Source organism: Mauremys reevesii, linkage group 1 (genome assembly GCF_016161935.1).
Source record: "Mauremys reevesii isolate NIE-2019 linkage group 1, ASM1616193v1, whole genome shotgun sequence".
In the NCBI taxonomy this organism is placed as follows: Eukaryota; Metazoa; Chordata; order Testudines; family Geoemydidae; genus Mauremys; species Mauremys reevesii.
Window position 1 is genome coordinate 360,152,837 of NC_052623.1, and position 1,106,854 is coordinate 361,259,690.

Consider the following 1,106,854-nt stretch of genomic DNA (forward strand, 5'->3'; position numbering starts at 1 on the left):
TAAATAGTCCTGAACCACTTCTTTCTCCACAGAGGGCTGGTCACTTCCTCCCCACGCTGTGCTGCCCAGTGCAGCACTCTGAGAGCTGACCTTGTTTGTGAAGACAGAGGCAAAAAAAGCATTGAGTACATTAGCTTTTTCCACATCCTCTGTCACTAGGTTGCCTCCATCATTCAGTAAGGGGCCCACCCTTTCCTTGACTTTCTTCTTGTTGCTAACAGACCTGAAGAAACCCTTCTTGTTACTCTTAACATCTCTTGCTAGCTGCAACTCCAAGTGTTATTTGTCCTTCCTGATTTCACTCCTGCATGCCTGAGTAATATATTTCTACTCTTCCCCGGTCATTTGTCCAATCTTCCACTTCTTGTAAGCTGCTTTTTTGTGTTTAAGATCAGCAAGGATTCCACTGTTAAGCCAAGCTGGTCGCCTGCCATATTTACTATTCTTTCTACACATCGGGATGGTTTGTTCCTGCAACCTGTGGCAAATTGCCGGTACTGTTATGCTGGGTCTCGCGCTTTCTCTTCTTTGGGTAAGGTTCAGGGCACCATTGCTTGCCTCCTAACCGGTATTTTTAATTACCCCACTAGTGTCCTGGAGGAGTGGAGTGGAGAGGGAGGGACCTGGGCCCGCCCTCTTCTCCAGGTCCCAACCCAGGGGCCCTGAGGTTAGTGGTGAACCACTTGTACTGGTGGTTCCTTCCCCTGGGTTACTTCCCTCTCCTGCCCTTCAGCTTGTGGAGGGGCTTCTTGCCCTCCCTCTGCACAAGCCAGGTGCCCCTTACCTAGGGTTTTTGGACTTCTCAGCCCACCGCAGCACTCTTCCAAACTTTCCTTTTGTCTCTCTTCAAAACTGTTCTCTGCTTCAACTAATTCAAACCGCTCTCTGCTCCAACCAAACCTTCCTGCTCCAACAACCCACACTGTCTGACTGAAGCAGGGGTTTATATCATGTGACTCACTGCTAGTGCTCTGATAGGTTTCAGGTGCTCTAATTGGCTTCAGGTGCTCTAGTTAATCTATAGCAAACCTTCCTCCCCTTGCAGGGAATAAGGCTCCCTGCTAACACTCTCCTGCTGCCCTCTGGCCATGCTGTATCACAAACCTCAATAAGGATTCTTTAAAATACAGCCAGCTCTCCTGGACTCCTTTCCCCTTCCTATTAGCCTCCCAGGGGATCCTGCCCACCAGTTCCCTGAGGGAGTCAAAGTCTGCTTTTCTGAAGTCCAGGGTCCGTATTCTGCTGCTCTCCTTTCTTCCTTGTGTCAGGATCCTGAACTCGACCATCTCATGGTCACTGCCTCCCAGGTTCCCATCCACTTTTGCTTTCCCTACTAACTCTTCCCGGTTTGTGAGCAGCACGTCAAGAAGAGTTTGCGCCCAAAACAAAGTGTCAGGACACCATCTGTAGCTGATCTGACTGATCCGAATGCTGAAGTGCAGAACACCGTACTTCCATTGATTCCTGGCACAGAGGAACCAGAACCTGAATTGTCACCCCAAGCGCCTGTTCAAGTGTCTACTCCAGAACCTGAGCAATGCTACCCCGTGTGCCACAGGCACCCAGCCGAGCCGCTCAGTTGGCAGGTGAAACAGTTGCTAGCTGAGGCGGACGAGTGGCACAGAGGCAGAATAACCTCTCACTTTGCCTGGAGTGCTCAGCTCGTCTCTTCTGTCCTCTGCAGTTCTAGCTGCTGCAATGGATAATGTTGAGTTAGGTATTGATGGGGGGCAGCAGTGCCATAACAAGGGCGAGGCAAGTGAGGTACTTGCCTCGGGCATGCAAAGCAGAGGGACGCAGCTGTACCGCGATCAGCAGCACTTCGGCGGCAGCTCTACCGGCACCGCTTCTTCGGCGGCAAGTCAGCAGCGGGTCTGAGTCCCTCTCGGAGGGAAGGACCTGCCGCCGCTGCTTCATTCATTCTTCGACAGCAATTCGGCAGCGAGTCCTTCTCTCCGACAGGGACTCAGGGACCCACCGCCAAATTGCAGCCAAAGAATGAATGAAGCAGCGGCGGCAATTCGGCAGCAGGTCCTTCTCTCCGCCAGGGACTCAGGGACCCACCCCCGAAGAGCCTGGAACCAGCCCATGCCTCGGGCGCAAAAATTCCTTGTTACGACTCTGGGGGTTGGTAACAACTCAGTGCCGGGGGAGGACTGTAATGCATGTGATATAATTGTGTGTGCTCCATGTTTCCCCGCTAGAGGGCATTTGTGCCCATCAAGACTCCCAGTACCAGGGCTGTGGAGCGTGTTGGAACAAGATGCAATGCAGCAGCTGAATAAAGAAGCAGGTTCCTTAGCTCTCTGCCCCATCTTAATTGGCCAGTTCCTGGGTCCCGACGTAACAGGTCTAACAGTTTGGAAACTGGACAGGGATCTGTGACGGTACAGAGGAGCTGTGGGGCAGACTGCATGAGACAGACAGACTTACAGACCGTCCCTCTGCATTGTACATCAATTGGCGAAACCCAGCCGAGCGTGTCCCTTCCGCAGGTGCCTGGGGTGGCCAATAGAAAGGGGCCGCACTCTGTCCGTTATTGGGGCGGCACATCCGGGTCTTTGGCAGTGGGTCCTTCACTCCCTCTCTTCCTCTTCGGCAGCAGCTCAACTGGGGCTCCCCCCGCTGCTTGGGGCACAAGAAAGCTGGAGCCAGCCCTGCCCTTCCACCCGTTGGCAGGGAAGGAGGTGCTCTGGGATGTAGGAATGATCTGGATGGGGGAAGGGATTCGCTGCACAGACACAAGAGCCCCAAAGAACAATTTCCACGACTCATGCGAGCTGAGACAATAGCTCCCAAACTGCCCGAATAGTCACTAGAGGACAGAGCTGGTTTCCTACTGGCTGCGTTTGGCCCCCACCCCCCTTGGCATGCAGCCCAGGACACTCGGGCACTGGCAGGAACGCCTGCAGAAAGCCGACCACTCATAGAAGATCAGGGTTGGAAGGGACCTCAGGAGGTATCTAGTCCAACCCCCTGCTCAAAGCAGGAACAACCCCAACTAAATCATCCCAGCCAGGGCTTTGTCAAGCCGGGCCTTAAAAACCTCTAAGGAAGGAGATTCCACCACCTCCCTAGGGAACCCATTCCAGTGCTTCACCACCCTCCTAGTGAAATAGTTTTTCCTAATATCCAACCTAGACCTCCCCCTCTGCAACTTGAGACCATTACTCCTTGTTCTGTCAAATGCTCATGTGAATGCTGGAGAATATTCAGGGAAAGCAAATGTGGAGCATGTAACTGTGACTTCCCCTGGCAACCAGATTGTAAGTAAGGCTCATCCCGTGATGAGGAGACACCATGTGACCTGGATGTCCAAGGAGTGGTGACCAACTCAGCGGGACTGTCACTGAGTGTGGAATACTTGCAAGGAGCGAAAGAGCAGGGGTTATTTGTGGGTGTGGGGGGGCAGGTTGTTATGAACATAAGAAGAAGGAGCTCCCCCCACAACTGTCAGTGGTCACTCAAACCGTGCCAGCCCCCCACTCGAGGCTGTCACTGGATCCATGCCTGCCCCTCTCCAGCCCTGCCTCCCCACTGCACAGGGCTGGCATCTCCACTCACCCTCCCCGCCCCCACCGCACATTCCTCTGCATCACACTGCACTTTTTAAATTAAAGTCGGCATTTGTCCCATTTGTTCTTGCCCACTTGATCAGTTGCCAAAAGCAAATGGGACAAATGCCCATTTTTGCCACAAAAGTCGGGATGGCTGGGACAGGGCTTAAAAACGGGACTATCCCAGCCAAAAGATGGGACATATGGTCACTCTACCATTGAAGGACCTCTCCGCCATGAAATTATCTAGTTCTTTTTTGGACCCCATTATAGTTTTGGCCTTCACAACATCCCCAGGCAAGGAGTTCCACAGGTTGACTGTGTGTTGTGCGAAAAAGTAATTCCTTTTGTTTGTTTTAAACCTGCTGCCTATTAATTTAATTGGGTGACCCTGAGTTCTTGTGATATGTAAAGATGCACATAACACTTCTTATTTACTTTCTCCACAACAATCAAAATTTTATAGATCTTTAACATATCCCCCCTTAGTCGTCTCTTTTCCAAGCTGAAAAGTCTCAGTCTTATTAATCTCTCCTCATACGGAAGCCATTCCATACCCTTAATCATTTGTGTTGCCCTTCTCTGTACCCTTTCCAAGTCCAATATATATATTTTTGAGATGGGGTGACCAGATCTGCACGCAGTATTCAAGGTGTGGGCGTACCATGGATTTATATAGAGGCAACATGATATTTTCTGTCTTATTATCTATCCCTTCCTTAATGATTCCCAACATTCTGTTCACTTTTTTTGACAGCCGCTGCCCACTGAGCAGATGTTTTCAGAGAACCATCCACAATGACTCCAAGATCTTTCTTGAGTGGTAACAGCTAATTTACACCCCATCATTTTATATGTATAGTTGGGATAATGTTTTCCCATGTGCATTACTTTACATTTATCAACATAGAATTTCATCTGCCATTTTGTTGCCTCATCACCCAGTTTTGCGAGATCCCTTTGTAGCTATTCGCAGTCTTCCTGGGACTTAACTATCTTGAGTAGTTTTGTATCATCTGCAGATTTTGCCTCCTCACTGTTTACCCCTTTTTTAAAAGCCAGAAGGGACCACTATGATCATCTAGTCTGGCCTCATGTGTCACACGGGCCAGAGACCTGCCCCACAATAACTCATAGAGCAGAGCTTTTAGAAAAATATCCAATTGTGATTTACAAATTGCCTGTGATGGAGAATCTGGCACGACCCTTGTAAACTGTGACAATGTTAAATCCCCCCACTCTGTTAGCCTGTTCTCTGCCAGAGTGAAGAGCTCATTATCAGCTCTCTGTTCACCAGGTAGGTACCCACAGGCTGTGATCAAGTCACCCCTTAACCTTCTCTTGGTTAAGCTAGACAGGTGGGGCACCTTGAGTCTATCAGTATCATTAAGGCTAAGTTTTTATCATGGATACTTTTAGTAAAAGTCATGGCCAGGTCACAGGCAATAAACAAAAATTCACGGAAGCCCAGGACCTGTCCCTGACTTTCACGACAAATATCCCTGACAAGAGGGGTAGGCGGGTTCAGCACCCACTGCTGCTGGGGCTCCTGGGTCCCCCACCGCTGCAGTGCCTGGGAGCCCCAGGGTCACCCTGCCCGAGGGGCTGGGCTGTTGAGGGGTCCCCTCGCCCCCGGGCAGCTGGTAGCTGCAGGGTCCCCCCGCTGCCCATGATGGCTGGGCAGCTGCAGGGGGTCTGCTGCTCGCCTGCCACAGCTGGGCAGCTGTGGTGTGTTCCCCACCACCAGGCCAGGGGCTGGGAGCTGCGGGGCACAGGTCTCTCTGGGAGCTCCAGCCCTCAGGGCAGAAAATGTCACAGAGGTCAATGGAAGTCATGAATTCCATGACCTTTGTGACATAATCATAGCCTCAATGATAAAGCAGATTTCCCAACCCTTTAATCATTCTCACGGCTCTTCTTTGAACCCTCTCAATTTATCATCAACATCTTTCTTGAACTGTGAGCACCAGATCTGGACACAGGATTCCAGCAGTGGTTACACCAGTGCCATATACAGAAATAAAATAATCTCTCTGCTCCTACTCGAAATTCCCCTGTTTATACATCTGAGGATTGCATTAGCCCTTTCGGTCACTGCCTCGCATTGGGATGTCCTGGTCACCTGATTATCCCCCATGAGCTCTGACTCTTTTTCAGAGTCACTGCTTCTCAGGATAGAATGCCCTATCCCAGCATTTCTCAAACTGGGGTCTGCAGGCCCAGCTGATCAACTGCTCCCCCTCCCTTCCAGTGTCTCCTTCATGCTAGGGAACAGCTGTCCTGCCCAGAGCCCACACCCCCTCCTGCACCCAAACCCCCTGCCCCACCCTGGTGAAAGTGAGTGAGGGTGGGGGAGAGCGAGTGACAGAGGGAGGTGGGATGTAGTGAGCGGAGGGTGTAGCCTCGGGGCAAGGGCTGAGTAGGGGGGGCTGCTAAAGTTTGAGAACCGCTGCCCTATCCTGCAAGTATGGCCATCATTCTTTGTCCCTAGGTGTCTACATCTGCATTTAGCCATATTAAAATGTAAGAAGGGCAAGGATTTTAAAGTGTCAGCATTTTGGGTGCTCAACTTGAGACACTTTTGAGGAGGCTGATTCTCAGAGAGTGAGTACTCGGCATCCTGCCCCTTTATGGGGTCCTCAGTTGAGGACCCCAAAATTGAAGGCCTGTTAAAAGTCTTAGGGTATGTTTATACTACCTGCCGGATAGGCAGGCAGTGATCAATCCAGCGGGGGTCAATTTATCACCTCTAGTCTAGACGCAATAAATAGACCCGAGTGCTCTCCTGTCGACTCCTGTACGAGTGGTGCAGGCGGAGTCGACGGGGGAGCAGCAGCAGTCGACTCACCGCAGTGAAGGCACCGCCGTGAGTAGATCTAAAGTATGTCGACTTCAGCTACGTTATTCACCTAGCTGAAGTTGCGTAATTTAGATCGACACCATCCCCTCCCCCCCCAGTGTAGACCAGGCCTTAGTCAAAGAACATAGAGCAGCTGCATTCAGAGCCAGAGCCCTGAGCAAGTTTGGGGAGGAGAATGTCATGATGTCATGATCCAGCCTGCTGGGTGGAATTGTCTCAGCCAATCAGAGCCCAGCGGTCCCATACAGTCACTGATTCAGCTCTCAGACCATGAGTGCCCTGCCCCCTGGCTGGTTCTCTGGCCTGTGTGAGGCAGGAGTTCAGACTAAATGGTCTTAATGGTTCCTTCTGGCTGGAGCAGCTGTGGATCTGTGCAAACCAAGGTGTTGCTCCTGTGAGGAGTTAAATGTTTGCTGTTTCCACCCATCGCCCTTATCTGCAGGAATCACACCCCACGTGCCCCTCGGGGCCATCCAACTGAAGAGGTGTGTTTGTGGAAGTTTATAATTCAGGGACGCTCCCTCGAAGGGACAGTATGACGACTCTGGGAATTTAGCGATGTGCCCTGGAAGGAAGCAGGGGTGAGGACACAGTGAGGCTGGACACAGCAATTCAGAGTTGTATTTCTCTCTCATTCACGGCTTTGTTGTTTAAGGAACCCTGAGATCATGACACAGGCTCAGGTGTCCAATGGGGAGGAGATGGCGTCATTGGAAGTTAACTCCTGTCTTTGAAACTGAAAGCAGAGGCAAGGGAGCGCGTGGAGCAGCAAACAGAGAACAGAGGCTTGTGTATGTGTTTTATGAAGCCAAGAGTAGCCCGACTAGCTTAAGACGAGGGGGGAGGGGAAAGCGAAAAATGGAGGTGTTGCAACCTCCATCCAGTCTGCAATTGTCAGGCAACGCTGCAGAGAACTTGTAAACATTCAGAGTGATCTGAATGGTATTTAGCAGCCAGAGGGACAGAGGAGAAACATGCTAAAGTGAAATCCTCGGTCTTTTTGCATGTTGTCGGGGAGGAAGCATTGGATAGTTATAACAACTTTACGTTTGAAGAAGATGAAAGCATGAAGGTAAGTAAAATACTGACTAAATCCAAGGAACGTTGCATGCCAAAAAGGAATGAGATCTTTGAGAGACACCATTTTTTTACATGCATGCAAAGAAACAGATGACACCAGGGAGCAACATGTCACAGAACTAAGGAAGCTCAGTAAATCCTGCTAGTTTGGGGAGTGACAGAGTCTGGTCAGAGAGAGAATCATTTGTGGCATTAAAGAACATGTACTGAGAGAGAGACTGCGCCGTAGAAGAGATTTAACTGTAAGCAGGATCTGAATGAGCTCTCCCCTGACAGCTCTCGGGGGAGCGGAAAGGCTTCAGGAGCAGACTGTATTTACACTGCATTCGGGCTCTGTATCCAGCAGGCAGAGCTGGTTCAAATCACTGTAGTACTGAATGCAGGGCAATGAAATGTTGGTATCAATGTTGTTATCTTTATTGTACGAGTAAAGGGCACCAGATCTGTGCTTAGCCTGGCCTGATTGAGGGGGTCACCCTCAACTGACGGAACTCACTAAGTCTGGGGCTCGAATGCCAGAGGCCTGGGACAGTAAGAGGGGGTGGGGACAGGTAGGTGTTCCTGCTGGGAAGGCTCCCCTCCAAAGAGCCTTAGGTAGGGCTTAATGGGCTTCTTCTCACCTTTCAATGATAGCACTAATTAAGGCTCTTTGAGAGTCTGTTGTTTTATTAAAAACAACAAGGCATCCTTGTGACACCTTAGAGACTAATACATTTATTTGAGCATAAGCTTTCATGGGCTAGAACAGGGCCGCCCAGAGGGGGGGGCAAGAGGGGCAATTTGCCCCAGGCCCCGCGTCCCGCAGGGGCCCCCACGAATGTTTTCTGGGGCCCCTGCGGTTCCTGTTGAGCTCCCGCAGGCATGACTGCGGCAGGTCCGCCGGAGCCCGGACGAGTGAACCTGCCGCAGGCATGACTGCGAGGGGCGCCGTCCCGCGGCTCGGCTGGACCTCCCGCAGGCATGACTGCGGCAGGTCAAGCGGAGCCGCGGACCACGGCACCCGCCGCAGTCACTGTCCGGCCCGGTTGACCTGCCGCAGGCATGCCTGCGGGAGCTCAACCGGAGCCAAATGCCGCCCCCCAGGTCTTCGGCGCGCTCGGGTCTAGAGCCGCCCCTGAGCGGGGGCCCCCCGCCACCGAAGACCCCGGACCCCGGAATTCTCTGGGCGGCCCTGGGCTAGAACCCACTTCATCAGATGCATGCAGTGGAAAATACAGTAGGCAGGTATAAATACACAGCACGTGAAAAGATGGGAGTTGCCTGACCAAGTCGGGGGGTCAATGCTAACGAGGCCAATTCAGTCAGGGTGGATGTGGCCTGTTCCCAACAGTTGACAAGATGGGGTGAATGTCAGAGGGATTTTTATTAAGTGATCACTCCAGCTGAGATCACTTGCTGTGGGACAGTGTTTCTGCCCAGCCTGATTCTGCAGGGTCATTCCCCCACTAAGAGCTGACAGTCACTAGCAGTGGGGAGGGGGGCTCAAAACACTGCCCTGCAGAGGTCACAGAGAGGCAGGTAGCACCAAAAGGTGACATGTGGACAGCTGGCAGAGCAGCTGGCAGAGTGTTATGGCAGCTGGCAGGGCAGCCAGCCAGAGCAGGTGCTCAGATGGCAGAGCGAGCAAGGTGCCTTCTCACCACCCCTCCCACCAGCCCCCGGGGTGAGAGGGGAACTGTAATCTGGCGAGTCGGGGCTCAACCCTCCTGTAGCCCGGAGGGGAGCCACACCGACTCGCTCCTTGTCCCCTCTAACGGTGGGCGACAAGAGTCCGGGGTTAGCTCAACCCTACGCCTCGGGCCCTCTGGAGCAGGGGCCGGGCGGCAATCAGTCTCGTGAAGGTCGCAGGGGTTCAGACCCTCAGGCAGGGGCTGACCTCAAGGCACACAGTCAATAAGTATATGCCCCGACCCTCGGTCAGGGCGGGCAGCAGGACAGCCGTCCTTGGGCCCAGACCCTTCTAGCAGGGGCTGGACAATCGCACGGGCAATGTAAGCCCCGGCCTCTGGAGCAGGGGCGGGGCGACAGCAAAGTCAATATAAGCCCAAGCCTCTGGAGCAGGGGCTGGGCAACCGCAGAGTCAATATAAGCCCAGGCCTCTGGAGCAGGGGCTGGGCAACCGCAAAGTCAATATGAGCCCAGGCCTCTGGAGCAGGGGCTGGGCAACCGCAAAGTCAATATGAGCCCAGGCCTCTGGAGCAGGGGCTGGGCCACCGCGGAGGCAATCTGAGCCCAGGCCTCTGTAGCAGGGGCTGGGCAACCGCATAGTCAATATAAGCCCAGGCCTCTGGAGCAGGGGCTGGGCAACCGCAGAGTCAATATGAGCCCAGGCCTCTGGAGCAGGGGCTGGGCAACCGCAAAGTCAATATGAGCCCAGGCCTCTGGAGCAGGGGCTGGGCAACCGCAGAGTCAATATAAGCCCAGGCCTCTGGAGCAGGGGCTGGGCAACCGCAGAGTCAATATGAGCCCAGGCCCTGGAGCAGGGGCTGGGCAGCAGCAACAGAGTCAATATAAGCCCAGGCCTCTGGAACAGGGGCTGGGCAGCAACAAAGTCAATATAGGCCCAGGCCTCTGGAACAGGGGCTGGGCAGCAACAAAGTCAATATATAGGCCCAGGCCCTAGTTCAGGGCGGGGCAGCAACAAACAGAGGGCTCAGACCCTTAGGCAGGGCTGAGCAGCAGTTCAGTTTATAAGCCCAGGCCCTAGTTCAGGGCGGGGCAGCAACAAACAGAGGGCTCAGACCCTTAGGCAGGGCTGAGCAATAGTTCAGGTAAGCCTAAGCCTGAGCGCTGGGGTGAGGGGGAGACTGCCACCCGTGAATGGGGTGGCAGGGGGAACACAGGCCCGCCCACTCCACTGTGTTCCAGCCCGGGGCCCTATTAGCGGCTCTCACGGCCGCTGGTCGGTGGGGTCCTGACCGAAACACACCGACATGGGCACCTCAATGTCCGTAGCCTGACAGGGGTCGGCTATCCCCGGCTACACTCCATATCCCCTCGGGCCTACCTGTACACTTGTATCCGGTTCGGGCCAGCCAAATGTCCTCGACTCCTCCGGGTCTGGGCTTGGGGGGAGGTCGGGTAGTGCCTCCGGAAAGTCCGGCCAGGTCTGCTCCGGCGGTTCCTCCGGGAAGCAGGGCCGGGGAAGCCCCGGCGGCTCCTCTTCGGGGGGGCGCAGGGGCGGTCCGGCGGGTGGTCCCAGTACCTGTCACGGGGCGGCTCGGGCGGCTCCTCCTCCTCGTAGTGGGTGCGGGAAGCGGAGGCCAGTCTGGGCAGCTGCCTTGGTTGCTAGAAGGCTCCCGGTCAGGAGCTCCCGCCGCACGCCTGCTCCCGGGCGGCTGCTGGCTCCTGACTGAGCTCTGGTGTCTTCCTTTATACTTCCTGTCCCGCCCCTTGACTTCCGGGGGGTGGGGACAGGAAGTGGTGTCTCAGCCCACTTGGGCGTCTGGCAAGGAGCTCCCTCTGCTGGACCGGAGGGGAGCCACACCGACTCGCTACACCCTCAAGTCTGGCTCCCGATCGGGCCAGACCCTTCCATTCCCCAATACGGGACATGAAGTCGGCGTCGCATGGTCCTTGCCAGCCCGGTGCAGAATAGTGAACGACACGGCTGTAAGGCCAAGTACCACCTCATGATGCGGCATTCTTGTCTTTCATCCGTTAGCCAGGTGAGGGGGCATGGTCCGTGACCAGAGTAAACGGCGCCCCAAGAGGTAGAAACGGAGGGCTTCGCAGGCCCATTTTATGGCCAGCGCTCCTTTTCCACCACCGCTGCACTCCGCCACGGGGAACAGCTTAAGGCTTAAGTACAGCACGGGGTGGTCCTGCCCCTCCACCTCCTGGGACAGGACGGCCCCCAGTCCTACCTCGGAGGCATCGGTCTGTAGGACGAACCGTCGAAGTCCGGGCTATACAGGACCGGTTCCTGACAGAGGCATCCCTAGAGGCGCCGGAAGGCTGACTCGCATTCCGGGGTCCATTTCAGTTGCCGAGGGCTGTCCTTTGTTAGCAGACCGGTGAGGGGTGCCGCTATGGAGGCAAACTGTGGGATAAACCTCCTGTAATACCCGACCAGGCCTAAGAACTGCCGGACCTGTCGTTTGGTGGTCGGGGTCGGGCATTCCATTAGGGCCTGGACCTTTCCCACCAGAGGTTTTACCTGCCCCCTGCCAACAGTGTACCCCAGGTATGTAGTCTCCTGCCAGGCGACCCGACACTTCTTGGGGTTAGCCGTCAACCCTGCCTGTCTTAGGGACCTCAGGACGGCCGCGACCCGGGGCAGATGGTCTTCCCACCGACGACTATAGACGACCACATCGTCCAGACACGCCGCATAGTCGTGATGGGTTTGAAGCAGGCGATCCATCAGCCTCTGGAAGGTCGCTAGCCCCGTGAAGACCGAAGGGCATCCGGGTGAACTGGTACAGTCCCGTCGGGGTGGCAAAGGCGGTCTTCTCTTTAGAGGTCTCCTCAAGGGGGATTTGCCAGTACCCCTTGCTGAGGTCCAGGGTGGTAATAAAGCGGGCTTCTCCCAACCGGTCCAATAGCTCGTCCACTCGGGGCATCGGGTAGGCATCGAAACGGGAGATGGCATTCACCCCCCGGAAGTCGATGCAGAACCGACGGGTGCCATCAGGCTTGGGCACCAGGACTATGGGGCTACGCCACTCGCTGAGGGAGGGCTCGATGACCCCCAGGGCCAGCATCGCTTGTACCTCTTCCTCGACCGCTTCCCGCATCCTGTAGGGTAGCGGCCGGGTTGTCTCTCGGACCACCTTTCCGGGCTCCGTTTGGATTGAATGGCAGACCAGCGTAGTGTACCCTGGGACGGCGGTAAAGGTCTTTTGGAAGGCCCGCAGGAGACACTTGGCTTGTTTGAGCTGGTCCTCGGAAAGTGACTCCCCAAGCAGGGGAGTCGGGGGGTCGTCTGGTTCGGGCACTCGGGGGCCCAGTTCCGGCTCGGGCGGGTACGGGTTGATTAAGAGGCCCTCCCGGTCAGACCACGGTTTTAGTAGATTTACGTGGTACCGTTGAGTCGCGTTGCGTCTATCAGGTCGGCGTACCTCGTAATTGACTGCTCCCACCCTCCGGACGACCTCATATGGTCCCTGCCAGCGAGCCAATAACTTGGATTCACTGGACGGGAGGAAGAGTAGGACTCGGTCCCCCGGCTTAAACTCCCGGTCCCGAGCCCCTTGGTTATAGGCTCGCTCTTGTTGCTCCTGGGCCTTCTTTAAATTCTCCCGTGCGAGGGTCCCGGCTTGGGACAAGTACCCCTGTAACTGTAAGACATATTCCAGGAGACCCTGGGCCGGGGAGGCCGACTGCTCCCAGGTCTCCCGCATCAGGTCTAGGAGGCCCCGCGGCCGGCGTCCATACAGGAGTTCAAATGGGGAGAACCTCGTCGAAGACTGGGGGACTTCCCGAATGGCCAACAGCAGGGCTGGTAGGAACTGGTCCCAGTAGCGGAGCTCCTCTGGTGGGAACTTTCGCATCATCCCCTTGAGGGTGCGATTGAAACGCTCCACCAGTCCGTCCGTTTGCGGATGGTATACTGACGTGCGGAGCTGTTTTATCCCCAAGATGGCGCACACTTGTCTCAACAGCCTAGAGGTGAAATTGGTTCCCTGATCCGTCAAAATCTCCCGGGGGAGTCCAACTCGTGCGAATATTTTTACCAGCTCTTTGGAAATAGCCCGGGCGGTCGATTGTGTAGCGGACGGCCTCCGGGAACCGGGTGGCGAGTCGACCAGGACCAAAACGCACCGAATCCGCCGTGCTTTTCGGCAGGGGCCCCACAAGGTCCATGGCAACCCGCTCAAAGGGTGTCTCCATGAGTGGCATAGGGACTAGGGGTGCTCGAGGCACTCCTGGTGGAGCGGCGAGTTGGCATTGTGGGCATGAGCTACAGTACTTCTGGACGTCGGGATAGATCCTGGCCAGAAGAACCGCCCCAGGATCCTTGCCAAGGTCTTTTCCTGCCCCAGGTGCCCGGCGGCCGCACATCGTGGGCCAACTTCAGTACGCCCGCCGTGACACTGGGGACTAATAGCTGAACCTGTGGTTCGCGAGTGCGGGAATCTCGGTCTATCCGTAGAGTCGGTCGCGCGTAGCTCGGCGGGGCCATTGGGCTGCCCGTTGGGGTCCAGGATGGCCCCATCCACCGCCGTGAGCTGCTCGTAACAGTGGCCGAGCGTAGGGTCGGCTCGCTGGTCGCGCAGAAATCGGTGTAGAGGTGGGGTCCCGGGTGGGTCCCGTTGGCCCTCCGCGTCGTCTGTAGCCGCGGCTCTCTCTCAATGGTGTCCCCGTGGACTCGGTAGGGGCTCCCGGGTTCCGCTTCTAGGGTCGGTGTAGCTCAAGCACTTCCTCGAAGCGGGCCAGTCCCAACCGAGGACAATGGGATACGCCAAGTGGGGAGCAAGGCCCACGGTTAAGCTCCGGGTGACCCCCGCGACCGTCAGGGAGACCCGGGTGCTGGGATACGGCCGAACATCGCCGTGAATACACTGCAAGTGTATCGGTTGCAGACTGGGGTCTGCTCGGGGTCCCAAGCCCTGGCGGACTAGTGTCTGGCCACAGCCGGAGTCGATCAGGGCCTCGACACTCCGGCCCCCAACAACCGCGTTGACGGTGAGTTTAGGATGCAGGGCCAGCCGGGCACGGTTGTGTCCTGCCCAAACCTGTCCGTAGCTACAGTCCATGTTGGGGCAATCCCTCTGGAGGTGCCCCAACTTCCCGCAACCAAAGCACGGACCGAGCTCAGGCCGGTGACTCCGAGCGGCCCTTTGATTGGACTCCGGGCGGGCTTCGCTGGCCCCCGGGCTCCGGGACTGGGGCCGCCGGTCTTGTTCGGGTCCGCTTCCTGCCACCGGGTTCGAGACTCGAGCGAGGCGGCGTGCGGCCAGGCGGTCGCCCGTGCTCGCGGGCTCCCCTTTTCTGGGCGGGCGGCCTCGGGCTTAGTGCTGGGCCGCGGAAGGGTTGGCCCCGTCGCCGTCTCGGCGGCAAGGAAGTCTTCCATAAGTGACACCGCCACCGTGAGCGTCGCCGGGCGATGGCGGAGCACCCAGGCCCTTCCTCGGGAGGGCAGGATGCTAACAAACTGTTCTAAAATGACTTGTTCGGTTACTTGTTCCGCGGTCCGGTGTTCGGGAGGAGCCAGCGGCGCCGGCCTCCTTTAACATCTGTGCCGCCGCGCCGGGCGCCGGAGGGGTACGTCTGGCCTCGGAATCGCTGCCGAACGCCTCAGGGCTGATGTCCAGTGTGTCTAGGATAGCCGCTTTTACCTGGTCATAGTCGCGCGCCCTCCGTCGCTAAGTCCCGGTATGCCGCCTGGGCCGCCCGGTCAGGCACGGGCCAGCAGTGTGGCCCAATGCTCCCGGCCCACCCTGCGACTAGGGCCACGTGCTCAAAGTGACCAGAAAGGCTTCGGGTCATCATCCGGGCCCATCTTAGTCAAGCGGAGGGGAGCCGCCATCCAGCCTTCCTGCCCTCGCCAACCGGTCCTCCCGTGGGGCGAGGGGGGTTAACCAGGAGCTGTTGGAGCTGGGTCCCCAGCTGTTATAGCAGCTACTGCTGCTGCTCCATCTGGGCCGCGTGTAGCTCCTGGGTGAGCCGGAGGTGGGCGGCATCCCGCTGCTGTTGTTGCTCAAGCTGTGCGGCCTGCTGGTGCTGTTGCTGCTGCATCTGAGCAGCCTGCTGCCGCTCTTGGCCTTCCACAAGGCGCTGAAGTAGGCGCTCCATATCCATGCTTGGTCCTCGGGGGGGGGGGAAGGTAATCCTCTCCCCTCTGCTTTGTTACCCTTGCTCACAGGGTAGGAGTTCGTCAGTGGTCCTCAGAGAAGGCACCAGTGTAATCTGGCGAGTCGGGGCTCAACCCTCCTGTAGCCCGGAGGGGAGGCACACCGACTCGCTCCTTGTAACCTCTAACGGTGGGCGACAAGAGTCCGGGGTTAGCTCAACCCTACGCCTCGGGCCCTCTGGAGCAGGGGCCGGGCGGCAATCAGTCTCGTGAAGGTCGCAGGGGTTCAGACCCTCAGGCAGGGGCTGACCTCAAGGCACACAGTCAATAAGTATATGCCCCGACCCTCGGTCAGGGCGGGCAGCAGGACAGCCGTCCTTGGGCCCAGACCCTTCTAGCAGGGGCTGGACAATCGCACGGGCAATGTAAGCCCCGGCCTCTGGAGCAGGGGCGGGGCGACAGCAAAGTCAATATAAGCCCAAGCCTCTGGAGCAGGGGCTGGGCAACCGCAGAGTCAATATAAGCCCAGGCCTCTGGAGCAGGGGCTGGGCAACAGCAAAGTCAATATGAGCCCAGGCCTCTGGAGCAGGGGCTGGGCAACAGCAAAGTCAATATGAGCCCAGGCCTCTGGAGCAGGGGCTGGGCAACAGCAAAGTCAATATGAGCCCAGGCCTCTGGAGCAGGGGCTGGGCAACAGCAAAGTCAATATGAGCCCAGGCCTCTGGAGCAGGGGCTGGGCAACCGCAAAGTCAATATGAGCCCAGGCCTCTGGAGCAGGGGCTGGGCAACCGCAAAGTCAATATGAGCCCAGGCCTCTGGAGCAGGGGCTGGGCGGCCGCAGAGTCAATATGAGCCCAGGCCCTGGAGCAGGGGCTGGGCAGCAGCAACAGAGTCAATATAAGCCCAGGCCTCTGGAACAGGGGCTGGGCAGCAACAAAGTCAATATAGGCCCAGGCCTCTGGAACAGGGGCTGGGCAGCAACAGAGTCAATATAAGCCCAGGCCTCTGGAGCAGGGGCTGGGCAGCAACAGAGTCAATATAGGCCCAGGCCCTAGTTCAGGGCGGGGCAGCAACAAACAGAGGGCTCAGACCCTTAGGCAGGGCTGAGCAGCAGTTCAGTTTATAAGCCCAGGCCCTAGTTCAGGGCGGGGCAGCAACAAACAGAGGGCTCAGACCCTTAGGCAGGGCTGAGCAATAGTTCAGGTAAGCCTAAGCCTGAGCGCTGGGGTGAGGGGGAGACCGCCACCCGTGAATGGGGTGGCAGGGGGAACACAGGCCCGCCCACTCCACTGTGTTCCAGCCCGGGGCCCTATTAGCGGCTCTCACGGCCGCTGGTCGGTGGGGTCCTGACCGAAACACACCGACATGGGCACCTCAATGTCCGTAGCCTGACAGGGGTCGGCTATCCCCGGGCTACACTCCATATCCCCCTCGGGGCCTACCTGTACACTTGTATCCGGTTCGGGCCAGCCAAAGGTCCTCGACTCCTCCGGGTCTGGGCTTGGGGGGAGGTCGGGTAGTGCCTCCGGAAAGTCCGGCCAGGTCTGCTCCGGCGGTTCCTCCGGGAAGCAGGGCCGGGGAAGCCCCGGCGGCTCCTCTTCGGGGGGGGCGCAGGGGCGGTCCGGCGGGTGGTCCCAGTACCTGTCACGGGGCGGCTCGGGCGGCTCCTCCTCCTCGTAGTGGGTGCGGGGAAGCGGAGGCCAGTCTGGGCAGCTGCCTTGGTTGCTAGAAGGCTCCCGGTCAGGAGCTCCCGCCGGCACGTCTGCTCCCGGCGGCTGCTGGCTCCTGACTGAGCTCTGGTGTCTTCCTTTTATACTTCCTGTCCCGCCCCTTGACTTCCGGGGGGCGGGGACAGGAAGTGGTGTCTCAGCCCACTTGGGCGTCTGGCAAGGAGCTCCCTCTGCTGGACCGGAGGGGAGCCACACCGACTCGCTACAGGAACTCACACACATGCATAGCTGAACCCTGGGTCCTCTCTGACCAAGGACAATCACTGTGAGTGGGGTGTGAGAGGGAGCAGAGAGGGGCACAGTAAACAAACTTTTGGTTGTAGAACTCAAGAACATGAGGCAAAACACACTGCCCCACATAAGAAGGCCACACTGGGTCAGACCAAGGGTCCATCTAGCCCAGTATCCCATCCTCTGACAGTGGCCAATGCCAGGTGCTCTAGAGGGAATGAACAGAACAGGAATCATCAACTGATCCATCCCCCATCACCCATTCCCAGGTTCTGGCAAACAGAGCCTAGAGACACCATCCCTGCCCATCCTGGCTAATAGCCACTGATGGACCTGTCCTCCATGGACTTATCTAGTTCTATTTGAACCCTGTTATAGTCTTGGCCTTCATAACATCCTCTGGCAAGGAGTTCCACAGGTTGACTGTGCATTATGTGAAGAAATACTTCCTTTGGTTTGTTTTAAACCTGCTGCCTATTAATTTCATCAGGTGACCCCTGGTTCTTCTAGACTTTAAGGTCAGAAGGGACCATTATGATCATCTAGTCTGACCTCCTGCGCAATGCAGGCCACAGAATCTCACCCATCCACTTCTATAACAAACCCCTAACCTATGTCTGAGTTATTGAAGTCCTCAAATTGTGGTTTGAAGACCTCAGGCTGCAGAGAATCCTCCAGCAAGTGACCCGTGTTATGAGAAGGAGTAAATAACACTTCCTTATTTACTTTCTCCACATCACTCATGATTTCATAGACCTCGATCATAACCCCCCTTAGTCGTCTCTTTTCCAAGCTGAAAAGTCCCAGTCTTATTAATCTCTCCTCATACAGAAGCCGTTCCACACACCTAATCATTTTTGTTGCCCTTCTCTGTACCTTTTCCAATTCCAATAAGTCTTCTTTGAGATGGGGCGACCACATCTGCACACAGTATACAGGATGTGGGTGTACCATGGATTTATATAGAGGCAACATGATATTTTCTGTCTTATTATTTATCCCTTTCTTAATGATGACCAACATTCTGTTCACTTTTTTGACTGCCACCAGGGCCGTGGAAGAGGCTGAATGGGAAAATCATCCCAGGCGGTGATCATCCAAATGTAGAGTAGATAGTTCAGGGAACTAACAACCCCACCCCGGTGCCGGGGGGCCCCCGAGGGACCGAGGGGCAGGTGTTATTGCCAGGCAGTGACTGAGCAGCAATCAGGCTGCCCTGGGGCAGGAGCTGGAGCAGATCTGTCCCCCAAGAGGACATGAGGCGGTTTCCCATAGCTCCAAGTTAGGAGGTGGCCACCTTAATGTTTAACCCCCTGTAAAGGTTCGTGCTGGGGCTCGACCCTCCTGAGGGCAGAGGGGAGCCACACCGGCTCACTTCACGTCCTCTGTTCCGGGCCGGTCCCCGGTGTTCCTGGGCGACAAACACAAAATCGCCAGGTGCGGGCCCTCTGTCTCAGGGCTGCGCAACAGTACAAAGTTTGGGGAGCTCAGGCCCTCTGGTTCGGGGCTGAGCAGCAATACAAAGTTCCGGGCTCGGACCCTTAGGCCGGGGCTGAGCAAACAAACGGTTCAGTAACTTGGCCCAGGCCCTGGATCAGGGCGGGGTGACAAACAGTCAGGGCTCAGGCCCTAGGGCAGGGGCTGAGCAGCAACAAACAGTTTGCATATAGCCCCAGGCCCTTACGTCTGCGCGCTGGGGTGAGGGGGAGATGCCACCCGGGAGTGGGGTGGCAGGGGGGACGCAGGCCCACCCACTCCACTGCGTCCCAGCCCAGGGCCCTGGCAGCGGCTACCACCGCTGCTGGTCAGTGGGGATCCTGACCGCAATACACTGACATAGGCTCGTGCGTGTCCGCAGCCTGACTGGGGTCGGCTGCCCCCGGGCCACTTCCAGTTCCCCCCTCAGGGCCTACCTCGTCCATGGCACCGGTCCCAGGCCAGTCCACCAGCATGGGCTCCTCTTGACCAGGGCTTGGTGGCAGGTCCGGCAGCTCCTCGGAGAAGTCCGGCCAGGCGGGCTTGGGCGGCTCCTCCGGGTAACAGCAGGGACGGGGGGGCTCCGGCGGCTCCTCCTCATAGCGGGCGCGGGGAAGCTCCAGCCAGTCAGGGCAACTGCCTTGGGTCCTGGAGGTTTCCCAGTCGCGAGCTCCCGGCGGCACGTCTGCTCCCTGCGGCGGCTGGGGCCTGACTGAGCTCTGGTGGCCGGCTTTTATACTTCCTGCCCCACCCCTTGACTTCCGGGGGCGGGAACAGGCGGCGGTGGCTCCGCCCACTTGGGTGTCTGCAGGGGCGCTCCCTCTGCTGGGCAGGAGGGGAGCCACACCGACTCACTACACCCTCTTTCTGAGAACCGCCCCCCCCAAACACACACACCCCACCTGCCAAGCTATGTGATATGATGATCACACATTTCCCTTTGGAATTGTTCTCCCATTGCTGGGAGATGGACCCACACAAGCAGGAGGCAGTGACAGGCTGACTGTATGGGACGCCCCCAGCCAGAGCCCTCACCCCCTCCTGTACCCCAACCCCCTGCCCCAGCCTGGAGCCTCCCAGCCCAGTGAAAATGTGCAAGGGTGTGGGAGAGCAAGTGACAGAGGGAGGGGGGATGGAGTGAGCGGGGGCAGGGCAAGGGTGTTCAGTTTATTGCAGTTATAAAGTTGGCAACCGTATGACTTTGCCCTGTGCCCAAAGGAAAATTCTCCCCAGCCACGACTGCCTTCCTCAGGGAGCAGTGCAGGAGCCTCCCGCTGCAGCCCCCCGCTGGCTCGCGACCCCCATCCCGTCTGCTCCAGAGCCCTGGGCTAGTCACATGATCACCTGTCATGTGACTTACATCATTCTCTTTGTGGCATTACGCCCCCTATACTTCATAGGAATATTCCTGATACGAGTATGGCATAATTATGCTGTATTTTGTGCAGGACACGGCATGTGAGATATCATTGGCAAGAGTCTGATTTACTGACTGTGATTATCCTACCTGTCAGCATGTATCGGTTTTGTATCTGAAGTTAGAATATTGACTATGCATCTGTGACAGATGCGTTTACCCCTGGGGACGCCCACGGGACAGAAAGCACTCAGTCTCCATGGCTGGCTGGGCAGGGCATTAGGGAGAACAACAGGTCTTAGCAGATGCTAATCACCCACGGGGTGGGCAGGAGCCTTCCTGGGGATGCTGCAAACAGCCTCTGAGTCATGGGTGTGGTGGCCCTCCAGGGACATGTGACCAAGTCACCTGGTACTGGACTCCATGAGGATACTAGTGTTTTTCCAGTGACCGGGGGTGGGAATCAAACTGGGAGACAAAGGGTTCCCGCTATATCCAAAAGCTATTTAAGGCAGGGGAATGACATCATCATGGTTCATTCTTCACTGACTCCCTGCCCAAGAAAGGCGGCTGCTAGAAACACCTATGGAAAAAGGCAGAACTTGGGGAGAAGGGCTGAGCCCAGGCTGGAGGGGGTCTGGCCTGTGAAAGGAATAACTGGAGTTTTAAGATGAAAGCAAGTGCAGCCGGCCTTCAAGAATCTCTGCAACCTGCCTAAAACAACATTTTGGTGAGAAATTACCACAGTACTTGTAACCAGTTTCTTTAGTATCTTAAGCTTAGTTTGCATGTTTGTTTTGTTTGCTGGGTAATCTGCTTTGATCTGTTTGTTAACCCTTATAATCACTTAAAAGCTATCTGATGGGCTTCGACTCACCACTGCTGGCACCCCCTGCTGGTCGCTCTGGGAATTAGCTCAACAGCTGTGGGGCGTCCTCGACACGTGGTAGCCAATTGTCTCCGCTTTGCTGTCCTGGGACCCGCACTGCTCCCTGCTCAGCGACATCCTCTTCAGGACAGTCTTCATCCATTTCAGGGCACTGCCCACTACTCTGGTCTCACCCCCTTCCGGGGGTGGGGGGCATTGTCAACAGGAGGCCTTCTGTTTGTCCCCCTCCAGTGGCCAGCCGCAATCCTAGAGTCCAGCCCCTCTTCTCAGGGGCAGGTCACGGTCTGTCTCAGCCTCTCTCCTCAATGGGCAGGGACACTGCAAAGGGGGAAGGGGGGAGACCCAGGCCTACCCAATGCTCTGGGTGGTGACCCAGGGACCCTCTAGCCACAGCCTCCCTCTGCCCTCCTTCTCTCACCTCTTGCCTGCCTAGCTTCCCTGGGCCACTTCCCCTTTGGCCCTATGCACTTTCTCCACCCCTTCTAGCAAGGGCCGCAGCCTGGGCCTGGGCCTGGGCCATCCAGGGTGCTGCTCCTTAGCTCAGGAGCCCATCATTCTCCCTTGAGAGTCAGGGACTCACTTCTGCTCAGCTAGGCAGCCTTTATAGAGGACCTAGCCCAGCCCTGATTGGCTGCCTGTTTCCCTGCCTTGACTGGCTCTCCCCAGGCCTTCTCTGATTGGCTGCTGGTCTGCACCGCCTCTCAGGCCTGGTTCCACCCTTTTTCTCAGGGGGTGGGGCTGCCCCACCACACTATCCTTTTGTAGTTAATAAACTTGTTTTGTTTTGTCTAAGACCAGTGTGTGGGAACATGACTGGGGGCAAAAAGCTGTTGCAGATCGTCCTGCACCCTGAGGGCGGGGGCGGAGTTCATGAACCGACGCTGTGCAGGCCTCTGTGCACCGCCAGGCGATACACTTTGGGGTTCACACTCCGGGGGGGGGGGGTGCACTTGAGTAACTGGGCAGTTTCTGAGCTGACCGTCCCATGCAGAGCTGGTCTCAGCAGCTGTGTGTGTAGCTGCAGCGGGGTGTCCCCTACCCACCGGTGTGCTGGTAAGGTGCGGTCTGACGCCTGCGGGAGGGCTTGGCAGGCTTGCCTCAGCAGTACAGTATAAAGGGAGCCCAGGCTGGTGGGTCAGGCAGGCTCAGTGGCACCCAGGGGTAACCCGTCACACTCTTCACCCAGAGAGGCAAATCAGCTGGGTCAGGTGGGACCTGTCTCCCCTCCGAAGGGCCAGCCAGCTTGTGACACATGGCAGCATCTGCAAGGAACGTTCTGCCACCTCGGTTTCTCCAGGAGACCCTGGTCCATCCTGCATATGATGCCCTGGCCTCAGTTACTCCCCAGAGGCATGGCCGCAGTGCGATATACCTGGGCATGAACCCGGTAGCTCTTAAATAACTCCCGCTGTCTCCTCAACAGCACTGGCTACTGCAAGCAAGCCACACCCGTCCTCCACTCGCTACGTTGGCCCCCCAGAGAACCCTGGGCCGAGTTCAAGGTCTCGCTCCTTATCTTCAGGATGCTGCTCAATGACCTGGGCCCAGGACAAAGGCCATGGGTAACAGCCCCACTCCTCTGGCCCCAGGGAGCTGTCTGTACTGGCCAGTGGCAGCACAAACACCCCCTCTGGGCTCGGCAAGGCCTGCTCCTTCCTTCTGCAAGCCGGCGATTCCCAGACCCCTCCTCAGGCCCCTGCGAGAGGCCTGGGGCACAGCAGACTTAGCCTGTGACTAAATCAATGGAGAGTTAGCTGCTCTGCCCCGGGGCACAGGTCCCTCCAACCTGGCTGTGCGCCCCACTGCCTGACACGCCAGTGTCCAGTGACTTGACTTCTGGACACGTGCCACACACAGAGCCACTGCCTCCGAGGGTGCAGAGCCCCCAGGTCACTAGCTGCGCCTCAGTTCAGCCCTCTCCAGAGCACCCAGCACTCAAACCACAAAGGGGGGGGAGGGATAGCTCAGTGGTTTGAGCATTGGCCTGCTAAACCCAGGGTTGTGAGTTCAATCCTTGAGGGGGCCACTTAGGGATCTGGGGCAAAAATTGGTCCTGCTAGTGAAGGCAGGGGGCTGGACTCGATGACCTTTCAAGGTCCCTTCCAGTTCTAGGAGATTGGTATATCTCCAATTATAAAAATAAAAAAGAGGTGCCGATCCAAACAGCAGCTAGGAAAAGGGTAGGGACGTGAGGTTACAGGTGAAAGCAAACCATCCAACGTAGCCTGGAGCCTGCACTGATTGACAAGTCCCGGCACCCGTGCTCAGTCCAGGCCAGAGCGCAGGGACCCCTGGCAGAGTGCCTCCGGACTGGATAACAGCTTGTGCCCTCTCACAACCAGGGCTCTTCGTGAACGGCTCGGTCCGAGGGCCCCTGTGCAGAGTCCTGCCCCAGGGTTCTTCTAGCTTTCTTAGAGCTGCGGCCTGCATCCGGCTCCACCTGGAAACCCGGGCCGGGCCGGGCCGAGGTCTGGCACCTGTTCTCAGCGTCGGCTGTGCACCTCCAATGGTTCGGGGACCCAATAGTCCAGGGACGTGGCTCTAAGGGGTTTCCCCTACAAACCTGCCGTACCCACGCCAAGGGCTAGTGTGACGTTATTGATATAAATTGGGACCATATAGAACATGGGTTGCAACCAAGGTCCTGTAGTGGCACCAAATCCTAAGTAAAGGGGGTCATATAAGGTGTCTAAGACCAGGTTATGGGTTGCTGGTTATAATTATGCTGTCTGTATGTCTGTATCATTTTTAGTTGAAGTTATGAATGTTGGTTCTATGCTGTCAGTATTTCAAGTTTGTGCTGTGCTTCCGGGGGAAGCCTCCCAGACAAGCTGATGTTAGCCCGGCATAGCTGGATTGATGGCCCATTAAAGAGCCATCGGCTACACAATTGACCCATGGAGAGAAGGCAGACACGCCTTGTGACTCAGCAAAGTATGCAGGGACTGGCCCATGTGACTCTAGGCTCCATTTTGCTGTAAAATTCCACAGTGAAGACAAAGGGATTCTTACACCTGGAAAAGTCTATATAAGGCCAATGCCTCATCTCCATCTTGTCTTCAATCCTGCTTCTGACCTCTGGAGGGACTTTGCTACAAACTGAAGCTCTGCACAAAGGACTGAAGGACCCATCCCAGTGGGGGATGTTTTCCAGAGACTCAATTTGAACCTGCAGTTTATGCCATCACTGCTGCAAGCCTGAACTAAGAACTTTGCCATTACTGTATGTAATTGATTCCATTTAACCAATTCTACCTCTCATCTCTACCTTTTCCTTTGTAAATAAACCTTTAGATTTTAGATTCTAAAGGATTGGCAACAGCGTGATTTGTGGGTAAGATCTGATGTGTATATTGACCTGGGTCTGGGGCTTGGTCCTTTGGGATCAAGGGAACCTTTTTCTTTTATTGGGGTGTTGGTTTTCATAACCATTTATCCCCAGGACGAGTGCACTGGTGGTGATACTGGGAGACTGGAGTGTCTAAGGAAATTGCTTGTGTGACTTGTGGTTAGCCAGTGGGGTGAGACCAAAGTCCTTTTTGTCTGGCTGGTTTGGTTTGCCTTAGAGGTGGAAAAACCCCAGCCTAGGGCTGTAACTGCCCTGTTTAAGCAATTGGTCCTGATTTGGCACTCTCAGTTGGGTCCGCCAGAACCGCACCGTCACAGTGGCGTAGTCGTGCTTGGATCCACAGAACCAGGTCAATTAAGCTTTGGGTCAGAACCCCACGCTATCCAAATTTTAACTTTGGGATTGAGAGTTTGGTTGGTTAAAGATCAGGGACCATGAGACAAAGAGCATCAGGAAAAGCAAGGAAACTGCAAGCCTTGAGAGACAGCCTGCAGTTTGATTATGAGCAAGAACTGGCAGAAATTCGAATGGAGAAAGAGGCTGATGAGAGAAAGAAAGAAGTTGCTAAGAGAGAAGAAAAAGCTCATAAGAGGCGCCTGGAGCTGCTGGCTGCTGAGGAGAAAACTCGACAGATGCAACAGGAGACAGCTAGACTCCAACTCCAAGTCAAAAAAGCAATGGAAGAACAGCAGAGACTGTATCCTCTTGAAAGTCCAGTTTGTAACAATGTTGGTATGTTGTATCACTCTGAGCAGTTGTCTGGGGGTAACCACATGTACCCCAACAATGCCACCTTTTATGTCAATGCTGTTACTGTGGGTTCAGTAGGGGGTGGCCCCATAAATTGTGGCAGTGCTATGTATGAGAGTGTAAAAGTCAATGGTAAAAGCTGTTTAGGGCAAACTATGGCTTCTAACATCACTCTTGTTAGAGCAGATCTGGTCAAAGAGGAAGATTATTTACCAAATCAGAGTGTGAATGTTGTGATCCTCTGTGAGTTTACTGTCCGTGTGCCTTTAGCCAGAATCCACCTCGAGTGGAATGGGGCTCAGCATGAAGTGATAGCTGGCGTCAGGAAGTTATTGCCTAAAGATCTTTTAATTGGGGAAAATGTTAAAGATTTGTTCAGTCCAGGTAGCCAGTCACAGGAGAGGAATGATCTTAAACCTGTGTCTATTGTGGGCAATGATTTGCCTGAGGTGGGTTGCTCCAAAGGTTTGTCTGTGCCAAGAAGCAGTGTGTCTGGGAAGGAAGTTTCTGAATGTCTGTCTGATGTCTCAGAAGTGAATCTGGAGTTAGATCAAGAGCAGAAAGATCTCATTGGTGAGGAAAATGTTTCTCAGGAGCAGATTAAAGTAGATGGTCAGGTTAAATCCCTAACTAAGGAAGGAGAGGATAAATTTGTAATGGGTAATGGATTGGTGGCTAGTGCAGCTTGTAGAAGTAAACCTGAAATGGGTAACTGTGATTTGCTAAAAGTAGCTCAGTGTAGTGAAAAGAGCAGCAGCTTATCTGTTGGGAGAGGCAATGTGCCTGGTAGGGAAAGTTTGAAGGAGCCTAGGCAGCCTTGTGAGCTAATGGCTTTGTCTAATCAGCAGTTTGGGAAGGGAGGGATAGTGGAAGACGCGTGTCCCTGTCCCTTACCTGTTTCCTGTGTGGAGAAATGTGACAGTGAAGGGAATGTGCCTGTCTCTGTCAGGGGTATTGACTTGCCTATGAAGGGAGCTACCTCGGTCTCCAAGCAGTTGTCTGTGAACAGCCCTGTGTGCTGGGACAAGGGAAATGAGGTCCCAAGCTGTGTGCCTGGTGAAGGAGAATGTGTCTCCGGCTCTTCTGTGTCTGTGGAGCAGACAGAAGGGGCCTGTCAGCCTGTAATGGTTGAGGGTGATTCAGTTGTCTCGAAGTTGGTTATAAATACAGCTAAAGCCCAGGAAGGGAATGGTCCTGAGTTTGTGTCTGCTGGGGGGAATGGCACTGTGACTAGGTTGCATCCAGTTAGTGTCATAGCAAAATCCCAGAGAACAGACAATTCTGGTGCTTGTAGTTTGCCAGTTGCTAATGTGTGGTTGGAAAAGGGTGCAGCAACTCTGTCTGATCAGGGTGATACCCCAGCCAGGGCACAAGGAGAGCATAAAGGTGATTTAATTGTGTTACCAACTGACAGTTTGACAACTTGTAGCAAGAAGGAAAAGATTCCTGAACTTGTTCATGGCCAAGGGAAGGAGACTACTTCTGACCTGTTATCTAGAAAGTCTGTAGCATCTGTGGTTGCTCAGGGAAGTGTTCCTTTAGAGCAAGCCCTAGGTGAAGAGGGGAAGGGCAGAATTCCTGAGAGGGGTGAATTGCTGCTTAGAGAAGCTCCTAGGGAAAGGAATCCTCATGGTAGCCTGTGCAAGCAGTTTACTGCAACTGAAGGGTGTAAAAGTGATTTAATCAAGAAAGTTTCAGTTCCTAACAGCCAGAAATTTTCGGTTGTGAATGGCTCCACTGACTTTCCTTTTGAGAGATCCAGTGTGGGCAGCTTTGAAAAGGTCTCAGGTGGAGTAGAAGCTGTTAAGGAAGTTGAGCAGCCCTATAACCACCTGGCTGTGTGTGGCCAGCTTGTTGGTGGGGAGACAATGCTGTTGGGACAGGAATGTCTCCATGCTGAATCGGTAAGTGAGCAGTCTGTGCTTCAGGATCTGAGGACAGATTCAGTTACTGGTGTTTCAGGGCAGAACAGTTGTATGGCTAAATGCTTGAGGAGGCAGGGGAGAGCAAGCCAGCTCTCACCCTCAGACTCTTTGGATTTGTGTGGTATCTCTGTAAGACAAAGTCCAGCCGTGGAATCCATAGCAGCTAAGAAGTTAAAAGCGAGTGTCTGTGTTGATGCGAATTACTTGGCTGGCAGGGAGAAGAAAGACTTGCTAATAGCTGTTAGCACAGAGGGCCCACCCCATCAGCCAGTGATCTCTGTTAAGCAAGAGAAATCAGGGTTTAGTCCCGAAGAACAAGAAGGAAAGAGAAGACTGAATTTTGCAAAGGAGCCCACAGGTTAACCCTAAAATGCCCAAATTCCAATGGTATTGAGCCAAGGGTGTGGCATGACAAACATGATTGTAAATGGACACTTGCAATGAATTTGTTGTTATTGCTAATGCTAATTTTTGTAACTAATGTGTTGCTATGGCCAAGAACTGTAACAATGTACAATGTGCCTAATCTTTTGGAAAATCCCTTAAACATGTTGAAAGGAATACATGAAAACACACTTTATGTTAAAGGGCCTTGCTATACTGATGTTTCACAGTTAGTGCATGTAAACAGTGTTGGAACTTTTCACAGGGGAAAATACATTCCAGACCTGATGTGCTGTATGAGAGGGGAAACTGAGGCACACTACCATATTGCTTTCATGGCTAAATGCCAAGATTCCTGTACTATGAACAACCTCAATATCTACATTGGTTTAATGTTAATTGGGTTCCAAACATTGGCCAAAGCTGGTATGGATAAAGTAGCTGTTTTCTTTAGCTCTTGGCAAGATCACATGAAACATACAGGAACCATGCTGCAAAAGCTAACCAAGTTATACCTTGAGTTTGTAAGGAGATTCATTCATGTTATTGAACATGACTTTGATAAACCATTTCGGTTATACACTGGTACGGCCTCTAGCCCAACACTAGCTGTAGTGAGACAAACCCAAGGAAAGGGGGCTCTTGGGATGCAGTCAGCGATGTTTTGTCATCCCTTCCTGCATCAATTTTGCGTTGGGGGTGTGACGTTATTGATATAAATTGGGACCATATAGAACATGGGTTGCAACCAAGGTCCTGTAGTGGCACCAAATCCTAAGTAAAGGGGGTCATATAAGGTGTCTAAGACCAGGTTATGGGTTGCTGGTTATAATTATGCTGTCTGTATGTCTGTATCATTTTTAGTTGAAGTTATGAATGTTGGTTCTATGCTGTCAGTATTTCAAGTTTGTGCTGTGCTTCCGGGGGAAGCCTCCCAGACAAGCTGATGTTAGCCCGGCATAGCTGGATTGATGGCCCATTAAAGAGCCATCGGCTACACAATTGACCCATGGAGAGAAGGCAGACACGCCTTGTGACTCAGCAAAGTATGCAGGGACTGGCCCATGTGACTCTAGGCTCCATTTTGCTGTAAAATTCCACAGTGAAGACAAAGGGATTCTTACACCTGGAAAAGTCTATATAAGGCCAATGCCTCATCTCCATCTTGTCTTCAATCCTGCTTCTGACCTCTGGAGGGACTTTGCTACAAACTGAAGCTCTGCACAAAGGACTGAAGGACCCATCCCAGTGGGGGATGTTTTCCAGAGACTCAATTTGAACCTGCAGTTTATGCCATCACTGCTGCAAGCCTGAACTAAGAACTTTGCCATTACTGTATGTAATTGATTCCATTTAACCAATTCTACCTCTCATCTCTACCTTTTTCCCTTTGTAAATAAACCTTTAGATTTTAGATTCTAAAGGATTGGCAACAGCGTGATTTGTGGGTAAGATCTGATGTGTATATTGACCTGGGTCTGGGGCTTGGTCCTTTGGGATCGAGGGAACCTTTTTCTTTTATTGGGGTGTTGGTTTTCATAACCATTTATCCCCAGGACGAGTGCACTGGTGGTGATACGGGGAGACTGGAGTGTCTAAGGAAATTGCTTGTGTGACTTATGGTTAGCCAGTGGGGTGAGACCAAAGTCCTTTTTGTCTGGCTGGTTTGGTTTGCCTTAGAGGTGGAAAAACCCCAGCCTAGGGTTGTAACTGCCCTGTTTAAGCAATTGGTCCTGATTTGGCACTCTCAGTTGGGTCCCGCCAGAATAGCTCCGTCACAGCTAGTTCTTAGCGTTCGCTGGAGCCCGTCCCCACATGACCCCCTGCAGGATGTTCGGACACAGACATGTCTGTGCCCTTCCGCCCCCTGTCCCTGAGGAAGTAGGGTCAGCGACTGACCCCTCTGCAGGCCTCGGCCCTCTTGCCTGGCCAGGGTGTCGGCCACGACACTCTTTGCCCTTGACGTGTTTAATCTCCACGGCATATTCCTCGAGCCCTGTCAGCCCAACCCACTCACCCCCCCCACACCAGGCCGGAGCCCCCCTCATCCCCCAGCCCACTCACCCCCCCCTCACCTGGCCGGAGCCCCGTCACCCCATCCCCAGCCCACTCACTCCCCCCTCACCCGGCCAGAGCCCCCCTCATCCCCCAGCCCACTCACCCTCCCTCACCCGGCCGGAGCCCCCCTCATCCCCCAGCCCACTGACCCCCCGCACCCGGCCGGAGCCCCGTCACCTCATCCCCCAGCCCACTGACCCCGCACCCGGCCAGAGCCCCGTCACCTCATCCCCAGCCCACTGACCCCGCACCCGGCCGGAGCCCCAGCAGCCCATCCCCAGCCCACTGACCCCGCACCCGGCCAGAGCCCCGTCACCTCATCCCCCAGGCCACTGACCCCCGCACCCGGCCGGGCCCCGTCAGCCCATCCCCAGCCCACTGACCCCGCACCCGGCCAGAGCCCCCGTCACCTCATCCCCAGGCCACTGACCCCGCACCCGGCCAGAGCCCCGTCACCTCATCCCCAGCCCACTCACTCCCCTCACCCGGCCGGAGCCCCGTCACCCCATCCCCAGCCCACTCACCTCCCCTCACCCGGCCGGAGCCCCGTCACCCCATCCCCAGCCCACTCACCCCCTCACCCGGCCGGAGCCCCTCATCCCCAGCCCACTCACCCTCAACCGGCCGGAGCCCCGTCACCCCATCCCCAGCCCACTCACCCCCTCAACCGGCCGGAGCCCCGTCACCCCATCCCCAGCCCACTCACCCCCTCACCCGGCCGGAGCCCCATCACCCCATCCCCAGCCCACTGACCCCCGCACCTGGCCAGAGCCCCGTCAGCCCATCCCCAGCCACTCACCCTCCTCACCCGGCCGGAACCCCGTCACCCCAGCCCACTCACCCCCCACATCCGGCCGGAGCCCCGTCACCCCATCCCCCAGCCCACTCACCCCCCCTCACCCGGCTGGAGCCCCGTCACCTCATCCCCAGCCCACTCACCCCTCACCCGGCCGGAGCCCCGTCACCTCATCCCCCAGCCCACTCACCCCCCGCACCCGGCCGGAGGCCCGTCACCCCATACCCCAGCCCACTCACCCCCCACATCCGGCCGGAGCCCCGTCACCCCATCCCCCAGCCCACTCACCCCCCCTCACCCGGCTGGAGCCCCGCAACCCCAGCCCCCAGCCCACTCACCCCCTCACCCGGCTGGAGCCCCGCAACCCCAGCCCCAGCCCACTCACCCCTCACCCGGCCGGAGCCCCGTCACCTCATCCCCCAGCCCACTGACCCCCCGCACCCGGCCGGAGCCCCGGCACCCCATCCCCAGCCCACTGACCCCGCACCTGGCCGGAGCCCCGTCACCCCATCCCCAGCCCACTCACCCCACACCCGGCCGGAGCCCCGTCACCTCATCCCCAGCCCACTGACCCCGCACCCGGCCAGAGCCCGTCACCCCATCCCCAGCCCACTCACCCCACACCCGGCCGGGCCCCGTCACCTCATCCCCAGCCCACTCACCCCACACCCGGCCAGAGCCCCGTCACCCCATCCCCAGCCCACTCACCCCTCCACACCCGGCCAGAGCCCGGTCACCTCATCCCCACCCCACTGACCCACCCCCATACCCAGCCAAGGCCACATCATCCCATACCAAACCCCACTGGTGCCCCCACCCCATAAACCACCCAAAACCCAGCCAGGTCCCACTTAGACCAAACTTCCTTCGGTTCCTTCGCAAAAGCCTAGCCACCGGCCCGGCCAGAATCTGCCGCCCAGTTCCCTCCCCTCTCGGCCAGACCCGGCCTCCCCTTGGCCATCAGGACGTGGTAGCGAGGCCCAGGCTGGCCCTGTTCCCCGACTCTCATTCCCCCGGCTCGTGGCGTGGGGGACGGTTGCCCCCCTTTCCCCAGAAGTTTCCTTCTGTCTGTCCCCCCCCCGGTTCCGGGCGGAGTCCATCACCCGGCAGCCAGGTTGGCATTACACAAAGAGCCTTTATCGGTAATATTGAGGGAGGACATCTCCCGCACCCGCTCCCACGGCTTTGTGCGTCCCCAGGTCCCCGTGGCTGGCCGGGCGGGCTCCGACTGGCAGGGACCCACCGCAGGGCGAGCGCTGGCACCGGAGGGGCAGCCCCGCCAGCTCGCCCGGTGTTCTGGGGCCACGGCCTCCGCCCTGGGGCCAGCCTCACGCGTCTCCGGCACAGGGGCCGTCGCCCCTCCCATGGCGCGGGGTCAGTTGGCCACCTTGTTGGCAGGAACGTTGAAGAGATCTGCGATGTCCAGCATGGCCTGGCGGATGTTCCTCCCGAACCGTCTGGAGTCCTGTGGTGAGAGAGGAGACAGGACCTGGTTAACCCGGGTCCCAGCGAGAGCCGTAGGTTAGCAGGGGGCAGGAGCGGCAGGGGGCAGCTTGAGATGCCCCAGGTGGGCAGAGTTCTCTGGCCCATGGCATTGGGGGGATGCGGGATGGGGAGGGGCCCATCCTGCTCTGGAAGTGGGATACTACAGCAGGACAGGGCAGGACGGGGACGAGGGTCAGTGGAACAGGAGGGCGTCGGAGTGGGGCCAGGCCCCGACACAGCTCCCCTCCACCCACACCCCCGCACACACCTCAGCTGCAGGGCGAGGCCGGTCCTGCAACAGCAGCTTCCAAGCCCCACTCGGTGAGTGATCTGCAAACCCCTCCCGACCCTCAGCCAGCGTGCACTGTGCGGAGATCCTGACTGGCGCTCCCATGCCCCAGACGGCAGGCGTGACCCTAACCCAGCCCCCACAGCCACACCCACCCCATGCACAGCACCCACAGCAGACGGGGCATCCGGAGACAGATGTCTGCTGGGACAGCAGGAAGATCTGGCCCCAGGCGAGTCACAGGGACAATGCCCACAGACTGCAGGGCCAGGGAAAGGAGCTACAGCGAGCCAGGCCATGCTCCCCCATCTGGTAGGGAACCGCAGGGATCGAGGGGCCAGGGACGGGTGGCAAGATCTCATAGCGGCTGGAGAGCCTGGCTGTTTAGCCAGGAGCTGAAGAAGAGGCAATGTGCCAGAGGTAGGAAATGCTGACAGGACAGAAATGGAGGGCAGGGCGCTCTCATGTGCTGTCCCAAAACAGAGGAGCCAGGGGACACACGAGAGCACCGACAGGCAGCACATTTACACAGAGCAACGGAAATGCTTTTCTTACACCATGGTATAATTAACCCGTGGAACTCACTGCCACAAGCTGCCAGAGAGGGTACGACTTAGTGAGTTTCAAACAAGGCCTGGATAACAGGAACATCCCTGCTTAGACAAACACAGAAGGAAAGGCCTGCCGAGAGCTACGAGCCAGCCCCCAACTGAACGGGCTGGGAGATGCTTCACCCAGGGCACATTATTCCAGAATCCCTGCCCCTCCCTCCGAAGGTCCTGGTCCTGGCCCATCAGAGAGGGGGCGAGATGGGCCCTGGGGCTGACCCACACGGCCCATTCCTATAGCTAAAGGACAGCAGGCCCCAGGGGAGGGCTCTCAGACCCCGTGTCCCCTCTCAGGGCTGCCCTCCAGCTGGCTGGGTGTACCCCAGGGCTCCTCTCCTAGGGAGAGCCACGAATGCTGATGGGCCACGAGGCCCAGAGGGGTTCCTAGCCTGGCCCCTATCGGCCAGGCAGTCTGTGCCCAGCCAGGCTGAGGGGGACTCTGACCGTTTCGGGGCTGGAGAACTTGCTGGAGATGTGGAAGGTGATCAGGTTCTCGCCAGCAATGATGTAAGAGACGCCGTATCCGTCGTCAGCCACCTGCAGAGACAGTCAGAGAGAGGCGGATGGGCAGTGGCACCGAGAGGGAATGCAGCCGGGAGGAAGGGGCTGGAGCCGCTGACTGTGGGTGGTGCAACCTCGATTGGGTCGCCAGGCCAGCCAGATTCAATAATAGCCTCAGGGTGGGTGTGAGCCTTTCCCTGTGCCCGGCTCTGTGCTCAGCAACCCGGAGCCATCACAGAGTCGTACTGGAGGGGCCCTCGAGAGACCATCTAGGCCTGTCCCCTGCACTCGTGGCAGGACTAAGTATTATCCAGCCCATCCCTGACAGGTGTTTGTCCAACCTGCTCTTAACCATGCCCGATGACAGAGAATCCACAACCTCCCTGGGCAATTTATTCCAGGGCTTAACACCCTGACAGTGAGGAAGTTTTTCCTAATGTCCAACCTGAACCTCTCTTGCTGCAGTTTAAGCCCATTGTGTCTTGTCCTATCCTCAGAGGTTAAGAAGAACAATTTTTCTCCCTCCTCTTGTAACAACCTTTTATGTACTTGAAAACTGTTCTCATGTCCCCTCTCACTCTTCTCCTCTCCAGACTAAACAAACTGAGTTTTTTCAATCTTCCCTCATAGCTCATGTTTTCTAGACCTTTGATCATTTTTGTTGCTCTTCTCTGGATTCTCTCCAAGTGGTCCACATCTTTCCTGAAATGTGCCCAGAACTACACACAACACTCCAGCTGAGGCCTAATCAGTGCAGAGCAGAGCAGAATTACTTCTCATGTCCTGCTCACGACACTCCTGCTAATACAGCCCAGAATGATGTTCGCTTTTTTTGCAACAGTGTCACACTGTTGACTCACATTTATATATGTGTCACTCAGACCCTGCCCGGTCCCAGCACAGGCAGTGGGGGGCTGGTAGCTGGGGGCTGGGCTGGGCAAGGCACTTGGGTGCTGATGCCCCGCGAGCTGCAGCAATGCCAGAATCCCTGAGAAACGATAGGGTCACGCTCACTGCCCTCACTTGCACGGAGCAGCCTCGCTCCACCAACTGCCCCAGCTGGGACTCCTGCCCGTGCAGCCCCTGCAGAGACCAGAGGTGCCCCATCTCCCCGGTGTACCCAGGGCGCCCGCCCGCCCAGACGCTGCAGAGACCAGAGATGCCCCATCCCCACTGGTGTACCCAGGACACCCCCCTGGCCCGCCGCTGCAGAGACCAGAGGTGCCCTGTCCCCCGTGCATGTACCCAGGACACCCGCCGGGCCCGCCGCTGCAGAGACCAGAGGTGCCCTGTCCCCCGTGCATGTACCCAGGGCACCCGCCCGCCCAGGCGCTACAGAGACCAGAGGTGCCCTGTCCCCCGTGCATGTACCCGGGGCACCCGCCCGCCCAGGCGCTACAGAGACCAGAGGTGCCCTGTCCCCCGTGCATGTACCCGGGCACCCGCCACTGCAGTGACCAGAGGTGCCCTGTCCCCTGTGCATGTACCCAGGGCACCCACCCGCCCCGCCACTGCAGAAACCAGAGATGCCCTGTCCCCACGCATGTACCCAGGACACCCCCCTGCCCAGCCGCTGCACCCCCTGAAGTGCCCTTCCCAACCTACATTTGCCCAAATTACCCTCCCCACCCACACAGCCGCAGTCCCATATGCTCCCACCCTGCCCAGGCACAGAACGGAAGCCCCAGGTGGGAGTAAAACTCACTGGGCCGAAGCCGCCTCCGGAGGAGACAAGATCCTGATTCTTCTCCATATCAAACATTTTGATCTGTTGCTGGGGAGTCTGACTGGTGGAGAGACGCCAGGGCTCAGCCAGCACCTGCACAGAACCACACTCCAGTGAGCACCATGCACCTGCCAGCCCCACCTCCCCTCCCCGCCAGCGCGGGGCTCCAACCTCTGCAGAGACCATCCTGAGCTGAGCCCAGAGCCCTCCCTTCCAGAACCCAGCACTGCCCAGAGCAGAGCTGCCAGCCCAGAGCCACAGCCCAGGGCCCAGACTGACAGGCCTGGATCCCCAGCTGAGTCTTGGCCCTTTTCTGGCTTTCTGTAAGCGCCCCCAGTGCCACGAGGACATGAGCAGTTTCACACGGGGGGAGGCTGAATAGGGGCAGGTAGACGCCAGAGGGGAGCTCGCAGGCCAGGCCAGCTTCTGTCTATCCCGGTCCAGAGGTGAACACAGAGAGACCAACAAGGCTCCGGCCGTCTCTTCCCAGCCTCCAGGAGGAGTTCACTCGGTCTGTGGTGGCCTTACCAGATGAGTGTGGGTGAAACGGTGTGTGCAGATGAGTGTGGGTGAAATGGTGTGTGCACACATGTGTCAGGTGGGGTAGGGTGTGCATGTGTGTGCAGGGTGTGCGCATGGTGCCTGTGTGTGTGTGCAGGGTGTGCGCATGGTGCCTGTGTGCATGTGGGTGTGTGCAGGCTGTGCGCATGGTGCCTGTGTGCATGTGGGTGTGCAGGGTGTGCACATGGTGCCTGTGTGCATGTGGGTGTGCAGGGTGTGCATGTGTGTGGAGGGCTGTGCGCATGGTGCTGTGTGTGTGTGTGTGTGTGCAGGGTGTGCATGTGTGTTGGTGTCATTAGGCATAAATCTAGGTAGCTCAGGAGGGTGGAAGACCACAAGTGTCAATGAAGCCTTTCTGCACTAGGCCTGAATGAACTAAAGTCACTCCATGTCTAATCAAAGCCCGTCCATGTTTGAACTTTAATTGACCTAACAGGCCAGCAACAGAGAATGGTTATCAGTTGCAACACCTGTACCAGAAGGTAATAATGAGGCTGTCACGGAGTGTGGGGGAGTCCGGCCCTGCACCCCTCTTCCTGGGACCCACAGTGACTCTCAGCCAGCCAGTAAACCAGAAGGTTTATTGGACAACAGGAACACAGGATACAGCAGAGCTCGTGTTCAGCGCCAGGACCCCTCACTCTGGCCTCTCTGAGTGTTCAGGGTGTCTGGATTCCAGCACAGGTTCCCCTGCAAACCCACCACCCCGGTCCCAAAACCAAAGACTGACCCCACCCTCTCCACTCAGCTCCTTTTCTTTTGTCCAGCTCCTGGGCCGAGGTGTCACCTCCCCTCCCCCAGGCCTAGCTCATGTTACAGTCTGCATACCTGCCTCTCACCTAAAATCCTCCCTGCTCTCCCATCCTCCCTGCTCTCCCATCCCCCACATAGACAGTCCCTACTCCACCACAGAGGCCTGCTATAATGAGGCCTGCTTGCTCCTGGCTAAGGGGCAAAATAACAGATCAAAGAAAGTAAGACAAGATAACGGTTCACAGAAGAGTTACTAACGAGCTAGATTGGTTGCCGCCAAGTATGACTTAACCGCTTAATGTAACTGCTACTGCAAAGTGTATCTGCTACATGGGAATGAAAGGTGGGGAGAGAGGGGGAGTGGGGTGGGGATAGAAGAGGCTTAGTTAAAGTTATGTATAAAAAGAGAAAAGCTGCTTGTAGCTGGGTGCTTGATTTGAGACGTGTCTGTCTCCTGGCATCGCTTTGAGATCTCAAATAAACTTTGTCTGCTTCTCCACCTTGGTGTGTTTATTGGAGTGAAGCACACCGGGCAACGAACCCCCACTGTTGCTGTCCTCGGGCACTCTGTGCCGGCAACATGTGGGTCTGCAGGGTGTGCATGTGTGTGGAGGGGTGTGCGCATGGTGCCTGTGTGCATGTGTAGGCTGTGCATGTGTGTGTGCAGGCTGTGCGCATGGTGCCTGTGTGCATGTGGGTGTGTGCAGGGTGTGCACATGGTGCTGTGTGCATGTGGGTGTGCAGAGTGTGCATGTGTGTGGAGGGCTGTGTGCATGGTGCCTGTGTGCATGTGTGTGTTAAATAAGATTGGACCCAAGACCGATCCCTGAGGAACAACACTAATAACCTCCCTTCAGCCTGACAGTTCACCTTGCAGTAAAAATAGGAACTATATTAGCAATTCTCCAGTCATAGAGTACGACCCCCAAGTTTATCATTAAAAATCCTTGCTACTGGGCTTGCAATTTCATGTGCCTGTTCCTTTAATATTCTTGGATGGAAATTATCTGCCCCCGCAATTTAGTCCCATTAAATAGTTTGTGTTTGACTTCCACCTCGGATGTGGTCATTTCTACTTCCATATCCTCCTTTTCATTGGCCACCCTGCCACCCTGCCACTACCCCTAAACTCTTCGTTACCCTCATTAAAAACTGAGGCAAAGTATTTGTTAGGTGTTGGGCCACACCTAGATTATCTTTAATCTCCACCCCATCCTCAGTGCTTAACGGTCCCATTTCTTCTTCCCTTGTTTTCTTTTTATGTATATGGCTCTAGAACCTTTTACTATTGGTTTTCATTCCTTTTGCAGGGTCCAACTTTGCTTGGCTGCCGGCAGTTCTCACTTTAGCGCTACACTTCCTGACCTCCAAGCGGCAGCTTCCCTTGCTGATCCCTCCCTTCTTCCACTCCTTGTAGGCTTTCTGCTTTCTCTAATCACCTGCTGGAGATGCTTGGCCTGCAACCCTTCCCTGCCAATGTTTTCCCCTTGCTTGGGCTGCGGGCTTCAGAGAGCTTCTGCATCTTTCATTTAAAGTAATTCCAGGTCTCGTCCACATTCAGATCCTTGAGTTCTTCAGTCCAGTCCCCTTCCCTGACTCTTTCCCTTCGTGTTGTTAGAGTTTGTGTGACGAAGTCGGACTGTTCTTAATGTTTCCTCTGAATACTGTGTGGGTGCCTCAGTGTCCCTGTAGTGAGTCGGTGTGGCTCCCCTCCTGCCCAGCAGAGGGAGCGCCCTTACAGACACCTAAGTGGGCGGAGCCACTGCCGCCTGTTCCCGCCCCCCGGAAGTCAAGGGGCGGGACAGGAAGTATAAAAGCCGGCCGCCAGAGCTCAGTCAGGCCCCAGCCGCCGCAGGGAGCAGACGTGCCGCCGGGAGCTCGAGGCTGGGAAACCTCCAGGACCCGGGGCAGCCACCCAGACTGGCTGGAGCTTCCCCGCGCCCACTACCCAGAGGAGCCCCGGGAGCTTCCCCGCGCCCACTACCCGGAGGAGCCCCGGGAGCTTCCCCGCGCCCACTACCCGGAGGAGCCCCGGGAGCTTGCCCGCGCCCACTACCCGGAGGAGCCCCGGGAGCTTCCCCGCGCCCACTACCCAGAGGAGCCCCGGGAGCTTCCCCGCCCCTGCTGTTACCCGGAGGAGCCGCCTGAGCACGCCTGGCCGGACTTCCCCGAGGAGCTGCCGGACCTGCCACCAAGCCCTGGTCGAGAGGAGCCCATGCTGGTGGACTGGCCTGGGACCGGTGCCACGGATGAGGTAGGCCCTGAGGGGGGAACTGGAAGTGGCCCGGGGGCAGCCGATCCTGGTCAGGCTGTGGACACGCACGAGCCTATGTCAGTGTGTTGCGGTCAGGATCCCCACTGACCGTCAGCGGTGGTAGCCGCTGCCAGGGCCCTGGGCTGGGACGCGGTGGAGTGGGTGGGCCTGCGTCCCCCCTGCCACCCCCGTCCCGGGTGGCAGACTCCCCCTCACCCCAGCGCGCAGGCGTAAGGGCCTGGGCCTAGGTACTAAACTGTATTGCTGCTCAGCCCCTGCCCTAGGGCCTGAGCCCTGACTGTTTGTCGCCCCCCCCCCCCCCGATCCAGGGCCTGGGCCAAGTTACTGAACCGTTTGTTTGCTCAGCCCCGGCCTAAGGGTCCGAGCCTGGAACTTTGTACTGTCGCTCAGCCGCTCACCAGAGGGCCTGACCTTCCCTGAACTTTGTATGGCTGCTCAGCCCCTGCATCAGAGGGCCTGAGCTCCCTGAACTTCAGGGTCACTGACTGTAAGCTCAGCCCTGGGCCCCAAAAGGGGTCTGAGCACTGTGACTCTGTGTTTGGTGCCCTGCCCGAACCTAGGGCTGGACCCCCCCCCCCCCTTAATCCGTACTGTTGTGCAGCCCTGAGACAGAGGGCCCGCGCCTGGCGATTTTGTGTTTGTCGCCCAGGAACCCCGGGGACCGGCCCGGAGCAGACGGCGCGTAGTGAGTCGGTGTGGTTCCCCTTCGCCCTTGGGAGGGTCGAGCCCTGGCACGCACGTTTACAGTCCCCTCTGCATTTCTTAAGTCTCCAGCGCGCATAAATGGCCGACACTCTGTATCCTGGCAACAAATAGCCTGGGCCCTTCCCCCCCGGCAAGGGAATAGCTAAAGGCGAACAAAGAGATCAGGTGACCTCCTGACCCGGGAAAAAGACAAAGGCCAGAAAGGAGGGGCTGGAGGGGGTTTCAGTCTGGAGCTGGCTGGGGACGGGAAGTGAGGGTAGATAATGTTGTCTGGCTCACTGCCCCCCAGGATGGACCCGGCTGAGGGGTCCTGTTCTCTGTACCTACAAGCTCTGTTTTAGACCCTGTTCCTGTCATCGATTAAACCTCTGTTACTGGCTGGCTGAGAGTCACGTCTGACTGCGAAGTGGGGGTGCAGGACCCACTGGCTTCCCCAGGACCCCGCCTGGGTGGACTCGCTGTGGGAAACGCACTGAGGGGCAGAGGATGCTGAATGCTCCAAGGTCAGACCCAGGAAGGTGAAGCCGTGTGAGCTTCTTGCCCTGGAGACAGTCTGCTCCAAGGGACAGAAGGCTCCCCAAAGTCCTGACTTGCTTTGTGGGGAGAAGTTCCAGAGCAGCGCCCGGTTCAGTGAGTATCTGGTGAAGATGTCTGTCAGCCATCACAGTCAGGAGTACCTGGGCTCTATCATTATTAGTTGCACTTGTCCTCCGATCTATATCCGGAAAGTTAGTCTCCCATAATCACACAATTCCCAGTAATTTTTTCCTTTATTAAACAAATTAAGGAGGTCTCTATCCATACTCAGATCGGATCCTGGGGGTCTGTAGCAGACCCTGAGCACTATCCCAGGGGAGCCTCTAGCATCTTTCTTCCCCAAAGTGATTTTGACGCAAACAGATTCTGTTTTATTCACTCCATCATTTCTGTACAGCCTACTCATCACTACTATGCAGTGCCACTCCAACCTTTGCCTTTGTTTCTGTCTTTGCTGAACAGCACGTACCCTTCAGTACCTGTGCTCCACTCATGACTAAGGCTACGATTTAGTCACTGAGGTCGCAGAAGTCACAGAATCCATGACTTCCAGTGACCTCCATGACTTCAGCTTGCAGAGGTTGGGAACTGCCCAGTGCAGCAGTCTGGGAGCTGCGCTTGTCTGGGAAGAATCCCCAAGCCCCTGGCCGCCACCAACGGGAGTACCCCACAGCTCCTGGCCCCCACGGGCAGCAGGGGACCCTTGGAGCTGCAGACGGCAGGGGTCCTTCCTAGCCCCTCCGCAGCTGCCCCACTTGAGGCGGTGTGGGGACCCAGAGATCCCCATTTTGTCAGGTATATTTTTAGTAAAAGTCACAGACAAGTCACAGCTTCCGTGAATTTTTCTTTTTTGCCCGTGATCCGTCTGCGACTTTTATAAAAAATATCCCTGACCAAATCTTAGCCTTACTCATGACTACTATTCCCACTTCTTTCTGTTACCCCTAGAATACCTGCTTTCACCTCTCCTCCATCTTGTTACCCAGGCTCCTTGCCTTGGAGTCAGACATCTTAGTTGTTTCTGCTCAGCTTCGCCCAGATTCCTCCCCCAGCTGGGCACAGTCATTCTGGTGCCAGTATCGCCTACCTGGCTGCTAGGGTCACTGGCATGGCCACTTTCTTTCCTCTTAATGTCCCTTCCCCTCCCCTCTGCTGTTCCTTTCATACCCTCTCTCCTGCTCAGGGTTGGAACCAGGCGTGGAGATTACGTCTCCCTGGAGTCCGAGTTCGAAGGCGGGAACAGGTGGAAGGCAGATCCCCACAAGGCCCCGTGCACACAGCAGACGGCACTGGCAGGGGCCATGGTTATTTGGCACCATATGGGAGGTGCAGGGCTGGAGCAGCTGTCCCCTGGCTGTCTGTGCAGCCCCTGCTGCCCTGGCTCGGCGCACACCCATCCCAGCAGGCTGTGGCCTGTGCAAGGAGACCCTAGGGAATCCTCACCTGCGCCAGGAAGGGCGACTCCACCCCCAGGTACCTGGAGACCACATAGAGGCAGAAGAGGTGTCGGTCAATGCCGGCGCCCGTCATGGCCAGGCGATACATTTGCTGGTGCTTCTCTGCTGCCACCTGGAAGAGCTGCAGACGCTCCAGCTGCTGCAGTGAGAAAAGGGCACACTCAGGGCAGAGCCGGGACACAGGGGCCAGGGGCTCCCCCTCCGTGGGGTGTGGGCTGGGGACTCGACCTTGGCCTATTGCAGCTCCCTGTGCCACTCTCCCCCTCCACCAAGGGCTGTGACTGAGTGCACTGGCTCTAGGGGGTGTCTTCTGCTGTGCCCGGCCCTGGGGAGAGCACCCCCTTAGCAGCCCATGGGACCCACTGGACACTGTGGAAGAAGCATAGTGCCCAGTGAGTAACGCACAGCATGGGGGGGAAGGACCCTAGCTTAGCCCAGCGGTGGGGGGTGGGCCTGGGGGGATAGGTGTGCTGGAGGGGTAGGCCCTGGGCCTGGCTGGGGGGATGCAGGGGAGCCCTGGGCCTGGCGTAGGGGGAGGAGGGGTCTGGGCCTGGTGGGTTACACTCACGCCCCGGGCCGGGTCCATCATGCTCCGTACGAATGCCGTGGACTCCCTGGTGCAGGATCTCACTGTCTCAGTTCTGCCCTCCCGGAAGAGACGCGTCATGGACGCCTCGTAGGTGAGGCAGAAGCTGCCCTTGTCCTGGAAGGAGATGGGGCAGATCAGAGCTGGGGTGGGGGGCAGGAGGGGGTATGGGGGGGAGTGAGGAGCGCTACCTGCCCCTCGTGCCCATGGGGGGAGCCCAGCGGAGCAGCGCATGGGGCCTGGCCGAGAGGCTCCCCTCACCCCTTTGCTCGCACCCTGCCAGTGGGGATCGGGAGGGCTGTGGGGAGGGAGCAGCCCAGCACCAGAGCCGGACAGGCCCCTGGCACCATTGCTGGCCCCAAACAGTCCCTAGACTGTAACTCGCGCACTGGGAGCTGCTCTTTGCTGCCTGGGTCTGAGCCGACAGGGACACTCGGGCTTTCCATGTTCAACCTTTCCCCTGCAGCCACGAGGGCTAGAAACAGCCGAGACTGCCGCCCCCAGGATTGTGGAGCTGGGAACACCCCAACCTGGGTAGAATTACAGTAAAATGGCGAGCCAGCTGCACCCGCCTCAGTGGGCACCAGACACAGAGAGAGCTGCGCACGGGGCGGCGCTTACCCGGAAGGGAGAGACAGACGGGGCCACGGGGCGGCTCTTACCCGGAAGTGAGCCAGCTGCAGCGAGATCTGGATGAAGGCGTCAGGGCTGATCTTGAATCGCTTGATCAGGCCCTTCCCGAAATTGGAGAATTGGAAACAGTGGAAATCCACATCGTCTGCCAGGGCCTTGGCCACGCGGTAGGAGCTGTCGATAATCGTCCTGCACTGCACAGAGAGCACCGGCTAATGCCCTCCTGGCTAGCACGCGGGGGCCCGGGTGGGGCTCCCGTGCTAATGGGGACAGGGAATGTTGCGAGCGGGGGATCTCGCAGGGCCTCTCCGAGCTCCCAGGGCGGCAGCTCACGAACCTCCTCCCTGGGATTTAACCCAGAGCTTCAATTCCACTAGCAATGTCCGGCTGGGCCAGGCAGAGAGTCAAGGAGAGGAGCAGCTGGGGATCTCGGGGGGGCAGGACACAGACCCCGTCAGGCTCCAGCCCAGGTCACACTTCCCAGAGCACAAAGGCTGGGGGGTGGGGGGGATTCCCCCACAGCCTCCTGGGTTACCCCTTCCACTGCTCAGGCCTCAGTCCCCCAGCCCCTGAGGGCACCATCTAGTGCTCGGGGTGCCCACGCCATACAGCACCAGGGCTCCTGACCCCGCTGGCAGAGGAGGGAAGAGCCATCAGGAGCAGACAGAATCTCACACACACAACAACATTAGAATAACGCGAGCGTGGCAATGCCAAGCCCACAATAGTTAGAAAATGTCAGAATGGAGGTTGCCTGGTGCCTCCACCCTCCCGTTGTGCGTATGTGTTAAGGTGCAGTAGATAATTACATCAGCACTGCGAGAACCTGGGCTTCCTTGTAATATTTTTATGGACATGTATGTGACTCAGTTTCCCCTCACTTTGTATTGTTACCCCACGGGTGTGAAGGAGTTAACTTCTCCTCTGGGCTGGGGAGGTAAGAAAAGATGGTGACTTACCTGTATTGTACCCATTGTCCTTCGAGATGGGGGTGCAGACATGTATTCCGCTCAGGCGTGCGCTGCTCAGCGCACCGAAGTGGGAGAATTTTGCCCAGCTGCACCCCAGGGGTGGCGCTCACGTTCCTCCCCTCATAGCTCCTCCCATGGCTATATAAGGGTGGCACTGCCCAACCCCCCTCAGTCCTTCACACCGAACTCCCCGGCTGGAGACTCCGACGCAGAGGGTGGACTGTGGAATACACATCTGCACCTGCATCTTGAAGAGCGCCAGTTACAATACAGGTAAGTAGCAGTTCCAGCCCAAGGGGGACTCGGAGTCTATTTAACAGCGAGTGTAGAACTGCCTTCCCAAAGTTTGCACCCAGCTCGATGCCATGGTGATCGCATCATGTCTAGAAAAAGTATGCACAGAAGACCACATCGCAGCCCTGCAGCTATCCAGCGCTGAGACAGTGCTGAGATGCAGCCAACCTTGTGACAAAGTGGGACTGTTCTTAATGTTTTCTCTGATTGTCGGGGTTTCTTAAGTCTCTAGGAGGTGGGATAAAGGCCAGTGTGCATAAATGGCCGACACTCTGTCTCCTGGCAACTAATGGCTGGGGCCCTTCCCCCCTGCAAGGGGATGCTAAAGGTGGGGGAGAACAAAGGAATCAGGTGACCTCCTGGCCCGGGAAAGGAACAAAGCCCAGAGGAGGAGGGGCTGGGGGGGTGTTTCAGTCTGGAGCTGGCTGGGGACGAGGAGTGAAGTGCAGATGTGGGGGTCTGGCTCACTGCCCCCCAGAATGGACCTGGCCGAGCGGTCCGGTTCGCGGTACCTACAAGCTCTGTTTTAGACCCTGTTCCTGTCGTCTAATAAACCTCTGTTTTACTGGCTGGCTGAGAGTCACGTCTGACTGCGAAGTGGGGGTGCAGGACCCTCTGGCTTCCCCAGGATCCAGGCTGGGTGGACTCGCTGTGGGAAGCACACAGAGGGGCAGAGGATGCTGAATGCTCCAAGGAGAGACCCAGGAGGTGAAGCCGTGGGAGCTTCTTGCCCTGCAGACAGTCTGCTCAGAGAGGAGGCTCCCCCGTGTCCTGCCTGGCTTCGTAGGGAGCAGTTCCAGAGCAGCGCCCGGTCGCACCTTGGAGCGGCGAGGAGAGGGAGCATGCTCAGTGCAGACAGAATCTTGGAGAATGTAGCTGCCAATCTCCACTGAGCGCTTGCAAACGGAGATTTTCCGAGGTTCAGAGCTGGGGATCTGCACTGGGATGACAAGAGGCGCCTGACGCAGGCTCACCCCAGGCTCGGCTCCAAAACCACGAAGCAGTTTGCAGAACGTTTCATATGGACAAATCAATGTACTTTCCCCAAGCTCATTGGTGGGCACAGCCAACCTGCTTTTTCTTATCTTTTTCCAGGAGAATTCAGCCCGAGGCAGACCCTCGCGGGGAAATTCCCGCCCAAGGCTTGAAGTTTGACAAACTTATAAGCAGCTGAAAACAGGCTTTTACAATGGGAAGCGTCTGGCAGTCTTATCTGTAGGAGTTGCTACCTGCACTGCTACCTGCACCAACAAAGCTACCCCCAAGCCTGGGAGAGGAGAGGGGCCGGGGGGTGAGCGACTCCAGGCTCTGGCAGGGCCGGGGGAGCCAGCGCCCGGCTCACAGCTGGTGGGAAAGGGGGTCTGCTGATCCTAGCGGGGGCAGGGCAGTCGGGCTTGGGGGGAAGGAATCTCCCTTGCTTGTAGCTGGGCTAAACCTACCTCCTCTGGAATGTCCCACTGCAGCCTCTGGGGAGGGGCCATGGCTGCGCTGGGCTCCCCACAGCAATGCCCCCCCTCGCTGTAGCCCAGGTGGAATTTGTCTGTCCCCAGCACGAACTGCAGAGAAAAAGACAAGGAGAGGGAGGGGCCTGTGTGAGTGCAGGAAAAACTCCCGCACCCCCCCCCACACCCACAGCCCCTCCTGTCCCTGTGCAAAATCCCTGCGATACCCCTCCCCGGGCCGGGAACCCACAGCCCCTCCTGTCCCTGTGCCCACATCCCCCCGACACCCCCCTGGGCTGGGAACCTTGTGACGTTATGAGTGTAATATAATATTTCATTGGAAGGTGACAGGGCCCGAAAGAGTTAATTAACTCACAAACTGATGTGACCCATGGGTGAACCTTAAGGACTGGTTAGGAAGATCTGTAAATGAACAGAGCTTTGAAATGCAAGTCTGCATTGGTAGAGATCTCAAGGGTAGGTGTCTGCTCAGGGCTTGGGATGTAAGCAAACAAGTCTTGTCTATTGCTATAGCTCTGATTCAAAGATCAAAAAAGGAATATTAACATTTATGATGATACTTGAGTGAAATAGTGTTATTGTCTACATGTCTCTGTGACGGTTGTGGTAACCCGTATCTGAACTGTTTAACGGATAAATTCCCCTGTGCTAATTGCCAGGATGTTTGGAAGGAGAGTTAAGCCTATTGTTTTCTCAGGCCAAAAGGCTGCTGGAAACGTATAAGAACCCTGGGACACGATCCTGCTTCATCTCAGATCTGCTTTGGGTTTCAAGAGGGGGAAACCTTAAGCCCCAAGGATTGAGATCCCCAGTCACTGACTGGAGTCACCCTGAGTATGGACATTGGACTGTAACTTCTGGACTATTTCTAAAAGGACTTTTGGCAACTACAAGCTCATCTCTACTATGTATCTGAACCTCGAGAATTGAATTCAAGTCTGTCTGCATATGGATCTTTTAACCAACTCTCTCTCTTTTATAATAAATTTTAGTTTAGTTAACAAGAATTGGCTATTAGCGTGTATTTTGGGTAAGATCTAAGTTATCATTTGACCTGGGTCTGGGGCTTGGTCCTTTGGGATCAGGAAAACCTTTTCTTTTAGATGATGAGATAAGATTTTCAGAATTTATCATCATACGTTTGACAGGTGCGTCTGGACGGAGGCCTGAGGCTGGGCACTTTAAGGGAACTGCGGTGTTTGAACTTCTGAGTAACCAGTGAGGTGCTGTAGAAGCTGTTCTGTGCTGGTTGGTAAATCTAAGTATTAAAATAACCACCAGCGTTTGGGGTTTGTCTGCCCCGTTTTGTTTGCAGTTCAGCCTGATTGAGTGACCTCAGCTGGCTCCCACGGGCAGCACCGGCACAAACCCACAACCCCTCCTGTCCCTGTGCCCATGTCCCCCTGACCAGGGCCGCCCAGAGAATTCCGGGGGCCTGGGGTCTTCGGCGGCGGGGGGCCCCCGCTCAGGGGCGGCTCTAGACCCCAGCGCGCCGAAGACCTGGGGGGCGGCATTTGGCTCCGGTTGAGCTCCCGCAGGCAGGCCTGCGGCAGGTCGACCGGAGCCCGGGACGAGTGACTGCGGCGGGTGCCGTGGTCCCGCGGCTCCGCTTGACCTGCCGCAGTCATGCCTGCGGGAGGTCCAGCCGAGCCGCGGGACGAGCGCCCCCTCCGCAGTCATGCCTGCGGCAGGTCCACTCGCCCCGGGCTCCGTGGACCTGCCGCAGGCATGCCGGCAGGAGCTCAACCGGAACCGCAGGGGCCCCAGAAAACACTCGTGGGGGCCCCTGCGGGACGTGGGGCCTGGGGCAAATTGCCCCTCTTGCCCCCCCCTCTGGGCGGCCCTGCCCCTGACACCTCCCGGGCCGGAAGCCCATTGCCCCTCCTGTCCCTGTGCCCATGTCCCCCTGACACCCCCCTGGATCGGGAACCTATAGCCCCTCCTGTCCCTGTGCCCATGTCCCCCTGACACCCCCCGGGCCGGAAGCCCATTGCCCTTCCTGTCCCTGTGCCCATGTCCCCCTGACACCCCGGGCCGGAAGCCCATTGCCCTTCCTGTCCCTGTGCCCACGTCCCCCCACTACCCCCCCGGGCCGGGAACCCACAGCCCCTCCTGTCCGTGTGCCCACGTCCCCCAACACCCCCCCCGGGCTGGGAACCCCCAGCCCCTCCTGTCCCTGTGCCCATATCCCCACGATACCCCCCCGGGCTGGGACTGCCAGCCCCTCCTGTCCCTGTGCCCATATCCCCACGATACCCCCCCCCGGGCTGGGACCCCAGCCCCACCGGTCCCAGTGCCCAAATCCCCACGATACCCCCCGGGCTGGGACCCCCAGCCCCTCCTGTCCCTGTGCCCACCCCACCCACCGCCAGCATCACCCCCGCACCACCAGGGCTCAGACCCGCCTGCAGAGGCACACCCTGACACTATCCTCCCTGCACTGAGGGTGGGATCTTGGCCCCTGCCCCAGGCACGCCATGGACGGCCCCCTCCCCCCCATTACCTCCCAGAGATGCCCCATGATGGGTGCGTCGGCCCACGCGTGCTCCGCGTTGGTGCCCACTTTGCCGTTCTTATACACGACCAGGGTGAAGGATTTGTCGAACCACCTGGGGAGGGCACAGCATGAGACTTACTTGGCAGGCCCTGAGACGGGGAGGGTGCCAGGGGCAGGGGCACAGCATGAGACGCACACAACGGGCACGGGGGGAGGGGCACACTGTCGTACACACACGGCTGGTCCTGGCGGCCACGAGGGCACTGAGGACATGGCATGAGTTGCACACAAGGGGAAGGGGGCGGTGAGGGGGTGGAGGGCTGGATGAGAGGTGCACGTGGCTGGTGTGGGGGAATTACAAGGGGGTGGGGGACATGGCATGAGATGTCTGTGGCTGGCACCAGGGGAGTTCAGAGGGGGGAGCACAAGGGGCTGGGGGACATGGCAGGAGACACACGGTTGGCACGGGGGGAGTACAAGGGGGTGGGGGACACCGATTGGGACCCGTGGTTGGCACAGGGACAGCACAAGGGGGTGGGGGACATGGTGGGAGACACACGTGGCTGGCACGGGGGGAGCACAAGGGGGCGGGGGACATGGCATGAGACCCGTGGCTGGCGCCGGGGGAGCACAAGGGGCGGGGACACGGCCTGAGACCCACGGTTGGCACGGGGAGCACACGGGGGCAGGGACATGGCATGAGACCCGTGGCTGGCACCAGGGGAGCACAAGGGGGCAGGGACATGGCATGAGACCAGCGGTTGGCATGGAGGGAGCACAAGGGGCGGGGACACGGCACGAGACCAGCGGTTGGCACGGGGGGAGCACAAGGGGGGGGGACACGGCACGAGACCCGCGGTTGGCACGGGGGAGCACAAGGGGGCGGGGGACACGGCACGAGACCCGCGGTTGGCACGGGGGGAGCACAAGGGGGCGGGGGACACGGCACGAGACCCGCGGTTGGCACGGGGGGAGCACAAGGGGGCGGGGGACACGGCACGAGACCCGCGGTTGGCACGGGGGAGCACAAGGGGGCGGGGGACACGGCACGAGACCCGCGGTTGGCACGGGGAGCACAAGGGGGTGGGGGACACGGCCTGAGACCCGCGGTTGGCACGGGGGGAGCACATGGTGGCGGGGGACACGGCACAAGTCCCACGGCTGGCACGGGGGGAGCACAAGGGGGCGGGGACACGGCAGGAGACCCGCGGGTGGCACGAGGGGAGCACAAGGGGGCGGGGGACACGGCACGAGACCCGCGGTTGGCACGGGGGGAGCACAAGGGGGCGGGGGACACGGCACAAGACCCGCGGTTGGCACAGGGGGAGCACAAGGGGGCGGGGGACACGGCACAAGACCCGAGGTTGGCACGGGGCGAGCACAAGGGGGCGGGGGACACGGCCTGAGACCCGCGGTTGGCAGCGGGGGAGCACAAGGGGGAGGGGGACACGGCAAGAGACCCGCGGTTGGCACGAGGGGAGCACAAGGGGCGGGGACATGGCAGGAGACCCGCGGTTGGCACAGGAGAGCACAATGGGGTGGGGGACACGGCACGAGACCCGCGGTTGGCATGGGGGGAGCACAAGGGGGCGGGGGACACGGCCTGAGACCCGCGGCTGGCAAGGGGGGAGCACAAGGGGCGGGGACACGGCCTGAGACCCGCGGTTGGCACGGCGGGAGCACAAGGGGGCGGGGGACATGGCAGGAGACCCGCGGTTGGCACAGGGGGAGCACAAGGGGGCGGGGGACACGGCACGAGACCCGCGGCTGGCACGGGGGGAGCACAAGGGGGCAGGGACATGGCATGAGACCAGCGGTTGGCATGGAGGGAGCACACGGGGGCGGGGGACACGGCCTGAGACCCGCGGTTGGCATGGGGGGAGCACAAGGGGGCGGGGGACACGGCACGAGACCCGCGGCTGGCACGAGGGGAGCACAAGGGGGCGGGGGACACGGCACGAGACCCGCGGCTGGCACGAGGGGAGCACAAGGGGGCGGGGGACATGGCCTGAGACCCGCGGCTGGCACGAGGGGAGCACAAGGGGGCGGGGGCATGGCACGAGACCTGCAGTTGGCACGGGGGGAGCACAAGGGGCGGGGACACGGCACGAGACCCGCGGTTGGCACGGGGAGCACAGGGGGTGGGGACACGGCCTGAGACCCGCGGCTGGCACAGGGGGAGCACAAGGGGGCAGGGGACACGGCACGAGACCCGCGGTTGGCACGAGGGGAGCACAAGGGGGCGGGGGACATGGCCTGAGACCCGCGGCTGGCACGGGCGTGCGAGGGAACGGGAAGGGATGCTGTGATGGGAAGAGGCCAGAGTCAAGGCTGGGGAGGCCAGTGCCAGGGTGGAGGTGCGGGGCGGCGGCTCTGTCCCCTACCTGTCGTAGCAGCGGCCATGCAGCAGGGACTTGGCGTACCCGTCCATGCTCTCCTCCCTGCCCCGCTCGTACCCGTGCGCCTCCTCGTCCAGCGCCAGGAAGAAGGCAGCCCGCTCGATGGCGTCCAGAGACACCTTGTTCTTCCCTTGGCTGAAGAACCTGGCCCGGGCCTCGGCCCACGGGACCCTGGCCACATTGGGGGGGGGCACATTACTGAGGCTGATCAAGGGGCTGGGGCAGACCTATGCCAGGATCCTGATGCGTCCCCCTGGCCATCCCCAATCCCACCATGAGCCAGGCCCAGTCCTCCTCCCCCTCCCCCAACCCCAACCCCACTGGCCAGGCCCAGTCCCCCTCCCCCACCCGCATCCCACCACCGGCCAGGCCCAGTCCCCCTCCCCTGCCTGCACTTGGGCAGTCTCCCAGCTGGTGATGCCCATCACCAGCTCGCTGGGCCAGGGGCTCCCAGCTCCCCAGGGTTGGGTCCCCAAGGCTGGCAGTGCCCCATTAGCCAGCCCCTGGCATGGCCTCCTTGGGTACCCACCTTTCTCCAGCAGTGAGTGCTGCCAGCTTCTCCTCCCCAGGCTGCGGGGGCGACGGGTCGTCCAGGATCCTCTGGAACTGCAGCTCCAGGTCCCGCGGCTTCAGCAGCTTCCCGCCCTGGTACAGCCACAGCTTGTAGAAGCGGCCCTTGTGGTAGACGGCCAGGTGCTTGCTGTCCAACAGGTGCTGCAGGGTGTCTGCAGGCAGGAGACGCACCGGCCACAGTCACCTTCTCCACTGCTCACTGCAGAGCTCTGCCTAGCCTATTTGATGGCCCATTAAGGACCATTAAGGACACAATGGACCCATGGACAGAAGGCAGACACGCCTTGTGACTCAGCAAAGTATGCAGGGACTGGCCCATGTGACTCCAGACTCCATATTTTTGCTGTAAAATTCCACAGTGAAGACAAAGGGATTCTTACACCTGGAAAAGTCTATATAAGCCTAATGCCTCATCTCCATCTTGTCTTCAATCCTGCTTCTGACCTCTGGAGGGACTTTGCTACAAACTGAAGCTTTACACAGGGGACTGAACGACCCATCCCGGTGGGGGATGTATTCCAGAGACTTAATCTAAACCTGCAGTTTACTCCAGCACTGCTGCAAGCCTGAACTAAGAACTTTGCCATTACTGTATGTAATTGATTGCATTTAACCAATTCTACCTCTCTTCTCTACCTTTTTCCCTTTGTAAATAAACCTTTAGATTTTAGATTCTAAAGGATTGGCAACAGCGTGATTTGTGGGTAAGATCTGATGTGTATATTGACCTGGGTCTGGGGCTTGGTCCTTTGGGATCGAGGGAACCTTTTTCTTTTATTGGGGTGTTGGTTTTCATAACCATTCATCCCCAGGACGAGTGCACTGGTGGTGATGCTGGGAAACTGGAGTGTCTAAGGAAATTGCTTGTGTGACTTGTGGTTAGCCAGTGGGGTGAGACCAACGTCCTTTTTGTCTGGCTGGTTTGGTTTGCCTTAGAGGTGGAAAAACCCCAGCCTAGGGCTGTGACTGCCCTGTTTAAGCAATTGGTCCTGATTTGGCACTCTCAGTTGGGTCCCGCCAGAATCGCTCCGTCACAGTGGCGTAGTCGTGCTAGGATCCACAGAACCAGGTCAATTAAGCTTTGGGTCAGAACCCCACGCTATCCAAATTTTAACTTTGGGATTGAGAGTTTGGTTGGTTAAAGATCAGTGACCATGAGACAGAGAGCATCAGGAAAAGCAAGGAAACTGCAAGCCTTGAGAGACAGCCTGCAGTTTGATTATGAGCAAGAACTGGCAGAAATTCGAATGGAGAAAGAGGCTGATGAGAGAAAGAAAGAAGTTGCTAAGAGAGAAGAAAAAGCTCGTAAGAGGCGTCTGGAGCTGCTGGCTGCTGAGGAGAAAACTCGACAGATGCGACAGGAGACAGCTAGACTCCAACTCCAAGTCAAAAAAGCAATGGAAGAACAGCAGAGACTGTATCCTCTTGAAAGTCCAGTTTGTAACAATTTTGGTATGTTGTATAATTCTGAGCAGTTGTCTGGGGGTAACCAAATGTACCCCAACAATGCCACCTTTTATGTCAATGCTGTTACTGTGGGTTCAGTAGGGGGTGGCCCCATAAATTGTGCCAGTGCTATGTATGAGAGTGTAAAAGTCAATGGTAAAAGCTGTTTAGGGCAAACTATGGCTTCTAACATCACTCTTGTTAGAGCGGATCTGGTCAAAGAGGAAGATTATTTACCAAATCAGAGTGTGAATGTTGTGATCCTCTGTGAGTTTACTGTCCGTGTGCCTTTAGCCAGAATCCACCTTGAGTGGAATGGGGCTCAGCATGAAGTGATAGCTGGCGTCAGGAAGTTATTGCCTAAAGATCTTTTAATTGGGGAAAATGTTAAAGATTTGTTCAGTCCAGGTAGCCAGTCACAGGAGAGGAATGATCTTAAACCTGTGTCTATTGTGGGCAATGATTTGCCTGAGGTGGGTTGCTCCAAAGGTTTGTCTGTGCCAAGAAGCAGTGTGTCTGGGAATGAAGTTTCTGAATGTCTGTCTGATGTCTCAGAAGTGAATCTGGAGTTAGATCAAGAGCAGAAAGATCTCATTGGTGAGGAAAATGTTTCTCAGGAGCAGATTAAAGTAGATGGTCAGGTTAAATCCCTAACTGAGGAAGGAGAGGGTAAATTTGTAATGGGTAATGAATTGTTGGCTAGTGCAGCTTGTAGAAGTAAACCTGAAATGGGTAACTGTGATTTGCTAAAAGTAGCTCAGTGTAGTGAAAAGAGCAGCAGTTTATCTGTTGGGAGAGGCAATGTGCCTAAAAGGGGATTGTGTAGAAATCCGCCTGTGGGGCCTGAAGTGAGTCTAAGTGTAAGTGAGACCCAGAAAGCGGCTGTGGTTGCTCAGGGAAGTGTTCCTGTAGAGCAAGCCCTAGGTGGAGAGGGGAAGGGCAGAATTTCTGTGAGGGGTGAATTGCTGCTTAGAGAAGCTCCTAGGGAAAGGAATCCTCATGGTAGCCTGTGCAAGCAGTTTACTGCAACTGAAGGGTGTGAAAGTGATTTAATCAAGAAAGTTTCAGTTCCTAACAGCCAGAAATTTTCGGTTGTGAATGGATCCACTGACTTTCCTTTTGAGAGATCCAGTGTGGGCAGCTTTGAAAAGGTCTCAGGTGGAGTAGAAGCTGTTAAGGAAGTTGAGCAGCCCTATAACCACCTGGCTGTGTGTAGCCAGCTTGTTGGGGAGACAATGCTGTTGGGACAGGAATGTCTCCATGCTGAATCTGTAAGTGAGCAGTCTGTGCTTCAGGGTCTGAGGACAGATTCAGTTACTGGTTTTTCAAAGCAGAACAGTTTTATGGCTGAATGCTTGAGGAGGCAGGGGAGAGCAAGCCAGCTCTCACCCTCAGACTCTTTGGATTTGTGTGGTATCTCTGTAAGACAAAGTCCAGCCGTGGAATCCATAGCAGCTAAGAAGTTAAAAGCTAGTGTCTGTGTTGATGCGAATTACTTGGCTGGCAGGGAGAAGAAAGACTTGCTAATAGCTGTTAGCACAGAGAGCCCACCCCATCAGCCGGTGATCTCTGTTAAGCAAGAGAAATCAGGGTTTAATCCCGAAGAACAAGAAGGAAAGAGAAGATTGAATTTTGCAAAGGGAACCCACAGGTTAACCCTAAAATGCCCAAATTCCAATGGTATTGAGCCAAGGGTGTGGCATGACAAACATGATTGTAAATGGACACTTGCAATGAATTTGTTGTTATTGCTAATGCTAATTTTTGTAACTAATGTGTTGCTATGGCCAAGAACTGTAACAATGTACAATGTGCCTAATCTTTTGGAAAATCCCTTAAATATGTTGAAAGGAATACATGAAAATACACTTTATGTTAAAGGGCCTTGCTATACTGATGTTTCACAGTTAATGCATGTAAACAGTGTTGGAACTTTTCACAGGGGAAAATACATTCCAGACCTGATGTGCTGTATGAAAGGGGAAACTGAGGCACACTACCATATTGCTTTCATGGCTAAATGCCAAGATTCCTGTACTATGAACAACCTCAATATCTACATTGGTTTAATGTTATTTGGGTTCAAAACATTGGCCAGAACTGGTATGGATAAAGTAGCTATTTTCTTTAGCTCTTGGCAAGATCACATGAAACATACAGGAACCATGCTGCAAAAGCTAACCAAGTTATACCTTGAGTTTGTAAAGAGATCCATTCATGTTATTGAACATGACTTTGATAAACCATTTCGGTTATACCCTGGTACGGCCTCTAGCCCAACACTAGCTGTAGTGAGACAGACCCAAGGAAAGGGGGCTTTTGGGATGCAGTCAGCGATGTTTTGTCATCCCTTCCTGCATCAATTTTGCGTTGGGGGTGTGACGTTATTGATATAAATGGGGACCATATAGAACATGGGTTGCAACCAAGGTCCTGTAGTGGCACCAAATCCTAAGTAAAGGGGGTCATATAAGGTGTCTAAGACCAGGTTATGGGTTGCTGGTTATAATTATGCTGTCTGTATGTCTGTATCATTTTTAGTTGAAGTTATGAATGTTGGCTCTATGCTGTCAGTATTTCAAGTTTGTGCTGTGCTTCTGGGGGAAGCCTCCCAGACAAGCTGGTGTTAGCTCTGCCTAGCCTATTTGATGGCCCATTAAGGACCATTAAGGACACAATGGACCCATGGAGAGAAGGCAGACACGCCTTGTGACTCAGCAAAGTATGCAGGGACTGGCCCATGTGACTCCAGACTCCATATTTTTGCTGTAAAATTCCACAGTGAAGACAAAGGGATTCTTACACCTGGAAAAGTCTATATAAGCCTAATGCCTCATCTCCATCTTGTCTTCAATCCTGCTTCTGACCTCTGGAGGGACTTTGCTACAAACTGAAGCTTTACACAGGGGACTGAACGACCCATCCCGGTGGGGGATGTATTCCAGAGACTTAATCTAAACCTGCAGTTTACTCCAGCACTGCTGCAAGCCTGAACTAAGAACTTTGCCATTACTGTATGTAATTGATTGCATTTAACCAATTCTACCTCTCTTCTCTACCTTTTTCCCTTTGTAAATAAACCTTTAGATTTTAGATTCTAAAGGATTGGCAACAGCGTGATTTGTGGGTAAGATCTGATGTGTATATTGACCTGGGTCTGGGGCTTGGTCCTTTGGGATCGAGGGAACCTTTTTCTTTTATTGGGGTGTTGGTTTTCATAACCATTCATCCCCAGGACGAGTGCACTGGTGGTGATGCTGGGAGACTGGAGTGTCTAAGGAAATTGCTTGTGTGACTTGTGGTTAGCCAGTGGGGTGAGACCAAAGTCCTTTTTGTCTGGCTGGTTTGGTTTGCCTTAGAGGTGGAAAAACCCCAGCCTAGGGCTGTGACTGCCCTGTTTAAGCAATTGGTCCTGATTTGGCACTCTCAGTTGGGTCCCGCCAGAATCGCTCCATCACACGGGGGTAACCAAGGGCCCACGGGGCCCTGCACCTGGGAGTGTTGGGAAAGAACCCAGCTGCGGTGCAGAGCCGCAGGGGGACGGGCTCCGGGCACTGCCCTGGGGGAACGGAACCGCCGGGCTGCGGGGGGACGGGCTCCGGGCACTGCCCTGGGGGAACGGAACCGCCGGGCTGCGGGGGGACGGGCTCCGGGCGCTGCCCTGGGGGAACGGAGCCGCCGGGCTGCGGGGGGACGGGCTCCGGGCGCTGCCCTGGGGGAACGGAACCGCAGAGCCATGGGGGGATGGGCTCCGGGCGCTGCCCTGGGGGAACGGAGCCGCCGGGCGCGGGGACGGGCTCGGGCGCTGCCCTGGGAACGGAACCGCCAGGCCGCGGGGGACGGGCTCCAGGCACTGCCCTGGGGAACGGAACCGCCAGGCCGTGGGGACGGGCTCGGGCGCTGCCCTGGGGGAACGGAACCGCAGAGCCGCGGGGACGGGCTCGGCGCTGCCCTGTGGGGAACGGAGCGCCGGGGACGGGCTCGGCGCTGCCCTGGGGAACGGAGCCGCCGGGCCGCGGGGACGGGCTCGGCACTGCCCTGGGGGAACGGAACCGCCAGGCTGCGGGGACGGGCTCCGGCGCTGCCCTGGGAACGGAGCCGCCGGGCTGCGGGGACGGGCTCCGGGCGCTGCCCTGGGGGAACGGAGCCACAGTGCCGTGGGGGGACGGGCTCCGGGCGCTGCCCCTGTGGGAACGGAGCCACAGTGCCGTGGGGGGACGGGCTCCAGGCGCTGCCCCTGTGGGAACGGAGCCGCCGGGCCGCGGGGGGGACGGGCTCTGGGCGCTGCCCTGGGGGAACGGAGCCACAGTGCCATGTGGGGACAGGCTCCGGGCGCTGCCCCTGTGGGAACGGAGCCACGCGCTGCGGGGGACGGGCTCCGGGCGCTGCCCTGGGGGAACGGAACCGCCGGGCCGCGGGGGGACAGGCTCCGGGCGCTGCCCTGGGGGAACAGAACCGCCAGGCCGCGGGGGGACGGGCTCCAGGTGCTGCCCTGGGGGAATGGAACCGCCAGGCTGCGGGGACAGGCTCGGCGCTGCCCTGGGGGAACGGAACCGCCAGGCCGCGGGGACGGGCTCCGGTGCTGCCCTGGGGAACGGAACCGCCAGGCCGCGGGGGACGGGCTCGGCACTGCCCTGGGGAACGGAACCACCGCGCTGCGGGGGGGACGGGCTCCGGGCGCTGCCCTGGGGGAACGGAACCGCCAGGCCGCGGGGGGACGGGCTCCGGGCGCTGCCCTGGGGGAACGGAACCGCCAGGCCGCGGGGGGACGGGCTCCGGGCGCTGCCCTGGGGGAACGGAACCGCCGGGCCGCGGGGGGACGGGCTCCGGGCGCTGCCCTGGGGGAACGGAACCGCCCGACCGCTGGGACGGCTCGGCGCTGCCCTGGGGGAATGGAACCGCAGAGCCGTGGGGGGATGGGCTCTGGGCGCTGCCCTGGGGGAACGGAGCCACAGTGCCGTGGGGGGATGGGCTCCAGGCGCTGCCCTATGGGAACGGAGCCACAGTGCAATGGGGGGATGGGCTCTGGGCGCTGCCCTGGGGGAACGGAGCCACAGTGCTGTGGGGGGACGGGCTCCAGGCGCTGCCCTATGGGAACGGAGCCACAGTGCCGTGGGGGGACGGGCTCCGGGCGCTGCCCTGGGGGAACAGAGCTGCTATGCCCATGGCAAACGGGCTCCGGGTCCTGGTTCTGGGGAGAGGGAGCAGCGGCTCCGGGTTCCTGCTCCCCCCTCGCCCTGTGCCACGTACCTGACTCCGTCCCGGGGATGCGGGTGGTGTTGAACATTCTCTCCATCTGGAAGGAGCACATTGGCACGATGCCGAGCGCCATCACCTAGCAGCACAGCACAGAGAGGACTCACACACGGTCCCTGCCTGCCCCTCCCACAGCCTCAGCGCCCCCCCCAGCCCTGCCCCACGTGGCAAGCAGATGCTCACCGGGGGGATCTCCTCGCGGTCCAGCTTCCGCCGATAGAGCAGGATGGAGTGCACGACGTTGCCGGCCCGGGCTGCCTGCAGGGGGCTGGGTGTCACGTACAGGAAATCCTGGGCAATGGGGAGATGGGGGGTCACAGCCTGCCACGAGCCAAGCCCCAGGCCCCACTGCTCAGGCTCTGGGGGTGCAGCCCCCAGCCCAGCAGCAGGGGGCCCCTCTGGGGAAGGGGGTCAGTCTCTCTGGCCGCTCCACCGGGTTCCCTTTGGAGAGGACGGGTTGAAGGCCCCCCTCGCCGGCCCTGCGCCCTCACCATGGCGTAGTAGTTGCTGTTGACCATGATGGGGCCTCGTCCGCGCAGGTAGACGTACTCCTCCCACCAGTCGCTCACCTGCAACGGGAGAGCGTCATGAGCGGGCAGCACAGACAAGGGTGGCGGGAGAGGCCAGGGCTGGCAGGGGCCTGCCCGACTCCTCCGTGGCGTTGCCTCTGCCTCCTCTGAGGCCGTGGGACCCCAGGGCATGTCCCAGCGGGTGGTCCCAGGTGCCCACCTCCCGTCCTGGGACAGCTGGGCTGGGAACACCACACCAGGTTGTGTCCTTGCATTGCCTCCCGCACCCCCCAAGCTCCTGAGAGGGGAGCAGGCCGGGGTCCATGATTCCCAAGGACTTGAGTCTTGCTGTCCCACCCCCCACCCCCTGACAGACTGGGCATGCTGCCGTGCCGGTTAGACCTGGGAGGGGCCTGCAGGCTCCCATGGACTCCGGCAGGACCAGGTCACTTCTGAGCCCATGCTAGCCCTTCCCCAGCCTCCGACCTTCTTGTCTGCTCCACGGCTCCCCACCGGCCCCCTCCCAGTCAAGCGGGGTGCCTGGAGGGTGCCTAACCGTCCTCGCTTCCCGCTGCACTGATGCTGGAGCAGCTGCTGCCGATGGCGGGGCCAGGGGGACAGTGAATCCTTGCAGCCAGCACTGGTGCCCACAGGCAGAGCCGAGGCAGATGGAGCCACTTGGACATGTCAGGCAGATGGGCTGTAGCTCCTGTCACAGGCCTGAGAGCCCCACTCCTGCCCTGGGGCTAGCGGGATGTGGCGGGTAGTGCCAGGGCAAGCCCAGGGCAGCTGTCCCCTATGCGGAGCCAGCCCCTGCCAGCAGGCAGGCTCGCCACAAGCTCCCACCACCCAGCTCCCGCGTCCTGCCAGTCCGGGCACCACAGACCCCCAGAGCCTACAGCCCACTGGCCTCCGGACCCTGGCTTTGGGGTAGTTGGGGAGGGACCCAGGAGAAGGCGGGAGAGGCAGGAACTGGAGCAGAGTGGAGCGGGAGGGCTGCTGGCTCCGGGCACTCGGTGGCACAGGGGCAGGGGAACTCACATAGTTGGTTGCCCACCAAGATTTGAGGACCAGGTACTTCTGCAGCCTGGGAGCTGTGTGCTGCTGGAAGGCTTGGGCCAGGACTTCCATCTCACGGTACTTCTCATCCTCCAGCAGCGGGTGCACGGACTCCAGGTACTGCAGAGACATGGCCAGCCTGAGCCCGGGCTCCCTGTGGGGGGCAGCCTGAGCCCCCCACCTGGGGCCCCGCCATCCTGGGCAGGGCTCAGAGTGGGTGCATGCTTCCTTTCAGAGCAAAGAGAGGATTCCTGCTGTGTGGGTCTGAGCTGCCCCCTCCAAGCAGCAGCAGTTCTGAGTGTCCCAGCCCTTCCCTTGGGGCCAGTTCCCAGCCAGCTCCACCCGTCAGGAAGCAATGCCCCTAGCCCGGTTCCCAAGCCCTTCTCCTGGGAGACAGTCCCCCAGCTCCCTGCCAGGACCGGCTGCTTGAAACCAGGCTTCACATTTCCTGCATTGATTCCCCCATTTCTCCCCTTTCCACCCCCTGGAATCCCCCCAACAGAGCCGCTCCCCCCCTGGGTCCCCACCCCACTAGTTCTGTAGCCACTCGAGGCCGGGTTGGCTTCTCCCATTCCCAGGCCCCCAGCCAGCGCTGGTGGGGTCCCCACGCTGCACCCCGTGTGCCCACGCTGCAGGGCAGAGCTCCTGGGGGTGCCCACTGGGCTGCATTTGTTCCCCTCTAGACAGCCACCCAGCCCAGAGTGACATCCAGGGGTCTCCACGGCCAGGCCAGGGGGTCTGACTCACTCTGCTCCTGGCCTGGAGGCTGCAGCGGGCGTGTCTGTGCCGTGCTGCTTTCCCTGGTCCCTAACACCGAGGATCCTGTGCTGTCCAACTGCAGCTCCCTGGTGCGGTCACTCCTTTGCTGCCCCTCCCCTGTAGCCTGCCAGCCCGGCTACGAGCCGCAGCCTCCCAGCGCCGTGTTACGCCGGCTATCGCCTGGCCCGTCTCCCTGCTCCCAGCTCTGGGTACAGACACTTCAGTCCATTCAGGCTCTTCTGCGGCATCAGGGTGAGAGTGACTCCACCTGCTGCTTTACTGCGCCCACAGGACAGGGCTGGCCCCGTTACTGGAGCCCCCTCCATTCCCGTTTCCTTCCCAGTACAGAGCTCCTCTAACAGGCCCTGCAGTGGGGAGCCCACGCGCCAGAGATCCTGCGGGTGTCATGTTCCTGTACCAGCTAGAGACCGGTCACAGAGCCGCCTTACACACCCCATAACGCCCTTCAATGCTTGGCCAGGTGTGGCCAAGGTTTGTGTAAATAACAGTCACATCTCAGAGTTACGAACTGGCCAGTCAAGCGCACACCTCGTTTGGAACCGGAAGAGCACAATCGGGCAGCAGCAGAGGGAGAAATGCAGGTACAGAACAGCGCTGTGTTAAACGTGAACTACTAACACACCAGGGGAGAGTTAGGAGGAGACATGATGAGGTCAGGGAGCCAGGGCCGCCCAGAGGATTCAGGGGGCCTGGGGTCTTCGGCAGCGGGGGCCCCCCGCTTCAGTGGTAATTCGGCGGCAGGGGGTCCTTCCGCTCCAGGACCCGCCGCCGAAGTGCCCCGAAGACCCGCGGTGGGGGCCCCCTGCCACCGAATTACCACCGAAGACCCGGCACTTTGGCGGCGGGTCCTGCTTCTGCAGTAATTCAGTGGCGGGGGATCCTTCCGCCCAGGGGCAGAAGGACCCCCCGCCGCCGAAGACCTGGAGCGGAAGAAGCTCTGGGGGCCTGGGCCCCGCGAGAGTTTTCCAGGGCCCCCAGAGCGAGTGAAGGACCCCGCTCCAGGGGCCCTGAAAAACTCTCATGGGGGCCCCTGCGGGGCCCAGGGCAAATTGCCCCCTCCCCCGCCCGGGCGTCCCTGCAGGGAGCTGCATCTGGGCTTGTTTCATTTCAGTTAAGATGGCTACAAGCAGCATTTCTCTTCTGCACAGGGAAGTCTCAGAGCCGCAGCAAGTCAATGCTCAGTTGTAACCGTTTGAAAGAAGAATCGTAAGGCTCTGGTCAGCGTCAGGCTGGGCGCAGCCTCCGTCCCCGGGCGTTCAGAACGCTCAGGTTCTACTGTATTGTACACACGCGCCACCTGGCGGCTCAGCCGGCTCTACCGTTTCGCCTTTCATCACATCGCCCTCTCGAGATGCCCCATTCCTGCCATGGACAATCTGTGGCTTTGAAGTTCAGTATGGATCAGTCTGTGTCTGAAGCGTCCTGGTTTGCTAATGACATGACCCGAATGTGAAACAACTTGGTCGTGGGGCTGTCCATTAGGTACAAGGATGGGCTTTGGTCTGCTTGGAGTTCTTGAGTCGTCCTCTTCTTGTTCTGCATCTGCAGAAGTTGCTCCGTTCATTGTTCTGAGGAACGAATTGCAGATGTCGATGGTTTCTGTTGAACTCTCCACTGCTGGTCGTGATCACCTATGATCTGGGCTCCGAATTCTTTTTCGTTACCACAGGTGGAGTTGGCCCTCCTTTGTCTCCATCCAATTTGACATGAACATGGGCACTAGGCTCTGGACCTGGCAGTTCTGTAACAAAGTGATGTCTGTGTTCAGATGCTCTTTTAGCCTTTTCATCCAAGCTGGCCACTCTCTCCACGTCTGCCCACTTTGGAGACAGAACTACCTTTCCAACTGTGGAAAAGAACCTGAGTTGTCTTCCCATCGGGAGCTGTGCTGGGCTATAGCTGGTACCTGCTATTGGTTTTGATCTGTAGCTCAGAGGAGCAAGGAATGGATCTTCCTGTTGTAGAATTTTCGGACTCTCTCTACGGCTCTCTCTGCCTCTCCAGTCGCTTGTGAGTAATGTGGGCTGCCAGTAATAGGATCACAATCATATTTCGCTTGGAAGGACTTAAATTCTGTTGTAGTGAATTGTGGTCCGTTGTTTGTCACTGTTTGTTCTGGAATGCCAAAGTGAGCAAAAGTGCACATCCATTTCTCTATAATACGACAAGATGTCATGGCTTTCAAATATGTTATTTCTAACTAACCCACACACCTCCTGGGAGTGGTGTCTGTCCCATCTAGTGGCACTGAGACCACTTAGAGAGAGAGAGATTAATGAGTCTGCTCTACAGCCTTAGCTAAAGGCTGGGTGGCTTTTAGCTCATGCAGCAAAGGCTCATGCTCTAAGCTCCAGAGGTCCCAAGTTCAATTCTGCGCGTCAATGACTGGGGCCTGTCACTGTAACATAAACACATGGAAAATTGTCCACAATGACGAGGTCATGGTGTCCCATAAATCTGCAGCTCATTCTTTCCAGGTCTGTCTGGTAGGGGGAGTTTTATTCATTTTCTTTGTGTTGTGATGGTCTGTTAGTTCTGCAAGGTTCACATGCAGATACTTTACGTCCTCGCTGATGCCCAGCCCAGGATGAGGTTTAGGATTTCTCCTCTCATTTCCTTTGGAATTACAACGCAATTGCCTTTAATCATGAGCAGGGCTATGAGCTGGTCATGCAGGTAATGGATTCTGGGATTTTAGGTGACCTCTGCGGCCTCCGCCCTGGGCGGCGGGGCTCGGGCTTCCGTGATTTATTGTTTATTCCCCACGACCTGTCTGTGACTTTTACTCAAATACCCACGACGAAATCTTAACCTGAATCTTGAGTCCATTTGAGTCGCTCAGTTGTCCCCACACTGCAAAGTAGCCTCTTGCCACTTCCTTAGTGCCCTTTAGATTGAACTGTGACGCAGTAGGGACTGTCTGCATGGGGGATGGGAGAGCAGGGGGTGACTTTAGGTGAGGGACAGGACCTGAGCCTGTAACCTGAGCCAGGAAGGGGGGTGAGGGGAGTCAACACCTTTGCCTGGGAAGCTGTTCAAAGGGAGGGAGCCTGCTGGCGGGGTTTTTAGTTTCAGTTTGGGACTGGCTGGGAGGAGGCAGGGAACCCTGAGTCTGGGGTCTAAGCTCCTTGCTTCCCAGAGGGACCTGGCTGGGGGTCCTGGTTGTACCTACAAGCCCTGCTTGGGACTGTGTTCCTGTCGTCTAATAAACCTTCTGTGTTACTGGCTGGCTGAGAGTCACGGTGAATCGCAGGAAGTGGGGGGTGCAGGGCCTGGACTCCCCCACACTCTGTGACAAGAACTTCCTGAAGTTGTGTGTCTATCGGGGTTGGTTTCTGTAAGCTGGAGTCATCTCTTTCCCGACACTGGTCTGCGTGTGTCCACAGCATCCTCATACGCCTTCACCTCCTCTTCGAGCTCACAGGTAGTTGGGCACGATGCCTGGCTCCGTGACAGAGTGTCTGCTACTCGGAGATTGTTCCCAGGAACATATCCAGCAATTGGGTTAAATTGCATTAACCTTAGCAATAGACACTGGCACCTCAGCGGGTGCTCGACCCAGGTCTTTTCCCCTGATCAGGTTTAAGCAGTTTATGGTCTGTTATCAATCAGTGTAAACAAATCCAGTCCACACAGCTATCTGCAAAAGTGCTCGCACGCCCACACGCTTGCCTGGCCCTCCTTGCCAATCTGTGCAGATTGACTGTCTGCTTCGGTGAGCATGCCAGAGCCAATGCAGCTGGCTTCCACTCCAGGCCCAGTTGTTTCAACACCACACCACACCATAGCTGCTTGCATCACACTGACCCCATTGTGGGTTTGCTCAGATCACAGAACTCGAGAACTGGAGCTGCTGAGATAATTTCCTTCACTTTTTGAAGGCAATGTCTTGATTTGACCCCATAGCCACGGAGTGTTGGACTTTAACAGCTCATTCAGTGCAGGTCTAAATGACTTGTAGGTATCAACCAAAGTAACTGACCATCCCCAGTACACATCTCAGTTCTGGTATGTGACTTGGTGCAGTCAGTTCTTGAATTGCTCTTACTTAGGGCTAGGACTGATCCACTCCATTTGGGGAGTGGGGCGGAAAACATTTTTCCTTGTTTTGCTTCATCCCAAATTGACTGATCAGGTTCAGGGCTTCTTTGAGAGTTTTCAAAAGATCCACCTATCAGAATATCATCCATGAAACCTGCAGCTCCACTTGGTTCATTAACAGTTCTGCGATCGGTCTTTGAAAATTTTAGGTGCACTAGTGATCCCAAAAGGTCATGTACAAAAGCAAAATCTCCCAAGGGGTGTGATAAATGCAGTCAGTTTAGCACTTTCTTTGGCTAAAGCAATCTGCCAGGATCTGCTCGAGGCATCCAGCTTGCAGAATACTGTAGCTCCTTTCACTTTGGGGAGGAAGTCAGCCAGGGGTGGGAGGATTTATTTTTCTCTTACCTTCCTCTTCTCATTAAGTCTTTTAAGATACACACAGATTCATATTTTTCCATGTTTCTTTATAACCAGTGCCGTTGGGGCACACCATGCTATTGGCTCAGAGATTTTCTCAATTATGCCCATCCGCTCTATTCTCTTTAACTCAGTTTCCACTGTATGAAGTACGGGGATAGGAATCCTGCAAGGTGTATGTACACTGTATGGTTCAGCATCATCTCTTAAGGTGATTTATACGGGATCTCCTTTCAGAAGTCCAATATCACCAAATATTCCATGAGTTCTTCCACTTTTCTCACTAGGTCCATCCTGGTGCCACACTGCAGCTGAGAAGGCTGTTGGTCGGTGGTCCTTTGATCAAAAGCTATGGATTCAGGGTGTAAGTTATTACTGTGGTAAACTGGCCCAAGTTCAGAAAACCTTCTTTGTGGGTATGTTTGCAGTCTGAAGTCTTGCAAACTACCACTTGCATTCTGTCCGTTGGGAAGGTTTGTCAAAGCTGAAGTTCCCTGGGGCAGTGAAGGGTGGTATGTTGATGTGATCCTGCAACCTTTGTTGCTTGGTTCCTTCTGTTTCTGTTCTTAGTTGACCCCTGACACCATGTCATGTACTTCTGTACCAGCTATGGACTGGCTTATACGCACCAGATGTGTTCCACATAAGATCCTTTAATAAGCTGCCAGGTATGGCAGAGGTCATTTCAACAGGGTGTTTTACACTCCATGCCACTAAGTGGCTGAACAGTAGACTACAGATTAGCTTCCATTTCGCTGGGGAAGTGGACATCATCTGCCACCCAGTCCCAGCAGGTGCTGCTCTTAGAAAGGCAGGAGTGGTACAGCCAGTCCCATAAGAGAACTACAAGGGGCACTTGGGGACACTGAGATATAACAGATACAAGGGAAGGCAAGTGGTTACCCTGTGGAACTCACTGCCACAGGACAGCGGTGAGACGAGGCGCTATGTAAGACAGGGCCCCTCTTACCCTACGGAGTGTGGCCTCCACGCTGGGGACTGGCAGCTTGGGCAGAGAGGTCTGGAAGCTGTAGAGCATCGGCTTGCGGCCAGACATCACCTTCACTAGAGCCTGAAAAGCAAAGGAGGGGGCTGGAGTGAAGGGGGGGACTGAGCCCCCACACTCTGCCTGGTGCATTATTAACATACCACCTCCCCGCCCCCCAGAGCCTTGTACCCCCTCCACAGCAATGAACCACCCTCCCACCGCACAGATATACCCCCGACCTCCCTGCCGCATGCATACCCAGCAACGGGCTGCCCCGGCATACTCACCCCCCAGACCCTGGTGCTCCGGCTCATCTTGCCGTGGGGCTCGAACATCCAGCCGTGGTAGGAGAGCAGCAGCTTGAGAGACTGCCGGCAGAGCAGGATCCCCGAGAGCCAGACGCCCGTGGAGAAGAGCGCGGCGCTCAGCAGGGTCCGGTGCTGGAAGCTCAGGTAGCGGCTGCAATGAACGAGGAGAGGAAGTTCAATGCCGGGGCAGCCTTCTCCACCCGGCAGGCACCTCTACCAGGCACCGTGGAGCAGCGTGGACCCTGCATGCGGGGGGCACCGGGGCTCCGGGAATCACTGGGGGCTCCTGGGGAGGGAGCAGCAGTACCAGTGGGAAATCCCAGTGGACGCCAAGGGAAGTGTGGGCCAATGGCTCGAGTGTTGGCCTGCCACTGGGAAGCCATGGGTTCAAGTCCCTGCTCTGGCAGACTCCCTGCGTGACCTGGGCCAGTCATCTCACCTCTGGGCCCCAGCTTCCCATGGGGAGACAGACAGTAAAGACTGGGAGGCCCAGAGGCTGCGGTGATGGGCGCCAGGTAAGGGAGGCCCTAGGTGAGCGGGGAGGCCTGGGGCAGCTGGCCCTGCCGAGGGGGCGGCTGACACTCACCAGCTGGGCAGGTACCGCCTGATGTGGCAGATCAGGCCCATGGACAGGTCAACGCGGCAGTACATGGAGCTCACCGTCGCCATGACAACCACCAGCCAGCTGGAGGGGGTGGCGGGGTACACGCCGGTCAGGATGCTGTTCTGGGGGGAGAGTGCGAGTCAGGGCGACGTGGGGCAGGGAGCACCAGGGAACTGCCTCCGTGGCACAGCCCGTGATCCTCGCCACGCCCCCCACGATAGTCCCCCAGCGTGCCTCCCCGCTCCCTCCCTGTGCCCCGGTGCTGCAAGACACGCCAGCCCCAGCGTGATCCTGCCACACCCTGGCATCGCACCCGGCAGTGCCCACCAGCCCCACCGTTGGCACTGCAACCCCCCACCCCAGGGCCCTCCCAGCACCCCCTGGCACTGCACTCCTCTCCCAGTGCCCCCTGGCCCCACCCTTTGTCATGACACCACACACCCCCACTGCCCTCCCAGCACCTCCCAGACGCGCACCCCCGCCATACCCAGTGCCCTGAGCACCCCATACCACCACCACAACCCCTCAGGGCCTCCCGTCACCGCACCTCCAGCCCCACCACCCTGTGGCACCACACCCCATAGTACCCCCAGCCCCACCCTTTGGCACGACACACCCCCAGGGCCCTCCCAACACCCCTCAGCACCAAACTCCCCTCCCAGTGCCCCCCATAGTCCCCCCAGCACTGCACCCTCAAGCCCCACCACCCTGGCACCAAACCCCCCAGTACCCACCCTGCACTGACACTCCATCACCCCCAGTGCAGCCCCTAGCACTGCCACCCCAGCACTGCACCCCCCAGTGCCTCCCTGGCACTATCCCCTGGGACTGCATCCCCCCAGGGCACTGCCATCCCAGCAGTGCATCCACACACACACTGCACCCCCCGGCACTCCCCCTAGCACCAGCCCCCGTGCCCCCTGGCAGCACCACCCTCTGGGGCCCAGCTCACCTTGATGCGGGCAAAGCGTTTCTTCCAGGAGGCGACCCCGGACAGGTAGATCTGCTTGAGGGCCTCACGGCTCAGCTGGACATCGACACCCTCGGGGGTCACCGTGAACTGGAAGGCCACGGCCTGGTGAGCTTCCGCCATCTTGGGGGCCCCGCGCTGCCTGTCAGGGGAGGGGCATAGATCAGGCATTGGGGTCCCCACTGAGCACGGGCACTCGCCCCTCCCTTCTCCCCAGCATCTGCTCCTCCTGACACCCCTGCACGCGGCCCACAAAGCAGCATCGCCCCCCGCAATCGCCCTGAGCAGCACCCAACAGCCAGCCCCTGCCCGGGAAACGGGACCTCCCCGCCCCACGGGGAACGCCCGAGCCAAGGCCCAGGCCGGGGCAGACAGAGGCAGCCCTGGAGGGCGTGGAGGGAAGGGGACCCCGTGACCACGCTCCTCCGGACCCTGCACACGTGGGCTCGCAGGGGGACGGAAACAGAGCCCAAGGAGCCCGGGCCACCTCCCTTCGGCTCCAGGTGCTGGGGGCTCGCCAGGCTCAGCGACCCGCCCAGGGACCAGCTTGCTCTTGGAGCCCCATTCTCCATGGCCTGGCGACCCACAGCTGAGAAATCTCTGCCCCGCGGCAGCGACAGCTCCGGCCCTGACCCCTAGAGCGACAGGAATGGGTGGAGAGCTCCGTGGGGGAGGGCCGTCTCCTGGGGCGTGCGACCAGCGCCCAACACGGGGGGCACGGGCCGCTAGGGGCTGCCCCAGGGCCCAGCCTCCTGACCCTGGCACCGTACGTCCTGGGGGATCGATTCCACCCTCCCTGCCCCAACTGCCAGAGAACCCCCAGCCCCAGCCGGCTCCTGGGGGAGCCCAGAAAGGCCCCGCCCCAGAGCGGGCACCCCCTGCCCCAGCCCCAGCCCCACCTCCCGCCCCAGAGCGGGCACCCCCTGCCCCTGCCCCAGCCCCACCTCCCGCCCCAGAGCGGGCACCCCCTGCCCCTGCCCCACCTCCCACCCCAGAGCGGGCACCCCCTGCCCCTGCCCCAGCCCCACCTCCCGCCCCAGAGCAGGCACCCCCTGCCCCAGCCCCACCTCCCGCCCCAGAGCGGGCACCCCCTGCCCCTGCCCCAGCCCCACCTCCCACCCCAGAGCAGGCACCCCCTGCCCCTGACTCTGCCCTACCTCCCACCCCAGAGCAGACACCCCTGCCCCTGCCCCAGCCCCACCTCCCACCCCAGAGCGGGCACCCCTGCCCCTGCCCCAGCCCCACCTCCCGCCCCAGAGCGGGCACCCCTGCCCCTGCCCCAGCCCCACCTCCCGCCCCAGAGCAGGCACCCCTGCCCCTGCCCCAGCCCCAGACCATCCTCCCGCCCCAGAGCGGGCACCCCCTGCCCCTGCACCAGACCCACCTCCCGCCCCAGAGCGGGCACCCCCTGCCCCTGACTCTGCCCCACCTCCCGCCCCAGAGCGGGCACCCCTGCCCTGCCCCAGCCCCACCTCCCGCCCCAGAGCGGGCACCCCTGCCCCTGTCCCAGCCCCACCTCCCGCCCCAGGCGGGCACCCCTGCCCCTGTCCCAGCCCCACCTCCCGCCCCAGAGCGGGCACCCCTGCCCCTGCCCCAGCCCCACCTCCCGCCCCAGAGCGGGCACCCCCTGCCCCTGCCCCAGCCCCACCTCCCGCCCCAGAGCGGGCACCCCCTGCCCCTGTCCCAGCCCCACCTCCCGCCCCAGAGCGGGCACCCCTGCCCCTGACCCTGCCCCACCTCCTGCCCCAGAGTGGGCCCCCTCTGCCCCTGCCCCAGCCCCACCACCCCCCCCCGAGCCGACACCCCCGCCCCCCCCCCAGCCCCACCTCCCACCCCAGAGCGGGCACCCCTATTCCACCTCCTGCCCCAGAGCGGGCACCCTGCCCCATCTCCTGCCCCAGAGCAGGCACCCCTGCCCCAGCCCCACCTCCCACCCCAGAGCAGACCCCTGCCCCACCTCCTGCCCCAGAGCAGGCACCCCTGCCCCAGCCCCACCTCCCGCCGCAGAGCGGGCACCCCTGCCCCAGCCCCACCTCCCGCCACAGAGCAGGCACCCCTGCCCCAGCCCTACCTCCCACCCCAGAGCAGACACCCCTGCGCCACCTCCTGCCCCAGAGCGGGCACCCCTGCCCCACCTCCTGCCCCAGGCGGGCACCCCTGTCCCAGCCCCACCTTCCGCCCCAGAGCGGGCACCCCTGCCCCACCTCCCGCGCCAGAGCAGGCTCCCCCTGCCCCAGCCCCACCTCCCGCCCCAGAGCGGGCACCCCCTGCCCCAGCCCCACCTCCCGCCCCAGAGCGGGCACCACCTGCCCCTGACTCTGCCCCACCTTCCACCCCAGAGCAGGCACCCCCTGCCCCAGCCCCACCTCCCGCCCCAGAGTGGGCACCCCTACTCCACCTCCCGCCCCAGAGCGGGCACCCTGCCCCACCTCCTGCCCCAGTGTGGGCACCCCCTGCCCCTCCCCTGCCCCACCTCCCGCCCCAGAGCGGGCACCCCTGCCCCAGCCCCACCTCCTGCCCCAGAGCGGGCGCCCCTGCCCCACCTCCCACCCCAGTGCAGGCACCCCTACTCCACCTCCTGCCCCAGAGCGGGCACCACCTGCCCCAGCCCCACCTCCCGCCCCAGAGCGGGCGCCCCCTGCCCCATGTCACGGAGTGTCGGCGAGTCAGGACCCTGCACCCCCTCTTCCTGCGATTCAGCGTGACTCTCAGCCAGCCAGTAAAACAGAAGGTTTATTGGACAACAGGAGCACAGGCTACAGCAGAGCTTGTGGGCACAGCCAGGACCTCTCAATCAAGTCCTTCTTAGGGTTCAGGGAGCTTAGTCCCCAGCTTGGGGTTCCCTGAATTCCAACCACCCAGCCCCAAACCGAAACTGAACTAACCAACTCCTCCAGCCGGCCCCTTCCTTTGTCCAGCTTCCCGGGCAAAGGTGCTGACACACCTCCCCCCTCCCTGGATCAGGTTACAGGTTGAGCACCTGTCCCTCACCTAAAGTCACCCCGGCTCTCCCAACCCCCACACAGACAGTCCCTACTCCATCACATCTCTCCCCCCTTCGAGACTGAACTGAGCGGGGTCACTCTGCCCAGTGACCCGGGGAAGTTCGGGGCCCCCTCTCCGGGACAGCGCGTCCACTATCAGGTTGGCACTTCCCTTCATGTGGACCACGTCCATGTCATAGTCCTGCAGGAGCAGGCTCCACCTCAGGAGCTTGGCGTTGGCTCTTTTCATCTGGTGCAGCCAGGTCAGGGGAGAGTGGTCGGTGCACACGGTGAAGTGGCGCCCAAAGAGATATGGCTCCAGTTTCTTCAGGGCCCACACCATGGCCAGGCATTCCTTCTCGATGGCCGCGTAGTTCTGCTCCTGGGGTAGCAACTTCTTGCTCAGGTACACGATGGGGTGTCTCTCCCCGTTTTCATCCCCCTGCATCAACACCGCCCCCAGGCCCGTGTCTGAGGCGTCGGTGAACACCATAAAGGGCTTGTCAAAATCTGGGTTTGCCAGAACTGGGCCACTAACCAGAGCCTCCTTCAGTGCCCGGAGAGCCTGCTGGCACTGCTCGGTCCAGACCACCTTGTCTGGCTTCCCCTTCTTGCACAGCTCAGTGATGGGGGCGGCTATGGCGCTAAAGTGGGGCACGAACCTTCAATAGTACCCTACCATCCCGATAAAGGCCTGGACCTGCTTTTTGGTCTGGGGAATGGGCCAGTCTCTGATCACCTCCACCTTGGCTGGTTCCGGCTTTAGGCAGCCGCTCCCCACCCGATGGCCCAGGTAAGATACTTCAACCATCCCCACCTTGCACTTCTCAGCCTTTACGGTTAACCCAGCCTCCAGGAGTCGGTCCAGCACTTGTCTAACCTGGGATACATGGTCCTCCCAGGTCTGGCTAAAGACACAGATGTTGTCAATATACGCCACGGCAAAACTCTCCATCCCCCGCAGTAGCTGATCCACCAGGCGCTGGAAGGTAGCCGGCGCTCCCTTGAGGCCGAAGGGCAGGGTCAGAAACTCGTAGAGCCCCAGAGGGGTGATAAAGGCTGATTTCAGCCTGACATCTGCATCCAGAGGCACTTGCCAGTAGCCCTTTGTAAGATCCATGGTGGTGAGGTACCAAGCACCTCCCAGCTTGTCTAGGAGCTCATCAGGCCTGGAAGTGGGGTAGGCATCAGATACGGTGATGGCATTGAGCTTTCGATAGTCCACACAGAACCGGATCGACCCGTCCTTCTTGGGGACCAGAACCACTGGCAAGGCCCAAGGGCTGGAAGACGCTGGATCACCCCCCAAGCCAGCATGTCCCTGACCTCTCTTTCTAGGTCCTGGGCAGTTTTCCCGGTGACCCGAAAAGGGGAGCATCTTATAGGGGGATGTGACCCGGTCTCCACCCGGTGGACAGTCAAATTAGTGCATCCAGGCTGGTTGGAAAACAGCTGTCGGTACAGATGCAGCACCCCTCGGATCTCAGCGTGCTGGGCCGGGGTCAGCTGATCAGAGAGGGGAATCGCCTCCAGGGGGGAACCAGCTTTTGTCCCTGGGAATAGATCCACTAAAGGGTCATCTCCCGGCTCCTCCCAGTGTCCACACACGGCCAACACCACATTCCCCCTGTCATAGTATGGCTTCATCATATTCACATGGTACACCCGGCGGTGGTGCGCCCGGTTCGACAGCTCCACCACATAGTTTACCTCATTTAGTTGCTTGACAACCTTGAAGGGCCCTTCCCAGGCGGCCTGGAGTTTGTTCTTTCTCACGGGGATGAAAACCATCACCTGATCCCCGGTGGCGAAGGCGCGGGCCCGTGCCGTGCGGTCATACCAGACCTTCTGCTTCCTCTGGGCTCGGGCCAGATTCTCCCTGGCCAGGCCCATGAGCTTGGCAAGTCTTTCCCGGAAGGTCAGGACATACTCCACCACCGACTCTCCATTGGGAGTGGCCTTCCCCTCCCATTCGTCTCTCATCAGGTCCAGGGGCCCCCTTACCCGCCTTCCATATAACAGTTTGAAAGGCGAAAACCCTGCTTTGGTCTTAACTATCTTGAGTAGTTTAGTATCATCTGCAAACTTTGCCACCTCACTGTTTACCCCTTTCTCCAGATCATTTATGAATAAATTGAATAGGATTGGTCCTAGGACTGACCCTTGGGGAACACCACTAGTTACCCCTCTCCATTCTGAGAATTTACCATTAATTCCTACCCTTTGTTCCCTGTCCTTTAACCAGTTCTCAATCCATGAAAGGACCTTCCCTTTTATCCCATGACAGCTTAATTTACGTAAGAGTCTTTGGTGAGGGACCTTGTCAAAGGCTTTCTGGAAATCTAAGTACACTGTGTCCACCGGATCCCCCTTGTCCACATGTTTGTTGACCCCTTCAAAGATTAGTAATACATGATTTCCCTTTACAGAAACCATGTTGACTATTGCTCAACAGTTTATGTTTTTCTATGTGTCTGACAATTTTATTCTTAACTATTGTTTCAACTAATTTGCCCGGTACCGACGTTAGACTTACCGGTCTGTAATTGCCGGGATCACCCCTAGAGCCCTTTTTAAATATTGGCGTCACATTAGCTGACTTCCAGTCATTGGGTACCGAAGCCGATTTAAAGGACAGGTTACAAACCTTAGTTAATAGTTCTGCAACTTCACATTTGAGTTCTTTCAGAACTCTTGGGTGAATGCCATCTGGTCCCGGTGACTTGTTAATGTTGAGTTTATCAATTAATTCCAAAACCTCCTCTAGTGACACTTCAATCTGTGACAGTTCCTCAGATTTGTCACCTACAAAAGCCAGCTCAGGTTTGGGAATCTCCCTAACATCCTCAGCTGTGAAGACTGAAGCAAAGAATCCATTTAGTTTCTCCGCAATGACTTTATTGTCTTTAAGCGCTCCTTTTGTATTTCGTTCGTCAAGGGGCCCCACTGGTTGTTTAGCAGGCTTCCTGCTTCTGATGTACTTAAAAAACATTTTGTTATTACCTTTAGAGTTTTTGGCTAGCCGTTCTTCAAATTCCTCTTTGGCTTTTCTTATTACACTCTTGCACTTAAGTTGGCAGTGTTTGTGCTCCTTTCTATTTGCCTCACTAGGATTTGACTTCCACCTTTTAAAGGAAGCCTTTTTATCTCTCACTGCTTCTTTTACATGGTTGTTAAGCCACGGTGGCTCTTTTTTAGTTCTTTTACTGTTTTTCTTAATTTGAAGTTGGGCCTCTATTATGGTGTCTTTAAAAAGGGCCCACGCAACTTGCAGGGATTTCACTTTAGTCACTGTACCTTTTAACTTTTGTCTAACTAACCCCCTCATTTTTGTATAGTTCCCCCTTTTGAAATTAAATGCCACAGCGTTGGGCAGTTGAGGTGTTCTTCCCACCACAGGGATGTTGAATGCTATTGTATTATGGTCACTATTTCCAAGTGGTCCTGCTATAGTTACCTCTTGGACCAGCTCCTGTGCTCCACTCAGGATTAAATCTAGAGTTTCCTCTCCCCTTGTGGGTTCCCGTACCAGCTGCTCCATGAAGCAGTCATTTAAAGTATCGAGAAATTTTATCTCTGCATTTCGTCCTGAAGTGAAATGTTCCCAGTCAATATGGGGATAATTGAAATCCCCCACTATTATTCGGTTCTTAATTTTGATAGCCTCTCTAATTTCCCTTAGCATTTCATCATCACTATTACTGTGCTGGTCAGCTGGCCGATAATAGATCCCTAATGTTATATTTTTACTAAAGCATGAAATTTCTATCCATAGAGATTCTATGGAACATGTGGATTCGCTTAAGATTTTTACTTCATTTGAATCTACACTTTCTTTCACATGTAGTGCCACTCCTCCCCCTGCACGGCCTGTTCTGTCCTTCCGATATATTTTGTACCCTGGAATGATTGTGTCCCATTGTGTCCCTATTACATCAATATCCTCCTTTATCACAAGGCACTCTAGTTCACCCATCTTATTATTTAGACTTCTGGCATTTGTGTACAAGCACTTTAAAAACTTGTCCCTGTTTATTTGTCTGCCCTTTTCTGATGTGCCAGATTCTTTTTTATGTGACTGTTTATCATCTGATCCAGCCCTTACATTATCCTCTTCCATCCTCTGCTCCTGACTATAACCTGGAGATTCTCTATCATCAGATTCTCCCCTAAGAAAAGTCTGTGTCCGATCCACATGCTCCTCTGCAGCAGTCGGCTTTCCCCCATCTCCTAGTTTAAAAACTGCTCTACAACCTTTTTAATGTTTAGTGCCAGCAGTCTGGTTCCACTTTGGTTTAGGTGGAGCCCATCTCTCCTGTATAGGCTCCTCCCATCCCAGAAGTTTCCCCAGTTCCTAATGAACGTGAACCCCTCCTCTCTACACCATCGTCTCATCCACGCATTGAGACTCTGAAGCTCTGCCTGCCTACCTGGCCCTGTGCGTGGAACTGGGAGCATTTCTGAGAATGCCACCATAGAGGTCCTGGATTTCAGTCTCTTCCCTAGCAGCCTAAATTTGGCTTCCAGGACATCTCTCCTACCCTTCCCTATGTCATTGGTACCTACATGTACCACGACCACTGGCTCCTCCCCAGCACTACACATAAGTCTGTCTAGATGCCTCGAGAGATCCGCAACCTTCGCACCAGGCAGGCAAGTCACCATACGGTTCTCCCGGTCATCACAGACCCAGCTATCTACATTTCTAATAATCGAATCTCCCATTACTAACACCTGCCTTTTCCTAGAAACTGGAATTCCCTCCCCCTGAGAGGCAACCTCAGTGCGAGAGACGACCCCAGCACCATCTGGAAGGAGGGTCCCAACTACGGGAAGGTTTCCCTCTGCTCCCATTGACTGCTCTGCTTCCCTGGGCCGTTCTTCCTCCTCAACAGCACAGGGGCTGTCTGAGCGGAGGTGGGACAATTCTACAGTGTCCCGGAAAGCCTCATCAACATAACTCTCTGCCTGTCTCAGCTCCTCCAGTTCCGCCACCCTGGCCTCCAAAGTCCGTACATGGTCTCTGAGTGCCAGGAGCTCCTTGCACCAACCGCACACATACGCCACCCGCCCACAGGGCAGGTAATCATACATGCAGCACTCAGTGCAATAAACTGGATAGCCCCCACTCTGCAGCTGGGCTTCTGCCTGCATTGTCTCCTAGTTAATGGGAGGGTGGTTTACAGAAGGGAGTTTTGAAATGTGGTTCGGTTTATAGGTTTTAGGGGGACCACAGGGAAGGGGTTAGGGCTGGCGAGGGGCTCCTACTCCCCTTGCGAAACTCCCTGTTAGCAGCCCCTGGTCGCTTGTGTGCGGCTTTATAAAGCCCTGGCCTGAGTGAATGCCCCGCCCACTGATTAAGGCTCAGCCAATTACCAGAGGCTTTGAGCTTTCAAACCTGCCTCCAACTGCCAGCCAGAGCACACGGTCCCTCAAACAAACAAACAAACAGACTGACAAACACAAGCTCAGCACACAGCAAGTAACCCCCAAACACAAACAAACGCACACTACAGACAGGAACCCACAGGAACCTCTCCTTGCAACCTCTCCTCATGGTCTGTACCACACTGAGGTCAGCCCGGTCCCTGGGCTTCCGCAAGGAGGGATCTTTCTGCTACTCAGCCTGGAACTCAGCAGCTGGGACAGGGATGGGGACCTGCTCTCTCTCGCTGGCTGGGTCTGAGGCTGCAGCCTCTCTGAGCCGTGTCCCTGGGCGTTCCCTCCCCACCGGGTTAGGGTCCTGCACCTCGGGCAGAGAACCTTCCCGTTGTCAGGGCACAGTGCCCTGCGCCGACTCTGACTACGGGTCACGAGCAGGGCACCCCGGGCATTGCTTGGCCAGACCTCCAGGTCCCCCCCCCCATTAACACCTCCGTGGGCAAATGGGGGTGCACCCCCACGTCCTTGGGGCCCTCCTTGGCCCCCCACTTCAGGTGTACCCTCGCCACGGGCACCTTGAATGGGGTCCCGCCCACGCCCATCAGGGTCAGGTAGGTGTCGGGCACCATCCGATCTGAGGCCACCACCTCGGGCCGGGCCAGCGTCACCTCTGCACCCGTGTCCCAGTACTGGGCCCCATTCTGAGGCCTGAATCTGCCCCTGATGCTACAGGGCTGCTCCGGGGGCAGGGCAGAGAAGCAGCAGCCCTGCCAGGTGCTGGCTGCCAGCTCAGACCCACCCAGCGGGGGGATCCCGCAGCCTCTCTCAGGCGCTGGCTGAGCTGGGAGGAAGCCAGGCCAGCATGGCCCCAGGGGCAGGAGATTCCCGGCCCTGCCAGGTGCTGGCTGCCAGCTCAGACCCACCCAGCGGGGGGATCCCGCAGCCCCTCTCAGGCGCTGGCTGAGCCGGGAGGAAGCCAGGCCAGCACGGCCCCAGGGGCAGGGGATTCGCAGCCCTGCCCGGTGCTGGCTGCCAGCTCAGACCCACCCAGCGGGGGGATCCCGCAGCCCCTCTCAGGCGCTGGCTGAGCTGGGAGGAAGCCAGGCCAGCATGGCCCCTGGGGCAGGAGATTCCCGGCCCTGCCAAGTGCTGGCCGCCAGCTCAGACCCACCCAGCGGGGGGATCCCGCAGCCCCTCTCAGGCGCTGGCTGAGCTGGGAGGAAGCCAGGCCAGCATGGCCCCAGGGGCAGGGGATTCCCGGCCCTGCCAGGGCCCAGGGACTGCAGTCTCCTGGGGCAGCTCTGCGGCAGCTACCCTGCGATTGTTACTAGTGCTGGGTTGATCCTGCTGGCCCGGGGCCGTCTCCCTCCCTCCTGAGCGCAGTGTAGGCGAGCCCCCAGCAGGAGGTGCTGCCAGCTCGCTGGTGGGGGGCCGCTCTGCACCCCCCTTCCTGGGCTGCGGAGGATGTGCAGGGCCCCCAGTCCTGCTGGGGGGGAAATCAGCCCTGCTGAAGGGCCGGGGAAGTCTGGCAGGGAGGGGAGAGCAGGAGCCCCTTGGAGGCACCTGTCCACAGAAATGAGGGGCCTGCACTAAGGGGCTCCGCCGAACCTTGCTGGGGGCCAGCGGCCGAAGGGCCAACACGGCCCAAGTGACAGCAACAAGCCCAGGGGCTGGCGCGAGAGGCAAAGTGACCCCCAACAAGGCAAGGGCCAGCGCACCCCCCGCATGGCCAGCACCGCGAGCATGTCCCCAAACCCAGCGGGGCCCCCTGGAGCCCAGCGGGTTAGGAGACCCCGACACAGGGATGGGTACCCCCAAACACCAGGGAACACAGGCTGCAAATGGGCAGCGTACCCCCAAAGGGACAGTGCACCCCTACATGTGCTGAGGACACCCCGCCCCAGCCAAGCCCAGCCATGGGCCAAAGGGCAGCGTTCAGCCAAACCCGCCATCTGTGCACCCCAAACCCGGGGACAGCGCATCCCCAGCCCGCCAAGGACACGTGGAGGGCAGGGGGCAGCACGGCCCGAAACACGCCCAGCGGCTGTAGCCCAGCTGGGCACCCGAGCGAGGTCACTGGCAATCAGCTAGGACAGGCTGGGAGTTGGCTGGAGGCCAACTGAGGCAAAGGGCAGCCTTGGCCCAGCAGCCCCGTGCCCTGCCCTGCCCTGCCAGCCGAGCAGCAGACGCTGGTACCTGCTCAGAAGGTGCCGAATCTCCAGGCGTCAGCGCCACGTCCGCCCTTGGCAGAGCCCCTAGGAACGGTGCTTCCTGCGTCCTTCAAACCTGCTGCTCTGCGTCCCCTGCCCGCCCCGCTCCCCGCTGCCTGTAACAGGACACCTGGCATCCAGCCTCCCTGCAGCCCTAAATGGCATCCGGAAATCGGATCCTGCCCCTGCGGGCCACCCCCGCCTCTCCCTCGCACCCGCGCCCCTGGCCTGCTTGAGACCCTGGCTAGCAAAGGGCCAAGGACACCTCCCTGCCCACGATGCCCCCTCCCCTGCCCTGCCCAGCCCCCCATGCCCCTTCTCTGCCCCTCCCTCCAGGCAGCTGGTAGCTATAGCCTGTGGCTACCCGTCCTGACCCGCCCTGGCCCCGACCCAGGCTTTGCCTGGCTCTAGCACCAGCTGCTGCTCAGCTGCTCTACCCAGAGAACGGCGGCTCCTCCCCAGAGACAGCTCCTCCAGCCCCCTGCCTGGCAGGACACAAGCCAGGCGGGAGCACGACTGGGCCTGGCTATGCTGCCCTTCCTCCCCTGCACGGGGGGAGGTGGGGACCTAGGTGGGTCGGTGTCAGAGGGCAGCCACTGCCCAGGGCACCCTCCTGCAGCAGACCGCAGCATGGTAGGCATGCCTGCCTCAGTTTCCCCTTTCAGAGTCCCCAGTAACTCCACACGCACTGTCTTGCCTCACCAGTACCCTCCGTGGGGCTGGTTTATTATCAGGCATTGCGCAGACTGTCTCACACGTCGTCCCGGCCCATGACACCGTCCCCCCCACCTCACACACGGGCGCCCGGACTCCCCGTCCTCATACCAGCACAGCCACCCCAGAGTTACCCCGCTCTGCCCAGTGGGGACCCCCCAGCCTCTCGCCTGGGAGAGCCCCGTTACCGGGGAGCCTCCCTCCCTACACTCTCCACTGTGCCCCGGCCTTCAGCCCACACCCACCCCTCTCCCCCGTCAGCTTCTCCCAGGGCCCAAACCTACCCGGGCCTGTCCCCCCTCCGCTTTGCCGGGCCCCTGACAGCCCCACCCTCCTCACCCTGCCTTGTTCCCAGCCGCCCTGGGGCGGGGAGCGTGACGGTGCCCCCTGCCCACAAAACCTGCCCCGCCGGTACTGAAGGGGAGGATGTCGCAGTGGGGCCCAAGGCTGGGGCCCCACCCAGCCAGTGGCCTGCACCTTCCCTGGCGTGCAGGGACCTGCGGCTACTGCAGCGCTGGGCTGAAGTGGACGAGCCGCCCTGGCCTCAAGGTGCCCCAGCCCCTGCCAACCCCACCGCCCCCGTGTCCTTCCCCCGGGCCAGAGCCCCCCAGAGGCAGCTCCCTGCAGAGCAGCCTGGAGCCAGCCAGCAGCACGCGGCCCCCTCCCTCCGCTCCGCCACCACGAGGGCACCTGGAGGAGAGGCCCCGGCCCAGGCCTCGGGGCACGCGGCAGGGCTCTGACCAGGCTGCAGCACAGGGGGGGCCGGCTGAGTAGGGCATGGCCCCGGGGGACTCAGTGCAGCCTGAGGGGGGGATGCCAGGTGGGTGGGTGGGTGTGTGCATGTGTGACCGTGTGTACAAGCGTGTGTGAGCATGTGCATGTGTGGGGGCATAGCGTGTGTACAAGCGTGTGCGAGTGAGCATCCGTGTACAAGCATGTGTGTGTGAGCATGCACATGAGTAAGCAGGTGTGTATGTGCGAGTGTGTGCGCACATGTGTGAACATGTATGTGTTTCAGTGTGTACGTGTGTGTGGGTGTGTGCATGCATATGTGCGAGCATGCCCAGGTGTGGGCCAGGTCCGTCCCCTTCCCTCCCTGCCTGAAGGAAGTCGACACCCTCACCAAGACACTCAGTAACCCCCAGTGCGGGGGGTGTGACAATGCGGTTCCGGCGGGACCCCACTGAGAGTGCCAAATCAGGACAAATCGCTTAAACAGGGCAGTCACAGCCCCAGGCTGGGGTTTTTCCACCTCTAAGGCAAACCAAACCAGCCAGACAAAGAGGACTTTGGTCTCACCCACTGGCTAACCACAAGTCACACAAGCAATTTCCTTAGACACTCCAGTCTCCCAGCATCACCACCAGTGCACTCGTCCTGGGGATGAATGGTTATGAAAACCAACACCCCAATAAAAGAAAAAGGTTCCCTCGATCCCAAAGAATCAAGCCCCAGACCCAGGTCAATATACACATCGGATCTTACCCACAAATCACGCTGTTGCCAATCCTTTAGAATCTAAAATCTAAAGGTTTATTCATAAAGGGGAAAAGGTAGAGATGAGAGCTAGAATTGGTTAAATGGAATCAATTACATACAGTAATGGCAAAGTTCTTAGTTCAGGCTTGCAGCAGTGATGGCATAAACTGCAGGTTCAAATCAAGTCTCTGGAACATCCCCCGCTGGGATGGGTCAGTCAGTCCTTTGTGCGGAGCTTCAGCTTGTAGCAAAGTCCCTCCAGAGGTAAGAAGCAGGATTGTAGACCAGATGGAGATGAGGCATCAGCCTTATACAGGCTCTTCCAGGTGTAAGAACCTCTTTGTCCTCACTGTGGAAAATTACAGCAAAATGGAGTCTGGAGTCACATGAGCCAGTCCCTGCACTTTGCTGAGTCACAAGGCGTGTCTGCCTTCTCTCCATGGGTCAATTGTGTAGCTGATGGTCCTTAATGGGCCATCAAGCAAGCTGGGCAGAGCTAACACCAGCTTGTCTGGGATGTCTCCCCGAAGCAGAGCACAAGTTTGAAGTACAGACAGAACAGAGCCAATACTTATAACTTCAACTACAAAATGACACACGCACCCAGACAGCATAATCCTAACCAGCAACCCATAATCTGGTCTTCGACACCTTAGATGACCCCCTTTACCTAAGATTTGGTGCCACTACAGGACCTTGGTTGCAACCATGTTCTATGTGGCCCCAGATTATATCAATAATGTCACAGGGGGCCCCCAGAATCTGGGACTAATCACAGCCCAACCCACCCACCCCCACCAGGCTGGGCCATGGGAACAGGGCACCAGCCGTCCCCACCCCACGCCCAGCGAGGGCTGGAGGAAGAGGGGGAGGGGTGGGGGCGCTGTGCCCTGGCTTTGGGCAGTAGGAGGGAGGCAGTGCTGCCTGCTGAGCCCAGGGACACCCCCAAGGGTGCCCCCCGCCCAGCCCAGAGCCCCCCTGGGAGCTAGCCCTGGGCTCAGAGCCAGCCCCAGAAATAGCAGCTGGTATGTGGGTGAAAGGGCAGCTGGATAAATAAGGAGCGAGGGGGCTGGGAGCAGGCGGTCGGGGGAGGGGAATGGCAGCAACAAAGGAGGCACCAGGCTCAGCCCCTCCCTTCCCCCCCCGGGAACGGGCTGCACCCGCCTGGGGCGCCCTGCAAATTCCTCCCCCATGGCTCAGTGCCCCTGGGAACTGCAGGCTTGTGAGGGACGTCCAGCCCCAGATCCAGGCTGGCTCCCCCCGCTGGGTTGGCACCATGGAGACCCCCCCAGCCCTCCCCCACTGCAGCCTCTGATCCAGACAAAGGGTCCCTGGAGTCTGGGCCACCCCCGGGCTCCTGTGTCTGCCTCTGTCCATCCTTCGCCTGGGGAGAACCCGCCGCAGGTGTCAACGCCGGGGAGCAGCCGCAGCGCCCACGTGGCACCGGTGCCGGGTCCTTAACGAGCCAGCCAGCGCGTCATCCGTGGGCAGACGAGCGCCCCCTCCCCTCGTGGCAGGGCGTGAACCCCGGGCTCACCACGAGGGGGTCCTGCCGGCCGGGGGGAGGGCCCCCTCGGGGCCCCCCGCCTGCCCCTGCTCACTGCCCAGCGCCCCACGGGGCGAGGGGGAAGTGCAGGAGGAAGACGGCCTCATAGGAGAGGGAAAAGGGCGGGGCGGGCAGCGGGCAGCAGGCCAGCGAGCCCAGCTCTAGGGCCAGCACCGTGCCTAGCTCCGGCGCCGCCATGAAGAGGCGGCTGCCCAGGGCCACCCCCTGCCCCGCCAGGCTGCACTTGGGCAGGCTCCGCGCAGGGCCCCAGAGCCGGGCCCCCGGGCTGAAGGAAATCACCACGTTCTCCCGGGCGTTGCCCCCCACCACGTAGAGGGGCTCCGAGCCCCCCAGGAAATAGAGGCCGGGCAGGTCGGCGTCGGCTCGCGTCAGCGTTGGGAGCAGCTCCTGCCACGTGTCTGCAACGAGAGTGCGCGGGTGGGACGGGCGTCACCCCCGCACCAGTCCAGGCCTCGCCCCCCTGGCCTGGATCTGTCCCCACCCTGCCCACCCCCCCACCTGTCCCCCCATCCTCCCCCTGTGCTCCTCACCCCACCCACCCCCCCACCTGTCCCCCCATCCTCACCCTGTGCACCTCACCCCACCCACCCCCACACCTGTCCCCCCATCCTCACCCCCCAACTCCCCTGTGCACCTCACCCCGCCCACCCCACACCTGTCCCCATCCTCATCCCCACCTGTCCCCATCCTCACCCTGTGCACCTCACCCCACCCACCCCACACCTGTCCCCATCCTCACCCCCCCAACTCCCCTGTGCACCTCACCCCGCCCACCCCACACCTGTCCCCATCCTCCCCTGTGCACCACCCCGCTCACCCCCACACCTGTCCCCATCCTCACCCCACCTCCCCTGTGCACCTCACCCCGCCCACCCCCACACCTGTCCCCATCCTCCCCTGTGCACCTCACCCCGCCCACCCCCACACCTGTCCCCATCCTCCCCTGTACACCTCACCCCGCCCACCCCACACCTGTCCCCATCCTCACCCCCACCTCCACACCCATCCTCACCCTGTGCACCTCACCCCACCCACCCCCACACCTGTCCCCATCCTCCCCTGTGCACCTCACCCCCCACCCCACACCTGTCCTCACTCTGCCAGATCTCACCTCACCCCACCCAACCCCACACCTGTCCCCCCATCCTCACCCCCCACCTCCACACCCATCCTCACCCTGTGCACCTCACCCCACCCACCCCCACACCTGTCCCCATCCTCCCCTGTGCACCTCACCCTGCCCACCCCCACACCTGTCCTCACTCTGCCAGATCTCACCTCACCCCACCCATCCTTCACCTAACCCCAGCCTCTCCCCACCTTTCCCCACCCTGCCTGGACCTCACCTCACCCCAGCCCACCCCACACCTGTCCCCCCATCATCACCCCCCACCTCCACACTCATCCTCACCCTGTGCACCTCACCCCGCCCACCCCACACCTGTCCCCACCCTGCCTGGACCTCACCCCACCCCCAACCCTTCCTCACCCCCACCCTTGCCCCAGCCTCACCCTGCCCATCGACCAACGCCCCCCCCCCAGCCTCCGCCCCCATCCCGCCGCACCCAGCGAGGCCCATCGGTCTGGGAGCTGGGAGGCTCCCTGAGAGAGGGCCCAGCAGACGCCAGGCGCGGGCCAGGGACTCGCCCGTCTCTGATCGCAGCCCAGGCGCAGGGAGGAGCAGGCGGCTGGAGATGGGGACGAGGCTCCGTGTGGCACGGCTGGGCCCCTGGGGCCGGGGCTCTCTCCCCGGGGCGGCTGGGCCCCTGCCCGGGCAGTGCCAGGCGCTGGCTCTGCTCACCTGCCCCGACATCGTAACGCAGCAGCAGCTTCTCGCCCGTCCTCTGCACGCTGCCCAGGGCGTAGATGCTGCCGGCGTGAGCCGCGCAGAGCGGCAGGTCGTGGGACAGCGAGAGGGCGAAGGTGAAGTCGGTGAGGGGCAGCGGGGAGACGAAGGCCCACGAGTCGCTCCAGGGGTCGTAGCGCTCCACGGCCGCGTACAGAGCCGTGCCGCTGTCCGGCGCCAGGAGCGTGTCCAGATACCAGCCCCCGACGGCGTAAATCCGCTGCCCCACCACCACGGTGCTGAAGTGCCGCCGGCGCTGCGAGGAGAGAGCGGGCTGGGGGTCTAGGAACTCAGGGCTGACCCCGCCGGGAGCCCCTCACCCTGGTGTCTGGGTGCAGCAGGCCGAGCCCAGCCCCACGCCACGCAGCTCCCGGGGGTGGGGCGGGGGGCAGCGCCTGGCCTGGGGGTCCAGGCTGAGAACTGGGGGTGGGAGCATGGCCCTGGGAGGCTCCGAGCCTGGGGCAGCTGGTCCCACATCCCATCCAGCTGCGAGTGCCAGGGGCCCTCAGAATGGGGCCTTCACGGGGGAGCCAGCGAGTGCCAGCAGGGAGGGGGCAGAGGGCCAAGCGGGGCCACTGACCTTCAGCAGTGGGGGAGGGGGCTGCCAGTGCTGGGGGTGGGATCTGTAGCGGGGGGAGGGGTACCAGCCACTGACCCCTAGCAGCGGGGGGGGGGGGTGAGGGAGTGGTACCAGAGGGGTGAGGGGTACCAGGGCACTGACCTTCAGTGGTGGGTGAGAGAACAGGGGTGGGCATGTGACCAAGTGTGGGGCAGGGTTCCCCTCACTATGTTGTATGTGAGCCTGAGTAAGTCTTACTATTCTGCATGAATACTGTGTGTGCCTCAGTTTCCCTGTGTATTGCATTGATGCCTCGGTGGTGGGGATAAGGGTCTGTGACTTTTGCTGAGGCCCTTGCGGGCAGGTGAGGCAGCCCCAGCTGCCTGCAAGTAGGCGATAGCCGGTGCCCTTCATAACCAGAGACCCAGGACGGGGATGCGGCCAGGTGACACTGCCCTGGAAGCGAGACAGAGCAGAGGAGGGGCAGTGGGCATGGAAGAGGTCAGGCCGCTGGAGGGGTCAGTCTCCTGTTGGGACTCGGAGTGGGGAGTCCAGGGGCACCAGGTGCTGGGGGTCCCCAAGCTGGACTTGGCTGAAAGTTCCTGCTTTCTGGGTAACAAGCTCTGTTCCCAATGACTAACAACCCGCCTGTGTCACATGCTGGCTGGGAGTCACGGCTGACTGCGGACAGGGGGTGGGCAGGGCCCCTCTGGCTTCCCCAGGGGTCCCGCCCTGGAGGCCCTGCCCAGCGGGAACAGGGGGCTGAGTGCTCCCAGGCCAGTCCTAGGAGGGCCATAGGCGGAAAGGCTCCTTGCCCTGGGGGTGTCCCGGTGCCCGAGTCCTGGCTGGCTTCATACAGAGCAGATCCAGAGCACCAGGCCTGAGTCCGTGACAGGGGGTCACCAGAGTGGTGCGGGGGGAGGGATCTGTAGCAGGAGGGGGGTGTCATAAACAGATAGTTAAGGGTTAAAGTCTGTTTTACCTGTAAAGGGTTAACATGCAGTACCTGGTGACCACCTGACCAAAGGACCAATCAGAGACGAGATAATTTCAAATCTCTGTGGAGGGAAGCCTTTGTCTGTGTTCTTTGTTAGAACTCTTTTTGAATCTAAGAGGGACAGTCATGTCTCCAAGTTCTCCTGGAGTAGTTTCTACTAATTAATAGTGAGTATTAATTAGAAAGGCGAATTAGTCTTATGATTTGTTTTCTATATTTGCAATTGTGTGTTTGCTAAAGGAAATGCTTTATTCCTGTTTGCTGATATTGCTTTTTACTGAGAAAGGGGGAGAGGGGATTCTCTCCAAAGATTAATAAGGTTATACCCTATGAGTGTCCAGCTTGGATTCATAGAGATTCTGTATTTTCTTTTGTTCTCTTAATAAATTCTTTTCTTTTCTTTGGACTTGGTTAATTCCTTCCCTTGGGGAAATTCAGGGGAAGGGGAGGGGGAAGTGGGCTGCTTCCCTGTGTGTAGAGATTCAAGGCGGTCGAATCCAGGCACCTCTGTCTCCGGAGCAGGCTGGAGAGAGGGAAGAGGGGGGAGGGGGAAGGTTCCTCCTCTGTGAATTGATCTGTGTTCCCAAGGGGGGAACAGGGGTGTCCCGGCCCACGGAATTGACCGGGTGGTGGCAGCCGAAGGGGAGACCTACCCTAGGATTTTGGGGTGGGGGGAAGACCTGCTGGTCCTCACTTTGAAACCGCCCAGTTTCAAGTGAGGGTTCAGACCAGGACAGGGGGGTACCAGGGCACAAGGCACTGACCAGCAGCGGGGCGGGGGGCTGCCAGCGGTGGGGCGGGGAGCAGTAGCAGGCACAGGGCACTGACCAGCCGTGGGGAGGGGCAGTAGCAGGCACAGGACACAAGGCACTGACCAGCAGGGGGGCTGGGGGCTGCCAGCGGTGGGGCGGGGGGCTGCCAGCGGTGGGGCAGGGAGCAGCAGCAAGCACAGGGCACTGACCAGCAGCGGGGCAGGGGGCTGCCAGCGGTGGGGCAGGGAGCAGTAGCAGGCACAGGACACAAGGCACTGACCAGCAGTGGGGCAGGGGGCTGCCAGCGGTGGGGCAGGGAGCAGTAGCAGGCACAGGGCACTGACCAGCAGCGGGGCAGGGGGCTGCCAGCGGTGGGGCAGGGAGCAGTAGCAGGCACAGGGCACTAACCAGCAGCAGGGCGGGGGGCTGCCAGCGGTGGGGCAGGGAGCAGTAGCAGGCACAGGGTACCAGGGCACAGGGCACTGACCAGCAGCGGGGCAGGGGGCTGCCAGCGGTGGGGCAGGGAGCAGGAGCAGGCACAGGGCACTGACCAGCAGCGGGGCAGGGGGCTGCCAGCGGTGGGGCAGGGGGCAGGAGCAGGCACAGGACACTGACCAGTGGTGGGGCAGGGGGCTGCCAGCGGTGGGGGAGGGAGCAGTACCAGGCACAGGGCACAGGGCACTGACCAGCAGCGGGGCGGGGGGCTGCCAGCGGTGGGGCGGGAGCAGCAGCAGGCACAGGGCACAGGGCACAGACCAGCAGCAGGGCAGGGGTCTGCCAGCAGTGGGGGAGGGAGCTGTTTCAGGCACAGGGGACAGGGCAATGACCAGCAGCGGGGCAGGGGGCTGCCAGCGGTGGGGGAGGGAGCAGTACCAGGGCACAGGGCACTGACCAGCGGTGGGGCAGGGGGCTGCCAACGGTGGGGCAGGGAGCAGTAGCAGGCACAGGGCACAGGGCACTGACCAGCAGCGGGGCGGGGGGCTGCCAGCGGTGGGGGGGGGAGCAGTAGCAGGCACCGGGCACTGACCCGCTGGGGGGCAGGGGGCTGCCAGCGGTGGGGAGGAGCAGTAGCAGGCACAGGGCACTGACCAGCAGCGGGGCCGGGGGCTGCCAGCGGTGGGGAGGGAGCAGCAGCAGGCACAGGGCACTGACCAGCGGACGGGCAGGGGGCTGCCAGCGGTGGGGGAGGGGGCAGCAGCAGGCACAGGGCACTGACCAGCAGCGGGGCGGGGGGCTGCCAGCGGTGGGGGAGGGAGCAGCAGCAGGCACAGGGTACCAGGGCACTGACCAGCAGCGGGGCAGGGGGCTGCCAGCGGTGGGGGAGGGAGCAGCAGCAGGCACAGGGCACTGACCAGCAGCGGGGCAGGGGGCTGCCAGCAGTGGGGCAGGGAGCAGCAGCAGGCACAGGGCACAGGGCACTGACCAGCAGCGGGGTGGGGGGCTGCCAGCGGTGGGGGAGGGAGCAGCAGCAGGCACAGGACACCGGGCACTGACCCGCGGTGGGGCAGGGCGCAGTAGCAGGCACAGGGCACAGGGCACTGACCAGCAGCGGGGCGGGGGGCTGCCAGCGGTGGGGGAGGGAGCAGCAGGCACAGGGTACCAGGGCACTGACCAGCAGCGGGCAGGGGCTGCCAGCGGTGGGGAGGAGCAGCAGGCACAGGGCACTGACCCGCAGCGGGGCTGGGGGCTGCCAGCGGGGGGGCAGGGAGCAGTAGCAGGCACAGGGCACTGACCAGCGGTGGGGGAGGGGGCAGTAGCAGGCACAGGACACAAGGCACTGACCAGCAGCGGGCGGGGCTGCCAGCGGTGGGGCGGGGCTGCCAGCGGTGGGGCAGGAGCAGCAGCAAGCACAGGGCACTGACCAGCAGCGGGGCAGGGGGCTGCCAGCGGTGGGGCAGGGAGCAGTAGCAGGCACAGGGCACAGGGCACTGACCAGCAGCGGGGCAGGGGGCTGCCAGCGGTGGGGCAGGGAGCAGTAGCAGGCACAGGGCACTGACCAGCAGCGGGGCAGGGGGCTGCCAGCGGTGGGGGAGGGGGCAGCAGCAGGCACAGGGCACTGACCAGCAGCGGGGCGGGGGGCTGCCAGCGGTGGGGCTGGGAGCAGTAGCAGGCACAGGGTACCAGGGCACAGGGCACTGACCAGCAGCGGGGCAGGGGGCTGCCAGCGGTGGGGCAGGGAGCAGGAGCAGGCACAGGGCACAGACCAGCAGCAGGGCAGGGGGCTGCCAGCGGTGGGGCAGGGGGCAGGAGCAGGCACAGGACACAGACCACCGGAGGGCCAGGGGGCTGCCACCGGTGGGGCAGGGAGCTGTAGCAGGCACAGGCACAGGGCACTGACCAGCAGCGGGGCGGGGGGCTGCCAGCGGTGGGGCAGGGAGCAGCAGCAGGCACAGGGCACAGACCAGCAGCAGGGCAGGGGGCTGCCAGCAGTGGGGCAGGGAGCAGTAGCAGGCACAGGGCACAGGGCACAGACCAGCAGCGGGGCAGGGGGCTGCCAGCGGTGGGGGAGGGAGCAGTAGCAGGCACAGGGCACTGACCAGCGGTGGGGCAGGGGGCTGCCAGCGGTGGGGGAGGGGGCAGTAGCAGGCACAGGACACAAGGCACTGACCAGCAGCGGGGCAGGGGGCTGCCAGCGGTGGGGCAGGGAGCAGCAGCAGGCACAGGGCACTGACCAGCGGGGGGGCGGGGGGCTGCCAGCGGTGGGGGAGGGAGCAGCAGCAGGCACAGGGCACTGACCAGCAGCGGGGCGGGGGGCTGCCAGCGGTGGGGAGGAGCAGCAGCAGGCACAGGGCACTGACCAGCGGTGGGGCAGGGGCTGCCAGCGGTGGGGAGGGGCAGCAGGCACAGGGCACTGACCAGCAGCGGGGTGGGGGGCTGCCAGCGGTGGGGCAGGGAGCAGCAGCAGGCACAGGGTACCAGGGCACTGACCAGCAGCGGGGCAGGGGGCTGCCAGCGGTGGGGGAGGGGGCAGTAGCAGGCACAGGGCACTGACCAGCAGCGGGGCAGGGGGCTGCCAGCAGTGGGGCAGGGAGCAGCAGCAGGCACAGGGCACAGGGCACGGACCAGCAGCGGGGAGGGGGGCTGCCAGCGGTGGGGGAGGGAGCAGCAGCAGGCACAGGACACAGGGCACTGACCAGCGGTGGGGCAGGGAGCAGTAGCAGGCACAGGGCACAGGGCACTGACCAGCAGCGGGGCGGGGGGCTGCCAGCGGTGGGGGAGGGAGCAGCAGCAGGCACAGGGCACAGGGCACTGACCAGCAGCGGGGCGGGGGGCTGCCAGCGGTGGGGCAGGGAGCAGTAGCAGGCACAGGGTACCAGGGCGCAGGGCACTGACCTTCAGCAGCGGGGCGGTGGGCCGCCAGCAGCCGGCCAGCGGGTTGTAGCGGAAGGCCGCCATGCGGAAGGCGAACCCGCGGGCCCCACGGCGCTCCCGGTAGCCGCCGATGAGGAACAGGTAGTTGAGCAGCTGGGCGGTGCTGAAGCTCCACTTGTCAGCCCGGAAGGGCAGCCCGGTGGCCCGGCGCCAGGTGCCCCCCTGGGCCAGGGGAAGGCAGTAGAGGCCCCGCAGGGGCTCCGTGGCGGGGGTGGCCGGGGCCCTCAGGTTCTCCTTGCGGAGCACACAGAGCTGCTGGGGGCCCCGCGTCCGGAGCCCTGCCAGCTCCTCCTGCAGCGCCGGGGCCAGCTGCCCCGTGACGGGCGCCAGCTCCAGGAGCCGAGCGCTCAGGTACTGGCACACAACGGCCCGCATCTCCGGGCAGCCGATGGCCTCGGCAAAGCGCAGGTGGGACAGGCAGTTGTGGGGGCGCAGGAGGGGGCGCAGGGCCAGCCAGCACTGCTCCAGGAAGGAGGGCACCAGCAAGTAACTGGCAGCCTGGACGGCGGGCAGCAGCTCCTCCTCGCCCAGCCCAAAGCGCCCCAGGAAGACAAACTCCAGGATGGCGCGGAAGGCGCCCGATGGGACGTGCTCCAGCACCAGCCGCCTCTCTGCAGCCTCCTGCATCTGGGAGCGGGCCAGCGCCCCGAAATACGCGCTCTCCTCAGCCAGCCGGGCCAGCTCCACCTGCGGGCACCAAGAGACCTGGCCAGCTCGGCAGGGAGGAGGCAGGGGCTGGGGGCAAGGCCATGCTGGGCAGGGGCGAGGGCAGGGGGACGCCAGCTCCCTCGAGGCAGAACGTGGAGACTCCTGTCCATTTATCCCAGCAGGAGCCAGGCCCCTGTGGGGCTCTGCCTGCCCCAGCCTCTGCCCGCAGGCGGTGGGGCCGCACCAGCAGCTCTCAGGGGCCCAGCAGGCAGCTCCTTGGGGCAGAGGCAGGCCGGGGACAAGGGACGGGGCTCAAGGGGGAACTGCTAGGCAGGGGCTCCCCTCACGCCTGCCCCCTGGCGCTACAGGCTCTGGGCATGGGGAGCTGTTCCCAGCTGGGACGGGGTAGCTCCGGGGTACCAGGGTCCTTGGCCTTGGTCTCCTCACCCCACACCAGGACCCCCACCTGACACACTGCCCTGGACGCAGCCACAGCGCAAGGGCGGCATCTCCAGGCAGGGGCTGCAGACCCACCCATGGCGCTAGTCTGGCCACAGACAGGCCTCCGTGGTCCCAGCCAGGCCCTTGTCTGGGCCCTGGTGCGTTCTCAGGCCCGGCCCGGCCCATGACCACAGGCCTGTGGGGCTGCAGAGGTGGCACGGCCCCGCCAGCGGAGAGCCAGGCCTGGCCCAGGAGGGGGGCAGCCAGCAGGAATCCATGCGGGCAGGGGCTGGGGCCTGCAGCCTGAGGGCACCTTGGCTCACCCAGGGACAAGGGCAGAGGGGACCCAACGGGTGCTTTGGGCTGCAAGCTGCTGGAGACACAGCCCCAGGGGGAGACCCAGCCCCCTTCACGCCAATGGGGAGGGGCTCGTGGGACGCTCTGCTCCACTGGGCGCAGGCCCTGCCAGAGCTGGGGATGGTAGGCTGAGGCAGCGGCGCTGCATGCACCCAGTCCCAGCCTGCCCACAGGCCAGGGCTCGGCTCACGGGTGAGGGGCCCGGGGCCACGGAGTGCACCCTGCCCTGCAGGACGCCCAGGCCCCCAAGCAGTAACACGCAGCCTGTGCAATGGCCTTTGTGGGGGCTGCAGCCCACCCCGGCTCCGCAGGGCCCCTGGGGGAGCGACTGGCACAGCACCAGGAGGGTGGCATTTTGGGCAGCATACCTGGAAGGCACAGGGATCCGTCTGGACGGTAATGAGGGGCAGCCCTGCCCCTCGGCTCCGGTAGACCCTCTGCTCAGGGCTGCTCTCCCAGGGCTCTGCCCGTGGTGCCAGGCCGCCTGGTCCCTTGCTGGGCAGCAGGAAGCAGCTCGTCAGGGTGCGAAGGAAGCACAGGAGGCAGCTCAGAGCCCAGCCAGCTGCAGCCCTCAGGGAGTGAGTCAGGGCGTGCCAGGCTGCAGCCCACAAGCCTTCGGCCCCCCACCTCTGGCTGCGCAGAGGGGCACAGAGCGCCCTGCGGGGCATGGCCAGCGGCAGCTCTGCCCCGGCCGAGCGTGGGGCAGCCACAGGAATCTCGGAGCAGGCAGGAGGGCCGAGCTATTTTTAACCTGCTCCCAGCCAGCGAGCAGGAAAGCTGAGCCCGCCTAGGCCCCAGGCAATCGGTGCCCCATGCCAGCGCGCAGGCAGCAGGGCCCCTGGCCAAGCAGAGCAGCTCCTGCAGGCTGGGCACTGGGGGAGGGAACGGAGCCAGGCAGAGCGGGCAGTGGGTGGCACCCCAGCCTTTGGCCTTCCTGTCACCGCCGCAGCCTGGAGCGGCAGGCTAGGCTTGGGAGGACAGCACGACATGGCTGCGGAGCTGCCCCTGGCAGGAGCGGGCACCACAGCGGATCGCGGCCGTGCCGCTCCGGCTGGTAGCCGGGGAGCACCAGCATGGCCAGGGGCCCAGCAGCAGAGCCCCGTGGCTGGGGGGGGCCATGACGGCTCCAAACACGCTGCTGCCAGAGCTGGGCGCTGCCCCTACGAGGGCCAGGGCATTAGGGCTACGCTGCGCCTCTCCCAAGCACGCTAAGGGCCTGAGGGCGCCAGCATCCCCTCCCTCTGCCAGCGTCAGTGCCATGTGCAGGCCTGAACCCCGCCACTGCCCTGGGGCCCACGCAGCTCTGGGCAGGCAGCCGGCGCCCAGGACGCTGAGTGCCCTGGGCAGGAGGAGGGACGGCCAGACAGACGGACACAGGCAGACAGCGCCAGGCATTTATTGGTCTGAGTGCAGAGCTCACAGTCCATTGCTGGGCAGTGGAGGGCCCTGCCGGGGCTCGGCTCTGAGGGGGCAGCAGCAGCAGGCGCTGGGGACTGGCAGAGAAAGCGAGTGCAGAGCCCCGGCCACGGGGCCCAGGCAGGGAGGAACTTTGGGGCAGGGCTGCGGGACACGCTCCCCCCGCACTCCCCCAGCCGGAGCAGGGGACACCCCGCTAGAGCCCACCCCCCATTCCCAGCAGCGGGAGAGGCGCTGGAGCCAGGCCAGCACTGCCCTACTAACGCCCCCTGCTTCTCCAGAGAAAGGGCCCTGCGGGGGGCAGGGGCAGAGCACCCAGGTCTCCCCCCTGCAGCCCACGCTGGCTGAGCCCCAGGGGCTCCCCGGTTACATCGGCAGCCAGGAAGGGCACGAGGGTGGCAGAGCTGGGCAGCGCCGCAGGCCAGGGGAGGCAGAGACGCAGGGACAGAGGCAGATGCACGTGTGGCACATTCAGCTCCCTGCCCCCACCTCCCAGCGCACAGCCCCCAATGCACTCGCAGGGAACCCAGGGGAGCCGAGCCCCTCCTGCTCCGGGGACGGGGCCGAGGCTGCAGCCGCCCTGGTGAGCGGGACCCCCACGGCCACACAGAACCATCCGCCAATGGACAGTGGGGAGAGCCGGCCCCACACAGCCCACCCTGGAGGGGGTGGGGATCCTCACACGCGCCTTCACTCCCCAAACCGGAACATTAACCGTTTCCCTCCCCGACAGCCCAGCCCTGCCCCCAAACGCCTGCAGGGAGACCCCCAAACCCCACCCCCGCTCCCTGGCCAGCCAGGGCAGCCCCCCGCCCCAGGGGGCAAGGGAGGCTGGTCTGGGGGCATTGGTCCCTTGGGGTCCTTGCCAGCTGCTGTCCCCTTGGCAGGGAGGGGCCACTCCGCTGCTCTGGCCAGGCCCCACGTGTCTGCAGCACGGCGAGCCCGGGGGCCTGAGGCAGGCGAGTCCGGGGGCCTGAGGCAGGCGAGCCCGGGGGCCTGAGGCAGAGCTGGGCCGGTCACGGGCACTGCGCCTTCTGCTGGAAGTAGGCCTCAAAACGGCACAGCGCGTAATCCTGCACAGGGAGAGAGCATCAGGCTGGGTTAGGGACCCCCCAGAGCCCCCCTGGTGTGGGGGCAGGGGAGCCCAGGGACCCCGCGCAGCCCCCCCCAGGCGTGGGGGCAGGGCCAGAACAGGGACCCCGAAGAGCCCCCTAGGCGTGGGGGCAGGGGAGCCCAGTCGCCCCGCAGAGCCCCCCAGGCGTGGGGGCAGGGCCAGAACAGGGACCCCGCACAGCCCCCCAGGCGTGGGGGTAGGGGAGCCCAGTCGCCCCGCAGAACCCCCCAGGCGTGGGGGCAGGGCCAGAACAGGGACCCCGCAGAGCCCCCCAGGCGTGGGGCAGGGGCCCAGTCGCCCGCAGAGCCCCCAGGTGTGGGGCAGGGCCAGAACAGGGACCCCGCACAGCCCCCCAGGCATGGGGGCAGGGGAGCCCAGTCGCCCCGCAGAGCCCCCCAGGAGTGGGGGCAGGGCCAGAACAGGGACCCCGCAGAGCCCCCCAGGCGTGGGGGCAGGGCCAGAACAGGGACCCCGCAGAGCCCCCCAGGCGTGGGGGCAGGGGAGCCCAGTCGCCCTGCAGAGCCCCCCAGGTGTGGGGGCAGGGCCAGAACAGGGACCCCGCAGAGCCCCCCAGGCGTGGGGGTAGGGGAGCCCAGTCGCCCCGCAGAGCCCCCCAGGTGTCGGGGCAGGGGAGCCCAGTCGCCCCGCAGAGCCCCCCAGGCGTGGGGGCAGGGGAGCCCAGTCACCCCGCAGAGCCCCCCAGGCGTGCAGGCAGGGCCAGAACACAAGGACCCACATGTGGCCGCACTGAGGGCCTGGCATAGGGAGGCAGCAGGTACCCACAGTGCTCAGCAGGGCAGGTCCCTCCCGTCCTCTGCAAAGGGAGAGCTTAGGGCAGACGCCCCACGAGACACCGAACCAGGCTGCCGGGCTGGGCCCCCCGACCTGTCCCCCTCTCAGCAGGCAGCCCTGGGCAGTGCCCCGTGGGAGTCAAGGGGCAGAGTCGCCCATGCCCCGTGCTCACCAGGTAGCCGAACTCAATGGTGGAGATCTTCGCCTGCAGGATGGACCAGAGGCCCCAAAAGAAGTGAGAGGCCAGAGCAAACCTGAGAGGAGAGAGCAGCCATTGGGGAGACGCTGGGAGAGACACCCCCCCCCCCACTGTGCCATGTCCCAGACTCCACCCCAAGTCCCCAGGGCACCTGGCTTCCCTTCCCGAGCCCCATCAGGTACCCCCAGGCTGTGCAGCAAGGCTGGGAGAAGGAGTCTGCAACAGATGCCTGACTGCCCTGGAGAGCTCTTTAGAGAGAGGATCTGTCCTTGAGGAGGGCAGCAGGGTGGGGGTCCCCCTGCACCCGCTCCGTGTGGGGTCTCCCCTTGCTGCCCCCGGTCATTCACTCACCGGCTGATTTCAGTGAGCATCTCCTCCTCGATGCGGGCCTGCTCCTCGTGCGAGGTGTCCCCGCGCCGCCCCGAGTCCTCCCACAGGTAGTGCCGGATGAAGTGCAGCTGCAGGCAGGGCAAGCAAGTCTCAGCCTCAGGCCCCGAACGCAGGGTGGGGAGCTAGGGTGTGCAGGGGATGGGGAATCTAGGCTCTGCCTACCTGCCCAGCTGGGCGAGGCCCAGAGTGAGCCGGGGACTCCTGGGGGAATTCTGCACCACTGCGCATGCGCAGAATTCATGCCCCCCACAGAAGGATAGATTCTGCCGGGGAGGCGCTGCAATTTCACCTTTTATGCACCAGAGACTGTTGTGGCCCCAGAAGAGTGGGCAGCTGGCTCAGGGGCGGAGCAGCCAGCCGTGGAGAGGGAGGCGGAGAGGATGCATTCCTCACAGCGCCCTGCCTGCACGGCCGGGTGAGGAGGCATGGGGTATTGGGAGGGGGGCAGCACAGGGCACACAGGCTGCAAGCGGTCACAGACTGGGGTTCAGAAAGGCTAGTGGGGGGCACAGGAGCTAGTGGGTGACAGCACCGACCCAGGGGCTGAATGGGAGTGGGGTACAGGGCTACATGGGGATGGGGTGGCTGAGTGGAGCGTGCAGGGCCACGTGGAGATTGGGGCAGATGTTCCTGGCTGAATGGGAGAGGCTAGGGGTCAACCAGAGCCTGCATGGGGGAGGCTCCCCAACTCCCTAACAATTTCCCCCCTCCCAAAACCTTCTCCCAGCCACACCCACCAAGTTCATTCCCAGGCTCGTTCCCGCTCCCTCAGCTCCTCCGTTACCCTGACTTCCCACAGCCTCTGCACTGCCCCTGAGGGGGGCGAGAATCCGGTTCTGTATTAGAGTAGAAATGAATTACTCACAGGTCTGTATCAACAGGCCTAGCGAGGGCCTATTTGTCAAGAAACGTTTCCTGAAGCTTGTGTGCTGTCTGTACTGTTACAGACACACTTGCTGACTGGTATTTTGAAATCCATTACCAAAACAACTGAAACTGGCGTGATTATACTGTTACTTTGACAAAATATGCAGAATTTTGCAGAATTTCATAATATTCTGCACAGAATTTTTAAGGTTTTGGTGCAGAATTCCCCCGGGAGCAGTGGGGCTCCCCGGGGCACGGGGCTCAGAACGGGGCCCCACACCCAGCAACAATCCCAACAGCTACAGCCCCACCAACCAGCGCGCAAGACCTCGCCCCCCAGGGCAGCAGCCTGGCAAGGATGGGACTCACTGCCCGCCTGCCCTCCCCGGGGCTCCCCCAGCCGGGCGGCTCGGTTACCTGCTGCTGGCGCGTGGGGTAGTTCTCCATGGAGGCCTGGTAGTAGGGCCACGTGTCGTGGGTGTAGTCGTACACCCACTCACAGAAGTGATTGCCGATGTCAAAGCCCCTGCAAGGGGGGAGGGGGGGGGGTTAGGCGCTTCCACGCTTGCAGGGTGCCAGCCTCCTCGTGGCCCCGACCCCACCCCACCCGGCAGCCGCAGCAGAGCTGCCCCAATAGCCCCATATGGGTCCCACAGCCAAGGGAGCACTGGCCTGGGCAGCCACCCCACCAACCCCATTGACCTTATGAGTGTAATAATCTCATTGAAAGGTGACAGGGCCAGAAAGAGTTAATGACCTCCCAGACTGACCTGACCCAGGGCCAACTTTAGAGACTCATTAGGAAGATCTGTAAATGAACAGAGCTTTGAGATGCAGCCGCCAGTGTTAGAGGTAGAAGGGGAGGTGTTTGCTCAGGGCTTGGGATGTCAGCAAACAAGTCTTGTCTATTGCTATAGCTCTGATTCAAAGATCAAAAAAGGAATATTAACATTTATGATGATACTTGAGTGAAATAGTGTTATTGTCTGAAGGTCGTGGTAACCTGTATCTCAGTGGTCCCCCGCCTAGTGCCCCCTAGTGCCCAGCAGGGGACCTGCCAGGGACAGAGAAAACCGGCTGCGGGCTCAGTGTTCTCTGTTCCCAGCAGGTGCAGGGCCTGCCTAGTTCCCAGCAAGGGAGAGAAGCCGCAGCCCCGGGCCTGCCAGGGACAGAGTACTCCAGGGCTGTGGGCACCGGTGTGCTCTGTCCTCGTGGCTTTTCTCCGGCTTCTCTCTTCTCTTTGGATTCAGATATTATATAATATTAAATACGTTTTTTTGTATTATTTAATGTACAAACACAAAATAAGCCTTGTAAAATTGTTGGCGCCCGCCACACTCTTCTGAAAACATGAATGTGTTACTGGTACAAAAAGGTGGGGGACCACTGCTGTATTTGAACTATTTAATGGATAAATTCCCCTGTGCTAATTGCCAGGATGTTAGGAAGGAGAGTTAAGCCTATTGTTTTCTCGGCCAAAAGGCTGCTGGAAACGTATAAGAACCCTGGGACACGATCCTACTTCATCTCAGATCTGCTTTGGGTTTCAAGAGGGGGAAACCTTAAGCCCCAATGATTGAGATCCCCAGTCACTGACTGGAGCCACCTGAGTATGGACATTGGACTGTAACCTCTGGACTATTTCTAAAAGGACTTTTGGCAACTACAAGCTCATCTCTACTGTGTATCTGAACCTCAAGAAATTGGACTCAAGTCTGTCTGTATATTGATCTTTTAACCAACTCTCTCTCTCTTTTCTTTTATAATAAATTTTAGTTTAGTTAACAAGAATTGGCTATTAGCGTGTATTTTGGGTAAGATCTAAGTTATCATTTGACCTGGGTCTAGGGCTTGGTCATTTGGGATCAGGAAAACCTTTTCTTTTATATGATGAGATAAGATTTTCAGAATTTATCATCATATGTTTGACAGGTGCGTCTGGACGGAGGCCTGAGGCTGGGCACTTTAAGGGAACTGCGGTGTTTGAACTTCTGAGTGAGGTGCTACAGAAGCTGTTTTGTGCTGGTTGGTAAATCTAAGTACTGGAATATCCACCAGCGTTTGGGGCTTTTCGGCCCCGTTCTGTTTGCAGTTCAGCCTGATTGAGTGACCTCAGCTGGCTCCCACGGGCAGCACCATCACACCTGTGTAGGTTGCATGGCCCAGGGAGAGCACCAGGCCGGGCAGCCGGCCCCAGAGCCGGCCCAACAGCCCCGTGTGGGCAGCACAGCCCAGGGAGAGCTCCGGGCTGGGCAGTGGAGGCCCTATACATGCCAGCTTAGGCACACCCACCCTGCCCCGGCCTCCCATCACCCACCTGTAGTTGTAGCTGCTGTATTCAAAGTCAATCAGCATCAGCTTGTCAGTGGGATGTGACTCTCGCCCAGCCAGCAGCAGGATGTTCCCTGGGAAGGGAAAGGCAGGTGAGAGCGGCTGCCTTGGGGAGCCCCTCAGGTCCCATGTAGCCCTGGCCTGGGGCTGAAGCAGGTCAGTCCCAGGCAGGGCTTAGGCTGCTCCCCAGGCCAAGCTGTGCCTAGGCCAGCGAGGTTCCCCTGACCCGACCCGACCCCAGAGGGGAGCTGCGCTGTAGTGGTGGCTCAGGTGCCAGCGAGCCCAAGGCTGGGCTAGTCCGGCTGGCAATGCCAACAGGCAACAGGGGCATCTCACCCCCTGCCACTCACCTTCCTGCACGTCATTGTGGCAGAAGACCACAGGGGAGGGTGTGGACTCCAGCAGCTCCCTGGAATTGAGGGGAGAGAGACGTCAGCAGACAGCCCGCTTCATCCCTCCCACTCCCCCAGGCTCTCCAGCAGGGGGCGCTGCAAGGGGGAGCCCCAAGGAGAGCAGCTCTGATGCTGCTAGCTTCTGCCACCCACTGTGCTCAGCGGTGCCAGGCAGAGACCCACCCACCTCTGGGCAGGGGAGCCGGAGGGCAGCCAGCGCCCACCCTCCGGGGATGGGAGATGGGGGATGGGCCCATAGGCCTGTTGCAGTGCAGAGCTGGGGAAGCCAGCAGCGAGAGGCACCCTTAGCGGGCTGGGGGGGGCACTTTTCCAGCCAGCCCCAACGGCAGTTTGCCCTCCCCCACCCCCACGTGGCTATGGCAGCCCCTCGGGCCCTGGGCTCACCTGAGGCTCCCCATTTCCTGCTGCAGGTTATAGGCTTTGAGCTGGTTGAACTTCTTCCGCTGGGCTTCCTGGGGGAAGGTGAGCTCGGCAATCTGCTTCAGGTACCTGGAGCGCAGGGTCCTGTCACCTCCACAGGGCAAGGCCCCCAGCCCCCTTCCTCCGGGAGCAGGGGAGACCCCCTTCCTCCGGGAGCAGGGGAGACCCCTCCCACCCCCTTCCTCTGGGAGCACTCACTCCCCTCCCTCATGAGACCCCCGCCACTTGCCTCCCCTGGGAGAAATGAGATGGGGAGACACCCCCCACTCAGTCCCCCACCCGAGCAGTGAGATGGGGAGGGGCCCCTCCACTCCCCGTAAGACAGGGCCCATTATTCTCTTTCCTGGCCCCATGGCACTGCATCGAGGGGGTGCTCCCCTCAGGGCTATTACTGCAAAGTGATGGGGGGTGACTCCTTGCCAGCCACACTCTAGGCCCCCACTCCTGCAGGGGAAGGGCCCCCCGGGGGGACGCAGCTGGTGCTCAGAGGGGCCAGCCGGGACGACCCGGCCTGCAGCCTGCAGGCCAGAGAACCCCGGAGCAGTGCTAGGGACGGGGTTACCGTTCCATGGTCCCAAACAGCCACTTGGCCTCCTTGTTGAAGGGCATCACCATGCCGTGGAAGCGGGACATCTTCATCGCGATCTCCCTGGAGATGTCGGGGTCCTGCAGGTCCTCCGTGCACAGACGCCGGCTCTGGGGGAACAGGGCAGGCATGAGACAGCCTGGCCTCCAGGGAATGGGATGGGGGCAGCAGGGAGCCCTGGGCTCGCTTGGCCTGGCATGGAGCCTCCAGCGCCGGGGGAGGGACAGGCCCACTCAGCGCCCCCGGGAGCCCACAGGGCTGAGCCAAGCAACAGAACGAAGGGCCAACCCACCCAGGACGGGCACAGAGCCGGGCACTGCCAGGCACCTGCCGCCTGCAGCAGCCACTTGGGCCTCACCAGCCCCTGAAGTCAGGCAGGGAGGTCTCTGGCCAGCCCGTTGGGGGCTGGGGTCCCGCGGGGGGGGGGGGGGTGAGAGCAGAGCGTAGGCCGCCCAGCGAGGCCCATACCGGAATGTACTGCTCCAGGCGCCCCTGCGGAAAGACCCCGTACAGCCGTGGCCCCAGTGCCCGCTCTGCCAGGATGGCAAACATCACGCTCTCCAGAACCAGCGAGTCCACGCCCTGCAGAGACAGAGCCATGGGTGAGGGGCACCCACCAAAACCCTGTGCAGTCAGGGGAGGGGCCGTGACCCTGAGAGCCCCACACCCTGCACAATCTCGGGCGGCGGGGGGGGGACTGACCCTGGGACTCCCCAAGCCTGCACAATCCCTAGGGGGGGTGACCCTGGGACTCCCCAAGCCTGCACAATCCCTAGGGGGGAGGTGGTGACCCTGGGAACCTCCCAACCCTGCACAATGGGGGGGGGGGAGTGACCCCAGACACTGCTTGATGCCAGAGTGGGGAGGCAGCAAACCCACAATCCACAGCCCACCCCAATGCACAGCCCTCGGGAACCCCCACCACAGAAGGGGGAACAGCATTAATCCTCCCAGCCTTGAACCCTTCACTGGCCCATGCAAAAAGCTCCCAGGAGTCAGCACCCAGCAACAGCAAACTGGACAGAGACGTGTCTCTAGCCCGGAGGGTGCTGCAGGGCTGGGATAGCAGGGGGCTGCGGGTGGGGAGCGAGGGGCACTGGCCCCCCCGGGAGGAGGCAGGGCTGGCCTAGGCCTTGGCCTCACCTGGGGGGGGAGTGGATTACAGTGCGTAGCCCCCCCGGCTGGCCCCAGTGGCTCGCAGGGAGCCTGTCGCTGGGCTGACAAGGTCAGGCCGGGTGGGGCCAGTTCACCCACACGCTGGCCCCAGCCGAATGCAGCGCAGGACGCGGTTGGGTGTGTCCCTGGGTCCCCCCCGTGCCCTGCTGCCGGGCTGGGGGCGCCTCACCTGCAGGATGGCCCCGTAGACGCGCAGCAGCACCTGCCGAGGCTCGTCGCCCAGGCTCAGGACGTGGTCCGGGAGGCTGCACTTGTACAGCAGGTTGCTGAGCCCCCCGCTGCAAAGGGGAGCGGAGCGCGGGTCAGAGGCCGGGGGGCGGCACCGGGCAGGGCAGGAGCACGGGGCACAGCCCGGAAGCTTTGCGGGTCCCCCCCGCAAGTGAGCTCCTGCCGGGGGCGCGAGGCGGGTCCCAGCAGCCCCCCGAGCACGGCCCGGCCGAGGGGCCCCAGGCTCCTGCCCCGCAGGGCCGCCCCCCGCTGGGAACGGCGGCATCGCCCTGGGCCCGCCCCGGAGCTGGGGGCCACGGGTGCCCCCTTCCGACCCTCTGCAGCCCTGGCCCAGGGGGGTCCGCCCCCCACCAGGCTCGGGCACGAGCCGTACAGCGCCGGGCACGGGGGCGGGGCCGCTGCCAGGCGGCGGGGGCAGCCCGGGGACCTTCGCTCGGCCGGGCCGGGCCGGGCCGGCAGCGGGGACGTGCCGCCTCCCTCGGGCGCCGGCGGGGGCACAGGGCGCGAGCTGGCAGGACTGCGACGGGGGGACCCTGCACGGGGCTCGGCCCGGGGCTCCAGGCGCTCGGCTTCCGCGGGGCCCCGCCGGCCCGGCCGCGGAGCGGGGCAGGAGTTCAGCCCGGGACCCGACGACGGCCCCGCCAGGAGCATCAGCCGGGGACGGGGACCAGGACGGGGACGGGACCGCTCCCCCCAGCCCGCCCCGCCCCGCCCCGGCCGGTACCTGACCGGGCTGATGCCGAACTCCTCGGGCGCGATCAGCTTCCAGGAGCCGGCCAGGAACTCGCGGCACCACAGGAAGGCGCGGAGCCGGGTGCGCGCGGGCACGGCAGCGCCGCGGGGAGCCGGGAACCGCGCACTCGCCATCGCCCGGGCACCGCGCGCCGGGCGCCTCCGGCTCCATCTCCGTCTCCTGCTGGCCGCCGGGCCGGCTCTGTGCCCGCCCCCGCCGGGCTCCGCCAATCACAGCCCGCCCCCGCCGACCTGGCCAATCAGCGCCCGCCGCCGCCGGCCTCCGCCAATCACCGCCCTGCCCCCGTCGGCCCGGCCAATCAGCTCCCGCCGGCCTCCGCCAATCACCGCCCGCCCCCACAAGCCCGGCCAATCAGTGCCCGCCCCTGCCGGCCTCCGCCAATCACCGCCCGCCCCTGCCAGCCGGCCAATCAGCGCCCTCTCCCGCCGGCCTCCGCCAATCGCCGCCCTCCCCCCGCCGGCCCGGCCAATCAGCTCCCGCCGGGCTCCGCCAATCACCGCACGCCCCCGCCTGCCCGGCCAATCAGTGCCCGCCCCTGCCGGCCTCCGCCAATCACCGCCCGCCCCTGCCAGCCGGCCCATCAGCGCCCTCTCCCGCCGGCCTCCGCCAATCGCCGCCCTCCCCCCGCCGGCCCGGCCAAGCAGCTCCCGCCGGGCGCCGCCAATCACCGCCCGCCCCCGCCTGCCCGGCCAATCAGCGCCCTCCCCCCGCCGCCCTCCGCCAATCGCCGCCCTCCCTCCGCCGGTCTCCGCCAATCGCCGCCCGCCCTGCCAGCCCGGCCAATCAGTGCCCGCCCCGCAAGCCCGGCCAATCACCGCCCGCCCCGCCAGCCCGGCCAATCAGTGCCCGCCCCTGCCGGCCTCCGCCAATCACGCCCTCCCCCCGCCGGCCCGGCCAATCAGCTCCCGCCGGCCTCCGCCAATCGCCGCCCTCCCTCCGCCGACCCGGCCAATCGCCGCCCTCCCCCCGCCGGTCTCCGCCCGCCCCGACCAATCGCCGCCCGCCCTCGCCGGTCTCCGCCAATCGCCGCCCGCCCCTGCCAGCCCGGCCAATCAGTGCCCGCCCCGCCAGCCCGGCCAATCACCGCCCGCCCCCGCCGGCCCGGCCAATCAGCGCCCGCCCCCGCCGGCCTCCGCCAATCACCGCCCTCCCCGCCAGCCCGGCCAATCACCGCCCGCCCCCGCCGGCCCGGCCAATCAGCGCCCGTCCCCGCCGGCCTCCGACAATCACCGCCCTCCCCCCGCCGGCCCGGCCAATCAGCTCCCGCCGGCCTCCGCCAATCACCGCCCGCTCCCGCCAATCACCGCCCTGCCCCGCCGGCCCGGCCAATCACCGCCCGTCTCCGCCACTCGCCGCCCGCCCCCGACCAATCGCCGCCCGCCCTCGCCGGCCTCCGCCAATCGCCGCCCGCCGCAGCCGGCTCCGACCAATCGCTGCCCGTCCCTGCCAGCCCTGATCAATCGCCGCCCGTCCCTCCGCCAATCGCCGCCCGCCCCCGCCAGCCCTGACCAATCGCCGCCGGCCCTCGCCGGCCTCCGCCAATCGTCGCCCGCCGCAGCCGGCTCCGACCAATCGCTGCCCGTCCCTGCCAGCCCTGATCAGTCGCCGCCGGCTCCAGCCAATCGACGCGCTGTTTGCCTCCTCCGTTATCTCACGTTCCGCCAATCAGCGCCTTCTCCTCACGGCGCCGCTGAAGGCCCGATTGGACTAGTGTCGGCGAGGCTCGCGGACTTATCATTGTGATTGGCGAGACGGGGCCGGAAGGGGAAGCCTGAATCAGCCAATCGCCGCGGAGTCTTTGGCAGTGGCAGCCAATCAGGACCTAGGTCCCGTAGCTAAGGCCGCGCGACCAGTGGGTGGGACGCGTAGGAGCCCCAGCCAATGGGCAACGAGGCGGGGCGGGGCGCCGCAGGATGCCGCGGAACGTGGAGCTCAAGGCGCGCGGGCGGGACCTGGCGCGCGCGGAGCGGGTCGCCGAGCGGCTCAGCGGGGGCGCGGGGCGCGCGCTCACCCAGACCGACACCTTCCTGCGCGCGCCGCGCGGCCGCCTCAAGCTGCGCGACTTCGGGGTGCGCGCCCGGGGGGGTCCGGTCCGGTCACCGCGCGCCGCGCCCCGCCGCGCCCATGGACCGGGACCTGCGGGGGGGCAGCGCGTGGAGCCCCGTCCCCCTCCTGAGCTTTACCTCAGCCCCGTCCTGTACCCCCAGCTCCAAGCCCCCCTCCTGCACCCCTAGTCCGGAGTGCAGCTCCCCCCCGCACCCCTTTACCTCAGCCCCGAACCCCAGCCCCGTCCTGTACCCCAGCCCTGAGCCCTGAACCCCAGCCCTGAGCCCGCCTCCTCCACCACTCCCAGCCCTGAGCCTGCACCCCAAATTCTGAGTCCCCTCCTGCACCCCAGCCCCCTTCCTTCTCCCCAGCCCTGAGCCCCCCTCCTGCACCCCAACCCCAGCCCTCAACCCCAGCCCTGAGCCAGCCCAGCACCCCAGCACCAGAGCCCCCACCCCTGAGTCCCCCTCCTGCACCCCACCCTGAGCCTGCCCTGCACCCCAGCACCTGAGCCCCCACCCCTGAGTCCCCTCCTGCACCCCCTAGTCCTGAGCCTGCACCCCAACCCCCTTCCTGCACTCCCCAGCCCTGAGCTCCCCATGTATGTAACTTACAGACTGTGATCAAGGCATCCCTTAGCCTTCTCATCCCCCAGCCCTGAGCCTGCACCCCAATCCCCTCCCCTGAGCCCCCCTTCTGCACCCCAGCCCAGAGACCCCTCCTACACCCAAACTCCCTCCCAGAGCTCTCACCCCTTTCTGCACCCCAATCCCCCAGGGCTGGCTCTGCAGGCTGGCCAGGGAGGACAGCCTCTCCCGGCCCCTGCTGTCCCATCCCGGTCAGTGCTGTCCCGTGTCTGCAGGGCATTGGGAGGCTGGGGCTGCTGGGTGCTGCACACTTCAGCCAGCGCAGTCGTGCCCCGGGGAGGTGAGGGCACCTTAGTATCCACCCAAGCCCTGCTGCAGTTATCCTGGAGTCAAGGGCCTTCGCTCTGCCTAGCTTGTTTCGCTGCGGGTAGCGGGGTGCGCTCCTGTGCTGCGCTGCCCTAGGAGCGGGGTTGGCCGAGGGCGCTACACCTCTATAACCAGTAACGCTGCTAGCAAAGCTCTTCTGGTAGAGGCCCATTTCCTACAGAGTCGACCCTCTGGCCCTGCTGTCACGGCCTCACAGATCGTGGCCCCGTGCGGTCCGTGGAGGGTGCCCCTTCAGTGAGACAGCCCTTCTCGGGGGGCCACTCTCGGGGTCAGGCCCCTCCACCTCCTGGAGCCGCAGCTCTCTGAGCCTTAGCACGTCTGTCTCTGCCGTGGGCCCCCTCAGGGAGTCCCCTCGCTCTGGCCCCTGGGCCTCCACCCCTGAAGGGGTTGATGCCCCCTGTTCTCTAGCCCGGAGCGACTCTCAGCCAGCATAAAACAGGTTTATTGAGCGTTGAACCCAGCACAGGAAACTCTCAGGCCTAGCAACCCTCAGCACAGCACATCCCAGTCTCCCCTGCATCCCTTCCTCTGCCTGCTTCCCCCTCTCCAGCCCAGAGCCCCCCTGCTTCCCAGCTGGGCCTCTGATATCCCCGGCCCCAAGCCCCCCCTTCTCCCCCCCGTCCATTGTCTTCTCTCCAGGTAAACAGGGTCACCTGGGTCTCCTCTCCTCTCAGCCCTCCTCTGGCTGGAACCGGCTGGTCAGGTCACTGGGGTCCTCTCTCCACAGCCTATTGTCCTCCCACTGGCCAGAACCAGCTGTGACTCCTGAGTTGGGTCTCCGGCTTACCATGTCACCAGTCTCTGGGGTCTCCATCCTCCAGGCCATCAGCCGGGGTCCCGAGTTCCCTCTCCGGTCCTCTGTACCAACAAACTCCCTCTCCCCTCCCCTCGTTAAACCAGTGACACCCAGGGACACTGCGTCCCCCTCCCTCTGCATGCAAACCATTGGAAAAACAAACAAAAAAACAAGAAAATCCCCCACATGGTCACACCTGCCCTGCTGATTCCCCTGGTTATACAGCCTGGAGCTCGCTCAATGGGGCTACTCCCTTGTATAACGGCAGGGTGTTCTGGGTCCCCGTGGGCACGGCTGAGCCAAAGCAGGCAGCTTTCGTCACTCCCGCCATCCCCTGAGTGTGTCGGGGCTCTCCTGAACTCCCTCGAGTTTGTGGGTATGGCTGGGCCTGCGGGCAGGGCAACCGTGCAGTCGCCTCGCACTCTGACGCACTTCTCTGTTCCCGTTTCAGGATGGCCGGGGACAGCTGATATTTTATGAGCGTCCTGACTCTGAAGGTCCCAAACTTTCTCATTACTCCATCTCCCCGACAGCCGACCCTGCAGGCCTGGTGGTAAGAGCCTTTCCCAGCCTGACACTGTCTGCACACCGCCGTTCCCACAGGAGCATCGGCGTGAGTGGCTGGATAAGCCCCAAGGCTGCTCTAGCCCAGTACGTGTTTCTGGCAGTGGCAGACCCTGCAAAGGAAGGAGTAAGGCCACATCTGCTCTAGGAACACTCCAGCGGCATAGCGACAGCACCAGAGCCAGACGCAGACTAGTGACGGAAGGGGTTCGTCCCGTGCAGTGGGCCACCTCTCCGAGTGACAGTAACTAAGTCGATGGAAGAATTCTTCTGGCGACCAAGCTGTGACACTTGGGTGGGAGTGCCATACTTATGTGAGACTAGGGCTAAGAACCCCGTAGTAGCAGATGTGGGATAATTAGCCCCCCACAGTACATCTAACCCTGCTCTCTAATCATTAGCTTGGCTAAAGCCCTGAAACAGGATGTTCAGTGTCCGCTCCAGAATTGTTTGTAGCATTAGCTATTCTAAGTGGCTATTCTTGTTACCCAGGTCACTGTCCAATCCTCTTTTGACTTTTGCGAAGTTCTTCGTCTCACCAGCTTCCAGTGGCAGTGAGTTCCACGGTGGCAGGAAAAGTATTTCTTTTTATCTATTTTGAATTTGCCATCTTCCAGTTTTAGTGCTCGTCCCCTTTTTCTTGTGCTGAGACAGGGAGGACAGAAACGCTCAATCCCCCTTCTCTAGACCATGTCCCTTCTCACAGGTAACAATCCCAATCTGTTCAATCTCACTTCACGTGACAGTTTTTCAAAATCCTTGATCATCCTTGTCTCTCTTTTCTGAACCCCTCTAGTTCTGCACTGCCCAGTAACATGAAATGGATTAAAAACGGGCTGACAGGTCTCAATGTGTAATTGTAAATAAGGACTCGTCGAGTGGGACCATTTCTGGTGGGGTCCTGCAGGGATCAGTTGTTGGCCTTATGCCATTTAACATCTTTATCAATGAGCTGGAAGAAAACATAAAATCATCACTGATAGAGATTTGCAGATGACACAATTGGGGAGTGTTGAATAATGAAGAGGACGGGTCACTGAAACCACAGTCTGGATCACTTGGTAAACTGGGCACAAGCAAAGAGTCTGCATTTTAATACAGCGAAATGTCAGCATATCCGTCTAGGAACAAAGAATGCAGCCCACGCTTACAGGATTGGGGACTCTGTCCTGGGAAGCAGGGATCTATGGTTGTGGATAATCCGCTCAGCATGGGTTCCCAGTGCAATCAGGGACCAGAAGAGCGAGTGGGATCCTGGGGTGCATAACCAGGGGACCCTCAAGGAGCAGAGAGGTTATTTTACCTCTGTGTTTGGCACTGGTGCGACCACTGCTGGAATCCTGTGCTCAGTTCTGGTGTCCGCAGTTCAGGAAGGATGTTGATAATTGGAGAGGGGTCAGAGAAGAGCCATGAGACTGGTTAAGGGATTAGAAAACCTGCCTTAGAGTGCTAGACTCAGAGACCTGGATATGGCCAGTGAGGCCTGATGGTTAGAGGCAGAGCCCGGGTCAGAGACAGGTTACCTGGAGTGAGGCAGTGCTGTGAACCAGCAATCATAGGGGCTGCCACGGTCACAGGCGAATCTTTGAGCAGTCACTGAACTCTGCTGCCTCTTCCCACCCGTCAGGCAGCCTGCCACAGGCCGGCTGTGCTCATTAGGTTGCCTGGAGATTGGAGATGCTGCGGGCCCAGATCCCTGACACACAGACTCCAGGAGCTCAAGCTGTTTATCGTAGGAAAGAGAAGGCTAAGGGATGCCTTGATCACAGTCTGTAAGTTACATACATGGGGCTCATGGGTTCTTCAGTCTAGCAGAAAAAGCTCTAACATGATTGAGTGGCTGGAAGTTGAAGCTAGCCCAAGACTGGAAATGAGGCATAGACGTTTAACATTGAGGGTAATTAACCCTTGGAAGAATTTAGCGAAGGTGGTGGAAGATTCTCTGTCACTGGCCATTTTTAAATCAAGATTGTCTAGTCTGGGTCCAGTACCAGTCAGTATCTTCATCAATGACTTAAATAGTAGGATGCAAAGGATGCTTATAAAATTTGCAGATGACACTAAGCTGGCAGAGGTTGCTAACACTTTGGAGGGCTGGATTAGAATTCAAAATGACTGAAAAATTGGAGAACTGGTCTGAAATTACCAGGATGAAATGCAGTAAAGACAAATGCAAAGTCCTACACTCAGGAAGGAAAAATCAAATGTTCAGCTACAAACGGGAATAACGGGTAGGTGGCAGCACTGCTGCCAAGGAGCTGGGGGTTCTAGTGGATCACAGATCGAATAGGAGTCAGCAATGTGATGCAGTTGTGAAAAAGGTTAATATTCGGGGCTGTATTAACAGGAGTGTTGTGTGTCAGAAACAGGAGGTAACTGGCCCGCTCTGCTTGGCACTGGGGAGGCCTCAGCTGGATGCGGTGTCCAGGGCTGGGTGCTGCACTTTAGGAAAGATGGGGACAAATTGGAGAGAGGCCAGAGGAGAGCACAGAAATGACGAAAGGTTTCGAGAACCTGAGCTATGGGGAAAGGTCAAACAACTGGGCATGTTTAGTCCTGAGAAAAGAGGCTGAGGGGGGACCTGAGAACAGCCTACAAAAACGTCAAGTGCTGGTATGAAGAAGACGGTGATCGATTGTCTCCATGCGCGCTGAAGGCAGGACAAGCAGCACTGGGCTTAATCTGCAGCAAAGGAGGGTTAGGTTCCATATTAGGTGATGCTTTCTAACCCTCGGGGCAGGGAAGCTCCGGAACAGGCTCCCGAGGGCGTCTGTAGACTCCCTGTCACTGGAGGGTTTTAAGAGCAGGTTGAACAACCACCTGCCAGGGGGCTCTAGGGTCGCTTGTTTTCAGACTGTGGGTCATGACCCAGTAGTGGGTCGCGGAATGTAAGGCTCTGCGTTGCGGTGGCTCTGGTCAGCACCACCAACCTGGCTAAGGCAGGCTAGTCCCTACCTGTTCTGACACCGCGCTGCGCCCTGGAAGTAGCCAGCAGCAGGTCCAGCTCCTAGGCAGGGGGGGAGGGGGAAACGGGGCTCCGCGGTGCCCCCATCCCAAGAACCGGCTCCGCACTCTCATGGTTTGCCTCCGCCTAGGAGCCGGACCTGCTGCTGGTCACTTCTGGGGCACAGCGCTGTCTGCAGTGCCAGGACAGGCAGGAAGCCTGCCGCTGCGCCGCTGACCAGGAGCAGCTTGAGGTAAGCCCACACCTCAATCCCCAGCCCTGAGCCCCCCCAAACCCGGAGCCTCCTCCTGCACCCTAAACCCCTCATCCTTGGCCTCACCCCGCAGCCCTCACCCGTGCACCCCAACCCTCTGCCCCAGCCCTGACCCCCTCCCTCACCCCGAACCCCTCATCCCCGGCCCCACCCCAGAGCCTGCATCCTCAGCCCAGAGCCCAGATCCCCTCCTGCACCCCAAGCCTGTCAGCCCCTCCCACACCCTGAACCCCTCATCCCCAGCTCCGCTGGGTCGCGGGCATTAACAATTTTCTTCAACTGGGTCACGAGAAAAACAGTTTGAAAACCACTGCTGTGAGGTATGTGAGTAGCTGAAATTTTCCCCTCCAACGTGCTTTACTTTGCACTCACTGACGTTGAATTTCATCAGCCACAGCGTTGCCCTTTCCCTGGCTTGCTTGGGTGAAGTTTTTCACCGTCCTCTCTGGTCCTGAATGTTGTGTCCTCTACAAACTTTGCCTCCTCACTGGTAATAAACAAACATGGGACCTGGTACAGCCCCTTGAGGCCCCTCTTCCCACCTTCTGAGGGGATGAAAATGGCCTGTTCCACGCTGCTCTTTGGGTCTCTCTCTCAGCCAGTTCTGATCCATGACTGTCGTGTTGCTTCCCACCACATAATGAGCCTCTTCGGAGGATCTTGTCAAAGGCTCTTTGGAATCTATCCGTTATGTCACCCAGCGCTGCTTCGCCCCCATTTCACTGAGCTGTCCAGAGAATTGTAGATCAGTGGGACAGGCATGGTGCTGGACACACATTGGGGCTGGTGGTAAAAGCCTCCCTCCCCCCCATGACACTGCCTGCCCCTGTCCACGCAGCCAACCACGTGGTAAGAGCTGCTGCACCTCTGCTGGGATGCACCAGGTCACAGAGGAGACGGTTTCCTGCCAGCCCTGCCTGGGATCACGGTGCTGCAGGAAAACCCCATGGGCTCTGTCCATGGCCCCTTGGACCAGCGCTCCCTGGTGGGTGAGCTGGGACCCGAGTAGGTTGGCGGGATGGCCAGGTTTCAGTCTCCGCGCTGAGCCTGTGATGGTGCCAGTCAGTGTCATAGGGACATCAGTTCGTGGCCGGGGGGAGGGAGATCTGGGAGAACTCTGTAGCTGGCTGAGCTGTCCTGGCCCGATGTCTCTGCAGGCTGTGCTGTCACAGGCGCTTGGAGTGCAGGGCGTGGTGAAGAAGGAACGTCGTCTCTACGTGGTGGGACAGACCCGCGTGCACTTGGACCGTGTGGAGGGGCTGGGTGATTTCCTGGAGCTGGAGGTGAGCCAGGCGCCGGATCCTGCATTTCACCCCCCAGGCTGTGACGGGGTCACCTCACCTGCTGTCGTGGGGTGGAGTGCCACTCGCTCCAGGGGCTTTCCCTGCCAACCTGCTCTGACCCGAGCCCTTTGTGCCCTCTGCAGGTGGTGCTGAGTGAGCAGCAGAGCCCTGAGGACGGTGAGCGGGTGGCCCGGAGGCTGATGGAGGAGCTGGGGGTCCAGGAGGAGGATCTGGTCGCTGGGGCCTACCTGGACCTTCTCCTAGCAGAAGGGAGTCCCACCTAGGAACCTGTGCCCCTGCTCATCGTCTTTGCCCCCCACTTCCTAGCCGTACACCCCACTCATCAGCTACATGCAACCTGAGGGGGATTCCTGCCCCTCGGGCACAGAGGGGGGTAAACCCTCCGCCCCCGAGACTGGGGAAGAATGCAGCCCCCGAGGGATGAAGCGAGAATCCTCTTCCCTCATCTCCCTCTGCTCCTTCTTGGGGCAGGGCCACAGGTACTGCCCTTCCCCAACCCTGCAGCTGGGGTAGCGGGGTCTCCCCTCCCCTCCCCAGCCTCTCTCAGTGCGGCTCCTTCAGCAAGGGGGATCCCATGCCCACCTTACCCGGGGCGAGGGGCCTGGGGAGGGGCTCCCTGTCCTTAATAAACCACCCTGTTACAACAGCTCTGTCGTCTTGCTTGAGCTGCAATAACCAGTGTGGAGCCTGGTGGCGGCTGGAGGAGGAGTGCTGGCACTTGAGAGCCAGGACACCTGGGTTCTGTGCCTGCCCCGCCTCCCTTTGTGGCCTCGGGCACATGTCCGCCCTGCCTCGCTAGAGAAGGACCCTGGCACAGCAGAGGGAGTGGGGATCCAGGAGTATCTGTAAAGCACAGACCAGCACATGCACTCCCAGGCCCCCAAGGGGGACCCTCTGCTCTGCATCCAGGGCCCTTCCTCAGCGATTTGGGGAGGGATAGCTCAGTGGTTTGAGCATTGGCCTGCTAAACCCAAGGTGGTGAGTTCAGTCCTTGAGGGGGCCACTTAGGGATCTGGGGCAAAATCAGCACTTGGTCCTGCTAGTGAAGGCAGGGGGCTGGACTCAATGACCCTTCGGCGTCCCTTCCAGCTCTAGGAGATTGGTATATCTCCATTGAGTCCATGGGAGGCTGCATGCAGAGGGGGGCAGGGAGTAGAGCCCCCAGGCTGCCCCCAAAGCCTCACAGGGTGACAGCAGGTGCGGGAGAGGAGCTGGAGGCACAAGGAGCAGGGAGAAGTACCCGCCCTTGACCCTCATGCCACACTATGGCAAGGGCTGGAGCTGGGCACAGAGCCCCATCTGCCCTGTGTGAGTGAGACCAGGCTTCATCCAGCTTCTCTGAGGAGATGGCAGAGCACCCGCCTAGCCATGGGTGCAGGGGCCTGGCCTAGATGACCTCTCAAGGGCCCTTCAAGTCCTAGGATTCTGCTCTGGCCTTTGAATTCAGCCAGATCCTGCCCCACAAGGGCCTGCAAACACCAGCCGGGCCCCTCTGGAGCCATGCTGCTCGCAGACAGCGTGAGGAGCACAGGGAAAGGGCTGGCAGTGGCTCTGCCCGGGGACGCCAGGAGAGCAGCCATGGGCTTTGGGGGGAGGTGACTACACACCCTGCAGCTAGCCTGGAGTGTCCCCTGGGTGGAGGATGAGGCGGCTGCGGTGGCTTTATCCTCCAGGGCCCATACATGCTAACAGAGCCCAGCGGGGTGTCAGCAGGGCCTGCGGCTGTGCAGCTCAGGAATGGGCTTGCCAAGATGTCGTAGCTTGGTGCTGAGCATCCTAGGAGACAGGCCCCACCTGGGGGAGGCCACGTTTCAGTTCCCTGGGGGCGGATGCACAGTCGCCTTTTGACTCCCATCGGTGCCAGGAGTCAGGCTGGCTCTTCAGTCACCCCGAACGGTGCTAAGGGGCCCGGCATGGGCCTCTGACCCTGCGCGACACTCCCAGGCTCTGGGGCGTGGATGGCCTGGGCTTTGAACATAGTGGGTGAGTCACATCACAGAACGAGGGCTCGGCGTGTCCCGACAGACGAGGGCTGGGGCAGGACAACTGTGCGGGAGGAAGGGACAGGGTGAGAGCGGCTGAGCCTGCAACTCTCCCAGGCAAAAGATCCCGAGAGCAGAGTGGTGCTGCTCCATCCTGTGCAGAACAACCGCCTGCCTGGGGGAGGCAGCGTTCACCGCCTGCAGGGGCAGTGCACCGCCCAGTGCCTCCGCCCCACTAGAGTCTGCAAGAGGGGAATTCCCTGCTGGCTGAGGTTGGAGCATGACCCCTGAGACTCTTCACCAGGGAGCCCCTTGTGGTGCTGACAACTGGGGGCAGGTCACAGCTCCCCCTATGCAGGGCAACCCCCTTGTACAGAGTGCAGGGCCTGCTTTAGGAACTGCGGGGCCCAATTCGAATACCCAGCGGCAGTCCGGGTCTTTGGCAGCACTTTGACGGCGAGGGGTCCTTCGCTCGCTCCGGACTCCCCGTCGCCGACGTGCCGCCGAAGACCCGGACCGCCGCCGGGTATGTAAAAAGAATTTAAAAGCACCTTAGGCACAGGGCCTGATTCCAGGGAATCGGCCTGAAGCCAGTCGTGACAGGGTGCAGACCCCTCCCTGCTCTCTGTGCCCCACACACGGCCCACAGGCTTGGCTCTGCCCCATTCCAGGCCCTGGGCTGGGATCCCGCCCCAGCCCAGACCAGGCAGCCTCAGATTGACACAACATGGGTTATTCATGGTGCAAGAGGACCTTGAGCCAACCTGATGCAGGGCTCCCTGGGAGCAGGCCCCCTGCTCCTGGCTGGGCTCTCTGGGTACGTCTACATTGTGGGTGGCCCATGTCAGCTGACTTGGCTCATGGGGCTCAAGCCACCGGGGGTGTAAACTGCAGTGTAGATGTTTGGGCTGGTTCCCCTGGGCTCTGGGACCCTGTGATGGGGGAGGCAGCAGCAGCAGCTTGGAGCGAGTGTAATGCGCTTCCCTCTGTCTTGGCTCTGGCCCTAGGAACAAAGCACTTCTCTTAAAAGGCTGCAGTTAGCATAATGGATCAGCAGGTGAGTGCATCGTGTCTGCTCTGTTCTGGGGCTGGGGCAGGAAAGGAGTCCGGAGGAGCTAGGCTGGTTACCAGCTCCAACAACCAAGCCCTCAAGGACCGAGCGTTAACTGAAGGGGTGTCAGCTTCTGGCACAGACTGGAAATAAGACGTCAACAGTTAACAAGGAGAGTCATTAACTATGGGAATAACTGACCAAGAGTTGGGGTGAATTCTCCATCACTGACAATTCTTAGGTCACAATTGGCTGTTTTTCTAAAAGCTGCTCTAGGAATTATTGCAGGGCAGTTCTCTGGCCTGTGTTACACAGACAGCCAGATTAGATGATCAAAATGGTCCCTTCTGGCTTGGGAAGGTACAAATCTAGGAACCACTTAAAAGCTGGGATATAGCCCAGACCCTGTGGCTCAGTGACAGCTGGTGGCAGGAGTGGGATATTGCATGCACCAGTAGTCTTTTGCAATAAGTGACTTGCAGCAGTAAAAAGTTAGTCAAAGGAAACAGCGACAAAATGGCATATAACCGCCCCCCTAACAAGAGCATCACAGAGCTGTGCAGAGGGAGAGGATTAAACAAGGTGCAGCTGATTGCACAGCTGGAGAAGGATGATCGGACCAAGAACCAGACCCAGGCGGGGTTCCTGAGAGGGTCCCAGGATGAGAGAGGCAGCAGTCACGGCAGTAGCCGGGTGTTCTCATGACTCAGTTCCCCATGCAGTAGAGCGTCTCCCAGCCTAGTTCCCCATTGATAGATTTGAAGTGGTGGGAGTTGGAGGTGGAAGTGCAGGAGCTTCCTCTAGAGCAGGGGTCGGCAACCTTTCAGAAGTGCTGTGCCGAGTCTTCATTTATTCACTCTGATTTAAGGTTTCAGGTGCCAGTAATACATTTTAACGTTTTTAGACGGTCTCTTTCTATAAGTCTATAATATATAACTAAACTATTGTTGTATGTAAAGTAAATAAGGTTTTTAAAATGTTTAAGGAGCTTCATTTAAAATTAAATTAAAATGCAGAGCCCCCCTGAACCAGTGGCCAGTGTGAGTGCCACTGAAAATCAGCTCGAGTGCTGCCTTTGGCACCCACACCATAGGTTGCCTACCCCTGCGCTGGAGCGACAGACTAGCGGACCATGAAAGAGACTGAGCTGTCCACGAGGAGCAGTGAAAACATAGAATCATAGAATCTCAGGGTTGGAAGGGACCTCAGGAGGTATCTAGTCCAACCCCCTGCTCAAAGCAGGACCAAACCCAACTAAATCATCCCAGCCAGGGCTTTGTCAAGCCTGACCTTAAAAACCTCTAAGGAAGGAGAGTCCACCACCTCCCTAGGGAACCCATTCCAGTTCTTCACCACCCTACTAGTGAAAAAGATTTTCCTAATATCCAACCTAAACCTCCCCCTCTGCAACTTGAGACTATTACTCCTTGTTCTGTCATCTTCTACCACTGAGAACAGTCTAGATCCATCCTCTTTGGAACCCCCTTTCAGGTAGTCGAAAGCAGCTATCAAATCCCCCCTCATTCTTCTCTTCTGCAGGCTAAACAATCTCAGTTCCCTCAGCCTCTCCTCATAAGTCATGTGCTCCAGCCCCCTAATCATTTTTGTTGCCCTCCGCTGGACTCTCTCCGATTTATCCACATCCTTCTTGTAGTGTGGGGCCCAAAACTGGACACAGTACTCCAAATGAGGCCTTACCAGTGCTGAATAGAGGGGAATGATCCCGTCCCTCGATCTGCTGGAAATGCCCCTACTTATACAACCCAAAATGCCATTAGCCTTCTTGGCAACAAGGGCACATTGTTGACTCATATTCAGCTTTTTGTCCACCGTAACCCCTAGGTCCTTTTCTGCAGAACTGCTGCCCAGCCATTCGGTCCCTAGTCTGTAGAAGTGCATGGGATTCTTCCATCTTAAGTGCAGGACTCTGCACTTGTCCTTGTTGAACCTCATCATATTTCTTTTGGCCCAATCCTCTAATTTGTCTAGGTCCCTCTGTATCCTATCCCTACCCTCCAGTGTATCAACCACTCCTCCCAGTTTAGTGTCATCTGCAAACTTGCTAAGGGTGCAGTCCACACCATCCTCCAGATCGTTAATGAAGATATTGAACATGAGTAAGAACAACGGAAAAACCGGGAAGAGTAGCGACAGCATGAACTGGAGATGGAGAATTGGGAGCAAAAGGAGTAAGTAGGAGGAGACCACAGGAAGTCAGTTCTGCAGGGAGCCTCAATACCAAATTGCTGCCCCAGTTTAAGGGAGGTGGAAACTGATGCCCGCCTCACTGCCTTTGAGAAGACCTGCGATTTGCACCACACTGACCCTGCAGACCGGCTCCGCTGTCTCACCCCTTACTCAGTCCCAGAGCTACAGATGCGTGCAGCCAGATGGATGGAGCCAGTACTGGGGACTCTGAACCAGTGGAGCCACCCCAGAAGTGGGACGTTGGGTAAACCCCAAGTGGGGGGAGCAGCTGTCCCCAGTAGACACCCGCTGCGGGATCTCACAGACCTGCGGGGCAACATCTGTAGGAAAACGGCATACGTGGATGTACACGTGTCCTGCTGTACTCGCCTGGGCTCAGACACGTCCGACCCCCGGGGGGAGCGCAAGGCGGTGGTGAATGGGGAGACATTCAGGGGGTGCAGAGATTCAGGGAGAGCGAAACCCCTTGTCAAACGTGGCGTGGCAGAACCCCATCAAGGGCGGGGTCAAGGCTTCAAATCCTGCCCCCGGCTCAGCTTCCTGGGCAGACACAGGAGGGATCGGGGTGGCTGGTAGTCAGGGTATCCCCATGACCTCGCATTTAACATCCTCCTCGGGAATCACCCTGAGACTCAGCTCAGTCCCTCGCCCTTCCCTGTAAGAGCCAAGGGTGGAGGGGCTTCCCCCACTTGCCTGCAACAGCCAGGGAAGGCAGCTAAGCTCAGGACAGCTGGCTGAGCCTGGGTGGGGCAGTGGCACCTGCCCAGGGGTGAGGGAAGCCCCAGAGAAGGGGAAAGCATCTGGGAGGCTGCTGCTGGTAACAGAGAGGCCAGGTAAGAGGGTGGCCATGGTGGGTTCTCTTAACCAAGAGACCCCGAATCTCATCCCAATGGGAGGTGCCATGTCCCCAGCCTTGGACAAGTCTCCAGGAGGAACCCGTCGGGGCCAGACCCCCACGGGTCTCTCTTCCTCCAGGGGGACCCGCGTGGCCTCACCGCCTCCTTAGACTGAACCTCTGGGGCTCCAGGCCTCCTGCTTCACCCCTGAGCTCCAGTCGGGAAATGCAGCTGAGACGTTCCCACTCTGCAGGGATTAACGCACCTCGCCCAGCATGGGCAGGGACGTTCCCCCAGTGCTGTCAGAACAGGCGGGTTTATCCTGCACAGGAAGCGCCTAGGGCAGCACAGAGAACTGAAGGTTAAAGCATCGTCCATTCTCATAGCCCCCGTGTTCAAGCTCTATCTGTCTCCCCCTGAGCTCCTTGGTCGTTTCCCAGGTCAGCACCCGCCTCCTTCCAGCAGCCACCTCTTACCCCTACCTCCCACCTCCCCAGCCCCGTGTTCTCCAGCAGGGATTGTGTTCAGCTTCAGGGAAATCCACCTCCCTCTGGGTCGCTAGGTGCCCATGTACCATTGTCCTCTTGGATTCTGCCCTGAGATGGGGTGGGCCTTGGCCAGGGATTTGTAATGACCCATTCAGGCTCAGAGAGCCCGGCGTGTCTCGTAGCCTGCTAGCCGTTCTTTCCAGACCCCTAACCCCCTGCTGGGTAGCCAGACCAAATATTGGGGAAACTGAGGCACACGTCGGGGTTATAAAAATATTACAGAAAAGTCCCTTTTTGTCACATTTCTTTCCCCATTGAGAACAAACTGAGCAGGGTCATTTTAACCAGTGACCTGGGGAAGTTGGAAGTGACCAATGTTAGCCAGAGATTCCGCAGCCTCTTTCCCCTCCCCTTGGTGCTGTCCCGAGATCTTACAGCACAGTCGCCATTCACTCAGACTGCTCCAAGACCCGGTTCAGAGCAGTGTCACGGCTGGGCTGGTCGCGGCACTAGCGGGTGGGGGGGCCCCCACAGGAGGAGTTTTCATGAGGCCCGGGCCCTTTTTCCACCCCAAAACCTTTGGGCTTGAGACCATGCTGGGGTCCTGCCACTGCTCCCCCCCCTTGTCTGCAGGGAGTGAGGGAGGCAGTGGCCCACCTGCCTCCCTGTGTCAGCTCTCACGGCTGCAGCTGGGGTGTCCTCACCTTAGGAGAGGGCAGGGAGGGACCCAGCCCTACCTCCAGGGCTCTGGGACCCAGGGACCAGTGTCCCTTGAACACTCCCCCCCGCTGCACCCCACGTACAGATCCCTGCCCTCAGGCGCTGGATGGAGACCCAGAGTTCAGATACAGGCTGCTCCTGAAGCCTCTTGCCCCATTGTGCCGCCAGCGAGAGCTCATCCAGACGGGCCAGAGGGAAAATCCCCTGCCCCTCCCGGCCCGCCAATGACTTCTCCCCTCCGAGCCTCCTGCCTGGCTTGGTTCAGACCATGGGAGGGGCCGGGGGGAGGTGCTTTGTATCCTGCTAACTGTGCTCTCCTGGTTCAGACCATGGGCTGGTGCAGGAACAGGGACTGAACTTTGTCTTAAAGTGACACAGTCATTCCCCCAAAGCTGACATCCCGGAGAACTCCAACTACCAGCCATCCCGACCCCTAGACCGTCCCTGACAGGTGTTTGTCTAACCTGCTCTTAAAAACCTCGGATTACAAAGATTCCACAACCTCCCTAGGCAATTTATTCCAGTGTTTAACCACTCTGACAGTGAGGAAGTTTTTCCTAATGTCCAACCTAAACCGCCCTTGCAGCACTTTAAGCCCATTGCTTCTTGTTCTGTCCTCAGAGGTTAACGAGAACAATTTTTCTCCCTCCTCTTGTAGCAACCTTTTATGTACTTGAAAACTGTTCTCATGTCCCCTCTGTCTTCTCTTCTCCAGACTAAACAGACCCAATTTTTTCAATCTTCCTTCATACGTCATGTTTTCTAGACCTTTGATCATTTTTGTTGCTCTTCTCTGGACTTTCTCCAATTGATCCACATCTTTCCTGAAATGCGGCGCCCAGAACTGGACACAACACTCCAGGTGAGGCCGTATCAGCGCGGAGCAGAGCGGAAACACTGTGATCATTTAATCTGACCCCCTGCGTAGCACAGGCCACAGAACTGCCCAATAATTCCCAGAGCAGAGCGTTTAGAAAAACATTCAATCGTGATTTGAAAATTGCCAGTGGTTAACAACTCTCACCGTTAAAAATATACACCTCATTCCCCGGCTGAATTAGTCTAGCTTCAACTTCCAGCCATTAGACCATGTTAGACCTTCCTCTGCTAAACAGAAGAGACCATTATCAAATATTTGTTCTCCATGGTACTTATATGTACTTGTAGACTGTGATGGGGTCGCTCCAGCCATCTCTTTGTTAAGAAGCTCTATCTACTTAGCTTAGCACTACACGGCAGGTTTTCTAATCCATTAATCATTCTTGTGGATCGCCTCTGAACCCTCTCCAACGTATCAACGTAGTTCTTGAATTGCAGACACCAGAACTGGACACGGTTGTCTTCAGCAGGCACACCAGTGCCAATACGGAGGTAAAATAACCTCTCTGCTCCCACTCAAGATTCCCCGTTTGTGCATCCCAGGATTGCATTAGCTCTTTTGGCAACAGGGCCACACTGGGAGCTCCTGTTCAGCTGATTGTCCACCATGACCCCCAAATCTTTTTCAGAGTCCCTGCTTCCTGGGATAGAGTCCCCCAGCCTGTAAGTCTGGCCTACGTTCTTTGTTCCTGGATGTCTGCATTTACCGTTAGCTCTCTGTAAACACGTATCGTTGGCTTGCACCCAGCTTACCAGGAGATCCAGATCGCTCCGGACCAGTGACTAGTTACCCCTCCCCCAGTTTTTGTCATCTGCAAGCTCTATCAGGGAAGATTTATGTTTCCTTCCACATCATTGTTAAAGAGGGTGGGAGGAATAGCTCAGTGGTTTGAGCATTGGCCTGCTAAACCCAGGGTTGTGAGTTTAATTCTTGAGGGGGCCACTTAGGGATCTGGGGCAAAAATTGGTCCTGCTAGTGAAGGCAGGGGGCTGGACTCAATGACCTTTCAAGGTCCCTTCCAGCTCTAGGAGAGAGGTGTGCCCCCATTTATTATTATGTTAACTAGCACAGGGCTCAGAACCAATCCCCACAGGGGCCACTCAATAACAATTCCATTTCCCATTACAGTCAGAGACCTGTCAGTCAGTCAGGATTTAGTCCATTGAATGTGTCCAGGCTCAGTTTCTATCATTCTGGTTTTTTAATCAAAATGTCCTGCGGCACCAAGTCAAGTGCCTTTCAGAAGTGTCTCTTACGTCACACTCTTACCTTCATCAACCAAACACGTCATCTCATCCCAAAAAAAGGTATCAGGTAAGTTTGAGGATCTAGTTCCCATAAGCCCATGTTGATTTGCATCACTTACATTATCCTCCATTTATTAATTGAGTCACTTATCAGCCACTCCATTGTCTTTCCCAGGATTGACATCAGGCTGACAAGCCAATAACTACTCGGGTCATCCTGTTTACCCTTTTTAAATATTGACATAACAGTAGCTTTCTTCTGGAACTTCCCCAGTGCACCAAGACTTATTGAACATCAATGTTAATGGTCCAGTGAGCTCCTAAGCCAACTCTTTTAAAACTCTTGGATGCAAAGTCCTCTGGACTTGCTGATTTAAAAATGTCTGACTTTAGTAGCTTCTGTTTAACATCCTCCAGAGATACTAGTGGAATGGCATCACGGAGTGTGGGGGAGTCCGGGCCCTGCACCCCCCACTTCCTGCGATTCACCGGGACTCTCAGCCAGCCAGTAACACAGAAGGTTTATTAGACAACAGGAACACAGTCCCAAGCAGGGCTTGTAGGTACAACCAGGACCCCCAGCCAGGTCCCTCTGGGGGCAAGGATCTTAGACCCCAGACTTGGGGTTCCTGCCTCTTCCCAGCCAGGCCAAAACTGAAACCAAAAACCCCTCCAGCAGGCTCCCTCCCTTTGAACAGCTTCCCAGGCAAAGGTGTCGACTCCCCTCACCCCCCTTCCTGGCTCAGGTCCTGTCCCTCACCTAAAGTCACCCCCTGCTCTCCCATCCCCCATGCAGACAGTCCCTACTGCATCACAAATGGACAGAGTGTTAACATCACCATACGATGAGACTATGACCCTTTTTCCCCAAAAAAAACCCCAAAACAGAAATATTTATTGAACACTTTTGCCTTTTCTGCATTATTATTGATAATTTTTCATTTCCATCTAGTAGTCGCCCAATACCATTGTCAGGATTTTTTTTGTTCCTAGTAGTGAGAAAGGCCAAAAGCCATGTAGAGTTGAACCTTGCAAAGGGAATTAAAACCAATAGTAAAAGGTTCTATAACCATATAAATAAGAAGAAAACAAAGAAAGAAGTGGGACTGTTAAACACTGAGGATGGAATGGAGGTTAAGGATAATCTAGGCATGGCCCAATATCTAAACAAATACTTTAATGAGGTTAATGAGGAGCTTAGGGATAATGGTAGGATGACAAATGGGAATGAGGATATGGAAGTAGATATTACCACATCCCAGGTAAAAGCCAAACTCGAACAGCTTAATGGGACTAAATCGGGGGGCCCAGATAATCTTCATCCAAGAATATTAAAGGAATTGGCACATGAAATTGCAAGCCCATTAGCAAGAATTTTTAATGAATCTGTAAACTCAGGGGTTGTGCCGTACGACTGGAGAATTGCTAACATAGTTCCTATTTTTAAGAAAAGGAAAAAAAGTGATCCGAGTAACTACAGGACTGTTAGTTTGACATCTGTAGTATGTAAGGTCTTGGAAAAATTTTTGAAGGAGAAAGTAGTTAAGGACATTGAAGTCAATGGTAACTGGGACAAAATACAACATGGTTTTACAAAAGGTAGATCGTGCCAAACCAACCTGATCTCCTTCTATGAGAAGGTAACAGATTTTTTAGACAAAGGAAACGCAGTGGATCCAATTTACCTCGATTTAAGTAAGGCATTTGATACGGTTCCACATGGGGAATTATTAATTAAATTGGAAAAGATGGGGATCAATATGAAAATTGAAAGGTGGATAAGGAACTGGTTAAAGGGGAGACTGCAATGGGTAGTACTGAAAGGTGAACTGTCAGGCTGGAAGGAGGTTACTAGTGGAGTTCCTCAGGGATCGGTTTTGGGACCAATCTTATTTAATCTTTTTATTACTGACCTTGGCACAAAAAGTGGGAATGTGCTAATAAAGTTTGCAGATGACACAAAGCTGGGAGGTATTGCTAACACAGAAAAGGACCGGGATATCATACAGGAAGATCTGGATGACCTTGTAAACTGGAGTAATAGTAATAGGATGAAATTTAATAGTGAAAAGTGCAAGGTCATGCATTTAGGGATGAATAACAAGAATTTTGGTTATAAATTGGGAATACATCAGCTGGAAGTAACGGAGGAGGAAAAGGACCTCGGAGTATTGGTTGATCACAGGATGACTATGAGCCACCAATGTGATATAGACATTAAAAAAGCTAATGCGGTTTTAGGATGCATCAGGCGAGGTATTTCCAGCAAAGATAAGGAGGTGTTAGTACCGTTGTACAAGGCACTGGTGAGACCTCATCTGGAATACTGTGTGCAGTTCTGGTCTCCCATGTTTAAGAAGGATGAATTCAAACTGGAAGAGGTACAAAGAAGGGCTGCTAGGATGATCCGAGGAATGGAAAACCTGTCTTATGAAAGGAGACTCAAAGAGCTTGGCTTGTTTAGCCTACCAAAAGAAGGCTGAGGGGGGATATGATTGCTCTTTATAAATATATCAGAAGGATTAATATTAGGGAGGGAGAGGAATTATTTAAGCTTAGTACCAATGTGGACACAAGAACAAATGGATATAAACTGGACACTAGGAAGTTTAGACTTGAAATTAGATGAAGGTTTCTAACCATTAGAGGAGTGAAGTTCTGGAACAGCCTTCCAAGGGGAGCAGTGGGGGCAAAAGACATATCTGGCTTTAAGACTAAGCTTGATAAGTTTATGGAGGGGATGGTATGATGGGATAGCCTAATTTTGGCAATTAATTTAGCAATTGATCTTTGATTATCAGCAGGAAAGTATGCCCAGTGGTCTGTGATGGGATGTTAGATGGGTTGGGATCTGAGTTACTACAGAGAATTCTTTCCTGGGTGCTGGCTGGTGAGTCTTGCTCACATGCTCAGGGTTTAGCTGATCGCCATATTTGGGGTTGGGAAGGAATTTTCCTCCAGGGCAGATTGGCAGAGGCCCTGGAGGTTTTTTGCCTTCCTCTGCAGCATGGGGCACGGGTCACTTGCTGGAGGATTCTCTGCACCTTGAGGTCTTTAAACCACGATTTGAGGACTTCAATAACTTAGACATAGGTTAGGGGCTTGTTACAGGAGTGGGTGGGTGAGATTCTGTGGCCTGCATTGTGAAGGAGGTCAGACTAGACGATCATAATGGTCCCTTCTGACCTTAAAGTCTATGAGTCTCTGGGTTGTACTGAAAGGTGAACTGTCAGGCTGGAAGGCGGTTACTAGTGGAGTTCCTCAGGGATTGGTTTTGGGACCAAGCTTATTTAATTTTGTTATTACTGACCTTGACACAAAAACTGGGAATGATCAGGTGGGCAAAAGGGAACTGGCATTATCTGTTTTCAAGTCACTGATAACATGGAAGAAAATTATCATGAAAACATATAGATCAATGTCCTAACAGATAAAGTCCTAGCTGGTGTCTGCTACAGACCCCCAAATCACACTAGAAAACAGGAGGACCTCTTCCTTAGACACTTACCTATAGTGTGTAGGGAAAAACCTACTTGATCATGGGAGGTTTCAATCTGAGTGACATATGCTTGAGGTCTCATGCTGCCAGTGCTAAACACATCCTTGAAATTTCTCAACTTTCTGTATGACATTTCCTAACTCAAAAATGTTGCGGCCAACACAGGCAAATTCTATATTGAGCTCATCCTAACAGATAAAGAGGAACTGATCACAGAATTAGAAACTAATGGTAGCTTAGGTACAAATGATTGTGCCTTAATAACATTCATAATGTGCAAGCACAATAAAGTCCAGACCGGTTATATAGAAACTTGGTGCTTTTGTAGGGCCAATTTCACAAAGCCAAAAACAATTATGAGCCAGATCTGTTGGGGGGGCCCGGACAATTTAATCAGAAAAATGTGAATGATAATTGGGAATCATTTAAGAACATCTTACTAGGTGCACAAAAAGCCACAACTGAGGAAGAAGGCTGTGCTGGTTAAAAACAAACAAACAAACAAAAAACAAAAACAAAAAACCCCACAACAACCTGGTTTAGAGGGGAAGTGAAGGCAACTGTAAAAATAAAATATATATACACTAAATAGGAGATAGCAAGAAAGTGATAATAATGAATATAAATCAGAAGTGAGAAATTGTAGAAAATTGATAAGGGAAGCCAAGGGACACAAGGATACCTCCTTGGCAATGTGACAGAGTGCTCTACTCATCGCTGGATTGTGCTTCCCTCTGGCTGTTACAGGGATTAGCTTCATGAGGTCAGCACCCCATCCTGCAGTTGCACACCGTCTCTCTGCCTTGCTCTCTCAGCCTACAGCCCCTCTCTTATTCCACAAGCTGCTGCTGCCTGCTTGTGACTCAGCCCTCCAGCCAAGACACTCTATGCATTTCCCCTTCCAGGGTACCACAGTCTTCCTTTAGGAATCCTGTGAAGTCTTCTGAATCCCTGCCACATAGTGTCATGCTCTCAGTGGCTGGCAGGGGAACCTGGGCCCACCCTCTACTCCAAGTTCTGGCTCAGGGACCCTCTAGTGATCAGTCAAGGGCTGTTCTCTTCTATACTTTACAGCCTTCCCCTGAGCCCTTTCCTTACCATCTGGCACTCCTCCTCCCTCCAACTCCCATCCCAGGGGGTAACTGTAGGCTACCTGTCTCTGCAGCCTTCTCCCAGGGAGTGACTGGAGCCTTTCCCAGCAGCCCCCTTCTGCTGCCAATGTCCTGCCTTTGTAAGTCCAGCCCACTTTGTTCCTCCTCAGCTGGGCTCCCTCAGCCCAGGGATTCCCCTCTGCTGTGACTTGTTGGGTTAATTAGCCCCCTTCTCATCCTGCATTAACTCAGGGCAAGTGTGGGGTGACCACCCCGTTCCAGCCCAGCCAAATTATGGATAATAATAATGAGGGTTTTAAAAATATAGAGTCATAGACATAGAGTCATAGACTTTAAGGTCAGAAGGGACCATTATGATCATCTAGTCTGACCTCCTGCACAACGCAGGCCACAGAATTTCACCCACCCACTCCTGTAACAAACCCCTAACCCCTAACCTATGTCTGAGTTATTGAAGTCCCCAAATTGTGTTTTGAAGACCTCAAGCTGCAGAGAATCCTCCAGCAAGTGACCCGGGACCCATGCTGCAGAGGAAGGCAAAAAACCTCCAGAGCCTCTGCCAATCTGCCCCAGAGGAAAATTCCTTCCCGACCCCAAATATGGCGATCAGTTAAACCCTGAGCATGTGGGCAAGACTCACCAGCCAGCACCCAGGAAAGAATTCTCTGTAGTAACTCAGATCCCACCCATCTAACATCCCATCCCAGACCACTGGGCATACTTACCCGTTGTAGTCTCCCCTTTAACCACTTCCTTATCCACCTTTCAATTTTCATATTGATCCCCATCTTTTCCAATTTAACTAATAATTCCCCATGTGGAACCATATCAAATGCCTTACTTAAATCGAGGTAAATTGGATCCACTGCGTTTCCTTTGTCTAAAAAATCTGTTACCTTCTCAAAGAAGGAGATCAGGTTGGTTTGGCACGATCTACCTTTTGTAAAACCATGTTGTATTTTGTCCCAGTTACCACTGACCTCAATGTCCTTAACTACTTTCTCCTTCAAAAATTTTTCCAAGACCTTGCATACTACAGATGTCAAACTAACAGTCCTGTAGTTACTCGGATCACTTTTTTCCCCTTTCTTAAAAATAGGAACTATGTTAGCAATTCTCCAGTCGTACAGTACAACCCCTGAGTTTACAGATTCATTAAAAATTCTTGCTAATGGGCTTGCAATTTAAAAAAGGTAATAAATGCTTGGATGAAGATTATCTGGGCCCCCTGATTTAGTCCCATTAAGCTGTTCGAGTTTGGCTTTTACCTCGGATGTGGTAATATCTACCTCCATATCCTCATTCCCATTTGTCATCCTACCATTATCCCTAAGCTCCTCATTAGCCTCATTAAAGTATTTGTTTAGATATTGGGCCATGCCTAGATTATCCTTAACCTCCATGCCATCTTCAGTGTTTTGCAGCCCCACTTCTTTCTTTCTTTCTTTGATTCTTGGTCCTCCTTCTACTGAGATGGAGGCCAGCCAAACTATCCCACCCCTTCTCCCTGTAGAACATGGGCCAATGTTCCACGAAACCAAAGCCCTGCACCGTTTCCAGCATCTTCCACCTTCTGCCTTCCTGGGCTCACAGAACAAGGACATTCTTCTTCAGCAGGCTTCCAGGTTCCCTGGAGTGGTCTGTTATCTGTGAGCGATCCTGTGATGCAGCGTCTTTATGAACCATCTCTGATAGATCCTTGCCCATCGATTTCAGAAACCTGTCCGGACTGAGAGTGACGTCTCGTGTCCTGGTGCTGGGAAGGCAGCGCACTGTCTGGTTTCTCCACCTGTCCCTTGCAGAATGTTCTTTTGACTCTGCATATTTCATCTCCAACAAGGATTGTGTGTCTACCTTGGATGGTTGGAGAACTCTTTGTGGGTGAGCTTGATTTTTCTTACAGCTATTGTCCATACCGTGTCCCATACAGCTCTCCATTCCCTGGGACCTGCTGGAACTTGAGCGGTACCTTCCACAGTGTTCACATTGAGGACTTGGTATCAATTTGAAACTTCTAGTTGCATAAAATTCCTCCTGAGTCTCTTCTCCATGATGGCCCCGGTCTCCCTATCCTCATCTGTCTCCAGCCATGCACAAGGCTGCTGGGACCTCTTGCCTCTGGTGATTACCAATTGCCAGGCCTCCTCGCAGGCAGGGAGAGCTCCTCTCTCCTCTTGTCCTGACAGCTACTGGCACTCAGACCCGCCCTGCCCCCGCCTTTCAGGATCCCATGGTCCTGGCACAGGTGGGAAGGTGATTAGGCCTGTGCTGTACCTTAGGGCTTTGCTCCTTCCAAAGAAAGGTTGTTTTTATACTGTGAGAGCGATCCCAGTGTGAAATCCCCGTGGAGACACGGCGCTGGCAGCTTTCTCTCAGCGTAGCTTGTGGAGATGGCTGGGGGTTGTAGGATTGACTTCAACCAGCTAAGGACACTTGAATTAAAGCTGGGGGTCAGGGTGGTGTTGTGCAGAGGAGGGGCAGGGGCCCTCCTTCTCCAGGGCTGTGTGGGGCCAGCCCTGCGCTCCTGCTACAAACACTAAATCAGAGGAGAAATGGCAAAGCGATGCGCTGGAACCGGAATTCCCTGGCTGAGGAGTTCAGGACAGGGAGCTCAGCAGGGTCTGTGTCCTTTCAATGATGATGGAGCCAGGACTGGCAGGGGAGGTCTCTGCTGGGACTGGCGAGGCCAGTGTAGGTTACAACTGTACCACTGGTAGCAGTGTCCCTGGCACGTTAGCAGCAGCTCTGCGGTGGGTTTGCAGCACATCAGCTCTGCAGGGAGACAGTTTACACCTGAGCACTCAGGGGAGGTTTCCTGAGTTGAACTAGCCTGTCAGCAGCTCCTAGGAGCCAGGGAGTGGGAATCAGCCTCTCTTACTGCGGCACAGGTACAGCTGGTGTTAACATCAGGGCCCCAGGGAGCCTGCAGCCACCCAGCCGCTGCCCTGTCCCTTGGGGCCCGGCCTGGAGCAGCGACTTCTGCCCGTATTATAGAGGAGCTTTCAGTGCTTACAGGAGCCTTTTCCAGGAGCAGAAAACACCTGACAAGGCTGTACTGTGGGTCTAACAGTCCCCAGCTGCAGCGCTATGGCAACGCACACCCCAGGGACCGGGAGCGGAGGCAGCCAGCACATTGTACACAGCTCCGGCCCTGCTCTCCCCGAGGCACCAACAAACACAGCTGCAGCTAAGGGGCTGGTGCAGCAACCCGAGTGCTGCCAGCTCCTCTCCCCTCCCCCCACTGTCCCCCAGCTCTGGTGGGAATCCCCCCCTACACACCTTGTCCCCCAGCTCTGGGAACCCCCCGCCCCACACACACTGTCCCCCAGCTCTGGGACAGGCCCCCACCTCACACGCACACTGTCCCCCAGCTCTGGTGGGAAACCCCCCCTACACACCTTGTCCCCCAGCTCTGGGAAACCCCCCCACACACACACACACTGTCTCCCAGCTCTGGGACAGGCCCTTCTCCCCACACTGTCCCCCAGCTCTGGGAACCCCCCCCCACACACACACTGTCCCCCAGCTCTGGTGGGAACCCCCCCACACACACACTGTCCCCCAGCTCTGGGAAACCCTCCCCCACACACTGTCCCCCAGCTTTGGGAACCCCCACACACACACTGTCCCCCAGCTCTGGTGGGAAACCCCCCCTACACACCTTGTCCCCCAGCTCTGGGAACCCCCCCCCACACACACACACACAGTCCCCCAGCTCTGGTGGGAAACCCCCCTACACACACACTGTCCCCCAGCTCTGGGAACCCCCCCCCCCACACCCCCACGGTCCCCCCGCTCTGGGAACCCCCCCCCCACACACACACACTGTCCCCCAGCTCTGGGACAGGCCCAGCAAACCGCCCCCTTGCCTGGCCTAGGCGTACCCCGGCTCCAGGGGGCCGGACAGTCTGTGTTAATTCTGATGGACCAGAGGAACCTGAAGAGGCAAAGGTGTTAATGTGCCACCATAACCGTCCACCATTAAACCGAGTGAAGGAGGGTTTGCTCCACAGCCACCTCCGGCCGCTTAGCCCCAGGGCAAACGCCCCATTAAACACCCTGGCAACCCTCCAGCACAGGAGGGAGGGTACAGCCAGGAATGCACATACTAAGTCAGGGTTTCATTTTGCCAGGCCCCGTGTTCCCTTGGCTGGCGGGAGCGTGGAAGGCCCGAGACCTCCGTCTGCCAGCCCCCGGGCGGCGCGGCGCTGGGGGCAAGGGAGGACTGGGCCTTAGGAGCCAAACACACGCCAAAGGGGGAGAGAAAAGACAGCAAAGGCAGCACCTGTCTCTGGGGGTGAGTCTCAGCCAGGCCCCGCGGGGGTATCTGCCACCCCCCGGCCTGGGGCCAGGCCAGGCTGCCCTGGGCCCTGCTTGCAGCAGGCCCCTTCCCCAGCCAGGATTTCCCCTGCCCGGAGGGAGCGAGTGGGGCCGAGCCCCCCATGATGGAGCCCAGTCCCTGGGTCCCCCCCTGCCTGGCCGGGCTCCTTCCCCCAGCGCCGCCGGGGGGAGCAATTCCCTGCCCCGCTGCCGCACCAGGGGCCGGGCTGCAGGGCCCCGCTCGGCCCTTCCCCCGGGCCGGGCTGAGCTCCGCCCTGCGGCAGCACGGCCCGGACAGCGCCCGGCTGATCAGCACCCGGCTGCGGACAGCTCCCGCCGCGGCCAGGCGGGACCCCGGGCGCTGCACCGGCCCGTCCCTGGCTCCGGGCTCGGCCCGCGGGCTCCGCCTTCGGCGGGGGATGGACGCGGCAAAGCGCCCGGGCCGGGGTCTGCAGTAAGGGGAGCGCAGCCTCCACCCCCGTACAGCGCCCTGCACCCCGTACAGCTCCCCGCCCCCAGCTGCCCCCATACAGCTCCCCGCCCCCATACAGCTCCCCGCCCCCAGCTGCCCCTGTACAGCTCCCCGCCCCCAGCTGCCCCCTGTACAGCTCCCGCCCCCATACAGCTCCCGCCCCAGCTGCCCCCTGCAGCTCCCCGCCCCCAGCTGCCCCCATACAGCTCCCGCCCCCAGCTGCCCCCGTACAGCTCCCCGCCCGCCTTCCAGCTCCCCGCCCCCCAGCTGCCCCCGTACAGCTCCCCGCCACCCAGCTGCCCCCGTACAGCTCCCCGCCCCCCAGCTGCCCCCATACAGCTCCCCGCCACCCAGCTGCCCCCATACAGCTCCCGCCCCCATACAGCTCCCGCCCCAGCTGCCCCTACAGCTCCCCGCCCCCATACAGCTCCCCGCCCCCATACAGCCCTGAGCTCCCCGTACATCTCCCCGCCCTGCCCCTCGATACAGCCCCGGCCGCTCTGCGCCCCCTCCCCGCTCCGCTCCCAGCTCCCCGCCCCGCGTGTGGCCCAGCCCAGCCCGGCTCGCCCCCGCCCCCGCCCCCGCCAGGCTCGCTCCGCAGTCGGGCTCGGCGCTGGAGAAGATGGCGGACCGGGCGGAGATGTTCTCCCTCGCCACCTTCCACGCGCTCTCCCCGCCGGGCTGCAGGTAAGAGGGGCCCGGACACCCCCCCCCCACACCCAGCCCAGCCCGGAGCTCGCCGGGCCCGCGCCCTGCCCGCCGGACAGCCCGGAGCCCCCAGCCGGGCCGGCACGGGGGGGCTGGGTCTGCCTGCCCCTGCCCCCGCCGGGTCTCTGCCTGCCCCGCCCCCGGCCTGGTGTCTGCCTGCCCCCGTGCCCCCGGCTCCTGCCTGCCCCCGCCGGGTCTCTGCCTGCCCCTGCCCCCGGCCTGGTGTCTGCCTGCCCCGTGCCCCCGGCTCCCTGCCTGCCCCCGGCCGGGTCTCTGCCTGGCCCCTGCCCCCCGGCTGGGTCCCTGGCTGCCCCCCGTGCCCCCGGGTCTCTGCCTGCCCCCCGCCGGGTCTCTGCCTGCCCCCCTGCCCCCCGGGTCCCTGCCTGCCCCCGGCCTGGTGTCTGCCTGCCCCCCTGCCTGCCCCCGCCGGGTCTCTGCCTGCCCCCGTGCCCCCCGGCTCTCTGCCTGCCCCCACCCCCAGGCCGGGTCTCTGCCTGCCCCCGTGCCCCCGGCTCCCTGCCTGCCCCCACCCCAGGCCGGGTCTCTGCCTGCCCCCTGCCCCCAGGTCCCTGCCTGCCCCCGGCCTGGTGTCTGCCTGCCCCTGTGCCCCGCCGGGTCTCTGCCTGCCCCTGCCCCCAGGCCGGGTCTCTGCCTGCCCCCCACCCCAGGCCGGGTCTCTGCCTGCCCCCACCCCAGGCCGGGTCTCTGCCTCCACCCTCCCGGGGGCATCGGCCACTGTCGGCAGATACTGGGCTAGATGGACCTTTGGTCTGACCCAGTACGGCCTTTCTTATGTTCCCTTCCTCCTCCCGTCCCCCCGGGCTGGGCCTTTCCCTGCTCCCCTCCCCCCTGGGCTTGAGTCCCCCCCCACCCCCGGGGCGCACTGGCCCAGGCAGCTGCTGCAATGCTCGGGCAGGGCCAGGCCTGACCCAGCTCCCCGGCAGCGCCACAGGGCTGGTGTCCCAGGCCTGCCCAAGGGGGACTGGGTGGAGGGCTTGGCACAGCTCTGCCCATGGACTGGGCTGGGCAGGGGGCTCCGAGAAGGCCCCTGCCCTGTGCAAGGTGCAGCTCCCCCAGGTCTGCCCTGCCCAGCCAGCTCCCCTTGGCCTGGGGGAAGTGTCCTTGGGGTCAGGCTTCCCAGGGACCCCCTGAGGAGAGGCCAGGTCAGAGCCTACCCCATGCCCAGCTAGTGGGGCCCTGCCTCCCAGAGCACGAGCCCTCGGGCTGCAGGGACCTGCCCCAAAGCCGGCCTGGGCCCCAGCTCTCGGCACTAAGCCCAGTAGCCCAGGGCCTTCACCTCATGGGCTTGATGGCTGGCTTCTTTGTCCCCAGTTCCCCTGCCCCATGGCAGGAGCTGGGTCCAGCCCCACAGGGGCCATCAGCTGGTGTGTGTATGAGGGAGCTGCCCCCAAAGGTAGTGAGCTTGTGGGGTGGGGGCTTCAGAGCCTCTAGGCCTCACTCTCTGTCCCCTTTTCTTTGGGCCCCCAGGGCCCATCCTGTTCCCCAGGACTGAGACCTCTTCTAGTGGCTGGTTCCCTGGGGGCACGGGGGGGAGAGCGGGAGTTGGTCCCCACTGATGTTACCAGAAAATGGTGGGTTTGGGGAGTGGATCCTAAAGAAGGGGGCAGGGCAGCATCCAAGGCACAGACCCCACTTCTGAGGGCCAAGCCGTAGGCCCACAGCTTAGTCCCGTGGTGTGATGGACGGCAGAGACGGGAGCCCCTGCCCTCAGCTGGCGTAGGGCTGATCCCACCCTCCTATCCTGGAAGCTCAGAAACTAGAGACCAAAAGCCCAGTTGCATCCCACCTTGTCCATCCTGTGGACAGGGCTGGGACCCACCCAAGTGCCCATTCCCAAGGGCTCTGAATGCCCCAGGGTTGTGACCCCCGGCCCTGTTGGGGAACGACGGGCCCTGGCTCTTATCCCTGGGTGCGATTCCTGGCCGGATCCACCCCCTGTTAGGGAGCGACGGGCCCAGCCCTTCCCCCCGGGGGCGATTCCCGGCCGGATCCACCCCCTGTCAGGGAGCGACGGGCCCAGCCCTTCCCCCCAGGGGTGATTCCCAGCCGGATCCATCCCCCTGTCAGGGAGCGACGGGCCCCGGCCCTTCCCCCCGGGGGCGATTCCCGGCCGGATCCACCCTGTGTCAGGGAGCAACGGGCCCCGGTTCTTCCCCCTGGGTGCGATTCCCGGCCGGATCCACCCCCTGTCAGGGAGCGACGGGCCCAGCCCTTCCCCCCAGGGGTGATTCCCAGCTGGATCCACCCCGTGTCAGGGAGCGACGGGCCCAGCCCTTCCCCCCGGGGGCAATTCCTGGCCGGATCCACCCCCTGTCAGGGAGCGATGGGCCCTGGTTCTTCCCCCCGGGGGCGATTCCTGGCCGGATCCACCCCGTGTCAGGGAGCAACGGCCCCGGCCCTTCCCCCCGGGGGCGATTCCTGGCCGGATACACCCCGTGTCAGGGAGCAATGGGCCCTCGCTCTTCCCCCAGGGATGATTCCTGCCTGGATCCGTCCCCCATCAGGGAGCAGCGGGCTCGGCCCTTCCCCGGCGCGATTCCCCACTTCCATCAGATACTCTGCCAGGAAGTCATCCTGCTGCTCAGCCTGTCCTTGCCCTAGTTACACCCCTCGTGTCATGCTCTGTGTCCTTGGGATTTACGCCCTCCAGAGATTTGCAGCCTTCATCCCCTCCCCCGCCCCCGTTGAGCCCAACTCGACAGATTGAGCCGGTTTAATCTTTCTCGGGAAGTCGATCCCTTGCTCTCCTCTGATCTGGCTCCAGTTTGTTTGTTGTTACTCCTGGCGTTTCCCAGGGGCCCACAGCTCCCGTTGCAGAGATCAACACTGGCCCAGACTCCTCGGGCTGGAGCCGCACTCTGCTCCCACGTGGGTGGGTGCGTTACCCAGCCAGGGAACCGATCCTGGCACCAGCAGGCCGGGGAGCTTCCAAGCCTCCTGCGAGGGAGCTGCTGGGCTTGCGTCTGCTCCCTCGCCCTCCAGGGTGAAGCAGGAAGCTGAGGAAAGGGGGGAATATGGGCAGAGGAGATCAGGGTAAGGCCCACTACAGTCCCTCGAGCAGGGAGGTTCCCAGGATTGTCCCTGACCTTCCAGAGCTGGCTGGCACGTGGCAGGGTGGCCCTGTGCCCACTGGCAGGGCTGGCTTTAGGCGATTCCCCCGAATTGGGCCCCACGCCCTAAAGAAGAGCACCTAACTTAGGCGCCTTTTTAATTTTTACTCACCTCACCCGGTGGCCGTCCAGGTCTTCAGCGGCGGGTCCTTCACTTGCTCCGGGTCTTCGGTGGCATTTCGGCGGCGGGTCCTTCAGTGCCACGGAAGACCCGGAGCGAGTGAAGGACCCGCCGCCAAAGTGCCGCCGAAGACCCAGACCGCCGCCAGGTATTTGAATCGGGCCCTGCACTTAAGCCGGCCCTGCGAATCAGGACGCCTGGTTCCCATCCCAGCCCTGCCATTTCCTTGTGACCTTGCGGGAGTCTCTTCCCCTCTCTGTGAAATGAGACTGAGCCAGGGACTGTGGGGCCTGCTTTGTGTTACTCTGCTGGGGCTGGGCTCAGGCTTCGGCACAAGCCCCTCGAGAACTCGGAGTGGGGCAGAGCTGTGAAGTTCTGAACAGCTCCACGCGGGACGTATGCGTTCAGAGGGCTGTCGGACTGCGACGTGGCCAGGGCTTTTCCTTGGTTACTAACCTAGGTTAAGGTCTCAGCTGCCCCCAGGTGGGAAGTGGGTGGCAGGCAGGTCCCTTGACGTACCAGGAGGTGTTGACCAGACATGGAGCCTTCAGCAGGGTTTGTCCTTCTGGGTGCTCCACTTCAGGGGCTCATGCACCTCTCCAGCCCTCACTGGGAGATTTCTAGCTAGCAGTGTCCGTTTGGCCCATGCATGCGCCCAGTGCCTTCCTCTGGCAGACACCAAGGCTGTGGAGGGGTGTGCAGGCGAACCACCCTCGGTTCCTTCTCCACCGCCTTGGCCCGAGACGGAGCAGCAGTGGGTCCTCATAGAGCGTACTCGGCCTTCTCTCCTTCTTCGGTTAGTTAGTGGTTGCAGGTGACTGTTTAGTGATTAGTAATAGTTAGCTAAGGTGAGAGTACGGCTTCTTCCCTCTCCTTTCCCCCGGGACACCTGTCCCCTTCTGATGGGGGTGCCCGGTTCGCCAGGCTTCTAACGCTGCCTCTCTTGCTGGGGTGTGACAGTCCATTGCCGAGGGGCGTCCCCCGTCTCCCAGAAGTGCTACTTCTCCTTGGCTCTTTAGCCTGGGGCTCGGAAGGACGGGGAGATGAAGCTCAGACTTTTGGCCATTGGATATTCCCTGCAGCCACCCTCTGGGCCAGGTCCCCGCCCACCACCTGTACATCTGTCCTCGGCCAGACCCAGCACCCCATCAGCCTCGGGGTGCGCTTCTCCTTCAAAAGGGAAGCCAAAAAGAGGAGCGTGAACTCTAACTCTGAGGAGCAACTCAGAGCTGTTGCCAAGGGTATGGCTGAGGCCAAGGACTCTCCTTCCGGCACCAGCAGCCCCCCAAGCCCTGGAGCTCCAAGGAGGGGGCACCTGCACCAGTAAGGAGAGAAAGCACCAGGTCCCATCGAGCTCACTCCCCTCAGCAGCTGGTGCCACTGTGTGCCTTGTCCCAGCCATCAGCACCGACCCACGCAGCTCAGCCAGGGGGACATGGGCGCCTGACATCTACAGCGCCTGCAGTACACCCATCGTCACCGGTCTCGTTGGCTCCAGCAGGTGAGGCAGGCTCCCATTTCTGTCACCGGATGTGGAAGTTATGGCTCCACCACCTTCCATGGCCGATGACTTCAGATGGTTTCAGGCCCTTACTAGAAGGGTAGCTATCGCCCTACAGATCCCTCAGCGGAGGTCAAAGATCTGCAGATATTTTCCAGTTGGCACCACCCTCCAGTGTGGCACTATCTGGTAACGAGGCTCCCCTGGATCTGGCTCAGACAGCAGGGCAGACACCGGCCACTATTGCACTGACGTGTCAAAGGGCGGCTATGAAGCACTCCTTGCCCCTGAAGGATTCCACTTGTTATTTTCCAACACCTCCTCCCCCAGCCCCCCAGTGGTGGATGTGGTGAATGAGTGGAACAAGCAGCACTGTTTGAGAACTTCCCCCATGACCAGAACCAAAGCGACTGGATCTCTTTGGAGGAAAGTCTTGCTTGTCTGCAGCCCTGCAGTTCCGGATCATGGGCTGTCAGACTGTCCGTGGCCAAATACAACTTTACTAATTACCACAGGCTCACGGCCTTTATTGAACAACTGCCACGAGACTGCCAGGAGCAACTCCAGTCTGTAGTTGTGGAGGGCCAACAGTTGGCCAGAACGCCTCTCCAGGAGCCCCTAGATGCTGCGGACACTGCTGCCAGATCCATCTTGCCAGTTGTGTGCAGGACACCGTGGTTCCAATTTCCAGGGTCGGAGAGATGTTCAGAGCACTGTGGAGCACCTCCCCTTTGAAGGTCAAGCGCTTTCTTGGAGACCACAAATGACTCCCTGCACATGCTGAAGGACTCCAGGGCTGCCCTACATCCCTGGGGCATATACGCACCTATCAGCAGGAAACTGCCCAGAGGTCATGGCCTGCTCAGTGCATGGGGTACCACTGGCCCATGGAACCCCCCAGAAAGAGAGAGAGATCTCTGAGGAAGAGGGCCGCCCGGCTGCCCTCCATGACCACCCAAGTGTCCTCTAAACATCAGTCGCTCCCTTCCCCTCACAGGGCCAGAGGGTTCTACTAAAAATATTTCTAGCGCCAAAGATGGACGGAGGTTGGGGCTGATCGTGGCTCTAAGACAACTGAACAAGTTCATGACACCTCAGAAGTTCAGCATGGTGACTCTCTGGCAACTATAAATTCCTTCACTAGAGGAAGGGGATTGGGTTGGGCCTACTTCAGGATAACTATACACCTATCGCACAGGAAATACCTATAATTCACCATAGGCCAAGATCATTTTTAAAACCGAGTGCTCCCCTTCGGCCTATCCTCGGCCCCAAGAGGGTTTTCGAAGATCCTAGCAGTAGTGGCAGCTTACCTTCGGCAGGAGGCGAGTCTTGTCTTCCCATACTCCGACAACCAGTTGCTCAAAGGCTGCTCTTTCACAGCAGTGTTATTGTCTAAGAACATAAGAACGGCCATGCTGGGTCAGACCAAAGGTCCATCCAGCCCAGTGTCCTGTCTGCCGAGAGGTACCCCAGAGGGAGTGAACCTAACAGGCAATGATCAAGTGATCTCTCTCCTGCCATCCATCTCCATCCTCTGACAAATAGGCTAGGGACACCATTCCTTACCCATCCTGGCAAATAGCCATTAATGGACTTCACCTCCATGAGTTTATCCAGTTCTCTTTTAAATGCTGTTACAGTCCAGCCTTCACAACCTCCTCAGGCAAGGAGTTCCACAGGTTGACTGTGCGCTGTGTGAAGAACTTCCTTTTATTTGTTTTAAACCTGCTGCCCATTAATTTCATTTGGTGGCCCCTAGTTCTTATACTATGGGAACAAGTAAATAACTTTTCCTTATTCACTTTCTCCACATCACTCATGATTTTATAGACCTATATCATATCCCCCCTTAATCTCCTCTTTTCAAAGCTGAAGAGTCCTAGCCTCTTTAATCTCTCCTCACATGGGACCCTCTCCAAACCCCTAATCATTTTAGTTGCCCTTCTTTGAACCTTTTCTAGTGCCAGTATATCTTTTTTGAGGTGAGGAGACCACATCTGTACTCAGTATTCAAGATGTGGGCGTACCATGGATTTATATAAGGGCAATAAGATATTCTCCGTCTTATTCTCTATCCCTTTTTTTAATGATTCCTAACATCCTGTTTGCTTTTTTGACTGCCTCTGCACACTGCGTGGACATCTTCAGAGAACTATCCATGATGACTCCAAGATCTCTTTCCTGATTAGTTGTAGCTAAATTAGCCCCCATCGTATTGTATGTATAGTTGGGGTTATTTTTTCCAGTGTGCATTACTTTACATTCATCCACATTAAATTTCATTTGCCATTTTGTTGCCCAGTCACTTAGTTTTGTCAGATCTATTTGAAGTTCGTCACAATGTACTTTGGTCTGAACTATCTTGAGCAGTTTAATATCATCTGCAAACTTTGCCATTTCACTGATTACCCCATTCTCCAGATCATTTATGAATAAGTTGAATAGGATTGGTCCGAGGACTGACCCTTGGGGAACACCACTAGTTACCCCTCTCCATTCCGAGAATTTACCATTAATTCCTACCCTTTGTTCCCTGTCTTTTAGCCAATTCTCAGTCCTTGTCTACATGCACAAGGCCCTTTCTCTCTTCCAAGAGTTGGACCTACAGTTGAATGCAAACAAATACCAGCAGAAGTGGAAGAGATTCGTCCATTGGTACGAGCAACAAAGAATCCTGTGGCACCTTATAGACTAACAGACGTTTTGCAGCATGAGCTTTCGTGGGTGAAAGGCTTTCGTGCCTTGCATCCGAAGAAGTGGGTATTCACCCACGAAAGCTCATGCTGCAAAACGTCTGTTAGTCTATAAGGTGCCACAGGATTCTTTGTTGCTTTTACAGATCCAGACTAACACGGCTACCCCTCTGATACTCGTCCATTGGTACGGTTGTCACTACCTCCAGCTGGAATCAGCTCCCCTTTCCCTCATCCTAGATTACCTGCTGGATCCAGGTTATCCATCAGTTTGGTCAGGATACACCTGGCTGCCATCTCAGCCTTTCATCCCTTTGTGGGATTCTCCATTTTGGCTCACCTGGTATCATGCGGATTTATTAAGGGTTTGGGTAACCACTTCCCCCACATTAGACACCCATCCTATCTTGGGACCTCAACCTGGTTCTCAACCACCTCACGAGACCTCCATTTGAACCAATGGCGACCTGCTCCCTACTTCATTTATCTATGAAGATGGCCTTCTTAGTTCCCATCATGTTGACTCGTGGGATCATGGAGACTGGAGTCTTGATGGCAGATGCCCCTTTTCCATGTTTTTTTAATGAAAAGGTCTCTCTACATCTGCATCCTAGGTTCCTCCCAAAGTTTGTCAGATTTTCATCTTCATCCATCCATCCATCTACCAGTACTTTTCCCAAAACCTCACAGTTCCCAGCAGGAATCCTGGTTCCATATCCTAGACGTTAGAAGGGCCTCGGCCCTCTACCTGGATAGGACTAAGTCATTTAGGAGATCACCTGGACTCTTCATCTCCTTCACAGACAGGTATAAGGGGGTTCCTATTTCTGTTCGCAGGCTTTAGAAATGGATAGTGGGTTGTATCTGCATCTGCTCCAACTCTGCTGGTGAGAGAACATTCGGCCAGAGCACAGGCAATGTCCACTGCATTTTTGAAGGATGTCCCAGTATCTGAGGTATATAGAGCTGCCACTTGGAGCTCAGTCCACACGTTTTCGAAGTGTTACACCCTGCTCCACGCCCTCGGCTCTGCAGTACTGTCTTCAGTTCTGGCCCCTGTTCCAACGCTCCCTCCTCCCTCCGGGGGTACTGCCCGGGAGGCGCCTGGAGTGGAGCCCCCAGCGGGAGCCTACTCAAAGGAGAAGGAAGCGTTACTCACCCTGTGCGTCGAGATGTGTCCCCCTGTGGGTGCTCCGTGACCCACCCTCCTTCCTCTCTGCTTCCGTTGTTCTCTAAGGAACCGAGAGTGGGGTTGCCACGAGGAGGCACTGGGCACGTGTGGGGGCCGAATGGACACTACTAGCTCAAAATCTCCGCCCGAGGGCTCGAGAGGCGCAGGCACTGGAGTGGCACACCCGTGGGGCCCGGCATCCCAAATAACTACAGTTACTGCACCGGGGAGAAACATTCCCTCTCCCCTTGCAGAAAGGGCAGCTTGTGCTCCGCACACTCGCATCACAGCCATGATTCAGCGAGGCCGGGGCTGGCCTGCTCAGCCAATAGCTGGGCTCAGCAGCTCCTCGTGCACCGTGACTGACCTCTGAGCTGGGGCCTTGGCACTTGGAGAGCCGTCCTGGCAGTCGCTGAGCCCTGGGTGGCGTGCCCACGACATGCACTGGTCAGACAGACATGGGGGGCGGGCCGGCACCCACCGGTATCTTTCTCCTTGTGTCTGTGGGTCTGGTGGAAGCAGTGAGTCATGCAGATGGGTTGGGATGGGGGGTGCCTGGGGGCAGTATAAGGACAGTATGATGGAAGTGGGAGGAAGTGAAGGGGATGCTAGGCTGGTGGGATGGAGGGGGCAGAACATGTCTTTTCCTGGTTCTGCTCCAGACTGGGCAGCTCTCACTGCTGTTCATCACCTGATTCCCCCAGCCCCAGGGTCCCTGCATGGCAGGACAGCTGGGGAATAGAGTCATAGACCTGGGTAGGGGCTGTGACAGCCCCTGTGGTGGGAGGAGCACCAGCTCCTCTCTTCCCCCCAGCGTCTCCCTCCACCATGGTACCCGTTGGTTACTGGGGTTCGGGGTGGCTTGCTCTGAGGGCCTTGCCTGCATCTCCCCGACTGGTTCTTTCCTCCTCCCATTCTGAACCTGTCCCAGATCATCTTGTGTTCGCCCGTCAGTTCCCCAATTGCACGTCTCCCTCCCGCCATGGTGCCTGGGCCAGCATGGGTGTCTGGGGCAGTGTAGACAGGCCCTAACAGCCGAGCAGAGCCCTGTCTCCAGGATGGCTCCCCAAGGGCTGACTGCCCGGCACAGATGGGAGGAGCAGCGCTTAGCATTAGGGGAAACTAACATGGGGACCAGGCCCCCACGCTCCTCTCTTTCTCCATCCTTGCTGGCCAGGGACTCTGCCAGCAGAGCAGAGGGAGGGGTTAGATTTCCAGGGGGTTGGCTATTGTCCTGCCTGTGCTCAGCGTTTTCCAGGCAAATGGAGACTGGTCCCTGCCCCAAGGCACCACTGTTCGACTCAGTGCTCTGAGGAGGGAGAGAGATCAGGTCCCAGAAGCAGCCCTGCCCTCTGCCCACCTCCGCTGCAGGAGCCTGTCCCCTCCGTGCTCCAGCTGAGGGGAAAAACTAAAGGTTGGAGCCAAGTGCAGAGCCATAGGGCAGAGAAAAACAACCCCACATTTGTTCTTTTGTAAAATCTCCTGGTTTTATGCCAGTTCTGTGATTGCGGGGGCCTGACTTGGGGATGTTTGGGGCTGGCCATGCTGCTGTCAGAAACGGCCAGCAAAGGCAAGTGGGTGCAGAGGCTCCAACCCGCCGTGACCTGTGAAGTTCCATCCTGGGCAAGTCGTACGCACCCCAGCAGGGCCGTGAGGGCTCTGCCTGCAGCTCCTTGGAAAAGGGGATCATGGCAAACAGCCAAACTTGTCACAGAAGGGAAAAGTCAGAAACACGTTGATTCAGAAATGTTGTAAAGTTTTTGTTAGGGTTGGCAGTGAGCTCTGCCTGCCTGGGCTGCTCCAGGGCCTCCCGGGAGTCCTCCTTCTGTGCCGCCGTTCTCTGGGCTGGGCCGTTCCTTGGTTGGATTACATCTCCCAGAATGCCTTGTGATCCGCCCCAGGGAAAGACCACAGTGCGTCAAGGCAGATGTAGTGTGGCCAGGGAGCAAGAGCAGCCGGGGTGGGGGCGGGGAATGGGAGCAGGAGGCTCTTGGAACTACAGCTCCCATGAGGCACTGCGGCAGCCCATGCTGAGGCAGGGATTAATATTGACCCAAAACATTTTGTGCCAACTTTCCTGAGAGAAAATGGTGCTGGAAGTGACCTTTTCTTGAAGACAGTTTCAGTGAAATCCTGTTGTCTGGCAGGGAAATGTTAGTTCTACGTGTTCTGACCAGCTCTGCCTCACTTTTGTTTTTTCTTTTTAACACTTTGGTAACACTTGTCTGGCGCATCGCACCATGAGCATCGTACTGAACTGAGAGAGCGGGGAAAAGAGCAGGAACTGCAGAATAACCCCCCCTGCAAGACTGTTGCAGTTACAGAAGTGACCCTCCCCCCAGGGGTGTGTGCAGAGGAAATGCAGGGTGCTCAGGTGCTGTACTTGTGAGGGCCAGAGAAGTACCTGCGAGTGACCAGAATTGCAGGGAATTCCGGTCAGGTTAGAGTTAAAATAACCCCAACGCCTAGGAAGTGCAGAAGTGCAGTTCAGGTCACTCCAGCACAGCTCCCGTCTTCGCCCAGGCCTGCCGAGTAGCACAGGTTCTCTGGGGTTTTTCCGAAGGGCTGTGACATTTGTAGGAGTCTCTGCACTGCTGTGCTCCCGGAGGAAGGGGTTCCACGCACATGTTCTGTGCTGGCTGTAATGCCAGGCCTGGCCCAGGAGCTCTATGCGTTAGCAGGCTGTTAAATGACTGTCACCCAGTGAGTGGCCTGGAACGGCTCGGGGTCCTGGCTCTGCCCCGTGATCTAGCTCTCCACTGCCTCCCTTTCTTTGGGCCACGGCTTGCCACAGTAACCACAGGGCTAGGTGTAGGGGAACCGGTCTGTGGCCATCCTTGCCAGTGCTGGGGTTAGTCCGAATTTAACCTTTCCTTCTGTCCCTTCCTTTCTGGCTGGTTTGGGGTAACTGCAGCCTTCTCGGGAGCTCTCTGACCTCTCGGGGAACATCTGCACTGCCAAAAAGACCTGCCGGCAGCGAGGCTCAGAGCCCGTGGATAAGCCAGCAGTGTCGCCGTTCCCACCCAGGCACTGAACCCGGCGAGGGGAGAGGGTCTGAGAGCCCAGGCTCCAGCCTGAGCCGGAACAGCTACACTGCTAGTTCGAGCCCCCAGGTGCAAGCCCCAGTCCGCTGACCCGGGGTCTGAGACTTGCTGCCGTGGGCTGTTCTTGTCGTGTAGACGTGCCCTCAGTTACTGAAACTGTTCCCTTCACTCCAGTTTAACAAGACTCTTCTCTTGGGAACCTTCAGATGGCCTGGCCTGGCCCAGCCCTTCGTGGCCATTGGTATCCCACTTAATTCTGAACCACTTAAAGGAGGGGAAAGTGATCAGCATGGATTCACCAAGGGCAAGTCATGCCTGACTAACCTAATTGCCTTCTATGATGAGATAACCGGCTCTGTGGATGAGGGGAAAGCAGTGGATGTGCTATTTCTGGACTTTAGCAAAGCTTTTGATACAGTCTCCCACAGTATTCTTGCCAGCAAGTTAAAGAAGTCTGGGCTGGATGAATGGATGGTAAGGTGGATAGAAAACTGGCTAGATGGTCGGGCTCAACGGGTAGTGGTCAATGGCTCCATGTCTAGTTGGCAGCCGGTATCAAGTGGAGTGCCCCAAGGGTCGGTGCTGGGGCCGGTTTTGTTCAATATCTTCATTAATGATCTGGAGGATGGTGTGGACTGCACCCTTAGCAAGTTTGCAGATGACACTAAACTGGGAGGAGTGGTTGATACGCTGGAGGGTAGGGATAGAATACAGAGGGACCTAGACAAATTAGAGGATTGGGCCAAAAGAAATATGATGAGATTCAACAAGGACAAGTGCAGAGTCCTGCACTTAGGACGGAAGAATCCCATGCACTGCTACAGACTAGGGACCGAATGGCTGGGCAGCAGTTCTGCAGAAAGGGACCTAGGGGTTACGGTGGACGAAAAGCTGAATATGAGTCAACAGTGTGCCCTTGTTGCCAAGAAGGCTAATGGCATTTTGGGTTGTATAAGTAGGGGCATTTCCAGCAGATCGAGGGATGTGATCATTCCCCTCTATTCAGCACTGGTGAGGCCTCAGCTGTAGTACTGTGTCCAGTTTTGGGCCCCACACGACAAGAAGGATGTGGATAAATTGGAGAGAGTCCAGCGGAGGGCAACAAAATGATTAGCCTCTGAAAAATGATTAGGGGGCTGGAGCACATGACTTATGAGGAGAGGCTGAGGGAACTGGGATTGTTTAGTCTGCAGAAGAGAAGAATGAGGGGGGATTTGATAGCTGCTTTCAACTACCTGAAAGGGGGTTCCAAAGAGGATGGATCTAGACTGTTCTCAGTGGTACCCGATGACAGAACAAGGAGTAATGGTCTCAAGTTGCAGAGGGGGAGGTTTAGGTAGGAAAAACTTTTCACTAGTAGGGTGGTGAAGCACTGGAATGGGTTACCTAGGGAGGTGGTGGAATCTCCTTCCTTAGAGGTTTTTAAGGTCAGGCTTGACAAAGCCCTGGCTGGGATGATTTAGTTGGGTTTGGTCCTGCTTTGAGCAGGGGGTTGGACTAGATACCTCCTGAGGTCCCTTCCAACCCTGAGATTCTATGATTCTATGATCCCCTGGGCTTGTGGGAGAATGAGGCCTAACGGCTACGTGGGCTTCAGGACACACCAGTGGACCCTCTGTGACCACACATTCCCCGGAGTGCCAAGGTTCATGGTTCAGCCGGGAGTCTAGCGCTGCTTGGGGTGTTTTCTGGCAGCTCCAGCTCCTAGAGTCCTGGGATCCCATGAGAATCTCGGCTTCCGTTAGAAAGAACAGTACGTTTCCAGCCCTCGTGGCCGAGGCGAGAAGTCTGAACACGTGACCTGAGTGACCCCCAAGGGGCAGAAGGCAAATGAAAAATCACCCAGTGGGTTGTTTTGAAACAATCTCCTGATTCCTGGGCCCGTCTGGTGATGTTCCGTGTGTGGGGTTGGCGACGCAGCATCCCTGCAGTGCCTAGCGCAGCTGCAGAGGGAACAGGCGCAGGGTTCATGAGTGGCTGGGACTCCTCTCGGCAGCACGGAACCTCCTCCCATTGGGACCGGTGAGGCAAGGCAGAGTGCAGCCCCATGCCTCTGTCCGGCAGCACCAGGAGCCGCCAGCTCCTGAGGGTCCTGGGCACCTCGCGCTTGTCTTCACTCCCCTACTGACTATGGTGGCATGGATTGGGCGGGTGGCAGACCCAGCCCGGGAGGGTCAGGACAGTGGTTTGTCTCCAGCTAGACCAGGGAGAAGGGCTCACCCCTCTGATGTCTGGCTCATGCTGCATCGCAGGGTCTCTGACCCCAGGCCTCTCATTCCCCAGAGACCCTGCCAGTGAGAGGGTCCAGCCCTGCTGAGTTTGCGTCTCACCCCTTTTAGTGCAAACTCAGCCATTCCCCAGAGCCCTTTGCTGAGCCCCTTAGTGGCAGGAAAAGAGGCAGGGGGGAGGGGGGAAGGGGAGACTCCTCAAACTTTGTTCTTGGTTGAGCTGAGTGAATAGTTCCCAGCAGATAACAGAGCTGGCCTCCCCGCTGCTTGGGAATATCCAAGGGGGGGAGGGAGAGCTCAGTGGTTTGAGCATTGGGCTGCTCAACCCAGGGTTGTGAGTTCAATCCGTGAGGGGGCCACTTGGGGATCTGGGGCAAAATCAGTACTTGGTCCTGCTAGTGAAGGCAGGAGGCTGGACTTGATGACCTCTTGGGGTCTCTTCCAGCTCTATGAGATCAGTATCTCTCCCTATATTATATTATCCATGTACCACTTGGCAGGCTGGAAAGCTGCTCTGTGCCTCCAAAGCACATGGGAGGGGGGGCATGCAGCAGGGCCTGCTCCCTGGGATCACGTATTGTGCAAATCCTCCCAGGGAGGGTCACACAAAGGGACGGGAGGGGGGCATGCAGCTGGAACGGGGCCCAGGGAGGCACTGGAAGGGAGAGGGCAGGAGGGAGTTTCTAGAGTAGGTCATGGCTGGACCCCAGAGAGGGTGGCCTGGCCATCAGGGAGGCAGCTGCCAGCGAGAGGAGCAAGCCCAGGGTCGCACATGGCCAGTGCACTGGTGGAGGCAGGACAGGAGAGCTGGCTGAAAGCTTCCAGGAGCAGGTCACAGCCGCCACCCATTTATTCCCCACTCCACACACTTGGCCAGTTTTGTTTGGCACACGGGGAGAATTGGGGGTCAGGGCTGGCTGCTGAGCTGGGCTCATGCTCCTGTTTCTGTGCCGGGCCTGGCTGGGTGCACAGGCAAGTGCAGTGTGAGTTCAAAGTTGAGTTTCCATGACAACTCACAGTGGGAATTTGCTTTTCACAGACATTCCAAACTGGATGGCTCCATTCTGCCTCCCTACATCCCCCCTGCAGCCTCAGTCAGATACAAGAGTCTTTTGCTCTTCCTAGTCTAAATGCCTGTGCACTGTTGCTGTTCAGCAGCTTCCATGTTGCTCCCCAGAGGTGGCTGCATGGCAGTGGTGGGTGAAGTGCAGTTTGTGGATACAATGGCTTCTCTGATGAGAAGCAACAACCTGACTCAGTTCCGCTGCGGTGGCCTTCACACCCCCCTCCATGGGCACAAAGCCCGATTAGCCAGCCCCAGGTGCAGTCACTCGCTTTGGAGTGAGACAGAATCTGGGCTGCTCATTCTAGGCCGGCCTATCGGCCGTGTCCCGCTGCCGCCCTTCAGTTGCTGCAGTTCACGGTGACATGGTTATTTATTATTGGAACACGGGGGAGCCCCAGCCCTGGACCAGACCCCCCGCCCCCGTGCCTGGCGCTGGGCAGACAGAACAAAGGACCGCCCCTGCCCAGGGAGCTGGCAGTTGAAGTGTCAGACGGGAGCCAGGCTGTCAGGGAAGCACGAGGAAGTGGAGAGGACTGGTCAGCGTCGCAGGCTGGGCTCTGGAGCGTTTTGTAGGCAGCAGGGCAAAGGAGGGATTTGAAGGTGCCCCAGGAGGTTGGGCGGCTGTTTGCAGGGAGCTCCCCTGCTCTCAGAGACGGGCGCTCCAGGGAAAAGCCCCACTCCTGGGATGTGAAAAGCTGCTGGTCTGACTCCCGCAGAGCTCCCCCCTCAGCCAAGTGCACTCGCTGCAGGCGTTACTAACCCAAGCCCGACGGGGCCCAGAGTGCAGGGGGGAGAAATGTGAAAAGGAAACTCTTTTCTAGTGATGACAGAGCAAAATCCCTGTGGCAGCTCTGAGCCCCCAGGAACTTCCCCCAGTGCCCCGTCAGCTCCCCAAGCAAAAACCCTGAGCTGGAGCCAGAGCAGCCGGAGGACCCGCCCTGAAGGGAGGGGGTCCCTCTGCCTTGGCTCTGGCTGAGAAAGCTAGAAGGGGTTAAAAATAAGACTTCAAATGGAACCCCACCGGGGATGCCAGCGTGCGTCTCTGACCCCTTCCCTCTGCCCCACCCATGGGCGTGTCCCACGCTGCAGCCAGGGGCCTTCCTCTTACCCGTCCCGCTGGTGTGGGTGTGCTGGCAGCAGGGGCGGCTCTAGGCACCAGCAAACCAAGCTGTTGCCTGGCCGCAGGCATGACTCTGCCTGGGGCAGCCTATTTTCTAGAGCCGCCCCTGGCTGGCAGCACCCAGAGACCCTGGCAGGGTCGGGCCCCATTGTGCTGGGTGCTGGGCAGGGGCAGAAGGAGCCAGTCCTGCCCAGGAGAGCTCGGCCCTAGGAGACCCCGCGGTGGGAGCGCCAGGGGGCAGCGAGAGGAAGACGAGGGCTCACACATTTGTTCGGGTGCAGGCTGGAGGGTTGAACGGGGCCGTGGCTGGGAGACGTGACCCTGACCAGGCCCGGCCCTGCCATACGCTCTCAGGCTGGCTCCCGTGGGGATCCCAGCTGAGCTGGCATGTGTGAGGCTGTTGGATGGTGGCTCTGTGAACCGATGGGCGGGAGAGGGGGACTCCATGTGCAAGGGGCAGCGTGTGCGAACAGGCTTGTGCCTGCGGTTTGGGGTGGGGTGGCCTCAGTGTCTTCTCTCCTCTCCAGCTCCTCCTTCCACCCCAAAGGGGTTGGGACTTTACCCCCTGAGGCCTGACAGCCCCCTGCCTGCCCTTCCCCAGCCCAGAGCCTACACAGGGCGGAGTAGGGGATGGCTGTGTGGGGGTGGCCCAGGAGACCTGATCTCTGCTTGCTCTTCCTTTGCCCAGGCCCCCGCAGGACATCAGCCTGGAGGAGTTTGACGACGAGGACCTCTCGGAAATCACAGATGACTGTGGCATTGGCCTGAACTATGACTCGGACCATTATGAGAAGGTGAGAGGGGGAAGGCGGGGCTGAGACAGGCAGAGACCCTGGTGCCCGCACGTGCCAACAGGGTGATGTGCTGCCACCCAGAAATGGGAGGCCAGTGCAGGGTGAGCACAACTGAGCTCCTGCTCCCAACCAGCGATGCCCCCCCACTCCCCCAGGTAAATCCCAATGGGGAAAGTTCAGGTGGCAGAAGTGAAATGCCTTGTTACCCCAGACCTCTGCCCTGAGCCCTGCTCCGGGCTCCCCAAGCATGTGTGTGCCGGCACGTGCACACACGCACACGCGCACACAGATGAACGTGCACACGCTTCGGCTGATGCCCCTCAATCCCAGCCAGCAGCACCCCAGCCTCTTTCCATCCTGGGTTGGAGCCAGATTGCTGGTTTTTCAGAGACGTGCTGTCGGAGTGATTGTGGGGCAGGTCCCGGATACAGGTCACAATGGTCCCTGCTGACCTTGACATCTATGGCTCTGCTGATGCCCCTCAATCCCAGCCTGCAGCACTTCCCACTCCTCCAGGTCTGCCAGCCCCTCACCCCAGCAACGTCTGACAGAGGGTGTAACGATGCGGCCTCTGGCGGGACACAACTGAGAGTATCAATTCAGGACAAATTGCTTAGAGCAGCGAAGTTACATTCCCTAAGGCAAACCAAACCAGCCAAACAGAGAGGACTTTGGTCTCACCCCACTGGCTGACCACAAGTCACACAAGCAATTCCCTTAGACATTCCAGATTCCCAGTATCACCACCAGTGCCACTCGTTATGGGGTTGAATGGTTATGAAAACCAACACCCCAATAAAAGAAAAAAGGTTCTCCTGATTCCAAAGGACCAAGCCCCAGACCCAGGTCAATATACACATCAGATCTTACCCACAAATCACGCTGTTGCCAATCCTTTAGAATCTAAAATCTAAAGGTTTATTCATAGAAAGAAAGAAATATAAATGAGAGCTAAAATTGGTTAAATGGAATCAATTCCATACAGTAATGGCAAAGTTCTTAGTTCAGGCTTGTAGCAGTGATGGAATAAACTGCAGGTTCAAATCAAGTCTCTGGAACATCCACAGCTTGGATGGGTCATTCAGTCCTTTGTTCAGAGCTTCAGTGTAGCAAAGTTCCTCCAGAAGTAAGAAGCAGGATTGAAGATAAAATGGAGGGGTTTCCAGGGCCTTTTATATCCTCTGCCATGTGGAAGCAGGGGCGGCTCTACAAAGTAGGCTGCCCCAAGCGCGCTGCGCCCTTCCCAGTCCCGCGCGGGTCCTCTTCCCATCCTGGGGAGGCGGGCATGCCTGCGGCAGGTCCACCGGAGCCCGGACGAGCGGACCTGCCGGTCATGCCTGCGGGAGCTCAAGGACCCGCCGCAGGCATGACTGCGGCAGGTCCGCTGGCTCCCGCCGGCATGCCAGCGGGAGCTCCACCGGAGCCAAATGCCGCCCTCCCCAGGATGCCGCCCCAAGCGGGCGCTTGGCCCGCTGGTGCCTAGAGCCGCCCCTGTGTGGAAGGACACCCCTTTGTTCTTATTGTGGAAAATCACAGCAGCAAGATGGAGTTTGGAGTCACATGGGCAAGTCACATGTCCATGCATGACTTAGTTTGCAGGCGGCAGCCATTGCTCACATGCTACCTTGAACGTCCCCAGGCAGACTTCTCATGTGGATTTGAGTCTCCCAAGGTCCATTGTCAGTTAAGTGTTTCTTGATTGGGCACTTAGTCTGCAAATTCCTCTCTCAAGAAGCTGACCAAATGCTTCACTAATGCTACTTAGAATCAAACACATTGAGATACAAGTAGAGAGCCAATATTCATAACTTCAACTGCAAAAATGATACACACATACAGACAGTATAATCATAACCAGCAAATTACAACCTTTTTATAGACACTTCACACAACAACCTTTGTTCAGTATTTGCTGCAAATATATAACAGTGGTTGCAACAATGATCTATATGGTCACAGTTTGTCAATAATGTCACACCCCCAACACAAAATTGATGCAGGAAGGGATGACACAAACATCACTGACTGCATCCCAAGAGCTCCCCATCCTTGGTTCTGTCTTACAGCTAGTGTTGGGTTAGAAGCCATACCAGTGTGTAACAGAAATGGTTAATCAAAGCCATGTTTAATAACATGATTGAATCTCTTTACAAACTCAAGGTAAAACTTGGTTAGAATAATAGTGGATTGGATCTGCTCTTGCAGCAGGTTTCTGTATGTGTCACGTGATCTTGCCAAGAGCTAAAGACCATAGCTACTTTATTTATACAAGCTCTGGCAAATGTTTGGAACCCAATTAACATCAAGTCAATGTAGATATGAATGTTATCCATAGTATAGAAATCTTGGCATTTAGCCATGAAAGCAGTACGGTAGTGTGCCTCAGTTTTCCTTTTCATACAGCACCTCAGATCTGGAATGTCTTTTCTTCTGTGAAAAATTCCAAGACTGTTTACAGGCATTAACTGTGCAACATTAGCATTACAAGGCCTTTTAACATAAAGTGTGTTCTTATGTATTACTCTTGACATGTTTAAAGGTTTTTCCAAAAGATTAGGCACATTGTACATTTTTACAGCTCTTGATAATAGCAACACGTGAGTTACAAAAATCACCATTAGCAATAACAATAAATTAATTGCAAGTGTCCACCTACAATTATTTTTGTCATGCCACACCTTTGGCCCAATACCATTGGGGTTTTGGCATTTTAGGGTTAACCTGTGGCTTCCCTTGGCAAAAATAAGTTCTCTCTTTCCTCCCTGTCCTGAAGGATCAAACCCCGATCTCTCTTGCTTAACTGAATTCACTGGCTGATGGTGTGGGCTCTCTGTACTAACAGCTATTAGCAAGTCTTTCTTCTCCCAGACAGCCAGGTAATTTGCATCCACACAGACAGGAGCCTGTTCACCAGTTTTAAGATCCTTAATTGCTACCAATTCCAAGGCTGGACTCTGTCTTAAAGAATCATAGAATCTCAGGGTTGGAAGGGACGTCCGGAGGTATCTAGTCCAACCCCCTGCTCAAAGAGATACCACACAGATCCAAGGAGTCTGAGGGTGAGAGTTTGCTTGCTCTCCCCTGCATCCTTAAGCATTTAGTCATAAAACTGTTTTGCTCTGAAACCCCAGTAACCAAATCTGTCCTCAGACCCTGAAGCACAGACTGCTCACGCACAGAATTAGCATGGAGACGTTTCTTTCTCAACAACCTTGTCTCCCCAACAAACTGATCAAGCACAGCCACTTGGTTACAGGGCTGTTCAACTTTCTTAACAGCTTTTACTCCATATGAGACCTTCTCAGAGCTGCCCACACTGGATCTTTCAAAAGGAAAGTCAGTGGATCCATTCACAACAGCACATTTCTGGCTGTTAGGAACTGAAACTTCCTTGATCAAGTATCAGAGGGGTAGCCGTGTTAGTCTGGATCTGTAAAAGCAATAAAGAATCCTGTGGCACCTTATAGACTAACAGATGCAGCATGAGGGTGAATACCCACTTCTTCAGTTGCAAGTTGCATCTGAAGAAGTGGGTATTCACCCACGAAAGCTCATGCTGCAGAACGTCTGTTAGTCTATAAGGTGCCACAGGATTCTTTATTGCTTTTCCTTGATCAAATCACTTCCACACCCTTCAGTTGCAGCAAACTGCTTGCACAGATTACCATGAGGATTCCTTTCCCTGGGAGCTTCTCCAAGTAACAATTCACCCATTGGAGAAATTTTGCCCTTACCCTCTTCACCTAGGGCTTGCTCTAAGGGCAGGTCTACACTAAGGGCAGGGGTCGAACTAGGGTACGCAAGTTCAGCTACGTGAATAGTGTAGCTGAATTCGAAGTACCCTAGTTCGAACTACTCACCCGTCCAGACGCCGCGGAATCGAAGTCCGTGGCTCCAAGGTCTACTCCACCACCGCCGTTTGCAGTGGTGGAGTACCGGAGTCGACCGCGGCGCTTCCAGAGTTCGAACTATCGCGTCCAGATTAGACGCGAGAGTTCGAACTCTGAGAAGTTGAACTCACCGCATCGACCCGGCTGGTAAGTGTAGACTAGCCCTAAAGGAACACTTCCCTGAGCAACCACAGACTCTTCCTGGGTCTCACATCCAGGATCACCTCTGGCTCATCGGGCAGATTCCTACACAATCCCTTCTCAGGCAAACCGTCAGAAACATTCTCCTTCCCTTTGCCACACACAAGCTCAGGAATCTTTTCCTTCTTGCTACAAGTTTCCAAACTGTCAGTAGGCAACACAATCAAATCACCTTTCTGCTCTCCTTGTGCCCCAGCTGGGGTATCACCCTGATCAGACAGAGCTGCTACACCCTTTTCCAACCACACATTAGCAACTGGCAAACTACAAGCACCAGAATTGTCTGGTCTCTGGGATTTTGCTAAGACACTAACTGGATGCCGCCTAGTCACAGTGCCATTCTCCCCAGCAGACACAAACATAGGACCATTCCCTTCTTGGGCTTTAGCTGTATTTACAACCAACTCCGAGACAACTGAATCACCCTCAACCCTCCCAGGCTGAAAGGCCCCTTCTGTCTGTTCCACAGACACAGAAGAGCTGGAGAAACTATCACAGAGTTTGGGGGAGACCAGGCCCTGCACTCCCGGCTTCCTGCGATTCATCGTGACTCTCAGCCAGGCAGTAGAACAGAAGGTTTATTAGCCGACAGGAACACAGTCCAAACCAGAGCTTGTAGGCATAAACAGGACCCCTCAGTCAGGTCCTTCTGGGGGGTTGGGATCTTAGACCCCAGCCTTGGGGTTCCCTCCGATTCCCCAGCCAGCCCCAAACTCAAACTCCACTTCAGCCGTCTCACTCCCTACTGCGTCACATCTCTCCCCCCTTCGAGACTGAACTGAGCGGGGTCACTCTGCCCAGTGACCTGGGGAAGTTCAGGGCCCCCTCTCCGGGACAGCGCGTCTGCTATCAGGTTGGCACTTCCCTTCACATGGACCATGTCCATGTCATAGTCCTGCAGGAGCAGGCTCCACCTCAGGAGCTTGGCATTGGCTCCTTTCATCTGGTGCAGCCAGGTCAGGGGAGAGTGGTCGGTGCACACGGTGAAGTGGCGCCCAAAGAGATATGGCTCCAGTTTCTTCAGGGCCCACACCATGGCCAGGCATTCCTTCTCGATGGCCGCGTAGTTCTGCTCCCAGGGTAGCAACTTCTTGCTCAGGTACACGATGGGGTGTCTCTCCCCCTTTTCATCCTCCTGCATTAATACCGCCCCCAGTCCCATGTCTGAGGCGTCGGTGAACACCATAAAGGGCTTGTCAAAGTCTGGGTTTGCCAGAACTGGGCCACTAACCAGAGCCTCCTTCAGTGCCCGGAGAGCCTGCTGGCACTGCTCGGTCCAGACCACCTTGTCTGGCTTCCCCTTCTTGCACAGCTCAGTGAGGGGGGCGGCTATGGCGCTAAAGTGGGGCACAAACCTTCGATAATACCCCGCCATCCCAATAAAGGCCTGGACCTGCTTTTTGGTCTGGGGAGCGGGCCACTCTCTGATCGCCTCCACTTTGGCTGGTTCTGGCTTTAGGCAGCCGCTCCCCACCCGATGGCCCAGGTAAGATACTTCAGCCATCCCCACCTTGCACTTCTCAGCCTTTACGGTTAACCCAGCCTCCCGGAGTCGGTCCAGCACTTGTCTAACCTGGGATACATGGTCCTCCCAGGTCTGGCTAAAGACACAGATGTCGTCAATATACGCCACGGCAAAACTCTCCATCCCCCACAGTAGCTGATCCACCAGGTGCTGGAAGGTGGCCGGCGCTCCCTTGAGGCCGAAGGGCAGGGTCAGGAACTCATACAGCCCCAGAGGGGTGATAAAGGCCGATTTCAGCCTGGCATCTGCGTCCAGCGGCACTTGCCAGTAGCCCTTTGTAAGATCCATGGTGCTTCCCAGCTTCCCAGCTTGTCTAGGAGCTCGTCAGTCCTGGGCATGGGGTAGGCATCAGATACGGTGATGGCATTGAGCTTTCGAGCTGTCGGTACAGATGCAGCACCCCTCTGATCTCAGTGTGCTGGTCCGGGGTCAGCCGATCAGAGAGGGGAATTGTTTCTGGGGGGAAACAGCTCTTGTCCCAGGGAATAGATCTACTAAAGGGTCATCTCCCTGCTCCTCCCAATGTCCACACACGGCAACCTTGAAGGGCCCTTCCCAGGCGGCCTGGAGTTTGTTCTTTCTCACAGGGATGAGAACCATCACCTGATCCCCGGTGGCGAAGGCGCGGGCTCGCGCCGTGCGGTCGTACCAGACCGTATGCTTCCTCTGGGCTCGGGCCAGATTCTCCCTGGCCAGGCCCACGAGCTCGGCAAGTCTTTCCCAGAAGGTCAGGACATACTCCACCACCGACTCTCCATTGGGAGTGGCCTTCCCCTCCCATTCGTCTCTCATCAGGTCCAGGGGCCCCCTTACCCTCCTGTCGTATAACAGTTCGAAGGGCGAAAACCCAGTAGACTCCTGGGGTACCTCCCTGTACGCGAACAGCAGGTGAGGTAAGTACTTGTCACAGTCCTGTGGGTGCTGGTTCATAAAGGTTTTTAGCATCATAAATTAAATTAAATTTTAAAAAAATTAAATTAATGGAGATATCCTATCTCCTAGGACTGGAAGGTCATCAAGTCCAGCCCCCTGCCTTCACTAGCAGGACCAAGTACTGATTTTTGCCCCAGATCCCTGGGTGGCCCCCTCAAGGATTGAGCTCACAATCCTGGGTTTAGCAGGCCAATGTTCAAACCACTGAGCTATCCCTCCCTCCATCTTTAGTGTCCCATTGAACCTCTCCACCAGCCCATTAGACTGGGGGTGATACGCTGAGGCCCAGTTGTGCCGGACCCATACTTCTCCCACAAGCACCGGAGCAGGGCCAACATGAAGTTGGACCCTTGGTCTGTCAAGACTTCCTTGGGGAACCCCACCCGGCTGAAAATTGTCAGCAGCGCATCTGCCACGGTGTCTGCTTCAATGGAAGCTAAGGGCACCGCCTCGGGGTAGCAGGTGGCAAAATCTACCACCACCAGAATGTATTTCTTCCCTGACTGGGTCGTCTTGCTGAGAGGTCCCACTATGTCCATAGCCACCTTCTGGAAAGGTTCCTCTATGATGGGTAAAGGTCTCAAAGCCGCTTTCCCCTTGTTCCGGGCCTTTTCCACCCTCTGAGAGGGGTCACAGGAGCGGCAGTACTGTTGGACCTTAGTAAAGACCCTGGGCCAGTAAAAGTTCTGTAGCAGCCTCTGCCTGGTGCGCCGGATCTCCTGGTGCCCTGAGAAGGATGTCATGGGTCAGGTACAGTAGTTTGCGACGATACTTCTGGGGGACCACCAGCTGCCTCCTGCTTCTCCATGACTCCATTTTCCCTGGGAGAGCCCATTCTCGGTATAGGAACCCCTTCTCCCACAGGAACCTCTCCTGGCAATCTCTCCCCATGGTCTGTACCGCACTGAGGTCGGCCAGGTCCCTTAGCTTCCGCAAGGAGGGATCTTTCTGGAACTCAGCCCGGAACTCAGTGGCTGGGACAGGGATGGGGATCTGCTCTCTCTCACGGGCTGGGTCTGAAGCCGCAGCCCCTCTGAGCCTTGTCCCTGGGTGCTCCCTCCCCACCAGTGTGGGGTTCTGTGCCTCTGGTGTGGTATCCTTTCCAAGGTCAGGGCACAGTGTCCCTCACCGGCTCTGGCTGTGGGTCACAACCAGGGTGTTCTGGGGGTTGCTTGGCTGGTCCTCTAGGTCCCCCCCCAACACCTCAGTGGAAAAATGGTGGTGCACCCCCACGTCCTTGGGGCCCTCCTTAGCCCCCCATTTTAGATGTACCCTCTCCATGGGCACCTTGAATGGGGTCCTGCCCACCCTCGTCAGGGTCAGGTAGGTGTTGGGCATCACCTGATCTGGGGCTACCACCTCAGGCTGGGCCAGCATCACCTCCGCACCCGTATCGCAGTATTGATTGACCTTCCTCCCATCTGCCTCCAGGGGAACAAGGCACTCGCTCCACAGGGACCGCCCTGTGCCCACCCTGTAAATGGAGAACCTTGTGTCCGGGGCATTCAGCTCCAGAGAAGCTGGCCTGGGGCCCTCCTCCCTCCTGAGCAGTTGGGGAGTTGTCAGCCCCATTGCCTGGGAAGCCAGCCCCTCATCCAGCTGGGTCCCTACCCACTTAACCTTCTGTGGGATTGGTCTGCTCAGTCTATCCCTGAGTTTGGGGCACTGGGTCCAAATGTGGCCTCTCTGGCCACAGTAATAGCAGCTAACGTCTCGTTCGTCCCCTCGAGCCGGTCAGTTGGTCCTGACACTGGATGTTCCCTTTGGGAGGGGGTTCTGCATGTTCCCCCTTTGGGAGGTCCCAGGGTGACACTCTCTCTGCATCATGAAGGACCTGTTCCTTTGGGACTCCTCCCTGACACCCCGCAACCGGCTGTTCACAAACTTGTCGGGCAGCTCTCCTGTGCGTCGCGTTCTGCTCACTCCTCCAGCTCATGCTGTCTCTGTCTTTCTTGTTCTGCTCGCTCTTCCATCAGTTCCTGCTGCCTCAACTCCAGCTCTTTCAGTTTTATTTCCTTCTCTCATTCCAGCCGCCTCAGCTCCAGCAATGGGGAGCTCTGCCGGGAGGATCCCCTTTTGGCCAGAGGGGGTCATGGTGCCCTTGGTATTCGTTGGGCTCCTCCCAGCCCTTCCCCTAGGCATAGGTAGGAGGGGTCTTGGGAAGCCCATAGCAGCCGGCTGACCACTCCCAGCTGGAACAGACACCAGTATCTGCACTGCATCTGCCAGCTGAATCAGCTGTTCTTTTCTAATTCAGCATTCCTTTCCTTCCCCTCTGCCTGCACAGCTCCACTTGGCATACATCTTCCTGCTGGCCACTCGCAGGCCTGTGTGGTCGCCGCTCCCCACAGATTCCAGGGAGAACCCCTTGTGTGCCAGCCAGGGGTGGTTCCAGGCCCCAGCACGCCAAGCGCGTGCTTGGGGCGGCATGCCACAGGGGGCGCTCTCCCGGTCGCCGCGAGGGCGGCAGGCGGCTCCGGTAGACCTCCTGGAGGCACACCTGCGGAGGGTCCGCTGGTTCCGCCGTTCCAGAGGACCACGGAACCAGTGGACCCTCCGCAGGCACGCCTGCGGGAGGTCCACTGGAGCCGCCTGCCGCCCTCCCGGTGACCGGCAGAGCGCCCCCCTTGGCATGCCACCGTGCTTGGGGCGGCAAAATGTCCAGAGCCGCCCCTGGTGCCAGCCCTTTTCCAGGTCACCACCTCTTGGGGGTTAAGCGTAGCTCCTCCGCCCCCCAAAACCGTTCCTCACTGACTCGTCAGCACACCTGGTCCCTGTCAATCCCCCTTTGTTTTACTGCTCCCCAGTCACTTACTGCAGGAAGCACCGTCCATGGGGTGCAGTAGATCCCACCTCTACCACCAGTTGTCACGGAGTTTGGGGGAGACAAGGCCTTGCACCCCCAGCTTCCTGCGATTCACCGTGACTCTCAGCCAGACAGTAGAACAGAAGGTTTATTAGAAGACAGGAACACAGTCCAAACCAGAGCTTGTAGGCATAAACAGGGCCCCTTAGTCAGGTCCTTCTGGGGGGTTGGGATCTTAGACCCCAGCCTTGGGGTTCCCTCCGATTCCCCAGCCAGCCCCAAACTCAAACTCCACTGCAGCCGTCTCACTCCCTACTGCGTCATAGAAACCTTCTCCTCTACCAGACACACAGCTTGGGATCTCCTTTCCCTTGGCCCAGCACACAGGGCTGTTCACAGACAAGTGCTTGGAGACTGGGGTAGCTCCATGGGCAAGTCATTACTCCGAACGGACACAGGCACATTTCCTTCACTGTCCCAATTCTCCACACAGGACACAGGTAAGGGACAGGGACACTCCTCTTCCACTATCCCTCCCTTCCCAAACTGCTGACTAGACAAAGCCATCAGCTCACACGGCTGCCTGGGCCCATCCAGACTTTCCTTACCAGGCACATGGCCACTCCCCACAGATAAACTGCTGCTTTTTTCGCTACACTGAGCTACTCCCAGCAAATCACAGTTACCCTTTCCAGGTTCACTTTTACAAGCTGTACTAGCCACCAATCCATCACCCATCACAAATCTCCCCTCTCCTTCCTCAGCTAGGGCTTCCACCCGACCATCCACTTTAATCTGCTCCTGAGAAACATTTTCCTGACCAATGAGTTCCTTCTGTGCTTGATCTAATTCCAGATTCACTTCTGAGACATTAGACTGGGGTAGGCAACCTATGGCACGCACCCCAAAGATGGCACGCGAGCTGATTTTCAGTGGCACTCACACTGCCCGGATCCTGGCCAGCGGTCTGGCTCTGCGTTTTAATTTAATTTTAAAAGAAGCTTCTTAAACGTTTTAAAAACCTTATTTACTTTACATACAACAATAGTTTAGTTATATATTATAGACTTATAGAAAGAGACCTTCTAAAAACATTAAAATGTATGACCGGCACGCGAAACCTTAAATTAGAGTGAATAAATGAAGACTCGGCACAGCACTTCTGAAAGGTTGCTGACCCCTGCATTAGACAGACATTCAGAAACTTCATTCACAGACAAACAGCTTTTTTGCACAGACAAACCGTTATTTCCCACCAGATTAGAGTCCCCCTCCCCCTGGCGATAGCATAATGGGTTAAATACAGACAACTGCTCAGAGTTATACAAAACACCAACATTGTTATATACTGAACTTTCAAGAGGATACAGTTTCTGCTGTTCTTCCCTTGCTTTTTTGACTTGGAGCCTAAGGGCAGGTCTACACTAAGGGTGGGTGTCGAACTAGGGTACGCACGTTCAGCTGCGTGAATAGCGTAGCTGAACTCGAAGTACCCTAGTTCGAACTACTTACCCGTCCAGATGCCGCGGGATCGAAGTCCGCGGCTCCAAGGTCGACTCCGCCACCGCCGTTTGCAGTGGTGGAGTACCGGAGTCGACCGGAGCGCGCGGGGAGTTCGAACTATCGCATCTAGATTAGACGCGATAGTTCGAACTCCGAGAAGTCGAACTCACCGTGTCGACCCGGCAGGTAAGTGTAGACTAGCCCTAAGTCTGGCAACCCTCTCCTCAGCAGCCAGTCATTCCATTTGTTTCTACGAGCCCTTACCTCTCTTTCAGCAGCTTCTTTTTCTAATTCAGCCATTCCTTTCCTTAGCTTCTTTCTCTATCTCAGTGATCTTTTGCCTTTCCAGCAATCTAATGTCTGCTAGTCTCTGTTCATGCTCCAGTTGCAGTTTACTTGCTGCTTTTTGCATTCCAATTGCTTCTGCAGCTTCTGTAGCCTCAGGTAAGGGCCGTGCTCCTGCCTCCTGATCACTGGCCATTAACAGCTCTCTCAGTTCTTGATCTGTAGCTTTCTTTCTAAAGCTTATCCCCTTTCTGAACACAAATCTTCCAGGGCTTTTTTGTCAAGGCCTCATATGCTCTTTGCTCACCCATTGCAACTGCTCTTTAACCAACCAAACTCTCAATACCAACATTCCAATGTGGATAGCGTGGGGTTCTGACCCAAAGCTTCATTGACCTGGTGCTCTGGATCCTGCTGACTGCACCACTGTAATGATGTGGCCTCTGGCGGGACACAACGGAGAGTATCACTTCACGACAAATTGCAGGGCAGTCACAGCCCCAGGCTGGGTTCCAAAGGCACCAAACCAGCCAGACAAAGAGGACTTTGGTCTCACCCCACTGGCTAACCACAAGTCATACAAGCAATTTCCTTAGACACTCCAGTCTCCCAGTATCACCAGCAGCAGCCACTCATTATGGGGATGAATGGTTATTGTCACGGAGTGTGGGGGGACACCAGGCCCTGCACCCCTGGCTTCCTGCAATTCACCAGGACTCTCAGCCAGCCAGTCAAGCAGCAGGTTTATTTAGATGACAGGAACACAGTCCAAGACAGGCCTTGCAGGTTCAGACAACAGGACCCCCTCAGTTAGGTCCATCTGGGGGGTCAGGGAGGCCAGAGCCGCATTGGGAGACCAACCATCTCACTCAGCCTTCCCCCGGCTCCTCCCCCACCCTTTGTCCAGTTTTCCGGGCAGAGGTGTCACCTGGCCTTTAACCCTCTTCCTGGGTTCTTATGTTCTTCTTCGAGTGCTTGTTCATATGCATTCCAGTTAGGTGTGTGCGCGCCGCATGCACGGCTCGTCGGAAGATTTTTACCCTACCAACACTCGGTGGGTCGGCTGGGTGCCCCCTGGAGTGGCGCCGCTATAGCGCCAGATATATACCCCTGCCGACCCATCCGCTCCTCAGTTCCTTCTTACCACCCGTGACGGTCATTGGAACAGTGGAGTGCGACATCGCTGTCCTCCACAACCCTAGCTTCTCGCTCTTGTTTCTACCTTATTGTGTATATAGTTCAACTTTAGTATAGTTAGAGTTAGTTTACTAGTTTAGTTGTAGTTAGTGTATAGTTTACTGGGGAATTGGGGGACTAGCCCCTTTTTCCCCCCGACCCGGTGCGGGCTCATGCCCAAGGCACCGGGGTTTAAGCAGTGCTCAGCCTGCTAGAAGCCGATGCCGGTTGGAGACCCTCATGAATCTTGCCTGAAGTGCTTAGGAGAGTCTCACCTTCCTGATAAATGTCGCATTTGCAAATCGTTCAAGCCAAGAACAAAGAAGGAGCGGGACTTTCGCTTAAAGCAGCTCCTAATGGAGTCGGCACTTAGCCCTGCGGCGCCGGCACCGACCGCTCAGCAGTCTGCATCGGTGAGGAGCGCGCCTTCGGCACCAACTCACTCCGGCACCGACGCCCGGCACTGACAACAGCCGGCACCGATTCCCCGGCACCGTTCCCTCTCCCCATCAGGGAAACGTAAGGCTGCGCCGACTTCATCCTCCAAAAAGGACCATACGTCCAGGCCCGTAGGCCGAACCCCGGTACCTACGCCAGCACCACCAACTCCGGCACCGCAACTCCAAGCTCCTCCTAGCGTGGCACCGTTGACTCCGGCACCGCAAGGGCTGTTGAGTCCAGTACCACACTGCTCCCCAGTCCACACTGCAGTTGAGCTAGCTCTCCCTTCAACTCCTGAGACTTTCTCAACGGCAAGAGAGCTAATTGTGCTGATGGAGCCGACACAGCCTCAACCCCCGGTGCCGCCGGTGCGGGTCATCAAGTCAGTTGGCAAGCTGGCCATAATGAGGCCTCCTTCCCCTGACCACCAAGAGAAACGTCACTCCAGATCCCGATCTCAGAGACGTTCCCGCTCACACCGGTCCCAATCCCGGCACCGCTCGCAGTCCCGGTACCGCTCTCCATCGCGGTACCAGTCGTACTCACGGAGACAATCACGATCCCGGTCGCCAGACAGACGTTATCGGCACCGATCCGGCTCTCGGTACTGCTCTTGGTACGATACGTCCCGCAGCCGTTCTCGCCATAGAGACTCGAGATCCCGGTCGACCTCCCGGCACCCGCACGGTAGATGGTCCCGATCTCACTCCCAGCACCGACAGGACCGGTACCGTTCCTCGGTACCGCCCCGGGACCGAACGGCTGAATCGGCGGCACCGTCCCAGGGCTTCTCGGCACCGCCATGGCCTTCGAGACAACCATCTGTCTCGTCCCACTCGGCAGTGCTGCATACCAGCAGTCCGAGCCTCAAGGCCAAGACCAAGGCCCTCCTCAATGGGCTTTCTGGACCCCGTGGGTGTACCACGAAGCGCAAGGTGCCCCATTCGCGGCTCAGCGCTCAGGCCCCTCTGACCATCGAGCTCCAGAAGCCACGGTTAGCAGGCCTCCTCCCACAGGCATGGATGAGGCACCACTTGCTTCTGAGGAACCTGAAGCTCCTCTCGCTGCAGACGCTGCTCCGCCGCTCACTGACCCACCACAGGACCCCTTGGTACCAGGCCCCTCCTCCTCCTCACCTGATGAGGCAGTTGCAGGAACATCTTCCTCGAGTCCTCCTCCTATTGACCTTCGGGCGCATCAGGACTTGTTGCGGAGGGTAGCTCAAAATATGAACCTGCCGGTTGAGGAGGTAGCAGAAGTAGAGGACCCAGTGGAGGACATATTGACGGCGGATGCCCCCCTCCAAGTGGCCCTGCTGTTCATACGTACCATTCAAAACAATGCCGATACCATATGGCAGCCCCCGGCCTCCATCCCACCGACGGCTCGGGGAGTGGAAAGAAAATACATGGTCCCGTCAAAGGGCTATGAATATCTGTACACCCACCCTCCTCCCTGCTCACTGGTAGTTCAATCCGTCAATGAATGGGAACGACATGGCCAGCAAGCGCCGGCTCCTAAGGTGAAGGAGGTGAGGCGCATGGACCTTCTAGGCCGTAAGATCTACTCGGCTGGCGGCCTTCAACTTAGGACAATACACGTCTACCCGTACCTCAATGACTGGCTGGTTCGCGGGACTTCCCAACTGCAGGTGTCTCAGCACATGCGTGTAGTCACAGACCTCTTCGGCAGGCTAGGCCTTATGGTCAACGCCGAAAAGTCTACATTGACTCCAACGCAGCGGATAGAATTTATTGGAGCAGTTCTGGACTCCAATCTGGCCGGGGTCTGCCTCCCTCTGCCTCGGTTTCAGGCCATGTCTTCCATCATTCGAAGCGTCCAATCCTTCCTGACAACGTCAGTGCGCACCTGCCTCAGCCTACTAGGTCACATGGCCTCATGCACTTTCGTGACCCTGTACGCGAAACTCCGGCTTCGGTGTTTCCAAACATGGCTCGCATCGCTATACCGCCCACACAGGGACAATATAGACTCGGTGGTCACGATTCCCGGGACAGTCCTCGACTCCCTCAATTGGTGGTTAGACCCCGCAGTGGTTTGCGCAGGGGTACCGTTCCACCCTCCCCAACCCTCCGTAGCGCTGACCAAAGACGCATCATCTCTGGGTTGGGGTGCCCACCTCGGGAACCTACACACTCAAGGCCTCTGGTCACCCCACGAGCTGGCCTTACATATCAATGTCGGGGAGCTGAGGGCAGTCTGCCTGGCGTGCCAGACGTTTCGAGTCCATCTACAAGGCCGCTGTGTGTCCATGTTCACGGACAACACGACGACAATGTTCTACATAAACAAGCAGGGTGGGGCGCGTTCCTCCCTACTTTGTCAAGAAGCCATCCAACTGTGGGACTTCTGCATAGCCCACTCTATTCATTTAGTAGCGTCCTTTCTCCCAGGAGTACAGAACACCCTGGCAGATCGCCTCAGCAGGTCATTCCTGTCTCACGAATGGTCAATCCGTCCCAATGTCATCCATACAGTTTTCCAGAGGTGGGGCTTTCCCCAAGTAGACCTCTTTGCCTCCAGAGAGAACAGGAAATGCCACGTGTTCTGCTCCTACCAGGGACGCTCCCCGGGCTCCCTCTCAGACGCCTTTCTCCTCCCGTGGACGAGACACCTGTTTTATGCCTTTCCACCGTTTCCCCTCATTCACAGAGTGCTGCTCAAGCTCTGGAGGGACAGAGCCAACCTTATTCTCATTGCTCCAGCATGGCCGAGGCAGCACTGGTATACCCTGCTGTTCGACCTATCAGTGGTGGAGCCAATTCCCCTGCCGCTATGGCGGATCTCATAACGCAGGACTTTGGCAGGCTTCACCACCCGGACCTGAAGTCCCTTCACCTCACGGCATGGCTCCTGCGTGGTTGACTCAGGCGGAGCGGAGTTGTTCTGCTGCAGTACAGCATGTGCTTCTGGGGAGCAGGAAACCTTCCACTAGGTTGACTTACCTTGCCAAGTGGAAGCGTTTCGCCCTCTGGTGCAATCAGAACGGCTGCGATCTTTATCTGGTGTCTATCCCAAAGATATTAGACTACCTTTGGTCCCTCAAGGAGCAGGGCCTCGCGGTCTCCTCCTTAAAGGTGCACCTGGCAGCCATCTCGGCCTTCCAACCCAGCGAGGGTGGCCGTTCTATTTTTTCTAACCAGATGGTTTCCCGGTTCATTAAGGGACTAGAACGGTTGTACCCACAGATCCGGCGCCCGGCCCCTACCTGGGACTTAAACCTGGTCTGTTCCCTTTTATATCTCTCTTGGAAGACAGCCTTCCTCGTCGCTATCACTTCGGCGAGGCGAGTCTCAGAACTCCACGCCCTGACGGCGGGACCGCCTTATACGATCTTCCACAAAGACAAGGTTCACCTCCGACCACACCCCTCCTTCCTCCCCAAGGTGGTGTTTGCTTTTCATGTAAACCAGGACATCTTCCTCCCGGTTTTCTTCCCGAAACCGCACTCATTGCGCCGGGAACAGCACCTTCATACTTTGGACGTCCATAGGGCTCTAGCTTTTTATATAGAGCGGACGAAACCCTTTCGACGTTTGCCCCAGCTCTTTGAGGCAGTGGCGGACCAAATGAAGGGCACGCCAGTCTCGTCCCAGCGGATCTCGTCTTGGGTGACATCCTGTATCAAGACATGCTACGAGCTCGCTCACGTTCAGGCTAGCCACCTTACTGCTCACTCCACAAGAGCACAGGCCTCTTCTGCCGCCTTCCTGGCCCATGTCCCCATCCAGGAAATCTGTAGAGCGGCCACCTGGTCTTCAGTTCACACCTTTGCTGCCCACTACGCATTGGTGCAACAGTCCAGAGACGATGCAGCCTTCGGCTCAGCAGTCTTACACTCTGCCATGTCTCTCTCCGACCCCACCGCCTAGGTAAGGCTTGGGAATCACCTAACTGGAATGCATAGGAGCAATCACTCGAAGAAGAAAAGACGGTTACTCACCGTAGTAACTGTTGTTCTTCGAGATGTGTTGCTCCAATCCATTCCAGACCCGCCCTCCTTCCCCACTGTCGGAGTAGCCGGCAAGAAGGAACTGAGGAGCGGATGGGTCGGCAGGGGTATATATCTGGCGCTATAGCGGCGCCACTCCAGGGGGCGCCCAGCCGACCCACCGAGTGTTGCTAGGGTAAAAATCTTCCGACGAGCGTGCACGCGGCGCGCACACCTAACTGGAATGGATAGGAGCAACACATCTCAAAGAACAACAGTTACAACGGTGAGTAACCGTCTTTTACGTGCTCAGGTATCCTCACTCAAGGAAAGTCTCCCATCCCCAATGCAGACAGTTCCAGCATAACTTCCCTGCAACCTTCCCCGGCCAACACTCCTCACTCAGCCTTCAAAGAACACATCGAGAACATTCCCAGTTCGCCACAGTTATGAAAACCAACACCCCAGTAAAAGAAAAAAAGGTTCTCCCAATCCCAAAGGACCAAGCCCCAGACCCAGGTCAATATACAAGTCAGATCTTACCCACAAATTACGCTGTTGCCAATCCTTTAGAATCTGAAATCTAAAGGTTTATTCATAGAAAGAAAGAAATATAAATGAGAGCTAAAATTGGTTGAGTGGAATCAATTACATACAGTAATGGCAACGTCCTTGGTTCAGGCTTGTAGCTGTGATGGAATAAACTGCAGGTTCAAATCAAGTCTCTGGAACATCCCCAGCTGGGATGGGTCATTCAGTCCTTTGTTCAGAGCTTCAGTTTGAAGCAAGGTTCCTCCAGAGGTAAGAAGCAGGATTGAAGACAAGATGGAGGAGTTTTCAGGGACTTTTATATTCTCTGTCCCTGGAAGGACACCCCTTTGTTCTTACTGTGGAAAATCACAACAGCAAGATGGAGTTTGGAGGCACATGGGCAAGTCACATGTCCATGCATGACTCAGTTCTTTACAGGGAGAGCAGCCATTGCTCACCTGCTACCTTGAACATCCCCAGGCAGACTTCTCATGTGGATTGGAGTCTCCCAAGGTCCATTGTCAGTTACGTTTTTCTTGATTGGGCACTTAGTCTGCAAATTCCTCTCTCAAGAAGCTGACCAAATGCTTCACTAATGCTATTTAGAATCAAACACATTGAGATACAAGTACAGAGCCAATATTCATAACTTCAACTACAAAAATGATACAGCAAATTCTAACCTTTTTCTAGGCACTTTACACAACAACCTTTGTACAATATTTGCTGGAAATATATAACAGTGGTTGCAACAATGATCTATACGGTCACAGTTTATGTCAATAACGTCACATATCGTTAGAGAGTCCTGTGCAGTGGCCTCCTGGTTTCTCCTCCTGCTTGTGCAGGAGAGAGCGACTCGACACTAGCTTGGTGAGCTAGGCACCAGCAAGCTCCGGTGAAGTGTCAATGTAGACACCTGGCAACAAAGGTCATTGGCCATGTCCCAGGTTGGGGGACTCTGTCTGCGAAACAGGGACTCTATTGGGGCCGTGGTGGAGAATCGGCTGAACCTGAGCTCTCAGTGCGACGCTGAGACCAAAAGGGCTAACACAATCCTGGGATGCACAAGCAGGGAATCTTGAGTAGCAGAGAGGTTCTCTGTGTTTGGCATGGGGGAGACCACTGCTGGGATCCTGTGTGAAGTTCCATGCCCACAATTTGCGAAGGATGTTGATAAGCTGGAGAGGGGTCCCAGAAGAGACACAAGAGTGATTGAAGGTTTGGAAAATAGGTCTTGTAGCAATAGACTCGAGATGCTCAATCTGTTTAGCTAATAGAGAAGGTTAAGGGGTAAATTGATCACAGTTCATTGAGTAATAGAAGGCTGGTGGGTTTAGCAAAGCCAGGTGTACCAAGATCCAGCACTGGCAGTTGAAGCCAGGTAAATTCAAACTAGAAATAAGGTGCAATTTTGTAAGTGAGGGTTATTAACCACTGGGGCAGCTTCCCCACAGCTGGTGTGGGTTCTTCACCACTGGCAATTTTAAATCAATGGGATGTTTTTCTAACAGATCTGCTCTACTTCAGACAGGAATTATCTCAGGGAAGCTCTCTGCCCTGTGTTACACAAGGGGTCAGACTAGGTGATCACAGACCACGGCAGAGAAGCTAAATGAATTATTTGTGTCAGTCGTCACTGCAGAGAATGAGAGGGAGATTCCCACACCTGAGCCATTCTTTTTAGGTGACAAATCTGATGAACTGTCCCAGAATGAGGTGTCATTATAGGAGGTTTTGGAACAAACTAAACAGTACTAAACTAAACACACTCAACAATAAAAAGTCACCAGGACCAGATGGGATTCACCCAAGAGTTCAGAAGGAAGTCAAATGTGAAATTGCAGAACTACTAGCTGTGGTTTATAAACTATCATTTAAATCAGCTTCTGTATCAGATGTACACCAATGTTTTTTAAAAGGTTTCAGAGGCGATCCTTACAATTACAGGCTGGGTAGCCTAACTCCAATAGCAGGCAAATTGGCTGAAACCGGAGTAAAGAACAGAATTGTCAGACACATAGATGAAGACAATTACTTGGGGAAGAGTCAACACAGGTTTTGGTCAGGGATGCAGCCCCATGCTCTGGGTGTCCCTAAACCTCTGACTGCCAGACACTGGGACTGGATGACAGGGGATGGGTCACTCAATGATTGCCCTGCTCTGTTCATTCCCTCAGGGGTACCTGGCATTGGTCACTGTGGGAAGACAGGACACTGGGCTAGATGGACCTTTGGTCTGACCCAGTACGGCTGCTCTTATGTTCTCACTATGGTCCCTTCTGCCTCTCTAATCTGTGAGCATATTCCAGCCCCTGCTAGCACAAGTCCTGGGGCCCTGGCGCTAAGCTGCTCATGCAGAGAGGATCCCGGCTCCCCTACCACACGGTCACCCAAGGGCAGGGCCAGAGCACGTGGTGGTAGAGCAGCAGTCCTGCCACGCTGGGATCCTGCCCATGGCTGGTGCCAGGGGTGCAGCTGGCAGGTGCTGAAAGCCAGCCACGAATTCTGCTAGCACAGACATGCCAGGATTGCTGAGTGCCCTGATCTGCTCCTCTGGCCGAGCCAGCTGGGGGACAGGCTCCTGGAGACAGCGGTGACTCAGCGCTCCGGCTGGGCTTACTCAGCAACTCCAGGCCCAGGATGGTGCAGGGAGGGAGAGGGGAGCCGCAGAAGGCAGGCAGGGACACTGACGACGGGCTCAGCCCAGACACCAGGAGCAAAGGTGGGGAGAGGAGGCAAAAGAGAAGGGAGAGAATGGGGGAGACACAGGGCCAGACAGACACGGGGGGGCACCTGGGGACAGACGGATGGGGGGGACATGGGGCCAGACACAGGGGGGCACATAGAGACAGACAGACACAGGGGGGACATGGGGCCAGACAGACAGACATGGGCAACACGTGACTCCTGCATTTGGGGGGCCTGCACTGCCCAGACTGTTGCCCCATCACCTGTTCTGCCCCGAGGCTGCCTTCCCAAAGGCCCAGCTCCACGATCTCTTTGCCCCATGCCGTGATCCTGCTTGGCCCCCTCCCCCAAAGCCAACCTGCCCGTGTCTTTTTGCCCCCTCCCCTGAAGCCCTCTGCTGCTCGTGCCTCTTTCCCCCTCCCCTTAAGTCCCCCCTCCCATCGCTTGAGGCGCTCGGTCTCCTTGGGGGAGGGGGCAGAGAGGCATGAGCAGCAGGCAGGGGGGACCTCGGGGGAAGAGACAGAGTGGGGGCGGGAAGAGGCAGAGTGAGGGCGGGGCCATGGGGGAAGAGGTGGAGAGGGGGCAGGGCTATGGGGGAAGAGGCAGAGAGGGGGCAGGGCCTCGGGGGAAGAGGTGGAGCGAGGGCGGGGCCAGGGGGGAAGAGGCAGAGAGGGGGCGGGGCCTCGGGGAAGAGATGGAATGAGGCGGGGCCTCGGGGGAGGAGGCAGGGAGGGGGCGGGGCCTCGGGGACGAGGTGGAGCGAGGGCGGGGCCATGGGGGAAGAGGCAGAGAGGGGGCGGGGCCTCTGGGAAGAGGTGGAGTGAGGGCGGGGCCTCGGGGGAAGAGGCGGGGAAGAGGCAGAGAGGGGGCGGGGCCTCTGGGAAGTGGTGGAGTGAGGGCGGGGCCTCGGGGGCAGAGGCAGAGCGAGGGCGGGGCCATGGGGGGAGAGGCAGAGAGGGGGCGGGGCCTCCGGGAAGAGGTGGAGCGAGGGCGGGGCCTCGGGGGAAGAGTCGGAGGGGAGCGGGAAGAGGGGCAGCACGGACGGGGCTATGGCCCGGGCACCCTTTCACCAGCGGTGCTCCACAGGCAGCAGGTCGGCGAGCCTGCAGTGGGAGGTGCACCCCATCCTGTTTGGGGAGGCTTAGGCTCCCCCGGCCTCTTATACCCACCGGCCATGTACACACATGGGGGGACACACGGGGCCAGACAGACGTGTGGCTGCAGCCTCCCAGTTCAGTGGGTCACTGTCCCCTCCATTCACTCACATTCCAGGGGTTGGGCAGAGGCACCATTTCAGATTTAAACTGTGCCCCCCGCCCCCCCAGGACAGCCTGGTGCTGAAGCGCTGCCCCCAACCCCTGTTCCCCCCCCAGGACAGCCCCATGCTGAAGCGCTGCCCTCTAACCCCTATGTGTCCCGTGGGAGCCAGCTGAGGTCACTCAATCAGGCTGAACTGCAAACAGAACGGGGCAGACAAACCCCAAACGCTGGTGGATATTCCAAGACTTAGATTTACCAACCAGCACAGAACAGCTTCTACAGCACCTCACTGGTTACTCAGAAGTTCAAACCCCGCAGTTCCCTTAAAGTGCCCAGCCTCAGGCCTCCGTCCAGACACACCTGTCAGATATGATGATAAATTCTGAAAATCTTATCTCATCATATAAAAGAAAAGGTTTTCCTGATCCCAAAGGACCAAGCCCCAGACCCAGGACTTAGATCTTACCCAAAATACACGCTAATAGCCAATTCTTGTTAACTAAACTAAAATTTATTATAAAAGAGAGAGAGAGTTGGTTAAAAGATCCATATGCAGACAGACTTGAATTCAATTCTTGAGGTTCAGATACATAGTAGAGGTGAGCTTGTAGTTGCCAAAAGTCCTTTTAGAAATAGTCCAGAGGTTACAGTCCAATGTCCATATTCAGGGTGGCTCCAGTCAGTGACTGGGGATCTCAATCCTTGGGGCTTAAGGTTCCCCCTCTTGAAACCCAAAGCAGATCTGAGATGAAGTAGGATCGTGTCCCAGGGTTCTTATACATTTCCAGCAGCCTTTTGGCCTGAGAAAACAATAGGCTTAACTCACCTTCCAAACATCCTGGCAATTAGCACAGGGGAATTTATCCGTTAAACAGTTCAGATACGGGTTACCACAACCGTCACAGAGACATGTAGACAATAACACTATTTCACTCAAGTGTCTTCCTAAATACTAATACTCCTTTTTTGATCTTTGAATCAGAGCTATAGCAATAGACAAGACTTGTTTGCTTACATCCCAAGACCTGAGCAAACACCTCCCCTTCTACGTCTAACAATGCAGGCTGCATTTCAAAGCTCTGTTCATTTAATATCTTCCTAATGAGTCTCTAAAGTTTGGCCATGGGTCAGGTCAGCCTGTGAGTTAATTAACTCTGGCCCTGTCACCTTTCAATGAGATATTATATTAGACTCATAACATCACAGCCCCCCCAGGGCTGGAGCGCTGCCCCCTAGCCCCTGTGCCCCCCCAGGACAGCTGGTTGATGGAGCCCTGCCCCCTAACCCCCCTGTGCCCCCCAGGATGGCCTGGTGCTGGAGCACTGCCCCCTAACCCCTGTGCCCCCCCAGGACAGCTGGGTGATGGAGCCCTGCCCCCCTGTGCCCCCCAGGACAGCCAGGTGATGGAGCCCTGCCCCCTAACCCCTGTGCCCCCCCCAGGACAGCCAGGTGATGGAGCCCTGCCCCCTAACCCCTGTGTGCCCCCCAGGACGGCCTGGTGCTGGAGCGCTGTGAGCAGCCCCACCCCATCTGCACCTTCTCGGAGGATTTCCAGGAGTTTGAGATGATCGATGACAACGAGGACGAGGAGGAGCCGGATGGGACTGGACTGGACGTGCTTCCCTCGCCTTCGGCCTCCCCCATCCCCTCGCCCAGCACCGAGGAGACGCAGAAGCCCCGGCCCAGCACCCTGAGCCTGAGCGTGCCGGGGGCCCAGGTGAGGGGCCTGCAGCTCCACTGAGACGGGGGCTGTGTGGGGTCACCGTGGGCAGCGCTGAGGGGTTTGGGGGGGGTCTCTGCATACAGCACTGAGGGTTTGGGGGGTCTCTGCATGAGGCACTGAGGGTGTTTGGGGGGGTCTCTGCATGAGGTGCTGAGGGGTCAGAGGATCTCTGCATGAGGCACTGAGGGTATTTGGGGGGTCTCTGCATGAGGCACTGAGGGTATTTGGGGGGTCTCTGCATATGGCACTGAGGGGTCGGGGGGACTCTGCGTGAGGCGCTGAGGATGTTTGGGGGGGTCTCTGTGTGAGGCGCTGAGAGGTTGGGGGCTCTCTGCGTGAGGTGCTGAGGGTGTTTGGGGGGGTCTCTGCATGAGGTGCTGAGGAGGCTTGGAGGGGTCTCTGCGTGAGGTTCTGCGGGGTCGGGGGGTCTCTGCGTGAGGCGCTGAGGGTGTTTGTGGGGGTCTCGGCTTGAGGCACTGAGGGGCTTTGAGAGGGTCTCTGCTTGAGAAGGGTCGGAGGGTCTCTGCGTGAGGCACTGAGGGGTTGGGGGGGTCTTGGCATGAGGCACTGAGGATGTTTGGGGGGTCTCTGCATGAGGTGCTGAGGCGGCTTGAGGTGGTCTCTGTGTGAGGTTCTGAAGGGTCGGGGGGTCTCTGCGTGAGGCGCTGAGGGGCTTTGAGGGGGTCTCTGCGTGAGGCACTGAGGGGTTGGGGGTCTCTGCGTGAGGCGCTGAGGGTGTTTGTGGAGGTCTCAGCGTGAGGCACTGAGGGGCTTTGAGGGGGTCTCTGCTTGAGAAGGGTCGGAGGGTCTCTGCGTGAGGCACTGAGGGGTTGGGGGGGGTCTCTGCGTGAGGCGCTGAGGGTGTTTGGGGGGGTCTCTGCATGACGTGCTGAGGAGGCTTGAGGTGGTCTCTGTGTGAGGTTCTGAAGGGTCGGGGGGGTCTCTGCGTGAGGCACTGAGGGGTTGGGGGGGTCTCAGCGTGAGGTGCTGAGGGGCTTTGAGGGGGTCTCTGCGTGAGGCACTGAGGGTGTTTGGGGAGGTCTCTGCGTGAGGCACCGAGAGGGTTTGGGGTTTGGGGAGGCCTCCCAGAGGTTCCCTGGGGAGAAATGGCAATAGCCGGAGACTCAGACTGCAGTGGAGGTGGCCGAGCTAAGTGTGGTGGAGCAGTTCAACCCCATTCCTCTGTGTGAGGGCAGGGGCTGGGTGCTCAGACGCTGGCCAGAGTCCCTAGCCAATGCGCCTGGCTGCTGGAGAATTATTTAGCTGCAGAGATGGCTCTAACTGCTTCATATGAGCAACTGCCTGAGGCCAAGGGCACCTCAGCTCAAGGGAGAGCCCCCCCGGGGAGCCAGCAATCAGACAGGGGGGTCTTGCAAGCACCAGCCTCTAAGGAGCCCTGGACTGGGCCCTGGCAGCAAACCCCAGCATCTCAGACCCCAGTCCGGACGAAGGCCCTTGGGACCCTATGGAGGGGGAGTAGATAAGGCATATAGGGAAGGGCTATCTCAAATAGTGGGCCCGGGGCCAGCGGCCACTCGGCCAGCAGCAGGGACTTGCTTTTCATGTGGGCCCCCAGGTCACTGGTACCACGATTCCCCCGTAAGGAGTGTGGCTATGAACAGGTGTGGACGGCAAAATGCTGGGCCCATAAACAAACTCCAGCTGAAGTAATGGTATCACGGAGTCCCCGGGCGATGCTCTGGAACTGCTCCCCACAAAGCCAGTCAGGACTTTGGGGAGCCTCCTCTCCCTTGGAGCAGACTGTCTGCAGGGCAAGAAGCTCACACGGCTTCACTTCCTGGGTCTCTCCTTGGAGCATTCAGCATCCTCTGCCCCTCCATGCGCTTCCCACAGCGAGTCCGCCCAGGCGGGGTCCGGGGGGGGCCACAGGGTACTGCCCCTCCACTGCGCAGTCAGACGTGACTCTCAGCCAGCCAGTAACACAGAGGTTTATTCGATGACAGGAACAGGGTCTAAAACAGAGCTTGTAGGTACCGCGAACCGGACCCCTCGGCCGGGTCCATTCTGGGGGGCAGTGAGCCAGACCCCCATGTCTGCACTTCACTCCTCGTCCCCAGCCAGCTCCAGACTGAAACCCTCTGCAGCCCATCCTCCTCTGCCAGGGGCAGCTCTAGGCCCCAGCACACCAAGCGCGTGCTTGGGGCTGCACGCCGCAGGGGGCGCTCTGCCGGTCGCCGGGAGGGCGGCAGGCGGCTCCGGTGGACCTCCCGCAGGCGTGCCTGTGGACGGTCCACTGGTCCTGCGGCTTCGGTGGAGCATCTGCAGGCACGCCTGTGGGAGGTCCACCGGAGCCGCGGGACCGGCGACCGGCAGAGCTCCCCCCGCGGCATGCCGCCGTGCTTGGGGCGGTGAAATGGCTAGAGCCACCCCACCCCTGTCCTCTGCTCAGTTCCTTTCCTGGGCCAGGTGGCCACCTGATCTCTTTGTCTCCAACACCTTCAGTTGGCACCTTGCAGAGGAGGGGCCCAGGCCATCAGTTGCTAGGAGACAGAGTGTCAGGCATTTAGGTGCACTGGCCCTTTGCTCTGCAGCAATCACACACCCTTATTCCACCACCTAGATACTTAAGAACTGCATAGGGGACACTGAGGCACCCACACAGTATTCAGAGAAAATGTTAAGAACATTCCCAGTTCGCCACAAATGGTTCCTATGCAGATAAATGGAACTGAGGCATGGGCCTAGTGGATTCTGGGTGTGCCCCACGGAGAAGTGTGCCGTTGGCTGTAGGGGAAAACACGAAGTGGCTTGTAATGGGGCTGGCCTCAACAGTATCCTTCCCCATGGTCTTGGGACAGGAGTGGGAGCATTTCTCAGAGGTATTGAGGGAATTTAAACCAACCCCAGGGACCCTGGAGGGAGCAGCTGAGGAGACCTGGGGAGACGGGAGCTCCAAACCTGTGACATTGGCAGGTGTTGGTGAGAACCCTGGGGAGGTAGGATCCAGCCAGAGGGAAAGTTCTCCAGAAGGCCCCTTAACAACGAAGCCACAGTGGCCCTCCTCCAGGAGAGGGGCATCCTAACCAGAGAGACAGACTTCATAAAGGACCAGAGGGAGGATGAAACTTTGTGCTAGACTCACAGCAAGCAGAGCAGCACCATGGTTTGAGCTCCAGGCAGAGCAACCGCAGCAGCAGGAGAAAGACCAACCGATGGAGGACGTTTGGTCGCAACTCCTCAATTCCATGGCCTCAGGGAAGAAGCCCTGCAATGGGCTCACGCTATCCCCTCTGGGGGTCACCTTGGTCCTGAAAAGACCCTGGCCAGGATTTTGGATCACTTCTTTTGGCCCAGAATTCACCAAGACGTTAAATCCTTGTGCAGCTCTGCCCCAAATGCAAACTCCTAGGACCTGAGGGGGTATAGAAGCCCCTATGGTCACACTCCCCATAGTCGATGTTTGTCACGGACTCACAGATCGTGCCCACTCTTGGCCCTGTGCGGTCCCTCGGGGGAACCCCCCTCAGTGAGACAGCCCTTCTCGGGGGTCCACTCTCTCTCGGGGTTAAGCCCCTCCACCTCCTGGAGCCACACCTCTCTGAGCCTTGGCACACCTGTCTCTCGCCGTGGGCCCCTCAGGGAGTCCACTCACTCTGGACCCCCTGGGGCCTCCACCCCCATAGGGAATAATGCAGCCCTGATCTCTAGACCATAGTGACTTCAGCCAGCGTAAAACAGGAGGGTTTATTGAGCGTCTGAACAGAGCATAGGAAACTCTCAGGGCCTCAGGCCTGGCCTCCCTCAGCACAGCATATCCAAGTCTCCCCTGCATCCAGGTGGGCTCTGCCTGCTCCCCCCTCCAGCCCCAGCCCCCCTGCTTCTCAGCTGGGCATCTGAGATCACCGGCCCCAAGCTCTGCCTCTGTCCATTGTCTTCCATTTAGGTAAACAGGAAGGCCTGGGCCTCCTCTCCTCTCTTCTGTCCTCCGGCCCCTCTGGCTGGAACTGGCTGGTCAGGTCAATGGGGTCCTCTCCCCACAGTCCATTGTCCTCCCACTGGCCAGACCCGGCTGTGACTCCTGAGCCGGGCCTCTGGGTCACCAGGTCACTAGGTTGCCAGGTCACCGGTCGCTGGGGTCTCCATCCTCCAGGCCATTGGCCTGGTCCCAAGTTCCGTCGCCAGTCCTCTGCAACAACAGACTCCCTCTCCCATCACCTCAAAACCCTAGGGGCCTTTGCCAAAGAAAAGCTCCTCAATGGACCCAGGAGCGAGCCAGCAGCAGGGGGCAGGTACATGCATATTAAAGCAATTGGACACTAACTCTACTCCCCAGGACGGAGTCCAAGTCACTTGCTGAATAGCAAGGACCATAGGAGGTAGTTTGACAAGTAGGGCCAGTTAACTATGAAATCAGGAGGACTGAGAAGAGGAAACTCACCATGTTAACCTTCTGAAGCCAGGGAAGGAGCGAGGGGGCTTATTTATCGCTCCTTTTCCCCTAAGCCAGAACTGGGGCCCCAAGCACTCACCTCACCAGATCCAGACGCTATACAGATGGGGGAACACCTCTGCCTGGAACAGAGAGCCCAGCTCTTGTGCACCACCATTGTCAAATGGAATCTTGGCAATTCATCTGGGAGAATCCATGGCCACTCCCCCCAAAAATGTGGGAGGCCAGGAGGCAAGAGGTCCAGACAATGTTGGATCTAGGGGTCATGGAAGAATCCTGCAGTGAATGGCTGTATTGGTCCTAACGCCGGATGGCACTATGCAGTTCTGCAGAAAGGTCAGTGCTATTTCTAAATTTGATGCCCACCCCATCCCCTGAGTGGACAAGCTGGATGAGGCCCGGTATAGCACCATGTTAGTAGTAACAAAGGGAAACAGAGAGATCCCGTTCACACTGGAATCACAGGAGAAAACCACCGTTGCCGCACCGTTTGGCCTCTGTCAATTTCAGACTATTCCCTTGGTTCTTCATGCAACGTTCCGACAGCTCATGGATCAAGTTCTTCACCCCCTGGCTTACAGGGAACAGCCCAATTAGGTGACATGGTCCATCTGCAGCCAAGAGTGGGAGGAGCATCTAGCCCAGGTTGCTGATGTGCTTTGGTCCCTGCGAGGGGCCGGGCTGCCTGCAAACCTGGCAAAGTGCAAAGGGGGGAAAAAAGAGGCCATCTCCCTGGGATGTATTCTGGGGACGGGCCAGGTCCAGCCTCTCGTCGGCGAAGTCCAGGCCCTCACAACGTGCCCATGCTCAGTCACAAAGATGGGGGCCCGTAGGCTACGGCTGCTGCTTGGTGCCAGGGTTTTCAATGCTAGCAGCTCCCCCCAGGGACCCAGTTAAGGACAGTAGCCCCAGGAAGGTGCGCTGGCCCAAGGCCTGTGAAAAGGCCTTTCAGCACTTGAACAAACACCCGTGTAAAGAGTCTGACCTGGCCAGTCCTGAGCTCTCCAAAGAGCTTGTTTTACAAGCCAGCGCAGGTGCAGGATTGTCCCAGGAAGCAGAGAGGAACAGAGCGGCAGACTGGGCCCTGGGGAACGGCGCAATCCATAATAGAGAAGGAAGGTCTCACTGTGAAACAGGCTGTGGACTTGCGCCGATAGTACCTCTGGTGAAATCCATTCACCGACCATGCCCCCCTGAGATGATCACATGCCACGAAGGAGGCCCCCCGCCCTGCGTTATGCGCTGATACCTGTCCCGCCAGCCAGATACCTTCCCAGTGGAGCGGGGAAAGCCCACCAAAAGGCTGATTTGCTTTTCCAGGGAGGCAGGGTGAACCGTCCGCTGGGCCTGGTTCCCTGGGTGCCATTGTGAGGGAGAGGGGGAGTGATGGGGCACACAAACCCCACGCTGGATAACAAGGGGTTTGGAGCTGCCCCGGGCTCAGCCAGCCCCGCCACCCCACACCCACAGGGCTGGAGGAGGCGGTAACGGGAGCAGAACAGCTCACTTGTGGGCAGCCCAGGGATGAGACCAGACCCTCAGCCCCGAGGAAAGGGCTGAGGGAAGGCAGGAGCTTCCCTAACAAGCACTGCCTGGAGGTCCCTCCCTGAGGGACAGGAGGGCCCAGTCGTGATACGCCCTGCGAGGGAGACGTTCCTTTCTCTCTCACTAACTCCCTTGTTGGTGTTAATTCCCCTGGCTTTTGTTCACAGCCGACCCCAGAAGGGGAGAGGCTTGGAAGTGAGCCGGCCGGAGGGCCAAGGCACAGGAAGAGGCAGCAGGCCACTCCAGAAGAGGAGCAGCCAGTGGCCGCAGAGCGTAGGGGAGAGAGCTGCCAGGCCACGCCTGGCCATGAGGAGGTGCCAGCAGTGGGCCAACCCCTTCAGAATGGGCCTTGAGAGTATCAAACATTTCTTTCCACCCTCGATTGAAGCCTTGCCACATCTGGATCCACCCACTGTCGGGGAGCAATGGGGCCCCAGCCCTTCCCCGGGGGCGATTCCCAGCCGGATCCATCCCCCTGTCAGGGAGCGACGGGCCCGGGCCCTTCCCCGGGGGCGATTCCCAGCCGGATCCACCCCCTGTCAGGGAGCGACGGGCCCCGGCCCTTCCCCCAGGGGTGATTCCCAGCCAGATCCATCCCCCTGTCAGGGAGCGACGGGCCCCGGCCCTTCCCCGGGGGCGATTCCCAGCCAGATCCATCCCCCTGTCAGGGAGCGACGGGCCCCGGCCCTTCCCCGGGGGCGATTCCCAGCCGGATCCATCCCCCTGTCAGGGAGCGACGGGCCCCGGCCCTTCTCCGGGGGCGATTCCCAGCCGGATCCATCCCCCTGTCAGGGAGCGACGGACCTCTGGCCCTTCCCTTTGCGGGGATTTCTGGCCAGATCCCCTGTCAGTTGCTGAGAGAGTTGAGATTCCATATAAATTATTCTTTCTTTAATTCTATCCCATTATCCCGAGCTCCACTCCAGGTATCACCCTGATCATTTATTTACTAATTTCCTGCTCAAGTAATCCTGGAGGTCTCCTGCCTCTTGTGTGTATCTGCAGACTGGGGTCGTGTGCCCTCCTTGGACATCACGCAGCCACGCCGGGCAAATTGAGCGGTTTGCATAGCATTCTGGAGAGGAGGCGCCCAGAGTTAAATCTGGTGTCCCCAGGGCTGTGGAGAGAGGGACTCTCCTTTCTCTGCTCCCCAGAACAAGGTGGTCTCTGGGAGTGTAGGATCCTGGGTGTCTCTGCTCAGCCTTCCCCTGCTCCAGGACATGATCCCTTAGGACATGCAGCATAGAATCTCATTGGCTTCATCTGCAGCCATATTCCCTGCCAAACTCCGGTCTGATTCGCTGCCCTCCGGTCATGCAGCAGAACCATGGCTGCTCTCCATGTTTCTCTCCCCATCACAGATCTGTGCTCCGGGATCTGTCCCCAGCTGGATTCGCTGGATTTGCCCAATCTCTTCTTGTTTCCTGCCCACATCTCTAATCTCTCTCAGACCCAGGATTAGAGCTCTATCCCCTCTTGCACTCACAGCTCCTCTCAGAGTCTAATCTGCAAATGTCATTAAACCCTCCTGTGCTGGGGCCGGGGCTAAGCCAGACGCTCCCCCAGGTCCCTCTCTGCTGCTTCCAGGACAATTTGTTTACAACCTTTCAGCAAGTCTTCAGTGACTGTGCCCCAGCCAAGCCCCCTAGGAGATGCTGTATCACACATGTCTGCTGCTGACACAGCTCTGGCCCTGCAGGTGAATACTAGCAGTAGAGTCACCCAGTATGTCTGGCAAAGCTGATTCTGAGCAACTTGCAGCACTGCTACCTCCAGCCCATCCTCGGTGACCTTTTCTCGTAAGGGCCCAAACTGCCCCTGGACTCCCTTTGCTGTCAGTAGATGAAGGGACTCAGTACCTCACGCAGCTTGTACCATTCTTCTCCTGCGGAGCGAGGCAGGGACAGTCATTGCCAGGATCATAGAATCACAGGACTGGAGGGGCCCTCGAGAGGTCACTAGGCCAGTCCCCTGCACTCAGGGCAGGACTAAGGATTATCCAGCCCATCCCTGACAGGTGTTTGTCTAACCTGCTCTTAACCATCCCCAATGACGGAGAATCCACAACCTCCCTGGGCAATTTATTCCCGTGCTTAACACCCTGGCAGTGAGGAAGTTTTTCCTGATGTCCAGCCTAAACCGCCCTTGAGGCAATTTAAGCCCATTGCTTCTTGTCCTGTCCTCAGAGGTTAACGAGAACAATTTTTCTCCCTCCTCTTGTAGCAACCTTTTATGTACTTGAAAACTGTTCTCATGTCCCCTCAGTCTTCTCTTCTCCAGACTAAACAGACCCAATTTTTTCAATCTTCCCTCATAAGTCATGTTTTCTAGACCTTTGATCATTTTTGTTGCTCTTCTCTGGACTCTCTCCAATTTGTCCACATCCTTCCTGAAATGTGGCTCCCAGAACTGGACACAAGACTCCAGTTGAGGTCTAATCAGCGCGGAGCAGAGTGGAAGAATTACTGCTTGTGTCTTGCTTACAACACTCCTGCTAATACAGCCCAGAAGGATGTTTGCTTTTTTGCAACAGTGTCACACTGTTGACTCCTATTTAGCTTGTGATCCCCTCTGACCCCCACAATCCCTTCCCACAGTTCTCCTTCCTAGGCAGTCAGTTCCCATTGGGTATGTGCGATCATTCTAATCACTTTTTTTGAGACAGAAACACTACATTTGCTTTGCCCCCATCTCTGAGTCACTGCTCACTTCTTGGTGCAGCATCGTCTTGACTCACCAACTGTCTGGACAGGCCGGGGTCCCAGTACCCAGTGGAGGTCACCGGGTGAGAACCAGGCGCAGATCTGAGTATCTCTGCTATTGCACAGCCCTGCAGAGCGGGATCCACCCCCCGCTTGTCCTGCTTTTCCTCAGTGGAGTCATAACAGCCTCATCGCATTCCCCTCGCCCCATCTGCAGCGTTTGCCTTTGTTCTGCTGTGTGTGTCTGTGTCTGTGTCTGTGTATGTCTGTGCATCTGTGTGTGTGTGAGTTTGTGTCTCTGTGTGTGTGTGCGTGTGTGCGTCTGTGTGTATGTCTGTGCATCTGTGTGTGTGTCTGTCTCTGTGTGTCTATCTGTGTGTCTGTGTCTCTGTGCGTGTATGTGTGTCTGTGTCTGTGCATGTGTGTGTCTCTGTCTGTGTCTCTGTGTGTCAGTCTGTGTCTCTGTGCGTGTGTGTGCATGTGTGTGTCTGTGTGTCTGTCTATCTGTGTGTCTGTGTCTCTGTGCATGTGTGTCTGTGTGTGTGTCTGTGTGTTACTGCTTTTACAGATCCAGACTAACACAGCTACCCCTCTGATACTTTTGTGTATATGTGTCTCTGTGTGTCTGTCTGTGTCCCTGTGCATGTGTGTGTGTCTGTGTCTCTGTGCATGTGTCTGTGTGTGCCTGTGCGTGTGTCTCTGTGTCTCTGTGCATGTGTGTCTGCGTGTGCCTGTGCGTGTGTCAGATTGTCAGGGGAAGATCGTGTGGTGCTGGCAGCATGTCTTGCATCAGTGTTTCCTCACCTGGAGGACTTGTCCTCTGGGGGACACAAAGCCTGATGGGGGGAGCCAATGGACCTCTGGGTTCTCTTTCAAAGTCTCAGCTCTCAGTGTAACAAGACAGTCTCTAGCTGTTACACGTGTGGTGAAAACCTTCCCATTGTGACCCTGGGTGCCCGATGCTGAGTTTGCAGAGAGCCGAAAACAATCGCTGTGTGGTGTGAACTGCCCCATTCCTGTCAGTGGTGCTAACCCAGCTGGCAGTGCTGATCCTGTCCCTGGTGTGGCTGGTTCGCTCCCCCCCAGGCATGGCAGCTGGAGCACTGGGCGTCTGGGGGGTGGGGGTGGGGACAAGGGGCTAGCTGGGGGAGGGAGGGAACGTGTGGGGTTAGGGGGTTGACAGGGTTGCTGACTCAGGGCTCAGCTTTCAGAGTTTAGGAGACGCTGTCTGACCTGTCGTTCACCCAGCATGTGCAGCGGCAGCCGGGGGTCATTCCTTGCGGGGAGCTCGTGTCTGAGTGGTGACAGAGGGGCCTTTGGCAAAGACCTGATCTGGCTGCATGTGGGCTTAGCCTTTGCTTCCCCTCAGAGCAGAGGAAGGCTCCAGACTTTGGCCGGCACAGCTCTCTCTCTCTCTCTCCCCCTCTCCCCGGCCGGGGTTAGAGGCGGGATCCCCAGGGGCTTTTGCTTCTTGTGTCACTCGCGGGGTGTTGTACTATCCCGAGCACAGCCCAGCTTTGCCGAGCTGGGAGTCCTGGAGCCTGGCCGGCCGATACCTGTCACGCACTGTCAGTGTAGACGTGGCCTCACTTCCTTGTTCCCCGTCCTCCCTCGGCCTGGACACCTCCTGCCCTCATGTCTAAACTCACCGGCTCTTCTTTTTCTGACCAGGATTCCCTGAACAACAATGGCAGCTACCCTCCTCCCGCCCCTGCTCAGCGGGCCACCTGGCAGGAGAGCCTTCTCCACTCCTCCTCCTCCTCCTCCTCACACACTGGTGAGCATACCCCTCCCTCACCCGCTACAGCCCCCACCTGCACCAGCAGAAGGGCTGCGGGGGCTTGTGCATCTGAGCTCAGCTGTGTGGCTGCCCTAAAAGCCAGGCTCTGCTCTGGGCCCTGGGGATGGGGAGGGAAACTGAGGCTGGATGTTCAGGGGATGGAGGGTTCCAGGCCCAGCTTCTCCCCCAGGGCTGTGTCTGAGCTCTGTGTTGGGGAGATTCGTGCTTCCTCTGCGCCTCCTCCCCACGCTGCTCCCCTCGGGCGGTTTCCAGGGCTGCCCGATGTCTGGGAGCTCGGCTCGTACCCAGAAGGCTTTGCTCTCAGTCCTTGAAAATGGGACCCAAGTGTGACTGCTGAGAGTCCAGGGCTCAGAGTGGGGCGGATGGACACAGGGGCCTGTGGGCTCAGTGACGAGAGGGCCCTGGAATTCAGCATTTCCCAAGATCCCACAGAATGTCGTATTTTTGCTGCACCAGGTTCCTGGCACCATTTTCTGCCTGCAGCTGCCTCTGGTGCTGCACCTTTCCCCACAAGGGATTGTTGGGCTGATGACAGTGCCTGCTGCCAGCACTGTCCTACAGCACCAGGCGGAGGGGGCCAGGGAGCCAACCGCGCAGGCTGGGCAGCCCAGCTGCCTGGAGAACAGAGCAGCAGCCGAGCTCTGGGGAGCGGAGAAGGTGAACCGCTGAGCCCACCTCCCTGGCACACGTGGGGCAGGGGAAGGAGACTCTAAGCCGAGCTCCCAGACACCAGCCTAACTGCGGAGGCCCATAGAGCTGGGTGCCTGGAGAACACGGCAAAACAATCCGCCCTCCACACTGGTCATCGCTGGGAAGAGTCGCTGCCACGTTGTGCGTCAACGCACTGCCGAGCACACGGGCCCTGGTTGCTCCTCTCTGGACTGGCACTTAGGGCCTGTCTTGCTCATCCCCGGGGCGCAGCCTGGGGACCTTCCCCTCCAGCTGGTGAAGATGTGGCTCCACAGAAGGAGCCGAGCCAGCTTCTCCCTCCTCCCACGTGCGTGGGGCACGGTCCAGCAGGGATCCGAGCTGCGCTTGGGGACTCTCCTGCCGGCTTTCCCAGGGAAGCAGAGGGAGGATGCGGGACCCGAGCCAGGGGGGCGGGAACTGGTTCAAAGTTCTAATCTCCGGCTCTTTGCTTTTTCTTTTCAGGGCACCTGTCTGCTTCTCACCCTTGTGTCCAAGATGGCCCCTGCCTGGACAGTCAGAACGGCCTTGGGCTGACCCCTGAGGAAACAGGGCAGGCCCAGACTCTGCTCAAACCCTCCTTCTATGACTTGGAAGGCAACAGACATGAGTCTCGGGCATATGGTAACCAACCGCCGGAGAGAGCCGGGGAAGATTATAATATGAATATCATCTCCTCTGCACCATGCTCACCACATTCCCCATCTCATCTCTGCCAGCCGTCTCCTAAACAGTCTCTCTCTCCAACAGGGCCTGCCGCTCCTCCTAACATAGCCACTCACTCGGAAGCCAGCAAGGAGCCCCGGACCTGCGAAGCCAACTCCCGGCAGCCCAAAGCCCCCGAAAGTGACTGTGCGAAGCTCAAGCCCGAGGCAAACAGCGGCAGGGAAGGACAAAAGCCCAATGAGGAGGGTCCCCCAGCAGATGGCACTGGGGGGGAAGCAGGCCTGGCTCTTAGTCATGGCTCCCCCATCGCCCTCCTTGGCCAGTCCAGCACCCCACTGTCTGAGGAAGAGCTGCCCAAGGGCTATGGAGACAGTGAAGTTGGAGTCTTCTCTGATCGGAGCGATGGGGCAGGGGGGTGCACTCTGGGGGCCTACGTCTGCCTGAGGGGGCTGACAGAGCAGCTGAGCTCTGAAGGGGAGGGTCCCCACTGCAGTAGGGCTGCCAGCATGCGTGGGCTCCCTTCAGGCTCCTCCGAGACCACGTCTCCGTCGTCCGACCCGGGCATTGAGGCAGATCTCACCAGCAGGAACTCAAAGCAGTTCCTGCCCCGCAGCCGGCACAGTGACGACCTCAGCTCCCCAGGTTCTGACTCAGATGTAGAGGGGGAAATCGAGGCAGCTTTCGCTTGTGGTGGCCGCCTGGTCAGCAACATGATTTCCTCCATCTCGGAGACGGAGCTGGATCTGAGCAGCGACAGCAGCAGTGGCAGGTCCTCCCACCTCACTAACTCCATCGAGGAGGCCAGCTCCCCCACCTCGGAGGCTGAGCTGGAGACAGAGCTTGAAGGCCAGGGGCTCATGGGCATCAAGGACTCCCTGCTGCTGGATAAGTGCAAGGAGGAGACCCTGGAGGGGGAGCTGCCGGAGAGCCGCTTGAGGGACAGGAACATGGTCAGGAGAGAGAGTCTGGCCGACCTGAAGATGGAGGGTTATTACGACACCTTGAACCCGGAGGACTCTTCCGCCCCCATCGACCAGACAGATGTGTCTGGGTCCAGTCCCCTGGATCTAAAGATTGACCCGGACCACAGCCTGGAGAGCATCCGCCGCTCCTTCTACCTGCCCATCGGGCCCAAGCTCCTGCCGGAGGTGGATGACGAGGGTAACAGCGAGTACGACTCTGACTCCGAGTCGGAGCCTGACCTGAGCGAGGACTCGGACTCACCCTGGCTGCTCAGCAACCTCGTCAACAAGATGATCTTGGAAGGCTCGTACCCTCTCAAGTGCCCGGACGAGTGCTTCCAGCAGGCCCATTCCCTCTGCGACACCATCTCCCCAGCCTCTGACCTGGAGCCCGAGATCCTCAGCGAGTCCCTGGACGTGCAGCCCAGCTTGCGGGACTCCCCGGGGAGCGAAGCAGAGCTGGCCAAGCTGTCCTGCTCCCAGCAGAGCATCGAGCTGGTGGACATGGAGACTCTGCGCAGCTCACTCCAGAATGCTGAGGACGAGAAACCCACGAGCACGAGCCCTGCCACAGAGTCCTCGCCTCCAGGAAGTGACTCGGGCCCTTATTTATTCATGAGCAACCCGACCAATGACACTATCACGCCAGTGTTCCTGGGGCACCCCCTCTCCATCGACAGACTGGGCAGCTCGGGGGTGCTGGCAAACTTTGGCTGCTGCATGGGGCCCATCAAAAGCTTCCCTTTCGCCTCCCCTGCCAGGACAGAGGGCTCGGACCCAGCGTCCAGAGAACAGGGCACAGAGGTGGAGCCGGCAGCTGGGCCGGAGGATTGGGCCATCGATAAGGACCTGGACTCGGGGATCCTGGAGGACAATGGCATGATCGATGACATCCGGTTAGAGAGCCTGGGCCCGAACCCTGACGCCTTCCTGCCCTTGCTCGACGTCTCTACGGCCAAGACCAACCGGTGCTTTAACCTGACCTACTCCACGGACGAGGATGACGTGCCCTATTTCGGCAGCCTGAAGGGCTCCCCCTTCCACGATGACATGGAGAGCTTCGAGGAGGACCTGCCACTTCCTCCGCCCCCCGTGGCCCAGGAGCCGCGGCCGCTGGATGAGTCCCTGGTCTACGACTCCATCAAATATACTCTGGTGGTGGATGAGAACACGCAGCTGGAGCTGGTGAGCCTGAAGCGCTGCACCTCGGTGCTGAGCGACGACAGTGACCTGCTGAGAGCCTGCGACAACTGCGACCTGGAGGATGAGGACGCGTTTGGGGAGGGGCTGACAGCACAGGATGCGCAGAGCTCCTCGGAGGACTCCTCCCCCGAAGCCGACCTCCAGTTCTCCAAGAAGTTCCTCAATGTCTTTGTCAATAGCACATCCCGCTCCTCCAGTAAGTACCAATTCCCCTGCCCGCCCCAGAGAGGGGTCAGCCATGTCCATCCCTGTAGGAGAGTCACACGTCCAGACTGGGCCACCCCTAAACCTACTTCTCTCTCCAGGTAGGGCCCTTGCCTAGCCCCCAATGTCTAGACACCTCATTCTCTTCAGTACCTGTGTGCTCACCGCACCCCGGAAGGCAGGGCAATGCCACACTTCTCACTGTACAGACACAGACAGACAAAGGCTGCATCTACCCTGCACCGCGTCCAGACGACGAGGGTGTGAATTGCAGGGCGCACCAAAGAGCTGGTCTGTAACTGCCCCGTGTCACACTGCGGGCAGAACTCAAAGGTACCTAGTTTGTGTTAACATCGTCCTCTTCAAACAGGACTGCGTTAGCATGGACGAGGTACCTTCGAATCCCTGCCAGCAGCATCCACGAGGGCAGTTCCGCACAGCACTTGGGTATGTGCTGTAATCGCATCCCCGTACGCTGACTGCGGGGCCCTGTCGATGAGTCACACAAGAAGTCTGTGATGGAGCAGGGTTAGTGCACTAACTGCTGGGCCATCTTCCTTCCTTCCTTCCTCTCACCACAGCCTGGGGGGGGCTGAATTGAGAGAGGAAGGGCAGCCCCGACTGGCTCTGACCTGGATGTTCTCCCTGAGGAGCGAGGCCCGAGTGGCTCGGGGCCAGGCATTCCCCGCTTAGGAGCCAGGCCTGAATGGTTCAGGTCTCTTGTCCTTTGCTTGGCTGGCGAAGGTGTCTCCTGCGTGTCCTCCTCCCGCCGTGCTGCAGTGACCTCTCCTCTGCTCCGTAGGTACAGAGTCCTTTGGGCTGTTCTCCTGCATGGTGAATGGGGAAGAACGGGAGCAGACTCACCGGGCTGTCTTCAGGTGAGAAGAGCACCCTAGCCTGGACCCCAGGGCCGCACCAACGCTGCCCCTCTGGGTGCGTGGCCAGGAACGAGTGGGGGTCTACCTGACACTGAGAGGAGGAAACAGCTTCAACCCCAGGGCTGAGCAGCTGATAAATACACAGCCCCAGGGCCACGAACGGGGGTGAGGCAGGCAGCGTGCCTCGTCGGGGCAGCCCCACCGTTTCCTGTTAGATACGTTTATAGGATAGGGGCCCAGCTGGTGCCAAGGAGTCCCGAGTCTGCCTATGATTGTCCTGCCCCCTGCTGTGGCGGAAAGGCCCGAGGGGGCTGCTGGGAACCGGGCACGGTGCCTCTGGCTCCTGTGTGCAAGCGCATCCTCGCCCGTCTTCACCTCTGTCTCTCTCTTTCTCTCTCACGTTTCCTCTGCCCTCCTCCCGCACCCAACGCCCCTTCCCCCATCCTGGCGCCGCCTCCTCTGCTCGCAGGTTTATCCCTCGCCATGAGGACGAGCTGGAGCTGGATGTGGACGACCCGATCCTGGTGGAGCTGGAGGAGGATGATTACTGGTACCGAGGCTACAACATGCGGACTGGAGAGAGAGGCATCTTCCCGGCGTTCTATGCCCACGAGGTGGTGAGCCAAGCAAAGGAGGTCATAGGTAGGCATCTCCCCTCCCCTCCCTCCCTGTGGTGCGGGAGCCCTGAGCACCTGCAGCCCTCAGTGCTGCCACGGGCCCTGCCGGGACAGCAATAGCCAGCTCATGGCACTGCCACAGTTTCAGGCAGTGTCCAAGTGGGTGGCAGGCTCGCAGTGACCCAGAGCGCTCTGCTGCAGATGGGGAGGGCTGCCAGGGAGACCCTCCCCACATAAACCCCCTCCCACCCTCTCACAGACACGCCCACCCAGATGGGTGAGCATTGACCCCATCCTGCTGCCCCAATGCCCCTAGATCATACTGTGTAATCACTGAGAAAGCAGCCAGGAATCCCCCACTCACCCCCCTATCCCCACCAAGAGCCTGTCCTGGGCTCTGGAGCTCTGAGCGGCCAGCAAGGAACAGAGCGAGAGCAAACCCACAGGCCACTGGGGTCGCTTGACAGCTGCAGGCTGAGTGCAGCAGCAGAAGCTGGGAGTGGGTGACAGGGGATGGATCACTTGATGATTCCCTGTTCTGTTCATTCCCTCTGGGGCACCTGGCACTGGCCACTGTCGGTAGACAGGATACTGGGCGAGATGGACCTTTGGTCTGACCCAGCATGGCTGCTGTTATGTTCTTATGAGCAGAGGAGGGCGTGAATCCCTATGGAATGTCCCGAACATTCAGAGTCTGTGGAGGGGTCAGGCGAGCACATGGGGGGCAGCTATCAGGGGAGCAGACAGTTGCACAGGAGGGCCTGCAATGGTGCAGCAGTTGGGTGATGGAGATTGGTTGTTGATGGTCCAGGCTGCCCAGTGCATAGTGGTCCCGTCTCTGAGTGGAGACCACCAAGGATCCACATCTGTTCGGTGCTCTGGGAGCCTGAACAGCTGCTGGGGTCTCTGCCAGAGGCAAAGGGCGCCCAGCTGACTCTGGCAGGTGTTTCTGTCTGCACAAGTACCTGAGCCCATCAGAGAGACACAGCTCATGGGATGGTGGCAGGAGAGGAAGGCATGGAAGGAGAGGCAGTGGGGAATAGGTGCTGATCCCTGCAACACCCGCTGCCCTTGCCAGGAGAGGAGATGTCTGAGCGGAGAGCTCCAGGGAGGTGAGCGCGACAGGGAGTCATCAGCGAGACAGAAGCATCGTAGTGAGGAACCTGGCCAAGAGATCTGTGACTGAAGCATATGCTGTGCCAGGGCAATTGATGCTTCAGGCAGGACGGTGAGGGTTCCCCAAAGCATGCTGGGAAGCTCCTGTGAATGAGAGTCCACGTGCAGCAGGTTCAGGGCCCTGGTGAGAGGAGTGGAGATGGGGGTGACACAGGGAACTTCCAGTGACCTTCCAGTGCCTGCCTGGCACCTGTGTGGGGGGGGAGTCTTAGGAGCTGCATGACTCCTGTGCTGAGAGCCAGCCTAGCTCTGACCGTCTCCACTAGAGCAGGAGGAATCCTAGTCCCTGGCAGACAGGGCCCGTAAGGAGGCTTTCAAGCTGTCAGGGAAGAGAGAGTTTTCCTCCATTCCAGTAATGGGGCCGGTCCTGCCCCGCAGGCGCAGTAAAGCAGCAGGTGGAGTTGCTCTGACCCTGGCGCTGCAGAAGAGCCTGAATGGACTGAAGTGTCTGTACCCAGAGCTGGGAGCAGGGAGACGGGCCAGGCGATAGCCAGCGTAACACGGCGCTGGGAGGCTGCAGCTCGTAGCCGGGCTGGCAGGCTACAGGGGAGGGGCAGCAAAGGAGTGACCGCTCCAGGGAGCTGCAGTTGGACAGCGCAGGATCCTCGGTGTTAGGGACCAGGGAAAGCAGCACGGCACAGACACGCCCGCTGCAGCCTCCAGGCCAGGAGCAGAGTGAGTCAGACCCCCTGGCCTGGCTGTGGGGTTGTGGGAACTCCAGGTTTTTCTTCCAGTGACTGCACATGTCCATTGCACGTTAGGTGTGTGTGCACCCAGTGTGCCGAAGACAGAGATTTGTCCTGCAACAGGACCCATCGGGGCAGTGCAGGCAGCCTATGTCGGCCCCCAGCCGAGGCCATTGGTGGACAGAGCTGCCCCGACCCCCCTTTGGTTCCTTCTCATTGCCTGGGGTTGGTGGGCGGAGTATCCCACACACAGGAGCACACGACCCTCTTGCTCTGAAGGGGATTATTTCCCATTGTAAATCATTTAGAAATCTTCCTAGGCAGTTTATAGGACTCAGGTTTTGTCCTAGCCGGTTTTTTCACTTTTGTTCTATTTTTACTAGTTTGCTCTGGGTGTCAGGTGCCTGGGACCTGGACTTAGCAATGCGTTAGTCTCCTGGTTACCAGCTCTGCTGTCCGTACAGTAGCTATGCCCAACAGGGCTCCTCAGCGCTGCTATTTAAAATGTTTGGAGAGGACCGTATCAGAGACAAGAGCCACAGCTGCAGGGGCTTCAAGACCAGAACTCAGAAGTCAAGGGAGGCGAGATGCCGAGACTTGCGGATGGAGTGTGCTTTACGTCCCGCTTGGATCCCGGGCGATCCGTGCAGGGCAGCAGCTCGGACGTGCTCCCGGGCGATCGGTGCAGGGCAGCAGCTCGGACGTGCTCCCGGGCGATCGGTGCAGGGCAGCAGCTCGGACGTGCTCCCTGGCGATCGGTGCAGGGCTGCAGCTCGGACGTGCTCCCGGGCGATCCGTGCAGGGCAGCAGCTCGGACGTGCTCCCGGGCGATCCGTGCAGGGCAGCAGCTCGGACGTGCTCCCGGGCGATCCGTGCAGGGCAGCAGCTCGGACGTGCTCCCGGGCGATCGGTGCAGGGCAGCAGCTCGGACGTGCTCCCGGGCGATCGGTGCAGGGCAGCAGCTCGGACGTGCTCCCGGGCGATCGGTGCAGGGCAGCAGCTCGGACGTGCTCCCGGGCGATCGGTGCAGGGCAGCAGCTCGGACGTGCTCCCGGGCGATCGGTGCAGGGCAGCAGCTCGGACGTGCTCCTCCTGACTTGTTGGACTCTCCTTGTCAAGCAGAGCTCGATAGAAGACGACATTCTCCCTCTCGGGGGCCCATGACCAAGAGGTAGAAGAGCTTCAGAGCAGCCTCTGGAATAGAGGTCTAAGAAAACCTCCTCTGGGGCCACCAAGGAGCATTGTTCTGCCTCGGCTGATACCTTGCAGAGCCGTTTCGGTGCTGAGGGTAGGGCATGAATTCTGGCTTGGTGCTCCCGGGTGCTGAGGGTTAGAGACTCCTGTGTTGGAATTGTCGACTGTGGTGCAGTCCTTGGTACCGCTGAGAGTGACACCAGCTATACCATATCATGGAGCCAGCCTCAACGTCAGCACTGCCGCACAGGGCCGTGCAACCAGCCACACCAGAGGTGTCTGAAGCAGCCAAGGACCTTTTGTGCCTCTCAGTCCTGGACTCCCCCAGGCTTCAAACTGACCTGGACACTTTGGCACCTCCTCTTTCCACGGTGCAAACGCCAGCGCGGCTGCCGGTACCAGCATCAGCGCCCACTGTCACTGCCAGCGCCACAGCCAGCCCTGACCTCAGCGTCAGCTGTGAAGACGCCACTGGTGCAAACTCAAGGATGACAGCTGGCACTGATCACTCCTCAGCTGCAACGTTACCTCCACCCATCCGCCCCACTCCGGTTCCCCAGCAACTCCCGCTTGGTGCTGGGCCATCCTGTCTAGTGGACAGTTCCAACTGTTTGTTGGAGTTGGAGGTTGGATCATGTGTCTCCTGTTTGTATTACAGGAGGTCCCAGGTTTCCCCCCTCCCATTCTTGTGCATGCCAGGCACAAATGCATAAGTAGATCCAGAGACAGAGCTTCTTGGAGTCAATATAATTGGTCTCTTATGCCCCGTCATGTTCCATGTTGATTTTATTGGCCATGCCATATGCCTACTACTTTGAGATCAGCCTCTCCCATTAAATCTAACTCTAGGTTGCCTCAAAGGGAGTCAACTGTGCCTGATACCGATTCCGGTACCGACCTCAGTACCACCTTTATCGAGCACGTGTCTCCTTTGGCACCTGAGTCTCTGCGACTGGACCATTGGAAACTACCAGCGCTTACTGAAGTCGCTCCGACTCCCATAAATACGTACTCATCATCCCCAGATGGGGCTCTGGTTTGGGGTTTCCTGATGACCGGAAAATGTATCAAGTATTGCTACAGAGGGGGGCTCATTCCATGGGCATACAGGTGGAGTTAGTTCAGAAAAAATCACCACAGATTGGTGGACAGCTCCACACAGCCACTCCAGACAGGGTGGCATTGTCCATTAATGATGCTATACAGGAACTAACACAGATTTTCTGGCAGACACCCTCGTCTTTGTCTCCCATGGCTAAAAGGACTGAGAGTAGGTATCAGGTCCCCTTACAAGGGCATGAAGATTTTTACTCCCACCCGACCCCCAGGGTCTTTGATGGTCACTGCAGTTAGTGAGAAAACTCAAAACCTACCCCCTAGGACAGAGACTTGAAAAAGTTGGACTTATGTGGTCAAAAAATGTATTCAGCACCAGGACTGCAAGTTCATGTAGCCAGTCATCTAGCACTCTTGGCTAGGTACAATTTCTCGAACTGGGATATGACGATCATGTGCCTGGAAAAACTGACAGAAGCCCGAGAAGGAGTTCCAGGTGGTGCTCGCTGAAGGCCCTTGGGTGGCAAGAGCATCCCTCCAAGTAGGTCTAGATTGGCTGACTCCGCAGTCAGAGTGATGGCGGTAACCATGCGCTCCTGTTCTTCGCTGCAATCTAATGACATATTTGTGAAGTCCAACAAACAATTGAAGACCTGCCCTTTGAGAAAAGAATCATCTCTGAAAAAATGGACAAGGCTCTACGTTCGCTCAAGGATTCTAGAGCGATTTGTGGGTTCTTGGGCATCTGTGCTCTAGTACCAAAGAGGAAACGGTGCCATCCTCAGCGCCAGCAGAGACAGACATTCTGTCTCCCCAACAACCTGACCAGGCTAGAAGGAGACCTAAATCTTAGAGAAGGAGCCCACCTCCTCCTTCCATCTCTGCTTCTTCTCAGCAACTCTCTAGTTTGAAGCAGGCTCTTTGACTCTTCAGTTGAGGCCACCATATCCATTCATGGGGCTATTCCTTGTCCCACTGCTCCCTTTGGAAACAGGCTGTCTCACTTCCTCAGTGCTTGGAGTGCCATTGCAACAGACTGGTGGGTGCTAAGAACTGTGGGACTGGGCTACACGCTGCAGTTTCTCTCCATCCCTTTTCAGTGGCCAATCTCATCAGGCTATTCTCAAACAAGAGAACAGATTCTACTCTGGTTAGGAGTCATAGAGGAGGTACTGGCACAACACTGGTGAAGGGAGTTTTACTCTCGCTATTCCCTCAAAGCAAAGTCCAAGGGACCTGAGGTTTATCTTCGATCTAGGAAACTTTAATAGATTCATCAAGAAGATAATATTTTGCCTGGTTTCCCTGGTTCCCCGTATCCTTTCCATAGATCTTGTTGATTGGCATGGTGCTCTCTGCTTGAGAGACGCGGATTTTCACGTGGCTATCCACCTGGGCCAAAGAAGGTCCCCCAGGTTCATGGTTGTACATGTTCACTACCAGTTTACAGCCCCCCCTTCGCCCTGTTGTGAGCCCCAAGTGCATGGCAGTGGCAGCTGCTTACCTCTGGAAGATCAGTGTTCAAGTATTCCTGTGTCTGGACAGCTGGTGAATCCAAGGCTGCCCCAGATAGCAAGCAGAGGACAACAGACAAATCCAGTCCCAGTGTGACACCTCAGTCCTGTACTCTGCAAAGGATAGAGTTTATCAAGGCAGTTCTCACTTCGACAACAGCCTACATGCCTCAGACCAGGTTCCAAGTGACTCTGGACCTGTGCGCCGCGCTCCCAGCTCAACCTCAGACTCCTGTAAGAAATTGCCTGAGTCGCCTCGGGCATGTGGCAGCTTGTGCATACATGACTCGGTATGGCAGTCGTCACCTGAGGTGTGTGCAGGGGTGCCTGAAGTCTCTCTACCATCCATCGAGACATCCACTGGACATGCTAGTTCACACGCCTGCAAGGGTTCTAGCTTCCTTGAATTGATGGGTGAACCTGTCCAACTTGTGCAGGAGAGTTTTCTTCTCACCGCCTCTTCCCTCCATGAGCCTAGCCACAGAGACATCCTCCTTAGGCTGGGGAGCACACTTACGAGATCTCTGAACCCAAGGACTTAGTCAGATCCGGAGCTATCCCTACACATAAATGTTCTCAAGCTTTGCACAGTATAGCAGGCAGGCCAGGTCTTCCTGCCACACATCAAAGGCAGCCCTCTGCACATCCACATGGACAACACCACAGCCATGCTTTATTTGAACAGACATGGCAGTGCCATGTGTGACAGGAAGCAGCGAACCTTTCAGAGTCTTGCATCAGGCACGCAATAATGCTCAAAGGGTCACACCTTCTGGGAATACAGAGCCGCCTTACAGACCATCTTGGCAGGTCCTTCAGGATGGGCCATGACTGATGTCTGAAAACCAAAGTGCTCCAGTTGCTGTTTCACACTTGGCGGACACCTGTAGTAGATCTGTTCACCATAAAGCAGATTAGGAAGTGCCATCAGTTCTGCTGCAGGGCAGGTTATAGTCCGGGCTCCTTCCTGGACGGGCTGCTATTCCCAAGGAAGGACAGTCTACTCTGTGAATTCCCTCCCATGCCTTTAATTCCTAAGCTGATTCTCAGACTCAAGCAGGACTGCACCAAGTTGATCTTAATAACCCCTGCTTGGCCCAGGCAGCGCTGGTACCCAGGGTGGCTCCTCCCCTTATACCCTGCACTGGGAGCACAGTCAGACCCCGGGCACATGTGCCACCCCGACAGGAACCGCTGTGGGGACAGCCTCCAGCTTCGGTGCACTGGGCGCGCACACACCTAACGTGGAATGGAGACGTGCAACACATGGCGAAGAACAGCTGCCACGGACAGAGGAGTAACCGTTCTGTATTGCTCTTGGCAGTGTGGCTATCTACCCCCAGAGCAGTGCTTTCCAAGCTGTGGTCCATGGGCTCGTGGGGGTTCGCAGACTATCTCTAAGATTTCCAAAGGGGGCCACACCTCCATTTGAAATGTTTAGGGGTCCGCAAATGAAAAAAGGTTGCAAACCACTGAGTTAGATGGAATAAAGGGGCCAAAGAGTCAAAGGTGTTAACATGACCCTGAAACCATCCAGATTAAAGAGTTTTAAACAAGGTCTGTGGGTGGGTACACAGAGACCTCCACCTGCTTAGTACATGGCGAACAGAGCCTGACAACTCCTTTGAACTCTTTCGTAAAGACACAGAAAAGAAGGAAACCCAGTTAAACTGTTTGAAATGCAAAGTATTGAGTAAGGCTTTCATTTCACAGCACCCCGGGTTCCCTTTCCCTTTAGCCGCAGAGAGCCTCTAGCAGGAAAAGATCGTGTCTGGCAGCCTCTTACCTGGTTCTATCAATGGTGTCATAGAATCATAGAATCTCAGGGTTGGAAGGGACCTCAGGAGGTATCTAGTCCAACCCCCTGCTCAAAGCAGGACCAAACCCAACTAAATCATCCCAGCCAGGGCTTTGTCAAGTCTGACCTTAAAAACCTCTAAGGAAGGAGATTCCACCACCTCCCTAGGGAACCCATTCCAGTTCTTCACCACCCTACTAGTGAAAAAGTTTTTCCTAATATCCAACCTAAACCTCCCCCTCTGCAACTTGAGACCATTATTCCTTGTTCTGTCATCTTCTACCACTGAGAACAGTCTAGATCCATCCTCTTTGGAACCCCCTTTCAGGTAGTTGAAAGCAGCTATCAAATCCCCCCTCATTCTTCTCTTCTGCAGGCTAAACAATCCCAGTTCCCTCAGCCTCTCCTCATAAGTCATGTGCTCCAGCCCCCTAATCATTTTTGTTGCCCTCCGCTGGACTTTCTCCAATTTATCCACATCCTTCTTGTAGTGTGGGGTCCAAAACTGGACACAGTACTCCAAATGAGGCCTCACCAGTGCTGAGTAGAGGGGAATGATCACATACCTCGATCTGCTGGAAATGCCCCTACTTATACAGCCCAAAATGCCATTAGCCTTCTTGGCAACAAGGGCACACTGTACACTGTTGACTCATATTCAGCTTCTCATCCACCATAACCCCTAGGTCCTTTTCTGCAGAACTGCTGCCCAGCCATTCGGTCCCTAGTCTGTAGCAGTGCATGGGATTCTTCCGTCCTAAATGCAGGACTCTGCACTTGTCCTTGTTGAACCTCATCATATTTCTTTTGGCCCAGTCCTCTAATTTGTCTAGGTCCCTCTGTATCCTATCCCTACCCTCCAGCGTATCAACCACTCCTCCCAGTTTAGTGTCATCTGCAAACTTGCTAAGGGTGCAGTCCACACCATCCTCCAGATCGTTAATGAAGATATTGAACAAAACCGGCCCCAGCACCGACCCTTGGGGCACTCCACTTGATACCGGATGCCAACTAGACATGGAACCATTGATCATTACCCGTTGAGCCCGACCATCTAGCCAGTTTTCTATCCACCTTACCGTCCATTCATCCAGCCCAGACTTCTTTAACTTGCTGGCAAGAATACTGTGGGAAACTGTATCAAAAGCTTTGCTAAATTCCAGAAATAGCACATCCACTGCTTTCCCCTCATCCACAGAGCCGGTTATCTCGTCATAGAAGGCAATTAGGTTAGTCAGGCATGACTTGCCCTTGGTGAATCCATGCTGACTGTTCCTGATCACTTTCCCCTCCTTTAAGTGGTTCAGAATTGATTCCTTGAGGACCTGTTCCATGATTTTTCCAGGGACTGAGGTGAGACTGACTGGCCTGTAGTTCCCTGGATCTTCTATCTTCCCTTTTTTAAAGATGGGCACTACATTAGCTTTTTTCCAGTCATCCGGGACCTCCCCCGATCGTCATGATTTTTCAAAGATAATGGCCAATGGCTCTGCAATCTCATCGGCCAACTCCTTTAGCACCCTCGGATGCAGCGCATCCGGCCCCATGGACTTGTGCTCGTCCAGCTTTCCTAAATAGCCCCGAACTACTTCTTTCTCCACAGAGAGCTGGTCACCTCCTCCCCATACCGTGCTGCAGAGTGCAGCTGTCTGGGAGCTGACCTTGTCTGTGAAGACAGAGGCAAAAAAAGCATTGAGTACACTAGCTTTCTCCACATCCTCTGTCACTAGGTTCCCTCCCTCATTCAGCAAGGGGCCCACACTTTCCTTGACTTTCTTGAGGAAAAGAGAAGTCTTGGAGCTGGACTGGAGCTGGCATTGCTGCTGCTGCTAACATCCAATATCAGCTCCCAGAAGCCAAAACAAACCCACAAGGGGAGGGGAAACAACAGCAAAGGGAGAAAACGCGGCATCTGCCTCTGGTGCTGACTTGCACTTGCAACCTCACTGCTGGGAAAATACAGGCCCAGCACCCGGTCTGAGCAGCCTCTCTGAGCCCGGCAATTTCTACCAGCATCAGGAAGTTTATGGCAGTGGCTCTCAACCTTTCCAGACGACTGTTCCCCTTTCAGGAGGCTGATTTGTCTTGCGTACCCCAAGTTTCACCTCACTTAAAAACTACTTGCTGACAAAATCAGACGTAAAAATACAGACGTGTCATAGCACACTGTTACTGAACAATGGCTGACTTTCTCCTTTTTACCATAGAACTATAAAACAAATCAACTGGAATATAAATATTGTACTTACATTTCAGTGTATAGTAGATAGAACAGTATGAACAAGTCATTTTCTCTATGAAATTTTTGTTTGTACTGACTTTGCTGGTGCTTTTTATGTAGCCTGTTGTAAAACTAGGCAAATCTCTCGCTGAGTTGACGTACCCCATGGAAGAGCTCTGCGTCCCCCAGGGATACGCATACCTCTTGTTGAGAACCACTGGTTCAGGGCACTGCTTTTAGCAGACTTTTTCTGGTCACAGGTTCACAGCAGTGTTCCAAACTACGCAGTCTTGGCTGGCTAAGCCAGACTCTTGTTAGACAGAAGGGAGAGGAAGGAGGAGAAACGAGGCAGGGAAGGGACAGGACACGCTTTGGGGGAACGGGGGAGATGACGTCTCATGTCCCAAGCAGTGTCCAGGATTAGGCTGGAGCCGGTGATGAGATGATGTCATCTGGGTCCCTCCTTCCGGCCCGGTCTGGTCAGGCCCCCTGTAAGGATCGGGATCTGGGGTCCCAGGAGGTGGTGAGAGGTGCAGCCATGATTGGGAAGCTTGCTGCTTCCCCTACTCATCTGTCAGTCCCCTCTGGTCATTTTCACCCTCCCCCCGATCTCTTTTCTTGTAAGGACCCCAGAAGCTGGTGAAGGCGAAACAGCCCCTCGTTATTGTGTGCACCAGTTAGATCAAATTTCCAGCACACCGATTTCAGTGCCCGGATTTCCAGTCCCACACTTCTCCTGCAGCAGCATGATCTTAACCCGGCCCGGGAGTTCTGCCAGACGCCCTTTTGGTTTGGGCTAATTCAGTCGCGCTCTTTTCTGCCCCTTTCCCCACCGACCTTTGTTGTCACAGTTTCTGTGCCACCGTATAAATTTGCCCTCCCTCTGCAGCTGAGCTCACAGCTGGGGTAAGCTTGTGCCCCATTATCACACCAAGTACAGGAGCCCTGGCCTCCCACCCGGGCTCGCGTGATGCAGCGGGGGCTCCAGCGGGGCAGGAGTGGCACTGATAGGGAGTAGCCTGTGGAGAACAGACGATAGGGATCTGGGAGCAGAGCCTCGTGGGGGCTCCATTAGGTCCAGGCTTGTTTAGCGTCTTCACTAGCCCGTTGCTGGCACGTACAGATGGTACTAAGTCAAGTACATACAAGGAGGAGGGAGATAAATTGTTCTTCTTAACCTCTGAGGACTGGACAAGAAGCACTGGGGTTAAACTGCAGCAGGGGAGGTGTAGGTTGGACATTAGGAAAAACTTCCTCACTGCCAGGGTGGTTAAGCACAGGGATAAATTGCCCAGGGAGGTTGTGGATTCTCCGTCATTGGGGATGGACAAACACCTGTCAGGGATGGGCTGGATAATCCTTAGTCCTGCCTTGAGTGCAGGGGACTGGCCTAGTGACCTCTCGAGGCCCCTCCAGTTCGGTGATTCTGTGATTCTAAATCAGAAGAAGTTGGGAACCCAGTGGGGCTGCGGGAGGTCAGAGCCCTGGGCAGGAACAACCCAGCCCAGCTCCTCAGAGGGAGAAGGAAGCCAGAAGCTGGCCTGGCTGAGAGCGACTGAGGGAGCAGCACAGCGGTCAGGTGTTTCCTGGGGCTGCAGTGGGGGGAAAGGGCACTGCTGTTATGGGGCAGGTTTTGGTGCGAGGGGTATCTCAGAGGAGTGGGCTGAAGCTCCTTGGCACTGAGGGGCACTGGGAGGAGTTGGGGTCCGTAGGGCAGGGCACTAGAGAACGTACCCGGTGGGTTCTTCCTGTCTCTGATGTGCATGCTTCTGTCAGCCAATCAGCAGGCAGCTCTGCCTCCCGGGACGCCAGCACTCCCTAGTGCCCAGCCCGCCTGCAGGTATCCTGCGACCCTGCTTCCAGCTCAGCGCGTGCAATGCCTCTGGCTCCCTCCCCACTCAGCGGGGGGCTGCTGGCTGGGATAAGCCCCTACTCCCCCCCGATCCTTTGGTGCTGATGGGTTTCTCCAGGGCTTGCATGACTCTGTTTTCAGGGATGAAGAGGAACCCTTCCTGGGTGGAGAGGTTCAACGTGCAGTTTCTGGGCTCTGTGGAGGTCCCGTACCATCAGGGAAATGGCATCCTGTGTGCAGCCATGCAGAAGGTGAGGCAACACACTCTGCAGGGAGCCTGCAGGGGGCGGGCCAAGCAAGATGGGTAGCTGGAGTCAAGGGACATGACTTTGTACTTCCCAGGGAATTGATGTGATAACCCAGCAGCATTGGGTTTGGGGGGAGGGGCCTCCTAGCTGCCTCGGTCCAGCCTCTCCCAGCAGGGGGCGCCATAGGGGATGAGGCAGGATCACGGGCTGTGGGGGGTGCTCCCAGTTACCCCGGTCCCAGCCTCTCCCAGCAGGGGGCACTGTGAGGAGCAGGGCAGGCGCCCTGGCTGGGGGGGGTGCTCCCAGTTACCCCGGTCCCAGCCTCTCCCAGCAGGGGGTGCTGTGAGGAGCAGGGCAGGAGCCCTGGCTCGGTGCGGGGGAGGAGGCGCTCCCTGCTACTCCAGTCCCAGCCTGTCCCAGCAGGGGGTGCCATAGGGGATGAGGCAGGATCACGGGCTGTGGGGGGTGCTCCCAGTTATCCCGGTCCCAGCCTCTCCCAGCAGGGGGCACTGTGAGGAGCAGGGCAGGATCACGGGCTGTGGGGGGTGCTCCCAGTTACCCCGGTCCCAGCCTCTCCCAGCAGGGGGCACTGTGAGGAGCAGGGCAGGAGCCCTGGCTGTGGGGGGTGCTCCCAGTTACCCCGGTCCCAGCCTCTCCCAGCAGGGGGCACTGTGAGGAGCAGGGCAGGAGCCCTGGCTGGGTGCGGGGGAGGAGGCGCTCCCTGCTACTCCAGTCCCAGCCTCTCCCAGCAGGGGATGGGGCAGGAGCCCTGGCTGGGTGGGGGGGAGGAGGCGCTCCCTGCTACTCCAGTCCCAGCCTCTCCCAGCAGGGGGTGCTGTGAGGAGCGGGGCAGGAGCCCTGGCTGTGGGGGGAGCTCCCTGCTACTCCAGTCCCAGCCTGTCCCAGCAGGGGGTGCCATAGGGGATGGGGCAGGATCACGGGCTGTGGGGGGTGCTCCCTGCTACTCCAGTCCCAGCCTCTCTCAGTAGGGGGCACTGTGAGGAGCAGGGCAGGCGCCCTGGCTGTGGGGGGTGCTCCCAGTTACCCCGGTCCCAGCCTCTCCCAGCAGGGGGCACTGTGAGGAGCAGGGCAGGCGCCCTGGCTGTGGGGGGTGCTCCCAGTTACCCCGGTCGCAGCCTCTCCCAGCAGGGGGCACTGTGAGGAGCAGGGCAGGAGCCCTGGCTGGGTGCGGGGGAGGAGGCGCTCCCTGCTACTCCAGTCCCAGCCTGTCCCAGCAGGGGGTGCTGTGAGGAGCGGGGCAGGAGCCCTGGCTGTGGGGGGAGCTTCCTGCTACTCCAGTCCCAGCCTCTCTCAGTAGGGGGCGCTGTGAGGAGCGGGGCAGGAGCCCTGGCTGGGGGCGGGGGCTCTCCCTGCTACCCCAGTCCCAGCCTCTCCCAGCAGGGGGTGCTGTGAGGAGCAGGGCAGGAGCCCTGGCTGGGGGCGGGGGCTATCCCTGCTACCCCAGTCCCAGCCTCTCCCAGCAGGGGGCACTGTGAGGAGCAGGGCAGGAGCCCTGACTGTGGGGGGTGCTCCCAGTTACCCCGGTCCCAGCCTCTCCCAGCAGGGGGCACTGTGAGGAGCAGGGCAGGAGCCCTGGCTGTGGGGGGTGCTCCCAGTTACCCCGGTCCCAGCCTCTCCCAGCAGGGGGCACTGTGAGGAGCAGGGCAGGAGCCCTGGCTGGGTGCGGGGGAGGAGGCGCTCCCTGCTACTCCAGTCCCAGCCTCTCCCAGCAGGGGGCGCTGTGAGGAGCGGGGCAGGAGCCCTGGCTGGGGGCGGGGGCTCTCCCTGCTACCCCAGTCCCAGCCTCTCCCAGCAGGGGATGGGGCAGGAGCCCTGGCTGGGTGGGGGGGAGGAGGCGCTCCCTGCTACTCCAGTCCCACCCTCTCCCAGTAGGGGGCACCATAGGGGATGGGGCAGAAGCACCGGCTGTGGGGGGCGCTCCTGGCTACCCCACTCCTGGCCTCTCCCAAGGGTGGCAGCATAATAAAAGCCAGTCAAAATGGTTTTATGGGAAATAGGGCTTGTCAATCAAATCTGATATAATTTTTGATTATGCAAAGTTTGGTTGATGAAGGGACCTGTTGACATAATGTACTTGGCCTCTGCAAGACATTGGACTTTGTACTTCAGCATGTTCTGATAAAGAACAACAGAGCACTGCTATAAAATCTGTACAGCCCACACTAAACCATTACTGACCGAGCTGGAAAAGTGATTGTGAGTGGGGAATCAGCATCCAGTGGCTGTTTCTAGGGGGGTCCTGCAGGGATCTGCTCCAGGCCCAGTGCTACTCAGTATCTTCATCAGTGATCAGGAAGAAAACAGCAAGTAATGGTGAGTGACGTTTGCAGAAGATACAGACAATGCTGGACCAGTACATTGTGGTGGGGCCGCTCAGGTCCCAGAGTACTCTCTGCTGCACTGAACCACATGTTTTAACACAGCAAAATGCAAGAGCAGGCTTTAGGAGCCAAGGATGGCGGGCACACTCGTAGGCGGGGGGACTGGACTTTGCAAAGCAGTGACTCTGCCAGGGGCTTACAGGTCGTGGTGGAAACCAGCTGAACGTGAGCTCCAGGGCGCTGTAGGGTGACCAGACAGCAAATGTGAAAAATCAGGATGGGGGGGAGGGAAATAGTTGCCTATCTAAGACAAAACCCCTAATATCGGGATGGTCCTGATAACATTGGGTCGTCTGGTCACCCGTGGGAACTGAAAACCATTGAACAAAACCACGGGCCCTGTAGGTGGTGGAAGCCAGGCATTTGATTGCTATTGTTACTCCAAGCCTGGGGCTGCTGCCGCAGCCCAGCACCCTGGTTCCAGCAGCCGTGTGTGAGCTCCCAGGGTGATGTTGTCGCTCAGAAAGCCAGTGCAGTCCCCAGCCATACGAGGGGCAGAGTAGTGAGTCGTGCAGAGGTGCTGCCACCATCAGTCAGACAGTCCTGGGAGGAAGGGCGGGGCCCAGTTCTCGTGTCCACACATCGAAAGGGTGTGGAGAAATGGGAGAGGGTCCAGAGAAGAGCCAGCAGACTGACTAAAGGGTGAGAGCTCAACAGAGACGGTGAAGGGGTGACTTGGCCGCAGTCTGTTTACAAGTATCTCCCTTGGGAGAAGGGTTTTGCTAGCTGACAGCTCTTGAGTCTAGCAAAGACACAACACATCCAGTGGCTGGCAGCTTGGAGCTAGGCACATTCAGCTTTTACCAGTGAGGGCAGTTAACCACCGGAACAATTTACCAGGGTCCTGGTGCCTTCCCCCTCACTCGGAGATTGGGTGGTTCTTCTTCGAGTGATTGCTCCAATGCATTCCAGTTAGGTGTGCGCGCCGCGCATGCACGGCATCTCGGAACTTTTTTACCCTAGCAACACCGGCGGGCCGGCTGGCGCTCCCTGGAGTGGCGCCGCTATGGCGCTAAATATATACCCCAGCCGGCCCGTCCGCTCCTCAGTTCCTTCTTCCCGCCGTGACGGCCAGTTGGAACAGTGGAGCACAGCTTAGCTGACCTCCACTTCCCTAGCTACTCGTAGTTTTTTCTCGTTCTGTTTATAGTGGTAGTTAACTCTGTTTGTTTGTAGAATAGTATAAGTATTTATTTTACAGGGGTTGGGGTTTATCCCCTTCCCCTCACCCGGGGCCGGGCCCGGTGCCCGGTCCACAGGGTTTTTTCTACTGCTCGGCCGGCCACAAGCCGCTGCCGACAAGAGATCTTCTCCTAAGTGCCTTGAGGGATCTTACCTCACAGATAAGTGCCGCGTTTGTGAGGTCCTTAATCCGTGAACAAAGGGGAGCGGGGCTTTCGTTTTGAACAGCTCCTGAGGGAGGCAGCTCTTGCTCCTCCGCTCTCGGCGCCGACCGCTAGTTCGTTTTCACGGCGCGCTCCCTCGGCACCAGACCGCCGGTGCCGCCAAGGCCTCCTGGCACCACCGTCGCTGACTCCGACGTACCCTCGGCATGGACCTCCCTCCTGGAGGATGAAGAGTTACTCCGGCCAGGCAAGAGCCGTTGAGTCCGGTGCTGGAAAGCTCCCCGGTATGCACCGTGGTCGAGCTCGCCCGGAAGCTGCGTCCGAGCCGCTTGCTCCGCAGCCGAGCGCTACGCTCAGTCGGATTGCCCGGCACCGATGTCTGCCGCGGCACCGACAATATCCGCACCTTTCACTCCGGCCAGGCAAGAGCCGTCGAGTCCGGTGCTGGAAAGCTCCCCGGTGCGGACTGTGGTCGAGCTCACTCTGACGCTGCGTCCGAGCCGCCTGCTCCTGATAACATTGGGTCGTCTGGTCACCCGTGGGAACTGAAAGCCATTGAACAAAACCACGGGCCCTGTAGGTGGTGGAAGCCAGGCATTTGATTGCTATTGTTACTCCGGCCAGGCAAGAGCCGTCGAGTCCGGTGCTGGAAAGCTCCCCAGTACGGACCGTGGTCGAGCTCGCCCGGACGATGCGTCCAAGCCGCCTGCTCCGCAGCCGAGCGCTATGCTCTGTCGGATCGCCCGGCACCGATGTCTGCCGTGGCACCGACGATATCCGCACCTTTCGCTCCGGCTAGGCAAGTGCCGTTGAGTCCGGTGCTGGAAAGCTCCCCAGTACAGACCGGGGTCGAGCTTGCCCGGAAGCTGCGTCCGAGCCGCCTGCTCCGCAGTCGAGCGCTATGCTCCATCGGATCGCCCAGCACCGGTGTCTGCCGCGGCACCGGCAGTATCCACACCGTTCGCTCCGGCCAGGCAAGGGCCGTCAAGTCCGGTGCTGGAAAGCTCCCCGGTACGGACCGTGGTCGAGCTCGCCCTGAAGCTGCGTCTGAGCCACCTGCTCCGCAGCCGAGCGCTATGCTCCATCGGAACGCCCGGCACCGATGTCTACCGCGGCACCGACACTGCCCGCACCATTAACTCCGGCCAGGCGAAGGCCGTCGAGTCTGGGGCTGGAACGCTCCCCGGTACGGACCGTGGTTGAGCTCGCTATGAAGCTGCATCCGGGGTGCCAGCTATGGTCGAGCTCACTGTTCCCTCCACGCCGGAGACAGTGTCCACGGCGAGGGGGCTGATTGCAACGGCAGCATCTACGCTGCCGCAACCCCCGGCACCGCCGGTGGGGGTTGCATAGTCGATGGGCAAGCCTGCCTTCATCAGGCCACCCTACCTCGGCACCGCACAGCGGCACCGTTCAGGGTCGCGGTCCCGCAGATGTTCTCGGTCCCGTCACCGTTCTAGGTCTCGGCACCGTTCTCCATGTTGATACCAGTAGTGCTCGCGGCACCGGTCAGCGTCCCGTTCGCCGGTCCGGGACACTCAGCACCGATCGAGCCCCCGGCACCGGGGCACTCGTGGCCACTCCTGATTATCGAGCCTCGCACCCTCGGTCGACCGCCTGGCACAGCTTCGGTGGCAGGTCCCGTTCTCGGTACCAGTCGGTCTACCGGTACCGATCCCCGGTGCCGCATCAAGCGACGTCAGTTACAGACAGAGACTCTACCAAGAGCTTGCTGCTCCTCCGGGGCCATCCAGCCACGCATTAGTGTCGTCCCGTGCAATCACTTCATATGCGCGGCACTCTGTTTTCCGATGTGCTCTCCAAGGTCTTCCAGGAGGCCTATTAGTGGTCATTCTGGACGCCGTTGGTGTCCTACCGCGCCAGAGGCGTACCGGCGATCCCATCTCGCTCCAGTCCCTCCGAGCTCTGGGGGCCAGAGGTGACAATTAGTCGTCCCCGTCCGACCGGTTCAGAGCAACCCCCGGTTCGGCACCAGGCTCCCAGATCCCGCCGGATCAGGAGGTTGTCCAGGAGTTCGAGCCCACACAGGACCCGCTTGTCCTGGGGCCTTTCTTCTTCCTCCTCCCCACATGAGGCGGGGGCAGGAACATACCCCTCCGGCCCTCCTCTAATCGAAACGCAACCAGCCCCTAAATCCAAGAGCCTGGGCGTGTGGTCTTACTGGGCCATACGATGTACCCGGAGGGGGCCCTGCATCTTCGTGTAGCGCACCAGCAAGCCCTACTTATCCGCTACTGGGGATGGCGGTGGGCAAGTTTTCAGAGTCGGTTCTTCGGAACTCCCGTCTCGAGTTCGATGCTCTCCTGCAGCAAAAGACGGAGCTGGAGAGAGCTTCCCTCCAGGCCTCGTTGGACGCAGCTGACTCCGCTGCCATGGCTCAGACCTCGGGTGTTGCCACGCGGCGTGTGTCAGGGCTCCAGTTATCGAGCCTTCTCTCGCAGCTGCAGCACGCTATACGGATCTGGCCCTTCAATGGCACAGGCCTGTTCTCTGTCAACGCTGGCCCTAGGCTGCTGAACCTAAAGGGCAGCAGGGTCACTTTGCTCTCTCTCGGCATGCACACGCCGGTAATTCAGCGCCGGCGTTTCCGTCCCCAACCTCCGCTCTTACCCTACGCCTGGGCAAGGTCGGGACATGACCAGCGGGCGTGGCTTACACGGTCGTGGCCACCAATCCGCACCCCAAAGGAGCCGGAATTAGGGTCCTTCTGACCACCAATGGGGCAAAAGCCTGCCCATCCTCGCCCCTCCTAAGGACCCCTCTCACGAGCGATTCCTCTGGCAAGAGGTGCGGACGCTCCTCCTCATCGGAGCTATACAGGAGGTACCTAAGGGCGAATCCTATTCCCCTAAGCGAAGGAAGGTCTCAGACCTATCCTAGGCCTGCAGGAACTCAACAGGTCACGATGCAGATGAGTTCCGCATGGTACCCAGGGCGACCGTCATCCCATCCTGGGATCCCGGAGGCTGGTACGCCGCCCTCGATATGAAGGGCACGTGTTTCTCACGTTGTCTTTTCTCTTCCACTCAGAAGGTACCCTCGGTTTGGGGCCTACCATCGTTATTCCCAGTATACGGCCCTCCCAGTTGGCCTCTATACAGCCCAGGGGTATTCAAGGTGCATGGCTGTGGTCGCCACCTTTCTTCACCACTGTCTGATGCATGTTCTCCGTGTCTAGATGAGTGGCTCATTCGAGGAACCCCCGGGCCCAAAGTACCAGTCATAGGGGCATCGACACGAACCTATTCCTGTGTCTAGGCCAGATGATCACTAGTAAAATCCACTCTGATTCCCATACAGGGAAAGGGATTCGTTGGGACCGCCCCGGACTCCAGACTCACCAGAGCCTGCTTCCATCAGCCTTGGTTTCAGGCGAGGGTAACAATTGTACAAGGTCGACGGACCTTCCCGACAGCTTGGGCTCGCCCTTGCCTCGGTTTCCTGAGTCACATGGCTGCCTACACATTTGCAGCCAAACATACCTGGCTTCGCCTCTGTTCACTCCGATCGTGGCTCACCTGGGTGTGCCACCCGGGCAGAGGTGGCATACTCGTGGTCGTCTCGTTCCCCCCGAGCAGCCTAGGCTCCCTCAACCGGGAGTCGGCGTCCTCCCCGGTGTATCCCGGGTTGCTGTTTCATTCACCCCTCGGGGTCCCTCATGACAGACAGCCCATCTCTCGGCTGGGTGCGCACCTGGTGTAGTTTCGCACTCACGGCCTTCGGCCAGCGCAAGACCTGGCCTTCCACATCAATGTCCGAGAGCTGAGAGCAGTCGGCCTTGTGTACCAGGCAATTCAGCTGGCGGATCGTCTCAGCAGATCCTTCCTGTCTCACAAGTGGTGGTTTCCTCCCGTCTTTATCTATTCCGTTTTCCAGAAGCGGGTCTTCCCCCGCATGGCCTTCCTCGCTCTCGCGAGAACGGAAAGAGAGAGAGGAACTCTCCTCGTTCCAAGGCCTCTCCCCAGGCTCGGTCTTGGAGGATTTCCTGAGGCTGTGGATCAGCCATCTGCCGTCCGCTGTCCACTCTCCCCGCGGGTTCACGAGGTCCTGCTTCAACTCCGCAGGGACAGAGCGCCCCTGATCGGGATCGCTCCAGTGTAACCGGGGCAGCGCTGGCACACCCTGTTGCTACACCTGTCGGTAGCAACCCTCTTGGCACAGACCTCATGACGCGAAATCGCGACAACCTTCACCACCCGGTCTTATGATTCCGGCACCTCACAGCAGGACTCCTGCGTGGCTAAACCGATCCGAGTTACGTTGTTCGGTCTCGGTTCTGCGAAATTCTCCGGGGTGGTGGACAATCGTCCATTCGGTTCAAGTATCTAGCTGAGTGGAAGCGTTTCTCATACTGCTCCGAAACGCGCGATGTTTCTCCCGCCAAGATCCCGCTCCATCCCATCTGGTTCCTCAGGGCTTGGAGCATTTATACAACCCCCCAGTGGGGCCCCGCCATAAACCTGGCTCTTTATTATGGTTCTGCCCAGTTTTACGACTGCCCTATTCGAGCCGATGTCGGCATGCTCCTTGAAATACTGTGTTCCTCAAGGACAAGGGCAGTTATTACCACGTCCGACCTGCCTCCCTGCGGAGGTGTCTGTCTTTTATATCTACCAGGATATCTTCCTTCCGGTGGAGAGCAACAATTGCCCTCCTTTGACATCCGTAGGGCGTCTGCAATCTATATCTAGCAGGCAGAGCCCGCTTGTAACGCCCCCAAAACCTTCATCGTACCGCCATACCGGACGAAGGGCATACCTGTCTCCTCCTAGAGGATTTCATCTTCATTGATGTTGTGCATACGCACCTCCTGTGTTTTGGCCCATGTTCCATAGCGCCACCTTACTGCACATTCCACCAGGGCTCAGGCTTCTCTGCTGCCTTCCTGGCTCACATACCCTTCCAGGGGATGTGTCATGCTACTACCTGGTCCTCTATCCGGACCAGTGCCTCTTTGGTCCAGCAGTCCAGAGCCGATGCAGCCTTTGGCTTAGCAGTTCGCATTCTGCGACATCTACCTCTGACCCCACCGCCTAGGTAAGGCTTGGGAATCACCTAACTGGAATGCATTGGAGCAATCACTCGAAGAAGAAAAGACGGTTACTCACCGTAGTAACTGTTGTTCTTCGAGATGTGTTGCTCCTATCCATTCCAGACCCGCCCTCCTTCCCCACTGTCGGAGTAGCCGGCAAGAAGGAACTGAGGAGCGGACGGGCCGGCTGGGGTATATATTTAGCACCATAGCGGCGCCACTCCAGGGGGCGCCAGCCGGCCCGCCGGTGTTGCTAGGGTAAAAAAGTTCCGAGATGCCGTGCACGCACGGCGCGCACACCTAACTGGAATGGATTGGAGCAACACATCTCGAAGAACACCAGTTACTACAGGTGAGTAACCGTCTTGTCTGTCTCAGACACTCAGCCAGAAGGGTTGGGCTGGATGCAGGAAGCACAGGGCGAGGGTCTCTAGTCGGTGTTACTGTGACGATGCTGCCCGTGGGAGCCAGCTGAGGTCACTCAATCAGGCTGAACTGCAAACAAAATGGGGCAGACAAACCCCAAACGCTGGTGGTTATTCCAAGACTTAGATTTACCAACCAGCACAGAACAGCTTCTACAGCACCTCACTGGTTACTCAGAAGTTCAAACCCCGCAGTTCCCTTAAAGTGCCCAGCCTCAGGCCTCCGTCCAGACACACCTGTCAGATATGATGATGATTCCTGAAAATCTGATCTCATCATATAAAAGAAAAGGTTCTTCCAATCCCGAAGGATGAGCCACACACCCAGATCCAATTATAACTTAGATTTTACCCAAAATACACACTTAGAGCCAATTCTTATTAACTAAGCTAAAATTTATTTAAAAAGAAAAGAGAGAGAGAGTTGGTTAAAAGATCCATATGCAGACAGACTTGAATTCAATTATTGAGGTTCAGATACACAGTAGAGATGAGCTTGTAGTTACCAAAAGTCCTTTTAGAAATAGTCCAGAGGTTACAGTCCAATGTCCATACTCAGGGTGACTCCAGTCAGTGACTGGGGATCTCAATCCTTGGGGCTTAAGGTTTCCCCCTCTTGAAACCCAAAGCAGATCTGAGATGAAGTAGGATTGTGTCCCAGGGTTCTTATACGTTTCCAGCAGCCTTTCGGCCTGAGAAAACAATAGGCTTAACTCTCCTTCCAAACATCCTGGCAATTAGCACAGGGTAATTTATCCATTAAACAGTTCAGATACAGGTTACCACAACCTTCAAAGAGACACAGAGACAATAATGCACTCAAGTATCATCATAAATGTTAATATTCCTTTTTTGATCTTTGAATTAAAACTATAGCAATAGACAAGATTTGTTTGCTTACGTCACAAGCCCTGAGCAGACATCTACCCTTGAGATCTCTACCAATGCAGACTTGCATTTCAAAGCTCTGTTCATTTACAGATCTTCCTAATGAGTCTCTAAAGTTCGGCCATGGGTCAGGTCAGTCTGGGAGGTCATTAACTAGATATTATATTACACTCATAAGGTCATAGTTACCCAGGGGGTCAGAATCAGTTTTTGACTCGAGAGGCACTGCAGGGAGCGGGGCAGGAGTGCTAGCTGCGGGGGAGCTTCCGGCAACTCCTGGCTGCCGGGGGCACTGGGCGGTGGAAAACGCGCCTGCAGATGGTGGGTCCAGTGCATGCCGCCTTTCCTGACTAGCAGCCTACTTCCATTGCTCCCAGCCTGGCCCCTTCCTCCCGCTCACACTCTCCCTGGGCATTTTCAGATTGCCACCACCAGGAAGCTGACGGTGCATTTGCGCCCTCCGGCGACCTGTGACCTGAAGATAACGCTGCAGGGCATCAAGCTGATCCTGACCGCGAATGAGTACAGCCGAGATGACGAGGTGAGGGAGGCTGCGGAGCTCTGGGCTGGGGCGGGGTGGGGGAACGGGCCCCTTGGCCAGATGATTGGCTGCAAACGCCTAGAAGATAATAAGGTGATAAGTAACAGTGAGCCTGGATTTGTGAAGAACAAATCGTGTCAAACCAACCTGAGAGCTTCCTTTGACAGGGTGACAAGCCTTGTGAATGGGGGGAAGCAGTAGATGTGGTACATCTTGACTTTAGTAAAGCTTTTGATACTGTCCTGCACGACCTTCTCATACACAAACTAGGGAAATACAACCTAGATGGAGCTACTCTAAGGTGGATGCATAACGGGTTGGAAAACCGTTCCCAGAGAGTACTTAGCAGTGGTTCACAGTCAAGCTGGAAGGGCCTAACACGTGGGGTCCTGCAGGGATTGTTTGCCAGAGACATGGGGCCCAGCCGGAGGCAGAGAGATGGGGCCCGGCCTGAGAGGGGAAGAGATGGGGCCAGCACTGAGGGGTCTGGTGTGACGCAGAGAGACGGGCCCGGCCCAAGGGGGGAGAGACGGGGCCGGCGCTGGGGGATCTGGCGTGACGCAGGGACATGGGGCCCAGCCTGAGGGGGGAGAGAGGTGGGGGCTCGGCCCGAGGAGGGAGAGACTGGACCAGTGCTGGGGGGTCTGGCCTGAGGCAGAGAGATGGGGGCCCGGCCCGAGGAGGGAGAGATGGGGCCAGCACTGGGGGGTCTGGCCTGAGGCAGAGAGATGGGGGCCCGGCCCGAGGAGGGAGAGATGGGGCCAGCACTGGGGGGTCTGGCCTGAGGCAGAGAGACGGGCCCAGCCCGAGGGGGGAGAGACTGGGCCGGCGCTGAGGGGTCTGGCGTGACGCAGAGACATGGGGCCCAGCCCGAGGCAGAGAGATGGGGCCCGGCCTGAGAGGGGAAGAGATGGGGCCAGCACTGAGGGGCCTGGCCCAAGGCGCAGAGACGGGCCCAGCCCGAGGGGGGAGAGAGGTGGGGACTCGGCCCGAGGGGGGAGAGACGGGGCCAGCGCTGGGGGGTCTGGCGTGAGGCAGAGACATGGGGCCCAGCCCGAGGGGGGAGAGACGGGGCCAGCGCTGAGGGGTCTGGCGTGACGCAGAGACATGGGGCCCAGCCCGAGGGGGGAGAGACGGGGCCAGCGCTGGGGGGTCTGGCCAGACGCAGAGACATGGGGCCCAGCCCGAGGGGGGAGAGACGGGGCCAGAAGGGGTCGTGTAGCATGAGACAGAGTCAGACAGGAGGTGACAGCAGGAGGGTTAGACACGCACCAAATAAGGTTAAGGCTGGTACAAGGGGGAAGAGACGCTCTGATGCGGGCGTGGGGGTCTGACGGACGGACGGACGGACGGACGGGGGTGCCCTGGCACTGGCGGGGGCAGCCAGCTCTCTGCAGACTGGGGGCCCCGGGGCTCAGATCGTCTCTGACTGCTGCTCCCTTTTCAGTATGAGCGATGCAGCCACTTCTTCCAGATGAAGAACATCTCCTTCTGCGGCTGCCACCCCAGGAACAGCTGGTGAGAGGCCCCGGCCCAGCAAACCCACGGCACAGCGCAGCAGCTGGCGACCCAGGGTCAGGGCTCTGGAGGTGGCCTCCAGCCCAACACACTCAGCCGACCCTGTACCGCCCAGCCTGTGCCCTCAAGAGCGCCCCCCGCTCCTGCCCAGCCCCCCGACACCCCCCACGCCTCGACTCTGCGCAGCCCCGACACCCCCATGCCTCGTCTCTGCTCAGCCCCGACACCCCCATGCCTCGTCTCTGCTCAGCCCCTCGAGAGCCCCCACCTCTGCCCCGCCCAGCCCTGCGAGAGCCCCCACCTCTGCCCTGCCCAGCCCCGACACTCCCCATGCCTCGTCTCTGCTCAGCCCCGCGAGCCCCCACCTCTGCCCTGCCCAGCCCCTCGAGAGCCCCCCACCTCTGCCCCGCCCAGCCCCGCGAGAGCCCCCCACCTCTGCCCCGCCCAGCCCGCGAGCCACCCACCTCTGCCCTGCCCAGCCCCTCGAGAGCCCCCACCTCTGCCCCGCCCAGCCCCCGACACCACCCATGCCTCTGCCTCTGCTCAGCCTCCGACACCCCCATGCCTCGTCTCTGCTCAGCCCCGACACCCCCATGCCTCGTCTCTGCTCAGCCCGCGAGAGCCCCCACCTCTGCCCCGCCCAGCCCCTCGAGAGCCCCCACCTCTGCCCGCCCAGCCCCGCGAGAGCCCCCCCACCTCTGCCCCGCCCAGCCCCTCGAGAGCCCCCACCTCTGCCCCACGAGCCCCTCCACCTCTGCCCTGCCCAGCCCCTCGAGAGCCCCCCACCTCTGCCCTGCCCAGCCCCTCGAGAGCCCCCACCTCTGCCCCGCCCAGCCCCGCGAGAGCCCCCACCTCTGCCCTGCCCAGCCCCTCGAGAGCCCCCACCTCTGCCCTGCCCAGCCCCTCGAGAGCCCCACCTCTGCCCGCCCAGCCCCGCGAGCCCCCACCTCTGCCCCGCCCAGCCCCGCGAGCCCCACCTCTGCCCCGCCCAGCCCTCGAGAGCCACCCCAGCACTGCCCTGCCCAGCCCCGCGAGCCCCCACCTCTGCCCCGCCCAGCCCCTCGAGAGCCCCACCTCTGCCCCGCCCAGCCCCTCGAGAGCCCCCCACCTCTGCCCTGCCGAGCCCCTCCACCTCTGCCCTGCCCAGCCCCTCGAGAGCCCCCACCGCTGCCCTGCCCAGCCCCGCGAGAGCCACCCTCTGCCCCGCCCCGCCCCGCGAGAGCCCCCACCTCTGCCCTGCCCAGCCCCATGAGAGCCCCCACCTCTGCCCTGCCCAGCCCCTCGAGCCCCCACCTCTGCCCCGCCCAGCCCCGCGAGAGCCCCCCCACCGCTGCCCTGCCCAGCCCCTCGAGAGCCCCCCCCACCTCGGCCCTGCCCAGCCTGTGCCCTAGGGACGCCCCGTCCCCGGTTTGCCGAGATGGGGGAATCACATCCCGGAGCCCTGGCAATAGGTTACTGCAGTTGCTTTGGCTCCTTGTCTGCTGTTGTGCAAACCTGGGGTGCGAGGGGGGCTTTGGGGATCTCCAGTCCATGTCTCCCATGCGGCCCCTGTGCTGACTTCCCCACTGGTTGTGCCCACAGCCCCGTGGGGCAGCCCTGGCTTCCTGGGCTCTGCTCACCCCACAGCAAGCAGGCAGGCCCTGGTGCCTGGCTGGGGCTCTGCTCTGACCCTGCGCTTTGTGCTGCAGTTACTTCGGGTTCATCACCAAACACCCCGTGCTCAGCCGCTTCGCCTGCCACGTCTTCGTCTCCCAGGAGTCCATGCGGCACGTCGCCGAGTGTGTCGGGTGAGCCTGGGAGCTGGAGTTATGGGGCCCCAGGGTTTGCCCTGGCCCGTGTCTGGCTGCAGCGTGGGCCCCCCCCACGGGGTTCGCCCTGGCCCGAGGCTGGCCTGCAGCGTGGGCCCCCCCCACGGGGTTTGCCCTGGCCCGAGGCTGGCCTGCAGTGTGCCCCCCCCCCACGGGGTTCGCCCTGGCCCGTGCCTGGCCTGCAGCATGGGCCCCCCCCCACGGGGTTTGCCCTGGCCCGTGGCGGGCCTGCAGCGTGGGCCCCACGGGGTTCGCCTGGCCCGTGCCTGGCCTGCAGCGTGGCCCCCACACACACATGGGGCTCGCCCTGGCCCGTGCCTGGCCTGCAGCGTGGGCCCCCCCCACGGGGTTTGCCCTGGCCCGAGGCTGGCCTGCAGTGTGCCCCCCCCCCACGGGGTTTGCCCTGGCCCGAGGCTGGCCTGCAGTGTGCCCCCCCCCACGGGGTTCGCCCTGGCCCGTGGCTGGCCTGCAGTGTGCCCCCCCCCACGGGGTTCGCCCTGGCCCGTGGCTGGCCTGCAGCGTGGGCCCCCCCCACACACACACACGGGGTTCACCCTGGCTCGTGGCTGGCCTGCAGCGTGGGCGCCCCCCGCCCCCCACGGGGTTGGCCCTGGCCCGTGGCTGGCCTGCAGCGTGGGCCCCACCCCCACGGGGTTCGCCCTGGCCCGTGGCTGGCCTGCAGCGTGGGCCCCACCCCCACGGGGTTCGCCCTGGCCCGTGGCTGGCCTGCAGCGTGGCTCCCCCCCCCACACACACACGGGGTTCGCCCTGGCCCGTGGCTGGCCTGCAGCGTGGGCTCCCCCCGCCCCCCACGGGGGTTGCCCTGGCCCGTGGCTGGCCTGCCGCGTGGGCTCCCCCCGCCCCCCACGGGGTTTGCCCTGGCCCGAGGCTGGCCTGCAGCGTGGGCTCCCCCCGCCCCCCACGGGGTTCGCCCTGGCCCGTGGCTGGCCTGCAGCGTGGCTCCCCCCGCCCCCCACGGGGTTCGCCCTGGCCCGTGGCTGGCCTGCAGCGTGGCTCCCCCCACACACACGGGGTTCGCCCTGGCCCGTGGCTGGCCTGCAGCGTGGCTCCCCCCACACACACGGGGTTCGCCCTGGCCCGTGGCTGGCCTGCAGTGTGCCCCCCCCCACGGGGTTCGCCCTGGCCCGTGGCTCACCGTGTTCCTTGCCTTGCAGCCGGGCCTTTCAGGAATATTACCAGGAGCACCTGGAGTATGCCTGCCCCACAGAGGACATTTACCTGGAGTAAGGGATCAAGTCACTGCGTCTCCTGCTTCCGCCCCCCATCCAGCCCCACAGATGGCCAGAGACAGTGTCTGACCCCACAGCCAGCCGGCTTGGACCCTCCTCCTGCACATGCTCCAGCCCCCCCACCCGACAGCCGTGCTGCACATCCTCACTGCTCCTCGCTGGGACGCGGCGCCGGCTGCTCTGCCCTGAGCCGGCAGGAGTGCAGGCGTGTCCCAGGCAGGGCAGGCTGGAGGCGCTGGCGTGGGGCACCCCGCCCTGGCCTGGCCCCTTCCGGCGGTGCCCGGGGGCCTGAGGAGAGACTGCACCTGCAGGGCGCCTGCCTCAATGACCAAAGCTGAAGCAGGGAGGGCGCAAGGGCTGGGCCAGGGGGAGGGGCCGGCGGGGGAGAGCACAGGGAGTGGGGGAGGGGCCGGCAGGGAAGGGGAGCGCAGGGAGTGGGGTGGGGCCCGGGGGAAGGGGAGGCGCAGGCAGTGGGAGGGGCCAGCGGGGTAGGGGAGGGCACAGGCCGTGGGGGAGGGATGCCTGGCACGAAGGGGAGCAGAGTCTGGGCACTTGCCAGACTTACCTCAGGCATCACCCCCCCACAGTGCTGCCCCCCCCTGGCCGGCTCACCCCCCACGACCCCCCCAACAGCCCCGGGCCGGCTCATCCTCCACGACCCCCCCAACGGCCCTTGGGCTGGCTCATCCCTCACGACCCCCAATGACACCTGGGCCGGCTCATCCCCCGACCCCAATGGCCATGGCCGGCTCATCCCCACGACCCCAACAGCCCTTGGGCCGGCTCATCCCCAACCCCCAACGGCCATGGCCAGCTCATCCCCCACGACCCTCCCACCTCCAATGGCTCCAACTCCTGGGCTGAGTCATTCCCCTCCCCCCCCACCACATGCACCTGGCAAACCGTGTCCCCCTCCCCACAAGGTGCGGCGCTGACCCCTGGGCCACTCGGCCTCTGCTTTGCTCAGCACCTGGCCCTGCCTGGCCCCTCCCCGGCCAATGTCCCCTTCAGGGCACCTGCCGTAGCCACGTGGGGCTGGCCCAGAGGGATGGGGCGGGCTGAGGGGGGGGGTGCAGGTGGGGCTTTGCACCTCTGCGGGGGTCACCAGGGAGTGGGGGGCCTGGTTCCTGGCCCCCCGGCCTGCACCACCACCGGAGCAGCTCAGGCGGTTACCACAGACACCCCAGTAGCCCAGGTCACTGCCCGTGGCTACGAAGCCAGCGCTCTGTCTGGAGCCCGGGGAGGGGCTGCGCTTCGGGCCCAGCTCCTCGGCTCTGCTCTCCCCGCCCCACTGCTGTGCCTGGTCAGCCCGCGTGTATCTCCGCTCCGTGCTAGCGTAGTGCCCCTCGCCCCACTGCTCTGTGGCCCACTATTTATCGCAAACTCCAGCCACCACGGGAACGCCCGAGCGACCGTGACTTGTACAAAACCCGGGGCAAGCGTCTCCCCTCACTGCCGCCGCCTGGCGTTGGTCTTTCAATAAATATCTGCTTGGTGTGAGCCCGCGGCTGGGCCGTCTGTCAGCCGCCCCGCGAGCCTGGCTGCGCAGCCCAGCAGGGCTCCCCGCTCTGCCATTGGGGGTGGGGGGCAGGCAGGGTTCCTGGCTCAGTCCTTCGGACGTGTGTCACTGTACATGCAAACTAGGCTCCTCCCGCTAGTTCCTCCGTCAATGTGTCAGCGTCAGGAAACCCACCTGCCCACCCCTGAAATGCAGCCACCTCTGGGGTGGGAGGTAGCCGCTGTTTAACAGCCATACAAAGAGTGCCGGCCCAGGTTCCAGGCTGAGGCTGCGCTGAGGCACCAGGCTCTGTGCCTTGGTGCTGAGGTTCAGTACCATGATGCCCCGGGGCTTTGGTTTCTTGTCACCTCGGGGGCCCAACTATGCCAGGTGTCAGTCTGCATGCAGGGCTGGGGGGCAGCACAGCTGCAGCTGTGCCAGTGCAGAGAGAGCTGAGCCCCTCCCTCCAGACGGGCACCAGCAGCCCTCCAGATCCCCCCGCCACACGGCTTCCCTGGCTGGCACTGGGGAGCCCGAGCACGGGGTGGGGGGGGGCAGAGGGGCAGGACTGCTGGGCACAGGGCTAGCAACCTGTCACGGAGTCCCCGGGCGCTGCTCCGGAACGGCTCCCCACCAAGCCAGGCAGGACTCTGGGAGCCTCCTCTCCCTCGGAGCAGCCTGTCTGCAGGGCAAGAAGCTCACACGGCTTCACCTCCTGGGTCTCTCCTTGGAGCATTCAGCATCCTCTGCCCCTCCGTGCGCTTCCCAAAGCGAGTCCCCCCGGCGGGGTCCTGGGGGGCCACAGGGTCCTGCACCCCCACTTCGCAGTCAGACGTGACTCTCAGCCAGCCAGTAACACAGAGGTTTATTCGATGACAGGAACAGGGTCTAACACAGAGCTTGTAGGTACAGCGAACCGGACCCCTTGGCCGGGTCCATTCTGGGGGGCAGTGAGCCAGACCCCCACATCTGCCCTCACTCCTCATCCCCAGCCAGCCCCAGACTGACACCCCCTCCAGCCCCTCTCTGGCCTTTGTCCCTTTCCCCAGCCAGGAGGTCACCTGATCCCTTTGGCTCCAACACCTTCAGCTGGCACCTTTGCAGAGCAGGGGCCCAGATCATTAGTTGCCAGGAGACAGGGTGTCAGGCATTCTCTGTCCAGCCAGCATCACAGCTGCCCTCTAGGGCTCTGCAGCAATCACACCCCCTTCTCCCACCACCTAGATACTTAGGAACTGCATAGGGGAAACTGAGGCACCCACACAGTATTCAGAGAAAACATTATGAACATTCCCATTTTGTTGCACAGTCACTGGCCGAAAGGCCAGAGCCATTTTACACTCGCTGGTGCAGCCTGACAGGCCTGGTGGGGGGGGGGCTCAGGGGGGGTCACACGCTGCAGCCTCCTCATAGTGCCTGGCCGGCAGCTGGCTGGCACTCAGCTGGGTTGCCAGCATCGTGCCAAGCCCTGGGGCAGCCCGACCTGGCTGAGCTGCAAGAGAGCCCAGCAGGCGCAGCTTGAGGGGTGGGTAACCGGCCCATTGGCGAGGGGGCCGCCTGGTCAGACCCCACCTAGCCCCACCTGTACGGGGCAGGGGTGTAGCTAACAGGGTCTCCCCTGGAGCCCTCGCACAGGGAGCCCCACCACATACTCATCCTTACAGGTGACCCTGGCTTGGATCCTTGGGCAGGTCCCCCTGCAGGGTTGGCATCTTTGGCGTGGTCAGGCAGGCCAGGGCCTGCCCCATGTGCCCCTCACCACTGGCGCAGCCTCGTCCATGGTCTCTGGCTACGGGGGCCCCTCAGCAGAGGCCACAGAGCCCAAGCCTCATGCCACACAAGCCTGCTGCCCCACGGCCTTCCTGACGCGCACCTCTGATGCCCGCACCTGCCTGCCTAGGTCAGGCCCCGGCTGCCACTGAGCAAAGCCCAACACGGCAGGGCAAATGGGGCTTGTCTTAGTGCTTGGCATGAACACTGTGCGGTTCCCCATGTGCTGTGTGTGTAACAAGGGGGTGGGAGAGGGTTTGTTGTTGCAGGGGACCAAGTGTGACCTCACCTAGAAGCCGGGACCCCTGGACAACGACCTGGAGATGGGGAACCCTAGCGACCGGTGACCTTGTGACCGAGAGGCCCACCCCAGCTTGGCAGTCAGCCGGCTCTGGCCAGTGGGAGGACAAAGGGCTGCGGAGAGAGGACCCCGGTGACCTGACCAGCCGGTTCCAGCCAGAGGGGCCCAGAGGACAGGAGAGAAGAGGGGGCCCAGGCGACCCTGTTTACCTGAGACCAAAGACAAAGGACAGGGGAGGAGCTGTTGGGGGAGATGAGATCCGCTGATCGGCTGGAAGGAGGGAGCGGCCAGAGCCCCCCTGGATGCAGGAGAGACCTGGATGTGCTGGGCTGAGGGGTGCTAGGCCCAAGGGCCTGGAGAGTTTCCTGTGCTGGGTTCAGATGCTCAATAAACCCTCTTGTTTGACGCTGGCTGAGAGTCGCTCTGGTCTAGAGATCAGGGGCATTATTCCCGCTAGGGGTGGAGGCCCTGGGGGGTCCAGAGCGCATGGACGCTGCTGCCCAGCGCTTGCCTGAGCTCCCAGGCCTGCACTGGGCTTGCAGCCGTCGGCACAAACCTGGCTAGTGCGGGGCGGGTGCTGTGGCCCCCAGGTCAGGGCAGGAGGGGCATGTGGCAGGCACATGTCCCTGGTGGAGGCTGGGCCTCACTCAGCAGCCATTGGCCCACACGGCTGGTGAGAGCTGGGGGGAACCTGTGGTCCTCGGCTCCACCAGGCTCTGGCCCTCGGTAAGGCCTGAGGAGGGCAGTGACACGGTCACGGCAGGCAGAGGCCAGGCACCTTGCTGAGGCATTTGGATCCTGTACTCATGTGGTGGCAGCTAGACACAAGGGCTGGTGACTGGATTGCAGCCCCAGTTGGGCATTCCCTTCTCCCGCCAAGGGCTCCCTCCTGTTCTGCCAGCGGGTGCCGCAGCGGGACACGTGTGAGGGGTCTGGCTCCAGTTCCTGCACTGGGCAGCTGACACTAAGCCCTGCAGCTCCTTTGGGTCCTGGCTGGCCTGTGCCATTTCCTTGGTTCCCCCTATGCTTGGCCAAACGAGGCTGCTGGCTGAACGCTGCGGGGGGGCTGAAGCCCAGTGCAGCTCAGGCACGGGCACTGCTGGCTGTAATGGCGCCGGCCCAGCGGCTGTGACTGACCCTGGCGAAGGCCGCGGGCAATGCCTCCAGCTGAGTCCAAGGGTCTTGCAGCCTCTCTGCAAGCCCCGAGCTAGGGACTGTGGGGCATGGGTCAGCCGCCTGGGGGGGAACCTCTCCTGCCTTGCTGGTGTGGAGCCCGCTCCAGACTTCTGGCTCTTTCCCTGGGGCAATGTGCACTGCATAGTGGTAACCTGGCTGAGCACTTGCGGGGCGGGGGGGGGGGCTGCTGCTGCATTGTGCAGGGCTGAGATCAGCATGCCTGGCCACTTTCTCATGCCAGCCCATGTACACCACCTCCAGGGACTGGGTCAGACGCCCCAGGCTCAAACCCCCAGCTGCTGGTCTGGGAGTGCTCTCGCTGTCTGTCCTCACCTGAGGGCAGAGCTCCAAACCAGGAGTCCAACCGTCCCAGCTCAGGGCCTCTGGTGCTGGACTTCATGCCATCCCGCAGCCCAGCAAAGCCCACTTTGGGGAGCCTTTAGGGTGTGGTGTGGGAAGCCACAGTCCAGCCTGGCCTTGGAGTCAGGCTGCTTGACTGTGGCTGGCTAGGGTGTGGGCGAGGTAGTGCTGTAACCTGCGGGGATTTACTGCAGGGTGGGGCTGGGTTTGTGCCTCTATTGGTTGAGTGATGCTTCTGTCCCAGGGAGAGCCCCCAACTGCGGCGCGGGCGCCGCGAGTGGCTCGTTACGGTGTCTCCTGTGGCTCTTAGCAGCACATGATGATAAAGCTCCGTGTGACTGAATTAGTAACCAGGCTGAATCAGGCTGCATCTACTATGTCATTAACCACGTGTAGTTGATAAAACAACAATAGTTGGTCAGTCAGTTTGCTGTGAGAATGATAGAGATAAACTGCATCTTTATGGGTTAAATGACTCTATAGCACTAACAGGAACCGAGACACTGAATTCTCACACCTGCGGCTCTTCGGGGCACGTGGGTGGCTAATTTGGCCCCTGAACCGCTGAGGTCCGAGTGTCACTGTTCTACACCCATGCGTAGGGATGTGATGAGGCGCAAACAGATGCCCACAGACTCTCTGTCCGGGGGTGCTGCTCCCTGAGCTGCTCACCCTGGTCCCAAGCCCGTAAGAGCAAAGCAAAGATACTGCCCAGAACACAACAAAAGGTTTCTTATAAATTTATTACATAATAATAATAATAATAATAATAATATAATAATAATAATATAAGAAACATAGATCTCTGTGGGGTGTGTGTATCACAACGTTGAGGGGCAGGAGGTGCATAGGCCACACCTCCATGACTCTGGAGAAGGAGAAATCTCCGAAAATCCATACAAAATAAGGTGTGAAGTCAAACTGACCCTGTAAAATTTAAAAAACCAAACCAAACCAAACCAAAAACCCACAGGTGAGTTTGTCTGGGTGAAAGAACAGGGCGTGTGTGTGTGTGTGTGTGTGTGTGTGTGTGTGTGTGTGTTGGTAGGGGCGTGTGCGCGTGTGAGACTGGAAACATTAACCCACACTTTGTTTCTAGTTCCAAGCAGTTGTAGCTGGAAAAGCTTTTAACCATCAGGAGCAAAGTGTTCAGGGTTTTGAGTCTTCCTTGTTTTAATGTCTAGAAATACAAACAGAAGAGCATGAATAACAAAAAATTAATGAATTTAGTCTGGACCAAAAAATAAAAATAAAAATTGACACCTTTAAAAAAACAAACAAAAAAAACAAAGCAAAAACGTTGTCCTCAGTTTATACAGAAGATACCAAAAGTCATTGAGAAGCCATGAGAACTCACAGTCACCTCAGCACATGGCAAATCCTGAGCCACTCAGGATGTCCTGACAGATGGGTGCATTTGTTTTTGACATGAACCTGATGCTAACGTGTCTTGGTTGGCTCCCTTTTCCTGGGTCACTCGGCCTCCCCCCAAATGGCTTTTCAGAATGAGCTGTTCCACTCTGTCTGGAGACGGTGAGACCAGAGATGCCAATGCAGCTAGAATAGGTATAACGTCAGGAAAACGCTATCTACACATGGAAAATATCCCCTTTGCTTCAGCTGAGAAAACACGGTTCTGGAGCAGCAGCTGCGGTAACTGGCAAGTTACACTTTTGCCAAGGGGAGTCTAGAAATGATCATGGGACAAGGCCCCTGGGGCCAGCAGGGGAAGGTGGCCAGCTCTGAACTGGACTTCTGTGGGTGCGAATAATGCACCAGACAGTCGTCACAGATGGGGCTCCCAAGAATGAGCCCTGGGCAAATGGTGCTTAACTATGGGATGTGACTCCCCAAGAAATCAATGAAACCAAGGCTCTGTACAGACCTCAGCATAAGCCATGGCTTTCACTGGGCAGCCAAGCCAGGGGAGCCCCTCCCTCAGGAGTCCTGTGTTCACCAGAACTGGGGGGTTCTGACCGCGTCTCGGCTTGATACAAAAGGAGATTCTGTCGTCTGACACCAGGAAGAAGGAAGCGGCGCTATTGATCTAGCCTCAGCCTGTCACTGCCTTAGGTTAAGCATCAACAGCAGCAATTGCCTTTGGAAATTAACGCCCATCACAAGAGACACCCAGCCCAGCTGGTCACACTGCAGCCTAACAGGACTTCAGCCTAACAGGGGCTGCATTCTGCAGGCATCTGCTGCGGAGCGACATCTCTAGAATGCTACGGTGTCTCAGCAAAAGCACGTACCTTTGGGGCGTCTAGCATGTACTGGGAGGGTGCTGTGTCCGTGCCGCAGAGCTGACACATTTAACTGCAGTCATGCACCAGGGGCAGTGGGTGGAAGGGTAATAAGAGGAACCAGCCAATCCTGTCCTGGAAGGAGAGGGTGACCCATAAACGGGGAAGGGCCTTTCGGATGGGCCAGTCGGTACCAAGCTGCATGTACTGGGAGGGCAGGGAAACGGGGTGTTGGCTGATAGAGCTGGGTAGGCCTTTGTTGGCCAGAGACGTTTCCAGCGCAGGAAAGAGTTTAGCCACTTTGGTTGTAAGTTTCTTTCTTTTATGTTATGCCTGCCTGGGCCTAGCCGTGGTGTCCCCAGGACTGATAGCTTCAGCGGCCTCAGTCTAGTGTCAGGAGATCACGCAGTGTTTGCTAACACAGGTACGGCTGCAGCTGCTTAGTGGGATGGAAGCTGAGACGCACCCGGGCAGTGCTGTGCAGTCAGCAGAGCTGCTGCTTCTGCCATTTCCAGCCCGCTCATGGACTAAGAATGCCATGGGGGAGGGCGCGTGGGAAATGGGTGACGGTCTCCAGCTTTCCCTGTCCCAGGCCGAACACGCTGCAGACAAGGTCTGGTCTGCAGGCTTGTGGCCTCCAAGCGCAGGAGGCAGGGTGCAGGCAGGGTCTCAGCAGGCTTGCCCCAGAAACAGCTGCAGAAGGGACAAAGACCCAGAGTTCAGCCTGCACTCAGGCTAACACAACCAGTAATCCTGCAACCCACCCCTCAGGCGCCCAAGCGCCAGAAAAGGCCTGTGAGCTGCCAAGGGGGCCCAGCGATCCAGGACAGGTGGGGAGAAGCGTATGAACCACGCCAAAGAGGAAAGTTTGCTTTTCCGGCTCGTTGTTCACCCCCTCAGCCTGGGGCGTGATGACATGGCTGCAGTCTGCGACTGAGGGGCTGCTGGGACCTCTCTCAGGGCTAAGTGCTGGGGTCACAGCTGGGTGTGCCAGACGCTGTGGTGTGAATGGAAGCAAGGCCTAGCCTGGGAGCTGAGGCGCTGGGTGAAGAGTCAGGGCTGGAATGGGCAATCCTGTCCGGTAGCAATTGTCAGGTCCTGGGGCAAACAACAGGATACCCCCAAGTCTCACTGTTGAGTACTGGGGAGAAAGCTTAGCAAGGGGCTCTGGTGAGACAGGCAAGACTGCAGAATGTTTAGCATTGGACACGTGCTGCACGAAGGGGGCTTTTGGGTGGTGTAGGGCTTGTGCAGGCTGCAGGGAGGCAGCAGCATTTGCAGGTGAGTGGGGCTGGATGCTGACAGTGTGGGTGTATGTGGAGGGTGATGGTACGGGCATGGATACTGTGTGATATCACGTCTGATGGTGGTGGGGGCACAGTGTATAGGACAGGGGATATGGGGGATTGGGAAGGGATGTAGATGAGTTGGATATGGGGCTAGATGTCATGTACGCAGGGGATACAGTATATGAGGATAGGGGCTGGGGGGGTACAGTGTCTGGGGATAGGGTTGTGGGTATGGTGTGTGAGGATAGGGATTGGGGGCTATAATGTACGAAGGGCTGGGGCTTGGGACTGGGATACGGTGTATGAGATTACAGGGCTGGGGTACGATGTATGGGGATTGCGGGGTAGAATGTGTGGGGTTAGGGGCTGGGGTACGGTGTATGGATACAGGGTTGGAGTATGTTGTATGAGGATAGGGGTTGGTTATGTATGGCAATACGGGGCAGGGGAGTGCATTTACAGTGTCTGGAGATGTGTATTCTGGGAGATACAGTGTGTGGGGCTGCGGTTATGGTGTATGGGTAGGCTATATTGGAATATGTGGCTGGGGATGGGTACAGGAGTACCATGTGTGGGGATGTGGGGCTTGGTACGAAGGGCCGGAGGCTGGGACATGGGGTTGGTGAACAGCTTGTGGGGCTGGGTACAAAGGGCTGGTGGCTGGGATGTGGGGCTGGGGGATGGGACGTGGGGCTCAGTTCGAAGGGCTGGTGGCTGGGATGTGGGGCTGTCATGACTATCGGGGGAAGGGTAGCAACCGTGCTGTGCCCTTGGCAGCTGGGCTGGATCGCCTTACCTGTAAAGGGTTAAGCACTTCACGTCACCTAGTTGGCACCTGACCAGAAGGACCAATGAGGGAAGAAGAGACTTTCGAATCTGGGGGGGAGGATTTGTTTGTTGTTCTGTGGGTTCTCTGGCCAGAGGGAGAAGCCGAGCAGGTACAATAGCTCCTGAAATTATACCTGGAATAATCCACCTGACACCACAGACACGGTCAGTAGGGCAAGGAAAGGCGCTAGGTTCTCTTTTGTTTTGGCTTGTGAATTTCCCTAGGCTACAGGGGTAGTTTCCTTCCTGTTTTTGTAACTCTGAAGCAGAGCCAGAGGGGAGGCCTGTGTTTTACATCTTTTTATTAACCTGTAAAATTACCTTCCATCCTGATTTTGCAGGTGTGATTCTTTTATTTTTTTCTTTATAAATAAAGTTCTTTTAAGAACCTGATTGATTTAAAAAAAAGCAGCAAAGAGTCTTGTGGCACCTATAGACTAACAGACGTTTTGGAGCCTGAGCTTTCGTGGGTGAATACCCACTTCGTCGGATGCAAGCAGTGGAAATTTCCAGGGACAGGTATATATATGCAAGCAAGAGGCAGGCTAGAGATAACGAGGTTAGTTCAATCAGGGAGGATGAGGCCCTCTTCTAGCAGTTGAGGTGTGAAAACCAAGGGAGGAGAAACTGGTTTTGTAGTTGGCAAGCCATTCACAGTCTTTGTTTAATACTGGCCCCTGGAGATTTCCACTACATGCATCTGAAGAAGTGGGTATTCACCCATGAAAGCTCATGCTGCAAAACGTCTGTTAGTCTATAAGGTGCCACAAGACTCTGCTGCTTTTACAGATCCAGACTAACACGGCTCCCCTCTGATACTTGATTGATTTCAGTGTCCTAAAGACAAAGGGTCTGATCTGTGCTTACATGGCTAAGGCAACTGGTTGGTAGTTTATTCCCAAGCCTCCCCAGGAACGGGGGTGAAGGGGTTTGCGGGGGTATTTTGAGGGGACAGGGATTCCAAGTGACCCTTCCCTGAATGTTTGTGTAAATCACTTGGTGGTGGCAGCAATACCTTCCAAGGACAAGGAAAGGAATTTGGGCCTTGGGGAAGTTTTAACCTAAGAGGGTGGAATATAAGCTGGGGGGGTCTCTCATGTGGGTCCCCACATCTGTACCCAGAGTTCAGAGTGGGGTGGGGGCTGTGGTGGCAGTGCGGTGGGATCATTTTGAACCCAGAAGCACAGACCAGACCCTTTGTCTTCAATGAAACTACCCCTGTAGCCTAGGGAAATTCACAAGCCAAAACAAAAGAGAACCTAGCGCCTTTCCTTGCCCTACTCACCGTGTCTGTGGTGTCAGGTGGATTATTCCAGGTATAATTTCAGGAGCTATTGTACCTGCTCGGCTTCTCCCTCTGGCCAGAGAACCCACAGAACAACAAACAAATCCTCCCCCCCAGATTCGAAAGTCTCTTCTTCCCTCATTGGTCCTTCTGGTCAGGTGCCAACTAGGTGACGTGAAGTGTTTAACCCTTTACAGGTAAGGCGATCCAGCGCAGCTGCCAAGGCACAGCACGGTTGCTACCCTTCCCCCGATAGTCATGACAGGGGCTCAGTACGAAGGGCTGGTGGCTGGGACGTGGGGCTGGGCCCTTGAGCAGAGTTGAGATGGGGCTGTCCCAGGGCTGCTGTACGGGGATGGGCCAGAGCACCGGGCCGGGTATCTGCGGCTGTGTTCTTGGCTTGGGCTGGGGTAGGTGCCATGGGGTCTTGGGAGAATGGGGCGATTGGGTTGTGGCTGGGTCAGGGAATGGGATTAGCCAGTGTGTGTTTGGGGTCCATAAAGGGTGCACAGTAGGATTTTCTTTCCAGACTAATATGGCTATAGATGCCCAGCCCCGCTCTGTCCCTTCCCCATGGCACTGCCTCACGTTGCAAGCTCCGAGATGCAGCACAAGCCCAATTGGTGCAATGTCCACATGGACGGAAGCAGTGTCCTCTGGAGAGGATGGTCTAGGGCATGGGCTGAGTTTGCTCCTCTGAGCCCAGCGTGAGTGACAGCTCAGGGAAGGGGAGACAGCACCCTCAGAGTAGGTCAGGAGCTAGCGCCCAGAGCCCCCGGCCCCAGCACACTGTGGGGCTGCAGTGCCTCAGCACATGGCTTGTGTCTGCACCAGCTGATGGCTGTAAGGTTCCAAGATGTGTGAGGGTTGGAGAGGAACCTCCTTGTCCTTCCCTCTAGCACCAGAAGCGTTAATGCCTCACGAGGGCACCTGGCTTTTTGGGCACACCAGCCATCCGAGAGGGCAGGGGCTGAGCCCCACTCCGCCCCAGATGGGGCACCTAGGAACGGTGGGGCTGGCCGTATGAGTGAGAGATCAAAGACAGGTAAAAAGCCAGCGCGCGACATTTGCAGGACCAGCTGGGGTGGCCCTACAGGACAGCCCCGTCCCTGCCTATTTTCTTTTCCTGTAATCCCCCCCCCCACTTCCATGCTCTCATGTCTGAAGGGGGGCCAGAGGGCGTGGTGGCAGACATGAGACCTGATACAACTCGGGGCACCAGCAGGGAAGGGACAAGCACCAGCCGAGGCGCTAGCCACAGCTCTCCCTGGCTGCGACGGCCTCCTGGGCTCATCCCGGCATTATAAAGCAATGCTGCTCCTCCCAGGGTCCGCCCCCCCGAGGCTGGGAGGGACACTGCTCCTGCAACCAAGTGGGGACTTGTCCTTTGCCCAGAGCAAGTGTCTCCTCCCAGCTGCCCTCCGAGTAGGCCTCCCTCCTGCCCAGCCACAGCCCAGGCCTGGGATGGGGAGGGGCGCATTTCCTTCCACCTCCCAGGCTCTGTCCTGGAAGGGCCCTCCTTTGTCCTTCACCCCTGACCCTCGAGTCCTGTGGGAGCAGCCAAAGGGCGCCTGCCTCCTTGCCCTGCTGGCTGGGTGCAGGCCTCTAGCCTCCCTGCGCTCAGACGATAATGCCTGTTCCTCAGGATGGGAGGCAGGGGAGGACCTGCTGCACCAGGCACCCCAGGACAGCGGCAGTGCCAGGGAAGCTGCAGCTCTGTTCAGCTCGGCCTGGGAATGGGAGACTTGGCGTGCCCCAAAGCCATGTTTTATTCTGTATTTCTAAATCTTTAAAATCCTGAGAGTCCGAAAGGAGATGGAGATTCTTGAAAAGACTTTAACATTCGTTCAGTCAGTCACTAAACTCACCAAGTCCTGAGCATCCCAGGGAAAGGGAGCTGCTCGGTAAGTCTAGAGATACAGAGATTTACTAAAATGCTAACAAACTCAGGTGCTACAGATATAGATATATAGATATTTTTTCTCTTCTCTTTTCAAATATATAGCTGATTAAAAAGATGCAAAATAAGGATGACTAGGACGGCATGGGAATCCTGGAGTTTAGCATCATCTCTTGTTGCTCATCAGCTGCTCTACATAAATGCATGGAGATTATATATTAGCCATCAGTGTGTCCCCTTTGGAAACAAGACCCCCCAAACCAAGAGGCAAAAGAAGACTCCCCCCACCCCCCACCCCCCACAAACGTTGGCAAAGCATTTTCTGCTTGATTCCCCACCAGCCTCCCTCGGACATCCCCAAACATGCTTCTATCCATGCGGCTTCACTTCCTCTCTCACCAGGGCAATAGGGCAAAGGAACAGAGTCCGAAGGCTCGGCTTTCTCGGCAAGGCCATCACAGGTTTCTTGTTTGCATGGCAACAGGCTTGCTCCCTTTGGGGTGGAAGCTGCTGAAGGAGCCTGGGTGAAGGGGCTCCCCAGGCAGAAGCAACAATTGCCTAGAGGCTGCAGATCTGGTTCTCCCTGCAGGGGCATTCCCAACTGTGCATCTTGGCCATTGAACCAGAATGGCCCTGCTTGCTGCCGCGGCCACTAGGGCCTGTCTGAGCTGGAGCCCACCAATAGTGCCAGGCGCCTGCAACCCCTGACGCCGCTCCCACTGCACTGCTGGGCCTAGGAACCTGCACCTCGGTGCCTGCCTGCCCCCACCAGTCTCTGAGCTGGCATCAGGGGCCATGAGTGCCAGCACTGCACTCTCCACATGGCCCCTCCAAGACTCCCATTGCCACCCCCATGCTATTCAGCAGCTCCTCCGGGCGCACAGAGGACCCCTGACCCGCCTACCAGCGTCAGCCACTCCCGTGGGACTGGTGAGCGGCAGCTTGGCAGGATGTAGCTCAGGAAACAGGGACTCGATTGACATTCAAACAAGCGCCCACCTTGTATCACATACAGATCAGTTCAGGTCCTGGGTCACAAGATGACCATTGCAACACAGCTGAGCCCCTTTAGCTCACAGCCCCATCACCCTAAACTCAGCTATGGTTCCTAATTTGCACCAGTAACACTGACCTCTCCACAGCCCTTTGATCAGAATCCATTCCACAGCCTGCTCCACGCAGGTGAACAAGGGTCTCTCACAGACTGGGGAGCATGGGCCAAGCCGGGCAGCGCCCCTGGGGAAAGGCACATCAAGCACTATACAGGCCTGACTCTTCAGGAGTACAGAAAAGAGGGTGTATTTCATGCAACATTCCTTTTCCCAAAGGCGGTGTTGGCTGGTGCAGGGTTGAGTAGGGGCTGAGCATGTGTTTGTGCGTGTGCATGTGTGTGAGTCCGTGTGTGTTTGTGCACACCTGGGGCTCTGGGTGTATGGAGTGAGTGGGCGCTCCTCAGCTCTTCGCCCTTCAGTGCAGTGGTCAGAATAGAAAGAGAATCAAATTGGTTTTATTCGTCTAGTAGAAACGCCCCCCTCCCCCCATAAGTTGGCTCTGGAAGAGGCCAGCGCTGCCTAGGGTGGTCAACTGTCTCCCAGCTGTTTGAGTGCCCGCTCAATGTTCATGCGGTGCCCGACACGTGTCACCCCCAACTCCACAAAGTCCTCCTTGGTGAGGGCAGGTAAGTGTGTGCCCTCAATCTCATTGTCCTCAAACTTGTCTCGATGCTCCACCAAATTGATGCTTTCCAGCCAGTCCCCTACATCGTATTTGTTCCACAGGTGGAGGGGTTTCTGCATGAAGGGCCGCGGTGGGTGCAGAGTGTGCAGGGGAGGCCCGGGAGAGGGCGAGGGGGATGGGGAGCGGCTCCGAGCACTCACGCTCCGCACCACAAAGCGCACCTCCTTGGGCTCATGCGGGATGGAGAGGCTGGAAGATTTGAGGATGGTGGGAGGTGTCAATCCATAGGGCCGCACGGTGCTGAGAGGGTCTGTCCTATCCAGGGCAGGCTTCACTGGACTGGGAGTACGTCGGGTTACAGGGTAGCGGCTGCCAGGTCGAACTGTGTAGGTGGTTCCAGAGCTCCGCTGGGAAATGGTGCTGAGTTCTCCTAAACTACTGAAAAGTCTGTGGAAAGAGAGATACAGGGAGAGAGAGAGAGAGAGAGAGCAAAGGGCAGGGGTGAGGTGGAGCTCCCGAGACACAAGAACATACAGATACAGTCTACATGGGGGGAGTAGCCAGCTGCTGGAGAACAGGGTCAGCCTGGGACTGGAGGAGTGGTTCTGTGTAGCAGTCAAGGGGATGCTGTTCTTGGGGTGGCATCAAGCCTGGAGTGTATTAGCCAAGATTCTCAGGAAAGCCCTGAAGATCAGTTTCCGGAGGAAGTATCATAGGTGTGTGCGAGTATCCACATCCTGGCCAAACGCAGCCCAGGTGCAATAACTCTTGACGCCTGTGGAGATCCACCAGGTAGGCCCTGATGCTCCCTACATACACACGCAGAGCTTCTGCAGCTTCTTAACCTGACTCCTGCATTACACCGTGGTCACAGGCTGAGACAACCTGAGCCTCCTCACCACACAGCCTGTCATCTCTGCAGCTTCCTCCTGCTAACGATGTAAATCTGCCTTTGACATTGCATCCCACTACGCTATCAGAAAGTAACGGAAACCTCCTGCGTGCATTCTACCATCTCAGAGGGCAGAGCCAAGCCTGGAACAAGGTGGACCCAGCTGGGGTTGTATCAGGGGTATCATGGGGTGTGAATGGGAGTAAAGCTACTGCACAGTGAGGGGGTATCGAGCAGGGTGTGAGTCACCACAGGGGAGGTGAGACAGCTAAGTACTGGGGCTCCGGTACGTAGGGTACAAGTTGCACACAAGGTATTTTGACTGTTTCTCTTGGCCCATGAATGCAGGGTGTGAGGTCTTCCGTGCAGGTAATGCATGAAAGAGGGCATGGACGGAGAAGGCTGAGCATGCTCCCTGCTCCTCTAGAAGCTGTGAGGTTTACATGCCACTGAAGGCTACACTACCTGCTATAGTCAAGGCCTCTTAAGAACGTTTTTCTTTCCTGCTTGTGTTTATTCCCTCCCTCCTCCTAGGTGGCTATTTGTGGTGGGTGGGTGGAACCAGAGAAGGTTCACTTCTCTTGGTGTACACACCCCAGGCTCTCTGCCAGACCCACGAGGAAAGGCCAGTTCTCGCATTGCAGGTACAGGTTGTGAATCAATGTGGCACAGCTCTGAATGTTCCTGTGAAGGAAACCATGGCAGATTGACTCTGGTTTGAGGGTCCCTGAGCAGAGAAGCAAGGCCTCACTGGCTCGGCTCCTGGTCCCCATGTTGGCTAGCTTGGTGCCACTGGCATGGGTCCAGGTAGCCCCATGCCAGGTAGCTCAACTTCACAGGTAGGTCCAGGTATCCTCAGGCTGGGTAGGTTGGTACCCCTGGTATGGGTCGAGACATCCCTCAGCTGGGTCCTTGGCCCCACGGGCTCGGATCTGGGTATCCCAATATCATGGAGCACGGCCCACCAGATAGAATGGGTGAAATGCAATGCAACTGCAGCTGTTTAACACCACCGGGTAGTTCTACGCCTCCTGCTGCAGTGGGCGGGTAGTGAGCAACCGCACATGACATCTGCCTGGGTGGGGACAGGGCTTGGTGCTGGGGGTAGAAAACCAGCTGCCTCTATTCTGGATTGGGGGGAGGGATAACTCAGTGGTTTGAGCATTGGCCTGCTAAATTCAGGGTTGTGAGTTCAATCCTTGAGGGGGCCACTTAGGGATCTGGGGCAAAAATCAGTACTTGGTCCTGCTAGTGAAGGCAAGGGGCTGGACTCAATGACTTTCAAGGTCCCTTCCAGTTCTAGGAGATTGGCATATCTCCAAGCTTTGTTTTTGATTAACCTTGGGATCAGAAGAATTTGCATAAGCATTAAAGAGAGTATTTAAACTGAAACACCAACATCCTGGGACTGAAGAATGGTCTGTGCAGTGCACTGAGGTCTGTTTTTGTGGCCCCGGGAGAGGCTCAACGAATAGTTACTGCACAATAACAGAGCTGATTGTCAGTTCTTGTCAGATGTTCCCATTCCACTAAAAGCTGTACCAGGTCACTAATGGGGAGTGGGGCAGATGCAAGGGTGCACGTGGGGCTGGAATCAGAGTTCAGAGAGGTGACTGAAGTCACCCCATGGCTCTGTTTCTGTGCTCCACAGACACAAAACACAACCGCTAATCCTGGGGTGAAATGCTAAAGGATGGAGTGAGGGTGAACGTAGCTAGGCCATGGTGCTTCCTTCCCTACCCAATCTTCTTTGAGAGACAGATGCACCTTTATGTGATGTGGATGAAGTAGCCTCTTTAACGCAGCTATAGGGATGGGAGACTGTGCAGACCTGCAGCCAATCCAGCTGAAAGGCAGAATTAATAGCCTGGGGCTCTCAGGACAGAGCTCCTCCTTTGGTCACAGCCACTGTGCAGCTCGTTCTGATGCTGTGTGACTTTCTACCCTTCCCCTCTCTCTGTTGCTGCCTGGGCAATTCTAGCTTTGGCTTCTTGGTTGGAAAGAGCAGTTACTCACCTGCCCCTGGGGGTATCAGAGCAGACTGGGACATCTCTGCGTAAAGCACCATGGGCTGGAACCTTCTGGAGAGCTGTGACCATTGGGGTCCTCCCCACACACTCCCTCAACACTAGAGTTGGCAAATAACTTGAGTTTTTAGTTCAGTGGCCGAATGGAAAAATTCCCCCAAAAATTCATTTCACGTTAACCCCAAATGACAATTTTCCAGTTTTTCTTGCCAAAACAACCCCCCATAAATAAATATATAAACAAACAAATAAAATAGTTTAGAGTTGAATGAAATGTTTTGTTCAACCCAAAATTAAATGTTTCATTTTTGAGCCTTTTGTTTGCTTTTGTTGAGTTTTTCTCATTAAATCTAGCTAATTTTCTAAACAAAACATCATTTCAAAATAAAAATGTTTTCACTTTTCCAGGATTCCCTCCTGCTCCCCATTTTTTTCCAGCTGAAAGTATTTGCTGAATTGAACCGGAATTCGTGAAGAGTTTTGGTTGACCAAGAACTGCATTTTTGGCACATAAATAATTTGCCAAAACAATTTTGCCCAGTTCTACTCAGCCTTTCACAAGGCCTGGTGGTTCCCACCTCTCAGTTCCTTCCACTTTGAATCTAGGAGACGCTGCAACAACGTGATGGGTGGAGATCTGGGCTGGTGAGTTACTCAAAGAGCCACAGTTACTGGTGGGCAAACAGACATTCTGAGGTGAGCACTGTCGGCACACATCCACGCTCTGAGGACACTGATACGCAGTACCAAATCCCCAGAGAGGAAGGTGTGAGAAGAGGAGTCATTCAAAAGCGATTGCAGGATTGCTCTCCCAAATTGGCATCAGACCTGGAGGCCAGGCCATGAGACTGATGCTGCGTAAGGGGATGGGTGGAGCTCCAGCTGGCAGCGCTGCTTATCTCCACCATAGAAATGTTTTGCAGACAAGAGGCAGGCCAGGGAGAACGAGCTCTGCTATCTTCATCCTCAGGGAATACCATGCGCTGGGAGTGAGTGGGAGGCCATGTGGCCAGCCATTACGGCTTGGAGTTAGCAGGCTCTCCAGGCTAATGCTATTGGTATGAGGAATGCAGTCTTTGGAAACAAGTAAGATAGGGCCTGATTCTCCCACCACAGGATAGGAGTGATTCCCACTGACTTCAATGCAGGGGGAAGAAAAGGGCCTGTAGGAGCCAGCCTCCGAAAGGTTGCAAAGGAGCATCAGCTTAGTGAAAACTACGTGTAAGAGTCATGAGGGACCTGAATTCCATACAGCTGGGAAGAGCCTGGCTAACCTGTTTAAGAATCATTTTACAGGAGGGTGTCCAAACACAGGTTCCTTGACCGGAATCATGGTGAGCCGACACAGTTGTGTCCTATTAATGGACTCAAGAGACTCAATCCAGATTTCTTCAAAAGTAACAAATAATCCAGGATGTTAGGGACAGATGCCGAGACTGGGGTGCTGAGCTTTTAACCAGTTCAGTGAGAAAACCTTTTCCCACTTCGCTTAGTAAGACTTTCTAGTTGCTGTTTTCTTTACTCTCCAGCAGGTGCTTTCATACCTGCAATAAGTAATCCTCAACTCCTCTGATCAAGATTGCATTAACCATGCTGCCAGTTGCAAAGATTTCAGGTCTAGGTGAGGACATGCATCAACCAATTGCTGAGGTATGGGGAGATGCAAATTCCCTGCCTTCTCATGTGATCTGTCACGAAAACTTGGTGCAGTGGAAAGACAAAATGTTGAACTTTGTAGTTATAAGTATCAGAGGGGTAGCCATGTTAGGCTGGATCTGTAAAAAGCGACAGAGTCCTGTGGCACTTTATAGACTAACAGACGAATTGGAGCATGAGCTTTTGTGGGTGATTATCCACTTCGTCGGATGCATGTCGACTAAGTGGGTATTCACCCACAAAAGCTCATGCTCCAATATGTCTGTTATAAGGTGCCTGAGGACTCTTTGTCGCTTTTTGTAGTTATAGTGATCTCGCTGTAGCAAAGGTAAGGGTGAGCTGAGGCCAGTGGATTTAGGGAAGGGGTTGTCCTTTTAGGTCCATAAGGGGATGAAGGCATCCTGGAATCTCCGAGCTGAGAAAATAATGGGCATAGTAATCTCCCTCCCTGACACCACTGGGCTGAGGTCTCACTTCTGCTGCTCCCCGCCTGAAGGAGGGTGGTGACTGAGCCTCAGAACATTCTCACAAGAGTTATCCCTGAAAAGGGATGGGAAAAGGGAGTGGTTTGGGGCAGAATTGAATGGAAAAAAGCATTTCTGGGTGATCTGCAAAAACCCATTCACTGCATGCTGCCAACAGTTTTCAAAAGAGACAGGAAGGACGAAGAAATTCACTGGAACCAGTCAGAAGCTTTCAGATATCCTCTCTCACAAATGATGAGAGTCCAGAAGTGGAAGGAGAAGTCACTATTTTCTGTCTGAGATTTAGATCTTGCTGCAAGGTTTTCCTCTGGTGGTTTGTAGATGGAGGAGGCCTCTGACATTGGAAGGATGTACCCTACTGTCAGGATGCTTCCTGAAGAATGCTTGATAAATGCCCAAAGATCACAAAGTTGAACCAAGCCTAACCCTGCAGGAATTGAAAAACTCCGGCCCCTCCAAATGTAAGTATTCTCTGCAGACAGCAAGCCTGCAGGACTTTGCCACTGCGGTCATGCTGCTCTCTGCATAGTAACAGCAGTAGCAGCAGATGGAGCTGCTTTATCTGAAGTGTTAAGAGCTGCCTTCAGGGAATGTTGGGCCATCCTTTGTCCTTCAATGGCCTTCTGCAAAGTGATCTGAAAGGGGGGTCATCTGATCCCACACCAGGGAATCATTACGGGGCTAGAGGTGCCTGATGATTTCCACCCTTAGTGGAGGAGCCGGTGAAGCACAGCGCTTACATCCAAGGTGTTCTAATTGCCTCACAACCTTCTCCTCCGAGTGGGCTTTGGGGAATCCCCGTGGGCCAGCACTCCCATTGGAGAGGGTAGATCCGACACTCATGTCTACTGTGACAGACCCAGGCCAGTGGGGTACAGGAGTCTGGTAGAGGGCAAATATACTGGTCACTGGATGAGTAGTTTTCTGTTCCCTGAGTGATCAGAGCAGGGGCTGCTCTAGAGTAATCAGGAACCTGCTAGAACCAATTAAGGCAGCCAGGCTGATTAGATCACCCGCAGCCAATCAAGGCAGGCTAATCAGGGCACCTGGGTTTAAAAAGGAGCTCACTCCAGTCAGGTGGGGTGGGGAGCCAGAGGAGAGAAGTGTGTGAGAGGAGCTGGGAGCAAGAGGCACAAGGAGCTGAGAGGGAGAGGCTGTGCTGCTGGAGGACTGAGGAGTACAAGCGTTATCAGACACCAGGAGGAAGGTCCTGTGGTGAGGATAAAGAAGGTGTTTGGAGGAGGCCATGGGGAAGTAGCCCAGGGAGTTGTAGCTGTCATGCAGCTGTTACAAGAGGCACTATAGACAGCTGCGATCCACAGGGCCCTGGGCTGGAACCCAGAGTAGAGGGTGGGCCCGGGTTCCCCCCAAACCTCCCAACTCCTGATCAGACACAGGAGAAGTTGACCCAGACTCTGGGGAAGATCACTGAGGTGAGCAAATCTGCCAATAAGCGCAGGACCCACCAAGGTAGAGGAGGAACTTTGTCACACTACCCTCTCTCACAACGCAAGAACCAGGGGATACACAATGACACTGAAAGGCAACACATTTAAAACTGATAAAAGGAAATATTTTGTTTTTAATACACAAAGAGTAACGTTCAAAAGCCCCCACATGCCTCAGCCTTTGTGTGGCTGGCAGCAAGGGTGACCCGTGGCTACTGGTGGAATTGAAGACTCTGGAAGAATACTTGGAGAGAAGCTTCTACTTGCATAGACTGAAGACTAAGCCGAACATGAAGAAGGCAAAAACCTTTCACTACTTCCCATGCCATTCTCCATAACCATGACTCCTTTGGACCAGACTACACCAAGCTTCCTCTCCTCCGAGGACTCAGCTAGCTGAGTGTCAAATGGGTCTGTTGTAATCACAGCATCTGGGAACCAGAAACCCAGCACCACTCAGAAGGGTCCTTGATTCAACCCAGCTCATCACTTATCATAGTCCAAACTGGGAGTGGCCCAAGAGAAAAAAGACATGTCAGAGATAGGATGTCTTATGGCAGATATTTACTGCCTAGTCCCTGCTCAGAGCCATTGCCTAGACATACACACGGCAGGGGCTACAAAGTCCCATGAACACAAACCGATGGTGGTCAGTGAAGATTGGTGGTCAGCAAACAGACAGCAGTCTATGCTGTTATGACTGATGAAGCTCACAATGCAGCCTGCATTATGAGACCTGGCAGGATGACACCCTGAGCACCAGGCCAGCCCCCTTTGTCACCTCCAGGCTGCTTAGCCCATCACAAGCCAAGAAAGTGCAGGGGGGCAGGTGGAACAGGATTCTTCTCCTCCAACTTTAGATCCAAAAGAGAGACAGGTAAAACCAAATCATTTAAATTCAGCCACCCAACAGTGGAAAAAGACGGTTACTCACCGTAGTAACTGTTGTTCTTCGAGATGTGTTGCTCCTATCCATTCCAGTTAGGTGTGTGCGCCGCGCGTGCACGGCATCTCGGAACTTTTTTACCCTAGCAACACCGGCGGGCCGGCTGGCGCCCCCTGGAGTGGCGCCGCTATGGCGCGAGTTATATACCCCAGCCGGCCCGTCCGCTCCTCAGTTCCTTCTTGCTGGCTACTCTGACAGTGGGGAAGGAGGGCGGGTCTGGAATGGATAGGAGCAACACATCTCGAAGAACAACAGTTACTACGGTGAGTAACCATCTTTTCTTCTTCGAGTGATTGCTCCTATGCATTCCAGTTAGGTGAATCCCAAGCCTTACCTAGGCGGTGGGGTCGGAGTGAGACGTGGCGGAGTGTAATACCGCGGAGCCGAAGGCTGCGTCGTCTCGAGACTGTTGCACCAACGCGTAGTGGGAGGCAAAGGTGTGGACCGAAGACCAGGTGGCCGCTCGACAGATGTTCTGGATCGGAACATTGGCCAGGAAGGCAGCAGATGAGGCGTGCGCCCTCGTCGAGTGTGCAGTGAGGCGGCATGGCGGTACGCGAGCCAGCTCGTAGCAGGTCCGTATACACGCAGTGACCCAGGAGGAAATCCGCTGGGAGGATATCGGCTCTCCTTTCATGCGGTCAGCAACCGCTACGAACAGCTGGGGCGAACGCCGGAAGGGCTTAGTCCGCTCGATGTAGAAAGCGAGCGCCCTGCGGACGTCGAGGGTATGCAGCTGCTGTTCCCGAGGCGAGGCATGTGGCTTCGGGAAGAACACCGGGAGGAAGATCTCCTGGTTGAGCAGCAGGGTGTACCAGTGCTGCCTGGGCCAGGCCGGCGCTACGAGTATGATATGGGCTCTGTCCCTCCGAAGCTTCAGGAGCACTCGGTGCACGAGCGGGAACGGAGGGAAGGCGTAGAGGAGGCGATCCGTCCAGGGGTAAAGGAAGGCGTCCGACAGGGAGCCTGGCGAGCGACCCTGGTATGAGCAAAACCGGTGGCACTTCCTGTTCCCCCTGGAGGCAAATAGGTCTATTTGGGGAAACCCCCACCTCCGGAAGATTGTGTGGACGACATCTGGATGGAGGGACCACTCGTGGGAGAGGAACGACCTGCTGAGATGGTCAGCCAGTGTGTTCTGCACTCCCGGAAGAAAGGATGCTTACAGGTGAATTGAGTGGGTTACGCAGAAATCCCACAGGAGCATCGCTTCCTTGCAGAGCGGGGAGGAGCGAGCTCCGCCCTGCTTGTTCACGTAGAACATTGCGGTGGTGTTGTCCGTGAATACTGTCACACAGCGGCATTGCAGGTGGGTGCAGAAGGTGCAACAGGCCAGGCGGATCGCCCGTAGCTCGCGGACATTGATGTGCAGGGCGAGCTCCTGGGGCGACCACAGGCCTTGGGTGTGGAGGTCGCCCAGGTGAGCTCCCCAACTGAGTGCTGAGGCATCCGTGGTCAGAGTGGCCGACGGAGGAGGAGGGCGGAATGGAACTCCGGCACACACGACCTCCGGGTCGAGCCACCAGTTGAGGGACTCGAGGGTCGGCCTGGTGACCGTGACCACCATGTTGATGGGGTCCCGATGCGGTCGATACACCGACGCCAGCCAAGACTGGAACGGATGGAGGCGGAGCCGTGCGTACGCGGTGACATACGTGCACGAAGCCATGTGGCCCAGGAGGCGGAGACAGGAGCGCACCGTCGTGGTCGGGAAGGTGACGAGGTCCCGGATGATGGAGACCATCGTCTGGTGTCGAGCGCGAGGGAGACAGGCCCTGGCCACTGTGGAGTCGAGGACCGCTCCGATGAACTCCACTCGCTGTGCCGGGATCAAAGTGGACTTCTCGGCGTTGATGAGAAGACCGAGTCGCTGAAAGAGAGACAGGATTTCTGTCATCTGGTCCCTCACGAGTTGTCGGGACTGACCTCGAACCAGCCAGTCGTCGAGATACGGGTAGACGTGTATCTGACGACGTCGGAGGGCTGCGGCAACTACCGCCATGCATTTGGTAAATACCCTCGGGGCGGTGGAGAGTCCGAACGGCAACACGGCGAACTGGTAGTGGGTGTTGTTGACCACAAACCGGAGGTAACGACGATGGGGAGGATAGATTGCGACATGGAAGTAGGCGTCCTTCATGTCGAGGGCGGCAAACCAATCTCCCGGATCCAGAGAGGGAATGATGGTCCCCAAGGTGACCATGCAAAACTTGGGCTTGAGCAGGTACTTGTTCAGCTCGCGAAGGTCCAGGATAGGACGTAGCCCCCCTTTCGCTTTGGGGATGAGAAAATAACGGGAGTAGAATCCCCTGCCCCACCTGTCTTGGTCTTGAGGCACTGCTTCTATGGCACCCACGCTCAACAGAGTCTGGACCTCTTGTAAGAGGACTTGCTCGTGAGAGGGGTCCCTGAAGAGGGACAGGGAGGGTGGGTGGGAAGGAGGAGGCGAAACAAATTGTAGGCGGTATCCCAACTGGACCATTTGAAGCACCCAGTTGTCTGTTGTTAACTGGGACCACGCCGAAAAGAAATGGGAAAGGCGGTTGTAAAATAACGGGGAAGGATCCGGTAGGGAGAGAGATGGGCCGTCCTCGAGCGTCCCATCAAAAGGCCTGCTTAGCCCCCTGAGGGGCCTTGGAAGCGGCCTGGCCCTGGTTGCGGCGGTTGCCGGAAGGACGACGGCGATTTTGGGCCGGTCGCCGGCTATTGTATGGTCGATATCGTGACTGATAGACGGGTCGGGAGGGCTGCTGACGGAAGGACCTGCGCTGCGTCGCCGGCGTGTGCATGCCGAGAGTACGTATTGCAATACGGCCGTCCTTCAGAGTCTGGATTCGAGAATCCGTCTTTTCGGAAAAAAGACCCTTTGTGTCAAAGGGCAGTTCCTGCAGCGTGTATTGGACCTCCGGCGGCAGGGTGGAAGACTGCAGCCAGGCGATGCGCCGCATCGTCACGCCGGAGGCTAAGGTCCTAGCACCTGAGTCCGCAGCATCGAGGGCGGCCGTGATGGAGGACCTAGATGACCTCCTTCCCTCTTCCAACATCGCCGCGAACTCTTGGTGGGAGGCTGTTGGCAGGAGCTCCGTAAATTTCGCCAGGGACGTCATGATATCGAAGACGTACCTGGCGAGGAGGACCATCTGATTGGCTATACGCATTTGCAGACCGCCAGCGGAATAGACCTTTCGGCCTAGCAGGTCCATACGCCGCGCGTCCTTCGATTTGGGTGCAGGGGCCGGTTGGCCGTGCCGCTCTCTATCGTTAACCGATTGGACTACTAGCGAGTCCGGGGTCGGGTGAGTATACAGATACTCATAGCCCGTGGGAGGGACAGAGTATTTGTGTTCAACCCCACGGGCCGTAGGAGGGACGGACGCAGGCCTCTGCCAGAGTGTGGTGGCATTCTTTTGAACTGTCTGCACGAAAGGCAGTGCGACGCGCACTGGAACCTCTGCCCCAACTACATTTGTGATGGGGTCCTCGTCCTCCTGTACCTCCGCTATCGGCAGAGCCATAACCGTCGCCACGCGGCGAAGGAGGTCTTGGTGCGCTTTTAAGTCTATGGGCGGAGGCTCCTTCGTCGACGCTCCGGCCACCGCTTCGTCAGGCGAGGACGAGGAGGACAAGCCCTGGATGACCGCCTCCGAAGAGGGATCCGCCGCGTGCTCGTCGGGGGGGTCGGGCTGCGCGTGTCCCTGGGGTTCAGGCGGTATAGAATCCGCGGCTGGCGGCGAAGGGGCCGGTCGGCTGATTGTCGCCTCTGGTACCCTGCGCTCGGACGCGAGGGGTCTCGGGGGGAAGGGCACCCCCTGAGCCTCATACTGGGCCCAGGGAACCCAGAAGCCCCCCGGCTGTGCCCCTTGAGGATGGCCCTGCGGGGTGGGCGGCAGGTGTCCGTAGCCCTCCATCCCAGAAGCGACCGACGCGGGGCGGGATGGCCATGGAGGTGCCGAGGCGCTGACGGAGTGCGCTGCAGAGTGAGGCAGTCCGTCCCCGGATGGCAGCGAAGAGCGATGCTGGTCCGCTCGGTACCGGGATGGCGACTGGGAGTGACGTCTGTCACGGTGCCGGGAGCTCGACCGGTGCCGGGAGCTCGACCTGGATTGAGACCTCCGGTGCCGGGAGCGCCCGCGCGAGTCGCGGTGCCGGGAACAGTGCCGGGACGGAGACCTCCGGTGGTGCCGACGTGATGGCGACCTGGACCTCGTGCGACGCCGGGAGTACGACCGGTACCGCGATGACGAGCGGTACCGGGACTGCGACCGACGTCTCGAGGGCGATGGGTACCGCGATGGCGAGCGGTGCCGAGATCGCGAGCGACGGGACGGAGACCTGCCATAGGACCGGGAACGAGACCGGGACCTGGTGTGCCGTCCATGTCGCCTGTCCAGAGACGGTGGCCGGGTCATTCTGGCCGGCTTTCCCGCCGACACGACAGCCCACACCGGCGGCGCCGGGGGCCGGAGGCTCGGTGCCTCTATGAGCTGAATCAGCTCACGCGCGGAAGACAACGTCTCCGGCGTTGACGGCAGCCGGGGCTCAACCACGGACGGTACCGGGGAGCGTGGCGGCACCGGACTCGACGGGCCTTGCGGCGCCGGAGTCAAAGGTCCGGTGCACGACTTGTGCACGGTCACCGCGGGGGCCGCAGGTGGCGCAACCACTTTCGCCGAGTCCTCAGCGCGAGCCTGCGCAAGTGCCTTCGCCAGCTTATGTTTCTTTGAAGGCGAAAGCGAGCGGTGCCGGGACTTCGTAGCCGCTTTCTGAGGCTGTGGTGCCGCGGAGCCGGAGCGGCTCGGTGCCGCCGGTGCGCTCTGTACCGAGGAAGCTCGCGGTGCCGGCGCGGACGGTGCCGGGGGCTGGAGCGACGCTTCCATCAGGAGCTGCTTTAAGCGGATATCCCGCTCTTTTCGAGTTCATGGTTTAAATGTAGAAAAGAGCGAACACTTATCTGTTCTATGCCCTTCACCCAGGCAACGGAGGCAGGCGTCGTGCGGGTCTCCGACGGGCATAGGCCTCTGGCACGCAGCGCAGGGCTTAAAGCCCGGTGCTTTGGGCATGAGCCCGCACCGGGTGAGGCAAAGGGGGAAACCCCCCCTTTTACCTTATCTACACACTAACTATCTAACTAACAAACTGTAAAAACTAATCACTAAACTAACTATGTACAAACAAGAAGCGAGAGCTAGGGTTGTGGAGGACAGAGAGCACTCCACAGTTCCAACTGGCCGTCACGGGCGGTAAGAAGGAACTGAGGAGCGGACGGGCCGGCTGGGGTATATAACTCGCGCCATGACGGTGCCACTCCAGGGGGCGCCAGCCGGCCCGCCGGTGTTGCTAGGGTAAAAAAGTTCCGAGATGCCGTGCACGCGCAGCGCGCACACCTAACTGGAATGCATAGGAGCAATCACTCGAAGAAGAACCAGAAGCACAGCGAACGCTGACTTAGTTCTTAGGTACAGGCTGCCAAAGGCTGCATGGCTCATAAAGGCCCTGACTGTGACCTTGGTAATGAAACACCCGCGGCTTATTGCCTTGGGGGACTCCTACATCCACATCAACAAGGCACCAGACACAAAACCTCCCAAACTTATTTGGTTGCTTGCTTTCTTAGGACTCTGGCAGGTCATCACCCGCCCATATGGCTGGTGACATCCTACACCCGCTCTTTGGATGAGATGTTGATATAGAGAGTGTCAGAGTCTAGTCCCTTTCTTGCACATTCAGGCTGTGGTCTGAGCTCTCCCAGATCTCTGGAACTCAAAAGGACCACAATTCTGGCTTGGCCACAGAGGCTCATTGACCCTTCCAAGTGAAAGGGCATGCAGAAAACCGGCCACACTTCCCCACCAGGCCAAGGAGTGGTGCATATGGCCAAGAGTGGTGCATTACAACGGCTTATGCTAACCTCAACCACCACCACGCTGGCACCCAACAGGCCCTCCTTCCCATCGCAGATCTCCCTGGTTTTCCACCACCTTGTGCATGACATTGTCAGCCCTGAGGAAACTACAATTAGAAGAGAGTCTCCTCAGCAACACAGGAACACAGAAATTGCCTGACTAGTTCAGCAACCTGGCTCCAACAGTGGCCAGCATTTGCTGCTTCAGAGGAGGTCTGAGAATCCCCCAGTAGAAGATATGGGATAATCCGATCCCCAGGAAGGTCTCATTATGATCTTCAATCAGAGTTTTAAGCCCTAAAGCACAGAGTTATGCACCCCTGCCACAATGTGTTAGAAATAGCTACCCTACCGACGGCTAGTCCTGTTAGCCATAGAAACGCCCAATCCATTTTGGAACCTCACTACGTTCTTGACCTCACTGACAGCTTATATGCACAATAAAGAAAAAAAGAAAGAAAAGAAAAAAAAAGAAAACTCAGTGAAACAAAACGCTGTCGAAACAACCCACTCAACTGCACACAAATTCTCTCCCTGGGGAGAGGATGAGAGAGAATCAGCCACATGTGACAGGAGTTAGTCATGTTGCTTAAAGCATGCTGGAAGGTGCTCAGAGACCATGGTGATGAGGTTGGCATAAGAACCTTTCTAAAATAGACACATGGTGGCAATAAGTTCCACTGTTTAATCATGCGTTGTGAAGAAGTATTTCATCTATTATGAACTTGCCACCTTTTCGTTTCATTGCATGCCCCCTTTCTTGTGCTATGTGACAAGAACAGAAGTTCCCAGTCTCCCTTCTCTAAACCATTTAGTATTTTATATACGTTTAATGGTATCCCCTCTCATTCGTCTCCTCTGTAAAGTAACAATCTAAATCTTTTCAATCTCTCTATGAGTTTTTTCCAGGCTTTGATCATTCTGATCACCCTTCTCTCACCCTCCTCCAATTCTACACAGTTTAATGAAGTTCCACTTGCTTAACCCAACCTGCATTCAGCATCTCTCTTTGCGAACAATGCATGGTGGCAGCATCTGAGCAGTGAATTCTCTGCAGTGCAGCAGCTGGCAGTGGGAGCCAGGGACCTCAGTTTGCAAACAGGGGCAGCACAGCACCTGGAGAGGCCAGCATGGCCTGGGGAAGCAGCATGGGGGTGGTAAAGGGGACTTCAGGCCCAAATTCAGTGGACTGGGCACTACAAAGATGCCAACAGCCACTGTCCACAACTGATGACATGTTGCCTGCATTTTCCAACGCCAGCATCTTCATGGTCTGTGATGGGAGGAATGGCGCAGACGCCTGGATAAGAGTCGAGCATGCTGACACCCTTTGCAACAGCAGTAGGTGGCTATAGATGGCTGTACATGCAGATGGGCACAAGCCCAGCACCAGAGGTGTTCCAGCGAAATGCTCCCAAATGTGGGAAGGACGGCCCAGGTTGAAAATAATTGCAGATGACATCCGCTTGCAGGAGAAGGGAGCAATGGTACAGAAGCTGAATGAGACCATGACAGAAAACTACAACCTTTTCTACGGCTAGGCAGGGACAAGAATGTAAAACTGATCCCAGAAAACAAATCATCTCACACAGCGAGAAGTGATGTACATGCAACTCTTGCTCACAATAGCGGGGCTGAAAGCAGATCCCAGCAAGACCAAGGCAGTCAGAGACTCGGCAGCTTCACTGGATGTGAAAGGGAGACAGCACTTCACAGGAATGAGAAATGTTCTGTCCAGGAGTGGAGGCCATACATCAGCTCACGAGGCAAGATTTTGAGTGGAACTGTGCAGTTCCCTACCAGCAAACGTTTGACACGCTGCCACATATTATATCAGATGCCCCTGTCCTGAAATACTATCAGCCAGGAGAGCCATTCTCTGAGACCATCTCATTGGTGAGGGTGTGATAGCAACAAGGGAACGGGGCAGTGGGAATTACCTGATTCTCTCATGCCATCTGAAGTACTAACTAGAAATACAAAGACAGGCCTGACAGAGCACTGCAGGCAGGGCAATGTGTGTTAGGAAGGGAGCAAGGAAGTTCCAGCCTGGCTGTTTGGTGGCTAGAAAGAGAAGGGGTAGTGGTGGGCCATGTGGCTATATAACCTCGGCTAGAACATTTGGTAGTACAAGATAGGGTGTCTGCAGCCCCAACAGTCACAGCTTTCCAGAGGCTTTGGTGCAAGTGCATCCCCAGAGCGGGTCCTGTGCTGGCATGTTACTTAAGGGAAACTAGAAGTTTCTTGTGCTGGAGTCGAATCATCAATTGCCCCAGTGTGAAGGATCATGGGTCCTGAACCTGGGTCTGCAGGTCCCCAGACCACAGCCACCCCCGCAGCAGCTTGCTAGTACCAGCAGCAAGTATGGGCTGGTAGAACATTGCTTACCATAGTCACCGCCCACAAAGCTCCCAATTGGAGGAGACGTCTGGCTTCTCCAATTAGCTCAGACTCACTATATAAGACGGGAGGCACAGGAAGTTGTGTGAACAACTAGATGAATTCCTGGATGGTTGCTACACTGGAACCTGCCTCTTGCCTGGCTCCTGGGCCTTACTCTATTCCTGATTTCTGCCTTCTTGTCCCATTCCTGACCACCGGACTTGTTCCAGACCCTGCTCTACACCTCCTTCTTGGCTTGACTCCTGACTCGGTCTCTGCTTCCTAGCTTCTGACTCCTGCTCTGACCACCTACGTCCCCGTCTATGACACCCAGCTGTATATTTACCTGTTCTCTGGAGCTTGTTTCCTTTGCTTATGGGCAGCCACTGTATCATCTTCAAGGTAGGTCAGGTGGTTCCCAAAGGGATGCATTTTGAGGGTTGTTATATTGATCCCTAGAGGAGCTGCATTATGTGGGCAGTTGGCTGGTCCTGGAAGAGGGCATATTGGTACCCAGAAGCTCCTGTGAGGGGGGGGGCAGTCAGATGGCCCTAGACAGGGGCTACATTAGGAGGGTAGAACTGTACATTAAGGTTGAAAAACAGCTTCCATTCTAGCCTCCTTTTTTCACATGCTAAGATACTTCTGAGAAATTTACCCAAGACACTGAGCTGAAAATCCTTGTTTGTGTCCAGTTTGTCTAGGGAGTTTCATTAAAATCCCTTTATCTGCATTTGAGTTATAGGTGTGGAAAAATACACTTTTTGTTGCTTTGAAAATTCTAACCATCTCTTGGAACACCCAAAATGGCCAAAGTCTGACACCTGCAGTTGGCTCTAGTCCTTAGGAATGAGTAGGCACTTCAGCTGGTTTGAAAAGAATGGTTTAAATAAAGCAAAACTGTGCACTGAGCACAGGCAATAGCTATTTTTCATTAAGCCAGGAGGTGCACACTCAATGGGAGACAGTTCAGAAAGTCAGCATGTTTCAAAGCTGGGTAACAGGAGGTAGTTGGTTTGCTTACATAAATGATTGTAAAAGCAGCAAAGAGTCCTGTGGCACCTTAGAGACAGATGTATTGGAGCATGAGCTTCCGCGGGTGAATACCCACTTCGTCAGATGCATGCTCCAATTGGAGCTCATGCTACAATACGGCTGTTAGTGTATAAGGTGCCACAGGACTCTTTGCTGCTTTTACAGATCCAGACTAACACGGCTCCCCCTCTGATAAATGATTGTAGCACTCAAGCTACTGGACTGATTTCCTTCAAGTCTGGCTTGTTTTGTAAATCTCACAGAGATGAACGTGCTAAGCCATGTATAGGGAAATTTGGTTTTGATGTTTTAAAGTTATATGAGTCACATTCTGTTCTGAGTTACACTGGTATAAATCTGAAGTAAATCCATTGACTTCAGTGGAATCAGTCTGGCTTTACATAGGTACAAGTGAGAGCAAAATTTTGCCCAGGAATGTTTTAACACTGCAGACAGTGGGGCACCTCACAGGGTGTAGTACAGTATTATAGATACGGACATGTGCAGGTCTGGAAATGCGTACCTAATCTTCAGTATTAGCAGACACCTGGGAATCTGTGTTGACTGGTCCTGGTTGCTTTTAGAATTGGGCCTTTTGATTATTTTTTTTAAAGCTTCTATCTTTAAAAAACTTAGGAAATTAAATGCAAAAAGTTACAATAAGGCAATGTTAAGGCTGCAGAGCTAAGCTGGAGTCAGGCAAAGCAAATGTTAAGGTTGAATACACAACCTGGACTCTGCCCCGTTATGATGAGCCACTATTTTACTTTTTAAAATATTAAGTAGAACTACATCTTCATAAAGTGCTTTATATATAAGTAATGCCTGCCTCCCGTCTGTGCTGCTTATGGGAAGAGTCCTTGCTATACGGCCCCAGTTCAAAAAGTAAATGAAGGTTACTTACTTGTAACCAAGGTTCTTTGGGATGGACTCTGCACATTTCCACTCTTGGGATATGCATCAGCTGGAGCCGTTGAATGGTGCAGCCTTCTGCTAGTAGTAGAGCACTCACATGCCCCCTCCTACACCTCACCTCAGTGAGCACGAGTCTAGAAAAGGAGGCATAGTGGCAGTTGCTGCCTCAATTCCTTCCACTGGTAGTGTAGCGCCATGAGGAGTTACAGCTCCGCAGAAGAGGGGAAGAAGGGGAAGGAGTGTGAATATGCAGAGTCCATCTCGAAGAATCTTGGTGACAAGTAAGTTACCTGCATTTCTCTGAGTGTCCTCTGCAAATTCCCATTCTCGGGACAGTGTAGTCAGTATATACTGAAAGATGCATGGTGGGGAAGGAGTCATAATTAGAACAAGGAAGGCAGTATCAAGCTACCTAACTGGGCATCTGCTTGAGGTAAACATTTGTATTCAACTCCACGGGGCTGCTTTACAATTTTCAATTAGTGGGACATGCTTGAAACATGCGACAGAAGCAGCCATTGCTCTTGTGGAGTGTGCTCTCAGCAGAGCAAGGGAACCCATGAGGCATTTTTATCTCTTTTCTACTATACACAGTCTGACCCAGTGAGATCAGTTTGTGTGGAAATGGGATTTCATTTACAGGTATCCATGTATAAAAGAAAAGCTTGCATGAAGATCTAAAATCTGTAGTCCTACTGAAATAGAAATGTAACAGTCTTAGCATCCAAACAGTGTAGCTTTGACTTGCCCTTATTTGAATGTGGTCTTGGAAGAGTAATGGATTGACTGACAGGGAAATAAGAAGTTATTTTTTGTATACATTTTTTGGTGAGGATGAAGAACTACTTTATCTTTATGAAAATTTGTAACTGGAAGGTGAGTCATTAAGGCATGAAGTTCGCTAAACCTCCTGGCTGACATTAGCGCTATAACAAATGCAGTTTAGTCAGAAGATGTAATAGACAGCAAGAAGACAAAGTTCGAAGGGTGGAGACAAGGTCTGATAGCACTAAGTCCACATCTCATGAGGGAACAGGCTGTCTCACAGGGGATAACAATTTAGCCTTTCAGAAACCTCAATGATATTATGCGAGAATATAGATTGACTATCTACTGGTATATAAAAAGCCGCAACTGCAGCTAGATGTACCATGAGTGATGTAACAGATACACCCTTATTCTTTAGAAACAGCAAATACTTTAATATGGATTGAATAGGAGCCGACTCAGAATCAATAACCTTAACAGATACCCATAGTGAAAATCTTTTCCATTTTAAATGGTAACATTTCCTAGACCATCTTCTAGCGTTAAGTAAAACATGTACATCGATAGAGAGCAATTCTCTACTTCTGTCAGCGCCCCAGTGCCCATGCTGTTAGATGCAGTGCAAGTGGATCTAGGTGGTACTTTCCCGTGCTGCTATCACAGAAGGTCTGGAGACACAGGTAAGCATCTGCAGTTCCCTTTGGAAAGAAGGAGCAAGTCCATGTACCATTGTTGTCTCAGCCATGCAGAGGTGATAAATATAATCCTTGCTGAGTCCTTCAACCTTCAAGGGAATAGTGGGGAAGCATATATTAGATCTGTACCCCAACTGCGGAGGAATGCATCTATTCAAGAGCAGAAGTATATGCTCACTTTTTAACAAAAGCAATAGCACTTGGTGTTGAATTTTGTGGCAAACAGGTCTATTTTTGGAGCACCCCAAAGAGAAAAAAATGTCCTGGATCACAGTCCTGAAGAAGTACCATTCTTGCATCTGGGAAGAGTCTCTACTTTATTGGTCTGCTAACTGGTTGAGCGATCGTGCCACATGCAGAGCTACTGGACAATTCTGGTGAAGAATACACCAATCGTCAAAGCCTCCTTGCAAAGCTGTGAGGAGTGGGCTCCTCCCTGTTTGTTCACATAGTACATTGCTGTCATAGTGTCCATGGCCATTTGAACCACAGATAGTTGCACCTGAGGGAGGAAAGATCTGAGCGCCAAATGAGTTGCTCTTCACTCCAGGACACTGATAGCCAGAGGGTCACCTTTATGATTCCAGAGAACTCTTGTTAAATGATTGCTGAGGTGTTCACCCCATCCTGTTTTAGAGGCATCTGTTGTAATTATCATGAAAGGAGAGGGAAGGTTGACATTCATGCCCCCGCCGTACATGTTCCTGGTTCATCCACTACAAAAGAGCTTTCTGGAAGCTTGCTGGAATGTTAAGTATTCGATTCATATCCTGTACTGCAGGTCTGAAGTTTCTTGCCAATCAGTGCTGAAGGGGAGGGTCTCATTCTTAGTCTTACGTAAGGGGTAACATATGCGGTGATGCCATGAGACCCAGTAGGGAGAGGAAGAACTTTACATTCTGAGAAGGACTTTAAAGTAGAGACTGAATGGTAGATTTCACCTTCAGGAATTTCTCCTTTGGAAGGTAAGCTCTCGCCATTCTGGAGTCAAGTGTTCCTATGAAAAGGATATTTTGTGAGAAATGTCAATAGGGATTTCTTTTCGTTTATCAAAAATCTTTGGCAGCTGCTTTTAGGAGCCAATCATTGAAATATGGTAAAATAAAAATCCCATCTTCTCAGAAAAGCTGCCAGTACAGATAGACACTTCGTAAAGGCTTGGGGTACAGTAGAAAGGTCAAAGGTGTGACACCTATCTTGGAAATGACCTATGGCAAAATTATGGTACTTCCCATGTGATGGGCTTATCAAAATATGAAAGTAAGATACTTTGAGATAGAAAGCAGCAAACCAATCTAAATAGGACAAGGAAAGGATAATGGATCCTAGAGTTAACTTTCTGATGTGAAACCTTTGGATCTATTGGTTTAGCTTCTTCAGATCCAGGACTGGACAAAGACCTCCATCTTTCTTAGGAATTAGGAAATAGCAGGAGTAGAAACCCTGATTTCTCAGATTTACTGGAACCTCTTCTATTGCTTTCTGCCTTAGTGGAGCGTTGATTTTTGTTCTTAACACTGAGTTGTAAGAGGGATCCTGACAGGGCAGATTGGTTTGGAGGGAGGTTCTCAAACTGGATCATACAACTGTGTTTCATAGTGTCCAAAACTATAGTGTCCAAATGTCATAAACATTCTCCAACTGTTAGGGGAAGAGAATTAAGGTTGGGTTTGTGGCTCTCCATCTTCATGTCAAACCTGAAGTTTAACTGTAAGGAAAGAAGAAGTGGAGGATGAATTCTTTTGTCTCATCTTGGATTTAAAGGGACATCCTTTATATTGCTGCTGAGAAACAGAGGATTGCTGTTGGTAGTGTTGTCTGCCTTTGTTGAAATATGAAGATGAAGAATAAGGTGGATAATATTGCCTTCGATATCTGAAGGCAGCTGTAAGAATTCTTCTCTTGAAAGGTTACAAGAGACGCAGCGAGCTAGCTGTTGATCTTGTTTCTTTCATTTTCTCCAATCCTCCATCCATTTTAGAGCTAAAAAGTCTATCCCTTTCAAGCAGAAGTTCTTCACTCCTGACCTTGTTAGGTAGTCTTCAGATAGCTATCACTACAGCTATCAATGTTGAAGATGCATCAGAGACAACAAACAGTGCTCTCAGTGCATGCTCAGCACCATTATGGTCCTCCTTAATAGGGCATTATCAGTCTGCAATGCTCATCAGGTGGATTCTTGGTGAAGAGTGAACTCTTGTCCTACAGGTGAAACTGGCTAGGCAGTTAGCTATCCTCATGTTTAAAGAAGATGAAGAGCAGTCTATTTACACCTAACTATCTAACAGTTAAAAAAGTAAGACACCTTGGTAAGGATCTTGACTCCCAAGAAGGTTCACATCCAGGTATGGCCAGTGACTCGAAGGAACTGAGGTGACCACTGCCACACCCTCTTTTATAGCTCCACTCTCAGAATGTGCTCAAAGCTGGGGGGGGGGAGCGAGGGAGTTGGGAGGGGGACACGAGCACTCTAATGGGCATTACTAGTAGAAGGCTGCACCGTTCAGTAACACCAGTCGACATATATCCAAAAAGTGGGAATATGCAGAGGACACTCAAAGAAGAAACTAGGATTATTATTAAGGGGCTCTTCCCACAGAGTTGGGTAGCACAGAAATCATGCTCCTGCTAAGGATGAGGCAGTAGGATGGATACTAAGCTTTGTATGAAGCTCATGTATACTTGGATGCGATATGGCACCAAGACGAGAATCAGCCAAAGGTTTCACCCTCCTGGAGTGGTGCCTGAGCACCATCTGCAGCTCATGAGCAATAGATGGGGCTGTGGGGCAGAGACAAAATATTGTTCAAAGCTCATGAACAACTGGATGGGGCTGACACACAGCACTGCTTGAAGCTTATGCTCACAGTCAGATGGGGATGCTGGGCTCAAAAGAAACAACACCCAAAAAAGTCTCCCATAAACAAACAGGGCTGTGTAGTGGAAACAACAGCTGACACTCACGTTCAGTCACATTGTGTGTGTGTGAGAGAGAGAGATCGAGACCAAAGCACTGTCTGAACCTCCTGTTCAGCCATCACCTGGCAGCCATACTCAGTTGGACGGGGATGACACCAGCTCCATCCACTCCAAGCAAAGTTGATCACTTTGATGCTTTCTAATGTCTTTGGTGCTGCCAGCAGGCTGGCAATGTTCTGGGAGTGTCAGGAGTGTGGAAGTGAAGGGTCTAAGCAACAGCTGTGTTCAGACCCCTCCTCTCTCTCTGTAGCGTCAGGATGCGGGAGGTCCAGGGTGCCTGCCTCAGTTGGGAATTTTGAGAAATGTCTGGCTCCACATCTGGATGCCGGAGCCCAGTTTCTCCTGAGTCCACACGATAATGCCCTAAACACTCAGACATTGTGTAACACCAGTCACAGAGTCAACAGGACTGAATGCATGAAAACACGGACATGTGGAGTGAACTCTGACCTGAGGAGGCCCCTCCCTCGCTGGCCATGGACACACTGAACAAGATTCGTTTTGCATAAGCCGAGGCGCACAGGGTCTCCTGGAACACTTGAGGGTTGAAGGGCTTTAAAATTGCTTTGTAGGCAGCCCAGAGGCAGATGGGCTTCTGCATTTCCTACATCTCTGTTAAGAATTCCTGTGCATGAGAGACTGTGGGACTGGAGCATCTCTGGTCCCTGTGGAGGTGAGTTGTGTGTCTGGTTGGAAGGGATGGGACTGGGAGATTCCTTAGGTGTTGCACTGGGTGCCCCGGGGTTCTGGCCCAGCACAGCTGGGCCCTGGGATGGGGAGGCAGCCTTGGAATTTCAGCAATCAGCAGAAAATGAGACAAGTAAAAAACAACATGAGTCTGCACAGAACTTTGCTTGTGCTCTGGAGCTGCCTTCACACATGGAGGCAGCAGACAGGTAGTGAGCTGGACTCCGATTTATGCTACTGGTGAGAGACAGAGGGGTAGACAGACACAGCAGTCGCACAACTGGAACACAGTGAGGCATGCACTCTGGGGAAATTCACTGGGTTGGCCCCCTGGACTCTGGAGCACGTCACAATTCAAAGCTTCCCTCCCCTACTCCTGGCCCCAGGTCACCTTCTGGCCAGTCACATTCAGCTCATGCTTGGGATTTTCTTCTTGTCACTCTGCAGTGAAAATGGTATTGTTTAAATATGAACCTCCTTGCTTAGGGCCCTATTGCCTGTTCCTGCCAGGTAGCTACATTAAACTGATCAGCCATTCGCTTGTCAATGTCCTCAACACTTACTGGTCACCACCAGGGTCTGTGCTGGGCTCAGACAGGGTCTTCGAGCTGAGATTCCTCCGTGACTGCTCCATGCAGACACTGGTCACTGGTGGTGTCTATACTAGGGTCTGCATGGAACAGGGCTTCACATTTATTCCGTTAGAATCTAGACAAGAACCTGACGTGACCAACTCAGTTGCCCTGTTGCTGCTCAGCCACCTGGCAGAGAGGACAGCGTCCTCCTGCTGTCCAGCCTGGACAGCCCCTTCTCTGTCTGCCATTTTGGCCCACACCTAGAAATGTTATTTCATTTCAGGAGCTGAAATAGGATAAAATGCTACTTTCCCCATCTCACAACCACCTCTCACCTGACAGTCTGCTCCAGGGCCCAGGCAGTGAGCTAAACACATCCTAGGGTAGAGAAATGTACTCAAAGGAAAAGACATTTGGGGCTCTGAGCTCTTCCAGTTCTGACAAAGGGAATGTGGTCAGCTCTCAGGGAGCTGTTGGGAAAGGTGCAGGCGGAGCAAATGCTGGCTGTGGAGGAGCTGCCAGCTAATTCAGTCTCTGCCCTTTCCAGAAACCTTACAAATGTGAATACTTGACTGAAAACTTGCAGAGTGACTTGAACTTGCCCCCTGCCCCTGTGCATCCTCTTCTGGCTGCCCCCTGGGAGCAGTGATTTCGAGTGGGAGGCTCTCTCAAGCCATAGTTTGAACCATGTCAAAGCCAGAAGGGAATTTCCTCAGTTTCCTCCTAGAAATCAGCGGCACATACTATCACAGCACAGGGACACAGACATGCTACTGGGGCACAAGAGGGTAAGGGGAGGGTTGAAGTTCTCAGTTCACAGCAAGCTCCACTCCCTCCACTCCCACATCCCAAGGGCTGTGGGACAAGAAGGGAGAGTGACTGGCACGTGACACACAGCAGCACAGGGAGGACAACATGGGTTTGCTATGAGATGAGAGCATGCTCACTTACACAACTCGCCCACCCTCCTGAGGCCTGAGGCGGTTCTAGACAGAGCAGCACGGACATGCAGATGTGAGAGCAGGAAGAGAGGCAATGAGAGAGAATGTTAGCATCAGTCCGGGGCGCAATAACAACACGGAGAATGAACAGACTTCATCCCAAACCATTCCAGAACCACTGTGACTCCCAGAAACCCATGCTGGGCCAAAGGGCTGGCTCCTCACACTTCCCTCCCATTGCAGAGCTCTCCGCTGGCGGAAGATGCTGAGGAGAATGACCAACTCAGCAATAGTGGGAGGGCGGGTGCAGCTGTATTGAGGAGCGAATATGTGGGCAGTCCTTGCTCTACTGAAGTGGGGCTTCTCCCCATCTCACAGAAATGCACTCAAGTCTATGGTAGAAAAGCAATTCTCGAAGTACTACACTTATAATTGATTAGCACTGCAGGCTTTGCTGACTCCCTCACAGCTCTTTCACTGCTGGGTATCAGGCATAAGCCTGACATCAAATGCTTTGGCGCATCCCCCAGGGCTGTGCACCAGCTCTCTCTGGTTTGGTGTATGTACAATAGTCTCAGCCCCTCATCTCCAAAGACAATGCAGAACAGAAAGTGTTTGAGGTCTGCAAGTGGCATGAGTGAGGCTTGGATGCTCTGACTGGGTTTGACGTTTACTGTGACGCAGCAGACCAGAGGGGGCTGTGTGTTGTTCTCGGGGAGATGTTAAAGGGGATCCAGGTGATTGGAACCAAAAGGATTCGGGGAGCCAGTTCAGTATTCATTGAGTTCACATTCCTGCACTTACTAGAGAAAATGGGACATTCATAATCACATGAATTCAACAGCCAAAGCCAGAGACAATCTGACAGTGGTATTCCTAAAGATAGGGAGTAGGGAATGGGGGGGAAGGGGAGTCTGGGGAATAGAGAGAGATGGGGGGAGGGGAGAATAAGAGAGGGAGAAAGAACACGTGCATGAGAGAGAATGCTCGACAGAAAGAACAAGAGAATGAAAGCGGTAAATACAATTCAACATTTTATCTGACTGAACCAGAAATTTGCTTTAGTGGTTTGATTTTTGACAGTTGTGAGAACAGTAACTAGAACTAATGGCCAATAGACTGTTCATGTGCCCTTGAGAGAGAGCTACTGCAACCCCAGGTTCCCTGGGTATGGAAGTTTGGTTTAATCCCTACCTGAGAGCCTGCAATAAATTGTAGATTTTTCCTGTCCACCCAGGGACGCCAAGAATTTCTCTTCAGAAAATGAGATTGAGCTCGACATCTGGTTTCCAGAAAATAGCTGGGCCAGATTGAGTGACAGGAAAAGCTCAGGAGAGTTGTCCGCTCTCATCCCAGTGGAATCCTGCTTCTGTCTAACTCCTAAGAGGAACTCCTAACCATTCCCTTTGTATATTCCAAAGTCAAATGGCTCCCCAGTGGATCTGAGAGGACAGGAATCCAGTTGAGAACACAGCTCACCATATCTCTCTCCCTAACTGAAACTCTTCCTCTCTCCCATTTTCAGAAACCTCCTTGTTTCCTCAAGTTTTGCTCACTGTATCAGGGGGTTTAGTCAATATTTCAAGTTGGTATTCGTGTTATGAACACAGGGGCTTAACCTTGGATTCCCAGGGGGCGGGATAGCTCAGTGGTTTGAGCATTGGCCAGCTAAACCCAGGGTTGTAAGTTCAATCCTTGAGGGGGCCACTTAAGGATCTGGGGCAAAAAAATTGGTCCTGCTAGTGAAGGCAGGGGGCTGGACTCAATGACCTTTCAAGGTCCCTTCCAGTTCTAGGAGATTGGCATATCTCCAATTATTACCTATTAATTAAAAGTTTCTACAAGGAAAGAGGTTGCACTCATAATGGAACAAAGTTCACAAGAACATTGTATTGAACATATAGCTCTCCTGCCTGCATCAGATTCCAGAGGGAGAGAAACAAGCAATTTAATCAGTAACATCGTTTCAGACATAACTGTCTTCTGCCAAATGAGAGACAGCAAGTGAAATGTACTGGCTAGCACTCAATACAGTACACAACAGCCAGGATCAAGTGAGGCTTGCATTGGTGGAGGCTACCCAAGATCCTTATTAAGCTGCAGAGCAACTCCAAGCCAACGCACAGAGCGAGCCCCACAAACACATCTGCCTGGCTTACAAAGTACTGTGGCCATTCCCCTAGTGAACATCGGTGGGTTTTAGGGGTTTCTAAAGAGAGTGCCGTCCCAGCTGGATGTCACAGTAACAACTTTGCTGTGCTTGCTAGAATGAAGTAGAAGAGCAAGAGGACTTCCAAGCTCTTTTTGAAAAATGTCCCTCCCATTCTTTTAATGTAAGAAGCACTGGGCATGAAACGGCTTCCCTAGCTTTTCTTGGGCAATTTCAAACACTATGACATGACTGCAGAACCCCCGTAAGTCAAGTGAAAGTCCTGACACTGCTGTGTCTCTTGGTCACAATCTGCGGAGTGGTGAAACAGAGAGAAATAGGAACCAAAAACTGTATTTCAATCGAAATCATGGACAACGGCAAATGTGCATTAGGAATAGGAGACTTATAAACACAACATCCATAATAACCATGAATGTTACCACAACATTGCTTACTGCCCCAGCCGTGTGCCTCAGCTCTGCCCTTGCTGGTGAGAAGGGAATTTGGGTCTAATCCTTAAGCACGTCACTGCTCACGGTTCTTCCACAGTAGACTTCAACCCTCCTCTAGAAGGCCCAGCCTCTCCTGATGGGAGAAGGGCTTTTTTCTATTCCCCATGTATGCAACCTCTGGGACTCTTCAAGCCAATCTCTTAATATACCTACACACTGAGTTTGAGAGAACATGGAGGGACTCCTACAGAGCCACTCTAAGCTGGCTTGCAGGGAGCTTTCTACGTTGACTGCTTCTATCTTCTGCTTGGCAACCTGTTCACTGACCGTAGCCTTACAGCTGAAATGTGGCTCTTTGGAGGCTGATCTAGAAGCGGGAAAGTCCTGCATTCCTTTAGCTTCCTTTTTGTGACCTTCATTTCCAGTTGTAAAGTTGGCAGGAACAGCCCTCTCCCTGGAGCAGAGACTCTATTCCCCTCTACCTAGGCAATAATTTGTATGAAACAAAACTTCATCTCAGGATGCTCTCAGTGCTGAAATCAACAGGGAGGGAAGCTTTGTAAGGTTTAATTCCTGATTTTTCTGGCCACTTTGACAGTGAAATAATCTGTCAGGGGCATGGGTACGTTTCTTACCGCTGTGTAGGTAACACATTTGCGATACTCATTCCTATGTGGTAACCCCGTGGGCATAAACGAGCTGAAGTCAAGGTTTGCTCTTCTACTCACTCGTCAGAGTAATGGGTGCATGAGCTATGATTAGTACGTTAGTGATCAGATGAGGTGAAGCCAGCTGTGCTTGCTGTGATATGAACACATGCTGAGACTTATTACCCACAATGCCCCTGTCTCCTTGTAGGCAATGCACATCAACATTTCCCATTCTTCCAGGGAGGGAAGTCTTTGATTGGTTTCAGATTAGTGTGTCTGCTCAGGATCAAAGGGGCTAATTTCTTTGCGGGGAGACTACCACACGAATCACTAGTTCTTCATCGACTAACCTAGAAACACGGCTCGTGCTCTCCAGATACCCTGTCTCCACAGCTGTGTCCCTACAGGGCATATGCTATCATGTTCTATTGTTGTCTGCACTGCCAGGTCTAGAAGGGAAACCCCAACGACTGAGACAGAGACAGTCTGGTTTCAGGAACGCCACAGCATCCGCCTAACTGAAAACACCTTTGGATGATGGCGTAGTTTAGGGACCAATGGAAAACAACATACCAGCACCCAGCAAGTTTGCAGGTAAGACGAGTTTCAACACTCTTACCTAGTGATGGCTTCCTTAACACTCTAGCGCTTGATCTCTGGTCAATTTCCTACCATTTGGGTTTGCTCACGAGCAAGGCGTTATCCCTCTGACACACACCAGGCAGGGGAGGGCTGGGCCACACTGCGTTTCAGATCACAGAGGGTATGTCTACACTGCAATTAGATACCCACGGCTGGCCTGTCCTGGTGGACTTAGGCTGGAAGCCGGACTCTAGGACCCTGCAAGGTGGGAGGGTCCCAGACCTCAGGGTGCAGCCGGAGCCAGAACATTTACACAGCAATTAAACAACCCCTTATCCCGTGTCAGCCGGCACGGGCCAGCCGCGGGTGTCTAATTGAAATGTAGTGCTAACAGGGGCCTCTCCACATTGCCAAACATTGGGGGCTCTCCTGAAGTGAAGGATGGCCTCTAAAAGAATATGGGACCCATTCTGCTTCCACTGAAGTCAAGGAATTTTGCCCCATTTTAAATGGTGCAGGATCCAGCCCTGTGTGAGAAGAAGAGAGCACGACTGAATGGGTGGGATGTTTTTCAGCACTAACACTCACAGTACAGCAGGGGTCGGCAATCTTTCAGAAGTGCTGTGCCGAGTCTTCATTTATTCACGCTGATTTAAGGTTTCGCGTGCCAGTCATACATTTTAACGTTTTTAGAAGGTCTCTATCTATGTCTATAATACATAACTAAACTATTGTTGTATGTAAAGTAAATAAGGTTTTTAAAATGTTTAAGAAGCTTCATTTAAAATTAAATTAAAATGCAGAGGCCCCCAGACCTGAGTGCCACTGAAAATCAGCTCGTGTGCCACCTTCGGCATGCGTGCCGTAGGTTGCCTACCCCTGCAGTACAGCATCCTGCTCCACCAACACAATCCAGCTCTGGACAGAGCCTCAGTTTCTAGCTCAACTGATAGCAGGCTTTTCCCATACTCCTTAAACCCACATGCCCCGCCAGGAGGCAGAGGGACCACCTTTTCCTGGGGAGGGAGGGGAACGCAGATTTGTTCATCTAATACTGGCATTCTTTGTTCGACTTCACCATTGGACCCTATTCCAGCCTAGGGGGACCATCTTCCTGAGGGGCTGGGGGGAGTTTAGTTTCTCACGTCACCTAATTCTGAAACTCCTGTCTGTACTCCTGCACTGGATTCAGACCCTGACCTGGAAGGGCCACGTTCTCTCCAAACAGGAGTAGAAATGGTTGTGCCATTTGTACCGATACACCAGGGGATCCCCATTAGGAAAGGGCCTGAAAAAAATGGATCTAATTCATCTTTGACTTGACAAACACCAAACCTGAGCCTCTGAATCAGCTCTCCATAGGAATCTGCCCGGGCTGTGGAATGAAACTTCAGTTCTTTTTTGTGCATGAGTTTAGACACAATGAGGAGACAAAAAGCCTACAAGGAAACAGGGGGTTGTAACTGCAGTGGCGGAAAGCTTACACCAGAAATGTTACACCATTTGACTGAAACAGAATTAATTGATGAGTTTATATAGAAAGAGGTAGCTTTACCCTAGGAGCTAAATGCCTAAAGGGCTTATTTTTCTTCTCTCTCTCTTTCAGATCTGTAGAAATACAAAGCAGTTGTGGGTTTCCAGAACAGCACCTGAAAAACTCAGTTTTGCATCTAAAAATTTGCTTCAAATGATACATCTGGCATGTTCTGTTGTTGCTTAGACATAAGAACCAAAAACCTGGGCAGAGAACCCTCTAGCCTGGATTCTCCACTGAATTAGCTGGCACTTAAAATTGAAACTGTGTTGACACTACTGAACAATCCTGGCTTGAGTTGAACACTTGTTCACAGATACACCTTGAGGTCCAGATGACCACTGTCACAGCACAGCTAATCAGCAGAGGTGGGATGTTTAGGTCCAGGTTCACTACACCCAATGAGAAATGGCACAACCCTGATGAGACTGGATGGCCACGGCCAGAGTCACATGACACAAGGACATTAAACGAGAATGCCATTTTAAACATATGTTTTAATGTTGTACATGTAACAGGTGAGGTTTGCCCTGTAGGGCTATGCTTTCAGCCTCTGGTGCTAGGATGTAGGTCTCCAGCTGCCTTTTCACAGCTCGCTATGACTTACTAGGCCTACCGCTCACTGATAAGGAACGCAGGGATCAGGAGTTAACTTCGGAGTTGTCTTGTGATAATGCATGTCACGCAGTGATTCCACTGTAGTGTCCAGAGAGCATCCTTCAATTGCAAGCTCTTCATAAGCCTTCCATGAGCCAATGTACGGCTGGCACTCCAGTGGAGCTACCATATGACAGCTCATGTTGCCTTAGGAGTGATCACAAGGTAACTCAGAAGTTAGCTCACCTCATAGCTATTTCATGGTACTGACATGTTTCCTTGCTGCTCAGAACACTGGATGTTGGGACCTGCCGTCTCCAAGGGCCACATCCACATTAAAGATGAAGGTGGCTGCCTCGAACTTCATACTGTGCTTGTTAGGCTCCATGGGCTCCTTGCAATTGCCAATGTGGTTGAGGATTGAGCAAAGTCTGGGTGCCACACATGCCAGCGAGACTCCATGACTGGAAGCTGCCACACGGCTCTGCCAGGATCCCCTGCCAGACTCTATGGTGCTGTTCTGAGCCCTGTACTGCAGGCTGTGTGCTGCCTCTGGGGACGGGGAAGCGCTGCCGTTTTGCCACTGTTGTCCAAACTCTTTATCTGTGCATAGAGCACGCGATGTACAGGCCAAGCACAGCCTTCCTCACCCTATTCAGCACTGGCCTAAGAACAGGGAGGAGAGAAGGAAATTTCTCACTACTGATTGCCTTAACTCTGACATTGTGTTCTCTTCATCATCAGTGTCTTGACCTCTTTTTCAGTGACTCTCGTCAAACATCCTCCTGGGGGAGACTGTCTTGCAAGGAGACACAGTCAGAGAACCCAGTTTCTGTCTTTCATCCCTGGAGCTCCCTGGCCAAAACTCTATAAACCTCTGGAAGAGAAATGTACCAGGGCCTGCCTGTTGTATAGTCAGAAATTAATAGGATCAGGAACAAACAAAACTGTGCACCACCAGGTCCGCTTACTCAGCCGTTCTTCCAGCTCCCCCGGGCTCTCGTCTAAGGAGAATGTCTGGCAATAGCAGCAGCTGTGCTGGGACAGCTTCTGGGAGCAGCGAGTGCACTGTCTTTCTCAAATCACAGGGAGATTCCCGGGCAACTCCTGGAGACATGGCTTCAGTTTGGCCCCTGGCAAAGGGCCCTCATTGTCCTCTTGAAGCAAGGATGAACTCAAGGATGACAGCACCAGCAGCTGCAGGAGAGGCTTTGGCAGCAGCATCTTCACCCCTTATGCAGCACTGCAGGGTCCAAAGGCTGTTTCTGGCAGCAGTAGCAGCAACTGTGGATTTAGGGTAATCTCTGGCAGGTGGGACCTCACTATTCTTCAGCAATCAGGAGCATTCAAGGGCCGTCACTGGTGGTGGCAGCAGCAGATTTAGCTGGTCCTGCTTCTCCTGCCCTTCATCACAGCACTGGAGGGATTTAAGGGCAGTGAGCTGTGGAAGCTTCAGGCGGTAATTTCTCTCTTAGAATCAACACAGGGACTGGGAAGTGTGCGGAAGTGGGCTCCATTTGTATATTTGTAAATTATTCTCTACATTCATTTCTGAACTGACAGGAGTTGAATAAAAGAGAGGGAATTAGCACAATGGAAGAGAGCACCTCACATCACTCTAGAATATTCTATTTACAGCTGACTTCCTGGGAAATATTTCCAGTTCTTGGACACCCACCAAGTGCACCCAATTTCAGAGAGGAAAGGCCACAACTTCCATAAAAAGTGAATGAGACACATTTAACTCTACAAGACCAGCAAAAGACGCTAAACGCCTGGGGAATGAGCAGCATCCCCCTGTGACAGCGTGGGGGAGGGTGGGGTGCTGGCGGCTCTCCGGCAGGGCACAGGACTTTGAGGGGCTGTGGGAAACAGACGAGTGCAGTGCAGGAACTGATTTCACGGAGCACAGTGAGGGGACTCTCTGGGAAAAGGGCTGGGATCTCGGAGGATGTCTGTCAGGGAGCATGGGAGGCAGTGGGAAGTCAGCATCTCTTGAAGCATGATGGACAGAAGAGTCTGGTGTCCCAGAATACGTGGGGATGGACAGAGCTGGGGCCGGGGGAAACTGGTGTCTCTGCTGGCAGGTACAGTGGAGAGGCAGGCTGCAGCCATTTAAGGCCCGTGGGCAGCAGAGAGTGAGCTGGTATCTCAGTGCCTTTGTGAGACAGAGGAGGAATGTGATGGGCGAGGGTCCGTCTGGCAGAAAGGGGATGGCGTTTTTCAGGGAATGTGTGGGGATGGAGAGAGGCTGTCCCCCTCAGGGAGCAATGGAGGTCGTGGGGTGTTTAGCTGGCGGTATTTCCAAGGGGCATGTGGGGCTGGGAAAACTGTTGTCTCTCAGGCTGTGAAAGACTGAGGAAGGCTGGTGTCTCTTGGAACCCAAGGTGGGGGAGTGGAAGGGAGGAGAGGAGGCACTGGTCATGCTCAAAGCCTCAGCACAGCATCCTGAAATATTTAACCTGCTGGACAGGGAGAGGCTGACGTGGCCTTCCCTCTACAGTTCTGCCAGCACAATCCAAGTGTGAGCTAGAAATCCAGGCTTCGGCCCATGAGAGGGAGGCTATGGGCAGCCAGGGACACTTGCGGGCCAGGAAGGGTGTGTGGGCAGTGGACAGAACTCAGGGAATGGGGAGGCTGACACTGCTAAGGGCCCTTGAGAGAAGAGGCAGGGTGGTGGGAGGCTTGTGTCTCTGGGAATCTCTGGGGAAACTGCGTGGGCAGGGGCGGACTGGGGCTGGAGTCCCTTGAGGCTGATACCACTTAAGGAGTATGGAGGTCACTGACATGTGGGTGGGAGCTGGTGTCTCCTGGGCATCGCGAGGGTGAAGGAATCTAATATAGCTGGGATTGAGAAAGAAGCTTCTATAGGCTTCTTATCCCTATCTTCTGGGGTTGCAATCTTGTCAGAGCTCACAAGTTACACAATTTCTGGCCAGGTCTGTACTTGAATGAGAGACCTGAAGAGAAAAACCTAGGGTAATGTGGGCAGTGGTGTGGATGCCGCAGTGGGGGCGTTCTCCCCTCTGAGTCAGCGACAGTCTCAAAGCCCCAGGGTGGTGACAGGAGGGGCTGTGCTGCAGGGAGGAGCATGGGTGACTGCATCATGGTGCTAGGGAGACCCGCGTTATTGATGGTGGAATGTTGACAGATGTGATGTAAAACTGAGGCCCTGACCACTCACATGGCATTTTTCCTGCCAACTTTCAGCCAGCCTAAATTCCCTCTGCAGTTTCAATTGGATACAGGATTAATTTGCATTTCATGTTATAGAGGTAGTGTGTAATGTTCCTGTGGCCTGTTCAAAGGCTGCCCCCTCCCACCTCAGAGGTGGCTTGTTTTCACTGATGGGTTACACAATTCCTATGTACTTAGTCTGAGAGCATTTGGGATCCTTTGGGACAAAAGGCACTAGAGAAATGCAAATAATTATTAACTGTTCAGGAGAAAACACTTAAAAGAGGAACCCACAACCAAATACAGCAATTTAACAACAGAATCAAGACATAGAGAGAAGCAACATGAAACAACAGAAAGGCAACTTGAAGAGGAAAGGAGACAGTAAGAAAGGTCCGTGTTTGTGGGCAGGATTAAGGAGACGCCCCCAAACCAAACATGACAATTTCTAGGACGTCTGTCTTAGCTTTTCTCTCCTCTATGCAGCTGAGGAATCCTGACATCTCTGAAATGTTCCTCAAAATGCATCTTGTGATTATGCAGCATATTTAAAAGCCACCATTGCTGATGAGTTTCCCTATCTTCCTGGAGTGCCTAAACTCTGCACCAATCCCCTCCCCTGACCAGCATAAGTCTTACCGTGCTGCGACCACAGGTGACTTCTTCCCAGGATCTAAAGGGGGCCCGGTAGGTTCCTCCCCCAGTGATCGTGTATCTTTATTCAGCTGTTGTAACCGGGAACTTAGCTCACTGATCACAGTTGGTTTGTCATCCTCAGCCCCGTGGACTGGCCTGCTCTCCATGGGATCCCCCCATAGCTTGGATCTTCTCTGAAAGAGGTAGCGTGGCCGACCAACACTGGCTGAAGCCAGAGTAGCCGCATGTTGCTGGGAGATGAGCTCACTGTCCGAAGACTGCTTCAAAAGTGGGTCCCTGAAAGTAACTGGCCCCTTGCTGAGCTGGGACTTGAGTTTTGGCTTTGGAGGCACTGGTGGCTTCTCGAGTATAAAAGTTTGTCCATCCGCAAAGGAAGTGTATGTGTCAGTAGGCTCCCCGCTTTCAGAGGACAATGTAGACATACTGGAGACTGTAGAGATGGTGCTTGTGGTCTCCAGGTGATGGTCACTTGAACTTCTGGTGTCCACCTCTTCTACTCCTGAGTCTGCAGCAGACTCTGGGGCTACGGGGGCATCAGAGGGCTTCCCTGAGGGTGTTCCACCAGTGGTAGAAGGTGCTACTGCTGCCGCTGGTATGGATGGCGTGCTAGGCTTAGCCAGTTGGCTGATTGGTGTGCCAGGGGTGGTGACTAGTACCCCATTTGCAAACTCATCTGGTGGAGGCACCAGCCCAATCTTGGCCAGTTCCTCCCTGGTCTCTTCATCACTTGAAGACAGCTGAGCTGGTGGGAGGGTAACTGTGTAGGGCTCCACTTCCTCCTCTGAACTTCCTTGACCAAGTGTCTTGTCAGATGCTGGGCTAACCGGAGACTTTCCCACAGGGCTGGGCTCAGTCTCCGCTTTGGGCAGCTCTGCCGGCTCCACGCTTGCTTCAGGAACATCTGGTTTCTCCTCTTTCATCTCAAGTCCTATTTCCTCTTGGCCATTACTCGTTGCATGGACCATGATGAGGCCGGCTGTCTTCTGCTGTGACATGTCCATAATACTAATGATCATAGATTTCTTGTCTTCATGTTTTTTCTCTTCTTTCACAGGTGTTTCTGCTCTTGTCTCAGTCTCTTTTCTCAGTGTTGTTGGAGTCCCCCAGTGGCTTTTTGTAGGGGCCAAAGTCCCAGGAGCTGCTCCTGCTGCCCCTTTGGCTCCAGGCGAATATGCAGGTGACACTAGGCCCTCTATCTCCCCCCTTTCTGGTTCTTTGGTTTGGACGTCCACAAACAGGGGTGCTGCTCGGTCTGAATCTGGGCTGTGGATTGGGGTGGGCGACCTGGATGAGACTTGAGTGGACAGGGCCCGTTCCCTTGCGGCCAGCGCAAGCGCCAGTGGTGAGTTTGGATCTAGGGGCTTTCCTGTTAGGGGGTGGATGAATGTTGAGGATGAGCTGCTAATTAATGGCTTTAAAGCTGAGACAGGTGAAGGCAGCAGCACATCTCGGCTTCCTAACAACCGCTCATCAATAGACCTGGACTGCTGCAGGGATGGCATGTCAATGCTGGGGGGGCTCCCTTCGATGGCCCCAACCGAGAGGAAGACAGTGGATTTCCGCCTCTCATCAAGACGACGCTCTCTGTCCTTCATGACTCCAGCGATGGCAGTGGCAAAGGGGATGCTCGAGGGGTCGACCTGAGCGATGCCAGCATGGTGCTGATACTCTATGCCACTCATGCGATGGCTCCGGCGGGTGGGAGAGGGCTCCCGCGTAAAGCCTCCTGTGATGGATAAAGCTGCTCTTTCCTGAGCGTCCTCTACTTGCAGCTGCTTTACTAAAGGGCTCTTCTTCCTCTGGGGCTTGGTGGGAGCAAAGAGGCTGACGTTGAACTGGCCCATGTTGGCGTAAGGGTTATCAATCACTCGCCCTTTCCTTTTCAGCTTCTCCGGGGGCGTGGCGGAAGGGCCAGGCCGAGGGATCTCTGTTGGCTCCACAGGAAGATGAGAGGAGTCCTGCAGGATTATCATGGATCGAGCTCTCTTTTGCCTTTCAGGATATGGGATAGAAGTCCTTGCCTGGTCATACATCTCAGCTGCACTGATAACCTGGGGGAGGCCATGGAGTTTGGCCTCCAGGCTTGGCTTAAAGCTCGATCTTATGGTATCATAAACCCTTCCCGGAGGTGGAGGTGGGGAGAAGGACGGGGGAGGGCCTGTGTCAAAGTAATATGGAGACGGAGGAGGGGGCGGAGCTGTCTGAGGTGGGGGTGGGATTCCGTGCCCTTCCCTGACAGTGTCTTGCATTGACGTGCTCCGAGGAAATTTCCCATCCATCAAAGAAGCAGCAAGTTTCTCATCTTCACCTAGGAAACCAGAAGAACAGCAAAGTCAGAATCCCAGAACAAAGGGAGATGGGTCCTGCTGAGAATTCAGTCTTTCCCTGGGCACTGCAAGCTGGATGTCTGGTGCCCTAGGGAGGGATTCCACCTCCCACTGAAGTTCTAGTTTTGAAGCGACTCTCCTCATCTTCATGCTACATGACTAGCCACTAATTCCGCAGCTTGCTCCCTTGTACGACAAGACAGGGTGCAGAGCAGGCAGTGACTGGTTCTCACTGTGTCCTTCATCAATTTATTGTAAATCCCTCAGTCAGACCTTTCCACCTCTTCCCTGGCCAGGCTAAATAATCCCAGGGCCAAATCCAGAGATGCTGTAATTAGACACAGACTCCTTGGATGTAGTCACCAATTACGAGTGTGCCCGGGGGCTTCACTTAGGGCTCATTATACCCAGGGGTGGCCTGCTACAATGTAACACACACACACACACACACACACACACCCCCCTCTCTGCTTCTCTCCCTCCCCCTTCTGAGAGTGAATTATACACATTGAAACTCAAGGGAATGTTTCCGAGGAATCTAAATTCTATGCTGGTAAATAGATACATAACTACAGACAAATGTCTCTCTCTACTACTCTAGTGTTACTAGGGTAACTTCCTCCAGGAATACTCAGTGAGACTGTTTTCCGGCTAAGGTACCACTCAATAGAAGGATATCAGAGCCTGGGGTGGCAAAGGCAGTCTGGGGGAGAATAAACTGATGTAATGTGCACATTGAGGGGGCCAAACGAAGATGTGAGTTACACCAATTTAGACTCTTCCTGGCCTCTCCTGTGAATCTGGCCCCTCCTACCCCAACCCACCTTACCACCTCAAGTCATCATTTGCCTTCCTGGCTCTTGTCAGCCCCAGCTAGATCTTCCTCAACAAGAGTAACTAATCCGAGCGAGCACTGAAGATGAGGGAGTGCCACAGCCTGGCATGTCAGTTACTTTTGCTATTGTTTTTTATCCTGTTCTTTAATGCACCCACACATCCAGTCTGCTTTTCTAAGGCAGCTGCGTACTGTGCTGGGCAGGAACTTCACTGGGCTCCAGTGACCCCAAAGGCTAGTGAGCTACTGATTAATACTCCAGCTTGCCAGGCACTAACGCTCTCTGCAGATGAGCCCCAGGAGTGTTCACCCCATGCCCACTCATTTTTGTTTCATTTGTATTTTAAACACCTGTTTCTATTCCTTTTAACCCCCACCCACCTCTACATTTTATTTCCATCTCCTGTGCTGATGTCTCATTTCATTTTTCAAATAGGGCAGAGAAGCCTCATTAACTCCATGGCCGAGATGCGGAGAGAGGCCCAGCAGGAGTCAGCGATTTGGCCACTCAGGGACTTGGCGGAAGAGCTGGGGTTTGAGCCCAGCTCTCCTGAGTGCTTGGCCAAGTGCCTTCACCACAAGGCTACTAAAAGTACCAGGGATGACATGTATCCCCTTCAAACTGCTCAGGAACCTCTTCTGTTGCTTCCATGCTAGAGAGAAAGTGCCCAGGGCTTAGAAGGACCCTGAAAAGGGACGGGGAAGGAGGGTGGGAGACAAGACACTTTCTCCATTCTGTCCCCACCACCATTCCAACACAGCTCCACCGTGCTGCCTTCTAAGCCCTGCAGAACTGCACCCCATCAATTTATCCGACCTCGTTCCTCGTTGCATGGCCCTGCACACTCTGTTGATGATGCCAAGTCTGATGCCCCAGGTGTCCATGTCCCCACAGCCTGCTTCATGCCTTTCTGCAAACCTTGAGCTGGTTTGCTGTGATGTTCCCCTCACCTCATTCTGATCTTCCACGGCCCATTTCTACTGTGATGCCAAAACACGGGCACCAACCAAATTGTTTTACTTTATTTCATTTGTTTATATTATCGCTGATAGAAAACAAATAAGCCAACAACAAGAACTTCCATGCTGAGCATACATCTTTACTGACAGCTGTGCAATCTTGTCCCTGGGTCTGATCCCTCACCTTCTGCATCCTGAACCACCAGTTAGTAGCCTTTTTGTTGCATGATGGGCACACGTGCTCCAAATATCCCCAGCTGGTTCCAGGCCTCTACTTCTGATAGGGAATAGAAACTTCCATCTGTCTTTGTGGGATCTTTCCCTGATGCCTAACATGCAAGTTGAGGTGCTTCTGTCAGACAAACCAGCAACGTCTGAAGCTGTTCCCAGTCATGTGTAGGAGACGAGAAGGCAGTGGTCACTGAAGCCAGAGAACACTGGTCTGGGACTGAGGCCAGGATTCTCCATTCCCCCTTTTCATCTGACTCAGACAGCTCATGCTCTAGCTCAAAGCAGAGGACGTGTTTCTCTGAGAAGCAGTAGTTGTATCCCTTTGCCAGTCTAGGGAAGGGCAGATCACGATACAGCAGCTCTGCTGTAGTAGGAATTCCATTACAAGGGAGGGCATAAGAAAGCTGATGTCAGATGGGCCACTTAGGGCAAAGTATAAAAGGCCCGACGGGATAATGAGCCTTGGTCAAAGTCGACAAGTCCTCAAGAGACCAGAAAAGGCCAAAGGGGGAAGACTATCTCCAGATTCCTCCAGAGAATCAGATCTCAAAAGAAAAACGTAGACCTTGCCTGCATACCGGAGGAGTGGCTTGACCATACCACAGGCCTCAGGCTGGCCCACCTCCTCCCCAAGATACTCCTTCCATTATAATCCCAGAAGTAAAATGTATGGAATGGGGAAAGGAGAATCTGGAGGAGGAGTAGGCATAGTATTCCAGTCTGACATCAAACCCAGGAAAAGCCCCACTAGGAACACTAGTTCTGGAAATGCATCCAACTGCTCTGGGACGGAAGATACAAAACGAACTGTGGTATTCCTAACAGGCAGACCAACCAGCATGGTGGTGGAATCCCCTAGACTTCAGCACCAGGTAGATAATGCCTCTGAACGGCTGGATGGAGACAGTCCCAGACGTGATCTGATCTTTATTCTGGATATGGACACAGGCAATACAAGAACCACTAGCATAGACAGATCCCCAGCTTCTCCTAGGCAAAAACAGAGCTCTGCCCCAGTGGCCAAGCGGTGATGGGTCACACTCCAGTAGCTTGTAGTAATCCTAAAAGAAAGCTATGCCCTGGGCCCTCAGATAAGAACCCAGAAAGAAAGATAATTGAGAGGTCTAGCTATGGAGAATCAGGTAGGACACTGGGATTAATGAAGCACGTTCCTTCCTTCCACCTTCCCCACTAGGGCACCATAGTTCTCAGAACCCGTAACAGAGGAAATGGTAAGACAGCAGAACTGGCCACTGGTGGCAAAACTGCTCACAGACAAGGAAAAGCAAAGACAGAAGGACATTCTACAGTCCTACACCAAAGCCACAGAGGAGGCCACAGGATCTTTCTTTTCAGCCAGAGCAGCTGCAGCGCTGTACCCAACTCAGCTCTGGCAGACTGTACCGTGCTCTATCAATGCAGACTGTTTCTGTTCTGTTCCAGAACCCAGCACAGCATTGCGAGGAATATCTTCTTTCTACTTGCTTCACAGAGAATATCACTGCCATCTGGGACTGTCTTTCTGGAATCCAGGCTTGGCTAGCATACGCCAAACCCACCACACAACTCCTTCCTTCACAGAATTCAGCCGACGCCACAACCAGAAAGCCTTGGCTGAGTTCCCACCGGCCACATTCCCTTCTTCGATGGCGCTTGGGCCCTTCTCTGCCTTCGGGACGTGGCCCCTGGCCCCGCAGTAACCGAGCGCTGTATGTGATGTGCTGCATTTGTCCTCCCAACACCGCCTGAGGCAGGGAAGCACTAGTACCCTCCTTTTACAGCTCAGCACCTCAGCGACAGACACACTAGGGCCCAGGTTTTAAAGGTATTTAGATCCTGCTTGGCTAAGAGTTGCAAGGTCTGAGGCATTAAGTCCCATTTTCAGAAGTGACTGAGGCAAATGGGCCCTGGTCCTCAAAGCTATTTAGGCACCTCTCTGCCTCTTTAGGTGCCTAAATCCACCATTTAGGCACCACTGACATTTTCAAACCTGGCACTCAGCTTCCATTTAACTCCATAGGCATCTGTCAGACCTCGCAGGGAGAGGGCTGGATGCAGGCCACCAAGGCACAGACAGCTAGGGGCACAGGGCAAGGCAGGGCGAGCTTGAGAGAGGGAGACAGAGATGGAAGAGGCTGTTTCGGCTGATAGGGCATGGGCTGCCCGAGCAGCTGACCTGGGCTCAGGTGCCTGACTCCAAGAGGGAGTTCACAGCTGAGGTACCCGAGCACAGGCAGGTATCTTCTCTGGTCCATCGGTCAGGAGCATCAGTCAGCTGCTTAGGCGCCTAAGCCCACTCTCCTTGGCATTTCACTCCTGGCTAGCTTAGGTGGCTCCCCATGCAGCCTGCTGGCTTCTGAGGATCTCTTTCTTAGGTGCCTGTCTCTCCCCGTAGCCTGGGGGCCTAGCTGCATAGGTGGCAGGCCACCTAATGACCTTTGATGATCTGGGCCTTAGGATCCTAAGTCAAGTCAAGGGGACCTAAACTCCTAGTGCCTAAGGGTTAAACTTGTAAAGGTATTTAGGTGCTTAACTCCCTCTGAAATCATGAATGTCCTCAGGAAGTAGAGCCAGTGTCCTCTTTGGTTTCATGTAGATGTCATCGGTCCATCTTGCAGGACTGGCCCTTAGGACAAATGACCTTGGGGCAGACGGCTTGGGATCTAACAGTCTCGAACATTTCTTCTTCTTCTTCTGTTCTGCTTTCCAGGCATACAGAGCTTGTCTGTAAACCCCTCCGGTTCTTTGGCTCAAGAAACTTGTTGTATGTTAAAAGTGACAAAGAGTCACATGCATCACCTGCATCGACATGCATCTGATGAAGTGGGTATTCACCCATGAAAGCTCATGCTCCAATTCGTCTGTTAGTCTATAAGGTGCCACAGGACTCTTTGTTGCTTTTACAGATCCAGACTAACATGGTGACCCCTCTGATACTTGTTGTATGTTGACACTGAGGTTTTCACCCATGAGTCTTGAGCTGGTGATTCTAATAGTTAGCTCTAGCTATGAGGTGTGCTGTGATAGTCTAACAGTGCTAATTGTGGGTCCCTTGAAACCACCAGCATTCTTTATTTATCAACAAGTTTGTTGCTCTTTGTACTATTTTTTCCACTAACATGTTTGCCTGCGCATGGCATGGGCTTGCCAGGGTGGGCTTGGACTGAGAGATCAAAGAGAATTTCTGAAATAAGACACTTCTGAACTGTGGGCTAATAGCTCTTACTAGCTCACTTGGAATTCCATGGTGAGTGAGGGCTTTGTGATTGCCAGCACACGCTGCTACTCGATGAGCCGCGAAACAGCTGAATTCACACAAATCTGAGTAGCAGTTCACTAATACAAAGTATTATTCCTGTTTAATTCAAATACATCTGTGCCAACCTTGGACTAAGGATGATCGGGAATCACGTGTTACTTCACTCCTTGTATCTATTCACACTCATTTGTACCTTCACCCTTCTTGGCTTGGAGCATAGGTCCGTAGCCAAGATGGTCAGGGCTATAACCCCATGCTCTGAGTGTCCCTAGTCTCTGGCTGCCAGACACTGGGAGTGGACAAGGGATGGATCACGTGATGATTCCCTGTTCTGTTCATTCCCTCTGGGGCACCTGGCATTGGCCACTGTTGGCAGACAGGATACTGGGCTCGATGGACCTTTGGTCTGAGCCAGTACGGCGGCTCTTATGTTCCTACTCAGTTGTGCTCAGATTTAGCTCCATATGGTATTTGTTTTTCTTCACTTTAAATAGATTTTCTTTGGCACAGAGCAGAACCTTACAGTCTCTCAATGTATTACTGATCTTTTTTTAAACCAAAATGAACCAATCAGCAAGTGGTTCCACCCCACCCAGATCCCCAGAGATCTGAGGCACGATGCTTTGGTGTCCTCAGGCGGTGAGGCCACCCCAAAGGGAAGTAATCTAAACATAGATCTACCAAAAGGAGAGATCATGGCACAGAGTTTTGCACTTCCTTTATCGAGTCAGACCTGCTAAAAGTCTTGTCTTGCATTCAAAATTGAAAATACTCTTGCATTCTGAAGTCTAGCTGTGGCCTCCTCTCATGGTGCTGCATCTCACCTGGCCTTATTCCAATCTTTTGGATCTATGCAAATCCTTGGCTTGTTTGGTTTATTATGGTGATTGTACTCTTAACCCAGTCAGCTGGTACCTGTATTTGCTTCCAATATCTTATTTTTCCATCCATTCAAGTTCAGCTTTTACATTTTCTTAGTGCAAATGGTACTTCATACGTGTATTTTGGGTGGCACTTTAGGATCTACTCGAACGTGGTGTATTATAGTCTTATTGCATACCAGTCTATTAAACACCTCAACAAATTCTTAGATATCTGTGGCATCCTGTTTTGCAGACAAGTTATATACACATTTGATCATCTATATTTGCATGCTGCTCTTCAACCTAAACTCGCATGGGAACATGTGGAACCTGTCCTTATATAAATATTCCCCTGAGGCATTGCCATGTGGGTTAATTTCATGTCCATTAAATGAAAGAAGCTCTTTTTTTTTATTTTAACGTTGGGTGGTCACAATTAATTCTGTAAAAGCTTGTTGTGATTATATTGAAGTTTACTTTTCATTCATTTATTTCCAGTGCTGAACAACCCCCATCAGTTGTAGAATCTTGCCTTGTAAATATCTTATGGGACCCAACCAAGAATTCTGTTTTCTTCATCATCATCATCATCATCATCATCATCATCGCTCTGTCCTTTAGCTGTATGCTCATGAACTTGTTTTGTGTTTCTTTGCGATTCGGGGTCAGATGTACTTTGATAAAATGGCTGCTTTGCATTTCACCCCCTGCATACTGGATACCTTAGCATAGTGTTGTGATTGCTTCCACATTTACTGCAAACAAACCTGGCCTCTGTATTCTGTCCTTGTACCTGGATACACTGCAGGTCATTCTCTACTTGTTACCACTTTCTGGTGGGAAGCAGTTTTCGCTCGTCCTGTAAATATCTCCTGTTTCTGGCAAGGGAAAGTCCACTTCTTGCAATAACCTTGCTTTCACCTAGTTATTAAACCACAATAACTCAGTCTCCAATTGGCCCACTATTTAATTGCTCGAATTCACATGCCTTAGCATATTACGCAGGTCGGAAATGGTCTCACTGTGCAACTGATTCCTACAAGCCCTTCCTGCGTGACCCTCTGGGGGTGGAACACAGGGTATCTGACATGTGAATGGCTCTGTCTAGAAATCTGCACTCCTCTTCATGCCTCCACGAGGATGCGCTGTAGATTCTCTCTGCCTGTTGAACCAGGCACCCTCAGATTTCTTTGCAATGTAACTTGCTTCCAGGAGAATCTGGGAGTGCTGCAACCACATCCTTCAATTTTCTGCCAGGCTCATTTCCAGACTGGGAGGTTCCGGTGGTTCATTTGCGCCCATTTTTGCCAGACAGCATGTTTTCTTCTGGCAGCATGTAAATAAGGATGTAACACACAGGAGTGCTGGTAAGAGAGAGAACTTTCTCTCTTGTCCCCAGTCACAGGGATGGATCAAGGTTATTGTAGGTTAATACCCCTGTTCCATGGTAGGGGTCCACTACTCTTCTCTCTCTCCTTCCTACCGCCTTCCCCCTCAGCTTCACTCTCTTATGAAACAACCCCTCCCCTCCCCCACTCCAAACCTGACCGCCCCCCACAAGTCCCCACAACTAAGGGTTTAGCACAGAAATAAAACAAATCTATTTATAATTACCAAGAAAAAACAAAAACAGACATGGAATTGACCTGCTTCTCCTGCCACCACCCGGCTCACTTAGCTCCTGAGTTGTACCCCATAGCCTGAGCCTGCTTTGGTCTCTATCTAGAGAAAAGGTCCCCAAACTGTGGGGCTAAGGGGGTGCAGAGGGGCCCAGGACAGCCCCCAGTGGGGGCGGGGAGGGACCACCACCCAGCCACCGGCTCTGCTCTGATCCCTCCCCCAGCTCCCAGCCCCATGCCAGCCCCCAGCTTTGGCTGCTAGCCCTGTCTCTGTTCCTGGCCTGGGGCTGACGCTGGGGGGGAGACCAGGAACAGGGCTGCAACTGGTCACGGGCCCGGTTACCAGCCCCCAACACGGCCTGTCTGTGGATCTACTCTGGCCCCCAGCCTCAGCCCCTGAGTGCAGCCCTGCTCCTGGTCACAGACCCATGCCCAGCTGCAGCCCCAGCCTTGGCCCCCTTACCCTGTCCGTGTCCCCACCCTCCAACTATGGCCCCGGCTCCAGGGAGGCAGGTGTGTGTGGACAGGGATCGGGGGGGCACAGCCCTTAAAAGTTTGGGGACCACTGATCTAGACTGTACGCTCTTTGGGCTGGGGTGCGTGTGGGTTACCGGTCCCCCTCTGCGCCAATCCACAGCAGACATGAGATGTGACAGCCCCTTCAGTGCCAGCGGGAGCAGCTCCTGTTTTAGCTCCGGAGGTCCCGGCTCCATCCCCGCCATGTCAGCCACAGAGGCAGCCTCACGGTAAGGTCTTTGCAGCACGACAGGGCTTCAAGCCTGGCCCTGGGCCCTTTGAACACCACTGTACCACCCAGTAATTTCACGCCTGGGCCTGGCTTCCTGGTGAATGGGATGCTGACATTTTCCTACCCCCCGCAGGGCTGTGAGCTTAGCCATTCGTCGCTGACCAGGCTGTTGAGCTCCTGGGAAGGAAGGTGCTGGAGGAGGGCAGAGTGTTATCTGCTGGCTCGTGAAGCTCTCGTGGTCTGCAGCAGACCCTTCCCAGAGCTCACCGTCTCTAAGAACGGGCCGCCCCCCCATTTGCCTTACCTACAGATTTTGTGCGGGGAATTCCTTTGCGTAGGGACACGTGGGGTTTCTCGGCCCCCGGGAGAACTCCCGAGTGAGCTGCCATTCCCTGGCGTTCGAAGAGCGACTAGGAAAGAAACAAAGATGGGAACGTCACTCTGACACCGGACTCCACGAACGGAAACAAAAGCTTCACCCGCAGCACCGTCCAACTCTGCTCCGTGGTGTGAAGGACGAGTGGGGCACTAAGGTCAGGCCGGAACTCTGGGCAAGGCCCGTCGCTTGCTGTGTGTGTGCCGTGCCCTGATGCAGTGGGGCCGTCCGACAGCCTGGGGCAGCGACCCTTCGCTAACATAGCAGTGCAGGGGACATGCGTCCCCTTCCCTCTTGGCTCCCACTGAGGCCGACAGCCAAAGCCTCACTGACTTCACTGGGAGCAGGCTGCGGCCCCTGGAGCGTAGCGGGAAGAAGCCCCATCCATAGAGCTTATAGCAAATGTACGGTGCAAAGCTCACAGCCTCAGGGGCCCGCTCTCCCCCGAGCTGTGTCTCTGACTCTCTTCTCCCTCAAGAACATCTCAGAACCCTCGGCCATGAGCTGCGCCTCCCTCCCACATGTCCATTCCACTGCTGCACTGCCACTCCCCAACCCCGCTGCCGTGAGGGCACATGGCGCTTCCCCAGCACCTCAGCCACGTTGCTGTCTGCTCCAGCCACTGAGATCCTCTGTCTAAAACCGCCTCAGCCTTCGGACTTCTCTCTTGCTCTTCTTTTACCCGGAGTCCTCCAGCAGTCCCAATGTCCTGTCCCGCCTCGTCTCCGGAGCCTGAGTCCTCACTCCTGCTCCAATTACCTCTCGGACTGTCTTCCCTCCTTTATCATCTTCCCTAAATCCCCCAGTGCCCTGACATGCTGCAGCCAGCCTGCGATCTCACTCTGCACAGACCTGGAGCACTGCCCTCCCTGCCACCTGCGCGGCCTCACCGTCCATCGCCCAGTCACACCCAGCACTGCGACTGGCTTTGCAGATATCTCCCTGACATGATCTCCTGCAGCCTCTCCGCCCCCCCGCAACCTCTCCCCCATCTCCCCTGCAACCTCTGGCCCCCACTGCTCCCCCATCTCCCCTGCAACCTCTGGCCTCCCTCCACTCACTATGCTCACCCATGTCCTCTCAGCCAATCTACCCACCCCCATTCCAGCCCAAGAAAACCTCTCCCTGCTCTGGCCCCTTTGCACGTCTGCTGCCCCACAGCTAGATGCTTGTCATAACACTCTGTGTCCTTGCTGGAGGCCAGTAAGCAGAACCCCCTCCCACGCCCAGATGCCCTCGTGTCTCACACTGATCTCCGCTGGCGTGATGCGCCGGCTCGTGGGTCGTTGCTTCACAGTGGCTGCCCTGGAATCTGCTTCGACAATGTCTGCTCTCAGCGAGGGCTCAGCTGCTGCCAAGATCTCATCCAGTTTCTCTGGAAATTCAGACATAAAGCCAACCCAGTTAATAAGGCCCCTCACTCCCAGACAGTTTTCCTGGGGCAGACCCAGCCTTGGGTGTGTGGCAGGGGACAGGCTGAACTCTGCACTTGGGGACGGGCTACAGATCAGGTGGAGACTGAGTTTGTGCCAGCTTCTGTTCACTCTCCTCCTTTGCTCTAAGTCCTGCAATCCTAACGAAGCGCCCCCTCCCCCCAAGTCATTAGCCTACATTACATCCAGGTAGGGGCTCATGTGTGAAAGCAGCATTAGCCAGTATGTGCCAGCCCCATTCCACCATGCACTGCCCAGGCCACGTCTGTATTGTCGCCCTTCCAAACAACAGGAACTTCTAAAGTTTCACCTTATTTACAATTTCTGGCTGGCCAGCACCCGGGCTGGGTTGCTTTTTTAACTGCCAAGCGTTGCTGCAGTTCTTTTCCCTAGGTTACCAGTGATGCCCTTCGTCGAGGCAATTCTTGAGATTTTAGAAATCCACCTATTGAAAAGACTGACTGTCCAGGTGGTGCTGCCAGGCTCGGCCCGCGCCCGTGTGGCACGGATAAATGCCTAGGCGCTGTCCAGCCTGGCTGCTGAACCTAGGTCTCTAGGCCCTGTAGGCCTGGCCAGCCAAACAGAAGCTTTAGGAAAGGTGCAGAGTTTTGAATGTCAGGGCTGCAGCGTCTAGACAGAACACAGACAGCTCAGAGGTTCAAAAGAAGCACATGGAACAACTCCACAGTGAATGCACCGGCCGGGCAAATGCAGCAGTGCTCACTGAGGGCAGCAAAACGAGCCACGTTTGGCATTGCTAGGCCAATAATTTTTGTTTTTAGATGGGGGAAAAAATGAGAAAACTTGAAAACCCCTCAAATTGCCAGCAATCCGGTCTGCAGCGGGGCCGTGACAGCAATCAAACCCATGAATCCTCTGCCAGCGGCGACCACATCTGCCATCTCAGGCAGAGAGCTTCAGACTAAGTCTGCCTGAAAGCTACTCACCGCCTTGACTCCGGGGAGACTGCCATCTCTCCATGAACACAGCTGAGTCCGGAGGACTTGTCTACCTGGTGCAGCCGTTTGCACTACAGGCGTGTGAATCAGCGCTGCGTTATGGTTTGCACCAGTGGGGGTCATGCAGGTGAGTCCCTGCACAGCATGTCGCTGTGCTTTAGAACTCACGCCCCCTCCGCCCCCAGTGAGCATTGGTGTGCCGTGATGACAAGCCCAGAGCCTCTAGGTCAGAGGTCCCCAAACTGTGGGGCAGACTCCATTTGGGGGAGCATGGATGGGGCCCGGCCCAGCCCCACAGGGGCAGGGAAGGAGTGCCACCCAGCTTTGCTCCTGGCCCCGCCCCCACTCCTGTCCAGCCTGGGCCCCTTCCCCCTGTCTGCATCCTCCCCCCGCTCACTGGACCCACTGCTCCACTCCCACCCCAGCTCGGGGGGGGGGAGGGCACAGGACCACGGCTCTAGGTTTCCACAGGTGTGGAAGCTTGAGGAGCTACTAGATCCCTGCTGGGCTGGTCACCCAACTGCAAACTCTCTGGGGCAGACCCCTGGTGCCACTGCCTGACAGCTGGAGAGAGCAGTCAGGAGCCAGAGACTGATGGGACGGGAGGCACTGGCCACGTGCAATGCCTCTCTGGGGTGGTGGACAAAGGCAGCTCCAGAACATCTGAAAGCCAAGGACTTGGCCTGGGCGAGCCCGAGGAGGAGGGCGGCCCAGCCCAGAAGACAGCTGTGGAACTCCGATTTAGCGCCTCTCTCCACATGCTGGAACTCCACTTCCTGTGGGGAGCGCCAGGACCAGGCCCTGTGCCCATCTCAACAGCCGCAGAGTCACAGCCCCACCCACTGAGCCCAGGTGACTCTCCGCTGGCCTCTCCTGGGCATGAGCCAACCCGTCTGCAGGGCTGGCCAGTGGACAGGATGGCAAGTGCCCCCTCTACGGCTGCACAAAGCGGAACACCAGCAGACAGCAGGAGAGGACGGGCCACGCGCTAAATTCTCTGCTGAACTGAGGAGATCAGAAATGTGCTTCATCGGCGTCCCTGGCACCTGCGAGGGCACAATGCTGGGACTGATGACACGAGCGACATGACAGTGAGGCTCTGAGCCCTGGGCACTCCCACCTGGAAAGCCCGATTCAAGTCCAGGCTTCATCCCTGTGACTCAAGGGACTCTCGATAGCAAGTGGCAGAGGCTCATAGGGCTCCCCGGGCTCTGGTATGTACATTCTAGTTCACCCAAGTGTCAGGTAAGCTCCCGACTGAAGCTGGGCTGTAGAACCCTGCAGGGGGACTGGGATCCCGCAGGACCCACTGCCACAAAAGCAGGAGCAGGTAAAATGTACTTTGTTGGAGGTGCGACTGGGTGGGCAAAACCCCCAGCCTGTGGTGATTTCCGGGAAAACACTAGATCTCTTGTCAGTTTGTCACAAATGGGATTTCAGCAATGGAAAGAGAGCTTTTCTTTGTTTTTCAAATAAAGGGTTTAATACTTAAATTTAAGCGAGGGATAGAAAGCGATTTGATGTCTATTATAATAGGAGTTAAAGTACTTTTTTACCTGGTTTACGCAAGATTTGTTTTACTCTTTTAGTGGTAAATTGTGTTTGAATTCCATTTATACATTTAACGTATTAACGTATTTGGGTGTTTTTGGTTTGTTAGTAGCGTGGGGGTATCTGTCTCTCTTGCGGGATTTGTGGGATCCAAGGTTTTGGCAGCTGCGAGTGGGATAAAAATGCAAGAGGCAATGCGAGAACGAGGAGTGCGAGTGGGTATTGTGGGCGGGACAGGAGTGGGATTAAAAAAATAGTCCTGTGCCAAGCTGTATTGGCTGGCATAACCTTTGTGGCGCGCATGCAGGCAGTACGTAAGGAGATCCCTGTATCTACTGGACATTCTGTTCCTGAGGCCTCGTTGTTAACGGCAGGTCTCTCGGAGGCAGTGTGCTTTGAGACAGACGTCTCCAGACAGGAGTCACACAGCTCCCTGGCTAGCCATTGCATAGTGTGTGGCTTACAATAGAAGTCTATTCTCTCACTGAGTCAAATGGGGGTCTTTGGAAGGAAAATTAACAGGAAGAGGTAAACGGCAGGGGGAAGGGTACCCTGTTTTTAGGTGAAGCTCAGTGGTCTGGGCTGACATATCTGGGGGTACAGAAAGACACCCTGGCACCCTTCATGGTGGGGGAGCAAGCTGCCAGGGGGTTTGGGCCCATGAAGGAAGGGTCTCAGCCATCCTGGTGAAAGACACTGAGAGAAGGCCTTTGGGGCAAGCAGGACCTTACTGGACAACCCTTCATTTCCAATATCCCGTTTGCCATCATATGACTTGGAGCTTTGTTAATTAAACACAATGTAGATGAGGTGTGGTAAGCGGGGCTGTGATCCAGGTGTCACACGTAAGCTGCTGTGTTGTGTTCCTTCGGGAACAGCAGGCCTGGCAATTCCGTGAGCGGCCTGTGGGTCGGGGCTGGGCCGTGCAGGGGCTGCTTGGGGAGTGCCTGGCGGTAGCCTGCACGAGGGACAGTGGAGCTGCGTGGCCTGGGAGGGCAGTGCTTGTGTTGCCCGTGGCCATTGGGGTCGGGGAGCTCACTGCTGGCAGGCACAGACGAGGCTCCCTTACGTTCAGAGCCGGGGGGTAGCCAGGTGCCTCGCGGGCCTGAGTGCCCGGGAAGCATCACAGTTGTCTTTCCAAATCTCTTGTAATGAGTTACAGTTCAGTGGTGCCATGAGAGTGGGAGGAGAGAACTGCCATTAACAGCCACATGCCTCTGCGGTGCCCTGGCACGAGCTAGAAAAGCCCCATCGAGTCACGCCTCGCGTGTGCCCTGCAGCCGAGAACGTCCGCCAAGGCAGCACCCCAGCTAGTTCTATGGAGATCCCAGGAGACGGGCTCCCCCCCTGCTGCCCAGAGGGACATTTCCCCAGCTGACAGAGCTGAGCATTACCAAACAGCAATTCAATGTCCTCATTTTCCTCCCAGGGATCCCTCTCTGTGCATCCCCTCTTCCTCTCTGGCCCGGCTGAAAGTCAGGGGGGATACCCAAGAGCACTCCCCAATTTCTGTACTTGTGACCAAGACTGGGCGTCTCTCTGGTGCGTGGCTTGCCCCTCCCTCGCAGGGAAGGAGAGGGGGTGTTGGTCCCCCACATCAGGTTGCTCTACATTCCTGCAGCAGCAGCAGAGTTCTACCTTTGTAACCATTACAGCTGCCACCAAACTTTCAGGAGAGCTGGAGATTCGGTAACATCCTCCCGCTCCAGCCCCACGCCTGTTGCCTGCCTCCCTCCAGGGCTTGGGGTGTCAGCGCACAGAAACGCAGCACCATGGGATGGGATGGGCCTCGCCCTGCCGACTCGTCTACGCAGGCAAGGCAGAGGGTTTGCAGCTAGTAGTGAGCGTGGCCAGGTTAGTGGTCATTATTTCATCCAGCTGTGAGTTCCAGGGGCCAGGACGGGGTAGCACCCAATGGTCCCCTATGCATGATGATCCTTCAGGGGCTGGTTTCGCTGGGCCAATGGAAGATTGTAGCCTATCAGCTTTACCCCCACCCTGCGAGGCGTGAAGGACATAAAGCAGGGAAGGATCAGGGCCTGGGATTCTGGGAATCTAGCTGACAAGGGAATCCCCCGTTCTGAGCATCTGGTCGCCTCTCTGCTGCTGCACTCTGCTCTGTTGTCGGGCATGGGAACCTCAGCCCTGCTGAGAACTGAGGTGCGCTTAGCCCTGAGGGGGGGGCAGCCCTGAAGGGATGGGGGAGGGGCAAGGGGTTTCTGGGGGATGAAAGCCAGGGAAGTTGTGGGGTTCAGCAGGGCCGGGACGAGCTCCCAGGCTGGGCAGTTTCACTCACCCCCTTTTCTCCTCCGCATCGAGGCTTGGAATGAAGAAACAGAACACAGGACATGAATGGCATGCACAGTCCCTGCTCCCTGCCCCGCTCGCTCCTCGCCAGCTGCCCTCCCTACTCTGCCCCCTGCTCCCGGCTTCTCAGCCCACCTGGCAGGAACCCAGCTCTGGCCAGGCAAGGGGCGGCTCTCCAGGCAGTGACCTCCTAGCTTCTGCAATGGGGCGCGCAGCGTATCAGGGCTCGCACAGCCCTGGGGTCTGACCCATGCTCACGTCTCCAGCGTGGGGCCAGCACACGATCATGGGGCTCTCTGCAGCCCCTCCGTGGGAGTGGGAGGGCCATGGTGTGGCACCGCGACTCGCAGCACGACAGGAGACGAGGCCAGGCCGGCTCTCCCATGTCCCACCCTCATGCCCAGGCAGAGCTGAGCCCAGCCCCCCTGGCCAGCGCTAGCCCAGAAGGAGAGATGATGGCAGCAGAGGAGTGGAGGGAGGCCTGGACAGGGCTGGATGCCTGAAGTCCTGGAGAAGACAAACACCGAGAAAGGCCTCTCGGAAGGAGGCGGCTTTAGGCCCCACTGCTCCTGGGGGCTCACAGGGCTGAAGTGGTCCGGCCACAGAACGCACCAGCGGCCCGGAGGGTGCAAAGGAGAGTGCGCCCCCCCCCCTCAGGGGCACTCGCCTTGGCACATGGACTGATCTGTGAGACCCAGGGCAGAGACCAGCCCCTAACCCCCCCCGGAGAGGTGGGGGGGCAGAGACCAGCCCTTAACTCCCCCCCCAGGAGAGGCGGGGGGGGCAGAGACCAGCCCCTAACCTCCCCCCGGAGAGGTGGGGGGGCAGAGACCAGCCCTTAACTCCCCCCCCGGGAGAGGTGGGGGGGCAGAGACCAGCCATAACTCCCAGGAGAGGTGGGGGCAGAGACCAGCCCTTAACTCCCCTGGGAGAGGTGGGGGGGCAGAGACCAGCCCTTAACTCCCCCCCCAGGAGAGGTGGGGGGGCAGATACCAGCCCTTAACTCCCCCCCCGGGAGAGGTGGGGGGGCAGAGACCAGCCCTTAACTCCCCCCCCAGAGAGGTGGGGGGGCAGAGACCAGCCCTTAACTCCCCCCCCGGGAGAGGTGGGGGGGCAGAGACCAGCCCTTAACTCCCAGGAGAGGTGGGGGCAGAGACCAGCCCTAACTCCCAGGAGAGGTGGGGGGACAGAGACCAGCCCTTAACTCCCCCCCCGGGAGAGGTGGGGGGGCAGAGACCAGCCACTAACCCCCCCCCCCCGGGAAAGGTGGGGGGCAGAGACCAGCCCTTAACCCCTGCTGGGAAAGGTGGGGGGACAGAGACCAGCCCCTAACCTCCCCCCGGGGAGAGGTGGGGGGGCAGAGACCAGCCCTTAACTCCCCCCCCGGGAGAGGTGGGGGGGCAGAGACCAGCCCTTAACTCCCCCCCCGGGAGAGGTGGGGGGGCAGAGAGCAGCCCCTAACCCCCCCCCCCGGGAGAGGTGGGGGGGCAGAGACCAGCCACTAACCCCCCCCCCGGGAGAGGTGGGGGGCCAGAGACCCGCCACTAACCCCCCAGGGAGAGGTGGGGGGACAGAGACCAGGCACTAACCCCCCCCCGGAGAGGTGGGGGGGCAGAGACCAGCCCTAACCCCGGGAGAGGTGGGGACAGAGACCAGCCACTAACCCCGGGAGAGGTGGGGACAGAGACCAGCCACTAACCCCAGGAGAGGTGGGGGACAGAGACCAGTCACTAACCCCGGGAGAGGTGGGGGGGCAGAGACCAGCCCTTAACTCCCCAGGAGGTGGGGGGGCAGAGACCAGCCCTTAACTCCCCCCCGGGAGAGGTGGGGGGGCAGAGACCAGCCCTTAACTCCCCCCCCAGAGAGGTGGGGGGGCAGAGACCAGCCCTTAACTCCCCCCCCGGGAGAGGTGGGGGGGCAGAGACCAGCCCTTAACCCCCCCCCCAGGAGAGGTGGGGGGCAGAGACCAGCCCCTAACTCCCCCCCAGGAGAGGTGGGGGGACAGAGACCAGCCCTTAACTCCCCCCCCGGGAGAGGTGGGGGGGCAGAGACCAGCCACTAACGCCCCCCGGGAGAGGTGGGGGGGGCAGAGACCAGCCCTTAATTCCCCCCCCGGAGAGGTGAGGGGGCAGAGACCAGCCACTAACGCCCCCCGGGAGAGGTGGGGGGGCAGAGACCAGCCCTTAACCCCTGCTGGGAAAGGTGGGGGGACAGAGACCAGCCCCTAACCTTCCCCCCGGAGAGGTGGGGGGCAGAGACCAGCCACTAACCCCCCCCTCCGGGAGAGGTGGGGGGGCAGAGACCAGCCCTTAACTCCCCCCCGGGGAGAGGTGGGGGGGCAGAGACCAGCCACTAACCCCCCCCTCCGGAGAGGTGGGGGGGCAGAGACCAGCCACTAACGCCCCCCGGGAGAGGTGGGGGGGGCAGAGACCAGTCACTAACCCCCTGGAGAGGTGGAGGGACAGAGACCAGTCACTAACCCCCCCCGGGAGAGGTGGGGGGACAGAGACCAGCCACTAACCCCCCCCCCCGGGAGAGGTGGGGGGACAGAGACCAGCCACTAACCCCCCCCCCGGGAGAGGTGGGGGGACAGAGACCAGCCACTAATCCCCCCCTCCAGGAGAGGTGGAGGGACAGAGACCAGTCACTAACCCCCGGGAGGTGGGGACAGAGACCAGCCACTAACCCCTGGGAGAGGTGGGGACAGAGACCAGCCACTAACCCCCCCCCCCGGGAGAGGTGGGGGGACAGAGACCAGTCACTAACCCCCCCGGGAGAGGTGCGGGGACAGAGACCAGCCACTAACCCCCCCGGGAGATGTGGGGGGACAGAGACCAGCCCCTAACCCCCCCCCGGGGGGAGGTGGGGGGCCGGAGACCAGCCACTAACCCCCCCGGGAGAGGTGGGGGGACAGAGACCAGCCACTAACCCCCCCCCCCGGGAGAGGTGGGGGGACAGAGACCAGCCACTAACCCCCCCTCTGGGAGAGGTGGGGGGACAGAGACCAGCCACTAACCCCCCCCCCCCGGGAGAGGTGGGGGGCCAGAGACCAGCCACTAACCCCCGGGAGAGGTGGGGACAGAGACCAGCCACTAACCCCGGGAGAGGTGGGGGGACAGAGACCAGCCACTAACCCCCCCCCCAGGAGAGGTGGGGGGGCAGAGACCAGCCACTAACCCCCCCGGGAGAGGTGGGGGGACAGAGACCAGCCACTAACCCCCCTGGGGGAGGTGGGGGGACAGAGACCAGTCACTAACCCCCCCCCCCTCCGGGAGAGGTGGGGGGACAGAGACCAGCCCCTAACCCCCCCGGGAGAGGTGGGGGGACAGAGACCAGCCCCTAACCCCCCCCCCCACTGCCCTGAGGCCGATGGAGGGACTGGCTGTCCATGATCCCCCCGGGAGATCAGAGCAGGGACTCTCTCTAAGGCTACGTCTTCACCACCCCCCGTATCGGCGGGTAGCCATCGATTTCTCGGGGATCGATATATCGCGTCTCATCTAGATGCGATATATCGATCCCCGAACGCGCTCCTGGGAACTCCACCAGCGCGAGCGGCGGTAGCGGAGTCGACATGGGGAGCCGCGGACGTCGATCCCGCGCCGTGAGGACGGGAGGTGATTCGATATAAGATACTTTGACTTCAGCTAGGTTATTCAGGTAGCTGAAGTTGCGGATCTTAGATCGATTTCCCCCGTAGTGTAGACCAGCCCTAAATCTCCCCGCACAGAGAGACAATTCCTGCCTTTCTGGGGACGTCTCTTTCCATGCTGTGAGTCTGCACCCCCCATGCCTAGAGAGCTGTGCCTGCCCTCACACAGGCGTCAGTACACGTTTGCACGCCCATCCTGTGTGTTGCTGGGCGAGTGCCTAGGCTGGCGTGTCCCCATCAACGTGCGAGGGCGGTGCACACGCATGGAACACGCCAGTCTCCGATGACGGCCTGCCGTGGGCCCAGCTCTGTGCTCCCTGTCAGTGCGCATTCACCATCCTCAGGGACCCGAATCACGTTAATCAGAAGCCCTGTGAGAGCAGGAAGCCTGGGGCAGAACCCTGTGACCACCAACACTGAGCAGCTGTGGCCCACATGTTCAAAGGGAAAAGCAAGAAAGAGGAGACGCCTCGGACTGGCCCGTGGCTGTTCAAACCCAGCGCTTCCCCTGGCGGAGGCAAGGAATCAGGGCCAGTCTAAAGCCAGCCATGGGCACAGCTGGGTGAGAAAGCCATGCTAGAGGGAGGGGCTGGGACAGGGAGACCCTCCCCACCCCAGTGTCTCTCCTCCCACTGCGTGATGCTCAGAGAGGCAGCGGTGGACACATCGCTACGTTTCAGTGTCCAGACAATGATGAGCCGGGCCCGGGGCAGGCAGGTACTGTGACAGGTTCCTCCACTCAGAGCTCCTGGCTCTGGAGCTCAGCACGTGCCTCGGTTCCAGCCCCGGGCCCCTGAACAGCACCCATCCTTCGTGCCAAATGGGCGTGCAACACAACTGGGGGCACAGGGGGTAAGGAGATTCCTCACTCCCTCTGGTGCCTGCGGCTAGCTAGCACCTGCACAGGCCCACGGCCCTGCCCCGTCTCTCTGACCCAGCCGACGTGCACACCCCAGGCAGGCACCACTGGAGCAGCCCCACAGGGCACTGGGCAGACTCTGGCCTGGAACAGGGGATCATTTCTATGCATAGGAAACAAACTGTGACCCCCACAGGCTGTGGAAGCCCTGACACACGTGGAAGTGTGTGCAGGGGGCCGGCAGGCGGCCATGGGCCTCTGCAGGAATGTCTGAGCTCCTGGAATCGGTGAGGGCTCCACGAGGATGGACGGGAAGCGCTCGGGGTCTCCCTGGAGCACTTGGAAGCAGGCAGGGAAGGGGGGGGCGCTCTGTGGTGACCCCAGGACCCGGGGAGGGTCCATGATGACACCCGGAAGTGGCGGGGAAGGGGGCTCTGTGGTGATACCTGGAAGTGGGTGGGGAGGAGGGGGCTCTGTGGTGACACCAGGAAGTGGGGGTGGGGGCTCCATGGTGACCCCCAGAAGTGGGTGGGGAGGGGGTTCCGTGGTGACACCCAGAAGTGGGGTGGGGCTCTGTAGTGACCCCAGGAAGTGGGTGGGGAGGAGGCTCTGTGGTGACCCCAGGAATTGGGGGCAGGGGCTCTGTGGTGACACCAGGAAGTGGGGGTGGGGGCTCCATGGTAACCCCAGGAAGTGGGTGGGGAGGGGGCTCCGTGGTGACACCCAGAAGTGGGGGTGGGGCTCTGTAGTGACCCCAGGAAGTGGGTAGGGGAGGGGGCTCCGTGGTAACCCCAGGAAGGGGGGGGCAGGGGGCTCTGTGGTGACCCCAGGAAGTGGGGGGAAGGGGGCTCTGTGGTAACCCCAGGAAGTGGGTGGGGGAGGGGGGGCTCCGTGGTGACACCCAGAAGTGGGGGTGGGGGCGCTGTAGTGACCCCAGGAAGTGGGTAGGGGGAGGGGGGCTCCGTGGTAACCCCAGGAAGTGGGGGGCAGGGGGCTCTGTGGTGACCCCAGGAAGTGGGTGGGGGGAGGGGGGCTCCGTGGTGACCCCCGGAAGCGGGTGGGGTCCCCCTGGAAGGGCGGGAAGGCAGAAGACAAATACAGGGGGTGGGGGCTGCGGGGAACAGCACGTGTGCAAGCCGGGGGGATGCGCGGCTGCCTGGAAGCCCCCTTCGAGGGCCCCACCCCCGAGCCCGGGCAGTGCAGACGCTGGGGATCGGGTGGTTCTGCGCAGGTTTTCTGCTCCTGCTGGCTCGTCTGCGCTGGTGGCAGTGACGCTTTGCACAGGGCCAAGCACTGCAGAAACTTCCGTGTGTGAAGTGGTGCATGCGTCCCTCCACGCTCCCACCTGCCCCCCCCACCCCGGGAAGCGTGTGTTGCGCGTTGCTTCCTGCGGGGCGTGTCCCTGCACTTTCCATGTCCTGCGCATGCTCCTCATGCACCTGGGCATTCCTGCAGCTGCCCCCGTGCCCCTTGCTTACCTAGTTCCTCCAGCTCGGCCGTCATGGACTTGGAGCGCAGCGTCAGGGTGGTGCTGGGGGCTCTCTTGGGAGGCGGCGGGGCTGAAAGGAAGAGAGATGGCATTTTGCACTTCTTGTCCAGGAACTTGCGAGGAGTGGCCAAGTGCAGGTGCCACTTCTTCTCCACAGCCTGGATCTCCTCGTACTCGCGGGACGAGGAGTCGCACTGCTGCAGAATCTTATTAAGGCTGCGCGTGGAAGCAAACTTCTTCATTGTCCCAGTCACAGGCTCCCAAGGGCACAGGGCAGCCCCGGGACTGAGGGGCTGCTGAGGTCTGCAAGGGAGTGTCCTGTGCCCAGGTGACCACAGACCCTCAGCATGCGAGAGTCCAAGCCATGGTCCCTGGGCTGCTCGCACCCCTGAAGTGCCAGGAGAGGCTCAGGTTGTGAAAGCCTCTCTCTCAAATTCACCCTCAGGCAGCCGGCTGCCTGTGTGACTCGGCAAACAGCTTGGCTGGCTGCTTCCCCTCCGCGCACGCCATGGGCGGAGGGTGGGAGAGGGGGACAGAGTCTGGGCTCTCAGCCTCTCACTCCCCAGCTCCTGGGGAGGTGTCCATCCTGCAGTGCCCAGCGCCCACCTCGCCCCGTCTCCAAACTCAGGCTGGATCCAGGCCCGGCTGCGGTGTCAGGGCCCCAGCGAAGCGCTGGAGATTGACGTCTCTGTGCCAAGCTGAGGGGCCACGTGTCGCATGTGGCAAAGCCCACGAGCAGTGGGTGCTGTGGCGAGCGGCAGGGCTGGGGCGAGGGGCTCCCTAGCCAGGCCCGCCGGTGGGTCTGCCGGAGAGAGGTGCCATGCCATGGGCTCACGGGAGTGGAGACGAGTTGAAGGCTTTTCCTCTTCACTTCAGGTGCCTCCTCCTCGCCTGCTCGGCTGGAACAATGCAGGATTCAACGCTCAGGCGTTACCATGGGAACCAGAGCTTCAGGCTGGTGCCGAGCTGCCTGCATCAGAGACCCCAACAGGGGCGGATTCAGGCGGAGAACGCTGTTCCCACACAGGCCTCCATTAGCCAGGAAAACAGGCAGACCCGGGCTGGGAGGAGAGGAGGGCAGCACGGGCAGAGCTCTGTGGCGGGGGGCACAGCGGCCTGGGCCTCTGGGCAATCAGAGCCTCGCAGAAGCAATCTTCCTCCAGCCAAGGGGAGCCTGCCAGGACCCAGGTGCCAGCTGGCTCGGTGAGGCCAGGACCCGGGTGCCAGCCGGCTCGGTGAGGCCAGGACCCGGGTGCCAGCTGGCTCAGTGAGGCCAGGACCCGGGTGCCAGCCGGCTCGGTGAATGCCAGGGCCCGGGTACCAGCCGGCTCGGTGAGGCCAGGGCCCGGGTGCCAGCCGGCTCGGTGAGGCCAGGGCCCAGGTGCCAGCCGGCTCGGTGAATGCCAGGACCCAGGTGCCAGCCGGCTCGGTGAGGCCAGGGCCCGGGTACCAGCCGGCTCGGTGAGGCCAGGACCCAGGTACCAGCCCACACACACTCTGCTAGAAAGAGCAGGTGTCCGGTTCCTAGCAGCCGCTGCCAGCCTGAGGCAGGGTCCCGCAGCAGGCCTGGGGAGGAAGCTGGTGCCGGAGAGCAGCGGAAGAAGAGGCTGGAGGCGCGGGAAGAGGAGGCGGAAGCAGCCCCGGCAGAGATCCCAGCACCAGCTCCTGAGCCTCAGTCTTTCCCACGACTCGTGCTCTCGAGCAGTGACAATATAATTACAGCTCTTAGTGTCAGCGCAGAGCGGCCTCCCTCCCCCTCTCCTCGTGTCTTGCTTTCCGAGCGCCTCAGTCCTCCCTTTCCCTCAGCGCCTGGAGCCCAGCCACACTCCCCACCAGAACAGGCTCTGCGCCCCGGGCTCCTTCGCCACCCAGCCCCTCACTGCTAACCCAGCACTCGCTCTGACCTGCCCCGGCCCACCACCTGCGCTGGCAGCTGCCTCCCCTCGGCCTGGCTGCCAGGGGATCAGACTGCTCAGAACCTCCCCAGGGAGCTGCTGCCAGCTGGAAGGTCCACGCGGGTCCCATGCCTGGGGGAAGGAGGGGCCTCTCCCCTGCAACTACCCTCCTTCTCTAACGGCCTCCCGACGCTCCATGTGCCCCAGACACCTCCCTGGCTCAGCACGGGAGAGAATCCGCACCCGGCACCTCCCCCTGCGGGCCGGGGGCACGAGCCCCACCCGGCACCTCCCCCTGCGGGCCGGGGGCACGACCCCCACCCGGCACCTCCCCCTGCGGGCCGGGGGCACGAGCCCCACCCGGCACCTCTCCCTGCGGGCCGGGGGCACGACCCCCACCCGGCACTTCCCCCTGCGGGCCGGGGGCACGACCCCCACCCGGCACCTCTCCCTGCGGGCCAGGGGCACGAGCCCCACCCGGCACCTCCCCTGCGGGCCGGGGCACGACCCCACCCGGCACCTCCCCTGCGGGCCGGGGCACGACCCCACCCGGCACCTCCCCTGCGGGCCGGGGCACGACCACCACCCGGCACTTCCCCCTGCGGGCCGGGGGCACGAGCCCCACCCGGCACCTCTCCCTGCAGGCCGGGGGCACGACCCCCACCCGGCACCTCTCCCTGCGGGCCAGGGGCACGACCCCCACCCGGCACCTCTCCCTGCGGGCCAGGGGCACCACCCCCACCCGGCACCTCGCCCCCCGGGCCGGAGGCACGACCCCCCCCCGGCACCTCCCCCTCCGGGCCGGGGGCACGACCCCCACCGGGCACCTCCCCCTGCGGGCCGGGGGCACGAGCCCCACCCGGCACCTCGCCCTGCGGGCCGGGGGCACGAGCCCCACCCGGCACCTCGCCCTGCGGGCCGGGGCACGACCCCACCCGGCACCTCCCCTGCGGGCCGGGGCACGACCCCCGCACCTCTCCCTGCAGGCCGGGGGCACGACCCCCACCCGGCACCTCTCCCTGCGGGCCAGGGGCACGACCCCCACCCGGCACCTCCCCCTGCGGGCCAGGGGCACGAGACGCACCCGGAACCTCCCCTCTGTGCCGGGGATGTGATCTGCACCTCCTCTTCCAGGCCAAGGGCACAAACCCCACCCAGGACCTCTCCCTCGGGGCCGGGGGCACGACCCCCACCTGGCACCTCCCACTCCAGGCCAGGGGCACAATCCACTCCTGGAACCTCTCCACCCTTGAAGAAAAGCCCCTTTGGCCAGACTGGGAAAACCTCTAGATAGCAGGAGCTGTGCCAGAAACCATAAGAAATTCCCTTCTCCTGACAAGCACTTTGCAAAGAGCTCCTCCTGCACAGAGCCTGGGAATTGCCAAAGCCTCCCGTGTCTTTGGGTCCATGCTGGGTGGCCTGTGGGTACAACACCTTGCCAAAGAAAGCCTATAAACTCAGGGCTGAATTCTCCAGTCCTCTACAGGTGATTACATAGATGGTCCGTGAATAATTCCCCTGCATAAAGCTGCCAGGCACCCCAAGGCCCGTGAAAGGGGTGAGGCACAGGGCAAAGGGGCTCTGCCCTGTCCTCCACTGGCTAAAGGCCTAAGGGCCTCCGTGGCTCAGGATAAGGAAGCCACGCCTGGCTCCCTGTGGCCCCCCTCCCCTAATTCCCCTGAGCTCTGAATGGAGATTCCAGCCCTCGATCTCTTGGTGAACAGTGGGGGGCTCGGCCTGGCAGAAGCTAGAGGGGGCACTTCAGAATGCCCTATGGAGCCAGAGTCCGGGTGGTTCTCTCAGCCCAAGGGGGAGCCCTGGACGTGCCATCCTGAGCCCGGGGTGCCCGGTACCACTGGTCTCTGATACGCTGTTCATTCTGTCCTGGCCGGAGCCACCAGCCTGAGACTTATCCTGCGCTGGGACACCTTATCCTGCTTCGCGCAGTCCAGTGCTCTGGCCGACGTGGTGCCCACAGGCCTGTGCTGCGTGCTGCAGTGTCTCCTGTGCTAAGTGCATCCCAGGGGTGTTTGTGCAGGCTGGCTGGTCCCGCCGCTGGCAACCACCTCCGGCCTGGTTTAGCTCAGGCTGCACCTGGAGAGCCACTCACCTTCACTTCCGTCCCACTGTTGCTGTGAAACCCCCGTCTAGCTTTACAGACAGGAGCCAGTCTCCTGTCACCAGGGAGCAGCAGGCAGCAGCTCTCACCTTCGTTGGGCTGGGACAGGGCAGTAAACAGGCCCTGGGTAACGAGCGGCAAAGAATCATCCACGGGTCCAAGGCCCACGCTGTGCCATCTGGCGAGGATCCGAGTGGTTACGGTGCCCGCACAAGGGGCACAGCTCTACAGCGCACACTGCAGCCACTCACGCTTTCAGCTCTGGAGGTTCAATTCACTGGTCAGCCAGATGCCCCTGGGTTAAATGAGCCGGGCTGGTGAGATAAGGGCCCCAGGGGAAGAGGCAGGATAACAGGCCCTGGCAGCAGAGACAGGCTTCCAGAGGTACCGAGAGCTTGGGCTGGTGGGAGACTGAACCCAGCATAACGAATGACTAGGCTGAGCCGGGGGGACCAACCTGCAGAATGAGACGGAGCTCACTTGTTCACTGCTCAGAAACACCAGGCCATTCCACACCTACCCTTCTTCCGGACGACGTCTTCTGATTCTGGCTTGCGGCTGACGGAGACGACCTTCATCACCAGGTGGTTTCCCCCCTGCCGGATCAGCGACACCACTTGCTTGTGCCCTACCTTTACCACGTTCACACCATTCACCTGGGACACAAAGAGACACTGATCAGCACAATCGCTGCCCAGACCACAGCAAGCAGGCAGCAGGAACAAAGGGGGCTTAGGGGTCCCAGGCTGTGTTCTGAACTTGCCGAGCACACTGGTGACGTGTGTGCATCAGGAAGCAGGGTCGGGGACAGGAAACCCAGGTCACCTGCACAGAGCCTCTTTACTGCTCTGCAGTTAATCGTTAACAGAGGGGAAACTGAGGCTGACAGGTGACGTGAACTGTCCAAGATCGCAGAGGGAGTCAGGGTCAGGTCTGAAGCCATAGCTGATGGGCTTTCAGATGTTGCAGAGACCATGCTAACAGAAGCACTCAGATACAGCCAGCTCGTGTACAGTGGGGTCAAACGACCCGGGGGCCAAAGCCCGTCTCATTGATGTGTCCGTTCGAAATATCTGGAGATGGGCCTCCCTGTCAAGACCTAGGTGTAAATGACTTACACATTTACCGAGGACGACGACTCCCCCAAACATAAGGGCCAGTGTTTGAAACCAGGAGACTTAGAACTAGGCCTCCTGGTACCAGGAAGAAAAATAAGCAACCTGCTGGCAAAAAGGAACCTACTCTGAACAATCTACTACTGTGACACCAACCGGCACAGTAATGAACTGTAACATCTGTGGCCACGCTGGACATTGCTGGGCAAACAACTCTGACCTCAGGCACATGGGAAGCATGCGCACCATAAGTGGAATACGTGTATGGGCAATCACTCAAAGGAGAACCCAGGAATTTCTGGTTTCTAGCCCTGAGTTTAATTCCCCAGAATTTCCTCCCTTATCAGCATGTTTGGCAAATCTCTTCAGCAATCAGTAGGCGCCAGGTTAGATATCATTCTTCCTCCAGTTTCTAGTGCTAGTATCCAGCTTTTTAAAGACTTCTTGGGCCATAAAGAGTCTAGTTGTGATCCGAGGCCTCATGACATGCAATAAGATGTAGACTAGCACGAAATGGAAGAAATGAAAAAATCAGGCACCCGTTAGTCACTTAAACAAGTGGCCTGAATTTGAGAGGTGCTGGGCACAGGAACCTCCTAAGTGGAGGTGCACAGCGCCTTTGAAAATCAGAGCCCAGATCTAGGCGCCTAAGCCTGGATCAGTATGCCCAGCTCTAGGCACCTTTGCTTGGAAGTGTTGGCCTCAAGCTCCTTGTGACTCAGTCACCTCCTTTGTAACACAGAGGTTGGGCACCACTGAGGACCCACTTTTGCAAAGTGCTTTGACAGCTACTGATGAAAAGTGCAGTATACTCCAAGAGCCACTAGTGAGCTCATTAACGGGGTCTAGATGGCGGGCAGATGAGGACGGTTGACACTTTATCTATTGGTAATAAAATACATTTTTAAAAAGAAAATCTGTATAATAAAAGAACACTATTAAGGTTGCGAAATCAAGCCAGTTTACGTTGCCTGTGCAACATTCATTCTGCCCCCTTGTGCACATGCATTACGAGACCGTCGTCCACAGGGCCGCTGGCTCATTCAGTGCACAGGATGAACAGCTATGCAATATTTTTTTTCACATTTCCTTTAGTGACACTTGCCTTATGTACTGGACACCAGCCAAACCCTGCCCTGAATAGTGCATTATTCATTTCCTCGTGGTCTTTTCTATGGTGCTCATCCACTCAGCATCTGAGAGACTCTCAAACATTAAAGGAATTTATATCCACATCAGCCCTGTGTGACAAGAGGAGCATGGTAGGAGGGGGGTGATTTTACCTCTCTACGCTGCACTGATGAGTCCAGTGTGGGAATAACTGCATAGAGATCTGGTGTCAACATTTTAAAAATGGTGTTGAAAAATTGGAGGCTGCAGAGAACATAGAAAAAGATGAGATCTGGCAAAACGCCTTACAGTGAGAGATTGAAGGAGTTCAATCTGTCTAGCTTATCAAAAATAAGATTGAAAGGTGACTTGATTACACTGCATAAGTACCTTCCTGGAGAGAAAATGCCAGGTATTAAAGGCAGAGGAAGGCATAATAAGAACCAACGACCTGAAATTAAAGACAGATCAATTAGATTTATTAACAGTGCAGGTGATTAACCACTGGAACAAACTCCAAAGAGAAGTGGTGGATATTCCATCCGTTAGGCCTGGTCTACACTAAGGGGGGGTGTCGAACTAAGGTACGCGACTTCAGCTATGCGAATAGCGTAGCTGAAGTCAAAGTACCTTAGTTCGGGCTACTCACCCGTCCAGACGCCGCGGGATCGAAGTCCGCGGCTCCAAGGTCGACTCCGCCACCGCCATTCGCGGTGGTGGAGTTCCGGAGTCGACCGGAGCGTGTGGGGAGTTCGAACTATCGCGTCTTGATTAGACGCGATAGTTCGAACTCCGAGAAGTCGAACTCTCCGCGTCGACCCGCGCGGTAAGTATAGACCTACCCTTAGATGGCCTAGATGCCTTTCTGCAAGAGATGCTCTAGCCAAACAAACTATTGGGTGAAATACAGGAGTAACTGGGCAAAATGAAAAGGCCTGTGATATTCAGGAGGTCATAGTCTCCAATTTTTCAACATCCTTTTAAAAATGTGGACATCAGACCTGTACACAGTATTCCAGTATTGGTCTCATCAATGCCATATACACAGGTAAAATCAAATCCTTACTGCGCCTACTCGCTACTCCCCTATTTATACATCTAAGAACTGCATTAGCTTTTTTTTTTTTTTTGGCAATCGCATAGCATTAGGAGAGCAAGTTGAGCTGCTTGTGCATTCCGACCCCTAAATCCTTTGTAGCTTTCCAGGACACAGGCCCAGTTTGTAGGCATTGCCAGCATTCCTTGTTCCTAGATATATAACTTTGCATTTGGCTGTATTACAAGGCATTTTTTTTGAGTGGGCCCAGCTTATCGTGCTGTATGACTGCCCCGTCCTCGTCACTATACACCACTCCACCAACCTCTGTGTCATTCACAAATTGTATCAGCTGTGATTTCATGTTTCACTCCCAGATCACTGATGGAGATGGTGAATAGCATCAGGCCTAGAATCGATCCTTGTGGCACGTCACTAGAAACACTCCCATGCAATGTTGATTCACCACTGACAACAGCTGCCCTGAGGTCTGTCAGTTAGCCACTCCTTAACCCATTTACCATGTGCTCTATCGATCCACACAGTGCTAATTCTGTGATCAGAATGTCCTAAGTGTGGTACTAAGTCAAATGTTGTACAAAAGTCTAAGTATATTACATCTACACAGTCGTCTTCATGAACCAAACTTGTAATCACATCCTAGAACTAAATCCGGTTTGTGGGACCAGACCGATGCTCCATAAAACCACGCTAGCTGGCATTAATTACATTCCTATCCTTTAAGCCTTAATTAATTGAATCCTGTATTGGTTTTTCTGTTATTTTGCCTAGAACTGATAGACTAGCCGGCCTACACGTGTCCAGGTCATGCCACTTGCCCCGTTTGACTACCAGCACAACATTAGCATCCACTCTTCTGGAGTGTTCCTGGTATTCCAATATTTATTAAAAATCAACATCTGCGGGCCAGAGAGCTCCTCAGTGAACTCTTGTAGGAGTGCAAGTTATCTGGACCTGCAGGTTTGAAAATGTTTCTCCCTAGGAGAAGTTATCCAATATCCTGCTCAGTTACTACTGAATGGAAATACTTCATCATCCTCATGTGATACGATTAGATCATCCTGCATCTTTACAAATACAGACCAGGAACAGTTATTGAACACGTCTGCCTTTCCACAGAATCACAGACCCACAGGGTTAGACGGGACCAAAAGGGTCCTCCAGTATAACCCCCTGTCAAGATGCAGGATGTGCTGTGTCTAAACCATCCAAGACAGATGGCTCTTCAGCCTCCTCCTAAAACCCTCCAGTGAAGGAGCTTCCACGACCTCCTGAGGCGTCTGGTCCATTGTCCGCCTGCTCTGACAGTTAGGAAATTTCTCCTGAGATTTAATGATTTTCTGCATCATTAACAACAATTTAATATCTTCACAGAGTTTATGCCGAAAACGGCCACCAGCTCACGCAGTCTGACCTTTTGTGTATCACAGGCCATTACAACGCCCAGATACCCCCGTGATGTGGCACAAAGTATCCCTGGAGGGGAGGTGAATCTGCACTGGAGTAGCCATCTCCTGCACCCCCTTCCCCCTGCCGTGTCAGGAAGGGGGAAGGGCATGTCAGCCATGTGGTGGAGCTGACCCCCATGGTGTGACATTTTCTGCCAGCCCCAGCTCCATTATGGAGCTCACGCCAATGGCAACCTTTCCAGTAGGCCCCCGGCTGCTCTAACTGCCAGGGAGGCTGGGCAGCTGAGGGTCATGGCGCTGGCGCCACCACTCTCAGTTTGATCTCAGCGTGGAAAGTCAGGGCTGCAGGGGTGGCTACTGGTAGACTGGAGGGGTGGAGACCAGAGCAGGGGAGTCGGCAGGAGTCATGGGATTCGCGTGGGGAAGCTGTCCCTACAGCCTGGGGCATTAGCAGTAACAGCACGCTTGGCTCCAGAACACCCAGCTCCTGGCCGCGTAGCTGTGCGCAGAGTAGCCACACAAGCTGTGCCCACAGGACTGCCCCAGCATGAGCAGCCAAAGGAAAAGAAGCCCCATGAAGCCCCAAATGGAGCAGTCCCTTCTGCTAGCCCTCAGGGCCAATGCGAGTGGCACTCCAAGGGAGAGGGGAAAGCGGGCAGGGAGCATGACCGTGCAGGGGCAGTACACACCAAGACTGACAGTTCCTGGGGAGTAACCGATCCTCCTTCTTCAGGCTGACCTCTGCACATTCCCACGGGAGGAGCCCAGTGAGCCATGCCGCTCTCATGAAGGTGTTGGGCTGAGGAGTTCTAGCTAAACAAGGATGTAGGTCTGCCCTCACAAAGCATCAGATCCAGATATCAAGTGGGGAGCACAGTCCTGTGCAGATCACAGAATCATAGAATCGTAGGGCTGGAAGGGAACTCGAGAGGTCATCTAGTCCAGCCCCCTGCACCGGGACAGGACCAAATAAACCTAGAGCATCCCTGACAGGTGTTTGCCCAACCTGCTTTAAAACCTCCAGCGATGGGTATTCCACAACCTGCTCTGAAAGTTCCAGAGCTTAACCACCCTTAGTGTTAGCAAGCTTTTCCTAATATCCAACCTAAATCTCCCTTGCTGTAGATTAAGCCCATTGCTTCTTGTCCTGCCTTCAGGGGACACTGAGAACAACTGATCAAAGTAATCTTTATAACAGCCCTTATATGGAAAGACTGTTATCAGGTCCTGCCTTCAGACTTCTTTTCTCAAGACTAAACACCCAATTTTTGTAACCTCTCCTTGTAGGTCAGGTTTTCTAAACTTTTTATCATTTTTGTTGTTCTCCTCTGGACTCTCTCCAATTTATCCACATCTTTCCCGAAGAGTAGTGCCAAAAACTGGACTCAGTACTCCAGCTGACGCCTCGTACAGTAGGACAATTAGCTCCCATGTCTTACGTATGACACTCCTATTAATACACCCTAGAATGATAGTAACTTTTTTTGCAATGGCATCACATTGCAACCCCTCCCAACTTGGTGTCATCTGCAAATTTTATAAGCATACTCTCCACTGCATTATCCAAGTCATCAATGAAAATACTAAATAGTGTTGGATCCAGGAGCCTGTAGAACCCTACTAGACACATCCTCCAAGTTTGACAGTGAACCATTGATAACTACTTTCTCAGAATGGTTTTTCAACCAGTTGTGCATCCACCTTATCATAACTTCATCTAGACCACATTTCTCTAGTTTGTTTACAGGAACGTCATGTGGGACGGGGTCAAAAGCCTTACTAAAATGAAGGTATATTACATCTACTGCTTTCCCCCATCCATTTGGCCAGTAACCCTACCAAAGAAGAAAATTCGGTTGGCTTGGCATGATTTGTTCTTGATAAATCCATTCTGGCTATTACTTAACCTAGTATCCCTTAGTTGTTTACAAATTAATAATTTGTTCCACTATCTTTCCAGGTATAGAAGTTAGGCTGATTGGTTTATAATTCCACAGGTCCTCTTTGTTCCACTTTAAAGACAGATGCTATGTTTGCCCTTCTCCAGTCCTCTGATTACGATGGCCCCTTCTTGCCTTAAACTCTATGAGTCCTCACCCCTCCTGTAGGAGTGTCATGGAGTCCCCGGGCGATGCTCTGGAACTGCTCCCCACAAAGCCAGTCAGGACTTTGGGGAGCCTCCTCTCCCTCAGAGCAGACTATCTGCAGGGCAAGAAGCTCACACAGCTTCACCTCCTGGGTCTCTCCTTGGAGCATTCAGCATCCTCTGCCCCTCCGTGCGCTTCCCACAGCGAGTCTGCCCAGGCGGGGTCCTGGGGAAGCCACAGGGTCCTGCACCCCCACTTCGCAGTCAGACGTGACTCTCAGCCAGCCAGTAAAACAGAGGTTTATTAGATGACAGGAACATGGTCTAAAACAGAGCTTGTAGGTACAGAGAACCAGACCCCTCAGCTGGGTCCATTCTGGGGCCCAGCGAGGCAGACCCCACGTCTGCCCTCACTTCCCGTCCCCAGCCAGCTCCAGACTGAAAACCCTTCCAGCCCCTCCTCTCTGGGCTTTGTCTCTTTCCTGGGCCAGGAGGTCACCTGATCTCTTTGTTCTCCCACACCTTTAGCTATCACCTTGCAGGGGGGAAGGGCCCGGGCCATTAGTTGCCAGGAGACAGAGTGTCGGACAGAAACTGAGGCACCCACGCAGTATTCAGAGGAAACATTAAAACCAGTCCCCTCCACTTCCTCACAAGGAGTTCTCGAAGATAACGGCTCACAGTTCTGACACTGCTTCAGCTAGTTCCTTATGTTCCCTAAGGTGAATTCTGTCAAGCTCTGTAGACTTGAATACGTCCGATTTATCTAACTATTCTTTAACTTGCTTTCCCCCTGTGCTGGATTGTGTTCCACCCCTTGTTGTTAATGTTAATTGTGTTAAGCATCTGGTCACGCTTAATCTTTTTATCAAAGACTGATGCAAAATACACACTGAACACCTTAGCCTTCTTGCTGTCATTCCTTATTAGCTCTTCTGACTAGAGGACCGACACTCTCCTTTGTCAGCTCTTGCTCCTAATGTATTTAGAGAACCTCTTTTTACTGCCCTTTATGTCCCTTGCTTTTTTTGCCTTCGCCTTTCTGATTTTGTCCATACATGTTTGTGCTGTTCTTTTATACTCCTCCGCAATCTGGCCAGGTTTCCACTTTTTGTAGGATTCCTTTTTGATTTCCAGGTCATTAAAGAGCTTCTGGTGGGGCCATACTGGACACTTTCTGTTTTTCCCATCTCTCCTTCGCATTGGGATTGTTTGCTGTAGTGCATCTAATATTGGGAATGTTGGGATGATGATTCCTCAGAATGTTGGGAATCATCAAGAAAGGGATAGATAATAAGACAGAAAATATCATATTGCCCCTATATAAATCCATGGTACACCCACACCTTGAATACCGCATGCAGATGTGGTCACCCCATCTCAAAAAAGATATATTGGAATTGGAAAAAGTTCAGAAAAAGGCAACAAAAATGATCAGGGGTGTGGAACAGCTTCTGTATGAGGAGAGATTAATAAGACTGGGACTTTTCAGCTTGGAAAAGAGGCGACTAAGGGGGGGATATGATAGAGGTCTATAAAATCATAAGTGGTACAGAGAAAGTAAATAAGGAAGTGTTATTTACTCCTCCTCATAATACTAGAACAAGGGGCCAACAAATGAAATTAATAGGTAGCAGGTTTAAAACAAACACAAGGAAGTATTTTTTTTCACGCAACACACTGTCAACCTCTGGAACTCCTTGCCAGAGGATGTTGTGAAGGCCAGTACTACAACGGGGTTCAAAGGGGAGCTAGATAGATTCACGGAGGAAGGTCCATCAATGGCTATTAGCCGGGATGGCCAGGGATGGTGTCCCTAGCCTCTGTTTGCCAGAAGCTGGGATTGGGTGACAGGGCAGAGATCCCTTGATGATAACCTGTCTGTTCATTCCCTTTGGGGCACCTGCCATTGGCCGCTGTCAGAGGACGGGATACTGGGCTTGATGGACCTTTGGTCTGACCCAGTCTGGCCGTTCTTATGTTCTATTGTCTCTCTGAGAATTGCCAGCTTTCCTGAATGCCTTTTCCCCTTAGATTTTCTTCCTATGGGACCAGGGCCAGCCTTAGGGGTGGGTGACCACCCAGGGCGCTGTGGTGAGGGGGACACCATCCAAGTGTTGGTGAGCCTGGGCTGCCAGAGAGGAGGTGAGTGCAGGCGAGCCCGGGGCTGGTGCTGCCAGCCTGGTGGGGAGGCACAAGCAGCAGTGCTCACTCCTGGCGAGCCAGCAGGCCAGCTCCTGGGCATGGGAATCAGGGGGTGTATGGCCGGGGGAGCCTCTGAGCTCAGAAACTCCTCCCTGTGCAGCTTGGCCTGGGCAGGTGGAGAGTGGTGGTTGGCTAAGAGACTCTGTCCCATCCTGGTAGACAATGACCTGGCTTCATTTAAACATGCTTTTGTCACCTCCTGCCTGGATTCCAGCAATGCACTATATCTGGGCATGAAAGAGTCACCCCAAAGAAACTCCAATTGGTACAGAACACTGCAATGTCTCCTCAGCAGCACTGGCAACCGCAAGCACATCCCACCTGTCCTCTGCTTGCTAATTGGGTTACCAAAGACTATCAAGTCAAGTTCAAGGTCTTGGTCCTCATATTCAAGGCCGTGGGTAGCTAAAAGATCACCTAGAGCCCTTGGGGGAGGGGAAACTGCACTTGGGAGCTCTAGTGTCCACTGCAAGGGTCAAGCTCATTTGCGCAGGAGACAGAGCTTTCTCCAGGGCCAGTCCAGACTGCGGAACGAACTCCCCCAGCACTAAGCATCCCCAAAACCTCACCCCCTTCCCCTCCAAGTAAAAGCACATCTCTCTGGCCAGCCTTTACTTACGTAAGCATAGAGCACATGTAACGTGCTACATTATTTTTAAAAAGCCCACAAAATTCCTCCTTGGGGATGGAGAGAAAGCAAGACCCACATGGGACACCTGCTTGCAACGTCACTCGCTGCATGCTGCTCAGCTATCGCAATAAAAAGGGCCACATAAGAACCTGAACAGAACAGAGTTCCCCTGATAATCTTCCACACCAAGCCCCCTTTCCCAACCCCCAATTCATTTATCCGGCACCCCCAGACCCTGACACCAACCGCTCCCTTTCCCAACCCCCAATTCATTTATCCGGCGCCCCCAGACCCTGACACCAACCGCTCCCTTTCCCAACCCCCAATTCATTTATCCGGCGCCCCCAGACCCTGACACCAACCGCTCCCTTTCCCAACCCCAACTCATTTATCCGCGCCCCAGACCCTGACACCAACCGCTCCCTTTCCCAACCCCAATTCATTTATCCGGCACCCCAGACCCTGACACGAACCGCTCCTTTCCCAACCCCAATTCATTTATCCGGCACCCCAGACCCTGACATTAACGCTCCTTTCCCAACCCCAATTCATTTATCCGGCACCCCCAGACCCTGACACCAACCGCTCCCTTTCCCAACCCCCAACTCATTTATCCGGCGCCCCCAGACCCTGACACCAACCGCTCCCTTTCCCAACCCCCAATTCATTTATCCGGCGCCCCCAGACCCTGACACCAACCGCTCCCTTTCCCAACCCCCAACTCATTTATCCGGCGCCCCCAGACCCTGACACCAACCGCTCCCTTTCCCAACCCCCAATTCATTTATCCGGCACCCCCAGACCCTGACACCAACCGCTCCCTTTCCCAACCCCCAATTCATTTATCCGGCACCCCCAGACCCTGACATTAACCGCTCCCTTTCCCAACCCCCAACTCATTTATCCGGCGCCCCCCAGACCCTGACACCAACCGCTCCCTTTCCCAACCCCCAACTCATTTATCCGGCGCCCCCAGACCCTGACACCAACCGCTCCCTTTCCCAACCCCCAATTCATTTATCCGGCGCCCCCAGACCCTGACACCAACCGCTCCCTTTCCCAACCCCCAATTCATTTATCCGGCGCCCCCCAGACCCTGACACCAACCGCGCCCTTTCCCAACCCCCAATTCATTTATCCGCGCCCCAGACCCTGACACCAACCGCTCCTTTCCCAACCCCAATTCATTTATCCGGCGCCCCAGACCCTGACACCAACCGCTCCTTTCCCAACCCCAACTCATTTATCCGGCGCCCCGACCCTGACACCAACCGCTCCTTTCCCAACCCCAATTCATTTATCCGCGCCCCAGACCCTGACACCAACCGCTCCCTTTCCCCACCCCCAATTCATTTATCCGGCGCCCCCAGACCCTGACACCAACCGCTCCCTTTCCCAACCCCCAACTCATTTATCCGGCGCCCCCCGACCCTGACACCAACCGCTCCCGTGCCCAGCCCCCAACACATTTATCCGGCGCCCTCAGACCCTGACACCAACGCTCCTTTCCCAACCCCAATTCATTTATCCGGCGCCCCAGACCCTGACACCAACCGCTCCTTTCCCAACCCCAACTCATTTATCCGCGCCCCCGACCCTGACACCAACCGCTCCCTTTCCCACCCCAATTCATTTATCCGGCGCCCCAGACCCTGACACCAACGCTCCTTTCCCAACCCCAACTCATTTATCCGCGCCCCAGACCCTGACACCAACCGCTCCCTTTCCCAACCCCCAACTCATTTATCCGGCGCCCCCAGACCCTGACACCAACCGCTCCCTTTCCCAACCCCCAACTCATTTATCCGGCACCCCCAGACCCTGACACCAACCGCTCCCCACCTCGTCACAGATGCTGCTGTGCCCTGGCCTGTTTCTCTCCTTAGTGTGGGGCTTCTACTTTTCCACAGCCCCTCTGCTTCCTCACGCCACTCTTGGTGCTGCTGGAGGGCGGGGGGGGGGGGGTCTATCAATCACCCCCTCCAGCCTGGATGGGGGACAGAAGAGGGGTGTCTCACACCCCAGGAGGGAGTTTCTTCACTGCCACCCCCTCCCCCATCACAGCCCTAGTAGGGCGGCACTGCTGGAAGTGCCTCCCTCCCCCTCTACCAGCCATCACTGGGTGCTGGAGGAGAGGGGCAGTGCAGCTGGCCGGGGAGCGGGAGATGTATGTCCTTGCCCACCGAGGATCATTATGGGGCATTTTCTCAGAAGCCCAAGATGAGGCCTGAGTGCCTGTGGGCTCTGACTAGACGGGTGAGCCATGGGCACCAAAGGGGACATGGGGGATACCCTAGGATCTTAAAGGAATCAAACTGTACCACAGAATCTCTATGGATAGTAATTCCATGCTCTAATAATAAGAATACAGCAGTAGGGATCTATTACCGACCAGGATGGTGATAGTGACTGTGAAATGCTCAGGGAGATTAGAGAGGCTGCAAAAATAAAACCTCAGTAATAATGGGGGATTTCAACTATCCCCATATTGACTGGGTACATGTCACCTCAGCACGGGATGCAGAGATAAAGTTTCTTGACACCTTAAATTACTGCTTCTTGGAGCAGCTAGTCCTGGAACCCACAGGGGGAGAGGTAATTCTTGATTTAGTCCTAAGTGGAGCACAGGATCTGCTCCAAGAGGACCACTTGGTAATAGTGACCATAATATAATTAAATTTAATATCCCCGTGGCAGGAAAAACACCACAGCGGCCCAACAAGGTAGCATTTCATTTCAGAAAGGGGAACTACACAAAAATGAGGAGGTTAGTTAAACAGAAATTAAAAGGTACAGCGCAAAAAGTGAAATCCCTGCAAGCTGCATGGAAACTTTTTAAAGACACCATAATAGATGCTCAACTTAAATGTATACCCCAAATTAAAAAGCATAGTAAGAGAATCTAAGAAGTGCCACCATGGCTAAACAACAAAGTAAAAGAAGCAGTGAGAGGCAGAAAAGGAATCCTTTAAAAAGTGGAAGTTAAATCTTAGTGAGGAAAACAGAAAGGAGCATAAACTCTGGCAAATGAAGTGTAAAAATATATTAGTAAGGTGTAGCGGGGCGGTCACCCACCCCGGTTTGGAAGGGGTTAAAAGCAGCCCAAGGAAAGGGCTGCCCCAGGGAGCCAATCAAGAGCGGGCTTGAGGCAGCCAATCAGGGCCCAGATGGGCCCGTATAAGAAAGGCTCCTGGGGAAAGGAAGTGAGTCTTGCTCCAGCAGTGGAGCAAGAGGGACCTAGCTGCCTTGTAGAGACTCTTGCTCCAGCTGGGGAGCAGAGAGGATCAGGCTGCTTGGGAGAGCAAGCAGGGTATCTGAGGCAGAGCAGGGCTGGGGAAGGACAGGCAGAGCTGAGGAGCTCTGGCCTGGTGACTCCCCAGGCTGAGGGAATTACTAGGCTGAAAGGAGGCAGCTGGGGCTAGAAAGGTAGCAGGTCCAACCCCCTTGCCAGTGATGAGTGGCCATTACAGACTGCAGTTTGCCCCTGAAAGAAGGGGCTAGATGACGACTGGCAGTAGCCACTGACACAAGCTGGGTATAGGGGGGTTGGGGTTCCCCTGAGGATGAGAGACCCAGAGTGTGGGGACACTGCTGGGGGGGCAGTACCCCAAGGTATGGGGCACCATGGTTCGGAAGGGACGCGTGGCCTGAACTGGAGGAGATAAAGAGACTGCAGAGGGGCAAGTACGGGCAGGGGAGAAACTGGCCAGAGGAGGGCGCTCCTGAGCTGGATGAGCTAATTCCCAGACTGACCAGCAGGAGTCACCACGCCGGTGAGTTGGCAGCTTGCTACAGAAGGCCAAAAAAGAATTTGAAGAACAGCTAGCCAAAGACTCAAAAAGTAAGAACAATATTTTTTTAAGTACATCAGAAGCAGGAAGCCTGCTAAACAACCAGTGAGGCCACTGGACGATTGAGATGCTAAAGGAGCACTCAAGGACGATAAGACTGCGGAGAAAAAGACGGTTACTCACCTGTAGTAACTGGTGTTCTTCGAGATGTGTTGCTCCAATCCATTCCAGTTAGTTCCAGTTATGCGCGCGCGTGCACGGCATCTCGGAACTTTTTCCTAGCGTGGCGCGCCATGGCGCTAAATATATACCCCAGCCGGCCCGTCCGCTCCTCAGTTCCTTCTTGCCGGCTACTCCGACAGTGGGGAAGGAGGCGGGTCTGGAATGGATTGGAGCAACACAGCGCGAAGCACACCAGTTACTACAGGTGAGTAACCGTCTTTTCTTCTTCGAGTGATTGCTCCAATGCATTCCAGTTAGGTGATTCCCAAGCCTTACCTTAGGCGGTGGGGTCGGAGTGAGACGTGGCGGAGTGTAATACCGCAGAGCCGAAGGCGGCATCGTCTCTAGACTGCTGCACCAACGCGTAGTGAGGCGAAGGTGTGGACTGAAGACCAGGTGGCGCTCGACAGATGTCCTGGATCGGGGCGTTGGCCAGGAAGGCAACCGATGAGGCGTGCGCCCTTGTCGAGTGGGCGGTGAGGCGGCATGGCGACGCGAGCAAGCTCGTAACAGGTTCGAATGCATGCAGTCACCCAGGACGAAATTGTCTGGGAGGAGACCGGCTCACCCTTCATGCGGTCGGCGGCGACAAACAACTGGGTCGACGCGGAAAGGCGTCGTTCGCTCGATGTAAAGCGGCGCCCTGCGGACGTCAGGGTGTGAAGCTGTTGTTCCGAGGCATGCGGCCGGGAAGAAGACCGGGAGGAAGATCTCCTGGTTGAGGTGGAAGGCGATACCACCTTAGGGAGGAAGGCGGATGTGGCGGCTGTACCTTGTCTGCATGGAAGGCGGTGTAAGGTGGGCCCACCGTTAGCGCTCAGCTCGAAACTCGTCTCGCGGATGTGATGGCGGCGAGAAAGCTGTCTTCCAGGAGAGGTAGAGTAGTGAACACGTGGCCAAGGGCTCGAAGGGGACCCATCAGTTTGGCCAGGACGAGGTTCAAATCCCAGGTCGGGTCGGACGGGTATAAGCGGTCCAAGCCTTTGCGGAAACCATCTGGTTGGAGAAGATGGACCGACCTTCCAGCGATGGACGAAGGCGGACACTGCCGCGAGGTGAACCTTCAATGAGGAGACTGCAAGACCTTGCTCCTTAAGGTACCACAGGTAGTCGAGGATGGTAGGTACCGATGGATTCAGAGAACGCTGATCGCACCGCGCGAACCTCTTCCACTTCGCGAGGTAAGTGGAGCGCGTGGAAGGCTTGCGGCTTTCCAGGAGGACCTGCTGAACTGCCGCGGAGCAGCCCCTCTCTGCGTGGGTCAGCCACTCAGGTACCAAGCTGTAAGATGGAGGGACTGCAGGTTCGGATGGCGGAGTCTGCCGAAGTCCTGGGTGATGAGGTCCGGCCACAGCGGGAGGGGGATGGGTTCCCGAACGGAGAGCTCGAGCAGCAGGGTGTACCAGTGCTGCCTCGGCCAGGCCGGCGCTATGAGAATGACGTGGGCTCTGTCTCTCCGAAGCTTCAGGAGCACTCGGTGCAGCGGAACTGGAGGAAGGCATAGAGGAGGCGATCCGTCCAGGGGTAGAAAGGCGTCGGACAGGAGCCTGGCGGCGACCCTGGAATGAACAAAACCGGTGGCACTTCCTGTTCTCCCTGGAGGCGAATAGGTCTATCTGGAAACCCCACCTCCGGAAGATTGTGTGGGCGGCGTCTGGACGGAGGGACCACTCGTGTGAGAGGAGCGACCTGCTGAGCCGGTCGTCCAGCGTGTTCTGCACTCCCGGAAGAAAGGACGCTTGAAGGTGAATGGAGTGGGTCACACAGAAGTCCCACAGAAGCATCGCCTCCCTGCATAGGGGGGAAGAGCGCGCTCCGCCCTGCTTGTTCACGTAGAACATTGCTGTCGTATTGTCCGTGCATACTGTCACACATCGGCCTTGCAGATGGGGGCAGAAAGTTTGGCAGGCTAGACGGATCGCACGCAGCTCGCGGACATTGATATGCAGGGCGAGCTCCTGGGTCGACCAGAGGCCTTGGGTGTGGAGATCGCCCAGGTGGGCCCCCCAACCGAGTGCCGGCGTCCGTGGTGGCGTGGCGGACGGGCGCGGAGGGTGGAACAGGATCCCGGCACACACGGTCTCGGGTCGAGCCACCATCTCGGCGGGTCCCGATGTGGCGGTACACCGGCGCCAGCCAGGACTGGGCGGAGGTGGGTCACATACGTGCAAGCCGCCATGTGGCCCAGGAGGCGGAGGCAGGAGCGCACCGTCGTGGTCGGGAAGGTGACTAGGTCCGTGATGAGGGTGACCATCGTTTGATGGCGGGCGCGAGGGAGACAGGCCGGGCTATGGTGGAGTCGAGGACCGCTCCGATGAACTCCACGCGCTGAGAAGGGATGAAAGTGGACTTCGGCGTTGATGAGGAGGCGAGCCGCGGAAGAGGACCGGATCTCTGCCACCTGGCCCAGCACTAGTTGTCGAGATTGTCCGCGAACCAGCCAGTCGTCCAGCGGATACACGTGGATCTGGCGGCGGCGGAGGGCTGCGGCGACCACCGCCATGCATTTGGTAAAGACCCTCGGTGCGGTGGAGAGACCGAATGGCAACACCGCAAACTGGTAGTGGGCGTTGCGAGCACAAATCGGGCGTCGATGAGGAGGATAGATGGCGACATGGAAGTAAGCGTCCTTCATGTCGAGGCGGCAAACCAATCTCCCGGATCCAGGGAGGAATGATGGTCCCCAAGGTGACCATGCGAAACTTGGGCTTGAGCAGGAACTTGTTCAGCTCGCGAAGGTCCAGGATAGGGCGTAGCCCGCCTTTCGCTTTGGGGATAAGGAAATAGCGGGAGTAGAATCCCTGCCCGCCTGTCTTGAGGCACTGCTTCTATGGCACCACGCTCAACAGAGTCTGGACCTCTTGCAAGAGGACTTGCTCGTGAGAGGGTCCCTGAAGAGGACAGGGAGGGTGGGTGGGAAGGCGGGCGAAACAAATTGAAGGCGGTATCCTGACTGGACTGTTTGCAACACCCAGCTGTCCGATGTCAAATGGGACCACGCCGAAAAAGAAATGGGAAAGCGGTTGTAAAATAACGGGAAGGATCCGGTAGGGAGAGAGATGGGCCGTCCTCGGCGTCCCATCAAAAGCGGACTTGGCCCCTGGGAGCCTTGGACGAGGCCTGCCTGGTTCCGCCGATTGCCCGGCGGCGGCGGCGGTTCTGGGCCGCGCTGTTGGTAGCGGGCTGGTTGCGGCGGAAGGGTCTGCGCTGTGTCGCGGCGTGTGCATTCGGCGTGCGGATGGCGATGCGACCGTCCTTCAGGGTCTGGATCCGAGAATCCGTCTTCTCGGAAAACAGACCCTGGGTGTCGAACGGGAGATCCTGGAGAGTATACTGCACCTCCGGCGGCAGGGTAGAAGATTGCAGCCAGGAGATGCGCCTCATCGTCACGCCCGATGCCAAGGTCCGAGCCCCGGAGTCCGCGGCGTCGAGGGCAGCCGTGATAGAGGATCTGGAGGACCTCTTTCCCTCCTCCAACAAGGCCGAGAACTCCTGACGAGATGTTGATGGCAGGAGCTCCGTGAATTTCGCCAGGGACGTCAGGATGTCAAAGACGTACCTGGCGAGAAGGACCATAATGTTGGCAATCCGCATTTGTAAGCCCCCTGCGGAGTAGACCTTACGGCCGAGCAGGTCCATGCGGGATTTGGGCGCTGGGGCAGGTTGGCGTGTCTCTCGGTCGTTGACGGATTGAGCGACCAGGAGTCCGGAGTAGGGTGGGAATAGAGGTACTCATAGCCAGTCGGGGCTAAGTACTTACGCTCGACCCGCGTGCTGTAGGCTGAAGAAGCGGGGTTTGCCAGGCGTAGTTGCATTTTTGAATTGTCCGCACAAAGGGCAATGCCACTCGGGAGTGTCGCGCCCGACCACATTGGGGATCGGGTCCTCATCCTCCTGGACCTCCGCCACGGGAAGGCCCATGGCCGCCGCCACGCGGCGAAGCAGTTCCTGAAAGGCCCGAAGGTCAATGGGCGGGGGCTCGTTGGCCACAGCCCCTGCCACCGCCTCGTCGCCCTGTCCGATAGGTTCTGGCACCGGGGCTGGTGGCTGGACCTCCGCTTTCTCTTGCGGAGTGGCGGGTTGGCGGTCCGTAGGAGCGGGACCTCGTGAGAGGGAGGCGGTCGGCTAACTGTCGCCTCGGGAGTCTGGTCCCAGCGGTCCCATGGTGCCCTGTGCCTCATGGTGCGCCCAGGGACCCAGTAGCCCCACTGCTCGTGATGGAGTCCTTGCGGGTCGGCAACTGCTGGGCGGCATCGTCTGCACGGAGGCCACCGGCGCTGGGCGGGATGGCCAGGCGGTGCCGGCGCCGAGGGAATGACCCGCAGAGGGCGGAGACCCTCCGGTCGATAAAGTAGCGGCGGCTGGGCGATCGCGACCGTCGGCCACCACGGTGCCGGGAGCTCGACCGGCGCCGGGAGCTCGGCGGACCGGGATCTGCGGTGCGGGAAGGACTTCGCGAGTCGCGGTGCGTGCGGGATGGAGATCTCGGCGGTACCTGCGGCGGTGACCTGGATCTGGACGGTGCGGGAGGACTCAGAGGATGGTGCCGGTGGCGGGATGAGCGTCGGGATGGTGCTCGGTGCGAGATGAGGCGGCGTCGAGATCACCTGCGGCGGGACGGGATCGGGCGCCTTCCGTGCCGTTCGTCCAGGGAGGCGGCCGTGTCATCCTGGCGGTTTCCCCACTGATGTGACAGTCCGCACCGGCGGTGCCGGGCTGGAGGCTCGGTGCCTCTATGAGCGGATTAGCTCACGCGCGAGGAGAACGTCTCCGGTGTTGGCGGCAGCCTTGGCTCCACCACGGTCGGTGCCGGCGATGCCGGACTCGGCGGCGCGTCGAGGCCCAGGGCACGCCCGCAGCCACTCGCGGCATCCTCCGTGCGGGCTTTTGCCACTGCTTTCGCGAGCTGCTGACTGTCTGAAGAAGCGGCGCGGGTCTTCTTGGTCGCCGGCAGGCACGTGCACTCTGCACCGGTGCGGGGTTGGAGGGCGCCTCCATAAGGAGCTGTTTGAGGCGAATGTCTCGCTCAGCCGAGCAGATAGCGCACTTGTCCGTGCGGTGTCCTTCGCCCAGGCAACGGAGGCAAGAGCCGTGGGGATCACCAACCGGCATAGGCCTCTGGCACGCTGCGCAGGGCTTAAAGCCCGGTGCCTTGGGCATGAGCCCGCACCGGGGGAGGAAAGGGAGGAACTACCCCCCTTATCCTTACCTAAATCACTAACTAACTAACTATTGAACTAACTATACTAACACTAAACGAACTATGTACAAGGAAAAGTAGCGAGAGCTAGGGTTGTGGAGGACAGAGAGCACTCCACAGTTCCAACTGGCCGTCACGGGCGGTAAGAAGGAACTGAGGAGCGGACGGGCCGGCTGGGGTATATATTTAGCGCCATGGCGGCGCCACTCAGGGGCGACAGGGTTGCTAGGAAAAAGTTCCGAGATGCCGTGCTAACTGGAACTAACTGGAATGCATTGGAGCAATCACTCGAAGAAGAACTAAATGAATTCTTTGCATCAGTCTTCACGGCTAAGGATGTGAGGGAGATTCCCAAACCTGAGCCATTCTTTTTAGGTGACAAATCTGAGGAACTGTCCCAGATTGAGGTGTCATTAGAGAAGGTTTTGGAACAAATTCATAAACTAAACAGTAATAAGTCACCAGGACCAGATGGTATTCACCCAAGAGTTCTGAAGGAACTCAAATGTGAAATTGCAGAACTACTAACTGTAGTCTGTAACCTCTCATTTAAATCAGCTTCTGTACCAGATGACTGGAGGATAGCTAATGTGACGCCAATTTTTAAAAAGGGCTCCAGAGGTGATCCTGGCAATTACAGGCCGGTAAGCCTGACTATAGTAAAATTGTCTGACATATAGATTAACATAATTTGTTGGGGAAGAGTCAACATACTTTCTGTAAAGAGAAATCATGCCTCACCAATCTACTAGAATTCTTTGAGGGGGTCAACAAGCATGTGGACAAGGGGATCCAGTGGATATAGTGTACTTAGATTTTCAGAAAAGCTTTGACAAGGTTCCTCACCAAAGGCTCTTAAGCAAAGTAAGCTGTCATGGGATAAGAGGGAAGGTCCTCTCATGGATGGTAACTGGTTAAAAGATAGGAAACAATGGGTTGGAATAAATGCTCAGTTTTCAGAATAGAGAGAGGTAAATAGTGGTGTCCCCCAGGGGTCTGTACGGGGCTTAGACCTATTCAATATATTCATAAATGATCTGGAAAAAGGGGTAAACAGTGAGGTGGCAAAATTCACAGATGATACAAAACTAGTCAAGATAGTTAAGTCCCAGGCAGACTGCGAAGAGCTACAAAAGGATCTCACGAAACTGGGTGATGATCTCCAGGACCCAACAGTCCAAACAGATCTTCTGTTATGCTGGAAAAAGTTGGGTTAAGCATTCCCCAAAAGGTGAGATAAATGGAGAAGGCAGATCTAACTTCAGAGCTGTCTCTGAGCCTTCTAGTATATCTAGGCTTGAAGAATTAGATTTGTATCAGGATATGTTGGTTAACATCAATTTCACTGTGCAGGCAGAAACCAACAAAAATATTTCCATCAATAACAACAGAAATGTACAGATAGGCAAAGTAAGAAAAATGCTGCTTCAGAAATTATTAGAGTCAAAACCCAGTGATCAGTGGCGGCTCTAGGAATTGCACTGCCCCAAGCAGGGCGGCACGCCGCGGGGGGCACTCTGGCGGTCGCCGGTCCTGCGGCTCCGGTGGACCTCCTGCAGACCACCGAAGCTGCGGGACCAGCGGACCCTCCGCAGGCATGCCTGCAGGAGGTCCACCAGAGCCTCCTGCCGCCCTCCCGCGGCACGCCGCCCCAAGCACGCGCTTGGCGCGCTGGGGTCTGGAGCTGGCCCTGCCAGTGATTTAGAATTTTGACTTAGGCTTGTTGCAAATAGACTAGTGAATGACCTGTAAAACCGGTTGGGATTTGCGGATTTATGGACATTTAGTTTGTATATTTGGACATGTGATGTTTAACAGTTTGTAAAGCTCTAACTTCTTGACTCTCAACTTTTACTGTCATTAAATAATTGTCTGACCGACCGCCCCCCACACATAATTTTTCACAAATGTGGAAAAAAATGCTTAAAATAAACACTGATTTTATCTGTCACAATGATATAAAAATACAAAGTGAATTCTGCCAAGCCTAAATATAGCCTCAGTCCTAGACACAGCGCCCACTGAGGCTGGAGAGATGCAGAGGGGAGGCTCCCTAACGCCCCTGCAAGGTCTGTCTAGCTTCCCTGATGTCTGGCTCTGGGTTGTGCCGTCCCTGAGAACAGCTGGAACAGGGGGCTGACAGCCCTCACACGGTGGGCTGGCTCAGGTCCGAATGCCTGGCTCTTGCCTTGAGGGCACTTCAGTTTTTAAAAACCTCCTCAGCCTTGGAATGGAAAAGTCCCAGCTGCGGCCGAAGACCTGGTTTCAGTGTCGGAGATGTGAAGGAAGCCATCACAGAGTGCTTTGTCTCCTCCTAGCCCTTCTTCAAGAGTTCAAGAAACTCCTGCCTATTTTCCTCAGGTATAAATTGGGCCCAAGAGGCCATGTCAGACCAAAGGGATTGTCCTGCTGGGTCAGTAGCCTGTCTCTGACAAGCGACACTGTCCAATGCTTCAGAGGGAGGTTAAGAAACCCAGTGATGGACTATTATGGGATAACCTGGCCAGTGGGGAAGTTTCTGTTTCACTCCGCTCACTGGTTCTTCCTCCTTCTCTTCTGACCGGCAGAAACCACATTTGCCCCTACCACATTGCAGGGGATACGCGAGAAGGAGCTGGGACGCCGCCACAAGTTTCCTTCCCTTTTTAAGAGGCGGTGGCTTCGGCTTGGCTGGGGGAGGGGGGAATAACTCAGTGGTTTGAGCATTGGCCTGCTAAACCCAGGATTGTGAGTTCAATCCTTGGGGAGGCCACTTAGGGATCTGGGGCAAAAAATTGGTCCTGCTAGTGAAGGCAGGGGGCTGGACTCAATGACCTTTCAAGGTCCCTTCCAGCTCTAGGAGATTGGTATATCTCCAATTATTACCTTTATCTCTTTCATGATGTTACTGAAGTGCAAGGCCCAGGTGGCCCACCAAGGGTAGCGCACCCAAGAACAGTCCAAGGACGTAAATAAGGCTCAGACGAAGTCCCTGCTCCACTGTCTGGCTCTCTACAAGCAGCAGAAACTGAACTGGGTGTAACTAGCTTTTCTCAGATCTAAGAACTCCACTGAACCAAACTCGGCAACAGTCAGAGTAACAGACCCCACAGCTGTGATGCTGGCACCAGTCTGAGCTAGAGCAGAGACTCCAATGGCACCAAAGGTATGAAGGTTTCAAGGAAAGTGCCAGAACCAACCACCCAGATCCAATATTACTGGGGCAGGTCTCTGGCCTGTGCTGTGCAGGGGTCAGACGAGATGATCACAGTGGTCCCTGCTGGCCTTGGAATCGATGAAGCAGGGAATAGTTCAGGCTCAACATGGATAATGAAATATGGACTCATAGTGGCTTGGCAGCTACTTGTCTAACCCCCCAGCTCACTCTCTTGTGAATCCATCCAATTGTCCCCCCCACACCTTGTGTCAGCCTGTGTGTTAACACAGCACCCAGCGCACTGGGGTTCTGATCAGCACCAGCAGCTCGGGGAGTGAATGTCGTCAGCCTGTGTGTTAACACAGCACCCAGCGCACTGGGGTTCTGATCAGCACCAGCAGCTCGGGGAGTGAATGTCGTCAGCCTGTGTGTTAACACAGCACCCAGCGCACTGGGGTTCTGATCAGCACCAGCAGCTCGGGGAGTGAATGTCGTCAGCCTGTGTGTTAACACAGCACCCAGCGCACTGGGGTTCTGATCAGCACCAGCAGCTCGGGGAGTGAATGTCGTATGAATACTAAATAATGTTGACAAAGCGTCTGTATGCTTCCCACACCAGGTAACTCATCGTCCCCGACTCAAGGGCTGGGCTCCCCAGGCAGGATGTCTTGCTACGCCCCAGCCCCAGCCATGGACACACAAGCCATGTCAGCGTAAAGGCTGGTCAGGGTTTTTTTGGTTTTTTTACTGATCGGTGTGGCTGGATTCTGAGCGTCTGTTTACACACTAGCATATACGGTAATAAGATTTTCTTCATTCTAATACTTAACTATCTATACAGCAGCATTAGGAAACAATACCACAAAAGTTCAAGTTTGGTTGTTGTTGTTTTAACAAAATCAGGGAATTCCACGTACAAAAATGTCATTAAGGCAGATGAAAGGCAGAGCATAGCTATCTACTGATTGTCTCTGACTTTCTGCTGAAACTGCTGGAGCCTGCGGCATGGCGCTGGAAGAGTGCAATGCTCTGTATCAGCTCAACGCAATACCTGGCTGGAAGCCCCAGGAGCTGTGATATTTCAAACTGCTCCAGTAAATGTCCTGTGGTGAACAATCTTGCACAGGCCTCCAGGAGAGCGACTTTATGGCATCCAGTGGACCATTTCTATTTCTAACCTCGATTATTATTATGATTCCTGGTTAGTGGCAGGGGACATTGAGACACCCTCGCACCCTCATATTCACCACTGTACTATAATTAGGCTGTTTTGTACAAAGTCTGCCTTGTGAGGTATCACTCTAAAAGCCTGGGTCTGTTGAACGTTAATATCTGGTTGGATTGTACGTGCTGACATTGTATGTGAAGTTTTGTTGTGTGTGTGTGTGTGTTACTGAAAGATGTTGTGAAGCTGGAAACGCCCACAATTAGCCTTTCATGTACAACAATGAAGAAGCTAGACCAGAGGTGAGCAAACTTTTTGGCTCAAGGGACACATCTGGGAATAGAAATTGTATGGCGGGCCAAGAATGCTCATGAAACTGGGGGTTGGGGTGAGGACTCTGGCTGGGGGTGCGGGCTCTGGCGTGGGGCCAGAAATGGGGAGTTCAGGGTGTGGGAGAGAGCTCCGGGCTGGGGCAGAGGGTTGGGGAGCAGGGGGGGAGGGCGAGCTCTGGGGTGGGACGGAGGGGTTTGGAAGGCAGGAAGGGGATGAGGGCTGGGGCAGGGGGTTGGGGCGTGGGAGGGGGTCAGGGGTGCAGGCTCCAGGTGGCGCTTACCTCAAGCAACTCCCAGAAGTAATGGCATGTGCCCCTCGGGCTCCTATGTGTGCTGCCCGGTATGCAGGTGCCACTCCTGCAGCTCCCATTGGCTGTGGTTCCTGGCCAATGGGAGCTGCGGGGGTGGCGCTTGGGGTGGGGGTAGCGTGTGGACCCCCCTGGCTGCCCCTACGCATATGAGCTGGAGGGGGAACATGCTGCTGCTTCCAGGAGCCATGCGGAGCCACAACACGCATGGAGGGGGGCAAGCCCCCAACCCCACTCCCCAGCTGGAGTGTGGCAAGCCCCGGATCCTGCTCCCCGGTGGGAGCTGAGGGCTGGATTAAAACATCTGAAGGGCCGGATGCGGCCCCCGGGCCATTGTTTGCCCACCCCTGAGCTAGACAGTGTTAATGGCCCATCAACAAAAACAATAGCCATGGAAAAGACTTGTCCTCACCAGGGAACACTTCAGACAGCCTATGGATAATGGCTGCCATGACTCATCAAGACGCCAGGGCATGTGACTAGACCGGAGGATACTGAACTCCATTTTGGTACCTGTATTTTTCCACAAACTGGGCTGGGAACTTCTCTTGGAACAAAGGGGGAAGTGACATCACCAAGGGGCCTCACTCCCGCTACAGCTCAATGCCTGGAAACACTTTAGAAACAACGAGTGAACTGGGGGAAGTGCTGCTCCGAGGCTGGAAGAGCGGATTCCTGCCTGTGTATAGAACTTCTACAAACTGCTTGTACTAGCTAACGGCTGAGACACTGTTTGATTCAAATCTTATCTAGTATATTGGGCTTCGATTGCGGTTTTTGTTTATCTGCAGGGTATCTACTTAGATCTGTTTGCTATCACTGATAATCACTTACAATCTATCTTTCTGTAGTTAATAAACCTGTTTTATCTTAACCCGTGTGTCGGAGTGAAGTGTTAGGGAATCTCAGCTCTGTAACAAAGGCTGGTGCGTATCTTCCCCACAGCGAGGGGGAAGCAGGCTAATTACTGAGCTTGCACCGTACAGACCCCTGACTGGTGCAGGACGGAATAATTCTGGGTTTCTGCTCCAGTAGGGGGGCAAGGCTGGGGAGCTGGGAAATTGGCTGGTGCCTCCATTGTTGGCCCATGAGTGGCTCGGGTAAAGCACGCAGGTAACTCAGTTGGGGGCGTGGTGCCACCTGCTGTCGTGTTGTGTGGTGATAGGGCCCAGAAGGGCTGGCTGTGTGTCATCAGCTAATGCAGTGTGAGAGGCCAACCCAGCTGACTAGTCAGGGGGCACAGCGGTTCCAGCAGCTTCCAGGCTTCACCCCAGGGTACCTCCCATCACAGCCAAGTCAGCCTGTTTCCCGACTGGTGGAATGGGAAGCACAGAGCTGCTTGCATGACTTCCCTGGCTGCATTGTCACATCTGGAGAAGCTGGAGGGTTTACTGGAGGAGCCGAGACAGGAGGCAGATTCAGAGATTTAAGTAATGAGTAAGGGTAAGATTATATCACAGAGCTCACGGATTCCATGACATACAGAAACCTATGTGACATTTTCCAGCCCCAGGGTGGTGGGCCAGAGCAGTCAGCTGGCAGGGGCCCTGGAGCTCTGAGCCGCTGTGGGCAGCAGGGGGCCCCCACAGCTCCGAGCCGCCATGGGCAGTAGGTGCTGGACCCCTGCCTTTCTGCAGTGGTGCTCAGTTCTCATCTCCTCCCCCACCATGTCAGCCCCCTTTTGTCATGCTTATTTTTAGTACAAGTCCGGGACAGGTCATTGGCTTCCATGAATTTTTGTTTATAGCCCATGACCTGTCCATGACTTTTACTCAAAATAACCGTGACGGAATCTTAACCTTAGTAATGAGCACACCTAGCTCTCCTCAGCCTCTGGCGCTTACCTCAATCAGAAAGTCTCCCGTGCGAAGTCCTGCTTTCCAGGCCACACCTTCCACATCCACTGACTCCAGGTACTGGAGCGCTGGGAAGGCTGGAGTCGGGGTGAACTCCTCAATTGGAGTCTCCGCTGAAAGAGAAAGACCAAGCCCCAATTAGCAGTACGCAGCAGGGAGGCAACAGAACATTCAGTGACGTCTAGGAAAAAGCTCTCCAGGAGTTTTACTGGCTCAGAGACCAAGCCGAGGTGTCTCTGCTGAGCACCTGACCCGCTCCCCTTGCAGCATGGTGATTTAATGCTATTTATGTACAGTCATTTCTGTGATGTTCATCACTGTACAACCTGCTAGTGGCCCCCCAGAGCCACATTTACCTCTCACACAGAGTCGCATTCATCCTCCACAAGATGCCCACAGCCACTCACCCCAGTCCCTCTCCCAGAGCCACGTACCTACAGAAAGAGGGTCCATGCTTACTTAGACTTTAACCACACGTCTGGCTAGGAAATATGGTCCCCAATACACATGAAATTTCCTCCCCACCAACAACCAAAATCCCCTTCCAGCCTCTACTCCCTGCTCCCTTACATCCCATCCTCCACCCACCCCATCCGACTTTGCTGTCCAGCCATGGTGAGTCATTTTGCCTAGGAGGTACTGGGAACCATCACGGGGGGATGGGGGGGAATATGGATTGCTCCCTTGTGTGGAGCAGTGTGGGGAGAAGGCGAGGGTATGCTGTCTGACCCCCATAAAGGAGACCGTTGCAGGTATCCAGGAACAGAGAGAAAAATACCACCTGCAGGAATGCCATAGGGCAGCAGTTCTCAAACTGTGGGTCAGGACCCCAACGTGGGCCATGACTCTGTTTTAATGGGGTCACCAGGGCTGGCATTACTGGTGCTGAAGCCAAAGCCTGAGCCCCACTGCCCAGGGCCAAAAGGGAACCCCCATCAACTGGAACTGAAGCCAAAGCCCGAGCGCTTCAGCCCTAGGGGATGGGGCTCAGGTTACAGGCCACCTGCCTGGGGCAGAATCCCTTGGGCTTTGCCCCCCATCCCACCCAGGGAGGCAGGCTCAGGTTTCAGTCCCCTCTCCTGGGGTCGTGGAGTAATTTTTGTTGTCAGAAGGGAGTTGTGGTGGAGTGAAGTTTGAGACCCCTGCAGCAAAGGCCTTGGCTGGGCTGCTGTTTCCTGCCTCACCGGGATCTAGGTCCCTGATGGAAAAACAGGGGTTTGCTGCAGCTGGATGGCTCCTCCTGGGCTCTGGCTGCTGCTGGCAGGGCCGGCGCTTCCATTAGGTGACCCCAGGCGGTTGCCTAGGGCGCCAGGATTCGGAGGGCGGCATTTTGTGTGCTCCCCACAGGGCGCACGGGAGCTTCCGGTTCCGCTCCCATTGCGCCGCCAAAGGAGGACCTTCTGCCGACGTGCCGTGGAAAACAGTGGCAGGCAATTGAGCAGCTCAATGACTGCCGCTGTCGCCTGCGGCATTTCGGAGGAAGGTCCTTCTTCGGCGGTGCGATGGGAGCGGAACCGGAAGCTCCCGTGCTCCCCGTGGGGAGCGCACAAAATGCCGCCCCCCGAATTCTGCCTATGGCGCCAGAAGCCCTGGCGCCGCTCCTGGCTGCTGCTGCAGTCTATGGCTGCCAGGGGCTATCCCTGACTCTGTGGGAATTTCTTTCTCCCTAAGCTCATGTGGCTGGGGACAAGACTGGACATAGGAACATTGGACACAGGACTGGAAGGGACCTTCTGGGCCATCGAGTCCCACCCCTGCTGTCACAGGCAGCTGATCATACCATCCCATTCATAAACCTGCCTTAAAAATAGCTAGGCCTTTTGTCCCCCACCCGCTTCCAGTGGGAGGCTGTTCCAGAGCCTGCCTCCGATACGGTACGGTACCGACCCCCTCACTCCCGCCCCAAAATGTTCCGTGACTGGAGCCCTGAGCGGATACAAATTTATACCCACGGATGCAGATATCCGCAGATAGAAATCGGTATCTGTTGAGCCACAGGGCTCTCCCAGGAACTGCAGTGGTGAAAGGAGCAGAACATGGGGCCGCCGCTCCCAGGAGCCAGGGCCCCTCGCCAGCAGCTCCTCCGGTGCGGCTGTACCGCCCCCAGCCCTGTCCTCCGGCGGGGCTGTACAGACCCCAGACATAACACTTATGATACCGACACAAGCGTGTAATGCAGAGCAGAGCTCAGATCCAGGTTGATATTCTCTGTGAAGACACAGGCTGCCCCTTCATTCTGTCAGTGAAGGAAAAGAGCAGCTGAGGGACACTAATGAGTCTACACCTGTCCAAGTAAAAGGCGAATGCCTTGTGGGCATCCAAAGTACAGGAGCTCTCTTCATCCTCATGACAGTGTAGCTTTAGAGAAAAGGCTGGTACGTAGATAGACTGACTAAGGTGGGAATCCAAAACCACCGTAGTCAGAAACACAAGGCGAGGTCCTAAATAAACCCTGTGCTTAAAGACAACTGCACCCTGGGGGTCTGCAGCTAATGCCCATAGTTCTCTCAGCCTCTCACCAGCGACTGGGAACGCTACTTTCAGTAAGAGATGCATTAATAAACAGGTAGCCATAGGCTCAAAAGGAGGACCTATTAACACTGACAAAACCAAATTTAAGTCCCAGAGGGGTGTGGGATCTCTCATAAGTGGAAAGTCCTTTTCCCTTTAGGGGAAGTAAATACTCCAATATAAGCGAAGACGTCTGCATAAGAGGTGTATCCTACGACTAGGGCCACACAGAGAAACATCTCCACATCATCATGTAAATATATCTAATGGATGGTTTCCTAAGAGAACGTCCTGAAACTCTGGGAAACACTCAGTCTCTTGAGCTGACAACCACTGAGCATCCCAACTGTGAGAGGAGGGCTGGGTGGGGTGGGGTGCATCATCTGGCCATAGTTCTGTGAAATTATATCAGTCACTTGAGGCAGTGCTATAGCGTCCTTGAGGCAGAGTCTCAGGAGGACAAGGACCAATGCTGATGTGGAGGGAGGGAGGGAGGGAGGGAATGATGGATGCGAGGGTCACCATAGGAACTTGGTCTTCCTGAGGAAGGTGTTGAGTAAGCAGAGATTGAGGATAGGCAGAGGTCCCCACCCTTCTTTGGAATGAGGAAGTACGGGCAGTTGAAGCCCTTGTTGACGAAGGGGACAGGCACGGGCGCGATCACACCCTTTGTTAGGAGGGCGTCCGCCTCATGTCGTGTGGTGGGCGAGGCTCCCTGGAGGCGTCTGGGAGAGGCCCCCGGTGGGAGGGAACGGTGAGGAACTTTATAGAGTAGCCATGTTGCATGATCTCCAGGACCCATGATCCATGGTGATCTTGCCCCAATGGTGGGCGAACAGGGCGAGAACGCCCGCCCCCAAAGATGATGGAGGGGCCACGGAGGCAGTGACACAGGGGCTTTGCATCTCTTGACGGACGTGCCAAAATTGGGCCTTCAGTTGGTGTTGATGTGCGACTGAGGAGATGGTGATGGCCAATGGGCACAGGCGCTGAGATCTGAGGCACTGTCAGGCCGGCTCCTGGTACCGGATGTAGGTTGGTTGGTATGTGGAATAGGGGCATGGACAGAACGATGGCTTGAGTTGTCAGTGTGATGGGATCCCTGGGGTGCAGCCTGGGATTGTGGGACCACTGTGCCCCCCTAACTCTCTCTAGCCTGGGTTGTCTTTCACAATGCCTTGTTAGTGACCAGCAGCAAACCCCTCCCGGCGCTGTGATCACTCAGCATAACCTCATGTGGAGCCCCACACCCAGCTAGATTGCATGAATGCTCCTAGAGCTGGTCATGAATCACACAGAGAAAGGCACCCTCCAAATCCCCCCAGCTCCCAGCACTGTACCTCAGGAATATGCCGTCTTGCGCTGCTCAAGATGAGCAATGCAAATTTATTAATTGGTTCGCCACTTTCATCAATGGAAAGTGGATGTACACCAGCCTTTGCAGACCTGAGCTCACTTGCCACACACTTTATACAAACTCACTGGTAAAGACAAACAGTAAAAGAAGTATATTGACTACAAAAGATAGATTTTAAGTGATATTAAGTGATAGACAAAAAATCAGAGTTAGTTACCAAAGAAAACTCTTAACCCTATTAGACTGGGCAATCTAGATTAAACAGCTTTTCTCACTCCACTGGATACTGCAGTCCATAGGATACAGATTTTGTCCTTGAAATCTGGGCCAGTCCCCTCAGTTGGAGTCTTCAGAGTGTCCTTGTTGCTTGCAGCGTAGGTGGGTGAAGGAGAAAGGCCAAGCCTGGGCCCCTTGTGTTCAGTTTTAGACCCTCAGTCCCTGTGCTTGGAAAACACAAGTCCAGGCATGTCTGGGTGGGCATTGCTGAGTGTCTAGACAAGGTTGAGCAATTCCCCTGGTGTGGCCTCATGCAAGTGAGTCATTGCAATGTAGCTCCCTTGCTGGACAATGGTTGTTGATGGTTGTTTGACACCCTGCCCAGGCGTTGGTTACTTTCCTTGCTGTTGTCTCTGGGGAGCTAATATCTGGCTGATTCCCCAATTTACAGCATATTTTAGAAACAACCATACACCACAATCTCATAATTTTATGTGCATTAATGATACACATCTATGGATACTGGGCCGCATTTTGGATTCACCTCTGGGTCTGAGCTGGACAGTTCCAGCAGAGGGGCATGGATGGAATGGTGTGAGGCTGATGGGGGTAGGTACAGGCAGTGGTGCGGATCCCACGTGGGACAGTGTAGCCATGGGGCTGGGTTTGGTGGATACTGTGGGCCCCAGGAATAAGTGTACCACTGGAGCTGGACCAGGGGCGGATGCACTCGAGAGTCTGAGCTGCACCTGGGCACCGGGGAGAATGATGGCTCCTCCGTAGAAAAACCCTCCAAATCTGAAGAGGCCTCTGGCAATGGCAGGGCTGTTGGTGCAGGCAATCCAGCAGTCGCCAAATGCAGATCCTGGACCAGGAAGAGTGGTGCATCTGCCGGTGTAGGTGGTTGTGGAGCTGAGAGAAGTGAGGAGAGCGTGTGTGGCAAGTTAAGGTGCATTGTCACAGGTTTAGCCTGTCCGGGTGTTCAGGGCATGTCCTGCTGCCCACCACATTGGGGGCAGGGGTACGCAGAGTGGAGTGTGGGGACTCCTGCCAAGACGGAGGGGTGTGCCTCAGAGGGCTGCTGCGTAGCCTGGTTGGTGTGGGAGTCGATGGTGCCCCAAAGGGGCAACGATCTACTCTAACTATAGGTATGTACACAACGAAGAAAACAACTAAACTAACTATACACAACGGATTCGAGTGCTCTCATAGAAGCTACAAGCATGAGGAGAGAAGATTCCGACTATGACCATGCTGTAAGAGGGAACTTATAACCTTGTTTGGAGCATGTAAGACACATGTGCAGGTCAACAGACACTGCGGCTGAAAACTTCCCGCTCTGGTGCATGGTATGCATGCACACCCATGTTTGGAATACAGATAGCAACCATCACTCGAAGAAGAACCAGGTAATGCAGGAGCACGCACAGAGATGGGTATGAGCATTGAGAAGCCAGTGAGCTGCTGATGCTGCTGGCTTAAGAGCCAACCTGCTGACCTCTGCATCCAATCAGGTCGCATGGCTAATCTTGTTGAGGAACTTGATATCCCCTTCTTGGCCATAGGTCGTATAGAGGCTGGGGTCTGCCAGAGGGTTCATGCTGTCTCCAGCAAGGCTTCACTGATGGGAAGAGCAATGCTTCATGGGGCAGGAGTCTGCAAAATATTAAGGAGGCTGTGCAGGTTTTCTTGCTCACGTTCGGCATGCTCTCCTAGGGAAGTGGCACCCTCCTCATAAGGTCCTGGAAGACCCTGAAGTCCTCAAGGGGGTTGTGGCAGAAGATGTTGACTTTGTAGAAGATGATGAAATATGGTTGGAAACAACCAGGGGATCCTTCATTATTTCTCTGTCCTCCATAGGGTCCAGTACAGTGGGTGGAGGGACGGTAGCAGAATCCTGGGTAGAGGTTTCCTGCACTAGGGGAGGAGGGGACTTCCTCCTACAGTGTGATTGTGATGGAGAATGCCTTGGAGCAGCCCAAGACCAGTAAGGCCACAAAGGATATTGCACTGTCTGAGTCATCCAAGGTGGGGACACCATGCTGGAGCCTCTTTATAAGAAAACTAGACTTGGTCCATAATCTTAGTAGGAGGTCTGCAAGGATTGCTAAAAGACCTCAAGGGTGACACAGGGAGTGGTCCCTTTTGGGGTTCCAGGTGCTCTGGCTACAGGAGATACCTGAGGGTTCAACATAACTGAGGGCTGAGATGGTTGGAACATTGCTCAAAGGATCAGTGCTGGCAGTACCAGCACAATGGGTTGGAGACACGGCGCTGTCTCTCCAGATGATATAAAAGGTAGTGCCAAGTTTGTTGGCAATGCATCGGCAGCACCATGTGCTCCAGGGGTGCTGAAGATACCAGAGTTGTCTTAATAGGAGCTGATTTTAGCAAGGAGAGTCACCAAAGAGTCTCCAGTTGGGGAGACACCAAAGATTCCTGGCCAGCAAGGCCTGCGGTGGAGAGGGCATCCAAATAGGTAAGTATCTGTCAGTCGGCACCGATAGTGACGTTAAGGTTGGAACAATGAAGATGGAGCCAGAAAGAGTGAAGACTCCGGCATCCATAGCTGGAGTCAATAATGCCGCCTCAGATGGAGCTGGTGAAAGTCTAGATTTGTGGTGTCTCAAACGAGTACTGGAGGTCTTACTGGAAATCCTTTTTGGAGACTGAGGCTTTGAGCACTTATCAGAATGCTTGGAGCGCTTCTGAGGCGGCTGCTGGTGAGGGAGAAGCGACATTTCTCATTGGACTAGTGCAGCCGGAGGAGCAATCCTTGTGGACTCACTACCTTGTGGTCAGGCCTCGGTTCCGAGGTGGAATGCATCACCTCTTTCACAAGGGGAACTTTGGGGTAGAAATCCCTCTGGTTTTTTGTCCTGGTGAATAAGGAGGTGCAAATAGGGCATCTGTCCCCACATAGTCCTCGCCAAGGCAAACCCAGAGGCTCTTGTTCTTACTCATCACAGGGGAAGCAGCCCTGCATGCTGCACACTGCTGGAAATTTGGGGATTTTTTTCATAATAAATCCACCAGATACCTATAGCAAATATTATAAGTCAATTGGCAATACTACTCTAAACACGACTATCTATAACTATGTACACGACAGGAACTTGGAAACTCTGGCCAACCAAAGCAAGTGCTACAGGGACCTTCAACTCTCACCATGGATGGTAAGAAGGATCCGAGAGGGAGGCAGCGAATATGCCCTTTTTATGCCTTTATCTGAGAGCACTAGAGCAGGTGTATATGCTTCACCTAGTGGTACTGCTGGCAAAACTCTTGGATGCGAGTGCACTGGGCACACAAACACCTGCAGTGGAGTGTGTATGTGCACAATCACTCAAGGGAGAATGGTCATCTATAATTCTGAGGCTGTTAGTGCTGGCAGGAGACCTCCAGCATGTGGCATTCAGACTGAAGCCCCCCATGGGCACAGAGCTGTTTTCCTGCACATTATAGACAGGGACTTTAGGGGCTGGTCATCCTGCTCCCCAATGGGAAGGATGGCTCAGTGGTTTCAGCGTTGGCCTCCTAAACCCAGGGTTATGAACTCAATCCTTGAGGGGGCCACTTAGGGATATGGGGCAAAAATCTGTCTGGGGATTGGTCCTGCTTTGAGCAGGGGGCTGGACTAGATCAGGGGTAGGCAACCTATGGCACGTGTGCCGAAGGCAGCACTCAAGCTGATTTTCAGTGGCGCTCACACTGCCTGGGTCCTGGCCACCAGTCCAGAGGGCTCTGCATTTTAATTTAATTTTAAATAAAGCTTCTTAAACATTTTAAAAACCTTATTTACTTTATTTACAACAATAGTTTAGTTATATATTATAGACTTATAGAAAGAGACCTTTTAAAATTGGTAAAATGTATTACTGGCACGCGAAACCTTAAATCAGAGTGAATAAATGAAGATTCGGCACAGCACTTCTGAAAGGTTGCTGACCCCTGGACTAGAAGATCTCCTGAGGTCCCTTCCAACCCTGATATTCTATGCTTTCCTAATGGGATTGGTCATCTGTAAGCAAACACCCACTAGTACCCCACCTCGTGCCTTATCTGTTAGGACACTGATTCACGGTCATTTTCCTCCGAGCTGGCAGTGACCTGGGGCCTGTCTGTACGAACACTTAGTTTGCGGCAATCTGGGTGTAAAGTTACAGCGCAGTAGCCTGCAGTGCACTACATATCTGCGTGGACCCTGCTGCCGCACTAGAAGTTCCCTAGTCCGCTTTAATCAAGCCCGCTGTGAAACGGGGACAGATTAAAGCGCAGTAGGGGATTTTAAGTGCATGGCGGCAGGGTCCACACAGACACTTAGGGCATGTCACTCTGAAATCAAACACCCACAGCACTGAGTCTCAGAGCCTGGGCCAACTGATTCGGGCTCATAGGTCTCAGGCTGTGGGGCAAAAAACTGCAATGTAGACATTTGAGCTCAGGCTGCAGCCCGGACTCTGAGACCTCAGACCTCCAGCCCGAGCCCAAACATCTACATTTCAATTATTAGCCCTGTGAGCCCCAGTAAGCTGAGCCGGACCAGCAGTGTCCGTGCCGCCGGTGTTTCACTGCAGTGGAACGAACCCTAAGTGCAACGAACCAAGCTATTGCAGGGTACATGTACACCCCAGGCTGCTGGGAACTAAAGTTCATCTAGACAAGGCTTGGGTTACCTAGGGAGGTGGTGGAATCTCCATCCTTAGAGGTGTTTAAGGTCAGGCTTGACAAAGCCCTGGCTGGGATGATTTAGTTGGGGATTGGTCCTGCTTTGAGCAGAGAGTGGGACTAGATACCTCCTGAGGTCCCTTCCAACCCTGAGATTCTATGATTTTATGATTCTAATGCCTTGGAAACATGCAGTGTTATTTTTTTGACAGAGTGCCACTCCCCGTTGGCCCACTCAATCCTTCTTAAATAGGTTATAACTATTGATTTTAACATTCCAATCATGGTGAATCATCCCACTAGGTTTCAGTAATACCAACTAGATCGAATTTATGCTACTAAATTAGCAATTCCAATTCTCGTTTGTTACCCAAGCTCCTAGCGTTGGTGTATCAGCAATTAAAGAATTTCTTCTCCTTATGTACTTTGGTGTCTTGATTAATTTTGCTCTCAACATCTAGATTTTGTGCTGCGTGATCATTTGTTCTCTGTTTTCACCCTCCTCTTTTGTTATTAGTTCAATCCCCTTCTGACAACTCTAGCCAGTTGTCCTTGAGGAAATTGGTCCCCCTTTTACTGAGATGGAGACCACCTAAAGTATTCAGCCCTCTCTCCCCACAGAAGGAAGGCAGATGATCCATAAAACCAAAACCCTCTACCTTACACCACTTAACTCGGCAGTGTTCATTTCCAGAATCCTTTGCCTTCTATCTTCCTTCCCTCATGGGACAGGAAGGGGCTCCAAAAATTCACAGACCCGAAGGCCAGAAGGAACCATTGTGATAATCTAGTTTGACCTCCTGTATAGCACAGGCCAGAGAACTTCCCCAAAATAATTCCTGGAGCAGAGCTTATAGAAAAACAGCCAATCGTGATTTGAAAATTGCCATTGATGGAGAATTCATCACAGCATTTGGTAAATTGTTCCAATGATTAATTACACTCACTGTTAAAAAATTATGCTTTATTTCCAGTCTGAACAGGTCTGCTCAAAGTTCAAGCCATTGGATCCTGTTACACCTTTTTCTGCTGATCGAAGAGCCATTATTAAATATATGTCCACCATGTAAATACTTATAGACTGTAATCAAGTCAACCTCTTAATCTCTTTATCAAGATAAAAAGATCGAGCTCTTTGAGCCTATCACTGTCAGGCAGGTTTTCTAATGCTTTAATCATTCTCATGGCTCTTCTCTGACCCCACTCCAATTTATCAACATCCTTCCTGAACTGTGGGCACCAGAACAGGACTCCAGCAGTGGTCACACAGTGCCAAAGACAGAAGTTGAGTCTACCCCAACTTGAGATTCCCCTGTTTATGCATCCCACGCTCGCATTAGTTCTTTTGGACAGAGCATCACACTGAGAGCTCCTGTTCAGCTGTTCATTCACCCCAGCCCCCAAATAGTTGTCAGAGACATTGCTACCCAGTATAGAGTCCCCCATCCTCTATACTGTGGCCTTCTTTCCTTGTTCCTAGATTGTACACATTTCCATTTAGCCGTATTAAAATGCATATTCATTGTTTGCTTGCACCCAGTTTACCAAGTGATCTAGATCGGTCTGAATGAGTGACCTGTTCTCTTCATTATTTACCACTCCCCAAGTTTTGTGTCATCTACAAACTTAATCAGTGATGATTTTGTTTTCTTCCATGCCACTGATAGAAATGTGTTGGAGTCCACTGGAAACACACCATGGAATGAAGATTTCCCCATTTACAATTACATTCTGTGATCTATCAGTTAGCCAGTTTTAGTCCATTAATGTGTGACATGTAAATGTCATATTATTATCCTTTTTTAAGTCAATATGTCGTGCGGTACCAAGTCAAACTCCTTACAGAAGTCTAAGTATATTACATCACCATTACTACCTTTCTCTACCAAATTTATAATCTCATCAAAAAAGATCAAATTAGTTTGAGAGGATCTATTTTCCATAAACCCATGTTGATTTGCAGTAACTACATTATCCTCTGTTAATTCTTTATTAATCAAGTCCCATACCAGCTGCTTCATTATCTTGTCTGGGATTGATGATAGGCATATAATTCCCCACGTCATCTCATTTTCTCTTTTTAAAAAATTGACTCAACATTCGCTTTCTTCCAGTCTTCTGGAATTTCCCTGGTATTGCAAACATATTGAAAATCAACATTAATGGTCCAGTGAGCTTCTCCACTGGCTCTTTTAAAACTCTTGGATGCAAGTTATCTGAACCTTCTGATTTCAAAATGTCTAACTTTAGTAGCTTCTGTTTAACATCTTCCCAAGGTACTAGTGGAATGGAAAGAGTGTGTCATCACCACATGATGAGACTATATCATCTATTTTCCCCCAAATAGAGAACAGAAATATTTACTGAACACGTCTGCCTTTTTCTGCATTATTATTGATAATTCTGCCACTTCCATCCAATAATGGACCAACAGCATTATCAGGAATTCTTTTGGTCCTAATATATTTTAAAAAACTTCTTCTTATTGTCCTTAACTCTGCTGGCCACAGCTTTCTCCTTGTGTCCTTTTGCTTCCCCCTTATCCAATTTTCTACAATTCCTAACTTCTGAATTATAGTCATTGCTATCAATTTTCTCCTTCTTCCACACACCCACACACACTTGGTGCTTTAACAGGGCCAATTTCACAGAGCTGAAAAAAATCATGAGCCAGATCAGCTAGGACGAAGAATGTAATCAGAAAAATGTGAATGATAATTGGGAATTATACTATTAAAGCACCAAGTTTATATATAACTGGTCTGGACTTTAATCTACTTGCACATTATAAATATGACCAAGTCATGCTTAAGACTGAGTCTGTCACAGTGGTCACGGATGTTGTGACCTTCCGGGAGCTCTGGGATTTCTGCAGCTGCAGCAGTAGGTGTGGCTGGCCCCAAGGACTGCTAGAGCAACAGCGGTCCCAGGTCAACCCCCAAAGCAGATAAGATTTAGTCAGGGGTATTTTTAGTACAAGTCATGGACAGGTCAGGGGCCATAAACTTTTGTTTATGGCCCCTGACCTGTCCATGACTTGTACTAAAAATACCCCAGACTAAATCTTAGCCTTAGTCATGATCATTTGTACCTAATCTACCATTAATTTTTAGTCCTGTGATCAGGTCCTCTTTATCCGTTAGGACAAGGTCTAACAAAGGATTCCCTTATGCTGGCGGCAACACTTTCTGAGTTATGAAATTGTCACCTGTCATGTTTAGAAATTCCCAGGGTGTTTTACTACTGGCACCATGAGACCTCCAGCATGTGTCACTCAAACTGAAGTCCCCCATGAAGATCATTTGGACATTCTGGGGAGTGGCCATGCCCCTTGGCAGTGCCATCCACATAAATCCATAAATCCAGACCCCCCAGCACTGAATTCAGTCAGCACAGAAAGACAGAGGATCCCAACATCAACCCAGATATCTAGGGATGGCTTATGCTGGGCACAGAACCATTTGGGCAAGCGGTTCTCCAAAGCTGATGCTGGTTGCACAGTAACCAGCAGAGTCAACTGGGTTTGACGAGCCTCCCTTGGTCAGAAGAGGTCTGAGGTGGCCCTTCTGGTCATTGCAGGTCTGTACAAAGCCCACAACATAGAGGCACCCTTGCCTGGCTTCTCACTCATGTTTTGTGTTTCTTTGCTGTAAAAGGCAAGCTGACTGACACACTACATATACACAACAAGCGGCCTCAGTGGGGTAAAAGAAAAACACATGAGGGCGGCCAAGAAGTTAAGTGAACGAATTCTGAGCTCACTGCACCTTCAGCCATCGCCTGGGGCAAGTCCCCCTTTTTACCCTCGAGCTCTGCAGGAAAAGAGGAGGAAGGGGAGGTGAGTCGCGCTAATGAACTTTGCTCTCTAGCAGATTCCAAGTTTGTGCACTGGGACAAACTTACCTGAGATGTGGGACGATGCAGACCTCACCCTGGGCAGAGTGGTTCTGTGGGAGAGGAGAGCGTCTCTTGCCTTGGGCGAGGTATATCCTATGAGCTAGAGGTGTGATTTCTTCTGCTCGCGTACACTCATTGAGCTAGTGTGGGTATAAAGAGCAGTGTCGCTGCAGTGCCATGGCTTAGCCATGCCAAGTAGAAACCCACCTGAAACTGCTGGGTGTATACTTGGCATGGCTAAGCCGTGCCTCTGCTGCTGCTACCCCTGCTACCGTGGATACGCTGCTATTTGTACTCGCACTAGCCTGATGAGAGCTAGTGTGAGCATGAGTACATGAGCAGGGGAATCACACCCCTCACCACCACTCTAGACACAGCCCCAGAGATGTCTGGAATCAGCTGTGCCTATCAGCCTCCTAGGGCAGGCACTGAAACTAGCACGTCCAACTCCTCAGGCATGAGGGGAGTTCTGGGCCTCAGCCTAGAAGAGGCGGTGGTGTGGAGGAAGAGGGGATATGTCATTTTCACATCTCCAATGTCCAGTCCCATCGTGAAGATCAGAGTGTTGCATCCCGCCACCAGGTGATGACTGAGCCTAGAATGACCTAGTATAGTCTAAAAGTTGCCATGGAAGCCGTGAGATACAGAGCAAATGCACAGAAGAGTTTGAGTTGGTGAGAACAATTGAACTCATTCGGAGCAATTTATCTCAATTCCAAAAACAGACCAGATAAATCACCAGGCAAGAGAGGAATCTCAGGGACCAGGGTGCTTACCCTGTAACTAAGACAACTTCAGTGTTTATTTCATTCTAGGACTCATATACCAAGGGAGACCACACTGAGGGTGGGGCGCCCGATACAGGTGAGGACAAAGTGTGCATGGTCACACCCACTCCGAACCGGTTCTACTACCTCTCTGGACAAAGGCTCAAAGACAAAGCAGGGCCAGAAGCATGAACCAAAGAAGTTCAAGTAAGGTCAAGTGTCTCAGCCACCATGAAATTGAGGATGGTGGTGGATTTACAACAACCAACTGTATGCTAATACCATGCGCTGCAGGTCTGAGTCTTATTCCCATTGTCCCAGAATTATGATCACAAATGAGACCAGGGGATTCCACCTGGACTACGGCTGACGACTGGATTTCTCAAGCTTCTATTTCCCAGTACTTTGAATATTTCTATATTGCTAGTGTATCTACTCCCTGGAATGGGAAGTGCCACTTCATCACTGTGGCTATGCATCATGCAGCCCCGCAAAGAGTGTAACCCCCAAAACGGGACATCAAGTACCAAACCTTAAGCCTCTTCCACACAAACAATGAAGATGACAAATGACAAAGGTCAGTGGGTTAGGAAGGGGCAGCGTAATGAAATAAGGCGTATCTATCACTGAAGTACCACAACACCTCGCAGTCTGTAATAGATTTATCCTACATCACCCCTGTGAGGTTGGGAAGTTCAGCCATCTCCGAGTACAGAAAGGCACACAGAGACTTAATCATGGCCACACAGGAAGTCTGTGATGAAGGAGGGAACTAATTATTTTGGGGAAGCTCGATGGCCTGTGATATACAGGAGGCCAGACTAGAGGATCACAATGGTCCCTTCTGGCCTTGGAATCTGTGAATTATGGTTCCAGAGTCCCAGACTAGCATCCTAATCACGGCACCATCCTTTCCCTTGACTCTGCGGTGGATACACCACATTAGAGATACGTCTTCCGTTTGTACTTTGTTTACTTTTCAGTAATTAGTTTGGTGCAAGTGTGCGGCTCGGCATCAGACATACAACACTGGGATTTGAAGAGAAGGATATTGTGTGGCCTGTAGGACCAAGGAGGTTATTCCAGGCACAGAGGAGAGTAAGGGAAGGTGGAAGTGCTCATGGTAGATGGAGGCAAGTGGCGTTGGTAGAGTGCAGGTCCTGGGCCAGGAAGCAGCAAGTGATGAGAGAGGAGAGGCAGGCAGGGAGAGCTGGGTCGAGACCTGACGGTGAGGACAAGGAGTTTGAATCTGAGACTGGTAGAGCCAATGAAGGGACTTGAAAAAGGAAGGGGGCAGATGACAGGTTCAGAGAGGCAGGCCAAGAAGAGGAGTTCAGCAACAGCATTTGGAAGAGAAATAGGAACAGGATCAGCCCCGGATCCCAGCTCCAACCAGACTCGGGACCAGCTGCTTCATAGGAAAGTACAAAAACCACGTAGGGAATAACCTGACGAGTGGGGCTGCTTCTCCCCCAACCCAGTCAGCTAGTGGCTGTGGCCTGCCTTCAAGTATGGGGGCTCATAACCCATCTGGTTTTTTCACTCCGATTCACCTAGCTGGGGATGTTTTCACTATTCATCTAACTGCCGAGCCCTCGTCTAGATGGCAAAGTCCCTGAGGCAGGGCCCACCTGTTCCTGTATGTCTACCCAGCACCCGGCCCAAGGACGTGCCAAATCAATAATAAAGTTATGGCTGCTGTGGGGTGAACAGTGCCTGGTCTGTGCATGCCGTTCCTGTGGGAGCGGGAAACGCCCTTTAAGCTCATTGTGATAACACTGGGCACAGGAAGGGATGGGGGCTCGTCTATGTTTTCTACGGTCACATAAACAGGTGGGAGGGGTGAGCGGGTTATCCAGAAAGATGGAGCCTGCAGCCCAGGCTGGGTGACACCGGGCATGGGCAAGGCTTCTGGGAGTGGGAAAGGCGGAGGGGTGGATTGGGGCACGTTACAGAGGAAGAAGCAGGTTTGGCAGTAGCTTTAAGCAGGGGAAGGTAACGGAGAGAGAGGGATCAAGGATGACTCCTGGATTAACAGTTTATGACCATGGGAGGGTGATGGGTTCCCAAGTGAGCCACATCCACCCCTCACTAATCAGAGACCTTCACCCCTACAAGGCCTGCCCTCAAAGCTACCTTCAGCCCATGACCCTCCAGAGCCATATGCTTCCCCCTGGCCTCTGACAGCAGTGTTGTGGCCCCCGGAGTCATACAGACGCTAAGCCATATTTATACCAAAAATCCCACAAAGACTCATTTGGCTGCAGAGCCCCACAGCCAAATGCCCATTGTCTAATCTGCCTGGAGTCTCTTCCGCCAGCTAACAGCAGCCACAAGAAAATACAGAGCATACAAACTTGAGGAGAGGAAACAGAGAAAGCCTGAGAGAATAGGGGGAAAGCTGGTCATTACGGGAGTAACCCCGCACCATGACAACTGAACCCATGAGAAAGGGAGATGCCATGCTGAGGGCGGGGAAGTTTCATTACACAATTTGCAGATTAGAAGATGTGAGTAGGGGACACACACACACACACATGTACATGTACTGAGAGACACACCCACTTGCACACAAAACCCTTCTGTGATACATGCAGAAAAAGGCAATCAATGAATGCTATGAGGAAATCACTTGTGGGGCTCAAACCCAAATCAAAAGGGTCTCCACCCACAGCAAGGTCTCGAAAAGGAGCAGATCTCCTACGCAAAGCTGGCAGCCACTCTCCAAGCCTTCCCTATAGGTACCACGTTTCCTGTGCAGCAGGAGGGGACACAGACAGACATCACTGTGGCTATGTTCTCCCATACTGATCTGATCCCTCAGTACACTTCAGTGCTGGGTCTGCCCCAGTCTTCAACCTGAGATCGCTGGAAAAATGACCCTCTAACCTAGGAGTCCCCTGCCTTCCACATGCTCCCAGCTCAGGGCTAACACTGGTTATTCAATGCCAATATATGAGCTCAATCACGCTCCGTCCCAGAGGGATTCTTTCTGGTAACAATTCCTAGTAATGTGAACCACAATAGCTACCGCGTGGGCCAGATGCACTGGCAGCGTGAGCCGAGGAATTCCCCAAGACGGTGTGTGGGATTGGAAATGTCCCCTTGATGCCAGCAGGGGAGACCCTGATCAGGCAGGGCTGGAGGTGTGGTGACAGCACAGTGCCACAAGTAGCCGCCTCAGAACAGAGGCACCACCAGCACGATCCTTCTCCCCAGCTCCCCAACACAGCCAGGGATTATAGTAACCGGGCTCCAAATTCACAGTCAACATGGGGGCCTGGGGCTGCACACGGGCCCTGCTCTGAGGGGCTGCCAGTCTGAATCACGCATGCACAGAGCATGCACACTGTCCACATGCAATAGCTGAAGGTGAAACTCCTCGGCGTGCAGAGCTTTAGGCACAGTGCAGAGTCTATCAGAGAACTACCAGTCAGTGCAAATACCAGGTATGGACAATGTACATCAAGAGAGTTAAACTCTAATGTGCCTGGGCGTGAGACAAGGGGCGGGAGAGCCCCTGGAGAGCCCTGCTGGACAGGGGCCCATGGGCTGGCAATGGGTAACACCAGTGCAGCCAGCCAGAGCAGGGCCCTGTAGACACGGACCCTCCCCTCCCAGCCCCAGCCCCAAGTGAAACAAACCAGCCCTTACCTTTGGCCCCTCGCAACACAAACCCGAATCCCTCATGCTCCCTCTTCTGCAGCACGGCCGTCTTCTCCTCGATGATGTAGTCACTGGGCAGGAAAGAGCACAAGAGAATGATGCTAGGGTTAGATTTCAGCACCATGCTGCCAGGCGCAGGTGGCCTCTCTGCCTTTCACACGGAGACCTCTTCGGAGCAACCATCGCTCTCAGCACGGAGCTGGGCACAGTCTCTCTCCCTCCCTCCCTTGCCCACTGTCAGAACAAAAAGGCGAATGCTCCTTTCCCTCCCTGTGTGGGTAGGGGTCAGCCCTGGCCGCCTGGCTCTCCCTTCTGCCCACAGATCCCCCTCTCAGTCACCTGCATGTGTATGCAGAGAGCTTACTGATCCCACACTGGGCTTCCCTTTACATGATGCCCGTAGCATGGAACTGAAGAGTGGGGCGCCTGAGCAGAGGAGTTGCAGGGGGAGGCAGCCAGCCAGCCATCAGGGAGGATTCTCTCTGAGACTTTCCTGCTGGCTCTTGGGGGGGAAAAAAATCAGGAGCCTGACAAAAGGGAAGGTGGCTCTTTAGTAAGTTTCCTGGGAGAGAGAATGACAGAGTTTATCTCCTCATCCTGATGCTCTGATCTTCTGTTAAAATCCCCCCCCCCCGCCGTTGCTAAGTAACAGGCTGTCATTAGGGGAAAAAAGGGGGGGTGTTCATTTCATTGTCCTATTCTAACAAAGCTGCTCTCTCTGTCCTCAATGGCAGCTAGATGAGAAGAATGAAGAAATATCCAGTGGTAAGGAGAGGGAATCAAATGCGAAGCTCTGAACAGACCCCAAGCCTTAGCGACTCTTTCAACAGAAAAATGTCTACACATTTTCCGAGAGCTGGGGAAAGAGACAGAGAAAGATTCTCTCAGTGAAGGAGAGCTTAAATGCAGCTCTGTAAATCCCTCCCAGCAGAGCCGCATGTCTGACATCAGAGTGGAATTAATCAGAGATCTCAGTGCTTTTCAGCAGCACAGCGAAGGAGTTTTACACACCAAAGGCACAGCAAGAGGGCAGGGAATGTGTCAGCCCCAAACCCACAACTACATGTGTGTAGCCATTCAGGCTGATACACCCCGAGTGCAGCAACAGAGAAACAAAGAGCCAAAGCATCCAGGCACTGCCTGGAGAAGTAAACCCTCCAGCGACATGTCCGCGTGGTTCCCGTGCACCAGAGGGAAAAGGGAGCACTACAGGCAGACACCTGTGCAAGACAGACAGAGTGTACACGCGCGCACACACACACACACTGCAGTAGAAACTCCCTCAACACACCCAGATGCATGCGCTGCATACACAGACACACACCCCTGAACATACACATACTACACAGAGTGCTGGATCGGTGTGCTGCTGCCCTCTACTGCCTGGAATGGGTATCACAGCTGACCTAGGATTTCCCAGTTACCCGACTGAGCGTGTGGAATTGCTCCACTGTAGCTAGGTTCGTATAGCACCGCCATCACAGCAGGAGCTGTGTGCCAGAGTCAGAGTAAGAAGAGAGCTGCTTCTCTGGACCGAAAAGGGGCTGGGGTCCCAGTGCATGCAGTGGGCACTTAGCTGGTACTGTGGCATTAGCATCTGCCCAGCCACAGGCCATTGCAGACCAGTGTTTGAATTAGTAGGTGGCCCTTTATATTCTGCACTGAGTGTAGCCAAACCCGCCAGCAGCTTGGGTGTGCTCATAGACACCCCTTAATGGAGGAGACACAACTCTGGGTTCCTGTTAGAACCACCAGATACTAGTAAATACAATCACTAACGATAATACCCTGGCTCTTACATAGGTAAATAAATAGAGATGCATAAACACCTCTCAGGTAGAGTCGCAGCCGTGTTAGTCTGTATCTGCAAAAAGAACAGGAGCACTTGTGGCACCTTAGAGACTAACACATTTATTTGAGCATAAGCTTTCATGGGCTACAGCCCACTTCTTCAGATGCATGCAGAGGAAAATACAGTAGGAAGATCTATATATATATATATACACACACACAGAGAACATGAAACAATGGGTGTTTCATGGGTGTAATGACCCATCCACTCTCAGTCTTTATTCAAGTACACAAAGTAAAACTATTTCCCCATGTTTATTCCCCCCCAACTGTTCCTCACAACTTCTTGTCAACTGCTGCAAATGGACCATTTTCATTACCACTACAAAAAGTTTTTTTCTCTCCTGCTGATAATAGCTCACCATAACTGCTCACTCTCGTTAGAGTGTGTATGGTAACGCTCATTGTTTCATGTTCTCTGTGTGTGTATATATATCATCCTACTGTATTTTCCACTGCATGCATCCGATGAAGTGTGTTTTAGCCCACAAAAGCTCATGCTGAAATAAATGTGTTAGTCTCTAAGGTGCCACAAGTGCTCCTGTTCTATAAACGCCTCTGTTTCCCAAACCACGGGAGGGATAAGTATTGAAAAAAAAGGAAGCGACCGATGTGGGGAAGGAATCTGCTGTCTTCACTGCCATTTGTTTGGGAAGAGCTACAGAACATACTTGAGGCTCCAATACAGAGCTGATCAGACCTGATTACACAGGTACCTTCTGGCTCGTTATGTTCAGCTCATTGTCCTGGATCACACAGTTTCTTATCTGGGCAATTTGGCTTCATCTGCATTTGGATACTATGGTGCTGAGTATCAGAGGGGTGGCCGTGTTAGTCTGGTTCTGTAGAAGCAGCAAAGAATCCTGTGGCACCTTATAGACTAACAGACGTTTTGCAGCATGAGCTTTCGTGGGTGAATACCCACTTCTTCGGATGCAAGTCTGTTAGTCTATAAGGTGCCACAGGATTCTATGGTGCTGAGTAGAGCCCTGTGCAGATACAAAATTGTACCCACATCTGATCTGCAATCTGGATCCATGGTCAGCAGGTCTCTGCAGATTCGCAGGGCTCAGATGCTAAGATCGGGTCTGATTTACACCTTGTGGAACCTTTTGACTATTCTGATGTGATACAACTTTGGATTCATCACTGAAGAGCTGCTCATCTACAAGTGCTGAACTATAAACACAAACTGTTAGCCAGGAGGAGGTGCCAGAAGTTTGTTTTTAATCCATCTGTGAGTGTCCAGGATATGGACAAACTTATCCAAATCTGAGAAAAAGTTTTCTACAGAGGAACTATATCATATTCATTTCTCCTGGGAGACCCAGGAGCCCTTACAGTGTGCTGAGCACGGATACCTTCGCGGGGTGGAATGATGATGCAGCTACGTGAGCCGTGGAAATGTCCTTACTGTCAGAAGGAACCATCAGAAATAAAAGGGCTTGACAAGCGTATTTTTCAATCCTCTCTGCTAGCTGAGTCAGTGGAGCAGCTGGCTCTGCTCGCTGGAGAAACACTTGGGTTTCTGAAGCAGAAGTCCACACATTTGATTCCCATGCTGCCTGTATGTAGTGTGACAAAGTTCGTCCTCTACCTTGGTGGGTCCTGCGCTTATTGGCAGATTTGCTCACCTCAGTGATCTTCCCCACAGTCTGGGTCAACTCCTCCTGTGTCTGATCAGGAGTTGGGAGGTTTGGGGGGAACCCGGGCCCACCCTCTACTCCGGGTTCCAGCCCAGGGCCCTGTGGATTGCAGCTGTCTATAGTGCCTCCTGTAGCAGCTGCATGACAGCTACACCTCCCTGGGCTACTTCCCCATGGCCTCCTCCAAACACCTTCTTTATCCTCACCACAGGACCTTCCTCCTGGTGTCTGATAACACTTGTACTCCTCAGTCCTCCAGCAGCACAGCCTCCCAGGGTTTGGTTACACTTGCAGCTGTACAGCGCTGGGAGTTACAGCTGCCTTCGTACAGCTGTGTAGGGAAAGCGCTGCAGTGTGGCCACATTCGCAGCATTTGCAGCGCTGCTGGGAGTGGTGCATTATGGGCAGCTATCCCAGCGTTCAAGTGGCTGCAACGTGCTTTTCAAAAGAGGGGGGTGGGGTGGAGTGTGACAGGGAGCGGGGGGGAGACAGAGAGAGTGGATTTTTGGAGCTGACACTGTGTCAGCTCCCTGCCTTGCAAATTCTAAGGACTTGAAGATACACAGCACCAACCTTCAATCATTTTAAAAGTTTAGACCCCTTCCCCCACCCCTCTCTCAGTCACTAAATGCAAATAGCCTTCAGACCAGATAAGCAGCTGCTCCAAAATAGCCCTCCCCTCCCTCCCTCCGGGCTGCTTCTCTCCTCAAGCAAACACTAGCTGTGGACATTCCAAAGGAATCCCCCTCCCTGCCTCTGCTCCAGCAAACAGTAGCTGTGTTTGTTTTAGATAAGCAGCTCCGGGAGCCCCGAGTTCACAACAAAACAAAGAGAGGCATCATAACAAAACAAAGAGTGTTATCTTTACTTAAAAAGCATTATGGGAAGGTTCCGGAGGTCAGTTACAGCGTAGTAAGATTAATCACTGTTAAAACTGGCACCCCAGCGCTGCAAGAGCAGCACTATAGTCGTTATTCCTCAGGCCAAGGTGGAGTACAGCCAGCGCTGTAGCCAGGGAGATACAGCGCTGTATGTGCCTTGCCAGTGTGGACGGGGAGTAAGTTACAGCGCTGTAAAGCCACCACCAGCGCTGTAACTCTCCAGTGTAGCCAAGCCCTCACTCTCAACTCCTGGTGCCTCTTGCTCCCAGCTCCTCACATGCACTTCCTCTCCTCTAGCTACCCTCCGCCTGACTGGAGTGAGCTCCTTTTTAAACCCAGGTGCCCTGATTAGCCTGCCTTGATTGGCTGCAGGTGATCTAATCAGCCTGGCTGCCTTAATTGGTTCTAGCAGGTTCCTGATTACTCTAGTGCAGCCCCTGCTCTGGTCACTCAGGGAACAGAAAACTACTCATCCAGACTCGTGTACCCCACTGGTCTGGGTCTGTCACAGTAGTTAGATAGAGATTGCAGTATCTGTGTGTAGTTTGTGGCCATGGATTCACACACACACACACACACACACACACACACACACACACACACACACACACACACACACAATAAGTAATTGATGCCAGGGAAATGCAGGCACTGTAGCGATGTAAGAGATCCAGTGGTGTGTGCATGTGATAAAGACACCCCCAGGAATTCCGCAGGATTGATGAGTAGGGGCAGTACCACTACTTATTAGTGTGTGTATTACTGAAGCCCCAGGAGCCCCCGTCATGGACCCGCACTCCCACGCCAGCTTACAATTGAAGACGAGAGGCACCAGCTGGCCACAGACTGATGGGGGAGCACAAGGAGACACTGTTGGCAGCATGGCAGGCAGTGGCCTAACTGCTGTCAGATTTTTGCAGGGATCCTGGCAAAGGAGAGTAGTGAGGAGGGTTTGGAAGGTGCACGATGAGGCGGCATTGCTGAAGTTTAAGGGGAGCATCCCCCAGGCACAAGGGGCAGCAGGGAGAAAACAGGCCACAGATTTTACAGACCAACAATTTTTCGGGTTTTTATCCCTGCATTTGTAAGTTAAGGTGCCGTACTTATGGATCCAGTGGTGCAGGCCTCAGCTGGAGCGAACACATGACTAATAACATTATGAGTTATAAGCCAGTAGTGCCCAAAGGTGCTGTGCACGGCACATACACACAAGACACCGTTCCTACCCTCTGAGGGCAGGTGTGTCACCCAGTGAGAGCCGCAGTGAATGAGGATGGGTGGATGAGGATCACAAACAAATCCCTCTAGGGCACTGATTTGATCCCCATTCCCATAGTGCCTGAGAACTCCCCACACTTTAAAGTATTTCTCCTCCCAACGCTCTGTGAGGCCGGGCAGTGCTGTTACCCGGGAGCAGGGGGCAGGTATGGGGTAGATTCACAAAGGGGACTTAGATGTTGCAAGGCCTGACTCTGCCGTGCTCTTCTGGCCAGTGGAATTCACAGCCCCGAGCTAGGCGCCGGTGCTCCCCCCACATGGTATGGGGAGCGTTAGGTGCCTAAGAAAGAGTCTCAGAAGCCGGTGAGCTGAGCAGGGAGGCACCCAAGCCAGCCAGGAGTGAAATGCAGGAGAAAGGCATGAGGCTGAGAGCCCAGATCCACAAAGGTACAGAAGCTCCCAGGGATCTGGGCCGGTGGAGGGAGGCACCGATCCCCACCCCTCTCCTGGAGTTAGGGCAGCCCTGTCACAGGAAAAATGAGCAAAAGACCTGCCCCATTACAGCCCACAGTTCTGTGGCCGGGCTCTCCCCTGCGCTGGGAAGACCGGTTTTCAAATCCCCACTCTGCCTCATTTGGAGCAGAGACTTAAGCCCAGGTCTCCCCCATTCTAAGCGAGTGCCTGAACCCCCAGGCAGGGTGGGTGGGGCTGAGTTTTGCCTGTGGAAGCTGTTCCAGTGTGTAAGTAATTAAACAGAGGGCGGATCTGAACACTGGTTTCCCGTATCCCAGGTGAACGCCCTAATCACTGGGTTGCTGTGTGTTCTAGAGGACACACAAAGAGCCAGTCCCCACTATTCCGATCTCTGGGGTGGGTTAGACCTGCACTGAGCACACCGACTGGATCAGCTCCCCAGGCAATATGGGTGCACACCAGGGCCTGAGTAGCATGTCAGGGCTTGGGAGTGAGTGCAAGTTCCCACCAGCTCATTAGCTGTGCAACGGCATCAAGACTGAGGTGGCTCTGTACGTCTACAAGTGGAAACTGAGGTGCCTCTGCGGATGTCGGCACCCCAGGCTAGGCAGAAGCTGAGTGGTGGGTTTATGAATGTCAGTGGTGTCGCACTAAGGAGGCAGTTATGCGCCTATGGCCCTTTGCGAATCTGCCCCAAGGCACACAGAAAGTCTGGGGCAGATCAGGACTTTAGCAAAGGTACGAAGAGGCTAGCAGCCTGCCCACTGCACCAATCATCCCCTCCTAAGTGAAATCAAGTGGTTACTTAGCTTTCAAACCCACATCTCCTTAGGAAATATGCTCCCCAATATGCACAGAATCCTTTCCCCCCTTCAATCCATTAGTCCCCTTCCAGGACTAGGCACCCACTAAACCCAGACAAAAGCGACGTGCACCCTTCTGGGGAGAGACTCACAGGTGGGCTCATTCTGATCATCCTGCATTACACAGAGCAGAGAAGCCACCTGATGATTCCTGCATCAAGCCCATGACTTCTGGTTTGAGCGAGAGCAGATCTTTTAGAAAAACACCCAGTCTTGATGGCCAGACTTCCAGTGATGAAGAATCCACCACATCCAGGTACATCTCCCTTTTCCCATGGTAAGCAGCTCCCACTCACCGGGGATTCGTAAGGCACCTGGCATGGGGGCAAATTCCACAGTGCCTGAGGAGAGGAAGTAGGCAACCTTTGCTATGCAAACTAGTGTTTTGACCTGAAGTGGGGTCTGAGGGAAGCTGCCCAGCAGTTTGGAGTGTTATGATTAGTCCTGCTGGGAATGGCTCAGGGAGCAGGTTGTCAGTGAGGTGGTTAAAAGTGCACAACAAGGGAAAACTACTTACCTGCACCTCTTCGTACAGTCCAGCTGTGGAAGTTTTAGCCCAGGACAAACTGCAGTTATTCACGTGCACCTTCACTGTGCACCTTTGGCCATTTTGCCTGCCCTCTCCCCACTCATTTGTCTGCCAGGATTTAGTCTAACCTTGGATCAGCTCTGAAGAGACGGCAATTTCAAAAACCCACCTTGGAAAGAAGGAAACATTCTTGGTGCATCTTTCCATCTTACTGAGACCTGCTGGGATGGTTTTCGTGACTGGACAGTTAAAAGCAACGGTAAGAAATCTATTTAGAAAGGCTCAAGTGGACAAAAGGGCAGAGAGAGTCAAAAATGCCATTACTGGTTCCCAAGCCACTGATAACTGAGAAGAAAATGCTCTCAACTGTATCTGTTACTGACTCCCAAATCACAGACGGGAACAGGGTGGGAACCTCTTCATGCACCTGCCTATAATGTGTAGGGTTAAAAACCTCTATGACCATTGGGATTTCAATGTGAGTGATCTATGCTGTCCCTACTAAAACATCCTGGGAATTTCTAAATATTATAGAACTCAAAGAGTAGAGCATCCAAAACAGGAACTCTTTATTAGACCACATCTTGACAGACAGAGGAACTGATCACAGAACCAAAATGAATGGCAATGAGGTACAAGTTATCGTGACTTGTTCACATCTATAATGTGCAAGCAGAACAAAGTACAGACCAGTTATATAGATACTTGGTGCTTTAAAAGGGCCAATTTCACAAAACTGAAAATGATTATGAGTAAGGCTAAGATTAAGTCATGGGTATTTTTAGTAAAAGTCATGGATAGATCATGGGCAATAAACAAAAATTCATGGCCCCATGACCTGTCCATGACGTGTTCATTTGGGTGCTCTGGGGGCTCCGAGGGTGCTGCTGCTGCTGTGGAGGGGGGGGCTCTGGGGCACCCACTGGTGCTGGGGGGGGGCTCCAGGGTACACCCTGGTGCTTGGGTGAGGGGGACTCTGGGGTACACACTAGTACTCGGGGTAGGGGGATGGCGTGGGACTACCGCCACCATGGCTGGCTGGAGGTAGCCTTGCTGGCCTGGGACTGCCACAGATACTGCTGGCAAGGGGCGGCCCGGGACCACTGCCACTGCTGGAGGGGGGAGGAGGTGCGGCTGGCACAGGGCCACCCAAGCTGGGTGGTCCTGGGGTCAGTCGCTCCTGCCAGTTGCAGAAGTCACAGAGTTTCTATAAAGTCACAGAATCTGTGACTTCCGTGACAGACTCGCAGCCTTAATCATGAGCCAGATCAGCTGGGAGGAAGAGTTCAATCAGAAAATGCAAAGGATAACTGGAGCTTGTCTAAGAACACTTCAGTAGATGCCCCAAGACTGGACAGGAAGTCTGGCAGTTGGAGGTATTTCCCGGCAGGGTGTTCTCTGGGAGAGGGTTCATAGGCCCATGGCCTGAGGTGCATGCAGATGACCGCGGGGGATGTGCCTGGCCAATGTCTGTAGAAGAGGCTGGATTACCTAAAGGAGAGTCACTGTTACTCTGCTGCAGCAGAGTCCCCTTTGTGAATCTACCCCATACCTGCCCCCTGCTCCCGGGTAACAGCACTGCCCGGCCTCACAGAGCGTTGGGAGGAGAAATACTTTAAAGTGTGAGGAGTTCTCAGGTATTACGGGAATGGGGATCAAATCAGTGCCCTAGAGGGGTTTGTTTGTGATCCTCATCCACCCATCCTCATTCACTGCGGCTCTCACTGGGTGACACACCTGCCCTCAGAGGGTAGGAACGGTGTCTTGGGTGTATGTGCCGTGCACAGCACCTTTGGGCACTACTGGCTTATAACTCATAATGTTATTAGTCATGTGTTCGCTCCAGCTGAGGCCTGCACCACTGGATCCATAAGTGCGGCACCTTAACTTACAAATGCAGGGATAAAAACCCGAAAAATTGTTGGTTTGTAAGATCTGTGGCCTGTTTTCTCCCTGCTGCCCCTTGTGCCTGGGGGAGGCTCCCCTTAAACTTCAGCAATGCCGCCTCATCATGCACCTTCCAAACCCTCCTCACTACTCTCCTTTGCCAGGATCCCTGCAAAAATCTGACAGCAGTTAGGCCACTGCCTGCCATGCTGCCAACAGTGTCTCCTTGTGCTCCCCCATCAGTCTGTGGCCAGCTGGTGCCTCTCATCTTCAATTGTAAGCTGGCGTGGGAGTGCGGGTCCATGACGGGGGCTCCTGGGGCTCCAGTAATACACACACTGATAAGTAGTGGTCCTGCCCCTACTCACCAATCCTACGGAATTCCTGGGGGTGTCTTTATCACATGCACACACCACTGGATCTCTTACATAGCTGCAATGCCTGCATTTCCCTGGCATAAATTATGTGTGTGGGGGGGAGGGGGGCAGCAATCCATGGCCACAAACTACACACAGATACTGAAATCTCCATCTAACTACATACAGGCAGCATGGGAATCAAATGTGTGGACTTCTACTTCACTAAGCTCTGATGAGGCCTCTGCACTGTCAGTGTAACAGCCGTCCTCCAGAGGAAAAGACGGTTACTCACCTGTAGTAACTGGTGTTCTTTCGATGTGTTTGTCTATATCCATTCCATAGGTGTGTGCCGCGCGCGCGCTGCATCTTTCTTCGAACATTTTTAGCCTCGCCGGCTCCGCGGCGGGGCTGCCGCGCCCCCTGGGCGCGCGCGCATATATATACCCTGTCCGCCCCGCCCCTTCCTCCTTCTTTCCTTCTTATTCCGATTCCGGGAAGTGGGGAAGGAGGGGGGGGAGGGATAAGAGGAGCAACACATAAGAAAGAACAGTTACTACTACTGAGTAACCGACTTTCTTTCTTCTTGTCCATTGCTCCTATCCATCCCCCATGTGTGTGATGATTCCCCTACTGGTGGGGTCGGGGGTCGAATGAGACGGGGCGGAGTGTAATACGCCAGCGAGGCCAGGCTGCGCTGCGCTGCACCAGCGGGAAGCGAAGGTATGGGGGGAAGCGAAGGACTGGAAGACCAGGTGGCGCTGGGACAGATGTCCTGGATGGGGAAGGAGCCCGGGAGGGGCCGATGAGGCAGGTGCCTGCCCTCGTGGAGGCAGAGAGTCGGCAGAGGGAAAAAAGCAAGCTGTGAGGACGGCGTCTTGGGCAGGAAGGCACCAGAAAGAAACTGGCGCCTTTCATGCGGGCAGCTATGCCATTAAAGAGCTGGGAAAGAGCGGGAAGAGCGGTGCCGCGGTGGAAGGGACGCGGCGCGGCGAACGCCGGCTCGGTATGGCGCCGGTGCTGCTGTAGTTCCTGTGAGGGCAGGCGGCTTGCAGAGAAGGAAGAAGAGAGGAGGAAGATGAGAGGGGGGAAGAAACCACCTTGGGGAGGAAGGAAGGAAGTGGGGCGGCCACACCTTCCCTGGTCCCTGTGGTATGGAGGGGGCGGGCCGCCCCCGCAGGGCTGGAGCCGAGGCCTTGAGCCGGCGGACGCGGACGGAGGAAGGAGCCCCACACAGGTAGGATGGAGGAGAGGAGCAGAGAGCAAGCTCAAAGGGCTGGCCCCATGAGCTGGGCGAGACCAGGTTAAGAGATCCCGTCGGAGCAGGAGGCCGCACACACGCACACAGACGGCCCAAACCCTTGGCATCCTCTTGACAAGGTTGAGGAACGAAGATCGAGATCGGGTTAGCTGGTCGAAATGCTGACTGCGCTGAAGGTGCACTACGAGGACGAGGGGAGAGACCGAGGACCTTTGAGTAGAGAGGGTAGGTCAGGACAGGTCGAAATGGGGGAGAAAAGGTTGGGAAAGGTTGATATCACCATTCAGCGCAGAGAGCAGGCGCCTGCTTGAGAGGTAGTGTTTTCCTGCTGTCGTTTTCTGCTTTTCGAGCAGCACTTGCCTCACCAGCAAGCAAGCCTCACTGCTCTCGGCTCCGCCAACCAAACCAAGTGAGATGCTGCTGACAGGTGCCATTGCAGGTTCGGTGGAGGCCTGTGGGGGTTTATGAGGTCCAGGTCCCGCGAGGGGGGGAGGGTTGTCGAGCCGACAACTCGAGAGAGCAGGCATGCAATGCTGTCTGCTCTGGGCGAGCCAGGCCGGACGCGCTGTCTCGGCTCTGGGATCGGAGCCGAGGGAGGGACGGCGAGCAACGGAGAGGAAAGAAGAGAGAGAAGAGAGAAGAGAGAGGAGGAGAAATGAGGAGGAGAGAGGAGCTGGAGGAGCAGCTGAGGGGAAGCAAGCAGAGAGGTCTATCTGTGGGGGCGGGAAGGAAGAGGAAGGGAAAGGGGGAAGAGAAGGGAAAGGGAGACTGGGGCGGCCAACCATCTGGGGGGGAGGCCCAGCGAGAGGCGCGAAGGCGGCTGAGCGGGCGCAGCGGCGGCAGGAGAATCGCCCCGAAACGAAAAAGGGAGGAGAAACGCCAGGACTACCCAGAGGAGAGAGGAGCGCCCGTGAAAGCAGAGAGGAGGACGCCCCGCCTGTGCCTGTAAACATAGAAACATGGCTGTTGCTGTGTAGTGGCATGCGTGTGGTTGCGGTAAGGTGCAGCTGCCGCACAAAGATCCTGTCTGAAGCGGGCTGCAGCTCTCGAGAGCTGGGAGGGAGAGGGAGGGTGACCAGTGTGACTGGGGGTGAGGTGAGGCGTGAGCAGCCACCCCCTCCCGGCGAGCCGGCGCCGGTCCGCCAGGGTGATTGATGGGCGGCGGGGGCGGCGCGGAACTCCTCGCAGACCGTTGAGAGAGGGCGCCAGCAGAGAGCAGACACAGAGGGCTCACACAGCCAGACTACCGTCTAGGTCGCGCCAGCGCCGCCCACTACGGGCGCCACGGACGGGGGGCGGGCGTACACGGACAGTCGCCACGAGTCTGGCTGACAGGAAGAGGAGGCGGAGGTGCCATGTGAGTTGGGAGGCGCCCGCAGTTGCCGGAGGTGGAGGCAGGAAAAGGATCGAGTGCCTGGACAGGTAGGCCCCGAAGGCCAGGTAATGACGCGGGTGGCGCAAACGTGAGCTCTTTGTGGTGAGGACAGAGGGGGAGGGGCCACTCTTGAGGACAAGGAGGCCGAGAGGAGGTCAAGAAGAACTTGGAGGTGCCGACAGACCGGAGACTTGAGAGCCGTGATGTAGCCAGGCCGAGAAGCCCGCCGACGGGGATGACCAGCCGCCGGGAGAGCGGAGGCGGGCGGAGCGCGGCGGCGAGGGCGAAGGCGCGGCGCGTGATGATGCGAGGCGCCATGCAGCGAGCCGGGGTGGAGTGGCGGGGGAGGGGAAGCGGCCGGAGGGGTAGTGGGAGATTGCCAGGCAGCGCAGGGCCAGTCAACCAGGGCAGGGGGCCACATGAAAGCCAGCATCCCTCATCCCTGGACCCCAAAGCCCACATCGGAAGGAGAGAGGTGGGATAATGGACCCCAAGGTCACCATCCGTCTAAGAGAGCTTGCACAGTATCTGTTGAGGGGGGAGGAAGGCTAAGATGGAGGGATGAGCCCTGCCTCTGCTGGGATGAGACTGGATCTCCTCGGACTCACCTGAAGCTCGAATGGGGACCTCCTCTCGGATGGCACCCTCGTGGAGAGAGGAGGAGAGGAGGAGGGTGAGGAGGAGGGAGGGGAGGGGGAGGAGAGAGGGGAGAGAGAGAGGGAGGGAGGGAGGGGGCGGATGAGTGTGTAAAGGCAGCCAGATGAGAAAGAGGCGAAGAGAGAGAGAGAGCTAAAAAAAAGGAGAGATGTGGAAGAAGGGGGAAAGGAAGCGGGAAAGGCGGGCCAGAAGGGGTGATCGGCGCCGGCCGCCCGGCGCCCTGCAAGCGCCCGCCCCCGCGCCCGTCCGGGGCTGGAGGGGCCTTGGATCCCTGAGGCGCCGATTGTTGAAGGGCATGGTCTGCGGGGGAGGGGGCGGCCGGAATTGCAGGGAAAGGGGGCCCGATTGTGTGTCGCGCAAGGCGTTGAAGGTTGGGCGCGAGTCCTTGCTGAAAATGGCGGCTTGCGAATGCCATCCTTTCATCGCTAAGGAAATAGACCCCCCGTCTCAAGGAGGTCCGGAAGCGTACCCGGGACCAAAGACGAGAGTAGCGAGGACTGTGGGAAGGCGAGCGGTGAGGTTACCCCCCCCCGGAGCGGGTAGGACTGCCTGAAGGCAGAGCCTCATGGCAGCTACCCCGACGCCGATGGTCCTGGCCCCCGAGCCCGCTGCCTGCGCTGCCTTAATTGCAAGATGCATGGAGCCTTGGATGTCCGCCAGCCCCCAGGAACTCCCGCTGAATCCGAGGGCGGGGCCAGTGCTGTTGAATGCTAGGCAGCTTTGAATGTGGAATGTATATATGAGGAGAGCAAAGCCTTTTACAGGAAGTTACGCTTGGCTGCCGCCCGCTTGCTTAAGCTGAGGCGCCTAACAGGCTTCTACGCTGACTCCTCGCGCTCTCCAGCTGCAGCGGAGCCCGGTGAACATTCAGGTAGCATTGCCGACGGGGGACAGAGAGGAGAGAGGGACGGTACGCTGGCTTTCGGTATTGTTATTTGCTGAGGAGCTCGGCCGCTTTTTGCGTGGACGAGGGAGGAGGTGCGGCGGGAGGGGAGGAGGGGGCTCTACCTGGCGCGGATCCATTTCCCACCTGTCGTGATGAGGGGGCGACCCGTCCACGACGGTCCTTAGCTACCCCCCCGGCGGGGGTCCCGCTTCTCTTTGATCCTGGTGACTCCTCATCGGTCGGTGCCGCCCCCTGGTCCCGGTTCCGGTCCCTGGTGAGGGTGACATCGACCGGGCCACCTCCTCGCCCCGCCGCGAGGAGGGCCGGACGGCGGGAGGAGCACTCCGCCCCACCGGTGGCACGGTCGGCGGGAACCGCGCCCGGCCGCCCGCGCGTGGCGGGGCGGGGGAGAGGGCCACGGCCGGAGGCGGGCCGACCCGGGCGGCCCTACCGTACCGCCCGCGGGGGTGTGGTGGACGCGCGCCCTGCCTCCTGTTCCGGTTGCCCCAAGGGAGGGTTCCTGGCAGGGTCCTCAGGCCCCAGGTGGAGGGTGGGGGGGTGGGAGGCGGCGGAGTGGAGGCGAGGCGTGCGGTGGGCGCGGGGCGGGCGGCGGCGGCCGGAGAGCTCGGCCGGCCGGCCGTCCGGCGGGAGCCGGTGGCCCGGGGCGTCGCGCGCGGGGAGGGGGCCGGGGCGCGGCGTGCCCGGAGGGCCGGGGGCGCCCGCGCGGCCGGCGCCGGGCGCCGGCTCTCGACCCGGAGGCCCCGGGAGCGACCGGGACGGGGGCGGCGACCGGTGCCGTGGGATGCGCGCCGAGCGCTGGGTCGGGTGCCGACGGCGGCCCGACGCAGATCGCGGGCGCGTGACGGCGACGGGACGCGCGACGCGGACGCCCGTGGACGTACCCCGGTGCGGCCGGGTGGCGCGGGTGCGGACACTGAGCGCGACCTGACGTGCGACTCGCGGAGAGGGGGCGGGACGGCGCGCCGACCGGCGGCGACCGCGCGCGGAGGGACCGCGGGAGCGGGACCGGCGACGAGGCGACGGCTGGCCGATCGGCTTCGCGCGCGGCGGCGCGCCGGGGCGAGCGAGCGGCCGGCCGGCGGTTGGGCGGCGGGCGCGCAGCGGCGGGCGGGGGGGACGCCGGCAGCGGGCAGCGTAAGACTTGAGACCGCCGCGCACGGCCGGCCCGGCGGCGGCGCAGCCAGCGTGCCCGGCGTGCTTCGGGCGTGCGCCGCCTCGCGCGGGGGCCTCGCGGGCCGGCCCGGCTCAGCCGGCACGGGGCCGCGCGGAGCGGCTTGGGCTCGGGACGGCGGCGCGGGTCGGCGGCCGCTTGGCGGGCGCACGGCTTGCCCGCTCAGGCTGGGTGCGCGCTGCACCGGGCTGGCGGGGCGGGCCTCCGCCGGGCTCCGGGCGGCTTTCCCGTGCCGGCGCCGCGCGCGCGGTCTTGCAGCCGGTGCTGGTCGGTCGCGCGGCCGCCAGCGGGCGCGCCGGGCCGGCCGCCGTTCGCCGCGTCGCGCCGTCGAGGCTTTCGCACGTCGGCGCTTAAGCCCGCCGCGCCTGGTCGAGACGACGCCAGCGGCGTTCCGTGCTTCAGGAGGCAGGCGCTCTCTTCCCGAGCTCGCCGCGGCGAAGCAGCGCAGGCAAGCCGGGCTGGCGTCCGCAGGCTTGGCGGTCCGCCACGCCGGCATAATAACGCAAAAAGGCGCCCGCCGGCATACTCCTAGAAGAAAGGGCGCAAAACTAACCCCACTATTAAGAAACTAAGACAAGCATATTAACTATCTAACTAAACTAAAACTCTAACAACTAAACATAGGAGATACTATAACTCTAACTTAAAACTTACTGTAACTACTTAAGAACTGAGGAGAACAAGGGGAGGCTGGGAGAGGCAGGAGTGAGGAGGGGGAGGAACTCTCTGGTTCACGTAGGCGGGCACGCGCGGGAAGAAGGAACTGAGGAGCGGACGGGCCGGCGAACGCCGCCATGCTGCGCCACTCCGCGCGCCAATGCCGGCCATGGCGCACTGGGGAAGAACAACCCTGTCGTCCTGCTCAGACCACTCACGATGGTGCTTGAGTGAAGGGCTGAAGAAACGTTAACCGTCACTGTGCTGAAGCCCTCAGTGCAGGGGGCCACCGTGCGGCCTGTGCCAACAAAGCAAACTCTCAGAGCAAAGATTCTTTCCATTGTGCTGGGATCTGCGACAGACTCAGTGCAGAGTCCGCTGGATTGTGCATCAAAGGCAGTACAGCTTCTCACAAGACAGCCTCAGCAATGAACCCAGTATACTTAGCAAAACCCTGCAGCACGCACTTCCAGTGAGGTTCCTCAGCTCCATCCCACACACAGCGAAGTGGGTACCAGAGGTGTCCGTGCGGAGCTGGCTGCAGCTAGCTCATACTCAGCACCTGCTGCACTCAGTTCTTCCATGGAGGCAATCCACGCTTACCGCAGAAATGGGTGAGTGCCTCATCGGGTAAACGGCAGCTTAGCACCAACTGCACACCCGGATCCACTCCGTGCACTGAGGCCTCAACGCACTTCAGAGACGTCTGCTTGACACAAGCAATGCAGATCATTTGGAGACAACTGGAGCAGATTACCTGCTCCAGGAAAGCTGGGTCTCTATCCGCGGGCAGACAACTTTGATACAGCACATCTTTGATGCAAATCTTTCAACGTACTCGAAGGCAGCCGCAGGCTGGGCTGAAGGCAACTCTCAGGGGAAGAAGGGAGATTCCAGAAGGGATCTGAATCACAGAATCACAGACCCACAGGGCTAGAAGGGACCGCAACTGGACGCAATACTCCGGATGTGGCCTCCCCAGTGCCGAATAGAGGGGAATAATCACCTCCCTTGATCTGCTGGCAATGCCCCTACTTATAAAGCCCAAAATGCCGTTGGCCGTCTTGGCAACAAGGGCACATGATGACTCATATCCAGCTTGTCATCCACTATAATCCCCAGGTCCTTTTCTGCAGAACTGCTGCTTAGCCAGTCAGTCCCTAGCCTGTAGCAGCCCATGGGAGTCTTGTGTTCTATTTTCAGGACTCTGCACTTGTCCTTATTGAACCTCCTCAGATTTCTTTTGGACCAATCTTCCAATTTGTCTAGGTCACGCTGGACCCTATCCCTACCCTCCAGCATATCTACCTCTCTGCCCACTTTAGTGTCATCTGCGAACTTGCTGAGGGTGCAATTCATCCCATCATCCAGATCATTAATAAAGATGTTGAACAAAACCAACCCCAGGACCAACCCCTGGGGCACTTCGCTTGATACCGGCTGCCAACTAGACATTGAACCATTGATCACTACCCATTGAGCCCGACAATCTAACCAGCTTTCTATCCTCTTTATAGTCTACTCATCCAGCCCATACTTCTTTAACTTGCTGGCAAGAATACTGTCGGAGACCATATCAAAAGCTTTGCTAAAATCAAGGTATATCACGTCCAGCACTTTCCCCATATCCACAGAGCCAGTAATCTCCTCATAGAAGGCAATCAGGTTGGTCAGGCATGACTTGCCCTTGGTGAATCCATATTGACTGTTCCTGATCACCTTCCTCTCCTCCAAGTGCTTCAAACTGGATTCTTTGAGGACCTGCTCCATGATCTTTCCAGGTACTGAGGTGAGGCTGACCGGTCTGTAGTTCCCCGGATTCTCCTTCTTTCCTCTTTTAAAGATGGGCACTATATTTGCCTATTTCCAATAGTCTGGGACCTCCCCTGATTGCCAAGGGTTTTCAAAGATAATGGCCAATGGGTCTGCAATCACATCAGCCAACTCCTTTAGCACCCTCGGATGCAGCGCATCCGGCCCCATGGACTTGTTCATGTCCAACTTTTCTAAATAGTCCTTGTAAGGGGGGAAGACTCACCCCTGAGGCGCCTCCTGCTGGTCTCTTCCAGGAATTAGCTCTCCAACCTCCAGCGCGCCCTCTGCAGGCCAGTGTCCCACTGCCTCTTGGCCACCATGGGGCGCTGCCCCCTAGCAGTAATCCCCTCAGTCTTAGGGTCACCCCTCCCCAGGGAGCCCCCACCCCCTATCCCCACCTCACCTCAGTTTAAGGTGCCAGTCGTCGTCTAGCACCCGTGCCCTGGGGCTGACTCCAGCATCAGCCACTCAGCACTGGCAAGGTTGGGTTTGGACCTGCTGCCTTGGCCTGCCCCTGGGCTGCCCTCTGCAACCCCCAGTACCTGTTGGCCTTGTGCTAGGCCACAGCCTGGGGCTTTCCAGGCTGGAGCTCCCCAGCTCCTCTACCTTTCCCCAGCCCTGCTTCACTCAGGTACCTGGTCTCTAGTTCCCTGCAGCCAGGCCCATCTCCCTCTACAGGCAGAGGGAGACTGCTGAGCTCCTGGCTCCCAGCCTCTTTATACAGGCCAGCTGGGGCCTGATTGGGGCGCGGCCCAGCTGCGGCTACTTCACCAATCAGCCTAGCAGCTTTTTCCCCTGCCACAGCCCTCTCCCAGGGCTGTCCCTAAACCCCACAGGACAGGAACCGGTGACCACCCTGCTACAGTCCTGTAGTGACGATGCAGTTCTGGCGGGACCCAACTGAGAGTGCCAATTCAGGACAAATCGCTTAAACAGGGCAGTTACAGCCCAAGGCTGGGGTTTTTCCACCTCTAAGGCAAACCAAACCAGCCAGACAAAAGGACTTTGGTCTCACCCCACTGACTAACCACAAGTCACACAAGCAATTCCCTTAGACATTCCAGTTTCCCAGTATCACCACCAGTGCCACTTGTTATGGGGACAAGTGGTTATGAAAACCAACACCTCAATAAAGGAAAAAGGTTCTCTCGATCCCCAAGAATTAAGCCCCAGACCCAGGTCAATATACAAATCAGATCTTACCCACAAATCACGCTGTTGCCAATCCTTTAGAATCTAAAATCTAAAGGTTTATTCATAAAAGGAAAAAGATAGAGATGAGAGCTAGAATTGGTTAAATAGAATCAATTCCATACAGTAATAGCAAAGTTCTTGGTTCAGGCTTGTAGCAGTGATAGAATAAACTGCAGGTTCAAATCAAGTCTCTGGAGAACATCCCCCACTGAGATGGGTCATCAGTCCTTTGTTCAGAGCTTCAGTTTGTAGAAAATCCCTCCAGAGGTAAGAAGCAGGATTGAAGACAAGATGGAGATGAGGCATTAGCCTTTTACAGCTTTTTCCAGGTGTAAGAACACTTCTTTGTTCTTACTGTGGAAAATTACAGCAAAATGGAGTCTGGAGTCACATGGGCCAGTCCCTGCATACTTTGCTGAGTTACAAGGCGTGTCTGCCTTCTCTCAATGGGTCAATTGTGTAGCTGATGGTCCTTAATGGGCCATCAAGCAGGCTAGGCAGAGCTAACACCAACTTGTCTGGGATGTTTCCCAGAAGCACAGCACACTTTTGAAGTACAGACAGTATAGAGCCAATATTCATAACTTCAACTACAAAATGATACAGACAGCATAGTCATAACCAGCAACCCATAACCTGGTCTTAGACACCTCATATGAACCCCTTTACCCAAGATTTGGTGCCACTACAGGACCTTGGTTGCAACCCATGTTCTATATGGTCCCAGATTATATCAATAACGTCACAACCTGTTCTTTCACCACTGATGGCTACTCACCTCCTCCCCACACTGTGCTGCCCAGTGCAACAGTCTGGGAGCTGACCCTGTCTGTGAAGACTGAGGCAAAAAAAGCATCAAGTACTTCAGTGATCCACTCTAACTCCCAGATCCTTTTCAGCAGTGCTACCACCTAGCCCTTTAGGCCTCATTTTGTAGCTGTACATTTGATTTTTCCCTCCTACATGAAGTACTTCAGGGGGGAGGGATAGCTCAGTGGTTTGAGCATTGGCCTGCTAAACCAGGGTTGAGAGTTCAATGCTGGAGGGGGCCATTTAGGGAACTGGGGTAAAAATCTGTCTGGGGATTGGCCCTGCTTTGAGCAGGGAGTTAGATTAGATGATCTTCTAACCCTAATGTTCTATTATTCTTATCTTTACTGAATTTCATCTTATTGGTTTCAGACCAATTCTCCAATTTGTCAAGGCCATTTAGAATTTTAATCCTGTTCTCTGAAGTGCTTGCAATCCCTCCGAGCTTGGTGTCATTTGCAGATTTTATACGCAATACTTTCCACTCCATTATCCTGCCAATGGGAGCTGTGGGAAGCGGCACAGGCCACAGGGACGTGCTGGCCTCCGCTTCCCCCAGCTCTCATTGGCCGGGAACGGCAAACCATGGCCACTGGGAGCTTCAGGCAGCCATCCAAATGTAAACTAACTGTTTGTAAACCCACAGTGGATTACCCTGATGGGCCGCGTGCAGCCTGCGGCCCGCTGGTTGCCTACCACGGTTCTAGGTGCTTACAAATTGATCGTTTAATAATTTATTCCACTATTTCTCCAGGTACAGAAGTCAGGGCTCACCAGTCTGTAATTCCCTGCATCCTCTCTGTTCCCTTTTTAAAAGAAAGGTACGTGTGCCCTCTCCAGGCCTCTGGGACCAAATCCATTCTCAATCAGGTCTCAGAGATAACTGCTAATGGTGCCAAGATTGCTTCAGCTAGCTCCTTAAGTATCCCATGATGAATTTCATTGGGCACTGCTGACCTGAATATTTCTAACTTAATTAAATACCCTTTAACGTTCTTTCCCTACTTTGGCTTGTATTCCTTCCCATTTGATAATATTAATTGTATTGAGTGACTGGTCACCATCAACCCTTTTAGTGAAAACCAAAGCAAAATAGGCATTAAACACCTCAGCCTTCCTGATGTCATCAGTTATTGGCTCTTCTCCTCACTAAGGAGGGGACCTGCACTTTCCTTCATTTTTCTCTTGCTCTTAACGTATTTAAAGAAACTCTTCTTATTGTCTTTTATATCCCGTGGTTGGGTGTAACCCATTTTGTGCCTTAGCCTTTCTGATTTTGTCCCTACATGCTTGTGCTGTTCTTTTACACGCCTCTGCAATTCATTCATGCTTTTTGTAGGAGTCGTTTTTTATTATTATTTTGGGGAGAGTGGTTTGAGCATTAGCCTGCTAAACCCAGGGTTGTGAGTTCAATCCTTGAAGGGGCCACTTAGGGATCTGGGGCAAAAATCAGTACTTGGTCCTACTGTGAAGGCAGGGGGCTGGACTCAATGGCCTTTCAGGGTCCCTTCCAGCTCTATGAGATAGGTATATCTCCACATATTTTCAGGTTATTAAAGAGCTCCTGATAGGATGAACAGAACACAGCCAATGTGGCTCTGACTCTCCTTCACATAGGGATAGTTTTCAGTTGTACCTTTAATATTGTCTCCTTGAGAAAGTGCCAGCTCCTCTGAATTCCTTTTTCCCTTAGTTTTTTCTTCCCACAGGACCTTATCTACACCTACCAGTTCTCTGAGACTGCTGAAGTCGGCTGTCCTCATTCTGTTGCTCTCACACTAATGGAGGCAGGATTCACTACCTGTGAATGAGGCCCCAGCCCCTCCTGGCTGGTTATTGAGACCCAGGAGCAATTTGTTTCTCTTCTGAGTGAAACAGCCAGTGCCTCAATCAGTGAAGGAACGTCTGGCAGTTGTGTGACCATCATCACTGAAGCATCACACCCAGCTAACAAAGTAGGTAGCATTGAAACTTCTATTCCTCAGGAAGCTCACAGAGAAGGTAGCTAAAGGTTACCTTCAAGCCTAGCTAGCTGATTCAATATACAGGATTCTGTGTAAACTGGATTCAGGGCAAATCACAGAGTCAGTACAGCCCGCAGACAGAGCACATATGCAAGCCAAACATCTGACGACAAGTGGCACTGATGGTTTCTCTCTTGTTGTCAGTGGATGAAGGGCAAGCAACTGTTCTTCTGTTCCTGAAGTGTATTGCAGCACTTGTCACTGCTGATCATGCGGTCCTGCTCTCTCACCTGAAGGAGACAGCAGGATTCCAGAGGAATGCATCCAAATGATCTGAATCCCTCTTAGAAGGACTCACCCCAAAAGAGAGCGAAAAGAAACCACTCTTCTGCCACCTAGCCTTTCACGTGCAGAGTCCCACAAAGATCAGTTCTCTCTCTGGTCCCATACCCCTATTGAGACAACACAGACTTAAACGCCAACAATGCAGGGGTAACACACAGCTCTCTCTGCCCTACAGAACATGAGACAATATCATGGTCACCCACTGTTCGGCTGAGTTCAGCTTCTGCAGAACTGATTGAAGTTAATCCGTAGCATGCAATATTGGCTGACAGAGGGAAAAATGATTTGAGGAGTTTGTAGCCCTGGTACAGTCTCCCTGGATGAAAACTCACAATCACAGCCGGTCAAGTCAGTCTATAGTTTGGAAGGCTACCAGATTCCTCACTGTCACTGAGCTCCCACGTTGCCTTGCCACACCTGTAAGTAGCGTGTACCAGCTCCACTTGGCTAGAAGGCTCTGTTCCACCCTTGAGAACAATGTGGTAGCCCTTCTCATCAGCAGCATGGATTGTCATGAACACATCAGACCTGCCCTCCACTTGCGACACCGTCTCCCCAAAATCATCACATCAAATGCAAGACTTCGGTTTTTATCTTCAAGACATGAACAGAATGGGCCCAGGACACCTAAAAGATTGCCTGGAGCACAGGGACCTCCATCTCCCATGACAACTCCCACCCAGGCACAATGTGATTGTCCACTGTAAAAGTGTCTGTGCAACAGACAGCACTTTCCGGGGGCTGGTCCAAGACTGTATAGAACTCATTCCCCCAGAACCACCTCCAGCATCCTACTCTCTGATTCAAGGGCAACTGCACTTCTGTAACCTCACTGTAACTGAAAAATTCACCTATCAGATCATTACCACCCACCCCCCCCCGCCCCGGCTCCCCAACCCTACAACAAGAACAATGTATGCACGTTCCCCCAGGGACAGAAACTGAGAAGAAATCTGATGTGACACCTCACTTAATGAATTGCTGGAAGGTGCGCCAATGGGTGAGCTATAAGAATCTAGAAAGATGATAATTACCTTTGACAGTATTGTCCTGATGACCCAGATGATTAGCCTTCCATTTATCGTAATGCCAAAAAGGACCATTATGCTCATCTCGTCTGACCTCTTTTGTAAGACAGGCCACAGAATTTTGCAGAGTGATTCCTGCACCAAGCCCAAAATTCTCGCTGAGCTAGGGCACATCTTTTAAAAAGGGATCCAATCTCAGTTTCAAGATTAAAAGAGGAGAATCTACCACATCCATAAATTAGTTGTTTAAAGGTTAGTTATACTCACTGTTAAAAAAAAGTACCTTAATTTTAGTTTGAATTTGTCTAATTTCAGCTTGCACTCATTGGATATGGGTATGCCTTTGTCTACTAAATTAATGAACCCTGGTACTTTGCACATGAAAGTGAGTGGAATCCCTCTGGTCCCAACTGCAGCAACCTCAGATGAAATTTGCACAGGAAAGCATTTCTGTGTAGGAGACTATTCCTCACAGTAGTTTCAGCAGGGATTGGATAGACAGGGTTAATCAGAGGTTCTTAGCTATTTTCTGAAGAGACAAAAACTCTTCTAGTGAGCATGCCCAATGGGGCAGGGATCTGGACGTGTGTTTGCCATTGCTCTTGAAGTTAATCACAAGGCTGTGTTGGTTCAGTGGAAGAGTTGTAGTCTGTTGGCTTTCAGAACTGCATTTCTGGCTGAGCCCTGATCTGAATGCCATCCCAAATCAGATCCATTTGTTCACAAAGGTGCTGCAGGACCATTGGCATAAAAATATCTTGGCAGGGATTTGCTGAGGTGTTTTTTAAAAAAAAATGGAAGGGCCCTATAACAGAAGCATCTTGTAAGCGAACATACATCTCATCTCCTTAACATAGGTTAAGGTGACTAAATGCCCTGAGATGGTGGCACTGTGCGGGTTGCTGTGTGGCCAGAGATATTTTGTATCTTTGTTCAGTGTTTTGAGCTCTGTTATTTCTCTGAATGTCTGATTCCATTGTTAGAGAGATGGAGTGCAGCCAAAGAAATGCTTGGGTACAGAACTACGCTCCATGGCTTCTCTAATATCTCCATGCAAGGAGGGCGCTTGTCCACAAAAAATACCGTCAGGTCAGGTATATGTCCATTGCTAGACGCAGATGGCAAAACCGTAAATAGTGATCTAGAAAAGGCAGAAATGTTCAAGAGATATTTTTGTTCTGTGCTTGGAACAAAGCAGGAGGATGTGTCCATCCCGTATGATGTTACGCATGGAATAAAAAGCTTACCATCTCTAACAACGGAGGATGTGAGGCAGCATCTGCTGAAACTGAACATTTCCAAACCAATGGGCATGGACAACATCACCCCAAGGCAAAGGCACTAACTGTGGCACTCTCTGAATCACTAATGCTAATTCTTAACAAATCCTTGAAAATGGAGGAATTCCACCGACCTGGAGGACTGCCAACATAATTCCAATCTTGTAAAAAGATAAAAGGGAAACCATAGGGAACTACAGACCAGTTAGCCTGACGTCCATACTGGGTAAAATAGTGGAAAAGTTAATTCAGGACTCCATCAACAGAAAACGGAGGCTAGAAATGTATAATTACTGCCAGTCAGCATGGTTTCATGGAAGCGAGGTCTTGTCAAACAGAGCTGTCGTCTTTTTTTGACAGGATTACAGTTCTGGTTGATAAAGGTCACTGTGTTGATACAATAAGCTTGGATTTCTCCAAGGCATTTGACTTATTACCACATGACATTTTGATTAAAAACGTGCATTATGTGGCCCTAACAGGGTGCACATTAGATGGATTAAAAACTGGCTCACCGAGAGATCTCAAAACGTAATTGTTAATGAAGGGCTATGAACGAGCGCTGATGCTTCTAGAAGGGGTCCCCAAGGGATCGGTGCGTGACCCAGCACTACTCAAGATCTTTATCAAGGAACTACATGATGACAGGTCACAGGAGCAAGCAAACAGGAGTGGCTGACAGGGGAGTTTGGCGAGGAAGTTCTCCAGGTGAAGGAGAAGCGATTATGTGACCCTTGGGGTAAGTTTGTATCTGTGTTTGTGTTGTGCTTGCTGCTTGACTGAAATATACCATGTTGTCTCTTTGTTTGGGGGACCGTGTGCTGAGGCTAGCGGCCTGCTAGGCAAGGCTAAGAGCTTCTTAACGAGACTGTGATCCCTAAGCCCGTTAGCCCCCATCAACCCTTAACTAGGGGGCGGGGCTACTCAGGAAGACCAGGGCTTTAAAAACAGGGCAGGCTCCAGGCGCCAGCATTCCAAGCTGGTGCTTGGGGCGGCATTCTGCAAGGGGCGGCCGTCCCCCTTGTTTTGCCCCCAAGCAGCGCGCTGAATTGCCGCCGCGGGCGGCGGGGGCAGTCCGTGTGCCCTTAGGGCAGCAGGCGCGTTTCCGCGGCAGCTTCAGCTAAACATAGAAGCTGCTGCCGAATTGCCACCGCCGCGGAAACACACCTGCCGCCCTAAGGGCACACGGACTGCCCCCGCCGCCCACGGCGGCAATTCGGCGCGCTGCTTGGGGCGGCGAAAACTGTAGAGCCGGCCCTGTTTAAAAAGCCCGCTCCTAAGCAACCAAAGGAGCTAGCAAACAGGAGTGGCTAACGGGAGTTTGGCGAGGAAGTTCTCCAGTGAAGGAGGAGCAATTACGTGACCCTTGGGGTAAGTTTGTTGTCTGTAGTGTGTGTGTTTAGAGGAGAAGTGGGAGGGGGAGCTAGATACACTTAACATTCTTTACACTTAAAGCCAAAACCACCCCCCCAATAAAAACAAAACATCAACAAAGGAACGAGCTGCAGGAATAAAAAGAGATTGCAGGCAGAAGTCCAGCAAGAGTGGGGGCTGTCCAGTTTATTGCACCCAATGCAGCATGTATGATTACTTTCCCTGTGGGCAGGCAGCATCTGTGTGCATTTGGTGCAAGGAGCTCCTGGCCCTCGGAGACGGTGTATGGGCTTTGGAGACCAGAGTGGCTCAGCTGGAGGAGCTGAGGGAGACAGAGAGGTACACAGATGAGACTTTCGGGGACACAGTAGAATGGTCCCACCCCCGGTCTGACAGCCTCTGTGCTGTTGAGGAGGATGAAAGTCTCAGGGAAGGAGAGAATCTAACTGGAGCAGAGGAAAATGATCCCACAGTTGGGACCCTCCGTCCAGATGATGTCATGGTGTCCTCTCGCCCTGAGGATACCTCTCTGGGGGAGGGCACTCTGGTTATTGGCAAGAGACAGGTAATAGTTATGGGGGATTTGATCATTAGAAACATAGATAGCTGGGTTTGCGATGACTGGGAAAGCCACATGGTGATTTGCCTGCGTGGTGCAAAGGTTGCAGATCTCTCGAGACATCTAGACAGACTTATGTGTAGTGCTGGGGAGGAACCAGTGGTCATGGTACATGTAGGTACCAATGACATAGGGAAGGGTAGGAGAGAGGTCCTGGAAGTCAAATTTAGGCTGCTAGGCAAGAGACTGAAATCCAGGACCTCCATGGGAGCCATTCTCTGAAATGCTTCCAGTTCCACATGTAGGGCCAGTTAGACAGGCAGAACTGCAGGGTCTCAATGCGTGGATGAGACGATGGTGTAGGGAGGAGGGATTTAGATTTATTAGGAACTGGGGAAACACAAAAATGAGGAAGTTAGTTAACCAGAAATTAAAAGGTACAGTGCCAAAATCCCTGAAAGCTGCATGGAAACTTTTTAAAGATACCATAATAGAGGCTCAACTTAAATGTATAGCCCAAATTAAGAAACATAATATGAGAACCAAATAAGAGCCACCGTGACTAAACAACAAAGTAAAAGAAGCAGTGAGAGGCAAAAAGGCATCCTTTAAAAAGTGGAAGTTAAATCCTAGTGAGGAAAAGAGAAAGGAGCATAAACACTGGCAAGTGAAGTGTAAAAATATAATTAGGAAGCCAAAAAAGAATTTGAAGAGCAGCTAGCCAAAGACTCAAAAAGTAACAGCAAAATTTTTGTAAGTACATCAAAAGCAGGAAGCCTGCTAAACAACCAATGGGGCCACGGGACGATTGAAATGCTAAAGGAGCACTCAAGGACAATAAGGTCATTGTGGAGAAACTAAATAAATTCAATGCATTGGTCTTCACAGCTGAGGATATGGGGGAGATTCCCAAACCTGAGCCATTCTTTTTAGGTGACAAATCTGAGGAATTGTCCCAGACTGAGGTGTCATTAGAGGAGGTTTGGGAACAAATTGATAAACTAAACAATAATAAGCCACCAGGACCAGATGGGATTCACCCAAGAGTTCTGAAGGAACTCAAATGTGAAACTGCAGAACTACTAACTATAGTCTGTAACCTCTCATTTAAATCAGCTTCTGTACCAAATGACTGGAGGATAGCTAATGTGGTGCCAATTTTTAAAAAGGGCTCCAGAGGTGATCCCAGCAATTAAAGGCCGCTAAGCCTTACTTCAGGACCGGACAAAATGGTTGAAACTATAGTAAAGAATAAAATTGTCAGACATAGATGAACATAATTTGTTGGGGAAGAGTCAACATGGTTTTTGTAAAGGGAAATCATGCCTCACCAATCTACTAGAACTCTCTGAGGGGGTCAACAAGCATGTGGACAAGAGGGATCCAGTGGATATAGTGTACTTAGGTTTTCAGAAAAGCTCTGACAAGGTCCCTCACCTAAGGCTTTTAAGCAAAGTAAGTTGTCCTGGGATAAAAGGGAAGGTCCTCTTATAGATTGGTAACTGGTTAAAAGACAGGAAACAAAGAGTAGGAATAAATGATCAGTTTTCAGAATGGAGAGAGGTAAATAGTGGTGTCCCCCAAGGGTCTGTACTGGGCCCAGACCTATTCAACATATTAATAAATGATCTGGGAAAAGGGGTAAACAGTGAGATGGCAAAATTTGCAGATGATACAAAACTACTCAAGATAGTTAAGTCCAAAGCAGACTGTGAAGAGCTACAAAAGGCAGATGAAATTAAATGCAAAGTAATGCACACTGGAAAACATAATCCCATAAAATTATCCATATAAAATGATGACGTCTAAATTAGCTGTTACCACTCAAGAAAGAGACCGTGGAGTCATTGTGGATAAGTTCTCTGAAATCATCCACTCTATGTGCAGCGGCAGTCAAAAATGTGACCAGAATGTTGGGAATCATTAAGAAAGGGATAGATAATAAGACAGAAAATATCATATTGCCTCTATATAAATCCATGGTACACCCACATCTTGAGTACTGCGTGCAGATGTGGTCACCCCATCTCAAAAAAGATATATTGGAATTGGAAAAGGTTCAGAAAAAGGCAACAAAAATTATTAGGGGTATGGAATGGCTTCCGTATGAGGAGAGATTAATAAGAGAGGAACTTTTCATCTTGGAAAAGAGACAACTAAGGGGGGATAAGACAGTGGTCTATAAAATCATGACTGGTGTGGAGAAAGTAAATAAGGAAGTGTTATTTACTCCTTCTCATAACACAAGAACTAGGCAAATATCTAGATGAGTTGATGTACCCCCTGGAAGACCTCTGCATACCCCCAGGGATACACATACCCCTGGTTGAGAACCACTGCCTTACTGTGTCTCCAGATGAGATAGGCTGGCCTTCAGGGGTGATGTATGTATATTCATCATGTATATTACAATAGAAGCTCTTATTAAAAATTCAGCATTGCTTTCCTAGAAGGCTTTGCATTCTGAAGGACTCTTTTACAGGTCACTGGGATAGTGACAATTAAAAGAAAGAATCCAACATTTTCTTGCTTTTAAATTAAAGATGAGACACATCTGAGATTCTTTGCCAAAGAGTAAATTATTTTTCCATTTAGCCTGTGAGCAATTATGAAATTAATGTCCAGCCCTTTAGAATTGACATTTGAACCCGTACTCTTCTGACGCTTTCTCTGAAGGGCTGGGCTGGGTGGGAGGGAGTGCTGTTAGTGCCACTCCTGGACATTATAATAATAATAGGAGATATACCAATCTCCTAGAACTGGAAGGGACCTTGAAAGGTCATCAAGTCCAGCCCCCTGCCTTCACTAGCAGGACCAATTTTTGCCCCAGATCCCCAAGTGGCCCCCTCACCGATTGAACTCACAACCCTGGGTTTAGCAGACCAAAGTGCAAACCACTGAGCTATCCCTCCTCCCCTATGCTATGTTAATTTAGAGTTATTGGGTACATTTGCTTTTAGACCATTTGTGGCTATGCAGATAGAGAACTATGCTAGGCATACAATTCTCCTTGGGAGAGCCAGAGATAAAGCACTCTTTGCTGAGGTTGCTCAATTGTAGAATGAGCTACTAGATGAGATTGCCAACTCTGTCCACATATCTATTCAGGGGACACCATCATAGGACCTAACCACATCAGCCACGCCATCAGGGGCTCGTTCACCTGCACATCTACCATTGTGATATATGCCAGCATGTGCCAGCAATGCCCCTCTGCCATATACGTTGGCCAAACCGGATAGTCTCTATGCAAAATAATAAGTGGACACAAATCAGACATCAAGAATTATAACATTCAAAAACCAATTGGAGAACACTTCAACCTCCCTGGTCACTCAATTACAGACCTAAAAGTTGCAATACTCCAACAAAAAAATTTCAAAAACAGACTCCAACCAGAAACTGCTGAATTGGAATTAATTCGCAAACTGGACACCATTAAATTGGGCTTGAATAAAGACTGGGAGTAGACGGGTTATTACACAAAGTAAAACTATTTCCCCATGCTAATTTTTTCCCCTACTGTTACTCACACCTTCTTGTCAACTGTTGGAAATGGGCCATCCTGATTATCACTACAAAAGTTTTTTTCCTCCTGCTGATAAGAGCCCACCTTAACTGATTAGTCTCGTTATAGCTGGTATGGCAACACCCATTTTTTCATGTTCTCTGTGTATATATATCTTCCTACTGTATTTTCCACTGCATGCATCCGATGACGTGGGTTTTAGCCGGCGAAAGCTTATGCCCAAATAAATTTGTTAGCCTCTAAGGTACCACAAGTACTCATTCTTTTTTTTTTAGATGAGATTAGATTAGCCCAAAAGCTGACTGTTCGTAGAACAGTTTGCAAGCCTCACCTGTTTTTTAAAGCTTTCCAACTCATGGGTAAGTGGAAAGCAAGTAGGGTTTCCTACCTCTCAAAAGGATGAAAAGCAGAGTCCTCTATGGAGTCCAGTGTGGACTCTGCCAGGCAGATCTAATTTGCTTATTAGGCATTTCAGTGAATGACTGCTACAGAAACACCTGCGATGGATAACTTGCTGTCCCTCTGTCTGCTTGTTCTCTCAGAGCCACTGGGACTCTTACAGGTGCCTTCCCCAGCTCCACCCTTGTTGGAAGGATAATTTTGGGGGTCTTTCACAGAATCAGTTCAATTAACTCAGCTGCCATTGTCCTGGGGTCCTGCCCTCTCACACAAGGGCAGCATAGAATCATAGAATAGAATCATAGACTATTAGGGTTGGAAGAGACCTCAGGAGGTTATCTAGTCCAACCCACTGCTCAAAGCAGGACCAACACCAACTAAGTCATCTCAGCCAAGGCTTTGTCAAGCCGGGCCTTAAAAATCTCTAAGGAAGCAGATTCCACCACCTCCCTAGGGAACCCATTCCAGTGCTTCACCACCCTACTAGTGAAATAGTGTTTCCTAATATCCAACCTAGACCTCCCCCACTGCAACTTGAGACCATTGCTCCTTGTTCTGTCATCTGCTACCACTGAGAACAGCCTAGATCCATCCTCTTTGGAACCCCCTTTCGGTAGTTGAAGGCTGCTTTCAAATCTCCCCCTTTCTCTTCTCTTCTGCAGACTGAATAACCCCAGTTCCCTCAGCCTCTCCTCATAAGTCACGTGCCCCAGCCTCCTAATAATTTTCACTGTCCTCCGCTGGACTTTCTCCAATTTGTCCACATCCCTTCTGTAGTGGGGGAACCAAAACTGTATGCAATACTCCAGGTGTGGCATCACCAGTGCCAAATAGAGGGGAATAATCACTTCCCTTGATCTGCTGGCAATGCTCCTACTAATACAGCCCAATATGCCATTATCCTTCTTGGCAACGAGGGTACACTGCTGACTCATATCCAGTTTCTGATCCACTGTAACCCCCAGGTCCTTTTCTGCAGAACTGCTGCTTAGCCAGTTGGTCCTCAGCCTGTAGCAGTGCATGGGATTCTTCCGTCCTAAGTGCAGGACTCTGCACTTGTCCTTGTTGAACCTCATCAGATTTCTTTTGGCCCAGTCCTCCAATTTGTCTAGGTCACTCTGGACCCTATCCCTACCCTCCAGCGTATCTACTTCTCCCCGCAGCTTAGTGTCATCTGCGAACTTGCTGAGGGTGCAATTAATCCCATCACTCAGATCATTAATAAAGATGTTATACAAAACCAGCCCCAGGACCGACCCCTGGGGCACGCCGCTTGATACCGGCTGCCAACTAGACATTGAGCCATTGATCACTACCCATTGAGCCCGACAATCTAGCCAGCATCTCAGAATGGAACGAAAAATTCGGGATACCTGGTCTAATGCAAATTAGCTTTTTTATAACAAACACGTCTTCAAAGCAGGCATCCTACGCAGACCAGCCAAGACCGCTCGACAAACACACAGCTAAAACTACAGGAAAAGTCTTTCAAAGACTCAGCTTTTATCACACTAGCTATTGAACATCAGCCCTTTTTCACATGGATGCTCAGCTGAACTACCATGGCCTCTTTCAAATTCCTCCTTGAGAACCATTTATATCACAACGCCTACAAACAGCTGAGCAGCTAGTAATGTCTAGGCAGAAGGGCAGAACAATGCCAGCAACTTCTGCAGTAGTGCCTCATTCTTCACCCTGTCCTCTGTCTGTTGCTTTCCTTCTGGATTGCAAGCTCTTTGGAGCAGAGACCAGGCGCTATATCTGCACAGTGCCCAGCACATTTCAGTCACTACTTCCAAATAATGAACTACGGACCCACTGGGTCAAAACTTGGCAAGAAATAAGGTGTATGCCAGGAGAAGTACAGAAGGGTTTGCTCTGAGGCAGGGATCGGCAACCTTTGGAAAGCGTCCCATCAGGGAAAGCTGCTGGCAGGCCCGGATGGTTTGTTTACTTGCAGCGTCTGCAGGTTCGGCCGATCGTGGCTCCCACTGGCTGTTTGCTGCTCCAGGCCAATGGGGGCGGCGGGAAGTGGTGCAGGCCGAGGGATGTGCTGGCCATTGCTTCCCGCCGCCCCCATTGGCCTGGAGCGGCAAACAGCGGTCAGTGGAACCTGCGATCGGCTGAACCTGAGGATGCAGCAGATAAACAAACCATCCCGGCCTGCCGGCGGCTTTCCCTGACAGGCCGCATTCCGAAGGTTGCCAATCCCTGCTCTAAGGCCACATACATCAGCTCAGAAAGAATGGAGGAGTCTGGGTGAGATTCCTTTTATATAATCCTGAATGGAACACTGGCATCAAGCTCTTTGCACATACGCTGCCTAGCTGTGCCCAGCTGTGCCGCTCTAGAGGACTGGAGGGGGCGGAAGGACACACATGACTCCTTAGGAAAGGAAAGTGCAGAAGCAATCCAGTGAAGGAGACGGAAAGGAGTCTCTCCACCCCGATCTCTTCAAAGATGGGCTAGTCTTGGACTGCAAACCAGTGCCATGAGGAACTGCCTTTTAGGCACTACAGCGCTGGGCCCTAGAGAAAACCCGAAGTTTGAGGGAGGTGGAAAATTGAGAGCTGTGGGTCTCATCCCCAAGAAACATCTGAGGTGTGGGACTGGGGAAGAGGTGGGAAACTAAACCAGCCAAACCGAAACTGGGGAGGGGAAACAACAGGGACACATGGGCCCGGCCAGGAAGGGCAGCAGGGCCGTGGCCCCGGCTGAGTGGGATCACTGTTTTTATTAATCACACACTCTGACATCCCCCCTGCACTTGATCTGTAGAAGTGCTGGCTGAGCAGCTCGCTGGACCCTCAATGCTGATTTTCAATAAGCGTCGGGACACTGGGGAAGTTCCAGAAGGCAGCCAATGTGTTAGCACTTAAAAAGGGTAAACAGGAGGACCTGGCTAGTCTGTCAATCTGACATTGGACTCGGGCAAGACAACCTGATATGGGACTTCATTAATAAAGTATTAAAGGAGGTTATATAATTAATGCCAATCAACAAGGTTCTATGGAAAATAGATCCTGTCAAACTAACAAGATTGTTTTGATGAGATCACAAGTTTGACTGATCAAGATAACAGAGTTGATGTAATATACTTAGACTTCGGTACGGCGTTTGATTTGATGGTGCATGACATTCTGATTAAAAACTAGAAAGATAAAATTCACATGGCCCATATTAAATGGACTGAAAGCAGGCAAACGGCTAGATCCCTAGATGTGACTGTAAATAGGGGACCATTGCTGAGCGGTCTGTTCCCAGTGCAGTCCCACAGCTAACAGGTCTTGGCCCTATGCTATTTAGCATTTTTATTAATGGCCTGGAAGAGAACATAAAATCAAGTTTGCAGATATGTGATGGGCGGGTAAGTCTCCCACTGGAGAGTTAAGGGTCAGGGGCAGCTCCGGGCCTGGGAAGCCCAGCTCTGACGGGCCTGAGGAAGGGACTTCACACAGGGAGTCTCTTCAGCACAGCAGGGTGGCAGGTGGAGAGAAGCAGATCCCCGCTCACCGCTGCAGCAGGACCATGCCAGGAAGGCATTCCCAGGGAAAGGCCTACTGCCCAGAGCTGGGGCTCCCCACTGAGACCTGTGGGACAGATTGCCGAGGGCAACTGCCAGTCCTGACACAGCCCGAGGAGGGGCAGAGAGGTAAGAAGAGACCAAGGGAGAGTGTTAGTTGGACCGCAGGTAACGGACTGCTGCCTTACGATACACACGAGAGCCCCCGTATTGGAACCTGGTGGAGTGGGAGGGCCTGGGTTCCCCTCCTCACGCGTTGCCGCAGACCCTTACCAATAGGCGGGGCTGCCGCCACAGCCTGGCTCTTAGGCTCTTCTTGCAATTTATTAAACTAAGAGGCGGATGAGTAAATCTAAGCCCACAAACCTGCTATTTCGCTCTGATCCAGCTGTTCCATACTGCACACTGGGGGACATCTATTCACACCTGGAAACTATTACAAAGACTTTCCCTGCAATTTAAGCTAGATAATATATACTTTTCTCAAGCACCTTGAAGTCTTTCCTTAAACAACGTCATTGAGTTGATCTCTTTCCACTCTCGAGATCTCCAGTGAAGTGAGGGATGGCAAGATAAGGGCTCTCCTTCAAATTGTTTTAATCTGCTTTGCTGTACTGAGCAGACAGTACCTTAGATATTATCTCGCCATCTCTGCACTCTTCAGTTTGCTGTACTGCTTCTGAAACAAATGAGGTTCAGATATACTAGCTTGTCAGGCCAACCCAACCTACGCACGCCTAGGGATGCCATGTCATGGCCTGCTGGCCTGCTAGGAACAGGTATCAGCAGTTCCACCCTAGGCCACTACCTTTGAAAGCTAGTGAGCTTGGAGTGCTCAGATCCGAAATCAGAGTTTTCCTTCCTCCAGAGAGACTTGCCTGCTCTCTGGCCCAGTCTGAAATCAGAATTTCCCTTCTCCTATATACTGTTGGTTCACGGCACCTTAATCCATAATATTTGGTTCAACCCTTCTGGGTTTCCCCAACAGGGGCTCCCCATATCAGCCACCTGGGGGATGCACCTGTACACCACTGTATCTGTCTACTGCTCCCCTTGGCTGGAAAGATGCTTTCAGAAGAAAAGATCTCTGCTCTAAAGGAACTGCTGTGGCCAAGAGGGGAAACAAGTTCTCAATATCTGGGATATTTCTATTTTCCAAAGAAAATCACAGCAATACCAACCTCATATTATTGATTACAGAGTCACAGATTCCAATGGCAGAAGGGGCCATTGTGATCATTTAGTCTGACCTCCTGTACAGCACAGGCCAGAGGCCTGCTCTGCAATAATTCCTAGAGCAGAGCTTTTAGAAAAAACAGCCACTCTTGAATTAAAAATTGTCAGTGCTGGAGAATCTACCCCAACCCTTGGTAAAATGTTCCAATGGTTAATTACTGTCATTGTTAAAAAAATTACACCTTATTTCCAGTCTAGCTTCAAATTACAGGCATTGGAACATACCTTTCTCTGCTCCACCGAGGAGCCCATTAAATACTTGTCCCCGTGTAGATACTTACAGACTGTAATCAAGTCACCCCTTAACCTTCTCTTTGTTTAGCTAAATAAATTGAGCTCTTTGAGTCTATCACTATACAGTATGTTTTCTAATCCTTTAATCATTCTCATGGCTCTTCTCTGAACCCACTCCAATTTATCAACATCTTTCTTGAATTGTGGGCACCAGAACTAGACAAATTAGAGGATTGGGCCAAAAGAAATATGATGAGGTTCAACAAGGATAAGTGCAGAGTCCTGCACTTAGGACAGAAGAATCCCATGCACTGCTACAGACTAGGGACCGAATGGCTGGGCAGCAGTTCTGCAGAAAAGGACCTAGGGGTTACGGTGGACGAAAAGCTGAATATGAGTCAACAGTGTGCCCTTGTTGCCAAGAAGGCTAATGGCATTTTGGGTTGTATAAGTAGGGGCATTTCCAGCAGATCGAGGGATGTGATCATTCCCCTCTATTCAGCACTGGTGAGGCCTCATTTGGAGTACTGTGTCCAGTTTTGGGCTCCACACTACAAGAAGGATGTCGATAAATTGGAAAGAGTCCAGCAGAGGGCAACAAAAATGATTAGGGGGCTGGAGCACATGACTTATGAGGAGAGGCTGAGGGAACTGGGATTGTTTAATCTGCAGAAGAGAAGAATGAGGGGGGATTTGATAGCTGCTTTCAACTACCTGAAAGGGGGTTCCAAAGAGGATGGATCTAGACTGTTCTCAGTGGTAGAAGATGACAGAACAAGGAGTAATGGTCTCAAGTTGCAGAGGGGGAGGTTTAGGTTGGACATTAGGAAAAACTTTTTCACTAGGAGGGTGGTGAAGCACTGGAATGGGTTCCCTAGGGAGGTGGTGGAATCTCCTTCCTTAGAGGTTTTTAAGGTCAGGCTTGACAAAGCCCTGGCTGGGATGATTTAGTTGGGTTTGGTCCTGCTTTGAGCAGGGGCTTGGACTAGATACCTCCTGAGGTCCCTTCCAACCCTGAGATTCTATGATTCTATGAACTGGACACAGGATTCCAGCAGTTCACACCAATTCCAGAGGCAGAGGTAAAATAACCTCTCTGCTCCTACCAGAGATTCCCTCATTTATGCACCCCAGGATCATGTTAGCTCTGTTGGTCACAGCACCACTCTTGTTTAGCTTATTAACCACCATGACCCCCAAATCTTTTTCAGTGTCACTGCTTCCCGGGATATTCTGCAAGCATGCGCTCATTCTTTGTTCCTAGACATATACACTTAGCTGTATTAAAATGCACATTAAGAATACAAGAGCTGCCATAGTGGGTCAGACCATGGTCCATCTTGGCCAGTATCTTGTCTGACATTGGCACATACAAGAGCTTCAGGAGGAGTGGACAGAAGAGGGTTGTCATGGAGTGATCCACCCCTGTCTTCCACTCCCAGCTTCAGGCAGCCAGAGGCTTAGGGACACTCAGACCATGGGGCTGCGTCCTGACCATCCTGGCTAAGAGTCATTGATGGACCTATCCTTCATGAACTTATCCTGTTCTTTTTCGAAGTCAGTTATATTTTTGGCCTTCACAACTATATTTCATTTTCTATCTTTCAACTAGTTATGATCCCCAGAGGACCTTTCCATCTTTCCCCCAAGGCTACTCATTTACTTTACTTGAATGGAATTGGATCTGAATTAGATCTGGATTGGATCATCAAGTCCTCCTTCTCACTCCATCAAAGAATCCACATGCTTTGCTTCCTCTCAAAGATTTTTTAACAGATCCCGCATGATTTTCCTTTTTACAAAAGCCATGTTGACTCTCTCCCAACAAATCGTGTTTATCTTCGTGTCTGAAAATTCTGTTCTCTATTACTGTTTCAACCAATTGGCCCAGTACTAAAGTTAGGCAGTCCAGTGTGTAGTGTACCAGAACTCCCCCAGCCTTTTTTTAAAAAAGTTAGTTTACATACCTTCCTTCTGTCATCTGGGCTGATTGCTGATTTAGGCGATATACCAAATAAGCCAGTAGTTTTTTTTGTTTTTTTCATGAATTCCCTTCCCAGAGATGTCTGTGGTGAATGATGGTTATTTACTATAACTTATGTTATTTTCATTTTCATGTGTTCTTCTTCCATTGACACATCAATGTGTGGTGGTACAGTACAGAAAGAATGCTCAAAAGAAAAGCTCTGATGTGAGTTCTCCCCCAATCTGCAAGAATGAAAGATGCAGAAGAGTTTCTTTTTTCCTTTGCTTGGGCTTTGTCTCTGGGTTCTCTTAACTTCTTTTGCCATCTTTGCCATCCCCTAACCGTGACCCGCAGGACACCTGTCCTGCCTGCTTTTTGTTAAGTTTTTTTGCATTTGCATTGCATTTGCATTTTCTTCGAGTTCTGCTTTTTTTACGGTCTTATTACTACTTACTTTTTACTTGTGCTTGTGTGTGTGTTCCTATTTTCCTCTCCTTCCTATTTTCTCCCAACCATCAACAAAGCTAACAGCTCTGCTACCTCAGCTGTTGGCATTCTTTTGGTCCTCCTATTGTGTTTTTTTATTTGATATTGTTTGCTTGCACCCAGTTTACCAAGCAATCCAGATTGCTTTGCACCAGTGATGTGTCTCCTTCATTATTTACCACTCCCCCAATTTTTGTATTATCTGCAAACTTTACCAGTGATGATGGGCAGCCAGGCAAACAGGTGTACCACGCTACTCAACACCAGCCCCAGTTCTTTTCATTCTCCATTCCAATCCTCGTCCTATAATAACCCTAACACCCTTTCCAGCCTGTCTCTCTAAGGCAACAAGAGCTATTTGCCACATGCCCAAACCAGCCATGTCACGGAAACCGCCTCCTCCCAGAACCTTCAACACCAACTGAAGCATCAATGGCCTGAATATAATCCCAACATCCCAAACAGTCTCCTCGCCCTAATACTAACCTAACTGTTGTGACATCAGCACTACCCAGCCAGGTTTCCCCCAGTGCAACTCAGTCTGTTCCCAAACACTAGCCACCCACAGTGACTTCACAGGGTGCATCCGATGAAGTGGATATTCACCCACGAAAGCTCATGCTCCAATACGTCTGTTAGTCTATAAGGTGCCACAGGACTCTTTGCTGCTTTTACAGATCCAGACTAACACGGCTACCCCTCTGATACTTCACAGGAATTGTTGCACTGGATCAGACCTATGGTCCACCTAACCCAGTCTCCCATCTCTGATAGTGCTAAATATCAGCTGCTTCAGGAGAATGTACAAGAAACCACATACCCAACAGTTTTGGAATAATTGGCTCATAGAGAACTTTTCCTCCTGTGGCAAGGCACCTTCTCAGTCTCCCCAGCCTCTGCTGCTTTTAGCCCTGGTGAGACAGGCTTGGGTAATATGGTCCCCCTTGGGACACTGGGGAAGTCTGCTCCCTGTATCTCCACCAGTCCTGTTTAGAGTCTTTTTACTCCCTTGTGGGAGAGAGCACTGCCTCTCCTCTCCTCCTGGGGAGGCTCGCTGTCTTGCTGCTCCAACACTCCTGGCAGCAGGGCTCTTTCCTTCTCTCTCTGCTCTGCCCCCTCCTTCCTCCCAGGGAAGGGTTTAAAAAGGTCTCAGGCAGCCCTAAGTTGGAATCAGCTGATCCTAATTAACCTCAGGTAGCTCCCCCTCAGCTGATTCTAAGTGCTACCTTGGGAACCCTTTCTCAGCTGAACCTGATTGACCTGTAGTTGCCTCCCAGTTCATAAGGAGGAGGGGCCTTTTAACCCTCTGGGACTGATTCCTACCCCTCCCTTGCAGCTCTCTGTCCTGAGTTTATCACACTCCTTGTTAGTAAGCATTTGGCTTATTCTCGGAAGCATGAAGGTTTTATTGCTTTTATCCTATCTAAAGTAATACTTAATCCTTTCTGCAATCTTGCTAAACTCTTGATCTAAATGATAACTTGTGGCTTTGAGTTCAACATGTTTGAGTTCATTATGTTTTATGTAAAAAGTATTTTGTTTTATCAGTTTTGAACACATGGCATTTCAGTTTCATTGAGCATCTGCAGGCTGGTCTATGCTACAAATGCGTTGCCAATATCGTTATATCGGTATGCCTTTGCCGGCAGAGCCCCCTGCTGGAGTTACCGGTTAAGCTGACAGGAGAAGGAATTCTGACGGCTTAGCCAAACCACTGCCCCACAGGACACTAGTTAAGTTGACAGAAGTACTCTGCTGTTGGCAAAGCTGCATCGACATGATGGGTTTTCCCAGAACAGCGAAGTCAGCTAGGAGGTGTGATTTTTTTTTCACATTTCTTGTCGACACAGCGATGCCAGCAAAACTTTATAGCACAGGCTAAGCCTTTGTGTTATTGTACTATTAGAGAGTAAATAGGAGTATCCAGGTTAGCCCTAACTTATACACTCTCTTCTCATTCCAAAGTCTTTCCATGCTCTTGGTCATTTTCACCACTGGACCCTTTCTGTTTTTGCTCTCTCTCTCTCTCTCTCTCTCTCTCGATGGGATGACCAGAACTGAATACAGCATTCCAAGCGGTATCTTCCACTTATATAATGATATTACAACAATTTCAGTAATATCTTCTGTTCCTTTCTTTATACAACCTAACGTTTTGTTTGCTTTTTGACTGCCACTGTGCACCAAGCAGATGTTTTCATTGAGCTGCTCACAATGATACCAGGTCTTTAGTCCTAAGTGATCACAGTGAAGTTATAACTCAGTAATGTGTATGAGTGGTTCAAACGGTTCCTTCTGATGTTCAATACCTTGCATTTGTCAAAAGTAAATTCCATCTGCCATTCATCTGACTATTCACCTAGCTTGGTTAAGTCCCACTGTCCACTGGCTTAAATAATTTTGTGTCATTTGCAAATTGCCACTCATTATTCACAGCCTTTTTCAAGATGTTAAGATACCAAACAAATGCAACATTAGACCTAGCATAGACCCTGGGGACTCCCCACTATTCACATATTGCCATTTTGTGTCTCTTAGCCAGTTTCTGATCTATGGCAGAACTTTGCTTCGTACCCATGACCACACAACACCCTTACCAGCCCGTCTTGAGGGACTTTGTCAAAGGCTTTTTTGTTGTTGAAAATTCATATAAATTACATCTACCAGTTCTCCCCAAAGGTGCCCAGACACCGCACTGATGGTCTCGTTATCAGAACCTCAACAGAGTAACATTCACTCTTTTGTTGACACACGTGAAGGATTTCAAAGTGGTTGGAGAGACTGTTTTCCTATAAAGAGCTGTGACAATTTGTTCGTATCGTGTTCTGTAATGCCTGAGATAGCCCATTCTCCTGCACCAATACCTTATACTAGCATGGGTGCCTAGGAGTAAGCAGAGATCATATCCTCAAAGCACCACCAAGCCTATCCCCTCCCCTAGACAGCCAAACACCTCACATAAAAACCCAGCTCCAGGGGCAGCTTTGCATTCAAACACCAAACCAAGTCCTAGGACCCCTTCCATTCCGAATGTCTCCCAGCCACGCGTAGCCCAGGCCAAGCATGGCTGTGTAACAACAGAGACCCCGTTCTCTTCTCTATTTCCATGCTGAGTGCTGTAACTCCGTACATTTTATCTTGGGGTTGTCTCAAATGCAGCAAACCACATACCACCTCCAGACCTCCAGCCCCAGAACACTCCAGCCCTATCTAAACGATGGCATTTCTGACACACATCTCCCTGTTTTATCTCACACACGCACACAGCATCCTTTCTGCCCTTCTCCAGCAGAGAACCAGAGCTCTCCATCCCTGCCCAATGCTCAGGCTCCAGCTCCCAGGATGCCCAACACAGTTCCCCAACATGGGTCACTAGGAAAAAAAAGGCACTTCTCTGACCCCTACTCCTCTGCCACCAAACGTACTTTTATTCCTAATCTTGGGCACCAACCTCATAGTCATCACTTATCTCAGCCTTTTTCCTAAAGAACTCCACTCCTGGACTGTCAGTGTAGAATGTGGATTGACTGAAGGAAGCTCCCTTCCCATGATCTACTGCAACACAAATCAAGGAGATACCAGTCCCATGGCCTTTAACTATATCCCACTTTCTGCCATCTCTCACCGCGAGGTAGCCTGGCACTTACCTGTGGGAAGTGAAGTTGTCATATGAACCCACAGTGTAATGTCGGAAGAGACGCTTTGTCCTATCTTCTCTCGTTTCTGTAAGAAAAAAGCAGAGATTTCTCATGCTGCTGAAAGATGGGATCAGAACCATCTTCCTGAAAGTATGTGCCGGTGTGAGCAGACCTGCACATGCTCCTCTACCTGCTCCCTCCAGGGACGTGTCTACACAGACACCCATTCGTGCCTACATACTCCTCTGCATCTCCTTAGGTACCCACACAGACTCATTTGCAGAGATCCCACACGCATACTCCTCTGTCCCAGAACGTGTCCATACAGACACACACGCTCTCTTCACTTCTCAAAGTGTCTCTGAGCACAGATCCACATGCACACAACAGGAAAGAGTTTTCTACAAGGACTTTTCAATACAGCTTCCAACCTACTGATTGACAAGCACCAAAGGTTTGTCTCAAAACGTACTGAATGTTCAGAAACCCACACGGAATAAGGTGCAGGCGAGACACACTCTCATATGCCGTTGATCCACCTCCCACTGATGTCACTGGCAGTCGGACCAGGCCCTTAGGTCTGGAGTTGAAGTTCAAAAACACATTTGGTGGGTGTAGAAACTGTTGCAATAAAAGATCTGTGGCTGGCCTGGGCTTGGGCTGAGGGCGATAAAATTGCAATGCAGATGTCCAGGCTTGGGCTGGAGCCTAGTCTCTGGGGCCGGCTCCCTCGTGGGGCCCAGAGCCCAGGCTCCAGCGCAAGCCCAAACCTCTACACTGCAATTTCATAGGCCTGCAGCCCGAGCCCTGTGACCCTAAGTCAGCTGACATGGGCCTGCTGCAGGCGCGAATGTGCCCATAGATCCCAAGGCCCGAAGGGACCACTGTGATCCTCTCGCCTGACCCCCTGCACAGCACAGGCCAGAGACCTGCCCCACAATAATTCCTAGAGCAGAGCTTATAGAAAAAACAGCCAGGCTGGATTTTAAAATTCTCTGTGATCCTGGGTGAATTGTTCCAGTGGTTAATGACTCTCGCCGTCAACAATTTACCCCTTATTTCCAGGCTGAATCTGTCTAGTTTCAGCTTCCAGTCACTGGACTGTGTTACACCTTCGTCTGCTAGACTGAAGAGCCCGTTATTAACTATCTGTTCCCCACGCAGGCACTTAGAAACAAGTCACTCCCTCACCTTCGCTTTGTTAGATTCAACGAGCTCAATCTATGTAGCTTATTACTACAATCGTGGTCATTCTCCTGGCTCTTCTCTGACCCCTCTCCAATTCATCAGCATCCTTCTTGAACTGTGGGCAGCAGAACTCGCTGCTTCTTGTGGAAGACACTGCTACTAAGGGTACATCTATACTTACCGTCCGGGTCGGCGGCTAGCGTTCGACTTCTCGGAGTTCGATATATCACATCTAATCTAGACGCGATATATCGAACTCCGAACGCGCTCCCGTCGACTCCGGAACTCCACCACCGCGAACGGCGGCGGCGGAGTCGACGGGGGAGCCGCGGACTTCGATCCCGCGGCGTCTGGACGGGTGAGTACTTCGAACTAAGGTAGTTCGAGTTCAGCTACGCTATTCGCGTAGCTGAACTTGCGTACCTTAGTTCGACCCCCCCCTTAGTGTAGACCAGGCCTAAGAGAAGAGACCTCAGCCACCTGTGGGAGATGAACAGCCAGGAGAAGTGGCTACAGTACATGCAGGGAGAGGAAGCAACGGGCCAGGGCAGCTCAGAATGCAAAGACAATGAATGAAAGCAACACCAATTAAAACACTTCAGCAGCACAGCTGCACCCTAGCGCTTCAGCGTAGCCACTCTCCAAACACGAGGGGAGTCCTCCTTTGCTGTAGTTAATCCACCTCCTCAAGTGACGGTAGCTAGGCTGCTGGAAGAATGCGTCTGTCAATCTAGCAGGGAATACACCAGGGATTAGGCTGGCATGACTATGGCTCTTGGGGGCTAGACTGTTCACACCCGAGAGACGTTGCTATGCCGATGTAAGTTTTCAGGGTAGACCAACCCCAACAAAGCAGATAGAAAGTAATAATGCCAATGCTGGTGTTATTCTAGCAATCTACGGGGCACTCTACACTGGGCTGCTGCACCTGGTTTTGGTCACAGCACCTCAAAAAACACCTAACAGAAACAGAGGGTGCAATGAAAATGATTAGAAAGCTGAAGAAACTTCCCTGCTGGGGAGCTGGAAAAGATATGAACTGTGTTAAGATGTGACATGACAGAGAGATACAAAACGACAGAGAGAGAAGGTAAATCAGCCGCTTCTATTCACCCTCTCTCCTAACCCAGTAACTGGAACTCCAATGAAATGCTACAAAGCAACAATTTAAAACTATAGAAGCAAACACTATTTTTATTTACACGACCCATAATTAATCTGCAGGACTCGCTGCCGTAAGATGCAACTGAGGCCAAGACGTAAATAGGATTAAAAAATGGACTGATGGTTACACAGCGTGAGATCCTCTACGGTTATTTGAGACATGGAGTCTTTAAAGAAAAGACATAAACCCGCCTGCTTCGGGGCCCTACTGATGGGGCCCGGGAGAGGCTTCCCCGTGAACAGGTTATTCAGTAAATTGCCCAGTACGGAGTTTCTTGCCCCTCCCTCTGAACAGCTGGTTCTGGTCACTCTCAGAAACCAGATACTACATTAAAGGAGCACTGGTCTGATCTAACCTGGCAGCTCCCATGTTCCATGGCATGTGCAGAGGGGCAGGGTGAGGCAGAAGAACAAACCGGATGGGAAGGGAGGATGGACTGAAGGACAAAACTAGACAGCGAGAGGTGCTTTTCCTCCACAAAGGACACAACAAACATTTCTTATATTCAAAACACTTACAAACACACATCTGCTAAATAAGCAGTTGCCTTTGCCTGTCCCAGGGACGCTGAGTAACCAGGAATGGGAGAGGATGTGCTCTGTGCAATGGTGAAAGGGGGGCAGGTCTCCAGGATGATCTCGCTGTTAAGATGTGAACTGCCTGATGAACACTTTGATGAGCCCAGTTGTGGGACCAGGGCAGTTAGACCTTTGAGTGGCAGAAGAAACCCTGAGCCCTCTATGACAGGAACAGCCCTGGCCTGACTCTCGGAGGCGGGGATCAAAACACACACTTCCAGGAACAGCAGCTCAGGAATGAGGAGGTCCCTGCTCACCGGTTTGGGGTACCCGTCCCATCAATGTACAGCTTAGCAAAGGGCTGCACTGACAGACCCTCAGAGATCAGAGCCAAACCCTAACCTCTCTTGGGTACGCTGATAGGATGGGGGATCCACCAAAGCATTCACAACCCCAGCTTCCTGCCTTACGACTGTTTAATTAGCAAAGAGTGACACTGAGTGCAGCTTACGTTGAACAAGTGGAACTTCATTAAACTCGGTGCACTGCTCTGTACTTCTGGCCGAGTTGCCTCCAGCATTCCCCGTGTCTTCCTTGTGTCCTGCCAATAACACTCCCTCCACGGAACATGGGCCCTCCAACTCCAGTTCCATGAATCACGATACATCTTCCCTATTTTTGAACATTTTAACAATCATTAAAAACAAATAACTGATGCCCAGACCCTTACCCTGTGTCCCTTTGGCCAGAGGTTTCTAGCACATAGAATCATAGAATATCAGGGTTGGGAGGGACCTCAGGAGGTATCTAGTCCAACATACCCGCGCTGGCGTCTCATCTGTAACACAGACTCAGCTGCTTACACAGTCTTTGAGATAAATGGTCTTCTCACCAGAAGTGACCTATCTCTGTCTCTCTGTGGAGTCTCCCTCTTCCCTGCGGGGCTGCCTCTGGGTGGTTCTCTCTTTCTCCATCCAGTGATGAGCTCTGTATTTCTGTCAGCTCTCTCTGGGGGCTGTGTCTGCCGGCTCCTAAGTGTCTCCTGTTCCTTCAGTTCACGTGTCCCTCTTACGTAGTCACTTTGTAGGATTTGGACCCCTCACAACTCCTTTAGTCCACTCCTGCTGGTCTCTCTCTAATGGCTGGATCTTCACAGAAGTGCCTGTCTCGAAGGCTGGCAGGTCCTTGGCTGATCTGTCATACTCTAGTTCATGCTTTCTCTGATTGTTGGTCAGCTCCTCTGGGCGGCATCTTCATCCTTCTGGCTGCAAGAGGTCTCCTCTCCTTGATACCAGGATTTTGTTCCTTTCCCACCCCGCCTGTGCTGGCCCATTTTGGTATTCCTGTGTGCCAAAAATGCTAACAAGTGATCTGATCCAGAAGAAACAGCCTCTTGGTAGTTTTCACAGCTGATTCCACCTTACCATTACTCTGTGGGTGTGCTGGGGAGGAGGTGGCCAAACTCCCATCTTTGTGCAAATTACTTGAATTCTTCCAAGGTAGATTGGGGTTTGTTGAATGTTGTCAGTGAATATAGTGTCCGGAATGCCACATCTCATAAAGACAGCCTTCAGTTGTTCATAGATACATATGAACCTTCCCAGGCCAGAAGGGACCATTGTGATAATCTATTGTGACCTCCTGTGACACTGGCCAGAGAACTGCCCCCAAATAATTCCCAGGGCAGTTTTTTTAAGACAAACATCTAATCTGGATTTAAAAACTGTCAGTGATGGAGAATCCACCACAACCCTTGATAAATCGCTCCAATGGTTAATTATTCTCACTGTCAAAAAATTGTGCTTTATTTCCAGTCTGAATTTCTCTAGCTTCAACTTCCAGCCATTGGATTGTGTTGTAGGTTTCTCGGCACATTATTAAATATTTGTTCCTCATCTATGTACTTGTAAACTGCAATCAAGTCACCCTTTAACCTTCTCTTTGTTAAGCTATACAGATTGAGCTCCTTGAATCTATCGCTATATGGCACGTTTTCTAACGCTTTAATCATTCCCAGGGATCTTCTCTGAGCTCTCACCAATTTATCAACACCCGTCTTGAATTGTGGACACCAGTACTAGACACATTCCAGCAGCAGTCACACCAGTGCCAAACACAGATGTAAAATAACCTCTCTGCTTCTCCTTGAGATTCACTTGTTTATGCACCCAAGGATCACTTTAGCCCTTTTGGCCACAGCATTGCACTGGGAGCGCATGATCACTGATTATCCACCATGACCCCCCACATCTTTTTCAGAGTCACTGCTTCCAGAATAGAGTCCCCCATTGTGTAAATATGGCCTTCACTCTTTGTTCCTAGATGTACACATTTACATTTAGTTTGCCAATCAGTGGCCTGCTTCTTGTATCATGCAGGGCAGCAACCTCCCAAAAATCTGAAAAGTAGTCCACTGTAATCAAGTACTGCTTTTCCTTGGAGGTAAGTAAGTCCACTACCACCTTTTCCTCTGGCCGGGTGGGCACTCCTGTGGCAACGGACTCTGCTTCTGCTGGCAGTTATCACCCAACAGGTGGGTGTCACTCCCCGCTATAAAGCTGTGAAGTTGGGTATTCGTTCCCAGCCAGTAACTCACTCTCGAGCCCATCTAGGGTAGCTGTCAATGCCTAGGTGTGAGGTGTGCATTTTTTGCACAACATCCTTAGGTAATGAGGTGGGACAGCAGATTTCTGTCCTCGAAATGTCATTCCATCCTACACATTCAACTCATCTTTAATTTGAACGTAGGATTCTACTCCTACAGTACCTGGATTTTGTCTTCTGGCCACCTGCTAGTATCACTCTCTTGACTGGCTGTAGTTGGGTGTCCTTTTCCATAGCCTCTTTGGTTTCCATCAGTTTCACTGCTGAAACTGGAGATTGACTCCATTAACACACTGCACTATGTTCTGATCCTCCCCCAACTCACCAATGCTGGGTATATATGCCCAGCTCGGGCTGCCTGCTAACTCCAGTAATCATCCTGGACAAGATCTGAGCTCTCCCTGGTAGTGCTGGAGGTGCATCCACATGCACTGCAATCTCTCTGGAGCACTCAGAAGGGGCTTTGCCATGATTATCTCTAGTGATTAGTGGTCTGATGGCACTATTGCTGGGCAGCCATAGGGGCACTGATGGAATTTCTCCACTCCAAATGCCACAGCCAGAAAGTCTTTTACTATTTTGGCATCCCCTTCTTCTTTCTCTGACAGGATTCAACTGGCTAAGCGACTGGCCGCTCCTACAAAAGAGCTATACTCAGTCCATTTCCCAATTTATCACACTGGAGTAGCAGTGGCTCTCCTTGCTAGAAGTACACTGTTGAAGTCAGATTTTTTCTGGGTTGAGTTTATGTTCTTATCCCTGCATAGCTGCAAAAAAGCTTGTAGTTTTGTGTTGTGGTCTTGTTCTGTCATTACTCCCTTCACCTACGACGAGGATATTATCTGCAATTACTCTCACCCCAGCCAATTCTTCCAGTGCTTGGCTGAGCCTTCTCTGGAATTGCTCTGGTGCTGGGCTTATACCTACTGGCATGCACAGCCATCTGTAGCAATCAAATGGGATTGCGAAGACTGTCAGCATGCTGGACTCTTTATCCAGGCTGATGTGCCAAAACCCATTTCCTTACACCATACACTGTAAGGATTCTGCCTTTGGGCAGTTCTGGCAAGATACCATCAATGATAGGCAGTGGATAGTGGTATCTTCTCAAGGCCTGGTTCACCGGCATTGGGCCTGTGCATATACATAATTGCCTGATGGCTCCTTTATCACCATCATGCTGCTTACCCAGGCCACACTGGCCCCTGCAGGTGCTACGATACCCCTGCTCTGTAGACGGTCATGCTCCAGGCATGCAGGCTTACATAGTGCCACTGGAATTTTCCTTCATGGTAAGCACAGGTTTCACTGTCGGGCCTACTTCCCAGTCGCAGCTTCCCTTACAGGCACCCATTGCCTTTGAAAACATCCCCGTGGGCTTTTAAAATGGTCTCCATTGTCCATGGGAGCGCCCCTTTGGCTTCTTGCACTGCAGCTATAAGTTCTGATGCTGCACCCTGACCAGGTCCATGGCTTGTATGGCAGTATTCCCCACAAGAGGAATGAGGTGCTTCCCATCCACCACCACAAACTTCAGCTGCCCGTCTGGCATTTTTCAGGAGAGTTACTATGAGGTGTCATTCTCCTGTGGGCTGCATTATGCTCGTATTGTACATTATTAGATTGCCATGGGGGTGATTGAGTCCAGTTCACCCCAAGGAACCGCGTTGCAGAAGGCCCTTCTAGCCAGTGAAATTGCCTCATCCGTTTCTCTATTATGCATGGAAGTTGGTATCATTCCTTGTTGGTTTCCTGTCCCAACAGCCTGAACATGATATGCTCTTGGACTTGAGAGAGTCATGATGTCATCATCGCTGGCTGATGTGCCAGCCCCCACTTGTACTTGTCTGACTGAATCATTCTGAGACCTTCCTCTGCTCTTGCACACATGGCTTACACGATTCAACCTGCCACGTTCCTTGCAATGCTGGCCTAGTGCAGGGCACGTCTCCTTTATCAGCTCAGGCTGTTTCCCACGGTCAATGCATCTTACTATGGGTATGGAACCCTGGCCGCCTGCTCTTCCCGCGTGTACTTCTGGGGGTGTCATGCCTCCCAGGGCTTCCATCCTTCCTCTTGAGGCTTCCTGCTGCACACCCCATGTCTAGGCACCTGTCTAGTGTGAGACTGACTTCCTGGAGCAGCTGCTCCTGCACATGGTGCCTGAATGCCCCTAAGTGCCTGAATTAGGGAGTCCCCAGAACTGCATGTAGCAGCCAGTGTGTGTGACGCAGTAACCCAGGAGTCTATCCCCTCCCCTTCAGCTTTGTCTCCAGTGAGATACCTGTGTTGCTCCAAAGATCCCTTCCACTTTGGGTAGCAATGGGTCCAGGGCTCCAGGATTGTTCTGAGGCAAGTGAGGAGTTTCAGAGTGGTGTAGACATCTCTGCCTTGTTCCCCAATAAGGGAAAACAACAACTTTACTCTCCTGCATGGCCAGGTCGGTACAGTTCCACTGGCTCCATCGCTGACCGAGGTTTGTGTCTGCAAACCCCAGGACTTCGGGGGACTTGAGACTGTGTTTCAGGGCTCACGCTGCCAGCTGCTGCACTCCAGAGAACGCACAGAGAATGCACTGCTCAGACACTGACACTGTGTTTTATTGGTAACGTGTGAAGCTGAATGAAAGTGAAGCTGAACAAGTGGGACTTTGTTAAACTCTGTGCACTGCTCTTCTCACATGGCTGTTTGCTTCCAGCCCAGCTCCCCGTGTCCCATCAACAACAGTCCCTTCAGGGGACATGAACCCTCTGACTCCATTTCCGCTGATCATGACACAACGATCCTTCCTGCATATAGGGAGAATCTGTTGGCTAAATGCTTTGCCTGAAAAGAGGTGGGGCGGGGACTGAAATCTCACAGCAATGTCTTCCTTTCGTGGTGTTGACACGCAGGGTGATGCTCCTCTGCATGCCCCACCCCTGGCACACTCGTTCCGGTCCCCCAGGCATGTGATGCTCTGTGCCTGCTGCCCCCTGCATACCAAACCATGCCCCTACACCTCCTCTGAAGTGTACTAGCCGCAGCCATGCTCGATCAGCTGTGATCTGTGGGATACTAGGATTGGTCCCCATTCATCTCCTTCCTGTGCTAGGAGCTGTGAATGGTCCCTTGTCCCAGGAGCCAGAAAGGCCCATTTGGGCACTGATAGTGCTGACAGTGTAGTGTCTCCCTGTCACCAGCAGAGGGTAATCTCACCCCACAGTTGAGAGACTTCGGGAACCTCCAAAGCTGCTGCTGCTGTTTAGTCAGACATTTAACCTTCTGACCTTCCAGTTTGTGTCTCTGCAGCTCGGATAATCAGCGAGTCTTGATCAAGCAGATGTTCCAAATAGAGCCTGTTATCAGCTAGTCTGAGAGCTGGGCTGACAGAAGGGCTCTGTCCAGGAAAGCAGACACTTTCTGCCTCTGAACCGCTCTGCATGGCCTACATGCAGGTAACACCTTCTCTGGGTTCCCATGGTTGACATGTGCCGGGTCAGCATGGGCTGAGTGGTCACCGTGGCTGTTCTTGTGCATAATGAGCAACCCAGGCAGTAGCTGGGATGAGCCTCGAGAGGGCAGTGAGTGCTTTACAGTCCCATCCACTCATGCAAGTGGTGAGAACACACCTGTGTGGATCAGGCACTGGCGAACAGGGCCTGTACAGTGCAGTGGGCCAGCAGAGCGGGCACCGGTGGGGGGCCCATCCAGGCTGGCAGAATGGGCACAACAGCAAATTAACACATGTACTTACAGGTTTCAGAGGAGCAGCCGTGTTAGTCTGTGTCCGCAAAAAGAACAGGAGACTTAGAGTTTAGTCTCTAAGGTGCCACAAGTACTACCATACTTACAGACTACGAACACACAGTACAATTTACCGTCCAGCGAGAGAAATGGTGAAAGACCCACATGTAAAAGACACTAGTCTCGTTACTCAACAAGTTACTGAAAGTGCCCAGATACCACAATGATGGCACAGCATAAGAGCCTAAACAGAACACAGACTAGGGCAGATGTGACAGTAATGTCTCAGGTGGCAACCACAACAGACACACATCTCTCTGCATCCATCACCCTAGGTATTTATACCGCACCCATCTCTATAGCAGCTGAGCAATGGACTGCTATCGCAAGCGTGTAGTGAGGGCACAGCCATGCCCAAGGGGATGCCATCTCGAGGGCCAGTGCCCCAATTCACCAGTAGGCTGCAGCGTGCAGTGAGAACACAGTGAGAGTACGACAGATTTCAGCAGTGTCCCACCTACATGGGGAGTGCCCTGATGCAGCCGGTGCTCTGGAGCAGGTGGCGAGCGCGGGGCAGGTGCTTTCTGTGATCCCATCGGGCAGGCGAGTGCCCACATGCACGGAACCCCAGTGTGAGGGGAAGTGCACAGTGAGAACGCGGCTAACGCATACAATGGCCTGGTGCACGTGACAAGTCTAGAAGAAACAGCCATGCTGTGCTGCTGACACGTGCACACCTGCAGCGTGGTGACGAACTGGCAGGATGACGCACGCAGCGTGCAGAAGACGCAGTGGCGGAAATACTTTGGATACCCACACTGGGTGCAAAGAGACGGTGAGAGTGCAGTGAGCAGGGCAGGCACCTGGCGCTGTCCCACGTAGGTGGCAAGTCCACAGTGGCAGCCTGGCAGATGCCTGCAGTGGTCCCGCAGGTGCTGAGTGTATCAGACTCCGTGACGAGCTTGTAGTGACAGAACTGCAGATCGTCACAGTGCACGCGAATGCTCTGCACAAAACCAGCCTTGTCAACTCGGCTGCCATCGCTGTCTGACTCATTATTTTGCCTTCTTTGGTCCTGTTGCTGGGCTAATTAGTGGAAGACGTTTACCTAATCCCGAGAGAGACTTCCTGGCGATGGACACAGGTGCGACGGGGGCTGAGGCCCCCACGTGAATCCTCACAGTCCGGTGCCTGGCTGATCCTGCACTGAGCCTCGTCTCTGCGACCCTGGGGAAAGCTGGATCTGAGAGCCAAGGAATTAACAACACGCTTATTGGCAAGAGGTCACTTTGTGTCTGGAGATGAAGATGTTAGGGCAATAACGCGATGCAAACGGTGAACAGACAGCTGCAAAAAGGTTGCTGTTGTCCTGACTCCAAGATCACTCACAGCGACTCACCATCCTGCTCACATTCAGCCCTGGGAACAGGTGCCCCTAGGGTGACCAGATATCCCAATTTTATAGGGACAGTCCCGATATTCAGGGCTTTGTCATATATAAGGACCTATTTCTTCCCACCCCCTGTCCCCTTGCTATCTGGTCACCCTAGGTGCCCCCCTCAGCCTGTACTCCTGGAAACACATCCATGAACTCTGCTAGTGACAGAACATCAAGAAACATGATGCAGCCTTGGAGGAAGAAAGTCTGAAGAATTTACAAGGGGCACCTGGCCATGCCCTCAGAGGAGTGGCTGCATTGGCCATCACAGACTGACTCCCCACTCCCCTCCAAACTACTGGAACAGAAGTGTCCAGGCAGCAACTGCAGGGATCACTTAGCAGCCTGTTACCAGAAACTCTTCACCAGCTTCTGTCTCTATATTAGAGGCAAAGTGAGAACACAGGACTGGCCAATGGTACCGCTAGTCCAGTGTCCTGTCTTCCAACAGTGGCCTGCGCAAATTGCTTCAGAGGATATGAACAGAACAGGGCAATTAGTGAGTGATCCGCCCCCTTGTCATCCAGCCCAAGCTTCGGGCAGCCAGAGATTTAGGGACACCCAGAGCATGGGGTTGCGTCCCTGACCATCTTGACTAACAGCCACTGATGGACTTATCCTCAATTATCTTATCTTTTTTAACCCAGTTACAATTTTGGACTCACAACATCCCCTGGCAGTGAGTTCCACAGATTGACTGTGTATTGTGTGAAGATATACTTCCTTATGGTTGTTTTAAACCTGCTGCCTATTAATTTCATTGTGTTATGTGAAAGAGTAAATAACACTTCCCTATTCACTTTCTCCATCCCAGTCATGATTTTATAGCCCTCTATCATATCCCCCTTAGTCGTCTCTTTTCCAAGCTGATCAGTCCCAGTCTTTTTAATCTCTCCTCATGTGGAAGCTGTTTCATCCCTCTAATCATTTCTGCTGCCATCTCTGTACTTTTTCCAGTTCTAATATATCTTTTATGAGATGGGGTGACCAGAACTGCACGAAGTATTCAAGGTGTGGGCGTACCAGAGATTTATACAGCTGCTTTATATTTTCTGTCTTATTATCTATCCCTTTCCTAAGGGTTCCTAACATTTTGTCAGCTATTTTGACTGCTGCTGCATGAGGAATTACTGGTTAAATTGGAAAGGATGGGGATTGAAATGAAAATCCAGAGGTGGATAAGGAGCTGGTTAAAGGGGAGACTGCAGAGGGTAGTATTGAAGGGGGAACTGTCAGGTTGGAGGGGGGTCACTAGTGGAGTTCCTCAAGGTTCGGTTTTGTTTTTATTTATTCAATTTATATTTATCGCTGAAACCAAAGAGAGGAGGAGAGGGCTGATAAGTTTTTATGACACACCATTGGTGGAGGTATTGTGAGAGGAAAGAGGATCGGGATTTGGATTTGGATGACCCTTGTAAACTGAGTAATTAGTAACTCAATAGTGAGAAGTGTAGGTTTATGCATTTAGATGACTAAACAAGAACTTAGTTATAAGCTGGGGGGGCAGTTTGTTGGAAGTAACAGAGGAGAGAAGGACTAGGAGTCCTGGGTTGATATGGATGAATGAGATGCAGCAGAATGTGCTGCTAAGAGAAAGAAAAAAAAAATTATATTGGGATGATAGGGGGGTATTTTTAGTAGGGATAAGGAAAGTGTCCGTTATATTATATAAGCGTGAGGTGAGACCTCATTTGGAGTATTGTGTGTTTTTTTGTCCTCATGTTTAAGAAGGGAAGGATGAAACTGGAACACAGGTAAGAAGGCCAGAACTAGAAGAATGGTGAAGGGAAAGGAAGGGATATGATGAGAGAGAGAGGAGAGAGGTTTTTTTTTCCTTAACCAAAGAAAAGAGAGGAGAGGAGATATGATTACACTCTTTATATATAAAGGAGGGATAGGAGAGAGGGAAGGAGGAAAATTTTCAGCTCCAGTGCTAATGTGGACACGAGGAGGATATGATTCTATGCTCTCTGGTGATAGAGAGAGATGGGCCTAGCTGCTTGGTAGATGAGACAAGGTACCTAGGGTGAAGCAGGGCTGGGGACAGGCTAAGGAGCTGGGGAGCTCTGGCCTGGAAAGCCCCAGGCTGCGGCCTAGCAGAGGGCAGAAGGTACTGGGAGGTTGCAGAGGGCAACTTAAGGTTAGGCCAAGGCAGCAGGTCCAAACCCCCTTTGCCAATGATGAGTGCTGGATACTGCAGTCTGCCCCAGCGAACGGGCACTAAATAGAGACTGGGCAGTAACCACTACTGAGGCGAAGTGGGGATAGTAGGGTGGGGGGTTCCCAAGGAAGGGGAAACCCAGACAGAGTAAGAAAGGGGTTATTGCCAGGGGGCAGCACCCCAGAGAAAGGGGCACCGGGTCTAGGAAGGGACATGGGGGCCAGAAGAACAGGTGGATCACCGGCCTGCAGAGGGCGCTCCGGAGCTGGACTGAGCTCTATTCGGAGAGCAACCAGTAGGAGGCGCCGCAGGGGTGAGTCCGACCCGGTTACAGTTATATATCACAATTAGTAGTGCTGCAATTTCACATCTGAGTTCCTTCAGAACTCCTGGGTGAATCCCATCTGGTCCTAGTGCCTTATTACTTTTTAATTTATCCATTTGTTCCAAAACTTCCTCTCTCGACACCTCAGTCTAGCACAGTTCCTCAGATTAGTCACCTAAAAAGAATGGCTCAGGTGTGGGAATCTCCTTTACATCTTCTGCAGTGAAGACCAATGCAAAGAATTAATTTAGCTTCTCTGCAATGGCCTTGTTTTCCTTGAGTGCTCCAATACCACCTCGATCGACCAGTGGCCCCACTGATTGTTTAGCAGGCTCTTCAGAGTCTTTCTTGGCCTGCGTAATTATGCTCCTGCATTCCCTCTCATCGAGAGCGTGGGGCAAAGCAGCAGGAGGAGCGAGAGGCTTTTGAGATGTGCACTATCCTTGCAGCTTCTCTCTGGATACAGACGTGTCTAGGGACCCATGGCCCACTTGGAACATGCTGGCTCCTACAGCGCTTGAGTCTACAATGTGACATCGATCAGAACCAAGAGGGAGGCCAACAAGAAGGAAGACGAGGAAGAGCCAGGCGGACGGGGCAGGGAAGGGGAGAGCGGCTGGCAGGGAGAAAGGATGCAGCTGTATATGGAAGGGGATGGGAGAGGTGGGCAAGCTTGTTGTAACGCAAGGAGATCAAAGCTCCACGGCTTGGGAAAAGCAGAGTCTGGTCCAAGGCTGCCCAGAAAGAGCTGCCATCGAGGCAGGGGTCGGAGATCCCCACAAACCGCTGGAGTATGGCAGAGTGCAGAGCCCCAGCTGCCCAGCACATGGTCTCTAGACCCAGCCCCCAGCAGGCTGGGCATGAGAGTAAACAAGATACATTACAGAATTAGCTGAGACTGGCACCTGGGGCGGGGGCATGGGCTGGGCATGTCCCCAGCTGCCTGGGGCAGGGCCCCGGGGTGGGCGTGACTCCGGTGCCAGCCCCACCTGGCTGCCTGGGGCGGGGCCCCGGGGTGGGCATGACTCCAGTGCCAGCCCCACCCGGCTGCCTGGGGCGGGGCCGCGGGCTGGGCATGACCCTGGTGCCAGCCCCACCCGGCTGCCTGGGGCGGGGCCACGGGGTTGGCGTGATCCCGGTGCCAGCCCCACCCGGCTGCCTGGGGCGGGGCCGCGGGGTAGGTGTGAGCCCGGTGCCAGCCCCACCCGGCTGCCTGGGGCGGGGCCCCGGGCTGGGCGGGACTCCGGTGCCAGCGCCTCCCGGCGGCGTGGGGCGGGGCCCCGGGGTGGGCATGACCCTGGTGCCAGCCCCACCTGGCTGCCTGGGGCGGGGGCATGGGCTGGGCATGACCGTGCCAGCCCCAGCTGCCTGGGGCGGGGCCACGGGCTGGGCATGACTCGGTGCCAGCCCCACCCGGCTGCCGGGGGCAGGGCCACGGGGTAGGCATGACCCTGGTGCCAGCCCCACCTGGCTGCCTGGGGCGGGGCCACGGGCTGGGCATGACCCTGGTGCCAGCCCCACCCGGCTGCCTGGGGCAGGGCCACGGGGTAGGCATGACTCCGGTGCCAGCCCCACCCGGCTGCCTGGGGCGGGGCCGCGGGCTGGGCATCTCGGTGCCAGCCCCACCCGGCTACCTGGGGCGGGGCCCCGGGGTGGGCATGACTCCGGTGCCAGCCCCACCAGGCTGCCTGGGGCGGGGCCCCGGGGTGGGCATGACGCCGGTGCCAGCCCCACCTGGCTGCCTGGGGCGGGGCCCTGGGGTGGGCCTGACTCCGGTGCCAGCCCCACCTGGCTGCCTGGGGCGGGGCCACGGGGTAGGTGTGACCCCGGTGCCAGCCCCACCCGGCTGCCTGGGGCGGGGCCACGGGGTAGGTGTGACCCCGGTGCCAGCCCCACCCGGCTGCCTGGGGCGGGGCCACGGGGTAGGTGTGACCCCGGTGCCAGCCCCACCCGGCTGCCTGGGGCGGGGCCACGGGGTGGGCATGACCCTGGTGCCAGCCCCACCCGGCTGCCTGGGGCGGGGCCACGGGGTGGGCATGACCCTGGTGCCAGCCCCACCCGGCTGCCTGGGGCGGGGCCACGGGGTAGGTGTGATCCCGGTGCCAGCCCCACCCGGCTGCCCGGGGCGGGGCCACGGGGTGGGCGTGACCCTGGTGCCAGCCCCACCCGGCTGCCTGGGGCGGGGCCACGGGGTAGGTGTGACCCCGGTGCAGCCCCACCCGGCTGCCTGGGGTTGGGCCGCGGGGTAGGTGTGCCCCTGGTCGCAGCCCCTCTTTGCTGCTTTAGCCTCATTGTTACAAGTTCTTTGGGGTGGGGAGTGGGACTGGAGTCAGGCGATCAGCAGTGACTGATGAGAACCAGGCCAAACTGTGGGACAGTCAGAATGGAGCTGGCACCCAATGGCCAGACTCCTAGTCCAAGGGATAAAAGACGCCACATCTGTGGTTCCTTCTCCATTCTTCTCCCTGTCTGTCCCCGGCTCCTTCCCCAGACTTCCCAAGTCTCTGCCTGTTGTATGCAGGGACCCACTCTTGGGCTGCAATATACTAGTAATCAGTCACCCATGGTGGGAAGAGAGGACAATGCCTCCTTCGGGACCCTTCTTTCCCTCGAGTCTTGCCTGTTCTCTCACTTTGTCCCCCCGTTTATGCTTTGTGGGCCCCCTCTCTCTGCCCTGCCCCTCTGCTCCCATTTCTTCCTCAGCTCTCTGTCCCGTCTACCTGTTCCAGCATCTCCTGCCCTCCGCTCACAGACGCTTGTTCCTCATCTGAAAACACTGCTATCGATCTCACTCCAGATCAGAGCAGAGAATCGTGATTGCACGAGGGAGCTGGATTAATGGGCTGTCCGCAGCCCGAAAGCACATTCTCCTCCCAACTTCTAAATATAGCTGCTGCTGAGCTTGTGGTTAATGAAGCCGTCAAGTAGGCACCAGGGACGATGGCTGATGGATGGAGAGAAAAGAGCCACTTGGATATAGGTGTGGAGGGGGAGGCTCTATATTTAGAGGAGACAGAGCAAGAGGACCCTAGTGTGGCAGCTGACAGAGCAGCTAGGAGAAATGCCGGGGTAGCCCCCCGGGTGGAGCTGTGCTCACACGGAGGTGGCAGTTCATTGATATGCATGAGGAGGGCCAGGGCAGCCTGCAAGGGAGAGTCCGAAGTAGGGAAACGGGTGTGGGAATAAACAAACAGAGGAGACCCTGAAAATGTACAGCCTGAAAACCAGACAGGGCAGACAGACTCAGGGGATATAGCCTTCACTCCAGCACCCTCTTACTTAAATTGCTCCTTAAAACAAATTGCTTTTGTAAAGCTTTTCAAAGACAATTCTCCCTAGGCAGGTAGTTTAATACGTATATCTAATTAAATGCAAATAAATATAAGAACATTAACATCCCATGGTTAAGCAGCGAACACTCAGGAAATGCCAAAGTGAAGGCTGCCTGCATAACCTTAACTCTGCCCCTTGGGCATATTCATTACATAATCACAGACTACTCCTCAGACAATAAAAGAGCATATCAGACTATTTGCTAAGCAGCTTAGATCCATATCCATAGCAATATATAAGATTTGTCACACTTCATTGTCAGAAGGGCCCTCTCTCTCTCAATATTGTATTTAAAATAATTCTCTCTGCACTAAGGCCACACTGTCCTCGACTGGGATGGGGTACCGCGAGCCTTCCCCCAAGAGCATGCCTGCGGGAGAGCTTGGTATTATCTAGCTCCCAGTGCTCAGAAGCAACTGGCTTTTGCAGCTCTTCTGACAGCAGCACTAGTGTCCAAAGAGATGGGGCAGGGGCAGGGTCTTTACCCAGCCCATCCCCGGCCCACCAGCATGGGTGCAGCCTTCCCTTGCTTACCACATCTGCCCGCACTCCCGGCACTCCTCTGGAGGGATGATGGATTTCAAAGGCCTAATGCTTGCAGGCTACTCAGGCAGGTTCCTCCTCTTTCTCAGCATGGATCTGGCTGCTAAGAGCCATTATTAACCCCTGTGCAGGATATTTGTGATTCCCTTTGCAGATGGATCCAGCTCTGACAAGCAGCTTGTTATGATATCTCACAAGCTGCCTCAGATAAATACACGCACAGAGCTGTGTTAACAGCAGGAAAGGGTGGCTGGGTAGTTTACAGCAATGAGCTGGGACTCTGATTTCTAGTCCTGGCTCTGCCATGGGCAGAAATTCCTGTGTGGCATCTCATTCCCCTCTGTGTGTCTCCGTTCCCTCTGTGAAACGTGCGGATGAAGAAAGGTCACTTACTGCTGCTGTGCATTCACTCGTGTGTGATGTGGTGCCCCCAAGTGTCAAGTTCTCGAACCTCTGCCTTAGCCATGCCCCCTACTGACCTCAGCTGCCAGCATCTGAGCGGACACCGGAAGCGCAGCCCCTATGCACCTTAATTCTTTCTCCTGAGCACAGCAGAGTCCCACGGTGTGAAGAGAACTCTGAGGCTGAGGGGAAGGTGAGTAGGGAGTGTGAATGCACGAGGTGTCTCTCAAAGAACAATACACAGCAGCAAGTAACCTCTTTCTTTTTCAAGGGCCCCTGTGCATTCGCCCTCTGGTGGGAGCGTAGTGAGCAGTGTCCCGACAGAGGACAGTGGGTCAGGGAGCTCTTCACCAGACCGATGCAACTCCAAGTGACTGCTGTGCATCACTCTCCTCTACCTGCTGAGCCATGCTGCTTAGGTGGCACAGGCTCATGTAGAATGGACTCTACTGGAGGGGGCCCCTAGCCACAGAATAACTTAGGCAAATGCAAGAGGTGACCCACTTAGCCAATCTCTGCACTGAAACAGCTCGGCCCAGCCCGGCTACGCCGCCGCCGAAACAGCTCGGCCCAGCCCGGCTACGCCGCCGCCGAAACAGCTCGGCCCAGCCCGGCTATGCCGCGCCGAAACAGCTCGGCCCAGCCCGGCTACGCCGCCGCCGAAACAGCTCGGCCCAGCCCGGCTACGCCGCCGCCGAAACAGCTCGGCCCAGCCCGGCTACGCCGCCGCCGAAACAGCTCGGCCCAGCCCGGCTACGATGACACCGAAACAGCTCGGCCCAGCCCGGCTACGATGACACCGAAACAGCTCGGCCCAGCCCGGCTACGCCGCCGCCAAAACAGCTCGGCCCAGCCCGGCTACGATGACACCGAAACAGCTCGGCCCAGCCCGGCTATGCCGCCGCCGAAACAGCTCGGCCCAGCCTGGCTACGCCGAAGCCGAAACAGCTCGGCCCTGGAGAAGCCCTGTTCTGGCAGGCAATGGGGAGGTTCAGGTTGAGAGGGGTCAGTTCACAGAAGGGTCTGATCTGGTTCAGGCTGGAAAGCGGTCTAATCCATTGCGGGGGGTTTGGTCTGGGGAGCGGCACGGGTCTGGTCCAGTTCAGGTGAGTCATTGTGGGGAGGGATGTGGGTCTCGTCCGATTTGGAGGGTTGGCTCGGTCTTTTGGGGGCACAGCTGGTCCTGATCCTAGTCTCTGTGCTTCTCTGTCTGCAGGGAAGGCCAAGCAAGGCCACTATGAATAACGACGCTGTAAATAAAATGTAATAATTTTCATATTTTTATTTTTTTAAATCTGCCTCAATTTCACACAGAAATGTAACTCACGCCATCGTAGTTCGTGTGAAGGGTGCAAGTTCCCTTTTCATGGCAGCAGCACATGGCTGGTGCTTTGGTTGCTTTGGCTTTTGTTCACTGTTTTTACCCACTGGGTTTTATTTTGTATTTTTTCCTGTATCGTGTATTTGATGTACACGTGTCTCTTTGCCCTCAGGCTGCCATTGCTGGCACAGTCCCCTCCATCTGCAACTTAACCTTATAAAAGCTGTGCAGCTGTGCGCTGTGTCTGTGTTGCTCTCCCGGCTTTTACAATCGTTCCTCATGTGGGGCCCACAAATAGGTTTGACACAGGGCCCACAAAAGGTTAATCCAGCCCTGGACTTACAGAAGTGCCTGGTACCACCCGGAAAGAACACCAGAGCTCTTCTGACATTCCAGGTATGTAAATGCTCCTCTTCCCTGCTCGAATGCAGCTCTGGGTAGAATGCATGGAAATAAACAGGCAGGTTGATATGGAAAGATGACAAATGTCAGGTGAGGATGCAAGGACACCTTGTCCTCAAAGAATATTGTATATGGAGGCCTGAATATGAAGGCATGCAGCTCTTCTACCCTTCTGGCCACTGAAAACGCAACCTTCATTGACAGAGGCATAGAGCAAGTAGCCAAAGGTTCAAATGGGGGACCCGTAAGTCTGGACAACACAAAGCTCCTTGTGAGAGTGGTCCCTGAAAAGGGGCAGGATGGGGGGGCGTGGGAACAAACTAAAGGGTATATTGCACCTCCAGTGTCAAGACCCACTGGTCTGAAGTAATTCAAGACCAAGCACTTTGGAACTGGGACAGAGGGTTTGCAAAGGTGGGGGGATTTGGGTCTGGAGAAATGGAGACTGGTATGACGACCTCAACAGGCCCATCAAATGACTGTCTGGCACTTCCTGGGGGTCTCGAAGGGCCCAGAGCTGGAGCTGACGCAGCAGCAGGAGGAGGAGACTTCTTTTCTGACAGGTCCGGATGAAGCGGTGGAGCAGAAAAGTGGTGTATCTGCTGGGACAGACTGGGGCAGGTGTGTACTAAGCCAAGGCACCTGAGTCCGTAAGCCCATGGCCCTTGCTCCCCGTCTGGTCTGAGAACAGAGAAGGAGCCTCGAACAGAAAGACCGGACTAGTAGGCTGGACTTCAGCAGGGAGACGAAAAGACTGTACGTGGGAAGATCTCTGCATGGCAACTGCAGACGCCATGGCTCTAGCAGCTGAGTCTGCTGCGTTCAGCAGCGCTGCTTTCGGATTAGTCTGCCCTCATTCCCCCGGGAACAGAATTCCTGCCGCACGTTCCCAGGCAGCTGTGCTTTGCACTTCTCCTGAAGCCGCACACTACAATCACAACGCCACAGCAGAGCCTCTTGGTTGGAAATGTGAAGCTGCAGTTCCCCAGCTGAATAAATCTTCCTGCCAAACAAGTCCAATCTCTGTGTCCTTTGATTTGGGGGGTGGCAGCCTGATGCCCCGTCGCTCTCTCTCATTCACTGCTGTAATGACTAGCAACCCTGGAAGAGGGTGGGTGTAAAGCGTTAGGCGGGCACACAGTATTTTCGCTCTGCTCTCTTTGAGGTGGGAGGCAATGAAGATGCTAAAGCAGCAAAGAGTCCTGTGGCACCGTATAGACTAACAGACGAATTGGAGCATGAGCTTTGGTGGGTGAATCCCCACTTCGTTGGATGCATGAAGATGCTGTCTCCCATAGCGCTTTGACAGGCTCTAGTACTGCCTCGTTAATTAGCAGGGCCAGCCTAGAGGGACGTGCCATCGATCCAATGTCAATCAGGCGGTGTGAGGATCTCTGACCTCCTTGACCTGAATGCCCACCTCTGCAGCCAACCTCTTTAACAATTCCTGATCAGCTTTAAAATAATCGGGTGTGGGGGGGGGATTTCCTCTGAGGAAACCACCTCGCCTGGAGAAGAGGAAGAGGAAGCCAAGACTGGAAGCAGCTGAATTTCTTTCAGAGCCTGTTCCTCTGCTTCTAGCTCTTCCTGATGCTTGGTACCAGATTCTGGAGACAGGGCAGGTTGGCATACAGACTCCCCTGCCCAGATGAGGGCACTGACTAGACCCAGTGAGGGGAGGATCCGGGAGCTGGGGGGAAGGCCTGTGATATGGTGCCAGATCTCAGTGATCTCCCGGCCACATTCCCATGGAAGCTCCCATCATGGGATCATGATAGGCAGCGAGGGAGGATCTGCAAGGGGATTGGTGAGTTCTGATTCAGGTGTGTGAGATGTAAGATCCCACCTCCGAGTCTGACGACGAAGACTCCCCTGACCATCTAGGTGCTGTTCCTGTGGTGCCAGGGACCGATGCTGAGACCCCGGGGATGGATGGAGCATCGCCATCATTGCTGGCTTCCCCTTTAGATGGTACCAATGGCGGTGTCCGGGAAGTAGGCAGCTGAGGTACCGCAAGTTGCACTACTGGTATTGGTGCGAGATGGGGAAAATGTGCCAAGAGATCCAACGCCTGTGCTGCTGGCGACTCTGGCATTGAGAGCCAGAGCAAGTTCCTTGCAGCTGTCAACGCCTCCAGGGTAGTCAGCATGGAGACCGTATCTTGCTACGGTGCCAATGACGTTGACCGTGCTGCTTCTGGCACCAGCTCAGTGGTGCCCTTTCCGGCCCCAGAGCCAAGGGTGCTGACTTGGGCACTGATTGGAGGAGGAGTGCTTGGATTTCATATACTCTACTCAACTCCTCGCACCTCTACCAGACTTGGAGAGGGGAGCTCGTACCCTGTCGGAGCCTCTTTAGAAGGCAAATATTGCTTCTCCAGCACGGGTGAGGGAGATCGGAGCCAGGACTCCGACAGCACTGGAGGCACACTGCTCACTGAAGCGGCAGCACTTGGCACTGAGTCAGACCGGGACAGCTCCAAGGCCACCTCCATCGGCAGGAATTTCAGCCCGTGTTTGCCCGTGCACTTCAGACTGCTGTGTGAGTCACTCACCAGCACAGGCTTTGGGCAAGCAGCACATGGCTTGGAGCCCAGCAACAGTCAGAACCACAGAACGGGGAAAAAGTCCAACTAACCCGTAAAACATTTTTTTCCAAAAATCTAGCCACGTACTAACTATAATATTAACTAAACTATGTTATATACAGAACTGAGAGAAACTGTTCTGGCAATGAACACAGGTTCCAACGACTCTCAGGCAGCAAGGAAGAGTGGAGAGGTTCTAGGAGTGGCACATGGTGGTGCATGGCAGCAGAGGCTGCTCGAGCTGCCTCACAGGTACCGTTTCCGGTGGCCGTGCACTAGGCACACAGACTCTAAGAGTGGAAGGGAAGTGCACAATCACTCGAAGAAGGGCAGCACTTTTCAAGTTACCAGGCTGCAATGACTGACAGAGAGGAGAGCCCAGTTACCAGCCCACAATGAGGTCAGATGCCTTCCTCTGAAGCAGATTGGGTTGGCCATGGTCAAAATTAAGAAATGCCAGAATTAAGGTTGCCTGTGCAACCTTAATTTGGCCCCTTTGTGTGGGACAATTTGGTTTTCTCCTATCCCTCTTTACTCCCATCCCTCACTCCTGTTCTCATAGAATATCAGGGTTGGAAGGGACCTCAGGAGGTATCCAGTCCAACCCTCTGCTCAAAGCAGGACCAATTCCCAAATCTCCAAATGGCCTCCTCAAAGATTGAACTCACAACTCTGGGTTTAGCAGGCTAATGCTCAAACCACTGAGCTATCCCTCCCCCCCTAATCTGCTTCTAGGAGATGGGGAAGTGGCCAGGAATGCTAGAGACTTTTACCTTATCTTGTTTTCATACTTTCAAGGATTTGGATGGGTGGACTAGATGACCTCCTGAGGTCCCTTCCAACCCTGATATTCTATGAGTCTATGATGTATTAGCAGCAGTGTTGTAAGCAAGACATGAGAAGTAATTCTTCCGCTCTACTCTGCTCTGATTAGGCCTCAACTGGAGTGTTGTGTCCAGTTCTGGGCGCCACCTTTCAGGAAGGATGTGGACAAATTGGAGAAAGTCCAAAGAGCAACAAAAATGATTAAAGGGCTAGAAAACATGACTCATAAGGGATAACTGAAAAAATTGGGTTTGTTTAGACTGGAGAAGCAGGGTGGATAAAAATCAATTATTTAAAAAAATAAAATAAAATTCTATAGTATGAGACAATATATTCATGTCATGTTTAAGAAAAGTTTTGTAAATGAGTTCCAATAGTTCATGGATTAGGGACCCAATCTTTTGGGGTTCCAGGGGCTTCTGTATCGATTATTTAGGGTAATCTTTCTATCTACCCAATGGGACTCAGTGCTCAGTCTAGAAGATACCATCAGAGGTGCTTAGTTTTGCAGTCCTCAAAGTATGGATTTGTGTCTCCAGAGATAACATGCTTGTTAACAGCAAAAATATTTTAAAATAAATAAATATATAGGTGAGAAATAACAGACCTCAACCCTATTGTCCCTCTGCAAATTTGTGCACACAGAGTCAATCCCTTACCTCTTTCTAAAAGTGAAAAGTTTGAAAAAGTTCAATGAATAGAAGATTGTTGGGGGTGGAATAGATCTGGACCAGGAGAAGAAGTCTGGAGATAAATGTGAGAAGGGTGGGACAGGCAGTAGAAACAAAAGTGAAACTGTTTGAGCAGCATATTGAGGTCTTTCTGAGTGTAGCCTTCATTGATTTGAGATCTACCATACCATTCTCTCTAGAAGGAAAAACCTATAATGGCAGCAGGACGTAAAAGAGACCCAGAGGCCGGATAGGAGGGTCCCGCGGGCCAGATGTGGCCCACGGGCTGTAGTTTGCCCACCTCTGGTCTAGATAATGCTTAGTCTTGCCAGGAGTGCGGTGGACTGGATTAGATGACCTCTCGAGGTCCCTTCCAGTTCTACGATGAGTCCCTGAGGTAAAACTCACCCTCCCTTGCAAACAAGGACTCACTCAGCTGAAGGGAGCCCACCTAGCTCAGTAAAAGGAGGTGAGCCCAGTACCAGAAACCACGCTTCCAGAAGCAGCAGCAAGACACCTTCATCACCCTCCTCCTGCACAAGTCATTGCTTACTTCCCCTCTCTCCTGTCCTCCCCCAACACTGAATGCTTGTTTGTCTGAGCCATTGGCTGAACAAGAAGTAGGACTGAGTGGACTTGTAGGCTCTAAAGTTTTACACTGTTTTATTGTTAAGTGCAGTTATTCTTCTTTACATAATTCTACATTTGTAAATTCAACTTTCATGATAAAGAGATTGCACTACAGTATTGTATTAGGTTTATTGAGTTTCTTTTTTACAGTGCAAATGTTTGTAATAAAAAATAAATATAAAGTGAGCACTGTACACTTCGTATTCTGTGTTGCAATTTAAATCAATATTTGAAAATGTAGAAAACATCCAAAAATATTTAAATAAATGGTATTCTATTATTGTTTAACAACACGATTAATTGTGATTAATTTTTAATTGCTTCACAGCCCTAATAAATATGTATACCAAATGCTCTCTATATTTGATTGTACCCATCCCCATACATGCCTCACATGATGCTTGTTTTCTTAAAATTAAAGCTCTTTGGGGCAGGAACTGAGTGTGTGTAAAATTACGCCATCTTTTGGAAATGCTGTAAAATCTTCTTCTTCAAAACCCCTTTCCACCACAGAAAGACTGACTGTCAAAACCCGGACACCTCTTCTACACAAATACCCGCCCCATGCCCTCAGAAACAAACAAATCAACTAACCAACTCAAAGACAAACCAAGAGAAAACCCAGCCCCCCGGCACCCACAGAGTCTTCTAGAGACTACACTGTCACTGCTGATTTTGGGTGGCATGTGCTGAGATATAGAGTGGGTGCTCAGGGGCAGCCTCTGGGACAGACAGAAATAGATCTTGTGACAAGATATGCCAAGTGGCTGTGTGGACACATGTCCATTCATTCACCCAGCACTGCAACGTGGATGTGGCATCTTCATCTGATGAAGATTTCAATCACTGGGTCCTACAGAGGAGCCAGCAGGGTTTTAAAGAGAGGGAGTTGTTGGCAGAGCATTCTCCATCAGGGACTCTGAACTTCCAAACTTACACCGCTGTCACTGAATTCCCAACAACAACCAGGCAATCTCTGGTGCTTGTGCACCCATTTCAGTGTGGGGCTGCACTGGACCCATTCAGATGATGCACCACCATAGGCGCTGAGTTTTCTTTTTCCCCAGGGGTGCTCCACGCCTGCTTCACCCCAAAGCCCTGCCCCCACTCCACCCCTCCCCCAAGACTCTGCCCTCACTCCACCTTTTTCCACCCCCTCCCCCAAAGGCCTAGCCTTGCCCGGCCTCTTCCTGCCCCACTCCAACCGCTCCCCCGAGGCCCTGCCCACCCGCTGCTCTCAACCCTTCCCTAAGCGCTTGTCCCAGCCACCCGAACTGCTGATCGGCAGCAGCCACCAGAACTGCTGTGGCTGGTGGGTGCTGAGAAGCCACTGTGGGTGCTCCAGCCTCAGAGCACCCACGGAGTCAGCGCCTATGGTCACCATCACACACTAGCGACACCAAATATCAAGCCACTGTGAGAGCAAAGTGCATTTGCACAACTGGGAACAGTCCAACAGTGCTAGAGGCCACAAACTTCACTTTGAGACCCAGCATTATCTGAGTTGATTCAATATTTGCATACTGTGTGGTGGTGTTTTCATTTCTAAACTTGACCTGTGTGGGAATCCATCATACTGTGCTCAGACCCAGTTGCACTGAAAACTGGATTATTTGGTGCGGCTTTGAATATACAACAAGAACTCTAGATCCAAATCTCAAACATTGGAGGAGTTCAAATCTGCCCTGTGGAATTGGAATGGATGTTTGACGTCTGAGTTAGTTAAGACCTTTACAAACTATAAATATATAGTACTACCAGTTGGTGGTGATGATTTGATGTTTATATTACCTTAATACCGAGATGTCCCAGTCAGGATCAAGACCCCAGTCAATGTACACCAAAAGACACCGTTTTCAGATGCTCAGATAATAGGGTCGTGAGCAGCAACATAAGCTTAACAGATATAAGATGATGTCAGCTAACATGACTAAAACCTGACTGACAGTTTAAATCACATTTCGATGACATACTCCTGAACACTTCTGTCCTATAACGACGTGAGGCAGTAAAATTTCACAGCGCAGTCCAAGCCTAAGAACGTCACATAAACTTCAGCTTACTTCAACGCTGACTAATGCGGGGTGGGGGTGGGGGGACGGACGGACAATTTGCAAGTACTTGAAGGGAGAGGAATTGTTTATAGAGACATACGGAAGCTAGAAGTTGAAATAAACATAAATCAAATTGGAAATAAGATGCAACATTTTAACAATGATGGACTTAATCGTTGAAACATCTCACCACTTGGAGTCTTTAATCTGAAATGGGACATCTCTATAAAAGATTCATTCTCGTTCAGCCCCAGTTATGGGGCTCAACAGCATTCATTTACATAGCAAAGGAGAATAATTCCCTCATCTGCAGGAACCACTGGGTGAAATCGGGCCCGTGTTAAGCAGAGGCCAAACTAGATGATCATCCAGTGACCCTTCTGGCCTTAAATCCACTAATTAATGAACAAGAAGGAATGGGATGAAATTAAGAAAGGGAAAATGTAGGAGGAGTGTCAGGAAAAACTTGCTTATGGTACAATTTGTTAAGCTAAAAAAGCTTCCCGTGGGGAATGGGGAAAACCCCATCCCCTGGCTCACATAAACTTGGCCAGGACCAATGCTGTAATTCTGCACTGTCTGTTGACAGACCAGAGAGCTAAATAAATCTTTTTCATTTCTAATTCCTAGGGTTCTAGTTCTCACTACCCTTGTTGTGGAGAAATTGCTCCTAACTTGTCATCACTCTTCAACCTCTCTCTCAGTACTAGTTTCCGTTCTCTCTTTTCAGAGATTGCCTCAAATTATTGTACAGCATCTACTTCTCCGTAGCCTGGGAAATACGGAAAACGTGTACTCCTCAGTCTTGTGATTTCACTTTCCTAGTGAACAAAAACCTCATAGCCCTCCCCTCTCCTCTCCTCTGAGAGTCCTGGAGAATTTGGGGTCCTCTACTTTTCCCAACCATTTGATATGGGGTAAAAACATGGGACCGATGCTCTTTTGTTCCAGGAACTCAATGCAGAGTTCACTCTACTGCCAGACATGGGGCCAAGGCATCATGGAATACTACTTTGTATTATACTGTTCAGCCACTAGGCAGCGCCATGTACAATACCTTATTTAAATGAACCTCGGCCATGCCTAGCAGAGAATTAAAGGATCTTATGATGAGCACATCTGGGTTGTATAAGCAAATTCTGTGACCAGTCCATATCTGGTACAGAAGTATGTGACATAGTGTCTGGTGTAAACTAAGAAGAGAAACAGAAGGAAAACAGAAACAAAGTTTGCAGACAGAAGGATCAAATCAACAAAGGTTGCAGAATCTAATCCACATGCCACTCTTCAATGCCCCAGAGAATGTCAGATTTGACAAACCTCCAGAATGGACAGACTGGAAACAATATTTGTTACCAAGCTCCTTGGATATTCAGGTATCTTATTTGATTATTTTTTGGGGAAGCAAGCAGAGCGTATCTTTAAATCCTTTGACTTTATTGAAGACAGTCAAAAATATAACTATGAAAGGGTTCTCTGTTTGATCATACTTTATATCTCAGATAAATGTGGTTTATGAAAGATCACGTTTTCACCAGAGAATTCAAGAACTGGGGGAAATAAATCCTGAATGTTTTATAAGAACTCTGTGTGCGTTGGCTAACAATTGTGATTTTGGGGAATGCAAATCATGAAAATATATCAGAGACAGGCTGGTTATTGGGTTAATATATAAAAACCACTCAGCAACTATAATTGTCCTAGCCACAGCAATACAAACAGCAAAGCATTCGGAGCTGGTGATACAGCAAAACCTGGAGCAACCTGACAAACTTGAAAACCCCCAAACTAGCTTAGAAACTGTAAGCAGTGTTGTTGTAGCTGTGTCAGTGCCAGGATATTAGGGAGACAAAGGGAGTGAGATAATGTCTTTTATTGGACCAACTTCTGTTGGTGAGAGAGACAAGCTTTCGAGCCACACAGAGCTCTTCTTCAGGTCTGGGGAACTAACCCAGAGTGCCACAGCTAAATACAAGATGGAACAGATTGTTTAGCATAAGTAGTTATGGATTTCAAATAACCATTCAAGGGGAAGTGGCCCATAGGGAAGAGGTGTGTTCAAGAATCAATTAATCCAAAGATGAGAACTCTTACGTTTTTATACTATGCTCATTGCTATGGTGAGTGGATTTGTGTCTGGGATTCATCACAACCCTACATATTTCTGGCCCCAGCAATCTGCAGCATACGTACTCAGCTGTTTCACCTTTGATTTTCATTCCTGTTGAACTGACCTAAGAATGTCATTATCTCCAATACCAATTTGTGTCACACTAGTTTTGTGAATATTTTAATATATAACACCATGCCAGTCTCTTCTATTCTTATGATCCAGTTTGCTGAAGACCACTGCCATCACTGGTAACATACCAGATACAAGAATCATCCCACCAGGTTTCAGTTTTGCCCACTGGGCATAATCTTCATCATTCAATGGCACTCCTAGTTGCTCTTGTTTATTTCCTGTGCTCCTTGTATTCGTGTACAGACACCCAAGTGCACAAATACTTCTTTATTCTTATTATTCATCGGTTGTAGACCATCTGCTTCTTATTTTAAATAGGAAAAATGTGTCAAATGTTTGGAATTAAGTGAAAGCTCCCCTTCCCCCTCTCCTATCCACTTTAAAACTGCCCCAGAAAACATGACATTTTAAGCCACTGGTACCCATCAGGTTAATTATTGCAGCCTGGCACAATTTGCCAAGTGCATGATGGAGGTTTTCATCTTCCGGTGAAGCAGCTACTGGCCGCTGCAGGAAGCAGTGGAATACGAGACTGTATGAACCACTGGTGGAGGTATTTTACTGAACACTGAACTCTCAGGAGACACTCCCTCCTAACCAGAAATTGTGCAGAGAAGGGAGTAATCAAAGCCACAAGATCATCTCTGGCACATTCTGTCCTCTCTAGGAACCTTTTATAGAGGGCCTTGATATCAGACAAGAAAACTCCCCAGAAATTCTAGAAACTGCTCGGGGCCTTTCTGGGGTCAGTTCTGCTGCAGTGGGTTACTTCAGAACCTGGGAGAGAACAGAGTTTCTGCCATTGCACTGGGCCTACTCTGGTAGTACAACTGCCCTGTCATACACTGCAGCCTGGCTGCTAAGACCCAGTCCTGTCTCAATTGAGTATGCAAAGTTAAGGTAGGTTCTCACCAAAAACATAATCAGTGATCAGAAAGTAGAGGTGTAAATTGGGAGGTACGAAGCACAGTACACCCTCGCTATAATGAACCCCTGGGGAACCAGACCATTTGTTTGTTATAGCCAGGGGTTTGTTCTAGTGAAAGAGCCCTGCTGCCGGGGGCGGGGGCTGCTGGGGCTGGATTGGGGGCCATGGCCCTGGAGCCGGAGGAGCTGTCTATGGCCCCTCCTGGAGGGGAGATCCACGGACCAAGTTCATTAGTGCCAAAGGTTGCTCTTATGAAGGGTGTGATAGCGACGATGTACTGTACAGTCCAAACCCAACAAGGAGAAAATGTGCAACAAGTGTGACCCAGGAGAGACTGGGGCAGAGAGACGTTTTCTCCTCCAATGTCTGAAAAACAAACAAATGCTAGAAAACCAGTTCCTCAAATGATACGGAATTACAGGGCTCACTAAAAAGTGCTGATAAAAAGCTGCCTGAGCCTGGCAGAAAAGGAGTGAGAGAGATGGACACAAACCCCGCATTGTGCTACGGAGCCACCTGCCATGAGATCGGAATGGATGCCACTGACGAGCCGATACAGCAGATCAAAGCCACACCCTCCCTTCCGCAGACGGAGGCCTGAGAGGTCTCTCGCTCTCTCTTTTCCCCTGCTTTGGCAACACTTGTCCAGCTTCTCAATAAAGTCATGTGAAACAGAACCTCAGTGGAGAGCTGCTCCAAGACTGCTCTGGGCTCAAGGACACAGGTCACACAATGATTTCTGCAAGTGGATGGCAGCAGCATCCACAGAGGAGGAACATAAATACTGGGGAGATACCGAGGGGACTGAAGGATGAGTGAACGTTTCAGCGCTAGGCCAGCCCCAGAATTAAACATCAGAAAAGTTGTTCCCAGCTCTGCTGTGTCAGTGCTCAGAGGCAGCACCATTTCCAGTTGAAGTCCCTGAATCCCTAGGGCCTTTCCTCGTCACCCCTCCCCACAAAGATTCTGCAGCCAAACCCCTCACCACTCATCCTGAACACAGAAAAGGAAGGGATCCCCGGCTATCACCAGCAACCCCAGCACACCAACCTTTTCATAATAAATGTATCACGCTCCATTTTAAAACCAGCTAGGCTGTTTGCCCCACTCCTCCTGTTCCAGAAACTCGCTCCAATTACAGTTAGAAACTTTCTTCTAATTCGCAACCTAACTTTGTTCATGCCCAGTTGATTCCCATTGGCTTTAGCTTAAATAGCTATTCTCCTTCCCTGGTGTCTCCCCACTGTGTGCATTTCCAGAGAGCACTCATGCTCCAGCTCAGCCACACTCTTTTAGCCGCCTCTCGTAAGGTTAGCCAACCTGATAGCCCTTCTCTGCACCTATTTCAGTTGGAATTAATCTTTCTTAAACATGGGTGACCAGAACTGTACACCAGGCTCTGTGAGGTCTGCCCAGTGCCGTATGCCATCTTAATGGCATTACTACTTCCCTATCTCTACTGAAAACACCTTGCCTGATGTGATCCTAGGATGTCTTTCCCTTTTTGTGACCGCATCACCGGTAACTCAGTCTTCCTGTGATCAACTAATAACAGGGGTCTTTCTCTTCTCCTGTCACTTCAACTGAGGAGCCCGCATTTTATAGCAGAAATTCTCATTATTAGCCCCTAAGTGCTTGACTCTGCACTTTGTACTATTACATTTCATCCCATTTCTGTTACTCCAGTTCCTAAGATCATCCAGTTCTTCCCATGTGATATTCCGATCCTCCCCTGTGTTGACAATGGCTCCCAACTTTCTGTCATCGGCAAATTTCATTAGCACACTCCTACTTTTGTGCCACTGTCATTAATGAAAATATTAAATAAAGATTGGTCCCAAGACCTATCCTTGAAGAATTCCTCTAGTAACCGTCTTCCAGCCTGATAGTTCTCCTGTCAGCACAACCCTTTTGCCAGTTCCTTTCCCACCTTACAATTCTTGTACTAATCCCCATCTTTTCCAGCTTAACTAATAATTTCCCATGTGGTAAAGTATCATATGCTTTACTGAAGTCCAGCTAGAGCAGATCTACCACATTTCCCTTTCAAAAAAAAATCAGTTATCTTATCAGAGGAGGAATCGGGTTAATCAGGCATGATCTACCTTAGGTAAAGCCATGTTGCATTTTATCCCATTTTCCATTTACCTCCTTTTTAATTATTCTCTTTCAAAATGTATTCTAAACCCTTGCATACTACTAAGCTCAAACTAATGGGTATGTGGTTGCTCAGATCACTTTTTCTCCCTTTCTTAAATATAGGTTCTACACTTGCTAGTCTCCAGTCAAATCCTACAATCATTTCACTCACCGGACAATTTGAACATTTGTTTCTACTTCGAAAACTTTTTCATTTTTGTCTGTGCTGCTCTGGCCTTCTGCAGACTGAGCCAGTCAACCCTTCATGCTGTCAAGAGAGTTACCTCAGCAACCTCCTTCGATGGGGTGAGCTCACTGGCTCTCAACCTCCCACTTTGCAGGTTTGCAAGCAGTGCACCAACCCACTAAAGGGCCAGATCCTCTGGCACTTAATGGGACATTTGCTCCAGATAAGCTACTGTAGCTAGCCCCTGTGATATACAGAAAGCAGATACCACCCCTGAAAGAGGGAAGAAGACCACAGAGACCAGGGGCCACACAAGGCAGATGTTCATACATCCTGCATTTATAAAAAAAAGTGTCTGCACTGAACATTGCTCAGCAATTATCACACTTCATCATGCAGATAGATTTAATGGGCTTAGAGTCCTACACGTTTATAGCGGGACAATGTCCACTGAGGTAAGTGGCCGTCGCCCAGCTAAAACTATAGGCCTGGCCCTGAAAACAAATTAGTTCAAATTAGTTCAATCTCCAAAAGATTGGGGGAGATGAAAACAGGATTCCTTTTATCCCCTTTTGTGTGACTCCCCCCCACAGTCTCCTTGGTAATAGCAGACACACCAGCAAAATCTCAGCAGACTAGTGCAATGGCCCTCTGGACCCGACAACTGGAGGCACAGCTGCTTGCACTGCGGGTAATACTTTTTTAGACAACAGCACAACAAACCAGAAGGAATATTAGCCAGCTGCCCAATCCACAGCTCCGGAGACACACCTTTGATTTCGCAGACAGAAATTAAGATGTGCTCAATCACTGACATAATAAACGAGAGCTTCAAATGTAAATGAACTTTCTGGGTGAAAGAACTCTGTTCTATCCAAAGCTAAAACCAATTATTTCCACAGACCTGGGTTCACGTGAGGAAGAAGATAATCTCATCAATCTTATTGACAATTATGAGATGCTCTGGCTGAGTGCTTGGCCTGGAGAAAGCACTCCCCAGCACTGAGAGAAGAGCTGATCAGCAGTGTACAGAGGGTAAATGGCCATGCTCATTTTCCTGGACACTTCTCAGCATTCCAACACTGCAGACTGAAATGGTGCTCATTAGCAACACGACCTAGCACGGGTAGATGGAGTCACTTTCATCTTGCTTCACTCATCCATTTGATAAGGGAAGCAAAAGGACCACCTTTTGGTTCTGTGTTTGTACAGCACCTAGCAAACAGGGTTCTGGTTCATGACCAAGGCTCCTAGATTATGCAGCAATACAAATAATCTGTATAATAAAATTCCAGGATTGTCACTGTCTGTGTCACTCTGAAGCCTAGAATGTCTGTCGAGTCAGTGTGAAGTGATGGATACAAGCATGAGCACGGCTGAGAGCTCATTTTGTCGAGTATCACCAGGTTCAATCATCACTGGGATTCATAGCCTGTTACCATTCAATTTTTAAGTTTTCAGTCATTTTGACTTTATGGCTTACACCCATGCAGTGTACAGCTACAGTGAGACATGTATCTATGCCACGCCAAGACTCCTAGACCACTGTGATATCAGAGGTAACTCAAACAATAACCACCCTCACTCTACAGCTAATTTACATACACCAATTTCACGGGTCTGCATAGATGGTGGATTAATTGACCCAGCTGCCTCACTTGTACAGACAGCATGGGCTTTCACCTACTAGTAAAACAAAATAATAAAAGGACACAAGGCAAAATCTATGACCTGCAGCGTTAAAATGGGGTGTTTTAAAAGTATATTAGGAACAAAAGGAGTCCTCGCAATGGTACTGGTACATTACTAGATGGAAATGGTAGAACTCTCAATAATAATGCAGAAAAGGCAGAAGTGTTTAATAGATATTTCTGTTCTGGGTTTGGTGTAGTCACATCATGTGATAAAATACTTTCAGTTCCAACAGTCACTCAGGAGGGTGTTAAATAACAGCCACTAAAGTCAGACATTTTAAAATCAGACATTTTTAAATAACTTGCACCCAAGAGTTTTTAAAGAGCTGGCTGTGGAGCAGTCTGGACTGTTAATGTTGATTTTCCATTAGTCTCGGAACTCTGTGGAACTTACAGAAGATAGGAAGAAATCTAATGCTGTGACAATATTTAAAAAAGGCAAACAGAATGACCCAGGTAATTATAGGCTTGTCAACCTGACATTTAGCCCAGGCAAAATGATAGAATGGCTAATGTGGGACTCTGTTAAAGCAGGATAATATAATTAATGCCCATCAACATGCACGTAAGGAAAATAACTTATCTTTTTATTAAGCTACAAGTTTGGTTGATAAACGGTAATAGAGTTGATGTAATATAATTAGACTTCTGTACGGCATTTCGAGACTAAGTACTGCATGACATTTTGATTAAAAAACTAGAACACTGCAAAATTAACACAGCACACTTAAATGGATTAGTAGGGTCCTGCAGGGATCAGTCCTTGGTCCTACACTATTTAACATTATCATCAATGACTTATACCCTGGGGGGGTGAGTGTTAAATACTGAAGAGGACAGGTCACTGATACAGAGTGGTCTGGATCACTTTAAGTTGGATGCAAATAAATATGCATTTTAATACAGCCAAATGTAAAAGTCATACATCTCGGAACAAAGACTGAAGGCCACACTTACAGGATGGAGCATTCTATCCTGGGAAGCAGGGATTCTGGAAAGGATTTGGGAGTTATGGTGGATAATCAATCAGCTTAACACCACCCACTGCGACACGTGGCCAAAAGGGCTAATATGATCCCTGGATGTATAAATAGGGGGATATTGCATAGAAGCAGGGAGATTATTTAACCTCTGTATTTGGCACTGGTTGAACTACTGGAAAACGATGTCCATAGTTCAAGGGCAATGCTACATTGGAGAGGGTTCCCTGTGGAGCTATGAGAATGATGAAAGGATTGGAAAATCTGCCTTGTAGTGATAAGCTAAATAGACTGAGCTCCTTCAGTCTAACAATGGGAAGGTTAAGGGGTGATGTGAGCACAGTCTGTAAGTGCCTACATAGGGAGCAGAAATTTGACAATAGTGGGCCTTTCAGTCTAGGAGACATCAATATAACAAGATCCAAGGGTTGGAAGCTGAAGTTAGACAAATTCACACTAGAAATTAGGCACAATTCTTTAACAGTGTGAGTAACTAACCACTGGAACAACATACCCGAGGGCTGTGGTGGATTCTCCAAGACTGGGTATTTTTCTAAAAAGATATGCTCTAGCTCAAAACACACCCATTGGACTCAAAGCAGGAATTAATTCAGGGAAGTCCTATGACCTGTGATATTCAAGGGGTGAGACTGGAGGATCAGGGGCCCCGTCTGTCCTTATCCCAGCTCTCCCGAGGAGGGATTACACAACAGAACGGTATTGGCAGACCAGCACTTGCTCAGTACTGATTTCTGCTTCTTCAGAGAAAGTAAAGAATGAAGACACACGAGCGGTACGGTAAAAAGCGGCGAAGAGTCCTATGGCACCTTATAGACTAACCGAAGTTTTGGAGCATGAGCTTCCGTGGGTGAATACCCACTTCGTCAGATGTATTCACCCATGAAAGCTCATGCTCCAATACGTCTGTTAGTCTATAAGGTGCCACAGGACTCTTTGCTGCTTTTTACAGATCCAGACTAACACAGCTACCCCTCTGATACTTGACACCATGCAGAGCAGTAGGGTGCCAAGGTCTGTTGGCATGACAACAATACTTTGTGGTAAGCAGCAGCAAAGGCAGCTGACATTCCAGAAGCAGCAGCATGGATACTTACTTTTCATCCATTGCTGGACACTGAGATGTATCAATTCAGTCTCGTACCAATCCCACTGGAAACTGCTAATCACGAGAGGCATAAGTCCTACTTGCAGCTCACAGCCCCAGGCTCCCAACGTACTTCCAACTCCAGTGACAAACACTAGCCGACGCCGCAGAAAGAAAACTCGGATGTGTCAGTTTAGCTGATCACACTTTCAGGGATAGTACCGCAATTCACACATTATTTCTACTTCTCTAGTTGTCCTCCTTTCTGTTCCATCTCTCCCATTCACATACCACCATGACCTGTTAGCAGCTGCAGCTATTTGAGTCCCGAGCAGCGGTGAGGTTCTGGAAAGAAACAGGGCAGACTCCCTCCACAGAAACTGGAGGTGGTTCAATTTTCCAAACGTTCTTCTCTTCCCACCGTCACTTTGCCTGGGTTCAGTTTCCCCCCAGCTGTCTGTCATCCAGGTGCTGGTCTTGGCCAGCATTGGGATAGCTAGGCAATTACGTATCAGCAGCAGCAGTACATGATGGACAAAGTTGGATGTTATCTGTGCACTGTTGGTGTTCAAGTAAACAATGTCCCACAATTTCCCTTCGCAGATATGAATTAGGATGGGAGAAAGGACGAAGGCTAGTTGAATTTTGTCAATGCGCACTCTGGTGACAGAAGGGCAGTTGCCCATCACCACTCTCTGGGCGTGACTTCAAAGGAATGACTGGAACAACCTCCGGGCCTGTGACGGGGGACACTCACCTATTGTGAGCGCCTCCTGTTGGCCGGGTGCACTCTTTCCTTTCCTGTTGCCCCCCGTTGGCTGTTGCCCTCGTCAGATGGGTCTTCAGTGGCTCAGCCCTCTGGCTAAATGACACAGTCTAGCATATGAAGGCACCTCTCTGGGGTAAAAGGTCCAAGATGGCCTGTCCCTGTGCCCTCAGTAACGTCTGCAGCCCTGTCTCTGGGCTCAGTCCTCAGCCCCTTCTGGGCTAGCTCTAAGTCCCTGTCGGTCCTGGTACAGAAGAGTGCCTCCCGGGCTTCCTCCCTGAGACTCTTTAACTCCTTTTGCTGTTCTTTGGTGTCCCTTTAAGTCCTGTTCTTCACATGGGCCTCTAAACAAGCCATATCCCCTTCTCGGGTCTTAGGCCATCCTGAGAGTGGCCGATGGGGGGACCCGGGCCTGACCACTACTCCGCGTCCCAGTCCAGCGACCCTACAAATACCAGCCACATTTAATAATTGCTGCTGCTATTCCATGGGCAACTTCCCACATAGCTTCTTCCGTTTCACCCTTAACTCAGGGCTGAAGCTCTTCCTCACAGAGTGCCAATGCCACAAGAACCAGTCTTCTGGTTCTCCCTTGAGCTCCAGCAGCCAGCAAGGAGCCCCTTCCTTGCTGCTCTGGTTCCCACCAGCAGCTGACCTGCTCAGGCCCTGCGGCTCCTTTTAACTGAGCCTGCTGTGCTCGGATTGGCTGCTCTTTTCCTGGGGCGGGGTGTGGTAGGACCACAATGACTCCAGCAGGTGACCTGAAAGGGCCTGGGTACAACCCGTCACAGAGCCACACCTATACTGACCGCTCTGCAGAAGGCAGTACAGGATGATCAACAGTAAATATCACAAAGAAAACTAGCAATATCAGAATGGACATCTTCCCCTTGCCCATGGCCACAGCGTGTGACTGGGAAGGATCCAGAATATTGGGGGTGAACAGCTGAAAGTAGCTCTTGGCTTGTTTTCCAGTTACCTTGCTCAGGAATGGAAGATTTGATACCAGGTGCTAGTTGGTCTGATGAGTCTAGAAACACCTGATTGAGTGGCTGGACTGTGACATGGTAAGGAGTGGGAGGACATTTCTCTCTCGAAATAGTGGCACTCATAATCTCAGTCAGTAGGTGACCTCAGTGTCCTTCATTAACAGAGAAAGGCATGAGACTGTCACATGTAGTGACTGATTTCCTGGATTGCTTCAAGTATCGCATTGTGTGAATAGGCTGAATTCTGAAAAAATGGGGAGAGGCGTTTTCGGGCCTGGGGTAAAGTTATCAAAAGTGCTGCTATGTCCCATTTTCAAAAGTGACTCAGGCACTTGGACGCTTAACACCCCTTGACTTTCATGGAGAGACTCCTAAGTGCTTAAGTCACTTCTGAAAATGGAGCGTATGCTCCGAACTCATGCAGGAGCTTTTGATAATTTTATCCTGGGGCTCCACGTACAGTTCTTGTTCTCTAGCTATGGTGACAGGGACACCGGTATTGCTACGAAGCTCTACAGATCTTCACAAAAGGGGCTAAGTATCAGAGGGGTAGCCGTGTTAGTCTGGATCTGTAAAAGCAGCAAAGAACCCTGTGGCACCTTATAGACTAACAGACGTTTTGCAGCATGAGCTTTCGTGGGTGAATACCCACTTCGTCGGATGCAAGACTTCACCCACGAAAGCTCATGCTGCAAAACGTCTGTTAGTCTATAAGGTGCCACAGGATTCTTTGCTACAAAAGGGGCTGTGTTCTGGGATTATGTGGAGACAATTGGGGCTGTCAGAGGGATACAGTCGGGAAGAGTTCAGCTGATCAGGAGTTAGTGACTGCAATAGCAGAGAAGGAAAAACACTTCTTAGACTCTACTTCAGCTGCAGAGTAAGATTCCAGCAGATTCTTGTGATGAAGAATATCTATATCTGCCTATGTTTTGTGCTAACAACAACAGACTGGGGGAGCAACAGGGAAAGTATGTGTGGGGAGTGGTCATAAATGTTTCACAAGTTCTTCCATGCTCTGCTTGTCAGGTGGTTGGGTTTTTTTTCTGAAGATGTCTGGAAATCTGGCTAGAGTAATGAGTTTACATGGGTGGATCTTGATGGCAATGCTGGCTTCCTGCTCAACTGAAGACTTGAGTTTTGATCTCTGGTCTATCCAGGATAGGAGAGAGAGAAGTTACTTACCTGTTCAGTAAGAAGAGGTTACTTACCTGTAACTGGAAGTTCTTTGAGATGGGTGGTCCCTATCTGTATTCCACTGAGGGTTTATGCATGTGCACCATGCAGAGTCAACAAATTTGAAAGTAGCATCCGTTGGTCCACGCATGCACCCTGACTAACCTTGTGGTTTTGTCTGAGGTGATGAAGACGGACCGACTGCATCTCCAGTTCCTTCTCCACCGCAAATCCAACAGCTCTGCAGCAGAGGGGCAGGAGGGTGGGGAGTGGAATATAGATAGGGACCACACATCTTGAAGAACCTCCAGTTACAAGAAAGTAACCTCCTCTCCTTCTTCAAGTGATGGTCCCACTGTATTCCACTGAAGCCGATTAACAAGCAGTACCTAAGTCAGAAGAGGGTGTGAGGATGAAGATGGAAGGGCTGAGCAGAGGACAGCTGTGCTGAGAGACATCCGCCGCTGAGTCCTGCACCAAGGCGTAATGCAAAGCAAAGGTGAGAACTGAACTCCATGTGGCCATTTACAGATATCCTGACTCTTTCTGTGCATATAGCTGTTGACCTCGTGCCCCTGTTTGCTGATGTAGCAAACAGTCGTGGTGTTATCAAACATGATGAGAATATGATGGGAATGGATGAGTAGGAGAAAGGCTTGACATGCTTTCCTTGCAGCTCAGAGCTCCAAAATGCTGATATGCATTTTGGACACCTGAAGAGTCCAGGGGTTCCCTAGGAGGGATGCATGGATGATAATAATCTTGTCTGGGGAGGAGTGGAGGATTGGAACCCCTACGCAGGATGAGAAGGAATGAGATTAATTTGGGGGGAGCCTCTGTTTGCCAAGATATTCCCAAACCTGAGCTGGCTTTTGTAGGTGACAAATCTGAGGAACTGTCACAGATTGAAGTGTCACTAGAGGAGGTTTTGGAATTAATTGATAAACTCAACATTAACAAGTCACCGGGACCAGATGGCATTCACCCAAGAGTTCTGAAAGAACTCAAATGTGAAGTTGCAGAACTATTAACTAAGATTTGTAACCTGTCCTTTAAATCGGCTTCGGTACCCAATGACTGGAAGTTAGCTAATGTAACGCCAATATTTAAAAAGGGCTCTAGAGGTGATCCCGGCAATTACAGACCGGTAAGTCTAACGTCGGTACCGGGCAAATTAGTCGAAACAATAGTTAAGAATAAAATTGTCAGACACATAGAAAAACATAAACTCTTGAGCAATAGTCAACATGGTTTCTGTAAAGGGAAATCTATTAGAGTTCTTTGAAGGGGTCAACAAACATGTGGACAAGGGGGATCCGGTGGACGTAGTGTACTTAGATTTCCAGAAAGCCTTTGACAAGGTCCCTCACCAAAGGCTCTTACGTAAATTAAGCTGTCATGGGGTAAAAGGGAAGGTCCTTTCATGGACTGAGAACTGGTTAAAGGACAGGGAACAAAGGGTAGGAATTAATGGTAAATTCTCAGAATGGAGAGGGGTAACTAGTGGTGGTCCCCAAGGGTCAGTCCTAGGACCAATCCTATTCAATTTATTCATAAATGATCTGGAGAAAGGGGTAAAAAGTGAGGTGGCAAAGTTTGCAGATGATACTAAACTACTCAAGATAGTTAAGACCAAAGCAGATTGTGAAGAACTTCAAAAAGATCTCACAAAACTAAGTGATTGGGCAACAAAATGGCAAATGAAATTTAATGTGGATAAATGTAAAGTAATGCACATTGGAAAAAATAACCCCAACTATACATACAACATGATGGGGGCTAATTTAGCTACAACGAGTCAGGAAAAAGATCTTGGAGTCATCGTGGATAGTTCTCTGAAGATGTCCACGCAGTGTGCAGAGGCGGTCAAAAAAGCAAACAGGATGTTAGAAATCATTAAAAAGAGGATAGAGAATAAGACTGAGACTATATTATTGCCCTTATATAAATCCATGGTACGCCCACATCTCGAATACTGTGTACAGATGTGGTCTCCTCACCTCAAAAAAGATATTCTAGCACTAGAAAAGGTTCAGAAAAAGGCAACTACAATGATTAGGGGGTTAGAGAGGGTCCCATACGAGGAATGATTAAAGAGGCTAGGACTCTTCAGCTTGGAAAAGAGAAGTCTAAGGGGGGATATGATAGAGGTATATAAAATCATGAGTGATGTTGAGAAAGTGGATAAGGAAAAGTTATTTACTTATTCCCATAATACAAGAACTAGGGGTCACCCAATGAAATTAATAGGCAGCAGGTTTAAAACAAATAAAAGGAAGTTCTTCTTCACGCAGCGCACAGTCAACTTGTGGAACTCCTTACCTGAGGAGGTTGTGAAGGCCAGGACTATAACAATGTTTAAAAGGGGACTGGATAAATTCATGGTGGCTAAGTCCATAAATGGCTATTAGCTAGGATGGGTAAGAATGGTGTCCCTAGCCTCTGTTCGTCAGAGGATGGAGATGGATGGCAGGAGAGAGATCACTTGATCATTGCCTGTTAGGTTCACTCCCTCTGGGACACCTGGCATTGGCCTCTGTCGGTAGACAGATACTGGGCTAGATGGACCTTTGGTCTGACCCGGTACGGCCGTTCTTATGTTCTTATGTTAGAAGCTGGGAATGGGCAACATGGGATGGATTACTTGAGAATTCCCTGTTCTGTTCATTCCTTCTAGGGCACCTGGCATTGGCCACTGTTGGAAGACAGGATACTGGGCTAGATGGACCTTTGGTCTGACCCTGTATGGCCATTCTTATGTTCTGATGACCCCATCGACGGAAGGCGTGTGATGCTTTGTCCTAGGGATGGTGGTTCCATAACCATCATTCCCAAGAGGAGGAGATGGGTGGTGGTTTTCGGGGACTCTCTCCTAAGGGGGACAGAGTCATCCATCTGCCATCCAGACTGGGAAACTCGAGACTGGTGAACTGGTGGGAAACTAGTGCCTGGAACTAGAATTCAGGATGTGGCAGAGTGTCTGCCACGACTGCTCAAGCCCTCGGACCACTACCCCTTCCTACTTCTCCACGTGGGCACCAACGATACTGCCAAGAATGACCTTCAGTGGGTTACTGCAGACTATGTGGCTCTGGGAAGAAGGATAAAGGAGTTTGAGACGCAAGTCGTGTTTTCGTCCTCCTCCCTGTTGAAGGAAAAGACCCAGGTAGGGACTATCGAATTGTGGAGGTAAATGTGTGGTTACACAGGTGGTGTCCGAGAGAGAGCTTTGGATTCTTCGACCATGGGATGTTGTTCCTGGAAGAAGGATTGCTAGAAAGAGATGGGATCCACCTAATGAAGAGAGGGAAGAGCATCTTCACGGGCAGGCTGGCTAACCTAGTGAGGAGGGCTTTAAACTAGGTTTGCCGGGGCATGGAGACCTAAGCCCTGAGGTAAGTGGGGAAGTGCGATACCGGGAGGAAACACAAGGAGGAGGATGCAACAGGGGAGGCCTCCTGATTCATACTGAGAAAGTAGGGCAATCAGCTATCTTAGGTGCCTGTACATGAACGCAAGAAGCCTGGGAAACAAGCAGGAAGAATTGTAAGTCCTGGCACAGTCAAGGAACTATGATGTGATTGGAATAACAGAGACTTGGTGGAGCACTGTCATGGATGGATATAAACTGTTCAGAAAGGACAGGCTGGGGAGAAAAGATGGAGGACTTGCATTGTACGTAAGAGAGCAGTATGAATGCTCAGAGCTCCAGTATGAAACTGGAGAAAAGCCTGTTGAGAGTCTTTGGGTTAAGTTTAGAGGCAAGAGCAACAAGGGTGATGTCGTGGTGGGCGTCTGCTATAGACCATCAGACCAGGAGGATGAAGTACACGAGGCTTTCTTCGGACAGCTAATAGAAGTTTCCAGATCACAGGCCCTAGTTCTCATGGGGGATCTCAATCACCCTGACATCTGCTGGGAGAGCAATACAGTAATGCACAGATAATCCAGGAAGTTTTTGGTTCGTAGGGCCCCTAATGGAAGAACTGGGTGGTCATGTAATGTTGTGTATGGCATGTCTTGCCGTGGAATCTATGCTTTGGTGCAGGCCAGTAAATACCCAAGGAAAGCAGAGTAACTCTGAAATTCTTGAGGGTATGGAGGGAATCATCCGTTTTCTGGTTAAAGAGATGGGATTAACTAAAAGGGAGGTCTTTGCTGGTATTTTGTACCTCTCTGGGGAAGCAGGAGGAGTGGAGCCATGGTTCCATCCACATGACTATGCCCATTGCTGTGGGTCGCGAGGAAGGATCTGGCACATCTACAGCTGATTGAAGCATTGTCCTTCCTACCAGTTTAAAGTCCTCTATGATTGCTTGGAAGTTGGCCCAGTCTTGCTGCAGTAGTTTTTCAGCAGATTTGTCCAGTTTGCAATAATTCAGGAAATCATACTTGGCAAGCAGTGCTTGGTAGTTCGAGATCCAGAACTGAAGGATAGCTGACAAGAAGACCTTGTGCCCTACTTATCAGATGAAGTGGAGCATGGATGTTGCTGCCTGGACTGTTCCATTGCTATTTGGACCAGAAGCAAGTTGTGGGAGTGGAGAAAAAAGAAACACAGACCCCTTAACAGGTACATAACAACACTTTTCTGCCCCTGTAGGGGTAGGCACATGCATGGCCAGACTATCCTGGCTGGCTCAAAGATGGCATTGTTGATGGGCAATGCAACTCTACCTGGTGCCAACGAGTGAAGGATGCCTAGGAGCTGATATTGATTATCTTGGACCTCCTCCAGGGGGACGTGAAGCTCCCCTGCCACTTTACGTAAGAGATCTTGGAATTGACAGAAGTCATCTGGAGGCGAAGGGATGCTGAAGCCACTGCCACATCTGGTGAGGATGACGGGAATCTCTCCTGCTCCGGCGATATCTTCGGAACCGGGCTGAGCAGCTCTTCTTCCATCACCAGCTTGGAGCATCTACAGAAAGGCTCACAAGATGGGGAGATCGGCAAGGTTTCCCTTGCGGACTGGGTGGGTCCCAAGGGTGGGTATTGGGGCCAAGGTCTCCAGAAGGACCAGTATGTCAGATTCGGAGGGTGCTGCAGTGGACCCCACAGCTTGGGGAAGCAGTGGCTCTTTGGTGGGTGCAATGGAGGGTATTGCCACAGTTTAGCTGGTGTCCTGGAGTACTCGTATTGGCAGTATGGGATGGATGGTCCCTGCCCATCATTCGACTCCTCTGAAGACAAAAACTCAGATACTGGTTCCATCAACGATACCATCAGAGCTGGTGGAAGCAAGTAGATAATCAGAGTGGGAGGTGAAGGGTGTCATAATCTCCCTGGAAGTGGAGGGTCCCAAAAGGCGTGGAGATGTCGGCTCCCCCAGGGCAAACACGTCCTGGGGTTCTGGCGCTCTCTCCGATCTCCCTGGTGTTAAGGGTACTCTTTCTTTGTTTCTATCTGGTACTGGCGCCAGAGCAGTGGACTTCCCTGAAGTGGGTGGGTCTCATACCTTATGGGGTGCTCATGTTGGAGATGTCAGCAGTTCAGTACTCAGTACTGGTGAATCCGTCATCTTGTGAGACCTCTTCTCATGGTTGTGTGGCTTAGAGCGCTTTCTTTCTCCATGACTAGAGCTTGTGGAAGGAGCATCCCCTTTCTTGGGTTTGGAGGAAGGCTTAATGACATGCGTATGGACGTGCTTTCTTACCTCCCGATTAGGCCCTGTCGCGGGGTCCATAGTGGTGGTACCACCGGTGCAGGACCTGAACTCTGTAGCTGGAGGTGCACTCCTGGCTGTTCCTCAGCCTGGATCTGAATGAGGCCTCATGGCAACTTCCATTAGGTGCTTCCAGAGGGTATCAGGAAATAGGCTGGATAGAATCCCAGAGAGCTCGAGATTTGCGGGTACAGGTGGGGAAGGACTGGCAGATGCTGCACCTGGATGTGATGTGGCCTTTTCCCGAGCAGTAGAAGCAGCATTGATGTTTGTCACTGACCAAGAAAGACCACAAGCAGGAGGCGCAGATTTTAAAGCCTGGGGTCTTCAGCATGGGGGAGTTTACGAGAAAACAAACCCTCGAACTACCCATTCAACTCCTAAAATTGCTAAAACTACTAAAAACTATATAAAACAGTAAAACAGTGAAAACATCTGTAAAACCAACTACATATGACTGCATCACCTGCAAGAGGACACTGATAGCTCAGGCCCAGACCATGCGGCAGTGAGAAGGAACTGGAGACACAGTAACTCAGATGAGGCAAGTCAGGGTGTATGTGTGAACCAATGGCTGCCACTTTCAAATTCTCCGGCTCCAGACTCATGGTGTGCCTGTGGAGTACACTAGGGACCATCATGCAAAGAAGAACTGGAATTCTTTCAGATGTGTAAGGGCCTAACAACCCTTACATTTTCCCCTGCCATGTACCTCGACCAGGCAGTAAAGGACAAATGGAGAGGGTGTAATTAAGAGGCATAGCAACCCCACATGACAAAACAAATTTAAAACCTGAGGAGTTTTGAGGAAGCATGAGGAAAGTTTCATAAACTGGAAAAAACAAACCAAACCAAAACACACTATTAAGGATCAGATAAATTACAGTGTACTGTAACTACCACTGTGACGAAGTGGGAATGTTCCTGCTGTGTTATGTGAATGCTGGGTGGGGAGTATTGACCTGGGAAGGTTGCAGGGGGGTTGTGCTGGGATTGGCTGCCTTGGGGAAGGGAGGATACCTGAGCATGTAACCTGAGAACCCAGGAGGGGGGTTGGAGGCCAGGTGACACCTCTGCCCAGGACACTGAACAAAGGACACAAAGGCTGGGGGAGGAGCCGGGAGGAGGCTGAGTGAGAGGCTGGAGGGAGTTTCAGTTTGAAGCTGGCTGGGAAATGGAGAGGGGTGCCCTGATGGGCCTGGGCTTCCCAACGGGGCTGTGGCCTCCCTCGGGGCCCCAGATGGACCTAACTAAAGGGGGTCCTGTTGTCTGTACCAGCAAGACCTGTTTTGGACTGTGTTCCTGTCGTCTAAATAAACCTCCGTTTTACTGGCTGGCTAAGAGTCACATCTGACTGGGGAGGGGGTGCAGGACCCTGTGGCCCCCTCAGGACCCCGCCTGGACGGGCTCGCTGTGGGAAGCGCAGAGAGGGGCATATGCTAAATGGTCCAAGAAGAGACCCAGGAGGTGAAGCCGTGTGAGCTTCTTGCCCTGAAGACAGTCTGCTCCAAGGGAGAGGAGGCTCCCCAAAGTCCTGACTGGCTTGGTGGGGAGCAGTTCCAGAGCATCCAGACATCATGACAACCACTAGCAACTATTTACAGATAAACTAATATGTGAGTGGATGGGATGGGACACTGCCCGCTGGCTCCATCTACCTCACAGCCAACAGCAGTGAAAGGAAGCGAGGCTTGGTTGGTCGCTTCACCCCCTTTTATATCCTCAAGGAAGGAGGGGCTTGCGGCTATGCATGGTGCAGGTGCCACCAATAGGCAGTGCCACCTAAAGTGTTCCAAGCTCGGCTTGGAGTGCATGTGCACCAAATGTGGAACATATACAGACAAGCACTCGAAGAAGGATTGCTGGGTACCCTGTGGCAACAATCAATTTAAAGAGCAACACGTATATTTTAGCCATAAATGGCTCCTGAGCTCGGTAGTTTCTTGTGTTCCCCACATCCTTGTCCCTATTTCCCTTGTCAGCAGAGACATTCGAAACCAAACCCTTTTATCCTTCTGGGTTAGAACTAATCAGACTGACCTGCCAGCACACAGTATACTAGCAGAAGAACTATGCAGGGTCCGAGAACTAACATCCTTTTACCAGGTCCTTTGCCTCTGTGGTGTGCCTGGCTCTGGGTGGAGGTCTTCCTTTCCTTTCGCTTAATTAGAGGAGAGGGGAGGGAAGGACACGATAAGACAAAAATACTTCTGGGATAGGATGAGAACTATCCATCGGCTTCTTACAGATATTTACATTAACAACTGTATTAGCCAAACGCCAGTCAGTAGGTCTGTGACCTCAGGTACATGAGTAGAAGTCACGCTGGGCTCACATCCTTGGGAGAACTGTAATTATCGCAATTGGCTGATCTAGCTGGCTGGAGTCTGCCCACCAGAGCTGAACACCAGGAGACACAGGGGGAAAGGAGTGGCAGGGAAGAGCGACAGTAAGTAACCCAGCCTGAGCCATGAACATGAACTGGAAGGTTTATACAGAAAATAGGAGGAAAAGACATGTTAGGTCCTATCATCTGTTCTCTCTCCCTGCCAAAGACATTGCACAGAGGTCACTGCAATCAGCCGACCACCCCCTAGGGTTTGACAGTTCTGATACTCGATTAAGGCTGTGAATTTCAAAAAGGGGCACCTAAAGTCAGGCTCTTCAGCACTTGTTCAGGCACCTAAATACATGTCGTGCCTTTTCTGCACCACTGGGTTGGGTGTGACAGGATACATCTGAACCAAACAGGGAGCTCCATTTCGTATTAGGTGCTGAACACAGGCTAAACTTGCTGAGACAGACCTACTGAATTGCTTTCTACACAGCCCCCCCTCGCCTCCCCTCCCCTCCCCTCCCCCAGGAAAGGGGTTCAACACCTCACTGAGGGACTATCACAAAAAGCCAGAAGGGGGGGGGAGGGGACTATCAGCTGTGAATGACTCAACTACTGCCCCACATCCTTGGAACAATGAGTTTTCTACGCAGATGGGGCCAAGCCTGATGAGTGGGGAGGAGTTGGCGCTTACCAGCTGCACACATTGCAAGGAGACAGCCCACATTTAAGAAGGGGTGCTGCTCTGAACAGGGGGCTGACTAGGGCCCCCAAAGGGAAGGGTTTGCAGGAATCAGGCAGCAGGAGATACTTAGCCCAGGCTGGGATGGTATCAGACCGTGACCTCACAGAAGGGTGAGCTCTGACTCAGGGAGGGTGAGTCTCAGGACTGTTGCTGTTTTAACAGATCTGTAACGAGTGCTTCCAAGAGAGGTTTCTGTGGTTGAAAACTTCCATTGCTAAGCCTGTGGTGCTGGTTTTCCTGCCACACTGCTTCCAAAGAGGTTAGACTAGAAACCCAGAGTGCCCCAGCCAAGGGGGAGCTCTGCTGGAGAACATGTAAAGTGATGGGGCTCCGATTCCAGGTCTGGGGCAGCTGGACTTCAGAGTTCCTGTCTCAGGGAAGGGCTCAGACTAGAGGTGTGAGCCTGGGAGTGTGGCATACAGACCCAGAGCTAAAAGCAATGACTAGACTCTGCCCAGACCCAGCTGGCAGAGCTACATGTGGGACCCAGTGATTGGGCCCCCTCACAACAGCCTGGTTGCACACACGGAGGGGAACTGAGCCGCACTGTAACAAGCAGGCAATGGGAAGAGACTAGGGTTAACCATGACAGGATAACATGGGGGGAGATAGCTCAGTGGTTTGAGCATTGGCCTGCTAAACCCAAGGTTATGAGTTCAATCCTTGAGGGGGGAACTGGGGATTAGTCCTGCTTTGAGCAGGGGGCTGGATTAGATACCTCCTGATGTTCTATGAAATAAAACTTAAAAATAATGATAGGTCTTGCTCACCCTAAGGGCAAAATTGTGTTTAACACTGTGTTATTTAAAATGGGCTGTGCAACCCACATGCTTCCACGGGAATACTCTATTTTTTCCTAAGTACAAAGGAAAGAAGAGAAGCAGTGGGGAGGAGAAATGGATTTCAGTTGAATCCTCCATGTCTCTGCACAGGAAAAACATGTGCACACATTGCAGCATCAATCCCCCGTCAGTAAGCCCCTGCATACGCAGCCATGGGCTGGACGGTGTCCTGGTGCTAATAAAGCCTACGATCAGGAGAAGAGACTAACCAGTCAGTGGCAACTAAGGTTTGTTATAAATGCAGCTGTGGCCAGGCCAGAAGGAATGTCCTGCATATGGGCAAGAATGCCAAAGCAGTGCCAAATGCAGTTATTTTGCCAAAATGTGAAACTCTGGAAAGGCCCAGGGCAAATGGATGTTTTACCGTCACAGAGGCAATGAGCACTCACAACATCTGTTCCTTAGTACGCTGAGTACTGAGCCTGCCAAGGACGAGTAGAATGGTGATTTGCTTGTTAATAATCACAAAACTGAGTTTTAAAATCGATACTGGGACACAGGCCAACATGACTCTGTAAAGTTACTCATAGATTCTAAGGCAGATGGGGCCTCAGTGATCATCCCGTCTGACCTGCCATAACACAGGCTGTAGAACTTTCCTAAATAATTTCTAGAGCGGATCTTTGAGGAAAAACACCCAATCTCTAGAGTCAAAAATTGCCAGTGATGGAGAATCCACCACAAGCCTGTTTAAACTGTCCCAGGGGTTAATTTCTCTCACCATTAAAAATGTACATCTTATTTCCAGTGTGAATTTATCTAGCTTCAACTTCCAGCCACTGGATCACGTTAGACCTTCGTCTGCTAGACTGAAGAGCCTGTTATCAAATATCTGTTCCCCAGGTAGGTACCTATCGACTATAAGCAAATCACCCCTTAACCTTCTCTTTCTTAAACTAAACAGATTGAGATCCTGGAGTCTGTCACTACAAGGCAGGTTTTCTAATACTTTAATCGTTCTCATGGCTCCTCTCTGAACTCTCCAACATCCTTCTTGAATTGTAAACACCAGAGCTGGATACAGGATTCCAGCAGCGGTTGCACCAGAGCCAAATACAGAGGTAAAATAATCTCTCTGCTCCTACTCGAGAGTCCCGTTTATGCACCCCAGGGTCACATTATACTACACTTTAAGGGCCAAATCCCTTTGCGGCTCACTTATCTGACTGATAATCTACTCAGGGGAAGCAAGTTCCTGGTAAATGCAACTTGGACTGTGAGTATCAGGATAAGGAAGCATTGCTGAATGGTGGAATCTGACTCACAACCTGGGTTTAGGTGCTGTGACAAGTTTAAACTTAGTGCAAAGAAGGAAGAACCAGAAGGTAACTGGGATATATTTAAAGACTGCAAGGCTGTCTTTGAAGGTTTAGGGTACTTGCCAGGTAAGCACACCATAAAGATGAACTCACCAGCACCACCTGTGATTCATACACCTCGCACTGCCCGAGTCCTGGCCACCGGTCCAGGGGGCTCTGCATTTTAATTTAATTTTAAATGAAGCTTCTTAAACATTTAAAAAACCTTATTTACTTTACATACAACAATAGTTTAGTTATATATTATAGACTTATAGAAAGAGACCTTCTAAAAACATTAAAATGTATTACTGGCACGTGAAACCTTCAATTAGAGTGAATAAATGAAGACTCGGCACAGCACTTCTGAAAGGTTGCCGACCCCTGTGCTAGGAGAAAAGCAATACGAAGGGAACGGTTGCAGTTGCCTACAGGAGAAGAAATCACCAGCCAGCTGGCGAGAGCTATAATTTTCACCCATAGATGCCAGTGGTGGATTCTGGCGAATAGAGGTGGATGACTGAAGTTGTAGAGAGTCTGTACGTCCAGCCCACCATCTGGCAGGTACAGGTTCACCAGGGCTGCCCTCTGGCACCTGCTCCACTCCTGGAGTGCACCAAGGAATGATCCAACAGATATTGAAAGGTCTGGAAGGAGCTGAAAGTTATATAGATGAAAACCTGGTGTGAGGAAATAGCATGACGCATGATGAAAGGCAGAAGAGAGTTCTAGGCAGGTCTCACGAAAGGAACCTGAAACTGAATGTGAGCAAATGAAAACTGGCTCTGACAGAAATCAAATATTTGGGGCTTCACCTGGCCAAAGAAGGCCTAAAACCTGACTACTCAAAAACTGCTGCAATTACTGAAAAGGCCACGTTGACCTGACAGGCTGAATTGCAAAGATTTCTTGGAATAGTTACTTATCTCGGGACATTTATCGCATACGTGTCAACAGCAGCAACTCCTTTAAGCCAACTCTTGGGAAAACAGATCAAGTTTGCTTGGGTGCCAATACCCAAGGTGGCAGAAGAACACTTGAAAGAACTGCTTACAAGGGCTGAAGGTACTTTAATGTCACTGTGTCAGTGGATGCAAGCTCTACTGGATTGGGGCTGTACTGCTACAAAAGACAGCTCCTGAGGCGCATGGCTCCGGAGGTCTGACAACTAGACTGCAGAACTGTCCCAAACAGAAAGAGAAATGCTGGTGACAGTATCTGGTTGTACTTGATTTTATCACTTTATTTATGGGGGAAAGTAGCTGTGGAAACAAATCACAAACCACTTCAGGCCAGCTTCAGAAACCCTTGGTACACTGCTCCACCAAGAGTTCAAAGACGGTAGCCAAGGCTCCAGCAATATCAAATGGAGGCTGGATACAGACCAGGGAAAGAGTTAGCAACTGCTAATGCTTCATCCAGAGCATTTGTAATCCACACTCCTCCTGGGTGTGGTGCTCTGTCCCAAGACCTCTGAGAGAGAGAGAGAGAGAGAGAGATTGATTAATGAGTCTGCTCTACAGCCTTAGCTAAGAACCAGTTGGCTTTTAGCTCATGCTGTAGAGGCTCATGCACTGAGCTCCGGAAGTCCCCGCTTCGATCCCACCTGCTGACGACCAGGATCTATCGGCACTACACATTCATGCAGCATAGTGAAGGAGAAAGTTCAGAGGCAGCTGATGGTGCAGTGCAGCTCACAATGTCCTTATTTGCCTATTTTAGACAGAAATCAAAGGAATTTCAAGCAGCTGCTGCAAATGATGTCACGCTACAAACTTTAAGACAAACTATTTTGCAAGGGTGGCCAGACAAGAGACCTGCAGTACCAAAAGCTATCCATGGTTATTGGTCATACAGAGAGGAACTAAGTGCAAGATGGACTTGTCTTTAAAAGTGACAACATTATAGTGCTGGCAAGTCTCAGAAAAGAGAGCTTGGCTATTATTCATGAAAGTCACCTGGGAATAGAACTACGGAAAAGGAGAGCTTGAGACGCTATCTGTTGGTCATACATGTGTAATCAAATTGAGGACATGGTACAGTCTTGCAATACATGTCAAACATTCAAAAACGAAAATCCAGAGGAACCAATGCTAGCACATGAGGTACCAAACAGACCTTGGCAGAAACTTGTCACTGACCTGTCTGAGTTTCAAGGTGCAGATTATCTTATTCTGGTTGAATATTATTCAAAATACTTAGAAATCTGCCCACTTCAGAACACCAAGTGCTTCTGCCATCAGACACCAGAAGTCTATGTTTCCAAGTTATGGCATACCTGGAGAACTCATTAGTGACAAATGGGCCACAGTTTTGCTCCAGAGACTTTAAACCTTTTGCAAAGCAACGGAAATTTATTCACAAAATTTCAAGTCCATTGTTTCCTCAACTGAATGGAATTGTAAAAAGGATTCAGAAAAAATCTAGTTTTGATAACATAGACCCTATCTTAGCCTGTTGAGCTATGGGAATACATCACTGGGAGACTGCGGATCACCTACTCAACTCCTCATGGGAAGACATCTAAGGACCAGATTGCCAACTTTAAAATTGATGCAATCCATGCTGTTACAAGGAGCAATACAAACCAGCTAAAACTGAGACAAGCAAAGCGGAAAATATTTCTTTGACAAAGGTGCAAAGCCTTTATCACCACTGGAAAACTGAGAGACTGTTTGTACTCATCTAAAAGGAACACGGAAACCTGCAAAGGTGACTGATCAACACATAAGTGCTCCAAGATCTTATCTTGTTGAGACGAGGATGGAGATATCTGTAGAAGAAATGGAAAGGATTAGGGGAGCACTAAAATAATTGAGCAGGAGAAGAATGAAAATATGGAAAAACAGACTGTGTGAGCGCCCAACTCAGAAATGCAAGCAATACAAGACCAGTCTCCTGAATCACAAGTGCTCAGTTTGAATACAGAAAACAATGGGACACTGATACTCTTGTTACTCCTGGGAATCATTAGGTAGTGAACTTTATCAGCAAACACACTTTGCTGGCCCTTGGAGCCAGACAGGCAAGCCAACAATACCCACCTGTGCAGTTCTTAGCAACAGTTAAGTAAAGTGATTACTGTTACTGAAAAAAAGTTTCCAGTATCTCTTCTTATGCGATAATAGTTAGCTGGCAACAGCTGTTACAGTGTCAATAGACAACGGATAAAACAAATGAGATGAATTCTGAAACAAATCCTCAATGACTGAACGAGGATAGGTGCCCTATTTGTTATGGAGGTGTTAGTTGTGACTCCATAGCAGTGGGTGTATCCAGGCTTCCCTTTTTAGCTTTCCCCTGACCCCTCTACCCCACTCACTTTCTACAGAAATAACACTGTCCTCTGAAATCTTTGTCCTTAATCATAGAATCATAGAATTCAAGATCAGAAGGGACCATTATGATCATCTAGTCTGACCTCCTGCAAGATGCAGGCCACATAAGCTGATCCACCCACTCCTAAACTAATTCACTCCCTTGACTCTGCTGTTGAATGCTCCAAATCATGATTTAAAGACTTCAAGTAGCAGATAATCCACCAGCAAGCGACCCCTGCCCCCTGCTTCGGAGGAAGGCGAAAAACCTCCAGGGCCACTGCCAATCTACCCTGGAGGAAAATTCCTTCCCGACCCCAAATATGGCGATCAGCTGAACCCCGAGCATGTGGGCAAGACTCTCCAGCCAGACCCTCTGGAAAAGGCTAACAATATCCCAACATTGACCCTTTGTACTAATTACCAGTGTGGCACGTTATTGACCTATTGACTAAACCCGTTATCCTATCATACCATCCCCTCCATAAACTTATCCAGCTTAATCTTAAAGTCATGGAGGTCCTTCGCCCCCACTGTTTCCCTCGGTAGGCTGTTCCAGAATTGCACTCCTCTGATGGTTAGAAACCTTCGTCTAATTTCAAGCCTAAATTTCCTGACTGACAATTTATATCCGTTTGTCCTCATGTCCACATCAGCACTGAGCTGAAATAATTCCTCTCCTTCCCTGGTAATTATCCCTCTGATATATTTAAAGAGTGCAATCATATCTCCTCTTATCCTTCTTTTGGTTAAGGAAAACAAACCGAGCTCCTCAAGTCTCCTTTCATACGACAGGCTTTCCATTCCTCGGATCATTCTAGTGGCCCTTCTTTGTACCTGTTCCAGTTTGAATTCATCCTTCTTAAACATGGGAGACCAAAACTGCACACAGTACTCCAAATGAGGTCTCACCAACGCCTTATATAACAGGACTAGCACCTCCTTATGTCTACTAGAAATACCTCGCCTAATGCATCCCAAGACTGCATTAGCTTTTTTAATGGCCACATCACATTGCCTACTCATAGTCATCCTGCGATCAACCAGGACTCCTAGGTCCTTCTCCTCCTCCGTTACTTCCAACTGGTGCGTCCCCAGCTTATAACTAAAATTCTTGTTAGTCATCCCTAAATGCATAACCTTACACTTCTCATTATTGAATTTCATCCTGTTACTAATACTCCAGTTTACAAGGTCATCCAAATCTCCCTGGAGGATATCCCGATCCTTTTCCGAATTGGCAATACCTCCCAACTTGGTGTCATCCGCAAACTTTATCAGCCCACTCCTACTTTTGGTTCCGAGGTCAGCGATAAATAGATTAAATAAAATTGGACCCAAAACCGAACCTTGAGGAACTCCACTGGTAACCCCCCTCCAACCCAACAGATCACCCTTCAATACGACCCTCTGCAGTCTCCCCTTTAACCAGCTCCTTATCCACCTCTGGATTTTCATTTCGATCCCCATCTTTTCCAATTTAACCAGTAATTTCTCATGCGGTACCGTATCAAACGCCTTACTGAAATCAAGATATATTAGATCCACCGCATTTTCCTTGTCTAAAAAATCTGTTACTTTCTCAAAGAAGGAGATCAGGTTGGTTTGGCACGATCAACCTTTCGTAAAACCATGCTGTAATTTGTCCCAGTTGCCATCGGCCTCAAGGTCCGTAACCACTCTCTCCTTTAAAAATTTTTCCATGACTTTGCATACTACAGATGTTAAACTAACAGGCCTGTAGTTACCCAGGTCACTTTTTTTCCCCTTCTTGAATATAGGAACTATATTAGCTAATCTCCAGTCAAACGGTACAACCCCCGAGTTTAGAGATTTATTAAAAATCATCGCTAACGGGCTTGCAATTTCACTCGCCAATTCCCTTAATATTCTAGGATGAAGATTATCCGGGCCCCCTGATTTACTTCCGTTAAGCTGTTCAAGTTTGGCTTCTACCTCAGATACCGTAATGTCTACCTCCATATCTTCATTCCCGTCAGTCCCTCTACCACTATTCCTTAGCCCTTCATTAGCCTAATTAAAGACCGAGGCAAAATATTCGTTTAGATATTGTGCCATGCCAAGATTATCCCTAATCTCCACTCCGTTTAAAGTTTTAAGCAGTCCCACTTCTTCCTTCTTGGTTTTCTTCCTATTTATATGGCTAAAAAACCTTTTGCTATTGGTTTTAATCCCCTTCGCTAGGTCCATCTCCACCTGGCTCCTTGCCTTTCTCACTGCTTCCCTACACCCTCTGACCTCAATAAGGTAGGTTTCTTTGCTGATCCCTCCCATTTTCCAGTCCTTGTACGCTTTCTGTTTTTTCTTAATCACCCCTCTGAGACGCTTGCTCATCCAGCTCGGTCTAAAACTGCTACCTACGAACCGTTTTCCCTTTCTCGGGATACAGGCCTCTGACAGCTCCTGCAACTTCAACCTGAAGTAACCCCAGGCGTCTTCCGCCTTTAGATCCCTAAATATGTTAGTCCAATCCACTTCCCTAACTAGTCGCCTTAATTTAGTAAAGTTAGCCCTTTTGAAATCGTAAACCTTAGTCTCAGATGCAATTTTGTTTATCCTTCCATTTATTTTGAAACGAATTAGCTCATGATCACTCGAGCAAAGGTTGTCCCCTACAACTATTTCCTCAACAAGGAAGTTCTAGTTTTTCCTCCTGCAGTTACAACTTCATTCAAATTACAAGGACTTAAAAATGTTGCCTTTAAAAAAAAAACAGAAATGCAAGGCTCTCTGTCCTCCCTGCTTCCAAAATGCAATGGTTACTAAACTTACACACGTACACTCCTCCATGGGACAGCTTTGAAAAAACCCACTTTCAAAGAACCAAGTTTTTCCCTTTTCATCATCAGGGAAATCCGTGTTTACGGATTACACATCATTAGGGGTTAGTGGTACACTATCTCACAGCTGTACACACAAATCTTCAAGTGTCAAAGCGCTTAACTTGCTAAGCTATAAGCCTCTTTGCTTCTACGGCACAGAATTCTCAGGAGAGTCAGGAATGATGCCGAGGTCCCAGCTTCAAGAGTCAAAGACAAGATAGTTTGTAGAATCGAATTGTAAACATCAGCATTGTTGTTCTTTGCAGGTATGAACTGTAACTGGCAACGTCCATACTTTTTAGAGCTTATTATTTGTATTACTGTAGCCTAGAAAGCTGTTGTGTTTGGTGCTGCACAAACACAAAACAAAAAGACAGTCCCTGCCCCAAGCAGCTTACAACTAAATCTAAGCCAAGAGAAAACAGATGTATGCAGCCAGACCAGGCGCAGTCAGCATGACAGGCAATGGTCTCGGCACACTAGCAGCAGAACTGTTTTCAAGAGGAGGGTTTTTCAAATGAACAGCCTGGAGTTAACCAACTTTGCTGGGGAGAATATTTGTTAATATGGATCCATTGTGCCACAGTTGTCCATAGAACACACTTGTTAAGGTTGAAGATCCAGAAATCTGGAGTTTTAAGCAAATGATGTATTTGGTGAATTTGCATTTCCCTGTTTGTACAAACAAGTCCCCAGGTTACTAGAGCCCATCACCCACTCCCCTGGGATTTTTCCTTACAAGAGGAGGAGGGACTTAGAAGCCCCAAGGAAACCGCTGGCGCCCTAGGACCATCTCTTCTCTGGGAACTGCAGTTTGTCCAAAATCTTACAAAGTTGGATCAAAACTGTTTGTGTTAAAACAGAAACACATAAAATCTGTGCAGCCCAGTGAGGCAGAAAGCCAAGATGTTGCGCAGCGCATGCCTGGCTAGGAATTAGAGTTCTAGTGGGGCTTTTAACCCTTTCTGCACAAGGATTTGGGTGCAAACCCAGTGGTCCTGGCCAAACACCAGCCTCACTAATTCTCCCTTTGCTCTAGCCCTCGTGGTTGCCTTTCTCACCCCCCCAAGTCACATCACTTGCTGCAGGGTGACCAAGCCCACTCCCCTCTAATCACTTCCATGCTGCTGCACCAGCTGCCTCTGCCCCACGCCCCACCACCCACTTGCTCCACGCCACGCTGCTCCATAGTCTTCATTCCCTCCAGGGCATGGGGCTTCCCAGAGACTCAGGCACCTCTGAATAGCCAACCTAAAACTGGGAGACATGACAGGTCTGAGATAGTATCAGAGGGGTAGCCGTGTTAGTCTGGTTCTGTAGAAGTAGCAAAGAATCCTGTGGCACCTATAGACTAACAGACGTTTTGCAGCATGAGCTTTCGTGGGTGAATACCCACTTCGTCGGATGCAAGTAGTGGAAATTTCCAGGGGCAGGAGATAGTCTGTGATGGGGTCACGCTTTGTACATGCAAGAAGGGGAGTTGAAGCATTCACTAAAGTCGGACTCAAACGAAGGGGAGATGGAGGCCTGCGTGAGGAGTTTAGCAGAGCGAGGCAAGAGGGCTGTGCTGGGGATGCATGACCACGGTGTAGGGAGGCAGTAGTGCAGAGGTAGCCCACCCAATGAGATGTTTAGGGTCAAGAAGAGAGTCCAGGCTATAGGTAACGCAGCTGAACAGGAGGCCTGTGTTGAGGAGGAGATCGAGGACATGAGGTGGGGCTGGAGATGAGAGCCAGCAAAGTGGAAGGCAAATGAAGGGATTTTCAAAGCGCTGAACCAAGCACTGCAGGGCTCATTCTCACTTCCTCTGTGACGCAAGCAATGACTGTCAGTGGTGGGGAGCAGCCCTGCTTGGGATTCGGCTGGCGCGCCAGCCCTGCGGGGAGCGGAGAGGTTATCAGTGCTTTTAGAAGATGGTTTTTAATTTGTCCACTTTCCCAGGCAGCTGGTCGGCCTTGTCAATCAATGCTCTGTAATCGGCTGCTCCATTGTTATCAGCCCTCAGCCCTTTCTGTGCACGTTTCCATGTGCGCATGGGCTGCATACACAACTCCAGCTGGGAGTCCCGTCTGCTGCAAAGCTCTCAACATATCAGGGAACTCTGTATTCTCAGTTTCCAGAGAATGATCATCCTTCTGAAGGAGCCCAGACCAGGCCCCAAGGGACTGCTACCTCAGCAGCTGCATCCCAGTAATCTCAGAGCACATAGCTACAGTTATCCCCACGGCCCAAGCTTGTAACACAGTGAAGTCTGCCAGTACTCCAGGCCATGATTCAGGGGGAAGCAATTCCAAAACCCTGGCTTGTAACACCCCAGTTAGTCCCATGCTGAGTTCCACAGACCTCTGCTGGAGCAACTCAGTTCTGGCTTCCTGCAATTCTCCTTCTGATTTCAGTGCCCCTCACTCCTGACGTGCAGAACCCCCGAGAACTAGGCTGCTTGGCTGACAGATCTCAGTCCTAACCTGCAGCACCACCGGCTATGTCCACCATGGGCTTCTCCTGCACAGAGACTGATTTAGACAAGGTCACACTCAGGGTATTAAAACGGGACTATTAAACTCATTTGACTTGTGACCTTAAGCTTGAATTCTGACTTCAGGAACTGTAGGTGCAATAGCCACTCCCACTACAAACTACCATCCTAGTATCAGTCAGGCACTAAGCACTTTCCAAATGGAGGAAGCAGCCCTCCCTGTCTCGCAGACCTCGCAGGCTGGGGGGCAAGGTGTGGAGGAGGTTACACAGCATACAGCACATGCAAAGGGATCAGGGTGGTGGGGATAGACCATGGCTAATCAGTTCCTTCCCCATAAATTAGCAGATCACCCAGAGGAAAAATATATGAGACAATTAAGTAGAAGACTCAGTCCCCAGTGCTCTACCAAGTGCGCTGCAGAGATAGGGGCTCATTGGTGGAACTGAGCCATTGTCCCCCCTCCGCAGCCTGATCCCCCCTTGGTGCGAGTTAAAACAGCTTCAGCTGTGCCCCATCCTACTCCCAGCACATCTCCCATGACGGAGAGGCCCAGGAGACTGACACACCACACAGGGATTGCCCTAAGGTAATAAAAAAAAAAAGGTAATAATTGGAGATATGCCAATCTCCTAGAACTGAGCTTGAAAGGTCATCGAGTCCAGCCCCCTGCCTTCACTAGCAGGACCAATTTTTGCCTCAGATTCCTAAGTGACCCCCTCAAGGATTGAACTCACAACCCTGGATTTAGCAGGCCAATGCTCAAACCACTGAGCTATCCCTCCCTAAGCAAGAGAGACCCTCCGCTGCTCCTTTGCAGCAGCTTTAAGCCCTCTCTGAATTGCTAATGTAGTGTAGGCAGGATCCAGAGCATGGTTTTGATAGATGTTGAAGAAGTGGGTCTTGAAGAGGCATTTGAATGAGAGAGATGCAGACCTGTGGACCACAAGCACGAGCACATCGGGTCAGACCAATGGTCCATCTAGCCCAGTATCCAGTGTGACAATGGCCAGTGCCAGGTGCTTCAGAGGCAATGAACAGAACAGGGCAATTACAGAGCGATCCATCTCCTGTCATCCAAATCCAGCTTCTGGCAGCCAGAGGTTTAGGAAAACCAAGAGCACACGGTTACATCTCTGTCCCCCTTGGCTAACAGCCATTGATGGACCTGTTCACCACAAATTTATCTAATTCTTTTTTTTAACCCAGTTCTACTTTTGGCCTTCACAACATCCCTTGGCAACGAGTTCCTCGGGTTGACTGTGCATTGTGTGAAGAAATACTTCCTTTTGTTTGTTTTAAACCTGCTGCCTATTAATTTATTGGGTGACCCCTGGTTCTCATGTTATGTGAAGGGATAAATAACACTTCCCTATTCACTTTCTCCATATCATTGTTGATTTCATACACCTTTACCACATTCACCCTTAACCATCTCTTTTCCAAGCTGACTAGTACCAGGCCTGCTCTACACTGGCGGGGGGAGGGGATCGATCTAAGTTACGCAACTTCAGCTACATGAATAACGTAGCTGAAGTCGACGTATTTAGGTCTACTTACTGCAGTGTCTTCACTGCGCTGAGTCAACTGCTGCCACGCCCCCGTCGACTCTGCCTGCGCCTCTCGCCGAACTGGAGTACAGGAGTCGATGCGAGAATGCTCGGGGATCGATTTATTGCGTCTGAATCGATCCCCGCTGGATCGATGGCTGCCCACCGATCTGGCCAGAAGTGAAGACATACCCCCAGTCTTTTTAATTTCTCCTCATGTGGAAGCTGTTCCATACCCCGAATCCTTCCACCTCCACCTTAATTGAATTGGCCTCATTAGTACTGACCCCCCACTTGGTAAGGCAACTCCCATCTTTTCATGTGCTGTATATATATATATACTGTATATATACACTGCTTACTGTATTTTCCACTGCATGCATCCAATGAAGTGGGTTTTAGCCCATGAAAGCTTATGCCCAAATAAATCTGCTAGTCTCTAAGGTGCCACAACGACTCCTCGTTGTTTTTATCTAGGAACAGATGCCCACTCCAGGAGTCCTTTCCATAAGAATTCTCAGAGACCGTCTCCTACACATATTCACAGAAAAGACAAACTACAGATTCTGCACTTATCAATATTCAACCAGAGCTTTCCATTTTAAGCCTTGGAATTGGAAATTTCAAATAGCCAAGATAGGGAATCTTTCATTTCCAATCATACTGCCCTTACTCCCACTCCTAAGTGCAGTCGCTCAGCTCTTGCACAGAAAAAGAGATGAGATTTTTTTCCCCATTAGTAATAAGTCAGATGTGAATCAGACAGGCTTTTGGGAGCCTATTTTAGGTGACAGCAACACATAATTCCACATTAGGCTAATGGAGTGTGGAAATAAGGATGTACATGAGGCCAGACAGGGAAAGGGACATGGAAGCTGAGAGCTGGGCTTGGGTGCTTCAAACCCAGTTTACGGAACCACACTATGCTGAATCTCTGGGAGCGCTTGGAAAAGGACAGATCCTCAATGCCTCTAAAAGCAGAACGTTCACAGAAAATAGCCACTAAGGCCAAAACTCTTACTGGATTAGGCTGGCACAAAACAGCCATGAGGTGCTATCGTGGGAAGGATGGAAGCTGAGTTCAGGAGACTTTCAAAGCTAGCCCAACGTAACGCCTGGTGTCCTGACGGCTGGACTGATGATAGAATGCTTCTGCAGACCTAGGTACTGCCACTCGGGGAGCTGGATTTCCTACAGCAACAAAAAACCCTTCCACTGCTGTAGGAAGGGCCTGCACTACGGAGCTGTAGTGGCAGAACTGTTGTGCCATAGCTGTGCTGCTCTAATGCCCGTAGTGTAGATGCCCTCAGAGGGCTTCACTGACTTCAGAAATGCCCAGGTCGTAGGCTCTTCCCTGAAGCCATCCAGCTCCAGTGTGATGAGCTGAGGGTTGGGCTAAAAACAGGGCAGCCACCTCCTCTCGGGTCCAGTCAGGGCCATCACTGCAAGCGGCCGCCTTTCCACCAGTCCTGTCATATGACCAGCAGGGACACTGCTGGGACCAGCAATTGCACTGCCTCTGTGTGCCTAGAGGGCTTCCTAAAGGCTCTCATCAGCCGGGCTACTGGCCACATCAGCTCCTCCCTGGACCATGCATTATCCCATTTTGGATGATGTCCCGTGCTTACTTGCATCACAGACATGGTTCAATGCCACCTCCATTCCTACCCGAACACAGCAAGCCTCCCAGAGGATACTCTATACGTTGCAGGCCAAGAGAGACCCCAGAACGCACCATGAAAAAAAGAGGAGACAGAGAAGCAATCCTGTTTCTCTCCAAACTCAGATGCAGAAGATGATCCACCCCAGCAACAAACACATTTAAGTACGTTCTATGTTCTGTGAGGCAAAGGACAAAGAGAGACCTACGGCTCCTAATGGCGTACAGACCTCCAGACAGAAACCTGGTCTATTTTCTGGACGCTCTCCCAGAGCTTCTGCCCAGCACAGTACTGGAGTCCCCCAGAATTCATGGCCTGGGTGACTTCAGTCTCCATATAGACAATGCAAAAGATGCAATAGGACCCGACCCCATTGAGCACATGGAAGTATGGCATTCTCACAGGCAGTCTCTGGATTCTCACATGCAGCCAGACAGACGTTGGATCCTATCTTTGGCTTAGGACTAGATATTGGAGATGTCACCAACATACCCCTCTCCTGTTGGTGACAGCTCCAATATCCAGGCAGAGCTCAGAGACTTCCCTCCTCCCCTCCAGGGTAGCGAACAGCCAAAGCTGGTGCCTCCCAAGATTCCTGAACTGTTACGTTTCCAACTTGCCCTACAAGAAGCAGCCCAAGGCACAGATGAGTTAGTACCACAACACGTCACCTGATGGCCACTGCCACAGATGCGTTGGCCCCAAGCTGCCAGCTCTCCCCCACCCCAATGACCAAGAAGATCACCACGGTTCATAGATGAACTATGGCAGATGCCGTGCACAGGGAAGTTAAAACGCTAGTAGCACAGCAAGTATTCTGAATGCCGCACAAACAACTCTGACAGGGTTTCACCACTGCAATAAAGGAGGCAAAACAAGTCTCCTCCTCCTCCACAATCAGCGACACAGAATCAAGGTCAGTAGAGTTATTTTGCATATTAAGCCAGCTAATCAACCCACTTCGTAGCCGAGACACCAGACCCAGGCATCTCATCTCCTGCTGTGAGGAGCTGTCAGTATACTTTGTTGATCAGAACAATCGAATACATATGAAAATAGGAAACAACGTTCCACCCCTCAACAGCTCATATTATCTACCCCACTACCCCTATCTGGGCTTGGCCCCATTACACATGTCAAAACTCAAGAAACTCTGAAAAATATTGGTGCCACCACCAGTGAAAAGGATCTATGCCCTTCCTGGCTGGTGGAAGATGGTGAAGAAGAACTACACCCATTATTAATGGAAACAGTCAATGCCTCCTTCAGAGCAATGCTTCTATCAAACACCTTCAAATGCACAATAGTTCACCCTCTCTTCACGAAGCCTTGCTCGATCATTAAGCTCTCTGAAATGGCCATCTGTTGCTAACCTTCCATTCCTGGGCAAAATAACTGAGAAAGTCATAACCACCAAGCTCCAGCAATAAGTGACATCAGCCACCATTCTGGATGCCTCCCAATCAGGCTTCAGACCAGGGCACAGCACAGAGATGGCTCTAGCTGCACTAAAGACTACTCCTCATATGGCCATGGACAGGCAAGTGCTCCATGCACAGACTGCTGGGCCTCTCTGCAGCCTCTGACCCAGGAGACTGCACGGTACTGCTAACCCACCGACAAGACACTGCCAGAATGAATGGCTCAGCACTGTAGTGGCTCTAGTCTTCCTCTCCAGAAGAGCTCAGAAGAGTGATGGGCAAGCGCTCCCTTGCCTGAAGAGGGGTCCATACTGTCTACTTCTCTCCAGTATCCACATGAGAACTGGGCGACAATGAGCTGCCAACAGCAAGCTGTCAACAGTATACCCATGACACTCAACCCTACATCTCCTTCTCCACCGATGCAATGCGGCCATTACCGACACGTCCGAATTCTACAAGAAATCAGCTCTTGGACAGAAAGCAGCTGGCTCAAGCTGAATGCAGGTAAAACCGAAGTGATGCTGGTTGGGAAGGAGAAAGTACTTCAAAGAACTAGCTGGGACACTGTCCTCACCGTCCATTGAAGGTGCACAGACTCCACTTGTCAAAATGGTGTGAAGAGTTGGGGTCCTGTTTGACTCTTCACTAAGCTGGGAAACCGGGTAGCATCTGAACCTAAAAACCACCTTCATTCACCACCTGGGTGAAAGTTTCACCTTGCTAGGAAACTTCGTTCCCCTCCTCTCAAACAAGGAGCAGGCCATGGTAAAACATGCGTTTGTTACCTGGATCAGTGCCACTTATTGTGCATCTGAAGCTGAATGTGAAGATGATGTAGAGGCTCCAGACGGTACAGAATGTGCCTGCCTGCCTCCTCCATGATCTAGGCCACCATGAGCATATGCAGCCTGTGCTCAAGTCCATCCACTGGCTCCCAGCCAGTTCAAATGCGAGTTTAATGTGTTGGTTCTAATTTTCAAGGTAAGTAATGGAACGAGCCCCAACCATATTAAAGATCAGCTTCCATTCTATGAATGGCCACCCTAAATTTCAATCTATGAGCCACCATGATCGCTGCGCTGCTCTGGGAAAACACAGACACAAAGCGTAGGAAAAAGCACGTGAAAGCTGGTACAGATCCAGAGATCAGGTGACCCCAGAATCTGACTCTTTTTAGGAAAAGCTGCAATACCTTCTTCAAAAAGGCTTTTACATCATGGCAACGACACGCATAACATTAGTGCCCTCACTTCTACGCCTCAAATCCCAAACCAACCAACCCCCCCAAAGTCAGCGTCAAGCCCTCCAACCCAAAGTACACAGGGTTTTTTTAATAAAATCAATTGACAAGCCCTACCCCAATCAGAGTCTTTCTCCTGAAAAGGGAGGAGCGTCAGAGGCCCCAGAAGGGCCTCTACGGACTTGGCGATTGCTGTAGTTTTTATGTGGGAGGCACTTCGGTTCTACAGTGTTGGGCAGCAATAGAAAACCCTGAGATATGGGCAGCAGCAACACCACGTTATGCCAGGGCTCTATGCCATGGAGACTTTCCCATTGGGCATCACAGATGGTATCCAGATCCCTCCGAGGTAGTGGTGTGTGTGGAAGCAAGGAAAGAATTAATAAGGATTTGAAGGGGATTTTAATGCATGTTAGTCAGTTAGCAAGAGTCAGGCCATACTGTGACCCTAATGACGTGAGATTTGTAGAAGCAAGATAATGTAAGACAGAGTGAACTGTGTGAAAGTTATTACGACCTTGCAATGTGCAGTCTTGCTTTTTTCTTAGTAGTGAGACAAATAAGATAGCAAAGAGGCTTATGTATAAACAAATGCAAATGTTTTCTTTTTACTGTCTCCAGGATTGCTAGCTATTGTCTGTAACAAAGGTATAAAGGCTTGCTGTGATTGTTTACCAGTTGAGAGACCTGTCCAGGACTGGGGCGACCCTGTGTCCTATGGCACTCTCTCCCTCCATTGTAATTACTGGAGAAATAATAAAGTATTTGATTTTGCTGCACCCAAACAAAAAGCGAGAACTGAGTTTTTCTCCAACATGTGCAAACTCTTCCTGTTGACCCCCCCATGCCATTAACGGAATCTATCCACTCCCCGCCACATTACTGCACAGCCCAGGCTTCCTCAGCAGCAGAGCAGGACTGAAGGCAGGGCTGGGGGAGGAGATGGGCCTCGAGGCGGAGCTGGGACGGAAGTGGACTTGGGGTGGAATGGGACTGGGGTGCAGTGGGGCTGGAAGTGGGGTGCTCCCTCCCCATCCCCTATGGGGGCTGGCCTGGGCCTGGAGGCAGAGCAGGACTGAAGGCTGAATGGGGTGGGGGAGGAGTGAGGCTAGAGGCGGAACTAGGGTGGCCAACCCTCCAGGATTGTCCTGGAGTCCCCAGGAATTAATGTTTAATTAAAGATTATGTCAGGTGATGAAACCTCCAGGAATACATCAACCAAAACTGGCAACCCGAGGCGGAGCTGGGGCTGGAGGCGGAGCTGGGGCTGGAGGCTGAATGGGGCTGGGGGTGGAGCTGGTCTAGGGAGGGAGCAGGGCTGGAGGCATGACGCTCGCCCCCCCGTCCTCCATGGGGGCTGGCCTGGGCCCCGCCACGTGCCCCGCAAACATTCCTCTGCACTCCCACCCCACAGTTGGGGACCACTGCTCTGAGGATAACTAGGAGAGTCAGAAACACTGACGGTTGTATGTCACCCGAAGCTGGTGTTCAGAGCTCTGGCGGCTATACTCTACCCACTGAATGTGCCCACTTCACAGCCTGAGGCCAGGAGAAGTTTTTGTGCACTCACTCAGCAGCTCGTGTCTGGAGCAGGGAAAGGGTCATTTCTACAACTGTGGGGCTGTGATGAGGCGGTTCTGGCAGGACCCAACTGAGAGTGCCAATTCAGGACCAATTGCTCAAACAGGGCAGTCACAGCCCTAGGCTGGGGTTTTTCCACCTCTAAGGCAAACCAAACCAGCCAGACAAAAAGGACTTCGGTTTCACCCCACTGGCTAACCACAAGTCACACGAGCAATTTCCTTAGACACTCCAGTTTCCCAGTATCACCACCAGTGCCACTCGTCCTGGGGATGAATGGTTATGAAAACCAACACCCCAATAAAAGAAAAAGGTTCTCTCGATCCCAAAGGACCAAGCCCCAGACCCAGGTCAATATACACATCAGATCTTACCACAAATCACGCGGTTGCCAATCCTCTAGAATCTAAAATCTAAAGGTTTATTCATAAAGGGAAAAAGGTAGAGATGAGAGGTAGAATTGGTTAAATGGAATCAATTACATACAGTGATGGCAAAGTTCTTAGGCTTTGGCTACACTGGCAAATTTGCAGCACGGTGTGAAAAAACACTCTCTCCAGCGCTGCAAATTGCGGCGCTGCAAAGCGCCAGTGTGGTCAAAGCACCAGTGCTGGGAGCGCGGCTCCCAGCGCTGTACGTTATTCCCCACAGGGAGGTGGAGTACGGACAGCGCTGGGAGAGCTCTCTCCCAGCGCTGGCGCTTTGACTACACTTAGCACTTCAAAGTGCTGCTGTGGCAGCGCTGCCGCGGCAGCGCTTTGAAGTGCTAAGTGTAGCCACAGCCTTAGTTCAGGCTTGTAGCAGTGATGGAATAAACTGCAGGTTCAAATCAAGTCTCTGGAACATCCCCCGCTGGGATGGGTCATCAGTCCTTTGTGCAGAGCTTCAGTTTGTAGCAAAGTCCCTCCAGAGGTAAGAAGCAGGACTGAAGACCAGATGGAGATGAGGCACCAGCCTTATATAGGCTTTTCCAGGTGTAAGAATCTCTTTGTCCTTACTGTGGAAAATTACAGCAAAATGGAGTCTGGAGTTACACAGGCAAGTCCCTGCACTTTGCTGAGTCACAAGGCGTGTCTGCCTTCTCTCCATGGGTCAATTGTGTAGCTGATGGTCCTTAATGGGCCATCAAGCAGGCTAGGCAGAGCTAACACCAACTTGTCTGGGACATCACCCAGAAGCAGAGCATAAGTTTGAAGTACAGACAGTATAGAGCCAATACTTATAACTTCAATTACAAAATGATACACAGACACACAGACAGTATAATCATAACCAGCAACCCATAACCTGGTCTTAGACACCTTAGATGACCCCCTTCACCTAAGATTTGGTGCCACTACAGGACCTTGGTTGCAAACCATGTTCTATATGGTCCCAGTTTATATCAATAATGTCACACCCCCAATGCAAAATTGATGCAGGAAGGGATGACACAAACATCACTGACTGCATCCCAAGAGCTCCCCCTCCTTGGGTCTGTCTCACTACAGCTAGTGTTGGGCTAGAGGCCGTACCAGTGTATAACAGAAATGGTTTATCAAAGTCATGTTCAATAACATGATTGAATCTCTTTACAAACTCAAGGTAAAACTTGGTTTGAACAACAGTGGATTGGATCTGCTTTTGCCTAACAGAAGTCACTGGCTGATGGGGTGGGCTCTCTGTGCTAACAGCTATTAGCAAGTCTTTCTTCTCCCTGACAGGCAGGTAATTTGCATTAACGCAAACACTAGTTTTTTAACTTCTTAGCTGCTATGGATTCCAAGGCTGGACTTTGTCTTACAGAGATACCACACAAATCCAGAGGGTCTGAGGGTGAGAGCTGGCTTGCTCTCCCCTGCATCCTCAAACATTCAGCCATAAAACTGTTTTGCTCTGAAACCCCAGTAACCAAATCTGTCCTCAGACCCTGAAGCACAGACTGCTCACTCACAGATTCAGCCTGGAGACATTCCTGTTCCAACACCATGGTCTTCCCAACAAGCTGGTCAAACCCAGCCACTTGGTTATAAGGCTGCTCAACTTCCTTAACAGCTTCTACTCCATCTGTGACCTTTTCAAAGTTATCCATACTGGATCCATACTGAAAGTCAGTGGATCCATTCACAACAGAAAATTTCTGGCTGTTAGGAACTGAAACTTTCTTGATTAAATCACTTTCACACCCTTCAGTTGCAGTAAACTGCTTGCACAGTTCTCTTGAAAAAATGGATCCTGCTTCCTGGGAAACCACCCACCTCTGCCACAGACTGAACCTGTTTGGGAAGTGGGTAGGGGAAGAGAGATGTGCTTGGTTAGATAGGAAAGGTGACTACTTAGTGTAGATGCAGGTTTGAGTTACGAGTCTGTTTTGTAGTATAACCACGTTTCCACCTCCTCACACCTCTACTTAACCCTCCAGTCTTTCTTAATGAAATGCACTTTTGTTTTATTGTAAGTGCTCACACGTGCTGTGTGTAATACAACAGCAATGATTTCAGGTAAAACCGGGCTACGCTGCTCCTTTGGAATCATAGAATCTCAGGGTTGGAAGGACCTCAGGAGGTATCTAGTCCAACCCCCTGCTCAAAGCAGGACCAATCCCTCCTTTGGGGGCAGAGGATGGGGATTTCTGTGAGGAACCAGTCTCAGGAGCTGGATCTCACAGGGAACAATTCAAAGGGACTCAGGTGCCCCTCTTGTTAACCTGCAAGGCAAGGACAGGGCTGGCCTAGCCCAGAGAAGAGGGCCTGAGAGTCTGGTGGTGGTAGGGAGCTGGCACCCGACCAGACACAGGCAAGGCTACCGTGCACGAGAGGCAGCGGGTAATACGGTGACTCGCAGTCCAAGGCACCGGGATCATTTTCTAAGGGAGAGGCTCTAGCTCAAACAGGAGTTAATGCAGGGAAATCCTACGGCCTGTATTATACAGGAGTCAGACCAGATTAATCACACGGATCCTCACTGGCCTGAGACTATCCGATGCTGTGACTCAACATGGCGCTGTGCTATCATCAATCAGCAGGTGGGAAACAGCAGCATGACCACAAATTGTTCTCATGTTTCTGTGCAGCACGTGTGATTTATCATCTTCCAGAAAAGAGCCCCTCATACGTCAGCCATGCAAGTCAGCAGGACACATTCCCCAAAGTACAGAACCCTGGAAAGCGGTGGACAGGAGCAACTTGCCTACAGGTCGTTCTCACAATTTCTGGCCCGGTAAGGCTTGAATTGACATTGATTGCATGGGTCTAGTGCAGGTTCCATGACCACAGGCTGTCTGCCAATCCCCTTCCTCGTCTGGCTGCGCATGCACCTTTCAGTCTCAGCACACAACTGATTGCAAACCCCATTCTAGAGAGCTGAACTCTTCCTTTAATAACTTTCAGTGTTGCTTCCCCAAAGGGGCAGTGGGTGTCACGCACTAGCTGAGGCAAGAGCTACGTGATGGACAAATCAGGGCCAGATCTATGCAAAGAAGTTGTCAGAACCGGCTGATTTTGTAAAATCCTGTTTTCCACCCCCCAGGGAGCTATATCTCGGGAACTTTTTGCTCAAATGAACCCAAATTTGGACCATTCACCCTCCCATGAGTCACAGAACATTTCAAGTATCAGAGGGGTGGCCGTGTTAGTCTGGATCTGTAAAAGCAGCAAAGAGTCCTGTGGCACCTTATAGACTAACAGACGTATTGGAGCATGAGCTTTCGTGGGTGAATACCCACTTCGTCGGATACATTTCAAGCCACTCTGAGTAAGCATGCTGAGTTTAGAGAAATTAGGAGAGGCATCCTTTAAACAGAAAGTGGTGCTCAACCATACAGTGGAACCAGCACTACCCTATAATCGTAATTGGGTATGCTGCTTCCAGAGTGCCCCCTTGTGGCCTGTGGCGGTGCTACAGCAGCCCTGCCTCAGTTTCCCCTTCTCAAGGCTCCTTAAAAGCTTCACACAGTCCAAGGTATTCAGAACAGATTCCCCCTGCTGGGCTATTGTGACAATTAGTCTCTAACTTTGGCCTGATTCAGAATTTACCATGGAAAGCAGGTCAAGTTATTTTCAATAAAAAGTGTTATAAACAGGTGCAAGACAACCAGACTGAATTAGTTCATGTTGACAGACAAGACGGTTACTCACCTGTAGTAACTGGTGTTCTTCGAGATGTGTTGCTCCTATGCATTCCATGTAGGTGTGCGCGCCGCGCGTGCACGGCTCTTCGGAAGATTTTTACCCTAGCAACTCCGGCGGGCCGGCTGGGCGCCCCCTGGAGTGGCGCCGCTATAGCGCAGGATATATACCCCAGCCGGCCCGTCCGCTCCTCAGTTCCTTCTTGCCGGCTACTCCGACAGTGGGGAAGGAGGGCGGGTCTGGAATGGATTGGAGCAACACATCTCGAAGAACACCAGTTACTACAGGTGAGTAACCGTCTTTTCTTCTTCGAGTGATTGCTCCTATGCATTCCATGTAGGTGATTCCCAAGCCTTACCCAGGCGGTGGGGTCGGAGGTAGATGTCGCAGAATGCAAACTGCTAAGCCAAAGGCTGCATCAGCTCTGGACTGTTGGACCAAAGAGGCAATGGTCTGGATAGAGGACCAGGTAGTAGCACGACACATCCCCTGGAAGGGTATTGGAGCCAGGAAGGCAGCAGAGAAGCCTGAGCCCTGGTGGAATGTGCAGTAAGGTGGCGCTATGGAACATGGGCCAAAACACAGGAGGTGCGTATGCAAAACATCATTGAAGATGAAATCCTCTAGGAGGAGACAGGTATGCCCTTCGTCCGGTATGCCGGTACGATGAAGGTTTTGGGGGCGTTATGAGAGGGCTCTGTCCGCTAGTTGTAGATTGCAGACGCCCTACGGATGTCAAAAGGAGGGCAATTGTTGCTCTCCACCGGAAGGAAGATATCCTGGTAGATATAAAAGGCAGACACCTCCGTAGGGAGGCAGGTCGGACGTGGTAATAACTGCCCTTGTCCTTGAGGAACACAGTATTTCAAGGAGCATGTTGACATTGGCTCGAATAGGGCAGTCGTAAAACTGGGCCGAACCAGAATGAAGAGCCAGGTTTATGGCGGGGCCCCACTGGGGGGGTGTAGAAACGCTCCAAGCCCTGAGGAACCAGATGGGATGGAGCGGGATCTCGGCGGGAGAAACATCGCGCGTTTCGGAGCAGTATGAGAAACGCTTCCACGCGGCCAGATACTTGAACCGAATGGACAATTGTCTACCACCCCGGAGAATCTCGCAGAACCGAGGCCGAACAACGTAACTCGGGTCGGTTTAGCCACGCAGGAGTCCTGCTGTGAGGTGCCGGGATTACAAGACCGGGTGGTGAAGGTTGTCGTGATTCCGCGTCATGGGGTCTGTGCCAAGAGGGTTGCTACCGACAGGTGTAGCAACATGGTGTGCCAGCGCTGCCCAGGTTACACTGGAGCGATCCCGATCAGGGGCGCTCTGTCCCTGCGGAGTTTGAGCAGGACCTCGTGAACCAGCGGGGACAGTGGACAGCGTACGGCAGATGGCTGATCCACGGCCTCAGGAAATCCTCCAAGACCGAGCCTGGGGAGAGGCCTTGGAACGAGGAGAGTTCCTCTCTCTCTTTCCGTTCTCGCGAGAGCGAGGAGGGCTATGCGGGGGAAGACCCACTTCTGGAAACGGAATAGATAAAGACGGGAGGAAACCACCACTTGTGAGACAGGAAGGATCTGCTGAGACGATCCGCCAGCTGAATCGCCTGGTACACAAGGCAGACTGCTCTCAGCTCTCGGACATTGATGTGGAAGGCCAGGTCTTGCGCTGACCGAAGGCCGTGAGTGCGAAACTACACCAGGTGCGCACCCAGCCGAGAGATGGGCTGTCTGTCATGAGGGACCCCGAGGGGTGAATGAAACAGCAACCCCGGATACACCGGGGAGGACGCCGACTCCCGGTTGAGGGAGCCTAGGCTGCTCGGGGGGAACGAGACGACCACGAGTATGCCACCTCTGCCCGGGTGGCACACCCAGGTGAGCCACGATTGAAGTGAACAGAGGCAAAGCCTGGTATGTTTGGCTGCAAACGTGTAGACAGCCATGTGACTCAGGAAACCGAGGCAAAGGCGAGCCCAAGCAGGCGGGAAGGTCCGTCGACCTTGTACAATTGTTACCCTCGCCTGAAACCAAGGCTGATGAAAGCAGGCTCTGGCGAGTCTGGAGTCCGGGGCGGTCCCAATGAATTCCTTTCCCTGTATGGGAATCAGAGTGGATTTTACTATTGATTATCAGGCCTAGACACAGGAATAGGTTCGTGTCGATGCCCATATGACTGGTACTTTGGGCCTGGGGGTTCTTCGAATGAGCCACTCGTCTAGACACGGAGAACGTGTATCAGACGGTGGTGAAGAAAGGTGGCGACTACAGCCATGCACCTTGAATACCCCTGGGCTGCATAGAGGCCAACCGGGAGGGCCGTATACTGGGAACAACGATGGTAGGCCCCAAACCGAGGGTACCTGCTGTGTGGAAGAGAAAAGGCAACGTGAAAAACACGTGCCCTTCATATCGAGGGCGGCGTACCAGCCTCCGGGATCCCAGGATGGGATGACGGTCGCCCTGGGTACCATGCGGAACTCATCTGCATCGTGACCTGTTGAGTTCCTGCAGGCCTAGGATAGGTCTGAGACCTCCCTTCGCTTAGGGGAATAGGTTTCGCCCTTAGGTACCTCCTGTATAGCTCCGATGAGGAGGAGCGTCCGCACCTCTTGCCAGAGGAATCGCTCGTGAGAGGGGTCCTTAGGAGGGGCGAGGATGGGAAGGCTTTTGCCCCATTGGTGGTCAGAAGGACCCTAATTCTGGCTCCTTTGGGGTGCGGACTGATGGCCACGACCGTGTAAGCCATGCCCGCTGGCCATGTCCCGACCTTGTCAAGGCGTAGGGTAAGAGCGGAGGTTGGGGACGGAAACGTCGGCGCTGAATTACCGGCGTGTGCATGCCGAGAGAGAGCAAAGTGACCCTGCTGCCCTTTAGGTTCTGCAGCCTAGGGCCAGCGTTGTCAGAGAACAGGCCTGTGCCATTGAAGGTCAAGATCTTTATAGCGTGCTGCAGCTGCGAGAGAAGGCTCGATAACTGGAGCCCTGAAACGCGCCGCGTGGCAACACCCGAGGCCAGAGTCATGGCAGCGGAGTCAGCTGCGTCCAACGAGGCCTGGAGGGAAGCTCTCTCCAGCTCCGTCTTTTGCTGCAGGAGGGCATCGAACTCGTGACGGGAGTTCCGAAGAACCGACTCTGAAAATTTGCCCACCGCCACCCACAGTAGCGGATAAGCAGGGCTTGCTGGTGCGCTACACGAAGGTGCAGGGCCCCCTCCGGGTACATCGTATGGCCCAGTAAGACCACACGCCCAGCCTCTTTGGATTTAGGGGCTGGTTGCGTTTCGATTAGAGGAGGGCCGGAGGGGTATGTTCCTGCCCCCGCCTCATCTGGGGAGGAGGAAGAAGAAAGGCCCGGGACAAGCGGGTCCTGTGTGGGCTCGAGCTCCTGGACAACCTCCTGATCCGGTGGGATCTGGGAGCCTGGTGCCGAACCGGGGGTTGCTCTGTACTGGTCGGACGGGGACGACTAATTGTCACCTCTGGCCCCCAGAGCTCGGAGGGAATGGAGCGAGATGGGATCACCGGTACGCCTCTGGCGCGGTAGTACACCCACGGCGTCCAGACTGACCACTGATAGGTCTCCTGGAAGACCCTGGAGGGCACATCGGAAACAGAGTGCTACGCATATGAAGTGTCTGCACGGGACGACACTGATGCGTGGCTGGATGGCCCTGGGGGAGCAGCAAGCTCTTGGTAGAGTCTCCGTCTGTAACTGACGGCGCTCGATGCGGCACCGGGGATCGGTACCGGTAGACCGACTGGTACCGAGAACGGGACCTGCCACCGAAGCTGTGCCGGGCGGTCGACCGAGGGTGCGAGGCTCGATGATCAGGAGTGGCCACGAGTGTCCCGGTGCCTGGGGCTTGATCGGTGCTGAGTGTCCCGGACCGGCGAACGGGATGCTGACCGGTGCCGCGAGCACTACTGGTACCAACATGGAGAACGGTGCCTAGACCTAGATCGGTGACGGGACCGAGAACATCTGCGGGACCGCGACCCTGAACGGTGCTGCTGTGCGGTGCCGAGGTAGGGTGGCCTGATCAAGGCAGGCGTGCCCATCGACTATGCAACCCCCACCGGCGGTGCCGGGGGTTGAGGCAGCGTAGAAGCTGTCGTTGCAATCAGCCCCCTCGCCGTGGACACTGTCTCCGGCGTGGAGGGAACAGTGAGCTCGACCATAGCTGGCACCACGGATGCAGCTTCATAGCGAGCTCCACCACGGTCCGTACCGGGGAGTATTCCAGCACCAGACTCGATGGCCTTTGCCTGGCCGGAGTTAAAGGTGCGGGCATTGTCGGTGCCGCGGTAGACATCGGTGCCGGGCGATCCGATGGAGCATAGCGCTCGGCTGCGGAGCAGGCGGCTCGGACGCAGCTTCAGGGCGAGCTCAACCACGGTCCGTACCGGGGAGCTTTCCGGCACCGGACTCGACGGCTCTTGCCTGGCCGGAGTTAACGGTGTAGACATTGACGGTGCCGCGGCAGACGTCGGTGCCGGCGGTCCCACTGAACATAGCGCTCGGCTGCGGAGCAGGCGGCTCAGACGCAGCTTCCTAGCGAGCTCGACCACGGTCCGTACCGGGGAGCTTACCAGCACCGGACTCGACGGCTCTTGCCTGGCCGGAGTTAACAGTGCGGATATTGTCGGTGCCGCGGCCGACATCGGTGCCGGGCGATCCGACGGAGCCTAGCGCTCGGCTGCGGAGCAGGCGGCTCGGACGCAGCTACAGAGCGAGCTCGACCACGGTCCGCACCGGGGAGCTTTCCAGCACCGGACTCAACGGCTCTTGCCTGGCCGGAGTGAAAGGTGCGGATAACGTCGGTGCCGCGGCAGACATCGTTGCCGGGCGATCCGACGGAGCATAGCGCTCGGCTGCGGAGCAGGCGGCTTGGACGCAGCGTCAGAGCGAGCTCGACCACGGTCCGTACCCGGGAGCTTTCCAGCACCAGACTCGACGGCTCTTGCCTGGCCGGAGTGAAAGGTGCGGATATTGTCGGTGCCGCGGCAGACATCGGTGCCGGGCGATCCGACGGAGCGTAGCGCTCGGCTGCGGAGCAGGCGGCTCGGACGCAGCGTCAGAGCGAGCTCGACCACGGTCCATACCGGGGAGCTTTCCAGCACCGGACTCGACGGCTCTTGCCTGGCCGGAGTGAAAGGTGCAGATATTGTCGGTGCCGCGGCAGACATCGGTGCCGGGCGATCCGACTGAGCGTAGCGCTCGGCTGCGGAGCAGGCGGCTCGGACGCAGCTTCCGGGCGAGCTCGACCACGGTGCATACCGGGGAGCTTTCCAGCACTGGACTCAACGGCTCTTGCCTGGCCGGAGTAACTCTTCATCCTCCAGGAGAGAGGTCCATGCCGAGGGTACGTCGGAGCCAGCGACGGTGGTGCCAGGAGGCCTTGGCGGCACCGGCGGTCCGGTGCCGAGGGAGCGCGCCGTGAAAAACGAACTAGCGGTCGGCGCCGAGAGCGGAGGAGCAAGAGCTGCCTCCTCAGGAGCTGTTCAAAACGAAAGCCCCGCTCCCCTTTGTTCACAGATTAAGGGCCTCACGAACGCGGCACTTATCTGTGAGGTAAGATCCCTCGAGGCACTTAGGAGAAGTTCTCTTGTCGGCAGCGGCTTGTGGCCGGCCGAGCAGTAGAAAACCCTGTGGACCGGGCACCGGACCCGGCCCCGGGTGAGGGGAAGGGGATAAACCCCAACCCCTGTAAAATAAATACACTATTCTACAAACAAACAGGTTTAACTACCACTATAAACAGAACGAGAGAAAACTACGAGTAGCTAGGGAAGTGGAGGACAGCTAAGCTGTGCTCCACTGTTCCAACGGCCGTCACGGGCGGAAAGAAGGAACTGAGGAGCGGACGGGCCGGCTGGGGTATATATCCTGCGCTATAGCGGCGCCACTCCAGGGGGCGCCCAGCCGGCCCGCCGGAGTTGCTAGGGTAAAAATCTTCCGAAGAGCCGTGCACGCGCAGCGCGCACACCTACATGGAATGCATAGGAGCAAACACTCGAAGAAGAATTCAAGGATTATATTGAACTTATGCTTAGTAAAAACAGAAGACGAGACAGGATCAGAAATTAATTAACCCAAAATTGGTGAGTTGGATACTGGGCTTGGCTGGAAGACAAACTAATGAGGAGAGGGGCTATTCCACCCATCACTCCCTTTTTGGGTCTTAAAAGAACAAAGAGGACTGTGGGGAAAAGAACAGCAAGAAGAACGGGGAAGAAAAGATGCAGACTATTGAAGCGAGTTCCCCCATCATGGATGCCCCCACCCCACCTCATGGGCCCCTGGACCGTCTCTGAGGGATGTCCTGACCAGCTTCCTGTCCCACTGAAAGGGACCCACATGACATCACCACCCGAGCTGAATCCCAACCACCACTGCAGATAAAATGGGTTTGGATTTAACAGTAGCAGCAGCAGAAAGAGCAGCTCCACCCATCTCAGCTAGCGTCTCTGTTCCCCACAAGGACAGTTAGCACCATCGGCGAGACTGTCAAACCAGGGGCTTTTCCTTCTAAGACTCTCTCCAGCTACAGGGGGCGGGAACAAGGGAAGCTGTTCCAAGGAAAGTCTTATCCAATACTTCACATTTCAAAGGCTCCTCTTTGGCCTTCTCCACACCACCAGCTGGAGCGCAACCCTGCTCCTCCCAGCACGAGGAGCCTCTCTGCTGGGAGCTCATCTGCACCAGGAGCCTCCCTTCCCCAGCTCCCCCCCTTTCCAGCCCTCTGGCTCTAGCTCTCCAGCATGGAGACATCAGTGGCTAAGTCCCTCCACCGTTGCCCGGCCTTCAGCTACAGCTTCCTTCAGGGACCTCTTCTGATCTCCAGCAGCTCTCACCTGTTAATCTCTTACTCCCAGGCAGCTCTCACCTACCACCTCCTGACCCTCTTTTAAGGCGAACTGGGGTCAGCTGACCACAGGTGCACTGGCCTCTTCCCTCCGAAAGAGGCAGTGTCATCCTTTGACACTTCCCCAGTGGGGCTGTGGGTGCCAGGCACTAACTGGGATAAATATCGAGCAACTGAGATCAACTGGGGATGCTCAGAGCCTTGGTTTGAGCCCCACATGTGCAACAAGCAAACACACACCCAGGCAGGCGGAATCTGTGGATTTTGTGAAATGGTGTTTTTGGAAGCATACGTGTCAGGAACCATTGGCTCAAACGAACCCAGATTTGGCACACTAACCCTACCCTGCACTGCCATGAGGCACAGCAAACTCCAAGGCATATGGATTTCACCGCACTTAGAAAAGTTGACCTTTAAACAGTCAGAGTTTCTCAACCCGAACTCAAGTGGAGCTGGCACTCCAGTAAGCTACTGCACGAAATGAATCAGCACCTGCTTTGCTGTGCTCAGGCGTGCGGCACTGGCCAGTCCTAAGATGGGACATTTGAGGAAGAACAGGGGAAGGATGGAGGGAATCAGCCGCACACATACAGCTGCAGAACATGAGACTCTGAGAGCCAAGTGGCTGAGCCAGGACCCCCCGGAGATGAATACAGCCTGGAACCATGGCCCTGAGGCACACAAACTGCTCCATTCACCTCTGTGGGCGTTCTCACGCCCCTGCCCCAGTGAGGGCGCTTACAGCTCGTGCCATGCCCCAAGCATGCCCATTCTCAGCTCGGTGACCCTCCCACACAAAGAAGCAGGGCTCACATGGAGAGGGGCTCCAACCCCTCGGAGTGACAGCCTTCACCCTCATGGGGCAGGGAGAGGGGCTTAGACACCCCCAATGGGCAGGAATCCCCTGAGCCCAGCTCACAAGAGGGGGCAGGGAAAGGGACACAGATCCCAGTACTACATGGCAACAAGACCAGAGGTCCTATGGGGCAGGCCTCCCAGGCCCCAGCACACACTCACATTAGGGGAGAATGTGGGGCTGACATAGCTCCCCCCATGCACCCTGCAACCCAGCCCCGTATCACTCCTCCAGTGTCCCTTCCCCCACCCAACCCAACCCCATTTATCCCCCTCCCTGCAAAAATTCACATGTAATTAGAATAGTTTCAGCAGCTCCTGAATTTCTGCTCAGACTCCACCCCCCACCATTTGCTAGAGGCAGCTTGTAGCAACAGGTCGACATTTCATTTTCAGATTTCTGCCAAGGGTACGGTTTGAACTTGCAGTGCCTGACAGTGGCTTAAGTCCAGCCACAGCATGCGCCTAAGCCACACAGGTCCCGTGAAAGCTGGCTGGCCTGAAACGCTTGGCTAGTCTTTCTGCATGCATGCACTGCAGTCTGGTGTGGGAGTGTTTAGCACGTGCTAACACAGAGAGCTAAACTCTTCCTTTAATAATGTTTCTATTTTGTTTCCCCCAAGAGGCTGTGGGAACCATGCACTAGCTGGGACCAATGTTAGGCAATTGAGATCAAACGAGGGACAATCAGAGCCACAGTTTGAGCCCCTGGTGTGTGCAAAAAACATTGGTAGAATCTGTCAACCTCCAGAACTGGTGGGGGGAGCTGTACCTCAGGAACCCCTCGCTCAAGTGACCCCAAGTTTGGATCATTCCCCCTACCCCACACCCCCATGAGGCATACCACATGCCAAGGCAATCTGAGTAAGCATGTGCATCTTAGCACAATTAGAAGAGTGACCCTTTGAACAGAAAGGGCTTCTCAGTCTGAACTCTAGCAGAGCTGGTGCAACATATGAGCCTTGCAGGATGTTCATCAAACAGTGCAGTCCACGGCACTCCAGGACTCCTCGCCAGCACCTGCCACAGCCCTGTGCGCACAGGAAGCCAGCTACCCGTTTTACACAGCTGTTGGAAGGCTTCTGCCATGACCACACCTCCTTCCCAGAAGGCCCTGCCCACACATGGAGCCTCTTTGGAGGATCAAATGTAACTTGTGTCTTTTTTCAGATGTATGGAAAGCACCAAATGGACTGGCCCCTTGCTAGCCACTTGTGCCGAGCTAGACGCTGTTCCAGGAGGCCAGAGCTTCCTGAGGTGAGCAATTGCTCACTAAGCCAATGTCTGCACATGGCACTGAAGAAGGCACTTGGCAGGGGAAGCAAACCGGCTCCATGTCACGCAGCCGCTTTGCTTTCAGTGCATCCTGTGTTTGAATGGCCTGAGGAAAGCATGAGATGCACATGGGAGTCAGCTTCTTACGCAAGCATAAGCTGAGCCCTGATTAAGGGGACAGAATCCCCTGTGAATCACAGGTTGTATCATACTGACAGCCACTGCTGAAAGCGCTACAGCCACTCATCTGGGGACATCTGAATTATCTCAGATTTGGCACCCAAAAAGCCAGTGGTAGGATTTGAAGCCATTGCCCTGTATGACTAAATGTTCCCCGAGGGCGGCAAGCACATAGGTCATGACACTGAACGTGCTGAAGGTGGGAACTCTGGACCGGGAGCAGCAAGAGAATCACTGACAAATTGACTAGACTGTAACTTCTGTTATTTTGTGGGTTTCAGTTTATGGGCTGGGCACCAAGGGCAGAAGATGGGCAGCCTGGGAGTTCTGTGTAAGTGGAAGTCAACAAGTCTGAATTGCTGGGGGCTGGACACAGCTGCCTTGCAGAGGAGGCTCTCAGCCCAGCATCTGAGACAGTCACCCTACCCGAGCAGGAAAGCTTACCTTGCCGTGGATCATACTGTCGCATCTGCACTTCCTCAACGCATTCTGCCGGGAACCAACCGGTCCGTCCTTTCACGGTTCCTTCCCAGAAGCCACCCTCACCAATGCTGAGCACTACGGAAAGAGAAACAGACACACAGATCAGAACAGGGAGGGGGGCAGTGCAGGGTACAGAATTACCATGCCCAAGCACATGGTCTGTGGACGTGCACAACCTAGGAAACAAGTCTAGAGTTCGAGCCTGGACACTGGGGAAGGAGCCACCTAAGAGCCCTTGGAAAGGACTGTCTTTTGTCCTTCCGGCCTGCTCAGTTAGAAAGCGAGAGACCCGAGGTGCGTGCAGTGATACGCTTGGAGAGAGAGCCAGGAGCATCCACCCTGTTCACAGGAAGCAGTGGAAGGGAAGCCAGGGTGTTCCAGAGACGTCAGGATGTGTTCAGATGTCTCCTGCGAGGCAGGGAAGCACTGCCAGTATTTTACAAACAGGGAAACAGAGGCACCGAGAGGACACTGATTTTCCCAAAGCCAAACAGCAAGTCAGTCTCAGAGCTGGAATTAGATCCCAGGAGTCTGGCACCCAGTCTCGTGCGCCCTGAACTAGAAAATGCTGCCGCTAAGAGTGCATCTTCCCTGCAAAGAGAGGCCATGCTGTGTTCTTAACTCGAGCTAGCTAACACAGGTTAAATAGCAGTGAGGCCAAGGCCACTCAGGTTTTAACTCAGGTTACTGCCAATACAGGAGCCTGGGGCTGAACTCAAGCTGCTAACCTGAGTTAAGACCTGAGTGGCCTTGTCCTCGCTGCACTTTTAACCTAAGTTAAGGTACAGTCTAGATGTCTTACCTACTATCAGAGCACTTCAGCATCAGTGGCAAAATCCTCCCAACCTGTCAGGACTAACTAATAACCTTCCCTTCCCAAGTCACCCACTCCCAACAGCCCAGGAAAATAGAGAAGCCTTGAAACAGCTCCGGAAGAGTAGGCCAAGGGCAGAAGTGAATTCCAGAGCCAAGGATCCCTCGCTGGCATCTTGCCAGCAGCCCTTTCCTGATTAAGCCAGGGCAGTGGTCGGTTGACACCTCACTGATTCCCATACATTACTGCAGCAACAAAGGCCAAAATCAGTAAAAGTGTATAGGTTGATATCTGATTTGTATTCATTTATTCTTTTGTGTAGAGACTGTCCGGTTTGGCCAATGTACATGGCAGAGGGGCATTGCTGGCACATGATGGCATATATCATATTGGTAGATGTGCAGGTGAATGAGCCCGATGATGCGGTTAGGTCCTATTATGGTGTCCCTTGAATAGATATGCTGACAGAGTTGGTAACGGGGTTTGTTTCAGGGATTGGTTCCTGGGTTAGTGTTTCTATTGTGTGGTGTGTAGTTGCTGGTGAGTATTTGCTTCAGGTTGGGTGTCTGTCTGCAAGCGAGGACTGGCCTGTCTCCCAAGGTCCGTGAAAGTGAGGGATCATCCCTGCAAACAAAGCCCTTGAGTCTCCTTTAGCATCTCGATTGTCCAGTGACCCCACTGGTTGTTTAGCAGGCTTCAGGATGTCAGGATGGTTTCTGAGGCTGTGGATGGCAATGCGTTCTGCACGACTTAGGTTGTGAGGCAAGCGATGTTGTTTTTCCACAATTAATGGAATTGTGGAAAATTGTGGAATTGGCAGAAATTGTGGAAAAACAACATCCAGAAAATTTCTGGAATTGGCAGAAATTGTGGAAAAACAACATCGCTTGCCTCACAACCTAAGTTGTGCAGAACGCAATGCCATCCACAGCCTCAGAAACCATCCTGACATTATAATCAAAGAGGCTGATAAAGGAGGTGCTGTTGTCATCATGAACAGGTCTGACTACCAAAAGGAGGCCGCCAGACAACTCTCCAATACCAAATTTTACAGGCTACTTCCCTCAGATCCCACTGAGGAATACACTAAGAAACTGCACCATCTACTCAGGACACTCCCTACACTAACACCGGAACAAATCAACATACCCTTAGAACCCCGACCAGGGTTATTCTATCTACTACCCAAGATCCACAAACCCGGAAATCCTGGACGCCCCATCATCTCTGGCATTGGAACTCTCACTGAAGGACTGTCTGGATATGTGGACTCTCTACTCAGACCCTATGTTACCAGCACGCCCAGCTATCTCCGTGACACCACTGATTTCCTGAGGAAACTACAATGCATTGGTGACCTTCCAGAAAACACCATCCTAGCCACCATGGATGTAGAGGCTCTCTACACAAACATCCCACACACTGATGGAATACAAGCTGTCAGGAACAGTATCCCTGATGATGCCACAGCACAACTGGTTGCTGAGCTCTGTGCCTTTATCCTCACACACAACTATTTCAAATTTAATGACAATATATATCTCCAGATCAGTGGCACCGCTATGGGCACCCGCATGGCCCCACAATATGCCAATATTTTTATGGCCGACCTGGAACAACACTTCCTCAGCTCCCGTCCACTCACGCCCCTTCTCTACCTACGCTACATTGATGACATCTTCATCATCTGGACCCATGGGAAGGAGACTCTGGAAAAATTCCACCATGATTTCAACAGCTTCCACCCCTCCATCAACCTCAGCCTGGACCTATCTACACGGGAGGTCCACTTCCTAGACACCACGGTGCAAATAAGTGGTGGTCACATTAACACCACCCTATACCGAAAACCTACCGACCGCTATGCCTACCTTCATGCCTCCAGCTTCCATCCCGGGCACACCACAAGATCCATTGTCTACAGCCAAGCACTAAGGTACAACCGTATCTGCTCTAACCCCACAGACAGAGACCAACACCTAGAAAATCTCCACCAAGCATTCTCAAGACTACAGTACCCACACGAGGAAATAAGGAAACAGATCAACAGAGCCAGATGTGTACCCAGAAGCCTCCTACTGCAAGACAAACCCAAGAAAGAAACCAACAGGACTCCACTGGCCATCACATACAGTCCCCAGCTCAAACCCCTCCAACGCATCATCAGGGATCTACAACCCATCCTGGACAATGATCCCACACTTTCACAGGCCTTGGGTGGCAGGCCAGTCCTCGCCCACAGACAACCTGCCAACCTGAAGCATATTCTCACCAGCAACTGCACACCGCACCATAGTAACTCTAGCTCAGGAACCAACCCATGCAACAAACCTCGATGCCAACTCTGCCCACATATCTACACCAGCGACACCATCACAGGACCTAACCAGATCAGCCACACCATCACCGGTTCATTCACCTGCACGTCCACCAATGTAATATATGCCATCATATGCCAGCAATGCCCCTCTGCTATGTACATCGGCCAAACTGGACAGTCTCTAAGGAAAAGGATAAATGGACACAAATCAGACATTAAGAATGGCAATATACAAAAACCTGTAGGAGAACACTTCAACCTCCCTGGCCACACAATAGCAGATTTTAAGGTGGCCATCCTACAGCAAAAAAACTTTAGGACCAGACTTCAAAGAGAAACTGCTGAGCTCCAGTTCATCTACAAATTTAACACCATCAGCTCAGGACTAAACAAAGACTGTGAATGGCTTGCCAATTACAGAACCAGTTTCTCCTCCCTTGGTTTTCACACCTCAGCTGCTGGAACAGGGCCTCATCCTCCCTGATTGATCTAACCTCGTTATCTCTAGCTTGCTTCTTGCTTGCTTACATATACACCTGCCCCTGGAAATTTCCACTGCTTGCATCCAAAGAAGTGGGTATTCACCCACGAAAGCTCATGCTGCAAAACGTCTGTTAGTCTATAAGGTGCCACAGGATTCTTTGCTGCTTCTATATTTTTACACTTCACTTGCCAGAGTTTATGCTCCTTTCTATTTCCTTCACTAGGATTTAACTTTCACCTTTTTAAAGGATGCCTTTTTGCCTCTCACTGATTCTTTTACTTTATCGTTTAGCCACAGTGGCACTTTTTTGGTTCTTATGTTTTTTTAATTTGGGGTATACATTTAAGCTGAGCCTCTATTATGGTGCCTAAAAAGTTTCCATGCAGCTTGCAGGGATTTCATTTTTGGCACTGTACATTTTAATTTCTGTTTAATTAACTTCCTCATTTTGGTGTAGTTCCCCTTTCTGAAATGAAATGCTACCTTGGTGGGCTGCTGTGGTGTTTCCCCATCACAGGGATGTTAAAATTTATTATAATATGGTCACTATTAGCAAGCAGTCCAGCTATATTCACCTCTAGGATCAGATCCTGTGTTCCACTTAGGACTAAATCAAGAATTTAGGTTACAGAGAATCCCCCATATACTCTAATTCAAACCAGCAAGTGACTCATGACCCATGCTGCAGAGTGGTGAAGGGGAAACCCCCCAAGGTCTCTGCCAGTCTGACGTGGAAGAAAGTTCCTTCCTGACCCCAAATATGGCAGTCAGGCCTCCAAACATGGGAGCAAGACCCACCAGCCAGACACCTGGGAGAGAATTCTCTGTCGTAACACAGAGCCCTCCCCATCTAGTGTCCCTTCTCTGGCTACTGGAGATATTTGCTAATCGCAGTCACAGAAGGAGCACAGGCCAGTGGAGCCAACTCTTCATGCCATCCCCTCCATAAACTTACTAAGCTCAGTCTCCACTGGTCCCCTTGGGAGGCTGCTCCAGAGCTTTACTCCTCTGATAGTTAGAAATCTTTGTCTAATTTCAACCCTAAACTTGTCAATGGCCAGTTTATACCCATTTTATCTTGTGACATCACCACCCCATAACTTAAATGGAACCTCTCCCTCTGTGACATTCTGTACCTTGGGAGAGCGTACTGTAGCCTCCATGTTCCTCATTTTCATATAATCGTGATCTTACAGATAAAGCATGCCTTGTACGGTATCAGGGGAATGGTTAGGATCTGCTGAAAGTCATGTCTCTATCCATGTATGTGTATCATTAATGCATAGGAAGTTATGAGAATTGTGTCGTATGGTGGTCACTAAAACATGCTGTAAGTTGGGAAATCAGCCAGACATTAGCTCCCCAAAGGCAACAGCAAGGAAAGTAACCAACGCCCGGGCAGGGTGTCAAACAACCCATCAACAGTCATTGTCCAGCAAGGGAGCTACAATGCAATGACTCACCTGCATGAGGTGACACCAGGGGAATTGCTCAACCTTGCTGGAAGAGACTCAGCAATGCCCCCCAGACATGCCTGGACTTGTGTTCTACAAGCACATGGACTGAGGGTATAAAACAGACAGAGCGGATACGTACTGGGCCCTTCTTCTGCCCCACCTTCACTGCAAGCAACCAGGACACTGAGAAGACAAAACTCCAACACAGGAGACTGGCCCAGGTTTAAGGAACAAACCTGTATATTAAGGACTGCAATATCCAGTGGGGTGAGACAAACGGCTTCATCTAGATGTTGCCCAATCTAATAGGGTTGACAGTGTACACTGCGTGCTTATGTTTTATTTTATTTTGGTAACCACTCTGACTTGTTGTGCTTTGACTTATAATCACTTAAAATCTATCTTTAGAGTTAGTAAATTTGTTTGTTTATTCTACCTGAAGCAGTGCATTTGGTTTGAAGCATGTCAGAGTCTCCTCTTGGGATAACAAACCTGGTTCATATCAATCTCTTTGTTAAATTGATGAACTCTCATAAGCTTGCAGTGTCCAGCGGGCATAACTGGACACTGCAAGACAGAGGTTCCTAGGGTTGTCTCTGGGATGGGAGATATTGGCTAGTGTCATTCAGTTGCAAGTAGCTGGGAGCAGCTTACACGCCAGAGGCTGTGCGTGAACAGCCCAGGAGTGGGGTTCTCACAGCAGAGCAGGGTCAGGCTGGCTCCCAGAGTCAAGGATTAGAGTGACCTAGCAGATCACCGGTCCGGATAACACCAGAGGGGAACGTCACATCCTCCCTAGTGTATTTACAGAGAGCAATCGTTTCTCCCCTTAGCCTTCATGTGGTCAGGCTAAACAAGCCAAGCCCTCTAAGTCTCATCTCATAAGGCAGATTCTCCATTCCTCTTATCATCCTCACAGCCCTTCTCTGTACGAGTTCCAGTTTGATTTAATCTTTCTTAAACATGGGACACTAGAATTGCAGACAGTGTTGCAGATGCTGTGCCTTGTACAATAGTAATAACACTTCTCTCTTTGTCTCTCTCTCTGCTGGAAATGTAATCCTGGGATGCGCTGGGTGAGGAATTAGCCTTTTTCATGGCCACACCACATTGGCAGCTCAGTCTCCTGTGATCGACCAATACACCAGGTCTTTTCCCACCATTACTTCTAACTGGTAAATCCCCAGCTTAGAGGAAAAAACTCTTGTTTAGTCTCTCTATGCATGACCTTGCACTTTGCACCATTAAATTTCATCCCACTTCTATTACTCCCGTTTTCAGGGTCGTCCAAATCTTCTTGTCTGTGTGAGGGGGTGCACAGCACGCCCCTGCATACCCAGCCCCTTGGCCCCGCTCCGCACAGACTCACGGACACTCCACGCTGGTGCAACACTCATGCTCTGTATTTGTCCATTTCCTACTATAGACAGGGGATATCTACAGTGGCTTGGCCTGACCCAGGCCTGGTCAGCAACAGAGTAGCAGGCTCCTATCTCTCACTGAGCCTCCCCTCCCTCCTGGTCTCCGTCCCCAACCCCTCTTTCACTCCCTTCCTCCCAGCCTGATAGCTCCTGCCTACTGAGGCTGGCAGGTGCAGTCAGTGATGAGGCAAACCTAGGCTATTTACCCAGCCCCAGTCCATTCCCCGTGCCTGGGGCCGGGGTGGCAGGAGCTGATTGAGGCTGCCCAGCAGCACCCTGCCACAGTCAGATATTCTGGTTCTTCTCCATATTGGCAACACCTCCCAACTTTGTGAATCTGCAAAGTTTTGTGCCAAGGTCAATATAAAAACCGTAATGAAGATTGGTCCCAAGACCGATCCCTGAGGAACTCCACTAGTAACCTTCTTCCAGCCTGACAGTTCACCTTTCAGTGTAACCCACTGTAGTCTCCCCTTTAACTAGTTCCTTAGCCACCCCTCAGTTCTCATATTAACCCCCATCTTCTCCAATTTCTCATGTGGCACTGTATCCAATGCTGTACTGACATCCCGACAGATTACACCTACTACATTTCCTCTGTCTAAAGAACCAGTTATCTTCCCAAAGACAGATCAGCTTGGTCTGGCTGCTGGCACAATCTACCAGTTACCGTTTATCTCCATGCCTTTAATTACTCTCTTTCAAAGTTTGTCCTAAGACCTGGCATACAACTGAGGTCAACCTAATGGGCCTTTAGCTTCCCGCATCCCTTCCCTACTCCCCTTCTTAAATACAGGTACCATATATGCATTTCTCAAGTCACAGGGTACAACTCCTGAGCCTACAGACTCATTAGAAATCCTGACTGCTGGGCTTGCAATTAGAGCCCTGTGCGGGACTATTTTTATTCTGCTCCCGCTATTATGGCAGCAGGTCCTGTGGGATCCCACTCCCACTGCAGGGCTCTGTACTAGTCCCACGTAGGGCTCTGCCTGCAATTGTATGTGCCAATTCCTTTCATATCCTTGCATAGAGATGAACTGTCCCAGGGCCAGCTCTACCATTTTTTGCCACCCCAAGCAAAACTAAACTAAAATAAAATAAAATAAAATGAAAGCTGCTTGGACTGTGCCACCCCTTAGCATGTGCTGCCCCAGTCACGTGCTTCTTTCGCTGGTGCCTGGAGCCGGCCCTGAACTGTCCCTCCCAATTTGATCCCATTAGGGTGTCTGAGTGTGGCTTCCACTTAGGATGTGGTAATTTTTACTTCCATAGCCTTGTTCTAATTAGCCACCCTGCCACTGACCCCAAGTTTCCTATCACCCCTCATTAAAAACTGAAGCAAAGTATCCATTTAGGTGTTGGGCCATGCCTGGATTATCTTTCATCTCCTCAGTGGGCCCATATGGCTAAAGCATTTTTTACTATTGGTTTTAATTTCCTTTGCAGGGTCCAACTCTGCTTGGCTGCCGGCAGTTCTCACTTTATCGCTACACTTCCTGACCTCCAAGCAGCAGCTTTCCTAACTGATCCCTCCCTTCTTCCACTCCTTGAAGGCTCTCTCTTAATAACCTGTTTGAGATGCTTGTTCGTCTAGTTTGGTCTGCAACCCTTCCCTAGGAGATTCCCCCCGTTTCTTCACAATCCAGGCTCCTGACGCTTTCTGCAACTTTAACCTGAAGTAATGCAAAGCCTCCTTCACAGTCAGATCCATGAGTTCTTCAGCCTACCCAGCTTCCCCTAACTAATTCTCATCGTTTTTTAAGTTTGTCCTTCTGAAAAATTAAAAAAAGGACTCTAGTTGCAGACATATTTTTGTTTATCCTTCCATTTAGCTTGAATGGAATTAACTTAAAATGAATTAAGCCCCCATGTGAACACTCTCATTCCCAAGAAAGGTTGCCTTAATTGCTTCTGAAAAAAATGGTTACCCACCTTTTTAGTAACTGTTGTTCTTCGAGATGTGTTGTTCATGTCCATTCAAAGTAGGCGTGCGCGCACCGCGTGCACACTAACTGGAAAATTTTCCCCTAGCAGCGTCCGTAGGGTCGGCCCTGGCGCCCCCTGGAGTAGCGCCACTACGGCGCCCTATAAAGGGGCCCGCCGACCCTCCACCCCCTCAGTTCCTTCTTGCCGGCTCTCCGACAGAGGGGCAGAAGGGTGGGTATTGGAATGGACATGAACAACATCTCGAAGAACAACAGTTACTAAAAAGGTGGGTAACCATTTTTTCTTCTTCGAGTGGTTGTTCATGTCCATTCAAAGCCTAACCTGAGGTGGCGGGGTCGGAGATCACTGCTGACTGGAGCACTGCACGACCAAAGGCTGCATCATCCCTAGCCTGGTGCATGATGGCGTAGTGTGACGATAACGTGTGGATGGAGGACCACGTGGCCGCTCTACAAATCTCTTGAGTCGAGATCTGAGCCAGGAACGCCGCAGAGGAGGCCTGCGCCCTAGCGGAATGGGCCGTGACCTGAGGAACAGGGGTCTTAGCTATACGGTAACACTCCCGGATGCAGGTCGCGATCCACGAAGAGATTCGCTGAGAGGAGACCGGGAGACCCTTCATCCTATCCGCCACTGCGATGAAGAGCTGCGTCGAGCGTCTGAACGGCTTGGTATGCTCGATGTAAAAAGCTAAGGCCCTGTGGACATCCAGGGAATGTAACCTCTGCTCCTCACTGGAGGAGTGTGGTTTCGGATAAAACACTGGGAGAAAAATATCTTGGCCCATGTGGAACTGTGAGAAGACCTTGGGGAGGAAGGTCAGGTGAGGTCTAAGTTGGACCGTGTCCTTATAAAAGACAGTGTACGGGGGCTCGGAAGTTAACGCCCTGAGCTCCGACACCCTCCTGGCCGAGGTGATCGCCACCAGGAAGGCGGTCTTATACGACAAGTACAACAGGGAGCACGAAGCCAGAGGCTCAAAGGGAGGTCCCGAGAGGGCGGAGAGGACCAGATTCAGGTCCCAAGCAGGGGCCAGCTGACGAACATGCGGGAATAGCCTGTCCATACCTTTGAGGAAACGCCCGACCAGCGGGTTCGCAAACACCAAGGTACCCCCCTCTCCCAGATGGAAAGCCGAGATGGCCGCCAAGTGAACATGAATCAAGGAGAGGGAGAGGCCCAGTTGTCTGAGGTGGAGCAAATAGTCTAGGATAATGGGGATTGGGACCCCCCGCGGATTGTGACCTCGCTGACCCGATCATATGGAGAAGCACTTCCATTTGGCCAGGTAGGTGGCCCTAGTTGACAGTTTTCTACTACCGAGCAGCACTTGTCGGACCTGCTGGGAGCACTGCATCTCCACCGGGTTCAGCCACGGAGCATCCAGGCTGTGAGGTGAAGGGACTCGAGGTTTGGGTGGCGGAGGGAGCCCCGGTTCTGTGTGATCAGGTCCGGGAGCAGGGGCAGCGTCAGGGGCGCCTGAACGGACATGTGCAGGAGTGACGTGTACCAATGTTGGCGCGGCCACGCCGGAGCTATCAGGATTACCTGTGCGTGATCCTGCAAATCTTCAAAATCACCCTGTGTCTCAGGGGGATCGGAGGGAAGGCGTAGAGTAGACCGACCCCCTAAGACTGTAGGAAGGCGTCCGACAGAGACCCCTGACTGCAGCCCAGGAGGGAGCAGAACCGTCGGCACTTCCTGTTTTCCCTCGAGGCGAACAGGTCTAACCGAGGAAAGCCCCAGAGCTGGAAAATTGAGTGCACCACGTCCCATCGGAGGGACCACTCGTGACCCCAGAACGAGCGGCTGAGGGTGTCCGCCAAACCGTTCTGCTTCCCCGGAAGGTAGAACGCCGTCAGGTGGGTAGCATTGTGGATGCAGAAATCCCACAACGCGAGGGCTTCCCTGCACAGGGGAGAGGACCCTGCACCCGCCTGTTTGTTGATATAAAAGACTGCCGCCGCGTTGTCCGAGAGGACTGAAACACACCTGCCGGCCAGGTGAGACCGGAAGGTCAAACAAGCCAGGCGAACCGCTCTCAGCTCCCTGACATTGATATGCAACTTGAGGTCCTCCGGCGACCACAAGCCCTGCGTCCTGAGGTGTCCCAGGTGCGCTCCCCAACCCCGATCCGAGGCATCCGTTACCAGGGAGAAGGAGGGCTGAGGGGCAGCGAAGGGGACACCCATGCACACTTTCTGCGGGTCGAGCCACCACCGCAGTTCAGCACCGAGTGGGGAATGGACACCACTGAGTCCAAGGGGTCCCTGGCCGGGCGATAAGCTGTCGCTAACCAGGACTGTAGCGGGCAAAGCCGGAGTCTGGCATGGTCCACCACATAGGTGCACGCCACCATGTGACCCAACAGCCGGAGGCAAACTCATGCCATGGTAATCGGGGTGCGGTGCAGTCCAAGGATGAGCTTGGAAAACGCACGGAACCTGGATTCCGGCAGGTACGCTCTGGCGTGGGTGGAGTCCAGAACTGCTCCTATGAACTCTATTCGTTGCGTCGGAGACAGGGTGGACTTGGCTTCATTCAAGAGGAGGCTGAGATCGAGAAAGGTCCGCTTGATGAACAACACCTGGGTCTCCACCTGCTCCTTGGAGCGGCCCTTTATGAGCCAGTTGGCCAGATAGGGGAATACCTGGATGCCCTGCCTGTGCAGGAAGGCCACCACGACTGCCATGCACTTCGTGAAGACCCTTGGAGCAGCTGACAGGCCAAACGGGAGCACCGTGAACTGCAGATGGGCGTCAGCCACGACAACCTGAGGTACCGACAGTGTCGGGGAATTATGGCAATGTGGAAATAAGCGTCCTTTAAGTCGAGGGCGGCATACCAATCTCCTGGATCCAGGGAGGGAATAAATGAGGACAGGGAGACCATGTGGAACTTGAGCTTTCGCACGAACTTGTTCAGCCACTGCAGGTCTAGGATGGGCCTTAGGCCCTCTTTTGCCTTCGGTATCAGGAAATACTGGGAGTAGAAGCCTTTGCCCCTGAGCTCCCGAGGAACTTCCTCCACTGCCCCTGCCTCCGTGAGGGACTTCACTTCTTGAGTTAGAAGTTGCTCGTGAGATGGGTCCCTGAAGAGGGACGGGGAGGGGGACTGGTGGGGCGGGAGGGAGGAGAACTGGATAGAATATCCCCTCTCTACCGTGTGGAGCACCCATTTGTCCGATGTGATTCGGGACCAGGCACAGTAGAAGGGGGACAGACATGACCCAAAGGTAGGGGTAGAAGGATCCAGAGTCTCGATAGGTAAGTCGCCCTCGACCGTACCATCAAATAGGGGGTCTACGCCCCGATGGTGGTCTCGATTGGCCGGACACCTGGCCGGAGGGGTGGTATTGGTGACGTCTCCTGCCATTTCTGCCCTGCCTGCGCCCCGGCTCCTGGCGAGTCTGTGGCTGGTACGGGCGGGGGGCCGTCTGCCGCCTAAACTGCCTGTGCTGGGTCGCAGGGGTATGCAAGCCCAGCGAGCGAAGTGTGGCCCTCGAGTCCTTTAGGCTATGCAGACGTTTGTCCATCTTTTCCGAAAATAACTTTTGCCCCTCGAAGGGGAGATCTTGAATGGTCTGCTGGACCTCATAGGGCAGGCCCGAGACCTGGAGCCAGGCTCCCCGCTGCATGACCAGGCCCGTGGCCAGGGTGCGTGAGGCTGAGTCCGCCGCATTTAAGGCAGCCTGGAGAGAGGCTCAGGAGATCAGCTTCCCCTCCTCCACTAGGGCCGAAAACTCTGACCTCGAGTCCTGGGGAAGGAGCTCCATAAACTTCGACATGACTGAACACGTGTTATGACCATATCGGCTTACAATCGCCTGTTGGTTGGCAATGCGGAGTTGTAGGCCCGCCGTGGAGTACACCTTTCTACCAAAGAGCTCGACTCTTTTAGCATCCCTGCTCTTTGGTGTTGACCCCTGAAACCCCTGACGCTCCCGCTGGTTGGCCGCATCCACCACCAGGGAGTCCGGGGGGGGAGGGGTGTACAAGTGTTCGTGCCCTTTAGAGGGGATGAAATAGCGCCGCTCCGTTCTCTTGGCAGTAGGGGTCAGTGAGGCTGGTGTTTGCCATAAGGTGCGGGACGTATCCCCTATAGTCTTTATCAGCGGGAGAGCCATCCTGGATGGCCCTGAGGGAGCCAGGATGTCTACTACAGGGTCCGTGTCCTCCTCGATTTCCTCAGCTTGGATTGCGAGGCTCTGGGCTGCTCGCCGGAGCAGTTGTTGGAGGATTCGAGTGTCCTCTAGGGTCGGTGCCGCGGCCGTGCCTGAGACCGCTTCGTCCGGGGAGGAATACGAGGAAATTACATGGAGCGGCCCTTCCTCCAGTGTGTGCAGTCCTTCGGGGTCCTGCAGCACACGGTACTGTGGTTGCAGTGCCGGTTCTGATTCTAAATGCGCCACCGCGACCGGTACCAGAGTCGCCAGTGAGTGGCTTGGCGTATCGGGCGGTGCCTGCGGAGCCCGAACTGTAGTCGCTGCCGGTGCCGCTGCCCGGCTAGGGGGTGCTGAACTAGGATATGGCACACCCCTGCCCGGCGACGGTGCCAGTGGAGGAGGCAGCTGCGCCGGGGCCACCGACGCCGAGGAGACCGAGGCCGACCTTGATCAAGGACCAACTGACTGGTGGTAGGCCCAGGGGGTCCAAAACGGCCACTGCGAGGGTGGATGCCATTGTTGCTGCCACTGTGGGTAACGCTGGTGGCTCGCCCCTGAAACCGATCTCTTGCTCTGCAACCGGCTGGAGCGGTAGGAGTTTGCCTCTGAGTCTGAAGTCTCTGAGTTTGACGACCTGGGGGGAGCAGCACCCGGTGCCGTTGGAGAGCAGTGCTGAGGCAGCGGGGAGCCTCTTAACTGGTCCGGTGCCTCCCTAGTGGCGCGGTGCGGGGAGGGAGGCGACAGCATGGCCGGCTTGCCCCTCGATTATACTGGGGGACGGGCCGCGGTAGGCAACTCCCTACGGTGCGGGGAGGCCGGCGCCGGGAGTCCCATCAAGTCTGAGGCCGCCTCGAATGCCTCCGGCGTCGAAGGGAGGCGCAAGTCTCCGCTGAGGTCCGGGGATCTAGGCCGGTCCGGACTCGACCGCCCCCTCTGCGGTGCGGGAGTCGACGGAGCAGCCGAGGGCTGTAGCCCAGCCTGTCCGCTTGCACCCGCGGACGGCGTCGGCCTCGGGTCCTGGTGGGGTGACCGTTCCCTCACCAGCTTTCTCTTCTTGGCGGGCACCGGCGACGGTGAGTGGTGCCGCACTGAGGCCGACTTCCTATGACCCGACTCCGTCCGGTACCGGGTCTTTGACAACTTGGGCTGGGCCCTAAGTCCTGATGCCGGTGCTGGGGTGCTCCGCACCGAGGAAGACGTGCTGGGCACCGCCTTGGCCGGTTCGAGGTCCGAGGGTGGCCACAGGGCAGCCTCCATCAGGAGGACTCTAAGTCTCTGGGCTCTGTCTTTGAGAGTTCTCGGGCGGAAGCCCCTACAGATAGAGCACCGGTCCTTTTGGTGGCTCTCTCCGAGGCACCTCAGACAAGCAGAGTGCGGGTCACTCTTGGGCATGAATTTCCCGCAGTCCTTGCAGAGTTTAAACCCGGGGGACCCGGGCATGCCCCAGCGGGCGACGAAACTTGGGAGGGTGACCCCACAACTATCAAGAACTATATACAATGAGCTAAGTAAACTAACTATAACGTAACTATATACACGGACTATACACAAGGATAGGACACTGCTAACTTGCTAGGCGCAAGAGAAGTTCCAGCTAGCCGTCACCGGCGGCAAGAAGGAACTGAGGGGGTGGAGGGTCAGCGGGCCCCTTTATAGGGCGCTGTAGTGGCGCCACTCCAGGGGGCGCCAGGGCCGACCCTACGGACGCTGCTAGGGGAAAATCTTCTGGCTAGCGTGCACGCAGCGCGCGCATGCCTACTTTGAATGGACATGAACAACCACTTGAAGAAGAACTAAAGTGAATTAAGATCACTTTACCTCTGAAGGACAGCATCCATACAGGAGTTGAAAGCACTTTGAATTCACACCTATAGTTAATCCGTCTTAACTCTGAGTGTTCCTGTGTAGACGTGGCCTCAGTTTCACCATGGCACCACTGGCGGGGTGTGTGCATGTGAGGAAGGAGAGGTTTACAGGAGTGCGATCATGGGCTGCTCACTAGCTGTGTCACTCTGCTCCCCGCTCTCCTGCTGGGCCAGTCAATCCCAGCACACTGGTTCGTCCTCCCATTTAGTATTTGGGCTTCATGTGGATTCACTGTGTTATTCAAGCTGAATCTGCTGGTATTTCCTCCCCTTGCAATTGACCTCCCTAGGGCCCTTTGTTTTATTTTGCTGTCATAATGGGAGCAACCGTGCCTCACAGCCGATGTGGTAAAAGCCTCTTGCTTCTCTTTTCCTGTCCTGAGACAGCATCTCCCCAGCCTTGCTGCTTTATCATGCCCATCTCCACACCTGGGCTCTCCCAGCCCCTGTGCTGCACCAAGGAGAAAGTTGCAGCACTGCAAGCAACACGGTCTTCTGGAGAGCCTGCCTTCTCAAATTCAAATCCACCTCCTGTACCCCTGGGCAGCCATCCCCTCCAGGACCTGACGACTCTCGCCTCCTCCTAATACAACACCCTTGGAAGAGTTTAGCAGCTAGAGTTACTATTAGTATCATTTCTGTGCCCTTCACCATGGTGCACACCTGTCATTACATAACAAACACCACATATTAGCATAACTTATAAACTAATACTGCCCTACCCTAATCCGCGCAAACCCCACGAGGAAGAGGCTTCGTACTGCAGGCCCTAACTATGGCCAGACACTGGTTCCTATAGAGAATTAATAGTTCAGCCTGTTTTCTGCTCTAGAGTTTTCCCTGTTAGGGGCCTAAATGACCCCAGTCCCTCCAATTTTATTCACAGATTCCAAGGCCACCAGAGACCCCACTGTGATCTAGTCCCGCCTCCTGTCTAACACAGGCCATAGACCTTCCCCACAAAAATTGCTAGAGCAGATCTTTTACAAAACACAGCCAAGCTTGATGTAAAGATGGTCGGTGATGGAAAATCGACCACAACCTTTGGAAAATTGTTCCCAGGGTACATTTTTAATGGTGAGGGTAATTCATGCCTTACTTCCAGTCTGAATTTGTCTGGCTTCAACTTCCAGCCACTGGCTAGTGTGATCCCTTTCTCTGCTAGCCCAAAGAGTCTATTATCTAATATTTGTTCCCCATGTAGATACTTGTAGACTGTAATCAAGTCACCTCTTAGCCTCCTCTTTGTTAAGCTAAATAGATTGAGATCCTTGAGTCTATCAAAAAGCAGATTTTCTAATCCTTTTATCAGGCTTTCCTGATTGAGACACTAGAAATAGACACTCATATTGAGAGGAACTGATCACAGAACTAAAAATTAATGTTTGTCAGACACTCTGTTTCCTTCCCCAGACCTGAGGAAGACCTCTGTTAGCTCAAAAGCTTATACCTTCCATCAACAGAAGTTGGTTCAATAGAAGATATTACCTCATCTACCTTGTCTCTAAAAAATAATGGTAACTGAGGTGCCAGGGATCATGATTCAATCAGATTTATAATGTACAAACAGAACAGAGTCCAAACCAGTGACTGACAGATGAAGTATCAAGTATATGTATGTAAGAGGACTAATTTCACAAGCTGAAAACAATATGAGCCAAATAAGCTCGGAGAAAGAATGTAATCAGAAAAATATGAATGATAATCAGAAATTGTTTAAGAACACCATACTAGTTGCCCAAAATGCCACATCCAAGGAAGAAGGCCATATTGGTTAAAAGAAACTGGTTTTGAGGAGGAGTGAAGGCAGCTATAAAAAAAATTAATCTATAGTAAGTGGAAGAAACGGGAAGTTGGCCAATGGATAGTAATGAATATAAATCAAAAGCTAGAAGCTGGGAAGCCAAGGGACACAAAGAAAAGAAAATGTATGGCCGGCAGAATTAAAGACAATAAGGAGTTTAAGTATATTAGGAACAAAAAGAGCCTTGACAGTGGTATTGGTCCACGACCAGATGGTAGTGGTAGAATTGTCAATAACAATGCAGAAAAGACATTTTTAAATCAGCTGGCCTGGATAACTTGAATCCAAGAGTTTTAAAAGCTGGCTGAGAAGCTCACTGGACCATTAATGTTGATTTTCTATACGTCTTGGAACACTGAGGAAGTCCCAGAAGAAAGCTAATGTTTTGCTGATATTTAAAAATGTCTCACTTTAGTAGCAGCTGTTTCACTGAGATTAGTGGAATGGAAAGAGTGTTATGATACCACTACAGTATCTGTCCGTTCCCCCACACCCCAAAGCAGAATAGAATATTTACTGAACACGTTTGCCTTTGCTGCATTATCACTGCCCTACCACTGCCAGCTGGGAATGGACCAATACCATGGTCAGGGGATTCTTTTTGTTCCTAATATACTTTAAAACTCCTTATTGTCCTTAACTCTGCTTGCCAGAGGTTTCTCCGTGTGTCCCTTGGCAGAATCCAAGTTCTGGTTCCTGGGGAGCACAGGGCCGTTTCACAACATCCCACTCATTGCATCGTGCCCAGAAATGGACGGAGAGCACGGGTGTTCATACACGTGTCAACCCTAGCCTGTCTTAGCCAAGGCTCTCGGTGATCTCAAATGGCTTGACTGGTGCTTTCTGGTAACTCTGGCCACCCACATAGGGACAGGACCCAGAGATGCCTGTTGGGTAGAAAGTTCCTATACAAGGACAATTCCATACTGGGGAGCGAGCAGGGTCTGACTGCAATACACCAGGCGTTCTTGAGGGAAGGGTCACAAAGCATCACCCGTCTTGTGGAGTGTGGAATTTACACCCTGCACTCTCCATGTCGCGTGTTTGCAAGGCACCAGGCCTGCTCCGGTGCTCTCCGTAGCTACCCTCTGTATGCACTGCCTGGACTCTGGGCCAGATGAGGTGACGCTCCCAGCTGAAGATTGTGACTGTCCGGCAAGGCCTGCCCTCTCCCCCACTCTATCCCTGTGGACACCACCACCATGCTCCCACTCACTCAGGCTTGTAACCTGGGTTTCAGCTTTGACTCACCCCTCACTGGACCCACCTGCTCAGCCCACTTCTAAATCTTGCCAATTTCTTATCCCAGAAATCTCTAAAGACTGGCCTCTCCTCTGTCCAACCGGCAGAACCTGCTCGAGTCCTCCTCACCTCATGTCCTGACTACTGCAGCCTCCACTTTTCTGGCCTTGACACCTACAACCTGGTTCCCCGCAAGTCTATTTAGAAAATTTCTGCTGCTGGAGCGTCCTCGGCTTGTCGCTTCAGCCACACACCAGCGACCTCTTTGGGTTCTCTGTAGGCTCCCCTTTAGCTTCCCACATCCATGAGTCTGGCCTTCACCTTTCAGCCCATCTGAACTGTCTCTGTCCTATGTGGCTGACCTAGGAACCCGGCCTGATGCCACCCTGCCTTCACTTTGCCTTCATTCCCAGCCTTCTCTGCCTACCAGCCAGCTTCTCCCTGCCTCCCACATAGCCCTGTATGCCTGGGGACAACACCCTGACAAAAATACAAACCCCTACATCCCAAGCCTCCTTCCAACCCAGCTGTAAGGCTCACCTCTGTCATGCTGCCTACAGAACAGGCCAGGCAGGTGAGACCTGGGTTTAGCAGGCCAATGTGCAAAGCACTGAGCTATCCTTATCCCTGTTCCACTTTCCTTTTCCTGCTGCCTTCCTGCCTGCCTCCAATCCCAACTACTGGAAAAAAGCCCAAATCTGCAATCCACGTAGCCAACCGAGCAGGGCCAGTTCTTCACAAGCCCACTGGCTCGTATGTTGTATCCACACCCCCCCGCCACTCATCTGCTGCTGTCAGTAAAGGCAAGTGCGTTAGGGCAGGGACCGTCTGCTCTGTGCTTATGCAGCACAACAGGGCCTCAGTCCCGAGCGTGGCCTCTGGACACTACCATAATATCAGTATTTACCAGTAATAATGAGGGAAGGGCTCAGAGCAGCTGAGTCTGCAAACCTTCATAGCTTGTTCCTCCTGCCTCATCTCAGCTCCTCCGAGGGGTCCTCCTTTCCTGTCAGCTTGCAGGTGCTCAGAGATCGAACTGTAAACCCGGCTGCTGAGGGTGGTTCCTTTCTTCCCTTCTCGACTCATCTCCCTTACACTGATCTGTGAATGATCCTCCCCCTGCGATCCCCGAGGCTGCTCCTCAGAGCCTCATAGAGAAAGATTTACCTTGCTCTGATCTCACATTGTTTCTTCTTCATTACACAGGTCGCTCCCAGCAACTCCTGCTCATTCAACCACACGCCTGGGCGCAGGCCAGCCCTCTCATCTCATTCACTGCAAGACCCATGAAAAATTCCACCACAGAATCCTACTTGTTTGCTCTGTCTCCCGAGACAATTTCTGGTATTTCCATCTCCTGCCACACTAGCACTGTGAGCTCCCAGCCAGGCACCAGGCTGACAAGTACAACTGGCCCAGCGCATACACTGAGCTGACAAGGACAAGCACCCCCAGGAAAATAGGCTGTTTCTCCTCGGAGGAGCACACGCTCACTCAAGTGACCCTCTCAGAGAGGACTGTGCCATGCCTATTCTGGGGCATTCTCTGTTGCTGGGACAAAACTATAGACGTCTGTGCTGGGGCCGATTTTGTTCAATATCTTCATTAACGATCTGGAGGATGGTGTGGACTGCACCCTTAGCAAGTTTGCAGATGACACTAAACTGGGAGGAGTGGTTGATACGCTGGAGGGTAGGGATAGGATACAGAGGGACCTAGACAAATTAGAGGATTGGGCCAAAAGAAATATGATGAGGTTCAACAAGGACAAGTGCAGAGTCCTGCACTTAGGACAGAAGAATCCCATGCACTGCTACAGACTAGGGACCGAATGGCTGGGTAGCAGTTCTGCAGAAAAGGACCTAGGGGTTACGGTGGACGAAAAGCTGAATATGAGTCAACAGTGTGCCCTTGTTGCCAAGAAGGCTAATGGCATTTTGGGTTGTATAAGTAGGGGCATTTCCAGCAGATCAAGGGATGTGATCATTCCCCTCTACTCAGCACTGGTGAGGCCTCATTTGGAGTACTGTGTCCAGTTTTGGGCCCCACACTACAAGAAGGATGTGGATAAATTGGAGAGAGTCCAGCGGAGGGCAAAAAAAATGATTAGGGGGCTGGAGCACATGACTTATGAGGAGAGGCTGAGGGAACTGGGATTGTTTAGTCTGCAGAAGAGAAGAATGAGGGGGGATTTGATAGCTGCTTTCAACTACCTGAAAGGGGGTTCCAAAGAGGATGGATCTAGACTGTTCTCAGTGGTAGAAGATGACAGAACAAGGAGTAATGGTCTCAAGTTGCAGAGGGGGAGGTTTAGGTTGGATATTAGGAAAAACTTTTTCACTAGTAGGGTGGTGAAGAACTGGGATGGGTTACCTAGGGAGGTGGTGGAATCTCCTTCCTTAGGGGTTTTTAAGGTCAGGCTTGACAAAGCCCTGGCTGGGATGATTTAGTTGGGTTTGGTCCTGCTTTGAGCAGGGGGTTAGACTAGATGACCTCCTGAGGTCCCTTCCAACCCTGAGATTCTATGATTCTACGTGTCTTTTTACAGTCTGTGATGCTGTGTCCACTTCATTACCTTCTCCAGCTCAATCTTCTGGTTCAATTCCCTCTCTTCAGCCTCGGCGAGGGGAGGTGTCTGGCTCTCCTGCCCTTGTACTGCAGCAAGCAGGTTACAGCCCTTTGCTGCCCTATGAGATTCTGGTGCTGCCGACTGCCTCTTGGCCTTTAGATCTACTGATCGCTGAGATAGGATCTGCTGCACCCTCTCCCTCTTGGTCTCTCTCCCGGGGTGAGTACGTCCCTTGGTCTGCAAACCTTCCATGGGGCACCCAAACCTTCCGTGTCCAGACTTCCCCCAGTCTGAGATCTTTGTGGGGCAACAGCACAATGAAAACATACAACCCCCAGGCCTCCCATGAGGGTATTGCCCAGAATCTCTCCGGTTTCTTCTGCGCTTTGCTCAGCATAGCCAGTACTAACATCCACGTGGGGGCAAACACTCCCTATGTGACCCACTTGCCAAACACATCCTCTGCTGGGCCTGAAACCTCATGTCCATGAGCTCCTCTCTCCTTGTGCAGGACCTAGCTCCTGGAGGTACCACTGCTGCTCCTCCAGCACCAATCCCTTCCACAGCTCCTCATGCTTCTCCAGTCTGGCTGCCACCAGCAGCCACCTGTGTCCCACCATATGCCAGCTTGGAAGGAGAGACTCTTCTTCAGCTCAGGCGGCTTCCACACACGCCATCTCCCCCCTCCACACCCCATTTGATCACTCTCCCCTCATTTCAGGGGCAATCACTATGCCTGCATTCTCTGCACATAATAATCAGTTCCTCAGTCCACCCTGGGCTACAGCTCCCACGTAACTTCTCCTTTACCTCTCAGTCCTTCCTGCTTTATGTGGGAACCATCCATGCTCTGTTCACAGAGCACTGCCAACCAGAGCTTTTCCCCATCAGGGTCTCACTGCTTCTCCTCTCAGGGAACCTCTCTGTTTTTGCTGTCACCTATTGCTGCTTCTTGCAGGTCTCTCACTCACCCTGTCTCTCTTTCTCCTATGCTCCGGTGCCATCTTTTCAATCTAACTGGGGTCAGCTGACCAGTCACAGGTGCACAGGCCCTGCTCCCTCTTAAAGGGACCAATCGCCCTTTCACACTCCTTGACTGCAGATTAAGTCCATTACTTCTGGTCCTACCTGCAGTGGACATAGAGAACAGTCATTCACCTCCTCTTTCTAACAGCCCTGTTATCATCTTCCACCTCAGGCTTTCCTTCTCAACGCTAAACTTGCCCAGTCATTTTAACCCAGTGGTTCTCAAACTTTGATACTGGTGATCCCTTTCACATAGCAAGCCTCTGAGTGTGACCCTCCCCCATAAATTAAAAACACATATATTTAACACCATTATAAATGCTGGATGCAAAGTGGGGTTTAGGGTGCAGGCTGACAGCTCGCAACCCCCCCATATAAAAACCTTGCGACCCCCTGTTTGAGAACCCGTTTTAACCTTTCCTCACAGGTCAGGTTTTCTAAACCTTTTAGCATTGTTGTTGCTCTCTTCTGGACTCTCCAGTTTGTCCCATATTTCTTAAAGTAGTGGTTTTCAAACTACCTTTTCATTTGCAGATCCCTAACAAAATTCAAATGGAGGAGCGGACCCCTCTGGAAATCTTAGACATAGTCTGCAGACAACCAGAGATCCACAGACCACAGGTTGGAAACCACTGTCTTAAAGCATGGTGCCCAAAACTGGACACAATACTCCACTGGCGCCTAACCAGTGCCGAACAGAGTGGAACTACTACCACCCATGTCTAACATACGATAGTCCTGTTAATATACCCTACAGTGATTAGTCAACTGCATGTGGAGAAAGTGGATAAGGAAAAGTTATTTACTTATTCCCATAATACAAGAACTAGGGATCACCAAATGAAATTAATAGGCAGCAGGTTTAAAACAAATCAAAGGAAGTTCTTCTTCACGCAGCGCACAGTCAACTTGTGGAACTCCTTACCTGAGGAGGTTGTGAAGGCTAGGACTATAACAGCGTTTAAAAGAGAACTGGATAAATTCATGGTGGTTAAATCCATAAATGGCGATTAGCCAGGATGGATAAGGAATGGTGTCCCTAGCCTCTGTTTGTCAGAGGGTGGAGATGGATGGCAGGAGAGAGATCACTTGATCATTGCCTGTTAGGTTCACTCCCTCTGGGGCACCTGGCATTGGCCACTGTCGGTAGACAGGATATCGGGCAAGAGGGACCTTTGGTCTGACCCGGTACGGCCGTCCTTATGTTCTTATGCATCACGTTGTTGGCTCATATGCAATTTGTGATCCACTATAATCACCAGATCCTTTTTGGCAGTATTACCACCTGGTCAGTTATTCGCCGTTTTGTAGTTATGGATATGATTTCTCCTTCCTACATGTGGTACTTCACATTTGCCTTTATTAAATTTCATCTTCTTTTATTCAACATCTTTATTAATGATCTGGATGATGGGATTAATTGCACCCTCAGCAAGTTTGCAGATGACACTAAGCTGGGGGGAAAGGTAGATACGCTGGAGGGTAGGGATGGGATCCAGAGTGACCTAGACAAATTGGAGCATTGGGCCAAAAGAAATCTGATGAGGTTCAACAAGGACAAGTGCAGAGTCCTGCACTTATGATGGAAGAATCCCATACACGGCTACAGGCTGGGGACCGAGTGGCTAAGCAGCAGTTCTGCAGAAAAGGACCTGGGGATTACAGTGGATGAGAAGCTGGATATGAGTCAGCAGTGTGCCCTCGTTGCCAAGAAGGCCAATGGTATATTGGCCTGCATTAGTAGGAGCATTGCCAGTAGATCGAGGGAAGTGATTGTTCCCCTCTATTTGGCACTGGTGAGGCCACACCTGGAGTATTACGTCCAGTTTTGGTCCTCCCACTACAGAAGAGATGTAGACAAATTGGAGAGAGTCCAGCAGAGGGCAACGAAAATGATCAGGGGGCTGGAGCACATGACTTATGAGGAGAGGCTGAGGGAACTGGGATTGTTTAGTCTGCAGAAGAGAAGAATGAGGGGGGATTTGAGAGCTGCTTTCAACTACCTGAAAGGGGGTTCCAAAGAGGATGGAGCTTGGCTGTTCTCAGTAGTGGCAGATGACAGAACAAGCAGCAATGGTCTCAAGTTGCAGTGGGAGAGGTCTAGGTTGGATATTAGGAAAAACTTTGTCACTAGGAGGGTGGTGAAGCACTGGAATGGGTTACCTAGGGAGGTGGTGGAATCTCCATCCTTAGAGGTTTTTAAGGCCTGTCTTGACAAAGCCCTGGCTGGGATGATTTAGTTGGGGTTGGTCCTGCTTTGAGCAGGGGGTTGTACTAGATGACCTCCTGAGGTCCCTTCCAACCCTAATCTTCTATGATTCTATGATTTCAGACCAATTCTTCAATTTATCAAGGTCATTTTGAATTCTAATCCTGACCTCCAAAGTGCTTGTAACCTCTCCCAGCTTGGTGTCATCTGCACACTTCATAACCATACTTTCCACTCCATTATCCAAGTCATTAATGAAAATATTTAACCGTGGCAGACCACTGTGGGATCCCACTAGATACTGGACCCAGGACAGATACCTGAAGGTCACCAATTCTATAACTTTCCAGTTTAAAAGTGAACCATTGGTCACTAATCTCTGAGTACAGTTTTTCAACCACGCACATTTTATAGTAATTTAATCTAGACCATATTGTCCTAGTTTGTTTCTGAGAATGGCGTGTGGGAGTGTGTCAAAAGCTTTACTATAAAGTAATGATATATCACGACTACAGCTTCCCCCATCCACTAGGCCAGTGACCATGTCAAAGAAGGAATTTAGGTTGGTTTAGCATGATTTGTTCTTGACAAATCCATGTAGGCTATTATTTATCACCCTATTGTCCTTGAATTTCTTAGGAACTGATTGTTTAATAATTTATTCCGATTTTTTCCAGGAATCGAAGTCAACCTGATCGGTCCATACTTCCTCAGGTCGTCTTTGTTCTCCTTTTTAATGAATGCTGCTATGTACACCCATGGTACGCCCACATCTTGAATACTGCGTACAGATGTGGTCTCCTCATCTCAAAAAAGATATACTGGCATTAGAAAAAGAGGCGACTAAGGGGGGATATGATAGAGGTCTATAAAAGTGGTGTGGAGAAAGTGAATAAGGAAAAGTTATTTACTTGTTCCCATAATATAAGAACTAGGGGCCACCAGATGAAATTAATGGGCAGCAAGTTTAAAACAAATAAAAGGAAGTTCTTCTTCACACAGCGCACAGTCAACTTGTGGAACTCCTTGCCTGAGGAGATTGTGAAGGCTAGGACTATAACAGGGTTTAAAAGAGAACTAGATAAATTCATGGAGGTTAAGTTCATTAATGGCTATTAGCCAGGATAAGGAAGAGTGTCCCTAGCCTCTGTTTGTCAGAGGGTGGAGATGGACGGCAGGAGAGAGATCACTTGATCATTGCCTGTTAGGTTCACTCTCTCTGGGGCACCTGGCATTGGCCACTGTCGGTAGACAGGATATCGGGCAAGATGGACCTTTGGTCTGACCCAGTATGGCCAGTCTTATGTTTGCCCTTCACTAGGCCTCTTGGACCTCTCCTGTCCTCCATAAGTTCTCAAAGATAATTGCTAATAGTTCAGAGACTGCTTCAGCTAGTTCCTTAAGTACATTATGATGAATTTCACCAGGCCCTGCGGAGCTGAATACAGCTAATGCATCGAACTAGTCTTTAATCCCATTTTAACGTCTGGGTGCTGAGGGGCTATGTCCTATAATGGCTGCAGGCCAGCACGAGAGCAGAGGGTGGGTCAGAGGTGAGCGGTGCAATAATTGGGCCTACAGCTTCACCCTAACTGTGAGATGTAAGTGACAGTTCATCGGGTGTCACAATAACCTATAACCATAAATAGTCATGAGAAAGGTGCAAACCCAGACAGCAAAACAGAAATACTCCAAAGACGGGGGCCTACTAATATAATTCAAGAACTGTGTTAAGATCATGCCTGGCAAACAAGAACAGCGTGGGAACAGAAACCAATGAACCAAAACTGGTGTCAGAAATGAGGTTTAATTGGTGGACAAAATAAGGAGGGGAATGGGCTGTTCCACTCATCACTCTCTTCGGAGATTTTTAAAAGAAAAGACTTTGGGAGAGAAATGTGATTCAAGCTGTCAGACAACACTGGCTGGCTGGGAGATGGGTGGACCAGAAACAAGCTTCACCAACATGACTGCCACCCCTGCTGTGTCCCGGGACATCGGGATCCACAGTGACACCCACTGGACCTTTGTCATCCTCATCCTGCAAGATGTCCTGATCAGACCAGGCCAGAAAGAGGGACCCAAATAACACTGCTGCTTCCACCGGCTTCAGCGAAATCCTGAACACTACATGGGATGTGAGACTGTCACACCCACCCCCTCATGTGTCCTTTCCTTTCCCATCTTCTCTTTCCTACCCTTCTCTTGTCTTCTGTTCACTAAGAGTCTAGCTTAGGCAGCTAAGATGGGATATTTTGCAGCACTGCTGTAAGACTGTGACCAAATAGCCAGCTAAAAGCAGTGCCCTAAAGAGTCTGATGCTGGTACAAGTTGGCCAGGTCTCGGGTGGCTGATTAAGACCATAGGCCATGCCTGCATTTTTCCGGCAATGAGGTTCCAAGCGAATGTCAGCACCAGAGGCAGAAGCTGCATTTTCTCTCTGTGCTGTTCGTTTGCTCCCCGTTTGTCTTGTTTTGTCTTTTAGAAAACAGGATCAGGCAACAGCAGCAGCGACAGCTCCAGCCCATTCCAGCTAACGTTTTCTCTTCCCCTGCGCCCCAAAAGGACAGCTGTTTCCATCTACAACTGTCAAACAGGGATTTTTCCCCTTCTAAAGACTCTCTAGCTAAAAGAAGACTATAGCTACAGGGAGACTGTTCTAATAAAAGCCTTACTTAACACTTCCCATATCACATGCTTTAACTGCTTTTCCTTCTTTTTCTGTAACTTTAATAAAAGGTGAAAAGGGTTTTTCATGGTCTGTTTGCAGGGTACTAAGCAGGCTGAGGTCTCTGCACATCAAACCACAAAACTGATTTTAAAATTGGTTTACAGTTGAGCAGTGACTGGGTGATGCCAACATCTTTGACTCTTTGGGCCTATTTATTCCATCTCAATGAATACGTGCGTCCGGACCTGGGGGCAGATAGCACTGTCATGGCTGGAGGCCACGGCCCCAGGGCAGGAGTAGCTTGTTCACAGCCGTCTGAAGGGTTTGGTTCAGGTGTTATTCTTCCCCTCGTGTAGGCCAGTCTCTTTCTTCTGTTGTCGGGCAGAAGCCAAGTCTGAGCCTGACCTGCAGCAGTAAGCGCTGGCCAGAGTGGGAACAAACGGCTCCTTTCTCCTGTGTGGCCCTCTGGGATTCTGAGGTTAGTGCAGGCTGGGCTGTGAGGGAGCAGAGCCCTCCCTATCAGTAGCTCTAGTGCAGCCAGTCACCCCCAATCCTCTGCTTGTAGCAGCTGTGCTCAAGGAGGATGCACGGCTCTGCCATGGGGCGGAGAACAGCAGCAGCTGGAGAGGTGTATTCTCCAAGGAGGGGTAACTCTGCCTAGTGAGCACTAATGTCACCATTCACGAGCATTCAAGCTCCTGAGCTCTTCTTCCGGTGCCAGCTCTATGTAAAGTGTATCTAAAGCACCTGCCAACATGGTCTCAGCTCCCGGATGCTCACGCCCATCTGGGGTCAGCTGAAGTCTGCTGACCGTTCCATGCGTTTGCTGGCTCTAGTATTGGTGTTTCCCAGGACTGAAAGGAGGTCAGCGCTCTCATGGTTAATATCAATGGCAGGGATTGCGAGGTGTATTTGTACCCCATTGTGTCCACGTCCCCATGGCAACACAAGATCAATTGAGTAATGTCTCAGCTGCTCCTGAGCCTGCAGGGGAGGAGGGAGTGAGGCAGTGCCAACGCATGGAGCATCGCTGACCCACCCAACCAGGGAGAAGGGGACTGAGACAGCTCAGAGGACCAGTTGCTTCCTCTGCTACTCATGTCCTGGGCTCCCCACACAAATCACTCCTGCGGCTCCTCTCTGCTTCTGTCGGGGGCCCGGCTCTCCTGGTGATTGCATGACACTTCATGGACGTACTCCCAAGGACACTCAGCCTCCACCCATACCGCCTCGGAGTGCACTAACAAGGAGCTGCTCATTAAAGACCCCTCAAGGCTGCATCAGCAACACTCAGCTATTCCCTCTCCGTCTCAGCTCCTGCCAGTGCCCCGTGCTGAGCCCAGCTGGGTTCACATGGATTCTCACCATGTGACGCACCACTTCCGCCTGACAGAGACACTGAGTTACAAACTGGGACCCACCCTGGTGCGTTACGTATTTATGATGTTTCTGTGGCTCCTATCGCCCTCATAGCCAAGTCCTCACACCCTTGGGAGGTTGGGAAACACCATTATCCCCATTTCACACACTAAGAAACCGAGGCACAGGCAGACTCAGGCCAAAACTGATAATAGATAAGACCAGCACAAATAGCCGTGGGTGCCTATCGCAGGAGTGACATGGACGCTGAGTCCAGGAGACTTTCAAAGTTGGTGGCTGGGCAAGCCCAAGTGACCTGAGCACTCAGTGGCCTGAGCTCTCCCCAGGGGACATGATCTGTGGGATGGGTATCCCAGCAGCATTTTCAGAAGCCCTGGAGGTGTTCAAGGGCTGCTCCCAATTGAGCAGTCTCAGAGGTACAACTAAGTCAAGAGACTCATAGACTAAGGCCAGAAGAGACCATCGTGCTCATCTAGTCTGACCTCCTGCACATCGCAGGACACAGAACCTCACCCACCCATTGCTGGAATAGATCCCTAACCTCTGGCTGAAGTCCTCACATTATGGTTTAAAGACTTCAAGTTACAGAGAATCCACCATTCACTCTAGTTTAAACCTGCAGGTGACCCACGCCCTGTGCTGTGGGGAAGGTGAAAAACCCCCAGGGTCTCTGCCAATCTGACCTGGGGGGAAATTCCTTCCCAACCCTGAATATGGCGTGTGGGCAAGACCCACCAGCCAGACACCTGGGAGAGAATTCTCTGTAGTAACTCAGAGCCCTCCCCTTCTAGTGTCCCGTCTCTGGCCGTTGGAGATATTTGCTGCTAGCAGGTGCAGACTGGCTACGTGCCATTGCAGACAGTCTCATCACCCCATCCCCTCCATAAACTTATCAAGCTCCATCTTGAAGCCAGTTAGGTTTTTTGCCCCCACTGCTCCCCTTGGGAGGCTGCTCCAGAACTTCACTCCTCTGATGGTTAGAAACCTTTGTCTAATTTCAAGCCTAAACTTGGTGCTGGCCAGTTTATATCCATTTCTTCTTGTGACAACATCACCCCATAATTTAAATAACTCCTCTCCCTCCCTGGTATTTATCCCTCTGATGTGTTTACAGAGAGCACTCAAAGCTCCCCTCAGCCTGCGTTTGGTTCGGCTGAACAAGACAAGCTCTTTGAGTCTCCTCCCATAAGGTAGGTTTTCCATTTCTCAGATCACCCTAGGAGCCTACTCTGCACGTGTTCTGCAAGTTACGGTGCTCAAACAGCAACCGTTCACCGTGCATTCTTAAACCAGACCGCACCCAGAGTGACGACACCCCCAAGCCACCCCACCCCGCTCCCAACACAGCGCAGGACAGAGAAACAAGCCGAGATCAGAGGTTAGGGAGGGTGTGTAAGATTAGCATGGGGGGGAGGCAGGATAAGGCAGTGGGGCTGGAAGAGGTGAGGGGGGAAGGTGTAAACCGCTGGGTCCACACATAGCAGCTGTCGCTGGAAGCCTGGGAGATGGGGGCCGTTCTGAGGCAGGCTGCAGCACACCCCCTCACCACACTGGCTCTCTACAGCATGAGGCAACTCAAGGAAAGGAGGCGGAAGGCGGAGGGCAGAGGAGAAGGAGCCCTTACCCTCCTGACAGAGTGTGGGAGCCTCAGAAATGCCCAGGTCCTAGGCTCTTCCCTGCAGCCATCCAGCTCCAGTGTGATGAGCTGAGGGATGGGCTAGAGACAGGGCGGCCACCCCCTCTCTGGTCCAGTCAGGGCCATCACTGCAAGCGGCCGCCTTTCCACCAGTCCTGTCATATGACCAGCAGGGGCTACAGGCCACATTAGCTCCTCTACAGCGAGGCAGCACCAGATTACACCGGAATACCATGCCACCGAGAATTCCTCTCTCTCCTAGGTCAGCAGTTCTCAAACTGTGGGTCGGGACCCCAAAGTGGGTCGCTAACTTGTTTTAATGGGGTCACCAGGGCTGGCGTTAGACTTGCTGGGGCCTGGGGCTGAAGCCAAAAGTCCGAGCCCCACCGCCGAGAGCTGGGCAGCAGGGCTCAGGTTACAGCCCCCTCCCACTGGGGGGGCAGGGCTCAGGCTTCTGCTTTGGCCGCTTGCCTGGGGCAGAGGGGCTCAGTCTTCGGTCCCCTTCCCAGGGCGTGTAGTAATTTTTGTTGTCAGAAGGGGGTCGCGGTGCAATGAAGTTTGAAAACCCTGTCCTGGGTGCTCTAGATGGCATCCATATCCCCCTGAGGGGACCCAGGAGAGAGAATGCAGCCTCTCCCACATCCCTTCCTCCTTTGGCCAGGTGCTGGAGACCCACTTCCCAGCATTCTCGGCAGGGATCCAGAGCCACGGGAACTCCCTGCAGCATACTCCAGGCACAAACTGGCTCAGTGCGAGCCGCGCATTCCTGAGGCTCAGCCCCGAAGAGCTTTCAGTGCCTGACCCAGTTTCCATGCCCGTGCCATGCCTGAGCAGCAGCCTAGGAGTGCACTGTGACCTTGCACCTCTTCCTGGGCCCCTCAGGCTCTGGGCTTCTGCTGTTGCTGTTTCCACATTAGAAGGAGAGCGTGTTCGCTCGCCGTTCAGTGTCCCTGTGAAACTGGGAGCAAGCCCAGCATCTTGGACAGAACCCCGCCCCCCCCCCCGGCTTTCCTCCTCTGCTCTGGCTCTGCTGACTGCCACCTGCACGGACACACACAAGCACGCATGCACAAACTGACACACACACCCAGGCATGACCACATCGTCTCGCACGGCTACGCACAGACAAATACACAATTGTGTACATGCCAATTGCACCAGCTTGACCCAGCACCGGTAAGAAACTTTTAAAGGGCAGTAGGAACTGCCCTCTGGCCTGCGAGTCCCTGGAATGACGGGGCAGAGCGGGCGCCATCGGCTTGTGGCCCTCACAGCTTGGAGGCTGCGGTCCTTCCAAAGGGCAGAGTTTGGAGCCTCTGGGGCCCTCTGACTGCTTGAAGCCCAGAGGTCACTGATGGGGTCAAACCTTAAAGCCCACATGCCCCTTTCAAAGACAGCCAGTGCCCCGCCCCTGACATGCTGGTCCCGCATTTCACTTGGCACAGCAGCTTCGCTTGCTAACAAATTAAAATGTAATTACAAGAGCTGACTGTAAAATGCCCAATTACACTAATAAGCTGGCTGCGCACCGGGCCTCTGGCAGGTGTTTGCAGGGCCTTTCAGCACAACGCCTGATTTCATTTGGGTTTGTTAATCAGGGGATCGGGGAGAGACGAGCCGGCAGCCAAAGCGATCAGGGAAGCTAGAAAGATCCTTGTTACTAGGCCACCTGGGCCAGCAGGGACAATGACCTGCCCATCCGCCAGCTGATTGGCGGCCCCTGGTGTCAGTCCAGTTCACGCTGAGCAGCCGTTGGCATCACGCGATCTGCTCCCCTGCTGGCAGCTTCAGCAGACGTCAAGGATGGAACAGGTCACAAACTGAACTCTGTGCACAGGCCACACCCCCGCCCGCAGGCGTACCCGCCCTCGCCCACGGACGCACCGCACCGCCCGCAGGCGTACCCGCCCTCGCCCACGGGCGCGCCGCCCCGCCCGCAGGCGTACCCGCCCTCGCCCACGGGCGCGCCGCCCCGCCCGCAGGCGTAACTGCCCTCGCCCACGGACGCACCTGCCCGCAGGCGTACACGCATTCACACATAGGCATGTGCACACAAAACCTGCAGTCCTAGTTTTAGACGCAGGTACAGATGAAGGTTTTGCATATCTGGGAAGACACTTTGCACCCCCAAATGCAGAGCTCCCCTCAGATATTTCAGATCTGGGCTCTCTCCTTCAACCTTCTGCATGAGTGGAGTTCCCTTCCTCCTAAGGTGTACAGCAGAGGTGCTCTTCGTCTCTGCTCCTCCCCCTCTTGCAGACCCTAGCAAGTCCCCAATTCCAGAAGGATGCTGATAACTGGGGAGGGGTCAGAGAAGAGCCATGAGACTGGTTAAAGGGTTAGAAAACCTGCCTTAGAGTGCTAGACTCAAGGAGCTCAACCTATTTAGTTTAACCAAGAGAAGGTTAAGGGGTGACTTGATCCCAGCCCGTAATTATCTACATGGAGAAAAGGAATTTGATAATGGAGAACTCCTGAACAAGATCCAATGGCTGGAAGTTGAAGCTAGACAAATTCACACTGGAAATAAGGTGCACGTTTCCAACAGAGAGTAATTAACTATTGGAACAATTTACCAAGGGTCATGGAGCATCCTCCATCACTGGAGATTTTTAAATCAAGATTGACTATTTTTCTAAAAGATCTGCTCTAATTCAAGCAGGAATTACTTGCGGAAAGTCCTATGGCCAGTGTTATGCAAGAGGCCAGACTAGATCAGAATGGTCCCTTCTGGTTTCATATCTATGCATCTAGGAGCCCACAAACTCATCGGGAGAAGTCATGGATGGAAAAGATGTTTCCAGCCATTGCTGCTCTAATACTGACCTCTCTGACTGCGAGGACAATGGTAGGGGTGGAAAGCAGTTAGCAGCAGGAGGACAGCAAGATTAGCCATTCGGCTCTGGGTACATCTACATTCAAGCTGAAGGTATAACATCCATCACAGGTCAATGCATTGGATTGAGCTAGCATGCTAGCAACAGAAGTGTCGCCGTGGCGGGGAGGGTGATGGCATAGGCTAGCCATCCCGAGCACAGTCCTGCCCGGGACTGTCAGCGCTTACTCAGGGCGCCAGTCTGTCCTACTGCCCGCTCACCCATGGCTCATGTCTATTTTAGTGCAGTAGCTCAATCACAACTCGCACACAGAACTCCCTCCAGCTCGAGGGCAGACATACCCTGTGACTCTCGAGACTAAAGAGGCAGCCCCTCTGGATTGTTTCTCTATCCCCACTGCACTCCCCATTCCTCCCATTTTAGCATCTGCATCAGTAACCCGCTGTCTCATCTGCTCCCTGCCCGGGGGTCAGAGACAGCCCCTTCTGGAAGTGCGCCCATACTCAGAAGAACAAGAACGATATCATTGCATCTGAGAATATCTGAAACCAAATACAAATGCCCAGCTTCTGCCAGCCTGTCAGCAGTGACATCAGGGGATGCGGGGCCAAGGCCGATGAACCTGCAGCTATCAGATGGAAGGGCCAGGATGGGCTGGGAGGGGCCGAAGAGAAGGAGAAACATCTCCTAAATCCAAGGAAGAGACTCTGAGGATGAAATCACTCGATGAAGAAAGTGCCTCAAAGCTAAGCAAGGTCTCAGCCCCATGGAGAGCCAGGGGATGCCATCAGGACTCCGTTCTGTGCTGAGAGCACTGGCCTAGGACTCCAGAGATCTGGGCTCAGTTCCCAGCTGTGTCACAGACTCCCTGAGTGACGCCGAGCAAGCCCCATCTCCTCTGCACTGCAGGGTCCCCTCTGTAGCATGGGGGTGCCTGGCTGTGAGGAGGAGGAGAGCTAGAAATGCATCTAAGAGACAGAGCAGCACTGATGGCTCTAAACAGGATTTGGGGTAAGAAACCAGCCCTGGAGGACGTGACAGCATTATGAGCTGGACTGGGACATGACCCAGAATGGGGACAAGGAGAGGGGGAAACAGGGCAGAGATCACTCTCAGAAGCCATCTGCCGCTGACTGCCTTTGCTTTCCTGGGTAGCTTCAGCAGCAGGCAAGTAAAAGCAATTACGCTCCAGCCCCAGGGATCTGACAAGTCTCCAGGAGCAGATGGAATTCACGTGAGAGCTGGTACAGAAGCCACAGCAGAAATCTGTGCACAGAAGCACAACAACAAGAACCAGGACACACAGTCCTCAGCCTGGCACAGTCCTGGGAGCATCCCAAGAAAAACGATAGAGAAGCCCTGGGGCATTTCTATTCTATTCAAGTTCTTGCACCGCCCCATCATCAGGGCACCCGGTGCCTTCCAGCAGTGCACCGCTAACAGCGCTCTCATCCCTCCTTGGGTGGTAATTTCTGCAGACAGCGTGGCTTGGGCGGGGGCTAGAGGGGAGAGGAGCAAGCCCTTGAACTGGACCCAATGTTCTCTGGGAAGCCAGTGTAGCGAGCGGAGGACAGGTGATGTGCCTACGATAGCCAGTGCTGCTGAGGAGTCGTGCTGCAGCGTTCTGGACTAGCTGGTGGTTCCTAAGGGCGTCATGCCCAGGCATACCACACTGCTGAAGTCCCGCCAGGAGGTGTGAAGACCTGAGGCAGGTCATTGTCCACCAGGACAAGACACAGTCTCCTAGCCAGTTGTATAAGGCAGAATGTGGTGCCTACAGATGCTGTTATGAAAGAGGTTAGACTCGGGAAAGTAGCTGGGGTCCCTATTCCTCAGCAAATCTGTTCTCCAGAGCATATCAGTCACTGTGTATACCCAGGTCGAACACAACCCACTGCCCTTGGCTGCACCCTGTATTCCCCAAGACTGTCCCCCCTATCACCACACACACCGGAACCTGCCCAGCGAGAGTGGCTAGGCATTCATTACCCATGAAGAAATGGAGACTCCACCGTCGCTAACATTACGTATCTGCATTACCGAGCACTTCCCTCCCAAGCTGTATTGTTCCCCAGAGTGCTTTGCGGCAGGGACCATGTCTCCTAGCATGTGCCGTGCCCATGGCGCTGCCTGTGGAATACAAATCCCAGTACGTTCTAAGAGAGCCTGTGGCTCTGGCTGCTCCCATCTCTCATCTCCAGCTGCTGAGCTGATTTTACACTCATTATGCCTTTAATTAAACATTTGTGTAAAAACAGGTGCCAATCAAAGTCGCCAGGCTTGGGTGGGGAAAGGGGGGAATTAATTTATTCCAAAAATTAATGAGGACTTTTCACATTGATAGTTCATTAATCCCTTGGAACTAACAAGATGATTGCAAAGGCAGGGCCCAGGTGCAGCTTGGATCAATGTGGTGCTTGGTAACAAGGACCAGAAGTGAAGCTGAGATACTTGCAAATGCAGCTTCCCCCTGCCCTGCCACCTCCCAGCCATTGTCCACTCTGCTTTGCCCCCACCTCCCCAGCACTGATCTCTCCTTATCTTCGCACAGATGTGACCACATTAACCCCTGGTTAGCCTGCTGCCTGGAGCCATTTCACAGAATCACAGAATATCAGGGTTGGAAGAGACCTCAGGAGGTCATCTAGTCCAGGGGTCCCCAACGCAGTGCCCGCGTCCTGGACGGCGGTGGAGCATCTGCCGAAATGCCGCTGAATTTCTGCGGCATTTCGGCAGTGACACTTCTCGATGACGCTGCTTGCCGCCGACAAGCGACGTCATCAAGAGGCGTCGCTGCCGAAATGCCGCAGAAATTTGGTGGCATTTCGGCGGATACTCTGCTGCCGCCACGGTTCTTCGTCTGGCACCCGCCAGACAAAAAGGTTGGGGACCACTGATCTAGTCCAATCCCCTGCTCAAAGCAGGACCAACCCCAACTAAATCATCCCAGCCAGGGCTTCATCAAGCCTGATCTTAAAAAACAATAAGGAAGGAGATTCCACCACCTCCCTAGGGAACCCATTCCAGTCCTTCATCACCCTCCTAGTGAAATAGTGTTTCCTAATATCCAACCTAGACCTCCCCCACTGCAACTTGAGACCATTGCTCCTTGTTCTGTCATCTGCCACCACTGAGAACAGTCTAGATCCATCCTCTTTGGAACCCCCTTTCAGGTAATTGAAAGCAGCTATCAAATCCCCCATCACTCTTCTCTTCTGCAGACTAAATAACCCCAATTCCCTCAGCCTCTCCTCGTAAGTCCTGTGCCCCAGCCCCCTAATCATTTTCACTGCCCTCTGGCCCCAGAGTATGGAATGATATCCCTCAGGAGCTACAAAGGCAACACAAACCTCCCCAGCTGCTGGAAGGCACTGAGATACCACAGCGAGGAGCAGGATATGATAACCCCACAGAATGGAGACGAGCGGCTGCTTTTCCAAGACTGGGGAGAGTGGAGGAGATAAGGAGCACAGCCCCCATGTTCTGTGTGCTGCTCTAGCCAGTTACCAGCCTGATTAGTTGAACTTCTAGGGCCAGATGATCAATGAGCAGGGCATGCAGCCCCCACTGATTGCAACACAGCTGATGGGGAGAACCGAGCCCCCACTCTGCTCATTCCTCAGCCCCGGCACTGGAGCTTTTACCACTCAGCAGCCCTGCAACAGGGTGACTTTCAGAATTCGAGAGCCTATCTCAGCAGTCCACAGATAAGGGGAAGATTCTGTTGCGCTCCGAACAGATCTATTTCCTCCAGGCACTGTACCACAGCATGCCATACGCACACAGGACGAGTCAGCACTCCCGTCCCCCCTTCCCTGCCAGCAGCCTGGCTCAGGGTTTCTCCTCAGCATGAGATGAGATGTTTCTTTCCCCTTATCTCATTATCATTTTAAATGCCTTTGTCCTCTGGTTGCCAAGCCTCCCGTGGGCGGGCAATCCAAGCGAGGACCAGGGCTGTTACGGCGCTTACTGCAGGCTTGCCGCAGCCCCAGCGCTGCCCCCGCCCTCCTGTGAATGTTAATATGCTGCCACTCTGGGTATGTTCATCTGCAGTGCAAAGTGGGGACATGTAGGGCCTTGACTTACATGGTGATATCAGCTCTCTGAAAGCCCAACAGGCAGGCAGTGCTCAGCTGGAGAGGGCACTCAGCAATCGGCATTCCCACCCCCCCAGAACTCCCACTGGCCTCATCCAGGACCTGGAACTAGCCCCCCGCACCTGGGGGAGAGGAGAAATCCTTCACCTTGCTGCCAGTTCAGTTCTAACACCTCCCAGCTAAGTGCTAACCTCCTGGAGGAGGAGGATCCCAGACAAAGCCCTAGATTTCAGCCAACCCCATTGTCTGCTGCCTGAATCCCTCCCCACAGAAATGCTGTGACACATGTTGCTGTATTAACTCCACTCAGGGATCTGAAACGCCTTCTCAAAGAAAAGTGAGTAAGCATCCGGGAGGTTATTGCAGGCTAATGCGATTTTCCAAGCCCTCACTGAACGAGCTCCACTCAGGCGCTTACAAGAGAACTCGCAATCACAATTCTCCATTACAGCTCTAGCTGAGAAAGGGCCTTTGAGGAGAGATGGATTAGGAAATGCTCAGATCCATTCACAGCAACGACTGCAAAGAAAACCCAGAGCTGCAAAGGAGTGAGAAGCCTAAGGGGAAGGAATCCTGCTCCAACTCCTCGCTCTCACAACGGACTCATGGAAAATACAGGCAAAGCACACCTCTGGGCTGGTGCAGGCTCGACTCTTCTTTCCATTCCCAGCCATTCAACTGTTAAGGCTGGAGTTAGTTAAGGCTGCTGCCCAAAATGTGCATTGGAAGTTAGAGTTAAACAAAACCCAGGTGTTAGGAAACCAGGAAATGCTGTGGTGGCTTGCACATCCAAACCACCTTAACTCTGCCCTTTGCACGTATCAGAAGCGTGCACTGCAGAAGAGTGAGCTGGAGGTGTTCCCTACAGATGCAGGCACTCCAGAATCTGCCCCTCGGCTGGGCAGAGGGACGGGAGGTTCCCTGGAAAACCGAAGCTGGGGCTAGGAGCCCCTGCACATCCCCCAGGTCTCCGTGATTCCAAAGCTGAGGAACTTGCTAGCGAACTCATCCCTTACTGCAGAATGCTCCTGCACACCTGGAGCTTTCACTCGAAAGCCCTTACAGTTATGAAGAAAGCCTTCTCAACAGGACTCAAGGGCCCAGAGATGCACTGCTCTTTGCCCGAGTCTTCAGGCCGCCTGACATAGTCGCTGCGAGAAGTGCGAACTGTCCCACTCATCTCAATGGGCTGTTAACCTGTTCACTACTCAATGCTGATCAACTACGCAGAAATAGGCAGTGAAATACACACCCCAAAGCCACATCCCCACACCACTGCAAATGCCACAAGCCACTCCATCCCCTACTCAACCACCCCAGACCCACAAGTTCTACAATGCACTTACGCATTTCCATAATACAATTCTGCGGCACATTGAAAATGAAACATTTTGGGGCAGCATTAAATAAATTCAGCATTACTATGAGCTTAAATAGCTCACACATACTGCACTGCTGAAGCACTGGGCTCTCAGACCATCACTGAGGTGATGGAGTTCCACCAGCTTTGTGAAACTGGCCCTATTAAACCACTAAGTCCATCCATTATTGGACCAGACTTTATTATGCTTGCCCGTTATAGCAGAATCCAGGATTTCTTACATGTCCTACCAGAGTTTGACAGCAGAGTGATGGGGTGCTTAAGAGTTGAATTCTTGCAGTCCCCAGTGCCTGATGGACTAGGGAGAGTCCTCAACACATGGGGCAGCCACTCAATGGTACTTTTACTCTCTGCACTGGAACTCACCTGAGGACCGAGCTGCTAAACACTGAACCACTCAGCTTCTGGCACCACGGTCAGCAGAGCAGGACTGAAATCTTGACACTGAGTTGACCTTGTATCTAGCACCAGGCACAATGGCCACGTGGCTACCTCAGGAGGTGGGGTCCAGCAAGTCCTTCTGGTGACAGCTCTACAAAGAGAGCATCAGGGTTCTGATCTTCCCTGAGACCAGAGGGCTGCGGTGTGTTTATCTGTCAAGGACGCGGCGCCATCACAGAAGGGACATGGCACATAGCTGGTGGGTCTGGCCTTTGCCATCCCATAGAGAAGGTGCCCATAATGGAGAGGGGAGGGCACAATGGAGTCCAGGGGGTGAGCGTCCAGCAGGACCAAGAACTTGGTGAAGCTGGTTCAGCCAGCTCATGGTAGCTACAGGCACCAATGAGCTCCTGTTTGCTGCCTTCAGCTGTCAGCAGAAACTGAACGCCATTAGGGCGGGGTCCTCTTGTATGTCCCTGAGTAGAGACGCCGGGGCGCAGACAGTGTGGGGCCGCAGCTTCAGTGGACTCCGCTGTCCAGAAACTCTGCCCTGGCAAGCTGAGGGGGTATGCAGCCCCCGCCCCGCCGCCCCAAGGGGTCCAGGCAGTCAATTCTCAAAGAAGGACTTTAGCTGTTTTGTTATGTCAGGAGACAGCCCCTCAACCCGTCCCGAACAACTGTGTCTTGTGCTTGCAGTGCCGGAGCCGTCTGTCCAGCCCCCACACCTGTCACTCACGGGGCTCCGTGGCACCCTTCCCGCAGGCAGGCCATAGCAATCCACAAGGCAGAGTGGCAACAGGGATGAATTTGCTGGGCAGTGCGGGCAGCATGGCTGGCTCTGTCCGGGCTGAAAGCTCGTGCTGCTGTGCGGCAGGGTAAAGGGGCAGAGAGTCCCGTGGGGCCTGTCAGGGGGCGGGGGTGTGGATAGGGGTCGGGCCAGTCAGGGGACAGGGAGCAGGGGGGGTTGGATGGGTCGTGGGTTCTGGCGGGGAGGGGGTGGTCAGGGGATGGGGAACAGGGGTTTGGATCGGCATGGGCCTCCCTGGGGGCGGATCAGGGTCCGGGCAGTCAGGGGACAGGGAGCAGGGGGGTTGGATGGGTCGTGGGTTCTGGCAGGGGGGTGGTCAGGGGTTTGGATAGGCATGGGACTCCTGGGGCGGATAAGGGTCAGGGCAGTCAGGGGACAGGGGTTGGATGGGTCATGGGTTCTGGCAGGGGCGGTCAGGGGTTTGGATAGGCATGGGACTCCTGGGGCGGATAGGGGTTGGGGCAGTCAGGGGACAGGGAGCAGGGGTTGGATGGGTCGTGGGTTCTGGCGGGGAGGGGTGGTCAGAGGATGGGGAACAGGGGTTTGGATAGGCATGGGACTCCTGGGGCGGATAAGGGTCAGGGCAGTCAGGGGACAGGGAACAGAGGGGTTGGATGGGGTGGGGTCCCAGGGGACGGTTGGGGTGGGGAAATAGGGGTCAGGGCAGTCAGGGGACGGGGTTGATAGGGGCGGTGTCCCGGGAAGGGCAGTCAGGGGACAAGAAGCGGGGTTGAATGGGTTGGGGGTTCTGAGGGGCCAGTCAGGGGACAGGGAGCAGGGGGGTCAGAGAGAGGTGGGGGGAGGTTAGGAGAAGGGGGTCCTAGGAGGGGTTGGGCCAGTCAGGGGACAGGGAGCAGGGGGGTCGGAGAGAGGTGGGGGGCGGTTAGGAGGGGTCGGGCCAGTCAGGGGACAGAGAGCAGGGGGTCGGAGAGAGGTGGGGCGGTTAGGAGCAGGGGTCCTAGGAGGGGTTGGGCCAGTCAGGGGACAGGGAGCAGGGGTCGGAGAGAGGTGGGGCGGTTAGGAGCAGGGGTCCTAGGAGGGGTTGGGCCAGTCAGGGGACAGGGAGCAGGGGGTTGGATGGGTCATGGGTTCTGGCAGGGGCGGTCAGGGGTTTGGATAGGCATGGGACTCCCTGGGGGCGGATAGGTGTTGGAGCAGGCAGGGGACAGGGAACAGAGGGGGTTGGGTCCCAGGGGGCGGTTAGGGGCGGGGGGGCGGATAGGGGTCAGAGGGGGGGGTTGATAGGGGGTAGTGTCCTGGGAGGGGCGGTCAGGGGACAAGCAGGGGTTGGACGGGTTGGGGGTTCTGGCAGGGGGCAGTCAGGGACAGGAGCAGGGGTTGGGTCCCAGGGGCGGTTGGGGCGGGGGCGGATAGGGGTCAGGAGTGGGGTTGATAGGGGCGGTGTCCCGGGAAGAGGCGGTCAGGGGACAAGCAGGGGGGTTGGATGGGTTGGGGGTTCTGACGGGGGCAGTCAGGGGGCAGTAATTGGGAGGGGGCGGAGGCACAGCCTTCCCTACCCGGCCCTCCATACAGTTCTGCAACCCTGCTGTGACCCTTGGGCCAAAACGTTTGCCCACCCCTGCTGTATGCCCTACACTACACAGCCTCCAACGCAGCCAGGCTCTGGGCCCCTGTTCCTCTCAGCTGCTGGCCTCTCCCAGGGGAGTGGGCAAAGGGAGCTCTAGGGGAACAGCCTCTCTGCTCTGCATCGGCCCCAGCAGCCCGTGCAGGGTCCCTGAACGTGCAGCTCTCAGCTCCTTCCGGGGGGCGCAGGGGACCGTGCCTGCGGTTGTTATTCTGATGCTGCTGGCTCTACCCAGCTGTCTGCTTGAGTCCTGGAGCCTGGCTCACCACGGTTCCCAGGGGCTTTGCTTCATCAACCCGCAATCCAATTTTCCTGAGACAGAAACACCCACACAAAAATAAACGAGGGAACGGAGCAGATGAAAGGAAGAATTCATTTCTGATTAGCAGCCGCCCCCGCAGCAGGCTGCTACCGAGGCCACAGAGAGATGAGAGGACCCCAGCCAGGGCAGAGAAAAATGAGCTGCTGCTGCAGCTTTTGGCACCGCTGACCAACGGCGGACACGTGACATATGCTGGTTCTGCAGCCAGTGCAGTAAAAAGCAGCTTGTAACTTCTCTGCTTCATTGTGGCTGTACTTTCTGCAAGCCCTGGGCCCATGCAGAGACGGCACACAGCTTTGGGGAGACCCTTACCCTGCCCTACATGCCATGTTAAAGAGGCACCCTCAAAGTCCCACGCTATCCCCACAGGCAACCTACACTTCACTGCACCACTCACCAGCTACACACAGGCCTGTTCTTTAAGGTGCCTTAGGTAACGAGAGTCCAATACAGCCCCTTACCGCACAATGTTTATAGCAGTCAGCAAAAGATGGACACAAAGACTTGTACAAAGGGGCTTGTTTAGCTTGAGAGAACAGCGCTATGGGGCCTAACGCAGTGGTTCTCAACCTTTCCAGACTGCTGTACCCTTTTCAGGAGTCTGTTTTCAGCCCTGGGCAGCAGGGCTTGGGCTTCAGCATGTAGCTTAGCTTTGCAAGGCCTCTGCTTGCCACCCCTTAGTGCCAGCCCTGCACTTGCAACCCCCTAAACCCATCCCCGAGGAACGTCTAGCAATGGGAGAGAACATTGAGAACTGAAATCACCACAATGTGTTCGGGTTGGCGAGTGCTAATGGGCGAGGCTGCCCCTCCTTCTTGGGCAGCATTTATCAGGGTCACTAAACAGGAGATGGGGAGACCTGGGGCCTGGAAGAAGTGAGCTTTACCATCATGGCTGCCACCCTACAATCTCCTCAGATCCCAGGATCCTCCATAGCACGATTGGGCCTTCATCAGACTGATCCTGAGAGACGATGTGCCCTAGTGGGTCAAAGAGAGACCCCAGATGACATCAGCACCTCCACTAGCTCTGGCTAAAGCCCGAATGCCTGGAATGTGAGGGCTGGGTTCCTGAGCTTCATCCCCTTCCTCATGTGTCATTTTCCTTCCCCACGGGATTCCCTCTCCTTCCTGTCACTCGTCCCTCGTTCTCTGACTAACACGAGACAGGCGTAACCAGCCGAGACAATACACACTGAAAGGAATGTGTAGGTCCTCTACTTAGCAGGGAAGGAGACCGAATAATAGACAACATCCAGGTGGCTCAGGTATTTAATACCTATTTTGCTTCGCTCTTCACTAAAAAGGAAAATGTAATAAAATTCATAACAAGCAGAAAGGAACACAAACCAAAACAGGGAAAGAACAGGTTACAAATATTTAGATAAGTTAGATGTATTCAAGTCAGCAGGACCTGATGAAATTCATCCTAGGGTACTTAAGAAATTAGCTGAAGCAATCTCAGAACCATTACTGATTATCTTTCAAACCCCATAGTGGATGGGTGAGGTCCCAGAAGACTAGGGAAGAGCAAATATAGTACCCATCTGTAAAAAGGGGAACAAAGAAATCTGGGGACTTACAGACCAGTCAGCCTAATTTTGATACCTGAAAGACACTGGAACAAATTATTAATCTATTTGCAATCACCTCAAGGAGAATAAGGAATAGCCATCATGGATTTGTCAAGAATAAACCATGCCAAGCCAACCTCACTTCCTTCTTTGACAGGGTCACTGGCCGGGCGGATATGGTGGAAGTAGTAGACATGACATATCTTGATTGTAGTAAGGTTTTCAACAAAGTTCCATATGACATTCTCATAAGCAAACTAGGGAAATCAGGTCTAAATGAAATTACTATAAGATGGGTGCAAAACTTGTTGAAAGACCCTACTCAGAGTAATTATCAATGGTTTGCTGTCAACCTGGGGATATGTATCTAGTGGGGTCCCTCAGAGGACAGTCCTGGGTCCGGTACTATTCAATATGTTTACTAATGACCTAGATAATAGAGTGGAAGGTATGCTTATAAAATCTACAGCTGACACCACGCTGGGAGAGATTGCAAGCACTTTGGAGGCCAGGATTAGAATTCAAAATGACCCTGACAAATTGGAGAAATGGTCTGAAATCAACAAGATGAAATTCAGTAAAGACAAGTGCAAAGTACTACACCTAGGAAACAAAAAAATCAAATGCACGACTACAAACTGGGTACTAACCGACTAGGTAGCAGCACTGCTGGAAAGGATCTGGGGGTTCTAGAGGATCACAGTCTGAATATGAGTCAACAATGTGATACGGTTGCTAAAAAGGCTAATCCCATTCTTGGGTATGTTTACAGGAGGGTTGTATGTAATTGTCCCACTCTACTCGGCACTGGTAAGGCCTCAGCTGGAATACTATGTCCAGTTCCGGGCACACTTTCAAAATGTGGACAAATTGGGGAGTCCACAGGAGAGAGTAACAATGATAAAAAGTCTGGAAAAGCTGAGCTATGAGGAAAGGTTAAAAAGAGTGGGTATGTTGAGCCTTGAGAAAAGAAGACTGAGGGAGGCCAGACTTCATATATGTTAAGGGTCATTATAAAGAGGACTGTGATCAATTGTTCTGCACCTCAACTGACGGCAGGAAATGAAGTAATTAGCTCCAGGTGCAGCAAGGGAGATTCAGGTTAAATATTAGGAAAACCTTCAAGCTACTAGAATAATTTAAGCTCTGGAACAGGCTTCCACAAGAGGTTGGGGAATCCCCGTCACTGGAGGTTTTAAGAGCAGGTTGGACAAACACCTGTCAGGGATGGTCTAGGGTGACTTGGTCCTGTCTCAGTACAGGGGGCTGGACTAGACAGTCTCTCGAGGTCACTTTCAGCGTGACATTTCTCTGAATAACTTGAACAGCTCACCCCTGGCTGGATTCTAATCTAACCGTAACCACAGAAAGAAAGAAACCTCTGCTCAATGTGAGGGAGGCAGCCACCACAAGCACACCCAAAAACAAAAAACAAACAAAAAAAATCCACACCCCAAAATGTGATGAAGAATAATATGAAAAATATGATGTCACCATAGAAATCAATGGGATACCCACTGTGTGCAGTACTGGTCACCTTGTCTCACAAAGGATATTATGGAATTAGAACAGCGTCAGAGATGGTAACTAAAATCATCAAAGGCCTGAAAAGACTTTCGTATGGAGAGAGACTGAAAAACCTGGCCCAGGTTAAAGAAGAGGTGAATAACAGAAGACATGACAGAGAAATACAGAAGTAACAAATGGGTAGAGAAGGTACATCAAAGGCTCTTATTTACCCCTTCTCATAATGCAAGAAAAATGGTGCATCCAATTAAAGGGAATGGAAATCATTTAAAAAATTTAAAACTTTAAAAAAAATTATAGATGATATATTTAGCCAGTGGAACTCATTACCACAATTTATTGTGGAGGCCAAGAGCTTAGGAGGATTGAAATAAGAATCAACAGCTTACATGGATAATGGGAACATCCATAGCTACAGCAGAGAATTGTGGGCAGGTGCTCTCAGAGTGTAAACAGGAGTAGAGACCTCCCTATTCTGGGGTTTGGTTTTATTAACAGCACAACATATTTTGAATCAGACCTTCTCCCCAGGCTTGGCTCCTCCCTCCAAGCTTCTGACTTTCTCTCCCCGAGATGTATTCCCACTTCTTTTATATGTGCAAAGGCTGAAGAATAGGCAGCCTGGTCTAGCGGTCGCAGTGGGACTGGAGGTCACACAGCAGAGATGGTAGTCAGTGAGCAGGAGTCAGAGGAATTGCTAGATCCAGGTTCAATAAGCAAGACTTGGGGTCAGAGTCAGGCTGGGGTTGGAGACCAGAGATCAGAGGCAGTATCGGGCTGGAATGGGAGACAGGAGTTGGGGTCAGAGTCAGGCTGGGATTGGAGACCAGAGATCAGGAAGTGAGATGAGGTCTGGAGTTGCAGCAGGCTCGAAGTCCATGCTGCTGCCCAGACAGCTTCCCAGGGCAACCCCTGCAGGTAAACAGGGTGGTTAGCCAATCAGAGGACTGCAGGGTATTATCACTCTGGACCCCTTGGGCAGTACTTCCTGTGGCGCCTCGTCTCCAAAGGGCTCCCTGCGTATGGCTCTGCATGGCCTCCTGGAGGCGCTGTGGGAACCCCAGCCATCCCTGGCTCTACAGACCCAGTTTATAGTCCTGGCATCCAAACAATACGCAGGCGGGACACTAAACCACCTGCCTCATGAGCCAGCAGACCACAAGGAGAATCAGCACCTGCTAACAGCTCGTTGCCAGCTTGGTACAACAGGAGAAGTTATTTTAGGCAGAGCTGATAACAATGCCTACAGGTAAGGGTGTCCTGCACCTTTTATTATAAGATCCTTTTTTCAGTTGCTTTTGTCTTGCCAGACAAACTGCTTAGGATGAAATTTCCATGCTGGCTGCCTGCCGCAGACTGAATTTTTTTCTTTGTTAATGTTTCAGCTAAAATGATTCAGCTGTTCCTTGAGAAAAAAAATCAGGAAAAACCTGCTGCCCTACCAATGTTAAAAATGTCCAGTCATTTCAGTGAGAAGCTCTAGTTGGAGCAGGTCCTTCTAATTTGACTGGGGGGACACCACAGTGTCCGGAACTTGCCTTTTGCAATCCCTGTGAGAATCCACATGGATTTGGCCAAATCAAAAGCTAGTGAAAAAAAACAAACCAAAACACCACAGATCACACATGCTCAGCAGAGGTTTGGCAAAGTTTAGCAGGTAACTGATCTGAAGATACCACCCTTATTGGGCATGCTCTATCCCCCACACCTCCTCCACACCAACCAGACTGTCCACGCACCATGTTCGATCCTGGGGCTGAACCAGTGATGAACTCCCAAAATCCTAATAACTGGTGTGTGTCTCTTCACTCGCTCTGGGTTTTCGGTGGCATTTCGGCAGCGGGTCCTTCACCCGGAGTGAGTGAAGATACCCCCCCAGCTGCCAAAGTGCTGCTGAAGACCAGGTAGGGAACTGCGCGGTGAGCAAAAGCCTCACGTGCCTGTCTTCCCCCCGCCCTCCACCCATCCGACCCCAACCCACATCCTGCCCCCGACTGCTCCCCTCAGAACCTGCAACCCATCAACCCCCCCGCTCCTTGTCCCCTGACCACCCCCTCCCGAGACCCCCCCCACCCTAACTGCCCCCCAGGACCCCACCCCCTACCCAACTCATCCCACTTCCTGTCCCCTGACTGCCCCGACCCCATCCACCACCACGACAGACCCCCGGAACTCCCACGCCTACCCAACCCTGCCCCTTATCCAACCCCTCCTCCCAGCCCCAGCCTGGACCCTTACCATGCTGCTCAGGGCAGCGTGTATGGATGCCGTGCGGCTCGCTGGAGCTCACAGCCCCACCCCCTTACCATGCCGCTCAAAGCGGCAGGAGCTGCAGAGCTGCCCAGAGCGCTGGCGGCGTGGTGCGCTGGGGCTCTGCAGGGGGGGGGGGGAGTGGGAAAGGGGCCGGGGGGAGCCTCCCCAGCTGGGAGCTCAGGCGGACCGGACAGGACGGTCCCGCAGGCCAGATGTGGCCTGCAGACTGGAGTTTGCCCACCCGCCGGCCCCTTTAATAACCAGTTCTACACCAGCTTCTAAATTTAACAACCGGTTCTTGCGAACCAGCTCCAGCTCACCACCGGGCTGAACACACCCTTCCCTGCAGTAACCCCTTCCTGCCCCCACAGGTCACTCTGGCAACAGGCATGGGAAGCAGGAATCACGGAATCTCAGGAGGTATCTAGTCCACCCCCCTGCTCAAAGCAGGATCAATCCCCAGACAGATTTTTACACCAGTTCCTTAAATGGCCCCCTCAAGGATTGAACTCACAACCCTGGGTTTAGCAGGTCGATGCTCAAACCACTGAGCTGTCCCTCCCCACTCGAGGGGGAGTCTCCCTCTCCTGTGAGTGTTCCCCAAGCTGGAATCCAGCGTGAAGACAGAGCAAGTGGATAGAGACAAACTGCAGGGAGGACAGAGCAGAGGCAGAAGAGACAAGCTGCAAGGGGCAGACAGAGGAGAAAGAGAAGCTGCACTGGGGATAGGGCCTCTGGTCATTACTGGACCTAGTAACTTAGCCTAGGCTCATTTGTAAAGAGTATGTGAAAATGAAGTAGGATCAGAGGCGAAAATAGGGAAAGACCAAGTTAAAAATTACTTAGACAAGTAAGATGTCTTCATATCACCAGGGCCTGATAAAATACATCCTAGAATACTCAAGGAGCTCACTGAGGAGATATCTGAGCCATTAGTGATTGTCTTCAAAAAGTTGTGGAAGATGGGAGAGATTCCAGAAGACTGGAAACGGGCAAATATAATGCCAAAATATAAAAATGTGAATAAGGACAACCCAGGAAATTAGAGACCAGTCATCTTAACTTCAGTACCCGGAAAGATAATGGAGCAAATAATTAAGCAATCAATTTGCGAACACCTAGAAGATAATAAGGTGATAAGTTTTAACAGTCATCATGGATCTGTCATGAACAAATCAAGTCAAACCAATCTGACAGCTTTCTTTGACAGGGTAACAAGCCTTGTGAATGGGGGAAAGCAGTAGATGTGGTACATCTTGACTTTAGTAAAGCTTTTGATACTGTCTCGCACGACCTTCTCATAAACAAACTAGGGAAATACAACCTAGATGGAGCTACTATAAGGTGGGTGCAAAACCAGTTGGAAAACCGTTCCCAGAGAGTAGTTATCAGTGGTTCACAGTCAAGCTGGAAGGGCATAACACTTGGGGTCCTGCAGGAATCAGTTCTGGGTCTGGTTCTGTTCAATATCTTCATCAATAATTTAGATAATGGCATAGAGAGTACGCTGAAATCTACAGATTATACCAAGGTGGGAGAGGTTGCAAGTGCTTTGGAGGATAGGATTAAAATTCAAAATGATCTGCACAAACTGGAGAAATTGTCTTAAGTAAATAGGATGAAATTCAATAAGGACAAATGCAAAGTGCTCCACTTAGGAAGGAAAAATCAGTTGCACACATACAAATGGGAAATGACTGCCTAGGAAGGAGCGCTGCGGAAAGGGATCCGGCGATCACGGTGGATCACAAGATAAATGGGTCAAGAGTGTGACACTGTTACAAAAAAAGCAAACATCCTTCTGGGCTGTATTAGCAGGAGTGTTGTAAGCAAGACTCGAAGTAATTCTTCCGCTCTACTCCGCGCTGACTAGGCCTCAACTGGGAGTGTTGTGTCCAGTTCTGGGCGCCACATTTCAAGAAAGATGTGGAGAAAGTCCAGAGAAGAGCAACAAAAATGACTGAAGGTCTAGAAAACATGACCTATGAGGGAAGATTGAAAAAATTGGGTTTGTTTAGTCTGGAGAAGAGAAGACTGAGAGGGGACATGAGAACAGTTTTCAAGTACATAAATGGTTGTTACAAGGAGGAGGGAGAAGAACTGTTCTTAACCTCTGAGGATAGGACAAGAAGCAATGGGCTTAAATTGCAGCCAGGACGGTCTAGGTTGGACATTAGCAAAAACGTCCTGTCAGGGTGGTTAAGCCCTGAAATAAATTGCCCAGGGAAGCTGTGAAATCTCCATCATTGGAAATGGTTAAGAGCAGGTTGGACAAACACCTGTCAAGGATGGTCCAGATAATACTTAGTCCTGCCAGGAGTGCAGGGGACTTGAACATTCCTAAGATGTTACAATAGCCATGACAAATGGGTCCAGTTGTTGACAACGATGAATGTTATAACAGGTGCCAGAAAACCAGACAGAGAAACCATCAGCTGAAACAACCAGGGCCTGTGCTATAGTCCAAGGACTACGGGAGATCAAACTTGGTTAACATGAAAATGTGGAAATGAAGTTACCTCTGCCAAATTCAGCCCTGGATTTTGCTCACCAAGTAAATGGATTTAATTGGTGAGCAAAATGATGAGGGGATTTATTCTACTGTCCCTCGTTCCCTTTTGGAGTCCTTAAAAAGGAGACTTCAAAGAAACATCAGAGCCAACCTGTCAGCTTCACAACCGAGCTCAACTCTTCTTCCCCAACCTGAAGATGAAAGAACCAACGGAGACTATTGGAACGAGCTTCACCATCATGGCTCCACCCCCATCATCTCCTGGGACCCCAGGTCTTCATCATCTTGACCAGACCAATCCAGAGAGAGGGACCCAAATGACCTCGCCCTCCCCTGGCAGGCACTAGCTAAATCCCAACCACCACTAGGATGTGAAACTCTCCCCCACCCCACCCCACCCCCGCTGTGTGTGTTCTTTTCCTTCCCTATCCTCTCTCTCCTTTTTCCTTCTATCTAACAAGAGTCTGGCTTAGCCAGCCAAGACTGTATATTCTGCAATGCTGCTGTGAGCCTGTGACCAGAAAGAGGCAGCTAAAAGCAATGCCCTAAACAACCTGATGCTGGTACAAGTTTTCCAGGTCTCAGAGTGCCTGCTGAGATTATGTGCCATGCCTGTCTCTCCAGCAGTGGGGCTGAAAGTGAGAGTCAGCACCAGGTCTCAGAGTGCCTGCTGAGATTATGTGCCATGCCTGTCTCTCCAGCAGTGGGGCTGAAAGTGAGAGTCAGCACCAGAGACAGAAGCTGCATTTTCTCTTTGCTGTTCTTTCCTCTCCCCTTTTGTGTGTGTGTTTGTCTTGTTCTGTTTTCCTCAAAAATGGAACTGAGCTTTAACGATAGCAGCAGCAGCGACCCCTCCAGCCCATCTCATTTAACTCCTCTTTACCCGAAAGGACAGTTTTAAAAACTTCAACAAACAGCAGTAACTCCAGTGCATCCCAGCTATATTTCTTCCCTGCTACCCAAAGGGACAGACAGTAGATACAATCTTTAATGCCATCTCACAGACTGTCAAACAAGGGCTTTTTTTCCCTTTTGAAACTCCCTGCAGCTAAATAGGGAAAGGGAACAAGGAACATTGTTAAAATAAAAGCCTTACTTAATACTTTACATTTCAAATGCATTAACTGCGTTTTCATTTTTTTTCTGTATCATTAACAAAAGGTTAAAATATTTTTTCATGGTCTGTTTGCCATGGTGCTAAGCAGGCGGAGGTCTCTGTATAACAAACCCAAAAACTTGTTTAACATGACTTAATGTTGGACAGTGACTGGGTGAGGTTAACACCTTTGGCCCATTTATTCATCTGAATACATACAGCCAGACACACAGACTAGGGGAGCACATGCGAGGAGTACAGGATACAGGCAGAGGAGACAGGGAGTGCAGAATGTGTAAGCAGTAGATCACGCTTCCTTCCACAACCCAGAAGAGAACTCAGGGTTCCCAAGTCTCAGCATTCCTCTGCTGTCTGGCAAATAGCTGTGAAGCCCTCCAGTGTCTGCTCCACGGGAGGAGAACAGCCCACAACAGCTCTCAGTTACTCCGTCAGCTCAAGTGACAGAGGGGTCTGTGCAGGGATCTGAAGATTCCAGCCCCAAATCACTGGTTTTAAAACCTTAACTCTGGCATTCCCTATCTGAGTGCTGCCCCTTTCCCTATCTGAGTGCTGCCCCTTTCCCTCCCCCACCTCCTGCTCCTGTCTCCACTTCTTTCCTCGGTTACTGCCCCATCCCTGATCTCCCGCCTCTGCTCCTGTCCCCTCTCCCCACACCAGCCCAATCCACTCTTCTGTTCCTATCCTGCTCCCCCCTCCACTCTGCCTGTGTGCCAGCGGGGCGGGGGGGGGGGCAGTGAGAGCACAGGACAGTCTCCGTTCTGGTGCCACAGCAGCCCGCGGTGGCTGGAAGGAACAGTGGCAGCAGAAGGCAGCTCAGCCCTTGCAGTCCCAGTGTGGAGCATGCGGAGTCGTTCTGTGGGAAGAGCTGAGGGGACCCTGCATGTCCAGTCAGTCAAAGTCTTCAGATAAATTATCTGCCAAACGCTAACCAGTCTCTTCTGAGCAAGTGCAAATTGAGATTTTTCAGAGGTTGTTAACTTGGCAAAACGTGGGCAAACTGCAAAAGGCACATCCCTGACACCAGGGCAATCCTGGGGGTGCCAGAGCTCCTCAGTGAAATGGTAGATATTTTTAACAATGCTAAAACAATCACTTTCCTTTCTCTTTGTGCTGAGAAAAGGCTGGACTTTTTTGGCTGAAACAAACGTTAAAAAAGATGTTTGAGGCAGATATGCAGCCTGGGAAATTTTGGCCAAAACGATTAAAGTTTGGCAAAGTTATAAGCAAATGAAAGTAAGGTCTTATAATGGCAACCTTAACTATGGGCATCACTGCCTGCCCCACCTATAACTATGAGCTGCGGTGACACTTCAGGGCAGAAGCCAGCCACTAACAGGTTATTTATTTCTTATATTTGCGGTGCAGCAGATGGAACCTGGCACTGCCAGAGATAGGAGAACTCAGTCGGATGCAGTCTGGCAGTCCCTGTGTTGGGGACAGATCGAAGATGCCTCCTGGGGTTGGACCCCTGGCCAGGTGCTCTGTGAGTGCACGACCTCACAGGCCAGTGAGTGAGAGGGTAACAGAGAAGAGGGGACTACGCTCCTCTCCAGCCCAGCTGATACACATTCATGCCCTAGCTTGGGGAAAGGGTGGAAACTCAAGCATGCCACACCAAGGAGGTCAGAGTGGGCCCCACGTGCTGCCTGCCATTTCTTCCAGAGCAGGGTCTGGCCTCAGCGCTTCCCCCCGCCACAGGCCTCCTCACCACCGAGCAGCAAGAAGAGGTTTAGCCATTGGCTTAACCGACAGACAGACGCCTGCTTTGGGATGCTTCTGCTTTGCTGCTTCCCCGAGCTTTGGACCAGGCACCGTCCGAACTCATCTCCATTCTTCTGGGAAGCAACAGTGCCGCCCTTGCTGGCATCTCTGAGGACCTCCCAAAGGGACATGAAGCAGGAAAGGAGAGGAGCTTTGGGGACTGCAGGACAGACAGCAGGCTGGGAAGGGAAGCCCCTGCGTCTTGTGCTTTGGTCCACCCATCTGGGCTGGAGTTGCCTGGTACTGTGAGTGAGCAAGCGAGGAAAGAAAAGGAAAGAGCATTTGCCCCCTGCTCCCAGAAGCCTCCTAGGTCTCACCAAGGGAAGGGACGGCAACAGGGGTGGGGGAGCTGAAGGTCGGGGGAGAACGAAAAACCATAATTACCTAGATCATGGAGCAGGTCATCTAGGGTGGAGCATGAATGAAAATGAAAAAGAAAAGCGAATGATGGGACAGGCTCCAGCTGACAACAAAGCAGAACGTCAGAGACAAATGGAGTCCGGTCACCGTGGCATATCTACACCCCTCCTGCCCTCCCTCCGCATGGTTACAGGGCACCATTGCCCATGGCCCACAATTTTACCCCTTTCACTCTTCATCAGGAACCAAAATAGCAACCCCCCAAGGGCCCTGAGAGGGCGGTTCAATGATCTGCTTTATAACAAACCAGTAGATTTATCCAGAGAAACGTTCCCAGACCAACCCCTTCCCTCCCCTCCACCCCATGGGACTGATTCACCGCTCCCCATCCCACATGGGCCTAACTCGCCCCTTCCATGGGCCTTATGTAGTCTCCTCCTTTCTTCCCCCCCATGCCATGGGGCTAGTTTACACTATCCCTATCTCCCAAAAATCCCCCTCTGCAAAGCTTCCTATCCAGTATATACCAGAGAAGGGAATGTTATTGTTTTTAAGAAGTTAAATACAACAAAATCCCAAAAGAAATGAACAAAACCCAAACAACCCTCCACCCCCACCTCCAGCAACACAGCATCTCATTCTGAATGCTGCCTCCCTCCCTGGCTTGCTGTATTTTCAGTCTCACCTAGATTGCCAGCCCTTGTGTCCCGTGCCTTGCCCCTCTCTTGCCCAGACAGTGCCAGGTGCACCAACGAGCTGTATAAAGATTGTTACCCACCGTCTGTCATTTTCACAAGCACCTAAGTCCCATTTGCTAAAGTGCCTAAAATAGCGCTGAAAATCAATAGGCCTTAGGCTGCAATGGGACTTGGGCACTTTAGAAAATGCTACCCTGACAGACCTTTGTCTCTTTTGTCCAGCAGAGTTTTAAAAGTGCCAGCAAACAACAAGAGAGCAAATGCATCTCACAGTCAGGCGGTTTCCTGGTATCCAGAATAATGCTCCCCATTTCTAACGTCACCCCGTCTCTGCTAGTCCTATCCCCACATTCAGTCCCTCACCCCCTTCAGATACTGCACACTGCTGTTAAATCCCAAATCACTGATTTGCCGAGACGCACCCTGGTCATGTGAATTCATGCCTGAACTCCCTCCAATTCATCACCGTCTCCTGGATACTGAGATGCCAACAACTGACCCCTACATCCCAGGTTTGGTGGCCCCAGAGCTGTGTAGAGAAACACCACTACCTCACACACCCTGCCCGCTCCATAACGGGATGTCTCCGGCCAGGTAGCTCTAAGCAGAAGCTGGCTGGTTTGTGTGTGGTTACATCGTGCCTTCCAAGGTCTCTTACTCCACTCGCCTAGGCTCTGGGCTTTCATCCCATTCCCCTGCTGCAGGAGATGCACTGGCTGCACTTGAAGGGACGGTTGCTCTGTGTTTGCCAAGGAATGTTACAGCTAGAAGCGTGGAAATGAGCAGTGAGAGATGTCAGGGGACTTCACGTCTCCTCCTAGCTCAGACACAATCACACACTGCCGATGAAAAACCTACACACCTGGCCTGCAGAGGATGAGAGGGGGGCGGGGAAGACTTGAGTTCTTTCTTGCTGCTTTATGTTGGAGAGAGAACACCTGGCAAAACCAATGATTTCCGCAAAACTCCTCCAGCCCTGTCTGTCTGGGCCCCACTGGCTGTGTGCATGTGCCACACATGGGCAAGTCTGGAAGCTCCAGCAGCACATGCCCCCTACCCCGGCTGTCCCTGTAATCCCCACTCGAGTGGCCCAGTTGCCACTCAGCTCCTTCACTAATTCGGACTCCAGAGCGCTGAGAGACTCCACAGAAGCCAGAGGTGGCTGAGCAGAAAGGATCCACACAAACATCTCACAGAATCTGTTACTGCAGGCAAGGAATTGTCCCTTCCGGTCCTGCCCTCAATGGTACAATAACTTCACACCGTAAGATCTCCCGAAGAGATGGCATGAAATTGCCGTGCCTGTTACGACAGCACCAAGAACATGCAGTACAGATCTGCAGACAGGAGGCAAGCCCCAGGGAGTGCCGGATGATAAAAGTGCCTGAGTAGCAGGTAGGGCTGTGCCTCCTTACGTGCCGGTAGGCGGGAGGCCACACGGAGGCACAGTCCCAATGGATATTGTGACGAGAAGCTTCTGAGCCTGCATGCCCAGTGTGTGGGTCACCAACACGGACAATGCTCCAAGAAGGGGTTCTCCCTTCTTCAAAAAAACCATTGTTGGCTTTGTTTGTTTGCTTGTTTTAACATTAGAAATTCGGGTTATTTTCTGGTAATACTCTACAGGTGACTGGGACAGTCCAGATCCCCAAAACAGGAATCCTGATTAACTGAAAGGGGAAGTGATTAACTGAGAAGGTCCACTTGGACTGCACGTGCAAAAACCCACCTTACTCTGTGCCTGTAAAGCATGGACTGGCTGCTATTTTATTATTGGTTTTTATTTTCACTCTGCCCATGCTCTGGGCACTTCACAGAAACAAAACAAGGCATGGTCACTACCCAAAGAGCCTCCAATCTAGATGCAGACGTGAGAGTGACACAATATAGGGAAGGGCAGGGCAAGGGAGGGCAGGGTCCCAGCAATATCATCTCAAAAGGATTCCGTTTAGGCACCTGTGTATCTTGGTGGTCTAATTAAAGTCTGATTTATTAAGACAGTAATAGTAGTCATTGACTCACCAGATAATAAACCCTCACCCTCTTCGCAGAGAAGAATTCATGCCATAGGACACTCGCTACAACACCGAAAGCCAGCAGGGGCAGAGGGAGCAGCTCACTAGCGACGCGTTAAAGGTAGGAATTGTTAAGCTCTATGAAAACGCCAGCTCCTTTCAGACCCTCACAAGAGACAGAAGGAAACCAACAACTGTTTCAGTGCAATATTTGTCTGATTGCATCATGTCCTGTGTGTGGAACAAAACGTGCAAGAACTGTGCCCCAAACTCTTAGCCGCAGAGCTTCAAGTGCAGCAGGAGCTCAGGTTTTGGGTTCATGGTGCTTTTGCTCTGGTAAAGGAAGATTACTCCACAGTAGAGCGGGTTCTTTGAGATCTGCCTCTGCAAATTCCCACGGTGAGCTGTGTGCCTGGCACTGCTGAGTTCTGGGAACCATCTAGAAAGCAGTGACCCGCTGGGGCTCCTCAGGCACTTCCTTTGGGGCTGCCTATGAAATAAATCTATGTGCAGTGTAACAAAAGTTCCTCCTCTACCTTGGTGGGTCCTGCGCTTATTGGCAGATTTGCTCACCTCACAGATTCACCATGTGGGTTGGGAAAAAGACGGTTACTCACCGTTGTAACTGTTGTTCTTCAAGATGTGTTGCTCATATCCATTCCATGTAGGTGTGCACGCGCCACGTGCACGATCGTCGGAAGACTTTTACCCTAACAACACTCAGTGGGTTGGCTGGGCGCCCCCTGGAGTGGCGCCACCATGGCCCCGGATATATACCCCTGCCGACCCACCCACTCCTCAGTTCCTTCTTGCCGGCTACTCCGACAGTGGGGAAGGAGGGTGGGTTTGGAATGGATATGAGCAACACATCTCGAAGAACAACAGTTACAATGGTGAGTAACCGTCTTTTCTTCGAGTGATTGCTCATATCCATTCCATGTAGGTGATTCCCAAGCCTTACCTAGGCGGTGGGGTCGGAGTGAGACGTGGCGGAATGTAAAACCGCCGAGCCGAAGGCTGCATCGTCCCTAGATTGCTGGACCAGAGCGTAGTGCGAAGCAAACGTGTGGACCGATGACCAGGTCGCTGCACAGCATATCTCCTGGATCGGTACGTGCGCCAGGAAGGCGGCTGAAGAAGCCTGAGCTCTGGTAGAATGGGCAGTGAGGTGGCCCGCTGGGACATGGGCCAAGTCATCGCATGTGCGGATGCAAGCTGTTAGCCAAGAGGAAATCCGTTGAGTGGAAATGGGAAGGCCTTTCATACGGTCCACCACTGCCACGAAAAGCTGGGGGGACTTACGGAAAGGCTTTGTGCGGTCAATATAAAACGCAAGCGCCCTGCGGACATCTAAGGAGTGTAACCGCTGCTCCCATGGAGATGAATGAGGTTTAGGGAAGAAAACGGGAAGGAAGATGTCCTGATTGGTATGGAAGGTCGAAACCACCTTAGGGACAAAGGCGGGGTGTGGCCGCAATTGAACTTTGTCCTTATGAAAGACAGTGTAAGGGGGGTCTACGGTGAGTGCTCGGAGACCCTCCTGGCCCAAGTAATGGCCACCAGAAAAACTGTCTTCCATGAAAGATATAGGAGAGAGCAAGTGGCCAGCGGCTCAAAGGGCGGACCCATAAGCTTGTTCAGTACTAGGTTAAGGTCCCAGGTGGAGGTGGGACGACGAACCTGAGGGTAGAGGCGGTCCAGCCCCTTGCGGAACCTAGCAACCACCGGGTGAGAAAACACCGAGAGCCCACCTTCACCGGGATGGAAGGCGGATATGGCCGCCAAGTGGACCTTCAGGGAAGATAAGGCAAGGCCCTGCTGCTTGAGGTGCCAGAGGTAGTCTAGAATGACCGGAACGGGGACCCTCGAGGGCGTAAGATCCTGTGACGTACACCAGGCTGAGAAATGCTTCCACTTGGCCAAATATGTGGACCGAGTGGAAGGTTTCCTACTACTGAGCAGAACATGCTGCACAGGGGCGGAACAGCGCAGCTCCGAAGCGTCTAGCCATGCAGGAGCCACGCCGTGAGGTGGAGAGACAGAAGGTCCGGATGGCAGAGACCGCCGTGCTCCTGGGTTATAAGGTCCGGGCAGAGGGGGAGGGTGATCAGGGAGGATACGGAGAGGCTGAGCAGCGTGATGTACCAGGGCTGCCCGGGCCACGCTGGAGCAATCAAGATTAGATGCGCCCTGTCCTGCCGGAACTTCAACAGAACTTTGTGAACTAGTGGAAACGGGGGGAATGCATAGAGCAGCTGGTGTTTCCACTGAATGAGGAATGCGTCTGAGATCGATCCCGGTGAGTGCCCCCGGAACAAGCAGAACGCTTGGCACTTCCTGTTCGCATGAGTCGCGAATAGGTCCACTCGGGGAAAGCCCCACTTGCGGAAGATCGCGTGGATAATGTCCGGTCTTATGGACCACTCGTGGCACAGGAAGGATCTGCTCAGGCGATCCGCGAGAGTGTTCCGAACTCCTGGGAGAAAGGATGCCACCAGGTCGATCGCATGCGCTATGCAAAATTCCCATAGCTCGACGGCCTCGAGACAAAGAGGGGAGGCTCGGGTCCCTCCCTGCTTGTTTATGTAATACATGGCCGTCGTGTTGTCCGTAAACACGGAGACACAACGGCCGGACAGAAGCTTGTGAAATGCGTGGCATGCCAGGCGAACCGCTCTGAGCTCCCGCACATTTATATGGAGGGAGAGTTCCTCTGATGACCACAGGCCTTGGGTGCGCAGGCGACCGAGGTGGGCTCCCTAGCCGAGGGATGACGCATCTGTCGTCAGAGACAGGGTGGGCTGCGGTGGGTGGAACGGTAACCCCGCACACACCACGGAGGGATTCAGCCACCAGTCGAGGGAGCGCAGAGTACTCGGCGGAATGGTGACTAATGTGTCCATCACATCCCTGCCCGGACGGTACACCGAATGGAGCCAAGTTTGAAGCGGGCGGAGGCGGAGCCTGGCGAATTTGGTGACGTATGTACATGCCGCCATGTGGCCTAGGAGACCGAGGCAAGTGCGGACCGAGGTTGTGGGAAAGGCCTGCAGACTGCGGATGATCGTGGACATGGTGAGGAATCTCGGCTGAGGCAGACAGGCCTTGGCTAGAGTGGAATCCAAGGTAGCTCCTATAAAGTCCAGCCTCTGCGCGGGGACCAGGGTGGATTTGTCCATGTTGAGCAGTAGGCCGAGACGTGTAAACAGGTCCTTTGCCACTTGTACATGTACCCTGACTTGCTCCTCGGAGGCTCCCTTGATGAGCCAGTCGTCCAGGTATGGGTACACGTGGAGCCCTTGGCGATGGAGGTGGGCGGCGATCACCGCCATACATTTCGTGAATACTCGAGGCGCCGTGGAGAGGCCGAAGGGAAGGACCACAAATTGGAAATGCCGATGGCCGGCTACAAAGCGGAGGAATCTCCTGTGCGGAGGAAAAATGGCTATGTGAAAATAAAGCAACAAAGAATCCTGTGGCACCTTATAGACTAACAGACGTTTTGCAGCATGAGCTTTCGTGGGTGAATACCCACTTCTTCGGATGCAAGACTTGCATCCGAAGAAGTGGGTATTCACCCACGAAAGCTCATGCTGCAAAACGTCTGTTAGTCTATAAGGTGCCACAGGATTCTTTGTTGCTTTTACAGATCCAGACTAACACGGCTACCCCTCTGATATGTGAAAATAAGCGTCCTTCATGTCGAGGGCAGCATACCAGTCTCCGGGATCCAAAGACAGGATAATGGCCCCTAGGGAGACCATCCAGAACTTTAACTTTATCAGGAATTTGTTGAGGCCGCGTAGGTCTAGGATAGGCCTGAGGCCCCCTTTTGACTTGGGGATCAGGAAGTAACGGGAGTAAAACCCTTTGCTCCATTCCTCCCTTGGCACCTCCTCTATCACTCCGATGGTGAGAAGCGTCTGAACCTCTTGTAAGAGGAATTGCTCATGAGAGAGGTCCCTGAAGAGGGACTGGGAGGGAGGGTGGTAAGGCGGGGTTGAAGCAAACTGGAGGTGGTATCCGTGCTTCACGGTGCGCAGGACCCAGATGTCCGAGGTCAGGTGGGACCACACAGGGAAAAAATAAGAAAGGCAGTTGGAGAAGGGAGAGAAAGGATCCTGAACGGGAAGTGGTATGCTGTCCCCGGGCGTGCCTTCAAAAGGACGACTGCGGGTCCGGCTGCGGTTTGGAGGAGCCGCGGTTTTGGTTGGACTGAGGGCCTGAATAGCACCTGCGGCCTCTGCGTCCTTGGCGTCTGTGAAATCCTGTCTCTGCCTAGGGACAGAGTACGGACGGAAGGGCTGGGGGCGGTAGGTGCGCCGCTGGGTCACTGGGGTATGCATGCCCAGGTTACGCATAGTGACCCTATTGTCCTTCAAATTCTGGAGTCTGGTGTCAGTCTTCTCCGAGAATAAACTCTTGCCCTCGAAGGGCAAGTCCTGAATAGTATACTGAAGTTCGGGCGGAAGGTTGGAAGCCTGCAGCCAGGAGATGCGCCTCATGGTGATACCGGCCGCCAAGGTTCTGGCTGCGGAGTCCGCCGCGTCTAGGGAAGCCTGCAAAGAGGTCCTGGCCACCTTTTTCCCTTCCTCGAGGAAGGCTTTGAACTCCTGGCGGGAATCTGGGGGAAGCAACTCCCGGAATTTAGCCATCTCCGCCCAGGTGTTATAATCGTAGCGACTCAGCAGAGCGTGCTGATTCGCTACGTGCAGCTGCGAGGCGCCCGCCGAATACACCTTGCAGCCCAGAAGGTCCATCCGCCTGGCCTCCTTGGATTTCGGAGCGGGGGCTTGCTGTCCATGGTGCTCCTTATCATTGACGGACTGGACCACGAGGGAGGAAGGAGGAGGATGCATATACAGGTACTCGTACCCTTGGGATGGCACCATATATTTACGCTCGACTCCCTTTGCTGTCGGCGGAATAGAGGCCGGCGATTGCCACAGCGTGTCAGCCTTGGCCTGAATTGTTTTAATAAATGGCAGAGCCACTCTGGTGGGTGCGTCAGCCGCAAGGATGCTGACGACAGGATCCTCGACCTCTGGGACCTCCTCCACCTGTAGGTTTATGTTAAGGGCAATTCTCCTGAGGAGGTCCTGGTGTGCCGTAAGGTCTATTGGGGGCGGGCTCGAGAACGATGAGCCAGCCACTGCCTCATCCGGCGAAGAAGACGAGACGCTGGGGGCGAGGGCATCCTGTACCTGCTCCTGCTGAGGCTCCTACTCGAGCTGTGCCGGTGAGGTGGATGCCTGAGCCAACTGGTCGTCCGTGCCAGCTGGTGGAGGACGACTAACCATGGCCTCAGGGGCTCGATGCTCAGAAGAGGCGGCACGTGAGGGAACCAGAGGAGCACCTTGGGCCTGATGGTATGCCCATGGTGTCCAAAACGGCCACTGCTGAGCACCTTGCGCTTGGGAATGGGCTTCCTGAAACAGGCCCTCTGGCACATCCGCTTCATGGTCCTGGGAGTAGTAACTTCCCGCCTGGGACGAAGCCGACGGATGCCTGGAAGGCCATGGCGGAGCAGAGAGGCCTTGGGCCGATGTCCCCACCGATCTGGTGCTCTTCCGCATGGGAGACCGGTGCCGCGAAGAACTCCGGTGCCGAGAACAAGACCGGGACCTACGACCGGCCCGGTGCCGGGAGGTCGACCAGGACCTGGAGTAGCAGCGTCGGGAGCGGCTCCTGGGTGAGCGGTGCCGTGAGCGGTGCCGTGGATAGTAGGACGGCGACCGGGATGAAGAACGGTGCCGCGAGTCCGACCGGCGCCGCGCCGTGGAGCGGTGCCAGGACTGCGAACGGCGCGAAGAGCGGGAACGGCGTCGGGACCGGGAACGTCTGCGGGACCGCTATCGAGAGCGGTGCCAGTCAGAAGCGCTGACAGAAGCTGGTCGGATTAGGGCCGGCTTCCCAATTGATTGAATCACCCGCACCGGCGGTGCCGGGGGTGGTGGTGGTGCCGGGTCTGACAGCGCGATCAGGTCCTTAGATACTTCGCATACCTCCAGCGTGGATGGTATGATCAGCTCAACCACGGCGGGTGCCGGGGAGACAAGTGCCGGGCTCGACGGCCCTTGGCGGACCGGAGTCGATGGCGTCGGCTTAGCAGGTGCCGCGGCGGGAGCGGGCGCCGGGCGGTGCAACGGAGCTGAGCCCTCGTGCCGTGCTTCGGGCGGTGCCGGAGCAGCAGGGGTCTTAGCCTTCTTTGCTCTGGGAGAGAGCGAGCGCCTCTGGCTTGACTTGGGAGCCAGGGACGTCCGGTGCCGGGAAGGATTGGATGCACTGGTGCGGCCCGGTGCCAAAGAGGAACTCCTCGAGTCCGACGGTGGCGCACTCGGTGCCGAGGATGGAGGGGTAAGAGCCGCCTCCATAAGGAGCTGTTTAAGCCTAATATCCCACTCCTTTTTAGTGCGAGGCTTAAACGACTTGCAAATCGAGCACTTAGCAGACAAGTGCGACTCGCCGAGGCACTTCAAACAGGAGTCGTGCAGATTTCCTGTGGGCATCGGCCGATGGCAAGCCGAGCACGGCTTGAATCCCGGGGAGCCGGGCACGTGCACCAGTCCCGGTGCGGGGAGGGCCTAAGCCCCGAACCCGACTAAACCTACTAAATACTAACTTAACAACTAAGAATTAAGTACACTTATCTAAACTTAACTAAATCTACAACTATATACAGAAAAGAACGAGAACTGCGAGAATGCTAGGGAGGTGGAGGTCAGCTAAGCCGCACTCCACTGTTCCAACGACCGACACGGGCAGAAAGAAGGAACTGAGGAGTGGATGGGTCGGCTGGGGTATATATCCGGGGCCATGGTGGCGCCACTGCAGGGGGCGCCCAGCCGACCCACTGAGTGTTGCTAGGGTAAAAGTCTTCCGACAAACGTGCACGCGGCGCGCGCACACCTACATGGAATGGATATGAGCAATCACTCGAAGAAGAACAGCCCAGAGATCTTCCTCTCTGGTAGAACCCACAGTCCAGGTCAATTCCTCCTGTGTTTGATCAGGAGTTGGGAGGGTTTTTTGGGGTGGGGGGAGAAACCTGGGCCCACTGTCTACTCCGGGTTCCAGCCCAGGGCCCTGTGGACTGCAGCTGTCTAGAGTGCCTCCTGGTACAGCTGTGCGACAGCTACAACTCCCTGGGCTACTTCCCCATGGCCTCCTCCCAACACCTTCTTTATCCTCACCACAGGACCTTCCTCCTGATGTCTGATAACGCTTGTACTTCTCAGTCCTCCAGCGGTATGCCTACTCACACTCAGCTTCTTGCACGGCCCTTGCTCCCAGTTCCTCACACACACTTCCTCTCCTCTGGCTCCCTGGCTCCCTTCTACTACTCTGCGGTTCCCAACTGGCCTGGATCTATCACAGCAGATTCAACATTCACATGGGCTGGCAGTTGCTGTCTTTCTTCATGGTGAGCTCTGCATATTTCCACAAGGAGGAATCCTGTGAGCCCCCCCAAAGGGGAGCTGAAAAGTTCTAGTTAAACAAAGAGGCAGACATAGGTGCTGGAACGAGGAGTGTGGTGGAGCGGGGGACTGCAGCACCCCATGGCGTGAAGAGGTTTCCATTATATAAACTGGGTTTACAGTTTGGTTCAATGGCTCTCAACACCCCCACTGTACAAACTGTTCCAGCCCCCTGGAGGCAGATCTGCCCTCCCAAAGTGAGAGTGAGTGAGATCTAGAGAACATCTCACTGTGCTCCACGAGCACACTACTGTCGTTCTGTAATCCTACGGAGCTCTGACATGCCACTGCTTCTGCCTTAGCTCTGCCAGAATAGGCCTTCTGCCTCTCAAATACAGCCACGCTACCTAACCTCTCCATACAGACTCTGCTCCATGTGAACAGACATTGGGTGGAGATGGAAATCCCCTTCCAGTGAGCCCAGCAGCCACAAAAAGTCTAGCAGACTTTCTAAAAGTCTTAGGCTAGGTCTGCACTATGGACTGTACAGCAAGGTCTCCTGTGTAGCCACTCTATACTGGCGTGAAAGAACTCTCCCACCAGCATAATTAAGCCACCCTTAACGAACATCGGTAGCTATGTCAGCAGAGAGCGTCTCCCGCCGACATCGCACTGTTCACACCAGCGCCTTAGTCGGTGAAATCTTAGTGGGGCACAGGTGTGTTTTTTTCACAGCCTGGACCAACAGAGTGCTAGCGTAGACAAAGCCGTAGCACAGTAAAGATGAAGAGCTGCACTTGAGACATAAAAGCAGGAGGAACCGAACGCCCCAAGGAATGAAGGTTTCAGAGAGAAGATCAGAGGTAAGTGGCTTTGTTAAGGTGAAACCAAGTTATCACTTAAGGTCTGGGACAAGGACATAAAACCAGAGATTAAATTGGGCCAGGCTCGGAGAGCTGGTATTTCTTCTGGAAGCTGCCAGCTTGTGCTTCAAAATCTCCACTTTGATTATAAAAACACATCAGTTTACCGCCTTTATGGAAGATTGTCTTTAAAATGTGAACTGAAACTAACCTGATGCAGCGATGGCGGCTTGAGCGTGGTGAGAGCCTGAAAGAAAAACTCAGAGCAGCATGTGAACTGCCTTACCTCAACACAGTGGAACGTTAACCATGAAGCCTAGTGATGGCAGCCTAAATGCCTGCATCGTTAGCTATTTCACTACAGTTCAAAACACAGAAGAAAGTGGAGGGAGAGCCAAACGTATCTTGAAGATCAACGTTATCTACTGAGAATAGTGTCTTGTTTTGATAGCTCACATGGATGGGGCTTGGGAGAGTGAGACAGGTTGGACCCCGCTTTTGGGGTGCCACCTGCTGTACTGGGGTTTCACTAAGCCCCTCCTGCTCCCCCAGCCTGGATTCCCTCTCCCTGTTTTGCTGAATTAGGCTCGCACACACGCACACACCCCCAGCTGGAGAATCACACAGAGACGGCAAACAGCTAGGAAATTGCCCAGCACTTAAGTGCAGCTCCCCTCTGGAGAGCACACCCAGAACAATATTGTCTTGTGCTGAGGAGAAATCTGTAGAGAGGAAGTTCAGAAATCCACCCCCTCCCTCAATGTGGAGGAAGATCTACACAGCTTCTTGCCCCCCTTCCCCAGTTATAAATTGCACAAACTGGCTTTTATAACAAACAAAAACAAATTGACTAACTACAAAAGGCAGATTGTAAGTGATTATAAGGGATATCAAACAGTACTAAGCAAATAAACACGCATACTAAACTTAAGATTTTAAAAAGACCTGTTTCAAGAGGTAATTTCTCACCCTAAATGTTGCTTTTGGGCAGGCTGAAGAAATTCTTGGAAGTGAGCTGCCCTGCTTGCAGCATAAATCTTTAGACGCCATATTCACAGACCAGATCCCTTTTCTAGCCTGGGCTCAACACTTACCCCTTCTCACCCCCCACCCCCCATGTCTTTGTTTCTCAGATCTCTTTAGCTTCATCCTGGGTGGGGATTCAGTGAAGAGTGAACCTAGATCAACTTACTCCCCAGTCTTAAATAGAATTTACATAAGACGGGAACCTTTTGTTTCCCAGTCTTGAGCTCCCCCTCCTTTCAGTGGAAAAATCACTACAAGTCCAAGATGGTGTTTAGTACCAGGTGACATGACCTTGTAGTGTCAAAGGAACGTCCCAGGACACTTCTCAGGAAGGAGAGAGATTAGTATCTTCAAAGTCTTATTGCCTTAGCGTTAAAGGTAGGAACTGTTAAGCTCTATGAACATGCCCATGAAAATGGCTCATCAAGGCTGATGGCCTGCTGTTTGCTGGGTGTTTCCCAAGTGTACACACAGTTGTAATCGCTACATAGTCAATATTCCTAACTTTAGATACAGAAATGATAAAAGCACACATATTGGATAATCATATTCAGCAAATCATATCCTTTCCAATGATATCTTACAAGACTCATCTTGGATAAAATATATCTTAGTTATGCCATATTCATATCATAAGCCTATTTCTATAAAGAATATGGAATGTAACATCACAGAATACCCCACTTTGAGTACCCCAATCTGACCCTGGCATCAGGGAATCCTATCCCTGTGGAATTCAATGATGGGAGGATAAGCCAGTGAAGACAGAGCTCGCTCACTCTTTTGCAAGAAGAAAGTCTGCAAGAAAAATAGAGACTTACCGAAGTAACTTTGGTTCTCAAAATGCAGCACATCTGCAGATCCACACTGTGAGAGCACATGAAATGCCATGCAGCAATGGAACTGATTTGAAATAAGTTAGCCTTTGAGGAAACATGTACCTGACCCTGTGTTCCAGCATTATAGATACCTTTGGTTCTATAAAAGCTCTCAGCTTCAACTCTTTTTCAGTTCCTTTCTAACACTAGGCATAGCCTTTACATCTCCAAAGCAGAGGCAAGCAGGGACGGTCAGTGGGGCATTGTATTCGTAGAACAAATGTTATTTCGGTAAGTGACCTCTTTTCTTCTTCATGTCTGTATCATCTTCACAGATTCCTCCTGAATGAGGATCCTCCGCAGGGGCAGGATGGAGGCGTACAATCACCTGAGAAGTGACTGAACATTGCTCTCATATGGACCAGCCAGTCTGAGAGAATAATACTTTGTACAACTGGGCATGGAATTTCAAGTAGTAATTGTGCAGATCCTCAACAGTTTGCACATAACAAACAGGTGTAGCAAAATCTGTTACCCTCCCAGCCACAGCAGAAAAACCTACAGTTTATGGAAAATACAAAATTACTCAAAAAGCGACAAAGGAGTCCTGTGGCACCTTATAGACTAACAGACAAATTGGAGCATGAGCTTTCATGGGTGAATACCCACTTCATTGCACGCATCTGATGAAGTGGGTATTCACCCACAAAAGCTTATGCTCCAATACATCTGTTAGTCTATAAGGTGCCACAGGACTCTTTGTTGCTTTTTACAGATCCAGACTAACACGGCGACCCCTCTGATACTTAAAAATTACTCAAGATAGTTACGTCCACAGCTGACTGCAAAGACTTACAAAGGGGTCTCACTAAACTGGGTGACTGGAAAAGAAAAGGGCAGATGAAATTCAATGTTGGTAAGTGCAAAGTAATGCACATTGGAAAAAATAATCTCAACTACACATATAAAACAATCAGGTCTAAATTGGCTGTTACAACTCAAGAAAGAGATTTTAGCGTCATTGTGGCTAGTTCCCTGAAAACCATCCGCTCAATGTGCGGCAGCAATTGAAAGAGCTAACAGACTGTTAGGACCCATTAGGAAAGGGATAGATAAGACAGAAAATATCACAATGCCCCTACATACATCCATGCTACGCCCACACTTTGAGGGCTTTATGCAGTTCTGTTTTCCATATCTCAAAAAAGATATATTGGAACCGGTAAAGATACAGAGAAAGGAAACAAAAATGATGGTATGGAACAGCTTTCATATGAGGAGAGATTAAAAAGACAGGGACTGTTCACCTTATAAAAAGAAGATAGCTTATGGGTGATATAACAGAGGTCTGGTGTGGAGAAAGCAAACAGGGAAGTGTTATTTACCCCTTCACATAACACAAGAACCAGGAGTCACTCAATGAAATTAATAGGCAGAAAGTTTAAAACAAACAAAAAGATGTACTTCTTCACACAATACACAGTCATCCTGTGGAACTCATTGCCAGAGGATGTTACGAAGGCCAAAAGTATAATGGTTAAAAAAATTAGATAAGTTCATGGAGGATAGGTCCATCAACAGTTATTAGCCAAGATGGTCATGGACACAACCCCATGCTCCGGGTGTCTCTAAACCTCCATCTGCCAGAAGCTGTCACTGGATGACAGGGGATGGATGACTCAAAATTGACCTGTTCTGTTCATTCCTCCTGAAACATTCAGCACTGGCCATTGTCAGAAAACAGGATACTGAGCTAGATGGACCATTGGTCTGACTCAGTATGGCTGTTCTTATGTTCTTAGTCTATCTAGCATAGGAATTTCAATGAGCACACCGTCTAGCAGAATAGAGAACGTTATCTGTTTCTATCACCTCTGGTCTGAAATGGATTGGCTCATTTCACCAGACGATACAAACAACCTTGAGGATTTTTTAAAAGGCTGACTTTTTTGTGTCAAATATCAAAGCTTCCTGAACATCTAAGGTGTAGAATCTTATTTAACCAGGGAGAACATGAGACAGAGGAAAACATCAGAAAAGCAGCTGTCTGATTTAAGTGACAATCCAAGACCACCAGACAAGAACTCGGGATGGGATTTTAGGAAATCGTCGTCCTTAGGAAAGGTTCTTCCATCCAACCCTGTGGCTCTGAAACGCTCCTTGCAGAGGTCACAACCGCAGGGGGGACAGATACAGTAAGGAGCAGGTCCCCAGAGGCTCCAAAAGACCTTCCGTTAGCCTTGCGAGAACTAGCATCACTTACCTACAGTGAATGTGCTTCTTTGGGACACTTAGTGTGCATCGCACTTCAGTGCGTGCACAAGCTTTGAAGAACAGCATTTGACAGGGCTGCACATGCTCCTTGCCTATGACCATGTGGCCCAAGGTGTATAAGTAGGTGCATCCCCAACAGCTGCCACTGAGCACTTCCCTAACTCAAACACCACCATAACGTAAAACACTGGAGCAGCAGAAAAGGACGGTGGATGGCAGGGATCCACACAGACAGAAATGTCAAAGAACACCACTTACCATTGTTATGTTTCTCTGAGCATTGTCTGTGTGGATCCCCACTCCCTGTGATTAGTTAGCAGTCACTTCTAGAGAATTTGAGGAGTCTCAATTTTCCCAAATCCAGCATCAGACCTGGATATTAGAGCGAGAGAATGAAGCTAGGTAAAAGCATAAAGAGAGCTCCTGAATGCAGCTTTACCTATGTCTATAATTGGACACTTCTAAGACGCTCATAAAAGTTACCTTAAATCTGGCAGAGTAAACCCTCATGCCAGAATATTAAAGAGTCCTGGCAGTTCACAGCAGGCTTGGATACATGGTCTTATCTACTTGTGGGAGAGTCTTTGGGTAGAATGTTATCTCCTTGATCAACAAACAGGAGAGGTGATTGGTGAAAACATTTAGTCATATCCTAGTAATAGCTGAGAGCCTGCAGAATATCTAGTGTGCGTAACCTCACCTTCCCAGGGTGCAAATGGGAGTTAGGAAACAACACAGGCAGGTTAATGGACTGGTGAAAGTGGCAGTACCAGAGCCCCTTGGATACAAATTTAGAATTCAGAGGGAACCATTATGATCACTACTCTTGCTTGCCTAACACAGGCCAAAGAATCTCACCCAGAGATTCCTGCATTGAGCCTATAACTTTGGATTGAACTAGTGTCTCTTTTAGAACTAATGTCCAGTGCTGATTTGAAGACTTCAAGTGACAGAGAATCCATCGCATCCCTTGGCAAATTGCTCAAATGGCTAACCTCACTGTTAAACATTGGAGACGTAGCCCCACCTTGTTGTTATGCTGGGTCAGCCATCAGGGCCTGTGTCTTGCTCACGCTGCAAGGCAATGCATTCCTTACTGAAATGACAGACTATGTAGAAAGATGATACAGGGCTGAAGTCCTTTGTTGGTTCAAAGGGAAGCCCCAGAGGTGTTATGGGCACCTTGAGATGCGTTGTATTAATTTAAAGAGTGAAAGGAGTTAAAAGGTGGAATAAACTCTTTTACCGTCCAGAATAAAAATAGTGCTACAAAGAGGTCTGAGTTGATCCCCTCCCCCACACCCCTGGGACCTTAGTTTACTCAATTTCTTGGCAAACACCAAAAAGCACTATTCTAAAGATAAAAGATTATTGTCCAAACAAAAGAAGGAACAAGAAATTAAAACAAACATTTATACTGAAACTGAAATGGAGGTGATTATGCAAAACAAACAATTACAGAATCATAGAATATTAGGGTTGGAAGAGACCTCAGGAGTTCATCTAGTCCTACCCCCTGCTCAGTGCCGGACCAACACCAACTAAATCATCCCAGCCAGGGCTTTGTCAAGCCAGGCCTTAAAAACCTCTAAGGATGGAGATTCTACCACCTCTCTAGGGAACCCATTCCAGTGCTTCACCACCCTCCTAGTGAAATAGTGTTTCCTAATATCCAACCTAGACCTTCCCCACTGCAACTTGAGACCACTGGCTCCTTGTTCTGTCATCTGCCACCACTGAGAATAGCCGAGCTCCATCCTCTTTGGTACCCCCCTTCAGGTAGTTGAAGACTGCTATCAAATCCCCCATCACTCTTCTGTTCTGCAAACTAAACAAGCCCAGTTCCCTCAACCTCTCCTCGTAAGTCATGTGACCCAGGCCCCTGATAATTTTTATTGCCCTCTGCTGACTCTCTCCAATTTGTCCACATCCCTTCTGTAGTGGGGGGGCCCAAAACTGGACACAATACTCCAGGTGTGACCTCACCAGTGCCAAATAGAGGGGAATGATCACTTCCCTCAATCTGCTGGCAATGCTCCTACTAATGCAGCCCAATATGCCGTTGGCCTTCTTGGCAACAAGGGCACACTGCTGACTCATATCCAACTTCTCATCCACTGTAATTTCCCAGGTCCTTTTCTACAGAGCTGCTGCTTAGCCACTAAGTCCCCAGCCTGTAGCAGTGCATGGGATTCTTCCTTCCTAAGTGCAGGACTCTGCACTTGTCCTTGTTAAACCACATCAAATTTATTTTGGCCCAACCCTCTAATTTTTCTAGGTCACTCTGGATCCTATCCCTACCCTCCAGCATATCTACCTCTCCCCCATCTTAGTGTCATCTGCAAACTTGCTGAGGGTGCAATTAATCCCATCATCCAGATCATTAATAAAGATGTTGAACAAAATCGGCCCCAGCACCAACCTCTGGGGGCACTCCACTTGATACCGGCTGCCAACTAGACATCGAGCCGTTGATCACTACCTGTTGAGCCCGACAATCTAGCCAGCTTTCTATCCACCTTACAGTCCATTGATCCAATCCGTACTACTTTAATTTGTTGGCAAGAATACTGTGGGAGACCATATCAAAAGCTTTGCTAAAGTCAAGATATATCACATCCACCGCTTTCCCCGTATCCACAGAGTCAGTTATCTCATCATAGAAGGCAATTACGTTGGTCAGGCATGACTTGCTCCTGGTGAATCCATGTTGACTGTTCCTGATCATCTTCCTCTTCTCCAAGTGCTTCAAAATGGATTTCTTGGGGACCTGCTCCATGATTTTGCCAGGGACTGAAGTGAGCCTGACTGGTCTGTAGTTCCCCGGATTCTCTTTCTTCCCTTTTTTAAATATGGGCACTATATTTGCCTTTTTCCAGTCGTCCAGGACCTTCCCCGATCACCACAAATTTTCAAAGGTAATGGCCAATGGCTCTGCAATCACATCAGCCAACTCCCTCAACACCCTTGGATGCATTAGATCTGGACCTATGGACTTGTGCATGTCCAGCTTTTTTAAACAGTCCTTAACCTGTTCTTTCACCACTGAGGGCAGCTTACTTCCTCCCCATACTGTGTTGCCCAGTGCGGCAGTCTGGGAGCTGACCTTGTCTTTGAAGACCAAGGCAAAAAAAGCATGGAGTACTTCAGCTTTTTCCACATCATCTATCAAAACCTTGAAAGTCTCTCTAGTTTTAGAGGCAAAATATTAGTCTCCCATTTTCAGAACAAGCTGTCTTTGATGAAAAGGAAAGGATCATATTTACTTTCAGTCCTGATGTGTGAAGGGTATTCACTTCTATTTCTAAAAGACAAACAGATGCAAGGTGGAGGAGAGAGAGAGGATAGAAAAGGTGAAGGAAATACGACTTTTGCGGATATCTGTGAAACATAGGGCGGCTGGTCAGTCATGAATGGATGCTTTGGCTGGCAGGTTGACCACAGAGCCTGTTGCTTGGAGCCTGGTTCACTTTCCGGTCAGGGTATCATCTGTTGCCCTCTCTTCTCCTTAGGCTACGTCTACACTACCCGCCGTCGGGCGGGGTAGCGACGACGATATATTATCGCGTCTCATCGCGGCGATATATCAATCCTTTCTTCGCTCGATCGAACGACCACCGAACTCCACCGGCGTGGCGGGCGCGCGGGAGAGAGGAGAGCATCGATCGATCCGAGGAGGGGAGTGAGATTCGATATATAAGATATTTGACTTCTCTATTTATTTCTGCTGGCTTGGGCGTGATCTTATATTCTTTTTTTATAGTGTAGACCAGCCCTTAGAAAGGGCAGGATTGTGGTCAGCTCATCTTGCTGTGCTGATGCAGTGCCATTGATTTCAGGGTTGATGAAAAGCTGAGTACGAGAGAGAGAAAGAGAATAGGACGGGAGGACAGAACAACACAAAAGGAATGGCAACAAAACAGGATCTTAGAAGTCTCTGCAACAGTGGCAATTAGGTGTCTCCACTGATGGGCTGAGGACGGGACATGATGATGATTTTTCAGAATTCACAAGTGAAAAAACAAAAAGTCTTTCGGTGAGATTTGCTTCTTCCATTTTGGGGTCAGGGAAGATGAGATGAGACGAGCTGGGATGGGAGATGATTTTTTTCCAAAGTCTCTTTTCAAGAAACCCAAAGAGGAGGAGAACTGTTGGCATAGTTCACTCATTATTTTGTTCACCAATTAGGCCTAATATTCGTCACACCAATTCTACATCTTCTATTTTTACCCAGCATGATTTCAACAGTCTTTGAATCATATCAACAGGTCTTTTTTGTTTGGCATACGCCAGCTTCTTTGCCTAGTTCTCTTGCACTTGGTTGCAATATTCATTTATTGAAAACAACGCAACCTATTTTTCCATGTTAATTTCCAAGCAGTCAAAATTATAGGTAATTGTAAAAATTGTATGAACTTTCACATACTTTTTAGATTTAGGCTGACAATTGGACCTACAGATTTTACCCCTATAGTCAGATCTCAGGATGGGGGAGACTCCTGAAGAGGTGGATACACCTTTAAAGAATCTGGATACCATTGCATTTGAGAAAACAAATGAGCTCGTACTGGAGGATGAGAAGCAGAGAGCCCCATGAGTTCACTGGCTGCACTAACAGTTCTGATCATTTGAGGTAAAGGAGACGGTCTATAATTACAGCAATGGGTGTTTCCTCCACATTATCCATATCAAAAATCTCTTTCACCTCAAACTGTAAAGGGAACCAATTAATGCTTTTCTGCTAGGACCTCTTGGACATCCTCAGAACATTACTTATCTGTTGTGCCCAACAGGGAAGCATACATAAGAACGGTCATACAGAGTTCGAACAATGGTCCATCTAGTCCAGTATCCTGTCTTCCAACAGTGGCCAATGCCAGGTGCTTCACACAGAATGAACAGAACGGGGCAGTTATCAAGTGATCCATCCCATCGCCCACTCCCAGCTTCTGGAAGTTAGAGGCTTAGGACACCCAGAGCATGCAGTTCCTCCCTTATCATCCTTGATCACTCATGGACCTATTCTCCATGAACTTATCTTAATTTCATTGGGTGACCTCTGGTTGTGTGTTATACAAGCCATCAGGTGGTCAGGGTGGTGAATCTGGCTCTGGTTCTGAAACAAGAAATCTGGGACACTCTGTAATGGGATAGGAGGACCCACCAGCAAGTCCAGCACACCTGTGAACCAGAACATCCATGTCCAGGACACAGCTATCAGTCTCACTGGGATTTTATCCTGTCTGATATTTCAGATGGCCCCTGGGGAATGCACACAGAAGACTCTAGAACCAGATTGGGGGAGGAAGAGATCTGGGATGGATGCCAGACTTTTCTCTCTCTAAAGCAGACCAATTCTCACTCCTTGTCCTGGCAGGTGGCAAACAGATCTACGTGAAACGTGCCCCACCTGTTGAAGAGGTTTAAGGATGGAGTCCTCCCAGGCCCACTTGTAGCAAGCTGTGTGTCTCCTGCTGAGGTTGCTGGCTAGGTTGTTGTCCTTACTGCCTAGTTGAAGAGCAGTAGGTGTCATGCGATGCTCTTCACATTTGACATTCTCCATGAACCACTAATTCAAAGAGATATCTTGCCACGCATGTAAACTTTGGAAACTCAGGGGCTGAAATTAAAATTGGTTCTAGAGCCTTCATTAAAAGCTGCAGCTTCCAAAAGAAGCTGCCAATGGACCCAAGATGGATGGAAGAAACAGCTGTGTGTCTCTGGCGAGCTTTCAGATTTGCTGAGTTGCAAACCAGGCTGGCTCTGTAAGTCGCCTGAAGAGCGGAAGGGCTAGCCTCTCCAGTAACAGGAAAAGGACTGCTGCTTCTTGCACAGAGAATAACTTGGGCCTAGGCTACTGAAATTGTGCTCTACCATAGAACTCCAGAGCAAAGAGTGCCTGTAAACAAGGGTCGTTCCAGCCAGGGACCCAGGCACTGAGTCAGATGTGTCGTCATTAGAGGCCCTCCAAGAGCACGTTACAACCACCTGATCCTCCCTACAAGTCTCAAGAAACTCTTACTTCTTGCTCTCAGGGATATGCTCCAATCAGGGCATATCTTATCATATCATTAGAACAGTATGCCCTCCTCCTCGTCTTTTCAGATGCTGCCAACTCAGCCAAAAAACTGCCATGGAAGGCTGGCTGACACAGCCAGGCTTCCTGCTCTCCTCAGGAATAGGATCTGGGAGGCGCTATCACCAAAGGGAGAAGATTGGCTTGGAAATGAACGCCCCCCCCCCCATGTTGGGCAGATATGCAGCGAAAGCTGCCCCCAGCAGCTGCAGATACAGTACAAGGCAAAGAGCACAGGGAGAGATGAAGGCCCTTAAGATTAAAGAACAAGTCAACTGGCCACAGAAAATCAGAGACCAGAAAAGGTATCAGAAGATTCTGAGACCATTCATTTAGAAAGTCACACAATGTGAACACGCAGAAAAACTGTATAGCTCTGGGAAATCTGGTGAACTGCAGAACTGCCCCCAGGCAGGTTACAAAAGAAGAAACAGGGCTGTTGCGCTAGTGAGTGGCAGGAGCAGAGCAGGAAGATTGTTGAGAGATTAACTGTGATGAGAGCACAGTTTGGTTCAGAGAGCTGAAGCTGGCACATCAGTACCATAGCAACCACAGGTACAGAAGATGAAAGGGTTCAAGCAGAGAACTGGTTAATCTCAGGCAGTGCTGCAGGCTCACAAAGAGAGGGAATGGTGTTATCAAATACCATTTTGGTGCCAGCTTTTATGTCTGTTGGTGACCCAGGACACTTGGCAGATAAGTCAAAGACCAGCAAAGTTTGATACAAAGCTGAAAGTGAGTGAAGATCAGTACATGAGTATATTGAAAATGCATTTTTTAGATTTGCCAAGGAGAAGGGTAAGTGATGTGTGAGACAGGTAAGATCAGGCATTTGTATTGAATGTCAGTGAGTTCAGGAGTGTTTTAACTTGACAAAGTTTTGAGAAAGGAATTTGGCAAATTCCAAGACTCAGTAGCCCCTCACCAGGCTGGTTTTGAAATTGTGCAAGGTTTTGACCAACATGTTGCTGGATGCAAGGTTTAGACAGACCTATCTTTGCTGTGTAGTTCACAGAGATTTTCAGATGTGCCTAAGGGATTCTAGGAGCACAAGTCCCAGGGAAAGTCTACAAAAATATTTTGAAAATCTCCCCAAATGTCCACTTTAAACAGGTGGGTTTTGTATTTTCTTGGGAAGTGGGGTGCTAAAAAAGTTTCAGACCCCAGCTATTCAGCCAAGCACATAAGAGCCAAGAACTGCTGCCCCATTGCAGTTTCAGAGAAGTAGCCCACCCTGAAATATTGTTCCACTCCACAATGGCTGAACCCGAAGAGAGATCTATATACACCAACTGCTTCCAGCCCAAGGGAACACAGAGCAGCAATAGTGAGTTTCTCTTAAGAAGCAATGAGTGTTGATTGCCTCTTATTTGGTTGATTTGGGGACAGAAAAGTTGTTCACGAGTAACAAGTTGATATCTCGCATACCAATGCCAAAGAAAGGAAGTGACATTTTAATGGTAAATTACAATAATACAACCTTCAACACTGGGCACCGATGTGATTTACAAATGGCACACACACAATAGAACTGCACTTTGATGAATTTCAGGGGGACTCTGATGTGATGATACTGGGAGCTGATTTATTTAACAGAATCAAAGATGTTGTCAGCTTACAGGGATAATGTTTGCAAGCTTGCTTGAAATATCTACTACCATTAGCCTTAAATACAGAGAGAAAAGGGAAATCTGGGGAGCAGTGACACTGAAAAAGATCTGGGGGTTGTAATGGATAATCAGCTTAAAATGAGCTCCCAATATGACTCCATGTCCAAAAGAGTTAACACAATCCTGAGATGCAGAAATAGAGGAATCTCAAGTACAAGCGAGAGGTTATTTTACCTCTGTATCTGGCACTGGTGTGGCTATTGCTGCAATACTGTGTCCAGTTCTGGTGTCCATAATTCAAGAAGGATGTTGATCAATTCAGAAAGAGCCAGAAGAATGATTACAGAATTAGAGAACATGCCTTCAAGTAACAGACTCAAAGAGCTCTATCTGGGGTGACCCAATTACAATCTGTAAGTATCTCCATAGGGAACAAATATTTAAGGTCTAACCTGATCCAATGGCTGGAAATTGAAATTAGACAAATCCAGACTAGAAATAAAATGTACATTTTTAACAATGAGGGTAATTAGCTATTGGAACAATTTACCACAGGTCATGTTGGATTCTCCACCACTGATCATTTTTAAACCAATACTGTATGTTTTTCTAAAAGATCTGCTCTAGGAATTATTTGGGTGGGGGGGGGTTTCTATGGCCTGTGGTATGCAGGAGGTCAGACTAGATGATCACGATAGTCCCTTCTGGCCTTAGGATCTATGAATTCCATTCAAATGCCAGTGTAAAAACTCAGATACAGAAGGAGGATAACAAAATTCAGAAAGTAGTAGGGAAAAAAAAATCTCCTCCTCCCCAACATTGTCAAGGCTGCAGTTCCAGGAGGTTGGAGAAGTAAAATCTTCATATCCCAGGACACAGCTAACAGCCGCATCTTGGCTCCTTCCTGTCTCTTCCAAAATGACCTACTGGATAAACAGAGGAAGAGGAAATATAGAGAAGAATTCCTGAACAGAAACCAAGAATTCCATTTTGTGAAGAATTTTGGAGGTTCCATCCTTTGTTTTCATTCTGCATCGGAACAAAAACCAAGACCTTTTGAATTTTTTTGGAGAACACAATTCTTGTTTTCCAGCCAGTCCTAGTCACCAAGTTTCTGAAACTAAACTACAATATTCTATAAAGTGGCCAAGGAGTAAGTCTTATGCCTCAACAGATCCAGCTGCTTGGTATCTTATTAGGTATGAACCCACGAATGCCAACCTGGCTGCCAACAGAATCAGACAACCTAGACCGTGAGAACACACCTATCCTTTTGGAGGGCCCCACTGCTACCTGTATGCCTGGCCTCTGCTGGCTCAGTGTATGCTTGTTTATAAAGATAGCTGCTTGGCTGCAACGGATTGATGAATCTGCGAGCTTTCTCCTGAACCATAGCAAGGGCTATGTCTAAGGCTTCAACTCCTGCAAGTCTTCATGCCACCAGGCAGGCAAGCAGCCACCAATGAGGAGCCTACAAGTCAGCTGGAGAAGACATGGCTGAAGATGTTTTCTGCATTTCAGCCACTTGAAACTCTTCCCTCCTCAACTACTGACACCCTCACACTGAGATGGCAGCTGTGAGGAAGCAAAGCTGGTTGCATGAGAAGGATGGTAGCCCAGTGGGTCTCCAGCAGTCAGTAGGAGCTCACGAGCAAGGCACAGGTGAAGTAGATGCTGATCCACGATAAAGACCTCTGCTGCAGATTGACCCAGCAGAGCCAGGACAGCAAGGACAGACTGAATAAGATACTGAGAAACTCCAGTACGAGCGTCAAACTCCATCCTCAATGGTTGCAACACTGTCCTGTACCAGGGCCCCAGGAGCCAAGGTCCACCATTCTAGTAGAGGCTCTGGTGCCAATGAAAACAGAACAAGTCTCAGTGGTATCAGTAAAGTGATAGTTGGCCCTGCTTCCCACACTTCCTTTAGTTAAAGGGATAAAAAATGGTTACCTTCTCATAACTGTTGCTCTTTGAGATCTGTTGCTCATGTCCATTCCAATTAAGTGTGTGTGTGCCATCATTGGAAGGTTTTCCCCTAGCAGCATCTGTGGGGGTGGCTGTGGAGCCCTCTGGAGTGGCGTCTCCATGGCGGTGAATATAGGACCTTGCCAACCTGGCGTCTCCTCAGTTTTTTCTTGCCAGCTCCTCCAACAGAGGGAAAGACAGGTGGGTTTGGAATGGATATGAGCAACACATCTCAAAGAACAACAGTTACAAGAAGGTGGGTAACCGTTTGTTTGAGTGCTTGCTCATGTTGATTCCAATTAGGTGAGTCCCAAGCCCTACCCAGGAGGTGGGGCTGGAGTTATGGAATCACTGACTGGAGCACCACTCTGCCAAAGGCTGCATCATCTCTGGTATGCTGGGTAATTGTGTAATGCTAGGTGACAGTGTGAACTGAGGACCATGTCGCTGCCCTGCAGATCTCCTGGATCAGGATCTGGGCCAGGAATGCCGCCCAGGAGGCCTGCACTCTTGCGACATGTGCCGTTAGTGCAGGGGCTGGAACTCTGGCTAACTCATAGCATGTCCGGATACAGGATGTGATCCACGATGAGATCGTTTGTGACAAGACCGGGAGTCCTTTTATCTGGTCTGCCACTGCCATGAACAGCTGGTTCGACATACAAATGGCTTTGTGCATTCAATGTAAAAGGCAAGCGCTCGTTGAACGTCCCCGGGGAGTGAAGCCTTTGTTCTCGGCTATCAGTGTGAGATTTAGGGTAAAAAACACGTAGAAAATGTCCTGGTTGGAGTGGAATTGGGACACAATCTTTGGAAGGAAGGCTGGGTTAGGCCTAAGCTGCACCTTGTCCTTATAGAAAACTGTGTAAGGAGGGCTGGAGGTGAGGGCTTTTAGGTCCGATACCATCTTTGCCAAAGTAATGGCGACTAGGAAGTCCACTTTCCATGACAGGTAGAGGAGTAAGCAAGTCACCAAGGGTTCAAATCATGGCCCCGTTAGTCTGGAAAGGACCAGGTTTAGTTCCCACACTGGGATCGGTTGTCTAACCTACGGCTACAGCCTGTCCGGCCCCTTTAGGAAATGGCCAACCATGGGGTTGGCGAAGACGGAACGCCCAGCTGCTCCCGAGTGGAAAGCAGTGATGGTTGCCAGATGAGTGGCTCTGAGAGCACCAGATTGCAAACCTTTTTCACTTGGCCAGGTAGGTGACCTTAGTGGAGGGTTTCCTGCTACCAAGACAGACCTCTATAACAGGCTCAAAACACATGAGTTCCATGGGGTTTAGCCATGAAGCTTCCAAGCTGTGAGGTGAAGGGACTGGAGGTCGGGGTGGTGAAGGTGACCATTGTCTTGGGTGATCAGGTCTGAGACCACAGGCAATTCGATTGGGGTGTCCACTGACAGCTCCAGGAGCGTGGTGTACCAGTGGTGATGAGGCCATGCTGGTGCCACTAGTATGACTGCTGCCTTGTCTCTGCGGATCCTGAGCAGAACCTTGTGGATGAGTGGGAACGCGTACAACAGATGGTCTGTCCGGGGAGGAGAAATGCGTCCGCAAGCAAGACAGGACTGTGATTCCGGAAGGAGCAGACTCGCAGGAACTTTCTGTTGCCCTGTGTGGCAAACAGGTTCATCTGGGAAACTCCCCACTTCTGGAAAATGCTGTGTATCACGTCTGGGCGGATGGCGCACTCGTGGTTGTGGAAGGATCGGCTGAAATAGTCCGCCAATTCGTTCTGGGAACCTGGAATGTAAGACGCTTCCATGTGAACAGAGTGGACTATACAGAAGTCTCACAGCTTGAGGGCTTTCTGGCACAGGAGAGAGGAACAAGCCTCACCCTGCTTGTTTATGTAAAACATCACAGGTGTGTTGTCTGTCATGACCCCCACACAGTTCCCCTGCAGTTGGGCTTGGAAGGGTTGCCAGAGGCCCTGTGTCTGTAGTTCTTCCAGGTGAGCGCCCCATCCCAGCGCTGATGCACCGTTACCAGAGATGGAGCGGGCTGGGGTTTGTCGAAGGGGACTCCCTTACACACCTGTGGGTTGAGCCACCAGTGGGTTGAGCCACCAGTGGAGGGACTTGAGGACCTGCACTGAAAGGGTGACCATTGTGTCCAGGTAGTTACACCCTGGACAGTAGGCCGATGCTAGACAAGCTTGGAGAGGCTTGAGCCTCAGCCTCGCATGCTGTGCCACATAGGTACACGCCGCTGTGTGGCCAAGGAGCCTGTAGCAACCCATTGCTGTGGTAGTAGGGTACCATCTGAGGCTTTGTATCATGTCCGTCACTGCCTGGAAATGGACCTCTGGCAGCAAGGCCCTGGCCCGGCCTGAGTCCAACACTGCTCTGATAAACTCTATCCTTTGAGTCAGTGACAGGGTCTATTTTTGTTCACTGAGAAGGAGACCCAACCTGTCGAAGGTGAATCTCACGAAGCGGATCTGAGCCTCCACTTGGTCCCTGGGTCCCCTGAGCAGCCAGTTGTCAAGGTATGGATATACCTGGACCTGCCTCCAACATGCACTTGGTGAACACACGAGGGGCTGTGGACAGGCCGAAGGGGAGGACCATGAATTGGTAATGCTTGTGGCAGACCACAAACCTGAGGAAGCATCTGTGGGCAGGACGTATCGAGATGTGGAAGTACCCATCCTTGAGGTCGAGGGCAGCGTACCAGTCTCCCAGATCCAGAGAGGGGATGATCAAACTTAGGGAGACCATGAGAAACTTCAGATTTTTCATGAAGCTGTTGAGGCCTTGCAGGTCGAGAATGGGTCTGAGATTCCCCTTGGCTTTGGGGATGAGGAAATAATGGGAGTAGAATCCCTTGCCCCTTAGCTCCTGAGGAACCTCCTCCACTGCCCATGCGGCGAGAAGCGTGTGGACCTCCTGCATGAGGAGATGCTCATGAGAAGGGTCCCTGAAGAGGGACTGGGGAAGAGGGGGGGATGGGAAGGAAGAGAGGAGAGGAGCAGAATTGGAGAGACTATCTCACTTCTCCCATGCAAAGGGCCCAGCAGTCTGATGTTATCTGGGACCAACGTTATCTGGGACGGGTACTTCTAGTATTGTGGACATCAGAACTGTTCCAGCAACAGTTGAACTAGAGCCAAATACAGAGGTAAAATAACCTCTCTGCTCCTATTTCAGATTCCCCTTACACGGATCACATTAGCTTTTTCGGCCACAGTGTTTGACTGGGAACTCATATTCAGCTGACTATCCACCATCACCCCACCAAAAATTTTCAGAGTCACTGTTTCTCAGGATAGAGTCCCTCACTCTGTAAATATGCCTATATTTTTTGTTCCTAAATGTACACATTTAGCAATATTAAAACTCATCTTGTTTGTTTGCACCAATGTATCAAGCAATCCAGATCGCTCTGTATCAGTGACCTGTCCTCTTCATTATTTACCACTCCCCCAATTTGTGTGTCATCTGCAAACTTTATCAGTGATAATTTTATGTTTTCTTCCAGGTCACTGATAAAAATGTTAAATAGTGTAAGGCCAAGAACTGATCCCAGCAGAACCCCACTAAAAAAACCCCAAAACATCCATTTGATGACAATTCCCTGTTTACAATTACATTTTTACACCTATCAGTCAGCCAGTTTTAAATACATTTGAAATACGGTGTGGTACCAAGTCGAACACCTTACAGAAGTCTATTACATCAACACTATTACACCTCTATCCCGATATAACGCGACCCGATATAACACGAATTTGGATATAATGCGGTAAAGCAGCGCTGTGGGGGGCAGGGCTGCGCGCTCCGGTGGATCAGCATGTCAGGCTCCGACACACTGCTCTGAGCGGCATATTAAGGGTGCTGGGCCGGGGCCGAGCGCTTGGATAAGGGGCCCGAGGGTCTTGGGGGGCAGTCAGGGGACAGGGAGCAGGGGTGGTGGTCAGGGCACGGGGAATGGGGGCATTGGATAGGACATTGGAGTCCTAGGGGTGATTAGGAACGGGGGGGGGGGTGTCTCTGGAGGGGGTGGTCAGGGGACAAGGAGCAGGGGGGCTTAGATAGGCAGTGGGGTCTTGGGAGGGGTGGTTAGGGGCAGGGAGTCTCTGGAGGGGGTAGTCAGGGGACAAGGAGCAGGGGGGTTGGATGAGTTGGGGGTTCTGAGGGGTCAATCAGGGGGCGGAAGGTAGGTGAGGGTCAGATAGAGGGCAGGGCCAGGAATGTTTGCTGACTATTCATAATGGAAATGCTCGAGGCCAAAGCAAGTTTGATATAACGCGGTTTCACCTATAACATGGTAAGATTTTTTGGCTCCCGAGGACCGCGTTATATCGGGTTAGAGGTGTACTTTTATCAACCAAACTTGTCATCTCATCAAAAAAAGGTATCAAGTTGGTTTGACAGGATCTATTTTCCATAAACCCATGTTGATTTGCATTAATTACATTACCCTTCTTTAATTCTTTGTTAATCAAGTCCTATGTCAACTGCTCCATTATCTTGCCTAGGATGTATGTCAGGCTGACAGGCCTAGGATGACCCGGGTCATCCTGTTTACCCTTTTTAAAAATTGTCACATTAGCTTTCTTCCAGTCTTCTGGAACTTCCCCAGAGCTCCAAGACTTATTGAAAATCAACATTAACAGTCCAGTGAGCTCCTGGGACAGTTCTTTTAAAACTCTTAAGAACATAAGAAAGGCCGTACCGGGTCAGACCAAAGGTCCATCTAGCCCAGTATCTGTCTACCGACAGTGGCCAATGCCAGGTGCCCCTGAGGGAGTGAACCTAACAGGCAATGATCAAGTGATCTCTCTCCTGCCATCCATCTCCATCCTCTGACGAACAGAGGCTAGGGACACCATTCTTACCCATCCTGGCTAATAGCCATTTATGGACTTAGCCACCATAAATTTATCCAGTCCCCTTTTAAACATTGTTATAGTCCTAGCCTTCACAACCTCCTCAGGTAAGGAGTTCCACAAGTTGACTGTGCGCTGCGTGAAGAAGAACTTCCTTTTATTTGTTTGAAACCTGCTGCCTATTAATTTCATTTGGTGACCCCTAGTCTTTGTATTATGGGAATAAGTAAATAACTTTTCCTTATCCACTTTCTCAACATCACTCATGATTTTATATACCTCTATCATGTCCCCCCTTAGTCTTCTCTTTTCCAAGCTGAAGAGTCCTAGCCTCTTTAATCTTTCCTCATATGGGACCCTCTCTAAACCCCTAATCATTTTAGTTGCTCTTTTCTGAACCTTTTCTAGTGCTAGAATATCTTTTTTGAGGTGAGGAGACCACATCTGTACACAGTATTCGAGATGTGGGCATACCATGGATTTATATAAGGGCAATAATATATTCTCAGTCTTATTCTCTATCCCCTTTTTAATGATTCCTAACATCCTGTTTGCTTTTTTGACCGCCTCTGCACACTGCGTGGACATCTTCAGAGAACTATCCACGATAACTCCAAGATCTTTTTCCTGACTCGTTGTAGCTAAATTAGCCCCCATCATGTTGTATGTATAGTTGGGGTTATTTTTTCCAATGTGCATTACTTTACATTTATCCACATTAAATTTCATTTGCCATTTTGTTGCCCAATCACTTAGTTTTGTGAGATCTTTTTGAAGTTCTTCACAATCTGCTTTGGTCTTAACTATCTTGAGTAGTTTAGTATCATCTGCAAACTTTGCCACCTCACTGTTTAATTTTCTTGGATGAAAATTATCTGGACCTGCTAATTTTAAAAGGTCTAACTTTATTAGCTGCTGTTTAACAACCTCAAGAGATACCAGTGGAATGGAAAGAGTGTTCTCATCAAAGGGTCTTGCCTTCAGGGTCACAGAGAGGTCCATACTGTGCCTTTCTCTACAATACCTACATGAGATCACTGGGAGACAGCACGATGCCATAGGCTCAGCTGGCAACAGCATGTCAATGATACTCAACTCTGAAACTCATTCTCCACTGACTGCCATTCTTAACATGTCGAAATGCCTACAAGAAATCAGTTCTTGGATGAAGAGCAGCTGGTGTGGCAGATGCAAGACCTGGGAAGTGTAAGGAGTTCAAATTACTATACTGAAATGTATCAGACAGGCAAGGACTTTTGGGTACTAAGTGTTAACTGGGTTTCCTGGGACTCTCTGGGGAGTGGTTAACACAAATTACATAAGCCTGGTTACGCAAAAGCTCAGCCTTTCGAAGCTCCACTCGGAGGAGAGGGCCACTGACTAGTGATTAACTGTCCCCAGAGACTGGAGATCACAGGCCCGAGCAATGCAAAGGAACAGATGAACTGTCCAATCGGGGTCTGGTTTCTGAGCTAAAAACTGACATGAACTTGTAATCAAGGGGGCAAACTGAGGCTGGAGTTTGAAAGACTGACACCTACCAGAGCCCTATGCCGCTGGGGGTGACCTCTGGTATGCTTTTAGCATGACTGTAGGCATTTGGGTTGTTGTTTTTTTTAAAAACATGGTTTTTTTATGCCCCCCCACCCCCCAAGAGTCAATGCAGTATGCTTTGTGAAAGCTGCTTGACAACTGGCACACACTGTTACAACCCTTGGAGAAAGAGTTAACCACGGATACTGGATCATGGTCAGACCTGCTGGGAAATCACAGGGAGTGCAGAGCGACTACAAGCTTAAACCCCGGGTCCGAAAAGAGGGAGATGAGGATCTCTGACCCAAGTGAGGTGACTGCTAGGAAGCCTAAACCCTTAAGTGGGTCTCCCTCAAGGAAGACCAGAAGGGGAGTCAAAGGAACAGTTAACCCTGAAGCTGTGACAGCCGGCTCAAGCTGAATCCAGATAAGAGCAAAGTGATCCTGGCTGGCCGAAGTAAACGCTTTGAAGAGCTGCCCACAGACTGTCTTCACCTTCCCCTGAAGGTGCATAGACCACATTCGTCAAAGTGATGCAAAGTTTTGGGGTCCTGTGTGACTCCTCACTAAGCTTGGAGGAGCAGGTAGCCTCAGTGACTTCTTTCACCTCACGCTCTCCAGGCAACTCCACCCCTTCCATCGTGGATGAGAACCTAGCCACTGTGATCCATACATTCATCACTGCCCAGCTGGATTACTGTAATTCACTGTTTCTGAAGCTGACTATGAAGACGATGCACAAGCTGCAGCTGGTATAGAAAGCAGCAGCCTGCCTCCTCCGTGACCTAGGCCCCCATGATACGTCAGACCTGTGCTCAAGTCCCTCCAATCGTTCCCAATCTGTTTCAAATGGCATTTTAAGATCTTGGTCCTAATTGTGGATTAAGCCTCATCTACTGCAGTGACCACATCTCCATCTACAAACCACCAAAACAGCTGCATTCCTCTGGGAAGATACAGATCACAAATGAAGCTCTCGGGGACCAGAACAAACGTTCTCTGCCTAGGGGCTCTGGCTGTGTAAAGATCTTCCAGAGGAGATGGCAAATCCAGAGTCTATTGTTAGGAAACACTGCAAACCCTTGTGCTTTGACAAAATCTTTTTCACCACGAGAATGATACCACTGTAACAGCTACCCCACACACCCCCAAAACCCAAACATGCATACAAAAATAAAAAAACAGAAATCCAAACGAAGCAAGCAAACAAAACTACAACCACTCCGCAAGCAAAGATTTAAAACCCCAAAAGGGAGGAGAAGCAGGACTTCATGAACTCCACTAGGGACTTAGCTATTGCTATCAGCTTTACACAGGAGTTGCTTAGATACTCTGCCGATGAATGGCCATATGAAACCCTAAGCCAGACAAACCATTACTACACATCCTGGTGAGTCCTTAGGAATCTCTATCATTCTGGGAGTATAAAGCACACCAGACTCAAACAACAATAGGCTCGCAAGTTTTCTAAATTCACCCAGAGTTTGTGTTCCTGAAGTTGAATCCCCTTGTTCTGCTGTCTATATCAACTGTTTCTTTCTACATCCTTGCTACGCTGAATTCCAGCAGATGATGATCACTAACCTAGCACTCTCACCCCATGCCTCCCTATCTGCATGAAGCAGATCAAAGATGAATTCCCCTCTGCTTGGATTCTATCCTTAAGTAACTTAACACATGGAGTCTCTATGCTGATTCATGTGTGGTTATTATTACCAGCCGTCCGCAAGATAGTTAGAGTACCAGAGTCCTGATGAATCCCCCCCGCCGCCCTGGCACAACAGCCCAGAAAAATCCCCCCCTGCCTCTTCCCCTCCCTCCCCCACATATGTGCTTTGACGTGGTGCTGAACACGCCCCAGGAAATCCACTAGTGAAGGGCAGAACTCCCATCATCTGGAGGGCAAGCAATTAGCTCTGTGGCTGAGAACAATCCCTGCAGGCTCGATAGCAAGGAGCGCTTCTGCTGGCTCCTGATGCCACCAAGCCCAGCAGATCAGACTCTTGCTCAGAGGCTTTGCCCTGCAGCCTCAACAGCAGTAGAAAAAACTATGAAAAGGCAAACACGCTCTGATAAAGAACTTAACCCAGGCATCTTCAGGATGACCCAACAGGTTCTAAAGACAGGGAGCAATACTGGGTAAGATGGCAGCTGGCAACATACCTTCCACTGATCAGCTACTTATCACACAGAGGGGACGTCCAGACTACCTTCCGGATCGGCGGGTAGCGATCGATTTATCTCATCTAGACGTGATATATCGATCCCTGAACACGCTCCCGTCGACTCTGGAACTCCACCAGAGCGAGCGGCAGTAGCGGAGTCGACGGAGGAGCCGCAGCCGTCGATCCCGTGCCATGAGGATGGGAGGTAAGTTGAAATAAGATATGTCGACTTCAGCTACGGTATTCCCGTTGCGTATCTTACATTGACTCCCCACCCCCAGTGTAGACCAGGCCAGAGACACCGTCACATGTCCCACACCGCTGACGCAGAGAAAGACGCAGAGAGAAACGTTACACATCCATGAAGCTCTCAGCCCCAATCCCGCCAAGCCCTGCCCAAACTACTCTCCCCATCGTCTTCCTTTGTTCAGCCCCCGTCTGCAGATAGCTCCCCTTTCCCGTTCAGCCCCCCGTCTGCAGACAGCTCCCCTTCTCCTGTTCAGCCCCCACGTCTGCAGACAGCTTCTGCTTCTCCTGCTCAGGACTTTCGTCTGTAGACCGCTCCCCATTCTCCTGCTCCGTTCCCCCCTGCCCGGTCTGCAGCCACCCCTCCCCCCTTTTGGAGACAGCTCCCCCTTCCCCTGTTCAGCCACGCCCCCACAGACCGCTTCTGCTTCTCCTGGTCAGGACCCCTGTCTGCAGACCGCTCCCCCTTCTCCTGCTCAGGACCCCCTCCCCCTGTCTGCAGACCGCTCCCCCTTCTCCTGTTCAGCCTGCCCCATCTGCAGACCGCTCCCCCTTCTCCTGTTCAGCCCCCCCGGTCTGCAGACCGCTCCCCCTTTCCCTGCTCAGCCCCCCATCTGCAGACCGCCCCCTTCCTTTGTTCAGCCCCCCGTCTCCAGACTGCCCCCTTCCTTGTTCAGCCCCAATCTGCAGATCGCCCCTTCCCTTGTTCAGCCCCCTCGTCTGCAGACTTCCCCTTCCCTTGTTCAGCACCCCTCTGCAGAGAGCTCCCCTGCTCATTTTCTGCCATCCAGGGACACCTCGCCTGTCTTCTCTCTGGCTCCCTAAGGCATCCTCCTCCCAGACAGCTCCCACTCCCCCCAGTACAGCACCTCCATCCCCAGAGAGATCGTCTATTTCACGCTCCCACACACACCTTTCAGTACTTCCATCTGTGGAAACTCCATGGCCATTGGCACCCTGTGAACATTATCCCAACCTTAGAGAGCTGCCCTCCCACTTCTGGTCAGATCCTGACTCCCCCAGCCCCAGGTGTCTCTTGAGACGCTGATGCTCTGGCACCCATGTTAGTCAGAGCCAGCTCCAGCAGAGTGCCCCAGCGTGTCAGCGAGGAATCGTCTCTCACTCCTGCAGGTCGGGCAGAAGAGACCCAGAGCCATAGCCAGACATCTGCCCCAGCTTGCAATGGGAGGGGCGGGTTCGTACACGAACCAGTGACCAGACATCTCCCAAAGTAGCCCGGATAACCCCCAGCAGACTTTGCTGCCGGGGTAGGGAACCTGAGAGTGAACTAGAAGAGCAACGACAAAGACAGAGCCCCATATCTATCAGATCATCCCTCTCCTTCCCACAAGAACAGCAAAACAGCACCATAGGGACAGAGTAAAGAGCTGCCCATTCCTGCCCCCTGCCTCTCTTGCTGTAGACAAAGGACTTCAGTCTCCAGGTCTGTGAAGATGGCACCTTTCACGGCTACAGACAAACAGAAACAAGAACAAAGGTACAGAGTGGGTATATTTCCCTCCTCAGCCTTCCAACAGGTCAGAGCCTGGCTACAATCTGAGCACAGAGACACTATCAGTGGATCAGACCAGTGGTCCTAGCCCAGTATCCTTTCTCTGACAGTGCCCAACATACAATGCTTTCTAGGAAGATTCAAGAAATCTTGCTGTGAAAATGATGGGATTCTTGCTCATGGGGAAGTTTGTTCCTAGCCTTGTCAGTGGGAGGCGGACTTCTGCCCTGAAGCCGGAGCACTTACATGATTTTTTAAAATCCTGTCTAATGTAACTGAGGATGTTCTCAAGATCACATAAATCTCAAATCCTACCTTGAATTCTGGCCTCACTGACACACTGGGGCAGGTCTATCCCAGAGATTAATTGTGTTTTGTGCAAACAGCATGTCCTTTTATCAGCTTTATATGTGTTGTGTTTCAGTTTAACTGACTGTCCCCTTGTTTGTGTATTATGAGGGAGGACTGTGGCGCTGGCAGAGAGGTGCCAGTTCCTGCCAAGGTCCCCACATCTCAATGAGACACTGACAAATACAGAGCTGGAATCAGCCCGGCTCAGCTGGGTGTTAGTATTGTTAAAATAGGTATCAGAATGATAAGGATGTGTTTAGACTTCATTGAATGCTTGTCAGTCGCTACCCGCATTACTGTCACTTATAACATCTGTACCCTATACTGTAAGATAGAACAGGAGTGGTTCTGTTCTACATCTCTGTGGCTGCGTAAATCACCAGACAGGAGAGAGATGTTAATTAGTGTGAAGAGCTGATCTTCAAAAGAAAGTGTTCTGTTACAGGAAAGGTCCATCAATACCAGATGGACTATTGTGGGTGGCTGCAACTGGAATTTCCCTACATACTGTCAACAAAAGACATTTGTTGTTCTGCTCCCTTCCCCAGGAAGATGAGCCATGCAAGTGGACTCCACCACTCCACCCAATAGCTGAGTGCTCAGCTCAAAGCACATGGCAGGAGGAGGAGAATAACCCATACAAAAGCAACTTGCTATCTCCGTGAGCTGCTGGGGGGAGGGGGGATTAGTGTTTTTTGGCATAAGCAGGAGATCCCCAGATGCTTAGCTGGGGTTTGCCCTAAAGGACATAGAGAGCTTGCTGATTACAGAAGCTTCTATTACCTTTCAAAACTTACAATTGTAAATTATTTGTGTATCTATGTCTACCTGCTTTAACCTTGTAAATAACTCTCTGGTTTCCTTTGCCTAGTTAATAAATCTGAATAGATATTATAGGATTAGCTACAAGAGTGGTCTTTGGTCTGAGATCTAAGGTATAACTCACAAGGATAAGTGGCTGGTCCAGTGAGACTGGGAGTAACTAGAGTATTACCGTTGGCATTAGGGACAATCTATCACAAATGTACATTCACCTGGGTGGCGAGGTAGATCAGAGTGCCCAAGAGGACTGTCTGTGACTCCATGTCACGGCTGTTATAGTGCCTGAGGAGTTTACACTTGATAATTGGTTGGTGAAATCAAAGTGTAGAACTCACAGACAATCTGGGGTTTGTGCCCAGCTTCCTGACAGTCTGCCCTGAGGTTGGTACTCGCGCTCTTGAGTCCCTGCAGGCAGTGTTACGAGGACAAATAAGAGAAACCCACCTATGTTGTCGATCCCAACCATTATTTTATATGCCTATCAAAAGCACAAAGCAGAGATACATAATGGAGGAGAAAATAGGAAAAATAAGAGAAAAATAGAAAGGAGACATCCAAGGCACTATATTAACCCAGGATTTCAGGGAGGGGGAGAACTGTGGCACTTCAAACAGAATCTCTCCCATCAACGCGCACATTTGGCGACATTTATGACAAACTTGAAAATATCAATGAAGTGAAGCAACATTCAGCAATCAACATTCAAAAAGAAAAGGAAACTAAGAGTCACTTTAATGTTTCCTCTAAAAACTATCCCCTGGCTTGGGCCAGCAGCAGGCAATTCTTGAAACCTGTCCTTCAAAGAGACTGCCCAGCATTCTGCCCCAAACCATCCAGTTCAACAGCATCTCTTTTCAAAGCTATTCCTGTTCTAGAGGGAGGCAGTATTACTAGCAATCTAGACAAGGATGAATGCAGGCAGAACCAGGCCAAGGAGGAGATGTAGGACAGGCAGGTAAGATATTAGGTCCACAGGGAAAGAAAAGGAAATGCAAAACTCAGCTTCTGCTTACTGGGTAGATTACTGCTACCAGATTCCTCTAAAATCTCAGAGAGAAGTCAGGTGATCCATGGACTTATACGCACCAGGGTAAGGCCCCACCATCTCTGCAGGACGGGGATACCCCATTAGGAGCAGCTTCCAAGCAAAGAAGCTTCCAGTCTCCCCTTCACCACTTCAGAAGTTTTGTGAACACTTGATACTGACAAAACCCCAGTGAGCAGAGGCTGGGGGTCACTGGGACCTGCTGACTTCACGCCCCTGCCCTGAAACATGCATGGAGCACCGCAAGAATTTGCAGCAACAACTGTAAGTTTCTGTAGTCCCCCAAACCATCTTTGCTGCACTTATTTCAGAGTGTGTAATCCCAAGGGAAATCCGCCTGTACAAAGCAGACCTCACTAAAGACAAACATAACTAACACAATGTGTATCCAATGGGGCCACCCCAAAAGCAGCGGGTCCCCAATAGGCACAGCAATAGTCCCAGTCAGGCAAGGGATCAACTTCTGTTTCCCCCTCCATCCTCATACTGTCCTTACCTCTCGGAGCCAGAGGGGATCTGCCGGGAATCCGAACTAGCCCCTTGGCCAGCTGCTGACTGCACTCTGCCTGCACACGGCTTCACCCTGGGCCCTTGGCTACTGCCCTTGGTCAGCCGGGCCCCATGCTGCCCTACCCCGCTACAGGGCTCCCCCACACCCGCTTCCAAACTCTGCACCCCAGCTGTGCCCAGGGCCCACTACCTGTGGGGTGAGGCGTCCTTGCCCATGGCCCCCATGCCTAGCCTGTGCCTGCTCCCACCCCAGCTGTGCCCAGGCCACTGGCTACTTCTCAGGAGCAGCGGGTCCCATGCAGCCCTACCCTGCTACAGGGGCCCCCCCATGCCCTCTCCCACTCTCTGCACCCCGGCTGTGCCCAGGGCCCAGCGCCCCTCGATCAGCGCTGCCCACGAGCTGCCCCTGCCCCCCAGCTGTGCCCAGCACCCCTCGACCAGCACTGCCCATAGGGTGCCCCGGCCCATCACCCTCAACCAGCACTGCCCATGGGTTGCCCCTACCCCCCAGCTGTGCCCAGCACCCCTCGACCAGCGCTGCCCACGAGGTGCCCCTACCCCCCAGCTGTGCCCAGCACCCCTCGACCAGCACTGCCCATAGGGTGCCCCGGCCCATCACCCTCAACCAGCACTGCCCATGGGGTGCCCCTACCCCCCAGCTGTGCCCAGCACCCCTCGACCAGCGCTGCCCGCAGGGTGCCCCTGTCCCCCAACTGTACCCAGCACCCCTCGACCAGCACTGCCCGTGGGGTGCCCCTGTCCCCCAACTGTACCCAGCACCCCTCGACCAGCACTGCCCGCGGGGTGCCCCTGTCCCCCAACTGTACCCAGCACCCCTCAACCAGAGCTGCCCACAGGGTGCCCCGGCCCATCACCCTCAACCAGCACTGCCTGCAGGGTTCCCCACCCACTCCCACCCCCTGTCCCCCAGCTGTGCCCATCACCTCTCACCCAGCACTGCCCACGGGCTGCCCCTGTCCCCCAGCTGTGCCCAGCGCCCCTCACCCAGCACTGCCCGTGGGGTGCCCCTGTCCCCCAGCTGTGCCCAGCGCCCCTCACCCAGCGCTGTCCGCGGGGTGCCCCTGTCCCCCAGCTGTGCCCAGCGCCCCTCACCCAGCGCTGTCCGCGGGGTGCCCCTGTCCCCCAGCTGTGCCCAGCGCCCCTCACCCAGCGCTGCCCGCAGGGTGCCCCTGTCCCCCAACTGTACCCAGCACCCCTCGACCAGCACTGCCCGTGGGGTGCCCCTGTCCCCCAGCTGTGCCCAGCGCCCCTCGACCAGCACTGCCCACAGGGTGCCCCTGCCCCCCAGCTGTACCCAGCACCCCTCGATCAGCGCTGCCCATGGGTTGCCCCGGCCCATCACCCTCAACCAGCGCTGCCTGCAGGGTTCCCCACCCGCTCCCACCCCCTGCCCCCCAAGCTGTGCCCATCACCTCTCACCCAGCACTGCCCACGGGCTGCCCCTGTCCCCCAGCTGTGCCCAGCGCCCCTCACCCAGCGCTGTCCGCAGGGTGCCCCTGTCCCCCAGCTGTGCCCAGCGCCCCTCGACCAGCACTGCCCGTGGGGTGCCCGTCCCCCAGCTGTGCCCAGCACCCCTCACCCAGCACTGCCCGCAGGGTGCCCCTGTCCCCCAGCTGTGCCCAGCGCCCCTCACCCAGCACTGCCCGCAGGGTGCCCCTGTCCCCCAGCTGTGCCCAGCGCCCCTCACCCAGCGCTGCCCGCGGGGTGCCCCTGCCCAGCGCCCCTCAGCCAGCGCTGCCCGCGGGCTGCCCTGCCCACCCCGCACTCACCCTTGATGGCTTCGCCCCGGTTCAGCTGGATCTCCCCCTCGCCCTGCGGCGTGTAGCTCTTGACCACGATGAACCTGCGGCCGGGCACGGCGCTGTACAGCTTGCGCTTGGGCCCGCGGAGGGCGGCGGGCGCGGCGTGGCGGGCGGGCTCGGGCCCGGGCCCCGGCCCCGGCCCCGGGGGGGCGCCCTGGCCGCCGCTGGGGCTGTAAACGAAGACATAGGTTATGGTGCTGATGCCCGGCAGCGCGCAGCCCAGCCCGCCGGGGGCAGCGCCATGGCGCGGGGGCGCGGGGCTCAGCGCAGCCCGCCAGCGGCCGCCGTCGCACGGCACCGGCCCGGCCCGGGCCCCGGGGCCTCGGGCCGCGGGCGGCTCCATGGCTCCGCGCCGCCCCGCCGCGCTGCCTGCGGGCTGCCGCCGGCGCATGGCTCGGGCGCGGGGCCCCGCGGGGCTCGGCTCCCTCCGGCGCCGCCGCACGCTCAGCGCCGGGCGGCAGGTGCCTCTCGGCGGCCGCGGCTCCGCCCCCTCTGCGGGAGGCGGGCGGGGACTCGCCGCCTCCCGGCCCGGCCCGGCCCGGCGGGACCCCGACTCCGGCAGCCCCCGCCCGCCGGCCGAGCGCTGCCCTGGCCGGGCGGCGTAGGGCACAGCCACGTGCCGCGGCTGGGGCGGTGCCGGGGCCAGGGGCGAGGCTGGGGCCGGGGCGGTGTCGGGGTCCCGGGCCAGGGACCGGAGATGGGGGCGATGTCGCGGGGCCAGGGACGGGGTTTGGCTGAAAGCTGGGGGCAGCGCTGCATGTTGGGGGGCAGGGCCAGGGGGTTGGTACAGTGGCTGGGGGTAATGCCACGGTGTTGGGGGGCAGGGACTGGGGGTTGGTGCAGGGACTGGGGGCAGGACCGGGATGTTGGTGCAGGGGCTGGGGAATGCTCTGGTGTTGGGGGCAGGGACTGGGGTTGGTGCAGGGGCTGGGGTAATGCTGTGGTGTTGGGGGCAGGGACTGGGGGTTGGTGCAGGGACTAGGGGTAATGCCACGGTGTTGGGGGCAGGAGTGGGGTTAGGGACTGGGGGCAGGACCGGGATGTTGGTGCAGGGCTGGGGAATGCTTTGGTGTTGGGAGGCAGGGACTGGGGTTGGTGCAGGGAGTGGGGTAATGCCACGGTGTTGGGGGCAGGGACTGGGGTTAGGGACTGGGGGCCGGGCCAGGGTCTTGGTGCAGGGGCTGGGGTAATGCCACAGTGTTGGGGGCAGGGACTGGGGTTGGTGCAGGGGCTGGGGGTAATGATGTGGTATTGGGGTCACTGCCTGGGGTTAGTGCAGGGACTGGGGTTGGTGCAGGGGCTGGGGGCAGGGACTGGGGCGGGGGCGGGCCGGCGGGGCTGGGCCTGGGGAGGGTGGGGTGATGGTTTGTGTGGCAGCAGGGCCTGAGCACTGTCAGAGGTGAGGCCAGTGCCCCAGGTCTTGAGGGGGCTGGGGGAAGCTCACGGGCTGGGAGAGCAGTGGTGGGTATTGATGTGGGCAGTGCAGGGGAGCAGGGCCTGGTGGTTTATGGGGAGGTGGGGGCAGTGCTGCAGTGTGGGGGCAGGGCCTGGTGGTTCGTGTGGGAGGTGGGGGCAGTGCAGGCGTGGGAGGGCAGGGCCTGGTGGTTTGTGTGGGAGGGGGCAGTGTGGGAGGGGGCAGTGCAGGAGGGCAGGGCCTGGTGGTTTGTGTGGGAGGTGGGGGCAGTGCAGGCGTGGGGGGGCAGTGCAGGAGGGGCAGGGCCTGGTGGTTTGTGTGGGAGGTGGGTGCAGTGCAGCAGTGTGGGGGGGGCAGGGCCTGGTGGTTTGTGGAGGAGGTGGGGGCAGTGCCGCGGTGTGGGGGGGGCAGGGCCTGGTGGTTTGTGGGGGAGGTGGGGGCAGTGCATAGGGGTTGGGGAGTGTGAATGTCAGCCCCACCTGTTGTGCTGAGGTTTGTGTAATTTACTCTGTGCCCCTCCAGCTCTGCGAGGGGGGGGGGGGGGTGATGGGAATCCCCCCTGCCCTTTGCTGAGCCAGCCTCCCTATTTCAGCAGAACGGAGCTTCCTCCCTGTCTCTGCTCCAGCTCCCGCCCTGCAGGCTCTTGTGAATGGCTGCAGGAGCCAGGGCTGGGTGGCTGTGGAATACTAATACAGCCTGGCAGCGAGGGGACAGACTAGCGGGCAGAGAGAGAAGGGTGGGGCACACAGGGAAAGGTGAGGCATGGTGGGGGGGTGGGACACAGGAGGAGAGGGGCCTGGCAGGGAAGGGGGACAGGTGGAAGCATTCCAGGGGCCCAGGCCTGGTGGCTCTCAAAGGGCTTTGCAGCCCCAGCAGCACGGTCCCAAGGCCTCCTGGACTTGCTAGGGCCGCCCTCCTGCTGCCTGCCTTGGGGACTGTAAACGTAGGGAGGGGTTTTTGGTTTCCTCTGGTCAACATCAGTCACCAACCAGCTGCCTGCAATAGCGGGAAAGGTGATGAAAGGCCCTGAGTATAGCGCAGGATTCCCAGCCAACTTCTCAGCACCATGCTTTGGGCTCCCTCGCCTCTGGCCAGCTCCTCTGCACTGCCCTCCCCGCCTCGACCTCAAGCTAGGCCTCAGTGCTCCAGGCTCTTCCCCGGATGTGTTCATTCAGAGGTACCACACTGAAAGGCGTCACTCAAACACACAGATTAGATAATTCCTTGGATTTACAACCAGGTGGGGGGTATAACAGGCGATTCTGGAAAGACAGCAAATTCTGGATGGACAGGAAAGCATTGAACACGCAGATACCCCCATACAGAGAAGAGGGGAAGGGATGGTTAATACTTAAACAAAACACATAACAAAATGGCAAGGCCTCGTGTCTTGGAAAACACCATTTAAGGAAATCCTTTCATCCAACTCAGTCCCATTCCCAGTCTCAGGTTTCAACTCAAGACATGCTGTAGTAGTGGGGCGGGAATTTTTCTGTAATAAGCGGGCCTCGGGTCAAAAGCTTGGTGCTCTTTGTACAGTACAAAGCTGTAGTCCCTAAAGCGAAATGCTGCTTATACAAAATAAATAAATAAAGTTCTGTAATAAGAGTTCTAAATCGCACCTTAGTATCACTGTAGAAGAAATAGTAATGGGGATTTGATTATTAGAAATAGCTAGTTGGATTTGTGATGACCAGGAGAACCACATAGTGAATTGCTTGCCAGGTGCAAAGGTTGTGAACCTCTTGACACATCTAGATAGCCTTATGCACAGTGCAAGGGAGGATCCAGTGGTCGTAGTACATGTGGATACCAATGATATAGGGAAAAGTAGAAGAGAGGTCCTGGCGGCCAAATTTAGGCTACTAGGAAAGAGATTACAGTCCAGGACTCCTCGGTAGCATTCTTTGAAATGCTTCCAGTTCCACACAGGAGCAGTTAGAACTGCAGGGTCTTGATACATGGATGAGACGATCATGTTTGGAGGAGGGATTTAGGTGTATTAGGAACTACGGCACTTTTGGGGAAAGGAGGAGTCTATATGGGAAGGATAGGCTCCACCTAAACCAATGGAACCAGATGGCTGACATGTAAAACTACAAAGGTCATAGAGTTTTTAAACTAAGGGCTGGGGGAAAGCCAGCAGGTTTGGAGGAGCACATAGCTTGGCCAGACTCATCCCTTAGAGGAGGATTTATTAAAGAGGATACTCTATAAAGAGGATACTCTATAAAGAGCAGAGGATAGATGTTGATAAAGTACAGGTAGAAACTGAAGAGGAAAAGACAAATGAAAAAAAGAGTCCCATTCAATTACATCACATGAAGACAGACAACTAAATAGTGACAAATTTAGTAAGTGTTTGTGAACTTGAGTGCCTGGTACTAAATGAGGATATCAATATATCACGCATCACAGAAACTTGGTGGAATGATCATAATCAATGGAACATGGTCATACCAGGGTACAAAATATATAGGAATGAGTGAGTAGTTGCACTGGAGGGGGAGTGGCACCGTATGTAGAAGAAAGCATAGAGTCAAATATAGTAAAAATCTTACATGAATAAAACTACCATAGAATCTTTATGGATAGAAAATCCATGCTTGAGTAATAAAGAGCATAGCAGTAGAAATACACTACCGACCACCTGAGCAGAATGTTGGCAGTGATTATGAAATGCGCAAGGAGATTAGAGGCTACAGAAACAGAAAACTCAACAAAAATGGGGAATTTCGACTATTGACTGAGAATGTGTCATCTCAGAATGGGATGCAGAGCAAAAATTTCTAGACACCATGAATGACTGCTTCTTGGAGCAGCTAGTCCTGGAATCCACAGGGGGAGAGGCAATTCTTGATTTAGTCTGAAGTGGAGCACAGGATCTGGTCCAACAGGTGAATATAGCTGAACCACTTGGTAATAATGTAATGAAAATAAACATCCTTGTAGAGGAGAAAATACCACAGAAACTCACCACAATAATATTTAAACTCAAAAAGGGGAAATGCATAAAAATGAGAAGGCTAGTTAAACAGAAATTAAAACCAACAGTCAAAGGAGTAAAATGCCTGAAAGCTGTATGGAAACTATGTAAAAGTAACATAAAAAGGCTCAAAATATATGTACATCCCAAATAAGAAGCAGCAAGAGGACCAAAAAACCCACACCACTATGGCTAAACAAAGGACAGTTACCTGTTCCATGACTGGCGTTCTTCGAGATGTGTTGCTCAGGTGTATTCCACTATAGGTGAGCGTGCTTGCCACGTGCACCGGTGCCGGAAGTTTTTCCCTTAGCAGTATCCGTAGTGGGGGAGCAGCGCTGCAACCCCTGGAGTGGTGCCGACATATCGCGCCATAAAGGGGGCTGTGTGCTCCCCCCACCCTCAGTTCCTTCTTGCCAGACAACTCCGACAGAGGGGAAGGAGGGCGGGATGTGGAATACACCTGAGCGATGCATCTCGAAGAACGCCAGTCACGGAAAAGACGGTTACTCACCTGTAGTAACTGGTGTTCTTCGAGATGTGTTGCTCCTATCCATTCCATGTAGGTGTGCGCGCCGGCGCGCTCTCTCTCTTACATTTTTTTACTAGTCTCTCGGCGGGCGGCCGGCTGGCCTGCTGAGGCGCGCCCATGCGGCGGCGATATACCCGTCCGGCCGTCCTCTCCTCAGTCAGTTCTTTCGGCTATTCCGACGGAGGAAGGAGAGGCGGGTTTGATGGATAGACACAGACATCACGAGAACACCAGTTACTACACAGGTGGTCTTCTTCTTCTTTTTCTCTTCTGGTGATTGCTTCCATATTCCATGGAGGTGATTCCAAGCGCTTAGGTGGCGGGGGGTCGGGAATGAGCGTGGCGGAGTGTAATCCCGCGAAGAAGGCTGGCTGCTCTGCCTGAACTGCTGCACACCAACGTAGAGTGGAGGCGGAAGACGGACTGAAGACCAGGTGGCGAGGCAGATGGGATGGGGGATGATGGGCCAGGGGGGCTGACGGCTGGCGTGGCGCCGCGTGTGTGCGGGTCGAGTGCGCGGGGGGGCGAGCAAGGGGGTAGCAATGCCGCAGTGAGTAATGATGCATGATCCAAGAAATCCGTTGAGATGAAAACTGCTCGCCTTCGCCGCGCTCGCACTCACGACAAGAGCTGGAGAGAAGGCGAAAGGGGAGGAACGCCGAAGAGTAAAGCGGGGGTCACGGACGACGGTGGTGTGGAGCTGCTGCTCAGGTGAGGAGGCGCGTGGCTTTGGAAGAGAAAGAAGAGGAAAGATGAGAAGGAGGAAGCCGACACCACCACCACCTTTGCCGCGATTGTGGAAGCTGCACTGTCCCGCGTGGGTCCGCGGTATACGTGACCCGCCCGTCCAGAGCGAGCTGGAGATACCCCGTCTGGCGGCCGGAGATGCCATAGAGAGGAGCCGCAGGTGAGATGGGCGGGCGAGGGAGCAGGAGGCAGGAGGGCTGGGCGGGCGGCTCAGCAGCTGGAGGAGCAGGTGGGATCCACACACGGGCGGCGGGCGCTTGCGCGGAGAGAGGCGGTCCCCCCTTGAGGCGGCGGCCAGGGGGTTGGAAGGCGGGTTCAGGAAGGCCGGCGGAAGGCGGCCGGCGCGAGGGCCGTTGGTGCCAGGAGACGCGGGTCACAGCAGGAGACAGGTGATCGAGACCCTGAGGGTGTGTCGGACAGGCTGGATCGAGGGGGGAGGGGCCTTCAGGGTGCTGAGGTTTTAAAGGCGTGCTGAGCGCACCAAAGAGCAAAGGTGTTCCACTGTGCTTGGTTTCCTGCTTTCATGACTTGCTGCGCCCCCGGAACGGGTCACCTCTCGGCGTCGCAACCTTTCAGGAAACAGGCTGTAAGATGCAGCGACTGAAGGTTGGGTGACAAAGCATGCCCTGCAGGTTGGGGAGAGGATCTGGCCGGGTCCTGGGGGGATGAGATCGGCCATAACGAGAGGGAATGAGATGAGAAGGATAGGGCCAGGCGCAGGCGGCCAGGCAGGCCTCGAGCCTTGTCAGCAGTGGAGAAGGCAGCCGTAGCAGGCGCGCGAGCGGGAGACTAGGCGGAGGGGCGGTAGCGGGGACCCGTCCGGGACGACAGGAGACCCTGGGGAGGAGGACGGAACCTGTGAGACTTCCTGGTCCTCCTGGAGGCAGGGCCACCAGATGGTCCTGAATCCAACAGGGCTAAGAGGGTGAGAAATGAGGAAGAGATTAAGACGCTGGGAAGGCGGCAGGGACCACGGGGGCGAAGGGACCACTCGTGGGGAGGGAGCACCCGAGCGCGAGGGCCGGCCGACCAGCGTGTTTTGAGGCGAGCAGGTTAGCCGTCGAGGCGAATAGGAGGGCACACAGGCCTGCACCCAGCCGTCCAGATACCTGATCAGATGTTTCCGGTCCAGGTTGTTCCCGCTACCGGGGTTGTGTGGGGCGCCGTGATGTAAGAAGCGCGTGTGTGCAAGCCGCCGGAGGCTGACAAGCCAGGCGGATCGCCCTCTCAATGCAGCGCTCATGTGTGCAGGGAGGCCCTGTGAGTGCACCAGAGCTCCAGGCCGACATGTGAGCCCCGTGGGTGCATGTCAGCATGGCCCGGCAGGGCACCAGCCCCGGCGAGGAGCGAGGAGGTGTGGACCGGCGCGCGCCACGGACCCGTCAGACCACCGGTGACCGACACTGGAGGGTGAACCGAGAGTCGGCCACTGGTGAGTGCGGGGCCAGCGGTCACCTCAGATCTAGGGTCTGGGGGGGGGCAGGCCAAGGCGGGACCACGGCAGGACGAGGTCGGAGCGCGCGGTCCAGGCAGGCAGGGCAGCGCGTGCCCGGAAGGCCGCCAAGGGAGCAGGAGCGAGGCGCCGAAGGAGCGGGCGCCAAGGTGCGAAGGGCAACAGGCTCTGCATCGGGAGCTAGTGGAGTCGAGGATTGGACTCAGCGCGCGCAAGGCCGCCGAGAGTCGGAACAGGTGCAGTATCTGCGGAAACGGGCTGTCACCAGCTCGTGAGAGCGCGAGAGAGGATGACAGCAGCTGTGCAGGGTCGACGGACATTCTGGGCCAGACCAGTCGCGCCACGACGCGCCATGAGCGGTGCGCTCTGGCCGGTGGAGAGGCGCTGCGGACGCCCGCCGCGCGGTGGAGTGGCCAGGCACACCACCGGGGTAGTGCAAACTGGTAGAAAGTGAAGCGCAGGAAGAATGCCGCGAAACCCATAGTGGGTCGAGAGCGGTGAAAGTAAGGGATCCGAGGCGAAGAGCGCAATCTTCATGTCGAAGGATCAAACCAATGCCCGACAAACCAATCTCAGATGGGCCGGGGGGTAATATCCATAATTGTTTCGCTCCCAATATCCAGGAGGAGACCTGCCTGTCCTCCATGAGGCGGGGATGGTCCAAGACACCACGTAAGACTCCTGCGGCACTGCCTCTGAGGACTCCACGGGAGGCAGGTCCTGCACCTCCTGTATGGACGAAGCCTCGTGCCTGGTGAGGATGGAGGACAGCTAGGGGAGGGGTCAGAGGGGCGAGAAAGCGAGGGGGGGTGGCGATGGAGCTGAAGGAAGGGTGCTGAGGGGCGAAAACCGGGAAGATGGAGGCCGTCTGTGCCGGGTCCGTTGGGCGGGACGGGAACGGGCGATGGGATGAAAATGAAATGGAGGAATGGGCCGTCGATGGCGCCCAGGCCCATGGATCCTGGGGGGCCGGATGCGCCCCTGGTTGAAGCGCCCTCCGCTGCTGGCCCGGCTTCTCCCTGCGGCGCGGGCGCCGGGGGCCGTTCCGCCCGGCCCCAGCCGGTGCCGAGGTTTGGCCACCATGGGGGGGTAGACGCGGCGCGGAGTGTGTGGCGGCTCAGTGGGTCCCTCGGTGAGGGCGTATGTTGGGGGACCTCGCAGGGGCATCCGTTGTCGCCGAATTGCTCCAGAGTTCAGCCGCGGGTCCCTCACCCGGTCACCCTGGACCTGTACTGGACCTCAGGTGGGAGGTGGTGGATGATATCAGCCGGGAGGTCCGCGCGAGTGCACTCCAGGATGCCTCTGCTTTTGGAGATTGAAGGCACGCAAGATCAGAAATCAGCTCTGGCTAAGTGCTGCAACCCTCCCCCGCCCAGCTGGAGCGCCCAGGCCGCCTCTATTGATGGCCCTGAGTCACCCGCGATGATACTAGCCCACCTGGAAAAGCGGGCCTGGAGCGAGTCTGAGGGGCGTTGCAGAGATGGAGGCCCGCCGCACCTCGTCCTCCTGGGATTTTCACTCTCGCGAGTCCCTTGGCTGAGGCGCGGCGGTTTCGTGCCTCGTGCGCGGCAACAAGATTTGACCCCAGGCGAGTCGGGGGGGTGCGAGGGGCGGCGTGCGCGTGCAGGAGGCAGGGCCTGACAGATTCGTCATCCGTGGATTCCACACCAGGCGGGTCCTCGGTGGGGCGCCCCTAGTGTCGTGTTCTGTTTCTTGACCGAGGGGCCTATGGCGGCCGCAAATCTGAACAGCAGTGTTAGCCGTCAATCTGGGGCGGGTCCTCGACTTCCCTCCTCCTACGTCACCGGCAACGGCCCTCTTTGCACCCTCCGTGGATGGCACTGATCCCCCTGGTCTCAGGTGGCGAGGCCTCTGCTGGCCCAAGGCGGGGGCCTAGCGCCTCATCTGGAGGGGGCGCGGCTGCGGCCGCGGTGGAGGGCGGTGGTGGCCTCCTTCCCCTGTGCCAGGAGCGACGGGGCTGGCGTGCCCCGAGGCGTGGCCCGGCGGCCCTGTGGGGGCGAGAGGCGGGGCTGCGGGACCAGGTCTCTGGGGACGTGAGCACCGGGGGCCCGGCTGCAGGGCCGGCGCCGTGGCTGCTCCGGGGTGAGTTGTGGGTGCAGCCAGAGGCGGGCCCTAGGCCGGGGCCCGGCGTCGCGATGATCCGCCGGTGGAGCATCGTGGGTGGGCTCACAGGTTGGTGTGAGGAGGCGTGGGGTGGGTGCCGTGGCAGTGCCTGGGCAGCGTGCCGGCGCGGCGTGCCGATGCTGCGGAGCGGGTCGGTGCGGCCATCTCCGAGGGGTCCGGGATCCGGGGGGAGGTGCGGCGGGGGAAGCCGGTGCGCGGATGGAGGTGAGGGAGGGCCGATGCCGGGTCGGGAGGGGGATCGAGGTGCGAGAAGGGCGCGACGCCGCCGCGCGGACCGGCGCGGCGGCGATGCCGCGGTGCCGGCGGCGGCCGGGCGACCGCCTCGACCGGCGGCGGCGCGCGGCGCGGCTGGCGCCGCCCGGCCCGGCTGCCACGGGGTGCCGCGGTCGCGACCTGGGGCGCTCGACCGACCGGCGGCGCTGCCGGCCGCCGCGGGAGCGGGATGGCCTTCGCCGGCGAGCCCGGACCCTCCGCCCGCATCGCGGGGGACGCAGGACTGGAGGCGCGATGGCGCCGCGCCGCTGCGCGCGATGCCCGGCGCACTCGCGGGGGTGGGAGCGGCTGATGACGCCCGGAATCCCGGATGGCGCTGCGGGTGAGCGGAGGGGGAGCGCCGATCGCGCCGCCCCCGGAGAAGCGGTCCGGCTGTGCCGCGGCGGGCGGGCGGCGGCCGCACGGCGCGATGCGGTCGCGGCCGTGCCGGGGCCTCCGGCAGCGGGCTCTCGCTCAGCGGTCCCGGCGACGGGATGCTCCCGAGGCGCGCAGAGACGGCGGCCGCTCGGGCCTCCCGGGCGCAGGGGGGTGCCTCCTGGGCATTGCCGGTGGCCGAGGCGGGCGAGGGCGGTGGGCGGGGCGGCGCTGTCGGCCTGCTGTTTTGCGGGCAGCTTGGCGCCTTGTGCGCTGCCCCGACGCCGGGTTCGGTCGAGGCGGTGGGCGGCGGCGCGGTGCCGAGCGTCTCTTTGGCGCGCCGCTCGAGCCTCGGCGCGGTGTTGCTTAGGCGGCTGCCGGCGACCGCGCAAGCTCGCAGAGTCGCGGTGCTCGGTGCGTCGCTGCTGAGCGCTGGGCGCTGCCGCTCGCGCCTTGGCCAGCGCAGGCTTAGAGAGGCACGAGGGCACTGGTCGAAGACGGCTAAGCGGAGGCAAACCTAGCACTACAACACTTAACCGGCAATATATATATACAGCTCTGAGCTGGCTGAACTAACTAGCAAAGCCTATCCACGGGCGAACGAAAGGGGGCACATCCTCCGCAACCAGAACACTTAAACCACGCACGAACAGAAGCAGGACAAAGCTAAGGAGACGAACTACTAACAGAACTAATCTACACTAGAACTATGGAGAAACACTCCACTCAGCTGACTACTACTGACACTACTACAAGGAAACTGGGCAAGACTGGGGGAAGAACACTAGGGCTAGGGCGAATCACTGAATTGGCGGATGCGAGATAGAACAGGTAACTGTCCTTTCTTCTTCGAGTGACTGCTCCTGTGTATTCCACAGTAGGTGACTCTAAGCTATATCTGACGGAGGCAGGTAGGAGTTTAAATGTAAGGTTTTAAGGGTTACCGGGGCGGAGCACCACCCTACCAAACCCGGCGTCTCCCCTCGTCTGGGAGACAATCGCATAGTGCGATGAAAAGGTGTGGACAGAGGACCACGTAGCAGCCCTACAGATGTCTTGAATAGGGACATGAGCCACATAGGCCGCTGACGAAGCCTGGGCTCTCGTCGAATGCGCCTTTACAATAGGAAGCAGGGGAACCCCTGCCAGGTCGTAACAGGTGCGAATGCACGAGGTGAGCCAGCGGGAGATCTGCTGGGTGGACACCGGCCGTCCCCTCATACGCTCAGCCGAAGCAATAAAAAGTGGGGGGACCTCCTAAATGACCTGGTTCTGTCCAGGTAGAAAGACCAGCGCTCTGCGCACATCCAACATGTGCATGCGGCGTTCCTCATTGGAGGAATGGGGTTTAGGACAGAGGATCAAGAGGAAAATATCCTGATCCATGTGAAAAGCCGAGACTACCTTCGGCAAAAAAGCGGGCTGAGGGCGGAGCTGAACCTTGTCCTTATGGACAGGGGCGGCTCTAGGCACCAGCGGCTGCAGCGCCGCGCGCGGCGCGCTGGGGGCGGGCGGCATTTGTCTCGGTGAGCTCGCGTCATGCCCTGCGGCAGGTCCACCACAGCGGAGCCGACACTGCGGCACCTGCCGCAGGCATGACGTCGGGTGGTGGGCTCTGGTTGAGCTCCCGCTGAGCTGCCGCAGATGCCCATGGCCCCCGGCTGTCCGGCTCCCCTGCCGCAGCCGCGCAGCATGCCTCCTTATGGAAGACTGTATATGGCAGTTCAGAAGTCAGGGCCCTGAGCTCCGAGATGCGGCGGGCTGAGGTGATGGCCACTAGGAATGCCACCTTCCACGACAGGTAGGACCACGAGCACGTGGCTAAAGGCTCAAAAGGAGGCCCTGTGAGGTGGGAGAGCACCAGGTTCAGGTCCCAGAGTGGAACCGGGGGTCTGGCGATCTAACCCTTTCAGAAGCCGGGCTGTCATGTGATGCGAGAACACAGACAGGCCCTGCACCGGGGGGTGGAAGGCCGAAATGGCCGCCAGGAGTTTTCAGGAAAACTGGATACCACTAAGGCTATAATGCTGCAGCCTAGGCTGGAGCAAGTTCCGACTACCTTCACTGGCGACAAGAAGGAACTGAGGGTGGGGAGAGCGCGCAGCCCCCTTTATGGTGCGATATGTCGGCGCCACTCCAGGGATCGCAGCGGTGCTCCCCCAGTATGGATACTGCTAAGGGAAAAACTTCTGGCACCGGTGCAGGTGGCGAGCACGCACACCTATAGTGGAATACACATGAGCAATCACTCGAAGAAGAACAGAGTAAAAGAGGCAGTTAGAGACAAAAAGACATCCTTCTAAAACCCAGAAGTCAATCATACTGAGGAAAATAGGAGCATAAACTCTGGCAAGTCAAGGGTAAAAGAATAATTACGCAGGCCAAAAAAGAATTTGAAGAGCAACTAGCAAAAGACACAAACTAACAGGATTTTTTTTTTAAGTACATCAGAAGCAGGAAGCTGCCAAACAAGCAGTGGGGCTGCCACTGGATGATCAAGGTGCTAATGGACCACTCAAGGAAGACAAGTGCATTCCAGAGAGATTAAATAAATTCACTGCAGAGGATGTGAGGGAGATTCCCACACCATTCTTCTTAGGTGACAAATCTGAGGAACTATCCCAGATTCAGGTATCAATAGAGGAGGTTTTAGGATAAACTGATAAACAGTAATAAGTCACCAGGACCAGATGGTATTCACCCATGTCATAAAGGAACTCAAATATTAAATTTCAGAATAACTAACTGTGTTATGTAACCTATCACTTAAATCAGCCTCTGTACTAGATGACTGGAGGATAGCTAACGTGATGCCAATTTTTAAAAAAGGCTCCAGAGGCAATCCTGGCAATTACAGTTCTATAAGCTTAACTTCTGTATCAAGCAAATTGGTTACAACTATAGTGAAGAACAGAATTATCGGACACATAGGTGAACACAATATGTTGGGGAAGAATCAACATGGCTTTTGTAAAGGGAAATCACGCCACAACAATCTATTAGAATTCTTTGAGCGTGTAAATAAACATGCGGACAAGGTGATCCAGTGGATACAGTGAATGTGGACTTTCAAAAAGCCTTTGGCAAGGTACCTCACCAAAGTCTCTTAAACAAAGTAAGCTGTCATGGGACACGAGAGGATATCCTCTCATGAGTCAGTAATTGGTTAAAAGATAGGAAACAAAGGATAAGAATAAATGGTAAGTTTTCACAGTGAAGAGATGTAAGTAGCAGGGTCTCCCAAGGCTCCATACTGGAACCACTGCTGTTCAACATATTCATAAATGATCTGGAGAAAGAAGTAAACAGGTGGCAACATTTGCAGATGATACTAAATTAATCAAGCTAGTTAAGTCCAAAGCAGAATGCAAAGAGTTACAAAGAGCTCTCACTAAACTAAGTGGGGAACAAAATGGCAGATGAAATTCAGTGTTGATAAATGCAAAGTAATGCACATTAGAAAACATAATCCCAATTACACATACAAAATGATGGTGTCTAAATTAGCTGTTACCACTCAATAAAGTGATTTTGGAGTCGTGGATAGTTCTCTAAACACATCTGCTCAAAGTACAGCGGCAGTCAACAGTATGTTAGGAAACATTAGGAAAGCAATAGATAATACAACTGAAAATATCATAATGCCTTGAATACTGTGTACAATTCTGGTTCACCCATCTCAAAAAAAGATTTAGAATTGAAAAAAAATAAAGAGAAGGGCAACAAAAATGATTAAGGGTATGGAACAGCTTCCATATGAGGAGAGATTAAAAATACTGGGACTGTTCAGCTTGGAAAAGAGACGACTAAGGGATGATATGATAGAGGGCTATAAAATCATGAATGGTGTGGAGAAAGTGAATAAAGAAGTGTTATTTACTCCTTCTCATAACACATGAACCTAGGGTCACCCACTGAAATTAATAGAAAGGAGGTTTAAAATAAACATAAGGAAGTATTTCTTTACACAATGCACAGTCAACCTGTGGAACCCATTGACAGGGGATGTTGTGAAGGTCAAAAGTACAAGTGGGTTAAAAAAAGAACTAGATAAGTTCATGGAGGACAGGTCCATCAGTGGCTATTAGCCAAGATGGTCAGGGATGCAACCCCATGTCCTGGGTGTCCCTAACTGCTAGAAACTGGGACCGAACAAGAAAGGATGGATAATTTGATAAATTGCCTTGCTCTGTTCACTCCCTCTGAAGCACCTGGCACTGGCCACAGTCAGAGACAGGATACTGGACTAGATGGACCATTGGTCTGACCCAATATGGCCATTATTACTTTACATAATACTGTTTCTTAGCACCTTTAAGATGCTAGTTTAATGGTTTAGAAACAGTTAGCAGGAATACACAAGCCACTGGAGTGTGGGATGTTCTGATGTGGACTTCTCTCACTTTCTCCTGTTGCCTGTGTTCCACTCCATATAAATAATTAAATATGGAGTGGGCCAGAGACAGCAAGGAAGAGTGAAGCTATGGTCTGGTGGTTAGGGCACTCAGCCTGAGAGGTAGGAGAGAAACCCATGTTCAAGTCCCTTTACCACAGAGGGCAAAACTGAACTGGGGGCTCCCACATCCTGGCTGAGTTCCCTAACCACTGGGCAAAGGATGATAGGGGAGGCCACCCTCCCCCCCCCAATTTTCTTGGGAGACAGGTGTGCACCCACCACTGTCCTTATGAGAAATGGCACTGATGCCTGACTCCAGCTGTGGATCCCAAGCAGAGATAGTCACCTAAGACCCAGTGAGGGCTGAGTGTTGGGACACATCTTCTCATCAGCATCTGCTATTGGCTAGCCTAGGTGACATCTGCATAGTGTGCTGGCTTTTGTGGATCCCATACTCAGGAGCCTCTCTCCCTCTGCATTGTAGAGGGATCCCAGGTGCTTAACCCAGAGTTTGTGACCTCCACTGGGAGGCTAAGCACCTGAAACTTAGGTGTTACAATTCCTAAATCCCTTTGTAGACCTGGACCTAAGGGTCCCCTTAATATCTAAAGTGTGAAGTCTGATCTCCCCTGGAGTGGGTGACATTTGGGGAAGATAATAGGCAAATTAATAGTCTGATGTAGGTAATGGATGAGGATATAATACCACCTTAATCTAATGGATGTCTGTATACGGCAGGTCAACCACTAGTGCCTAGAGCCTGCCTTAGCCCAGGGGTTCCAATCTTTAGGGACAGTAACAGAAAGAACACTTTCCCAGAGTCTTCAGCAGGGAGTTCGTTAGCTTGGTTAATACGAAAGCACCTGCTCATGCTCAAGTGGGAAACATCAGATAGTCTCTTTTGAGACATCTTGACAGTGGTCTACAGATTCAGAGGCTCCCTGTATTGAACCATGATATGTAGCTCTGGAGGGCAGATGACCTTCAAGACAGTTGAGTGAGAGACAGCACAGTAATTAGTCAAAAATGTCTGGAACACGTCTTTACAGAAGTGGTATATATCAGTGGTTCTCGAACTGGGGTCTGGGGATCCCTGGGGGTCCACAGGGGTACTCCAGGAGTCCATGAGTCATGTCTGGCTCCAGAGGATCAGCAAGTCATGTCCAGGGCCGCTGGCCCTGCTGATCCATTTCTCCCCCTCCCTCCCAGTTTCTCCTGCATGCCACGGAATAGCTGTTCAGAGGCGTTCAGGAGGCACTGGGAGGGAAGGAGAAGAGCGGGGACAGGGCGCGCTCAGAGGAGAGAGCAGGAAAAGGAGGGGTAGGGGTGGAGCAGGAGCGGGAAGAGGTGGGGCTGGGGTGTGGCCTTGGGGGAAGGGGTGGAGTGGGGTGGGGCCTGGGGCTGAGGGGGGGTTGAGCATCCCGGAGGAAAATTAGAAGCCGGCTTGGGAGTTTGCGGAAAATTTTAAATCAAAATGGGGCTCCTCGGGTTGCTAAAGTTTGAGAATCACTCGTATATATCCTATGCTGCCCCTACAGAAAGTCTTCTATTTGGCTACGTAGAGTTTGCCAGTTGAAGGCTTCTAACTCTGCAACAGTAACAAGAGGAACTCTTATGAGAAATTTGATCTCCCAAGATCATGAGCATACAAGATCATGGGCATATGAACCAAGCCTCTAACAGCAGAGACTTCAAATCTGACTGACATGTTTCTCCTTGGTGTTGAGACAGAAGGTTCAGAAGAGACGAGGAGAGAAAGGTGACTCCACTGCTAGGTACAGATGCCCTAAGTACTAAAAATATCTTGCTCCATTTGGGGCAACAACAGAATGTGAGCCTTGTTCTATTAGATTTCTTGATCACACGGGGGATCACTGAGTCTGGAGAACCATACAGATATTTGCTGCGGTCCAGTAAGAAGGCATCTGTTAGGCAACCAGATCTTCACCCTATCTGGGGCAACCCTGAAAGCACTCGGTGTTCTCTAGAGCAGGATCTCTTTGTAGAGGTGCCCATCCATGGAAAAGAGGAAAAATCTTTTGGAACTCTCAGCCCATGGAGAACAGCTTCCATAAGGATAAAGGAGAATAAATGGGCTGCAAAGAGGTCAAGATGGGCAGGCTCAATGACCCAGGATATTTCTCCTGAATCTACACTTAAAAAAAATTATGTTTTCAGCCCTTATGGTTGTGAAAATAACCTGGAAAGTGTCAAACAAATGCAGCGTTTCCCCCTAATCTGTAGACACCCTGAAATAGCAGCCCCCAGAGCAGAGCCTCCCCCCTCATCCCAATGGATCATTATCTCTAAAGCAGGGGTAGGCAACCTATGGCCCGTGTGCCGAAGGCAGCACTCGAGCTGATTTTCAGTGGCACTCACACTGCCCGGGTCCTGGCCACCGGTCCAGGGGACTCTGCATTTTAATTTAATTTTAAATAAAGCTTCTTAAACATTTTAAAAACCTTATTTACTTTATATACAACAATAGTTTAGTTATATATTATAGACTTATAGAAAGAGACCTTCTAAAATTGTTAAAATGTATTACCAGCACGCGAAACCTTAAATTAGAGTGAATAAATGAAGACTCGGCACATCACTTCTGAAAGGTTGCCGGCCCCTGCTCTAAAGCCTAATAGCATCAACAGTAATTATCAAAAAGCAGAGGGATGATCAGACTATGATGATTTGCACAGCCTGATACTGACCTCACATTTTGGTGCCATGAATATGTGCTGTCTGGCTGTGAACACGACCTGAAACAGTACCACCACTTCTATTTTTCTAAACTGCCAGCAGGAGCCAAACAGCCAAAAGGGGAGGAGCAGAGCATTAGGGACAGCCAAGCCCCACAGAGGGACAGCCAGGCCTTGGAAGCCCAGCAGAGTACTTGGTTGTATCTGGATCTCACTGCAGGGGAGCTAAGACCCAAGGACACTGCAAAGCAAGCATTCTGAACACCTGTACGGTCTGCTGTGAGCTCGCTCTCTCTCTTGAGAGAGAGAGGACAGAGCATGGTTTGTGGGTGGAGCCTGGATGAGTACTGCTCTGTTTTCCCCCACAATTCAGGCAGTGATGTCCCATGAAAATGTCCAAGGACATGGGAGTTTAAACACCATTCGAGAGGCTTGTACCAAAGTCCCTGATACTGAAGGTGGATGTCAGGAAGGCCAAGCTTGATGCATAGGGTACGAAGTGTCCTTGGAGGGAGCCGCAGACTCCATCCTGGATAGCAGTGAGGCTGACTCCAAAAACCTCCTGTCCTAGATCCACAAGTTCTGTGCTGTGCCCTGGCTTTTAAGTGCTCCCTTGGAGGTACCTTTTATTGCGTCAGACCCCCAAGGGATCCCACTCTTCTTTACGGACAGCCACACAGCCCAGCAAGTCCATCTGAGCCAGATTCCAGTTCCGAGGCTTTCACCTTCTTCAGGGATCAGTGCACCTCAGCAAGTGTTTGCAGTGATGTCATACAGCCTTTTCAAAGCACAATAAGGTTTATTAGCCAACAGGAAAGGACAGTTCCATAACTGGCGTTCTTCAAGATGTGTTGCTCAGGTGTATTCCACAGTAGGTGTGTGTGCTTGCCACGTGCACCGGTGCCAGAAGTTTTTCCCTTAGCAGTACCCGTAGTGGGGGAGCACCACTGCAACCCCTAGAGTGGCACCTCTATATCGTGCTATAAGGGGAGCTGCACGCTCCCCACACCCTCAGTACCTTCTTGCCATACAACTCCGACAGAGGGGAAGGAGGGCGGGATGTGGAATACACCTGAGCAACACATCTCGAAGAACGCCAGATGAAACGTGGCCAGGTTGGGATGGAGGATGCATCCCCCCTCCTGGGAGAGGAGATCTGGCCAAAACGGCAGCCTGCGCGGGGGGGCCGCTAGAAGCTGCAGGAGGGTTCCTTACCAATATTGCTGGGCCCAATCCGGGTCTATGAGGATAACCCTCGACTTGTCTGCCTTCACTTTCTGTAAGACCTTGCAGAAATGGCAGAAAGGCATAGAACAGGCATAGAACAGGTGGCCCGACTACCAAATCAGGAAAGCGTCCGAGATCGCCCCCCTGCCCACCCTGGAGATGATTCTGGGCGGTAGCAAAGAGATCTACCTGGGGAGCTCTCCACTCTCAGAAGAGCTGCCGAGCAACCTCCCAGTGGAGTGGCCACTCGTATTGGTGGGAGAAAACCCTACTGAGGTGATCGGCTCGCGTATTGTGGGTGCAGGGTAGGTGAAAAGCCCTCAGAGAGATATTGTGGGCTATGCAGAATCCCCATAGGTCCAGGGCTTCCTGGCACAAGGCCGAGGAGCGCGTGCCCCCTTGCCTGTTGATGTAATACATCATGGCCATATTGTTCGTGAGGACGCTGACCATCTTTCCCCGTAGGTGTGGGCTGAAAGCTATGCACGTCAGGCGTACTGCCCTGAGTTCCCTGAAGTTTATGTGCAGGGACAATTCTGAGGTCGACCATCTGCCCTGGGTTTGGAAGCTCCCCGTATGGGCTCCCTACCCCAGGTCCGAGGCGTCTGACACCAGATCTAGTGAGGGAGGGGTCTCTTGGAAGGGAATCCCTTGTAACATGTTGCTCGAGAGGGACCACCATTGCAGGTCGGCTACTACGTTGGGAGGTAACGTGACCACCTTCTCCAGGTCGTCCCTGGAGAGGCCAGCCAGAGTTGGAGGGGCCTCATTCTGAGTCTGGCATGTCGCACCACGGAGGTGCATGCTGCCATGTGGCCTAATATTTGAAGGCACACCCTTGCTGTCGTCACGGGGAAGGCCGTGACTGAAGCTATGAGACTTTTGAGTGTCTCGAACCTGTCTCCGGGGAGAGAGGCTGTGGCCACCACTGAGTCTAACAGCGTCCCTATGAAGTGCATGCGCTGAACCGGCACTAACATGGACTTGTCCTCGTTCACCACTAGGCATAGACTCTCGCAAGTGGCCAGCAGAAATTCTATCTGGGCTTGTACCTGGGACCGGGACTTGCCCTTGAGCAGCCAGTCGTCCAGGTAAGGGAAAATTTGCAGTCCGTTCCTCCGGAGGTGGGCTGCCAATACCGCCGTGCATTTGGTAAAAACCCTGGGGGCCGTGGAGAGGCCAAAGGGAAGGACCGTAAACTGGTAATGGTCCTGCCCTGCCCGGAAGTGGAGGAAGCGCTTGTGACCCTCGAAAATATGGATGTGGAAATGCGCATCCTGGAGGTCCAGGGCTGAGAACCAATCCCCTGGGTCTAGGGACGGGATAATAGAGGCTAGGGAAATCATACAGAACTTGTAATGGACCATAAATTGGTTGAGGTTCCACAGGTCGAGGATGGGCCTGAGTCTGCCTTTTGCCTTCAGAATCAGGAAATACCGGGAGTAAAACCCTCTGCCCTGGAATTCCCGAGGTACCTTCTCCACCACGCCCAGTGTTAGGAGGCACGTCACCTCCTGGTTTAGAAGGAGGGCGTGCTCCAGGTCCCTGGGGACCTCCAGAGGTGGGGTGTGTGTGAAGTGAACTGCAACATGTAGCCCTTGGAATGGTGCTGAGGACCCACTGATCCAACATTATACGGGACCATTGCACTCGGAAGGCAGATAAATGGTTGCAGAACACAAACTTTATTAACTGGGGGGCTTCCCTGACAACAGGCCCGGTGACCTGCCACAAAGAGTCAAAGCTGCCTCTTCCCCTGCCTCTTGCCCTTCGAGGGGCCAGGATGCGGGGCCGAGCGGGACTGGCGCTGGGACCTGCATCTCTGCTCCCTCGGCCTCTTAGGTAGGGGCTCATATCTGCCTCTAGCTGGAGGGGCTGAGGTCTGTGGCCTGGGTTTGTCCTTCGCTAGCGGGACATATAGGCCTAGAGTTTGCAGGGTGGTGCAGGAGTCTTCATCCCATGCAGACGGATGTCTGTTTGATCCGCAAACAGGGCCTTCCCGTCGAAGACCAGGTCCTGCATGAGGGACTGGGACTCCGCGGACAGCCCCGACAACGAGAGCCATGACGCCCTGCGCATGGTAATGGCCGAGGCTATCGAACAGGCCGCAGTTTCTGCTGCGTCCAAAACTGCTTGAAGAGGTGCTTTCACCGCCGCCACTCCTTTGTTGACCAAGGCTCTGAACTCCCTCTTGTCCCTTTCCTGGAGAAGGGGTTCAAACTTTGGCAGGGACCCCCACAAATTAAAATCATACCGGTTCAGTAGGGCTTGGTGATTTGCCACCCTGAGCTAGAAGCTCGCCCCTGAATAAACCTTCCTGCCGAAGGTATCCAGTCTCCTGGCGTCTTTATCCCTGGGGGTGGGTGCAGGTTGACCATGCCTCTCCCGGTGGTTTACAGACTCCACCACCAGAGAGTTGGGTGTTGGGTCAGAGTACAAGTATTCGTGCCCCTTTGCTGGCACAAAATACTCTCTCTCTCTGCCTTTTTAGAAATAGGTGTCAAGGAGGCCAGGGTTCGCCAAAGCGAAGTCGATATGTTGGCCACCCCCTGCTAGAGAGGTAAGTTCCATAACTGGCCCAGTGCCGAGAAGGACAACACGTTGAACAAGGTGTCCGATGGCTCTTCCATCTCCTCAGCCTGAAGATAGGGATTCGAGGCCACCTGCTTAAGGAGCTCTTGCTGAGCCTTGAAATCTTTCTGTAGGGCTGGTGGTGGCGCCACTATGGATTCCTCCAGTGCTGGTGAGGGGACTGGTTCTGCCCCCAGGGCGTCGGGCAGTACCGGTGGTTCAACCCCCAAGTCCAAGCTCAAGTGCAGTGCTGCTGGTTCAGTACCGGTTGACTTTTCCCGGTGCCAAGGCAGGGACGTAGAGTGTACCTGTGATGCCCCGGCCACTGAATGGGGCCTTGCTGGTGCAGGTAATTGGGGCCACGGTGCCCACTGATACCACTGCCCTTGCTAAGGCACCCCTTGCCACTGACCCGCTTGGGGACCAAGCAGAGCCGCTTGATCGTGGGGGGCAGCGCGGCCCAGGGATGGGTGGCTGGGTGCCGAAGCCGAAGTCGCTGAGGAATGCCCGGTGCCGTACGAGCATTGGGAGCGTCCACGGCCGTGTCGGTGCCGACCTCAAAATTTTGACCTCAACAACTAAGACGTGTACCTGTCGGAGGTGCTGCTTCTAGATTCCCCCCGGCGACCATGTCTATGATGCCTGGGTGCTGATGATGGTCGAGGGGCATTCCGAGCATGACGTCTGTCAGAGAGAACACTCGAATCTGAGTGTTGGTGCCGACAGCATTGAGACCTGCTCCTATAGCTTTGGTGGGAAGAGGAGTGTCGACGCCTCTTGTCTCGGTGCCTGTGCCTTCTGTGGGAAGTGGAGGACCCTCAAGACTCCCTCTCAGACGAATTGGCCAACAGAATGGAAGTCTGGTGCGGGCTCCAGGATGGCCCCTCGGAACGGGTAGGTATCTCATCCTTGGAGCGGGGGCTATGCCGGACCAGGGAGGGTTGATGAGCTCCCAGCGGTGGCTTCCCTCGGGATCGGTCTCAGGTGGCGCACCCGGCACTGGAAGGGTGAGGATGTCACGTGCTGCCTGTGCTGCCTCTGGTGTCGACGGCATTCTCACCGCAGGAGAGGCACGCGCGGACGGGACCGGACTACTCCACTCAGTGTGAGTTGGAGGTCTGGTTCCTGAGGGGGATCATGGGCTGCCCAACTCGGGTCCGGCCTCACCCTTGTCTTCTCGGTGCTGCTGAGTCTTCCTTTGCTTCCTGGCGGGGGAGCGGTGCTGACTGGTGGATGGAGCCTCGCTTCACACTGATGACGCGGTGCCCAGTGCCGAGTCGGATCAGCTGGCCAGTGCTGGGGCCAATGCCAACTCCATTAGCAGGGCCCGGAGTCAAATATCTCTTTCACTCTTTGTTGGAGGTTTGAACGATCTGCAGATTTTGCAAAGCTCACTTACGTGAGTCTCGTCCAGACAGCGAAGGCACTGAGAGTGTGGATCGCTTTGGGCATAGAACTGTGACAGGAGTCGCACGACTTGAAGCCTGGGGCACGGGGCATGTGCCGAGCCAGGCAACTAACTAGAAAAAACGATCTACGAAGAAGAGTTGTACTACTAAGGCTAGAAGCGCTGCAGCAGAGCTGGAGCACGAAGTTCCAGCTACCTTCACTGGCGGCAAGAAGGAACTGAGGGTGGGGGGAGCGCACAGCCCCCTTTATGGTGCGATATAGAGGCCCCACTCTAGGGGTCACAGTGGTGCTCTTCCACTACGGGTACTGCTAAGGGAAAAACTTCCGGCACTGGAAGTCAATCCCAGGTGAGAGTTTCCTGTATTTTCACCTCTGACACTTCTCGGTCCATTGTCCTCCTTCTGCAGAGTCCTGCTGAGTCCACGTTTTCCACTTGGCAGAGCTTCCCAGTGTTAGGTGTCAGTTGTTCAGTTGCTGGGGTTCCTGTTGTCATTCCAGATTCTCCATTGATATGGGCAGGTTCTAGCCAGCCCTGAACGGCCCATTCATGTGGCCCCAGACAGTTACATGGCCACAAACACCTCATGTCTCTTGCTTTAACCCTTCAGCACCCACTGGGTACAACACCAGTTGAGGTAAGTCACTGCCATGCAAATCATTCCTAAAAATATTACAGAAAACTCTCCCTTTGCCACACTGCCTGATCCAGATCTTTGGTTCCAAAGGAACCTTCAGCCCCACTTTAGAAGGGGAGTGACCAGGGATGGGATTCTCTGTGATGGAATAAAGAGGGCCTAGGAAAAGGTGCAGTGGATATAACCCTCTCTTGCTATCTCTGTGATGTTGTACTCCGTATGCTTTATGAAAATATGCTTATGAATGTGAATATGATATAACTGGAATATGCTTTATGCAAAGGGTTTCTTGTAAGGTATCATTACAACGTTTATAATCGACTGAGTGTGTTCACCCTATTGGTCTGCATGTATTATTTCTATGTCTGGAGTTAGGAGAGTAAGATATAAACTTGTTTCACTGATATAAACATATTAAGTGGAGGCCATTAAGGGTGCTCCAGAAACAATCAGTTGTAAACGGCCTTAGTTACTTGAAAGCCTCCCTGTGTACGTGTGGGCCAGCCCATGGGGAATAGAGACTAGGGGTCTTACAGTGACATGTGACCATGTCACCTGATAATGAAATCTATCTTAAAACTGGTGCTTTTCCACTTAGAAGGAGGGGTGGGGACCCAGAGAGACAAAGCTATAAAAGGGGGCGGAACAGGAAAAAAGGGGCTGCCAGTCATGAGAAAACCCCTGCTTCCCACCTGTGACAGGGCAAGGCCAGATGGCTATAGGAAAGTAGTGAGAAACAGGTATGTTAACCCCAGGCTAAACAAATCCCTGTTACCATGGTAACCAAAGAGCAGTTGCTCCAGGTTAATCAAGATACCTGAAACCGATCAGGGGCTGGCTGAAACTAGTTAAAAGCCTCCCAGTTAGCTGGGTGAGTATGCATGCCAGGAGCTGTGAGAAGTTGTGCTGCTGGAGAGACTGAGCTGTACACACCATATCAGGCATAAGGAAGAAGGCCCTGAGGTAAGGGTGAAGTGTAGCTTGAGGAGGTGGGGGCTGCTGTGGGGAAGTAACCCAGGGAATTGTAGGTGTCCTGTTTCTCAATACTACTATTAGGGTCCCTGGGCTGGAGCCTGGAGTAGAGGGTGGGCCTGGGCTCCCCCCTTTGCCCCCCTGGTTAATCACTGAGACTGGGAGACAAGAGATTGTGCAAGGGAGGATAGTTTCTCCTCACCTCCCTTGCTGGCTTATGATGAAAATGGCTCAGTAGGCTGTGACCCCTGCCTCTAGATAAAGAAGGGCTACGTGGAGGGTCACAGTGAGCCTCTTAGGCTAGTGAAATCCACCAGGAAATGTGGGACCCATGGAGACAAGGACAGATTTGTCACACAGCTGAGATGTCTGCTGGAACTAACAAGGACTATATCAGGGGAGAGGATTGGGCCCAGACTAGGAAGGAGTCTAGTTTGTGAAAGAAGCTTATTGGACCATTTCTGAGGGTGAGATATTGCCTGTCATCAGTTTCTTAACGTATTAGGCTTAGACTTGTGTATTTTGTTTTATTTTGCTTGGTGACTTACTTTTTTCTGTCTGTTATTACTTGAAACAACTTAAACAAAAGTGATTTTATTAAGTATAAAAAGTAGGATTTATTAATAAACCCAGAGTAAATTATTAATTCCTAGGGGAGCAAACAGCTGTGCATATCTCTCTATCAGTGTTATAGAGGGTGAACAATTTATGAATTTACCCTGTATAAGCTTTATACAGAATACAATGGATTTATCTGGGCAGGGGCGGCTCTAGAAATGACGCCGCCCTTCCCCGGTCCCGCGGCCGGGGCAGAAGTGCCTGCGGACGGTCCCGTGGTCCCGCGGCTCCGGTGGAGCATCCGCAGGCATGCCTGCGGGAGCTCCGTCCGAGCCACGGGACCAGCGCACCCGCCGCAGTCATGCCTGCGGGAGCTCAAGTGGAGCCGCGGGAAGAGGGGACCCTCCGCAGTCATGCCTGCGGCAGGTCCGCTCGTCCCGGGGCTCCAGTGGACCTCCCGCAGGCATGACTGCGGAAGGTCCACTGGAGCCAAATGCCGCCCTGCCACGAAATGCCGCCCCACGCGCCTGCTTGGCGTGCTGGGGTCTGGAGCCGGCCCTGTATCTGGGGTTCAGGTTCCCAGAAAGGCTGAACATTGGGTGTTGGGAAAGTCCCTGTTAACTGAGACGCCCCTGGGCTGAGTGAATGTCAGTTTCAATGAACTGCAGAGAGGTGTGGAGATGGATGGCAGGAGAGAGATCACTTGATCATTGCCTGTTAGGGTCACTCCCTCTGGGGCACCTGGCATTGGCCCCTGTCGGCAGACAGGATGCTGGGCTGGACGGACCCTTGATCTGACCCAGTATGGCTGTTCTTGTGTGTGGCCCACCCTCTGGGTCTGTGCTGGAGCTGACTGGATTGTCTAACTCAGCATGACAGGAGCGGATGGGTGCCTGCTCTAGCAGGAGGGTTTTTCTCAGTGGTATCCCAGCTCATAAAGTGACAATCTTGAGGGGAGTCTCTCTGACCAAACCATTCACAATCACTATCCAGCACCCGCACACTAAACCTGAACCAAAAGGAGACCAATGCAGTGCAGCACCCGGGGAGTGGAAATGCCTCTGGTACAGAACAGGAAGGACCAAGGTGCCTCAAGGCCTGAGGCCATTGCAATGGCCGGGTAATGATTAAGTGAGAAATACCAAGTGTGATAGACCCAGGCCAGTTGGGTATAGCAGAAGGCAGATATACTGGCCACTGGATTAACAGTTTTCTGTTCCCTGACTGACCAGAGCAGGGGCTGCTCCAGGCTAATGAGAACACCTGACTCTAATTAACCTGTAAAGAGTCAGGTGAGGCCATTCAATTAATGTGACCACCTGACTCTAATTAAGGCCCTGCTGATACTATAAAAAGGGCTCACTCCAGTCAGGCAGGGGGTCAGGGAGCCAGAGGAGAGGAAGTGCGGCTGAAAGGCTGGTTACTGAAGACACCCTAAATCATCGTTAAAGGAGCCCTAAGGTAAGGGTGAAGAAGGGAGAAGCAGGAGAGCTGTGGGGAAGTGGCCCAGGGAAATGTAGCAACTCTGGCAGTGAAAGGTTGGCTGCCAACAACTGCTACCATTAGGGTCCCTGGGCTGGAACCCGGAGTAGAGGGCGGGCCCCGGGTTCCCCCAACCCACCACTACAGGAACATCTTCTGGAAGGGGAAGTCAGGTCCCTGTCAGGACAGGAGGCTGAACAGAGACCGGGGGAGTTCTCTCACCAACCTCCTTGCAGGCCTACGATGAAAAGGGCTCAGTAGACTGTAACCCTGGCCCTAGAGAGAAGGGCTACATGGAGGGTCACAATGAGCCACTGAGGCTAGCATAAACCGCCTAGAAGGGCAGGACCCACAGGCAGGGGCGGCTCTAGACACCAGCGCGCCAAGCAGGCGCTTGGGGCGGCCGTTTCCCGGGGGGGGCGGCATTTGGCTCCCGTTGAGCTCCCGCCGGCATGCCTGCGGCAGGTCCACCGGAGCCCGGGACGAGCGGACCTGCCGCAGGCATGACTGCGGCGGGTCCCGTCTTCCCGCGGCTCCGGTTGAGCTCCCGCAGGCATGACTGCGGCAGGTCCGCTCGTCCCGGGCTCCGGTGGACCTGCCGCAGGCATGCCGGCGGGAGCTCAACCGGAGCCGCGGGAAGACGGGACCCGCCGCGGGACCGGGGAAGGGCGGCGCAGCGCTCCGCGCTGCTTGGGGCAGCCCCATTTCTAGAGCCGCCCCTGCCCACAGGAGCAAGGTCAGAGCTCTACCACACAAGATAATCCTGGCAAGTGAACCTCCTCCATGCACTGCAGAGGACAGTGAAAACTCCCAGGGTCACTGCCAATTGGACCTGGGGGAAAATTCCTTCCAATCAGTTACACCCCAAGCTTGTGAACAAGAATTGGCCAGCCAAGCACCTGAGAGCCCTGGCCCACCTTGCCCATTGTCCCATCTCCAGCCATGGCCTGTCCTGATGCTTCAGAGGAAGGAGATGATAAAACCCAGCACACACTGGGGTGGGGGGAAATCCCTTCCTGACCCCTTCAGGTGGCCGGCTGATACACTGGAGCTTGAGCCTTTAGAAACATAAGACATAAACTGGGAGTGAGTTCTAGGGCTGCTGAGCCCTGCCCCCTATCGGCCTCCCCCACATCTGTCACTTAGGCTGCAAACACTTTAGGCCAAGAACTGTCTCCAGTGCTGCGCTCTGTACAACAGTGAGCACATTGCTGGTATTACTCTAATAGTTATAGGAGCAATGTAGTAACTATAGGCCAGAGTCCTTCCCTGGGTGGATCTCTTCCATTGCTCATCTGTGATCTGACCTAGACAGTCTGTCTTACTGTAAGTGTGGTGTTTCACTTCATATTCTTTGCTTATGATATGAATGTGACATAACTGAGATACTTTATGCAAGATGGCTCATGTGAGATCGCTGGAAAGGGTGTGATTTACTGAATGTGATTGTCCAGTCTGTATGCCTGTATCTGAAGTTAGGAATATTGACTATGTATCTGTATTTCAAGTATACTATTTTGGGTGACACCCACTGCTAACACTTCAGGTACAACAAAGGAAAAGCCAGACAGGGTGGATGGCCCATCAGTGAGGACAATGGACTACGAAAAGCTTGGCCTTCCTGCGGACACTCCATACTGCCACTTACTCATGGATGCTGTGATACTACTGAGTCAGGTGGTCTTGTCACCTGATATGAAACATTACCTGGGACTTCTTGTAACTTTCCACTGGAAGGGAAGAGGGGGATCAAGTTTGGGAAACAAAGGATTCCCGCCTTATGTAAATCCTATTAAAGGGTGGGGAGGAAGGCAAATGGGACGACTCCTCTTCATGGCCTGTCTGCCCAAGAAGAGAGACTGCTAAAGCCACCTGAAGGGAAGGCAAGTGGGGAGTCCAGACTGAGACAGGGGTCCACTCTGAAAAGGAACAGAACTGGAACTCTGAACCACAGAAGCTTTGCAACCTGCCTAACATAACATTAGGGTGAGAATTAACATTTTGTAACCTGTTTCAGAGTGGTAGCCGTGTTAGTCTGTATCCTCAAAAAGGACAGGAGTACTTGTGGCACTTTAGAGACTAATGCATTTATCTGAGCATAAGTGTGTATTTTTTTCTCTCCTGCTAATAGCCCACCTTATTTGATTACTCTTGTTGTTGTTAGTATGGCAACACATTTTTTTCATGTCCTGTGTGTGTGTGTGTATATATCTTCCTACTGTATTTTCCACTGCATGCATCCAATGAAGTGGGTTTTAGCCCACAAGAGCTTATGCTCAAATTTGTTAGTCTCTAAGGTGCCACAAGTGCTCCTGTTTTATCAATAGTTGTGGCTGTGAAATCCATTTTTGTATTTTGATTTATTTTTATGGTCCCCACTTCTCTATTGTTTGTCTGTATGATCTATATAGTTCTTTGTTTCTGTTTGTTACATAATTTTGCTAGGTGTAAATTAATTAAGGTGGTAGGGTATGATTAGTTAGAGAATTTTGTTACACTATGTTAGGATTGGTTAGTAAAAATTTTAGTAAAATGACTGGCTAAGACGCAGCTAAGCAGGATTCAAGTTTCACTATAGAAACTGGGGTTCAGGGAGACCAGCAGAAGGGACAGAAGAATAATAAGAAGGAAAAACCTGGATGAAGAACTCACCTCTAAGACACAGCCTAAGATAAAAGCCGCTAAGAATCCTCTGCACGGCCATGACGATGTGCAGCAACCAGACTCCAGATGAGACTGACCTTGCCTGGACAACAGGGAAAGTCCGCCTGCCTGATGAGGATTGATGAGCAAAGCATTGTATGCTTAGCATGTGTATTCTGCTTGGTAATTGTGAATAGAGGATCAGGATATTACTGTATAAGGCTCTTTCACTGGTAAAAGGTCCTGCAAAGAGGGTTACTCCTGAGCCCTAGAAACTGGGTAAAGGTGGGCACTCCTAGACGGTGCAAGTAACAGACAATGGGATGTGAGTAACAGTACAGCATTGACAGCAGAATCTCCCCTGTGTCTCTTATGTCGGGATTCTCAGTGCCACGCAGTCCTGTTGTCCTTTTCTTTACTCTGCATTTGTTCTGCAAACCTCCTATCACCCCACTTTTGGGTGATACTAGGTGGTGATTGCACTGAATTGCTCTGCCCTCTAGTACAGCCCTATGTATCATCCTTCACCCAGGATGTCTGTCTTGCTGCATGTCTGCAGCTCCGAGCAGATTTCACTGTCTGAGCTGAGTGCTCCTCAGCTCCGGGTTTACACAGTTCCCCAGTCTCCTGCTGTTAATTAGTTGGTGTGCTGGCCTCATTGCCCTCTGAGGGGATGGAAGGGAATGTGAGCCCTAACTAACTGAGATTTCTGTCTCTCTTACTACTGCCCTCCTCTAGATGCAGAGTGTGAAGCCTGCCACTAATTGGCTCTAGTTACTGGATGGTGGCATTGCTTTCTATTTAGATGCACGGAGGGGACCGGAGACTAAGTTTCCAAATAGACTGTGAATGTTAAATGAAATTTATAATCTGCTAGGAACTGAAGCAATAAAAACAATCCGTTAAAGAGTTTCCAGAGAAGAATATAGAGCTCCTCCCCACACTGTTACCTAACTACCCTGGTGGGGAGAACTCAGGTCCCTCTGCACAGCTGTGATTGGAGTCAAGTAGTAAAGGCAAGGCACCAAATCCTCCATGCAAGTAATCCAACTCTGAATTTGGGGCTGGGCCCTAGGCTGAGAGTCTGACCCTGTCTTTTAGGGAATTCTCCCTTTTCTGATTCAGGGTCATGCCCCAGGCACATTTATTGACCTGATCCCCTTGAGGCATTCCTTGAATCCCAAATTTGAAATTTGTACCATGCCCACATAGAGCCACTTCCTTGCAAAGTTCTCCCTGAGGTCCTGTCCATGTACCAACTTCCTCTGGGAAAGTCTCCCATCCCTGAATGTGGAGCATGAGCCTGCATATTGCTGAAAGTCTAAGAATAATCTAAGAGCCACACTACCTTGGGCACAGGTACTTATTGGGCAAAATAAAAGTCACACAAATTAGGCTAGTGCCTTAAAATCTCCTAAAATACATTGTTCCTAATAAAGATTCTTTCCCTGAGGCCCGCTGGGAACAGGAGGAAGATCCTCATTCCCAATCCTCTAGGAGCTTTAAACAACTTCACTTAGTCCCAGCTCAGATGCCTAATCTTGCCTCTGCCTGCAGCTTTCCACGGGCTCCTTCAGCCAGTCAGTTCAGGCGCAAGCTCTGAGAAGGGCCTCTGAAGGAGGCTTCAGAGAAACAGCCCCTTCCAGCGCCCGCTCCCTCCGAGAAGAAGGCTTTTATAACAAGGCAGAGTTCACCCTTTTCCCATGTGGACCAAGCTTTCTTACTGCTCCACCCCAGTGAGACTCTCCTAGACCAAGGAATCAATCTGTCCTTCCAGCAGTTTGAACCCTGAACCTGCCAGAGGGACTGGTGAGGTGATATCAGCTCTACTGCCTTCTGTCTCTCTAGGTCCTCCTTCTGCCTCCATTGCCATAGGATAGAACCATAGAAATATAGGGCTGAATGGGACCTTGCGAGGTCATCAAGTCCACCCCCTTATGTTGAGGCAGGACCAAGTCACCCTAGACTATCCCTGACAGGTGTTTGTCCAATCTGTTCTTAAACCCTCCAGTGATGGGCAGGGGCGGCTCCAGGCCCCAGCACGCCAAGTGCGTGCTTGAGGCGGCATGCCGCGGGGGGCACTCTGCCGGTCCCGGGAGGGCAGCAGGCGGCTCCGGTGGACCTTCCGCAGGGGAGCCTGCGGAGGGTCCGCTGGTCCCGCAGCTCCGGTGGAGCATCTGCAGGCACGCCTGTGGGAAGTCCACCGGAGCCGCAGGACCAGCGGACCCTCCGCAGGCAAGTCTGTGGGACCGGCGCCCGACAGAGCGCCCCCCGCGGCATGCCACTGTGCTTGGGGCAGCGAAATGGCTAGAGCCGTCCCTGGTGATGGGGATCCCGCAGCTTGCCTGGGAGACCTATTCCAAGCTTAACTATCCTTATACTTAACAAGTTTTCCCTAATATTTGACCTAAATCTCCCTTCCTGCAAACTAAGCCCATTGCTTCTTGTCCTGCCTTCAGTGGACCTGGAGACAATTGATCAGTCCTCTTTATAACACCCCTCAACACATTTTTCATATGTCAGGATTTCTAAAACCTTTTATCATTTTGTTGCCCTCCTCTGGACTCTCTCTCAATTTGTCCACATCTTTCCTAAGTGTGGTACCCTGAACTGGACACTAGCACTCCAGCTGAGGCCTCACCGGTGCTGAGTAGAGCAGGACAATTACCTTCCAAGTCTTACATATGATACTCCTACTAGTACACTGCAGAATAAGATTAACCTTTTTAGCAACTGCATCACAAACTAAATATGTCAACAATATGTTCCACTATAACTCCCAGATCTTTTTAAGCAGTATCACCACGTAGCCAGTTATGCCCCATTTTGTAGTGTATTTGATTTTTTTTTCCTTCCTCAAGGTAATATTTTTGCATTTGTCTTTACTGAATTTCATCTTGTTGACTTCAGACCAGTTCTCCAATTTTTCAAGGTCATTTTGAATTCAAATTCTGTCCTCCAAAGTACTTGCAACCCCTCCCTGTTTGATGCCATCCACAAATTTTAAACACATACTCTCCACTCCATTATTCAAGTCATTAATGAAAATATTGACTAGTACCGGACCCAGGACTGACCCCTGCAGGACCCTATTAGATAAACCCTCCCAGTTTGATAACTACTTAGTGCTGGAAACACACAGGGGCTGCCAAGTTTTGCCTTTACTGAGCCCTCCTCTGATCTGATGGAAAAGCCAGGTTGCACCAGTGCCAAATACAGAGATAATATAACCTCCCTACACCTACTTGAGATCCCCCTGTTTATACATCCAAGGATCATAGTAGCCCCTTTTCATGCTCAGCTGATTATCCACCATGACCCCCAAGACCTTTTCAGAATCCCTGCTTCCCAGAATAGTCACACATCTTATAAGTACAGCCTACATTCTTTGTACAACCAAACATTTGGGCTATTAAAATGCATATTGTTTGCTTGTATTTAGTTTACCAAACGATCCAGATCATTCTGTATCAGTGATCTGCCCTATTCATTAGTTACTATTTCCCCAATCTTTGTGTCGCTTGCAAATTTTATCAGGGATGATTTTACATTTTCTTCAAGGTCACTGATAAAAATCTTATGTAGGGTAGGGACAAAAACTAATCCCAGCAGGGACCCACCAGAATCACCCCTGTTCAATGACAATTCCCTGAAGGCCTATGTTGGCCAGCTTTTAATCCACTTAATGTGTGTCATTAGTTTTGTATTCTAGTTTTTTAATCAAAATGTCATGCAGTACTAAGCCAAATGCCTTACAAAAGTCTAAGTATATTGCACCAACACTTCAGCCTTTATCAACCAAACCTGTCAGCTCATCAAAACAAAGGTATCAAATTAACTTGACAAGATCTATTTGCCAGAAGCCCCTGTTCATTGGCATTAATTACCCTCCTTTACTTTTTTTAATAACAGAGTCCTATATCAACTGCTTTATTACATTCCCCAGAATCAGTGTCAGACTGAGAGGCCTACAATTACCTGGGCTGTCCCGTTTGCCCTTTTTACATATTGTGACAACATTAGCTTCCAGTCCTCAAACTTTCCCAGTGCTCCAAGAGTTATTGAAAATCAGCATTAATGGTCACAGAGCTCCTCAGCAGCTCTTTTAAAACTCTTGGATGCAAATTATCTGGACCGGGTGATTTTAAAATGTCTAACTATAATAGCTTCTGTTTAACATGCTCCTACGTTTGCAGTCAGCTGACTCTCAACCCGAGAGCGGTCTCTTGCCCTGGACCCCTCTGGAACCCCCACTCCCGGTTAAGCTCACTGTTCTCCATGGGAGTTGCGCTCACTCCCAGAGTCCTTTCTGAGTTCAATTACCTCCAGTCCCTGTTGCTGCTCCATCCATGCCCTGTAGCTGGACCTGAGGAGGGCGGCAGTCTCTACCTGCCCTAACCAAGGGTGGACTCACGTTGGGCTCCCCTGGCTCCTGGGCTCCCTAGCAGTTCTTAGCAGCTTCTCCTCTAGGGCAAACTCCTCCCCCTGCTCTGCAGCCAGCTTAACTTTGTAAGCGCCCCTTCTCCAGGCAGAGCATGCTCTGCAGGTGTGCCTACTGGCGCTCGGTATGCTTGCTGTCAGTGGGATGGGGGCATCCCATCACATACCCCTGCCCCTCAAGTACAGAAAGGTTTCCTGCCTGAGCATTTCTTCATTCCCCATCTCCCGAGAAAAGAAACTCGGCATTTGCATGCTCCTTCCTGGCTCGGTGCCACACCCAGAAATTACAGGGCTGGTGGAGCAGCCTCCACAAACGGGATGCAGGGCAGCCCCCTCTGGAGGCATGTCAGTCTGCCACCTTTGGAGCCCACCACCGAAAGGGAGTCCGGGCTGTAGCCCTGCCCACGCTCCTCCCTGAGGCCCCTCCCACTCGTCCTCATCTCCCGAGGCCTTGCCCAATCTGCTCCTCTTCCTGCCCCGCCTCTTCCCCCGAGAACCCACTGCTCAGGGCAGAGAACGGAGCGAATAGGCACGAGGGGCTGCTGGGGAGGGGGCGAAGAGGCCTGAGCGGCGGCAACCTCAGGGGAGAAGATGTGCGAGTGGGGCAGGGCCTTGGGGGAGGGGACAAGGGGCGGGGCGAGCCGAGGGAGTGAGCCTTGGGTTGTGTCATCATGCTGCTTTTGGATAAAGCTTCCCCCTTACAGGATGGTCTCGAGGTCCATGGCCAGTGTCAGCCGTCCCTGGTCCCCAGGACATCTCCTCCTGGGGGTCTTTGGAGTCCCCCAGACAGGGCCTGACCCAGGGCTCAGTGCTGGCTTGGGTCAGTTTGTAAACAATATACTGAAAGGTTGGCCAATCCTGTCCTATAATCAACAGGTATTCTAATTTCTCTGGTAATGCTACTGTCATTGAATCAGTGTGGCCCTGCTGTTAGTTCCCGTCATTTACTGGGATAGGGCTTTACAGCTCCATGTATGCACTGCAGGTAAATTCTTCCCTCTGGTCCGATCGTGCACCCACTAGGGCAGCTTGCATCCGTGTTTGTCTATGCCCCCATCCACAAGCCCCATTATATCTTTCTCTTGGCCCCAGACTCAGATTATCGGGGGGGGGGGGGGAGTCCTACATAAGAACGGCCATACTGGGTCAGGCCAAAGGTCCATCTAGCCCAGTATCCTGTCTTCTGACACTGGTCAATGCCAGGTGCCCCAGAGGGAGTGAACCTAACAGGTAATGATCAAGTGATCTCTCTCTTGCCATTCACCTCCACCTTCAGACAAACAGAGTCTAGGGACACCATTCCTTACCCATCCTGGCTAATAGTCATTAATGGACTTAACCTCCATAAATTTATCCAGTTCTCTTTTAAACCCTGTTATAGTCCTAGCCTTCACAACCTCCTCAGGCAAGGAGTTCCACAAGTTGACTGTGTGCTGCATGAAGAAGAACTTCCTTTTATTTGTTTTAAACCTGCTGCCTATTAATTTCATTTGGTGGCCCCTAGTTCTTGTATTATGGGAACAAGTAAATAACTTTTCCTTATTCACTTTCTCCACACCACTCATGATTTTATATACCTCTATCATGTCCCCCCTTAGCCTCCTCTTTTCCAAGCTGAAAAGTCCTAGCCTCCTTAATCTCTCCTCATATGGGACCTGTTCCAAACCCCTAATCATTTTAGTTGCCCTTCTCTGAACCTTTTCTAATACCAGTATATCTTTTTGAAATGAGGAGACCACATCTATATGCAGTATTCAAGATGTGAGCATACCATGGATTTATATAAGGGCAATAAGATATTCTCTGTCTTATTCTCTATCCCTTTTTTAATGATTCCTAACATCCTGTTTGCTTTTTTGACCACCGCTGCACAGTACGTGGACGTCTTCAGAGAACTGTCCACGATGACTCCAAGATCTTTTGCCTGATTAGTTGTAGCTAAATTAGCCCTCATCATGTTGTATGTATAGTTGGGGTTATTTTTCCAATGTGCATTACTTTACATTTATCCACATTAAATTTCATTTGTCATTTTGTTGCCCAATCACTTAGTTTTGTGAGATCTTTTTGAACAAAGGCATCTTACCGCTTCAGAGATCTTACCAAATTGGAAGAAAGTGACAGACAAGCCACAATTTTTGCAGCAAGGAAGTTGGTAGCAGTGCTGGATGACCAGAAAGGGAAAGAAGCCCCTCAGAGACATGAATTGCTTGCGCCTCAATCTAGCCATTAACAAGGGCAAGTCACTGGCCAAGCGCCCACCATGTGAGGACAGTTCTGACAAGCATGTCAAAAGACCATGTTGGAAAACACAGATCTGGATGTCTTTGCACATAGGTGAACCAAATATTGGACCACTATTGCAACCTTGGTTTACCACTTTTTGTATGCTTCAAGGGCCCAATGGTGTCTGAGCTTATTTGTGCATGTACCAGAAGGGGTCACCGGTATCTGTAGTCGAAACAATCTTCCCTGCACAGAACTGTGTCCATGCCAAAGCAGTGAAGGCTGTGGTGCGGGGGAGGGATAGCTTAGTGGTTTGAGCATTGGCCTGCTAAACCCACAGTTGTGAGCTCAGTTCTTCAGGGGGCCAATTAAGAATCTGGGGCAAAAATCAGTACTTGGTCCTATTAGTGAAGCAGGGGGCTGGACTCAATGACCTTTCAAGGTCCCTTCCAGCTCTATGAGATAGGTCTCTCTCCATATATTATTATAAGCCATGCTCTGTCAACGGACATCAGAATAATGATAATGATTATCTATCTAGACTAGAAATGTCACCAGCACTATTGCATTTCAATGATACCTGAACACATTGATTATGAGCTTTTGTTTTACCCTTTAGATTATTGTTGCAAAGCTTTGACGTCTCAAAGACATCTAATTGTATGTCTTACTATAATACATAGTGCCATTAAACTAACAGAAACCATAGCAAATATTTCAAAGTGGTCATTCTAATATGTTGATGGTGTCATTGTTAATCCTCATTTCTATGGTAACGGCACCACTTGACAGTTCCACGGCATACCTCCTCTTAAAGAAGACATCATAAGTTTTCAAATGATTTATGAGGCCTGTATGTGTGTAGAGAGGGTAATTAAGCCAATCACATTAGTGTTGTCTACTGCTTGCCTACTGGAAGTGTCTCCGTCTTCCCGCTCCAGCACTGCGGGGTTGAAGTAAGTGCAAACATTTGGGCATCATTAGATCTCTCAGCTGAGAGGAGGGTCACATGGGGCCAATCTGCTTCTCCAGCTCCATCACATGAGGCTGTGAGGCTGACGCCCCTTGCACAGGCTGGGGTGTGAACCATGCAGGAAGCACAATGTTGACAAAACTTCCTTACACTGGGGAAATGCTCTCTGTGAAACTCATTTATTGGGCCCTGCAACACAGACTCTCTCGCTCTCTCTTTGGCAACATGATGGGGTTTAGCTCTTCCCACTTCACTCTGCTCTTCACAGCATCGGCAGAAATGTCTGCTACTGACACCAAGGCACCTTGGAGGCTGCTCTTCCTCCCCACAATGTCTAGGTAACGTTTCTATCTGGCTGTTAGACCACTATGGAATATGCGCTGAGGATTGTAACAGGCTGTCAGCGTCGCCTAGTGCACCCCCCGTGCTCAGGGACTTTGGAGCTGGGTAAGTAATTAGAACTAGCTCACTTGGCTTTTAACATATGAGTAGTATGAGGAGTAACTATGTCTCTGAACAAAGACAGAGTCGAGAGGAGCGGGGAGTGCAGATAAGAGAGAGTGAAAACACCCTCCAGAGTGACCGTGATCCTAACAGCACCCCAGTGCAAGAAGGCAAGCGACTGGTATCTGGTAGGAGTTTCAGCTGCCTCATCAGTTGAACATACCCCAACTCATGAATGTCATAAGCTGTATCTAAAAGGTGTCATGTAAGAGATCAATAGAAAGCTAACAACACACTGATCATTAATATTATTGTGTGATGTATGTATGGAGGGCAAATTCCAACTTACAAACACATTGGGAATGATGTTCCCAAAATGCCTCTGCCAGGTAGGGCTGAAGTTACTCTATCCTAGATAAAGAAATATGGGATTTCTAGGGTATATTAAGAGAAAATGGGAATGCAAATGACATAGAAGTACACAGGACCATCAAGATAGCAGAGGAAGGAGACTGCAGGAACAGATCAATTTGCAGTTTAGCAAACACCAGTGGAGGAAGAAACCAGCATGAAACTTCCTTTAGCAGGAGGCTCCATGTCGCCTTCCTCACAGCTTGACTGAACTTTACTGAGAGGTGTAACCATCTGAAGAATCCATTTAAAAGATTCACCGAAGAGGGGAGCAACCCCCCGTCCCCTGGTATCTTTCACTTAAGAAGATAAAGAAACCGAGCACTTTGGACTTTGTAGGAGATCCTGACCAGAGGGTTGGTCAGCCATTGCTGGAAGGCAGGCCGGTAAGGAAACTGCCTTGCACGAAGGCTGTGGCTTGTTTTGTTAAGTCTTAGCCTCTAGAACAGTGCTTCTCAAAGCTGGTCCACCGCTTGTTCAGGGAAAGCCCCTGGCAATCTGGGCCGGTTTGTGTACCTGCCACGTCTGCAGGTTCGGCCGATCATGGCTCCCACTGGCCGCGGTTCGCCACTCCAGGCCAATGGGGGCTGTGGGAAGCGCGGCCAGTATATCCCTCAGCCCGCACCGCTTCTCGCAGCCCCCATTGGCCTGGAGCGGCGAACCGCGGCCAGTGGGAGCCATGATTGGTTGAACCTGCAGACGTGGCAGGTACACAAACTGGCCCGGACCGCCAGGGGCTTTCCCTGAACAAGTGGTGGACTGGCTTTGAGAAGCACTGCTCTAGAAAGCATTTTTCACTTTTATTTGCTTGTAACCATTTCTTACTCTAGCCTTTATGCTTGAACTCAATTAAAATCCCATCTCCTTTTGTTAATAAACTTATTTTACTTTTCATTTAAACCAACCCAGTGCTGGGTTTCATTTAAAGTGAACGTTAACTCCATTTACTGGGGCAAGCTGCTGGGTAGGGAATCTTTGGAGGAGCAAATGAACCTTACTAACTCTCTGAAGGGTCCAGAAGAGGGTTGGACGTTGCAGAGCTCACAGTTCTGGGAAAGTTCAGGACTGGGAGTGTGTTGGGGCCATGCCTGTGTAAGGTCACTGGGTGACAGAGATGAGAGTGGGACTGTTATGTTGTAGGCAGGCTGTTGGGGTCAGAGCACTGAACGAGGGCTGCACAGCACTCAGACACACGGCAGACTGCACGCTTCTATACTGGCTGGAAGTGTGCAGCAGGAGAATCACAACATCGCAACATTTTGAGGCACTCAGCATTACAGAGCAGGCGGTGACACAACCCCTCGTTGGTATGGATGCACCCCAAGATGTGACAGAGACATAGGCCTCGGACTGCCCCAATGTACGTGGGAACCAGCTAGTGGAGCCGTTGGATCCAGAGCTTTCCTGGTCACAGTGGATGTTGGATCCCTCTGGGGCTGTGATAACCTCAGCACAGAGTCTGTCTGGATGTCGGTAGGAGTGGCGATTGATGGACGTCTTTCCACTTACACCTTGGAACCGGTACCCAAACTGACAGATCTATTTGTGCCACTTTCTCCTGCTCAGAAGGTTTTTTGGGGCCTAAATCTTTAAGACTCTAGTGCAAGGACTCTCCTGACTTTGAAGGAGACTGGGAGGGATCTCTTCTCCTCAGTGCAGCTTTGGAAGAAGGCTTGTCTCTAAGCTGGTAAGAGTGCCCCTTACTCGCATAAGAAGTCATCTCCTTAGGCTTGGAGGTCTTGGCCTCGACTCCTGTGCTTGGAGAGGTGCCGCCTGTTGACTGAGGCTGAAGTACAGGGGTCTCCCCAGCCCGGATCTGATTGAGATCTTACAGCCATCTCCATCAGGTGTTCTCTACATCTCAACCCTCATGCATGTCGCGAGGGAAGGAGCGGCAAATGCTGCACTTAGCCAAGATGTGAGTCTTGGCTAGGCAGTGCAGGCAGCACTGGTGTTCGTCACACACTGAAAACGAATGGGGGCAGGAGATGCAATATTTGAACCCCAGAGCTCTGGACATAATCCTAACTCCCAGGGAGGATTTCTCCAGGGCAGGGAAATACAGCTAACTAAGTAACAACACTAGTATTTCAGACAAAAAGACTACAAGAAAAAAATGCTACAATTCTTTACAATATATTTACAAACTGAAGCCGTTGAAGGAAGAAGCTGTGCACACAGAAGATCCCAACTCAGGCCACGTAGTGGTAAGAAGGAATTGGAAAGGTGCAAGTCCGTCCCACTCCTTATGCTGTCGGTTCAGAGCATGAGGAAAACAACTACGTGTGTGCGGACCAATGGACACTACTTACTAAAAATCTTCAGACCCAGGCGCATGGTGCACATGTGTACCCACGTGTGGGATGCACAGGGAAAGAAAATTCAGTTATGTTTCCCACAGAAACAACAGGAAAACGTGGCCATTGTATTAAAAGGATGAGCAATTATCGTTATTACACTTTTCATCCCAAAGGGTCTCAAGGTAGTTTACAAGTTTAGGAATCACCTAACAACCACCAAAGACCAGCCATCTCTCAGATGGAGCAGGAGCAGGACAAGAAAAGAAGACTCCCATAACCAAGTGAAACTGCAGTGCTAATGTAGGTACAGCGGCCATACATTAGGTGCTTTTGGAGCAATGTTTTCTAGGGTCATGAAATAGCAACACAGATATTTACTCTTTTTAAAACGTGCTGGTGGCTGACTCAGTGGCAGCACAGCCATATTCCTAAGAGTGGAAGATTTTTTCCAGTAACTTACTCTCTGAATGAATTTATCCTGAAACACTGTACTAGTGCTGCTAACTTCAAACCTGCAGCAAAAGGACACCTTTGATTGTGTCTGCATTCCTTTGACTTCTGTCTTCACTCCAAACACTGTTCATCACACTGACTCCTCATTCCACTGGCCTGTCTATTCCTGGCAAATGCTACTGAGTGCAGCAAGTCACCCTGAACAAACATTTTGTAGTTATTTTTTTAAAAAATTGTTTGATCTAAAAAAAACAAACCAGGACACTTCAAGGGTCCTGAAAGAAATTCCTGGCCCATGGAGACATCTGGAAAACTGAAACTGCCCTAGAAAAACTGGGACATGTGGTCAATATAGATTTAGGAGGACTGAATTTAGTCAAAACAAAAAATTACACAGGCTCCTTAATACCCCAAGTGTGCAACACAGGAAGGCAGGGATGCTAGTAATAAATCACTATAAATGAATAACAAGCACTAATAATGTAGCTCTTTATATATTCAGCATGTTGTGAAACATGAATTAATCCTCCAAACATCCCTGTCAGGTAGGGAAGGGAGTGAATCTATGGTTTAGAGCAGGTGTCCGGGAGGAGGGGAGGGGAGAAACCTTCCTTCTGTTCCTGGCTCAGCTGCTGACTCACCATGTGACCTTGGCCACATCTCCCCACCCCTTTGTTCCGCACTATTAGCCGCTGCAAAGTGGGAACAGATAGTTATACTTATTTGCAGATGTCAGAGTGGATTTTTAAAACACCTACACGAGCTCAGATGAACTGCACTACAGATATGAGAGAGCAGCAAAGAATCCTGTGGCACCTTATAGACTAACAGACGTTTTGCAGCATGAGCTTTCGTGGGTGAATACCCACTTCTTCGGATGCAAGTGGTGGAAATTTCCAGGGGCAGGTATATATATGCAAGCAAGAAGCAAGCTAGAGATAACGAGGTTAGTTCAATCAGGGAGGATGAGGCCCTGTTCTAGCAGTAGAGGTGTGAAAACCAAGGGAGGAGAAACTGGTTCTGTAGTTGAAGTGGGTATTCACCCACGAAAGCTCATGCTGCAAAACGTCTGTTAGTCTATAAGGTGCCACAGGACTCTTTGCTGCTTTTACAGATCCAGACTAACACAGCTACCCCTCTGAGATATGAGAAAGATTCTCAGTATTGAAAATACTACAGGAGAGATCCCCTTGCCCCCCGTTGCATCTCCTATTTACTGCCTCGGTGCATGAGCAGCATGGTGGCGGGGGTAATTCTGGGGTGCGACACAGGTCAATGGAGAGGCTACTGCAAATTACAGCAACCCTGAAGCCACTAATTTACACCCAGGAACTGCACTGGCCCCTGGGCAGCCCACAGTCTGAGCAGTGCAAAGGTGGTGTAAGCCATCTTTACCCCATATCTGCCTGGGCTGAATCAGACTGTTCCTTTTCCACCAGCACAGTGCACCTTGTACCTGGCATTAGGTCATTATCACCTTGGAGGGAACAGAGACTGCTACTGACGCATTGCCCAGTACCCTCCTGCCTTTCCTCCTCCCAGTACACAAAGCCCCAAGCCTACTTAGTTTGTGGAAGCTGAAGAGATCACAGCACCAGGTGGTCTGCCTGCAATCATGAATATCAAGCTATTACCAACACATTTCACATTCAAAAATGACCTGCCCACAGAGTTGCTGAGTCACAGTTGCTGTGGGAGCCACTTTGAATTTCCTGACTTAAATTCTCCACCCCTACCCTCATTACCATCCTTCTCTGACCCCCCCCCACCGACTCTAGACCCCCAGCTGCTCTGCTTTAGTTACTGATGAGTTGGGTACATTCATTCTAAACTGCTATTTTCAATTGCTTATAACTTTATCAGAAAATAATCTTCAGGCTGAAATGTCTTAACCTTGATGCAACCACAAAGGTTTAAAGCTAAACCCTACAGAGTTACCTACACGTAAAAAACTCACTACCCCAACCCTGAGCCAGCTGGGTGCTGGTTTGATCCCCAGCATAAAGGCAATAATTGGAGATATACCGATCTCCTAGAGCTGGAAGGGACCTTGAAAGGTCATTGAGTCCAGCCCCCTGCCTTCACTAGCAGGACCAATTTTTGCCCCAGATCCCTAAGTGGCCCCCTCAAGGATTTAACTCACAACCCTGGGTTTAGCAGGCCAATGCTCAAACCACTGAGCTATCCCTCCCTTTAAAGCACAATAGCTTAAAAATGCTCTATATCACACCACTGCCAATGTGGCCTTCGGGGGCTGTTATGGTAGCCAGGGATGAGTGGGGTGCAAGGACCCAGTCAACACCTCTCTCCAACTGCAGGGAGGGGTATAGTATGGGATGTTCCCCATAGGATGACTCTCCTATGTCCACTACACCAGATGTTTGTCCGCATTGTTTGTGTACTAGGGCGTAAAGTGGCCTGAACTCAGAGGAGAATCTGGCCCATCGCACTTCCAAACACTGTTCAGCTGGGTTTTGCATTCCTAAGTCAAAACTAGCCTAATCTTGGTGGTTCAGCCTTGGTGTGTGCCCAGGAGCAGCGCCAGAGTTTCTGGCGCCATAGGCAGAATTCGGGGGGCGGCATTTTGTGCGCTCCCCATGGGGCGCGCGGGAGCTTCCGATTCCACTCCCATCGCGCCGCCAAAGAAGGACCCTCCGCCGAAATGCCGCAGGCGACAGCGGCAGTCATAGAGCTGCTCAATTGCCCGCTGCTGTTTTCTGCGGCACGTCGGCAGAAGGTCCTTTCTTCGGCGGCGCGACAGGAGCGGAACCGGAAGCTCCCATGTGCCCCGTGGGGAGCGCACAAAATGCCGTCCCCCGAATCCTGGCGCCCTAGACGACAGCCTAGGGTTGCCTAATGGAAGCCCTGTGTGTGCCTCGTCCTCAAGGAGGAATATGAGCTTTGCTAAAATCACGAAGATTTGGGTTTGAAACAACTGAAGTTATGAAAATGTTGCACAAAGCATCCACAGAGCAGCCTTTTCTGACTGACTTCAGTGCAAACTGGCCGGCGCGTCCCTCCCGCTAGGTGTGAGGAATTCCCTTCCTTTTGTCAGCCTTAGTCAGTGACCCGACCTTTGCCCCAGAAATCTACCCCTGGCCACCTCATAACCCCATCCCAGAACACGGCCCTTACACTAACACCCCATCTCCAAACCTCCCTTCCCGAGCAGGGGGCCGGAAAGAGTCTCCCTCTCTGCTCTCCCACCACTGTATGTGCTATAGAAATAACCCAGCCAAATAACAGCTTTGCTGCAGCACAGTCTGGGGGTTACTCTAGTCACAGACAGGAACGGCTCTCCTCTCTGTAGCTAATGAACTCCTCCCTTCTGCTTGGGCTGGCCACTGCCCCTCCTCATCCTCTGTGAATTCTGTGCTATCCCAGGGAGCTGCCTCGTTTGGTTTCTATGTTTGATGCACATTTGGGGCTTTTCTCGGAATTTTTCAGCTACATGTCTTTGAAGTCAGAAGAGTATCTCATGTGCAAGAGAAGCATCTCCAAGCATTACCCCACCATCCTCCTCAACTCAGGCTCCCATATGCCTCTGCTGTGTATGAGCTCTTCCTCCTCCTGCATCACTTACACCTGTAACTATGCCTCAGTTAGCTCTGACAAACTGCCTTATGGAACAGCACAGCCTCAGAACTACTTCTGCTGAAATTCCCATCCAGATCTAGGTCTCCGCCCCATGCTCTTCAACTCCTTCTCTGCTGGATTCCTCCTCCAGACTTCAGCCTCCCCTCACCTTAACTACTGCAGCTCCCTTACCCAGTCTCTCAATTTTCCAGTTCTCAGGATGCTGCTGCCTCTACCTGCTCACAGATTCAAAGAAAGCCAGAAGATACACCCCTACCTTCAAACAACTCCACTAGCTTCCCACTAATTTCAGAATCCAGGAGAAAAGAGATCTTTATTTTACTGCCTTCCCATGGTTACATTCCTCCTCTCAGCCCCTTCACACAATATCAATGAAAGAGACATCTCCTCTACAGCTCCTGCCATCTGGAGCAGTCTTCCTGTTACTCACCATCTCGTTAACGCACCATCCACTTTCAAATCTGACCTTCCAACTTCTCTCTTTTCCTTGCCTTCCTTATGACTGACAGCTGCACTTCAGTCACTCTCTATATAAAAGTATGTACACTGTTCTGTATGACACACTCTGTAAAGCATTTTGGGAAGGACACTTGCTATACAAAATAAAGTGGTAGGATGTAGTATTTACCGCAGCTCCCATGAAAAGGTCATCTCTAGTGCCGTCCAACATGCACTTCCCCTACTCTGGGTCTCTGCCAAGGCTCCACATGACAATTTCCTTTAGCCAGTCTCTCCCACCGACTCTGCAAATTGCAAAGAGACAGAAGGCAAAACAAAACACTCACAGCTAACCCCTCACCATCCCTGCAGAACAGAACATTGCCCCAGCTCCCGCCCTCTTGCCTGCCCATCTGCCTAAGTCCTTAGCCAAGGTTTCCATCAGAGATATGTAAAAACCTCACACAGGGATATTGCACCTGATTGGCCCAATTCCTGCACTCAGGGACACAGACCTATCTCATTGTGTGTGGCACCAATTCCATACGCCTGGCTGGTACATAGGCAGAGCTTTCAAAATGCAGTAAGCACAGAAACACATCAGAGTCATGGTCTCCACAGCAATGTTATCTTGGCCCCAGCACCAATACTGAAAGGGGCTGGTTACTGCTCATGCTGCTGGTAACACTACTCCAGGAATGAGTTCAGGGGAATCCTATGGCCTGTGTCGTGCAGGAAGTCAGACCAGATGATAACAGTAGTCCCTTCTGGCCCTGGAATCGGTGACTCTTAATAATATTTTGCACTTCTGTCGGGTCTTTCATTCAAGGCTTAGTACAGAAAGTGAAGAAGAACATCATATTAAGTCAAAACAGCAGAGGGAATTTAGATAGGCAGAGTATAATTATCCAAACTGGAATTTAGCCAAGAAAATTTAGCCATGATGGTAACCTCCACTGGCCACTTGTCAAACTTTTCAGACAAGCACCTTTGTGCTTTCTCCCACGTAGCCCCATACGTTTGGGAGACACTCCCCAGAGACATCTGCAAAGTCACCTTGTTATCCTCCTTCAAATCCTTCCTCAAAATTCTTCTTTGCCTGATGCCTACAAAAAACATGACAATGGCTCGGCTGCTGGTGTGCGGAGACCACGGCCTGTCACGCTGACCAGCACTGGCTCGTTGTTCACTTGCACTCCCCCATCTGTCTGTGTCCATTGGGTGTCTCTTGTCTCATACATAGGCAGTCAGCTCTTTGGGCAAGGACTGTCTCTTTGGCTTGTGTTCGTACAGCGCCTAGAGCGATGGGCTCCTAGTCCATGACTAGGAGTCCTAGGTGCTACGGTAACAAAAAGGATAAAACAGTAACTGTCGTTCAAGTAGATTGTCTGTAGTCTCCATTCTTTGTCTGTGCCTGATCCTTGGGGATGGACTCAGAGCCCTCCTGAATGTAAAGACATCAGGAGCCAGCCTGAGATGCTTTGAGGGGGACTGACAGCATCCTGGAAACAGAGTTTCAGATTTAGAGGCCTGGGGAATTACCAGAGAGGTTGAGCTCTCACATGTGCATGTAAAACACGACTCTGGCTCAAGCGACCAGCTTAACAACGCCACGAGAGAACGCTGAAAAACAAAATAACTTCTTTAGCCAAACACAGAGATTGCCTGAAACAGCAGGCTCTGCGACACACTGGAGCAACGGAGAGGACAGGAACTCAGCAGAAAGGTAACTTCCCCAGCACTAACTTCCCCCAGGACCTAATCACATCAGCCACGCCATCAGGGGCTGGTTCACCTGCACATCTACCAATGTGATATATGCCAGCATGTGCCAGCAATGCCCCTCTGCCATGTACATTGGCCAAACCGGACAGTCTCTACATAAAAGAATAAATGGACACAAATCAGACGTCAAGAATTATAACATTAAAAAACTAGTTGGAGAACACTTCAATCTCCCTGGCCACTCGATTACAGACCTAAAAGTCGCAATATTACAACAAAAAAACTTCAAAAACAGACTCCAACGAGAGACTGCTGAATTGGAATTAATTTGCAAATTGGACACCATCAAACTAGGCTTGAATAAAGACTGGGAGTGGATGGGCCATTACACAAAGTAAAACTATTTCCCCATGTTTATTCCCCTCTCCCCCAGTTCCTTACATCTCCTTGTCAATTGCTGGAAATGGGCCATTTTCATTACCACTACAAACAGTTCTTTTTCTCTCCTGCTGATAATAGCTCACCTTAACTGATCACTCTTGTTAGAGTGTGAATGCTAACACCCATTGTTTCATGTTCTCTGTGTATATATATATCCTCCTACTGTATTTTCCACTGCATGCATCCGATGAAGTGGGGCTGTAGCCCACGAAAGCTTATGCTCAAATCAATTTGTTAGTCTCTAAGGTGCCACAAGTGCTCCTGTTCTTTTTTCCCCAGCACTGTCGCTCATTAAGAGCATCACCGTGGCACACACCTTAGGGTTGTCCTCCCAATGCTGCTGAGGTTCAAGAACTTCCAGAAAGCACAACCCAGTGTGGGCCCAGGTTATACCAGGTCTCTATGAACCCACCAAATCCACTCCCTCTACTACGCCCCAGATTCCCAGGGAAGTAGAACTCCACGGAAGACAGACAGGGAGTGTGACTATAGGGTGAGAAAGTGGATAAAGCACAGCATTGGGGGTCAGAAGCCTGTGTACAATTCCCAGGTTCCCCCACAGATTTCCTGTGTGACTGTGGTTAAATCTTGGTGTTTCAGCTTCCCATCTTTAACAGCGGGATGGTCCTTTCCTACCTCAGAGATGATGTGATGATAAAATCCACTAATGATGGAGGGGCTCAGATACTGTGGTGATGAGGACCACGTCACTGCCTATATTAGCTCTAAATATTCTCTCTCCCCTCTTCAGGGAGTCTCTGTGTATTCATACTGGAGGGGGGGGGTGTCTAGCTAGCAGACCAAACTTTGCAAAGGTGGACTGAGGAGTTCTTACTGAACAAGGGCGCAGAATTGTCCTCCCGAAGCACACAGCAGTGTCCTAGATGCCCGGATGAGAAGGTAGATGTACAGAACTCCTGACTGGCTCACCAGAGAGCTCTCAAATGGAAACATTATGGACACATGACAGAAAATCAATCTTAGCCCTAGTGCAGCCAGCCCAGAGGTACTGAGGGCTGGTCTACACTGGGGGGGAGTGGGTGTCGATCTAAGATACACAACTGCAGCTACATGAATAACGTAGCTGAAGTCGAAGTATCTTAGATCGATTTATCTCGGGTCCTCACGGCGAGGGATCGATGTCCGCGGCTCCCCCGTCGACTCCGCTACCGCCGCTCGCTCCGGTGGAGTTCTGGAGTCGATGGGGAGCATGTTCGGGGATCGATATATTGCGTCTAGATGAGACACGATATATCGATCCCCGATAAATCGATCGCTAACCGCCGATAGGGCGGGTAGTCTGGATGTACCGTCTGACCCTGGCTAATGGATAACAGGTTTAACAGGGGCTCAGTGCGTAGCCTATGGCTACACTACAGCTTAAGTCAACATAAATTATGTTGCTCAGGGTTGTGAATTAGCCAGTCCCCCAGAGTGGCATAATTTATGCCAAGTTAAGTGCCAGTGTGAACAGGGCTAAGTCAGTGGGAGAGCTTCTCCTGCCAACACAGCTACTGTCGCTCGTGGGGGCTGAGTAATGAAGCCAACAAGACAGAGCTCTGTCAGTTTAGAGTGGCTCTATTAGAGGGTTTACAGTGAAGCAGATGCACTGCCCCGCCATAAGCTCTCTAGTGTAGACAGAGCCATATCCTAATGCAATTAGGTAGCTGAGTGGAGATGCATGCCCCCCACAGTGACTGCCAAAGGATATAAAAAACCTCAGTGATTTTCTAAGCAATTTTGTCCTGTGCAAATAAGACTCCAAAACTCTTATGACATCCAGGGGTTGTACCGTACGACTGGAGAATTGCTAACATAGTTCCTATTTTTAAGAAAGGGAAAAAAAGTGATCTGAGTAACTACAGGACTGTTAGTTTGACATCTGTAGTATGTAAGGTCTTGGAAAAATTTTTGAAGGAGAAAGTAGTTAAGGACATTGAGATCAATGGTAATTGGGACAAAATACAACATGGTTTTACAAAAGGTAGATTGTGCCAAACCAACCTGATCTCCTTCTTTGAGAAGGTAACAGATATTTTAGACAAAGGAAACACAGTGGATCCAATTTACCTTGATTTCAGTAAGGCATTTGATACGGTTCCACATGGGGAATTATTAGTTAAATTGGAAAAGATGGGGATCAATATGAAACTTGAAAGGTGGATAAGGAACTGGTTAAAGGGGAGACTACAAAGGGTCGTACTGAAAGGTGAACTGTCAGGCTGGAAGGAGGTTACTAGTGGAGTTCCTCAGGGATCGGTTTTGGGATCAAACTTATTTAATCTTTTTATTACTGACCTTGGCACAAAAAGTGGGAATGTGCTAATAAAGTTTGCGGATGACACAAAGCTGGGACGTATTGCTAACACAGAGAAGGACCAGGATATCATACAGGACGATCTGGATGACCTTGTAAACTGGAGTAATAGTAATAGGATGAAATTTAATAGTGAAAAGTGCAAGTTCATGCATTTAGGGATTAATAACAAGAATTTTGGTTATAAATTGGGGACACATCAGTTGGAAGTAACAGAGGAGGAGAAGGATCTTGGAGTATTGGTTGATCACAGGATGACAACGAGCCGCCAATGTGATGTGGCCGTTAAAAAAGCTAATGCGGTTTTAGGATGCATCAGGCGAGGTATTTCCAGTAAAGATAAGGAGGTGTTAGTACCGAGAGACCTCATCTGGAATACTGTGTGCAGTTCTGGTCTCCCATGTTTAAGAAGAATGAATTCAAATTGGAACAGGTACAGAGAAGGGCTACTAGGATGATCCGAGGAATGGAAAACCTGTTTTATGAAAGGAGACTGAAAGAGCTTGGCTTGTTTAGCCTACCAAAAGAAGGCTGAGGGGAGATACAATAGTTCTTTATAAATATATTAGAGGAATAAATACCAGGGAGGGAGAGGAATTATTTAAGCTTAGTACCAATGTGGACACAAGAACAAATGGGTATAAACTGGATGCTAGGAAGTTTAGACTTGAAATTAGACGAAGATTTCTAACCATTAGAGGAGTGAAGTTCTGGAACAGCCTTCCAAGGGGAGCAGCGGGGGCAAAAGACATATCTGGCTTCAAGACTAAGCTTGATAAGTTTACGGAGGGGATGGTATGATGGGATAGCCTAATTTTGGCAATTAATTTATCTTTGATTATTAGCAGGTAAATATGCCCAATGGTCTGGGATGGGATGTTAGATGGGGTGGGATCTGAGTTACTACAGAGAATTCTTTCCTGGGTGCTGGCTGGTGAGTCTTGCCCGCATGCTCAGGGTTTAACTGATCGCCATATTTGGGGTCGAAGGAATTTTCTTCTAGGGCAGATTGGCAGAGGCCCTGGAGGTTTTTCGCCTTCCTCTGCAGCATGGGGCCCGGGTCACTTGCTGGAGGATTCTCTGCACCTTGAGGTCTTTAAACCACGATTTGAGGACTTCAATAACTCAGACATAGGTTAGGGGGTTGTTACAGGAGTGGGTGAGTGAGATTCTGTGGCCTGCATTGTGCAGGAGGTCAGACTGGATGGCCATAATGGTCCCTTCTGACCTTAAAGTCTTTGAGGCTGTAACTGCACAGGATGAGAATGAAGTCTGGGGAAGAACACTTGGAGATGGATGATCCAGTGGAATTCAGACTCCCTTTTTGGAAACATTTTAATATGAGGGCACTGGAAAACTTTGCCCAGAGGAAAACCAGGAAGGGAGGACCAGCCATTGAAGCTGGAGCTCATTCACTCTCTGGCAGGTGGTACTGCAATCAGAACAGCTGCTTACAGTGAAAGGAGAAAAGACGGTTACTCACCTTTGTAACTGTTGTTCTTCGAGATGTGTTGCTCATATCCATTCCAATTAGGTGTGCGCGTGCCTTGTGCACGATCGTCACAGAATTTTTACCCTAGCAACACCCAGTGAGTCGGCTGTGGAGCCCCCGGGATATATATCCCAGCCAACTCGGCGCCCCCTCAGTTCCTTCTTGCCGGCTACTCCAACAGAGGGGAAGGAGGGTGAGTTTGGAATGGCCATGAGCAACACATCTCGAAGAACAACAGGTACAACGGTGAGTAAGACAAAGTTACTCACCTTGCAGTAACTGAGGTTCTTCGAGATGTGTGTCCCTGTGGGTGCTCCACTGTAGGTGACGGTGCGTCCCGGCGCCATTGATCGGAGATTTTCGGTAGCAGTGCCTGGTCGGGACGCACGCACTCAGTTGGTATCTCCCGTGTCATTGGAATCTTCCTAAGCGCGTGCATCCCGCACCCTCCTCAGTTCCTTCTCTACCGTGGAGAAATCATACTAATACTCCAAAGTAGAGGGGAGAGGGTGGGGAGTGGAGCACCCACAGGGACACACATCTCGAAGAACCTCAGTTACTGCAAGGTGAGTAACTTTCTCTTCTTCTTCGAGTGCTGTCCCTGTGGGTGCTCCACTGTAGGTGAATGTAAAGCAGTACCCACTATGGTTGGTGGGATTTCGGAGTTGTGTGAGGAACAAAGGTAGAAAGTACCATATGGCCGACTATGGTGTCTGCTGTAGTATCCCATGCGATAGCATAATGTTTGGCAAATGTGTGGTCAAATGTCCACATGGCCACCTTGCATACATCTGTAACAGGTACGCTGTGGAGGAAGGCAATGGATGTTGACATTGCTCTAGTAAAATGAGTCCTAACACCCTCTGGTGGTTGAATATTCTGGGTCTGATAGCAAGATCTGATGCAGGTGGAGATCCATTTGGAGAGTCTTTGCTTAGAGATAGCATCACCCTTTGATCTCTTGGTAGTAGAAACAAAAGCCTAGGAGATTCACGAAATGGTTTAGTTCTGTCAAGATAGAATGCACGAGCCCGTCGGACATCAAGGGTATGTGATGCAGCTTCCTGTGGAGTCATGTGAGGGTTGGGATGGAATACACATAAGTGTATTGACTGGTTAAGGTGGAAGGTAGACACCACCTTGGAGAGGAATTTGGGCCAGGTTTGTGTTTAGAGAAAATGGTGTAGGGAGGGCAGGCCATCAGGGCGCTTATTTCACCAACCCTTCTTGTTGACGTTATGGCAACCAAGAAAGCCACTTTCCTGGACATACGGAGCAGGGATGAAGTGGCCAGGGGCTCAAAAAGAGGTTTCATAAGAGCGCAGAGAACTAGGTAGAGACTCCAGGAGGCTACTAGTGAATGAATCTCAGGGTAGAAGTTTTGCAGGCCCGTGAGGAAGCGTTTCATGGTGGGGCGTGTGAAAGTGAATAGCCGTCCAGAGTGTCCTGGAAGGTGGTAAGGGCCGCAAGACGTACTGTGATAAAACTGAGTGAAAACATGTCCTGTTTTACTTTGAAAAGATGGTCTAAGATGTCAGGGAGGGTTGCAGTCTGGGGTATTAAGCATCTGTGAAAGCACCAGATGGAGAAGCATTTCCACTTTTGCATCAACTACAGTAGAATTGGGATGTGGGTGGGAAAAAAAGAAATCAATGTCCCTCGCAGGCATGTGGTATTTATGTTGAGCTTTCTTGCATGTTGGTGAATGGAGGCGGGGTCTGCGAGAGAGTACCAGCTGGTTCTAGGAGAGCTTTCTCTATGGGTAGTGCTATCTTTGAAGGTGTAGAGGGTTGGAGGATTTTGAGAAACCTATGTTGTGTCTCCTGGACTTCCTCCAAAGGGATGTCCTGAGTTCGTGGAATTGCATAAAGCCGTCCAAGTTTTGTAGAGGTGGAGGCATAAGGGCGACTTCTGCGGCTGATGGCGAGGCAGGAGCCAGTAAAACAGGGAAGGGGTCATAGCCCATGTCTTCAGGAGGGGGTTCAGGAGCTCTAGATGTTGATAGAGGTGGGGATATAGGCATAGGATGAGCTTGCGGTCTAGTAGAAGGAGCGCAAGGAGAAGCAGTGGCAGGAGCCGACCACGGGTACCACTGAGGCCAGGGCATCGGGTAGGAAAAAAAAAAAGGGTCCCGGCCACTGGGGGACAAAGTAGGGAAACTGAGCCTGATTCTTATGATGCCCCATGTCTTGGGGTATATATGGCTCCGGTGGGAGGGGAAGACTGAGGCAGGGAGAACCCTGCCTGATGCTGTGTGCCATTCTCACTATCAGTGAAAGTAGCCAGGTCCCGTGGGGAGAGCTGCTGTTCAAACAATGAGTGCTCCCTGTCCCAGAGTGGAGAGCCAGGCCTAGGGGCCACAGAGATATCCTGCTGATGCAGGAATTGTTGCTGCTCCGTAGGCTGGTGTGCTGCAGAGCATGAAGTCTGAGCGGCAGCCCGGAGTGATTTTAGTTTCACTTTGGCAGGAGCCGAGAGCTGTTTGTGAGAGCCTCGCAGAGGGTCTGAATCTGCTGGGGGTAGCAGGCAGGCTCGGTGCCGGAGGTGGAACTCGTTGTTGGCACCGGGTCCATTTTCGGTGCCGGGGAAACCGGTGCCGAGGAGAGCTTCCCGCTGCGGGAAGTCGGGTCCCTGCTTTAGAGCCCCGTGAGAGTTGCCTGTACAGTGCAGGGGTGGTCAGAGTTGCCTGCTCTCCGCGCTGACAGCACCAAGGGTAAAGACTCTGCAGGGGATCAATTACCCTCTTGAGTGTCTCTGAGAGGAGACATTAGGGCTTCCTGCCTCTTCACGGGAGAGGGTGAAGCCGGGCTCCCGGTCGGTTCTGACCTGGCAGGGGAGCGTGAGGGAGCGGGTTTACTGCCCTGCTCCATAGGCAGCTGCAATGCTTCTTGCCTCTGCTCCAGAGAGGGTGAAGCCATGCTCCCGGTCGTTCGGACCTGGCCGGGGAGCGTGAGGGAGAGGGTTTTCCATTACCTGTCTCCAGAGGCGGCTGCAGGGATTTCCGCATGAGAAGCAGTTTCAGCGGCAGGTTCCTGTCAGGACGAGCCCTGGTTTTGAGGCTCGTGCAGTGGACACACTTGGCAGGGACATGTGTCTCTCCAAGGCACGTCACACAGCACGAGTGCCCATTGGACATCGGCATAAAGTCCTGACAGGAAGCACATTCCTTGAATCCTGAAGCCCCTGGCATTATTGAACTAGTAATGCCAGGGGAGAGAGTCTCAGTGGGAGACAAACCTGAGGAAATTATTTTTTAAACTAAGTAACTATTCTAAAGGAAGGGAAACAACTAGGGTATTACTAACTAACTATTTCTATGTAATTGTTTCATTCAGAGACCAGGGAAGAGGATCAGCACTGCTCCGAGTCCCGTCTTCGGCCGAGGGCCGAGGGCGGTTGAGAAGGAACTGAGGAGGGTGCGGGACGCACGCGCTCAGGAAGATTCCAACGAGACGGGAGATACCAACTGAGTGCGTGCGTCCCGACCAGGCACTGCTACTGAAAATCTCCGATCAACGGCGCCGGGACGCACTGTCACCTACAGTGGAGCACCCACAGGGACAGCACTCAAAGAAGAACCGTCTTTTCTCCTTCAAGTGATTGCTCATATTGATTCCAATTAGGTGACTCCCAAGCCTTACCTAGGCGGTGGGGTCAGAGTGAGACTTTGCTGAGTGCAGAACCACTGAACCAAATGCAGCATCGTTTCTAGACTGCTGAACTAACGCACAGTGAGCGGCAAAGGTATGAACTGATGACCAAATGGCAGCTCTACAGATCTCCTGTATTGGGACCCGGGCCAGGAAAGCAGCCTATGAGGCCTGAGCCCTCATGGAGTGGGCGGTGAGGTGCGGGGTCGGGACTCCGGCCAAGCTGTAGCAAGCACAGATACAGGCCGTGATCCATCAGAAGATGCGTTGCAGGGAGACTGGTAGGCCTTTCATCCAGTCGGCCACTGCAATGAAGAGTTGGGTCGTTTTCCTGAACAGCTTAGTACACTCGCTATAGAAGGCTGGAGCCTTACAAACGTCAAGGGAATGCATATGTTGATCCTGCCACGTAGCGTGCGGCTTCAGATAGAAAACTGGGAGGAAAATGTCCTGGTTCACATGAAAAGCTGATACCACCTTGGGGAGAAAGGCAGGGTGGGGGCGAAGCTGCACCTTGTCTTTGTGGGAGACTGTATACAGTGGCTCAGATGGGAGGGCTCTGATCTCAGACACGCGTCTCACTGAAGTGATGGCTACAAGGAAGGTTGTCTTCCAAGATAGGTAAAGAAGTGAGCAGGTGGCCATCAGCTCGAATGGGGGCCCCGTGAGTCTGGAAAGGACCAGGTTAAGGTCCCACGCCGGAACCGGTTGTCATATCCCCAACTACACATACAATATGATGGGGGCTAATTTAGCTACAACAAATCAGGAAAAAGATCTTGGAGTCATCGTAGATAGTTCTCTGAAGATGTCCACGCAGTGTACAGCGGCGGTCAGAAAAGCAAACAGTATGTTAGGAATCATTAAAAAAGGGATAGAGAATAAGACAGAGAATATATTATTTCCCTTATATAAATAGATGGTACGCCCACATCTCGAATACTGCGTACAGATGTGGTCGCCTTATCTCAAAAAATATATACTGGCACTAGAAAAGGTTCAGAGAAGGGCAACTAAAATGATTAGGGGTTTGGAGAGGGTCCCATATGAGGAGAGATTGAAGAGGCGAGGACTCTTCAGCTTTGAAAAGAGGAGACTAAGGGGGGATATGATAGAGGTATATAAAATTATGAGTGATGTGGAGAAAGTAGATAAGGAAAAGTTATTTACTTGTTCCCATAATACAAGAACTAGGGGCCACCAAATGAAATTAATAGGCAGCAGGTTTAAAACAAATCAAAGGAAGTTCTTCTTCACACAGCGCACAGTCAACTTGTGGAACTCCTTGCCTGAGGAGGTTGTGAAGGCTAGGACTATAACAGGGTTTAAAAGAAAACTGGATAAATTCATGGAGGTTGAGTCCATTAATGGCTATTAGCCAGGATGGGTAAGGAATGGTGTTCCTAGACTCTATTTGATTGTCAGAGGGTGGAGATGGATGGCAGGAGAGAGATCACTTGATCATTACCTGTTAGGTTCACTCCCTCTGGGGCACCTGGCATTGGCCACTGTCAGTAGACAGGATACTGGGCTAGATGGACCTTTGGTCTGACCCAGTACGGCCGTTCTTATGTTCTTATGTACTTGAGGATAGAGGTGATCTAAATCCTTCAGAAATCTAATGACCATCGGATTGAAGAAGACAGAGGAAGCATGTTTTCCTGGATGGAAAGCCGAGATGGCTGTCAGGTGCACCCTGACAGATGATATCGCCAGGCCCTGCTGCTTTAGGGATAGGAGATAGTCTAGTATAAGCGGTATCAACGTCTGCAAGGGAGGCGTGGCACGCTAATCGCACCAACAGGAGAATCACTTCCATATGGCTAGGTACGTGGCTTGAGTGGAGGGCTTCCTGCTGCCTAACACAACCTGCTGCACTGATTGTGAGCAGAGGAATTCTGACCGAGTTAGCCATGTAGCATCCACGCTGTAAAGGTGGAGCGATTGCAGGTCAGGATGACAAAGGCACCCGTGGTCTTGTGAGATCAGGTTCAGCCACAGCAGGAGTGTGATCAGAGGCTCTACCGATAACTCCATGAGCGTGGTATACCAGTGCTACCTGGGCCATGATGGGGCGACCAGAATCATACGTGCCCTGTCCCTGCGTAACTTGAGCAGGAGCCTGTGGACTAGCGGGAATGGAGGGAAAGCATAGAACAGGTGGTCTTTCCATGGAAGTAGAAAAACGTCTGTTAGGGAACCCGGAAAACGTCCCTGGAGAGAACAGAACATTTGGCACTTCCGATTGTTGTGTGAGGCAAATAGGTCAACCTGGGGAAACCCCCACTTCAGGAAGATGGAGAGGATGATGTCTGGGCAAATCGACCACTCGTGAAGGACCTGCTGAGGTGGTCTGCCAGCATGTTCTGGACCCCCGGGAGAAACGACGCCACCAGATGTATCGAGCTGACTATGCAGAACTCCCACAGGCGAACGGCCTCCTGGCATGGGGGGACGACTGGGCTCCCCCTTGCTTGTTGATGTAGAACATGGCCGTGGTGTCTGTGAGCACTGCCACACAACGGCCACGTAGGTTCTCGCGAAATGCCTGACACACTAGGCGTACTGCCATCAGTTCTCGTACATCCATGTGCAGAGTTAGTTCGGATGTGGTCCAAAGGCCCTGCATTTGGAGTTCCCCGAGGTGGGCGCCCCAATTTGCTGTCCTTCCCTTCGGGCTGTCCATGGCTCCCAGAGTGTTCACCAAATGTATGGCTGTCGTTGCGGCCTACCTTCGTCGACAACAGATCCAAGTGTTTCCGTATCTCAACGACTGGCTCATTCGGGGCCACACCAGGGACCAAGTACAATCCCACGTTCGACGCACTCTAAGCATATTCCGTCAGCTGGGCCTCCTGCTCAACAATGAAAAGTCGACTCTGGAACCAACCCAGAGAATAGAGTTTATCAGGGCAGTCTTAGACTCCAGACTTGCCCAAGCCCGCCTGCCGGACGCACACTTTCAGTCAATGGCGAACATCATCCGCAGCCTTCAAAACTTCCCAACTTCCATGGTAAAGACGTGCCTCAGCCTTCTGGGGAACATGGCATCGTGCACTTATGTATCCAGGCATGCCAAACTTCGGCTTCGCCTGCTTCAGGCCTGGTTATCAACAGTTTATTGACCAGGTCGAGACAGGCTGAGCATGGTGGTCACTGTCCCGGAATCGGTTTTGACCTCCTTCCGTTGGTGGTTGGACCCCACGTCGGTGTGTGAAGGGGTACCATTTCACGCCCCGCAACCTACCTTGTACCTAATCACAGACGCACCAAATTGGTAGTGTTTGTGATTGACCACAAAGCGAAGGAAGCGTCTGTGCACTGGTTAAGTCACTATGTGGAAGTACGCATCCTTCATGTCGAGGGCGGCATACCAGTCTCCAAGATCCAGGGAAGGAACAATGGTCCCCAATGAAACCGTGCGGAACTTTAACTTTACTATGAATTCATTGAGTCCACGCAGACCGAGGATGGGTCGAAGCCCACCCTTGGCCTGGGGGATTAGGAAGTGGCGGGAGTAAAAGCCCCTGGACTCACCTTAGCTCCCTTGGAACCTCCTCAATCGCTCCCATGGACAGGAGCGTTTGGACCTCCTGTATAAGGAGTTGCTCGTGAGAGGGGTCCCTGAACAGGGACAGGAAGGGAGGATGGGAGGGAGGGGAGAAAGAAAACTGGAGAGAATATCCCCTTTCCACCATGCAAAGAACCCATTGGTCTGAAGTTATACGGGACCACGCATGGTGGAAATGGGAGAGACAATCTTGTCATAAACAGTTAGTTAAGGGTTAAGGTTTTTGTTTACCTGTAAAGGGTTAACAAGCAGTACCTGTGGACACCTGACCAGAGGACCAATGAGGGACAAGATATTTCAAATCCCTGTAGAGGGAAGTTTTTTTTCCCTGTTCTTTGTTTTCTTGGAGAGTCTCTCTTGGGAATTAAGAGAGTCCAGACATCTTAATCAAGTCCTCCCAGGTTTCTGCAATAAATTCTTCTATTCAAGCTAGTGAGTATTAGCAAGGAACTAGTATTCTTATTTGGTCATATTGAAAGATATCTACCAGAATCGGTCTGCAAGTATTCTTATACTTTTATTTCTGTATTTGCAATTCTGTGTTTTGCTATAGAATTTCTTTAATTCTGTACTGTTATTGCTTTTACTGAGAAAGAAAGGAGGGGGAATTCTCTCCAGAGATTGATAAGTTTAGACCCTGTATATTGTTCCATCTTGGTTACAGAGACAGTGACTTTCTTTTTAATTCTTTAATAAATTCTTTTCTATTAAGGACTTGGTTGGTCTTTCCTTGGGTGGATTCTCAGGGAAAGGAGAGGAGGGAAGCATCCCTCTGTAGTGGATTCCGGTATCTCTCCTAGGAAAAGGGAGGGGGGAGGAAGCAGGGGGGAATGGTTTATTTCTCCTGGGTGTAAGAACTCCATGGATTTGGGGCTCTTGGGATCCCCAAGGATTTTGGGGAAGGACTGTGTCCCAATCCACGTACTTGATTGGGTGGTGGCAGCTTTTACCAGATCTAAACTAGGATTTTAGTTTAGAGGGAAACCAAGGCAGGTCCCCATTTTGGAACCCAATAGCTCTAAGTGGGGGTGAGACCTATGACAAATCTCAAAATGGGGGGGAAGGATCCTGGATGGTGGCTGGTATGCCGTCCTCGAGCGCACCTTCAAAAGTTTTGCCTGGGCCCCATTGATGGTTTCGGGGGGCCTTGGTTCTGACCGGGTTGGTGGCCAGTGGATTTCTTTCTACCACCTGGGAGGAATGCTGTGGCCTGGGGAGAGTCCAACACAGCTCCTATGAACTCTGTTCTCTGTCCCAGACAAAGGATAGACTTGTCTGCTTTGATCAGAAGGCCTATGGCCTCGAAGGCTGACTGAATAAGTTGAACACTGGATATAACCTGTGCTTTGGACTGGCCTTTGACTTGCTAGTCATCCTGCTAAGAGTAGGCCTGCATTCCCAGTCTCCTGAGGAATGCTGCTACCATGGCCATATATTTTGTGAACAGCCAAGGGGTTGCAGATGGAAGCATCCCCCATGAACTGGTAAGGTGAGTGCTTCACTACAAATCTGCAGAACTTTTTGTGTCCTTGATATATTGACATATGAAAGGTGTCTCCTAAATCAGTTGTGTATCAGTCTCTGGGATCTATTTTTTTGAGATAGTTGTTCAGCTGACGCAGATCTAAAATAAGTCTGAGACCTCTGTTGGCTTTCTGAATTAGGAAATAACAGGAGTAGAAACCCTTCCCTCTTACATTCTGTGAAAACTCCACTACAGCCCCTATCTGAAGGAGAGACTGAACCTCCTGGACCAGAAGTTCTTTGTGAGAAGGGTCCCTGAAGAGGAACAGGGAAGGAGGGTGGGAAGGAGGGGCAGAAATTAAATTGGAGGGTTTATCCGACTTCTACAGAGCTCAGTGTTCAATGGTCCATGGTGATAGGGGTCCAAGCACTGAGGAAATGGGAAAGGCAGTTTGCAAACAAAGGAAAAATGGGGTCTGGACTCCTGGTAACTGGTGCAGCATCCTCAAGCCTCCCATCAAAACACATGCTTAAAACCCCCTGGATGTCAAGATGGGGTAGACAGAGGTTGAAAGAGGAGGTGGTATAAGCCTATGCCCTAAACTCTTCTTTCTCTGCAGGTCCTGTTGGACAGCCAGAGCATAAAAGTGGAGGGGCTGCTGAGGCCTGGAGTGCTTCCTGGAAGGGTCTAGGGTGTACAACCCAAGGGAGCATAGCATCAGTCTGCTCTGAAAAGAGCAAGGATCCCTCAAAGACAAGGTTCTGCACAGTCTGTTGGACCTCCTGAGGGAGCCCAGAGGACTACAACCAGGAGCTCCTATACGTGACCACTGCTGAAGCCATGGACCTGACGACCAAGTCAGCAGCACCCAGAGCAGCTTGCAGTGATATCCTTGTGACTGATTTCCCCTCATTCACTAGTGAGGTAAACTCCTGCTTTGCCTCCTCTGGGAGCATGTCTAAATTACAGCATAGAGCCCCATATGAATCATAGAATATCAGGGCTCGAAGGAACCGCAGGAGGTTATCTAGTCCAACCCCCTGCTCAAAGCAGGACCAACACCAACTAAATCATCCCAGCCAGGGCTTTGTCAAGCCTGACCTTAAAAACCTCTAAGGAAGGAGATTCCACCACCTCCCTAGGTAACCCATTCCAGTGCTTCACCACCCTCCTAGTGAAATATTATTTCCTAATATCCAACCTAGACCTCTCCCGCTGCAACTTGAAACCATTACTCCTTGTTCTGTCATCTGCCACCACTGAGAACAGCCGAGCTCCATCCTCTTTGGAACCCACCTTCAGGTAGTTGATGGCTGCTATCAAATCCCCCCTCATTCTGCAGACTAAACAATCCCAGTTCCCTCAGCCTCTCCTCATAAGTCATGTGCTCCAGCCCCCTAATCATTTTTGTTGCCCTCCACTGGACTCTTTCCAATTTTTCCACATCCTTCTTGTAGTGTGGGGCACAAAACTGGACACAGTACTCCAGATGAGGCCTCACCAATGCTGAATAGAGGGGAATGATCACATCCCTCGATCATTCGAAAATGCCCCTACTTATACAGCCCAAAATGCTGTTAGCCTTCTTGGCAACAAGGGCACACTGTTGACTCATATCCAGCTTCTCGTCCACTGTAACCCCTAAGTAGAGTCACACCAGTGTGGTAAAGTCACACCTGCCCAAAAGTGCATGCTGGTTTGCAATCCTGAGCTACAAACCCCTTCCTCCTCCCCATAGAATAAATTTTCCTACCAAACATGTCTAACTTCTCTGAGTCTTTTGATTTTGGGGTTGCACCCTAAGGCCCCTCCCTTTTCCTTTCAGTGGCAGCAGATACCACCAGCAACCTGGGGTGAGGGGAGGAGGAGTAAAGAAACTCAGAATCCTGGGATGGGCACATAATACTTGTGCTCAGCCCCCCTTGAATAGGGAGTCAGGTGTCTGCCACAGCCCCTTAACTGCACCCATTTTGGCCTCATTGAGAAGCAGGGCCAATCTGGAAGGACCTGCAGTGACTAAAATATCAACCAGGACATGAGAGGATTCTTTTATTTCTTCCACATGTATGCCAGACTTAAGGCAACCTCTTTAACAATTCCTGGGGCACCTTCTAGTCATCTGGGGGAGGCAACAGGCCCCCCTCCCCAAGACTGCTTCATCAGAGGAGGAGGAAGAAGAGGCTAGCACTGGCTGTGGATGCTCTTCCTTCCTCTCTTGACCTGCAGGATGCTGTTGAGCTGGCTTTTGGAGTCCCGTACCAGGCTCAGTCCTGGAGTCAGGAACTGTGCTGCCCAGCAAGTAAGAGCCACGTGCCTTTCTGAGGTCACCAACTTTGAATACAATCTGGAAACTAGGGAAAAGCTCCATGGATTCTAAAAAGGCCACTAGACAGGCATAATCCCCCTGTGACCTCCTGCCAACCATTCAATGATACTCCGGTGACAGGATACGTGGCAGGGTGGAAATGTCTGGAGCAAGAGTGGCTCTGAGGATGGGAAATGTAGGCCCCAACCTCTGATTCAGAAGATGACGACTCTCTTTCTGCTGACCATGAAGGAGCAGTTCCAGATGGTGCCAGCCATCGGTGCCAAGGTGGAGAAGCCCAGAGAGAAGCGAGCAACATGGGTTTTCCCTTTGACGGTACTGAAGAGTGAGCCATCAGAGTACATGAAACTGGCATGGTACCAAGTGTTGCAGAAATCCTATCCGTTCTCCCATGTCCACCAGCCCCAATAACACCAACTCTTGTACTGACAGTGATAGTGGCACTGACAGGGTCAGATGGACCCTGGGAGCTGCATACGCCTCTGGCATGCTTTGTACCAAGATAGTGTCAGTACGGTGCAGTGCTCCTCCTGACTCCAGACTCGACGGACTCTGCGTAGGCTAAGGCACACTGACACGGAGGCACATGGTGACCGATCTAGCCTGACTTCACAAACTTTATTTCTGCGAAGCTTAAAGTCCCTACAAATTTGGCAACGCTCTCTCCAATCTGAGCCTCCCCACAGCACCTCAAGCCTTATTGCCAGAAATGCAGGGCTTGAAGCCTGGTGACAGAGGCATCCTTCGGCACTGGGAGTCAACCGAAACTTGGAACAATTCTAACTAAATACAGTAACCTTAGTAACAAACTATTTACAATACAAGAGAGCCCAGTCCACTGAAAGAACTTGCAAATGCGTGAAGAGCAATTCCAGCAACCCCAACGGGCGGTAATAAGGAACTGAGCGGGCTCAAGGTCAGCCAGGTCCTTTATACCGACTCCAGTGGCACTTGGCAGAAGAGGGCGCTTGCGCTGCCCCAATGGGTACCACTGATGGGGAAGTTTCCAGTGACTGCGCATGGGAGGTGTGCACACCAAAGCGGAACGCGTATGTGCAGTCACTCAAAGAAGAGCAAATCGTGGTGTTCACCCCCCCACACACACACTCTCAAAGCAGGGAGAACAAAACCAATCGATTCAAATCCTCTCATAAGCCAGGAGCATACAGCACATTGATTTTATAAAAACAAACCAACCAACCATGCAGCACTGGGGACAGAGCTCTCATTCAGACCGCTGAAGTAAAATAAAAGCTATGGGAACAGTAAATTAATTCATATTGTTAAAAAAATACACAAGGCTGATATAGGGAAGTCATTTTGTTAAAAACGCTGGGGATGAGTCAGAGAAGATTAAAAATCAAATTCCTGGGCTTTGGCTGTTGTAATAAAACTGAAGTCTTAGCACCTTAAAAATCTGTAATTTGCTCATGAAAGCAGGTTGCCAGAATTCTTCAGGAGAGGGGTCTAGAAAAGGGGAAGGGGTGTCTACACTTCTTCTGCAATTGAAAAGGGCAAGGAGAGGTTGTTTCCATCATATATACATTTATAAAATCAATCTGGAAAGGGCACTGTCCTACTGTGGTCCTACATGCTCCAGCCTGTGAACATGTGCCATGGAGCAGCCAGTTTTAATTTTGTAGTTTGACGTCTCCCCTTTCAAAGATTCCTGCTGTCGAGGGCAAACAAAGAAAACACGCCCCTCTGTTGCTGGACATGGTTTACTTGAATGGGCTAAAGTTAGTGGTGAAGACTGGAGTACTAATGAGGTTGCCAGTGCCAGATGTAATACAGGTGCTGAGATTGTTAGTCATGTCACCCATCAGCTCCTCCAGTTATCAGTCCAAAAATCCACATGGTAAAGAGACCAGAGAGAGAAGTTTCTGAACTGTGGCTTCACTGCTATGCTTGGCTCCATTTCAGAGCAGAGAAAAATAAAATGACGTGTACAATATACAAAATCCATGGGAAGAAACATACTTGTCTTGATGGCACTGGCAGTATTGGAAGTAGGAGTCTGCAGAGGCAAGCAGGCATTGGAGATCACAAAGCAGCTGTTAAAGCAGCAAAGAGTCCTGTGGCACCTTAGACTAACAGACGTATTGGTGCATGACCTTTTGTGGGTGAATACCCACTTCCTCGGATGCTGTTGTTTCTAAGGGCATGAGAAATTATGTTGTTAAAGCTATGCAAAGGGTCATTACAGACAAAGGAAGTGCCACTATTGTGGCTCTTAGAACTGTTTAACAGTTGGGATAAGAATCTTCAATGGACAAACGTGAGACTCCCCTGGAGTTTCTTTCAGAATGAATGTGCACTAATAGTGACCAAATACCCTGTTGGAAACAGGCTCTGCAGCTCTAATGAGATGCTGCCCCCTGGCCTCAGTGATTTCAAAACAACTGATAGATGCTCCTGGCCTCTCCTGCTCTTGCACATGAAAACACTGATGAAAACTTTGTATTTACAGTTGCTTGACGACCCATAGTCATTTGTCCCAAATACTCATTACATGGCTAATAGTCAGACTACCTCAGTGCAAGAAGGCACACGGGGGGTGGGGGGCATGGAAGAAGGTGCACGGGGGGCTGTGCAAGAGGCTGACATGTAGGTTGACAAGGCTTGGAACACTGGTGGAGTGAGGGACAATACGAAGCTCACTGAGGAGGATAAGTAGGGAAGGGCCGAGTTATGCAGATCTTTGAAGGTGATGAAAAGCGTCTTAAAATATGGCCTGTTAGAGGATGAGGAATCACTTGACAGTTACGAGTGGAGAGCTATGAAAGAGCATTAGTGGCTGCCTCTCTATGGACTGAAGTGGGTCGCGATGTGTTTGTCTGGGAGCCCAGAGAGGAGCGTGACATTTCCAGTACATCTCTCCTTACAGTGGAACCTCCACTGTCTGAGTCAGGAGGGGAGTTTGCGAAGTGGAACATTAACTTGGAAGTGCCCGGTGAATATTTGCAAAGGGCTCGGGGCTGAAATATGGGATCGATTCTTTCAGTCTTAAGAACAGATTCATCAAAACATTCCCAGCGAGGCAAGACACCTCTTTCACCACGTCAGACTGAGCGTTTCTCCTGCTGGCTCAGGGGAGCTGGACCTGCAGTAAACTTACTCCCAAATTCTTCACTTTGGTTTATTTACAGTAGTGACAGGGCAGGCCTCAGGGCAGGCCGGAGGAGCTCTCTTAAGTGAGAAACCCACAACACAAAAGATATACATAGAATCATAGAAGATCAGGGTTGGAAGAGACCTCAGGAGGTCATCTAGTCCAATCCCCTGCTCAAAGCAGGACCAACCCCAACTAAATCATCCCAGCCAGGGCTTTTTTCGTGCCCCCACTGGAGCACTGACATTCTGGCTTCCGGTCGCCAGCCTTCACCAAACAGAGGTAAGCGCAGTGTTTCCCCTGTAGAGAGAATGGCCCTCCATCTAGGAGAAGCCTTTTCTCCCAGCTGCAGCTTGTTTCTCATCCCTCCTCCCACTCTCCTATTGGAAGAGGGGTTTTCAGAAGTCACCGGCAGCCTTTAAATGGATGTAGATGTCTCTAATTACCCTGAGGTAACCTCTTTCAGTTCATAGGAAAAGTTACCTTCACCATTCCAGGCTGATATACCTGCCTTCCACCAACCACTCTGTTAGCAGCCAAGTCTGACTTTGTAACATTAATCAGGATTATAATATAGGAACGTGACCACCTCTATATTAGTTCACACAAGTCAATATATGATTGCATAGAAGTACCCATGACTGACATGTGGGAACTCTCCCCTAGAGGATAAGCTGCTCAAAGGGTACCAGGAATCAGTCCGTGCCTCCATCACAGTTCTAGAGACACGAGGGTTCAAGACAAAGTCCCATCTAATTCCCCAGAGTTAACTGATGTACAGAAGTCCTGGTACACATGGCTCATCTCAAAACCTTCCTGCCCCAGAAGGCTGTAGGCCAGCAGAGAGGACTTGCCAGAGCCAATCTGTGTCCGCATGTAGTGAAAGCAGGGTAGAAATGGAGAAGATTGGTGTTTCCAAGCAGGTATCCCAACATGCGCAGAAAGACCCTCTCAGAACAGCCATACACATTCATGTAAAAAGAATGGGAGTACTTGTGGCACCTTAGAAACTAATCTAGTTTTGAGAGTTCAGTCTTAATCTTCCCCTGTTTGCTGTATAGGATGTTGATCAGGTGGTTTCGCAGTTTCTTTGAGAGTGTGTGGCACAATCTGTCAGCATAGTCTGTGTGATATGTAGATTGTAATGGATTGTGTCAGTATTGATAGATTAGGTGCCCCAAATATATTACAAGCCCATATTCCCAGTGTGGAAGCATTTACTTAGTACAAATATGGTACCAAAAGACAAAACAAAAGCAATGTGCATCTTAGAAATCATATCCTAGGCTTCCCCAACAAATAAGCCCTTTCCCTCTAGTCTGTAAGAGAAAAGGGTCCACTGCTTGGCTCCCTACTACCAAGGGATAGCTCAGTGGTTTGAGCATTGGCCTGCTAAACCCAGGATTGTGAGTTCAATCCTTGAGGGGGCCACTTAGGGATCTGGGGCAAAAATTGGTCCTGCTAGTGAAGGCAGGGGGCTGGACTTGATGACCTTTCAAGGTCCCTTCCAGCTCTAGGAGATTGGTATATCTCCAATTATTACCTTACCAGCTGCCCCAGTCTGGTGTGCAGGGCCAGCTGAGCTAACTCAGCCACAACCCCATCTCAGGACTATCCAAGTCTCTGTGGGTCAAAATGTGTCCAGCTTCTCCAGCCAACACCTTTACTGCCAACTTTCAGGAATATAACCTCATCTCAGCACATCCTTACAGCTTCCACCTTCACTCATGGGAGGGCCAAGAAACTTGCATCTCTTTCTCTCTGCTTCACCCCAATCAAATATCACCATTTAAAAATGTCACTAACTCACACTGGTCTTGCAGCGCAGTCCAACTCCAACACAAAGTGGAATAGGTCTGTAGCCTGCTGAAATGAGACCCATGTGAAGCCATTGATAAGCTCCACACAAAGTGGGCTTGGATGTCCTTTCTTTCACAGATTACATGTCTCTGCCTTTGAATTCATTTATTTATATTAAATGAAAATAGGCCCATCCCCGTCTCTGACAGTCTATCTAGAACTGTACCCTACACAGTGAAATCAGCAGACTCCCTCAGTTATCCCATAAAAATAATATGCTGGCAGCAGTAAAGGTGTAACAAAATGTATCCTCTCCTTCTCCCTGCAGCAGACACCCCTCCAGACACCCCTCACTACACATACTCCCCATTCTTCCCACACAAGACAAGCTCAGGAAAAAAGATGAGCCTCGCAGCATGCCCACAAAGTTAACAAGGTCAGGCTATTATGGACCAAGGCAAGAACAAATTTCCAGGGCATGGGGACTCCCTGGCAGCAGACCCCACCTCATACCCGTCGTCTGCCACTCTCTACACTGGCTTCCCATAGAATATCAAGTCAAGTTCAAGGTCCTGGTCCTTCACCCCAAGGTGTCCCAGGGCCTGGGCCCGGCATATCTAAAAGATCACCTAGAGCTCTGGGATGAGTATCATGGTCCACAGCTCCATTTCTTAGTCACAGGGGAACTGTCCATCACATGGGTAAAGCTAATCCAGGCAGGAGATGGAGCTTTCTGGGGGCCAGTCTCAGATTGTGGCACAAACGAAATCCCACAGGAACTGAGAACCACCAAAACCTCACCACTTTCTGCTCCAAGTGCCAGACACATTTCTCTGCTGGCCTTTGCAACTATAAGCATAGAGCAGTGTGTCCATTCTTATTAAATAAGCCTCCCAAAATACCACACTGCATGCACAACTCCCTCCTTCCCCCGAAGAGAACACAAGAGAGGCGTTAGTCATGCTGCTTACTCTATAACTGGAAGGTGCTCACACTCTGGCAACAACTACGGTATAAAAACCTATGGAGAACCAACCAAAAGCTCCAGCTTAGGCACCGCTGATGACGACAGCTGCAGCACTCTGGCTCAGAGAGAGAGGTGGTCTCTTAGACAGGTAAGTCCCAGGCCATTTCAACCTTTATCCATCAAAACCATCACCTTAAAAATCAATGTGAAAACCAATCAGCGGCTATTCTGACCTTTGGTGAATATGAAGAGGGCACAGAATTTTCTTGGCAAGCCCCTGTCTTCAGATTCATGAAGGCTGCAAGGAGGTGGAGTCCGCACATTGCTCTGATAAGAATATTCAGACTGTATACAACTCAAACTTACCTACCTCTGGTAGTCTGGCTTTTCTAATAATTCAAACACAGACCTAAGCCTAAACTTTCAGGATTTCACCGCAGGACCTTCTCTGTTTCAGCCCTCCATTTCCCTCTACCCAGAGAGAGAGAGAGAGAGAGAGAGAGACCAACTCCTTTTTTACCCTAATTGGAATTATCAAGATATATCTGCCACTAGTACCAGCTACATTTATCCTACACCTTCATACAGGGCTCCAGTACCGAAAATTGGCATGACTTGACAGAATCTCTACAAGGGCTTGAGAAATTTAAACTCACCTCCCATACTGTGTTATTGATACTAATATGGTTCTGTCCACATTAATGAAACCTCCCTTTGAGGCCCATTTTACCTGTAAGGTCAAGTTCCTTACAAGGAAGGCTATTTTCCTGGGACAGTGACATGCAGAGTAAGTGAGCTATGGGTCTGGGGACTGAGAGTATACTAAATTTTTTACACAGTTTCCCTGTATCCACCTGCCTATCCTAGGTTCATAAGGTCAAAATTAAAAGATCCTTGGAGCAGACCAGAGCCCTTGAAAGTCCACCCAGCTTTTACTTTCTTCTGACATTAATCCAGTAAGTTCTGTTGTCACCAAGAGACCCGTGTCTACCTGGCTGCATCTCTCAGTGTGATGCTGCTTGAGCTGGTGTGCTAAAAATAAGTGTGGCCATGGCAGCACAGGTGGCAGCCTATGTTCCCACGCAACAGCCTATTTAGCATCATGCACACGCAATGGGAACATGCCTGGGGACCCACCACAGCCAGGGGAGGGGCACCCCTCTCCCCCAACCCAGCCCGGCTCCCAACCTGCCACGGCCAGGGTCACCTGGCAAGGACCCAGGCCTAGCCCAAACCCAGGTTGGACCAGGGCGGCACGCCCTCGACCCAGGCACAGCTGGAGTGCCGCAGCCTGGCCCAGACCCAGGCTCGGCCCGGTTACCCAGACCCAGGCGTGGCTGGGGTGTCCCTCTCCCAGCCCAAATCCAGCTCCAGCCTGGTCCTGCTGGGGCCAGGAGAGGGGCACCTATCCTGCCGCCCCAGCCCAAGCCCTCACACCCCTGCACCCCAGCCCTGAGCTCCCTCCCACACTCTGAACCCCTCGGCCCCACCCCCACCACATGAATTTTGTTTTCAGCACCAATATGGAGGTGATGTGTCACACAGGGTCGTGTCACACGTCACCTCCATACTGGTGCACATAACACAATTCATTCTGCACATGGGAGGGAACCCTGGGGACAGCTCAGGCTTGCTGCCCGAGTACATACCCAGGGGGTCAGGTGAGACTAGGCAGGTGCCTCGCCCATAGCACCACTCACCCTGCTATTTTTAATGTGCTAGCTTGAGCAGACCTAGTGCCTCTGTCTCCCCAGGCTGGAAGCACCATCCCAGCTGCTGTGTAGACATACAATGTATGGCATTTCCTTCACCCCTCGAATTGCAGCGAGTCCAGAGGAGAGAAACAAAAATGATAAAAAGTTTAGAAAACCGATGAGAAAAGGTAAAAAATCTGTGCAAATTTAGTCTTAACAAAGACAACTGCAGGGGGACCTGACAGTCTTCCAATATGTTAAGGGCTGTTATAAAGAGGGTTATGATCATTTGTTCTCCATGTCCACTGAAGGAAGGACAAGAAGTAAAGGGTTTAATCTGCAGCAAGGGAGCTTCAGGTTGTGGGGGAGGGATAGCTCAGTGGTTTGAGCATTGGCCTGCTAAACCCAGGGTTTTGAGCTCAATCCTTGAGGGAACCACTTAGGGATCTGGGGCAAAATCAGTACTTGGTCCTGCTAGTGAAGGCAGGGGGCTGGACCCAATGACCTTTTTGGGGTCCCTTCCAGCTCTATGAGATAGGTATATCTCCATATATTATAATATTTTTATTATTTATATTAGGAGAAACTTTCTAACTCTCAGGGCAGTGAAGCTCTGGAACAGGCTCCCAAGGGAGGCTGAGGAATCCCCATCTCTGGAGGTTTTTAAGAACAGGTTGGACAAACGCTTGTCATGGATGGTCTAGGTTTATTTAGTCCTGCATCAGCACAGGGGACTGGTCCCTCTCAAGGTCTCTTCCGGCCCTATATTTCTATCACTTTATGGTAACACCACACAATAAACTATTGGTTTCTGCTAAGATCCTATGGAAATGCTGCCCACATTTCTAACCACTGATCTTTCCAATCTCAAGGGGAGGTGACCTAGCAGAACACAAGACCACAGAGGAAGGCCTCCCATCACTTGATTCCACATCGTCTATTTCTGAGCCCTTTCTTTACTTTTCTAACAGCACCTATGAAGAGGGCAGGCAGCCTCCTAGAGTCCCACACTGACCCCAAAGGATCCTGCCAATTCAGAGCTTGTTATTATATGGAAAACTATGAGTACTTTAACCAATGTACAGCATGGGTTTCACCTGCCATTGCAGTGCCTCAAACCCCAGTGCAACAGACAGTCTCAGAGTCCTCAACACAGCTCCCCCCTCCCCCCGTCCCCAAGGGGTTCAGGGTGCCTCACAATAGCACAGTAAAAACATTAAACAAAACACAACAAAATCATTAGAGTAGGAGAAAAACCCACTCCCTATAAAACTTTAAACATCTCCCACATTGTGGGAGGAAGGGGGCTATAAAAGCAGCTAGGGGTTGGAAGGAAGGAAGGAAGGGGAGGGAGGGAGGGGCTATCCCGTTCTTTTCAGGTATTTATAATTCTTTCAATATTAGAGCTGAGATGGACATCGGGGGAGTGGGTTCCTCACAGTAAGACCCATCACAGAACAGGCCCAATCACCTGCCCACTTTAAACACCACAGCAGGATCCCTCAATATGGAGGTGCTTGAGTGCAAGAACAAAGAATTCAGGGCTCGCAGCAACAGGATAAATTTAAAGCCAATCCACCATTTTGTAGGCACCCAACACATAAAAAGCAGGGCAGGCAAACAGGACAATGACTGCTCAAGCAGTGTCATCAGCAAAGCTCACCAAGTCACTGCCCACCTCCTCCTCCAGATCTCTAATGTATCCATTGGTGTGAACTCCACTCCCTAACACTGGTCTAAGAGAGATCATTGAGTCTCCCACTATTAACTCCTCTCTATTTACTACACTTTTGGGTCCTGTTGCTCATCAGGCCTTCATGCCTTACACCGGAACATAGGAATGGCCAGACTGGATCAGACTCAAGGTCCATAGAATCCAGCATCCTGCCTCCAGAGGCGGCCAGCACCAGTTGCTTCAGACCATTTTGAAAATGCTTTCATTAATTATAACACTTCAAGTATTCTTGTTACCCCTATAAATGTTCAATCCTTTTTTGAATCTTACTAAGCTCTTGGCTTCAACAATTTCCTCTTGCAATGAGTTCCACAGTCTAATCACATGCTGTATGAAAATGTGTTTCCTCTATGAGTTAGAAATTCACCACCTTTTAATTTCATTGCACGTTCCCTTGTTCTCATGTGATGAGACAGTATCATAGGCTGACTTGCCCTTAAGGCTTTGGTCTATGACGGAACAGCTGCCACCACCTCAGCTCATGTGACTGACTGCAGCTCAGGTGGCTCCATTCAGTGATCAGAACCAGTGGGGGGGTGAGCAGGAGATTTCCATGAAGAGCTGGATGGGCCCAGCTGGAGTGGAGAGGCCCAGCGGAGAGGAGCTGGGAAGTGCCCTCTCTTTGGGCAGCAGCCTGAAAGGAGAAGCAGAAAGGGAAGAAGAGAAGACAGGCTACTCCCAGGTCAAGCTGGAGCTGATGATAGGCAGCCCACCTGAACCCTAGAGTGAGGGGAAGAGCATGCGAGTCCCTGGACAGCGGGGTTGTTTGAGGTACAGGAGGTCTTTCTGAAGTTCCTCACAGTCCTCCATGGTGACGAACATAAATAACTTGCATTGCATCTGAGGGTGCTAAAGGAGTTAGCGGATGTGATTGCAGAGCCGTTGGCCATTATTTTTGAAAACTCATGGCAATTGGGGAGGTCCTGGATGATTGCAAAAAGGCGAATGTAGTGCCCATCTTTAAAAAAGGGAAGGAGGAGGATCCGGGGAACTAGAGGCCAGTCAGCCTCACCTCAGTCCCTGGAAAAATCATGGAGCAGGTCCTCAAGGAATCAATTCTGAAGCACTTAGAGGAGAGGAAAGTGATCAGGAACAGTTAACATGGATTCACCAAGGGCAAGTCATGCCTGACTAACCTAATTGCCTTCTATGAGGAGATAACTGGCTCTGTGGATGAGGGGAAAGCAGTGGACATGTTATTCCTTGACTTTAGCAAAGCTTTTGATACGATCTCCCACAGTATTCTTGCCAGCAAGTTAAAGAAGTATGGGCTGGATGAATGGACTATAAGGTGGATAGAAAGCTGGCTAGATCGTCGGGCTCAATGGGTAGTGATCAACGGCTCCATGTCTAGTTGGCAGCTGGTATCAAGCGGAGTGCCCCAAGGGTCGGTCCTGGGGCTGGTTTTGTTCAATATCTTCATTAATGATCTGGAGGATGGCGTGGATTGCACTCTCAGCAAGTTTGCAGATGACACTAAACTGGGAAGAGTGGTAGATACGCTGGGGGGGTAGGGATAGGATACAGAGGGACCTAGACAAAATAGAGGACTGGGCCAAAGGAAATCTGATGAGGTTCAACAAGGACAAGTGCAGAGTCCTGCACTTAGGAAGGAAGAATCCTATGCACTGCTATAGACTAGGGACCGAATGGCTGGGCAGCAGTTCTGCAGAAAAGGACCTAGGGGTTACGGTGGACGAAAAGCTGGATATGAATCAACAGTGTGCCCTTGTTGCCAAGAAGGCTAACGGCATTTGGGGCTGTATAAGTAGGGGCATTGCCAGCAGATCGAGGGATGTGATCATTCCCCTCTATTTGATACTGGTAAGGCCTCATTTGGAGTACTGTGTCCAGTTTTGGGCCCCACACTACAAGAAGGATGTGGATAAATTGGAGAGAGTCCAGTGGAGGGCAACAAAAATGATGAGGGGGCTGGAGCACATGACTTATGAGGAGAGGCTGAGGGAACTGGGATTGTTTAGTCTGCAGAAGAGAAGAATATGGGGGGATTTGATAGCTGCTTTCAACTACCTGAAAGGGGGTTCCAAAGAGGTTGGATCTAAACTGTTCTCAGTGGTGGCAGATGACAGAACGAAGAGTAATGGTCTCAAGTTGCAGTTGAGGAGGTTTAGGTTGGATATTAGAAAAAACTTTTTCACTAGTAGGGTGGTGAAGAACTGGAATGGGTTCCCTAGGGAGGTGGTGGAATCTCCTTCCTTAGAGGTTTTTAAGCTCAGGCTTGACAAAGCCCTGGCTGGGATGATTTAGTTGGGGATTGGTCCAGCTTTGCGCAGGGGGTTGGACTAGATACCTCCTGAGGTCCCTTCCAACCCTGATATTCTATGATTCTATTCTATGAACTTTAGCCTTTGCAACATTTGCTACATAACTGCTCATCCCATTTCCAAATCATTCATAAACACATTAAACAATGGGCAGAGTATGACACCTTAAAGCCCCTGCTGTTACCCTTTCACCATGGTGAAAACTGACCATTTATTCCTATTGTTGCATGCAGTGTAGTTGACATAATATCTTTTATTGGACCAACTTCTGTTAGTGAGAGAGACAAGCTTTCGAGCCACACAGAGCTCTTCTTCAGGATCCCTAACCCAAAGCCATGTGTAAGCTGAAAAGCTTGTCTCTCACTAACAGAAGTTGGTCCAGTAAAAGTTATTACCTCACCCACCTTGTCTCTCATTTATTCCTACTCTTTCCTTTCTGTTTCCTAGCCAGTTTTTGACACATCAAACCATACCTCATAGTTATTTATATTCCTGAAGCCTTTTGAAAAGCCAAGTCAATTTTCTCTACTATGTTATTAATTTAAAAAATGAAACCGCAAGTGTGTCGGAGAGAGACGACTTCCCTTCAGAGATGAAGAGCTGGTCTGACCCTGTCCGATTACACACATCCATGGGGCAGCCCATGCAGAGGAAGTTTTTGAGGGAGTTCCCCAGGTGAAGTAGAAAAGATTATGTGATCCTTGAGGTGAGTTTGTCTGTTTGTTTACTAGCCATGTGCTTGCTTCATCGAAGATTACAGTGAGGTCTGTTTTGGGGGTCTGTGTGCTGAGCCAAGTGGCCTGTTAAGCTAGGCAGAAAGCTCGCTGATGAGGCTCTAGCCTGCTATCCTTGATCCCTAAACCCTTTAGGATACCTTGAGAACAGGGGTTTAAAAAACCAGCTCCTAAGCATCCAGAGGGGCTAGCGAACAGGAGCATCAAACAGGGCAGTTTGGCAAGGGTGTGTCAGAGGCAAGTACACCTATAAATATATTGTAATTTTAGGCTAGTAACCCTCCACCCCACCCCCCTCCAAAACAACCCTTGCAAGAGTAAAATAAGACAGGCGAAAGTCCAGCAGCAGAGGGAGCTCTCCAGTTTATTGCACTGAATGCAGCATGTACAATTACCAGCAGCTCATGGTCCTCAGAGACACAGCACAGGTTCTTGAGGCCAGGGTGGCTGAGCTGGAGGAGCACAGGGAGACAGAGTGGTACATAGATGAGACTTTCTGGGACACAGCAGAGCGGTCCCACCCCCGTTCTGACAGCCTTTGTGCTGCTGAGAAGAATGAGAGTCTAGGGAAAGGAGAACACAAAGCTAGAGCAGAGGAAAACAATCCCATTGCTGGGACGCTCCTTCCAGCTGATGTCATGGTATGCTCTTGCCCTGAGGATACCTGTCCTAGGGAGGGAATCCCAGGTACTAGGAAGAGCCAGGTAATAGTAATGGGGGATTTGATTATTAGAAATATTGATAGTTGGATTTGTGATGACTAGGAGACCCGAAGGGTGAATTGCCTACGAGGTGCAAAGGTTGCAGATCTCACAAGACATCTAGACAGACTTATGTGCAGAGCTGGGGAGCAGCCGGTAATCATGATACATGTGGCAAAGGTAGGACAGAGGTCCTGGAGGCCAAATGTAGGCTGCTAGGTAAGAGATAAAAGTCTGGGGCCCCCATGGTAGCATTCTCTGAAATGCTTCCAGTTCCACACACAGGGCCAGGAAGACAAGCACAGCTGCAGGGTCTCAATACATGGATCAGACAATGATGTAAGGAGGAAGGGTTTAGGTTTATTAGGAATTGGGGAACCTTCGGGGAAAGGAGGAGCCTACACAGAAAGGATGGGTTCCACCTAAACCAAAATGGAACCAGATTGCTGGCTTGTAAAAGCAAAAAGGGTGTAGAGCAGTTTTTAAACTAACGGCTATGAAAAAGCCGACAGGTGCAGAGGAATACACGGGTTGGGCAGAGACATTTCTTAGGGATGAATTTATTAAAGGGGGAACTCTACATCCTACTAAAGAGGATAGGAAAGAAGTTGGTAAAGTACAGGTAGGAGTAGTCAAACATAAAAGAGTCCCATTTAAATATAACACATGAAGGCAGACAACTGAATACTGACAAAATGTACCCGTGCTTATATACAAATGCTAGAAGTATAAATACTAATCTGGGTGAACTAGAGTTCCTGGCATTAAATGAGAATATTGATATAATAGGCATTGCAGAAATTTGATGGACAAATGATAATCAATGGAATGGGGTAATATCAGGGTACAGAATAAATAAGAATGACAGAACAGGTCGTGCTGGTGGGGGAGTGGCACTATATGTGAAAGAAAGTGTAGAATCAAATGAAGTAAAAATTTTAAAGGAATCAAACTGTACCACAGAATCTCTATGGATAGTAATTCCATGCTCTACTAATAAGAATACAGCAGTAGGGATCTATTACCGACCACATGACCAGGATGGTGATAGTGACTGTGAAATGCTCAGGGAGATTAGAGAGGCTGCAAAAATAAAACCTCAGTAATAATGGGGGATTTCAACTATCCCCATATTGACTGGGTACATGTCACCTCAGCACGGGATGCAGAGATAAAGTTTCTTGACATCTTAAATGACTGCTTCTTGGAGCAGCTAGTCCTGGAACCCACCAGAGGAGAGGCAATTCTTGATTTAGTCCTAAGTGGAGCACAGGATCTAGTCCAAGAGGTGAATATAGCTGAACCACTCAGTAATATTGACCATAATGTAATTACATTTAACATCCTTGTAGGGGGCAATATGTCAAAGAAACCCACTACAGTAGCATTCTACTTCAAAAAGGGGAACTACACAAAACTGAGGAAGCTAGTTAAACAAAGATTAAAAGGAACAGTCAAAAGGGTGAAATGTCAACAAGCTGCATGTAAACTATTTAAAAACTCCGTAACAGCTGCTCAAACTAAATGTATACCCCAATAAAAAAAAGAGAAGGAGAGCCAAAAAAAATGCCACCACAGCTATATAGCAGAGTAAAAGAGGAAGCTAGTGGCAAAAAGACACCCTTTAAAAATTGGAAATCTATTCCTACAGAGGAAAATAGAAAGGAGCATAAATTCTGGCTAGTAAAGGGTAAAAGTATAATAAGGCAGGCCAAGAAAGAATCTGAAGAGCAACTGGCTAAGGACACAAAAACAAACAGCAAAATATATGTTAAGAACATAAGAAACCTGCCAAAGAAGTCAATGGGACAACTGGACGATCGAGGTGCTAACGGAGCACTCAAGGAAGATCAGGCCATTGCAGAGAGGCTAACTGAATTCTTTTCATTGGTCTTCACTGCAGAGGATGTGCGGGAGATCCCCTCATAGAATCATAGAATATCAGGGTTGGAAGGGAACTCGGGAGGTCATCTAGTCCAACCCCATGCTCAAAGCAGGACCAATCCCCAACTAAATCATCCCAGCCAGGGCTTTGTTAAGCCTGACCTTAAAAACCTCTAAGGAAGGAGATTCCACCACCTCCCTAGGGAACCCATTCCAGTGCTTCACCACCCTCCTAATGAAAAAGTTTTTCCTAATGTCCAGCCTAAACCCCCCCAACTGCAACGTGAGACCATTACTCCTTGTTCTGTCATCAGGTACCACTGAGAACAGTCTAGATCCATCCTCTTTGGAACCCCTTTCAGGTAGTTGAAAGCAGCTAACAAATCCCCCCTCATTCTTCTCTTCTGCAGACTAAACAATCCCAGTTCCCTCAGCCTCTCCTCATAAGTCATGTGCTCCAGCCCCCTAATCACTTCTGTTGCCCTCACTGGACTCTTTCCAATTTTTCCACATCCTTCTTGTAGTGTGGGGCCCGCACCGAAGCCATTCTTCTTAGATGACAAAACTGATGAACTGTACCAGGCTGAGGTGTCAATAGAGGAGGTTTTGGAACAAATTCATAAATTAAATAGTAATAAGTTACCAGTGTGACATTCTGTATCCTGGGGGTGCATCCTGTAACCCCCATGTTCCTCATTTATATATAACTGTGATCTTGCTTATAAAGCAGGCTATGTGAAGTATCAAGGAAATGGTTATGATCAGCTTAAAGTCACTGTTCTATCTAAATATGTATATCTTTAGTGCACATGAAGTTATGAGATTGTGTTGTATAGTTGTCACTAAAACATGGTGTAAGTTGGGGAATCAGCCAGAGACAACAGCAAGGAAAGTAATCAGTGCCCGAGTGGGGTGTCAAACTACCTATCAACAGCCATTGTCCAGCAAGGGAGCTACAATTCAATGTCTCACCTGCATGAAGCCCCACCAGGGGAACTGCTCAATCTGGCCTAGGGACTCAGTAATGCCCCCCAGACATGCCTGGACTTGTGTTCTCCAAGCACGTGGGACTGAGGGTATAAAACAGAACACAGGGACTCCATGCTTGGTTTTTCTTCTGCCACTCCCATGCTGCAAGCAATCAAGACACTCAGAAGAAGACTGAAGACTCCAACAGAGGAGGCTGGCCCAGGTTCAAGGGACAAATCTGTATATTAAGGACTGCACTGTCCAGTGGGGTGAGAAAAACTGCTTAATCTAGATGTTGCCCAGCCTAATAGGGTTCAGAGTTTAGACTGTGTGCTTATATTTTATTTTATTTTGGCAACTAACTCTGACTTTTTGCCTATCATGTATAATCACTTAAAATCTATCTTTTGTAGTCAATAAATTTGTTTAACTGTTTATCTTTACCAGTGAGTTTGTAGGAAGTGTGCGGCAAAACTGCTCAGGTTTGCAAAGGCTGGTGTACATCCATTTTCCATTGATGAAGTGGTGAACCAATTAATAAATCTGCACTGCTCGTCTTGAGCAGCGCAAGACGGCATATTCCTGAGGTACAGTGCTGGGAGCTGGGGGGATTTGGCTGGTGCCTTTCTCTGTGTGATTCATGACCAGCTCTGGGAGCATTCATGCAATCTAGCTGGGTGTGGGGCTCCACATGAGGTTATGCTGAGTGATCACAGCGCCGGGAGGGGTTTGCTGCTGGTCACTAACAAGGCATTGTGAGAGACAGCCCAGGCTGGAGAGAGTTAAGGGGGCACAGCAGTCCCACAGTCCCAGGCTGCACCCCAGGAATCCCATCACAACCAGGACCAGCAGGTATTCATCCAAAAGAACTAAAGAAACTCTAATATGAAATTGCAGAACTACTAACTGCAGTATATAACCTATCATTTAAATCAGCCTTTGTACCAGATGGCTGAAGGGTAGCTAAGGTAAGCCGATTTTTTAAAAAGGCTTCAGAGGTGATCCTGGCAAATACAGGCCGGTAAGCCTAACTTCAGTACCAGACAAATTAGTTAAAACTATAGTAAGGAACAGAATTATCAGACACACAGATGAACATGATTTGTTGGACAAGAGTCAACACAGCTTTTGTAAAGGGAAATCATGCCTCACCAATCTATTAGATTTCTCTGAGGGTAGCAACAAGCATTTGGACAAGGGTGATCCAGTTAATATAGTGTACCCTAACTCACTAACTCACACTACTTACCACCAACTTACTGACTAACTACTGTAAACAAACTATGTACTGGACAGACGGACATAGAGGTCAAAGGCTTTCCAAAAGTCCAAGTAACCTATCAATAAGCAGCAGGTTTAAAACTTACAAAAGGAAGAACTTCTTCACACAACGCACTGTCAAGCGGTGGAACTCGTTGTCAGGGAATGTTGTAAAGCCCAAAAGTATAACTGGGTTCAAAAATGAACTAGATAAGTTCATGGAGGACAGATACATAAATGGCTATTAGCCAATATGGTCCGTGATTCAACCCCATGCTCTGGGTGTCCCTAAACCTCCAACTGCCAGAAGCTGGGACTTTATGATGGGGTGGGTCCCTTGAAATTGCCCTGTTCTGTTCATTCCCTCTGAAGCACCTGGCCACTGTTGGAGACAGGATACTGAGCTAGATGGACCATCAGTGTGGCCCAGTATGGCTGTTCTTATGTCCTTAATTACAGTCTTAGTCATTTTCCCTGGTGCCCAGGTGATGCTCATGTGTTTGTTGTTCCCAGGATCCTCACCACACCTTTACAAGAGAAATTCCAGCCAATGAAGAGTTGGTGTCAGACCTGAGGATCACCCCCAGAAAGACCAATGTGTGACTGGGAAATAATAGTAGAGAATGTGTGTTACATTGTTCCCATGTATTCAGTTCAATAAAACTATCTGAAACAGCATCTAAAAGCTTTCCCATGTGACCCTAGCAGTGTCTGTCTGCCTGGAAATTGCCCAACTTCACCTGGGTCTCCACTGTTCCGTCAGCAAGATGGCAGAGTTCCCATTAAACAGGACCGAACCCAGGCATGGTGGAGGGGATGAAGGCTGGTGCTGGGTTTTACAGGACAATGGAACTGTACCTACTTCTAGGCAGGAGTGAGTGAGTACTGCCAGGAAGTCAGTTTGGCTCTAGTGGATGTTCGATTGTTTGCAATATGCCATCTCAATGTCTTTGTCCTCAAAATACGCTCCATTGTCATAGCAACAACAAAGTCAACAATGGCATCTGATGTACTAAGGGGTTCCTGAGGCACGGAAATAGATTGGGGTGGGGGCGGGAGGAGAGAAAAGGAAACCAACCCCTGCTGTATTAACTCTGGGCACGTGCCCCTTTGGAATCCAGGACAGCTCCTGTTCTCCGAGGTGCTTGGTTAGGAAGATGCAGAGCCTCAGAGACCAGGTTACTGCACTGTATCTTCACACTCCACTGGTCAGCCTGTTCCCACTCAGACAATGTCACTGCTCCCTCACAACCATGGAGAGACAAAGCAGGGTCCCCAGTTAGCTCCAGGAGCTGGGACTTCCCAGGAACACCAACACGTATGGTGGCTGTGCTGCTTGTCAGGTCAGCTACACCCAGCACCACCTGTCACAGCACACCCCGCTGAAGGAGATGGGCCTAGTCCAATATCAGCTTTGCTGAGGCTGAGATCCCACCAGCCCATGCACACAAACCCTGCAGCCCCTTCCAGTTCTCTCACAACTCCAGCACAGGAGCTCGCAAACTCAGCAAGGAACCACAGCGGGCTGCCGGGTGAGCACCAAGCGACCTATCTCCCTCATCCCCACGCTCTCTCTTACCTGGCCTTGCCTCGGCTGCTTCTCCTGAGTGTGTGCATGTCGGCCTCCTTCTCTTCCTGCACGCGCTGCAGAGATGGGGAGCGGCTGTGAGTGCTCCGGGAGCTGCCCGTGCTCGCCAGGCTACTGTCCCCCACCCCTGCCCCAACAGCAGCTTCCTGCATCTGTGCCAGCAGCTGTGGGGGCAGGCTGCGGAGCGAGGGCACTGGTGAGTAGGACGGGTGGCTCTCGGCTTTCAAATTGTTGTCGCTGGCAGAACGCTGCAGCATGCGGGGGGAGGAGAGGCCGCCTGCGCCAGTGATCCGTCTCCTCTTTGTGTAGCTGGGAGTTTCTCTAAAAGGCACTGCAAGAAACCAAGCAAAGAGAGTCCCATCAGTTACTAACCGCGCAAGAAGCTAAACGCAGCTTTGCAGTGCTCAACGTCCCTGAAAACATTCATTTCTACCAATAATGATGTTGATTGCCATGAGAAAGTGCGTGGTCTGGTTTATTTCCAGGGCTGGCCTCTTCCTCCTAGGGTTACCAGGTGCTGAGAGCCAGTGCTGAGAAGCAGCATAGTGAGTTCCTGGAGAGACAGGTCACCCATCATGCCATGTTTCTGTTAACTAGGGTTCGGGATAATGGAACGAAGATGAGTCTCACCCAGTCCTGTCTGGCTAGAAAGAGGCTGAAGGTGCAGGGCCTGCTGCAACCCCCCAGGCTGGGAAGATGCATGGAAGTCCTTTAGAGGGAACATAGGAATTGCCAAACTGGGTCAGACTCATGGTTCATCCATCGAGTCCAAAATCCTGGCTCTGACACCACTCCAGGCATCCCCCTATTAGCCTTTCACCGGGAGGAAAACTGACCATTCATGGAGAGGTGTGTAGAATGGACTCTCCCTCCAACTCCTCCACAACTCTCGCCACACCGACTCAAGCGCCCTGTCATGACCCCAGGCTCCCTGTGCCCCAGGCTCGGGGCAGCTGCTGCCACCCCCAAGGTTTGCACTTGGAAATTGCACCTCCTCTCATCCCTCACTTTGCTCCCTCATTCCAAGGTCCTGTTCTCAGGTGTGGAGAGCTCACTGATAAAAACAATGGGTGCTCTTCACAGGCCACTGCACAAACACCCCAGGAAACTCCAGACTTGATGAACGAACCCATGAATGAGCTAATTTAGAGTCCCTCCCGCCAGGTCCGAAACAGCCCTCCTCCAGCTGGCAAGCCTTAGCACTCCTACCAAACGGCTATCGCCCGACTGCTAGAATCCCGCTAACATCCCATGGCAGTTCCCAGAAACGCAAAGGGCCTTGGGAGTCCTCAATGGTTGGATCGCTGCCTCAGGTCCAAAGCACAGGTCTGACGTCCCAACAACTCCCTACATAACACACCATTAACTGAGGACGTCACCCAACAGTCTCCTCAGCCCGAGTCCACCACTCCCGCCCCTGTCCCCACTCCCGCACCACTCCACTGCCCGAACCCTCCAGCATCCCCACCTCCTCCTGTGCGCCTTTGCATGGAGTGTGAATGGAAACCATGACACTCGGGAAGCTACTGAAAGAGCCACCTTCTACCTCAATGAAGAAAACATTATGGATACTGTAGGGACTGGACAGATGGACATGGAGGTAGCAGAAGCATCAGAGGCCTTGTCTACACTAGGGGCTTGTCTACATAGGTGGTTTAATATGCAGCTTTTTACTTAGTCCAGTTTGAAACCGCTTGTTTACATGCAACGCAATCCATCACAGTGCACTGACTCTGCATTTATCACAAGCTCTGGAGTTCTCTTTCAAACTGCAAAGCGAGTTAGTCTGGGCTATTATTCATGTGCATGAAACGGTGCTGCAAACTCCTTTGACAGTCTTCCAACAGCTGACCCCCTCTGCTTTGTGGGTGACTGTTTCTGATCTGTTTCCCTGTGGGCCCTCCTCTGCTCTCAAGTCAAGCTGATTGGATGTCCCGTCACCCCATTTATAAGCTGGGGCACTGCCAGATTTTGTCCATTCACTACTGGATTCCAGTTTATCACAATAGCTTCAGAAATATTCTAGCAGCCCTACAAAATGCCTGGAGCTGCTGCGTGGAGCTGCGCTGAGACCCCAGATCTCATTGCGATCTGGGGAGAAGCATTGGTGCAGGAACAGCTTGTGGCCAGGCACTGGAAGATATTTTTGTGGACATAGCTAGGCCATGCCCAGGATGCAGGACAGTGCTATATAAGGAGAAGACAGCTCAGGAGCACCTACATTAAAACGAGGAACGACAAGAATGAGGGATGACGAGGGGACATGTAACCTGTCCATTATTTGAGGCGCTGGACAAGATTTTGCAAACTCCATGACCATTGAACCCCGGCAGCTTGTGGCGCCTGCTAGCCACCTTCCCCCAAGGATGGTCAGCAAGAGACCTGGGGGGATGAGCATGAGGAGGCCAGTGAAAGGATCTCCACATAAAGCCAGGATCCCTTCGGGACTTGGGCTCTTAGAATCATAGAAAATTGGGGTCGGAAGAGACCTTAGGAGACCTCCTTGGTGCAGGAGACGTGGAAGGCAAGCCTGATTCCCTCCCTGAAGCAACCAACCCCAATTCCCAGACCAGGGCTGAGGCAGCTGATCCTGTGGAGAGAACCTCAGCATATAAGTTTTCCTGTTACTTTGTTACTAATTTACTATTTAAATTTTAATTTATTATTAGTAAGCTACACTGCTGTGCTATCTTCTTTCTGGGTGACCCCGGCCGCAATCACTGTAGACGGAAGCGAGCTAGAAGCTTTTCCATGCAAGATCCCTGCCCCCTCCCTCCCTCAGCCCATGCTGTCCATTCAGCCCCTGCACAATCACCTTTCCAAAACAGTGACTGCCCCATTGAGCAAAAATACAGAGTGGAAAGGCACTGAGTACTGACCGTGTCCAGGCCCATGCTGTGGAGGGCACATAATCATATACCTATTTCCTCTTCCCTTCCCTCAGCTGTCCTGCCCAGCAAAAAAAATGGTTACCTACCTTTCGTAACTGTTCTTAGAGATGTGTTGCTCACATCAATTCCATTCTAGGTGTGCGCACACCCACATGTGAGATTTTTGCCTTATCAGTATCCGTAGGGTTGGCAGTGGCGCCCTCTGGAGTGCCACACCCATGAGTCAGTATATTAGCACCGCTGGCCCTACTCCCTCCCAATTCCTTCTTGCCAGCAACTCCAACAGAGGGGCAGGAGGGCAGGTAATGGAATGAACGTGAGCAACACATCTTGAAAGAACAACAGTTACATCATGGTGGTGGACAGAATGAAAGGTCTTCCACTGTCCACTCAACCAGGATGCAAACCTCGGCAGCCGCCTTTCTGGGCCAAGTCGATTCCATGTTAGTTGACTCACAAGCAGTATACCTGGAGGTGAGCTCAGAGTTCACTGTCATGCAGCTTCCAATACTGCTCTACCAAAGCCAGCATCATCTTGGGCCTGCTGGGTCAGTGTGTAATGAGACATAAATGTCTGGATGGACCACCCTGCAGATGACTTGAATTGATGGCCCAGAAAGGCTGCCGCTGAGGTTTGCACCCTGGTTGAGTGGGTACTTACAATTGCTGGTGGAAGCACTTTCACCAGATCATAGCAGAAATGGATGCAGGCAATGATCCATGATGAAATTCTCTGGGCGGACAGTGGAAGACCTTTCATTCTGTCCACCACCATGATGAACAACTGCGTCGACTTATGGAACGGCGCCCTCCTGACATCCAGAGAGTGTAACCTGCGTTCCTCTTCCAACTTTCAAGGTTTGGGAAAGGAGACAGGTAAGTATTTTAATATTCTAAGTATATGTCCTGGCTTGTATGAAATTGTGAAACTCCCTTGGGCAGGAAAGCCAAGTCCTTGTATAGAGCAGCTCCGAGGTAAGCACCCTAATCTCAGAGACTCTGTGGGCTTATGTTATTGCAACCAGGAATGAGACCTTCCAGGAGAGTAGACAAAAGGAGCAGGAAGTCAAAGGCTCGAAGGGGGGACCCAGGAGCTGCAACAGCACAAGATTTGGGTCCCAAGGAGGAACGGGGTCACGGATGTGGGGATAAGATTCATTCTATACCCTTCAAAAATCAGACCATCATCCTTGAGCAAAGACCAACCTGCCCTAGAATAGAGAGTGTAAGGCCACAATAGCAGCCAAGTGGACCTTAACTGATTAAAGGGACAGGCCCTGGCGCTTGAGATCATAAGGGTTGGAAGGGACCTTAAGAGATCATCTAGTCCAACCTCCTGCTCAAAGCAGGACCAAACCCCAAATGGCCCCCCCAAGGATTGAACTTACAACCCTGGGTTTAGCAAACCAATGCGCTATCCCTCCCTAGAAGGTGGTCTAAGATCATCTGCAACAAGGCCTGCTTGGTCTGAATAACCTGGTCTGAGGTCCAGCACATGAACCTTCTCCATTTGGCCAGGAAGATCAACCTCATGGAAGGCTTTCTGCTACCCAACAGTACCTGCTAGACACAGGCCGAGCACCATGCACCATTCAACCATGCAGCAGCCAGGCCATCAGGTGCAACGTTGCCAAGTTCAGGTGCAGAAGACTGCCATGGTTCTGGGACAGCAGATCCGGCCAGAGAGGCAGTGAGGTGGTCACCGAAAGGTCCAGCAATGTGCAAAACCAGTGCTGGCGAAGCCAAGCCAGAGCTATCAGGATTACCTTCACCGTGTCCTGTTTGATCTTCATGAGGACTCTGTGGATTAAGGGCACTGGCATGAAGGCATACATCAGAGCCCCCGAACTGAGCAGAACACGAGGCACTTCCTGTTCTGTCTGGACCTAAACAAGTCCACCTGGGAAGTCTCCCACCTTTGGAAGATTGCACTGAACACCTCTGGATGGAGTGACCATTTGTGGTGAGAAAAGATCTGCTAAGGTGATCTGCTAACACTTTCCTGTCCCTAGGAAGGTGTGTGGCCACAAGATGAATGGCATGCTGCACACAGAAGTCCCAGAGACAGAGAGCTTCTTGGTAGAGGGCTGACGATCGGGATCCACCTTGCTAGTTGAGGTAAAACATCACAGCAGTGTTGTCCATCAGGATTTCTACCATTTTGCCCTCTAGGTGGGGCAGGAAAGCCTGGCAGGCCAAGCAAACCGCTTTGAGCTCCCTGACATTTATGTGGAGGGAGCGATCATCCCGCGACCAGCGGCCTTGTATGCTGTGCTCGCCCAAGTGGGCTCCCAGCCCAGGTCCAAGGCATCAGAGACCAGGTTCAGAGACGGGGATGGAGCCACAAAGGGAACTCCCTCCAACACTGATCCGGAGTCTAACGTCCATTCCAGGGATGACCGTATGTGATCTGGCACCCTGACTACCCAGTCTAGATCATGCCTGTCGGGGATGTAGCTTGCAGTGGCCGGAGATGGAGCTGGGCATGATGGACCACGTAAGTACATGTCACCATGTGGCCTAACAACCTCAGGCACATGTGAACGATGGTGAGTGGGTGGGCCCTTAAATGACAGATCAGGTCTGTCATGGCTCGGAAATGGGCCTCCAGGAGGAAGGCCCTGGCCCGCATGACGTCAAGGACCTCCCCTATGAATTTTATCCATTGCACCAGTATTAGGGTTGATTTCTTTTAGTTTATTAACAGGGCCAGGTCATGGCAGGTAGAAAGTACCAGATTGAGGCTCCGTTGCACTTGATCCCGAGTTCTGCCCTTGATTAGCCAATCGCCAAAATACATATAGACTTGGACATCTCGACACCTCAGATAAGCAGCCACCGGCACCATACATTTTGTGAAGAGTTGTGGGCACAACGAGAGTCCAAAGGGGAGCACCATGAATTGGAAGTGGCACAGATCCACCACAAAACAGAAGAACTGTTTGTGCCCTTGGAAGATGGAGATATGAAAATATGCATCCTTCAAGTCGAAGGCGGCGTACCAGTCTCCAGGATCCAGGGAGGGAATTGTTAGTATATAGGTCTGTTTGTAAGCCTAGGATAGAATTTTGGGTCTGAGTTTTTGATACTCTTATACCAATATGTGTAAACAAAGGACAAAGACACCGGGATGTTGCTTCTGCCTAGTCAGATGGATTTGTTAGTACAATGGGAATAAATAAGAGCAGTTAAAGAGTTACTCAGAGCACACTTTAAGATTGCCTCAACCCCTATCTCAAGGCAAAATCAAGCAACCAGTTGGGAGGGGCAAAGGGGCTTGTGGTGGGGGAGGTATAAAACACTAAAAGACCAAATAAATGCCCCTCCCTGACCGCAGCACAACCTCACTCCTTACCTCTCCTATGAAGTACAAAAGAAGTGGGATGAAGACCCCAGGCCCAAAATGGAACATGACCCTAAGTTGTAAGGGGTGAGACTGTGGGCATGCATTTCAGGTATAATTATGCCTCCTGAGGAGGTGGGGACGAGACGCTGGGAAACAAGGCTCTGCGGTGTCAGAGTTATGGAACACATGTTTGCTGGAAACTAACCCCAATAAACATTGTATGGTCTACACTTTGGACTTCTGGTCTTCTGCTTTCTGTCTGCATGGCAAGAATCTGGGGAGAGGGTGAAGGGAAAGCCCTCTAACAAGAATGATGGAGGCTTGCGAGACCATGCGAAACTTCAACTTCTTGAGATATTTGTTGAGGTGTCGCAGATCCAAGATGGGTCTTAGGTCCCATTTCGCTTTCAGAATTAGGAAATAGTGGGAATAGAACGCTTTCCTCCTCATTACTAGAGGGACCTCCTCCACTGCTCAAGGCTGTAGGAGCCTTTCCACTTCCAGAGTGAGGAGCTGTTTGTGAGAAGGGTCCCTGAAGAGGGATGGAGAAGGAGTGTGGGACAGAGGGGGAGCAGAGAATTGCAGGATGTAGCTCAGAGATACAATGCCGAGCACCCAGCGGTTCCAGGTCATTCACAACCAGGCTGAATGGTAGCTTAATAACTAACTGAATGGTAACTTAATAACTAACTCTACTTAACACAACCGTACCGACTAACTACTGTAAACAAACTATGTGCAAAGCTAACAACTATGAGAGTTAGAGAGAAAACCGCTATCCACTTGGGAGGCCAAGGGAAAGTGCTCCGACCAAGCATCCCAGGCGGTACGAGGGAACTGAGAGGGCATAGGGCCAATGGCGCCTAATGTACCAGTGCAGGTGTGTGGCTCTCTAGAGGGCACCACAGCTGACCCTATGGATACCACTATGGCAAAAATCTCTGATGACTGTGCACGTGGGCACGCACACACCTAGAATGGAATCGACATGAGCAAGCACTCGAAGAACACCCCCCCGCCCACCCAACCTGGTTCACCGGCTCAAAAGGGCAAGGGGCAGCCCACCCAGCTGCAGCCTGTACCACCAACATCCTATGGCAGATTTTAATAGCGAAAACGTGCTTTTGTGTGAAATGTAAATGTTTGGTGAGACAGTGATTCCAGGAGAGAGAGTTTGGCTAGCAGTCTCACTTTACACAAGGTAGAAATGGACACTGCCCCTGGTAAAAGTGCAATGAGTACAGCTCCCCACCAAGGGATAAATGCCCTATGTGCGTTCTTACAGTAACACAGCTTTGCTCTGGGGTTAGCAAAGCTCTTCCTGGCTTTTCACAGGCTTACCTAGAGAAATGCTTCAAGCAATCTGTGCAGAAACTAGCTATTCTGCTCTGCACTTTTACCATGTCTGCAGGTGTGATACAAACAAAATCTAAAATGGAAAAACTGTCCAATTTTTGTTCAGAGATTATGAGGGATTATTCCCCGGTATAGCCTGGGTGACGCCATTTTACTTCTGCAGCACTCCTGGGCAGGGGGGCGGCATTCTGGTGCATAACTTCACAGCGTCTCTCTCGCTGGTCTGCCCTTCTGAGTAAGGCCACTGTCTTTCCTGTCACCTGCCTCAGAGTAACGTTGTTCAGGTCAGGTCAGCCTACAAGGGCTGTAAAGGGGATTACTATCCAGCTCACTCCCAGGTTCACCTGGCTAACGCCCCAACACCATGAAAGCACCTCCCAGGCACAACACAACTGCAAAGCCAGATGGGGAACTCAATTCCCAGCACCATCCACAGACTGAGGTTACAAATCCCAACCCATCCCTCTCCACCCCCTGGCCTCCACGGCACCACAGCCAAGCCAGACAGCATATATTGCACGGGTAAAAAACCCACACACTACTCACCATCTCAGAGGCTCACCCATGACTGAGAAAAATCTCAGGGAGGTAAAGCCAGAAATGCATGTAAAAAAAATGCCCTCACAGCCTCCCTAGAATATGAACCTCCTTGCCATTTTTGTTAAATACCCCCACATTTATGGTGCCTGCACTGGCCAGACCCTCAAGCCCAGGGCCCGTATCAACGTGGGAATGGCAGGCAAATCTGAGGGGGAGAAAATGGAAAACTGGTGATGAAATTCTCACAGATATGATGATACAGTCCCAAAGAAAAACCAAAAACGTGGAGCGGTGGTGGCAGTATCTGAGGGCGGACTGGGGATCTGACAAGGTGCTTTCCAGGGAGATAATGGCAGTGGCAAAGGACTGCGTGGCAGTTGTCAAGGAAAGAATTACCATGCCCAAAAGAAAGGGAGATGCAGATCCTGGAGGCAATACAAAGCCAAGATGCCCTGTTGTAGCACACGTCAGTGCTGTAAGCCAACGCCCAGCCATGTTATGCAGCCCCTGGACAGGATCCTGGGCACAAAGCTCCTCCTCTCTGCTGTACCCCTGCAGCACGGCTCCCACAGGCCATTCCCCCCCCCCCAGAGCCAGCTGAGAACAGTAGCACCTGGACCCCAGCTCTTTTGAGCCCTCCATTGCTCCTGGGACCTTTGAGCGTCGACACTCCACACCAGAAGCCTCACGAACCAAAACAAGCAGAGCCAAGACGTGTACCGCCTGTGACTTTAACCTGCCCCACCTCTTCGGCTGTTCCTTGCACTGCGCTCTTGTACTTTGCTGTTTTCTCACAAAACTAAGTGATTGGGCAACAAAATGGCAAATGAAATTTAATGTGGATAAATGTAAAGTAATGCACATTGGAAAAAATAACCCCAACTATACATACAACATGATGGGGGCTAATTTAGCTACAACGTGTCAGGAAAAAGATCTTGAAATCATTGTGGACAGTTCTCTGCAGAGGCGGTCAAAAAAGCAAACAGGATGTTAGGAATCATTAAAAAGGGGATAGAGAATAAGACAGAGAATATATTATTGCCCTTATATAAATCCACGGTACACCCACATCTCGAATACTGTGTACAGATGTGGTCTCCTCACCTCAAAAAAATATACTGGCACTAGAAAAGGTTCAGAAAAGGGCAACTAAAATGATTAGGGGTTTGGAGAGGGTCCCATATGAGGAAAGATTAAAGAGGCTAGGACTCTTCAGCTTGGAAAAGAGGAGACTAAGGGGGGATATGATAGAGGTATATAAAATCATGAGTGATGTGGAGAAACTGGATAAGGAAAAGTTATTTACTTGTTCCCATAATACAAGAACTAGGGGTCATCAAATGAAATTAATAGGCAGCAGGTTTAAAACAAATAAAAGGAAGTTCTTCTTCCACAGCGCACAGTCAACCTGTGGAACTCCTTGCCTGAGGAGGTTGTGAAGGCTAGGATTATAACAATGTTTAAAAGAGAACTGGATAAATTCATGGTGGCTAAGTCCATAAATGGCTATTAGCCAGGCTGGGTAAGGAATGGTGCCTCTAGCCTCTGTTTGTCAGAGGGTGGAGATGGATAGCAGGAGAGAGATCACTTGATCATTGCCTGTTAGGTTCACTCCCTCTGGGGCACCTGGCATTGGCCACTGTCGGTGGACAGGATACTGGGCTAGATGGACCTTTGGTCTGACCTGGTACGGCCGTTCTGATGTTCTTATGCTGTTTTGTTTCACTGCTGGTTTAATTAAAAGGGGTTTTTTTTGTAGCTAGATGATAGATTGGTTTTTAACACATTGTTTCATAATTAAAAGCAGTTGTTTCAGGTGCAGGTTCATTTATGTTTGTTAATTAATAGATTGTTTAATAATAAAAACCTTTACAATTGCATTCATGAAGACATGGCCTGTTCATTTTACATCGAAAACCCTTGTTTGCACTAATTCATAAAGTTTTACAAACACCTGTAGGCAAAGGCACAAGGTACAACAGGGAGTGCCACAACTTCTCAAATCAACTGCCCATACACAACACTGAACGCAGAAGAACTTCCAGCCCCCACACCTTCGTGGGATGTACAACTGCACAATTTCAGGCCTGAGACTAAACATAAGAGCAATAGGCATCCCTCACAACAATGCCCAGGCTGTCTGCATCTTGTATGGGACGCCAGCTGCTGCAAGCGCTGAGCAAGTCTCTGAACCTCACCCTCCCCCAGAAAACCAGAGCAATGGTCACCTCATTAATGTCCATCACATTCCTGGGGATAGAGTCCTTTCTCCATTAATGTAAGAGAGCTGAAAGATCATAGCATGGTGGCGCCTTCCAGACCACCCACCCACCAACAAGCCCTTGTATCACCCTGAAGAAATACCCCTTTCTGTTTATGAGTTCTGAGCCCTGATGGTGGTGGTGGGGAACAAGGAGATGGGTTCCATCAATCACTCCAATACATTTTGTGAAATCCAGGACAGCAAAGCCATCAATACCTCCTGACCACTATCGAGCCTTCTAACTCAGTTCAACAGTACCTTTTCCATGGCATCACACGCCTGCATGACGGCCCCAACAGCCGATCTTCCCGTGCCGAATTGGTGCGCTATGGACTGGCAGTATTTGGGGCTGGCCAGCTTCCAGCCAGCAATACTGACATGCTTATCCATGGGTATGGGGCACTGTATGTTGGTACACCGCTGCTGCCTGGCAGCCCCTGGGTTTGTTCAGCACATATCTGCAGGAAGGTTGCCTTCCTCAGGTTGAAATTCCCTCACCACACTTGTTTACCCCAGGTCTGCAGAACAATTCTTTCCCACCACTCCATGCTGGTTTCCTAAGCCCAAACGTGGTGCTGCATGCTGTGAAGTTGCTGCCGGAATGGGTCCTTTACACCAGTTGCTCACTGTATTCCTGTTCTTCCTCTTCCACATCCTGGTTCCACTACTGCTGAAGACCCTCCTGCTGCTGCCGCCACATCATCTGCCTGGTAAAGCAGCAGGCAAAGACCCAAGCCAAATTCATTCAGTTTTCACTGCTGAAATACTGCCCAAGCAGCTTTGTGTATTTAAGGTTGCCAGCATAAAGGCACGGAGCATTGGTGGGTCCACGCTGGCCAAATGCAAGTTGGAAATGGCACTAGCCCACCCAGAAAGGAAGCTGAGGGCAGAGATAGATGAATCAGGGGTTTTTTAAAAATGTGAATGCACCTGACTTCCGCCATGCCTCCCACAATGCACAGCGGGAAAAGGCCCAGCATGCACACTGCTTAGCATCGAAGCAAAGGAATATGTGCTACCCTTAGAGAACACTATGCCCTCAGTTCAGAATAAACTGTTCCGTGGGTACACAATGAGGCATACTGACAGAGGGCACACCGTCGGTGTGCATGCTATTACCGAGGCTTGCACCCTGCACTTACCCAACACGCAGCAAAAAGCTGTGGATTAAACCCCTGGGTAGACAAGCCCTAGGAGAAAAGGTGTTTTCTACACTGTGTCAGCTAACACATTTGTAAGTCAGTGCAGACGTGGTTTATTTCCTTTAAAAACCTGTTAGCTGGTTGTGGACCATTCCAGTGGGCAGCCTAGGGCTGACCATGAGCAGCTCACCTCTCACACATTTTTAAAGGTCAAGCTCTGTCTATACGAGGTAGCTAGTGTTTAAAACAGGGGTCTCAAACACACAGCCCGCGGGCCGCATTTTCTGCGGCCCGTGAGCTTCTCACGGCCCCCCTGCCCTCCCCCAGTGTTTACCTAGAGTGGCTCTGGCCCAGTGAGCACCGGGGGCAGGACAGGCTCCCTGACTGCCTGCCCTGCCCCCACGCCGCTCCAGGAAGCAGACGGAACTTGGAGGAGAAGAGGAACAGGGGTCTGTGTTGATGTTGCTTCAGGCACCGCCCCCAGCAGCTCCCATTGGCCATGGTTCCCCGTTCCCGGCTAATGGGAGATGCTGGGGGCGGTGCCTGAAGCAACAGCAACACACACCCCTGTGCCCCTGCTCCCCCACGTTCCAGCCACTTCCTGGAGTGGTGCGGGGGCAGGGCAGGCAGGCAGGCAGGCAGGGAGCCTGCACTGCCCCCGGTGTGCGCCAGGCCAGAGCCCGACCCCCAAACCCCTCCTGCAGTCGAACCCCCTGCCCTGAGCCCCTTGCCGCACCCCTCCTGCACCCCGACCCCCTGCCACACCCCTCCTGCACTCCAACCCCCTGCCCTGAGCCCCCGCCACACCTCGACCCCCTGCTGTACCCTGCACCCTGACTCCCTGCCCTGAGCCCCCTGCTGCACCCCGCATACTTCCTGCACCCCATCCCCCTGCCCTGAGCCCCCTGCCGCACCCCTCCTGCACCCCATCCCCCTGCCCTGACCCCCTGCCGCACCCCTCCTGCACCCCAATCCCCTGCCTTGACCCCCTGCCGCACTCCTCATCCCTCCTGCACCACACATCTCAACTCCCTGCCCTGAGCCCCCGCCACACCTCGACCCCCTGCTGTACCCCGCACCCTGACTCCCTGCCCTGAGCCCCTGCTGCACCCCGCATCCTTCCTGCACCCCAGCCCACTGCCCTGAGCCCCCTGCCGCACCCCTCCTGCACCCCAATCCCCTGCCGCACTCCTCATCCCTCCTGCACCACACATCTCAACTCCCTGCCCTGAGCCCCTGCCATACCCCACATCCCTCCTGCACCCCCTGGAGGCAGGGAGGGGGCAGAGTTGGGGTGGGGATTTTGGGGAAGGGGTTGGAATAGGGGCAGGGAAGGGGTGAGAAGAGGCGGGGCAGGGGTGGGGCTTCATGGAAGGGGTGGAGTGGGGGCGGGGCCGAGGGCGGCGGGGGGGAGGTGTCAGTAATGCGGCCCTCGGGCCAATGTACTAGTCCTCATGTGGCCCTCGTGGTCATTTGAGTTTGAGACCCCTGGTTTAAAACATGTTAGTTAATACACGTGAAATCACCTTTTATCTTAGTCTAGAGCAGACCAGCGAAATGGTGTGAGCCTGCTCAGCAGGAATGCCTTTACTCTGCATTTACCCACATCCCTAGGTTCCATCCATCCTAATGTCACTATTTCCATAGCAACGAACACACGTTAAATGTAAAAAGGCAGAGTGTAAGCTCTGAAGGTAGCCTAATCATGCCGTCTGACAGGTTTCAGGGAAGGGGGCGGGCAGGGAGAGGTAGGGTATCTTTCCCTGCCTTTACGGAAGCCTCATGGCTCTTTTCAACCTGAACTCAAAGCCCTGGGGCATTACCAGCTGTGCCACACAATCAGACACTCCGCTTAGTTCACAGAAGAATCTTTTATGTTCAAAATACATAACTTTCAAGCTCCTGTAAAAACCTTCCCGTTGTCATAGCAACTTGATGCACTTATTCTCTCTGGTTTTAGTCACATGGTTCTGGAATTTCACTTCAAGGTGTCAGAGTTCACAGTGGTGATTAAGCCCCATTCAGTCTGTATCCTGCACTTATATGGGATGGAAGGAGGGAGAGGGGAGGAGAGTTTCCAGAATAGAGACCAGACTATTCTTCAGCCATTGGTACCCAAGAGCAGGCCCCTACGTGTCTCCTCGGTTGAGTTCATAGCACTCTGCTCCTCCTTCCTGCTTAGGTGGTTTCCATGTGTTGGTGTCACTAGGCCTAAGTAAACCAAAGTTGTGACTGCAGGCCTGAGTGAACCAGAGGTCTTCCATGCTGTGAACTAACCCCTAGGAGATGCTAACAGAGCAAAAAAAGTGTGTGTAACTGTCCGTCGTCCAGCTTGCAGAGGAGTGAGTTGAAAAAAAGCAAAGCGGAGGGGGGGGGGGGGGGGGGGGGGGGGAAAAAAAATCCGGGACAAGCCCAGATAAATAAGCATGAATGGGACTTTTTCTAACACTTTCTATATAATAAAAATGTAATGCTTAAAGGGACTGGAGGGGAAGGGGGAGGGGAGGGGGGAAACCAACAACAAGGGGGTAACAAAAACAAGGGCCTGCCTGCTGTGTGCTGGATTTGGATGGTGTGCAGGATTTTCTTTTTTTTTTTTTTTTTCTCCTGCTGGCTTTTTTGGGGCCATGTGTACCATCAGGCTCTCAGATGTGCGAACTGGAGACAGCAGAGCACCAGGAGAAGAGGTGGAGGACAGCAGGAAGTAAAAGGAGGTATCTTCTTCCCCTTGGATTTTAGAAGGGTTTGTCTACACAAACACTTAGTTTGTGGCAAACTGGGATGCATATCTACCCTGAACTAGCCTGCGGCACATTGGGTGTCTGTGTGCACCCTACTGCCGGGCATTACAAGTCCCCTAGTGCTCAGTGACCAATTCCAGTTTCAAAGCAGGGTTAATAGCCACTGCTGATGTGCCAGCTCACAGACAGAGAATTAAAGACACAAGTGAGAACAACTGAAGACAACTGCTGGTGGGCAAGGACACCACGCCCGTGGGCCAAATTCACCCCTGGTGTAATTTTATTGAGTTCTGGGGTCAAAAAGCACAAAAAGGATGACCTGGATAACTACAGACCAGTTAGCTTGACATTAATCCCAGGAAAAATCATGGCAAGGCTGATGCAGGATGCAATTGGTAAAGATTTTAAAGGATGGCAACATAATTATCCAAATTGCCATTGTTTTATGAAAAATAGGAAATACAGAAAACTTGATAACATTTTTTTATGATATTACAAATTTGGTTAACAAAGGTAACTGTTGCCAAAATATACTGAGACTTCTTTGAGGCATTTGGCTTTGTACTACACAATATTCTGATTTTGAAAAAAGCCCCATTCAGAATCAGTGCAGCACATATTAAATGAATTAAGAATTAACTGACAGAGCTAAAAAAGTAACTGTAAAATGAAAATTATTATCCAATGGGGTGTTTTTAGTGGGGTCCTGCAGGGATCTTTTCTTGGCCCAATGCTGTTCAATACATTAATCGAAGATCTAAAAGAAAATACAGAGTCATTGCTGGTAAAAGCAGCAAACAGTCCTGTGGCACCTTATAGACTAACATGCTTTGGAGCATGAGCTTTCGTGGGTGAATACCCACTTCATCGGATTGGGTTTTTAACGAAAGGGCCTTGTCCAGTCTATATAGAAGGTGAGTGCCCTTAGAACGTCAAGAGAATGGAGACGTTGTTCATGAAGGTCAGCATGCAGTTTTGGGTAGAAAATGGATAGGAAGATATTCTGGCTCACATGGAAGCGGGACACCACTTTTGGTAGGAAGGCCGGGTGAGGTCTTAGTTGAACTTTATCTTTATGAAAGACAGTATAAGGCGGATCACACGTGAGAGCCTATAGTTCGGACACCCGACGTCCAGAAGTGATGGCCATGAGGAAGGCGACCTTCCAGGAGAGATAGAGACGCGAGCAGGAGGCCAGCGGCTCAAAAGGAGGGCCCATAAGGCAAGAGAGGACCAAGTTAAGGTCCCATGCAGGCACGGGAGGCTTCGTTGGAGGATGGATTTTCTCCAGGCCTTTGAGGAAACGCCGCACGACCGGGTGTGCAAACACGGAGTGCCAGGCTGTGCCTGGGTGAAACGCAGAGATGGCCGCGAGGTGGACCTTAAGGGATCCAAAGGCTAGGTACTGGTCCTTTAGGAATATCAGGTAGTCCAAGATGCATGGAATTGGAGCCTGAAGCGGGGGCACCTGCTGCTGAGCGCACCAGCTGGAAAACCTCTTCCACTTGGCTTCATAGGTAAGCCTAGTTGACGGCTTGCGACTTTCGAGAAGCACCCGCCTTACCGTGTCCGAACAGGCACATTCAGCCTGGTTTAGCCACGGATCCTCCAGGCCGTGAGGCTGAGCGACTGAAGGTCCGGGTGCAGGAGATGACCGTGGTTTTGAGAGATGAGTTCGGCGCTGAGAGGGAGACACAGGGGAGCCTGGATTGACAGGTCCAGTAGGAACAGGTACCAACACTGATGCGGCCAGGCAGGGGCTACCAGAATGACATCTGCCTTGTCCCAGCGGACCTTGAGGAGCACCTTGTGAACCAACGGGAACGGAGGGAAGGCATAAAGCAACTGACCCGACCATGTGATCTGGAAGGTGTCTGCTACCGAGCCTGGACTGTGGCCCCGGAAGGAACAGAAGGCTGGGCACTTCCTGTTGGACCGCAAAGCGAACAAGTCGACTCGGGGAAACCCCCAGGTGCGGAAAATGGAATGAATGACATCCGGACGTATCGACCATTCGTGAGTAAGAAAACGCCTGCTCGAGCTGTCCGCCAGAATGTTCTGGACACCCGGCAGGTACGAGGCCTGAAGGTTGATGGCGTGGGCTAAGCAGAAGTCCCACAGAAGGAGGGCTTCTTGACAGAATGGCGATGACAGAACGCCGCCTTGCTTGTTCAGGTAGAACATGGCCATGGTGTTGTCCGTTAGGACTGCTACGCAGCAGCCCTGCAAGTGGAGGAGAAAGGCTTGGCACGCAAGGCGAATCGCCCTGAGCTCTTTGATGTTGATGTGCAATGACAGCTCACTCTAGTGCCATAAGCCCACCATCCAAGGATCCAGCCCCTCGGGGGGCTGGGTGCTCAATCCTGACGGTTGCCGGGCAACTGGAGGCGGGGGAGCCCTGGGCCTGGTGATATGCCCAGGGGGTCCAAAACTGCCATTGGGGCTGCCAGTTGGGTGCTGGGGGATCTTAGCTGAGGCTCCCCGGGCCCGACTGGGGAATGTTCGAGAACCCTGAAGCTCTCTCCAACCTGCCAGAAGGAGACCGAGATTGCGATGGCCAAGGAGGAGTGGTGCGCAAGTGAAGCAAAGGTGGCACCGAGTCCCTTGGTAAGCGCGGGTCATGTGGGGATTGGTGCCGGGAGGCTGATTGCGACCGCGACCGGTGCCACGATGAAGAGTGATGCCAGGCAGTAGAGCGGTGCCGTGATGAAGAGTGGTGCCGTGCTGCTGAACGGTGCTGCGCTGGTGAATGGTGCTGTGTTGGTGAACAGTGCCGCAACGGTGAGTGGCGCCAAGCTGATGAGCAGTGCCGCGACGGAGAGTGGTGCTGTGATGGCATCGGTGCCGCTATGGAGAGCGGTGCCGCGATGGAGAGTGGTGCCAACAAGTAGATTGGTGGCGGGCTGTGGGCCGGTGCGACAGTCAATGCGGGGATCAGAGTTCCACACTGCATCGGTCCAAACGGTGCCACGAGGTCACCGGTCATGACCTGGATCTGGAGCGGGACCATGACCCAGCAGTCGATAGTGACCTCAAGCGGGAATGGCTCCGAGGATCGGGACTGTGAGACCAGCGCCGCGAGTCTAACCAGTGCCGTGCGTCAGACCGGTACCTGTGGCGGTGTCGGGACTCGGAATGGCGCCGGGACTCCGAGCGGCGTGGAGATGCTGGTCTGAGGGCTGCCATTCCGAACATCACCGGTTTACCCTTGGACGGTACCTGGACTCGGGTTGGGGCCGGTGCTGGGGCCAGAGGCTCCGGAGCCGTCATTTCAATGAGCCCTCTGGCGGCCTCAAAGGTATCCGGTGTGGAAGGTAATGTGATCTCTTCCACTTGCACTGTCCCCTGTGCAGGGCTGGGATGAGCAGATCTGTGCCTGGTGGCCTTGTCCTGCTTAGAGTCTTGCTCAGTCGGGACTGGGACAACTGCTTAGGCCCTAACAGGGGGTCCTTCCAAGGCTTGCTTCTTCCCAGCAACCGGGGAATGGGGGGGTGCCAAGGTGGGCGTTTTTGGGGCCTGGGAGATCACTGGTCCCAAGACAAGCGCGGGATCTTCCGCAGTGCCTGCGTCTTGAGAGGGCCACAAAGCAGACTCCATGAGGAGTTGCTTGAATCGAATCTCCCTCTCTTCTTGCATCTGGGGCTTGAATGGCTTACAGATTCTACACTTGTCTGCCTGATGGCCCTCCCCCAGACACCTGAGACAGGAATTGTCAGGGGTCACCCACAGGCATGGATTTGTTGCAAGAGTTGCAAGGCTTGAAGCCCTGGGACGATATGCCCCAGAGCCCCGCAGGGCAGTCGTTGACGGGACTGCCCTCAACTACTAAACTACGCTATAGGAAACACTTAACACTAACTAATAACAATTAATCGACAATCAAGGTAAGAGAAGCTAGGGATAAGTGGAGCACTTGTTGAGACAAGAGACCACTGTTCCAACAACCGTCACGGGCAGTAAGAAGGAACTGAAGGGAGGTCAGGCTGCCAGGGTCTTATATAGAACGCCATATCGGCGCCACTCCAGGGGGCTCCCCAGCCGGCCCAACGGGTAGCTGCTAGGGAAAAAGTTTCCAACATCCGTGCACGTGGCTTGCGCACAAACCTAACTGGAATTATTGATATGAGCAAATCACTCGAAGAACATGGTGGAAACTAAATGAATGTGAGCTCCTAGTGCAATGTGGCGGCTAAGAGCTAATGCACTCCTGGGCTGTATAAGCAAGAACTGGAAGTAGGAGTAGGAAGGTGGTATCACCTCTGTATATGGCATTAGTGAGACCATTACAGAATACTGTGTCCCGGACTGGTGCCCACATTTTAATAAGGATATTTTCACATTGGAAAGAGTTCAGCAAAGAGCTACAAGAATGATTTGGGTTCTGGAAAACCTTCCTGACAGCCTCCTTTTTTTGCTGCACCCAGGAGGATTTGGATGCAGTGGATAACCTGACCCAAATATTAGTTTATGTAAGTGCCCTTGAAGCACATGGCGCTTTACAGACTTCTGAGACCAGAAGCCAGATTTTGGTCTCAGTTACACCCGTGTAATCCTGTTGACTTCAGGAAGGTGCATCAGAGTAACCCAGAGCAAGAATTTGACCCTGGGGCCATATGGCATTATACAGTCCACAGGCCTGATCCTGCTGCCCCTTCCTCCCTCTGAAGTAAACAGGGTTACCTCCAAGCACAAGGATTACTCACACATGAAAGTGTCTGCAGGGCCAAGCTTCTAGCGAGGTATGTATCTAACTTGTCTCTCTAGGTTCTATACTGCACTACTCCTCATGCTATCTGATAGCGAACCAAAGCGGGGGAAGGGCAGGAGGTAGGAATGCAGATGCAAAACTAAGGGATGGAGACGTTCCTGGGAGAGCAGCAGTTTGGTTTGGGTTGTGCTGTACAAGGTAATTATTAGTCTCTTGATGCTAATTGCTTTGGGGAAATGTATAATTGTATGTTTCATTGATTGTATTCCAGATCCCTTTAATGTGCTCTTGTTGGCAAGTGAGCTGTTTCTGCTACCCTGATTCCAGTGGAACTGGACTCTGCAGAGCGGGGGGGGGGCTTGCAGGACTCTGCCCCAGGCAAAGTCACAACTCTTTATGTAGTTTTGGGAAGCGTTTCTTATAAGACTTTCTAGGGGGATAATTTGGAATATCTTGGGCAACACTGTTAGTGTTTAAGGCAGAGGTGAGGTTTTTAGGAAGAGAGAAGATACCTCCTCAAAGGAGAAGCTGGGAAGGAATAAATACATCAATTGGGTAAACAGTTTAGTCTCTGGCAGGACTCTATCTATAGCCGTCTTAGATACCCATGAATTTGTGCTTAAATACAATGGGCTGGTCTCAATCCCTGACTTCTCCATTGTGACTAACATGCATTCAGCATATAAATGGGACACTGTGTCAGGCGCTGCCTCCTGGTAGCCAGGCCTAGTGGTTGGAGTGGAGGTTGAAGCAGGTCGTCCAGTCAGGACTCGGCCAAGGATGATGCTGGAGTCGAAATCCGGGGGCATGCCAGGGTCAGAACCGAGCTCAAAGTCTGTAGACAAGCTAGAATAATACCACGGCTGAAGTTCAGGAGCAAGCCAGGCGTCCAAGCCAGGTGGTCAGAGTCCAGGGACAAGCCAACTCAGGATCATAGCTAGGGTCTAGATACAGGCCAAAGGTCCAGGCGAGGTGGTCAGAGTCCAAGGGTCCAGGGAGGGTCAGGTAGTGGAGGCAAGGCTGGAGCACATCAGTAACAGGGCTGGAGCAAGACTGGGGCAGGGCAAGGCCAGGACTGGAACAGGGCGTGGGCCAGGCGGGGGCCGTGGCAGGAACTGGATAAGGAACAGGCTGGGAGTCACTGGAGTCCGGCACACTGCAAGGCATCAGGAGGGTTCCTGGCTGGGTAGTGCTGTTGCACAGACCTGCGTCTCTGGCACTCAAGTTAGTCATCTTGACACCTGTTTTCACACCCTCTACATGAATGCTACTGCCAAAAAGGGTGATCATGCCTCCACTCGCCTCAACCAGGCCTCTTTACTGACAGCACTCCCTCCGCCTCAGTCTAGAATGTAAGAGCACATCACATGTCCATCTCCCTTACATGTTTGCAACGACTTTCCCAATGTCTCAACCACTAAATTACCATTTAAGCAGCAAATGAAGCAAGCACCCATTTTGTTATCTCACTGTGGGAGTGGGAGGGCAGTCTTCACAGCAAGTCAAACCCAGAACCACTTTCCAGCCTCAGACCATATATAAAAGAAGAGTTCAGAGGGGAGTCATGTCTGCCTCTGAGATAAACTGTTCTGGTACTGACACTCTTGGTTTGGTGATTAACTCTAAGATCATCAGCTGCATGAAAGGGTTAAAACCCAAGAAAGGGCCCATGCTACAAATGGCCATGAGACTGAGGGCTTGTCTACATTACAAAGTTAAGTCAACGTGAGGCAGGTGTATGGAGGTGTACACACTACAATTCCCCTCCCGCTGCTTTAACTCGCCTGCCAAGCCGACCTAATAAAACCACCCAGACGAGAAGCATAGAGCTTACATTCACCTAAGTGGCCTCTAAGAGGTGTCCCAGCGTGCCCACCATGACTGCTCTGAACACCAGTTTGAACTTCACTGCCTTGCAGCCAGGGACACCAGCATGCGCCCCGTCCCTTTTAAAGCCCTGGGAAGTTTTAACTTGTTCTTCCTGTTTGCTCTGTATGGAGAGCTCAGATAGCTACTGCTCAGCTGAGCATGCTGGCTCCACACAGCAAACACGCTCCTGCTTGAAGCACACAGGAGTGGGTGCATCCTCTGGGGCTGTGGGGAGAGGAGGCTGTGCACTCACAGCTCCGCTCCAGCTGCAGGAACTTTGACCTCTACAGCCAGATCTCTAGAGGCATGATGGAGAAGGGCTTGTACAATCAAAGAGCTTTGGCAGGCATACCAGAAGGCAAGAAAGGCTCTGGTGAGGAGCCCCAGACATGCTACTTCTAAAAGGAGGGTGCTGAGGTCAGAGTAGTGGCATATGGGTGGGTGGCTGGTGGAGGAGCAGTCAGGGTGGGGTCAGGGCTGGATTTACACCTTACATGACCCTAGGCACAGCATCTTCAGCGCCCACCACCACCTCCACCACCGACAGCTGACCTTCATGTTTTCCGTAAAAAATAAAATGAAAAGAAATATAAATGATCATTTAAATATTCAATACAATACAATACAAAAATACATGTAATTAAAAGAATCTCATAGGTTGCAGATAGGTGCTACTTTACTGCACAGGCACATGTTTCTTCCTTAACTTCTGTTCTGTGAACGCGCTAATGATATCCTCGCAATCCATATCTTTTAAACATTCTCCTTCAATAGTTAGAAGGGAGAGTGCATGTAATCATTCTTGCACCACAGATTCCCACAAGTAGTTTTCAACTCTTCTGAGTAGGAAAGGGTCACTCCCTGGCAGACATGCCAAACCCATGAAAAAAAAAAGAGAAATTTGGCTTGGTTTTGCCTTAATTGGCTTGTGAGTTGCTTATTGGCTAGTTTTTTTGCTTTTAGTTTGTTGCTTGTTTGGCTTGTAGCTTGTTGCTTCTTTTTTCCGATCGGCTCCCGGCTAGCAGGGGCAAGGGGGGGAGAGAGTCGGGGTGCACAGTGGGCCCACCACAGTCCCAGACTGCACGCCACGGGGACCTAGTCACATAGAGTGTTTGCGTTCTTAGGGATTGGCTTGTTTGAGCCTTGTTTTGAAATTGGATTAGCTTGATTTGGGGCTTATTGTGAAAGTTGGGGTGCTTATTTACCACATGAATATTGGCAACTGTGCTCCCCGGAACAGTTCATTGCTGAAGTTGAGAGAAAAATGTGAAGGGCAATCTAAACATTCAGATAAGTATCCTGCAAGTCCTTCTCAAGCAACATACTGCATAACTGTGGGATGGTTATCTCCTCCATCCACTTCTTCAGTTGCCTGTTGAGGTGGATGCATTCATCTGTAAATGAATCTTCCAAGTCCTCACTGAACTCCACTAACAAATTAGCAACACCTGTCGAGATTTCCGGTATAGTCAATGTCTAACTTTTCTAGAAAACTGAAGTGTTCAAACAATATGTTGTAAGCTTCACTTCGTCAACTGCAACTCTTCATGTAGTCTATCCATCAGTACATTCAATGTATTAATACGATAGTTGTCTCAACTTGTTTTCAGTTATTCATCTTCCTTGTTATCATCAAACCTGGGGTTACATTTCTTCTTCTGCTTATGGTCATACTCATATTCATTAAGTCTGGGTACTGATTTAGCAAATTGTTCGTAATGATCGAAATTGTCTCTTACGCTTGTCACAAATTCGGAAAGAGAACTGTGAAGCTGAACAATTGTTCCCAAATCAATGTAGACACTCTGCAACTTTACATCAACTGCTTTGAACCCCTGAAGTATGGTTCCCCAGATGTTGTCATTACTACAGTCTCCAGGTTTTTGAGTTTATCAAGAATACCCCTCAATTCATTTTGTGACATTGCCTTTTCAGTGGCATCATCCGAGATATGTTAAAGGGCATTAATAATATCAGTCCAACCTTCTTGAAGAGCCTGGCATGGATCTTGTCTTGCTGACCAACATGTTTGAGATAAGCTTTTAACTACATATGTACCAGGTTTGATACAAGACATTAATATGCCCCAACAATGGGTGGAAGCTGTGAAAAATTTGTACAGCTGCTGCAAAGTACACAAATAAGACGTTGTTTCATTGCAGCACCTGGCAGCATATGATCCCATGAGGTTAAGTGAGTGAGCTGCACACAGGATGTACTGAGCCCACCCATTCACTTCCCTTATTCTAGCTTGTACTCCTGAGTATGCACCAGATATATTGCTTGCATTATTGTAAGACTGACCATGGCAGTCCCTAATGTCTAGGCCACATGTGTCCAAAGTATTCAGTACAGTCTCTGCGAGCTGTTAAGATTTATGCCCTGCATTGGGTATAAAGCCCACAAATCGTTCTATGGCTGTGCCATCTTCTTTTACATATCTTATTATGAACATTAACTGGTCCACATGTAAAATGTCTGGAGTCAAATCAAAGCTTATTCCATAATATTTTGCACTCTTAACTTCATTCAGAATTTGTGTAGTTAATCATTCATTAGTTGAACAGTTTTAGAGAGGTACAAAGTATGCCCGCTGCCCACATTTCCATAGTGCCGCATGTGTACTGATAGAAATTAATCAAATTGCGCAATCAGTTCCAACGTTCCAAGGTAATTGCTGTTGTGCATACTACCAAAATGCTCATCACCACCTCAAAATGGCAGTCTGCGAATCGCAAGAGATTTGATGTTTGCAGATACACATCTTAAAACACTTCTCCATTACTGCCTTTCCTTTTCCAACGGTTGCATAAGAATTCTGTCGACTCGCCCCTTAGCAGTTCCTCTTATTTTCAAAGCGGCAACATATGACTTGTGGTAAGGTGAATTTTTGTGCTGTAGATCATGCATTGTACCATTCTTCCAGTTGCTGAATCCCATAGAAAATGTGTTAGGTTGTTGCCTAAAAGAAGGCATGGTTCAGAAAACATACTACCTTTATTTTCTGAATAAACTAGCCATGTTCTTACTTTTACTTCGCCACTCTTTAGCTTCCTTTTAAAACGTTGATCTGAACAAAATCTTAATGTATTGTCTCCATAAACTCACTTTGATTTGTCAAAGCCTATTTCAGTATTCTGATGTGTACCATACATTGCTATATAATCTCGTGTTTTATCATTAATTATCCACTCAGCAGGATCAATACTAATGCTAAACATTGCAGTTGTAAGATCACACACATTTTCAGCCACTGTTTCATTTCTGTATTCTTTCTATCAGACACAGAAAGCATAGAATTGTCATGAATATCAGTTTCTTCATCCACTGTCTCTAATATACCCTTATCATTATCACTACATTTTTCCTCTTCAGCATTCACAGTTTTATCACGACGCTTTGAACTGGTCTGACTACCAAAATAAACATCGATTTTCAGAACTTTATTTAGGAACTCAACTGTCCTTTTATGTTCTGCTTCTCTCTTAATCTTATTTTTATAACCACTCAATTTCTTCTTTGGTTCGCTCATTGTCACAAAAAATACCCTGCACCAATATGAACATGAAACTTATTTCGTATCGTATCAAATCTGTGTTGGCTGCAATATACTATGGTAAAGGTAGAAATAGCATTTGTGTACATGCATGAATAGAGCTGCAAGCACAGATGCGGGCTGGTAACTAAACGTAGTGCATATACATGAGCGTCTACAGACAGCGCTGACATTGGCCAATTACAAACAAGCAGAGCCGGTACCACATGCAATATGAAATCCAGGTATAGTGTTGCCACGGTTTCCCATGTCATTTTATCCTTGAATTGTTTATAATTTTTAAAAATAAGCATACGCTAACCACTTTTAACCACGTATGTATTAACTTTTTAACTCGTAACCCACTTTTAACTTTTAGGCACCACTAGAATGCTGGCGCCCCTAGGCACGTGCCTACTGTGCCTAATTGGAAATCCGAACCTGGGTGGTGCCTGTTGAGGAAGGTGGGGGCTGGGGTCAGGGTAGTGGTATATGGGTGGAGGGCTGGTGGGGGGAGCAGACATGGTGGGGGTTCTGGAGGAAAGTGGGGGTTGGGGTCAGAGTGGGGGTATATGGGTAGAGGGCTGGTGGAGGAGCAGTCAGGGTGGGGGTCAGGGTGCTTAGCCTCAGGCTGTAGGAAAAGAGGGGATGGTTTTAAGAAAGAATGAAAAGAAACAGAATTAAAACTTCCCCTGGACAAGTATAAACAGATGCCACTGGCATTCACTTTTTCATATTGCTGTAAACTGCGCAGGGCTAAAATACCGACGGAGGGTGGGAAATTGGTACAATTTTTGTATGCCCACTGTAGATTATTCATTAAATAAAAGAGATTTACATCTCCTGAGGAAGGTTTTTGTGTTAAAACAATATCCCATTTTCAAGACATCTTTACTTCAGTAAACATGTTACTTTATGTTAAAATAAATTGCAGCATTCCATGGCTCTGTACAGCGTAATTAAAAGTGAGTCAGTGTCATGTGGACAGATAATGTACTGCTATTATATTGTATAGATTCAGAATTGGAGTGAACTTTTGTTATCTGGACAATATGACTTGGGTCTCTACCTCCACCGTGATCACAGATGCACAGTGGTATCCTTTGGACTCTCACTTCTGTCAAGGAGAGGGGTGTCTCAAAAGCAAACAGGTTTCAGAAAAAAACCTGGTCCAGTGCCTCCAATTTCAAGAATCTCTGTCTTTCCACTGCACCTGTAGTTATTTTTGCTCTGATATGCTCTTTTGGCTCAGTTCTGTATTGGTGTTGTACTACTCAAATGTTTTTACAACAGAATTCATAAGCGCTAGTAGCTGCAGAGAAATCATAAGCAAAGGGGATCAAATGCTTTCCTCTTGGCATAGGTGCACAAGTCCTGATACAAAGAGAAATGACCGTGGAAAGAATCACAAGGAAGTTCTCCGTACTTCTCATTCTGCAGTGCGCTGCATGTGAATTACACACTCTACAAGAAATCATTAGATAAAAATGTAAATAAATTCTGTGAAACAAATTCCTATGTTTGAGGTTTGTTTTAATTCTGGCTGAAACCGGCTCCAATCATACAAAGCTTAATTAGGAAAAAAAAACAGCATTCCAGGACCTCCATACACTTTCCCTCCTCTCCCCCCACACACATTCCATGTATCTTCCAGGGCCACAGCAGTACCGCAGGCACTCCATTCCGCGGGAGATTACACATAATGACAGCCCCACATACACCCAGCTGTGAGAGCCTCCTTAGTGTATGTGCTTGTGAATCCCCTTTTCCCTCCACTTTACAGATACTTTCCCCTGCATGTATGATGTTTATTTCAGATTTACAAAGGTATGTTTGCATGGGTGTGGAAGAAAAATCTACTTAGGAAAACTGAATTTATCTTCATTATTCTCCATCACTTGATGGCTGCTGCTAACATTCACAGGTGCATGTGTATTGTACTAGTCAGCCACACACAGCAATCATTACAAGGTTCATAGCATGGTGCAAACAATTCCAGGTTTAGCACACTACAGCAACACATATTACTGTGGCTCAGTGTTAAACTGCTCCTTCAACACCTCCCTCAGCCAAATACCCTCCACTGGGCTCATCTTATAGCCCTGTGTTCATAATGCACAGCACAATGCTGAACAGCAGTGCTGGATCCAAGCTTTCTGACACAGATGGCTGGCTCGCAGGTTACTAGGGCAGTTGAAAATTGATTGGAAAGCTAGTAGGATGCCCATGGAATGATGAGGTTGAGAAACTTGCATTGTGTGATGCTGTACCTATCCTATGAGGCATTGCAAACCCTTCCCAAAGCACCCTGTGGCTAGTTGCGCTGTGGGATAGATACCCACAGTGCACTGCTCCCTGTGTTGATGCAAGACCTGTTAGTGTGGATGCGCTCTGCTGACACAAGCAGCATAGTGTGGACATGCAACAGTGGTTTAATCAGTGTGGTGGCCGTACACTGACGTAACTGAAGTCGATTTAAGTTTGTAGTGTAGAGAAGGCCTGAGTGTGGCTAGGTAGGGGAGATGGTAAAAGTTAGGACACTTTATGTTTTCCTGGGTCACAAATATCTCCTGGAGGAACTCCCCATGTCTGAAAAAATTGAGACAGTACTGAGTACTTCAGAGACCACTTGTGACAAAGATGGGTGGCTTTTCTCCACCTTCTCGATGAGTGGCCCTTCCCCAATGTATACCCCACATACAGAGTCTCATCTCTTCCTATCTGGCACTGAGTGGGGTTTGTTGTCAGCCCAGCATCTTCTAGGGACAGGACAATGACCACTACATGCTTTAGGTGATCATCCCAATCGCACATACAGATAGCCATATCACCCAAGTATGCTGCGACATACCAGCCAATTGGGTCGATGACCCAATCCATTAACCTTTGAAAAGTTGCAGGTGCTCCATGGAGGCGAAATGGCGCAGAACTGAGAGAGCCCATAAGCAGTGATGAAGGCAGTCTTTTCATGGGACCAAGGTATAAGAGGAATTTGCTAATATCCCTTTGTGAGGTCAGATGTGGTAATATATTGGGCTTCACCCCAGCTGATCTTGGGATATACATACAACTTAGAAATGGCATTTATTTTTCTAAAATCAACACAAAATCAGGTGGTGCCATCCAGACTGGGGACCAAGACAATATGGCTCCTCCAGTCACTATGGGATTCACCTATAACCCCAGGCCCCAACATAGTTTGGAGTTCCTGCCATAGCACTTCACACATCTCTGGGGCATAGGATGAGGCCCTTCTCTGACTCGGTGCCCCAGCTCCATCTGGATATGGTGGCAAGCTAAGTGAGTTTGCACTGACAGGCCGAAAACACTATTGGGAAGGGGGCCAGCGGGTGTTGCAGCTGGGTGTTTTGCTCTGTTGGTTTTTCCCCAACCTGTACAGAGCCTGGGGCTTTGTCACAGGGCACTAGGGTCCCCGCTCTGCCTCACGAGGTCAGGAGGCTATGAAGAAAACCTTTTGTACTTTTCAGGGTTTGAAAAAATTTACATGGTAGATCTGTTTCATTTTCCTTGCATCAGGTTGCCTCATTTCATAATTAACTGGCCCTACCTGTCTTATTACCTCAAAGGGTCGCTGTCAATGGGCCGAAAGTTTGGACTCCATACAAGGGAGCAATAAGAACACACAGTCTCTGGGCTTAGCCACCTGGAGGTCTGAGTATAAAGGGATGCAATATGTGCCTGAAATGCTCCCACTCCCTACACAGCATGACTGAGTATGCGAGGCTGGAGGCTTTTCAACACTGGTCACTGATTCTGTGTGCCCCGCATGAGACAGGTGGGGCTTCAGTTTCAGAGGTACTGAGCATCCACAGCTCCCACTGACTTTAGCGGAGCTGTATGTGCTCAGCATCCGAAAGGCAGGCCAAAGATACCTCAAAGTAGGTACAAAAACCTGAGGGTCCCATGGGGGCAGCACAGGATCACTCTATCTAATTGAGGCAGCTACCAGTGGTTTGTCCAGGGCCAGCTTATATGACTCAGGCAGAATGTGAGTCGGCGTTACATCCAAAAAGCTAAATTAAAGGAATGTTATTAATGTTACAAAGTCAAACACTTGAAAGTTAGGAAATGCCAGAATTAAGGCTGCCTGTGAAACCTTAATTCATCCCTCTTGACCTCTGCATTATAATATAGTCTCAGGGCCGGCCCACAACATTTTGGCACCTGAGGTGGGGAGCTCAAATGACGCCGCCATGATCCCTCGCTTGGGCCAAAACTTTGAAAGGTCTCAATTCTGCCTTCTTCCTGTTCTACTCCTCTCATGGTACTGCTCTGCTACCTATCACAATAAAGAACTAACAGTTTAAAATGCCTTGTTCAAAAATTTTAAGTAACGCTTAACTTTCAAATGCCTGAACAGCAAATGTAACTTTTCTTGTCTGCATAGTAAACATTGGCATTTTTATCTGTTTGAATAATCAAAGTGATGCTTTCCGCGCCTTCTTGGTTGCAAAGATTTGAACTGCTTCCTGGAGGTCCACAGTCTGGGCCAGCTCATGCTCTATTGAGATGGTTGCAAGGCCGACCAGCCTCTCCTGTGTTGTTGTGGAGCGTAGATGTGTTTTTTATTAACTTCAGCTTGGAAAAGCTGCATTCTCCACTCGCAACTGTTACAGGAAGTGTTAGAAGTATGCGCAGAGCAACAAAAGCATTTGGAAAGAGGATCGTCATCTTATTTGTGCACATATATTCCAAAACAGCCTTTGGAGTTGATCCCGTTGAAATGTATCTTGAAAGGGCTTTCAGTTCATCACCTAAATCACTCACATCAATATTGTGCATGTCATCTTGTGTCCACACTGTCTCTAGTGCCCTGCATTGCTGGTGTAGGTCTTCTTCAGGTATAGTGAGGAGTTTTGGAATATCATACAACATCCCAAATATACTGCTGTGTTCCTTGAGCTGCATGAAACGTTCTTCAACTGACTATTGCACAATCTAGCACTTGGTTAAAGAATTCAACTTTGAATTGTTGTTTGGGGTCTCTTGTGGGATTATCCCATGCCTCGTAATCAAAATGTCTTCATCTTCGGTGACTCTTGTATTCTTGAATGGGTGGGAAAATAGCTTCAGTGTGAAGTTCCTCTGCCAACTTCTGTGCACTCTTCAGAATGTTTTGAAATCCCTCATCTGACCAGTATGACTTTGCTTTGTTCAGTTGTTCCATTGCTCCAGATATATCAAGGTCAACACCTTGGAATCTCTTGCTTACAACATTTATTTCAAACAGTATGTCATGCCACAACTCTAAGCCACACAGAAATTTGAAGTTCTGTATGTTTCTGGTGATTCCATTTCTCTCGCCACTGTTCTCCCACAAACATTTCCTGTCATAGCATTGTCCTCCATAATGGCAACTAGGGCATCATCTAGCTTCCCAATTTGGTGTTTGATAGGCTTTATCACCTCCACTCAACTTTTCCATCGTGTGGCACTCAGTGATTTCAGTGTCAGAGAGGATGTTCCCAGATGTTGCTTCAAACTTTGACATTGATGAGTTGACGCAGAGAAAAATATACAGATGCTCTGAATTACATTAAAAAATTCAGCAGCCTCACTAGAAGCTGAAGCTGCATCACTGACCACCATGTTCAATGAATGAGAACTGCATGGGACAAAAAAAGCTCGAGAGTTTAACTCTAGGATCCATGTCTGCACTCCTCTGTCCTTTCCTCTCATGATGGTACCATTATCGTACCCTTACCCCTCATGTCAGCTATCACAATTCCCGTATCTTCCAGCTTTTTAAGAAGCACATTTGTCATACCAGCTCCTGTAGTATCATCAATGTCAATAAATTCTAGAAAATGCTCTCTGACAGTCACCATTGCAGGGACATTTTCACTAGGTTCTGTTAACATAAGAACATAAGAAAGGCCGTACCGGGTCAGACCAAAGGTCCATCTAGCCCAGTATCTGTCTACCGACAGTGGCCAATGCCAGGTGCCCCAGAGGGAGTGAACCTAACAGGCAATGATCAAGTGATCACTCTCCTGCCATCCATCTGACGAACAGAGGCTAGGGACACCATCCTTACCCATCCTGGCTAATAGCCATTTATGGACTTAGCCACCATGAATTTATCCAGTCCCCTTTTAAACATTTTTATAGTGCTAGCCTTCACAACCTCCTCAGGTAAGGAGTTCCACAAGTTGACTGTGCACTGCGTGAAGAAGAACTTCCTTTTATTTGTTTTAAACCTGCTGCCTATTAATTTCATTTGGTGACCCCTAGTTCTTGTATTATGGGAATAAGTAAATAACTTTTCCTTATCCACTTTCTCAACATCACTCATGATTTTATATACCTCTATAATGTCCCCCCTTAGTCTTCTCTTTTCCAAGCTGAAGAGTCCTAGCCTCTTTAATCTTTCCTTGTATGGGACCCTCTTTAAACCCCTAATCATTTTAGTTGCCCTTTTCTGAACCTTTTCTAGTGCTAGAATATCTTTTTTGAGGTGAGGAGACCACATCTGTACACAGTATTCGAGATGTGGGCGTACCATGGATTTTTATAAGGGCAATAATATAGTCTCAGTCTTATTCTCTATCCCCTTTTTAATGATTCCTAACATCCTGTTTGCTTTTTTGACCGCCTCTGCACACTGTGTGGACATCTTCAGAGAACTATCCACGATGACTCCAAGATCTTTTTCCTGACTCGTTGTAGCTAAATTAGCCCCCATCATGTTGTATGTATAGTTGGGGTTATTTTTTCCAATGTGCATTACTTTACATTTATCCACATTAAATTTCATTTGCCATTTTGTTGCCCAATCACTTAGTTTTGTGAGATCTTTTTGAAGTTCTTCACAATCTGCTTTGGTCTTAACTATCTTGAGTAGTTTAGTATCATCTGCAAACTTTGCCACCTCACTGTTTACCCCTTTCTCCAGATCATTTATGAATAAATTGAATAGGATTGGTCTGAGGACTGACCCTTGGGGAACACCACTAGTTACCCCTCTCCATTCTGAGAATTTACCATTAATTCCTACCCTTTGTTCCCTGTCCTTTAACCAGTTCTCAATACATGAAAGGACCTTCCCTTTTATCCCATGACAGCTTAATTTATGTAAGCGCCTTTGGTGAGGGACCTTGTCAAAGGCTTTCTGGAAATCTAAGTACACTATCTCCACCGGATCCTCCTTGTCCACATGTTTGTTGACCCCTCAAAGAACTCTAAGGTAAAGGGAAATCGTCTTACTAATCCAGATTAGTAAGACACGATTTCCCTTTACAGAAACCATGTTGACTATTGATCAAGAGTTTATGTTTTTCTATGTGTCTGACAATTTTATTCTTTACTATTGTTTCAACTAATTTGCCCGGTACCGGCGTTAGACTTACCGTTCTGTAATTGCCGGGATCACTCCTAGAGCCCTTTTTAAATATTGGCGTTACATTAGCTAACTTCCAGTCATTGGGTACCGAAGCCGATTTAAAGGACAGGTTACAAACCTTAGTTAATAGTTCTGCAACTTCACATTTGAGTTCTTTCAGAACTCTTGGGTGAATGCCATCTGGTCCCAGTGACTTGTTAATGTTGAGTTTATCAATTAATTCCAAAACCTCCTCTAGTGACACTTCAATCTGTGACAGTTCCTCAGATTTGTCACCTACAAAAGCCAGCTCAGGTTTGGGAATCTCCCTAACACCCTCAGCCATGAAGACTGAAGCAAAGAATCCATTTAGTTTCTCCGCAATGACTTTATCGTCTTTAAGCACTCCTTTTGTATTTTGATCATCAAGGGGCCCCACTGGTTGTTTAGCAGGCTTCCTGCTTCTGATGTACTTAAAAAACATTTTATTACCACCTTTGGAGTTTTTGGCTAGCTGTTCTTCAAACTCCTCTTTGGCTTTTCTTATTACACTCTTGCACTTAAGTTGGCAGTGTTTGTGCTCCTTTCTACTTGCCTCACTAGGATTTGACTTCCACTTTTTAAAGGAAGTCTTTTTATCTCTCACTGCTTCTTTTACATGGTTGTTAAGCCACGGTGGCTCTTTTTTAGTTCTTTTACTGTTTTTCTTAATTTGGGGTATACATTGAAGTTGGGCCTCTATTATGGTGTCTTTAAAAAGGGCCCATGCAACTTGCAGGGATTTCACTTTAGTCACTGTACCTTTTAACTTTTGTCTAACTAACCCGCTCATTTTTGCATAGTTCCCCCTTTTGAAATTAAATGCCACAGTGTTGGGCAGTTGAGGTGTTCTTCCCACCACAGGGATGTTGAATGCTATTGTATTATGGTCACTATTTCCAAGCGGTCCTGCTATAGTTACCTCTTGGACCAGCTCCTGCGCTCCACTCAGGATTAAATCTAGAGTTGCCTCTCCCCTTGTGGGTTCCCGTACCAGCTGCTCCATGAAGCAGTCATTTAAAGTATCGAGAAATGTTATCTCTGCATTTCATCCTGAAGTTAAATGTTCCCAGTCAATATGGGGATAATTGAAATCCCCCACTATTATTGGGTTCTTAATTTTGATAGCCTCTCTAATTTCCCTTAGCATTTCATCATCACTATTACTGTCCTGGTCAGCTGGTCGATAATAGATCCCTAATGTTATATTTTTACTAGAGCATGAAATTTCTATCCATAGAGACTCTATGGAACCTGTGGATTCGCTTAAGATTTTTACTTCATTTGAATCTACACTTTCTTTCACATATAGTGCCACTCCTCCCCCTGCACGACCTGTTCTGCCCTTCCGATATATTTTGTACCCCGGAATGATTGTGTCCCATTGATTGCTCTCAGTCCACCAGGTTTCTGTGATGCCTATTATATCTATATCCTCCTTTATCACAAGGGACTCTAGTTCACCCATCTTATTATTTAGACTTCTGGCATTTGTGTACAAGCACTTTAAAAACTTGTCCCTGTTTATTAGCCTGCCTTTTTCTGATGTGCCAGATTCTTTTTTATGTGACTGTTGTTGTTACAAAACGCACCATTAAAGTCAGACTTCAGATCTGCCACAATCATCTGTTTGACTTTTGTTGTCAGTAACTGTATGACCTCATTTTGAATGGTTTTTCCAAGGTAGTGGTGTGTGTACATTTCTTGGGTGGTGACTCTTCTTAGATGCTCCTGGAGTACAGCATCAAACTCAGCCATCAGCTCCACAATGTTAAGGAAGTTTCCATTGTTTGGCACATACAGCTGATCTGAAGTGCCACACAGTGCTAGGTTTTGGGTAGCAAGCATTCTCACAATGGCAATGAGGCTTTTCAGAACATTTTGCCAGTAAAAAGACTCGGATGCAATCTTCTCTTGATGCTGATCATCTATGGTGGCCTTTAACCTTAGTCTCATCTCAAGCTCTTTCCACCTATGGAATGCTCTCTGGTGATTTGCTGCCTTCTCATGGCATGCCAGATTTCTAGCCCGATTGTTCCTGTAGAACCCAGTGTGGCTGGAACATTAGACTGGAAAGTTTGCAACAAAACCAGTATGCAGCATTCTTGGGTTTTGAGTACATAAGCCATGGCCTCTCCACTTTGTTACCATTGGGGATTTCACGCCAGTAATATGTTGGATGGAAACTTCTATTTTCATTGTCTTTCGGGAACATGAAGTTTTTCACTTACTGTGGCCCAGGCAGTACAAGGAAGTCCCCCAGGCTACTGCTCAAGTGGGTCCACAGTCCTGGATCATCTAGACTTAAGGAACTAAACTCAGCAGCAGCAGCAGCTGTTTCTTGAGCCTCCACCACACTCTTCTCTGATCTACACTTTTCTTCAGGAATGTGCATGGTTACATCCTTTTGAGATGGAGATATGGATGCTGCAGTAGCTGCAAGGTCACCTGCACTTTGACTAACTGGAAGATCAGGCATCTCCTCACCACTTACATCCTCACTGGGACCAGAAGGCTCACTGTGAACATTTGTGTCTATGTATCTCAGGAGAGCTCCTTAGATAGAAAAGCTTCCTTTGCTTTCTTTCTTTTTCTGAGTGCTGCCCCAGAGGGGCATTTTCTTCTTTCACTCATGACTGCTGTTCTGTGCCAGCTAGAGTGGCTCTCAACACTCAGTTGAAGGGGACAAATAAGCGGGCTGGTAGCAGGGCCTGAGTGAGGGAAGATATCAGCATCTTAAGGGCCTAACTGGCTCCTACTACTTCAGTTGACTGCCAGTTCTCCTCAAGTGGGTTCAGGGAAGCAGCAGGAAACAGGAAGCTCCCTGAAAAGCTGGTGTGAATCAGTCCAGGCTCCTGGGGGTGCTAGAGAGGTACATAAGAGGCTGTTCCTCCTCTCTCTCCCTGCAGCTCCTGTTGCTTTCTGTTATTCCCTCTCACCTTTTCTCCTGCCTGCCTGTTATGTCTCTTGTGCCGTCCTTCCTCCAGCACAGCACTCCACCATCTCTGTGCATCTCAAGCAGAGAGAATACATATGCACCAGCAGCAGACACAATTTTCTACACTCTGGGCCTTAGTGGCACTCCCCCACAGTCTGGCACCGAGGCGGCCGCCTCAGTTTGCCTCATGGTAAGGCCAGCCCTGTATAGTCTTTAATTATGTGATTACATACCATTTGCCACCCATTATCCATGCTATTACCCTCTTTGTGGACCAGCCATTAGAGAGGGATGAGAAATACACTTTGCCAGTGGGTTTCACAGCTATTTGGAGACAGCAGAAAAATGTAGAGACTCGGGACACCCAGGTTCAAATGCAGGTTTGGAAGGGAGAAAGGTCAAGGTGTCTCACTCTGCTCCTGGCCAGGAGGCTGCAATAGATGGCCCCCGTCATGTCTGTGCTGTGCTGTTTTCTTGTTCCCTAACACCAAGGATCCTGCACTGTCCAGCTGAAGCTCCCTGGAGCTGTCACCACTTTGCATCTATAAATGCTGTCCCTCCCCCATAGCCTGCCAGGCCAGCTATGAACCAGAGAGATTACAGTGGCCGAGAAGCTGGATATGAATCAGCAGTGTGCCTTTGTTGCCAAGAAGGCCAACGGCATATTGGGCTGTATTAGTAGGAGCGTTGCCAGCAGATCAAGGGAAGTGATTATTCCCTCTATTTGGCACTGGTGAGGCCACACCTGGAGTACTACGTCCAGTTTTGGGCCCCCCACTACAGAAAGGATGTGGACAAATTGGAGAGAGTCCAGTGAAGGGCAACAGAAATGATCAGGGGGCTGCAGCACATGATTTATGAGGAGAGGCTGAGGGCACTGGGCTTGTTTAGTCTGCAGAAGAGAAGAGTGAGGGGGGATTTGATAGCAGCCTTCAACTACCTGAAGGGGGGTTCCAAAGAGGATGGAGCTTGGCTGTTCTCAGTGGTAGCAGATGACAGAACAAGGAGTAATGGTCTCAAGTTGCAGTGGGGGAGGTCTAGGTGGGATATTATGAAAAACGATTTAACTAGGAGGGTGGTGAAGCACTGGAATGGGTTATCTAGGGAGGTGGTATAATCTCCATCCCTAGAGGTTTTTAAGGTCAGGCTTGACAAAACCCTGGCTGGGATGATTTAGTTGGGTTTGGTCCTGCTTTGAGCAGGGGGTTGGACTAGATACCTCCTGAGGTCCCTTCCAACCCTGATATTCTATGATTCTATGACTCCCATTATGCTGGCTATCGGCTGGCTCTCCTAGCTCTCCTGGCCCATCTCCCTGCTCCCAGCATTGGGTAAAGACACTTCAGTCCATTCAGGCTCTTCTGCAACATCAGGGTCAGAGCAACTCTATCTGCTGCTTTACTGCGTCCACAGAGCAGGACCGACGCCGTTACTGGAACGGAGGAAAAAATGGTTACCTATCTTAAGAACATATGAACGCCCATACTGGGTCAGAGCAAAGGTCCATCTAGTCCAGTATTCTGTCTTCCAGCAGTGGCCAATACCATGCGTCCCAGACGGAATGAACAGAACAGGGAATCATCAAGCGATACATCCCCATCACCCATTCCCACCTTCTGGCAAACAGAGGCTAGAGACACCATCCCTGCCCATCCTGGCTAATAGCCATTGATGGACCTATCCTCCATGAATTAATCAAGTTCTTTTTTGAACCCTGTTACAGTCTTGACCTTCATAACATCCTTTGGCAAAGAGTTCCATTGTATAGAGTGCATTGTATAAAGAAATACTTCCTTATGTTTGTTTAACACCTACTGCCTATTAATTTCATTTGGTGACCCCTAGTTCTTCTGTTATGAGAAGGAATAAATAACACTTCCTTACTTACTTTCTCCACACCAGTCACGATTTTATAATCATCTATCATATCCCCCCTTAGTTGTCTCTTTTCCAAACTGAAAAGTCCCAATCGTATTAATCTCTCATATGGAGCTGCTGTTCCATACCCTTAATCATTTTTGCTGCCCTTTTCTGAACCTTTTCCAATTCCAATATATCTTTTTTGAGATGGGACGACCACATCTGCATGCAGTATTCAAGATGTGGGTGTACCATGGATTTATAAAGAAGCAATATGATATCTTCTGTCTTATGATCTATCCCTTTCTTAATGATTCCCAACATTCTGTTTGCTTTTTTGACTGCTGCTGCCCACTGAGTGGATGATTTCAGAGAACTATCCAGAATGACTCCAAGATCTCTTTCTTGAGTGGTAACAGCTAATTTAGACCCTATTATTTTATATGTATAGTTGGGACAATGTTTTCCAATGTGTATTACTTTGCATTTCTCAACATTAGAAGCAGCAAAGAATCCTATGGCACCTTATAGACTAACAGACGTTTTGCAGCATGAGCTTTCGTGGGTGAATACCCACTTCGTCTGATGCAAGTGATCTCTCTCCTGCCATCCATCTCCATCCTCTGACGAACAGAGGCAAGTAGTGGAAATTTCCAGGGGCAGGTATATATAAGCAAGCAAGAAGCAAGCTAGAGATAACGAGGTTAGATCAATCAGGGAGGATGAGGCCCTGTTCTAGCAGTTGAGGTGTGAAAACCAAGGGAGGAGAAACTGGTTCTGTAGTTGGCAAGCCATTCACAGTCTTTGTTTAATCCTGAGCTGATGGTGTCAAATTTGCAGATGAACTGAAGCTCAGCAGTTTCTCTTTGAAGTCTGGTCCTGAAGTTTTTTTGCTGCAGGAAGGTCACCTTAAGATCTGCTATTGTGTGGCCAGGGAGGTTGAAGTGTTCTCCTACAGGTTTTTGTATATTGCCATTCCTAAGCTGGGTGGGGCACAGCAGAACTTTGTCATTGTACAACACCGTATAAGGCAGTTCGGCCATCAAAGCTCTAATCTTGGAGACCCTGCATGCCGAAGTGATAGTCACCAGGAAGGAGACCTTCCACGAGAGCATCAGCAGAGAACAAGAGGCCAGTGGCTTGAAGGGGGGGATTCATGAACCTTGACAGCACCAGGTTTAGGTCCCAAGGAGGGATCAGGTCATGAATCTGCGGGTATAGCCTTTCTAGTCCTTCCAGGAACCTGATCGTCATATCGTGAGAGAAGACTGATCTACTGGGACTGACCAGAGGGTGAAAGGCCGAGATGGCCTCCAAGTGAACCTTGATTGATGAAAGGGCCAGGTCTTGGTGCTTGAGATGGAGTAGGTAGTCCAAGATGGATTGAAGCAAGGACCTTGAGGGAGAAAGCCTCTGGCTCGAGGTCCAACAGGTAAAGCATTTCCACTTGGCTAGGTAGGTCACCCTGGTGGAGGGCTTTCTGCTACCCAACAGGACGTGTTGGACTTGCACCAAACAGGCCCATTCCTCCGCATTCAACTATGCCATCAGATGTATGGATGCTAGATTTGGGTGAAGCAGACAGCCCTGGTTCTGTGAGAGCAAGACTGGTTGGAGCGGGCGCTCTAACAGGGTCACTATCTAGAGGTCCAAAAGTGTACTGAACGGGTGCTGGCATGACCACGTGTACCAGGATGACCTTCGCTTTGTCTCTCTTGACCTTCAGGAGGACCTTGTGAAACAGGACTATCAACGGGAAGGCATAGAGCAGTGTTCCCGTCCATGGGAGCAGGATGGCACTGGACAGGGAACCTCAGGCAAGCCCATGAATCAAGCAAAACTGCTGACATTTTCTGTTCTGCCTGGATGCAACTAAGTCCACCTGGGGAGTCCTCCACCTCTGGGGGATCATGTTAACAACTTCTAGGTGGAGTGACCACTCGTGGCGAGAAAAGAAGGACCTGCTGAGGAGATCTGCCAGCGAATTCCAGGTGCCTGGGAAGTACGACACCTCAAGATGATTGACATGCTGCACACAGAAGTCCCACAACCAGACAGCCTCTTGACACAGGGCTGATGAGTGGGCTCCGCCTTGCTTGTTGATGTAGAACATCGCGGTCATGTTGTCCATCAAGATCTGCATCACTCTGCCCTTTAGATACGGATGGAACGCCTGGCAGACCAAGCGTATCACCCTGAGTTCCTTGACATTTGTATGGGTGAAGTGATCCTCCTGGAACCAGAGGCACTGGGTACTGAGGTTGCCGAAGTGGGATCCCCACCCCAGATCCGAGCATTGGAGACCACCATCACCGATGGGAGTGAGGCTACACTGATTGCGGGTCCAGCCACCAAGTCAGGGACAACAGGATGTTCAATGAGACTGTGACCACTAAGTCCAAATTGTGTCTGCTGCAGGCGTAGACTGATACGAGTCACATCTGCAGGCGCCTGAGGCACAGCCACACATGCTGGACCATGTAAGTACATGCTGCCATGTGGCCTAGCAGCCTGAGGCATACCCAGGCGGTTGTGAGGAGTGGGCTCTGAAGTGTGTGATAAGATCCGCCATAGCTTGGAGTTGGGACTCTGGTTGGTAGGCTCTGGCCTGGGTAGAGATGAGCACTACACCTAAAAATTCCATCCTCTGAACTGAGGTCAGAGTTGATTTCTGTTTGTCTATAAGCAGGGCCTGCTCTTGACAGGTGGCTCGTACTAAGGTGAGTCTGTGCTGGTCCTGGGTTCGTTACCTGCCTCTGACAAGCCAGTCGCCAAGGTATGGATAGATCTATACACCTCGACATCTCAGGTAAGCTGCCACCATCGCCATGCATTTTATGAAAAACCTCGGAACAGATGATGGACTGAAGGGCAGTGCCGTGAATTGGTTCTGCCGCTGGCCCAACGTGAATTGGCAGAATCTCCTGTGTCCATGGAAAATAGAAATACGGAAACAGGCGTCCTTCAAGTAGAGGGCGGCATACCTGGATCCAGAGAGGAAAGATGGAGGCCAGGGAGACCATGCAGAACTTCAATTTCTTGAGATATTTGTTAAGGTGACACAGATCTAAGATGGGCCTGAGGTCTCCTTTGGCCTTCGGAATTAGAAAATATACAGAGTAAAACCCCTTCCCTCTCAGTTCTTGCGGAACTTCTTCTGTGTCTCTACGCGTAGGAGGGTTTCCACCTCCTGAACGAGAAGTTGCTCATGAGAAGAGTCCCTGAAAGGGATGGGGAAGGGGAGTAGGAGGGAGGGATGGAGAAAAACTGCAGGGTATAACCAGCTGCTATGGTGCTGAGCACCCACTGGACAGTGATGCTTTTAAAATGTCAAAAGATAAATTTGTGCTCCCCAAATCTGCATTGTACACTCATTGCAATGACAGGAACTGGCGGGAAATGGAGAGTGTTCACCTCACTGTTTGAGGCACCTATTCTATTTCTTACATTGCACTCATCAGCACTGCGTCTTAACCTTCCAAAGAGAAATAAACAAGGGACTAACAACTCACCCAGGTGGCTTTCTCTCTGTTCCTCTCCCCAGGGGAACACTGGGGTGTTTAAAAAACAAGCAAAACCCTGCCATGTTGTGTGCTGTTCTTAGGAAAGGCAGGTGAGAGAACAGCATTTTGCACTTGGACTGGAAGATGCTGAGGTCAGACGTCATTCCTTGTTCCTGAGGCAGTATGTTCCAAAGGCTCTGGCTAGCTCCATCCAAAGCCCCACCTTCTGAGGACCACCTTCACCTTTGAAATAATCCATTCCATTGTTCCTGAGGACCAAGTTGTTGGCACCAGTGAAGGCCCCGAAATATGAAATGTCCTGGGCCAAGACCATTTAGTGCCTTGAAAATAAAGACTGAGACCTTAAACTTTACATGGTATTGTACAGGCAGCTGGTAGAGTATCGGCGTGATGCTGCTGAGAAGACACGCTGCTGCTTTCTTAACAGGCTGTGGTTTTCTCAGGGATGACGCTTCGGCTGCTTTGTAGTGCTGCAAGACCAGGCCCCCTTTCACTCTGCAGAGGGAAGAGGCCTGTTCTGTGTCCCTACCTCAGTATGCGCTGAAGGTAGTTCTCTTGCAGAATATTCTCTCCCTCCAAGTTCTTCTGCCCACTCAGCTGCCCCTTTCAGGGAACCCATTTTGCAGGACTCAGCCTTTTCCCTCACTGCATCGTAGCAATGTTTAGAAGATCAAAGTCAGTCTGAGGGTGTCTACACTACAAAATTAGGTTGAATTTATAGAAGTTGGTTTTTTTCGAAATAGTTTTTATACAGTTGATTGTGCGTGTCCCCACAAAAAATGCTCTAAGTGCATTAAGTCAGCGGACCGCGTCCACAATACTGAGGCTAGCGTCGACTTCCGGAGCGTTGCACTGTGGGTAGCTGTGAGTAGCTATCCCACAGTTCCCGCAGTCTCCACTGCCCACTGGGAATCTGGGTTGAGATCCCAATGCCTGATGTGGCAAAAATAGTGTCGCGGGTGGTTCTGGGTACATGTCGTCAGGTCCCCCCCCTCCAAGAAAGCAACGGCAGACAATCGTTTTGCACCTTTTTTCCTGAGTTACCTGAGCAGACGCCATACCATGGCACGCCTGGAGCCCACTCAGCTCACCGTCACCATACGTCTCCTGGGTGCTGGCAGACGTGGGACTGCATTGCTACACAGCAGCAGCTCACTGCCTTTTGGCAGCAGACGGTGCATTACAATTGGTAGCCATTGTCGTCATATTCCTGGGTGCTCTTTTAGCCGACCTCAGTGAGATCGGTCAGGGGCGCCTGGGCAGACATGGGAGTGACTCAGCCAGGTCATTCTCATCTTCTGAGCACCCAGATGATGACGATGGCTAGCACTCGTACTGCATCATCTTCTGGCAAGTTTCCAGGAGATGATGATGGCTAGCAATCGTAATGCAGCATCTTCTGCCGAGCACCCAGGAGATGATGATGGCTAGCAGTCGTACTGCACCGTCTGCTGCCAGCCTAAGATGTAAGAGAAAAATGGATCAAAACAAGAAATTGACCCAATTTGTTTTGTGAAATCAACGGCCTGCTAAACTCAGGGTTTTGAGTTGAATCCTTGAGGGGGCCATTCTGTGTGACAGTTGTTTGTGTTTCTCCTTGATGCAAAGCCACCCCTTTTGTTGATTTTAATTCCCTGAAAGCCATGTCGTCAGTCACCCCTCCCTCTGTCAGAGCAATGGCAGACAATTGTTTTGTGCAAAACCAGGCGAGGAGGCGACGGCAGCACAGTGACAAGAGGGACATGGTCATAGACTTCTCACAAAGTACGGGCCGGGCAATGTGCCCCGGCAATGTGAACATCATGCTGATGAGCTCTGCAAACACGCTGGCCAAACAGGAAATGAAATTCAAAAGTTCGCGGGCCTTTTCCTGTCTACCTGGCCAGTGCATCTGAGTTGAGAGCGCTGCCAGAGCGGTCACAATGGAGCACTGGGATAGCTCCCGGAGGCCAATACCGTCGAATTGCGTCCACACTACCCCAAATTCGACCCGGCAAGGCCGATTTCAGTGCTAATCCCCTTGTCGGAGGTGGAGTAAAGAAATCAATTTAAAGAGCCCTTTAAGTTGAAAAAAAGGGCTTCGTTGTGTGGACAGGTCCAGGCTTAAATCGAGGTAACGCTGCTGAATTCGACCTAAAATCGTAGTGTAGACCAGGCCTGAGAGGGGTTAAATCAGGTCCCAAATCAGGAGCAAGGTGGTTAAAGAGAGGAAATTCATGAGACTTTGAAGGAAGTGTGCAAGAGAAGGAAGAAGATGGAATTGAAGCTCCAGATGAAAGGCCCTTGGCTCAGATGGTTTATTTCAGATGGGGAATGACTCGTGGCAGGCAGGCACCAGATGGCGCATGGAAGAAAGGATAGTTTGTATGCAAATGAAAGGGAAAAGAAGCCATTGTTTATAGCCCCTGTAGGAGTGAGCCAGGACAGATCCTGCATGGCAGACGACTACCAGGGCACAGAGGATAAGCTCTTGCCTTCCTAGGCTGCCCTCTTAAGGTACAACTGCCCTGCAGTGGGGAGCATGCTGCCCAGCCCAGAAAGACAGACTCAAGCTAGCACATTAAAAATAGCAATGTGGAGGCTGGGGCACCAGCACAGCTCAGGTTAGCTACCTGAGCTCAGACCAAGGGGCTCCAACCCAGCTACAGTGTAGACATACCCATTGAGTCACAGAACTAAAGACAGAAAAGACCCGTTAGGTCCTCTCTAGTTCACGCCCCAAGGAACCAAAGCAGAGTTGTTCCCTAGAGTGTTTTCCTAGTGCATATAATGTTGCTATCTGTATAAATGCACAAGGCGCTATAGTAAACAAACCCTCTCCCTGAAGTATTTGCTGACTGCTAACCTATTTCCCCTTCACTGCCACTTAGCCAAGCTACAGAAATGTACAGCTCCTTTAATCTTCCTCATGAGTCAGTCCTGGGGGCAGGGACCATGCCATGTTTTGCTGCTTTCCCTCCAACCTGCCCAGTCCCAAGGTGCTCAGTTCTGAGCACAGCATTGCAGGTCAGGCTACATCAGAGCCCTAAAGAGAGGGCTGGGACTCTCCTGCCCCTGTTCCATGAGGCCTCTGCTATGCAATACAAAACTGCATCTGCCTCTTCAGCGACTGTACCCCCTGGTAAGCTCTCGCCCTCTCTCAGCCATGGCCGCTCCTCGGGTTTCTCCCCTCACTGAGGATCTGGGCTGCAGAGAGAGACAATGGCTCCCCTGTTGTCTCTAACATCTCTCGTCTCCTCGGGGTTATTCCTCTCCCCTCACTGGCATTTTTAGCTCTGCTCAGTTTGGCTTCAGCTGCGTATTTCACTGATGTGCTGCTTACACCCTTCCTCGTCCAGGCCATCAGTGAAGATGGTCCAGTTAGGCAGCTGGTGAGCTGTGAGTGCTGCTTATCACGCTGATTTGTGTTATTGCCTTATTTCCTGGTGCTCCCCCTGTCTACTGTAGCCACATGTCATCTCTTGAGCTACAGCCACACTTCCTAGTTCACTCAGACATACTACTGCCAGCTCTCATTGACCCAGCCCTCTACAAATCGTGTGGTCACAGTGCCGCTTCCCAGAACATTCTCCTGCAGCTCAGGGCACCCTCCCATTGCTGCTCATGCTACAGTGGTGACACTGCTATTCTTAGTGCACCAGCTGGATGAGCGCTAGTGTGAATACATTTGTTTGAGCTGGGAACCACACCCCATCTCCACGTAGAGACACAATCGTATTTTACACTTAACATGTGAGTTTTTCACAGCTGGGACTGTCTCTTTGTAAAGCACCAGCAGAGTGGTGCTCTGACCTGTGGCTGGGCTCCTACATGTTACCACAACACAAGTCAATGAATAATAGTAATACATAAAGGCCTCACATTGACCCCTGCCATACTCCCAAGCATCTCCCCCAGCTCCACAATTGGATTTTTATCATTCTTCTTCGAGTGATTGCTCATATGCATTCCAGTTAGGTGTGCGCGCGCCGCGTGCACGTTCGTCGGAAGATTTTTACCCTAGCAACACTCGGTGGGTCGGCTGGGCGCCCCCTGGAGTGGCGCCGCTATGGCGCAGGATATATACCCCAGCCGGCCCGTCCGCTCCTCAGTTCCTTCTTACCGCCCGTGTCGGTCGTTGGAACAGTGGAACGCGGCTTAGCTGACCTCCACTTCCCTAGCTACTTGTAGTTCTCTCGTTAATTCTTGTGTATATAGTTTAGATTTATATAGTTGTAGTTAACTTTATTCGTTTGTACTATAGTTAGTGTATATAGTTCACAGGGGTTCGGGGATTATCCCCTTCCCCGCACCTGGTGCCTGGGCCTATGCCCGGTTCACCGAGTTTTCAAAGCTCGGCCTGCCACGAGCCGATGCCGACAAGAGATCCCCACGACTCCTGTCTTAAGTGCCTCGGGGAATCTCACCTAACAGATAAGTGCCGCATTTGTAAGGCCTTTAAGCCGAGAACAAAGGGGGAGCGGGACTTTCATCCCAAGCAGCTCCTGAGAGAGGCAGCTCTTGCTCCTCAGCCCTCTGCACCGAGCGCTGGTCAGTCTTCAAGAAGCACTCCCTCGGAACCAGATCACCGGTACCGCCAAGGCCTCTCGGCACCGGCTGTCGCCGGCACCAACATCCGTTCGGCACTGATCCCTCTCCCCGAAGGTGAAGAGGCACAAGACTCCTGCGTCAGAGCCGCCTGCTCCGCAGCCCGAGCGTTATACTAAGTCGGACCGCCCGGCACCGATACCTGCCGTGGCACCGACAATATCGGCACCATCGATTCCGGCCACGCAAGAGCCGTCGACTCCGGTGCCTGAAAGCTCCCCGGTGCGAGCCGTGGTTGAGCGCACTATTAAGCTGCGTCAGAGCCGCCTGCTCCGCAGCCCGAGCGCTATACCAAGTCGGACCGCCCGGCCCCGATACCTGCCGAGGCACCGACAATAGCGGCACCGTCGACTCCGGCCACGCAAGAGCCGTTGAGTCCGCTGCCTGCAAGCTCCCCGGTGTGAGCCGTGGTCGAGCTCACTATTAAGCTGCGTCAGAACCCTGCTCCACAGCCCAAGCGCTATACTAAGTCGGACCGCCCGGCTCTGATACCTGCCGTGGCACCGACAATACCGGCACTGTTGACCCCGGCCACGCAAGAGCCGTCGAGTCCGGTGCCTGAAAGCTCCCCGGCGCGAGCTGTGGTCGAGCTCACTATTCCCTCCATGCCAGAGACAGTTTCCATGGCAAGGGAGCTGATTGCAATGACAGCGTCTGCGCCGCCTCAACCCCCGGCACCGCCGGTGCGGGTTATATAGTCGATCGGCAAGCCTGCCTTGATCAGACCACCCTCCATCGGCACCGCAGAGTGGCACCGTTCACGATCGCGGTCCCGCAGACGTTCTCGGTCCCGACACCGCTCACAGTCTCGGCACCGTTCTCCATTTCAGTACCAGTAGTACACGCGGCACCGGTCAGCGTCCCGTTCGCCGGACCGGTACACTCAGCACCGATCCAGCTCCCGGCACCATTCCAGGCACCGGGACTCACGTAGCCACTCCCGACATCGAGCCTCGCGATCTCGGTCAACCGCCCGGCACCACTCCGGTGGCAGGTCCCGTTCTCGGTACCGGTATGCCTCCCGGTACCGAACCCCGGTGCCGCGTCGAGCAACGTCAGTTAGAGAGGGAGACTCTACCAAGGGCTTTTCAGCTCCTCCAGGGCCATCCAGCCATGCATCAGTGTTGTCCCGTGCAGACACTTCATATGCGCAGTACTCTGTTTCCGATGTGCCCTCCAGAGTCTTCCAGGACACCTATCAGTGGTCATTCTGGACACCTTGGGCGTACTACCACGCCAGAGGCATACCTGTGATCCCATCTTGCTGTTCCGTCGGAGCACTGGGTGCCAGAAGCGACAATTAGCCGTCCCCCTCCGACCGGTACAGAGCAAGCACCGGTTCAGCCACCGGGCTCCCAGATCCCACCGGATCAGGAGGTCATCCAGGAGCACGAGCCCACACAGGACCCGCTTGTCCCTGGCCTTTCTTCTTCCTCCTCCCCAGATGAGGCGGGGGCAGGAACATACTCCTCGGGCCCTCCTCTAATCGAAACACAAGTACATGGTGTCCTCCAGGGGGTACGAGTATCTATATGTACATCTCCCCCACCCCGCTCCCTTGTCGTCCAGTCCCTCAATGGGACGGAACGCCATGGCCAACAGGCACCAGCCCCTAAATCCAGTCTTACTGGGCCGTAAGATGTACTCAGCGGGGGCCCTGCAACTTCGCGTAGCAAACCAGCAAGCCCTGCTTAGCCGCTACTATGGGTGGCGGTGGGCAAATTTACAGAGTCAGTTCCTCAGAACTCCCGTCAAGAGTTCGATGCCCTCCTGGAATAAAGGAAGAAGCTGGCGAGAGCTTCCCTCCAGGCCTCGTTGGATGCAGCTGACTCCGCTGCCACGACTCTGGCCTCGGGTGTTGCCACGAGGCGCATTTCATGGCTCCAGTTATCGAGCCTTCCCTCGCAGCTGCTGCACACTATACAGGACTTGCCCTTCAATGGCAAAGGCCTGTTCTCTGAAAAAAACTGGCCCTAGGCTGCAAAGCCTAAAGGGCAGCAGGGTCACTTTGCGTTCTCTCTCGGCATGCACACGCCGGTACTTCAGCGCTGACCTTTCTGTCCCCAGCCTCACCGCTCTTACCCTGCGCCTAGACAAAGACAGGACTTTGCCAGCGGGCGTGGCTTACGCGGTCGTAGGCGTCAATCAGGACCCCAAAGGAGCCAAAATTAGGCTCCTTCTAACCACCAATGGGGCAAAAGCCTACCCATCCTCATCCCTCTTAGGGACCCCTCTCACGAGCGATTCCTCTTGCAAGAGGTGCGGACGCTCCTCTTCATTGGAGCTATAGAGGAGGTACCTAAGGACGAAAGGGGCAAAGGGTTCTACTCCCACTAATTCCTAATCCCCTAGGCGAAGGGAGGTCTCAGACTTATCCTAGACCTGCGGGAACTCAACAAGTACATGATACAGCTAAGTTCCGCATGGACCCATGGGGACAGTCATCCCATCCTTGGATCCCGGAGACTGGTATGCCGCCCTCGATATGAAGGGCGCATATTTTCACGTCGCCATTTCTCCTCCACACAGAAGGTACCCCCGTTTGGGGCCTACCGTCATCATTTCCAGTTTACGGCCCTCCTGGTTGGCCTCTATACAGCCCAAGTGTATTCAAAGTGCATGGCTGTAGTCGCCGCCTCTCTTCGCCACCGTCGGATACACGTTCTCCGTATCTAGACGATTGGCTCATTCGAGGGACCACTGGGGCCCAAGTTACCAGTCCTGCGGGCATCAACACGAACCTATTCCTGTGTCTAGGCCTGATGATCAATAGAAAAATCCACTCTGATTCCCACACAGGGAATAGAATTCATTGGGGCCATCCTGGACTCCAGTCTCGCCAGAGCCTGCTTACCTCAGCCTCGGTTTCAGGCGATGGTAACAATTGTACAAGGTCTACGGACCTTCCCGACAACTTTGGCTCGCACTTGCCTAGGTTTCCTGAGTCACACAGCTGTCTGCACGTTTGTAACCAAACATGCCAGGCTTCGCCTCCATCCACTTCAATTGTGGCTCACCTGGGTGTACCACCCGGGCAGAGATAGCATACTCATGGTTGTTGTTCCCCCGAGCATCCTAGGCTCCCTCGACCGGGAGTCAACGCCCTCCCTGGTGTATCCAGGGATGCTGTTCCATTCACCCCTCGGGGTCCCTCATGACAGACACCCCATCTCTCGGCTGGGTGCTCACCTGGGTCAGTTTCGCACTCACGGCCTTCGGTCGGCTCAAGAGCTGCCCTTACACATCGATGTCCGAGAGCTGAGAGCAGTCTGCCTTGTATACCAGGTGTTTCAGCTGGCGGATCACCTCAGCAGATCCTTCCTGTCTCACAAGTGGTTGTTTCCTCTGGACATTATCCATTCCATTTTCCGGAAGTGGGACTTTCCCCGCATAGCCCTCTTCGCTCTCGCGAGAACGAAAAGAGAGAGAAGTTCTCCTCATTCCAAGGCCTCTCCCCGGGCTCGATCTTGGAGGCTTTCTAATGCCGTGGACGAGCTGTCTGCTGTACGCTTTTCCACCATTCCCGCTGGTTCACAGGGTCCTGCTAAAACTCCGCAGGGACAGAGCGCTCCTCATCATGATCGCTCCAGCGTGACCCAAGCAGCACTGGTACACCATGTTGCTAGGCCTGTCGGTGGCCAACCCGATTCCCCTGCTTCTTTGCCCAGACCTCATAATGCAGTATCTCGGCAAACTTCACCACCCTGACACACAATCCCTGCACCTCACAGCATGGCTGCTGTGTGGCTAAACCGATCCAAGTTACGTTGTTCTGCCTCGGTTCTACAGGATTCTCCTGGGTGGTAGGAAATCTTCCACTCGGTTAACGTATCTGGCCAAGTGGAAGCGTTTCTCCTGCTGCTACGAAACGCACAATGTTTCTCCCGTCGAGGTCCTGATCCATTCCATCTTGGACTTCCTCTGGTCTCTCAAACAGCAGCGCCTGGCGCGGTCATCTTTAAGGGTACACTTGGCAGCCATCTCTACCTTCCACCCAGCGGAGAGTGGCCGCTCCGTATTCTTACACCTTGTGGTTTCTAGGTTCCTCAAGGGCTTGGAGCATTTATACCCCCCCAGTTGGCCCCCACCAAAACCTGGGTCTTCAACCTGGTTCTAACCAGTTTTATGACTGCCCCATTCGAGCCACTGACAACATGCTCGCTGATATACCTGTCCTGGAAGACAGTTTTCCTTGTAGCCTTTCCATCGTCCAGACGAGTCTCCGAGCCTCAGGCTCTCACGATGGACCCACGGTATACTGTGTTCCTCAAGGACAAGGGCAGTTGTTACCACGTCCGACCTTCCTCCCTAAGGTGGTGTCGGCCTCTCATATCAACCAGGAGATCTTCCTTCCGGTCTTCTTTCCGAAGCCACACTCATCGCAAGGAGAGCAACAATTGCCCTCCCTAGACGTCCGTAGGGCGTCCGCAATCTATATCGAGCGGACAAAGCCCTTTCGTAACGCCCCCTAATCTTCGTCGTACTGGCATACCGGTCGAAGGGCATACCTGTCTCCTCCTAGAGGATTTCATCTTCGATGACGTCGTGCATCCGCACCTCCTGTGTTTTGGCCCATGTTCCATAGAGCCACCTTACTGCACATTCCACCAGGGCTCAGGCTTCTCTGCTGCCTTCCTGGCTCACATACCCTTTCAGGGGATATGTCGTGCAACTACCTGGTCCTCGGTCCACACCTTTGCCTCATTGGTCCAAGAGTCCAGAGATGATGCAGCCTTTGGCTCAGCAGTTTGCATTCTGCAACATCTAACTCCGACCCCACCGCCTACGTACGGCTTGGGAATCACCTAACTGGAATGCATATGAGCAATCACTCGAAGAAGAAAAGACGGTTACTCACCGTTGTAACTGTTGTTCTTCGAGATGTGTTGCTCATATCCATTCCAGACCCACCCTCCTTCCCCACTGTCGGAGTAGCCGGCAAGAAGGAACTGAGGGGCGGATGGGTCGGCAGGGGTATATATCCTGCGCCATAGTGGCGCCACTCCAGGGGGCGCCCAGCCGACTCACCGAGTGTTGCTAGGGTAAAAATCTTCCGACGAACGTGCACACAGCGCGCACACACCTAACTGGAATGGATATGAGCAACACATCTCAAAGACCAACAGTTACAACGGTGAGTAACCGTCTTTTACACACTTTAAAATCTTTTATGAGAAAAGAAATCAGTAGTTGATGAATCAATCCCCCGGGACCTGCCTACATGAGCATAAAACGGGCTTTTTCAGCCAAGTCAGTATAATCTGACTGAGATATACACGCCCTTTAACACGACCCATTCAAATGATCCTAAAGATGTTAAATTGTGTCCACATGGGTATAGTGGTGGTGGTGGTGGTGTTCAACCCAGTGAAGTAAACTTGATTGAAAAACCCTTTTTCATAGAATCATAGAAGATTAGGGTTGGAAGAAACCTCAGGAGGTCATCTAGTCCAACCCCCTGCTCAAAGCAAGATCAATCCCAACTAAATCTTTTTCACCCTGTAGACAGGGTCTCACAGTGTTCTCAGACCCTGGGCACTAGGAAGTGGAAAAGGGGATGAAGGAGGAAGAGGTCACCAACATTGTTGCAAATCTTGTCCTAATTTTACCAAGTAATGATGACTTCTTTGGTGTTACTAATACACTTTTTCTCTGGTGACCACTTTCTGGGATGTGCATGAGCTTTTCCAGATTCACTTCTTCCTCCTCTTCTTGACTTGGGCTTTCTGAATTCCTGGCCCTGGCTCTAGGACCCCCTTTCCTATGAAGAGATTGGCAAGGAAATATGTGGTCTTTCCACTGATCCCACAAAAGGATCCAAGGCCCATGGGTAATACAGAAGAACATGGCTATTTAGCAGTAGTATTGTGCAGAAGTCTAGGGTTTCTCAAGGATCCTAGAAACTGGCAGAGCTCCGACCTTGTCCCTGTGGGTCCCGCGCTTCCAGGCGGTTTACGCTAGCCTCAGTGGCTCATTGCCACCCTCCACGTAGCCGTTCTCTCTCTAGGGCCAGGGTACAGTCTACTGAGCCCTTTTCATTATAAGCCAGCAAGGAGGTTGATGAGAGAACTCCCACAGTCCCTACAGGCTTATTCAAGAACAGTTGAGTCTCCTGTCCTGACAGAAACCTGTCTTCCGTTCCCAGGAGGTGTTTCTGTAGTCACGAGTTGGGGGGAAGCTCCAGATGAAAGGCCCTTGGCTCAGATGGTTTATTTCAGATGGGGAATGACTCGTGGCAGGCAGGCACCAGATGGTGCATGGAAGAAAGGATAGTTTGTATGCAAATGAAAGGGAAAAGAAGCCATTGTTTCCATGAACGGCAAAAAAAAAAAAAAAAGCCTTCAGGAGAGCAAGCGGGGGGAAGATGACCTCTTAACAATCTCGATGCGTGATGGAGCTTGTACCCCCGGGAAGCCTTCCTGCCTCTTGAAACAGGGTCAACGAACTTTGGGAAGATACAAGCAGAGGCAAAAAGCCATTTTGCCATCCATCAGTGAGGGGCTGCTAGGGTACAGCACCCTTCGAGCCTATGGAAGTTGGGTCCCCTGGTCTGGAGGACTACCTGAAGGAGGGAGCTAGGCTGTTCTCAGTGATGGCAAATGACAGAACAACGAGTAATGGTCTCAAGTTGCAGTGGGGGAGGTTGGATATTAGGAAACACTATTTCACTCGGAGGGTGGTGAAGCACTGCAATGGGTTCCCTAGGGAGGTGGTGGAATCTCCTTCCTTAGAGGTTTTTAAGGTCAGGCTTGACAAAGCCCTGGCTGGGATGATTTAGTTGGGGATTGGTCCTGCTTTGAGCCCGGGTTGGACTAGATACCTCCTGTCTCTTCCAACCCTGATATTCTATGATTCTCTGATTCTATGAGGGAGGCTGATAACTTGATGTAAGTAAGGAAACTGCTTAGGCAAAGACTGTAACTTCCTAGAATTAAGTTTTAGTCACTAGAATGCATGTTTTGTTTTGTTTTATTTCTATTCTTCCCTCTCTCTTTCACTCTTACCTAAAATCACTTACCCTATGTTCTTTGTTAAGAAAATAATTCTTGTTTTGTTACAAAACCATCTCAGTGCTGTGTACTAAATTAAAATACGGGTCTGCGGCCAAACTAACAGACAGGAGTAGGTTCTGTCTCTTTGGAGGCAGCGAATTTGGTAACTGGCATCGAGGTCCAGCAAGAGGGACCGGACACTGCAGTGGAGGTAATTCTGGGGAGACTTCAGCCTGAACAGCTGCTGTTGTCACCCTGCAAGGAGTACCCAGGCTGGTGGAAGCCAGGGTGAGGTCATTGGATGGTGAGCTAATGGCTGGGGTCAGGGCTCTGAGCCAAAGCAGCACAGCACAGCATAGAAGCATCCACAGTTACGGGGCAGGTGGTGACACAACCCCTTACTGGTCTGGGTGAAACCCCAAAATGTCACAGACGCTGGTGGTAGCAGAAATCACTAAACCACTATGCAGATATTAAAAGGTGATTTTACCCCATTCTATTCTGATCTGGACCGTCCTCTCTCACGCATTTTACCACCATGGAATTTAGAGGCTGCTGAAATCAGAAGAGCTACTAAAAAGATAAAGATGATGCTGGAGGTGTGAAGATGACACTGTGCTCAATGCCAGGGCATGAGGCAGGGCACGAGGAAGGCACAATAGGTTGCACACTAGCTCTGACCTTGATGGAGTGGAAGGCTATAAGGATGGTAGGAAGCAGAATGAGGCTCATGGTGGCATTGTAAAAATGTACCTTGTGGGCAGGTTATTCCATAGCTGCCCACTGTGAGGTTCTCTGTATCTTCCTCTGAAGCATCTGGTGCTGGCCACTGTCAGAGACACGATACTGGACTGGATGGGCCACTGGTCTGATCTAGTAACATAGTACCCCGGACCTTATGGCAGAGCATATGGGATGTGCTTGTGGGGGTGCTGTCTGCTGTACTGTGGAAGGATAAAGTGTATTGCTGCAAGATTTGTAGCAGGGACAGCGATGTTAAAATTCCAGTGCACAACACAAGGTCATGGCAGCTGCTGACGGACATACTGGGGATTCTTGTCTCGGGGCTATGCAGAGCTGGGACAGTGGCAGCTTGTTCTCTCTTTATCACTGAACCGTTCAAGAGCAGCATCGCTACACAAAGCCTGCTGACAAAGGTACTGGGGAGGGAGAGAAAGGACACAAGGAAGAGGAAGGTTAATACAGAAGAGGAGAATCAGGAAGAAAGGAGAGAGACAGAATTTCAAGCAAGCACCCCAGGAGAGCTAAGGAGAAGGGGAGTAAAAATCCAGTCTGACTACAAGTATAATCCTGTAAATCCTCAGATTCCCCAATGGTGGCAGAAGTGGGGGGGAAGGGGCATCTTTGGAACAAGGAGGGCACAATGTGCAATGATAAGTCAGGAGCCAAGCAGTCAGGCTGTCTCAACAACAAGAGTGCAGCCCAGAAACATGGAACTTTAGAAAAGGCACAGCACAGAGCTCCAGAGTGATGGCCACTGCATGTAAGAACGCCCTCTGGGATCTCTGCAAACACTAATCAGGTTGGATGTGCCCAGTGGGGAAGAAGAGTGGTTACTGTCTTACTGCAGCACAGGAGATTTCAGAAGTTCCTTAGAGTTGCCTAGATATAGCCAGAGCTTTATGGACAAAGGGCTGCATCCATCCTATGGGGAAAAGATAATGGATCTGGAGATGGTGATACTGAGATGCTATAAAGCCATGGGCAGTCTCTGTCTGCTTGGGGTTCTGGGCAAAGGGCTGAGTCCATCCACTCAATGTGCAGTGGCAGTCAAAAAAGCAAACAGAATGTTGGGAATCATCAAGAAAGGGATAGATAATAAGACAGAAAATATCATATTGCCCCTATATAAATCCATGGTACACCCACACCTTGAATACCGCATACAGATGTGGTCACCCCATCTCAAAAAAGATATATTGGAATTGGAAAAGGTTCAGAAAAGGGCAACAAAAATGATTAGGGGTATAGAATGGCTTCTGTATGAGAAGAGATTAATAAGACTGTGACTTTTCAGGTTGGAAAAGAGGCGACTAAGGGGGGATATGATAGAAGTCTATAAAATCATGAGTGGTACAGAGAAAGTAAATAAGGAAGTGTTATTTACGCCTTCTCATAATACAAGAATAAGGGGCCACCAAATGAAATTAATAGGTAGCAGGTTTAAAACGAACACACAAAAGTATTTTTTCACACAACGCACTGTCAACCTCTGGAACTCCTTGCCAGAGGGTGTTGTGAAGGCCAATACTGTAATGGAGTTCAAAAGGGAGCTAGATAGATTCATGGAAGATGGGTCCATCAATGGCTATTAGCCAGGATGGGCAGGGATGGTGTCCCTAGCCTCTGTTTGCCAGAAGCTGGGATTGGGTGACAGGGCACAGATCACTTGATGATAACCTGTCTGTTCATTCCCTTTGGGGCACCTGCCATTGGCCACCGTCAGAGGACAGGATACTGAGATTGATGGACCTTTGGTCTGACCCAGTATGGCTGTTCTTATGTCCTGTACTGTAGGGCAGAGGAATAAACACGCAGAGTAAGTTACTATGGAAAGCAACTGAAACGACAGATGTATGAGTCTGAGTGTGCAGTGAAATCCATAAACCTGCCTCCAGGAACAGAACCTTCGTCTCACAGCACTGTGGGGATTTACAAACCAGATTCCCTGTATGCACCAATCCAGTGGAAACTACCAAGATGGAGAAGCCTACCAGCCAGAAATCAGACTGCTGCTCATCAGAAAGCAGCTTTTAGCCATGTTTTCTCCAGCTAACAAATCCCACAGTGTGGGTCACCCACCCCACCCCACCCCAAAAGCCACAATCTGTTGCCACCCGCGGGGGAGGGTAGCCTGGACACTAAATGGGGTGTCCAAAGAGAAACACTTTGTTCAGTTCACACAATCTGGTTTGATGATTATTTTCTTTTTCTTCTCAAGAGTTTAATCAAAGTATGTTGAGTGGGTTTTTAGCTGCAAAATGAATCACTCCAGTTGCCATGACAACACTGCTCTAGCCAGTCTGGTTAATCTGCCAGTTCCCTGTTTGCCTGTTGCTCTTCAGGAGCGGAAATGCCTTGCCTTTGATTTGAAGAAGCTCCATCCCCTTTGGCGAGGGGTGAGGGAGGAAACTAAACTGGGCTTCTCTAGGGAATTCCCAGCATTTGAGACTATTTAGTGTCACTTCTGCAGCAGCGGGACCAAGCTGCAGCCAATCCCAGGCCCGCAGTCTAATGAGCCGAAATGCAATCAATGTTTGGTTATTTAGAGATTTTCTGGCCCAGTGTTAAATATTCATCTAAAAGAGCAAAAATAAACCAAGAGCAAATGTTTCCACAGTTCCAAGGTGGGAGGCCACATTTACATTTTAATAGAGGAAATTTACAAAATGGAGCACAGAGAATGCACAGACATGGCTATCCGCAAACTCCCCTGATGCAAGCCCATGCCACATGGCTGCTGCACATTTACTCCCTACTCCTCCACTCCAGGGAGGGGAGAGAGGCCACTGGAAACAGACTTTCCAGGAATTATCCCAGGCCCCTACACTGAAAAGATGAATGACTGAAATACTGGTAGGCAGGCAGACTCCCTGCAAGAAACCAGGAGCAGCCTGGGAGCAGCCCACTGGCAGTAGAGGCCATCCAGTCCACACCACCACTGACAAGTCCTCTGCAAAGAAGCACTACCCAAATGCCTAATATTTTTTTCATTTAAATTTTTAAAAAATCTCCTCTTCCTTCAATCATCTCTCCTTCGTCCTCTCAGCAATACAATTTCATCCCCTATGACTCTTCGCCTTGGCAGAGTCCTCCAAAGCCATTTCCTTCCAACACGACCTCTCTCAAGTCACTTCATGTAACTCACCTTTTCCAAAACTGTCTCTCAGCTTCTCCTCTCCCCCCACCCAAATGGCAATTCCTTGTTTTTCTGGCCTTACAGAGACTGTGAGCCTCTCAAAGCTGGCAATTGGTCTCACTCATCAAAGTGCAATGTACATTTTAGGCATTATAGACACTTAATTTAATTGATAACTGTTCCCTATAGGCAATTCCCCAAGGCTTTGTCCAGTTCCATTTTAAATAACTTAAACATGGGGCTTTCACTCCTTCTCTTGGGAGATTATTCCACAGCCTGATGCATCTTACTGTCAGGAAGTTCTTTCTCATCTGCAGCTTATGATATCTTTTTCCTTTGCTCTGTTTCACCCTCTAGCCCCTCAGAAATCCTACCAGGAACCCCACAAAAGAAATCCTAACAATACCACAAATCCATTAATGGACGGATACAGAAAAGGAAGAAATGACTGGAAACAAGAACAATGATGTATACATGCATTGCATAAATGACAAACTACGTCTTCTCTACCAGTAACTAATGAAGGTGGTAAACAGCGTTTACTCAAACTAAGAGTTATGCATCTTTAAATCAGCAGGTCTGGATAACTTGCACCCAAAAGTTTTCAAAAAGTCAGCCAAGGAGCGCTCTGAACTGTTGATGTTAATTTGTAGTTCATCAGAATTTCCCGAGGACTGGAAGAAGCCAGTGTTGTGCCAGCTTTTAAAAGGGTATAAACAGAATGCCCCTTTTGATTGTGAAATGCTCACAGAGATTAGAGAAGCTACAAAACCAGAAAACTCAGTCATAATAGGGGATTTCAACTATCCCCATATTGACTGGTACATGATACCTCAAGATGGGATGCAAGATAAAATTTCTAGCCACCATTAACAACTGCTCCTTAAAGGTGAGAGGCAATTCCTGATTTAGTTCTAAGCAACACATAGGAAATGGTCCAAGAGGTGAATATAGCCAAACCTCACAGTAATTGCAGCCATAATGTAATTAAATCTAACAACGCTATGGGGGAAAATACCAAAGAAACCCACCGCAGTAGCATTTAACTTCAAATTAAAAGGAACAGTCACAAGACCCTTCTGCCAGGTGGAGCCAGCAGCAACAATGGCCGGATTCAGTATCTAGGGGTTCCTTTGGGTTCAAAAGGGAGCTAGATAGACTATGGAAGATAGGTCCATCAATGGCTATTAGCCAGGATGGGCAGGAATGGTGTCCCCAGCCTCTGTTTGCCAGAAGCTGGGATTGGGTGACAGGGCAGAGATCACTTGATGATAACCTGTCTGTTCATTCCCTTTGGGGCACCTGCCATTGGCCGCTGTCAGAGGACAGGATACTGGGCTTGATGGACCTTTGGTCTGACTCAGTATGGCTGTTCTTATGTTCTTGTGCTTACAAGCTGCATGGAAACTATTTTAAAGCACCATTATAGAGGCTCAAGCGAAATGTGTACCCCAAATAATAAAAAAAACAAAACAGTAAGAGGGCCATAAAAACACCATCATGGCTAACCAACAGAGTATAAGAGGCAGTTAGAGACAAAAAAAACATTCTTTCAAAATTGGAAGTCAAATACTACAAAGGAAAATAGAAAGGAGCATAAACTCTGGCAAATCAAGTATAAAAGTATATTTAGCTGGCCAAAAATGAATCTGAAGAGCAGCTAGCAAAAGTTACAAAAACTAACAGAAATAAATATTTTAATTACATCAGAAGCAGGAGGTCTGCCAAATAATCAGTGATGCCACTGGATGACCGAAGTGCTAAAGGAGCACTCAAGGAAGACAAGGCCATTGCAGAAAAGCTAAATGAATTCTTTGCATCCATCTTCACTGTGGAGGATGTGAGGGAGATTCCCACACCTTAGCTATTCTTTTTAGGTGATAAATATGAGGAAATGTCCCAGATAGAGGAAGTTTTGGAACAAACTGATAAATTAAACAGTAATAAGTTACAAGGATCAAATGGCATTCACACAAGAGTTCTAAAGGAACTCAAATATGAAACTGCAGAACTAACAAATGTGGTTTGTAACCTATCAACCTATCTACCAGATGACTGCTGGATAGCTAATGTAAATGCCGATTGTGACGTTGCACTCCATATGTGTATGGAAATATGCTTATGAGTGTGACTATAATGTAACTGGAATATGCTTTACGCAAAAAGTCTCTTGTAAGGTATCATTACAAAGCTTATAATCTACTGAGGGTGTTCATCTTATTTGTATGAATGTATCATTCTTGTATCTGAAGCTAGAAATATGAAGTATTACTCTGAAGTCCTATTGTAACTATGGAAAGTGTGGGCCGTTAATGGTGGCTTGGAATCTTGATGGTTCCCATTAACTAAGACAACTGGTTGTGAATGGCTCTGATTACTCACAAACCTTCCTGGGTACATGCAGACCAGCCCTGAAAGAATGGAAAATGAGGTCTTACAGTGACATGTGATCATGTCACTTGGTACTGGAATCCATATTAAACCTGGTGCTATTCCATTTAGAAGGAGGGGTGGGGACCCAGAGACACAAAAGATCCCCACCTTGTGACAAAGCTATAAAAGGGAATGGAACAGAACAAAGGGGGCTGCCAATCATGAGAAATCCCCAAGTTACCACCTGAGCTGGAACTAACAAGGGCTATGGCTACACTTAAACTTCAAAGCGCTGCCGCGGCAGCGCTGCCGCGCGCCGCTTTGTGCGCGTGTAGTCAAAGCGCGCGCGCTGAAATCTCTCCAGCGCGCCTGTCCGTCCTCCCTGTCCCTGTCCCTGTGGGGAATACGAGGCGCCGGCTCCCGCGCCGGCTCTGACTACACTGCACTTAGCGCCGCCGCGCGGCGCAGCAGCAGCAGCGCTGCAGTGCAGACACCTGCTGCCTGCTGCGCAAATTTGTAAGTCCAAGGTCTGTACCAGGGGAGAGGATTGGGCCCAGACTAAGAAGGAGTCTAGTCTGTGAAAGCAGCTTATTGGAACATCTCTGAGGGTGAGTTTTACCTGTATTCAGTTTTTTAAATGTATTAGGCTTAGACTTGCGTGCTTTGTTTTATTTTGCTTGGTAACTTACTTTGTTCGGTCTGTTATTACTTGAAACCACTTAAATCCTACTTTTCATACTTAATAAAATCATTTTTGTTTATTAGTAAATCCAGAGTAAGTGATTAATACCTGGGGGAGCAAACAGCTGTGCATCTCTCTCAATCAGTGTTATAGAGAGCAGACAATTTATGAGTTTACCCTGTATAAACTTTATGCAGAGTAAAACGGATGTATTTGGGATTTGGATCCCAATGGGAACTGGATGTCTGTGTGCTGGAGATAGGTGACTTGCCGAGCAGTTTTTGCTTAAAGTCTGCAGCTTTGGGGGCAAACCTGGGTCTGTGTTGAAGCAGACTAGCATGTCTGGCTCAACAAGGCAGGGTTCTGGAGTCCGAAGCTGGCAGTGGAAACGGGCTCAGAGGTAATTCCAGCACATCAGGTGACAGCCTCAAGGGGGTCTCTGTGACCAAACCCGTCACACCGATTTTTTTACAAGGCTCCAGAAGCAATCCTGGCAATTACAGGTTGGTGAGCCTAACTTCAGTACAAGGAAAACTGGTTGAAACTATAGTAAGAATATAATTATCAGATACACAGATGAACACAGTATGATGGGGAAGAGTCAACATGGCTTTTGTAAAGGGAAATCATGCTTCACCAATCTATTCACATTCTTTGAGGGGGTCAGCAAGTGTGGACAAGGATCATTCAGTGGATATAATGAACTTGGACTCTCTGAAAGCCTTTGACAAGGTCCCTCACCAAAGGCTCTCAAGCAAAGTAAGCTGTCGTGGGATAAAAGGGAAGGTCCTCTCATGAATCAGTAACTGGTTAAAAGATGGGAAAAGACAGTTACTCACCTTTGTAACTGTTGTTCTTCAAGATGTGTTGCTCATATCCATTCCAATTAGGTGTGCGCGCGCTGCGTGCTCACTCGGAAGATTTTTACCCTAGCAACACTCGGTGGGTCAGCTGGGTCGCCCCCTAGAATGGCACCGCCGTGGCACCAAATATATACTCCTACCAACCCAACGGCCCTTCAGTTCCTTCTTGCCGGCTACTCCGACAGAGGGGAAGGAGGGCGGGTTCGGAATGGATATGAGCAACACATCTCGAAGAACAACAGTTACAAAGGTGAGTAACCGTCTTTTCTTCTTTGAGTGCTTGCTCATATCGATTCCAATTAGGTGATTCCCAAGCCTTACCTAGGCGGTGGGGTCGGAGTGAGATGTTGCAGAATGCAAAACTGCTGAGCCAAAGGCTGCATCATCTCTGGACTGTTGGACCAGTGCATAATGTGAGGCAAAGGTGTGGACCAAGGACCAGGTAGCTGCGCGACATATCTCCTGGATGGGTATGTGAGCCAGGAAGGCAGCAGAAGAAGCCTGAGCCCTGGTGGAATGAGCAGTGAGGTGGCTCGATGGAACATGGGCCAAGTCATAGCAGGTGCGTATGCACGATGTCACCCAAGATGAAATCCTCTGGGAGGAGACAGGTAGGCCCTTCATTCGGTCTGCCACTGCGACGAAGAGTTGGGGCGTTTTACAAAAGGGCTTTGTCCGCTGGATATAAAATGTGAGCGCCCTACGGACGTCTAGGGAGTGCAATTGTTGCTCCCTTCGCGATGAATGTGGCTTCGGAAAGAAGACCGGAAGGAAGATATCCTGGTTGATAAGAAATGCCGACACCATCTTAGGGAGGAAGGCCAGATGTGGTCGCAACTGCACCTTGTCCTTGTGAAACACAGTATACGGTGGGTCCATCGTGAGAGCCCGAAGCTCGGAGACTCGTCTGGCCGATGTAATGGCTATGAGGAAAACTGTCTTCCAGGACAAGTATAGCAGCGAGCAGGTTGCCAGCGGCTCGAATGGGGCAGTCATAAGTCTGGTTAGAACCAGGTTGAGGTCCCAGGTTTGGGCGGGGCGGCGAACTTGGGGGTATAAGCGCTCCAAGCCCTTGAGGAACCTAGAAACCATAGGGTGCGAGAAAACGGAGCGGCCACTCTCCCCTGGGTGGAAGGTAGAGATGGCTGCCAAGTGCACCCTCAATGATGACACCGCCAGGCCCTGCTGTTTGAGAGACCAGAGGTAGTCCAAGATGGAATGGATCGGGACCTCGGTAGGAGTGACGTTGTGCGTTTCGCAGCAGCAGGAGAAACACTTCCACTTGGCCAGATATGTTAACCGAATGGAAGGTTTCCTACTACCCAGGAGTACCTGTTGTACCGAGGCAGAGCAACGTAACTCGGATCGGTTTAGCCACGCAGCAGCCATGCTGTGAGGTGCAGGGATTGCAGGCTGGGTGGTGAAGTCTGCTGTGATCCTGCGTTATGAGGTCTGGGCGAAGAGGCACGGGAATCGGGTTGGCTATCGACAGGTCTAGCAACATGGTGTACCAGTGCTGCCTGGGCCACGCTGGAGCGATCATGATCAGGTGCGCTCTGTCACTGCGGAGTTTTAGCAGGACCCTGTGAATCAGTGGGAACGGTGGAAAAGCGTACAGCAGACGGCTCGTCCACGGCATCAGAAAAGCGTCTGAGATCAAGCCCAGGGAGAGGCCTTGGAATGAGCAGAACGTCTGGCACTTCCTGTTCTCGCGAGAAGCGAAGAGGTCTATGCGGGGAAAGCCCCACTTCCGGAAAACAGAATGGATAACGTCCGGACGAATCAACCACTCGTGAGACAGGAAGGATCTGCTGAGGCGATCCGCCAGAGTGTTCCGGACCCCTGGGAGAAAGGACACTACCAGGTCTATCGATTGGGCTATGCAGAAGTCCCAGAGCTGGATGGTTTCCTGACAAAGAGGGGAGGACCGTGCTCCTCCCTGCTTGTTTATGTAATACATGGCCGTTGTGTTGCCTGTGAACACTGAGACACAACGGCCTTGTAGGTGCTGCTGAAACGCCTGGCACACAAGGCGGACTGCTCTCAGCTCTCGGACATTGATGTGCAAGGCCAGCTCTTGAGCTGACCAAAGGCCTTGAGTGCAAAGCTGACCAAGGTGAGCACCCCAGCCGAGAGATGATGCGTCCGTCGTCAGGGACACCGAGGGCTGAGGTGGATGAAACGGCATCCCTGCACACACGAGGGAGGGCGTCGACCACCAGTCAAGGGAGCCTAGGATGCTCGGAGGGATCGTGACGATCATGTCTATGTTGTCTCTGCCCGGGTGGTATACCGAGGCGAGCCACGCTTGGCGGGGACGGAGGCATAGCCTGGCATGTTTGGTCACGAACGTGCAGGCTGCCATGTGACCCAGGAGACCGAGGCAAGTGCGAGCTGAAGTTGTCAGGAAGTTCCGTAGACCTTGTATAATTGTTACCATCGCCTGAAACCGAGGCTGAGGTAAGCAGGCTCTGGCGAGATTGGAGTCCAGGATGGCCCCAATGAATTCTATTCTCTGTGTGGGAATCAGAGTGGATTTTTCTATTGATCATCAGGCCTAGACACAGGAATAGGTTCGTGTCGATGCCCGCAGGACTGGTAACTTGGGCCCCAGTGGTCCCTCGAATGAGCCAATCGTCTAGATACGGAGAACGTGTATCCGACGGTGGCGGAGGGAGGCGGCGACTACAGCCATGCACTTTGTGAATACTCTTGGGGCTGTAGAGAGGCCAAACGGAAGGACCGTAAACTGGAAATATTGACGATTGGCCACAAACCGGAGGTACCTTCTGTGTGGAGGATAAATGGCGACGTGAAAATATGCGTCCTTCATATCGAGGGCGGCATACCAGTCTCCGGGATCCAAGGATGGGATGACGGTCCCCATGGATACCATGCGGAACTTCAGCTTTATCATGAACTTGTTAAGCTCCCGCAGGTCTAGGATAGGTCTGAGACCTCCCTTCGTCTTGGGGATTAGGAAATAGCGGGAGTAAAACCCCTTGCCCCTTTCGTCCTTTGGTACCTCCTCTATAGCTCCTATGGCGAGGAGCGTCCGCACCTCTTGCAAGAGGAATTGCTCGTGAGAGGGGTCCCTGAAGAGGGATGAGGATGGAGGCTGGGGGGGGGTGTGAAATAAACTGGAGGCGGTACCCAAGTTCCACCGTGCGTAGGACCCAACGATCTGAGGTTAGATGGGACCACGCAGGGAGGAAAAAGGAGAGGCGGTTGTAAAAGGGAGGGAATGGATCCTGGGTAATAACTGGTACGCCGTCCTCGGGCGTGCCATCAAAAGGTTGGCTTTGGCCCCGCTGGTGGTTTGGTGGGACTCTTATTTTGGCCCCCTGGGGTCCTGACTGTCGCCTACAACCACCTCGGCCACGCCTTCTGCCAAAGTCCTGTCTTTGTCTAGGCATAGGGTAAGGGCGGTGAGGCTGGGGACAGAAAGGCCTGCGCTGAGTTACCGGCGTGTGCATGCCGAGAGAGCGCATAATGACCCTGTTGTCCTTTAGGCTTTGTAGCCTAGGGTCAGTCTTTTCAGAAAACAGGCCTCTACCGTCAAAGGGCAAGTCCTGTATGGTATGCTGCAGCTCTGGCGGGAGGCCTGACACCTGAAGCCATGAAATGCGTCTCATGGCAACACCTGAGGCCAGAGTCCTGGCTGCGGAGTCGGCTGCATCCAACGAGGCCTGGAGGGAAGTTCTCGCCACTTTCTTCCCCTCCTCCAAGAGGGCGGCAAACTCTTGACGGGAGTCTTGAGGGACTAGCTCCGTAAATTTACCCACTGCCGCCCAGGTGTTATAATTGTAGCAGCTAAGCAGGGCTTGTTGGTTTGCCACCCAGAGTCGTAGGGCCCCTGCCGAGTACACCTTACGGCCCAGTAGGTCCATACGCCTAGCCTCCTTCGATTTTGTAGCCGGCGCTTGCTGGCCATGGCATTCCCTCTCATTGACAGACTGCACTACGAGGGAGCAGGGAGGAGGATGCACATACAAGTACTCGTACCCCTTAGAGGGCACTATGTACTTGCGCTCAACTCCCCTGGCAGTGGGCGGGATAGAGGCTGGAGACTGCCAGATGGTATCAGCGTTAGCCTGGATCGTCCGGATAAACGGTAAAGCCATTCTTGTGGGTGCATCAGCCGATAAGATATCTACTACCGGGTCCTCTATCTCTGGGACTTCCTCCACATGGAGGTTCATATTGAGTGCCACCCGTCTCAGGAGGTCCTGATGGGCCCTCAGGTCAATTGGAGGAGGGCCTGAGGAGGATGTTCCTGCCACCACCTCATCTGGAGAGGAGGAAGAGGAAAGGCCGGGGACAAGCGGGTCCTGTGTGGGCTCTTGTTCCTGGACGGCCTCCTGCTCCAAGTGGATCTGGGAGTCTGGTGGCTGAACTGGAGCTTCCTCCGTACCGGTTGGAGGGGGACGGCTAACAGTAGCCTCTGGCACTCGGTGCTCTGATGGGACAGAGCGAGACGGAACTACCGGTACACCTTGGGCCTGGTGGTACGCCCAAGGTGTCCAAAATGACCACTGATGGGGGCCTTGGTCTTGGGCCTGGGTCTCCTGGAAGACTCTGGTGGCACATCAGAATCACGGTCCTGAGCATAGGAACTGTCCGCATGAGACGACACCGATGTGTGTCGAGATGGCCATGGAGGGGCTGAAAAGCCCTGGGCAGAGTCTCCCTCTCTGACCGATCTTGCTCTACTCGGCACCGGGGATCGGAACCGGGAGCCATACCGGTACCGGGAACGAGATCGGGACCTGCGACCAGAACGGTGCCAGGAGGTCGACCAAGATCTCGAGGCTTGACGACGGGAGCGGCTGCGAGAGTCACGGTGCCTGGAGCGGTGCCGGGAGCTGGATCGGTGCCGAGAGTATCGGGCTGGTGAACGGAACATTGATCGGTGCCGGGACTGCGAGCGGCGTCGGGACCGGGATCGGTGACGGGACCAAGAACATCTGCGGGACCGCGATCGTGAACGGTGCCACTCTGCGGTGCCAACAGAGGGTGGTCTGATCAAGGCAGGCTTGCCGATCGACTGTATGACCCGCACCGGCGGTGCCGGGGGTCGAGGCAGCGCAGACTCTGTCATTGCGATCAGCTCCCTCGCCGTGGAAAATGTCTCCGGCGTGGAGGGATTAGTGAGCTCAACCACGGCTCTTGCTGGGGAGCTTTCAGGCACCGGACTCGACGGCCCTTGTGGGACCGGAATCGACGGTGCCGACATTGTTGGTGCCGCGGCAGGTGTCGGTGCCAGGCGGTCCGACCTAGTCGAGTGCTCTGGCTGCGGTGCAGGTGTCACGGAAGCAGCCGGAGTCTTCTGTCTCTTCACCCTCGGGGAGAGGGAGCGGTGCCGAACAGACATCGGTGCCGGCAACAGTTGGTGCCGAGAGGCCTTAGCGGTACCGGTGCGATCCAGTGCCGAGGAAGCGCTTCTGGGTGTAGACTGTCCAGCGCGCGGAACCAGGGGTGGAGGGGTAACAGCTGCCTCCATCAGGCGCTGCTTGAGACATATTCATAAATAATCTGGAAAAGCGTAAAGCAGCAAGGTGGCAAAGTTTTGCATACAAAAAAAAAATTAGAGAGTTAAGTCCAAAGCAGATTGTGAATGTTACATTGAAGAAAGATATCGTTAAGAACCACTCAGGGATAGATAATAAGACAAAAAAAAATCATAGTGCCAATATATAAATCCATGTATTCCCACATCTTGAATAGTGCATGTAGTTCCAGTCACACTCATCAAAAAAATATATAACTAAAAAAAAGACAAGAATTGCAAAAAAAATGATCAGGGTAAATGGAACTTCCATATATAGGTCAGGTAAAAAAACTGGACTCTTTCAGTTTAAAGAGATAACTGAAAAGATATATATAAGATCTATAAAAAAAATGAAAATGTGAATGGTGTGAAGAAAGAAAGTAAAGTTACCCCTGTAAATAATGTACAGAGTCACACCACACAATGAAATAAAAGAGGGTATCAGCAGCTGGCAGCTGTGTTAGTCTGGAAATGTAAAAGCACAAAAGAAATCCTTATAGACTAACAGGCGTATAGAGAAATGAGCTGTTGGTGAATACCCTGGTACATGTCGGATGTCGGATGCATGTAGTGGAAATTTCCAGTATATATATGCATAGCAAGCAGCAGGCAGGCTACAGATAGGTTAGTTCAATCCAGGGGAGCCTCTTCTAGCAGGTGGCAGCTGAGAGGTGTGAAAACCAGGAGGAGAAGAGGTGGTTGGCTGGGGCTTAGCAGGCTGGCTCTTTTTTTAATTAATCCTGTCAAATGATTCAAAGAAAGCAGAGACTCAGCAGTTTCTCTTTTCTCTCTCTTCTGGAGTATTTTCTGCAGGATTTTTTGCTGGCTAAATACTACTATTGTGTGTCAGTGTTGTCAGGTGTTGAGGTTTTCAGGTTTTTTATTTTGCCATTCCTAATATCCATTTATCCTGTTGATTTCTTCCAGTGTTAGTGTAGGGGTGTCCTGTAGATGGTGCAGTTTCTCTTGTGTATTCCTCAGTGGGATCTGAGAAGTGGCCCATAGAATTTGTTATTGAGAGTTGTGTCTGGCCCCTCCTTTTTGGACCTGGACATCATGACAACACACACACCTCTCAGCCTCTTCTCTTTGATTATAATTAAAATTAATAAATTTTAAAATTTAATAAGTAGTAGTATCACAGACAGCACACATCAACATCCACTGGAACTCATTGCAGGGGGGATTGCCAGGCCAAAAGTATAAAAAAAAAAAAAAAGTTGGAAAATAGGTTCATCAATGGCTGTTGGCCAAGGGCTGTGTCAGGAAATCCTCTGACTGCCAGAAGCTGGGCATGGATGATAGGGGATGGATCACTTGATAAATTGTCCTGATCTGTTCATTCCCTCTAAAGTGTCTGGCACTGGCCAGTGTTGGAAGACAGGACACTGGGGTAGATGGACCAGTGGTTCTCAACTCAACTGTGGTCCGTTGAACCCTGGGGATCCTCCGACTATGCCTAAAATTTCCAAAGGGGTCCGCACCTCCACTAGAAATTTTTGAGGGGTCTGCAAATGAAAAAAGTTTGAGAACCACTGCTCTATATGACCTCAGAGCACTGATGTCCCTTCTCCAGCTCTGGAGAATATCTGATGCTTCAGAGTAAGGTGAAAAACAAAAACCCAACAGAATACATCCAGGCAAATGTGCACTAGGGAAAAAACATTCCTTCCTGACCCCCTGACCATCTCAAGCCCTGCAGCCTGAGATTTAATTACAGTCATTATCTTAATGCAGAGCTGCAAGTGTTAAAAGCATGTTGAGGGCAATGCAGGCAGTCCTCTTCTCCCTACAGCCTATGAAGAAAGGGGATAAATAGGGATACTCACAGATCACAGCTTCCAAGGCCAAAGGGTGCCACTGACACCATCCAGCCAGACCCCCCTGCATACAAAGACCATAGATGCTGGATTAAAGCTTATATTTTAGAAAGATCATAGAATCATAGACAATTAGGATTGGAAGAGACCTCAGGAGGTCATCTAGTACAACTTTCTGCTCAAAGCAGGAACAACCCCAACTAAATCATCCCAGCCAGGGCTTTGTCAAGCCAGGCCTTAAAAACCTCTAAGATACTGAGACCACACTGTATCCAATTCTGGTGTCCACACTTCAAAGGGGATGTTAAAAAAAACTGAAAAGAATTAAAAAGAGGTACAAGAATAATTTGAGGTCTGGTAAACTTGTTTTACAGTTAGAGATTAAAGAAGCTCAATCTACATAGTTTATCCAAGAGAAAGGTAAGAGGTGACTTGATCATGATCTACAGATACTGGAATGGGGAGGAGATTTCCGATCGTAGATGGCTCTCTAAATTAGCAGAAAAGGGTAGAATGAGATCTAATGGTTGGAACTTGAACCTACACACATTCAGACTAGAGATAAACTGCACATTTTTTAACCGTGAGGCTAATTAACCATTGGAACAATTCACTTAGGCATGTGCTGAGTTCCTCATCACTTGAAGTCTTTAAAGCAAGACTGGATTGCCTTTGTAAAAGATATATCATAGACCAACAGAAGTTATGGGCTTGATTCAGGCATTACTGGGTGTTATGCACCAGAGATAAGACTAGATTATCATAATGCTCCCTGCTGAAATTTGTGAATCAATGTTTATGGAGATGATTGAGAATTTCAAACTAAAACTAGACAGTGTTTAACCAAACTCTGCAGTAGCCTCACCCTGAGCAAGGTGTGATACAGAGGCTCCTTGGCAAAGGGTCCCCTGGTCTTTGCAAACAACTCTCACCTCAGACTTGACATACTCACTATACCAAACACATGTCTTACAGGATATTTATCCACACAGAGTCTACAGAAAGCTCATGACTTGTCAAAATTCATGATCCTTGAGAGGTGTATGTATGGGTAATTTTTAAAGAATAGTACATTTATATTGAAAGTATGCTTTGAGGACTCAGTAAAAATTAGTCACCAGGAGATAATGTGCCTTGGTGAAGGCCCGTATGGACAGGGGGGAGTTGTCATCCTGCCCTGTTTAGCTGGTGATGCAATGCAAGGCTCAATTGTTTAGCCTTGTGCAATACTAAGACTTCCAATGGAAAACCATCAGAGGCCATGGAAAACAATCAAAACCACTTGAAAGTACAAAAGGGACTTGGGTTTCCCTGTCTGTGAATAGAAACAAAGGCTGTTTTTAGTATTACACAGAGGATGGAGAATCTCTCTGTATTCATTCACTGAGGAAAGCCCTTGGATCCTGGATCTCATGAAAAAAGGCAGCTCTGCAACAGACTGGAATTGGTGAGAGGGGAGGGGCCTACTTCATTACACAGAGAAGGTAACTATTAATACGTGTAGAGCCAGGTTCGCATTTTATGATTTTGTTTTGTGTTGTAACCATTTGTTTCCACCGCTCTCTCTCATTTCTAGTTAAATCTTTACCCCTTCTTAAATAAACCCATTTGTTATTGTAAGTGAACACAAGTGCTGTGGGTTATACAGGAGTAGTGATTTAAGATAAAATTATTAAACTGGGGTACAATGATCCTTTGGGGGCAGAGGATCTGGGATGTCTCTGAGTGGTCAGTGTCAGGGGCTGGGTATTACAAAGGGAACCATTCAAAGGTACTCACTGACTAGGGTGACCTAATGTTAATATGCAAGGCCAAGACAGGACTGGCACAGCCCAGGGGCGAGTGCTTAAGTGGCTGAAAGGCAGGTGGTGCCAGGGAGCTGACACCCAGTCAGGCAGGGGCAAGACACCCTCATGCTGGAGGCAAGGGGTAAGAAGGTGACACACAGTCCCAGATGAACTGAGAACTGTCACTTCAGGTATACAGTCACCTGTGCATGAAGGACCATGGTGACAAAGTCCTCACAATTACCCAAGGTTCTTTGAAAAGAGCAGTTATTAGACTTTTCATATTTTGATATTTTCCAGAGGGAAGGTAGCAAGCACTCTGAAAGCACCTTGCATGGCTAGTCTGAAAACTGAACTCTAAATTAGAAATTAATATGGATTTCTCGATTTTTCTAAAGATCCAACCTTTGGCATCAGTGACAAAGTTGTGTGGAAAGATAAGGTTATCCCTCGAAGGTGACTAAGCTATTTATTAAAGCAGGGACAGCTGCAACTACTCTGGCTTCTTAACTTCACAGAGTACATTTGGTGAAGAGGCCATGGACTGTGGACAACCCTAAGGAAAGGATGGTGTACTGATCTTCTCCTACACAAATGTAGCTATTTCCTGCAACATGGCCTGACTGAGATGTGGAAATAGGCATCTCTCAAGTCAAGCATCCCAAACCAGTCTTGTGGGCACAAAGGACTGATAGCTGCCAATACTTCACCATATGGAATCTGAGTTTTGTGATGCATCTGTGTAGACCTCTCGAATCCAAGATTGGGTGCAGGCAGAAGAGAGAAATAACAGTGCAAACAGGCAGTTTCTAACCTTGCTCCTAATAAAGTGAACTAATAGGGTCCAAAATTATCCTCTTCCTGGATTTGGGCTTTACTGGTAACTCATATACCAACCCCAAACAGATTTTAGCCTAAGATTTCTCTCCAAGCCTGGTTGTACTAGGATATTTCCTCCAGAACTTTTCTTTCCCAGTTCTCTCTGCACCTGAGAGAGACACTAAAACTGTTTATATCCTGGTTTGAACCAAATTACTAGTATGGCTCAGCAGCAATGCTGCTGCATAGGCGCCAACTCCATGGGTGCTCTGGGGCTGGAGCACCCATGGGAAAAAATGGTGGGTGCTGAACACCCACTGGCAGCCCCTCTATCAGCCCCCCCCAGTGGGCCCCACCCATCAGTGCCTTCCCCTCTCTCCCCATGCCTCCTGCCCACCACAATCAGCTGTTCTGAGGCATGCAGGAGGCTCGGGTGGGGTGGGGGGAGCGAGGATGCAATGCACTCGGAGGAGGGAAGGGGAAGGGTGGGGCAGGGGTGGAGCACCCCCCGGCACATTGGAAAGTCGACGCCTGTGTGCCATTGCATCTTCATGAAGGCTGTCTGAGGTTCAAATGGTGTGTTAGGCCACAGAGCTGTATTCAGTCTCTCTGGGAGGGTAACCATTTAGTGCTAAGCCCTAGGCCTCCACTGTTTTAAAAGGAGGAGCCCCCTCCTCCACTATTCTGAAACTGCAGGCTTCAGTACCTCTGTTTCTCACTGTGGCTCCTTCAGCTAGGTCCAAAATAGTATGAACCTGCTGTTGGAGACTGAACCCTCTTGGAGCCGCACAGCCAGCAGGTGTTTTGCCGTGACACTGACTGCTGTTTCATAGATTCATAGACTGTAGGGCTGGAAGGGACCTCGAGAGGTCATTGAGTCCAGTCCCCTGCCCTCATGGCAGGACAAAATACTGTCTAGACCATCCCGGATAGACATTTATCTAACCTACTCTTAAATATCTCCAGAGATGGAGAGTCCACAACCTCCCTAGGCATTTTATTCCAAATTTTTAACCACCCTGACAGTTAGGAACTTTTTCCTAATGTCCAACCTAAACCTCCCTTGCTGCAGTTTAAGCCCATTGCTTCTTGTTCTATCCTTAGAGGCTAAGGTGAACAAGTTTTCTCCCTCCTCCTGATGACACCCTTTTAGATACCTGAAAACTGCTAACATGTCCCCTCTCAGTCTTCTCTTTTCCAAACTAAACAAACCCAATTCTTTCAGCCTTCCTTCGTACGTCATGTTCTCAAGACCTTTAATCATCCTTGTTGCTCTTCTCTGGACCCTCTCCAATTTCTCCACATTTAAAAACAAGCCAACATCTTTTAGTCAACTGGAATTCAATATTTTATAGATTCATAAATTCCAAGGCCAGAAAGGACCATTGTGATAATTTAATCTGACCTCCTGGGTGAAACAGGCCAGAGAGCTGCCCCCAAATAATTCCTTTTGAACTAGAGTCTATCTTTTAGAAAAAACATCCAATCTTGATTTAATAATTGCCTCTACAACTCTTAGCAAATTGTTCCAATGGGTAAAAAATTATGCCTTATTTCCACTCTGACTTTGTCTAGCTTCAACTTCCATTCACTGGATTGGGTTATGTCTTTCTATGGTAGACTGAAGCAATCATGATTTAATGTTTGTTCCCCATGTAGGTACTTATAGACTGTGATCAAGTCACCCCTTAACCTTCTCTTTGTTAAGCTAAATAGATTGAGCTCTTTGAGTCTACCACAAGGCAGATTTTCTAATACTTTAATTATTCTTGTGGCTCTTCTCTGAACCCTCTCCAATTTATCAACATCCTTCTTGAATTGTGGACACTAGACCAGAACACAGAGGCAGACGCATCAGTACCAGAGACAGAATTAAAATATCTCTCTACTCCCACTCAAGATGCCCCTGTTTATGCATCCATTTTAGTGTTCTGAGGTTAGAATGAAAAAGCAAAGCTTACATGCAGGTCTGTACTGGCAGTAGAACCTGTCTCTTTAGCCCAAGGCATTCAGGATTCAATCTTTCTCCTTGCCCTGGACAGCAGCCTACTTAACACAGTCTTCTGACGCCTCCATTTCTTTGATTCAGATTGCCGTCATGCTGATTCCACTTGTTCTGTTTGCATTGGCTGTCAGTAATTAAAAGTTAATGTCTGGTCACCATTGTATCTCCAAGGTAACTCTATTCATAGGGGTCAATCTTTGATTGTTCATTCAGACCAACCCAGACATGCCTACTTCCTGCATAGCTCCTATCCAGTCTTCCTTCCCCAGAAAGAAATTAACCTCCTCAGTCATATTAGGTCACAAAACACAGTGAGTGGATAAACTGAGTCACATCTTTTTCATAAAAATGATATAGAAATTTCACATATTCTCTGCATAGGCTTTATGAACCTTACAAGAAGAAAATTTGATAAAGGAGCCATGCATCCTTTTCAGGGTCCTGGAGTCTGCCAGAGTTACAAAAAGGAATAAAACTTTTCACAGTTCTGCTCAGGAACCTTTTCCTATGGCTTCTGCCTAAAACAGTGTACAACGTCATCCTTCAGCACTTTGTAGTAAGAAGCTTGAAAAGGGACTGAGAAGGAAGGGGAGTAGTTGGCATGGCAAGGAACTGGACAGCATAACCAGCCTTTTCTACTTCTAATACATCTTATCTACCTGAAGTAATTCCACGCCGTGCTGTTCTGAAGGCGCCAAAGTGGCTCCAGAGAGGACAAGGAAAATGAAGTATCTACTTTTGAAATTGGTTCAGGTTCTCTGCTGAAATATCAAATCTGCTGCCTCAAGACAGGCAGAACCAAAGCAGACTTATCTGACCCAAAGGCTCCCTGGGCTTGTGTCTCAACAAATCAGATTGGGAACATGGAATCAGGCATTTGAGATATCCTGAGCGTCGCATGAGGTCAACTAGTCACAGCAGTGGTCTTCACTCCATAGCATCAGAAGAAGCATGAGCAAGTGCTGATTGAAGCCCTAATTCAGAGATTGCCCTTATTGCAACCGTTTTCAGGAATATGTGCCACCAAAATGACATTTTATTTCACATGAAGTTATAAAGAGTCTATGAGAGCTTGGCAAGTGGCCATGTGCAACCCTAGTGCTCAGGGGAGTAGAATTTATAGCCCTTGTCCCTTAAGTCCTTAGCTGCTGGAAGAGTCTTGGCAGAACTAGAAAATTTTGATTTGTTCACCCTCACAGAGATCACAAGAGTCCCTGACATTGAGTTCTGATAGAAACAGTCATAGTGCAGTGGTGATATTTGGTACAGCCTGTCCACCTTTGTTACTGTTGCCAGGGGTCCATAGAACATAGGACTGGAAGGGACCTTCTGGGTTATCGAGTATAGTTCTCTGCTATCGCAGGATACCCCATCATATAATTGCATTCATATATTTATCAAGATTAAAGTATATCAAGGATCATTTAAACCACAGATCTTGGATGGGCTCCAAAAGATCCTTGTTAATGAGGAATATTTTATTCTTTTGTATGAGCTCTAAAATGTCAAGCACTTTGTGGGATTTTTCTGAGCTATCTGACTATGGAATAACCAGAGCTTCAGATCATCCTCCTAACATATCTTGGTACAAACGACAGTCTTGGAGAAGGGGAATTTGATGACTGAGCAGCTGGGTCATCTACATCAGATAGAACTCTGCTATAACCTGTTCAGGAAGGACAGCGGGCAAGATTCTTACAGGTTTATTGGCAACTGAAGATGTAGATAGATGTAGATTGACCTAGACAAATTAGAGGATTGGGCCAAAAGAAATATGATGAGGTTCAACAAGGACAAGTGCAGAGTCCTGCACTTAGGACGGAAGAATCCCATGCACTGCTACAGACTAGGGACCAAATGGCTGGGCAGCAGTTCTGCAGAAAAGGACCTAGGGGTTACGGTGGACGAAAAGCTGAATATGAGTCAACAGTGTGCCCTTGTTGCCAAGAAGGCTAATGGCATTTTGGGTTGTATAAGTAGGGGCATTTCCAGCAGATCGAGGGATGTGATCATTCCCCTCTACTCAGCACTGGTGAGGCCTCATTTGGAGCACTGTGTCCAGTTTTGGGCCCCACACTACAAAAAGGATGTGGACAAATTGGAGAGAGTCCAGCGGAGGGCAACAAAAATGATGAGGGGGCTGGAGCACATGACTTATGAGGAGAGGCTGAGGGAACTGGGATTGTTTAGCCTGCAGAAGAGAAGAATGAGGGAGGATTTGATAGCTGCTTTCAGCTACCTGAAAGGGGGTTCCAAAGAGGATGGATCTAGACTGTTCTCAGTGGTAGAAGATGACAGAACAAGGAGTAATGGTCGCAAGTTGCAGAGGGGGAGGTTTAGGTTGGACATTAGGAAACACTTTTTCACTAGTAGGGTGGTGAAGAACTGGAATGGGTTACCTAGGGAGGTGGTGGAATCTCCTTCCTTAGAGGTTTTTAAGGTCAGGCTTGACAAAGCCCTGGCTGGGATGATTTAGTTGGGTTTGGTCCTGCTTTGAGCAGGGGGTTGGACTAGGTGACCTCCTGAGGTCCCTTCCAACCCTGAGATTCTATGATTCTATGATTCTATGATAGGTGCCTAGTGGAATTTTCAAAATCACATAGTTGCCTAACTCCTATTGACTTCAATGTTGATTGGCATTAATTACATTCCTATCCTATAATTCCTTATTAATTGAATCCCATATCAGCTTTTCTATTATTTTTCCTGGTATCGATATCAGGCTAACCAGCCAATAGTTAACCAGGTCATCCCACTTGCCCTTTCTGAATATTGGCATAACACTCACAATCTTCCAGTTTTCTGGAATTTCCACAGTACTCCAAAATGTATTAAAAATGACATTGGTGAGCCAGAGATCTCCTCAGCCAATGCTTTAAGGACTATTGGGTGCATTTTATCTTGGCCTGATGATTTAAAAATATTTATCCCTAGTAGATGTTGTTTAACATCCTTCTTGGTTACTAATGGACTGGAAAGTATTTAATCATCTTCATGTGATAGTAGTACATCATCCCACTTCTTTTTTTCAAAACAAAAATATTTATTGAATAATTCTATCTTTTTGGCAACATTAACAATAATCTTACCATATCCATTTAGTAATGGGCCTATACCATTGCTAGGATTTCTTTTGTTGCTAATACACTTTAAAAACTTATTCTTACTATCCTTAGCCATGCCAAGCTTTTCACTGATGTCTAATGATGTCCCTTATGTCTTTTAAAAAATACAGTGAAAAACTGGAGAGGATGCAGAAAAGAGAAACAAAAATGGTTGAGCACTGGAAAAATGCCTAGCAGGGAGAGACTTAAAGAGCTTAATCTATTTAGCTTATAAAAAAAAGATCAAGAGTTGACTTGATTACAGTGTATGAGAATCTTCCCAGAGTGAAAGTACGAGGTTCTAAAGGGCTCTTTAATCTAGAGGAGAAAAGCAGAACAAGAACCAATGTCTGGAAGCTGCAACCAGACATATTCAAATTAGAAATAAGACACAAATTTTTAACAGTGTGGGCAATTAAGCACTGGAACCAACTACCAAGGGAAATGGTGGTGGATTCTCCATCTCTTGAAATCGTCACATAGAAACTGGATGCCATTCTGGAAGACATTCTTTAGTCAAACACTAGTTACTGGTTCAATAGAGGGGGTATACATTGATTAAATGAATGGCTTACGATAGATGATCTAATGGTCCTTTCTGGCATAAACTCTATGATTCTATGCACTCCTCTCCACAAGAGCATAGCCGCTGCCAGACTGGATTAGACCCAACATCCACCTACTCCAGTATCCTGTCTCTGACGATGGCCACTACCAGATGCTTCAGAGGAAGGTGTAAGAACCCTGAAATAGCATATGTGGGACATCAGCTGCCCACATAAAGTCTCATCCTGCTTTCTAATAGTAAAAGAACAGCTTAAGCCCTGGAGCATGAAGTTTAATATCCCTTCCAAAAATGTTATCACTTTCGTTATGATACCTGGATATTCTTGATACCCATATAAATGTTCAATCCCTCTTTGAATTTTGCTAAGTTCCTAGTCTTAATGATTTCCTCTGGCAATGACTTTCACAGGCTAATTAGGCATTGTGTGAAAAGCATTTCCTTTGATCAATTTTTAATTCACCTTCAAAGCCTAACTCAGAACAGTCATTCTAATCACATAAGGCAATATTCTCTCATACGTGAGTGAGGAGCCTCATGATGCTGTGGGGAAGAGGGTCTTGATTCTCAGTCCTGAACCAGATTCTTCTAAGACAGATCTATTGAGAACTGCTGTGGCAGTGGCACCAGGCCACGTGCAAGACCACAAGACCCATAAAGGTGGTAGAGGTTAAGGGGCTGGCATAAACAATGGAAGGTGAAAAGACTGGCTTCCAAAGAACTACAAGAAATGAAGACACATGGAAACGGATGTTTCCCCTGAAGAGGCGGTAAGGCCTCCTATGAGAGCCAAGCACACCAAGGATGGCTACTCTAATCTATCCCCAGCTGGGATATAATAACTCTCAACTGAAACCCTTTTCCAAATGCACCTAGAGAAGACATGGGTGGTGAGACGAAGGCAGCTGGGAGACTAAGGAAGATAGCCAGCTGGTGAGTATCTTGGGAACTTCTGTCTTATTGCTATTTGATTAACTTTGAGGAACAAGAAAGGAGAACTTTTGGTGCTGGGAACTTGTCAATGATTTTGGTATGAATCCGGATTGCTTGCTGTGTTCTGAAATCAAGGCTAGGTTGCTGACTATAAAGGTGAGATTGCCCTGCCGCTGGGTGTTAGCATCTGTTTCTAGCAGGGCTCTTTGAAGTGAGAGCAGTGCAGTTTTTGATCAGCTAGGCCTGTGAATAGAGGCGGCTGAGTGAGAGGGGTTGCGTCACCCACTCCAGGAGTGTGTGGGGCCCGGGTTTTCAAAAGCACAGAAACTCACAATGGCTGGTAAGACAAATGGCTGGTGAGATAAAGGGAGTTACCTAGCTGAGTTCGTCAGAGCAGGAAGGCAGGGAGGTGCAGTGGTGTGTTGATTTTTTTTCTCTTTCCCTAACTTGCAGCTGCTCTACAAAGAAGAACCTGCCATGAGATGAGAACGGCATGTCATCAACAACACTGCTAGCTCTTCCTCTGCCTGCACCTGTGGGGCCCTCACCTGACACACATCTTCACCCTGGAGGCTTCCACCCAGACCCTGGTCTTGACTTGCTGGGAATGCAGCCTGCGTGTCCCTAACAACAAAAGCCAGTCAGGGGGAACCACTGGCATGAGAGGTGTCTGTAGGAGCCCCCACTCAGGAAGCAGGTAAGAGAGCTACAGGGTGAAGTGGTTAATTTGCATAGCATGTGGGAGCACAATGACTTCAGTGAAGGGACACACATGGAAACATCTGGGATGGAGGATGCTAGCTGACTACAGGTGACTACAGCAACACCAGAGGAGGAAGGAGAACCAGCTGCTCTACCTGGGGGACTTGAACTACCCAGATATCTGTTGGAAAAATATGCGAGCAACTTTTTGTTTCAGAAAGAAAAGGAAGTAACCAGGGGCACAGCCATTTTAAATTTGATTCCAACCAACAGGGAAGAATTGGAAGCGAATTTGAAGGTGGAAGGCAATTTGGGTGAAAGCGATTGTGAAATGAGAGATTTCATGATTCTAAGACAACGAAAGAGTTAGAGCATCAGAATAAGGACAATGGACTTCAATAAAGTAGACTCATAGAACTGGTAGGTAAGGTTTTGTTGTGATTATCGAACCTACAAAAGTTACCCTAAGCTCAACTCTAAAATGTATGTGAAAGCTCATAAGATGTTACAATAGACTCATAGAATCCTAGAACTGGAAGGGCCCCCCAAGAGATCATCTAGTCCAGTCACCTACACCGAGGCAGGACTAAGTATTATCTAGACCATCCCTGACAGGTGTTTGTCTAACCTGCTCTTAAAAATCTCCAGTGATGGAGATTCCACAACTTCCCCTGGGCAATTTATTCTAGTGTTTAACCACCCTGACAGGAAGTTTTTCCTAATGTCCAACCTAAACCTCCTTTGCTGCAATTTAACCCCATTGCTTCTTGTCCTATCCTCAGAGGTTAAAGGTAATAATTGGAGATATACCAATCTCCTAGAACTGGAAGGGACCTCAAAAGGTCATTGAGTCCAGCCCCCTGCCTTCACTAGCAGGACCAATTTCTGCCCAGATCCCTAAGTGGCCTCCTCAAGGATTGAACTCACAACCCTGGGTTTAGCAGGCCAATGCTCAAACCACTGAGCTATCCCTCCTCCTTGTAGCAACCTTTTATGTACTTGAAAACTCTCTCCATCTCAGTCTTCTCTTCTCCAGACTAAACAAACCTATTTTTTTCAATATTCCCTCATAGGTCGTATTTTCTAGACCTTTAATCATTTTTGTTGCTCTTCTCTGGACTTTCTCCAATTTGTCCATATCTTTCCTGAAATGCGGTGCCCAGAATGGGACACAATACTCTAGCTGAGGCCTAATTAGCCTGGACTAGAGAATAAGAATTGTTTCTCGTGTCTTGCTTACAACACTGCTGCTAATACATCACAGAATTATGTCTGCTTTTTTATAACATATTAAGTTGTGAGCTACTATAACCCCCAGATTCCTTTCCGCAGGACTCCTTTCTATGCAGTCATTTTCCATTTTGTGTGTGTGCAACTGATTGTTCCTTCCTAAGTAGAGTACTTTTACTGGTCTGTAATTCCCTGGGTTGTCCTTATTTCCTTTTTTTTGGTTGGCACTATATTTGCCCTTTCCCAGTCCTCTGTAATTTCTCCTGTCTTCCATGACTTTTCAGAGATAATTGCTAATGGCTCAGATACCTCCTCATTCAGCTCCTTGAGCATTCTTGGATGCATTTCATCAGGCCCTGGTAACTTGAAGACATCTATCTTGTCTAAGTAATTTTTAACTCGTTCTTTTCCTATTTTAGCCTCTGATCCTAACTCATTTTCACTGACTTTCACTATGTTAGACGTCCAGTCGCTACTAATCTTTCTGGTGAAAACCAAAACAAAGAAGTCATTTAGCACCTCTGCCATTTCCACATTTTCTGTTATTGTTTCCCCCACATCACTGAATAATGGGCTTACCCTGTCCTTAGTCTTCCTCTTGTTTCTAATGTATCTGTAGAATATTTTCTTGTTACCTTTTGTGTCTTTAGCTAGTTTAATCTCATTTTGTCCTTGGCCTTTCTAATTTTGTCCTTACATACTTGTGTTATTTGTTTACAGTCATCCTTTGTTATTTGTCCTAATTTCCATTTTTTGTAGGACTCTTTTTTGAGTTTCAGATCATTGAAAATCTCCTGCTTAAGCCAGGATGGTCTCTTGCCATACTTCCTGTCTTTCCCACGCAGTGGGATAGTTTGCTCCTGAGTCCTTAATAATGTGTCTTTGAAAAACTACCAACTCTCTTGAACTGTTTTTCCTTTTAGACATTCCCTGAGTTTGCTAAAGTCTGCTTTCTTGAAATCCATTATCTTTATTGTACTGTTTTCCCTCCTACCATTCCTTAGAATTGTGAACTCTTACTTCATGTTCACTTTCACCTAAGCTTCCTTTGCCACTTTCAAATTCTCAACCAGTTCCTCTCTATTTGTAAAAATCAAATCTAGAACAGCCTCTCCCCTAGTAGCTTTCTCCACCTTCTGAAATAAAAATTGTCTCCAATACATTCCAAGAACTTGTTGGATAATCTGTGCCCTGCTGTGTTATTTTCCCAAAAAATGTCTGAGTAGTTGAAGTCCCCCATCACCACCAAGTCCGGTGCTTTGGAGCTGTACCCTTCATACCAATATTCCAGCCATGCGTATTGTCCCACCAAATCGCTGTGATGTCAGCTATGTTATAGCTGTGTTTATTAACTAGCATTTCTAGTTCTTCCTGCTTATTCCCCATACATCTTGCATTAGTATACAGACACCTAAGATATTGATTTGATTCCCCCTACCATGTTCTCTCTGGTCTCCTCTCCCTTATCCCGGCTATAACAGCCCATGCCTGACCCTCCTACCACCCCCGATTCCGACCCTTCTCCCAGGTCTCCATCTTTTTTACTTACCTGTGGGCTTTTGTCACCTGCCCCCACCAAACCTAGTCCTCCACACTAGGTTAGCCAGTCTGTATCCAAATACAATAGCCATGAACAATAGATCAAGTTGTTACAAATGCAAGAAAACCACACAGGAAACTGTATTAGTCCAAATAAAATGACCTACAGATATAAGTAAAGGAAAGTGGTGAGATCCTACTTAGTAAACAAGAAATGTGGGAACAGAGTTACCTCTCTGAAGTTTGACCTTATTTCAACCACCAGTTCAATCAATTTCCATAAGGAGGCTAAAATATGCCACCCACTTTTACTAATTTTTTGGGCTTCTTAAAAATACTTTTTAAAAAAAAAAAGAGTCCTCTTCACCTGGCTCATCCCCTGCCCTTCCAGCACTGCAGCTCACCTCGACTTATCTAATGGACTTTCGTTCTGCTAAGTAGGCCAGCTGGCCTTGCCCTTGTTTGAGGAACTTTGTTTTCACCTGTAAATGCTAAAAGTCATCACATGATCGTGACACCTAGTCCTCAGTCACCAGTGGGGAGACCTAATTAGCAGTGCTGCAGGGGCAAGTAAGATCCGGTATTGTATTCCCTTCCCTTCTTGTGTTATTTTCTACCCCACTATTTCTTGCCTCCTATCCTATCTCCCTCTCTTGGCTTTTTATTGAATCCTGAAATCAATTATACTGCATTCATCCAAACTTGCCTTGTCGAAGGAGAAAGAATCCAACCAGACAGATGACAGCCCTAACAGACAGTAACTAACCAGGGTCCAAGCAGCAGGTGTTGTGGACGACTTGCCAGCCAGAGCATCCACTCAAAACTAACCAGCAGTGACACAAAAACATCAACAAAGGCCATATTTCAACCAGTTTTTCTATCCTCTCTCTCTTCCACCTTGTGTCTACTTGTTTGTTAAGAACAGGATAAGTGCATGCCCTTCACATCAGGAGATAATAAAATTAACCTTATCATTGTCATCAAAGAAAGGTTCTTCTGAAAATATGAGACACTGATACTTTGACTCCAAAAGCAGAGAGACTCTGAAAAGCTCTAAGTTTGTTTTGCATAATCACGCCACCACAGTTTCAACATGTTTGTTTTAATTTCTTGTTCTTTCTTGTGTTTAACGTTAAACAGTAATAGATAGGTTTGGGTTTAAGGTTTTTATACACAGTAATAGATAGGTTTGGGTTTAAGGTTTTTATACACTGTTTCGCTGTTCAACGTTTGGGTTTCAATAATTTTAAACAGAGGCCTTGGTTTTACTTGGTTACTTGGGAAATACCCAGAAGCATTCATTCAGAATGAAAGTTTGTTGATTAAACACAAGGTTAGACTATTTAGATAAGCTAGATGTATTCAAGTTGGCCAGACCTGAAAAAATGCATCTAGGGTACTTAAGAAACTAACTGACCCAATCTTGGAACTGTTAGCAATTATCTTTGAGAACTCATGGAGGACAGGGGAGGTCCCAGAGGACTGGAGAAGGAGAAACATATAGTATCTATCTATGATCTAAAGAGGATCAAAGGGGATCTGGAAAATTAAAGACCAGTCAGTCTAACTTCAATACCTGGAAAGATACTGGGACAAATTACTAAATAATCAATCTGTATACACCCAGGGAATAACAGAGTTATAAGGAATAGCCAGGATGGATTTGTCAAAAACAACAAAAGCAAATCTTCCTAAGTTCCTTCTTTGATAAGGTTAATGGCCTAGTAGATAGGGCAGAAGCAGGAAATGTGATGCAGCTTTATTTTAGTAAGGTATTTGATGTAGTCCCATGTGACATTCTCATAAGGAAACTAGGGAAATGAGATCTAGATGAAATTACTAAAAGGTGGGCGTACAATCTCTCTGTACCACACATGTATAACACAAATCTGCACAATTGGTTGAAAGACTTTAATTAAAGAGTAATTATGAATGGCTCACTGGCAAACTGTGAGGGAGCCTCTAGTGGGGTCCCATAGAAATGAGTCCTGGGTCCAGTGCCATTTAAGATTTTCACTAATGACTTGGATAATGGAGTGGAGAGTATACTTATAAATTTTTCAGATGACACCAAGCTGGGAGAGGTTACAAATACTTTGGAAGACAGGATTAGAATTCAAATGGACCATGACAAATTCAGAACATAAAAATGGCCATAGTGGGTCAGACCAAAGGTCCATCTAGCCCAGTATCCTGTCTTCCATGAGTGGCCAATGCCAGGTGCCCCAGAGGGAATGAACAGAACAGGGAATCATCAAGTGATCCATCCCCTGTCGCTCATTCCCAGTTTCTGGCAAACAGAGGCTAGGGACACCATCTCTGCCCCTCCTGGCTAATAGCCATTGATGGACCTGTCCTCCATGAATTTATCTAGTCCTTTTTTGAACCCTGTTATAGTCTTGGCCTTCGCAACAACTTCTGGCAAAGAGTTTCACAGGTTGACTGTGCGTTGTGTGAAGAAATACTTCCTTTTGTTTTAAACCTGCTGCCTATTAATTTCATTTGGTGATCCCTAGTTCTTGTGCTACGAGAAGGAGTAAATAACACTTCCTTATTTACTTTCTCCACACCAGTCATGATTTTATAGACTTCTATCATATCCCTGCTTAGTCGTCTCTTTTCCAAGCTGAGAAGTCCCAATCTTATTAATCTCCCCTCATACGAAAGCCTGATCATTTTGTTGCCCTTTTCTGAACCTTTTCCAATTCCAATACATCTTTTTTGAGATGGGGCGACCACATGTGCACACAGTATTCAAGATGTGGGTGTACCATGGATTTATATAGAGGCCATATGATATTTTCTGTCTTATTATCTATACCTTTCTTAATGATTCCCAAATTGACTGGCACTGCACATTGAGTGGATTTTTTCAGAGAACTATCCAACGACTGCAAGATCTCTTTCTTCACTTTTTCTTCAGTGTTAACAGCTAAATTAGACCCCATCATTGTATATGTATAGTGAGGATTATGTTTTCCAATGTGCATTATTTTGCATTTATCAACACTGAATTTCATCTGCCATTTTGTTGCCCATTCACCCAGTTTTGTGAGATACCTTTGTAGCTCTTCGCAGTCTGCTTTGGACTTAACTATCTTCAGTAGTTTTGTATCATCTGAAACTTTTGGGACCTCACTGTTTACCCCTTTTTCCAGTTCATTTATTAATATGTTGAATAGGACCGGTCCCAGTACAGACCCCTGGAGGACACCATTATTTACCTCACTCCATTCTGAAAACTTACCATTTATTTATTCCTACCGTTTGTTTCCTATTTTTTAACCAGTTACCAATTCATGAGAGGACCTTCCCTCTTATCCCGTGGCAGCTTACTTTGCTTAAGAGCCTTTGGTGAGGAACCTTGTCAAAGGCTTTCTGGAAATCTAAGTACATTATATCCACTTGATCTCCCTTTTCCACATGCAAGTTGAGCCCCTCAAAGAATTCTAATAGATTGGTGAGGCACGATTTCCCTTTACAGAAACCATGTTGACTGTTCCCCAACAAATGGTCATCTGTGTGTCTGATAATTCTATTCTTTAATATAGTCAGGCTTATCAGCCTGTAATTGTCGGGATCAGCTCTGGAGCCGTTTTTAAAAATTGGCATCACATTAGCAATCCTTCAGTTAGTAGTTCTGCAATTTCACGTTTGAGTTCCTTCAGAACTCTTGGGTCAATACCAGCTGGTTCTGGTGACTTATTACTGTTACATTTATTAAATTGTTCCAAAACCTCCTCTAATGACACCTCAATCAGGGACAATTCCTCAGATTTGTCACCTAAAAAGAATGGCTCAGGTTTTGGAATCTCCCTCACAACCTCAGGCATGAAGACCAATGCAAAGAATTAATTTAGTTTCTCTGCAGTGGCCTTATTGTCCTTGTGTGCTCCTTTAGCATCTCGATCATCCAGTGGCCCCACTGGTTGTTTAGCAGGCTTCCTGCTTCTGATGTACTTAAAAAATGTTTTTGCTATTACTTTTTGGGTCTTTAGCTAGCTGTTCTCCACATTCTTTTTTGGCCCGCATAATTATATTTTTATACTTCACTTGCCAGAGTTTATGCTCCTTTCTATTTTCTTCACTAGACTTTAACTTCCATTTTTTAAATTATGCCTTTTTGCCTATCACTTCTTGTTTTACTTTGTTGTTAGCCATAATGGCACCTTTTTGGTTCTCTTACTATGTTTTTTAATTTGGGGTATACATTTAAGTTGAGCCTCTATTATGGTGTCTTTAAAAAGTTTCCATGTAGCTTGCAAGGATTTCACTTTTGGCGCTGTACCTTTTAATATCTGTTTAACTAATTAACTGGAGGATTTTAAGTACAGGCTGGACAAACAGATTGGTTTAGGTCAGTGGTTCTCAATATATTTACCATTGTGGGCCATATATGCAGCTCTCTATGTGTTACGTGGGCCGCATCTACACAATATATACACTGCATGTATAGCCCTGAGGATATCACATAGGCTGCAGCTGTATACTGATTGGGCCGGGGTTGAGAACCAGTGGTCTAGGTTTATTGGTCCTGCCTCAGTGCAGAGGGCTGGACTTGATAACTTCTCAAGGTTCTTTCCAGCCTTAGATTTCTATGATTCTATAAATCTCAATCCCTCTCCCCCACCCCACCACACACACACCCCTTAAATGAGGAGAATCAAGAGAATAAGAAGTTATCTTCACCTCTGCACTGTGTCATTGAAGGTTGCAGCTCAGGTGAGGGCAGAGTCTGTACCTCCTCCACAATCCAATGTATTGATAGTGCGGAGGGATCCTGGAGAGTGATCATGTTGGTAGTGATGAGATTCTATGTATGAGCCAGCCTCCCAGTTCTAATCAACCGGAGAGAAGAGAGCAGTTTCTATTCCCACCTCTCCTCTTCTGCAGACCCTCAAAGAGTGGGACAGAAAAGACAGACTAGCCCAACTTCAATAGTGTCTGCAAAGATCTCTTTCCTCACAGGGCATATCCACTGTCAGAGGATTTCAAGCTGTTCATGCCAAGAAAGATGAGCTGACAGGATCAGAACCAACCAGCTTCACCTGGAGTCACAGACACATTTTCAATAGAAGCAGCTTCAACCCCGTGAATCTGGTGAAATAAACAGCTTCCCTGAACTCTACACTGCCCTGCCCCAGATCAAAGGTGTACAAATCAAATTCAAGGGGCTGAATCTCTCTAAAAAAGAAAGTAAGAACCTAGAGGAAAGCCTGATGGGTTCTGAGCTAGGAGAGTGTCCAGACGCAGAAAGTTATGGAGGTGATTGCTGATCGTGACCCCTTTTTACTGTCATACATGGTGGGTCTCATTTGCGAGGTCCACGGCTTATGTTCACAGCTCTACTGACAGTTCTTGGCACACAGCCAGACATGTGCAGCCCTGACAGCAGGGACCTGTAGAAGCATTATCCAACAATTATCCTTTATAAGTTCCTACTCTTATTGCTCAGGGCTCCATTAACCTAGAAATGCAGTGAACTTTTCTTTCTTTTAGTATATGTTCCATTACCTTAACTAGCCAGTTCATGCTCTCCCCCTTTCTTCATGATCAACACCATCTTTGCTTTTTTCTAATCCTTTGGTATCTTCCCAGTTCTCAATGGACGTTTAAAAAATAATTTCTAGTGTTTGGAAAGTTCATTAGCTAATTCCCTTGACTTGCAGGTGCATGCCATCTGGACCTGCTGGTTTGTGTATGTTCAGTATCCCAAGTATTATCTGACCTACTTTATATCAGCAGCTATACAGTACATACAAAGTCAGCATTTTCTTCTTAATTGATCAGATGATTTCCTACAACTTTTCTCAACAGAAAGAGATTTAATAAAGCAGTTCAGTAGCTCAGCCATTCTATAATAATCATGAATGCAATCTCATTCGTCATTCATTATTGTGTTTGCTTTCCTGCCAGTACTTCTGCTTGATATACTTATACGGAGACTTCAGATTTTCCCGAGGCCCTTTGGCAGCATTAACACTCCTTTTCGCAAATGATGCGAGCTTGTTTTACCAGTATTAGGCCAACATTCTTCAGTAAGCATATGAATGAAATGAACAGAAAGGAAAGCTCAGAAGTGACAGCTGCAGTGAAGGTTTTAGGGAAGTCAAAGGAGGAGGAGTGAGGCCCAGGATTCCCGAGAGACTAAGGCGGTAGCCCAATATTTGCTTGAACATCTACTTGAAGGTCCATACTCCAGGAAGCCCACCACTACATCTCCTTTTGCCTGGACACCCCTGTGCCCTCTGCTTGGAGCAGGCATTTGACCCACTGTGTGGAGTTAACCCTCTCCTATGAGTAAATCCTGTCAGCTCCTCCATTGCTCTAAAGGACTCCAGTGCCACCAATTTCTCAGGGAGAGAACTGGAGAAGTTCAGCATGGGGCCTGGCTTTAGGCACAGTATTGAGCTCAGCTCTGCAGAGGGTCTCTCTGTAGAGCTGCAGAGATATTGCAAAGAATGGGGATGCCCCAGTGAATCACAGAATATCAGGGCTGGAATCTAGTCCAACCCCCTGCTCAAAGGGGAACCAATCCCCTGACAGATTTTTTTTGCGCCAGATCCCTAAATGGCCCCCTCAAGGATTGAACTCACAACCCTGGGTTTAGCAGGCCAATGCTCAAATCACTGAGCTATCCCTGCCCCCATGACTTGGCACATTCCCTGCATAAGTGAGGAAGAGCCCTGGGTGAGTGCAACTAGCATGGAGGCTGCTGCAGCAACAGGAGCCCAGCAATGGTGGCCTGAGGTGGGCAGCATTCCTCTCCCCTGCACCGAGTCCAGCTGCAGGGCTTTAGCATGAGAGATTCCCCGTGGTGACTAACTGCCCCAAGTACACAAGAGAGGATGTGGAATTGAAAAACAGAGTTTTGGAGAGACAGTCCAACCTGCTGAATGCCCGACAGTCTGTTTATACTCTTTGGTACAGCAACCGAAACAGCCACAGTAAACAGTCCACCAAACATACTAACTACAAACAGTGACGGTTTCAGGCTGCCACACTGACTGACACAGTCAACCCCTCCTCTATCACCATGGACAGCACAAACACCCACACAGCAACCACCCACGCAAGTTCCAGCACCCAAAAACCCACAGGGAGTGCCAGACCCCTGTTACAGTAGCTCCACTGGTTTCCCTAGGCAGTGCTGGGAAATGAGAACCACTGAAATATCGCAGGACCTAAAGTGAGATAAGAGGGGAAAATAGGGTGAAAGGCCAAACTCACCAACGTCAGACTCTTTGTGGGTTTTGATGATTTCAGCCAGTTCAAAATTTCCTGCAATGATGGCCACCTGAAAAGAGAGGAAGGGAGGAGGAGTGAATGATTCTGAGCTGCACTATTCCCCAGGAAAGACCAGGCCTACTAGCACAGAGGAAACTGCTATACCACACGGGCTGGCAATAGCCATTCGCTGTGGCAGACTGCCACAGCCAGCACTCCTCCTGGCTTGGCCCAAAAGTAGCATACACAGCCAGCACCTTTGAGGTGGCATCCTGGTGCCAACAGCGACCCACATTCCTCTTGCAATGACTCCTACACTCAGAAGTGACAGAGAATGCAGAGCTCAGAGGAGATTCAGTAGTGATGCTTCCACTACTAACTGGGGATTAAATTCGGGGCTTGTAGTTGCTGCTGAAAAATTCTCACACCTGGAGCTTGTTAGGAAAACATTTACTCTTGGTTATTTCCCAGTAACTGAACTGTCTGCAGGTCTTGCCTTGGCAAAGCCACAGATCTGTGTTATGCTTGTTCCAAGCTGTGCAGGCCGTGGAACCTCTTCAAAGCAGGTAGCTGTTGCGGGCAGCCTGCTCCAGACAATGGCCAGAACACTCTAAACCAAGATTAAATAAAGCCCTGCCCATTAACCAGCTTGTAGTATGGCAAAGATTCTCATAATACTCAAAGGAGCAAGGAAAGAAGGGAGGTTGAACGTAGATCTGAACAGGAAACACATGCAGAGAATTCTAGTTACTAGTTAGGATCCCTTTTTCTCCTTCAAGGAATTGCTGCTACTCATCCTCACTCCTGGGAAACTAGACACCACTAGCAATCCTCAGGAGGGCTAATATGTGATTAAGTAGACAGCAAGTGAAGGACTAGTCTCCAGAAATGAGCATCCAATCGAGACAGTAGAGGAAAAGTATGAATTGAACTCTACGTAGAGCCTTCTTACACATTCAGACTATTAAAGCATTACAAAGACAAGCTGCCGGAGTTGGTACTGCCGAGCACAGTGAGTCCTAACATCTGGTACCTGCAACCCTTTCTGGTTGTAACAAGTCTGAACATAAAATGTCATCTGTTTAAACAGCCTCTGGGCCAAAAATCTCTTGCTCGTTAGACTTATCTCCACATGCATCAACCCACCAGGATGATTTGCAAAAAGGCTTAATCCTGCCCATGGGAGTAATTTACAGCCCCTTTACACAGGGTCAGAGAGTGTAAGGCCAGAGGGACCGCCAGATCATCCAGTCTGAGCTCCTGTACATCACAGGCCACCAACCCCACCCAGCTTCTGCACACTAAACCCTACAGCCCAAATCAGACCAAAGCATCGCAGCCCTCAGAGACTAGACTGTGCTGTGCCACAGGGAAATAACAGGAGGGACCGCAGGGCACCAGTGCCTGAGGCCACTGCAATAGGAGGGAAATGATTAAGTGACATATAAGCAGATAACCTGGCAGTGACCCACACCCACATGTGGAGAGGATGGGGAAAAAGCTCCAAGGTCACCGCCAGTCTGATTTGGGGGACAATTCCTTCCCAACCCCACATATGACGATCAGTGAGACTGAGCATGTGGGCAAGAGCCAGCCAGCCATGCACCTGAGAGAGAGAATGCTCAGTGCCATCTGGGAGCACTAGACCACTCAGCCCAGTGTCTCATCTCCAGACGAGGCCATTCCTGATGCTTCAGAGGAGGAGACAAAAACCACCACGATGCATTGGCCAGAGGATCCCTTCATGACCCCTGCAGTGAACAATCTCAGCCCTGAAGCATGAGATTGTTAGGAATGTAAGGCATAAGCTGAAAGTGAGCCCCCAAACTATTGAGCCTTGACCCCTACTACCACCAACTGTCCTCTCATGCCGTCACACTCTTGCATTCGTCCTGCTCTCTCTTAAAACTAATTATGTTGTTTGCTCCCCACAGCTTGTACTGGGAGGCTGCCTCAGAACCTCACTCCTCGGATGGATAGAAACCGGCTTCTAATTTCCAGCCTGAGTTTGTTCATGGCCAGGTTTGTTTGGGTTTGTTCTAGTGTAAGTTTGTTCGGGGAGGGGAGGAGCTGGGGGCGGGAAGAGGCGCAGAGAGAGCAGGGCCTCGGAGAGAGAGCAGAGTTGGGGTGGGGCCTCAGGGTAGAGAGGGGGTGGAACACCCCCAGGGAAAAAGAAAAGTTAGTGTCTATGGTTGTGCCAACACTGCCCTTCAGCCTCAATAGCTCATCACCCTCCCTGGTGTTTACCCCCCGTTTATCGAGACCAATCAGATTCGCACCTCCCCCCTACTCAGTTTTCTGTTTGCCAGGCTAAACAAGCCAACCTCCTCCATTCTCCTCTCCTAAGACAGGCCCTCCATTCCTCTGATCATCCTAGTAGCTCTTCTCTGCACCTGGTCCAGTTTAAAGTCATCTTTCTTGAACATGGGTGCCCAGGAAATGCCTCACCTGATACACCCTAGGATCACATTTGCCTTTTTGCACAGCTGCATCACACTGGTGGCTCAGAGTCATCCACTGATTGACCCCCACACCCAGGTTTCTCTCCTCTTCTGTCACTTCCAACTGAAGAGCTCCTAACTTGTAGCAGAAATTCTCATTAGACCCAAGCGTATGACCTTGAATTTTGTACTACTGAATTTCATCCCATTTCTGTCATTCCAGGTCTTCAAAGTCACCCAGATCCCCTTGTACTGTTCTGATCCTCCTATGTATTGATGGTGCCTCCCAACTTCGTATCATCAGCAAATATCAGCACACTCCTACTGTTTGTGCTAAGGTCATTAATAAAAATATTGAATAAGATTGGTTCCAAGACCAGCTAGGAGAATTCCACTAGTAACCTTTCTCCAGTCCGACAGTTCATCTTTTAGCACAACCCCTTACCATCTCCCTTTAGCCAGTCCCTTATCCACCATACAATTCTTGTACTGATCCCCATCTTCTCTAATTTAACTAATAATTTCCTGTGTGGAACTAGGTTAAATGCTTTGCTGAAGTCCAAGTATATTAGATCTGCATTTCCCTCATCTAAAAAACCAGTTATATAGTCTGGCCTATGTCGCTTCAGAACCAAGATTGGCAGGATAATTGTTTGCTGCAGATGAAAGTTTGACAGCACTCTGAGCAAGAATTTAGGTCATAACAATTTTATCCTTGTAATCACTTGTAATGGGCACACGAACCACGAGATGCTGAATCACTCTCACAGTTCAGGCGCATGTTATTGCCACCAGAAATGCTATCTTCAGAGATAGGTGATAAAAAAGCAAAGTCTGTGAAAAGTTTAAAGGATGAAATCCATGAGCCAAGTAGAATTATGTTCAAATCTCAAGCAAATGATGCCCCAACAGACTGTTGGGTACACACACAAAGGCTATTTACCAGTAACTATAGTTCTTTCTGCGTGATTGTCGTTGCATATACCCTCCTGGGAAAGGTACCCCCTGCTACACAAGATGCTGGAACTTTCTGGGAACGTGTGACTACGGGGACTGCACAAATGCTGTTGTGTGGCAATGAACATTAAGTGCCCAAGAAAGGTACAGCCCCAATTCCCTCAGTTCCTTTACAGGAACACCAGAATCCACAGAGACAGAAAATCTCTAAGGAATAGGGGAAGATAGGCAAGGAGTTTAAATATGCAAAGGCAGCTTCTTTGAAGAACGAGAGACAGGTGTTTAATTAGCAATAAGGGATGCTGCAAACAGGCAGAGGTGTTAGAAACAGAGCTTTATGATGAGGCTCTGATGTTGGTCCCCACTGACCAGACCCAGATCTGTATTTCTGCACCTCTGGTCCCACACCAATCTAGTTCTCTTCTGAAACCTGACCCCCCACAGCAGCCTCCAGCCTTGCCTCCCTATATGAGATCAGCTCTCGGATACAGAGCACCTGGCTCAAGCTGACCCCAGGCAAGACCAAAGTGTTGCTGATCAGAAAAGGAAATGCTTTAAAGAGCTGGCCAAGCCATGGGCTCCACCTTTCACTGATGTTGCACAGCCCCCATTCATCAAAGCGGTGCAAAGCCTCAGAGTCCTGTTTGACTCCTCACTAAGGGTATATCTACAATACCCGCCGAATCAGCGGGAAGTGATCAATCTATCGGGGATCAATGTATTGCATCTCGTCTAGACACTATACATCGATCCCTGAACGCTCTCCCCGTCGACTCCGAAACTCCACCAGGGCAAGAGGCGGAAGCGGAGTCGACGGGGGAGCAGCGGCTGTCGATCCCATGCCGCAAGGACGTGAAGTACGTCAATCTAGATCGATCTAAGATACATCGACTTCAGCTACACCCCTCCCCCCCAAATGTAGACCAGGCCTAAGCCTGGATGACCAGTGACTAAAAATGCCTTCTTCCACCTGCAGCTCACTAAGAAACTTCGTCTCTCCCTCCTGAATGAGGGCCTGGCTACAGTACAATATGCATTTGTCACCTGCCGGCTTGATTACTGTAATTCCCTGTAACTGAAATTAAATGTGAAGATGATGTAGAGGCTCCAGCTGGCACAGAAGGCAGCTGCCTGCCTCCTCCATGGCCTAGACCACCATGAGCACATCCAGCCTGTGCTCAAGTCCCTCCATTGACTCCTGGTCAACTTCTGAGGCCGGTTTAAGGCTTTGGTCCTAATTTTCAAAGCAATTAATGGCTCATGCCCTGTTACATCAAAGACTGAATTCAATCACAAAGCCTAGACAAAGCACGTGAGAGCTGGGGATAAAGCACTCTCTGTCGAAAGGCTCGGGATGTGGCACAATCTGTCAGAAGAGATCAGATGAATCTAGAGTCCTACCCCTGATGACGACTACGGCTTCAACCCCTGGCTTGACTCCTGACTCTGTCCCCGGCTCTGGTTCCTGGATCCTGACTCTCTAACCCTGAGGCCTGACCCACTCGTGCCCTCATCCCTACAGAAAGGTACTAGGGAGAACACTTTCAAATTTTCTCCTTAATACAGTCACCCTCAAGGGACACAGAGCCACGCTTTGGACACCCTGGTTTAAAGATGCCAGTGAAATCTGACAGAGTTCTCTTGAGCAGTCCAAATCCTCATCCATTAAGGTGCCAAGATCCAACTCACTGGGAGAAGGGACCTTAGATTTCAGTGCAGAGTGAGCTGCTTCTTCCAAGATGAATCTGGGGACACTGGTGATATCCAAAGTAACTTATTTGCAAAAGAAATCTGAACACCAGTGTCTGCCCACGCTAGGGCCACCACAGTTAAATGAATCATCTCTTGCTTCACTTTTGGAAGCCCTGAAGGGAGCAGAAGAAATAAGGGAGAAGCAAAAAGGAGACCTCAGGGCAAACAGAGCACAAAGGCATCTGAATGGGCTCCTAAGTCCCGCTCACTTCTTCATAAAACAAGAGGAAAATCTGATTCATCACTGACTCCATCCAACACCAGTCATGTTGATGGAAATATCTGCAAATCAGGTTGTCCATTAGGTTTTCCTGCCCTACCACAGAACAGCTTACAGGGTTATTGGATTTCATATGCATTATTCCCTCTGTCTCTTTTCCACTTGGTGATTCCGTATTACCTGTAAGAATCTCTGCCATTTTTCCTTTCTCAGCAAATACATTGTTTAAGAGACCAGGTTCTATGAGCTCCCCAGCCATTGGAAGAATCTCTTCCAAATACCAGTGCTGGGTGGAAAAAAGGAAACTGTTGGAGCCCATTCTGAGGAACAGGCCACGATAGCAGGAATTAACAGACAGGAGGAGGACCACACACAATTCTCCTAAACTTGTCCCAACTTGCTGCATAGAGACATTTTAGCTAAGCATGGCAAGGTCAAATTTTTAAACTGACAAAGAAGGAGGCTGCCATGCTAGAGGCTATAAGCCTGAAATTCAGAGGCAGGATATGACTGAATTTCAGGTGGGTAATAACTGGCTTGGTAACTTTCTACATTTCCAGAGCAGGCAAATAGAAAGTGCTCTGCAGCATAGATTCCAGGGAGTCTCTCGGTAGGCTCCAAGAAAGATATTCATAAACTTATGCTGAGCTTTAGCTTCCTCCACAAGAGAAAGGGTCTTCAAAAAACTGGCTCAGCCCTTCACATATTGAATTCGCATGAGTCTGTCACCCAAGAGACCTTGCTGACAAAGCTGAGCAGACAACATTCCTGGATGCTTGGTGAAGATAAGGGAAGAAGCTGAGAGGAGGTACTATCCCGGTACTCAATTCACAGTGCTTTATTGAGATATATAAGGATAGATCTGAAAGGTACAGTGCTCAACCTAGTCCTGGCAAAGCAGGGAGAGGATGATGGCACTTAGTGTTATCAAGCTACACTTCCTTGAGAAAAGAAAACTGGGAGAATACAAACCAATTCCACTGAATGTCACTGCAAAACCTGGTGTATTGCTTTCAGATGGATCTCACCCAACCAGTGTCTTACGAGAAAGGGCATAGCGGTAGGCATAGCAGGAGGGAGAGTTCCTCAGCATCTGTAGATTCAAGTAGTCTTTTGGCAGGGGCTGTAAAGGCATTCCAAGAGCTAATCCTTCATATTTCTCATGCCCTTGATATTCCCGTATGTTCTACACAGTGCAAAAGGGTAGCATTTTATAGAATCGCACCATGGCCTATTTTCTGGAATCCAAAATGACAGATAGCCATAGTGCAAAGAGGACCAAATCCAGTGAGACATGCTCTTTGAGCAGCCTTACTGCAGTGAGATCAATAACGTCTGCAGTGACTTTAAGAAAGGATTCCTAGCACTGGACAGCTGGCTTATTTCATGAGATTTGGAATAGGGTGCTTCATCTTCTCTGTGAAGCTCCTAATTCTTTCTTCCAATCTAACCACCTTTTCCCCTCCCACTGGGGACTGAACATTCTTTCCCCTCCCACTGTACTGTAGGATCACTGTGATTTATTGACTCCCAAGCCCCAAAAAGGAGTTGTCCCTGCACTTCCAATCAGTGAAACACAGGACATTTGGGCAAGAGGGTCTGTATCTAATGCCAAGGAATAGAAGGCTCAGATCCATGCCTGAGGCCAAGCCCCCTAAAGGCTAACTGCTTTCACACAATACGATGGTCCATGCATCCAGACCTAAGGACAATCCAAAAGTGAGGATGCACCCATGCAACCCTATGAAGGAGCCATTTTAAAATTCAGGGCAAAGAACAGAAGGAGCCATTCAAATGTAGCTATACAACAGGGAGAGGCTAGCAGCTCTGGGATTTAAGCCAGATTCAGTGAAGGCAGGAATTGCACGAGTCACTCCACACACAGCTTTGCTAGAGTACGGGACACCCAACCTGCAGGTTCCTCTACTATTCAAACCCAAACCCTAAAAGAGAACTAGATAAATTCATGGAGGTTAAGTCCATTAACAGCTATTAGCCAGGCTGGGTAAGGAATGGTGTCCCTAGCCTCTGTTTGTCAGAGCGTGGAGATAGATGGCAGGAGAGAGATCACTTGATCATTACCTGTTAGGTTCACTCCCTCTGGGACACTTGTCGGCAGACAGGATACTGGGCTGGATGGACCTTTGGTCTGACCCAGTATGGCCGTTCTTATGTTCTTAAGCACTCCTCGAGCTTTGCCAATGCACAGCTTCAGGACCCTCAGCCACCTTTTATTCCAGCTCGGTTCTGCTGCTGCCACCCACTCTGCTATTCCAACCCTTCCCCATGCACACCCAGCTCAGCCAATGCACCCCATTCCTGACCTGGTGAGGAGGGTTGCACTGTGTCTGTGAGGATGTTTACTGCAAGTGAAGGCATGCTGTTTGAAGCTGATGCTACCCCTGTGCATGAGGTACCTCTCCCCACCAATGGGGCAGGGCACAGACCCTGGGGGACTGACTGGAGACACACCTTTCCTTGAATCCCCTCTTCTGCCTATTTCCTGTCCCCAAAACGTGGCTCCCGTTCAGCAAGGATGTGGTGGTCAGGCTGCCACTGCAATTTTCTGCCTATTTGCAACATACATTAATCATCACAGTTTCACCTGTGCGCAATCCGTTCTGTAACAGGAATGAGAAGATCCCTCGGCTTCTGCTGCTCTCCCCATGGGAGATATGCTGACACAGGCCTGGGATAAAAATAGCCCAGGGTTTATCACTAGTACTGTAATGTCCTGCCAAAACGTAACGCTCTAAGAGACCATCTGCAAACTATGGATCTCATTTCCTATCAGCAGAAGCAGCACAGCAGCTTTTTACTGAATGGTCCCAAATATCAAACCAGAAAACTCTAGTCTACAGAAAGAAATAATGACAGACCCTGGCCCCCATGGCAGCCAGGCATGTGGCAGGATGAGTTTCCCCCCATCTCAGACCCATGGCAGCTTGGCCCATGGCAGCATGAGCTTCCTCAATTATGCCAGTTGCTGGCTATATTAGGGAATCTTCCATCCAGGCCTTCAGGGCTGCTCCAATTGCTCCACACCTGTTGCTGTGATGGTTTATGGCAGCTCCCATTGGGTAGGTCTACACTGCAATTAAAAACCCGCAGCTGGCTCCTGCCAGCTGACTTGGGCTCGGGACTCAGGCTAAGAGACTGTTTAACTACAGTATAGATGTCTGGGCTTGGGTGGGACCCTGAGCTCTAGGACCCTGCGAGGGGGAGGATCCCAGAGCCTGAGCTTCAGCCCGAGCCAGAATGACTACACCACAGTTAAACAGCTCCACAGCCCGAGCCCGAGTCCACTGGCAGGGGCCAGCCGCAGGTGTCTAATTGCAGTGTAGACCTACCCATTGAGGCCACCCCCAGTCCTGCCTTTCTCTCTCTGCCAGCAGCGGTGGCTTTGGTGTCACAGAGGGATTTCCTTAGAAGGGATTTTTCAGTCTCTTCATAATTTATACTAGCGTTTTTGTTCTCTATTTCCTCAGGCCCTGCAAACTGAGTTGTGCTCTGCACTGGACTTATTCCCTCTTCCACACATCTGGAATGGTCAAGGGGGCCACATCTCTGGGTATGTCTACACTTCCCACGTTACAGCGTGGCCGCAGCAGCACTGTGACGTGGGCAGTGTAGTCACGCTTTATTGCTGGGGGAGAGCTCTCCTCGCGATAAAAAACTAACCACCCTGAACGAGTGGTGGTAGTTTTATCACTGGGAGCACGGCTCCTGGTGATAAAGCGCTGTCTATACTGGTGCTTTTCAGCGCTAAAACTTTTGTCGCTCAGGGGGTGTTTTTTCACTCCCCCTGAAAGTGGCTGTGTAGACACAGTCTCTGTTCTTCCTTGGAATTTTCACTAAAGGACACTGCAGTTTCCTCTGAGAGGAGGGGCAAACCACAGGTCACTTGGGACAGACAATACAAATCAGCAGACATTAAATCCCACAGGTTCAAAGAGGAAACCTCACTGTATTCATGCTCGTCACAGAAAGGCAATGGCATGGCAGACCTGGACAGAAACAAACACTCAAACAACATTAATTCTGCCTTGTAGCAACATCATGCAATGAAGACAGCTCACTTATCAGTACTTGCTACGCTTCAAGCATCGCCTTTGCATTCATGCTTGTGGGATACTGTGCCCCTGGTGTAGCACTGTGGAAGTGCCTTCAAAAGCTGTGTTTGTTGGGGGATCACGTGTGCATAACAGTGGCACCGTATTCTACATTGGGGGGCCCTCCCTGAATAAACTCAGGTCCTGACTGTATAGAGAACGCCAAGGTAGAGCAGTGGGTGGGGGGCAAGTATGACTGTACAGAGGTGACTATCAAAGAACAACAATTACTGGTAACTAACCTCCCTTCCTTCAAGGCCTCTGTGCTTTCACACTTGTGGGAGTTCGGGAGCAGTGCCCCCTAGACAGAAGGTAGGCAAGCAGTTCTTTAATGGAATATGCACTGCAGCACCACTCTTTCCAAAACAGGCATCAGAACCAAGGCCAGAGAACAGTGCTGGGTGAAAGTATGCACTGAACTCCAGCTTGCTGCTTTGCAGGTGTCCACCAGCAATAGCATCTAGGCAATCTGCCAGTGCTGCAGAGGAGGGCCTCTAATGGAGTGCAGAGGGAAGAACTGGTGTCCTAGCTCAGACAGAACAGTGCTCTATACAACTTTTTAATAAGTTGTGATACCCTTTATTAGGAAATAAGTGGGTCCCCCCAGAATTTACCTGTCATTTTTTCTAAAGGTCTTGGTCTCCTCTAGTTAAAAACAGAGCATAATTTCACATCTAGGATATGAAGATGTACTTCCCCTGGATGTTAATAGAGACTTGAGAAGAACATAGAGTAGGAAATATATTGAGAAAGATGGAAGTTGGACAACACCTTAGGTATGGAGCGAGGACGCATTGTCATCTTGTCCTAGACCACAGTGGCAGGCAGAGGAGCCCTTAATGCACTGAGATCGCTAACTCCCCAGCAGAGATGACTGCAATGAGGAAGACCATCTTCAAAAAAAGGTTACTCTCCTTCTCATAACTTTTGTTCTTTGAGATGTGTTGTTCACGTCCATTCCAAACAGGTGTGCGCGTGCCACATGCACGATGGTTGGAAAGATTTCCCTTAGCAGCACCCATCGGGTGGGCTATGGAGCCCCCTGGAGTGGCGCCTTTATGGCGCTCAATATATGACCCAGCCAACCAGACACCCCTTTACTTCCTTCTTGATGGCTACTCTGACAGAGGGGAAGGAGGGTGGGTGTTGGAATGGACGTGAACAACACATCTCAAAGAACAACAGTTACGAGAATGTGAGTAACAGTTTTTTCTTCTTCAAGTGCTTGTTCACATCAATTCCAATCAGGTGACTCCCAAGCTATACCCTGGAGGAGGGGTCAGAGTCAAGGAACCACTGATTGGCGCACCGCTCTGCGGAAGGCTGCATCATCTCTGGCATGATGGGTGATAGCGTAGTGAAAGGTGAACGTATGCACTCATGACCAAGGAGCTGCTCTGCAGATCTCCTATACCAGCACTTGGGCCAGAAATGCCTCTGAAGAGGCTTGAGCTCTTGTGAAATGAGCCATAATAGGAGGAGCGGGGGCCTTGGCCAGCTCATAGCATGTGTGGATACAGTCTGTGATCCAAGATGAAATATGCTGAGAAGAGATCGGGCGTCCTTTCATCTGATCTGCCACTGCCATGAATAGTTGGTTCGATTTTCTGAACGGCTTAGTACACTCAATGTAGAATACCAACGCCCTCTGGACATCCCGTGAATGAAGCCGTTGTTCTCAGGCACTGATGTGAGGCTTGGGATAAAACACTGGCAGGAAGATATCTTGGGTGGTATGAAAATGTGACACCACCTGGGGAAGAAAAGCATGGTGAGGCCTGAGTTGCACCTTGTCCTTGTGGAAGACCGTGTAAGGTGGATCAGAGGTTAGTGCCTTCAGCTCAGACACCCTCCTAGCTGATGTAATAGCGACTAGGAAGGCCACCTTCCAGGACAAACAGAGCAAAGAACAAGTTGCCAATGGCTCAAAGGGGGGCCCCATAAGCCTGGATAATACCAAGTTAAGGTCCACGCTGGTACTGGCAGACAAACATGTGGGTATAACCTTTCCAGCCCCTTCAAAAAACGCCCCACCATGGGACTGGCGAATAAACAACGGCCGGACGCTCCCGGGTGGAAGGCCAAGATGGTCATGAGGTGTACCTTAATAGAGGACGGTGCAAGGCCTTGTTGTTTCAGGTGTAGGAGGTACTCTAAGATGAGTGGAACTGGTGTCTCTAAGGGAGGTGTATGATGCTCCTCACACCAGCATGTGAACCTTTTCCACTTGGCTAAATAAGTGGCCCTGGTGGATGGTTTCCTGATGCAAAGAAGGACATTCCTGATAGGACTCGAGCACAGGAGCTCCGTCAGATTAACCATGAAGCTTCCACGCTGTGAGATGGAGGGACTGAAGGTCTGGGTGGTGAAGGTGACCAGGGTCCTGTGTGATTAGGTTGGGGCAGAGTGGTAGACCTATCGAGACCGATCAACTCCAAAAGCGTGGTGCACCAATTATGATGGGGCGATGCTGGAGAAAGGAGGATCACCTTCGCCTTGTCTCTGCGGATCTTGAGCAGAACCCTTTGCATGAGAGGGACCGGTGGGAAGGCATACATGAGTTGATCTCCCCAGGGTAGTAGGAACATGTCCGAGAGGGAGCCTGGGCTGTGGTTCTGAAAGGAGCAGAACATCAGGCATTTCCTGTTGTTCCTGGTGGAAAAGAAGGTCGACCTGGGGAAATCCCCACCTTTGGAAGATAGAGTGAATGACATCCGGTCGCATGGACCACTTGTGATTGTGGAACGATCTGCTGAGGTGGTCCGCTAGTTTGTTCTGCACTCATGGGAGATAGGATGCCTCCATGTGAATGGAGTGGGCTATGCAGAACTCCCGAAGTTGAAGGGTTTCTTGACATAGGGGAGAGGAACGTGCTCCCCCCTGCTTGTTGATGTAAAACATGGCAGTGGTGTTGTCTGTCATCACTGCCACACACTGGCCTTGTAGTATGCACAGGAATGCTTGGCAGGCCAATCATACCGCTCTCAGCTCTCTGATATTGATGGGAAGAGAGAGTTCATCTTGCGACCATAGCCCCTGTGTCTGGCAGTCCCCCAGGTGTGCACCCCAACCCAATGATGATGCATCCGTTACCAGGCTCAAGGTGGGCTATGGGCTGTTGAAAGGAATCCCTCACACACTGTACAGGGGTCGAGCCACCACTGGAGGGACTGGAGTACTTGCTGTGGCAACGTAAGTACTGAGTCCAGCCTGTCGCGCCATGGGCAATATACAGAAGCGGGCCACGCTTGGAGTGGCCTGAGCCTGGCATGCCTGACCACCATGGCAGAGGAGGGCCAGGCAGCCCTGAGCAGTAGTGGTGGGGTACTGCATGATGCTCTGAATGATGCCCACTATGGCTTGAAATCATGTCTCTGGTAGGTACACTTTCACTTGTACCAAGTCCAGGACCACTCGGATGAATTCTCTTCTCTGGGTCGGTGATAGGGTTGATTTGTTCATGATGAGGAGGAGTCCTAGTCTCTGAAATGTGGATTTGACTAGTCGGACGTGAGTCTCCACCTGCTCCCTGGAATGGCCTCGCAGCAGCCAGTCATCTAGGTAGGGATATACCTGTAACTGCCTCCTGTGGAGAAAGACTGCTGCTACCGACATGCACCTGGTGAATATCCGGGGCACAGTGGATAGGCCGAATGGGAGGACCATGACCTGGTAATGTTTGTGGCTGACCACAAACGGCAGAAACCGTCTGTGCTGAGGTTGAATGGCTATGTGGAAGTACATGTCTTTCATTCTGAGGGCAGCGTACCAGTCGCCCGGATCCAGGGAAAGGATGATTGTGCTCAGGGAGACCATGTGGAATTTCAACTTTACCATGAACCTGTTGAGTCCATGCAAGTCTAAAATGGAGACCCCTCCTTTGCCTTGGGGATGAGGAAATAATAGGAGTAGAATCCCTTGCCCCTTTGCTCCTGAAGAACCTCTTCCTCTGCCTCTACATCTAGGAGCGACTGCACCTCCTGGATAAGGAGCTGCTCATAAGAAGGGTCCCTGAAGAGGGACGGGGAAGTGGGGTGGGAGGGAAGGAGCAGAACTGGAGAGAATATCCCACCTCTACCACGCAAAGAACCCAGTGGTCCAGTGTTATTAGGGACCATGCATGGTAGACGTAGAATGAGTGATTCAAAAAGTAAGGGGGAGGATCCAGTGTCATGTCAGGTACGCCGTCCTTGGGCAACCCTTCAAAAGGCCTGCGTTGAGCCCAACTATGGCTTTGGTCGGGCCCTGGCCTCGTCCTGACTGGGAGTGGGCAGGTTTGTGCCTAGAATTTCTAGGCCGCTGTCTGTAAAAGTCTTGTCTAGGGTGAGGAGGGTAGGACTGTTGCTATTGGGGCTGGGGCTTGAAATGTTTTTGCTGGGATATGCATCCCCAGCGACTTCATCGTTGCCCAAGAGTCTTTTAAGCTGTGCAGCTTAGAATAACCCTGAGCCCTCGGCTGATAGGTCCTGCAGGGTTTGCTGCTCTTCTAGAGGTAGACCAGACGCCTGCACCCAGGCACCCCTTCTCATGGCTAGGCCAGACGAAATTGTGCAGGCGTAAAAGTTCGCTGCATCCAGGGAAGCTTGAAGGGAGGTCCTTGCTACGGACTTCCCTACTTCAACAATAGCCATAAATTCGGCTCTGGAGTCTGATGGTATAAGTTCCTTATACTTCAACATGGAGGCCCACGAGTTGAAGTAGTATCTGCTAAGGATAGCTTGTTGATTAGCTATCCTTAGCTGCAGGCCTCCAGTTGAACAGACCTTCCTACCAAATAGGTCTAACCGTTTTGACTCCTTTGACTTTGGAGTCAGCCCGTTGCCCCGTGTTTCTTTCTCATTAACCACGGCAACCACCAGAGAACATGGCTGTGGATGAGAAAACAAATACTCATATTCCTTGGACGGGACAAAGTACTTGCATTCGACGCCCCTTGCAGTGGGAGGATGGATGCCAGGATCTGCCAGAGCTTTTTCATGTTGCTCCGTATAGTTTTAATCAGGGGCAGAGCGATTCTGGACGGACTCTCCAGCGTTAGGATATCGACCATAGGGTCCTTAGGTTCGATAACCTCCTCCGCCTGAAATCCCATGTTGCGGGCGATCCTGCACCAGAGGTCTTGGTGTGCCCTATGGTCTATTGGTGGAGGTCCAGAAGCCGAGACCCCTTCCACTGCCTCGTCAGGGGACAAGGATGATGAGGCTAGGGGTGGCACGGAGTCCTCTTATCACTGAAGCTCTCTGGCCTCCTCCTGTTTGATATCTGGGCCCCATGGGCTGACCCTCGTTGCGGCGATGGTAGCCTGGTCCACCATCGGTGTTGTTGCCGTGGCAGCTTCTGTGATGACCTGGGCTGCCTGCTCATGGGAAGTACCAGTCTCTGATCCCTTAGGGCCTGGGCAATCCCTAGGCAGTTGAGGTGGCCTGGGTTTGGAGATGACCAAATGGGAGCCCCTGGAGAATGAACCCTGGGCCTGGTGATAAGCCCAGTGGGTCCAAAAGGGCCACTGCAGCTGAGGCTGCCAGCACAGAGGCCAAGCTACATATGCCTCACTCCTATGTCTGTGGGAACAGCACCCACTGTGGCGGGAATAAAATGATTCTGCATCCGAGTCCGACGACCCCGATGTGGACTTGGACAACCACGGCGGTGCCGACCGGTATTGCACAGGGAGTCGGTGCCGAGAGCTGGGTGCCGGAGATTGGTGCCGCTCCGTCGGTGCTGTAGGTCAGGGCCGCTCCACCAGTGCCAGAGATTGGTGCCGCTCCACCAGTGCCGGGGATCTGGATTGCCTGGCCGGCACGAGGGAGAAGTGTAAGGGGTCCTGAGATGGCTGCTGGTGCATGGGCGATGGCGAGCGGGAGTGGTGCAGATGAGAACGGCGCCGTGCAGGAGAAGGAGAATACCACATCATAGCCGGTTTTCCCCCAGATGGCGCCGGGTGTGGAGGTACAGAGGGCTTGTCCCTGACCACCAAGGGTTGCGGTGCTGTCAACTCCCTGGCAGCTTCAAAAGTGTCCAGGGTGGAGGGGAGCTCCAAGTCCTCCACCTGGCACTGCCTGTCCAGGGAGTCACTGGGCGCCGGACTCAACGGTCCTCCCCGGGGAACCAAAGTCAACGGTGCCAACTCTTGACCCTTGGGTGCTGAGTGCTCCTTCTTGGGACGCACTGTTGATACACCTGGAGGTTGAGACACCTTCAACCTCGGTGAGCAGCCTCTGTCCATTTTCTTCCGCTTGTGCATACTGTCGAGTGGGAACGGTGTTAGGGAGCGGTGCTGAGGGTCTCTGGACTCTTTCCTCACTGCTGTATCACGCACCAATTCGCTCGGTGCCGGAATCCCGTGCTCCGAGGTGGGTTGAGGACATAGAGCGCACTCTCATCAAAAGCTGTTTCAGATGGAAGTGCCACTCTTTTTTCATTCTGGGTCGAAAGGACCTGCAGATTTTGTACCTGTCTGTTTGGTGCTCTTCCCCGAGACACTTCAGGCATGCATCGTGGAGGTCACCCATTGGCATAGGCTTACAGCAGGTCCCCAGAGCCGAGGGAAGGAAAGCGATAGGGTGGAACCCCGGTCCCTAACCAAAAATATAACTCTAAACTATGCTGAACTAAGAACTGAAATCTAAGCTAAACCTAACGAACAAGCTAAGGGAAGCACATAAAGGCGCCACTCCAGGGGGTTCCATAGCCAACCCAACAGGAGCTGCTAAGAGAAAACTTTCCGATGATCGTGCACGGGGCACGCGCACACCTGACTGGAATTGATGTGAACAAGCACTCGAAGAAGAATAAGTGCTCCAGCAAGACTTGTGCAAGATGCTCACACTGGGGGACTATCAGGTTTGCGACAATGAGATTCAAGTCCCAGGATGCAGAGGGCTCCCTGATAGAAGGGAATGCAATTGTCATGCTTTCAGGAACCTAGAAACACTTGGGTGAGAGAAAATAAGACTTGTTCTTAATGTATACATGATAGGCAGATATACTGCCAAATGGACTTTTAAAGAGTCTCTGGCTAAGCCCTGAGACTTTAAATGTAATGTATTCTAGACTGCAGGGATTCCAGTTTAAGACAGGCTTATTCCCTCATTATTGGCCCAGACAGAGAACCATGGCCATTTTTTCTTATAGCATTTAAGGACAGAGCTTTTCCTAATCTGCAACAGGAGTGTCTGGGCTCTCTGGGAGCAGAAATGGGCTACATTAGTTAGTAAATTATCTTCCACACTGTGAGATGGGGTGACTCTGGATTGGGATACAGAACTCACCCTTGCTGTTGAGACAGGAAGTCTGGAGAGAGAAGCATCAGATATGGTGTCTCTTCAGACAGATGTTGAAGGTCTGAATACCAATGCTGGAAAGGCTGCCTTGGAGCTATCAAGGCATGCTAAGTATCAGAGGGGTGGCCGTGTTAGTCTGGATCTGTAAAAGCAGCAAAGAATCCTGTGGCACCTTATAGACTAACAGACGTTTTGGAGCATGAGCTCTCATGGGTGAATATCCACTTCGTCGGAGGCAAGTAGTGGAAATTTCCAGGGGCAGGTATATATATGCAAGCAAGAAGCAAGCTAGAAATAACGAGGTTAGTTCAATCAGGGAGGATGAGGCCCTGTTCTAGCAGTTGAGGTGTGAAAACCAAGGGAGGAGAATAGGATGCTAGTGCTGTCTGTCAATATTTCTTACAACCCTATATATTAATGGGTATGAGAAGGGAGGCATACAGGAGAGCTTGGCTCCAATCCCACAGAAACATGTTTGAGAGAGAGATTTTGCCCCTCTCTGCCTGGTGCAGTATTGATGATACTTGGTGGTCTCTCTTTGGGCAGCTCCATTTGAGAAATAGTGCTCTGGCCACCATTTTGCTTTACGGCTCATTTGCATTGATCCTGAGTCCTCCCGCTGAACGTTTCCATCTTTCTCCCCTACCACGGGTAGAGCCGTGGGATGAAGCAGATTCTGAAAGTACCACAGCCACAATTTTAATGCTTCTACAGACAGGAGCTGGGACTGCACTCCTCCCAGCTTGTTTATATGAGTCACGGCTACTGTGATGTTCTTCAGCACTTGTACTACTCAGTACTACAGAGATGGGTGAAAGGCCTTGAGGACCCACCATACTGCCCCAAGCTCAAGCACACTATTAGCTAATATACATTTCTAGATGATTTTGTATTTACACTAAGTTGTATAAGTTTAAACTCTGTTTCCTAGAATACGTTGTACTCATGTCAAGCTTTACTGTGGAAAGTTACCAGGAGTTAAATTGTTCCAGCCTTTGTTCTTTGTATGGGCAGAATCTGTGAGAAGTAAAATTTATGGCGTGTGAAGGAATGTTTGTGATGCTTTGTACCTCGGGGAAACACCATACACCCCTATGTTCATCTTTATAAAATGATTATGTGGTATCCAATGCAAAGTTGTCATGTCAGGTGTCTTCAGAAGGCTCATGATATACTGAGCATGGTTGTTATAGTGATGTTATAGTAATCATTACAGTAATGTTATAGTAAGGTTATAGGTTATAATTTCATTTATACAGTTATGAGGCTGAAAATGTATCCTCATGGCTTATCATAGAATCACAGAATATTAGGGTTGGAAGAGACCTCAGGAGGTATCTAGTCCAGCCCCCTGCTCAAAGCAGGACCAATTCCCAACTAAATCATCCCAACCAGGGCTTTGTCAAGCCTGACCTTAAAAACCTCTAAGGAAGGAGATTCCACCACCTCCCTAGGTAACCCATTCCAATGTTTCACCACCCACCTAGTGAAAAAGTTTTTCCTAATATCCAACCTAAACCTCCCTGTAGTGGGGCGGACGGCCCCACTCCCTGTGAGAGTGGGCTGCAGCAGGCCAGGGCGCCTGCGCAGACAGGAAGCCAATCAAAGAAAGGCTTATTGAGAGCCAATTAGGGCCCAGGTTGGAGACAGCCAATCAGGGCCAGGCTCAGATGTATATAAAGACTGCCCAGAGCAGGAGCAGTCAGTCTGTCCCAGGCCTTCGAGAGGGGAAGGTCAGTCTCCAAGAGTGGAGGCTAGCACCATGGACAGTGCAGTGCTGGTCAAGGCTTGGGGAGGCTAGAGAGCTTGAGCCCATAGCCGCCAGGCTGCAGGCCCTGAAGGGAAGGGCCTAGCGGGTGCAAGGGGCAGTAGGGGAAGCAGCCCAGGGAAACAGAGGAGGGGAGAGAAGGAGGACAGTGAGGCTGATGCCAGAGGGTCCCTGGGCCGGGACCCAGAGTAGAGGGCGGGCCTGAGTCCCCCTCTTCCTCCTTGCAGTACACCCAGCCAATGGCTGTAGGGAGTGGCCATCATACTATGTCAAATCCCTAACAAGAGGGATTGGACTCAAAGGGCGGTTGGACATAGTGGCTGGGGTGTAGGACTGCTGATCACCGACCCCCGGAAGGGGGTCCAGATGGACTAAGGGGCATTGCCAGAGGGCAGTGGCCTCGAAGAGGACACTGCTGAGCAGGCAGGAACGCGGGTCCAGAGACAGCAATAGAGGGCAGAACGACGGATGGGACACCACCAGGAGGGGGCGCTCCACTGGACAGAGCTAATTCCCAGAGTCACCAGCAGGAGGCGCTAGGTGGTGAGTCCCACCCCGTTACACTCCCCCACTGCAACTTAGGACCATTACTCCTTATTCTGTCATCTAGTACCACTGAGAACAGTCTAGATCCATCCTCTTTGGAACACCATTTCAGGTAGTTGAATGCAGCTATCAAATCCCCCTTCATTCTGCTCTTCTGCAGACTAAACAATCCCAGTTCCCTCAGCCTCTCCTCATAAGTCATGTGCTCCAGCCACCTTTCCAATACAGCAGAACAGGTCCCAGGACTAAAAGCATCGGAGATGAGGCACCAGGAAGCCCAGTCCAATCAGAACCAAAACCTTTGGTGCCAAGGCAGTGTGGTTCCAGAAGTGGCTGCCTAAATGTCTCTATTTTTTTTTTTAAATTCTTGCTTCCTAGAAGCTCAGGGGGATGGCAAAGCACAGCTGGACTGCACAGAAATAGGCAAAGCCTACAGATTCAGTGATTCAGTATAAGCAGGCAATATTGGAGCAGACTCCAGGAAAGTTCTTTATGGCCTGTCTTCAGAAACGAAGCATGGAAACCGATGTCTGGAACCTGGGTGTCTCCAAGCAGGAATGGCCATGAATGGTTTCAAAGTCAAGGCATCAGCAGCAGATTAGAACTCAGTCATTTGAAGAACAAGTAAGCAGGATGGCACTGAATGAGATCCAGAAGTTACTGGAGCTACCTCAGGCAGGGCCTGGGAATGGTTTCCAAGATTTTAGTACTGAGGATGTCTAGGACACCTTGGCTAGGGAACCCAGTTAAAGGCTTTCAGAGCCAACAGAGACCTTTCTGGATCCTACTAAGAACCCCAGTCTTCAAATGTGACTGTTCTATTGAATCTGGAGAGACTTCCACAAAAAGATCGACTAGAGCCTCATTTCACTATCCCTGCAGGCCCTAGGAGTAAACTATCTGTAGACATCAACTCTGAGTAGTGTTTATTTGAGACTAAGTGTCTGACACAAGGAAGAAAGGAGAGCAGTAGAACAGAGACCCTGGACTTCAGAAAAGCAGACTTCGACTCCCTCAGGGAACTGATGGGCAAGGTCCCCTGGGAGAATAACATGACAGGGAAAGGAGTCGAGGAAAGCTGGCTGTATTTTAAAGAATCCTTATTGAGGTTGCAGGAACAAACCATCCCGATGTGTAGGAAGAAAAGTAAATATGGCAGGCGACCAGCTTGGCTTAACAGTGAAATCCTTGCTCGTCTTAAACACAAAAAAACAGCTTACAAGAAGTGGAAGATTGGACAAATAACCAGGGAGGAGTATAAAAGTATTGCTCAGGCATGCAGGTGTGAAATTAGGAAGGCCAAATCACACTTGGAGTTGCAGCTAGCCGGAGATGTTAGGAGTAACAAGAAGGGTTTTTTCAGGTATGTTAGCAACAAGAAGAAAGTCAAGGAAAGTGTGGGCCCCTTGCTGAATGAGGGAGGGAACCTAGTGACAGAGGATGTGGAGAAAGCTAGTGTACTCAATGCTTTTTTTGCCTCTGTCTTCACAGACAAGGTCAGCTCCCAGACAGCTGCACTCTGCAGCACGGTATGGGGAGGAGGTGACCAGCTCTCTGTGGAGAAAGAAGTAGTTCGGGACTATTTAGAAAAGCTGGATGAGCACAAGTCCATGGGGCCGGATGCACTGCATCCAAGGGTGCTAAAGGAGTTGGCCGATGAGATTGCAGAGCCATTGGCCATTATCTTTGAAAAATCATGGCGATCGGGGGAGGTCCCGGATGACTGGAAAAAAGCTAATGTAGTGCCCATCTTTAAAAAAGGGAAGAAGGAAGATCCAGGGAACTACAGGCCAGTCAGTCTCACCTCAGTCCCTGGAAAAATCATGGAACAGGTCCTCAAGGAATCAATTCTGAACTACTTAAAGGAGGGGAAAGTGATCAGGAACAGTCAGCATGGATTCACCAAGGGCAAATCATGCCTGACTAACCTAATTGCCTTCTATGATGAGATAACCGGCTCTGTGGATGAGGGGAAAGCAGTGGATGTGCTATTTCTGGACTTTAGCAAAGCTTTTGATACAGTCTCTCACAATATTCTTGCCAGCAAGTTAAAGAAGTATGGGCTGGATGAATGGACGGTAAGGTGGATAGAAAACTGGGTAGATGGTCGGGCTCAACGGGTAGTGATCAATGGTTCCATGTCTAGTTGGCAGCCGGTATCAAGTGGAGTGCCCCAAGGGTCGGTGCTGGGGCCGGTTTTATTCAATATCTTCATTAACGATCTGGAGATTGGTGTGGACTGCACCCTTAGCAAGTTTGCAGATGACACTAAACTGGGAGGAGTGGTTGATACGCTGGAGGGTAGGGATAGGATACAGAGGGACCTAGACAAATTAGAGGATTGGGCCAAAAGAAATATGATGAGGTTCAACAAGGACAAGTGCAGAGTCCTGCACTTAGGACGGAAGAATCCCATGCACTGCTACAGACTAGGGACCGAATGGCTGGGCAGCAGTTCTGCAGAAAAGGACCTAGGGGTTACGGTGGACGAAAAGCTGAATATGAGTCAGTGTGCCCTTGTTGCCAAGAAGGCTAATGGCATTTTGGGTTGTATAAGTAGGGGCATTTCCAGCAGATCAAGGGATGTGATCATTCCCCTCTACTCAGCACTGGTGAGGCCTCATTTGGAGTACTGTGTCCAGTTTTGGGCCCCACACTACAAGAAGGATGTGGACAAATTGGAGAGAGTCCAGCGGAGGGCAACAAAAATGATTAGGGGGCTGGAGCACATGACTTATGAGGAGAGGCTGAGGGAACTGGGATTGTTTAGTCTGCAGAAGAGAAGAATGAGGGGGGATTTGATAGCTGCTTTCAACTACCTGAAAGGGGGTTTCAAAGAGGATGGATCTAGACTGTTCTCAGTGGTAGAAGATGACAGAACAAGGAGTAATGGTCTCAAGTTGCAGAGGGGGAGGTTTAGGTTGGACATTAGGAAAAACTTTTTCACTAGTAGGGTGGTGAAGAACTGGGATGGGTTACCTAGGGAGGTGGTGGAATCTCCTTCCTTAGAGGTTTTTAAGGTCAGGCTTGACAAAGCCCTGGCTGGGATGATTTAGTTGGGTTTGGTCCTGCTTTGAGCAGGGGGTTGGACTAGATGACCTCCTGAGGTCCCTTCCAACCCTGAGATTCTATGATTCTATGACACTGGAAAGACTCTGGGACAGGAGGTGCCAACTCAGTAGACCCCAAAGGGTAAGGGAGATGACGATGCCGCCTGTAAAACAGAGAGGCAATGGTGTCAAGTTCATAGCACCAGACTCAGGGCATGGCTACACTAGAGAGTTTACAGCACCGATGCAGCTGTGCCACTTTAGGTTCTCTAATGTAGCTGCTCTAAGCTGTTGGGTGAGAGCTCTCCCATCAGCTTAACTACTCTAGCCCCCATGAGCAGCAGTAGTTATGTCAGCGTGAGAAGCTCTTCTGCCGACGTAGCACTGTCCACAACAGCACTTATGTCAGCGTAACTTATGTCACTCGGGAGTGTGTGTGTGTGTGATCTATTTTCCCGCTTGAGCAACCTAAATTATGCCGACAAAGGCAGTAGTGTAGATATAGCCTAAAGTCAATTTAGCTAGACTTGGGGCCTGTGAGCCATGGATGCCAGACATGGAGCCTCACTGAATGTGGTTTGCCTGAATCTGCAGTGCTGGATCCTCAGCACTGGTCTGCTCAGCATAGAATTGATGGTGTTAGAAAATCAAGGGTGCCACACCTTCAGACTCAGCCAACCTTGACAAATCAGGAACTCTGACAACACTTAGATAAGCTATAACACCTCTCTAGTAAGTGGAACTTCGGAGACAGTCCACAGGGCTTACACTGGACCCTGCTGACCTGGGAAAGGGACTAGGGGTTTGGGTATTGCTGATACCAGGCACTAAACCACTTTGACAAATGGTTCACCTGAGTTGACAAGAAGGGGTGAATTCGTGTCAACTATTGAGAATAGGCCACTTCCACCTTAATTGAATTGGCCTCATTAGCACGGACCATCCACTTGGTAAGGCAACTCCCATCTTTTCATGTGCTGTAATATATACACACTGCTTACTGTATTTTTCACTCCATGCATCTGATGAAGTGGGTTTTAGCCCACGAAAGCTTATACCCAAATAAATGTGCTAGTCTCTAAGGTGTCACAAGGACTCCTTGTTGTTTTTATAGATGGATCTGAGGAGCCTATTGTCTTTTGGAGGGATACAGAACCTCTTCAGTTAGTGGTTGATTAAAGTCACCAGTGCTGTATCTTCAGAACTGGTGGAATCCAGGGGTCTTACCGCTATACAGCAAAGTGGCTCAACAGAGTCAATTTTGCCTGATTCTCAGCAACAGATGTGGTCGTCCGAGATAGATCCAGGAACCTGACCCAAGTATATTGATGCTGCAGCATTTCAAGTAAGTGGGACACCATTCAATTCTGCCAGAACCTTGACACTGCACCTGACACCCCTGAGAGCTGTAGGGATGTTAATACCATGTATAAAGGGCACTGGACTGTTTTATCAAGCGGTTCACCACAGTCCATGGTGCTAGATCCTAGGCTCTAGCTTCTGTCAACTCGGATGGATCCTGGGACTTTAGTTCTACTTATAGTAGGCACCAAACCCGGCTGGTTGACTAGAGTTGATAGTGCCAGGTCCTGGCACTGAGTTAGGACAACCTGGAGGGATCTAGGACTTCGGTGCCAGATTAGGTTGACCCAGACAAATTCAGGGACCTTGGTGCCATGTTGACTGTGCCAGACGTTGACACTGGGCTCTGTCAGCTGGAGAAGATTGGGGACCTGGATGTTGTTTAAGTTGGGCACAAGCCATTTTGGCTGGCAGACCTCCAAAATTGGACCTGCACCTTACCAGATTGATGCAATTGGGCCTGAGCAGCCTCCCAGTAGCACAGGTGAGTGAGGCAGCTTGCCCACTTTTGCAAGTCAATCTCCAAAGTTGATGCCAGATGTGTACACTGCCAGACAGGGGAATACTGAGTAGCAGGAGGGAGGTTATATTAGCTCTGTACTGGTGCAACCACTACTGAAATACTGCATCCAGTCCTGGTGCCCACAATTCAAAGTTGATGATAAATTGGACAGAATTCAGAGAACAGCTACAAGAATGTTTAAATGATTGGAAAACCTGCCGTACAGTAACAGACTCAAAATCAATCTCTTTAGTTTAACCAAGATGCGACATGATCACAGTCTATTAGTACCTACATGGGGAACATAAATTTGAAAATAGAGTATCAGAGGGGTAGCCGTGTTAGTCTGGATCTGTAAAAGCAGCAAAGAATCCTGTGGCACCTTATAGACTAACAGACGTATTGGAGCATGAGCTTTCATGGGTGAATACCCACTTCGTCGGATGCATGTAGTGGAAATTTCCAGGGGCAGGTATATATATGCAAGCAAGAAGCAGGCTAGAGATAACGAGGTTAGATCAATCAGGGAGGATGAGGCCCTCTTCTAGCAGCTGAGGTGTGAAAACCAAGGGAGAAGAAACTGGTTTTGTAGTTGGTAAGCCATTCACAGTCTTTGTTTAATCCTGAGCGGATGGTGTCAAATTTGCAGATGAACTGAAGCTCAGCAGTTTCTCTTTGGAGTCTGGTCCTGAAGTTTTTTTGCTGCAGGATGGCCACCTTAAGTTCTGCTATTGTGTGGCCAGGGAGGTTGAAGTGTTCTCCTACAGGTTTTTGTATATTGCCATTCCTAATATCTGATTTGTGTCCATTTATCCTTTTCCGTAGAGACTGTCCAGTTTGGCCAATGTACATAGCAGAGGGCAATTGCTGGCAGAATATGGCGTATATTACATTGGTGGACATGCAGGTGAATGAACTGGTAATGGTGTGGCTGATCTGGTTAGGTCCTGTGATGGTGTCGCTGATGTAGATATGTGGGCAGAGTTGGCATCGAGATTTGTTGCATGGATTGGTTCCTGAGTTAGAGTTACTATGGTGCAGTGTGCAGTTACTGGTGAGAATATGCTTCAGGTTGTCTGTGGGCGAGGACTGGCCTGCCACCCAAGGCCTGTGAAAGTGTGGGATCATTGTCCAGGATGGGTTGTAGATCCCTGATGATGTGTTGGAGGGGTTTTAGCTGGGGACTGTATGTGATGGCCAGTGGAGTCCTGTTTGGTTTCTTTCTTGGGTTTGTCTTGCAGTAGGAGGCTTCTGGGTACACGTCTGGCTCTGTTGATCTGTTTCCTTATTTCCTCGTGCGGGTATTATAGTTTTGAGAATGCTTGGTGGAGATTTTGTAGGTGTTGGTCTCTGTCTGAGGGGTTAGGAGAACACTTCAACCTGCTGAGCTTCAGTTCATCTGCAAATTTGACACCATCAGCTCAGGATTAAACAAAGACTGTGAATGGCTTGCCAACTACAAAACAAGTTTCTCCTCCCTTGGTTTTCACACCTCAGCTGCTAGAAGAGGGCCTCATCCTCCCTGATTGAACTAACTTCGTTATCTCTAGCCTGCTTCTTGCTTGCATATATATACCTGCCCCTGGAAATTTCCACTACATGCATCCGACGAAGTGGGTATTCACCCACGAAAGCTCATGCTCCAAAAAAGACGGTTACTCACCGTAGTAACTGTTGTTCTTCGAGATGTGTTGCTCCTATCCATTCCAGTTAGGTGTGCGTGCCGCGCGTGCATGGCATGTCGGAACTTTTTTACCCTAGCAACACCGGCGGGCTGGCTGGCGCCCCCTGGAGTGGCGCCGCTATGGCGCGTGTTATATACCCCAGCCGGCCCGTCCGCTCCTCAGTTCCTTCTTGCCGGCTACTCCGACAGTGGGGAAGGAGGGCGGGTCTGGAATGGATAGGAGCAACACATCTCGAAGAACAACAGTTACTATGGTGAGTAACCGTCTTTTCTTCTTCGAGTGATTGCTCCTATGCATTCCAGTTAGGTGAATCCCAAGCCTTACCTCGGCGGTGGGGTCGGAGTGAGACGTGGCGGAGTGTAATACCGCGGAGCCGAAGGCTGCGTCGTCTCAAGACTGTTGCACCAACGCGTAGTGAGAGGCGAAGGTGTGGACCGAAGACCAGGTGGCCGCTCGACAGATGTCCTGGATCGGAACATTGGCCAGGAAGGCGGCAGACGAGGCGTGCGCCCTCGTCGAGTGTGCAGTGAGGCGGCGTGGCGGCTCGCGAGCAAGCTCATAGCAGGTCCGGATACACGCGGTGACCCAGGAGGAAATCCACTGGGAGGATATCGGCTCGCCTTTCATGCGGTCAGCAACCGCTACGAACAGCTGGGGCGAACGCCGGAAGGGCTTAGTCCGCTCGATGTAGAAAGCGAGCGCTCTGTGGACGTCGAGGGTATGCAGTTGTTGCTCCCGAGGCGAGGCATGTGGCTTCGGGAAGAACACCGGGAGGAAGATCTCCTGGTTGAGATGGAAAGCTGACACTACCTTCGGGAGGAAGGCCGGATGAGGGCGAAGCTGCACCTTGTCCCCATGGAAGACGGTGTATGGCGGGCTAACCGTCAGAGCGTGGAGCTCAGAAACTCGTCTCGCTGATGTAATGGCGACGAGGAAGGCCGTCTTCCAGGAGAGGTAGAGCAGGGAGCACGTGGCTAAGGGCTCGAACGGAGGACCCATCAGCTTGGCCAGCACGAGGTTCAAATCCCAGGTCGGGCAGGGCCGCGCACCGGCGGGTACAAGCGGTCCAGGCCCTTGAGGAAGCGGGAAACCATCTGGTTCGAGAAGATGGACTGACCTTCCACGGATGGATGAAAGGCGGACACTGCCGCCAGGTGGACTCTCAAGGAGGAGACCGCAAGACCTTGCTCCTTAAGGTACCAGAGGTAGTCCAGGATGGTAGGGATAGGGACTACGAACGGATTGAGACCTTGTTGATCACACCAGAGTGCGAATCTCTTCCATTTCGCTAGGTAAGTGGAGCGAGTGGAAGGCTTTCTGCTCTCAAGCAGGACTTGCTGAACTGCTGCAGAACAGTCCCTCTCCGCGTGGGTCAACCACTCAGGTACCAAGCTGTAAGATGGCGGGACTGCAGGTTCGGATGGCGGAGTCTGCCGAAGTCCTGGGTGAAGAGGTCCGGCCACAACGGAAGGGGAATGGGATCCCGAACGGAGAGCTCGAGCAGCAGAGTGTACCAGTGCTGCCTCGGCCAGGCCGGAGCGACGAGTATGATATGGGCTCTGTCCCTCCGAAGCTTCAGGAGCACTCGGTGCACGAGCGGGAACGGAGGGAAGGCGTAGAGGAGGCGATCCGTCCAGGGGTAAAGGAAGGCGTCCGACAGGGAGCCTGGCGAGCGACCCTGGTATGAGCAAAACAGGTGGCACTTCCTGTTCCCCCTGGAGGCAAATAGGTCTATTTGGGGAAACCCCCACCTCCGGAAGATTGCGTGGACGACATCTGGACGGAGGGACCACTCGTGGGAGATGAACGACCTGCTGAGATGGTCAGCCAGCGTGTTCTGCACTCCCGGAAGAAAGGACGCTTCCAGGTGAATGGAGTGGGTCACGCAGAAGTCCCACAGGAGCATCGCCTCCTTGCAGAGGAGGGAGGATCGGGCCCCGCCCTGCTTGTTCACGTAGAACATTGCTGTTGTATTGTCCGTGAACACTGTTACACAGCGGCCTTGCAGGTGGGTGCAGAAGGTGCGACAGGCCAGACGGATCGCCCACAGCTCGCGGACATTGATGTGCAGGGCGAGCTCCTGGGGTGACCACAGGCTTTGGGTATGAAGATCGCCCAGGTGAGCTCCCCAACCGAGCGCTGAGGCATCCGTGGTCAGAGTGGCGGACGGGCGAGGAGGGTGGAACGGGACTCTGGCACACACGACCTCCGGGTCGAGCCACCAGCTGAGGGACTCGAGGGTCGTCCTGGTGACCGTGACCACCATGTCGATGGGGTCTCGATGCGGCCGGTACACCAACGCGAGCCAAGACTGGAACGGGCAGAGGTGGAGCCGCGCGTACGCGGTGACATACGTGCATGAAGCCATGTGGCCCAGGAGGCGGAGGCAGGAGCGCACCGTCATGGTCGGGAAGGTGACGAGGTCCCGGATGATGGAGACCATCGTCTGGTGTCGAGCGCGAGGGAGACAGGCCCTGGCCACCGTGGAGTCGAGGACCGCTCCGATGAACTCCACTCGCTATGTCGGAATCAAAGTGGACTTCTCGGCGTTGATGAGAAGACCGAGCCGCTGAAAGAGAGACAGGATTTCTGTCATCTGGTCCATCACAAGTTGTCGGGACTGACCTCGAACCAGCCAGTCGTCGAGATACGGGTAGACGTGTATCTGACGACGTCGGAGGGCTGCGGCAACTACCGCCATGCATTTGGTAAATACCCTCGGGGCGGTGGAGAGTCCGAACGGCAACACGGCGAACTGGTAGTGGGCGTTGTTGACCACAAACCGGAGGTAACGTCGATGGGGAGGATAGATCGCGACATGGAAGTAGGCGTCCTTCATGTCGAGGGCGGCAAACCAATCTCCCGGATCCAGAGAGGGAATGATGGTCCCCAAGGTGACCATGCGAAACTTGGGCTTGAGCAGGTACTTGTTTAGCTCGCGGAGGTCCAGGATAGGACGTAGCCCCCCTTTCGCTTTGGGGATGAGAAAATAACGGGAATAGAATCCCCTGCCCCGCCTGTCTTGAGGCACTGCTTCTATGGCACCCACGCTCAACAGAGTCTGAACCTCTTGTGAGAGGACTTGCTCGTGAGAGGGGTCCCTGAAGAGGGACAGGGAGGGTGGGTGGGAAGGTGGGGGCGAAACAAATTGCAGGCGGTATCCCGACTGCACTGTTTGAAGCACCCAGTTGTCTGTTGTTAATTGGGACCATGCCGAAAAGAAATGGGAAAGGCGGTTGAAAAATAACGGGGAAGGATCCGGTAGGGAGAGTGATGGGCCGTCCTCGAGCGTCCCATCAAAAGGCCTGCTTGGCCCCCTGAGGGGCCTTGGAAGCGGCCTGGCCCTGGTTACGGCGGTTGCCGGAAGGACGACGGCGATTTTGGGCCTGTTGCCGGCTATTGTATGGCCGATATCGTTGTTGATAGACGGGCCGGGAGGGCTGCTGCCGGAAGAACCTGCGCTGCGTCGCCGGCGTGTGCATGCCGAGAGTACGGATTGCAATACGGCCGTCCTTCAGGGTCTGGATCCGAGAATCCGTCTTTTCGGAAAAAAGACCCTGTGTATCAAAGGGCAGGTCCCGCAGCGTGTATTGGACCTCCGGCGGCAGGGTGGAGGACTGCAGCCAGGCGATGCGCCGCATCGTCATGCCGGAGGCTAAGGTCCGAGCTCCGGAGTCCGCAGCGTCGAGGGCGGCCGTGATGGAGGACCTAGATGATCTCCTTCCCTTGTCCAACATCGCCGTGAACTCTTGGCGGGAGGCTGTTGGCAGGAGCTCCGTAAATTTCGCCAGGGACGCCATGATGTCGAAGACGTACCTGGCGAGGAGGACCATCTGATTGGCTATACGCATCTGCAGACCGCCAGCGGAATAGACCTTACGGCCTAGCAGGTCCATACGCCGCGCGTCCTTCGATTTGGGCGCAGGGGCAGGTTGGCCGTGCCTCTCCCTATCGTTGACCGATTGGACGACCAACGAGTCCGGGGTCGGGTGCGTATATAGGTACTCATAGCCCGTGGGGGGACAGAGTATTTGCGCTCCACCCCACGGGCCATAGGAGGGACGGACGCCGGCGTCTGCCAGAGTGTGGTGGCATTCTTTTGAATTGTCCTCACGAATGGCAGTGCGACGCGCACTGGAACCTCTGCCCCAACGACATTCGTGATGGGGTCCTCGTCCTCCTGGACCTCCGCTATCGGCAGAGCCATAGCCGTCGCCACGCGGCGAAGTAGGTCCTGGTGCGCCTTCAAGTCTATGGGCGGAGGCTCCTTGGTCGACGCTCCGGCCACCGCTTCGTCAGGCGAGGACGAGGAGGACAAGCCCTGGATGACCGCCTCCGAAGATGGATCCGCTGCCTGCTCATCGGGAGGGTCAGGCTGCGCGTGCCCCTGGGGTTCAGGCGGTATAGAACCCGCACCTGGTGGCGAAGGGGCTGCTCGGCTGAGTGTCACCTCCGGTACCCTGCGCTCGGACGCCAGGGGTCTCGGGGGGAAGGGCACCCCCTGAGCCTCATACTGGGCCCAGGGAACCCAGAAGCCCCACGGCTGTGCCCCTTGAGGATGGCCCTGTGGGGTGGGCGGCAGGTGTCCGTAGCCCTCCGTCCCCGAAGCGACCAACGCGGGGCGGGATGGCCATGGAGGTGCCGAGGCGCTGACAGAGTGCGCCGCTGAATGAGGCAGTCCGTCCCCGGATGGCAGCGAAGAGCGATGCTGGTCCGCTCGGTACTGGGGTGGCGACCGGGAGCGACGTCCGTCACGGTGCCGGGAGCTCGACCGGTGCCGGGAGCTCGACCGGTGCCGGGAGCTCAACCGGTGCCGGGAGCTCGACCTGGATTGAGACCTGCGGTGCCGGGAGCGGCCGCGCGAGTCGCGGTGCCGGGAACGGTGACGGGACAGAGACCTCCGCCGGTGCCGACGTGATGGCGACCTGCACCTCGTGCAATGCCGGGAGTACGACCGGTACCACAATGACGAGCGGTACCGGGACTGCGACCGACGTCTCGATGGCAATCGGTACCGTGATGGCGAGCAGTGCCGAGATCGCGAGCGACGGGACGGAGATCTGGCATAGGACCGGGAACGTGACCGGGACCGGGTGTGCCGTCCATGTCGCCTGTCCAAAGACGGTGGCCGGGTCATTCTGGCTGGCTTTCCCGCCGACACGACAGCCCGCACCGGCGGTCGGAGGCTCGGTGCCTCTATGAGCTGAATCAGCTCCCACGCCGATGAGAATGTCTCCGGCGTCAACGGCAGCCGGGGCTCAACCACGGTCGGTACCGGGGAGCGTGGCGGCGCCGGACTCGACGGGCCTTGCGGCGCCGGAGTCAAAGGTCCGGTGCACGACTTGTGCACGGTCACCGCAGGGGCCGCAGGTGGTGCAATCGCTTTCGCCGAGTCCTCAGCGCGGGCCTGAGCAAGCGCCTTCGCCAGCTTATGTCTCTTTGAAGGCGAAAGCGAGCGGTGCCGGGACTTCGTAGCCGCTTTCTGAGGCTGCGGTGCCGCGGAGCCTGAGCGGCTCGGTGCCGCTGGTGCGCTCTGCACCGAGGAAGCTCGCGGTGCCGGCGCGGACGGTGCCGGGGGCTGGAGCAACGCTTCCATCAGGAGCTGCTTTAAGCGGATATCCCGCTCTTTTCGAGTTCGCGGTTTGAAGGTGGAACAAAGCGAACACTTATCTGTTCTATGTCCTTCGCCCAGGCAACGGAGGCAGGCGTCATGCGGGTCTCCGACAGGCATAGGCCTGTGGCACGCTGCGCAGGGCTTAAAGACCGGTGCCTTGGGCATGAGCCCGCACCGGGGGAGGCAAAGGGGGAAACCCCCCCCTTTTACCTTATCTAAACACTATCTAACTAACAAACTGTAAAAACTAATTACTAAACTAACTATGTACAAACAAGAAGCGAGAGCTAGGGTTGTGGAGGACACAGAGCACTCCACAGTTCCAACTGGCCGTCACGGGCAGTAAGAAGGAACTGAGGAGCGGACGGGCCGGCTGGGGTATATAACACGCGCCATAGCGGTGCCACTCCAGGGGGCGCCAGCCGGCCCGCCGGTGTTGCTAGGCTAAAAAAGTTCCGAGATGCCGTGCACACGCGGCGCGCACACCTAACTGGAATGCATAGGAGCAATCACTCGAAGAAGAACATCTGTTAGTCTATACGGTGCCACAGGACTCTTTGCTGCTTTTGAAAATAGAGGGCTCTTCACTCTAGCAGACCAAGATCTCACAAAATCTAATGGAAGTTGAGGACAGTGGGAGTGCCCCTTGCTCGGTAACAACTAAAGCCTGATCATCGACAAACACCCTATTGTCTGTTCAAGTCCTATCTAAGAAGACTGCTGTGAAATCCAGAAAGAGAACAGTAATACAGCTATCACACTACCATGGCTGAATCACCTGAATTAACTCTCCATATCGAGATCCTTGTAATTGTGACTGTGAAGCTAACCTGGAGAACTCACCATCATGCCAGTTCCAACTGGTAAGTAGCCAAATGACTTTTATACATTCACTAGTGTTAACCCACAGGTTTGCCACTCAAGTTTGTGGTTTTATGGTGCATATGAATAGGGGTGGGGGAGTGTGTGTGTTGTGCTGGGAGATTTGTTTAATTTTTTGCGGGTGGCAAACAAGGGATGCGTGCTACAGTGAGAAGCTATCTGCAATTGGGGTTATTGTGTCTGCTGGTTTTGTATTTGCCTGGGTGCTTGTGCTGACTTGTGTTGTGCTGGGCTAGGAGATTTGTATTGATTTGTGTGGGGGTGGATGTTCAGTTAGGATTTTGTGTTGATCTCTTTGGATGTGAAAGTTGTATGGGGGAGTTTGTTTTAAGTTGTATGGCTGGTGAATCAACCTTTGAAGAATGGTGGCAGTTGGGCCAAGTAATCCACTATCTGTACATTGGCCAAACCGGACAGTCTCTACGTAAAAGAATAAATGGACACAAATCAGACATCAAGAATAATAACATTCAAAAACCAGTTGGAGAACACTTCAATCTCTCTGGTCACTCGACTACAGACCTAAAAGTCACAATATTACAACAAAAAAACTTCAAAAACAGACTCCAACAAGAGACTGCTGAATTGGAATTAATTTGCAAAATGGATACCATTAAATTAGGCTTAAATAAAGACTGGGAGTGGATGGGTCATTACACAAAGTAAAACTATTTCCCCATGTTTATTTCCCCTTCCCCTCCCCCCATTCCTCACAACTTCTTGTCAACTACTGCAAATGGACCATTTTCATTACCACTACAAAAAGTTTTTTTCTCTCCTGCTGGTAATAGCTCACCTTAACTGATCACTCTCATTAGAGTGTGTATGGTAACACCTGTTTCATGTTCTCTGTGTATTGTGACAAAGTTCCTCCTCTACCTTGGTGGGTCCTGCGCTTATTGGCGGATTTGCTTGCCTCACAGATTCAGCCTGTGGATCGGGAAACAGACCAGAGACCTTCCCCTCTGGTAGAACCCACAGTCCAGATCAATTCCTCCTGTGTTTGATCAGGAGTTGGGAGGTTTGGGGGGAACCTGGGCCCACCCTCTACTCCGGGTTCTAGCCCAGGCCCTGTGGACTGCAGCTGTCTAGAGTGCCTCCAGGTACAGCTGTGCGCCAGCTACAACTCCCTGGGCTACTTCCCCATACCCTCCTCCCAACACCTTCTTTGTCCTCACCACCGGACCTTCCTCCTGATGTCTGATAACACTTGTACTTCTCAGTCCTCCAGCAGTGCCTACTCACTCTCCGCTTCTTGCATGCCTCTTGCTCCCAGTTCCTTGCACGCACTTCCTCTCCTCTGTCTCCTTGGTTCCCTTTGGCCTGACTGGAATGAGTGCTTTTATAGCATCAGAGGGGCCTTAATTAGAGTCAGGTGCTTAACAGCCTCACCTGACTTTTAGCAGGTTAATTGGAGTCAGGTGGTCTCATTAGCCTGGAGCAGCCCCTGCTCTGGTCACTCAGGGAACAGAAAACTGCTTATCCAGTGGCCAGTATATCTCCCTTCTACTACTCTGCTGTTCCCAATTGGCCTGGGTCTATCACTGTGTGTGTGTGTGTGTGTGTATGTGTATATATATCTATATATATCTTCCTACTGTATTTTCCACTATATGCATGCGATGAAGTGGGCTGTAGCCCACGAAAGCTTATGCTCAAATAAATTTGTTAGTCTCTAAGGTGCCACAAGTGCTCCTTGGCGGATATGGACCAACACAGCTGCTACTCTGAAAACTATCTGTGCAGTCTCCCTCATATCCCTGTGAAATTGTTGCATGTAAATTAGCTGTAGAGTGAAGGTGGTGATTGTTTGACTTACCTCTGACATAACAATGGTCTAGGACTCTTGGCATGGGATAAATATATGTCTTACTGTTTATCATATATCGATGCTTACCAAGTGGCAACTGAATTATGTTAGGCTAAATCAGGGGTAGGCAACCTATGGCACACATGCCAAAGGCAGCACATGAGCTAATTTTCAGTGGCTCTCACATTGCCCGAGTCCTGGCCACCGGTCCAGGGGGCTCTGCATTTTAATTTAATTTTAAATGAAGCTTCTTAAACATTTAAAAAACCTTATTTACTTTACATACAACAAAAGTTTAGTTATATATTATAGACTTACAGAAAGAGACTTTCTAAAAACATTAAAATGTATTACTGGCACGCGAAACTTTAAATTAGAGTGAATAAACGAAGACTCAGCACACCACTTCTGAAAGGTTGCCGACCCCTGGGCTAAATGCTTCTCAGAAAGTGCATACCTCAGTTAAAACCCTCTGAAAACTAAAATGTATGATGTGTATATGTTTCACTAACAAGTATAATTTTTTTTTTTTTTATAATCTTAGTTTTCTAGAAACTAGGCTAAAATCAACAAGTAATTCAGAGTGTTGAGGCTGGAGAAACTCACTATATAACAGGAAATTGTGCTCGTCTACAGCAAAAAGTATTGTGAGAAACCCTTAGTGTTTCAAAGAGCTCAGCCTAGAAATCACAGATGTTGTGGTCAAAAGAACTGATAACTTCATAGACAGATAAAAAGAGGAAGAAGCTTTGATCTGGCCGTAAATGAAAGGTTTTACCACTATTTGAATCTTTGGTTAAAGTGACATAAGATTTTGCAGTGCTGGTGATAATCCAGAAAAATTAGAATAGCATAAAAATAATTACCTGCATATTATATTTGGGGTTAATGTGAAATAATCCACTGGCATATAAAATTGATTAAAATTATCTATATTTAAGGATCCATGATTTCATGTTCATAACAAAATTACCTGCCTAGGCTAGTATAGAACTAGTACTGAATTAATTGAACTGATTTATTAACTCTTGATAATTGTAACTTCTCAGGTTCAGTTCAATTTTTGAGTGTTCACAATGTCAGCTAACATCTTCATTCTGCTTTCTATAATTTCTTACTTGCTTTAAAAGCTATTTTTTTTTCTAATTTAACTCATAAAGGTATAATAATTCTCCAGTCTGTTCTTTAGCTAAGGAACAGAGAGAAAAACCTAGCGGAGGTAACTGGTTAATTAAATGGTTTATTCACTGTGTGTTTTTTAACCTCACTGTCTCATACAGCAAGATGGTTATGATTGGTCTGACCATCAATGCTCACAGCACTGAAGGCCATGGGGTTGCACAGGTGCCACCAAGTCAGCATTTTGGATATTACTGGGGATGATGTTTAAGTAGGAAACAGGAGACTCGCAGAACCCAGGCTGAGTTTCCTGGGCTGGAACTTAAAAATAAATTAGTTTGTGCTTGTAAACATTAAGCACATGAGATACAGCCACTGCAAGACAATATACGTGATGTCCCTTGGTGCCATCTCTAGAGGATTACTTGCCACAGCAAAATCAAACCTTCTCAGTCAGTGAGTTAAAGACATGCTGACATCTTAAGCAACTATTACAGAGTTTCTTGATGAGGAATGGGCAATGACAGGAGCACAGGACTCTGATACTCATCACTTCATTTGGAGCAAGATGTCTGAAGGATATCTGCAAACTGCAGGGGTTATCTAAAGAGATGGGGTAATAGCTTTTATTGGAGCAAAAAGAACGAGGAGTACTTGTGGCACCTTAGAGACTAACAAATGTATTTATTGGAGCAGTATCTGCTGGTGAGAGGGAAGCTTTGGAGCCACACAGAGTAATTCTTCAGGTCTGGGAAAGTCACCCTGAGTGTCACAGCTAAATGCAAGCTTGAACAGATTGTTTAGTGTAAGTAGTTAGCACATATTCTAAGGGGCCATTCAAAGTAGAGTGGCCCATTAACACCTCTGCAATCATAGGACAAAAAGAGGGGGTTAGTGGGTTACACAGATTGTTGTAATAAGCCATACATTTAGTATCTTTTGTTCTGTTCAATCGTCAGACTGTCTAGAGTGGTTCAGGACTGTGAGTGCCTACCTCAGTGCAGACTGTCAAAAGCAGGGCAGACACTTCAAACTGGTCATGTGTTCTACAATTAGATTTCACACACACACACACACCAGCATCTAATGTGAACTCCCAAAGTACTATAATAGTCTTATAATGGAGTGACAGACAGTCCCCTTAGATTTCAGAGTAGCAGCCGTGTTAGTCTGTATCCACAAAAAGAACAAGAGTACTTGTGGCACCTTACAGACTAACAAATTTATTTGAGCATAAGTTTTCATGGGCTACAGTCCACTTCATCAGATGCATAGCATGGAACATATAGTAAGAAGATATATATACATACAGAGAACATGAAAAAATGGAAGTAGCCATACAAACTGTAAGAGGCTAATCAATTAAAAAAAAAACTTTTGTAGTTATAATCAAGATGGCCCATTTTACACAGTTGACAAGAAGGTGTAAGGATACTTAACATGGGGAAATAGACTCAATACGTGTAATGACCCAGCCACTCCCAGTCTCTATTCAAACCCAAGTTAATAGTATCTAGTTTGCATATTAATTCAAGCTCAGCAGTTTCTCCCCTTAGACACTCCAGTCTATCTTGCCACTCAGGCAAACTGGACTATGTGATAGCTGGTCACGTTAATCAAAATTCACAAATATTCCAGTCCCAAGAGACCAGTCACTCACTCACCCACATCAATTTGCATCCAAAGACAATACTGGTATTCAATTCTATAGTGAACTAACTAAAGTTTTATTAGCTAAGAAAAAGGAAAGAAAATTACTGAGAGGTTACAGCAGGTAAAACACATGTACATGTGAGTCTCAATCTATAATTCCTAATGGTGGCAGACATGTAGTAATCTGCCAGTTTCCCAAAAGTCTCTCAGAGCTATCCAGACTAACTCTGGGGATCTCCATCTTCTCACTCAGTTATTCTGCTCTGTCAGAATCCAAACAGTTCAGAGACAGGCGAGGTGTTAATGGGCCACTCTACCTTGAATGGTCCCTTACAATATGTGCTAATCACTTATGCTAAACAATCTGTTCCCTCTTGCATTTAGCTGTGAGGCTCAGAATACCTTTCCCAGACTTGAAGAAGAGCTCTGTGTAGCTCAAAAACTTGTCTCTCTCACCAACAGAAGTTGGTCCAATAAAAGACATTACTGTGATGGTCTGTATTCCTATTCCTGTATACCTCATTCTTTCTGAGGTATCATTTGAAAAAATGAATAATTTGCTGATTATTATTGTCTTGGTAAAATATGTGTGGCAACATTGAAAAGTTGTAAAATTCTGTAAAATAACATTACTGGGACATGTTCCAAGTTTAGAAAAGCAGGCACAAACCAGTTCCTCAAAGACAAAAGGCAAACTGATGCCTCAGCCCGATTTCAACAAAATCAAATGGACTATTATCACCTGGTTATGCCGCCATTCTTTGGCAGGAAAAGGAGTGCAAGCAAGGAATTTACATTTTGGCAAAGAAACAGATGGAGGTTCCCATCCTCCCAGACCTCCTGTCTCCTGGACCCCAGATGGAGATGATTTTTGAAGAAAAGGAGAGCTATAAGAAAGGGGGATAGATACCTCAAGATATCTCTCCCTTCATCACTATTCATGGCATCGACAACACTTGAAGGAGAAAGGAAGCATCACTGGACTAGGGAGGGGTCTTGGCTGAAAGGACTTCAGCCAGTCAGATTGCTACAGCATGTGGTGAGAGAAACTTTTGCTTTGTAATAACTCAGCTTGTTAAGTTTGCGTTGGATGCATTTTACTTTTTATTTCTTTGTAATCAATTCTAACTTTTATCTCTCATTACTTGTAATCACTTAAAATCTATCTTTCTGTAGTTAATAAACTTGTTTTATTGTTTTATCTAACCAGTGTGTTTGGACTGAAGTGTTTGGGAAACTCCATTTGGGAAACATTGAATTTGTGCACATCATTTTCTATTAATGAAATGACGGACTTTCTATGAGCCTGTGTTCTCCAAGGGTGTGCTGGGCCGTACAAGCTGCACATTTCTGGGAAAGGCCTGGGACTGGGCGTTTGCTGGTGCTGCCCTGCAGTGTAATTCAAGAGTGGCTGGTTGGCTATAGCACTCGTACAGTAGAGCTGGGAGCGATTTACATGCTGGAGGCTGTGTGTGAGCAGACCAGGGATGGTTGCTCTCACAGCGAAGCAGTGTAAAAGGCACCCCAAGTTGGAGAACTGAGGGGACACAGTTGTCCAGCAGTCCAGACTGTACCCTGGGGAATGTCACAATTACCTCACCCACCTTGTCTCTCTAATATCCTGGGATCAAGACGGCTAAAACTAGACTACATACAACAGTGGGTTACCTAGGGCAGTTTCTCACCCTGTGGGTGGAATCTTCAAAAAAAAAAATAATAAAAATATTCAGGTGGGTCTTACCTCACTGAGAACAAAATTCTGCAAAATTGCCAGGTCACTAGAACACAGCAGGAGGGAAGAGAGGTCAGGACAGGAGCATCTTATTCCCTTCCCCTCCTCCTGCTGCTGTTTCCCCACCTTTGCTTTGCTTTGCCCCCTACTTCCTACAAACTCCAGCAATGGGAAGATCTCTTTTTCCCCACTTTTCCAGCCCAGACAGTGCTCAACTCGGGGATGGAGGAAGAACCGTTCTAGAGGCTGTGGTGCCCACGCTGCAGTCTCTGGATGCAGTACCTTTGTGGAGCTGAATGCTTTGTAGGTTAAGTTAGGTTAGGGAGATGAGATGGGGAGAAAAATATCCCCAACACAGCAGCCACCAACCCTCACAAGCACTATACCCATCATCATTTCCATCACCCACTCTACAGGGCCCCCGACCATTGTTTCTTCTCATGACCCAGATCACACAATCCTGTGCAAAAGGGTCACTGCATGATCTGGAATCATTTCACGGGTGACAGAGCTAAAGAGGTTGAGACTCACTGCTCTTTGAAAAGCCATCAGCATACCTCTTCCCTACAATGGCCTAATCTGCATATGCAATCATGGTAACTGTACATGCACATTACCTATTGGACTGGAAACATTGTGTGTGAACTGTTTGCTTAATTTGTTTAAAAGTCAGATTCTCATGCTTGATAAAAATCATTTTATGTGCCATTGAAATGCAGCCACCTCGTAGTAGAACATAACAGTCTTCAGACAACCTATAGCATCTGTACACAGCACTCTGGAAAAGGAAGTGAGGAAGCCAGTTTCCAAATAGCAACTGAAGGGGGAATTTGAGGAGGCAGACTGTATCTACCCAAGTTGGAGTTAACATCCCCTGCCCTTGGGAAAGATATCAGGAGATCTTTGATAATCAGGACCATGGTTTTCAGTCTTTTCTGAATGAGGATATGTGAGCGAATGTGTGTAAGCAAGTGTGTGAAAGGAGGGCTACAAGTTCAACAATAAAAAGAAGAAGAATGCAGCATTTACCGTGTGTGCGTGTGCGCTGCCTCCCCCAGTCGCTCCAGGGACTGAACCAGTTCCAGAATAAGGAAGATGGGGCTAGAGTTTGTTTCAGTAATCCCCATCCTCATGTAAACCAGTGATCTGAATGAGCTCTCCCATGCCATCTATTGACTAACTGGAGCAGAAGACCCCAGGAGCAGACTGTATTTGCCTAGACACACCTACTTTGCGTAGGTGATCAACAGACATCTCTGCTTTGCCAAAGTGATCAATTTTGACTGTTTTGGGTTAAAACTAATTTCAGTATTGGACGCAGAGGTAGTGAACTGTTGTTATCCTTACTGTATGACTAAAGTGCAGCAGAACTGTACTCAGTATGTCCTAATTGAGGGTGGTCACCATAACTGTAATGTCACTCACTAAGGGTGTGTGGGTGAGAGCGAGCGCAAGATGCTGCCAAATACAAGTAAAAGTGTGTGTGGGGTGGGGGATGACAGGTGTTCTGCTTGGTGGTGTAGACTCCACTGAAATGGTCTATGTGCCATGTGACCCTTCCTCTCAAGTGTTTAAAGACAGAACTAGTTAGACTCTACTGAGAGTCCTTGTGTCTTCTCAAGGATGACCAGAGCTGCAGTCACTAGTAAGCTGGGCTAGGGGGCTAAGCCTTAGATCTGGTGTGGGTGAGGTTCCCCACTAGCCAGGGAAATCACTAAGAGCTGAAATCACAAAGGGCTGGGCCAGGTGGTGGAACCTCAGAAAACAGCAAGACACCTAAAAGGGCAGCGGCAGCGATAAGCAGCTGCAGCAGTGAGTGATGAGCAGCAACAGACGCAGAGGTAATGCTCCAGCCCCACCCCCTCGGGGGCAGGAAGTGAACCCCCCTGAATGCAGCCCCGGACTCTGGGACTTCGCTGACCTCAGACAACAAACTGTGAGTGTGGTACAGTGAGTGAAAGGGGGAGGGGCACATTAAAAGGGCATTCGTCTGTTGGACTTTCACACCTCAAGATGGGAAACTTAAGGCAAAGGACACTGCCAGAGATACGGTAGGGTGGGTGTTTATAGAGCCCTTCAAATCCATGGATATCCACTTTATAGCTGCAGATATCTGCATCGGCGGACCATTTTTGCAGATCGCAGATCAGATGTGGATACAAATTTTGTATCTAGAGCCCTCCAAATCCATGGATATCCGCTTTATATCCACAGACTATTTCTGAGTCTCACCAATCAGATGCAGATACACACAGGTACTTACTTACTGTTTGAATCTAGGTGTTTACTTACTGTTTGCATCATTTTGAATAATTGTTTTTGTTAATGTGGTGTTCCTTCTCCTCTTAGTACAAGTTTTCTCTTGTTCTATATAGAGTCAACGCTTGCCAGTGGGGAAGTATTGCCTCATAGAGGTGCCATGGGTTGGTATTTAGTTTTCCCAGGTTTCAGGATTGTGGCTCAAAGTTGGTTTAGTTTTGTAATGTTAAGAGGAGCTCTGAGATATTAAACCAGGCCCTTGTGGCTGCTGACTCCACATGGCAGAAGGGTTACATCCACATGTGACTAGACTCCCCTTCTTCGCTGGGCACACACCTATGCTTTATCTACTAATACTCTTTCCCAGTGCTCTCTAAAACAAGGCACTTCTCCGTCATCAACAAAGGGAGGATGGCCTCACACTCTCTTACCTGGAACGCTGTCTGGCTGTTGTAGTTCCGAATCTCTTTGCTTGCACCACGGAACAGGAGGACCCGGGCACAACTCTCCTAGGAGAAGAAAACCAGAGAAGAAAGAAGGAAATTATTAGCACTGATATGAGGAAAGAGGTGACCTTGGTTCATTCAGGAGTAGAGAGCTTCCTATTGCAAGGGAGAGAAATAAGGTAAGAATGTCAGAATTTACTTCTACAGCCTTAGATCATGTCTCTCCAATTCCACCTCTCTTGACCTCATCACGGCTTCAGGGGAACTGCCCTCCTGCCCACCCACAACTCAGTCAAGCTCCATGTCTCCAAATACCCGCTTAGCATTCAGGGGTGCAGCGGCTGGAAGTGCTCCCATCATACACTGTTGTCATAACTATGAAGGGAAGGGTAACAGCCTTCCTGTGTACAATACTATAAAATCCCTCCTGGCCAGAGACACCAAAATCCTTTTCCCTGTAAAGGGTTAAGAAGCTCAGGTAACCTGGCTGACACCTGACCCAAAGGACCAATAAAGGGACAAGATACTTTCAAATCTTGGTAGGGGGAAGGCTTGTGTTTGTGCTCTTTGTGTTGGGGGTTGTTCGCTCTTGGGACTAAGAGGGACCAGACATCAATCCAGGCTCTCCAAATCTTTCTGAACCAGTCTCTCATTTTTCAAACTTGTAAGTAACAGCCAGCCAAGGCATGTTAGGTTTATCTTTGTTTTCTCAACTTGTAAATATTCCTTTTGCTAAAGGGTTTACCTCTGTTTGCTGTGACTGTGAACCTAAGGCTAGAGGGGGTTCCTCTGGGCTCTTTGAATCTGATTACCCTGTAAAGTTATTTTCCATCCTGATTTTACAAAAATGATTTTTTACCTTTCTTTCCTTAATTAAAAGCCTTATTTTTTAAGAACCTAATTGATTTTTCCTTGTTTTAAGATCCAAGGGGGATGGATCTGGACTCACCAGAAATTGGTGGGGGAATGGTTAATTTCTCCTTGTTTTAAGATCCAAGGGTGAGACAGGCTTATCTCCGCAGAGAAGGGAGGGGGGGGGGTTCCCCTGGGTTTGATTCAAAAACAACTGGAATCAGCATCTTCCAGTAGTGGTGGCAGCCGGAAGGAGACCTACCCTAAGGATTTTGGGGTGGGGAAAGACATGCTGGTCACTTTTGAACCCCCCCCTTCAAGTGAGGGTAGACCTATGACATGGTGGGGAGTTCGTTCCCATTGTTTGTTGGAGTTTTTTTTTTTTCTGGGCTGAATTGGACAGGCAGCTTGAGAAAAGGTGGTTTTGAAGCAGGTTCAGGGTTAGAAGATTTTCAGTTTTCCCCAGGCTCTGTTACAAGGAGCCTTTCAGCTGGGCTGCTGAGTACAGCTACTCAGAGCAGAGTGGACAGAGAATTTTTTTTTTTTTTCCCTCTTTCTCAAACAAGTAACACCACACACATTACACACAATGCTATACAAAGGATTGATGCACCTGAAGGCACAGACATGACTGACTCAAAGACCGAACTGAAAATTGCTCAGTAAAATTTAAAAACCTACAGGCACAAAAAAGAGAAGAGGGAAGCTGCATCAGAGAGAGAGATGGAAAACTAGAAGACCACCAGAAAGCCAAAGAGAGAGAGGCGGCAATGGGCAGCCAAGGCAGCCACCGGGGCTGAAAAGAGTTAGAGAGAGTTAATCCAGACACATCCAGACACAGGCTTAAAGCTAAAAAAAAAAAACAGCAACAAATCCTCTTCAAACCTTCTTCAACCTACTCTCGAGAAAATTGGATGATGTTGAGGCCTTTTAGAAAACTTTGAGAGAGGCTGTATTGGATATACCATCTTCCTAAAGATCAACACATGCTGGAGCTGGTCACAGCTCAGCGGACAATTATCTGGTGGCAGCTGAAATGCCTCTGGGCCAAAAAAACGACGACTTCACTATTTCCTAACAAGGCCAGACTCAGCCCTACATTGAAAAGCATTTTCTTCCTGGTTAGCAGGAGCCAATGTTCAAACCATGGACGACTAAACCCCTCCTGATGATGATGGAGCAGTCTTGGATGTGTTGTGAGAGAACATTAGACGCTACATACAAGATGGTAAACCAAAATCTCTCTGGGAGGGGAGATTGGAGCCAGATCCTACAACCCAAGCACAGTCACACCCTACTTCTTCTCTACCTCACCCAGTTTCCAGTAAACAACACAACCCCGTGACTCAACAGGGACCCAGACAGAGGTGGTGGGAACGGATCCCATGACAACACCTACAGCAGCATACTACTCATCCAGTCCCAGAACCGAACTGGAAGAGCGCAGCAGTCAAGGCCCTCTCCAGCCACTTCCCAATTGAGGTCCCATTTCAGCAGAGTAGCAAAGACCCCCAGAGGAAGCAGTACATACTGACTTTTGTGGACTTTGCTACCAGATGGCCGGAAGTAGCTCTCTTAGGCAACACCAGGCTAAACACTGTGTGCACCCAGGCTGATTTTACAAATTTCCTATCAGGGACCATGAAAGACCTGTGGGAAACTCACACTCCAATAATTGGGATCTGTGTTTACACAGTTTGCTGTTTGCCTACAGGGCTGTTCACCATCCCAGTTTAGATTCTAACAACCTTCAAAACACCTCCGAGACTCTTTGGCCTTGCTGCGAGAGAGAGAAAAAAGATGCTCAAAGCGGAGCAAAAGGTCTGGTGATATACACACAGCAGAGCGTTCTTCTTCAAGACAGGGACCAGGTCATGGTCTTTGGGCAGGCAACAGGCCAGAAAGAGGAGAAGGAAGGAAAGGACGTGTCCAGGGAGCAGCGCCGAGGGGGAGCTGTTAACTAATTATTCTTCTTCCCTCTCCCTCTAAAAGTAAAGTGTTTTCATGTTAACTTCTAAAGCCCCTTTTATTTATTACAGGTCAGTCTCAGTTCAGGAGTTCAGGGGAAGGAGGAAGGAGATGACACCGAGAAGGTGTCTTCAGCCAACCCAGGACGGACTGAGCAAACCTGCCACTCCATTGACACAGTAATGCACCTCATGCCAAAGTTGCTATTAAACAGGAGATTGACAACATGTTGGAGATGGGTATCATCCGCCTTACCAGTGCATGCATATCTCCAGTCCAGTGGTTCCCAAAGATGGTCTACTAGCGGGATTGGGAGACTGTGCAGTTTGCATACCTCGATGATGTGCCATTTTTTTGATTCATGGCCCGAACACCTAGAACATTTGAAAATGGGCTATCAAGCAGGCAGGACTTACTGTCAAGGCCAAAAAGGTCAAATAGGCCAAAACAGAGTGACTTACCTAGGACACCAGGTGGGTCAAGGAACCATCAACCCCTACAGGCCAAGGTTGATCAACAACCAGGAAAACCCAGCCAAATGCAGTTAATGGACTGGACTTTGACAAACCCTTCCTAGTTACCACCGCGAAGGACCGATCACAACTTCCCATCCTGTCGTTTTTCAGCAAGAAACTGTCTGAGAGGAGACTGGTCTGGTCCATCAGTGAAAAAAAAATACGCCCATTGTTATGCAAGACTTTGACTTTGACATTCAAACACATTTCAGGAGCTTCCAAAGTTTTTGATGCACTCTCTCTCAAAAAGTTCCCAGAATCAGTGGCTAAAAACTTTTTTTAAAAATGTTTTCATGCTTAGTATAGTATGTAATGTGTGTTGTTTATTTATTACTCTGTTTGTTTTTTTAGGAGGAGGAAATCGCAGTGGATCCCTGTCTGCTGTATTTAGGGAAGAGATTTGAAAACTCCTAGAGGGGACTTTTCCTCTGTTTGGGGGGGTCTTCTTTTTCTTTCTAGCCGTTACAAGACAAGTCAGATGAAGATACGTTGTGTCCTCACCTAATAATCCTATGCTTGCAGTTGTTGTACTGAGAAAGAGAGAGGATCTCCAGTCCGGGCAGAGAAGGGAGGGGGAGAGGGTTGCAGCCGGAAGGAGACCTACCCTAAGGATTTTGGGGTGGGGAAAGACATGCTGGTCCTCACTTTGAAACCCCCCAGCTTCAAGTGAGGGTAGACCCATGACACAAGGGTTTGGATCGGTGTTCACCAGGGAATTGGTGAAGTCTCTCAAGGCTACCCAGGGAGGGAGATATTCTGGGGGGAGGTAGACAGAGTTTCCCAAATAACTCTTAAATGATTTGGGAGTGGTGGCAGCAAAACCAGATCTAAGCTGGTAATTAAGCTTAGGGGTTCTCATGCAGGTCTCTACATCTGTACCCTAGAGTTCAGAGTGGGGAAGGAACCTTGACAACTGTGCCTTGGCGGGGGCTGCTCCCTATAATCTGGTCATGTTCCATCCCTTTCTACCTCTTTGGGGGTGCTGTGCTTCTGTTAAAACACAGCAAAGTTTAGGCAATATTGTGGTTTGAAGCCAATGTTCTTCCATCCCTCCCATAAAGGCTTATGTTCCCTAGGGACAGACCTCTGGACAGAACAGTCTCCCAGCTGTAGAGTTAATGCAGCTGCCACCCCACAAGCTATAAATCATCTGTAATGTAACAAGAAATAAACACAACATATCATTTCTCATGCCGGGGGTCTTTCAGCCACCTAAACAGAGGAAACTGAAAACTCCATTTACAATAGGCAACAAAAGGAACAGAATCTTGGGGAAACCTGATTCTAAACCTACATAGCCCAGAAAATCAACCAGGGGAGGCTGGTCCTGATGGAGTGGCTCTGCTGCTCCCTCTAGGGAGTTCCCCCAGCAGGCCCTTGTGCGGTCAGCGCTGGGATCACATTAATGTTCTCCCCAAAGCAGCTGGGACAGCGAGAGCAATGGGTGACACACACTGTGCAGGCAGGAAGGCAAGACATCATTGCGACAATCTTCCCTGATGGGCTTTGTGCTCTCTCAACAGCAGCAGGCTCTCTGGCCACATGCTGCAAGTCTTGTTCTCTCCAGCTGAGGAAAGGGCATTGTTCATGTCAGATGAGACAGAGACATATGGTAGATGTTATCAGCACACTGTCGATAATTAACTAGATTTTCAGTTTTCAGAGGGGTAGCACTGTTAGTCTGCATCAGGAAAAACAACAAGGTTTTCAGTGTCAGGCGATGACTTCTTGAGTAAAGGCTGCACTATTGCTTCCTTCAGGGCAATGTGTAGCCTGCCTTCTCTAATCTCCACAAGCCAGGGGCCCATCACTTTCCCACCGGCCTTCACCAGCCAGCAGGGGCATGGATCCAAAGCACAGGCTGTGGGATGAAGTTCTCCCAACACTTCCAGTTCCTCAGTGAGCATCACAGCTGGGACTCTAGCAGAGAAGACAAGGCTCTTGTTCCCTGAAGACCCTGCTCTGCCACCCCAGAAGCTGACAGCCTATCCCTAATCTGATCTGTTCCGTCCCCAAAACAAAAAGTAATTTCCTCACACCAGGAGAGACTCAGACCAGTTACTGAACTGAGAAAGTCCAGAGTTACCAGAGTATCTGATAAGACATACAGGCACAACGTAAGAGTTTAAAAAAACCTTTATGCTGCAACTGATTGACATGAGACTTTCGCCACTAGTGCTCTAGCCATTTCCCACTCACTTCATTTACTAAGGTCATCCATAAACCAGGGTGACCTATGAGAATGAAGCCAGCAAAGAGGGTGCCTAGGGCCACCTTATCAATGGTAGAGGGAAAAGAGTATTATGGTGTCCTACCAAAACACTGAAGGAGTGCTCTGTCAGTGGAACAAGATTCTCCTAAACTGTCTGGAACCTTTCTGGTTCCACTGATCTCCAAGGACTGAGACCCCTCTTCTCAGTAGGAGAGATGAGCCCCAATCTCAAAGTGGAGGAGTATATGATCAGTCCATGGCACAGGTTAAGGTCTGGTTGCCTCACCTCCAATCCCAGTTCAAAATTAGGTCCAACGTGTGGCTAGCTGTCTGGGTCAGACCAGTACATACCTTGGATGTGCCTATGGTCATCATGGTGGCCAGGAAATCTGGATGTGCAGTAGTAGAAGATGCACCTTCATTCTCACTGAAGGGATCACTCAAACTCTGCATTCCCATTGCCATTGTAATGAGGAATTCAGACTGCTGATGAAATGACTTGGCAGTGCAGCAGGGCGAGCAGTGCCCAGGCCCATCTTAATCCCACGTCAAGATCCACATACTGACTGGACACCCTGCCAGACCCAATTTTAGACAGGGAGACTTTCTGCACTGTAGGCTGGATACATTCTGCACAGCCACACCTCCTCCCTGTTGATTTCCCCTGGGTTCATGAGGTACCGAATACCCAGCTGATGACACCTGTGCCAGGACCGGCCCCGCCACGCCCTCCATCCGAGATTCTGGCCATGCATAGGAAGCCAGGGGTGTTATCTTTTATTAAACTACAGACAGCTGATGTTTTATTTCCCCCTGACTAAGCATTAATCATCATGAACCAAAGGCCAGCAGCCTTGTCTCCCAACAATGCCCCCTCTTGAGAAGGTGAAAAATTAAACATCCTGCTCCTGGTTTACACTGTCTCCTTACCTATTTATTACCATATCCCCCCCTTCTAACTACCACAGGGACTGAGGAATGCAACCACCTGCAACCAGACCCCGTCCTGGGCCTCCACATTCCCAGCGTATAGCAGCATTGTTCCATCTTCTCAGTCACTTAGCCTTAGCCACCGAAGGGACATAGCTGCTGTGGTTGAGTACCCAAAGAGTGACCCCCCCCCCGGGCTCGCTGCAAGAGATATCTTAAACTAAAATCCCCTTCCTAAGCTAGCACCCATTCACTAGCTAGCCACTGTGTCTCCCAGCTAAGGCCCTCTCGTGGCCTATAATGCCATCCGTCTCAAAACAAACATTCCCCTCATTACTCCAAGCAGTGTGTCCTCCCTTTCCCTAGAACTGCACTGCCACTACAGCCAAACAGAGAGGCACACAGCACAAGCACTGACTTCCATGGTCTCTGCACCCTACCCCACCAGTCTCACTCTCACAGAAACAGCAGAGGGAAGAATTCAAGACTGTCCCTACCCTTAACCTCAAGGGCCTCTCTCACTCATGGATTCATACCCTTTTATCTCCACCTCTCGATTTTTAAGACTGACTCTCAGAAAGAAAGAAGACAGCACACAAATTGACGACAACTCCTGGCCTCTCACAGCACACACTGTCCCCGCAGGTCTCACTGTCAGGAGCTTTTTCCTGGTATCCACCCTTAATTTACCCTTTCTTAGTTTACCATTTACTCCAAGCTACCCCCCTTGTAACAAAGTCAAAGATTACCCTCCCTCCCTGATATTTACACACATTGGATGGCTGCAGATTTGTTTCCTCTACTGCTGTCAATGGATTAAAAAAAATAACTGCAATTAATCGTACTGTTAAACAATAATAGAATACCATTTATTTAAATATTTTGGATGTTTTCTACATTTTCAAATATATTTATTTCAATTATAACACAGAATACAAAGCGTACAGTGCTTACTTTATATTTATTTTTGATTACAAGTATTTGCACTGTAAAAAAAAATTGCATTTTTCAATTGACCTAATACACGTATTGTAGTGCAATCTCTTTATCATGAAAGTTGAACTTACAAATGTAGAATTATGTACAAAAAAAATGATCAGTCCAACTTCTTGTTCAGCCAATCGCTCAGACGAACAGGTTTGTTTACATTTGCAGGAGATAGCTGCCCGCGTCTTGTTTACAAGTTCACCTGAAAGCGAGAACAGGCGTTCGCATGGCACTGTTGTAGCCCACGTTGCAAGATATTTACGTGCCAGATGCGCTAAAGATTCATATGTCCCTTCATGCTTCAACCACCATTCCCGGGGACATGAGTCCATGCTGATGACAGGTTCTGCTCAATAATAATCCAAAGCAGTGGGGACCGATGCATGTCCATTTTCATTAACTGAGTCAGATACCACCAGCAGAAGGCTGATTTTAGTTTTTTGGTGGTTCGGGTTCTGTAGTTTCCACATCTGAGTGATGCTCTTTTAAGACTTCTGAAAGCATGCTCCACACCTCGTCCATCTCAGATTTTGGAAGGCACTTCAGATTCTTAAACCTTGGGTCGAGTGCTGTAGCTATCTTTATAAATCTCACATTGGTACCTTCTTTACATTTTGTGAAATCTGCAGTGAAAGTGTTCTTAAAATGTGCTGGGTCATCATTCAAGACTGCTATAATATGAAATATATGGCAGAATACTGGTAAAACAGAGCAGGGGACATACAATTCTCCCACAAGGAGTTCAGTCACAAATTTAATTAACGCTTTTTTTTTTTTAACAAGCATCATCAGCATGGAAGCATGTCCTCTGGAATGGTGGCCGAAGCATGAAGGGGCATATGAATGTTTAGCATATCTGGCACGTAAATACCTTGCAATGATAGCTACAAAAGTGCCATGCAAATGCCTGTTCTCACTTTCTGGTGACATTGTAAATAAGAAGAGGGCAGCATTATCTCCTGTAAATGTAAACAAAAGTGTTTGTCTTAACGATTGGCTGAACAAGAAGTAGGACTGAGAAACGGGTCAATCCTGCATTGGCCAAGGACAGAGAACTAAATTGGACCCAACAGCTCGTTTCCAGCTCAAGGTTTAGGAATAACAGCAAGAGGATATATTGTAGGCTCTGAAATTTTACTTTTTTGTTGTTTTTTGAATGCAGTTATGTAACAAAAAAAATCTACATTTGTAAGTTGCACTTTCACGAAAAAGAGATTGCACTACAGTACTTGTATGAGGTGAACTGAAAAATACTATTTCTTTTGTTTATCATTTTTACAGTGCAAAAATTTGTAGTCAAAAATCATATACACTTTTATTTCAGTTACAACACAGAATACAATATATATGAAAATGCTGAAAAACATCCAAAATATTTAATAAATTTCAATTGGTATTCTATTGTTTAACAGTGCGATTAAAACTGATTAATTGCATTTAATTTTTTTTATCGCGATTAAGTTTTTTGAGTTAATCGCGTGAGTTAACTGTGATTAATCGACAGCCCTAGTTTCCTCACAACTTTTGGCAAACTAAAAGATTGAAACTCTGTATCATCTCTCTAGAGAATGAAGTCCCTCCAATCCTCCCAGCAGTTCATTTGCTATTCTATAGATTTTCTTTAGTTTATCGTATCTAAACCGAATATAATATTCCAGATGTGGTGACACCAGAGCTATTTAGAAAGGAACTATCCCTTCCTGCTTTACGATGGAGGCCTCTACTCCTGCCACTCTTTTGCCATTCGTTTGGCATACCAGAGGTTTAACTATGAGCAATTAAGGAAGAAGACAGAATATCAGGAAACATTCCTTGGCAATGGTACGTACTAGACAGTGGAATCATCTCCCCAAGGGAAGGGCTGGGAGATCTATCCCTTGGGAAATTTCAAATTAGACTGGACAATGTGTAGAAACGGGTCAATCTTGCATTGGCCAAGGACAGAGAACTAAATTGGACCCAACAGCTCGTTTCCAGCTCAAGGTTTAGGAATAACAGCAAGAGGATATATCCAAGCCTATGTATTCTCTATCCACATGTCCCCTCCCTGTTGGTCTGTATGCCCCCTGCCCTGGTGACTACAGTCGTGTCCCCCCTGTTCTCATGCCCATGTGCCTCATGCCTTTCTCCTCACCTGATTATATAGAGCGCAGATATGGAGCGCCGTGTTTCCTGAGGCGTTCTGTGAAGTCATGTCAGCTCCATAGAAGAGAAGATGCTCCAGGTGCTGCACATGGCCATAGCGACACGCCTACTCAAAAAGGAACAGAGAAACAATGAAACAGAGAAAAAGAGAAAAACGATAAGGAAGAACAAGAAAGTTTTGGACCCATTCACACAGATTTGAAAGTAATTTGGAAATGGCTTGTGAATACAGCCACATGGGAGGGTACAGAACACGCCAGGCCAAGCAAATCATAGCTATTCTGTTCTCAAACACCTTTCAGACTTTAACAACTGCCTTTCACCCTGCAGCGAAAGTCAGACCCATCCTCCTGTTGTCTTATCTTCGCTACACAATTATATCACAGAATCATAGAATCGAAGGAACCTCGAGATGTCATCTAGTCCAGTTCCTTGCACGTCATGGCAGGACTATTATCTAGACCTTCCCTGACAGGTGTTTATCTAATCTGCTTTTAAAAACTTCCAATGATGGAGATTCCACAACCTCTCTAGGCAATTTATTCCTAATGTCCACCTAAACCTTCTTGCTACAATTTAAACCCATTGCTTCTTGTCCTATTCTCAGAGGTTAACAAGAATAATTTTTCTCCCTCCTCCTTTTAACAACCTTTCATGTACTTGAAAACTGTTATGTTCCCCACTCAGTCTTCTCTTCTCCAGACTAAACAAACCCAATTCTTTCAATCTTCCTTCATCAGTCACGTTTTCTAGACATTCAATCATTTTTGTTGCTCTTCTCTGGACTTTCTCCAACATGTTCACATCTCTCCTGAAATATGGCACCCAGAACTGGGACACTATACTCCATCTGAGGCCTAATCAGTATGCAGCAGAGCAGAAGACTTACTTCTCATGTCTTGTTTCAAGACACAAGAAGTAATTAGTCAATACAGAGATGTATAGAGAACTTACATCGAGGTAGAACAAGTCCTTGAGGAGTCATGTTAAACAACATAAAACTGACCACAACTTTGTAGCCAGTGTGGTCAATGTTGCATCAGCTGCTCCTGGGTAAACCCCATCTATTTTAACAGTGTAATTTCCTAGTGAAGACAAGCCCTAAAATACAGAAGGGGAAGGACAATGACAAGAAGCCAGAATCTCTAGGTTACTGAGTAGTTTCTCACTTCTAGCTCTGGTCTATATAGTGATTCCAGACTGAGTGTCACAAGGGGCAACTGCAAAGAGCTGCAATGAAGACCACAGGATGGAGGCATCTCTGTATTGACTAATGCAGTAAAAAGCATCTTGTTTCTCATGCTAGCAATGGGTGTCCTGGCTGTCCTCAGAGATGGGTGTCCTGGGTGTCAGAAATGCCTGGGTATGGGAAGAACTCTTATTTGGGGAAAACTCAATCCACTTACAACAGAAAAGCATTTATTGTGGGGGTGCCTAAACCATAACCTATTTTAAGAATACATTCACATGGACAACCATAAAATATAAGGCTCTAATCTAAGTGGCTTCCATCATGCCACTCTTCTAGACTCACCTGGTGGATTTCTTGCCAGCCATTCTCATCTACACAGCCCACCTTGGCATAGTCATGAAGCAGAAGCTCGCAGCAGTATGGGTCCCCTCCAACCATGGCACTGTGGTACAAAGGAGTTAATCCTCGGCTGTCCTTGTAATCCGGGGAGGCACCCAGGTCTAAGAGTGTCTGCAGGAAGAGTACAAGATTCACTGGGGATTTCTCTGGGGTCTGAATGTTACAAAGATCAAGATCAAGAACAACCAGGGGCGGCTCCAGGCCCCAGCACGCCAAGTGCGTGCTTGGGGCGGCAAGCCGGGGTGGGACGCTCTGCCAGGGCTGCGAGGGTGGCAGGCAGGCTGCCTTCGGCGGCTTGCCTGTGGAGGGTCCACTGGTCCCGCGGCTTCGGCGGACCTCCCGCAGGCGTGCCCTCCGCAGGCATGCCACCAAAGACAGCCTGCCTGCTGTGCTTGGGGCAGCAAAATGCCTAGAGCCACCACTGAGAACATCACAGTACAAAACCTGCAGGGGAAGGGAGGGGATAGATGTCTCTAGCCGTAGCAGAGTGCAGGACTCACTCCATCCCAGAGCTCACTTAACCAGCTTACAATTAGTTATAAACAGCTGTGCACTATGTGTTCCAGAGAGGTCTGAAGACAACATCCTGGCTGCAGAGAGCTTAGGTTCTACCCAGACCATACACAAAGGAGGGGAGGGGGATGGCAGGAAAGCAGAGTAACTTAAGGAGAGGGCAGCATACATCTTGGGAGTAGTAGGAAAGTGGAAGGGACAGGAGTGCCCCAGATCGCCTCTTCCCAGTCTGACCCCTTCAGGGTCAGGTGACCCTCCCAGCACATCTCGCCTTCCCAAGGACTCACCATCAGGGCAATGTGGTTCCGGCACCGGATGGCCTTATGAAGAGCTGTCATTCCCTCCCGAGTCCTGAAATCCAGATGTGCTCCTCCATTCTTCAGCGCTTTGATCACCTCGGCACTGTGCTCCAGCTGGGCTGCCATTGTCAGAGGGCATTCTGAAGCACCCACCCACCCAGGAAAAAGAAGAGGAACATCTGAGAAACATAATGAAATATCTTTCTCCTCAGTTCCCTCTAGCTGACCACAGGTGTCTCCTGGCCAGTTCGGTAGAAGTGCCCCATGCCCATTCCTTCACCCCAATGGTATCTAGTAGTTGTTTGTATCACTTTCCCTTTTAATGAGCTGTCTCCCTTCAAGTTCAGTCATAGTCCTTCATCCCAGCTCTGCATGATGCTATATAACCTCTGCTTCTCCAGGGAGACAGCAAAGGGACACTTCACCTCCTCTCCCAGCCCAGCTGCAGACAGCAGCAGCTGCACTGTTTGAAGATCCCTTGACAGTAGGAAGCTGAACTAGGAGCTGATTTAAAACTCATCATCAGTTTCTGGACCCAAACACCCACGTTTTGGTGAGGCTGGGAGTCTTGAGCAGCAGAAAGTGGAAGAGAAGGGCTGGGAGTGAGAGGGTGAAGCAGGAGTGAGGAGCAGTTACAGGGTTGGCTGGAATGTTGCAGGATGCAGGTTACCTACCGCACCCATTATAGCAAAAGGGATAACATAGGATATAGGGAGGAAATAGATTCTCTCTCCTATGGTTTTAAGACACTTAACACAATGTGCATAGGGGTATTCAGTTTTTTGTGCTGAAGTCCCAGCTATATACCAGTGGGAACTGGTGCACGAGTACGACCACATCAAAAAGGCCAAATCAGAACATGACAATCAGCATCCACAGATAGAAACATAGACTTTAAGGTCAGAAGGGACCATTATGATCATCTAGTCTGACCTCCTGCACAATGCAGGCCACAGAATCTCACCCATCCACTTCTCTAACAAACCCCTAACCTATGTCTGAGTTATTGAAGTCCTCAAATTGTGGTTTGAAGACCTCAAGCTGAAGAGAATCCTCCAGCAAGTGACCTGTGCCCCATGCTGCAGAGGAAGGTGAAAAACCTCCAGGGCCTCTGCCAATCTGCCCTGGAGGAAAATTCCTTCCCAACCCCAAATATGGCGATCAGTTAAACCCTGAGCATGTGGGCAAGACTCACCAGCCAGCACCCAGGAAAGAATTCTCTGTAGTAACTCAGATCCCACCCCATCTAACATCCCATCACAGACCACTGGGCATACTTACCTGCTGATAATCAAAGATCAATTGCTAAATTAACTGCCAAAATTAGGCTACCCCATCATTAGGGGGGAGGGATAGCTCACTGGTTTGAGCATTGTGCTGCTAAACCCAGGGTTGTGAGTTCAATCCTTGAGGAAGCCACTTAGGAATCTAGGCCAAAAATTGGTCCTGCTAGTGAAGGCAGGGGGCTGGACTCAATGACTTTTCAAGGTCCCTTCCAGTTCTAGGAGATTGGTATATCTCCTTTATTACCATACCATCCCCTCCATAAACTTATCAAGCTTAGTCTTAAAGCCAGATATGTCTTTTGCCCCCACTGCTCCCCTTGGAAGGCTGTTCCAGAACTTCACTCCTCTAATGGTTAGAAACCTTCATCTAATTTCAAGTCTAAACTTCCTAGTGTCCAGTTTATATCCATTTGTTCTTGTGTCCACATTGGTACTAAGCTTAAATAATTCCTCTCCCTCCCTGATATTAATCCCTCTGATATATTTATAAAGAGCAATCATATCCCCCCTCAACCTTCTTTTGGTTAGGCTAAACAAGCCAAGCTCTTTGAGTCTCCTTTCGTAAGACAGGTTTTCCATTCCTCAGATCATCCTAGCAGCCAGTCTCTGAACCTGTTCCAGTTTGAATTCATCCTTCTTAAACATCGGAGACCAGAACTGCACACAGTATTCCAGATGAGGTCTCACCAGTGCCTTGTACAACGGTACTAACACCTCCTTATCTTTGCCGGAAATACCTCGCCCGATGCATCCTAAAACTGCATTAGCTTTTTTAACGGCCATATCACATTGGCGGCTCATAGTCATCCTGTGATCAACCAATACTCTGAGGTCCTTCTCCTCCTCTGTTACTTCCAACTGATGTGTCCCCAATTTATAACTAAAATTCTTGTTATTAATCCCTAAATGCATGAAATTGCACTTTTCACTATTAAATTTCATCCTATTACTATTACTCCAGTTTACAAGGTCATCCAGATCTTCCTGTATGATATCCCGGTCCTTCTCTGTGTTAGCAATACCTCCCAGCTTTGTGTCATCCACAAACTTTATTAGCACATTCCTGCTTTTTGTGCCAAGGTCAGTAATAAAAAGGTTACTATACATACTCATAGATTCCAAGATCTGTTGTATTAATGTAGATGGAATATATGGGCCCAAAGAGAAAAAGATGTTAACAACCCTGGCTTGGTCTACACTATGCGTTTATACCGAATTTAGCAGTGTTAAACCGAATTAACCCTGCACCTGTCCACACAACGAAGCCCTTTATTTCGATATAAAGGGCTCTTAATATCGATATCTGTACTCCTCCCTGACGAGGGGAGTAGCGCTCAAATCAGTATTGCCATTTCGGATTAGGGTTAGTGCGGCCGCAATTTGACGGTATTGGCCTCCGGGAGCTATCCCACAGTGCACCATTGTGACCGCTCTGGACAGAAATCTGGAGTCGGATGCACTGGCCAGGTAGACAGGAAAAGCCCCGCAAACTTTTGAATTTCATTTCCTGTTTGCCCAGCGTGGAGAGCTCATCAGCACAGGTGAACATGCAGAGCTCATCAACACAGGTAACTATGCAGTCTGAGAATCGAAAAAGAGCTCCAGCATGGACCGCACGGGAGGTACTGGATCTGATCGCTGTATGGGGAGAGGATTCCGTGCTAACAGAACTCCGTTCCAAAAGACGAAATGAAAAAACATTTGAAAAAATTTCCAAGGCCATGATGGAGAGAGGCCACACCAGGGACTCAGTACAGTGCCGTTTGAAAGTTAAGGAGCTCAGACAAGCCTACCAGAAAACCAAAGAAGCAAACGGAAGGTCCGGGGCAGGGCCGCAAACATGCCGCTTCTACGCTGAGCTGCATGCAATTCTAGGGGGGGTCTGCCACCACTACCCCACCCCTGTCTGTGGATTCCGAGGCGGGGGTAATCTTAGCTGTGCCTGAGGATTCTGCGGACAGGGAAGATGAGGAGGAGGAAGAGGAGGACGAGCTTGTAGAGAGCACACAGCACTCCGTTCTCCCCAACAGCCAGGAGCTTTTTCTCAGCCTGACAGAAGTACCCTCCCAGCCCTCCCAAGCCACTATCCCAGACAATGAAGCCATGGAAGGGACCTCTGGTGAGTGTACCTTTGTATAAAACATGGTTTAAAAGCAAGTGTTTTTTAATGATTAATTTGCCCTGAGGACTTGGGATGCATTCGCGGCCAGTACAGTTACTGGAAAAGTCTGTTAACATGTCTGGGGATGGAGCGGAAATCCTCCAGGGACATCTCCATGAAGCTCTCCTGGAGGTACTCCAAAAGCCTTTGCAAAAGGTTTCTGGACAGGGCAGCCTTATTCCGTCCTCCATGGTAGGACACTTGACCACGCCATGCATGTAGCAAGTAATCTGGTATCACTGCATGACAAAGCCTAGCTGCGTATGGTCCTGGTGTTTGCTGGCATTGAAGCAACATCCGTTCTTTATCTCGCTGTGTTATCCTCAGGAGAGTGATATCGTTCATGGTAACCTGGTTGAAATACAGGAATTTAATTAAGGGGACAGAGATGGTTGGGCTGTTTGCCTGTGGCTTAAAAGAAATCCTTCCCTGCAGTTAGCCAAGCAGGGGGAGGAGGGGGGGGTGATTGGCGCTGAGCTTTTTCGCATTTGGCTAGCTGGGATCTTCCCCGCTACCAGCCACGCGGTGGCGGGGGAGGGGAGAGTGGCTAGCAGTGATCTTCCATGATACCAGCCACGCGGTGCGGGGAGAGGTAAAGCGATCATCCCAGAGAATTGGATTGGGGCGGTTCTGGTGCTGCACATTAACAGGAAAGAAGCAGCACTCAATGGGCTTTGCTTGCTATTTGGGAAAGGAGGGCGCTGGATATATGAAGGCAGCAGAAGCCGAAAGACAATGGCTTACCATGGCCGCGTGCAAACCGAATTCTGCTGCCCGGACCTGTGTCTGTGATCTCTAACACCAAAGCCGCAGGCACTCAATATTAAGATGCAAAATGCGACCTTATTCTGAGATCACATGTGCTATGTAATGTGAATAGTGTTGTTCGGCGTGAAAGAGTATAACCATTGTTCTGTAAAATGTATCTTTTTAAATACTTCTCTCCCTTTTTTCCCTCCCTCCTGCAGCTGCAAATTTTTCAAGTCTCCCTCCTCTGTCCCAAAGGCTATCTCAGATAAGGCGGTGGAAAAAAAAGACGCGAGATGAAATGTTCTCGGAAATAATGGAAGTGACCCGCAATGAAAGAGCTTATCTGAATGAGTGGAAGGATGTGGTATCAAAGTACAGGAAAGATGCCAGTGACCGTGAGGACAGGAGGGACGAACGTGAGGAGAGGAGAGACGCTCGAGATGAGAGGAGAGACGCTCGAGATGAGAGGTGGAGGCAGGAAGATCAGAGGTGTCGGCAGGAAGATCAGCGGTGGCGGGATGCAACTCTGGGGCTTCTGCGTGATCAAACTGATATGCTCTGGCATCTGATGGAGCTTCAGGAATGGCAGCAGGATCACAGAGTGCCGCTGCAGCCCCTGTATAACCACCCTCCCCCCTCACCAAGTTCCTTAGCCTCCTCACCCAGCAGACGAGTAAGAACGCGTGCAGGGAGGCTCCGTGCACCCGCCCATTCCACCCCAGTGGACAGCCCAACCAAAAGGCTATCATTATTTTGAAAATTTTTAGTGGCCTTTTCCTTCCCTCCTATCCTCCTCCCAAACCCCACCCAGGCTACCTTGTCAGTTCTCTCCCTCTTTTTATAATTAAGTAATAAAGAATACATGATTTTTAAACTAGAGTGACTTTATTTCCTTAGAAAACAAGCAGTAATCGAAGGGGGAGGGTGGGTGGCTTACAGGGAATGAGTCAATCAAGGGAGGAGGGGTTTCATCAAGGAGAAACAAACACAACAGTCACACCGTACCCTGGACATTGGTTTGGCTGAGGTCTGAGCGAGTCAGCAATGTGCGCCAGCGCGCCTTTAAACGGCCAAAGGCACATTCTACCACCATTCTGCACTTGCTCAGCCTGTAGTTGAACAGCTCCTGACTACTGTCCAGGCTGCCTGTGTATGGCTTCATGAGCCATGGCATCAAGGGGTAGGCTGGGTCCCCCAGGATAACTACAGGCATTTCAGCATCCCCAACTGTTATTTTCTGGTCTGGGAAGTAATTCCCTTGCTGCAGCCGTTTAAACAGAGTAGTGTTCCTGAAGGGGGCGTCATGAACCCTTCCTGGCCATCCCACGTGGATGTTGGTGAAACGTCCCCTGTGATCCACCAGTGCTTGCAGAACCATGGAAAAGTACCCCTTGCGGTTTATGTACTGGGTGCCCTGGTGCTCCGGTGCCAAGATAGGGATATGGGTTCCATCTATCACCCCACCATGGTTAGGGAATCCCATTGCAGCAAAGCCATCCACTATGGCCTGCACGTTTCCCAGAGTCACTACCTTTCGTAGCAGCAGCTTAATGATTGCTTTGGCTACTTGCATCACAGCAGCCCCCACAGTAGATTTGCCCACTCCAAATTGATTCCCGACTGACCGGTAGCTGTCTGGAGTTGCAAGCTTCCAGAGGGCTATTGCCACTCGCTTCTCAACTGTGAGGGCTGCTCTCATCTTGGTATTCTGGCACTTCAGGGCAGGGGAAAGCAAGTCACAAAGTTCCATGAAAGTGCCCTTCCGCATGCGAAAGTTTCGCAGCCACTGCGAATCGTCCCACACCTGCAACACTACGCGGTCCCACCAGTCTATGCTTGTTTCCCGGGCCCAAAATCGGCGTTCAGTGGCTAGAACCTGTCCCATTACCAGCATGATCTCCAAAGCGCAGGGGCCCGCGGTTTGAGAGAATTCTGTGTCCATGTCCTCATCACTCTTGTCGCCGCGCTGCCGTAGCCGCCTCCTCCTCGCCTGGTTTTGCAGGTCCTGGTTCAGCATAGACTGCACGAGAATGCGCAAGGTGTTTACAACATCCATGATTGCTGTCTTGAGCTGAGCAGGCTCCATGCTTGCTGTGCTATGGCATCTGCACAGTTCACCCAGGAAAAAAAGGCATGAAACAGTTGTCTGCTACTTGCACGGAGGGAGGGGTGAGGCTGTACTCAGAACCACCCGCGACAATGTTTTTGCCCCATCAGGCACTCGGATCTCAACCCAGAATTCCAATGGGTGGGGGAGACTGCGGGAACTATGGGATAGCTGTGGGATAGCTACCCACAATGCAACGCTCCGGAAATCGACACTAGCCTCGGTACATGGACGCACACCGCTGAATTAATGTGCTTAGTGTGGCCACGTGCACTTGACTTTATACAATCTGTTTTAAAAAACCGGTTTCTGTAAAATCGGAATAATCCCATAGTATAGACATACCCCCTGTTACTGCCCAAAGTTCGAGGTCTAGCATATAGAAACTTAAGCCTGCTTAGTACCATGGCAAGCAAAATTTTAAACATCTTTTTTAAACTTTTTATTAAAGATACAGAAAAAGAAGGAAAAACATTAAAACATATGAAATGTAAAGTTATTAAATAAGGCTTTTGTTTTAACAACATCTTTTGTTCCCATTGGCTGGGCGAAGTGTTTAAAAGGAACACACACACACACCGAATCTGACAGTCATTCAGGTGGTGTTGGTAGTCCATTGCTGACAATGATGATGATATTGTCTCAGTTCTCATCTATGGCTACGCATATGACTCCAAAGTCCGAACCCTGATGCACAGAGTCAGCCACATTGAGGGCCTGGGAAGTCTATATCTATGATGTTTGATGATGCAGTTCTGTGGCGCCTTTCACATGCAGCGTAGAGATGATTTCCTCAATCCTGCTCAAACCTGTGGCATGCTGATTTTGTCAGAGACTGTCAAGTGAGTCCGGTTCTGAGCCATTTGCTCCAGTACTTTAAGACTGATGCCAGCCTACTGTATGCCAGCTCTTCAGGTTATCTTTGAAGCGCTTATACAGATGACCCTTCTTTCTTTTCTTCAGCTCCCCATACAGGATCTGTTTGGGGAGATGGTGGTCTTCCATTCTGATGACATGTTCGGTCCACCTAAGTTGTGCTCTCAGTAGCATTTCCTCAATTCTGGTTGTGTTTGCTCTTTCAAGGATCTTAATATTCATCACTTTGTCCTGCCAGCAAATGGTCATTATTGAACGGAGGAAATTGCACAAGTTGTTTAATGCGCTGTCTATAAAGAGTCCATGTCTCAGATCCATACAGAGAGTTGTTAGAACCACTGCACTGTAGATCTTCAGTTTGGTGGCGAGACGAATGTTGTGTTGGGTAAGGACTTTTGTTCGGAGTCGGCCAAGGGCCTGGCTGGCTTTACTAATTCTTGAGGAAATTTCCTTATCAAGGGAATCATCACTCAAGATGGTGCTGCCCAAATACTTGAACCGATCCACATTTTTCAGCTGTGTGCCTTGGATGAAGATGGCTGGTACTGGGGCATTGGAATGAGATGCTGGCTGGAAAAAGACCTGTGTCTTTCCAAGAGTGATAGTGAATCCAAACAGCGGGGATGCTTCAGATGGTATTAAAAATGGTCATAACCATCTTCCTTGGGGAAAAGAGAAGAATTAGTTGAGATGGGCTGGAGTTGCTGTCACTGCCATTGTTAAAGGCCGATCCCAATTCCTAAAGACAGAACAAGACAAAAACACACAAAAGGGGAGAGAAATCAACAGCAAAGATAGAAAACACAGCTTCTGTCTTTGGCGTTGACTCTCACTCACAACAACCTCACTGCTGGAGAAACTCAGACCAAGCACATGATCCTATCAGCCACTCCAAGACCTGGCAAACTTTACTCACTATCAGGCTGTTTAGGGCATTGCATCTGGCTGCCTTTTTCTGGTTACAGGCTTACTGCAGTGTTGCAAACTATACAGAAGGCAAAAGGAGAGGTATAGGAAAAAGAAAAATAAGGTGAGGAAGGAAAACACACAGAATGTGGGGGAGGCAAAGTGGGGGAGGAAGAGAAGACAAAGTCATGTTTGGGATTCAATCAAAGTCAGTGAAGCTGGCAATGGCATCTGGGTCCCTCTCTCTAGCCAGGTCTGATCAGGACATCTCAGGATAAGGAGGACAAAGGCCCAACAATGTAACAGTAGATCCCATGGCCCCAGGAGACTGTGGGGGTGGCAGCCATAATGGTGAAGCTCACTCCTTCCTGTTCTCCCATCTTTTAGTTAGCCAGAGTTGCAGTTGTTTCTCTTCTTGATTTTGATTTACTCCGAAGTCTTTTCTCTTAGGACTCCAAAGGGAGTGATGGGAAGAATAGCCCATCCCCTCATTATTTTGTTCACCAATTAGATCTAATTTCTGAAACACCAATTTTGGTTCATTAATTTTCAGTCACACACTTTTCTTGTTTACCAGGCATCACCTTAACACAGTCCTTTAGTTATTTCAGTAGGCCTTTTTCGTTTGTACTAATTAAGTTTTTTCTGTCTCCTTTTTACACTTTTTCCCCATCAACATTTGTTGTTATAGATTAGTGTGACATTTTGTGAACTTTCACTCACTGTTTACAGTTGTGCTTACAGTTGTGATAACTGGGCCTACAAATTTACCCTAATAGCACCAGTTAGTTAATCTTTATTTTTTAAGTATTTCTTTGCATAAGTTTTTACATGTTGGAGTATTTTCACTGTATGAAGTGTTATGTGCATAAAACTATATGTACTGAGCTATTTCCAGCCAATAAAGGTTTGTGGGCATCTTCTTCTTCTTGTATCCTTGTCACAAACTAGATGTTTTATCAGAACTATGCACAAGCAATGGCTCTTTCCATCCCTGCAGCAAGGTCCTCCTTCATACAGGTCTCTCCAAAGAGTCGGCTAACGAGCAGGTGGTCCATGGTCTGCACCGCACTCACATATATTTGTGTCATTAGACTAGCCCATTTGATCATATTAGTCTTTGATCTACCAGTTTGCTTGCACAGGTGGTTCAGGCATTGTCGCATTGACCAGTCTGTGTTGTCCCCTATGGGAAGGTCTTTCTCGGGTTCCACGTCTATTTCAGTGCGTCCAACTGCACATAGTCTTTAATTCCATAACCTCAGTTGTGCCTTTCCAGCTGTCGTATCCAAAGGCATAACACTGGTCATAAAATTCTTTCACAATTTAAGGAGTTTGATTACTCCTATATGACCATATAATGGATGCCTTGGATCTTCCACCTGCCATGATCTTTCCCTTTGGCTTGCTACCTTCCTCCTGAGATCAAGTGGTGCAATGCCAGACAGTAAGTACAGATTATCCTTTGGTGTTGGCTTTAGATATCCTGTTATTCCAGGACAACTGTTGGTTAGAACAGAGTCTAGTTCCTTAGCATGGATAGATTGTTTCCACACTGGATATGAATACTCTGCTATGGAGTAGCACAAACAATAGCAGTGGTTCGCAAAGTAACTGAGGTGATCAATTTTCAGAGGATGTTTTTGATGGGTGCTAACTTTCCCTTTTGTCTTTTCTACAGGTACTTTGAGGAAAAGTGTCCGGTCCAATGTCACCCCCAGGTAGACGGGGTTTGGGTGATCAGCCAGTGGGATTCCATGTTTCGTTTCTGCTTGGCTTCTCGATGGTGTAGGTTAAAGGCTGTCACCTATGTCTTGTTGGCACGAAGCCGGTTCTTCTCATTCTCTATCGCCTCTCACCTCATATCGAACAGCATCTAATACTGAACAAGCCAGATTTAGATTAGGCAAGTCCTGTACTGGCCAAATATTAAATATCACTCAGCACAGAGAAGATGGACTTGAGAGAGGGATGATAACAGGCACTATGTTCATAAATCTATCAGCGGCATACAATACAGTCAACCACCAAAACCTCCTTGCCAAAGTCTACGATATGACTGCCTAGTGCAGCTCACCATCTCTTCTGGAGAACTGGAGAAGAGATGTTTTTACACAAAACTGTGCAAAAAACAGACCCACTAGAGACAACAACGAAATGACCTCCCACAGGGCAGTGTGTCGGAACCAATCCTCTTCAACAGATATACCAATCACCAGCCCACACAGAGAAAGACGCGGAGCTTTATATTTGCTGATGATCTATGCATTACCTCACAGGAGAAGGACTTTGCTGCTCTCAGGAACAGATGACGTACACTGAGCAACCTCTGAATGTATGACGATAAGAACTTGCTTTGTGCTAACCTGATCAAGTCAAAGGTGACGGCCCTTATGGGCATAAAAACCCTTCCGTTTATAACAGCACATGCCCCAAAACAACTCAGACGTATCGTATGGATTGGGTCTGCTGAGCTTCTACGGTGTGTAGTTTCCTTTGAGGATTTGAGAAGCATCACATATACTTGGTCAGAAGGGAGGGGATGTAGAGCAGGGACCCTACCCTTGATTAGCAAGAGAAGAACTCGGACCGTCAAGACACGTATTATTGTGCTGAAGTTCAACATTTTCAGGAGACAATTCTCCTAGAAAATCTCCCTTCTCCAACCAACTGGAATGTATATTTTTACCTGCGCAGAGGACAATAGGTCCAAAATGATCCTTGTATAACACTTTCTATGTAAAGGTTGTTCACAGTGGATTATTCTCTAGCAAAAAGGGGGACCCATTTTATACTGGCTTTGATGCTTTAAATATTATCCATCTGCATGCTTTTCTCTCTGTCAGCTTTGCTATTTTTTAATGTTAATTATGACAATATTAGGGCTGTCGAGAAATTAAAAAAATTAATTGTGATTAATCGCACAATTAAGAAATTAATTATGACCAATTGCGATGTTAATACTAGAATACCATTTATTTAAAATTTTTTGGATGTTTTCTACATTTTCAAATATATTGATTTCAATGACGACACAGAATACAAAGTGTACACTGCCCACTTTATATTTATTTTTATTATATGTATTTGCACTATAAAAAAACAAAATAAATAGTATTTTTCAATTCACCTAATACAAGTACTGTAATGCAATCTCTTTAACATGAAAGTTGAACTTACAAATGTAGAATTATGTACAAAAAATAACTGCATTCAAAAATAAAATAATGTAAAACTTTAGAGCCTGCAAGTCCACTCAGTCCTACTTCAGCCAATCGCTCAGACAAACAAGGTTGGTTACAATTTGCTGCCACTTCTTGTCTACAATGTCACCTGAAAGTGAGAACAGGCGTTCCCATGGCACTGTTGTAGCCAGCGTCACAAGATATTTACATGCCAGATGCGCTAAAGATTCATATGTCCCTTCATGCTTCAACCACCATTCCAGAGGACGTGTCCATGCTGATGTTGGATTCTGCTCAATAATGATCCAAAGCAGAGCAGACCGATGCATGTTCATTTTCATCATCTGAGTCAGATGCCACCAGCAGAAGGTTAATTTTATTTTTTGGTGTTTCGAGTTCTGTAGTTTCCACATCTGAGTGTTGCTCTTTTAAGACTTCTGAAAGCATGCTCCACACGTCATCCCTCTCATTTTGGACAGCACTTCAGATTCAAGTGCTGAAGCTATTTTTAGAAATCTCACATTGGTATCTTCTTTACATTTTGTGAAATCTGCAGTGAAAGTGTTCTTAAAATGTGCTGGGTCATCATCCGAGACTGCTATAACATGAAGTATATGGCAGAATGTGGGTGAGACAGAACAGGAGACATACAATTCTCCTCCAAGGAGTTCAATCACAAATTTAATTAACACATTTTTTTTAACAAGCATCATCAGCATGGAAGCATGTCCTCTAGAATGATGGGCGAAGCATGAAGGCGCATACGAATGTTTAGTATAACTGCCACGTAAATACCTTGCAACACTGGCTACTAAAGTGCCATGCGAATATCTGTTCTCTTTTTCAGGTGACATTGTAAATAAAAAGCAGGAAGCAGTATCTCCTGTAAATGTAAACAAACTTGTTTGTCTTAGCGATTGGCTAAACAAGAAGTAGGACTTAGTGGACTTGTAAGCTCTAAAGTTTTACATTGTTTTGTTTTGAGTGCAATTATGTAACAAAAAATCTACATTTGTAAGTTATGCTGTCATGATAGATTGCACTACAGTACTTATATGAGGTGAATTGAAAAATACTATTTCTTTGTTTATCATTTTAACAGTGCATATATAATAAAAAATAAATATAAAGTGAGCACTGTACACTTTCTAGTCTGTGTTGTAATTGAAATCAATACATTTGAAAATGTAGAAAAACATCCAAAATATTTAATACATTTTAATTGGTATTCTATTGTTTAACAGTGTGATTAATCATGATTAATTTTTTAATGGCGATTAATTTTTTTGAGTTAATCATGTGAGTTAACTGTGATTAATTGACATCCCTCGAAAATATATTTTTGTTTGAAAACTAGCAATCTTCTAAGCCCTCCTCCATACCAACTCTGCTGTGATGCACACAAGAAATCCACCAACTAACAATGGCAGCTTGAACATCAGTTGGGGAGAGTTGACATTTATTTATTTAAACTTGCCAAGGATTTAGAACCAGCAAGTTGAGCACTAAGCTAACGAGAGGCCTCAATGCTGTTACCCCCTCATCCTTTCTTTCCCCCATCCCTCTTCCTGTTTGTCACATTCTTTTGTTACATCTTTTCTTTAGATTGCATGTTCTTTGCGGGCAGCCACTACTACTTCTTGTATATCTGTATAGCACCCAGAACAACCATACCCCAGTCCTAACGGGGTACTGAGGGACCTACCCCAGTGTTAATAAATCATAATGATTGTTTCAAGACTATGCTGAAAATTATTTACCAAAGGATTCCCAAGGTCTGGCTTTACTCAGCTTTCTATATATACAGTACAACACAGAAAATATCAGAGACACTTCAAAATGCAGCAGAAAGAAACTATTTTATAATCTCTCCTACTGGAATGAATATGTTCAATTTCATTCATATTATCAGAAGGGAAAAATCCACTTCCCCTTGAGAGTTAACTTTAGCATTTAGAAAATATGAAGCTGTTTTTCCAAGTTACAAGCATAGATTCATAAATCATAAGGCCAGAGGGGACCTGGCCAGAGGACTTCCCTAAATTAATTCAAGATGATAAATCAGCCTTGACTTGGGAGCCTGGCTGCAACCTTACTAAAGAGAGACAAGAGACTTCCTATAATGCTCCCGTAGCTTTTGCCATTGTCATACGAAGAATCTGTCCCTGATATGCACAGCCTACAAGCAACAAATAGAATCACAGAATATCAGGGTTGGAAGGGACCTCAGGAGGTCATCTAGTCCAACCCCCTGCTCAAAGCAGGACCAATTCCCAACTAAATCATCCCAGCCAGGGCTTTGTCAGGCCTGACCTTAAAAACCTCTAAGGAAGGAGATTCCACCACCTCCCTAGGCAACCCATTCCAGTGCTTCACCATTCTCTGAGTGAAAAAGTTTTTCCTAATATCCAACCTAAACCTCCCCTTCTGCAACTTGAGACCATTACTCCTTGTTCTGTCATCTTCTACCACTGAGAACAGCCAAGCTCCATCCTCTTTGGAACCCCCTTTCAGGTAGTTGAAAGCTATCAAATCCCCCCTCATTCTTCTCTTCTGCAGACTAAACAATCTCAGTTCCCTCAGCCTCTCCTCATAAGTCATGTGCTCCAGCCCCCTAATCATTTTTGTTGCCCTTCGCTGGACTCTTTCCAATTTTTCCACATCCTTCTTGTAGTGTGGGGCCCAACACTGGACACATGACACCAGTATCTTTGTAGTTGTGGCTGAAACCACTACACAGCCATAGGCGCCGACCCTGTGGGTGCTCCAGGGCTAGTGCACCCATGGGGAAAAATTAGTGGGTGCTCTGCACCCACCGGCAGCCAAGATCTCCTCCACCCCCCCCAGTGCCCCATCTCCTCCTCCACCTCCTCCCCTGAGTGTGCTGCATCCCCGCTCCTCCGTCTACTTGCTGTTTGGCGGCATGCTGGGAGGGAGGAGGAGGAGCGAGAACATGGCACACTCAGGGGAGGAGGCAGGGAGGAGGCGTGGCCGGGACGGGGATTTAGGGAAGGAGTCAGAATAGGGGCAGGGAGGGGGCAGAGTTGGGGTGGGGACTTTGGGGAAGGGGTTGGAATGGGGGCGGGGCGGGGGCAGGAGGGGATGGGGCAGGAGTGGAGTTGGGGTGGGGCCAGGGGCAGAGGGGGGTCAAGCACCCACCGGCAGGAGCAGAAGTCGGCGCCTATGTACACAGCGCCATGTCACCAATGCAGCATACACTTTCAGTTGAGTGCAGATGAATTGTTCATAATTCACCCTACACATTGAAGTGAGTTCAATAAGGCGTCGCTGATTTGTCAGCCAAAAGTTCCAAGTAATTAGATTAAAAGATTTTAAGGGACCATTTGGATCATCTAGTCCAGCGGTTCTCAAACTGTGGGTCGGGACCCCAAAGTGGGTTGCAACCCCATTTTAACCGAGTCACCAGGGCTGGCGTTAGGCTTTCTGGGGCTGGGGCCAAGGCTGAAGCCTGAGCCTCATTGCCTGGGGCTGAAGCTAAAGCCCCAGCCCCACCACCTGGGGCCAAAGCCCAAGGACTTCAGCCCTGGACGGCGGGACATGGACTTCGGCTCTGGCTCCCCGGCCTGGGGCAGCGGGGCTTGGGCTTAGTCTTTGGCCCCGCCACCCAGGGCAGCAGGGCTCAAGCGAGTTCAGCCTTTGGTCCCCTCTCTAGGGGTAATATTTGTTGTCAGAAGGGGATCGCGGTGCAATGAAATTTAAGAAAAGACGGTTACTCACCATTGTAACTGTTGTTCTTCAAGATGTGTTGCTCATATCCATTCCAGTTAGGTGTGCGCGCGCCACGTGCACGTTCGTCGGAAGATTTTTACCCTAGCAACACTCGGTGGGTCGGCTGGGCGCCCCCTGGAGTGGCGCCGCTATAGCGCCAGATATATACCCCTGCCGACCCATCCGCCCCTCAGTTCCTTCTTGCCGGCTACTCCGACAGTGGGGAAGGAGGGCGGGTCTGGAATGGATATGAGCAACACATCTCGAAGAACAACAGTTACAACGGTGAGTAACCGTCTTTTCTTCTTCGAGTGATTGCTCATATGCATTCCAGTTAGGTGATTCCCAAGCCTTACGTAGGCAGTGGGGTCGGAGTGAGATGTTGCAGAATGCAAACTGCTGAGCCAAAGGCTGCATCATCTCTGGACTGTTAGACCAATAAGGCAAAGGTGTGGACCGAGGACCAGGTAGTAGCACGACATAGCCCCTGGAAGGGTATGTGAGTCAGGAAGGCAGCAGAAGAAGCCTGAGCCCTGGTGAAATGAGCAGTAAGGTGGCTCGATGGAACATGGGCCAAGTCACAAGAGGTGCAAATGCACGACGTCACCCAAGATGAAAACCTCTGGGAGGAGACAGGTAGGCCCTTCATCCAGTCTGCCAATACAATGAAGAGTTGGGGCGTACGAAAGGGCTTTGTCCGGTTGATATAAAAAGTGAGCTCCCTATGGACGTCTAGGGAGGGCAAATATGCTCCCTTCGCGATGAATGTGGCTTCGGAAAGAAGACCGGAAGGAAGATATCCTGGTTGATATGAAAGGTCAACAGCACCTTAGGGAGGAAGGCCGGACGTGGTCACAACCGCACCTTGTCCTTGCGAAACACAGTATACCGTGGGTCCACCGTGAGAGCCTGAAGCTCGGAGACTCGTCTGGCCGATGCAAAGGCCACAAGGAAAAACCTGTCTTTCAGGGCAGGTATCCCAGCGAGCATGTTGTCAGTGGCTCAAATGGGGCAGGCATGAGTCTGGTTATAACCAGGTTGAAGACCCAGGTTTTGGCGGGGCGGTGAACCTGGGGGTATAAACGCCCCAAGCCCTTGAGGAACCTAGAAACCACAGGTTGTGAGAAAATGGTGCGGCCACGCTAACTAGGCTAGGCTAACTTGAGTGTAGGTAACAGGACTTAATTCTGCAGTGAAGATGCACCCCTGGGTAAACTAGTCAATCCTGATTCCGGAGAGACTATTGCCTCTTCATGATACATTGACAGAGCCAAGAGCAAAGAGGGCCGAGAGAGCTCCCGACCATCCCCAAGGCTTGCGGGAGCAGCTTAAGAGGACTCAACAAAAGCTGTAGGAGGGAAGATTATTTAGCAGTTTGTAGACATGGAACAAGAGTTAGCCTGGGTTCAGGTGGAGGCTGAGAAAGAGAAACAGCAATGCTCAATCCTGGAGTGAGAACTGACCAATTTAAGGGCGCCTGGCTACACCTGGGGCTATAAAGTCCTGTCAGGGGCAGGAAGGAGAGCGTCATTAGGACAGGCTGTGCCTGAAGAGAGCATCAACAGAGTAGAACTAACTCCTATGGTGGGGCCCTGGGGCTCAGCAAGGCAGCCCTGGGACCAGTGCTACAGAGGAGAAGGGAGCTAGCTGAGAAGGGGGAGCTGAGCAGCTCTTTGTGTTTGGTTTGTTTATGTTTGAAAAATATAAACCTACTTAAAGGAGACTGAGTGACACAATGCGTGTTTGGAAGCTGGGGAGAAGCCTTGCCGTGTGGTAGAGTCCAGGACAGCTCCTATGAATTCCACCCTCTGACTTGGAGCAAACACAAGGCCTTCTCCAGATTTAGACTTGGCCCTACAGATGGGAAAAAAGGCAAATGCTGTTTGAAGGACCAGCTTAGGGAAATGGTGCTTTTGGAAACTAGTCCTCAAGGTACGGATCTATGGGGATGCCTTGTAACCTCAGGTGTGTAGCACCCAGTGCCAAGCAGCAACTACCTGTTCAGTGCAGAGAGGTGTTCAGCTACCTGCTCTTATATATCTCCAACAGTGACATCACTGGATGAGATTTCCAGGAGATCAGTGCTGAAAACATTTGAAAATTTTTGTTGTTGACTTGTAATTGCCAAAGATCCAGTTTTTTAGAAAAGGCATTAATTTTGTTGTTGCGTTTGAGAATGTTTGTTTCTCTTCCTTGTGGTGACTCATTCAATGAATTTAAACACCAAAATATTTGCTAGATATGAGAGAGCTGCCAACCATTTGATGTCACTTAAATGCTTCTTCAGGGTAGAATCCACTTCAATCAGAAACAAATGCACCTAATCTCTGAATTTAAAGAGACGGGTTAGAACTCTTCCCCGCGACAGCCAGTGAGCCTCTGTGTGTAGTAAAAAGTGCTGATTCTCCAATACCATTTCTCCACAGAGACTATTAAAAAGTCAGGAATTCAGCAGCTTTGCTTTAATAAAATTAATGATTGCTACAGCTTGACTTAAAATTGATTTAACAGAAGGATCCATGTTCCTGCCAGCCAGAGGCTCCCTGTGGATTATGCAGTGTGTCAATTGGGCTTCTGGGGCCACTTCTTTAAGTCTGACAACAAGCCCACTCTTGGTACCAGACATAGCTTCGCAGCATCACTGCAGAGCCCTACACAGCTATTCCAGTTAATGTGTTCCCCAATTATAAAGGTGTGAGGGACCATAAATATTTCCTCTCCCCTAGTATATGTTGGCAGTGTTTTGCAGCTTTTACTGTGTTTCCCAAATGTAGCGAATGTAGATCAGTAGCTGTGCTGCCCCTGAAACATTGGTGAATTCATCAATATGTAAAGAACTTGCTCTTTTTAACCCTTTCCACCACTTGCTGTTGTATGTCATTGGACATATCCTCAACACAACGACTCACTACCGTTTGATAATGTAATAGAGCTCAGCTGAGCAGCAGCATCTTTGCCAATCAATAATATCACACATTTGTTTAGCTGTGGGAAGAATGAGAGATTCAGCAATGTTGTGAGGCTTTTTTGCCATGGAGATTAAAAGTAAAACAGCATAAGACACCTCCAGGGTTTTGGCAGTCATAGTTTCTCATTTATGTACAACAGTTTTTGTTGCTCAAGTTCATGACGTTTTCTTTCAAAAAATTCCACAGACATCTCCACATATGTAGGGTGTTTTGTTTGTAAATGTCGCCAGAGTTTATTTGGTTTTAGGCTGTTATTGACCAAAACTTCACTGCACAAAACACACTGGGGATTTGGATTGTCTTCTGAGCCAGTGTAAATAAATCCAAATGCCAAATAAAAAATGCAGTATTATTTTGGAGGGTGAAGGGGGGGGGGTTGTTTTATTGCAGTTATGACTCCTGTTCTCCACCATCTACGTTGGCTTCAGCTCCCCCTCTTCATGCCATGTACAACGATCAATTGTTTTAACAAAATAAATTTGCTTGTTTCAGAAATTACAATACAGTATATTTTTTATTTTTGCTACCTCTTTTTTCCTGCTGTTAGAGTGAAGGCTGTCCAACTTCAACAATACACTACAAAAGTGATAGACCACGTTTCATGACAACAAATCTGTTGCTTAGGGAAGTGACAAAAAATCAATATGGCCTTGTTGTCATGGAATACCTAGCTGTGAAGGCAGAGAAGAGGGCAGCGGCTTCTGCCCAGGTGCCTAGCTCTGAAAACAGCACCGCCCGCCAGCAGCATCGAAGAAGTAAGGGTGGCATAGTATGGTATTGCCACCCTTACTTCTCTGCTGCTGCTGGCGGCAGTGCTGCCTTCACAGCTGGCTCCTCAGCCAGCAGCGACCAATTTTGCAACCCCCCCTACAATAGTCTTATGACCCTCTTTGGGGTCGAAACCCCTCTCAGTTTGAGAAATGCTGTTCTAATGGGCAAAAAATGTGCTTTTGCTTGCAGATAGCTTATACTAGTGGTTCTCAATCAGGGATACATGTATCCCTAGGGGTACACAGAGGTCTTCCAGGGAGTACATCAACTCATCTAGATATTTGCCTAGTTTTGCAATAGGCTGCATAAAAAGCACTAGCAAAGTCAGTACAAACTAAAATTTCATAGAGAAAATGACTTGTTTATACTGCTCTATATACTATACACTGAAATGTAAGTACAATATTTATATTCCAATTGATAAAAATGAGAAAGTAAGCAATTTTTCAGAAATAGTGTGCTGTGATACTTTTGTATTTTTAGGTCTGATTGTGTAAGCAAGTAGTTTTCAAGTGAGGTGAAACTTGGGGGTACACAAGACAAATCAGACACCTGATAGGGGTACAGTTGTCAGGAAAGGCTGAGAGATAATGGCTTATACCAATTTCCTAAACTAAATAAGCTAGCTACTAGCAAAAACACTTTTTTGCTGGATAACTGGATCTATACTAGGGCTTTTGCTGCTATAAAAATATTGTTTAAAACAAGAAAATCACATCCCTAATTGACATTATATCAGCAAATGTTTCTGTCTTAGACCTGCACTGAGATAGCACAATGCTTAGCCAAGGTCAACTCCTGGATGAAGAACAGCTGTTTGAAGCTGAACACAAAGGCAGAGGTGCTGCTGCCAACAAAGGAAGGAATCTTGGGGAGTTTGCAGTCACTATGCAATCTCCTTTGGTTACATGTTCATGCCAGCAGTTGCTCAATTCGTTCCATAGTTTAGGAGGCTCCTGGGTTCCTTGCTGCCACAGAGCTCTCACATAGCAGCATACACAAGTGACGCTTTCTACCATCTTTGGTTGGCTAGGGCCTCCATCCCATCCTGGCAGATGGATGACTTGGCCTCAGTTATGCACCCTTTGTCACTTCCCATGTGAACTACAACAATGCAATCTGCTTGGGCATGAAACCATCAGCTCTTAAGAAATTCTAACTAGTACAAAAAACTTCAGTGTATCTCCTCAGCAATCGAGGCTACCATGAGCATGTCACATTTGTCCTCCTTTCTCTACTCTGGCATAGAATATCAAATCAAGTTCCTGGTCTCAGTCTTTATCTTCAAGGTACTCAACGGTCTTTGCCCAGGAGACCTAAAGATCGATTAACACTCCAAAATCCCAAGATCCACAAACCTGGAAATCCTGGACGCCCCATCATCTCGGGCATTGGAACTCTCACTGAAGGTCTGTCTGGATATGTGGACTCTCTACTCAGACCCTATGCTACCAGCACTCCCAGCTATCTCCGTGACACCACTGATTTCCTGAGGAAACTACAATGCATTGGTGACCTTCCAGAAAACACCATCCTAGCCACCATGGATGTAGAGGCTCTCTACACAAACATCCCACACACTGATGGAATACAAGCTGTCAGGAACAGTATCCCTGATGATGCCACAGCACAACTGGTTGCTGAGCTCTGTGCCTTTATCCTCACACACAACTATTTCAAATTTGATGACAATATATATCTCCAGATCAGTGGCACCGCTATGGGCACCCGCATGGTCCCACAATATGCCAATATTTTTATGGCCGACCTGGAACAACGCTTCCTCAGCTCCCATCCACTCTCGCCCCTTCTCTACCTACGCTACATTGATGACATCTTCATCATCTGGACCCATGGGAAGGAGACTCTGGAAAAATTCCACCACGATTTCAACAGCTTCCACCCCTCCATCAACCTCAGCCTGGACCAATCTACACGGGAGGTCCACTTCCTAGACACCACGGTGCAAATAAGCGATGGTCACATTAACACCACCCTATACCGAAAACCTACCAACCGCTATGCCTACCTTCATGCCTCCAGCTTCCATCCCGGACACACCACAAGATCCATTGTCTACAGCCAAGCACTGAGGTACAACCGTATCTGCTCTAACCCCGCAGACAGAGACCAACACCTACAAAATCTCCACCAAGCATTCTCAAGACTACAGTACCCGCATGAGGAAATAAGGAAACAGATCAACAGAGTCAGACGTGTACCCAGAAGCCTCCTACTGCAAGACAAACCCAAGAAAGAAACCAACAGGACTCCACTGGCCATCACATACAGTCCCCAGCTAAAACCCCTCCAACACATCATCAGGGATCTACAACCCTACTGTATTCACCCACGAAAGCTCATGCTGCAAAACGTCTGTTAGTCTATAAGGTGCCACAGGATTCTTTGTTGCTTTTACAGATCCAGACTAACACGGCTACCCCTCTGATACTTGACACCATGCAAGGCACTGCATTTAGCCGTATGGAGTGGAAATCCATCAACCTCATGAAGAAACTTGCACAAATACAGACAGACATCATCTTCCTTTCCAAATGCAAACGGATGGACATCATACCAAATGGACTAAAGGTAAAAAATCCACTGCTATCTACATACTACACAGACCACAGTGAGAGATTATGCCATACTCTATCAAAGAAACTGAGGAACCACCTGATCAGCCTCCTATACAGCAAACAGGAAAACATCAAAAAAGAGCTCTCCAACCTGGAGACTCTCATCAATAACCAAACTTCCATACAAACGGACTTCACTAAAATAAGACAGGAGATCTACATCACTCACTTCACCTCTCTACAAAGGAAAAAGGACTGTAAGCTGTCTAAACTCCTACCTGCCACATGGGGCCACAACCGTGGTACCCCTAACCCACCCAGCAATATCGTCAATCTATCCAACCATACACTCAGCCCAGAAGAAACGTCTGTCCTATCTCGGGACTCTTTTTGCCCTGCCACCCCCACCAACATGATACAGTTCTGCGGCGATCTGGAAGCCTACTTTCGCCATCTCCGACTCAAAGAATACTTTCAGGACAACACTGAACAGCGCACTGATACACAGTTACCCTCCCACCAACAGCACAAAAAGAAGAACTCCACATGGACTCCTCCTGAGGGTCGAAATGACAGTCTGGACCTATACATTGAATGCTTCCGCCGACGTGCACAGGCAGAAATTGTGGAAAAACAACATCGCTTGCCTCATAACCTAAGTCGTGCAGAACGCAATGCCATCCACAGCCTCAGAAACCATCCTGACATTATAATCAAAGAGGCTGATAAAAGAGGTGCTGTTGTCATCATGAACAGGTCTGACTACCAAAAGGAGGCCGCCAGACAACTCTCCAACACCAAATTCTACAGGCCACTTCCCTCAGATCCCACTGAGGAATACACTAAGGAACTGAACCATCTACTCAAGACACTCCCTACACTAACACCGGGACAAATCAACATACCCTTAGAGCCCCGACCAGGGCTATTCTATCTACTGCCCAAAATCCACAAACCTGGAAATCCTGGACGCCCCATCATCTCGGGCATTGGAACTCTCACTGAAGGACTCTCTGGATATGTGGACTCTCTACTCAGACCCTATGCCACCAGCACGCCCAGCTATCTCCGTGACACCACTGATTTCCTGAGGAAACTACAATGCATTGGTGACCTTCCAGAAAACACCATCCTAGCCACCATGGATGTAGAGGCTCTCTACACAAACATCCCACACACTGATGGAATACAAGCTGTCAGGAACAGTATCCCTGATGATGCCACAGCACAACTGGTTGCTGAGCTCTGTGCCTTTATCCTCAGACACAACCATTTCAAATTTGATGACAATATATATCTCCAGATCAGTGGCACCGCTATGGGCACCTGCATGGCCCCACAATATGCCAATATTTTTATGGCTGACCTGGAACAACGCTTCCTCAGCTCCCGTCCACTCACGCCCCTTCTCTACCTACGCTACATTGATGACATCTTCATCATCTGGACCCATGGGAAGGAGACTCTGGAAAAATTCCACCACGATTTCAACAGCTTCCACCCCTCCATCAACCTCAGCCTGGACCAATCTACATGGGAGGTCCACTTCCTAGACACTACGGTGCAAATAATTGATGGTCACATTAACACCACCCTATACCGAAAACCTACCGACCGCTATGCCTATCTTCATGCCTCCAGCTTCCATCCTGGGCACACCACAAGATCCATTGTCTACAGCCAAGCACTGAGGTACAACCGCATCTGCTCTAACCCCACAGACAGAGACCAACACCTACAAAATCTCCACCAAGCATTCTCAAAACTACAGTACCCGCACGAGGAAATAAGGAGACAGATCAACAGAGCCAGACGTGTACCCAGAAGCCTCCTACTGCAAGACAAACCCAAGAAAGAAACCAACAGAACTCCACTGGCCATCACATACGGTCCCCAGCTAAAACCCTCCAGCGCATCATCAGGGATCTACAACCCATCCTGGAGAATGATCCCACACTTTCACAGGCCTTGGGTGGCAGGCCAGTCCTCGCCCACAGACAACCTGCCAACCTGAAGCATATTCTCACCAGTAACTGCACACCGCACCATAGTAACTCTAGCTCAGGAACCAACCCATGCAACAAACCTCGATGCCAACTCTGCCCACATATCTACACCAGCAACACCATCACAGGACCTAACCAGATCAGCCACACCATCACCAGTTCATTCACCTGCACGTCCACCAATGTAATATATGCCATCATATGCCAGCAATGCCCCTCTGCTATGTACATCGGCCAAACTGGACAGTCTCTAAGGAAAAGGATAAATGGACACAAATCAGATATTAGGAATGGCAATATACAAAAACCTGTAGGAGAACACTTCAACCTCCTGGCCACACAATAGCAGATCTTAAGGTGGCCATCCTGCAGCAAAAAAACTTCAGGACCAGACTTCAAAGAGAAACTGCTGAGCTCCAGTTCATCTGCAAATTTGACACCATCAGCTCAGGATTAAACAAAGACTGTGAATGGCTTGCCAATTACAGAACCAGTTTCTCCTCCCTTGGTTTTCACACCTCAACTGCTAGAACAGGGCCTCATCCTCCTTGATTGAACTAACCTCGTTATCTCTAGCTTGCTTCTTGCTTGCATATATAAACCTGCCCCTGGAAATTTCCACCACTTGCATCCGAAGAAGTGGGTATTCACCCACGAAAGCTCATGCTGCAAAACGTCTGTTAGTCTATAAGGTGCCACAGGATTCTTTGTTGCTTTTGCTGAGCTTCAGTTCATCTGCAAATTTGACACCATCAGCTCAGGATTAAACAAAGACTGTGAATGGCTTGCCAACTACAGAACCAGTTTCTCCTCCCTTGGTTTTCACACCTCAACTGCTAGAACAGGGCCTCATCCTCTCTCTATAAGGTGCCACAGGATTCTTTGCTGCTTTTACTCCAAAATGAGGACTCTACTCCTTAGGAACAATGGAACTGTTCACTCTTGTTATGAATCTGGTTTGTGCAGGAGACGGAATTTTCTTGGGATCTGGTTCCAGATTATGGAATAAACTAAGGACCATTCCAAATCTCATCTCCTTCCTCTCCAAGGCACGCTTCTTTGACCTGCCTTCTCTAAGATAAACACAGAGCAGCATGGACATATAATAATATTTCTATTTTAAAGCCTATCACCACAAAACACTAAACTGCACACACTAGTTGCCTCTTGGGGAGGGGATGACAAAAAAAAGAACCACACATTACAGACATCAGTCAAATTACTTAATGCACTACTGGAAAGCACTCATAGACTATGAAGAAGGAGTATAAGAATGGGGAATAGAAAGGAGAACAGAACATCCTGAGGGAAATAATTATCTCTCACCAACATTGCCTGGTAATATTATTTTATAGCACCCTCAAGTACAGATAAAAATGCCCACAGAGCTTACAATCTAGTTTCAGCTATGACATGATGAAAGTGAGTAACAAAACCATACATAGGCAATAGGAAGAAAGGACATGAGTTACACAATAAGGTTATATAGTTACTCAGTTAAAATAGTAGTGCGTTATGCAAAGTTGTTTTTTTAATTGGATATATAAACTAAATATCAGTGTTGACCCACCTCTTGTAATTATCAACTGTGTGCTGCAGCAACGCTGAACTGCAACATCACTGATAAGCTGGGCCCTACCAAATTCAGGGTCCATTTTGCTCAATTTCACAATCATATGATTTTTAAAATAATAAATTTCATGATTTCAGCTATTTAAATCTGAAATTTCATGGTGTTGGAATTATAGGCATCCTGACCCAAAAAGAGCTGTGGGGGGGATGTAAGGTTATTGTAGAGGGGTTGCAGTACTGCTATCCTTACTTCTTTGCTGCTGCTGGTGGCGGCACTGCCTTCAGAGCTTGGCAGCTGGAGAGCGGCAGCTGCTGGCCAGAAGCCCAAGTTTGAAGCCAGATCCACCGCCAGCAGCAGTGCAGAAGTAAAGATGGCATGGTATGGTATTACCACCTGTACTTCTGCGCTGCTGCCTGCACAGCTGGGCCCTCAGTCAGCAGCCACCACGCTCTGGCCGCCCAGCTCCAAAGGCAGCAATGGAAGTAAGGGTGGCATGGTATGCTATTGCCACCCTTATTTCTGCACTGCTGCTGGTGGGGCGCTGCCTTCAGAGGTGGGCGCCTGGCCAACAGCAGCCACTCTCCAACTGCCCAGCTCTGAAGACAGTGTGACCCCTCCCCCCCAAAAAATAACCTTGTGACCCCCCTGCAACTCCCTTTTGGGTCAGGAGCCCCACTTCGAGAAATGGTGGTCTCCCCCATGAAATCTGTATAGAATAGAATAAAAGCACACAAAAGACCAGATTTCACAGTCCATGACATGCTTTTCATGGCCGTGAATTTGGTAGGGCCTTACCAATAAGTGTGTCTTCCTTCCTCAAATGTCCTTTTTTGACATGTTTATTAAGAAGTCTAGATCTAGGTGTCCGTCCTGATCTTGCCTTCTCACTGGGACTTGTCTGCACACACAAGTTGCCTACATGAGAAAGCTGCCGCAGAATATCTTGAATTGACTCTGAAACAGATATAGTTGAACTGGTGCCAAAGACTGTGTGGACACTCTTATTCTGATATGAGTGACTCTATTTGGTCAATTTGACCAGAACTGAAATCAGCCATTCTTATTCTGAAATAAGAGTATCTACACAGTATCTTGTACAGGTTTAACTATATTGGCAAATTATACCAGTGGCAACTTTACTGCATAGACAAGCTCTAAAGGTGTTATGTTAAATTGATGCAACTCTGAGTGTAGACACTCTTGTGTTAGTTTAAACCTGCCTTACATTGGTTTAGCTTGCCTGATGTAAGATTGTCTGCATACAAAGTGCACTGGTTTCATTATACTGATTTAACATCACATTTTCAGTAAAACTGGTGCAAGTTTGTGTGCACCCAGGCATGAGACTATTACGGTACATCTACACTGAATAAAAGACCTGCAGAATGGACGCAGCTGGCCCGAGTCAGCTGACTCAGCCTCACAGGGCTCAGGCTGCAGAGCTAAAAATTGCAGTGCAGACATTTGGGTTCAGAGTGGAGCCTGAGCTCTAGGACCCTCCCCCCTCATGGGATCCCAGAGCTCGGGCTCTAGCCTGAGCCCCAATGTCACAGCAATGTTACAGCCCCACAGCCCGATCGGCCAAGATGTAGTTCTGTCTAAATTTACCACTGAAATCATATCTCTGCAACTGATGTCTCTCTTCATTCCCCTCCCCTTCCTGACACATTTTATATATTAATTAGTCTCTCATGTAACCATTTATATTGTAAACTCTTCCGGGCAGGGACTGTGACACTGGCAAACTAGATGCCAGCTCATGCCAACATCCCTGTGTCTAAACTGACAAATACACGGCTGGAACCAGGCTAGCTCACCTGTGTGTTGGCATTGTCAAAATAGGTATCAGAATTCTAAGAATGTGCTTACAACACCTTTTGAACACTTGTGAGTTGCTGCCAGCATTGCTCTCACTTGTAACATCTGTATCCCACACTGTGAGGTAACATCTGAGAGGATGCATTGTGAGCCTCTGTGATGTGTAAATCATCAGACAGGAGAGTGATGTTAATTAGGGTGATGGGTTGATCTTCAACAGAAAGTGCAATGTCCTCCCCAATGGGAAAGGTCCAATGACAGTAGAGGGACTATTGTGGGCATTAAAGATGTTTGTTGTTCTGCTCCCCCACTCAAGAAGATAAGCCATTCAAGTGGATTCCTCCCATCAGCTGAGTTTGCAACTTAGAGCTGTGATGTTGCACTCCATATGCTTTAATGAAAATATGCTAATGAGTGTGAATATAATGCAACTGGAATATGCTTCATGCAAAAGGTCTCTTGTAATGTATCATTACAAAGCTTATAATCTACTGAGTGTGATCAACCTATTTGTATAAATGTATCATTCTTGTATCTGAAACTAGAAATATGAAGTTAACTCTGAGGTCCTATTGTAATTATGCAAAGTGTGGGTCATTAATGGTGGTTTGGAATCTTGATGGCTCTCATTAACCAGGACAACTGACTGTAGATGGCTCTGTTTACTTGCAAGCCTTCCTGTGAGTCAGGCCGGAAGGATGAAGGCTTGGGGTCTCACAGGACATGTGACCATGTCACCTGGTACAGTAATCCATCTTAAACCTGATGTTTTTCCATTTAGAAGGAGGGGTGGGGACCCAGAGAGACAAAAGATTCCCGCCTTGTGCCAAAGCTATAAAAGGGGTTGTAACAGAATAAAGGGGGCTGCAGTCATGAGAAATCCCCTAGCTACCACCTGAGCTGGAACAAGGACTGCACCAGGGGAAAGGATGGATTCCAGTGCCAGGTGACATGGTCACATGTCCTGAGAGACCCCAAGCCTTCATCCTTCTGGCCTGACTCCCAGGAAGGCTTGCAAGTAAACATCTCTGAGGGTGAGATTTTATTTGTAATCAGTTTCTTAATGTATTAGGCTTAGACTTGCATGTTTTTGTTTTATTTTGCTTTGTAACTTACTTTGTTCTGTCTGTTATTACTTGGAACCACTTAAATCCTAGTTTTTATATTTAATAAAAATCACTTTTGCTTATTATTGAACCCAGAGTAAGTAATTAATTCCTAGGGGAGCAAACAGCTGTGCATCTCTCTCTATCAGTCTTATAGAGGGTGGACAATTTATGAGTTTACCCTGTATAAGCTTTATACGGATTTATTTGGGGTTTAGATCCCATTGGGACCTGGGTATCTGGGTGCTAGACACAGGAGCACTTGCTAAGCTGTTTTCAGTTAAGTCTGCAGTTTTGGGGGGGCAAGGTTCAGACCTGGGTCTGTGTTTGCAGCAGGCTAGCGTGTCTGGCTCAACAAGACAGGATACTGAAGTCCCAAGCTGGCAGGGAAAACGGGCTCAGAGGTAGTCTCAGCACATCAGGTGACAGTCCCAAGAGAGTCTCTGTGACTCAACCGACCAAAAGAGCACATGGCATAAAAGGGATATAAACCTCAAACAAATGGACTATGCTGCTTGGACTCTGTGGGGCAAGGTTTTTCCAGGCACTAGCAAGACATCCCCAGCTGCTTAGCCTGGGTTTATCCTAAAGGACATATAGAGCTTGCTGATTACGGAAGCTTCTAAAACCTTTTGAAACTTAAGATTAATACACAAATGAGTTACAGTGTTTACCGGCTTTAACTTTGTAAACAGTTCTCTGGTTTCCTTCTCATATTTAATAAATCTGTATATAAATTATTATAGGATTGGCTACAAGCATTGTCTTTGGTGTGAGATCTAAGATGCAACTGACCTGCGGTAAATTACTGGTCCTTTGGGACTGGGAGCAACCAGAATTTTACTGTAATTCTTGGTGTAAGGGACATCTCCCCTAAAGGTATGCTCACCGGGGTTGCAAAATAGATCAAACTACCAAGGGGACTGTCTCTGACTGAGAGGGGACATGAGAACAGTTTTCAAGTACATAAAAGGTTGTTAATCACTGAGGACAGGACAAGCAATGGGCTTAAATAGCAGCAAGGAAAGTTTAGGTTGGACATTAGGAAAAACTTCCTAACTGTCAGGGTGGTTAAGCGCTGGAATAAATTGCCCAGGGAGGTTGTGGAATCTCCATCATTGGAGGTTTTTTAGAGCAGATTAGACAAACACCTGTCAGGGATGGTCTAGATAATACTTAGTCCTGCCTCAGTTCAGGGGATTGGACTAGATGATCTCTTGAGGTTCTTTTTGTTCTATGATTGTAGCAAGGCCTTTTTCCTCAGAAGATTCCATACCTGGAACTGCCTGGATTCAAGGCATCCCAGACAGAAGTGAGGTCAACTTCAACAGTCCTCAAACCTGAGCCCTGCTATCCTGAGAGGACTCTCAAACTGATGAACAATGATAGAACAGCAAAGAGTCCTGTGGCACCTTATAGGGTATGTCTACACTACGGGATTATTCCGATTTTATAGAAACCGGTTTTTTAAAACAGATTGTATAAAGTCGAGTGCACGAGGCCACACTAAGCACATTAATTCGGTGGTGTGCGTCCATGTACCGAGGCTAGCGTCGATTTCCAGAGTGTTGCACTGTGGGTAGCTATCCCATAGTTCCCGCAGTCTCCCCCGCCCACTGGAATTCTGGGTTGAGATCACAATGCATGATGGAGCAAAAACAGTGTCGCGGGTGATTCTGGGTAAATGTCGTCACTCAATCCTTCCTCCGTGAAAGCAACGGCAGACGATCATTTAGTGCCCTTTTTCTCTGGATTGCCCTGGCAGATGCCATAGCATGGTAACCATGGAGCCCGTTTAGCCTTTTTCCCTGTCACCGTATGTGTACTGGATGCTGCTGACAGACGCGGTACTGCAGTACTACACAGCAGCATTCATTTGCCTTTGCAAGGTAGCAGAGACGATTACCATCCCTATTGTACCATCTGCTGCTTTGGAAATTGGCGATGACGGTTACCAGTCATATTGTACCGTCTGCTGCTGTCATGGGTGCTCCTGGCTGGCCTCGCTGAGGTCGGCCGGGGGCGTATGGACAAAAATGGGAATGACTTCCCAGGTCATTCCCTTCTTTATGTTTTGTCTAAAAATAGAGTCAGTCCTGCCTAGAATATGGGGCAAGTCTACTAGAGAACCAGAGAGCACAGCTGCTCGGGGTCAGAGCCCCAGATATCCCACAGAAATGACGAGCGGCATGCCATTCTAGGGGGTGCCCCTGCAACAACCCCACCCGTTGCTTCCCTCCTCCCACACCACACCTGGGCTACCATGGCAGTTATCCCCCCATTTGTGTGATGAAGTAATAAAGAATGCAGGAATAAGAAACACTGACTTTTTAGTGAGATAAAATGAGGGGGAGGCAGCCTCCAGCTGCTATGATATTCCAGGCAGGACATCTCCATTACTCATTAAAGGGTGGAGGGGGAGAGGAGCACAGCCTCCCGCTGCTATGATAGTCCAGAATCTCCATTAGACATGAAGGGAGGGGGGAGAGGAGCTCAGCCTCCAGCTGCTATGATGAGGACGGTTACCAGCCCTATTGCACCATCTGCCAGGACTGAATCTCCAGGACACAAAGCTTAAAGAAAGGAATGACCAGGAGTCATTCCCATTTTTGCCCAGGCGCCCCCGGCCAACCTCACCGAGGCCAGCCAGGAGCACTCACAGGATGATGACGAGGATGGCTATCAGTCATATTGTACTGTATCATCTGCCATCGGGGACGGGAGGGGATGCTGCTGTTTAGTGCTGCAGCACCCCATCTACCAGCAGCATCCAGTAGACATACGGTGACATTGAAAAGAGGCGAGAAACGATTTCTTTCCCTTTTCTTTGAGGGGGAGGAGGGGGGGTAAATTGACGCCATATTCCCTGAAACACTGGCAACAATGTTTTTGACCCTTCAGGCATTGGGAGCTCAGTCAAGAATGCAAATGCTTTTTGGAGACTGCAGGAACTGTGGGATAGCTCGAGTCCTCAGTCCTCCCTCCCTCCCTCCATGAGCGTCCATTTGATTCTTTGGCTTTCCATTACGCTTGTCACACAGCACTGTGTTGAGTCCCTGCTGTGGCCTCTGTCTATCATAGCCTGGAGATTTTTTCAAATGCTTTGGCATTTCGTCTTCTGGAACGGAGCTCTGATACAACAAATTTGTCTCCCCATACAGCAATCAGATCCAGTATCTCCCGTACGGTCCATGCTGGAGCTCTTTTTGGATTTGGGACTGCATGGCCACCCGTGCTGATCAGCGCTCCACGCTGGGGGGAACAGGAAATGAAATTCAAAAGTTCGCGGAGCTTTTCCTGTCTACCTGGCCAGTGCATCCGAGTTCAGATTGCTTTCCAGAGCGGTCAAAATGGTGCACTGTGGGATACCGCCCAGAGGCCAATACCATCGAATTGCGGCCACACTAATCCTAATCCAACATGGCAATACCGATTTCAGCGCTACTCCCCTCGTCAGGGAGGAGTACAGAAATTGGTTTTAAGAGCCCTTTATATCGATATAAGGGCTTCGTTGTGTGGACGGGTGCAGGGTTAAATAGGTTTAACGCCGCTAAATTTGGTATAAATGCGTAGTGTAGACCAGGCCATAGACTAACAGACGTATTGGAGCATGAGCTTTCGTGGGTGAATACCCACTTTGCCGGATGCATGTCACATGCATCCGACAAAGTGGGTATTCATCCAGGAAAGCTCATGCTCCAATACGTCTGTTAGTCTATAAAGTGCCACAGGTCTCTTTGCTGCTTTTACAGATCCAGACTAACACAGCTAACCCTCTGATAAATGATAGAACAGTGCTCAGAGAAGAAGGAGAGGTAGAAGGACCCCACAGAAGGAGGGCCAGTTGCACAAAACTGAAAACAATTATGAGCCAAATCAGCTGAAAGAAAGAGTTTAAACAGAAAAACATGAGTGACAATTTGGAACTGTTTAAAGAACATTTCATTAGATCCCCCTAAATCCACAATCCTACAATTGAGGAAGAAGGCTACGTGGTTTAAAAAATAATCTGACTAAGCAGGGAAATAAAAAAATATTTTTTTTAAAAACATAACAAATGGGGAAGGGGGAGGGGGAAATTGATAGTGATTAATACAAATCAGAAGCTAGGAAATGCAGAACGCCTGTAAAGGAATCCAAAGGATACAAGGAGAAATAAATGGCCAGCAGAGTTAAGGAAAATAAAAAGAAGTGTTTAAAGTATATTAGAAACAAAAGGAGTCCTAGCAATGGTACTGGTACATTACTAGATGGAAATGGTAGAATTGTCAATGATAATGCAGAAAAGGCAGAAGTGTTCCATAAACATTTCTGTTCCATATCTGGGGAAAAGCCACATGATGTATTCATATCATATAATGATAAAATACTTTCCATCCAGCAGCGACTCATGAGGATATTAAACAGCAACTACTGAAGCTAGATATTTTCTAAATAAGGAGATCCAGATAACTTGCATCCAAGCATTTTAAAAGGGCTGACCAATGAACCCTCTGGATTGTTAATGTTGATTTTCAATAAATTGTGAACACTGGGGAAGTTCCAGAGCACTAGGGGGAAAAAAATGTATGTTGTACCAATACTTAATAAAAGGGTTAATGGGATGACTGAGGTAATTATAAGCCTGTTGCCTGATGTCGATCCTGGGGGAAAATAATGGAACAACTGATACAGGACTTGATTAATAAAAAATTAAAGCAAGGTAAAATAATTTATGCTAATCTCAATAGGTTTATGAAAAATGGATCTTGTCAACCTAACTTGATTTTTTTTATGAGAATACAGTGTTTGGCTGAGAAAGCTAATACTGTTGATGTAATATACTTAGACTTCTGTAAGGCATTTGACTTGGTATCACACAACATTTTGATTAAGAAACTAGAACAATACAAATTCAACATGGCACATACTAAATTGATTAAAAACTGGCTGACTGATAGGTCTCAAAATGTAATTGTTAATAAGGAATCATTTGCAAGCAGGTGTGTTTCTAGGGGCATCCCACAGGGACCAGTTCTTGTCTGTATACAACAACATTTTTATCAATAACCTGAAAGAAACCATAAAATCATTAATAAGGTTTGCAGACGACACAAAGATTGGGGGAGTGGTAAATAAAGAAGAGGACAGGTCACTGATATAAAGTGATCTGGATTGCTTGGTAAGCTGGGCACAAGCAAACAATATATGTTTCAATAAGGCCAAATGTAAAGTCATTCATCTAGGAACACAGACTACAGAATGGGGGGAATCTACCCTGGGAAGCAGTGATCCTGGAAAAGAATTGGCGATCATGGTGGATTATGAGCTCCCAGTGTGGTGCCATGGCCAAAAGGGCTAATGTAATTTGTGGATGTATAAACAGGGAGTAGTGGGTAGGAGGAAGGACATGATTTTAACTCTCTCCATGGCACCTGTGAGACCAATAATGGAATACCATGCCCACCTCTGATGCCATATTTTTAAAAGGATGTTGAGAAATTGGAGAGGGTTCAGAAAAGAGCCACAAAAAATATCCATGGGCTGAGAAAATGCCCTACAGTGAGAGACTTAAAGATAGCTTATTAGCCTGTCAAAAAGAAGACAGAGGTGACTTGATTACTGTGTATAAGTACCTTCCTGGGGTGAAAATACTGGGTACTGAAGAGCTCTATGATCTAGCGGAAAAGGCAGAACAAGAACTAATGGATGGAAGCTGAAGCCAGACAAATTCAAATTAGAAGTTAGGCACAAACTGCTGGAACAAACTCCCAAGGGAAATGGTGGATTCTCCATCTCTTGATGTCTTCAGATTAACACTGGATGTGTTTCTTAAACATATTCTTTAGTCAAACACAAGTTATTGAGCTCAATAGGGGGTAACTGGATGAAATTTAATGGCCTCGGACATACAGAAGGTCAGACTAGTACAAGAACCAGGACACTCAGTTCCGAGGCATCCCAATCAGACCTCCACCTGTTCTGAGCCCTGCACTTGCATCAAGCCCCATAGAGCTTGGTTATTATAGAAGCTTCTATAACCTTTTGAAATTTAAGACTGTAACTAATTTTTATATCTATGTTTACCTCTTTTAACCCTGTAAATAATTCTCCAGTTCCCTTTTCCTATTTAATAAATCTGCATACAATTTATTACAGGACTGGCTACATGCGTTGTTTTTGGTGTGAGATCTAACGTGCAACTGACCTGGGGTAAGTGACTGGTCCTTTGGCACTGGGAGTAATCTGAATTTTGCTGTGATGGTTAGTGTAAGGGACATTTCTCCCAAAGGTAGGCTCACCTGGGTAGCGAGACAGATCACAGTACCCAAGGGGACTGTCTGCGAGTCCACATTAAGGCTGATGAGTTTACCCTTGATAATTGCTTAGTGAAATCGAAGTATAGCACTCACCAGCAGTTTGAGGTTTGTACCCTGTTTCCCCACAGTCAGCCCTGGGGTTGGTACTCACGCTCTTATCTCTCTGCAGAACAGCTTGACACACTCATTGGTTGGAAATCTGCCTAAGCCATGCAGCATACTCTGTACTAAAAGTAATACACTTCACACTATTATTTTAATATAGAAATAAGAGCATGACTAATCCTATCCCAGACCTGCACTAAAGGACACAACAAAGATGGGGAAAGAGTGAGAGCTCCATACTCACTACAGAAGCAGTGAGAAAAGTACTAGCTGGGACACGTGCTGCAGCTCCTTTCACACCTTCAGTATCAAACATCTGGATGTGCCAGGGACCATGCACCCAGCCCCAACAGTCACTGCTTTTGTGGAGGGTTCAACACACTGTCGGGGATGTATGTGCTTCTCACATAGGTGGGCAATTCCTGAAGGACTCAGAAGCCAGGATCCATCTAACCTATCCTGAGAATACTTCTGATCCCCATGACTGCCTCATCTAGAGAACCCTTGCCTGTCCTAAGTTTTCATCTAGCCTGACAATTCCAGGCCTCTGTATCTCCCAAAGACAGTCCTTTCCAGCTTAAGAAACCCAGGCTCCAACCCCCCCCCCCCCCCGAGAGAAACATAATAAAAACACATGATTGGGACTCTTTGCTAAGGGCCCCTGAAACTCAAAACCCAACTCCCACCTTTCCCCTAATGCCACTTGCTATCCTCTCAAGCAAACTACTACTCCCCAAAAATCCCACTGTATCCCCAAAGCAACCAGCTGCCCCCAACCCTCTTCTGCCATCCCCCATCTCTGGGGAAGCTAGTCTCACCTCCAGTGTCCGGATCATGGAAGTTGGGGTCCAGTCCCTTCTCCAGCAGTCTGCAGACCTTCTCCACATTTAGCATTTGCACGTACTCCATGAACTTCTTCAGATTTGCCTGCAGCCATGACATCCCAGGAAAATACACAACACACAATGTTAACACCCTGTTACTGAAGAAAAAAGCCACTGGGGGAAACACACCCTTCCTGGAGACCCAAGGTATACTGGAAACATCCACCAGAGCCAGTGGGGCACATATTCACTCCCAGCACCTTAAACCAGCCAGAAGGCGTACAGCAGATGAGCTACCAGGGACACAGTTCCTGCCCCAGAGACTGGGGACCGCTGAAGCATATCATGGAAGCCAGAGCCAGTGGGGCAAATAACTATCTCCCCCTGCCCTCCACCCAAGTCCCCAAGACACACCTCTACCCTCCCACTAGATATCTTCTATTCATATACACCATAAATTGAAACATATACAGTATATACAACTGTGACACAGACACTATAAACTGAAGTCTCAACAGTTATGTGATTTTTAGCAACAACTTCTCCAGCAAGACCACAAACTGCTTGAAACCTAAGGTGACATACCAGCTTCCTGTTAGGCAGCAAAGTCAAGCTGATGCGTGTAAAATGTATGGCGGATGGCTTTATTTGTATCTCTTGTTTACACTATGTTGTCCCCAGTCAACATTTCAAAGTGGTATAATCCATCTATCTGCCTCTTGAACTTAAAGCGCTTAAATTAGATGAGATCAGGCTCCTTGAACATTGACTCTTATTGTGAGTTTTAATAACTGGAGTCACTGTCGCTTTTACTCTCTACTTCGTAACTGTGCTTTTATTATTGATGTCACTTTCAGCCGTGGGCCTCCCAAACGGGGCCAGCAATTAGACCTGTTCTCAAGGGGGTTGTCTTTTCTCAGCTGCACACAGGCCCTCCTTTTAAGATTGTGGGTTTTTTCAATTATAATGTTTAGCAAATATATTTATTTAAGCAAATTCCACTCAAATGCGTAGGTTCCAGAAGTTGCTGATTTGAGGAGACAGCCCCAAGCAGATAGACAGCAGACCTACATGAGCACAACAGAGCTTGAACATACTCATTCCCCAAGGGGCTTTAGTTCAGCTTCCCAGATTTGTGTCACAGAAATTTCTTCCTCTGAGACGCGTGTTATCAAACCCTGCAATAGCCAGGTTTGATGGAAGTGTGCAAGGTCTTTGGGGCAGTGCCTACCACAAAAGAAATAATATTAATAATGATCTGGCTAGTATGAGTCTCAAAAACAAAACAAAACCTCTGTCTACAAGGTTCAAGGAAACCACCGCAGACTCTGCAAGCAAAGACCAAAAGAGCCCTCATGGCTCCACCAGCAATCAGCATCCAGCAGCACCCTCCTTGCTGGGAAGATGGTGGAGGGAAGTCAGCTGGCTACAGTCACCAATGCACTTGAAAGTGATCCAGTTGAAGTGAATCTGCACGGGGCTTTGAACTCAGTTTAAACCAGGATCATATGTGATTTAGCTAGTCAGTGCAGACAGGGCCAAAGGATATCAAAATATTTTTCTAAATCTATGCTGGCACCTAGAGCAAGCCCCTAAAACCAGCTGAGAACCAGCCCCAGTTCAGCATGAGAAATTAGAGTCCAGGAAAATGAGACCCTGGGAACGTAACATACATCCGTTGTTGCTCTCCTTCCCAACAGCCACCACAGCAAGTGCTACAGCTCTGAATCTGGAGTAACATTTAAATACCATTTATTCAATCAACCCCAGTGAAAGGCCAAGGAAGTGAAGACATACCGAGGAGTCAGTTTTACGAGACACCAAAACCTGAAGCTTGAAGAAATCGATGTGCAAGTTCAGTTGCAGCACATTCTGATACTCTGAGTGGCAGAGCAACAGAGAAGGGCCACAGACAAAGGCAGAGGAGAGGAATTCCTGGTTTATTAGAGAGTGCTGAACCTGAACCCTGATCACCTTACCTTCCAAGTCCAGGTCCCGCCCCAGCTTCCCTGCTTCACAAGAGGCCCCCCATTGAGACATTCTCTGATCATCAGCCAAGGAAAAGCAGCCTATGACAGCAGCTGAAATGAGCGCCAAATTAAGCCGAGTAACACAGCGGCTGGCTCACTAGGACATGAGAAGCAGCTCAGAAAGGAAAGAGGATCCAGGTCATTAGGACTGGATGGTGCTAGCAAAGCTTACCAGGATATCATGTTCCTGCGTACAAACAGTATGATAGAGTGAGCGCTGCTGGAGAAAAGGACATGGCACCAATTTCTGTATGCCCCAAACCTCCCTGCCTCCTAACTATGGTGAAACACCCCTCAAACTTCACCTGCTCCTTGACATCGGTGAACCATTCCCCAAACATCTCCTCACACCCCAACATCAGAAGATAAATAAACCCTCCCAAGCCCCTTCCCAAACATCTTCAGATATTTCCACACTGTTCAATATTCTTCCCACCCACAACTTATCCAAACTGTACTGATTTTACTCTGATCACCCAAGGTCCACACCCTCCAATTTCAATATATTTTAGTACCTTGCACCAGAACCATCTACCTCTTGTATACACAAATTTTCCTCTAAAGTTTCCCATTGCTGCTCACACTGGGAATGCCCCATAGGAGGAGCACTAGCATAGAAAAGATGCCAGCCATCACCAGTTTTCTTATCACCATGTCTCTAATCCTTCCCAAGGCAATTATAAATGACTTGGTGGTAAAAACAGTGGTGGCTGGCACACTGTCACATACACTAGTACTCCTACTGGTGCTTGCGTCCCTGGAGCTGAACTGGTGTTAGCAAGAGTGGGAAATCTGGGAGAAAAAATAATCAGTGTGGGCACAAGCAAAGGGTGTGCACACATGGTATGATTCCTCAGAAACCCAAAACTGCATTGGCCATTTTTCTGCCTCATCACACTGCAAACGTACTCTCCCCTTGTTGCCGAGGCTCTGTGGGCTTTTTCCACATGCATTAGCAATAGCTTGCACATTTCCAGGCTCCAATCAGACTTTCCTCTTTTACACTTCATTCCACAGGATGGCAGCACACACACAAAAACAGGACAACAACCCTCCCATTGGAAGCGAGTAATCTTCCTGCACAGCTGTCAAGAGGCTGCTTTGTACTCTTCCTGGAGTCTTTGAGAGGCGCTCTTGTAATCCCCACTATGCCTCTTTCCTCGCTAGTCCCAAACAGCTTGAGTCTGCTCTAGTTTCTCTTCCCAGGCAGACTTCATTCTTAAATATTAATGAGAATATGCCAGCTGCATGTTCTTTAATGTCTGGCAAAGGACCCCCAGACACCCTTCCAAAACCTTTCCCTCTGCTTTCTTCTCCCTCTCTCTTTCAACCTGCAACCCCATCCAGCTAAGCAGGCTGTCACTACAGACCAGGGCTGAAATCCTGCTGCACAGAAGTCCCATGGAAAGACAAAACTCCCATTCACTTTAGTGGGGAAAGATTTCACCCCAGGATTCTGCATGATGCAATGTCAAATGACAGTTTAATATTCACTTTCATCTTAAACAATGTTGATACACTAAAGACAAGGGTCTCGCTCCCACCAACTGACCGCAGCAGGATCCAGAACCCAGCACGCTAGTGCTGGATCCAGACTCCTGTGCTCTGAGCACAGCAGGATCGAGAGCCAAGCATGATAGTGCTGCATTCATGCACTTCCATCCATTCTCCTGTTCACAATCTAGACTCCAACAATTCCATCGTCCCTCTCACTCCCTTTGTCCCCTTATTCTGTTCCCCACTTCAACTAAACATAAGAAAGGCCGTACTGGGTCAGACCAAAGGTCCATCTAGCCCAGTATCTGTCTACCGCCAGTGGCCAATGCCAGGTGCCCCTGAGGGAGTGAACCTAACAGGCAATGATCAAGTGATCTCTCTCCTGCCATCCATCTCCATCCTCTGACGAACAGAGGCTAGGGACACCATTCTTACCCATCCTGGCTAATAGCCATTTATGGACTTAGCCACCATGAATTTATCCAGTCCCCTTTTAAACATTGTTATAGTCCTAGCCTTCACAACCTCCTCAGGTAAGGAGTTACACAAGTTGACTGTGCGCTGCGTGAAGAAGAACTTCCTTTTATTTGTTTGAAACCTGCTGCCTATTAATTTCATTTGGTGACCCCTAGTTCTTGTATTATGGGAATAAGTAAATAACTTTTCCTTATCCACTTTCTCAACATCACTCATGATTTTATATACCTCTATCATGTCCCCCCTTAGTCTTCTCTTTTCCAAACTGAAGAGTCCTAGCCTCTTTAATCTTTCCTCATATGGGACTCTCTCTAAACCCCTAATCATTTTAGTTGCTCTTTTCTGAAACTTTTCTAGTGCTAGAATATCTTTTTTGAGGTGAGGAGACCACATCTGTACACAGTATTCGAGATGTGGGCGTACCATGGATTTATATAAGGGCAATAATATATTCTCAGTCTTATTCTCTATCCCCTTTTTAATTATTCCTAACATCCTGTTTGCTTTTTTGACCACCTCTGCACACTGTGTGGACATCTTCAGAGAACTATCCACGATAACTCCAAGATCTTTTTCCTGACTCGTTGTAGCTAAATTTGCCCCCATCATGTTGTATGTATAGTTGGGGTTATTTTTTCCAATGTGCATTACCTTACATTTATCCACATTAAATTTCATTTGCCATTTTGTTGCCCAATCACTTAGTTTTGTGAGATCTTTTTGAAGTTCTTCACAATCTGCTTTGGTCTTAACTATCTTGAGTAGTTTAGTATCATCTGCAAACTTTGCCACCTCACTGTTTACCCCTTTCTCCAGATCATTTATGAATAAATTGAATAGGATTGGTCCCAGGACTGACCCTTGGGGAACACCACTAGTTACCCCTCTCCATTTTGAGAATTTACCATTAATTCCTACCCTTTGTTCCCTGTCCTTTAACCAGTTCTCAATCCATGAAAGGACCTTTCCTTTTATCCCATGACAGCTTAATTTACGTAAGAGCCTTTGGTGAGGGACCTTGTCAAAGGCTTTCTGGAAATCTAAGTACACTATGTCCACCGGATCCCCCTTGTCCACATGTTTGTTGACCCCTTCAAAGAACTCTAATAGATTAGTAAGACACGATTTCCCTTTACAGAAACCATGTTGACTATTGCTCAAGAGTTTATGTTTTTCTATGTGTCTGACAATTTTATTCTTTACTATTGTTTCAACTAATTTGCCCGGTACCGACGTTAGACTTACCGGTCTGTAATTGCCGGGATCACCCCTAGAGCCCTTTTTAAATATTGGCGTTACATTAGCTAACTTCCAGTCATTGGGTACTGAAGCCGATTTAAAGGACAGGTTACAAACCTTAGTTAATAGTTCTGCAACTTCACATTTGAGTTCTTTCAGAACTCTTGGGTGAATGCCATCTGGTCCCAGTGACTTGTTAATGTTGACTTTATCAATTAATTCCAAAACCTCCTCTAGTGATACTTCAATCTGTGACAGTTCCTCAGATTTGTCACCTACAAAAGCCAGCTCAGGTTTGGGAATCTCCCTAACATCCTCAGCCGTGAAGACTGAAGCAAAGAATCCATTTAGTTTCTCCGCAATGACTTTATCATCTTTAAGCGCTCCTTTTGTATTTTCATCGTCAAGGGGCCCCACTGGTTGTTTAACAGGCTTCCTGCTTCTGATGTACTTAAAAAACATTTTGTTATTACCTTTGGAGTTTTTGGCTAGCCGTTCTTCAAACTCCTCTTTGGCTTTTCTTATTACACTCTTGCACTTAAGTTGGCAGTGTTTGTGCTCCTTTCTATTTGCCTCACTAGGATTTGACTTCCACTTTTTAAAGGAAGTCTTTTTATCTCTCACTGTTTCTTTTACATGGTTGTTAAGCCACGGTGGCTCTTTTTTAGTTCTTTTACTGTTTTTCTTAATTTGGGGTATACATTGAAGTTGGGCCTCTATTATGGTGTCTTTAAAAAAGGGCCCACGCAACTTGCAGGGATTTCACTTTAGTCACTGTACCTTTTAACTTTTGTCTAACTAACCCCCTCATTTTTGTATAGTTCCCCCTTTTGAAATTAAAGGCCACAGTGTTGGGCAGTTGAGATGTTCTTCCCACCACAGGGATGTTGAATGCTATTGTATTATGGTCACTATTTCCAAGTGGTCCTGCTATAGTTACCTCTTGGACCAGCTCCTGCGCTCCACTCAGGATTAAATCTAGAGTCGCCTCTCCCCTTGTGGGTTCCCGTACCAGCTGCTCCATGAAGCAGTCATTTAAAGTATAGAGAAATTTTATCTCTGCATTTCGTCCTGAAGTGAAATGTTCCCAGTCAATATGGGGATAATTGAAATCCCCCACTATTATTGGGTTCTTAATTTTGATAGCCTCTCTAATTTCCCTTAGCATTTCATCATCACTATTACTGTCCTGGTCAGGTGGTCGATAATAGATCCCTACTGTTATATTTTTACTAGAGCATGACATTTCTATCCATAGAGACTCTATGGAACCTGTGGATTCGCTTAAGATTTTTACTTCATTTGAATCTACACTTTCTTTAACATATAGTGCCACTCCTCCCCCTGCACGGCCTGTTCTGTCCTTCCGATATATTTTGTACCCCGGAATGATTGTGTCCCATTGATTGCTCTCAGTCCACCAGGTTTCTGTCATGCCTATTATATCTATATCCTCCTTTATCACAAGGCACTCTAGTTCACCCATCTTATTATTTAGACTTCTGGCATTTGTGTACAAGCACTTTAAAAACTTGTCCCTGTTTATTAGCCTGCCTTTTTCTGATGTGCCAGATTCTTTTTTATGTGCGTGTTTATCATCTGATCCGGCCCTTACATTATACTTCTCATTCCTCTGCTCCTGACTATAACCTGGAGATTCTCTATCATCAGACTCTCCCCTAAGAGAAGTCTGTGTCCGATCCACACGCTCCTCTGCAGCAGTTGGCTTTTCCCCATCTCCTAGTTTAAAAACTGCTCTACAACCTTTTTAATGTTTAGTGCCAGCAGTCTGGTTCCACTTTGGTTTAGGTGGAGCCCATCTCTCCTGTATAGGCTCCTCCCATCCCAGAAGTTTCCCCAGTTCCTAACGAATGCGAACCCCTCCTCTCTACACCATCGTCTCATCCACGCATTGAGACTCTGGAGCTCTGCCTGCCTACCTGGCCCTGAGCGTGGAACTGGGAGCATTTCTGAAAATGCCACCATAGAGGTCCTGGATTTCAGTCTCTTCCCTAGCAGCCTAAATTTGGCTTCCAGGACATCTCTCCTACCCTTCCCTATGTCATTGGTACCTACATGTACCATGACCACCGGCTCCTCCCCAGCACTACACATAAGTCTATCTAGTATCAGAGGGGTAGCCGTGTTAGTCTGGATCTGTAAAAGCAACAAGGAATCCTGTGGCACCTTATAGACTAACAGACGTTTTGCAGCATGAGCTTTCGTGGGTGAATACCCACTTCTTCGGATGCAAGTCTATCTAGATGCCTCGAGAGATCCGCAACCTTCGCACCAGGCAGGCAAGTCACCATACGGTTCTCCCGGTCATCACAGACCAAGCTATCTACATTTCTAATAATCGAATCTCCCATTACTAACACCTGCCTTTTCCTAGAAACTGGAGTTCCCTCCCCCGGAGAGGCAACCTCAGTGCGAGAGGCGACCCCAGCACCATCTGGAAGGAGAGTCCCAACTACGGGAAGGTTTCCCTCTGCTCCCATTGACTGCTCTACTTCCCTGGGCCTTTCATCCTCCTCAACAGCACAGGAGCTGTCTAAGCGGAGGTGGGACAATTCTACAGTGTCCCGGAAAGCCTCATCAACATACCTCTCTGCCTCTCTTAGCTCCTCCAGTTCCGCCACCCTGGCCTCCAAAGTCCGTACATGGTCTCTGAGGGCCAGGAGCTCCTTGCACCGACTGCACACATACGCCACCCGCCCACAGGGCAGGTAATCATACATGCGACAGTCAGCGCAATAAACTGGATAGCCCCCACTCTGCAGCTGGGCTTCTGCCTGCATTGTCTCCTAGTTAGTGAAAGGGTGGTTTACGGAAAGTAGTTTTGGAATGTGGTTCGGTTTATAGGTTTTAGGGGGGGCCACGGGGAAGGGGTTAGGGCTGGCGAGGGGCTCCCACTCCCTTCCCACTCCCCTTCTAAACTCCCTTGCGAAACTCCCTGTTAGCAGCCCCTGGTCGCTTGTGCGTGGCTTTATAAAGCCCTGGCCTGAGTGAATGCCCCGCCCACTGATTAAGGCTCAGCCAATTACCAGAGGCTTCGAGCTTTCAAACCTGCCTCCAACTGCCAGCCAGAGCACACGGTCCCTCAAACAACCAAACAAACAAACAGACTGACAAACACAAGCTCAGCACACAGCAAGTAACCCCCAAACACAAACAAACACACACTACAGACAGTCACTTACCCCACAGATGCATGGCAATCTCCATGTCATCCTTCAAATCCCTCCTCAGAACCACCTCTTTCTATAATCCCAGAAATGTGCCTTTAATTTGCTATAAACAAGTAAAAATTTTAGTGTTTCAATAAACCATGGCGCTAATGTGATGCATATTGTACCATCCCCATTGCCTGTTTGCTTTTTCCTCTACTCCTGGGTCTCTATTTGTCTGTATGTTGTCCATTCAGCCTGCATGTGCCCCCAGGCATACACTTGTCTTACTCTAGCCCCGTAAAACACCTTCCATGTACTGGGTGCTATTATATTATGGGTTTTTATTTTCACTCTGTCCACACTCTGGGTTTTTTCCTAAACCAAAACACAATACACGGTTCCTGCACAAAGAGCTTCCAATCTAAATGCTGACATGAGGTGAAGAGAAGGTGACATGCCGTAGGGAAGAGGAGAGCAGGGTCACAGCAATAGCAGCATAAAGGGTTGCAGGTGCCTAAACTGAGTATCTTGGTGGTCTAATTAAAGTTTGATTTATTAATACAGTAATAGTAGTCATTGACTCTCAGATAATAAACCTTCACCCTCTTCACAGAGAAGAATTCATGCCGTAGGACACTGGCTACCACACCGACAGCCACCAGGGGAGAGGGAGCAGCTCACTAGTGACATGTTAAAGGTAGGAATTGTTAAGATCTATGAAAACACCAGCTTCTTTCAGACCCTCACCACAGGCTGCAAAATTCTCAGAGGCAGAAGGATTCTTCTCTGATTGCATTGTGTCCTCTGTTTGGAACAAAAAGTGCAAAATCAAACTCCTGCTGCAGAGTTTGAAGTGCAGCATGAACTGAGGTTTTTAAGGTTCATGATACCATTACACCCACTTTTTTCCCAAATAACTTTGAGATCTGTGCTGGTGACCTTCAGAGCACAGATCAAGATTATCCAGTTTTAACTGGGACAACATATGTCTTGAGAAACCTCTCTCTTCAGAGTAACCTGTTTCTTTTCTACTGAGGAAAGCCAACAAGATCCAAGAAGTGAACATAGCATTTTTTTCCTAAGGTGTATCCTGTGACATTGGGCTGGGTCAGATACCTGGAGATCAGAGCCCGAGACATGCCAGAGGACAAACCAGGAGGCAGGCAGGGCAGGTTACCAGGAGATCAGCAGCAGGCAGTAGGAGTAGGTATTCCAGCAGAAGCAGTCCAAAGCAGGGTGAACCCAGTTGCATGGACAAAATTCTGTTCCTGTGCTGGGTTTAAATAGGAACTGTGAACCAATCAGGACCCCCAGCATTCCGCCAATCAGCTCCCAGGACTGGGGTCCTCTATCAGAGTTTAGCTCCTATTCCGACAACAGTCAGCAGGTCACCGAGTAGCAGGTTGGAGCGTACAAGCTCTAAAGCACCTATGTGGGCCAGGGTTCAAGACCCCCGAGTCCTTGACACATGTTCTATTGGCAGTCCCTAGTTGTAATCTGGGAGAATCTGTGTTTGCTAAATATAAATGTGGGCAGGGTCTGCTACTGGCCTAGATGGGGAGAGAGCAGGCTGTGTGGCCCAAGACAAGAAGCAGAGGGACAGGGAAGGATTCAAAGCAAATCATTCTGTTGTGGTCGCACATAAAAATACCTATGTTTTTTATTAATAAGGCACTTGACAGAAAACAGGGAAATCATTCTTAGTACTCATCTGCTCCTTCACTGGAGAGACAAATTGCACACACCAGGCACTACAACACTCTGGGCTGCTCTGCCAGGTGATTCTTCAATGCAGCTACACGTAACTCCAATTTACTCTCAGAAGTGTTGCTGTTCTAGCATTAATTTTGCAAGTAAAGAATTAAATCCCTCAGATCCTTGGCTCTCTGCTCTGTGAGCCCAGGTCTGCTTCCTAATTGGACTGGGAGTCTTCGCGGTCAGAAGAGCTGGTTCATGAAATACTAGTAGTAGGAAACTCCTGGAAAGTTACTTTTTCCATTAGAGAGCGTGAAAGGAATCGGTGAGGGAAGAAGCTGCAGTGCTGCTAGGCAAGGGAACAGCATTCGGGCTTTAGATCATGCCGAAGACGTTTATTTACTTACATACTATTTTGAAACACGATGCAGCAGTGAGCTTAACAAAGAACAGGGATGAGGGTTACAATATGAAGATCACTTGATTGCATAGGTTAGTCACACAACTTGCTGGTTCAGAACCATTTGATTATTGACGGTTACTCAACACTCCCCATTATAAGACCCTGTTTTCAGTTACTTATAACTTTGCCAGCTTTACCCATTTGGAATGAAGATTTCCATGCCAGGTGCCTGCCTCAAGCTGAACTGGGAGGGTGGTGTTCAGCTAAAACATACCAGTTCTTTCTGAGAATTATGTTGGGGGGAAATATATAGTCTTAGCCATGTTAAAAAAGCCTCTGACAATCGTTTCTCTGAGAACATCCACCAGCCCCATGCTTTGGAGCAAAGAGATGGAATTTGGGGTGTTTTTTGTTTCAAGGATGTGCCTTTTGCTGTCTCCATGAAAACTCACCCAAGTGTGCCCAAGGTATAAGCCTCTGAAAAAAATCACAATTTGCAGTCTTAGTAGAGATGTGTTAGTTTGGCTGCTAAATTCTCTGCAGATTTTGCCTGCACTGAGTATGCTCCATCCCCTCACAGCTCCTATGTGCTGACCTTGGGTGGAGGAGCCGAGATGGACTTTCCAGGCAATTGCTGGTCCAGGCCACTCTGGGCTGCTATAGCACTGGGCACAGAACTGAGAGCAGAAGGCTGTCTTTCCTCTGTGCTCCCTCTGCTAGCACCAGACAGTGGGGAGAAGGAAAGAAGCAGCCTGATTCTAAAGCAGACAGATGAGAACAGGGGCAGGAGCTTGGAGGGGAGGGGGGTTAGTAGCAGGAGCTGGAGGAAGGGACGGGGAGGAGCAGAGGGGGGCAGAATATACAAAATGGGGGGGTAGGAGTAAAGGAGGAGAGAGAGGCAGGAGAAAAGGGAGGGGGAACAGGGCAGGAGCTAGGGATATGGAGGATAGGAGTGGCAGGGAAAATGGGTAAGAGCTGGGCATGGGAGTGAAGACAGGAGCTAAGGGCAGCTGGAGGAGGAATCAGGCATGGAGGGCACAGGGGCAGGATGTGGGAAAGGAGCAGCCTGATAGGGAGAGCATGGGGGTGGACAAGGACAGAGGGTCTGTAGCCACTAGAGAACACTCCCCTATCAAAGGCTCTAGTGCATTCAGTTGTTCTTGAATTTCAGCATTCCTTTGCTGTCTAGCAAATAGCTGGCAAAATATCTCTCAGTGGCAGGTCCACAGAGACGATAACAATGTGCTTCTGCTACCAGTTACTCTGTTAGCTACATTTCAGAGTGGTAGCCATGTTAGTCTGTATCAGCAAAAACAATGAGGAGTCCTTGTGGCACCTGTAGAGACCTGTGCTGTGGCTGCAAAGATCCCCATCCCGCTCATAACCCACATGGAGGGTCAGTATGGCTCCATCTGGTGGGCATTTTTTATTTTAAAATTTGACATTTAAAAATATAAAACAAAAATTGCATCCTAGGCAACTAAATTAAAAGCAACTTAAGGTGGCAAGGTCCAGCACTCAAAAGTTAGGAAATGCCAGAATTCAGGTTGCCTGGGCAGATGTTTATAAGAGAAGTAACCTCCATTTCTGTGTGTATTCCACATGTGGGTGATTGACAAGCAATATTCAGAGGTAGGTGCGAGGAAGCCAGCAATAAAAATGAGTGCAGTAGCGCATATCCCACTGACTCATCCACTGCAGAGGCCTGGACTAGAGCATAATACCTAGCAAACATATGTATGGAGCTCCAGGTGGCTGCTCTGCATTTGTCCTGCACTGGGACCTCCTATAGGGATGCTACCATAGCAGCTTCCGCTCTCATAGAGTGGGCTGTTATACCACTGGGAGATGGAATGCAAGCCAGTTTGTAGTCAGAATCCCAGTTAGAAATCCTCTGAGATGATGTAGCTTGACAACAGGATCTCTCTGCTATTGCGAAGAAGAGTCTTGGAGACTTCCAGATGGGCTTGATTGTTTGCAGGTAAAAGGCCACTGTATGCCTCACGTCGAGGGAGTGAAGTCTCTTCAGACAAAGCGCTGGGTTTTGAGAAGAGAAAAGGCAAGTGAATACACTGGTTAAGGTGGAATTCGGAGATAGCCTTGGGTAGAAATTTAGGTTGAAGGCAAAGGGATACTTTGTTCTTGTGAAATACCCTAAAGGAGGGGCCCGTCATGAGGGCTGCCAGTTCACTGACCCTCCTGGCTGAAGGGATGGCCCTAGAAATGCCACCATCATGGATAGGTGGGACATAGAACATGTCACTAAGGGTTCAAACGGAGGACCAACAAGTTTTGACAACACAAGGTTATGATCCCATAATGGTGTTAATTTAATGACTGACTGCCTCCAGACAAAGCAGGAGAGATCTTGCTTCTCCCTGTTTATGTAGACCACAGTGGAGATATTGTCCAGTATCACTTGGATGTGGAGAGAGCGAATGAGTAGGAGGAAGGCCTTGCATGCAAGACAGATTGCCCACAGCTCCAGGATGTTGATATGTAGTATGGTCTCCCGTGGGGTCCAGGTGCCCCCTGAAGTGTGACTATTCAAGTGGGCGCCCCACTCCAGAAGGGATGCATGTGTTACAATTGTGACACTGGGAGTGGGAAGAGAGAAGGGAACTCCCACTTGTACCACCAAGTGAAGGAGGCAATGATTCTGGTGGGAACGGCCACCCTGGAGCTGATATGGTGTTTACTAATGAGCAGACTGAACTGAGGCAGGCCTGAAGGCAACGTAGATGAAGCCTGGCAACGGGTGTCACATAAGTACACGTTGCCATGTGACCTAGCAGTGATAGTCCTTGGTCTGCAGGAAATCAAAGAAATTAGGCTGCACATTGTTTGAAACCTTTCTACAGGCAGGAAAGCTCTTGCGCAAACAGAGTCCATTGTTGCCCCTGTAAAGTTTATTGTCCTCGTGGGGGATTAAAAGAACTTGTCTCTGTTCAGCAAACCCCTATGACTGCAATATTTTAAAAGAGGAATTAAATAGCCAACCTGACCTCCTGTCAAAAGTGACCTACCAGGAGTCAGTCATTGAGCCACGGAAAGACCGTGTGGCCCTGATGTCTCATCTGGGTGTGACAGAGAAAACTTTTGTAAACACTCTGGGTGCCATTTCTAGTCTGAAGGGGAGGACTCCGAATTGCAAGTGCTCCCAGCCCAGCATAAACGATAGGAAATTCCTGTGGGAAATATGCATCTTTCACATCAAGAGCCTCGAACCATTCAAGAAGGGATTATTGATGCCAACATAACCATCCTGAATTTCAACTTCTGAATGAAGATGTTGAGTTCTTGAAGATTCGGAATGGGTCTCCACCTACTGTCTTTTTTGAGGACCAGGACATATGGACACTAGAACCCCCTTCCTTGATACTGAGGCAGGATGCGCTGTGTTGACCCTTGTGCAATAGGGATTCTGCTTCCTGATGAAGCATCACCTCATGAGAGTGGTCCCCAAAAGGGGACCAGGAAGTGTGTTTGTGAGGAGGGAGGGAGAGGAATTCTATGTAGTATCCCTGATCGACAATCTCCAAGACCCAACTGTCCGTCATGATTAGCTCCCAGTTGTGGGTGAACAGAGTGAGACGGCCTCCAAAGGTGACAGAAGAAGGGGCAGGTAGCATCAGAGATGGCAAATAGGTCTCAACTAAAATATCAAAAGTGGTTGCTAGCAGTGGGCTGGGAATGGGTCGCAGATGTGGTGGTAGAGGGGGCGAAAAAGCAGGGTCTCTGAGTCTTCTTTTTGCTTGTGTGGATGCTCAGCAGGACACTGATAGTAGAACAAAGGAGAAGGAGGCGGACGAGGAGGCTGTCTTGGTTGAAAGGTTTGGTGCATCCTCCTTGGGGCTGGTGTGTAGATCCCCAGGGAGCAAAGAGTAGACTTTGAATCCTTTAACGAGTGGAGAAAGTCATCCGTTTTCTGGTTAAAGTTGCTGGACTCATCAAAGGGAAGGTCTTGGATAGTGTTTTGAACATCTCTGGGGGAGTCCAAGGATTGCAAATCCCACCTCATTACAATACTTATGGCCAAGCTTCTGGATGCTGTACCTGCTGCATCAACTGCAGCCCAAACAGCCATTTTTGTCACCAGTCTGAACCTCCTCTAAACGGGAGAGGAACTGGGTACTGTCCTCAGTGGAAAGTTTGTCCTAAGAGGCCGCCAGCCTGAAGTAGTTGTTAAAGTCCTACTTGGCTAGCAGGGCCTGGTAATTGGCAATGAGGAATTGCAACCTGCAGAGGAGAAGACCTTTCTCCCCAGAGGTCGAGTCTCTTGGAGCCCTTGTCTGATGGGGTAGGCCACAGGTATTGTGACCTATTTCATTTCATAGCAGACTGTACCACTAGAGAGCTGGGAGCAGGGTGAGAGAAGAGAAATTCAGCTCCCTTTGCTAAAACAAAATAGCACTTCTCAGTCCTCTGTGGTGTAGGGGCGCAGGACGCTGGGGTGTGCCAGACCCATCTTATCAGTTCCGTTATGGCCTCATTAACTGAGAGGGCTACCTTACTTGGGCCCTGAGACTGCAGAATGTCCAACAGTCAGTGGTGTGGGTCTTGGACATCCTCCAGAGATATAAGGAGATTGTTAGCCACTCTTCGTAATAAGTACTAGTATTGCTTGTAGTCATCTGAGGAGGATGAGGAGGAAGGAGAAACCATCTCATCTGGGGAAGAGGACGCAATTCCCATCAGAATCGTTGGTACCTACAGCTCCAGTTCAACATCCACCTCATCCTCATACAGCGATGGAACAGGCTGTTGACATATGGGAGAAGAATAAGAAAGACTCCTGAGTGGGTCCCGGACGTCTGGTATAGGGATCCCACAGCCCCCAATAAGGCCATAAAGAGGGGCCAACCATTTGAGGGGGAACCCATGGCATGGAAAACCATCAGTCCCTAGGGAGGTCATGTCCATAAGGGTAGCGACTGTAAGTCCTGGATCGCCTATCCACGTTTGGCTTTCTCTATGGCAATGAAGGAGGGACGGCTCATCAGATTGATCCAATGTCAGTACCGAGGCAATCCTGCCCAGCAGTTGTAAGTGAAATGGTTCCTGGGAAATTGAAGTAGCATCATCTTCTGGTGTAGTAATGTCCCTCAGGAGGGCTGTGCCAGAGAAGAGGGGAGGCTGCAGGTGGAAAAGGAAGATAGCCTCTGATGCCATGTAGATCTTTGTGTCCCCCAATGTGCAAAGGGTTTCAATGGCTGGCACCAACAGTACCGGAGCATCTTTAGTCATGGTGCATTCCTTGGGCAGATAAGTTGGTACCATAGTGTCCGGTGCCGCACTCATTGGCAGGACCAGCAGATGACGGTCCTTATGCTTCGGTACTTAAATCACCAATGGAACCAATGGATCCATCTTCCTGCACGTTTTACTTTCCTGTCTGGGTTTATCTTTGCAGAACCAGTTCCTTAATGTCTGTGTGTAAGGGCTTACCCAACCTCGATGGGCTTGGGGAAGGAGTGCATTTCTTATGGACAGTCCTTGATAGAGAGCTCTTCTTGTGCTCATGAGAGCGTCCCTTGCCTTCAAGAGAGGCTCTGGAAGAGGCTTAAAAACCAAGGGATCTGCTCCTAAGCACGTGATCAGAGGGGCACTGTTTGGAGGTCTCCCTGTACATATTGGAGAGGAGCCTCATGGTCTTCTGCATTAAATGTTTTCCAAGGTAAAGCTCATGGGCTTTGCAAGTTCTCGCTGGAAACAAACAACAAATGTTGTACTTCATTGAAATATGTGTCTCACCTAGAGAGTAGAGGCAGCTTTGGTGTTCGTCACTGACAGAGAAGGATCTAGGGCAGGAGATGCAGTTTTTGAAGCCCATGACTCTGGTAGGACTACGTAGGGAGGCAATTTCAAGTCCAAGGAAACAAACTACACTAACTATACTAAAAACTAACTGTACTAGGCTAAAAGAATAACTATTTACAATCTTATTTACAGGATTTTCTGACAGGCTGAAGTAAGAGTGGACTCCGGATCCCAACTCAGATCATGCAGTGGTAAGAAAGAACTTAGGGGGCGTTGACCCGTACTGTTTCTTCTACCCTCACTTGGGAGTACGAGGAAGTGTGTGTGTGTGGGCCAATGGGCACTGCTTGCTAAAATCTCTGGACTCTGGCACATGGTGTGCATGCGTACCCATTTGTGGAATACACATAGAGATCAGCACTCAAAGAAGGTTGGATTATAAAACATTTGCATGTTCTCTAGGTCTTCATAAGCCTTGGCCTGCTATACAATAGGTTAATTTGCTCAGACTCAAACTGGTAACTGTGATAATGAGGCCTAACTTGAGGGGATCAATTGCTAAGTCTTAGGAGGCTTGGTCTTGTAACAATAACTCCTGCCACACAACAGGTAACCCTGACTCATGGCAAATAATCAGGTCCAAGAAATAAAGTTCAGCCTCTTCCTAGAACTCTTGGGTGTCACAACTTTATTACATGATGTTGGAAATCTGGAAAGAGAAATCGAAGATTAAATTCTCTAGACTGTTATATGAGGACTCCAGATGCACTGGAATTCTACAATACAGAGAACAGGAAACTGCTAGACAAAGTCATTCAAAAATTTCAAGAATACTGTGATTCTGTCAAAAATATCACTTGGAAAAAGGTACATTTTCTCTACAAGAAGCCAACAAAGCTAAATGAGATTCCTGATCACTTTTGGTATAAGGCTGGTGCAGATCTATTTGAATGGAACAGTAAAGATTACTTATCAGCGAACCACCATTTTTTTAATGGAGCTGTTGGACACTGTAAATTGCAGTTTTCTTGCCATGAGATTCCACATCAATTAAGATGCAGGTTATCTTGCACCTTCCTATGAAGCGTCCGGTTCTGACCACTTTTGGAAACCGGATACTGGACTAGATAGACCACAAGTCTGATCCAGTCTGTATGCAGCCATAATATATAATGCCCTTAAAAAGTCACAACTGACTCATTTTGGCAATTCTTTTCACTATATGACTTCAAGCACACCATAACAAGTCTGTCGTATACACAGTCAAATGGAATACCAAAAAGTCAGAACAAACAGAATTTGATTTAAATATGCCCTGGCAGCGTCAAGAGATCCATGTTTAGAACTTTTAGAATAACACAACAGTACTCACAAGTCTTTATTGGAAACACCAGTACAGAGACACATGGCAGAAGAACAAATACCTTAGGGCCAAGATCTAACAAGTCCCTTTAGGGACAGACAATTAACCCTGACGTAATTACAAAGAATTATGCACCAGAAAACAGAAGAGAGATGACAAGAATGCCAAACAGTTAATCCCATTCCACATGGGAGAGAATGCTAGGCCCCAAACAGGAAGCATCTGGCAGCCTACCGAGTAAACAGCTATACCCTTCTCAACAACTTACACCATAACTACCCCTGAGCATCAGTCCTAAAGGAGGAACGGACAACATCTAAATTAAACGAAGGAAGATGCTGGCTTTATTCCTCAAAGGCATTCAAAATCCTATAGAAGTGTTCATGAATTGACAGAAATAGAATATCCCCACCCAGTCACAGACAATTGAGTAGTAGCAAATGCAGGTTCCAATTGGCAGACTCACCTCAGTGGCTGAACAGACCACAGCAGAAGGAACTGTTCTGGAAGTAAGAAAGGGCTATGAGATCAGAAGCCAGAGATTCAAAGATGGTATTTGTCAACATATCTCCAATAAAAGGAAGAATAATCCTCTCATCTGTCAGGGAGTTCAGGTAATCTAGCATGACTCCTCCATTGGTGTCTTTTGCCAGTTGCCTGCATTCATCTGTGATTGTTGTTTTTGACCAGTATGTTTAACAAGCTTGCACTCAACTCAACGGCATTCTCTGACTATCTGCTATATCTTTGTACCATGACAACTTTTGAATGCCGCATCCGATCAATTCCAACGTTTCAGGGAATGTTCTAGGCATCAATGTCCAGATCCCTATTGATTTGGGGGGAAATCAAAAACCAAATGGGGAGACTGGAGGAACATAAGCCCTGGCAGCTCTTTAGCACACCCACTCCTTCAAGTTCCTCTGCAATTCTCTATATATCAAACAACTGGTTGGTGGTACCCTTTAATGCCTTGCAGAATAACAATACACCTATTTAATCTCTGCCTGTCCTCTCAATAGAGTTTAGCAAGCTGGCACAGAAAGAAGAATGGTGGGGGGGCATATGGGGAAGGGAAAAATGGGGACACTCACACAGTCCCTGGTGGAGGGGAGGAGAGAATAATAATAGGAGATATACCTATCTCCTAGAACTGGAAGGGACCTTGAAAGATTATTGAGTCCAGCCCCCTGCCTTCACTAGCAGGACCAAGCACTGATTTTTGCCCCAGATCCCTAAGTGGCTCCTGCAAGGATTGAACTCACAACCCTGGGTTTAGTAGGCTAATACTCAAACCACTGAACTATCCCTCCCCCCAAGGGAGCCTACAGAACCCCAAGCAGAAAGGGAAAGGTGAGAACTGGGGTGGGGGGACAGAATCCCTGTTGAGTGGAGAATGGGAAAATTTGAAAGAGGTGGAGTAAGGAAAGGGAGCAGCAGTCAGAACCCCTGGCAGGGATGGAGATTGGGGGACCCGGCTATTGAAAGGAGGAGGGAATGGATGCACACACAGCGCCCCCCCCCAATGAAGGGGGAAGGGGTCCTGGCAGTGAGGAAAGGAAGGCCACCCAGAGCCTCTGGTGTGGGGGAGGGAGGTGGAAATGGGTGTGGGGTAACTGGGGGATGCTAGTAGAGAGGGAAAGGTTAATGGAGTCAAATGGGTGGAATGGGGCACACACAAAGCCCCTGCCATTGCAGGGGAAATCAGGATGCTTATGGGGGGGGTGGAACCCCCTAGTTTATTTCTATTTGATTTTTTTAAGGGAAGACTCAGCAGTAGCCACTGCAGTCAGGGCATACTCTTCTTGGCCACAAGATAAGAGTATAACCTTGTGTAACCCAGATCTCTGTCACACAACAGGGACCAGGAAACAGAACAATCTCTTCCCATCATGCCTCTATTGCATCCTTGGTACCAAACTTCATCATTCATGGATAGGCAGCTGATGTAATAAGACCATTCCCCAGCATGCAGCCCAGAACTGCCTTACTGCTTCCTTGCACTCCCAATCTGCCTTGTCCCCACTTGTTGTCTTTTCTCTGATACTTGCACCGTAAGCTCTTTGATTTTGTTCTGTGTTACTACAGCACTTAGCACAATGGGGGCCTGGTCCATGACTGGTACCCTTAGGCGCTTCTGCAATACAAATAATATATATATATCGCCAGCTGAGCTCCCCCCTACCACACAGAACTTTGGCTCACTCTCCATGAAAGGCAGGGAGGTGCCCACAGACACCCTGGTACCAGTGACTCTCCGATAGGCAAACAGACAAGACATCAGAAGCCTCTCCACTTTGAGGACTCCAGCTCAAATACATGCTGCTGGTGTAGAACTGACAGAGCCCTGTCATTGGTGGGCAGAATCAAACCTGGGGCCTCTGGAGCTAAATACATGAGCCTTTACTACATGAGCTAAAAGCCACATAGCTGTTAGCAAAGGCTGTAGCAGACTCATTAATCTTTAAGTGGTTTCGGTGTGACTAGAGGGGACAGAACACCACACCTAGGAGGTGTGTGTGTTACACTGGTACATTGAGGCAGTCAGTAATTCAGTGGAAGTTTCAAATGTGCTTGAGAGTAACAGGTGAAGGCTGACACAGAACACAGGTCAGATAAGAAAAAAACACTGCAATAACATCCACAGCTCCTTCAATCCTGGCCAGCAAAGGGTGAATACTTGGCTTGGACCAGATCAGCAAATACAGGAGATCCTGACTCTGGCCTGGGGCCAGATCAGCAAAACCACTGAAAACTCCACAAACTTGCACCTCACCAACATAGTATTCTATGGGTCTGTTGACACTGAAACTGGAAGGTGTAACTTCCAGCTGGAGGAGACAGACCCTATATCAGCCTCAAATCATAGTCCATCCCAGCAGCAGCTCTGCAGTCCAGAGAAAGGTTCCCAATAAAAACCAGGGAATTGAAAATCATTTACAAATGCTTGTACATACATATTTGCATATAGACACACATCACGACCACAAAGACGTGCACATCACCAAACTAACTGTACCACCAGACGTACCCTTTGTCCTCCTTAGCTTTTATGCCTACCCCACTGTTACTACTGACACTCAGACCACTTTGTCTTTCCTCTAGATCCTAAACAAAACATGGGAAGGAATGTAATGGTTTGGTTTCTTTGTAAAGCAACTAGTATAATTTTGGGAGCTGTACGAAAATAAGGAGCCTTATTCCCCCTTGTTTATATAGTCACAGATTTTAGATTTTTATGCTGGTGTAAATCAGGAGTTATTTCATTGAAGCAGAGTGCAGCAATTTAAATAATTTGTTCAGTGATTTAAAATCACTTGATTTTTTTTTAAATTAGGTTGAGGCTTTGTAAATCGAATTTGAAAATTTGTGCTAATGCAATTTTGAGTTCAAATTTATACAGAATTAAATTATAAATGTTGGTTTCTTTAAATGCCACTACTGGTAGGGTCTCACTTGAATTTTACAAAATTGCTATAGGCAAAAACCAAAATATGGTGCAGCCCTGCAAACACTTTACTCACATTAACAGTCAATTGGACCACTTGTGCTTAAAGGTTTGCACCATCAGGGGCTGAAACTGCATTGGTTTTATTGAAAACTTTTCTCCTAGTGGCACAAAATCTTTATCAATTCAAAACAAAACTGCTTCAATGTTAATGAAAAGCTATTTAGACTTCCAATATATTAACAAAGTTAATATTAATTTATACATACAGGCCAAATTTTTAAAAATAGGAACCTAAAGTTTGGTTCCCAAGTCTATGTATAGGCACCTAAGAGTAGAATTTTCTAAAGCACCTACAGCCCAGATTTTTAAATGTATTTGCAACGCTGAGCACAGCAACACCTAATGCCTAATTGATTTCGGAGCCCAAATCTCATTTTCAAACGGGATTTAGGCACTTAGGAGCCAAAATCCCATTGACAGTAGATGGGAGTTAGGTCCTAAGTGCCTAACTCCCTTTTAAAAATGAGGTTTAGGCTCGTAAATCACTTAGGTGTTGTAATGCTGACCACAACAACACTTAAATACCTTTAAAAATCTGGGCCTATGTGCCTTAAGAGCATAAATCCCTTTCAGTTCAGGCTGCAAATTCTGACAGAGGCAGGCACTCTGCTCAGGACACTGCAGCTTTCTTAACTGGTGGAAGCTCAATACAGCTGAAAGCATTGTTGGCTGCAAATAAAATACAGCCTATTCACTTATCAGAGTTGTGTCTGAGTCTGTGTTGTTCTCACAGCCAGAATGTTAAGGAGGCCCTGGAATTGTCTTTTTCAGCCCAGATGAGTATTTTAAATGTGAAACGTCTTAGTAGAAAAAAATCTCTGTACAATCTGAAATTCTACTAAGAATTAGGAAATTAAAGGAACAAAGCGCAAAACATCCACTGTAGCAACTTAAGACTACAAAACGTGAAGAAAGTAAAGAACTAGCAACATGTAAATTAAAAAAAATCTTAATTTTTAAAAAAATTAAAAAATATTTTGAAGTTTTAAAACATTTATAATTGTGTTAATCATGATTTTTATCCACTGAAGCCAATCAAGCACAGTCAAGACAAACTGATGCAAATCACACCTGCTCTGTCTCCCAGCACATACTGCCTCATCCACAGCAGAACACTATTATGGGACACCATTCTTCCAGACACTGCCATTTTCGCTACCTCTGACTGAACCACAGCTCAGAGATCCTCTCTGTGCTACAATATCCCTTTGCCATTCTGTCAATGGACCAAGGAACCAATCCAGTCACTTCCAGAAAGACATCTCTTGATTCAAGACATGATTCAAAGAAAGCCCTAGTCACCAGCATGGTAGTAATATCTAACCAATCTCCATAACCCCTCCCACCTCACCTCCACCAGCCTCCTCCTCCAACCTCTTTCTCCCACTCCACCCATGACTGCAGAAGCAACAGGCCCAATGTTTCAAACCAGCAACCAATAGCTGTCCCACACACTGGCTGAGAGGTGTGACTTTCCGAAGACCTCAGGCTGCCTCACTGTCTCCAGAACTGAGTCAGCCAGGCAGGCCACAGGGGAGAGTCTTGTCTAAATATTTTTACTGCACTTAGCACCATGGCATCTGATTGCAAACAGCCAGAAAAGCTGCATCCTCCTCCTCCCCGGAAGAAACACCAAGAAAGGGCATGCAGTAAAGTGGTTGGGTTTTGACTGGTTCGGGGGGAATGGGGAGGGAGGTTGGATTTGCCTCCTTTCTGGAAGATTTTGTGGCTCATCATCCAATGACCTAGTCAAATGCAGTGCTCCTTGAGGCCCAAGAGACCATTGGATTGATATAACAGATAGAGATGGAAATGAGGCTATGTTGGATCTCCCATGACAATACTATACCACAGTACTAGCTAACAATCCAAACAACTGGGTTTGATTGTGTTAGGGGGATCCTGAGGCACTGAACCATGCTAAGTGAGTAACCAGCATCTCCTACAATAGCAAGAGATGTGAGCTGCAACACAAGTTTAGTGGGTAAGGTATGGTACAACACTGCGCTACTGCAATCCCACGGTGGCAGGGATCATCTCTTACAAACTGAGCACTTACATTATTGGGGGGGTGATGGGATTAACAAACCCCTCACTAAGGCTGAGGCAGGGGAAAGGCTGGAGCAGTACTGGGGAAAGAAGCAGTATAAAGAGAGCTCCCGCAAGCCAGGCATGGCCTCTTACTGAGGTGGCCTGGCTGTGCATCGTTCCCCGTCCCCTTTGAGACATCACCCCAGAGGTAGGGAGAACCACATGTGGGGCACCAGAGGGTTGTCTGCGCCAGCCCTGAGACTCTGGGAGTTTGGATCAAAGCGCTACAAACAGCAGCCATGCCCCAAGCTGAGACACTGAGTGGGGAAGGGGAAGATGAACAGGAAGTGGGCCAAGTGTAGCCCAGCTCATGCTGTCACACTTTCAGGGCCTTGGGCCAGGATCTGATGGAGCAGGAGGACCCAGGTCCCCTTACCCACCCCAGATTTCCCTATACCTAGCACTGAGACGGAAGGACTAGGGCTTACCAACAAGAAAGCTGACCCAGCTAAACCCCATTCAGGGGGCGCCTGACGCACTGAACTGAAAGTGAGACTATAGCAGCAGGCCCTGATCAACAGGCCTGCTGACTGAACGGACAACCCCACTACAGGGGGTCAGCAAATAAAATAAAAAAAGTAAGAATGAAAACAGAGACTTATGAGGGAATAGGGAGTGGTCCGTTCCATCTGGAGAATGCAGTATTTGTCAAGTACAATAGTGACAGAGTATGACTTGTGAGTGATGTAACATTTTCAGGAGTTACCAGTTAATGTTTACTGCAAATGCTCATTCTCATTATGTTTATTTGAATGTATACAAGTTAGAACTCGAATAAGTGCTCATTGACAACTGTGGTGCCATTAGCTTTAGATGCTAAGCATATCAGCTGTAAAGTTGCTTCCATGACTTTCTCTCTCTCTTACTGATTTACCTTTCATGCACAGAACTGCTCCCTACAGGTTACACCCATGCAAGAAAAACAAAACATGCTCTAGTGCCAAAAATTGCAAGTGGACTGGTGAACAATGAGGCCTACATCATAAAGGCCAAAAACAGGTCACGTGATGAGAAGGGAAAGTTATTTAGTCCAGAATGTGATACTGGAACTTCTGGCATTGAATGCAAAATGCATCTCTGACTTGGCTTTCCCTCAGCAAGGTTTTCAGAAAATAAGTGAATAATAATAATAGCAGCAGCAGCAATTTTACAGGGACGGAAGAGAGACAGAGATTGCTGTTCAGTATTTAAATACTTGGGAGGCACTCCGATATTTCATGGATGGGGCCATATAACTATCTTGATAGTCAGATAGATAAGGCAAATAAAATCAATTAGAGTAGATAGGAGGTAGAACAGCAAGTTGCCAGGCATGATATCCAGTCACTTCAAACCAGTATAATCAGATGAGGCAGCATCCAGGAATATTCATCCATAAAGGCCCCTTATTATCTTGTTTTCATGGGTTAAAGCCTAATAACCCAAGAATGCTGACGGCACCACACTAAAATTGCTGCTCAGCCCCAAAGACATCCTCCGATTTGTTTTAAAGTCTTTGGAGAAGAATTATGAGAAGATCTGTGGTGCGCCAATGAAATAATCTGTGCTCTACTGTAGGTGTCAATAAGGAGGTGGCAGAGGCAGAACTCTTCACTGGAATTTACTCTTCTCTTCAAAAGCTCTTGCAAAGGAGACATGGTCTACACACAAATAACTGGTTTTACTACACATCTGATTTTTAAACCTGTTTAACTAAATTGGTGCAACTTTGTGTCCGAACATTCTTATATCCTCTTATATCAGTTTGGTACATGCTAAACTGAGATAAGCCAGGTTTTAACCAATATCATTGCACACACACAAAGTTTAATTACATTAGTTTAATTTAAATTGGTTTAAAACCAATGTTAAGTGTTCATGTGTTGACGAACCCCACTCTCAGTCATATTTGGACAATTAACTCCCACCTGGCCTCCCTTTACATGAAAAGATAACAGGCTCAGCTTGTACGGAGACCCTCACCCACACTATTCCAGTATGCTGGAAACTGGACTCACTGGATAAAGCAGAGCAAACGGAAAGTACAGCTTTTTGAAACTGTCTCATAGTGGCTGTCCTGTGTCCAAAAGTCGCTGCTAGAAGCAAGGTGTCTCACAAGGTAAGATTTGTGGGATGCTTATTATAGGGCTCTGGTTGCCTCTGAATCTGTATTCTCCACAGCCAGTAGGCTAGTTGCACACAGTGGGGATGAGAGAGGAGGAACTGAGCCTTGGAGTTTGGGCTGTGAATACCAAACTGAGGTTAGAAAAAAGAACAGGAATACTTGTGGCACCTAAGAGACTAACAAATTTATTTGAGCATAAGTTTTCATGGGCTACAGCCTCTTCGGATGTATAGAATGGAACACACAGACAGGAGATATTTATACATACAGAGAACATGAAAAGGTGGAAGTAGCCATGCCAACTGTAAGAGACTAATCAACTGAGATGAGGATCTTCAGCAGGAGAAAAAAAACCTTTGAAGTGATAATCGAGATGACCCATAGAAGGTGTGAGGAGAACTTAACATGGGGAAATAGATTCAATTAGTGTAATGACCCAACCATTCCCAGTCTCTGTTTAAACCTAAGTTAATTGTATCTAATTTGCATATTAATTCAAGTTCAGCAGTCTCTCTTTGGAGTCTGTTTTTTATTTTTTTTGTTGCAAAATTGCCACCTTCAAGTCTGTCACTTCGTGGTTAGAGACGCTGAAGTGTTCTCCCACTGGTTTTTGAATGTTATGATTCCTGATGTCAGATTTGTGTCCATTTATTCTTTTGCATAGAGATTGTCTGGTTTGGCCAACATATATGGCAGAGGGGCATTGCTGGCACATGATGGCATATATCACATTGGTAGATGTGCAGGTGAATGAGCCCCTGATGGCGTGGCTGATGTGATTAGGTCCTATGATGGTGTCACTTGAATAGATATGTGGACAGAGTTGGCATCAGGCTTTGTTGCAAGGATAGGTTTCTGGGTTAGTGTTTCTGTTGTATGGTGTGCGGTTGCTGGTGAGTATTTGCTTCAGGTTGGGGGGCTGTCTGTAAGCGAGGACTGGCCTGTCTCCCAAGATCTGTGAGTGTGAGGGATCATCTTTCAGGATAGGTTGTAGATCTTTGATGATGCGCTGGAGAGGTTTTAGTTGGGGGCTGAAGGTGACGGCTAGTGGCATTCTGTTATTTTCTTTGTTGGGCCTATCCTGTAGTAGGTTGTAGCCCACGAAAACTTATGCTCAAATAAATTTGTTAGTCTCTAAGGTGCCACAAGTATTCCTGTTCTTTTTGCGGATACAGACTAATACAGCTGCTACTCTGAAACCTGAGGTTAGAAAATGCTTCTTGTTACTCAGATGAATGTGGTTTACGAGGTCTGTAACATTGGCAGACCAGTTACCAGCTCAGGCCAAGGTCCCCATACCTCAATGGAATACCAACAAAGACAGAACTGGAATCAGTCTGGCTCACCTGGGTATTAGTATTGTTAAAATAGGATTAGAGTTATAAGAATGAGTTTAGTGTTTAGACTTTATTGAATGCTTGTGAGCTGCTGCCTGCTCATTTATAACACCTGTGTATAAAATTTATAACATAGTGTAAGGTAATAGTTAAATGTTTGCATTGTGAGCCTCTGTAACTGTGTAAGGCCTGGTCTACACTACGCGTTTAAACCGATTTTAGCAGCGTAAAACCGATTTAACGCTGCACCCGTCCACACAATGAGGCCCTTTATATCGATATAAAGGGCTCTTTAAACCGGTTTCTGTACTCCTCCCCGACGAGAGGAGTAGCGCTGAAATTGGTATTACCATATCGGATTAGGGTTAGTGTGGCCACAAATCGACGGTATTGGTCTCCGGGCGGTATCCCACAGTGCACCATTGTGACTGCTCTAGACACCAATCTGAACTCGGATGCACTGGCCAGGTAGACAGGAAAAGCCCTGCGAACTTTTGAATTTCATTTCCTGTTTGTCCAGCGTGGAGAGCTCACCAGCACAGGTGACCACGCAGAGCTCATCAGCACAGGTAACAATGCAGTCTCCTGAGAATCGAAAAAGAGCTCCAGCATGGACCGCACGGGAGGTACTGGATCTGATCGCTATATGGGGAGAGGATTCCGTGCTAACAGAACTCCGTTCCAAAAGACGAAATGAAAAAACATTTGAAAAAATTTCCAAGGCCATGATGCAGAGAGGCCACACCAGGGACTCAGTACAGTGCCGTGTGAAAGTTAAAGAGCTCAGACAAGCCTACCAGAAAACCAAAGAAGCAAAGGGAAGGTCCGGGGCAGGGCCACAAACATGCCGCTTCTACGCTGAGCTGCATGCAATTCTAGGGGGGTCCGCCACCACTACCCCACCCCTGTCTGTGGATTCCGAGGTGGGGGTGGTAATCGCAGCCATGGCTGAGGATTCTGCGGACGGGGAAGATGAGGAGGAAGAGGAGGACGAGCTTGTAGAGAGCACACAGCACTCCGTTCTCCCCAACAGCCAGGAGCTTTTTCTCATCCTGATGGAATTACCCTTCCTGCCCTCCCAAGCCACTATCCCAGACAATGAAGCCATGGAAGGGACCTCTGGTGAGTGTACCTTGTAAATATAAGACATGTTTTAAAAGCAAGCGTTTTTTAATGATTAATTTGGCCTGAGGACTTGGGATGCATTCGCGGCCAGTACAGTTACTGGAAAAGTCTGTTAACATGTCTGGGGATGGAGCGGAAATCCTCCAGGGACATCTCCATAAAGCTCTCCTGGAGGTACTCCAAAAGCCTTTGCAAAAGGTTTCTGGGCAGCGCTGCTTTATTCCGTCCTCCATGGTAGGACACTTGACCACGCATGTAGCAAGTAATCTGGTATCATTGCATGACAAAGCCTAGCTGCGTATGGTCCCGGTGATTGCTGGCATTCAAGCAACATCCGTTCTTTATCTTGCTGTGTTATCCTCAGGAGAGTGATATCGTTCATGGTAACATGGTTGAAATTCAGGAATTTAAGTAAGGGGACAGAGATGGCCATTCCTACTGGGCTGTTTGCCTGTTGCTTAAAAGAAATCCTTCCCTGCAGGTAGCCAAGCGGGAGGAAGGGGGGGGGCACGATTGGCGCTGCTTTTTTCTGCGTTTGGCTAGCAGGGATCTTTCCTGCTACCAGCCACGTGGTTGGGGGTGGTGGAAAGGGGGGTGTTTAGCAGTGATCTTCCATGATACCAGCCACGGGGTGGTTTCTGCTGCTGCACGTTAACAGGAAAGAAGCAGCACTCAATGGGCTTTGCTTGCTATTTGGGAAAGGAGGGCGCTGGATAGATGAAGGCTGCAGAAGACGAAAGACAATGGCTTACCATGGCCGCATGCAAGCAGAATTCTGATGCCCGGACCTGCGTCTGTGATCTGTAACACCAAAGCCGCAGGAACTCATTTAAGAAGCAAAATGCGACCTTGTAGTGAAAACACATGTGCTATGTAAGGTGAATAGTGTTGTTCACCGTGAAAGAGTATGACCATTGTTCTCAAAAATGTATCTTTTTAAATACTTCTCTCCCTTTTTTCCCTCCCTCATGCAGCTGCAAATTTTTCAAGCATCCCTACTACGTCCCGAAGGCTATCTCAGATAAAGTGGCAGGAAAAAAAGACGCGAGAAGAAATGTTTTCGGAAATAATGGAAGTGACCCGCAATGAAAGAGCGCATCTGAATGAGTGGAAGGACGTGGTAGCAAAGTACAGGAAAGATGCCAGTGACCATGAGGACTGGAGGGACCAACGTGAGGATAGGAGGGACGAACGTGAGGACAGGAGAGATGCTCGAGATGAGAGGTGTCGGCAGGAAGATCAGCGGTGGCGGGATGCAACTCTGGGGCTGCTGCGTGATCAAACTGACATGCGTATGGTGGAGCTTCAGGAACGGCAGCAGGATCACAGAGTGCCGCTGCAGCCCCTGTATAACCCCCTCCCCCCCACCATGTTCCTTAGCCTCCTCACCCGCCAGACGAGTAAGAACTCGTGGGGGTAGGCTCCGTGCACCCGCCCACTCCACCCCAGTGGACAGCCCAACCAAAAGGCTCTCATTATTATGAAATTATGAAATTTTTATAGTGGCCTTTTACTTCCCTACTATTCTCCTCCGAAACCCCACCCAGGCTACCTTGTCAGTTCTCTCCCTCTTTTTATAATTAAGTAATAAAGAATACATGATTTTTAAATGAGAGTGACTTTATTTCCTTGAAAGCAAGCAGTGATCGAAGGGGGGGGGGGTCTTACAGTGAATGAGTCAATCAAGCGGGGGGAGGGTTTCATCAAGGAGAAAGAAACACAACAGTCACACTGTACCCTGGCCAGTGATAACACTGGTTTTCAAAGCTTCTCTAATGCGCACCGCTTCCTGGTGTGCTCTTCTAATCTCCCTGGTGTCTGGCTGTGCGTAATCAGCGGCCAGGTGATTTGCCTCAGCCTCCCACCCCGCCATAAAGGTCTCCCCCTTACTCTCACAGAGATTGTGGAGCACACAGCAAGCAGCAATAACAATGGGGACATTGGTTTGGCTGAGGTCTGAGCGAGTCAGCAATGTGCGCCAGCGCGCCTTTAAATGGCCAAATGCACATTCTACAACCATTCTGCACTTGCTCAGCCTGTAGCTGAACAGCTCCTGACTATTGTCCAGGCTGCCTGTGTATGGCTTCATGAGCCATGGCATCAAGGGGTAGGCTGGGTCCCCCAGGATAACGACAGGTATTTCAACATCCCCAACTGTTATTTTCTGGTCTGGGAAGTAATTCCCTTGCTGCAGCCGTTTAAACAGAGTAGTGTTCCTGAAGACGCGAGTGTCATGAACCCTTCCCAGCCATCCCACGTGGATGTTGGTGAAACGTCCCTTGTGATCCACCAGTGCTTGCAGCACCATTGAAAAGTACCCCTTTACGTACTGGGTGGCCTGGTTCTCCGGTGCCAAGATACGGATATGGGTTCCATCTATCGCCCCACCACAGTTAGGGAATCCCATTGCAGCAAAGCCATCCACTATGACCTGCACATTTCCCAGAGTCACTACCTTTCGTAGCAGCAGCTTAGTGATTGCTTTGGCTACTTGCATCACAGCAGCCCCCACAGTAGATTTGCCCACTCCAAATTGATTCCCGACTGATCGGTAGCTGTCTGGCGTTGCAAGCTTCCAGAGGGCTATTGCCACTCGCTTCTCAACTGTGAGGGCTGCTCTCATCTTGGTATTCTGGTGTTTCAGGGCAAGGGAAAGCAAGTCACAAAGTTCCATGAAAATGCCCTTCCGCATGCAAAAGTTTCACAGCCACTGCGAATCGTCCCACACCTGCAACAGTATGCGGTCCCACCAGTCTGTGCTTGTTTCCCGGGTCCAAACTCGGCGTTCAATGGCTAGAACCTGCCCCATTACCAGCAGGATCTCCAAAGCGCAGGGGCCCGCAGTTTGACAGAATTCTGTGTCCATGTCCTCATCACTCTCGTCGCCACGCTGCCGTAGCCGCCGCCTCCTCGCCTGGCTTTGCAGTTCCCGGTTCAGCATTGAGTGCATGAGAACGCGCAAGGTTTTTAAAACGTCCATGATTGCTGTCCTGAGCTGAGCAGGGTCCATGCTTGCTGTGCTATGGTGTCTGCACAGTTCACCCAGGAAAAAAGGCGTGAAACGGTTGGCTGCTGCTGCTTTCACGGAGGGAGGGGTGAGGCTGTACCCAGAAGCACCCGCGACAATGTTTTTTGCCCCATCAGGCACTGGGATCTCAACCCAGAATTCTAATGGGCGGGGGAGGCTGCGGGAGCTATGGGATAGCTATGGGATAGCTACCCACAGTGCAACGCTCCGGAAATCGATGCTAGCCTCAGTACATGGACGCACACCGCCAAATGAATGTGCTTAGTGTGGCCGCGTGCACTCGACTTTATAAATCTGTTTTACAAAACCGGTTTCTGTAAAATCGGAATAATCCTGTAGTGTAGACGTACCCTAAATCTCCCAACAGGAGAGAGACATTAACTAGTGTGAATTGCTGTCTCCAGGCCCATTGACACCAGACTGACTAGAGCAGAACATAAAAGATGACAGAAGACTTCGCTGTTTACTCTACCCACCTGTATGAAGATGAGTTTTGCAAGTGTATTCCTCCCCTCAGCTGAGTTTGCACTCAAAGATGAAGTGGGAAGGGAATAAAAACCCCAAACCAGGAAGAACTGTATCTCATTGCTTCTTGGATTCTGGAAAGCAAGGATTACTAGACATAAGCAAAAGATCCCCACTGCTTAGCCCTAAAGGACACGTAGAGTTTGCTTACCATAGAAACATCTATTACTTTTTGGAAACTTAAGATTGTAACTCATTTGTGTGCATATGTCTACCTGCTTTAACCTTGTAAATAACTCTCTGGTTTCCTTTGCCTGTTAATAAATCTTTAGATAGTTAATTATAGAACTGGCTACAAGTGCTATCTTTGGGATTGTCGGTGACCCCATGTTACAGCTGTTATAGGGCCTGAGGAGTTTACACTTAATTGGTTGGTGAAATCTAAGTACAGAACTCCCCACCTGGTTGGGGTTTGTGCCCTGGTTCTTAACTGTCTGCCCTGAGGTTGATACTCAGGCTCTTAAGTTTCTGCAGAGCAGCCTGACAAGGCCTGTGAGCAAACACCACCTTTCCTTACAGCTAGCACAGTAAGAAATGTTGTATGGGGAAGAATCCTGCTTTAGCCCCAAGGAAACGACCTCGATGAACCCTGTAAGGTTTTCTGTCTCCTACTTCTACAGTCCCGAGTAGGAGCAGAGACATTATTTTACCTCTGTATTTGGCACTGCTGCGCCCAGCTGCTGGGATGCTAAGCCCAGTTCTGGTGTCCACAAGTCAAGAAGGATGCTGACAAACAGGACAGGGTTCAGAGAAGAGCCAAAAGAATGATTAAAGGATAAGAAAGCCTGCTTTATTGTGACTGAGCTCCCTGAGTCTATCTAGTTAGTTTAACAAAGAGACAGCTGATGAGGGACTTGATTACAGTCTATAAATATCTACACGGGGAACAAATATTTTAAAATGGTGTCTTCAATCTAGCAGAGAAAAGTATAACACCATCCAATGACTGGAAGCTGAAGCTAAACAAATTCAGACTGGAAATAAGGTGTAACATTTAACAGTGAGAGTAATTAATCATTGGGATAATTTATCCAGGCTCATGATACATAAGAATGGACATAGTGGGTCAGACCAAAGGTCCATCTAGCCCAGTATCCTGTCCTCTGACAGTGGCCAATGTCAAGTGCCCTAGGTGAACAGAACAGGTAATCATCAAGTGATCCATCCCCTGTCACCTATTCCCAGCCTCTGACAAACAGAGACTACGGACACCATCCCTGCCCATCCTGGCTAATAGCCACTGATGAACCTATCTTCCATGAATTTATCTAGTTCTTTTTTGAACCCTGTTACAGTTTTGGCCTTCATAACATCCTCTGGCAAGGAGTTCCACAGGTTGTTTTCATGTTTCCATCACAGTCATGATTTTACAGACCTTTATCATATCCCCTCTTAGTCGTCTTTTTTCCAAGCTAAACAGTCCCAGTCTTATTAATCTCGCCTCATACGGCAGCTGTTCTATACCCCTAATCATTTTTGTTGTCCTTTTCTGAACCTTTTACAATTCCAATATATCTTTTTTGAAATGGGGCAACCACATCTGCACGCAGTCTTCAAGCTGCAGGCATACAATGGATTTATATAGAGGCAATATGACATTTTCCATCTTATTATCTATACCTTTGTTAACGATTCCCAACATTCTGTTCGCTTTTTTGACTGCCACTGCACATTGAGTGGATGTTTTCAGAGAACTATCCACAATGACTCCAAGATCTCTTTCTTGAGCGGTAATTTAGACCTCATAATTTTATATGTATAGTTGGGATTATGTTTTCCAATGTGCATTACTTTGAATTTATCAGTATTGAATTTCATCTGCCATTTTGTTGCCCAGTTACCCAGTTTTGAGAGATCCCTTTGTAGCTCTTCACAGTCTGTCTGTGATTTAACTATCTTGAGTAGTTTTGTATCATCTGCAAATTTTGCCACTCCGCTGTTTATCCCTGTTTCCAGATAATTTAGGAATATCTTAAATAGGGCTGGGCCCAGTACAGACCCCTGGGAGACACAACTATTTACCTCTCTCCAGTCTGAGAACTGACCATTTATTCCTACCCTTTGTTTCCTATCTTTTACCAAGTTACCAATCCATGAGAGAACCTTCCCCCCGCCCACCCCGATGCAAAGAATTCATTTAGTTTCTTCACAATGGCCTTATTGTCCTTGAGTGCTTCTTTAGCATCTCGATTGTCCAGTGGCCCCACTGGTTGTTTAGCAGGCTTTCTGCTTCTGATGTACTTAAATAAATTTTTGCTATTACTTTTTGAGTTGTTGACTAGCTGTTCTTCAAATTCTTTTTTGATCTTCCTAATTATATTTTTACACTTTATTTTCTAGAGCAGGGGTCTCAAACATGCGGCCCGCAGAGCTCTTCCCTGCGGCCCGCGGAGCTCCCCAGGGCCGCCCAGAGGGGGGGGGGGCAAAGGGGGCAATTTGCCCTGGGCCCCGGGGTCCGCAGGGGCCCCCAAGAGAAAAGCGGAGGCTCCCGCCTCCGCCCCTCTCCTGGAGCCTCGGCGCATAGAGCGCCGAGTCTCCGTCCGAGCGCCTGAGCCCCGCCCCGATCCGAGCCGCGTGGGGAGGGGGCGGGGCTGGGAGCTCTGGGCTGAGCGCTGCGCTCGGCGTGGAGCTCACAGCCCCGCCCCCTCACCACGCGGCTCTGAGCGGGACGAAGCTCAGGCCTCGCCGGAGACGCGCTCGGGTAAGGGGGGGGGAAGCGGGAGCCGCCGGGGCCGGGCCGGGGCCTGGGTGGGAAGCGGGACCCGCCGGGGCCGGGGCCGGGCCGTGGGGGGGGGAAGGGAAGCGAGACCCGCCGGGCCGGGCCGGGGGGTGGGGGAGGGAAGCGGGACCCGCCGGGGCCGGGCCGCCAGGAGGGAGGGGGGAGGCGGGAGCCGCGCAGGGAGGAGGTGGAGAAGAGACAGGGCAGGGGCGGGGCCTCATGGAAGGGGTGGATTGGGGGTGGGGCCAGGGGCAGCAAGGGGGCGTGTCAGTGATGCGGCCCTCGGGCCAATGCACTAGTCCTCATGCAGCCCTCGGGGTCATTTGAGTTTGAGACCCCTGTTCTAGAGCGTATGCTCCTTTCTCTTTTCCTCGTTTGGATTTAATTTCCACTTCTTAAAGGATGTCTTTTTGCCTCTCCCTGCTTCTTTTACTTTGTTGTTTAGCCATGGTGGCTGTTTTTTGGTTCTCTTGCTATGTTTTTTTAATTGAGGGTATACATTTAAGTGGAACCTCTATTATGGTGTCTTTAAAAAAGTTTCCATGCAGCTTTCAGGGATTTTGGCACTGTACCTTTTAATTTCTGTTTAACTAACTTCCTCATTTTTGTGTAGTTCCCCTTTCTGAAATTAAATGCTACACTGTTGGGCTGCTGTGGTGTTTTCCCCGCCACAGGGATATTACATTTTATCATGTTATGGTCACTGTTACCAAGCGGTCCAGCTATATTCACCTCGTGGACCTGATCCTGTGCTCCACTTAGGACTAAATCAAGAATTGCCTCTCCTCTTGTGGGTTCCAGGACTAGCTGCTCCAAGCAGCAGTCATTTAAGTGGATCCCTTCCTGAAGTGATAGGGTTCTCCATCACCTCACAATTTTAAATCAAGATCAGATGCTATTCTAAAAGATGCACCCTAGGAATTATTTTGAAGAAGTTCTATGGCCTGTGTTATACAGGAGGTCAGACTAGATGATCATAATGGATCCTTCCAGCCTTGCAATCCATGAATTCTAGGATTATTTCCTTATTTGCAAGACACATTTGAAAAGATACATACCCAAGACCACTGCCTTGGAGACCTCATGGCCACTGGAAACATAGAATCATAAAAGATTAGTGTTGGAAGAGACCTCAGGAGGTCATCTAGTCCAACCCCCTGCTCAAAGCAGGAACAACCCCAACTAAATCATCCCAGCCAGGGCTTTGTCAAGACAGGCCTTAAAAACCTCTAATGATGAAGATTCCACCACCTCCCTAGGGAACCCATTCCAGTGCTTCACCACCCTCCTAGTAAAATAGTGTTTCCCAGTATCCAACCTAGACCTCCCCCACTGCAACTTGAGACCACTGCTTCTTGTTCTGTCATCTGCCACCACTGAGAACAGCCTAGCTCCATCTTCTTTGGAACCCTCCTTGAGGTAGCTGAAGGCTGCTATCAAATGCACCCTCACTCTTCTCTCCTGCAGACTTAATAACCCCAGTTCCCTCAGCCTCTCCTCATAAGTCATGTGCCCCAGACCCCTAATCATTTTTGTTGCCCTCCGCTGAACTCTCTCCAATTTGTCCACATCCCTTCTGTAGTGGGGGGACCAAAACTGGACACAATACTCCAGATGTGGCCTCACCAGTACCGAATAGAGGGGAATAATCATTTCCCTCGATCTGCTGGCAATGCTCCTACTAATACAGCCCAATATGCCATTAGCCTTCTTGGCAACAAGGACACACTGCTGACTCATATCCAGCTTCTTGTCCACTGTAATCCCCAGGTCCTTTTATGCAGAACTGCTGCCCAGCCATTCGGTCCCCAGCCTGTAGCAGTGCATGTGATTCTTCTGTCCTAAGTGTAGGACTCTGCACTTGTCCTTGTTGAACCTCCAATTTGTCTAGCTCACGCTGGACCCTATCCCTACCCTCCAGCATATCTACCTCTCCCCCTAGCTTAGTGTCGTCTGCGAACTTGCTGAGGGTGCAATCCATCCCATCATCCAGATCATTAATAAAGATATGCAACAAATGAAACCTCTCACTCTAGCTCCTCTTGACATGACTACAAAGCATAGTTTCTTGTGCTTCAGTGCAAGTTGCATATCAGTATCCACAATGCTCAGTACCAGTAGATGATTTTGCTAAGCAAGTTTGAGGCATGTTTGCAAAAGTGGGAATGAGGTTAAGCATCAGGAATGTGCTTGTGCAGGGGGGAGGAGGTTGTTTAGCACACAGCAGTCCAGCTGGCAACCCATTGTGCTGCAGTCCATTATCCTCCATTAACAAGAAATTATAAGAAAAATCAACAGCCTCCAGAAAAAAGATCCTTGAGAGGAAATGATACAAGGGAGTGGAGATCCTCTTCCTTGAAATGAAAGAAAATAAATGAGATATTCTTCTTGTAGAGAAATTACTCCAATGTCATAATGGGGGATTTCAACCATTCTCATATTGACTGGGTACATGTCACCTCAGGACAGGATGCAGAGATAAAGTTGTCAAGAAACTTAAATGACTGCTTCTTGGAGCAGCTAGTCCTGGAACACACAAGAGGAGAGGCAATTCTTGATTTTAGTCCTAAGTGGAGCGCAGGATCTGGTCCAAGAGGTGAATGAATATAGCTGGACCGCTTGGTAATACTGACCATGATATAATTAAATTTAACATCCCTGTGGCGGGGAAAACACCAGAGCAGCCCAATAATGTAGCATTTAATTTCAGAAAGGGGGACTACAAAAAAATGAGGAAGTTAGTTAAACAGAAATTAAAAGGTACAGCGCCAAACATGAAATCCCTGAAAGCTGCAGGGAAATTTTTTAAAGACACCATAATAGAGGCTCAACTCAAATGTATACCCCAAATTAAAAAACATAGTAGGAGAACCAAAGAAGTGCCACCGTGACTAAACAACAAAGTAAAAGAAGCAGTGAGAGGCAAAAAGGTATCCTTTAAGAAGTGGAAGTTAAATCCTAATGAGGAAAAGACAAAGGAGCATAAACCCTGGAAAATGAAATGTAAAAATATAATTAGGAAGACCAAAAAAGAATTTGAAGAACAGCTAGTCAAAGACTCAAAAAGTAATAGCAAAAAATTGTTTAAATACATCAGAAGCAGGAAGCCTGCTAAACAACCAGTGGGGCCACTGGACAATCGAGATGCTAAAGAAGCACTCAAGGACAATAAGGCCATTGTGGACAAACTAAATGAAATCTTTGCATTGGTCTTCACGGTTGAGGATGTGAGGGAGATTCCCAAACCTGAGCCATTCTTTTTATGTGACAAATTAGAGGAACTGTCCCAGATTGAGGTGTCATTAGAGGAGGTGTTGGAACAAATTCATAAACTAAACAGTAATAAGTCACCAGGACCAGATGATATTCACCCAAGAGTTCTAAAGGAATTCAAATATGAAATTGCAGAACTATTAACTGTAGTCTGTAACCTCTCATTTAAATCAGCTTCTGTAACAAATGACTGGAGGACAGCTGATGTGATGCCAATTTTTAAAAAGGGCTCCAGAGGTGAGCCTGGCAATTACATGCCGGTAAACCTGACTTTAGTACCAGAAAACTGGTTGAAACTACAGTAAAGAACAAAATTGTCATACACATAGATGAACATAATTTGTTGGGGAAGAATCAACATGGTTTTTCTTAAGGGAAATCATGCTTCACCAATTGACTAGAATTCTTCGAGGGGGTCAACAAGTATGTGGACAAGGGGGATCCAGTGAATATAGTGTACTTAGATTTTCAGAAAGACTTTGACAAGGTCCCTCACCAAAGGCTCTTAAGCAAAGTAATCTGTCATGGGATAAGAGAGAAGGTCCTCTCATGGAACGGTAATTGGTTAAAAGATAGGAAACAAAGGGTAGGAATAAATGGTAATTTTTCAGAAAGGAGAGAGGTAAATAATGTCCGCCCAGGGGTCTGTGCTGGGACCATTCTTATTCAATATATTAATAAATGATCTGGAAAAGGGGATAAACAGCGAGATGCCAAAATTTGCAGATGATACAAAACTACTCAAGATAGATAGGAAGAGTGCGAAGAGCTACAAAAGGATCTCACAAAACTTGATGACTGAGCAACAAAATGGCAGATAAAATTCAATGTTGATAAATGCAAAGTAATGCACACTGGAAAACATAATCCCCACTATACATATAAAATGATGAGGTCTAAATTAGCTGTTACCACTCAAGAAAGAGATCTTGGAGTCATTGTGGATAGTTCTCTGAAAACATCCACTCAATGTGCAGTGGCAGTCAATAAAGTGAACAGAATGTTGGGAATCATTAAGAAAGGTATAGATAAGACAGAAAATATCATATTTCTTCTATATAAATCCATGGTATGCCCACACCTTGAATACTGTGTGCGGATGTGGTTGCCCCATCTCCAAAAAGATATATTGGAATTGGAAAAAGTTCAGAAAAGGGCAACAAAAATGATTAGGGGTATGGAACAGCTGACATATGACGAGAGATTAATAAGACTGTGACTTTTCAGTTTGGAAAAGAGACAACTAAGGGGGGATATGATAGAGGTGTATAAAATCATGACTAGTGTGGAGAAAGTAAATAAGGAAATGTTTTTTACTCTTTCTCATAACACAAGAACTAGGGGTCACCACATTAAATTAACAGGCAACAGGTTTAAAACAAACAAAAGGAAGTATTTTTTCACACAACGGACAGTCAACCTTTGGAACTCCTTGCAAAAGAATGTTGTGAAGGCCAAGACTATGACAGGGCTAAAAAATGAACTAGATAAATTCATGGAAGATAGGCCCATTAATGGCTATTAGCCAGGATGGGCAGGGATGGTGTCCCTAGCCTCTTTCTGCCAGAAGCTGGAAATGGGAAATTGATGATTATCTGGGACACTGGACACAGGATATTGGGCTAGATGGACCTTTGGTCCGACCCAGTATGGACATTGTTATGAGAAGCTAGGTGTAGGGCCATACTTTCTGAGTGTGGGAAGACAATATTCCCTTAACATGAGGCACACCTGGAGGCTTCTGCTTCAAAGTCCTTCCTGTGGCTCATGAGCAATTTCAGCATACAACAAAATCTTTTTCAGGGCTCAGTTTGGCTGGAATGCTGGCAAGAACTGTAACAAAAGCATCCAGCTCCCAAGAGCAGAGGGGAGTGGGGTGCCATTTGGTCACATTTCCAGTTGCTAGCAGGATGCAGTTGAAATACCAGTGATCTGACAGGTTTCACACAGACTATTAGACATCAACAAACAGAGATTTCATTCACTCCTACTACAAGATGTCAAATTATCAATTTTCTTACATATACAAAGAGGGTTTAACTGTCCTCTCTGGAGGCCCAGTGAATGATTCTCTAACCCTGCATGAAGAATCCCAGACTGGGTTCGGAGACATGAAGCCAGACCATCACTTTGGGCTGTGACCCAGACCAATGCCATATGCGAAGTAGGGTCAAGACTTGGCTAGAGCTCTCTAAAGAACACCTAGTAGTGCTGGTGATTAAGTGGAAACCATTCTGTCCCTCAATAGCAGAATCCATTGGGAGCACTCTCCCTTCTGACTTTGTGCTCCGGGGTGGTGCTGTGATAAAGGGAGTGGTATGGTTGACTCTGAACAGGGAGCTCTTGTTTCAGAGTCAGTAACAGTGTCTGCACAGTGGAAAGGAGAAGTGTGCCACAAGGAATAGCATGAGTCATTCAGTGGAAGCCCTGTCCCCACCGAATCAGTATGAACCACAGTGGATTATGTCTGGCACAGTGCTAGGGGATGCTGGGAGCAGCTGGTAGTGTGGGTGTCTATGTGAGCACTTTCCCTTTGGAGTTAGCACTGACCCCAAAGCCTCACTGCAGTGTTAGTCTTATGTCGCAACCAAAGGATGGTACCATCAGCAGTGATCAATCCCCAAATCCCTGGCCACTCATATACATTAGCAACCCATGGTGTTTTTGGCAAGTGTCAGGGTGTTAACCCTGATGTCCCAGCCAATTTCTAACTCAGCTAAGCACATTCTGTGATTCTACTGACCCAATTCCCACCACCCACCATAACCTCAGCTGGACACAGGTTTGTCCTTTGCTTCCTGACCTAAACCTGCTGTTAAACAGCTGCTGCGTTCCACCCCAGAGGCGCATGCATTTCTGTAGGTGACATTAACTGTAACACAATAGGAAACTTTTCATTGTATCTTTATTTATTATGAGATGGAAACACTAATACTACCTGGAGTCTGGCTGTGAAAGAGGACTAGCTTTAGTTAACTGCCCCAGGAGGAAAACACCTAGCATGCCTCAGCAGGGGTAGTTGCCTCACGCAGTATAGATCTCCTGAGTTATCCAATTAATGTATTGCAGAGCATGGAGTCTGAAAACTCTGCACACAAAGGTGAAACTCCTTTAACAAATGAGCACATCTGTGTGCTGGGATGTTACACTTCCCAGAATCCAAGGGAAGGTCTGCCAGAGATATTTTCTTCCCAGATATAAAATTGTTACAGGCTCAGAGAAGGTGATCCATGCAAAAAGGGTGATTTAGTTGGGAATTGGTCCTGCTTTGAGCAGAGGGTTGGACTAGATGACCTCCTGAGGTCCCTTCCAACCCTGATATTCTATGATTCTATGATTTTAAATGTCAGGGTAACTGACATCATCAAATATCAGAGGGGTAGCCGTGTTAGTCTGGATCTGTAAAAGCAACAAAGAATCCTGTGGCACCTTATAGACTAACAGACGTTCTGCAGCATGAGCTTTTTAGTGGGATGACATCATCAAAGTCTCTTATTTACCCGTATGAAACCCTCAGTCCCGCTAATTGTTCACAGTCAGTCTAGGTAGCCCATCTTCCTGTCCCTAGGTAGTCCACATTCCTGTCACTTTTCCCCTCAATATCCCACCTCAACATCTTCCACTTGTTTCTTACACCCATTTGTTGATTCTTCTTTTCACTTAGATTACAAACCCTTTGGGGCAGGGGCAGGCTCTGATAGGAGTACCAGGGGCCCTAATCTCCACTGGGCATTCTGGGCACTGCTGCAATACAGATAAATGCTAAATAACAGCAAGAGATGTTCAGCAGGGAGACCCCCTGCCCCCTACACCTTTCTCTCCATCCTCACAGAGAGCAGGGGGCATCAGTATAAGGATGAATAAGGTGAGCCCACAGGAGACTTGCTTGAATGGCTGCTTTCTATCTCTCCCCATCTGGGTGAGCAGGCCTCTCATTTTCTGAGACAAATAACAGACCAGAATTTCTAAGAAATTAAGTAAATAGAAACCACAGAACTAAACATCATCTAGGAGATTTCATGCCCTCTCCCAACCTTCCCCCGGACAAGTGCCTGACTTGACCAGACCCTCCCAGCTGCCCAGAACCCCAGTGGCAGAAATATTTCCAACCTTTCATGTTTTTCTGCCTCTATAGTGGCTTCTTGGACAACATGCTGATAACTCACAAACAGAATGCTACAAAGTCACAGTTCAGTATTACCAACACCAAGCTTTTGGGGGCACGAATCAGGCCCTCAAAACCAAGAGACTGGTCGACATCATGAGATTTTAAAAAAAAATTAACTATGTTCTTTTCATTTGTCTTCTGGTTTCTGAATACTACAGTTCTCATTTTCAGGCTTTTCTCTGCAACCACAAGGACTAAAATTTGCTTTATTCTGAAATGGAAGCTGACATTCTCACACAATCACGTGGATCTGGGAGCTGGGTCTTTAAAAAAATTTAAGGACTAGCAATAAAATTGCAGAGTTGGCAAGACTGAGTCATGAGACAATTCAGCCCAAACCTGGGTCATTTATGAAAAAGTTATGAGCATACAGAAGGCAGATTTTTAAACAAAACTAAGCAGCACCAAAATGTCACCAGTCTGTATTGTCACACAAGGGAAAATCCTTGACACCCCAACCAACAGCCATAATAGCTTTGTTGAAGACAGAATACCAAATTCCAGGACCACGGAGGACACCACCCAACCCTGCCTCCAGAGATATCCTAACCATCACTGCCATGAGAGAGACACAGCCACAAACACAAATATATTTAGAATGCAGGGAAGGTACAGAATACAAGGATCCTCTTTCCTTTCCCTCCTCCCTCCCCCACTCTGTAATACCAAATGCGGCTGGCCACGGAGATGTAGTCTTGTACTCTGCTGAGCAAATGGACAAATCTCTTATAGTATTCAAAACAACTGCCTCTAGAAATATGCTATGCACCACAGCACCACGAGATCCCACAGCACCACAAACCAAGTAGAATCAGTTCTGTTTTCATGTCATTGTCCTGAGAGAGCTGTACACTATATACTGTGCCCAAAAGAAATCAGCTATGTGCATCCATTTTCCCAAGGGAAATAGCCTCAAAACTGAGGCCTCAACCCACACAAAGGAAGGAGTATCAATATACACACCAGTTTGCTTAGAAATGTAAGCCAACTACATACAATGGTCACATCACAGGGAAATAAACTCTGCCCTGAGACTGGTCTCAGAGATATTCCACAAAAAGTGTTTCTCAAATACAAAACCTCTCACCCAAATCCAATGCTCCTGTGAGATCCATCACATCCATCAGCCACAATGCCACAGCACATGAGGGCCGTCCTGGCATCAACACGCCACGACACTACTCACAGAGAGAGAGAGATGCCTAGGGCTGTAATTGTGAGAATGGAATAGGAGAAGAGGATGGAAGCAGAGGGTACCTTGCTCTTCACTCTGGACCTGCTAGCCCCTGAAGTTTGCCTTTTGCCTTTCTGTTCAGTCAGTTTTCTTCCTAGGGAGGAACCCATGTCCCTCACTCTGCCCCTCTCCTTTCTCACTCCGGTCTCTCAGTCCCGGCTGTCTCAGGCCAGAGCAGGCTTCACACTGGGATGTGGAGCTTGCAAACACATGCATTCCACAATCTTATTCTTTCCAAGTAAAGCAGCAGCAGTCTGTGCCGAGGGTACAAGTTACACCAGCGCTGGCTTTCAGGACTGTGTTCTCTTCAAGTGAGCAGCAGGCGTGCATGTCACACACACACTTTTGTCTCACTGTGTGACAGTCTCTCCCTCTCTCTTTGCCACTCTATTTCTCTGTCCCTCACAGGGAGCAGTCTCTCTGGTTGGCTGCTGGATATGGGCTTCTCCTTTGCTGCCTGATCCTCACGACCTCGGAGCGACACATCAGTGGATGCAACACACATACACAGAAAAAAGCTAACTAAATTAAATGCACAAGTCAGCATCTTCCCCACAGAAATCAGGTGGGATTGGAGGCTCAGCTTCTCATTGCACTGCCCTGTCTGGATACTAAGGGACAGATTCAATACAGTTTGGGGAACAAAAGAAGACCCAACACAAAGGAATTATTTTTAATAGAGGTTTGTCTGCAAAGTGCCTATATACTTCCCCACACATCTTTGGGGGCAGCACATTGCACACAAGCTCAGATGTCCCCCCACCATACACTAGTCCTCAGCCCCCGCCTTTCTGGAAACATGGCCCTCAAGTTGCATAGTCCACTAGTGCCATGCAATAGTGACTTGAACTCCTTGCCACTAGGAGAGTACGGGACACTCATGTCCATTGCACAGATGTTCTTGTGTCAAACATCATGCTACTCACTGCACAAAATCTCTCCCTTGTGTCACTCCACAGATACAGTTAGTCCCATGTTGCGGCAATCCTGCGAAGGCTAACGGAAGGGCCTGTAATTCTCTCTTCCCAGGATAGAGGGTCCCATCTGGAAGAACAAGCCTTTTGGGGAGATTGTTTTCTCTCTTTCTGCTTAGGATCTGCTCAGAGGTCCTCTCATTCAGCTGCTGCTGTTTTATAGACCAACTGACCCCTTTCTGCCCCTCTGCCCAGCAGCATAAGTCAGCAGCATCAAAGATCCCAACATCCCAGCACTGCCCTGAGGAATTGTGCCAGGAGCTGAACTGAGGAAGCCTAAAGCTGGAGGCCAAACAGACTCCAGCACTGCCATGGGCTCTGAGGAAGAAACAGGGACAAATGGCATGTGTCTGAAGGAAACTTCACACTGCACTAATAATACACTTTCCATTTCACACTGCAAGAGTGACTGGCAGCTGAAGAGGCCGTGCCTGGAGACGGCTCAAGGCAGCCCCAGCTTGAGTGGGTCAGAGTCTATGCCTGAGAGTAGATACGAGGGGTCCCCATCCAAGCAGGTCAGAGTCAAATGATGGCATGTGGGGAAGAACACCCATCATGAGCTTCTCCATAAAGCCACTACTCTCTCCTCCTTAAGTCCCTCTTCTCCTGTGACTCTCATAAGAAATCAGCCCTTATTGATGGCCAGACCGCAGGGAGTCAGGAGTAGCTTACACTATTTGTTTATTTATATTTTTAATACTTTCAAATGTGTTGGAACCATCAAGCAAGCTATATACACAGCTAACCTTTGGAGCTGTGGGACAGGCAGTCTCGTCCTCATTCCTCTTTTATCATCCATTGTTTCTCATACTTGCTGATTCCATCTTGCTTCCAATTAAACCCTAAGCTCTTCAAAACAGGAAATCCTGTCTTTCTAAGTCCTTGTGCAGCATCCAGCACACCTGGGCCCGATCCTGATTGGCCCTCTATGGACTACCACTATACAAATCAACAACAATTAAGGATACCTTGGCCTGGGGGGAGGATCAGGCTCGGGGAAAAGAAGGGGTGTCTATGCCTGTCAGTAATATTTGAATCCCCCAGCTCTGGTGGGTGAGAGTCCCTGCTTGCTGGTGACAAGAGGGGTATCCCAGCCCAGGGAGTGAGGGCCTGATCCTGGGGAAATCCTGAAGAAGCCCTAGTCCTCTCTACTATAGTACCATGAGTTTCTTATAGTGGAAAGCAAGTCACAGAATCATGCCCCAGCTTCCTGGGAATAGGAAGAGCACCATGTCACTGCATTCAGACAAGACATGGACAGTGCTGGGTCACTCTCCAGCACCATTTTTGTACCATTACCACATGGCAGATAGACTGGCCATAGCTAAAAGGGCATGACTGTGCTACCATCTCCTCCTGAACCCCAGCTGCTCAGTCTGAATTGTGAAGTACTATGGAGAAAAGGATATGTGAGTTTCAGCAAGTTTCCTGAAAAAAAAAATTCTTCCAAGTGCAATGTCTGAACTCTCTCTCTCACACACACACCACCCATCTGCAGTGTACTTGGGAAGTGGAGGACTTGGAATGTACATTCCCTTCCAGGAAACAGTCAAAAAAAATTATTTTGCTCTTTTTACTAAAGCGGTCTCCACTCTGAACTTAGTTCAAGCCAGATGACTAGTCCCCAAAGAAATCCGACGCTCCTGTCCAGATACATACATGGGTTAAAGCCTGTGGACAAGGCAGTGCAATACTGTTTCTGTATGTGAGGTAGAGAAGCCCTGCAGTGTCTGCCAGGGGAGAGGAAGGATGCTTGTCAATGTACGGCATTGTGCTGTACTGGTATTCAGTGACTCATCAATATCAGCAAATAAAGCAGCTCTTCAGCCGGCCCATCATGTGTTTCTCCCAGCCTCACCATCCCAGAGAGGCTTAGCCCTGACCTCCCTCTCACAACTCAATCCAGCTGCACAACTGATTGCTGAGAGTATGGAACCAGTTCAATATCATCAGGTGGGCTTCCAGCCACAGTTCCATGGGGGGGCCTTCAGCTCGGATCACTAAGTAACATAAACCAGCCCTTGGCAATCAACACACATTTTTAGGAGGGAATTTGAGATCTGGCAAAGGGGGGAGTCTGGAATGTACACAGATCTCTTTTTCTCTGACACTCTCTTTGCCAGCGAGATTATCTCTGACAGACTATGATTTATCTGGATAGGCTGTCAATACGGATTATGCTATACGGACTTCAATCTCCCTGAGGCTAAATGCCAGTCTTACCTTTGTGTGGAGCTTGGCAAACTGCTTGTCATCCAGCAGACTCTGGGTGTACACACGCCTCTTGTAACGAAACTGGAGAGGAGAAGGGAAGGGAAGGTAGTCAGACACAAAAGCTGAACAAAAGCCAAGGTCAATACAGGGGAATGTGGTCTCAATGAAATTACTATACAGTGGGGGCAAAACTGGCTTAAAGACCGTACTCAAAGAGTAGTTATGAATGGTTTGCTGTCAAAGTGGGGGAACACATCTAGTGGGGTCCCACATGGGTCAATCCTGGACCCAGTGCTAGTCAATATTTTCATTAATGATTTGAATAATGGAGTGGAGAATATGCTTATAAAATTTGTGAGGACACCAACCTGGGCTGGGTTGCAAGCACTTTGGAGGACAGGATTAGAATTCAAAATGACCTTGACAAATTGGAGAACTGGTCTGAAATCAACAAGATGAAATTCAATAAAGACAAGTGCAAAGTACTTCACTTAGGAAGGAAAAAATCAAATGCACAAAGACAAAATGGGGAAGGACTGCCTAGGTGGCAGTACTGTTGAAAAGGGTCTGGGGGTTAAAATGGATCACAAACTGAATAGGAGCCAACGATGTAATGCAGTTGCATAAAAGGCTAATATTCTTGTGCATATTAACAGGAGTCTTGTATGTAAGGCTATGTCGACATGACAAGTTGGGGGTGTAATTCCTCTGCTCTTGTGCACACACTTGCAGTAGTTCAGTGAGAGCTCGCACAAGTATACATAGCAGTGTAGCTGCAGTAGCACAGGCAGCATCAGCGAAAGCATGCCTGTGCTGTGCCAAGTACAAACCTGCCTGAAATTGGTGGGTAGGTACTAGGTACAGCTCAGTCATTTCACTGCTGCCATGGCTACACTGTTATTTATATTCACAATCGGTCTCATCGAGCTACTCCGAGCATATGTACCTGAGCAGGGGAAACCACACTCCTAGCTCATGGAGCAGACATTATCTAAGACACAGGAGGTAATCGTCCTGCTCTCTGCAGCACGGTGAAGCCCCAGCTGGAGTACTGTGTCCAGCTCTGGGCGCCACACTTTAAGAAAAATGTGGACAAATTGGAGCGAGTCCAGAGGAGAGCAACACAAATGACTAAAGGTTTAGCAAACCTGCTCTATGAGGAAAGGTTTAATGAAAACTGTGCATGTTTAGGCTATGTTTACACTTAAACCATTGCAGCTGCACCGCTATAGCACTTCAGTGTAGCCACTCAGGACAGCAATGGGAGGATGGTGATCAACTGTTCTCCATGTCCACTGAAAGTCAGACAAGAAGCAATGGGCTTAATCTATAGCAAATAAGATTTAGGTTAGATATTAGGGAAAACTTTCTAACTATAAGGGAGATTAAGTACTGGAATAGGCTTCTCAGGGAGGTTGTGGAATCCCCATCATTGGAGGTTTTTAAGAACAAGTTATTAGACAAACAACTGTCAGGGAAGGTCTAGGTTTACTTGGTCCTGCCTCAGCGCAGGGTGCAGGACTAGATGACTACTCAATGTCCCTTCCAGCCCTGCACTTCTATGATTCTATTATTCTAGATCTCATGTCATTTCATGGGTTAAACAGCCTTTGTTTAATACAGATTTTAGGTCTTGAAAGGACCATCAGAGGACCTAGTCTGCCCCCCTCTACATGACAGGCCATAGCATTTTTCCAGTTAACATTGTACTGAGCCCAATAACTTGTGTTTGGCTAAAGTATCTTTTCCAGAAAGGCATCCAGTTTGGATCTGAACACATAAAGAGATGAAATATCCAGCACTTCCCTTGATTGTTTGTTTCAGTGGTTAATCACCCGCACTGTTGAAAATCTGTGCCTTATTTCCAATTTGAATTTGTCTGGCTTCAGCTTCCAGGCACTGGTTCTGCCTTTCTCCACTAGATTAAAGAGTCCTTTAGCACCTGGTATTTTCTCCCCATAAAGGTACTTAGACACTGTAATCAAGACACCTCTCAATTTTCATTTTAATAAGCTAACCAGACAGAGCAATTTGAGTCTCTCACTGTAAGTCATTTTTTCCAGCCCTTGAATAATTTTTGTGGCTCTTTTCTGCACCCACTTGTTTTTCAACAACCTTCTAAAAGGGTGAACACCAGAACATAAGAATGGCCATACTGGGTCAGACCAAAGGTCCATCTAGCCAAGTGTCCTGTCTTCCAACAGTGGCCAGTGCCAGACACTTCAGAGAGAATGAACAGAACAGGGCAATTTATCAAGCGATCCACCCCATCGTCCAGTCCCAGCTTCAGGAAGTCAGAGATTTAGGGACACTTGGAGCATGGAGCTGCATCCATGACCATCTTGGCTAATAGCCACTGATGGACCTGTCCTCCATGAACTTATCTAATTCTTTCTTGAACCCTGTTATATTTCTGGTCTTCACAACATTCCACGGCAATGAGTTACACCAGTTGACTGTGCATTGTGTGAAGAAGTACTTCCTTTTGTTTGTTTTAAATCTTCTATCTATTAATTTCATTGGGTGATCCCTAATTCTCATGTTATGTGAAGGGGAAAATAACACTTCCCTATTCACTTTCTCCACACCAGTTATGATTTTATAGATCTTTATCATATTCCACCTTAGTTGTCTCTTTTCAAAGCTGAACAATCCCAGCCTTTTTAATCTCTCCTCACATGGAAGCTGTTCCGTACTCCTAATAATTTTTGTTTCCCTTCTCCACATCTTTTTCAATTCCAATATATCTTTTTAAGTGGGCGGGACCAGAACTACATGCAGTATTCACAGTGTGGGTGTACCATGGATTTATATAGTGGCATTATGATATTTTCTGTCTTATTATCTATCCTTTTCCTAACGGTTCCTAATATTCCTTTAGCTTTTTTCACTGCTGCCGCACATGGAGCAGATGTTTTCAGAGAACTATCCATGATGATCCCAGTATCAATCTCACCTGTGCCATATCTATGGATAAAATCCCTCCCGACTCCTACTCACTATTCCCCTGTTCATACATCCCAGAATCACAATAGCCCTTTTTGCCACAGTTTTGCACTGGGAGCTCTTGTTCATTTGCTTGTCTGCTATGACCCCTAAATCCTTTTCAGTGTCACGGCTTTCCAGGTTACAGTCCCCCATTCTGCAGATGTGGCCTGAATTCCAAAGAATTCCAAAGAAGTGCAATTTTGGATTTGGCTGTTCTAAAATACATTTTTTAATGGGCCAAGTTTACCAAACACTCTTAATCACTTTGTTTGACTACCTTGTCCTTATCATTATTTGCTACTCTGCCCTCTTTGGGTCATCTGCAAATTGTATCAGCAGTGATTTTATAATTACCTCCAGATCACTGATGAAAACTGAATAGCAGCAGGCCTACTACTGATCCCTGCGAAACATCGCACCCCCATGCGATGATGATTCTCCACTGAAAACTACATTTTGAGGTACTGCTTAGCCAGATCTTAATCCATGTAATGTGTGCTCTATTTATACTGTATTGGGCTAATTTTTAATCAGAATGTCATGCGGTACTAAGTCAAACACTTTACGTAAGTCTAAGTATATTATATCTACACAGTTACCTTTATCAACCAAACTTGTAATCTCAAAGAATGAAATCACATTTGTTTGAAAAGATTTATTTTCCATAAAACCATGTTGACTGGCATTAACTATACTCCCTTTATCAACTGACTCCCGTACCAGATTTCCCGTTATTTTACCCAGGATTAATGTCATGCTAACCGTCCTATAGTTACTCGGGTCATCCCACTTGCCTTTTTTGAATATTGACACAACATTAGCACTCTTCCAGTCTTCTGGAACTTCCCCAAAATCCAAGATTTATTAAAAATTAACATTAGCGGGCCAGAGAGCTCTTCAGTCAACTTTTTTAGGTCTCTTGTGTACAAGTTAGCCAGGCCTGCCGATTTAAAAATACTTATCCCTAGTAAATATTGTTTAACATTAATTCATTTGAGAAGTAAGGCTCAGTTTGGACAGAGACCTTTAGATAGTAAACAAGAAGGCCTGTACTATATCCCCAGAAAACAGAGACCTCTGCTAAAGTAACGGGTGGAACTGATCTAGGTTCAATCCCTGGCTAGTACAGGCATAGGATATAGGAATTGCCAGACTGGATCAGTCTCATGGCTCATCTAATTCAGTACCCCACTTGTGACAGCAGCCAGCATCAGCTACTTCAGAGGAAAGAAAAAATCAAGGGAAGCTCTCAGGATAATTTATGGTCCACTGCAGTGTGTTTTATGGTCCTACAGGGAGACCCAGGAGAGGAACTTCTGTCAGCCCTAGAGGCTATAAAACCTATGGAGTTTACATTTAGCTATTGGTAACCATCTTTTACAGAAGTTAGCTTACCTGACAGTAACTGTGTTTCTTCAAGATGTTCTGTCCATCCTAGTCATCGTGCACATGCCCTATGCACAGGAGTTTGGAATGTTCTCACCAGCAGCACCCATTGGGGTGGCAAATGCACCCGGCACACCCTTGCTCTTCCCCTCCCAAGGACACAAAAGATGGAGTGACCCCAACCAGCACTCAGTTCCTTCAGCATCCAGAATTCATATGTTAAATTCCGAGCTGTGGGAAAAGAGGGTGGCTCATGGGATCCACATGTGCAGAGCATCTTAAAGAATCGGCGTTACTGTACAGTAAGTAACCATGTTTTCTTTGCATATCTGTATCCATGGATCCCGCTCATGGAAATTAGCCAGCAGCTGACTGCTACACAGGATGGAAGGTAGGAGTTCATCTGAACATTTGGTGGCACCACCTTGCCAAATGGGGCATCTGAGCTGGAAGCCGCCACCAGAGAATAATTTTGAGTGAACGTGTGAGCGAAAGACCATGTGCTGCTATAGCAGGCTGCTGAAGCAACCTGGCCTCTGGTAGACCGAGTTCTACTATGATGTAGAGGGCTCAGCTTATCAACGGCACAGGCTGTTCTAATACAGTCAGAAACGCATTTAGAGTCTTTGTGCTGAAACAGCCTTCACTTTGGATCTAATAACAAATGATATAAACAGCCTAGGTGATTTACACATATGTCTTGTCCTGTGAAGATAATACCGAAGTGCCCTTTTAAAATCCAAGGTGTGTAGCTTCGTCTCTCCCACAGATAAATGAGGCCTTGGAAAAAACACTGGCAAATGGATTTAATGACTAATACAAAAATCCAACATCACTCTCAGAATAAATTTAGGGCGAGGTCTCATTGTTACCCTATCCTCATGAAATATTGTATATGGAGGGTTGCCATCAGAGACTGAATCTCTCATTCTATGTGCTGAAATGATTGCTGTTTTCACTGACAAATGAGGCAACAAGCAAGACAACATTGGTTCAAGAGCTATAAGGGATGAGAGTACCATGTTCAAATCCCATGGTGCAGCTATTTTCCTTATAGATTCCTTATAGGACCCTTTATACATCATGAACCATCTGATGCAAAAATACTAAGGCTCCCTGTAATGGTGGATAGAAGGCCGAAATTGCTGCTAAGTGAACCTTGAGTGAATTAATGGACAATCCCGATTGCTTCCAAGACAGTAAATAGTCTAGAATCATAAGTGTAGAAACTTGTAACGGAGCATAGCCATGTGATGATGACCAGATGGAAAAATATTTCCATTTGGCCATGTAGGTTCTCCTAGTGAAGGGTTTTCTACTCTGTAACAAGAGATCTTGAATTTCCAATGATCAGCTACTCTCTACTGCTGACGTCCACATAGCCTCCAAACCATCCAAGCAGGGCCTGGGTGAAGAATTAGGCTGGAATTCTGGGAGATTATGTCTGCCTGACTAGGTAAAGTTATGAATCACTGGTTGGACAGAAGCAGTAGGTCTGAGTACCAGACTTGGTGAGGACAGGCTGGAGCTACTGGGATGATCCGAGCATTGTCCTGTCTCATTTTCTACAACACACTGAGAACAAAAACACAAGATGGAAAAGCATAGATTTGGTGATTTGAGCAGGGAATCATGAAAACATTTGCTATGGATGCCAGGTTTTTTTCTCCCTCAGGAACAGAAAATGTGACATTTCTTGTTCCTGTTGGAGGAGAACATGTCCACTTGGGGAATTCCAGTTCTCAGAAGACCCATCCCACATAAAACCTGGTGAGGGCATAGCACCAGGTAATACAATAAACAGTAACTAACTATTGAGCTAACTAAATAAGTACAGTGGTACCAATTAACTATTTACAAAAGCTCACAGGCAATCTCACTGTTGTCATCAGTAATCATGCAGTAGAACCCCAAGAAAAGCTCCGACTCAGATCACAGGTGGTGAGAGGGAAGTGACAGGAATCGGGGCAGTGCCATGGGAAAGGCTACAAGGGCCAGAGGGCATGATCGCCACCCCAATGGGTACTGCTAAGCAAAGCTCTCCAGATTTGCCACGCTGGACGAACGTACACCTGAGTGGAGTACACATCTGCAATCACTCGAAGAACCATGAAGCTCTTCTCATTGTCACTCCATTGATCTCACTCAATTGTTACCATTGACCTCACTCATAGAATCATAGAATCATAGAATCTCAGGGTTGGAAGGGACCTCAGGAGGTCATCTAGTCCAACCCCCTGCTCAAAGCAGGACCAAACCCAACTAAATCATCCCAGCCAGGGCTTTGTCAAGCCTGACCTTAAAAACCTCTAAGGAAGGAGATTCCACTACCTCCCTAGGTAACCCATCCCAGTGCTTCATCACCCTACTAGTGAAAAAGTTTTTCCTAATGTCCAACCTAAACCTCCCCTTCTACAACTTGAGACCATTACTCCTTGTTCTGTCATCTTCTACCACTGAGAACAGTCTAGATTCATCCTCTTTGGAACCCCCTTTCAGGTAGTTGAAAGCAGCTATCAAATCCCCCCTCATTCTTCTCTTCTGCAAGCTAAACAATCTCAGTTCCCTCAGCCTCTCCTCGTAAGTCATGTGCTCCAGCCCCCTAATCATTTTTGTGGCCCTCCGCTGGACTCTCTCCAATTTATCCACATCCTTCTTGTAGTGTGGGGCCCAAAACTGGACACAGTACTCCAAATGAGGCCTTACCAGTGCTGAATAGGGGAATGATCACGTCCCTCGATCTGCTGGAAATGCCCCTACTTATACAACCCAAAACACTCCCATGTCTACAGCATCAAAACAGCTTGTGAGAAAATCCTGGTAACTAACTGACCCTCTGTACAAATGGAGCTGAACACCTCTTTATGGTTCCCTGGTGTAATCCCACTGCAGATAAATCCTATCTGCCCAACATGATCTAATCATGGTCTATCCTGACCTGCAGGCTAGCAAAGGAGTATGTATGTCTTGTATGTAAGAGAGCAGTATGACTGCTCAGAGCTCCAGTATGAAACTGCAGAAAAACCTGAGTGTCTCTGGATTAAATTTAGAAGTATGAACAACAAGGGTAATGTCGTGGTGGGAGTCTGCTACAGACCACCAGACCAGGGGGATGAGGTGGACGAGGCTTTCTTCCAGCAACTAACAGAAGTTGCTAGATCACAGGCCCTGGTTCTCATGGGTGACTTTAATCACCCCGATATCTGCTGGGAGAGCAATACAGCAGTGCACAGACAATCTAGGAAGTTTCTGGAAAGTGTAGGGGACAAATTCCTGGTGCAAGTGCTGGAGGAACCAACTAGGGGAAAAGCTCTTCTTGACCTGCTGCTCACAAACAGGCAAGAAATAGTAGAGGAAGCAATAGTGGATGGGAACCTGGGAGGCAGTGACCATGAGATGGTCGAGTTCAGGATCCTGACACAAGGAAAAAAGGAAAGCAGTAGAACAGAGACCCTGGACTTCAGAAAAGCAGACTTTGACTCCCTCAGGGAACTGATGGGCAAGGTCCCCTGGGAGAATAACATGACGGGGAAAGGAGTCGAGGAAAGCTGGCTGTATTTTAAAGAAACCTTATTGAGGTTGCAGGAACAAACCATCCCGATGTGTAGGAAGAAAAGTAAATATGGCAGGCGACCAGCTTGGCTTAACAGTGAAATCCTTGCTCGTCTTAAACACAAAAGAACAGCTTACAAGAAGTGGAAGATTGGACAAATAACCAGGGAGGAGTATAAAAGTATTGCTCAGGCATGCAGGTGTGAAATTAGCAAGGCCAAATCACACTTGGAGTTGCAGCTAGCCAGAGATGTTAGGAGTAACAAGAAGGGTTTCTTTAGGTATGTTAGCAACAGGAATCATAGAATCATAGAATCATAGATCAGAAGGGACCAATATGATCATCTAGTCTGACCTCCTGCAAGATGCAGGCCACATTAGCCGATCTCCCCACTCCATTCCTGCCCCATGCTTGGAGGAAGGCGAAAAACCTCCAGGGCCACAGCCAATCTACCCTGGAGAAAATTCCTTCCCGACCCCAAATATGGCGGTCAGCTGAACCCCGAGCATGCGGGCAAGACTCTCCAGCCATACCCTCTGGAAAAAGGTTAAGAATAACATATCATTGACCCATTGTACTATTTACCAGTGTGGCACTTAATTAACCTATTGACTAAGCCCGGTATCCTATCATACCATCTCCTCCATAAACTTATCTAGCTTAGTCTTAAAGTCATGGAGGTCCTTCGCCCCCACTGTTTCCCTCGGTAGGCTGTTCCAGTATTGCACTCCTGATAGTTAGAAACCTTCGTCTAATTTCTAGCCTAAATTTCCTAACTGACAATTTATATCCGTTTGTCCTCGTGTCCACATTAGCACTGAGCTGAAATAATTCCTCTCCTTCCTGGTATTTATCCCTCTGATATATTTAAAGAGTGTAATCATATCTTCTCTTATCCTTCTTTTGGTTAAGGAAAACAAACCGAGCTCCTCAAGTCTCCTTTCATATGACAGGCCTTCCATTCCTCGGACCATTCTAGTGGCCCTTCTTTGTACCTGTTCCAGTTTGAATTCATCCTTCTTAAACATGGGAGACCAAAACTGCACACAATACTCCAAATGAGGTCTCACATATAACGGGACTAGCACTTCCTTATCCCTACTAGAAATACCTCGCCTAATGCATCCCAATACCATTTGCTTTCTTAACGGCCACATCACATTGCCTGCTCATGGTCATCCTACGATCAACCAGGACTCCTAGGTCCTTCTCCTCCTCCGTTACTTGCAACTGGTGCGTCCCTAGCTTATAACTAAAATTCTTGTTAGTCATCCCTAAATGCATAACCTTACACTTCTCACTATTGAATTTCATCCTGTTACTAATACTCCAGCTTACAAGGTCATCCAAATCTCCTGGAGGATATCCCGATCCTTTCCGAATTGGCAATACCTCCCAACTTGGTGTAACTTTATCAGCCCACTCCTACTCTTGGTTCCCAGGTCAGCAATAAATAGATTGAATAAAATTGGACCCAAAACCGAACCTTGAGGAACTCCACTAGTGACCCCCCTCCAACCTGACAGTTCCCCCTTCAATACTACCCTCTGCAGTCTCCCCTTTAACCAGCTCCTTATCCACCTCTGGATTTTCATTTCAATCCCCATCCTTTCCAATTTAACCAGTAATTCCTCATGCGGTACCGTATCAAACGCCTTACTGAAATCTAGATGTATTAGATCCACTGCATTTCCCTTGTCTAAAAAATCTGTTACTTTCTCAAAGAAGGAGATCAGGTTGGTTTGGCACGATCTACCTTTCGTAAATCCATGCTGTAAACTATCCCAGTTGCCATCGGCCTCCTGCTCCGTAACCACTCTCTCTTTTAAAAATTTTTCCATGACTTTGCATACTACAGATGTTAAACTAACAGGCCTGTAGTTACCCGGGTCACTTTTTTTCCCCTTCTTGAATATAGGAACTACATTAGCTAATCTCCAGTCCAACGGTACAATCCCCGAATTTAGAGATTTATTAAAAATCATCGCTAATGGGCTAGCAATATCACTCGCTAGTTCCCTTAATATTCTAGGATGAAGATTATCCGGGCCCCCCGATTTACTTCCGTTAAGCTGTTCAAGTTTGGCTTTCACCTCCGATACCATAATGTCTACCCCCATATCCTCATTCCCATCGGTCCCTGTATCACTATTCCTTAGCCCTTCATTAGCCTCATTGAAGACCGAGGCAAAATATTCGTTCAGATATTGTGCCATTCCAAGATTATCCCTAATCTCCACTCCGTTCAAAGTTTTAAGCGGTCCCACTTCTTCTTTCTAGGAAGAAAGTCAAGGAAAGTGTGGGCCCCTTGCTGAATGAGGGAGGGAAGCTAGTGACAGAGGATGTGGAGAAAGCTAGTGTACTCAATGCTTTTTTTGCCTCTGTCTTCACAGACAAGGTCAGCTCCCAGACAGCTGCACTCTGCAGCACGGTATGGGGAGGAGGTGACCAGCTCTCTGTGGAGAAAGTAGTTCGGGGCTATTTAGGAAAGCTGGACAAGCACAAGTCCATGGGGCCGGATGCACTGCATCCGAGGGTGCTAAAGGAGTTGGCCGATGAGATTGCAGAGCCATTGGCCATTATCTTTGAAAAATCATGGCGATCGGGGGAGGTCCCGGATGACTGGAAAAAAGCTAATGTAGTGTCCATCTTTAAAAAAGGGAAGAAGGAAGATCCAGGGAACTACAGGCCAGTCAGTCTCACCTCAGTCCCTGGAAAAATCATGGAACAGGTCCTCAAGGAATCAATCCTGAACCACTTAAAGGAGGGGAAAGTGATCAGGAACAGTCAGCATGGCTTCACCAAGGGCAAGTCATGCCTGACTAACCTAATTGCCTTCTATGATGAGATAACCGGCTCTGTGGATGAGGGGAAAGCAGTGGTTGTGCTATTTCTGGACTTTAGCAAAGCTTTTGATACAGTCTCCCACAGTATTCTTGCCAGCAAGTTAAAGAAGTATGGGCTGGATGAATGGACGGTAAGGTGGATAGAAAACTGGCTAGATGGTCGGGCTCAACGGGTAGTGATCAATGGTTCCATGTCTAGTTGGCAGCCGGTATCAAGTGGAGTGCCCCAAGGGTCGGTGCTGGGGCCGGTTTTATTCAATATCTTCATTAACGATCTGGAGGATGGTGTGGACTGCACCCTTAGCAAGTTTGCAGGTGACACTAAACTGGGAGGAGTGGTTGATACGCTGGAGGGTAGGGATAGGATACAGAGGGACCTAGACAAATTAGAGGATTGGGCCAAAAGAAATATGATGAGATTCAACAAGGACAAGTGCAGAGTCCTGCACTTAGGACGGAAGAATCCCATGCACTGCTACAGACTAGGGACCGAATGGCTGGGCAGCAGTTCTGCAGAAAAGGACCTAGGGGTTATGGTGGACGAAAAGCTGAATACGAGTCAACAGTGTGCCCTTGTTGCCAAGAAAGCTAATGGCATTTTGGGTTGTATAAGTAGGGGCATTTCCAGCAGATTGAGGGATGTGATCATTCCCCTCTACTCAGCACTGGTGAGGCCTCATTTGGAGTACTGTGTCCAGTTTTGGGCCCCACACTACAAGAAGGATGTGGACAAATTGGAGAGAGTCCAGCGGAGGGCAATAAAAATGATTAGGGCGCTGGAGCACATGACTTATGAGGAGAGGCTGAGGGAACTGGGATTGTTTAGCTTGCAGAAGAGAAGAATGAGGGGGGATTTGATAGCTGCTTTCAACTACCTGAAAGGGGGTTCCAAAGAGGATGGATCTAGACTGTTCTCAGTGGTAGAAGATGACAGAACAAGGAGTAATGGTCTCAAGTTGCAGAAGGGGAGGTTTAGGTTGGACATTAGGAAAAACTTTTTCACTAGTAGGGTGGTGAAGAACTGGAATGGGTTACCTAGGGAGGTAGTGGAATCTCCTTCCTTAGAGGTTTTTAAGGTCAGGCTTGACAAAGCCCTGGCTGAGATGATTTAGTTGGGTTTGGTCCTGCTTTGAGCAGGGGGTTGGACTAGATGGCCTCCTGAGGTCCCTTCCAACCCTGAGATTCTATGATTCTATGAGTAGATTTTTCTCCCCCAAAGACCCAATTTTGGGGGGTTTTATACTCCAGCCTATATTTCACTGACTGCTTGGATCTTTCCTTGGCTGTAGTTACTACTAAGGATGACAGCAAGTAAAAAAAACCAAAAATTCCAAACCCTTTGTTGGAACTTCATGTTTCAAATTCACATGCTTTGATGTGGCAGAGATTGAAGCTGGAATAGCCCACAGATCTAAAATTCCCTCCTGGATTGGCAATACTGCCATACTCTGGTACGTAGGCTGCACAACAGGAAATAGTTTATATGCCTTTTCTTGTGCCATCTCCAGAGGAACCTAGAAGGTTCCAGCCACCCTCTTAAGCAACTCCTGAAATGCATTAAAGTCATCTACGGTAGCAGGGACAGAAGGAGTCATAGCCTCATCTGATGAGAATGATGAAAAAAGAGGAGGTGCGGATGGGTCTTCCTGATGGCTCTATATCATCTTCTTCATCTGCTGCTGCTCTTCCTGAACGATTTCCCTTGTAGGTGAGTGAGAGACTTTGGCAACTCAGGTTTAGGAGATTTGTCTCTGGACCTTGGAGTAGGTAATGGAAATTGTCCCTGAAAATGAAACTAATATGGCTATATAGCCAGGTCTGGAATCCATGCAGACATGACATACCAGGTCAAGAAAGAGGCATCCAACAAGCATGTGGAGGCTGAGGAACATGACCACTGTATGAAAAATAGCAAGAATACTTCCTATGCTGTTCTATATCCCTGGACTGGCCCACAGAGAATTGAGCCAGGATGGGGGAAGGGTTTCTACTGCAAATAGGAGACAGAGAGGAGGACAAGAACACTTCCAGAGGAGATATACTTGGGGGATCCCGGCACCCGAGGTGAACTCATGGACCTTCTGTAAACTGACAGAGCAAAAAAACCCAAACAAACAAACAAAAAAAACCTGGTTCCTGTGGCCCTGGTACTGAAAAGGGTTCAAAGACAGTAATTAAAAGGTGACATCTACCAGAGGAGATTTCAGTTCTAGAGTAACTCGCGACACTGCCTAGGTAGTAATGATATTTCAATAGGTCTTGCAGGTACAGGAGGTCTGAACACCACAGAAATCTGGGACAGTGTTGAATGAGCCAGTGACTGGTGAGTGTGTCAGCACTGACTGAGCCCATGCTAAATGAATCTACACCAAACGAGCTCACAGTGAGCATGCTGGCATTCGAAGAGTTGTGTCAAAAGAGCTCTCAATGCTGCAGATTTAGCTGGAGGGACCAAAGTCATAGGTACCGTGAACAGATCAGTGGGTGCCTTCTTAGCTCAGTGTTGTTCCTGTGCCGAGTCCAATTACTTTTGCAGGGCCAACTGCATTGTGCCAACTTAGCCATGTCCACAGATCTATGGCTCTGTGGTTTCCTTTTGCTTGGTACCAGAGAAGGAAAACAGTGGCAAAACAAGAGGCAAAATTAGAGGTGAACTCCTTTCTCCTGCGGCTAGCACAGATCATGGACTGTTGCAACAGTGTCTGTGGTGCCATTTACAAGTTCATGGAGGAGGAGGGAGCTCTCTTTGACTCCTTCAATCCAGGAGCGATAATAGTGGCTGAACACTAACTGCATGAGTTTCTAGGGAAGTATCTAATCTCTAACTTCTTCCTTCTGAACCACTTCTGAGTCTGATCATGCCCGCAGATTATTCCAGGCGGTAAAGTTTTAGCCAAGATTCCCTGGCCTTTTGCGTGTATTTTTTGAATCTGTTAGAAATTGCACACTTAGAAGGAATATGATTCTCTCCTAAGCAATATGTCAGTCATTAAGGGGAATTACCCCTCCAATATGAAAGACAAGTCTTGAAGTGTGGAGATATGGGTTCAGACACCAGGTATCCTAACTACTAAATTATATCTACAGAAAATACTTACTTTTTTTTTTTTGACAGCTGGCTCAAAATGAAACACTATGAAACAAACTAATAACTACAGAAACTACAGTAAACTAACTCTTATGGGAGACTGAGGTTGTTCTGAGTTTCTGCCAAGGGGTGCTCAGAGTGGGAGTTGGAGTCGCTCTGCCCTTTCTGCCATTGGGAGGGAAGGATGAGGGTATGCAGGGTGCATGGACAACCCCTCGTGGACATTGCTGGTGACTACATTCCATAATCCTGTGCAAGCGGCGCATGCGCACCAAGAGTGGGATCCACAGACAGACACTGGAAGAAGAAGTTAGGATATTGTCTCAAATAAAGAAAGAACAGGGGCAGACTCAGCAACATAAGGGGTTGTAAATCTTTATCTGACTCAGCTGAGCTTATGGGGAAAGCCAGGAAATGGATATTTTATATGCTGATCCCAGTACCTGTATAACTTTGGCTACAGCCTACAGATTTCTGATCTCACCAGAAACTGAGTAGAACAAGTCAGCTATTAACCCAAGGGCTGGAATGCTGCTCCCTGTTAGAATCCCAGGCTTTTGTTTACTGACAAGGCTTTGAAGTGTTTGGAGAATAACTCAGAAGCTGCTATTCTGCCCAAGGTCTGAAGAATCCAGGTGCCACACACTGCATATTATGGCCATATGACAGAAACTGAGAAATTATCTCTGAAAGAAAATCAGAGGGGATGTGATTATGCGTGTGTGCTAAAGTATGCCAGTTATTTTGAAACCTTATATTGAAATATATTTAACAGCAGCTAAGTGGTGAAAGTCTGTCTAAGGAAGACTGGTGGATTTACTAAATAATAGCTTTTAGATAAAAGCTATTAAGCATTCCAAATACAGATCAAAATGTTTTTCTGTGTATGAAGTGTTTACTAAGAAGTTGCGTTGCCCTTTCTTGCTGCAGCTGACAGGAAACTGTTATTAAAACCTATGTTCAGGATTACATATGTAACAGTCCATAAGGGTTAACTGTGTAATGCTTTCTGAAAAGTCCTGAAGTGACAGAACTCTGGTCTGTGTTTCAGCAAAGAGTTAAACTGAGATGCAGGAAAGGAGAGTGTTACGAAGATGTCTCTGCAATGGACACATATACAACATAGAATTCAAGGTCTCTGTTCTGATATTCCCAGTTCTCTGTGACACACTCCTTCTCCCACTGTGACTTTGGCTTTCCACAACAGCTATGCTCCACTTGAAGCAGTTGATCAAAAGGGACAGAACTTTTACATGAGCAGGACCAACTCTGTGGAGCCCATTGCCAGCAAAGACAAACAATGACCAGGAGGCTCGGCACATTGAGAACTAAATGTCAAGCTCGTTTCTGTGACTCAGCTTGCCCTCCGAACTTCTTCACAGAAGCAAACACACTCACCCACCCACACACCCAAATTGTTATGGTATATTCATGTTTTCACTCCCACTGGCAAAAAAAAAAAAAGAGAGATTTTCTTACTCTTTTTTAGTACTTCTGAGGCACTCAGACACTACCATGATAGAGACCAAAAAAGCCAGATAAAAAAAGCAGATAGATACCTCCAGGTAGGGGACAGGAGTGTCTGGATTCAGAGGGTATTCCCTCAGCAGTCGCTCCTCATCCAGGAACTTTCCAGCCCTGCCATTGAATGCTGGCTGGAAGAGCCCATAGTTCAGAACATCCTTCAGGCTGTGGTTCAAGGTACAGAGAATGCGCTGTTTGGAGACCCAGACAGGAACATCAGGATTTAGCCGCATACATTTCTATGGAGAGAAAGAGAGAGTGATTAGTGGATGGCAACCCAGCATTTCTGTAATTCCATAATCATATCCAAGAACAACAGTGGTGAGGCCACGGAACAAGCTTAGAACAGGAAATCTATAACCTTTTCCATGGCAGTGAGTAAGTGGAAATAGATAATCTGCAGAAATTAGGGAGGATAAGATCCATTAGGTCCTATCTTCTCTATCTCCTGTGATGCCAGGGCAGAATCATTCTCTACAATCTAATCTACAGGGTTTTATCCTGTCTGCAAATAAATGTTTCAAGTAATGGGATGTCCAGGAGAGTATTCCATGGCCTAATACCATACAATTCACTGTCAGGAAGTTTTCTCCATTATTCAGCTTAAATATCCCTGTGGAAGGGTGCAGAGGCTCTACTGGATATCCAGAAGTGGAAAGATCTCACAAATATAAACAGAGACAAATGATTTTGCAAGGCTGTAGACTGCAAGCTCAATTAGGGACAATGAAGGAACCCAGAAAGGTCTTTAACCATTGGGAAGAGAGGTCTTGAAAAAGGAGGCAGAGCTCTACATAACATTTCTAGACACCATTTATGACTGCTTCTTGAAGCAGCTAGTCCTGGAACCCACAAGGGGAGAGGCAGTTCTTGATTTAGGCCTACATGGTGCACAGGATCTGGTCCAAGAGATGAATATAGCTGAACTGATCAGTAATAGAGAACATAACATAACTACATTTAACCAGGGCCAGTGCAAGGATGTTTCGCGCCCTAGGCGAAACTTCCACCTTGCACCCTCCCCACCCCTCGCACCCCCACCCTGAGGCGCCCCCCCTCTTTGTGGCAGCTCCCCCCCTCCATCCTGAGGTGCCCCCTTTACGGCAACTCCCCACCCTCCACCCTGAGGCACCCCCCCGCCCCAGCTCACCCCTGCTCCGCGCACGAGCATGAGCACGCTGTTGCTGCTTCACTTCTCCCAGCTCGCAGGCTTGCGGCACCTAAGCTGATTGGCGCCGCAAGCCTGGGAGGCGGGAGAAGTGAAGCAGCCACAGCGTGCTCGGGGAGGAGGCGGGGCAGGGGTGAACTGCTTCACTTCTCCCGCCTCCCAGGCTTGCGGCGCCAATCAGCTTAGGCAGCGCAAGCCTGGGAGGCGGGAGAAGTGAAGCAGTCACAGCATGCTTGGGGAGGAGGTAGGGCAGGGGTGAGCTGGGGCGGGGAGTTCCCCTGCATGCCGTCCCCCCACACCTTACTTGCTGCAGGCGGCCCTCCCCGCGCTCCCCTGCCCAGCTCCCTACGCCTAAATGCCGGCGGCGACCGGGGTGGCTGAAGATCCAGCCGCCGTGGTCGCTGCCGAAGAAAATGGCACCCCCCAAATGCCAGTGCCCTAGGCAACCGCCTAGGTTGCCTAAATGGTTGCACCGGCCCTGCATTTAACATCCTTGGAGGGGAGAAAATACCAAAGAAACTCACCACAGCAGCTTTTATCTTCATAAAGGGGAACTACACAAATGAAGAGGCTTGTTAAATGGAAATTAAAAAGAACAGTCACAAGAGTGAAATGCCTGCAAACTACATGGAGATGATTTAATAACACAAGGCTCAAACTAACTGTGAGGGGCCTTCCTCGAAGTGGAGAGGAAATGCACCAGCTCTTGTTCCTGAGCAGATATCTCAAGCACTTCAACCAAAACACACAGTTTTAAGTAAACCATAAAACAGGTTAATTAACTACAGAAAGATAGATTTAGGCATAAAAGGATAGAGATGGTTACCAAAGAAAATAAAAGTACGTGCACAATCTAAGCTCTGTAAACTAAACAGAATTTGAATCAAGCAGTGCCTCACCCTGATAGTACAAGAAGGTTACAGATCTTCAGTACACAGGCTGGAATTCTCCTCCAACCCTGGACAATCTTCCCCCTTCCAGACACGTTTCCAGGTGTTGAGTTGTGGAGGGAGTCGGCCAAGCCATGCGGCCACTGTTCCCTCTTCTATATTTATAGTCCCTGTGCCTAGAAGACACTTGTCTTGGCAGGTCCTGGAGGGCTTCCCTGAGTTGCCCAGTTGAGCAATCCCCCCAGTGTGGGTGCTTCCATAACTGTCCTTGAATTGTAAATCCCCTGATTACAATTCCCCTGCTTGTTAATAGTCATTGAGTACACTCAGTCCTGAGTACCCTCCTTTGAGTGGTTTGCTTTCTTTGTATGCAAACTTACAACATATTTCAGTAACAACCACGCAGCAAAATCTCATAACTTGATACACACTAATGATATACACATTTGGACAGAACAATTGCTTTCAGCAGATCATGACTTTTCATATGATATCTTACACGGCATGCTTTGTATGAAACATATCATAATTATATGTCAGTAGTGAATATGGGGTTCTAGGAGTGCCATAACCCAAATAAAAAAAATAGTAAGAGGACTGAAAAAATGAAACCATGGCTAAAACAACAGAATAAAAATGGAAGTTGGAGGCAAAAAGGCATCCTTTAAAAATTGGAAGTGAAATCCTACAAAGGAAAATAGAAAGGAGCATAATTAGGCAGGACAAAAAAGAATGAAGAGCAACCAGCAAAAGACACAAAATCTAACAGGAAATTTATTTTAAGTACATCAGAAGCAGGAAGCCTGCAAACAATCAATGTGGCCACTGGACGATCGAGGTGCTAAAGGTGCACTCAAGGAAAACAAGGCCATTGTGCAAAAACTAAATGAATTCTTTGCATCAGTCTTCACTACAGAGGATCTGAGGAAGATCCCACACCTGAGCCATTCTATTTAGGTAACAAATCTGAGGAACTGTCCCAGATTCAGGTGTCAATGGGGGAGGTTTGCAGAACAACTAACTGTGATATGTGACCTATTGCTTAAACAAGTCTCTTCTACCAGATGACTGGACGATAGCTAATGTAATGCAGATTTTTTAAAAAGGCTCCAGAGGCGATTCTGGCAATTACAGACCAGTAAGCCTAACTTCAGTACCAGGCAAAGTGGTTGAAACTATAATAAAGAACAGAATTATCAGACACATAGATTAACATCTCTTATGAGAAGAGATTAAAGAGGCTAGGACTTTTCAGCTTGGAAAAGAGGAGACTAAGGCGGGATATGATAGAGGTATATAAAATCATGAGTGATGTGGAGAAAGTAGATAAGGAAAAGTTATTTACTTATTCCCATAATACAAGAACTAGGGGTCACCAAATGAAATTAATGGGCAGCAGGTTTAAAACAAATAAAAGGAAGTTCTTCTTCACACAGCGCACAGTCAACTTGTGGAACTCCTTGTCTGAGTAGGTTGTGAAGGCCAGGACTATAACAGGGTTTAAAAGAGAACTGGATAAATTCATGGAGGTTAAGTCCATTAATGGCTATTAGCCAGGATGGGGTAGGAATGGTGTTCCTAGACTCTGTTTGTCAGAGGGTGGAGATGGATGGCAGGAGAGAGATCACCTGATCATTACCTGTTAGGTTCACTCCCTCTGGGGCACTTGTCATTGGCCACTGTCGGTAGACAAGATACTGGGCTAGAAAGACCTTTGGTCTGTCCCAGTACGGCCGTTCTTATGTTCTTATGTTCTTGTGTTATGTAACACAATTTGATGGGAAAGAGTCAGCACAGCTTTTGTAAAGGTAAATCATCCCTCACCAATCTATTAGAATTCTTTGAAGGGTTCAAAAAACAGGTGGACACGGACGATCCAGTCGATATAGTGTACTAGGACTTTCAGAAAGTCTTTGACAAGACCCCTCACCAAACACTCTTAAGCAAAGTAGGCAGTCATGAGATAAGAGGGCAAATCCTTTCATGGATCAGTATGTGGTTAAAAGACAGAAAACAAAGAGTAGGAATAAATGGTAGTTTATACAATGGAGAGAGGTAAATAATGAGGTCCCCCAATGATCTATACTGGAATCAGTGCTGTTTAACATATTCATAAAGGATTTGGAAAAAAGAGTAAACAGGTGGCAAGTTTGCAGATGATACAAAATTACTCAAGACAGTTAAGTCCAAAGCAGACTACAAAGAGTTACCAGGGGATTTCTCAAAACTGGGCGACTGGGCAAGAAAATGGCAGATGAAATTCAGTGTTGGTAACTGCAAAATAATGCACACAGGAAAACATAATTACAACCATACAGACAAAATGATGGGGTCTAAACTAGCACTCAAGAAAGAGATTTTAGAGTCATCATAGATAGTTCTCTGAAAACATCTACTCAATATACAGCAGCAGTCAAAAAAGCGAACAATGTTAGGAACCACTAGGAAATGGATAGATAATAAGACAGTAAATATCATAATGCCACTATATAAATCCATGGTACGCCCACATCTTGACTAATGCATGCAGTTCTGGTCACCCCATCTCAAAAAAAAAGATAGAATTGGTGAAGGTACAGAGAAGGGCAACGAAAATTATTAGGGGTATGGAACAGCTGACATATGAGGAGAGATTAAAAAGACTGTGACTGGTCAGCTTAGAAAAGAGATGACTAAGGGGAGTATATGATAGAGGTCTATAAAACCGTGAATGCTGTTGAAAAAGTGAATAAGGGAGTATTATTTACTCTTTCACCTAACACATGAACCAGGGGTCACCAAATAAAATTAACGGGCATTAAGTTTAAAACAAACATAAGAAAGTACTTTTTCACACAACACACAGCTAACCTGTGGAACTCATTGCCAGGAGATGTTGTGAAGTCCAAAAGTATATTAGGGTTCAAAAAAGAATTAGATAAAAACACTGCATAACCTACTAAAATCAACTAATCCACACTACATTACTGGTACTAACTTCTACTAACTACTTACACTAAAAAAATTCATCAAGTAGCTGTGACACAGAAAACGAACTGTGAAGACAGAACCCACATGGGGAGATCAGACTTAGGCCACTGGCAGTAAGAAAGAACTGAGTAGGGATGGGGCATTGTTGCCCTTATATAGCCTCTGAAGAGGCCACAAGGAGACGCATGATGTGTGCACTGCCCTAGAGGATACTGCTGCAGGAAGAAAGTCTCCAGCTCTCAGTGCATCTGACACAAACACCTGAGTGGAATACACATCTACAACCACTTACCAAAGAAATTCCATTTTAAATTTGTTCTGAAGCTGCCACACAATTTCCAGTCTGTTGCTCTGGAATGCTGTGGAACCAAAGAGCCTGCCACAGAATGCAAGTCAAACTAGCTACAGAGTATGAAGGGCCTAGGTCATGATCAGGGATCCTAGTTTTCTGAGACAAAAAAAAAACAAAATTCTCTAATAAAAAAAAATTAAAATCCATGTTTTTCCACGATTAAAATGAAACGCTCAACTTTAGTTTCCCTAGCCACAATACATATAAGTATCAGTTGAACACAAAGTTTTATTGATATACAGCAGAACCCCATTTATCTGAGCCTCCATTATCTGGCTCTCCATATTAATCAAACCACCAGCCGCCTAGGGCTCACAGCCCGACCTCTGCCACTGTCATCCCCAAGGGGCTGGTGGTTCGGTTAACATAGAGAGCCGGATAATGGAGGCTCAGATAAATAGGGTTCTGCTGTATATATATATATTTTTTTCACAAAATGTAAAACCTAAAGATTCTCTGTAAAAATGCAAATTCCACATTTTTCCATGGCAAACAGATTTGTAGGATCCGTGGTCATGATGCAATGACTTTGGTGGCAACTTCAAGCTAGAAACCTTGAACTCTAAACACAACAGTTAAAGGAAAGGGATGGACTGAACGTGCCCTGGCACTAAGAATGTTGGAAATGTAATGGGCTAAAAATGGGCAATTGTATTAGATAAAAACTGCAACTCTCTAATGTACCCATGGAGTTGTGCTTCTCAGGTATAAAAATGGTCACTGACCATGGAAAGCTTAATCAGTTTGAAATCTATGGTTAACTTTGATATATTGCAGGGGAGAGATGAGGACAGCAATAAAGCAGAATGAGTCAATCCTGCCAAAGGCTATAAGAGTAATAAGAAGAGGTTCTTACCAATAACAAAGGGAGGGAAAATGGGGGCAAAGAAACTGGAAAAAGAAAATTGGAACATAAACACATGGTAGGTGAAATGAATGCTGAATATTTTTAAAACATTCAGTTACTTTTTAAGATTTATCCAGATTTTAACACGAAAAATTATTGGGCTTAGCAAGTAACAAAGACTTTGTAAATACAGTCATAAAGGCTCTGATTATAACAACAATAAAACCTAGCTCTTCTATAGTGTTTTTCATCAGTGGATCTCAAAGAACTTCACAATTTTTAATGTGTTTTATCTTCACAACACTCCCAGACGATTGGAAAAAGGCTAATGTAGTGCCCATATTTTAAAAAAGGAAGAAAGAGAACCCGGGGAACTACAGACCGGTCAGCCTCACTTCAGTTCCTGGCAAAATCCTGGAGCAGGTCCTCAAGGAATCCATTTTGAAGCACTTGGAGGAGAGGAAGGTGATCAGGAACAGTCAACATGGATTTACCAAGGGCAAGTCATGCCTGACCAACCTGATTGTCTTCTATGATGAGATAACTGTTTTTGTGGATATGGCGAAAGCGGTGGATGTGATATATCTTGACTTTAGCAAAGCTTTTGATACGGTCTCCCACTGTATTCTTGCCAGCAAGTTAAAAAAGTATGGATTGGATGAATGGACTATCAGGTGGATAGAAATCTAGCTAGATTGTCAGGCTCAACAGGTAGTGATCAATGGCTCAATGTCTAGCTGGCAGCCGGTATCAAGCCGCGTGCCCCAGGGGTTGGTCCTGGGGCCGGTTTTGTTCAACATCTTCATTAATGATCTGGATGATGGGATTAATTGCACCCTCAGTAAGTTCGCAGATGACACTAAGCTCGGGGGAGAGGTAGCTACGCTGGAGGGTAGGGATAGGGTCCAGAGTGAGCTAGACGAATTGGAGGATTTGGGCCAAAAGAAATCTGATGAGGTTCAAAAAGGACAAATACAGAGTCCTGCACTTAGGAAGGAAGAATCCCATGCACTGCTACAGGCTGGGGACTGAGTGGCTAGGAAGCAGTTCTGCAGAAAAGGATCTAGGGGTTACAGTGGATGAGAAGCTGGATATGAGTCAGCAGTGTGCTCTTGCTGCCAAGAATGACAACGGCATATTGGGCTGTATTAGTAGAAGCATTGCCAGTAGATCGAGGGAAGTGATTATTCCCCTCTATTCGACACTGGTGAGACCACACCTGGAGTACTGTGTCCAGTTTTGGTCCCCCCACTACAGAAGGGATGTGGACAAATTGGAGAGAGTCCAGCGGAGGGCAACAAAAATGATTAGGGGGCTGGAGCACATGACTTATGAGGAGAGGCTGAAGGAACTGGGATAATTTAGTCTGCAGAAGAGAAGGGTAAGGGGGGATTTGATAACTGCTTTCAACTACCTGAAGGGAGGTTCCAAAGAAGATGGAGCTAAACTGTTCTCAGTGGTGGCAGATGACAGAACAAGGAGTAATGGTCTCAAGTTGCAGTGGGGGAGGTCTAGGTTGGATATTGGGAAACACTATTTCACTAGGAGGGTGGTGAAGCACTGGAATGAGTTACTTGGGGAGGTGGTGGAATCTCCTTCCTTAGTGGTTTTTGAGGCTCGGCTTGACAAAGCCCTGGCTGGGATGATTTAGTTGGGATTGGCCCTGCTTTGAGCAGGGGATTGGACTAGATACCTCCTGAGGTCCCTTCTAACCTAAATATTCTATGATTCTATGAATATCATCCCCATTCTATAGAGTAGGAATGGAGGCACGGAGGCATAGACCCACAAAGGTACTTAAGCTCCTAACCACCACTCATTTCAATGGAAGTCTGGAGCATCAATAGCTTTGTGGATGTGTGTCTGACAGGCTAAGGCCCTGATCCACCAAAGGGACTTCAGCATTGCATTTTTTGCACTTAGGACAGCACAAACCTGTGAGGCGCCTAGGCTCTCATACAATGAATGGGGAGAGACAGTGCCTTGCAACGCAATGCACAAAGCCAGTACACTAGGTGGGGAGCTGCCTAATGTAGCCAGTGGGAGATGCTGGTGGGGTGCTAAGTCCAGGGGCAGCTCTAGCTTTTTTGCTGCCACAAGCACGGCAGGCAGGCTGCTTTCGGTGGCGCGCCTGCGGGAGGTCCCCGGTCCCACGGATTCGGCGGCCCGCCTGTGGGAGGTCCAGCAGTCCCGCAGCTTCGGTGTACCTGCCGCTGAATTGCTGCCGAATCCATGGGACCAGCAGACCTCCCGGAGGCAAGTCGCCAAAGGCTGCCTGTCTGCCGTCCAAGGCACACGCTTGGCGCGCTGGTGCCTGGAGACGCCGCTGGCTAAGTCCCACCCCCTCACAGAGAGCCCTAACCACTAGAGTCAGTCTTACTCTTTCCCTGGCCCAATTACTCTTGAATTATTCTGTTAAATAATTAAAGTGGAACAACTTTGATCTGAGAGATTGAGGAGACCCATAGCAGGCTATTCTCTAGCCCAATGCTTAGGGCACTTACCTGAGAGGCAGCAGGGCCCTGTTCTATCCCTTCTCCACATCGGGCTGAGGGAGGATTTGAACTGGTAGTCTCCCACATCCCCAATGAGTGCTCTAACCCCTGAGCTAAGGGTTATGAGGGAGTCCCTTCCAGCCTCAGAGCTGTTCTTGTGTGGCGTAAGGAGCAGGCCCCACATGCAATGTAAGAAAAGACGTTCCTGTCTTCTCCCCATTAATGGCGCTTTCTGGGGCTCAGGCAGGAGATAGGCACTGAGGCACCCAGAGTGAGGCAACAGTGCATGTGCTGCAAGGTTGAAACATAGGAAACTTTTACTGCAAAAACTTGGGGTCCAGGTGAGTTTCGGCATCTACAGGGTTAGGCACAAGCAGGAGTTTTGTGGGTCGCAGTGGTGACTGAAAATGGGACTGAGGCAACTAAGTACTTTATGGATCCCACCCTTTTTTGCCCAAGATCACATAGGAACTCTGCAGTGCAGCAGAGAATTGAAACCAGGTTTCCCAAGTCCTAGGCTAGTCCCATAACCATGACATCACCTTGTCACAGAGAAACACATAAACACATGCTTAAATCCCACTTATTTCAGTGTGTTTCAGAATTTTGCTCAACTGAGGCCAAACAGCACACTCAAGAATACTTGAAAATGTGGACAGATCATATGGCCCAGCAAACATTCATTCTGAGGTTTCACTAGAATTAGCCAGCATACTTACTGAACACTGACAATTATTTTTGAAAAGTCAGAGAACTGGGAGATACCAAAAGTTCAGTAATAGCAAATATGGTACCAATTTTTTTTTTAAAAGAGCAATCCTGGTAATTACAATCCAGTAAGTTAAAAACAAAACACAGCTGAAAACATTATTAACAGAGAAATTCTGTAGACATCTGCAGACATAGTTCTCAAACTTCCTTATTGCGGGCTGAGCCCCTCTTGGGGACACCTCATCTCTCAATCTCAATTCTACTTTCCCTGTAGCAACTGTAATGCTTGGTTATATGAAAAATTAATGTTAGGACATTACTGTGGGGAAAGATGAAAACACATTTGCTTTATTGCAGTGAGTGTTGCTGCTTACTAACAACCTCCCATTTTGCATTTGGACTACTTCCTCTTTCTTTCATTTTATCAGCACTGAAACCACCCCACTATAAACTCATGTTCTCTCTCTTTAGCTCACTTTGTAGTTTGATTCTCCTCACCTGTCTGTTTGTTACCGCTCCAACTGCACTGTTGTCCACAAATCTGATCACTATTGAATTTACACTGACAGACACCTCCTGTGATGCAGAGATGTCAATTGCCCATTTCATTTTAAGTGGTTTCTTGCAATACATGTTAACCCCGTATCCATAACAATCTTTCTACCTTGTATTTAGCTGTGATACTCTGGTTACCTTTTCCAGATCTGAAGAAAAGCTCTGTGTAAGCTCAAAAGCTTGTCTCCCTCACCAACAGAAGTTGGTCCAATAGAAGATATTACCTCACGCAACTAGGTTCCAAGGGTGGGAGGCACCAAGCGTGCCAACCTCAACCTCCCTAGACTTTTTAGTCCTGGATTTAAACCCGCTGCATATAGGGCACTTTTGCCTAATGTGTCTGTCATAACCAGATAGTTAAGGGTTAATGTCTCTTTTACCTGTAAAGGGTGAAGAAGCTCAGTAAACCTGGCTGACACCTGACCAGAGGACCAATAAGGGGACAAGATACTTTCAAATCTTGGTGGAGGGAAGTCTTTTGTTTGTGCTCTTTGTTTTGGGGGTTGTTCGCTCTTGGGACTAAGAGGGACCAGACATCAATCCAGGCTCTCCAAATCTTTCTGAATCAGTCTCTCATGTTTCAAACTTGTAAGTAATAGCCAGCCAAGGCATGTTAGTCTTATTTTTGTTTTCTCAACTTGTAAATGTTCCTTTTTGCTGAGAGGATTTTACCTCTGTTTGCTGTAACTTTGAATCTAAGGATAGAGGGGGTTCCTCTGGGCTATATGAATCTGATTACCCTGTAAAGTATTTTCCATCTGATTTTACAGAGATAATTTTTACCTTTCTTTTTTTAATTAAAAGCTTTCTTTTTAAAAACCTGATTGATTTTTTCCTTGTGTTAAGATCCAAGGGGACTGGATCTGGACTCACCAGGAATTGGTGGGGGAAGGGAGGGGGGATGGTTAAATTCTCCTTGTGTTAAGATCCAAGGGGTTGGATTGGTGTTCACCAGGAACTTCGTGAAAAAGCCTGTCAAGGCTTCCCAGGGAGGGGAAGGTTTTGGGGGGACAGAAAGTGATCCAGATACTGAAATTTCTGGATGGTGGCAGTGTTACCAGATCTAAGCTAGTAATTAAGCTTAGACGTGTCCATGCAGGTCCCCACATCTGTACCCTAAAGTTCAGAGTGGGGGAGGAACCTTGACAGTGTCCTTTTCCCAAACAACAGGAGTGAGGATCACTGACTGGCAGAGAGTTATTACAGCCGGAACAGCATTTAAACACCAGGACTTCGGCATGTCCCAGTACTGAGTGTCATATGCTCAAAACAAAAACAAAAAAAACCACATTTATCTAAAAACAAGTACTACTAACTATAACTACACTAAAGCGAATTAGCTAACTATATACAGCAACAATTTGAGGTAAACTTTTCTTTTAGTGAAAAGGGGAAAGTGTCATAATCCACACAGGCTCTGACTAGCAACCACAGCAGTGAGAATGAACTGAGGGAGAGTCGGGACAGCTCCGCCCCTTTATGCAATTAGCTGTCAGCATGAGCATGTAGAAAGCACATGCGCTGCCCCAGTAGGTACCGCTATGGGAAAAAGTTATTCAGCTTCAGTGCACTGGGAGCGCGCACACCTGAAACAGAATGGACATGTGCAATCACTTGAAGAGGGAGGAACTATTAAGAGAACTAGGCATGGTATGTATTAAATGCAAAATTGTATTGAGGCAGCACTACAGTTGTATAATGTCTCCCCCTTGAGGTGCGACTGCTTTGCACCTCACTGCTGGAAGATACAAGACTTAAAGCTGGTGAGGCCTACCATGGAAGGCTCACCTCAGAGAATCACTAAGCTATCCCACCAGGGCTGGCCCACAACATTTTGGCACCTGAGGCGAGGAGCTCAAATGACGCCCCCATGCCTCCTTGCTTGGGCCAAAACTTTGAAAGGTCTCAATTCTGCCTTCTTCCTGTTCTGCTCCTCTCATGGTACTGCTCTGCTACCTACCACAATAAAGGAGAACTAATAACTTAAAATGCCTTGTTCAAAAATTTTAAGTAACACTTAACTTTCAAAAAGAACAGGAGTACTTGTGGCACCTTAAAGACTAACAAATTTATTTTAGCATGAGCTTTCGTGAGCTGCAGCTCACTTCTTCAAACGCCTGAACAGGAAATGTAACTTTTCTTGTCTGCATAGTAAACACTGGCATTTTTATCTGTTTGAATAATCAAAGTGGTGCTTTCCGTACCTTCTTGGTTGCAAAGATTTGAACTGCTTCCTGAAGGTCCACAGTCTGGGCCAGCTCATGCTCTATTGAGATGGTTGCAAGGCCGACCAGCCTCTCCTGTGTTGTTGTGGAGCGTAGATGTGTTTTTTATTAACTTCAGCTTGGAGAAGCTGCGTTCTCCACTCGCAACTGTTACAGGGAGTGTTAGAAGTATGCGCAGAGCGACAAAAGCATTTGGAAAGAGGGTGTTCATCTTATTTGTGCACATATATTCCAGAACAGCCTTTGGAGTTGATCCCGTTGAAATGTGTCTTGAAATGACTTTCAGTTCATCACCTAAATCACTCACATCAATATTGTGCATGTCATCATGTGTCAACACTGTCTCTAGTGCCCTGCATTGCTGGTGTAGGTCTTCTTCAGGTATAGTGAGGAGTTTTGGAATATCATACAACATCCCAAATATACTGCTGTGTTCCTTGAGCTGCATGAAATGTTCTTCAACTGACTGTACTGCACAATCTAGCACCTGGTTAAAGAATTCAACTTTGAATTGTTGTTTGGGGTTTCTTATGAGATTATCCTGTGCCTCATAATCAAAATGTCTTCTTCTTCGGTGACTCTTGTATTCTTGAATGGGTGGGAAAATAGCTTCAGTGTGAAGTTCCTCTGCCAATTTCTGTGCACTCTTCAGAACATTTTGAAATGCCTCATCTGACCATAAGACTGTAGGTATGACTTTGCTTTGTCCAGTTGTTCCATTGCTTCAGATATATCAAGGTCAACATTTATTTCAAACAGTAAGTCATGCCACAACACTAAGCCACACAGAAATTTGAAGTTCTGTATGTTTTTGGTGATTCCATTTCCCTCTGCCACTGTTCTCTCATGAACACTTCCTGTCATAGCATTATCCTCCATAATGGCAACTAGGGCATCATCTAGCTTCCCAATTTGGCATTTGATAGACTTTATCGCCTCCACTCGACTTTCCCATCATGTGGCACTCAGTGATTTCAGTGTCAGAGAGGATGTTCCCAGATGTTGCTTCAAAATTTGCCATTGATGAATTGATGCAGAGAAAAATACATAGATGCTTTGAATTACATTAAAAAATTCATCAGCCTCACTAGAAGCTGATGCTGCATCACTGACCACCAAGTTCAATGAATGAGAACTGCTTGGGACAAAAAAAGCTCAAGGGTTTAACTCTTGGATCCGTGTCTGCACTCCTCTGTTCTTTCTTCTCATGTTGGCACCATTATCGTAGCCTTGATCGCAATTCCTGTATCTTCCAGCTGTTTAAGAAGCACATTTGTCATACCAGCTCCTGCAGTATCATCAATATCAATAAATTCTAGAAAATGCTCTCTGACAGTCACCACTGCAGGGACATTTTCACTAGGTTCTGTTGTTGTTACAAAACGCACCATTAAGGTCATTTGTTCCATATGGCTGATGTCAGGTGTGCAGTCCAGAATAACAGGGTAATATCTTGCTGACTTCAGATCTGCCACAATCTTCTGTTTGACTTTTGTTGCCAGTAACTGTATGATCTCATTTTGAATGGTTTTTCCAAGGTAGTGGTGTGTGTACATTTCTTGGGTGGTGACTCTTCTTAGATGATCCTGGAGTACAGCATCAAACTCAGCCATCAGCTCCACAATGTTAAGGAAGTTTCCACTGTTTGGCACATACAGCTGATCTGAAATGCCACACAGTGCTAGGTTTTGGGCAGCAAGCATTCTGACAATGGCAATGAGCATTTTCAGAACATTTTGCCAGTAAAGAGACTCTGATGCAATCTTCTCTTGATGCTGATCATCTATGGTGGCCTTTAACCTTAGTCTCATTTTAAGCTCTTTCCACCTATGGAATGCTCTGTGGTGATTTGCTGCCTTCTCATGGAATGCCAGATTTCTAGCCAGATTTTTCCAGTACTTTGTTCCTGTAGAACCCAATCTGTCTGGAATATTAGACTGGAAGAGTTTGCAACAAAAACACTATGCAGCATTCTGGGTTTTTGAGTACATAAGCCATGGCCTCTCTACTTTGTCACCATTGGGGATTTCACACCAGTAATGTGTTGGATGGAAACTTCTATTTTCATTGTCTTTGGGGAACATGAAGTTTTTCACTTGCTGTGGCCCAGGCAGTACAAGGAAGTCCCCCAGGCTACTGCTCAAGTGGGTCCACAGTCCTGGATCATCTAGACTTAAGGAACTAAACTCAGCAGCAGCTGTTTCTTGCACCTCCACCACACTTCTCTGATCTACACTTTTCTTCAGGAATGTGCATGGTTACATCCATCTGAGATGGAGATATAGATGCTGCAGTAGCTGCCAGGTCACCTGCAATATGACTAACTGGAAGATCAGGCATCTCCTCACCACTCACATCCTCACTGGGGCCGGAAGGCTCACCATGAACATTTGTGTCTATGTATCTCAGGAGAGCTCCTTCCTGCTTAGATAGAAAAGCTTCCTTTGCTTTCTTTCTTTTTCTGAGTGCTGCCCCAGAGGGGCGTTTTCTTCTTTCACTCATGACTGCTGTTCTGTGCCAGCTAGAGTGGCTCTCAACACTCAGTTGAAGGGGACAAATAAGCGGGCTGGTATCAGGCCTGAGTGAGGGACGATATCATCATCTTAAGGGCCTTACTGGCTCCTACTACTTCAGTTGACTGCCTGTTTGCCTCAGGTGGGTTCAGGGAAGCAGCAGGAAACAGGAAGCTCTCTGAGAAGCTGGTGTGAATCAGTCCAGGCTCCTGGGGGTGCTAGAGAGGTACATAAGAGGCTCCTCCCCTCTCTCTCCCTGCAGCTCCTGCTGCTTTCTGTTATTCCCTCTCACCTTTTCTCCTGCCTGCCTGTTATGTCTCTTGTGCCCAGATGTCTCGATTTTATAGGGACAGTCCCAATTTTGGAGGGCTTTGTCTTATATAGGCAGGGCCAGCTCCAGGTTTTCTGCCGCCCCAAGCGGAAAAAAAAAAGCTGCAGCAGCGCGATCGCACAGCTCCACTCTTCAGTGGCAATTCGGCGGCAGGTCCTTTGCTCCGAGAGGGACTGAGGGACCCGCCGCCGAAGACCCGGACATGCCGCCCCAATAGCAGCTGGAATGCTGCCCCTTTGAATTGGCCGCCCCAAGCACCTGCTTCCTTAGCTGGTGCCCGGAGCCGGCCCTGTATATAGGTGCCTATTACCCCCCACCCCCATCCTGATTTTTCACACGTGCTATTTGATCACCCTACTTGTGCCCTCCTTCCTCCAGCACAGCACTCCACCATCTCTGTGCATCTAGAGCAGAGAGAATACATACGCACCAGCAGCAGACACAATTTTCTACACTCTGGGTCCTAGTGGCGCCCCCCCACAGTCTGGCACCTGAGGGGGCCGCCTCAGTTCGCCTCATGGTACGGCCAGCCCTGTATCCCACTCTGCCATTGCCAGCATTGGAAATAAGGCCAAGTATAAAGAGCCATGGGGCACTGGAAGCCAGATCAGCGCTTAAGCTACTCTAAGTTACACCAAGGGACCATTCCAGTGCAGAGCCAGATCAAGCTTATAGTCTCTTTTTTACGTGCTCCTTCCTGAAATGCACAGTGCACTCCTTGGATATAGCCCAAAATCTGAATCTCAAAGCTTAGAAAAATTTTAGTTGTTTTTTGTTTAAAAGGAAAAATAGTGATACTCAGCCAAAGAAAGAGCATATTTGTCCAGACTCATATCACCAAACACAATTGAGGGGGAAAAGGCCAGAGAGAAAAAGCATAGAAATTGTCTCAGAAGAGGAGTGTTTAGGAAACGTATGTAAAAATAGGAGTGTTGTAATGGAAATTGTTTTCCAACTTCACCCATAAACAGCTGCAAAGAAGGGGAGAGTGATAACTAAGGCCTGGTCTATACTGGTATAAGTTTGTAACTCCTGTGTGTAGACACTCTTAAGCTTTATGTACACACAGAAGTTGCACCAGTTTAATTTAAATCAGTTTTTAGACCAATTTAGTTAAACCAATGCAAGTTTGTGTGTAGACCCTCTTATTTCATTCTAATATCATCTGATTTGGGGACAGCTTAGCCCATTTTTAATTGGATTGCACAAATGTAACAAAAACAATTTAGAAACCAATTTAGTTAAATTGCTGCAGTTTCTGTGTGGAGAACAGGCCTCAAAAAACAAATATGTGCAAGTAAAATCAGGAAACCTTTGATGGCTGCAAGTCCCGGAGGCCAGTGGTTCTCAACCTGGGGTACGCTTATCCCTGGAGGTATGCAGAGGTCTTCCAGGGGTACATCAACTCATCTAGATATTTCCCTGGTTTTACAACAGGTTACATAAAAAGAACTAGCGAAGTCAGTACAAACAATGACTTGTTATCCCACTCTGTATACTATATCAGTGTTTCTCGAAGTGTGGCAGTCCCTATGGGGTCACAGGATGGGTTTATGGTCGCAAGTGCAGGGCTGGCATTAAGGGGTAAAAAGCAGAGGCCCCACGAAGCTAAGATACATGCTGAAGCTGAAGCCCAAGCCCTGCTGCCCAGGGCTAAAAACAGACTCCTGAAAGGGGTACAGTAGTCTGGAAAGGTTGAGAACCAGTGCCCTAGGCTGTGTAACTGCCTCCAAAGGGTAGCAGAGAGAACACCCCTTCACTTGGGACATGTAAAAGTAGAGCAAGCAAAGTGCTGGATAACAGACTGTGGGCAAAGCACAATCCTGCCCTTCCCTCCATCGTTCCAAGGAAGATGGACCAGATGTGAGCTTTAGAGGATTTTACTTTCCTAGTTCCTACAATTCTGTGCTAAATTCCCAGGAGGTGGGGAAGTTCCTTTCTCTGGAAGTGAGGTTTCCATCTCCCAATTCACTCTTTGCATATTCTGTGTTCATGCCAGAGGAGGAAGAGGTTCATGGGGAAGGAAGGCTGTTGTTTTGCTTATGTTTAATGAACGTTTCTGATAATATGGCTTGCTTGAGCCAGCCCTCTTTACTTAGGGGCTGGTATGTTTGGGTTTTTTAGAAATGTTGACAATTAATTTTGAACATGCATTGGATCTGGGCATCTCCAGTGAGCAGGGTCTTACATCACAGACCTGCTGGGCATTACTTGGGGACCATTAAAAGCCTCTTTTCAGATGGATCCATGGGGAACCATACATTAAAAATGAAGTTAATCTCAGCGTTTGCCATCAACCCAGATTTTAATAAAAATAATCTCCCCTGGAGATGGCTGTAATATAGAGCTGCAACGCTGCTTCCCACATTATGGCTCAGGTTTTTTCTCCAGTAACACTGAATTATGGCTCAATTACACTCACTATGTCCTCTAGGCATAAGCTGGAGAAGGAGGGGGAGGGCTACACTGATGTGTTCTTCCTCAAATATATCTCAAGAATACATGTTTAAAAACTCATGTACATAGACAACCAGGCCCCAGTAAAGAATCCAGTGAGTACACACTGAATTGATACAGGACATTCTAAAAGAATCTTCTCTCTGAGAGACTGGGAAGTCCACCCCTCTCCATCTGCAATGGACTTGGATAGGGATTCAAGTCCTAGAGTTGGAGAAAAACTTCTTAGAGTTCCAGCAACACAGTTAGATTCCAGAACTGTAGGTCACAGCAAGGTTAAGAAACAGAGCCCATAAAGAAAAAGGAAAACCTTGATTTTGACTATTTAACTCCAGGACAATATGCCCATTAAATCCTTTATACTTTGTTTATTCTGAAATCCTTCCTCACCAATTTTATTATAAGTTATATCTGATCCCTGCCCCTTCCTATGGCACTCTCTAGCCCATCTCTCTCTCAGCCTCCCTTCCTTATGAACTGTTGCTGACCCTCCCTTCATTCCTCATGGTCCTCTCTGGTCCATCATTCACTCTGCCTGTTCCATTCAGGAAGCAAGGACATTGAAATAAAAGCAGAGTTGTTAAAACATGACCAGATAGAATGAAACTAACAACTCAGCAAGGAGAATGTATACCCTCTTTTGATAGGGAATGCAGAGACAGGAAGCAGAGACTTCGTTCTACAGCAGGAAGTGAGAAAAATCATTTAATGAAAATCTCACTTACATTGGTAGAGGCTCTGTTCTCCTTGGTTGGCACATGTCCCACATACACATTTTACCATGCTACCAGCCTTGCACACTACAGTATGTATCTCCAGCCCTTCAAACTCCAGCCCAGTCACCTACAGATCTCTAACTGTGGCCTGAAGAATGAAACATTTCACAAAACATGCACTGGAAGACTGAGAAAGGAGGAGGTGCATGGGGATCTCTATCTTACAAACTGGTCCAAAAGAACAGAAGTGATGGAGACCCACTGCCCTAGAGCATCTGCCCAGAACTGCATAAGGAGGCAATTCCCTGCAGGGCCTGAGTCATCTCAGAAGTCTGTCTTTCTCACAGCTGCCTCCACGCCCAAAGACTAGTATGTCCTGAATACAGAACTGGCTCTCAGCCTGATCTCAGGCAGAAAATGCAAAGGGAACTGTCAAAGTGTCAGCAACTTTCACCATAGGTGCTAACGGTGGGTTTGGCAGATCCCAGAACGAAAGGTGACTTCAAAGTTGTTGATGTGCCAAAGACAGCGAGGAACCTGGTCAATTGGGAGTGAGGGAATCAATAGCCTCCCTAGTGAGGAGAAAGTGGTTAATGAACTGAACACCATCAAAGCATGGTTAGCAAGGACAGGGAATTGCTGGCTGGGTCCGCCCTTGTCCAGCTCAGTGAATGCTGCTGGGATTCAGAGTGGATGCTGCCCAGGTCTCAGCCAATTCCCATCAACTTTATGTTAAATTCTGCACATAGCCTATGATGCCTCTAATATACCTTGCATCCAGCGCCAAGGAACTCAAATGCCCAGCATTTATTGCCAGCTCACCAATAGCTGTGGAACCCAGTGATAAAACATGTCTCCTTCTATGGGCTGCTTCTTATAGAGGTTTACTATAAAATAAACCTCCCACACCAATTATTCGTGTAGCAAAACGGTCCGTGCTATGCATCTGATGACCCACGTAAACAGAAGGTAAATATAAATTAATATGAGGGCTCTGGAAAAAGTTGTTGAAATCATCTTATACAGTACTGCAAAACATATTTAGAGGTGAATTTGAATACTGTACTAATATTTGTTTTATTGCTGCATTTGTAGTATATGCATTTTAATTGTCCCCTTAAGAACAGAGTTGGGCACATATTACAGGCTTTGTCTGAAGAAGACAACAGTATATGGGAGATGTTGCTTGTGTGAGCAGAATAGAAGAGCTTGTCCGTGCAAACTTCAAAAAGGTCAGAACTTAATTTGATAAAGTTATATTTCCAGAAAGCAAGCTTCACTCCTGAAACTGTAACATTAGTTCTCATTAGGGACTCGGTACCTTGAAATGTCACTAAAGAACTTCAGAGCCTTTTGCTTTCTGGTCACCAGTGTGAAACCAGAAAACTCAATAGGGATTAGAAATTGTTCCCATCAAATGGATGCTTGATAGCCCCTATCTGAGGTTGGTGTGTCCCAGTTCCAGCTCTCAAAGCATAAACTTATCGCCATGCTTGGCACTATTTGGCTGGCTGGGGTGAGAGGCCAAGAACTTCACAAGCCATGGAAACTGAACTCTCCTGGCTATCCCTAGAGGAAGTGTTTCCCACATCAGTGGTAAAAAATGCTGGCAAAGCAGAATATGCAGGAAGCTTGTGCTACTGTGCACTGTAGACAAACAGAGAATTTCATTCACTGGGACTGCAAGAGCACTCAATCCACACAATTTAAAAAACAAACAGATTTTACAGTTGTATTCAAATTAGTTGCAGATATTTAAATGACCTCATACATAATATGCATAAAATGTCACATGGACATATACACAATGTGGTGGCTACGCCTCCACAGTTTTCAGAGACTATAATTATCTAGGGCAGTGATTTTCAGCCTGTGGTCTGCGGACCCCTGGAGGTCTGCAGAATGTCTAAGATTTCCAAAGAGGTCCACAACTCCATTCAAAAATTTTAGGGGTTTGCAAATGAAAAAAGGTTAAAAACCACTGCTCTAGGGCCAAACTCTGCAATAATCTTGACTGTAGCCAAAGTATCCGATAGTAGCAGATGGCCTTCCTGCTCCAGCCCCAACACATACCCAAGAAATGCAGAAACCCAAACCTTCCCTCTCTCTCTCTCTCTCTCACTCACACACTCTCTCCCCCCTGCCCTTGCACCCCAAGGGCCCAAGCCCTCCCACTCACACGCATTACCTTTGCGTCTTCCCAGGTTTTATCACGGTTTTTACTATGAATTCTCTCTGTTGGGAAATCTTTCTTCTCTGGCAGGCTATGGAGGCCTGGGGGTGGAGTGAACCCCCTGACATCTCTGGCAGCCTCTGAGGGTGAACGGGAGTAGCTCCCTGCCACTGACAGGCTCTTGTATGGGGGGTTTATAAACCCCTCTTGTCTCTGTCAGTACAGTCGGAGCCAGGTCAGCAGCTTGGTAGATCTCTTCACCTCAGGCCGACTCTGGAGCTGAGCCAGACCCACCTTCCCATTTCCCCCCGGACATACATGCTGTCTCTGGCCTGCGCACTGTGCTCCCTGTCCATGCTGGGTCACTGAGTCTCCCATTTCTAAACAGGGGCAATTCCCCCAGCTCCTCCCCCCACAACAAGAGAGGTTGCCGCCTTCCCTATGCCACTGGCCCAAGACCCCCAGGCCCTGTGCAGACCTCAAATGTCAGCTCATATCTCTCAGACACCAGGAAGGATTTCCCCACTAATCTACCCCCAAAATGGCTCCTTCTCACTGACCCACCCTGAGCCTAGCCTGAGGTACCAGCCTCTCCTGCACCACTTCCCAACCCCCCCTACCCCCCGCCAGCCTGAGGTACCAGCCCCTCCTGCACTGCTTCCCCCCGCCCCACCAGCCTGAGGTACCAGCCCCTCCTGCACCACTTCCCAACCCCCCTACCCCCCGCCAGCCTGAAGTACCAGCCCCTCCTGCACTGCTTCCCACCCCACCCCCCGCCAGCCTGAGGTACCAGCCCCTCCTGCACTGCTTCCCAACCCCTCTACCCCCTGCGAGCCTGAGGTAACAGCCCCTCCTGCACTGCTTCCCAACCCCTCTACCCCTGCCAGCCTGAGGTACCAGCCCCTCCTGCACTGCTTCCCAACCCCCCCCACCAGCCTGAAGTACCAGCCCCTCCTGCACTGCTTCCCAACCCCCTCTACCCCCCGCCAGCCTGAGGTACCAGCCCCTCCTGCACTGCTTCCCAAGCTCGCCCCCCACCAGCCTGAGGTACCAGCTCCTTCTGCACTGCTTCCCAACCCCTCCTCCCGCCCCGGGCCTGAGGTACCAGCTCCTCCTGCACTGCTTCCCAACCCTCCTCCCAACCCCGGGCCTGAGGTACCAGCCCCTCCTGCACTGCTTCCCAACCCCTCCTCCCGCCCCGGGCCTGAGGTACCAGCCTCTCCTGCACTGCTTCCCACCCCCCCTACGCCCTGCCAGCCTGAGGGACCAGCTCCTCCTGCACTGCTTCCCAACCCCCCCACCAGCCTGAGGTACCAGCTCCTCCTGCACTGCTTCCCAACCCCTCTACCCCCTGCCAGCCTGAGGTACCAGCCCCTCCTGCACTGCTTCCCAACCCCTCTACCCCCTGCCAGCCTGAGGTACCAGCCCCTCCTGCACTGCTTCCCAAGCTCGCCCCCCACCAGCCTGAGGTACCAGCTCCTCCTGCACTGCTTCCCAACCCCTCTACCCCCTGCCAGCCTGAGGTACCAGCTCCTCCTGCACTCTGTCCATGGAACACCCCACCCCCGGGCTCCAGCATCATAGTTGCCCTTAAAGAGCCCAGTAACCCTTTCCCTCCTGGCCCTGGGCTGTGAGGGGTTAGGCAAAGTCCATCTCCCCAGGGCAGTGGGCACCAGAGTCTGGACCCAGGGCTGCTGTTTATGGCTCCCTGTTGCACTGCGCAGTGGCTCTCTGGGGCAGGGGGGCGCTGGCCATAGCAGGAGTGCTGCCAGCCCTACAAGATCAACAGTCACTAGTCGGACCCACACAGCCCAAGCTTGCTCCAGATGCTATAAGGTGCCCAGGGAGACGGGGGGGGGGGGTTGCTTTCGATAACACTGTCGTGATTCTGGCCTGTGGACTGGTTGCTGAACTGCCCCTGCCACCCCCACAAGGAGACCATTGGGGTGGGGGGGGTTTCTGTCCCCACTGCAGGTGCTCTCACCCCACATCTGCCCCCTCAGCCCCCAAAGCTGCTGGGCTCTTTGCTGCCCCCCGCCCCTCTGAGAATGGTTCCAGTTGCTGTGGGGGGAGGGGAAGAGAGCTCTTCCCTGCAGCAGCTCTGATTGGTTGTTTTGCCCCAGGAGGTGGCCCAGTGGGGCAGGCAGCCAATCAGAGGGCTCAAATTCAGGGCTGGCCCCTCTTGTGTCATCTCCAGGCTGGCTCCAGCCTAGCCAATCCTATTGTGTCGTGAGAGTTGTCAGCACCGTGTCTGTGCCAAGCTGACAGGATGGGACCACGTCTCCCAGCAGCCAGTACTTCCATCACACTGCACAGACCGCACAGAAGGCCCCCAGAGCTGCTGCCTCAGAGACCATGAGAAGGGGTTAGGCTGGGGGCAGATAGTACATGCACACTGACTCCTTGCGGCTATGAGCTCTGCACCCAGACGAGCCGGGCTTAGGAACGGTCAAGAGCAGTGTTTGGTCTGGGCCTGCTCCCTCTCCAGACTGCCCACATATGCCCAAGTAACTCACCTAGGCCAAAAAACATGGCAAGTGAGCTCCAATTTAGGGAGCCTAAATTGAGACACTTTTGTGTCTGTAGTTGAGCACCCAAATGAGAGATTATTGCAAATTTTGGCCTTAATGTCTCTGTGCCTTGGTTCCCCATCTGTAAAGTGGGAATGATGCTACTCCCATTGGAACAAATGACCCAGGGAAGTGAGGAATTCTCTGTTTTTTGCTGGTTTCAAATCCAGACTAGTACCTTTCTGGAAGAGATGTTTAGTCACTCACAAATAACTGGGCTCAATACAGGTGAAATTTAATGGCCAGTGATCTACAGGAAATCAGAGTGGATGATCTAATGGACCCTTGTGGCCTTAAACTCTATGAACCTTATCTCACAGGATGTCCCAAGTACAAATTAATGAATGTGGGTGAGACATCAGGAAGATAAGCACAACAGAAATACCTCAAAATACATTTTAAAACTCTGTATTTGGTGCAGCATTTGGATGGTGTACAGTAAATGAAGTACAGGACTGCACAATGAATGAGGACGATAAAAAGAAATATTCAACCGCTGTCTCATTCATTGAACACCATCAGTCTTCTAGTCTGAATGAGGCAAGGGTCCAACACAAAATATGCTATGTGATCATGTAATTGAAAACTATCTCAATGCATGTGTACAAGTGGTCTGATTCCCCACTCACAGTGCTAAAAATGAGAAATAACTATTAACATGAATGAATTTATACCAGCAGAAATCTGAAATAATGTGAAAGGAAAGTCAGGCCCAAGGGATAAAGTTGAGATTGTATGGGTAAGTTTCGGTGTTTCCTGACCTTAGAGTGCTTCACTTTACAACTTCAACATTCTTTGAATGTACATTTTTTGTCTGAAATTTTATACTGTTTACAAGCCATAATAGGAAAGGAGAAACACAATGGGAAAAAAGAACTTGAGGACATGTAACTGTGACACTAGCCAGATGATTGGTAGCGTGAGTGGAACACGAATGTTAAAGAAGAATGAAGAGATAAGCTTGGGAAGTCTTACAGCAGCTGGCTGACAAATCCATGGGAGGTATCCTGGAGTTGTGTATCTGCCCCACAGTGAGTAAGCCAGCCCTTAGAGAGGGAGCCATATAATGTAACTTGTTCTCACCTCTCTTCTCTCTCTCTAGCTCCAACTCTCTCTTCCTTCCTCTTGGGTCTTGCCTACACTACGGACTTATGCTAGCTGAACAGGCAGAATCCCGTCTCAGCCTACATGATAATGTAAAAAGCATGTGTCACCTCCCCATTAGGCTTCCAGGGTGCTCAGTATAAAACTTCCTCTCTACCCCTTTTGGTGTTAGAGGAGAGGGTATGTCACTTAATTGGATTCAAGTTCTTCTTATTCCTAGAATTAAAGGTGGACTGCAAAGGAAAAAAATTGGGCTTTTCTGCTCCTTTATGATGGCGGAAAAAGACCTGAATGGTTTTTATTAAAAAACAATACAACGTGTTTAGGGGTGCCAGGATTTTTTCCCTAGTAGAAATTTAGGTTTTATCTACCATGGAAGACTTTATAGTGATTAGAGAACTAACAATCTGACAAGAGCACAAGAGAGTGAAAGGACATCTTCATTAAAAACTCAACATCCTCACACCCTAGAGTTAAGGCACAGGAGCTTACAATAAATACCTCTGAAACCCTCAAAAAAGAAAGAAAGAGAGACAAGACTTTTCCTACAAGAAAATCAGAAAAGGAAAAAAGTTGGGGGAATATGTGTGCATCTGGGGAGAGAAAAAACTCCCACATTTTTCAGTCTCGCTATTTACAAGCCATAAAGAATGAAGAAAAAGACAATTCCAATTTAAACAAAACATCCTTTGGAAGTCATCTAAAGACTCTGTCTAAAATAGGAAAAGTTAGCATCAAAGTCCCACTGGTTGAACACACCTTCTCTGGTGTGTCTTTCTGAGACGTTTCACACTAGGCTCCAGCCCTCAAACAGCAGCTTCCTCAGTGCCACCTGCATGAATGAGGTTCTCATCTAGCTACCTGTACATTTGTTATGCAATATGCTGAGCCATGGTTCCTTGGAACCACTTTTCTCTCTCCTGTGGCTTTTGTCATGTGAAGAAAAGTCATATCCTGTCAGAGCTTGCTAAGGTAAAACTACAGTGGCTATCAGTGCACTATGTGTAGGGCCAGAGCTGATCAGCAGCTGGGGCAGCTTTCCAATGGGATGCTATCACATATTTGGTCAGGCACTTCCTGGGATTTTTCTCTTCCTCTGAGCCTCCAATTTGTCTACATCCCTTCTGTAGTAGGAGGCTCAAAACTGGACACAATACTCCAGATGTGGCCTCACCAGTGCCAAATAGAGGGGAATAATCACTTCCCTCGATCTGCTGGCAATGCTCCTACTAATACAGCCCAAATGTGGTTGGCCTTCTTGGCAATGAGGGCACACAACGAGGGCTGACTCATATTCAGTTTCTCGTCTACTGTAATCCCCAAGTCCTTTTCTGCAGAACTGCTGCTTAGCCAGTTGGTCCCCAGCCTGTAGCGGTGCATGGCATTCTTCCTTCCTAAGTGCAGGACTCTGTACTTGTCCTTGTTGACCCTCATCAGATTTCTTTTGGCTCAATCCTCCAATTTGTCTAGGTCACTCTGGACCCTATCCCTACCCTCCAGTTTATCTACCTCTCCCCACAGCTTAGTGTCATCTGCGAACTTGCTGAGGGTGCAATTAATCCCATCATCCAGATCATTAATGAAGATGTTGAACAAAACCGGCCCCAGGACCGACCCCTGGGGCATGCTGCTTGCCGGCTGCCAACTTGACGTCGAGCCATTGATCACTGCCTCTTGAGCCCAACAATCTAGCCAGCCTGACAATCTCTCCAGCACATATTACTGGCAGACAGAGGACACTGGACTGAATACTAGAGGGACCCTTAGTGCTTTCCACTGTGATCATTCCTATGGTCCCACTCTTCTCTGTACCAGGGCCTCCTCCAAGCAGAGGCTGAGATCACAATTGCTAAGTGCTCCTGTTGTGAGAGACTGAGAGTAACATTTTCAAAAGCACCTCATTGACCTGAAGGCTTAAATCAAAAGGACTTTTAATGAGACTCTGGCTCCTAAGTACCTGAGTCAACTTGAAAAATGGGACATAGGATCCCTTTTGAGAAATTTTACACAGGGCCTCACTTCCTCTCCATCAACCTCTCCTGCATTCTGCCAAGTACAGCACAGAGCCTGGCTGAAAGGGCTCCAGTCTCTCTGCCTACCAGAGGAACAGCAAGAGGCCGAGCACAGAGGCAGACAGATGCCAAGCAGCCATTGCATCAGTAATTAAAAGGAATCCTTGGTCTACTATAAGAGCCCATCTGCTTTCCTCCACCCCCAGGGCCCATACCAGCAGCTCACACAGAGCAGCATTAAAAGAGGAGGCAGTGATTCTAGGTCACCAAACTCCGAGTAAATTACTGTCTCTGGATGATGTGAACAGTGCAGAGCGCAGCAGCCTGGACTGTCAAAACAAATCAATTCCATACCCTACAGTTACCATATGAAATGGGTCAGTGGAGTGAAACACTAACACCACATCCGTGCAGTGTGCAATGGAGCTGAACTCTGGGCACTAGTGCCCTTGAAGAAGGAGCACATAGATCCTATTGCACTCAGGGAACTGAGTGTGTGGCTCCTGCCCCCCTCCTCCTGCACCTGGTCTGCTTTACTCTTCACTCCTCACCTCTGCAAGGAGCAGCAGCTCCAGATAAACCGCTTCTGAACGTTTCTCAATCTGCCCTTCTCCCCTGAGAAAGAGCTGTGGGAATTCTTAGGCCACTTGATCCTCCTCACTCCCCCTCCCCTCCTGTTGAACAGCAGCATTTGAGCACCTCTGCTCTCTGTCACTGGCTAAGGGGGGAGGAGACCAGATGTCTCAGGGTTCTAGGGAAATAGACAAAACCCTGCACTAGAACCTACAGCCTGGTGCAGTGTGCCTGCCTCCTGTAGTTAACTACAGCTGGGACCCCTGCCTCCAGGCTCAGCTCTTCTGGTGAGTCCTGCAGCTATAGATTTAAATCTCTCTCACTAGGACAGACCATTCATCCCTTCCCGTCTTGGCTCAGCACAGGATCTGCACAGCCCATCACACCCTTTCGTGGTTTAGAATGTAAATACATCCTCATGTTGCATTTACACATGCTACACTCTGGCAGCCATTTCCCAGACCTATCCAGTCATGTGCTACATCTCTCTGAACATTAGCTCTGTCACCACAATGGGACAGAATGCCATTATCAGTCTTTGCCCCATTTAAGACATTTGTTCCATGCAGAACACTGTAATTCTGCCCCCTTGTGGGCACATTACCTTCCCGTCTGTATTACACAATCACATTACTGCTCAAAGACTACAACAGGAGATCAGACTATTTTCCTTCTCCTCAGATACACTTGTGCAGCAGTGTGGCACTCTGTACCTCAAAGTAGCACCCTGGAACCCCCATATTCACCACTGTCATATGATTACGACATGTTTTGTACAATGCATGCCTTATGAGGTATCATTTTAAAAGTTTAGGTCTGTTGAACCTTAATATCCTGTTGAATTGTATGTGGTGTCATTGTATGTGAAGTTATGAAGTATTAATATATGTGTTACTGAAGTGTGTTGTGAGGTTGGGAGACGCCGAGCGCTGGCCTTTCAGTAAGGACAGAGGGGCAACCATCACAGGCCAGACATGCATTGATGGCCCATCAAGAAGAATCCACTCTCCTAGAGGCTCCTTAAGACAGGGCACTTACGCAATGGGGACACTGCCTGACCCCCATGTCACAGCAAAGACCTTTCTAGCAGCTGGAAGAAATTCTAAAAGAAGGATAGTGATATCATCACAGGACCTCTCTTCCCTGCCCCCCACATCTCAACACCTGAAAGAATATCTGGAAGACAAAGACTTTGACCTGGGGAGATTGATCCCAGCTGGGAAGGGAATCCAGCCTGTGCAGTGAGAACCGTGCGCTGCCAGTAACATCTATTAGGGTGAGAGAGTGATGGATTCAAATCTTGCTTACTTTGTAGAATTTAGACTGCAAATTTATTTTGTTTCTTATGTAACCAACTTTGATTTCTATGCCTACTACTTACAATTATTTAAAATCTATCTTTTTGTAGTTAATAAATCTGTTTTATATTTGAGCTAAAACAGTGTGGTTTTGGTTGAAGTGCTTGGGGAATCTCATCTCAGATGACAAAGGCTGGTGCATGTCCACTTTCCTTTGTTGAAGTAGCAAACTAATTAATTAGTTTGCACTGTCCAAGCGAGTCTTGAGCAGTGTAAAATGGTATATTGCTGGGGCTGGGGTGATTGGCTGGTGCTTCTCTCTGTATAATTCAGAGTGGCTCAGGGAGCATTCATGCAATTTAATTGGGTGTGGGTCTCCACATGCTGACTGCTGAGTGATAACAGCACCTGGAGGGGATTTACTGCTCATCACTGGCATAGCATTGTGTGAGACAGCTCAGGCTGAAAACTTAAGGGGGCACAGTGGTCTCACAGTTCCAGGTTGTACCCCTGGGATCCTATCACAATCAGCTTCTAATATTTTTTCATACAGAGAAAAATGCAATTCCTTGCCATTAAATAGTACCATGTATCTTTATGAATTATACAAGTTTATGTTTGTAGTGTTGTTGTAGCCATGTTGGTTCCAGGCTAAGAGAGAGACAAGGTGAGTGAAGTACAAACTTTATTTGACCAGCTTCTGTTAGTGAAAAAGACAAGCTTTTAAGCTCCAAAGAGCTGAGACCCAAGAAGAGCTCTGTGGAGCTTGAAAGTTATTGGACCAACTTCTGTTGGTGAAAGAGACAAACTTTTGAGCTCCCCAGAGCTTCTCTAGTCTTGAAAGCTTGTCTTTTTCACCAACAGAAGTTGGTCCAATAAAAGATATTTTCTCACCCATCTTGTCTCACTGTTTATGTGGTAAGTCTTTCTCTCTCTACGGTCTGCATTTTTATCAGTTAGGCCTGTAGTGAGCTCTGTGCAGGTGCAGGGATCCTTCAACAGGTCATTACTGACCAAGGCTTTTGTCAGTACCAATCTGGTCAATATCCTCTTTTCAACCAAGATCAGAGTTTACAAAGGTGCAATACTGGGAATGAAGAAGTTAACTGCAAAACTAACGTGGCTATGAATTTAAGTGGGCTGTGTATACCAGCACATTCTCACTCTTACTCTCTGACAGACATTTAACCTGCAATAAATTGTAAGTATGATCTCCAATGTCCTTTTCATATAAGCTATATCCATAGGGTCAGTATAGCTAGGCATTTAAGCTGCACTCATCACCATGGTCTCCTCACTCCTAGTATGTCTCATACACAGAGCTGTGCAGAGCACTTTGAGTTGCTACAAGAATGTTTGTAAGGCTGTAGGAAAAACCCTGCATAATTTAATTATTGGAGATATACCTATCTCCTAGAACTGGAAGGAACCTTGAAAGGTTGTTGAGTCCAGCCCCCTGCCTTCACTAGCAGGACCAAGTACTGATTTTGCCCCAGATCCCTAAGTGGCCCCCTTAAGGATTGAACTCACAACCAAGCCAATACTCAAACCACTGAGCTATCCCTCTCCCCATTATGCTATGTACTCTTTGAAAAAATGTACGTGACTGTGTAATTAAACACTGTTGAGTCACGAATGCTCAAGAGGGGGCAGGGTTACAGGAAGGCTCAACAGGAAACCTTAACTTTGGCATTTGAGTGTTTATCTGGGAAGCTTTAATGATGCAGAAATGTGCGTTGTGTGAAATTTCCTCAATTCTCTCTCTTTCCCCTCTTTATTTTTTTGAATAAAGATACATGACAGGGAACAATGTTAAAAGGAAAAGAACATTAAAAGAAGGAGCTTTGCTCTCCAGGACTTGAGAGCTCTGCTTGCAAAGACCTGGTGAGACCACAGATACTTAGGCATTGTGATACTGAGCGTTTCAATGCTTCATTTTTAGGCAACTAGAAAAATCACAGGAACAGGCTACAGTTTGCAAAGCCTGTTAGGTGCCTAGTCTCCCTATACAAAGCATGGGGAGAGATAGGTACCGTATGGTATGATTCATAGGGGGGGAGAGATAGCTCAGTGGTTTGAGCATTGGCTTGTTAAACCCAGGGTTGTGAGCTCAATCCTTAAGGAGGCCACTTAGAGATCTGGGCCAAAAATTGGTCCTGCTAGTGAAGGCAGGGGGCTGGACTCAATGACCTTTCAAGGTCCCTTCCAGTTCTAGGAGATTGGTATATCTCCAATTATTAGCTTTTTATTACCACAGAAGCCAGCACACTAGGCAAGTAGCTGCCTAAGATAGCCAGTGAGAGATGCCAATGAAAAGCATGTTTTAAGCTCCTCCCCCTCAGGGATACAGGCACCGAGATCCAAGATGCAGGGAGGCACCTATCTCTGCTAGAGATTCATGAACAGGAATCTCACTCCACACACGTGGCTGCAATGGAGGGTGACGTACAAAGAGGGGATGCACAGTGTGTGTGTGCATGTGTGAGGGGGTATGGCTACACTTGCGAGTTGCAGCACTGGTGGAGGCTTTCCAGCGCTGCAATTAGTAAGTGGCCACACCTGCAGGGCACATCCAGCGCTGCAACTCCCTGGCTGCAGCGCTGGCCGTACACCTGGCTCAGCATGGGGAATAAAGATTGCAGCGCTGGTCATCAAGTGTGGCCACACACCAGCGCTGTTATTGGCCTCCAGGGTATTAGCAGATATCCCAGAATGCTTTTATAAATTACTCTCTTTGTTTTGTTATGCAGCCTCTCTTTGTTTTGTTGTGAACTCAGAGCTCCGTAGCTCCGTTGATCCCAGAGCTGCTTATCTACAAACACAGCTCCTGTTTGCTGTGATCAATCTGTGAACAATCAAATGAGATAATGAGGCAGGCAGGGAGTGAGTGTTTGCTTGACAGAAACGGGGCAGAGGGGAGAGAGGGAGTCCGTTGGATGCAGGCTGTTTGCAGTTAAGAGTTAAGGGTAAGGGATCGGGAACATGTTCTGATTTTTCAAGGCAGGAAGGTAACACACAGTGTTGGCTCCAAAAATCCACTCTCTCTCGCCCGCTCCCTGTCACACTACACCTCACCCCACCCCCCCTCTTTTGAAAAGCACGTTGCTGCCACTTGAATGCTGGGATAGTTGCCCATAATGCATCACTCCCAACAGCACTGCAAATGTGGCCACACACCAGTGCTGGCCCTGCACAGCTGGACGACCAGTGCTGTAACTACCAGCGCTGCAGATGTGTAAGTGTAGCCATACCCTGAGTGGCTGCAATGAAGGGTGGTGTGCGAGGAGGGGATGCAGAGTGTGTTGCATGTGCGTTTGGCAGCCAGGCAGTGTGGGCACCTAAGCCACTTCTTGTAAGAATGACATAAGCAGACACCCAGCTCCACGCGAAACGGCCAGAGCAAGAGAAGGAGGGGGTGGTAGTGACTGCCCATTGGTTAGAGCAATCAGCCGAGACATGGGAGACCCAGGTTCTCCCCCTTCTGCTTGATGGGGAGAAAGGATTTGTACAGACGCTTCCCACCTCTCCCAAGAGAGCTCTAAGCACTGGGCGATGGGGATACTCTGGTGTGGGACTCCCTCACTCTCTCCCATTGAAGTTGTTCCAGGTTGAATAAATAATTGAGAAGGGATTGGAGCAGGGGGACTGGACCCTGCTCTGCCACCTCCCAGGTGGGCACCCGAACCACCAGGCTAAAGAGTCATTCCCTCCCTAATACTTATAGTCAAGCCTCCCCAGCCCTAACAAATCCAAGCCACAGCCTAAGCACCCATATCCACATTGCTGGTTTTAGCAGGCTGGGGCTGGCTCTTGGCTGCAGTGCAGACATGCCCATAGTGATGGGCTCAAGGAGCTCAATCTGTTTATTTTAACAAAGAGAAGATTAAGTGGTAATCTGATCATAGTCTGGAAAGCACATACATGGGGAACAAATATTTGATAATGGGCTCTTCAGTGTAGCACAGAAAGGTCTAACCCGATCCAATGGTTGGAAGTTGAAGGTAAATAAATTCAGCCTGGAAATAAGGGGTACATTTTTAACAGTGACAGTTATTACAGAAGAACACAAGAATGGACATACTGGGTCAGACCAAAGGTCCATCAAGCCCAGTATCCTGTCCTCTGACAGCGGCCAATGGCAGGTGCCCCAAAGGGAATGAACAGACAGGTTATCATCAAGTGATCCGTGCCCTATTCCCCAATCCCAGCTTCTGACTGGGGACACCATCCCTGCCCATCCTGGCTAATAGCCATTGATGGACCTATCTTCCATGAATCTATCTAGTTCCCTTTTAAACCCCGTTATAGTATTGGCCTTCACAACACCCTCTGGCAAGGAGTTCCAGAGGTTGACAGTGCATTGAGTGAAAAAACACTTTCTTGTGTTTGTTATTAACCATTGGAACAATTTACCAAGGGTCGTGGTGGATTCTCCACCACTGACAATTTTTAAATCCAGACTGGATGTTTTTCTAAAAGCTTGGATCTAGGAATTATTGTGGAAAAATTCTATAATCTGTACTACATACAGAAGGTCAGATCGCAATTGTCCCTTGAGGCCTTGGAATCTCTGAAAAAGATCAAAAGCTTAATCCCCTCTGCAGGGAAGGCCTGAATGAATTTCCCAAGCACTATGGAACCGCAGAGACGGCATTCAAACGTGGTTCATCAGGATAGGAATTAGCAATTCCTACTCACACTGAAACAGCCTGGGTCACACACACTATTCATCGGCCTGAGACTCCTTGAGCTGATCCTAAGAGGCCCAGAACACTGAAACTACAGACAAGAAATCAGCAAATATGACAGTCACATTTCTAGAGCACCCATCGTCGCTCCCAGTAGTCCTGTGACCCTTCGCACTGGAGTCCAGCTCTTAGCCCATAAGAGTGCCTCCCCAAAGCCATCTTGGTTACAGATCCTCAACATTTCTGAAATGCAAGGGGTGACCCTGAGGAAAGCTGTGGCCACCTCCTGCTCCTCGCTCCAGTCCTGCAAGGTCCAGAGTCGTTGCCAATGGCGCTGGCTGCCATGGACAGTTCTGGATCCCTGGTCTCCTACAGCTCCTGAGAGATGTAGACTTGTTTGCACTGACGCGGCAGTACCAAAAGGAGCTTGTCCACAGATCAGGGTCGCCCCCACAAGCTGCTTTTTGTCTTTCATCCCAATTTAGCATCTTCCTGCTAAGGGGACTGTCTGTTCTTGATTCAGCCTGCTTCCCCTCCCTGTCTGTGTTAATTGTCCCCAGCTGGCCCTCCTACCTGCTCTCTGGCTCAAAGTCTCCCATAAACCTGGGCGTAGAGACTTAGCTGGCAATCTGAGTAACCCCCTCCTTCCTTAGGCTCTCCGCTCTGCCGGTGATTTCAAGTGATAGAACAGGTCTGTCCTGGTCAGATGGTTTCTAATCTGTCACACCATGTAACCAATTTGGTCTCTGATTTACATAGCTTTGTGCCAGATCCTGGCTGGTCAGTCTCAGAATCAAGCATTTATGCACACGGTGCTTGGTCTAATGCAGCAGTTCTCCAAGTGTGGGTTGGGACCCCAAAGTGGGTCACAATCCCATTTTAAGGGGATCGCCAGAGCTGGTGTTAGACTTGCTGGGGCTCGGGGTGAAGCCAAAGTCTGAGCCCCACCGCCCATGACTGAAGCCTTCAGGCTTTGGCACCCCCAGGGAGGCGGGGCTTGAGCTTTGGCCCCCCTGCCCTGGGCAGCGGGGCTCAGGCTTCGGTCCCCCTTCCCGGGGTCATCTAATAATTTTTGTTGTAAGAAGGGGTCAGCGGTGCAATTAAGTTTGAGAAACCCTGATCTAAAGCTTTACTGAAGTCAACAAGGCAGGCTCCAGTACATCCCCTCTCCAGGAATCACTGACCCCCTCTCTCCACCGGACCTATACATTGATTGCTTCCGCCGACGTGCACAGGCAGAAATTGTGGAAAAACAACATCGCTTGCCTCACAACCTAAGTCGTGCAGAACGCAATGCCATCCACAGCCTCAGAAACCAGCCTGACATTATAATCAAAGAGGCTGATAAAGGAGGTGCTGTTGTCATCATGAACAGGTCTGACTACCAAAAGGAAGCCGCCAGACAACTCTCCAATACTAAATTTTACAGGCTACTTCCCTCAGATCCCACTGAGGAATACACTAAGAAACTGCACCATCTACTCAGGACACTCCCTACACTAACACCGGAACAAATCAACATACCCTTAGAGCCCCGACCAGGGCTATTCTATCTACTACCCAAGATCCACAAACCCGGAAATCCTGGACGCCCCATCATCTCGGGCATTGGAACTCTCACTGAAGGACTGTCTGGATATGTAGACTCTCTACTCAGACCCTATGCTACCAGCACTCCCAGCTATCTCCGTGACACCACTGATTTCCTGAGGAAACTACAATGCATTGGTGACCTTCCAGAAAACACCATCCTGGCCACCATGGATGTAGAGGCTCTCTACACAAACATCCCACACACAGATGGAATACAAGCTGTCAGGAACAGTATCCCTGATGATGCCACAGCACAACTGGTTGCTGAGCTCTGTGGCTTTATCCTCACACACAACTATTTCAAATTTGCTGACAATATATATCTCCAGATCAGTGGAACCGCTATGGGCACCCGTATGGCCCCACAATATGCCAATATTTTTATGGCCGACCTGGAACAACGCTTCCTCAGCTCCCGTCCACTCACGCCCCTTCTCTACCTACGCTACATCGATGACATCTTCATCATATGGACCCATGGGAAGGAGACTCTGGAAAAATTCCACCACGATTTCAACAGCTTCCACCCCTCCATCAACCTCAGCCTGGACCAATCTACACGGGCGGTCCACTTCCTAGACACCATGGTGCAAATAAGTGATGATCACATCAACACCACCCTATACCGAAAACCTACCGACCGCTATGCCTACCTTCATGCCTCCAGCTTCCATCCCGGACACACCACAAGATCCATTGTCTACAGCCAAGCACTGAGGTATAACCGTATCTGCTCTAACCCCACAGACAGAGACCAACACCTACAAAATCTCCACCAAGCATTCTCAAGACTACAGTACCCACACGAGGAAATAAGGAAACAGATCAACAGAGCCAGACGTGTACCCAGAAGCCTCCTACTGGAAGACAAACCCAAGAAAGAAACCAACAGGACTCCACTGGCCATCACATACAGTCCCCAGCTAAAACCCCTACAACGCATCATCAGGGATCTACAACCCATCCTGGACAATGATCCCACACTTTCACAGGCCTTGGGTGGCAGACCAGTCCTCGCCCACAGACAACCTGCCAACCTGAAACATATTCTCACCAGCAACTGCACACCGCGCCATAGTAACTCTAGCTCAGGAACCAATCCATGCAACAAACCTCGATGCCAACTCTGCCCACATATCTACACCAGCAACACCATCACAGGACCAAACCAGATCAGCCACAACATCACCGGTTCATTCACCTGCACGTCCACCAATGTAATATATGCCATCATATGCCAGCAATGCCCCTCTGCTATGTACATCGGTCAAACTGGACAGTCTCTAAGGAAAAGGATAAATGGACACAAATCAGACATTAGGAATGGCAATATACAAAAACCTGTAGGAGAACACTTCAACCTCCCTGGCCACACTATAGCAGATCTTAAGGTGGCCATCCTACAGCAAAAAAACTTTAGGACCAGACTTCAAAGAGAAACTGCTGAGCTCCAGTTCATCTGCAAATTTGACACCATCAGTTCAGGACTAAACAAAGACTGTGAATGGCTTGCCAATTACAGAACCAGTTTCTCCTCCCTTGGTTTTCACACTTCAACTGCTAGAACAGGGCCTCATCCTCCCTGATTGATCTAACCTCGTTATCTCTAGCTTGCTTCTTGCTTGCTTATATATACCTGCCCCAGGAAATTTCCACCACTTGCATCCGAAGAAGTGGGTATTCACCCACGAAAGCTCATGCTGCAAAACGTCTGTTAGTCTATAAGGTGCCACAGGATTCTTTGCTGCTCTCTCCACCGGGGTCACCTCCAGGCTCCAGAGGTGACCCTGGCAATTACAGGCCAGTAAGCCTGACTTCAGTACCAGGCAAACTGGTTGAAATGATAGTAAAGCACAAAATTGTCAAGACACATAGATGAACATAATTTGTTGGGGAAGAACCAACATGGTTTTTGTAAAGGGAAATCATGCCTCACCAACCTACTAGAATTCTTTGAGGGGGTTAACAAGCACGTGGACAAGAAGGATCCAGTGGATATAGTGTACTCAGATTTTTCAGAAAGCCTTTGACAAGGTCCCTCACCAAAGCAAAGTAAGATGCCACGGGATAAGAGAGATTAGTAACTGGTTAAAAGATAGGAAACAAAGGTAACTGATACACTATCAGTGATACCCCATGCCCTGCTCTAACACCTGCTGTATCACATCCCCTCACTGATAAGTGGTCAGTTTGGGGGGGGGGAAGGATAGCTCAGTGGTTTGAGCATTGGCCTGCTAAACCCAGGATTGTGAGTTCAATCCTTGAGGGGACCACTTAGGGATCTGGGGCAAAAATTGGTCCTGCTAGTGAAGGCAGGGGGCTGGACTCAATGACCTTTCAAGGTCCCTTCCAGCTCTAGGAGATTGGTATATCTCCAATTATAAAAATAAAAAAAAAAAGTTTCCAGAATGGAGAGAGGCAAATAATGTCCCCCCAGGGGTCTGTACTGGGACTAGTCATATTCATGAATGATCTGGAAAAAGGGGAAATCAGTGAGGTGGTAAAATTTGCAGATGATACAAAACTACTCAAGATAGTTCAGCCACAGGCAGACTGTGGAGAGCTACAAAGGGATCTCCCAAAACTGGGTGAATGGGCAACAAAATGTCAGATGAAATTCAATGTCAATAAATGCAAAGTAATGCACATTGGAAAACATCATCCCAACTATACACATAAAATGATGGGATGTAAATTAGCTGTTACCACTCAAGAAAGAGATTTTGGAGTCATTGCAGATAGTTCTCTGAAAACAGAATGTTGAGAATCATTAAGAAAGGGATAGATAATAAGACAGAAAATATCATATTGCCTCTATATAAATCCATGGTACACCCACATCTTGAATACTATGTGCACATGTGGTTGCCCCTTCTCAAAAAAGATATATTGGAATTGGAAAAGATTCAGAAAAGGGCAACAAAAATGATTAGGGGTATGGAACAGCTTTCATATGAGGAGAGATTAATAAGACTGGGACTTTTCAGCTTGGAAAAGAGACGATTAACGCACGATAGGATTCAGGTCTATAAAATCATGACTGGTTTGGAGAAAGTAGATAAGGGAGTGTTATTTACTCCTTCTCATAACACAAGAACTAGGCGTCACCAAATGAAATTAATAGGCAGCAGGTTTAAAACAAACAAAAGGAAATATTTTTTCACACAACACACAGTCAACCTGTGGAACTCCTTGCCAGAGGATGTGGTGAAGGCCAAGACTATAACAAGGTTCAAAAAAGAACTAGATAAATTCATGGAGGGCAGGTCCATCAATGGCTATTAGCTAGGACGGGCAGGGATGATGTCCTTAGCCTCTGCTTGCCAGAAGCTGGGAAAGGGAGACGAGGAATGGATCACTTAGAATCACAGAATATCAGGGTTGGAAGAGACCTCAGGAGGTATCTAGTCCAATCCCTTGCTTAAAGCAGGACCAATCTCCAACTATTTGGAGCAAATTTTTGAATTGCTTCGCTCCAGCTCCAGGCATAAAACCTATTGGTCTGCGCTCCAGCTCCAGGCTCCGCTCCAAAGCCCTGCCTCCACACCCCAGATTTTTGGCAAATGTAGGCATCTGTCCCATTTGCTCTGGCCTACTGATCTCATGGGCAAGGACACATGGGACAAAATGCCCACATCTGCCAAAAAAGTCGGGATGGCCGGGGTGGGGCTTAAAAAAGGGACTGTCCCCACCAAAACGGGACATATGGTCACCCTAGTGTGCAGGGAACCCAGACAGGGAGTTTTGCCCTGCGGGAGGCCAGGCTCTAAGTTAGGAGCCGGCTTTAGAGAAACAGCACAAAACCCTTTAAGTCACCTGGGCCCCTATTGCTCCAGGTCAGCCATAACCACGTGGTGCCTGTAATATCCCAGTTCCCAGGCCCTAAAGGGTTAATTCTCAGGGTGGATGGAAGTCCAGAGAGGGGCTGCCTCTCACTCTGGGTCTGTACCGTGCCTGCCACAATGGGCCCTGACCTCTGCTGGGAGCCACAGCGCTATGGCCACACACCTAGTAAACAGTAACCCCTAAACACTGCTATGGAAGATAAATGGGACTATGGGATAAGCTGCTACCTCTCCATGGGCCTTCGCTAAGAAGAGCCACAGAGGGGCTCCTCCCGCATGGGACTGTCCATCAGGGACATCTCCTGCCCAAACCTGCTCACACAATGGATGGAGCCGTACAGCTCGGCGTTGGAATCCCTGGCGCTAGTGCCTTAGACTCCTCGGCGCTGCTCTCCCCACTGAGACAGGTCCCGCTGATTTAGTAGCTCCTGCTTGCAGGAAGAGGCCCCCAAGCTGTGTGGTAGAAAAAGAAAAACCCTGTGGCTGGCTTAGAAGGGGCTGGGACAAATTTCACAAGGAATAAAGAAATCAGCAGGAATCTGTCTCAACTCTCATGAATGGGGACATCTGATGGAAATTCTGTATGGGGCAATACGGGGGAAGGCCCCAGGCAGGGCTGAGCTAACACTGCAGTGCTGGAGAGAGCTCTGCAGGGGGTGCTACAGTCCATTCCCGGCCTGTGAGAATGCGGGACATTGCTGTGTGATAATGTGGGGGTGCCATGGGGCAGTATTTCAGAGCTCTTTCCTTTTCCCCGAGGAGAGGCAGCATCTGCCCTAGCAGACCCCACTGCTGTGCTTCCCAAGGGGTGAGGCATCACTCAGGCTGACAGTGGGTGACACGGCATAGGCAGCAGCCCAGCCTATTCAGCAACACGTTGTCTCCCGCTCACCGCCCCACTGAGTTACAGCTCTGGAGTTGGTGGGCGCAGAGTCTTTGTGCTCTCAGTTCTGGGTGGAAACAGGCCTGTTATCCTCCTGGTGCTGTGTGCGTGACCACACTGGGAGCTTCCCAGCTCTAGCTGTAAACACTGCCAGGTGCCTGTGCCCTGAGCCAGAGCCGAGACTGCAGAGAATTCCTCTAAACATTAACCAGGCATGTGGTGTGAGCAGACCTTGCCTGGTGGAATGCAAGCACCTCTCTGCTCTTATCAGTGCGCAGCAGCCCGTGCCCTACACACCCCCTCTGCCACAGCTCCACATCCCTGCCTGCATGTTAAACGCCACCACCTTCCCCACAGCCTGCCTCTTGGGCCTGCTGAGCTAAGCTGACCCCCAGCCCCACGGGCAAGTGGTGGAGCAGCCCCATGCACAGCCTGTTCCTAGGCAGAGCTGTGGGCTCTCTGCAGTGCTGCATTTCCTCTCTGCTCCCCGCCTGTGCGCAGAGATTCTCCTTAGGGAAGGTGGTGTCTCCTTGCTTGGGCCTGTAGAAATGCACATGTTCTCTGGTGATGGGGCCAGAGCAGCACCCAGTTCTCCCCCCAGGCCTCCTGACCCACAACTGACCCTGGGGCTCACAAGAGGAGCCAGTCTGGGCAAGGTAGTGACTACCCCACTCTGGAGAGGGACTGGATTGGGGCTGGTGCAAGGATGTTTTGTACCCTAGGCAAAACTTCCACCTTGCGCCCTCCCCCGTTCCAGAGCCCCCGCCCTGTGGCGCACCTCCCCGCAGCAGCTCCCCCACCTCCGCCCTGAGGCGCCCCCCCGCAGCAGCTCCCCACCCCCACCCTCCGCCCTGAGGCACCCCCCCCCAATCAGCTTAAGCGCCGCAAGCCTGGGAGGCGGGAGAAGTGAAGCAGCCATGGCGTGCTCAGGGAGGAGGTAGGGCAGGGGTGAGCTGGGGCGGGGAGTTCCCCTGCGTGCCGCCCCACCCCTTACTTGCTGCAGGAGGCCCTTCTCACGCTCCTGTGCCCCAGCTCCCTCCGCCTAAATGCCAGCGGCGACTGGGGCGGCCAAAGATCTGGCCACCGCGGTCGCTGCCAAAGAAAATGGCGCCCCCCAAATCCTAGCGCCCTAGGCAACCGCCTGCGTCGCCTAAATGGTTGCACCGGCCCTGGACTGGATGGCCTAGCAGGGCTCCTGCGCCCCATTTCTGGGATTGCGTTAGGGCCATGGGGGGCAGCAGGAAGCCGAATGGGTGCTCACAAGAGGAGACAGCACCAGGGAAGGGGAACAGCTAACGAGAGGTGGGCTCACCACATCCTGACAATGATGCCGAGTGTGACTCCACCATACTGACAATCCCACCGGGCCATTGCTGGTGGCATCGTGTGACCCAGCAGGCTGCGGGGCAGAGGCCGGCAGGCGAGAGGGGGCTGTGGCCCTACGGATCAGTCTGGGGAAGGCGGAGGGGTTAGCATGAGACAGCCAACATACAGGCTGGTGGCTCTGCACCTCCGGCCAGGAAGGGAAGGAGAGCAGTCCACAAAGGCCGGGGCGGGAGAGCCTCCTGGCTCAGAATCCCAGCAGAGGCTCAGGCAGGAACTGCTCGGTGCCAGCAAGCGTGTGCTGAGGCCTCTCCTACAGCACAAGGTCAGTTCTCATTAAAACACAACGTCGATTCTTCGACAGCAAAGGCAGCCCAGCGTCCCTTCTCTGCCTCCGCAGCTCCTTCCAGCACACGGCCGCTGTTCTGCAGAGCTGAGAGCTCCGAGTGCTTCAAACCCTCATCTCCAAGCCCCCGCTGCTGGCTACCAGACCACAGCCTGCTAGGAGAGCCATGCAGGGTACGTTCGCATTGCAACAGCACCCGCGGCAGCTGACAGGCTCTCAAACTGCAGGGTAGACATATGGGCTCATGCTGGAGCCCAGGCTCTGGGACGGGACCCTCCCACTCGAGGGTTCCCAGAGTCCAAATGTCTACACAGCAAGTTGAGAGCCCTGCAGGCCGAGCCCTGTGAGCCTGGATCAGCTCCCGTGGGCCAGCCGCAGGTGTTTTATTGCAGTGTACACACGCCCTCACTGCCACACAACACCTGGCAACCACCAGCAAAACAGGTCCCACCCTAACTAGACCCACAGACACACCGTGCCTTGGTCCAACACCCGCCCATTCAACTGACACCAGGCTCCACTGCCCGCCGACGCCCGGGGCCCAGTTCCATCACCCACTCTCGCTGACACCCCTCAACCAGCTCCAACACCTGCCGTCAGTGACACACCGTGCCCTGCTCTAACACCCGCTGTATCACACCCTCTCACTGATAGATACCCCGTGCCCTGCTCTAACACCCGCTGTATCACACCCCCTCACTGATAGATACCCAGTGCCCTGCTCTAACACCCGCTGTGTCACACCCCCTCACTGATAGATACCCCGTGCCCTGCTATAACACCCGCTGTGTCACACCCCCTCACTGATAGATACCCTGTGCCCTGCTATAACACCCGCTGTGTCACACCCCCTCACTGATGGATACCCCGTGCCCTGCTCTAACACCCGCTGTGTCACACCCCCTCACTGATAGATACCCCGTGCCCTGCTATAACACCCGCTGTGTCACACCCCCTCACTGATAGATACCCCGTGCCCTGCTCTAACACCCGCTGTGTCACACCCCCTCACTGATAGATACCCCGTGCCCTGCTATAACACCCAGCTGTATCACTCCATTCTCACTGATAGATACACGGTGCCCTGCTCTAACACCCATTGTGTCACACCCCCTCACTGATACACCATGCCCTGCCCCAACACCCAGCTGTATCACACCCCCTCACTGATAGACACACCATGCCCTGCCCCAATACTCAGCTGTATCACATCCCCTCACTGATAGATACACGATGCCCTGCTCTAACACCCGCTGTGTCACACCCCCTCACTGATAGATACCCCGTGCCCTGCTCTAACACCCGCTGTATCACACCCCCTCACTGATAGATACCCTGTGCTCTGCTATAACACCCGCTGTGTCACACCCCCTCACTGATAGATACCCCGTGCCCTGCTATAACACCCAGCTGTATCACTCCATTCTCACTGATAGATACACGGTGCCCTGCTCTAACACCCATTGTGTCACACCCCCTCACTGATACACCATGCCCTGCCCCAACACCCAGCTGTATCACACCCCCTCACTGATAGACACACCATGCCCTGCCCCAATACTCAGCTGTATCACATCCCCTCACTGATAGATACACCATGTGTTGCACTAACTCCTGCTGTATCACATCCCCTCACTGATAGATACCCCGTGCCCTGCTCTAACACCCGCTGTGTCACACCCCCTCACTGATAGATACCCCGTGCCCTGCTATAACACCCAGCTGTATCACTCCATTCTCACTGATAGATACACGGTGCCCTGCTCTAACACCCATTGTGTCACACCCCCTCACTGATACACCATGGCCTGCCCCAACACCCAGCTGTATCACACCCCCTCACTGATAGACACACCGTGCCCTGCCCCAATACTCAGCTGTATCACATCCCCTCACTGATAGATACACCGTGTGCTGCACTAACTCCTGCTGTATCACACCCCCTCACTGATAGATACACGATGCCCTGCTCTAACATCCACTGTGTCACACCCCATCACTGATACACTGTGCCCAGCTCTAACACCCGCTGTGTCATACCCCGTCACTGATGGATACACCGTGCCCTGCTCTAACACCCGCTGTGTCACACCCCTTCACTGATGGATACCCCGTGCCCTGCTATAACATCCACTGTCACACCCCCTCACTGATACACCGTGCCCTGCTCTAACACCCGCTGTATCACACCCCCTCACTGATAGATACCCCGTGCCCTGCTATAACACCCGCTGTGTCACTCCATTCTCACTGATAGATACACGGTGCCCTGCTCTAACACCCATTGTGTCACACCCCCTCACTGATACACCATGCCCTGCCCCAACACCCAGCTGTATCACACCCCCTCACTGATAGACACACCATGCCCTGCCCCAATACTCAGCTGTATCACATCCCCTCACTGATAGATACACCATGTGTTGCACTAACTCCTGCTGTATCACATCCCCTCACTGATAGATACACGATGCCCTGCTCTAACACCCGCTGTGTCACACCCCCTCACTGATGGATACACCGTGCCCTGCTCTAACACCCGCTGTGTCACACCCCCTCACTGATGGATACACCGTGCCCTGCTCTAACACCCGCTGTGTCACACCCCCTCACTGATACACTGTGCCCTGCTCTAACACCCGCTGTGTCATACCCCCTCACTGATGGATACACCGTGCCCTGCTCTAACACCCGCTGTGTCACACCCCCTCACTGATAGATACACGATGCCCTGCTCTAACATCCACTGTGTCACACCCCATCACTGATACACTGTGCCCAGCTCTAACACCCGCTGTGTCATACCCCGTCACTGATGGATACACCGTGCCCTGCTATAACATCCACTGTCACACCCCCTCACTGATACACCGTGCCCTGCTCTAACACCCAGCTGTATCACCCCCTCTCACTGACAGATACACCATGCCTGCTCTAACACCAACTGTGTCACCCCCCCTCACTGATAGATACACCGTGCCCTGCTCTAACACCCGCTGTGTCACACCCCCTCACTGATAGATACCCCGTGCCCTGCTATAACACCCAGCTGTATCACTCCATTCTCACTGATAGATACACGGTGCCCTGCTCTAACACCCATTGTGTCACACCCCCTCACTGATACACCATGCCCTGCCCCAACACCCAGCTGTATCACACCCCCTCACTGATAGACACACCGTGCCCTGCCCCAATACTCAGCTGTATCACATCCCCTCACTGATAGATACACCATGTGTTGCACTAACTCCTGCTGTATCACACCCCCTCGCTGATGGATACACCGTGCCCTGCTCTAACACCCGCTGTGTCACACCCCCTCACTGATGGATACACCGTGCCCTGCTCTAACACCCGCTGTGTCACACCCCCTCACTGATAGATACCCTGTGCCCTGCTATAACATCCACTGTCACACCCCCTCACTGATACACCGTGCCCTGCTCTAACACCCAGCTGTATCACCCCCTCTCACTGACAGATACACCATGCCTGCTCTAACACCAACTGTGTCACCTCCACATATATATATATGCTGCTGCTCTCCTAACCTCCCTCTGTGTCACACACTGATACTACAGCGGTTAGTTGGACATGTGCAGGATCTCACACACACTCACTGATATATACCACCGCCCACTGCTCTAACACCCGCTGTGTCACACCCCCTCACTGATACACCATGCCCTGCACTAACACCCTCTGTAGCTCTCTAGTCACCAAGCCCTATCTCAGCAGAATCCCTCTTTATCATGCACCGTGAGGTATCAGACCAGCGGTTACTTGTTTCAGTCTGTGCTACCGTAACTCAGCTCCTCTCTTGGCTCCATTCCTCCTGCTGTCAGTGCAGGCTGCTCACAGCCCTGCCTGTGCTCTGAGGCAGGAGGACGCTGCATTGACTTAGGAGTCATGTCCTAATGTGCAGCAGGTTCCAATCCCAAGCAGTTTCTTCCTCCTGAGCAGCTCTGAGCAGCCGGCCAGCCTGTCCCCAGTGCCTCTCCCACCCGCAGCGCTGCCTGTCCCAGCACTGGAACTCATTATGCAAGACCACTGCATCTTGTCAGGCAGATGCAGAGGCAAGTGAGAGCCCCAGCCTGGAGCCAGCTGGCTGGGGCAGAATGAGGGAGAACCCGGAACCAGCCCTCCCCATCAGGCACACTGCACTGCACAGGGACACTGAGGGGATGCCGGCTCCTTCAAGTCCCCAGCTGGGGCTGGCCTTGTGCTTGGCAGCCACAAGGGGCCCTGATTAGCTGGGAATTTGCTCCTGGCTTTCCAGACTCAGCAGCTCTCCCTGCGGGCAGCACTGGGGGGTGGGGGGAGGTGAGCGAGCCAGAGTCCAGGGCTGAGTCCCCTGCTCCCAGGGACTGGGGCATACTCCAGGCCAGCCCTGAGGAGCCAGGCTGCGGGGATGGACAGACCGGGCCTGATGGAACTTGTCATGGCTGCTCCCCTGGTGATACACCTGGGTGTTAGAGCAGGCGCACACCCAGGTGCGGAGGGGTTCCCCTGCCACACGCCCGGCCGGGGAGGGGGTTCCTGTGCCACAGACCCGGCCGGGGAGGGGGTTCCCGTGCCACACGCCCGGCGGGGGAGGGGGTTCCCCTGCCACACGCCCGGCCGGGGAGGGGGTTCCCGTGCCACAGACCCGGCCGGGGAGGGGGTTCCCATGCCACACGCCCGGCTGGGGAGGGGGTTCCCGTGCTACACGCCCGGCCGGGGAGGGGGTTCCCATGCCACGCCCGGCCGGGAGGGGTTCCTGCCACATGCCCGGCCGGGGTTGGGGTTCCCATGCCACACGCCCGGCCGGGGAGGGGGTTCCCGTGCCACACGCCCGGCCAGGGAGGGGGTTCCCCATGCAACACGCCCGGCCGGGGAGGGGGTACCCATGCCACACGCCCGGCGGGGAGGGGGTTCCCATGCCACAGACCCGGCCGGGGAGGGGTTCCCGTGCCACACGCCCGGTCGGGAGGGGTTCCCCTGCCACAGACCCAGCCGGGGAGGGGGTTCCCATGCCACACGCCCGGCGGGGGAGGGGGTTCCCGTGCCACACGCCCGGCCGGGGAGGGGGTTCCCATGCCACACGCCCGGCGGGGGCGGGGGTTCCCGTGCCACACGCCCGGCCGGGGAGGGGGTTCCCATGCCACACACCCAGCCGGGGAGGGGGTTCCCATGCCACACGCCCGGCGGGGGAGGGGGTTCCCATGCCACAGACCCGGCCGAGGAGGGGGTTCCCGTGCCACACGCCCGGCCAGGGAGGGGTTTCCCGTGCCACACGCCCAGCGGGGGAGGGGTTTCCCGTGCCACACGCCCGGCGGGGGAGGGGGTTCCCATGCCACACGCCCGGCGGGGGAGGGGGTTCCCATGCCACACGCCCGGCCGGGGAGGGGGTTCCCGTGCCACACGCCTGGCCGGGGAGGGGGTTCCCATGCCACACACCCAGCCGGGGAGGGGGTTCCCATGCCACACGCCCGGCGGGGGAGGGGGTTCCCATGCCACAGACCCGGCCGGGGAGGGGGTTCCCGTGCCACACGCCCGGCCGGGGAGGGGGTTCCCATGCCACACACCCAGCTGGGGAGGGGGTTCCCATGCCACACGCCCGGCGGGGGAGGGGGTTCCCATGCCACAGACCCGGCCGAGGAGGGGTTTCCCGTGCCACACGCCCAGCGGGGGAGGGGTTTCCCGTGCCACACGCCCGGCGGGGGAGGGGGTTCCCATGCCACACGCCCGGCGGGGGAGGGGGTTCCCATGCCACACGCCCGGCCGGGGAGGGGGTTCCCATGCCACACGCCCGGCCGGGGAGGGGGTTCCCGTGCCACACGCCCGGCCGGGGAGGGGGTTCCCGTGCCACAGACCCGGCCAGGGAGGGGGTTCCCGTGCCACACGCCCGGCCGGGGAGGGGGTTCCCGTGCCACACGCCCGGCCGGGGAGGGGGTTCCCGTGCCACAGACCCGGCCGGGGAGGGGGTTCCCGTGCCACAGACCCGGCCGGGGAGGGGGTTCCCATGCCACACGCCCGGCGGGGGAGGGGGTTCCCATGCCACACGCCCGGCCGGGGGCAGCTGGGCCCCAGATGGACTCTGGCTGGAAGGGTCTGGGTGGGGACCTTCTCCCTTCCTCCATCCAGCTCTCACCAGCGGCTGCAGTTGATGTAAAGTTTAGCCAGGCGGCAAGTGCTGTGTTCAGCTGGAACTGCCGCGGGGCTCCAGCAGCGCAGGGGTTAAGCAGCAGCTGTCACATCCCCTTTGCGGGAAACTTGTGGCCAGCGGGTCCCGGGGGGGGGGGGGGGGCGCCCCCGCGGCCGGTCGGCCCCGATCCGGGGTGGCGGGGTGGTCCCGATCCGGAGCCCGGCCGGGGAGGCGGGGTGGTCCCGATCCGGAGCCCGTCCGGGGTGGTCCCGATCCGGAGCCCGGCCGGGGTGGTTCCGATCCGGAGCCCCGTCGGGACAGCCCCGCAGGGAGCAGCCGGTCCCGGTCCCGGTCCCGGTCCCGGTCCCGCCCGGCCCGGCCCCACTCACCGTCTGTTGCAGGTCGGGGATCCCGATGCGCACCACGATGGCGCTGGCGGCGGCTTCCTCCATGCGGGCCGGCGGCGGCTCGGCGCAGGGGGCCGGGGGCTCGATGGTGGCATAGGGGGTCTCGTCCCGGGGGCGGCCCGCGGGGTCCCCCGGATCCGCCTCCACCGCGCGGGCGGGCGCGGCGGCGGCAGCTGCTCTGGCGGCGGCAGCTCCGGAGTCTCATGGTTGGCGGCGGCGGGCGGCGGCGGCAGCGGCATGGTCCGGGCGGGCGGGGGGCGCGGGGGCGGCGGGGCCGCGGGACCTGGAGCCCGCACAGCGCAGCGCTGGGCCGGGGGGGAGAGAGAGAGAGAGAGAGAGTTACCGCCGGGCCGGGCCGGGGCAGCGCCCCCCGCTACCCCCGGGGGATCCCAGCCCCCACCCCAGCACTGCACCCACGGGGATCCCAGCCCCCCCCCCGCACTGCACCCCCTGGGGGATCCCAGCCCCCCTGCACTGCACCCCCTGGGGGGGATCCCAGCTCCCACCCCAGCACTGCACCCCCGGGGGGATCCCAGCCCCCCTGCACTGCACCCACGGGGATCCCAGCCCCAGCACTGCACCCCTGGGGATCCCAGCCCCTGCACTGCACCCCTGGGATCCCAGCCCCACCCCAGCACTGCACCCACGGGGATCCCAGCCCCCCTGCCCTGCACCCCCTGGGGGGATCCCAGCTCCCACCCCAGCACGGCACCCCCTGGGGGGAAATCCCAGCCCCCACCCCAGCACTGCACCCCCTGGGGGGAAATCCCAGCCCCCATGCACTGCACCCACGGGATCCCAGCCCCACCCCAGCACTGCACCCCTGGGATCCCAGCCCCTGCACTGCACCCCTGGGATCCCAGCCCCTGCACTGCACCCCTGGGATCCCAACCCCCACCCCAGCACTGCACCCACAGGGGGGATCCCAGCCCCTGCACTGCACCCCTGGGGGATCCCAGCCCCAGCACTGCACCCGGGGATCCCAGCCCCCAGCACTGCACCCCCCGGGGGGATCCCAGCCCCTGCACTGCACCCCTGGGGATCCCAGCCCCACCCCAGCACTGCACCCCTGGGGATCCCAGCCCCTGCACTGCACCCCTTGGGGGGATCCCAGCCCCCCTGCACTGCACCCACGGGGATCCCAGCCCCCCTGCACAGCACCCCCGGGGGGGATCCCAGCCCCTGCACTGCACTGGGGATCCCAGCCCCCCCAGCACTGCACCCCCTGGGGGGAAATCCCAGCCCCCACCCCAGCACTGCACCCCCTGGGGGGAAATCCCAGCCCCCACCCCAGCACTGCACCCCCGGGGGGATCCCAGCCCCCCTGCACTGCACCCCCTGGGGGGAAATCCCAGCTCCCACCCCAGCACTGCACCCACAGGGGGGATCCCAGCCCCCCTGCACTGCACCCCCTGGGGGCATCCCAGCCCCCAGCACTGCACCCACGGGGGTCCCAGCCCCCCACCAGCACGGCACCCCTGGGGGATCCCAGCCCCACCCCAGCACTGCACACGGGATCCCAGCCCCCCTGCACTGCACCCCCTGGGGGGATCCCCGGCCCCCTGCACTGCACCCCCTGGGGGGATCCCAGCCCCCCAGCACTGCACCCACAGGGGATCCCAGCCCCTGCACTGCACCCGGGGATCCCAGCCCCACCCCAGCACTGCACCCCCTGGGGGGGATCCCAGCCCCCCTGCACTGCACCCCCTGGGGGGGATCCCAGCCCCCCTGCACTGCACCCCCTGGGGGGATCCCAGCTCCCACCCCAGCACTGCACCCCCTGGGGGGAAATACCAGCCCCCCTGCACTGCACCCCCTGGGGGGATCCCAGCCCCCCTGCACTGCACCCCTTGGGGGGATCCCAGCCCCCCTGCACTGCACCCCCCGGGGGGGATCCCAGCCCCCGTACACTGCACCCCCTGGGGGGATCCCAGCCCCCACCCCAGCACTGCACCCACGGGGATCCCAGCCCCCCTGCACTGCACCCCCTGGGGGGATCCCAGCCCCCCTGCACTGCACCCCCTGGGGGCATCCCAGCCCCCAGCACTGCACCCCCCGGGGGGATCCCAGCCCCCCTGCACTGCACCCCCTGGGGGGGATCCCAGCTCCCACCCCAGCACTGCACCCCCTGGGGGAATCCCAGCCCCACTGCACTGCACCCAAGGGGGTCCCAGCCCCCACCAGCACTGCACCCCAGGGATCCCAGCCCCTGCACTGCACCCACGGGATCCCAGCCCCACCCCAGCACTGCACCCCTGGGGATCCCAGCCCCCGTACACTGCACCCTCGGGGGGATCCTAGCCCCCTGCTTCCTGCAGTGACCCCTGGGGAATCTCAGCCCCCTGGCACTGCACCCTCTGGGGAATCCCAGCACTACACCCCACTGGGGATCCCCGCCCTATTGTCACTGCGCCTTGGGGATCCCAGCCCTGCACCCCAGGGGAGTCCGAACCCTCCCCATCACTGCACCCCCCTGGGGATCCCAGCCCCCCCCCAAAAGTGACCCCCCCCCAAGGGATCTCAGCCCCATGGCACTGCACCCCCTGGGGGATCACAACACTTCACATCTGGCACTGCATCCCCAGGGGATCCCAATCCCCCAGCACTGCACCCTCTGGAGAATCCCAGCACTGCACCCCAGGGGGATCCCAGCCCCTCCCCCTCAGCATTGCACACACACACACACACACACACCCAGGATCTCAGCTCCCCTGGCACTGCACCCACTGGAGATCGCAGCCCCCCTGGCACTGCACACACACACCGGGGATCCCAGCCCACCTGGCACTGCACCCCCCCCACAGGGATCCCAGCCCCCCCAACACTGCACCCCCCAGGATCTCCCCCCAACACTGCACCCTCTGGGGAACTCTTGCGGGATGCCTCCCCGCTCTGGGGCCAGCCTCTATCTCTCAGTTCCCTGGGGCTCTGCCAGCAAGACCCATTAGCTCTCCTCTCTCAAGTTCATGGGGATGGCCAGCCTGGATCAGGCCAGAACCCACCTAGCCCAGCCGCTGGTCTCCAACTGAGGCTGGAAAGGGGCAGCAGTGGGCTAGCTTGGTTCCTCCTGACCCCCAATAATCAGGCTGGCCCCTGGCTAGGGGCAGGGTGTTTTACAGCCCTCCCCAAACTCTGGTCTGTTTTAATATTTACTGTTAGTGGGGATGCTCTTGTTACCCAAGTCAGCGTTTGAGCCTTGGTTGAATCCTGCTAAACTGTTGGCCTCACTGCTGTCCTGTGGCAGTGAGTTCCACAGGCCGGCCCTGTGTTGTGTGAAAAAGTGTTTCCTTGTGTCAGTTTTGAATTTGCCCCTTTCATTGATGCGGCTCAGCAGAGTCCAGGCCTGAGCTGTTGTGGGATGTCAGGGCCCCTTGTCTCCCTGCACTGGGGGAAAGTGAAACACTCTTTCTCCATTAGCCGGTACCCCCATCACATCCCCGCTGATTTGGCTCCCCACAAAGGTAAGCAGGGCCAGTCCTGTCAGCCTCTCCAGGCCCCCGATGGTTCCTGCTGCCCCGCTTTGAACCTCTCTGATTCCTCACACCCCTTCTGGTGATGGAAACAGTGTCAGGGAAGGGGGCCCATTCCTTCCCTCCAGGGGCGGCTCTACAAATTTGGCCGCCTCCCTGCAGAAAAATCATGCCTGGAGGACCAGGCTGCGAGCAGCGGAACTGCCGCGGCATGACTGCGCGCTGGTCGCGCGTCAGCTGGACTCTCCGCAGCTGCGGTTCGCTGGTCAGCTGCCCAGTCATGGGAGGTCCAGCGACCAGCGAACCGTCCGCAGTCATGCCTGCGGCAGGTCCGCAGGCATGACTGCAGCAGCTCGAAAGGGCCGCCCCAGGCGGGTGCTTGCCTCCATCCTCTGCTTCCTCCTCCTCCCTCCCCTCCTCCTCCCTCCTCCTGCAGAAAAATCGGGAGGCCAGAGGCCACAGTGAGAGGCGCTATCAGCTCCAGCCCCACTCGATTTACAAGGAAAATGAGCTCCAAGGCTATAATTTGGACCCTGGCATCTGTTAACTCTTTCAGTGCTTGAATGTTACCAGCCACTAAGCAAAAGCTGGAGCGACTCCTGCAGTGAGGAAAACAGTGACCCCGGAGCACTGCGCATAATGATGAGTCGCCCTCCCAGCCCCACGAGTTACTGCACTGCATGGAGCCCCTCCCCATGCCCATGCCAGCCCCCGACTCCGCCACTCCCCATGCCCACACCAGCCCCTGACTCTGCTCCTCCCCACGCTAGCCCCCGACTCCGCTCCTCCCCACGGCCACGCCAGCCCCCGACTCTGCTCCTCCCCACGCCAGCCCCCGACTCCGCTCCTCCCCATGCCCACGCCAGCCCCCGACTCCGCTCCTCCCCATCCCCACGCCAGCCCCCGACTCCGCTCCTCCCCATGCCCACACCAGCCCCCGACTCCGCTCCTCCCCACACCAGCCCCTGACTCTGCTCCTCCCCATGCCCACGCCAGCCCCCGACTCTGCTCCTCCCCACGCTAGCCCCGGACTCCGCTCCTCCCCATCCCCACGCCAGCCCCTGACTCCGCTCCTCCCCATCCCCACGCCAGCCCCCGACTCTGCTCCTCCCCACAGCCTCGCCAGCCCCCGACTCTGCTCCTCCCCACGCCAGCCCCCGACTCCGCTCCTCCTCATGCCCACGCCAGCCCCCGACTCCGCTCCTCCCCACGGCCACGCCAGCCCCCGACTCCGCCCCTCCCCATGCCCACGCCAGCCCCCGACTCAGCTCCTCCCCATGCCCACGCCAGCCCCCGACTCTGCTCCTCCCCATGCCCACGCCAGCCCAAGACTCCGCAACTCCCCATCCCCACGCCAGCCCCGACTCTGCTCCTCCCCACAGCCACGCCAGCCCCTGACTCCGCCACTCCCCAGCCCCACGCCAGCCCCCGACTCTGCTCCTCCCCACGGCCACGCCAGCCCCTGACTCTGCTCCTCCCCACGCCAGCCCCCGACTCCGCCACTCCCCATCCCCACACCAGCCCCCGACTCTGCTCCTCCCCATGCCCACGCCAGCCCTCGACTCCGCTCCTCCCCATCCCCACGCCAGCCCCCGACTCCGCTCCTCCCCATCCCCACACCAGCCCCCGACTCCGCTCCTCCCCACGGCCACGCCAGCCCCCGACTCCGCTCCTCCCCACGGCCACGCCAGCCCCCGACTCCGCTCCTCCCCACGGCCACGCCAGCCCCTGACTCTGCTCCTCCCCATCCCCACGCCAGTCCCTGACTCCGCTCGTCCCCATCCCCACGGCCACGCCAGCCCCTGACTCCGCTCGTCCCCATCCCCACGCCAGCCCCGACTCCGCCACTCCCCATGCCCACACCAGCCCCCGACTCTGCTTGTCCCCATCCCCACGTCAGCGCCAGACTCTGCTTGTCCCCTTCAGCAGGTCTGGCCCCGTCTCCAGCAGTCCACATGCCCCCGCCTGCCACGGAGTCTGCTCATCCCCACGCCAGCCCCTGACTCCGCTCCTCCCCATCCCCACACCAGCCCCTGACTCCGCCCCTCCCGCTGACCACACCAGCCCCTGACCCCAAACCTTTCTCGGTCGGGGGAGTTTGCCCCAGTTACAGCCGCTGGTACCTCTGGGAACGGTACCCCTGGGCGGTACCCAGGGAACCCCTAATGCAGACATGCGAAGTCACTCTCTGCACCTATGCGCTTACCCTCGTGCCAAGCAGCTGCCACCCATGACTGCAGCTGGGGCCATCCCCACTGCCACGAAGGCCCAGCTGAGCAGAGATCAAAGGACTCTGCCCGTTCAGGAGAAGGAGCTCAAGGTGTTAATCCACTTTGTGACAAAGAGCTGAGGAGATTTATGGATGGCCTGGATCTGTCGAGGAAATAATTAATGGCCCTACCCCCAGCCAGCCAGCCCAGAGGCCGGGGAACTGCCTGGGTTGGCATCAATGAAAGCTTGACCCCAGATTTAGCCTGGCTGTCCTGGCTGCTGCAGGGTCTGCTGGGAACGCCGTCGCCAGGGAGAAGGGATGGGAAGATCATTCCCTGAGAGGCAGCATCTGTGGACACTGAAAGCCAATGGGCCCCAGCGGGTATGGGTGTCTTGGTCCCCCGTGCATGTGCCCCAGAGGCCCCAAAAGCTCAAAATCATAAGTCAGATGCCAAAGAACCACAAGATTAGGCCAGGACTCGCAATGCTAGGCAGCAGTTCTGCAGAAAAGAACCTGGGGTTACGGTGGACGAGAAGCTGGATATGAGTCGACAGTGTGCCCTTGTTGCCAAGAAGGCTAATGGGTTTTGGGCTGTATAAGTAGGGGCATTGCCAGCAGATCGAGGGACATAATCATTCCCCTTTATTTGACATTGGTGAGGCCTCATTTGGAGTACTGTGTCCAGTTTTGGGCCCCACACTACAAGAAGGATGTGGATAAATTGGAGAGAGTCCAGCTGAGGGCAACAAAAATGATTAGGGGGCTGGAGCACATGACTTATGAGGAGAGGCTGAGGGAACTGGGATTGTTTAGTCTGCAGAAGAGAAGAATGAGGGGGGATTTGATAGCTGCTTTCAACTACCTGAAAGGGGGTTTCCAAAGAGGATGGATCTAGACTGTTCTCAGTGGTGGCAGATGACAGAACAAGGAGTAATGGTCTCGAGTTGCAGTGGGGGAGGTCTAGGTTGGATATTAGGAAAAACTTTTTCACTGAGAAGGTGGTGAAGCACTGGAATGGGTTACCTAGGGAGGTGGTGGAATCTCCTTCCTTAGAGGTTTTTAAGGTCAGGCTTGACAAAGCCCTGGCTGGATGATTTAGTTGGGTTTGGTCCTGCTTTGAGCAGGGGGTTGGACTAGATACCTCCCGAGTTCCCTTCCAACCCTGATATTCTATGAGTCTATGCTCGTGTGTGCTTTGAGCTGTCTGGGTTCCCCCGTCTCCCGCCATGAGTGTGGGGCAGTCATGGCTCTGCTAACCTCCCACATGCACGAGTGAGATGGCTCTGGCCCTGCAGCAGGAGCTCTCACAGCCGTTGGATTGTGCAGAGCTTCCAGCTTCTCCCGAGCCCCCAAATGCTCATTAATTCTGTGCCCCCATCCCCAGACCTGCCTCCCACCCAGCAGTTATTTCTGCCCCTAGTACCCACCTCACTTCTGCCCCCCACCCGCCAGCTCCAGGGATGATTCTCTGCTCTGGGTGGGGAGCAGAGCCACCTCGAGCAGCTGGCTCTTTCTGCTCCCTCCCCTGGGGGGTGGGAGAGTCCTGCCTGGCTCTTGCAGCAGCTCTGATTGGCTGCTCTTCCCCAGGAGGCGGGAAAAAGGCAGCCAATTAGAAGGGGCTTTCCCTGGGTCAGCTGGAAATCACTTGAGGGCTGGCACTTCTCCCAGGCTGCGTCTACCCAGGGCTCCTAGCAATTGCCCAGTGCAGGCCCCGCCCAGGGGTGGGCAGTAGGGAGCGGGGTGGAGTGACCTGGAAATGTCATTTACTTTTACTGGGACTGTCTGCATGGGGGATGGGAGAGCAGGGGGTGACTTTAGGTGAGGGACAGGACCTGAGCCAGGAAGGGGGGTGGGGGGAGTCGACACCTTTGCCTGGGAAGCTGTTCAAAGGGAGGGAGCCTGCTGGAGGGGTTTTTGGTTTCAGTTTTGGGCTGGCTGGGAGGAGGCAGGAACCCTGAGTCTGGGGTCTAAGATCCTTGCCCCCAGAGGGACCTGGCTGAGGGGTCCTGGTTGTACCTACAAGCCCTGCTTGGGACTGTGTCCCTGTCGTCTAATAAACCTTCTGTGTTACTGGCTGGCTGAGAGTCCCGGTGAATCGCAGGAAGTGGGGGGTGCAGGGCCCTGACTCCCACACACTCCGTGACAGGGCCAGCATGATCAGCAGGACACAGAGGCTCCTATGGGGCATGGCAGCTCTGACAGCCTCTGACCAGCTCCAGAGCAGACAGCGCAAACCTGCCCTTGCTCAGGCACAGGGAAAGCCCAGAACGACAGGTCCCAGGCCTACGGGGAGTGGAGAAGCATCTCCTGGGACACCCTGCCTCTGGAAGGGGACCTAGTGAGGCAGGTGCAACTGAGGAAGCAAGGGAGAAGCCCCAGGGAAAATTGCCACCATGCAGAGCTCAGCACATGGCCAGGCACCCTGTGCAGCTCCCATAGGCTGTAACCCTCTGCCAGCCCCTGGACAAGCAGGGCTGGCTCCAGGCACCAGTGAAGGAAGCAGGTGCCTGGGGCGGCCAATAGAAAGGGGCGGCACGTCCGGGTTTTTGGTGGCAATTCGGCAGCGGGTCCTTCACTCCCTATCTTCCACTTCGGCAGCAGCTCAATTGTGGGTTTTTTTCCTTCACCGCTTGGGGTGGCAAAAAGCTGGAGCCGGCCCTGTGGACAAGGGCACGGCAAGGTGACAGTTCCTGTGCAGAGGAAGAATGCAGAGAAGAAGCAGGAGTCGCCAGGTGGCTCGTGGGTCTGGGACATGGAGAGACCTGTCCTGGAGGAGAAGATCTCAGGGGCACTGGGGAAGAAGCAGAGTGAGGGGGTGGGAAAGAGGGCTTGTAGGCAGAAACACCAGGGAGAAAGTAGGGCTGCCTGGTAGTAGCACGCGAGAAGGAGGATGAAATGGCCAGTGATTCACACACAGCTGAGACCCAGGCTCCTGTCTGAGGTCTCCCTGCGGAACAAAGATAAAGGCAGAAGTTTGGCCAGGGAGGGAGCGAGGAGGAGCAGACAAAGATAGCCGCAGAACAAAGGGCTGGGGAGGGAATACAGGGGAAGTAGGAGCATGAAAGGCAGCTGCTCTGCGCTGGATGCAGCAAAGATGAAACTTGCCCTGTGCAGAGGGACAGTGGAAAGCTTTGCATCCCCAGGGCCTGAGTGGGAGCAAAGCGCTGCCTAGTTTTGTGCACAGGGGAATTCTCACCCTAAGAGACAGCTAATGATCTCAGAGTGCTGCTGGCCAGGAGGGGGCATGGCCAGTGGGGAAATGGTGACAGCAGCAGAAAGGAGAGCAGCGGGTTCCTGGCATCGCCAGCAGGGCACGCTCACACTGGCCAGAGACACAGGCAGGCCTGCCTCTCGCACAGAGCACCACCAGAGACAAGTGCTCAGCACCTCGGAAAACCAGGACCAAGGGTCTCCTGGGGAGCACCCGGGATGCTGAGGCACCCAAACTACGTGGCCACTTGTGAGCCTCGGGGGCCTTTCTCCCTGGAGTCTGTGGGAGATCACCTGAGAAGGATGGAGTTACAGCTGCATAAGGAGCCCTCACCTCGGGCCCTAGCGGCTACAGGATGAGCAGCATGTGAGGAGGGGGCTGAGCCACGTGAACAGGAGTAACTTGGCCAGAGATGGGTGATGGACGGAAGTGGCAGGCAGGCAACCTTCACCGTGCGATGAGACTCTAGGGGAGCCTGCTGTTTGGAGGGATGCAGCCTCCCAGGAAACACACCATGTGGAACTGGGAGGAGATGCCTGGCAGGGGCCAGGGGGGCGGCTCTGGGCCCAGCCTGGATTTTTTATTAATGATCTGACGGAAAGGAGTAAAAAGCACATGAATGAAATTTGCAGTTGCTATTAAATTGGGAGGAGCTGTAACCAGCAAAGAGGCAGGAGAATTAATATAAAAGGCCCTAAAGAGCTTGGAAACAAGGGCGGGAAAGAACAGCACAAAATTCAGCTTGGAAAAATGCAGCTAATAGCTGAGGGGGGAAATAATCAGAAAGACAAATGACTGCTAAGGCAGGCGCTGGGTGTGCTCACACCCTGCGGGGGCGGGAAGGCTGAAAGAGGCTCAGGCATGAGAGTGGGCAGCAAATTAGACCTGTGTGCTACGGAAACCCACCAGGTCCTTGGGCTGATGGGTTCACGCCGTGGAGCAGGGAGGGACGTCCCGTGGCACCGGGACCCCAAGGTTGCATGCGGCGCCTGTTCTGGGACACTGCATGCTGCTCTGGGCACGGCCCTGCCTGGAATGGCGTTAGACATCGAAGGGAGCTGAGAGACAGCGACACACCGGATCCTTGGACTGCGGAGAGACAGGCTGCACTGGGGCACCAGGTCCCTTGGCTCTCCTAGTCACTTCCAAGGGGCTGTGCCATGGAGTCACTGCCCAGTCCATGGAGGTGGGGGCAAACCCACCATGACATGGGGACTGCCCCATGGCGTTTTCTGCCCCACACCTCTAATAGCTTGGCCCCACTGATGCCCTTTTCTGTTAGTGTGTACCGGAGCACATGGCTCCCTGCTGTTTGCAGCATCCAGACATGTCACTAACAGTCTAGTCACCACTTCTTCCAGACCATTAAGGAGGGGTTTGGGCAAGAGTGATGGTACAGTTGGACCCTGCATTTCCTGGCTCCCTTGCCCCCAGTCTGGCTCCCTGCTGTCCTCTGGCACTACCCAGCCGTCCATCCCACAGATTCATAACCAAGCTGGCTGGAGTTAAGCGCATGAGAAGACATGGGAGCCTGTATCAAATGCATTACTGAGGTTCAGAGACATGACACCAAGTGGGCTCCCCTCCCTCACTGAAACTGTCATTTTGTCTGACAAGGCAGTGACATCTGAGCAGATTTGTTCTATCTGAGTCAGCTGCTTACTGCGCATGGTTCTGTTTGCCTCTTGTCACTTACAGATTTCATTTCTTTTCATATCTGTCGCGTTATTTCACTGGGGAGAGACATTAGATTTACCAGATGATAATTGTCAGGATCACTTTTTCTTTTACCAATCCTCTGGTACTTCATTAGTCCCTCACAACGTTTAAAATACAACTGCCAATGGCTCAGTAAATGTATTCGATAACTCCCAGAAGACTCTGAATCCAGGCCTGCTGCTTTGTATATGTTCCCTTTCTCTCATTAAAATCAGCTACTGAAGTAGAGGGAAGCAAACTTAACTATCTTTAAAAAAGATGGTATGGTGATCCTGGGGATTACAAACCAGTGAGCCTTATTTCAATACCAGGAGAACAGGCTGAAAAAATAGAGACTTATGAACCATCATGATGAATGTGATATGATTGAGGTTCACCAGAATGTTTATGCAAAGGAAACTCACGCCTTACTAATCTGTTACAATTCTTTGAGCACGTCTGCCGAAGACTAAGAAAGACCTCCTGGATTACAGCACTGGTGTGGGCTGGAGGCCTCAGGCTGGGAACTTCCAGAGAGGGAGGAAGGAATTCCCTGGGAGAAAAATAATTTTTAATGATGATTCCTAGGATGGCCTGGGGTGGGCATAGCATATGGACCAGAGGAGAGAAACCAAGGCAGATGCATGACTGGAAGTCAAGGGGAGTGAGGCCCTCTTGTCACAAGCACCCAACTGAGTTAGCGGAATGGGAGTTCAGTATTGGCAATGCACATTGGAAGGAATCATTCAAACACTCACACCTGGCTGGGCTCTGACGAATCACAGAGCAAAGAGACATGCCTGACACCAGGGGCAGCTCAGCGAAACATCTGCTCAAGGTGCAGCGCAACAGCCGGAAGCACAGTTGACATATGAGGCTGTCTAAGGAATGGGAGAGGAAATGCTGAATGTTTAGTTGGGAGAGAACCTCGGTAAGGGATCCTGCTAGAGGAATTTTAAAACATGACTGGACTGGAAAAGGCTGCTTGGTTGCCCCCTCTCTCACACAAAGGGGACAGCCAGTGAGATGGAAAGGCAGCACATTAAAAGTGGTACAAGTATTTCTCACACAATGTGTAGCTAGCCTGAGGACCTCTCTGCCACAAAACATCACTGAGGCCAAGGGATCAGCAGGATTCAAGAGCGGGCCAGCCATTTATGGGGAATGGGTCCCTCCCTGATCACATTACATAGGATGTAATGAAACTCTGGCTGCTAGACTGGGAGAAGCTCCCAGTGCATGCACAAAGAACAACAAGGAGTCCGGTGTCACCTGTGATGAACTGGGACTGTTCTTAATGTGGTCTTTGAATGCTGAGTGGGGAGTGTTGGCCTAGGAAGGTTGCAGGAGAGTTTGGCTAGGACAGTCTGCATTGGGGGATGGGAGACTGGCCTTGAGGGAGGATACCTGAGCATGTAACACGAGAACCCAGGAAGGGGGTTGAGGCCAGGTGACACCTCTGCCCGGGAAACTGGAAAAAGGCTGGGGGAGGAGCCAGGGTGAGAGACGCTGGAGGGAGTTGAGTTTCAGGAGCTGGCTGGTGTAATGGAGGGGAGCCGAGATGAGGCTCTGACCCCACAATGGGGCTGTGGTGCCCCTGGGGCCCCAAGATGGACCTAACTGGGGGGGGGTCCTGTTGTCTGAACCTGCAAGACCTGTGTTGGACTGTGTTCCTGTCGTCTAAATAAACCTTCTGCTTTACTGGCTGGCTGAGAGTCCTGGTGAATCGCAGGAAGCCGGGGGTGCAGGGCCCTGACTCCCCCCGCTGGCACGTGGCACCTTATAACGGATTTATTTGGGAATAGGAATAAAAAAAAAAAAAAAAACACTATGCCCAAATAAAAAAAATCAGAAATCTCTTAGCCTGCCACCGCTTGTTGTTTTGTTTGTGGATACACTACACGGCTGCCCCCTGACCCCTGATACCCCATGGGTGGGGTGGTTATTCCAGACTTGCCCATTAAGGGATTTTTTGCTCCTTCCCCTGAAGCAGCTGGTGCTGGGCCTTGTGAGCCAGGAGATGGGCCCTGGCCATCCCCAGGTATTCCCTTAGATGCCCTTCACCAACAGCCATGCTGACCAGCCTCCTTGGTCAAACTGCTTTTCCTCTGTGCAGGCCAGTTTGCTAAAGCAGTGCAGTCCCCCTAGGATCATTGTGATTTCAGCCTGGCCTCCATCCTCATTCATTAACAGGCCATCCATTGGGCTACACCCGAGCAGGCTCCAGCTGTGCAGCCAGGCCCCTCGGCATGGGGAATTCCTGGGGTTCCCGCACCTCACCTGGGCACCCGAGCAGGCTCCAGCTGTGCAGCCAGGCCCCTCGGCATGGGGAATTCCTGGGGTTCCCGCACCTCACCTGGGCACCTGAACAGGCTCCAGCTGTGCAGCCAGGCCCTCGGCAGGAATTCCTGGGGTTCCCGCACCACCTCACCTGGGCACCTGAACAGGCTCCAGCTGTGCAGCCCCTCGGCAGGCCTCACCTCGTCACCCTCAGGCTCCAGCGGTGCAGCCAGCCCCCTCGGCAGGGGGAATTCCTGGGGTTCCCGCACCTCACCTCACCTGGGCACCCGAGCAGGCTCCAGCTGTGCAGCCAGGCCCCTCGGCAGGGGGAATTCCTGGGGTTCCCGCACCTCACCTCACCTGGGCACCTGAACAGGCTCCAGCTGTGCAGCCAGGCCCCTCGGCAGGGGGAATTCCTGGGGTTCCCGCACCTCACCTCACCTGGGCACCTGAACAGGCTCCAGCAGCCAGCCCCCTCGGCAGGGGGAATTCCTGGGGTTCCCGCACCTCACCTCACCTGGGCACCTGAACAGGCTCCAGCAGCCAGCCCCCTCGGCAGGGGGGGTGCCTGGACCGGGGGGCTCTGCGCCGGGGCACTGCTATTGCAGTAACACCATGAGACAAGCCAGGCCAAGGGCCCAGTGCAAGCCCCACACAAAGCCCTGCCCCAAGGAGCTTCCCATCTGCAAGCACCATCCTAAAGAGCCTTCCTCAAGGCTGGCCCCTCCGCCCCCCCAGCTGGCACCTAGTGCCAAGGGGACAGGAAGAGACCAACAACCCCCGCCCAGTCAGCACCAGCCAGCCAGAGACCCTGCAGGCACAAAGCAGAGACAGCCCCTCACCATCCCAGCTTCCTGCTGGCCCCAAGAGCCCCCCGCAGCCCCGAGTATCACGCCCTACCTTCCCCAGCCACCCTTCCACTGGCAGGCAAAGGCCCCCACCCAGCCCCCAAATCCTGCCACACAGGACCAAGGCCTGCGTCCACTGCACTCTGTACCTGGGCCAGGGCAGGCTGCACCCTGGCGTCCCTGCCTGGCGAGCACGTCACTCAGTCACCGGAGGCCAAGGGGCCCAGGCTGGGTGGTGAGGTCAATGATTTCAGACTGGGTGGAAGGCAGGCGTGGGAGTCCCGGGAGCAGTGTCTCCCCATGTGGGGAGGACTGAGGGTGTGCGGCCACGATCGCCTCCCCTCTAAGCACAGACACCACGTGGTTGTTGGGACTCAAGGGCTTTTCCTCTGTCACTCTCCTGCTAATCCAAGAGCTCGGGGCTGGCGTATCCTGCCAGCCGCCCCGTCAGCTGGTGGGCCAAGGGCACCTCCGCACTCAGCCGGGGCAGAGACGGAGCCCTGGCACACGGAGCAGCCGGCGCTGTGCTCTGTATCAGGACGAATACAATGCGGGAGCGGGGCTGTTTGCTGTGGCACCGGCCCAGCTCCACGTGAGCTGTGTCCCAGCAAGCAGCATGCGCCTGCCTGCCCTTGTGCACAGCTCCCTGTCAGAGGGCAGGAATCACCTAGGGCGAGCTGGGCATTGGCCTCCCCAGCAGGGGCACTAGCAGCGCGGGAGGCTCCCTGGGCTGCGTGGCTGGGCGCAGGCTGAGCAGGGAGCCCCGGCCTCGCTGGAGCCGTGTTATTCTGCAGTGGCAGGAGGGACATGGCTGGGGGAAGCTGGTAACAGCTCTCCCAGCTCCATCGCACACAGGAAAGGAAGCGTGTTTCATGCCCCCAGCACCTTCCCGCTCTCCTGCAGGCTGGTCTGTGAGGATGGAGGGTTGCAAGCCCGGGGCTGGGGTCTCCAGGGTCAGGGACACCCTGCTCTGGGCACAGTCTGGTCCTTCAGTAACACCCAACAAACAAAGTCTGAAAAGCACCAGTCCACCAGGGGCCAAGCCAGCTGGGCACCAAGCCAGATTCGGGCCAGCACCGGGTGGCCAAGATGCCTGAGGTAAACGGACCCTCTGCCGGGCAGGGAGGAGAGACCTTCGCTCACAGAGGGGGCACTGTGCTTTGGGGCCTTGCATCGTGAAGCAGCAAAGGGATGGTCCTTGGCTGCGCAGCTCTGGGGAGACACCACCCGACTCCCCCAGGCTCTGTGCTCAGCTCCAGGCTTCTCCGTCTCAGACAGACTGACCAGCTGGAGAGGGCGCCAAGAGGAGCCCTGGGAATGCTGCAGGCCGGGGGCTGAGTGAGATCCAACCCAGTCTAGCCTGGCTCCAAGAGAACTGGAGGGGAGCTGAGCCAGGGAGGGAGGGCACAGTCCATGCGCTATGGATTCAGACATTCCCAGGCCAGCAGGGACCACCCAGCCTGGCCTCCTGCATCACACGGGGCTGCCCCCCGTTAACTCCCTTAGAACTGCCTAGGGGCAGCAGGGATGAGAACGGGGATGATTCCGTGCTAGGGGCCCGGTTCCACCAGGTGTTTGTTCCCTGGCCAGCTGGGCCCATGAGGCGACTGCCCTAGGAACAGCAGCAGAGTGAGGGAAGCAGCTGCAATCTTGGCCAGACTTGACCTGGTGGGTAAGACCCTGAACCTGCACCCTTTCCCACTGCCATGGGACACTGGCACCTACCTGCCCTCCCCCAGCAGCCCATCCTCTTGCCAGGCCTGCCATTGCAGGATGCCAAGGTCTGTGGTGTCCCTGCTCTGTCTGGTATTGAACTGGCCGGCACACCTTGGCATGAGGGACCCTCTTGTTTCTGCGTCCCAGGGCAGCTCAGACTCCTTCTCATCACTCTCTGAAGCCGCTCTGCACCACGATTCCAGGCTCCTGGCAGAATCTACAGCCAGAGGCATGGCCATGACCTGCCCGCCCCCTGCCATCTCTGCTGGCCCCATGGCTGAGCTGCAGAAGGATGGGCTCCCACTCCAGGTAATGTGACTGAGGCTCTCCGAGAAGCAGGGGAGCCCTGCCAGGGGCGGTAGGGATAAAACTCAGGGCTGGAGGGGGGTGCATGCAGCATTGCCTGGGGAACCACCGGTGGGTGGGTCTGTGTGAGATGGGGAGGCCGGGGCTGCATTCCCCTTGCCCTTCTGGGGAGGGCAGCTGTATGCCATAGCTAATCGGGCTGTGGGATTGGGCTGTCCAGCGCTCTGAGCCATCCCTCCCACACCGCCCAGCCACAGCGACTTCAGCAGCATTGTAGAGAGAGGAGATGAAAGCAGATCAGCAAGAGCATTGATCAGCCTTTACTCCCGGCTACAGAACGTCCTCCAAGGCCTGATGGGTAATTCCACAGCCAATTGATTTTCCTTCTCTCTGCTTGCCAAGGTTAGGGGGTCGCCAGGGACATGCGGCTGATTAAAGGGAAAGTCCTGCCACTTTCAGCTCAGTGGAGCATGTCTACTGCCCAGGCTGATTGGAGCTGAAGGCAACAAAGCCCTGGGTGAATACCAGGCGCTCTCTGCTGCTGGGGAGTGAAAGGAGCGAGGGAAGCCTCATCAGTTCCGCGGTGCTGCTGAGCAGGCCAGGCCAGGCGAGGAGAGGACCAGGGGAATCTCTTCTCTGCAAAGCCAGGTGCTTTCTGTGCGAGAACCTCCCAAGAGAACTCTAGGGTTGTCACAGAGTGTAGGGGAGACAAGGCCCAGCTTCCTGCGTCTCACCAGGACTCTCAGCCAGTAGGTAAAACAGAAGGTTTATTTAGATGACAGGAACCCAGTCCAAGACAGGTCTTGCAGGTACAGACAACAGGACCCCTCGGCCGGGTCCATTTTGGGGGGCAGTGAGCCAGACAACCACGTCTGCATTCACTCCATGTCCCCAGCCAGCTCCAAACTGAAACTCCCTCCAGTCCCATCCTCAAGGCAGACAGTCCCTGCAAAAAACCCCTGCAACCTTCCCAGGTCAATGCTCCCCTCTTCCTGCTGCGTCACAGGCACCCACACAGTATTCAAAGAAAACATTAAAACATTCCCAGTTCGTCACAAGGGTTCCAGCAGCACGACCACAAAAGGGGATGCAGATCCCAAGGGAGACCAGAAGCCAACTAAAGGCATCCAGTGAGAGCACATCTCTACCCTGGCCTCAGGATCCCCTCTGCTGCACCACAGCCCCCGGGTCCTCCCAGCACCGAGACACGACTGCGTCCCCTCTGCTATGTCACAGCCCCCGGATACCCCCAGCACCGAGACACGACTGTGTCTCCTCTGCTATGTCACAGCCCCCGGGTACCCCCAGCACCGAGACACGACTGTGTCTCCTCTGCTATGTCACAGCCCCCGGATACCCCCAGCACCGAGACACGACTGTGTCTCCTCTGCTATGTCACAGCCCCCAGGTACCCCCAGCACCGAGACACGACTGTGTCTCCTCTGTTCCATCACAGCCCCCGGGTACCCCCAGCACCGAGAAACAACTGCGTCCCCTCTGCTATGTCACAGCCCCCGGGTACCCCCAGCACCGAGACACGACTGCGTCCCCTCGGCTACGTCACAGCCCCCGGGTACCCCCAGCACCAAGACACGACTGCGTCTCCTCTGTTCCATCACAGCCCCCGGGACCCCCCAGCACCGAGACACGACTGCGTCCCCTCGGCTACATCACAGCCCCCGGGTACCCCCAGCACCGAGACACGACTGTGTCTCCTCTGCTATGTCACAGCCCCCGGGTACCCCCAGCACCGAGACACGACTGTGTCTCCTCTGCTATGTCACAGCCCCCGGGTACCCCCAGCACCGAGACACGACTGTGTCTCCTCTGTTCCATCACAGCCCCTGGGTACTCCTAGCACCGAGACACGACTGCGTCCCCTCTGCTATGTCACAGCCCCCAGGTACCCCCAGCACCGAGACATGACTGTGTCTCCTCTGTTCCATCACAGCCCCTGGGTACTCCTAGCACCGAGACACGACTGTGTCTCCTCTGTTCCGTCACAGTCCCCGGGACCCCCCAGCACCGAGACACGACTGCGTCCCCTCGGCTACGTCACAGCCCCTGGGTACCCCCAGCACCGAGACACGACTGCGTCCCCTCTGCTATGTCACAGCCCCCGGGTACCCCCAGCACCGAGACACGACTGCGTCCCCTCGGCTACATCACAGCCCCTGGGTACTCCTAGCACCGAGACACGACTGCGTCTCCTCTGTTCCGTCACAGCCCCCGGATACCCCCAGCACCGAGACACGACTGCGTCTCCTCTGTTCCGTCACAGCCCCCGGATACCCCCAGCACCGAGACACGACTGTGTCTCCTCTGTTCCATCACAGCCCCCGGGACCCCACAGCACCGAGACACGACTGCGTCCCCTCTGCTATGTCACAGCCCACGGATACCCCCAGCACCGAGACACGACTGCGTCTCCTCTGTTCCGTCACAGCCCCCGGATACCCCCAGCACCGAGACACGACTGCGTCTCCTCTGTTCCGTCACAGCCCCCGGATACCCCCAGCACCGAGACACGACTGTGTCTCCTCTGTTCCGTCACAGCTCCCAGGACCCCCCAGCACCGAGACACGACTGTGTCTCCTCTGCTATGTCACAGCCCCCGGGTACTCCCAGCACCGAGACATGACTTCGTCTCCTCTGCTATGTCACAGCCCCCGGGTACCCCCAGCACCGAGACACGACTGTGTCTCCTCTGCTCTGTCACAGCCCCCAGGACCCCCCAGCACTGAGGCACAACTGCATCTCCTCTGCTATGACACAGTCCCCGTGTCACGGAGTCCCTGGGCAATGGTTTGGAACTGCTCCTCACAAAGCCAGTCAGGACTTTGGGGAGCCTCCTCTCCCTTGGAGCAGCCTGTCTCCAGGGCAAGAAGCTCACACGGCTTCACCTCCTGGGTCTCTCCTTGGAGCATTCAGCCTCCTCTGCCCCTCCGTGCGCTTCCCACAGCGAGTCCGCCCAGGCGGGGTCCTGGGGAAGCCAGAGGGTCCTGCACCCCCACTTCGCAGTCAGACATGACTCTCAGCCAGCCAGTAACACAGAGGTTTATTCGATGACAGGAACAGGGTCTAAAACAGAGCTTGTAGGTACCGCGAACCGGACCCCTCGGCCGGGTCCATTCTGGGGGGGCAGTGAGCCAGACCCCCAAGTCTGCACTTCACTCCTCGTCCCCAGCCAGCTCCAGACTGAAACCCTCTCCAGCCCCTCCTCTCTGGCCTTTGTCCCTTTCCCCAGCCAGGAGGTCACCTGATCCCTTTGTCTCCAACACCTTCAGTTGGCACCTTGCAGAAGAGGGCCCCAGGCCATCAGTTGCTAGGAGACAGAGTGTCAGGCATTTAGGTGCACTGGCCCTTTGCTCTGCAGCAATCACACCCCCTTATCCCACCACCTGGATACTTAAGAACTGCAGAGGGGACACTGAGGCACCCACACAGTTTTCAGAGCAAACATTATGAACATTCCCATTTCATCACACCCCGGGACCCCCCAGCACTGAGACACGACTGCGTCTCCTCTGCTATGTCACAGTCCCCGGGTACCCCCAGCACCGACACACGACTGCGTCCCCTCTGCTATGTCATAACCCCCTGGTACGCCCAGCACTGAGACACGACTGCGTCCCCTTGGCTACGTCACAGCCCCCGGTAGGGCTGTCCCTACTGATATGCCAAGTGTGCAGCTATGTAGGGTACCAGGAAATTTGGTGCCCTGCGCAGCTGCATGCTGCTCCGCCCAGCCCCACCTCTTCCTGCCCCTGCTCCACCCCAGCCCCACCCCCACTCCACCCCTTCCCCAAAGCTCCCACCTTGCCCCTGTTCCGCCCCAGCCCTGCTCCCACTCCCCTGAGCTCTGCTGCAGGGTCAGTCTTACACGCCCCAGTGGCGGGAAGTGCAGTGACCTGGCCCCAGCCGCACCACCAGTGAGTGCTGGGGGGCAGTTCCCTTCTGCCTCCAAGCCAGCCCGCGGATGCCTGGGGTCAGCCTTCCCGCTCCCCGGAGACTTGGGGTCCCCCCCATGGGGGGGGCTGTGTAGGGTCCCAGAATAGCTAGGGATGGCCCTGGCCCCCGGGCACCTCCAGCACTGAAACACGACTGCATCTCCTACATCACAGCCCCCGGGAACTCCCAGCAAGGAGACAGGATAAATAGGGAGGAAAGGATTTAGAATTTGAAAGTGAAGGCAGCTTGTGTGAAAGTGATCATGGAATGAGAGCTCACGATTCTAAGGAATGGTAGGGGGGAAACAGCACAATAAAGATACTGGATTTCAAGAATGCTGCCTTTAGTAAAGTCCAGGGAAGCAAGTCTAAGGGTAAAATAGTTCAAAAGAGTTGGCAGTTTTTGAACGAGACATTATTAAGGGCACAATAGCAAATCATCCCACTGCGTAGGAAAGAGGAAGTATGGCAAGAGACCACCTTGGCTTAACCAGGAGGTCTTCTATGATCTGAAACTCAAGAGTCTGAGAAAAGTGGAAACTAGGTCAAATTACGAAGGATGAATATAAAAAACCCACAAGCATGTAAGGACATTTGAAAGGCCCAGGCCCCAATCGAGATCAAACTAGCTAGAGACATAAAGGGTTGTGATGGGGAGTCTGCCCCACACTGGCATGCAAGCGGTTAATAGGACCCTAGGGAGGCTGTGCAGGAAACTTCCAATAGGAGAGGGGCTGCAAGGAACAGCCAATCAGGGCCCAGAAGGCCCATATAAGAAGAGCCACAGGGCAGAGCAGAGCTAGTTACTCTCTGGAGCTCACAGAGGGAGAACTGGGTGCCTGGCAGGCAGAAGGAAGCTAGCAGGTTGGACAGATCAGTGCTGCTAGCAGGGACAGAGGGAGCAGGAGACAGCTCCTGGCTGGCTGCTGGGATTTTCAGACTGAGGCCCTGAGGCAAGGGCAAAGAGGCTGCAGTCACTACTAGGGAAGTGGCAGGACAGCAACACTGAGACATGACCGTGTCCCCTCGGCTACGTCACAGCCCCCGGGACCCCCCAGCACCGAGACACGACCGTGTCCCCTCGGCTACGTCACAGCCCCCGGGACCCCCCAGCACCGAGACACGACCGCGTCCCCTCGGCTACGTCACAGCCCCCGGGACCCCCCAGCACCGAGACACGACTGCGTCCCCTTGGCTATGTCACAGCCCCCGGGACCCCCCAGCACTGAGACACGACCGCGTCCCCTCGGCTACGTCACAGCCCCCGGGACCCCCCAGCACTGAGACACGACTGCGTCCCCTCGGCTACGTCACAGCCCCCGGGACCCCCCAGCACTGAGACACGACTGCGTGCCCTCGGCTACGTCACAGCCCCGGGACCCCAGCACCGAGACACGACCGCGCCCTCGGCTACGCCACAGCCCCGGGACCCCAGCACCGAGACCCCAGCACTGAGACACGACCGCGCCCCTCGGCCACGCCACAGCCCCCGGGACCCCCCAGCACCGAGACACGACCGCGTCCCCTCGGCTACGTCACAGCCCCCGGGACCCCCCAGCACCGAGACACGACCGCGTCCCCTCGGCTACGTCACAGCCCCCGGGACCCCCCAGCACCGAGACACGACCGCGTCCCCTCGGCTACGTCACAGCCCCCGGGACCCCCCAGCACCGAGACACGACCGGGTCCTCAGCTACGCCACAGCCCCGGGACCCCAGCACCGAGACACGACCGTGTCCTCGGCTACGTCACAGCCCCCAGGACCCCCCAGCACCGAGACACGACCGTGTCCCCTCGGCTACGTCACAGCCCGGGACCCCCAGCACTGAGACACGACGTTGTCCGCTCGGCTACGTCACAGCCCCCGGGACCCCCCAGCACCGAGACACGACCGTGTCCCCTCAGCTACATCACAGCCCCCGGGACCCCCCAGCACTGAGACAGGACTGCGTCCCCTCGGCTACGTCACAGCCCCCGGGACCCCCCAGCACGGAGACACGACCATGTCCCCTCGGCTACGTCACAGCCCCCGGGACCCCCCAGCACCGAGACACGACTGCGTCCCCTCGGCTACGTCACAGCCCCCGGGACCCCCCAGCACCGAGACACGACTGCGTCCCCTCGGCTACGTCACAGCCCCCGGGACCCCCCAGCACCGAGACACGACCACGTCCCCTTGGCTATGTCACAGCCCTCGGGACCCCCCAGCACTGAGACACGACCATGTCCCCTTGGCTATTTCACAGCCCCCGGGACCCCCCAGCACCGAGACACGACCGTGTCCCCTCGGCTACGTCACAGCCCCCGGGACCCCCCAGCACCGAGACACGACTGCGTCCCCTCGGCTACGTCACAGCCCCCGGGACCCCCCAGCACCGAGATATGACCGTGTCCCCTCAGCTACATCACAGCCCCCGGGACCCCCGAGCACCGAGACACGACCACGTCCCCTTGGCTACGTCACAGCCCCCGGGACCCCCCAGCACCGAGACACGACTGCGTCCCCTCGGCTACGTCACAGCCCCCAGGACCCCCCAGCACCGAGACACGACTGCGTCCCCTTGGCTATGTCACAGCCCCCTGCCGCCCCCAAGACAAGGTTGTTCCCCACTCTGAGTTCTGCACCGGGCTCCTTGGTCGCTGAGTGGCTGGGGACAGGAACGTTGTGGCACCCAGCTGTGTGAGCAGCAGGGCTTTGGGGCAGTGGTGTCTTGCATGGGGCCCTGAGCTTTGCTCCTAGAGGCCTGATCCCTGCAGCCTCCAAGTGAGCAGCATGTTACGCTTCTAGCCCTGACTTCAGCCAAGGATGCCCACATGGGAAGAGAGACCCCACAGCACGGAGCATGAGGAAGAGAAGGGTGGGAAGGGAGGAGAACCCACAGTGAATGCAGGGTAGCATTGAGGGATCACATCTCAGCTCTGCATCCAGCCTGCCTGCCTCCAGCAGGTCTGGGTGTAGTGCTGGATCCCTGCACCCCACAATGGGAAATCCCTGGCCCTTCCAATCCCCTCCCGCATTGTCACTGCCAGGGGAACTGCTGCTCCCCACTTCAGCCTCTGGCCCAGAAGCCAGCTGCTTGGCCAGGATTCAGTCCCCCCCCCCCCCCCCAGGGTGACCAGATCACCCAGGTCAAATATCGGGACATGGGGTGGGGGGAACAGGGACAGAGGGGAAAAAAATGGCGGCAGAGCAAAAAAAAAATAAAAATCCCCCACCCCCGATTCCTCCTCCCTCCACAAGCGCTGGAGGGAGGCCCGGGAGACTCAGGGGAGCGTGGGGCTGGGGTGAGTGTGAGTCTGGCCTGGCCCCGAGCAGGCAGGACTCAGGCGCGGTACCTGGAGGGAGAGTAGGGGGCGGCCTGCAGGGCCAGGCGGCGGCTGTTCTCCCCACCTGGGCAGCAGGACTTGGGAGCAGCCGCTGCTGCAGCTCCCACTGCCGCGGGGGGAGGAAGCGGCCGCTGGCCAAGCTTGGCAGCTGCGGCTCTGGCGCCCATTAACCCCCCGAGCCCGGGCCTGCTGCGGGGACCCAGCGCGCACCCAGCCCCTGGCCAGTCGCGTCTGGGCTGGCTGCCCAGCTGGTGCAATCCCGCGGGCGGCCCCGGAGTGGGGGCAGGAGGCCCCAGCCCCCCCATCCCGCTTGGGTCCCACAGGAGAACGAATGGGGCTGGGCTGCCGATGCCTCCGCTGCGGGATTGCACCAGCCGGGCAGCCAGCCCAGACATGACTGGCCAGGGGCTGGGCGCAGCGTGCGCGCTGCTGGGTCCCTGCAGCAGGCCTGGGCTCGGGGGGTTCGGGCCCGGGCACCAAAGCCGCAGCCGCCGAGCGCCACGTGCTTGGCCGCTTCCTCCCCCCGCGGCAGTGGGAGCTGCAGCAGCGGCTGCTCCCGAGTCCTGCTGCCCAGGTGGGGAGAAAAGCTGCCGCCTGGCCCCGCGGGCCGCCCCCTACTCTCCCTTCAGGTACCGAGTCCTGCCTGCTCGGGGCCAGGCCAGACTCACACTCACCCCGGCCCCGCACTCCCCTGCGTCTCCTGGGCATGGCATGCTTGGCAAGAGGCGGGGATTTGGGGAGGGAGCCAATAGGGGAAGGAGGGGGCAGAGTCAGGGCGGGGGAGGGTGAGAGCCCTTCTGGGCTCCGGAGCCTTTGCTTGTTTGTCCAGTGTCCCGACCTAACATTGGTCGGGACGCGGGACAAACAAGCAAATATCGGGACAGTCCCGATAAAATCGGGACGTCTGGTCACCCTACCGCCCCCCCTGCCCCCCGCGTGATAGATCCCAAGGCCAGAAGGGATCCTTGTGAGCATCTAGTCTGACCCTCCGCATCGCAGAGCTTTTAGACAACAGCCAGGCTTGTGTTAAAAATGGTCAGTGATGGAGGATACGCCCCAGCCCTTGGTAAATTGTGCCAGTGGTTAATTACTCTCACCATTAACAATTTGCTCCTTATTTTCAGGCTAAATTTGTCTAGCTTCAACTCCCAGCCATTGGATTGGGTTAGACCTTTCTCTGCTAGACTGAAGAGCCCGTTATTAAATATTTGTTCCCCAGGTAGGTACCTATAGAGTGTGATCAAACCACCCTTTAACCTTCGTTAAACTAAACAGATTGCGCTCGAGTCTATCATTCTAAGGCAGGTTTTCTAATCCCTTAACCATTCTCGTGGCTCTTCTCTGACCCCTCTCCAATTATCAACATCCTTCCTGAACTGTGGACACCAGAACTGGGCACAGGATTCCAGGAGTGGTCGCACCAGTGCCAAATACAGAGGTAAAATAACCTTTCTGCTCTTGCTTGAGATTTCCCTGTTTATCGTCCCAGAATCACATTAGTCCTTTTGGCCACAGCAGCACATTGGGAGCTCAAAAGCAGCAAAGAATCCTGTGGCACCGCATAGCTCAGGGTCAGTTGATTATCCATCGCGATCCCCAAATCTTTTCTCAGAGTCTCTGCTTCCAGGACAGAGCCCCTCAGCCCATGAATATGGCCTGCATTCTTTGTTCCTAGATCAGTGCTCTCCAACCTTTTTATGCCCAAGATCACTTTTTGCATTTAAGGGCAACCCAGGATCTACCCTGCCCCTTCCCCGAAGCCCCACCCCACTCACTCCATCCCCCGCCCCAGTTCACTCTCCTCCACCCTCACTCACTTTCACTGGGCTGGGACAGGGGTTTGGGGTTTGGTTGGGGGTGCGGGCTCTGGGCTGGGGCCAAAGGGTTCGCAATGTGGGAGGGGGCTCCAGGCTGAGTGTTGGGGTACAGGAGGGGGTTTGAGGTGCTGGCTCTGGGAGGGGGTTGAGGGATGGGGCAGCAGCTTGAGGTGCAGGAGGGGGTTCGGGGTGCAGGAGGGGATATGGGGTGTTGGCTCTGGGAGGGCGCTAAGGGCTGGGTTGCAGGCTCCTGCTGGGGGGCACTTACCTCGGGCGGCTCCCAGTTGGCGGCGCAGCAGGGCTAAGGCAGGCTCCCTGCCTGCCCTGGCCCCACTCGGGCACATCAGCACCTCCTCCCCATCATGAGCCAGGCCATCCCCCACCCTGCCAGCCAGGAGTGCACCACGTGGCCATGCCACTCCATAAGGGGCCAACATGCCCCTGCGGGGCACATGACTCCGCACGCTGCCACTCTCTGCGGGCACTGCCCCCGCAGCTTCCATTGGCCACAGCACCCTGTTCCTGGCCAATGGGAGCTGTGGGGGCGGTGCTTACAGGCAGAAGCAGCACACAGAAACCCCTGTCCGTCCCACCCATGGGGGCATGCTGGCCACTTCCGGGAGCAGAGTGGGGCCGCAGCAGGCAGGGAGCCTGCCTTAGCGGCAGGCAGCCCCACTGCATCGCCGCAGCTGGAGATCACGACTGACTGGCAAAGTCTCCAGGATTAACCAGTCAATTGTGATTGATGGGTTGGTGACCACTGTCCTAGATGGAAACAATTATGTTCAGGTGTATTAAAATGCATATTGTTTGCTTGCACTCAGTTTACCAAGCAATCCAGATCACTTTGTATTAGTGACCTGTCCTCTTTATGATTTGCCCCAGTGTTTGTGTCATCTGTAAACGTTATCAGTAATAATTTTACATTTTCTTCCTGAAAAGAGTTAAATAGCAAAAGGCCAAGAACCAATCCCTGCAGGACCCCACTAGAAATGCACCTGCTTGATGATAATTCTCTGTTTACAATGACATTTTGAGACCTATCAGTTAGTCAGTTTTAATCCACTTAATATATGTCATTTTAACTTTAAATCATTCCAGTTTTTTACTCAAAATATCATGCAGTACCAAATCAAATACCATACAAATGTCTAGGTATATTACACAGAATTACCTTTATCAACCAAATTTTTGTAATCTCATCAAAATAAAATATCCAGTTAGTTTGATGGGATCTATTTTCCATAAATCCATGTTGACTGGAATCAATTATATGCCCTCCCTTAATTCTTTATTAATCGAGTCCGGTATAAACTGATCCATTCTATTGCTGGAGATTGATGTCAGACTGACAGGCCTATAATTACCCAGAACAGCTTGTTTACTCTTTTTATATGTTGATACAACATTAGCTTTCTTCCAGTGTTGCCCAGTGTTTTAAGAGATTGGAAATCAAGATGAATTATCCAGTGCACTCCTCATCCAGCTCTTTTAAAACTCTTGTATGCAAGTTACTTGGATCTGCTGATTTAAAAATGTCCATCTTTAGTAGTTTCTGTTTAACATCCTCCTGAGGTACTAGTGGAATAGAAACTGTGTTATCATATGATGAGGCTACAGAAGGTTTTTCCCTCCAGATATAGAACAAAAATATTTATTTAACACATCTGTGTTTTCTACATTATTATTAATAATTCTACCATTTCCATCTAATAGCGGACCAGTACCATTCTCAGGATTATTTTAGTTCCTAATATATTTTTAAAACTCCTTATTGTCCTTAATGCTGCTGGTCATAGAGTTCTCCTTGTGTCCCTTGGCTTCCCTTATCAATTTTCTACCATTCCTAGCTTCTGATTTATATTCATTACTATCAACTTCCCATTCATTCCATTTATTTTAGACAGACCTTAACTCCCCCTCTAAACCGGGTCATTTTTTGTTACCAACATGACCTTCTTCCTCAATTTTGGCTTTCTGGACACCTAATAAAGTTTTCTTAAACAATTGCCAAACAATAGTCACATTTTTCTGATTAAACTCTTCCTCCCAGCTGATTTGGCTCATAATCATTTTCAGCTTTGTGAAATTAGCCCTTTTAAAGTACCAAGTATATTTATTACTGGTTTGGACTTTACACATTATAAATGTGACCAAGTCATGATCACTGGTACCTAAGCTACCATTCATTTTTAATTCTGTGATCCGTTCCCCTCTATCTTTATCTGTCAAAATGAGGTCTGATATAGAATCCCCTGTGTTGGCTGCAACACTGTGTGTTAGGAAATTGCCATCTGTACCGTTTAGAAATCCCAAGGGTTGTTGAGACTGGCAGCATGCGGCCTCCAGCATGTGTCACTCAAGCTGAAGTTCTGTTCTGTTCAACCTGGCCAGGGATTCTGGAGGTGGCCTGAGAGCTGGAGAAACCCCAGAGGTCCTGAGGCTCTTGTCGTTTAACAGTGTTCCCAGGGGGCTGAGTGTAGTGTGACCAGATCCTGCTGGCCTGCCGGGGATCTGCTTGTACTGACATCAAATCACATCTGCTTTTGGCTGCTGAGCAGGCCAGTGTCTGAGACCTGATCCTAACACCAGCATTTCAAGAGACCTTTACATCTTCAGCACCCTCGACAGAAATGTAGGGTTAGCTCTGACCCTCCCCCCATGACTCTCACTCCCACCCGTCTGGAGACTGGGAGCTTGTGTGAGAGCAAATGTCACAGCCAAGGGTGGAACCAGGAGTGCGCTTGCTCCCGGGCCAGGCTGGGATGAAGTTTTCACAAACTTGTCATTGCCCGGCAGCCGGACCCAGCCTGAAGCTCCTGACCGGGGTGTCTGGCCCACAGGGCTGGGGAGAATGTGGCCAGGGCTACGGGAGAACGGGCTGGTGAGGGGACCCACCCTAGGACCCCCTGTGACAAACTGGGAATGTTCTTAATGTTTTCTCTGAATACTGTGTGGGTGCCTCAGTTTCCCCCATGCAGTTCTTAAGTATCTAGGTGGTGGGATAAGGGTGTATGGTTGCCTCAGAGCAAAGGGCCAGTGCACCTAAATGCCTAACACTCTGTCTCCTAGCAACTGATGGCCTGGGCCCCTCCTCTGCAAGGTGCCAACTGAAGGTGTTGGAGACAAAGAGATCAGGTGACCTCCTGGCTGGGGAAAGGGACAAAGGCCAGAAAGGGGCTGGAGGGTGAGTCAGTCTGGAGCTGGCTGGGGACGAGCAGTGAAGTGCAGACGTGGGGGTCTGGCTCACTGCCCCCAGAATGGACCCGGCCGAGGGGTCCGGTTCGCTGGACCTACCAGCTCTGTTTTAGACCCTGTTCCTGTCATCGAATAAACCTCTGTGTTACTGGCTGGCTGAGAGTCACGTCTGACTGCGAAGTGGGGGTGCAGGACCCTGTGGCCCCCCCAGGATCCCGCCTGTGCGGACTCGCTGTGGGAAGCGCATGGAGGGGCAGAGGATGCTGAATGCTCCAAGGAGAGACCCAGGAGGTGAAGCCGTGTGAGCTTCTTGCCCTGGAGACAGTCTGCTCCAAGGGAGAGGAGGCTCCCCAGAGTCCTGACTGGCTTTTTGGGGTTCCCTGACTCTTCCCAGCCAGCCCAAAACTGACCCCCCCCCCTCCAGCCAACTCACTCCCCTCCCCACGGCTCCGCCTCTCCCTTTGCCCATTACCTGGGAAAAGGTGTCAGCTGGCCCCACCTCCCTCCTGGCTCAGGTTACAGGCTCAGGTCCTGTCCCTCACAAAGTCACTCCCTGCTCTCCCAACCCCCATGCAGACAGTCCCAGTAAAACTAGACGACTGCACCCAAAGCTCCGGCTCTCCGTGGCAGTGCTGATGGGCCACCTGGCGCTCTGACACCCCAGTGAGCCCCAAGGGAGAGCCCACTTGTTCTGCAGTGGGATGGGGGAGGGAGCTGGCTGCTCTGGGGAGGCGAGAGAGGAGGTGGTGGAGGTGAAAGCAGCAGGAGGTAGAGTGGGGACAGTGAGCGCTTGCTCTCCTGCAGGGGCCTGGCTGGGCCGTGTGAGGAGGGGACAGGCCCTTGTCCAAAGGTGCTTGGGCACATAGGTCCCTACAGCACAGGGAGCTATCAGTGCATGACAGCGAATGCAGAAATCAGCCCCTGTGCCCCAGCCAGACCCTGAGGGCTCACCCTCCCGGGCATGACACAGCTGCTGAATCTGCTCCTCCAGGCCCCCAGTTCCTCGCCTGAGATGACGCATACGCGGGATCTGGGGTGGGGGTCCAGCCATTGAATTGGGCAGTGTGTGGGGGCTGTGTGTCCACAGCTACAGTGGGGTACAAAGTACCATGGATCACAGCCTCCACTCTGGTCACCCCACTTCCCGCCCAGTCACAGCCAGCGTTGCTACGTCACCGGGAATCACCAGGGCTGCTGGGGGAGGGGGGGTTCATACAGCTCAGCACTAGAGCATTACGAACACTCGTAGCCATAGGAACGTCAGTTAACACAGTAACCTCGGTAACCACAGCCGCATGGTTTAACAGAGCCCTGTGTAAACCCCTGGGCAATCCGGAGCCGTCACTGGGCGCCCTGGGCCCTGACCATGCAATGGGGCCATTTGCAGTCCCTGCACCCAGCAGGGCCTCCAGGGCAGACCCTTTTCCATGAGACCCTCAATTGCCCCTCTCTCAGGGCACCTGCTGGGCTTCCCCACTCCCCACAATTTCACCTGGTGTTTCCCTGGCCCCCAGGCCCACTGACCCTGTTCTCACCCATCTTCCCTGTACTAATGGGGAACTGACATCTTTCGGGCCAGCCCCACGGGGTCAGGCTATCGAGATGGTTATTTACTGTGTGTATTACAGGAGCTCCTGGAAGTTCTAACTGACACCAGGGCCCCGTCACGCCGGGCGCTGCCCAGACACAGAGAGGGAGACAGGCCCTGCCCAGCTGAGATCAGGGCCCCGTCACGCCGGGCGCTGCCCAGACACACAGAGGGAGACAGGCCCTGCCCAGCTGAGACCAGGGCCCCGTCACGCCGGGCGCTGCCCAGACACACAGAGGGAGACAGGCTCTGCCCAGCTGAGATCAGGGCCCCGTCACGCCGGGCGCTGCCCAGACACAGAGAGGGACACAGGCCCTGCCCAGCTGAGACCAGGGCCCCATCACGCCGGGCGCTGCCCAGACACACAGAGGGATACAGGCCCTGCCCAGCTGAGACCAGGGCCCCGTCACGCCGGGCGCTGCCCAGACACACAGAGGGAGACAGGCCCTGCCCAGCTGAGACCAGGGCCCCGTCACACCGGGCGCTGCCCAGACACACAGAGGGAGACAGGCCCTGCCCAGCTGAGACCAGGGCCCTGTTGTACCAAGTGCTGTCCAGACAGGTGAAAGACAAGCCCTGGCCCCTGGTACCCTAAAAGGACAAGGCAGACAAATAGAAGTATCACCCTGCCCATGTAACAGATGGGGAATGAGGGCCCAGAGACAGGCAGATTTGTGCAGCGGACGGGGACAGTAAATAGTTTCACATCCTGGGAAAAACGCTCAGTAATTGACAATGGAGAAATCTATCAGCATTGACCCTTCCCTGCAAACGGCTTCAGGTTTGGCAATTTGGCATTTCCCACCTGGCTCTTGTGCACAGGAGTCGATGGCAGAGCCAGGACCTGAAACCAGATCCCCCGAGTCCTAGCCCTGGGCCTTACCCACCCTCAGTCAGCCCGTCACCCTGAAGCAGGCTCCGAGTCCCTCTGGGCTGGCTGGAGCAGGCCCAATGGGTCACTTTCTCAAGGAGCCAAGCCAATTCTCTGGATATTTGCAGAAGCTCTTCTGCGCCCCACCTGTTGGTGGTCAGGGTGGAGGCATGTGCCCCTCTGAACAGCCCTGTCTGCATCACATCCACGCCACAGGGCCATGCTGGAGCTGCACGGGCACATAGAGTCCCTCCTGCATTCGAGCAGTGCTGAGGGAGCCAGGGCAGCACCCCACAATTGACTACAGTTTCCTTTCCAGCTAAGATGCCCCGTGCAGCCCAGAGGGAACCCCTAGCCCCACCACCAAGTCCTACCATGCAGCCAGGATCTGAGGCCTTCACTTCAAGCCATCCACGCAAGAGACGCATGCTCTGCAGGTCCTCAATCAGCCACCTACTCTCCCTGGGACACAAAGTGCCCATGTGGTGCAGAGGTAAGGCCGAGCAGTCCGCATCAGCACAGACATGGGGCAAAAGGCACATTCCCCACCCAGCCCCAGGGCACAGCTCCTACACAAACACAGCCACACGCGTGCGTGAGATGCACCCTGGGCCAGCACAGAAACGGGACACGAGTCTCGGACCTCCAAATAGACACCAACCCCTGTGCAAACAGCCCTGTGCAGGCATAGGCATGGCCTTCCCTTGTAAGCAAAATGCACAGAGCCCTGCCCCGGCAGTCCCCGGGCAATGAGCCCGATGAGACAGGGGCATGGGGCACTGGACCACCCTGGTCCAGCATGAAGCCTGCAGAGCCATGTGGGCAGAGGGCATGGCCCATACTGCAATGTGCCCAGCCTCAGAGACAGGAACCACTGCGTGTCATACAGAAGAGTACGAGTAATGAGGCTGCCATGCAATGGGAGCAGCAGTCACACAGATGTTTGCAGCAAACTCCCAGTGCCCATAGCTGGAGCTGGCAGAGCCCCCGTGGTCCCTGGCCCATGACTCTCCACATCCTGCTGGGTCTCAGTGACTGGAGCTACCGAGTCCCGGAGTTCCTGGCTGGCCAATCTCCAGGGCTCATGCTAGAAAATTCCTGGTGACACCAGGTGGCCAAGACCCAGGGACCAAGAGCCCTAGGCTGGAAGGATCCTCATGCCAACCGCTAGCTGAATGCCACTGCTGATGGCTCACAGCGGCCTTGTGACCCCAGCCAGCAAAGTCCCAGAGCCAGTGGTTTGCTGCTCCCAGAGTCCCCTGGCTGGCCAAGGGCCAATGCCAGAAGCTGGGGGAGCCGCAGTGTTCCCAGCTGGCAAAGTGCCAGTGCTCCAGGTGGCAGAGCCAAGGGCCCGGGGTGCTGCTGGCCGGCCTGTACAGCGTGCTAGGAGAGGAATTCTGACCTGTACTCACAGGCGGAGTGTCGCTGAGACGCAGAGCTCCTGAGACTCCAGCCAGAGCAGAGACCAGGTGGCTGCGGCTACAGGAGCCCAGAGAGCCGGCCGGTCGGCCAACAGAGCCTCAGCACGGCTGCCTCTGCTTAGCCACTGTAATAGGATCAAGCTGCCTCCATCTGTTCGTCTGGGCCTGCCAGGCTAATCTACCTCCCTGCAGCCGTGCTGTCCCTGTCCCTCCCTGCAGGCGCCGGCTACCAGCCCTTCAGGAGGGGCGGGATCATCCCCTCACATCCCTGACCTGCGCATGGCCCCCTTAAGGGCAGCTGCTAAGGACAGCCTGCACCAGCCCCAGGGGGACTGTTAGGATGACCTGGCACTTCTGGGGCAGGCTCTGCCCTCTGCTGCCCACTGGGCCCGTCAGGGAGCCAGGCTGACAGGGAGGGTGGCCATGTGGTTGGGGCACTGGCCTGGTGAGCTGGGTTCAATTCCCTGCCAGGCAGCACGTGGCAAGTCCCTGTGTGTCTCTGCCCCAGTTTCCCGTGGTGACATTGGGGAAAAGCTGTTCTGGCTGCAGGCCCTTTGGGGCAGAGCCTGTGCGACTCCCTGTGCCATGGGGCTGCGACCTTCACCACCTGCTGCGCTAAGAGGTGACCAGACAATCCACGTCAAAAGCCAGGCCAGTTTCTATGCTCAGGGCTGCAAGCTAGCCAGCCAGGGACCACATTCTGGTGTGCCAGCTGCCACCAGCTGACCCAGCAGTGACACGGGGGTATTTCCTGGGATGGCGGCTCTCTCCCAGGAAACATCTGAAGGAAACACTGAAGAAGTGCTGTCAACCCTCGCTTGGAGCAACAGCACAGCTCAGACAGTCACCAAACCCAGTTCCTCTCCCTGAACACCCCCCTGGGGCCGGCTGTCCCAGCAGACCCCCGGTGCCTTGGACTCACCGCAGCAACACGCCTTCAGAACAAAGCCGTTTTATGGAATGAAGAACTGGCACAAATCAGGGTCCTGCAGAGACTCCTGGGACACTGGGCAATCGTAGGAGAACCCAATCCTAGCCTGGGTTACAAAGTCACTTCGCTGGGACACAAATAACAAAGGACCTCCAGCCCGCAATCCCGTGCATTAGAGCCAAGGGCGTGCTCGGAGCCAGACAGAACTCAGCACAGCTGGGCGGTTAGCCTGCGCCTGCCCTCTGCCCTCACCATCCAGGGACCAGCACAGCAGGGCACGGAATGCCCATGACAGTCCGGCTCCCCCGCCAGGACTCACAGCAAAGGCAACAGGCCAGCTGACCACCTGGGTCCCACTAGGGACAAGTTCGTGTCTCAGACACAGCACAGGGGGGATTTGCTTGGATGGTTTGATGAGAATCTGCTGATATTTGGGGATGAGGTGACCAGCCCGCCGTAGAGAAAGAAGTGGTTTGGGACTATTTAGAAAAGCTGGACGAACACAAGTCCATGGGGCCAGATGTGCTGCATCCGAGGGTGCTAAAGGAGTTGGCCGATGAGATTGCAGAGCCATTGGCCATTATCTTTGAAAAATCATGGCGATCGGGGGAGGTCCCGGATGACTGGAAAAAAGCTAATGTAGTGCCCATCTTTAAAAAAGGGAAGAAAGAAGATCCAGGGAACTACAGGCCAGTCAGTCTCACCTCAGTCCCTGGAAAAACCCTGGAGCAGGTCCTCAAGGAATCAATTCTGAACCACTTAAAGGAGGGGAAAGTGATCAGGAACAGTCAGCATGGATTCACCAAGGGCAAATCATGCCTGACTAACCTAATTGCCTTCTATGAGGAGATAACTGGCTCTATGGATGAGGGGAAAGCAGTGGACATGTTATTCCTTGACTTTAGCAAAGCTTCTGATATGGTCTCCCACAGTATTTTTGCCAGCAAGTTAAAGAAGTATGGGCTGGATGAATGGACTATAAAGTGGATAGAAAGCTGGCTGGATGGTCGTGCTCAATGGGTAGTGATCAATGGCTCCATGTCTAGTTGGCAGCCGGTATCAAGTGGAGTGCCCCAAGGGTCGGTGCTGGGGCCGGTTTTATTCAATATCTTCATTAACGATCTGGAGGATGGTGTGGACTGCACCCTCAGCAAGTCTGCAGATGACACTAAACTGGGAGGAGTGGTTGATACGCTGGAGGGTAGGGATAGGATACAGAGAGACCTAGACAAATTAGAGGATTGGGCCAAAAGAAACCTGATGAGGTTCAACAAGTACAAGTGTAGAGTCCTGCACTTAGGACGGAAGAATCCCATGCACTGCTACAGACTAGGGACTGAATGGCTGGGCAGCAGTTCTGCAGAAAAGGACCTAGGGGTTACGGTGGACGAAAAGCTGGATATGAGTCAACAGTGTGCCCTTGTTGCCAAGAAGGCTAATGGCATTTTGGGCTGTATAAGTCAGGGCATTGCCAGCAGATCGAGGCACGTGATCATTCCCCTCTATTCGACATTGATGAGGCCTCATCTGGAGTACTGTGTCCAGTTTTGGGCCCCACACTACAAGAAGGATGTGGATAAATTGGAGAGAGTCCAGCGGAGGGCAACAAAAATGATTAGGGGGCTGGAGCACATGACTTATGAGGAGAAGCTGAGGGAACTGGGATTATTTAGTCTGCAGAAGAGAAGAATGAGGGGGGATTTGATAGCTGCTTTCAACTACCTGAAAGGGGGTTCCAAAGAGGATGGATCTAGACTGTTCTCAGTGATGGCAGATGGCAGAACAAGGAGTAATGGTCTCAAGTTGCAGTGGGGGAGGTTTAGGTTGGATATTAGGAAAAACTATTTCACTAGGAGGGTGGTGAAGCACTGGAATGGGTTCCCTAGGGAGGTGGTGGAATCTCCATCCTTAGATGTTTTTAAGGTCAGGCTTGTCAAAGACCTGGCTGGGCTGATTTAGTTGGGGTTGGTCCTGCTTTGAGCAGGGGGTTGGACTAGATACCTCCTGAGGTCCCTTCCAACCCTGATATTCTATGAGTCTATAAATAATAGGTAACCCCTCTGCACTGACCCTCACCCTCCCTCTGCTTTCTAGGAACCGGCTGCACTGACCCTCCCCCTCTCTGGGCCCCCTCTGTAATGACCCTTCCCATCCCTGGGACCTGGCTGCGCTGACCCTCCCCCTCCCTGAGACCCAGTTGCGCTGATCCTCCCCCTCCCTCTGCTCACTGGGACCCAGCTGCCCTGACCCTCCCCATCTCATAATCTCAGGGACAGGAGATCACAGAGGGAAGAGATGCTTCACCCTGATTCTCAGCAGTGCACACACAGAAAGAAGTGAGCAAAGGCACCTGCTGTATTTGCACATTGAATCACTGTGCTCGCACACTTTTAAGGTACCTTTTTGCAAACTGTCCCTGGCACAGATGCACTCCAGTGTGAACGTGAGATGGTGGCTGCTCCCAGCTAAACTCGGGGTGGTTCTGGGCTGTCCATACGTGCATGGGTAGGCAGCATGGGCTCTCCATCTGCCATGCACTGCACGCCCGAAGCTTTAGGGTTCTCCTTCTGCCGTTCGATGGCCAGGATCCTGCTAGCCCCATGCTAGGCCCATTCAGGCTCTGCTGTGTGCATGCTCCCTCCCATAGGAGACTTCCCCGCTCCCTGACCTGCCACCTCCAGCTAGTCACTGAGAGAAGCCAAGGGGGGAACAGGCCTGTTGCCCCCAGTGATCTCGGCAGGCCGGGGGAGGGGGAATAGCTGGGGCACCTTGCCTGGCCCATTGCAATGGCCACTGTATTAACCAGCCAAGAGCTCTCGCTCTGCAAACAGCACTGCAGGTGGGCAGTTAAACAAGTGGATACATGCACATGTTAAGGTTCCTACAGAGGCATTAACTGAGCCACATTGTTCAGATGAGGCCTCAATCCCCCGCCCAGGCCCTCTGCAAAGAGGGGTGTGAAAAGCTCTGGGACCCTGCTCAGATCCTTCGGGGGTGGGCAGCAGGGGAGTGCTCTGAGGCCTGACTAAAAGGAGCTACAGCCAAACAGCCTGGTCTGGCCAGGCTTTGAAAGACAGCTATTAATCCCAGTGCTGGGGTGAAGGGAGGGGGGTCCTGGGACGCTCCAGGGAGCTGAGCTGAGCCTGCCGGGTCCAGCAGAGCTGGGGGAAGAATGAAGCAAAGCGGGTTTCCCCCTAACATCACTTTCCTTTTGCTTTTAACAACCGTTGTGGTTGAAATCCCTGCCCTGTGCGTGGCTGGGGAGGCTCTGCCAAGCTCGCCCAAACCCGAACCCCTTCCCTTGGCCTGGGCCTGCGTGAGACGGAATCGATCACCCGCTTATCATGGGATGCTGCTGGATGTAGGAGCCAGAAGGTGGGGGGCTCTCCTATGGGGAGTAGAGGCAAGGGGGGCAGGGAGCTCTCCTATGGGGGGACAGGGGCTGGGAGCGCTACTGGGGGGGTCAGGGAGCGGGGAAGTCTCCTATGGGAGGGAGCATGCACACAGCAGAGCCCAGGGCCTCTCCCTGGGAGACTGGTGTCCACTGGGCCAGCTGGCTATTTAAGCCTCCCCAAAGTGCCTGTCAACCCAAGCCCTCGGGCAGCATCTCATCAGCTTCCTGGGGACCAACACCTGGTCACCAGGCCACCCTCAGCCTGGGCCTATAGGAAACAGACACTGTAACCACTCAGGAAAGAGACTCTGCCTCCTCGTCACCAGAGGCTTCTCTGTGGAGAGCTCCATGAACACCCTGCTTGGGGGAGGGGCTGTCACAAAAGCAAACAGAGCAACACGTGACGGCGAGTGGGATGAAGTGGGAATCCTCTGTAATATTGTTATGACTGATGTGCAGGGTGTGATGCTGGCAGAGCAGGTCCCAGCCCGTGCCAAGGCTGCAGGTGTCAGCTGAGCACTGACAAATTCATAGCTGGACCCCAGTGCAGCTCTCCTGTGTGTTGGTGTTGTCCAAGTTAGGGGTGAGACTTACAAGAATGTGTTCAGCGTTTAGACCGGGTGGAACGCTTGTAGGCTGCTGCCTGCGTTAATCTCACTGGTAATGTCTGTACCCCATGCTACAGGGTGATGTGCAAGCTTTGCTTTCTAACTGCAGAAAGGCCTGTGAACCCAGGCAGGAGGACTGGTCCACCGCCCATCAGAAAGGACGATCGGAACTCAATGGGCCCTTGTAGAACATCAGGACACAAAGACTTGGTTAAGGGCCCTCTCACAGCCATGCAGGCATTAGGTGCAGGAAAGCCTGTCCCATCAGCTTGAATGCTGGAAGAAGGGAACAAAACAGGACCGCAAGAAAATTGTTCATGTCACTCTTTGCTGTTTGGACTCTCCCGGGGCTGGAGCTAGGGAAGGGAAGCAGAGATCCCCAGGGTCAACCAGGGTTAGCCCTATCAGTGCTGACAGCTTGCTACAACGCTCTCGCCTTAGAGACTGTAACTCATTGGTGTGGACATGTTGCCTGCTTTAACGTGTAAATAACGCTCTCGTTTCTTTCCCCTAGCTAATAAATCCTGCGTTCGTTTGCTGTAGGACTGGCTACCAGCGTTGTCTTTGGTATGAGTTGTGGGTGGCAGACAGACTGGAGGGCCCCGGGGCCTGTCTGTGACTCCATGGTAAGACTGTTCTAGTGCTTCAGGAGTTCACACTTGTTACTGGGTTGGTGAAATCTAATCACAGAACACACAACCGGTTTGGGGCGTCTGCCCAGCTTCTGACAGTCTGCCCTGAGGCTGGCACTCACCGCTGTGAACCGCTCCAGACCGCGAGACACGTGACAGTGACTTAGGAGTCGAAGGGTTAAAATGCTGCCTCTGGAGGAAAGCAGAAGACAGGAGATGTTTGTCTGGGATGGTATGAACGGGTTGTTCGGGACTGGCCGGAACTGACCCAGATCCATGGAGGCTGCGGAAAGACCGTGGGAACCCCAAGGACTGAACTACTGACCCCATCCAGGGGCAATTCTGGCAGGCAGCACATGTGAGCACAACAGGTGGGCAGGAGGAGGACAATGGGGGAGGTGGCTGTGGGTATGTCTGCACTCACAATGCTACCAGGTTGATGGGAGGGGTTCTCTCTGGCGTAAGTACTCCCCTTCCCCGAGAGGCCATAGCTCGGTCCCCTGGGGGTTAGGTTGGAGCAGCCATGTCTCTCCAAGGTGTGGATCTGCACACCCAGGAAAGACACAGCTCTTCCGATGGGCCAGACACAGAGAATGGAAACCGAGGTGGTTCCTACAGCAAAAGAGAGCCTTGGCATTGGCCGGTCTGGACTGTGTCTTTGCTGGTCTACGGGCTCCTCACGCCATGCCCCAGGGGACCCCTAAACCCTCCTCTGTTTGGAAAGGCTGCATGGTGTCACTGTTATGGTCCATGGGTCCCTGAGCCAGAGCCTGTCTCAGCTGGAATTGCCGGGCAGAGCTCATGGGGTGAAAGAGCAGGGCTGGAGCCCAGCTGCTCAGCCTTGGAGGTGTTAAGGCCTGTGGCCTGCTCTTAAGGGAGACTGGGACCCCTGGAGGGCTCCTTCAAGGGCCCGTTGAAAAGCTGGCACAGCACAGAGCCTGCAAACGGTGCTGTCCCAAAAGCAATCAGAGCAAGAGGATACATAAGGAACGGAACAGAGAGTAACACCAGACCCAGTACAATGTCCACGGAGACCAAGGAGAGGGGACCGAGGAACAAACAGCGCGGGGCAGACCCGCTGCCGCTCATCCCGTCTCCCAGAACACAAAGGCAACGGCAAATCCCGCTGGGGCAGTGTAACCGGCGGGGCTGGACCTGTCAGCTCCTAAATCTGCCCAAACACTCCACACCCTAATCCCCATGCATAACACACACACACACAGAGACATAGACACACACACACAGACAGACACACACACACACGGAGACATAGACACACACAGACACACACACACACACACAGAGACATAGACACACACACAGAGACACACAGAGACACACACACACACGGAGACATAGACACACACAGACACATGCAGAGACAGACACACAGACAGACACACACATGCAGAGACATATACACACAGAAACACAGACAGACAGACAGACACACATGCAGAGAGAGACACACACACACATGCAGAGACAGACACACACAAACACACATGCACACAGACACAGAGAGACACAGACACACAGAGAGACACAGACACACACACAAACACACAAAAACACAGACACACACACAGACAAAAACAGAGACATACACACACACACAGACACACACACGCACTCAGGCACACACACACACAGAGACAGAGACACACACACAGACACATGCAGCGACACAGACAAACACACACAGAGACACAGGCAGACACACAGAGAGACACAAACAGACATACACACTCACCTCACAAATCAGATCAGACACTGGCTCCCCGCTGCTCCTCTGCTGTAACAGCCAGCACACACACACATACCACCCCCCGGCACCGCTCTCAGCTCCCCATATCCCCTTTCATCCCCTACCACCTCCACAGCTCTGCCCCACATTTCCCCTTTGTGACGTTACTGACATGAACTGGGACCGTATAGATCATTGTTGCAACCAGGGTCCTGTAGTGGTACCAAGTCTTGTATAAAGGGGGACAAATAAGGCATCTATGACAAGGTGATGGGTTGCTGGTTATGATTATGGCGTCTATATGTGTGTATCAATTTTGTAGTTGAAGATATGAATATTGGCTCTATACTGTCTGTATTTCAAACTTGTGCTGTGCTTCTGGGTGACACCCAGACAAGTTGGTGTTAGCTCTGCCTACCCTGCTTCCTAGCCTGCTTGATGGCCCATTAAGGACCATCAGCTACACAACTGACCCATGGAGAGAAGGCAGGTACACCTTGTGACTCAGCAAGGCATGCAGGGACCTGCCTATGCACAGAACTCTGAGGTTTTTCCAGGCCATGTGCTGGAATGATTGTCTTTGGGACAAAGAAAGCAGAGACCACATGGCAAGAGACTATAAAAAGCTGCTGCAGCTCCTCCATCCTGTCTTCAATCCTGCTTCCTACCTCTGGAGGGACTTTGCTACAAATGGAAGCTCTACACAAAGGACTGATGACCCATCCCAGCGGGGGATGTTCCAGAGACTTGATTTGAACCTGCAGTTTATTCCATCTCTGCTTCGAGCCTGAACGAAGAACTTTGCCATCACTGTATGGAATTGATTCCATTTAACCAATTTTAGCTCTCATTTATATTTCTTTCTTTCTATGAATAAACCTTTAGATTTTAGATTCTAGAGGATTGGCAACAGCGTGATTTGTGGGTAAGATCTGATGTGTATATTGACCTGGGTCTGGGGCTTGATTCTTTGGGATCGAGAGAACCGTTTTCTTTTATTGGGGTGTTGGTTTTCATAACCCTTCATCCCCAGGACGAGTGCACTGGTGGGGATACTGGGAGACTGGAGTGTCTAAGGGAATTGCTTGTGTGACTTGTGGTTAGCCAGTGGGGTAAAACCGAAGTCCTCTCTGTCTGGCTGGTTTGGTTTGCCTTGGTGTGCAAAGGAACCCAGCCTTGGGATGTAACTGCCCTGCTCTAAGCAATTTGTCCTGAACTGAGACTCTCAGAACCACCAGAACCAGCATTGTTACACCCTCCTGCCAGCACAGCCCAGGCGGCTGCTGGATCCCTCTGCCTCCGCCTTCCCTGCTGGTTGCTGGGTGCTGCTCGGGGTGGGGTTGGCACACACCTGCACTCTGCTCTGGGGTGGGGCATATCCAGGCACCTGTCAGATCATAGAATTGTAGGACTGGAAGGGCCCTCCAGAAGTCGCTAGCCCAGTCCCCTGCACTGAGGCAGGACTAAGTATTATCTGGACCATCCCTGACCCGTGTTTGTCCAACCTGCTCTTAAACATCTCCAATGAGGGGGGATTCCACAACTTCCCTGGGCAATTTATTCCAGGGCTTAACCACCCTGACAGTGAGGAAGTTTTTCCTAATGTCCAACCTAAACCACCCTTGCTGCAATTTAAGCCCATTGCTTCTTGTCCACATCTTTCCTGAAATGTGGCACCCAGAACTGGACACAATACTCCAGTAGTTCTCAAACCTTTTTTTTTTTTCACGGACCACTTGAAAATTGCTGAAGGTCTAAGCGGACCACTTAATCTTTCCAGATGTTACACAAAAACAACAAGGCATCCGGTGGCACCTTAAAGACTAACAGATTTATTTGAGCATAAGCTTTGGTGGGTAAAAAACCCACTTCATCAGATGTTTTTGTGGATACAGAGTAACACGGCTAACCCCTGATACTTTCCAAATGTTGTTTGTACCGTTAGCTAACTATTGTAAAGGGCTTTGGATAAAGTGCTATATAAAAAACCCTTAATAATAATGAACTTTTTTTGTTCTACAAATAAAAGCCCACAACTCATATTTTAATATCAGCCGTCTTACCTTTCTAATGCGAGGGATGTGCCCTCTCTCCCCCTCCACGGCAGCCACAGAGCTGGGGCTGGGAAGGAGGGGGGGTCTCTCCCCCTCCACGGCAGCCACAGAGCTGGGGCTGGGAAGGAGGGGGGGTCTCTCCCCCTCCACGGCAGCCACAGAGCTGGGGCTGGGAAGGAGGGGGGGTCTCTCCCCCTCCACGGCAGCCACAGAGCTGGGGCTGGGAAGGAGGGGGGGTCTCTCCCCCTCCACGGCAGCCACAGAGCTGGGGCTGGGAAGGAGGGGGGGTCTCTCCCCCTCCACGGCAGCCACAGAGCTGGGGCTGGGAAGGAGGGGGGGTCTCTCCCCCTCCACGGCAGCCACAGAGCTGGGGCTGGGAAGGAAGGGGGGGTCTCTCCCCGTCAGCTGCAGCCCTGAAGCAAGGTTCCCTGGAGCTGGGGAAAGTCACCTTTTTCTCTGACCACCGCAGCCCTGCAGGTCCCAAATTCCCCCCACCCCCTTTTTCACCCCCTGCCCCCTCCCACCTACCCCCTATTTCCCCTAAGGCCACCACCTGACCTTACATGGGCGTCTTCTCCAGGGTCCAGGCACCTAACTAGTGGAGACGCACCTGCGCAGCTCCAGTTAGGTGGGTGGCCCTTCATTCTCTCGTGTGCGGCCGCCCAGGCGCACAGCTTAGAGGGAACTGTCCATGAACCAACGGAACGGAGCCCATGGACCACAGTTTGAGAACCTCGGCATTGCTCCTTTTGAGGGCTAATCGGCGCGGAGCAGAGCGGAAGATTACTTCTCGAGTCTTGCTTACAACACTCCTGCTAATACAGCCAAGAATGATGTTCGCTTTTTTGCAACAGTGTCACACTGTTGACTCCTATTTACCTTGGGATCCCCTCTGACCTCCCGATCCCTTCCCGCAGTTCTCCTTCCTAGGCAGTCAGTTCCCGTCGTGTACGTGCAACATGCAGAGATCCCGTCTCTGCTTCCTTTAGAACCTGCCCAAATGCCACCACATCCCCTCCCTCCTGGCTGCTCAGTGCCTGGGCCAGGCCAGGCCCTTTCCCCCACCCCGGTACTGGCCCCCTCTCAGCCTGCCCACCTGCTTCCTCTTCAGGCCCTTCACTGGATCCCCCTCCCAGCACTGCTCCAGGCACGTCCATCCCCACCCCCCATTCCAGTCCTCATCAGCCCCCCACTTCCCCACTGCAGCAAGCTCACGTCCCCCAGCCTCCCCTCTGGGCTCTGCACTGTCCCACCCACCCACATCTCTGCATCCCTCTCCAGCTGCCTGCCTGAGCTCTGCCATAGGCTCCCGCCAGGCTCCCCCTCGCTCCCGCCCGGGAGGTCTGTGCCTTCCCGAAGGGCTGCTCCCCAGAGGGTTACAGGCAGGGACCTACCTGATGAGAACGTCACAGGCTTGAGATTCATGGAAATCCCTCTTCATCTACCTAGGGGTGAGAACACGCAGAGAGGGCAGGAGGTCAATAGCATGCAGTGCCCCTTGCACCCACCCCAGAGCCAGAGGGCCGTGCAGACGGACAGGGGCAGGATAGGCAGGGGCTCTGTCGGGCAGCAGTGTGGATAGGACGAACTGGCACACAGGAGCTGAGCACCCAGCCCCTCCCCCTGTCTGCCCAGGGACCCCACCTGCGCACTGAGCAGGGGTGGGGAGAGAGCAGAGCTGGGGTGTCCCTAGCGTGGGGAGGTGGGAGCAATCCTCCCCCCGCTTCTCAAGGCAACGAGCACTGCCTCCTCTGGAGCCTGCACCGACCCCCGGGGGAGGGACAGAGCCCCCAGCCCCGTCTGGAACCTGCACTGACCTCCGGGGAGGGACAGAGCCCCCAGCCCCATCTGGAACCTGCACCGACCCCCGGGGAGGGACAGAGCCCCCAGCCCCATCTGGAACCTGCACCGACCCCCGGGGAGGGACAGAGCCCCCAGCCCAGCCCCATCTGGAACCTGCACCGACCCCCCGGGGAGGGACAGAGCCCCCAGCCCCGTCTGGAACCTGCACCGACCCCCCGGGGAGGGACAGAGCCCCCAGCCCCGTCTGGAATCTGCACCAACTCCCCACCCCGGGGAGGGACAGAGCCCCCAGCCCCGTCTGGAACCTGCACCAACTCCCCACCCCGGGGAGGGACAGAGCCCCCAGCCCCATCTGGAGCCTGCACCGACCCCCGGGGAGGGACAGAGCCCCCAGCCCCGTCTGGAACCTGCACCGACCCCCGGGGAGGGACAGAGCCCCCAGCCCCGTCTGGAACCTGCACCGACCCCCGGGGAGGGACAGAGCCCCCAGCCCCGTCTGGAACCTGCACCGACCCCCCGGGGAGGGACAGAGCCCCCAGCCCCATCTGGAACCTGCACAGACCCCCCGGGGAGGGACAGAGCCCCCAGCCCCGTCTGGAACCTGCACCAAATCCCCACCCCGGGAGGACAGAGCCCCAGCCCAGCCCCATCTGGAACCTGCACCGACTCCCGGGAGGACAGAGCCCCAGCCCAGCCCCGTCAGGAACCTGCACCGACCCCCGGGGAGGGACAGAGCCCCCAGCCCCGTCTGGAACCTGCACCAACTCCCCACCCCGGGGAGGGACAGAGCCCCCAGCCCAGCCCCGTCTGGAACCTGCACCGACCCCCCGGGGAGGGACAGAGCCCCCAGCCCCGTCTGGAACCTGCACCGACTCCCCACCCCGGGGAGGGACAGAGCCCCCAGCCCAGCCCCATCCGGAACCTGCACCGCCCCCGGGGGAGGGACAGAGCCCCCAGCCCCATCTGGAACCTGCACCAACTCCCCACCCCGGGGAGGGACAGAGCCCCCAGCCCATCCCCGTCTGGACCCCGCCCCGACCCCCCGGGGAGGGACAGAGCCCCCAGCCCCGTCTGGAACCTGCACCGACTCCCCACCCCGGGGAGGGACAGAGCCCCCAGCCCAGCCCCATCTGGAACCTGCACCGACCCCGGGGGAGGGACAGAGCCCCCAGCCCCGTCTGGAACCTGCACCAACTCCCCACCCCGGGGAGGGACAGAGCCCCCAGCCCAGCCCCGTCTGGAACCTGCACCAACTCCCGGGGAGGGACAGAGCCCCCAGCCCCATCTGGAACCTGCACTGACCCCCTGGGGAGGGACAGAGCCCCCAGCCCAGCCCCGTCTGGAACCTGCACCAACTCCCCCCCCGGGGGAGGGACAGAGCCCCCAGCCCCATCTGGAACCTGCACTGACCCCCTGGGGAGGGACAGAGCCCCCAGCCCAGCCCCGTCTGGAACCTGCACCAACTCCCGGGAGGGACAGAGCCCCAGCCCCGTCTGGAACCTGCACCGACCCCCCGGGGAGGGACAGAGCCCCCAGCCCAGCCCCGTCTGGAACCTGCACTGACCCCGGGAGGGACAGAGCCCCCAGCCCAGCCCCGTCTGGAGCCTGCACCGACCCCCGGGGGAGGGACAGAGCCCCCAGCCCTGTCTGGAACCTGCACCGACCCCCCGGGGAGGGACAGAGCCCCCAGCCCCGTCTGGAACCTGCACCAACCCCCCGGGGAGGAACAGAGCCCCCAGCCCCGTCTGGAACCTGCACCAACTCCCCACCCCGGGGAGCGACAGAGCCCCCAGCCCAGCCCCGTCTGGAACCTGCACCGACCCCCCCGGGGAGGGACAGAGCCCCCAGCCCCATCGGGAACCTGCACCGACCCTGTGGGGAGCGACAGAGCCCCCAGCCCAGCCCCGTCTGGAACCTGCACCGACCCCCCCGGGGAGGGACAGAGCCCCCAGCCCCATCTGGAACCTGCACTGACCCCCCGGGGAGGGACAGAGCTCCCAGCCCAGCCCCATCTGGAACCTGCACTGACCCCCCGGGGAGGGACAGAGCCCCCAGCCCCGTCTGGAACCTGCACCAACTCCCCCGCCCCGGGGAGGGACAGAGCCCCCAGCCCTGTCTGGACCCTTCACCAACTCCCCACCCCGGGGGAGGGACAGAGCCCCCAGCCCCGTCTGGAACCTGCACCGACCCCCCGGGGAGGGACAGAGCCCCCAGCCCTGTCTGGAACCTGCACCGACCCCCCGGGGAGGGACAGAGCCCCCAGCCCAGCCCCATCTGGAACCTGCACCGACCCCCCGGGGAGGGACAGAGCCCCCAGCCCAGCCCCATCTGGAACCTGCACCGACCCCCGGGGGAGGGACAGAGCCCCCAGCCCCGTCTGGAACCTGCACCGACCCCCGGGGAGGGACAGAGCCCCCAGCCATCCCCGTCTGGAACCTGCACCAACTCCCCACCCCGGGGAGGGACAGAGCCCCCAGCCCCATCTGGAACCTGCACTGCCCCCTGGGGAGGGACAGAGCCCCCAGCCCCGTCTGGAACCTGCACCAACTCCCCCCCCGGGGGAGGGACAGAGCCCCCAGCCCCGTCTGGAACCTGCACCGACCCCCCGGGGAGGGACAGAGCCCCCAGCCCAGCCCCGTCTGGAACCTGCACTGACCCCCCGGGGAGGGACAGAGCCCCCAGCCCCGTCTGGAACCTGCACCGACCCCCCGGGGGAGGGACAGAGCCCCCAGCCCAGCCCCGTCTGGAACCTGCACCGACCCCCCGGGGGAGGGACAGAGCCCCCAGCCCAGCCCCGTCTGGAACCTGCACTGACCCCCCGGGGAGGGACAGAGCCCCCAGCCCAGCCCCGTCTGGAGCCTGCACCGACCCCCGGGGAGGGACAGAGCCCCCAGCCCAGCCCCGTCTGGAACCTGCACCGACCCCCCGGGGAGGGACAGAGCCCCCAGCCCAGCCCCGTCTGGAACCTGCACTGACCCCCCGGGGAGGGACAGAGCCCCCAGCCCCATCTGGAACCTGCACCGACCCCCGGGGCCGGACAGAGCCCCCAGCCCCGTCTGGAACCTGCACTGACCCCCCGGGGCGGGACAGCGCCCCCAGCCCAGCCCCGTCTGGAGCCTGCACCGACCCCCCGGAGGAGGGACAGAGCCCCCAGCCCTGTATGGAACCTGCACCAACTCCCCCGCCCCGGGGAGGGACAGAGCCCCCAGCCCAGCCCCGTCTGGAACCTGCACCGCCCCCCCAGAAGTCCTGGGCTATCCCCGGCAGCAGGCAGATCTAGAGGGATCAGCATGGACGGTCACTCATCACCAGGCCCAGGTCAGCCCCAGGCAGGGCCGGGCATTCAGCCGCCATGGGGGCACGTGGGGCAGGAGAAAGACACGACGAAGGGCGTGTCTGAGACAGACAGACCGAGCACACTGAATGGGCCCGGCCTGTGGCATTGCACGGGCACAGACACTGGCGGGCAGCAGCAGAGGGACCTGGCTCGAGCTCACAGGTCTGGGGCTCCCCAAACACCTTCCAGCTCGTGGACCAAACAGGCTGGCCCTGCCAGGGGTCAGAGGGGGTGGGAGGGTCCCGGCTCCAGAGCGCACGGTCAGTGGAGGGGTGGGGTGGAGCCCGACTCTCAGAGGCTCCGTGAGGGGCTCAGTGCGGATGCTCAGTTCTCCAGCAGGCCTTTAACAATTTATAAGTTTCACTCTAGAATCCACTGGCAGAGAAATCACAGGAACTGAGATTCCTTCCTCTGAAATATTTAGTGCCCTCTTTTTGTGTGCAGCATAATGTATACAGCCCAGCTGTGACCCCCCCACCCCCACGTACGGTCCAGCTGTGACACCCCCCCCATGTACGGCCCAGCTGTGACCCCCAGCCTGTGTACGGCCTAGCTGTGACCCCCACACCCCTGCGTGCGGTCCAGCTGTGACACCCCATGTACGGCCCAGCTGTGACCCCCACCCCACGCACGGTCCAGCTGTGACCCCCATGTACGGCCTAGCTGTGACCCCCATCCTGTGTACAGCCCAGCTATGACCCCCACACCCCTGCGCACGGCCCAGCTGTGATCCCCATGTACGGCCTACCTGTGACCCCATCCTGTGCACGGCCCAGCTGTGATCCCCATGTACGGTCCAGCTGTGACCCCATCCTGTGTCACGGCCCAGCTGTGATCCCCATGTACGGCCTAGCTGTGACCCCCATCCTGTGTACAGCCCAGCTGTGACCCCCACACCCCTGCGTACGGCCCAGCTGTGATCCCCCCCATGTACGGCCTAGCTGTGACCCACTCCCACGTACGGTCCAGCTGTGACCCCCATGTACGGCCTAGCTGTGACCCCTCCACCCCACGCACGGCCCAGCTGTGATCCCCATGTACGGCCTAGCTGTGACCCCACACCCTGCACGGCCCAGCTGTGATCCCCATGTACGGTCCAGCTGTGACCCCCATCCTGTGTACGGCCTAGCTGTGACCCCCACACCCCACGTGCGGCCCAGCTGTGATCCCCATGTACGGCCTAGCTGTGACCCCCATCCTGTGTACAGCCCAGCTGTGACCCCACACCCCACGCACGGCCCAGCTGTGATCCCCATGTACGGCCTAGCTGTGACCCCATCCTGTGTACAGCCCAGCTGTGACCCCATCCTGTGTACAGCCCAGCTGTGACCCCACACCCCACATACGGTCCAGCTGTGACCCCATCCTGTGTACAGCCTCCCAGCTGTGACCCCATCCTGTGTACAGCCCAGCTGTGACCCCACACCCCTGCGTACGGCCCAGCTGTGATCCCCTCCATGTACGGCCTAGCTGTGACCCCATCCTGTGTACAGCCCAGCTGTGACCCCCACCCCACATATGGTCCAGCTGTGACCCCATGTACGGCCTAGCTGTGACCCCATCCTGTGTACAGCCCAGCTGTGACCCCCACCCCACCCCTGGCCCAGCTGTGATCCCCATGTCCAGCCCAGCTGTGACCCCCACACCCCTGCGTACGGCCTAGCTGTGACCCACTCCCACATACGGTCCAGCTGTGACCCCCATCCTGTGTACAGCCCAGCTGTGACCCCACCATGTACGGTCCAGTTGTGATGCCCCCATGTAAGGCCTAGCTGTGACCCCCACCATCCCATGTACAGACCAGCTGTGATCCCCCCCATGTACGGCCCTGCTGTGACCCCCATCCCATGTACAGACCAGCTGGGACCCTCCCACCCCGCGTACAGTGCAGCTGTGATCTCCCCCATGTATGGCCCTGCTGTGACCCCCATCCCGCATATGGCCCAGCTGTGACCCCCTGCTCCCGTCCTACTGCTATCCCAAGGAAGAGCCCTTGGGAGTACCAGAACCTATACATTGCAATAGCTAAGGAAAACACCAACCACTATTTATGTAGGACCTAACAAAAACAATGCTTGGGCCCCAGCAGCTACGGCTGCACCAATGAATGAGGCAGCTCTCCTGTGTCCAGGCATTGAGGGCCTGTGGTGGCCCCATGCCAGGCAAGGCCAGGGGCTGTGATTTAGGGCTCTGCAACCCAACCTGAGAGGACCCAACTCCAAGTGTCAGGTTCAGGTCATGTCAGAAAACAACCGGACCCACTTGGCTTGGGTGGTGTCTGCTCACAGCCTCCTGCCTGTGGCATGGCCCAGCCTCCAGGCCCAGCTCCATGGACAAGGCAGTGGCGGTGCTGACTCAGGATTGGGGGAAGGGTCAGGTCTGGTTCAGGTTGGGTCCCACTCAGGCTCAGGTTAGGAGGTTTGGGGTCTTTTCACTTGGTAATCAGGTGGGAAATACTGACATCCTGTCTACCTGTTGGAAAGCTGTGATGGCCACAAGGTGAACTCTAAGTAAACTCGTAGCGAGCCCTGAGTTCTTTAGGGGTAATAAACAATCCATGATCAGTGGAAGTGGTGCCTGGCTTGCAGATATCTGTTTGTTTTGGCACCACAGAAAATCTTTTCCGTTTTTGGAGGGAGGTAGTACGTGTGTTGTGCTTCCTACTGTTTATTACCACTTGTCCTACCTGTTCTGAGCAGCCAGTTCGTTGGGGCAGCGCCATGAAGTAGCCATACCTTCAGGTGAAGTCTCAGGTGGAGGACTTGACCATTGTCCTGAGAGAGAAGATTCCGTAGGTGAGGGAGAGTGAACGGTGTGCAGATCACCATGCATGTCGTCAGGTAAGGGAACCAAGTCTGTCTGGGCCATGTTGGTACTATGAGTATTATTTTGGCTTATCATTTCATATTTTGTGTATCACTCTGGAGATCAGAGGTATCGGCGGGCATGCGTATTGGAGAGGAGCATTACATTTGATGAGAAAATCATCCCCCAATTGTCCAAGTATGGGAATTTCAATATTCCCTGTCTGTGCAGATGAGCAGCTACCACCACAAGGGTTTTGGTAAAGACTCGTGGAACTGTCGACAGTCGGAATGACAGTACTCTGTATTGGAAGTGATCTTGTCCCACTGTGAATTGTAGGAATCATCTGTGAGAAGGATGGATGGTAATGTGGAAATACGCATCTTGTAGGTCGAGGGCTGAGAACCAGCCCCCTTTTCCAGCGCTGGGATGATCGAGTTCAGTGTCACCATTTTGAATCTGTGGGTGCGGACAAATTTGTTCAGTTTTCTGAGATCTAGTATGGGTCTCTAACCTCCGTTTTTCTTTTAGTCAGGAAATAATGGGAGTAAAACCCTTTTCCTCTGTGTTGTGTTGGAACTTGTTCCACGGCCCCTAATTGTAGAGGGGGTGATCTACTTCTTTTCTCAATAGGTACTCATGAGAAGTGTCCCTGACAAGGGACATGGGAGGAGTGGGTAGGTGGGATGGAAGTAAAGGGGATGGTATAACCCATCCGGATGATCTCCAAAACCCAGTGGTCCATGGTGATAGTGTTCCACATATAGTAGAATGGTTGGAGTCCATGACCAAAAATTTGGGTTGCTCGTTCTAGTGGTGCTGGTGGTCACGGGAGGTCGGTCAGACCCTCAACCAACATTTCAAAACTGCAGTTTGTTTGGTGGCGGTTGGGAGGTCGCAGTCTGAGATTGGTTATGGAGACATCTCTATGGTCTGTTTCTTTGTCTTTGTCCATTGTATGGTCTCTGTTGGCGCTGCAACGTGTTGTCTCTGTTCTGATTGTATGGTGATATCAGCATCTCCAGTTGGGGAGGGGTGTATATCCCGAGGGTTCTTAGTGTCGCTCTAGAGTCTTTCATGGAGTGGAGGACCACGTCCGTCTTAGAAGAGAAGAGCTTGTCTCTGTCAAAGGGAAGGTCTTCAACCTTGTGTTGTAGTTCTTTGGGGATGCCCAATGAATAAACCCAGGATGCTCTGTGCATGACAATGGCTGTCACCATCGTGTGCACTGCTGTGTCTGCCACGTCGAGGGATGCCTGAAGCGCTGTTCTAACAATAAGCTGTCCCTCGTTGACGATGGCCCGAAATTGTTCTTTTTTCCTCAGGGACATCCTGTACAAATTCTGTCAATTTGGAGTAGTTGTCATGGTCGCAGTTTGAGAGTAGTGCTGTATAGTTAGCTGTGCGGAATTGTAGGGTCGTGAAGTGCAAACTTTGCGTCCTATGAAGTCTAATCTCTTCCAATCCTTGACCAGGGATGTGGATTTGAATTGAGATTGTTTGCCCCATCGGTTAACTGCCTCCACTACGAATGAGTTTGGTTCTGGGTGTGAGTTCAGGAAATCCATTCCTTTATTTGGTACGTGGTATTTCCTGTCCGTACGTTTATTGGTTGGGGGAATGGTGGCAGGAGTTTGCCACACTATGTCTGCCCATTCCAGCAAGGCGTCGTTGATGGATAATGCGATCTTCGACATGGAGGAAGTGTGTAGGATCTTAAGGAGTTGGTGTTGTGTCTCCTGTACCTCTTCAAGAGGAATGTTCTGACTCTGAGCCACCTACTGGAATAGCTCCGGAAATTGTTTAAAGTCATCTATAGTAGCAGGAGGTGGGGGCATAACTGCTTTGTCAGGGGAAGAAGAGGAGTTGTGCTCTGGGGAGGCCTCCTGTTCTGAAGTGTCATTCTTCTCTTCCTCTCCCTCCTCTGCTACCTCAGAGGGTTGGGTACTGACATTGGTGCAGACTATACGGGCTTCCTGTGGGAAGAGGGAAGTCTGTGGAATTAAGACGTGTAGGCTGCCCGTGGATCCCATTGTGGCCATTGGCCAGGAAATGGCATGGGAGGGCACATCCAGGGGTTAGCGAGCCATGGTGGCAGGTCCCTGGTGCTCTCTTCCCTGGGTCTATAATGAGGTTCAGTGCCTGTGGGGGAGGAGTGTCCCAAAGAGAAGTTTGCCTCCTCTGCATCATCATTCTCATCACTTGAGAAAGGTGTGCCAATGGGAGAATCAGGTTGGCCCGGTGCCGTCAGTACCGGTGAGCAATTGATGTCGAGTAGTGGAGATCCGGGTGTAGATGATGCTTGCATGTCAGATGTCTGTATTAGGGTGATCGGTGCCAACATAAACGGTGCCATATCCTTCTGTGTCGCCTCCTCATGTGGAAGTGAGGTCGGTGCAGATCTTTGGTGCGTAGCCTTCCTAGGTGCCACAATCGTTGGTTTTGGTGTTTCCGTGGTCGGCGCCAATGAACTCGGTGCCGGAGGGGGAGCGATTGTGTGGTAGAGGTTGTGGTACTGAGCCCTTTGCAGGGGTAGTCGGTGCCGTGGAGGAGGAGGCCATTTTGTGCCAGCCACTCGACTCCTTCATCCTGCTGGAGGTGCCCAGTGCATCAAAGGTGCTTGCTCTGGATGAGGTCAGCACTGCGGGCAGAGATGTCGCCAAAGAATGTTTTGTTTTTTTTAACAGTTCTCAGTTTGGTGATGATGTAACCCTTTTCCTCGATTTTACTGTCTGTCAATGGAGGCTGTGCCCAGAGAGTCCCTTGTCGTGGTCTGTCCAGGGTCCAATGTAGGCATTAGGGATTTCTCCATTAAAATGAGTTTGAGTTGAAGGTCCCTATCTCTCCTTGCCCCAGCCTTCAGATTTTTGCAGTGAGTGCACTTCTGTGGTATGTGCGACTCACCTAAGCATCGGACACAAAGGGAGTGTCCATCAGAGATTGGTATTGCATCTTTGCAAGAAGTGCACCTTTTAAAACCTGGGGAGACAGGCATATCTGAAAACGTCCCTGCTGTAAACTGCGTGACGAAAGCATTTTTTTGTTTTGTTTTGTTATTTTGTTAGGGAATCTAACTGGTTAAAATGGAAACCTAGATCAACTATAAAGTAACTGAGAACTAAACTTAACTAATAACTATTTCTAACTCTTTTCTAGATGATTTTGTGACACTGCCATTGGAGTTCCATGTGCAGCTGAGGACGGTTGAGAAGGAACTGAGGGAGACGGGACATGCGGGCACTAGTTGAATCACCAACAGCACCATGAGACGGTTACTGTGCACACGCGTCCTGACCAGGCACTGCTACCGAAAATCTCCGATCAGCGGCGCCAGGACGCACCGACACCTGAAGTGGAGCACCCACAGGGACAGCGCTCAAAGAAGAAACAAAGGATAGAAATAAATGGTCAGTTTTTACAGTGGAGACAGGTAAATAATGGGGTTCCCCAGAGATCTGTACTGGGACCTGTGCTGTTCAACATGTTTGTAAATGAACGGGGAAAAAGGGGTAAACAGTGAGATGGCAAAATTTGCAGACGATACAAAATTACTCAAGATAGTTAAGTCCAAAGCAGACTGTGATGCGTTACAAAGGGATCTCACAAAACTGGATGACTGGGAAAGAAAATAGCAGATGAAATTCATTGTTGATAAATGCAAAGTAAGGCACATTGGAAAACATCATCCCAGCTGCACCCAGGGCCGGCGCTACCATTAAGGCGAACTAGGCGGTTGACCAGGGCGCCAAGATTTGGGGGCACCAAAAAGCGGTGCTCCCAATTTTTTTTTACAGCGGTTCCTCCCCGAGCGTGCGGTCGCTGCTCCACTTCTCCCGCCTCCCAGGCTTGCAGCGCCAATCAGCTGTTTGGCGCCGCAAGCCTGGGAGGAGAATTAGAGTGTGGGCGGCGTGCTCGGGGAGGACGCGGAGCAGGGGTGAGCTGGGGTGGGGAGGCGCCGCACGGCTCGCCGGGCTGGGGGGTGGGGAGCTGCCGTGGGGGTGCCTCAGGGCAGGGGGGAGCTGCCACAGGGCTCCCCACCCCAGCTCATCTCTGCTCCGCCTCCTCCCCGAGCATGCCGCCCCCACTCTAATTCTCCCGCCTCCCAGGAGAATTAGAGCGGGGGCAGCGTACTCAGGGAGGAGGCAGAGCAGAGGTGAGCTGGGGTGGGGAGGTGCTGCACGGCTCCCCGGGGGGGGAGCTGCCGTTGGGGGAGCACCTCAGGGCATGGGGGGGAGCTGCCGCAGGGCTGGGGGGGGCGCAAGGTGGAAGTTTCGCCTAGGGTGCAAAACTTCCTTGCACCAGCCCTGGCTACACATACAAAATGATGGAGTCTAAATTAGTTGTTACCACTCAAGAAAGGGATCTTGGAGTCATCGTTTATAGTTCTCTGAAAACATCTGCTCAAAGTGCAGCAACAGTGAAAAAAGCTAACAGCATGTTAAGTAAGGGATAGATAATATGACAGAAAATATAATAATGCCACTATATAAATCCATGGTATGCCCACACCTTGAATACAGTGTGCAGCTCTGCTCACCCCATCTCAAAAAAGATATATTAGAATTGGAAAAAGTACAGAGGACAAGAAAAATGATTAAGGGTATGGAACAGCTTCCATATAAGGAGAGATTACAAAGGCCTGGGACTGTTCATCTAAGGGGGATATATGATAGAGGTCTATAAAATCATGAATCATCATCATCATGTTCCCATTACCCCTCTGGCATTTAGGGCAGCGATAAAGCTCCTCCACTCCTGTCTGTTTCTGGCAAAATCATGACTGGTGTGGAGAGAGTGACTGGGGAAGTGTTATTTACCCCTTCACATAACACAAGAACCAGGGGTCACCCAATGAAATTAATAGGAAGAAGGTTTAAAACAAACACAAGGCAGTGTTTCTTCACACAGCACTCAGTCACCCTGTGGAACTCCTTGCCAGGGGATGTTGTGAAGGCCAAAAGTATAACAGGGTTCAAAAAAGAACTAGGTAAGTGTCTGGAGGATAGGTCCAGCAATGGCTATTGCCAGGATGGGCAGGGATGCAACCCCATGTTATGGGTGTCCCTAAACCTCTGACTGCCAGAAGCTGGAACCAGACAACAGGGGGTAGATCACTCAATAAATTGCCCTGTTTTGTTCATTCCCTCTGAAGCACCGGGCACTGGCCACTGTCAGAGACAGGACACTGGGCTAGATGGACCTCTGGTCTGACTCAGTGTGGCTGTTCTTAGGTTCTTAATTAATGATGACAAGTTTTGGAAGGGACATTGAACTTCCTGCTTCAGGGCTTCCACCAAACTCTTTTAGAGACCAAGGTGAGATCTTTATGGGGAGCAGATTATCCCTTATCTGCCCCTGCAGGGTTCTTACACTTTCCTCTGCAGCATCTGCCCGTGGGGTCTGATCCAACCTGGCCATTGCTAACGGAAGGTTCCCCACATGTGTGGGGACCAGTTTTAAATGCCCCAGCGGATGGGGATCCCCTCCAGTTTGACACATCCCACTGCTTCTGCCCCTCAGCCCCCATTTCCCAATGACCCAGGCGCAGCACAACTAACACCTCCTCCCCAACGTTCGCCCCAGGCTCTAGACTCCTCTGACAAGCTGGGCCCAGTTAGGCACCAGGTTTTGGCTCCAAGTTACAAATGAAGATGTCTGGCCCTGCAGAACGTGGCGTTGGCTGAATATGCATTCAATGTTGTCAAAGGCATTCATCTGCAGAGGAGGCGATTCCAGAGATAAATTCAATGCTCATAACATTAGCGCCTCCTCAGAACCATAAAATGCAGCCCTGCCAACCAGTGAAGGGGATTGATGAGTTTATTATTGGAGTTGATAGATTAAACTCTTCAGAGGAGAATAAATTATGCAGATGAGCTATGATGTATTTTGATTATAACTTATGTTTTTGTTTTCAATGTATTACACCTTTAAATCTGCAAGGATGGGCCTGTCAGCTGAGACCAGCAGCCCTGGCCTACAGGCCAGCTCAGGCTGGTGCAGCAGAGAAGAGCCACTTTGTTCTCGCACAGACTTTACCAGGAGTTTTTCTAAGTTCAGTGATTCCTTTACTACGCACAAGAGGCAGGTGGCCTGAGCTGGCTGCCTACAGCGTCTGCCCAGGGATTGCTAGAGCCGCCAGCTGCTGCAGCACATATCCTCACTGGACGGCACCTGACAGGGTCAGGCATTTCAGCACCCTGATTCCTGCCTTCCTTCACACCCTTTCCCCCTCTGGGATACGGCACTGGTACGGCACACTCACAGCAACTGTGGCAGCTTGTGCCATTCACTGAGCCCCAGAAACCCAATCTGAGCAGTGGGCAAAGAGATCTAGGTCCCTGATCCAGCAGAGAGCACATGGAGAGCTTGTCCCTGCCACAGAATGGGGGGAGTGACCTAGCACGAAAACCCGCGGCAATAAGGCTCAGAGCCCAGGACAACTGGCTTGGGCTTGTGCGGCTCGGACTATGGGGCTACAAGTAGCCGTGTGGCCTGTCTCACTGGGGCTGGAGCCTGGCCTATGCCCCTCCCCCTCAGCAGGTGTCAGAGCCTGGCTCCAGCAGGAGCAGGGACACCTGCTCTGCTATTTGTACCTCTGCAGCACAAGTCAGTTGACTTGGGCTCCGAGACTCGCTGCTGCTGTGTAGACCTACCCTAGGAGACGCGCTCTGCCCTGTGCCATTGCATTGGCTTCAGATACCAGCGGTTCTCAAACTATGGGTCGGGAGCCCATTTTAATGGGGTTGCCAGGGCCAGCATTAGACTTGCTGGGACCCATGTCTGAAGCTGAAGCCTGAGCTCCACTCCCACCCAGGGCGGCGGGGGCTCAGGCTCCAGCCCCCTCTTCCCCCACCTTTGGGTCTCCCCTCCTCCCCCGGGTCATGTCATAACTTTGTTGTCTGAAGAGGGTTGCGGTGCAAGGAAGTTTGAGAGCCCCTGGGACAGACACAATAATACAGGTGCTCAACATGAGAAGGGTCCTAGTGCAGCCACTATCAGTTGCCTCTGTTTTCACCTCCAGCAGGTGCAGCCCTGGGACCCGTGGCTTCGCTGTGCTGGCTTAGTACTGTTGCCCCTCGGCCCGAGATGTTAGCCAAAATCCTGGGCCTTGCCAGGTTGTTTCCATTAGGAGGAGAAACTGATTATATGAGCCAGGTATTTCTTTGATGCAAGCCTGTTTGTTTACAATCAGCAGGCAGGTTCACACTTTCCAAGCCTACCTCACCAGTCTGTCCTGTGCCCCAAGGAGCTCTGTCTCCGATCCCTTTCAGGGCCATGCTCCTGACAGCTTCTCTGGCTTCCTCCCTGACACCAGCACAGATACACACTGCAACCAGTCAATGCCCTAGCCCCTGCGTTCAGGGGCAGTCTCCAGGGACACCTCTCTTGCTCAGGACTAACCCTGTGGCCAGTCCCTTGGGTGATGGCTTCTATTGTTTCTGCTCTTTTACTCCATAAAGGAGCTAATTACTTCTTCCATTTAACCTGAATGAAAGGTGGCAAGCACACCCATCAGCTTCTGTTATTGCCCATATATCACAGACAGGCTTGCTGGCAGCCACCAGCACCTCATCAGAACAGCATCATGAGAAGAGAGAGAATGCAGGGCAAACAGGCTTGTCCCCCAACCCTGAACCACAGATCCCAGTGCTCAGCAACCTCCAACTGCCAAAAAGGGGCCATGCTGACCAGACCAGACCACCTACACCTACTGGAGCAAGGGAGCTGGAGAGAGCAGTGCACAGGGCCTGAGATGTGCACTGGGTCCCATTCTCCTTAGGATCCGGTCAGACCCCTGCATCCTCCCACAGACCAGACTATCCCTCCCACCCAGTGCTGCCCACACAGCCCGCAGCTCCTGGCCGAGCGAGAGCGGCTCTTCGGCGGGGCGGCTCCAGGCCCCAGCACGCCAAGCGCGTGCTTGGGGCGGCAAGCCGCGGGGGGTGCCCTGCCGGCGCCGCGAGGGCGGCAGGCAGGCTGCCTTCAGCGGCTTGCCTGCGGAGGGTCCGCTGGTCCCGCGGCATCGGCGGACCTCCCGCAGGCGTGCCGAAGCCGCGGGACCAGCGGACCCTCCGCAGGCAAACCGCCGGAGGCAGCCTGCCTGCCGTGCTTGGGGTGGCAAAATCCCTAGAGCTGCCCCTGCTCTTTGGATACTCCCAGGTGTGATTCAAAGATTCCAAGTGACGGGGACTCCAGCCACTCCTCACCTGCCTTGTGGAAAGCCGAGTCTATCCCCAGTGTGAGCTCTGATTCAGTAACCCAGGGCATCCCTGCAAGGGGAGCACAGACCCCTCTTCTCTGCCAACGCAGCCAATAAACCCTGGCAGTAGCACTATCCCAGGGCATGGACCCTGGACTGCCTGGGCCAACTGCAGCCCACATGCCTCCCCTGGGGAAAGCTCTCACCCGAGCAGACTCGGGCCAGAACAGAAACTGGTCAGACCCACAGGGAGGGGTGTACACTTGGGACACCTGTGGCTAGTGAGGCCAGGGGGAACAGCTGGGCCGCCTGTGGCTGATGAGGCCAGTGGGGAGCAGCTGGGCCGCCTGTGCCTAGTGAGGCCAGTGGGGAGCAGGGCCGCCTGTGGCTGGTCAGGCCAGTGGGGAGCAGCTGGGCCGCCTGTGGCCTAGTGAGGCCAGTGGAGAGCAGCTGGGCCGCCTGTGGCTGGTGAGGCCAGTGGAGAACAGGTGGGATGCTTGTTGCTGGTATGGCCAGTGGGGAACAGCTGGGCCACTTGTGGCTAGTGAGGCCAGTGGGGAGCAGCTGGGCCGCCTGTGCCTAGTGAGGCCAGTGGGGAGCAGGGCCGCCTGTGGCTGGTCAGGCCAGTGGGGAGCAGCTGGGCGCCTGTGGCCTAGTGAGGCCAGTGGAGAACAGCTGGGCCGCCTGTGGCTGGTGAGGCCAGTGGAGAACAGGTGGGATGCTTGTTGCTGGTATGGCCAGTGGGGAACAGCTGGGCCACTTGTGGCTAGTGAGGCCAGTGGGGAGCAGCTGGGCCGCCTGTGGCTGGTGCGGCCAGTGGAGAACAGCTGGGCCGCCTGTGGCCTAGTGAGGCCAGTGGGGAACAGCTGGGCCACTTGTGGCTAGTGAGGCCAGTGTGGAACAGCTGGGCCGTGTGATGTTATGAGTGTAAGGTAATATTTCATTGGAAGGTAACAGGGCCAGAAAGAGTTAATTAACTCTAATTAACCTGACCCATGGTTGAACCTTAAGGACTGGTTAGGAAGATATGTAAATGAATAGAGCTTTGAAATTCAAGTCTGCAGTGTTAGAAATAGAAGGGGAGGTGTTTGCTCAGGTCTTGTGATATAATCAAACAAGTCTTGTCTATCGCTATAGCTTTGATTGGAAGATCAAAAAATGAATATTAACATTTGTGATGATACTTGAGTAAAATAGCATTATTGTCTATGTGTCTCTTTGAAGGTTGTGGTAACCTGTGTCCTAAATTACCCTGTGCTAATTGCCAGGATGTTTGGAAGGTTAGTTAAGCCTATTGTTTTCTCGGCCAAAAGGCTGCTGGAAATGTATAAGAACCCTGGGACACGATCCTGCTTCATCTCAGATCTGCTTTGGGTTTCAAGAGGGGGAAACCTTAAGCCCCAAGGATTGAGATCTCCAGTCACTGACTGGAGTCACCCTGAATATGGACATTGAACTGTAACCTCTGGACTATTTCTAAAAGGACTTTTGGCAACTACAAACTCATCTCTGCTGTGTCTGAACCTCAAGAATTGAATTCAAGTCTGTCTGTATATTGATCTCTTAACCAACTCTCTCTCTCTCTTTTCTTTTTTAATAAATTTTAGCTTAGTTAATAAGACTTGGCTCTAAGTCTGTACTTTGGGTAAGATCTAAGTTATAATTGGACCTGGGTATGTGGCTGATCATTTGGGATTGGAAGAACCTTTTCTTTTATATGATGAAGTAAGATTTTCAGTAATAATCATCATATCTGACAGGTGTGTCTGGACGGAGGCCTGAGGCTGGGTACTTTAAGGGAACTGCATTGTTTGGACTTCTCACTAACCAGTGAGGTGCTATAGAAGCTGTTTCGTGCTGGCTTGATAAATCTAAGTATTGGAATAACCAGCAGCTTTTGGGGTTTGTCTGCCCTGTTTTGTTTGCAGTTCAGCCTGATTGAGTGACCTCAGCTGGCTCCCACGGGCAGCACCGTCACAGGCCGCCTGTGGCTGGCGCGGCCAGGGGGGGGAACAGCTGGGCCGCCTGTGGCTGGTGCGGCCAGGGGGGGAACAGCTGGGCCGCCTGTGGCTGGTGCGGCCGGGGGGGAGAACAGCTGGGCCGCCTGTGGCTGGCGCGGCCGGGGGTGGGAACCAGCTGGGCCGCCTGTGGCTGTCGCGGCCGGGGGGGAACAGCTGGGCCACCTGTGGCTGGCGCGGCCGGGGGGGACGGACCAGCTGGGCCGCCGGTGACTGGCGCGCCGGGGACGGACCAGCTGGGCCGCCTGTGGCTGGTGCGGCCGGGAACAGCTGGGCCGCCTGTGGCTGGCGCGGCCGGGACAGCTGGGCCGCCTGTGGCTGGCGCGGCCGGGAACAGCTGGGCCGCCTGTGGCTGGCGCGGCAGGGGGAGAACAGCTGGGCCGCCTGTGGCTGGCGCGGCCGGGGGGAACAGCTGGGCCGCCTGTGGCTGGAGCGGCCGGGGGGGAGAACAGCTGGGCCGCCTGTGGCTGGTGCGGCCGGGGGGGGGAACAGCTGGGCCGCCTGTGGCTGGCGCGGCCGGGGGGAACAGCTGGGCCGCCTGTGGCTGGCGCGGCCGGGGGGGCGAACAGCTGGGCCGCCTGTGGCTGGTGCGGCCAAGGGGGGGAACAGCTGGGCCGCCTGTGGCTGGTGCGGCCGGGGGGGGGACAGCTGGGCCGCCTGTGGCTGGTGCGGCCAAGGGGGGGAACAGCGGGGCCGCCTGGGGCGGGTGCGGCCGGGGGGGGGACAGCTGGGCCGCCTGTGGCTGGTGCGGCCAAGGGGGAACAGCTGGGCCGCCTGTGGCTGGCGCGGCCGGGGGGAACAGCTGGGCCGCCTGTGGCTGGTGCGCCAAGGGGAACAGCTGGGCCGCCTGTGGCTGGCGCGGCCGGGAACAGCTGGGCCGCCTGTGGCTGGCGCGGCCGGGAACAGCTGGGCCGCCTGTGGATGGCGCGGCCGGGGACAGCTGGGCCGCCTGTGGCTGGCGCGGCCGGGGAACAGCTGGGCCGCCTGTGGCTGGCGCGGCCGGGGACAGCTGGGCCGCCTGTGGCTGGCGCGCCGGGGAGAACAGCTGGGCCGCCTGTGGCTGGCGCGGCCGGGAGGGGACAGCTGGGCCGCCTGTGGCTGGCGCGACCGGGAGAACAGCTGGGCCGCCTGTGGCTGGCGCGGCCGGGAACAGCTGGGCCGCCTGCGGCTGGCGCGGCCGGGGAACAGCTGGGCCGCCTGCGGCTGGCGCGGCCATGGGGAACAGCTGGGCCGCCTGTGGCTGGCGGGGCCGGGAGGGGACAGCTGGGCCGCCTGTGGCTGGCGCGCCGGGGAACAGCTGGCCGCCTGTGGCTGGCGCGGCCGGGGAACAGCTGGGCCGCCTGCGGCTGGCGCGCCATGGGGGAACAGCTGGGCCGCCTGTGGCTAGCGCGCCGGGGAACAACTGGGCCGCCTGTGGCTAGCGCGCCGGGGAACAGCTGGGCCGCCTGTGGCTAGCGCGGCCGGGGAACAGCTGGGCCGCCTGTGGCTAGCGCGCCGGGAACAGCTGGGCCGCCTGTGGCTGGCGCGGCCGGGAACAGCTGGGCCGCCTGTGGCTGGCGCGGCCGGGAGGGGAACAGCTGGGCTGCCTGTGGCTGGCGCGCCGGGAACAGCTGGGCCGCCTGTGGCTGGTGCGGCCAGTGGAGAACAGCTGGGCCGCCTGTGGCTGGCGCGGCTGGGGGAACAGCTGGGCCGCCTGTGGCTGGCGGCTGGGGAACAGCTGGGCCGCCTGTGGCTGGCGCGCCGGGGAGAACAGCTGGGCCGCCTGTGGCTGGCGCGGCCGGGGACAGCTGGGCCGCCTGTGGCTGGCGCGACCGGGAGAACAGCTGGGCCGCCTGTGGCTGGCGGGGCCGGGGACAGCTGGGCCGCCTGTGGCTGGCGCGGCCGGGAACAGCTGGGCCGCCTGTGGCTGGCGCGCCGGGGAACAGCTGGGCTGCCTGTGGCTGGCGCGCCGGGGACAGCTGGGCCGCCTGTGGCTGGCGCGGCCGGGGAACAGCTGGGCCGCCTGTGGCTGGCGCGGCCGGGGAACAGCTGGGCCGCCTGCGGCTGGCGCGCCGTGGGGAACAGCTGGGCCGCCTGTGGCTAGCGCGGCCGGGAACAGCTGGGCCGCCTGTGGCTAGCGCGCCGGGAGGAACAGCTGGGCCGCCTGTGGCTAGCGCGGCCGGGGAACAGCTGGGCCGCCTGTGGCTGGCGCGCCGGGAACAGCTGGGCCGCCTGTGGCTAGCGCGGCCGGGGGGGGGGGAACAGCTGGGCCGCCTGTGGCTGGCGCGGCCGGGAGGGGAACAGCTGGGCTGCCTGTGGCTGGCGCGGCCGGGGGGGGGGGGAACAGCTGGGCCGCCTGTGGCTGGTGCGGCCAGTGGAGAACAGCTGGGCCGCCTGTGGCTGGCGCGGCTGGGGGGGGAACAGCTGGGCCGCCTGTGGCTGGCGCGGCTGGGGGGGGAACAGCTGGGCCGCCTGTGGCTGGCGCGGCCGGGGAGAACAGCTGGGCCGCCTGTGGCTGGCGCGGCCGGGGACAGCTGGGCGCCTGTGGCTGGCGCGACCGGGAGAACAGCTGGGCCGCCTGTGGCTGGCGGGGCCGGGGACAGCTGGGCCGCCTGTGGCTGGCGCGGCCGGGGACAGCTGGGCCGCCTGTGGCTGGCGCGGCCGGGGAACAGCTGGGCCGCCTGTGGCTAGCGCGGCCGGGGGGGGAACAGCTGGGCCGCCTGTGGCTAGCGCGGCCGGGGGGGTAACACCTGGGCCGCCTGTGGCTAGCGCGCCGGGAACAGCTGGGCCGCCTGTGGCTGGCGCGGCCGAGGGGAACAGCTGGGCTGCCTGTGGCTGGCGCGCCGGGGAACAGCTGGGCCGCCTGTGGCTGGCGCGCCGGGGAACAGCTGGGCCGCCTGTGGCTGGCGCGCCATGGGGAACAGCTGGGCCGCCTGTGGCTGGCGCGGCCGGGGGGGGGGGGGACCAGCTGGGCCGCCTGTGGCTGGTGCGGCCAGTGGAGAACAGCTGGGCCGCCTGTGGCTGGCGTGGCCGGGGGGGGACAGCTGGGCCGCCTGTGGCTGGCGCGGCTGGGGGGGGACCAGCTGGGCCGCCTGTGGCTGGCGCGGCTGTGGGGAGACCAGCTGGGCCGCCTGTGGCTAGCGCGCCGGGGCGGGACAGCTGGGCCGCCTGTGGCTGGCGCGGCCGGGGGAGGGGAACAGCTGGGCCGCCTGTGGCTGGCGCGGCTGGGGGGGGACCAGCTGGGCCGCCTGTGGCTGGCGCGGCTGGGGGGGGAACAGCTGGGCCGCCTGTGGCTGGCGTGGCCGGGGGGGCCGCCTCTGGCCCCATGAGACCCAGGAACCCGCCCGCGCTCCCTGAGACATGCAGCAGCCTTCCCAGCACTCAGAAGATCAGAGGCAACATCCTGGCCAGCTACTAGCCTGTCCCTCCGCCCCTTCTCCAGCTACCCCCTAGAGCAAGGCAGGCCAGTGAGGACTGGGCCGCCAGGCCGCCCACTGGTCCCCACAGGCCAGGACACTAGAAATAGGGAGAAAGTGGACACTTTCGGTGACACTTCAGGAATAAACTAAAAGCTGATGCCCTAAGCCAAGCCCCAGGAGCAGGAGCCACTCCCCACCTCCAGGCAGGGGCCAGACTCCCCTGGCCCGGGGCCTGGCCTTATGAGTAGAAACCTTACCACCACCACAGAGCATCCAGCTCAGACCTTCTCCCCAGGTTTGGCTTCCCCTAGAGCTCCTCCTCCCAGACTGCTCAGCCCACACTCTTGAGCCTCTCTGCCTCAGTTCCCAGATTTGCTGCTCCCCAGAGACGGGCGAGGAGCAAATGACTTACCTGCACCAGCAAGTCCTATGACATAGACTCATAGACTTTAAGGTCAGAAGGAACCATTATGATCATCTAGTCTGACCCCCTGCACAGTGCAGGCCACAGAATCTCACCCACCCACTCTTTTAACAAACCCCTAGCCTATGTCTGAGTTACTGAAGTCCTCAAATCATGGTTTAAAGACCTCAAGGTGCAGAGTCCAGCAAGCGACCCCTGCCCCATGCTGCAGAGGAAGGCGAAAAACCTCCAGGGCCTCTGCCAATCTGCCCTGGAGGAAAATTCCTTCCCGGCCCCAAATATGGCGATCAGTTAAACCAGGGGTAGGCAACCTATGGCGCGGGTGCCGAAGGCGGCACGCGAGCTCATTTTCAGTGGCACTCACGCTGCCCGGGTCCTGGCCACCGGTCCGGGGGACTCTGCATTTTAATTTAATTTTAAATGAAGCTCCTTAAACATTTTAAAAACCTTATTTACTTTACATACAACAATAGTTTAGTTATATATTATAGAAAGAGACCTTCTAAAAATGTTAAAATGTATTACTGGCACGTGAAACCTTAAATCAGAATGAATAAATGAAGACTTGGCACATCACTTCTTTGAAAGGTTGCCGACCCCTGAGTTAATCCCTGAGCATGTGGGCAAGACTCACCAGCCAGCACCCAGGAAAGAATTCTCTGTAGTAACTCAGATCCCAACCCACCTAACATCCCATCACAGACCACTGGGCATACTTACCTGCTGATAATCAAAGATCAATTGCTAAATTAATTGCCAAAATTAGGCTATCCCATCATACCATCCCCTCCATAAACTTATCAAGCTTAGTCTTAAAGCCAGATATGTCTTTTGCCCCCACTACTCCCCTTGGAAGGCTGTTCCAGAACTTCACTCCTCTAATGGTTAGAAACCTTCGTCTAATTTCAAGTCTAAACTTCCTAGTGTCCAGTTTATATCCATTTGTTCTTGTGTCCACACTGGTACTGAGCTTAAATAATTCCTCTCCCTCCCTGATATTTATCATTCTGATATATTTATAGAGCGCAATCATATCCCCCCTCAGCCAAGCTCTTTGAGTCTCCTTTCATATGACAAGTTTTCCATTCCTCGGATCATCCTAGTAGCCTGTCTCTGAACCTGTTCCAGTTTGAATTCATCCTTCTTCAACATGGGAGACCAGACCTGCACACAGGACTCCAGATGAGGTCTCACCAGTGCCTTGTACAACGGTACTAACATGTGCCATCAGGCAGTGACTGCCACAGCCCCCGCGGGGGGCCTCATTGGCAACCTATGGGCAGCCTCTGAAGCGCACCCATCACCTGTCAAACTGAGAGCACTCCAGCTGCCCTCACATTCCAGAGGTTGGGCCCACAGTCCCAGCATGCAGTGCACCACCTTGCCCTGCCTTTGCATTGCAGGCTGGGAACTGTAGTCTTAGTAGACCGCACCTCGGTACCCAAGGCAAGGGATGCAGTGGGCTGCAGAAATCTGTGCTACAAACACCGGGCACTAGCCTCCCCCAAACCAGAAGAGTTGCCCCAGCCCTGTCTGGCTGGAGCTGGCTTCCGTCACACCCTGAACAATAGCTTTCTGGACGACGCGCTTACCGATCTGCAGCTTTTCCTGCCATTCTTTGCACTCCCTGAGGGGGTCTATACAAAGCAGATGGATCCAGTCGGAAATTCAAACCACTCCTTAAATGAGCTAAGAATATCGGCCTCTTCCCGAGCGAGAGTCCTGCAGGCTCCAGGGCCGGGAGTGAGTTTCGGGAAAGTGCAGCACAGCCCAGAACCCAAGGGGCCGGGTCAGTCCACTGGAGAAACACCCCTTGCTCCTCACAGCCATTTTCCACTGCCCTGCCCTGGACTGGGAACAAGTGGAGAAAGAGCAGCCCAAGAACAAGCTCCTCCTGAAAACGGGGGGCTGAAAGAGGAACGCTCCTCCCACCGGGGAAAGATGTGTTGGCGAGTCACTGCTGTGGGGGAACCATCCAGCCCCTTGGACTGGAGGACGCTGCATGGCATGGGGAGAGGACTCCCTGCAACACGACGCTCCTTACCATACAGTCACAGGCTCAGCACAATCCCCATTCCCAGCCAGCTGCCCGGGCGGTACCAAACTCCCCCAAGTCACGAACACAGAGCGACACCGTTGCTGAGAGGAGAGTTCACTGAAGCTGGGAAGGCTATTTCAATATTTAATGATACAATAGAGTCTCCTGATTAACCTGCTTCTCACATTACGCAGGGCCCGTCCCCCCAGCCACCTGTTCAGGTTTCGCAAATCGAGAATAGGTCTGAGGCCTCCCTTGGACTTTGACATGGGAAAATCCCTCCCCCTGTGCTGAGGAGGTACCGGTTCTGTAGCCTCTGATTGCAAAGAGACTGCACTTCTGGAATGAGAGCAGGCCTGGGAGATCAGTCCCTGAAAAGGGACAGGGAACTGGGAGGCGTGGGGGAACAGTGACAAGCTGCAGGATAGAACCCGAACCCAATACTCAGTGGTAATATGGCTCCAAGCACCTAGCAAGCAGGACAACCTGCTGCCAGAGGGCGGGAGAGAGATCCGATCCCAACAAGGTGGTACGCTGGCCTTGACTAAGGAGTCAGATAGACTGTGTAGCTGCCGTGGGTTATCTCCATGGAGCTATTGCAAGAGGAGGAGTTGGCAAGGTCTTGCTCTTTGGGATTTATGGCACCTCTTCATATGCTCAGGCTGCCCTGGTACCTCTGCTGAGTCTGAGGATGAAACTGCTTCCTCTTAGGACCCCGGTGTAAACACCCAGAGACTTCAGAGCTGCCCTAGAGCCTTCTAGGGAATGCAGCGCTTTGTCCATTTCCCCAAAACAAACTAGCACCCTCCACTGGGAAATCTTCACTCATCCGCTGGCTCTTAGCTGGTGTTCCAGGCTGCAGCCCAGAGGAGTGTCGCATCGTGACCGCCGATGTGGTCACTCCTGGCACAGCGTCTGCACCATCCACAGCTGACTGAGGCAAGGCTCTGGCTACCAGACAACCTTCCTTCAGCATGGCCTGATATTCTCGCTTAGCCTTGTCTAGCAGTTGTCGATGAATTTAGCCATATTGTCCCACATGGAGAAATCATATCTGGTTGAGACCAGGGCTGGCTCTGGCTTATTTGCCACCCCAAGCCAAAAAAATCCAACCAAAAAATGGTGCGGCTGGAGCGGCAAAGCAGGGGGGGCGGAAAAAAGTGCGGCGTGGCTGGAGCAGCAAAGCGGGGGGAGGGGAGGGGGAAATGGTGCGGCCGGCAAAGCAGGGGAAAAAAACAAAACAAAACACCCTACAGGGCGGCCGGAGCCAGGGTGCAGGGGGACTCCCTGTGCTGCAGAGTGTGCGCCCGGTCTAATGGGGGGGGGGGAAGGGAGCGGTGGGGAGAGAGAGAAGGGGGGCAGCCAGCGCTTCAGCGGGGCGCTCACCCCGCGGCCCCGACCGCCGCGCCGCCTGCCAGGAGGGCTCCATGCTGCTCCGGTCGGCGGGGAGGGAAGGACCTGGGCTGCCCTGCCGAGTTTGCTGCAGGGCGCTGCCCTCCTCTGCACCGCCGCCCCCTACAGGGTGGCCGGAGCAGCGAACAAAAATAAAATAAAAAGCGTCTGTGCCGCCCTAGGATTGGGCGGAAGCCGCCCCGTAGAATCTGCCGCCCCAAACACGAGCTTGCTTGGATGGTGCCTGGAGCCAGCCCGGGTTAAGGCAGCCGGGTAGTTTGCAATTCTAAATTGTAACCCTGAGCATGAATAAATTTTTCTACCAAAAAAATCAAGCTTTTTTGACTCTTTATCCTTAGGGGTAGATTTGGATCATCCGTGATGTGATTTCTCGTTGAGTGCAGTCGCCACCAAAGAACAAGGGTGGGCTGCATGTAGAAGTACTTGGGACCTTGGGATGGTGCTTGGTATCTCCCCTCTGTTCTCTCAGCATGGGTGGAAGAGATGCCAGGGTTTGTCACATTTTTTTGTGGGCTCCAAGATGGCTTCACTAATTGGTAGAGTTACTCCACCAGGCCCTGAAGCATGTAAGATATCCAGCAATTTACATTAATTCCCCTGCACCATTTCTACCTGCACACTCACGCAGCTACCCTCTCTTTTTCATAACTCTTAGTAGGTTTGTCATTTCCTTAGAACAGTGGGGTCCGCACCTCCATTCGAAATCTTTTAAGGGTCCAAAAATGAAAAAAAGTTGAAAGCCACTGCTCTAGGTAATTTGTTCCAGTGCTTAACTGCCCTGATAGTTAGGAAGTTTTTCCGATTGTCTAACCTAAATCTCCCTTGCTGCAATTTAAGCCCATTGCTTCTTGTGCTTCCTTCAGTGGCTAAGGAGAACAATTTATCACCGTCTTTATAACAAGCTTTTACATACTTGAAGACTGTTATCATGTCCTCCCTCAATCTTCTCTTCTACAGACTAAACAAACCCAATTTTTTCACTCTGTCCTTGTAGGTCATGTTTTCTAGACCTTTAATCATTTTTCTTGCTCTCCTCTAGACTTCCTCCAATTTGTTCACATCTTTCCCGACGCATGGCACCCAGAACTGGACACAATACTCCAGTTGAGGCCTAATCAGCATGGAGTAGAGCGGAAGAATTACTTCTTGTGTCTTGCTTACAACACTTCTGCTAATACAGCTCAGAATGACATTTACTCTTTTTGCAACAGTGTTACACTGTTGACTAAGATTTAGTTTGTGATCTGCTATAACACCCAGATCCTTTTCTGCAGAACTCCTTCCTAGGCAGTCATTTGCCATTTTGTATTTGTGCCATTAATTATTCCTTCCTAAGTGGAGTACTTTGCATTTGTCCTTATTGAATTTCATCCTATTTACTTCAGACCATTTCTCCAGTTTGTCAGGACCATTTTGAATTCTAATCCTATCCTCCAAAGCACTTGCAACCCTTCCCAGCTTGGTATCATCTGCAAACGTTGTAAGTGTACTGTCTATGCCATTATCCATGTCATTTATGAAGATACTGGATCAGAACCAGACCCAAGACAGACCCCTCAGGACCCCACTCAATATACCCTTCCAGCTAGACTGTCAATCATTGATAACTATTCTCTGAGCATGGTTTCCCATCCAGTTATGCACCTGCCTTATAGCAGGTTTGTCTACGCTATATTTCCCTAGTTTGCCAGGGACTGGGGTCTCCTTGATGAGGAAGGTCTCTTAGGCTTTGAAGAATGCGGATTGTCTGACTTCTGTCTCTTGCGCAGCACCAGAGATGGAGAATGAAGCTTCCTTCTCAAGTCCCCGGAAGCGCATTGTGCAGAGGGGCACTCTGAGGCACAGCGGAGTCGGTGGCTCTGCGTACCGAGTAGCTGAGTTCTGATGTAGTGCCACTTCCGTTCCTGGGTGCCAAACCATCACATCTCTGGATTTCCTGGCCCTAGTCTTGAACCTCCTGCAGATCAGGCGCTTACCCCAAACATGCCCCTCTCCCAAACACTTTAGACTGCGGAGGTGGGGATCACTGACTGGCAGAGATTAATTACAGCCAGAGCAGCATTTAAAATCCAGGGACGTAGGCATTTCCTGATCCCAAGTGTCAATGACATGAAGTAAAAGCTGAAATATCAAAACAATAAAACAAAAAGCCAAGCGAGCACTACCTAAAACGAACGCTAAACCCACTATGCTCACTATTGACAGCAGCGTAAAGACGTTTTCTCTGTGAGAAACAGGAACTTGTGTGACACACGTGCTTCAACTACCGATCACGGCTAGTGAGAAGGAACTGAGGGAGGTCAGGGCAGCTCCTCTCTTCCTACAATCAGCTAGTGGCATGAGTGTGCAGACGATGCATGTGCTGCCCTGGTGGGTACCTGACTTTGGTGTGCTGGACACACACCCCCCTGAAGCGGAATGGACATGTGCGATCACTTGAAGAGGAAAAAGAAATGCACAAAGGAAGAACAAACCCAGAGAAGAGCGGATGCCTGGAGGAAGGACAGTCCTAGAGCTCACATCACACCTTGAGCCCTTCACTGCACCAAGGAATTATAGAAAAGAATATCCAGGTTAGAAGGGACCTCAGGAGACCATCTAGTCCAACCCCCTGCTCAAAGCAGGACCAATCCCCAGACAGATTTTTGCCCCAGATCCCTAAATGGCCCTCTCAAGGATTGAGCTCCCAACGCTGCAGTTAACAGGCCAATGCTCAAACCACTGAGCTATCCTTCCCTCTGCCCACAAACCCTTCCCTTCAGTCTCCCCCTAGGACTGCCAAGGGCACTGGTTATCTACTACTCACCCCCTGTTTTCCCCCCAGGCCTAGCCACAGGCAGGACCACAAAAATTACCTCCAAGTTCAACTACATTTCCCATGATGCCTTGCCACAGACTGACATAATCTGTACATCACCGAAGGCTTTGAAGAGCTCCTGCCTTGGCTTAAAAGCCAGGGACAGGAGGCTGGGCTGCTATTTTAGCCCAGTCTGCTTCCTCAAGGCTGTTCTCCCTCCATGCTAGTGCCCTGAAATCAGAGGTGCCACCAGAATTCTCCTCAGGAGAGGGCCCGAGGGGCAGTTCCCAGGTTACCTATTCAGTAGCAGAGGTCACAGCATGTGTTACGTCCCAACTTCCTCATCAGCGGAATCCTGCTGTGTGCATGCAATGCATTCTGGGAGGCGCACGCATGCACACGGCGTTCCCCTTTCCCCTCTTTCCCCCCACCTCTCCCCCGTCCCCTCCCACCACAGAGATGGGGACCGGCTGGGACCTCTCCCCCATCCCCTCCCACCACAGAGACTGGGACTGGCTGGGATCTCTCCCCACTCCCCTCCCACCACAGAGACGGGGACTGGCTGGGACCTCTCCCCACTCCCCTCCCACCAGAGAGACGGGGACTGGCTGGGACCTCTCTCCCATCCCCTCTCACCAGAGAGACGGGGACCGGCTGGGACCTCTCCCCACTCCCCTCCCACCACAGATATGGGGACTGGCTGGGACCTCTCCCCACTCCCCTCCCACCAGAGAGATGGGGACCGGCTGGGACCTCTCTCCCATCCCCTCTCACCAGAGAGACTGGGACTGGCTGGGATCTCTCCCCACTCCCCTCCCACCACAGAGATGGGGACCGGCTGGGACCTCTCCCCCATCCCCTCCCACCACAGAGACTGGGACTGGCTGGGATCTCTCCCCACTCCCCTCCCACCACAGAGACGGGGACCGGCTGGGACCTCTCCCCACTCCCCTCCCACCAGAGAGACGGGGACTGGCTGGGACCTCTCTCCCATCCCCTCTCACCAGAGAGACGGGGACCGGCTGGGACCTCTCCCCACTCCCCTCCCACCACAGATATGGGGACTGGCTGGGACCTCTCCCCACTCCCCTCCCACCACAGAGACGGGGACTGGCTGGGACCTCTCCCCCATCCCCTCCCACCAGAGAGACCAGGATTGGCTGGGACCTCTCTCCCATCCCCTCCCACCACAGATACGGGATCTGGCTGGGACCTCTCCCCCATCCCCTCCCACCAGAGAGACGGGGACCGACTGGGACCTCTCCCCCGTCCCCTCTCACCAGAGAGACGGGGACCGACTGGGACCTCTCTCCCATCCCCTCTCACCAGAGAGACGGGGACCGGCTGGGACCTCTCCCCACTTCCCTCCCACCACAGATACGGGATCTGGCTGGGACCTCTCTCCCATCCCCTCCCACCAGAGAGATCGGGATTGGCTGGGACCTCTCTCCCATCCCCTCCCACCACAGATACGGGGACTGGCTGGGCCCTCTCCCCCGTCCCCTCTCACCAGAGAGACGGGGACCGGCTGGGACCTCTCCCCCATCCCCTCCCACCACAGATACGGGATCTGGCTGGGACCTCTCTCCCCTCCCCTTCCCCAGAGAGACCGGGACAGTGAATTTGCAGTAGTGTTGGTCTATGGCCAAGGGAAAGCCTGGGACCCCCGTTGTTGCACTCCTGTCTGATTACAGTTATACTCACACATGTGCACACAACAGCATGCATGCACGCTCACACAAACATACGCCCACACACAACTCCACTGATTTAGCCGAGCGTTGTGTTGCACCTGGCCCAGCTCCACAAGGAGGCAATTACAGGAGAATCTCGACTTTAGCATGGCCCACACGCTTGCAGAGAAAAGCCCAAAGCAAGACCTGAGTGCAGCCGGAAGGGTCAGAATCAGACAGGCAAATAGGAGGGTCCCAACACTTCCACTGGAACAACCTCCCACGTTTGTGGACCTGCCCGTGATTTTGGAACGCTTGGGGCAGGCGATGGTGTGGCACGCAGGGAGTCTGTTACACTCACAGGAAAAATGACACCATAGGCACCTACTCACAGACACATGTACCAGTAGTGAGCATGGGCGGTCATGTGTGCACCACAACCCACAAGGGCAAACACTCAGTAACACACAGCCACCAAAGGACACCCTGCACCTGAGAAAAGACTCTGCTGCTTCTCCTGTGCACAGCCCTATTCACCAGCCCTATTCACTCCCACGTGTGCCCTGTGCAAGAACAACTGCTGTTCACCAACATACATACTACCACATGTGCCCTGTGAAAGCATGGCCACAATTCATCAGCACAAGCACTCCCATGTGTTCCCTGTGAAAGCACAGCCCCTCCTCACCCGTACACATACTCCCATGTGTGTGCTGCGAAACAACTGCCTCTATTCACTAGTGCACACACACTCCTGTGTGCACTGTGAAAGCACAGCCCTTATTCACTGGCACGCACACTACCATGTGTACCCAATAAAAGCACAGCCCCATTCACCAATGCACATATTCCCACATGTACCCTGTTAATTCCCGGGCCCTATTTACCAGTACATGCGTGTATGTGTATGTGCTATGAAAGCATGGCCCCTACTCACCAGCGCATGCACTCCCACGTGTACCCCGTGAAAGTACAGCCCCTAGTCACCAACTCCCACCATGTGAAAGCACAACTCGTATTTCCCAGCATACGTACTCCCACATGTACCCTGTGCAAACATGTCCCCCATTCACCAACATAAGCACTCCCACATGCCCCCCCTCCCCTGGCACGCGCACTTGAAAGCACAGCCTCTAGCCGCTTGTGCCCACACTCCCACATGTGCAAACACGATGGCTATTCCCTGGCACCCACACCTGGGCACACATGCCCACCAGCACATGCGCTCCCCGCTCTGGCCGTGCCCCTGTTCATTACGCCCGCTGTGTTTAATTAGTTCTGAAGGGCTCCCCACCCTCCTCCCATGCCTTGGCCGAGGAAACACCACTTGTGGCTAGTTTGCCGGGTGGGCAGCGGGAGCTGGCCCGAGCCCCCGATCCCGGTGCTGTGCCCGCAGGGCCAGCACAGCTCTTACCTTTGGAGCAGAGCCTGTTCACGGCACAGGGATAGGATGGCAGGGCCCAAGTAACCATAGCAGCGCTAGCGAGCGCCGGGAGCCAGCCAGCGTGCGAGTGAGCCAGCCAGCCAGCGAGCCAGCCAGCGAGCGAGCGAGCGAGGAGTGCTGGGGGTGGGGGCGGAGGGGATTCGGGAGAGGAACAAGAAAGATAAATTTCTCCTGCAAACTCAGCCCCCCTCACAGCCTGGGGAGCCGAGTGTTAGTTTAAGGTGTTGTCATGGCAACCAGAGTATGTGTGAGGAGAGAGGGAGAAGGAAGGAAAGTTCAAAGCCAGCTGGGCGGGGGGGGGGATTTCTGGATCTCCTGGGGGGTACCCAGCAGGTGCCACCCCCTCCCCAGCGCCCCTCAGAAACACTACCCCTGCCCTGGAGCTGGCTGCCTTTTGCGGGGACAGGAATCCTGGGCACAGTCAGCTGCCAGGTGCCCTTCCCTTTGAATCCCCCTCCCCACTGGGAGCCAGCCCCACCTGGCCCAGCAGCTCCCCATTCGGCCCCCCAGCCCCAGCCCCACACCTCGGGGTGAAAGCTGCCTCTGGCCAGGGGGTGTCACTTGCCTGGTGGGGGCGGGGGGTGCACAGGGCAAGTCCTGGCCGTCCCCAGCCCAGGCCCACTGGGGCCTGCTCCCTGTGGGGGGCGCCACCCTCTCACAAACGCTGGGCACCGTGCAGGGGCCGGAGCAGGAGCACTGCCTGAGCCCCCTCCGCCAAAGCAGCCAGGTGGGGGTTCCTGTGGAGGGGCCTGGGAACACGCAGGGGCACATCAGCCCAGGACACCGCCCGTCTGGTTCGCACACACCCTCTGCACACACGAGAGGGACCCGAGGCGGTGCCGGGTGGCCCCGAGCAGAGGGGGGGGGCGCTCTGCTTGGCCTTGTGATGCCTCCCAGAGTCGGGGGGGGGGGTCTAAACCTCTCCCATCAGGCCCTGCTTCCCCCAAAGCCCCTATGCATGGGTCAGCACAGTGTGAGTGGTGGGCACGGTACACCCCTGAGTGCACCCCTGTGTGTGGGCAGTGGGCACGATGCACCCCTGGGTGCAGGCAGAGGGCACAGTACACCCCTGAGTTCGAGCGATGGGCATGGTCCACCCCTGAGTGTAGCCCCTGTGTGTGTGCAGTGGGCATGGTGCACCCCTGGGTGCAGGCAGGGGCATGGTGCACCCCTGGGTGTGGGCGGTGGGCATGGTACACCTGTGTGCATGCAGGCATGGTACACCCCTGTGTGGAGGCAGCTCTGTGCTAAGCCACACCCTGCCCTTGTAAGGGGAAGCTCAGGACTCTGCCCACGGCCACGCCCTGCCCTGGTGGGGAGCTGGGGGCTCTGCCCATGGCCACGCCCTGGGGGGGAGCTGGGGGCTCTGCCCAGGGCCACATGCTGCCCTGGTGGAGGGGCACAGGGGGCTGTGCCCCCGGCCACACCCTGCCCTGGGGCGAGGGGAACCGGGGGCGGGGGGGCTCTGCATGACCATGCCTTGGCCACGGTGGGTAGTTCGGGGCTCCACATGGGGTGCCTACAAGTCAGGGGCCTCTGCCCTATCCATCTCCTGCAGGCAGCACCCTCCACCCCAGGGAAACACCCATGTAAAATGCTGCCGGATAACGCAGGGTGCAAGACCACAAATAGCCGCTGATGTTAATTACTGCCAATTATGGTAGGATTACTATAGCCCCCTGAGCCCTCAGCATAGACTTCCTGCCCCACAGCAACACTGTGCCCGCTCAGCGCCACATCTACCCTGCCCCCACCACTACATCGCTTAACCCTGCCCCCTGGCCCCACATCTACCCTGCACCCCCTGGCCCCACATCTACCCTGCCCCCACCACTACATCGCTTAACCCTGCCCCCTGGCCCCACATCTACCCTGCCCCACCACTACATCGCTAACCCTGCCCCCGGCCCCACATCTACCCTGCCCCGGCCCCACATCCACCCTGCCCCCACCACTACATCGCTTAACCCTGCCCCTGGCCCCACATCTACCCTGCACCCCCTGGCCCCACATCTACCCTGCCCCACCACTACATCGCTTAACCGCGCCCCCCCGGCCCCACATCTACCCTGCCCCCCCGGACCCACATCCACCCTGCCCCCACCACCACATCGCTTAACCCTGCACCCCCTGGCCCCACATCTACCCTGCCCCCACCACTACATCGCTTAACCCTGCACCCCCTGGCCCCACATCTACCCTGCCCCACCACTACATTGCTTAACCCTGCCCCCCCGGCCCCACATCTACCCTGCCCCCACCACTACATCGCTTAACCCTGCCCCCTGGCCCCACATCTACCCTGCCCCCACCACTACATCGCTTAACCCTGCCCCCCCGGCCCCACATCTACCCTGCACCCCTGGCCCCACATCTACCCTGCCCCACCACCACATCGCTTAACCCGGCCCCTGGCCCACATCCACCCTGCACCCCTGGCCCCATCTACCCTGCCCCGGCCCCACATCTACCCTGCCCCCACCACTACATCGCTTAACCCTGCCCCTGGCCCCACATCCACCCTGCACCCCTGGCCCCACATCTACCCTGCCCCCACCACTACATCGCTTAACCCTGCCCCGCCGCCCCACATCCACCCTGCCCCCACATCTCTTAACCCTGCCCCGCAGCTCCACATCCACCCTGCCCCACCACTACATCTCTGAACCCTGCCCCGGCCCCACATCCACCCTGCCCCACCATCACATCTCTGAACCCTGCCCCTGGCCCCACATCTACCCTGCACCCCGGCCCCACATCCACCCTGCCCCCACCACCACATCGCTAACCCTGCGCCCCTGGCCCCACATCTACCCTGCGCCCCTGGCCCCACATCTACCCTGCCCCACCACTACATCGCTAACCCTGCACCCCTGGCCCCACATCTACCCTGCCCCACCACTACATCGCTAACCCTGCACCCCTGGCCCCACATCTACCCTGCCCCACCACTACATCGCTAACCCTGCCCCTGGCCCCACATCTACCCTGCACCCCTGGCCCCACATCTACCCTGCCCCACCACTACATCGCTAACCCTGCCCCGGCCCCACATCTACCCTGCCCCCACCACTACATCTCTGAACCCTGCCCCTGGCCCCACATCCACCCTGCCCCCAGCACTACATCTCTTAACCCTGCCCCGGCCCCACATCCACCCTGCCCCACCATCACATCTCTTAACCCTGCCCCCGGTCCCACATCCACCCTGCCCCACCATCACATCTCTGAACCCTGCACCCCTGGCCCCACATCTACCCTGCCCCCACCATCACATCTCTTAACCCTGCCCCGGCCCCACATCCACCCTGCCCTCACCACCACATCCCTTAACACTGCCCTCCTGGCCCCACATCTACCCTGCCCCACCATCACATCTCTTAACCCTGCCCCCGGCCCCACGTCCACCCTGCCCCACCACCACATCTCTGAACCCTGCCCCTGGCCCCACATCCACCCTGCCCCCACCACCACATCTCTGAATCCTGCCCCTGGCCCCACATCTACCCTGCACCCCACATCTCTTAACCCTGCCCCGCAGCTCCACATCCACCCTGCCCCACCACTACATCGCTTAACCCTGCCCCCGGCCCCACATCCACCCTGCCCCACCATCACATCTCTTAACCCTGCCCCCCGCAGCTCCACATCCACCCTGCCCCACCACCACATCGCTAACCCTGCGCCCCTGGCCCCACATCTACCCTGCACCCCCTGGCCCCACATCTACCCTGCCCTCACCACCACATCTCTTAACCCTGCGCCCCCTGGCCCCACATCTACCCTGCACCCCCTGGCCCCACATCTACCCTGCCCCCACCACTACATCGCTTAACCCTGCCCCCGCCGGCCCCACATCCACCCTGCCCCCACATCTCTCAACCCTCCCCCCGCAGCGCCACCTCCCCCCTGCCCCCACCACTACATCTCTGAACCCTGCCCCCCCCGGCCCCACATCCACCCTGCCCCCCCACATCTCTTAACCCTGCCCCCGCAGCTCCACATCCACCCTGCCCCCACCACTACATCTCTTAACCCTGCCCCCCCGGCCCCACATCCACCCTGCCCACCACCACATCTCTGAACCCTGCCCCGGCCCCACATCCACCCTGCCCCACCACCACATCTCTGAACCCTGCCCCCGGCCCCACATCCACCCTGCCCCACCATCACATCTCTGAACCCTGCCCCCGGTCCCACATCCACCCTGCCCCACCATCACATCTCTTAACCCTGCCCCGGTCCCACATCCACCCTGCCCCACCATCACATCTCTTAACCCTGCCCCGGCCCCACATCCACCCTGCGCCCACCATCACATCTCTTAACCCTGCCCCCCGGCCCCACATCCACCCTGCCCCACCATCACATCTCTAAACCCTGCCCCGGTCCCACATCCACCCTGCCCCACCATCACATCTCTGAACCCTGCCCCGGCCCCACATCCACCCTGCCCAACCACCACATCTCTTAACACTGCCCCCCTGGCCCCACATCTACCCTGCCCTCACCACCACATCTCTTAACACTGCCCCTGGCCCCACATCTACCCTGCCCCCACCATCACATCTCTTAACCCTGCCCCGGCCCCACATCCACCCTGCCCTACCACCACATCTCTTAACACTGCCCCTGGCCCCACATCTACCCTGCCCTCACCACCACATCTCTTAACACTGCCCCTGGCCCCACATCTACCCTGCCCCCACCATCACATCTCTTAACCCTGCCCCCGGCCCCACATCCACCCTGCCCCACCACCACATCTCTGAATCCTGCCCCTGGCCCCACATCCACCCTGCCCCACCACCACATCTCTGAATCCTGCCCCTGGCCCCACATCTACCCTGCACCCCACATCTCTTAACCCTGCCCCGCAGCTCCACATCCACCCTGCCCCCACACCACATCTCTGAACCCTGCCCCTGGCCCCACATCCACCCTGCCCCACCACTACATCTCTGAACCCTGCCCCTGGCCGCACATCCACCCTGCCCCCACCACCACATCTCTGAACCCTGCCCCTGGCCCCACATCCACCCTGCCCCCACAACTACATCTCTTAACCCTGCCCCCCGGCCCCACATCCACCCTGCCCCCACCACCACATCTCTGAACCCTGCCCCTGGCCCCACATCCACCCTGCCCCCACCACCACATCTCTGAACCCTGCCCCTGGCCCCACATCCACCCTGCCCCACCACCACATCTCTGAACCCTGCCCCTGGCCCCACATCCACCCTGCCCCACAACTACATCTCTTAACCCTGCCCCGGTCCCACATCCACCCTGCCCCCACCACTACATCTCTTAACCCTGCCCCTGGCCCCACATCTACCCTGCACCCCTGGCCCCACATCTACCCTGCCCCCACCACTACATCGCTTAACCCTGCCCCGCCGGCCCCACATCCACCCTGCCCCCATCTCTTAACCCTGCCCCGCAGCTCCACATCCACCCTGCCCCCACCACTACATCTCTTAACCCTGCCCCCGGCCCCACATCCACCCTGCCCCACCATCACATCTCTGAACCCTGCCCCCGGCCCCACATCCACCCTGCCCCACCATCACATCTCTTAACCCTGCCCCCGGCCCCACATCCACCCTGCCCCACCATCACATCTCTGAACCCTGCCCCCGGCCCCACATCCACTCTGCCCTCACCACCACATCTCTTAACCCTGCCCCTGGTCCCACATCCACCCTGCCCCACCATCACATCTCTTAACCCTGCCCCCGGCCCCACATCCACCCTGCCCCACCATCACATCTCTTAACCCTGCCCCCGGTCCCACATCCACCCTGCCCCACCATCACATCTCTGAACCCTGCACCCCTGGCCCCACATCTACCCTGCCCTCACCACCACATCCCTTAACACTGCCCTCCTGGCCCCACATCTACCCTGCCCCCACCATCACATCTCTTAACCCTGCCCCCGGCCCCACATCCACCCTGCCCCACCACCACATCTCTGAACCCTGCCCCTGGCCCCACATCCACCCTGCCCCCACCACCACATCTCTGAATCCTGCCCCTGGCCCCACATCTACCCTGCACCCCACATCTCTTAACCCTGCCCCGCAGCTCCACATCCACCCTGCCCCCCACCACATCTCTGAACCCTGCCCCGGCCCCACATCCACCCTGCCCCACCACTACATCTCTGAACCCTGCCCCTGGCCCCACATCCACCCTGCCCCACAACTACATCTCTTAACCCTGCCCCCGGCCCCACATCCACCCTGCCCCCATCACCACATCTCTGAACCCTGCCCCTGGCCCCACATCCACCCTGCCCCCACCACCACATCTCTGAACCCTGCCCCTGGCCCCACATCCACCCTGCCCCACCACCACATCTCTGAACCCTGCCCCTGGCCCCACATCCACCCTGCCCCCCACCACCACATCTCTGAACCCTGCCCCTGGCCCCACATCCACCCTGCCCCCACCACCACATCTCTGAACCCTGCCCCTGGCCCCACATCCACCCTGCCCCACCATCACATCTCTTAACCCTGCCCTCCCGGCCCCACATCCACCCTGCCCCCACCACCACATCTCTGAACCCTGCCCCCCTGGCCCCACATCCACCCTGCCCCACCATCACATCTCTGAATCCTGCCCCCGGCCCCACATCCACCCTGCCCCCACCACCACATCTCTGAACCCTGCCCCTGGCCCCACATCCACCCTGCCCCACCATCACATCTCTTAACCCTGACCCCCTGTCCCCACATCTACCCTGCCCCCACCCCGACAGCGCTTAACCCTGCACTTCGGCCCCACCTCCACCCTGCCCCCCCACATCTCTTAACCCTGCCCCCCTGGGGGGTGCAGTCCCTTGGCAAGCACCCAGCAATGGCCATCTCCAGGGCGGTGTCGGGGAGTATGTCCACACAGCCTGGGGCAGCAAGCCTCCCAGCCCTGGTCAAGGCCCCCCCTGCCGCCTCCCTAGGCTCCAGAGCCCCAGCCACCACTTCATAGCTCTGTCTACGCAGCGTGAGCCCTGCACCCCAAGTCTGTGCCCCTGCTGTCATAGGCCAGGGCACCAATCAGCAGAGCTCCCCACCCGGCTCCCACAGGCCAGGGGATGCCCACACGCTGGCAGCTCTGGGGAAAGGCAGACCAAGAATCAATAGCTGGGAGCTGAAGCCAGAGAAATTCAGACTGGAGCTGGCGCCAAGCCAGGAAGATCTACCCTGGAAGAGCACCTGGATTTAGCAGCACAGAGTGTCCAGCCCAGATCTTAGCCCCCGCAGGGGTTTAGACAGACCTGAGACTGGGGAATGAGGAGCCGAATTCAGCTCCTGCTGCTGGGAGCAGCAGCGGGGAGCATGTGGTGGGAGCTAGCACAGGGCAGCACATCAGACAGGCGTTTGCCACAAGACTCGTCTGCAGAAAAGGCCAACGTACACCAGGGCCCGTCACCAGGGCAGGTCACACAGGCTGTCAGAGGCGCAGCCCAACTCGCAGAATGCAACTGCAGCCAGCGCTAGACACAGCACCCGTCCCAGCATGCCCTGCTTTTCCTACGCCAGACGCAGGCCCTCCGCTATGCTAGCGCTCCATTCAGTGCAGCTGGGGGGCAGGCTCGGTGGCTGCCCAAGGCCAGTCTGACCCTGCATGTAACTGAAAGCAGCCCCAAGGCTGCTCCGAGTTCATCTGCCTGGGACCAACCCCTGGGGGCAGTATCACCAGCCAGCCACAGTCCACTCTGGCCACGCTGCCTCCTGCCCCAGCGTGTCCTCTGCACGCCTCCTACACCATGGAAGGGTGTGGGACACTCGCCTGTTCCAGGGGGAGTCTCAGGTGCCCTTTAGGGGCTGGAGCGGGGGCCGTAAACATCACTTTTCTGACAAGTACAAAGGACTACACAGCCCAGAGCGAGGTGTGTGTGTGGGGGGGGCTGGGTGTCTGTGTGTGTGTGCGTCTCTGTGTGTATGTGGGGTGTGCGCGTATGGGTATGTGGGGTGTGTTTGCGTGTATGTGTGTGTGTGCGTATGTGGGGATGTGTTGATGTGGGTGTGGGTGTGTCTGCATGTATGTGTACATGTGTGGTGTGTGTGGGGATGTGGAGGTGCATGAATCTGCACGTACATGTGGGGGGGGGTGTATGTGCATGTGTGGGGGTGTGGATGTAGGAGGTGTGGGTTTGCGTGTATGTGTGTTTATGGGGGGGTGTATGTGTGGTGTGAGTAGTGGGGATGCATGCATCTGCGTGTACGTGTGTGGGGGTGGGAGTGTGTGGGCTGGGGGAGGTAGAACTCGCTCACAACAGTCGCTCTCAGTGACACGGGGAGCTCCAGGAATGCAGCTGATTGTACCTACACCCTTATTGCTTGGTGCCATTCGCTCTTTTAATCTCTCCTTATCAACCGACTTTTCACACCACAAAATTCAGTCTCCACAGTGCGAGTTAAAATGTTCTCAGCCCCCTCTTCCCATCTGTTCCTGCCCCTCCCCCTGCCACCTTCCTCGCGCCCCACCACTCCCCCCACCAAGCACAAGTCTGCAGGCAGGATTCAGCTTGCTGGAGCAGCTAATGAACGGGGAGGAGGCCGGTGCATGGCCCATCTCAGGGCGTGCAGGGGCGAGAGGCTGCAGCCACTTCCCTGCCGCACCGGGAATTACCGCCGGCAGCTGAGCGTGCGGGACTGAGCCGTGCACGCCCCGAGGGAGCTCACCAGGAAGCTCTCTGAGCACAGCGCGAGCCCTGGCCACCAACCTGGCCCAGGCCGCTCTGCCCACCCGCCTCATGGCCCTTGCCACAGAGCCAGCCAGGGCCCTGCCTCTAAAGCTGGGCTTGACTCTGCTCCCCCTGGAGACCAACAATGGGGCTTCGGCAGAGCCCAGGAGAGCGCAGGGCCCCACCCTGTCCGGGCAGAGCAAACGGCAGAGCGCCCAGCACTGCCCCCCGGCCAGAGCATGAGCTGGGCCCTGGCTGCTCCGCTGCCCCTTCCCCATCATGCCCGCCTTGGCGTGGCAGCTCCTCGGGGCAGGGAGCGGTGGCTCTGCCGGGACAGCCACGCACAGTGGCCTCTGGAGGTGGGGTGGTGCCAGCGCTTCGGGAGGCCGGGCCCATAATGGGCAGTAGCCACCATCGCAAAGCGGGGGGTCTCTCCTGGCCCCAGTGCCCCCCCCAACACATCCAGGGAGGCTCAGCTCCTAGCCAGTTCCCTCTGCCCAGAACTCATTGCTGGCCCAGCCAGCGGTCCCCTTACCTCCACAGCGGCTCCTGCTCCCAGCCTCGCTCAGGGCCAGGGCCAAAAGGAAACCTGCAGCCACTGGCTCTGCCCCTTTCCTGCCAGGAAGAGGACGCCCCTTCGGGCTCTCAGGACAGAACCCGCCTCCCCAGGCAGAGACACCGAATGAGCCCTTTGGCCATCGGGGGAGGGACGCCCACAGGCAGGGCAAAGTAGAGGTGCTGGGCGGAGATGGGCTGGGGGGCCGTGTGTGTGCCTGGCTTGGGAGGGCTGTCTGTCTGTGTGTGTGTCGTGGAGTCTGTCCCGTGATGGAGGTGCTGTGTGTGCGTGTGCACACACACTTCCCAGGGAATCTGGACACACACCGGGAGAGTCAGGATGTGCTTTCCACAGACTATCTGCACAGCCAGGAAGCACCTTGCCAGAGCAGTGATTTCCACTTCCTCCTGCTCTGCGCCCAGAGGAAACCCCCGCCACTCCCCAGGCTATGATGGGGAGCAGCCTCCTCCCCCAGGATGGTCTGTCAGCCCCATAGGAATGCGGCAGGCACAAGGAGGGGCAGTTTGCATCCAGGCCTGGTGCACTCATTACATGAACCAGGGGCCGGATTGTCTGGGCAGGGGTGGGGCCAGACTGAGAGGCTGGGGCAGGATGGAACCTGTGGGTCCAGGCAGGGAAAGGATGGAGTGTGTGGGGATGAGCGGGCAGGGGCAGAACAGAGTGTGCAGAACTGGGCAGAGGTGCAGTTGGCCTCAAGGGGTGGGGCAGGATGGAATGTGTGGGGCTGGGCAGGGAAAGGACCAAGCCTGTGGGGCCAAGCCAGGAGAGGGCAGGATGGAGTGTGTAGGGCCGAGATGCGAGGGGGCAGGACAGAGTGTGCGGAGCTGGGCGGAGGCAGAGCCAGCCTCAGGGTGTGGGGCAGGATGGCATGTGTGGGGCTAGGCAGGGAAAGGACGGAGCGTGTGGGGCTGAGTGAGCAGGGGACAGGATGGAGCGTACAGAGCTTGGCAGTGGCAGGGACAGCCTGAGGGTGTGGGGCAGGATGAAATGTGTGGGGCTGGGCAGGGAAAGGACCAAGCCTGTGGGGCCAAGCCAGGAGGGGGCAGGATGGAGCATGTAGGGCCGAGCCGAGAGCGGGCAGGACAGAGTGTGGAGCTGGGCAGACGTGGGGCTGGCCTGGAAGTGTGGGGCAGGATGGAATGTGTGGGTCCAGGCAGGATGGTCATAGCTACTCAGGGAGTCCTTAAGGCAACTCCCCTAGCAGCACTGTGTCCTGAGGGCCCGCTCACACCAGTGGGGCTAGCAGCGACCCACAGGGGCCGTGCCCCCTACTCAATCCCCAGCACTCCACCCTGGAGTCCCTCGGTGGCCTCCCATCCCACAGCCGTCCCTGCCCGCCTGGCCTGTCACCTGTGAGCGGAGCACAGCGCACAGGGGTGGGGATGGAGGCTGAGACTCGTTTCTGTGTCCCAGCAAAAGGAACCCAGACATGCTGCCCGTCGAGGGTTGGTGCCACGTGAGTCATCAGTGCAGAGACCCTAACCCAGCTGGTTGTACACTCACCTGTGACGGGTGTGTGCCCGACAGCCCAACCCCCCAGACCCCGCCCCGAGCTGCCGGCCCAGTCCCCACCCCGAGGCGCTGGCCCAGACCTCCCGCAAGGCGCCGGCCCAGTCCTCACCCTGAGACGTCAGCCCAGACCTCCCCGCTGACGCCGGCCCAGACCTCCCCACAAGGTGCCAGCCCAGTCCCCACCTCGTGACGCCGGCCCAGTCCTTACCCTGAGACGTCGGCCCAGTCCCCACCCCGAGGCACTAGCCCAGACCTTCCCGCAAGGCGCTGGCCCAGACCTCCCCCCGAGGCGCCGGCCCAGACCTCCCCCTAAGGCACCAGCCCAGTCTCTACCCGGAGACACCGGCCCAGTCCCCCCCCACACCCCGAGGCACCGGCCCAGACCTCCCTGCAAGGTGCCAGCCCAGTCCCCACCCGGAGACACCGGCCCAGTCCCCGCCCCTCCCCGAGGCGCCGGCCCAGACTTCCCCCTAAGGCACCAGCCCAGTCCCTACCCGGAGACACCGGCCCAGTCCCCGCCCCGAGGCGCCGGCCCAGACCTCCCCCCAAGGCACCAGCCCAGTCCCCACCCGGAGACACCGGCCCAGTCCCCGCCCCTACCCGAGGCGCCGGCCCAGAACTACCCCCAAGGCACCAGCCCAGTCCCCACCCGGAGACACCGGCCCAGTCCCCCACCCCGAGGTGCCAGCCCAGACCTCCCCAAGGCACCAGCCCAGTCCCCACCCGGAGACACCGGCCCAGTCCCCCGCCCCTCCCCGAGGCGCCGGCCCAGACCTCCCCCCAAGGCACCAGCCCAGTCTCTACCCGGAGACACCGGCCCAGTCCCCCGCCCCGAGATGCCGGCCCAGACCTCAGCCTGAGGCTGGGCCCAGCCAGCACAAACCTCTCCCTGGCTGACAATAGCCTCCCAGGGGCTCCAGGCACCAGTGCAGCATGAATCAGCTGCTCCTACAATGGCCTCTACCAGTGGTAGTGGACCAGCCAGCACCAGGCTATTCTGGCCCAGCACGAGGTCCCTGTGGGCTCTGATTAGGCCTGAAACACCCACCCCCATGTCCCCTCCTGCTGTAATCTTGGGAGGGCTCTGTTTGCTCCCCAGTGCTGAGGACAGCTGCAGTGCCCGAGTCCTCGTCCATCTCCACCCAGGACACGTAGGCCCAGTTCCTGTGCTCCCAGAGCAGCTGCAGTAACCAGGAGACGTTTGTTTCCTTGCTCATGCAGTACCACCAGCCCCACAGGCTTGGGAACTGTGCACCAGGCCCTCCACATCTTGAGAGTCACTTAAAAACCAGGAGATTTTTTTAAACATGTTTTAGGGTTTCTTTGCCTTCTGAGCTTTGACATTAGGGGCCGTGTTTCCCAGCTTTGTTTTTCTTAAACAAAATCTGAGACTTTCCCCCCAATCCTAGGACTCCAGGAGCTGGGACGTTAAGGGCTTGTCTACACTGGAAATGCTTTGACGGTGTGATGGAGTAGGGGCTGTCTGTGTGGGGGTTGGGAGAGCCGGGGAGGATTTTAGCTGAGGGACAATACCTGAGCCTGTAACTTGAGCTAGGCAGGGGGGAGGGGAGGTCAACACCTCTGCCCGGGGAGCTAGACAAAGGAGAGAGCCGAGTGGAGAGGGTTTGGGTCAGTTTTCGGTTTGGGGCTTGGGGGTGAGAGTTCAGGGAATCCTATGCTGGGATCCAAGCACCCTGAACCCCAGAAGGACTCGATTGAGGGGTCCTGGTTGTGCTGTAGCCTGTATTCCTGTTGTCCAATAAACCTTCTGTTTTCCTGGCTGGCTGAGAGTCACTGTGAGTCCCAGGAAGAGGGGTGCAGGGCCGGACTCCCTCACACTCCGTGACAGATGGCACAGCTGTAGAGCTCACTACGGCGACGGGAGGCATGCTCCCATCAGCATACTCAAGAGGAGGTAGCTAAGGCGACGGAGGAATTCTGCCATCAACCTAGCACTGTCCAGGTACTAGGTCAGCTCAGGTGTGGATTTTCCACCTCTATGGGGAGGGTCCCAGAGCCCCAGCTCCAGACCAAGGCCAAACGTCTACATGGCAGTTTTGCAGTCCAAGCCCTGCGAGCCCAAGTCAGCTGGCCTGGTCCAGCTGCGGGCGGCTAATTGCTGGGTAGACGTATCATAGAATCTCAGAATCATAGAATCTCAGGGTTGGAAGGGACCTCGGGAGGTATCTAGTCCAACCCCCGTAACTAGCCTTTATGGCCACTGAAATCAATGGGAGTCTGGATCCCCCTGAGGAACCGGCCTTAGTGAAGGAGAGTTGGCTCTGTGACAGACAAGGCTGCTCTCCTTGAACATCTTGACCGAGGGCCTGGAAGGGGAGAAAGACTTTTCCAGATGCCACAAAGCTGGGGGCGACCCAGAGAAACCAAACAATGGGACCCATGAGGGTGAGGGGAATGGAACAAAGAGCCTCATCTGGAAAAGGGCAGCCATGCTGTCTGGGGGGAACCATCCCGAGCCCAGAACCTCGGAGGGGCCAGAAGCTCAGGAGCAGCCCCATGGAGAGGGACTGAGGGGCAGCAGAGTGGGCAGGAGTTTGCCTGGGCTCACAGCTGCAGAGGAAGCCAACGCGACTTTGAGCAGCATGCAGAGGCCTCATGCACTGTCCCTCTCGGTGCACACCTGGCCTCTCGGGCTCGACTCTGGGCTACTCATTAGCAGCAGGCTAGTGCCCAGCTGGGGAACGTGCAGGGAGCTGGAGCACAGACTGGCGGCTGCATGTTGGTGATGGAGACACTGCCAGGTCCCTGGCCCAGACAGGGCAGGTTAGAGCCAGTGGGAGTGAGCAAGGGCCGTGCTCCGGGGTGGGCAGGAACAGAGTTTAGAACTCTGGGTCAGGGCAGCTAAAAGCGTTCTTGTCATGAGCAGCGATGGGGACACGGGCCCCAGCACGAGGAGGGGGAAGGGGGCTGATGGGCAGCTGGGTGGTGTCAGGAAGGGCCAGGAGCACAGGGCAGTCATGGGCAGACAAGGATGGGGATAAATCCACCCATGGCCGCTGCTCTGCTCCAGTAGTGCAGGTCACCCTATGGGTAAGGTATCTGCCAGGGATTATGGGGACTGTCCTGGGGGGGCTGCATGGGACAGCACATTTCCTGGGCCCGTGCTGGGGAGAGGGAAGGGGCAGCTCATACGCTGGTTCAGACTCTGCACCGGGAAAGCTCAGACATGCCAGAGCTGAGCATGGAGCCATCTCAGTGCACATGGGCAGCTCCCTGGAGACCAGCCAAATGGGCAATAGACCCAGAGCAAGCAGAGAGAGGAGACCCACAGCGCAGGAGAGCGGCACTGGGTACGTGGATTGGCTTATGTCACTGTGTGCAACTGTGAGCACAAGCGTGTGCAAGTGGGTGGGTGTGAGTATATTAGCCTGCGCATGTACCTGCAGACTCTCTGGGTATGCATGTGACTCCATACCAGCACAAGTGCTTGTGGCCTAAGGGAGCCCAGTGTCCCAATGCCAGTGAAAGCCCAGGAGTGTTTGGTGCCAGGCTCCTGTCAGCCCCTGTGTAAATCTGAGATTTACCTGAGTGCACCCTGGAGGAGTGTGTCCAACATGCATAGATGTGCATAAGTGTGTGCATAGATATGAATCTGTGGAGGTGCAAGTGTGCCCATACGTGTAACATACATGTGCGTCTGCACTACAGCGAGTGTGCAAATGTCTGGAGGAGCAGTTCTGCAATGCCTTTCTCTTACCAAAGCCTTCGGGCTCTCAGTTCTTGGGAGGGGTCAGCTGGGGATTGCAGCCCAGGGATGGAGGAGGCTATGCAGGATTTGGGGGGTGCTGCATGGGGGATTGCACTGGGGGTATTACGCAGGGATTTTTGCACAGGGAGGGGTTGCACAGGGACAACGTGAAGTGCTGAGCTCCCTGTCATGTCTGGCTGTATTACTTGAATTGAAGGTCAGAGAATACGTAACAGGAGCCAAGCACAGCAAGTGGGAGGCAGCAGGAAATGGTGTCTCCCGGAACAGAAGAGGAGCCTGGAGCCAGGCGGGGGAGGGTCCGTCTGGGAGCCCCAATCTGGTGCTCAGAGAGGCACCCGGAGACCAGGGATTGGGGGATGGTGGGGCTCGCTGGAGCCCCAGTTCCACAGTCTGGGAGCCTGCAGCCCCAGCAACATTTGAACTCCCAGAGCAGAGCTTCGCTGCTCCACTCAGCCGCCCCGCGTGTGGCCTCCAGCCCTCAGAGACTCTCAGGAGCTTCCCGCTAGGCTGATTGTCCCCAAACTTTTTACCTCAGGCCCCCCCTTACCGCTGTCCATCCCCCCCCAGGCCGGAGCGGGGAGCGGGGCCGTGGCTGTGGGAGCAGGGGACGCGGACTGGTGGCAAGGGGGTGGGGGCTGGGGCTGGCTTGGGCCCCGGCAACACCCCCAAATGTTCCTCTGCACCCCCTCAGGGGGCACGCCCCAGTTTGGGGACCTCTGCACCAGGCCTGACAGCAGCACTGAGGTATAATCCCCTGTGGGGAGGATACTCCCCGAGTTGCAGGAAGCTATCTCCCATCTCTCCAGACCCCGCCCCTGCCCATCTCCAGCACCCAGGAGGCACCCTGGCAACAGTGCCCTGAGTCACTGTCCCGTAAAGGGAAGAGGCAGCCGAGTGCTCCCTTGGGACATGTGCTGCTCCCATGTGCCCTTTGCACCCCAGCTTGTGGGCGAGATCCACACATGAATGGAGCAGGGACAGAGCCGGCTGCCCTGGCTTGGGAGAGTGCCAGGCTGGAGCTGCTGCCACATGTCAGGTGGGCAGCACCGTGAAGGCGGGCGGCTGGCGTGCACGGCCAAGGGAAGTCTGGCTGAGTGACCGCACATCCCTCATGGAGCTCCAGTTCCAGGAAGCCTAGACCTGGCACAACCAGGAAAGGGACCTGAATGAGCTTTAGCAGCTCTGATGGATCATAGAGTCATAGAATATCAGAGACCTCAGGAGGTGTCTAGTCCAACCCCCTGCCCAAAGCAGGACCAACACCAACTAACATCCCAACCAGGGCTTTGTCAAGCCTGACCTTAAAGACCTCTAAGGAAGGAGATTCCCGCCCCCCCCCAGGTAACCCATTCCAGTGCTTCACCACCCTCCTAGTGAAAAAGTTTTTTCCTAATATCCAACCTAAACCTCCCCCACAGCAACTTGAGACCATTGCTCCTTGTTCTGTCATCTGCCACCATTGAGAACAGCCGAGCTCCATCCTCTTTGGAACCCCCTTTCAGGTAGTTGAAGGCTGCAATCAAATCCCTCCTCATTCTTCTCGTCTGCAGACTAAATAACCCCAGTTCCCTCAGCCTCTCCTCATAAGTCATGTGCTCCAGCCCCCTCATCATTTCCGTTGCCATCCGCTGGACTCTCTCCAATTTGTCCACAGCCTTTCTGTAGCGGGAGGCCCAAAACTGGACACAATACTCCAGATGTGGCCTCACCAGTGCCAAATAGAGGGGAATAATCACTTCCCTCGATCTGCTGGCAATGCTCCTACTAATGCAGCCCAATATGCCATTAGCCTTCTTGGCAACGAGGGCACACTGTCGATTCATATCCAGCTTCTCGTCCACTGTAATCCCCTGGTCCTTTTCTGCAGAACTGCCGCTTAGCCAGTCGGTCCCCAGACTGTAGCGGTGCATGGGATTCTTCCATCCTAAGTGCAGGACTTTGCACTTGTCCTTGTTGAACCTCATCAGATTTCTTTTGGACCAATCCTCCAATTTGTCTAGGTCACTCTGGACTGTATCCCTACCCTCCAGTGTATCTACCTCTCCAGCTTAGTGTCATCTGCAAACTTGCTGAGGGTGCAGTCCATCCCATCATCCAGATCATTAATGAAGATGTTGAACAAAACCGGCCTCAGGACCGACCCCTGGGGCACTCTCCTTGATACCAGCTGCCAACTAGACATCAAGTCTTTGATCACTACCCACTGAGCCCGATGATCTAGCCAGCTTTCTATCCACCTTATAGTCCATTCATCCAGCCCATACTTCTTTAACTTGCTTGCAAAATGTCACGGAGTGTGGGGGGACACAAGGCCCTACACCCCCGGCTTACTGCGATTCACCAGGACTCTCAGCCAGCCAGTAAAGCAGCAGGTTTATTTAGATGACAGGAACACAGTCCAAGACAGGTCTTGCAGGCACAGACAACAGGATCCTCCCCAATTAGGTCCATCTTGGGGTCCCAAGGGCACCATAGCCCCACTGGGGAATCAGAGCCCCGTCTGTGCTTCCCTCCATTCCCCAGCCATCTCCTCCAAAACTCCCTCTCTCCCCCAGCGTCTCCTCTCCCAGCCTTTGTTCAGCTTCCCGGGCAGAGGTGTCACCTGGCCTCTAACCCCTTCCTGGGTTCTCATGTTACATGCTCAGGTATCTTTCCTCAAGGCCAGTCTCCCATCCCCCAATGCAGATCGTCCTCCCAGGCCAACACTCCGAACTCAGCATTCAAAGGCCACATTAAGAACAGTCCCAGTTCGTCACACAAGAATACTGTGGGAGACCATATCAAAGCTTTGCTAAATTCAAGATATATAATGTCCAGCGCTTTCCCCATATCCACAGAGCCAGTTATTTCATCATAGAAGGCAATCAGGTTGGTCAGGCATGACTTGCCCTTGGTAAATCCATGTTGACTCTTCCTGATCACCTTCCTCTCCTCCAAGTGCTTCAGAATTGATTCCTTGAGGACCTGCTCCATGATTTTTCCAGGGACTGAGGTGAGGCTGTCTGTCGTTCCCTGGATTCTCCTTCCCTTTTTAAAAAATGGACACTATATTTGCCTTTTTCCAGTCATGAGGGACCTCCCTCGAACGCCACAAGTTTTCAAAGATAATGGCCAATGGGTCTGCAATCACATCAGCCAACTCCCTCAGCACTCTCGGATGCATTAGATCTGGCCCCATGGACTTGTGCATGTCCAGCTTTTCTAAATAGTCCTTAATCTGTACTTTCACCACTGGGGGCTGCTCACCTCCTTCCCATACTGTGCTGCCCAGTGCAGCAGACTGGGAGCTGATCTTGGCTGTGAAGACCGAGGCAAAAAAAGCATTGAGTACATTAGCTTTTTCCACATCATCTGTCACTAGGTTGCCTCCCCCATTCAGTAAGGGTCCCACACTTTCCCTGACCACCTTCTTGTTGCTAACATACCTGTAGAAACCCTTCTTGTTACCCTTCACATCCCTTGCTAGCTGCAACTCCGGTTGTGCTTTGGCCTTCCTGATTACACCCCTGCATGCTCTAGCAATATTTTTATACTCCTCCCTAGTCATCTGTCCAAGTTTCCACTTCTTGTAAGCTTCCTTTTTGTGTTTAAGCTCACCGAAGATTTCTCTGTTAAGCCAGGCTGGTCGCCTGCCATATTTACTATTCTTTCTGCACATCAGGATGTTTTGTTCCTGCGCTCTCAAGAAGGCTTCTTTAAAACACAGCCAGCTCTCCTGGACTCCTTGCCCCCTCCTATTAGCCTCCCAGGAGATCCTGCCCATCAGCTCCCTGAGGGAGTCAAAGTCTGCTTTTCTGAAGTCCAGGGTCCATATTCTGCTGCTCTCCTTTCTTCCTTTTGTCAGGATCCTGAACTCGACCATCTCATGGTCACTGCCTCCCAGGTTGCCACCCACTTCTACTTCCCCTACCAATTCTTCCCTGTTTGTGAGCACCAGGTCAAGAGGAGCATGGCCCCTAGTTGGTTCCTCCAGCACTTGCACCAGGAAGTTGTCCCCAACACTCTCCAAAAACTTCCTGGATTGTCTGTGCATTGCTATATTGCTCTCCCAGCAGATGTCAGGGTGATTGAAGTCCCCTGTGAAAACCAGGGCCTGTGATCTGGAAACTTCTATTAGTTGTCCGAAGAAAGCCTCGTGTACCTCATCTTCCTGGTCTAGTAGTCTATAGCAGATGCCCACCATGACATCACTGTGGTTGCTCTTGCCTCTAAACTTAACCCAAAGACTCTCAACAGGCTTTTCTCCAGTTTCATACTGGAGCTCTGAGCATTCATACTGCTCTCTTACGTACAATGCAAGTCCTCCATCTTTTCTCCCCAGCCTGTCCTTTCTGAACAGTTTATATCCATCCATGACAGTGCTCCACCAAGTCTCTGTTATTCCAATCACATCATAGTTCCTTGAATGTGCCAGGACTTACAATTCTTCCTGCTTGTTTCCCAGGCTTCTTGCGTTCATGTACAGGCACCTAAGATAGCTGATTGCCCTACTTTCTCAGTATGAATCAGGAGGCCTCCCCTGTTGCATCCTCCTCCTTGTGTTTCCTCCCGGTATCACACTTCCCCACTTACCTCAGGGCTTAGGTCTCCATGCCCCAGCAAACCTAGTTTAAAGCCCTCCTCACTAGGTTAGCCAGCCTGCCCGTGAAGATGCTCTTCCGTCTCTTCATTAGGTGGATCCCATCTCTTTCTAGCAACATCCCATGGTCGAAGAATCCAAACTCCTCTCTCCAACACCACCTGCGTAACCACACATTTATCTCCACAATTCAATGGTCCCTACCTGGAAGGATGCTCCCCCTCCTGGAGCGCTCTGCAGCACTCAGCCCCGCGGACCGTGAAATGCCGCTGTCCCACCTGAGGGAGGTGCAGGGGTCCAGGGTAATGCACTAAAATGGTTTGAGTCCTTGGTAGTGATGGAGCACTGCATCTCTACCACCAGGCCCTTCACCTCTGGAGTCCCACAAGGAGCCAGTCTCTGCCCAGTGCCTTTTAGCATCTATACGCAGCCACTGTATGAACTGCTCATGTGACGTGGGCGCAAATGCCGGCAAAAGGCATGTGACACGCAGCTTTACCTGTCCTTCAGCACTGCCACAAGCTGGCCCAGGGCTGGGCTGAGATCAGCTCCGGGGGCAGAACTGCTGGCTGAAGTGGCCGTGAAAGAGACAGAGGTGACACTGGAAGACAGAGGAAAGCACTTGAAGGAGTTTGCAGCCATGGTGTTGTCTCCTTTGGATGCAAGTTCAAACCCACAACTGGTCATTCCAGGCTGTGGTTTAGGATGCACTGGGATTCACCGCTGACGCTGAGCCTGCACATCAAGCAGAGTGCCCCAAGGGTCGGTCCTGGGGCCGGTTTTGTTCAATACCTTCATTAATGATCTGGAGGATGGCATGGACTGCACCCTCAGCAAGTTTGCAGATGACAGTAAACTGGGAGGAGTGGCAGATATGCTGGAGGGTAGGGATAGGATACAGAGGGACCTAGACAAATTAGTGGATTGGGCCAAAAGAAATCTGATGAGGTTCAACAAGGACAAGTGCAGAGTCCTGCACTTAGGACAGAAGAATCCCATGCACTGCTACAGACTAGGGACCGAGTGGCTAGGCAGAAGTTCTGCAGAAAAGGACCTAGGGGTTACAGTGGACGAGAAGCTGGATATGAGTCAACAGTGTGCCTTCTGCCAAGAAGGCTAATGGCATTTTGGGCTGTATAAGTAGGGGCATTGCCAGGCCAGCAGATCGAGGAACGTGATCATTCCCCTCCATTCGGCATTGGTGAGGCCTCATCTGGAGTACTGTGTCCAGTTTTGGGCCTCACAGTACACGAAGGATGTGGAAAAATTGGAAAGAGCCCAGCGGAGGGCAACAAAAACGATTAGGGGGCTGGAGCACATGACTTATGAGGAGAGGCTGAGGGAACTGGGATTGTTTAGTCTGCAGAAGAGAAGAATGAGGGGGGATTTGATAGCTGCTTTCAACTACCTGAAAGGGGGTTCTAAAGAGGATGGATCTAGACTGTTCTCAGTGATGGCAGATAACAGAACAAGGAGCAATGGTCTCAGGTTGCAGCGGGGGAGGTTTAGGTTGGATATTAGGAAAAACTTTTTCACTAAGAGGGTGGTGAAGCACTGGAATGGGTTACCTAGGGAGGTGGTGGAATCTCCTGCTGTAGCGAGGTGGTTACTCGCTCCAGCCCTGACAGGGTAGAAGCCAGCCCTGGGAGAGGGCTCAGGGCTAGGAGAAAAAGCCCAAGCTGATTGGAGAAGGTGCTACACCTGGGCCATGCCCCAATCAGGGCAGCTGGGCCTTATAAGCAGGGGCAGCTCTAGCTTTTTTGCCGCCCCAAGCACGGCAGGCAGGCTGCCTTCGGTGGCTTGCCTGTGGGAGGTCCGCTGGTCCCATGGCTTTGGCATACCCATCGCCGGATTGCTGCTGAATCCACAGGACCGGCGGACCTCCCACAGGCAAGCCGCCGAAGGCTGCCTGACTGCCTCCCTCCCAGGGACCGGCAGGGTGCCCCCCGCAGCTTGCCGCCCCAGGCACGTGCTTGGAGCGCTGGTGCCTGGAGCTGCCGCTGCTTATAAGAAGGCCAGAGCAGCCAGAAGCTGAGCAGAGTCTCTCCTCTAGCTGCGGAGGGAGACCGGCCTGGCTGCAGGGGAATAAGAGGGTACCTGGGATTGAAGCAGGGCTGGGGAAGAGCCAGAGGAGCAGGGGAGCTCCAGCCTGGTGACTGGAGGTACTGGGTGGTAGAAGAACGCAGCAGGTCAAACCCCCTTGCCTGTGATGAGTGGCTTTTATACTGCAGTCTGCCCCAGTGAGTGGGCTAGGTGAGGACAGGCAGTAGCCCAGACTGATGTGAGGTGGGGATAGTGGGTGGGGGTTCCCTGGGGAAGGGAGACCCACAGAGATTGCTGGGGTATTGCCAAGGGGCAGCAACCCAGAGAAAATGGGCACCGGGGTCCGGGGGGCACACAGGGCCTAGTTGTGGTGGATCACTGGCCTGCAGAGGGCGCTCCAGGCTGCAAATCGAGCTAATTCCCTCAGAGACCAGCAGGAGGCGCTGCCGGGGTGAGTCTGCAGGCTTACACCTTCCTTAAAGGTTTTTAAGGCCCAGCTTGACAAAGCCCTGGCTGGGATGATTTCGTTGATGTTGATCCTGCTTTGAGCAGGGGGTTGGACTAGATACCTCCTGAGGTCCCTTCCAACCCTGATATTTTATGATTCACCCTTCGGTGGACTGACCCTGAGGTTTCAGAAGGTCAGGAGGTGATTTGACCACGGTCCGTCGAGTACATACATCGGAGGAGATTGCTGATAGTGGGGGCGGTCTTCACCCTAGTAGACAATGGCAGCCCAAGAGCCTATTGCTCTAATTCAGACTGGACTCAAGACACATTTTAACAACTGATCATTGGAACAGCTGAGCTGCGGGCGTGGCGGGTTCCCCATCACTTGGAGTCTGTGACGTACCCTGAATTGTGAGCTCCTCTTTTACCCCCTCAACCTCAGCAAGTGAGAGTTTTGCTGCTGCTAAGTTGTGTCAGCTCCCTGACACACCAGCCTGTCTGCATTGCGAGCCAACTCTTCAGGAGTCTGCCCATCTAAACCTTGCCTTGCTGGTAACAACCAGTGAACCCCAGTTCCCCAGAGATGTCTCCCTGCCGTGTCTAATCCCTCTCCCTGGACACTCACTGAAGGTACTAAGTTTGCTGCCTCCAAAGAGACGGAGCTCACAGAAGCCTGCTTGGCTACCTGAGGACTTACTCTCCAGTTTAATACACAGCACTGAGCTGGTTTTGTAATAAAACAAGAATGAGCTTATTAACCACGAACAGAGATCTAAGTGATACTAAGCAAGAACACAAGAGCTAGTGTGACAGACCCAGACCAGTGGGGTACACGAGTCTGGATGAGTAGCTTTCTGTTCCCTGAGTGACCAGAGCAAGGGCTGCACTAGAGTAATCAGGAACCTGCTAGAACCAATTAAGGCAGACAGGCTGATTAGATCACCTGCAGCCAATCAAGGCAGGCTAATCAGGGCACCTGGGTTTAAAAAGGAGCTCACTCCAGTCAGGCGGGGAGGAGCCAGAGGAGAGGAAGTGCGTGTGAGGAGCTGGGAGCAAGAGGCACAAGGAGCTGAGAGGGAGAGGCTGTGCTGCTGGAGGACTGAGGAGTACAAGCGTTATCAGACACCAGGAAGAAGGTCCTGTGGTGAGGATAAAGAAGGTGTTTGGAGGAGGCCATGGGGAAGTAGCCCAGGGAGTTGTAGCTGCCGTACAGCTGTTACAAGAGGCACTATAGACAGCTGCGATCCACAGGGCCCTGGGCTGGAACCCGGAGTAGAGGGCGGACCTGGGTTCCCCCCAAACCTCCCAACTCCTGATCAGACACAGGAGAAGTTGACCCAGACTCTGGGGAAGATCACTGAGGTGAGCAAATCTGCCAATAAGCGCAGGACCCACCAAGGTAGAGGAGGAACTTTGTCACACTAGGTATAAAATGAAACACACTTCCTAGAGACTCAAACATAATGTTAGCACATTATAATCTTTGCCTAAGCAATTTTCTTACTTACATCCAGTTTCCAGCATCCTTTGTCCTGCAGACTAGGGGATCCAACTTTCACAAGCTCACAGGGTTCTGTACCCTACATCTCCTCTGTGATGGGTAACTAAAAGGTGGTTTTGCTCCCTGTATTACTCAAAGTCCATTGTCTCTGCCTCAAGAGCCAGGAAGGCTTCTTGGGGTGCAGATTCTGTCCCCTGGCGTGATTTTAACTGGATTTCTTCCCCGCTCATTTATCTTGATGGCTTTGTTTACCTTACATGTAGATGTACTGCCATCGTCCTCTGCCTGTAACCAAGCTGGTGAGACAGGTGAACACACATTCCTTTGTCTAGGGCAGGCTAGGTTCATGCTCTGTTTCCTAAACACATTTTAAGAACATATTTCTAGCACACATCCATAGCTTTTTGTACACAATCCGTACATACATCACACAGTGATTTTGGGGACCAGCATGTCACCAGTTTACATTGGATGCCTTACATGACACCTTTGAGCTCCATATTATGACACCAGTGTGCTGGGACAATGTGTGTGTCAGGCCTGCTATGAGTTATAGTCTGGGGGTCCCTGTGCCAGTTGGTACTGAGGGGCTCCCAAGGTCACACCTCTCCTATTACAATGCTGCAGGGGGGTCAGACACTGGCTGAACTATAGGCAGTGAGTCATAACCATCTTTCCTGTGTGGGAGAAAACCTGTTTCTCCCTTTGTTTGGCCAGAGACTTTAAAGCAGAGTATCAGTGAGCATCCATAACCTCTCACAGAGAGTTAATACAGACATTTCACAGTGACATTAATCACCAGGATCACTGGCATGTTTAATAAGCTTTTATACAATCAGCTGATTCAATTGCTTATTCTTTGGGGTTCAGGCCTCCTCTTCTTCCCCTGAGGGCTTTAAATCAAGACTGGCTGTTCCTGAGGCTCTGGCTCAGCCAGAAAAGATAAGCGGGATGCAGAAGTCACTGGCTGAGATTCTCTGCCCTGTGTCTTGCATGGGGCCAGACTAGATGAGCCTAATGGTCCCTCCTGGCTTTGACATCTATGGGGCAGTGGGGGGCTGTGCATGGAGCTAAGCAGAGTGCACAGAGCTGCCACTGCACTCTAAAGTCACGAATGGACTGGGGCCTGGTTATGGAACATACCCTGAGCAGCTGCAACTGGAGCCCAGGACCACAGGACAAGGCTGCGGGGCCCAGAGGAAGCTGGATCCCAGCTCTGGTCAGCGTTCTGGAGGGGGAGATGCAATTCCGGGAGAAGGCAAGCAAGTCAGGGGGTGAGTGGAGTCCCCAGGGCACTGGCTGGTGCCTGGCACAGGGGCATGGCTGCAGAACGGGTGGCTGCACTGGGCCAGGCCATCCCCAGATCCTAGGATGCATCACTGGTCACGCGGCAGAGCAGACGTGGCAGGGACAGGCTCGGCAGGGAAGCTCCCTACAGTGCGGCTGCAGATGGTGCCTTCCTAGGGCTGTGAGTTACTGAATCAAAGGAATCTGCATGGAGCAGAGCACTAGCAGCAGGGCAAGCGCCCCAGGCCACTGGGAAGGGCATCTCCGCAAAGCCAGCTTCTCAGAGAGCACCCAGGCCTGGTCCCAGCGTGCCATGGACCCAGGTGCTGAGCAGCATGAAGCCATCCTAGGCCACCACTGGGGCCAACGCTCCACAAGGCAGGTGGCCCGTCCCAGCCTATACCGACCAGTGCACAGCTTCTGCCATGGGGCATGGCTCAGGTGGCTACAAACAGCAAGCAACCGTCTCTGAGCCATGCACAAAGGAGGCTTCACCCATGGTCTGTGGTGAAGGCCAGGCCCCCCCGTCATTGTGACCCAGAGCCCTGGCCGCCCCTGCAAAGACTTCCACCCCTCCCCCCCCCAGGTTCTCCGGACAGCCTAGCTGGCACTTCAAGCGAGTCCTGCCCACAGGTAGATTCGGGAGAGGGAGAGCGGCCCCTGACCCAGGCTGTAGGCTCTCTATGGAGGGGCCTAAAGCACTGAGGGGGCTCCAGGGCCAGAGCAGAGCCAGGGCTACTCACACACTGCAGCCCAAGCCAGCAGCCCCTTTGGGCCCCTCGGCTTCATTGTCCCGCTCCCCCAGGCCAGGCTGGGTCAGACATAGGCTGTCATGCCCCGAACAGGCCCAGGGGAGTGGGCCCCCTGGCTCGGCTGGATTCTGGTCCTCACCAAGCCCGCCACTGGGCGATTTCCCTGGGTCAGTGGCCAGGGCTAGGCCCTGGGCAGCAACAGAGCCCTGGTTATTTCAGGCGAGCGGGGCTTTCTCCAGGCGGCGGCGGAGAGGCCTACAGGGGGGCTACCAAGAGCTGCAGTGAAGGCCCTGGTGGTACTGGCCCAACAGCCCCGGTGCCGGTACAGCCGGACATCCTGGCGCTGGCCGGGACAGGCCGAGGGCTGCAGAGCCGCAGAGTGCCCCTGTCTGATGTGGGGGCTGTGTGGGACAAGAAGGGTCCTAAAGACTCGGGCTCTCCTAGCAAGGGTGGGCGAATCGTGGCTTCCCAGGGCACACAGGGCCATGCAGCGAGGGGGAACCAGAACGCGCCCAGAGCCTGGTTCCCTGGGAAGCCCCGGGGCCTGACTCATGGGCTGCAACAGGTGTAAGTCATGGCTGGGGGGCACATGACTTGTCGTCCTGGCAACAGCATCACATGGTCACACTAAAATCTGCAAAACTCAAGGTTTTTTGTGCTATTTCCATTTGTTTTCTGACAATCCCTGGCTCACGGCTGCTCAGGCGAGATGCGCGAAGCTCAGCTGGTGACGCACGGCACGCGGGGGAGGCGGGGGAGGATGCTGGGGGTGGCAGGAAAGTGTGCAGCGAGGTGAATGCATGTATGAGCAAAGCATGTGAGTGTGTGTGTGTGTGTGCGTGCACATCTGGGGGGGGTAGCCTGTCCACCTGTGTGTGCACGCATGTCGGGGGGGGGAGCCTGTCCAGCTGTGTGTGCCCGGGGTGTGTGCACATCTGGGGGGGGACACACAACCTGTACAGCTCTGTGCCCAGGGTGTGTGTGCAAGGGTGTGGGTCCTTGCAGTGTATCAGGGCGAGTGCACACGACTGGCGGGGCATAGGCAGGCAGCTGGCAGGGGGTGGAGTCAGTGCCTCCCCGCTGCTGTTTTTGCTGGCTGGGCTGCTGTGAAGCCCAGAGAGGCAGTCACTGAGTTCCCCATAGGCATGCCCAGCAGGAGGGCAGGCAGCCCGCGGAGGCAGAGCCAGTGGGTGATTCACCTCAGCAGCAGTCTGTGTAGGAGGTGCTCCCCCAACCTGGGGTATCTGCCACATGTCACCAGCTGTCCTGAGCTCCCCTGGGCCTTAGTGGGGTGAATCCAGACCCTCTCGCTGGCTGCACTAGAGAATCTGAGCACTTCCCTTCCCCCCCAGGGCCATGGGAGCCCCTACTTCCCTTCCCCCCCCAGGGCCATGGGAGCCCCCACTTCCCTTCCCCCCGGCCCATCGGAGCCCCCACTTCCCTTCCCCCCCCAGGGCCATGGGAGCCCCTACTTTCCTTCCCCCCTGGCCCATCGGAGCCCCCACTTCCCTTCCCCCCGGGCCCATCGCAGCCCCCACTTCCCTCCCCCCCCAGGGCCATCGCAGCCCCCACTTCCTCCAGAACAATGCTCTGGGAGCTGGAGCACTCTCCTGGGGCCTTCACTCAGGCGACTTGGGGCCCCTGGGACAGGAGAGGCAGCCAGGGTGGAATTAGCTGCCCATGGAGTGGGGAGAGTGGTAAGGGGGTAGGCAGGGGCTATGCATGAGTGGGCAGGGGGATGTCCAGCTGGCAGACACCTTTCCAGCTTTCTGTTTGCACCGGACAAGCTCAGACACCTTCGCTCTCACACGTCTCACCAGGCCAGCCCAGCCCAGAACCCAGCCAGCCCAGCAGCTTCTCCATCAGCTGCTGAAATCGGGACTTAAAATAACATTGGAACTACCAGAGCAGATTGACCCATGGCCTGCCCCAACCTGGGGTTCTGCTCTGTGGGCAGGCGAGACAGCCTAGGGCCACCCCGGCCGCAGGACCCACCAGCCCCAGAGCCCACCGGCCGAGCCAGCCCAGCTCCAGGGCCCACAAGCCCCAGGGCCCGCCGGCCGAGCCAGCCCAGCCCCAGGGCCCACCAGCCCCAGGGCCCACTGGCCGAGCCAGCCCAGCCCCAGGGCCCACCAGCCCCAGGGCCCGCCGGCCGAGCCAGCCCAGGCCCCACCCCGGCCCCAGGGCCCACCAGCTGAGCCAGCCCAGCCCCAGCGCCCACCGGCCGAGCCAGCCCAGGCCCCACCCCGGCCCCAGGGCCCACCAGCTGAGCCAGCCCAGCCCCAGCGCCCACCGGCCGAGCCAGCCCAGGCCCCACCCCGGCCCCAGCGCCCACCGGCTGAGCCAGCCCAGGGCCTGCCCTTGGGGAGTTTCTACCCAGTGTACAACATCATGTTAGCGCCACACTTAATTATTTTGGGGGGTCCCTAGCACTTTGGGCCCTTCCCCCCACAGTCCCATGCCCTCCCTTTAAAGGGTGGCCCCTGCACTTCCCTGCAGTCACTCACAGGCATCTCTGGCCCATCACCTCAAAATCCCAGCGGCTTTTCCTGCTGCAGCTTCGTACACAGGCCATTTCTCTCAGCGAGAGGGGCCCAGCCTGTGTCCCACCTGCTCTGTCCTGGGTCAGGCTCACATGGGCACCGAGCACGGCAGCCCTGGTCCCAAACCCTGCTGCTCAAACCCGCCCCACCCACGACATGCTCAGACCAGGGCCTGGAGCCAGCCCAGCCTGGGAATCCCACTGGGCTCCTGGCCGTTCCCCGACACAGCCCACGAGCAGACAGCTAGCTCAGCCTTGGCAGCAGGGCCCCGACGGGACACGCTCCTCTGGCGCTCCCATGGGAGCAGCGTCCAGACTGAGACATGCGCTGCCTGCTCCACCCTACAACAGCCGCCTCTCCAGAAATACCGGAGAGCAGGAGTGTCCCTGGAGCAAACCAGCCAGTTCCTGACACCCAGCCAGCCCAGTCACTCCCTGGGCATCGGGGAAAGCCTTGGGGTGGCCTGGGCTCTGGCTGGGTTTAACCCTTTCCAGGCTCCCAGCCTGGGCCCACTGAGAGACTGCCAGCGAGGGGAGAGGAGAGACCCAGAGAGCTGGCTGGGGAGCAGCCGTGTAGCAGTCTCAGTGCAGCATCGGGGCTGGGGGAACCTGGCTGCCCTCATGTCGCATCCTGGCAAAGCCTAGCGCAGGGAGAGGGAATCGAGGCCCTGGGGGAGGGGAAGGGTGTGCACAGAGCTCTTGCAGGGCATCTCCCAAGGACTGGAGCGGGCGCTGTGTTGGAGGGCCCAGTCCGGGATGCTGCAGCACCGAACTGGCTCAGGTCCAGTTCACTCCACACACACTGGGGGTGCTCAGAGGTGCTACCCCTCTGATTTCATAGTCAGGCCCAAAGTGCAGGACATCAGCTTTGCACAGACATTCCCATTAATCCCTTCAGCAGGTAGCCCAGTAACACTGACCTGGGTATCTGGAGCAGCCGTGCAGCCCCACCTCCCCAGAAGAGCTAGGGCGGCCATTGCTGGCCCAGCGATTCACCTACCTGCCCCAGAGGGCCTCATGTTGCTGCTCCTGCCCAGTGGGGCTGGGCTGGGAAGACTCAGCTCTCGTAGGTTCCCCGATGGGGCTGGTGTCCTGCAGCTCTGAGTGTGACACCCCCTTGCAGAGCTCTCACCTGCGGGCGGAGAGAGGAAACAGGCTGAACTGCTAATAGCACCAGAGATCATCCCCTCAGGGTCGGGGAGTAGATGAGACAGGGTCTGACCACACTGCGTCTGCAGAGGGAACCTGCCTCTCACCTCTGCTAGAGCCCTGAACCCCTCTGTGGGATGGGGTGACGTCATTTATCTGGCTTCACCAGAGGTCTTGCATGAGGTCCCTCCTGTGCACAGTTAAGAACAGTCAGTCGGTCCTGAGGCAAGAGGGAAAGTGCTCCATGGGCCTGCAGCCGGCTACAACAGAGCAGAAAGCAGGAATAGTCAACTTTCACCCTGGCAGAAGGTCAGCAGCAGGGCCCAGGGAGCTGTACCAGTACTGGGGCAGGTTCTGGAAAGGGGGCTATGCAGTAAGAGGCAAGTCTTGCAGCCGACACAGTCAGTTCCAAAGAAGACAGTGAGGCTGTCAGAGGGACCGGAGCCAGCTGGGCATGGGCAGCATGAAGGCAGATGGAAGTCAGTGCTGGGCGCTGCACGGTGGAAAGATTAACTGGACCAGCTCACGCCTTGCTGGGTTCTAACCTAACTGTAAATGGGCCTTCCTTGTTGGCCAGGACATCACACCTTCTGTTGGGGATCAGCACTTTACACTAGGACCTTGTCTACACTAGAATTTACGTCGCTCAGGGGTGTGAATAATCCACCCGAGTGATGTAGTTACACCGTCCTAAGGGCCAGTGTGGACAGCGCTATGTTGAGAGGAGAGCTTCTCCCGCCAACACAGCTACTGCATCTCCCAGGAGGTGGAGTGATTACAAAAGCTCTCTGCTGTTGGCTTAGAGCATCTCCACCAGAACTGCAGCAGCTCCGCCGTCGTAGTGCTTCTAGCGTAGCTGTAGCCTAGTGAATGTCTCTCTTCTGTCCGGTGATTCGCAGTTACCGAGCCTTACAATGCAAACATGCAAACTTCACCTTAGAATGTAGGGTACGGATGTTCCACAGAGTCTAAACAGTACACACACCCTTGTAATTCTTATACCTGTTTTAACAATACTCACACCCTGGTGAGCCGGCCTGTCAGTGTTCAGTTGAGCCAAGGGGACCTTGGCCTGAGCTGGTACCTGGTCTGCCAGCATCACAGGGGGTTCAGAGATGGGTAATGCCAATGATTAGGAGCCTGGAAAGACTACTGTAGTTTAGAGTGGAGATGAGTAAGAGGGGCTAGGACAGCAGGATATGGAATAATGAACGGGACAGGGAAGGTGGAATGGTTGCTTCTCTTTACCTCACTGGATTGGGTCAGGATCACACGGGTGTTTTCATGTTAATGCATTTGGCTGAGTTACTAAAGTGAACTAGTCAAGAAAGCCCCACCATCTGCCTTGTCTGAAATCAGCCAACCTGGTTAAATAAGATCCCTGGGCAGGGAGCCAAGGTGCTGACACTAGCTAGTTGGCGAGATATTTAGACATTCGTAGCACTCAGATATCTGAGCATCTAATGATTTCATCATGTCACAGAGTCTAAGGCCAGAAGGGACCATCAAGCCATCCAGTCCGCCCTCCTGCACACCACAGGCCGTTACATTTACAGGGATGGTTTCCCTAGCCTCTGTTTGCCAGAAGCTGGGAACAGGGGATAGCTCACTTGATGATTCCCTGTTCTATTCATTCCCTCTCGGGCACCTGGCATTGGCCACAGGAAGTTTAGACTTGAAATTAGACAAAGGTTTCTAACCATCAGAGGAGTGAAGTTCTGGAACAGCCTTCCAAGGGGAGCAGTGGGGGCAAAAGACATATCTGACTTCAAGACTAAGCTTGATAAGTTTATGGAGGGGATGGTGTGATCGGATAGCCTAATTTTGGCAATTAATTGATCTTTGACTATTAGCGATAAATATCCCCAATGGCCTGTGATGGGATGTTAGATGAGGTGGGATCTGAGTTACTACAGGGCACATTGGCAGAGGCCCTGGGGGTTTTTCGCCTTCCTCTGCAGCCTGGGGCACGGGTCACTTGCTGGAGGATTCTCTGCACCTTGAAGTCTTTAAACCATGATGTGAGGACTTCAGTGGCTCAGACATAGGTTAGGGGTTTGTTGTGGGAGTGAGTGGGTGAGATTCTGTGGCCTGCGTTGTGCAGGAGGTCAGACTAGACGATCATAATGGTCCCTTCTGACCTTAAAGTCTATGACTCAATGACTCACTGTCAGAAGACACGATACTGGGCTAGATGGACCGTTGAGCTGACCCAATATGGCCATTCTTATGTTCTTATTTCCCACAGTTACCCCAGCCTGAGCCCACAGAATTGCCCCAGGTGCTGAGTGAAAGTGTAGCCTGTGAGCTGTGACAGCCCCAGCATGAGACAAAGATAATTCTTGTGACCCAGCTATTAATTCTGGGCCCCCATGTGCTGAGGGGTGAGGCCAAGCTAGCAGCTGGTCATTGCATGTTCCCTGGAGCACGGGCGATGGAGAGCCCTGGGGAAGGACTACGAGCCCAGGGAACTGTCATGGTCAATCAAAAAGGACAAGTCCTGCCTTGTTTCCCTGAGTAATTAACCTCTGCACAGGTGGGCAGCATAAGCCTCCTGATGTGTGAATTAACCAGACAAACCCGACTAGGCATCCTCCGCAGCTCAGATTCAACCTGTGGGTACGGGGGCCGCTTGGCTGGCCGAGAGGAGGGCAGCAGTCCCAGCCTTTACTGCTCCTGGGAACCAGCTCCTACCTCACTAGGTAAGCTGGTGGGATCCCCCGGGGCGGGGGTGGCGTGGAGGGGGATGTCAGTGACCCGCTGTGGGCAGGATCCTGGTGTATGTGGGGGCAGTGACCTGCTCTTGGCAGGGCTAGGATCCTAGCGGAAGGGGGCATGGACCTTTTCTGGGGTCCCCTTGCAGGGGCAGGCTCTGGGTGGGGCTGGGATCCCTTGGTGAGGAGGGTCAAGGATCTTCTCTGGGATCCCCTGTGGGGGGCAGTGACCTGCTCTGGTCAAGGCTGAGATTCCAGGGGGAGGGTCGCAGTGACCTGCTCTGGGTGGGGCTGGGATCCCCTGGGGGTGGGGGCAGTGGGGTGGAAGGCGGCAGTGGGGTCCACTATGACCCCCAGATCCCTTTCCTCAGGACTCCTTCCGGCACTGACCCCGGGGGTGTCTGTGCAGTGCCCGACACAGCCCCTGAGCTGGCGCTAACTTCGGGGTGATCTGCACAAACTGGAGAAATGGTCTGAAGTAAATAGGATGAAATTCAATAAGGACAAATGCAAAGTACCCCATTTAGGAAGGAACAATCAGTTCCACACCTATAAAATGGGAAATGACTGCCTAGGAAGGAGCACTGCAGAAAGGAATCCGGGGGTGATAGTGGACCACAGACTAAATGTGAGTGAACAGTGTGACACTGTTACAAAAAAAAAGCGAACATCATTCTGGGCTGTATTAGCAGGAGTGTTGTAAACAAGACACAAGCAGTAATTCTTCCGCTCTACTCTGCGCTGATTAGGCCTCAGCTGGAGAATTGTGTCCAGTTCTGGGAGCCACATTTCAGGAAAGATGTGGACCAATTGGAGAAAGTCCAGAGAAGAGCAACAAAAATGATGAAAGGGAAGACTGAAAAAAATGCGTTTGAACATAAAAAGTTGTTACAAGGAGGAAGGAGATCAATTGTTCTCCCCTCTGAGAATTGGACAAGAAGCAATGGGCTTAAACTGCAGCAAGGGAGGTTTAGGTTGGACATTAGGAAAAACTTCCTGCGAGGGTAGATAAGCACTGGAATAAATTGCCCAAGGAGGTTGTGAGCTCTCCGTCATTGGAAGTTTTGAAAAGCAGGTTAGACAATCTAGACAATCTAGATCAATGCTTCTCAAACTTGGGCCGCCGCTTGTTCAGGGAAAGCCCCTGATGGTCCGGGCCAGTTTGTTTATCTGACACATCCGCAGGTTTGGCTGATCGCGGCTCCCACTGGCCGCGGTTCACTGCCTGGCCGCCCTTCCTGCAGCCCCCATTGGCCTGGAGCAGTGAACCGCGGCCAGTGGGAACTGCGATCGGCCGAAACTGCGGATGCGGCAGGTAAACAAACCGGCCCGGCCCGCCAGGGGCTTTCTCTGAACAAGCGGTGGCCCGACTTTGAGAAGCACTGATCTAGATAATACTCAGTCCTGCCATGAGTGCAAGGGACTGGACTAGGTGTCCTCTGGAGGGCCCTTCCAATTCTATGATTCTTCCAGGATGCTGCCCAGAGTGGCAGTGGGGGGTGTGCACAGCTGCTGTCCTGAACACAGCTAGACCTTGTGTGCAGGCTGCCCATTAGCGCTGGCTGTAGGGGGAGGAGGAATCAGAGGTTCAGGGGCTGGACTAGGACCCGGAAGAGCTGGATTCAGTTCCTGGCTTTGTCACAGACTCCCCCTGTGACACTGGGAAAGTCCCTGCAGCTCTGTGCCTGGTTTCCCATGTGTCATATGGGGATAATAATCCCACCTTGTCTAAGTAGACCAGGAGTTCCGGGGGCAGGGACTGTCTGTCACCAGGTGCCTGTACACAGTCCAGCACCTCGACTGGGGCCTCCAAAATACAAGCAGTTCTTATTAACCATTCTTAACTGACCAGGCGCTGGGTTCTGCCCCTACCTGCTCAGAGCTGTGACTCCCAGGTGGGCAACCCAGGAAAGGGTCTATCTGTGAAAAGCCCAGCACCCCCCAGACAGAGCTAATTAGCTAAATGCTAAGTACTGAGTATTATTCATTGCGGTGATTACACATTCAGATAAGCAGGAGCTGTGCCTTATTGCAATGTGATTACAGCTCGCTCTGGGATTAATCAGAGAGCAGTTTCTTTTTAAAAATTCTGAAAGTCAGTTTAAAAAAAAATCTGTAAAATCAGCATTAAAGTCAGGGCACAAGTACTGAGAAGCCAGAGGGTGGGGATGCAGGCGCTGGCAGCCCACCCTGCTGCACCTTTCTAATGCCCAAACTGAGCTGCTTTGAGATGGAGGCTTTGAGATGGAGACCCCCTGCTGAAGAACAAGCAGAGTGAATCCTTGGAGTGAGTGGGCCGGTCTGTCTGTCTGTTTTTCTTGTAGCTTGTTTACAGTGTGGCCTGTTGGGGCCTGTGTGGCCTGGCCTCGCCGGAGGTTGAGGCTCCTGGTGACTATGGCAGCCACTTGCACCTGCTCACCCTGCTTCAGCCTTCAGGTCACTGGTGACAAAGGTGGCCCCTGGGCAGGAGGGAAGGTGCAACATGGGGGGAGCTGGCCAAGGGGCCCCATGTGCAGAGCACGGGGGGGCCGCACCCTACAAGAGGCTTCAGAGGGTCTCAGGCCAGAAGGGACCAGTGATCCCTTAGTCTGAGCTGCTGTGTGAGGCAGGCCAGAATCACAGGTGAGGCAAACACCTGAATCACAGAGATGCCAGGTGTTTGCACGGTCCCCTGCCACAGGGAGAAATGCCAAGAGAGGGTGTGCCACGCAGCACCCCATGCAGCAGAGCCTTGGCTGGTTCCTGGGAGGACCCATCCCCATGCCTCAGCCTTTCCTGCAAGTGCACATGAAGGGACTGGAGGAGAATCCTCTTATGGGACCTGGCTTGTTTACTGGGCTCCAAGTTGATTTATGTGGGAATGGGGAACAGTGGGAACCCCACAGCCAAGAGGGGCCAGGCCCTGGCCTCCAAATTCTCAGTGCTTACAACCAAACCCTCCTAGCTGGGGGGGCTGGTGGGTGCCCTATGGTCCTGGGCACTGGGAGAGGCCTCAGCAGAGACAAGCTGCAGGCCTAGAGCCCTGGCCAGGCATATGCACCAGCCACGCTGTGTTTGTCTCTGCTCGGAGATCCCGGGGCAGGATCTTGACTTCCTGGGGGAAAGCAGGACTGTGCCCACCGCTTCTCTGAGTAACAGTAACAGTGCCTGATGTGCCAGCCTTATCACAGAGCCAGAGAACCTGACCTCTCCTGTGATGAAGTGGGACTGTTCTTAATGTTTCCTCTGAATACTGTGTTGGTGCCTCAGTTTCCCCTATGCATTTCTTAAGTCTCAAGTGTGCATAAATGGCCGACACTCTGTATCCTGGCAACAAATGGCTGGGGCCCTTCCCCCATGCAAGGGAATAGCTAAAGGTGAACAAAGAGATCAGGTGACCTCCTGGCCCGAGATAAGAGACAAAGGCCAGAAAGGAGGGGCTGGAGGGGGTGTCAGTTTGGAGCTGGCGGGGGACAGGAAGTGAGGGCAGACGGGGTTGTCTGGCTCGCTGGGCCCCAGAATGGACCCGGCTGAGGGGTCTGGTTCTCTGTACCTACAAGCTCTGTTTAGACCCTGTTCCTGTCATTGAATAAACCTCTGTGTTACTGGCTGGCTGAGAGTCACGTCTGACTGCGAAGTGGAGGGGCAGGACCCTGTGGCCCCCCCAGGACCCCGCCTGGGTGGACTCGCTGTGGGAAGCACACAGAGGAGCACATGTTGAATGCTCCAAGGAGAGACCCAAGAGGTGAAGCCGTGTGAGCTTCTTGCCCTGGAGACAGTCTGCTCCAAGGGAGAGGAGGCTCTCCAAAGTCCTGACTGGCTTTGTGGGGAGCAGTTCCAGAGCAGCGCCCGGGGACTCCGTGACATCTCCCACTCCACCACCTCAGAGCCTCCTCCTCATCCATGCGCGCCCTGAGTCGAGGCACTCCTGGCCAGGGGGCTTCTGCATTGGACTGGGCCCTGGGCCGATAGGGGCCGGCTCTCCCTCCTGCCTCCCAGGCTGTTCCTGCAGTTCGGAGCAGGCTGGCGCCGGGGTCTTTGCTACCTGGAAAGCTGCTGTCCCCAGTGCTAGCCAGCTCCGCTCCAGTCTGAGGCTGTTTGGGGTGCTCCCCCACGCCACCTCATTGATGCCGCGTCTCACAGCCCAACCCTGGAGATGGCTGTTTTTACCCTGCTTTGCCCAGAGAGGGCGGGAGGAGGCTAGCAATGGCACAGGCTGTATTTTTAGACTGTGCTGGAGTTTCTTGGGGAGACAATGGGGGCTGGGTTAGATGGCCAGGCTGCTTGGAGCCAGACGCTTGACCCCAAATGCAAGGGAGACACATTTCTGGGCTTGTCCCGGGTCTAACATTAGTGTTTGGCTCCAGCTCCCGCATGGGAGTTGGAGGAGCTGGGACATGCAGGGGCACCTGCCAGCTTTGTCCCCAGCCTGGGCACAGGGGATGGTGCTGCCACACCTGCCCAGTTCTCTGGAGGCAGAAGCAGCAGGGCTCCCCCTGCTGGACAAAGGCCACAGCTCCTGCCCAGGACACTCAGGTGGGCCTAGCCCCTGAGAGCTCACACCTAGGGGTCACAGCAGGGTTAACCCTGTGCGTGCCGCAGTGCAGAGAAGGGGGAGATCTCCCAGGAGGGGCTGACACTGTGTGGAGGGTTGCCCCACTGCCCCTTGGGAAAAGGCTGGCACCAGGATCTCTGTCCTGCCCCAGACCCCTCTCAGCACCACTGGCTTCCCCCAGAGATCTCCTGGCTCCCACTCCCACTTCCCCTTCCCCTTGAGCCTGGGAGCAAGGGCAGAGGCTGCCTGCTGAGGAGTTACTGGAGCAAGGAGAGGGGCATGGGGGGGAAATGTCTCCCCAGACACAGACTAGTGGGACAATGGACACAGTGGGCTCCCCTGCCTCCTAGTATAGACACTCCCCAAGGGTGTGTAGTTTGTCCCCAGCCTGCCCATCCCCAGGTGATGTTCATCCAGGGGAGACACAGCTGAGCACAGCTGTGCCCGATTCTGCTGCACACATGCCTGCCTGGGTCCCAGGCCTTTCCCAGGACACCTGCTGTCAGCTCCGGCTACCAGCCCTTGGGCACCTGGGGCTCCATGCCTGGCACCAGCGCAGAGAATACAGGACACAAGAGCCTGTCCCTGGTGCCATCACACAGTCTGGGATTGGCAGGGGGCACTGGGATTCCTCCTGGATACCATACACTCACACAGCAGTGTCTGCGAGTGATACTTTCCACCAGCTCCAGTCGCCTCGGAGACTCCCCCCATCACGGCACATGAGACCTGGCCTCAGCTGTTCATGCTTTTGTCACCTCCTGGTTGGGCTACAACAACGGCACATCCAGCTAGTGCAGAATGATACAGCATGTCACACCTGGCCTCCAGCCTGACACAGCTTTCTTAAAGACCCCGTGTCAGATTCCTAGGCTCACTCCTTATCTCCCAGGCATGCCATGACCTGGGCTCAGCGAGCTAAAGCTCTGGGCTGAGGACTGTGCTCAATAACTGCTCTCCTCTGACACAATGGAGCGGTCCACAGCAAGGGCAGAGCTCCTGTGTTAAGGAGACAGGTTTCTTGAGGACCAGCCCTGGGGCGTGGAATGCAGTCACTCCCACTGGAGGGACAGACGGTCCCAGACCTTCCCACCTTCTACTCCATGCCTGGTGCTCTGCTCCTACTGGCCTGCCTAACACACACACACAGCAGCATGGACATAAATAAAAAGAAACCCCTCAGAGTGAAATCTTGCCAACACAAAGCATGCCCAGCCTCCTGGGAAGAGGGTGAGAGAGTGAGCCACGCGTGCCAGTCACACTGCTCAGTGCACAACTGCAAGGAGCTCAGACATCACAGGGTAGGAGCCCATCTAGGACCAAACAGCCAGGGGTGCAGCTGACCCAGGGCATTCTGCAGAGCGAGCTCATCTTCATGTCACCAAGCCCTGGGTGCAAAGCCCACACTGTGAAACCTGCACTGCGCCAACCAAAGCACTGTCAGAGGTGAGTGCCTGGCCACACAAGTCCCACTGCCAGTATCACCCCCCCCAGTCTTTTTTATCTCGCCTGCAGGGCCTTGATTGGCCTCTACCTGCTCCCACCCCTTCTAGCCACTGGAGGACCATGTCTCGCTGGTTCCACCAGCTGCTGTTCCTGGAAGGCCTCTCTAGGCATTCCCTGGAGGTCTGAACTTGCTGTTATTCTCTTCCACAAAGGGTGCCTCTAAGAGTGTGCCAAGGCAGGGGCACCTCCAGTAGGGGGGCAGCAAATGCCTGGTCCATCCCTGTCACGAAGTCCTCGGGCAATGCTCTGGAACTGCTCCCCACAAAGCCAGTCAGGACTTTGGGAAGCCTCCTCTCCCTTGGAGCAGACTGTCTGCAGGGCAAGAAGCTCACACGGCTTCACCTTCCTGGGTCTCTCCTTGGAGCATTCAACATCCTCTGCCCCTCTGTGCACTTCCCACAGCGAGTCCACCCAGGCAGGGTCTCGGGGAAGCCACAGAGTCCTGCCCCCCCACTTCGCAGTCAGACGGGACTCTCAGCCAGCCAGTAAAACAGAGGTTTATTAGACGACAGGAACATGGTCTAAAACAGAGCTTGTAGGTACAGAGAACGGGACCCCTCAGCTGGGTCCATTCTGGGGCCCAGCGAGCCAGACATGCACATCTGCACTCACTTCCTGTCCCCAGCCAGCCCCAAACTGAAACCCCCTCCAGCCCCTCCTTTCTGGGCTTTGTCTCTTTCCTGGGCCAGGAGGTCACCTGATCTCTTTGTTCACCTTTAGCTATTCCCTTGCAGAGGGAAGGGCCTGAGCCATTTGTTGCCAGGATACAGAGTGTTGGCCATTTATGCACACTTGAGACTTAAGAAATGCATAGGGGAAACTGAGGCACCCACACAGTATTCAGAGGTGTGACGAAGTGGGACTGTTCTTAATGTTTCCTCTGAATACTGTATGGGTGCCTCAGTGTCCCCTATGCATTTCTTAAGTCTCTAGGTGGTGGGATAAAGGCCTGTGTGCATAAATCACTGACATGCTGTCTCCCTGGCAACTAATGGCCAGGCCCTTCCCCCCTGCAAGGGGATGCTAAAGGTGTGGGAGAACAAAGAGGTCAAGTGACCTCCTGGCCCAGGAAAGGAACTCAGCAGAGAAGGAGGGGCTGGAGGATGTTTTTGCAGTTTGGGGCTGCCTGGGGATGAAGAGTGAGGGCAGACATGGGGGTCTGCCTCACTGGACCCCAGAATCGACATGGCTGAGGGGTCCGGTTCTCTGTACCTACAAGCTCTGTTTTAGACCGTGGTCTTGTCATCTAATAAACCTCTGTTTTACTGGCTGGCTGAGAGTCACGTCTGACTGTGAAGTGGGGGTGCAGGACCCTCTGGCTTCCCCAGGAACCTGCCGGGGTGGGCTCGCTGTGGGAAGTGCACGGAGGGGCAGAGGATGCTGAATGCTCCAAGGAGAGACCCAGGAGGTGAAGCCGTGTGAGCTTCTTGCCCTGGAGACAGTCTGCTCCAAGGGAGGGGAGGCTCCCCAAAGTTCTGTCTGGCTTTGTGGGGAGCAGTTCCAGAGCATCGCCCAGGAACTCTGTGACAAGAGGAAACATTAAGAACAGTCCCACTTTGTCACAATCCCGCATATTGCAAACCTCCAGAGACCAAAACCCATGAGATATAATAAAATCATGTGTTTCTGGCCTACCCGTTGTGATGATACGGGAATTTTTGTAGCATTTTTACATGACAGCGAGGTGTGCTTCAGTTTACCCTAGGCATTGCATTGTTGCCAGTGGATGAAAAAGGACTGCTCTCAGGACAGGTTTGATGGGTATACTTGCTCCACACTGGTCAGGTAGGGGTTAAACCCTCCTTCTGGGCAGGGGAAGCCACACCCCTTCGCCCCTCCTGAGCATGCTCCAGCTGCTGCGCTAGTATAAGAGGGAGCAGTTCAGCTCAGTCTGGGCTGAGTGCTGAGGAGGAAGGGTGCATGTTGCAGACTCCAGCCCAGCAGCAGTGGTGATAGTGGAGGCTAGATGTACTGAGAGCCGGGCAGACACCCAGGTACCTGTGGATGCTGGAGAGGGGTTAGAGTTACTGGGAGCCATGTGTGCTGAAGAGCCCAGAAACCCCAACAATGTCCTGGCTGTTGCTCCAAGAGACATGATCGAAAGTGGCCTGGAGGGTACTAGCGATAGTGCTGTGGGAAGTTGGTGTGTTTTCACTTGGAGCCTCACTGATAGAACACTCTGCGGCCGCTAGGACCCAGCTCTGGGACCTGGTAGAGCAGGGTGGGCCTGGGTCCCCCTTCCCTGGCTGCCACCCCCTCTCCTGTGGGTGGCAGCCCATTGATGCTGGCCAATAGGCCACACAGCCCTGAAAGCAAGGGCAGCCATATTGATTCTGGCCACTCTGCCCCATAGTTCTGAGGGCAGGGACAACCATATAGACTTTGGCCACTAGGCCCCCTCCATTCAGGCGTGGAGGGTAGCCTGCCACACTTGACTATGAGGTTATGACCCCCACAACCCTGCCCCAGGAGGGGACAGGGTATAGTTGCCCCACAGCAGCAGGCTAAGAGACCTAGGGAGCCAGCCCCACTGCAGCCTCTGGGGGCTCTTCACCCCCTTCTGCTCCTGCCAGCTGGGTGCTGGAGGGAAGGGGGGTTAGAGGCACCATCCCATCCCTGCTGCTCATAGGGGGAGGGTGCAGGAGTGGCCCTGAGCTGCTCAGACCCCTTTGCTTGCCTCTCCCCTCCTGTGAGAATGGTGTGGGTTGCTGGGGGGGAGAGAGCTCTGCTCACAGCACTCTGTGACACCCACCTCCTGGGGCAGAACTACCAGAGTCCCTGGGCGATGCTCTGGAACCGCTCCCTACGAAGCGAGGCAGGACTCTGGTGAAGTCTCCTCTCTGTGAGCAGATTGTCTTCACGGCAAGAAGCTCATATGGCTTCACCTTCCTGGGTCTGACCTTGGAGCATTCAGCATCCTCTGCCCCTCTGTGTGCTTCCCACAGCGAGCCTGCCTGGGGGGGGGGGTCTCCTGGGAAAGCCAGAGGGTCCTGCACCCCCACTTTGCAGTCAGATGTGACTTTCAGCCAGCCAGTATAACCAAGGTTTATTAGATGACAGGAACACAGTCTAAAACAGAGCTTGTAGATACAGAGAACAGGATCCCTCAGCCGTGTCCATTCTGGGGGCCAGCGAGCCAGACAACCCTATCTGCCCTCACTTCCCGTCCCCAGCCAGCCCCAAACTGACTCACCCTCCAGCCCCTCCTCTCTGGACTTTGTCCCTTTCCCGGGCCAGGGGGCCACCTGATCTTTGTTCTCCAACACCTTTGTTCTCCAGCATCTTTGCAGAGGAGGGGTCCAGATCATTAGTTGCCAGGAGACACCGTGTCAGCCATTCTCTGTGCAGACAATATCACAGGGTTCTTCTTGGGCTCTGCAACAATTATTCACCCTGATCCCCACACCTACATACCTAAGAACTGCATAGGGGACACTGAGGCACCCACACAGTATTCAGAGAAAACATTAAGAACATTCCCACTTTGCCACATTGGGCAAGTGAGCAGGAAGCCAATAGAGTGCTCAAATTTGCTAGAGAGTCCCCTAGCCTGGCCCCCAGTGCTGCCCCTGGGATGCCCAGCCCCACCCCCTGGATGTCCCAGCCCGGCCCCCCAGTGCTGCCCCTGGGATGCCCAGCCTCCCTCCCCACCCAGGCTATCCCAACTTGGCCCCCCAGTGCTGCCCCAGGATGCAGGAGCCCTGCAGGCAGTGGTACTGATACCGTGTGACGTACCCACGTGTGTCACTCCCCAGGCTAGAAGTCTGCGCACTCAGGGCCTCTGCTGTCGGGGGCAGCATGTGGTTTAGCTGAAGGAGAAGCAGCTGGATCAGCCTTGTGCATGGGGAGCTCTGGGGCCTTCACGGGCCTCGTGATCACCTCCAGGTGAGGGCATTGGCACGGGCTGAAAATCCCCCCTCTGCTTTCGGGCCCATCTGAGGCTGCAGCAATGGGACCCTGCACCCCTTTCACGGCACCCTGCCCCCCAGCTCCTAGGGGTGGGGAAATGGGGGCTCCAAATCTGGCACTGGCAGGTGCTCATGGGACTGCACAGGCAGGGAAGCCTGGAGCTCCCCCCGCTCACAGCTCAGTTCATGCAGATGGAGCTCACAGAAGTTGCTTCTACACCCGAGCTCAGATCTGCACCTCTCAGTGAGACGCCACGAAGGGGGCTGGGTAGCAGAACCAGGCCCTGGAGAGGGACCCGCATGTGTCACAGCAAGTCGTGCAGGCGGCTGCTGGGCTTGGCCCCACAAGCCTGCACGTGCACTGACACGTGCGCATGGGAGTGGCATGCATACGCCCAGGCACGCACACAGGAGTGGCACGTGCACACTACACCATACAGTGCTCTGAGTGAGCGAAGGGGAAGTGGGTTGCTAGATTCAGGCCACCTACGTCAGTCCATGCTGCACTGTGAGCAGAACAGCTCCTCCCCATGGGGGGCTGGGGGAAGGTGAGGGGCAGCCAGACCTCCCTGTAATAGCCTCAGCTGCTAGGCCTCTGCATGGGAACACAGGGTTCCTGTGTCCAGAGGTGTGGAAGCTGCAAAGGAGGCAGGTTGGGTGCGTCCACATGGCAAGCAGAACCCTGTGGCAGCGAGTGTCAGGGCTACGGCTGGGCTCCTGGGGCTTGTGTGACGCTGCTAATAGCTGTGTAGACAGGCTTGGGCTGCAGCTTGGCTCTGAAGCCGAGGAGTGGGGGTGGGCGGAGGGGATGGGTTGCAGAATCAGAGCTCCAGCACGGCCCAGGTGTCTACACAGCGTGAGCCCTGTGAGCCCAGTCTCTGAGCCGCTCCGGTTTCTGCTTGCCCTGCAGATGCGCTCATTGAGCTGAGCTGGGGGTTGCAGTGAACTCCCATGGGGCAGCAGCAGGGATCGGGGCAGCTTGGGCCTGCAGGGCCCCACTTGCAGACTCAGATGTTCCGACCAGAGGGGAGCGTTCTGAGCGGCTGCAATGCGCTGGCCAGAGACCCTCACTCAGTGACTCCTGCAGCCAGCCCCGGATGCCAGGCTGGGCTGGAGCAACCTTGTACCCAGAGACGACCAGGCTAGTGTTCTGGGCGGAGGGGCTGTGTGTTTGAGTTGGGAGCTCCACCGATCCCTGGGAAGGGGGCAGGCAGGGGTCTGGTATGTGCAGATCCCTCTCTCCCACCAGGAGGCACTGGAGTGAGCTGGTTTTTCCTCCCTGCCTGGAGCAGGGGACCTTGGTACCGTACTACAGTGGTGTTAACACTATCAAGCAGTAGCTAAATGCTGCTTCGATTTGTCTTAACCCTGAGACCCAGAGAGCCGTGAACTATGCAGCATGAGGAGCCAAGGTTGCAGGGCAGGGAGAGCCGACAATGGGGTGGACGCTGCTCTCCTGTGCGCCGAGCTGCTTCAAGCTCCCAGCCCGTTTGACGTCTCTCTGCTTTAGCTGCGCCTTGTCTCCGCTCCGGCTGCTGAGGATGTGTCTCATAGCAACCTTGGCAAGGCTGCACAAGGCAGGGAATCAGCGCCTGGGCGTGCCAGGGCGCTCAGAACTGCGAGTCAGTGGGGTGGCAGAGCTGGGAGGGGGGGCGAGCACTGGTGCCTCACTCAGGGCTGGGGGTAATGTGCTCCCAGCCCTGCTGTTTCGCAGGCCCCGCTCCAGTGCCTCGGCTGAGTGAGGCGGGTGGGTTCACGTCCCTGCCCTGCAGAGGTCATGGAGACTTGGGGCCACAGCAAGGGGCAGGTGATGCTTCAAACTCTTAGCCACAGGGGTGTGTGTGTGTGGGGGGGTGTGGCACCCAGCCACAGGCTGGGACGGGGAAATGTGGTGCGTGGGGTGGTGGTCACAGGGCAGGGTCACGTGTAGGGATGGTGCCACCGAGTCATGGGAAGGGGATCACAGCTTCTAATGGAGGGGGGGAGGGCAGCCCCCAATCCCATGGCTTCTTGAGCCCCCAGGGCCATTTCAGAACCTTTCCTGCCACACTCTGGTGGATTTAGTGGGTCAATCTCTGGGGGGACAAACATAGGCGCTGCCCTTTCCTCCAGCCCAGCCGCCCATCTCACTGTGGGAACAGACTGTCCTGGCAGCTCCTGCTTGCCCAGAGCAGAGTCCCCTGGCAGCGCCTGCCCAGTCCCCTGCGCCTCCAGGGCACGCGGCTGACCCCGGCAGGCGGCACTGGGTGTGCAGAGAGCTCAGCACCCAGCAGGCCCACGAGCTGGACACCCCCTCCCTGGGCTGAGGGAGATGGCTCCTCTTCCCGGGGCAAAACGCCAGAGCCCCAGCCAGCCGAGCCTGTGACCTTCACCAGGGCTCCCCCCACTCCCTGCCTCAGGCAGCCAGCTGGGCTCCCCCAGACAAGGCGGGGCTTTCTATCCTGCCAGGCCCCCTGGCTCCCTCATGTCCCCACCAGGGGCACCAGCCTGGGCTCTCCTCAGCCTACTGCCCTGGGACTGCTGCTTGGGCTTGCGTCTGCCCCAAGCCTGGGAGTCAGGCAGCCTGGCCCCGAACCTTCCCTGCCTCCCCTAGAGGCCACATCACCCCTCGCTGCCCTACGGGGGGTGGGTGGGCGGGCAGGGCTGGTCCCATGTGCTGCCGACGCCGTTTCTCCATGCCCTGTGTGGGGAGAGGGATGGGGGAAGAGCTGGGCCCAGGGGCAGCAGGAGACATTGAGTGGGGATCTCTGTCCCCCACCCCCTGTCGTAACAGCCCCCAGCTCAGCTCTCCCCCAAGCCCTGATACCGGTGCCCTCCGCCTGGCTCAATGCCCAGGCCACGGCTCCCCATCGTGGCGCTGCTCCCTGGCCTGGTGCTCAGGGTGCGTGTGGCGGGCATTGGGTTTCAGGCGTATCTCGTTCCCAGGATCCGTTCTGTCCCACAAGGGGATCAGGTCTCTGGCTCCCAGTTGGCTGGCTGGGCTCAGCTGCACAAGCTGGCTATGCCCTGGGGGCTCCATATAATCAGAGCTTCCTTGGGCTTCACAGCCCCCTGGGGGGATTGGGGCCCTACAGCCCAGGGTATCTGTGGGGAGAGCTGCTGGTGTGGTACTGCCTGGATGAGCTGAGCCTGCAGGGAATGAGAGGGGAGCCTGGGTCCTGGCCATGCTGGTCGCCCCTCGCTGGTCTGGGTACCAAAGTGGATTGGTTCTCAGGCGGGACGCGTTATCTCCCAGCCCCACTGGAGCAGGAAACTCACCCCCAGTGGAGTCCAGCATCCATCACCTGCCTCCCTGGGACCGGGCAGGCTTGCTGTGTCCCGAGGACAGACTGCGTATGCCCTGATGGCACAGTGGCTTAGCTGCCAGGGTGGGCTGCAGGCAGGGGGCGGCTTGCAAATGTCCCCAGAAGCTGATTTCCCCCCCAAGGGGTGAAGAGCAGCCACAGGCTTGGCTGGCAGCTGGAAAGGAGCAGGGAGGCTGCATGGTTCGCCCTGACAACCCGCTGGCTGCCGACTTCAGGGCTGCCAGCCCCAGAAAGCAGGAGTCATGTCCCAGAAATCTGAGATTGGCCCCAGAACTCGGGAGATTTTTGACAAAGCGAATACTGTGTTTCTGGCCTGTCTCTTGTTTGTCGAACTGCTGCTTCCATCCATCCCCGGCCCCGTGCCTGTGAGACGCTCAGTCTTGCCCCTCCCACGCTTCCTGGTGCTGGACCCTGTTGTAGGAGCGCTCACCCCAACACCTGCCATTAATTCTGCCCCTCACCTCCCAATCAAGCCTGTCCTGGCAGTAGTTCTGCCCAGACCCTGACCCTCAGTCCAGCGCCCCCATCTCCCTGCGGTGCAGCCCCCCAGCAGTTCCCAGGAGGGGGCCGGGGGGAAGAGCCCTGGAGCAGCAGAGGGGAGGGGGCTTGGGAGCTGCAGCAGGGTCCCCTCTGCCCTTCCTGTGCTGGGTCTAGGGGGGCAGAGTCACCGTCGTTCCTGGTGCTCACGGGGGGGGGGAGGAGCTGCCCTGAGCTGCGGGGATCTTTCCTTCCCCCCGCTGTGAATGGGGAGTGGGGGGGCATGGCAGGAGAAGGCTCTCGGCCTGCAGCAGCGCTGGTTGGTTGGGCCGCCTCAGGAGCAGGGCCGGCTCCAGGCACCAGCACAGGAAGCAGGTGCCTGGGGTGGCCCATGGAAAGGGACGGCACGTCCGGGTCTACGGGGGCAATTCAGCGGCAGGTCCCTTGGTCCCTCTCGGAGGGAAGGGCCCACCCAAGAATGAAGCCGCTGAAGTGCCGCCGATCGCGGCTTTATCGGCTTCTTGTTTTTCTTTGCCACTTGGGAGGGCAAAAAAGCTGGAGCTGGCCCTGCTCAAGAGGCAGGCGAGTGGGGCAGGCAGCCAATCAGAGGGCTCAGATTCATTAGGCTGCTTGTGTCACTGCCAGACTGGCTCCCTCCTGGCCAATCCCGTGGCCGCAGGAACACGGTGGGAGCTGGTCGTGCTGCACAGCGGCTCATCCCAGGGCCCCGCCAGGTGGGGATGGAGGGTCTGTGCCCCTGGCTCCAGTGCATCAGAGATACCGAGCCCCAGAGCCCACACCCCCTGTGACGAACTGGGACTGTTCTTAATGTTTGCTCTGAATACGGTGTTGGTGCCTCAGTGTCCCCTCTGCAGTTCTTAATATCTAGGTGGTGGGGTCAGGGTGTGTGATTGCTGCAGAGGAAGGGGCCAGTGCATCTAAATGCCTGACACTCTGTCTCCTAGCAACTGATGGCCTGGGCCCCTCCTCTGCAAGGTGCCAACTGAAGGTGTTGGAGACAAAGAGATCAGGTGACCTCCTGGCCCGGGGAAGGAGCTGAGCAGAGAGGGAGGGGCTGGAGGGTGAGTCAGTCTGGAGCTGGCTGGGGACGAGGAGTGAAGTGCAAACATGGGGGTCTGGCTCACTGCCCCCCAGAATGGACCCGGCCGAGGGGTCCGGTTCGCTGTACCTACAAGCTCTGTTTTAGACCCTGTTCCTGTCATCGAATAAACCTCTGTGTTACTGGCTGGCTGAGAGTCACGTCTGACTGCGCAGTGGGGGTGCAGGACCCTCTGGCTTCCCCAGGATCCCGCCTGGGCGGACTCGCTGTGGGAAGCGCACGGAGGGGCAGAGGATGCTGAATGCTCCAAGGAGAGACCCAGGAGGTGAAGTCATGTGAGCTTCTTGCCCTGCAGACAGTCTGCTCCGAGGGAGAGGAGGCTCCCCAAAGTCCTGACTGGCTTTGTGGGGAGCAGTTCCAGAGCATTGCCCGGGGACTCTGTGTGATGGAATAGGGACTGTCTGTGTGCTTAGTAGGCAGAGACAGGTATGCAGCTGTAACATGAGCCTGGCCTGCGGGAGGGGAGGTTTCACCTCTGGCCGGTAGCTAGACAAAAGGGAACGGGGGAGTGGAGTCAGTCGGTTTTGGGAAGCTGGGTGGTGGGGCTTCAGGGGATCCTAGGCTGGGATCCAAGCACCCTGAACCCCCCAGAAAGGCCAGATTGAGGGGTCCTAGCTCTGAACACAAGCTGGGCCGTATCCTGTGTTCCTGTTGTTCAATAAACCTTCTGTTTTACTGGCTGGCTGAGAGTCACTGTGAGTTCAGGAAGAGGGGTGCAGGGCCGGACTCCCCCACACTCCGTGACACTCTGTGACACCCTCCCACTGGCTCCCCAGGAACCTCACCTACACACGGAGCGGGGGCAGGGAGGACACAGGAGAAAAGCAGGAGCCGCCTCTGTATCTGTCAGGACCCAGAGATGGGCCAGCAGCTCCCCGGGGACAAGGGGGTGGCTGGCTGCCGAGAGAGCGTGGACTCCAGGGGGAGCCCCACATGGCCTCTGCCAGACCCACACTCAGGAGGGCTGAGGACCCTGGGCACCACCAGAGCTGCTCCCACATTGTCCCCAAAGCGAGCGACCATCCGCTGGATCCCCTCACCAGAATGTGAGCTAGGGACCCTTGTCCAAACTGCCAGTCCCAGACCAGAGCTCCCCCAGGCCTCTGACCCCAGCCAGAGGCAGGCCCTGGCCCAACCCACGTGGTGCTGGCTTCGGAAGGCCTGCACACAGAGAGACCCTGCACAGAGCCCCTCGGGCTGGCAGCTCTGGGGCACCCTGCTGTCATGGAGTTTGGGGGACACCAGGCCCTGCACCCCCAGCTTCCTGCGATCCACCATGACTCTCAGCCAGCCACTAAAGCAGAAGGTTTATTTAGACGACAGGAACACAGTCCAAGACAGGCCTTGCAGGTACAGACAACAGGACCCCCTCAGTCAGGTCCATCTTGGGGGGGCCAGGGGAGGCCAGGACGTCTGTTTAGCCTCTCCACCATTTTCCCAGCCAGCTCCAAACTGAAACTCTCCAGCCCCTCCTCTGCCTTCATCCCTTTTCCTGGCCAGGAGGTCACCTGATCTCTTTGTTCTCCAACACCTTCAGTTGGCACCTTTGCAGAGGAGGGGCCCAGGCCATCACTTGCCAGGAGACAGTGTGTTGGCCATTCTCTGTGCAGACAGCATCACACTGGTCCCCTAAGGCTCTGCAACAATCACACACCCCTAGACACTTGAGAAATAGGGGAAACTGAGGCACCCACACAGTATTCAGAGAAAACATTAAGAACATTCCCACTTTGTCACATCTGTAAGAGCCTGGGCAGCTCTCTCAGCCAGCACACCTACCCCATCACCATGGGGATGGCACGGCTTAACTAGCTAACTCTGCCTACCCACACGCCAGCCAGGCAGCCAGCCCATCCGCCCATCCCCTGCCCCCGAGGGCCGGGACTGGGCCTGGACTCCTACGGCTGGCCGGCCAGCCCTGCCACCTCCCAAGGGTTTGGTCCCTCTCCTTGGCTCTTCCAGCCTCTCTGCTTTTGGCTAGGAAGTGCCAGAGCCTTTCTCCTGCCCGTGGCCCATGGGAGAGAGTTCAGCACCTTCCCGTTTGGCATGAGTGGTCCAGGCCTGGCCCTGGCTGGCGAACTGCAGAGAGTGGGGTTTAGAGCAGCCCCTAGCAATCTGTGCCGTCTCCTGCTCCTTCCGTGCAGCTCCTCACTCGCTGTAGAACAAAACCTGCTTCTTGGAGTGATGTGGAGACTCCTTTATTTAATGACCAGGCACAAGCCGCTTCTCTGGGAGCCCCAGCACAGTGTCTGTGATTCATGGCTAGAAAACTGCCTCGAGTGCACCTTCCCTGCTGCTCCTATAACAGGGCCACTTATTGCAGGGAGCAAGCTGCATTCACGGAGCTGCTAGTGTAGGTGGGGAGGCAGGACTGAAATAACGGGGGGGGGGGGACTGAGGGGCTGCGTGCGTGGGGAGACCAGAACTGGAATAATGGGAGGGAGGGCTGCAGGTCAGGATTGAGGTGCATCCGAAGAGCTGGGGGGAGGTGGGGAGAGATCCTAGGGCTGGGGTAGCAGAGGGGTTGTGGGTTTGGTTTGGGGATAGCAGAGGGACTGCAGGTTGGGAATGAGGGGCACTGGCAGAGGGGAAGGGGGCAGGGCTGGGATAGCAGGGGGCTGCAGGTGGGGACTATGGGGCACAGGCAGGGCTGGGAGAGCAGGGGGCTGCGGGTTGGGCGCGAGGGGCATTGGCAGAGCTGGGGGCAGGGCTGGGATAGCAGGGGGCTGTGGGTGGGGACTATGGGGCACAGGCAGGGCTGGGATAGCAGGGGGCTGTGGGTGGGGACTATGGGGCACTGGCAGAGCTGGGGGGCAGGGCTGGGATAGCAGGCGGCTGCGGGTGGGGAGTGAGGGGCACTGGCAGAGTGGGAGGGGGCAGGGCTGGGATAGCAGGGGGCTGCGGGTGGGGAGTGACGGGCACTGGCAGAGCGGGAGGGGGCAGGGCTGGGATAGCAGGGGGCTGTGGGTGGGGAGCGAGGGGCACTGGCAGAGAGGGAGGGGGCAGGGCTGGGAGAGCAGGGGGCTGCGGGTGGGGACTATGGGGCACAGGCAGGGCTGTGATGGGGTGTTTATCCCACAAATGCCATAAGGGGATTAATCTGGGTCTGAGACCTAATTAAGCTTCCTGCTGGGACTGGGAGGGTGGGCCAGGGCTAATTAATGATATTGCAGAGCTGCGGGAGAGGAGGGCTGGGTGAGCCCTGTTGGGGGAGTTTCTGCTCTCCGAGAAGCAGCCTGAAGGATGGCTATGGAGACGAAAGGGAGGAGAGCAGACCGGTTTCTCTGGGGTGAGTGGAGCCTCCCCGAGCCCTGGGTAAGAGGAGGAGAGGCCACCCCAGACTGTGGGGCGGATAGAGGCACAGAAGGCCAGTCTAGAGCAGCAGAGTTACACGTGCGACGAGGGGGAGGTCAGCTGAGCCCAGCCGGGCTGCAGGTTTGTTTTTTATCTGTTACTTTAGGGCTTCAGTGAAGGCCTCTGTGGCCCCAGAAGGGGTAGGGTTCTGGAAAGGGGTCTGGGTGGAAAGCCAGAATGCTCCTATGGCTGGAGTAGGCCAAAGGATGGGGTGGGGGAAACTGAGGCATGGCTGCTGCAATGCCATACCTGGACACAAGGGGGTGTATTGAGGAGGCAGCTTACCACGGGGTGTTTCTTGCTGGGCCCATCCCATCTCCTGTGCCCTGCAGAGGCTCTGTTGCAGATCCCCCCGCACATTGAGTAGTGCTGACAGGAAGGGTGTCATAAGAACGGCCGTACTGAGTCAGACCAAAGGTCCCTCTAGCCCAGTATCCTGTCTGCCAACAGTGGCCAGTGCCAGGTGCCCCAGAGGGAATGAACAGAACAGGGAGTCATGAAGTGATCCATCCCCTGTCACCCATTCCCAGCTTCTGGCAAACAGAGCCCAAGGACACCATCCCTGCCCATCCTGGCTAATAGCCATTGATGGACCTTCCTCTGTGAACTTATCTAGTCCCTGCCTGCCCCGCTCAGTGACCCAGGCATCCGGCCAGAGGGAGACAAGGGCCTAGCTAGACAGTAGATACAATGTGTGTGTGGGGTGCCACTAGGTCACGCAGTTACAGGGGGTGCTGGGCACGACCTGCTGGCTCTGACTCACCCAGGCAGTGTCTGTACCAGACGTGACTGGATCCCTGCGGCCCCTTGGCCGGGCCCTGCTGGGAGGGAGCTGGCTCCTGGCGCCATCGCAGAGGTGGCAGGAGGGTGTGGGAGAAGCAGGTGAAAGAGGCTGGCAGGTGGGAGGGGAGTTGCTGGGACAAGAAGAGAGTGGGATGGGGCTTGAGTGGGAAAAGCAGCAAATGAGTCGCAGCCTGGAGCCCCTCCCTTGGCCATCCCTGGGTGGCGGGGCTCGGCCTGGGGCTGACAGCGGGGTCCCCGGGGGCTGACAGCGGGCGCCCTGCCAGCGCTGGACTCGGGCTGCCAGCCCAGCTCAGTTAATACAGAGAGCCGGATAATGCGGAGAACCCGGGTTCTGCTGTATATGGTTTTGTTTTCTCACAGTGTAAAACTAAAGACTCCCTGTGACAATGCACCTTCGCGGTTTCCCGTGGAGAAGGGAGTTCCAGGATCCTGCCCATCAGCACACAGCAGAGCCTGGGAGGGGAACAGGCGGCTGCTCCGACAGGGGGCCGCCTGCCCGCACTGATCGGCTGGGCTTTCACGCCCACCCCAGTGAGGGCAGAGCCAACCCCTCCCTCCCCCCCGGCTAGGCCAGACCCCAGAGGAGTGGGGCAGGCAGTGCAGAGCACAGGGCCGTGTCCTTGGCTTGCCACCCCCCGTCCCCTGCTGCAGGGATCACACCAGCCCCGAGGGGGCTGCTGCGGGCAGGACGGAGGCAGGGCACCTGGCCCTGGGCAGTGGGCAGCAGGAATGTCACCTACCTGTCCTGTGGCAGCCTGGCGGGGGCAGTGGCACCCACTGGGTTACGGGTGCCGGCAGGTCCGACAAACGCTCCCCGAGATGGAGCTGAGGTGCAAGGTCCCAGGGTGCTCGGCAGGGGCCCTGCCCATGCCCGGAGAAGCCACAGGCGATAGGAGATGGGCTGCCATGTGCTGGGCACCACTCCCTAGCACGAGCCAGGGAGGAAGCGGACTGAGCCCAGCCAGCAGCTCCTCTCCCGGCCTCAGCCTGTCTCCCAGGCAGTGAAACCCAAGGTGGCTGCAGGGCTCGGTGCAGAGAGACCAGCCACTGAGCGCCAGCCAGAGCAGGAGGCAGGGAGCTTCCCCGCCCCCGGCCCCCCAGTGTAGCACGGCCCATCGGCAGCTGCCCCCGCGCAGTAGCCTGGCCCTGACCGGCGGGACACAGCTCGCTCTCCACAGGCAGCTGTGCCTGGAATTCGCCAGCCACACAAAGGCGGGGCAGAGAAGAAAGGAGCCACTGAGCAGGGCTGCCAGGGCACAGACAGCCAGGCCCTGCCTTGTGCCCCCGGCTCATCCCCCATGTGCCCAGTCAGAGCCCCCTGCCAGAACAGGGCCCATCCCAGCCAGCGAACCCCCTCTCTGCAGTGAGTCACCCACACGCAGCCCGTCCCGCTTGCCCGCCCCAGCGGTGGCACTGCTAGTGCCCAGGGGTGCTGCTGGGGGTGGGGGGCTGCATAGATGGAGCTGGCTCTGGGAGAAGCTGCAGCAGGGGCTGGTTTGGTGTTGGGGCAGATGCCATTGCAGAGGGGTGCCGGCCGGGGAGGGGGCACCAGGCTGGGCACCCAGCATGGGGGGAGATACCAATGCAGAGGGGTGCCGGACAGGGAGGGGACACCAGGCCGGGCACCCAGCATGGTGGGAGATACCAATGCAGAGGGTGCCGGCCGGGAGGGCACCAGGCTGGGCACACAGTATGGGGAGATACCAATGCAGAGGGTGCCGGCCGGGAGGGCACCAGGCTGGGCACCCAGCATGGGGAGATACCAATGCAGAGGGGTGCCGGCCGGGAGGGCATCAGGCTGGGCACCCAGCATGGGGAGATACCAATGCAGAGGGTGCCGGCCGGGAGGGCACCAGGCTGGGCACCCAGCATGGGGAGATACCAATGCAGAGGGTGCCGGACAGGAGGGGGCACCAGGCTGGGCACCCAGCTGGGGGGGGGGAGATACCAATGCAGAGGGGTGCCGGCCGGGGAGGGGGCACCAGGCTGGGCACCCAGTATGGGGGGAGATACCAATGCAGAGGGGTGCCGGCCGGGGAGGGGACACCAGGCTGGGCACACAGCATGGGGGGAGATACCAATGCAGAGGGGTGCCGGCCGGGAGGGCACCAGGCTGGGCACCCAGCATGGGGAGATACCAATGCAGAGGGTGCCGGACAGGGAGGGGGCATCAGGCTGGGCACCCAGCATGGGGGGAGATACCAATGCAGAGGGGTGCCGGACAGGGAGGGGGCACCAGGCTGGGCACCCAGCATGGGGGGAGATACCAATGCAGAGGGGTGCCGGCCGGGGAGGGGGCACCAGGCTGGGCACCCAGCATGGGGGGAGATACCAATGCAGAGGGGTGCCGGCCGGGGAGGGGGCACCAGGCTGGGCACACAGCATGGGGGGAGATACCAATGCAGAGGGGTGCCGGCCGGGGAGGGGGCACCAGGCTGGGCACCCAGCATGGGGGGAGATACCAATGCAGAGGGGTGCTGGACAGGGAGGGGGCACCAGGCTGGGCACCCAGCATGGGGGGAGATACCAATGCAGAGGGGTGCCGGCCGGGGAGGGGGCACCAGGCTGGGCACCCAGCATGGGGGGAGATACCAATGCAGAGGGGTGCCGGCCGGGGAGGGGGCACCAGGCTGGGCACCCAGCATGGGGGGAGATACCAATGCAGAGGGGTGCCGGACAGGGAGGGGGCACCAGGCTGGGCACCCAGCATGGGGGGAGATACCAATGCAGAGGGGTGCCGGCCGGGGAGGGGGCACCAGGCTGGGCACCCAGCATGGGGGGAGATACCAATGCAGAGGGGTGCCGGCCGGGGAGGGGGCACCAGGCTGGGCACCCAGCATGGAGGAGTGTGTGTGTGGGGGGGAAAGAAGCACCAAGCTGGGCCAATGAGCAGGATGGGGGATAGTCCCCAGGCTGTCACTGGGGCAGGCCAGAGGGCCGGAGATGAGCATTCAGATCTGGTCCTGCCATGGGCCCTTCGCTCCTCGGAGGCTGAGCCGTTCTCTGACCCCAGCCTGACCTGGGAACATCAGCTCGGCCTGGAACGTGATCCCCGATCCCCGGGCAGCTCTTCCCCTCGTTAGCTGGAGCATGGCTTGTTAATGATGGATGCAGCCTGGCTGCGCTGCCTGGCCCTACATGCTGTGGGCCAGAGGGACCCAGCCCCAGCTCCCCTTTCCCGCTGGGGGAGGCTCAGCTGAAATGACCTGCCCGGCTGCGAGCCACCTCCCCGCTGCCTTGGCAGGAGGGCAGGTCCCTAGCACCAGGTCTCCCCTGCCCCTGGGCTCCTCAGCAGCCGCGTAACTGCCCCTGCCACCTGGCGCAGCCTCTCCCGAATTGCTGAGGAAGGGACAGTGTCTGAGCTGCTGCTGTCTCACGAGTGGAGTGCAGTCCCTGCCCACAAACCAGCCCAGAGACAGAGCCTGCGGTGAGCTCTCCTGGCCGTGCCCAGCTCCGCACAGGGCTCCCATCCCCAGCCAGCCCTGTGGCCCTGGCTGGCAATATGGAGGCTGGACGTGGGGAGTGCGGCAGAGCAGGCAGGCGGGCCAGGAGGGAGATGAGTGTGCGCTCACAGCCTGGCGCTGGCTTGGGCAGGGAGACTCAAACCCATCTGCTGCTTCCAAGCTTCCCAGCGCAGGGATCTCTGGATCCATCCCTGTCTGGATCCATCCCCCATCGGGGCTTGAGAGGGCCCTGGCTCTTACCCCAGGGGAGATTCCCGCCCAGATCCACCCCCTGTCAGGGGGCGACGGGGCCTGACCCTTCCCTGGGGGCGATTCCCACCTGGATCCACCCCGTCAGGGAACAATGGGGCCCGGCCCTTCCCCAGGGGAGATTCCCGCCCGGATCCACCCCCTGTCAGGGGGCGACGGGGCCTGGCCCTTCCCCAGGGGAGATTCCTGCCCAGATCCACCCCGTGTCAGGGAACAATGGGGCCCAGCCCTTCCCCAGGGGAGATTCCTGCCCTGATCCACCCCCTGTCAGGGAGCGAAGGGGCCCTTCCCCAGGGGAGATTCCTGCCCGGATCCACCCCCTGTCAGGGGGCGACGGGGCCTGGCCCTTCCCCAGGGGAGATTCCTGCCCAGATCCACCCCCTGTCAGGGAACAATGGGGCCTGGCTCTTACCCCTGGGTGCGATTCCCGCCCGGATCCACCCCCTGTCAGGGAACAATAGTGTAAAAGTTACTGGTAACCCCCCTTAACAACTAGCAGGCAGCCATTAAAAAAAAGCAAAAGCCTCACGTATATAGTATTAAACTGTCTTCTCTCCTCTGCCTTAAAGCAAAAAAAACTAGCTCCAAACCGGTTTTCACTAACCAAGTAGCAAAAGTACGGGGTCTGGCAACCACCAATCAAATGTTAACACGGCAAAGGTCTTTGTCTAAATGTGTATAAAAAATCTGTAAAATTTGGGTAAGACAAAGTCTTCTGTACTATGGTACAGGGCTCTCCTTTCTTCTGCAAAATATTTCGGTAACAATAGGGCCCGGTCCTTCACTGGGGGAGATTCCTGCCCAGATCTACCCCCTGTCAGGGAGCGACGGGCCCGGCCCTTCCCCTGGGGGAGATTCCCGCCAGGATCCACCCCCTGTCAGGGAGCGACGGGCCCTGGCCCTTCCCCCAGGGGCAATTCCCAGTTCATGCTTCTCATTGTCAAGGAATTAGGGTGACCAGACAACAAATGTGAAAAATCGGGATGGCGGTGGGGGGGTAATAGGAGCCTATATAAGAAAAAGACACAAAACCGGGACTGTCCCTATAAAACCGGGACGTCTGGTCACCCTACAAGGAATTCCCTGGGCTCCAGCCTCACTTTCTGTTTATTTTCCCCCATGATTCCTAGTCCCAACCCCTACGAGTCACAGTTTATGGGGGCAAAGCCTATGGGGCTCCCCTGCCCTGCCTGTCACAGCCGGGCATGCTGGGCGGGAGCCTAGGGCCGCCCGGGGCTTCCTGCCTGTCCCCCCTACCCCCGGTTGGGTGCTGGGGCTGCCTGCAGTTCTGCCTTCATCTCCTGAAGCCGCTATGGCTCAGGGTGATGGCTGGAGAGGCCACAGCCCCCTTCCTCTCCCACCCGCTGGCACCCAGTCTGCTATCCACAGCCCCAGCACCAACCATCATGCACCCCTAAACACCTGCCCCCTGTCTCCTCTGCCCCCGTCTCCTCTGCATCCCTATACACCTGCCACCATCTCCTCTGCACCCCGTCTCCTCTGCACTCCTATACACCTGCCCCCGTCTCCTCTGCACCCCATCTCCTCTGCACCCCTATACACCTGCCCCATCTCCTCTGCACCCCATCTCTTCTGCACCCCTATACACTTGCCCCATCTCCTCTGCACCCCATCTCTTCTGCACCCCTATACACCTGCATCCCATCTCCCAGACCCACAACTCCCCAGCATCCTTCATGCTCCTGGATGCCATAGTCCCTTGCAAACACCCACCTCCAGCTACTTCTAGCACAGGGGTCAGCAACCTGTGGCACGCGTGCCAAAGGCAGCAGGCACGCTGATTTTTAGTGGCACTCTGCTGCCAGGCGGGATCCCGGCCGCCGGCCCTGCTCAGCCCGCTGCCGGCCTGGATGGACGGAACCCCGGACCGGCAGCGGGCTGAGCGGGGCCGGTGGACAGAACCCCGGACCGGCAGCGGGCTGAGCGGGGCCGGCAGACGGAACCCCGGACCGGCAGCGGGCTGAGTGGGGCCGGTGGACAGAACCCCGGACCGTCGGCAGGCTGAGCGGGGCCGGTGGATGGAACCCCGGACCGGCAGCGGGCTGAGCGGGGCCGGCAGACAGAACCCCTGACCGTCGGCAGGCTGAGCGGGGCCGGTGGATGGAACCCCGGACCGGCAGCGGGCTGAGCGGGGCCGGCAGACAGAACCCCGGACCGTCGGCAGGCTGAGCGGGGCCGGCGGACGGAACCCTGGACCGGCAGCGGGCTGAGCGGGGCCGGCAGACAGAACCCCGGACCGTCGGCAGGCTGAGCGGGGCCGGCGGACGGAATCCCGGACCGGCGGCGGGCTGAGCAGGGCCGGCGGACGGAAACCCGGACCGGCAGCGGGCTGAGCGAGGCCGGCGGATGGAACCATGGACCGGCGGTCTGGGGTTCTATCTGCTGCCCACGCTGCTGGTCTGAGGTTCCGTCCACGGGCCCTTGTAAATGTAAATTGTATTACTGGCATGTGAAACCTTAAATTACAGTAAATAAATGAAAACTTGACACACCACTTCTCAAAGGTTGCCGACCCCTGTTCTAGCAGCTTCCCACCCACCCTCTCAGATCTCTGCTATCACCCCCAGCCAGCCCCTTACAGCTGCCCCCAGCTCCCACTCCCCTTCGGCTGGGCTAACCTGCCCCCAGCCTGCTAGGGCCAGGTGGTGTTACCCATAGATAGGAAGTTTATGGTTATATGCAAGTTATCTTATTAAATAATTTGCATAAGTGACGCCCAGGGAGCTGCACAAAGTCTGGTGGCTTGGTGCCATGCGGACTGGGGTGGGGGATGCGTCTCCCTCGACCATGGCTGGCGAGGGGTGAGGTTTGCAGCGCCAGGAGTGCCAGGTCCTTATCCACAGCCAGGACCCAGGTGAAAGGCAGTAGGGAAGGCTCTAGGCAGGAGGGACACCCAAATTCTCTCCATGGGCGACTCCCTGTGCCTGTGCCTCTCGCCGGGCCCTGGCTGGCAGCCCCTTGGCAGAGGCTCGTTGCTCACAGCAATGCTTTCGCCAGCTCCATCTGTTAATTGTAATTAGCCCTGACTCCTCTGCCCCTCACCCCCCTGGACAAGGAGGTCTCTGGGCTTTGTCTGCCCTGCGGCCCCCTCCTTCTCAGAGCTGCACTGCGTCCCGAAATGCCACCCCGTGCCATTAGCATCTTCTAGGGGGAGCAGCCAAGGGAGCGGGATCAGAGGCGGCTTTGTGCAGACAGGGAGCGTGGGTGAGCGGATGAAATGGCTGTCTGTACCGGACCAGCTCCCAGCCCACCCTCCCCAGCCACCCCAGATCCGGCCCAGGGCCCAGCCCTGCGCTGGGAGCAGAAGCAGAAAGGCAGAGACGCCAAGTATGTTCCAGCCTTGGGGATCAGAACCCCAACACCAAGAACTGCCCAGCACGTATCACAGGGGCTTGCGCCCCTGGCACCACCGGCTCCACGTCTGCCCCCAGCACATCTCCCTCCGCTGCTGGACCCTCACACCTCTCCCTCTCTGCCTGGCCCCCTGCCTTCTCCTCCCGACACCCCCCTGCTTGGCCCCCCTGCCTTTTCCTACCGACACCCTCCCGCCTGCCCCCCCGCCTTCTCCTACCGACACCCTCCCTCTCTGCCTGGCCCCCTGCCTTCTCCTACCGACACCCCCCCGCCTGGCCCCCCTGCCTTTTCCTACCGACACCCTCCCGCCTGCCCCGCCTTCTCCTACCGACACCCTCCCTCTCTGCCTGGCCCCTGCCTTCTCCTACCGACACCCCTGCCTGGCCCCCTGCCTTCTCCTACCGACACCCGCCCTCTCTGCCTGGCCCCCTGCCTTCTCCTACCGACACCCCCCCTGCCTGGCCCCCTGCCTTCTCCTACTGACACCCTCCCGCCTGCCCCCTGCCTTCTCCTACCGACACCCTCCTCTCTGCCTGGCCCCCCTGCCTTCTCCTACCAACACCCTCCCGCCTGCCCCCCCGCCTTCTCCTACCGACACCCTCCCTCTCTGCCTGGCCCCCCTGCCTTCTCCTACCGACACCCCCCCTGCCTGGCCCCCCTGCCTTCTCCTACCGACACCCTCCCGCCTGCCCCCGCCTTCTCCTACCGACACCCTCCCGCCTGGCCCCTGCCTTCTCCTACCGGCACCCCTGCCTGGCCCCTGCCTGCCTTTCCTACCGACACCCTCCTGCCTGCCCCCGCCTTCTCCTACCGACACCCTCCCTCTCTGCCTGGCCCCTGCCTTCTCCTACCAACACCCCTGCCTGGCCCCCTGCCTTCTCCTACCGACACCCCCGCCTGGCCCCCTGCCTTTTCCTACCGACACCCTCCCGCCTGCCCCCGCCTTCTCCTACCGACACCCTCCCTCTCTGCCTGGCCCCCTGCCTTCTCCTACCGACACCCCCTGCCTGGCCCCCTGCCTTCTCCTACCGACACCCTCCCTCTCTGCCTGGCCCCTGCCTTCTCCTACCGACACCCCCTGCCTGGCCCCCTGCCTTCTCCTACCGACACCCCGCCTGGCCCCTGCCTTCTCCTACCGACACCCTCCCGCCTGCCCCCGCCTTCTCCTACCGACACCCTCCTCTCTGCCTGCCCCCCTGCCTTCTCCTACCGACACCCCCCCTGCCTGGCCCCCCTGCCTTCTCCTACCGACACCCTCCCTCTCTGCCTGGCCCCTGCCTTCTCCTACCGACACCCCCTGCCTGGCCCCTGCCTTCTCCTACCGACACCCTCCCGCCTGCCCCCGCCTTCTCCTACCGACACCCTCCTCTCTGCCTGACCCCTGCCTTCTCCTACCAACACCCCTGCCTGGCCCCCTGCCTTCTCCTACCAACACCCCTGCCTGGCCCCCTGCCTTCTCCTACCGACACCCTCCCTCTCTGCCTGGCCCCTGCCTTCTCCTACCGACACCCCCTGCCTGGCCCCTGCCTTCTCCTACCGACACCCTCCTGCCTGCCCCCGCCTTCTCCTACCGACACCCTCCTCTCTGCCTGGCCCCCTGCCTTCTCCTACCAACACCCCTGCCTGTCCCCTGCCTTCTTCTACTAACCCCCCAGCCTACCTCCCTGCCTTCCCCTACCCACACCCTCCAGCTGCCTGGCCCCCCCTGCCTTCTCCTATCCACACCCCCCCGCTTGTCCCCCTGCCCTCTCTCACCCACACCCCTCCCTCTGCCTGTCCCCCCCTGCCTTCTCCTACTGACACCCTGTGACGTTATTGATATAAATGGGGACCATATAGAACATGGGTTGCAACCAAGGTCCTGTAGTGGCACCAAATCTTAGATAAAGGGGGTCATCTAAGGTGTCTAAGACCAGATTATGGGTTGCTGGTTATAATTATGCTGTCTGTATGTCTGTATCATTTTAGTTGAAGTTATGAATGTTGGCTCTATGCTGTCTGTATTTCAAGTTGGTGCTGTGCTTCTGGGGGAAGCATCCCAGACAAGCTGCCTAGCCTGCTTGATGGCCCATTAAGGACCATCAGCTACACAATTGACCCATGGAGAGAAGGCAGACACTCCTTGTGACTCAGCAAGGTATGCAGAGACTTGTCCATGTGACTGCAGACTCCATTTTGCTGTGATTTTTCCACAGTAAGAACAAAATGGTTCTTACACCTGGAAAAGCCTATATAAGGCTGATGCATCATCTCCATCTTGTCTTCAACCCTGCTTCTTACCTCTGGAGGGACTTTGCTACAAGCTGAAGCTCCGCACAAAGGACTGAGGACCCATCCCAGTGGGGGATGTACTCCAGAGACTTGATTTGAACCTGCAGTTTACTCCATCACTGCTGCAAGCCTGAACTAAGAACTTTGCCATTACTGTATGTAATTGATTCCATTTAACCAATTCTACCTCTCATCTCTACCTTTTTCCCTTTGTAAATAAACCTTTAGATTTCAGATTCTAAAGGATTGGCAACAGCATGATTTGTGGGTAAGATCTGATGTGTATATTGACCTGGGTCTGGGGCTTGGTCCTTTGGGATCAAGAGAACCTTTTTCTTTTATTGGGGTGTTGGTTTTCATAACCATTTATCCCCAGGACGAGTGCACTGGTGGTGATACTGGGAAACTGGAGTGTCTAAGGAAATTGCTTGTGTGACTTGTGGTTAGCCAGTGGGGTGAGACCAAAGTCCTTTTTGTCTGGCTGGTTTGGTTTGCCTTAGAGATGGAAAAACCCCAGCCTAGGGCTGTGACTGCCTTGTTTGAGCAATTGGTCCTGATTTGGCACTCTCAGTTGGGTCCCGCCAGAACCGCACCGTCACCCCCCCACCCCGCTTGCCCCCCTGCCCTCTCCCACCCACACCCCTCCCTCTGCCTGGCCCCCCTGTCTTCTTCTACTGACACCCCTCCCTCTCTGCCTGTCCCCCCGCCTTCTCCTACCGACCCCCCTGCCTGCTCCCCCTGCCTTCTCCTACCGACCCCCCCGCCACCTGCTCCCCCTGCCCTCTCCCACCCACACCCCTCCCTCTCTGCCTGGCCCCCCTGTCTTCTTCTACTGACACCCCTCCCTCTCTGCCTGCCCCCCGGCCTTCTCCTACCGACCCCCCTGCCTGCTCCGCCTGCCTTCTCCTACCGACACCCCCGCCGCCTGCTCCCCCTGCCTTCTCCTACCAACACCCCTCCCTCTCTGCCTGGCCCCCTGCCTTCTCCTACCGACACCCCTCCCTCTCTGCCTGGCCCCCCTGCCTTCTCCTACCGACCCCCTGCCTGCTCCCCCTGCCTTCTCCTACCAGCCCCCCGCCCTCTCTGCCAGGCCCCTGCCTTCTCCTACCGACACCCCTCCCTCTCTGCCTGGCCCCTGCCTTCTCCTACCGACCCTCCTGCCTGTCCCCTGCCTTCTCCTACCGACACCCCGCCGCCTGCTCCCCTGCCTTCTCCTACCAACACCCCACCTTCCTGGCCCCCCTGCCTTCTCCCACCCACACCCCTCCCTCTCTGCCTGGCCTCCCTGCCTTCTCCTACCGACCCCCCTGCCTGGCCCCCCTGCCTCTCCAACCAATGGCCTCCTACATGTCCCCCCTGACTTATCCCCCCCACACCTGCCTGTCCCCCCTGCCCATGCCGCACCTTCCTGCATCCTGCCTCACTGAGCCCCTCTGCCCTCATCCCCACCAGGCCCCATTCCCCAGCCTCACCTCCTTTGGCCCTATGCCCCCTCCCCCCACCCCCACTGCTGTCTATTTAACAGCCACAGCAGCTGTCTGATAAGAGTATTCAACCCAGGAGAGTCCCAGGGTGGCACTGATGACTGTCAGTGCTGGCTGAGCCAGGCATGCTGCAGGCAGGCACCATGCAACGCCCCTCAGTCCTGCCCCACAGCCGCATTATTCCAGCTCTGGGCTCTTCCCCCAGCTCTTCAGTCCACCCCCTGCTTTCCCCAGCTCTTCTCCATCGCTCCACCTCACCCCCACGTGCAGCCGTCTCTTATCTCAGCCCTACTCTGCCATGCCCCCGGGCCAGTCCATACCCCCTGCTATTCCAGGTCCCTTCACCCAGCATTCTGCAGGCACCAGCCACAGCTCCCCTTCCCTGCTGCTTCAGGCCGGGGCTCCCCCCACAGGGCTCTGTATGGGTCTGGTAAATGTGTCAGATATAAAGAAGAAGCTGGTGTTTGCGTGGCGGGGGGAGGGGGAGAGAGGCTGCTGATCCCACCATTTCAGAAAGACACCAGCACTGGTTAAAAATGGCACAAATTTTCTGAGATCAAAGTTCTGCGCCTCGCACAGCCTGCAAAGTGTTTCGGTTTCACTGCAAAACTCGGGGCTGTGACAGATCTAGCTCCAGTTATTTGCATTTATCTCATTAGTTCCCTTCTATTCATGCCCCTGAACTGCTGGCTTCTCCAGGGAGATGCTTGGTGTGAGCACGGAGCAGGAGCTGGTGCATTTGGAGTCAGAAATGAGCAGATGGAAATGAGTGTCCCGGGAACGGCACCTTCACATGGGCTTCCAGCAGGCACCAGGACAGGTTTGCAAAAGGGATCAGCGTGTAGCAGCTCCCACGGAGCGCAGTGGAGAATATCCTCCCACACCCCCTCATGGAGCGCAATGGAGAAAACACCCCCCCCCCAGTGTGGAGCACCACAGAGACCAACTGCCCACCCCAAGGTGGAGCGCAATGGAGAACAGCCCCCCCTGCCCATGGAGCGCAATGGAGAACAGCCCCCCCTGCCCATGGTGCGCAATGGAGAACAGCCCCCCCCCTGCCCATGGAGCGCAATGGAGAACAGCCCCCCCCCTGCCCATGGAGCGCAATGGAGAACAGCCCCTGCCCATGGAGCGCAATGGAGAACAGCCCCCTGCCCATGGAGCGCAATGGAGAACAGCCCCTGCCCATGGAGCGCAATGGAGAACAGCCCCTGCCCATGGAGCGCAATGGAGAACAGCCCCCGCCCATGGAGCGCAATGGAGAACAGCCCCCGCCCATGGAGCGCAATGGAGAACAGCCCCGCCCATGGAGCGCAATGGAGAACAGCCCCCCCCCATGGAGCGCAATGTGAAGAGGACCACACTTGTGGTAGCCAAGCAGAGATTTCCCCCAAGCACTCCAGTCAAAGCTCACTGGTTTGGATTAAAACATAAAAGAAGTTTATTAACTACAGAAGATCGATTTTAAGTGATTATAAGTGGGGGATTAAGTGGGGTTGGTCCTGCTTTGAGCAGGGAGTTGGACTCACTAGATGACGCCCTGAGGGCTCTTCCAGCCCTAATCGTCTATGATTCTATGATAAATGACAGCAAACAGATCAAAGCAAATTACCTAGTAAATAAACAAAATGCAAACGAAGTCTAAGATACTAGAAAGACAGGGTATGAACTAGCAAATTCTCACCCTGGCTGATGAGACAGGTGGGCTGCAGATTCTTATGGGACAAGCTGCACTTCCTTTGCAGCTTGGAATCCCCAGGTCTTTCATACGCAGGCTGGAAATCCCTTTAGCCTGCGTCCAGCACTTCCCCCAGTTCAGTCTTTGTTCCTCAGGTGTTTCCAGGACTCTCCTTGTGTGCGAAGTGAAGAACCACAGATGATGGCACTCTCTGCCTTATATATCTTTAGCATAGGGCGGGAACCCTTTGTTTCAAACTTGGTTCCCACGCCAGTTTGTGGAAAAATGCCACCATCCCAAGATGGAGTCCAGCGTCATGTGGCCTGGTCACGTGTCCTTGTGGCGTCATAGCAACCGTCACTCACAGGCTGTCTGGAGCGTTCTCAGGGAGGCTCACCTGGCGGGAGATCAGCGTCTCCTAAGGCCTATTGGTTTTTCTCATGGCCCATTGCCTTGAATAGGCCCTTCCCCTCCAGCTATTTAGACTAGTGGGTGTCACCCAGGTGTGACTACATGTGAAATGCGGATACATAGTCAATATTCGTAACTTCAGATACGAAAATGAAACATGCATACAAATAGAGTAACCATATTCAGCAAATCATAACTTTTCCAGTGACATCTCACATGACCCATCTTGTACAAAATGCATCATAATTATGCCATGATCATATCATCATAATATCACTGTGATGAATACGGGGTGCAGTGTCACAACCGCCTGTCTTTGTACCCCCTCACAGCTCTGCTGTGCCCACATCTCCTCCTCCCTTGGCTGCCAGGTGGCAAGAGCTACTGTCCTCGTGGCTTCCCTTGACCCCATTCCCATGTGGCCAGCCCGATAGGTCCTTCATGCCATCTGCACCCGCTTCCCTGCCTCCCCATGCAGCTCTCACTCCCTGGCCCCGGGTTGGGGTGGCGCACGGCAAAGGGGCGTCCACTGCAGCGCTCCAGTGAGGCCCCTCTGTGCCCGCCCGTTGGGGGGGCATTTCTCCCACCCTGAGCGATGTTGTTAGACCATCCTCATTGCCTAGCCTAGACCTGGCCAAAGTCCCCTCGCTCCCTCCGGGGCCCCCGTCTGTAATCCGCCAGCTGGTGTGGCAGGAGGGGGCTGGGGAAAGCCGGAGGCAGGACTGTGGAGAGCTGCAGGGGAGACACCATGCCAGGAGCTGGCGGCTCTGTGGGCTCTTTCCGTTCCCATCCTCGCCTGGCAGACGGCAAGGGCCCCCTCCGTGCCTACTGGCACCCCCCCAGCACACCCACAGCAAGGCCTGTGTCTGCTCAGACACCACGGTGCCAGGCCCAGCACAGAGCTGCTGCCGACTCTGCCACGCTTCAGTGTGTGATCACTGACAGGACTGAGCGCTGGGCTGCCACCACCCCATGTCCCCCACGGCAGCCTGGAGCACCGGGAGTGGGGGGAGAGGGAGGCTGCCGGGGGGAAGATGGGGGTACGGAGGGCGTGGTGTTGCCAATCCCACAAAAATCAAAACCACCACCCCCTCCCGCCCCCGGCTTAAGGGATCATAAACACTGGGTCTCACTTGGCCTCCAGCTCTGGATCCATCCGGCCATGCTGGGATCTCATTTCACAGGCACCAGGGTTGGAAACTCCCTGAGATTGTCGCCCCAGGAGCTGGGGCTTTAAGAAGAACAAATATCACAGACTGGCTCTGCACCCAGAAGGCGGCAGGGCTAGGAAGGGGGCAGGGAGGTCATGGCAGTGGGGGGCCATGGCTGAGGGCATGGAGTCAGGACAAGGAGGATGCTGGGGAGGGCAGGGAGGGGGCAGTGTCAGGGAGGACGAGGGACAGGCAGGATATAGTGTGGGGCTGTGGGGCCGTTCGTCCAAGTTGCTGTAGCCCCCAGTTCAATCCCACACGACTCCCCTGCCACCCGGGTGCTGCTACATTGAGATTGTGCAGCACGTGGGATCTGCAGCACGTTTGCTTTGCTGGCAAGGCCATGCCGCACTGCTGAGAGCGGGAGGGTTGCCAGGTGTCCGGTTGAATGCCTGGTCGAAAAGGGACCCTGGCGGCTCTGGTCAGCACTGCTGACTGGGCCGTTAAAAGTGTGATTGCGGCGCAGAGCTCCATGGGGCTCCCGGAAGCGGCAGCATGTCCCTCTGGCTCCTAGGCACAGGAGACTCCGCATGCTGCCCCCGCCCTGTGTGCCAGCTCCGCAGATCCCATTGGCCAGGAACCGTGGCCAATGGGAGCTGCGGGGGGCGGTGCCTGCAGGCAGGGGCAGCACACAGAGCCCCCTGCCCCTCCTCCTAGAAGCCAGACATGTCGCTGCTTCCGGGAGTTGCCTGAGGTCAGTGCCACCTGGAGCCCACACCCCTCACCCCAACCCCCTGCCCCAGCCCTGAGCCCTGTCCCGCACCCTAAACCCCTCATCCTTGGCCCCTCCCCAGAGCCCGCACTCCCTCCCAACCCCCCAGACCAGTGAAAATGAGAGAGTAAGCGAGGGTGGGGGCGAGCGAGCAATGGAGGGAGGGGGGATGGCGTGAGCAGGGGTGTGGCCTCAGGAAGGGGTGTGGCAGGGGAGTGGCCTTGGGGCAGGGGCAGGGCAAGGGGTTCGGTTTTCTGCAAATAGGAAGTTGGCAACCCTAGCAAGCGGCCAGGCCAAGGGAACCAGCGGGCGGGGGCGGGGGCGGTGTGTGGCTGGGGTGGCTAGTGGGGTGTCCTGGGAGCACTGTAATCTAATGTCCAGAGGCCACAGAGAGCATCCCCTGCCCTCACAGCGCTCCCAGGGCAGTGGGGAGATGCCACACACCCACAGGGGCTGTGCTGTGCCCCAGCTGGTAACGCCTCCTTTGGGAGGACCCAGGGGTTCCCGCTCTTCCACAAGGCTGGGCCACCTGGCCTCCTAGCCTGAGTCTTGGACTCCAGCGCTCCCGGGTCCGTCTACACGGCAAGCAGAGCCCTTGGCAGCACGTCTCAGAGCCTGGCTCCCCATGGGTGGGCTGCGGGATTCGTGCTACACTGCTAAAAGCAGCTGCGTAGACGTGGGTGCGCAGGGTCTCAAGCCCTCTGCCTTCCCTAGGCCTGAGCACCCCACAGCTAGTCAGAGCCCCACACTGCGGGCCGGTGCTCCCCGAATGTTTTACATCCCACCCTCTCTTACCCCAATGTAATCTGCCTCCCCTGCGCAGGAGAGTGGGGGCGTGGTTGGGGCTGGGCGCTGGGCCAGAGCCAGACCGCCATTTGGGGCTGGAGCTGGGGCCAGGAGCCAGGGGCTGTGGGTGAGGGCGGCGTGGAGGAGCGGGGCCAGGAGCCAGGGGCTGTGGGTGAGGGCGGCGTGGAGGAGTGGGGTCAGGATCCAGAGGCCGGGGCTGGGACCGGAGGTGGGGTCAGAGCGGAGCTGAGGGCAGAGCAGGACTGAGTGGTGCTCCCTCCCCACCCCCTGTGGGGCTGGCCCAGGCCCCGCTATGGCAGTTGGGGGATCTCTGCTGTAGACCCAGGCTCGGGGACTTGCTGCTGTGGGTTTCTGCTTGCTGGGTAGATGTATCCCCAGTTTTTCCCCGTGAGCGCTGTCCAGCAAGTCCAACTGTGAGCGATTCCTGGTCAAAGACTCTGACTCCCTCAGGGGTCAATGCTCCTCCGCAGGTATCTGCAGTCACTCCATGAACCTGTTTCAAATCAGAGGCGGGGCCTAGTCACCTGGGACACTGCGTGGGACGGTCTTCGGGCAGCGCGGAAAAACAACTGTTCAGACATCGTCCAGACGAGCCGGCACCTGGCTCCTTTGGTCTTGCTGCTGTAGGATCCACCCCACCTTCCCCTCTCTAGCTGTTTGTTTGTCTTCGTCCCAGGTAAGAGACTGGGGAGGCCAGTTCTCTGCATATCTCCTGCCACTGCCACCTATTGGCCTTGCTGCAAAGCCGTGCTGAGGTCACACGTTCAGCCCACTGGGAACCCCTGTTCACAGGCACCGATTGTTCAGCCTGTGGGTTTCCGGTGTCTCTCGGGTCTTCCATTGATACGGGCTGGGCCCAGCCACTCCTGAACCACCCATTCAGACCAGCCCAGAGAACTCACCTCCTGTCTCCTGCGCTGCCCCGGGGCAGCATGTAACCCTGGGCGCCCCTGGGTAGCAATACCACGGTAATAGGAACACAGGGGTCATAACTGTGTTACAGACAATTCCCCCTTCCGGCACAGGCCTAGCCCAGCTGTATGGGACTGGTCCTGTTTGTGCTGCAGTAACCTCGCCTTGGAGAGCCTGTTTCTTGTGCCTGGCCTGCCCTTTCTCACTGAGTCCTTCTGCCATGTCTGGAGTCTCCCTGTCACCCAGGCCTGACCATGCTGCCCCTGACCCGCAGCCACTGGGAAACCCTCACCCAGAAATTCCAGATTCCCAAAACTCCAGCATTCGCCCCATCTCCAATGTGTCCTCCAAAGCTGGGCCCTGAGCTCTCCTGCCACCCCCGGGCAGGATCCCCTGCACGGCCCTTGTCCAAGGGGACAGGAGACTGCAGCAGAGTCAGGGGGAGATACCCCTGCTCCCTGAGTCCCTGCCTATTAATTTACTTGAAATGCAGGGGCCCAAAGTGTCAAAGGTGTTAACATGACCCTGAAACTGTTCAACATTAAACCGTGTTCAACGAGGTCCAGGGCTGGTGCACAGCAGCTCAGCCTGCTCAGTGCCAGGGCAAACACCCCACTACTAATCCTTTTAATCTTCTACCAGCGAGACAGAAAAGAAGGAAAAGCAGCTAAAGCATTGGAAATCTCAGTACAAAGTGAGGCTTTTATTTCAACAACAGCCTTTGTTACTTTCACTGGAGCGAGTTTTTAGAAGGAAAAGGCCCTGGTCTGACAGTCTCTTAGATGCTAACTGTCCCTGTGGGGAAAGGAGAAAACGGACTGTTGTTAATGGCAGATCCCACTGCCTAAGAAGACACAGTGAGACACACACACAAGGAGAGGGAAACAAACAGCAAAGCAGGAAAATGCAGCTTCTGTCTCTGGCACCGACTCACACTTGGAACCTCATGGCAGGAGAAACACGGGCCCAGCACAGGGTGTGATCAGCCACTCTGAGACTTAGCAACCATGCACCAGCATCGGGCTGCCTTGCTGTCAGCTGTCTCTGGTCACAGCCTCACGGCGCTCTTACAAAGCACGCCGTCTTGGGCAGCCAAGCCAGACGCTTATTAAACAGAAGGCAAGAGGAGAGCACTAAGAAAGAAAAGGAAAAAAAGAAATGGTGGGAAAGGAAATGGACAGAATGGAGTGGGGGTGACAAAGTCTCTGGCTGTGTCTACACTTAGAAGGCTACAGTGGCACAGTGCTGCAGCTGCACCTGCTGTTGTGCGTCGGTGTAGACACTCACCACAGTGCCAGAAGGGGCTTTCTGGTCAGCACAAGTAATCCACCTCCCGAAGGTGGTAGCTACGTCAATGGAAAAATACATCCATCCCCCAAACTGCGCCTGTGTCGGGGGCTAGGGCAGCAGAGCTTCAGCTCTCAGGGTGGGGTTTTCAGATCCCCGAGAGACACAGCTATGCCGATGCGAGCTTTCGGTGCAGGCCAGCCCAGGTGGTGTCTGGGACTTAGCCAGGGGCGGTGTCCCTGGGTCCCTCTCTCTGGCCCGTCTGGTCAAGACAGGATGGCGAAGGCCCAGGGTCCCAGGAGACGGTGCGGGTGGCACCAGGAGGTGATGCTTGTTCCTTCCCTTTCCCCAGCCAGCATTTTGGATCCGTCCATCCCCATTTTCCCCACAGTTTCTTTCTGAGGCTCCCCCAAAGGCAAGTGACAGGCCAAATAGCCCAGCCCCTCATTAGTTTGTCCACCAATAGGCCTAATTTCTGACACACCAATTTTGGTTTGTGGATTTTTGGTCCCACACGGCTCTTTATCCAGCGTGACCTGAACACAGTCCCTGAGTTATAGCACGAGGCCTTTTTATTTGGCTGATTCACTCTGTGTCCTCCTTGCACCTTTTCCTAGCAATGTTCATTGGGCTCCGATAGTGCAACATGCTAGGAACTTATGCGCACGTTTTACAGTTGTGCTCACAATGAGGGTAAATTTGTAGGCCCAATTATCACAACAGGCCTTAGCCGCATTCCCCCCAGCTGCTCTCACTGACCTCAGGGTGACGTCTGCACTGCAAGACAAAGCCCCCGGCACGGCCCCGGCTGGCCCGGGGAGGCGGACTCAGTCTCGTGGGGTTGTAAAACTGCAGCATGCACATTTAGGCCTGGGCAGGAGCCTGGGCTCTGGGACCCGCAAGGGGGCCATGTGCCAGAGCCAGGGCTCCAGCCCCAGCCCAAACGACCCCATTGCAGTTTTACAGCCCTGCAGCCCCAGCCCGGTGAGCTGACCCGGGCTCTGAGACTCGGCGCTGCTGTTCCTTTGATCACAGTGTAGACGTAGCCAGGGAGTGCAGCCCGGCTCTGAGCCTGGGCATGGAAAAGCCAAGGGGCTGTAGCCATCCCCTGGGGCTGCCAGCCCTCTCTGAGCCACGGCTCTGCGAGTGCCTGGGACTGAAGGAGATTAATCACCCTGGGATGGTTTATGGCCTTTCCCTGGCTCTCTAGAATGGGCACTTCTCCCACTTCTCTTTCCAGCCCTCTGCTCCAGGAGCCTCCAGCTAAGGGGGTGTCATTATTTCTAGCCAATCCCGTCAGCACTTGGGGGCGAGTTCACTGAGTCAGTCCCTGCTCTACTCCACAAGTGGGGAACGTCCCAGCCAGCCCTTGTTTCTCCTGCTTCCCTTCCCCTGGGCACCCAGCTAGCCCCAGGGCCTGGATCACTGGGGCCACCTGACATTGCCAGATAGGGCCATTCCTGCCCTCCGATTCTCATCCCCCAGGAGCAGTGAGGAGCCCCCCAGGGCCCTGAGCCCATCTGTGCATGAGGAGCACCCCCTTCCCCCTCCCCCTCTCCTGGGGAGCACGTCTCTCAGCTCCCCAGTGTCCCTGAGCCCTCCAACAAACCAGCCGGGGAAAGTGGCATCTATAGGGTTGCCAGGTGTCTGGTTTTTTACCAGAACGCCCGGTCGAAAAGGAACATGGCGGCTCTGGTCAGCACCGCTGACCAGGCTGTTAAAAGTTTGGTCGGCTGTGCAGCAGGACAAGGCAGGCTCCCTGCCTATTGTGGCTCCGCGTGGCTCCTGGACGCAGCGGCATGTCCTCTCTCTGGCTCCTAGGCGTAGGGGCATCCAGAGGGCTCTGTGCACTGCCCCTGCTGCAAGCGCCAGCTCTGTAGCGCCAATTGGCTGGGAACCGCTGCCAATGGGAGCTGTGGGGGTGGCGCCTGTGGATGGGGCAGCGTGCAGAGCCGCCTGGCCATGCATCCGTGTAGGAGCCACAGAAGGGACATGCTGCTGCTTCCAGGAGCTGCTTGAGGTAAGCTCCACCCAGATCCTGCACCCCCTGAGCCCCTCCATGTGCCCCAACCCCCTGCCCCAGCACAGAGCCTCCTCCAGCCCTCCAAACCCCTCAGCCCCAGCCTGGAGCCCCCTCCTGCACCCCAAACCCCTCAGCCCCAGCCCCACACCACAGCCAGCACCCCAAGCTGGAGTGCTCCCCCCACCCCATACCCCAACCCCCTGCCCAAGCCTGGTGACAATGAACGAGTGAGTGAGGATGGGAAGAGTGAGCAACAGAGGGAGGGGGGATGGAGTGAGCTGGGCCGGGCCTCGGAGAAGGGGTGGGGTGGGGGTGGGACCTTGGAGGAGGGCGGGGCAGGGCAAGGGTGCTTGGTTTTGTGCAAGTAGGAGGTTGGCAGCCCTAGGCACCTAGACCGTGCTCCGGGCGAAGCCCAGCATGGAGCCCAAGCAGCTCTGCTGCATAGTCCCACGCAATGGCCCTGCTCTCCACCCCGCAGCAGGGAGACTTACACCCGCCCCTTCTTGAGCCCTCCCCACCCCCTGCCCCAGGATTGCTTTGGCCTCTGGGCAATGCCTGGGACCAAGGGTGCAGGAAGGAGCCCAGCAGAAGGTGTCTCCAGAGCCCTGCTTCCCACCCGCGCTGCCCTGCATGCCCCACTCAGCTGTCCCTTGCTCAGCAAAGAGTCAGCCCAGCTTCCCCCACCCCAAGGTGCCAGGAGCTCAGGGACTCTCACTGGCTGGGTTTAACCCTTTCAGAGCATCCAGCGCTGGGGGAGCTGTATAGCTGCCCCTGAGATGTGGGGGGGCGTTGCCAGGTCTCAGCACACCCCACACCCTGTCTGGGGGCACCCAGGCCATTGTTCCAGGCAGGGCTTTGCTTTGCAGATCCATAGCAGCCCGTTCCCCATGCAGCCCCTGAGCGATCACAGAGTGGGGCGGTGGGCCGGGCTGGGTAGCACCCCCAGCTGAGGCTCCTGTTAATTGCCATTAACCCCAGTTTGATTCTGTGCTGCTCCCCGTGGGACTGGCCGGGGGCCCTGGCAGGAGGGAGACGTGATGGGCCTGGCATGCAGCACGAACCCCAGTCAATATCGGCTCCTCTACGCAGCAGTCACATGCCCCATATCGCCATGGCGATGAGACACGGAACGCCGACCCGTCGCCCCATCGCCCAGCCAATCCGCCCCATTAACAGGGCCCTGCCCCAGCCAGTGTTGGGGCCCCTCCGCTGGGTTACTCAGCGCACACAGCCTCAGGCCACGCTCCCTGCCCCAGGGAGCCCCCCCGGCTTGGCTGGCCCTGGCTGGCCGAGTGCTGCAGCCCCAGGTGAGGCGGGCTCTGCACACGATGCCCAGCACGGGACTGACGGGCCCTCGCTTGGGGCTGGGCTGGCTAGGTGCTGAGCTGCCGCACTGCACGGACAGGGCGATCGATCAGGCGGCGCAGCGTCCTTGTCAGGAAACGGCATTATTTGGCTTCCCGCTGGCTGGGATCTAACAGGCTGGTCAGCGGCTTGACAGCCCAGCTGGGGAATTGCCACGTGCCAGCCAGATGGCCAATGTGGCTGCAGGCGCTGAGCTCTGGGGGTGGTGAGGCTAGGTCCCATGGCCTGGCCATGCCCGGGGTTCTCTGGGGTCCTGCGTGGTGCCTGTGGGGTGTGCCCCCTGCCCACTGGCCCAGGCAGAGTGTCTGTGGGGCATGACTGGGCCACTGGCCCTGGGGGGTTAGGCCTGGGGCTGGTGAGGGGGTGGGAATTAGTGGGAGAGGGGCTGTTGTCAGGGGTGGGGTGTACGTGGGGAGGAGGATGGGGCTTGTGTTGGCGGGAGTTGGGGTGGGGTTGGTGGTGGGGGACAGGTAGGGGAAGGGTTAGGGCTGGAGTTGGTGTCAGGGGTGGGAGGCTGGTGTGGGGGCAGGTGGAGGAGCGGCTGGGGCTGGTGTGTGGGGGTGGGGATAGGTGGGGGAAGAGTTAGGGCTGGGGCTGGTGTGGGGACAGATGGGGAGGGCTGGGGCTGGTGTGGGGCAGGTGGGGAGCGGCTGGGGCTGGGGCTGGTATGGGGTGGGGACTGATGTTGGGGGCAGGTGGGGAGGGGCTGGGGCTGGTGTGGGGGTGGGGATAGGTGGGGGAAGGATTAAGGCTGGGGCTGGTGTTGGGGGCAGGTGGGGGAGGGGCTGTGGCTGGTGTGGGGTGTTGGAGGCAGGTGGGGGAGAGGTTAGGGCAGTGCCAATGCTAGCTCATTGGGGGAGGATTCCCCCCCCCACACACACACATACACAGTAAAACAGCCAAGTTCTTATAATAAAAAGCAAATAGTGGGCCCCTTTGAGCGGCTCAGGGCCCTAAGCAATCGCTCCTTAGTCTGTTTATGGCGAGCGCTGGCTCTGGGGGCTCGTGTGGGGTTTGGGAGGGGTGGGCTTGCAGCAGCTGCAGGCCCCATCCAGGTGACAGGCCATGGGAGGGTGTCAGGCCCTTCATGCGAGTCAGCTGCTCCCCCTTGTGGCTGCTTGGACAAAAAATTCACGAGTCGGTGCTGAGCCAGGTGGGTGCCTGGCCCTGAAAGCTCTGGGGCTGCTCGGCATTGCGTCAGCGTGGGGGTGGGGGTGGGGCTGATGCAGTTCAGAAGCAGGACATGCACCAGCACAGACACACAAGGCAAACACACACTCACTGTGCACACTTACATGCATGCAGACATATTTGCACTCACACATGCATGATGACAGGTTTCAGAGTGGTAGCCGTGTTAGTCTGTATCAGCAAAAACAGCAAGGAGTCCTTGTGGCACCTTAGAGACTAATAAATGTATTTAATAATTTTAATAAATTTGTTAGTCTCTAAGGTGCCACAAGGACTCCTTGCTGTTTTCACACGTGTGTGTTTCCATGCACATTCACACATGCACACGTAAGCAGGGTCTGAATGAGCTCTCCCCTGACATCTAGTGGTGAGCTGGGGGAGAAGACTTCAGGAGCCAACCTTGTTTGCATGGGCATGCCCACCCTGCCCAGGTGAGCTGCGTGATGGGGCTGCTTTGCCCCAGTGATCACTGTTGGCAGGTGCTGGATTGCAAGGCCCTTTGTTATTAGGTGCAGGGGTACTAAAGGTCATTGTCCTTGTTGTGTGAATCCAGGGCAGCAGAACTGTGCTTGGCATAACCTGATTGAGGGGTCACCGTAAACTAAACAGCACTTGCTAGGCAGGGGATAGGGATGCCAGCGGTGAGTGGGGGAAAGGTGATGATATACAGTGGGGTCTGGGTCCTTTGTTGCAGGTCTTTGGGGCTGCAATCACTGATAACTAGGTGTAAATGTTAGACCTGCTTTAGGATAGTGTCTCTGATAGAAGAGATTATCCTATAACTGCTGAAATCAGTAAGGGCTGTGCTAAGTGGTGGTACTCCAAGATAGTGGTCCCCAACCTTTTTCAGCTGGTAGGTGCCAGACAATGAGCCACAGAAGACTGTTGATGAGCATCTGCCAAAAATTCCACGGACAAGTGGCAACGTCAATCGGCATTGCTGCTGAAATGCCGCTGCCAAGCAGTGTCATCCAGAGGCGTCGCCGCCGAAATACCACTGAAAATCGGCGGCAACGCCTCTGGATGACGCAGCTTGTCGGCAGCATTTCAGTGGATGCTTGTCCGCCGGCCAGTACGCGGGCACGCATAGACGCCCCGGCGGGAGCCATGGTGCCTGCAGGCACCGCGTTGGGGACCCCTTCCTTAAGATATCCCAGAGAGTGCAGAGAAGACAGGTGAGTTGCTGACAGGGCAGAACGGTGAGTGGTAGACTCGAGTGAGTACCTGGATAGTGGAGCAATCAAGGTGCCTTTCCCTCCACCCCTGCCAGAGTGGGAGTGAACTCATGAAGATGCACCTCTGAAGTGAGTTGGATGCGGAGAAGGGAGGAGAGCATTAAAGGAACTTTTGGTTGTTGGGCTTAGGAACCTGAGGCAGAAGGATGCTGCCCAACAAGCTCTGGAGTTGGGGTTTGGCTCATGGTTTTATGTTTATGAATCCTGCTTGTGGCATTTTCCCAAATGAATGTCAGGTGACTTCCCTCCTTTCCTTATGAGTTTCTGTTCTGTGCTCAGACTCTGTGCTTGCAAGGGGGGAAGTATTGCCTTTTGGGGGTCCCAGTGGTGGTGTGTAATTGTCCCGGGTTACTGGGTGGGGCCTTGAGCTGGTTCTGTGCTGTATTGTTTAGCGGAACCCCTACATATTGAACTTGGCCCTTGTTGCTGCCAACTCCGCCGGCAGATGGTTACCACACTTGCTTGAGCTCCCCCCAGCTCAGCTCAGTTTGCCGAGGCTTGATGGGCAGTTCACGCTGTACACGTGTTACAAAGCGTCAGAGTGCAGGGTAGGGTCCTCGTCCCTCCCTCCTCAGGTGTGAGCCCTGTCTGTCGTTCCTGTCCATTCCTGCCCTGCTGGCAGGTGACTGTGCACTGCAGGGCCATCTCTGCGTCGCTGGCCATCTCAGAGTCAGGCCCAATTCATCCTCATCGCTGTTCACCCTGGCCTGGCTCACGATTCCTGGCAGTTCCGGGGAATCTCTCGCTCTCCCCCTCGTGCTTCCTGGTGTTTGGGACAATGGCTGGGGGTATTTATGGCCCAGTCTCTGGTCCGGGCCGCTGGCTGGGCGGTGGCTCCTCTCTGGATTTGGATTGGTCTTTGTGCCTCCTGGTTTGCACTGCTAGTTTGGTGACGCACAGCATCTGCTGAGCCCCATGCGGTGCTCTCCCCAGCCCTCTCCTTATCCCCAGGCCGCCAGCGGGCCCTGCCATTTCTCAGGACCCTGATAGAGGGAGGCAGGAATTCTGCAGCAGCCTCTCTCCTTATGCAGCAGCAAACCCCCTGGCTCTGCCTCTTGGCCCTGAATAATTGATGACACAGCAAGCAGTGCTAGCAGCAGCTGGATGCATTGTGTGCTGACAGCCAGGCAGATAGACATGCAAGGGCCGAACCCCTGCACCCAGAGCTGGGGACGAGTGCAGGGTGCGTGCAAGGGGCAGGTGGGACTGGCACAGGTGTGTGAGTGGAGCCAGGCCTTGCCCCTGTCCCCAGGGCAGGTTGATGAGGTAGGCACAGGCATGCAGGAGGGACACCAGCGTCCCACAGCAGTGGTACGGACGGTCAGCCTGGGCCTGGGTTCTAGGAAGCTCAGGGCCTGGGGTCTCATGGAGAACCCCCTGCAGGGAGCCACCTGCTGGCAGGAACACTCTAACATGGAGCTCCCAGGACTCAGGTCGCCCCAGCCCCAGCCCCAGCCCTGCCCCAGGCTGTCTGGAGACCCTTTGCATCACTGACAAGGGACTAAAACGCTCCATTCTGCCTTGCAAAACTGCCAGAGAAATTCCCCAGCCCAGCCCAGGAATGCAAAAGTGCACAATACTCACTGTCCCCTCCCCTGCAGAGCTGGCTATTCCCCACCCCCCAACCGAGCACACGCTCATTCTCACACCTGCATTTCTAACGCACGTGTTCTCACGCACACACACGCACGCTGTTCCTGGTTGGATTTTTCCTAGTCATTCGCCCCATAATCACCCTCCCTTCAGTCGTGAGTTCTCTCCCGCTGCACCCCAAACCCACCCGTGTCCTGCTGCGCTGTCCTGCTCAGGGACTAACTGATGTGTGAGTGTCCCACAGCAATGGTGTAGAGCATGGCCAGAAAACAGCCAGGTTGGGCCCCAGGCTGGCACAGGCTGGGCCTGTCTGAGCCGAGACCCTCTCAGTGCGACCTATGGTCTCTGGCGCACCCTGGGCTGTGGTTCGTGGTGAGGGAGGAGCAGGCGTGCGTTTGGGACAGTGACTCTGGAGCTGAGGTTGCCAGCTGGCCATTTAGCAGCACTCAGCTGCATACAAGATTGTGCCGGGGTTTCCACTGGGGACATGTTAGAGCACGCTACAGTTCATGCCTGGCAGCCCAGGCAGCCATGTTAGCAAAAGGAAAGAAAAATGCTAAAATAACATGAAAATAGAGCTTGAGTTGTGTGTGTGTTCTATGAATGCTAGGAGTCACTAGCTGTAGTCAGCACTAGGGGCCATCTTGTTCCTGCTGGTGCTGCGGGGTGGCCAGTTTAGTTGCTGGGGGATGCTCAGTGGCCAGGTTTTGCTGGTGGCAGGAGGGGAAAGGCTGTTTTTTGTTGGGGGCAGCTGCTCTGTGGGCTTGCCTACGCTACCGCGTGGGGTCGATCTAAGATACGCAACTTCAGCTACATGAATAGCGTAGCTGAAGTCGACGTACTTAGACCTACTTACCGCGGTGTCTTCACTGCGGTAAGTCGACAGCTGATGCTCTACCACCGACTCCGCTTGCGCTTCTCATTCAGTTGGAGTACTGGAGTTGACGGGAGCTGTCAGCGGTCAATTTATCGCGTCTATACTAGATGCAATAAATCGACCCCTGCTGGATCGATTGCTGCCCGCCAATCCGGCAGGTAGTGTAGACAAGCCCTGTGTCTCCTCTCCAGGAGAACAACCACAGACAGACAAAAGGGGAGTCTTGTTTCAATTTTAAAAAGTTCTAGCTTTCCCATTGGCTCTTTTGGCCAGGTGCCCACTCATTTCCTTTTACCTATGCATAGCAGTTAGACTTTTTAACCTTTACAGGTAAATCAACTGGAGAACAGCTACCAAGAGGGATTTTATAGCTAACTGGCTGGCTGGGTGTCCATAAAAGGGAGCTACCCCCTGTGACAATGCAGTTCTGGCGGGACCCAACTGAGAGTGCCAATTCAGGACCAATTGCTCAAACAGGGCAGTTACAGCCCTAGGCTGGGGATTTTCCACCTCTAAGGCAAACCAAACCAGCCAGACAAAGAAGACTTCTGTTTTACCCCACTGGCTAACCACAAGTCACACAAGCAATTTCCTTAGACACTCCAGTCTCCCAGTATCACCACCAGTGCACTCGTCCTGGGGATGAATGGTTATGAAAACCAACACCCCAGTAAAAGAAAATGGTTCTCTCGATCCCAAAGGACCAAGCCCCAGACCCAGGTCAATATACACATCAGATCTTACCCACAAATCACGCTGTTGCCAATCCTTTAGAATCTAAAATCTAAAGGTTTATTCATAAAGGGAAAAAGGTAGAGATGAGAGCTAGAATTGGTTAAATGGAATCAATTACATACAGTAATGGCAAAGTTCTTAGTTCAGGCTTGTAGCAGAGATGGAATAAACTGCAGGTTCAAATCAAGTCTCTGGAGTACATCCACAACTGGGATGGGCCATTCAGTCCTTTGTGCAGAGCTTCCCTTTGTAGCAAAGTCCCTCCAGAGGTAGAAGCAGGATTGAAGACCAGATGGAGATGAGGCATTAGCCTTATATAGGCTTTTTCAGGTGTAAGAACCTCTTTGTTCTTACTGTGGAAAATTACAGCAAAATGGAGTCTGGAATCACATGGGCAAGTCCCTGCATATTTGCTGAGTTACAAGGCGTATCTGCCTTCTCTCCATGGGTTGATTGTGTAGCTGATGGTCCTTAATGGGCCATCAAGCAGGTAGTCAGAGCTAACACTAACTTGTCTAGAATGTTTTCAAAAACACAGCACAAATTTGAAATACAGACAGTATAGATTCAATACTCATAACTTCAACTACAAAAGGATACATACATATAGCCAGCATAATCATAACCAGCAACCCATAACCTGGTCTTAGACACCTTATATGACTCCTTTTACATAAGATTTGGTGCCACTACAGGACCTTGGTTGCAAACCATGTTCTATATGGTCTCAGAATATATCAATAACGTCACCGCCCCCCTTAATTTATCACACACCCCCATCCCAACATTAAAGTACATTTATGCAAGAAATTTTCTGTTGACTCAAAGAGCCACTTTTTGTAGAAGAAAGCGAGAGAACAAAGTTGGACCAGCTGTTGCTGGGATGGTTCGGAGAAGCGGGCCTGGAGGGTGTTTTCTGAGAAGGGCAGGGGTTCTGGTCACAGCTCACGGGGACCTTTGTGTGGGGACTCTGAGGCACATGGGTGCTGGACCCCCTGGGGGTGGGGGGGCAGGTGCTGAACCCCCTGGATTCTGACCAGCCCTTGGGGCGTCAGATCTGAACTCTCCCAACAGGTCCCCTTGCTCCCAGTCCAGCCTCTCTCCGTAGTCTATAAGAATTGGCCAGTATCCCTTGAAGTAGTTTGTGAGCCCTCTAGTGCTGCTCTCTGTCTTCTCTGTTCCAACCCCTGCAGAGAGGCATCGTTAGGCAGACAGGGTGATCTGAGCCCACTGTGCCCGTGTCATTTCTTCCACTTATATTTGCTGTGTAAAGAGCAACAGACCCAGCGTGCAGCTTGGCTAATTTCAGATCCACTGACTCTGAGTAGCACAAGCCATGAGTAGCAGAGCAAGTTAAGCTGGCATAAGCAGCCCACCCTGGCCGGAGGTGAGGGATCAAAACCAGCCTGACACATGCAGCTAGGCACGCAGAGGTTGTGGCTGCTCCGTCTGCAGTGCTGGAATGACAACTCTCTGCTTCGTCTGCCCCCTCCTCCCCCCACAACTCCCTGGCAGGTGCCCGTGGCTTGGCGGAGCAGGTGCCTCACTGGGAATGAATCCAGCTGGGAATTAGCCCAAAGCCTGTGGCACCAGGCAGAGGACATTTAACCCACAAGCTCACCCCGGGGACCTGGCTGAACATCCCTGAAGCAGCTGCTTATAGTGTTCTATGAAAGTGAAGTGAAACCTGCCACACAACTGGAGTCGCCCTGTATTCCCACAGACCTGGAAGAAAACATAAAATCATCAGAGATAAAGTTTACAACGGAGCCAAAGACTCGGAGGGTGGTGAATGATGAAGAGGACAGGTCATCGACCGCAATCTGGGTCACGTGGGCAACTGGGCACACGCAAGTGAGGGTTTATTTTAACAATCTTTCTTGTTCCGGTTACCATTAGCTGGAGAGAGTCTTTCCAGGAAACCCCCCACGTCTGCAGGCTCTTCCATGATAAGCACTGGCTGCCTGGGGAGAAGAGAAGAAGTGAGTTGAGATGGGCTGGGGCTGCTGTTAAAATCCGGTCTCATTTCCTGAAGGCAAACAAGGTACAGACAAGGGGGAAGCAGCAAAGACTGGAAATGTGGCTTCTGCCTTTAGCTGTGACGAGTCTCATTTGTAAGCTCACTGCTAAACCCAGGCCAGCACATGGTTTTATGAGCCAGTCTGAGATCTGGCAAACTTGTACAAGCATCGGGCTGTTTGGGGCACTGCTTTGAACTGCTGTTCTGGTCACCGTGTTGCAAAATAGATAGTCCTGGCTGGCTGAGCCAGAGTCTGATTAGACAGAAGGAAACAGGAGAGAGAGAGGAAAGAAAAGGAAACATGTGAAGGAGGACAAAGAGTCCTATCCCAGGTGATGACGGGGATTTAACCAGAGCTGATGGAGGTGTGTCATGGAGCCACAGGCCCAGTGCTCTGGAGCAGCTCTGGAACAATCCATGGGAGACCCCCATGGCCAGCTCCAAGCACCCGCCCAGCAAGCAGGTGCTTGGGGTGGCCAAGTTGAAGGGGCGGCACGTCCGGGTCTTCGGCGGAAATTCGGCGGCGGGTCCCTCGGTCCCTCTCGGAGTCAAGGACCAACCGCCAAATTGCCGCCAAAGACTGAAGCGGTGGCGATAGAGCTGCAGATTGTGATCGCGGCTTCTTCTTCCTTTTTTTTTTGTGCTGCTTGGGGCGGCAAAAACCCTGGAGCCGGCCCTGGAGCCCCCTTCAGTATGCCAGGCCCCTTAGGTCTTGCTCCGTCGCTAGGGCAAGCCACTTGGCTTCACTGCCTCTTTGGGCCAACCCTTGGAGCCTTCGGCACCCCTCCTTCATGTTGTGAGCTCCCTGCAGCAAGTCCTCCTGAGCTGGGCACCGGAGAGAGACTCGTACACCCAAAGGGAGCCATGCACCCACCTCCAGCACCTGCTATGACTCTCAGCCAGCGAGCTAAAAGCAGTCGGGTTTGTTAGATGTCTGGAACACGGCATAGACGGTCCTTGCTTAGCACAGAGAACAGAAGGTTACAGCCTGGTCCATCTTGGGCAGTCCAGAGCCCTCTGACCTCTTTTCTGTCCCGGTTCAGGAGACTCCAGCTTCCAGTAGCCCGAACTTAACAACCCCCCAGCGGGCCCCTCCTCAGTCCTTGTTCTTGTTCCTGGGCAAACACAGCTGGCTTCCTGCAGAGGGGGCGGCCCTCCATGGTCACTAGTTGCTAGGTACCAAATGTCCAGGCAATTGGAGTGGCCATTGTCCTCTCGGACTGTCCATGGACATGGGCCCCAGGCCCCGGATGGCCAGGCATCAGTCACACCTGGAACTCTGCAACCTTCCCCTACCCCACTGCCAATAAACCATGCAGCACATAGGGGAAACTGAGGCACACACAGTATTCATACAAAATATTACAGAGAATTCCCCCTCTGTCACAAGATGTCATTGTGATCCCTGTCTCTGGCCTGGCCTGGTCAGGTCACCTCTCAGGATCAGGACGAAGAAGGGACTGTGTTGTCACAGTAGAACGCAGGGTCCCAGGAGAAGGTTGGAGGTGCAGCCGTGATGATGAAGCTCCCTCCTGCCCCTTCGTTTGTCTTTCAGTCAGCATTGCGGTAGCCAGCTTTCTGCCCAAGGCTCTTTCTGAGGACACCAAAAGGGAGTGACAGGCTGGCCAAATAGCCTGTCCCCCATGATGTTGTGAAAGTTACTGTTGACCCCCCTTAATAACTAGCAGACAGCCAGTAGAGGGAAGCAGAAGCCTCACGTACACAGTAACCTGAACTTTTGAACTGTCTTTCCTCCTCTGCCTTGAAGCAGAAGGAACTAGCTCCAAACTGGTTTTCACTGACCAGATAACAGTTTCATGGGGTCTGGAAACCCCAATGAAGTGTTAACACGGCATGGTCTTTGTCTGAAAGTGTATAAAAAGTTTGTGAAATTTGTATGAAGCAGAGTTCTTTGTACCTGAGTACAGAACTCTCCTTTTTTCTGCAGAATAAAGCAATCTTTCCTTATCCCTGTCAGGTTGTTATTGGCTCTCAGCTAGACGGACCCGATATTTCGGTGTGGAAGCCAATTAATAATTAACAAGGATTTGAAGAGATCTTAATGAATGTTAGTTAGTTAGCATGAGTTAGGCTAGCTGTGACCCTAATGACGTGAGATTTGTAGAAGCAAGATAATGTAAGACGGAGTGAACTGTGTGAAAGTTATTACGACCTTGCAATATGCAGTCTTGCTTTTTTCTAGTAGTGAGACAAATAAGATAGCAGAAAAGCTTATGTATAAACAAAATGTATTTGTTGCTTTTTACCGTCTGTATTATTGCTAGAAATTGTCTGTAACAAAGGTATAAAGGCTTGATGTAATTGTTTACCAGTTGAGAGACCTGTCCGGGACTGGGGCGACCCTGTGTCCTATGGCACTCTCTCCCTCCATTGTAATTACTGGAGAAATAATAAAGTATTTGATTTTGCTGCACCCAAACAAAAAGCGAGAACTGAGTTTTTCTCCGACAATTTGGGGGCTCGTCTGGGATGGCAACGCCCACGGACCCACAGACGGCTACTACGGATCATTCCCCTTCGAACCCCATGGCGCCACATGAGAGGTATGAGACCTTTTGAAATCTCTGTTGGGGTATCGGAGGAGGACTTTCCGTGAGGACGTCTGTCTCTGTTGGGCTCACGCCATCTGAACTTATTGACTGTGCAGCAGGATCAGATGCAAAGTGGTATTGGGGAGAGGCCCCAATAAGGTTAGTTTATAGCAGTACTGGGAACTGCTGAGTTGGCCAAGGAAATGCATAGGTAAATGCATAAGGTAATGCATAGGTAAATGCATTAGAATGCACCGGTGCTGAGGGGTTTTTACCGCCTCAAGAGGGGTTGTCATACCGCCTCATGGTATTGGTCCGGACCAGGTAAAGATGCATCGAGGTTAAAAAAAAAAAAAAAAGGAAGAAAGAGGCCTTGGTGTGTGTGTGTACACCAGTGTGAGTGATCGTTATCGGAAGACGCCCAGAGTACCCTGTGAAGCAGAAGCTAATGATCAGGACTGCTCTAACGCAAGCCCGGTAACTAGTGGATCTTTAGGAGATCCGACCCACGGTGGGCTGACTCAGCCTGGCATAGTCCGGCGAGGAAGCTGCCTGGGTCTAGGAGTGTGTGAACCCATCTTCCCTCCCCTTTCTCTTCTGTGTGGGCTACTGACAGTCTGATCATCTCACTGGATGCAACTAGAGTAAGCGGCGCCGTCTCCCAGAGACTAGCCGATGCTACCGACATCGGTAACATGTTGTCCACCAGTTAGGACGAATATCTGACACAGCAATTTTGGTTCACCGATTTCTGGTCCCACATGTCTCTTCTCTACCAGGCATGATCTTAACACAGTCCTGGAGTTATATCAGTTGCCCTTTTTGTTTGGTCTACTTCCACCTTTCTGTCTCCCTGGGTCGCTCTAGGTTATTGTGACTCTGTCTGAACTTTCACTTCCTCTTCACAGTTTAGATCACGTTACTGGCCTAATGATTACAACAGCCCCTCTTCCTTGCGCCCAGCCCTACCTGGGCTCTAGGGGCCAAGCGGGTGCCTGGAGGAGCATAAGCTGCAGGGTGTTGTGCTCACAGTGCCCTGTGCATGCCCTGTTGGCATGCTCTGGTGGGCTGGCATTGGCATGCTCTGGTGGGCTGGCATTGGCATGCTCTGTTGTCCTGGCATTGGCATGCTCTGGCAGGTACCCAGCATGCTGGCAGAGTCTGCACAGGGTGGCATGCTCTGGTGGGCTGGCATTGGCATGCTCTGGTGTCCTGGCATTGGCATGTTCTGGCAGGTACCCAGCATGCTGGCAGAGTCTGCACAGGGTGGCATGCTCTGGTGGGCTGGCACTGGCATGCTCTGGCAGGTACCCAGTGGGCTGGCAGGGTCTGCGTGGGGTGGCTGGAGTGCTGCACTGTACAGCACTGTGCAGTCACCATGGCCTGGGTGGCGAATCCAGGGCCCAGCCCCCAGGGAAATCTCGCCTGCTGTGCCCCGGGCCAGTGCTGGCCAGTGCGTTCTGCGCAGGGGTCACGGGCCCTGGAGTCCGGATGCTGCACACGATGGCAAATGGCCAATCTGCAGCCGGCCTTGGCGGGGCCGTGTCTGCCAGTCGCATGTTGCAATGCACACGTGTGTTTCAAGAGTACACGTGTGATGTGTGAGTCTGCTTGGTGGGGCGATGCCCCCAGGCTCCGTGCCCCATCCCAGGCCGTGCCCCCCCTCCCTAGAGCCCAGGGACCCCGCCCCTCCCCGCGCAGCCCCCGCCCCCGCCCCTCGGACGCGCGGCCCCTTTAAGAGAGCCCGGCCCTGGGGACTACAGCTCCCAGAATGCCTCGGGCACACGTGACCGGCCCAGCTGAGCGCGGCTCACGTGACTCCAGGCTGGGCGCGGAGAAGTGTCCGCCCGGGGAGAGCCTGCGAGGAGCCCAGTCTCGGTAAGGGCGGCCCGGCCCGGCCCCGGTCCGGTCCCGCCCCGCCCCTCTGCCCGGTCCGGTGGCTCCGACCGGCTCCTCTGCCCGGTCCGGTCCCGGTCCCTCCCCTCTGCCCGGCCGGTGGCTCCGACCGGGCCCAGGGCAGGGCGGGCCGCTGACGCTGGGCGCCCCGAGTCGGTGCCCCCCGCCCTGCCCGACCCTCACCGGTCCGGGGCTTTGCGGCCCCAGCCACGAGCCCAGGAGCAGGGTCGCCCCCGCCCCTTATTCCGCAGAGCCGGCGGCAGCGGGGCCAGGGCCCCTGCCCCACAGCCTGGCTCGGAGGGGGCCGCTCTGCGGGCTGCCGGGAGGGGTCGGGAGCGAGATCCAGGGAAAGGCGCGGGGGGTCCGGCCGCACATTGAAGCTCCCGGGGAAGGAGTGAGACCGATTCAAACTGCTCCTGCCCCCTGCTCCAGTGTGCAGGCCAGATTCCCCCGCCTGCTCGGGGAGCCTCCATAGCCCTTCCTGGCAGCCTGTGGGGCAGGGGCCCTGGCTCTGCTGCTGCCTGCTCTGCAGAAAGGGGGCTGGAGAGCCCTTGCGCCTCTGTCTCCCAGAACACCCTGAGCTTGGCTGCTAGAAGCAGTTAGCTAATGTAGTGCAGACATTACTGTGGGCTAAGCTCTGTTTTCTCTGGCAGGTCGTGGGTGGAGAGGCCCTGCCCGGGCCAGTGGGCAGCGGGGGATATCTGGATGGCCAGAGGAGGGCCTGCTGAGAGAGTCCTGTCCATGCTCGGGGGGCCTCTGGGGACATGAGGTGGGCGTGTATCTGGCTCCTCTGTCCCCTGGGCCCACTGGTCTTGCTCTCTGCATCCACAAATCCTCCCAACATCCTGTTAATCTTTGCGGATGACCTGGGGTTTGGAGATTTGGGAAGCTATGGGCACCCCACCTCAGCCACGCCAAACCTGGACAAGATGGCGGCCAGGGGCCTGAGATTCACCGACTTCTATGCCAGCTGCCCACTCTGCAGCCCCTCGCGGTAGGTCCAGCTTCGTCCCACTCCCCAGTCTGCAGCCTCTCCCAGGGCAGAGCAGGAAACTGGCTGGTGGTCTCTGAAGGCAGGGCACTGAGAAGCAGCAGAGAATTGAATGGGGTCCACAGGGGGCTGTCTAATGTCCTCCCTACTGAACTGCGGGAGGGGGATAAATGGCCTGGTAGTAATGTCTGTGGGTGATTTTGCTGCCAGCAGGGACAGAGACAGGATCGGGGTGAGCCGACAGCTGCACATCCGTGCTGGTGGCAGCAGCTGTGCGACCAAACGGCCCTGCAGCTAGCCGTGAGATTGTGAAATTGTTTAAAAGGTTAAATCGTCTCACTTCTCCCCCATCATGTGTGCGACAGGTAGAATTGTAGGGTGCGGCAGCTATGGAGCTTACTGCAGGAGTTCTCACTTGAGGACCTGGCTGAGATCGGGGCTCCCTTGTGCCAGGCACGGTACAGAGGCAGACAGTCCCTGCCTGAAGACTTCACGGTGCAGTGCAAGGAATGGGGTGTGTGTGAGAGAGAGACATGGGAGTCAGGACTCCAGCTCACTTCCCACCTACACCCCTTAGATGGGAGCCACTGTGAATTCCTGCGGGGCTGGATTCAGGCTGGTGCGCTCCAGCTGGGAGTCTCTGTAGCTCCTGAGCAAAGCCCAAGGCAGCCAGGCCCCGGTGGTGCTAATGTCACACCTGGGGGAATGAGGCTGTTTTGGGGGAAGGAAAAGTGTTACAATCTAAAGCTTGTCCAGGCAGTGTGTTCTCTTTCTGCACATAGTGTCTCTGTCTGCCCCAGCCTGTTCTTAAAGGGGTAGCTCCCGTTAACCACATCTAATAATGTGCTAATACTTGTTTTACTGATGCACTAAGACCCAAATTCCCTTCTAAGGACACGGTTCAGCACTGTCTACGCACCCAGGGTGCTGGCGCTAACTTGCATACCAGCGTATGTATTTTTTTGCCAAGCCTGAGTTCATAGTCTTCCATTTTACAGTGCAGACTTCTTCCTCCTGTGAGGTGGGACACCATGCTCTTACCCTCAGTGGGGATCAGCCCCTGCAGGAGACACAACACACACTGCCAGCGGGTTACACAAGAATGGCAGGCCGTAGCAGAGCATCATGTCTCAGGATTAATTGTGTCCATTCCAGGAGCAGAGCAGGATCGAGTGGTTACAGGCAGCGCAACCCAAGGGAACGACACCCCATTTGGGTTATTGGGGCATGAATTGGGAAATGGACCTGCAAGCTTTGGCTGGAAGACCTGGAGTGCTAGGGAGCAAGCCAGCCCCCCCCCCAGCAAAGTAGCAGTGTCACGAATCGCTCTCTGTAGTGGGTGACTGAGCTGCAGGGCGCTAGCGTAGGTTACATTAGCACCTAATTTGCTCTTGACAGACAGTGTGGCCACATGGCTGAGCCTTGTGACTGTGCTGCATGAGCGATGCAGAGTCTAGCCCAGCTCAGTCTGAAGGGACCTTGTGAAGGGTGGCCCTAGTAGGGTGCAGGAGAGCTGTGTTCCAGTCCTGGCTCTGCAGCTGGCCTGCTGGGTGACCTCGGGCAAGTCCCTTCCCCACTCTGTGATTCAGCTTCCCTGTCTCACATGGAGCTCCCACCTCCTTTGTAAAGTGCTGGGAGATCTGCTGGTGTCGGCTGACATGCCAAGGGGGGAATGAGTTACCCCAGAGTATGGCACGTTGGCTCGCACAAAGGGACAGAAATGTTCACATCCATCTGGGGAAGAGCGGGAACTAGAGCTTCTGGGGTCTGGGCTTGGTGTTTTTAGGGCACTTTCCCCCTGGCTGCCGGAAAAGGTGAGGAGAAAATGCTTGTGATGTTCCCTTCTGGTGCTGTCTGGACTGGTGATCTGCTAGGTTACCCCAATCCTTTTCTCTAGGAGCCAGCCTGACCCTGCTCTGCTGTGAGAACCCCCACTCCTGGGCTGTTCACGCACAACCTCTGCCATGTAAGCTGCTCCTTGGATTGTGCAACCAAATGATACTAGCCAATATCTCCAGTCCCAGACACAACCCTAGGAACCTCCGTCTTGCAGTGTCCAGTTATGGCTGCTGGATGCTGCAAGCTTATATGAGTTCATCAATTTAACAAATAAATTGATATGTACCAGGCTTGTTATCCCAAGGAGAGTCTCTGACATGCTTCAAACCAAACACACTGCTTCAGGTAGAACAAACAAACACATTTATTAACTGAAAGCTTGATTTATAATCACTTAAAATCTAAGCATAACAAGTTGTATTTGGTCAAATGAAACAAAAGCAAAATGCATTCTAAGCTGATCTGAACACTTTCACTGCCCTTACAATCTGAGATGCTTCTCACCACAGGCTGGCTGGTTGCCCTTCAGCCAGGCTCTCCCCTTTGATCAGCACTTCAGTCGCTTGGTGGTAGTGTCTGTAGATGGAGGAGGAAGAGCATGTCAAATGTCTCTCCCTTTTATCAGGTCCTTTCATAGAATCTCAGGGTTGGAAGGGACCTCAGGAGATCATCTAGTCCAACCCCCTGCTCAAAGCAGGACCAATCCCCAAACAGATTTTTACCCCAGTTCCCTAAATGGCCCCCTCAAGGATTGAACTCGCAACCCTGGGTTTAGCAGGCCAATGCTCAAACCACTGAGCTATCCTTCCTGCCCTCTTCTTCCCATGCCCCTTCAGAGTCAGGTGAGCATTACCTCATCGCAGTCCTGAACAGCCCAAAGGAAGGGGGGTGGGTGACTCACTCAAGAGTCCAGCAGATCCTTTGTTGCTGCCTAGGCCAGCATCCTTTGTTCTTGTGAGGCTGGGCTGGGTTTGTTCCATACAGGCCTTGATGAGGTGTGAGCTGCCTCTCTGCTCTTAGAGAGTTTTTGTCTGGGCTTATTTTAAGCCATGAGGATACATTTTCAGCCTCATAACTATATATGTGAAATTATAACCTATAATGGGGTAGACAACCTATGGCACGCATACCGAAGGCGGCATGCAAGCTCATTTTCAATGGCACTCACACTGCCCAGGTTCTGGCCACTGGTCCGGGGGGTTCTGCATTTTAATTTCATTTTAAATGAAGTTTCTTAAACATTTTAAAAACCTTATTTACTTTACATACATCAATAGTTAATTATATATCAGACTTATAGAAACAGACCTTCTAAAAACATTAAAATGATTACCGGCACGCGAAACCTTAAATTAGAGTGAGTGAATGAAGACTTGGCACAGCACTTCTGAAAGGCTGCCGACCCCTGACCTATAACATTACTATCACATTACTGTCATGATTACTATAACATCACTATAATAACACTGCTCAGTGCATCATGAGCCTTCCAAAGACACCCGACAGGACAAACTTTGCATTGGATACCACACAGTCATTTTATAGAGATGAACCTGGGGGTGTAGGGTGTTCCCACAAGGTACCGAACGTCACAACGCTGTCTTGGGTTTTGCTTTCCCAGCATTGTGTGAAGGCTGGAACCTTCTGAGCCATAACGAGACGACCTAGAGAGGGGCCTAAACTGTTTGATTGTGAGAGTTTCCAGCGCCAGTGCAGAGGGAGAGATGGGGCGTGCGCAGCGTGTGGTGCACGGTGGTGTGGAACTGGCGGGGAGTTTGTGGCGACAGTGGAGAGGGAGAAATGGGATGTGCTCAGTGTGTGGTGCACGGTGGTGTGGAGCCGGCAGGGAGTTTGCAGCACTGGTGCAGAGGGAGAGATGGGGCGTGCGCAGCATACACGGTGGTGTGGAGCTGGCGGGGAGTTTGTGGCGACAGTGCAGAGGGAGAGACGGGGCGTGCGCAGCGTGTGGTGCACGGTGGTGTGGAGCCAGCAGAGAGTTTGTGGGGACAGTGGAGAGGGAGAGATGGGACATGTGCAGTGTGTGGGGCACGTCTGTGGGGAGTTTGTGGTGCTGGTGCAGAGGGAGAGATGGGGCGTGCGCAGCGTGTGGTGCACGGTGGTGTGGAGCCAGCAGAGAGTTTGTGGCGACAGTGCAGAGGGAGAGATGGGGCGTGCGCAGTGTGTGGTGCATGGCTGTGTGGGACTGGCAGGGAGTCTGTGGCGACAGTGGAGAGGGAGAGATGGGGCGTGCATCCTCTGAGGAATGACCGTATGGAGCTGGCAGGGTGAGGGCTTAGGAGCAGGCTGCAGGAAGCCAGGCTGGAGCTGGAAAGGCAGTGCAGGGAAGATATATTAAGGTGGGAATAGTCCTGTGGGGGAGAAGGCGGCACGTAGTTGCATATCCTGGGATGGCTTGTGGGCTGCAGCGCAGCTGTTTTTAATCCCTGGTAAGGATGGTCCAGTTGTGTATTTGCCATTCAGCAGCGGATTCAATACCATCCCCAGTGACATCAGTGCTGGCCTAAGGCAGGGAGAGACGTGATCCCTGGGACTCTAACATGGCCACGGGTAATGTGGTATGATTGCAGAACGAGTGGCTGACTCAGTGGTCTGCACCAACTCTTTGGTGATGTGGATGGCCTGGCTGTCACACAAGGACAGGTGAAGTGGCACAAAGGGGATTGGAGACTTCACAGAAGTGGCAAGAAAAAGGCTTTTAGGTCAATGATGGTAAAAACAAATGTCTGTCTGGAAGCAGACGATAAGCTTTTGGCCGAGCATACCTAGTAGTTCAGAACCATAGATAACAAGTCATAGAATCTCAGGGTTGGATGGGACCTCAGGAGGTATCTAGTCCAACCCCCTGCTCAAAGCAGGACCAATTCCCAACTAAATCATCCAGCCAGGGCTTTGTCAAGCCGGGCCTTAAAAACCTTAAGGAAGGAGATTCCACCACCTCCCTAGGGAACCCATTCCAGTGCTTCACCACCCTCCTAGTGAAATAGTGTTTCCTAATATCCAACCTAAACCTCCCCCACTGCAACTTGAGACCATTACCCCTTGTTCTCAGAAAGAACAGGAGCACTTGTGGCACCTTAGAGACTAACAAATTTATTTGAGCATAAGCTTTCGTGGGCTACAGCCCATTTCTTCGGATGCATGGAATGGAACATATATTGAGGATATATATATATACACACATACAGAGAGCACCTTTTCATGATCTCTGTATGTGTATATATGTCTCCTCAATATATGTTTCATTCCATGCATCCGAAGAAGTGGGCTGTAGCCCACGAAAGTTTATGCTAAAATAAATTTGTTAGTCTCTAAGGTGCCACAAGTGCTCCTGTTCTTTTTGTGGATACAGACTAACACGGCTGCTACTCTGATTCCTTGTTCTGTCATCTGCTACCACTGAGAACAGTCTAGATCCATCCTCTTTGCAGCCCCCTTTCAGGTAGTTGAAAGCAGCTCTCAAATCCCCCCTCATTCTTCTCTTCTGCAGGCTAAACAATCTCAGTTCCCTCAGCCTCTCCTCATAAGTCATGTGCTCCAGCCCCCTAATCATTTTTGTTGCCCTCCGCTGGACTTTTTCCAATTTTTCTGCATCCTTTTTTGTAGCGTGGGGCCCAAAACTGGACACAGTATTCCAGATGAGGCCTCACCAATGTCGAATAGAGGGGAATGATCACATCCCTCGATCTGCTGGCAATGCTCCTACTTATACAACCCAAAATGCCATTAGCCTTCTTGGCAACAAGGGCACACTGTTGACTCATATTCAGCTTTTCGTCCACCGTAACCCCTAGGTCCTTTTCTGCAGAACTGCTGCCCAGCCATTCGGTCCCTAGTCTGTAGCAGTGCATGGGATTCTTCCGTCCTAAGTGCAGGACTCTGCACTTGTCTTTGTTGAACCTCATCAGGTTTCTTTTGGCCCAATCCTCTAATTTGTCTAGGTCCCTCTGTATCCTATCCCTACCCTCCAGCGTATCTACCACTCCTCCCAGTTTAGTGTCATCTGCAAACTCGCTGAGGGTGCAATTCACGCCATCCTCCAGATCATTAATGAAGATATTGAACAAAACTGGCCCCAGCACCGACCCTTGGGGCACTCTGCTTAATATCGGCTGCCAACTAGACAGGGAGCCGTTGATCACTACCCGTTGAGCCCGACGATCTAGCCAGCTTTCTATCCACCTTATAGTCCGATCATCCAGCCCATACTACTTTAACTTGCTGGCAAGAATACTGTGGGAGACCGTATCAGAAGCTTTGCTAAAGTCAAGGAATAACATGTCAGCTGGGTCTGTGGATGAGGGGAAAGCAGTTATCTCCTCATAGAAGGCAATTAGGTTAGTCAGGCATGATTTGCCCTTGGTGAATCCATGCTGACTCTTCCTGATCACTTTCCCCTCCTCTAAGTGCTTCAGAATGGATTCCTTGAGGACCTGCTCCAGGGTTTTTCTAGGGACTGACGTGAGGCTGACTGGCCTTCCCTTGCCGTGAGGTGTTGGTACCATTGAACAAAACAGCTCCCTCCAGGGCAGGGGTGGGTAAACTACAGCCTGTGGGCCGGATCCAGCCAGTCAGGGCTTTGGATCCAGCCTGCGAGATTGCCCCCTGTAGCTCCTATTGGCTGGGAACGGGGAACCACGGCCAATGGGAGCTTCGGAGGAGGTACCCGCGGGTGAGGGCAGCACGCGGAGCCCTCTGTTCTCCCCCCCCCCTCGCCCTGGGGCTGCAGGGACGTGGTGCTGGCTGCTTCCAGGAGTGGCACGGGGCCAGGGCAGGCAGGGAGTCTGCCTTAGCCCCGCTGCCACCCTGGAGCTGCTCAAGGTAAGCGGCACCGTGCCGGAGCCTGCACCCCAAATCCCTCCTTCACTCCGCACCCCCGCCCTGAGCCCCCTGCCCTGAGCCATCTGCCACACCCCATGCCTACACCCCAAATCCCTCCTTCACCCTGCACCCCAAACCCCTGCCCTGAGCCCCCTCCCGCACTCTGAACCCCCTCTTGTGCCCCAACCCCTTGCTCTGAGCCTCTTCCTGCACACTGCACCCCCTCCCGCACCCCAACCCCCTGCCCTAGCCCTACATTCATGGCCCTGCATGCAATTTCCCCACCCAGATGTGGCCCTTGGGACAAAAAGTTTGCCCCCTCGCTCCAGGGGCTCGACTAGGCTCCTTCCCCTCGGACTGGGCCGGGAGCTTGGCAGCCCCTATGGGCGTGGGCACAGGACTTCTCCGGCTGCTCCAGCTTTTCTCGGCTCCTCTCATCCCCAGGGCGGCCCTGCTGACGGGTCGGTACCAGACACGCTCCGGGGTTTACCCCGGCGTGTTCTACCCCGGCTCCCGGGGAGGCCTCCCGCTGTCCGAGGTCACCATCGCGGAGGTGCTGAAGGCTCGGGGCTATGCCACGGCTATGGTCGGCAAATGGCACCTGGGACTGGGGGCCAATGGCTCCTTCCTGCCCATCCACCAGGGCTTTGACCACTTCCTGGGGGTGCCGTACTCCCACGACCAGGTGAGCCTCTGGCCTCCTGGGGCACAGGCCTGGGGGGTGTCCCGGTCTCCTGGCAGTGCTGGGAGCATGTCTAGGGTCCGGGAAGGGATCAGTACTGTGCCTGGGGCAATGGGAGGCTGGGGGCTGATTTGGGATGGTGCCTGAGGGAGCTGGGCCAGAAGGCTGATGGTGGCTGGGAGGGGATCCAGGCTGGGCCATGGGGGCAAGACGGGGAGCTGAATGGGGCGCTGGAGGCGTGGCTGGGCTAGCAGGAGACTGGGCCATGCTGGGTCTGGATCTCTCTGGAGTGGAGGCTGTGTGAGGCAGGCTGTGTCTGTGTCTGGGGAGTGCAGGGGTTGGGAGGGATTGTTGGGTCAGTGGCTGGGGGCAGGTGAATGGGGAGGGCTGGGCGGGTCAGTGGCTGGAGGGGGGCATGGGCTGGATTGATATGGGGCTGGGAGGGGCACATTGGGTCAGTTTCTTGGGGCATGTGCTGAGTGAATGGGGGTTGGGAGGGTTGGTTGGGTCAGTGTCTTGGAGGATGGGTGAGGCAGGCTGGTTCTGTCTTTGGGGGGCACAGGCTGGGTGAATGGGGGCAGGGTGGGTGAGAGACTGGAGGTGGGCATGGGCTGGGTGTGTGGGATTGGGAGGGTTGGATGGGTCAGTGTCTGGGGGGCAGGTGGATGTGCCCCTCCGTGCGCTTCCCACAGCGAGTCCACCCAGATGGGACCCTGGGGAAGCCAGAGGGTCCTGCACCCCCACTTCGCAGTCAGACGTGACTCTTAGCCAGCCAGTAAAACAGAGGTTTATTAGATGACAGGAACATGGTCTAAACCAGAGCTTGTAGGTTCAGAGAACGGGACCCCTCGGCCGGATCCCTCAGCCAGGTCCATTCTGGGGCCCAGCGAGCCAGACAACCTGGTCTGCCCTCACTTCCCGTCCCCAGCCAACCCCAAACTGAACCCCCCTCCAGCCCCTCCTTCTCTGCTGAGTTCCTTTCCCGGGCCAGGAGGTCACCTGACCTCTTTGTTCTCCCACACCTTTAGCATCCCCTTGCAGGGGGGAAGGGCCCTGGCCATTAGTTGCCAGGAGACAGAGGGTTGGCCAGAAACGGAGGCCCCCACACGAATTCAGAGGAAACATTCCCGCTTTGTCACAGGGGTGCTGTGGGGAAGGGGTTGCTGTAGGGGGGAATGGGGTCCTGGCCCCTGGGGAAGGGTTGGGTTGTGGGGTGCTGTGGGGAAGGGGTTCCTATAGGGCAGGATGGGGTCCAGGCCCCACGGGGAGACGTGAGAGCTGCCACTCTCCAGAGTGATTTGCGGGGTATGAACTGGTCATTGGGTGGGAGTTGAGCCTCGTCCTTGGGGCACTGTCCTGGGGCGCGGAAGGGAAGGCGCCTGCGTCTCAGGGGTTGGAGCTCGGGGGGGGGGCTGGTACCCTGCTGTCCACCAGGCGGGGATACAGAGCAGAGCGTCTCTCCTCTCACTCCAGGGCCCCTGCCAGAATCTCACCTGCTTCCCCCCAGACACCAAGTGCTTTGGGACATGCGACCAGGGCGTGGTGCCCGTCCCACTGCTCCTAAACCAGAGCATCCTGCAGCAGCCGCTCGCCTTCCCCCAGCTGGTGCCGCTCTACAACAAGTTCTCTCGCGACTTCATTGCTGACTGCGCCCGCCAGGACCGCCCCTTCTTTCTCTACTACGCCTCTCATGTAGGTGCCGGGCGGGCGGCCTCGGGTGGGCATGGGACCTGGGGGTTGGCCAGGATAGAGGGTAGTGGTGGGCACTTGGATGTGCTGGGGAGGCTGGGTGGTGGTGGGGAGGCCTAGAGATACTGGGGGGCAGGGCAAGGGGGCACCTGTACCCCCCCTCCTGCAGCACAGCATGATGGATGGCCCCCGCTTGTTTCCCGGAGGAAGGGAAAAGCCCCCCCAGCTTCCTCCCCAGCCTGGCAGCCCCTGGCTCTGCTGGGAGAGGTGGCTGGTCCCGGCTCTGCCGTCTGCTGCAGGGATCCCCTCTCACTGGCTGCTCCTTTGCCCAGCACACCCACTACCCCCAGTTTGGGAGCCAGGAGTACGTGGGCCAGTCGCTGCGGGGCCCCTTTGGGGACGCCCTCATGGAGTTTGACGGCTCAGTGGGGCTCCTGCTCCAGGCACTGCAGGAGAATGGCCTAGAGGGGAACACGCTGGTCTTCTTCACCGCGGACAATGGGTGAGTGTGAGCGAGCTGGGGAGCCCCCCCTCCTGCCAGGGATGGGAGGCTGTGGGGCTGAGTGTGGGGTCCGGGGTGGGAGTGGCACTCTCAGGGACATGGGGGTGCTGGGGGGGATGAGGCAGGGGGATTTGGGAGGTGCTGGGGAGGTTGTGGGTAGGTAGGGATAGAACAAGGAGGTTTTGGGGGTGTTCGGGGCAGGGGGATTTGGGGTGCTCGAGGGCTGAGGTTTCAGGGGGTGCTGTGGGGGTTGGGGGCAGGTGGGGATCGGGTGCTCGGGGCAGGGGGTGACACGGACCCTCAGGGTGGGGGACATTTGGAATGACATGCAAGTTATGGCGTTGATCTGATTTCAAGTTGTTGGGCTGCTCAGAGTGCTCCCCCCTCCCTCTAGCCTGCCCCACCCCCACAGCTCCCTGCACGCTCTCGGGGCAGGGCAGTGCAGGGGGAGGGGAGCACTAGGGCGGGGAAGGCCCCACCCACACCCCCATTTCCCAGGCGAGGGACTGGAACATGAACATCCCTCCAGGCTCCCTCTGGACGCGCTGTCCTGTCCTGCCTGCGCTCCTCGGCCAGAGCCGCCTGTAGGACCCGAGAGCCAAGGGTCTGCGCCACCAGATACCCAGTGGGGCTGCGGTGCCCGCAGGGAGCTGGCTGGGAAGGGGCAGCGTGGCAGGACAGGGTTAACCTGTGTGCTTGCTGATGGGCGCTCTCCCCACCCCCGCAGCCCCGAGACCATGCGAATGGCCCGTGGGGGCAGCTCGGGCCTCCTGAAGTGCGGAAAGGGAACGACGTACGAGGGCGGGATGCGGGAGCCTGCGGTGGCTTATTGGCCAGGCCGGATCTCCCCGGGTAAGCCTGGCATTGCTACAAGCTACAGCTGGGGGTGGGGGGGGCCTTCCCCACACTCCTGCTTGGCGTGCGGGGGAGATGACCAGGGAGTGTGCAGGGCTGGCAGGGCGGAGGATCCAAAGGCCTCACCCCTGTGGAGGGGGAACAATGTGTGCCTATGGCTGGGTGGTGTCTGTAGGCCTGGCACCCCAAATTCTGGGCAGAGGAGGCTGTCGCCCCAGGCCCCCTCAGCCCTTCTGCTCTAGGCCCCAGGGCGGTGCTTGGGGTCAGTGGGTGAGGGAGGGGCTCTGGGGGTTGGGGGAGGCGGTTGGACGGGGGGGAGGAGGGTACCAGCCTGCTCGTGGGATGGTGGGGGATATCGCTCGTGTGAGGGAGGGGACTGATGGCCCCTGAGCCTTTTTCCTTGTGCCTGTGGCTGGGCGCCAGGTGTGACCCACGAGATGGCCAGCACCCTGGATGTCCTGCCAACCCTGGCTGCCCTGGCTAAGGTGCCTCTCCCCACTGCCCCGTTGGACGGCTACGACCTGAGCCCGGTGCTCTTTGGAGGTGGGAAGGTGAGTGCCCTGGGCCAGTGCTGCCGCGGTCACGCTGCGAGGATGGGGGGTTGGGGGCACCAGTGTCTGACAGGCTGCCCTTGCCCGTGGGTGCTCCGCACGCTGCTGGGGAGAGGGGCGGGCCAGGGGTGTCCGTGTCTCCGGCTGTCTTCACTGCAATAACAAATGCAGCACCGAGGCTGAGCCCTGGTCAGCTGGCGCGGGCTCCTGGGGCTTCAGCTGCGGAGCTCTGAAACTGCAGTGTCGGCATTCAGCCTTGGGCTAGAGCCTGGGCTCTGAGACCCTGTCCGTGGCCGCTGGCCCGGCCCGTCTCCGTCCCTGTCCGTGGCCGCTGGCCCGGCCCGTCTCCGTCCCTGTCCGTGGCCGCTGGCCCGGCCCGTCTCCGTCCCTGTCCGTGGCCGCTGGCCCGGCCATGGCTTAGTCACTGCCCTTTCCTCCCCATACGTGGCTCGGCCACTGCCCCGCATGACGCTGCCTCTGGTTGCTTGCACAGAGTCCCCGGCAGATGATGTTCTATTACCCGCCCAGCCCCAGTGAGCTGCTTGGCGTCTTTGCCGTCAGATACGGGAAGCACAAGGCCCATTTCTTCACACAAGGTAGCTACCTCCATGGGGGTGGAATGGGCAGGCCCCCGCTCCCTGCATCCTTGTCAGGGTTCTGGTTGTGGTTCCAGCCGAGCCCTGGGGACCCCGGCTGAGTAAAGGTGGCTTCAGCTGCTGTTTGCATTTGTCTCCCAGGTGCCTTCCACAGTGGGACGACCCCCGACCCGGACTGCCATGGGCTGACGCCCCTGACGCCCCACGAGCCCCCACTGCTCTTTGACCTGGAGGCTGACCCTGCAGAGAACTATAACCTGCTGAAGGGTGGTGCCGTGGGGCTGGAGGTGCTGTGGGTGCTGAAGGAGATCCAGCTGCAAAAGGCGCTCTTCGACCAGCGCATGGAGTTTGGGGAAAGCCAGATAGGGAAGGGCACCGACCTTGCCCTCCAGCCCTGCTGTGCCCCCCGCTGCACCCCCAAGCCCTCCTGTTGCCACTGCCCCTAATCTGCCTGCTGCATTGCACTCTCTAATTCTTCCCTCGCCACTGCCTGGAACCCCCCTGCTCATCGAAAGCCTCCTGCTGCTGTGCCCATCTCTCTGCTACCACTCTCTGAAGTCCCCGCGCTGGCCTCCCCGCTGCTCTCCCCAAACCTGCCTGCAGCTGGGTGCGCTGTGTTGGGGTGTTTCCCTGGCCATCGGAGCTGCCCCCAGACTCACGCTCCCCAGGCCTGACGCTGAGGTCCCTACGTGCTGGCTGCATGGGGGTGGGAGTGAGCTGCTAGGAGGGGAAGGGGCACTCGTGCAGGTTCCTGGGGGGTGGGGGCGGGTATTTTATCTCTGCACTGGGAGTCTTTGGCCATTTGACACAAACCTCAGCTCTCCCCTGGGGCGCACTGAGTGCAGGGAGCCCTCTGGAGTCCACTGGGCTCTGGAACAAAGCAAAGGGCACGCCCTCAGAGCCTAGCACCCCAATGCAGCCAGCCGGGGGCCCGGCGGTACCAGCCAGCTGGAGCAGGGCGGCCAGGGAGCAGAGCATGGCTAGCTCTGGGGGACTGGCTGCAGTCCCTGGGCCCTGTCACAGCAGTGAGGGCCAAGCCGTATCAATACTGGCGCAGAGGTGGAGTGTAGGGTGCGACGCTAGGATCAAGGCCAGCAGCAGCAGCTGGGGTGCTTGGCCCTGAGCCTGTGGATGGGGGACTGACGAGTGACTCTGCAGTCAGGAGAGGAGCTGTGCAGAGCTCCGGAGCAGGTCCCTTCACCTGCGTGGATGCAGCCAGCTGTGGCTCTGGGAGACAACTTGTGCTTGTTTAAAGGGTGAAATGAGGAAAAACGAGTCCATGGCATGTCTGCCCTCCAGGCTCAGCTGGTGTTTGCAGTCCCTGGGCAGGTGTGACCAGGGCTGTGCGCACCGGCAGGCCAAGGAGCCAGGGTTCCCAGCCCAGAGCTAGTCCTGAGCCCTTTCGGCAGTGCTCCCGCCTGGGGAGTGAGAGCTGTGAGATGAGCAGGGTAGGCCCAGCCAAGGAGGGCCTAGGCAGCTGCTTGGGCTACCCAGGGGAGGAGGGAGCTGCTGGCATCCTGCAGAGAAGGGCCAGGTATGAGCTATGACACGCATGCCCAGACAGGCATGTTACCCCTCTGGCTTTACCAGCTTCTCCGTGCTTTACCGAAGGGGGGTGGGTCATGTGTGGTCACTGCTGAGCTAAGCTAGCTGATTGCCATGGGTCTTGCAGGACATTTGTACGGGAAATATTCTGAGATGTAAAGTTCCACAACTACTGGGGCAGAAGCACATTGCCTGTGGTGGGATGGGTCTTGGCAAACTCAAGAGTGAGACCAATCAGTGCTTTCTGACCCAGCTCAGAGCTGTGTGTACAGTCTGGACTGGGTCCAGGCCGCAGCATTGACAGACAGAAGAACTGCAAGAAGAGAGACTGCCACGGGGACCCTCAGGGCTGAGCTGCTGATCATGAAGAGAGACCAAGTCGGGGGATGTATAGGAGAAGAAAAAAGGGCACAAGATGTTATCCATTACGGAGGGCGCTCTGCCAGGGGAGCGTCCCCTGAAAAGTGGATCCCCGCTCTCTGAACTGGACACACTGACTACTGGATGACAAATGCCTGCTTAGACAGGAAAGGGACTCGCTAACAAGTACAGACTCTAGGTTACATTTTATGTTTTTCTTTTACCTGTAACCTCATGTTTCCAAACTCTCTTCCTTGCTTTTATTCAAATCTGTAACCCGAGCTCTGTTAAATAAACTGAAATCTGGTTTTACTGTAGACACATCCAGGTGCCTTGTGTTGAACTGAAGCGATGCCAGTAAACTGGGGTGCGCTGCTTCCAGAGAAGCAGCGAATAGGTGTCCATTGTGCATGTGCAGAAGATAAGGGACTGGGTGGTGGGGTGTGTAAATTGTAGCCCACAGCGGGAAAGAGTGGGGCTTGCAGTAGCCGTGTAGTCTTGCTGGATCCCTAGGCATAACTAGCAGTGTGAACAAAGGCTGTGAACCAGCGCAGGCCTGGCCTGGCCAGAATAACAACACACTAGGTGGAATTCTTCTTTCGTGTGGCGATTAGTGAACCAGTAAAAGCAACGGCTGGATCGTAAGGGCTCTTATCCTATCCAGAGCAGAGGGGGTAGCCATGTGAAGGGCTCTGCTGCCTCCAGGATGAGCATAGATTGGACAGTCATCTGTGATTTTTCTGACAGTTTGCATAACGCCACAGGTGCGGTTCTGTGATTCTCTCAATTCCATCTCTGGAGTAAGTATGTGTGTAGTGATGCAGTGTGGTCTCCCTCCGACCCAGAGAGGAAGGGACGACTGAGCCACCAGTACAATGCACATCTTCCATGTCGGGTGCGGAACGGTTTGGAGCTGGCCAGACATGCCGCAGAGAGCAGAAACCTGACACTTGCCCAGTCGGGTTGTCAATTAGAGTTTTCATTTGGTGCATTGCAGCTTGGAAATGAGTTGGCTAAGGGGGGATATGATTGAGGTCTATACAATCATGACCGGTGTAGCGAAAGTAGATAAGGAAGGGTTGTTTACTACTTCTCGTAGCACAAGAACTAGGGGTCACTAAATGAAATTAATAGGCAGCAGTTTTAAAACGAACAAAAGGAAGTATTTCTTCACACAATGCACAGTCAACCTGTGGAACTCGTTGCCAGAGGATGTTGTGAAGGCCAAGACTATAACAGGATTCAAAAAGAACTAGCTAAGTTCATGGAGGATAGTTCCATCAATGGCTATTAGCCAGGATGGGCAGGGATGGTGTCTCTGGCCTCTGTTTGCCATAAGCTGGGAATGAGCAACAGGGATGGATCACTTGATGATTCCCTGTTCTGTTCATTCCCTCTGAAGCACCTGGCATTGGCCATTGTCGGAAGACACAATCTTGGGCTAGATGGATCTTTGGTCTGACCCAGTCTGGCTGTTCTTATGTTGTGTTAGCTAACACCAAGTCAGCACCTTTCAGACTGGCACAGGAATGCACTGACCCCTTGTAAGATAAGGAGGGAATGGCAGGATAATGGAGAAGGGTGTCTTGTTTGAACTAGCAGGTACATGGAGAAGGGTGGTAACACAACGTCTGGAGTGTGATACGTACCTTGTTTGTATCAATGTTTAAAAGGAGAAGTCATAGGAGGGGCACCTTTGTGCCAGAATCCTGGTGTCCTGACTGAGCCAGTGCCACTGGCATGGGCCTACACATTAGTGTACCTGTCACCACCGGGCCGGGGTGCTAGGACCATGCTTCATTGACAATAAACCTGGCCAAGCACCGTCGCCACCAAACCGAGCCTTTGGTCTTTCCTTATGACAACATCATGGTCTGCTGAATAGGCGAGCTGCATTCCCTGCTAGCGCAGCTGGCGTCAGCACTCCAGGAGCAGAAACACGCTGCCACGCTCACAGCCCAGCATCGAGAACTTGTGTAACCTGCCCCTGGTAGCTTTGGGAGCACATCCCTGGTGGGCACAGACTGGACTCCCTCATGCTGTAACAGGGTAGCGATTCACCCCGGACACCTTGGGGAACCCCCTCAATTGTCACACAGGCAGCCAGACCCTGGGCAAGTGAGACCAGAGGCCACTAGTGTTGGGTGATGCCTGTGGGGTTTGGGTGTGTCTGTGCCTAGGCGTTGTGCTCCGGGGATCAGGGCCATGTGGGTACCTGAGCTGGATGGATGGGGATGTATACGGGGAGGGAGGGAAGGGCTTTACCCCATGACTCCTCCTGATGCACAACCTGCCCTAAACAGGCTCTGTCTGTCTGGGTTTGGACTGTGTCCTTGGGGCAGGAACAAGCCGTATTGGAGTGTTTAGAAAGTGCCTGGCACCTCGTAAATAATGGTTAAAACATGGTGTGACTGAATCCATTTCTTATCAGTGCGGGAGCAGACTCCTGAACCCGAAATCCTTCCCACCCTTGGGTGCCCACGGCATCCTGCGGCCGTGTGTGTGTGTGTGAGAGGGACAGTCGGCTCCTTGGGCAGAGCCCAGCCCAGAGCCGGTGCGCAGCGATGGACTATTAAGAGGCTGAGTCAGCATTAGTGTTAATTACCGAAACACTTGACTCCTTAGCAGAAGGTGGCTGGATGCCGGGTCAGGAAAGGCGGTGAGAACTGTGCTCCAAACACAGGGGCTGCAGGGCCGGAGCCTTGCAAACGGAGATGTGGGTGGAAGCTCAAGCTCCATGACAGGCCTGGGAGCTAGGACAAGGCGCTTGCTCCTGGGTTAATTTCCTAGCGCTCTCTCTTTTCACGTTTTGTACCGTTTGTTCTTCTGACGGCAGATGCTGTGTGGGGCTCTGATGCGTTTTCAGAGGGCGCCAAGAGCTGTACTGGCGTGGGCAGCACTTATTAATGTCAGTGTGAAGCTACAACGTGAGCAGGGCATTGTGCAGCTCTCCGCAGAACAGGCGGCGCTGGGTCCACCAGGAACTCATCAGGGGCTGGGGCTGGAGCCAAGCTGTGGGCTTTGAATGGATGCAGATTACAGTGCAACCCCCTGCGTGCCACTAATTGGATCTCACCTCAGTATAAACCAGGGTATCTGAAACTGATTCAAGCCAGGCTTGAATTGAATTAGCAGTGTCTGGTGAATTTGCTCACGCTACTGTGGCTTCATCTGGAGATGTGATGAGGGCTGTGTCGAGAAAGGTGCATCCCTTTCATGGAGGATTCAATCAACATGGGTTTAGGGCAGATGGATCCTGTCAAACTAACTTGATAGTTTTTCTGGATGCGATTAGTAGTTTGGTAAAGGTAATGTAGTGATGATGAATATATTCGACTTCTGGAAGCCATTGGACTTGGATCACATTTTTTTTGAAAAAAAATACAAATGAAAATTAATTAACACACACACAATTAAATTAAAAAAAACTGGCTAACTGATAGGTCACAACATTTACTTATATAATTGACAGGAGGTTGTGTAAATCATCACTGATAAAGTTTGCAGATGACACAACAATTGGGGGAGTGGTAAATAAGGAAGAGGCCCCGTCACTGGTACAGAGAGATTTGGAGCACTCAGTAAATGAGGCGCAAGCAAACAATATGTGTTCTAGTGTATAAATCCAGGACAAAGAATAGGCCCCAATTAGAGGATGTGGGAGTCTATCGTGGGAAACAGTGATTGAAAAAGATTTGGGGGTCATGATGGATAATCAACTAAACGTGAGCTCCCAGTGTGAGGCTGGGGCCAAAAGGGCTAATACCATCCTGGGATGCATAACTAGGGGAATCTCGACTAGGAGCACAGAGGTTATTTTACCTCGGCATTGGGGACTGGTGAGACCACTGGTGGAATCCTGTGTCCCGTTCTGGTGTCCACAGTTCAAGAAGGATGATGGTAAGTTGGAGAGGGCTCAGAGAAGAGTCATAAGAATGATTAAAGGATTAGAAAACCTGCCTTGTTGTGATAGACTCAAGGAGCTCAAGGACATGCATCCGACGAAGTGGGTATTCACCCACGAAAGCTCATGCTCCCAAACGTCTGTTAGTCTATAAGGTGCCACAAGACTCTTTGCTGCTTTTACAGATCCAGACTAACACGGCTACCCCTCTGATACTTGTCAATCTGTTTAGTTTAACAAATGGAAGGTTAAGCGGTGACTTGATCACACTCTGTAAGTACCTACATGGAGAAGAAATATTTAAAATGGGCTCTTCAATCTAGCAAAGGACGATCATAAGAATGGCCAGACTGGGTCAGACCAAAGGTCCATCTAGCCCAATATCCTGTCCTCTGACAGTGGCCAGTACCAGGTGCCCCAGAGGGAATCAACAGACAGGTAACCATCAAGTGATCCCCTGTCGCCCATTCCCAGCTTCCGGCAAACAGAGGCTAGGGACACCATCCCTTCCCATACTGGCTAATAGCCATTGATGGACCTGTCCTCCATGAATTTATCTAGTTCTTTTTTTAACCCTGTTATTGTTGTTGCCTTCACAACATCCTCTGGCAAGGAGTTACTCAGGTTTACTGTGTGTTGTGTGAAGAAATACTTCCTTTTCTTTGTTTTAAACCTGCTGCCTATTAATTTCATTTGGTGACCCCTAGTTCTTGTGTTATGAGACGTAGTAAACAACACTTCCTTATCTACTTTCTCTACACCGGTCATGATTTTATAGACCTCAATCATATTCTCCCCCAGTCTCTATTCCAAGCTTAAAAGTCCCAGTCTTATTAATCTCTCCTCATATGGAAGCGTCCCATACCCTTAATAATTTTTGTTGCCCTTTTCTGAACCTTTTCCAATTCTAATATATCCTTTTTGAGATGGGGCGACCACATCTGCACGCAGTACTCAAGATGTGGGCATACCATGGATTTATATAGAGGCAACATGATATTTTCTGTACTATTACCTATCCCTTTCTTAATTATGCCCGGCATTCTGTTCGATTTTTTGACTGCCCCTGCACATTGAGTGGATGTTATCAGAGAACTATCCACAATGACTCCAAGATCTCTTTTTTGAGTAGTAACAGCTAATTTAGACCCCATTATTTTATATGTATAGTTGGGATGATGTTTTCCAATGGGCATTACTTTGCATTTATCAACATTGAATTTTATCTGCCATTTTGTTGCCCAGTCACCCAGTTTTGAGAGATCCTTTTGTAGCTCTTCACAGTCTGTCTGGGTCTTAACTATCTTTAGTAATTTTGTATCATCTGCAAATTTTGTCACCTCACTGTTTACCCCCTGTCATAGGTTTATTCCCCACTTTGAACTTTAGCGTTCACAAGATGGGGACCTGCATGGACTCCTCTAAACTAATCTTAGTCTAGATCCGGTTCTGCTGCCACCAGTTAAGTTTAAAGTGGGTAACACACTACCTGTCCCCCAAACTTCCCCTGGGGAACCCAGATTCAAACCCCTTGAATCTCACCAGAGGGAGAGAAACAGCCAGTTCCCCTCCCCCCCTTCCCTCTCTCCAGCCTGCTCCGGAGAGATACACACCGAGTCAAATCCTTGACTCAACACAAAGAGGGACTCACCTCCCCCTCCCCTTCCCTTGAAGATGCAAATGAGAAGAATCAATCAAGTCCTAAAAAGAAAAGAGTTTATTAAAAGAACAAAAAGAAAGTACACTATCTCTGTAATACCAGGATGGAACAATACACAGGGTCTAACTTATAACCTGGAGAGAATTCCCCCTCCCCCTTTCTTTCTCAGTAAAAGCAAAGTAACAGCAACAGAAATAAAGATATTCCTTCAGCAAAACACACAATTGCAAATGTAGAAATAAACTTATAATACTAGTATGCCTTTCTAATACTCACTAGACTGAATAGATGAAAAATACTGCAGAAACCTGGGAGGACTTGATTAAGATGTCTGGACTCCCTTAGTTCCCAAGAGAGACTCAACTCAAACAAAAAAACAGAAAAAAAAACTTCCCTCCACAGAGATTTGAAATTATCTTGTCCCTGATTGGTCCTCTGGTCAGGTGTTCATCAGGTACTGCTTGTTAACCCTTTACATGTAAAAGAGACCTTAACCCTTAACTAACTGTTTATGACACCCTTTTCCAGATAATTTATGAATATGTTGAATAGGACTGGGCCCAGAACAGAGCCCTGGGGGACACCACTATTTACCTCTCTCCATTTTGAAAACTCACCATTTATTCCTACCCTTTGTTTTCTATCTTTTAACCAGTTACCGACCCATGAGAGAACCTTCCCTCTTATCCTGTGGCAGAGAGACAAAGAGACACAGTCACCCCCCAACAGGGCCTCCCAGCCGATATCCTGGAGAACCCCAACGACCAGCCAGCCCGACCCTTCCTGGGTCTGCACAGGGATCCGGGCCATAGGCAGAGTGAGGGGCTTCACCCCGGGGACCTTCACCCAGGTCCCACAGCCCCTCAGCATCTGCGGCTGCACCACCACAGTTCTCTCTGTTCCAGGGTCTCGCCACCCCAGGCGTGTCTCCCCACTGACCCCAGGCAGCCCCCTATGTCTCTCCGCTCCACCATCGCCAGTGCATGCTGCTGCTGCTTCTCCTGCAGCTTTTCCTTGGGCTCTTGCTCTCCCTCATGGTCCTCTCGCTCTCTTGGGCTCTGCTCCAATCCCATCCGTCTCCGATCCCCTGATGGGAAACCCGATCGTGAAGACCCTCGTCTGGTTGGGGACCAGACTCCCGGGGATGCCTGGCTGCTGCTCCAGCTGCTCCCAGATCCTCTTGTAGCCCCATCTGGGTCAGGAATCTGCTCCTCAGAGCGGTCCTTCTCCTCCAGCTGCACGATTAACTGTGCCTGGGTGAGCTTCCCCATGCGTAACCCTCTCTGTGTGCACAGGATCACAATGTCCTTCTTAAGGAGATGGTGATAGGCCATCACTGCACCGTTCCCAAGTGGCTCTGGACTCACAGGCCTGTGTGCTCTTGGCTCCCCCTTGGTTTCCAGGAAGAACCCCTGGTGTGCCAGCCCTTCTCATGGTCACCACCTCTTTGCCAGGGTTGAGCTGCAGACTCCTCTGCCTCTGGGCCTGCTCCTGCAATCCCCAGGGGAACCCTGCTACTGCAAAAATCCTTCTCTCTCCCCGGGTCGAGCGGCAGCTCCTCCGCCCCTGAGACTGCTCGCTGCAGTCCTCAGGGGGACCCCGTTACTCTAACAGTTCTTCTCGCTGGTCACACACTCCCAGAGGTTAACTGCCCCCTGAAACCGTCCCTCTCTGAGCCTTCCGCATGCCTGGTCCTCATTATCCCCCCTTTGTTTTACTGCTCCCCAGTCACTTACTGCAAGCAGCGCCATTCATGGGGTGCAGTACATCCCACCCCTGCCACCAGTTGTCACGGAGTCCCCGGGTGATGCTCTGGAACTGCTCCCCACAAAGCCAGGCAGGACTTTGGGGAGCCTCCTCTCCCTTGGAGCAGACTTGTTCAGGGCAAGAAGCTCACACGTCTTCACCGCCTGGGTCTCTCCTTGGAGCATTCAGCATCCTCTGCCCCTCCGTGTGCTTCCCACAGCGAGTCCACCCAGCCTGGATCCTGGGGAAGCCACAGTGTCCTGCACCTCCACTTTGCAGTCAGACGTGACTCTCAGCCAGCCAGTAAAACAGAGGTTTATTAAATGACAGGAACAGGGTCTAAAACAGAGCTTGGTACAGCAAACCAGACCCCTCGGCCGGGTCCATTCTGGGGGGCAGTGAGCCAGACCCCCACATCTGCACTTCACTCCTCGTCCCCAGCCAGCTCCAGACTCAAAACCCGTCCAGCCCCCGCTTCTCTGCTCAGTTCCTTTCCTGGGCCAGGAGGTCACCTGATACCTCTGTCTCTGACACCTTCAGTTGGCACCTTTGCAGAGGAGAGGCCCAGGCCATCAGCTGCTAGGAGACAGTGTCAGGCATTTAGGTGCACTGGCCCCTTGCTCTGCAGCAACCATACACCCTTATCCCACCACCTAGATACTTAAGAACTGCATGGGGGAAACTGAGGCACCAACACTGTATTCAGAGAAAACATTAAGAACATTCCCAGTTTGTCACAATGGGCACTACATTAGCCTTTTTCCAGTCATCCGGGACCTCCCATGATCACCATGAGTTTTCAAAGATAATGGCCAATGGCTCTTCAATCACATCTGCCAACTCCTTTGGCACCCTCGGATGCAGCACATCTGGCCCCATGGACTTGTGCTTGTCCAGCTTTTCTAAATATTTCCGAACCACTTATTTCTCCACAGAGGGCTGGTCACCTCCTCCCCATACTGTGCTGCCCAGTGCAGCAGTAGATTGGTGAGGTGCAATTTCCCTTTACTAAAACCATGTTGACTCTTCCCCAACAAATTATGTTCATCTATTTCTGACAATATTGTTCTTTATTATAGTTTCAACCAGTTTGCCCGGTACTGAAGTCAGGCTTACAGGCCTGTAATTGCTGGGATCACCTCTGGAGCCCTATTTAAAAATTGGCATCACATTAGCTATCCTCCAGTCATTTGGTACAGAAGCTGATTTAAATGGTAGGTTACAGACTACAGTTAGTAGTGCTGCAATTTCACATTTGAGTTCCTTCAGAACTCTTGGGTGAATACCACCTGGTCCTAGTGACTTATTACTGTTTAGTTTATGAATTTGTTCCAAAACCTCCTCTAATGACACCTCAGTCTGGGACAGTTCCTCAGATTTGTCACCTAAAAAGAATGGCTCAGGTTTGGGAATCTCCCTCTGTCATAGGTTTATTCCCCACTTTGAACTTTAGCATCCACAAGATGGGGACCTGCATGGACTCCTCTAAACTAAAATCCTAGTTCAGATCTGGTACGCTGCCACCAGCTAGAAATTCCAGTGTCTAACACACTCCCTGTTCCCCCAAAACTTTCCTTGGGTCTTAACACAAAGGGAAATAAACCATTCCCCCACCTTCTTCCCCCTCCCCTAGTCATTGGGAGAGATCACCTTGATTCAAACTCCTTGAATCAAACAAAGAATCATAGAATCATAGAATCTGACAGCTGATCGCAGCGGCCCAGGAGCCGGCCAACAGGGCGGCTAACAGGGGAGTTTTGAGTGGGAGTTCCCATTGGAGGAGCCAGGTATCTTGTGTTTGCGTCTGTCTTTGGGGTGCTTGTGTCTCTCTCTGTCGGGGCAGACTGCTGAGCCCTGATTACAGGCAGCTGCACAGCTCAGGAGCCGCCAACAGGGCGGCTAACAGGGGAGTTTTGAGTGGAGTTCCTTTCCCATTGGAGGAGCCAGGTATCTTGTGTTTGCGTCTGTCTTTGGGGTGCTTGTGTCTCTGTCGGGGCAGACTGCTGAGCCCTGATTAGGGGCGGAGCTAGGCGGAGGACCAGCCAGGCAGCGGCACAGCTGATCGGGAGTTCCCATTGGAGGAGCCAGGTATTTTGTGTTTGCGTCTGTCTTTGGGGTGCTTGTGTCTCTCGGCAGACTGCTGAGCCCTGATTAGGGGCGGAGCTAGGCGGAGGAGGGGCCTATAAGCGGCCGCCCAGCCAGGCAGCGGCACAGCTGATCGCAGCGGCCCAGGAGCCGGCCAACAGGGCGAGTTCCCATTGGAGGAGCCAGGTATCTTGTGTTTGCGTCTGTCTTTGGGGTGCTTGTGTCTCTCTCTGTCGGGGCAGACTGCTGAGCCCTGATTAGGGGGCGGAGCTAGGCGGAGGAGGGGGCCTATAAAAGCGGCCGCCCAGCCAGGCAGCGGCACAGCTGATCGCAGCGGCCCAGGAGCCGGCCAACAGGGCGGCTAACAGGGGAGTTTTGAGTGGGAGTTTGGAAGGGGGCGGCATCGTGTCCCCTGTGCTCCCCAGGTAAGAACACCAAGCGAGGCCGAGACAGCAGCAGCCAGCAGCCATGAGCCAAGCAGCAGAGGACACACTGAGGATGAGAGCATGCAGCAGCTGCGGTATGTACCTGGTCCTAGAGGGGGACCCAGAACAGTACTATGTATGCATGAAGTGCCGCCTAATAGAGCTGCTGGAGGAAAAGATCCAGGGCCTAGAGCTGCAGGTAGAAACCCTGATAGAGAATAGAAGGGGGTTTGAGCAGCTGATGGAGCAATGGCAAGCAGTAACTGAGGGGGAACGCCCAGGGGCACAGGGGGGAGCAGGGGCTGAGGCCACTGAGGGGGGACCACCAGATGAGGAAGATGGGCGGTGGAAGCATGTGACCGTGAGAAGCAGGCCAAGGAAAAGGAGAGCCAGTGAGGGGGAAATTGAGTTAAGGAACAGGTTTGAAGGTTTGGAGAATGAGGAAGGGGTAAAGCAGATGGTCACTGACAGTGGGAGGCCAAGAAAAAAGAGACGAGCGGCCAGTCCCATAGAAAAAGGGGAGGAGTCTATGGAAGTAGCACCAAGTTTGGGCCCAGGGAGGATGCAGGATGGCTTAAGGGGAACCACAAGGGATGATAGGAATGGAAGGAGCTTGCAACCAGGGGGGACGGAGGATAGGTTAGAGGACCGCACTGTCCCCAGGCGAAGGCAGGTCTACGTGATTGGGGATTCCATACTGAGAAGGTTGGACAGGCCTGTGACCAGGGCCGATCCGGAGAACAGAAGGGTGTGCTGTCTACCGGGTGCTAAAATACGGGATGTGGACCTGAGGTTGAAAAGGATCCTAAGAGGAGCAGGTAAGAACCCTTTGGTCATCCTTCATGTGGGAACGAATGACACTGCTAGATTCTCGCTAGAAAGGATCAAGGGAGACTATGCTAGGTTGGGTAAGACGCTCAAGGAAATTGAGGCTCAGGTGATCTTCAGTGGGATCCTACCTGTCCCTAGGGAAGGGCGCCAAAGGGGTGACAGGATCGTGACGATTAATAGTTGGCTGAGGGAGTGGTGCTACAAGGAGGGCTTTGGGATGTATGGGCACTGGGAGGCTTTTGGGGACAGACAACTGTTCTCACGGGATGGGCTCCACCTAAGTAGGGAAGGAAGTAGACTTCTAGGAGGGAGGCTGGCTCATCTGATTAAAAGAGCTTTAAACTAGACACTGGGGGGAGACGGTTGGGAGAGGTCCTGGTGCTCTCCACGCCAAATTTATACATTGGGAGTGAGAACAACAAGATAACAACAGATATAGCCAGAGGGGGACGGTTAGGTGTAAGGAAGAGGGGGGGGACGGATACTAGATCTACAAGTCATACTGGAAGTACTGTGTCCCTACCGAGTTGGGTGAAAAGAGTGAGAGGAGCCCAACAGGAAAAATTAGGATGTTTGTTCACCAATGCAAGAAGCTTAGGTAACAAAATGGAGGAACTGGAGCTCCTGGTCCGGGAATTGAAACCGGATATCGTAGGAATAACCGAAACATGGTGGAACGGTAGCCATGACTGGAGTACAGGTATGGAAGGGTATGTGCTGTTTAGGAAAGACCGATGCAAAGGTAAAGGTGGGGGAGTAGCATTGTATATCAATAACGAGGTGAAATGTAATGAGGTAACTAGCAATGCAATGGATAATACGGAGTCTGTCTGGGCAATGGTCACATTGGGGAAAAAAACTACCAGAGCCTCACCCGGGATAGTGATTGGGGTGTGCTATAGACCGCCGGGATCTAGCTTGGAGACAGATAGAGAGCTCTTTAATGTTTTTAAGGAGGTAAATACTAATAGGAACTGCTTGATCATGGGGGACTTTAACTTCCCGGATATAGATTGGGAAACAAATGCTAGTAATAATAATAGGGCTCAGCTTTTCCTAGACGTGATAGCTGATGAATTCCTTCATCAAGTGGTTGCTGAACCGACGAGGGGGGATGCCATTTTAGATTTGATTTTGGTGAGTAACGAGGACCTTGTTGAGGAAATTGTTGTAGGGGACAACCTTGGCTCGAGTGATCATGAGCTAATTCGTTTCAAAATAAATGGGAGGATAATCAATAGTGCATCTGAGACTAGGGTTTACGATTTCAAAAGGGCTAACTTTACTAAATTAAGGCGACTAGTTAGGAAAGTGGACTGGACTAACATATTTAGGGATCTAAAGGCAGATGACGCCTGGGGTTACTTCAGGTTGAAGTTGCAAGAGTTGTCAGAGGCATGTATCCCGAGAAGGGAAAACGGCTCGTAGGTAGCAGTTTTAGACCGAGCTGGATGAGCAAGCGTCTTAGAGGGGTTATTAAGAAAAAACAGAAAGCGTACCAGGAGTGGAAAATGGGAGGGATCAGCAAAGAAACCTACCTTATTGAGGTCAGAGGGTGTAGGGAAGCAGTGAGAAAGGCAAAGCGACGGGTGGAGATGGACCTAGCGAAGGGATTAAAACCAATAGCAAACGGTTTTTTAGCCATATAAATAGGAAGAAAACCAAGAAAGAAGAAGTGGGACCGCTTAAAACTTTAAACGGAGTGGAGATTAGGGATAATCTTGGAATGGCACAATATCTAAACGAATATTTTGCCTCGGTCTTTAATGAGGCTAATGAAGGGCTAAGGAATAGTGATAGAGGACCGATGGGAATGAAGATATGGGGGTAGACATTATGGTATCTGAGGTAGAAGCCAAACTTGAACAACTTAACGGAAGTAAATCGGGGGGCCCGGATAATCTTCATCCTAGAATATTAAGGGAATTGGCGAGTGATATTGCTAGCCCGTTAGCGATAATTTTTAATAAGTCTCTAAATTCGGGGGTTGTACCGTTTGACTGGAGATTAGCTAATGTAGTTCCTATATTCAAGAAGGGGAAAAAGTGACCCGGGTAACTACAGGCCTGTTAGTTTAACATCTGTAGTATGCAAAGTCATGGAAAAATCTTAAAAGAGAGAGTGGTTCCGGAGCATGAGGCCGATGGCAACTGGGATAGATTACAGCATGGATTTACGAAGGTAGATCGTGCCAAACCAACCTGATCTCCTTCTTTGAGAAAGTAACAGATTTTTAGACAAGGGAAATGCGGTGGATCTAATATATCTGGATTTCAGTAAGGCGTTTGATACGGTACCGCATGAAGAATTACTGGTTAAATTGGAAAAGATGGGGATCGAAATGAAAATCCAGAGGTGGATAAGAAGCTGGTTAAAGGGAGACTTCAGAGGGTAGTATTGAAGGGGAACTGTCAGGTTGGAGGGGGGTTACCAGTGGAGTTCCTCAAGGTTCGGTTTTGGGTCCGATTTTATTTAATCTATTTATTGCTGACCTGGGAACCAAGAGTAGGAGTGGGCTGATAAAGTTTGCGGATGACACCAAGTTGGGAGGTATTGCCAATTCGGAAAAGGATCGGGATATCCTCCAGGGAGATTTGGATGACCTTGTAAACTGGAGTATTAGTAACAGGATGAAATTCAATAGTGAGAAGTGTAAGGTTATGCATTTAGGGATGACTAACAAGAATTTTAGTTATAAGCTGGGGACGCACCAGTTGGAAGTAACGGAGGAGGAGAAGGACCTAGGAGTCCTGGTTGATCGTAGGATGACTATGAGTAGGCAATGTGATGTGGCTGTTAAAAAAGCTAATGCGGTCTTGGGATGCATTAGGCGAGGTATTTCTAGTAGGGATAAGGAGGTGCTAGTTCCGTTATATAAGGCGTTGGTGAGACCTCATTTGGAGTATTGTGTGCAGTTTTGGTCTCCCATGTTTAAGAAGGATGAATTCAAACTGGAACGGGTACAAAGAAGGGCCACTAGAATGATCCGAGGAATGGAAGGCCTGTCGTATGAAAGGAGACTTGAGGAGCTCGGTTTGTTTTCCTTAACCAAAAGAAGGATAAGAGGAGATATGATTGCACTCTTTAAATATATCAGAGGGATAAATACCAGGGAAGGAGAGGAATTATTTCAGCTCAGTGCTAATGTGGACACGAGGACAAACGGATATAAATTGTCAGTCAGGAAATTCAGGCTTGAAATTAGATGAAGGTTTCTAACCATCAGGGGAGTGCAATACTGGAACAGCCTACCGAGGGACACAGTGGGGGCGAAGGACCTCCACGACTTTAAGATTAAGCTAGATAAGTTTATGGAGGAGATGGTATGATAGGATAACGGGCTTAGTCAATAGGTCAATTAAGTGCCACACTGGTAAATAGTACAATGGGTCAATGGTATGATATAACCTTTTCCAGAGGGTTTGGCTGGAGAGTCTTGCCCGCATGCTCGGGGTTCAGCTGACCGCCATATTTGGGGTCGGGAAGGAATTTTCCTCCAGGGAAGATTGGCAGTGGCCCTGGAGGTTTTTCGCCTTCCTCCGAAGCATGGGGCAGGGGTCGCTTGCTAAAGGAGTGGGTGGATCGGCTTATGTGGCCTGCATCTAGCAGGAGGTCAGACTAGATGATCATAATGGTCCCTTCTGATCTTGAATTCTATGATTCTATGATTCTATGAATCTCAGGGTTGGAAGGGACCTCAGGAGGTCATCTAGTCCAACCCCCTGCTCAAAGCAGGACCAAACCCAACTAAATCATCCCAGCCAGGGCTTTGTCAAGCCTGACCTTAAAAACCTCTAAGGAAGGAGATTCCACCACCTCCCTAGGTAACCCATTCCAGTGCTTCACCACCCTACTAGTGAAAAAGTTTTTCCTAATATCCAACCTAAACCTCCCCCTCTGCAACTTGAGACCATTACTCCTTGTTCCCTTTCCCCCCTCCCTCCTCCTCTTCACCTGAGATTCCAAACAAGGGAAGAAATCAATCAGGTTCTAAAAAGAAAAGATTTTATTGAAAGAAAGAAAGTACACTATCTCTGTAACATCAGGATGAAAAGATTACAGGGTCTAACTTATAAAACTGGAGAGACTTCCCTCCCCTCTTTTCTCAGGATAATCAAAAGTAACAGCAAACAGACATAAAGATATTTCTCCAGCCAACACACATTTGCAAATACAGAAATTAATTATAAGACTAATCCGCCTTTCTAATACTCACTATACTGAATAGAAGAACTACTTCAGGAAACTTGGAGAGCCTGGAGATACGTCTGGCTCCTTTTAGATCCAAAGAGAGGACGGCAACCCAAACAAAGAACACAGACAAAGACTTCCCTCCACAGAGATTTGAAATTATCTTGTCCCTTGATTGGTCCTCTGGTCAGGTGTCTGTCAGGTTACTGAGCTTGTTAACCCTTTACAGGTAAAAGAGACCTTAACCCTTAACTATCTGTTTATGACACCCTCACATCCTCAACTGTGAAGACCGATGCAAATAATTCATTTAGTTTCTCTGCAGTGGCAGAAACGGAAACGGGAAATAAGGGGTACATTTTTGCTAGTGACAGTAATTGCCACTTGGAACAATTTACCAAGGGTCATGGTGGATTCTCCATCACTGACAATTTTAAAGTCCAGACTGGATGTTTGTCTAACAGATCTGCTCTAGGAATTATTGTGGGGCAGGGAGTCAGACTAGATGGTCACAATGGTCCCTGCTGGCCTTGAAGCTGTGAATTTAGATATTTTGCAATGTGGCTTTTTTCTGATTTGGAAGAGACCTCGGACTCTCTGGGCAGCATCTCAGCTAATGCTGGGAGGGGGTCCACAGCCCTGATTTCAGCTGTGGGGTTATGCCCCTCTTCAGGGTGCATGTGGCCTCAGCTGAATAACTGTCCACCCTGCCCCTTTGGCTTGCCTGTCCCCTAGCTCACAGTGCCCAGCCTTGCCAATCCCAAGCACTTCAGAACTCACGGGTCAGCCCATCCCCCCAGTCATGTGATGTTTAAAGATAAACCATTTGGCTTCTTTCCTACACTGGTGTTGGCGCCTTTGGCTGCACTTGGCTCACGATTTCCAGCTTTCCTCCCCAAGCAGGGCGGCCAGAACCTGCCTTGCTTCCGATCAGAAGCAGAATCTTGTGTAATTCTAGGACTCCAGGCGCTGGGACTTTAAATCCTGCCCAAGCTGGCCCCTGGGTGTCTTTGGCTGTGAGTTCCAGGGGCAAGTCCCTGGCTTTGGCTTGCTTGGTAAAGAGCCTGGTGCCCCTCAGGGGATGGGATCATACCAATAAACACTGTGATGTGTAACGAGTCTCCTGTGAGCGTCCCCCATGTCCCTCAAGGAAGGGCACGTTGGGATAGTTGGGCCTACAAATGGCCAAATGAAAATGACCTGCTGAAATCATGCTTGGTAGAAACAGACCCTGTGGAAGCCAGAAGTTAATGGACCGAAATCGGTGTGACAGATATTATGCCTAGTTGGTGGACAAAATAAGGTGGAGGATGAACTATTCAGCCACTTTCCCTCTTTTGGGGTTTATTTAAAAAAGGACATTGGAAAAAAACATTTTCATCTCTCGTCCTATCTTTCATCCTAGCTCAGCCCAGCTCTGACCCTGAACTAGAGGGAACAGACCAGCCAGAATAACTTTCTCCGAGGAGGATGGCGGCTGGCCTTGCTCTGGTTTAAGGAGCTGTATTTTCATCATGCATGCTGAAAATCATCATGACATCCGCCCTCCGCCAGCTCACAGAAACATGTAAGTTCCTGGTTTGCCACCCTTCCCTGTTGTGTAACTTTCTGCTCCACTGTTTCTTTCCTCTTCTCCTCTCTCTCTCTCTTGCTCTCAGCTTTTGATCAAATGCTAAAAACCAACTGAACTGCATTCACTCCAGTCCGCCCTGTCTGGGGAGAAAGAACCCAACCAGGTGACCTCCCTGACTGGAAAGTGACCCCAGGTCGAAGCAATCGGAGCCGCGTTTGGCCTGCCAGCCAAAGCATCTGTTCGTGTCTGACCAGCCATCCAGTGTTCCAAAGACATCGACAAAAGTTGTAATTCTCCCACCTTTTCTATCTTCTCTCTCCTCCACCTTGTGTCTGGCTGGCTGGCTGCTAGAAACCGAGGTGAATATCCTTCACACATCAGCATGGAAAGTAAAATTAATCCTTCCATTTCAACAAAGAAAGGGTATTTTGAAAATAAGAGCCTGATATTTTGCCTCCCAAAGGAGAGAGACTGTAAAGGTTTTAATTGTTTGCATAAGCGCTCAATTTCAGTTTCAATACAAATGCTTGTTTTAATTTCTTGTTATTTCTTGTTTGATCAACACACGTTCAGCTTTGAGGTGACTCTGGTTTTGGGCATTTGCCAAGAAACGAGTAAACCAACGTCTCTATAGAAAACCCTCAGACCTCTTTGTATCATGCTGGGCAGTGAAAGAGTTTATCCACCTTTAATGCCTCTGAGCCTTGGAATGAATACATCCGTCAGTCGGCGGGAGAGACTGTTTACACAGCTGTGCTGGAAAGTGTTGGAGTAATTCAGGGCACACCTCTCGCAGCCGGGGCATACGCAAGACCTGCCCTACCTCCCCCACAGGCAGCGCCCCCTGCAGGAAACGGGACCCACTTGCCAAACACGTAATTTCCCTTGTGAGCCCTCTGCATGAGACAGCTGGGCTATCGGCCCGTGCGTCTATTGTTACAAGTGACTCCACAACGCTTGGCCAGGCTGAGTCGTAGCATGTTTCACTGCCCTAGACCTTGGGGCTGGATCCACAAAGGGAACCTGGGTACTGCAACGCCTCCCAGGTACGTCTGGGGCTGCCTGGGGGGACTCACAGCCCCGAGTTAGGCACCTAGGAATAATACTCAGAAACCAGCCCACTGAGCGGGGAGCTGCCCAAGCCAGCCAGGCCGGAAATGCTGGGAAGTGGGGTGGGGAGGCTTAGGTGCTTAGTTCACAGCTCTGCGACTCACCAGGCAGGGGATGAGGATGGAGGGTCAGCCCCACCCCTTGGTGCTCACAGGGGGCTATTGGACCCACAAGATGCAACACCTTCCCCCAGCCAGGGCTCCTGTGAGTAAAGGGGGCAAAATAGCCAGGATGTGGGAGATTTCCATAGTCGCCTCCCTGTAGGAACCCACAGCCGAGCTGAGCCCCCTCCCCTGCTCCCTGTAGTACAACAGGCCCCTGTGCTGCACTGTCAGGGGAGCGCACCCCTCCTGTGCCTCCGCCCTAGTGCTGCATTGGGGCCATGCTGCAGGTGAGGGGTGAGCGCCCCCTCCTCTGCCGCAGAAGGCACATGGGCAGCTCCCTGGTTCACTGCCCAGCTGTGTTCCTGTCGCTCTCTGCTTAGACCTTTTTACCCCAGAGCAATGAAATTTCCTCCTTTTAAATAATAATAAATGGGATTAAGCCTGGGCTGGGCTGCTGCACAGGGCTCCTTCATGCCCCAGCACGACACCTATGGAATCTCGCCAGGCTTAGGAGCTTCGCTCGTGCCCCTCACCGGCATGTGAACACCCCCATGCACTGAGCAATGTAACTAGCATGGACAATAAGCGTTTTAAAAATAAACAGGGAGCAAACAAAATGCCACCATGGTCTAGGGCCGCAATTGGAGCAGCCCAGGAAAACGGTCCGTCCTGATGCAGAAAAGGCAAACGTGCTCCAGAAATAATCCTCTCTAAGACAAACTCCCAGCTTACCGTACAAATGAAATCCCTTCAATTCTAACTAACGCCGTTAAACAGCAAGTGCTAAAGCTAACCCTTTCTAAGTCTGTGGTACCTGGTAACTTGCATACAAGCATTTTAAAAGAAATTGCTGGGGCGCTCGCTGAGCCATTCTTGATTCTTAACAAATATTGGAACACTGGGACTGTCCCAGGAGACTTGGGAAAAAATGTCAATATTTAAAAACGGTAAATGAAATGACCTAGATAACAACAGACCACTTGACATGGCTCCTGGGTAAAATCATGGAAAGACTGACACTGGATGCAATCAAAGAATTAAAGGATGGCAGCATAGTTAGTGCTAAGCAAACATCAGTTAATGGAAAATAGGTCTTGTCAAACCAATTTGACAGTGGTTTTTTCACAAGCTTACAAGTTTGATTTAGTATCACATGCTATTCTGCTTAAATTTAGCACTATACAAAATCAGTGCAGCCTACATTAAACGGATTATGAATTGGCTGATGGATCTCAAAAAGTGATGGTAAGTGAGGACTGCTCAGCCATTGGAGGTATTTCTAGTGGGATCCTGCAGGTATCTGTTCTTAGCCCAATGCTAGTCAGAGCCTTTACTAATGCTGTGTAGGAAATGTAAAATCCTTTGTGGTAAAGTTTGCAGATGACCCACAAATGGGGATAAATAAGGATGAGACAAGTCAGTTACACAGTGTCAGCTGGATTGCACACTCAGCACTCAGCTGAACAAATACAGCTAACTGGAAGGGGACACCCAGAGTATAGATCACAGTTACAGGATGGCGGACGGTACTTTGGAAAACTGAGACTCTGAAAAACCATAGGCGTAGTCTGACTTCTCTATTTCGTGGGTGTGGCTCCACTCAGGCCACTGGGGCCAAGGGGTGGGGGGGGGCAGATTCCATGCCTGCCCACAGAGGTGCCATTTCATAAATTTTTAGGGTGTGGGAGGCAATTGTAACCATGATTCCAGGGGCTACTTATGCCCCGAACACTCTAGGTTTGTTTTTTTTGTTTTTTTTTTGCGGATAATAACTTAGAAATTATCAGCAGGAGCATTGTATCTAATTCCTATATCAAGAAAGAAAGAAATATTAGACCCACTCAGCTCTAACAGTAACACGTTCTGACATCTTGTGGCAAGTCACGTATGGGACACTGGTTAGGTTTAACATTGTAATGTATATTCTTACTCAGATACTCTTCCTAATGTCTAAAGGGACCATCGTGCTCATCTAGTCTGACCTCCTGCACATCGCAGGCAGGGCCGGCTCCAGACCCCAGGGCGCCAAGCGCGCGCTTGGGGCGGCATTTTGCCGGCAGGGCGGCAGCCGGCTCCTGCGGACCTTCCGCAGTCATGCCTGTGGGAGGTCCACCGGAGCCGCGGGACCAGTGGACCTCCCGCAGGCATGACTGCGGAGGGTTCGCTGGTCCCGCGGCTGGGGTGGACCTCCCGCAGGCATGACTGCGGATGCTCCACCCGAGCCGCGGGACCAGCGGAACCTCCGCAGGCATGTCTGCAAGAGGTCCCCCGGAGCCGCGGGACCGGGGACCGCCAGAGCGCGCCCCACGGCGCACCGCCCTGCTTGGGGCGGCGGGATTCCTAGAGCCGCCCCTGATCGCAGGACACAGAACCTCACCCACCCACTGCTGGAATAGATCCCTAATCTCTGGCTGAGTCACTGAAGCCCTCAAATCATGGTTTAAAGACTTCAAGTTACAGAGAACACACCACTGACAGTAATTTAGACCAGCAAGTGCTCCACACTGCAGAGGAAGGCAAAAAATCCTCAGGGTCTCTACCAATCTGATATAGGGGAAAATTCCTTCCTGACCCCAAATATGGTGACCAGTTAGACCCTGAGCATGTGGGCAAGACCTCCCCGAGCCAGACACCTGGGAAAGCCCTCCCCATCTAGTGTCCTGTCTCTGGCCATTCAGGATTTTTGCTACAGGCTGTCGCTGTTGGGCCACACACCATTGCAGGGAGTCCTGTCATACCATCCTCTCCATAAACTTATCAAGCTCAGTCTTGAAGCCAGTTATGTATTTTGCCCCCACTGCTCCCCTTGGGAGGCTGCTCCAGAACTTTACTCTTCCGATGGTTAGAAACCTTCCTCTAATTTCAAGCCTAAACTTGTTGATGGCCAGTTTATATCCATTTGTTGTGGGGACCGCATTAGCGCTTAACTTAAATAACTCCTCTCCCTCCCTGGTATTTATCCCTCTCATGTATTTATACAGAGCAATCAGATCTCTCCTCAGCCTTCATTTGGTAAGGCTAAGCAAGCCAAGCTCTTTGAGTCTCCTCAAGGTAGATTCTATATTCCGTGGATCATCCTAGTAGCCCTTCTCTGCATCTGTTCCAGTTTGAATTACTCTTTCTTGAACATGGGAGACTAGAATTGCTCACAGTATTCCAGATGAGGTCTCACCAGTGCCTTGTTTAATGGTTCTAACACATCCCTGTCTCTAATGGAAATACCTTGCCTGCTGCACCCTGGATTGCATTAGCCTTTTTCATGGCCATATCACATTGATGTCTCATAGTCATCCTGTGATCAGTCAATATGTCCTGGTCTTTCTCTTCCTCTATCATTTCCAACTGATAAGTCCCCAGCTATAAGGTGCCACAGGATTCTTTGTTGCTTTTACAGCTTATAGCAAAAATTCATGTTGTTAGTCCCTAAATCCATGACCATGCACTATTAAATATCATCCTATTTCTATTACTCCAGTTTACAAGGTCATCCAGATCTTCTTGTATGATATTCCTGTCCTGCTCCGTATTGGCAATACTTCCCAACTTTGTGTCATCTGCAAATTTTATCATCACACTCCCACTTTTTATGCCAAGTTCATGAATGGAAATGTTAAATAAGATTGGTCCCAAGAATGATCCCTGAGGAACTCCACTAGTAGCCTCCCTCCAGCCTGACAGTTCACCTTTCAGTGTGATGGGTTGTGGTCTACCCTTTAACCAGATCCTTATCCACCTTTCAATTCACTCATTAATCCCCATCTTCTCCAATTTAACTAGTAATTTCTCATGTCGAATTGTATCAAATGCTGTACTGAAATCCAGGTAAATTAGATATACTGCATTTATTTTGTCTAATAAATCAGTTATCGTCTCAAAGAAAGATATTAGTATCTTTGTTACTACCTCTTGAATACAACTGAAACTATTGTAGAAAAATCTACAATAACTTTCTATCATCTAGGCTACTTCTTTTTTGCAAAAAGAACAGGAGTACTTGTGGCACCTTAGAGACTAACACATTTATTTCAGCATGAGCTTTCGTGAGCTACAGCTCACTTCTTCAGATGCATAGAATGGAACACACAGACAGGAGATATTTATACATACAGAGAACATGAAAAGGTGGAAGTATGCATACCAACAGGAAGAGTCTAATCAGTTGAGATGAGCTATTGTCAGCAGGAGGAAAAAAAACTTTTTGAAGTGATAATTAAGATGGCCCATAGAAGGTGTGAGGAGAACTTAACATAGGGAAATAGATTAAATTAGTGTAATGACCCAACCATTCCCAGTCTCTGTTTAAGCCTGAGTTAATTGTGTCTAATTTGCATATTAATTCAAGTTCAGCAGTCTCTCTTTGGAGTCTGTTTTTGAAATTTTTTTGTTGCAAAATTGCCACCTTCAAGTCTGTCATTGAGTGGTTAGAGAGGTTGAAGTGTTCTCCCACTGGTTTTTGAATGTTATGATTCCTGATGTCAGATTTGTGTCCATTTATTCTTTTGCGTAGAGACTGTCCGGTTTGGCCAATGCACATGGCAGAGGGGCTTTGCTGGCACATGATGGCATATATCACGTTGGTAGATGTGCAGGTGAACGAGCCCCTGATGGCGTGGCTGAAGTGATTAGGTCCTATGATGGTGTCACTTGAATAGATATGTGGACAGAGCTGGCATCGAGCAGTTTACCAAGCTTGGAACAGATCGTTTAACTTTAGGAAACATCCTAACAGCCCTTTCTTATCTTAATCACCGGTTAATCCCTCTGTTTATAAACAAAATTCTGACTCCCTGCCTGAGGGGCGCAAGCTGGGAGCAGCACAACTCCTGTCACCTCTGCAGAACTCATTACATTGCACACTCAGGCTGTCTACCTGAGGCTTGCAGTTTGGGGGGCACAAGACGCCTGCCGTTTTCCCCAACTCCACCCATGTGAAAAGGACTTAGGGGGTCCAGGTGGAAACCAACTGAGCATGTGCTCACCGTGTGATGCGGTGGCTAAGAGAGCAGAGGTGATCCTTGCCGGTACAAGCAGGATCCTACCGCCTAGGAGCAGAAAGGTGCGAGTACCGCTGTATATGGCATCACTGCAGCCTGTGTGCTGAGCTGGTGTCCCCACTTCAAAAAGGATGTTGATAAACTGGAGAAGAATAAGATCCAGAAAAGAGTTACAAGAACAAGATGAGTTCTGGAAAATCTGTCTCCCAGAAAGCACCTCAGTCTGTTTAGCTTGTCAAAGAGATGGGTAAGAGGTGCCTTGATCACAGCTGATTAGTACCTACGCAGGGGAGAAGATGTCTGATAGCAGAGGGCTCTTCAGTACAGCAGACAAAGGCAGCACAAGATCCAGTGGCTGGACCCTGCCGTGAAACACATTCTGGTAGAAATAATATGCAATTTTTCTTTACAGTGAGAGGAGTTAACTGACCTGGGACATGATGGATTTGCTGTCATGTGGCATCTTTAAATCAGGATTGGCCATCTGTCTACAAGTCACTCCGTAGCTCAGCCAGCAGTGATGGGCTGGCGGCTGGACTCACTGGGGGAGGGTCTCTGCCCTGTGTAATGCACCAGGTGAGCACAGGGGTCCCTTCTGCCCTTGAGCTAGCTGAATATGAATCTAGATGAATATGAATAAAAGAGAACTGGATAAATTCATGGAGGTGAAGTCCATTAATGGCTGTTAGCCAGGATGGGTAAGGAATGGTGTCCCTAGCCTGTTTGTCAGAGGATGGAGATGGATGGCAGGAGAGAGATCACTTGATCACCACCTGTTAGGTTCACTCCCTCTGGGGCACCTGGCATTGGCCACTGTCGGTAGACAGATACTGGGCTAGATGGACCTTTGGTCTGACCTGGTACGGCTGTTCTTATGGGCCCAGAGAAGAGCAGTGTCTCGTCCAAGGGTGCCCGGCAGTAGGGTTGCCAACTTTCTAATTGCACAAAACTGAATACCCCTGCTCTGCCTTCTTCCCCACCCCTTCCCCAGGGCCCTGCTCCTGCTTTCTCCATCTCCCTTCCCTCCATCACTCACTCTCCCCCATGCTCACTTTCACTGGGCTGGGGCAGGGGGTTAGGGTGTGTGTGGGGGTGAGGGCTCGGGTTGGGGTGGAGGGTATGGGAGAGGCTTTTGTCTAGGGTGGGGGTGGGGTGAGGGCTTCAGGCAGTGTGTGTGGGGTGTTCCAGGTGGGGCCAGCAATGAGGGACAGGGCTCTGGGATGGGGCAGGGGGTCGGAGTGTGGAGGGGATGAGGGCTCCAGCTGGGGTTATGAGCTCTGGGGTGGGGCAAGGATGAAGGGTCTGGGGTGCAGGACGGGGCAGAGGGCTGGGATGCGGGGGCTTCAGGGCTCTGGCTGGGGATGTGGGCTCTAAGGTGGGGCAGGGGATGAGGAGTCTGGGGTGCAGAAGGGGGACTCTGGACTGGGGCAGGGGGTGGGATGTGGGAGGGGGCTTGGGGTGTGGGTTTCCCGGTGGCACTTACTGAGGCTCCCAGGAAGTGACTGCCAGGTCCCTGCAGCCCCCTAGGTGCATGGGCGGCCAGGGAGGTTCCGCGTGCTGCCCGCGGGCACCGACCCGCAGCTCCCATTGGTCGCAGTTCCTGACCACTTGGGGCGGGGGCAGCACATGGAGCCTCCACCCATGCGCCTAGGGGCTGTAGGAACCTGGCATCTGTTTCCAGGAGCCACGTGGAGCCAGGGCAGGCAGGGAGCCTGCCTTAGCCCCACTGTACTGCCGACCAGACCTTTAACAGCCCGGTCAGCAGTGCTGACTGGAGCCACCAGGGTCCCTTTTTGTCCAGACATTCTGGTCAAAACCTGGACATCTGGCAACCCTACGTGGCAGAACTGGGATCTGAGCCTGGGAATCCTGACCCTAGCCCAGGGTTAGCTGAGCATCAATACGCTGTTCATACAGAACCAGACCCACCACACACCGCTCCCTTCCCCTCTCCCCTCAGACCCAGCCCTCTTACCAATACCCTCCCCGCAGGGTGCCTTGCACTGGGAGGGAACGAGATCATTACCCTTATTGAATATATGTGGGCTGCGCCAGGCTGCTGAGGATGGGGCCAAATAAGGATGTAGGTGGGCAGACAGCTTGGCACCTGTCCTTTCCCGCTCCAGGCCTTCTTGGCCCCTGCCCCATCCCCACTGCAGACCTGCTCAGCTCGCTGCCTGCTGCCCCGCTCCAGGCCCACTTGGCCTCTGCCCGGCCCTGAGGCTTGTGAAGAAGCAGCACTGAAGATACTCAGTGAGACATCTACCAAGGAACTGTCCTCCAGAGGAACTGAGCAGAAAGCTACAGGAGATGTACCCGATGGGTGTCCTTGGGGTATGAAGCAAGCAGCTACCAAGAGCCATTCTTCACCCATCCCTTGAAGGCAAAAATCACCATCATGACTCCATAGTAAGAAGGGTGGAAAGAGAATTCAGCAAGGGATGCAAGGACAGCAGGACTGGGTGCTGTCTCCCGGGAGTGAAGACACAAGATGTAAGTGCAAGATTGGACAGGACTATGAAGCCAGCTGCAAGTTTCCACTGGTGACGATACATTGTGGAACCACTGGGATGGCATCAGGTGGAACTACACAGATTATTGAAGACTTCAGGGATCTAGGAATGGAGCTTGTCATAAACAGATAGTTAAGGGTTAAAGTCTCTTTTACCTGTAAAGGGATAACAAGCTCAGTAACCTGATGAACACCTGACCAGAGGACCAATCAAGGGACAGGATAATTTCAAATCCCTGTGGAGGGAAGGCTTTGTCTGTGTTCTTTGTTTGAGTTGTGTGCTCTCTTTGGATCTAAGAGAGGCCAGACATGTCTCCAAGTTCTCCTGGAGTATTTCCTACTATCCAGTATAGTGAGTATTAGAAAGGCGAATTAATCTAATTAATTTCTGCATTTGCAATTGTGTGTTTATTTCTGTTTGCTGTTACTTTGATTATTCTGAGAAGGGGGGGGGGAGAGCCTCTCTAGGTTTATAAATTAGACCCTGTATTTTTGCATCCTGGTAATACAGAGATAGTGTACTTTTTTCCTTTCTTTAATAAAATCTTTTCTTTTTTAGAACTTGATTGATTTCTTCCCTTGTTTGGATTTTCAGGGGAAGGGAAGGGGGAAAAGTGAATCCCTCTTTGTTTGATTCAAGGAGTTTGAATCAAGGTATCTCTCCCAAGGACAAGGGGAGGGGGAAGAAGGTGCGGGGAATGGATTATTTCCCTTTGTGCTGAGATTCAAGGTGTTTGGATCTGTGTTCCCCAGGGGAAGTTTTTGGGGGAACAGGGAGTGTGTCAGACACTTAAAACTTGACTGGTGGCAGCGAGAACCAGATCTAAACTAGGATTTTAGTTTAGAGGAGTCCATGCAGGTCCCCATCTTGTGAACGCTAAAGTTCAAAGTGGGGAATAAACCTATGACAGAGCTGAAGAAAAGGCAGGTCCATGTGATCTCCTCAGAGATCCTTCCAGGCCCACGAGCAAGAGAAAGCAGAAAATACTGGAGTTAAACTAATGTAACCCCCAAGGAGATTACATAGATTCCTGGGGCTCTGTCTGCTGTCAGCTCAGGGAGGGGGAGCCAACGCAAACTCAGAGTCTGCCCGGCAACCAACAGGGAGTGAGATGCCCCTCCCCAGGGAGAAGCCATTTTTGGAGAGGCTGGAGCCAGCCAGGGCAAGGGCAGGACTGGCTGTGTGGGGAACTGGTGAGTCCCAGGCCTGCAGGCAGGGTTCCCCCTGAGAACTGGCCTCTAGGGACCTGACACCAGATCCCTCAGCTGGGTTTTCCTTCCCCACGGATGATTCCCAATTGTTATGTTTGCTGAGAAAACTCCCCAGCCAGGCTGGGTTCACCTCCAGCTCCCCTGGTGAGACCAGACCCACATGGTCAGCGCTGCTAGTCCAGGGCTGCTGCCTGTGGAGTGTGTGGCTGGAGGCTGGGCAGGAGGCAACAGTTTGGATGTTAGGGTAGTTGTATAACCTGCACCTTGAACCCTGCACCCCATTGTGGTGAGGGGAAATCCTGGGACCGACGCAGCCTGATTCCTGCTTGAGGAGGATCCCTGACAGTAGACAGCAGCCCCTCTGCAGTGACTGAGGAGTCCAGCGTCATCTTCAAACCTGAAGATCATCCATGGAGTTTGAGTGCACCAGCTTTTAGTTAGTTAGTCAGGGAATTTGTTTTGGGGACCCCCCCCTACTCCCTGAACTGTGTCCTCAAGCCAGGGAGTGAGGGTTTGAGGATTTTATAATCTGCTGCTTATTACACCTGTGGAGGGATTCACCACCTCCTCCCACTTGTGGGTCCTTTGGGCTGTACTGAACCCAGTCAGCCACACTGCTAAACCACTGCAGAGAATTGTATAGGTCATCAAGGGCTCCAGCAAAGTACGTGTACCAACAGGACACTAATTTTACACTTGTTACATCAAGTCACGGGTATTTTCAGTGTGGGCACCGGTGACTCTAAAAATAGTGTTTCACTCTGTTATGTTGTATTTGTTGCCTGTTTAATATAATTATTGTGTTGAATATATTTTTAGGTGTTGAGTTATTTCTTGGAAGTCTCCAACTATCTGTCAAATAAGTGGGGATTCCTCTGTAGTTAGAATTTTCCGCCCAAGCTGCCCTGGTGACCCTGCCGGGAAGGAGCAAGGGGGGTGGAGGCACCGCCAAATAATTTCATAGCAAAAAAGAAAAAAGATTCACCCTACTGAGTGAGTGGCGGGATCCAAAAGAACCCAGGCCTGCCCATCAGAACCTGTAAGCGGATTGCCGTTAAAGGAGGTAACCAGGCAGAGTTACACTAAGAATGCAAGGGAGGGTGCTTAATTCACACTCTGTGTCATGAACAAATTGAACGGAAGTGGCAAAGGACGTGACAGGAATACATTTGTCAGTTGTTTCTATACCAAAGCTAGGAGCTAGGGTAATAAGCAAGCAGAACTAGTCATTCTCACCACTGAGAAGAAATTGGATGTAACTGGCATTGCTGAAACCTGGAAGGACAATTCCTGAGTGGAATGTTAAACTCTCTGGTTCTATAGGAAGGGCAGACTGCGTAAAAGGGCTGGGGAAGGTGACTTTCTACATTAAGGACACCATTACCTGCTTTAGGATTATTGATAAGTCAAACCATGGGCTCTCAAATACATATGGATCAAGGTTCTCACTAAGAGCGACCCGGTGGGGGTCTGTTACAGATGACGGAATCACAGCAGAAAACAGGATGAGTCTCTCCTCAGGCACCTGTCTGTAATGCGTGGAAAAAACCACTGTGATGTTATGGGGGCCTGCAGTTTGAGAGACAGGCTGGATGTCTTGTGCAGCCAGTAGTAACACAGCACTGGAGACTCTAAATGTTATAGATACAATTTTCTAATACCAAAAGTATAGCACCGGCCATGAGGAAGTTCTACTTCGGACCTCACTGTGACATGTACAGATGAATTAATCTCTGGCCTGGAAGCAGGTGGTTGCCTATGGACCAGTGATCATAGAATCATAGAGTATCAGGGTTGCAAGGTACCTCAGGAGGTCATCTAGTCCAACCCCCTGCTCAAAGCAGGACCAACCCCAACTAAATCATCCCAGCCAGGGCTTTGTCAAGCCTGACCTTAAAAACCTCTAAGGAAGGAGATTCCACCACCTCCCTAGGTAACCCATCCCAGTTCTTCACCACCCTCCTAGTGAAATAGTGTTTCCTAATATCCAACCTAGACCTCCCGCACTGCAACTTGAGACCATTGCTCCTTGTTCTGTCATCAGGTACCACTGAGAACAGTCTAGATCCATCCTCTTTGGAACCTCCTTTCAGGTAGTTGAAAGCAAATATCAAATCCCCCTCATTCTTCTCTTCTGCAGACTAAACAATCCCAATTCCCTCAGCCTCTCCTCATAATTTATGTGCTCCAGCCCCCTAATCATTTTTGTTGCCCTCCGCTGGACTCTTTCCAATTTTTCCACATCCTTCTTGTAGTGTGGGGGGGCCCAAAACTGGACACAGTACTCCAGATGAGGCCTCACCAATGTTGAATAGAGGGGAATGATCACATCCCTCGATCTGGTGGCAATGCTTCCACTTATACAGCCCAAAATGCCGTTAGCCTTCTTGGCAACAAGGGCACACTGTTGACTCATATCCAGCTTCTCATCCACTGTAACCCCTAGGTCCTTTTCTGCAGAACTGCTGCCTAGCCATTCGGTCCCTAGTCTGTAGCAGTGCATGGGATTCTTCCGTCCTGAGTGCAGGACTCTGCACTTGTCCTTGTTGAACCTCATCAGGTTTCTTTTGGCCCAATCCTCTAATTTGTCTAGGTTCCTCTCAGGGCCGGTGCAACCATTTAGACGACCTAGGCGGTTGCCTGGGGTGCTGGGATTTGAGGGGTGCCATTTTCTTTGGCAGCGACCGGATCTTCAGCTGCCCTGGTCGCCTCCTGCATTTAGGCGGAGGAAGCTGGGGCAGGGGAGCACAGGGAGGGCCACCTACAGCAAGTGTCGGGGGGGAAGGCATGCAGGGGAACTCCCCGCCCCAGCTCACCCCTGCCCTTCCTCCTCCCCAAGCACACAGTGGCTGTTTCACTTCTTCTGCCTCCCAGGCTTGCAGCGCCTAAGCTGATTGGCATCGCAAGCCTGGGAGGTGGGAGAAGTGAAGCAGCGACGGTGTGCTCGGGGAGGAGGAGGAGGAGAAAGAGCAGGGGTGAGCTGCTTCACTTCTCCCACCTCCTAGGCTTGCAGTGCCAATCAGTTTAGGTGCTGCAAGCCTGGGAGGCGGGAGAAGTGAAGCAGCCACGGCGTGCTCGGGGTGCTCGTGTGCGGAGCAGGGGTGAGCTGGGGCAGGGAGGTGCCTCAGGAGCTGCCACAAGGGGGGGCGCTTCAGGGAGGAGGCACGGGGGGGTTGCAAGGTGGCAGTTTTGCCTAGGGTGCAAAACATCCTTGCACCGGCCCTGGTCCCTCTGTATCCTATCCCTACCCTCCAGCGTATCTATTACTCGTCCCAGTTTAGTGTCATCTGCAAACTTGCTGAGAGTGCAGTCCATGCCATCCGCCAGATCATTACTGAAGATATTAAACAAAACCGGCCCCAGGACCGACCCTTGGGGGACTCCACGTGATACCGGCCGCAAAAAGACATGGAGCCGTTGATCACTACCCGTTGAGCCCGATGATCTAGCCAGCTTTCTATCCACTTTATAGTCCATTCATCCAGCCCATACTTCTTTAACTTGCTGGCAAGAATACTGTGGGAGACTGTATCAAAAGCTTTGCTAAAGTCAAGGAATAACACATCCACTGCTTTCCCCTCATCCACAGAGCCAGTTATCTCCTCATAGAAGGCAATCAGGTTGGTCAGGCATGACTTGCCCTTGGTGAATCCATGCTGACTGTTCCTGATCACTTTCCTCTTCTCTAAGTGCTTCGGAATTGATTCCTTGAGGACCTGCTCCATGATTTTTCCAGGGACTGAGGTGAGGCTGACTGGCCTGTAGTTCCCCAGATCCTCCTCCTTCCCTTTTTTAAAGATGGGCACTACATTAGCCTTTTTCCAGTCATTCGGGACTTCCCCCGATTGCCATGAGTTTTCAAAGATAATGGCCAATGGCTCTGCAATCACATCTGCCAACTTCTTTAGCACCCTCGGATGCAGCGCATTCGGCCCCATGGATTTGTGCTCGTCCAGCTTTTCTAAAAGAATCCTGCACTTAGGATGGAAGAATCCCATTCACTGTTACAGACTAGGGACTGAATGGCTAGGAAGCAGTTCTGCAGAAAAGGACCTAGGGGTTACAGTGGACGAGAAGCTGGATATGAGTCAGCAGTGTGCCCTTGTTGCCAAGAAGGCTAACGGCATTTTGGGCTGCGTTAGTAGGAGCATTGCCAGCAGAGCAAGGGAAGTGATTATTCCCCTCTATTCGGCACTGTTGAGGCCACACCTGGAGTAATGCATCCAGTTTTGGGCTTCCCATTACAGAAAGGATGCGGACAGATTGGAGAGCGTCCAGCAGAGGAAAATTATCAGGGGGCTGGTGCACATGACTTATGAGGAGAGGCTGAGGGAATTGGGCTTGTTTAGTCTGCAGAAGAGAAGAGTGAGGGGGGATTTGATAGCAGCTTTCAACTACCTGAAGGGGGGTTCCAAAGAGGATGGAGCTCGGCTGTTCTCAGTGGTGGTAGATGACAGAAGAAGGAGTAATGGTCTCAAGTTGCAGTGCGGGAGGTCTAGGTTGGATATTAGGAAACACTATTTCACTAGTAGGGTGGTGAAGCACTGGAATGGGTTACCTAGGGAGGTGGTGGAATCTCCTTCCTTAGTGGTTTTTGAGGTCAGGCTTGACAAAGCCCTGGCTGGGATGATTTAGTTGGGGTTGGTCCTGCTTTGAGCAGGGGGTTAGACTAGATGACCTCCTGAGGTCTCTTCTAACCCTAATATTCTATGATCAGCCAGGGTGAGAATTTGCTAATTCATATCCTATCTTTCTAGTATCTTTGGCTTAGTTTTCAGTTTTGTTTATTTACTAGGTGATCTGCTTTGAGCTGTTTGCTGTCACTTATAATCACTTAAAATCTATCCTTTTGTAGTTAATAAACTGGTTTATGTTTTAATTTAAACCAGTGTGACTTTGACTGAAGTGTCTGGAGAAAATCTCAGCATGTCTTAATGCAAGCGCATTGTGCTTATTCCTCTCCACGTTGAGGGAGGGGGGCAGACATATTAATGAGCTTACACTGTATAAATCCCTGTGCAGTGCACAATGGTGTAATTTGGGGTTTACTCTCCAGAAGGG

The 1,106,854-nt window shown here is 52.8% G+C and overlaps 6 protein-coding genes and 1 long non-coding RNA gene across 12 annotated transcripts; 3 read left to right on the forward strand and 4 right to left on the reverse strand.

Annotated features, from left to right (window-relative positions):
* Nucleotides 1-31,295: 31,295 nt before the first annotated feature.
* Nucleotides 31,296-77,526, reverse strand: CPT1B (carnitine palmitoyltransferase 1B). 4 transcript variants are annotated; one of them, XM_039520330.1, is made up of 19 exons: nucleotides 77,437-77,526; nucleotides 66,857-67,016; nucleotides 65,887-66,026; nucleotides 65,280-65,451; nucleotides 64,975-65,076; nucleotides 58,746-58,883; nucleotides 57,687-57,764; nucleotides 57,379-57,486; nucleotides 57,190-57,274; nucleotides 50,450-50,645; nucleotides 49,906-50,091; nucleotides 47,528-47,633; nucleotides 45,001-45,117; nucleotides 42,326-42,490; nucleotides 41,646-41,780; nucleotides 41,064-41,216; nucleotides 34,769-34,882; nucleotides 33,007-33,099; nucleotides 31,296-31,645 (listed from the first exon to the last, which is right to left on the reverse strand). In XM_039520330.1, exons 2-19 carry the CDS (start codon nucleotides 66,995-66,997, stop codon nucleotides 31,556-31,558), a joined length of 2,319 nt encoding a protein of 772 aa, XP_039376264.1. In that variant the 5' UTR covers nucleotides 66,998-67,016; nucleotides 77,437-77,526; the 3' UTR covers nucleotides 31,296-31,555. The 4 variants fall into 4 exon arrangements, with proteins under 4 accessions (XP_039376264.1, XP_039376266.1, XP_039376263.1 ...); XM_039520332.1 differs by lacking the exon at nucleotides 77,437-77,526 and adding an exon at nucleotides 67,632-67,670; XM_039520329.1 differs by lacking the exon at nucleotides 77,437-77,526 and adding an exon at nucleotides 67,508-67,667.
* Nucleotides 77,527-81,240: 3,714 nt separating this feature from the next.
* LOC120380914 (kelch-like protein 42) lies at nucleotides 81,241-91,420 on the reverse strand. The gene is made up of 4 exons (XM_039498859.1): nucleotides 90,551-91,420; nucleotides 88,679-89,423; nucleotides 83,012-83,371; nucleotides 81,241-81,608 (listed from the first exon to the last, which is right to left on the reverse strand). Exons 1-4 carry the CDS (start codon nucleotides 90,848-90,850, stop codon nucleotides 81,241-81,243), a joined length of 1,773 nt encoding a protein of 590 aa, XP_039354793.1. The 5' UTR covers nucleotides 90,851-91,420.
* A 142-nt stretch (nucleotides 91,421-91,562) lies between these two features.
* CHKB (choline kinase beta) lies at nucleotides 91,563-101,033 on the reverse strand. Its single transcript, XM_039520911.1, is given in 12 exon segments — nucleotides 91,563-92,671; nucleotides 93,677-93,758; nucleotides 94,055-94,161; nucleotides 95,378-95,486; nucleotides 97,278-97,365; nucleotides 97,642-97,700; nucleotides 98,089-98,193; nucleotides 98,687-98,820; nucleotides 99,179-99,292; nucleotides 100,056-100,164; nucleotides 100,839-100,961; nucleotides 100,963-101,033. Coding segments are annotated over 12 exon segments (1,143 nt in total). The 5' UTR covers nucleotides 101,019-101,033; the 3' UTR covers nucleotides 91,563-92,614.
* Nucleotides 101,034-129,149: 28,116 nt separating this feature from the next.
* On the forward strand, nucleotides 129,150-212,122 carry MAPK8IP2 (mitogen-activated protein kinase 8 interacting protein 2). 3 transcript variants are annotated; one of them, XM_039520343.1, is made up of 13 exons: nucleotides 129,150-129,272; nucleotides 146,060-146,165; nucleotides 168,849-169,076; nucleotides 179,412-179,517; nucleotides 180,694-180,852; nucleotides 180,979-183,255; nucleotides 184,066-184,141; nucleotides 184,611-184,783; nucleotides 196,397-196,506; nucleotides 207,039-207,158; nucleotides 208,606-208,676; nucleotides 210,365-210,463; nucleotides 211,660-212,122. In XM_039520343.1, the coding sequence occupies exons 1-13, from the start codon at nucleotides 129,208-129,210 to the stop codon at nucleotides 211,730-211,732; spliced, it is 3,663 nt and encodes a 1,220-aa protein (XP_039376277.1). In that variant the 5' UTR covers nucleotides 129,150-129,207; the 3' UTR covers nucleotides 211,733-212,122. The 3 variants fall into 3 exon arrangements, with proteins under 3 accessions (XP_039376277.1, XP_039376276.1, XP_039376278.1); XM_039520342.1 differs by having other exon boundaries at nucleotides 180,694-183,255; XM_039520344.1 differs by lacking the exon at nucleotides 129,150-129,272 and adding an exon at nucleotides 144,177-144,381 and having other exon boundaries at nucleotides 180,694-183,255.
* A 12,596-nt stretch (nucleotides 212,123-224,718) lies between these two features.
* Nucleotides 224,719-878,085, reverse strand: SHANK3 (SH3 and multiple ankyrin repeat domains 3). Its single transcript, XM_039498975.1, has 25 exons — nucleotides 878,026-878,085; nucleotides 877,723-877,920; nucleotides 857,340-857,543; nucleotides 841,929-842,000; nucleotides 795,974-796,082; nucleotides 760,918-761,069; nucleotides 760,061-760,228; nucleotides 758,516-758,632; nucleotides 748,903-748,980; nucleotides 707,728-707,794; nucleotides 621,106-621,299; nucleotides 607,097-607,115; nucleotides 584,374-584,415; nucleotides 570,053-570,068; nucleotides 541,444-541,646; nucleotides 450,301-450,414; nucleotides 371,505-371,580; nucleotides 330,371-330,453; nucleotides 313,289-313,413; nucleotides 288,198-288,333; nucleotides 283,653-283,733; nucleotides 272,661-272,788; nucleotides 271,342-271,447; nucleotides 260,178-262,503; nucleotides 224,719-226,508 (listed from the first exon to the last, which is right to left on the reverse strand). Exons 1-25 carry the CDS (start codon nucleotides 878,083-878,085, stop codon nucleotides 225,965-225,967), a joined length of 5,418 nt encoding a protein of 1,805 aa, XP_039354909.1. The 3' UTR covers nucleotides 224,719-225,964.
* On the forward strand, nucleotides 810,868-814,620 carry LOC120395692. The gene is made up of 2 exons (XR_005592743.1): nucleotides 810,868-811,538; nucleotides 812,459-814,620. It is a non-coding gene; the product is annotated as an uncharacterized LOC120395692 (long non-coding RNA).
* Nucleotides 878,086-1,060,873: 182,788 nt separating the features above from the next.
* On the forward strand, nucleotides 1,060,874-1,075,769 carry ARSA (arylsulfatase A). Its single transcript, XM_039520363.1, has 9 exons — nucleotides 1,060,874-1,060,979; nucleotides 1,061,651-1,061,991; nucleotides 1,069,111-1,069,351; nucleotides 1,070,822-1,071,040; nucleotides 1,071,370-1,071,539; nucleotides 1,072,267-1,072,391; nucleotides 1,072,818-1,072,945; nucleotides 1,073,439-1,073,541; nucleotides 1,073,683-1,075,769. The coding sequence occupies exons 2-9, from the start codon at nucleotides 1,061,762-1,061,764 to the stop codon at nucleotides 1,073,985-1,073,987; spliced, it is 1,521 nt and encodes a 506-aa protein (XP_039376297.1). The 5' UTR covers nucleotides 1,060,874-1,060,979; nucleotides 1,061,651-1,061,761; the 3' UTR covers nucleotides 1,073,988-1,075,769.
* The last annotated feature ends 31,085 nt before the right edge of the window (nucleotides 1,075,770-1,106,854 follow it).

Excerpts from the sequence above, each read along its gene's own strand:
- CPT1B (XM_039520330.1), bottom strand. The coding sequence starts at position 66,997 with ATGGCGGAAGCTCACCAGGCCGTGGCCTTCCAGTTCACGGTGACCCCC. Across the intron at positions 41,781-42,325 it reads TGCAGCTGGCTCACTTCCGG|GACAAGGGCAGCTTCTGCCT; the intron begins GTAAGAGCCGCC and ends ATCTCCTTCCAG. Across the intron at positions 31,646-33,006 it reads AGTTCTCCAGCCCCGAAACG|GACTCCAGACGGTTCGGGAG; the intron begins GTCAGAGTCCCC and ends CTCTCACCACAG.
- LOC120380914 (XM_039498859.1), bottom strand. The coding sequence starts at position 90,850 with ATGCCCCGCAGGGCGCTCTGTGCCCCTCTGCGCAGCCAGAGGTGGGGG. Across the intron at positions 89,424-90,550 it reads CGGATCCCTGTGCCTTCCAG|GTGGAGCTGGCCCGGCTGGC; the intron begins GTATGCTGCCCA and ends TGGTGCCCGCAG. Across the intron at positions 81,609-83,011 it reads GCGTTACGATGTCGGGGCAG|ACACGTGGCAGGAGCTGCTC; the intron begins GTGAGCAGAGCC and ends CTCTCGTTGCAG.
- MAPK8IP2 (XM_039520342.1), top strand. The coding sequence starts at position 129,208 with ATGGCGGACCGGGCGGAGATGTTCTCCCTCGCCACCTTCCACGCGCTC. Across the intron at positions 169,077-179,411 it reads TGAGCGTGCCGGGGGCCCAG|GATTCCCTGAACAACAATGG; the intron begins GTGAGGGGCCTG and ends TTTTCTGACCAG. Across the intron at positions 179,518-180,693 it reads CTCCTCCTCCTCACACACTG|GGCACCTGTCTGCTTCTCAC; the intron begins GTGAGCATACCC and ends TTTTCTTTTCAG.
- SHANK3 (XM_039498975.1), bottom strand. The coding sequence starts at position 878,085 with ATGGGAGACTCAGTGACCCAGCATGGACAGGGAGCACAGTGCGCAGGC. Across the intron at positions 450,415-541,443 it reads CCGGGGCGAAGCCATCAAGG|TGCTCAGCATTGGTGAGGGT; the intron begins GTGAGTGCGGGG and ends CTCTTTCCGTAG. Across the intron at positions 283,734-288,197 it reads AGACGTCGTCCGGAAGAAGG|CCCCGCCGCCTCCCAAGAGA; the intron begins GTAGGTGTGGAA and ends TCTTCCTTTCAG.
- ARSA (XM_039520363.1), top strand. The coding sequence starts at position 1,061,762 with ATGAGGTGGGCGTGTATCTGGCTCCTCTGTCCCCTGGGCCCACTGGTC. Across the intron at positions 1,069,352-1,070,821 it reads TGCCGTACTCCCACGACCAG|GGCCCCTGCCAGAATCTCAC; the intron begins GTGAGCCTCTGG and ends CTCTCACTCCAG. Across the intron at positions 1,073,542-1,073,682 it reads GGCCCATTTCTTCACACAAG|GTGCCTTCCACAGTGGGACG; the intron begins GTAGCTACCTCC and ends TTTGTCTCCCAG.